Here is a 1,153,433-nt window from a genome sequence, read left to right on the forward strand (position 1 = left end):
ATAAAGGGGGGCCACTCATTGAGCACTGTCCATGAGGATGGGGTCACAACCAGGTCATTCCAGGATTGCGTCAAAGAGGGGCAGAGAAGTATTTGAAAAGTTCCATGTCTGGAACAGTAGTTGGTACTACCCTGATATGGATGTATGATGTTACAACGCGATCAAAATGATCGCGGTACATCACAACGCAAATTTTACAATGCAAGTCGTTACCACGACTTGCGCTGTAGGGTGCTGGACTTAGGAATAGTATGATTTACTATTCCAACTCCAGCCTATGTACAGTAGGGAAGGTGTTGGAATAGTAAATCACACTATTCCTTAGTCTAGAGCGCCCTCCAGTGCAAGTCGTGGTAACGACTTGCGTTGTAAAAGCTGCGTTGTGAATGTATTGCGGTGTTTTGACCGCATAATAAAGATTGTTTTCCCCCTGATATGAATGTTATTACCACGTAATCTGGTCTCTAAATCCTCGCATTTCTCCTGTAGGATGAAACCTTGATCCTCCAGCAGGAGAATCCGTTTTTGGATGGTCTCATCCTCTTCATTAAGTTTATCGATGGTGGTTTCGGTTTGGGACACCCTCTTTCCAATTTCGTCGATATTCCGTTGGAGGTCAGTTTTGACTCCCTTGAAGTCATCTCAGAGCTCCTGGAACAGCTGGAGGAGTAGATCTCTGGTAACCTGCTGCAGCCGGCTGGCTCGTGAGTTGTGAGGCCCGCCTGTGCTGGTTAGGGGCAGGGAGTGCTCTCCCAAGGGGTGCTGCGCTGGCTGTTGGATGAAAGCTTCAATAGTGGAATCTTTGGGGGGAGGAGCTGCGCGTGCATCCAAGATGGTCGCGTGAGCACAGAGCTCCCGAGACCCTTGCCGCCTCCCGCATATATTCTGCCTCTAATCCTGCCACAGATGACGGGTTATTGAAGATATGGCCCTGCTGACCTAAATGCTCTTTTCCGAATTTGATTTGGATGCCGGGAACCGGACTTACTCCGTTTGAAAGTTGACAGCCTACACCGTGGAGCAGCCTTGATCTCTGGTCTCTGAAGTACCCTGGTGGTAATTGAACAACAACGGCCAGTGGAGCTTGTCTTGTGCCCTCGAGGTACTTTCGGTTTCGTTTTTGGACTCTCTGGGCTGAACCCAGTCTCTATCTCGCTTCAGTCGCCCAAGGTCTGCGCTTGGCTGGTACGCCGGCCCGCCCTTCTTCGTGTTTCAGACTTTTTTGAGATTGACATGAAAAGACGCCATTCATACCAGGTCTCAAAGAGCCCTCAGGGGCGGGTTGCGTTCTATGGCGGGCAGGCCTGACGGCGATAAGCAGACGACCAAGGTCACACAGCGAGGGGGTGCCACTCAATCGAACAACATGGACCGCTACACCCGACCTAAAGGATCCCCCAGTGGTGCGGGCAAAATGCTGGACAAGACCGGAGATGGTTCTGCGTCGACGGAGGAGCTGACCTTGCGAGACATCATGGGTGCCATTGCAGGGATTAAGACTTCCATGGGCCAGCAGTATGAGACTCTAGCCTCGAAGTTAGACACGGTGGCGATCGACGTTAACTTGATCAGGACCGACCTGGAGAAGACCAATGAACGGGTCAAGTCTCTGGACATTAAGACCGCCAGTCTTACAACCGACGTGTCTGATCTTCAGGCCGAGGTCCGTCATCTACGCTCCGCCAACGACTTGTTCGCCTGCCGGCTGGAGGACTCCGAGAGTCGTTCACGGCGCAACAACGTCTGCATTATTGGGGTTCCGGAGACGTCCTCTGAGATTACCACAGACCTCCTCATGAAAGACTTGATACTGAACCATCTGACCCCCAAAGGCCTCAGTAACTTTTTTGCAGTTGAGCGCGCCCATCGTGTTCCGGGTGGTGCTCATAAGCCAGGCACTCCGCCGCGACCCATAATAGCCAGGATTTTCAACTTCAGGGACAGGGACGCCATTCTACAGGCATCAAGGACTGGAGGTCCCACGAAATTTGAAAATGTCACCATCAGCTTTTACCCAGACTTTACCCAAGCTGTTCAGAAGCAGAGAATGGGATTTATGGGAGTCAAGCGGAGGATGCGTGACATGGGAGTGAAGTATTCTATGCTCTTTCCTGCCCGACTTCGTGTCGAACACAATGAACGAACGTTTTTCTTTGATCGACCTGAGGTTGTCAGTGACTGGCTAGACGCTTTACCAACGCATCGGGACCATTCGGAGGGCGCAGAAAGTGGCCTGCAGGAACAGGAGTGAGAGGTGACGACCGGCGCACAACACGAATGGACTTCGCAGCAGTGGTTTGATGACTTTATCCGTTCATACATATGTATCTGAGCCCGGAGGCGGCGGGGGGTACGGAACTCTTCCTCCTTCTAGGGTTTTCTTCTTCTTGTAGACTAGTTTCTTGTAAGGGCGACAGGCACACTGCAAGTTAGGGGGTTCTTTGAACTAGCGCAGGGGTGCAGGGTGGGGGGATATGTTCTGGGGTTTTCTGGGGGGTGGGATGGGGAACTTTGTTTGGTTTTGTTGGGTTTAGAGGCAATGTTTTCCGATTTATTCTGATTCTGATGTCCGCTTCGATGGAGGGGGGAGTCGATCCTTACTGTTGGGATGGGGGGTAGGGGGCTGAGGGTTATCAGTTGGAATGTCAATGGCCTTGGGGATAGGATCAAGCGGGGTATAGTGTCGCAGTTCCTGAAACGTCTTTCCCCTGATGTAGTGTTGTTACAGGAAACGCATTTGATTGGGAATACATGTCACGCAATGAATCGCCGAGGGTATCGTCTGGTCGCCCACTCTGGATTCACCTCTGGGTCGAGAGGGGTGGGGATTCTAGTCAGAAACTCCCTCCCCCTGGCAATAGACGGGACCACTCTAGATGAGAGAGGTAGATATGCGGTAGTCACAGGCAGATGGGAGGGGAAGACGATCTCTATACTCTCTGTCTATGTCCCACCTGGCTTACAAACGACGACATTTGCGGACCTGGGGGAGATTGTACTGGGACTCCCGGAGGGTATTCTAATTGCGGGCGGGGACTTTAACTCGGTGGTTTGTGGTGAAGTGGATCGTAGCCCCCCTAGAGTCCTCGCGAGATCGCAGTCTTGGTTGTGTGACTTCCTGGAAACACTGGGTCTTGTGGATTGCTGGAGGTTGATGCACCCTGGACAGGCACAGTACACCTTTCATTCTGGAGCACACGGGAGTCTTGCCAGACTTGACTACATACTTGTGCCGGCGGCGCAGGCCGTCTTGGTGAGGGAGGTTAGACACTTGGCCAGGGGCATATCCGATCACTCTCCAGTATGGCTCTCCCTTGATGCTCAGTTTGGGGCGGAGGGTCGAGTGGCCCCGATTAATCCCTGGCACTTACGTAATCCTAAAACCAGGGCGGGTGTAGTCAAGTCCATTGATCAGTACTTCATTGAGAATGTGGGGTCAGTGTCCTCCTCCGTTTCATTGTGGGAGGCCTTCAAGACTGTGGTCCGTGGTAAAGCCCTCTCTCTGGTTGCTGATGCTAAGAAAAGAAAGAATGAGGAGGTGGAAAGACTGGAAGCTGAACTCAGTGACTTGGAGAGAGAGTTGGAGTCTGGCACCACACAAGGGAAACAGCATGCTCTGCACCTTAAACAATCGGATTACCACGCTCTGGTGACTACGTCCGGACAAAATGGCGCCTTATCTCCGCGAGATGTTCCTGGAGTCGCGTGATGTTGGATCACTCCCCCGAGATCAAAACTCGCGTCCATTGTTGTGATCCACAAAGAGGGTAAACCCCGAGATTCATGTGCCTCATACAGACCGATCTCCCTTTTAAATGCCGAACCCAAAATCTTGGCAAAACTACTGGCCAACCGACTGATAAAGGTGATCGGAGACCTGGTACACCAGGATCAGTCTGGATTCATTCCGCACCGCAACACCGCGCTCAACTTGCGTCGTCTCCATGGCGTCCTGGCGAGGGCAGGGTCCTTATGTGAACCAGCCGTCTTGGTGTCCATGAGTTGCCACGATGGCCTTTGACACCGTGGAGTGGCCGTATCTGTGGGCCGCCCTCGCGAAGTTTGGGTTCGGCCCCGGATTCATCGGTTGGGTTAGACTTCTGTATGAGGAGCCGCTTGCCCAGGTCGTGGTTAATGGTAGGGTCTCGAGGTCCTTTGTTCTTGGGAGGGGTACACGGCAGGGATGCCCACTATCTCCTTTGCTGTTCGCGCTTTCCCTGGAACCCCTGGCTGCTTGGCTACGGTGGGAACCGTCACTTAAGGGAATCAGGTGGTCCCCTGACTTTGAAGATCGCATATCGCTATATGCGGACGATATTTTGCTGTACCTCACTTCCCCACGGAAATCGCTGGGAGTGCTGTTTGATGTCCTCAGCTCGTTTGGCAAAAACTCCGGCCTGGTGATTAATTGGGCTAAATCTAGCGTCTATGCACTTACCGGTGATGTGCCCCTTCTACCGCGCACATGCCCGATACAGATAACGCAGATCGGATTTAGGTACTTAGGGATTTTTATATCATTGGACCCCGCAGTACGTTATGAACGCAACCTGCTTCCCCCGTTGCTCCGGCTTAAATCTGATGTGGCAGCCTGGAGGGGCCTGCCATTGTCCCCGCTCGGAAGGGCTGCTCTTTTTAAGATGATGTCCTTGCCCCGCTTCCTATACGCCCTTCAGAATACACTCGATCTCGTACCAGCCCGATACTTTCGCGAAATAGAGAGTCTGCAGAGGCAATAAGTTTGAGGCGGGCGTCCTCGTATCGCCTTAGCAAAATTGACTTTGCCTTGGTACGACGGGGGCATTGCATTGCCGGACGTCAGGCGCTACTACTGGGCGTCCCAATTGAGTGCCAGCAACCATGCCATGTATGGCCCTACGCCGAATCCAGCGTTTGACATGGATAAATGGCAGTTACCAGGAGGGAATTATAACAGGGCACTTTATTCTAAATCGGCTTGCAAGGTACTGTCAGGGCCCACCGGGGTGGCCGCGCGGGTGTGGAGAAGTGCAAACGCGGCCATGGGATGGTCAGACAGATTGACCAGGACGACCCCACTCTATGCGGCGGAAAGACTGGGTAGCCTGTGGACGACGAAGGGTTTCGAGAGGTGGGACCTTATCGGTATCAGTACGGTTGGAGATCTGTGGGTCAAAGATAGGGTCAAGACCTTCGAGGAGTTGCAGTCGGAATATGCGCTCAGTAATAGGGAGCATTTTCGCTATATACAGATCCGACACGCGCTCCACTCGGTCTTCCCGGCCGGAACTGTCATTCCGAAATTCTCCCCCCTCGAGGATAGGGTGCTTGATGGCCATGTTCCTGATAGCACCATATCTCTAATATACAAAAAGCTGATTAACTACCGCACGGATCTGCTCCTGCCGCTCCGTGAGGTGTGGACCGGCAATGGATTGGAATTGGACGATGAAGATTGGCAGGCGGCGGTATCCTCCCCGAAAGAGGTCGCGATCCCGGCTCGTCTCCGGCTGCTGCAACTTAAGATCCTTCACCGTATCTATGTAACTGGTCCCCGTTTGATTCGTATGGGTCTCTCGGTGGATGGAGTGTGTAGGCGTGGATGTGGTGCGCTGGGTACCTTCCTACATATCATATGGGAATGCCCGGCTGTGGCTAAGTTCTGGAACCGTGTGCATGTGATTATGGAAGAAGTCACGGGAGTTGCTTTACGGCCTGAGGCCCGCCGTTGTCTGTTGAATGTATGGGAGCCGAATGACTACACTGTGGCGCAGACACAATGGGCTACTCCTGGGAACATGGTGGCTAAGAGAGACATAGAACAGCTATGGGGGTCTCAGAGGGCACCTACGACTTCAGCATGGGAAGACAATATGGACTGGTGCATGTTCAGGGAAAAAACTGTATATGTTGCACGTGGCAAACCCAAGAAGTGGGGTAGGGTCTGGAACCAATGCAATTCGTATCGCGGGGAGATTTGTGCTCCCCCATTCGTGGGGGTCCCGGTGACACCACAATCCCCGTGACCTGACGTTCCTACATTATACAGCTTTTCGTGCTACATGCTTGATTGCCCTGGGCCCCCCCTTCCCACTTTTCGTTTCATCCTTATTACTATATATCTGTTTACTATGACTCCCCCCCATGAGACGGACGTATGCCGCATTGCCTCTTGTTTAGTTCGTTATTGTTGTTGTTTTTATGTTTATACACATAATTAAAATAGTAAAACCTTCATCTTCTCCTACACCACTATTCTGCTCTGTCGCTGCGATATGCTGAACCGCTGCTGGGCCCCTGGGCTGTCGGCTGAAAGCTGTGTAAATATGCATTGTCAACTGTATTTCTATTGTTTTAGCGATGGCGGGCCCCTGTGGTTGTAGGCCCGCAACTGTAACACTGCAATTGAAATAAAGGTTTTAAAAAAAAAAAATAGTGGAATCTTTCTTGCCCTTGCCTCAAGTAGTGACAAAGTGGTGGCGGTCAGGCCGTGGGGGCCCCCAAGAAGTCGCTGAGTGGTGTGTCGTCTAACGTGTTGTCTAACAGTCTGGGTGCATGGTGCTCACTGCAAGCAGGCCCCGAGGTCGCCCCAGGGGTGTGGGTCCACAAACCCCGAGGCCACCTGCTGAATTATTTTTAAGATGGTCTCGCTGCCCCGTATGCTATACCAACTACACAATTGCCCCTACACTATCCCCCCCCATATGGTTTCGACGGATAAATACAGTCCAGACTCAGTTACTTGACGGGGGTGCGGCGTGCATTGCCCTTCGGATGATGGGTGACACTTTCTTGCTTGGCTTCCTCTACAGTGGTGGAGGGTTCCCTTCCCCCGGCAACTAAAGTTGTTATACTTACATGGAGGCACTCCCCTGGGTGGATGAGGTGGTGGGGAAGATTGACTTAGAGTACATCTTTGTGGGAGGGTAGTGTTCTTCACTAGGTGGCCTCGCTGAGTGGGTTTCAAAAGTGGGATGACATAGGAATATCCACACTGGGAGACGTTATGCAACACACCGTACTGAAATTGCTTCAGGAACTGCAGAATGACTATTACTTATTCCGTAGCCAGTTTAAAAAAAATACCTACAGATTCACCATTCCATATTGTTCTGTCTGCGAGATCTTCAAGACCTGGCGGAGTTCAACCAGCTAGAGGGCAAACTCTTAATGGGTGATTTAGGCACTCACAAGATAAAGCAAATCTACCAATCCCTGATCACACATAGCACCACTGCCACGCCTGCTCTTCGGGAAGTGTGGCAAGGGGACATAGCTACTTTATGGATGACTTGATGGAGGCCTAAGAGGCCCCGCATGGAGCATTGATCTCATCACTTATTCGCCTGATTCAGTTAAAATATCTCCACAGAGCATATTATACAAAATCTCGACTATGGTGCATGGGTGTCCTGGGCTCCTCCCTGTGCCCTAGCTGTGGGTTTGAGGAGGGCACCTAACTCCATACTGTCTGGAGTTGTGTGGCTTTGAAGCACTTTTGGCAGAGAGGGACATTCTGCCTTGGGGAAGTGCTTTCCTGGGAAATCCAATTAGACCCCAAATTATTCTTGCATCATAGCACAGATGGAATTAGAGACAACAGATACAAAAGGCATTTATTATTTTTGGGTATCATCATCATTGTATCTTTATTTAGACAAGTTTTGTCATAAAGGAATTCACAAAAATTGAGCATTATACAAGAAATAAAACAGTTTACACAAATTATCCAAGTAGTAAAAGCGAGAGAAGTGCAACTAACCACAAGACCTGTTAATACTATGCAGACCACAGTTAATTGAAAGCGTCCATAAGTTCATCCATTGCGTACCTAAAATTTCAATACATTCATCTATACATCAATACATCTGTAGCAAGCGGATATAAAAACTTATAAAAAAATAGATCTACATTCAGTTAACAGCCTTCTCTTGTTCCACATAGCTGCCAGGAATTTTGCTACCACAAATACAGTCACAGTGGTGTGGTAAATAAAATATTACCCTGGCTGAATTTCTAGGCATTAACAATTAGCATGCATCAAGTGAGAAGCAGAGTCCGTGGTATCTGAGTTAAAATGGGCTTTATTCCAATAACTCGAGTCAAAGGGAGAATTAGTTCCATCACCACAGAGGTTCAGGAAGAGTCTTCTAACATTTAATAACAAAACATTATATTATATACTTTTTACTCCTTGTACATAGGAGCAGGCGCAAGACAGAAAATGAGATAAGAGCATGTGGGCGTGCATGAGGGTGTGTACTTTGATGAGTCATAGGTGTGTGATAGGTAGGTGTCATAGGTGGGTGGGTACTTAGAGGAGGAGTTGGCATGACCAGCTCGAACTGTGCCCTAATTGTGCAACTTTGAGCATGACGTGCAATTGACGTGTAACTGGGAGGAGGCTGACTTTCAACCTAGCAGAGAGATCTCTTATGTCAAGGCGACCAGCACATCTAGTACAACTGATATCTAGAGTCAGGGGATGTATTATCTGAAGAAAAGGTTGTTCGTCACTAAAAGACAGAGAGGGCATATTTATTCGTTTATTGCATGAGCTTTCTATGGGTGCAAGCACTGTAATTCACTTAAATGGAGACAGAATGGCTATCGGACGGGTCTGTTTACTTTTCCTCACCGGGCAGGGATGCCACTCTGTACAGCAGACGGATAACTGTTATTCATAATACTGTCTTGGCAGACTTCTTGCTGACGTGACTGCAGCTCAGTATGCCAAGAGTCATGTAAACATTAATTCAGAAAGTGGTTTCAGGCTCAACCAGTACGATATTTATTTAAAGGGGCACAATGCAAAATGCAAATACATGGGCCTTCATTTTAGCTTAACGTTTGGGAGACTTGATGACTTGACTTGCAGGACATGTTTGCAGAGGCCTAGTGATTAAGGCCACTACGGGAAATATGCATGGGTGACATGCACATGACATGTAACATAGGGTATATGTAGTGGACATATTTGGTCAGGCAAAATATCATTTTCCTCATTCCCTCCTTGTCACCTACATAACCCTTCAGGATACATCTATATTCATGAGACCGTATAGTTGATCATACAGCATCATTTGTTCATCTTTAACTCTTTGTTTACGTGGATGGGGAATACAGGCAGTGGCACACAGCCCGCAAATCGCCGGGCCACACTGTAAACAGAGACAGCAACCAAATACCATAAGTAGGGCCATTCCTAGGAAGGACATAACTTTCCATCCCCATGCAGATATTACACCCCAGAACCAACTGGACCAAGTCCATGTGCCTGGGTCTTGATGTATGGCATGAGCAATCTTGTGGAGCCTTGTTATTGCTTCGTACACAGATGGTGCATTATCTGGGATGAAAATGCAACAACTAGATCGGATCACTCTACAAGCTCCGCCCCTATCCGCCAAGATGACGTCTAGAACGAGGCGGTTTTGAAGAACGACAAGTCTAATAGCAGACTGTTCCTGGGTTAAGTTCGCCAGGGCAGATGCAGTTATATTTACAACTGTTTCAAGAGTCCTTGTTAACCTGCGTATCAGTTTACTGTTTTGGACGGGACCTATGAAGAAAAAGAATCCTCTGTTGAAATCTGTATATTGCTCCCAAGCTGTTTCAGTCTGATCGATCCCTGCAGAATCTGTCTCTCTCTTTTGTCTAACATGTTCTAGTCGTGAATCTCTGTGATAATTGGATGGGGCTAGAAAAACGGGTGGCAATAAGAATGCTATATAACAAGTCCCACCCCAGTCTAAGGGCAGATGTACGTAGGCTGTCTGACCGCAAATGAAATAGGTATGGCGTGATGTTTTGAAAGAAGATAGTCCGTTATCATCAAAACTCTACTACAGTGTTACACTTGCTGTGTCCCATATGTACTGAGCCTTTCTTACTAACACATAAATCACCTTTTGCTGGCAGGACTGAAATAAACGGTGGACCTGTGTTTTGCTTGGGCTGAACATTTAACATTACAAAATTAACAGATGCATTTCCCTGTTCGTACTCTTCATTCTCTAAATCGGATCCCTTTCTTTGGGGGAATCCGTCTTTGTCTGGAAAGCATGCTTCATTCATTACTTTATTCAGGTTTCCATATATCCAGCCACCTGGATAAGCTATGTACCTTCTATCTATTGATGTCATTAGAGCAAACCATGCTCCACACGAACCATTGTGTGAGAACGGTAAAGGGTAGAAGGGCAGAACTCCCTTCGTTTCTTGATAAGGAGGCAGTTGGCCACATACCCAGCAGTCAGTTGCACTGCTGGTCTGGTGAGAATGGTGTAACATACGAATAAATGTATTGTTACGCAGTGCAAGTCGATATGACAGTTCATGGGGAGGCAGTTCACTAAATGTATGCTCTATGGTACTGTTACTGGAAGAATGTATATGTGAGGAAATGGGAAAGAAAACATGTAGCAATAAACTGACACCAATTATAACAATGCACAGAATAAAAAGGATGATCAAAGTAACTATACATCTACTGCGTAATACCTTGCAGTACTTTTCCTTCTTATCTCTCTTCTTGCTATTCTCATATGTGATCTTATACATGTCAGAATCGAGTCTAACCGATTCACCACCGGGTGGGCTTAAACAATTAAACTACGTCTGACTTGCTAGTTCTTAATCTAGATTAAAAGTTCCAAAGTTCCAAAGTTCCAAAGTTCCAAATAGTGATGAAGGTGAGTTCGGCCTTTACGTCCTTCCACCAACTTCGGCGTCTTCCAACGTGGCTCAAGGGGACTTGAACGATCAAAAATCCGGACACAAGTATAGAATCCTCTGGTGCTATGGCATGTTCCTTGACCTGGGTGTTGTCAGGGAAGGCGGCAGCAACCTGTGAATGAAAAGAGAGTAGTGCAGAAATCAAGGAAGCCAGGTAATCTGTCAGCATGTTACTGTCAACATCAGTAATTTTCTTTGGCATAGGCGTACCTCACATATATCACCACATAAGGAGCTAGGCCTGTTCTGGAATGAGCTACCATACGCATGTAAAAGAGGGCAACCGGCAAGGCAACCATCCAATCCACGCCTATTTCTGTACAGATCTTAGCAATTTTTGTCTTGAGGGTCTGATTTTGTCTTTCTACAAGGCCTGCGGCTTCTGGGTGTCTGACACAATGGAATTTCCATGTATAACCTAACAGAAGGGACACTTGTTTCATTAATTCAGAGGAGAATGGCTGATCGTTATCTGAATAGATCACATGAGGTAGATCACATGAGGTGATTCATAGCTGGGGAAGTACTGCGCACTAATTGTCTGGCTGTTGTAACAGCAGTATAATCTGGAACTGGATATGCTTCTGTCCATCTAGACAGTGCACACACAACTACTAGGACATACGTGTAACCTCTACATCTGTCCATTTGGATACAATCCATCTGGAGAACTTCAAAAGGGTGGTCAGGAGGATGAAATCCACCTTGTTCCACCGGAATGCCTTTACCTGGATTGAACTGACAACAGATCATACATGTTCGCTGCTTGTTAAACCAAATGTTCTGTAAGCTGTCTAGCATTGCCTTCTCTCCCAAGTGTGTGGGACTATGTGTTGTGTTGATTATTTGTACCATAGAATCTGAAAGAAACCATGTGCTTTTTTCCTTAGTCATCCAACCTTGGTTAGTCTGGACCCCTCCTTGTTCAGTCCATTTCTTTATCTCATCTGTGGTGGCATGTGTCTGTATGTCGAGTACATCTTGAGTAGGGTCCCTGACTGTCATACATGTTGTCAGTAATGGTACCTCTGTCCTTGTCATGTCTGTTGGTGTCTGTAACTTTGGTATGAGCTTTGCATTTCAGGATAGAAATGGCTGTAGGTAAATGTATGGCCTCTAACAGGGCCTGAATAAGCTGGCTGTGCTGAATCTTGGTCCCATGGGAGGTCAAGACTACGCCAAAGGCATATTGTGAGTCTGTATAAATGTTTGCTTAGCTCTTATGCAGGCTTGTGTCAGAGCAATGAGCTCTGCTGCTTGAGCAGACAGTGTGTCTATTTTCTGTGTCTCTATGACTTCTGTGGTCACGGCATACGCTGCTACTAAGTCTCCTGTACTTGTTCTCATGCATGATCCATCTACATAGAGTGTCAGGTCAGGGTCTGGGAGTACAATATCTGTCAGGTCTTGTTTTGGTCACTATATTCATAACGTCCACACAGTCATGTGGTGATGCATTTACTGTACTTGTGGGCAAAAGCGTTGCAGGATTCAGAATATTACAACGTCTGATCTCTATGTGTGGTTCAAATAATGTCAGTCCATGTCCTGTCAGTCTTGCTACAGTCAAGTGTAAAAATAAATAAAAATAAAAAAGCATAAAATGTTTACTGTAACATGGAGTCGCTTAAAACTGGCGCTTGACATAATGCTCTTTTTAATTCCTCAAATGCCAAGGTGTGTTCTTTTGTCCTAGGGAGAACAGTCAAAATGGCTGCCTTCTGTGTAGTTAACTGTATGAGCGGTTTGCTAGATATGCATACTGGGGAATCCATTGCCTACAGTAAAAAGTGAGGCCAATAAAGGCACGTACTTCCTTTTGTGTCCTGGGCTGTGAAAGGTTAGTAATGAGCTGTATGATTCTTGTGTTAGCTGTCTACCGTGTTAGCTGTATACCTGGTGTACCCTCCTTGGAAAGCAAGTGTTGTACACCACTTGCTTTACACAGAAAGTGCAAGACTGTCAGAGATGCAATGTCACAGTCTGGTTCTGATCTTGCTGTAATTAGAATGTCTTAATGTACTGTATCAGTGCTGTGTTGGCAGGTATGTAAACACTGTCCAGCCGTTCCTTTAGTGTCTGACTGTAAATGCTAGGGCTCACTGTCATCAATCTAGCAAAAATAAATGACAGAAATAAATAAATAAAGAAAAATGAATTTTCAATTCAAAAGCTCTGCAGTTTACAAAAAAAAAAAAAATCCTACTCTAGATCTTGGGAACAGTATGACCATACTACCTACAATATGTTCTCTAAATGTATTTGAATAAAACCAAAGTATTCTTGTCATAGACAGAAGGCTGGAGCCTCTGTGAGAAACAGCCCCTCCCTCTAGAATTATGTTCGCGCTCGGAGTTTTGAATCAACTCCAAGCCGGGCTACACTGAGATCTACAATTGAATGACTGCCAGATGCTGAACTCATTGCAAGAGCAAGACTCCTGCCAATTATTCTGTTTACACTACTGGGGGAATAACTATCCATTTGCAAGCGTTACATTATCTGAAGTCAATGAAGCTGGCTGCAAGGAAGAGCCTGACTCAGCTGGAGGACAGCCAATAATTGTCCGCGGAAAAGAATTGGAGGATGGCCAACAAGACAGGCACTGCTCGCTCCAAGAGGGAGTAGCCCTCCCTTTACATAAACATTTACTGGGAGCCAGGCCATCTCAGTCTCGGACGGACTGTCTCAAGGTTAAAAACACATTCCTTGTACGTCATAACATATCTCTTCCCAGGCCAGAACCATTATTCTCTAACTAACTGAAGCGAACTTTAAAACGTGTTAAAAAGTAAATTAATAAAGACATGTATTTTTCTGTAACTGAGTGACATGCTAGCATTTTAAAATAATTCTGTACTGCTACTAGCTGCAAGGGAAAAAATAAACAGAACAAAACAATCATGGCATGGAAATACACCATATTTTACTTTTTTGAAAATAACATGTCGAACTCCTTAATTTCTGCATTGCATAACCAATATTTTCATAAGTAAGTGTGTAAGCTTTTCTATTCTACCTATTAAAAGGGCCAGACTCATACTTTTTCAAAAGGCCATGTTTTCTAATTTTAGTGGGGACTGTTCTCTGCACATGTTAATTGAAGCAGCCTGTCAAAGTACATAGGTGAGCCTTGAAACTAAATGAATGCAAATCAAACTAATGTAGGGGACTCTTAGCAATGCACTAAGATGGTAGTGTATTGTAGCTATCAAAAAGGGCCACGTTCATTAATTGCACAAATAGCCACTTTCCTAAATGAGTGGGATAACTGTCACACGCTAAAGGGCAGCTTGCATTGGGAAAAATAATAATTCATATTTTCTAGAAACATCCCTATTTAAACAAAAAACACTGTTGCATTACACTAATTTAAAGCACATTCTCTAAGATCGGTCTGTTCTATAATTTCTTCTCTACCGTGAAAACATTAAAGCACTCTTCGTGGTGCAAACCCTTATCTCACATTTCAGAAATACGCCCATTGGATAACATGGCAAATCGCACCTCCACACAAAACATGCTTTTTCCACCACTTCCACAGCTCAGATCCTTTTCAAATTTTGCATCACAGTAGTCCAAGCTATTCCCTAAATCCTCACCAAAAAGCAACCAAATCCCTCCACTGGAACGGGTACGAATTTCCGCTCAAAAACACACACCCCCGCAAACACCAAAAAAAAAACGCCAAAATTCCTCAACACCTTGTTGAAACAAATACTGCCTTCTCAATAAAAGATATTAACTCTTTGGCAGCTGAAGCACAAAAATTCCCCAATGACTGCAGTACATGGGAAAGTCATGAACTCATCTCTCCACGTTATCACATAACACATACGCATATCTTCAAAACATTTTCTCTAAGCACTTGAAAGAGATCCAGCTCTCTCCTGACTAACGTAATGGCTAGGGACCTGATGATAACATGCTCTGCACAAGCCATAACTACATGGCGCTATTCACAAGCCATATTTACAAGAAACTCAACAAGTCACAAAAATGACACGCTATTCACAAGGCATATTTACAAGAAACTCAACAAGTCACAAAAATGACACGCTATTCACAAGGCATATTTACAAGGAGCTATACTTAAGAAAATTCAACAAACTACTCACAAGTCTTAATCTCAAGTCGCTATGTACAAGGAACTACAAGCCACTCACAAAGCGTTACACACATGGATGTAACAAACTTATTCACAAGTCTTAAGCACAAAGCGCAATTCACAAATAAACCAACTAGTTACTCACAAGGCACTTGCGCAGTCCAGAAGGGACTTGTCTAGATACAAGGAAATGAACGCTTCAGATGCTGTCGGCTTTAATTCTACATACTCTAAAGGGTACAGGTGGTGGCGTTCTCTACCTACTGGGTCTTTCTGAGGTGGTCACTTTAGCTAGTATTTCTGACAGAACGGGATAAATACCAGTTAACAACGGCATTTCTTGGCTTGTTTAGCTCTCTCTGCTTTATTGAATTCTTTCTCTGTTCTCCTATGTCACTCTTTGCGCCATAACTCAATGGCATCTTTCTGAGAGGGTCTTGACTTCTTTCTCCAAATGGCGTTTAGCCCATGCTTATTATACATAAAATGACCAGGTGTGTCTCTAGGCCGGATATTAACTGTCTATTCTAGTAAACCTCTTCTGGTCCCTATCTGACGTAATTTTGAAAACAGAAACCAATACAATGGAAACACAATACACAAAAATAGACTGTAACAATCAACAATCATTCACACTAAAACAACATAACATTGAAACACTAAAACAGATACAATTACAGAGAGTTAAACATGTACTTGAAAAACAGTTTTGTGCACTGAAAATACAGTACAACCATACCGGTCCCAAAAATTGAGACACGTCTTTACCGGGCCCACGTATTACTGTGGACACGTCTTGACCGTTCTCATCTAAAATGAGCCCGTCTTGAAACTAGATACATTCCCCATAGTGGTACTCACCGGGAAAGCAGAACTTGAAACTTGAAGGCCTCGGAAACTTGACTTGACTACGCTTGCGCCTTGGAACAGGTGGACCTCTGGAGACCTCGGACCTTGCTCTCTCACGGGCTGGGCCTCTGGTTGAGATGATCCGCGATTCTCACCGCCTCACATGGATGCCTGGTCGCAGTCCGTCCTCCTCCGTGGGCCTGAGGGAGTGGCAGGAAGTCCTGCTGGTGCGCTTTGAAGTCCGTCACGGCTGTAGAAGGGGGCAAAGACTAGACCGACAACTCCGGCGAGTGGGGAAAGGGATATGTCCCTGTAAGGGCGCCAAATTATGTGGTAAATAAAATATTACCCTGGCTGAATTTCTAGGCATTAACAATTAGCATGCATCAAGTGAGAAGCAGAGTCCGTGGTATCTGAGTTAAAATGGGCTTTATTCCAATAACTCGAGTCAAAGGGAGAATTAGTTCCATCACCACAGAGGTTCAGGAAGAGTCTTCTAACATTTAATAACAAAACATTATATTATATACTTTTTACTCCTTGTACATAGGAGCAGGCGCAAGACAGAAAATGAGATAAGAGCATGTGGGCGTGCATGAGGGTGTGTACTTTGATGAGTCATAGGTGTGTGATAGGTAGGTGTCATAGGTGGGTGGGTACTTAGAGGAGGAGTTGGCATGACCAGCTCGAACTGTGCCCTAATTGTGCAACTTTGAGCATGACGTGCAATTGACGTGTAACTGGGAGGAGGCTGACTTTCAACCTAGCAGAGAGATCTCTTATGTCAAGGCGACCAGCACATCTAGTACAACTGATATCTAGAGTCAGGGGATGTATTATCTGAAGAAAAGGTTGTTCATCACTAAAAGACAGAGAGGGCATATTTATTCGTTCATTGCATGAGCTTTCTATGGGTGCAAGCACTGTAATTCACTTAAATGGAGACAGAATGGCTATCGGACGGGTCTGTTTACTTTTCCTCACCGGGCAGGGATGCCACTCTGTACAGCAGACGGATAACTGTTATTCATAATACTGTCTTGGCAGACTTCTTGCTGACGTGACTGCAGCTCAGTATGCCAAGAGTCATGTAAACATTAATTCAGAAAGTGGTTTCAGGCTCAACCAGTACGATATTTATTTAAAGGGGCACAATGCAAAATGCAAATACATGGGCCTTCATTTTAGCTTAACGTTTGGGAGACTTGATGACTTGACTTGCAGGACATGTTTGCAGAGGCCTAGTGATTCAGGCCACTACGGGAAATATGCATGGGTGACATGCACATGACATGTAACATAGGGTATATGTAGTGGACATATTTGGTCAGGCAAAATATCATTTTCCTCAGTGGAGAGATCTGTTTTAAAAATTCAGTGGGCTTGCATAAAATTTGTAAAACCCAAGTTTTTGCATTCTAGACTTTTGGTAGGCTAGTCAAAAAAACAATATATGCAAGTCGTTTTCCTGCTCGCAATTACAACCGGGACAATGTTTGGGAGAAGACGAACACCACTTACTCGTAAAAGCTCTGATTGGCAAGGTGCCGTATCTCCACTGTAAATACAATTTTCTGGTTAAGACAGGATAAATGTCATTCAAAACATGCTCAAAGTAATAGGAGCCTTTAATAAGTAAAAATGTTGCAGATAAGGTGCCAGTTCGTGCGTTCTGTGTCAAGGCGGATAGTTTGCTTTCATAATACAACTTTGCCAAATACTTGCGTGGGACCCCAATACAGGCTGTCTCTGGGTCAGACCACAGTAGAGGCAGTCCTAATCTCCCAAATTCCTCTCTCAAGTACTTGAACCATGGGAGTTTCCCCGCATTAGGGAGTCTTAAGATTTCCAGAAGCTCCAGCCTGTAATTCATGAGCTCTGGGGTGGTCCAGAGCCTCCGCCAAAATGTTAATGGTTTCAGACCCAGTTCCTCATCTATAGGTCTGAGGCCCAAATCGAGCCTCAGCGGTAAGAGAGGCGTGCTAGGGGGCGAAGCCAAAAGCTGCCTTAAGAATTTATTTTCAGTGGCAACAATCTCAGGTTACACTGGTAACCCCATAGTTCACCGCCATACTTTACTGCCCCCTTTGCCTATAATTTATATATTTCTAGGGGTGGGCCAATCGGTTTGACGGAAGATTTGTTTGATAACTTGAGGATGGCCCCCGCTCGTTGGGCCAATTTAAGTTGAGATTTAATTTGATAAGGGGCCCAAGTCATGGTTTCATTTAGGGTCACCCCCAAGTACTCAAAAGTCTGGACCCTTTCCAACCTAGCTGAGCCTATCCTCGGGGTTGGGGGTGTGGTTGCTGGAGGATTAAAAATCATAAATTTAGTTTTGAGGGCATTTATCTCTAGGCCCCGTTCGAGACAAAATGCCTCAAAACAATCCAGCACGCGTTGAATACCCATAGGGGATTTAGACAATAGCAAAGTATCGTCTGCGAACATAATCGCAGGCACCCGGCTACCAACGAGCTTAGGGGCATCGCTGTTTGGTACCGCATTCAGGTGAGCGATTACCCCGTTGACATAGAGGCAAAACAGGGTCGGTGCCAGCACACAGCCCTGTCTCACCCCCCTGTCAACGGGGAACCTGGGCGACAACGCACCGTTTTTTCCACACCTGACCTGTGCAAAATTCTCCTTATGGAGCCGCATTATTATGTTCAAGAGTTGGAGGGGGATGCCCAGCTCTAGTAGCACAGACCATAATTTCCCCCGTGGGACCAGATCGAAGGCCGCACGAAGGTCCATAAAGACAGTGTAAAGTGTACCACCCTCAATCCTGACAGTTTTCCAGAATAATAGGGTCAGACGAAAAACTTGGTCCGTAGTGGATGTATTCTTCCTGAACCCTGCCTGGTAGGGGCTCAAAATTGAACACTCCGCCATCCAGTCCAAGAGGCGGTCTAAAATCAGCCTTGCAGAGATCTTTTGCGGCACATCGATGAGGCTGATAGGCCTGTAGTTGGCTGGGAGAAGAGGGGAGCCCTTCTTGAAGATAGGTACAATCTCTGCTCCCAGCCAAGTACTGGGGACCGCCATTGCCCTCTGGACTGCGTTGAATATAGCCGTTAAGTAGGGGGCCCAGACCATGGGTTCATGCTTGAATAGGTCGCCTGGGAGTTTGTCCAACCCCGGTGCTTTGCCCGTTGCGAGCTTGGATATTGCTGCACAGACCTCGCCCTCAGTAAAAGCATCTCCATCAGTTTGGGCAATAAGATTAGACAGCAAGCCCCCTTGATCCCAATTACTTTCGGCATTGGCCCCTCCATACAGGGTACGGAAGTGATCCCCCCACACATCTGCGGCAATGTTTGGTTCAGCTGCCGGCAGTGGATCGCCCGACCCCGTATTCACAATTAACCAGAATTTCCGAGCGTCTCTTGTTTTAAGGGCAGACGTTAAGGTGGCCCAGTTGTCATTATCCCATTCGATCTTGGCATAGTGGATAAGCGGCTTATATTCCAATCTCTTAGTTTTTATTAATGCCTTGTTGTTATTTTGCTTCACGGCCCGTAGCAGATCTGCCTTCGCCTTTCTACAGGCGGAATTGTACTAAGTGGCTCTATTACCCCTGATTGTCCGTTTTGGCGCCAGGGGATTAAGAACCTCTGCTAAGGTGCTAGTTAACTCCTGGTGGAGGTCCCCTAGTTTTTGAAGTATATCAGGGGCACAATTCTGCTTTATTAAAGCACCAACAGCTTCCAATACAGGGACAATCCGAGCGTAAAGCTCAGCCACTTGCTCAGGATGTGTTGCCAATTTGTCCCATCTAACTCTACGCCTGTTGCTAGATAGAACTGCCCGTGAATCGAGAGCATCATTGGGCATGCAGTTATCTTTAGGAATGCCAGGAGAGGAAAACTCCAAGATCAGCGCATTATGATCGCTCTCATCTCTGGGAATGACCCTGAAATCGATGACCTTGGCCCAGGCACGACTTTCAACAAATATGTAGTCCAAGCGTGACGCTTGGCCAGGCTTGTTGAAAGTACATATTGGGGGGATATCAGATTTTGCACATCCATTACAGGCCCTGGGTATCACACTGGTGAAAAGGGATATCGCCATATTGTGTAAGGTCACTACAATGCCCTTGGTGGGAGCCTGGAGAAGGAGGGTGGATTACTGTATGTGGCTGGAAGTCACAGTGGTTCAGGCGCGAGGATGGCCACAAAAACATTCAAAGATTTGCCAACTGTGGGCCGATTACAGAGGCATATCCCTGGTCCCGGTTCCAACCCTAGAGTCCCAACTTGAGGCTGAAATAAAACATTTTAGTGCAAGGCCTTGAGAATTTGCAGAAGGGTCCTGTTCTGTATCTAAATTATGATTTTATTGCTGAATTGTGGGGTATGTGGGGGTGGATGTGGACCAACTGTGCGTGTTGTAGTGTTTTCATTGTTCCTGATAATTTGCTGTATGATTTCTTATTTCTTTTGAAGGTTATTCCGGCCTGGATATTCTGCTAAAATCCAATAAAATCTGTTATGAAGAAAAAATTACAATTTTGAAAAAGCCACTTTTAGAAAGTTCAAAACAACAGTTGATGGACAGAATGCAGAACAATGTCATACATTCACCCCAGTACTGAGATCTGGGCCTAAATCCATCGTTTTTTTTCACTCCACAGTTCAGACATGGCCATTTGCAAATCAGCCTTGACCCTGTGCCTCATGGGAATGATTGGTTCAGATGCTCCGTCCGTCCATCGCCACCCCCTTTTGTACCACTTTTAAAAAGTTGGCATTTTTCCGAGCTTTGCCATTTGGTGTCTGGAGCCTGTCCTTGGTCACATGACTGGGTATTGTTGGCAGTTAGACTTTGTGAATTACTCTCAGACAGTCATACAATAGAGTGATTCGGTGGGCCTGAATGAGCCATTTGCTGGCAGAATGAGGGGATGGAGCTGGGCACAGCCCCACTTGCAACTGAATAGGCTATGGGGGACGCTCACCTGTTTGTCACCCAGGCGGGGGCCCAGTCTGCTTCTCCCATACTTCCTTGCATCTGGGAGGCTGCATCATCCACCACACTGCGCCAGGTGGGCACCACCAAAAGACCTTGGAACCCCGGCGGCATGGGACGCTCATCTGTTTGTTGACCAAGGGCCTAAACTACTTCTCCAAACTTCCTGTGACTGGGAGGCTGTATCATGCACCTCACTGTGCCAGGAGGGCACCACAATAAGACCTTGTAAATCCTGTGACACTGGATGGGCCAAGAGCAAGTCTGTGTTTGCCCGTCATCACCCGGAGGAGGCTGGGCTGGGCCACCCCTCTTGGCTCGACCACAAGCGCCCGGCTTCCTATTGTGCAGCTACTTCAACCTTGACATGGACAGGGTAACTGTGGGCCTCATGTACTTGACCCCGCCCTGTATCTCCCTTGTCTTATTGCACGCCAATTTCAAATTGGCCGAAAGCGTGTTGTGAACTCTTTTTTTTTTTTTTTTTTTTTAAAACCTTTATTGAGAGACACGGATAAGTACAAGCGCAGGCCTACAACCACAGGGGCCGGCCGCAAAATCAGGAGATGCACAAAGGAGCAACATCAATGTGTACGATAGAATGAATACAGGATAGACGTGGAATAAAGTCGTTACACAGTGAGCGCCAGGAGAAGAAAGGTTTCATTTTATGTTATATAGAGGAGGCAGCAACCATATCTATCAGGGCGTCATGCAACATATACGGAAAAAGAAGGGGGGGCGGGAGGGATACAGCCCCCCACGCAATCAGATAACCACCGTAGGGCGAAGCCCAGAGACATCCCACGCCCCTCAAAGATGCAAAATTAAAGGACAAATCATAGCAAACAAATAAATCGGACGCCACATAGACAGCCCTCCCGCCCCGAAAAAGGAGAAAGTGCAGACACATACGAAACGAAGGAGCAATAACAAAGGGACACAGCCCACCCCCTAGAAAAAGGCAAAAAGGGACCATAGAACAAAACAAACTAAAATAACAAACACCCCCCCACCCTACATCACTGCAATGGCTATGGCCTACCCCACTAGACAGCGTGCCTGTCGCCCAGAGTCACCCGAAATATAGAAGAAAGCGAAAGGGAACAATAACAAAGAAAGAGAAAGGAGAAAAAGAAAGAAGGAGAGAAATATAAAAAGAAGAGAAGAAAAGGAGAGTGGAGGAGGAGAGAAACAACCCGTACCCGGGAAACAATACTCGGGCCGCCCATCCCTAGACCCCGCCATTGATACAAGATGAGCCAGAACACCCCCGGCTAAACATCAACATCCCAGCAGTTCGAGCAGCAACACTTTTAACCAGGAAGGAAACATCCTCTACCCCGCCCCCCGCCGCCCAGCGCCACAACAAAGTCCAGCCTCATAGTACCGTCCATCAACCCCAGTCCCGATAGTATACAGTACCACAGTAAGTAATAGGGAAAGTTCAACCCTGGCCCCTGCGATCGAGAGTCTCAACGTTGTCCAGTTGCTCCGCAGTCATCGGAAACGGGACAAACCACCCGTGGGGTCCCAGCCGATCAGAACGCCGTCCAACAAAGTCCGTCAAATCCCATGTCATATGGGCAACTGCGATAGAAGTGCAAGCCTCACACTGGAATAGCTCATCCGGCCCGGGCAGTAGAAGCAGCCGCAGGATGGCGCAGGTAGTGTCTCCAACAATCCACCACGGAGCGTCCGAACATGGCGTCCGAGAATGAGAGCCCCCACACTGAACCAGCACACAGAACTCAGACCGCTGCATCCCCGGCGCGGCCAGCAGCCGGGGAATCTCGGGAACAGACACCAACATCACCTCCGGGCATATCGGGTCAGACAGCCTACCAAAGTCGGGCGCAGGATGAGGGTCAGCGTCACTCGGGCGGAAATGTGCTTGGTCATGCAGGGGCACCACAGAAAGGACAGCATCCATATTGTGCCCCAGGTCACCGGCATAGGCACAAAACTCAGTACGAAGAGTATTCAGGGCTTTCAGAATGTCCGCAATCCGCACCGGTGCCGTAGGAGGGAGGGATGCATCAGGTCCATAGACACGGGGCTCAAAAAATCGGTGCAGCCCACAGGACTGCCCGTCAACGGCACCCTCACGAAGCCGAGCACCTCGCCGGCACACTGCAGAGCACCATCTGGCCGGGGGCACAAAGGGAACACAGACCATGTCACCCCAAGCGGGTGAGAGCGCCGCGACCGCAGCTGCCTCGGCACCAGATGCAGCCCGGGCGCATGAAAAACGAGCTCCGACTGCTCCGTTTCCAAAATGGCCCCCTCCTCACCATAAAGCGGGACAGGCAGCAAACATAGGCATCAGGGAGCCCGGGCGGTGATACAATGTTGCGATCGCAGGCAATATGCCCCTCTCGTTGATAGGCGTAGAACGGAGAAAGGTGAAACACTGAATACAGCCGCCGCTCTACGTCGGCCGGCCCGGAGCCGGCTGCAGTGGCCGCTGTTGTCGTGGGCGATGGCAGCCACTCCAGGAGAACAAAGACCCGTCAGCGCCAGGCAGCGTCCGGGAGAAGGCGAGGACGCTCCATCGTTTTCACTGCCGGGAGCGCTAAGTGAGACACACCAGCGGAGTCGGGGTCACCTCCCGAACCCGAATACAGCACTTAGGAACAGGATCATCACCAGGATAGGTCGCGGGACGGGAGGGAGACGAGCAGGTCGGCGGAGCCGAAGGATCAGGCGGCCATCATGGCTGCAGGCTAGGCTCCTCCCCCCGTGTTGTGAACTCTTGACCTTAATCTTGCCCTGACTGTCTGGGAGAGCTACCTCAAAGAAATATTATCAAGATCGGAAAGAGTAAAGCTGCTCTAAGCCCTCAGGGGGAGAAAAGGAATAAGAATCCAGTGACACATAGTGCAGAAAATTGTGTTGTCGCTGATATAAATAATCTGATTGACGAGGTGGAGACTATGCTGGGGATAAGACCTTGCTAACGACTGAGGGTAGCCATTGACCAGAGACAATGGCAAAACATTTTGAAAAAAAGAAGAGGGGCCCTCCAGCATAACAGTCTAATAAGCCCATCATTTCCAAGTGTAGCAAGCATGACTTAACCAGCCATACGCTGATGGCTAGCCCTCCTGCATTGGTGCCACAGGTTGTTTGTAGCAACAGATACATACCACTCAAACCTACAGAACACTTTGTTTGTTCTAACAGCACGTATTTTTCTCGAGGGACACAAACTGATTTGATGGTGCAATCATGCTCTGACCCTAATTTCGAGGTAACTGTCACTCAATTTTTGCAATTGCAGTCTGAAATTAAAAAACAAAAATGTATGGTTATCAAATTAATGCACATTGTGGGTAGCCTGAGCATTGGTAAACCTGTGCAACCAGTAGAGGGCCTGCAGGGTCGTAATAATTATTTCCCCACTCATATATTTAATCGCTTGGGGAGATTTAAGCCCTATCACGGCTTGCCACCCAAAGTCGGTGCACTTGTAGCTAGCCATCATGCCTCTTTTTTTTATTTTTATTTCAGGTATTTTTTTTTAATTATTTTCTACAAAACAGGTACATTCGTATTGCAATTTAGAGGTCCAGTTGGTCGTTACATATCATCACAAAAAGGAACAATAATTACATAAAAGCTTATTTGTTGTTACAAACAGTGCAAATTGCCCTTTTAAGCTTAGCCATCTGGAGCCCTCTGTGTTGACCGTCGAGGGTAGAATAAGGATAGAAAAGTGTAGAAAGAAAATAGACGAGAAGAGAGATAGCGTGCAAGAAGTGATGTTTGGCTCTAAGCCTAGTCTGGGTTGGGGACAGCGTTTGGATAATCTTCTCCATCGGAGGGAGCCCTGGTGGTTTCACGGTGGGTCGTATGATTCTGGAAAGGTGTCCAGTGATTTCCACATCCCCCTAGATGGTGGTTTCCAGGGAGAGTTTTGCAGGGCAGTGCTTTCTTCTCCTCTGAGGTATGTCACCCAGGTAAACCAGCACCTGTATGATGTTTTAGCGGTATCTTTCCAGTTGGTCAGGACAAGCTCGACTGCTGCGGTCAGAAGGAGGTCAAGGAGGTCTCTGTCGTGTTGTGTGGGGAGATGTGCGTTTATGAAAGCTGTGGTAAGGGAGGAGAAAGCCGGGGTTATTGTGCATCCCAATGCATTTTTATTGAAGTCAAAGATTTCTTCCCAGAACTTTTTGAGTTTGGGGCAGTAGTATATGAGATGCGCTAGATCCTCTTCTCCCTGGTACAGTTCCAGCTTAGGTTGTCATCTCTGAGACCTAATGTTGCCAGTCAGGCGGGTGTCCAGAAGGTTTTGTGGAGGATCCAGAATTTTGTTTGTGACAGTGCTGGTGTAAATTTGTTGCGTGATGGCGAAGACCAGAGGAGAGCTAGCTCCTGCTCAGTGAGTGGGGTCTCAGTCTGCTTTACCCAGTAGTTAGTGGTTTTGTCGTTGAGTTTGGTGGTCTTGTCCTCTACCAACCCTGCAAATCTGCATAAAGAACAGGTCAGTATAAAAGGTAAGAGATGTTTGTCGAATAACAGCCCAAATATGGATGACACATAGGGATGGTACTAGTAAGGAAGAAGATCTACCCCTCCCTGCTCACACAATTAAAACCATATGGGCCTCTAAGGCAATCTTTCCCGAGCCCAATATACCAACTACTATCCATGATTTGCATATATGCAAACCACTTCACTGTGTATGTGCCCCTGACGAGAGCAGGCATTTTTAAGACTAAAGTTCCCAAACTGGAATCGAATCGAACCATCCATGAGGATGCAGAATCTTTAACAAATAAAGTAGTACTTTGGATCAGAAGTGTGTGCGGCACTGCTACTCTGTTATTTACAACGACATAGTGAGTGTGAAGTTCCATCCCCATCCAAGAAGTATTTGGGACTATATTAAAATCACTTTAACTAGCGCCGCCTTAGCAAGGGGTCTCATCACTTAGCCTCAGATCTGATCCCAGGCTTGGAAACCCAATTTAAACCTTATACGCCTACAGATCTTTTTCGAGAAGGCCCTATGGAAAGAGCGAATCTTCAACCACTGAGGGCAGCTTCAATTATCAATCTGATTGACCCACCATCTATCTCCCAGTGACTCTTGCCAAAGGGAAAAATGTATTTATTTTCTTTATAAAGTTTTATTAACACGAACATGACCTGAGCGGGGTTCAGAGCGCTTTAGAGGTGATAAAAAGTAAGTAACGTGAGAAAAAGAGGTGCAATCTTAGAGAAACAGCCAAGTGTAGAAAGTAACCTCAATACGTAAAGTCAACAAGGCAAATAATATATATAAGGGAGGAACAGGAGTCCGGGAAAGTGGAATTAGGGTACCAATTTGTTCAAAAGAAATGATAGATCCCAAAAATTCTACTCGTCAGCAGCTAAGTCTTCCTATGAGATGGACCTCAATTTAGAATCAGTTCCACCTACAAATAAAAACTTAACAACCAGCCTCTAGCTTCAAACAAACATGGTGTTACAGGAGTTTCATCTAGCCATTCATTTTTGTTAGGCACGGGGAGATTAAGTGATTTGCCCAGAATCACAGGATGTTCAGCGTTATTGCAGAGACTTGAACACAGTACCCCAGATTCGAGGTCGACCACCCTAGCCGTTAGGCCAACTCCTCTCCCCATCTGTGTTTCGTCTCGTTTCATTATTTTGAAAGTACCCATTGACCTTGGATTCTGTACACATATCCATGTACTATGACCTAAAGTTAAAATAAGGTTTTCAAACAGTTAATGCTATTTTAATTTTAAAGGAACAGGAATCTGAGAGGCTCACTTGTTCATGAAAGCAGCATTAAGAGCATGGACAGACACTGAAACATTCTAGGTACCTGAACGATGGACAAGTATCCGAGTTTCAAATGTACACATGCAATTCTACAATAAAGGCATCCTTATCCCGAGGAGAAAATGTGATTATCGTTATAGTAGCATGAATGAATGAAGGTATATGATTTATAAAGCGCAACTAATGCCCATGGGCTTCTTGGAGCTATAGGAAAAGAGGAATAGCTAAAGCTGATGTCAGAAGCGAAACTAGCCAATGGCCAGGTGTCTTCTACTCCAAGTAGGAAGGGAGCAGCTTTCAGTGTCAGTGGGAGGCTATTCCAAAGCACTGCTGTGGCCCTAAAAAAGCTCTTCCCACCCCAGTTGGTTCTCCTAAATGGGCGGACAATCAGGTTCATGGCAGAGCCTGAGCGAAGCGTCCTTGCTGGGACATACCACTTGAGTTTCTCCCTGAAGTGGGCAGGCCCTAATCCATGCAATGATTTTTAGGCCAGACAGAGCACCTTAAATCTACATTGTTGTTTAACTGGCAGCCAGTGTAGTTTCCTAATTGCTCCTCTGGCTGATTCATGTTTAGGGACTTTAAAAAGGAAGCAGGCCGCAGTCTGGAGCCTTTTTTCGAGACCCACTGCGAGAGTAAGATAGAGGCTGTTGCAATAGTCAATCTTTGTGAGAACCAATGCACTGATAGCTGTTCTCAGAAGTTCAGGAGGCAGGAATTTTTCAATCTTTTTTATAAGCCTTAACGAGAAAAATGCGGTTGATGTAATTTTTTTTAGTTGGTCCTTGAACTTCAGTTCTTTATCTACCATGACGGCCAGATGTTTTTTTTGTTTGAGGGTTCAGGAAGTGAGTCAAGTTCGGTTGGCCACCAGTTCGGTGTCGAGAGTGAGGGTTTGTTACCATAGAGGATAAACTCAGTTTTAGTGGCATTTAATTTAAGGTAGTTCTGGTCCATCCATTTGCTCACATTCTGTCATGTCCCTTAGGTTAGTTCCATCATGTACATACCGATTACATACATTGCGTCCCATCCACACGACATAACGGTATCACATAGGTGACCTTTTACCCAGTAGCTTACTTCTGTCTCTCCGACATCAGGCTCTTGGTACCATATCTTAATCCCTGTACCTGACGTACACAAAACATGTCGCCAGCCACAGAAGATTTATTCTGTACAAGGGTCACCACTTTTTTCATTCGTGGCCAACAGCCAGCTGCATATGCTCATGTTTGTTTAGAAGAGGATTAGCAGGTGATGGCTGAATGTTTTCAAAACATATTGATTCTACAAAAACCCCAGAGTGACCACTTTAGTATAAAAGACTCTCACTCCCCCTTACCAAGGCAGAGGAGAAATTCCTTCCAAGCAGGACCAAGACTCTGCAGGCTGATCCTTCGACAGGCAGAGACCAGACATCCCTTGCGGGGTGCCATCCTTGACACAGAGACGGGGTCCTTCATTCAGAACCATCAGGTGAGGGGCTAGCACTTCCCTGGGGTATTCGTGGCTCTATTTGGACATATCCTAGCACTTACACAAACATGCTTCACCTACACCTCTAGGCTAGGCATGGTTAGGTAGGCTACGCATCGTAGGAGTACACCAATGCTATTGTTTTATGTAATATGATTTTATTAATCTTATTATCACTATGGTAGAAATGTATCTACTTTTCAGGATATTGTTACTAGCAATTACATTTGTCTGCTCCTGTCATTTGATTGTCGCAGCTAACATGCACGAGTGACTGAGCGACAGATACTGTATTGTTTCCAGGATACCTGAGGAATCAGTGTTGTCATGTTCAGTGGTTGCCAGAAACTACCTACCACACTGTATAGTACAGGGGATGGTAGTGGCACTGTAGAGGTAGCAGGTCTACCGGCTGACTCATCCTGTGGGGGTGTCCAGAGTCTGTCTTCACAACAAGCCCTCAGTTTAGGTCATCCAAAAAACGCATGTCCTGGGGGGCCCTAGGAACTACACAACAATTACTCATACATGTTCTGAGTGCCGTGCCAGAATTTTTTTCTGGCTTTGCCAGTGACACCACAATTTGGGTGTCATCGGCATAAGACACCAGAAGAAAACCCACATTTTTGATGATTGATGCGAGAGGCGTAACATTAAGATTGAATAGTGTTAGACCCAGTGCCGATACCTGGGTAACTCAGCAGGGCAGGGAGAAGGGCACATGATAGCATGTTTGTAGTTTAGAGTGTGAATTTTCCTATTGGGTTCCTCTATCTAATCTAAGTGATGCAACCAGTAAAGCTGAATCAGCACTTGGAGTGAATTAAGAACTATTAAAAAAATTCCAATAGCATGTCTCCTTTTTGATAAAGGGCATTGTGTCATAAATTACTTTAAACTAGTTTTGTAGGTCATGCAAAAAATCGTAGTAGTAAACACACATAGAAACAGAAACAGTGGAAGCGCTGGTTGGCTGATTCATTAACTTCACTCAGTGATGCCAGAAAGAATGAACAAGGAATTGGGCCTTGCCAGTTTCCCGCCGGGCTATAACAGACTGTTTGCAAATAGGTACTAATTGAGATGGGTTACGGGCTTTTTATCCACCAAATTCAATGGAATCCCCAACGGGCGATAGCTGCTTTGACGCTGCTACACAGCAATGTAATTCAGATGCATGAGCCTTAAAGAGAACTTTGAAAACAGTAGTTAGCTGCACAGTTCATGATATCTGCATAACATTGGTTTTGCCTGTAGATTTTGTTTGTTTTATATTGGTTTTATATCACATATTGTATATCATGGTATTATGTATAACCCTATAATTGTGTACCACGTTTTAGATTTCTATAATGTACACAATGAAGTAAAACAGTTTCCAAGTTTATTTCCTGTCAGATTTCTGTAGAAATAAGACACCGCTCACTCGCGGGGGCTCATCAGCTTTTGAACGTGCTTTTGTAGACCATCTGTAGGGCTGCCGACTAAAGCGAGTCTCATCTGTGTCAAGATGTGCCAAGCACTATCTTCACTCCGTAATCTTCCCCAACCTGTAGGAATACTACTGCTTGCAATGCTCCCCAGCCCTTCTAGGTTCTTCACCTGGCAGATGGTTAAGTAAAATGCTTTCCTTCCTATATCACATTGAGAGTAAAGATACCGGTTCTTGTTGAGGTAGTATGCACATGTTCTATTGTTCTCTCTTTGTTTAACCTCATGTAGGAAGGACACAGCTTCTAGTTTAGTAGTGCAGAGCACAGCTGATCCTGATTGCTAATACATATCTTATGTCTGTCGATTGGTGTCAGCCTGGAGTGAGTGCCACTGTCATAAGCAATGTTCCCTCTATTGTGTGTGCTTGTAGGTTTAGGTGTGTGTGTGTGGTTGTGGGTGTGGTTGTGTGTGTGGTTGCGTGTGTGGTTCTGTGGTTGTGGGTGTGGTTGTGGGTGTGGCTGTGTGTGTGGTTGTGTGTGTGTGTGGTTGTGTGTATGTGTGTGGTTGTGTGTGTGTGGTTGTGAGTGTGTGCGTGGTTGTATGTGTGTGGTTGTATGTGTGGTTGTGTGTGTGGTTGTGGTTGTGTGTGTGATTGTGGGTGTATGGTTGTGTGTGTGTGTGTGGTTGTGAGTGTGTGGTTGTGTGTGTGGTTGTGGTTGTGTGTGTGGTTGTGTGTGTGGTTGTGTGTGTGTGGTTGTGTGTGTGGTTGTGCATGTGGTTGTGGTTGTGTGTGTGGTCGTGTGTGTGGTTGTGGTTGTGTGTGTGACAGTAATACTAAAAGCATCTCAAAAGAAAGGAATGCAAACATCGAGTTTGGGTAAAGAGATAGCACGTTGTAAGTCAAACGGGCGCAGCAAAGCAATGACACAACAACAAAACAAGATCACTTAGCGAAGACTGAGGGCTGATAATGGATACACACAGCCCATCATCTTAAAAGTTCGATTGCAGCCAATGTGCACTCAAACCTGCCCCCTCCTTGTGAGTTGCACCCCATATTTCATGAGTTATAAATGCTGCACCACCATAGCGCTTTAAGATCTAAAGCACTACATAGGTGTAATCGACTAACCAGTTGCCAACATGCTGTGCTTTTAAAGAGAATGTGCCAAAAGTTTCCAGCTTCCTCATCATGTCCTCATGAAAGCGCCAACTAAAGGACTCCCTGAATGGGGCAACGGACATGAAGCAGCGGCTGCGATCAGAAATGAACACTGTGAACGTTGTCCAGTTTCACGGTAATATTTCCTTAATGTTCCTTAAGTCACTAATACTAAAAGCATCTCAAAATAAACTATGTCGAGATGTTTCATAAATCACAGCTTTAACGTTGCTGAAAACACTGCATTAACACATAAGGTTCCAAATGGAACTTCTGCCCTTAATTAAAAGTCAGCCTTGACTCAAGCTTTAACATAGTTTGCAAACAAATACAGGAAGCTGACAAAGACAAGGAGGGAGTGCAAATAATGAAAGTAAAACGGCTACAAGTTAGCGTGCGCCATAAAAAGGCAGGAAGCTGACACGGAGGGAGTGATAGAAGGGAGGGGGTAAGGGAGGTCCTTCAACATGCAATGAAAGAAGCCAAATGGCAGCTGTGCACGATGGCAGCTGTGCACAGCTTGTGCGCGTGATAGCAAGCTGGTGGTGGGCAAAGTAGCACTTTTCTAAGCAGCTACTAAATGTCTTGCCAGAGTAGTGAATGCGCTGGTTCAGGCGAGACCTAAAAATCACCATCATCCAACCTATTTTACAATCATTGTAGCACCTTCCTCGCATTCTTGTGCTCAGTTATAACCTCCAATGCAACAATTGCAGTCTACAATACACCAAATTTAAAGGACAAAGAATGAAGACTTTGATAAAGGAAGATAAGGCCTTGTCCCTATTGCACCTACTTGCGAAATAGGGCAGTTGGTGGAAGGTCATGAGGGAAAAGATTTGTAATTTTGGGACACACGTGCCAAAAAAAGTGGTCATTTTTCTCTTCTGTTACCAAGTAAAAATAAACGTAGCAAATGAAAATAAATTCACTGTTTGAAAATGTACCACCTGGTGATATTTTTACAGCACTTTCAGATTTCGAACCATGGCCTGTGAGGGCAGGGACCACCAAAGGTACAAGACTTTTTAAAATTTGGCTGAAGACCACATGATGGAGGCAGTATCACGGCACAAGCCGGCCACCGTCTCAGAAGAAAATTTGCATGGGAGGACTATATTTGCATCGGACAGCCCTCTTCTCAGTCCCATTCTTCTGCTGCAGTTGCCATGAAGTGTTACTAGAGGGCAGCAGTATGAACAAAAGAGCACACAGAGGCTTTTCTTCTGCTTGCTGACATGATTCTTGTTCATGGTGGTCTTGCAGGGCCTATGGAGTGAAGGACTGCAATGACTGAGGGGATGAGGAATGGCTGGCCTGTATTTGTGGTGAAGGGGAAATATTTGAAAGGTAAACAGCAAGATGAAAGCGTTAAAGCATATGTTTGCTGAGTGATTGAGTCTGTGTGCCACTTGTCTCTTTGAAGGGACATGTGAGAAAGGAACAGCAGCACATAGTCCTCAGTTGGGAGAGCAAGCAAGTATGAATATTTCCCTCAAATACAGATACTTACAGCACACTCCTTTGAGAGCTTTTTGTACTCCCCGTCACCCCCTATCCATTTGGGGTGCACCTCATAGGGTAGGGTCGGAGCAACAAAAACTATAGGTAGCCCCCAAAAAGTACCTGGAAGCCATGCCATTCTGTGCACGTCATCACCCTTCATGTTGCGCACAAGTACCGTTTAATACTGCTCCCCCAAATTCTGACTGCCCCTCCCCGCAAAAAAATCAGAGAGTGTAGGGGGATGCAGTAAAAAAGTATTTGCAGTTCCCCACCGTAAGTCTGAGCCAATGTTATCATCCCCTCTGAAGGCAAGGTAACTACTTCATGAGCACCCATATTTGGCCCCATACTGCTCTGACCCATCATCTGCCTTGCTGAGTGCCTCAGGATGCTTCTCCATCTATGACCCCTTCTGAATACCGCCCCAGCCTTTTTTTCACCTACACCCATTACTTGCTCTCTGACCCCACCCAATCTGCCTAGGTTCCTCCTAAACCCCTCATCCTCTTACACTCAACATCTGTTCCCTTTCTTTCACCTGTCTCTGTTCAGGCCACACCTATTTTACTATTTTAAATCCCTCATTCACTAGACATGATTCACTCTTACGCAACACAGAGACATATTATACTTGCCAATTGGCCAGTCAGGCCCCCTCCAACTTACCTCTGCTCTGCCACCAAGACACCTGGGAATTGGCCAGTCAGACCCCTCCAACTTACCTCTGCTCTGCCACCATCAGTAACCAGGGACTTGGCCAGTCAGGCCCCCTCTAACTTACCTCAGCTCTGCCTCCCTCAGTCACCTGGTGCCGAGCCCAGGATGTGAACCCTGGTTGCCTGATTGGAAGTCAGGAACTTACCCACTGGAACACACTGGTTTCCATGTAAGTAGCCTAATATATGGTCCTTATGTCATGGTCGTCCTTTTCATGTGCAATGGGAGCCGCAGGGAATGACACCAAGGCCTGTATGTTGCATATAGTTACTACTGCAATACAAAAGTCAACCAGGGAGCTATAGCTCAAAGGTAAGTATTGTACCTTTGGTGGTGCCCTCCTTCACAGGCCAGGGTTCAAATCCTGCCAATGCTATAAAAGTACCCCAAGTTGGTGCATTTTCAAACTGTGAATTTATTTTTATTAGTTAAGTTAATTTTTACTTGGTAACAGAGGAGAAAAGTGACCACTTTTTTGGCACATGTGTCCCAAAATGACAAATCTTTTCGCTCATTACCTTCCACCAGCCGCCCTATTTCTAGAATAGGTGCAATAGGGACAAGGCCATATCTTACTTTATCAATGTCTTCATTCTTTGTCCTTTAAATTTGGTGTATTGTAGAGTGTAATTGTTGTATTGGCGGTTATAACTGAGCACAAGAATGCGAGGACGGTGCTACACTTATTGTCAAATAGGTTGGATGATGGTGATTTTTCATTTTGATGTGAGCCACTCGCTCAAATCAGGGGTTTGGTGCCAGTGAGCTTGGATAGATATAAAGGTCAAGTACGAGCTCTGGCTAATGAAATGATGGGTCAAGTTTGAGGCAAGTTAGAGTCCATTTATTAGGTGCAATAAGAAGCTAGAACGATTGTTTTCTTTAGGAGACAGACAAGGGCAGAGTCAGCCTTGGCTCTAGTAGGTCTGCATCATGCCTGCTGCAGGATTTGAAGGAATGGACCTCCACAGCAGTGCGCTGTGCCGGGCTGGGCCTGCCCTGGCACTGTTAATTTACTCACCCGCCTTCTTCCTTCAATGAACGCCCACGAACGCCCTTGTTCTGCATACAGGATGACTGCAGGCAGTTTGGGACCCTGCTAAATGAGGGCGATGTCCCCATGTGCTTCCTTCGAGTCGCAAAATCTTTCGTCTAAGGCAGGTAGGCTTTTTAAACATTTGGCTGAAGACCATATGATGGAGGCAGTATCACGGCACAAGCCGGCGACCATCTAAGAAGATAGTAAGCATGGGAGGACTTTATTTGCATAGGACAGCCCTCTTCTCAGTCCCATTCTTATGCTGCAGTTGCAATGAAGTGTTACTAGAGGGCAGCAGTATGAACTAAAGAGCACACTGAGGCTTTTCTTCTGCTTGCTGACATGATTCTTGTTCATGGTGGTCTTGCAGGGCCTATGGAATGAAGGACTGCGATGACTGACGGAATGAGGAATGGCTGGACTATATTTGTGGTGAAGGGGTAATATTTGGAAGGTAAACAGCAAGATGAAAGCGTCAAAGGATATGTGTTTGCTGAGTGATTGAGTCTGTGTGTCACTTGTCTCTTTGAAGGGACACATGAGAAAGGAACAGCAGCACATAGTCCTCAGATGGGAGAACAAGCAAGGAGGAATATTTCCTTCAAATACAAATACTTACAGCACCTCAAAGATGACAAGTGCGATATGATGTTCTACAATTGTAAGGATTTGCCATGTGTGGTCAATAAATATGCATGGCTAGTGAAGTTTTTCCCAGAATGTCAGTAGTGCACCCTTTGTGAGTATCCTTAGGCTGGAAAATGCCAGGCACTCCTTTGAGAGCTTTTTACCCCCCCCCCCCCGGTTGCCCCTATCCATTTGGGGTGCACCCCATAAGGGAGGATCGGAGCAATAAAAACTATAGGTAGCTCCCCAAAAAGTACCTGGAAGCCATGCGAGTCTGTGCACCTCATCACCTTTCACATTGCACCCAAACACCTTTTAATGCTGCTCCCCCACATTTTGACTGCCCCCCCATAAAAATAAAAGAGTGTAGGGGGGTGCAGTAAAAAAGTATTTGCAGTTCTCCACCGTAAGTTTGAGCCAATGTTATCATCCCCTTTGAGGGCCAGGTAACCACTTCATAAGCACCCACATTTGGCCCCATACTGCTCTGACCCCTTCTCTGCCTTGCTGCGTGACTCAGGATCCTCCTCCTTCTATGACCCCTTCTTAGTCCCTCCCCAGCCCTTTTCTCCGCTACACCCATTCCTCTGCTCTCTCACCCCACCCAATGTGCCTAGGCTCCTCCTAAACCCTTCTTCTGCTCTCTGACCCCACCCAATCTGCCTAGGCTCCTCCCCCTACAGTAAACACCTGCTCCCTTTCTTTCATCTGTCTCTGTTTAGGCTACACCTATTTCATTTATCAACCAATCTGCAATCCCTCATTCACTAGGCATGATTCTACTCTTACAGACACATTTTACTTACCAATTGGCCAGTCAGGCCCCCTTTAACTTACCTCTGCTCTGCCACCATCTGTCACCTGGTGTCGAACCCGCAATTTGAACCCTGGGTGCCTGGTTGGAAGTCAGGAACTTACCCACTGGACCACACTGGTTTTCATGTAAGTAGCTTTTCAAATGGTCCTAATGTCATGGTCATCCTTTTCATGTAGAATGGAAGCAGCAGAGAATGACACCAAGGCATTTCTGTTGCTTATAGTTACTACTGCAATACTCAATACCAGCAAGGAGGTATAGCTCAAAGGTAAGTCTTGTACCTTTGGTGGGGCCTGCCCTCACAGGCCAGGGTTCGAGTCCTGCCAATGCCTTAAAAGTATCCCCGTGGTACATTTTCAAACAGTGAATTTATTTGTATTTGCTAAGTTTATTTTTACTTGATAACAGACGATAAAAGTGTAGGGAGGTGGATATCTGACTATATGGTTACCCCAACTTTTTGCCTAGTGTTTAGCTGGTTTTCGACTTAGTTGGCCTGGGATCCTGCTAATCAGGGCCCCAGGCTATCTGCTCTCTCTGTAAAATGGACTCCATGTACTTTAGGTACATCTACAATTGGAAATTGGGTCACCTTATTAGCCCCTGTATAGTGTACCATAGGTACCCAGGGCATAGGTGCATCCAAGGCCTACCAGGGGCTGCAGCATGTATTATGCCACCCCTGGCTGGCCATCCAAATTGACACAACTGGCTGATCACTCAGCTGGGGCAAGGTCGTGTAATCACCCCTTGCTTAGGTATAGTATCCTACCATTACATATAGACACATATATACCTATAAGTCACTCCTATGGCAGGCCTTGACAATCCTGAAGGCAGAGTGCTTGGTTTTATGTGAGATGGTGCTCTAGCATGAGCTGAGTCTGTCTGCAGCTTTCGGAACCATGTCCTTATGGCTGTTCTATGATATAGCCATACCATATACTCTTAAGTGCATTATAATCCTCACGGTTAATGCTAACTTTGGTTTGGCTTTATCAAAACATGTTGTGTAAGGTGTCATACGCTTTGGAATACTACCCCCCTCCCGCCAGTTCTGGCGGCGGGGGTAGCATTCCACCCTTCTAGAGGGAGAAGACATGTACTTTTAGCTTTGCCCAGTTAAAGTAAATCAGAGCCTCAGCATCACAAAATGGATGCTGCTGCCACAGACACGAGTCTGACCTCTTGCAGCTGGGAGCCCTTCCAGCGAGGGAGGCCTGGACAATAGGTTTCCTGCCTTGGGAGGTGCGAGCACCTCCCCAGACAGGCTTAGTGTATTGGGGCAGGGTGGGTTGAATGAAACTAGACACTGCCTGGGGCACACAAGGTGTCCCATGCATAGTCCGGTTCAAACCAGTTGCTGGGGCACTCCAGCCCCTGCTCTGGTGCGAAACTGGACAAAGGGAAAAGGGTGTAACCACCCCCTTCCCTGGTCCCACCCATAGGAGGGACCTAGCACGTAATCCAGCTCCTTTATAGGTAGGAGCTGAGTCTAGAGACTTTAGATTATCCTGAACTGCAACTTGAAATGGAACTCTGGACGTGCGACATCCTACTGCAACTAGCAGACTGAAGAATCTCCCTTATGGTCAAGGAGTGACTATCCTGTGCAAATAGGCACCACAATTGATTTGCCAGGTTGCTTTGTTGACACTCCCGCCGGAGCCTGGGAACAGAGCTAGACAGGAACTGGACTTCAAGACTGCTCTGACACAGAGCCACATCCACAGCAAAACTGAGACCCGTCTCCATGACGAGAGACGTGGGACTGGACACCCTGGAAAACCTGCTTATTGCTAATTGTGCAGCTTCTGAGGCACCCTTCGAAGTTGTGCATTGGGGATTGAGAAGCACCAGCCCTGAGCCCCATTTGCACCGAAGCACAGCCCTCCACACTCCACGAATGCCGCGTGGGGCCTGCTGTTGCTTTTGAGCTTGATGCGCCTTTCCGGTCACTTGTGCGTTGGCTAATGGCCCCTCTGAAGGCGATCCATCACATCTACACCTCTGGCCTGGTTGCTCCAGGCTTGCTACTGCGTCCCTGAAAAGGAGAAGCGCCCCAGACCTTGCTGGTCTGACTCGAGCCAATATTCGATTCCTGCGTGGGTTGTGTTTGCCAAAGCTTGTTGGGTCCAATCCGGGTTCCAACACTGCAGACATCTAGAGCCATTGTGGGACAGCTCGATTCCAGCGCCTGGTCATCGTCGATGCCTCCTGGACCTCGTGGCTGCAGAGACAGGCTTCACGACATCACCTGATTGCTTCACGACATTGCCTGGTTCCTTCCTGGTTCCTTCCTGGTCACTGGCTAGTGACCCAGACTCAGTCCCCTCTGCTTTCAGGTACTCTTCATCCTCGATCCACCCTTGGATCCAACCGGACACTTCTCTCCTGGTCGCCTGCAGCATCTTTTTACAGGTCTCCATAGGATTCAGCGACGAAACCAGACACGATTTAACACCTATGCACCTGGCTTCCCTGGGAGAGGTAACGCGAGTACTCCAGTGCTCCTGTGGGTATTAACTATCCAAGTGTCCTAGTTTTAAGTGGCTTTCTCCTAGTCCATCCGGAAGTGTCCTGAATCAGCTACTTTCTAACTTTTACGTTCCCATGCAAAGTCTATGAGAACTCGCGTGTGTGTTTAGACACTGCACACGCCTCCTATGGGCCACCTACTTTCTAACTACTGGTTGTTTAGTGTAGCCGCAGCGATTCTCTAGGCTCTAGGCCTTGTCTGTATTTCTGTCGCGGTACTTCTGCCACTTTCTTAGTATATGGTTTGCTTGGCCCCTAGGCCAAAACTGTATTTGTGCAACCAAACGTATGCTATTTAAGTAACTTGTATTGTGCTTAGACCTCTGACCTCATAAAGAGTTCAGAGGGTATGTGTTTAGAATAAATACATCTATATTTGATATATATCTTGTGTGGTGTCCTTTCATTTGGTATTCAATGGAATGTATTGGTAAAACAGCTGGCTTCACATGCCCTCTTGAGTTTAGCCTAAGACTGTTTTGTCCATGCTACTACTAGGATAGCTGGTCTATAAGGTTGACTTTACAACCATCACCATAAGGGTTGTTTGGACTGATACAGGGTGCCCACTAGAATAGTGGACATCACATATCAGGCCAACTTCTCACATTGGTGGCAGCGGTGGGATAAGAGCTTGCTGTTGGTTTACCATTAAAAATCTTAAGATATCATTTGAAAGATCACATTAAGGCACTTAAAGGTATATATAAAACAAGTCTTAAAAATACTTAAGTTCTACTGAACTTAGCTGTTGTAGATTAAAGGGCCTAGCACACCCTGATTACAACTCCTAGAGAGATTTAGTAGATACACTTAGTGTAGGTAGGTACACACACCACACATCACTAGATCATGTCTCTGAGAGCAGAACCAAGTGGTTCTCTCCCAGTGGAGGTAGATCCTGCAAGGATAGCTCCCAGATATGATACCCTAACTTTCCATGATTTAAGGCACTTGTACACATCTAGAAGGTTAAAACAGGGTTCAAACCCTACCCTCAAGCACCTGATAGAACTTATGGAGGAATATGATGCTAACAAAGCCTCTAACCCAGGTCCTACAGGCACTGCAAATGAGGGTCAGCCATCAGCAGATGCCCCTGATGACTATCAGGCGGTAGATCATGAGGATGATGATGATGACGATGATGATTATGCTGATGTTGATAGCAATCATGACCTGGTCCAAGTGGAAGTACTTAGCCAGGCCAACCTAAGCCTACATGTGGCTGGAGGGGGCATAGCCCCATACAGACCCCAAGCAGGCTTAATACTGAGAACAGGAGGAGGAGAGCCCTGTGCAGGGACTTTCAACACTCTAGAGTCTCAATAGGGTCAGATTTTGTTAGGAGAATGTCTTTCCCTGAGAAAAGGGAACATCAAGCCAGACTAAGAGAAGTCAATCTGAGGATTGAGAAGCAAGAACTTACCCTAGCCAAAGAGAGACTTGCTTTTGCTAGTGAGCAGAGGTTAAGTGGGTTAGAACCCACTGGTGGCAGCATTATCCCCAAGAAAAGAGATAGGTCCTATGATAATAGAAACCTAAGCAAGATTGTCCCACCCCACAAAGATGGGGATGACATCCACAAGTGGATAACTGCTTTGGAAAGGGCTTGCAAAGTACAGGAGGTACCCCAAAGTCAGTGGGCGGCAATCTTATGGCTCTCCTTTTCAGAAAAAGGTAGAGATAAGCTCCTCACAGTTAGTGATGAGGATACTATTAACTACAAAGTTCTGAAGAGTGCTCTGATTGATGGGTTTGGCTTAACCACTGAGCAATATAGGTTGTTGTTCAAGGATACCCAGAAGACACAGACTCAGGACTGGACTGATTTTGTAGATTGTGCTACTAAGGCTCTGGAAGGCTGGTTATTGGGCAGCAAAGTACATGACTAAACAGGATTGTATAATTTGATTATGAGGGAGCAGATCCTTAGTAATTGTCAAAACCAGCTTCTACACCAGCACCTGGTGGACTATGATCTGACCTCTCCACAAGAATTGGGTAAGAGGGCAGACAAATGGGTCAGAACCAGGATTAGGCCTAAAAATCAGGGTGGTGATCAGAAGAAAGATTCTACCAAGCCTCAAGAGAAAGGTGGGGATAAATCCAAGGACAAGTCCTCCACAGGGCCCCAAAACTCCAATGGTGGGGTGGGTCCCAAAACACTTCCTCTAACCCTAAGAAACCTTATTGCCATGTCTGTAGACAGCCTGGCCACTGGAAAACTGACAGCAGTTGCCCAAAAGACAACAATAAGGAAAATGTTCCTCCAAACAATACTCCCAGACCTCCTGTTACTATTAGTAGTAATCCCCCAGGTGGTAGGAGTGCCCCCAAGAATTTGGCTGGGTTTACTTTGGGAACTCACGTGGACTGTGGCCTAACCAGGTCCCCTACCATAGCTACTCTTGTCTGTGAAAATGGCATGGGGTTTGCCAACTTCACTGCTTGTCCCAACACTTTGGGCAAGTACAGGCAGGAGCCCCTCATCAGTGGGCAGAAAGTTGAAGCCTATAGAGACACAGGGGCTAGCATCACTATGGTGACTGAGAGCCTAGTCCCCTCAGGACAGCTTTTACCTGGGTTCACCTACCAGGTGATCAATATTGATGGAGTGCAGACAGATCATCCCATAGCAGTAGTAAATTTCAGCTGGGGAGGTGTCACTGGCCCCAAGAGAGTGGCAGTGTCTACAAACTTGCCTGTAGATTGTCTACTGGGAAATGATCTAGAGATCTCAGCCTGGGCTGAGGTAGAACAAGAAACCCATTCCAAAATGGTAGGCCTTCCAAAAAAGGTTAGTGCGGCTGTGATGGCCACAGCCCCAGCCCAAGCAGAATTTCTCCCTGAAAAGGTTGAAAGAGCTGTGATGGTCACAGCCCAAGCTCAAGCAGACTTTCCTGAACAGGTTGGCAGGGCTGTTATGATCACAGCCCACACGCAAACAGAGTTCCTTCCTGAAAAGGTTGGCAGGGCTATGATGGTCACAGCCCAAACTCAAACAGATTTTAGCGTTGTGAAGCCTGAAACTATGGATCACTCCACTCAGACAGAGAGCATTGGGAAGGAAGAAAAGTCTCCCTCCCACCAGACATTAGGTGAGAGTCAGCCTCCTCAGGGTACTGACCCTACCCCTTGTGAAGAAGCTGCCCCAGAGGTAGCCAGGCCTAGCCAAGCAGAGCCCCTGATGTCAGTGGATCCTTCCAAGGTGGGACCCAGTCTAGAGCAGGTAACCTGCCCCTCTCTACCCTACCTCAGTCAGCCCAGGGCTGCAGAGGTCAGGGCGGCCAGTGGACCCTAAAGGGCCCCCTGTCCACATGAACCCCCCCCATCAGCAGACATGGGGCACCAAAGCTAGCAGCCCTAGCAAGGTGAAAATTCCAAAAACTCCTGAGGGATCTCCCTTACTCTTAGTTAGGAACCTCCCCCAGATGGACACTGTTGGGCACAGCCAAACATGGGACCTGATGGCCCCAAACCTGACCTCTCCCTCCAGTAAGCCAAAAAAAGGGTGCCAGCCTCCAGCTGTAGGTAGCCAGAGGTTGACCCTGAGAGCACAGTGCAACTCAGTCAAGGAAAGAAAGGCCTACATGGTGGGAAATGATTGGAGGAAGCTGAGCCCTACATTAGAGGAGCCTCACTTAAGTACTCCATCTCAACACCAGCCTTCTACTTTGCCAAAACACACCACAGGTAGAGATTCCCTATGGTGGAGACCCTATGATACCCTTAGGGCAAGGGATTGCTTAGTGGACTATGAGACAGGGGGTAACCATGCTAGTGCAGGTACTTCCTTAAATGGCCACTTAGGCAAAATAGGCTTACCTGGTCAAGGATAGCCTTATCTCCTTTTGTTGGGGGGGGGGGTTGTGTAGGAAGGTGGATATCTGACTATATGGTTACCCCAACGTTTTGCCTAGTGTTTTGCAGGTTTTCAACTTAGTTGGCCTGGGATCCTGCTAATCAGGGCCCCAGGCTATCTGCTCTCTCTGTAAAACGGACTCCATGTACTTTAGGTACATCTCCAATTGGATATTGGGTCACCTTATGAGCCCCTGTATAGTGTACCATAGGCACCCACGGCATAGGTGCATCCAAGGCCTACCAGGGGCTGCAGCATGTATTATGCCACCCCTGGCTGGCCATCCAAATTGACACAACTGGCTGATCACTCAGCTGGGGCAAGGTCGTGTAATCACCCCTTGCTTAGGTATAGTATCCTACCATTACATATAGACACATATATACCTATAAGTCACTCCTATGGCAGGCCTTGACAATCCTGAAGGCAGAGTGCTTGGTTTTATGTGAGATTGTGCTCTAGCATGAGCTGAGCCTGTCTGCAGCTTTTGGAACCATGTCCATATAGCTGTTCTATGATATAGCCATACCATATACTCTTAAGTGCATTATAAACCTCACGGTTAATTCTAACTTTGGTTTGGCTTTATCAAATCATGTTGTATAAGGTGTCATACGCTTTGGAATACTACCCCCGCGCCAATTCTGGTGGCGGGGGTAGCATTCCACCCTTCTAGAGGGAGAAGACATGTACTTTTAGCTTTGCCCGTTTAAAGTAAATCAGAGCCTCAGCATCACAAAATGGATGCTGCTGCCACAGACACAAGTCTGACCTGCTGCAGCTGGGATCCCTTCCAGCGAGGGAGGCCTGGACAATAGGTTTCCTGCCTTGGGAGGTGTGAGCACCTCCCCAGACAGGCCTTAGTGTATTGGGGTAGGGTGGGTTGAATGAAATGAGACACTGCCGGGGGCACACAAGGTGTCCCATGCATAGTCCGGTTCAAACCAGTTGCTGGGGCACTCCAGCCCCTGCTCTGGAGTGAAACTGGACAAAGGGAAAGGGGTGTAACCACCCCCTTCCCTGGTCCCACCCATAGGAGGGACCTAGCAGGTAATCCAGCCCCTTTAATCAGTATATAGGAAGGAGCTGAGTCTAGAGACTTTAGATTACCCTGAACTGCAACTTGAAACAGAACTCTGGACCTGTGACATTCTACTGCAAATAGAAGACTGAAGAATCTCCCTTATGGTCAAGGAGTGACCATCCCGTGCAAACAGGCACCACCAGTGATTTGCTGGGTTGCTTTGTCGATGCTCCTGCCGGAGCCCAAGCACAGAGCTAGACAGGTACTGGACTTCCAGACTCCTCTGACCCCGAGCCGTATCCACAGCATAGCTGAGACCCGTGGCGGTGACGAGAGACGTGGGACTGGACACCCTGGAAAACCTGCTTATTGCTAATTGTGCAGCTTTTGAGGCACCCTCGAAGTTGTGCATTGGGGATTGAGAAGCACCAGCCCCGAGCCACATTTGCACCGAAGCACAGCCCTCCACACTCCACGAGTGCCGCGTGGGGCCTGCTGTTGCTTTTGAGGTTGATGCGCCTTTCCAGTCACTTGCCCGTTGGCTAGTGGCCCCTCTGAAGGTGATCCATCAAAACTATACCACTGGCCTGGTTGCGCCAGGCTTGCTCCTGCGTCCCTGAAAAGGAGAAGTGCCCCAGACCTTGCTGGTTTGACTCCAAGACAATATTCAATTCCTGCATGGGTTGTGTTTGCCAAGGCTTGTTGGGTCCAATCCGGGTCCTGACACCGCAGACATCTAGAGCCATTGTGAGACAGCTTGATTCCAGCGCCTGGACATCGTCGACTCCTCCTGGACCTCGTGGCTGCAGAGACAAGCTTCATGACATCACCTGATTGCTTAATGACATTGCCTGGTTCCTTCCTGGTCACTGGCTAGTGACCCAGACTCTGTCCCCTCTGCTTTCAGGTACTCTTCATCCTTGATCCACCCTTGGATCCAACCGGACACTTCTCTCTTGGTCGCCTGCAGCATCTTTTTACAGGTCTCCATAGGATTCAGCGACGAAATCCGACACGATTTGACACCTATGCACCCGGCTTCCCTGGGTGAGGTAACACGAGTACTCCGGTGCTCCTGTGGGTATTAACTATCCAAGTGTCCTAGTTTTAAGTGGCTTTCTCCTAGTCCATCCGGAAGTGTCCTGAATCAACTACTTTCTAACTTTTACGTTCCCATGCAAAGTCCACAAGAACCCATATGTGTGTTTAGACACTGCATACGCCTCCCGTGGGTCTCCTACTTCCTAACTACTGGTTGTTTAGTGTAGCCCCAGCGATTCCCTTGGCCTTACTCCTTGTCTGTATTTCTGTTGTGGTACTTATACCACTTTCTTAGTATATGGTTTGCCTGGCCCCTAGGCCAAAACTGTATTTGTGCAACTTAACGTATGCTATTTAAGTAACTTGTATTGTGCTTAGACCTCTGACCTCATAAAGAGTTCAGAGGGTATGTGTTTAGAATAAATACATCTATATTTTATATATATTTTGTGTGGTGTCCTTTCATTTGGTATTCAAGGGATTGTATTGGTAAAACAGCTGGCTTCACATGCCCTCTTGAGTTTAGCCTAAGACTGCTTTGTCCATGCTACCACTAGGATAGCTGGTCTATAAGGTTGACTTTACAACCATCACCATAAGGGTTGTTTGGACTGATACAGGGTGCCCACTAGAATAGTGGACATCACATATCAGGCCAACTTCTCACAAAAAGTGACCACTTTTTTTGGCACGTGTGTCCCAAAATTACAAATCTTTCCCCTCCTGACTTTCCACCAACTGCCCTATTTCTCAAGTAGGGTCAATAGGGACAAGGCCTTATCTTCCTTAATCAATGTCTTCATTCTTTGTCCTTTAAATTTGGTGTATTGTAGAGTGCAATTGTTGTATTGGGGTAAAAAGTGAGCACAAGAATGCGAGGAAGGTGCTACACTGATTGTAAAATAGGTTGGATGATGGTGATGTTTCATTTTGGTGTGCCCACTCGCTCAAATCAGGGGTTTGGTGCCAGTGAGCTTGGTTAGGAATAAAGGTCAAGTATACGCTCTGGCTAATGAAATGATGGGCCAAGTTTGAGGCAAGTTAGAGTCCATTTATTAGGTGCAATAAGAAGCAAGAAAGATTGTTTTCTTTAAGAGGCAGACAAAGGCAGAGTCAACCTTTGGTCTAGTAGGTCTACATCATGCCTGCTGCAGGATTTGAAGGACTGGACCTCCACAGCAGTGAGGTGTGCCGGGCTGGGCTGCGCTGGGCCTGCCCTGGCACTGGTGATTTAATCACCCGCCTCCTTTCTTTAAAGAACGCACATGAACACCCACGAACGCCCTTGTTCTGTACACAGGATGACTCCAGATAATTTGGGACCCTGCTAAATGAGGGTGATCTCCCCATGTGCTTCCTTCAAGTCGCAAATTCCTTCATTTAAGGCAGGTGGGCTTTTTTAAAAATTTGGCTAAAGACAATATGATGGGGGCGGTATCATGGCACAAGCTGGCGACCGTCTCAGAAGAAAGTAAGAATGGGAGGACTTTATTTGGACAGCCCTCTTCTCAGTCCCATTCTTTTTTTTTTTTTTTTTTTTTTTTAAACCTTTATTGGCATCAAAAGGATATACAAGTCTAGGCCTACAACCAAACCGGCCGGCCGCAATGTGTAAAGCAATCAGAGGTTCCAAGGCAAACATTGCAGAATCAATCAGCACGAAGCAGAGGCAGTACAGTCATTAAAAGGGGAGAAGAGACTTAGGAACCAGAGGGCCAAAACACAGGAGCAAAAAAAGGTTAATTTTATAATATGGGGATAAGGCGTATGACAGGCTCACTTTCAATATAGAGACGTCCCATGTCCCAGAACCAGCCTCAGCGTCAATAAGGGGGTAAGGGGCCGCAGTACAGGAGAGACAACACAATGCACACAAGAAGATCAGGATGATTGAGACATAATCGACACCTGAGCATTATCATCGTCACATGCCCACCACCCAAACCACAGCTAAGCCAGGACAGAGGGATCGGAGAAACAGCACATCAAAACCAGCCCGTCATAGTGACCTCTAGGAAAAAGGAGGGAGGGGGGCGGGGACGAGGAAAAGAGGGGGAAGAGGGGGGGAAGGAGGGGGAGGGGAGGAGGACAAGGTGGAACAATGAAAAAAGGAAAAAAGAAATGAAATATAAAAACGAAAGGAAGAAGACACGTCGACACAGGCGTCCCGTGGCGGGAATACAGGAGACAACAGGAGTATCAGCACCAGTGAGGGTACAGCGATCGAGAAGAAAAGCAACCGAATCATAAAAGGAGGGTTAACGACGCCACACACCCCACCCCGAACACACCACGGGAGGCCGGGACAGACGCGGCTTTACGAAAAAGAGATACAAAAGGGCCATAGAACCAGAAAACAAACAACAAATAGAACCCAACCCACCCATCCCACCCTGCACCCCTGTAGAAGGCTATGGCCTACCCTTCAAACAGCGTGCCTGTCGCCCTAAACCAGAACCCGAAATATAGCGAGAAGGAAAGAGAGAAGAACGAGACAAAAAGGAAACAGAAACGGAAAGAAGGAAACAGGAGGGAGGAGCATAAGAACAGCAATCAATATGGCCGGCCGCCGCCCTCCGCCCAACCAAACAATCACAGCAAAAACAGACCAGGACGACACCCCATCAAGCGCCATAAAACGTACAGAGAAGGGGACCTCCCACCTCTCCACGGGTAGAAACAATTTCGCCACTAAGTCGTATACCAAGAATCAACCAAGAGTCGTGCATATCACCCCCATCCCTTCCGAACCTCAAATCCCACCCACCACATGACAGTGTAAAATGAAATACTAAATACAAGACCAGCATACAATCGAGAAAAATGGCGACTACCATAACAACATGGGGGGTAAATCGGTCCGTAAGGGAGCAGAAGTCCAAACAGAGAGTTTAGATGTATCAGCAATCGCAGCACGGATGATGAAAAACAGGAGTTCAGTTTCGCCGCTGGGGAGGGCGAGGGGGTCTCTATGATAGACAAAGGTAAAGCCATCGCAGCAGGTGCAGGCGGCAGTCCACCAATAGTCCCAGGCATCCATGTCGGACAGGGCCGCGGCACAATGTCCAAGTCCCCGGGGTCAGAACCTCGAAAAACAGGGAGCTCCAAAGTCACCGGCACACAAAACGATCTTCGATCAGCGGCAGCAACACTTGCAGCAATCGAGGGGGGCGAGGCAATGGAGTCACTGAAACAAGAGGGCGGCAAGAAGAAACGGCTGCCCAAAATAGCGGCAGATCGTGGCGGACCCACAGGGACATCGGGGTCCAGGGATGCGCGCAGGGATCTCAGAGCTTCCAGGATATCTCTGACCGTAAGCTCACGCTCACCAGACCAGATCCCCGCGCAATTAGGCAACCCAAGCCCGCCGCCACAGGGTGATTCTTGTTCCAGAGGGTCGGCCGCCATTTCGTGAAGTCAGCCCAGTCGCCGCCCTCCACGACCCCCGGAAAAACAGTTCAAAAATGTAGGACTTTACAGAGCTCCGGGGGTCCCAGCAATGGCAGCCTTGGTGCCGAAAGGATGTCCGCCCAATACTGGTCCCCGCCTACACCAGCACCGGTGCCCCCAACAAGCAGAGTCCGGGCGCAGAGGACCAGGGCCGCCGGACAAAGCAGCGGCGGGGGGAGGACCCCTTCACAGAGTCAGTCCCCGGTGCATCTCACCCACATCAGCCGCGCGGTCACCAGGGCAGGCCCGGATCAGGATCGCCGGGATTTTCGCACAACGGCTCTCATCATTGGTTCACGCTCTCGGCCGGGGCCGAGAGCCGTCGGATCCCACAGGCTAGGTCCCGGTCTAGGTTCCACGGAGGCCCCGATCTTGCGGAGGGCACAACTTCGGAGCCGCTGCACATTGAGATCTCCGGGCCAAATGGTAAGTACAAACAAGGTGTCCTGTTTCCAATTCCCCGATAATGTGTCGTCTCCGGACAGGATAGAAGACAGGATAGGCAATCAGGCCGGAGGGCTGCGGGAGCCGAGCTAAAAGGCGACCATTACGCTCGCGAGCTTGGCTCCTCCCCCCTCAGTCCCATTCTTATGCTGCAGTTGCAATGAAGTGTTACTAGAGGGCAGCAGTATGAACAAAAGAGCACACTGAGGCTTTTCTTCTGCTTGCTAACATGATTCCTGTCCATGGTGGTCTTGCAGGGCCTATGGAGTGAAGGACTGCGATGACTGAGGGAATGAGGAATGGCTGGACTGTATTTGTGGTGTAGGGGGAATATTTGGAAGGTAAACAGCAAGATGAAAGCATCAAAGCATATATATATATTTTTTTGTTGTTTTTTTTGTTTGAAAACCTTTCTTTATATAGAAGTGTACACCGCTATTTAGCCGAACATCCCGGGGGCACGGCAGCATATCGAAAGGCATATTATCATGGCATACATCGTTCACAGTTCCGGATAAGTGAGGTTCAATTTTACCAGTAAATCAGGATGACACCAATAACGTAAAAGCTGCAATATAACGTAAAGAGACGTGGGTGTCGGGAGCCTAACCGTAAGATATAGTCATACATCGGACGAACCAAACCAAAAGTTCCGCATATTGAGACGACCACAAAGAAGGTATGGGTCACATAGCAGAGAATCAGGATATACGTGCATTCAAATATTACGAGCACCGAATAGACGCCCGCCCAAGTACATCAATAATGCAGCAACAGTTAAGACATGAATCACAACAAATCAATGAAAACTCAGGGAATTATCCAATAGACCGATCCCACATCCGAAGAAAGGAAGAAAGAAAAAGGAAAACCAAAAGAGCGAAGAAAAAAGGCCATAGAAATACAAAAAAGAAAAATAATAAACCCCAACCCCCAACCCCCCCACCCCGCACACCTGTAGATGGCTACGGCCTACCCCCCTAGCAGCGTGCCTGTCGCCCAGTAACTAAACCCGAAATATAGAAGAAAGAGGAGAAAGAATAGAGAGGAAAATAAGGATCCGAAATATAACTGCGAGGGAGGAGCCAGAGGATATGATCAAACACTTCGGCCACGACCCTCCCCGACCAACAAATGAATAAGTATCAAATCAGTACTACATCTTCACATACAGCAAGAACCACAGGGAGGGGGAGGAGGGAGAAATCGTAACGTTTCACCATGTCGAGAATACAAACATCAATGCAACGGGCAGGTAGACCAGCAAACTATCATGTCGTGTAACTCACCCCCAACCCTTCCTGATCACGAAACCAACCCAATAAAGGATAATGTGGAGCGGACCACCCAATAAAAAATAATCATAACGTAGGCCAGAGTCACGACAATGATATAAATCAGGTAGAGCTTTCGTACGGTGGGAATACAAAAAGTCAATTAAGCAAGTCAATTGTAGCAGTAACGACAAGGCAAGCAAAGGCAAGCCGGAGTCCAGGTGCGCAGTTCGACAGTACAAAGGTAACCCTCCAGAACAAAAGTTCGAATCCAACGAAGCGGGAGCAAACAGCGGCCCACCATGAGTCCCAGGTACCCGGGAAGGAGCAGATCTCCGCGGCGTGTGGAAGTCCTCGAAATCCAGGCGACGAGGAAGCAGAGGGTCAAAAGTCACCGGCCCATCAAGCGGCCGAAGAACAGCAACTGCAACTCCTGGCGCAGCCGAAGGGGGTGAAGCAATGGCGGCATCAGGACGACAGGGGTGCATAAAAGAGCGGCGGCCCAAAATGGCGGCGAGCCGCACGGGGTCAGCAGAGGCACCGGGGGCCAAGACAGCGTATAATGACAGCAAGGCGTCCAGGACATCTCCGGGCGTGGGCGCCCGAGTACACACCCAGGCCTCTGCACAATCCGGCCGGCAAGGAGCATCGGTGCAGAGCGGAGTACCCCCCACGTTGTCGGCAGCCATCTTGTGAGTTTCGCCGCCCCACACTTCACCGTGGGCCCCCAAACAGTTCCCAAATGTAGGACTTTACAGACCCCCGGAGGCTCCCAACAACGGCCTCACCGGCACAGGATGAGAGAGCGCCCGATGGGGGGGATCCTCTCCGAACAGCGGCAGGCCCCACAGGCAAGATCCAGGTGCGGGGTCCAGGACCGCCGGACAAGACAAAGGCGAAGGGACCCCTTCACACGGTCAGCCCCCAACACAGCTCGTCCCCCTCCAGCCGCACGGCCCAGTCATCGGGCCGGTTCAGGATCTCCGGGGCACACGCACAACGGTTCCCACCAGTGGCTCACTTTCGCGGCCGGGGCCGGCAATCTCTTCTCCGCCGGTCGGGTCCCACAGGAATCTCTACTCCGCCGGTCGGGTCCCGCAGGCGAGGTCCCGGTCTCGAGCGCCCGGAGGCCCCAATCTCACCGAGGGCACAGCTGCGGATCCACAGCACCCAGGGACCTCCGGATCAGACGGTGAGTAAGAGTGGGTGTTCAAAGGTCGAATTTTGTATGGAAATAGCGTCGCAGTGAAGGATATATGACAGGATAATCGGAGTTAGCCGGAGGGTCGACGGAGCCGAGCTAAAAGGCGGCCATTACGTCCGCGAGCTAGGCTCCTCATCAAAGCATATATGTTTGCTGAGTGATTGAGTCTGTGTGTCACTTGTCTCTTTGAAGGAACATGTGGGAAAGGAACAGCAGCACATAGTCCTCAGATGTTAGAGCAAACAAGGATGAATAGTTCCCTCAACTACAAATACTTACAGCACCTCAAAGCTGACAAGTGCGATATGATGTTCTACAATTGCAAGGATTTGCCATGTGTGGTGCATAAATATGCATGGTTAGTGAGGTTTTTCCCAGAATGTCAGTAGCGCACCCTTTGTGAGTATCGTTAGGCTGGAAAATGTCAGGCACTCCTTTGAGAGCTTTTTGCCCCCCCCCCCCCCCGTTGCCCCTATCCCTTTGGGATGCAGCCCATAAGGGAGGAGCGGAGAAATAAAAACTATAGGTAGCCCCCCAAAAACTACCAGGAAGCCATGCCATTCTGTGCACCTCATCACCCTTCACGTTGCGCCCAAGCACCTTCTAATACTGCTCCCCCAAATTTTGACTTCCCCCCATAACAATAAGAGAGTATAGAGGGGTGCAGTAAAAAAGTGTTTGCAATTCCCCATTGTAAGTCTGAGCCAATGTTATCATCCCCTCTGAGGGCTAGGTAACCACTTCATGAGCACCCACATTTGGCCCCATACTGCTCTGACCCCTCCTCTGCCGCGTGACTAAGGACCCTCCTCCATCACCCCTTCTTAGTCCCACCCCAGCCCTTTTCTCCCCTACACCCCTTCCTCTGCTCTCTGACCCCACCCAATCTGCCTAGGCTCCTCCTCCTCCTACAGTCAACACCTGTTCCCTTTTTTTAACCTGTCTCTGTTCAGGCCATACCTATTTCACTTATCAACCAATCTGCAAACCGTCATTCACTAGGCGTGATTCCACTCTTACACTACAAACAGACACATTTTACTTACCAATTGGCCAGTTAGGCCCCCTTCAACTTACCTCTGCTCTGCCACCATCAGTCACCTGGTGCTGAACCCGTGATTTGAACCCTGGTTGCCTGGCTGAGAGTCAGGAGCTTACCCACCGGACCACACTGGTTTCCATGTAACTAGCCTTTCAAATGAACCTAATGTCATGGTCCTCCTTTTCATGTGCAATGGGAGCCGCAGAGAATGACACCAAGGCATGTTTGTTGCTTATAATTACTACTGCAACACTCCACACCAGCAAGAAGCTATAGCGCAAAGGTAAGTCTTGTACCTTTGGTGGGGCCTGCCCTCAGAGGCCAGGGTTCGAATCCTACCAATGCCTGAAAAGTATCCCCCGTGGTACATTTTCAAACAGTGAATTTATTTTTATTTGCTAAGTTTATTTTTACTTGATAACAGAGGATCAAAGTGACCACTTTTTTTGGCACGTGTGTCCCAAAATTACAAATCGTTTCCCTCATGACCTTCCACCAACCGCCCTATTTCTCAAGTAGGTGCAATAGGGACAAGGCCTTATCTTCCTATATCAATGTCTTCATTCTTTGTCCTTTAAGTTTGGTGAATTGCAGAGTGCAATTGTGGTATTGGGGGTTATAACGGAGCACAAGAATGCGAGGACGGTGCTACACTTATTGTAAAATAGGTTGGATGATGGTGATTTTTCATTTTGATGTGAGCCACTCGCTCAAATCAGGGGTTTGGTGCCAGTGAGCTTGGATAGATATAAAGGTCAAGTACGAGCTCTGGCTAATGAAATGATGGGTCAAGTTTGAGGCAAGCTAGAGTCCATTTATTAGGTGCAATAAGAAGCTAGAACGATTGTTATCTTTAAGAGACAGACAAGGGCAGAGTCAGCCTTGGCTCTAGTAGGTCTGCATCATGCCTGCTGCAGGATTTGAAGGAATGGACCTCCACAGCAGTGCGCTGTGCCGGGCTGGGCTAGGCTGGGCTGGGCTGGGCTGGGCTGGGCTGGGCTGGGCTGGGCTGGGCTGGGCTGCGCTGCGCTGCGCTGGCACTGTGGATTTAATCACCCACCGCCTTCCTTTGAGGAACGCTCACGAACGCCCTTGTTTCGTATACAGGCTGACAGCAGGCAATTCGGGACCCTGCTAAATGAGGGTGATGTCCCCATGTGCTTCCTTCGAGTGGCAAAATCTTTCGTCTAAGGCAGGTGGGCTTTTTTAAAATGTGGTTGAAGACCATATGTTGGAGGCGGTATCACGGCACAAGCCGCCGACCGTCTCAGAAGAAAGTATGCATGGGAGGACATTATTTGCATAGGACAGCCCTCTTCTCAGTCCCATTCTTATGCTGCAGTTGCCATGAAGTGTTACTAGAGGGCAGCAGTATGAACAAAAGAGCACACTGAGGCTTTTCTTCTGCTTGCTGACATGATTCTTGTTCATGGTGGTCTTGCAGGGCCTAAGGAGTTAAGGACTGCGATGACTGAGGGGATGAGGAATGGCTGGCCTGTATTTGTGGTGAAGGGGAAATATTTGGAAGGTAAACAGCACGATGAAAGGGTCAAATCATATATGTTTGCTGAGTGATTGAGTCTGTGTGTCACTTGTCTCTTTGAAGGGACATGTGAGAAAGGAACAGCAGCACCATAGACTTCAGATGGGAGAGCAAGCAAGGATGAATATTTTCCTCAAATCCAAATACTTACAGCACCTCAAAGATGACAAGTGCGATATGATGTTCTGCAATTGCAAGGATTTGCCATGCGTGGTGCATAAATATGCATGGTTAGTGAGGTTTTTCCCAGAATGTCAGTAGCGCACCCTTTGTCAGTATCGTTAGGCTGGCAAATGTCAGGCCCTTCTTTGGGGGTATGAGGCCAAGAAAACAATTGGGAAGTTTGCTCCAGTCATCTGTAGGATCGAAAGACACTGGGGAATCGTTACAGAGGGAGCCAGGCTGCACAAAATGTGGTCACAGTTGGACAGAAATCTTTAGCAGGGACTTTTGACTACCCCCAATGTGGGACCAGGACCGCGATACCTCTGTGTCTCTGAAACTTATTTTGACCTCTGTACACCACCATCTCAATACCCCTCGAATGTTCCCTCCTGGCACCACAGCTTTGGTAGTGCATCAACCAGGTTTCCATCATTTGAGTGAAGACAAACACCCTTCCTATGTGCCTTCCATTTACATTCAGTCAGTAACCCAGCTGCTTCGTTCGCTGTTCAATCTCAAGTGACAGTTGGATGCACATTGCAGGGGTATACAGGCATTTACCGTACTGTACAGCCCCTCGCAGCACAGCCAGACTACACTTCTAAAAATCATAAATACATGTTTTGCCCAACAGTAAGGCCAGGCCTTTCCTCTGCAGTTCATAGCCAACGTAAGGAGGAAAAAATAAACCGAAGAGCATGCCAAAATCTTCTACAGACACTGCCGATCCTCACACATCTGCCTATTTGCATGCCGAGGTTATTCACTAAGACCCGCTAAAAGAATTGCCAACAGTAGCCTCTCCCTGCCTCATTCGTATGCTCCGACGCCACCTTTATTTAGCAAATGTTAGTGCTCTCAGATTTCGTAGCGCGATTCGCCATTGCCTCTGTTTTCAACAGAAATGTCCTAAAGGTACCTATACCAATCTGCAGGGTAGGGAGGAGGGGGGCTGCTGCTGCTGGCAGTAAAATTTTGGGGCACCCCACCTGCAAAAATACAGTCACATGCTCCTTGTTGTACCTTTCAATACCATAACTGCAGCAGAATTGTATGGTGACCCCTGTTGTAGTGTAGTTCCTATTATCCCAATAGGCTCTGCGCATTGGAATAATACCTTCAATAGTATAGGCCTAGAACAGACGTTAACTAGGTCTACTACTGTCGATATTAGACTTAAAGTTTTGGGTTTGCCAGCTAGCTCAGAGTTCACTAGAAACTTTCTCGAATAGGCAAGGAGGAGTTGAACCTCCCTGGATAGACAAGAAGGGATTTAGTTTCTGACAACCATAGAACATGACAACTTTGCTCTCCCCTAATCAAGAGTGTATCTCTAGAGTCGTGTGAAAACAAAAGACGACTTATTTTACTCAGTCAGTACGTGCATTCTTAGTCTCACCAGATTGTAGAGAAAAGGAAGAGACGGGCGTGTTCAATAAAAGATGTTATTTATTGATCAGTCTCTTTTCTCATACAAGAGAAATGGATCGATATTATTGCAATACTTATGGTTAAGTAAAGTGCATACAATAAAAGCAGAAGTATAAAATAATACTGTAAAAACATTGATATGGTTTCTAAGCCATATGAAGGTTTAAAATGAATAAAATGAATACATACACATTTACATTTGACTAATCGTACTCAACTGGTGTTTCTAACTACGCCTACCCCGGGTACCTGACCTAAGCCTAATACGTGGGCGGGAATAGAAAGTTACAGTTTAAGTTAAGTTTGTTTTGCCAAGTGACTGACTAAAGAATTCTCTGCAAGGGGTTATTCAGTTCTGTACCTGGAATCTAGGATGAATGAGGGATGGTATCTCTCGTCTCTGGTCTCGATATCCCAGGCTGCCTGCGAGGGCTACCCGGAAGCGCCGGAGCTGGATTTCTCGGCAGGAGAAAGGCAGCGTCTTGTTCTCAGCGCGTCAGGAAGGCGGGGCTGCGCCAGCGGGGTCTGCTCTGCTCTGGGCTTCGGCAAGTCTGGCTGCTCCGATCTCGTCACCACCGCGTGTGTTTGCATAGGGCAATATCGGTAATATTTATACCTTTAAGGTGCCGAGATTGACGTAAGGATGGACATAGATACGTCAATAAGGATGTCATACGACCTGGTCGTTAGCACATTCTTTTGCTGAAGTTCTCGGTGAAATCAAAACAATGGCCGCAGGGTTTTTCCCAGGTCTGTCATAGGTTTGATTTGTTTTGAGAACTCCGTATGCCTTATCAGGGGCTGGAGGAATATCGCTTGTCTAATTAGATGGCAAGCGTTATGACCTAATCAGATAACACATTCCTGTGCCGTAGTGTGGCTTCATCAGATAACGGTTCCTGCATCATGGGGGTTTTCTGCCTCATGGGATGGCTGCTAGTTAACTTGTTAACCAGAATAGGGTCAGGAATAGGGGGATCGATACAGAACCTATAGGAATACATCACACCCACTCCACGCTAACTATGGACATATTTACGAATCTATGCATAGTAAAACATACTGTAGAGTATTGTGTATACCTTACCACCCCAAAATACATAAATGCATTTTGAAATTATCAAATATACGGAAAAAACAGTCACATGTAATATATGCACTCAAGCTGTAGAATAATGCTAAAGTAATCACGCATATCTATACATTATCACTAATTTGTATATGAGAATTTACACATGAAATGGCTCTTAATACAGAAAAAAGTTTCGAGACCATTCCATCACAGAATAAAATAATTATGAACATACCAGCGGGCAGCTAATGTCTATAAAGTATCTAAAAATAGAAATGTTAGTTCTCTAAGAATAGTTCTTACTTTAAGCAGAAAATAAGTGTCCTGAAAATTTCGCAAAAATATTTTGGGGCTGCTGAAAAAAATTGCTGTCCGTGAACTGGAGGGAAAATTGTTCATGGTATTTTGCTATTCTAGTTGAAGGCCAAATTCAGGGAACGCCGTGTGCGAGCTTGCTCAAAAGTCTCTATTTCTACTCTGGTGAGAACATCATATCATTTAGACTGTCGAAAAAGCTGTCAACAGCTTCCTGGGAGAGTTCCACTAACTCGGAAAAAGATGTAACCATGCATTCGTGCGCATGATTGTCTCCATTGACGTTTTGATTAGTATTGCTGACAGAAGGTCGTACCTGATCAATGCTGCTTTCATCTTGAACTTCACTACCCCTTAATCGTAGTGGTGAAGCTTCCACGAATGCCGTCATCAGGATTGGTAGCCGTTGAGGGCAGCACAAAGTATGAGCCTTTATTGGACTCAACAATGTTTCTGCATCCATTGGCGCATCTGATTGTAGAGTCAGACAGGTGTCTAACACGCATTCTTCTCCGCATAGCAAGCACCCTAATACAGGTAAAACACATCGATGCCACATTGGTCGAAATGAAAGAAACCAAGTCATGTTCAGGTCTCTAAGCCGGGATAGTCCCAGGATTTTTGATATCCGGTCCCGGTATCCAATGGCTAGGATTGTTTCTTCCCTTGTCGCAGGTGTTTTGTCTGTGACATGGTTTGCCATAACGAAATATAAGGACCAGGAATAGGATTCCTGTAATTAGTCCCAAAATGAGGGGAAGTCCGCCAAAAATCGAATGGACGAAATCTGGAAAAATACCCAGTATGGCTTTGAATGGTGTTAATGCCATCGAAAATACTGTCTTAAATACTTTTGAGACTCCACTGGTATCAGAAATATTTAAGATTTCATTCAGGATTTCTGCGAAATGTATGGGGGAATTAGTTGATAATAAGGAGTGAATCTCTGCAGTCGTCCTTGCGACTAGGAGATCATACGTTTCTTTTGATGACGTGAGTCTGGTCGGCGTCTGAAGAAGCACTGTTTTCATTCTGCTTAAAGTATCTATTCGAATAGAAGTAATTTTCAAGTTGGGCCATGCCCTTGCCTCCCTGTCTGGAAGGGAGCTGGGGAACAATAAGCGTCCACAGCACTTGACCTTCGCAGTCGTAGTTACGAGATAAGGAGTCCCGGGCATAAGACTACAGCATCTGCGATCTACAATTAGAATGTAACTCCCATTATAGAGTCTCTGAAAGAATGGTTCTATCTCTGTTGCAGGTGCGCCTAGCCGGTGACATGAAAGGTTATTTGAGTTCCCTTCACAGGCTCCATGCAAACTAATTCCATTACACAGTAGTGTACCGCTCAGTGACATTGCACAATTATTGCCACTAAGAAACACTTTCTGTCCTTTATTACTGACACATGCATGTGAATAGGGCAGGTTCCATGTTGTTTTAATGTACCCCTTTCCCAATTTTTCGTACATGCCAGCCTGTATATATTTTTGGCAGTATTGAAACCTGAAGGTTGATATTGGAATATTAATTATCCCATGTATTATCCATTCACTGACAGGTCGTTCTGACATTGTCACTGGTAATCTCTCGAGTTTCTCAATGCTCAGGATTGTATAATCAGCACCCTTTTGTGCCATACTGATTTGTTTATCAGTAAGGTTAAAGATATTGAATAGTGACGTTGTGTTGATTAAACGCCAAGGCACATAGCCTGAACGCAGATTTTGTAACGTCCAGCCAAGCTGTACAATAGAACGCAATTGAGACTGACCGTGTTGTAACAACAGCAAGTCTTGCGATATTATGTCGATTGCTGAAGACACAATGCTGTCCAGAGAAAAAATTCTGGAGGACAGAGTCATTAACCCATTGTCCACTACAGAAAGTGATTTTTCCAAATTAATACGGTCAATTTCCCGTATTCTTTCTGCTGTCTCAATTTGAGTCACCTTCCAGGCCTCGTTGTATGCTGCATATACAGAGGCTGCTATGAAACGTTTCTGACGCTGTTTGCGCGGTCCCATAATGAAATCACGCAAGTCAGCACCATCAGTAAGTAAAGTTAGGTGTTGCTTAATTTCTGCCAGTGTGGAAGTCTGTAGCCACTGAAGGCATAATTTGCCCACACTGTAGGTGGTTATTATTCCTGGGTGTTGTCTTTGGGAATATCTAGGGTCTGGCCTGGTCATTTTGAACCCCTGTGTTTTGTTCAGGAATATGTTTTGACAGTTATTAGTATCTGTGGGCCAGATCAACCACTGTTTCCAATCAGGATGTGTTCTGTTTTGGTTTAATACATAATTTACGTCTATCTCTTCATCTGTAGAGCTATTGCTGTTCATTGTTGGTTTTGGAATAGACGGTTTATTTAAGTCTTTGATTTTGGCTAAGCCAAGACATGTAGTTTGTTGAACAGTGTCATTTAAAAATATAATTTGTTCTGGGATCATGCAGGCTCTAAACAAAGATTCTATACCCTGTACTTGCCATTCTTTTGTACCCCAAACACTTTTTACTTCAACATTTTTGTCCCAATAATCAAAACCAAAAGTATTCATTTGTTCAAAGAATGAGTCTGAATATATCAATTTCGTGTTTGTTATCATGGTCTTTGTCCCTGTCTTATTTGACAATTTGAAATAAAATGTTTCGGCATTACTTGTGTTAAAACATGAAAAGTATGAATATTTGTCATAAACGGTTCTTGAGCTTCCTATTGGAGGGGTTGCACAATGTTCCCATTGGTTATAATTTAAAACATTTCTAGGTTGTGCAGATCTATGTAGAAAATGGTTACCATAGTGGTTATAACAGTACATACTATCATAATTTGTCGAACCCTGCAAATTATCATGTTTGGTAAATTTAGCAGACATTACTAAGTCAGACATCATATTATTTATACTTTCAAAGTCCCAATCATCAGCAAATGAGCTTGGTTTTACAAAGTCACTCAACGAGATCTTAATTTGGTGTGGATATTTCAGGATTTCAACCGGACCATAAATTTCGTAGTCAGTTTTGTCCCATGCTACCCCACCCGGTATAGGATTGGCTGTGAAGTTGACTGAAGAAAGTTCTCTTTTCTCGACGTGTGAAGATGTGTGTGGTTTGAGGATCAAGTTGATTTTCTGACTTGCTGTGTCCATTTTAGCATATTTTCCCTCAATGAAGCGTCCCAAAGTTAGTACCATGATGAGCCAAAGTATGAGGATAAATGCACCAAAACCCACCCAAAATTCAATCCATTGAGAAATTAGATATGTTTCTTTCAGTTGTTTCAAAAGTACTTTAACTTTATCTTTAAAGGTTTTTGTTGATGGCTGTGTTTTTGATTCAGTGAAGCCTTCAGAGGAATCATCGAAGTTTATGAAGTACCGGATGCAGTTCTGTCAATAGTTCCAATTGCTTCAGGATTGCTGTTTCTTGCATAGTCGTTTGTTACTTCATTATAGATTGGTGTGTCTCTGCTAAATGTTTTTATTTGGGTTTTCAGAGGTCTAAGTTCCATTGCATTGTTGCATAGTCCTTGTTGTAGTTCTGTAGGCGTTTCGAATGTGATTAGCCTCTTAGATTGAACCTCTGTGTTTACAGCAAATCTTGGTGTTCTACTACTTTTCGGGAGTCCACTTGGCCTACTATTTGTTATCGGCCACATGTTGTGGTTTTACCAGGTCGATGGATACAACTCGGTTCTCCTTTTTACCAGCAAGCGGCGGTAGTACAACTGATCTTGTCCCGTTGACAGACAAGACAGGAACTGCTTTTCTGTAAGAAGGCCCAAATTCCTTCTTTACCGCGATCTTTTCTCTGACTAGATCCCCGACTTTTGGAATCCAGACAGGTCTTGCTGGGACAGGTGGTGGTTCTTCAGTGGTTGTTGGCTGCTGTTTCAACTTTATGTTGCTCAGGTCTTTTCTTGTTTCGTTTAAGTCCTGCAAAACAGCCAAACGATCTTTGATATCAAAGCTTTTTTCCTTCACCACTGAAGTCTGACTGTCGAGGTCTAAGACTAACATCCTAGTTCCAAACAATAATTCGTACGGACTGAATCCCTTCAGAGAATTTCTTGGCAAGTTATTTAGACTACGTTGGACACTTATTAGATGTTTGACCCATCCAGCTCCCGAACCTAATATCCTTTCTGTTATAGATAGCTTTATGCCTTGGTTTTTTCTTTACACCATCCCGTATCCCTCAGGAAGGAAGTGAGAAGAGTCCCGCTGTGCTATGCTCATTTGGCCATGTTTCCCCTCAGGCTGGAGGGCCAGATTGAAAACAATGATCACACGTAGCATGCTCTTAGCGTATATGCCATTTAGACTCGCAAATCTTTGTATAACAGTCCAGACGTCAGCCGAGTGCTGGTGATCTACATTATAAGTGGAAACTAGCCTGTATATGTTAATCGGACGCTTTGCTTTTTAGTGTTGATCTTTTCTGGAGTGAAACGACACGGTATTACACCGTTTCTCTCACCACTGCGATTTCTGTTACAGTTTGGGCAGTTCTTTACAAAAATGGTATGATGCAGGCTCATGCCTGGCCACCAGTACCTTGATTGTAATTCTTCCAGAGAATCTTTTAGTTTGAGGTGTCTGAGACCCTCGCCCATATGTGCGTCTGCTATTAACAAGTCTCTCCTGTCCATGTTTGGAATCACTCTATCCCCCACTCCAGGGATTCGAGCAAAAGGGACGGAGTTTGCATCGATTATGTATGTATAATTGAGTGGATAGTTGATCGGTAGCGCTGAGCAGTCGCCTTTTGATGACGTTTTCACCGCCAGCACTGTTTCACCGTCAATATACTTCACTGTACGCTTTTTTCGAGCTACGGAAGCCGATTTAGTTGCTACCGCTGTGGCTGTCTCAGCCAATGAATTCCCTGCAACGTGAACGCCATCACGCTGATGACTCAGTGAGTGTGTCACGTGAGTCTTTGGTAGTTCTTTTTGTAAAAGAGCTATTTGTTCCCAAAGCAGTTTTTGCTTTATTGTTGCACCTGTGTCATCTTTGTAACCGTTTTGAATCCATGTCTGCAAATCGTTGTTATATGATTTGACGCAGTAATATGAATCGGACACTATAAGTGTCGGGAATTCGCGATCCGCATTATCTAGCGCCATTTTCAATGCTATTATTTCAGTCTGTTGTTCTGAATTAGTTTCTACTGAGTGTGTTTTTGTTAATAGAGGTCTTAGTTTACCTCCGCGCCACACTTCTTTTGTAATCTCACATGTTGGGTTGTATGCTTGTTCTCCCCAAACGGAGGGTTGAGCATGTCCGTCTGTATAGATTACACAAGCGTATTGTCGTAAGGGCAGAATGTCGATAGGCAGAGGGAATGTTCTTTCATATTCTAAATTTTTCAATTCCTTTAGTTCTGGATCAAAGTAGTAGTATACTTTGTCCTTGAATTCACCCATTGTATCCATTCCGGATTCAATGTTGTTGTTGGTAAATTACAAGGTGTTGTTAATGCCTCAAAGGCTGATTCTGCTGTTCTGACTGTGATACGTCTACCGTCCGCTTGATCTTTTTCTCTAGCTATTGCGGTTTGAACTGCATGAACAATGTTTTCTTTAATGCTGAATTTCTTTTCAGCTTCTGTGTACAAGTGTGATTTGAATGCAATTGGTACCTTTTCTCCCTCATTAGAGGTCAGGTATGTGAATCCGCATCTTCCTGGGATGACTCGAATCACAAGATTGCGTGTGTTATCACGTGTTTCTAATTTTGTTTTAATTAACATGTCTGTTTGTAAGGATCTCAAAATTTCTGTGTGTATTTGAGTCCAATTGGTTCTTTTAAAATCTGGTTTTATTAGATCATAAAGGGGTTTGACCCTTTCTGCGTAATTTGCAATGTATGTTCTTCCGAAATTTAGGAAGCCTAGAATTGACTGTAGGTTTTTTAGTGTTCTAGGTGCTTGGAGTACGGCACATTTCTCTAGGAAATTGTCAGCCAGGCTTTTGCCTTCACTTGATAATTCGTATCCTAAGAACAGGACTGTTAGATGGGCAAATCTGGATTTTTTAAAGTTGAATTTGTAACCCTCTGCTGCGAACCCAAGTATTATGGTGTTCACTCTCTTCAAGTGAGTATCCAAGTCATCATCTGTTAAGTATATGTCGTCGACATAAGATAATGCTTCGTCATCATATGTTTGTAGTAATTCTGTTACTCTCGCTGAGAATACCCCTGGGCTATTCTTGTACCCCTGGGCTAACCGACAGAATTGTTTTTGAGTGCCATTTATTGAGAATGCAGACAAATATCTGCTCTCTGGTGCTATGTTTTGACAAAAGAATCCATTAGAGATGTCTAATGTTGTTTTGTATTTTTTTCGCACTATGTTATTCATTAGTGCAGCACTATGCGAGTTTTGCACTGCAAAAGTTTTGCAACATGAGTTAAGGTGTCGGTAATCCAAAACTAGACGATATGAATTGTCTGGTTTGGAGACCGGAAACAAAGGGTTGTTCATTTGTGAGGTGCAAGTTTCAATCACCCCCTGGTATTCTAGTTGATCTAGGATTTCTTTTACCTGTTTTTTAGCTTCTTGCTTAATTGGGTACTGTCTTTGTGCAGTAGGTTGTGATTTTAACTGGATTTTGTGAGGAGGAGAGTCCTCATCCCATCCTACATGATTTTTATATAAAGCAGGAGCTAGAGCTACTGCCCACTTTCTGGCAAGTGTATATTTTTTATGAATTGGGATATGATTTGAGAAGGCAGGCATAATTATTTTTTCGCCATGAGGGCACTCCCTGACAAACTCTGGTGGCCAGTCTTTTTCAGCTAGAAGGATGTCATAGCCCTTGGAGAGATTATCCCAAAATAGTCCCCTTATTTTTCTAGACTTATCCCCTTCTATACGTAAAGTTATTTCATATATTTTGTGAGGTTTGCTAACTCTGGTGTCTGCAGTTTCCACTTGAAGATATTCATTCGTGTCCACTGTCTCCAGAAGATTCATAAGGACTTTGCGAGCTATGCTCACTTCTGCTGCGCTGTCTAGCATTGTCTGAGCCCATTCTCCGTTTTTCAGTTGTGTCCTCAGTATTCTCGGCATTGTTAACTACCTTGATACTGGCTACCTTCTTTTTTGGAAATTGTAGTTTCTTTTTTAGATGAGCAGATTCCTTGTCTTTGGACTTGGCGTGCTCTTCTCTTTGTTCTGATCGTCCTCTTCTTTCCGATTTCTGCGAGGAAGTCTGAAAAGATTGAGAGGGACGTGTATCAATGTCTTGATATCTATCAGGCTTCTTTATATTATCCCTATTTCTAAGGTTATATCTTTTCCCAGAGGGGTCACTTTGGGGTGACCTGTGTCTCTGGTTCGGAGATTTTTCTCTCCGCCGAGGAGACCTTCCTCTGGACTGGAATTTCTTTTCTTTAGGATTGGATTGTTTGTTTCCATCCCAGCTCTTTTTTTGTGATGTTGAATTATTATTAAAAAATATTTTTTCGGGACTTTCAATCAGTTGTGGTTTTACTGGTATTCCACCTAAACTATCTCTACCTAGTTCCTCATAGGATTTTTCTATAATTCTGGCAATTTCAGCTGGTTGGTCTGCTATATCTGTCTCCTTTAACCTCTGGCGGATCGCCACGTTTGCTGCTTCTCCCTTTATGTTGGCTAATAATATAGCCGAGACCTGCTTGAAGTCTTTTAGTAATTTCATACCAAGAGTTAAAGCGGGTTCTGGACCGTATTCGTCTTGAATTTGTTTTAGCACATCTGGTATTACCGAAATGGATGGAACACCGTGCGTTTTTGTGTAGATGGAAGCAAAGACTGTACCCCAAGTGTCACAGTCCTCCACGTGTGGTGCGATTCCCATTGGAAGACAGATAGTCAGAATCCTGTGTTTTTCTAACGGGGTGGTGTCTGGAAACACCGCCTCTATTTGGGTGATTTTTTGTGCTAACCAGAATGGTATTTGTTCCCGTTTAGCTGGTACTTTACCTAGGCAGGATTGTATGTTCTGTGGTGTAATTTTATTTGTGTTCCCCTGATGAGGGGTCAGCTGTGGAATTTTAATTGCTGGTTGAATTGTTGAAGTCCGCATCACATATTGGACTAATTGTCTATGTACTTTTATTAATTGTTTTAGCTGTATTAAAAGCTCTGGTGCAGGCATTCTTTCGATGTCTGGATGTGGTGTGTATCCGGCTAGGACCGGCCACGTTGCTCCTGGTCTCCCTAAGGGACCGAGCCTGGTGATGTGATTATTATGTTTTAGGGCGCCATTAAATAAGAGCAGGTGCTCTTGAAATTTAAGTGGTACTTCCACCTCCTCGAAAGGAGTGTACTCATTAGGAGGTTCCTCTGTTTTGTAATAGTGGAAGTACTTTGTTACAGCATTTGCTGCTGGAAAATGTATCCATGAATAGTATACCTCTGTCTGCCGATATTCGTGTGCCTCAATTACGAATATGACTGTGCCACCTCTAGGTGTCAGTCCATTTTCTATAAGTTTTAAAGTTATAGATTTCCTCTTGATGACCGGGATGAGTATTATATCCGGGTCTGTGTCTTGCAGTGCATTATCAGCTGCTGCGAGTTCAGTTGCTATCCTAACTGTCTCTCTTTCTTCATCACTGTCTACCATTTTACCGACAGGAAGGTTATTTAGTTTGTTTGCAGATCAGGTTTCTTATGGAAACAAAGATTAGATGCACAATATTTTGGAACAGTGTATCCTTCAACGTTGACTAAACCAAGAACCATACATAGGAGTTTCCTCCTGCGAGGTCTGGCGGATATTACCTTTTACCCACTCCAGACGTCTTTGGAGTATTATGGGAAAAAAGGGGTCTGAGTGAAAAAGCACGACTGAGTTACTCTAAATGTCTTACGTTAGTTTTATCGCCCTTCCAAACGCGTTGGGCGCCATGTAGTGTAGTTCCTATTATCCCAATAGGCTCTGCGCATTGGAATAATACCTTCAATAGTATAGGCCTAGACCAGACGTTAACTAGGTCTACTACTGTCGATATTAGACTTAAAGTTTTGGGTTTGCCAGCTAGCTCAGAGTTCACTAGAAACATTCTCGAATAGGCAAGGAGGAGTTGAACCTCCCTGGATAGACAAGAAGGGATTTAGTTTCTGACAACCATAGAACATGACAACTTTGCTCTCCCCTAATCAAGAGTGTATCTCTAGAGTCGTGTGAAAACAAAAGACGACTTATTTTACTCTGTCAGTACGTGCATTCTTAGTCTCACCAGATTGTAGAGAAAAGGAAGAGACGGGCGTATTCAATAAAAGATGTTATTTATTGATCAGTCTCTTTTCTCATACAAGAGAAATGGATCGATATTATTGCAATACTTATGGTTAAGTAAAGTGCATACAATAAAAGCAGAAGTATAAAATAATACTGTAAAAACATTGATATGGTTTCTAAGCCATATGAAGGTTTAAAATGAATAAAATGAATACATACACATTTACATTTGACTAATCGTACTCAACTGGTGTTTCTAACTACGCCTACCCCGGGTACCTGACCTAAGCCTAATACGTGGGCGGGAATAGAAAGTTACAGTTTAAGTTAAGTTTGTTTTGCCAAGTGACTGACTAAAGAATTCTCTGCAAGGGGTTATTCAGTTCTGTACCTGGAATCTAGGATGAATGAGGGATGGTATCTCTCGTCTCTGGTCTCGATATCCCAGGCTGCCTGCGAGGGCTACCCGGAAGCGCCGGAGCTGGATTTCTCGGCAGGAGAAAGGCAGCGTCTCGTTCTCAGCGCGTCAGGAAGGCGGGGCTGCGCCAGCGGGGTCTGCTCTGCTCTGGGCTTCGGCAAGTCTGGCTGCTCCGATCTCGTCACCACCGCGTGTGTTTGCATAGGGCAATATCGGTAATATTTATACCTTTAAGGTGCCGAGATTGACGTAAGGATGGACATAGATACGTCAATAAGGATGTCATACGACCTGGTCGTTAGCACATTCTTTTGCTGAAGTTCTCGGTGAAATCAAAACAATGGCCGCAGGGTTTTTCCCAGGTCTGTCATAGGTTTGATTTGTTTTGAGAACTCCGTATGCCTTATCAGGGGCTGGAGGAATATCGCTTGTCTAATTAGATGGCAAGCGTTATGACCTAATCAGATAACACGTTCCTGTGCCGTAGTGTGGCTTTATCAGATAACGGTTCCTGCATCATGGGGGTTTTCTGCCTCATGGGATGGCTGCTAGTTAACTTGTTAACCAGAATAGGGTCAGGAATAGGGGGATCGATACAGAACCTATAGGAATACATCACACTGTTGGTAATAGAAACTGTCAAACGGCTTTTTACCCCCCCCCTGTTGCCCCTAACCATTTGGGGTGCACCCCATGAGGGAGGATCATAACAATAAAAACTAATGGTAGCCCCCCAAAAAGTACCTTGAAGCCATGCCAATCTGTGCACCTCATCGCCCTTCACGTTGCACCCAAGCACCGATTAATACTGCTCCCCCAAATTTGGCATGCCCCCTCCCAACAGAAATCAGAGAGTATAGGGGGGTGCAGTAAAAAAGTATTTGCAGTTCCCCACCATAAGTCTGAGCCAACTGAGGGCTAAGTAACCAATTCATGAGCACCCACATTTGGCCCCATATTGCACTGACCACTCCTCTGCCTCAGGATCCTCCTCCATCTACGATCCCTTCTTAGTCCCTCAGACCCTACATCTATTCCTCTGCTCTCTGACCCCACCCATTCTGCCCAGGGTCCTCCTCCTACACACAACACCTGTTCCCTTTCTTTCACCTGTCTCTGTTCAGGCCACATCTATTTTACTTACCAAACAATCTGCAATCCCTCATTGGCTAACCATGATTCCACTCTTACACAATACACAGACACATTTTACTTACCAATTGGCCATTTAGGCCCACCTCCAACTTACCTCTGCTCTGCCACCATCAGTCTCGTGGTGCCGAAACCGGGATTTGAACCCTGGTTGCCTGTATGGAAGGCAGGAACTTACCCACTGGACCACACTGGTTTCCATGTAAGTAGCCCTATCAAATTATCCTTATGTCATGGTCATCCTTTTCATGTGCAATGGAAGCCGCAGGGAAAGACACCAAGGGCTCTATTTTGCTTATAGTTACTAATGCAATTCTCTAGACCACCAATGAGCTATAGCTCAAAGGTAAGTCTTGTACCTTTGGTGGGGACAGCCCTCACAGGCCAGGGTTTGAATCCTGCCAATGCTGTAGGAGTAGCCCAAGATGGGAAATTTTCAAACAGTGAATTCTTTTTTTTGCTTAGTTTTTTTTACTTGGTAACAGAGGAGAAAAGTGGGCACTCTTTTTGGCACGTGTGTCCCAAAATTTCAAATGTTTTCCCTCATGACCTTCTACCAACCGCCCTATTTCTCAAGTAGGTGCAATAGGGAGAAGGCCTTATCTTCCTTTATCAATGTCTTCATTCTTTGTCCTTTAAGTTTGGTGAATTGCTGAGTGCAATTGTGGTATTGGGGGTTATAACTGAGCACAAGAATGCGAGGACGGTGCTACACTTATTGTAAAATAGGTTGGATGATGGTGATTTTTCATTTTGATGTGAGCCACTCGCTCAAATCAGGGGTTTGGTGCCAGTGAGCTTGGATAGATATAAAGGTCAAGTACGAGCTCTGGCTAATGAAATGATGGGTCAAGTTTGAGGCAAGCTAGAGTCCATTTATTAGGTGCAATAAGAAGCTAGAACGATTGTTTTCTTTAAGAGACAGACAAGGGCAGAGTCAGCCTTGGCTCTAGTAGGTCTGCATCATGCCTGCTGCAGGATTTGAAGGAATGGACCTCCACAGCAGTGCGCTGTGCCGGGCTGGGCCTGCCCTGGCACTGTGGATTTAATCACCCACCGCCTTCCTTTGAGGAACGCTCACGAGCGCCCTTGTTCTGTATACAGGCTGACAGCAGGCAATTTGGGACCCTGCTAAATTAGGGTGATGTCCCCATGTGCTTCCTTCGAGTGGCAAAATCTTTCGTCTAAGGCAGGTGGGCTTTTTTAAAATGTGGTTGAAGACCATATGTTGGAGGCGGTATCACGGCACAAGCCGCCGACCGTCTCAGAAGAAAGTATGCATGGGAGGACATTATTTGCATAGGACAGCCCTCTTCTCAGTCCCATTCTTATGCTGCAGTTGCCATGAAGTGTTACTAGAGGGCAGCAGTATGAACAAAAGAGCACACTGAGGCTTTTCTTCTGCTTGCTGACATGATTCTTGTTCATGGTGGTCTAAGGAGTGAAGGACTGCGATGACTGAGGGGATGAGGAATGGCTGGCCTGTATTTGTGGTGAAGGGGGAATATTTGGAAGGTAAACAGCACGATGAATGCGTCAAATCATATGTGTTTGCTGAGTGATTGAGTCTGTGTGTCACTTGTCTCTTTGAAGGGACATGTGAGAAAGGAACAGCAGCACCATAGACTTCAAGCTTCATGAAGAAGTTTTTCAGGCAAGTTACTACTTTCATTATTGCCTTGCCTGTCGGACTTTCACTAATTTAAATGTTGTATTGCGTGTTTTTCTTTCATTCTCCTGAGTTGATGGGAAAGTTCGTTGACAGTTGGTACTGTGTAACGGCAAAATCGCGGATCAGCTGAGACAGTTGAAGTTTTGAGCAACGTTTAGTCACGTAGGCATGTTCGACGCTAAGTGACCCATTTTGATTCTCAGATCGCCTAGAAGTGCCGGTAGCATTTCCTCAGTCAATTTCACATGACGTGACGGAAATTCTTTCGAATCTCTGAAAAAGAGGTAATATTGAATATTCTTTTTCTTCAACGATATAAAACATTCTGCTATATTACTTATAAATTAACTAGCCGGATTCTGCGTTTTTCATACATTTTAATAGACTTCACTATTCATTTATTGCATATATTTTACAGAAACTGTTTTATTCAAGTTTGCATTTTGAAGGAGGTGAAAAGGTAGAATATTTGCATTTTATATTATTATAATTTTATAATATTTCATTTTGTTTGTTTTAGATGTGGTTCAAAGAATCATAAAGCGGATTTTCCTGGTTGTCCAGCACAAGGGAGGAAATTCACTAAATGCTTTGCAGGTGTGTGCAATAACTTCAGACCGCAAAGATTCCAGAAGGTCAAGGTTAGTGCGGTAAATGATTTTGAGGAAGACATGTGTTCCAATATTGTTTTGACAGTAGATGACCCATTTGATTCCATAAAAGGTCCCCTTAGTGTTGCGCACATTGACGAAGTTGAAATTAATATTATGGCAGACTCAGGTTCGCCTATTACCATCATTTCTGATAAGAAATATGAGAAGCATTGGCCTAATAAAGATTTATTTGCTACTGATATCAACCCTAAAGCATTTGGTGAGTTTGATATCAATATGTTGGGTTATTTTCAGGATAATGTAGACATTAAAGGAAGGACAATCACTACAAAAATATACGTGGCAGAAAGGGGCAGGGATATTGTAGGATGGAAAGATTTAGCACGTCTAGGCATAATTCTTAAGCCAGGTGCAGATGATCCTATTGTTCTTGATGAACATTTTGTTCATGCAGTCACTACTTCTGAGTCATCATCATCTCTAGAAAAGATGGAATATATTCTAAACAAATATGAGTCTCTTTTTGAAGACAGAATTGGATGTGTCAAAGGGTTTGAACATGCTATTAAGTTGAAGAAACACGCAATACCAGTTAAGCACAAGGTAAGGTCTGTACCTTTATCGGTAAAAGATGATTTACAAAAACTTCTAAAAAATTGGTCGATGAAGGCGTAATTGAACAGACCAATTCTTCAGAATGGGTTTCTGCTATAGTTTTGATTAAAAAAAATAATGGTGAGGTACGCCTATGCGCAGATTTGAGGTCATTAAACAAAAATATCTTGGTTGACTGTTTTCCTTTGCCAAAAATTCAGGAAATTCTCGCTGCAACTAAAGGTTCAAGATATTTTTCTCTTATAGATCTCAAATCTGCGAATCACCAAGTCCAACTATCAGAGGAATCTAAAGACTTAACTACATTCATTACTCCTTTTGGTGCTTACAGATTTGTATGACTCCCTTTTGGTTTGGCTTCATCAGCCAGTGATTCTCAAAAATTGATGGAATGAATTTTTAGAGGTGTTATAAGAGTTCAGAAGTTTCAGGACTACATTCTTATTCATGCCAATTCTATTGAAGAACATAATGAGATTTTAGATACGGTTCTTGACAGGTTGAACAAAAGAGGTATGACAGTCGCCAAAGACAAATGTAAGTTTCTCCAAACTGAAGTAGAATATTTGGGCCATATTTTCAGTGGCAGCGGTATCAAACCTAAACTCAACTTAGTCAAATCCATAACTGATGCCCCTAAACCTACGGATAAGGATACCCTGAGATCTTTTTTGGGGCTCAGTGAGTACTACTCACGTTTTGTGGAAAACTACTCTGAAAAAGTTGAGCCATTTCGCGTTTTACTACGCAAAGGCGAGAAATATATATGGTCTGAAGATCAAGATGTTGCCTTTACAGAGATCAGGGATGCCATTTTGAAAGCGCCAACGTTGAAACTACATGACCCAGATGGTGCTAATGTCATCACTGTAGATGCTAGTTCAGTGGGCATAGGTGCTGTGTTCACTCAAAGAGTAGCTGGTAATGTACATACCATCGCTTTAATTTCTAGACGTTTACATGATGCAGAGATTAACTATAGCACCATAGAGAGGGAAGTGCTGGCCTGTGCATTGGCTGTTGAGAAGCTCAAGATGTACCTATGGGGTAAAAGTTTTGAGCTGATCACAGATGATAAACCTTTAACCTTTTTAATGGATGGATGTGGTAGGGGAAATGGCAAGGTATCTGCAAGGTTGGTCAGGTTGTTATCGAAACTGCAGGAGTATAATTTTTCAATAAAACACATTGCAGGCAAAAGTAATGTAAGAGCAGATTTTCTGTCACGTCTTCCGTTAAACAGTTGTGAATCCAAAATTGAAGATGACATTGAATGCGTAGTATCACATGTAAGTGGTTTTAACCTATCAGCACAAGTTTGTGAAGAATCAGAATGGTTGTCTCTCTTAGACAAAGACCCTGTTTTAAGCAAAGTAAAAACATACATTTTGAGTAAATGGCCACCAATCAGAAACTTGTATGCTGATTTAAAAACATATGCGCAGTTGGCAGATGAATTAAGCATTGAGAATGGTTTTGTAATAAGAGGTGATCTTTTGGTCCCACCTACCAAACTAAGGAAACTCCTAATTGAGTTGGCACACAATACCCATTTGGGGTCAACTACGACCAAGAAAGCTTTGAGACAGTATTATTGTTGGCCAGGTTTGGACTCAGATGCTAACTCCTTTGTGGACACTTGTTCGATATGTTTGAAGTCAGATAAACATTGGAAGCCTAGAGTGCAAGAAATGCAGTTAGTTGACATACCCAGTACATCTTGGAGTAAAATTGCAATAGATTTTGCTGGCCCATTCCATGCCTTAGAACATAATTCAATGTTTTTAATAGTATTGTGTGAATATTATAGCAAATGGATATTATTTCAAATTTGTATCAACCATAGACTCTAGAAATGTTATAGAATTTTTGGATTCTAGTTTTTCTTTAGAAGGTTTTCCTCTAGTTTTAGTTTCATACAATGGAAAACAACTTACCTCTGATATGATGGTCTCATTTTTGAAGAAGAATCGAATCCGCCAGGAGAAAACTCCTTGTTACTCGCCCAAATCCAACGGACAAGTGGAAAGAGTCAACCGATCCCTTAAAGACGGGATTCAGATGGCACTTTCAGCTAACTTTCCAGTAGTGGAGTTTACTCAAGAAAGAGTTGATATGTATAACAACACAGTCAACAGTGTAACAGGTTACTCACCATTTTTCCTTATGAGAGGCCAGCACGGTAACACAGCCATCACACCCAAGTTTTCCATTCATCAAGAACGTAATAAAGATGTAACAATTTTGGATGACTCTCAACTTAAAGTGAGAGATAGTATTCGGGAGCAACAACTAAAGTCAAACGTTTACCATGACAAGATCCACAAAGTTGTTGTCAAGGACATCTGCAAGGGTGATTGGGTCATTGTCAAAAAACCTTTTGTTAAGCAGAAAGGAGATTCCAAGTACTACGAACCTAGTGAAGTGATGGAAGTCTCTCGTGGTTCTGTATGTTTGCCTAAGTTGTGATGGAGAAACAAAAGCAATGTCATCAAACTCAAAAATGGTCAGAGAGAACTTATGACAAGTGCTCACGAGAACAATTCAGACTCTCAACAAAATAATATCTGGTTTGATGAGCAGATCTATGAAAATGAAAATGTTAATACATCAGGTCAATCAGCCACGATTGAACCAAACATTGATTGCACCATTACTAATGAAACAGCAGAATTTCCTGTGCATTTGGGTAATGAAAGGAAATGGCATTTAACAGTAAAAGTTTGTGTTCATCTAATGCTCAGGAGGTACTTGCACCTAGTGTGGATGTTTCAGATAGCACTCAAGTCAATAGTGAGGATGCATTTACGTCAGATGTTTTTGAAGGCTCTTGCACTAGTTCCGGAAGGTTATCGCATTTTCCTAACAAGTTCAGAGATTTTATTATGTATTGTTTTTTCTTTGTTGTTTAAAAAGGGAGATGTTGTATAACCCATCTAGGATATATGTGTAACATACTTTACATTTGTACTCTCTACGTAGCTTTATCCTGAAGGTTGTTCACCCGTGTTCTAATTGGTCAGGCACCTCCCACGTCATGTGATCCTTCCCCCCTATTTAGCTTGCGTCACGGTTCGGCTGTTATTCCAGCCCCAGCTGTTCCCTCGCAGTCATCACTGTCTCCAGCTGACTGTGGGCCTTTGTATTGGTAATAAATACTTACTTAAAACATATACATGTGAGGGTTCATTTAGATAACATTGTCACTTCATTCTCCTGCTACGTTGAGGATATAACGTCCCTGCTGTGGTTTTGTCTCTCCTGTGAGCAGCATCGAGAGGCTCCTTCCAGGGCAGCCGTGCACTTTAGAAATCGTTTTAACATACATAATATAATTCGGTTATATGTGTGGCTCCAACTACAGGTAGAGTGACCTACTGTTATTTGATCAATACAGTGTACACAGATTAACATTGTTATCATTTAAATGTAGGCATGCATGAAGCTCTAATTTGCGCAGCACCACTTGCGAGTAAATCAGAGCACAGCCCTGGCACATCACCATATGGTGAAAACAAAAGGAAGGTACCCCTATATGATATACAGGGAGGGGGTGTCAAACATGAAGAACTGAAAACCCTGTAGTTGGAAAAAGGGCCTATTTGGCACAAGGGAATATATTTCTTATTCCAAAGTCATAGAGATTTTTTAACTATTACATCATACATGCATTCATAACAATTTTTGCGGTATTGACAAGAGTCACAGTGTTATCAAAAATACGTACAAGTTTGTAGAATAGCGTGAGTTTTATTTAATTCTATGCCTCCCTACGGGTTACACTCTAAAAGGCTACGATTACACCTGTAATCAGTTAAAAAGATAAAAATGCATAAACAATGCATAAACAATATCAGATCATAAACAATCAATAGGTTAAAAAATGGTCGACGCGGCGTTTCGGTGTGCATTTATCTTTTCCACCTTCATCAGGATAAACAGTACAATGTTTTCTATAAAAGAAACAATAGTAATAATTAACAAACCTATTGTAATACTGTGACTCATTAGTTCAAATTTGGGAATCGTGAAATTGATGAATCACATTCCACAAAAGATTTTTTAAGGTACTGTGAAATTTTATAAATCGCAGATAAAATCTTCACATAGAGTCAGGGAGACAGATTTGTTTTAAACCAAGATGGAATCGGTTGAACCATCTTAACTGATGAAATGAGCATATTATTAAATCTTGCTGGTCATGAATTGAACAAAGGCCCAGAAAAGTAGATTATCTATCGATACACTAATAGCAAGAGGTCATCTCACTCACACGGAAGACAAATAGAGATGATTGTGAATTGAAGTGTGGAACTGTAGAAATAGTAAGGTATTAGACATTGTATGTAACTAATGAGTCACAGTATTATGATAGGTTTGTTAATTATTACTATTGTTTCTTGTATGATGTAATAGTTAAAAAATCTCTATGACTTTGGAATAAGAAATATATTCCCTTGTGCCAAATAGGCCCTTTTTCCAACTACAGGGTTTTCAGTTCTTCACATCACCATATGGTACACATTTCGACATGGACCTTAAGGTGCCCGTTGTATCTGCAGTGGATGCTGGCTGCACCAGTTCTTCACATGTAATGCACATGGTAAAACTCTTCTATTTTTTTTACCATGCCATGAGAATAAACCTTGCTCCAGGCTGCAGTGCTAGGTGCTTTCTGCAGGTAGTGTTTACAAGCAGGCAGGGGCTAAAACAGAGACTGTTTGTGAGTGGCCCGATTGCTTTCACGGCCTCGTTGACCAGAGCTCCCGTCCTGGGACAGGCCTTGTGTCACAGCATCTTATACCCCACTGACAACACAGGGACGGCATGGGATGCACCTGGGAAGGGGGAGGGGGGGATACACATGGACCTGAAGCTGCAGCACCATAGTTCTGAGCAGACATTATCAAGTACAGAGCAGCTGGTGGGGCCGTTCCTGAGCCTCATCGTTATTGCTGCGTCCCATGTTGCACAGGACTTTCTGCGCTAAAGGATAACACAGACACCTTAGTTGAGTTGGAATGTACAGCGAAGACGTGTACCTAACTCATTATACAAGCAGTATCACCTGACAAGTAATGTCTGTGAGGGATGGATGTAGGAAAAATGTGACTGACAACACTCCAGGGGATGTGCTGTGAAGTGAGGCGTTCTGCTGAATTATACAGTACAGACTGTTCAAACTGAAATTACATTTTATTATTCCCTCGTGTATAATTTATGCCTTTTTTTTTTTAGAATTTCACACTGCACTTTTTTTTTTTAACTGTTTTTTATTTTCATTTCAATGTCAGTATTTTATATACAGCAAATAAACTACAGTCGTCTCCATTCGTTATGATTCAATACAATATACGGTCACAATGCACATGACAAGGTTGCTTAATACATTCCAATCTCTAGTTACTTTGAGTAAAAAACATCCCTCCCTCCCATCACCTTTTTCCCACCCCCACATTAAATGGTTATACACTTAGCAGAGGGTCTTTCTTTAGGTCAAGAACTGCTTTCAGGGGTCGAGGATACACTTGGTGGTTCACAAATATTCCCCCAGGAATCATTCCATTTACCCCATATTCTCAACCATTTTTTGAGGCATCCCCGGTGGGTGTAAACTGCTTTTTCGGCTACCATAGCTGTATCCATATCATTCTCCCATTGCAACTGCGTGGGTACCACGCCCGATTCCCATTTCCTTGGTATTTTTCGCTTTGCCGTCGCCATCCCTAGCGTTAACATATGTATGGGACCCCCTCTATGTCTACTTTAAAGGTCAGGGAAAGAGAGGAACAGCAAAAGCAAAGAAATAACAATATTCCCTCACGACCTACACAATTATAGTAATAACAACTTCTAAACTTTGGCAATTATTATTTCACACAGTATGGCAACATCGACTTTTTTCCATTTGTATTTTTTATTTTTATTTTTTTATGTTATTGTAAGTACAAAATATCATTCGTCAATTTATCATTATAACATATACATTTTTCATGATTCATTTGATAGGACATATAGTGATTCATTTAGGACAATAAAAATACTTTATCATTCCATGCAGAAAAAACATATAAGATTAAACAATTCTATCAGTTTCACAACAAACAGACTCTCTCATTCATACTCCATTCACTCCTTATTCTGCGTCTGAGGGATCGCAGATAGAGGCGCGATATTATTACGCGAGGTCACGTAATAATAAAAATAATAAATACAAATGGAAAAAAGTCGATGTTGCCATACTGTGTGAAATAATAATTGCCAAAGTTTAGAAGTTGTTATTACTATAATTGTGTAGGTCGTGAGGGAATATTGTTATTTCTTTGCCATCCCTAGCGTTGCCCATGCCTGCAGACCCAGGTTCAGGTCCGTTGGTTGCCATATATTCAATAGGCAGCACTTAGGATCTCTCTGGATCTTTACCTCACTCACCTTCGAGATCTAATGTAAGACCTACTCCCAGTAAGTTTGTATCTTTGGACAGTCCCATAGGATATGGAAGTATGTTCCAATTTGTCCGCATCCCCTAAGGCAGAGTGGGTCGGGTGTGTGTCCAAGTTTGTGTATCGTGGTGCGATGGTAGTATATACGATGTAGTACTTTAAGTTGCACTAGTTTTAAGTGAGACGGGATCGCCGCCTCCCTTGCTAACGCCAGCGCGTCCATCCAGTCTGAGTCTCCTATGTCTCCCAGTTCCACCTCCAATTTGCTTCGCAAGACTACCATGGGGTCCGGGAGATTATTTACTAGTTTACGGTATGTCTGTGATATGGCTTTTTTATCCATGTGGTCTGTGAGGAGTCGATCTTCGAGGGGCGATGAGTCTGTTAATTTGGTGCCTAGGGGGATAGCACTTTGAAGTGCATGTCTGATTTGGATATAGCGATAGAGCTCAGTGTCTGCTAGGCCATACTTCTCTTGGAGAGCTGTGAACTGAAAGATTTCCCCTCTTACCCATAGATCACCAATTTTTGTGATATCTATAAGGTCCCATTGTCGGAATCCCTTGGTATTCGCCAGGCCAGAGTGGAGTGGCCAGTGTAAGTACTCCCTCCCATCCGAGAGCCCTCTGTGCAGTTTGCCAAATTTTGATCATGTGGGCCGTGGGGCCTGTCAGCATGTGCCGTCTTTTGTTTGTGTAAAGGGCCTTCATCAAACGATCCACCGGGAGCATGATCCTGTCTAATCAGTATGCTGGGTCGTCGCGCGGGGCGTGGAGCCATTGATTGATGATCGTTAGTTGTGCAGCCCAGTAATACAACTTCACGCTTGGCAAGGCTATTCCCCCGTCATACCAACTGGTATCAATTTAGATTGTGCTATGCGAGCAGGCTTCCCATCCCATAATAAGGAGGAAAGTTCTGCATCGATGGCCTTAAAATAGGAAGGAGGGACCGGGAAAGGGGTATTTTGCAGTGCATAGAGGAACCTAGGGAGTGCAAGCATTTTAAAAAGTGCTGCCCTACCCAGAAGCGTCAGTGGGAGAGATCTCTAGTGTGTAATGTCCGATTTCAGTCTCCGTAGGGGTTTCATCAGGTTTTCTTCTATAAAGACAGTATCCTGGGGGGGGGGTGACATAAATTCCTAAGTACTTGAAACCCCTGGTCACAATTTGCAAGGGACAATCTGGGGGAAGCGTTGGTACTGGGCCGTGCAGTAAATAGAACAATGATTTTGTCCAATTTATAGTATAGCCTGACCTCTCGCCATATGCCGTGAGGATGTCTAGTAGGACCACCAGGGAGTCCGTCGGGGACATTAGATATATTAGCACGTCATCCGCGTAAAGGGAGATTCGGTCTTCCCAATCTGCCTCCCACGTCATCCCACGGAGCAACGGTGCCGTGCGTATCCATGTCGCGAGGGGTTCCAGTATTAAAGCAAAGAGGAGCGGGGACAGTGGGCAACCCTGCCGTGTCCCTCGACCCAGTGCAATCTCCCTCGATATATGACCATTTGCTACCACATGTGCCAAGGGCGCTGTGTACAGTAGCTGAATCCACCCACAGAATTTGGGGCCAAACCCAGCTGTCGAAGCACTGCGAAAAGAAATGGCCATTCCACAAGGTCAAACGCCATCGTCGCGTCTAAAGAAAGGATGGCCGCATCTTCCTGGAGCAGGTGGGTACGGGCCAGCACACCATTGAGGCGTCGTAGATTAAGGGAAGTGTTACGTCCAGGCATGAAGCCTGACTGGTCAGGGTGGACCAGTGTCGTAAGATGGGGTTGTAGCCGGAGCGCCAGTGTTTTTGCCAATATCTTTTCTTCTGCATTTATTAGTGATATCGGTCGATATGAAGAGGGCTGCTCCGGAGGTTTACCAGGTTTGTGTATCGTCACAATAGTAGCCAATCTTTGGTCTCTGGGTAGTGTCCCTTGTGCTAAGCAGTCGGTATACATGTTAACCAGATGGGGGGTGATTTGACATGCTACCTTTTTATATAGCTCCACCGGCAGGCCATTCGGTCCCATTGCTTTGCCTGTGTGAAGCGCCGCCAGCGCTTTTCCCACCTCTTCCGCCATTAAGTCGGCTTCTAGTGTTTGCATGTCCTCTAACGATAGAGTGGTCATTGGTATATCTTGTAAAAACTGTATGCAATCCTCTACTGTCGCTGTAACTCGTGGTGTGTATACTTGTTCATAGTAGGTCGCCAACTCCTCCACTATCAGTTGGGGATCAGTTGTAAGAGTGCCGTCCCCCAGTGTCAATTGGGCGATCCATCTATCCACCCTTTCCTTCTTTTCTAGCCACGCAAGCATTTCCCCCGTTTTGTCTCCCAGTTCATATACCTTGTGCAGGGTGTCTGAGTGTCTAGCCTTAGCCATGTCTTCTGCATAGGCTCTAAATTCCTAAGCTGCACGTGTCAGAGTGTGTGCTGTGGCAGCGTTGGGAGTCAAGGCGTGTGCCCTTTCTGCCCGCTGCCCAGCAGCTTCTAGGGACTCAATGGTTCGTCTTTGTTCCCGTTTGTGCCGGGTAATAGTCGAGATGGCTTGACCCCTGATGACTGATTTATATGCCTCCCAGAGTATGCATGGTGAGTCTACTGTCAATGTATTTTCGGCAAAGTAGTGGTCAGTGGTCGCTATTAGTGCCTTGGTAATCTTTCGGTTCTGTAAGTAGCCTGGGTGTAGCAGGTAGATTCTCTGCCTTTTAGGGAGCTGTGTAGTGTGGGTAAGTTGAATCGGGCATGGTCAGAGATCCCTATCGGCAAGTGCTCAATCGGCGTGACTTTTTCCGGAGCTATCGCTAACGTCAGTATGTAATCTATACGGGAGAGACTGTTATGTGCTCCAGAGTAAAAGGTGTATTGGTGCTCGATAGGGTGCTTGAGTCTCCACATGTCAGTCAGTCCCATGGCATCTAGAAAGACCCTAAGGGCCTGAGTGGACCTACTTTCCTCTCTGGGCGGTTTACGGTCGATAGTCGCGTCAGTTACTGTATTTAGATCTCCCCTATGATCAGTTCTCCTTCAGGTAAGTCTAGTAAGAGTTTCCCAAGGTAGTGGAAGGCTGTCTGGTGAAGTGTCGGGGGGGTAAACAACCTTTACAATGCAACTTTTACCACGCAGTGCCTTTACAACGCAACTTTTACAACGCAAACTATTACAACGCATTGCACTGGGGGGCGCTCTAGGATAGGGAATAGGTTTAATGTACTATCCAACACCTTCCCTACTATCCACGGGGACTGGAGTTGGAATAGTAAATTAAACAATTCACTATCCAGCGCCTAAAAGCACTATGCGTTGTAATGGTATGCGTTGTAAAAACCGCGTTGTAAAAGCATGCGATGTAAAAGCATGCGTTGTAATGTCATACATCCGTCAGGGGGATATAGACGGAGATCATATTGTATATGCGCCCCTCCCATTGACAGGTGATTGCTGAGAACCGCCCCTGGTCATCCGTCCAAGTTTTCGTGATCACCAGTGGAGAGCTCTTATGCACCAGGATACCGACCGAACCGGAGGAGAACTCCGCATGTGCGGCCATTTTTAACCCCCAGCGGTTTAGTGCTTTACAGGCCATTCCCGTCAAATGCGTTTCTTGGAGCAGTACCACCGTGGGGGCCTTCCTCTTTAGGTATTGCAAGACCAGTCCCTTTTTAATTTTGTGGCCCAACCCGTTCACATTCCAGGAAAGGACAGTTAGGGAGGGGGTGATCATTCATGGTGTCGGAGAGCTATGATCGTGTACTTCGCTTCCTAGCATAGCGTGTAGGATTTAGTTGTAGCCTTGCGACAGCGCTGTTAAACATTCCCCTTGGTTGTGCATCTAGTGCCCGTGGCGATGTAAGTGATATTCTGAGGAGAGACTGTGTGAATTCAACCTTTAAACATAACCATGCAAACATTACATTGCATAAAACCCTTGCCCCCCCCACCCTGCCTACCTGCCCGGCGGATCCAAAACCGTCCACCACTCCAACTGAGCAGAGCGCTTACAATCCCCTTTAACTTGCATAACATGTGAGGGTGAGACCTCGGTGACCCTTGCGCTGCCACCCTCTAGGATATTGTCCCAATAGCGCTGCTTAGGTTCGATAGCTCCTACCTGCTGAAGTCCTCCTTATTCTTTCGGCAGTATCTGCCATATGCTGGGGTAGTCCCCATTTTCAGCGTTTCCCACCTCCACCTTCCGTTGCGCCTTAGTATGGGTCACGTCCACGTTGTAGGACAGTGTCTCCGGGATGTCGCTTGACACCCTTAATCTGTAGACTGTGATGGAATCACACTCGATGTACGTCCCTCAGAGTCATTCCTCCGTGTATTGCCTTTCACCATCCTGCTTCCCCTGGGGATTCAAAGAACCATGTCTTCCCTTCTGATTCCACGCGTAGCCTTGCTGGAAAGATCATAGAGTATTTGATTTCTCTGGTTCGGAACTCCTTCTTTACCTCCGTAAAGCTCCGTCGTTGTTGTGCTACTGCCGCTGTGTAGTCAGGGTAGAAGGTGACTTCCGAATTCTCGAATTTGATCGGCGGGGCAATCCGTGCGGCTTGCAAAATAGCGTCTCGGTCGCAAAAGTTGAAAATGCGCGCCAGGATCGGATGTGGCGGATTCCCTGGGCCCAGTTTGCCACCAGGCACGCGGTGTGCCCGTTCCACCAAGATGTAATTGGAAAGTCCTCGTGGTTGAAGCTGGTTTTGAATAAGATCTTCCACGACGAGGTCAAGGGCTAGACCTTCGGCCGTCTCCGGTACGCCAACTAGGCGCACATTATTGCATCGAGATTTACCTTCTTGCTCATCCAGCTTGGTCTTCAGTAGGATGTTATCCTGTCTAGTTTGCGCACTTTGGCCGTATTTCCGCCGTGACCGCGGAGAGTCCTGTTGTCGTTTTCTCCACGTCCCCCAATCGGTCCGACATTTTAGCGAGGTCTGCGCGCATGAGAGAAATGTCAGTGGAGATCGTACCCATGGAAGACTGCATCGTCTTCAAAGCAGCCATTACATCTTGGAGTGTAACCTCATCTGCGGCGCCAGGGTCTTGGGTCGGGCGGGTCGAAGAATGCAGTGTGTCGCCTTTCGCCGAGTCCGCGCCATCTTTATTATAAGCATATTTTTCTAGCCGGGCCACCTGCTTCGCCCTGGGCCCCCTGCCGCTCATTATTACTGCTTGTGGCATACTCTATGCTGATCCGTGTGAGGCAGGAGATTAAAAATAAGCAGGCGGGCTCCCGCGCCGTCTGCACTGCGTTAGCTCCATGCTGGGGCCAGGGACGGAGGATCTCACGTGGTGCTCCCTTATCCGGGCCTGCGTCGTATTCGTCCCCTCTCTGCTGGGGGCCCTTGGATATCCTTGGGTATCTCGAGCTGGGTGCCCCAAGCGCTATGTGCCTCACCTTTGCTGCGCTGCGGCGATTGTGATGGGGGGGCGCCTTAGCTCAACCCGGGCTTCTCGCTGGCGGTGGGCGCGGGTTCAGACTGCAAGGCGACCCCTACCGCTCCCTAGGCCAGTATCTCCTCAGTTCTCTGTGGGTGAGCAGCCTTGCGCAGCGGGGGAGTGAATGGGCCTCTGCTCTCCCCCACGTCAGATCCTCAGGTCCGAGGGTATCTCAGTCCCCAGGGACCTCCCAGGTTTCAATGTCGGGCCCGCTTTTGCCCTCCCCAGACACCGGAGAGGTCTCTCACCGCTGGTCTACTTGGACGCGGGGTCCGGGTTTGCGTTGCAGGCTCCTCCGGGCCGCCGCAGTCTTCAGGCGAGATCTTGGCCGCAGTAGCCTCCGGGCCCCGACACTACTATAGGCCCCGGCTCCGGCAGGCGCACTAGGCCGCGATTTGTACAGAGGCGGATCATCTCGGCAGCTGGGAGTTCCGCGATGCAGGCAGGCTCGTTGGGTAGCGGAGACGCTCCGGTTTCTGGATTGTGGCAGCAGCACCGTCTTTGGGCAGGAGAATTTGGCAGATATTGAGGGGAAAGCTCGTCAGGTCACGGAGCTCTCTTAAGCTGCGGCCATCTTGGCTGGTCGCTAGCCACGCCCCACACTGCACTTTTAATATGTTGTTTCGTTTATTTAGAGAATCAGTGTTTCTAGTTATTTATATGTCCTGCCTGCTAGTGTGCACAAGGATTCATTATCTTTTTCAAATACATTTTTTTGCACTATCCTGATTGATTTTTTTTTTCCATTTCTTGCAAAAGGAATCATGATTTGGGGGGCGCTAGAGGGCGCACTGCGGGATGGCTGCCTGAAGCGACAGCTCTGCCGGGCAGGCCACGGTCCAGCGAGTTTTTGCCTCTATAACAGACATCACACAGCGGTACACTGGCAACACTGAACATCGGAATGTATCTGGCAGAGGTGGGACACTTATGGTGAGCTACTGGAGAGCGGAATACGAAAATATTGGCTGATTTGGTGGGCGACGGCCGCAACGTAAAATGGCGGCTACGGGCAAGCTGGGAGCCTGAGAGATGGCTCGCCCGCGATAGAACATAGCCCTGGTATCGGCGAAGATCCGAAACAGCAGCGGACGTGACCCGCGATTAGGGAGGCATGGTGAGGCTCCTTGAACATTCGAGGACCCGATGCTAAATGGACTGCGTGGTTTGATAACTACCGTGACTGGGGACCTAAAATGGGGGCACCCGCTTCTTGGAACAGCTCGTAACTCTCGGTAAGGTGGGAGAAACTGTGCGCAACTACATGATCAATGACTTGCCCCTTGGTAAACAGACTGTACCCAGACTGCTAGGCAGATCCACTATAAACACCCATTGGCGCTGCATAGATTTTTATTAATGTGGATGTGGCAGCGTGAACACGTCGATAATTGGCGCAAAGGCGAGATGGTGATGTATGAGCGCATACAATTTGTTGCTGCGCTTGCCCGATATGCGAAGTGAGCGGTGAGGTGCCAAGAAGGGTTCCGAATGGTTGCGGACTCTCTAATCAGGCGCCCTGGATGGCAGTGCAATTTTGACCCCCTGGAATGCTGTGTGTTAAAATGAGGTCCTCGGTTTGATCAGTACGCTGCCCACTGCAAAATCTGCGTAGTATTGCATTCTGGCTGATTAAGGTGCTTTGGGAGCCCCTGGAAGTCAGCCATTTTGAGGATCCTGATGCTGAGTGTTGACGAGCTGAGAGACCCATGCATGCGAGCTTGCTTACGTGCAAAAGCCGAAGTGGAGTGCATACGCTGACATCTCCTGATGTGTTGCTGCAGATCTAATGTGCGGACAGTTTTGCGCTCCCGATCACCAAAGAATGCAGGCACCGCGCTAAGGAGTCCGCACTATTGATGTATAGCCCCAGGTGTTATCCACGACCTAGCGTCGCCATTTCCTGACCCCAATCTTCTAGGGTCTTGAGGTTATGTCTTCTCTTTCAACAATCCACTGTATGATACTGCTGATTGTCTGACGACACCTACCCGACCTCAGACAAGCTTTGGATGTCATGAGTGGCGGAGCAGAGAGTGGGGTTTCTCAGGAGAAGTTTTTGACCTGCATAGTGCTCTTTCAAAATCGACAGGGCTAACATATATTGGACTTGCAGTGCAGGAGGGCTGCACACTGGACAGCGACCTGAGGGAGTGACATACTGCACCATAATGGGAAAACCTGGCAAACAACAGCCAAAATTAAACTTTGAATCCCGAAGGACAGCGTGGGTGCCTGCGGCGCACTCTGATACGGAACCTGAAGTGGAAATGGCTGCGGAGAGCCGTATGGAAACTATCTTGAAAGCAATCCAAACCAATTTGCAAGACATTAATGGGAAGCTTGACCACCTCACATGTCGTGTGGACAATATGGCAGCAAAATTGGACAAACAAGGGGAATGTCTCGAAGCGGCTGAAAATCGCATCTCGGCGGTGGAGGGTGAGTCGCATGCAACCGGCGGTAAATGTGGGGGTATGGAAAAGGTGTTGGAGGTGATCAAAGCCAGGGCGGAGGATTTGGAGGCCAGGTCATGTCGAAATAACGTTAGGATCGCTGGGGTCCCGGAAACAACTAACACGGGCCGCATGGAGGCGTATGTCGAGGAACTTTGCCGAGAGGTGTTTGGAGTGGAACAGCTGTCACCGATATTCATAGTCGAAAGAGCACACAGGTCGCTAGCACCATGACCACCACCAGGTGCCCCACCTGGGCCCATCGTGGCCCGTATATTGAATTATCAGGACCGCGATGGGATACTGCGGATGGCACGGGAGAAAGGGCAAGTAAACTACCAAGGGAATCAGCTAGAATTCTACCCGGACTACACTATCGCGGTGCAACAGGCTCGAAAGGAGTTTGCTAATGTCAAGGCGAAGCTGCGAAACCTGCAGGTGGATTACGCCATGTTATACCCGGCGCGACTGAAGGTAACATGGGAGGGTAAGCCAACGATCCTCCCCACTCCTAAGGCGGCTCAGGATTTCATTAAAAGAATTACGAGTAAGCGCAAGGAACAGAAGCGTGCGGACCAACAACCAGATTCTGACTAAGCAGCTCAACGCCTAGAGACAATCGGCTAAAGCCGTTGTTGCTGTCTTGGGCGCTATGGCTTGTGTCCCTGCTGTAGTTGCTCCGGGTAAGACCGCGAGGATGAACGCTAACTAAGCCTTGGACGGTAAGTGAACGATTTCCGCACACTGTCTACCGACTGGATATCATAGAACTTTGCTCCTCAGTCATAGATAGCGACTTATGGAGGAGACACACAGAGGGCTGGAACTTTGGACATACAATTATAACACTACTGTGCAACTATGGGACTAAAATGCAACCCAAGCCTCTATTGGTGGCTAGTCAAATTTATTTGTTGAGGCATTACGGATGACACTGTGTCTGGCTCTCTCTAGTGAGGGGTCAGGTTCCACGAACTGAACCTAGCTACATGGGCTGATCTGATTTGTCCCTATAGGAAATGAACAGGGGTTAGCAGGGAGAGTACATGTTACAGAATGAAGTGGCCAAAATTGGGTTGTATGGTGGGAAAGAAACTGTTGTGAGACATTTTATTTTGCATAATAGTAGCCCATCCTCACCAACTTCTACTGCCCTGGGGACACTGATAGTGCTCTACTACTGTAATTATTAGCTGAGGTAAAACCACATTGCTTATTGATGAGTCTACTTGGCCACTGTCTACCACCTATATTGAAATCGGATAGTTCTTTTCTGTCAAGCAAGTGTTTTGGTGATTACGCATTTGCTAAAGCATTGAAAGTTGAATGATTGCTTCATAGGATGTTTGTACTGTTGCCGGTTCTAAGAACAGTATATTTGATGATTTAGTCTGTATCAAGCAATACGGTCTGTCCCCATCTGTTAACTTGGATGGTGTTGTGTACCCTAGGCGGACCTCCACATGGGTGTTCCCAATACAGTTCATGGGCGATATTTCATATTAACAGGGGTTCTACGAGGGCAGCGGGTAACGCTAGTCAACACCTATGGGCCAAACATTGATGCACCAGATTTCTATCATGAGGTTTGGCAGTATCTGCACGACGAGCAAGACAACACACAGATTTGGAGAAGTGACCTAAACCTTGCGCTGAATGACCATCTCGATCGCTCTGGAACCAACACTGAACCACACAGAAGGGCGTGAGCGAAAGTACTGGATTGCATGGCTACACTACATTTACACGATATCTGGAGGGTGCGACATCCAGGGACTAAAGCTGCAACACACACTAACGCGGCGCGTGGTAGCAGGTACCGCATTGACTATTGGCTGGGATCGGAAAAAGCTTTGCTTTGGACCACGGACATTACGCATATGCCTAAAACACTCTCTGATCATAACCCCGTCCTCCTGTCCCTTCAGATACCACATTATTCCCCGCCCCCGTATAGCTGGAGATTCAACGCTAAGGCTCTCACTGATTCAGTATATGCGGACACAATAGCCACAGCAATTAAAGATTATTTTCAATCAAATGAGCCCTCCACTGAAGACCCGTGCATTTTGTGGGAGGCTTTCAAAGCCACCTTGAGAGGGGTGTGCATCAGCACTACTGTTGGGATACTACACGACATTCGAAGGCAGCTGACACGATGCGAGGCTAGGCTGAAGTCGCTAGAGACTCAATACGAATGCACACAAAACCCGTCCCTATTGGGAGAACTGAGGCAGGCACTCACTGAACACCAGTCCTTTGCCGCGGATGAACTTAAATATATCCACAAATGTCCGGCTGCTAGGAGATGTGGAGAGGGAGGGAGACCAGGTAAGGTGTTAGCATCACAAATGTGCGAAGGGCGTGGGTCTCAGACGGTATTGCAGATACGCGGGCGGACGGATCCCTGTCCACAGATACCAAGGGAATTCTAAAAGGGCTTGTAAAAGCATACAGTGAGGTGTATACATCACAATCAACGGCATCACCAGCGGAAGTTCTAACTTATCTAGAAGATGTGGCCATTGCATGGCTTTCAGACACGCAAAGGACCTATTTATCGATGGAGGAAGTCACAGAGGTCATCAAATCATTACCAAATGGGAAACCCCCAGGCCCGGACGGGTTTACATGTGAATTTTACAAAACATACGCTGATCTGCTTGCCCCTCATTTAGTTGCAATGTATGGTGGTGATTTTGACCAGAATATACTCCCACCGACTTTGCGAGAAGCGGTGGTGATAGCACTTCTGAAACCTGCTAAGGACCCTGAGTTATGTGACTCTTACAGGCCTCTGTCGTTAATCAATGTTGACTCTAAGATTTTATCTAAGTTACTTGCCATAAGATTACAACCCCTTATGACTAACTTGATCCTCCCAGACCAATCTGGTTTTATAACGTCCAGAGCTACCACACACAACACCCGGACGTTGTTTGCCCTATCTCATTATTTGATACCTAGCACCAAAGCAATAGCGGTTATGTTAGATGCCGCTAAGGCATTCGATTCCATTGAATGGTCGTACCTACTAACGGTGTTAGGGAGGATGGGCTTTCCTCCGATATTTACGCAGTGGGTGAAACTATTGTACACGCAGCCTGTAGCTAGAGTGCGAGTGAATGAATATGTATCTGAGTTGATAAGTATAGCACGTGGGACGAGGCAGGGGTGCCCTTTGTCCCCTCTGTTATTTGCCCTAGCCCTTGAGCCCCTTGTGTGTAAAGTCAGGCAACAACACCATACATCTGCCTTGCAATTTCCGTCTCGGCCATTACACATTTCGCTTTACGCGGATGATATGTTACTTTATGTTCGCGACCCCGAGCAACACTTAGCACCACTGATAAGGGAATATATTAAGTTTGGGAGACACTCTGGGCTTCAAATTAATTGGACGAAATCTTCTATCATTCTCTGCCTCACACTACCGAATTTCCTTTAGAATGGCAGTATGACCCCATTAAATACCTGGGTGTCTGGTATCACAGAGATCCGGAGATTGTTATCCGTACCAATTATGGCAGAGTGATATCCTCACTAGATGATAAAATCAACCGTTGGATACAACTACCGCTATCACTAGCAGATCGTATAGCGATTGTCAAAATGGTTGTATTGCCCAAACTACTTTATTTGTTTAATAACATACCGATCCCCCCCTAGAGAAGTGTTCTAACGTATCACTTCACTAGTGCTCAAATTGATATGGGCGGGTAAACAGGCACGAGTTGAGCTTTGTACTTTAACGTTACCATACTCCAGAGGAGGTCTTTGCGTGCCTGATTTTCTTTTATACTACCTGTGTGCCCAGGCACAGTATGCCGCTTATTGGTATCATACGATTCCATACCTGACGCACACAGTGGTAGAAGAAGGAGATGCCCTGCCAATTCCCTTAACTGCTGTTATCACGCATCGGCGTCCACCATTACACGCTAAAGATATTAACACCATTGACACAACAAACGCAGCGTGGCGTCGATTAGGTCAGCTGGCTCATAAATTGCCCCTTTATGCCCCAGCGCTACCGCTACATAACCACCCTTAGATTTCTGTTACGGGGAAAAGGTTGGCATGGACCTGCTGCAACAGGTGGGAATAGACACTTTTGGGGACCTATATACTGAAGGGGTGTTCAAACCACTGCAGGATCTCTCATATATTAAAAAACAGACGTTGCTATTTCGCTTCACTTATCATAGACTCCAGGGGGCGATTAAGAAACTATACCCAAACTATCCCGCTGAACCTCCGCAATTGGATACCTTACAACTCATTTTGACATCATCAAACACCACGCATCTAGTTTCCCGTTTATACACTATGGCACAGAGCAAAATTTCTTATAACACTAACAAAGCCATGGAGAGATGGAATGAGGTATTGGATGTTGTACTTACTGAGGTGGAGTGGCAGACTACTTGTGCCTTAATTCAAATGCTAACGCCCAACGGTAACTTACGGATATTACATTTTAAATATTTGCATCAAACGTACTACACGCCTGCAAAACTCTTTAGGTACGGTCTCCGACCGGAGGCGAGCTGCAAGCGCTGCGGCTTCGATATGGCTGATTTTCTCCATCTTGCGTGGGAATGTCCGAAGGTGTGTGACTATTGGGAGAAGGTTACTTCATTGCTGACGACAATGGTGGAGACTGAGATTGTTTGCAATATTCGTACCTGTCTATTGGGGTTATTTGTCAATGTGCGTGCTGTGAAATGAAAATTTTGTATGGTGGCACTATTACTTGCTAAACGTTGGATCTCCTTGTATTGGGAGAGTAAAACTGCACCTAGCATTAAGCAATGGATCTGTGACATGACCTATTGTCGGGATACGTTACACACATATGAAGAAGAACTACCTGCCTGATCCCGGCCTAAAGACTATCGGAAGTATTTAACAGACTATTTAAGTGCCAATCCCACGCTTTAAATGTATTGCTGATATGTGTCTCTCTCCACCTTTAGATATGTAATGATGCAGAATCTCTTTTTATTGTACATTGGCCACACTTGGAGGATGAATGCAGTAGTGTAATGGTCCGTCATGTTACTTGTAATTGAACTGTAACTTTGATGAAAGTTTAATAAAAAGATTTTTTTTTAAAGTAATCATGAATTTAACATTACATCCACAGCAACGTTCGCCTACCCATCAATAGATTTCAAACCAGTGTTGCTGCAATGCTATACAAAGAAGCATTCGCAAAGCCAATAGTTCTAGCCTTGGTAAGCTGGTTAGTTTCTTTTTTTACTACAAGAATATGCCACAAAAAGAAATAAAACAAGTTGCCATAATATATTTGCCTTGAAAAAATTACAGTTTGAAGAAAGAAAATCAGTGTTGTGGCCATTTAAACAAGTTATCTTTTTTCATATAAAGCCGTTCAGTTTGCTTTTTATTTTTAGGTCTCGCCTGAGCCAATGGACTTGCGCATTGCTCCGGCGAGATTATAGTAAGCGGAAAAGAAAAGTCTACCAAAACGGCTGCGGATCGCATACAGTTCATGTGATCTATGCGCATGCACACCATCGGCCAGCCACATAACACACCACCATTTGTCTGTGCCTCAGGATCAGACTTCAAAGGCTGCCGCTCCCCACGTGCACATCGCGCACCACCATTTGTCTGTGCCTCGGCATCAGACTTCAAAGACTGCCGCTCCCCCCCCCCCCACAGCAATGGAGAGAGCTTGTTTCTGGACGAAAGTGAAAGACTACCGTGCTTGTTTACAGTAGGTTTACAGTAGCCTTTCTCCTCAAATGCTGTTGCTGTGTTGCCATCTCTCCCGGGACACTCAGCTTGAAAACACTCGACTTGCTAGCTGCAATGCTACATCCGCTATACTTTGCCTCTAGACACGTTGATCCCTCGCCGACTGTGCTGATTCTGCCCCTCCCGATTCTGAAACTGACCAACACAGTCTCTTCTCTCTGTCTTATGATGTCTGCCATGCCACCATTTACTTCGGACCCTCACCCCTCCTCACCCTCACACCCCCTTACCCTCACACACCCTCACCCCCATCACCTCACAACCTCACACCACTCACCCTCACAACCCTCTCACCCTCACACCCCCACTCTCTCACACCACATCACTCAGGACCACCACCACATCACTCAGGGACACCACCACATCACTCAGGGGCACCACCACATCACTCAGGGACACCACCACATCACTCAGGGACACCACCACATCACTCAGGGGCACCACCACATCACTCAGGGACACCACCACATCACTCAGGGGCACCACCACATCACTCTGGGACACCACCACATCACTCAGGGGCACAGTGGGAGAGGTGTGGCGCCGCGGCCAGGGCGACTGACGCTGGAATCTGGGGACCACTGTTCGATCCCCGGCGGCAGGTTAGCCCAGCACCATGTGACTCTGGGCAATAGCTCGCTTAATCTTCCCGACGGCCCCCAGCGCCTAGAGACCCTTACGGGTGATTGTGCGCTTTACAAATGTGGACTTTACTTTACTTTACTTCACCACCACATCACTCAGGGACACCACCACATCACTCGGGGACACCACCACTTCACTCGGGGACACCACCACATCACTCTTGGACACCACCAGATCACTCTTATACACCACCACATCACTCTTATACACCACCACATCACTCAGCCCAACCACATCATCACTCAGCACCACAACAGCACTGTCCTTGCTTGCTACCAACAAGCATTACCATAGCCAATAGGACTCGCATTAGGAAAGTGTAAGCTTTTGGCTTTGTGAATAACTATGCTATTAATTTAATTTAATATATTTTCAAAGCCAACACATATTAAAAAAAATTGTCATTTACAATACCAATAGCTCACACTTTCCTAATGTGAGACCTATTGCATTGCAAATGATTGTTGTTATTTGGGAAAGATACAAGGAGAAATAGACATTCATCCAATCACTCAAGCCCCAGGGTACTACAATGTCAATTAAACATTATAAAAAGGAGGAAGAAACTAAATCACCATTTAACCGGGTACACAACGTGCAGGCAAAATTAATACCCGTTATTTAAAGTTCATATAAAAATATATATTAAGAGGTCACCTGTGACCAAATTTTGGTGGATGTGAACAATGCGCACAGACGTCGTGTAGTTACTGTATGGAAATAAAGCCAATGGCTAAAGTGGAATGACCCACTGCCCCGTGCTCTAATTGGGGAAGCAAAATATAAACCACAATTTAACAGACCAACTGATGAAGCCAGCTGACCAAAAGTCCGTGTGTATACTACGTTTTTTTTTTTTTTAACGAAACAAAGCCAGACTTAAAAATAAGGCTTGACTTCTGTTAATGCAAAATGATCCTCAGCAGTTCAAGTAAGCGGAGTCTACGCACGTGGTATTTAATGTCATTTAGAGCACTCCACCAGAGAATGGGCAATTTGGTAGCCTTCCGTATTGCAAGCGTCCTCGTGAGCGCTTCTGCTGCCATCTGTCTGTCAGGCGCCGCCCTGCTGCTCTGACTTGCCCGCCCCTAGCAGGACTGGTGCGACGTGCGAGTGCCAGAGCACCTCTTCCATAGCCGGACGGGGGACCCCGAAAGATAGTTGCATTTGGGAAACCGTAGCAGGATGAACAGGCAGAGCACCCCGGTCTTCCATAGCCGCTGAAAGATGACTGAAGGGGAGACCACCGGCGCCGTGGTCTCCGGGTTCGTGTTTGGCGCCTTCGCGTTCCAGCATTTCAACTCCAGAAGCGACACAGTAAGTAACAAAGTGATGTTGTGTTGGGTTAGTGCATAAGATCCGTGAACACATTGTGGGTGGTGGGACCGCATGTTGCGTACCCTCACCCAGAGGAAACCCCTTTTCTTATTTACTATTCATAGACCGTGTACTGTCCTCGCTGTCTTCCGTGTTTTGAGTATGCAGAAATGTAGTAGCCTCTCGTTGAGAGACATAAAAAAGGGACTGGTACAATTTGCCAAGACGGCGACCATCTTGCAAGGTTAGGGCTTCGATCCCATAATAGACTGCGATTATTCCTGTCGTGAGACAAGGCTTAGACAATTGTATTATTGTCTCTCTTTTCATTTAGTTGCACAGTAGGTCCCACCGTTTTAATACGGTCAGGAGGCACGGCATCCCATTTTTTTCTTTAAATTGTTCGAAATACAGTTTTTTTAAAAATAGACGAAGGGTTGCTAGGTGGCTATTAACACTGTGATATAATTGCCGAAATTTTGTTACCAAGAACATGTAGGATATTTCAGGGTTTAAAACTACACTGCTGCGGTCACTACATCACACAATTGTAAGCATAGCTGCCAAAGTTTGATTGCTTATGTGTGACATTTTCATAATTTCAGTGTAATTACCAGTGACATTCAACGACTATGAGTGAAACTTTCTCGCGAGCAAAAATCAAGGAATGAAGACGAGGGAAACATATGAATATCAGAAATTATACCCATTTGAGCCAATAAAAACTCTTAAGAAGATATTAAAACTGCTGCAAAGCACCAGAAATGGAAGGGCACTAACTGACATGTCACAGACGCCAGACCCCTAAAATAGAAGCTCAACACTTGCCTAATAATAATGAACAATACATTTCTGCATGTTTTGTTCCAGCCTATCCTATACTGTGTGTAACATAATTAAACAATGCATATTCATAGTGCTTACGGTCGCAGGCTACACCTCCTGTAGCACTATAATCAGTGCTCTAAATGGACAGGTACTTCCGTTTTTTTTTGGGGAGAGGAATAGTACCTGAACTTCTCACTACTCCGACCATACATTTAATTGGAGAGCACTAGTGTTTTATTTAAATTTTTTTAACATTTTTATTTAATGCGATTTTATATAGCGCAAACTTTACCCAAAGGTGTCAAAGGTCTTTACATAAGAACCAGTTGCAAAACATAAGGACTAAGGATTACATGTGTTACATAAAAGATACAAATAGAAAAAAATGCAAATGTACAAGATGTAAAGTCACACAAGGAAGAGATACAAACAGAAAGAAAAATTGCAAATGTCCAAATAGTAAAGTCACTCAAGGAAGAGATACGAATGGATATACTCTAAGAGTCACATAGGAATGGTAGAGAGTACAAAGGACTACTGCATATACTAGTGATTAGAGTTATCTCTATATACATAGGGAAGAGACATGAATAGATATACTCTAAGAGTCACATAGGAATGGTAGAGAGTACAAAGGTCTACTGCATATACTAGTGATTAGAGTTATCTCTATAAACATAGGGAAGGGATACGAATGGATATACTCTAAGAGTCACATAGGAATGGTAGAGAGTACAAAGGTCTACTGTATATACTAGCAGGGGTGTGGAATTTAATAAAATATCTACTTGTCCATGGGGCAGGCCGTTTAATAAATCGAATTGTCCTGTAACAAAATCTACTTGTCCCCTTTGTGCCATGTAATGCTGCAACAAATTCCGCAGCAATCTCATTATATAAGAGTTCTGAAAAATCCTCTCTGATGATGCCAGGGTTCATACCATAATAGTGTTTGAATACTAGCAATTCCCTTATGCGGCTATGTTTCTGCAGGTCTACATACTGGGGCTGAAGGTAGTTGTAAGCAATAGTTCCAGGGTTGGAATGCCCTTTTTAGGTCTCGTCTGTCAATGCGCATGCGCATTGAGCTTGCAAGACTATAGGGGCTAAAACAGACTTTAACCAACTTGCGATTCCATGGCGATTCCTTGCAGTGCCCGTCAAATTTAAGCTCAATGCGCAAGCGCATTGACATTAAAAGGCGCGTGCACATTAAAGCGACAAGGCTCCCTCCCCCGGCTATCCCCATCCCCAGCCGCCAGCACCTCCCCTCGCTCTCCCCGCACACAGCCAGGCTCGCATTTCTCCTCCCCCTCCCCAGCCGCCAGCACCTCCCCTCTCTCTCCCTGCACACAGCCAGGCTCGCATTTCTCCTCCCCCTCCCCAGCCGCCAGCACCTCCCCTCTCTCTCCCTGCAGTTTCACTGCCGTGTCTCGTCTTAAACCCGCATTTGAGATCGTCGCATTGAATACTAAAACCACCGCCTCAGCCTGCACAACTCATTCAGCAGAAAGGAACGGGCTGCAACTTGCAAAACTCCACGACTCCAAGCGCCACCGCCTCAGCCTGCACAACTCTTTTTTCCCCCAGTGAAACACCCGCATTTGAGATCTTCGCGTTGAATACTAAAACCACCGCCTCAGCCTGCACAACTCATTTAGCAGAAAGGAACGGGCTGCAACTTGCAAAACTCCACGACTCCAAGCGCCACCGCCTCAGCCTGCACAACTCTTTTTTTTCCCAGTGAAACAGACTATTTAAAAAAAAAATACGCCAGCCTTCGCCATCTGTTCCCCAGCCCCCAGCCGCCAGCACCTCCCCTCTCTCTCTCCGCACACAGCCAGGCTTGCATTTCTCCTCCCCCTCCCCAGCCGCCAGCACCTCCCCTCTCTCTCCCTGCAGTTTCACGGCTGCGGTGAGCAGGTTGACACTACGAGAGCAAACCACTACCAACAGAGCAAAGCTTGTTTGTATATGTAAATAAAAAACGAAGTCGACGTTTGGGTGCAGGCATGCCGATAGCGCCACTTCCATGCTGTTCCCTTACAATGGGCCAATTAACAAGTGTCAGAAGTAAACAGAACAGTGGAGCCAGGAGAGTACAAACTAGACATTACTCCTCCTTTAATCCTGCATCCTTTCGGCGGGGCGCGCGCCACGCTCTCTCTCTGTTGCCACACGCATTAAACTGCCCAGACAGCCCACCCCCTCCCTCTCCAGCGCGCGCCACGCTCTCCCTCTGTTGCTAAACGCATTAAAGTGACCAGGCAGCCCACCCCCTCCCTCTCCAGCGCGCGCCGCGCTCTCCCTCTGTTGCCACACGCATTACACTTAGTAGGCAGACCACCCCCTCCTCCCTATGCTCCCTCGAGTTGCAGGCAGCCCACCTCCTCCCTCTCCATATGGTCGCTCGACTTTACTTTGAGCTTCGCCGCACGTTCTTCCTGGCTCCTTTCTGACCACGCATTGCGCCTTTTCCATGTACTTCCATGCCCCATAATTTACGGTCAAATACTCTTACTTTTGTTTTGATATGCAAGCATTTAGCATGTGCTTTACTTTTATTTACTTACATATTTTTTTTTAATTTTGAAATTTACGCGCCCAAACTCGTTTCTACTTTTTAATGTAAACATACTCATATTCTCACTCACATTTTAAAAATCACTTTCTCGACAAACAACACTCTGGGGCAACACTCATGGCCAACACCGCATTACTTAGGGACACCCTAACATCACTCATGGACACCGGCACACTACTTAGGGACACCCCTACGCATCACTCAGGGACACCACCGCATCACTCAGGGACACCACCGCATCACTCAGGGACACCACCGCACCACTCAGGGACACCACCACACCACTCAGGGACACCACCACATCACTCAGAGACACCACCACATCACTCAGGGACACCACAGCACCACTCAGGGACACCACCCGATCACTCAGGGACACCACCGCATCACTCAGGGACACCATCACATCACTCAGGGACACCACCGCATCACTCAGGGACACCACCGCATCACTCAGGGACACCACAGCACCACTCAGGGACACCACCCGATCACTCAGGGACACCACCGCATCACTCAGGGACACCACCGCATCACTCAGGGACACCATCACATCACTCAGGGACACCACTGCATCACTCAGGGACACCACCACATCACTCAGGGACACCACCACTCATCACTCAGGGACAGCACTGCATCACTCACGGACATCACCACACCACTCGGGGACGCCACCACATCACTCAGAGACACCACCACATCACTCAGGGACACCACCGCATTACTCAGGGACACCACTCATGGACACCACCACATCACTAAGGAACACCACCACATCACTCAGGGACACCACCACATCACTCGGGGATAACCACCACATCACTCAGGGACACCAACACCCTAGACGCCAACACCCTAGACGCCAACACCCTAGACGCCAACACCCTAGACGCCAACACCCTAGACGCCAACACCCTAGACGCCAACACCCTAGATGCCAACACCCTAGATGCCAACACCCTAGCCCACACAACCCTAGCCCACACCACCCTAACACCCACCAACCTAGCACCCAGCACCCATCACCCTAGCCGCCAACACCCTAGCCGCCAACAACCCTAGCCGCCAAAAACCCATCACCCTAGCACCCATCACCCATCACCCTAGCCGCCAACACCCTAGCCGCCAACACCCTAGCCGCCAACACCCTAGCCGCCAACACCCTAGCCGCCATCACCCTAGCAGTCAACAATGCTAACCGCCAACAACCCTAGCCGCCAACACCCCCACCATAGCCGCAACCACCAGCACCATAGCCACCAACACCCCAGCCGCCAACACCTCAGCCGCCAACACCCCAGCCGCCAACACCCTAGCCGCCAACACCCTAGCCGCCACGGGCCTAGCCGCCACCACCCTAACCGCCACCACCCTAACCGCCACCACCCTAACCGCCACCACCCTAACCGCCACCACCCTAACCGCCACCACCCTAACCACCACCACCCTACCGCCCACACTCTACCGCCCACACTCTACCTAACTGATCACCACTACATACAATAACAGTAGTCGCAGCCATGTGCTACATTCACTTGACTCCATGTCCAGGAATTTCTACATTCGAGTAAAAAATAACAAAATTGCTACAGGACCAACAAAAAATGCTGCCAGCTGGTGTAGGAAAGGGAATGCACAGCTCTAATGCAGAGAATGCAATATATATGTCTCTTCCTTTAGTTCACCTAATGCAACACATATCTTCTTTCTGATCAAAAAACAAATAAAGTACGAGGAAAAATAACAAACGTCGCTGAGCACAAATGCAAGAAAATTGAGGGAAACTCAAACGCATATATGTAACAATCATCTGATAGGGAAATTTACTGCAGCAGATCTAGTCGAGGGCACAAGATAAAAAATAACCGATTATAAACTTAAGGACAGGCAAACAATATAAAAGGTAAGTCACGCACTTGTGCAACAAGTTGCACTATTACGACAAAATAATAACCTTTGCCAATATATTCAATCGAATAGTTCACAATACAACAAAAATATTAATAGTATGAACAACCAAAAGCTTTACATTGTGTTCATACGCAGCAGAGACACCGTCAACTAATAAACAATTTACTTTAACGAAGACTTTTTTTTTACCGAAACAAACACTAAACTAGAAAAAAATATACAAGTCAACAAATACATACCAAAATACAAAACAATATTAAAAAAAAAATTACCTGTCAGGCGACGCAGCAGACAGCAAACCCGGCACGCCTTCCAAGAACGGCGCGGTCGACAATCAGGGGATTTCCAAAGTTACGCGCTCCAATTAGGACGCTACGTAACACAACGTACCAATCTCATTGGCTGTGAAACACGTCAATCAAAAAAAGAACATAAACACAAAAAAACACTAGACCGCTACACTAACAAACGTAAGTAACGTTAGGGAACATTAGCACATCTGCCATTTTCATTTAATACACACACACACACAACACACACACAAAATAAAAACAACACACATTTTTATAAAAACACACACACATACACAACACACACACCCCAAAAAATAGAACTAAAAATCCACAATAGCAAATATACACACACACACACACACACAACAGCCCCCTCACCCTCACAACCCTCTCACCCTCACCCCCTCACACCGCCACACCCTCACACACTCACACCCCCTCACCCTCACACCCCCTCACCCTCACACACCCTCGCTCCCCTCACACCCTCACCCCCCTCACAACCCTCTCACACTCACTCCGCCTCACACCCTCACCCTCACACACCCTCACCCCCCTCACCCTCGCACCCTCTCACCATCACCTCCCCTCACCCTCACACACCCTTACCCTCATCCCCTCACACACCCTCAGTCACCCTCACACCCTCACCCTCACACCCCCTCACACACCCTCACTCACCCTCACACACCGTCACACACCCTCAGCCTCACACCCCCTCACTCACCCTCACCCTCACACACCCTCACCCTCACACACCCTCACCCTCACACCCCCTCACTCACCCTCACCCTCACACCCCCTTTTACCCTCAACCTCACACACCCTCACACGACCTCACCCTCACACCCCTCACCCCCCTCACCCTCACACCCCTCACCCTCACACCACTCAGTGCTACAACACATATTGTGTTACAATAGGTGTCACATTTGCGAAAGATACAACTATTGGCATTGTAAATAACAAAGCTATTAATTTTGCTACTTTCAAAACAAGCACATTAATAAAAAATGTGTCCTTTACAATACCAATAGCTCAAAATTTCCTAATGCGAGACCTATTGCATTGCTGTGCTTCTCTCCCCTGCTGCACTCTCCTGCTCTCTAGAGATGTGGCCTAACGACCAAAGCTGCCATCTAAGTCACGTAAATACAAAACATGTTGCATTCCAAATGCTATAGGTGTCACAGTCGCGAAAGTTATAACTATTGGCGTTGTAAATGACAAAGCTATCAATTTAGCTATTTTAAAAACCAACAAATAAATAAAATATTTGTCATTTACAAGACCAATAGCTCCAACTTTTCAAATGCGAGACCTGTTGCATTTCCAATGCTTGTTAGTCTGTGCAAACCTACTAACGTGCATGTTTTAAGGGTTTTCAACAATTCTTCTCTGATCATTTCCCATACTGAGAACAGTTGGAAATTTACTACTGACAGTGGCCGACTTAAAACTTCTTCCAGGGTTGGGAAAAAAGTGGTTGGAGGAAAAGTGAACTTGAAAACATATTTTCTGGGAGTACTATTTCTTGGCCTGCTTCTGTAAATTCTTGTGAATTCATGCAAACTGTACATATGCACTTACTGCAAGGATATATACCACTTTTGAGACTTTCTTTAATAAATGGGCCTCTAATTAGGCCTGGCGTTAACTTTGACCTTTTTTTTTTTTTTTAAATCTTTATTAACATGAAGGCATAAGTTACATATACAATACTGTATTCAAAGTTCAATCTTGTTGTTCGCGTAGTTACGTTTCGGCAGAGCAGTATAAGTAACGTGCACATAGATATAATTTAATCACAGTCCCAAAATTGACATGGATGAATGCTATCAGGTGTCCTGAATACAAGTCTTTGAGGCATAATGTCGCTGTCTCACTTTGTATACGGTGCACCATTCTAACCTTCAAAACGTATATACTAATTTGCGGAGAAGGTATTGAAGAAAAAAGAAAAGAAAACCCAACTGTTGTCATCACTTTCCCATTATTCTTCACACGCCCATAGCCAACCATCAGTCACCCTGCTTGTTATCAATGTGGTTTATAATAGAGCTGCAGCAACGCAGCATTTTGTAGTACATATTAACCTAGCAACCAATCACCCATCCCCTTACTCCTCCTCCCCTTCAGAGTCCAGGGTCTCGTCTTCTGGCAAGGGTTCGCAAATTTCCCCTCTATAGATATTCCATGGCGCCCAGATCTTGTTCCACTTACGGGGGCAAGCCCTAAGCACATACACTGCCCTTTCCGTCACCATCAGCATGTCCATATTTTTAGTCCATCTAGTCGCTGTAGGCAGTTCCGGAGCACCCCACTTCTGCGCAATGTCTCGCTTAGCCACTGTCATGGCTAGTGTGGCCCATATCAGTCCATATCTGTCCAGATCATTGGGTTCCCAGATGTTCAACAGGCATTTGCGGGGTTCAGGCAAAATAGAGATCTTAAGGGCTTGGGAGACAGTGCGCATAATTTGCCTCCAGAATTCTTGTAGCTTTGGGCAGTCCCATAGTGTGTGAAATAGTGTCCCCTCCTCCCCGCATCCCCTAAGACAGAAGGGATGTGGTGCCCTGTGTATCTTGTGAAGGAGTGTCCTAGTGTAGTAGATGCGGTGCAGAATTTTGAGTTGCACTAATCTGAATTTTGCCGAAATGCCTACTTCTCTCGGGGAGGCAAGCGCTTCGTTCCATTCCGACTCATCTACCTGTCCTATCTCCCCCACCCATTTCTCTTTAAGTTTCAGTGTAGGGTCTTCCAGATTATTAACCAGCTTTTTATATGTGAGAGAAGTTGCACTTTGTGGCATAAAGTCCGTCAGCAGTCTATCCTCTAACGGTGAGGACTCTAGTACTTCAGTGTCAGCAGTGATTGCTCGGAGCAGTGCGTGACGTATCTGCACGTATCTGAACGTCTCAGTGGGGTTTAGGTTGTACTGTTGTTGGAGCTGTGAGAACGCAATCACTGTGCCCTTGTCCCACAAGTCCCCCACCGTGGAGATCCCTATGCGGTCCCACTGAGCAAAACCTTTGCATGCTCTGAGGTTTCCCAATGAATTCGTGTCCCACAGTGGCGTCATTTTGGTGATTCTCCCTTTCCAGCCCAGTCTTGTTTGTGCTACGTGCCACAGGGCCGCCGTGTGCTGTATCGGGCCTATCAGCTTTTTAACCTGTGATTTGTTGTATAGAACGGAGAGCATGCTGTCCGTCCCCAGTTGAGACCAGTCCGCCTTGTACGCTGGGTCCTCTCGCGGGGTGTGGACCCATTGATTAATAATTTTAAGTTGGGACGCCCAATAATAGAGTTGAACGTTGGGCAGGGCAATCCCACCCTCATACCAACTTTTTACCAATTTATCATGCGCTATTCGCGCCGGGCCGTTGTTCCAGAGTAGGCTGGTAACCAGTGCTGCAATTCGTTTGAAATAGTGTGGTGCTACCATATATGGGGTGTTTTCCAGCACATAAAGGAACCTGGGAAGGGCCATCATTTTATATAAAGCAGCCCGCCCAAGAAGGGTCAGGGGCAAGGTTGCCCAGTGTTTAGCGTCCGTACGCAGGCGATCCATAGGTGGCTGTAAATTATTTTCAAAGAAGTCAGCGGCATTGTTTGTGATGACAATACCCAAGTACTTAAAGGAGGTTGTTGTCAGTGTCAGGGGGCAATCCTCTTGTAACAATGGTTCCGGGCCCTTAAGCACGTACACCATCGACTTGGACCAGTTCAAGGTATAAATTGACGATTTCCCATGTGTGTTACAGAGATGTAATAGGGCAGGGATCCCGTTGTTAGGGTCAACCATGTAGATGAGCATATCGTCTGCATATAGGGAAATCTTATCCTCCCAGCCAGCCTCCCATGCGATACCACGAATCAGTGGCGTTGTTCTAATCCGGATCGCCAGCGGTTCCAGCACCAAGGCAAAGAGCAGAGGTGACAGCGGGCACCCCTGTCTAGTCCCCCGTCCCAATGGGAACGTCGGTGAAATGTGGCCATTTGCTACTACTTGTGCCACCGGTGACGTGTATAGTAGTCGCACCCATGCTATATATTTCGGTCCGAAGCCCATACGTGCAAGCACTGTAAATAGATATTCCCATTCTACTAGATCGAATGCCATTTTGGCATCAAGTGAGAGGATCACCGCCTGTTCGGAAAGGAGGTGTGCACGTGCCAGCACCCCATGAACCCTCCTGAGATTCAGTGCCGTACTCCTGTGGGGCATAAAGCCTGACTGATCAGGGTGTATCAGTGTGTGTAGGTGTTGTGTCAGACGGCTGGCCAGGAGCTTCGCCAGAATTTTGGCTTCTACGTTAAGTAAGGATATCGGGCGGTATGAGGTACATGCGGTCGGCGGCTTATTCGGTTTTGGTATGGCCACTATCGTGGCTGTACGCTGGTCGAGTGGTAGTTCCCCCCCCTTTGCAGGCTGTACGTGTACATGTCCAGCAGTGGCTTACTTAGTGTCGAAGCCATCGCTTTATACCATTCCACGGGTAGCCCGTTGGGACCCAGCGCCCTGCCGGACTGCAATGCCTGTATGGCCAATTGAATTTCATCTTCCGTCAGGTCAATCTCTAGCTCTAGCTGTGCCTCCTGTGTGAGTCTGGGAACGGCAATGTTTTCTAGTGAATTCGCTGCCGCCTGTGCAGTGACGACCTGCTCCGGGGTGTATATCTCTTGAAAGTGGCGGGCCAGGGTGCGCACTATGTGTACAGGGTGTGTCTGCAGCTGCCCGTCATGTGTGCAAAGTCTCTATATGCCTCTGGTACTGCCTCCTCTCCTATCCAACCATGCCAGCATTTTCCCAGCCTTGTCACCTACATCATATATTCTATGTGCTGTGCCTGCGATGTAGCCTTGAACTGTTGTTTTAAGGTGCGCCTGGTATTGTTGTTGACGGAGCTGTAGCAGGTGTGATGTTTCCGGGGTGGGATCGGACATGTGAGTAGTGTTTGCGCTATGGAGTGCTAGTTCCAATTCAGTGAGTTCACGCCGGGAGTCCCGTTTGTGCCCCGTTATTGCAGCACCTCGGAGGACCGCTTTGTAAGCTTCCCACAGGACCGAGGGTGAGGACACCGTCCCAACGTTTTCTTGAAAGTATTGTGTGATTACCAATTTAAGTTTCTTCCTGATCTTAGGGATTTTCAGATAGTTCGGATAAACAGGGTATACTCTAGCGCATTTCCTCTCTTTGGTAGTGAGCGACAGAGACACTGGTGAATGGTCAGATACGCCTCTAGGCAGGATATCTATCTTATCCACTGAACCCAGTCCCACCCCCAGAAACAAAAAATAGTCTATTCGGGAAAGGCTATTATGTGCAGCGGAGTAGTACGTGTACTGGGTCGCCTCTGGGTTTAGCTGTCGCCACACGTCCATAAGGCCCATTGCTTCCAGAAAACCAGGAAGCGTGGCATTCCCCCTGGGGCGGTCTCTCATGGGAAAGGTGTCTAGCGTGGGGTCCACTATTGCATTGAAATCCCCCCCAATGACCGTGTCACCCTCTGGGAGGTCTAGGAGGAATCTACCAAGCGCCGGCAATGCCGTAGAGTGGAGTGCCGGGGGAATGTACACGGAGACCACATTAAGAGGTCTCCCTTCCCATTGGCCATGTATTGCGGCGAAATGACCCTGATCATCCGCCCTGCCGCTTTCCACCAGAAAGGGTGATGTCTTTTTCACGAGTATCCCAGTCCCTCTGGAACCTGATGTGAATTCAGCATGCGTTGCCATCACATACCCTCGTCTATCAAGCGCCTTGCATGATGTCCCTGCGAGGTGCGTCTCTTGGAGCAGTACTAGATCAGGTCCCTGACGTTTAATGGCCTGCAAAACCAGACCCCGCTTAATTTTATCCCCCAAGCCTCTAACGTTCCAAGTAAGCATACGCAGGTGGGGTACTACAGTTGTGGTAGGGGTGCCCTCAACTGGTGCAGCGTTTAGTCCTTGTGCCATTGGTTCGCGTTAGCAGTGTTGCAGATGATCGGTCGCCGATCTCCGTGCAGATGCAGCGCCGTGTGTTGGTGTTTCTGAATAGGTCGGCATTTGGCGTGTTCGCGTATCACAGAACATGAGTGATGACTATTGTCAATAACATTAACATTATAACTCCCCCTCCCACCCCCCACCCTGCTTCCCTGCCCCACGGACCATCTCCCCGCCCGCTTCCCCAACTTGGCAGAGTGCTTTGTCCCACTCCCAACTATCTTACTTGCTCGTGGGGTTGGTGAGTCCCCTACAGGCACCGGCTGTTGCCCACCCTACTCAGCTTCACCAGCTCCAGGTTCCCTCATGCCGCACCCGCTCCGTCCCAGAGGCAGTCCACCTCTACGTCAGGGCCGGCCGCCCGAGGCAAGCGGGTCCTGTTCCAAATCAGACTCCATCCCCGCAGTGTCGTCCTGGTTTGCAGGAGGACTGGTCGGCACATCTGTGTGCACGTCGTTACGATGGTTCGTCCGGTCTCTGTGTGGATGCCGACGTTGTCCCACCTGTCTCCAGCCGTCAAGCCAGTCCTGTGCCACTTCTGGCTTGTCAAAAAACCATGCCTTCCCATCGGCCACAATCCTTAGTTTGGCAGGGAACAACATCGATTATGGCAGGCCTTTTTCTCGGAGCGCCTTCTTTACTTCAGTAAATGATTTCCGGCGTCTGGCCACTTCCGCCGTGTAATCCGGAAAGAAGGCCAAGGTTGAATTTTGAAGCTTGACAGGTGGTGAAACTCTCGCCGCTTGCAGGATTGCATCCCTGTCTCTAAAATTAAAAAGTCTGGCCAGCACAGGCCGCGGTGCTGCTCCTGGTTTGGGCGGTCCGCCAGGCACCCTGTGCGCCCTTTCGACTGAGAAGAAGTGAGATAGGCCTTTAGGTTGCAGTTTATTCTTTATGAGGTCCTCGACGTATAGGTCCATTGCTGTTTTTCCTTCTGTTTCTGGTAGGCCAAGGATGCGTATGTTGTTTCTTCGGGAACGTCCTTCTTGGTCATCCAGCTTGTCTTGCAGCATCCTGGTGACTTTCTCCATGCGTTCCATCGCTACTTGCAGTTCCGAGGTGTCCTCTACCAGTGACTGTGTAACCACTTCAACCTGAGACACCCTTTCGGTCATTTTCTGAAAGTCCGCTCGCAGCAGAGTAACCTCGGAGGAGATGGAACCTACTGTCGTCTTCACCTCTGAGAGGGTCTTCATAATGTCCTCCAAAGTCACCCTCTTGGTTCCTTCCGTATCTGGAGTAGCGCCCGCGGAATTTCTCCCATTGACTTGGGAGTGTCCGTGCTGGCTGTAGGCAAATTTATCTAGTTTGGCCTGCGTCGAAGCACTCCTGGTCCCTTTTCCTGCCATGATTGGAGGCGCGTCGATCTCGTACCCCACCCCGGGCAGCACCGCGGTTTCCGTGCGGCGATGGGCTGTGCACCTTATATGTGGGTCAGGGGGGATCGTGAATCGGCTTTCGTTCTGTCGTTCTTCAGACCCCGGGTGGACCCTGTACTGGTGAGTCTAATGATCGCTGGCAGCATGTCCGCACCGATTCCCAGTGCAAATAACCTTTGTGGTGCGGTCCAGATCAGCAGGCTGTTTGATTGTGTAGGGGAGATGCTGGCTTGTTGTGCAGTCCACCTGCGTCTGCCGCGCAGCGACGCGCCCCGCCGCCCGGTGACCTCAGCGGCAACGACCCCTTCGTTTTCCCCACTGCACCGATTGGAATAACCCAGTGCCGGTTCTGCGTCTCCGCCAGCTCAGCAGGTGGGCTTCTCACGGGTAAAATGGTGGGAGGCAGCCCGGGGCCCGACCAGAGCGTTGTTTATCGGGGTCCCCCCTGTTACTCTGTCCTCGGGTGTGGCCAGCGCCTTCAATGGCTCCCCATGTGTTTTCCCATACGTGTCAGGTCGGTGTGTAAGGGTCCAGAGCACTTACTGGTATCGTCGATAACCTCACGAGTGGTCCCGATTTCTGCTGCCGCAGTGAGGGGGGTATCTTTCACTCCTGGAGCGTCGGCTCCCTTCCCAAGTCACTCGCGCTGACCACGTCGCACCTCCAATATGGCGTCCAACGGTAACCCTTGGCGTTGCCTTTCGCCCGGAGACTCGCACTATATAGCCACCTCCGTGGGTCTTCTTCGATGTCTCGCAGCCTCCGGCGGTCGCTTCCGCCTACTCACGTCCCGCTGGGTCCTCCGGAGCTCCCACCTTCACCTTTCGTGGTGGATCGTCTTCCGTTTCGCTCCTGCCGGGGGAGCGGCAGTCGCCACCAAGGTCAGGCCGGCCAGGCCACACTTCCGCCGGGGCTCAGTAGGTACGCAAGGCCGATGCCGCTCCACAGCCGCAGGCCCAATGATTCCAGAGCGGGATGGTGCAGTGTCCGGCTCACGTTGCTCGCCGGAGTCGGATCGAGTGATGCCGCCTGGGTCCCCGAGCCGGTTCCGCTACTTCGGGCGGGCGGTGTGTCGGATTAATTCATCGGATTGTATCTAAGGCCGTTATGCCGTGGGGAGCTCCCTCTTCACGCTGCCGCCATGCTCGGCTGCTAGCCACGCCCCCCCTAACTTTGACCTTTTGTTTTGTTTTTTATTCTGTCCCTCTCCGTCTGTCTATCAGCTGGCGTCCCTGTAAGTACAGTATTTTGCTCTTTTAGAAGGAGCATATTGGCACACAAAGTAGTTTTGTTCAGTGCCCAGAACCGCTGTGGCAATGTATGCTGAGACCAACATTTTTCTGGTTTGCTTTTGCCAATGCTTATTAGAATGGTGAGGACCCAGCAGCTCCCACACTGTTAAGGTTTTATAAAAACCATGCCTAAACAAGTCACGCCTTGACAAAACCAAAAGGCTGACCACCAATTTCAGACTCACTAGCTTTGCCAATGCTTGTTTATTTTTGTTTTCCATATTCGTATTTAAACTGGTTACACTGATTTTCCATTCTGAATATTTTTGGGAAATACTAACATACATCAACATGTTACTAAATGATGCTGCAAAGATACGGTACCTAAAATCTTACAGTAGTTTAGCTAAATGTTTTCTTTTCTTACATGCATTTTTTTGTGAATGTTTTATTTTGAAAGCAAAGAATCATCACTCTTGCTTTGAAGCGTCTGCAAATATTTGCATATAATCAGAGAGCATTCTGGGTGCATTATACAGAGCCTCATATTACTAAACTTTGAACATGTGTGTACACTTTTATACTGGAACCACCGTCAGTAGTGAAGGCTGAGCTTAAAACATTTACTTTTAGTGCTCACCCTAATAATAAAGGCTTTGCATTAAGGAACCATATATACAAGTTTGAACAGCATTAACACACATATGACCTTAATTGTAGAGAATGCCCTTCCCTGATCCACAATGTGGTACTGTAAACTGGCAGCCAAAGGGTTTGTGCTGCAGGGGGTTGGGCCTACTTGTCACAAGGACAAAATGCCCATTAAAACTTGTTGCCCTTGACCCCAAACAATATGTCCCGGGCGTCGGGCTATAGGAATTCTACATCCCTGTACTAGTGATTAGAAAAGGGAATAAACATTTGAGGATCGTAAAGAGGGAAAAGAGTTAAAGGATGAGGGAATGGGCAAGATGGCGGGTCAAGGTCCAGAGAAAAGCGCCCGAGAGCAGCAGCAAAATGGCGGACAGGACAAAAGAAAAAGTAAAGAAGTCCAGGAGAGTCCGTGGCGTAGTTTCTTTCATTCGAATGTGGCTGCAGGACTGTTGCCTGCATCTGGTGTCTTCACAGCCCCGCTGCTTTGTTTTCCGTCGCCCCCGTCTGGACGCTGAGGGTGAAGTGCCCGTTGGGGCTCAGCCTGTAGGTCTGCACTGAGTTGAGCCCCACGTCGGGGTCCTGCGTGCTCTCGAGCGGGAAGCGAGCCCCGGGGGCCACAGACTCGCTGATGTCCAGCCGCAGGTCCCCGGCCAGGAAGGCGGGGTCGTTGTTGTTGATGTCCTGCAGCTCCACCATGGCGCTGTACAGCTCCAGGGGGTTCTTGGCCACTACCTCCAGGGGGAGCAGGCAGGGCGCGGCCGGGCCGCACAGCGCCTCACGGTCCATACTCTCGTTCACATACAGCGCCCGCTCTCCAGGTCCACCTCCAGATGAATCTGAATGACACTTTATCCCAGCTATGTGCATGTAATCCAGTAAATTTTGAAAATAAGGAGGAATTGTTGCCCTGCACTTTGTAGCTTGTACCCGACCCCTGCCATAAATAATGCCACAGACGGAGCGCTGCCACGTCTCCCACACAGTGTTCAAACCACACGCAACCTAGCACAACAATTACACACAACAAACATTCATGCTCAACACAAGCTTTTCAATAATTTATAGCCATTTTTTAGGTCTCGGCTAAGCGCGCGGAAGCGCGATCTCGCCGAGAACCTATTGTCGGCGTGTCTGCTTTCCAGGAGACAATCCTGGCTGCGCGCATCGCCTTGGAGGCGGTTTGAAACGCGCACGCGAACGCGCTCGCACTGGCCAGCTGCTGTCGCGCATTCACACAGACACACACACACACGAGCGCCCATGCACGCACACACATACAGACACCCCCCCCACACATACACACGTGCGCGCACACACACACACGAGTGCTCCCCCCTCCCTCCCCCCCCCCTCGTCGCACACAGACACACACACAAGTTCACCAAGACCCCCCAGCCCTTTTTAACTTACCGGGCCAATCTCGGGGGACTCCGCCGCTGCGGCTCTTGCCAGCTCCTTTCCCGGGGCTCCCTCTTGGTCAAGGGAGCCCCGCAACACTTGCGTAACCTCCTGCTGGCGGCCCCGGGGCTCTCCACTGCTCACAGGAGCCCCGGGCCGCGATAGCATTTACTGCACCTGCCTCCTCTTCCGGTCCGGACGCGGCCCCGCCCCCGTCACAGGCGACATTGCCTGACTTCCGGTGCGTACGCCAATGGAGACACAAGACTGCAGAAAGGTGTGTTTTGAAGGAAGTTCATGTTACCCTCATTTTCCAGTCTTTTTTGTATGGTTTGTTAAGTGCAGGTGCAGACTTTACCTTTCATTTATATTCTTTGTAAATTATTTGCACTCCCTTTTTAAGGATAACATTTATATTTCACTTTCCGTTCAATAAAAATAATGTAATTGTCTTCATCTGTTGCATCAAAATTGCCTCTGATGTTGAAACCCTGTTTCTTATCATAGGTGCTTCACAGTCGAATGCCTGTGCGGCGTGTTGCGTGGGTGTGACACAAGAGGTTCCACATTCAAAGTGCTGAGCTCCGGGTGGGGGCTGAGAAGGGGTTTGGCGACCTGCACAGCAGTGCCTTTAAGGACTAGGCGTGTAGTTTCCTCTTTTGACAGGTGGAAAGTAAGCTAGCTGTGGAACGGCATGCGAGTGCCCTGCACCCACATGCGTGCATATAGTGCCCGGGTCTTTTAAGCAGACTCCATGTGTGCTCGAGCCAGCCTCCCATCTCAGTAGAGAAAAAGTGTTGTAGCTTGTAGGTGCTATTGCAAAGTCTGTTGAATAGTTGTTAGCCCATTGCCCAAATGCCCTTCATATCTTTGGATGATTAAAGACCTTAAGTGTTTTGAAATTACTACCCCTTTTGACAAATCACTTAGTATTAGCTCTCAAGAAACTCCATTTTTTGTAAGGCGTTGTTTTATCAAAACAGATGTATTTCTCACTAGTTAAGCAGGATATCATAAATGATGACTCTGTTTTGTGACATTTTTGAAACATGAAACCTTTTGGTGAAAGGATAACATTTTGCAAAATTGCTAGTGTTGGCTGTTATGCGCGCAGGGTTCCCTTCCGAATAGTAGAGGCATGCATGGGAGTAGTAAGCATACTCCAACATTTATGTCCCATGGTGGATGAGACGTGGAAGTCAGTTGTGCTAACACACAAAATATAGTTCTTCTTTTGCTGTTCAGGAGCTCTTACATCCAGGGAACCCTATGCCGTGCTGCAGGTACCAGAATCCCCTAGTCTGCATGCTTCCCTTTGAAAGGATTCCATGTCCATGTCCATATTTGCAGCAGCACCTGTGCCAGACCTACCGATCAGCAGTGCTGGCGCAGCAGACCCTGTGCCGGTGAGGTAAAGGTACTCTTTTCCACAAGACAATTTTGCAAGTATTTTGAAGTTATATAATCATTATCCTGGCCTGGTTATGATCCTGGGCTGTCAGGTTGTAAAAATAAGAAGACGAAAATGATGCTGGGCAAAAGACTAGGTGTGGATGCATTAATGACCAGTAATGTCGCTAAGTATGGATTTGCGAAACAGTGGATTGAAACGTTTGAAAAATAGCTTGGCCTTGGGCATGTCATAGATGATGTTTGGTGCAAACGAAGCGTGAAGTTTACTTAAAGCTGTTTATTTGAAGGAAGTTTACACTTTAACCACAGTGCTACAATGGACCACACAACACACCAGCCTTACAGTATACAAGTAAAACTGAGAAGTAAAAAATGCAGAGATAAGTAGCACATAATCGCTAATGAATGTAAGCATATAATAGGTCCTGTTTCTTCCTCCCTCCCGTGCACCTGCTTCTTCTTCCCCTCCCTCCCGCCCCTGCTTCTTCCCCTCCCTCCCTCCCGCCCCTGCTTCTTCTTCCCTCCCTCCCACCGACCCTGCTTCTTCTTTCCTCCCTCCCACCCGCCACTGCTTCTTCTTTCGCTCCCACCCGCCCCTGCTTCTTCTTTCCCTCTCTCCCTCCCACCCACCCCTGCTTCCTCTCTCTCCCACCCGCCCCTGCTTCTTCTTTCCCTCCCTCCCACCCGCCCCTGCTTCTTTTTTCACTCCCTCCCACCCGCCCCTGCTTCTTTTTTCACTCCCTCCCTCCCACCCGCCCCTCTTCTTTTTTACCCTCCCTCCCACCCCTGTTTCTTCTTTCCCTCCCGCCCCTGCTGCTTCTTTCCCTAGCTGCTTCTTTCCCTCCCTCCCACCCGCCCCTGCTGCTTCTTTCCCAACCGCCCCTGCTTCATCTCCAAGAGATGCCTAAACAACCCAGTTTCTTTTTCAACTCTGTTTATTCTTTGCCCCTCTCAATGGACAGAAGAGAAAGAAAAGTGTTATGCCGCACTTTTTACTGACCCGTTACCCACCCTGACCTGCTCTCCGTTCCTTGTTGCTTACCCCGACCCCATTGGCATAGCCATTAGCTCGCCCATAGGCAAAACCTATTGGCTGTGCCAAAGCTTTTTTTTCTTGCCTCTGTGTGGCTCTGTGTGTGTGTGACTCTGTGTGAGGGTGGCTCTGTCTGTGTGAGGGTGGCTCTGTCTGTGTGAGGGTGGCTCTCTTTGTGTGAGGGTGGCTCTGTGTGTGTGTGTGGCTCTGTGTGTGGGTGGCTCTATGTGAATGACTGTGTGTGGCTCTGTGTGGGTGGCTCTGTATGTGTGTGTGGGTGGCTTTGTGTGTGGCTCTGTGTGTGGGTGCAAATGCAATAGGTCTCACATTTGCACGAGATTAAGCTATTGGCATTGTAAATGACAATGCCATTTATTTATATGTTTTAAAAACAAAAACATGAATAAAAAATGTCATGAGCAATGCCAATAGCTCTAACTTTAACAATGCCGAGACCATTGCATTGTAAATGCTTGTCTTGCTGTTATCAGCAGTTATCGTTATTCCTACCAGTACTGTCTGCCTTTTGTTAAAATTATAGAAGCCAAAATATAAATAAATAAATAAACTGGGTCTTGTATGTGACCCGTGGAAACTACGATTAAGGGGCTAGAGAATGAGGCCATGTGAATTCTATTCAGTTGCCAGCAATACAAAGCTATGCTTATTTCCATTTGTTCTCTCGTAGCAATTGTTGGAGGGAAAAATCTCTGTAAGAATAACAAAGGGGCAGGTTTACAATCCAATATGGTTTAATGCATTAATCAGCTGGGGAGATCAGCCAGGCTCAACCAAGACTGGAATCTGATGTCCAACGAACAGTTCAAAAGCAGTGGCTTATATACTCTAAAACCACAATAGAAAAAAAAATTACAAGCATAGGATTTACGTCACAAATGAGTAGATTGAAATCAGCAGATACAACAATTCCTTGGAAACAAAGCACACATAGATATGGGCCACATGACCCTCTCATCTCATATTGGCGGAAACCTCCTCGGTGTTTTTTCAATTCTCATACTTTAACCGTTATTAACAACATTTTACATACATCTGTTTCCCTGCGAAGCGAGTGATTATATTTTTTCTTAATGCTTATTGGCTACGCTTATCTGACCTCTGGCCTGTGGTTTCATCCATCATGCCTAGCATAGTGTAATTGTGACATGTGGTTTTCAACTGAAGTGACATCCATGTCATTATGAGAAGTGGCAAGGCTTCCACCTGGGCCAGTCCATCCTGTGTTCTTGCTTAATCTTTGTGTGCATGCATTAGTAACCGATGACAAAAGACATGATTGATACCTTTCAGATCGCCTCCCTAGAAGATGGGCTTGTGGTTTGTGGTTTTTAGGTCTCGCCTAAGCAATCCCGTTAGGGATGCTGGCGAGATTATAGTAATGCTTTCAAAAGTGTACCCAAACTGCGGATCGGGTACAGTGCATGTGAGCACAACCACGCTCATTGGGAACATCTGCCATTTGCTACCAGACACTTTGTGCGCGTGTCGCGCTCCACCTCTGCTGCCACTTCAGCTCACCAGGCTGCACACCCCCTCACCCCTTGCTCGCCAATGTCCCTCCCACCCTTCCTTTGATGCCCGCCGCGAGTTTTTACCGGCTAATGGCCCTCCCCCTCCCCCAGCACAGAGCACGCATCGCTTGTTCTCTTTTAATCTATTCTCGCACTTTACTTTCCAACCCCTTTCCCTCTCGCCCATACGTTTTCTTGCTCTCACACCTCCTCCTCATGTTTGTTGTCTCATAGATTCCCTTCCCTTTCTCATTGTTTGCTCTTTTTCCCTCCTCGCTTTAGTGATCTTTCACCTCATCATTCTGCATCTCCACGCCAACCCTTCTTTCACCCCTCTTCTCTATTTTCTCTTTCCTACCCTCTATCTATCCTCCTTATTAGCTCATCCGTCACGCCCCTTTCACTCATTTTCACTTCTCTCTCACATCTCTCTTTGAAGCACCTGTCTTAGACAAACTCTCTCACGGCTTTCATCTCATTATTTCAATTTTCCTTTTTTGTCTCTGCCGTTCCCATACTCTTCCTTTTTTCTTTCCTTCCCTCATTTCTCCTTTTCTCCATTTGATCCAGACTCTTCCCTTCCTTTCCCTCCCCTCACTAGTAATCTTTATTTCTCATCCCTATTTACGTTTCCTCTTCCTTTTGCTCCTCCTTATGTCACTCTTATTTCCCGCCTATCCCTCTTTGTTCCTCTGTTCCACCATCTTCTCTTTCGTTTCACTTTCTTCTTCTCTCTTTCCCATCTCTGTCAGAGTCCCTTTCCTCTGTGGCCACGCCTCTCTTCCTCCTATACTTTTCTTCCTCTGACCCCCATTCATTTAACTCCTCTTCTTGTTTACTATTGTTTCACCTTGTTGTTACAGTGCTGTATGTGCGTTTTGTGACATTGTTTGCCATATCAGTGTCTTTACCCTGATCTCTTATGCTGCTGGCTAGCCTCCTGTCTTTATACGCTGCAGAAGGTCTTACTCTGTTGGCTGGTGTGGTTGTTTTGATGTGAATGTTAAGAACATCCCTTTTCACGCAATTCCCTTAAAGAGTCTGCAGGCTCCTCTGCTGCTGGCATTTCCCCCTCCCTTCTCGCCCAGTCCTTCACCTTGGTGTGCACTCACCCCTCCTTTCTCCCCTTTCTCAGTTTTGGAACTTTCTGGCAGCCCCTACCGCTAATCCTTGGTTGTCTGCTACTTCATGTTAGATTTACTTGCTGCTCACATGTTTTTTTTAACGAATTGCTTACAATTTAAGTTTTGACATTGTAACCAAAAGATCATGTGTGTGCATTTGAAAACTTCCGGCTGGTGCTATCATGAGGATCTACATTTCCCATCAGCCGGTTCTCATGCGTCCGTCCCCATGCTAGTCATTCACAATCAATGTTTACAGGGACGGATCAAATCCCCACAGCCTCTGCTTTTGCTTTGATTTTGAGGTGAAGTCCATTGATATAGAGCTCCAGAGGGACTGCGTGGCATGTACATTACAACAGGGAGAAAACATTTCCAGAAAACTTCTAGAGTTTCAGAATTAAATAGTTTCAGGAAATATCACTAACCACAATTCTGGAGCTTTTCTGGAAAATGTTCGAACCATAACAGCTGAATAAAATGTAGGTTTATAGCCTCGCTAGTAGTAATCTTAATAGTGTTTTTTACTCTTGTTTCACCTTGTTGTTACAGTGCTGTATGTGCGTTTTGTGACATTGTTTGTCAGATCAGTGTCTTTACCCTGATCTCTGATGCTGCTGGCTAGCCTCCTGTCTTTAGATGCTGCAGAAGGTCTTACTCTGCTGGCTGGTGTGGTTCTTTTGATGTGAATGTTATGAGCATCCCTTTTCACGCAATTCCCTTAAACAGCCTGCAGGCTCCTCTGCTGCTGGCATTCCCCCTCCCTTCTCGCCCAGTCCTTCACCTCGGTGTGCACTCAACACCCCTCCTTTCGGCCGCTTTGATGTTCTCAGTTAGCCACGCGCTCTCAGCCTCCTCTCTGCCTTTTACCTCCATATTTCTTGCTCTAGGTCCATTCCTTTCGCCCCATCGTTTCCTTCCTCACTGACTTTATCTGCATCTTTCTCCCTCTCCTTCCATCCTTCATCTTTCTCCACCTTTCTTCCTCCGTCTTTCTCCTCCTCCCTCTCATGTGTGCTTTCTCCACGTGCTTCTGTCTCCTCCAGTGTTGATTTCCCACTCCCTGCCTCTGCCGCCTTCTGCTCGCAATGGCAGACTGTCTGTTTCCTCTCTGCCAGTGTCTGCTTGCTAAATATTGCATCTGCTGGTGTTATACCACCAGCCTGGGTGGGGCGGCTGCTGTGGGGTATGACCTAGCCAACATTCCTCTGCCAGGCTTGGACCTCGTCCATGGCTCTGTTTACACGAGCAGCCCTGCCTCTCCCGCCCCTTCCTGCAACGGGCACACTTGAAGAAGCAGGGTGCACTGAGTCCTTCTGCACTTGGCGCAGCCCCGGGCTGGTGACATTTCTTGCCTCTGACATCTGTGTGTTATTTTCTTGCTGTTGCCGTGCTCCCCCAGGTGTAATGAACTTTGTACTAACAGGCCTAGCACCTTACGATACCCACGCACAGCGAGGCTTTGCCCGAGCACTTCCGTGGACTGCACTAGTTTTTCGGCGCAAGCACATCCCAGCTTAGTTTCAGGTGCCCCCTGAGCCAGCTCACCAGGCTCTGCTCAAAGTGCCCACAGCCTCTCGGCTTATCTATGCTCCCTGACTCCGCCACCCCAGTTCAGACATGGCCATATGCAAATCAGTCTGACCCTGTGCCTCATGGGAACAGTCCAGCTCGAACAGCCAAGCCATGTCTTCCCAGGACCGGTTTCTGGCATTACAGCCGTCTTCAGCCGGGCTTGCTTGAATCCAGTGGCAAAGTGAGCAAGGGACTCGCGTCTGAGCATACCCTGACAACTTAAGGCGAACAAAGAAAAACCAAAGGGGATGATGGACGGAGCGTTGCCAATACAAACACTCACCCCCAGTCAACTGATCTGGGTTTAATCCATCACCGTTCTTTAGCTCACTCCGCCACCCCAGTTCAGACATGGCCATATGCAAATCAGTCTGACCCTGTGCCTTGTGGGAACAGTCCAGCCCGAACTGCCAAGCCATGTCTTCCCTGGACCGGAATCAAGCTTCCCTGGACCGGTTTCTGGCATTACAGCCGTCTTCAGCCGGGCTTGCTTGAATCCAGTGGCAAAGTGAGCAAGGGACTCACGTCTGAGCATATCCTGCCAATTTAGGACGAACAAAGAAAATCCAAAGGAGATGACGGACGGATTATTAGGGAGTATAGAGTGTTGGTCTTCTGCGATTTGAGCTTGAACTGTGGGTGGAAATTGAAACTTAAGGACACAGATGGTGATCACTTGACATGTAATTCTTTAATATTTTTTTATTACGTGTTTTGAAGTTCTCTTACCTTCTTTCCCTCCATCTGAAGGATGCACGTGAGCACAGATTGTGCGACCACCAGGAAAACCGAACAAGGCCCTTGCAGCCTCTCCAACCAACAGTGGAGTGGAGATACAGGATTATCCAATATATAGACTCTAACAGCAGTTAGCCCTTAAAGTGTGTGTAACACAGAATATTATAATATGTAGACTCTGTTTTGTCTGTGAAACATAGAATATAACAATAAATACACGGCAGGAGTAACTCAGCTTCCATCTGTCCAACCTCCAAGAGACGAAATGTCTTGAGATGCTTCGTTCTAGAATTCTGAACCCTGACATAATACCTGTATCCGAGATCTCGGATGATAACACAATAACCAGAGTGTTATATCCTGGCTTTGATATTATTCTTGCAATCTCTTGCTCTGCCAGTGGAATGTTCATCCAATGATGTGTCCAGAATGTTGGGAGCCAGAGATGTCAGTTAAGGGCTGAGCAGCATACTGGCTTCTTCTGGTGGGGTCTTAATCTGATCTACTTAATATCTCCCTGTGGTCTTGTATTGGATTGAACTGGATGACATGTAACCAACTACAAGGGGACGCCCTACCTGTAAGCTCCTTGCTGCTGGCTGCCCTGATTTTGTTGGTGGACCTGCCCATTGCTCGGCTGCGGGGACTGTTGCCTTTCTCCTGCGGGGCTTGCCGCTCTTTCCTGGCGGCTGAGGTCCTCTATTGCTATCGCCAGTGCCCATACTGCCGCGTCGTGGGAACTACGTTACACAGAATCCCCGGCGACGCAACGTGTCACGGACTTGCGCCAGAAGGCGCTTAAAACTCCACAAGGCCCCACGCAGCGCGGGACGCGCACGGGCATGCCCGGGCCAAGGGCGCTCGTCAGCGGCTGGTAGAGGCTGGGCTGGGCCAGTCCTCTAACTTTTTCCAACTTTGGAATGAGACTAAAGCTAATTTAAAGTAAGGTGGAGTTATTTTTTCATGTTTAGGAATACAAGGGGGGTTTTGCTGTATGTTTGAATTACTCCTGTTGAAAAAGTGCACTATAGTGTAAAGTTCAGTGGTTTTAGCTTGTGGGACCCCATTGCAGTATTGTAAATTTATCACATTTTCAAGCATATATGCTGCTATGAGTAAAAATACACGCAAAGGGGGAACCGGGGCAGGGGTAGTCGGGACTTTAGATGCCTTCCTCATTCGGGCTGAATCTGTGCTTATACACGAGATAGAGCTCACTGAGCGGAGGCTTTCACTAGACCCACTAAACCCGTTTGTAAATCCTGCATTTATGCCGGAGCCTACCACAATTGTGACAATAAGCCCCTTAAGCTCCCAAAGGACTTCATCTACATCTATACCACAGCAGAGTTCTTTACTATCTTCACAGATGGCTAATACACCCTGCCCAACTCCCCCTATTGTTCCACCAACTTCTCGCACCAGGCAGTTAAGGGGCCCCTAAGGGTAGAGATCAACCCACGAAAAGGAAAGCTCGTAGTGCACCCAAAACAAGTTATCAAATTTCTAAACAGGCTAAGAATAAGAATCCTGCACATGGGTCGGGGGTGACTGTGGACACCTCGATTACTCTAGAGAACAATAAGGGGGCAGATGGTAGTGATAACCACTCTGCAAATACGATTGGCCATAGTTTTCCCTGCGATAAATTTGACTTCATAAGACAGCTGGAGGAAAAGCTATTAGCTCTGATTAATCCGGTCCTGGCGAAACTTGAATCAATCGATCACAGATTAAGTAAATTAGAAAAGCACCTATGTAAAGAACGATCCACCCCTGTGGGGGATAGACCTGTAGTTGAGCAAGTCCCTAGGGAGCAGGATACTGAACCTAGAACATCCATTACAGACACAATGCCCCCTCCATTATCATCAACGGCATCATACCCGAACCCCCCTCTACATCCTGGCCATAGTGGAAGGATAGGGCCCCAGGGTTCAACAGGAAAAATCCGGGGATTGGGAAATCATATTTCAAAGGGAGTATTCCTTCATCTACCACCTGAGGCGAGCCCTTACACCATTATTTTAGCAAATGTACCGAAACTCCCAAGTCAAGAAGAGGAGCATTGGTCTTCACTTAAAAATAAGGCGCTGCACTTCCTGAATGGTAAAACAGGGCTTGGGGAATATCTATTCAGGGAATTGGTGAGAAGGGTTGCATGGGCTGGCCACTCTCGTAAAGGTTGGGATGGAGATTGTGTTGTGCTAAGCTTCAGGTCCCCGAACATGGTCGGTAGTATTTTGGTCCAGGTAGGTGCGCTCAGGACTAGTACTGAGGGCATCAATGTCTTACCGCTAGGATATTTTTATCGACCTTATATGTTCCAAAGGGGCAATGAAGGGTGGCAAAATTGGACCCGGCAAGGCTCCACTAATAGTCCAATCCCGCTGATCAATAGATTTGAGGCGCTGAGTGGGTTGGATGTCAATGATTGACTGCACTCAAGAATAGACTTGAAAAGTCCAGGGGTAAGCATACCCCAAAGCTGTCAGGAGAATATAGCCATAGGACCCATCATGAGTTATGGGATGACCCTGACTCAGATAAAGGATTACCCAAAAGGCAGTATTAATATTAATAAGACAATAGACAATCGGGCGGTAAATAGTTTAAATATAGTCTCAAGTCCTCCACTAGTACCCATTGAAATCGGGAAAACTGCTACAAATCCAATTCCAGGGCCTAGTGGGCATTTGGTATTCTCCACTTCCAGCCTTGGCTGTAGTGTTACATCCCTGATTTCATGGAACATTGCAGGGCTAAGAAACAAACTAATGTCTTGCGATTGGTTTACCTTTATAGACAGTAATAACTTCATATTGTTTCAGGAAACGTGGTCAATCGAACCGGAGTATAGACAAGGCTATTTAAACTTTTTTAGGCCAGCTACTCCAAGTTTGCGGGGCAGACCAAAGGGGGAGTCTTATAACCTTGATTAGACAGGATGATTGTTATAAGGTCAAACAGCTGGATTCTAAGAGCTGTGATATATTATTAATCCGAATCCAGAGCAAGTTTAAGGACCTTTTTTATTTTGAACATTTATGAACAGGGGGCTCCTACCTTTAATAATGGACTGCGAAGGAGCCGTATAGACTATATCCTTCTTAACAAAGATAACTGGTCTTCCATTAGGGACATGGCCATTGTAGAAAGAGTGGAAAGCGACCATGATCCGCTAGTACTATCCTTCCAGTTGACTGCATGTGATCCCCCTGAAGTTTGTTTAGAAGGGACAGAAACTCTTCACTCAAATGATACCAGAAGAGAAAAATGGGCAAGTTGTCTCTTGAAAGAGGACCACCTAGTAGCGATGAGGGAGCGGACAGTAGAGGCGACAATGGATCCCCAGAAATGTATCACACAGGATATGGTTGCTAAAGTTATTCCTATCTATACAAACCTTTTTAATCAACTTAGGACCTTTTTTATTACAAAAGTATCCAATCGGCAAAAGCGACCTATAACTAGGGTGGAAACATGGTATGGTAAATCGTGCAGGGATGCGTGTAAAGCTCTGGCAAAGGCCATAAGACCCAAAAATAGGGACAGTATTAAAAATGCACGGACGGTGTATAAGAAAGTGCAAGAGGATGCTAAACGGTCCGGGGATGAAGAGCACTGGAGAGAGTTGTACTATGCTAGTAGAGAAAGGAATATGAGTACATTCTGGGTCCTGGTCAAATGGGGTAAGGGGCTCCCTAAGGGACAACCCATCAATTATGTTCCCCCTGATCTCTGGGTGTCGCATTTTAAGACCCAGTTCGCTCTACCGGTTCCTGATATTGAGTCGGACCAAGACCCTCTGATCATCCCTAAAGATATTACACCGCTACACTTCAGTAAAGAAGAGGTTGAAAGAATACTGAACACCATCCCAAAGAGTAGTGCGCCTGGGTTGGACCAAGTACCAGCGATTTGTTTTTACATGAGAAGGGAGTGTGGGTGCCGTATATACAGTCCCTTGCCAATGCCATTGCTAATGGCTCACCAGTACCCGATACCTGGAAGGGCGCGGAAATAATTCCGATCTTTAAGAAGGGGGATCACTCTGATCCAGGAAAATTATAGGCCGATACGTTTAATAGATTGCATCCAGAAGGTAATAGCTAGACTCGTTTTGATTAGAATCCAAGCATGGATTGAGGAGAAAAGTAGGAGGAAAGTATTTTGTCACCTCTCCAGGCAGGGTTCCGTACTCATACGAGTACTATAGATCAAGTTTTTAGATTTGTTTTAATTTATTGGCAGGTGGTTATATTGAGTGGAGGCACGCTCTTTGCAGCATTTGTCGACCTTAAGTCTGCTTTCGATTTAGTGCCACGCGCTAAAATGTGGAGTGTGTTTGCAGGTCAGGGTATGCCGTTGGCTTCATGGAGTTTGATTAAAAAGGCCAGTGCAGGGGAAGTAACAGACAGGTTTCCCATCTCTAGGGGGGTACGCTAAGGATGCGTATTAGCACCAACACTCTTTTCGCTGTACATTAACAGGGTGATCCAGTACTTTCAGAACCATCCTACTGATGCCCCTAAGTTGGATGGTAAACTGATCCCTCTGCTAATGTTTGCAGAAGATACCTTCTTAATCTCTAAAACTCAGCAAGGCCTTCAAAAGGCCATATAGCGTTTTGAGGTATTCTGCAAGGATTATGGTCTTTCCATCAATGTGAGTAAGACTAAGTTTATGGTGCTTCATAAGGAGAAGCTAGTAAGAGGGAGGGTGGTCATGAATGGTGCTTTGCTAGAGCAGACCCAAGTCTTCGCATACCTTGGTATTACTTTGGGCTTAAAATTGGATTGGCAACCAGCTGGTTACCAAACATGCACAACTCGCAGGAGCCCTAATTAAGGAGCTCCACTCTTCATCATCTCAACCTATTGCCCCAGCGCTGAAAATCTATGGTACCAAGATCAGCGTGTCAGTACTTTATGGGGCAGAGTTGTGGGGGTTTAGTAATCTAGCATCACTAACGTCTGCCCAAAATAAGTTCTTGAGGGATACAACTGGTCTTCCATCCTCAACCCCATTATTGCCCCTCTTTTATGATTTGGGATGCCAACGCCTTGAGGATATAGCTCGCTACAGACCAGTTGCATACTGGAGGAGACTGTGGGTAACCCCAGAGCTCTCCCAGTATGCCCGGGCATTCCTCGAAGTTAGAGATGCTGAAAGTGCCTGCAAAATCCCCTGGATGAGTGAGGCTAGGGCAGTGTTTACTGCCATGGGCTTGAGCTTCCTGTGGGAGAACCCTATTGCTAATTTCTTCCCTCCTAGAAAGGTTTTTAGAGAGTTGATTTGGACAATGGTCTCTATACGAAGGTTTAGGAACTGTATAGGCCCTTCACTTTCAAGAGACTTCATGGAGCTTAAACATGAAGCTGCCTACGAAGGATACTGGGATTTTATTATGCTTCCGGGAGACAGGAAACGGTACCACCAATTTAGGGTGGGAACGCTTCCTGTAAATTCCTTTATCGCTAAATGGCATGCTAATAACGCAAGTTGTCCGTTCTGCCTAATACAGTGGGAAAGTATAGGACACATTTTGATTATTTGCCCAGAGTATAAGTTACCTAGGCACACGTGGTTGAAGCCTATTTGTCTGCAGATGGGCATCACCACTGGTTCCGAGGCCCTTAGGATACTAAAAACCGATTGTTCTGAACCTGTGGCTATTGCTGTCGCCAAATGTTTACATTGGATGTGGGTTATTCGTGCGCGCAAACTAAGCCTACATTAAGATCTGGAGTTTTTACAAAACATTAATATTTGTTGTAGTTATAATCAATTCTGTGATGCTAAATGTATTTTGATTCTGGATTCCTTTTTTACGCTTTTAATAGTAATGTTATTATGGATGTTTTTAAGCTAAATTATTTTGTAATGGATGGACTGACTTGGCAATCAAATCTCCTACTGTCTACATTATATTGATATAAAATTATGGAATGTTTACGCCTTTTTAATATGTTCGTCTTTTATGATATGTACGTCGAAATAAAGACTTTAAGATGTAAAAAAAAAATACAAATAAACATCTAAAGATCCTCTACACGTCTGGACTAAGTCACTACACAGAGCAAAACAGGTGTCTATGACAACAAGAAAGATGTATCATGACTGCAGGATTCAAACCTTTCATGGAACTCTGTTTACAAAAAAAACATTACTAGTTTGGTAAATTGAGCAATGGAGTCAATATCCTCAGATTAAAGCAACAGAGGTACCACCAAATTATTGAACAAAAGTCAAACATTTGCTATCCTTCATGTCATTCATTTGTTTCATGTGCAGCTGTTTCTATATGCCCTATTATGACTGCCCCTGCTGACCTTTATAAATAATGTGTTTTAAAATTCCTAGGTTTCTGGAAGACAGAATTGCAGATTATCTTCAGTTTAGGAAAATAGTCATTTTTACTGGTAAAACTTTCTGTGAAAGGGCTCAGTCTGTATCTGTTGGAAACGTTTGTGGCTGCTGCTAATGAGAGACCCAATATGGTAAGAGAATCTCTGTGAAGAAGCCCTTCAGAACAACATGAAGCTAGTATTCTTGGAGTGCTGTATCAGTATTGGACGGAAATCAAATTATAGATTCACAAAAAAAAAATCTGCCCCTTGGTTTCCATGCCTGGCCTGTCTACTGTTGTGTTGAATAACGAAGTCCAGGCGTGAAGTAGATAGAGACTTCTTTTTTCCAATCCTAAACCCCCAAGACAGCAGGGGACTGCGGACACAGCCGTTAGCAATAGCTTCTCTCTGCCTCTGCCCACCACTCTAGAATCTAGCATACGCTTGAGCCTTAACTAGATAACAATCTGAGGTGAGTCAAGCAGGGCTCGAGCACCAACACAACACATCCCCCTCCCTCCAAATGAAAAAAAAAAATAATAAAAAAAAATATGCAACAGTCAGTAAGATAGGTTACAAAACCCAGCTCATAGCGAAGAATAACATTTTCTAGTTAACAGTAAACATGCGTAACATAGTCATCAAATCTTAGGTTTTGAGCACAAACATTTTGTACGAGGAACTACTGCTACTTCATTTCTCGCAGCACCCTGTACACTGGGAGTGGTATAGCCAGAACATTGTTCACCTCCAGAATTTACCAAAGGTTCAATAGGAATGTTGATGGAATGGTTAGCAACATTACTGTTATCAACGTCATCAACCCAATCATACCTGCCCACCTGTGCCTGTTTATTTGAAATTTGTTCCACCTCGATACGTCGTTTGAATAAAGCTATCCTGTTGGCGTTCCACACTTACCCATCCCTCAAAAGTGCGGGATTACACAGAATTGTAATTACTTTGAGAGGAGCAGAATACATGCTCTCACCTTTGCATACAAGTCTACCCTTCTTGACCATGACAATGTCACCAACCTGTAAATTAACTCTCCCTCCTTTGCTAACACTAGTATCTTTCTCAACTAAACGACTCTGGTTGGCTTCCAAGGATTGCTTGACATTTTTAACAGACCAAGGGACAATCTTTGTGCAATCAAGCCATCCCATGTTATCTTTTGTGCGCCCTCTCATAAGTTTGAATGGAGATCGCCCAGTGGATGGACACTTAGTGATCCTGTAAGCACCAACCATTTTCCTCAATTCGTCCTCCCAATGTTTCTCATTACTGCATGAAAGCTCAACAATGCCTTTTTATTACTCTATTGAAGCGCTCAACGCTTCCATTTCCTTCTGGGTGATAATTGGACGTTGTCCTATGTACAATACCGGTGTCTTTTATGAATTTTTTGAAACTTTCCCCTACAAACTGTCCACCATTGTCAGATACTAAATATTTAGGGAGACCTTCCCTTGCAAAAACTTCTCCCAAGAAGTACAACAAATTTTCTGTGTCCGGTTTCTCTACAACTTTGTACTCTGGCCATTTGGAGAAATGGTCAACTACCACAAAAATGTATTTTTGTAAACTATCTACAGTTTTAACCGGACCAAATATGTCTACTCCAATCCTTTCCCAAGGCATTTCGGGGACCACAATGGGATGTAAGGTGGGTTTGAACGTGGTCAAACTCTTATCAGAGTTTACACATTCAAAACAGTTGCGGACAACCCTTTCAATGTCCTTGTCAACACCCGGCCACCAGTACGACTGCTCAATTCTACATTTGGTTTTGACAATCCCCAAATGACCTTCGTGACATATGTTAACAATTTTATCACACAAGGTTTTTGGTGGGACTAACTTGCCACCCCTGAGTAATAAATTCTTTTTTTGTAAAAAGTTTGTTACTCACCTCCCAAAATGGGATAAGAATTTTGCGTATGCTCGATTTCTCAGGCCAACCTTTGAGGACATATATGCACACCGCTCATAGTTCTTCATCAAGGGAAATACTACTAACCCAGTCATCATGAGGCATGATTGCTAGTTCACTACTAAAGACGCTAGCCAAGAACCATTGGTCCCAATCATCACTAGTATCTTCACAAACAGGCAGGGGACATCTACTCAAAAAGTCTGCAATTCTATTGCAAATGCCTGGGACATACACAATCGATAAAAAACAGGGGAATGCTTCTGTTCAGGAGTACAGAGGTAGGAATCCTAAACTGTATGCAAAACAAATTACCTCCGACACCATAGTTCTAAATATTCTTCTTCACCAGTTAGAATTTTTTTATTTATCCCTGGGTTGTAACTGAATATATAAAGCTTTTTTTTTTTTTTACACCAAGGCGTGTTAACCCTATACAGGACTTGCTAGACAATTAACTTATTGCCTTATTTTGTATATGAGATGTAAACAGGAAAACATACTCAAACATAGGAACCATGTTTACAATAGACAAACCTCTGTACAAATTACAAACATAAAGCACAATGCTGCTGCCAAGCAACAAGAACTGTACATTTCAACAGGCAAATGATAGTCCTACTCCTTTCTTAGATAACAGTACAGGGACTGCTCTCATTGATGTCTTCACAGTACGGTAGTGTTTTTCGCCAATGGGTGGTCGCATCAATGTCTAGAACCTAGTTTAGGGCCGTACGTCGTGGGCTCTATAGTGTAAGAATCCGGGACCAAAGTTTGTGCTAGGTTCTATTGGCGAGCCTCTCAAAAAAATTTGACTTAAGTTTGGGGTCAAAACCTTGGAGTGCTGGTGCAGAGCAGATATCTCTTTTTATGCTATCCATACATGACTGGCATTCCTTGGACCAACGAAAGGGACTTCCTTTTTTAAGCAATTGTCTGACACAATACATCTTATCAGCAAAGTTGCATACAAATTTAGAATTAAATTCAGCCAGGCCAAGGAAGGACCTGACTTCCTCTTTGTTTTGAGGAGTGGGTGCCTTTTTTATAGCACCAATGAGCACTGATTTAGGACGGATGCCATAAGCACTTATTTTGTGACCAAGGTAAGTCACACTCTTCGTGGCAATTTTACATTTTGACTTCTCTGCTGTTAATCCTTTCATCTCTAAAATGTTTAAAACTTGGGTTAAAACCGTATAATGTTCCTCTTTGTCTTTTCCCATGATGAGGATATCATCCTGGAAGAACAGTACGGTTCTCATGTCCTTGAACTTGAGATACCAAAAGCTGTGAGATGTCTACTGTCTTCATGGAGGGGAACCTGGTGATAAGCTGATGTCAAGTTTATAGTGGAAAACCACACCATATCTTTAGTAGCTGACAGTAATTCCGATATCTTAGGGAGGGGAAATGCATCAATGAAAATATTTTTATTGAGTTCCCTCAAATCTACACATAAACGGATCTTACCGTTGGCCTTGCGTGCGACGACAAGGTGGGCGACCCAATCAGAAGATTCTATGCTTTCAATTATACCCTTCTCCACAAGTTTTTTGAATTTCTCTCCTAACCTTATGGATGCAAGGTTTAGCATTGTCTTTAAGCATTAATTTGTGGGAGAATCCTTTGAGTTCACCAATGCCCCCAGAGAAAACTTTAGGAAACCTTGTAGCAAATTCTTCACATTGGTGTTCCTGTGCAGGATCAACGCTCAGAACGGGGTCCTGGCTATTGGGGTCAAGGCGTATTCCAAGTTCACCTTGATCCCACCAACCTAACACATAAGGCCCAGCCACGGATACATACAATCCGCAAACTGCTACTCTCCCTTCAAACTCAAAGGTAAGTTTGCGAAAACCCAGAGGTCGATAGGTTCCCCTGTGTAACTTACTGGGTGCACGTCAGGACTTTCAAGGTTGGGACCAATTTTAGTACTGAATAATTCTTCCCATTTCGTTCTTGTTTACTATAGTGTAAGGTCAAAGTTACTAGTACTCCCTCGACTTTTATCTCACAAACAGGTTTTTTCCTCTGTTTACCATGAATCATGCTTTCGTTCTCATTTATACAACACACTTTATTTACATCACCATCAGAGTCAACGCTCTCATGCTCATACTCATCCACTGTACATTTTACGGATTTAGATTTGCGGCAAGCTCGTGCAAAATGACCAGACATTTAACAGTATGCACACCGTTGGCCTAAAGCTGGGCATCTTCTATCATTAGCTAGATGAGAAGTGCTACCGCAGCCGTAACACTTTCCCTTGATGTCTGAAAATGTGTCTGTACGCTCTGTGTTTCTGAACTTTTCTGTAAACGGTTGTTTATCATTTTTCCTTTTTTAACTTTTCTGAACCGGTATGGTTAGTAACTCTTAACAATTTTAACAACCTCGTCATTACTATCTGTTTTAGCTTTGGCAACGATAGTTTTAGCACATCTAGAAGTCAGTTCAGCTTTACTGATGATGGCTAAAATTTCTTTCAAATTCGCGTTTTCATTAATCCATAGTTTATCTTGCAAATTTTGGTTGTTGCAATGCATGACTAATTGTCGCGAATCAATTCTTCCTCAATGACACCAAATTTGCAGGATAAGGCTAATCTTCTAAGAGAGGTAATGTAATCTTCCTCCTTCTCACCAGATTCTTGCTTCCGGTGGAAGAAATTAAACCTGTGCACAGCCTTACACACAGTGGGCGCAAAGTATGCATTAAAATCAGCAATAGCTTGAGGAAACACATTAACTTCACTTCCAGTTAAAGGTTTCTTTTCAATCCTGTTATAAACTCTTAACCCTCCTGGGCCTAGACAATGTAACCGGATTTTCTTTTTCCTTTCAGGTGGTAATTCTTTGCTCTCAAAAGTGTCAAGGTAATTTAATGAGGTAATCCCTCCAATCTTCCCATCTCTGGCTAGAAACCTCACAGTCTTTTACCGTGAATATTTGTGGGGCAGGTAAATTCATGGTTGCCATTGGCATGTTAACAAAAGCACAAAAATAAGGAAATTACCAATTAAACAAGATGTAAGGAAAACAATGAGTACCTCAGTTTACACACAGTGTGCGTATCACAGTAGTAGATGAAGATCCTTAAATCACTGAAGAAGGTTTGTCTTTTTGTGAATGACACACAGTGTGCGTATCACTGTAGTTGTAGAAAATCCTGAAACCGTTGAGAAAATAAATACGCGGTGTGCGTATCACTGTGGATGAGACAATTGTGAAAGCACTGAAGAATTAGCAGATGTTCCTTTGATGAAAGTACTTTTCAAATAACCAGGTCAGGGCGTTAACTTTAAAGATAATAAAAAATGGCCGCACGTAGCGTAGCCTTTGCGTGACCCGGCATACGTGATGACCTGAAGATGCCGGAAACGCGTCCAAAGTTGCGTTGCTTTCCGGACGTCATACAGGAAACGTCGTGCATAGAATGTAGTTGGCTGGAGAGTAGAACGCCGCCACCGCTCGAAAAAAATGCGGCCGAAGAGCGGTTTCTCCAACAGTCGTCAAAGAATGTCAAAAAGACGGAAAATGCTGCGACTCGACTTGCATACAATAGTACTTTCTCTATACTCATTCCTTAAAATCAAAGTGAAACACTATTAAAACTTCCACATGTAGAAAACGATACCTTGGAAGTGGAACGTGTTGTGGCTTGCGCATATGTAGAGAGCTTTCTTCCTTTCTCCCAACTGATGTCATGTAATGGCCTACAGTAGAAATTTCTTTTCTTGGAAATAGCGTGTGTAGGTTTAGGGCAGTGGTTCCCAAACTTTTTTGACCTGTGGCTCCCCTGACCTAATCTGCAGTTGGCTGTGGCTCCCCACCATTTTTTTACGGAGAAAATGGAACATTGAGTTTGGTCTGTCGTAATCAGTATCCCCAGCCTTATTTTTACACTAAAAAGGTCTGTCCTTCCATCTCTGTGCCCATCTATATCCAAACATATTCAACCATTTGCACACCTATCCACCATATATCCTTCCGTCCATCATTTCACTCATCCATCGCTCCATCCACCCTTTCACTCATCCATCAATTATTCATCTACCCACCCTTTCACCCCATCCATCTGTACAATCATCCATGCATCCACTCTTCCACCCAGCCATCCATTCACTTACTTATCCATCCACCCATTCACTTACTCATCCATTCACCCAGTCATTTATCCTTCCACCCATTCACCCTTTCAGTCATTCATCCTCCCTTTCTCTCCCCATCCCCCTTTCACTTATCCATCCATCTACCCACCCATGTACTCATCCATTCATGAATCCATCCATTGATCCTATTACTCATCCATTCTTTCACTCATCCAACCATCCGTTCACTCATCCAGCCATCCGTGCTCTCATCAATCCACCCTTTCACTTCACTCATCTATCCATCCTTTTGTCCATCTACCCCCTTTCACTAACTCATCAATCCTTACATCCACCCTTTCACTCATCCATCCATTCACCATTTCACTTATCAATTCATCCATCCACCCATTCACTTGCCCATCATCTACCCTTTCATTCACACACCCATCCACCAATTCACTCGCCCATCAGCTGCCCTTTCACTCATCCATCCATCCTTTCACACACCCATCTACACTTTTACCCATCCATCTACCCTTCCACCCATACATCTACCCTTCCACCCATCTATTTACCTTTTCTCTCATCCATACTTCCATTCATTCACTCATCCATCCATCCATCCTTTCTTTCATTATCTATCCATTCCCCCTTTCATTCATGCATTCATCCTTTCAGTAATCCATCCATCCAGCCATTCAGACATTCCTTGACTTATTTACTCACCCACATTTTCACATTATGAGCTGAGCCTTTGTTTGCAGAGTTGCAGGCAGAAGAGTCCCATCAAGAATGAACTACAGCAAGGGGTGGGCTGGTGGAGAGTTCACTATGCCCCTGCACATAGGCAGACTGAAAACGTAGAAGTCATGCATGATGCACAGTGCCAGGATGTGAGGTTACTGTAATGGTGTTGTTTCCAGGGCTTTAAGCGGTGTAAAAAAACTGGGGGGTTTCTTCAAAGGAGGTGTTTGACGTAATTAAGAGCGCAGCTTAAAACACCTAGGCTAAAAATCTGCGCTTAGCATAGTGTTCCGCCTCACTGGTATTATGTTGTCTCTGTCATTGCATCCAGATATATAATACAGCAAGTATCATTACACCAACAACAAGCCAGGACTATTGGCTTTGTCAATGGTTTCTAGTTCCTTAAAAAAACAAGCATTAGAAATGCAATCGGGCTTGGATTTATTTGAGTTTGAGCCAATGTATTGTTGCTATGTGTTATGGAGTGTGTTCATGTGGTGTGTACTGCCAGTGATCTCCTTGTGAGTGTGAGAATATTGCACCGTTACTGCCTGTGATGTCCTTCTTGTGAGTGGGAGAAGCTTGCACCTCAGCTGCCTGTGGTCTCCTTGTGAGTGTAAGAAGCTTGCACAGCTGCTGCCTGTGATGTCCTTAGTGTGAGAAGCTTGCACCGCTGCTGCCTGTGGTGTCCTTGTGAGTGTAAGAAGCTTGCACTGCTGCTGCCTGTGATGTCGTTCTTGTGAGTGTGAGAAGCTTGCACCGCTGCTGCTTGTGACATCCTTCTTGTGAGTGGGAGAAGCTTGCACCTCAGCTGCCTGTGGTCTCCTTGTGAGTGTAAGAAGCTTGCACAGCTGCTGCCTGTGATGTCCTTCTTGTGAGTGTGAGAAACTTGCACCGCTGCTGCCTGTGGTCTCCTTGTGAGTGTAAGAAGCTTGCACAGCTGCTGCCTGTGATGTCCTACTCACTACTCTACTCACTACTCACTACTCTGCACTCACTACTCTACTCACTATACTCACTACTCTGCACTCACTACTCTACTCACTACTCTACTCACTACTCTACTCACTACTCTACTCACTACTCTACTCACTACTCTACTCACTACTCTACTCACTACACTACTCACTACTCACTACTCTGCACTCACTACTCACTACTCACTAATCTACTCACTACTCTACTCACACTCACTACTCTACTCACTACTCGTAGCGAAAAATCCCAAATTGATACTCACTGCACTACGTTTACATGGATAGTTCAAGTTCAGTCGGCATCACTGTCATAGCACCCATTCATTAAAAATACAACAAGAGTGGTGTGCATTCAGTCGTCAGGGAAATAAAGTCTGGGTGGGATCTTAGAGATGAAAGTGACAAATACAAATTACACTGTTGCATAAATATCTGCACATATTGCGGCCAGTGGAAACCCGTCAGCACCTAGCCCTAACAGATGGGTGGTAATATGGCGCTTCATAACCCCCTAAACACATGCACCGATCCTTCTCACCAATATTGCCCTCCACGGAGATCTCTTGGGCTCCACGGTGTCCCTGCAGCTTCTTTGGGAGGAGTGGCCATAGCTCGGACTGCCGCTGTCACTATCAGCTTGCTGCTGGTTCCTCTGCGGACTGAAGCTCGGTTTGATTTAGGCGCGCAAAGCTCGCTCTTCCTGCCGCTGCGTGACGTCACGCAAAAGCCCCGCGCCCGCCACCGCTTCTTCCTGGATTTCGTTCTAATAATATATACAAGTGTCCCAGAGCGCCTCCCACAGAGGCTGTGAGGGCGCTTCTCCCCAGGGGTGTCAACAACGGAACACAGACCGGGGGGGGAGATTTTTCCGTTTCTCTTCCCTTCCACACCGGTGCGACTCTTACTGTCTGATCGCCTCCGAGCTTTGCTGCCAGTCAACGGGACTCCGGTCCGGTGATTGCTTAAATTATCACGTCTCCGTGACATCTGCTTAATTATTATTTTCGGTTTCTACCGACATCTTCCAATGTGTGTACTGTTCTAAATATATACGTGGCTTTGGTGAACGTGCCAATTTAAAAAAAAAATTTCCACGAGCGCCCGCCGTGCGTCCCGTTTAGGCAGGAGGTGCGTAATGTCACGGACCGATACGGCCGAGACTTGCATCTTGAAATAACGACAATCTTAAAATAGAACAAATGGAACACTTTTCAAAAGTGGGCCTGGACAGTGCTAATACCATTCTGAATGGTTTTCCTGCTTGCCTGCTCCATTTATGCGAGGTATCTTAAAAAGTACTGTGACTGCCCTTGAAGCTACAGGAAACTGCTTTCAATTATCTCCGCCGTGAACGCGGCACTCTGACAGCTCCTAATTAAAATGAATGGACTGCCGTGCGCGAAAGGTACATCTTACACGCGCGCATGATACATCCAATGCAATGGAGAACGCGCTCCCACCATCTGTATTGCATTACACGGGCACTCTGACAGCTCCTAATTAAGATTAATAAGTCTGCCGTGCGCGTAACCACAGCCAATATGCCATGCAACTGAAACAAAAGACGGACGAAAAGTAAATATAGCCTATCACGTCAAGGCTACTAAATAGACAGCACGGCGAAGACGAATCACTAGGCAGATGCCATAAAAAACGCGGCGCGCACTAAAGAATGTGCCAGCCAGGACCCCTTTCAGAATTCTTTTTTTTTCGAACACATAAGAGCTCGGAAGCTCCGCCCCCACTTCGTGGTGACGTCGGCCCGAGCCCTAAAAAGGAGCAACCATGGCTTTGTTGAATACAAAATTGAAAATACTTCAGTTCTAAAATGAGAGGACAGTGAGAGAACGATAACCTCTTCTTTTAAACTTGTTTTACAGGCTTTTTTGAATGAAGTGTTTTCTAACGTTGCAGCGTGGGCGTTTTACTTTTTATCGTACAGATTGCCCTTCTGTACACTGGGGCAGGAGGAGGCCGCCACATGGTGTCACACCCCCAGACTGGCCCATTGACATTCAGTAAGTGGCAATCAGCGGCATACTGAATGACAATGGGCGGGAGGGGCTGCTCTTGTGCTCCTGGAGGAGTGCGAGGCGGCTCCATCAGGGGGGTGAGGCCTCTCACAGGGTGCAGCGCTGCTCCCTGTGATGGCCAAAATTACAGATAAAAGGCCCGTGGAATTTACGGACGGTTGGTCACCCTAGTGTGCGCGGCGCCCCTGGCACCTCATTACGGCGCACCGGGGCGCCGCGGCGCACAGTTTGGGAACCACAGGTTTAGGGGATTTAAGCATCAATCGTCGCCAATCATTGTTGTGTTTAATAAAGGAGTCCAGGCGTGAAGTAGATGGAGACTTCTTTATTCCAATCTTAAACCCACAAGACAGCAGGGGAGTGCGGACACGGCCTCCAGCAACAGCTTCTCTCATCTTCTGCCCACCACTCTAGAATCCAGCATACGCTCGAGCCTTAACTAGATAACAATCTGAGGTGACTCGAGCAGGGCTCGAGCACCAACTCAACATCTAGCCCTAACCCTCGCACTCAAACATCTGCTGACAAATTGAAAAATAATCTTTGTGTCATTACTCCCTTCTTACTTCCCCTTCTTCTCTCTACCTAACCCCCCTCTCATAACTTTTCTGTCTGTACTTCTCTCATTTTTATATTTTTACTTCACCTCTCTCTCAATATACCCAAAATGAATCACTCAAAATTCATATTTTTCTATCCTGCTGTAGTGCTTGTAATTTGACACCATAGGACACACCTAAACCCTGCACTCCAGAGAGGATGCAAATGAATGGCTGCACATTTTAAATAACACACTAGGTGATAAAACAAGAACCAGCACTCTCGTAATGCGAGGCATGAAAACAAATTCAGGTGCGTATAAAGTGACACACACGGACATGTTTATTAATTCAATATTTTGGAAAGGAAAGCAAAATATATTGGTTAAGGCAGACTCCCAAATATCAAGTAATTTGTGCACAAAACCAGAATAACATGTAGCATGTATACATGTAGCAAAGAAACTTAGAAACGATTTACATAAAGTAAGTACAACTCACCGATCAATCATGCACCATCCTTGCCAACTCAAGCTGGAGGAGCCCTTCGACAGCCCAGGAAGGAGTTCGATCGGGACTCAAACCCAGATTCTTTTTTGAGGCAGTACGTCTACTCCACAAATGACCTACCAGCTGGCCGTGAAGACTCCCCGCCCTTCAATATCTTTTACTCAACGTGAGGTGAAGGTTCTAGAAACCTTGCCCCCTTTCTTGTGTTACGAAAAACCGAGTTGACGGTAAAGGTCTGTGTCAAGGTCAAGACAGAAGCTGGCCAGGCTCCTGTGTTTTGACTCCAAGACAGAGCTGTACATTCCACTCATTCCGCTGACCACAATCTCTGCCCTGAAAGGTACCAAGCACGCATCCCACACAACATGTTCCAGTTCACTCAGATCGTTGAGGAGCAAAAACAAGTGAAGAACGAAAACCTTCCCTCCCCACTTTGCAGCTACGTGCGAGCACAGAAAATGTAGTCTGTTGCACAGAAAAATGAGTCAATTATGCCAAATGGAGCCCATGGCCAATATATCTTTCTTAATATCACTACACCCGCTCTCATGACTTTGCCCTTTTCTCTATTACTTCTGGTGCCTACATCCATATCTACCAATCTCGATTTCCCTCTCTCTACCTAACTCGACTCTCTCTGCCTCATCCCTCTCTGCACCTTACTGCACTTTTTCCATCTTACCTCTCTATTACTCTTTCCACGTTTCCTCTATCTTACTTCTCTACCTCTCTTTTAGCCCTTTCTCTGCCTCACCACTCCCCTCACCGATCTATCTTATTTTACTCTCTAACTCATATTTACACTATCCAACCTCTCTGTTTACCTTATAATTTCTTCATCACCTCCCATCCCCACCACCTCTTTCTCTTGTACTACCTCTGTTCCCTTTTCTTCACCTCTCCAAATATATTTCTTCTTTCTGGCTATCTATTTCTCTACCTTTACCCCTTTTTTCTCTGACATCAACTCCTCTATCTCTCGCTCACTGTCTTTCTAGCTCAACAGACACACATTTCTCTGTGGACCTCCTTTTCCAATTCAGCTCACTCCCTTCCCCTCAACTAGCTATCTCAGCTTCTTTCTTTTTTAGATCTCTGTGCCTCATCATCTCTTCCTTTTTTCTCTCTCACAATTCACAACTTCTATGTAAACCTCACCTCGCTAACTCTATTTCACCTGTCCCTCAATGTCCTGATTTTGCTCTTCACATTCCTGTTTTGACCTTCTCCCCGCTATCTACCTTTCTCTCTTCCCCACAAGTCTCTTTAGGCAATCTCTTCTCGTTTTACTTTCTTTACTTTGCATTTTTTCTCAAGTTTTGCTCTCTTAAGTCTACCTTATGCTGTCTTTGCCTATCACATATTTTCTACATTATCTCTCTGTACCCCATCTATTGAAGTACAATCCTCCTCTACCTCTCTGTACATTTCCTTCCCTCTGTCTCTCTCTACGGAACTCTAAAGCCTTACCTATTTCCCTGACTCACTTTCTGTACCTACATCTTAATTTGTCTACCTCTCCTGATCTTTCCGCCTGGCTACTTCACCTTTCTCTGTTTACTTTATTTCTCTCCCTGTCTCGCCTATCTTTCTGCAAAATACCTTTCTCTGCCTCCCTCTACTTTACTTCACCTTGCTTTATATTCTCTGTCAATGTTTGGTATCCTGCCCTATCCCATTTTTCTTACTCATCAGGGTCACCGGTAACTGTCTAACCAGAGAAGGGCACACACATAAAGAGGAGAATATGGACAGGCAGGAGAAAATAAATTTGGAGAAAGCTATTAGAGTTTAAGAAATGTAATGGTAAAAATCCTCAGAGCAGCGCTTAGGTTTCCCTTGTAACAAGAATGCTGGTAGTGAATGGAGATATATATTATTACACGTGCACTACAAGTAAAGCTATATTTTCAAGCGTTATTTGTTTATTTCTTACTTTAATATTATGCACTACTCCACTAAACATCTAATAAGTCCTACTTACCATGTTTTTCTTTCAATGCTTTTAACAAGCTAGTTAAACATTGAACTAAACATGAAATATTGTTGTTTCAAGTAAATATTCTAGATCCTAACTCAAAAATATATGACTTTATCCTTGCCTGTTTAAGTTTTCTTTTGGTACTTTTTGTCTAGCAGACACAAGGCAGCATGAGCTCTTGACTGTTTTGGCATGCACCATGATATTGAAGGTTTAACATATGATTCATATTGTTTGGCAACATGAGGACTTGAATGAGGCGAAAAAGGATAATAAATTCAAAGTTGCTCCAAACAGAGGGTCCCAAAATATATTTTTCCCAGGGCCCCACTAATCCTTAAGTTATCTCTGGTTTTTACATGGTGCACATCGGGTAATTTACCGTGTTGGCAATCCTGGCATGGAATATTCTGTGTTTGAATGTGATGTGGGGATAAGTTCTGGTCCTGTGTCAGTTGAGCCTGAGACCTCATACCTTGTACAATATCTTATACTTCCTTCAGTAAACTTCACAGTGGTTTATCTGCTGCTATATCTTGACCGTGCTGAATGTGTACAGTTTCTTACATGTTGAGAGTTCATTATTTTCAAGATTGGTATTTGTTTCAAACTTAGGACTTATTAGATCTCCAAATGTGGAGTACAGTGAAGTGACAAAACAGTGACCTTTCGAGAACCACTAAAGACTGAGAATATAGATAGTTACACTTTTGACAGTTTACATATGAGGAATTGTTACATAGTGAGGTGCTATTAGGTGAGGTCTACTTCCAGAAATGCCTAAAAGTGGGAACTTTTATAGGCTAACTGAGTTGGTCAAGCTGTTTGATACAGGCAGAAGTTCTGTAATGAAAGGACTGAAGATAATTGAAGTGTGATTAAAAAATGTTGTCCATCAGAATTGGGATAGTAAATACCATACAGAAGTGTCAGTGACATCACTTATAGTTAGACCCATACGTCTTGAAGCATTTTTAATGATATATTAATTTTCTTTTGACAGGAAGGATTTCTCTTAGGAGATGTAAAAGGTGAAGCCAAAAACAGTATCACCGACTCTCAGATGGACGATGTTGAAGTTGTGTACACAATTGGTAAGTGTCCATTATTAGCAGTTCATATTTACTAATATCAAGTCATGTCTGAAATATGATTTATGCATGCTTTTATTTTACATGGATCTGAGCTTTTCATATGCAAAGTTTGTAAGCTTCTCATTTTGTATTAAAAATTGTATGTGATTTAGTACTCTAACTAACATTCAGCTTCCCAACATTTCTCCCTATCTTGAAACTGCAGTACCAGCTTAATTATCCCAGACCCTCTGTGTGTGCAGTATGCTACACAGTTCTGGGCTGTGCTTGTGTCGCACATTATGCATCAGTTAATTTTTATTTTCACATTGCGATCGTATGATGCCTTGATTTTCTTGCATTCTATATGTTTTTTGAGTTTTTCTTCTGTGCTTTTTCATTACTGGTTTTTCATAGACTACTTCTTGACTTCCAAGCTAAGTTCACAGATAGTGAGAATCTTGTGTTTGTGTCTCCTTTTTCGGACATGTAGGTTGCTTTATATATTGGGCAGTGGTTAGTTTCTGTTGTGTTTGTCATCAAAAAGAATCGCTCTAAATGAGGAGCTGCCCCTCTGGATTAGTCTGATGAACAAAGAGACTTAATTGTGCAAAAGACATGGGAACACTTATATAAAAGGCGAGATTGTGAAAGTTGCTTGGCATACCTGTTCTGTTTGTAGGCAGCAAAACTGTTGTCAATAGGCTTTGATGCTGGAAAAAACTGAGTGTGCGGGAAAAGTGAGCGACATGGGGATGGGCAGGAGGGAAAAATGGAACATAGAAACAGAAAATAAGTAGGTGAAGAAACATTTACTTAGTAGGAAAGGTTGTTGAAGGGACTTTGGAGATGGAAGCCAGATTGGGGCACAAAAAAGGGGATCGCAAGCATGGACGTAGGACAGAGAGGAGAAATGGGGACAAGGAATGGCATGGAGGAGATTGATGGGGGCATTTGGGAGGAAGTGGGTGAATGGAAGGATGATTAGGGCAAGAAAAGCAGAGGACTAGAGTGTACAGAGTACCTGCATAGATGCAGCCAGGAAAGAGAGCTGCAGAAGAAAGTGTTGGACAACCACCTGGGGATGGTAAATAACCAGTTTGGATGCTGAGAAGAGGAGCAGATAAGGTTGAGAATAGACGCAGAGCTTTTTCTGTGTAATTTGAGGGGGAGATGGAGATCTCCTTCCAGGAAAATGAGGAGACAAAAGGTAATTGAAATCTACTAGCTGTGAACATTGTTTTACCACTTTTCAGAAGATGAATGAACCCTCAAATCTATACTTGGTAAAAAATCAACACCAGCATCTGTCCTCTGCTAGGGAGAGAGAGAGAGAGATCAGTGATGTGGGGAAAAAAGGTGTTTAGTACCAGAAACCAGCCATGTTCCCTCACCCATAGAAGAGGATGTATTCTGGGTACCTTGCCAATAAATCCCTCAGCAAAAAAATTAAGTCCAGGACATGGCTATCATTAAGTGTGGCTTGAGACTTTTCAAGATTTAAAATCCTGGTTTAAAGTCCTGAGCATACGTTAGTTTGCAGCTTACTGTTGCCCTATACAGACTGTGGAATTCCTGTTGCCCTGCACCCCTGACGAAGTTTCTGGAGTAAAAAACAACAAGTTGCCATGTTTTTTTATCCACTGGATAAGTTGATCAAAAAGTCTGCACAAACCCTTCAGCACCCAATTGCAGTATGGTTGTAGGAAAGAAGATTGTCTGCTGAGAAGACACAGTATGGTTCCAAATGTATAAGATTTTCACAATTGTATATGTGGTTCATTATTGCAACGCCTTTACTATCATGATTGGGTGCTCTTAGGAAATACATTGAGCTGTGAATTAACATTGATTAATTGACAGTGATTTCAATACAAAACACTTACACATGTTTACAAAATGTAACAAGTTTTGGCTTTTTATAATGCTTCCAGAATGCTGCTTGATGATATGCAAATACATACAGGAGAATGAAAGCATGGTTGGTGATTGTTATCAAAATGAAATGTACCGTAATAATAATTTTTAAAAGGAACTAAAGTATCAAGCAGGTTTTCTAAACATCATACAAATTTAAAGCACATCATTAAATACCATTTCTCTCAAGCCTCAATTAATAAAATCTGTTTGATGCATGTTAGTAGTAACAAAATATAATAATAGGGAAAACCAGTGTGAAACCATTAAGGGAAACATTGTGGCAACTTGTAAAAACAATAAATTAGGACCCCGTTCTTAAAGAAAGCCACAAAGGTGCACCTTCACTTCTGGGACCTTGAACTGGGGCAGATTTATGACTTTCAGGAATTCGCAAGAGCTTACAGAATTAGGCCTGGAAACCATACTCCTAGATAATTGTTACGAATTCCATTTTCAGTGAGCAAATGCACACACATGAATACTTTTTTAGGTCTCGGCTAGCGTAGGCTGCGCACATGCGCAGACTCGCTGGCGAGATTTTATGTTTTTGAGTACGTTTCACTAGCAGGGTTTAAGCCCCGCCCCTCTTTTCCATTGGCTGACGTCACAGTTTATGCTAAATGGTGGCCAGCCATTGGAAAAAAGGTTACAGTGACGTACTGTTTTCTCTTTTAGAGCCGTCCACTTGGACGGGCTCAGCCGGACTTCCTGCTGGCGTAAAAGGTTTCTTATCTTCTTTTTGGGTCCAAACAGATGGCCCCATAAAGAAGATAATAAACCTTTTACGCCAGCAGGAAGTCTGGCTGAGCCTGTCCAAGTGGGACGGCTCTAAAACAGAAAACTCGGGGTCATGGCGGAGTGCTTGTTGATGAAGCTACATGAGCATGTTTCTTTGGGGCTTTCCCGCTTCTCGTCAAGGCGCCAAATGGCTTTCCAGTACTGGCCGGCGAAAGCAGGACCATAGAGGTGAGTTGGGGGGGGGGGGAAGGCAGCCTAGTCGTGCCCCCCCCTCCTGCATCTCTTTATGGGGGCAGGGTCTTGCCCGGATCCCTCCCTCCACTACCCACCATGCCGTCAGTGCAAGCTTATTAACGAATCAGAAGCCAGCATTTGGGAAGGACAATGACACATGCCAATGACAAATATGGCAGAGAGTGAGTGGGGCTTCTATTCCATACTTCAATACAGCATGCCGCTGCCCTGGCTCGACCTAACAAGCATTTGCAATGCAATAGGTCTCGCATTAGGAAAGTTTGAGCTATTGGTATTGTAAATGACACATTTTTAATTTATGTTTTGTTTTTGAAAATAGTGAAATTAATAGTATTGTCATTTACAATGCCAGTAGGTCTAACTTTCTCAAATGTGACACCTATAGCATTTGTAATGCAATATGTGTTGTATTTACGTGACTTACATGTATTGATATTACAAATAACAATGGTTTTTAATTTTTTTTCATAATTAATACTTTAAAAAAGTTATTGTAATTTATAATGGCAATAGCTTAAAGTTTTGTAAATAACTTTTGTGAAGATTATGTTCAGTGTATTTTATTGTGACGAAAATCCAAGAACAGAAGTGAAATATTAACATCTTTTTGTTACATTTGTAATAAAGCTCGAAACATTGAGAGAACATATTTGAACCAGGTGTTGTTGAATGGTCGCACAGATTGATGCTGTGGTAGCGCTGATTGATGTTGTGATGGCGAACAAGTGATGCTGTGGCGTTCAGCGATGCTGTGATAGCGCATAGTGATGTTGTGGTGCCCCTGAGTGATGCTGTGGTGGTGCGGAGTGATGCTGTATGCTATGCTATGTTTTGTTTGCTATCCTATGTTTTGTTTTGTTATGCTATGCTATGCTATGCTATCCTATTCTTTGATTTGTTATGCTATGCTGTGTTTTGTTATGCTACGGTATGTTTTGTTGTGCTATGCTATGTTTTGCTATGCTATGCTATGTTTTGTTATGCTATGCTATGTTTTGTTATGCTATGCTATGTTTTGTTGTGTTTGGTATGCTATGTTTTGCTATGCTATTATATGTTTTGTTTTGCTATGCTACGTTTTCTTGTGTTTTTTTAAGCTATGCTATGTTTTGTGTTTTGCTATTTTTTGTTATGCTATGTGTTGTTGTGTTTTGTTATGCTATGTTTTGTTATGCTATGCTATGTTTAGTTTTGCTATCCTATGCTTCGTTTTGTTATGCTATGCTATGTTTAGTTTTGCTATCCTATGCTTCGTTTTGTTATGCTATGCTATGTTTTTTTGTGTTTTGTTATGCTGTGCTATGTTTTGTTGTGTTTTGCTATGCTATGCTTTGTTATGCTATGCTATATTTTGTTATGCTATGTTTTGTTGTGTTTTATTATGCTATGCTTTGTTTATCTATTCTATGTTTTGTTATGCTGTTTTGTTATGCTATGTTTTGTTATGCTATGTTTTGTTATGCAATGCTAAGCTTAGTTTTGTTATGCTACGCTATGTTGTGTTTTGTTATGCTATGCTATGTTTTGTTGTGTTTTGTTATGCTATGCTATGTTTTGCTATGCTTTGCAATGCTGTTTTGTTATGTATGCTATGTTTTGTTGCGTTTTGCTTTGCTATGTTTTGTTGTGTTTTGCTTTGTTTTGTTATGCTGTTTTGTTATGCTATGCTGTGTTTTGTTATGCTATGCTGTGTTTTGTTATGCTATGCTATGTTTTGTTATGCTATGCTGTGTTTTGTTATGCTATGCTATGTTTTGTTATGCTATGCTGGTGAGGGTTTGTGAATGTGTGTGAGGGTGAGGGGGTGTGAGGGTGAGCGTTGTGTGAGGGTGAGGGGGTGTGAGGGTTAGGGTGTGAGAGGGTGTGAGGGTGAGGGGGTGAGGATGAGGGTGTGTGAGTGAGGGGGTGTGAGGGTGAGAGGGTGTGTGTGAGGGTGAGGGGGATGAGGGTGTGTGAGTGTGAGGGGGGGTGAGGGGGTGTGAGGGTGAGTGAGGGTGTGTGAGGGGGTGAGGGGGTGTGAGGGTAAGTGATGGTGTGTGAGGGTGAGTGAGGGTGTGTGAGGGTGTGTGAGGGTGTGTGAGGGTGGGTGAGGGTGTGTGAGGGTGGGTGAGGGTGAGTGATGGTGTGTGAAGGGTGTGAGGGTGACAGTGTGTGAGGGGGTGAGGGTGAGGAGGTTTGTGAGGGTGAGGGGGTGAGGATGGGGGTTTGTGAGGGTGAGGGGGTGAGGGCATGTGGGGGTGTAAGCGTGAGTGAGGGTGAGAGGGTTGTGAGGGTGAGTGAGGGAGGGTGAGGGTGGGTGAGTGAAGGTGAGTGAGGGTGTGTGAGGGTGTGAGGGGGTGAGGAGGTGTGTGAGGGGGTGTGAGGGTGTGAGGGTGAGGGGGTGAGGGTGAGGGGTTGTATGACACAACCGATACACATCACAGTATAAGGCACAACACAAGAACACTCCCTGAAACTCGACAGAGGACCCATCTAAAATTGAAGCACAGCATGGCTACGACAACAGAGGGAGGCGGACAAGGAGGTCACTTCTGAATTCCACTTTCCAATCCTGAAGCCCTGGTTTCTGCCCTCCCCTTGCCTCAAGGAACCACATCAAAAAGACTATCTCTGGCCAAGGAGCAGCCACACACATCTTTCAAGGGAAACGAAAATCCAGGCTTCAAAAACAAGTACCATCCAAGAACAGAAGTGAACTATTAACATCTTTTTGTGACATTTGTAATGAAGCTTGAAACATTGAGAGAACCTATTTGAACCAGTTGTTGTTGAATGGTTGCACAGATTGATGTTGTGGTGGCGACAAGTGATGTTGTGGTGGCGACGAGTGATGCTGTGGCGTTCAGTGATGCTGTGGTAGCGCATAGTGATGTTGTGGTGCCCCTGAGTGATGCTCTGGTGGTGCTGAGTGATGCTGTGGTGATGCGATAGATAGATAGAGTGAGTGCGATAGATAGATAGACAGAGTGAGTGCGATAGATAGATAGATAGAGTGAGGGTGATAGATAGAGTGAGGGCGATAGATAGATTGAGGGCGATAGATAGATAGAGTGAGGGTGATAGAGAGATAGACAGATAGAAGGGTGATAGATAGATAGACAGATGGATAAAGTGTATTTATATTGCATTGAGTAGAGTGTAAGTATGAGGTGTGCAATTTTTTGGGCACTGAGTGGTATTATGTGGAGTGTATTTACGTTGCATTGAGAAGAGTGTAATTATGTGGCATGTAATTATATGGCACTGAGTGGTAATATGGGGAGTGTATATTGTATTCAGTAGAGTGTAGTTTTGTGGCGTGTAAATATGTGGCACTGAGTGGTATTTGGAGTGTAAGTTGCATTGAGTGCAGTGTAATTATGTGGTGTGTAATTATGTGGCACTGAGTGGTATTTGGAGTGTCTGTTGCATTGAGTGCAGGGGAATTATGTTGCATATAATTCTGTGGCACTGAGTGGTATTATGGGGAGGTTATGTTGTATTCAGTAGAGTGTAATTGTGTGGCGTGTAATTATGTGGCACTGAGTGGTATTTGGAGTGTATGTTGCATTGATTGCAGTGTAATTATGTGGCACTGAGTGGTATTTGGAGTGTAAGTTGCATTGAGTGCAGTGTAATTATGTGGTGTGTAATTATGTGGCACTGAGTGGTATTTGGAGTGTCTGTTGCATTGAGTGCAGGGGAATTATGTAGCATATAATTATGTGGCACTGAGTGGTATTGTGTGGAGTATGTGTTGCATTCAGTAGAGTGTAATTATGTGGTGTGTAATTATGTGGCACTGAGTGGTATTTGGAGTGTATGTTGCATATAACTATGTGGCACTGAGTGGTATTTGGAGTGTATGTTGCATTGAGTGCATTGTAATTATGTGGCGTGCAATTATGTGGCACTGAGCGGTATGTGGAGTGTATGTTGCATTGATTGCAGTGTAATTATGTGGCACTGAGTGGTATTTGGAGTGTATGTTGCATTGAGTGCAGTGTAATTATGTGGCGTGTAATTATGTGGCACTGAGTGGTATTTGGAGTGTATGTTGCATTGAGTGCAGTGTAAATATGTGGCGTGTAATTATGTGGCACTGAGTGGTATTTGGAATGTATGTTGAATTGCGTGCAGAGTAATTATGTGGAGTGTAATTATGTGGCACTGAGTGGTATTTGGAGTGTATGTTGCATTGAGTGCTGTGTAATTATGTAGCATATAATTATGTGGCACTGAGTGGTATTGTGTGGAGTGTATGTTGTATTCAGTAGAGTGTAATTGTGTTGCGTGTAATTATGTGGCACTGAGTGGTATTGTTTGGAGTGCATGTTGCATTGAGTGCAGTGTAATTATGTAGCATATAATTATGTGGCACTGAGTGGTATTGTGTGGAGTGTGTGTTGCTTTCAGTAGAGTGCAATTATGTGGTGTTTAATTATGTGGCACTGAGTGGTATGTGGAGTGTATGTTGCATTGAGTGCAGTGTAATTATGTAGCATATAATTATGTGGCACTGAGTGGTATTTGGAGTGTATGTTGCATTGAGTACAGTGTAATTATGTGGCGTGTAACTATGTGGCACTGAGTGGTATTTGGAGTTTATGTTGCATTGAGTGCAGTGTAATTATGTGGCTTATAATTATGTGGCACTGAGTGGTATTTGGAGTGTATTTTGCACTGAGTGCAGTGTATTTATGTGGCGTGTAATTATGTGGCACTGAGTTGTATTTGGAGTGTATGTTGCGTTGAGCGCAGTGTAATTATGAAGCATATAATTATGTGGCACTGAGTGGTATTGTGTGGAGAGTGTATGTTGTATTCAGTAGAGTGTAATTGTGTGGTAATTATGTGGCACTGAGTGATATTGTTTAGAGTGTGATGTGGACTTGAGCGGTGGTGTGGAGTTGAGCGGTGGTGTGGAGTTGAGCGGTGGTGTGGAGTTGAGCGGTGGTGTGGAGTTGAGCGGTGGTGTGGAGTTGAGCGGTGGTGTGGAGAGGCAGCAAGCATACTTTGACTCCGCAGCCAACCTGCATACAGTCACAAGCCACATCTTTGGCAGAAGCGCTGGTGACAGGGGGCTGGGGGGGAATCCCTTTGAAGTCTGATGCCAAGGCTCGAGCATATGGGGTGTAAAATAAAAAAAAGTATTTGGAGTGGCATTGCGCAGAGGGGGGCGGGGGAGAGCATTCCTTTGAAGTGTGTAGTTCTCGGCAGATGAAGTGTCGCGCTTCAAGAGCCTGGTGGGGGGGGCCGGATGCGAGCGAGTGGGAGGGAACGGGGGGAGCAGGCATATGGGGTGGGAGGGAGGCTGATGGCTTTGATGTGGACGCGCGGAGATGGCTTTGATGTGGAGCGGTGAGGTGTAGTTGAGCGGTGGTGTGGAGTTGAGCGGTGGTGTGGAGTTGAGCGGTGGTGTGGAGTTGAGCGGTGGTGTGGAGTTGAGCGGTGGTGAGGAGTTGAGCGGTGGTGAGGAGTTGAGCGGTGGTGAGGAGTTGAGCGGTGGTGAGGAGTTGAGCGGTGGTGAGGAGTTGAGCGGTGGTGAGGAGTTGAGCGGTGGTGAGGAGTTGCGCGGTGGTGTGGAGTTGCGCGGTGGTGTGGAGTTGCGCGGTGATGTGGAGTTGCGCGGTGATGTGGAGTTGCGCGGTGGTGTGGAGTTGCGCGGTGGTGTGGAGTTGCGCGGTGATGTGGAGTTGCGCGGTGGTGTGGAGTTGCGCGGTGGTGTGGAGTTGCGCGGTGGTGTGGAGTTGCGCGGTGGTGTGGAGTTGCGCGGTGGTGTGGAGTTGCGCGGTGGTGTGGAGTTGCGCGGTGGTGTGGAGTTGCGCGGTGGTGTGGAGTTGCGCGGTGGTGTGGAGTTGCGCGGTGGTGTGGAGTTGCGCGGTGGTGTGGAGTTGCGCGGTGGTGTGGAGTTGCGCGGTGGTGTGGAGTTGCGCGGTGGTGTGGAGTTGCGCGGTGGTGTGGAGTTGCGCGGTGGTGTGGAGTTGCGCGGTGGTGTGGAGTTGCGCGGTGGTGTGGAGTTGCGCGGTGGTGTGGAGTTGCGCGGTGGTGTGGAGTTGGAGGGTGGTGTGGAGTTGGAGGGTGGTGTGGAGTTGGGCGGTGGTGTGGAGTTGGGCGGTGGTGTGGAGTTGGGCGGTGGTGTGGAGTTGGGCGGTGGTGTGGAGTTGGGCGGTGGTGTGGAGATGGGCGGTGGTGTGGAGATGGGCGGTGGTGTGGAGTTGGGCGGTGGTGTGGAGTTGGGCGGTGATGTGGAGTTGGGCGGTGATGTGGAGTTGGAGTTGGGCGGTGATGTGGAGTTGAGCGGTGGTGTGGAGTTGAGCGGTGGTGTTGAGTAACTCAGAAATAAACAAAAAACCTTTAATTTCAGGAAAACACATGGAAACGTCTTTTCAATAGGAGTGGTTTTGGAAAAATAAGCTTAAGAATTCTTACGGCCTGCCACAGACACTGGGCAGTAACTGTATGTGACAAAAAAGACGGAAGTGGGGTTATTTAAAGTGCAGACAGTGTCGATAATCCATTCTATGTGGGCATCAATTGTGTTACATTTGGTACACGCTGGAGAGTGGGGGAAGGGGGTGCAGCCAACTCACCTTCAGCTAATGCAGGCTTTTAGGCCAATAGTATGTGCATGAATGAAGGATGAATTCATGAAATCTTCTTATAGGGCAACGGAGACCTCAACAAAGTATATATTGCATTTAGAGATTTGTTTGTGATTCCCGCAAGTATGTACCTAGGCTACAAGGTCTAGCTAAACAAGAGGTGCTGCCACCATATTTAAAATTAAAGTTCGACCCTGCAGGAGTATTTTTTGTAAATATAAAGGGGACGCACAAGCAGCCACATAAGTGCCCCGTCTGTGGTAAAAAAAAAAGCACAAGCAATCACAGAAAAACATAGGAAAGGGACAGAAGGCATTAAAAACAATCCGTCGCCATTGCGTAAATGTAAAAAAGCCTTTGATGCAGCAGGGGGTGGAGCGGATCCCTTTCAAGTGAAGCTGCTGGCGGCACCACGCTGGGGAAGCAACAGATGCCTGGCTTTGATGTGGTGATGCGAGGCAGGCAGGCAGGCGGATAGAATCGCGTTCACGAGAAGACCACATGCACTTCTGGAAATCCGCTTTTTGAGAGCTTAGTTTAGCTCTTAGTTTAGCCCCTATAGTCTCGCCTATTAATCCCTGCGGGATATAATAGACGAGCCCTAAAAAGCATTGGCAAAGTCTGGTGTTGGCTGCCAGACTTCTGACTTTGTCAATGCTTGTTTGGTTCTGTTGGGAAAGCTACTGGGCCCTCGTGAATTTAAAAGAAATGTAAACAAGCATTTACAATGCAACGGTTTCGCCTTTGACAAAGTTAGAGCTATTGGCATTGCAAATGACAAATTGTTTATTTATGTGTTGGTTTTGAAAACAGATAAATAATGGCATTGTCATTTACAATGTCAATAGCTTAATCTTTCGCAAATGTGAGACCTAACAAAAAAAAAATTACATTTGGATTTGATGGCTCCGGGCTGAACCATCGGCGCTGCTGTAAAAAGAAATGGAAGGATGCACGTGCGGTATGCAGCAGAGAGAGGCCCGGGGAACCCCCCCGGATAGGGCTGGTTCGTGTATGGATGGAGACTTGTGTGCCAGAATGTTTACATTGACGAGGCCTTCTTTGCTATGTGTAGATTTTAGTGTTAGGTGATTATAATAGTGCAGGGATACAGTCGTGTGGCTTCTAATTGGCTGACAGTGCTCACAACATTAAGGACTGGTGTGCTGGCAGAAATGAAAGGGACCTATTTTGCACAGATGGACAAATACTCCGTGTGCCTGTTATTGTTGAGCTGCTTGGAGTAAATTTCACCCTATTGGGCAGTGACTGGATTAAAGTTAACACCAGCGCCTTGTCCTCCTCGCTAATTTATTTTCACACCTGTCCAGGCCTTCCCCGGGGCACTTTATGTAGATGTGTGCAGCCCCAGGCTATACATCACCCTGATTAAAAGATTACAAGATTATTCGGTCAATGAGGACACAGCGCTCCACTCCTGGGTTTTAGTTTAAGAACAGAGTGAATTCTGGGAGTTGTAGTCCTGGTGCACTTCAGTTGACCAAGTGAAACTAAAGCGCTCGAAAACATTGGTTATTAAAAGACCTCAGAGGACTGAAGCAACGTGGAAAAAGGGACAACTTTGCATGTAATTGAAGCTGGGAGCTTATCGGTGAACACTTCGCCAGCACCCCCTGAATAAAAACATGTGCAGGGGCGCATAATTATCACCGGTGAGTGACACACATACAACACTCACGCCGCCCCGCCCTCCCCCGGACATATATTCTGACCCTCTTGTTACAGGTAACGCACAGGACTTGATGGGGACACCATTGTTCGGCTCTTTCCTGTCATTTCTAGACTGGAAAACACATGTTGCATTGCTTTAGAGAACAGACGTCTTTGTTGTTGGACAAGTATTGTTTAGTGTATGATGTCCGAAGAGGATCCTTGTGGGGGTGGAGGTGTGTTTTAAGTTCTAGCCTTGATTTCTGTGCCACGCTTCCCATTGGCTGACAGAGATGTGCCTAGCAACAAATCAGCCTTTCATTCCGACATCTGACCAACTGGACAGCCCCTCCAACCCTAAAAAAAGAAATAGACAGAATTAACCTCGCCCGATGTCAAACTTGATGCCGGGAAGGAAATGCTGCAAAGCCCTCTGCCCTCGTGGAAGTATCGAAATTGATGAAAAAATATATATATTTCTCACGTGAGAGACCGCCAAGAGGAATTCTGTACATGCAAAACGATATATACTCTCCCTGTGACAGTGATCTCCTGGGCAAGTGCAAGAAAACTTCTTCAGTTACAGAAACCACATTTGGCGTAAGATCCAGGGAGCTATTTCTGGGTCCCCGGACGGCTTCACGGGCACACGGACAGCGGGAGGGGGGAGGGGGCGGGAACGTGCACACGGACAGCAGGAGGGGGGCAGGTTACCGGGCACATGGACAGCGGGAGGGGGCGGGAACGGGATAAGAAAAAAAAACCAAAAAAATGGCGATTACCTGCAAGAAAAGTGAAATGGCGCAGCCCACCCCTGCTCGGAGTAGGGAGCGGGTCGGGTCTGCGTCCTACCAGGGAAAGAGAGCAGGCTGGTGTGACGAAGGATGCCGGCCTGGAAAAAAAAAAATTACATCCGCCCACCGCCGCATGACATGGCGGAAAGCCTAAAAATCTCAGGAACGCCCACGAATCTGCTCCGGCATTGACGAGCAGATCTCTGTTCCAATGGCTAGCCTCCATTTATGGAGCTAGCCAATGGAACAGAGGGGCGGAACTACACACACACACTGTACACAAAAGTTTTCGCCTGCGCGAAACGCTGCTTGCGCAGCTTTCGACAGGCGAAACCTAAAAAGCACCTGATATAGTTGAAGAACTATCACCCTGGTTATTAACACTACATACATTTGCAATTCCTAGATGATGGTGAGATCTGAAAACACAACACCAACGTAATTACTGATTTAGCAATAAAACATGATGTACCATTTAGATCATGGCCGAGGCTAAAAGCTATAACGATCTAAAACGAATTAAGAAGCGGAGAAGTGAGATATCGCTCATTCTGGCATCTGTGTGGGCCAGTCCAGTCTGCTGCATTAGCTGTATCGAGAAGTCTTACAAAAAAAATTGGGACCAATGCACTAAAATAGAAAATAATTGACTTGTCTACTTACTAAATTCCCCTTTTAAACAGCTATACCTTTTAATTACCACAAGTAACAATAATAAATTACGGAATTACTAAGAAACAATTAAATCTGTTTCCTGGTCCTTAGTTTGCATATTTTACACACTGAATAAAACACCCGTTTAAGAAATTTTACACAGTCTTAATTTAACTTTAAAAAAAGAATTTCTCCTCTCCCTTGAAAGTGTATTTCGCTTTCATGCTCTTCCTCAGTCGCTCTTGTGAAAATTGTGAGGTTTGGTGCTCCTTCCCGACTGCTCAATCAATCAGGATTTATAAAGCGCGGCTAGTCATCAGACAGGGTTTCCAGGCGCTAATCACCCGCTAGGGCCTTCCTTTCACTCACATTTATGTCGGCGCCTTTCACTTGTAAGTTAATTGTGCAGATAAGTGCGAGAAATGTACTTAGAAAGCCTGATAAATACCCAGAAAGTCACACCTGAGAAACTATGAACTACATCTGAATGGAATTTTCCCAACCTCTTCTCTGACGCACCACCCTGAACACCCACCCTAAGGGACTAGTGAGAGAAAACTTGCGAGAACATTTCCTATCCATAACCTTTTGCAAATTCAATGCAATTTACAGAATAATAAATTAATCCTACATAAAAGAGTAAGTCACTCCTAAATTAACTTTGTACATTGGACTCTGTGGCTTTTATTGCAAAAACCACAGAACCTTGCAGCCGGACTGATAATGACAAATACCAATGAGTGAATAGTGCCTAGTGATGAAAGCGCCTCATTAGATACCAAGGCGCAAAGAAGGCCGCGTGCAGCCCTTTGCACTAGACACCAGCTTTACAAGGGAAGTCCTAGAATGCCCCTGTGTAAGGCCTTGAAGGATTGCACCAAGACCTCTCTGCTGCCGCACGGCCACTGAAAAGAGGCTCAACCCTAGGCCACGCGTGTCATTGAGGGGGCCTCTGACCCCCGAGATGCCCAGGCGCCATTAACGCATCCCAGACAGAACGGACGCAGGACATGGGTGTTATTTACAGCGCTAGAGACGGCCGAAGGGTACTGCGAAGCACTACATATGTATTATCATAGCATGGAGAAGCTTCATTGAATGCAGGGTAATACTGTGACGTAACACCAGGCTGCAGATATCTGCCTCCGGGTCTCGGCCCCTCCTAGACACTGTCACCGAGGTGCTCTGCAGATGCGCACGCGGAGTGCCCGGGAGGTGCCGGCATTGTGTACATTTGGGTGTGGAGAGCACGCATGTGAAAGCAAACATTGTGGCTGTCAGGCACGCAGGGGGAGGGCGTGCAAACACGGAAGACTGGGGGCGAGGGAGGAGACGGGGGCGCCGGAGGGGTCTGGGGGCGCCCGAGACCATGAATGAGTGAGTGGCCGCACAGAACCGCTGTCGACGGCAGCATAGGTCTTTCAGAGACTGTCAAAGCATAACACACGGCAGCATAGGCCCTTTTGAGACTGTCAAAGCATAACACACTACAGCATAGGCCCTTTAAGAGACGGTTAAAGCATAACACACTGCAGCACAGGCCCTTTAGGGTCTGTAAAAGCATAACACACTGCAGCATAGGCCCTTTAAGAGACGGTTAAAGCATAACACACTGCAGCACAGGCCCTTTAGGGTCTGTAAAAGCATAACACACTGCAGCATAGGGCCTTTAGAGACTGTCAAAGCATAACACACGGCAGCATGGGCCCTTCAGAGAATGTCAAAGCATAACACACTGCAGCGTAGGCCCTTTAGAGAATGTCAAAGCATAACACACTGCAGCATAGGCCCTTCAGAGACTGTCAAAGCATAACACACTGCAGCGTAGGTCCTTCAGAGACTGTCAAAGCATAACACACGGCAGCATGGGCCCTTCAGAGAATGTCAAATCATAACACACTGCAGCATAGGGCCTTTAGAGACTCTCAAAGCATAACACACGGCAGCATGGGCCCTTCAGAGAATGTCAAAGCATAACACACTGCAGCGTAGGCCCTTTAGAGAATGTCAAAGCATAACACACTGCAGCGTAGGTCCTTCAGAGACTGTCAAAGCATAACACACTGCAGCGTAGGTCCTTCAGAGACTGTCAAAGAAAAACACACGGCAGCATAGGGCCTTTAGAGACTGTCAAAGCATAACACACGGCAGCATAGGGCCTTTAGAGACTGTCAAAGCATAACACACGGCAGATAGGGCCTTTAGAGACTGTCAAAACATAACACACTGCAGCATAGGTCCTTCAGATACTGTCAAAGCATAACACACTGCAGCATAGGCCCTTTAGAGACTGTCAAAGCATAACACACTGCAGCACAGGCCCTTTAGAGACTGTCAAAGCATAACACACTGCAGCATAGGCCCTTCAGAGTCTGTCAAAGCATAACACACTGCAGCATATGCCCTTTAGAGACTGTCAAAGCATAACACACTGCAGCATAGGCCCTTTAGAGACTGTCAAAGCATAACACACTACAGCATAGGCCCTTTAGAGTCTGTCAAAGCATAACACACTGCAGCATATGCCCTTTGGTGACTGTCAAAGCATAACCCACTGCAGCATAGGCCCTTCAGAGACTGTCAAAGCATAACACACTGCAGCATAGGCCCTTTAGAGACTGTCAGAGCATAGCGCTTCATAGCGTACGGAGGCCACTGGAATGATTTCGCAAGCCACATTTGCCACATAATCTGTATTTCTTAACAAAAAAGATCGTTTCTAGCTCCAACGGTTCAAAAGTTACTAAATACACAGCAACGTGTTACTGCGCAGCGGAAGACCCTTTGCTAAGGCTGGCTGGTCCCAGTGCTGTTGCTATTGCTATATTTGAGTGTTAGACCAGTACTAATGAGGTGCAATAAAACAAGTGTAAAAATGTCAAAATAATTGAAAAATACTATTGCAAAATATACCGCATTTTTCGGCATAATTTGTCTTTCGGTCCTGCAAAATTTACTCAACCCTGCCGGATAATTTGTTCCCTCCTCTGCCGTTCAGCCCTTGGTAAACACAGGCCGCTGTGGTTGGAGAGGTCAGCGCCTCTCCAGACCGGGGGCAGCCGTTCATAAGAGTTGGTCATTCTTTGTACCCAGTGGAAGATGAACACAGCGTCCTCCGTTTTCCAAGAAATGCAACAACAGACAACGCGAGAGCTCAGCTAACATATCTGTGCCTCTTGTAGCTTTTCAGAACATTCTTTACCTAGGTTGTATTGAGCGGTGTTGAGAACTGGGTAAATACATGTTGGTGATGCGATGCTGTGTTGAACAGGAGGAATTAAACCCGGTAAACCAACTTGTACAGTTGCAATTTTTCTTTCTGTGTGTATCTCTTCCTTGTGTGACTTTACAACTTGTACAATTGCAATTTTACATTTTTTCTGTTTGTAACTCATGTAATCCTAAATCCTTATCTATAGCAACTGGTTCTTATGTAAAGCGCTCTGACACTTTCGGGTAATGTTCGCGCTTTATAAAATCGCATTAAATAAATAAATAATTAAAGAGACTGCGACCGGTCGTGTTTCCATTTAAGAAGCACGTCTAGTCGCCGCTGTAACTCACTCTTTTGGGACTACAGGGGTGCCCCTGGGAGTGGGACACAGGAGCAACCCCCCTCCCCCTCCTCCCCCCCTGCCTGCCCCTCTGCTTGTACCAGTGCCTACAAATACCAGAGCTGCGCATCTGGAAGGTGGCGCTGGCACCGAGCAGTGCTGCCCACTGACTGAGTATGGGACGGAGCCCCCGGCGGTGCCACTCTCGCATTGAGTGCTGAGGCACAGAGAGATCCCTCCCTGCAAGCACCTCCAAAGCGAGAAGAGAAGGGCAGCACCCCACTTACCCTGGCGGCGGAGGGGCGCTGGCGTTCCTGGACATGGTGCCCGCAGCAGTCCGCGCGTCCGTCCTCAGCCTGCAGGGGAGGGAGGCAGTACTGCGTCCCGGCTCCGAAGGACTGTCACACACACAGAGCCCGGGGCAGGGCACGCTCTGCACACTGATTGCATCAGGAAGGCTTACTCATTGTAGGCTTTAGCTTAATTTGAAGCCTCGCGTCCAGTGGTGATTCACTTCCTACACACGCCAAGTGCATGACGTCACACTGGGGACTGCACTGCTGCTTGTGACCAGTGACAGTGAGTCTGTCTATAGGAGGGATACAGACGTCCTTTAACTTTCAGTGGCTGCTCGTGACTGCTGGGAACCACCGCTAGGACTTCCCATTGGACTCAAGTAATCAACGAAAAGTCAATAATAAGGAATGCATACATCACATGCATGCATCAGCGTCCAAGTGCATTGACAAAATTATAAAAACTGTGATGCAGTACACAATGGGGGCGGGGCGAGTGAGCGTGGGTGGCAGCCAATCACAGCGCGGCCCAGGACAAAGGGGCGGGGCTTAAAAAAAGACCGAGAAACACCCCCGAATCGCGTTTTCACGAGAAAGCGTGATTGACAGCCTCTGTCTCCCAATGGCTAGCCTCCATTTATCGAGCTAGCCAATGGGAGACAGAGGCTGAACCAAAGCCCATATGTAGGATCATGAGATTTCGCCGTGGGCGGAGCAACTGCTTCACAGTTGCAACGCCCAGGGCGAAACCTAAAAAAAAAATAGGGAGAAGAGGATAAGCGGATAAGCACTAAAAGAAAAGGGTGAAAAGTAGCCGGCAAAGGAAAGGCAGCGCTGGGAGGGGGGCTGGGCAACCATGCCAGCATCCCGATTCACGAGCGATATCGAGGGTACGCGGAGGCAATATCCTTGTTTTTTTTTACTAGTTGGGAAACTGCATCCATACTCTTGGGTGCAAGTGTATTTAAAAATAAAATTGTGCGCCATCTATCCCGGTTGAAAGGCATATCGGCTCGCCCTGCCTTAAATAAAATATGAAAAAATAATTCTACCCTATGAAGACGAATGATGTAAAAATCAGCTGCTGGCTGAAACGCCACTGCACAACCCTCATGCAGAAGAGCAAAACGCAGCATTGTACATAATCTCTAGTAAAGACGTTTGCTACAAAGGACGGGACCAGATAGGTATACAGGTTGCCCCAGCGCGTAGAGAAATAAACTTGAAATGTGGATAATGAACGTTAATGATCAGCGCAGCGGCCGTGAGATGGGTGCAGCGATGAGCGAAATTAATGCCTGTAATGGGGGGGGGGGGGAGGGTGTTAATGACAGGCGCGGCGACTGTGAGATGGGAGTCGCGCTGAGAAAAATAGATGCTTGAAATGTGTGAAAATTAATGTTACTGACTGCGCGGCGGCCGTGCACTGAGCGAAATCAACGGCTGTAATGTGAAACGAGCATTGGCAAGGTCAGAAAGTTAAGCGGGCGCCTGCTGAAATATTAAGCATGTGGCCCGTGTTGTTGTTCATGTTGAAAGCATAGCGCGTGACGAGGGGCAGTACGGAAATGAGGAGCAAGCTGCAATGCTGGGTAACTTTTTTTAACAAGAAGCACGAAACTGGCATTGCACAGAGGGAGGCGGGGGAGAGCATTCCTTTGAAGTCTGAAGCTCTCGCTGTGGCGGGTCTGATGCGTGCGACAAATGGTGGTTTGTGAGGTGGGGGGACGGAACGGGTTCCTTGGGAGCAAATGCCACTGCACAACCCTCATGCAGAAGAGCAAACGCAGCATTGTACATAATCTCCAGTAAAGAAGTTTGCTACAAAGGACGGGGCCAGATAGGTGTTCAGGTTGCCCCCGTTCGTAGAGAAATAAACTTGAAATGTGGAAAATGAATGTTAATGATCAGCGCGGTGGCCGTGAGATGGGTGCAGCGATGAGCGAAATGAATGCCTGTAACGGGGGGGGTGTGGGAGGGAGTTACTGACCAGCGCGGTGACTGTGAGATGGGAGTCGCGCTGAGAAAAATAAATGCTTGAAATGTGGGAAAATTAATGTTACTCACTGCGCGGCGGCCGTGCACTGAGCGAAATAAACGCCTGTAATGTGAAACAAGCATTGCCAAGGTCAGAGAGTTAAGCGGGCGCCTGCTGAAATATTAAGCATGGGGCCCGTGTTGTTGTTCATGTTGAAAACATAGCGCGTGACGAGGAGCAGTACGGAAATGAGGAGCAAGCTGCAATGCTGGGTAACTTTTTTTAACAAGAAACACAAAATTGGCATTGCGCAGAGGGGGGCTGAAATATTAAGCATGGGGCCCGTGTTGTTCATGTTAAAAGCATAGCGCGTGACGAGGAGCAGTACAGAAATGAGGAGCAAGCTGCAATGCTGGGTAAAGAAACACGAAACTGGCATTGTGCAGAGGGGGGCGGGGGAGAACATTCCTTTGAAGTCTGAAGCTCTCGCTGTGGTTTGTGAGGTGGTGGGGGAGCGGAAGGGATTCCGTGGGAGCAATGAGTGCGAGGCTGCGTGAGTGAGGCCAAGCGCGCGCTGGCGAAGCATCACGCTTCAATAGATCACATGCATTGGGAGGAATCCGCTTGTTCAAGAGAGTTTGTTTCCCCTGCAATAGGTTTGAGCTATTAATCCCTGCGGGATATAATAGTCGAGACCTAAAAAGGCAGTAGTCTTGGGGAATACAAGATGAAGAACCATCTGTGAAATGTAAACAAGGATTTCATCGCCGACATGGCGTGCTTTAAGGATTCTTACGCAATTGCAAAAACAACAGTTGATGGACAGAATGCAGAACCATGTCATACATGGTTTTGCATTAAGGATTCTTACAGCAATTGTTGAGAAACTGATTAGTGTTTTTACCAGTAAAGTTAAGGAGATGATTATACAGCCTCTTAGAGACCCGTTACAAAGTCGGGTTTAATTTCTGCTGTATTCCTCCTACCCCGGCCACTCCCTCACTCAAAGTCCTGCGAACTGGGAGACTGCTGGTTACATTGTTGGCTCTGGAAGAGCAGAAGTGCCGAGCAAGAGTCAGTCTCCTCTCTAACTGAACCTGCATCTGTGATTGATGCTACACCTGCACTACTGTCTTTTCAGTTGGCAACAGTGAGCTGATGGTAAATATCTCAATTCCACTTTTATGTCACTTTGTTTGTGAGCACAGAAGCCGTGGTCTGTAGGCGCTGTGTTTTACGCAAGGCTGAGGATTCGGAACCACCACTGGAGATTTACTGGGAGAGATTCCACTTTTATCGCCTGGCTCGAGAAAACTGTTGTCTGTTAAGTTCTAAAGCAGATTTTTGGTGCCTCAACATTTTAAACACAGATTGTTAAAAGTTGAAAAACACCAGTTGAATTCAATAAAAATAAAGTAGGAAAACAGCAATGGATAAATATGCCCTTCAACAGCAACCCATAAATATGACCTTCTTTGGGAAACCATAAATATGACCTTTCATCTCCGATCCACTTACTTTGTCCGTTTCTGTGTTTTTTCTCCGACCCAGACTCTTATTTACTCTTACCAACAACCTGAGCTTGTCTTGCTCACTTAGGACCTAATCACGAAGAAAACAAAAGTCGGAAATGTGTTTTATAGACTGTATTCATATGTGTGGGCTAATAAAGTGATTCAGAAGAAATCAAAGAGAAGAACCAGAAGTCTGTGCCAGTAGTAGACTGTCGCACTCAGCTATGTAAATTTTGTACAAATGGAAATATGTGTTTTTGGATGTTGTTTTTGTCTGAAACATTTTGGCAACAAGAAAGAACATAGCAATGTTAGACATGTTAAACCATAGTAACATAGTGTATTTTCCTTTCAGATATACAGAAGCATCTCCCATGCCATCTGCTCTTAAGGTCAGTAAATCTATTTTAAAATACTGAAGCTAAAGAAAGATTTTTTGTTTGGAAAACAGTCACTTTCTAAGATCCTATTTTCAAATTTTAAATCGCACATGTCTTAATTTATTTTTACGTCTTCATTTGAAATTATTCAGTCTAACATGACAGTTCTGCAGAACATCAACAGAACTACTAGCCACCATACAGGAAAGAAGCATCATTCCTTAACATTACAGAATAATGTATACAGTTCAGCACGAGTCCATACAAACCTCCCAGCTCCACATGTTCTTTCCTGTAATTACACATCTATGCCTTAGAGGTTGAGTCCAATGTGTACGTCTTTATATCAAGCCTCTCTTGCTCCTTTCGTTCTAGATTGACTCATTCATCATCTAGTTGATCATATCTGCACATTTCCTTCGGTTCTCTTCCTCCCTTTCATCCGTCCTAATCCCTTTGAATCAAAGCTCTTCTCCCAGGGGCCACGTCATCATATCTTTAACCCATTTCGACACATTGGGTCCCCTATTTGATCCCCAGTGTATTTCTATAAGGCATTTCGCAAGGACTAGGCCTATTGTTTGAAATGTCGTGTTGTATTCTCTCCTGTTTGGGTACAGTGTTCAATATGCAGCAATGTATTGATGTTTGGAGGCACAGTTGTCACTTGTATGTCATGTCACCACCTCGTCCCAGTACCCCGATAGTGTTTGCCTGTGCAAGTCCTACGAAGGAATAAGGCCTCTTGTTCAGCACGTTTTGGACAGGCTGAGGGTCAATTAGAGTATATTCTACGTACGCAAGTGGGCGGCAGGTATGTACTATGAAGAAAGTAACGCATTTCTAAGCAGATGCTAGTTAAAAGAAGACTGATGGTTTTGTGAAGGTTTTTGGAGTTCAATTTTCTTGTAAGTGCCAGAATTTAGAAAATAGTAGAATTTAGAAAAAGGTATGCAGAATGGTGGCCATACGAATTCAACTAAGTAGAGGAAATGCACATTTTCAAACATAAACATGCCAGCTGGAACAATATCTGGGCCCGCTGTGCCTGATCTATGTAGGGGAATTCTATGCCATGATTTCGTTACAAATATAATCTGAATTAGTTTGAAAGAAACGCGGAATCTACAAAGACTGCTCAAGCAGGAAGGCTATTCTGTGGTGTGATGTTCCTCTCTGTATAAAATCATTTAATGTGGAAGTAACTGAGAGAGCTACCATTAGTAGGTAGTCATGCATGCCTTATTTTCTCCTGGTAAAATACAAGCCCGCTGCCAAATTGCAATACAACCCATTTATGTGTGCTAACAGAGGAATTACATCGGCTCTGTTCATTTTCTGTTATTGAAACAACTATGTGTTTCTTCTCATTATGCATCTTTCATCTCATGTGTTAGACCACATGTGCACGATTTCCAATTCTATTTTGTATTTTTGATGCATGCTGCCTGATATTGAACAGTCTTCGAAATGTGACATGGTGTAGTCTTGTACAGTATATACATTACTACTGTACACCTACATTGTATGCCATCTTTAATGCAAGATACTACACACCCTGTTTTACATGCAACAACCCGCAAGTCTACTCCTGTTTCATTGCATGGCTCCTACTGTTAAGTAGCAAAATATTCAGTTAATTGTTCACAAATAGCTGTTTCGTAGCTAAATGCCACTTTATACGATCCCTACATTAAACTGCATCTATCAATCGGCTCACCAGATCTTCCAAGGTTGTCCAGATCACTTTGTAAAGTGGATCTACCGAGTCTGGTCTGTACTAATCCATGAATTACTACTTGAGGAAGAGGTGTGGCGCCGCGGCCAGGGCGACTGACGCTGGAATCTGGGGACCACGGTTCGATCCCCGGCTCCGGCGGCAGGTTAGCCCAGCACCATGTGACTCTGGGCAATAGCTCGCTTAATCTTCCCGACGGCCCCCAGCGCCTAGAGACCCTTACGGGTGATTGTGCGCTTTACAAATGTGGACTTTACTGCCAACCAGTTAAATCCCTTTTGAATTCCAGAGACAGACACAGGCATGGTGCTTTAAGAGAACCCCCTCTATCTTTCTCTGTGTCCGCCTATTGTTATAACTTTGTACGAGGTCAATGTGGTTTTTTAGAGAGTTATTATGCTTACAAATATAAAATTGATAAGATCCCACAGGGTCATTTGTATTGTTAGTAGGTCCAAAGTATTTTAGTAGAGGCCACCAATGGGTCTAGGAAAGAAAAACTCAGTATACACCAGAGCAAATGGAATTTCCTGCAGGGCATTTTACACAATGTTGTGAGGGTGATTTTCTTCAATGCTAGTGTCAGGAACATTTTTAGTCGACATACACTCTAAATACGTATTTTCATCATGGGGGGGGTAAGGGACATAGAAGATAAAATAAATATTATAGGAGTTCTCGAGTAACAATATTTAAATATTATAGGAGTTCTCAAGTAACAAGTGGGTTGCTATATGAACCTTTGGAGGTCATATTGCATTTGAAGAGCTTGAAAAAGTAGCCATCTTTGTAGAAATGAAAGATGGGGTGAAAGCAAAAGACTATGCAAGGGTTAGTGCCGATCAACAAGACCAGCAGTCTGAAAATAGAAACATGGGCAACACTGGGAGGAGAGGTTAAGAAGAAACATAGGATAAATAATTACTGATGAGTTCAAGACCAATCAACAACAAACCCACAGATAACCTTATCCGAATATGAAAAAGAACAGTGTGATCTTTTCGGACAAAGGCTGATGAGAAGGTAGAGTTTGAAAAGGGTAGGTTACATAGGTGTTAGAAGTCATGAAGGAGAGCTATCACTATATGATTGCCATGAGTTGAAGACCTATTGGAACTGCAGCAGGAGAGTGTTAAGCTCCATGTGGAATCTAAGATGAAAAAGAAAGAAGCATTTAAGAAATTCATTTAGAATGGAAATTCAGGAGGAAGGAGAGGGCAAGATTTTTTTCTTTTAGGAGCAGAAACATAGAAGAGAACTTGAAGGAATTGAAAAAGAATAATCAGAAATTAGAGGATCTAACAGAAGGAAAGGACAGATGTATACTTCAGTTCCTACTTCCCTAAAGAAAGGGGTGGTCTGCCCAGACCTTTGAGGCACTTTGGTGTCTTGTTGCTCATATACTGTTGGGCTCACACCGAGATGATTCCCTAAGACCCAGAAGGAAACTGCAAGCTTTTTGGAGAAAAGCATAACTGCCAGGTATCTTTTACGCCTCCCTAGTGAATAATGCTCATGGGAATAGAGGTGTTAAGAGTCAGACAAAACCCGTCAGAGAATCTGTGTTCTGTCGATGAGTTAATCGAGCCCCTCCCTGATCCCCCAAATCAGTACTCACATTCACACATATTGCTATTTTATATTGTATATGTATATATGACTACATACATATATGCAATTTGTCTATTAAAAAATTAGAATAAGAATGATTGTACATATGATAAACATCTCCGTAAGTTATGTGCACATGAGGGCTAAAGTGGTTAGATGCAGCCTAATCGTACTTCTTCACATACTCCTAATCAGCTGCTTTAATTCACAAAGTTATATTGGTTTATTTAGTTTGACTCATGTATAGGACCCTCACATAATTTGTTAAGGTATCCGGTCTGAAGACCTTATTTCAGCATTCCCAAAGGAAGCAATCTTTTATCTCAGCTCACCCTAGCCACTGGTATCTTACAGACCTTTACATTTCTCCTATATGGTACTCTGTGGAACGAGGGTGTATCATCCTGCGCTAGGGTTCTGTTTTGTTACGCAAGACAGTAAGCAATAATTCTGTTCAGATTATAGGAGGTATGCCTACTGTGAGAAAGTGCCCTCTTTGTGCATGGTTGCCCCCCACTTTTTGCTGAACTGCTGATGTACTTTGACTGAGTATGCCCTGGGATCCTGCCAATCTTTCCCCTAAAACTGTATTAAAGACTGAACCAAATGGGCTCTCTCTGGCCACAGGTCAGTCGCTGGTAAATGGTACCACAGGAACCCAGGGTACTGTGACCAGGGAAGACCTCTAAGGACTGCAGCACTTATTGTGCCACCTTAGAGGCCCTGAACCTTTACACAAATACACTGCCTTTGCAGGCTGCTTATTTTGGTGCAGAACAAAGTGAAGAGTCGACATGGCACACATCCCTGTGTGCCATGCCTGCAGCCCACTGCCCTTGCATAGATCAGTCACCCCTCTAGCTGGGTGCACTATGCCAGTGGTGAGGGTACAGGTGCATGAGCCCTGTAATCCTACAGTGTCCATTCTTAGACATTGTAAGTGCAGTACTGCAATTAAAAGTTTATGGTGATGGGAGTTTGCCATTATGAACTCCACAGTACCATAATGGCTGCTCTGAAAACTGAGAAGTTGGGTATCAAACTTCTCAGCACATTAAACCCACAATGATGCCAGTGTGGGATTTATTGATAAACCCCCCCCCCCCCCCCCAGATGGTATCTTAGTGATGCCCGCTGAAAAACGACCTAACACTTGTGTCCAGGCTGGGTGGCTGCTTTCAGCTGCCACCACCAGACATGTTTCTGGACCCCTGGGTCGAGAACCTGTTGCTCTCGGGGGCCTGAAACAATGCACATCCTGGAACGAGGTGCTATGCCTCCTCCCCCTGGATGGGCAGGGTTCCACGCAGGGTAAGCTTCAAAGGCTGCTACCTTTGAGAGCTTCCCCAGGCCTGTTGCTGCTTTCAGGAACTGGCCCCCACCGGTTCTGACCCCCACTTTGGGCGGGAGAACCGGTGGGAAAACTAAGTGAGGAAGGGAGGTGTGCCCACCTTTGCCAACCCCACCCCTCAGGCGGGGGAGGCGAGGTGAAGCACAACTCTCAGTCCCCGCCATCTTGCAGATCTGGGGAGCCAGCCAACCAGAGTGAGACATATGCCCCCCTCCCACTGGAGGGTGGCATAATAGGGGGTGTACCCACCCCAAGGAAGGGACCCATTGGCCCCAAACTTTACTTACCTGAAACGCCTCTAAATCTAGTATTTAAGGGGCACCCGAACCTTGCCTCCCCTGCAAGAAACTACAAGAAGAAAAGAAGAACCGAACAGCCGTACCAAAGTTAAGAAGAGGAGGACCCCCACTGACTTGGCCCCAGCCCTACCGGCCTGTCCCCACCTCGAACCTGCAGAAGCGAAACTCCGGTGTGTCCTACAGCCAGCAACCTCAAGAACCCCGAGGACCTGCCCTGCCTTCACAGAAAATACTTTGTCTACCGTGAGCACCGGATTGTATCACCCACAGACTCTGGCTCCAGCCAAATCCATGAGTCTGCACCACTCTGCACTCGTTGCCCATGGCCCGACATCATGAGGAGGTCTTCCCGCAATCCTGGCCCGACTCCAGTGATCCCTGACCTGCCTCAAGCCTCCAGTCGACGCCTGCAGCCTAAATACGGAAGGTCCCCCAAACCGCGACCAGGTGCTGGTAAGAAGATCCGACCCTAAAAGACACCCCTGCACCTACGCCCCACGGCCTTGTGTGGCCCAACTGACGGGGTCTAGCTAACCCCCAGCATCCCAACTTACCTCTCCAAGTTGGTCGGACCCAGAAGACCTTCATCCCAGAGCCTGCGGTGTGCTTGCAAACCGGAGAAACCCCATTCAAAGTAAGAGGGCCCCAACGCCAAAACAGTACCTTTCACCCGGCCGCCCTAGTGCCGCTGAGGGTGCACCTTTGGTGCTGTCTTGAACCCCCATTTGCCCTGAGCTTAAGTCTATGAGCTTTGCTCCCACAACCTTGTGGCCTGCTCATAAGCAGCCACAAACCAGAGGCCCCTATCCCCCATTGGATAACATTGGGCCTCAGCACTCTGCACCAGGCCGCCCTAGTGCCGCTGAGGGTGTAACAAGAGTGTATCCTTGACCCAGGTGGACCCCTGTGTCTAACCGCAGAAACTCAACTCCCGCAACAAAGCACTTACCTCTGAACTGAAAATACTATTTTCTCTCACAGATTAACATTGACTGTTTTTCTATGAAACGTTTCTAAGTGTGGTGTTCGAAAATCTGTGAAAGTCTTTAAAACTGTAACCAAATAACAAAAACGCTTTTACTTACCTGTTTACAGGAAATGTCCCAGTGTAGTACCCATGTATACTACACTGTAAGAAAAGTAATCTTTAAAGTAATCCACTTGACATCCTGTTGAAAAACCAATACAGAGTATATTTATTTATTTATTTATTTATTTATTTATTTTATTTATTTAATGAGTTTTATATAGCGCTGGCTAGACCCGAAGGTATCAGAGTGCTTTACATGAGGTTCCACAAAGTAAAAAAATTACATCAGTTAACAGGTTACATCACTTACTAGTAAAACATTTAAAGAGCATAGAAGATTAAATAAATGGAGCGTAGAAGGGTAAGGGTAATAAACCAAAGTATATTTACAACTGCAATCCAAAGTGTATTGTTAGTGCAAAGTATAAATCACTTACCTGTGCCAGGCTTGCTGGTTCTAGGAAATAAAATAACTAAAAGAATATTTTAATACAAAACCAATTGGTCTGTAATTCATTCTTTGATAGTGTGTAATCATTTGCTTATTGAGTGTGTACAACAAATGCTTAACACCACCCTCTGATAAAGCCTTACTGCTTGTCCACAGTACCACAAATAAAGAGTAAGGTGCTACCTGCTTTTACCTCTGCATACCTTTGGGGTTCCACTGGACTCTGTGCACACTATACCTCACTTTGGTATAGTATATACAGAGCCAGCTTCCCACCTACTGCTACGATATATCCTCTACTACCATCCGCAGGAAACTTGTAAGGTAATTTCTCGTCTAACCCAAATTTCTGCTGCATTGTTGATAAAAGAACTTCAGAGAACAGAATTTTTTTTTTCTCCAACCAGTTAACATGAGCCAAAGAAAATGTTTCACTTGAGCACATATTTTATTAGTTTGCACAAATTAAACGGCCCTTGTTAGAAACAAGGAGGCCTGTTTTCTAGGCCTTATGCTTCCATCACGCACACCAGTTACATTAAATACACAAAGCATGATTCTGTTAACATATAGCTTATACCTTGGTCGTTTGCAACACTGTAAATGAGCATAAAGACCTTGAAATGGAAGTCATTGGTTTCCTAAAAATTATTGAGAGATACTGAACTGTACAGGAATGTGTTTTGAAGTGAGCAGAGTTATGAGTGGTGCTGGAGAGAGAAACAAGGTATAATAAAGGTCTGCCTCATTCATACAACTTTAACCACACCCCTCAGGGGCTTGGATGTTGGAGTAATATAGGGAGTTTGCACCTCCCAAGGTCAAGAGAAGCCCTTGCCTGCTTCTAAGTGAATCCCTGCTCCAGACTCTTGTGCAGAACATGTCACTACTGTATCTACAAACACACAAAAGGTGATGGGAGGATGCTTGCAATAGGTCTAACCGCTGGCCATCACTCTGGATAGCATTCCAATCCATCGTTCTTTTGCCCACCATGCCACCTCAGATTAGACTCCGCTATATTCAAATCAGTCTTGACACTGCTCCATTAGGAACAGTCCAGCCCAAATTGCCCAGTAAAGGCCTCTCTGAACCAGAACACAAGCAACCCAACACACTTCTGTTTCTAGACTGCCTCATTGGGAAATGTAGGGCCTAAATGCCTGAGGACAGCTGAATTCTGCTCAGATCAGAACATAAATATTGGAGACGTCAGAGAGGCTCAGGCCTGAAAAAGTATTGTATATGCAGAAGCCACTGGCTTGAGGATAGTTGACTAGAGGTGACAGGAAAACTGGCTACTCTAGTAAATGGTGTGTTGGGACATCTGGTGTGTTAAGGACTGCTCAACCATGGAGGTGAATTTACAAAGTGAAGCTGCCTGGCAAAGGGATACCAGTAGGCAGCTCCAGGTGTGGCAGCTAGTGTGCTGAATTCATCTTGTGTGTTAACTCTACAGAGAACACTGCTAAGTGAGCTTGTGATCTGGCTGCTTGTAATCTGAAAAAACATCATATGCACGTTTACACTTGTACCCAACTTGCAGCTCCCAGTTATTGTCTCTCTCTAGTCTATCCCTACCAGCCTTTGTGAGGGCTAGGGCTCTCTATCATGTTGCTTGGTACACTGCTGCTCCACAGATGCTGCGTTTTGATAACACACCTATTGGCTGTGTTGCTGGGAACAAAAGGAGAGTTTAACCTTCTGCTTTGGAATAAATGTTGTTCCACATATCTTATTAAATTCTTTATCCAGTTTCTAGGTCTGGCCTAGTGACCACTTTAGCTGATTACATCAATCATGGCATGTCCAACAGCGACTCTGGGCTACTTCCTTGTAATAAATCTCTTCTGCAGGACGGAAACCGGTGTCTATCTTGGAATGGTGATGAGTATGTTGTATTATTATTCCAAGATAGCTCCATGCTAGAAGTAATATGACAGCCATCTTGAATTGGTACAACAGTGATACAGTATACAAACTACTACTTCCAAGATACCCTCCCGGTGCATTGTTTACTGGATATGGTATTGTGTACCATTGTATTACCATGCCAAGATGGCGGACTCTTTCCTTTTAAATGTTCCAGCCATACTGGAAATTTAAAGCAATAACACACTGCGCACTATACCATTGCAAGGTGGCCCCACGCTGGTACGTTTTCTTTTGTACTTATTTTATTGCACCCCGTTTGCCCTGCAATGTTTTTTTGTTCTACCTTTGGTCTTTCAATGTATCTTAGATGTTTGTGTGTGTTTTATTGTGGCTTGGTAAATTGTCTAATGCACGAGTGAGTTAGTGGGTGAGTGCATGAATAATTAAGAGTTAATGTATAAGTTAGTTATTGAGGGTGCACCAGTGACTGAAGCGACACCTTCAGTTTTGTCATGACTATTGTCATTACAAGTGTTTTTTGTTTTAATGTTTGCACAGTACTATTACTTCACTGACCCTCACTTTTTGTACTTGTATTTCCTGTTGACTGTGGCAATATTCACTTTTGTTTGTGCTTCTCATCTAACAAGCCGGTATTCTTTTTGCAGTTTTTACAATTCGGCCGGAGACATTGATGCGAAGGCACTGAAGAAAATACTGTGTGGTCACAGAAAGGTCAGGATTGGGTGCCCCTTTACGTTACCAAGAGTAGCTCTGCTTGTCAGAGTACACTCCGTTTTCTTGAATATTTCTTTATACCTTTACTTTTAGTTCGTTGTTAATTTTTCTCCCAATTTCTTCTGCCAAATTCTCGCAATTGAGAGTTGCTTTTAGGGCTTCTCTCTTAGTCTGTTTTCATTGGTTTTTTTTTATACTTTGTTTTAGTTTTTCACACTTTAGCATGGAAACTTTTAGATATATATCCTCTGCAGTCTTATTTCAAGGCATGTAAAATTCCTTCATATAGTCGCAGCACATCTTTTATTTAAACTCCATTTAGGTACCGACATGTGATGGGCAGTATGCCTTGCATGGAACACAGTAGTAGCACCGCATGTATACAGCAAGTGTCCTCAATTTTCACTCCCTAAAAGTAACTCGAAAAGATTTCCAAATGGGCAGCAGGATATTTTTCCTACCTTGTGCTTAAAAAAAAAAGAAAATGTCAAGTATCATGGATATCAAAGTCAAATCTTTTTACAGCATTCACAATACAACCCATTTTTAGCGCTGTTTTGCAGGAAGATCCTGCCTTGCCATACTTTTTTTAAGCCAAGCTGTTTCCTGCTGAGTGATCATTGACTTAGTAACCTCTTACAAAGTCATCGTGCAAGAGGGATTCTGAATTCTTGATTGTAGAATGAAAGCTGGGCAACATTAGCGTATCGAATGTGACATTAAAGTACTGGTCTTCAAAACATTTGATTCCCTTATCAATGGTAACATTTTAATTTTCTTACATTTATGATGGAAAATGTTATATATTGTCAGCAACAAATACCCCTAAGAATATTGAAAGAAGAGTGAAAACAAAGGAAGTATCATTAAAGGAAAGTCCTTACATGATATTCTATTTTATCATATTATCCCCGACCCCATAAGCCAGTATATTGAATGGACAATTTATTGTAAGCAAGGAATGTTAAAGGTCTGAAGGGGTTTCTTGTAATAGTTTTTGGCCAAACAAGAAAGCATATGTGGCCACATATACGGTACAAGCAGTACAGGAATTCAGAGATGCTTTTGAAATGCTTAATGAAGCTTATGGTGTCCTCTTTGCCACAGCCACCGCTCCTTGGACATGCATTTGTAACGCTCACGTTGGCCTTGCTGCTCAGTTTGAAAACAAGTCTGTTAATGTATTAAAATTGACAACCGCACTACAATCGCTGCTCATAGACCCTTTCAAAACCGCCCCCCCCAGACACTCGCTCATGATGTCTTATGGATCACACTTGGCCTGCTGTAGATTCTTCTACATCCACAAAGTGCTATGGTTGTTTTATTCCTTCCATACTAAATGTTAACATTACATCTATGACCCTTTGTTGATGTATTTTGTTCGTATTTATTTGCATATTTGTTCGTAGGCTGTGATAGGTTGGTATAAATTCAGACGGAACTCGGATCAGACGATGACCTACAGGGAGAGGCTTCTTCACATGAACTTGGAAGAACACCTAGCAAACCAGGGGCTCGTCTTTCTGTTATTGACTTCCAGCAGAACCACAGAGAGCAGCTCCACACACAAGCTGGAATATGCCCTACACAAACCTCAGGGTGGGTGAGTACTGAACCTCCTGATCACAGATATTCAATGGGGCGAAATGTATACTCATTGGTGACAGTCTCACTGCCACATTCGTTTTTCTTTTGAGTGCTGGTGACCAAAACATATCTAAACAAATATACCAAAGGGAATCGAGGCAATGGAAAGTAAAGGTTGTTTTCCAGGGTAAATTACTTATATCTACGTAGGAAATCTTTTTAGGAAGCGGTGACACCGCATCCTCATTCAGTGAAACAAAATGCTCAGTAAAGTGACAGATGCATGGGAAGTGTATTCAGAACATTAACTTTATTTTATTGTTTTGTGGCATGCACAAAACTGACCTACGATACACAACGTATCTCGGTGTTCTAGTCAACGCAAAGAAACGGATCCATGCACATCCTGGAATACACAGTAGCAAATATAAAAATACCCTAGAACAGAACAATGTCCTCATCAGGACAGAGAACTCAATCAAGATCCGTAATTTTGATACAGTACTAACCCTGTACTAGTGATTTCTAATTGAACACTTGCAGGTTGAAACAACACAATATCACATGTCCATTTTTACCAAAGTGCAGAAAATACTCCATATCTACACAGTGTATAACATTCTGTTTCTAAGAGCAGGGCTGGCCTTTGCCCAGATAGCGCCCTGGGCAGAACCAAATGTGGCTCCCCTTAATCCGCCGTTTTTCATCCCAGTTGTAGCCTGTGACTTGAAATGCAAGCCATTATCTCCATTAATTTAGCAAATATGCGTTTTCTTTGCATCCTGGTGCTTGAAGTCCTGTATTTATAGTGAGGAGAAACAAAACTGCAATAGGATTCAAAGAGAAACATTAGAATTTAATTCCGCTAGTCGAGTAGCTAAGTAGTTTCGTATTTGTCAACATTATGTGACCAGTAAGATATTTCATGTTTAGAAAACAACAGTTAAAATTTAGTATTAATTGGCTGGCTGTCTCCTGTCCTGTCAGTCTATTTCTTGCTTGCTGCTGCTAAGAAAAATGTGCCAATGTAATTCGCTAATGTTTTCAAGGTCAGATCTCGGTTGATTACACAAACTCGCTCACTGCTCCCCCAGTGTCACTTTTTATTTTTTATTTTTTATTTTTTTAGAGTTTTATATAGCGCGAACTAGACCCGAACCGAATCAGGTATCAGAGCGCTTTACATAGCACAAGTTACGTTTTACATGAGGAAACACACTTCCTTTTTTTTTTTTTTTTTTAGGCACGGGGAGATTAAGTGATTTGCCCAGAATCACAGGAGGTTTTGGCGTCGTTACCGAGACTCGAACCCAGATCCGAGGTCGAGCACCTTAGCCTAACTCCTCTCCCCACTCCTCACTTGTGTCACCGTTTGCAGAAGATTTTAATGTAGCGCATGCAACCTCTAGAAGAAAACAAGCACTGGCGTTGCCAATAGGTCTCGCAGTAGGAAAGTTGGAGCTATTACAATTGCAAATAACAATGCCTTTTATTTTTGTTTTCATTTAAAAAACATAAAGGGCTTTGTCATTTACAAAACCAATAGCTCCAACTTTCCTACTGCGAGACCTATTGGCAACGCCCAGGCACTGAAGAGAACTAACTGTGCACAGATGTGTTTCTTCTGAAAGAGCATAATGTCTTCACTCACAGTTAAGTTTGCCACTGGCTGAAGTGAGCTCACCCTTTGCCCCTTGCTGTACACTGTGGTGGGCGGAAGAAAAAACGTGAATAGCACAACAAACCACTGAATGAAGAGTGTTGGCTAAGAGAGCCAAAATCGCAAATTTTAGTAAAATACTATTGTCATGGCTAAATTCAGATTTAAAAATAGAATCCCGACACAGGTAGGTAGGTCCCTGTACGCACACGATCGTCTAGAGTCGATAGTAGGTTACACGTAACTTCCTGGAGTTGTGTGTTCACTTAACATTGGTGGCTGCCGAATGCCTCACACGACGCCGATCCGCAGACGAGTGCTGCTCAGGCGGCTCGACACAGCAAATGGCCGCTGCTCTTTTAAAGCCATGTGCTGGGCATGAATGCAGCTGCTGCAACATAAAAGACCAAATGGCTGTTGACATTTGGTAAACCCTAAAAAGGTTTACTGGGCAAGGCCCTCTCCGAGAGTCCATGAATGCGAGAGAACAATCCGCATTCTTGGGGGCTAAGTGTGTGTTTGTTTAAGACCCACCCTCAATTCAGAAGCTAATTGTCTGAATGGAGATGAAGAGGTTGGTGTGCTCTTTTGGCCAGCGGGGGATTTAAGCTGTGTTTTTTTTTGTTTAGTTAAAGCCTCGACCTAGTGACGCAGCGGGGGTAGGTGAGGAGACGGGGCTGACTGTCCGCTCAATTACCAGCTCCCAGAAGGACAGGAAATAAAGCGCTGTAGTTACAACGGCAAGCTCTAAGGCATTTACAGTGTTACAAGTGTAAAATAATACACCATTAGCCTGAAAGGGAACTATAAAGTATAATCGCGAGTTAAAGTGAACTGGCGATGCGTCGAGGCAACAACTTTACATAAAATAATTGGCTGCGCACCGCGGGTTAACGGAGCCTCGGCTCGTATTATTATCACTAACGAAGCTGTCATTACGGACGCCGGGCATGAATATTTTACAAGGTTGGCGCCTGCCCGGTTCTCCAACGGGCTGGGCCCAATCTGCACTTTGAGGCTCTGCAGGGGCAAGCCTCTCCCTCCCAAACCACGGACTCCCAAGGCTGAATCATTTAACTGTCTCACAAGAGAAGGGCGAGGCTCTAGTGTAAAAAAAGGGGATTGTGGGTGGGCAGAGATCCACACGATGGTAGAGAAGCAATGGGAAACATCACAGTACAAGAAACTAAGTTCTGACGGCAAAGTTAGGAGAGGAGAAGTAAAGGCTGTGTTTGCGGGGAGAGAGGGGAGGTGCTGGTGTGGGAGGAGTGCTGCTACGGCCTGGGGGAAGCTGGCTGGGGAGGGGGAGGAGAAATGAAAGTAAAGGCTGTGTTTGCGGGGAGAGAGAGGGAAGGTGCTGGTGTGGGAGGAGTGCTGCTACGGCCTGGGGGAAGCTGGCTGGGGAGGGGGAGGAGAAATTAAAGTAAAGGCTGTGTTTGCGGGGAGAGAGAGGGGAGGTGCTGGTGTGGGAGGAGTGCTGCTACGGCCTGGGGGAAGCTGGCTGGGGAGGGGGAGGAGAAATGCAAGTTTATGGCCCAAAAGCGCGTGCATGTGGCCATGTGAACTTAATGAAAACCGAAGCAAAAAGCCCGTGGTTTCACGAGAATTTTGAGCACTTGAATTCTCGCTCCCTCAATGCGCTTGCGCGCATTGTAGGTCACGAGACCTAAAAAGAATGATTAAACATTGTATGGGCTAAATTGCTAGAGCATGCAGACAGCTCCTTGCGCCCCTATAGGTTTACTCCAGTGGTGGTCTTAATTCTATGGGTAGTGACACATTTATCGAATAGTGTTTCAAGCTCCTTCTTTATAAACTGGCTTAACGGAGTAAATATCAGTTGATTGATGTCCGAAGGGAATAAAAGGCCAGCTCATGAAAACATTTCTGTCAATGTTCTGAAACAAAATCTTCCTCTCTCCTAAAGCAACAGAATTGCTAAATAGATTTTTGAAACACTAGAACATTAAGAGGATTGGGTTAAAGTTTATCACAACTCAGAACGAAAGATGTCACAATCCAGTAACTTGCAAGGAAACTATTCTTTAAATAAAAAACACTTCTGAAAAAATCATGTTTGCTTGATTTGCCATTTCTTCTGTTAAAACAAACGCATTGTTACAATGCCTCTGATTTATCCTTATTATACATCTCAGTCGCTGTCAAAAGTATCTCCATTATTATTTGAGACAGAGGGCCTGAAATGTGATTTCTGCATTGAGTGGATAAAAAGATTTCACTAAGTTATTTCCAAATCTGCAGAATTTCCGACTGCATTTTCAGGGAAACAGCATTAAAGTATTTTGATCACAACTTCTAGCCAATTGATTACATAAAGCACTACATCCACTAATCCAAATTCTGTTTTAACAAATTAACATTTGACATGATGCATAATTGTTTCAGAAATACATGGCATATATGAGCAGCCCTGCTCGAGTGCAGGATAAACCAATTCTGCAGTAAGACCCCCTATCAAGTAGTGTAATACACACTGTTGCACTGGAAGGCTAGCAATAACAGTTTAACAATGACAATTATTGGGGGGGGCGGAGCATGGCCGGTTAGCTGCATCTGCCGGAGCTCCGGCAGCCCGTACATAATCCTGTCCAAATCCTGACCTTCAAAATGCCGAAAATGTTCCCGAGTGGGCGTGGATGACCCTATGCATGAGCCAGGCAACTTTTGAGCAGATTTGTGGTTGCCTGCGACATGTGGTGGTAAAGATACACGCAGGAACAGTTTTGAGCCGAGGCTCCACAAAATGGCCGATCGGGGAGACTGACCAGAGGTGGCTGCACGAGATAAGGGAAGGAGGTGGTGCCCGACTCCCTAAGCTATAAGTGGCGGCTCCCATCCGACGAGAAACCCGTCCAGTCCTGGAGCGGAGGCGGGGATAATCTTAAAACGGCAAACGTGCGAGAAGAAGCGCCCCGAAAACCTCGGCCCGCACGCATGTGACAGGATCATTGTGGGCCGGGCAATGTGTTTCCTAGAGCGAGGAGTCGGAGTCCCAGAAAGACGAGACGAGGGCCTAACAAGAGCTAACTGGTGGAGTGCGGGCATATCCACACAGCCACCCTGACTCCCCCGGAGCGAGAGTGATCTGTGCAGCGGCACCCTGAGGCGAGAGGGCTGACCTGGGATTCCTGCATGCAGGCCGTTGCCTCCCTCCAGTTACTCCCGATCGGCAACAAAGGTGACAGGCCTTGGGAATAAACTACAACACAGCCGGCTGGGGCAGTGTCTCACCCCCGGTTCCTTACTGCTGCGACTGGAGAGATAATAGAGGTGTCGGGCCTCCGGTCGTACGCAGGTTCAAAACAGAGAACAGATACTCAGACTCTTCCCCATTGCGGGCCACGCTGTGGTGGTCTGACACGGAGGCAGGAGGTCCCGAAGATACGAATTAGTGACCTGATCTCTGGAGCAGAGATACTGCGAAGCTACCATACGGGTGAGAGGGGTTGTGACCTGGGGGCTACGGGCGCTGCGAGAAGCTTGACCCGGCTCCCCGCTTGCGCCGAAGGGAGAGCCTGCCCGGAAGGTGCAAAGGTGGGGGGGGGGGCCCCCTTAGATAGCAGACTGGGTCCCTTGGGACGAGATAACCGCTCTGATGACCATGGGCCCCACCTGATCGAGCTGCGGGACAGACGCCCAACAACAAAAAGGGACACCCCGAGGCGGACAGACTTTCCCGCACCCTGAAAAACGACATACTCCCCACCCCCGTGAGAGAGATCAGAAGGGACTGCCATCCTCGAGATAGAGGGGGAGAAGCCCAGATCATCACCCAAAACTGAATTGCAAGGGGAACTAGCAATTGGAGAATACTGGGGACCCCTTTGGTGCTAACATCCTGGAGAAGAGTGATATCCCCTCACCGGTCAGATTGCACCATCAAAGCACAAGGGCTAAGTGTGGAACTTAGACTATAGACAATAAACTGGGGGTTAAAGAAGAGAGCGGTGAGTCAGAGACGCCACACAAGGCTATGCTTCTGACATATAGCCCGAACCACATAATCCCCAATTGAAGACAACAGTAAATTGAGAGGCATCACTGCACCTGAATGGAGGAATTGAAGTGGTGAGGTTCCCGGAAGTGATCGTTAAAACAGTACGAGAGATTCCACCCGAAGTGGGACTTACTTGTTGACTGGGTGGCTCTTGCCCATGACAGATGTAGGAAACCTAGCATTCGCAAAGCGTAGCAACTTAGTGACACAGGGAAACCGAAGACGAGAACTAGCTGCATAAAAGTACTTAAAAGCAATAGAATTCTCTCACCCAGGACCTCAATTACATACCGACTGCTGCTAGCGGTCAAGATCAGAAAAGGAAAAGGGGGAGAAGAAGTGTCAGAAATACAGGCGAATCGCACTATCCCCTACTAGTCTATGATGGCGAGAGAAAAAGAGCCAAAAATGCAAAAGCAAGGTAAAATGGACAAATATACCAAAACATTGCCCCCGCCTCCAGAGACAAAAGGAGAACCCGCGGACCGCCAGACAATGCAGCTCTTCTCCAGGCTATCAATGCCTCCAGGGAAGCCATTAAAAGGAAGATAGCTGAACTACAATTGGAAGTGACCCTATTGCGCCAAGACATGCGCAACGCCTCATACAGAGTAACAGAAGCAGAAACTCTGATTTCCGAATTGGAGGACACATCGCGCAGCTTTGAAACTGATGTCTCCAGCCTGCAGGCAGCCATGAGAGAGGTGACATGGAAAGTGGATGACGCCGAAAATAGGGCAAGGAGAAACAATATACGCTTCATAGGACTACCGGAGGGAACAGAGGGCTGGGACCCAACGGCCTTTCTTTGGGCATGGCTTAAGGACTCCTTCCCGACCGCTAACTTCTTTCCCTGTTTCATAATCAAACGAGCTCATGGAATGCTGGCTATGATACCGCCTCCAGGGGCCCCCGAGGCCGCTGATAGCTCGCCTTCTGAACTTTCAAGATTGGGACTTGATTCTCGGAGAGTCGCAGTGTACAGGTGAACTCAAACATGCAAATGCAAGAATCATGAGCTCCCCGACTACTCACAAAAGTTGAGAGGTAGTAATGCGCGTTCCATGCAGTCAAAGTAAAGCTCAGAGCCCTGCAACTTCAGTACATGTTGCTCTACCCAGCTAAACTAAAGGTCCTTTCCTAGAGCAAATCTTATTTTTTCCAAACCCAGAAGAGCGGAGCCTAACCATCAAAGGGAAAAAAAGGAGGCGCATTCCAGCAGGTCTCCGTAGCCAATTCTTGAGCAGTTTTCTGAATACAAGGGGGCTGTCCGTGGATCTTATGTTGTGGGGTAAAGAGTTCCATAGTTTGGCTGCTTGAACAGAGAAGTATGTGCCACCCATGGTTTTTAGGTCTCGCGCCTAGTGTTACACTGCGCAGCAGTGTTTGCGCAGCAAGAGTCCTTTTGCCCGGGTTTTCGAAATGGACCCAGAAAATGGACACGCTTGTGTGTGTGTTTTTTTACTTTTGCGGCCTGCTATTGGCCTTTCCCTGCGTGTTCCTTTTAAAGATAGCACACAATAGGCCAGAGGCGGGCGCATAGCTCCGCCCCTGGCCTATTGGTGTCTATTACGCGCATTTCCTGTCATATGGTTTTAATTATGGTGCCCAGACACGATTGCGATAATTGAAAGCATATGGGCGCGCGCACCACTCGCGACTTTGTTTTTTTTCTTTTGTGCTTGTTGAAGTTGCTTGTAAACAACTGCCGTACTCGGCGGCTCACCTTTCGGAGCAGACATTTCAAAACAGAGCAGATCTTTTCGACTTCTTTGTAGGATTTATATTATTGAACTCTGCAAGTTCGCAGGCACTCTGAGACTAAAGTCGCCTTAAGACACACAGAGCTGGACTGCTTCTGCGACATTGAAACAGAAGGTGTCGTTTGAAAGTGACCAGGAAGAGAAATGGAAGGGGCTGCACCTCGCCCACCCGGTGCCCGCTGAAGAGGCTTGCGCGTCACTCCTGCTTCCTGGGGAAGCTGGCCCGACTGCTCGCCCTCTTCTCCTGTGCCGAGGCTGCCGCCATGAGTGGGGCTCCACGCCGCCTCGCTTTCTTCTTCTCCCCGGGTAGCATGGCTGAGGGATCCCTCGCCTGCCTGCTGGTCTGCCTGCTATGCGCCGCCAGCTCCCCCACACCGGATCCCCAGGGCTTCCTCCCGCCCTCCCTGCAGCAGGACACCTGCTCGTCGTGCGGGTTCAGGCCCCCCGAGGAGGCGGGCCGGCTGGACCGGGACTTCCTGGAGGCGCTGAAGCGTCACAGCCTGAGCCGGCTGCAGATGCGCGAGCAGCCCAATATCACGCACGCCATGCCCAAGGCGGCCATGGTCACGGCTCTGCCCAAGCTGCACGCGGGCAAGGTGCGCGAGGACGGCCGGTTGGAGATCCCCAACCTGGACGGGCACGCCACTTCCATGCCGGACCAGCAACAGCAGACCTCCAAGATCATCAACTTCGCCAAAACAGGTAGGGGGCCTCAGGGCGCTGTGTTTAGCACGGTTTCTTGACCACTGCTCGCCGCCGGTTGCGCTGCTGTTCTGTATGATTCAGCACCCACCCTCTTAAGGTGTCCATCGCCACTGCCCTCCACCCCCCACTATCTCAAGGTATTCACTGTCCTCCATCACCCACCATCTCAGAGTATCCACCGCCAATGCTACCCATTATCCACTATTTCAATTATACTGTATTTCTCTTACTTCCACAATCTAAAGACTCCTACACACCTCCAAAACCATTATTTATAATCATCCTCTGCATAATATCTTTTGTCTATTGTTTAGTGATGACACCAAGTCTGTCATCATCCTGTGACCACCACCTTGTCAGACGATAGAACATCGCCCATCCAGTCGTGAGATACCACCTCAACTTTCCTTAAACTTCCATGTAAAGGATGGACCATTCAGTCCATCATATGAGGAGATGAACCTCCACCTTCCTTTGAGGGCACACTACTTCAGAAGGACAGTGCTAAAACTTATGAGCATGGCGTCAGTATACTGCCACTCTGTGGCCGGCAGTGGTCACCAGGACTGGAGCACATTAGTAGGTAGTCTGCTGATGAGTGGCATTAATTCACTGCCACTGTCCGGCACAGCTCCAGTAACTCACTAGGCCAACATTGGCTCTTCTCAGCAGGGTTCCAATAAGCTGCAGGCTAGAACTGTTACTTGTCAGCAAAGTTCTAACAATTCAAGAGCTGGTACTGGTACTTCCCAGCAGGACTCCAGATTCACTAACTCAGTAATGGTACTTTTCAGCAGGACTCCAATGGTTCATAAGGCAGTACTGTTACTTCCTAGCAGGACTCCAATAATTCACAAGATAAGTAGTGGCACTTCTCAGAAGGACTTCAATATTTCACAAGGCAAGTAGCGGCGCTTCTCAGCACGGCTTCAATAATTTATCAGGCTAGCTAGTATTGGCATTTCTTGTCATGGTACCATTAATTCACAAGGCAGTACTGGCACCTGTCCCAGCATGGCTCCAATAGATCACTAACTGTTAGCACGTCTTAGAAGAAAGCAGTCAAAGGGAGGCTGTCATTTCCTTCACATCTTTTTTTCGCCATTTCAAGCTCCACAAGTTCCAGAAAGTTTTTTTTTTTTTTAAAGTAATCATTGAAGAAGTGTGAAACCGTGCTGCTGGGTGCTGCAGGCTGTGGAATGTACCTGTTCTGAGCTGTGTTAAACTACAGTTTCACCTGAACTGTGTGTGTACCAGGCCTGTGTGCGTGTGCGCATGGTACAGAGTATATCGAACACAGGGTGAACAGCATACCTACCCCTCATGGCTCTCTCTCTACGAGTCCATGAGTAGGTTTGTAGGTTAGACATGACTTTGTCAGGATAATTGCCTTTTTCTGCAGACAAAGGCATGCAAATAGACCTTAAGAGCAGTACACGCCCCAAATTGTGCAAAGGTCACTAAAATAGCAACAGCAAAACCAGAAAGCTGAAATAAAATGAAAATCAAACTGAAGTTGCATCACAGTAGGTAAATAGCTGTGAACATACAAGAAACTCTTGACCAGAGGGCAATAGGACGCTTGTAGAGAACCATGTCTGGTCATAAAAGGAGTGCAAACCGTCCAAGCATCTACAATCCCACCTAGATGTCACACAGAGAGATAGCGGAGGAGGTGCCTCATGAATGGCATTAGACAGTATTTCACAGAAGGGTACAACTACCATTTTATTTTATATGAATGCTTTATTCAAATTGGCCTAAAAGATACATTGCACTACACACGATTTCAATGTATGTGATAAAACATAGGTTTCAAAGACAATTCCGAAAAGAAACTCATGAAATAAGAGACCACTTCCGAGTCTTAGTTGTTTCAACCCTCCTATAGTCTACACAGGTTTTTTCCAGTGTGTCGTATGGCCAATTCAGAGCTGGTATTAAAAATCTGGTGGACATGGTGTTGTCGACTGATGGATATGGCAGTCCTTCTACTGCACTTGGTGGTGTGTGTCTGAAGGGCCTGGGTACTGGATGCGTTGTCCGCTTTATCTGATGGGCCTTGTAGTCCATGCCTTATGCATCTGGTGGTGTTGGATATAATGATGATCTGAAGGTCTGATGAGTGTTATAGCTCTTATCTGATGCACCTTGAGGTCTGCATCTGATAGACCTGTTGTATGGAGTCCACATTTACCACACACAGCAGTGCACATCTCCGATGCCTGTCGGGCTGATCGGCCTGTCCTCCTCTTCTGATGAGTTTGGCTGACCCCACATCTGATGGGTCTGGCTGTCCCGGTTTCTAATGCATGTGGCGGCCTTCATATGATGGCCTTGGTATACTCTTACGGAGGTGGCAGTCAACATTTGCTGTACCTAGCTGTTGACATCTATTACAACATTTGGTCTGCATGTGATTGATCTGGTGGTCACATATACTGTACTTGGAGGCCTGACTCTGACAGGTCTTTTGGTCTTAAAGGCCTGGCATCGTCATCATGATTACTCCCCTGCCTCATCTGAAGCCCCCGACTTTCCATATAGGATGGGCCTGATGAGAATTGAAACCCTCACCTGACATCTGATTCTAAGTTCCGATGTTTCCTAACTAAGTGTTGGACAACCAGCCTAGTGCAAATGGAGTTCTCATAACAAATGTTAATAATTTATCCTAGAGTCTCATTGCGCTGTGCTCACAATGCTGATTTTGTAGCAATGTTTTGCCTTTTTAACCTGCAGTGGTGTGCCCTACCAGTGCCAACAGCAATTTGCAGATTGGCAAATCTCATCAAAGAGTAGCAGTGGAGTTGGTAACCGAGATCTCTGGAATTCCAACTGCGACCTCAAGAAGAACTTGGTTTGCTAGTAACAGTTCAGGATGCACAATTTCCCACAGGGGTTCGTTTAATGTGGAGAATATTATCCCTTTAGCAATTGTTAAAATACCTTTTAGTTTGGCTCTCACAGTTTCTTTTGAAATTACTCTGCATGGGCCTAGTGCTTTTTTTCCTAATCTGATTTTGCTTTGCAAATGCTTGCATTGTTTTTTAAAAGGCACGTGCCTTACCCCAAACCCCTTTCCCAGGAGTTTTACTTTGTTTTAGTTTGATTTTAGTTTTGTGTTTCTCTATAGTACCATACATGCTAGTGAGTGGAGCTTCTGAGTGCTTACGATAGACATGTATTTTGAATGTGTGTGGCTCGACCTCACCAACCCATGGTAGTTCTGGTGTCTAAATTCCGTAGAGTGCGAAGGCCAAAGAAGGAAGACTTTTTGAATATCCAATATCTCTTCTTCTTTTGGACGCAATGAGAAAATCGTGATTTTCATGGCTTCTCACCCTCTGCAACTCAACAATATATTTTTGCTGGTCTCCATCTTTAATCAGAAAGCTAGCATATACCTTGTTGCTATTGCCCAATTTAATACACAGATGAATACACTAAGGAGTCTGTTCAGATTGAATCTGTCATTTAAACAAAATGCTTATATATCGCATAAGATGGCTTGTACTTTTGGAGTTGTTCTTATACCATTGAACAGTTTAGAGCGGTTGTATGCTGATCTGGGAATGCTGCGTCCCTCTGGAGAAAGGTCATCACAGTGCTACGAGGAATGGGACCAAAGTTACCTCACTGAAAAGATCGTCAAATATTCCTGCTATTTTGAAAATCGGCCCTTGCCAATATTCAGTGTTTATTATTCTAGTCAAAACATGTTTGCCTTTTATTTAGCAAACTCACCAAACACTGGCCTAAAGTCCTTAACTAGCAGGCTAAAAAGTTTTTCCTTTGCTACTTTAAATTACGGTTTGTGGAACTGTTTTACTTCCTGAATATGGTCCATCTACTAACCTGCTTTTTTTTTTTTAGGGTGCAATCCAGCACCCACGTAAAACCCGCACCCACATAAGGGGCATGGTTCATCATGGTGTCTTTTCCTCACCTAGGCCAGTGGACAAAAGTATGGCTTATTCAGAGTCCTTGTCACAGAGATAGGTTTTATGGCTGCCGAGTGTGGCTATTCAGTTTACCTTGCAAGGCCTACACGTTTTTTTATTCACTGTCTTCCTAACACTAGGTTAACAAGCATTTATTTTTATTTTTGCAGTTTTACATAGTACGAACTCGGCTCAAGGGCACTGGAGCGCTTCACAGGAGCATGAGTTACATTACACAAGGCTAGATTCTTTTTTAGGCACAAGGGAGTAAGTGATTTGCCCAAAATCACAGGATGTGGAGGTGACTCGGACTCTAGTTCCAAAGTCGGCAGTTCTGGCCAAACAGCACACACTCTAAAGTAACAAGCATTTGCAATGCAATAGGTCTCACATTATTAAAGTTTGAGCTATTGGTGTTGCATTAATATGAGCAATGCCAATAGCTCAAACTTTAATAATGCAAGACCTATTGCATTGCAAATGCTTGTTTTCTTGTATCTTGGGATTTTGAGGCGAGGTGCCATTTTAGAGTGGAGGTTCCTTTGTTGAATGTGTTTGGTGATTTTATTTCTGATGAAGAGTGTAGGAAGGTGGATACCTGACTATGGTTACCCCAGATTTTGTTCCTTGTGTTTAGCTGGTTTTCGACTTAGTTGGCCTGGGATCCTGCTAATCAGCGCCCCAGGCTATCTGCTCTCTCTGTAAAATGGACACCATGTACCCTAGGTACATACTAATTGGGATTTGGGTCACTCTTATGAGTCCATGTACAGTGTACTATAGGTACCCAGGGCATAGGTGCATCCAAAGCCTACCAGGGGCTGCAGCATATCTTTTGCCACCCCTGGCTGGCCATCCAAACTGACACAACTGACTGATCACTCAGCTGGGGCAAGGTCGTGTAAGCACCCCTTGCTTAGATATAGTATACCTATGTCTAACCTTATATCTGGACACATATACACCTATAAGTCACTCCTATGGCAGGCCTTAACAATCCTGAAGGCAGAGTGCTTGGTTTTATGTGAGATGGTGCTCTAGCATGAGCTGAGCCTGTCTGCAGCTTTCAGAACCATGTCCTTATAGCTGTTCCAGGATATTGCCATACCATATACTCTTTTTATGTACCTCGCGGTCAGATGCTAACTTTAGTTTGGCTTTATCAAAACATATCGTGTAAGGTGTCATACGCTTTAGAATACTACCCCCTCGCCAATTCTGGTGACGGGGGTAGCATTCCACCCTTCTAGAGGGAGAAGACATGTTACTTCCATTAATCCCGGTTAAAGTTAACCGGAGCCTCAGCATCACAAAATGGATGCTGCTGCCACAGACACAAGTCTGACCTCCTGCTGCTGGGCGTCCTTCCAGTGAGGGAGGCTTGGACAATAGGTTTCCTGTCACAGGGAGGTGCTAGCACAACCCCAGACAGGTGATAGTTGATTGGGGCGGGGAGGGCTGAATGAATCGAGACACTGCCAGGGGCACACAAGGTGTCCCATGCATAGGCCAGTTCAAACCGGTGCTGGGGCACTCTAGCCCCAGCTGTGGCGCGAAACTGGACAAAGGGAAAGGGGTGTAACCACCCCCTTCCTGGGTCCCACCCATAGGAGGGACCTAGCAGGTAATCCACCCCTAGATTTGGTATATAGGTAGGAGCTGAGTCCCAAGACTTTAGATATTCCTGACTGAAACTCTGATACGAAACTCTGGACCCTTCGACATCCTACTCGACGTAGAAGACTGAAGAATCTCCCTTGTGGTCAAGGAGTGACCACCCTGTGCAAGCAGGCACCATCAAGCGCTCAACGGTTTGCTTTGTCGTTGCTCCCGCCGGAGCTTGAACACAGAGCCTGACAAGAACCGGACTTCCAGACATCCAACAGCCCGATCCACAGCCACAGCAAAGCTGAGACCCGTGGAGGCGACGAGAGACGTGGGACCGGCCATCTTGGAAAGCCAGCGAATCGCTTTCCGTGCAGCTTCCGAGGCACCCTCGAAGTTGTGCATTGGGGATTGAGAAGCCCCAGCCCCGAGCATCCATTGCACCGAAGATCACCTCTCCACACTCACCGAGTGCTGCGTGGGGCCCTATTGCATTTTCCTGCTCGACGCGTCTGTCCGGTCACTTGCCCGTTGGCTAGTGGCCTCTGCGACGACGAATCTTTGAATTTACAACGCTGGACTGGTTGCTCCAGACTGGCCCTTGCTCCCCTGAAAAGGAGCAGCCCATCAGACCTTGCTGGTCTGATCCAGAAGCCATCTTCGATTCCTGCGTGGATTGCATTTGCCAAGGCCTGTTGATTCCGAATCGAGAACCGGCACCGCCAACAGCGAGAGCCTTCGTGGGACAGTCCGTGCCCAGCTCCTGGTGGTCCACGTGGCAGCGGAGACAAACTTCACAACAGCACCTGATCGCGTCCCGACATCGCCTGGTTCCTTCCTGGTTCCATCCTGGTCACTGTCTAGTGACCCAGACTCTGTCCCCTCTGCTTTCAGGTACTTTTCATCCTCGATCCGCCCTTGGATCCAACCGGACTCTTCTCTCCTGGTCGCCTGCAGCATCTTTTCTCCAAGGCTCAATAGAACTCCACGACGAAACCCGAAACACTTTGACACCTATGCACCCGCTTCCTGTGGGTGAGGTAATGCGAGTACTACATTGCTCCTGTAAAGAGTAACTCTCTTAGTGTCCTAGTTTTAAGTGGTTAGCTTCTAGTCCAGTCGGAAGACTCCTAAAACTCTAACTTTCTAACTTTACGCACCCATTGACTTCTATGTGTGCACGCGTGTGCATTTAGACACTGCACCCGCATCCTGTGGGCCTCCTGCTCCCTAACTACTGTTAGTCCAGTGTAGCCCCAGCGATTCCCAAGGCCCTAGGCCTTACCATTGTTCGTGACGTGGTTCTTATACCACTATTTTAGTATATGGTTTTACAGGCCACCAGGGCCTATCCATATTTGTGCAACTTTTTATGTTATATTAAGTTACTTGTTATGCGCTTGTGCTCCTGTGCTCATAAAGAGTTCAGGGGGTTGTTTAGAAATAAATACATATATATTTTGAATATATAACCTGTGTGGTGTCCTTTCATTTGATATTAAAAGGTTTGCATATGGTAAAACAGCTGGCTTCACATGCTCTCTTGAGTTTAGCCTAAGACTGCTTTGTCCATGCTACCACTAGGATAGCTGGTCTATAAGGTTGACTTAACAACCATCACCATAAGGGTTGTTTGAACTGGTGCAAGGTGCTCACTAGAATAGTGAACATCATATACCAGGCCAACTTCTCACAAAGAGCGGTCTCATTCCATTTATTGCTTTGTGGGTGATACAAAGCAGCTTGCACGTGGATCTTCTGGCAACCGGTAACCAATGCAGGGCTTTCAAGGCAGTTGAGATGTGGTCTCGCAGTTTGATATGCAAGAGTAGTCTGGCAGCCGAGTTCTGAATCCATTGTTGTCTTTTCATGATCATTAAAGGCGATCAATGGTAGAGTCTATTGGCGTAATCGAGTTTGGACAGAACAAGGGAGATAGTAGCTTGGACCTTGTGTAGAAATCCCAAATGAAGGAACATTTGTTGCAGCGTTTTTATAGTGACAAAACTTGATCTTGCTAGTTTGTCCACTTGAACATTCATCACCAGCTTGGAGTCCATTGTCATTCTGAGGTTTCTTACTTCCTTCGATACTGTAGGTGGTGATCCCAGTTCATTAGGCCAGGCGGCAAGTGGGTCATAATGTTTCCAGTCCCCACAAGTGAGTATTTCCGTTTTGGAAGCATTCAATTTGAGGTGGCTCCAAGTCATCCACTGATCACGGCTCTGAGACAACTGAAAATTGGGGAGTTTCCAATATATTTGGGGCACCCCAGTTGAATGAATATTTGTGTGTCATCTGCATAGTTATAGCAAGTGAGGTGAAATTGATTGATCAGTACCGGTAATGACTTCATGTAGATATTGAAAAAAATGGGCGAGAAGATAGAGCCTGTAGGGACCCCTGCTTTTGTGAAGTATGGTTTGGATGAGAAAGGTGGGGTACGGATGACATTAGTTCTGTTTCGAAGGTAGGCTGCGATCCAGTCTAGAGCAGTCCCCTCTATGCCAGCTTCATAGAGTCTTTGTTTCAGAGTGTCCTGGTCACCGTGTCCATGGCAGCCGAAAGGTCCAAGAGGAGAAGCGCAGCATCCCCGTTGCGGTCTGTGTTCTTCAAGTCATCCCAGACGGCAAGGAGGGCAGATTCTATGAGTCTTCCCAGACAGAAACCTGTTCGGAAGTCTGAAAGTATGTCATTCTCTTCAATTAATTGTGACATCTCGGCGAACGCTGCTCTTTCTATCAGTTTTCCCAGGAAAGATCCATTTGTAATGGGTCTGTTGTTGTCGGGGTTCAGCAGGTCCAAGTTTGTTTTCTTCAGTAAAGGGCGTATGTATGACTTTTTGAGTTATTCTGGAAATATTCCGGTAGTTAAGGAATCGTTGATGATTCTTCTTACTGGAGTGGCAGCAGAGGTTGTTAAAAGAATTGTCTTGAAAGTTTGTGGTGAACACGGGTCAGAAGAGCTACCGGCAGACCTGCTTGCTTTGACCAGGGCCATAAATTCATCGTGTGAGATGTGTTGGAAGGAACGGAGAGGCTGGGTTAGAGTATTCTTGGATTGTTGTTTTGTCAAAGGGTTAGTTCTGATGATTTGTCTTAAGTACGAGTCCAACGTGTCTGCTTTGTTAGTGTAATGATTTACCAGTTTGTCTGTGAAATCTTGAGGAACAGGATGAGTTCCTTCTAGGCAATTTGGTTTGCAAAATTCATTGAGTATTTTATAGAATTCTTTATTTGCACATTTAGCTTTTTGAATTCTGTCTGAATAGTACCTTTTTGTTACCGTTTCTTTGATAGCCGACTTGTATGATCTGTTAATTTGCCGTAGGTGAAGTTTGTCTTTTTTGGCGTTTGTTTCAAGCCAGATACGTTACAGCTTTCTAATTTGATTTTTATGTCTTTTATCACCATGTTTCTCCAAAGTGCTTTTTTTTCTTTTGTTCTGTTGGGTGGTTTTGAGTGGTATCAGGATGTCAAAAGCTTCCTGTAACCACTCATATAGTTTTTTAACATAATTTATTGTTTCCAGATTTATACTGGATGTTGTGTTTCTAAGTGTTCCAATGGAGTTTGTTCTACGGTGGATAGGTGGATGGATGTAAGGTATTTTTAGGTGAGTCACTTAGTGTTGTGTTATGTTGGAAAGCAAGCAAGTGGTGGTCTGACCATGTGACTGGAGTTATAGTTTGAAAGGTAACTAGTTTGGTATTAGCAAAAATGAAATCTGGGATATGTCCAGGAATGTGTGTGGGTTTGTGGACATCTAGGCCAGTGAATATTGTTTTTGGATGGGTCATATTGAGTTTGTCAAACCAAATGTTGAGGTCACCTGAAACGCATAGGTTGGAGTGTATTGTAATCAGGTTTGAAACTGTGTCTAGAAGTGCACCTGGGAATGTCACTTTGCTAGGTGGAGGTCTGTAAAGGAGCAGGAAGTTTCAGGATAAAGACGGTGTAGGATTGCATCTGGTGAGAAGAGCCTCACAATTCTTTGTGGTGATGTCTTCAACTTTAGTAATATGTAATGTTTGCCTAAACACAACAGCTAGACCACCTCCTTTTTAGCCTATACGATTTTGGATGATCGTTTGATAGCCTAGAGGAACGGCTTCATGCAGGACTGGAGCCATATCATCTCCCAACCATGATTCAATTACAAATAGTATGTCTGGTTTTGTATCGGTGAGAAGGTTGTAGATGTGATATTTGTTTTTAGAGAGGGATCGTACATTCATTAGTAGACAGTTTAGAGAATGGGCTTTGGTGATAGTGAGACTTTTTTTTATAGAAGAGTGATTAGTATTGTGTTGGGATTTGTAGCAGGTGTGTTTTTAGTGCTGTATTATCTGTGTTAGGATAGCAATCGTGTAGCTGTTCTGTATCATGTTCCTCACCCAGCATGCTAAGAAGGCATTTTGATGGGTCTGCGTGTGTAGGTGGTGGAGACGGTGTTTGAGAGTGAGTTGGTGTGCTGTGTTGTTTTCGTGGTGTAACATTGTTGTGCAGTAGACATGGGGAAGCGAAGTTATGAGGCGTGGCACGTCGCTTATATTGTTTGCGTGTGTTTAGGGCGGATAGTGTATGGGTCAGGAGTGGGGGTGCAGCATGTGGGTCATGTAGTAAGGTTCTAAATGTCCAATGGATGAGAGGCGTTTGGAAGAGAGTTGCTGTGTTGCTGTATCTGTGTTAGGTGTAGTGGAAGAGAGAAAGCTTGGCATTCATGTTTGTTCCTTTGTGTGGTTTGAAAGGTGGGTGTATGTTTGTATTTTGTGATGGTAAGTATTATGAGGTGTTGTGCTTGGAAGATCTTGTTGTGTTGGTGTACATGATATGTTTTGTTTTTGAGGAGTTGTGAAAAGAGGTGCTGGTGTATTTGTTTAATGCAATTGATTTGTTTGTGTAGTATTGTTTGTGAGAGGAGGTTGTAAGGTAGAGGGGGTCGTGATGTGTTAATGAGTAGGGAGTATGTTTTGTGTAGAAGGGAATGAAGTAGAGGTAAGAGTGTTTGTCTTAGACTGGTTTGTTGCAAGAGTTAAAAAGTATGGTGTTGTGCGGTGTATGTGTTGCGCATTTGTGTTATTATGGTAGAAGGAAAAGGAGGGTGTTGGTTGGACAAATGATGGATGGCTGATTACATGTTTGTCAGTGATAAAAAAGTCGTCTGTTAGGAGTAATTAGAGCAGGGAGTGTGTATCTGTACGGGATGTATTTAACTATGGTGTGGAATGGGGTTGTGTTAGTGATGAGTGGATTGGTTTGTGGTACAGGATAGAGTTGTGTATTGTTTGTAGGTGATGGCGGAAATGTGTGGTAGCTGGGATAGAAGGGTGTATAGGTTGGTTTGTGTGCTTTTGTAGTGGGTCCCGAGACATGGATTTGCATTGACAGAAAGAGAGGTACAGACACAAATTCAGGCCTCGCATCATCGACTCTATGAATCGGGAGACAGGGCAGGGACACTGCTGACCTGTTTGGGCAGGAAGGAAAGAGAGGCAAGATGGGTGACTGTGATAAATCAAAATGGAGAGGTACATACCACGGCGAATACTATAGCAGGGGCATTTACCTGCTTCTATAAGGGACTTTATGATGCCAGGCATTTAGCAGAGGAGTTGCAGATAGCTGCCTACCTTGAGGAGTTAGAGACCCCCTCCTTCACCCGAGTCGATCGGGAAGGCCTAGACGAAGATATTACCCTGAAAGAACTATTAGATGCAATTAGCAGGCAAAAATCAGAGAAAACCCCAGGTCCAAATGGACTGCTGGCAGAATACTTCAAGCAAAATGTTTACTGCTAAGGTACTCATCTGCTGAGGATGTATAACGCAGCCTGGGAGGAGGGATTACTTCCTGTAGACCTCGGTAATGCTACGATAGTAGTAATTTCCAAGCCAGGGAAACCGCTTGAGTACTGTGGGTCATATCGCCCTATCTCGCTGCTCAACATTGAAACCAAGATTTTGGCCTCCATACTAGCACCTTGCTGTCAACAGTAGTCTCTGCCCTTGTCCACCAAGACCAATCAGGCTTTATGCCCCAGCGAGCTACGCACCTTAACCTCTGTGGCCTGGCCAAATGGCTAGACACAGTGAAGGATAGGTCCACCCCGCAACTATTCCTTTCCCTAAATGCGGAAAAAGCCTTTGACACAGTTCACTGGCCTTTTATACGTCAAGTCTTGGTAAAATTCGGATTTGGGCAAAGCTTTATAACATGGGTGGACCTGCTCTACACCAATCCAAGAGCCAAAGTGGGACGTTATCTGTAGACTTTCCAATTAAAAGAGAAACCAGACAGGGCTGCTCCTTGTCCCCCCTGCTGTTTGCCCTAGCACTGGAGCCACTGGCATGTCTAATCAGATCCCATCCTGTGATGAGTGGCTTCCAATACAATGAAAAATGTGGAAGAGATGAACGTATCCCGCTCTATGCGGATGACATCTTACTTTACATAACTAACCCTGATGATGCACTCCCATTAATATTACAGCTATTTAAGAAATTCAGAGACCATACGGCCCATACTATAAACTGGGACAAATCAAACCTATACCCAGCGGGAGGTATTATTGACACAGACACAATGCCGGGACACCTCCCAGTTGTAAAGATGAGTTGAAATACCTAGGACTGGAGGAGGAGCCTAGCCCGCGACCATGATGGCCGCCTGATCCCTCGGCTCCGCCGACCCTCTCGTTCTTCTCCCGCAACGCCACTGATCCTGCATGTTATCCTGCCCACTTGTCGGCGTCCTGGAACCGTGAGACGCTCCTGAGTCCAGCGGTGTGCTCCCCGGCGCGATCCTGGTGGCAGATGCGACGAGGTGTCCCGGTCTTTGTCTCAGTGCTGCATTGCCGAGGTCGGGTCTTTGTTCTCTGGAGGCTGCCGTCCCAGGTTGCAACAACGGCTGACATTGTAGCAGGACTGGGTTAGCTGACGGATAGCTACTGCTGCATTGTTTTCCCTGCTACAGCGAGCCGCCCTGTCCTGCACGCCTTCCTGCTCGACTTGTGTCACCGCCGTAGAAGATATATTCTACCCTCTTTTCGGCTTGTGGACGGCTCGGAGCGTCTTCTTGCTTTTCAGCGCTGAGACGGCTGCCATTTTGTGCTGGGCGCTCGGCATCTGGGACTCTCTCCTCCGGCGGCCATTTGGGGTATCCATAGCGGTTTGCGCTGCATTGTCGCCGGGTGTCAGGCGAAAGGGACCGTCCCGCTACTGTACCCCCTAGAGTGGCGGTGATTTGCGGACCGGCTGCTGGTGGGCTGCTGATACGATGGCCGACGGTGACCAATCTCGAGGGTTACGGTGTGGCCCCGTTCCCAGGGTGCGCGAGACGGCGGCGCCCTCTTATCCTGCGGCATCCCTCAGGATTGCTGATATTATGTATGCCCTGAGTGATCTCCATGTTGCTGTGCGTGACATGGCCCTGGACCTGGAATGCCGACTGGATATCTCTGTGCTTGCAGAGCCCTCGGACGGCCATGCTGAGCTTCATGTGCTGTGCACCTCGCCACACCCTGTGTTTGTCTGCGACTACCAGCCTGCTCAGACGTACTTGAAGGTGCTGGATGGGAGAGATGTGGTTGCTGCCGCGCTATCCAGTGTTGGTGCGGAGATGTGTGGAGATCTTGGTCCTCGGCAGAGGCGGGAGGTTTGTGTCCGAACGCCTCGCCACACAACTGTTTCGGGGCTTCATCGCGGGTCTCCATGCCCCATCCTGGAGTTGCAACTGTTGTTTTGGCCGGCTGCCCTTCAAGCATTGCGATTGTGCATTGCCCCTTCTTGGTTGGACGTTCACCGCTTGGCTCTGAGGTGGACGAACTTTGGTGGTTGGCATCGTGCTCTGCAGTGGACCTCACTTTTGCTTTCTCCGTCCAAGATGGCTGCTTTAGAACTGTACTCCGTCGGCATACTGGATCGAAAGGGACAAGGTTGAGGATGTTTATCCCTTTTTGCTGCATCCGGTTGTGTGCATTGCTGGGACTGTAATGGACAATAGTGGGGGATACATGTTGGTCTGGTGCTGGTTCGGGGTCCGGGGATGGATGGCCGAGGGTAAAATGCTGATTGTTTTGATTATTTTCCTGGCCCTCCTCCGGTCTTTTGTGATTTCTTTTCCTTCTTTCTCTTGCTCCTAAATTTCGGGTACTCTTGGGGCGACAGACACACTGCTAGGGGGGGGGTAGGCCGTAGCCTCTGCATGCGTGTAGGGTGGGGGGTGTTCTTTCTTTGTTCGTTTCAGTTACTATGGGCCTTATTTTTCTTCTTCTTCTTCTACTCTTTTCTTCTCCTATTTCTTTGGGTCAAGGGGTGGATTGGTGCGCGGTGGGTAGTGGCTGGGGTGTACCATAATGTTTGCGCGTCCTCTCTCCTGTGCTACTCGCCTCCAGCCTTTTGTTTAATAGATAATGTTCGTTAATTTTTCTGAATACTGTTGCCCATTTCGGTCCTGGTACGGATTGTTTGGAATTTGATCCTTCTTGGCTCCTACTACTTTGACTATACTTTTATAAAAAAAAAAAGAAAAACCTTTAAAACTACACTTTCACTTCTCCTACTTCTCGGCAGCGCAACAAATTACAGTGTAACTTGGATTAATCGTGTTTGCTTTGATATGCTGCTGAGTTGCCCAATTGCTCGCTACTGTGCTTTAATCGATTGCGAGGCCGGCCTGTGGGTTGTAGGCCCGTATTTGTTTGCCTATATTGTCCAATAAAGGTTTAAAAAAAAAAAAAAAATACCTAGGACTGTTCATTCCACGAACAAGATGGACTGCTTACACAAAAACATTAATTGGGTCATCACAGAATTTCAAGATGACGTTGCTAGATGGCGGCGACTCCCTCTGACGTTGCTAGGTAGAGCAACTATGAATAAAATGATTGCTCTTCCAAAACTGCTCTACATCTTACAGAACAGGTATCATGGAATTCCATGAGCAATCTTTACTACAATTAATGATGACCTCCGAACGTTGCTGTGGGATGGGGGCCCCCTGAGAGTGGCTCCACAGACATTACAAAACAACCAGTGCAATGGAGGGATTGCACTCCCAGATATACAGTCCTACTATAGGGCAGCACATCTCATTGTAATCAACAAATGGGTACATGCGGCGAGTGACCACCCAACGTATGCTCTAGAAAGGCTCCAGTTCCAGAATCATATCCACCTCCATTACATATATTGAGGCACAGTCACTAGAGGCCTGCTGCCTGCTACACAGAGATCAATTGATGTATGAAAGGGGGCAGGGAGGCAAATGAGATGGGACAGGAGACTTACAAGAGCGACATCACTAGGGGAAGGCAGGACGCTACCAGAAATAGCCCGGTTGAAGGGTTTCAGGAAGTGGGACATGGTTGGAATTTCCACGCTGGGTAATATCCTGCAAGGTGGTGATTTAATCCCCCTTTTGGCGCTACAAGCCGAATATCAACTTACGCACTCACAAGAATATAAATACCTCCAACTGCAACATGCCTGGAGGGCAAAGAAAGTAGACACAACTGAAATCCCTGAATGTGCACCATTGGAAGGCAGATTGATACAATAGGAAATACCCTCCAAGGCAATATCTTGGATGTATAAAACGCTATTTAATAACATGCCTGATAAGCTAAAGTCCATACGGTCCAAATGGGAAGACACCATTAGAAGACATTGACTGGGAGGGGGCCTTGATGCAACCAAGAGAGGTGGCAATAAGTATATTTCTTCATCCCTTTATTAAAAGTAGCTGCATACAGGGAACCGGCAGAAAACTGTCATTGCAAACATCTAAGCCAAACCGGTTTCGGGAATCCTTTCCCTTCATCAGGAAAAGACAGACTCACTTGAGAATAACGTCCGTGTATTACGAGAACCAGAAGGCGTGCTCTCTAAAAATAAAAGCGCATGACGAAAAACTGATCTTGGTCTACAGAACGCCATTGATGAAGGGAAAGGATTCCCGAAACCGGTTTGGCTGAGATATTTGCAATGACAGTTTTCTGCCGGTTCCCTGTATGCAGCTACTTTTAATAAATGGATGAAGAAATATACTTATATACTTACCTGGTGGCTTCTTCCTTTGGGGCTACCCTTTAAGTTGGATATATATATATATATATATATATATACATATACACACACACACACATACACATACTATGGGAATGCCAATATGTCCAGACGTATTGGGTCCAGATACTAAAAGAAATGAATGATATACTGGAAGCGCAGATCCCTCTAGAGCCTAAATATATACACCTGGGTATAACCACAGAGGTTGATCTTCCTAGACTGCTACTATGTAACTTAGGGCTCATAGTTGTCAAAAGGGACATTGCCAGAAAATGGAGCGCGGCATATGACTACTCTAAGAGTGGAGAGCTGATATGGACCTGTATATGGGGGCAGAGAAGACAACATATGCGACTAGAGGCTGCCTCAAAACGTTTAAGAGGATATGGCACCCATGGCTGAGCTTCTATGGTTTAGAAATAGAAGAGAGGGGAACAAATACCATGTGACTGCCCTGTAAGATTGGAATACAATCAGTGACTCCCACTGAGCCATACTCACAACTCAACAGGAAAGAATTACTGTTAAAGGCGATTTATGGAATGGATTCTTGTACCCTTGTCTCCTAGAGAACTCTACTGCAAATGTGAATGTACAATGGTCTATGTACAATGATTTTCCTACCAATGTTATGACTTAAAGTTTTATTTTGAATGAAAATAACACTAATAAAAACAATTTTAAAAAAAGACAACTATTGGGGGCGTGGGCAAGCAAGATGGCTGACAGGATGCGTTCCTGAGCTGCTCTGTGACTGCCCTGCTAAAATCCTGCTATATCCTCTGAGTGCAGTGGCCTCTCTACGCCACAGTTTACGGGATTGCCTCCCGCTTATGCCCCGCTACGATGGAGGTCGATTTCGGCATGCCGGAGCCTCGCTGGGGGTAGAACTTCACCGACCATGGTCTGGGATGCACGGAAGCCGGTGAAGGCCAGATCCGCAATACCCAGGAGGCCAGGAGCGGCCTGTGAGCTGAGCTCTGGGGTAGAGAACTTACCTGGGCCAGACTGGGGATGATGAGCCAGGTATTGTGGGAGCAATGCTGACTTCCCTTGAGACTTTTTAAGTAAACAAGGGAGCCCAATGGATACATTTGGACCATGGGTGATCAGTTATTATAATGAACAAGGGTCCTAAGGATAGATCAGCAAAATACACAATAAAATTATAGACCAGAATCAGTACTATAATCCATCTTCTACACCCAGCCGAGTGAGAAAGTTTTAATTTTTGATCAGCCAGATATCAATTAACCTCAGGGAGGTCACACATACAAATTAAGATAGGGTACAATCCTGTACCTAACCCAACATGACAAACAAACAATGAAAGAATTAGACAGATAAAGAGAGAGTTTTAAACAGGCAGAGAACATTGGAGCCAATTGTCGCTTGCAAACTATAACATATTCTCAGCAAGTTTCGACCTACAGTGCCTACAGAGCAATAAAACAATAAATTAGCTGTAGAACTGTTTAATCGTCGACGTTTCGATCCCCTGGCCCCTAATAAACCGGGATCATCATCAGGACTGTATTAATCATAGCCTGTTTGTATTGCAGACGCCTATCGGATCCTTTTGGACCTCGCTCAGGCGCTGTGGAGGGATGGGTTGAATTACCACGTTTTCCCAATTGCCTTAGTTATAAAGGCGTATCGTGAAAGATCATGGGCCCACAATAGAGTCCTCTTTACTGGACGAATCTCCGGGCGAGGTCAGGAGTACAATGCTCCTTAGTGACTCCAACCGCGTCGTTGCGGGAATATTGTTGCTTACGTAGAGATCTACGCAGCAAAAAACTCGGGGAAACTCGATGGCCTCTCTCCACCCGAGCATTGTACTCCTGACCTCGCCCGGAGATTCGTCCAGTAAAGAGGACTCTATTGTGGGCCCATGATCTTTCACGATACGCCTTTATAACTAAGGCAATTGGGAAAACGTGGTAATTCAACCCATCCCTCCACAGCGCCTGAGCGAGGTCCGGACTCGGATTGGGAAAACCAGACCTAAATTGGACATTGAACCTCACTATATATGCACGAATAGAAGCTGCTGTATACCTCGGTTTGTGTCCGTATTGGTAAAAAGTACATTATGTATTGACAGCCAGAGAGATTATTTCAATATACTAGAGGGATGATTGTGTACCTACATTCTTTGATTTTAACAATGCACTGGTTACCATGTACTTTATGTTGTATTGAAATATATAAAATGCCAAAATAAACGTTTAAAAAAAAATAGGACAAATATTTGTCCATAAATTTTACATGATTACAATTTTACTTTCAGAGTTTGTCAGAGAATTCCTTTGGTGGTTTCCAATTTGGGCATGTCGGAACAGCATGGCTACCGGACCGAATTGGGATCTTGCATCTCTGTTGGCTTTTGCAAAGCAATAAAAAAGCACAGGTAAGAAGTCTGATTCCCTTTGTGTTAATGTTAAACTGTAATTTCAAGCTAAGCAAAGTTTCATAATGACGTGTAATCATTGGATTCAGTGCGTTAAATGGGAGGATTTTATTTTTTACTTATCACCAAACTGAATGTGCTATGGATGCGGCTAAGGAAGACTAAAGGGTTTGCCAAAGAAAAAGGATATTTTAAAGGTATTTTCTGGTTTTGTTTCCCAATATGCATGCTCATACAATTCAGTTTGTCCTGTGTGTACATTGTATTATGCTTTTTTTTACTTGAGCAAAGGGAACAGTGTAATTTAGTCTTTAAATTTCCCTGCAACACAGAGGCTCCCATGTTTAGCATCCCTCATGCCTCTGTTTGATGTCTCTCCTCTCCTCAGCTTAAAGGCTCCACTGCTCGGCATATTTCATTCCTCTCTGCTTCCCCTTTTCACTTCAGCGATCGATTCTCTTGTTCAACATTTCCCATTTTTTCTGCTGTCACCCATTCTGGGTACAGAACATCCCCTACTTAGCTAGATTGTGCCATCCGAGGCATTAGTAACTTGTCAATATTATAGTTTCTACTTTCTGTTACTGGTAGACTGGCAAAAAACAAAACCTTAAGTCAACAGAATTTAAAGTTGTACCTAGAACACATATTATATCTGAGTTGACCATATATCCGAGACTTTCACCATCTTGAAATTCTACTAATACGCGGTTTAGGCCTACGAAAGTCAGTGGGCTGACCCAGCATACTTTCAGTTGTAGCTAATGGATAACGTAGCAGTATTTCAGTTGATCGGGGAGTCTCTCTTTATGACCAACTAGACAGGGAGGTTGAACTGAGAATTCACTTGTGAGAAAGAAGACTGTGTTCCATTTCAAGGCTCTTCTGCTTGCCCCGAATCTAGAGGACTAGCGGTGTACCTACTTTTGATTTGTATCGCTGGATTTCCACTGGACTCTTTCTATGGATAGTGGCATAGCATTGGGGAGTGGCCCTGTTGAACCCTGAGGTAGCTTTGCTGGACAGACCCCCTGAAGGAGAGGGCTTCATGGGCTCCTGCCACTGCACACACATACCTAAGAAGAGATTGCCGGCCTGGGAGGCTGGAAAGTGCTGAGGGCGCTGCTGTGGTGCTTTTGTAACCCTTGATCAGGACCAGGGCTAGACAGGAGTGCATGCCCAGAGCCCTAACGGTGTAGCTGCTATTTGCTAGCAGCTGAAAGAATTGGCCTAGAGGCTGTGCAAGGCTGGAGTCGTACTCCAAGTGTGTAGCACTGAAAGGAAAGATCAGCACTTGTCTTAGCTGTGGTGAGTCTGTTTTGTCCCTGGCCTAGTGGCCACATAGCTGTCTTTCCTGGGGGGCTTCCCTGAGGCAAGGATTTTTGATATTAGTTCAATCATCTGACAAATCAAAGAAGCAGAATATTTTGCACTGTATTCATCCTTTTTAGACCCCCGTAGGCAGGATTGTTTAACTATGTGCATATTTGTCATGTTCTGCTTAGGATTTATCTGAGAATGTATTAAAGTACTTTTTGTTGGTCTAACTCTCATACACGTGCTACCTAAGCTATATGGATGACCTACGCCACCCACCAAGCATAAGCCATGCCTGCTAGACTTTGCTAACCCCTGAAACTACTCATAAGGAGACGCTCGACATTTCAGTGAGCTTGCAGGAGTGTCAGATGTATGCATTTTCAGTGGCAGCAGGAATACTTGTTACAAGAATTATCTCTGTGTCCTTAGTTTGTGTCAGCACCAGGGAATGCGCTTTTATACTCTGCCTATAGTATCCACCAGAAAACATGTATGTAGATGCTTTTCCAAGCCCAGGCATGAAATAGCGAGAAAAAAAATGCGCTATTCCTGAATCTAGGATAGCATCAAGCTGCTATATTATTGTTGCAGGGATGTATGACGGAACCATGCATGCCATTACCACATGTATGCCTTTAACACACATCCATTAACACGCGTATCCCTTTACCACGCAAATGTTTCCCATGCATATGCCTTTACCACGCATGCCTTTACAACGAAAATGTAAGTATTTTGTAGGTAAGTAGAAAGCCACCACCTCCCCAAGGGGTATAAATAAATTGATTGGGGGGAGGGCTCACGGACCACTCCGTGCCCCGAAGCTCACTTTTTTTTTTTTTAATGAGGGGCAGTGCATTCTGGGTCAATCTCGGCCCTGGGGACCACCATTTCCCCGGGGTGGCCCCTGTAAACGGAAGGAGGGGGGCCGTGCAGCCTCCCTCCTGGAGCCATATGTGACCCTGGGGACCGCCACTCCCCATGGCCAGCTCCTGCTACGTCCCAGGGTGCCCAACCCTGGGACAAAGTGGTTGTTTTTGTTTGCCATGAGCTTCCACAGATTCCACCAAGCTAAAGCAAACATTCTGGTTGTAGTGGGCGGGAGCTGTCAAAGTGCTCCCACCCACTGGAAGCGGAAGTTTAATCTCTTTCCCTGCCTGCAGACATGAAACGATTGCTCCTGCACAGAGGGAGCTGCTTTTCCAGCAGCTCCTTCCAAGCCGCCTGGGACTGTGGGGGCCTTGAGTCTCCCCCCCCATAATCCCGGGGAAAAGAGATCAGTAAGAGACAGATTAAAGGTCAGAAACTAGCAGAAAGAGGCAGAATAAATTGCGAAATGAGCAGAAAGAGGCAAAATAATGATTGGATCGGCCACAAGCAGAAAGAGGCAAAATAAAGGTGAAAAACTAGCAGAAAGAGGCAGAATAAAGGTCAGAAACAAGCAGCAAAAAGCAAAATGAAGGTGAGAAACGAGCAGAAAGAGGCAAAATAAAGGTCAGCAATGAGCAGAAACATGCAAAAAAAGATGAGAAACTAGCAGAAAGAGGCAGAATAAAGGTCAGAAACGAGCGGTAAAGGCATAATAAAGGTGAGAAACTAGCAGAAAGAGGCAAAATAAAGGTCCGCAACGAGCAGAAAGAGGCAAAATAAAGGTGAGAAACTGGCAGAAAGAAGCAGATTGAAGGTGAGAAACGAGCAGAAAGAGGCAAAATAAAGGTGAGAAACGAGTAGAAAGAGGTCAAATAGAGGACAGAAAAGAGCAGCAAGAGGCAGAATAAAGGTCAAAAACAAGCAGAAAGATAAAATAAAGGTCAGAAACAAGCACAAAGAGGCAGATCAAAGGTCAGACGGGAGCAGAAAGTGGTGCCAAAAAGGACAGAAGGGTGCCAAAAGAGGCAGAATAGAGTTCAGAAACCAGTAGCAAGAGACAGAATAAAGGTCACAAAAGAGCAGAAAGTGGCAAAATAGAGGGCAAGTGCAAGGACAGAAAGGGCCGAAAAACTGAGCAGAAAATGAGCAGAGGAGGCACAAAACCAAAGGCTGCAGAGGGTAGCTGACTGCAGGTAAGCTGGGCAGGAAGACCGTTACAGGAGGAGCTTGCCCGAGGACCTACTCCCACTCATGCACCCACTCACACCCTCAAGCACCAACTCACAGATCCATTCAAGCACTCATTCACCTACTCACAGACCCACTGAGAGACTTGCTTACACACCCACTTATGCATCCACTCACAGACCCACTGAGACACACACTGATACCTTCAAGCACCAACTCACAGATCCATTAAAGCACTCATTCACTCACTCACAGACAGACCCACTGAGGCACTCACCCACCCACCCACTCACTGACTGACCCACTCAGAGACTCGCACAACCACTAAAGACCCACTCAGACACTTCTCCATCCATTTATAGACTTTCAGACATTCAAGCACCTACTCACAGACCCAGTCAGAGACACACACCCACTCACAGACCCACTCAGACACTCATGTACCCACTCAGACACTCATGCACCCACTCAGACACTCATGCACCCACTCAGACACTCGCGCATCCAGTCACAGACCCACCCAGAGACTCATGCACTCACTCACAGACTCAATCAGAGACTCATGTAGTCACTCACAGACCCACTCAGAGACTCCTGCACTCACTCAGACCAACCTCACACACCCACTGTCAAACTCACTCACACTGACACACCCACTCACATACCCACTCAAACACACACCGGCGCACTGAGACACTCATGCACTCACTCAAACACTCACTGTCAAAGGTTAGTAGTTCCATTTAGGAAATAAAATGTAAAAAACCTTAAATATTCACTTTAAGAAACCAAAGGTTACCAGGACAGTATAGTTAGGAAATAACATTAAAAAACCTTAGCAATTCACTGGAATAACCAATGGTTACAGGGATGTTATAATTAGGCTCAGATTTCACTCGTACAAAACTGGTGAATTTCAGCAGTTAAGCTAACTAGAACTTACTCCCTGCAATGCATGGCTTATGATATCACATATTACATCACTGATGACATCCTAAAGACATCACAGATGACATCATCCACAGAAGCCCTCACACACCCACTCTCACCCCTATACAACCTCTCATATACCCATTCACGTACCCACACAACCACTCACATACCTATTCATAGACTCATTAAAGTACTCGCACAACCACTCACTCATACAGGCACTCACACAACCACTCACTGACCCTTACAGCTACCCATACAACTATTCACTTACCCATACAACCACTCACCCATCCACACACTCACCCATATAGCTACTCACGTACCCACATATTCATCTATACAGCCACTCTCACACCTACCCACTCACCCATGCAGCCTCTCAAAGCAGCTAATCACTCATCCTTACTAGCACTCACACACTTACTCATACAACCACTAACATACCCATTCACACATCCATAAAAGCTCTCACAAATCTGCTCACCTATACATCCATTCACACACACTCTTACTCTACGATACAGCAACTCTCACACACCAATTCATTTAACCAAACACCACTCAAACAGACTCTGACTCACCCATACAGCCACTCACTCACTCACACACCTACTTATATACCCACTCACACATGGATACACACAGTCATACAGCCACTCACTATTCTGTATCACTCATTAGTAGTACACAAAGTATACTATTTTAACTTTTGTAGTGCCTTGGTATATATGTTTAACACTCATACACTTTTAGAAAACACTCACATTCACTGAATGATGTAATCAGTGATGTCATATGAGATGTCACTGACCATATCATGAGTGATGTAATATGTGAGGTCATAAGCAGTGTATTGCGGGGCAAAAGTTATAGTTAGCTCAGCTAAATATAACTACTGAATTTCTCTGGTTTTGTACGAGTAAAATGTGAGCTTAACTATAACTTCCCTGTAACATTTGTTTCTTTTCAGTGAAAATATATATGTGTGTGTGTGTGTATATATATATATATATATATATATATATATATCTATCCAAACAACGAGTTGCCTGCAGTATAGGGAGCCCACACGAGTACTTCAATTCCAGCGAAAATCTTTATTGGAAGGACAGCAGAGAAAACGTCATGGTGCCTCGCATCTGATAACCAAGTCCAGCCCGACGCGTTTCGTGACAGCAGCACTTCATCAAGGGCTTGTGGGCTTTCAGGTAAGAACTGCAACAGTTTCATCAACACTCTTTAAGTATCTTGACACCCCGCCCCACAGGGGCGTGGCCATCCGCATGGCCTCCTGGTAGTCGTAGTCGTAGTGTTGATTATCTTTACTACAGTGAGTTGTGTAGTCTTCCTGATAATTGAAAAATGAGCTCCCAGTGGAGTTGCAGAGAACACTTGTGTTGTTTCAAATGCCTTATTGCTCCTTCAAATAGCTGTATGCTCGTTCCTCTCGCTACAGCGTCGTGTGATATATATATAACCTTATCGATCCTAAACTCAACCACCCCAAACATTAAATATACCCTTGCCACCCAAATGCCCTTACTAAACCCTAAAAACACCCTTGCCACCTAAATGCCTTTACACACCATAAACCCTAAAACATAGTTAACCTCCCTACTCTAAAAAATACCCTTGCCACCCAAATACCCTTACCCACCCTACAAATACCCTTTTTTTTTATTTAAACAGATTTTTATTGATTTTCGTGCAAACATCTTACAACCATGCATCAGATACAGAACTCCAGCGCCATGGTTCTTACCAATCCAACCTCTATATTAGCCCACAATATCTATGCCCTAACGATCCAACCCCCCCTCCCCCTCTACCCTCAACCCACCCTTGTCAGTGTGCCCTCTACTGTCTCTCCTACAGTGCAGCATAAACCTTCGTGCAATTGCGCGCGACTCTTCCCTGAACCCTCCCATTCATGGCCCCCCAGCTGGTTGAGGACCCAGAAATTGCGCAGAACATTGCATGGTACCCTGGCCATCCTTCGTACCCTCTCAGCATAGGCATTCAAATCCTCGCATGCAGTAGGTTGCGCAGGCCTAGCAGGCCACACCCCCGGCCAATGCCCCCACAATCTCCGCCCTAGTCTCCCCTGCCTGGCTCACCGGCGCTTCCATCTCATCTCCCCCATTAGCTTCCGACATTGATTGAAGGTTCGCCACCAGCGCACCCCACGCCCTGGCCGCATCTAGCGCTTTATCATTAGCGGCGCGTCTAGCTAGTTGTAATCTAAGAGACCCTTCACTAGTCGCCCATTGCTGGAAACACCCCCGCCATCTCAGGAAGCTGGGGCCCCCCTTAGATTTCCAGTGCAGTGTGAGCTCTCTCTTGGCCAGGATTAACCCCAAGTCGAAGAATTTACTTGTAATTTTTGTGGCTGGAGTGTGTGGGAACCAGAGTAAGAGGCAAGCCCCCATGTTCGTATCAACTTGACGTCCTGTAACCTCGTTTAAGCAAGACATAACATCAGCCCAGTAAGTACCAAGCCCTGCGCATGACCAAAACATATGACCAAAGTCAGCACCCTCCGCGTTACATCGAGGACACACCAAATGTGCCCCTCCAAAGACCCGCTGGATTTTGACCGGCGTCCAATAAGCCCTGTGCAGGGTGAAGTATTGGACCAGCTGAAACCGAAAATTACGCGTGCCCTTCCAGGCCCTACGTACAAGCTGATGCCAGGTCATCTCCGGTATCTGCTAGTCGCGGTCTCCCTCCCAGCGCTCCCGCAACCTATCTAAAGGCGGCGGTCCATCCAATGCCAGTCTCCTGTACAGGCAGGTGATAGCCTTGAAGGTACCAGCGGCCATCGTGACGTATTGGCAGCCCAATGACGTGGGGGGTTCCGCCAGGCCCTACCTCCAGCGTTTCTGAATCCCGGACACCAGAGCCGCATGGAGCAAAAAGTCACCCCTCGGCAGATCGGAGGTGTCTTGTAGGTCGTGAAACGGCAGCAAAGTACCATCTCTATACAAGTCCCCTATCATGTGGACCCCGCGGTCCTCCCAAGTGGCCAGTGCTGACCAGTCCCCGCCATGTGGGAGGGCAGTACACATGCCCAAAGGGATCTCCGGGGCATATGGGGTAGGAAATCCCGCCAGTTTCTGGCTGCGTAGCCAGCATTGATGAAGGGTACGCTCCTCTAGAGTTAGCTGGTCCAACCGGAGCCCATGCTGGAGCACTATGAAGGACAGGACATGTCGCTGAATAACTCTGCCCTGCGGGCCGTCTGGGCCACTAAACTCCCGCGCCACCGCCTGCGTGAGCCATTGTAGCTGTGCCGCCAGATAGTACCATTCAAAATCCGGCACCGCCAGGCCTCCTTCCTCCCGCGATCTAAGCAGGGTGTTCAAAGCTACACGCTTCCTGCCAGAGCCCCAGATGAACCCTATCACCATCGACCGCAGCATCCGGAAGAAGGAAAGCGGAATCCACACCGGTAGCGTGCGAAAAAAATAAAGCAAGCGCGGGAGGACCACCATCTTCAATAGCGCTATTCGTCCGGCCACAGACAGAGGAAGGGTACGCCAAAACCCCATACTGCCTCTAATGCCTCTCAGCGCTCTGCCCACATTCCCCTCATACAGGAGCGAGTGGGTGTGGTAAATGTAGACCCCGAGGTACGGTAGACACTCCGATTGCCAACGCAGCCCCTCAAGCTCCGCAGGCTGGGCACAGCGAGGGGTCAAGGGGAATAAACAGGTCTTGGACCAGTTAACACGTAACCCTGACAATTCACCAAACTCTCGGAGGAGGGCCCGTGCACCTTGCACCGAAGTCTCCATGTCAGCCTAGTACAGCAAAAGGTCGTCGGCATACAGGGAAATATAGTGCGGAACGCCGCGCAGTAGCACCCCCTCATAATATCGTCCCTGCCGAGCTCATGCTGCCAGAGGCTCAATCGCCAAAGCAAAGAGGAGCGGGAACAAAGAGCAACCCTGTCGGGTGCCTCTTTCCACCGAGCATGCCGCAGATATTGAGCGGCCCGTGCGGACCCTGGCAGTAGCGGAGTTATACAGCAGCTGCGTCCAGCAGACAAAACCGTCCCCCAACCCGAACCGACGGAGCACGCAAAACAGATACAACCACTCCACGCTATCGAATGCCTTTTTGATATCCACCGATAACACGGCCGCGCCTGGGGGGCCTTCCCCCCTCAACTTCCATGACCCGCATCAGTCGCCGTATGCACGTCGAGGTGTTCCGCGTGGGGATGAAGCCCGACTGGTCTGGGTGCACCAGAGTGCACATATGCACAGACAGCCGCGTGGCCAAGATCCTGCTCGGCACCATGACCCGTATCAGTCGCCGTATGCACGTCGAGGTGTTCCGCGTGGGGATGAAGCCCGACTGGTCTGGGTGCACCAGAGTGCACATATGCACAGACAGCCGCGTGGCCAAGATCCTGCTCAGCACCTTATAGTCCACAGTGAGCATCGAGAGCGGGCGATAAGCCGCTCTTGCGGAAGGAAGTCCGCCCTTCTTCAGTAACGGCACTATGAGCGCCTCCCTGGCCGACGATGGCAACCTGCCCCGTTCCCACGCTGCTCCGTACACCTGATGTAACTGAGGCGCTAGGAGGTCAATGTATGAGGCGTAGAACTCCACCGGCAGTCCGTCACCCCCTGGTGTCTTCTTTCTGGCCATGTGCTTAACCGCTGCTCTAATCTCCCCCAAGGATATAGCAGCACCCAGCGCAGTCCCCTGTTCTGAGTCCAACTGCGGTAGCTGTGCCTCATCCAAGAAGGCATCCAACCCAGCCGGGAGTACCGACAGTCTGCTCCGGTAGAGCTCCGAGTAGTAAGCCAGAAACTGATCGTTAATCTCTTTTTGTGAATAAACCAAGTCCCCCGCAGGCGTGGCCAGCGACAGTATCGGTGTACCCCTAGTCTGGGGGTTGGCCAGCCATGCTTACAACGAGCCAACCCGGTCCCTCTCAGCGTGCGCCCGGACCATGTACTCCCTATAATCAAAACAGCGAAGCCTCGCAACTTGAGTGGCTACCCGCTCCTGAGCCGCTAGCACTTCCTCCCTACTGCCCCCATCCACATGACTAGCCTTCTCCGCCTGCCGCAGTGAGGCCTCCTCCCGCTCTATATCATCTAGCAATGCCCTACGTACCCCCGCTGAGGACGAGAGGCACGCACCTTGTACCACCACTTTAAAGGCGTCCCACTCGAGCGCCCTGGTGGTCGCGGACCCCGCGTTCTCCTGAAAGTAACGCTTAATGCACTCCTGCACCTCCGCGTTAAACACCGGGTCTTCCAGCGCCAACGGGTTCAGTCGCCACGTGGGAACCGGCTGCCGCTGTCTGGACCAAAGGACCGTGAGCAAGCAAGGGTTGTGATCCGAGATGGTCCTCGCTAGGTATTCGCTGCTGCGCGTGAGTTCCTGGGCCCCAGGTGTACAAAGAACAGTGTCAAGGCGCACGTGGAGGTCATGGGGCGCAGAGTAAAACGAATAGTCCCTGTCAGCGGGGTGATGTGTCCGCCAGGCGTCTAAGAGGCCCCACTGTTCTTGCCAATTCTTCCACGCCCCGGCCACCCTGCGCACCACTGGTTGCGCCAGCGGAGGATGAGAACGGTCCATCTCCACGTCTACCACCGAATTAAAGTTCCCCCCCATAAACACCGTGCCCACCAGCAGAGACGCCGGCCTCCTCGACAGCGCCGAGAAGAACGCGGCCTGATCAAAGTTTGGGACATAAACACTGCAAAGCGTAACGTCCCGGCCATCCAGACGCCCCAGCACAGCCACAAACCTCCCATCTGAATCCACCACCGTCGTCAAAGAGACACAGATGCGTTGTCCACCTTATATGGGCCAGCCGACCTAGCTTGCCGCAGGATGATGTCCCGGTCCCTGAAATGCAGCAGTCGAGCAACCACCGGCCGGGGAGGGCGGCCTGGGGCTGGAGGCCGGGCCGGCACCCTGTGAGCCCTCTCCAGTGTGTAGAAGTGCGTCAGGCCCTCAGGGACCACCACATCCCGCAACCAGTTTTCCAGATAGGAGACCATGTCGCTCCCTTCGACATTTTCGGGCAAACCCACCACTCGGATGTTATTGCGCCTATTGCGCCCTTCTGCATCAGCCGCTCTCCTTTCCAGGTGCTGCACTCTGCGCAGTAAGTCCTCCATTGTGGCGTCCGCCGCTTTCTGGGCCGGTTCTAATGTCTCCAGCGCCAGCTCCGCAGATTTGACTCGATCAGCGAGCTTGTCGTGGTCCGCCTTCAGGAGGCCTAGGCCTGTGGAAACCTGCGCAATGCCCTGGCGCAGCGCTTCTCTAGTGTCCCCTATGGCTTTAAGGATCTGATTCATCTGCTGCTGTTGTAGCCCCGCAGTCTGGCTGTCCGTCGGGTTCTGCACGTGAACCTCAGGGGAGTCCTCAGTCTGGTCGGCCGGCGCTGTGCCCGCTCCCTTCCATGGCTTCCCCATGGCGCAGCTCCGGGTCTCGGCAGTCGCGCCAAGCGCCAAGAGTCAGTCTCGCAGCGTGCCCCGGGCTGCAATGGGAACCGCGTCCCCGTAGGTCCGGCCAAGCAAGTAACCAGGACTGCGCGTACAAGGAAGTCTCTGGGTGGTGCTGCAGGTCCACAGGCACTCGTCGCTCCAAAGGGGGCACCACCCGCCAGGCCCAACGTCCTCCGTCGAGGTCCACCAGGGACGTGGAACCGTCACGGCTCCTCGACGAGTACAGGGAAATCCGGCCGGCTGATCCCACACCCGGGGGGGCCCAGTGCGACCCCAGGCCCCTCACCCGTGCACGCAGGCAGCCGTGGTGATAAGTTCGTGTCCGCGGGCCAGCCCCGCTACTATGGGACGCCCAGAGGCCCTCCTGAGTCCAGGGCCCTGTGGCGCAGGCACCAAGGCACCACTACCCGTGTCCGCACCGGGTCAGAAATGGGGCCCCATCGGCCCAGTCTCGCTCAGTCTGTGAGCCCGCCAGCCACCAGTCCCGCAGCTCGTCGGCGGTGACCCCAGCAGGCCGAGCGCCACTCATCGCTCCCAGCTCCTTAGCGGCTCTTCTCCCCGGCCGGGACCCGCGGCTCCGGTAGTCCAGCCAGCCGGCCGCAAGGTAGAGCCACTCCTCTCAGCGACAGCGCACGCTGGGTCCGCTCCAGTCGGCGTCCCCCTCCGGGATCATGCCGCGCCGCCGCCTGGGCACGATGACGCCACAACACCACTCACCGGGGTCCTTCGCTCCCGTTCATCGCCCAGTCGCCACGTTGATTACGCGGGCATTAGTGCAGAGCGCCCGCGTCTACCCCTGCCAGGGGGCCGTCTCCAGGCCGGCACCAGCTTCCGCTCGCCCGCGGGGGACCGGGTCTCCAGGCGGCACCTCATAAATTGAGGACGGGGATCCGAGGGTCACAGTAGGCCTCCGGAAAGATGGCCGACTGCCGTAGACGGGGCTTCTCTGTGGCCTCCGGATTCGAGGCAGCCGAGGGTCCCTCCTTGCACACAGCTGCTGCCGAGGTGCCCCGTGCCTCCCAGGTACCACGATGGGTCGGCGGCGGGGAAGGTCTCAGACAGGATAAGTTCCGAGATCGGCCCGGAGCTCGGGGCTCAGGCGACCATGCTCGGCGGAGTCCAAGCCACGCCCTCCACCCTACAAATACCCTTGTAGCCCAAATACCCCTACCCACCCTAAAACCTAAATATACCCTTGCCACCCAAATACCCCTACCCACCCTAAACCCTAAAAATACCCTTACCTCCAATACCTTTACCACCATAAACCCTAAAAACACCCTTGCTTCCCAAATACCATCACCACCCTAAAAATAGCCTTGCCACCCTAATACCTTTACCCACCCTAAACCCTAAAAATACCCTTACCCACACTAAATATACCCTTGCCACCCAAATACTTTTACCCATCCTAAAAATACCCTTAACACCCACCCTAAACCCTAATGAACATTTTTACCACCCAAACACCCTTACCTACCCTAAACCCTAAAACCCCCTTGCCACCCAAATACCCCTACCCACCCTAAACCCTAAAACCCCCTTGCCCCTCAAATTTCCATACCTATCCTAAACCCTAAAAATACCCTTGCCACCCAAATTCCCTCTTCCTCCCTAAAAAACGTCCTTACCCTAATATACAAACTTACCTATGATATACATTTTTGATGTAAAGGCATGCATAGCAAAGGGGTATGCGTGGTAAAAATTTGCATGGTAAAGACATGCTGAGGTAATGGATGCGTGGTAAAGGTATTTTTGGGGAAATGACCGCGTTGTAAATGCTGTTACCCACAGTGAGGAGCAAAGCTGCCTTTGTAATTGTCTTTTGACGTATCCATTGGATGCTATACTTATGTTTGGAAAAAATGGTGTTCAAATATGGATTTTGCCAGATTGCTACCGTTCTATAGCCCAGCTTGCTCTTCCAAAGGGAAGATTAGCCCCGGAATAAAAGACTGTTATAATGTGTGTTTTATATGAACATTTTATTACCTGTGAAAATGTTCACGGTGCTATGCTATCACCCCAGAACTATGTAATTGGATATGGTTTCCCCAACTGTGGTTCCTTATTAGTGGCCTTAAGTGATCACGGGCAACAGGATTAGGGCTATTCATTTTTGGTAGTATATCTGAGCAATTTTCCGCATCATATGAATTATTTAATTTTTTCATTAAGGATGTAGAAAATGTCAGCCGTTAATTTATTACTGCAAAAAATGAAGCATTGTATTGGATGGAGGCGGAAATTGTGCAGTTTCCGCCAGAGAAGTGTTCGCATCAGAGAGGATTCTGTGCAACGGGTGGAAGGGATATTAGACCTGAGAAAGCAGGACTCCACAACCGGTTCATTCTGGTGGTGGTCTGGTGTAATTGTGGTCTTTTATAGACCACACAGTGACCAGCTTTTCTTGGTGCAGCACTGCTACTTACTATTACTGCTTTAACAAAACACGTGATGCTGAGTTTGGTGCAAGCAGCAACCGTCTCTTCTGTGTTTTGTTTGTTTGTGGAACTGGCTGATTTTAATTCCAGTCTTAGTACCTTTCATGTACCCTTTCTTAATCATCATGTTCGAGGCATGTGGGCTGCTGAATTCATATCTATAGCATAGATCGCCGCCTAGTGTTGGGTCCGGATGATTGCACATTGTTGTCCTGGAAGAGTCTTCGAAGTATCACAAGATAGGTGGCTCCTCCCCTGGACTACAGTGCGCATGGGCATCGACTCCATCTTCAGATTGTTTTTTTTCGCCATTGGGTTCGGATGTAATTTCGTTATCTCCAGTTCGGAATCAACTTAAACTTTTCGAGGCCCTAAGGCCTTTTTCTATACGTCGGTATTGTTTGCGTTCGGTGCCCCGGTTCTGTTCCGACTCAGTTCCCGAGTTGGATTTCCAGGGAGTCGAGTGACTCTTAGGTGATCGAGGCCCAGTCGATGCAGCAAGACCCTCGACAACACGACATGGAACGGAGCCCGTTCAAGAAGTGTCCCGTGTGTGGATCGAAGTACCCACACATCGACGTCCACCCGGTGTGCAACAAGTGCCTGTCGCCGGACCACAATGAAGCCAGCTGTATGGCTTGTTCAAAGTTTCGTTCGACGAAGACTCTTCGGCTTCGGCGCGTGGCCCGCATGGCGGCCCGGCAGTCGGCCCCTGCACCGGTGGACATCTTCGACGACGCAGAAGCAGACGAACAAGAGGTTCGAATGCAGATTTCACCTCTAACGGTGGACATCGAATGCGAATACGACGCGGATGTCGAAGGCCTCGATGTAGAAGAAGTCATCGACGAGGTAGGAGACGACAATGAGGCCTATGGGGCCATGGAAGATAGCTCAGAGGAAGAGCTATGCCCCGTTCGAACATTTACAAAGGCTCAGGTCGAGGGATCGCCACTCGGCCTTACCCAAGACCTTATAACAGCATCCACGGCCCCGCCTTCTGGCCCGGCTACGGACACTTCGGCGGAGCCGCCATTGTCGAAAACGAAAACGAAACTGAAACCATCGGTGTCGACCAAAACAAAAATGGCCGAGGGGCCATCGAAACCGAAGACGTCTGCTCCCCCATCGACGCAGTCATCTTCCGAGGTGTCGAAGCGGTCGACGCCGAAGAAAGCTGTCGACCCGGTCAAGGTGCCGAAAGTGGTCAAGGTCGTCGAGTCGAAGCCAAAGAAGGCCGCCGAATCGGAGCCGAGAAAGACCGTCGAGCCGAAGTCCAAGAAGGCGGTCGAGCCGACATCAGGCAAGGGCGTCGAGCCGAAGACCGGAACCCCGACGCCAGTGGTCAAGGCTGCAGATCCGAAACCGTCGCCGTCCGCGTCTGCGGCCAAAGACAAGGATCGTGGCGCACCTAAGGAGGATGCTCCAACGCCTCGCTCAGAGAAGCCGAAGTCATCGACGCTCGGGTCTTCCCCTGGGGGTGGACAGAGGTCGACTGTCGGGTCGACGAAACCGTCCGCTTCCTTTACGAAGCAGGTCTCGGACTCCCTCAAGCGAATTAGGGACAAGGCTTCAACGTCGGATCGGAAGACACCTTCCGCCCCGAAGCCCGTTGTCTCGACGCCGAAGACTTCGACGCCGATCCTCTTCACGTTGCCGCCGAAGGTGGCGCCGAAGGCCTTCGCACCCCGATCGGTGCCCAAGGACTCTGTGGAATCGAAGCCGACTCATCCGGCTGGGAGTTTGCTGCCTCGACCACACTTGCTAGAGGAGCAGACAGAGCATTTCATCGATGCCGACACCGGGAAGCTTACGCTTTACAAAAGGAAAGTCACGGCATCGCAGCCTTTGGAGTCGTATACCATTCCTCTAAAGCGCAAAAGGCCTGCTCCAGATTCAATGGTCTTGGTCGAACCAATTGTTCCACAGTCTCCAAGAATTGCGACACCCTCACCCACTTACTCTGATGGAGAGGATGCAGGAGAGCAGGGCGAGGAATACAATTTCCAAGCCAACACAGAGCCTGATGAGCAACAGGACTCCTGGATAGGGGCAGGTGACCAAGGGGATCAGCACACCGTCCATGACCCTCAGGTGTACAATGTTAAGACCTCTCCCACCGAGGATTCTGCGGCATTTAATGCCTTAATTGAAAGGGCAGCCAAGAACCACGACGTGAAACTACATGCTGACCCTGTGGATGTGGACTTCCTCTTTGACACTTTCTCAACTGCTGAAAAGACTGTCAAGACTCTTCCTATGCTGAAGGGGGTCCTTAGCATGCTGCGGACATCTTTAAGGAACCCACACGGTCAAGGGTAGTCAACCCTAGAATCAAGAAGAAATACAGAGCGGCACCTGGCGATCCTACCTATATCAAGGGCCAGTTGCCATTGGACTCTTTGGTAGTTTCTAATGCCCGCAAAAGGGCGAATTCGCAGACCACCGGTGAAGCTCCTCCCCCAGACAAAGAATCTAAAGTGCTGGAGGCATCAGGAAAGAGAGTAGCAGCTCAAGCTGCCAATATCTGGCGTATATCTAACACGCAGGCGCTCTTGGCACGTTACGACAGGGCACACTACGACACACTAGAGACCCTATTGCAACATCTACTAGACCAATATAAAGAGGCAGGGGAGATGCTTATCCAGGAAGGGAAGCTCATCACTAACGCTTCCATTAAGTGCGCACTAGACGTTGCGGACACTGCGGCCAGAGCAATTAATACCAGTGTAATGCTCAGACGGCAAGCATGGCTCAGAATCTCAGGTTTTAAACCAGAAATCCAAACTACCATCCTTAACCAGCCAGTAAACCCTGACAGGTTATTTGGTCCAGAGGTGGATACCACCCTGGAAAAAATAAAGAAAGATACTGAGACTGCCAAGTCCATGGGAGCTCTCCAGTCCCAACAGTTTCGAGGGAACACTTTTCGTGGCTCAGGCAATTGAGGTGTTAACAGAGGCCAGATGTCACAGCAGACACAGTTCAATAAAGGTGGGGCGCAATCCTCGTACACCAAGCAGAGTAGAGGAGGATACCGGGGCAACAGCACCAAGGACAGAGGCAGAGGCAACAACAACTCCTGTTCCTCTGCCACCAACAAACAGTGACTCCCTGTCACTGCCCCCCGACCATCCAACACCTGTCGGGGGGAGACTCCAGCAGTTTCTGCCAGTCTGGAAATCCATCACCACAGACAGGTGGGTCAGGAAACTTATCCAGTTCGGCTATTGTTTGGAGCTAACATCCACTCCACCCAACATACCACCAAAGCACCGTCCTATGTCAGCAGAGCATTTGCACTTATTGCAGCAGGAGGTTCTTGTCATGCTGCAAAAAGGCGCAATAGAGCTCGTGCCTGTGGGGGAAGAAGGCACAGGGGTGTATTCCCTGTACTTCTTAATACCAAAAAAGGACGGGTCCCTCAGACCTATTCAGGACCTGAGGCCCCTAAACCAGTACATTCTCTCAGAACACTTCCACATGCTAACACTGCAGCAGGTTCTTCCATTACTCAATCAGGGAGACTTCCTCGCAACCTTGGATCTCAAGGATGCATACTTTCACATCCCACTCCATCCATCTCACAGGAAATACCTCAGGTTCACCATTCAGAATCGGCATTACCAATTCAAGGTCCTTCCTTTCGGGGTGACCACAGCCCCCAGAGTGTTCACGAAATGTCTGGCGACAGTGGCGGCGCACCTCAGGAGGCAAAACGTCCATGTCTATCCTTATCTGGACGACTGGCTGGTTCAGGCAAGGTCAGCCCAGCAGTGCGCCGCCGACATGTCCCACACCATTCATCTCCTTCACGGTCTGGGCTTCTCACTGAACTATCCGAAGTCGCACCTTCAGCCGGCACATGTGCGGCAGTATCTGGGCGCGACGATAGATACTCTGGCAGCCACGGCTCAGCCAAATTCAGTGCGGATCGACAACATCCAGTCGCTAATCCAAAAGTTCAGACCGCAACACTCACTTCCAGCGAGAGTGTTCATGCAGTTGATAGGCATGATGGCCTCCTGCATCTTCATAGTCCCGCATGCGAGGTTACATATGCGCCCGCTCCAAGAATGCTTGGCACATCAGTGGACTCAGGCTCAAGGACAGTTGAAAGACCTAGTGTTGGTGACCGGTCGGGCGTACAACTCTCTGCATTGGTGGAATCCACAAACCTTTGCAAGGGCCGACCTTTGCAAGAGCCTGTGCCACAGATTATCCTGACGACGGACGCATCTCTCCAGGGATGGGGAGCTCATGTACTCCACTACACGGTGCAGGGACTATGGTCGACGCAGCAAAGGAAGATGCACATCAACTACTTAGAACTGATGGCAATCTTCATGGCGCTGAAGTCCTTCAAAGTACATCTGTGCAACAAGGTCGTGTTGATCCGGACGGACAACATGACGGCAATGTACTATATCCAGAAGCAGGGAGGTACACACTCTCCACAGCTGTCTCACCTGGCTCAGAGCATGTGGAAGTGGGCAATTCAGAGGAACATCTTCCTCATGGCGGAACACCTCCCGGGCAAGGACAATCAGATGGCGGATCTGCTCAGCAGGTACAACCACCAGACGCACGAGTGGGAGTTACACCCATCAGTACTCCACCCGTACTTCCAGCAGTGGGGTCATCCAGAGATAGACCTGTTTGCCACAAGGGAAAACGCAAAATGCCAAAGCTTTGCCGCCAGGTTCCCTCACCCACAGTCGCAGGGCAATGCGATATGGATAAACTGGTCAGGCAGATTTGCGTACGCTTTTCCCCCAGCACCTCTCATACCGCTGTTGGCAAGAAAGCTAAAGCAACACTCGATGACACTCATCCTGGTTGCTCCAACGTGGGCACGCCAACCATGGTACACCACGTTTCTGGAACTCTCCGTGGTACTGCATCAAAGGCTGTGCCTCACACCCAGGCTCTTGACGCAGAACCATGGCGACATTCAGCACCCAGATCCGCAACAGCTCAACCTGGCGATCTGACTCCTGAGGTCTTAGAATTTGGCTACCTTGACTTGCCTCCTGAATGCATGGACATCATCCGGGAGGCGAGGAGGCCCACTACCAGAGCTTGCTATGCAGCGAAATGGAAGCGGTTTGTCATTTACTGTACAGAACACAACATCAACCCGCTAGATGCTTCCATTCCTAATATCATCTGCTATTTGTTACATCTTTACAAATGCAATCTAGCATATGCTTCCATTCGGATACACTTATCCGCCATAGCGGCTTATCTCCAAAACAGGCAGCACCTCTCTGTTTTCAGGGTGCCTGCCATTAAAGCCTTCCTAGAAGGGCTGAAGGGGGTCATCCCTCCCAGGACCCCGCCAGCTCCTGTGTGGAACCTCAACGTGGTCCTCACCAGGTTGATGGGCCCACCTTTTGAGCCTCTCCATTCCTGTGAGATTCAATTCTTAACATGGAAGGTGGCTTTTCTCATTGCCATTACCTCTCTACGGCGTGTTAGTGAGCTACAGGCGCTCACTGTACAAGAGCCATTTATTCAAATTCATTCCAACAGGGTAGTGCTGCGCACTAACCCTAAATTCCTTCCTAAGGTGGTTTCGCAGTTTCATGTTATTCAAACCATCGAACTGCCTGCATTCTTTCAGAACCCTGAAACAGTGGCAGAAAGGATGCTCCACACTCTTGATGTCAAAAGAGCGTTGATGTACTACATTGATAGGACAAAGGACTTTAGAAAAACACAACAGCTCTTCGTTGCCTTCTGAGCCCAGCACAAAGGCAACCCCATTTCCAAAGCAGGTATAGCCAGGTGGATCATTAAGTGTATTCAGATTTGCTATCACAAGGCTAAGCGCACTTTAACGGTCCCTCCCAGAGCCCACTCCACCCGCAAGTTGGGGGCCTCTATGGCTTTCCTTGGTAATATCCCTTTGGAAGATATTTGTAGAGCAGCCACATGGTCTACACCACATACCTTTACTAAACATTACTGTGTAGATGTGCACTCCAATGAGCAGGCAGCTGTAGGGCAGGCTGTTCTTCAGACACTATTTCAGACTTCTGTAGCTGGCACAGGCGGCCGCCGTTAAGGGAGGGACTGCTATATATTCTATGCTATAGATATGAATTCAGCAGCCCACATGCCTCGAACTGAATATGCTACTTACCAGTATGCATCTGTTCTTGGCATGTAGGGCTGCTGACATTCATATCGCCCGCCCTCCTCCCCGGCGCCTGTAGCGGCTGCAGACTTTTCTTGCATTTACTCTTAGGCATGGCCATCGCTTACACTATTACACTCCATCTTTGCCACAATGGCTAAAAACAATCTGAGGATGGAGTCGATGCCCATGCGCACTGTAGTCCAGGGGAGGAGCCACCTATCTCGTGATACTTCGAAGACTCTTCCAGGACAACAATGTGCAATCATCCGGACCCAACACTAGGCGGCGATCTATGCTATAGATATGAATGTCAGCAGCCCTACATGCCAAGAACAGATGCATACTGGTAAGTAGCATATTCATATCTTCATTTCAGGCTTAACTGTAATATTTGTACCTGCTTTCCTATTTTCCATTAACACCATAAGATTGTCCTTATTTTGTCATTTTACAACCTTGTCAACTGTTTTAAAATCCCAGAGTGTTTATTTTTTGTTCCAGTTCATCATGTATGTAAGCCCTATTGGAATAAAGTGAGGTGAAATTGTGTTAGTCAAAAAAAAAGTAAGCAAATATATGCATGGTAAAGATTTTGTTTGCTTTTTGTCCCAAGGTCAGATTTTTTTAATGAAGATGACACTTTGAAGGAAGTTCATAAGATCAATGATATGTATGGCACGCTGAATGAGGAGCTTAAGGTAAAGATGACAGCCTCCGAGTTCTTCCGAATGTTCAATGTGGGTTATGTCATTGTGTTGCTCATATGTGCTCTGTGTCATCCTGTTTCATCTCAAGGGTATGCTATTTCTCACTAAGTGCAATTTCTGGAATCTGTGGCTGCCAATGTAGGATCTTCTATTGAGGACAGTTCGGAATATTAAATAAAGCATCTTCTTTATGCGTAGCTAGTGGGGTTCCTTCCTGAATGGTATGTGGTGAGCTGGTCTTGATGCAGGGGCTGGCGTAAGATGACCAGAATTTACTAAACAAAAACTAGGATGCACCAGACTTAAAAGTAGAACTACAATGTTGTAACGCCCCTTCAAATTGACCTAGAAATGATAGTGACACATGCCACTAACGTAGTTGACAGTTGCCCTTTGTGAAATGTTCAGATAAGTAGACTAAAATAATGTTTATAAAAAAATGCAAATAATTCCTTTGCAGCACATCTCACAACTACAGGGGCAAAATTGTGTATATTAAAAAAAAACTCTATATTGTTGCAAAGACGCCAGTGGGCGAGACTACATGAACATTATTTAAAGAAACGCAACGCTGCTTCTCCCTACATGCCATTGCCCAAGATGAAGGGCGCGGTGATGCCCGAAACGCATTGGAACTTCTATGGCGATATCTGCTCGTGCTGATGAAGTGTGTGCTGTGCTGCCCAAAGAAAATAAATAATTTCATCACGGATGCGTGTGGGCCTCCAACTGTTGGTGTTCTCTCTCATTTGGATGTATTACGGCCTGCATCGGGTCGTGGAGCGCCCCCGCTGCCTAAAAGCAGGTCCTGTGTCATTACTCTGAATAACACGTATGGAGCAGCGCGATGTTTTCTTTTGGGATGAATCAGCGGAGCGGACACTTTTAAATGCTCGAGCAACCCACTGTGGTTTCTTTATTTTTCAGGAGACAACAGCAACGAGAACCTACTAAAGGATTATTGAAAACTGCAAATACCAGGATGCATAGCAAAGACGCCAGTGGGCGGGACTACATGAACATTATTTAAAGAAATGTAACGCTGCTTCTCCCTACATGCCATTTCCCAAGATGAAGGGCACGGTGACGCCCGAAACGCGTTGGAACTTCTATGGCGATATCTGCTCGTGCTGATGAAGTGTGTGCTGTGCTGCCAAAAGAAAATAAATAATTTCCTCAGGGTTGCGTGTGGGCCTCCAACTGTTGGTGTTCTCTCTCATTTGGATGTATTACGGCCTGCACCAGGTCGTGGAGAGCCCCCGCTGCCTAGTCCCGTGTCATTACTCTGAATAACACGTATGGAGCAGCATGATGTTTTCTTTTGGGATGAATCAGCGGAGCGGACACTTTTAAATGCTCGAGCAACCCACTGTGGTTTCTTTATTTTTGTCAGGAGACAACAGCAACGAGAACCTACTAAAGGATTATTTAAAGAAACGTAACGCTGCTTCTCCCTACATGCCATTTCCCAAGATGAAGGGCGCGGTGACGCCCGAAACGCGTTGGAACTTCTATGGCGATATCTGCTCGTGCTGATTAAGTGTGTGTGTGCTGTGCTGCCAAAAGAAAATAAATAATTACATCACGGTTGCGTGTGGGCCTCCAACTGTTGGTGTTCTCTCTCATGGATATATATATTTTTTTTTTATATACACAAACATAAATACATACACATAGATATAGAAACATATACATATAAAAAACACATATGTGTGTGTGTATGTATCTTAACTTAAAACAGTATATTGTCATTGGTTACAGTACATTGTCATTGGTTACCAGGTTTAATAGCCTATGGGGTGCTTCCCTGCTCCAGCAACAGGTGTGACTTCAGAAGATGTTTGACACAGTCTCCAATCTTTCGTAGGCTGATAAAATGAGTACCACAGAGCAGGGTAAATATATTTCTTTTACTTAAGCACCAAGCAACGTATTTGCTGTGTAATATGCATGTGCGATTAATATCACAATCTATGTCCCGTTGTGCTCTTTTAGTACCCCACCACAAGATATTGTGTTAACGCGACAATTCTTTACTAACTGAAGATGATTTCCCGATTATTTTGAGTGCACCTGCGGGGTGAGCAGAGATCAGCCATTGAAGCGAACATGCTGCCACTTGAGAGCCTCTGGACATTGCAAAGATCTTCTAGCAGTTTATTTATTTTATTTATTTATTTATTTATTTTTGACATTTCTAAAGCGCAACAAATACCCGTAGGCGTCTCTGCTCTAACAGCTGCCCCTACTGCAATTCATGCTACAAAGCAGATCTGGATAAGTCAGAGGAACCCACATGTGGCGATGGCGATCTAATACAGAAATCCGGGAGCTTTTTATAGGGAAGTCGGGCAGAACCACCCGGAGAAAACACTGAAAGAATGAGTGAAATTTTCCCTGTGATAAATAGCGCAGTTTTAGTAATTGGATGAAACGTTACAACATCCTTCACTGTCTTTTCATGGGTTAGGTTTAAAATGATACACCAAGGGCTCCTGAGTTTGTTTTAAAGACAAGCTAAATTTCCATATTGTGAAAGGCACTGTAATGACCAGGGCAGACCAGTGGCAGATCGCAAAATTATGCCTCCCTGCAGAAAGTGATGCGGTGGTCCTGCCTCTCCAATATCTCACATATATTCATTGAACTTGGGCTGAATGATGCCCCTTGAAGGGTTGGGGGATCCCCTTTGAAGGTTGGAGCCCCCTGCACCACAGGGGTTTGCGTTATAGCCCTGGAGTAGACCGCTCATTTCAGTACACTTAAGAGTAACTGCTTCTGAAGAAATTACCCCAAACCTCATCAGTGGCTTCGGTATTAGGCCACCCTTTTAAACATGAGGGCAATGTGTCTCAGTGGATAATGTGTTGTCTGTAGCAAACCTCATTTTGCACTTGAGCAAACTGTGAGATTCTTGTAAACCCCTGCAAAACCCTGCGCATTGATTTCTTGCCTGTCACCCTTATAAACCCTATTAATGAACCCAATGCCAGCTCTGTCTGCAGTGGGAGAACAATCATTTGCAATGCAATAGGTCTCGCGTTTGCGAGAGTTTAAGCTATTGCCATTATAAATAACAATGCCTTTTATTTATGTTTTAAAAACCAACACGTAAATAAAAGGCATTTACAATGCCAATAGCTCAAACTCTCACAACTGCGAGACCAATTGCATTGCAAATGCTTGGTGTGATTTGGTGTAAATCCGTTCAGTAGTTTTTGTGATAATAAAAGAAAAGCACATTTGTATCACGGGACACGCGGATCCTTGTGGCCGCTATTTTGATATCGAGGAATGGTCTCCGGTTTTGAAAACTCCGATCAAATGTAATAATAGAAGGGGTCAGGGTACAGGTACCCTGACCACATTGGTGCAATATCGGGGTCTGCGAGGGACCCTTGATAGGCAAGGAACTGCCCCAAAACTATTTTTTTTCCATGTGCGAGGATTTCGTAGTTCAGCCGCAACGCTCCGCGCAACCCCCCTTGTAACGCCACAGCGGATCCGCATATTCGGCCTTAAAATTAACAAAATGAATATCTGCAATCACAGATGTACTCGGGCACTCACTGGCGGATTTATTTATTTATTTAATTATTTGAGAGGTTTTATATAGCGCTGGCTGGACCCAGGGGTATCCGAGCGCTTTACATTTTTGAGACAAGAGGGTCAATAAGACATGCTTTGTATATTTCCTAACATATAAGTCTCAGCCTAACGGATTACAAAACGATAAATAAGGGAAGTAAGCATATCAGAATGTGGAAGAAGTGATAATCAAAAATATGATAAGGCACAAATTGAAAAGAAAAAAAAAAGAGCCTGAAATTGCAGAGTAAGGATAGGGAGGTTAGTGATCAGTTAGGTTGATAAGGGGGAGAAGTAGGGGGGGGGGTTTGAGGGGAAATGACGAGAAGCAAGGGCGAGTAAGGATGATAGAGAGAGGGTGGATGCAAATAGGGTAGGACAGGAATGACGAATGAGTAGGACGGATCCATTCACATATCCACTCGGACACTCTCACACCCACTCAGGCACACTCACACTCACTCACAGCCCACTCAGACCTATTCACACTCACAGACCCACTCACAGACTCTCACAGACCCCCTCAAACACTCACACACTCACTGATAAACCCACTCACAGACACACTCCTCTCACACCCATTCACATACCCAGTTACTCACACATCCACTTACAGACCCACTCAGTAGCTCTCAGACCCACTCACTCACACCCACTGACAAACCCATTCAGACACTGACACACCCAGTCCCAGTGCCACTCAGATACTCTCACATCCACTCATAGACCCACTCACACCCACTGACAGATCCACTCCTACACTCATGCACCCACTCACTGTCCCACTCAGATACTCATACCCACTCACAGACCCAGTCAGACACTCACACCCACTCACAGACCCAGTCAGAAACTCACACACCCACTCAGTCTCACACCAACTCAGAGGCCCACTCTTACACACCCACTAACATACCCAACACAGAGACACTCACACCTACTCACACTCCCTCAGAACTTCTCAGACACACCCACTCACAGCCCATTCAGATACTGACAGACCTCCTCAGACACTCGCAACCTTTGACAGACCCACTCAGACACAAACACGCCCACTCAGACCCACACACGCCCACTCACAAACCCACTCAGACACTCTCACAGACCCACTCAGACACTCTCACAGACCCCCTCAGACACTCTCACAGACCCCCTCAGACACTCACTGATAGACCCACTCACAGATCCACTCCTTCTCGCACTCATTCATATACCCACTCAAACATCCACTGACAGACCCACTCAAAGGTTTTCAAACCCACTCACAGACCCGCCCACTGACAAACCCAGACAAACTCATTCAGACAGACCATCCCACTCCCAGAGCCACTCAGATACTCACACCCACACACAGACCCACTCACTCACACCCACTGACAAATTCACTCCTGCACCCACTCACATACACTCACTCTCACACCCCCTGACAGATCCACTCATGCACCCACTCACAGACCCACTCACTCACACCCACCTACTCACCCACACCCACTCACAGACCCAGTTAGACACTCACACATCCCCTCAATCTCATACCAACTCACAAACCCACTCACACACCTACTAACAGACCCACCACTGAGACACTCTCACACCCACAGCCCTATTAAGACACTCTCACACCTACTTAAAGACCCACTCAGACACTCATGCACCCACTCAGACACACACACACATCCACTCATACACACACACACGCCCACTCATACACACACACACACGCCCACTCATACACACACGCCCACTCATACACACACGCCCACTCACACACACACGCCCACTCACACAATCTCACACACCCACTCACACAATCTCACAGACCCACTCACACACCCACTAACAGACCCACTGAAACACTCAAATACCCTCTCAAAGACCCACTCAGACACTGACATACCCACTCCCAGACCCACTCAGACACTGACACCCACTCACAGACCCACACAAACAACCACTGACAAACCCACTCACACAGCCACCCCCACTCACAAACCCACTCAGACACTGACACCCCCACTCACACACCTACTCACAGATCCAAACAGCTAGCCACACATGCACTGACACACAAATACACTATCACACCAAAACAACCACTCATACTCCCACTTGAAAAAAAACAAAGGTTATAGGGATTTTATAGTTAGGAAATAGATTTTTTTAAATGTAGAAATTCATTAAAAAACCAAAGGTTACAGGAACGATATAGTTAGCTTCAGATTTTACACATACAAAACCATAGAAATTCAACAGTTATAGTTATCTCAAGTAAATATAACTCGTGCCCTTGTCATGCACTGCTAATTACCCCACATATTACATCACTCATGACATTTGTGACATCATTGATAATATCACTGCGACATTTGCAGTGAAATTATTGATGAGAAAACAATACATGGTAAGGGCGCTAGTTATAGTTACCTTAGGGCACGAGTTATAGTTACCAGTAAATGTAGTATTTCTTAGTTCGGCTACCCGGCACTTTATTTGCCTTCAAATCCTGAAACAGTCAGTCCCACCAGAGAAGGAAAGTGTATTCTTCAGATTTAATACAGCAGCAGCACAAAGACAGAGTAAAACTCTGCATTTTATTTTACTTGTTTCTGGCAGGCTTTAATGCTTACATACGTATTATTCCAGCACATTCTACCCCAATTGTATATAGTCCCTTGTTACCAGAGTTTTTAGGAGGAGTTTTTGTGTCTTTGGAGAAAGGGATCCCAATGGCGAAGCACTTCAGTTTATTTTAGAAGAAGATAGGTACTCTAGCTGCTCACCTGATTCATTAAAGAAATTACTCTGCAGGCTTGTCTTTCCTAATTCTTAAAGAGAGTCATTGCAAATAATACGAAATTGGATTTCTAACCAAGATGGCCGCCTGGTAGGAGCTCTAGCTCTGGAGCACCTAGTGCTTGGGATCCCTCTCCTGGAATTATCCCTGATAGCACGCATCATCTTTGGAGCGTTTACAAGTAACTGGATTCTAAATGTAACAGGATTCTAAGATAACTGGATTGTCGATGTAACTGGACTGCTTGGACTACTAGGACCCCTGCAACCCGCAACGGAACATCGGCGGAGCACAGGTCGACAGGAGCTGACCACCGGAGTTACTCGCCCGAGGTGACCCGCCAGAATTTCGCCGTCACCTGTACCGGACTTCGCGGCGGGAATGCCTGGATCCCTGCTGCAGATGTCGGTGAGGCTCCGGACGGACGACTGACCCCTGCGACCCACAACGGAAGACTAGAGGAGCACAGGACGACTGGACCGGACCACCGGGGGTTCGCCAGAAGTGACCCGCCAGTGTCTCGCCGTCGCCTGCATCGGACTGACCCCTGCGACCCACAACAGAAGACTAGAGGAGCGCAGGACGACTGGACCGGACCACCAGGGGTGTTCGACAGAGGTGACCCGCCAGTGTCTCGCCGTCGCCTGCATCAGACTCCGTAGCGGTGAATGCCTGGATCCCTGCCGCAGATGCCGGTGAGACTCCTATCATCGGTTAACGGTCTGGGTGATTGTTAGCTTGCGGCTAGACCCGCGTGGCTAGATCTGGATGACTTCTACTCGCGCCGGGGGCTGGACTCATCGCAATCCCGGTGGCGCCCGGAGAGGGTAGCGACCTGCTGACATTGAGGGCTTGTCTCCCGTATGCCGGCTGTGCACTTGCCGCCCAGAGCTGCCGGAGTGGAACCCTGAGGCGGGCGGGACCCGGGGTGACAAAGGACGACTGGAGCTGGCCCCGCCTGAGCCTGGAGCAGGAGAATATTGAAAGTGCGGTGCCGTCGCCCAGGGAGAGGAAAGAGAGAGCCCTGAGGCGGACGGAAAAGCGCGGAAAAACACACGGCATCGCTGCCTAGGGATCTGCTGAATCAGGCAATAGGTAAATACACAACAACGTCAACGCCTATCGAGGCGGGAGGAGACACAGCTCAGCTGCTTTGATCGGACACAAACATTAACCAACAACGGGCCAGAAAGGGATACACTATGCAGCGGTGCACTTAGACCCTCGGTATATGCAGAACGCTGCTTGTAACCTCAACGTAATTGCTGAGCAAATCGCACAATAAGGTATTTATTCACTCCACTCGCTTTTACACACTTTCTAAAACTTCCTTTGTTCAAAATGGCTGGGGGTAATAAAACTGTAGCCATAAATCCCCTCCTGTACCTCCGATGCTCACGAGGCCCGGCATCTTAACTCCTCCACACAAGACCACCAAAATAGAGATAAGACTCTCTCCCATCAAGCTAGGAACTGGGCTTGCTCAAACGGAAACTGAAACTGCCCTTCCCTGTTCTTCAAGCAACAACAACTAAAAGAGGACTATCATCTCCATCACCCCTACTTGGCGGCCATTTTAGACAGGTCTCTCGCTCTCCTTAGTGGCCATCTTGGACTAGTCATATGCACGATCTGACCATACCCAAAGAAGTGGCCTATTAGAATAATCTCAACTACCACATACTTCTCATAGCGCTGTTTCTAAACCGTCGTATGATTGTTGTTTATCCTTTATTGCGGTATTATACTGCTACTATAATGCACCGATCGCTACCTCACATATTCCTGGCTGCTCACTAGTGTCACCTTGACTCAGGTAACTTGTTGTTTGCATCTGTATTTTTTACCAGTATACCACTAATATTCTACTTCCACTGGTTTACTGCACATTTTCTGTGGGTGGCACCCAGAGCGCTTTTAATTCCTGTACTGCGCTTTTAACTCCTGTACTGCACTGATTGCTACCTCTTATACTTGTACATCATTTGTGGAATATAATCTCTCCCCTCCCCTCCTAACAACACAGTGGATGGACTAACCCGACCCCCCCCCCCTGAAAGGGAAACTATCTCTCTAAGGCACATCAACAATAAAGAAAGGTCTACCTCTGGCACCCTATATACTACCCTGGTGGCCATCCTTAAATAGCTCACCACTGGGGGGGCCATTGTAGTCGAGTCACCCGCACCCACTGCCCATACTTTTTTCACTTAAGCTTATTGCCCCGCAACCCTCAAGGTCCCCACCCCTTCTACCCACGCCTCTTCACCATGGAACGCTTGGGCGAGCACACCTACAAAATCATCTACCCACCTGAGTTCACCAAAAAAAACGCCAAACGCTACAAACACAATTTCCTAAAGGCACACCCCGAATTACCGTGTGTGGACACCTACTATTCACTGATCAATGGAGCCACGAACAACGATATCATTTTCTACTCTCCACGTAGAGCACAATGGAGGAAAGCGTTCCTCTCCACTCTCTCTATTCACACCACCAATAAATCCGCACATGGCATAATTCTTTCTATCACACCATCCCTAGTTTTCCCAGGCAGAGCCACAATCACCATCTACAACAATGGGACCATTCTACTCCAAGGCAGTGATAGGAATCTTGACCGACTAGACAACCTATTCCCTACTTTCTTAGAACACATCACCAAACGGCGGACCTCCACTCCGCACACATCAAGCTGCACAACACCGCCCAACACCAATCTTCAATATACACCGCCTTGCCCATTACAACAGCGGAATGACATACACCTCTCCCATCCCCTCAGTGTTATAGTTACTCACACACCCGACGTTACCCCCCCACACCCCTCATCCACAGACGAAGATCATTCCCCCTCATACATCCAACATACCCCCCCCACCTCTCACCTCACACGAGTCTCGCTGAACGCACCAACGCCTGGAGTATAACCCCCCCACCCCGCAGCAGATCTTCCTCCCACTCTACCCCCCCACCCACTCTCACCCCCCACTCCCCCACACTCACAACTAGCACCCTAGAACTCGCCTCCTCCCATACAATAACATCTCCCCTCCTCTCCCCCCCATACTCAGCCCCCACTTCCTTCTTATCACCCCTATTGTCTGCGACCTTTACTCATCCCACAGCTCACCGGCGCCGCCTCCCACCGACGACCCCACCATTACACCCTACCCTCCCCCCTCAACACCCACACCCCTCGCACACAAAATTTCGCACCCACCGAATGCCACCCCACCCACTTTTACCGCAGAGCCCTCCACTAACGCTAGCATACCCCACCTCGCCGCCCCAAATACGCCCCCCAACTCCCCTCTCGACCTCTCGCCCATGGCACACATCACAAACACTATCCCCACTGGACCTGATTTTATCCACCCTCCTACAACTCAAAGACGAGCTCCGCACCATCAAAGAGCTCCTTTGCACACCCTCCAGACAACACCGACCCACAACGACCACCACCGTAGCCAACAAACGACACACTCTCCCCACAGACCATCGCACTCAACTCTCTCCGCACTGGCCCACTATCCCCGCCCGCAGCAACATCCACCGCCCCCGGCGTGCCCTTAACTCCCTGTCGGACCGCGACTTATGCACCCTCCTTCGCTCATTTGGCCCAGGTCCGGTAAAACACATAAAGCCCACACACCTCCCCATACCCACAATTCTCACAAATCCCCTTAGGCACCCAACTCTAAGCAACAGAGTTTCTGTCCCAAACAACCTCAGAAAAGTCCCCCTATCTCTAGAACACTCGACCTCCATTCTCACCCCCAGACTGTCGGGTGTCAGTAGCGCCAACAATACTAAGCCACTAACCTTCAGAACGGCCAGCAGGAACAACGCCGTGAAGAGTAGTTCCCAATGTCCCCTAAACACTACACCCACCACAATGTAGCTGAGCACTATGGGTAGTGAAGTATTCTAGGGAAAAGGGGAAGGGGACAAAATAATAAAAGAAGCCTGTTCCGTCACAGGAATAGGAGACCTTTTTCTATACTCCCTCTGGGACCCCTGCAGTAGGAAGAAAACAAGAACAGAAATGAGTAGTACCGCAATCACTCCTAATCCTGCTCAGACAAACACCATCCGTACGCACTTACATGAATGTGTCCTGGTTATAGTTCCAAAGGACTGTTCTTAGTGCAGAGGGGTGTCTTGTAAGGAGAGCACCTGTGAGAGCTGGTCTTGCGTGTGGTGAGAAAAGAATGCAGGCAGGCGCAGTCTCTGTCTCTCCTGTGGCTCCTATCTCCGGAGCAACTGAGGTACACGAAGGGTGGCTTGCCAGGTCCGTGGGGCACCGGTAAATCCAAATGAAAGAAATGCGTGCCAAAGAAAACAAATGTCAGCAGTTCAAATGTCTCTACGGTTCGGTTCCAGAACCGGGACTGCTAGTTAGAAAAACAATGTTCCGCTGTAGGGAGGTTAACAACCACGCTCCCACACAGCGCAAAGGGTCGGCGTCTCCTGTTCGGCTCCAGGGAACAGAGACGCTGCTCCTCCCTCGGTTCCGCGGAATTGGCCGCGAACAAAGGCAGGAGATTGGAAAGCGCGGTGGCGCTTTAAGGAACGCGTTTCAATCCAGGCAGAAAATGCAAGTCGGCAGGACTTCGGGAAACGTAGAAAGGCAACGGCAAGCAGGATCCAAGCTCCGTAGGCAGATTGTCAAGCCCCATTTCATTTAGAGGCGGGACTTAAATAGGAGTGTGCTCCTTCCTGTCAGTCTGCGATCTGCCTCTTGGCCTTATGGGAGATGTAGTCCCTGACACATTCATACGTGTCATGCGCAACCGGGAAAGGTGAGGGTTGGGGGCTGCATTCCGACTCGTGACCATGACAGAACCCCCTCTCAAGGACCGCGACTCGGTGGTCGACCAGGCTTTCCCGGATGGGCGGTATGGAACTCTTCTAGCAGGTCGGGACAATGGAGGTTTTCTGCAGGTTCCCAAGTTCTTTCCTCCACCCCGAACCCTTTCCATTCCACCAGATATTGAATCCTCCCACGCACTAATCTGGAGTCCAGAAGGGACTGAACCTCGTACTCGTCCCACCCCTCTACATCAATGGGTGTAGGACCAATTGGCAACCTAGTGCTGACAGGGCATGGGAGGAGAGAGACGTGAAAAACAGGATGGATGCGCCAGGAAACGGGCAAGGATAGTCGCATTGATACTGGGTTGATGACTTCCTCTATGCCATAGGGTCCCACATATCGGGGTTTCAGTTTGTTCACGCCTTTCAGAGGCAGATTTTTTGTGCTTAACCAGACTTTGTCCCCTACTTGGTAGGCGGGTTCAGGAGTCCTCTTCCTATCTGCTTGTTGCTTTTGAAATCGTTGGGCAGTAAGCAAATGCCGCCTTGCATCCGTCAACACCGCCTTTAGGTGAGCGTGGTGTTCACTAACGCTTGGCAGACGAGACTGGATAGGCCATTCAAAAGGGAGCATGTTAGGGTGGAATCCGTTGACACAAAAGAAAGGGGAGCACCCTAACGTAGTGTGGTCGGAGTTGTTGTATGTGAACTCTGCCGCCCATAATAATGGATACCAATCGGTGGCGTTCTGTAAGGTAAAGCAACGAAGATACTGCTCCAGGGTTTGGTTTAGGCGTTCCGTTTTTCCATCTGTTTGGGGGTGATAGCTGCTAGATAGTTTAGCTTCAATGGACATGGAGTTGCACACTGCCTTCCAGAAACGGGATATGAATTGTGACCCTCTGTCCGTGATGATAACGTTAGGTATCCCATGTAAACGTACAATGTTCTGTAGAAAGACAAAAGCTAGCTCCGCTGATGTGGGTAATCTTTTGAGTGGTATGAAATGGCCCATCTTTGATAAGTGATCCACCACGACTAAGATAGTGGTGAATCCTTCACATGGGGGCATCTCCACGATGAAGTCCATAGAGAAGGTGTGCCATGGCTTAGGAGGAACGGGGAGAGGGCTTAGAAGTCCTGTTGGTCTTGCATGGCTTGCCTTTCCTTGTGCACATACTGCACAGGTCTGTAGGTACTTCTCCACATCCCTTCGCAGCGATGGCCACCAGAATGAGCGTTCTATGGTGGCTATGGTTTTCAACCGTCCCAAGTGTCCTCCCAGGTTGGAGTCATGAGCCCATGCCAACACCTTTTTCTGGAGAGTGTAGTGTGGGACATATAGTGCATGCGACTGGTATAGCAAGTCTTCCTTTTTGGTACGGGATTCAGGATTCTCTTGAATCCAGGCATCGTTGTCTAGGTCTGAGATCGCCACCTTTAGGTCGTCCAAGAAGTCACGGGTCTCGATCAACGCTAGTTGTGATCCAGGAAAACATGATGCTGGCAATATAGGGGGTATGTCAGTGCATTCTCCCTGGCCCGCTTCGTGAATGTCTTCGTTACGCGACAAGGCATCCGCCTTCCCATTTTGGGGCCCCGGTTTGTACTTTATCACAAAGTCGTAGTCGGCAAAGAATAATGTCCATCTCAATTGCCGAGGTGTCAACGCCTTTGCTGTCCTTAGAAATAGCAAGTTTCTGTGGTCTGTGTAGATTTCAACCACGTGACGTGCCCCCAGAAGGTAGTGTCTCCATTCTTCGCATGCCCTCTTTATTGCGAGCAGTTCCTTGTCGGATATGGAATAATTTATCTCGCTGGGAGTCAGTTTCTTCGAAAAATAGGCAACTGGGTGAAGTTGCCCCGTGGACGGGTGTCTCTGGGAGAGCACTCCTCCGAGTGCGTACTGTGAAGCATCCGTCTCTAGGATGAAAGGCAATTGAGTGTCTGGATGTCGGAGGATAGGAGCTTGTGTGAATCGTTCTTTGAGTGTCTCGAAGGCCCTCGCGGCTTCTTTTCCCCATACAAAGGGGGCATTTTTTCTGAGAAGACTTGAGATGGGTTGGATGATTCTTGAAAAGTCTTTAATGAAGCGCCTGTAATAGTTCGCGAATCCCAAGAAACACTGGACAGCTTTCACGTTGGAAGGTGTTTTCCAGCAGGTTATCGCCTCCACCTTGCCTTTTTCCATTTGGAATCCGTCTTCGTTTATGATGTACCCCAGAAAGGCTATTTCTCGGATGTGGAACAAGCATTTTTCCAGTTTGGCGTACAGGGAATGGAGTCGGAGACGCTCTAGTACGGTCTTCACGTGCTGTACATGTTCTAGAAGAGTGGTGGAATAGATCAGAATATCGTCGATGTAGACGATGCAGATAGTGTCTAGCAATCCTCTCAGTACTTCATCCATGAAGTACTGAAACGCCGCGGGGCGTTACAGAGCCCGAAAGGCATCACTCTGTATTCATAGAGTCCGAATTTAGTTCTGAAGGCGGTCTTCCATTCGTCCCCTTGTTTCACTCTCACTAAATGGTAGGCTCCGCGTAAGGCCAGTTCGTGAAGTACTTGCTCCCTTTCAATTGATCTAGTAAAACCGGAATCAAGGGTAATGGATAACGGTTTTTTATCGTGATACGATTAATAGCCCGATAGTCGATACACGTGCGAAGTTCGTCACAATCCTTCTTAGAAATGAAAAAGAGGGGCGAAGAAGCTGGCGAGGAGGAATGTCTGATGAAACCGGAGGCAAGGTTTTCATCAATATAATTACGGAGGTATTGCGTTTCAGGTTCCGTTAAGGCATACACCCTGCTACATGGTATTTCTGCTCCAGGGGTCAGCTCTATTCGGCAATCATATGCTCGATGTGGGGGCAGTTGTGTGGCCAATTGTTTATCGAACACTGTTCGATATTATTCGTATTCCCAGGGCAAGATGGTCGTGCTGCAAGATTCCAATGGGAGGCAAGCAGTAGCTAAGAAGACGGCCGTGTTGCCTTTATGTTGCTTCTCCGTTAAAGTCCTCTTCTGTGTACATTGTTCTAGACAGTACAAGGAGTCCATCTGCACTGAGCGCTCGGCCCATTTGATAGTAGGATTATGTACCACGAGCCATGGCATGCCCAATATTAGACGGAATTGCGGGGCGTCTATGACATCGAATTGGATAGATTCATAATGCCTTTCTCCTAGCTTCATAAGGAGAGGAACCGTGTGATACCAGACAGGTCCCGATGTGAGGGTTTTTCCATCTACAGCATGGACTTGAGTGGGGCTTGTCTTCTTCTGCCATTCCACTCCTATCAATCGAGAGTATGTTTGGTCAATAAAATTGCCGGTTGCTCCGGAGTCTATCAAGGCAGCTACCAAGATGTGATGGGTCTCTTCTTGATACAACTGCACTTCCACAGTGATGTGGGCTGCTGTACTCTGGAGGGTGTTTGCCATCACTGAAGAGATCGTCGTCCAGGCGCCTGTTGAACCAGTGACCTCCCCCTGGTTCAAGCCTGCTCGTTTCCCGACCCCTCAGAACCTCTGATCACGGCCTGTCCTTTTTGCACCGATTTTTGGATAGGGACTTGGGCTCGAGCTCGACAGTCCTTGATAAAATGGCCTGCCTTTCCACAATACATACAGAGCATCATCCTTCTTTTGTCTCGCTCTTCCGCCGTCGGGGGGCCCCGGATTCCTCCAATCTGCATAGGTTCTGGTTTATCGCTCTGTTTTGTAGTTTCTTCTTGAAGTGTTCTAGGTCTAGAAGGCAAGAAACGAATGTCGGCTTTATTTCTGTCGCCCTTCCGTTCGAGTAAGCGGTGATCCAGTTGCACCGTGAGGTCTATCATTTCTTCACAAGTCTGCGGCAGTTGCACCACCTGTGCTAGCACATCCTTTAGTTCCCCCCGCAGTCCTTGATAGAAAAGGGAAGTCCTTTTTGCTGGAGGCCAATCAGATTCTACTACTAGACGATTGAAGGTGGTGATGTACGACAGGAGATCTTGAGAACCCTGACGAAGGGTTAATAACTCCCGATCTAAGGTTAGCATGTGTGACTTGCGATCAAACAGTTTTCTCATCTCAAGGCAGAATCCGGCAAAATTCTGTAATACAGGGTCATTGCGTTCCATTAGAGGAATGGACCAACTCGCTGCATTTCCGCCCAGATACGACATCATAAACGCAGTTTTGGTTGCTTCCTCTCGGAACACAGCAGGTTTGCACAAGAAATGAAGGCGGCACTGGTTCAGAAACGTTTCAAATTTCTTTGGATCCCCGTAAAACCTCTCAGGAGGGGCCAATGGTGGCTCCTATCTCCGGAGCAACTGAGGTACACGAAGGGTGGCTTGCCAGGTCCGTGGGGCACCGGTAAATCCAAATGAAAGAAATGCGTGCCAAAGAAAACAAATGTCAGCAGTTCAAATGTCTCTACGGTTCGGTTCCAGAACCGGGACTGCTAGTTAGAAAAACAATGTTCTGCTGTAGGGAGGTTAACAACCACGCTCCCACACAGCGCAAAGGGTCGGCGTCTCCTGTTCGGCTCCAGGGAACAGAGACGCGGCTCCTCCCTCGGTTCCGCGGAATTGGCCGCGAACAAAGGCAGGAGATTGGAAAGCGCGGTGGCGCTTCAAGGAATGCGTTTCAATCCAGGCAGAAAACGCAAGTCGGCAGGACTTCGGGAAACGTAGAAAGGCAACGGCAAGCAGGATCCAAGCTCCGTAGGCAGATTGTCAAGCCCCGTTTCATTTAGAGGCGGGACTTAAATAGGAGTGTGCTCCTTCCTGTCAGTCTGCGATCTGCCTCTTGGCCTTATGGGAGATGTAGGCCCTGACACATTCATACGTGTCATGCGCAACCGGGAAAGGTGAGGGTTGGGGGCTGCATTCCGACTCGTGACCATGACACAGACTCAAATGCATCCTTCTCAACTGCAGATCGGCCCAGAGACACTCCTCCGACATTGCAGATCTCGTCACATCAATGGATCTTGACCTAACCATTTTGACTGAAACGTGGCTAACAGAAGCTTCCACGCCTATTATGGACATACTAGTTCCCCCCAATTACACATCATCAGACTCGACAGGACCGGCAAGACGGGCGGGGGAATCGCATGCATTTTTAAGAGCAATCTCTCCGTTACCAAAGTCACCTCCCCCTCCCTCACTTCCTGTGAACTCTTCTGCCTCGATATCTCCAGCGAGGGCAAACCAGTATGTGCTCTACATCTCATCTATCACCCGCCTGGGGACAACCTCATCTTCACCCAACAACTCATGGACACTATCACTTCCAACGCTGGTCGGCAGATCACTCAAATCTACCTGGGTGACTTTAATCTCCACTGGAACGATCAGAAAGACGCAGTGGTGAATAGTCTCAAAACTTTCCTTAAAGCGCTTGACCTCATCCAAATATGCAACAGCCCAACACATGATAAAGGGTTGATACTCGATCTCATCATCGCCAAAGAGGACTCTACCCAACTGGGGGCAATCCAACCGTGTGACTGGTCAGATCACCACATCATCACCTTCTTTATCAATGAAAAAGTAAAACCTTCCCCGGCTCAACCCACCAAATCCAAGATCTGGAAAAGGGACATGAAGAATCTTAACCCCAACTCCCTACCTCCCCACACCTACAGGCTCCTCCTTCCCCCTGCCGACGTCTCTGATGTTCAATCACTGACCGACCTCTACCTCGACTCTATGAACTCAATAATCAATGAAACCGCCCCACTGCAACTAAAGAGAGTCTCCACCAAGAGCTCGAACCCTTGGTATGACGGCAGACTTAATGAAGACAGGCGTGCTATGCAATCGGCAGAGCGCACTTGGAGAGCTGACCCCTCATCACTACATCGCAAATTGCTCAAGAACAAGAGAAATGCCTACTTTAGGAAAATCAAGCGTGCGAAATCTGACTTCTTTAGCCTCCAGCTTGACCAAGCGAAAAACCGACCAAGAAAATAGTTCGAACTAGTCAAAAGTCAAACAAAGCCGCAACGCCTACAATCTAATAATACAACAAGCAATATCCCAAACAGCGAAGACTTTTCTGCTTTCTTCAAGCTAAAGACCGACAACATAAGAATTGATCTCCTCAATGATGTAAGCCAAAACCTTGGCCGCATCAGAATGTCTAACACTCAGCCTAAGAATAGCGCATCATGGACGTCCTTCGACGCCTACTCTGAAGAAGCAATACACAGACTGCTCGGCACCTTGAAGCCTTCCAATCACCTCTCAGACCCCCTACCTGCTAATGCTGTAAAAGACTTCACCCCCATGCTCCTTCCACTCTGGACCAAAATCATCAACAGTTCCCTTCAACAACGTCTCATCCCTGACTCTCTCAAGGTGGGGCAAGTCACGCCCATACTCAAGAAACCTACAGCTGACCCGTCTGACCTAAACAATTACCGTCCCATCACAAACATCCCCACCTTGGCCAAACTGCTGGAAAAATGTGTACAACTCCAACTAACAAAACACATTGATACGTTTGACCTCCTCAACCCTCATCAATCAGGCTTCCGAGCGAAACACAGCACGGAAACGGCCATGACTCACATAATTGATGACGCCCTCCAAATTCTTGATCGGAATGATTCATGCCTCCTCATGCTTCTCGACCTTTCATCAGCATTTGACACGGTCAAACTTGAGAACCTCCTGGAGCTACTAAACACTAGAATGGGCTTATCCGGGACTGTTCTCAAATGGTTCACTTCCTTCCTACATAATCGGTCTCAGAAGTTCAAGATCAATAATGAGCTGTCTTCGCCTGTGCCAGTCGACCTAGGAGTTCCACAAGGATCCTCACTTTCACCCACACTGTTCAACCTCATCATGGAGCCACTTGCCACCTTGCTCCAAGCATCCAATGTATACTTCCATATGTATGCTGATGACACTCAACTTTACCTAAAGGTACAATCCCCGGATGATATCAAACTCCTGAACTACACTCTTATAAAGACCCAATCGTGGTTGGCCGACAATCACCTCAAACTAAATGCTCTGAAAACTGAGTTCCTACTGATATCACCCCCTGCGAAAACTACCACTACCCAAATCTGGCTCAATCACCTAACAGCATTTAATGTCCGGCCCACCATCGTGGATTCTGCGAAATCCTTAGGGATCACACTTGACGCAAATCTCAACATGCAACAGCACATTAGCAAAGCAACGAAAGGAGCTAATTTCCAAATCAACACATTGAGGAAACTTAAACCCTTCCTCCCAGCCAAAGACTTCCAAAATGCTGTACAAGCCCTCGTCATCCCCCGCATAGACTATGGAATTGTGACACTCAGCGGTCTCCCTCTAGCAACAACTGCACCCCTAAGAGCCTCCTTGAACGCTGCCGCGAGACTCATTACTGGTTCAAGAAAACACTCTCATATATCCCCTGACCTGAAATCCCTGAAATGGCTGCCCTTTGAAGCCAGAATACAACTGAAAATTGCTGTTATGACTCACTCGGCCGTACACCACAAGGCACCCAACTACCTCACACAAAAGGTGATTATATCAGGAGGATCGAGATCCAATAGAAGTACAAAAAATCTACTCCTGAAACCCCGCAGATTCCGGAAGAAAAAAACGTACAAACGCTCCTTCTCAGGAATGGCACCGAGGATCTGGAACGCACTCACTCCTGAAACCAGGCTTATCTCCTCCACGGCCCTCTTCAAGAAAGAGGTGAAAGCCATCCTTATGGCTAAGTACACCTGAACTGTATTGTTTGTTGATCAGAGACTCTGCACCACAATGGTATCTTTGGCTACCTGATTGTCTAATGTCAAATAATATCATATTCTTCCTGATTGCGATCCTTTTTTTCTTCTTGTTTGTCATAACTCTGTTATGATCAGTAGACCCTCTTATGCTACTCACTAACCACCTATTATTAGACTATTCTCGTTAGTTTGCTGAAACTCGATGTCCCTACCCCTTATTCTTTGTAACTTTTAGATATTGTCATAAGCCAACCCTTTAGCCTAAGCTCTCCTGATTTCTATTGTAGTTGGATCAAAGACTAAGTATCGTCTTATATTATCGTTTACCTGATTGTTTATTGATATTTTATCAGCACATGACTGCTATCTGATCATGATATTGAACTTATACTGCACCCAATTTTATGTTGCGTCACCTTCCTGCTATCCTCACCCTTGTTTCTGTAAAGCGCTCTGATATCTGCAAAGATCTTGTGCGCGCTATATAAAACTCTGAATAAATAAATAAATAGATGGAAACAGTATTAGGTCCTTGCTACATATCGTTGAATGTTTGGTCAAATTTCTAGAATGCTCTGAATACTGTATGGTTATTTTCTGAACTTGTATAAAGCTGTCCTCCACAGTAGCAACCACAAGCTTTGGACAGGTCAAGATAGCCACCCATTTACAGTTATCTAACAAGCATTTACAATGCAATGGTCTCGGCAATATTATAGGTAGAGCTATTGGCATTGCTCATAATTTTTGTATTTTTTTTTTATCCCTAAATAAATGGCATTGTTTTTTCTATTGGCAATAGCTGAATTGTTTGCATATGTGAGACCTTTGAACTTTGGGCCCATGATGTGGTGTTTGGGAGGCCAGGCTGGAGTGCTTTACCCATGGCTAACGCACCTTCTCGGTCGGTTGTCTGCAGTCCACACTCGGCTACCTGTCCCCATATGAAGCTGATTTCAAGGAGGAGAAGCGCAGAGGTCACAACCTGAGGATATGGCTTAACTGCTAGACCTGTTGACTTGGACGCTGGGGAAGCGGTTCGAGTCTCGGCGGCGACGTTGATCATACTCTGATTCTGGGCAAATCGCTTAATCCTCCCCGTACTAAACTTCCAATTAATGAGTCCCTCGGTAATGCAACTGATGCTCGTGTAAAGCGCCCTGATGCCTTCGGACCAAGTTCGCGCTGTATAAAACGTCCCCAAAATAAAGAAGCTATTTTGTAGCAGTCCGATTCTAAGATGGAAATCTACGCACGCACCGGAAGTCAGGCAATGTCGCCTGTGACGGGGGCGGGGCCGCGTCCGGACCGGAAGAGGAGGCAGGCGAGTAAATGCGTATCGCGGCCCGGGGCTCCTGTGAGAGGTGGAGAGCCCCGGGGCCGCCAGCAGGAGGTTACGCAAGTGTTGCGGGGCTCCCTTGACCAAGAGGGAGCCCCGTGAAAGAAGCTGGCAAGAGCTGCAGCGGCGGAGTCCCCCGAAATTGGCCCGGAAAGTTAAAAAGGGCTGGGGGGTCTTGGTGACCTTGTATGTGTGTCTGTGTGCGACGGGGGGGAGGGGGGGAGCACTCGTGTGTGCGTGCGCGTGTGTATGTGTGGGGGGGGTCTGTATGTGTGTGCGTGCATGGGCGCTTGTGTGTGTCTGTGTGAATGCGCGACAGCAGCTGCCCACAGCGTGCGCGTGCGCGTGCGCGTTTCAAATCGCCTCCAAGGCGATGCGCGCGGCCAGGATTGTCTCCTGGAAAGCAGACACGGCAACAATAGGTTCTCGGCGAGAACACGCTTCCGCGCGCTTAGCCGAGACCTAAAAACAAAACCTGGATTTAATCAACAGAAGGAAATACATAAAGTTTAAAAAATTTCTTGAAAATAGTGTAGAGATGTTTTCATTTAGATTGAAATAGTTAACAATGACTATTACAAAAGCAATGTAAACTGACAACACTAAATGGACATTAAGTATATGTTCACACTAGCCAGCATACCAAATCAATACGGCGATTTTGAGGATTTCCAGCTTGACAATGGGGAGTACTCAAAAAAGCATATGCGTGTATGAAGTTCCAGTGCTGGAGAATCATCAAAGTATTGGGCTAATATAACTCCCCCCCCCCCCCCCCCCCCAAAGATTTCTAGCATTTACTAGACCCCTTGGGATTGCCTTTCATATTACTGTTCAAATCGGCAAAATATGTGAATATTTCTGTAACTTGGGGTAGAGAAATTGTCAATGCTTGATGTTGTACACCTAACCTCCCACAGGAACTGACTCCTTTTCCAATCGTAAGTAATCCAAAGCTTGTCTATGTACCCTCTGCGTTTTCCTTCTTGGTCTACACCATGCTTTAAAACGAAATAAACTACACACACTGTTCAAATGAGCTGAACATTTAAGGACTGTAATGTAGAGCCAAAGAAAAGTCATGAAATATTTTGTTTAGTTGTCAGTGAGCAAAAACACACCAATCAGAATATAATAGGGTTTACTATAGGCAGCTGTCAGTCAGAATACAGATCAATCAATCAATCATGACATTTGTATAGCGCGCTACTCACCCGGAAGGGTCTCAAGGCGCTGGGGGAGGGGATACGTTACTGCAGGAACAGACAGGTCTTGAGTTGCTTCCTGAAGGAGAGATGATCCTGGGTCAGCCGAAGGTGGATGGGGAGGGAGTTCCAAGTCTTTGCTGCCAGGTAGTAGAAGGATCTTCCTCCGGTGGTGGCTCTGCGGATGCGTGGTACAGCGGCGAGGGCGAGGCTGGTAGATCGTAGCTGGCGGGTGGGCGTGTAGAAGGTCAGACGGCCGTTGAGGTACTTGGGGCCCAGGTCGTGGAGAGCCTTGTGTGCGTGGGTGAGGAGCCTGAACGTAATCCTCTTGCTGACGGGGAGCCAGTGCAGGTCTCTCAGGTGGCCGGAGATGTGGCTGTGCCGGAGGATGTCCAGGATGAGTCGTGCGGAGGCGTTCTGGATGTGTTGGGAGTCTTTTCTGCAGTTTGGCTGTGGCTCCAGCGTAGAGGTTGTTCCCGTAGTCCAGTCGGCTGGTGACGAGTGCCTGGGTGACCGTCTTCCTGGTCTCGGTGGGGATCCAACGGAAGATCTTACGGAGCATACGCGGGATGTTGAAGCACCATGAGGAGACGGCGTTGACTTGTCTGGTCATCGAGAGGGAGGAGTCCAGGATGAAGCTCAGGTTGCGTGCGTGGTCCGTCTGCTTGGGAGTGGAGCCCAGGGCAGGGGGCCACCAGGAATCGTCCCAGGCGGAGGGCGATGATCCCAGGATGAGGACTTCCGTCTTGTCTGAGTTCAGTTTTAGGCGGCTGTTCTTCATCCACTGGGCGACGTCTTTCATTTCTTTGTGTAGGCTGTTTTTGGCGGTGGCGGGGTCGTTGGTGAGGGAGAGGATCAGCTGGGTGTCGTCGGCGTAGGAGATGATCTTGAGGTCGTGTTGTCGTGCGATGGCTGCGAGGGGGCTCATGTAGACGTTGAAGAGGGTTGGGCTGAGTAATGATCCTTGTGGTACGCCGCAGACGACTTCGGTGGCCTCGGATCTGAACAGGGGGAGGCGGACTCTCTGGGTTCTTCCGGCGAGGAACGAGATGATCCACTCCAGTGCCTCCTCTTGGATTCCGATGTTGCTGAGGCGCTGTACTAGGGTGCGGTGGCAGACAGTATTGAACGCTGCGGAGAGGTCCAGGAGGATGAGGGCTGCTGTTTCCCCGTTGTCGAGCAGGGATCTGATGTCATCGGTGGCTGCGATCAGGGCGGTCTCGGTGCTGTGGTTGGCTCGGAAACCGGACTGCGAGGGGTCGAGGGATCCATTCGTCTCGAGGAAGGCGGCGAGCTGTCTGTTAACGGTCTTCTCGATGACTTTGGCGGGAAAAGGGAGGAGCGAGATGGGGCGGAAGTTCTTGAGGTCGGTGGGATCCGTTGTAGGTTTCTTCAGGAGGGCGCTGAGTTCGGCGTTCTTCCAGCTCTCCAGGAAGGTGGCGGTGTGGAAGGAGGTGTTGATGATGTCCCGCAGCTGGGGCGCGATGATGGAGTCGGCCTTGTTGAAGACGTGGTGGGGGCAGGGGTCGGTAGGTGATCCGGAGTGGATGGTGTTCATCGTGCGGGTGGTGTCTTCGGTGCTGACCGGGGTCCAGTTGCAGAGGGTGGTGGTAGGGGGCGTTGGTTCGGCGGGTGGGTGCGTGGTTGATGCTCCGAAGCTGTTGTGTATATCGGTGATCTTGCGGTGGAAGAACGAGGCGAGTGAGTCGCAGAGGTCTTGCGAGGGGGTGATGTTGTTGTTTCCGGCGCTGGGGTTGGAGAGCTCTTTGACGATGCTGAAGAGTTCCTTGCTGTCATGGGCGTTGTTGTCCAGTCGTTCTTTGAATGCTGTCTTCTTGGTGGTGCGGATCAGCTGGTGGTGCTTGCGGGTGGCGTGCTTGAGGGCGGTCATGTTGTCAGTGGTCTGGTCGTGGCGCCAGGCTTTCTCGAGGGTGCGGCAGTTCTTCTTGGAGTCCTTGAGTTCGTCGGTGAACCAGGGGGTTTTCTTGCTGCCGGGCCTGTTGGGAGGGTTCTTTAGTGGTGCGAGGTCGTCGGCGCAGGCGGTCAGCCACTGAGTGAGGTTGCTGGCTGCTTCGTTGGGGTCCGTTGTGCTGGCGGGAGGGTTCTGGCTGAGGAAGGTGGTGAGCTGCTCGGCGGTGATCTTGCTCCAGCTTTTACGGGTAGCCTGTTGTGGGTGGTGGTGGGTGGTGTTTCTCCTGAAGCTGAAGTGGACGCAGCTGTGATCGGTCCAGTGAAGTCCGGTGGAGTGGCTGAAGGAGACGTGCTTGCTTGCGGAGAAGACGGGGTCTAGCGTGTGGCCGGCGAGGTGGGTGGGGGTGTTCACCAGTTGCTTGAGTCCGAGGTTGGCGAGGTTGTCCAGCAGGGTGGTGGTGTTGCTGTCGTTCTCCAGGTGGAAGTTGAGGTCCCCTAGGAGGATGTAGTCAGGGGAGGCGAGGGCGTGCGGGCTGATGAAGTCTGCGATGTCTTCGCTGAATTGTATGCGTGGTCCCGGGGGTCTGTAGGTAAGGGTGCCTCTGAGGGTCGTCTTGGGGTCGGAGTGAATCTGGAAGTAGAATTGTTTGCGGCGGTGAGGGTGTCGTTGGAGTTGGTCGAGATGCGGATGGTGTTCTTGTGTACGATGGCGATGCCTCCTTCAGTCTAGTTGACGCGGTTCCTCCGGGTGATCTTGTATCCGTCCGGGATGGCTATGGCGATGTCGGGGGCTGAGGAGGCGTTCATCCAGGTTTCCGTGAGGAAGGCGACGTCTGGTGATGTTGTGTCGAGCAGGTTCCAGAGTTCGACGGCGTGTCTGTGGACGGAGCGGGTGTTGAGCAGGATGCACTTGAGGTGGTTGCTGCTGGTGCTCGGCTTGTCGGGTGCGGTGCAGGTCCGGATGCAGGTGAACTTGCAGGCTTGGCAGGTGAAGGGTCCATGGGTGCGTTTCGGTGTGGCTCGGTAGCAGGCAGGGTTCCGGCCGGCGTTGAGTGCGTTGAGGGTGGCGGCGTCGTAGGTCCTTCGTGAGGTCTGGCGTCGTCGGGGGCCAGGGGTCCTGGCGCTGGGCGCGGACGGGCGTAGACGGGCTTGCCTTTGGCGCGCCTTCGGCGCACCCGCTGCGCGCGTACGCGTGGGCTTCATAAGTAAGGAGCCGGGAGGGTGGATCAGCTGGGTGGCGGGAGCGGGGCGGCGAATGGGCTGGCGGGGGGCGGGGCCGCAGGGAGGCAGCGGCGGGAAGAGTCTGGGGCGGGCGGGCAGCTCAGCGGCGGCTGGGTCGCCTGAAGCAGAAAAAAGAACGGCGGCAAAATCAGGAAGCGTGGAGGCTACCTAGAAGGTAGCAGGCAGCAGTGGAGCGTGGGGGCAACTTAGCCTGGTAACAGGCTCAGCGGTCGCTCCCTAGCAGGTGAGCGCGGTCCTCTTAAGTAAGGAGCCGGGAGGGAGGATCAGCTGGGTGGCGGGAGCGGGGCGGCGAATGGGCTGGCGGGGGCGGGGCCGCAGGGAGGCAGCGGCGGGAAGAGTCTGGGCGGGCGGGCGGCTCAGCGGCGGCTGGGTCGCCCCAAGCAGAAAAAAGAAAGGTGGCAAAATCAGGAAGCGTGGAGGCTACCTAGAAGGTAGCAGGCAGCAGTGGAGCGTGGGGGCGACCTAGCCTGGTAACAGGCTCAGCGCTCGCTCCCTAGCAGGTGAGCGCGGTCCCCTTAAGTAAGGAGCCAGGAGGGAGGATCAGCTGGGTGGCGGGATCGGGGCGGCGAATGGGCTGGCGGGGGGCGGGGCCGCAGGGAGGCAGCGGCGGGAAGAGTCTGGGGCGGGCGGGCGTCTCAGCGGCGGCTGGGTCGCCCGAAGCAGAAAAAAGAAAGTCTGCAAAATCAGGAAGCATGGAGGCTACCTAGAAGGTAGCAGGTAGCAGTGGAGCGTGGGGGCGACCTAGCCTGGTAACAGGCTCAGCGGTCAGATGTATGCTGTGTCCATCCCAGTATTCTTGCCTGCATATACCAATCATAAAACTAACAACATAATTATATGGTGTTGTTCATCAATAGGTTCAAACATTTAATCTAGGTTTGCTCTCTTGACATCTGTAATAAATAGAAAAATATTACTGGAATCCCCTTCAGCCCTTTCGCCTTTGAACTAACGCAGAACTTTTATTAAACAGCCACTTTCAGCTTAAATCAGCTGCAATTTGAACACAACCACTTCTATCTTAACTTTTTATATTCCTTATTCAAATGCATAAATATGCCTATTTTGATCTGACTATAAAGATACCTTTTAACATTAGGGTCACCCTTTGTTTCTTGCAGAAGACATGTATAAAGGTGGAAGCAAGTGAGAGATCGGTGGAACACCTGCTAATAGATATAAAGAAGCTAAAACAGGAAATAGCAGGAAAGAAAAAAGTGCATGCATCACAGACATCAGGTAATGGCAAACACACAAATACATCCTCTATTTGAAATAATCAATGTGCAATGGAATATCGAGCAAAGGACTATTGTATCTTACCATAATAGACAAAATATAGAAGGACTAAATATCAAACGGTAAGTGTATATGGAGGAAGTGTAGCTTTTCTGTTCTTAGTACGACAACTACGTACCTTGAAAATATAGATACTATCAAGATACATATAAGAGGAGTTGGGAATAGAAAACCTATTAATACTTATCTTTCAATATTTTGTCCATTGATATTCTGTATATGATATTAAGGTCCCACAATATTTCCTACTTGATATTTAGGAAGCACACCGTAAAAAAAATAAGTTGTAATCCAATCAGTCAGGGAAATGTTAATGCTTACTTGTGTTTAAAATGTCACCTCTGCTCGGATGACAGTGATACAGCAAGTACCATTTAACTGTCAAATAGACAAAATATATTTCTGTAGCATGAATCTGTAATGTGAACAACATTGAGTCTAATTCCACAATGGCCTGTGCTTTAACCCAGACTTGACATGGTTTCCTGTAGTCGCATGCAGTCAGAAGCAGCAGCAATGAAGAAAACAAAATTATGTTGGCACTGTGCTTTCTTAACTCAACCACTACATTCAGAAAAAAAATCATGTGACTTTTTTCGTTATTTATTTTCAAGCATGCAATGAAGAGTTTGTTACTAGAACATCATCTCTACATTCTTACATTCTGTAGTAAAACCTCATTTTGTAAGATCACCCCCACCTCCCCAAGTTTTGAACAGATTCTGCTAGTTTTTCGACTGTTATGCATTAGGCCCTGCTGTCCATGTCCTAATGCATGTGCCCTGACCCCTCAAAGTTGTGTACAGTTCACTAATACCCAATTGGCCTATTTAACTTACCTATACGTCTACAGTAGTGGTACCCAGGGCAAGCAAGATAAGTGTCAGTAGTGGACTGGAGCACTTAATTGTGCCCCACTACAATGACCAAGGTTAAAACATGACTCTAGGCCTGCCACAGCATGGCAAAATAAACCCTCTTGCGAAGTCAAAAGCTTGCTTCTTAATATTAATAAGTAACCCCATGGATAACCTTGGTAGCCCACAAGGCATGGTACTAAGTATTAAAAAGAAGGGCATGTTCCTCTCGTTTTCGACATGCCCTGACAGTGAAAGCTCAAAATTGCAGTTTTCTTATCATTACACATAGCGCGACGGACGACCAGGGGCGCTTCGCAGTGATACATGGCCAATGGGAAGGCAGGCCGCTTAATGTGGTTTCAGTCTACATCCCCCCGGCGCTACATTCCATAGCACTCCCGGCACTGGGTAAATTCCTTCTGGACCTCCCTGAAGGTGACACAATCATAGGGGGCGACCTCAATGCAATAGTGGACCCTGCACTAGACACCTTCCCCTTCAGAACCAGCTCGAGAAAAACAGCACCACTCCCTGACTTTTTGGAGGCATTGGGTATTGTAGATGTGCGGCGCCATCTACACCCGGCGGCGACCCAATACACTTTCCACTCCGCCGTGCATGACAGCCTATCTCGCATAGACTATTTCTTATTCCTGGGGGTGGTGTGGGATCTATAGACAGCATTGACATCCTACCCAGGGGTATATCTGACCACTCCCCGATGCTTCTCGCTCTCACCACTAGAGAAAGGAAATGCGCAAGGGTTTACCCAGTATACCCCAACTATTTAAAGATCCCTAAAATACGGAAGAAACTGAAACTGGCGACAACACAATATTTTGCTGAAAACACTGGGACGGTGGCCTCACCGTCGATCCTCTGGGAAGCTTATAAGACCGTCCTTAGGGGGAATGCGATAGCGGCCATTACGGGACACAAGCGGGACTCCCAGAAGGAACTTGCGGAAATTGAACTAGCACTCCACAACGCAAACAAGGCACATATGCTAGACCCCTCCCCGGACACGATACACACACTGCAGCTTCGACAACAACTGTACCAGGACCACCTCAAGACGACAGTGCAGGGCTACATCGCCAACACGACACATAGAATTTATGACGTGGGCGACAAAGCGGGGAGAATGCTGGCATGGCTAGATAAAAGAGGGGGAGGCACAAGAGGTATTCAGAGACTAACTACTGCGGACGGCCGGGAACTGACACACCCCGAAGCCATTGTACACGCCTTAGCAAACCATTTTCAGAACATATACACTCCGGAACACATCGTCACAGCTCACATGGCGGCACTCTCGCTAACAGATGTTGACATCCCCAGCATATCACCTGAGGCTGTACAAGACTTAGAAGCAGATCCGTCTGAAGATGAAATTCAATTAGCAATACAGTCGCTGCAATCGGGCAAAGCATTGGGTCCTAATGGACTGCCGGTGGAATGGTATAAATCAATGGCATCGGACCTCAGTAGACCCCTGCTGAACATGTATATAGAGAGTAGGGAGAGGGCAGAATTACCACTCGATCAGCGCATGGCCACTATCGTGGCTATACCGAAACCGGGTAAACCCCCAACTGACTGCACATCGTATCGCCCGATCTCACTACTAAATGTAGAGGCCAAGGTGCTTGCTAAACTTCTGGCCACCCGTCTAATGCCCCACCTGGACACCCTGATCCACCCCGACCAATCAGGCTTTCGGCCCCATCGAAGTACAGCGCTGAACCTCCGGAGGGTTCATGGGGTGTTGGCTCGTTCACACCTACTCCCAGAACAGGCTGTAATACTCTCCCTTGACGCAAAAATGGCTTTTGACCTGGTTGAATGGGAATACCTCTTTGAGGTGCTTACACGTATGGGCTTTGGACCGAAATATATAGCCTGGATACGACTACTCTACACCAAACCGATGGCACAGGTAGTGGCTAATGGCCACATCTCGCCAGTGTTCCCGTTGGGCAGAGGGACCAGACAGGGATGCCCATTGTCACCCTTACTCTTTGCGTTAGTAATTGAACCTTTAGCGATCTTGATCAGGACGACGCCCTTATTTAAAGGCATCCAATGGGAGGGAGGCTGGGAAGACAAAATTTCCTTATATGCCGATGACATGCTCATTTACATGGTAGATCCCGATGACGGCATCCCAGCTCTGTTGGAAATCTGTAACACACATGGACAATCATCGGGTTATACCCTGAATTGGTCCAAATCGGTCATATACACATTAAAAGGTCCGGCACCAAGGTTACGAGACGACTGCCTCCTGGCAGAGCCTGTGACCTCCTTCAAATACCTAGGCATTATCATCGCACATTCTGAAGCGGACTTCTTCGCTAACAACCTCCAACCACCGCTGGAGCGCTTGCGAGCAGACGTTAGGCACTGGGCGACCCTGCCCCTCACCCTCCTGGGACGGGCAGCCCTATATAAGATGATGGCGCTCCCCAGGTTTCTATACATATTAGAGAACACCCCATATCCTGTCCCACAGCAGTATTTCAAACAAATTGCTGCGTTAGTCTCCAATCTACTCTGGAACAATGGCCCAGCACGTATAGCGTATGACAAGTTAGTGAAGAGTTGGTACGAGGGTGGGATCGCGCTTCCCAATATTCAGCTTTATTACTGGGCAGCCCAACTCAAAATCATTAACCAATGGCTACACACCCCGAGGGACGACCCAGCCTACAGGGCAGACTGGTCGCAGCTGGGGACAAACTGCATGCTCGCGACACTATATAACAAAACACAACTCAAACATCTGCACGGCCCGACACGACATACGGTGACCCTCTGGCATGTGGCGCAGACGAAACTGGGCTGGAAAGGGAAAATCACCAAAATGACACCGTTGTGGGACACAAAATCACTGGGCGACCTTAGAAGGTATGCAGGATTTACTCAGTGGGACTCTATAGGTATTTCCACGGTGGGGGACCTTTGTGACCAAGACACGGTAATACCATTCCCACAACTCCAGCAGCAGTATGACCTCAGACCCACGGAAACGTTTAGGTACGTACAGATTAGGCACGCACTGCTCCAAGCTATCCCAGCGGGCACTGCTCTGCCGGAATCCTCCCCGCTTGAGGACAGGCTGTTGACGGATTTCATGCACCAGAGCGCGACTTCACTCACTTACAAAAAACTGATCAACAACTTGGAGGACCCCACGCTGAAACTCAAAGACAGGTGGGAGAAAGACATAGGGGTAATGGACGAATCGGAATGGAACGAAGCTTTGGCTTCCCCGAAAGAAATAGGCATTTCGGCAAAGTTCAGACTAGTGCAATTAAAAATTTTGCACCGCATCTATTACACCAGGACACTACTCCACAAGATCCATAGAGCACCCCATCCCTTCTGCTTGAGAGGCTGCGGGGAGGAGGGAACACTATTTCACACACTGTGGGACTGCACTCACATACAGGAATACTGGAAGCAAATCATGCCCACAATCTCCCAGGTGCTCAAAATTTCCATTTTACCTGAACCTCGCAAGTGCCTTTTAAATATATGGGACCCCAATGACCTAAATAGGTATGGACTAATCTGGGCTACGTTAGCCATAATGGTAGCTAAGCGCGATATCGCGCAGAAGTGGGGGGCTCCAGATTTGCCCACTGCGAGCAGATGGACTAGAAACATGGACGTCCTGATGGTCACGGAGAGAACTGTATATGTCCTTAGAGCGTCCCCCGCAAATGGAATAAGGTGTGGTCAGCATGGAATGTCTACAGGGGCGAAATATTCGACCCCCTACCAGAGGGAGATGATCTGGACTCGGAGGGAGAGGAAGAGTAACGAATAGAGTGGGGGATGTCCGATTACTCATGCTACACGCAGCAGCGTTTTGGAATAACTTACCTATGAAACGACAATGGGGTGGAGAGGCTTGATGTAGGGAGAAATAGTGAGAAACGTACTTAAATGTGATGACCTGAGTTTTGGGAGTTAAAGGGGGGGAGTTTATTGGAATTTACGAAGTGACGCCCACGTTGGGCATCATTTAACGGGGAAATGAGAGTATAGTTTGTTATCTTAAAGGAAACTGAGATGGACCATACATTGAATGAACCAGAGAAGGAAAGAGTCATATCTGCAGGTTTTGAAAATAACGTGTATATATCCTGCCTCATACCACACTTATATGAAACTACCAGCCTGAATGTATTGTACTAATTGTATAATATGCCTACATCACAATAAAGTTTATTTATAAAAAAAAATAAAAAATTGCAGTTTTCACTGAAGTAAGGGCAGTTTGCTAACTTGGAATTACATTAGCCACTGTGCTAAATGCTCACTTCTATTTTGGACCTTCAATGATATTACTTCAAGGTATCAAATTAATTGTTACATTAAAATGGACGCATTGTTGAGATCGGATTTAAGGTACCTTTAAACAGGAAGGTTATTACTTTGTTGCTTAAAACCTTTGGTAGCCCTTCTTGACTGTCCTCAGCTGTTGTCCCTAAAGACAACCAACTGCCCCCATGTGTGTGAAGCGCTCCCAGGAACAATGAACAAAGGAACGTATTGGTGGGAGGAAGTGAGACCTACTCCTGGAGGATGATTATTGGGTGGTGGCTACACATGGCCCAGTTTCAAAGAAGCTACTGCCTGAGTGAAGCAAATGCTGCTCACGCCTTAGACTGACCACTCCTTTGTGTAGGCAGACATGATAGCACCTCCTCCAAAGATGGAAAACACGCTGAATTACCTATTTTCCATGAGGAGTGGATCTTTTTTCCTAGGGTTTAGCACAGAGCATTGCACAGGGGACTTGAGCCATATTGAATTCAGGCAGAGATGGGTTCTCTGGGCATGTTTTTGGCCAAACCCAAAGAAAGTGTTGTAAAGTGGGAAGGATTACCCCCATTGGCTAGTTGGCTAGTGAGTCTTCCCTTCCCGCAAACAAAAATTTGTCATAAAAGTAGCACCCCTGGCATTCAGTCCTCAGATCGCAACCGGACTGAGAAGAAGACTGAGGAAGGACTGCCCTGCTGCTTCCTGGACCCAGCAAAGAGCTGCTGTACCAAAAATGTTAATGCACCTGGGAGACCCACAAAGAGGACTGTGCCCACTCATGAAAAAGAGATTTACTTGTGGAAGGACAGTGGCACCAAGGGCTAGGTGGATAGCTCCCTGTTAAGCATCAGAACTACGGTGATAGAGGAATATTTTGAAATCAATTGAGGCACAGTAAAGACCAAAGCCATGCTTTGGGAGGCATTCAAAGCATACATACGTCGAGTCTGCATCTCAAAAGGGGCAGGCATCCTCAGGGACTTACAGCGCACATTGTCCAAGCTTGAAGCACAGTTAGGAGCAGTTGATGCATATCAACTGACAGCACGGACCAATACGGGTCTAATACAGAGGGGAACATTATTGGCGGAATATCATGAGGCAGCGGACAGGGAAGCCCACTTCTTGGGGAAGTATGCGACAGCTAGGAGGTATGGGGAGGGTGAGCACCTCAGCTGTACACTGGCAAGGCTCGTACAACCCAATAGGGGACAGACGTACATCACAAGCTTCCTAGGAGACAACGGGGTACCTATTTCAGACTGTGAGGGTATTAAGGAGAAGGTATTGTCATTTGGCTCAAAGGCACCCAGCCTAGATGGGTTCTCGGGTTGTTTTTATAGGGCATTTAAGAACGAATTAGCCCCTCACCTCATTGATTTATACCAGGAGGCAATCGAGACGGGCATACTTCCGTTAACAATGTGGGAAGCAGTGATCACCATTCTCCCTAAGGCAGGGAAGGACCCACCACACTGTGGCTCATAGAGTCCCCTTTCCTTTTTGAATTTTGACTATAAAATCTTAGCCAAAATGATGGCCACTAGACTGTCCCTAATAGTAGACCAAATGGTATCTCCAGCCCAGGCAGGTTTCATCCCACGTAGATCCACTGCACTGGATCTACGGACCCTATTCGCAACATTACACAGGTTGAACCCCTCGCTCCCAGCCTTGGCAGTCCTATGGGACGCTTAAAAGGCCTTTGACTTGCAGAAGTGGTCCTTTCTGCGTGCAACATTGATGCGGTTGGGGATGCCCCCGCTTCATATCGGTGATTTCCCTGCTCTACACGCGCCCATCGGCGTGCATGAGAGTGTATGGATCGCTAACAGAATCCTTCACACCATCTAGAGGGACCCGTCAGGGGTGCCCTGTGTCCCTGCTTCTATCCATAATAGCAATGGACCCGCTAGTGCGCCACTTACAATATCATCATTCTCATAGGAGGCTTCAATTTAAAACTGGGCTGATCTTGATTACGTTGTACACTGACGACGACATATTATACTTGAGGCACCCAGATGACAATTTAGGCCCGATTCTTAGAGAAATTACTCGCTATGGCGCCCTGTCTGGCCTGCACATTAATTGGAACAAGTCAGAGGTTTTTCCGCTGACAGACGCCCACAATGACTGACTCACGGAAATTCCCTTAAAGTGGTGTGATAATTCGGTCAAATATTTAGGTATGCATATCCACAGAGAATAGGGGCAAATACTTCAGTTCCATTACCGGTCCGCAAGGGAGAAACTGAGAGATAAAGTAGAGCGGTGGCTGAAACTACCTCTGGCCGGGAGAATCACCCTCATTAAAATGGTTGTTCTCCCGCAGTTAGTATAACTTTTTCATAATATACCGATACCTTTGAATAAGAGTCTTTTTTACTACTTTGCACTCACAACTAAAACGATTGGTGTGGGGGGGGGGGGGGGGGGGGACACAGACAGCCCAGGATCAGTTGGGATGTCCTGACAAAACCTTAAGAGAGAGGGCGGTTCAGGATCCCTAACTTTAGGGTCTACTACCTGGACGCCCAATGCAGCTTCTCCAAACATTGGTTCCATACGGATGCTCATCCTACTCCCTTATCTGCCCTGTTACCGTCAGGCTTAGACAGAGACCCGCAAGATCTCCAGACATTATCCATGACTAGTTGGGCCGGGAAACAGCTGACTCGGATAACCAGGGTGCAGCTTCTTTATTCCCCATCACTCCCACTACCTGGAAACCTCTGGGTGCCTATAACTCAGGAAAAGGTGGTACAGCACACCTTATCTAAATAGAACTTGACTACATTTGGTGATGTGTTTCCAGATGGACACATTTTTTCTAGGACTGAAGATACCCGCTTTAGGGAAGCCACTTTCATGGACCAGGTCACGCTTTGTAGGCTACAGAATGCCCTTAGATCACAAATTCCTAGTTATCCTATAGAACCTCCGGCGTAACTCCCGTCCAGGGATGACAAGACACGTCAGGCATGGGAGCAAGATGGGAGAAAAACTTAGGACAACCCATAACAGGTGAACTTTGACATTACTGTTGCGAACAAACATGCAAGGTCTCCTTCAATCATAAACACAAAATATTACATTTTAAATACCTAAGGCGGGCATATATCACGCCAGCAAGAGTGCATCGAATAGACCCTGCACGCCCTCATAGCTGCCCTCGTTGCAACACCCCGATGGCAGATTTTGCACATATGACGTGGATATGCGGAGGAATAGCCCGGTTTTGGACTAGAGTGTTTGAGGAATTATCGCGGATGGTAGAAACACCCATCCCACCTACTCCCTTAATGGCATTACTGGGATATGTTAAGACTCTCCCCAAATCATCCTGACGCTACTGCGTGTTGACATTGCTGTTAGCAAAGAGAGAAGTAGCGCTAAAATGTGGGAGCATGTACTCGCCAATGCTGAAGGATTGGCTATTTAGCATGTCCTACTGTAATACAAATACTGATTTGTATGCCCAGTTGCAATCCCCGAGGTCAAGACCACTAGACACCTGGCAACCATATAAATCCTACTTATTAGCACAAATGTCTCTAGGCTCACAAACCGTTCAAGAAACAGTAGTGGGGAATCCCACTGCAGGAGGGGAAGTGACTGGCCAATGAGAAGGGTTATGGGGTCTGACGCCTAATGAGCTCTCAATCCAGGATGGTATAAAACGCATAACTGTAACAATCGCAATGTATGTAAATGAACCGACTAAATGCTGCTCGTCTTCGGGGGAAAATTATAAATAAAGCTTTAAAAAAAAAAAGCATCAGGACTACAAAAGGTAAAGACACCTGCACCGAAGTAAACCCCAGCTGCCCAGGAATGACTGCCTGCTGCAGGATGTCAAAGTATAGCCTGAGGTACCGAATCCTGGCCATCACAAGATGCTTCCAAGGTAGTTTTACCCATGACCAAAGTGGATTGAGGCTGATTTACATATGGCTGGGTCCAAACTGAGGTGGCATGGTGGGCAAAAAAACAATGGGTTGGAATGCTACCTCGAGCAATTGCAGTGGTTACACTTATTGCAAGCATTCCTCCCATCACCTTTAGTGTATTTGGTGTTGTTAGAACTGGGGTTTCTGGTTGGCTCAGGTATGCACAATGTCCAAGCAGGAACCACCACTCTAGTCAGGGTAAGCTAGATACAAACTAAAGGATAACATGTGCTCACCCTCTGGTAGCTTGTAACAGAGCAGTCAGGCTTATCTAAAGAGGCAATTTGTAAAGTATTTGTGCAACACACACACACACACACACACAAACAGAATAACACAATTAAAATACCACAAAAATACTCCACACAGGGTTAGATAGACAATATTTTTTTTTAAGTTCAAGAAGTTTATATTGATTTTACTGCAAAGGATAACAAACTTAAAGACCGTGACAGAATAAATAAATCAAGAGTGTAGTTCTACATTAGGAAGCGTGTTGTATAGATAGCGTGCACCATTAAGTCCATTAAGTGTGTATATATATATATATATATATATGTATGTATATATGTGCGCAAGCTCCTGTCAATGCCACTGCAGCTCAAGAACCGGAACAGCGAGGCAAGCAGGAGACGGACCACAAATGAAGATTCACAGGTCTTTTATTGCAGGAAGGTATGGGGCAAGAGGGCAAGACGCGTTTCGGGCTTACAAAGCCCTTGTTCACATGCAGTGACCCAATGCTTTCTTTTTGTTTTTATAATGCAGTGAAAACCGCCTCCCCGCCAGTTTGCTAATCAGGTCACATGATCATAAGGATAGAGGAAAGACTATCATCTCAGGACACAACGAGAGAGCATATAATAAACTTCTTACAAAAAGTCATATTCACAATGCAATAATAACTTAACATGAGAAGCTGATATTTATAATACAATATCGTCTCTTTTTATATAATTTGTAAATAGTTGCTGGATAAATCCATGTGCAAGAATTATGCTTTGTGCAAATATAGCGACCTGTAAACAGCGAGGGAGCGGGAAAAAATAGGAAGTGCAAATAACAAAGTTTCATTGAATCACTTTCTGCAATTCATGGAGTAGTTAATTTTGTGCATAAATGCAGTTAGAGGGAAGGAAAGAAGGAAAAAAGTGCTAATAGTGCATGATGACATTGACCTGTGTATATAATGCATAAATGCTGATCATGAGATTGAAGGTAAATATTGACCTTTCAAAACATCATATTAAAAGCATATACAAAAACATTTAATACTGGTATAAAAACATCATCATATCAAAAGGCTGAATAAAAACACCCTATGTGAAATAAGTGTTAAAAAAGATCTCACATCTAAAAATATTAAATATGTAGGTACAAAAAGTGCACTATATACAAAAGAAAGCAGAATTTGATCATATTTACATATAATGACTGACAAGGAACTTGACCAGCCATCGCAGTTTTCATATAGAAACATAAACCACTGAAGGTGAAACAACATTGTCTAACGTCTCTTCCCAGATCACAGGGAACCTGACCTATCTGGGAAGTAAATGGGATACTGTACCAACAAAGGAGATATAGATGTATATATGGGCATTATGTGCTGAATCAAGTCTTTAAAGAAAGTGGCGTAGATCCTCAGTATTATTAAGCCCATTGGGCCATTTACTGTCGTATTCGAGGATCAGACTTGATTCCAGTCGCCTTAATGTGAGCTCACGATTGCCTCCTCTTCTGAGTTTGGGGACGGATGCCACCACATAATACGAGAGACAATTGATGTCTTTGTTATGTGTGCTCTCAAAGTGGCGAGCCACTGGATATGCCTGATAACAACGTAAGATGTATGTATATATATATATATTCACTGAAAAAACCATAGGTTTCAAGCCTTATAGTTAGGAATTAGCATTTAAAAAACCTTTGAAATTTTCTGAAAAAACCATAGGTTTCAGGAGTTATATAGTTAGGAATTCGCTTTTAAAAAACCTTTGAAATTCACTCAAAAAACTATAAGTTTTAGTGGTGTTAAAGTTAGCTGGACATTTTACTCATACAAAACCATTGAAATTGCTCCTATATAGTTAGTTGTACCAACTATATTTCGCGCACCCGCAATCCACTGCTGATGATGTCACATATTAGATCATGTCATGAATGATCTAATATGTGACATCATCAGCAGTGGATTGCGAGTGCGCGAAATATAGTTAGTACAACTAACTATATAGGAGCAATTTCAATGGTTTTGTATGAGTAAAATGTCCAGCTAACTATAACACCACTAAAACTTATAGTTTTTTGAGTGAATTTCAAAGGTTTTTTAAAAGCTAATTCCTAACTATATAACTCCTGAAACCTATGGTTTTTTCAGTGAATTTCAAAGGTTTTTTAAATGCTAATTCCTAACTATATAAGGCCTGAAACCTATGGTTTTTTCAGTGAATTTCAAAGGTTTTTTTAAACGCTAATTACTAACTATATAAGGCCTGAAACCTATGGTTTTTTCAGTGAATTTCAAAGGTTTTTTAAATGCGAATTCCTAACTATATAAGGCCTGAAACCTATGGTTTTTTCAGTGAATTCGCAAGGTTTTTTTAAATGCTAATTCCTAACTATATAAGGCCTGAAACCTATGGTTTGTTCAGTGAATTTCAAAGGTTTTTTAAATGCTAATTCCTAACTATATAAGGCCTGAAACCTATGGTTTTTCAGTGAATTCGCAAGGTTTTTTAAATGCTAATTCCTAACTATATAAGGCCTGAAACCTATGGTTTTTTCATTGAATTCGCAAGGTTTTTTAAATGCTAATTCTATTAGCGGATAACGTTTTTATATATTAAAACGTTTTTTAAATCTCAAATGCCTGCTTTGCTAACAGAGTTTTTAAGCACAGGCTCTTTTGTCTCTGGTGGCCATCTTGGGAGACTGCATATCAGAATTTTTTTAACGAAATATAAGAGGATTTGAGAAGTCACTCAAAATGTGCCCTAATTTTTCTTTCTTCAGCACTAATCATAATTTCTGTGGCAAAATGAACCCCCTCATTTTGTTCCTTTGCAAATTAAATGTTTTAAGTGTTAACACTTTATTTCAATCAAGATGACTTCAGGTGTGCCATACTTTTGTCATAAGTAAGACTGTTAGCGCTCTAGTTGTTCTTTAGAACACTCTGGGACATTCTGTCATTGGGCTATAGTTGGGCTACAACGGGCTGATATTTGGGCTACATTTGTTTTTTTTTTGTCTCTGGTGGCCATCTTTGGGCTACATTGGGCTACGTTGGGCTACATTTGGGCTCTAACATATATGTAGCCCAATATATATTTTTTAAAAGTTCATTTTCGTAAAAACCACTGGAGCACATATCTTGAGAAATAGCAAAGGCACATCGGGCTACCAGTCCCTACAATTTTACCAAGTTTGGTGGAAAACCATTCAGCCGTTCGGGCTAAAAGTGAGTCCAACCGCCCTATGGAAATTAACATGGGGAAAACACGTTTTGGGACCCCCCTTTTATCTCGGCCCCCGCTTGACGAATCCCCCCCAAACTTTCAGGGAAGGACCGGAGTGCCGCGAGGCAAAGTTAAGGAAAATTTCAGGAAGATTCCTCAACCGGCGCCAAAGTTATTCCCAATAGAATGTTGCGATTTCCCTATGGAAAACAATCCTTACTATATATACCTATCGCCAGTAGGAGAGAGAGATATATATATATATATATATATATATATATATATATATATATATATATATATATATATATATATATATATATATATATATATATATATATATATATATATATATATATATATATATATATATATATATATATATATATATATATATATATATATATATATATATATATATATATATATATATATATATATATATATATATATATATATATATATATATATATATATATATATATATATATATATATATATATATATATATATATATATATATATATATATATATATATATATATATATATATATATATATATATATATATATATATATATATATATATATATATATATATATATATATATATATATATATATATATATATATATATATATATATATATATATATATATATATATATATATATATATATATATATATATATATATATATATATATATATATATATATACATACACTCTGTTCCAAGAAGGAATTGAAGCACTCTCGGGGTAAAAGCAATTTATTCAAAGCAGTCCTCCAGATGCATTTCGGCAAGGTGCCTTCGTCGGTGTATGAACTGCTAGTCATTGGTACCTGGTGTCCCATTGGCTTATATTTCAAAACCCCAGTTCTCATTGGTTAGTTCGAAGCCAATGGAAGGACTGCAAACCTTCCTGGATGTACCCGGCTGTGGCGTGTTACCGTATATACATTGGCACTGTGGTCTAGGAGATCTAGTATTTGACCTGTATGGCAACTATTAATCAAGGCCGATAAAATGCGCAAGTATAACGTAACACGCTCGAAATGCCGTTTTACGATGCAGTCCCTGTTGGCCCCACATCAGGGGCGGCGGTGTTCTTCTTGCACCAATTATATACAGTACAAAAAGAAAGGGGGTTAAGATTGTGCATATTTCTACACCAAGATTCAATTCTGTCATCTATTGGTTTGGTTACGTTTCGTGTTCATATTTAACACATTGTATGTATTTCCATTTTAATAACATAATTTATAGATGGAGTACTATATTACAAAGATGTAACAGATTACATATCACAGTTATGACTGCACAACAAAAACAATTGTCAGCCCATAGTTATGATGGTTAGTGAGGTGAGGGTCAGGGTTGTGCTTGAATCTTTGGAGGGGCCCATACAGAGAAGTGTAGCCATTTAGTGATTCAGGATCGTGTGGATGTGGACTAAAATACTTTCACTGTAGTAAATGTCTCTGGGCTCAAAGGGGATCGAAGTGGCGTCATGCAAGTCCCACATAGGCCGGTGTGGAGGGTGCCATGGTGAGAGCCGTAGGGAGGAGTTGTCTGCTCCTCTAAGAAAGGTGAGCTAACCTTGTCACATCCTGAAAGAAATTACGTTGAAGTTTTTCCAGTTGTTACAAATCCATTTGCAGGCAAGAGTAAGCATTAAGTCTAGTAAACATTGGTCATTTTCAGTTGAGTGTCCAGGTAACCCAGGATTCCGTTTGATAATTCCTTGGTGGTTTTAATGTTGAAAGTGTGTTTTATGCGATCAAAGATTTTATCCCAGTAACCTTGTAGGCTAGGGCAGTAAAAGAGCATGTGGGCCAAATCATTGTAAGCCGCAGTGTCCACATTTAGGATCTTGACTAAGGTTACGTTTGTGGAGTTAAGATGGGGTCCAGTATGCTCTATTAGTAATCCTATATTTGGTTTGGTATAGTGATGGTGAAATCTTGTAATAAATGGAGTCCTGTGTCTGTATTTACAGTCAGATTTAATGTTGTTGCTATGCTGTTCTTCTTCCCTCTTTTTTGTTTGTTTAGAGTGTGAGCCTTATGGGTGTTTTGTAGGAGGAGTTTATTTAGTTCGGACACAGTGTCCCAGATTTAAGTAGTTGTCTGATCAGTGTGGGAAGTGAGGGGCTAACATTGTATTGGATGCTTTGTGATGTGTATTATGAGTTTCAAGAATTTCTAGAAGTCCATGTTATCTAGACCGAATCATCCTTGTAGAGTGGACAAGGGCTGCAGTAGCTTACCCTCAGAAATGTCCTTGGTTAGATTGATACCTTTGTTTGACCAGTCTGGTCAAAATATTAGCTGAACACCCTATATCAAGTCTTAGTGACTTGACCACTGTGTACTTTAACTCAATGCAACTGCACTGCACATATTACCTGGCCATCGATTGTGAGTGTGGGGTTATGTAATATGGATGCCATGTTGGAGTTAAACATTTTGATCTGTGAAAAGTAGTCTATTCTCAAAAGAGCTTTTTTAGTACTCTGTATGATGTACTTAGAGAGTGAAGGAGTTGGGTGGTGTGCATTGTCAGGATTGCAGTAAGGAGCATATCTTTTATGAATAATTTTTCCACCACTCCCCAACCTGGTTGATATCCTGTATCAATATCAAACCTGTTGTTGCCCTGTTTAAAGAGATAGGTTATTTGCTAGTATCGGACGTAGACCTATGTCTTTGGAGAGTCTACGTTTTTCAAGCAAGATTCTAGGCTTCTTCCTTTGCAAGAGAAAATTGTTAAAAGTATTGTCTATCTTTTTTAAGAAGTCATAAGATAGGATCATAGGTAGCATACCGATGAGGAAGTTAACCAGGGGTGTAATCATAATTTTTAATGTTTTGGCTCTTCCCCACCATGAAAGAAATTAGGTGACCATCCCTCCAGAAGTGTATTAACTTTTTTTTTTTTTTTAAATAAAGAGGTTTAGTTGGATCTGCAGGGTGGTTAGAAGATCATAGGTGAATTCTATTCCTAGATATTTAATATAACCTGGTTGCCATGCCAACCCACAGTTCGTATGTCTTTGTTACCGTGGTTATTAGGAAGTTTAACTTTGGATTCCTGTATCAATGACATTAAGGCAGTTGTGGAGGAGGGGACCTTTTCGGAGACAACAAAGATGTCGTTCACATAGGCAGTATTTTTGAATTACCGAATGTGATGCCGGGTATTGTCTTGTTCCTCTCTCAGATGGTTCTATTGCTAATAGAAATAGAGGTGGCGAAACTAGAGGGAAGAGGAGATAGTGGCACCCGCTCTGACCTTATCGACTGGTTTATGGTAGAGGGCCATAATCATGCAAATGAGGGGTTTGCCTAGGTTGAATTTCTCCAGGGCAAGGTTTAAGTATGTCCAGTATACCTTTTTTTCTGTGTCCAATGTAATCGCTACTGTGGGAGATTTGACTATTTTTTCTTTCCCTAGGACATGGCATACAATTCAAGTATAATCACTGGATAGTTTTATCAATAATCCCACTTCGGAGGGGTGTATACGTTTGGATATATATTTTTGTAGTTGACTATATGATAAAATGGCATATATTTTACAGTCCATTTTGATTCAGGAGATTGACCTATATTTTTTTAGGACCAGGGGATCTTTACCTTTCTTTTGGTATTACTATTATAATAGCCTCAGCTGGGGTATCCATGACATGGCCAGATGTCGCGAAATTAGTGTAGAGTCTTAAGAGGGCTGGGGTTAAAGATGTGGAAAAGGTCTTGAAGAATTTTGTGTTATAGCTATCAGGGACTGGTGCTTTGCTGATTTTGAGCTTTTTAATAGCTTCTTCTATTTCCCCTGGAGTCATCAGACCATTAACCAAGTCTTTTTCCTCGTATGTTAGCATAGGCAGCCTAGCTTCTTTTAAGTTTTGTTTGCATTTTGTATAATCTAATGTGGTTTTGTTAGCATATAGTTTTTGGTAGAAGTCTTTGAATATAACTCTGCAGCTCTACATGCCAAGAACAGATGCATACTTGTAAGTAGCATTTTCTGTTCGAGGCATATGAGCTGCAGATTACACACTGTGCATAGATTATATAGCAGTACCCACACTTAGTGGCGACTACCCGTATCTGTTGCAGTAGTTTAAAACAGTGTTTTGAGTACAGCCTGGCCCACAGTAGCTTGTTGTTTAGTTTGCACTTCTACACAATAGTGTTTTGTGAAATTGTGCGTTGTGGACCATTTAGCTGCTTTGCATATGTCATCTAAGGGAATGTTCCCTAAAAATGCCATTGAAGCCCCTATCTTTCTTGTAGAATGGGCTTTAGGAGGAACAGATAGTGTACGTTTAGCTTTGTGGTAACAAATCTGAATGCATTTGACAATCCACCTAGCTATCCCTGATTTTGAGATAGGGTTGCCTTTGTGTGGTGATGAAAAGGACACAAAAAGTTGTTTTGTTTTCCGAAAAGGTTGTGTTCTTTCAATATAGTAAAGTAATGCTCTTTTGACATCTAAGGTATGAAGAGCTCTTTCTGCGACTGTTTGTGGCTGCGAGAAGAATACAGGCAGCTCTACAGATTGATTGAGGTGAAAGGGTGAAATGACTTTTGGAAGGAATTTAGGATTAGTTTGTTAGAACAACTTTATTGTGGTGCATTTGCAGAAAGGGTTCTTGAATGGTGAATGCTTGTATCTCACTAACTCTTCTGAGAGAAGTAATAGCTACTAGGAAAGCAACTTTCCAAGTTAAGAATTGCAGTTCACATTTATGTAAAGGTTCAAACGGAGGTCCCATTAACCTGGTGAGAACAATGTTCAAATTCCACACTGGTGAAGGTGGTGTTCTGGGTGTAATTATTCTTTTGAGGCCCTCCATAAAAGCCTTTATGGCAGGTACTCTAAAAAGTGATAGATGTTGTCTTTTTTGTAGGTATGCTGCAATGGCAGCAAGGTGTAGCCTAATAGACGTGTATGCTAAGTTACATTTTTGGAGGTGTAGTAAGTATCCTATGACGTGTTGAATAGACACATCTAAAGGATTGGTGTGGTTGTTTTGGCAGTATATTACAAAACGTTTCCACTTGGCTGCATAACATGCCCTAGTGGTGGGACGTCTAGCTTCTTTAATAACATTCATACATTCAGGGAGAAGGTTAAGGTAACCAAACTCTATGACCTCAGGAGCCAGGTTGAGCTGAGCTGGGTCTGGGTGTCTGATCTCTCCATGGTTCTGGGTTATTAAGCGTGGAGACGGGTATGGCTTTTGGTGCGGTACCACAGAAAGTTGCAGCAGTGTGGTGTACCACGGATGTCTGTCCCAAGTTGGAGCTACCAGAATGAGTGTCATGGAATGCTGTTGTAGTTTGCATACCACTAATGGAAGTAGTGGGAAAGGTGGAAAAGCGTACGCAAATTTGCTGGACCAGTTCATCCATATCGCATTGCCTTTGGACAGCAGGTGTGGATATCTGATGGCGAAGCTTGAGCATTTTACGTTTTCGTGGGTAGCGAAGCGGTCTATCCGAGTTGTCCCCACATCTGAAAGAATGGTTGAAGAACTTGTGGATGAAGTTCCCACGGTATGTAACGTTTACAACGCAACTTTTACAACGCACTACCATTACAACAAAACTTTTACAACGCAACATCATTTACAACGCAGTCATTACAACGCATGACACTACAACGCATACCACTACAACGCATACCATTACAACGCAGTCATTACAACGTATACCATTACAACGCAAAACTTACCATCCAATACTTACCCTACTGTTGCACCCCCTGGAGTTAGAATAGTAATTTTAACCCCTACACTATCCAATATTTTCCCTACTGTTGCACCCCCTGGAGTTAGAATAGTAATTTTAACCCATACACTCTCCAACACTTACCTATTTTGTAATGTAATGCGTTGTAATGGTATGCGTTGTAAATGTAGTAAGCATTGTAGTGGAATGCGTTGTAAAGGTATTTTTTAAGAATTCGTTGTAATGGTATGCGTTGTAAAAGTGTGCGTTGTAATGGATGTTGCGGTGTAAAAAATGCGCTGTAAAGGTATGCGTTGTAAAAGTGTGCGTTGTACCGTCATACATCCAGTTCCCACTCGTGAATCTGTTGCGTTTGACAGCTTAACAGATCCGCTATGGAGTTTTGTACTCCTGGAACATGTTGGGCTAAGAGAAGAATCTTTAGTGGTATAGCCCATCTTCATATCTGCTGCACTAACTGAGAGAGTTGCAGAGAGAGTGTCCCCCCCGTTTGTTTATGTAATACATAGCTGTCATGTTGTTTGTGCAGACTAAGACAGCTCTACCTGAAATGTGCTTTTGAAATGCTTTTTGGGCTAGAAATATGGCTAGTAACTCCAGGTGATTGATGTGGAGTAACTTTCGTTGCGGTGTCCACCTGCCCTGCATGGTGTGCTGCAGTAGGTGAGCTCCCCAGCCGGAGAGCGATGTGCCGTTGTTATGACTATTTGATGGACTGGCTCTAGGAACGGTCAGCCCTTGGAAAGGTTTTTGGTGTTGCACCATTGCAGAGAGCGGTGAGTTCGACCGTCTACCAACACTAGGTCTGTTAATTGACCTTGAGCCTGGTTCTATTGTCGTGCTAAGCACTCTTGAATAGGACGCATTTGTAGCCTTGCATGAGGTACTATGAATATGCAAGAGGCCATCATCCCTATGAGTTGCATGAACACTCGAGCTGGAAGAGAGTGTTGCGGTTAGAATTTTGTTAGTAGGGGTTGCATATTTGTTATCCTGGCAGGACACGGATAAGCGAGCGCTGTTGAGGTGTTTATTGTGGCACCGAGATATTGTTGTACGTGGGAAGGTTGTAGGTGAGACTTGGTGTGGCTTATTGTGAACCCCAAGTCGTGGAGTAATTGATGGTGGTTTGATTGTGTTGAACACACTGACTGTGTGAGCTGACTTTTATGAGCCAGTCGTCTAGATATGGGAAGACATGAATGTGCTGTCTTTGTAAGTGTGCTGCTACTACTGCTAGGCACTTGGTAAACACTCTTGGTGCTGTTGTGACTCCGAATTGGAGTACTTTGAATTGATAGTGCTGACCGTCTAGTACAGATCTGAGATACTTTCTGTGAGCTGTGTGAATAGGAATGTGGAAATAGGCGTCCTTTAGATCTAGGGTAGCAAGGAAGTCGTTTTGTAACAGAAAAGGAAGGACCTGCTGAAGTGTGACCATGTGGAAGTGGTCTGATAGTATGTACAGGTTTAGTGGCCTGAGGTCTAGAATAGGCCTGAGAGACATCCTTTTTTGGGATAGGAAAGTACAGGGAGTAAACTCACTTGTTTTGTTGATGCAATGGAACTAATTTTATTGCGCTTTTTTGTAGGAGAGATGTTACCTCTTGTCTTAGTAGAACTAGATGTTCTTGTGACATTGGTCGCTGTTTGGGTGGTATGTTTGGGGGGCTAGATGTTAGTTCTAGACAGTAACCTGACTGAATTATTTGTCACACCCACCTGTCTGATGTGATGTTGATCCAGGCAGGAAGGAATTGTTGTAGTTTTCCCCCAACTGGAGTGGAATCTGGTGGGGGAAGTGGGGGAAAGTCATTGGGCGGGGGTGGAGGCAGAGCGGGAGTTATTAGTTTTGCCTCTGCCCTTGTTGTTGTTACCCCTGTAACCTCCTCTTTGGTAGCCTCTGCCATAGGTGGATTGGGTAGGGGCTTTGTAAGAGGTAGAGGGAGTATCTGAGGAGTATCCCCTGTTGGTGCTTCTGTAAGATGAGCGACGAAATGAACATCTGGGAGCTTGCGACTGCAAGGCTCCCATAGATTTAGCTGTGTCCGTATCCTTTTTCATTTTTTTCAAGGGATATGTCCACATTAGGCCCAAATAAGTGTTGCTCATCAAAGTGTTGGTTGAGGATGGCACTTTGTACTTCAGGTTTAAACCCTGAAATGCGTAGCCAAGCATGTCTACGAAAGAGGACACTGGTATTAATTGCCCTTGAAGCAGTATCTGCTGCATCTAGGGCACAACGAATAGAGAAATTTGTGATGTTTTTACCCTCTTGTATAAGCTCATTTGCCTTATTTTTGTATTTATCTGGAAGGTGCTGCATTATGGATTCTAATTCATCATAATGTGCCCTATTGTATCTTGCAAGTAATGCCTGAGTATTAGCAATACGTCAAATGTTTGCAGCCTGTTACGCTGTTCTTTCACCTGATGCGTCAAGGAGCTTAGACTCTTTATCTGGTGGGGGAGCCTCGCCTGATGTTTGTGAATTTGCTCTCTTGCATGCGTTGGAGACTACAAGGGAGTCTAGTGGTGCAGGCCCTTTAATATATGCTGGATCAGAAGGGGCAGCTTTATATTTCTTTTTGATTCGGGGGTTGATGATTCAAGCCCTAACCGGATCTTTGAAGACTTCTGAGCGTGCTTCCCCTTTCAGCATAGGTAAAGTTGAGGTGGACCTTTGTGCACTGTCAAAGGTATCCATAAGGAAGTCTTCCTCCACTGGGTCAGAATGTAGGTCAACCCCATGATATTGGGCAGCCCTATGTACAAGTAGGTTAAATCCCATAGTGTCTTCTGGTGGGGAAGGCCTGGAGGGATATACGTCTTCTTGTGGGATGTTAGGGACATCTGGGGTGCTATAGTCATTCCAAGGGTCAGGTGAGCCAGAAGGACTAAAGTTATCTGGTGGCTCACTGTCTGCGCCATCCCCTGTGTCATTAGAAGTGTCCCCATCATCTGGTAACGGAATAGGAGATGGTGTAGGGGAGTGATGTGGTAGGGGAGGAGGTGGTGAAGGAATGTTAGAAGAAGGAATCCTTAGAGGAGATGTTGCAATGTCCTTCTTCTTAAGATGAAGAGCCGGTGCAGGTGCGTCTAGTGGTCTTTTTTTAGACGTAAGAGTCAGTAGACCAGTCTTGGGATCTTTAATTAGAGTCTTTTGCGTTGGGTCTGGACGGAATAAGTCCTTTGTAGAAGGTAGATCCTTCGGTGCCGAAGGTTTTTTGGGCACCGAGCTTTGAGCATCTCTTGGCTTTGAAACATGTTCCTTGGCAGTGTGTTTTGTTGATGGAACATTTGTCTTTTTTGGCTCCGAAGGTTTTTTCTGTTCCGAGGACTTTTCCAGCTCCGAAGATGTTTTGGTTCCGAGGGCTTTTTTGGTTCTTAGGGTTTTTTCGGCTCCGAAGTGTGAGAGTCGGGTGCTTTGACGGCTCTGAGTGTGGTTTAGGTGCTGAGTAGCCGGTGCCAGTCTTCGGCGCCGAGTGCTTAGATGTGGAAGCAGCTGGCGTGGAGGAAGAAGATGCATTCTTTTTCGGTGCCGGTAGGTGTGCTCCGGCACCAGGGGTAAGCTGACTCGAGCCCGAGTCGCCTAAATGCTTATTAGGCTTCTTTGCCGAGCTCGAAGGCGGGGCATGGGAAGCAGTCTCTGGGTGTGCACCTGGGCCCAAAGGCGAGGGTGTGACCGAAGCCTTTTTGGAAGGTGTCAATGAAAGGTCGGGGTCGACGTTCTTACTTACGACCGTCTGGGCCGAAATGATGTCCTTGACTTCTGAATCTTCGGCCTCGGAGTGGCTGTCAACGCCACGTTCTTGCAGTTGCTCTGGGACGTCGACGAGCCATGGTTCTTCGAGCTCGTCGGTCCCAAATCGTCTTCTTGGAGCGGAAGGAGGCACAAGCGGAACAGTCTCTGGCCTCGTGCTCCGGTGAGAGGCAAAGGTTGCACACCTCATGGAGATTGGTGTGGGGAAACTTCGACCCACATTGAGGAAATTTTTTAAATGGCGTCCTTTCCATGAGTTGGAAGATGAGGCCTGGGTAGGCCCGAAGGCCTTCGTCGACGACCGGAATCGAAGACTTCAGAGTTGAAGAGTAGCGTCGATTGGAAACGCGTTCGAAACAATACCGTCGGAGTAGGTGAGGATTGCGCGCCGAAGGAAAATCGGTTCCAACACGGAGCGCAGGAAACACATCCGAGCCCGGTGGCGGACAAAAACTATCTGAGGATGGAGCCGATGCCTATGCGCAATATGATCCAGAGGAGTCACCTATCCCGTGACTTCCAAAGACTTTTCAGAACAAAAACAAACTGCAAACATCCGGGCCCAACACTAGGTGGTGATCTATGCACAGTGTTTAATCTGCAGCTCATATGCCTCGAACATAGCGTTATCGGTTAACAGGTAAGTACTTTGTTGTGGGAGTTGGTTTTCTGGGCTTAGACTCAGGGGTCTACCAGGGCCAAGGATGCACTCACAAAGCACCCTCAGCTGCACTAGGGCGGCCGGGTGCAGCGTGCTGAGGCCCAATATTATCCAATGAGGGAAAGGGGGCCTCCGGTTGGTGGCTACTCAAGAGCAGGCCACAAGGTTATGGGAGCGAAGCTCCTGGACTTTAGCTCAGGGCAAATGGAGGTTCAAGTTAGCACCAAAGGTACATCCACAGCGGCACAAGGGCAGTGGGTGCAAGGTGCTGTTTTGGCGTTGTGTGTACTGTTACTTTCAATAGGGGTTCTCCGGTTTGCAAACATACTGCAGGCTCGGGGACGAAGGTCTTCTTGGAGCGACCCACACTTGTAGAGGTAAGTTGGGATGCTGGGGGTAGACAAGACACCGTCAGGTGCAGGGATGTCTTTTAGGGTCAGATCTTCTTACCAGCTCCTGATTGTGGTTGGGGGGCCCTCGGGATTTAGGCTGCAGGCGTTGGCTGGAGGCTTGAGACAGGTCAGGGATCATTGGATCGCAGGTTAGGATCGTTGGGGAGACCTCCGCGTGATGTTGGGCCACTCTAACTCTGGCCGTGGGTGCAGAGTGGTGCAGACTCGTGGATTTGGCCAGAACCAGAGTCTGTGGGTGAACAAATCCGGTGTTCACGGGAGACAACGTTTTTTTTGTGGAAGGCAGGGCAGGTCCTTGGGTTCTTGAGGTTGCTGGCTGCAGGACACACTGGAGTTTCGATTCTGCAGGTTCGAGGTGGGGACATGCTGGTAGGGCTGGGGCCAATTCAGTGGGTGTCCTCCTCTTCTTAGCTTTGGGCCATCTTCTTCTAGTCGTTTCTTTTCTCAGGAAGCAAGGTTCGGGGTTGCTCCTAAATACTAGATTTAGGGTTGTTACGGTTAGATAACGGTTGGTACCAATGGGTCCCTTCCTAGGGGTGGGTACATCCCCTATTATGCCACCCTCCGGTAGGAGGAGGCATACGCCTCACTCTGGTTGGCTAGGGCCCCCCATCTGCAAGATGGCGGGGACTGAGAGTTGTGCTTCACTTCGCCTCCAATACCTGAGGTGTGGGGTTGGCAAAGGTGGGCACAACGCTCTCCCTCACTTGATTTTCCCGCCAATTCTCCTGCCCAAAGTGGGTGTCAGAACCGGTGGGGGCCAGTTCCTGAAAGCAGCAACAGGCCTGGGGAAGCTCACAAAGGTGGCAAGCCTTTGAAGTTTCCCCTTAGTGGATCATGCCCATCCTGGGGGGAGGGGGCTTGGCCCCTCGTCCCAGGATGTGCATTGTTTCAGACCCCCCAAGAGCAGCAGGCTCTCGACCCAGGGGTCCAGAAACATGTCTGGTGGTGGCAGCTGGCGAGCAGCCACTCAGCCTGGCCACTAGTGGGAGGCCGTTTTTCAGGCGGCATGTTCAAGATGCCCTCTGAGTGGTTTTTTTATTCAATCCCACACTGGCATCAGGGTGGGTTTAATGTGCTGAGAAGTTTGATACCAAACTTCTCAGTTTTCTGTAAAGCCATCATGGTGCTGTGGAGTTCGTAGTGACAAACTCCCAGCACTGTATACTCTTATTGGCAGTACTGCACTTACAATGTCTAAGAATTGGCTTAGACACTGTAGGGGTACAGGGCTCATGCACCTATACCCTCACCACTGGTATAGTGCACCCAGCTAGAGGGGTGGCTTAACTATGCCTAGCGCTGCGAGGCCTCCGGGTAGCTACGCGCTATACAAGTGCAATTTTTCATTTAATTTCATTTCATGCCAGGGCAGTGGGTTGTAGGCATGGTACACAGGGATGTGTGCCATGCCGATTCTTCACTTTGTTCTGCAACTAAACACGCAGCCTGCAAAAGGCAGTGTGTGAGTGTAAAGGTACAGGGCCTCTAAGGGTGGCACAGTAAGTGCTACAGCCCTTAGTGACCTTCCCTGGTCACAGTGCCCTGGGTCCCTGTGGTGCCATTTACCAGGGACTGACCTGTGGCCAGAGAGTGCCAATTGGGTTTTGTCGTCAATGCAGTTTTAGAGAAGGAACATAGGCCCAGGGCACACTCAGTCAAAGTACATCAGCAGTTCAACAAAAAGTTGGACAACCATGCCAAAAATGGGCACTTTCTTACATGGTGCCTTTTTCGTTTTTGAGAAACTTATAGATTTGACTATAAGGATTTTCCAGCTCTGTTGGATTCGCATTACCCGATACTTTTTTGTTTATTAACCCATATGCCTGCTCTAGTGCTTACGATTTTATTATACTCGTATTTTCTGTTCGCAATCTTATTTAGGATAAGGTTGTCTCTGCTAGTGAAATGTTGTCTTTCTAGCTTTATGATTTCCTTTTACAAATCCAGAAGTTTGCTAGTACCTTCTTTATTCATATGTGATCTTATTTTGAAAATCACTTCTCTTACTGTTGCCTTTAATGCTTCCCATCTCACGAGGTCTGATGAGTAATTTTCTTCGTCTATAAAAAAAATTCTAGATTAAATCCTCAATAAGGTGTTTGTTTTTACATGATAAGATTTCAACATTAAATCTCCAGTGGGGTTGTTTCAGACTTGATGCAGGGACTGTAATAGACAAAGTAATACAGGAGTGGTCTGAAATCACTCTTGGTTCGATTGTAGTCTGATCTACCTAATTTAGAGAATGTCCAGATATTAGTTTGTAATCAATGCGTGAGTAAGAATTATGGGGAAATGAGCAGAACTTACAGTACCTTTCCGTATGATTCTGTGTTCTCAATGCATCAATCAGGTTAAACTTAGTGCTGAAGATTTTGAGTGCCTTATGTGATTTATTTGTGTAGAATGTACTATGAATTCTTATCAAGGGAAGGATCATGGGGTAAGTTGAAATCCCCTGTCAGTATGAGTGAAGGTGAGTCTAGTTTCATCTAGATTTGTATGGAACGCTCACCCGAAAGGAGGGATCATCTTTTTTGGAAGCATATATGTTGATAAAAAAAACTGTTATTTTTAGCTAGTTTGGAAATAATCCATCTCCCCTCTGTTTCTGAGAGACTTAATACCAACTCCATTTTGAATTTCTTGGTGACCAGTGTTAAAATCCCATTTTTCTTACCAATTGCGGCAGAGCATGCTACATCTAAGAATTGGTCATTTCTGAGTTAATTGATCTGTGTGGAATCAACCTTAGTTTCTTGAAGAAGGATGATATCTCATTTCTGTTTGTATAAATAGTAAACGATTTTCCTTATTTTTCAATGGGTGGTTGATTCCTTTTACCATCAGGAAGATTTTAATGTTTTGTAGAGGGTATGTCAGAATAATTTTGTACATAGACCCACGTCTGAGTTACCCTCACTGGCTATGTATTAAGGGTTCTATGATTCAATCTTCCTTGTGGTGCCTGGGCCGAGAGTGAGTTATAATATAGATACCATCTTCCATAACCGAATGAGCATGAAGTCTGCAAATGAACCACCTTTGATTCTGGTGCGTTGCAGAACATTTTCTGTGTCCTGTACCTATATTTGTATGGGAATACCATCTCACAGCTGAAAATGAAGATAATGAAATCAAATATTGAAAGTCCCTCTCCCTATTGACCCCCCCCCCCCCGCTATCGTTAAGGGTTTTAAAACATCTCGTTATAATTGTCACTCACTGAACCGAGGTGTAGCCATAAGTCAACACACAGAACAATATTAATCCCCTGCTGTACGTTCTGAACTAGAAACCCTACTAACTAGTGAGATTGCCAACTCAATGTGAGCAGTTTAAGCTACATTATACTAATGTATTTCAAACTTAATGTCCTAAGAGCATCGTAACATTAATAGAACAAACTGTATTTCAGACTTAACACAAAATCTGTCACCAAGCAGCTTGTAGGTCATTAGATATTAGGGAAGGTTAGCTACTATGTCTCTAGTCTCATGCATTGGAAACATCTCAACATTTTGTGTAGTGCACTTTAGTTTTACAGACGTAACTAGAAATTTAAACATTGTAGTGTCATACCTTAATCGTATCCGTCGGATACTCAATCAAAGTCTATGACCAGCGGTTAACACCAGTACTCCAAGTAAACCACTTGGAAGTGTACTGGTTGGACAAAGGTCTTATGACTCTGTTGTAAGCTAAGGTTGCTGGAATGCAACTCACCAATTTGGAGCGTCCCTTTGTAGCACCTCAGGTAGAGAGTTGATGTTTCGGAGTCGTGCCACGATCTTTAACCCCATGGCTGCTCAGCATATTCCCCTGCTGTGCTGAGAAATCTGAAATCCCACACAAGATGACGAGCTGGGCTCGTCATGAGCGTGTGAGGAGGCTACTTCATGACGAGCCCAGCTCGTCATGAGTGTGGAAGGGGTTAATAGATGAAGTGTCAATGTTTGTTTCTTCTTTGTCGTCAAGAAACTTCTTAAGATCTCTGTGGTTAATGAAGATGTTTTGAGTACCCTGTATTATAACAGTACTTTTCAGGCCCTCAAAGGAAAATGTATAGTTCATCGCTTTCAGTCTAGATCGAAGAGCCAGGAAGCCTATTCTTGAATCAACCATCTCTTTAGAATGGTCTTGTGAAATAAAGATCTTTTTATCTTTTCATAGTATATGATTGTGCTTCCTCATAAAGGTGAGAATAAGCTCAACATGCTGATAGTGCTGGGGCTTATAAACAATTGGACGTGGGTATCTTTGATTCGGAATCCAACTTGATGGAACTCTGTGAGCCCAGTCAAACTCTTAAGCTTTATCGAATGTTAAGACTATGGCTTGTGTGAACCATTTCTCTAAGAAGAGAATACAGGAACCCTCAGAATCCTCTTCTTCCGGAATTCCACGTCTATTTCTGTCTTCCAGTTCTGCGAGGTCTTTAGAAAGTGAACAGGTGGTGGTGTTGAGCTTTGAGATGGTTTTCTTCGATTTGGTCTGTGAGTCCTCTAGGTTGCTAATTCTACATTCAGCCTCTGCGATTCTGGTGTTTGTTTCTCTGATATCCTGACGGATGGCGCAGATCTCAATTTGCACAATATCAGTGTTATCTTTAGTGGATTTAGCTAGGTCCTGAACTTCTGCAAGTTTTTTAGGATCATCTCCATCGTGGCATTAATGTCATGATTGTTTTTGCCTGGTGAGTCTGGGACTGCGGGTATGCTTTGACTCATTTCAGGCTCCTTTTATTCTCCTTTTCTGCCATCGTTGTGTGGTTTGTGTGTACCTGATGAGCAGGTTTGAGTTCACCCCACAGTTGTTGTTGGTTGATTGGTACAGTATCATTGATGAGTAGGTTGAGTACGTCCCACTGCTGCTGTTGTTTGCTTCATGAACTACAGATGTTTTATTTATTTTTCTGTATTCATTGTATAAGGAGGCTTCAGAAGTAAATCAGAATACTCATTCTGAAGAACATCGCAACATTGGGTACCCTCCATTTTGTGATTAGCAGCTTTTCATCAAGGGTCAGGCTATTTATGCAGCTTTTTGGTGTTTGCAATATTACATCTGGTTAGTTTTCTATCAAGCGCCTGGTCACCCTATTGTGTAGCGTATCACGTTTCCTCTATATTGAGTACTCTTATAGTAGGTCGTTCGGTGTATCGTGTAGCCTCAAATGGCCCCACCTGCGATCTGATCGCTTGCACTCAATGTGATCTCAGGCTGCCGTTTTTGTATTGGATGCCATTACTCATGAGTTAATGTTTGCTCTCTGGGTTGTTGATACGGTTTGCATTTCCTTCTTCCGTTACATTGACTGCATCTTTATTAGTACGCTTAGTGTGCAGTTTAGCCTCCGATGGGGCTATCTGCCGCATGAGCATTCACGTTTATACTTCCTGATTTACCGATATGCTCTCAGGTTGCCTTTTGAGTGGCGACCAGGGTGCCATCATTTTGTAGATTGAGGCTTTGGGGTCTGCATGGCAAATGTATGTCGAATGTGTGGTATTAGGAGTGTGTCAGCGCACTGGTGTGTCAGCCTGGATACTGATTGGAGAGACCATATCAGTGACCGTTTTTAGAGGTGCCATTGCATTGACAGTTATTGACAGGCCTAACTGCAGAGAGGTTTGAGGCTGAACCAGAGTTGAGTATTTCAGCTGTGTTATGGTACTGGCATGGTCCTCTCATATCAAGAATAACGCTTGCAGTACGATGTTGATCCAGTAGTTATGGCAGTACAGCGCTACTGTGGAGACGTCTGAGCTTGAACCTGAATTGGGTGCTAAACTATATTAGGAAATGGGCACCGCTTACATGAGAGTTAGCCACACACAGTTCATCGGCTGCCATTTTGGGTTCAAGCGATACTGAGGCGTATTATGTTCTGGTTAGGTGACTTGCAGATCATTTCACCCAGTACCAACAGGTAGCATTGCTGCCTTTTCTTGTTGATTTATGGTGTGTGCCAAGTACATTCTGTGCCTTGGTGCCCGTAGCCGAAGGTCTATGCTCTTTCGACCACGTGGGGAGTAGCTCACATCAAGGGTAACGCTTGGAGAAGGACACTAGCGTAATAGCTGTAGTTATAAAGCGTTCATAACATATAAGATCACTGTTGCAGGGGTTGTGATCACTGATAGACGGAAGGTTGGATTGCATTATATGGAGAATTAGCCACATGTTGTTAATTAATCTGCTGCAATTTTGGGGTCAGGCAAGTAATGTGGCATTGCTGAAATCATGTTCTGGTTAGATCGCAGGGGAGATCGCTACATCTGATGCCAACAGGTACCATCACTGACCTTACTTCTTGTTTTATGCTGTGCGCCGAATAGTTTCTGTGTCTAGGAGTCCGTAGGGCTTACCGAAGTTCTCCGCTCTCCCATCCATGTGGGGAGTAGTGTTGTGATGAGCGGCCTGCACGGGTTGCGAGTGCTATCTCCAGTGTTAGAATATGTGACCTTAATGATACTGCTTTAATCCCGGTGATGTTCTGAGTTTATTTTTGTCGCCCTTGTTCACAGGATTAGTGAGACTGGAGTTTTTTTTACTTTATTTGCCTCCTTGGATCGGACATGCAGGCTCACACCGCCATCTTCCTCGCGCTCCAAGCCATGCCCCCCAACAGACAATTTTATGAGCAAAACAACAAAAATCAAATAAGTAGAACATGAGTTAGTTATGAATTTTTAAACAAAATCTAATGTTTAGAGTCAGATAGTGCTTACGGGTTACTTGAGGTCGGGCTGGATCGGGATAAATCTAAAGTTCTGGCCGACTACGAAGAAGGGCAGGCTGGCTTCAGGACTCACGCAGGTCCCGCTGAGAAAGTACCTTGACTGGAGCATGCGTCGATATCTCGCTACATCGGGTCCATGCAGGCGATAAAGGCTTTGCCGGAGAACGCCTTTATGGTACAAGCACTGTGCCGTCGTCGAGCCGCGCTTTCTATCATTGAGCCACACAGTCCGTTGACTCGATGTTGGTCGGCTCCTGTGTCGAAGGGTAATGCGTCCGTTCCAATCAGTGCAAACTGCATCGATTTTGATGTTTCTAGATAGCAGAAATCACCTTTCAAGGGCCCAGGACTGGATTGTCACCAATTGGCAGGGCAGAACTCACAGATGGCAGTGTCCAGTTGCTGTTGCAGAGTTGAAGGAAGTCTTTGATGGCCCTGAAACTTCAGAACAGGGGACAAGCCAGCCAGCCCTTGGAGTCACTCGGGGTTCTAGTGAGATGGGTTCAGTCCTTGTCCTCAGCAGGCTAGAGATCAGCAGGCAGCAGGACAGCACAGCCAAGCAGAAAAACTGTTCTTCCAGAGCAGCAGTTGAGCAGATTGCCAATCCTTGTTGCACAGCAGTCTTTACTTCCCAGAGTTTGTCACATGTCCAGCAGTGTACAGAGCCCCAGTACTTTTACCCAGTTGTGCCTTTGAAGTGGGGTTGACTTTAAAGCAGACCCTTTAAGTGAGTAGGTCACCCTTTCTACCCAGCCCTGGCTCCAGACTATCAGTAGGGGACAATCAGCCCTTTGAGTGGGAAACATGACAGCGTATTGAGGTGTAAGGGTCAGCCCCACTCTCTCTTCCGGTCCAGGAAGAGCTATCAGAATGCAGATGAATGCACACAAGTTATCTGTCACACCCTACATTCCTGCATGTGTGGCTGTATAGAAGGAATGCTTAAAGTGTGGTTGTCCCCTACCCCGATGTGTATTGAAGACAGGCTGCCGGCACACAGAGCACTAACTTTACCTTTAAAAAGGATTTATCATTACCATCCCAAATATATAAAACTTGATGCAGCTACTCTTTTCTGATCAGGAATTACAGCTTAAAAGTGTTTTTAGAAATTCCTAATGCTAACCTATGAGAGGAGTATGCCTCACAGTAGCGAAAAACAAATTTCGGTGCTTGTCACTGCAAGGACATACAAAACAGTCCATGGCCTACCTTTTACTTACCATGCACTCTGCCCTACGGGCTACCTAGGGCTTACCCTACAAGTGACTTATGTGTAATAAAAGGAAAGTTTGATGCTTGGCAAGTAGTTTTAAATGCCAAGTCGAAGTGGCAATAAGCTGCAAACACAGGCACTAAAAAGGCATTTCTGAGACAGGTTTGAAAGGCTACTGGTGGGAGGCACAATCTGTGCTGCAGGCCCACTAGTAGCATTGATTTACAGGCACTGGCTGTGTGGTATATCACTGTGCAAGGGACTTACAAGTAAACTAAATATGCCAATATGTATATATCAATGTATATATCAATGTTTTCAGGTTTAGGGGAGAGGCACATGCACTTCAGCACTGGTCAGCATTGGTAAAGTGCTCAGAGTCTTAAAGCCAACAAAAAGGTCAGAGCAACGCTGGATTTATCGCCTTTCTACCCATATAGAGGGGCTCAATGATTCTATCCCGTGGAATGCTCTAGCGAGATAAAACGCTTCTATGTAAGTGGTCTGTATCCCTGTCTGCGCTCAGACTCGTGGTCTGTCCCTACTCTGTAGTTGCCCTGTTTGCCCAGACGCCTCCATTCGCTATTGTTGCTTTTTTTACTTCACTGGTCCCTCACGGGCCTTTTTAACTCCCCCCCACGGCGCACGCACTAGAGTGCACATGTTAATATCAATGCTGTACCACTCCGGGTACCGAGGCGCATGCGCGAATGAATAGTGCCAACGCCTCCCATCGCGCATGCGCTACAACCGCCCATCGCGCATGCGCAGCGCTAGCTACCAGCACATGCGCACTACTAGCCAGCGCGACCGCACCCTCTCCCCTCTCCAGGTGATACCTATTGAACCGGCTACTTAAGCCCTTACCTGATCCATGCACAGTTCACTCGGGACACTGGAGCAGGACGATAGGTCGCAGGAGCACGCTGATCGGAAATACCGTGAGTAAACGAGTGATCTCTACACGACGCTCTGGGTAAGCAGCATTTTCTCCCCACAGGTACCATCCTAACTATGACCTTTTACAACGTTTAGGGTCTCCTCTCCCTCCCTGCCAAGTGACCCATGAGGCTTTAACAGCAAGTAGCAAGTGTGAGGAATTATGTACCATACTTACCTGTACCTCACGCTATGCTTGTTTCGCTGTGTAGCCCACCACTGCCACCGCGTTTAATATTTTACCGCCATAGTTCACCTTAGCCATGGCAACCACTCATGGCCAAGTTCTTTGCCGCTCTAGGTCGCTCACGCACACTAGAAGTCGGCCATATGTTGTGTTTTGGTATATACCATTCTCATTGGTTCTCCTTGTATGTCTGTATTGTCTTTGTGTTTTATGTACAGTAAAGTAGAGGGAATCCCCCTCTTACACGTACGGCACCTTAGCGAGTGCAACACTTTTTTACCACACACTGTCACTTAATATAGTTTACCATCACTCACACATACTCATTGGTCCTGAGGAAAGCCAGTTTTAATCAAAAGGCCTGGCTGAAACATGTAGACCACAAGGACGTAGGAGCTCTTAATACACTCCACATCGTCCACAGCCTTTTTATCTTGCTAACAGGGGCCCAGGTATTAAATTTACCTCTTACCCTCGGGAACTGGGACCACCTGTATAGCTTTTAACCTTTCACTCTCATTCTCACTAGCACTGCACACTCAGCAAGAATACCAGCTCCTCAGTAATCTGGAGTCGCAGCACACCCGGGACACATTCGGTGTCACTGTGGTGGGCCCGATGATGAAGCATGACACCAACTAGGTTGGTGTGTGAGGGCTTCATGTCCAAACCTAAGGGTTTGCCCGCAGATATACCTTCTGAGTTCCACTAAATACAACGTAGCTAGTCCTATATTGATATTTCTACATATAACCAGGGGACCCGGACTGGCTTACCTAGTCCTCTCTCTCCCTTTTGATTTGCTGATATTTGGCAGCGCGCAGCTGCGAGAGACACCTGATACAAGATGGCACAAAACACAGGCCTAACCTTCACCGAGGATGACGTCACTGAAATCCTCGATGACCCCTCACTCTTGGCAGATTTCAACACAACAACAACGATAGCGCAAACTACAGACTGGGACACTCTTACTGAGAAAAAGCGTAACAGGATACGCACCATTTTGCATGGCGTTATCCTCGCACAATATCTAAGGACCAATACAGCGCCTAAAGGCTTACTTGTCACCAACGCCCCAAGAATATTCCTTGACGATGTCACCTTCAGGAAAGACTGGGCCCAGATAGCCTGGCACTGCACCAGGGACTGGCTTATCCTGATAATAAAAACTGCCAAACGTCTTTCAGACGCAGTTATAATAGAGATCCAAGCTACTGAGACTCATTTCAAAACTACTCTGACAGGATACAAAAAGAAATTGGAAGATCAGAATCGAGAGATGAACGATTACAAAGAATACCTAACCCAAACCAAGATAAAGAAATTTGAAAAGGACCTCAAAAATTTCAGCTACCTAAAAACTTATCCTTATGCTGATGATGCGTACACTGCACCCACAAGAGGCCAGAACACTGATAGCTCGGGCGACAACAGTTCCGTCTCTAGCGGCTCCAGCAATGGATCCTACAAAACTAGAGGGAGAGGCCGTGGAGGGAAACAACAAACACAACCATGGCAAGGCCCCCCACAATTCCAGAATTTCGGACCTCCTCCGTTTGGACCAATGCCTCCATACTATGGATATCCACCATTATACCCGCCTGGCCAGATGCCATACTACCAGAACAACCCAAACCAACGGTATCCTTTTTTAGGCCAAGGCCGCAGACCTCGTGGCAAGAGAAGGAATCCGCCACAGCAGGTACAGTGGGCGCCCCAACCAGCACAGTGGTCAACAGAAGAAGACCCGGTCAGTGCCAACACAAGGAACAAAGCCAAAGAACAAGCGGGCCCGAGCAAATGACTGAACCAACTAATACTGGCACCCTAGTATTCAATCTTTCTGATATACCCCTCACCAATGAGGAAACCAATGTCCTGAACAAAGGGCTGTCTTTTGTTCCAACCACCCGACTAGATACTTTCAAACTCCACGTCGAACTGACCGAGTTTTTCAGAAAACTGAGGTTAAAAGCGTTTTTTGAGAACAAAGAGAAACCAATTGACCCAGAAATCACTAACGAAACAGGGCTGAAACTCAAATCCAACTTCACCCCGCCACCTGCCACCGTGCCAGTAGAGATCAGCACCTTCGAGTTGGCAGTATACTCAGAAGTCGAGAAATTACAACCCCAAAACCATTTCAATAATCTTTCGTTCCGAGACAGGGAAATCGTCAAGAAACTCCAAAATGACCCTACTCGCATCATAAAACCAGCGGACAAAGGTGGCGGGATAGTCATCATGAACAAAAGCGACTACGACACAGAATGCCGCAGACTTTTAAGCGACACTCGTAACTACAAGAAATTACAGAGAGATCCATCTAAAGATCTACAAAAAAAGATCATAGAACTAGTGCAAGAGGCTTCTGACGCAGAATACATCTCTAAGCAAGAGGCTGAATATCTCAACACACGTGATGCGAAGGTACCCTACTTCTACATCATGCCCAAGGTGCACAAAGGGGTCACCCCACCACCGGGCAGACCTATAGTGTCAGGGATAAAATCCCTCCTAGAACCGCTGTCACGGTTCTGTGATCACTACCTGAACCCGTTAGTCCAGAAAACTCGATCCTACATCCAAGACACGAAGCATCTCCTTAACATCATCAAAGATGTTAGTTTCGACAGCGAAAAACATCTTTTGGTTGGATTGGACGTGGAGAGTCTTTATACGAGCCTCCCCCAGGATGCCACACTGAAGGTACTCCACGATGTCCTGATGGAGATTGACTGGCAACATCACACACCTCGTCACTTCATTCTGGACTGCGCCACTTTGGCATTAAAAGAGAACTATTTCAAATATGAGGACACATTCTTCCTACAAACTAATGGGACCTCGATGGGCAGTGTCTTTGCGCCGAGCGTGGCGGGGCTATATGTCCACCATTTTGAACAGACCAACATCGAAGCCCCCACGAACCCCTACTCAGCAAATATAACAATTTGGCGTCGATATATTGACGATATTCTCATTGTCTGGGAGGGCAATGAGGAGACACTGAAAGATTTCCTCACGTGGATCAATAACCTTGATCCATTCCTCAAGTTCACCTGCACTAGCAGCCCTACGGAACTAGCGTTCCTAGACCTCAACATAAGAGCTGATCAAGGGGGTTTGACAACGACCACTCATTACAAACCTACATCAAGGAACTCCTTGTTACGCTTTGACAGTTTCCACCCCAGACCCTTGAGGGAGAATCTGCCATTTGGGCAGTTCCTGCGCATACGCCGGAACTGCAGCAACCTCCATGACTTCAAACACCAGTCCAAAGCCTTGGTCCACAAGTTGGAAGACCGTGGTTACCCAACTAGAATCATTTCAAAATCCTGCAAACGAGCACGCAACCAGAACAGGGAGGCCCTCCTTGAAACTGTTGTCAAACCACCAGAAACTCCCTTGATGACATGCGTCACCACCTACAATACCGCCTCAAACCAGGTCTCCAGCATAATTCGCAAAAATTGGAAGATCATCAATTCGGGCACAAGGAACTGGGATCCCCCCCGGTTCGCATACAAGAGAGCACAAAATCTGAGGGACCAGCTGGTTTCCACGAGACCCAGAAAGACACAACTAACAGGCCAGACAATTTTGAATACATGGGGTCTACCAGAACTAACAGGCCACCAACCGTGTTACAATTGCAGCGTCTGCCACCTAACTACCCCTTCCAAAACATTGACACTTGAAATTGGTAAAACCTGGACACAAAGGCAATTTACTAATTGTAACTCGTCTAACCTAATATACCTAATCACCTGTCGCTGCGGTCTGAGATACATCGGTATGACTACCAGAAAAGTCAGAACCAGGATGACCGAGCACAGGAGCACAATGCGCTGTGGCAAAAATATCAGCAAGCTAACCCAACACTTCATCGTGCAAAATCACACCCCTAACGACTTCACCTGGACAGTCATCGAACAATTCGCACCTTCGTGTTGCGATGAGAAAACTCTGCTCTCTAAAGAGCAACGCTGGATTTATCGCCTTTCTACCCATATAGAGGGGCTCAATGATTCTATCCCGTGGAATGCTCTAGCGAGATAAAACGCTTCTATGTAAGTGGTCTGTATCCCTGTCTGCGCTCAGACTCGTGGTCTGTCCCTACTCTGTAGTTGCCCTGTTTGCCCAGACGCCTCCATTCGCTATTGTTGCTTTTTTAACTTCACTGGTCCCTCACGGGCCTTTTTAACTCCCCCCCACGGCGCACGCACTAGAGTGCACATGTTAATATCAATGCTGTACCACTCCGGGTACCGAGGCGCATGCGCGAATGAATAGTGCCAACGCCTCCCATCGCGCATGCGCTACAACCGCCCATCGCGCATGCGCAGCGCTAGCTACCAGCACATGCGCACTACTAGCCAGCGCGACCGCACCCTCTCCCCTCTCCAGGTGATACCTATTGAACCGGCTACTTAAGCCCTTACCTGATCCATGCACAGTTCACTCGGGACACTGGAGCAGGACGATAGGTCGCAGGAGCACGCTGATCGGAAATACCGTGAGTAAACGAGTGATCTCTACACGACGCTCTGGGTAAGCAGCATTTTCTCCCCACAGGTACCATCCTAACTATGACCTTTTACAACGTTTAGGGTCTCCTCTCCCTCCCTGCCAAGTGACCCATGAGGCTTTAACAGCAAGTAGCAAGTGTGAGGAATTATGTACCATACTTACCTGTACCTCACGCTATGCTTGTTTCGCTGTGTAGCCCACCACTGCCACCGCGTTTAATATTTTACCGCCATAGTTCACCTTAGCCATGGCAACCACTCATGGCCAAGTTCTTTGCCGCTCTAGGTCGCTCACGCACACTAGAAGTCGGCCATATGTTGTGTTTTGGTATATACCATTCTCATTGGTTCTCCTTGTATGTCTGTATTGTCTTTGTGTTTTATGTACAGTAAAGTAGAGGGAATCCCCCTCTTACACGTACGGCACCTTAGCGAGTGCAACACTTTTTTACCACACACTGTCACTTAATATAGTTTACCATCACTCACACATACTCATTGGTCCTGAGGAAAGCCAGTTTTAATCAAAAGGCCTGGCTGAAACATGTAGACCACAAGGACGTAGGAGCTCTTAATACACTCCACATCGTCCACAGCCTTTTTATCTTGCTAACAGGGGCCCAGGTATTAAATTTACCTCTTACCCTCGGGAACTGGGACCACCTGTATAGCTTTTAACCTTTCACTCTCATTCTCACTAGCACTGCACACTCAGCAAGAATACCAGCTCCTCAGTAATCTGGAGTCGCAGCACACCCGGGACACATTCGGTGTCACTGTGGTGGGCCCGATGATGAAGCATGACACCAACTAGGTTGGTGTGTGAGGGCTTCATGTCCAAACCTAAGGGTTTGCCCGCAGATATACCTTCTGAGTTCCACTAAATACAACGTAGCTAGTCCTATATTGATATTTCTAAGTAGTTTTAAATGCCAAGTCGAAGTGGCAATAAGCTGCAAACACAGGCACTAAAAAGGCATTTCTGAGACAGGTTTGAAAGGCTACTGGTGGGAGGCACAATCTGTGCTGCAGGCCCACTAGTAGCATTGATTTACAGGCACTGGCTGTGTGGTATATCACTGTGCAAGGGACTTACAAGTAAACTAAATATGCCAATATGTATATATCAATGTTTTCAGGTTTAGGGGAGAAGCACATGCACTTCAGCACTGGTCAGCATTGGTAAAGTGCTTAGAGTCTTAAAGCCAACAAAAAGGTCAGAGAAAGAGGAGAATGAAGGCAAAAGGTTTGGGGTGACCTTCAGAGAGGGCCATATTCCAACAGGTGTAGAGAGGTATCTGCTAGACCTGCCTTCTGACGATGTAAAATGTAGGAAATTATATCCCTCACCTTAACTTAGAAGGGATCTAATTGCTTGGAGATACCCTTTTCCAATGGAGTGCATAGCATGCACGAGTATTAGGTCTGTGAGCCTCTCACAAGATCGGCATACACTCTTTTGGGAGGTGTAGGTATTATTATTATTATTATTATTATTATGCGTTCTTATATAGCGCTCGATTACCCGTAAGCATTTCGGCGCTTGCCTTGGGAACCCGTCCTGGCTTTTTCCCTGTGAAATACCCGTACTGGGTGTCCCCAAGGTGAAAGCCAGGCATCCCGCCGCAGGGGGGCCGTAGTGGAGATTAAGCAGGCTAATGCCCAGAGCTGCAGAGTGTGAACCCGTGATTCGAGTAGGCACCGAAACGAGAATTATCGAGTCCGTGGATATTTGGGCTCAAGACCCTGCCGCGTCGGGAATTGAACCCTGGTCCCGGGTCTGACCTCTGCTTCAGTGTCTACCTCCTCTAACCAGTGAGCCACACTTATCCAGACTGTACAACCTCAGGTTCCAGATTGCTTGGGGTCTGGGTACCAGATTATGCATTTTTGCTGTGTAGAAAGGTCTGGTCTGATTGAAAGCTTCTGTGGGCTTATGGACATTTCAAATAACATGGAGTACCAGGGCTGTCTGGCCCCATTTGAAGCCACTAGGATGAAGGCCATGGAGACTTGCCACATTAATCTTCAGGGCTCGAAAAATCCACTCACTATTACGAGCCAGATTTAATCAGGACAAGGTATTTGTAGGGCCTACTCGCATTTCTGGCAAGCTGAAAATCCTCTAACTTCAGTCAGAAAGAAGAGTAAATGTAGTAAGACAAACTGACTTTTGACCTCTGTCTCTGAAAGCAACACAAATGTGACAAGATAACATTTAAAGGCATCTTTATTGATCACATAGTGAATGAGCATTCGGGGATGAAAAATAAAATGGTAAGGAATTACCATTTTAATTTTCCTCTCTGGGGCTTTGGGAGTAATTTAAGTGGGGCGACGCTCCTCCACTCCAACGGAGGCGCTGCCCCTTGAGAGGTACTGGTGATTAACGGGGTGGATAGGGATAAGGAAGTAGGTATTCTTAACATCTGCTGTTGTCTTTTGGGAGAAGGAAGTACTTTGAGTAAACACCCTTTCCCCATTGGTGTGGGAGCAATGACTGGATGGTGGCCTTTTGAAGGAGCATTTGAGCTTCCTCCTGTAAGAGAGTAAGGTAATGATGATTGCCTTGGCGGTATGTTGGGTGGATGTTATGCAATTGTAAGCCATTGCCCTGTCGGACTACCGCTAGGACCCATTGATAAAAGGAGATTTCCATGACATGAGTGGTAAAATCCCTTGGTCTTACCCCAATAGGAGCTGTGCAGTTGCAGAGGAGTGTGTGGGAGACTCCGTTTTTGGAAGCAGAGGCTGCGTTACCAGGACCACTTATACCCATGCCCTTGTTGCCCTGCAGCCTCCTCTTGAGTACCCCTACCTGGACCAGGAGTCATAAAACGCCTGCTGCTGTTACGTTTGGAGCTGACCAGCTGGTGTGGTCTTGCCTCACCCCTTGGATTGTTACCTGAGAAAATTGGCCTTTGAGGTGTTAAGACAGGAGGGCAACTGTAAACTTCGCAGTTGTGGTGTCTTTTTTTCATGTTCTCCAACATCTCATCCACTTGGGTCCCAAAAATATATTCTTCATCAAATGAGATGTTGAAGAGGTGTTGCTGGTCCTCCGGATTAAAGCTCAAGAAATTAAACCATGTATGCCTGCGAAGCAAAACACTAGTATTTGGTGTCCGCGGCGTCCAGGGCACAATGGTCTGTTGCATTGGGGTTTGTTTTCCCCTCTGAAACCAGTTCTACACCCCTTTTCACATGGCCAACAGGGAGGTGTTATATGAGTGCCTCCATTTTGTCCCAGTGAAACCTACTATACCCTCAATAGTAACCCCACCAAATTAACAATGCACCATTGGAAGGTTGCGCTAACCATTACCTGCTTACTGATGGCGTTAACTTTCTTTATCGAAGGGTGGGGCGCCTAATGTTGCCTGTTTGTCTTTCTGGCAGTATGTGCCACCAGTGAATTTAGGAGGGGCCTCAACTCTGATGTAAAAATGGTAATTGGAGAAGCCTTGTACTTTTCCACACGTGATGTGACAACTCTTGCCCTGACTCAATATTTAAAATTGTCAGGGTTGGACTTGAGCACTGACAAAATTTGCACCCTGCATTATGTTTTAAAGAGGGTCTGTTCCAGAAAGTAGTCTTCCTTCTCAATATTATGCATGGCGACTTTATGGTGGTGAGCCGCTCTTTGCAGGATAGCATTGTACAACATAGTATCATCTGGCAGTAATGGTTTGGCCGGATAGGGCTCTCGATCTTGGTCATCAGGGCAGGCTGCCAGAGTCTGAAAAAGAATGTACTGACCCTTCTGGATGGTTAGGTGGAGGAGATTGTGAGACTGACTGGTGGTGGTGTGAGCGCCGGAGTATAGGAGGTTGAGAAGGAGGACTTGCTGTCTGGTACCTGTGCTGTTTGAGCACAGGGTGTCGAGGTCCCTCATAGACCATCTTCTCCTCAAAAGTTAACCTCAGTTTTTTCGAAAGCCATGTGCTGGGTGGCTTTAGCTGAAGTGGTCTGGCTGAAATCATGCATGTTTCAGGGCGAATGAAGAGTTTTCACTGCCATCTTGTTATTTGGGTAGTCTCTCCAGGATGGGAGCCTCGGAGGTAGAGTCAAAGGGGTCCTGGGCTTCGAATTGGGGTTGTGTTTCGAATGCACTCCTGCTGCTCAATTCAAGTCCGTAGATGGAGGCTCGGTTCCATGCCGGCGAGAGGGCATGAAGGCAAGGAGGGGCATGGCTTAATGCACTTGAGCGGATGGTGGCCTGGCTCTAAATTTTTGTAAAAAATGCTGACTGGAGTCCAAGGGCAAAAGCAGACAGGAGGCGGAGGCTTTTTAATTGGCTGGCTGTGGGCTTGATGCCAGACTCCTGCAGGAGAGGTGCTCTGCCACGGTGTAGGGCTGTTTGACTAGGTGGGATTTTGGTCCTGCTCAGGCCCTTGGGGGTCTTCTTCTTGCATGGTCTCATCAGCGCTAACAATGAAGGGTTTACCTCTTCTCCTTCAGAGGATTTCAAAGTCAGCATTTTGGGGCTGGGTGTGGGTTGAGCAGCCGGGCTTTCGGAGGGGACCACTTCTTCCTCTTTGACGTCAAGTGGGTCTTGCTCGCCAAAGATGTCTGTGTGTCAAATAACAGTCTGTGCTGCATTATCAGGTGCGCCCAGTGCCTTTCCCCCTCGTATCTCAACATCTTCACAGGAATACTTGGCATTATACTGTGTGCTGAATTGGAAAGGTGTGTGCTCCATCTTAAAGCAGACTCAGTAGTTGAAGAGGGCTGGGGCCACCAAAGACTGAGCGATGTCCAACCGGCGTTAAATCGCCTGGTTGCGGTCAAGGGTAGAAATAATGTTGTACTGTTATGAGGAATGGGTGATGTGACTGTTGCCAGTTGCCATAGTAAAATAGTTGTAGCCGGGCCCCAAATCGGTGTGACAAATGCATTGGTCTCAGAATGTGTTTTCGAATGTATTTAGTTACAGCCTAAGGTGAAATCAGTGCCCATGAACATTGTGGACTAAATCAGGAGTCATACAACATCCTGTTACTCAAAGCTTCTTTAAAGAAAAACAACGTGTAATACCCGAGCCCAATACTAGACGCCAGGAATATTCAAAGCATGTGTATCTAGAGCTGCACATGCTATGATCACTCAATAACTGTTTCAGAATAACAAAGACAATTGTGTTCCACTCTTGGGGCTAACGTAGGCTGGCGACTCAGTTCACCCTATTTGAAATTAGATTCAGTTTATTTTGCAGAGTTACATATAAAAAATATTAATGTGTGTGTAAAATAGAACCATGTATAAAATATGAATTCACATTTGATGTTAGGATAATTAACCCTTTGTTCCAGCATGCCAGGCTTGTTGAACTACTGCTAAGGTATACATACAGCTGCTCTCACAACGGACAACAAATTGGCAGCTATCAAACCTGTAGCCACTGTTACAGCCACCATGTGCATATTATCCTAATTAATAACTCTGATCCCAATATCGCCAATCAGTAAAAAAAAAAAAAAGTAGAAGTACACCTCCCTAGTGTGGCAGAAAGCCCCACCGAGCCATATTAGTCACTCCGTAGTTGGCAAGAAGGATAAAACCAGGATGGGCAGAAAGCCCCACCGAGCCATATTAGTCACTCCGTAGTTGACAAGAAGGATAAAACCAGTATGGCCACGCATTCACTAACAAAATCATTGTTTACTGAAGAGGTGTGGCAGCTCCTACCACACAAGTCACAATATTAACCTTTAGAAACCCCGAAAGTACTGTGCCACTCATACAACCGTATCAGAACAGATACATAACATTACTATGGAGACTTCAGGTTGTCCGTTAATGCATCATTATTTAATGTCACTAATTGATGAAGATTACTCGACTCGCCAACTGGAAGCGCTTTTCTTTGCCACCAAGCAGCTTGAAATGACAACGTAGATAACTTTCTTTGCATAAAAGAAGTTGTTTTTCAGATTTAAAAAAAATCAGATATAGGGTAGAGATTCTCAAGCAGGTCAATTCTATTAGGTTTCTTGTCTCCTGAACCAATGCTGTGAACTTAGTGTAGAGTGAAATAGTCACACCGGTGTACACAGCTCCCTCTTCTCTCTGGATGACCTTACTGACGAGTCCGCGTCTTGATAATTGTGTATTTTAGTATATTGGGCTTTAGTGGGATCCCATGGGCAGGCATCTATGCCAACTTTGCACAATAAACATCTCAGAAAGCATCTGCCAAAAAGTTCCATAAGCATGTTTCTCACATGAACCTCCATTCCAACCCTACTCGTAGATTACAGTATTCAGAGTATGTAAAAGGTATTCTGTTGCAATTGTGCCTCAGCTTTATTTTTTGCCTTCGCATCTGGGACCTTTATCATATGCATTAGCTTCTCATTGATGGCATCATGATCTTCAGTATCTGAAATATGTCAGTTAGCCTCCTGTTTCCTGACTGTTCATCCCTTTTTTATTTTTCTTGCACCAGTGTGTGAGATTTGACATCAGCGGTTCTCTTGTTGTCTGCTGTGTTCACCTCTGCTTCTTCATTGGCCACAGTTGATGTGTCAGATGAGTTGGTGAATGTCTTCTAGTCTTACAGAAACTTCGATAACCTTTGCTCTGCTTTGTGGTAGGTGAGTGCAGCACCGCCCAGACGAAGCAGAAACGAGGAATAAAAATAGATGTTGTTGAAGGAAGTCCTCCATTGTGCTACACACTTTTCGAAGCAACAAGAGATATTCTTGGTTCTTTGCAGAGTTAAGAAGACAAATAGCCTTCCTTCACTCTTCAGACGTTGCTGCAGTTCACCTCAGTGCAACAGTACCTCAACTGAAGATGACAGCATTTAGATTTAGGAAATATAGTCCGCATTTCGACAATTCCACAGCTACAGAACACAGGTGATGCAGGGTAACTGGACCAGTATAATAGCAGACCCTCTGAACTGCCTCCATACAGCACCTCTGAAGTGATTTTCGGGGAGAATTCTGTGCTCCCCGAAAATTCGGGGAACATTTTCGGGGAGAATTCTGTGCTTTGATGAGATGGCAGTCTGCACTCATCCGCTCTACTCTGGATCAGCGCATTTTGAATTTTAGGATGAATTTATACTCGTGGGGGTAAAACGCAATTATTTATGTATCTTCTAGTGTATTTTTCAGCCTAGCTTAGAATATTTACATATCCATGTTTATCATTATTGTATGCTGTAATTGGTGATTATCTTGGACTGAAGAGAGAGAGAAAGAAAGAAACAGTTACCAGCTCTCCGGCTAAAACAGGTCTGCTATTTTTACCAACTTTGCAATATAATTGAAGTGAATTTACATCAGCATTATGGTAAAGGTGATGAACGGAGAAGATGGTATAGGGTTGTGCTGTGGTTAGTTCCTAATTTTTCCTCTCTTAAATTAACCTTTATTTCATACCAGATTGTCTCTTGCCATTGGTTGTAAGCAAAACCAAGATAAGCCATTTAACATTAAGTAGGAGCCAATGTACTTAGTGAGTAGTAAGAAGAGAAATTACATGTAACATTGAGCCTTACCTTAGGAGGTGGGATTAAACCGTGACCTGGTATCCCACGAATCTAAGACTCTCAGTTACAGTTAAGTAAACTATTCATATCATGAGCTGCTACTGAAACAGACTGATGCAAGGCCCTGTCTGTGTCCTCCCTCACACCCCATTTCTCGTCTATTTTTTCACTGTGTTAATTGTGCAGGGCTATGTACGAGAAACTCTCTTGGATGAAACAGTAAATTAACCCTTTGTATGATTTACTTATGGCAAACGTTGTGCTGAAAGTTTGCGTGGGATTGGCATGTGCCAGCAAATGACCACAGAAGGTTTGGGCGATACCACCTGAGAAAGGTAGTCCAAAACAGTATACAGGTTTTGTTTTTAAACACGCATTTAGTCTTCTTTAGATATGCCTCCTGTAAACCAGATTGTAAGGAAACAAAGGAAGAGAGCGTATCAATGTTGTCACAACCATCATGCCTGGAGAGATGTTTGTGAAACTTGCTCAACCCCTTCGATGCTTGTGACGGAACCATTCCGTCATCAGTCACGGTTGAGCTGTGCTGATGACGGAATGGTTCCGTCACGACCGCACCCTGTTCTGGAATGTCCAGCACAGGGGCGGAATCGGCGCCGCACGGAAGCGGTTAATGTTTTACCATGTGAATATCATAGACAAAAACACAACTGTGACTTTGTATAAATAAAAACTGTTGTACCCTGTGGATTACTAATATCAATGTACTTGTCTAACAGGGGACCAGCCAACTCCCGGAGATGAGGAAAAGGAGAATGTATTCCTGTGTCAAGCATTGCGGGCATTTTTCCCAAGCTCCAAACTTCTTCAGACATGTACTGTCTCACTACTTGGAAGGCAGATTCCGCACCACTGCCACAGCTCAGACCAAAACCTAAATATAGCGGACAAACTCACATTGATGTTGGAAGACAGCGACTATCCAGATATTGATGTAAGGCAGGGCAGCAAACGCAAGGTCAGTACAATCCAGGAAGAGCGAAAAGCATTGAAGAAGTCAAGGCTTTGGCAACTTCAGAGAAAGTCCAAGAGAAAAACTGACAAAGAACAAATACTGACATTAAGTGGAACAGAGACGGAAGAAGACCTTTCAGAACCACTTGCAGACGGTCAAGCATTTCCACAATCACCTACTTTCTAATGTAGTCTGTCTCCCAAATTCTTGTTTGTTTCTATTTAAAGGCTAATTCATGAACTGGAATAAAAAAACATTGTAAAACATGCAATTTGGACTTCATCCATTATCATTGTATTCTTGCAAAGGAATTGAGTGCTTGACATGCTTTGCAAGACACAAACCTCAGGTTCCAACTTCTTATTGATTCTGTAGCAAAAGTGTTTGGTTAATTCGTATTGTGTAAGATACATGCAAAACAGAATGCATGTGGGATATACTGGGTCACCTGCTCCCAAGAAGCCATTAATAGGTGTGTTTCTCGACCAGGATTCTCAAAGAACCATCAGGATGGGAACGCTTCTTAATTATGGCCCACTGTGTCTTATTTAAAGGTAGGGTCATTAACATAAACCTAGGAAAACTACAATGGCAGGTCCTAACTGTTCTCCAGTTAGGCCAAGGATTACAAGGTGGTAGTAAAATGTTTGGTTCTTACTACCCCCAGTAAATACTAATAGCCAGGCTGATGCTTAATGTCTCATATTGCAAAAATTCCCTCAAAACATGGGGAATTACAGGTAAAATTGGTAAGTGATGTACCGAATTATGCATGTATCAGAATTTAACACGCTTTTGCCCTAGGTAAATTTGTCACACGCTTGACCTTTCACAGTTTGCTAGGGTAAAATTGCAGGATGTGTAGTAGTTATTGGATCACTCAGAATTACAGTTTCTGTGCAAACCCTGTTTTTGCACAGTTGGGAACTTACTCATCAAGAGGGCCTTAACATATTTAAATGAGGATGCAAGAACATCCCATCAAGATCTGCAAACCTTTTGGTGCAGAGCTCTCAGAAGGCTGTGTTAAACTTTCTCTTGCACATGACTACCCTTTTTCTCTACTTGAGCAAGCAGGTAGCAGGAATGTAAAATGGAGAAAAGCGAGAATTATGGACAATGTATATCCTTCTGTCTGCCTTCCGAAAGTTGAAACATAATAACCTTCCTTACCCCTGTATAAGTTCAACCTGCCCGCTTGTTGCTTTTGGTACAGTAGCTACAATGTTTTTAAAAAGGAGAGTGCTCAACTCAAGAAAAGCATTATACAGCAGCAGCTTTGCGAAACAAAACACTAGCCCTTAGCGTTGTGCACATTTAAAGCTTATCAATGGCATTTTGCCATTCTTTTGTGTATCCGTCCCACAGGAGTTTAGGAAGTGCATTTGACTAAACAACGAGATGTGTTTGCACAAAATGTATTTAGAAATGTTGCAGTACACAGTGAGGCATTATCTTAACAGCATACTTTATTCAGGATGTCGGATGTCACATATTTTTGGGTCATTGAGGAACGCTGGATCTTTGTAGGTAACCGGCATAAATCCTGCAAGAAGAAGAGGACTTGTGTTAGTCAAATGGACTACTTGATAATGACGGCCCTGTTGCTTGAACATTCTTCATGGTGTTGCTTACCCATTATGTGAGCCCTTTTAATGGCTTTGGAAATCTCTTTCTGTTTCTTTGCACATAAGCCTATGAAAGTCAAAATAAGTATACATTAGACACACAATAAAAGCTAACTGAACAAGAAATATTTTTGTTGTAGTTGCATTACCCTCTGTATTTTGGATTATGGCTAACGTGTTTGCTGACTGTCTGATGTAAATCCAGGTGCAGGGCACACTCCAGTCATCTACTGTTGGATTTGGAATATCACAGCTTTTTTTTCTTTAAGCAGTTATTCGCTTCAATTTTAAGCAAACATCGAATGATTGGTGAACACTTTCCCTGAAACTCATGATGCACAGCATGTGGATCTACCACACACGCAGCAAGATTGTTACAGCAAAGTAAAGGGAGAGGAGTTGGCCTAACGGCTAGGGCGGTCGACCTCTAATCTGGGGAACTGGGTTCAAGTCTCGGCAATGATGCTGAACATCCTGTGATTCTGGGCAAATCCCTTAATCTCCCGTGCCTAACAAAAATGAATGTGTGTCCTCATGTAACGTAACTGGTGCTATGTAAAGCGCTCTGATACCCGAGTCGGGTCAAGTTCGCGCTATATAAAATTCTGCAACAAAAAAAAGTGGCCTTTATCCTATTGACTATATCAGATAATCCACAGCTGCAAGTACTTACACATTACGTCATTATTAGGGAATGCTATAGTTCTCATTTGAGATGATAATATTACACGGGCCTGTAGCTTTACTAGTATATATTTATATGTGTGCTTGTGAGAGGCTCAGCGCAGGAAGCCGTTTACAGGATGGCTGATTGGTGAGCTTAGAGATTCATTTAGTTGCAAGTTCTACAAATAAAAATAAAAACTTGATGGAATCAAGTAATCAAAACTACTACTGGATAGAATACCTAACAGGGGGGCGTATATGTGCCTTACCAACAGTGACCCAAGAACAAGACATAACTTAATGTTAAGTATACTACTGTAGGTAATGAGGCGAAATTATGAAGCAACACATGAGCAATGATGTAACTATAAAGAACAGCAATGTTTACTGTATAAGAATACATGTACAAAAATTCTGGTGTAAACAAATATGATTGTGCCTTTTATGATGCAATATAATAATTTAAAAAATGTTTTAAAAAATACTGCTGGATTTTGAAGTGTTTGGAGTGAAGCAGGTGGGGTTATCCCAGTGGTGCTGCCTTCCCAGTTTCTCTCATACATTCTCCTTGTCCCAGTGGCACGATTGGGAACGGAAAGGAGGTGACCAGAAATCTAATCTATCTCTTTGTCCAGAAGGGGATGGGTTCCTGATAAGGTCAAATAATATTGAGCTGAAATATCAACTGGCATTTTTGGTTAGTGATTTCCCTCACGTTTGACCTTCATTATCTGACAGGAAGAGGGTAGCAATTATGGAAAGGTTTGAATGGTCAGAATATGCCACTGATCTCCTGCTTAGACTACTTATTAGGTTTTTATATTTTAAAGTGTGTCACCAAGAGACCTCTATCTTAATCCAGAAGTGCACCACTTTACATGTGGAAAGTAGAGGTACTTCTTGTGGACTCCCCCGGGAGGTCATGCTTATATGTTGATTATTGGGCAGGCCTCTTGCTAGACCATGTCCTTCGAGGCGAGGTAGAGTTACAGCTGCCAGAGTGCTGGTCGTAGACTGGGAAAAAGACCTCATTACAGCTCTGTGATGGGACACAGAAATGTACTCACTTTCAAGTAGTTTACAAACACAGGGAATCTTCTTGTTAAGCCAACTGCTGTCTCAAACCATGCTGGTACGGCGCAGCCAAGTTCACTGGAGTAGCATGTCAGAAGACCAACTGAGATAGTACAAAATGTTTACCATTGAAACATTTTATTGCTAAAACGTGTTTTTATGAAAAAAAAATTGCAAAAGGCTGCAGTTCTCTATTGGGGTGGGGGGGGTGATTGTTAAAAAATGACTTTTGCGAGAGAACTTTCCTCTGTGAGTAATCTGCAAACTAAGTTGGCCATGGCCCATGAATAGACAGATGTAAAGGTCCTCTTGCCATAGAGATCTTCAGCAGTTGCTACCACTATGTCAATTTGCCTAAGAGTCCTCCTGCACCAACCAGAACCTCATGGTTTTGTCTGTGCCCATCCAGGAGCTGCGTGTATTTTTTTTAACCCACAAACATGTTGTATGTCAGAAATTACTTAAGCTCACAATGTGGAAGTTTCTTCAAAGTCATTTTAGGATACCTTTACAACCGCCCTTTTATTTTTTTTTGCAGCGTTTTATATAGCGCAAACTTGACCCGAATCGGGTAACAGAGAGCTTTACATAGCACCAGTTACGTTACAAGAGGACACACATTCATTTTTGTTAGGCACAGGGAGATTAAGGGATTTGCCCAGAATCACAGGATGTTCAGTGTCATTGCCGAGACTTGAACCTAGTTCCCTAGATTCGAGGTCGACTGCCCTAACCGTTAGGCCAACTCCTCTCCCTTTACTTTGCTGTAACGCTCTTGCAGCTTGTGTGGTAGATCTACGTCCTTACTCTTCTCAGTCACTGTTCATACTGTCAGTAACAAACTAGTTTGTTGCAGGCTAATTGTGTTGTGCCTTGTTCTACCGGTTTTATTTAGCGATACACCTGTGTGGGAGTCAATGTGATTTACAATACACAACTATATTCCGAGTACACATTGCATTTCAAAGACTCCACATTGGTTATAGGTTACCTAGAGTGGAATTGGCTCCAACTGAACTGTAAATTCTGCGTACAAAAGATATGTTCTATTGTGCAATGTATGCAACCGTTGGGCTGGTGAGTAAGTTACAAAGGACGTAAATCTGTGCACACAATAGTGTGACTGAGTTTCAAACTATGCATTATAAATAACTGGAAATATCCCCAAAAGGACTTTACAAGCATGCCACTTAGTGACATGGTTTGGAAATGAAGAATATTAAGGCTGACAGTTCGGTCAGCTTACAAGAATTGCTAAGAGCAAAGGTCATTAATGTTACGGAGTTTAACGTGTTTTGCTTGGTTTTAGTTAGAATTGTTATTTCCTTTGTAACATAAATCAGGGTTACAAATGACTCTTATAATACAGTACGAAAGCCATGAAACTGGTAGAATACGTTTATTACATAACTAGTAGCTAGTATCAGGCCCATACTAGATAACACACCCTCGAACAAGAGCCGGAGGCCGCCAAGCACATCCTTTCCAGAACGCACATACGAAGAACTGAACAAATCCCTGCTCAATGTAAATTTTTCCATATTACGACCATCAGCATCTGTTCTAATGATGGTCCTAATGTGAAAGTTTATGAAGTGCTAATTTAACATAGCTAAAGTTTAGAAGATTAGCGTATTGTGTAGATTTGCTCCCTCATTCCTTTAGGAGAGAAAAGCCTCAGCAATGTTATTGTTAGATTGGCAGTATTTGTTCATAAACGTACAGTGTGCCTGGTCCTTCATCCCACTAAGTTTAGATACACAGATTAACACTTTTAGTATTGCGGAGCATTTCTGGGCTGGTGCCCCTAAAAGTATAAGATTTATTCTCACTCTCTTCACATGTTTCTTGCAACCACATACTATGTAGAAAGCTGGCTGGCCCTTTACTTCTTCATATATTGGGACAAGGATACTTCAGTTCAGACCTCCTCCCAATCACTTCACTTACCATGCTTTTTTGTTGGGCTCTGTGGGACCTTCTTCGTAACCCATTGTCTAGAATGACTCCATGGGTCATAACCAAACTCAATTTCAGCATAATCTCGAGCTCATTTTTGAAGTTGTACGCTGCTGGGTAGCTTGTTCTTAATATATCACTTCAGTCTAAGTTCCAACTAACTGCCTGAAGTTGGGACCCTATTAAGCAACAAAAACCGTATTCCCATGCAGAGCTTAAATTCAATCGTGCTTCCCACAATGCCAACTGACCCACCTCATATCACTTCTACACATAATCGGAAAGCTACCTTTGACAGGCATCGCCAGAATCTCAGTCCCAAATGTTTAACAAAATGTTGTAGTATTGCTGGCTGCGACTTAAAATATTTAATGTGGGCAGATACCTTCCAAAAAGCAACAGGGGCAATTTCTATATATATTTTCGAGCCAAATTCTTTTGATCTTAGCCACATTTAATTTCAAACCACGGAAACCAAAATATTCCTCTGCCCTTTCTGTTTTTAAGACAGTTTTCATGTTGCTAGCAGTATCATCGGAGTACAGTTGAAACAAGGAGCTGCCAGTTTATCCAGTTTAGATCTGCTCTAGCGGGCTTGTTTTCTTTTTGGGGCATTTCAATTAAGGGGGGTGGTGGAAGGCAAAGCTGTTGTGGGGGATTGTGAACTGAAAGCCTCCTCTGAGAACAAATTCCTCATCTGTTGCCTTCTATTGCTTTATATTTTTTTTTATTTGGGCCAAGATACTTTTTTAACAAAACAAAAAGGTGAAATGTACATTCATGGGAAAAACTTGCTGTTTGCAGCTGCCACTCACAGACCTCAAACAATACTTTTAATATCCTCATTTCTTGCAATCATTTTACTCTATAAAAACTTCCCTTTCATACAATGATCACTGTACTGCCTCCTTAAGTTTTCCCTGGTAATTCTTTATCTTCTACTATGGTCACATTCTCAAGTGGCCTCAACTGTTGCCCACCTGAAAAAAGCAGTCCTTTTCTGTGTGCTTGCGTCTCTCTGCCAGAGAATGTGGATTCCCCTCAAGAACGCAAAGCCCTCAGAGCACCATGATTGCTCACTTCCAGCACAAGGAGATCAAATGCCAACTGTCTTTCATGCTTCTGTCTCGAGCTGCACCATAAACAGAACACAGCCCTACTGGGGCTCCCTAAAATGATGGGATGAATAGGATTGTGCTTTATTGGTACTACTAGCACACCCACTGTAAGCAAACAACCTGGACAAAATCTTGTGGAAGGAGGAGATCTTGCTGTCGAAAGGAATGCAGCGTTGATGGCACTGACCATGAGGTTATGGTCATTTGCAGACTCTGCCCATGGCAACAAATGGCTGTGGGCAGGTACCCTTAAAATCTACCAGGAAAAAATCGAACCCTACTACATAAAGAAAGATACATGCAGTGACCTAGAGTGTTAATGAGTGGCATATATGTCCAGAAAATTATGCAGTCAACAAGCAATAAAGAGGGCCCACTCCACATCACTGAGGCCAGCAAGAGTATAGGGTCGAAAAAACGTATTTTAGTGGGCAAATACACCCGACTACTAAAACCAGTGGCTTTTAAGGGATGGTAAGGTATATGATCCCTATGGAAACCAGGCATATCTATAAATTCTATTACTGAAATTGTTTCAGTATTTTATGTGAACCCTTTATAAGAAGATAGCATTTTGGACGTATGGTGGGCCCAACGAGCACACAGGAGCTGAAGTTTATTTTGCTTATATGGTGCACACAGTATCATATAATTGTTTCTGGGCAAAGAAGCATTAAGGTGGGATGCATGGTGACTTTTACAATGGATGAGATAAGTGTTTACACGATCAGTGGTAGGAAAGGAAGGGGTAAAAGAGTACAGGACTAAATAGTTAACAAGGATGACACTGTCCAGGTAAACATTAACAAAGGATGCATACTGACAACATAGAAAAGAGCAGTTGGTGCCATGTCTGGTATAAATCTGGGTCTCGTACAAAATAGCTAGGCCTTATATACCGAAAACAGAAGAAGCACGGTTACACCTAAATATTATACAATTTCAGCCAACATGAGTAAGAGACATAAGGGGAGATCAAATATTTGGATTAAAATGTATAGAACAAGTGGATCTCGAGCCTCGATCTGAACTGCATCATTAAATCTGAGTGGCAGACTTTCTGGGCAGGTTATTTCAGATTTGATGGAGAGCCAATGAGAATCAATGTTCAGCTCTCTATTTACACCTGGGTGTGGAGGTTGATCATGAGCTGGCCAACCAGTGATCCTAGAAAGCATCAGGGGGTGTATGTTATGATGTGTGCTGTGCCGTCTACAGATGTGGATAAAAATAGACTTTGAATGTTTCGGGCACCCAGTACAGAAAATAAAAAATGAATGGTTATAGAGAATGCAGCTACATTAGCAGGAGAGCTATATTCACATGAAGTGTGTTTATGAGAGGTGCTATTACAGTGGATAACGTCACCGCATTGCAACAAAAGTTGTTTTCCACTGCTGTGACATCACCAATGGAACCAGTGATTCCCCCTTGACCTTGAAATGAATCCATACATAACACAAAGTTGTAAATGGAAAGCTGTCAGTGACCAGGAAGTTTCCACCTTGGGGCTCCAAGTGGCATCATAGACAACTCGAGCGTTGCTTTTTTTCTACTTAATGTCTCTCAGAACCCCTGGGTAGAAAACCACCCCATTGTTGATAGCCGGCCATCAACAATGTTATGTTATGTACAGCTCCCTCCAACATTCCCACAAGTCTAGGGGAAGTTATGCAGAACGCGAAAACGACCAATCCACAATTCTAGATATTGTACATTTGTGGAATAAATGTAGGTTGGATCAACATGGAAGGAGATTTTCTTGTTTGCAGAAAAATCTGTGAAACAATGTGGGTTCACAGTATTTGTGGAATGTGGATTTACAGAATTTGCCTATTTATGATTAAGTTATGTATATTTTCTGGTAGCAAATGCAGATCTATTTAAATGAATGCTAGCATCTATGGGAAAAAGGCAAAACATTATCAGAATGAGGCTCAAATGATCACAATGTATTATTCCAGTGTGAGAACCTCAGCCCCGGCATGAAGTGTGGCTTTGGGGTCGGGATGGAAGAATTTGGGAAGGTGGCAAAACTGGCACTTCCATCTTTCAGTCTGGTGAGGATTATAATTTGTCATGCATTTCTGAAATCTGTTAGGGGCGAGATGCCTTGTGTTCTGCAGTACTAAGCTTTGTTGCTTAACCCCTTCGCCGCTCGCGGTATTTCCCCGCTGTGCTGGGGGGCGGGGGGGCGCGTACAGCGCCCCCATGCTCATGACGAGCTAAGCTCGTCATGAGCGACGGCGCTCCGGTGCTCATGACGAGCTGAGCTCGTCATGACCGTGCCCGTTCCAATGGAACGTTCAGCACAGCGGGGGAATCAGCCCAGCGTGCGAGCGTTCCACGGAACGGGCGCGGTCATGACGAGCTCAGCTCGTCATGAGCACCGGAGCACCGTCGCTCATGACGAGCTGAGCTCGTCATGAGCATCCAAGGAGTTAAATACTGATGTTGAAGGTTACGGACTGTCTGCCCACTCTTGCTCAGCATTTGCTCTATTAATATTGCGGATGGCCCACCACATAATACTGCTTTCCAGCATTATGTTGAAATCCCTAGTAAGGATGACTGTTGTCCATGTATTTTGAAAAACTACTTGCAACAAAGAAAATAAACAGTTTGGAGTAAATTATGTTCTATACATACCTGTTATATGCCTGCCATAAATGCGACCCGTGTATGGAGAAACAAACTGGGACAGCAGCTGTTGAAGATAAACAGGTGCAACATGTATTAGTTGTGAATGACATCCAGGTTACCATTCTATTCTTTTGTTTACTGCTGCTAGCAGGATGTCTTTTCTTAAGTGAAGTGCTGCAAACAATGTGGGAACATTTTGGAGGGTTCCAAGCCAGAGAGACGGTTACTGGGATCAAATTGTGACAATCTGAGCTTTTTACCACGGGTATCCTCGTGCTGAACCTTACAACTGAGCCCAAATCCAAGCACCAAGTGCCCTCCTTAGGCTGTTGACCCTCAGGGAAGCAAAGTCAAGCAATCCAAGGCCTATTTATGGAGCTGGTGTGAGGATGGAGTTTCAGAACACAAAAAGACATCAGATATGTCAATAATCCAGTCTAAAGTCAATATGTAGTGTTTTCAAAGAGAAAATGCTTTACTCATTCACACACAGCACAATACTCTATATCAGTGGTTCTCAAGCTTTTTAGAACCCCACCTCACCACCCCCCCAGCGCTTGAGACCCTCGCGGGTATGTAGTGCGCTTAACAAATGATTGATTGAGAACCACGACCCACTTTTTAGAACAACAAACTTTCGCAACCCACCTACATTTAATGACCATGAGGTGCAGCATTTTGTTTTAATGTAACTGACGCATCATGTGGTGGTGCACAGTCATTCACAGACAGCACCCTTTTCATCAAATTGGCCACTAAACGTGCACAGACATACAGTTTTACTGATAAAACTATTTAGAACACAAAAATAAGTATACATTAGACGCACAATATTAAGGCTTTTTTTTCTTTAAGAAGCTATTTGCTTCAGTTTTAAGCGAACATCGAATGATTGATGAACACTTTCCCTGAAACCCATGATGCACAGCATGTAGATCTATCACACAAGCTGCAAGATTGTTACAGCAAAGTAAGGGTAGAGGAGTTGGCCTAACGGCTAGGGCGGTCAACTTCGAATGGGGAACTGGGTTCAAGTCTCGGGTATGACGCTGAGCATCCTGTGATTCTGGGCAAATCCCTTAATCTCCCCGTGTCTAACAAAAATGAATGTGTGTCCTCATTTAACGTAACTGATGCTATGTAAAGCGCTCTGATACCCGATTTGGGTCAAGTTTGCGCTATATAAAAAACTGCAAAGAAAAATGCTAATTGTGGAAATCTGGTTTCTGTGAATATTTATAAAGTGTGCAACACCAAGTAAGTGTTTTGATTTGACCCTATTAAAATCTCTCTTTCAAGCACACTTCAGAATTACAAAATAAAGTGCTTCCTTTTGCCTTCCTAACTGCTGGATGCATAGGGTTCATTTACAGGTATTTACATTTTGTTGTTTGTTGCCAAAAACAACATCCTACATTGTCACATAAATCACTTTAAAAACGACTCTCACTTTGTAGTCGGAGAAAGAAAAGTAAACACCAATACCCATGTTAAAAGAATAAAGTAGCCAGGCATTTGACCTCTGGCTTTGAATCACCGGCAAATGTGACAAGTTAGAAACAGAATTTAAAGGCATCTTCATTTATTGCTCCTACGTTCGAGACCCACCAAAAATGAGCTTGCGATCCTCCAGTGGGTCCTGACCCATAGTATGAGACACTGCTCTATATAGCTTATCAGAAGGCAACAATCGATATTCTTGTATACTCACTATTTAACCCGTTGCGTGCTCGTGACGGAACCGTTCCGTCATAAGCCTCGGGTGGGCTGTGCTGGTGACGGAACCGTTCCGTCACGGCCCGCTCGCCGCACCTGCGCGGGGCGAATTCCGCGCCTGCGCTGAGCGTTCTGATGAGCGGGCGGGGCCGTGACGGAACCGTTCCGTCACAAGCACAGCTCACCCGAGGGCAGTGACGGAGCGGTTCCGTCATGAGTACGGGAGAGCCGCGCGGCCCCGCCTCCCCCTAAGCGCTGCGGCGGAATAGCCGCCGCAGCTAAGGGGTTAAATGGAATGCACCCATAGGCTGATCCAGTGTGACAACCTTCAGTGATACCCATACTGAGAAAACTATCGAGCAGTCTACACTGTCCTTCCTGGGGTATCCAGCTCATTGTGTGTCCATGGAAAGGCAGACGTGATCAGAACTAGCACTAGTGAACACTACCTCTCCTTTTGTATAGGCTTCTCCCCATCGTCATTCAGTACCATCCCTGGTTATATACTACCTTATTATTCATTTCAATTTTTCAGCATTTATATCACACATTAAAGGTTGGCTGAAAAATTTGATTGCGAGTAAAAAAATGGTTACGGATCTGTAGTTCTCCATTATTTGAATCTTTCATATATTCACATGCTTGAATCCTTCCCCAAGATGTGAGTCCCCGTGGTATACTTACAGAGCAATGTAGTGTAGTGATAGCTATGGACTAGAAAAGGCCTACGCCTCTTTAGTTTATTAACCTATTTAAGTAATTTTAAAGAAGAGAACAAACTTTAAGCTTTGGCCAATTGGAATGGACCACCCTCTAAAAACACTCCTGTGAGAAGCTCCAGTCCCTCAGTTTTTTTAGCATGAGTGCCATATTTGATCACTGAAGAGAGACAGGTGAGCTTCCCAGGGGAGGCGGGTGGGTCGCATGTGAATCTATAAAAGATTCCAATACTGGAGAACTACAGTTACAGGAAAGTAACTAATTTCTAACTCCGCGTTTGATCGCGTGAATAAAACCAAGTTGTGGCAGACTAGGTTGTCCATGGGGGTGGACGGTGATATCGTCTATTTTTTGGAGAACCTACATAGGGACACTAAGACTGAGATACGTTACTCGCAGGACCTTAAGGTCTCCTGTCAGTTCCCTATAAAAAGAGGAGTATGTTAAGGATGTATCCTGGCCCCTTTTCGGTTTAATTTGTACTTTAACAATCTGGAGAAGGTTTTACTGGAGACCAAGGTAGATTACCCTCAGGTTGGGGGGGGTTTGCTAGTTTTTTTATAAGCGGTTCATATGGCCTGGACCGCTAGAGGGTTGCAATCTTTACTTAACTCCTTTTCATCATTCATGGAATAAGTGGATTTGACAATAAAGAATTCTAAATCCTATGTGATGCAGGTGGGACCACGCATAAAAAAGCGATACGAGTTCAGGGTTGGTTCTGCCTTGGTTCCTCGCACAGATGTTTTTTCTTACCTTGGAGTCATGATAGACGACAAGATGAAATGGGGCCCTTTTAAAAAGGAGTAAGAAGGACGACTTAGTGTGCGCCAATACGTCTATCTTTAACTTTGCCTCAAGATTAGGCAGGAGACTGATCGCAGCAATCGGGGCGAGGGGTGGCCATCCTGATCAAGAAGAGCATTCCCTTCCAAACCTCACGCCTCTGCAGGATCCCCTAGCTAGATACGTGGGAGTCACTGGGCTATGGGGTAGGACTGAGGTCACGTTGATTTGAGTTTATGCACCACCTAGACAACAAGTACCCACCATGACTAAGATAATTGACATTTTGATAGAGACACCCTCTGCCTTATACATAGTGGGTGGCGACTTTAACAATGTTATGGACCCACCAATAGACCGTAAACGGGCGGGAGATAGATCCACACCTCTGAAACGATTCTCCACAACGATGGGCCTGACTGATGCATTGAGATATATATACTCCACCAGACCAGGCAGTTTTCGTTTCATTCTGGGGCCCACGACTCTCACTCCAAACTGGATTATATATTTATCCCTAAGGGGGAACTACAGGACGAGCAGAATACATAGCTAGAGGCCTTTCTGACCACTCCCCACTCTTGGTAGAGATGGGTCTGAGGGACCGGGACAGGGTCCATACCTGGAGGCTGAAACCATGGGACCTGCACAACACCAAAATAGCAAAGGGGATTCAAGCCGATTCTGAGTTTTTTTGCCTGGAAAACATGGACTCGGTCCCTTCTGGGGTGACAATTTGGGAAGCATAAGATAGAGCCCAAAACCGTATAGCCTGGGAGAAAAAAGAGAAAGACAAACATTTGGTCAAGCTGGAACAGAAAATAAGCAAGCTTGATGCACAGGTCGCCCAGAAAAGGGACCCTGATGTGGCTCGCAGGTTGACCTCTTTCTCCCCGCAGCAATCTACTCACCGACTCCCTCTTTGTGCTGTCATGCTAGGTAATGTTTATAATCCAGGTTGCCCAACCATGTCTCCAGCTCTGCATGATTTTTCCTGAGAGTGAGCAGTTCTTCGAATCTATCCTCGTGGAGGGGCAGCTCAGTCTGGAGTTGGTTCATGTCCCTTTCCGTGCATAGTATTTCCCTGTGTAGGGTTTGTTTGATCGCCCCCGCTATGGAGGTACAATGCCTGCGTATGACCACCTTAAGTGCTTCCCACTATGCTGCCCTAGATTGGGTCTAGCCCTCATTAGATTCAAAGTATTGTGTGATGTGTCATTATGGTGTCTAGGAATGATGCGGCATGTAGCGATGCAAGCGAATGTCGTCAAACAAACTAGGAGTGTCATGACTGGCCCTCTGACAACTCATCCCCTGAGGAATCAGTTTCCTTTTAGTACCAGAGTCAGTGTCCGGTTCATGATATGTCCTCAGGGTAGCGAATGGGCTGTGGCTGGGCTGTAATACCTTGGTTACCACTTGCGCCCTCTCTTCAGCTGCTTGTTCGGATAGGGTGCGTGGCCTCCTGTGTTGTGTGCGTTTAGGTTTTGGTGTCAGCCATTCTCCACTTTGTTGATCGTTAGGAGTTGGCATTTATATTCCTTTGGTACGCAGCCATGCTCATGCTTCCTTTAGGGTCTGAAAGAAGTGTGGTGTCACCCTCTACCACCCGTAGTCTGTCGGGGAACAGGGGAGGATATTTCAGGCCAAGGGGATGCAGCGGCTGTTTACCTACTGTGTAGGAGTTACAGCGATGTTACACTTCTGCCATATAATCAAAGTATGTAGTGATTACGGTGCCCTCGAACTGCCACAGGCCCAAAATAGTTGTAGTAGGAGGTCACTGTTACTGTAATTGACAGCCATGCAATCACTAGTCTAGGCTGTGCCCCGGGTGGGCGCCCTGGTGTCCGAAAATAATTTTGGCACTTTCCCCACCAACACCATCATGTCAGCCATTGCCCAAGCAAGAGCTCCATGTTGGGGCCCTCAGAGCACTTGGGAAATCTCAGAAATCTAATGTTGTTGCGCCTGACATGCCCCTCCGCATAAAACTCCGGGCACTGATGGCCTCCCCATAGAGTAATACGCATGTTATAACATGCGGCTGGTGGGTTTTTAGAGGCTGTGGTCTGTGCCACCTTGGCAGGCAAGTAGACCATCTGCCCAAACTTAAATGACCCTCATGGTCCCTTAATCCGGGCAAGGGAGGATATAACAAAATAATGAGAATACTTTGGGACAATTCTTACATAGCAATAAATTATCCAAGTGTTGTTGAAGAAAACTTGCCGTTCATTTAACTGTTGAAGGACTGTTGTGATGGGCTTTCTTATCGCTTTGTTGGCCATGCCGAGATAGCTATTTGAAATAGTGGCTTTAAACATCTCTTCCAATTAGGAAGCAGTGTAAACAAGTCAGTTATAAGTGGTTCGATAAGCTGTTTAAAGCCATATCATTTTACAGGCTACAGAGGTATTCTTACAGTCTTTAAGGAAAAAGCTTTGAGGCACATCTAGAAGATACTTGGAACACACTCTATCAAGCTCTGTGAGGGACTAAGCCATTTGAGTTGCATACTTAATTTCTACTTTCTCTCTTAAAAGGAAGTGTCTTTGGCTTCTCAGATAAAGGATAAGCCTATACCTTTCATTTTCTAATCTGGTCTTAATGAAATTTTACCAGTTTCAACCAGATCTCTTGGTAGACCCAATAACTACTTTATTTAAACAAATACCAAAGTCAGGCCAAGTTAAAGAATCATTGTAGAAGGCAGTAATCACTGCTGTAAAAGAAGGGTGGAAAAATGACCCCCATTATCGACAGCTCATATCATTTTTGAATAAACTAAATTATTTGAAAAAAGGTCTTATGGCACGTTTATCAAGCTTTCTATATGAGCTCAGTACAATTGAGAAAAGTCTTCTACTGCATAAGTTGATTATGAAATATGTTTTTGTTTACGTAGAGACAGGTTGTTTCTTGACCTCTAAAACCTGGACACTTCTAGAGATACTGTAAGAGGACGTTACTGAAGGAGGAGACATCTTATCTGGCCATAATTGATCTCCTTTTAGACTCAGCATTTTTGTTATACAAGTGCAATAGTGCCAGAGTTAGGGTTGTAAACGTGGAAGAGTGTACTTCTTGTTTAGCCATAAAGTTGTGAGAAGAGGAATCAATTCCCTATACGTTTAGCCTTACACTTCTAGGAGGTGCTTTAAAAGGAACAATATTCTATTGGATTCTATCTTCATTTCAAATTTAACAATTGTGGTAACTGGTCTTTACTAATCGAAGAAGTTCAACTGTGCGTAAATAATACTGTGCATATATTTTACACTTACAATATTAATGTGGGGAAAATAGGGTTTCACTGCGGTCTGCTCTCAGGACCTTTCTTAGGCTTAGCTAAGGCACAATGTAGTACCTTTTATGGGGCTGAGCTAAGTGGTGTGGATAAAATAAATGTACTTCAAATCTCACAGAACAAATGTATCATGAAAAAAGACACAAAAATATGTATCTCTAGTCACTGTTAGGCAGAAATTGGGTGTGACCAGTAATAAAAGAAGTGTCACCATCAAACCTGTTGTATTCTGGACTGAACTCTGGGCTACCTTCAATGCAACCATTTAAAAGACAGACGGGAGGATGTGAAGATATGTCAAAAATAGATTATGTTTTACCTATGGATTTTCCCACTCAGTAACTTTACATTTAATTGGAACATAGCCAGTTGTGCCACAACTTTGAAGATCAAAGCAAAGAAGACAAAAGATGTTATCTATTTATGTGTCCACTTTGAACACATACATATATTGAAACCAACATTGTGGAATCATGGAGCATTAAAACACCCTCAGGGTCTATCCATCTGTAAAGAAGAGAGGTGTATGTGTAATATTGCACAGCAGCTCATTTATGTAAAGACTGGTGCCGTAGAAAGATTGCTGTAGAAAAATTGCGTATATTGTATATGAAGATTTGGTGGTACAACGTTTTTTTTAATTGTCATTTGTACCTTATTTGTAGATTTATTTGAATCATTTCTGAAATACATTTTACAAACTGAATCTAATTCTCTTCTGATACAAAGGATAGCCAGGCTGCTTATATTTGATTTAACACAGCCAAATGACATGGGATCCTTTATGCCTATCATCTTTCCTGTGTAAGTGAATAGGTAGGGCATACACAATGTTATGTTGTGATGTTATGGGTGTCTTATATAGCGCTCGTCTACTCCGAAGAGTGTCCCGGCGCTTTCTAACCCACAACAAACTGCAGAGGGCAAGCACGAAGGAGAAAGAGAGCGAACAAATTGCAGACCATAGAGCCACATCTTCACACCCTTTCTGAAGGCCAGCAGATTAGATGTACTGCGAAGCGGCAAAGGCAGGGCATTCCAAAGCTGGGGCGCCAAACGTTTAAAGGAGCGTCCCCCCACCCTTGCTTTTCTGACAGCAGGGACAACGGCAAGGCAGCGAGATTCCGATCTTACGGCTCTAACCGGTTTGTAGAAGGCAAGCCGTTTCTGAATATATTCAGCTCCCACAGCATGAAATGCCTTATGCGCCAGCGTAAGTGCTTTAAAAACAATCCGCTTCCGAATAGGCAGCCAATGTAAAGAATGTAAAAGGTCCGAAGCTCTCGCTCGGCGATGCAGGCAAAAAATGACCTGAGCTGCCGAGTTCTGGACCACCTGTAGTCTTTGGACAAGGTATTCGGGCAAACCCAAATATAAGACGTTTGAATAGTCCAGCCTCGAACCAATGAGGGCCTGGACCGTAATCTTCCTATGCGCCATCGGGAGCAGGGGAAGGAACTTACGTAACATTTTAAGGAGGCCATAACAGGTGCCGGCCAATCCAAGGAACTTAAGCGTCAAGCCGTTGTCAATCTTGATCCCCAAGTTCTTGGCAATCAGAGAAGATGACATGGGAGGGAACATATTCACCGGCCACCAATCCTGCCAGCTCGGGTCAGACTGACACCCGAAGAAGAGCACCTCCGATTTATCTGGGTTGCACTTGAGGCTGTTTCGCTGAAACCATTCGAAAACAGCCCCAAGACACCCACGGATGCTCTCTTCATCAAACTCAGCCCCCTTCCCACAAGTGAAAAGGAGCTGGGTGTCATCGGCGTATGACACGATCTGAGCCCCAAAAGACTCCGCCAGCACCGCCAAAGGGGTCATAAAGATATTAAAAAGCACCGAGCCCTGCGGGACTCCGACCTCCAGAGGCGGTACTTCGGCCGAGTACGGAGGGGCCCACACCACCTGTCGGCGACCAGCCAAATAAGATCGAAACCAGCTCAACACCGTCCCTCTCAGACCGATCTCATGGAGCCTGCTGAGGAGACCCTCATGAGGGACGGTGTCGAAGGCCGCCGACAGGTCTAACATTACCGACATGGCTCTTCCTCCTGCATCCAGCACTTCCTTGATGGCCTCATTGACTTCCAATAGTGCCGTCTCGGTGCTTAGGTTGGTCCGGAAGCCAGACTGGGTGGAGTGCAGCAAACTGTGGGTTTCAAGGAAAGTAGAGAGCACAGTGTGCACATGCTTCTCTACTATCTTTGCGAGAGCAGGCAGGAGGGAAATCGGCCTATAATTGGCATGTAGCTCAGGGTCCAGACCCGGCTTTTTAAGTAATGGGACAACCATCGCCTGCTTCCAAACCACAGGCACCACACCCCTAGTCAAAGACAAATTGAGGATGGGATTAATCAGAGGATTCATAACCTCCGCCACCCTAGCCAAAAATTTAGCCGGGCAAGGGTCTAAAGGTGAGCCTGATTTAAGCTTGATCAGGAAGTCCTGAGATGCGGAGTCAGAGAGAGATGGAAACTCCGAGAGAGTGGGTCCAGAACCAGCTGTCAAATTCAACTGGTCTCCCGGGCTAATGACATCACTCGGGCCCAAAGAAGAAAAAGAGTCCTGAATCCGCTTGATCTTAGTGGTGAAAAAGCTAGCTAGCGAGATCACCCACGTCTCAGAGAACTCATGATGCGACGCATTTGCATTAGGGGTCACAAACTCCTTCACAATAGTGAAAATTTCCCTACAAGAGCTCGAAGCAGTCTCAATTCTCATAGAGAAATAATTCTTCTTTTCAGACAGAATGTCCACATGATAGGCTTTAATGGCTGCCCTATAGACTGCCTTGCCCCCAGAATCATACTGCTGGCGCCAGAGCCTCTCTGCTACCTTACAATTGCGCCGTGACAAAGCCAGAGCCTCCGTATACGAAGGAGCAGAGGTCCGTCTAGATGTTTTCCGGGGAACAGTCTCAGGTGCTAATTCGTCTAATCGCTCCACTAACCACCGCTGCAGCAGATCGAGATCCCTCTCTAGGTCTCCTGACAGCGGACAGGGATGATCCAAACAAGCCTGGGCCAAACTTTCTGGGGTCACCCGATGATATGCCCGACAAATCTGCCTAGGATGACTCGACGTTACACAAGATGATTTGCTCATACCCAAAATCTGAAACCTAATCAGAAAATGGTCCGACCAGAGGACAGGGCTGGCCATATCGAGTGTAATGGTGGAAAACACCTCATCAAGGATGTGACCCTTGTTATGAGTCGGCACTGCCAGGTAGGGAGTAAGGCCCAGGGGGGAGGTGACATCATTGATTTTAATCGTGTCACCATCCGCCCCGACGTCCATATGAATATTAAAATCCCCAAGCACAATACAGTGTTCTGCCTTCAAGCAGAGCGCCGATGCCAGCACCTGCAACTCCTCGTGAAAGGACCCCAGTTGTCCAGGTGGTCTGTACACAAATATAAGGGATTAAGATTTGTGATGATTCGTGTCTCCTTGCCACTTACGCCTCCAGTTTGTTAAGTCTCTTGTCTGTCCTCATTTTCCTGGAGGAGTCGCCCCTTCGTCTTGGCACACTGTACCCAGTGTAGGTGTTTTTTTATGATGTGTTCTTTGCCAAGGGGCAAGGCAGTGTTCCGTCACCTGTAATAGCATATTTACACTACCCGTAAGAGCGTCTACCAGGATTTGCATACCTGACAGAAGTAAGTAGATGTAGGTTTCTAGATATTACAATGGCTTTCAATGAAGAACATCTGAGGCTTATTGTCAGCCTTCATTGTATGCAAGTATCCCAGTTCAAATTTAAGAATCCAAACTTTTTGTTTTAAGGTACATTTTAAAATCATAAAAGCTAATCGTAGAGATATTTCATATTTCCAATGAATTACCACTCTTTGGAAAATCCAGAGATGGCAGAAACAATTTAGTTGTTTAACAAAGGAGAGGACTATGGGGCGTTTTACAGAGGTCCAGCATAAATGCCCTGTATTATTGTTTAGAAACCATTTTATGACACATCACTGTGGAAAATAAATGGTGTCAAATTATTAGAAGACATTTTGGCCTTCTGGCTGCTAAAGCGGTTTACGGATCTTCAAGTGAGTTTTGGAATCCCTATGCCCCAGGGTGGTTTTAAATACTTGCAGATGAGGAGGGGGAGCGTACTGGTGTCCAAACATTAAAGAGGGAATTAAAATAATAATGCTGAGCCTCAAGTTGGAAAAGGCTTTATTAGTACTGAACATTCGGTTTCAAGGTTTTAAATGGGAAAGCCAGTTTTGCAATCATTGCAAATGAGCGAGCGAATGAAGACTACCCTCCACGTTCATTCATTGTGAATCCATGGACAGGCACAGAATAGCAACACTGCCTCAACCATGGCCCCCAACTAGTACGTAACAAAGTTACAACACATAGATGTGAAACATTCACTACAACCCAATGGTTATTTACAACAGTTAATGGGGGCTTTTCTAGACCAGGTCTGAAGAGAGAAATTATATTAAAAGTGAAGTAGGTTTTAGTTAAAATAAGTCGGTGTGCCTAGATTTCTTTTCGATACCAGATCTCACCATTTATCTCCAAGTAAGGCCTTCCCCAAAATGCCCTTGAGGTATTCTTTCAAAATTCACATGTGGGGAACGAAGCATGAAAACGTCTTATTCCAGGTCTCATTTACCGCACAGTAGGGTTGTGCTGAACGCATCTTGTCCTCATGCTTCATTAACTGCTCATTCTGAAATCGTCAGACAAAGTAGCATACGTTGGTAACAGAAGATCTTAGAGTACTATAGTTCTAAGATTTAAATAACATCCCAATACTAGGGAAATGTGCTGAATAAGCGACCCCTATAGCAGGTAAAATATTTTACATATCTTGGGGTCATTATGCAGGGTGACATGAGGTGGGGCAAGCAATTGGATATGGCCACACTGAAACATGGTCAGTTGGTAGGAACCTTACTGGCTGAGTTTAATGCATCATATACAAAACCAGTTATTCCAGTCTTGAACATTTATAATATGCAAGTTGTTAGTGCAGTATTACATGGGGCAGAGCTCTGGGGATTTAAAATTCTTTCTAAACTAACCATAGCTGAAAATAGTTTTTTACATAAAATCACTATCCTTCCACGAAACACACCAGTACGGCCATTACTTTATGATCTAGGCAGGAAGGCTTTGGTTGATAGCGCCAGACTACGCCCTTTGTTGTATTGGCGGAGAATCTGGTCAACACCCGAATTGACACCTTATGTCGAGGGCCTAAAAGATCTAATAAGAGCACATCGTTATAAGAAAATTAAATGGCTACAGGAAGATAGATCGATCCTAGTAAGTATCGGCATGGCTGCCCTATGGCAGAATCCTGAAAACACTCAGTTTCCCTCCAAAGCACAGCTGAAGGAAAGATACTGGGGATGGGTGACTGGTAACACCTTTAGGAATAGTGATGCTTCGACGGGCCAATTCCTAGATGTAAAACCAGTACAAACGCTGGAACCATACTGGGACACCATAACGAAGCCTCACGATAGAAAGCTCTATTTCCAACTTAGAGTGGGCACATTACCCGCAAAGTCATTTACTGCAAGATGGGATACAATATATGACACCTCTTGCCCTATTAGTCATGTAAACTTGGAGTCTTTGGCCCACTTGTTATTTGAGTGTCCCGTGGCGTGTATGGTTGGCCACAATTTGTAGAGCTCTGGGTACCCAAAAACATGAGGTAGTGCTTAGATTAATTCACACTGAAACATGGTTACCCATTACCATATCTTTAGCTACATTTTTAGGATGGGCATGGGTCATTAGCTCAAAAGCGATTACTGCATTGTAATAAATGTGTACTACATGCCTAATTTCTTATCTTTTGGTTGCTTAAATGATGTGGGGTTTGTTTTTTCTTTTATTCTTTTTAATACTAAAGGTAGTAAGCGTAAGGCAAGAGTTATGTGTCTTAATGTAAAAAGACTCCTTTGTATATATGTATATAACACCGAGAGGAGTTTAAAAATGTCCATTGCTGTTTTTATAATAATTTATGGACGTTTATCTTCATGGGAAGTTTTTTAACAAGTTTTTAATATCTTAGTCATACATTTTGTATTGTATTCCAGCTTTTATGACTATTTGTCGAATAAAGCTATTATGACTGACGGAAAACCCTTACATTCACCCTTGACAGGTTTAAATTTCTCCAATTTTAAAGACAAGAGTAGGAAGAGCGCCTACCCAAAGGAACTAATAATTGAATTCAATTTCAATATTCCTCATCATCTTCTTCCTTGCTCTGCCGATTTCTAAGTTTAATAACTCTCATGGTCCTACCTGAAAGACTAAAAGCTTTGTGGACATTTCTACATTATTTCTGAAAGCTCCTCTCAGCTCCCGAAGCTGGAAAGTAAACATCTCAAAACAAAGGTAGCTCTCCTTCAGTCATACAATAGTCATGTAGGGAGTGGGCTGGAAAAAAAGGTTACTTGTGTTCACAAGGTCTAGTATTTATCAAAATAATTGAGCACACGCTGATATTTAGAAATATAATAATTTGTTATATCCAGCAAAGGCAAACACATGTGGATCAGACATCATAGTCATACTTACCTGTGTATTTTTGTAGTCGACAGAGATCTGACATAGGGTACATCTCTTAGGGGGTTCTTTATACGGATTTTCCAGATTTATAGGCTGAAAGTATGAGCAGGATACCAATTAGTATTCACCATCCGCTGGCAAGTATATTAGAACACATACATTTCTAGCAAATTGTTAGTTTTACAAAGTTATAAAATACTTGAATCGTCTGTGGAGCATCATATCTTCAAGGGTTCACTGTGCATGTGCGTAGGAAATTCCTCAAACAAATAAACACTACATAATCATCAGTGGGAGGTAGAATCCACTGGTAGGATCATCATGACGCAGTAACACTACCCATGAGAAAGATGACAATTCTCCTACGACTTCCCTTACCATATCCTGATTGGAAACGTTCTCCTGGTGTACGCTGTAATCTTTTTTCCAGATCACTACAAAAAAGAAGTATCAATTAAATTCTCATTAAACAGGATTTTCAAGGGGGCTTTACAGTAAGAACACTACATCAACATGTCAAAAAGATCCCAAGTGGCAAGAAAAGATTTAAAATACATAACACAGAATTTAAGTTGGTTGATCCTGCCTTTGCCAAATTAGATCTGCTGCATATATTGGAGATTTGAATGCGTACTGTTACATGAAATCAATTCTGCATTTAGTCCTAGTGCTAGCTCAACATTACATTGCCACATGGTGGAGGGCTTCCAGTCTCCAGAGCTCCATGAGGCTAGGTGTGTGGTTATTAAGAATGAATAGATGCATGATCCTTGTAAAAACGATCTACGAAGCATAGGGTTGTCTTTAGAAACAAAGAAGGAGCTGGGACAGGATAACTTTCACTTAGAAAGACATACTTGTGATAGGAGTACTATTGAGTGGTGTAATGGGCTTAATGGAAAAGTCTTGCACCCTGGTTACCAGCCATGCCAAGTACCACGTATCCGGCGTTAGACTAACACATTTCAGTGTGGTCGTCCGCATTACTGCACTGAAATACGAAGGCACCCATATTGGCGCCTGTGCCTGACTGTCAAGTGCTGAGGCCAGATCACTGGCTGTTATTGTAACACGGGGCAAGAAAGCAAGAGACACACAATTGATGGACAGAATGCAGAACAAATCAAAACATTCACCCCCAGTCAAGAGATCTGGGTTAAATCCATCATTCTTTTGCTCACCATGCCACCCCAGTTTAGACCTGGCCATATGCAAATCAGTCTTGACCACGTGCCTCATGGGAACAGTCCAGTCCGAACTGCCAAGCCATGTCCTCCCTGGACCAGAAACAAGCATCATAGGAACGGTTTTGGGGTTTCACCCCTCTTCAGCCCGGATAGCTTGATTCCAGTGGCACAGTAAGCCCAGAACCCACGTCTGGGCATACCTGGCGCACTTAGGGCGAGAAAGCAACAGACACACAATTGATGGACGGAATGCAGAACAAATCAAAACATTCACCCCCAGTCAAGAGATCTAGGTTAAATCCATCATTCTTTTGCTCACCATGCAACCCCAGTTTAGACCTGGCCATATGCAAATCAGTCTTGACCACGTGCTCTCCATGCTACTGGAATCAAGCTATCCTGGCTGATGAGGGCTGAAAGCCCGTAACCGGTCCTAGGATGCTTGTTTCCAGTCCAGGGAGGACCTGGCTTGGCAGTTCGGACTGGACTGTTCCCATGGGGCACAGGGTCAAGACTGATTTGCATATGAATGAAAAGAGATTTGATTGAGCGCGAACTAAGCCCAAGGGCATCAAGGCGCTATGTACAGACACACCTACAGGCAGACCAGTAAAGGAGCTCAAGCCAATCTCACAGGATACAGCCAGGTCTTAAGGGTCTTGCGAAAGATTAAATGATCTTGCTGGCCCGAGAGGGAGGCGGGTAGGGAATTTCATGCCTTGGCTGCGGCTAGCGAAAAGGCTCTCCCACCCCATCTCATATTTTTAAATCTGGGAATCGACAGCAAGTTTTTATTAATTGACCTAAGGTTTCTGGCAGGTGCATACCTATGGAAGATGTTTTTTATGCCCACCGGGCCATGTTCATAGTATGCATTGTGAGCAAGACATAAGGTTTTAAACGGAACTCTGCGCTCCACTGGGAGCCAGTGCAGTGAACAGAGAGAGGATGAAGCCGAGGAATACTTAGGGAGATTTAGCACCAGCCTGGCGGCGGCATTTTGCACCAGCTGAAGGCGGCGTAACTGACCCTTGTTAATTCCCAAATAAAGGGCGTTACAGTAGTCCAACCTGGCCAATATTAAGGCCAAGACCACCCTTTTCCGCGCTTCCGATGACAAAAACTGCTAAATTTTTCGTATGACTCTGATTAGTCCAAGGCACGTAGCCACTGTTTTGGAGACCTGACGAGTCATGGAAAGGCAGTCATCGACCACCACTCCAAGATTCTTTCCATAGGATACCGGCGTAGGAAAGGTGCCCAGAGAATCGGGCCACCACTCACTTGACCAGATGCCACAGTTGTTCCCGAAAATCAGGACTTTCGTCTTTTCACCATTTAATTTGAGGTAATTTTGGACCATCCATGAAGAGACGGCTATAATACAGTCTTTGAAATTTTTCGCAGAGTCCTTGGCCTTATGAGTAATAGAGACCATGATTTGAGTATCATCGGCATAAGACAGGACCTCCAGGCCAAAAGATTTTACCACCCTTGCCATTGGGGCCACGTAGATATTAAAAAGGGTGGGGCTCAAGGAGGAGCCCTGAGGTATCCCACAGACCAGGGGGGACGATTTCGAGTAGAGATTGCCCATTCTAACAGTTTGAGACCGCTGGCTGAGGAATGAGGCAAGCAGGTCCAAGGCAGGGCCCCCAACCCCATGCTCCATAAGGCGCGCCACCAGTCTCAAGGGAGACAGGGTATCAAATGCGGCGGTAAGATCGAGTAAGATAAAGAGAGTGGTGTGCCCAGCGTCATATGGCTGGGTCCAAACTGGAATGGCATGGTGAGAAAACAAACGATAAATTTAGGCCCAGATCACTGTACTGGGGTGAATGTATGACATTGGTTTGCATTCCGTCCATCAACTGTTGTTTTTGATATTTTAACACTAGTCGAGTCAGTGGCCCAGGCAGGCAGCACATAGTGCACCATGCTGCTCAGCAGACTTCTTGGGGGCTGGACTGGGCTCACGACAATGTAACTGGATTGAATCAATCACCGTGCGGCATAAGATGCATTTCACTGAAGTCAAGTCAGTGCCTGCTAATGGGTAGTCCCGAGACATGAGTGAGGTCAGGAGTCAGTGTGAGTTCTGTCAGACTTATAGTTATAGGGTGAGTGGGTCGGCTGCCGTTCTCCCATGGAATGAGCAGGCGGCAGAATTCCGAATAGTCAAGTGTGGTCAGGTTGCTTTTGAGGAGCTTGCTGTGCCGCAGTAATCACGAATCCCTGGTGGTTCGTTCATGGCCGCAGAGGGAGCACCAGGACCTCCGACTGTGTTTGAGCCAGCCCGCGCGAGCATGATGGGGGCGGCCGGCAAAGAGAGAGGCAAGGCAGGCGGCAGAAATGCAGGTCTCGCTCGCTGCCGCTGGCAGTCGCTACAAATTCAAGCATGTGTGTGCCCAGCCCTGGAGTCGGGGTCCTAAATTAAAATGATTCACTTCAAGTTGCAGGTAATAAAGTTCCAAATGTGCTTCAGCTTGCCTTCCTCCAAGTTCCACCCACAACACACCCACACCCACAGACCTCCTCACTTCAGACACGTGATACGCACAGACAACACACACAGCATGACACCTGTCTTGGCCGAGAAGTGGTGTAACATTTTTGTGCTCACTGCTGACCTAAACGCACTGACATTTCAAATGCCACTATGATTTTCCACATATTTGCATGCATCAGGCACATTTACAAAACGTGCATTTTATTCACGGTACCAGCTTAAAGGTAAAGAATATGATATATACAAGTAGATGTGTGCCGCTGTATCAGTTCTAACACTCTCCACAACACTCATGCATAAGTGCATGATACACACCACACCATGTTTGGAGCATGTCTCTGAACCTTACCCAGCACAACCAACATCTCCCACGTAGGCCTTACTACATCCATCACCCTCCCAAGCACACACTCCAACGCCCATTGGAATCAAAGGGCTTCAGCCATTGCCCCCGCCCCCTTGTGTGAGTCAGCCCGGGATGAGACAGCTTCCCGGGCACACACACAGCTGCACCCGAGCACTTCCCAGGTCTTTAAAAGACCTTTTGTTTGTTAATGAGGCTTTGATGTCCCCCCCTGCTTAGAGCCCTTGCACCTCCACGCTGCCTTTTGCTTGAATAATCCGTTCTCTGCCACCAATCCTAAATCCTGCAAAGATAAGGTTGATGAACCTCTGTCAATCAGCGCTGGGACAGTTTTGAAGTCCCAGTCCGAGCACGTTCTTGCCGCAGCGCCTAAAGAAATCTGTGGTCCCGCACTGGTTCTCGGGGCTGCAGAGGGTCAATGTACACACTTCAAACATTAAATCTCCTTCAGAGCATACTTTCTTTTCCACGTTCCCAAGATGTGCGCGGCGCCCCTGGCAAGTTCTAACGGCGCACCGGGGCGCCGTGGCGCACAGTTTGGGAACCAGTGCCTTTAATTGTATTGATGGGAAGAGCCATGCTAAATTCTGCCTCTGCATAAAGAACTTTACTTACAGCTCCTCACATGATATGTTATGTAATGTAATGATAAAATGTACCCCTAAATAGCAATTTATACATCATACAAATATCCAAATCCTTAGTAGGTTGGCTCTATAATTTCAATCCACCCTTGGATGACTTCTGATATTGTGACACTGGGAATTTATTGCCACTGGGAACTTTAACAAATTGTAAGGAACGTCCTTGAGCACCCAAATAGAAGTACACCGAAATTATAGTATCGGTCCATCCTCTAATTCAAAGTCCACATTGTCCAATTTTCAGTTGACACACGGTAAGCCTGTTTCTCTGCAAACATTTGTTTCGTCCAAAGGCGTAATGCCCATAACTTCATCAGGGCTAGGAACAAAACAGAATCAGTAGCCACAAATTGGGGTCCAGGTTGGGCATTACTATACACGAGAAACTACTTTCAGGAGTATTCTCCAAGAGACGGTTACGCTGTCATCTTTATTTAGCATCAATACAGGTGGGACATTATGGTCCTTTGTGGATATATTTTGTAAAAACAGACAAAGAGTGCCGAATTCTTATTTCATAAATGTCTTTGTTGATCTGTCAAGAGTAGTTATGCATCTTATATGGTTACCTTCAGATTTTGAGCCTTTTGGGACACTACGTAAATAAGAAGGAATTGTGCTTATAATAGCTGAGTGGATACATGGCACTTAATATATGGTGCATTATGGTATATCTGTAGAGGATGAGGAATTTGATGAAAACTTCTCTTTTATATATTTTCTGTTTAGATTCTTATCAAGCTTTTTATGATATTAGGTAGGGTTTGTGAACAGTTGAATCTTTCGGGAATATTGGGCTTACTTTGATTATAATTTTAAGCACAGTGATGGAAAGGCAATCTACATGTGCCACAATAGGGTGGCTGTGTACATTTCTGTTACTCTAGATGTAATTTTTACATGTTGTCAAGTTTTCAGTTGACACACTTTCAGCTTGCTTCTCTGCCAACACGTGTTTTGTCACAAAGGTGTATTGCCTAAAGAGTTCTTTAGAGCTAGAAACAAAACAAAATCACTATTTACACATAACCATCTATCAATATTAAATTACCACTAATATCCCTCCCTGTCATGACAAGAATAGTATTGATAGGGAAGTACAATGAAACAAAAGGTTGAGATATTCTTTCAATTAAAGTGCCTAATATGAAATCCTCTCAATAACGCACAGAATGAGTAATTCAATCACAGCTCACTAAAGCCAATACAGAGGAAGGTCCACCACTAAACTAACCCTGGTGATGGGATTGGGGGCAGACTCGTCAATTGATGCCCAGACAAGACCCTGAATCAAGTGCTGAGTGTCTCCAAACAGTAAACACAAACTCAACCAGGGCCACATACAGACTAGCCCTACACCTGTGAGAGGGCCTGGGAACATAGTCATCTGCGCTGGACTCGTTCGCCCCTCCCCCGAGTCCTGACCCTATTTGAGTGTGCTGGCCCCACAGCGACCTTTAGATGCAGAAGGATCAGTGACTGTGCTGCCAGAGCGTGGGATGGGCCATTGCACCCATGTCGAGAGTTTCTCCCTTATGCCGAGACCCCAGGCTTGGGATAGACCATGCAGAACAGTTGTGCCAGGGCGTTAATCCTCTTGGCAGGGTGGAACCAAGACCCTGCAGGTGGCTATGGACCTGATACTTGCCTTCGACTCAGCAGGTATGGAAAGAGCCATTTGCTTTTCCTACTTTCTCTTCCACCGTTCCTCTGAGCGGGAGTCCCAGAGGACCTGGCGGAGGCCTACTCACACCACAGAATCACACAGTGTCAGGGGCATAGACCGAGCCCAGGGACGAGTGCGAGACGCCGCGCTTGGCAATAGGAAGTGGTTGCGTCCCTCACCCGCTCTGAAGTATAGAGTCTTTGCTTCACCTGGGCCACATCATGGCAAGAGACAAACAGGAGCCCACAAAAACTCCCAACAGACAATTGACAAATACACTAAACATAGTGCCCCGGGAGAGGCTGGCGCTTTGGGAGGTGGCCCCCCACCGAATGACAATGCACAGGTATCGCCTATACTGCACACAATCCAGGACTTTAAGGTCACCTTAGAAAGCAATATAGGGAAATTTAAGGTTAAAATGGCGTTAATCAGATCAAACCTCCGGAATACTACTCAGAGTCACAAAAGTGGAGGGCAGGTTGTCTGAGACCGAAGACAGTCAAACGGTATGAGGAACGCTTAGTGACTGCAACGTATGGTGGGACAGCTGGAGCCTGCACTGAGGAGGCAGTGGGGAGATCCAAACAGAAACATGTACACGTCGTGGGCATCCCTGAAAGGGGAGAGGGATCCAGTCCCACTAAATTCATGTGGGACTGGCTGTCGATTTGGGTCTCCAAAGAGGAAGTATCTGTTTTATCAGTGAACAGGCATACAGAGCTTTGACCACTAAGCCTCCAGTTGGTGCCCCTCCTCGCCCATTCGTCGTGCGAGTGATAAACTATGCTGATCGGGACTCTGTTTTCAGGGTGGCACGCAAGGCCGGTTAGCTGAACTATCATTCCTCTTCGTGATGATCTTCCCAGACCACACCCTGAAGGTGCAGCCGCAATGACGCTCCTTTCAAGAGACAAAACAAAAACTGAGAGCTATGGAGATCATTTAATGTTCCTGTTCCCAGCCCGCCTAAAGGTTATTTTCCCAGGGCAAATCCTTCTTCTTTGACTCTCCTGTGGTGGTCTGGGACTGGATTGAGAAGCGCCCCGCATGACATACCACGGATCCTTCACTTTGCAGGGGAGGTAGTGGAGGGCCTCCAAAAGAATGGCGCACAGCCTTTGATGCAGAGAGTAGAGGTCCTGAACATTCCAGAACAAGGGAGGCCCCAGCTGCAATGATAGCCAACCCTGCCATACGCACAAATGTTAATATTCCATTGCAGGAACTGCTGGTTACTCTGTGAAGTGAAGTATGGGACACAAGCAGTGTCACATAACTCATATCTGCATAGATGTTTCGCTAAACTGCTAGTCAGGTGTTTCACACCCTCTATTTTAGTAGGGTATGGCTTTAGTTGGGGAGGGGGATTTGGACGGTAGGGGTGATACACTTCACTAGCAACTGTTCCTCGGCCACTGTTGAGGCTGGTCGCGGACTGACACTCATTGCAGCCTTTGCACACAACTTAAACCTGACTGATGTAAGGAGAGCGCACTACCCGGAGGAGAGGGGGTACACTTTTTTTCGGGGACACACCGCTCTTTCTCCCAGTTGGACTATTTATTCATGCATATGTGTGAGAGCCATCGAGTCCTATATGTCAGAATATTGGCCCGGGACCCTCTGTTCAGTCACAGGTGGCTTTAGACCTGGTTTGGTGCCCCAGGAGAACGGCGGCTGGCATCTGGATTGTTGGAACCGCCAAAAAGATGAATTTAGAGAAATGTGCCAACATGCGTGCCAAAGATTCCTTGCTGAGAACAAGCAACCTGTGACTTCCCAAGGTACACTTTGGGAGGTCCAGAAGGCCACATTCAGGGGACACATTAATAGTTACTCCAAATATCTAAGGGAAAGGACCAATGGAAAACCAAAGACCGTACTTTACATAGAGAGCTGCTATGAGACGTCAATGCAAGATTTCCTTCTGTGGGACTTGTTGCAAATGCAGACTCTGCTCCGGCAAGGGCTCACACAAGAGGCGAGGGAGGCATGGATGGCCAGCACAGTAGAATTTACCAATGGAGCAATAGTGCCAGTAAGACTCTACACTGGCTGTGTACTCCTAGGGAGACGGGCTCTGGTGGCTTACTTGAGAATAGGGGACGGATCTCGGGTGACTGGGAGTGAGTCCATTGCATGCTCATTCACAGCCTATCAAGAGCTGTATAGTGCTGGCCCCTTGAGCCCCGTGCAGACCAGCATCAATTTGTATTGATGCACCCTGTCTCGCGACAGACAGGAATCTCCAGGGACAGACGTCACCTGCGACCAGATGCACGCAGCTTTAACTCAGCTGCAAGCTAGCAAGGCACCGGGTGCTAATGGCTTCCTGATGGAGTTTTGGCGTCTGGTGTTAGCTCAGGCCAGCCCAATGTTACTGGAGACCATTTAGGAGGCTCTAGAGAGAGGCAAACTACCCCCAGACCATAGAACTGCAGAAAGTGTGGTGATACCGAAACGGAGTACGGGTCACGTACTGTCATGATTTCAGGCCAATCTCAATCCTGAACTCAGAGGGGAAAATCTGGGCTAGAATGTTTGTTACTCAACTAGCAGGAGTTATTACTTACCTGGTTAACCAGGACCAGTCAGGTTTTATGCCTCGCTGGGCCACTCCGCATAATCTACGATGAGTACACAATGCAATTGCACTAAGCAAGACCTTCTGAGGCCACATGGCCCTCCTTTCCATCAATTTTTGGAAAGCCTTCAACTCAGTGGACTGGGCATACTTACTTGCCCTGCTGCCTCGAGTAGGGTTGGTCCAAAGTTTCTAGGGTATATGCGCCAATCTTAAGGCCAAGGTGTGGGTGACATCGGAGTGGTTCCTTGTGGCACAAGGCACCCGTCAGGGCTATCCTTTCGCCCTTGCTGCTTGCACTGGTAATCAAGCCCCTGGCGGCCTGGGTCAAAGTTGACATGCTGATTAAGGGCTTTCAGTGTTCCATCAAGGTGTACAAAAGAATTTCTCTATGCTGACGACGCCCTACTGTTTCTGGACAACCCAGACTCATCAGGACCAAGGGCACTCCAAATTGTACATATATTTGGATCCTACTCTGGCCTTCTTGTGAACGCTCAAAGATCTGCGATCTACCCCATTGCTACTGGTCCAATAGATATGACGTGGGCATCAGGGATACCAATGCTTTCCTCCGGGTTCAAGTATTTAGGAGTCTATGTCACGAACTACGCATCGTGATCCTCTGAACGTTCTCTTGCCTCAAGTGGACGGCCTTGTGCGCGACATAACATTTTGGTCCAATCTCCCTCTTGAGACGCTCCGTCATTTTCAAAATGGTCTTTCCGATAGATATGTCCTTCTTCCCCAAGGTGAACACGCAAATCAGACTGTTGCTATTGGGTGGGGAGGAGGCCAGCCCAGCATTGCTAAGTTGAAAGGCTGCCACCAGGCATATGAGAGAGGGATAGCCACCACAGACTTGCTTTTATATCGCTGGGCGGCACATTTACTCATTGTAAACAAATGGTGGTTTGGGAGATCTGATGATCTGGCGTATGCAGAAGGGATGGGTGATGGGTCATCAAACCCTTCCACACCTGCTTTACGGCACGTTTCCCAAACAACTCTCCCGCCTGCCACACAAGTTGTGCATGTGGCTTGGACTGTAGCCTTGAAAGCCACTGGGTGGGTTGACAATGTGACACAGAGACCCCACTGTGGCGGGGGCACTAAAAGTCCGCAAGTTGTGGATTTACCCGGCTACTCTGCCTGGGACACCATAGGTATTTCAAAAATAGGGGATGTGATCCATAATGGGATGTTCTCAAGTCCTTTCAAAACCTGCAGGTAGAATAGGACATGTGCCGAACAAAGTAATTTTTCTACTTCGCCATCCAATTCTACCTGTTCTTCAACCAGAAGAGGACATTCCCGAATTCTCCTCCCTAGACGCCAAAATTCTTCATACGAACCATCTGTCGAATAAACTATCCGAGACCTATAAAAAGCTCTTGCATAACTTACTGGATCCAATGATGGCAGTGAGAAGGGAATGGGAGGGAGAGCTGGGTCAGAAGGATGATGATGATGATGATTGTTGGACCCGGCCTCATGGCGTGGTCCTACCCCTCCCGCATGGCGGGCCCAGGACGATGTCCGCCCTCCACCGGACCTCGGGCGGCCCCTTCGGCCCGATCCTGCACGCCCCAACACCACAGGGCCGGCTACCACCCCGGTCCTCCACCGCAGGCCTGCCCCCGCATAGGCCCATCACGACCTAAGCACGAGGCCGTGCCCGACTCCATCTTGGGCCGCCACGTCACAACCACGTGGCCTCGGCCCCGGCCCAGGCCCCAGCGAAGTCCCGACATCGAGGCACCAAGATCCACCCAGGTGGTCGAGTGGCCACTCGACAGATCCCGGAGGAAGAGGAGTTTTGATGGCCCTCCAGCCGTCCCCGGACGCCTGGTATCGATCGCCCTCCGGCCTCCCTGGGCGCTGGCTCCACCCCCCTGCTGGGTGTCTGGACACCTTCATCCCGGCCCCTCTGACCCCCAGGCGCGAGGGTCCGGACTTCAAAGACCTCCAGACCTATATCTGGGCCAGCCCTGGATTAGGTCTTCAGTTGTATCCTGGACTGGAAGCCCTGCTGACGCCGTCACGGCCGACACCAGACGAACTCATCCGTAACCCGACGACCTTCTGAGAGCCTGCTGGCGCTGCCGCGGCCTGCCTTGCTGAACCTTCCGAGAGCCTGCTGCCGCTGCCGCGGCCTATCCTGTCGAACCATCTGAGAGCCTGCTGGCGCTGCCGCGGCCTACCTTGCTGAACCTTCCGAGAGCCTGCTGGCGCTGCCGCGGCCTATCCTGTCGAACCATCCGAGAGCCTGCTGGCGCTGCCGCGGCCTACCTTGCTGATCCTTCCGAGAGCCTGCTGGCGCTGCCGCGGCCTACCTTGCTAAACCTTCCGAGAGCCTGCTGGCGCTGCCGCGGCCTACCTTGCTGAAACATCTGAGAGCCTGCTGGCCCTGCCGCGGCCTACTTCGCTGAACCACCTTGCAAGCCTGCTGGCGCTGCCGCGGCTCGAACCTCTCGGAACCCCCCAGCTCGAGGATTGAGAGCTGTGCGTAGGGTATCCCTTCCTCCGCCCAGAGTAAAACTGTCCCGCTACCTTACCCCCCTTTACGAGACTTTCCAGATCCCTCGATCTGCTTGTACATACTGCCAAGAACCAGTAAACGTTTATTACCTATAAAAGCTTGAGAACTGAACTTCTTGTGTCGTGTCCGTCTGTAGTGTTGTGATTACTCTGCTGTACGATCCTAGGAGAGGACCCTCATTCAGGAGGCCTCTCGGTAAACGCTCGGCTACTTCTCGACGGAGAGGTGGACCTAGGGGTGGTCAGTCAGACATCTTCTGCCTCCCCCGGGGTCGCCTTTCTAACATTGGTGGCAAGCGCTGGGATCCGAGCCCACGCAGATCGTACAGAGAGTAATTCGCTCACTACCAAGAAAAAAACCACTGCAACCATGAGCACAGAATTCCAGAAAGAGAAAATGGAAGACTACAGTCACAAGGAGCTAAAGCAATTCTGCAAGGACTTAGGCATCGCTACCACTGGCTTAAGTACTAAAGAAGACTTTAAATCGGCCCTGCAGGCCTGGGTGGACGCCGGCGAGGCGCCACCCCCGAGGGAAGATAACCCGGGCCCGAACGGAGGCCCGGAGGCTGCGACGAACCCAGCGGGAGGGAGACCCGCGAACCCAGAAATGGGCCTCTCCCACGAAGATGCCAGAGAAGAACCGGCTCCACGAATTGGAGCTCGTTCGACTCAGACAAGAAGGAGAGATCCAACTGGCAGAAAGGAAGTTAGCCCTCGAGCAGCTACGGCTAGAAGGAGACCTAGAAGAAAGGCGAAGACAAAGAGACCTCGAGGAGAAGAAACTCCTGCTCGAGCACGAGCGCGTCCTCAAAGAAATGGAATTTAAAGCCAAGGCAAACGAGACTGACCGCTCCGGGGGGAAGACCTCAACCCCCCCGGGGGACACCAAGGTGCACATACCCAAGGATGTCGTCAAAGAGTACTATAAGAACGACGACATCCAATAGTGGTTCAAAGCCTACGAGGTCGCCATGACCGCCCATCGAGTACCCCTCAAGGACTGGGGCGCCGGCCTGTGGGGGAAGTTTATCAACGAAGGGAGAGACGCCCTGCTAGAGCTCCCCGACGCCGAAATGACCTCGTACGAGCACATGAAGACCGCCCTCCTCACTCGCTACGGACTCACCCCCGAGATGTACCGGCAGCGATTACGAGACTGCAAAAAAATCCCCGGTACCACGTGGGTGGAGTACGTGAACTATTACAGCAGAGCCTTCGAGGGGTGGACTCGGGGCTGTCAGGTCGCCACCTACCAGCAGTTGGTCGACCTCATTTTGTGGGAACATCTATCCAATAACTGCTTCATCGAACTCCGGCAACACCTCCTCGACAGCAAACTGACTGAGCCACGAAAACTCGCTGTCGAGGCGGATAGATGGGCGAGCACCCGAGTCGCCCGGGGTCCGACGGAAGACTCCGGCCGGGGATCTCCGGGAAACCACCGACCCCGAGGCGGCAGAGTAGGCCAGAGCCGGGGACGAGACGCCCCCCAGGGGTCATCCCCTGCCTCCACGTCGCCACCCTTGGGCCAGAGAGGGGGCCCCCCAGCCAGACCAGGGCCCCGCCCGAATGTTACGTGCCACAGATGCCAGCGACAGGGTCATTACGCAAATGACCCCCTCTGTCCGATGAATCAGCGACCCGGCACCACCGGGCCCCCAGCCCGCCAGATAATGGCTGCGGCCCTGGGTGAAGAAGGTAGTGAGGAAGAGGACAACGGCCCCGAGCAGGCCGAGTGGGAGCCCGCCGCCATGACCTTAGCCTGCCTGGGGACTCACGACCTGATCCCCCGAGGCCCGATCCCCGGCAACACCCAGAAGTACCGCCAGTGGGTCACCATCAATGGTCGCCGAACCGAAGCCCTCCGTGACACTGCAGCCAGCGTAACAGCAGTCCACTGCCATTTGGTGACCCCCGAACAGATCCTTCCTAACGTCCTGTGCCCAGTCCGGTCCGCAGATAACTCAGAGACTTTGTGCCAGATGGCCCGCATCCCCTTCGAGTGGGGGGGGAGTGTCGGGCATGCTAAAAGTGACTGTCCGCGACGATGCCCCCGTGGACTGCCTCCTTGGGAACGACCTGGAAAGTTCCCCCTGGGCAGGGGTCGAAAGAAGAGAGCACCTAGGGATGCTAGGCCTTCCCGAGTGGGTCTGCGCGACCACCCGTTCCATGTCCGCCCGAGCCTCCACCCCAGCGGGGGAAGCTTCGACTGAAGAGCCGGAGTGGCCCGCACCGCCGCCACCCGTCATCCCCGAGGACCCTGGCCTGGAGCACGGCTCCCAAGAGCCTAACCAAGAAAATCTCCCCGAACTCCAACACCTCCCCGAACTCGCTCAATGGCGCCAAGAAGGGGGTCCCACTCGCGAACAGTTCCGGCAGGAGCAGAAAACCTGCCCCTCCCTTGAGGGGGTCCGACAGCAAGCCGCTACTCAAGCCGCGGGAGACCCCGCGGGGTCCCACTGGGTCTATTGGGACAACGACCTTCTCTACAGTGAGCAGAAGATTGCCGAACTAGGGGCCAGCCGGGTGCTGGTCGTGCCCCTCCGATTCAGAGACTTCCTCCTAAACTTAGCACATGATGTGCCCCTCGCCGGGCACCTGGGGCAGGACAAAACTTACAGCCGCCTGGTGACCCATTTCTACTGGCCGAAAATGCGGAACGATGTGCATAACCACTGCAGGACCTGCCCGACCTGTCAAGCCAGCGGGAAGAGCGGGGGGAAAGTCAAAGCCCCGCTCCAGCCTTTTCCCGTGGTCACCACCCCCTTCGAGCGAGTGGGGATCGACATCGTAGGGCCCCTGGACCCTCGCACCTCGCAGGGGCACCGCTTCATCCTCGTCCTGGTGGACCATGCGACCCGCTATCCCGAAGCCATCCCCCTCCGAACCATCACAGCCCCCGTGGTGGGCCGAGCCCTCATGAGCATCTTCTCCCGAGTCGGCTTCCCCCGAGAGGTCGTGAGTGATCGGGGCTCCAACTTTATCTCGAAGCATATGAAGTCCCTATGGCAACAGTGTGGGGTCGCCTATAAGTTCACCACCCCGTATCACCCCCAAGGCAATGGACTAGTAGAACGATTTAATAGAACACTGAAGGGAATGATCAAGGGCCTAGAAGAGCCACTCCGGCGCAAGTGGGATGTCCTGCTGCCCTGCCTCCTGTTCGCCTACCGAGAGGTACCCCAGAAGTCCTTGGGGTTCAGTCCTTTTCAACTCTTGTACGGACACCCGGTCCGAGGCCCCCTCAGCCTGGTCAAGGAAGGCTGGGAGACGGCAGTCCGAGACGCCCCGCCTGATGTCTACCGGTACCTCCTGACACTCCGCAACCAGACTCGGAAGTTCCGGGAACTTGCCGAGGCCAACCTAGAAGCTAGTCAGGAGGAGATGAAACGCTGGTATGACCAGAACGCCTCGTCCATCGAATTCGAGCCGAGCCAGCAGGTCTGGGTCATGTCCCCAGTCGAACCCTGCGCCCTCCAGGACAAGTGGACGGGGCCCTTCAAGGTGGTGGAGCGCAAGAGCCCCGTCACCTACCTAGTGGACATGGAGTCCCCCCGGAACCCTCTCCGGGTTCTACACGCTAACCGACTTAAACCGCACTTTGCCCGCACTGAACTAAGTCTGTTGCTAGCGACCGATGACAGAGCGGAAGACGACTCCGACCCACTGCCAGATCTCCTCAGCACCTCCGAGAAAGACGGCTCCTTCGAAGGGGTCCGGCTCTCCTCTACCCTGACCCCAGAGCAACAACAAGACTGCCGGAAGCTGCTGGAACAGTTTGCGGATCTGTTTTCCCTCACTCCGGGGGTCACCGGGTGGTGTGTCCACGATGTGGATACCGGAGACAGCCCGCCGGTGAAACACCGAGCTTTTCGAGTACCCGACCGGGTTCGGGCCTGCATCCAATCAGAAGTGGCCAAGATGTTGGCTCTGGGGGTGGTCGAACCCTCCAACAGCCCCTGGGCCAGTCCCGTTGTCCTGGTCCCTAAAGCCGCCGCCCCCGGAGAGGCTCCGGAGCTCCGGTTTTGTGTTGACTACAGGGGATTAAATGCAGTCACCAGGACCGACGCCCATCCTATCCCCAGGGCAGATGAACTAATCGATCGCTTAGGAGCTGCCAAATTCCTCAGCACCTTCGATCTCACGGCGGGGTATTGGCAGATCGGCCTTACCCCTGGTGCACAGGAGCGATCAGCCTTCTCGACCCCAGACGGCCACTATCACTTCAAAGTGATGCCCTTCGGCATGAAGAACGCCCCCGCAACCTTCCAGAGACTCGTGAACCAGGTGCTGGCCGGACTAGAGGAGTACAGCGCCGCCTACCTCGATGACATTGCTGTGTACAGCCGTCACTGGGGTGAGCACCTGACCCACCTCTGGACGGTCCTGGCGGGCCAGACTCACCATCAAAGCCAGTAAGTGCCAGATAGGCCAAGGGTCCGTGACCTATCTGGGACACCAAGTGGGGAGCGGCCACGTGGCTCCCCTCCAACCAAAGATAGACGCCATCCGGGACTGGGAGCCCCCGGTCACCCAGACCGCCGTCCGAGCCTTCCTGGGGCTCACCGGATATTATCGGCGTTTTATAAAAGACTACGGGAGCATTGCGGGGCCCCTTACAGAACTAACCTCCAAGAAACTACCCAAGATGGTGCACGGGACCCCTGCGTGCAAAACGGCCTTTGAAACTCTAAAGACTGCCATGTGCACCGCCCCTGTGCTCCAGGCCCCAGACTACAGCAGAGAGTTTGTAGTCCAAACCGACGCCTCGGAGCATGGCATTGGGGCGGTCCTGTCCCAAGTCAACCCCGAAGGAATCGACCAGCCTGTGGCCTTCATCAGCCGACGCCTGCTGGCGAGAGAGCAACGCTGGAGCACCATCGAGAGGGAAGCCTTCGCCGTGGTGTGGGCCCTCAAGAAGCTCCGGCCCTACCTCTTCGGCACCCACTTCCGGGTCCAGACCGACCACCAGCCCCTGCGTTGGTTGATGCAGATGCGGGGAGAAAACCCGAAGCTGCTACGCTGGTCCATCTCGCTGCAGGGAATGGATTTCACCGTGGAACATCGCCCCGGCAATGACCACGCCAATGCCGACGGCCTGTCCAGATTCTTCCGCCTTGGCGAGGAGACTCCCCAAGAGGATGGGTGACTCTCCCCTGCCTTCAGCTGGGGGGGACGCGTGTTGGACCCGGCCTCAAGGCGTGGTCCTACCCCTCCCGCATGGCGGGCCCAGGACGATGTCCGCCCTCCACCGGACCTCGGGCGGCCCCTTCGGCCCGATCCTGCACGCCCCAACACCACAGGGCCGGCTACCACCCCGGTCCTCCACCGCAGGCCTGCCCCCGCATAGGCCCATCACGACCTAAGCACGAGGCCGTGCCCGACTCCATCTTGGGCCGCCACGTCACAACCACGTGGCCTCGGCCCCGGCCCAGGCCCCAGCGAAGTCCCGACATCGAGGCACCAAGATCCACCCAGGTGGTCGAGTGGCCACTCGACAGATCCCGGAGGAAGAGGAGTTTCGATGGCCCTCCAGCCGTCCCCGGACGCCTGGTATCGATCGCCCTCCGGCCTCCCTGGGCGCTGGCTCCACCCCCCTGCTGGGTGTCTGGACACCTTCATCCCGGCCCCTCTGACCCCCAGGCGCGAGGGTCCGGACTTCAAAGACCTCCAGACCTATATCTGGGCCAGCCCTGGATTAGGTCTTCAGTTGTATCCTGGACTGGAAGCCCTGCTGACGCTGTCACGGCCGACACCAGACGAACTCATCCGTAACCCGACGACCTTCTGAGAGCCTGCTGGCGCTGCCGCGGCCTGCCTTGCTGAACCTTCCGAGAGCCTGCTGGCGCTGCCGCGGCCTATCCTGTCGAACCATCTGAGAGCCTGCTGGCGCTGCCGCGGCCTACCTTGCTGAACCTTCCGAGAGCCTGCTGGCGCTGCCGCGGCCTATCCTGTCGAACCATCCGAGAGCCTGCTGGCGCTGCCGCGGCCTACCTTGCTGATCCTTCCGAGAGCCTGCTGGCGCTGCCGCGGCCTACCTTGCTAAACCTTCCGAGAGCCTGCTGGCGCTGCCGCGGCCTACCTTGCTGAAACATCTGAGAGCCTGCTGGCCCTGCCGCGGCCTACTTCGCTGAACCACCTTGCACGCCTGCTGGCGCTGCCGCGGCTCGAACCTCTCGGAACCCCCCAGCTCGAGGATTGAGAGCTGTGCGTAGGGTATCCCTTCCTCCGCCCAGAGTAAGACTGTCCCGCTACCTTACCCCCCTTTACGAGACTTTCCAGATCCCTCGATCTGCTTGTACATACTGCCAAGAACCAGTAACCGTTTATTACCTATAAAAGCTTGAGAACTGAACTTCTTGTGTGGTGTCCGTCTGTAGTGTTGTGATTACTCTGCTGTACGATCCTAGGAGAGGACCCTCATTCAGGAGGCCTCTCAGTAAACGCTCGGCTACTTCTCGACGGAGAGGTGGACCTAGGGGTGGTCAGTCAGACATCTTCTGCCTCCCCCGGGGTTACCTGGTTAACCAGGACCAGTCAGGTTTTATGCCTCGCTGGGCCACTCCGCATAATCTACGATGAGTACACAATGCAATTGCACTAAGCAAGACCTTCTGAGGCCACATGGCCCTCCTTTCCATCAATTTTTGGAAAGCCTTCAACTCAGTGGACTGGGCATACTTACTTGCCCTGCTGCCTCGAGTAGGGTTGGTCCAAAGTTTATAGGGTATATGCGCCAATCTTAAGGCCAAGGTGTGGGTGACATTGGAGTGGTTCCTTGTGGCACAAGGCACCCGTCAGGGCTATCCTTTCGCCCTTGCTGCTTGCACTGGTAATCAAGCCCCTGGCGGCCTGGGTCAAAGTTGACATGCTGATTAAGGGCTTTCAGTGGTCCATCAAGGTGTACAAAAGAATTTCTCTATGCTGACGACGCCCTACTGTTTCTGGACAACCCAGACTCATCAGGACCAAGGGCACTCCAAATTGTACATATATTTGGATCCTACTCTGGCCTTCTTGTGAACGCTCAAAGATCTGCGATCTACCCCATTGCTACTGGTCCAATAGATATGACGTGGGCATCAGGGATACCAATGCTTTCCTCCGGGTTCAAGTACTTAGGAGTCTATGTCACGAACTACGCATCGTGATCCTCTGAACGTTCTCTTGCCTCAAGTGGACGGCCTTGTGCGCGACATAACGTTTTGGTCCAATCTCCCTCTTGAGACGCTCCGTCATTTTCAAAATGGTCTTCCCGATAGATATGTCCTTCTTCCCCAAGGTGAACACGCAAATCAGACTGTTGCTATTGGGTGGGGAGGAGGCCAGCCCAGCATTGCTAAGTTGAAAGGCTGCCACCAGGCATATGAGAGAGGGATAGCCACCACAGACTTGCTTTTATATCGCTGGGCGGCACATTTACTCATTGTAAACAAATGGTGGTTTGGGAGATCTGATGATCTGGCGTATGCAGAAGGGATGGGTGATGGGTCATCAAACCCTTCCACACCTGCTTTACGGCACGTTTCCCAAACAACTCTCCCGCCTGCCACACAAGTTGTGCATGTGGCTTGGACTGTAGCCTTGAAAGCCACTGGGTGGGTTGACAATGTGACACAGAGACCCCACTGTGGCGGGGGCACTAAAAGTCCGCAAGTTGTGGATTTACCCGGCTACTCTGCCTGGGACACCATAGGTATTTCAAAAATAGGGGATGTGATCCATAATGGGATGTTCTCAAGTCCTTTCAAAACCTGCAGGTAGAATAGGACATGTGCCGAACAAAGTAATTTTTCTACTTCGCCATCCAATTCTACCTGTTCTTCAACCAGAAGAGGACATTCCCGAATTCTCCTCCCTAGACGCCAAAATTCTTCATACGAACCATCTGTAGAATAAACTATCCGAGACCTATAAAAAGCTCTTGCATAACTTACTGGATCCAATGATGGCAGTGAGAAGGGAATGGGAGGGAGAGCTGGGTCAGAAGGATGATGATGATGACGATGATGATTGGAGGGATGTGATAGAGGCCCTTAGTTAGGTGGTAATAGCCTCCCAATGTAGACGTATACAACTGAAGGTGCTACACCATGTCTACTTCACTAGAACCCAGCTACATCGCATGGACCTGACTCCCACGGGGAACTGCCTGAGGTGGGATGACTCAAAGGGAGACACACATTCTGGCATTGTCCTGCACTATCCCACTTCTAGAGCAGTGTTCTGGGGCTGTTGGAGTGGGTGGAATATTCATTGTGACCCCAAACTCATCGTTATTCATATCACAGATCTAGGGGGAATGCGATACCGAAGGGCACTACTTTGGCTACGCTTGATGCGGGACATTGCTAGGGCATGGAAAGCTGCAACATGCCCTGCTGTGAAACACGGGCTAAGGGCATGGATTACTGTATGGAATTGAAACGACTGATATATATGGTAAGGGGATGCCCCCAGAAACACTATAAATTTTGGAAGGATTGGACAGGCTCAATGGGCATACAGCTGGAACCCTGCACAGACAGACCAGGGTCCTATGTGGGAGACATACGCCAAGGCAGCATTGAGGTACCCAATACACAAGTGGGAGGAGTGACTCAGGCCCTGGTACAATACTAAATGTTTTTCAGTAATTTTGCCTTAATGATCTTCTGTAGTGCTACTCATGGTGCTGTATTTTATGACTATGTCACGTGTCACGCCAATTCTCACCCCGGTTGTAAAATCAGTCGAATGTTTTTTTATTATACTTTTGCTCACACCATTACGAACTTACTAGTAATGCTCATATTCTATGCAAGAATAGAGAATTAAATCCCCCTTGATTTGGGGGTGAGCTAGAAGACTTTCCTATTCTAATGGAGATGCTGCCAGACTACTGATTTTGCTGCCCATTTGGGACTGATTTTACATACTCTGTATAACTTTGCTTCTTAGAGCCTTCATTGCATTTACTCTGTATCACCTTTTTCGAAACCCCTTAACTTTTCATTGATCTAGAACTGAATTATTGAGTGGTTCCCATTATTTTTATTTTAAATGCCTTCACTCTGCTAAAGTGATGCTTGGGGGGGTGCCTTAAGGCGGGGCAACATTGCCTCATTCAATTGAGGTTAACCCATTGCTGATCCAGTATTCTGAGGGAGAACCAAAATGAGGTAAGTTTTTGGGGTGTCAAAATTTGGGATCCGGTTTTGCTACCACAACCTCAAACCCTTTCAAAGTGCATCTGCTGCCTTTTCTAGCCAAACTGGTACTCCTATAAGAAAATCCCAAAATACAGGCTAATTTACGTTCTGTGTTACAAAAATAGCTAGGCTCACATTGCCAACCTGCTGCTATCACGTGAGAGAGCTATATAGAGCCTCTGCGTGCCCCAAACAGAATCCTAGTTCCATGAAAGGGTATGGAATTAGATTTAATGAGGGCTAGTACCCATGCAAAAGAAACAATTTAGGATAACGCATGGGTACTCGCATTGGTCCTATATCTACCACACATATGTGTAGGCTTGGGTCTTACCAAATGTTGGAGACCACACAGACATCACTCGAGACTGGAATGCACTGATACAACATAATTCTTTCATCTTAGTCTGTGTGCATTATACATCTGGGGTTGATCCTCCCTTCTAAGGCTATAAAAGGTTGCTCAAAGAGACAATACATGGTTTGTATTCTGTCTGAAACCCCTACATTTACTGACATATGCTAGAGAGTCTTAAAGCCTACTCTGCCTCTAACTGAATCATTTGGACACTGGCACGAGACCTATCCCTCATGTAAACCTCTCAGGAATCAAACCTTTCACATACCTTTTGGGAAAATATTCTGGATATGTAAGTCATATCCAATTCCCTCTGACAGACATTGCGGGATAACGAAGGTAAGGTACACCACTCAGCATCACAGATGTGTGAGCTGCAGAAATGATGTTTACGAGTAAACTAAATGACAAGATCCCTACACCTTCTCACCAGGCCTGTTCCATACCTACACCGTAAAGTGAGGGCTTGGGATATTGTGCATGAAGAGAAGATTAAGGTGTACACCAACAAAAAAAACGTGCTTTAACTTCCGATGTGTGCCAGGGAGAGCCTGGATTAGTAAAATCACAGAGAATGCTCAAAGCTTACCCCAACTATGGTCCTCAAACATACGTCATCACAGATATCTAGGACTCAATGTTACCACTGCATTGTAGGATGAACATGGTATCAGCCAAAACTCTTCACATTTTTGGATGATTTCTGTGAGACACGGTCTACTGATAAGCATTCTTAGAGGACTGATAACACTGACACTCTGACCATCCCCGCGGTGAAGGCCTCTACCAAGTCAGGCAATATCAAGGTCAGAACTACAACTCCCATGATGCACTCAAACGATTACTAAACATTACTCAATACAGTACAGGTATTAAGAGTCCTTAGTGAAGGCTTCATTAGATTCACTTTCTTCTAGGTTGGCGAGTGTGGAGAGCCTTACTTCCGCCTGCCTTGAACCGTTAAGGGCGAAAACATCTCTCCCCTTTACTTCCTATCAACCCACTAACAATAAGGTCCTTCCTTCATCTTCTTCCATGGTCCATTGCTGCCCCTTCCAGTTCCCACTCCCTCTACCCCTCCACATGCTATGGGCTATCACGATATGGGTAATCAGCCTCCTCCAAACCTACCTTAGGCTTCTATCTCTGAGGCTTACGTTACACGTATGCATGGTAATTTGGGTGTACAACCTTCGATGCAGCCTTCTGCCTGCAGCGGGAGCATTATACCGATAAACCCCCATAAGACTCTACCATCAGTTTCTAACACACAACTACGTAGGGAGTTTGCCATAGACACAATGGACAGGAGGTCTGATTTTTTTAGACCTGCTTCCCAAAGCGACTTCCTACATCATAATTCTGGCAAATGTACCTGCCCTTTCAGGAGCAGTACCAGAAACTTGGGATTATTTCAGAAATAAGTCCCTAAACTGGTTCAAAAACAAAACAGCTTATCAGGGGCCCTATTTGATCATTTTAAAATGTCTGTAAGGATAAAATGAATTGTTAGGGGGTATTAAAATACTGTCTGGTGATCGTGTTGTTCTTTTCTTTAAATCACTTGCTCTAGTGGTTATAATTCTGCTTAGAACTGGCCCATTATCCGTGTTCCCCACCAAATATCTGTTCTTCCACTAGGCTATTTCTACCAAACTTTGCCCATTGTTAGAGACTCTAGGTCACCCGCAAGCCCACTACCCGTTTCTGCCCCAGACTTCTATCCGTTTATTCCAACTCACAATCACTTTTCTAGTTTAGCTACACTGAACGGGATAGATTGACTTGATCTAGAATCAACACTGCCTTCCTCGCCCAGCTACGACCAATCCATTGTAGCCAAGGGGGCAGGTCAGTTCTTCATTAGAAGCAGATGTTGACATACAAAGCAAGTCCTACAGAATTATTTTCTGGAATGTAGCAGGGTTACGCGCAAAGCTAACTCACCAGAATGGCTGGCATTTCTAACTAACTTCCAGATTTGATATCTCCAGGAGACCTGGACTGTGGAGCTTGTTCATATCAACGGTTACAGTACTTTCCCCGTTCCAGCGGCACCTTCTCCAAGCAAAGCACAGGGTGCTCTGTGTGTTTATATCTCCAATTATTTGCTGTTACCCAACATTACAACTTTTCGGGCTCTGAGGGTGGCGAAGAGACCAGACTGCACCGGTGACCTTGGATGACAGCGCAAACACTGTATCTTCTGAGCCCCAGGGTGAATCCTCTTTCAATTTGACCAGCAGAAAGCAGACGCTGCTCTACGTCCAGACCCACAGCACTACCACACCACCTCCAAACCGACCAGCTGCATGACACATAGAGCCTGCCAACATATAACGGAGCTCTCATTAGCGCTGCCTTCAAGACCAGCTTCGGTGGGGAAGGTGCGTCCTCATAAGTAAACAGCTCTCCACAGGGTGACTCAGCAGCATACATCTGGCTTGAAGATAGTGCACACTTGCTTCCTTCCAGAGCTTCCAAAACAACAGCTTGCACACCACGACACACAATACAGAACTCTCAGCATTTGTTTTTTTCAAAACCGCACTGCACACCCTTCTATAAGGATGGAACAAACGGACAGGTCCTGGACACTACTGCTAGACGAATCATGGGCAAAACTGACAGAAATCAGCCCAAGCTCACCTTCGACCAGTCTAAAAAAACGGCGGAGCAATGCCCGGACAATCAGCCGCATACTTAACAGGCGGGGACGGCTGCAAACGGAATCACAAAAGGAGATGTGCAAGCCATGTTTTCAACGATCCAGGCTGCTCTTTCCAACATCAACGGTAAGATTGATTCATTAACCAACAGAGTGGACCGCATAGCAGAGCCTCTAGACAGGCATACAGAGTGGATCGACATGGCAGAACGCCGCATATCCGAAGTTGAAGACTCCCATACTCAAATGGAGACTAGACAGGGGAAAATGGACAAGCAACTGGCAGTGTTAGTGGCAAAGGCTGAAGATACTGAGGCGCAATCCAGCCAAAATAACATACGCCCAGGAGCTGGGCAGCCTGAGGCATGAGGGCATGAAACTTTTCGCTCTACCTCGATTTTACGCCTCTTGTCTAAGAGGCAAGGAAGAAGTTTGTGCCTGTAAAGCAGAAATTCTGTGGCATGAATATAGCCTATGCGATGCTATAACCTGCCAGGTTACGTGTGACGGATGATGGAAAATCGAAAATCTACAGTGATCCTAAAGAGGAGCTAAAATATCTGCAACAGAAAGGATTCCAAGGCACACACAGAAGATGGCCAAGAGGGGGCCCGGATGAGCAGGTGACTACCTCAGATGTGGAATGGCGGATGACTATTCAGAAGACAGGTATATGGTCTGTCCTGTTGTAAGACGTGTCAACATGGAAGCATTGCATAGAATGAACGTTGATAATATGCACTGAGACACTATGTGCAAGTGGGGACTGTGAGGCACAGGGGGAGAGTCTCCTGGTGCTGGTCACAATGCTGTACGTGCCTGCTTATCGCTATGATCCCCAGATGAGAGTTGCCTGGTCACGCGCTCGATGGACGCAGATAAGTGGAAACCACGGGCTGGGGAGTTAGAGTTGGTAGTAAAATATGTTTGTGTTTAATAGGGGCTCGAATTACAGGTTTAAATGGCAATATGTTCACAGAAGTAGAGAATCATCCTGTAGTAAGGAGGCTGACTTACAGGCTCGGATGTGTCTTAAGCTTTATCACAACGGCAGCCACCCATGTGAATTTATTCACAGGGCACCCATGGCAGCGGCTCCCGCCCACTTGTGTACGCCACAAATAATTAACTGTTTATTTTTGCGCTGGGGGTAGGTTGTTGAGAATGTTTAATGTTTTTGTGAATGTCTCCGCTGCAAGGTGGAAAGTGGAGTGGGGGGGTAATATTCTAGAAAAACTGGTCAGAGATCAAACAGCAGCTTACAGATTGCACAACGCACCATAAGATACTGGCAAGACCATGCAATGAGACCTGATACATATGGCTAGCAATCCGAGACATACCAGACCCCTGACATTCCTGACCTGGAATGTGAGAGGCCTCCAAAACCCACAGAAAATCAGAAAGTCCTAGCCTACCTTGATCGCCACAAGATAGATGTGGCCTGTCTACAAGAAACACATCTCACAAATCTCGCAGAGGGGAGGATAGGCGCTAGATGGGAAATTTATCGCAAGGCGTCCTTCTACTCAACCTATGCAAGAGGGGTCATGCTCCTAGTTAAACGCGGCACCCCCTTTACACTCATTAATGCTATCAAACATGGTCAGGGGCGATATGTCATAGTACAAGGTAACTTTGGAGGCACGGCACTAATAGTCACTACATACGGCCTGAACACTGACGATACGCTCTTCTACGCACATATCTGGGCTAAACTGCGCGACTTACCACCTACTGCCATTATATGGGGGGGGCGACTTTAACATCTGTCTCGACCCGGCGATAGATAGATCCACGGGCAATGACCGTTATGGCAAGGAATCGGCTAAAGCGCTTAGACACGGTATAGCAGAATAAGCAATGATTGATCTATGGCGTTTGAGATACCCCGGCCGTAGAGAAGGCACTTGTACGTCTTTGGCACACAATACGTGCTGGCTGGCCACACAAGATATGAGCACATGGACAACACGGGTGGAGCACATGCGCAGGAGATTGTCGGACCATTAACCAGTCCACCTCGCGCTTGACATCCCTGCACACACTCCGCGTCAGTTTGCTTGGCGCTTGCGGCAGAACACCTTTCTAAATCAGGTATTTCAGGTTCAGCAGAGTCGGGCAATTGAGGAGTTCTTTGACCTAAACGCTGGATCTGTGAGTAGGGCAAAAACATTATGGGAGGCATTTAACCCCTTGGCTGCTGTGGTAATTTTCCTGCTGTGCTGGGGGCGGGGGGGCGCGCACAGCGCCCCGGTGCTCATGACGGGCTCAGCTCGTCATGAGCTACAGTGCTCCTGTGCTCATGACGAGCTGAGCTCGTCATGGCCACACCCGTTTCCTCAGAACACTCAGCACAGCAGGGGAATTATCCCAGCGTGCGAGCGTTCTAATGGCCATGACGAGCTGAGCTCGTCATCAGCATGGGAGGGGTTAAGGTTACAATTAGAGGCCATTGTAAAGGTAAACACGCAGGCATTTTGAAAGACATCCAACAGCAGCTATCAATGACAGAAAGGGACATTCAACAACTGGAAGCTGCACATGCAGCTACGCAAAACCCACATTGTTAGAGGACATCAGGCAAAAGATTGACACTTATAATGAACACGCCACCGATGAGATCAAATATATTTTGCGCAGATATACCGCACATAATTATGGGGAGGGGGGACGACCAGGACGGACACTATCACACAGACTCTGTTCCACACATAAGGCAACCTATATCACACAGATTACAAATACACATGGCCAACCTACTGTAACGATTGAAAGCAGCGCAATAATACGCATGCGCCACTAACCTGACTCCAGCGCCCAGCAGAGACGACGGGATGACAGTCCTCACAACCTCCCTCTGCACAGCACCCAATAATGGGAAGATCCCCGCTATTGGAGTGAGCACAGCCGGAGGCCGCAAGGTGAAATGGCGGCAGAAGATGGGTGTTATGTTATCTTCAGCTCGAGATCTGGGCTCGGCGGATCGTCGATAAGACCTCCCTGGAGGCGGGTGAGAAGACAGAGGGAATAATGCAGATCCGTAATGCCGGGAACAGTCCCCCTTCCCCTGTGTTCCGAGACTTACCACATTCGCATAGATAGACTTCGTGAAGGTAAAGTCTGCCCAAGGTGTCGAAAAGTCGACTCACTTCTCGAACCTGATCCGGCAAGGAAAAACAGGTAAGTGGTACACTCCACAGTAAGTTTTCCAAACAAGGTAAAGTTTCTAGATAGATCCAAAATACTCCTTCTGGATATAAATAGCCGTAGTCCCTCTGTAGGCTACAACAGGAATGTTGTAAGAGACTTCCAGTAGAAAAACAAATAAGGGAAGGTGCGACCTGCACAATGTATTGAACGTTGTTCCAAACAAACAAAAAAGTAAAATGCAACAGAAGAGAGCGAGCCCGCTCTCCTCGAGGATTTCGATCCAACGCGGTTCTGTATCACTCACAGGACCTCTGACCACGCAGGCACTTCGTCGTCGCGGCGATTCTGTAACGCTGATAAAGCAGGCTAGTCACGGATTCTCCAAGGCAGGACTCCAAACGAACAAACATACGGAGGACGAACCAGGAACAGGATTGACAAGCCCCGTTTTGTTCCAGGGGTGGAGCTTAAGTAAGATCCTCCCATTGTGCCAGATCCAAGCGCCGCTTGGCCTTCTGGGACTGGTCGTTTTTCCTTATGTGACAGGAAACCTGATATCTACTGCGACCGGCTGCCCTGCCAAGGGTGATCGCTACAGAACCCCCTCTCGAGGACCGCCGTCCCGGCGGTCGTCCGGGCTTACCAGGATTGCGTTCATGGAAAAGGTCAATCAAATCAGGACAATGTAAATGATCAACAGGTTCCCATGTGCGGTCTTCGGGGCCGTAGCCCTTCCATTCGATCAAATACTGGACCCTGCCCCGCACTATACGGGAATCCAAGACGGATCCTACTTCATACTCTTCCTGCCCTTCCACTTCCACAGGGCCAGGGCGCACTGGCAACCGAACACCAGGTAGGCATGGACGCAGAAGCGACACATGAAAAACCGGATGTATAGACCATGATACGGGCAAGGAGAGTTTCATGGCCACAGTGTTTATCACTTCACAGATACCATAAGGACCTATATATTTAGGTTTCAATCTGTTCATTCCTTTCAGGTGTAAGTTGCGTGTGGAAAGCCAGACTTTATCTCCTACCTTATATTCGGGTTCCTGGGACCTTCTTTTGTCAGCGAATGTTTTCTGGGCGTCTTGAGCCTTTTTCAAATTGTTCCGAGCCTCAATCAGGATTGCCCGGAGATGAGCGTGGTGTTCATGGATGGCGGGAACTAGGGAGTCAGCAGGCCATTCAAAGGGAAGCATGTTTGGGTGGAATCCGTACAGACAGAAGAAAGGAGAACATCCCAGAGTGGTGTGTACCGCGTTATTGTACGCAAATTCTGCCAACCACAAAAGGGTGGTCCAGTCAGTGGCATTTTGTAAGGTGAAACAGCGAAGGTATTGTTCTAGGGTTTGGTTCAACCGTTCTGTCTTACCATCCGTCTGCGGATGGTAACTGGACGATAGGCGAGCGTCGATCTGTAAGATGGTACATAGAGCCTTCCAGAACCGTGAAGTAAATTGCGTACCCCGATCTGTTATCACCACACTTGGTAGCCCATGCAGACGCACAATATTTTGTACGAATACTTTCGCTAATTCTCCAGAGGTAGGCAAACCCGGTAGATATATAAAGTGTCCCATCTTGGTGAGATGATCTACCACCACCAAGATGACTATTTGTTTCTCGCAGGGAGGCATTTCCACGATAAAATCCATGGACAAAGTATGCCAGGGTTTAGACGGAATCGGTAAAGGGCGTAACAATCCCGCTGGTTTGGCATGAACAGATTTCCCTTGCGCACAAATCGCACAGTTCTTGATGTACTCTTTCACATCAGTCCGGACACTGGGCCACCAAAAGGACCGTTCCACAGTAGCGATGGTTTTGTGAATACCCATGTGTCCTCCCAGTACAGAGTCATGGGCCCATTCCAACACCTTGTTTTGCAACTCGACTCGGGGGATGTATAGAGCCTGGTAATGATACGCTAATTGATCTTTTTCACAGCGATGATCGGGCTCTTCCAGAACCCATGCGGGTATATCTAAGTCAGAGAGGGCAATTTTGACGTCCTCAAGAAAATCGTCCGAGGTGATCAAAGCGATATAGGTCTCGGAGTTCTCGATGCCCTGAAGAATAGAAGGGGGTTCAACAGGCTCCAATGTGTCATCCTCCCCCAACCGAGAGAGAGCATCTGCCTTCCCATTCCGAGTTCCAGGCCTATATTTGATAACAAAGTCAAAGTCGGAGAAGAAAAGGGTCCACCTCAACTGACGAGGCGTCAAGGCCTTCGCTGTTTTCAGAAACAATAGATTGCGATGATCCGTAATGATCTCCACAGTATGCACGGCCCCGAGGAGGTAATGTCTCCACTCTTCACATGCTCTTTTTATTGCCAGGAGTTCCTTGTCCGTAATGGTGTAATTGATTTCACAAGGAGTGAGCTTTTTTGAGTAAAATGCCACTGGATGGAGTTGCCCAGTAGAAGGGTGACGCTGTGACAGAATCCCCCCAAGAGCATATTGGGAGGCATCCGTTTCAAGAACGAAAGGCAACTGTGGGTCTGGATGCCGAAGAATAGGGGCTTGAGTGAACCTCTCCTTGAGGGCTTGAAATGCCTTTTCTGCTTCTGCCCCCCATTTGAACAAAACGTTTTTTCTCAAGAGTGACGTGATGGGATGTATTATCTTGGAGAAATCCCGAATAAAGCGCCGATAGTAATTGGCAAAGCCAAGAAAGCTCTGAACGGATCTGACTGTCTGCGGTGTTTTCCAAGTAAGAATGGCCTCGACCTTTCTCATGTCCATCCTGAATCCTTGGGCATCGATCACATAGCCCAGAAAAGCCACCTGTTGGACGTGAAAAAGGCATTTCTCGAGTTTGGCATACAAAGAGTTTTGTTGAAGCCTCTCCAATACTTTCTTCACATGTATGATGTGTTCTGGGAGAGTCGCTGAATAAATCAGAATGTCGTCAATGTAGACGATGCAAAAGGACTCCAAACACCCCCGCAACACCTCATCCATGAAATACTGAAAGGCGTCAGGGGCGTTACACAGGCCAAACGGCATCACTCGATATTCATAGAGGCCGAATTTTGTTCTAAAAGCTGTTTTCCACTCATCCCCGGTCTTTACTCTCACAAGATGGTATGCCCCTCGAAGGTCGAGTTTGGTGAAGTAATGTGCCCCCTTGAGCTGGTCCATTAAAACGGGAATCAATGGCAGGGGATAACGATTTTTAATAGTTACTCTGTTGATGGCTCTGTAGTCTATGCATGGTCGCAACTCCTCGCAATCCTTCTTGGGAATGAAAAACATAGGTGAGGACACAGGGGATGTGGAATGTCTTATAAATCCGGTGGCCAAATTGTCGTCGATATAGGTTTTTAGATACTCTGTCTCCTTCTCAGTCAAGGCGTACACTCTGCTGCAGGGAAGATCTGCACCCGGAACAAGGTCCACACGGCAATCATATGCCCTATGTGGAGGCAGATGAGTAGCTTTTCTCTTATCAAACAAGGAAGCGTATTTGTGATACTCAGCCGGTAAGACCGTGGCACAGCAGAACCTGTCGACGTCGCAGGACCCTGCCAAGTAAGAGGCGGGTGAAGGTTCAGGAGGACTGTGGAGAACAACCTCGTTCTGACAGTGTTCTTGGCAATATTTGGAAGTCATCCTTACCGTGCGTGTTGACCAGCATACTGAGGGGTCATGCAAGGTAAGCCAAGGCATACCTAGAATTAGACGGAATTGAGGGGCGTCTATGAGATCAAACTGGATGTATTCAGAATGATTTGCTCCATATTCCATTAACAACGCAAGGGTATGCTGTACCACAGGCCCTGACGACAGGACTGTGCCATCCACTGCCTTGACTGTTTCGGGCGTCTTTTTCTTATCGCAGGGGATACCCATTTTGAACGCAAAAGCCTGATCGATATAGTTCCCTGTAGCCCCCGAATCCAATAGGGCGTCGACTTGAAAGGGTTTCTGATTCTTCACTTGTAGAGACACGTTAATGTTCATGTGCGCAACTGCAGGGTGCAGGGTGTTAGCTACAGAAGGGGAGACCGGAGTGAACGGGAGTCTTGAATCAGAGGTCTCTTGCTGATCCAAGACCTTCAGTTTTCCGACGGCTCCTCCATTCTCACGATGGCCTGCACTCTGGGAAAGGTGCTTTTTCCGGAAGTAGAAGCCCGAGCTCTACATTCATTAATAAAATGTCCGTTTTTTCCACAATACATGCATAATTTGAGTCTTCGTCTCCGGTCCCTTTCTTCCTTGGTAAGGGGGCCCCGAATACCTCCAATCTGCATGGGTTCTGGCCCTTCCTGGGCCTTGGTTTTCTCTTCACCCCTTTGCCGGGGTCTGACCAGGGGATAGGAGTACCTAGCGTCCCCTCTGCTTCTATCCCCTCTCCGTTCCAACAACCTGTGGTCCAACTGTACAGTTAAGTCGATAAGTTCTTCACAGGTAGAAGGCAGTTGCACCACCTGTGCTAACACGTCCTTCAGTTCTCCCCGAAGGCCCTGATAGAACAGAGAGATCCGTTTCTGAGCCGGCCAGTCCGTTTCTACTATGAGTCGATTGAAGGTTGTTATATATGATAACAGATCCTGTGATCCTTGGCGTAAAGTCATCAACTCCCGGTCTAAGGATAACATGTGGGTCTTTCTGTCGAATAGTTTTCGTAATTCAAGACAAAAGTCGGAAAAATTGTGTAGCACGGGATCGTTCCGTTCCAACAAGGGAATGGTCCAACTGGATGCGTTTCTTCCCATATAGGACATGACGAAGGCTGTCTTGGATGATTCATCCTGAAAGGTTTGAGGCTTACATAGGAAGTGAAGGCGACATTGATTAAGGAATGTCTCAAACTTTCTGGGGTCTCCGAAAAACCTTTCGGGAGGGGCTAGTGGTATGCCATGGGTTTGCAGTATGTGTACCGTGGGAGCGGCGTCCGTTGACGTGGAAGGGGCTGCAAACGCACCACCAAGCTGAAACGAAGGAGGCGGGGGCAAGGTAGCAGGCCTAATCAATGGTTTGACGCTCGGTTCCTTCTGGGCTAGATCGGATATCTCTCTACGCAAATCCGACACCTCCTTGTACAAGGCTTGATTCTCGGCACGAGATGTCTGGACCTCGTTTTGCAATTCCGTGAAACTGTCCAACAAGGAGGTGAGTATGGTATTGGTATCCATCGTCCGGGCTGGGTAATTTTCTTGGGCTTGTCAATCTGTAACAATTGAAAGCAGCGCAATATTACGCATGCGCCACAAACCTGACTCCAGCGCCCAGCAGAGACGACGGGATGACAGTCCTCACAACCTCCCTCTGCACAGCACCCAATAATGGGGAGATCACCGCTATTGGAGTGAGCACAGCCGGAGGCCGCAAGGTGAAATGGCGGCAGAAGATGGGTGTTATGTTATCTTCAGCTCGAGATCTGGGCTCGGCGGATCGTCGATAAGACCTCCCTGGAGGCGGGTGAGAAGACAGGGGGAATAATGCAGATCCGTAATGCCGGGAACAGTCCCCCTTCCCCTGTGTTCCGAGACTTACCACATTCGCATAGATAGACTTCGTGAAGGTAAAGTCTGCCCAAGGTGTCGAAAAGTCGACTCACTTCTCGAACCTGATCCGGCAAGGAAAAACAGGTAAGTGGTACACTCCACAGTAAGTTTTCCAAACAAGGTAAAGTTTCTAGATAGATCCAAAATACTCCTTCTGGATATAAATAGCCGTAGTCCCTCTGTAGGCTACAACAGGAATGTTGTAAGAGACTTCCAGTAGAAAAACAAATAAGGGAAGGTGCGACCTGCACAATGTATTGAACGTTGTTCCAAACAAACAAAAAAGTAAAATGCAACAGAAGAGAGCGAGCCCGCTCTCCTCGAGGATTTCGATCCAACGCGGTTCTGTATCACTCACAGGACCTCTGACCACGCAGGCACTTCGTCGTCGCGGCGGTTCTGTTTGAATCACAGGAACTCTGACCACGCAGGCACTTCGTCGTCGCGGCGGTTCTGTTTCACTCACAGGAACTCTGACCACGCAGGCACTTCGTCGTCGCGGCGGTTCTGTTTCACTCACAGGAACTCTGACCACGCAGGCACTTCGTCGTCGCGGCGGTTCTGTTTCACTCACAGGAACTCTGACCACGCAGGCACTTCGTCGTCGCGGCGATTCTGTAACGCTGATAAAGCAGGCTAGTCACGGATTCTCCAAGGCAGGACTCCAAACGAACAAACATACGGAGGACGAACCAGGAACAGGATTGACAAGCCCCGTTTTGTTCCAGGGGTGGAGCTTAAGTAAGATCCTCCCATTGTGCCAGATCCAAGCGCCGCTTGGCCTTCTGGGACTGGTAGTTTTTCCTTATGTGACAGGAAACCTGATATCTACTGCGACCGGCTGCCCTGCCAAGGGTGATCGCTACACCTACATACGACACACCGTCGATTTTAGACAGCTTCACTGAACACTACACCGCCTTTACTCCACGCAATCGACCAAGTCACCACCTGAAATTTGCCAATACTTAGATGACATTGCATTAGCGTGGCTGTCTGACGATCACCGCAAATACTTCTGTCACCTCATTACAAAAGACGAGATTATAGAGACAAGTAATTCCCTCCCAAATAACAAAGCCCCTAGTACGGACGGACTCCACGGGGAATTCTACTAGGAATTTAGAGACATATTAATCCCACACCTGGCCGCGATGTATGAAGAATCATATGAGGATGGTGAACTCCCGGCCTCACTGAGAGAGCCGTTACTGATAGCCCTCCCTAAACAGGATAAAGACCTGGCCTTCTGTGAGTCCTATCACCCACTGTCCTTAATAAACAAACGTCAAAATCTTGGCTAGAATTATCGAGATGCGCATAAAGCCACTGATACGCAACCTGGTACTGCCAGATCAGGTGGGTTTTATCCCTACCAGATCCACAACGCAAAACCGACGCACCATTTTTACAATGTTTCACCACTTAAACCCCGATCTGCCGGCTGTTGCGGCCTTACTGGACACGGCAAAGGCTTTCGATTCCGTGGAATAGGTATTCATGTTCACGGTACTTTGCTGGATGGGATTCCTGGAACCTTTCCTGCATTGGATTGCGCTTCTCTATACTGAGCCTAGCGCGCGTATTAGAATCAATGGGAACACATGCACCCCGATCAGCATAAGTCGCGGAACAAGACAGAGATGCCCACTTTCGCCACTTCTTTTGAACCACTAGCCTGCAAGATTCGCCCAAAACACCCAGAATCTGCCTTGCAATTCCATTTCCGTCCCATCGGCATATCCCTTTATGCCGATGAGATGGTTCTCTATACACGCCACCCAGACACTGATTTAAACTCGCTCATTAGGGAATATATTCGGTTTGAACACTATTTTGGACTCGGTATTAACTGGGACAAATCAGTGGTCATACCACTCACACCAGATACAACCCAACCTGATTTACACTTTCCGCTACAATGGCACACTGACCCTGTAAAATGTTTTGGCATATGGGTACATCGTAACCCAGAAACTGCGATTAGGGATAATTATGGTATACTCAAAACAAATAAGTGGGGGAGGGTCAAAGGGGAATATTTTTAACGACCTGCCTGCTCAAACCCCTACTCTCATATATACCACAAAAGAGAGCAGAACAGGTCATGATAGTGGTGTGTGGCCATACCGGAGACCGCAAAACAATTAGGTATGCGTGTGAACAAATGTTGTTGTATGTCAAAAACTAGACCAATGGCTAGAAAAAAGTCCCATCAGACCACCCTCGTGGCGGCATATCATCATATGGGGAGTGATGGTCACTCTTACCACGACCATGTTGTGTCGGGAATCAAAGCCAAAACTTTAGCCAGTGAAGAATGAAAATAATAATAATAATCATTAACATAGAGTGCAGTGCTTAAGTGATTGTGCTGGTTAAAATTGGCTACCAAGACTCAGGGGACTTTGTAACTGAAGTCTGGGTGTCAAGATTAAAAAAGAATACACTGAGTAGTTTAAACTAGAACTACTCAAAAATACTGTGTAGTGTGGTCGACATGTTTCAGCCTTTGGGGGAGGATTACCCTGGCTTTCTTCAGGACCTATAATATGTAACGCTACTGCAATCAACAAAAATTAATAAACACACAAATGACATAAAGTGTACATATCTACCAGGAACCTGACATTCCAATGTTCACTGGAGAAAAAGGGGAAGGGTTTCTTCCCAGCTCTGTGTGGGTGAAGACCTCACCTCACCCGGCAACGGCTCGGGAGAAAAAAGAGGCCCCGCTCTGTCCGTCGGTGCCCCTCATTGTGTCCCAGCGGAAGGGGAGGTCCAATAGACCTGATTCCGGTGGGAGACTACAGATTTATGAAGCCAAAAATATTTTTACTTTAGCTGTCTCCCATCTAAAATTGCCTCTGCTTCAATAAAAGTCAATAGGGGAAATCCATTCTATGTCAGGACCGGAGGCTCCGATTATGCTTCTCATTTCTTTACTGATAAATTTCTCAGCAGCCAATAAAAATACAGAAACTAAAAATACTTCAATACCCATGAACACACTTTGTGTCACATAACTAACCATAGAGAGTAACCTCTATATAAACTCCAGTCCAGATTACAACTTTCTCTTTCTTTGCTGCTCCCCTGCCAGTTAAGTGCATTTCTTTCCTTCTGCCTCTTGTAAATTGCCACTTATGTTTATGGGTTGTTATTTGCTCGATTTTGAATTCCATTGGGATATTGTTTCATGTTTTTCCCTAGCGTATATATTTCCTGTATCTATTTACTGCATTTAGCCTTGTATGCATGATTGTAGTATCCCCACGCCTTGCTGTTGTTTTGTCATTGTCGGCAGTCTTCTGACTTGATTTTCCGGCAGCGCGTACCTTTCTGCACACGTGTTGGGAGTACTCTGCCTCCCCGGCCAGGCGTCCCTACCGCGTTCATTTTCCAGTGGAATGGCAGGTAAAGGGAGATAGGACACGTGTCGGACTTGCGCGTAGTCCTCTTTCTCTGTGCACGATTGGCCGGTACCGCGCATGCGCAGGGGCCATTTTGCCCACATTTCAATGCTATTTTGGGCTTAAGTGAGCACGGGAGCAGCGCGTCTCTGCTCTCTTCCCACTGTGACTCGTACCAGGCTCCCGGTGACGCACCCTCTTGTTTCTGAGTGGGGCTGTATAATTTAAGCATAGGCTTTGCCTACAGTGGTTCTGGCAAGATCTCATCCACGTTATAAAACAGTTTTCAGTAGTTTTATAACTGTTTCTCTTCATATTTTGGTTTGCCTGGGGTTTCTCCACTCCCCCTTGATTTCAGTTGCAGCTGTTATTGATTATTTACATTACCCCTTCGAGTGAGGGGCAGGCAATTCCTCCTGTGGGAAGGTGTATCTATTTAGTGGGACATAATGTCGGAATATTATTATGAGGATTATTATGATGAGGAGCCTTCTGGGTCCATGGAGCAGGACCTTGTGGATGCGCTCGACGCAGGGATGCAGCAATTGGTTTATAAGGCCCTGGTGAGGGCCATAGAGCTTCTAAAGCGCCATTTATCCACATATGCCCAATAACAGGGTTGGCTCCCCAGCTCAGGCAGTCGCCCTACTGCCAGTGGGAAAGGATCCAAGAAACCCCATGCAGCAGATTTTGCGAAGCTGGCCAAAGCAATGGCTTCTGACCATGACTATGGCACTTCCTCTAAGGAAGCCTCCATCACTGAGTTACCTCTGGATGATGCTGATGATACATCCTCTGAGCTAGCGTCAGACCAGGAGGAGACTCCTAGACCCTCCATGAAATTAAGAAAGGAGCGTTATGTTTATGCACTTTCACAGCCTAAGCTACTGACCCTTGAACCAGTGAGATAGTGCATCCTAATTCCACCGCCTGGCTTCCTCCTCCAGAAGTGGCTGAGTATGTCCAATCTCACATTCAACAGGCTTTCGATAAAGATGTGAGGGCGCGTCTCAGATCAGAGTGTCCGCAGCCTGACTTAGCAGATACGGTAGTGGAGACGCCGGAGGTGGAGCCTTCTATTCTCACCGATCTTAAAAAGTATTCCAATGACCCTAATAAGTATATAAGGTATTGACCGGGCATGGAGATCATGCCAAGACAAACGTTTAGATTTGACAGGTCCCCTCACTAAGATTTTAGATTTGGGCTTTCGAGCCAAGGAATCCTCAATGGCTATTTATCCCAATGAATTATTTGGATGGGAGCAAAGAGCGGTCTGTCAGCTGGATAATGCAAATTGCGCTATATCCAGTGAAAGACGTTCAATCCTTCTGAAACTTAATCCAAAACTAGCAGCACTCTCTTCTTCCGAATCGGGTCCTCTAGCTCAAGGCCTTCTCTTCAGTCAACCCTTCTTTAAGGAGCTGACAAACTTTGTAGCTACTTTTAGTGGTTTGGATAAGGCTCAGGGATCTCTTAAACGTGCTTTCCGCCTAGTTTTTGGCAGGGCCGGACGATACAGAGGGCGGTCATTCGGATGTGGTTACAGTCAAGGCGCCCAGCATGGTCAATACCAGCAACACAGAGGAGGTTTCCAAGACTCCAATTACAATGGTACCTCCCCTTCTATTCAACCCGTCGAGCCAAGAACAGATCCGGAAAGGCTGATATGGTTGACATCAGGGCGGTCAGCCAATACCAGTACTCCAGGTGAGACTGATTCCACCTACAGAAGTAATGTTGGGGGGCAGGATACAGTTTTTTCTGCTCAATTGGCACAAGATCTTGCAGGATGCATTGATTTTTGAGACAGTACAGGTGTACAAGATAGAGTTTTACAATTCCCCCAAGCAGGTTGTTCCTCCACATCAGATGTATTTTTCCTAACAAGAACCGGTCTTCATCTCCGAAGAGATAGCTTCTCTACTAAAGAAAGAGGCCATAGTGGCCGCGGATCGTCATCCCTGAGGCTACATCAGCAGCATCTTCCTAGTGGAGAAGAAGGGGGGGTGGATCCAGGCTAGTTTTAAATCTAAAGGATTTCAATGGAGGGGTAGTATATCGGCATTTAAAGATGGAGGGTATCCATCTTCTACGCGATCTTCTTCAGGAAGGGGACTGGATGGTCCGTCTGGACCAGAAGGATGCTTATCTGTCTGTTCCCATTTATGAACCTCATCGTCGTTTTCTCTAGTTCCACTGGCAAGGAGTGTGGTATGAATACAGAGTCCTTCCCTTCGGCCTCTCGTCAGCACCTTGCCTCTTCACGAAACTTCAGCGGCCAGTGGTAAAATCATTAAGAGCATGGGGAGTTCGTCTGATGGACAACATCCTCATTATGGCTTATTGTCTTCAACTGGTGGAGACCACCCATCTAGAATGAACGATCATTCTGTTGCAGTGTCTCGGTTTTCTTGTAAATCCACAGAAATCGGCCTTCGTTTCCAACTCAATCAATTGAATTTCTGGGTTTTCTGATCGACTCACAGAATTGTCAACTCCTCTTGCCAGCCCAGAAAATCAGGTCAATCAAGAGAGAGTGGAGGTTGATTTTACGCAAGCAGAGTGTGTCATTGAGATCTGTAGCCCGGATCGTAGGGCTGTTAGCTTCCTCAAATCAAGCGATCTTCCCGGGTCCCCTTCACTACCGGGCACTTCAAAGACTAAAGATTCGACATCTCCAGAAAGGCTGGTCACTCAGATCAGATTCCTCTATCCGGGGAGGCGAGGTTGGAGATATTGTGGTGGTTGGACCACATGGAGGCCTGGAACGGTCGAGCCCTCTTCGGGTGTCCACTGGCGGCCGCTGGTCACAAGAGGAACTTGCGTTGCATATCAATTGCCTAGAACTTCTGGCGGGATCCTTTGCGATCCGCTGTCTTTCCACCCGAAAGACGAATTGTTGCATACTGCTTCACATGGACAATGTTTCAGCAGTTTGCTGTGTGAACAAGTTAGGGGGGACAAAATCCAGGATTCTAGCAGAGATTTATGTGGACTTTTGGCACTTTTGTTTTCAGAACAAAATCTCTGTGATTGCGGAGTACTTCCGGGCTGCAACAACGAGATTACCGATTGGTACTTCCGACACCTATGGGATTTCAGCGACTGGAGACTCCATCCACGGATTTTCCAGTTGCTGAACCGGCTTTGGGTACCCTGCCAGATAGACCTATTCGCTTCACGTCTCAACAGGCAACTCCCAGCATTTTACAGCTGGCGTCCGGATCCAGATGCTCTGGCCACGGACGCGTTTCTACAGGACTGGCTGACGTCTCTATGTTATGCCTTCCCGCGGTTTGTGATGATTCCCAGGGTTCTGGCACAAACCAAACGTTATCACTCAGAGTTGATTCTGATCACTCCACTATGGAGAGCGCAAGCATGGTTCCCAGTACTTCTGGAGACGCTTTGTGCAGTGCGGATCCTCCTTCCACAGAGGTGGAACCTGTTGCTGGATCCTCTGAAGGCTCTGCATCCTTTGATAGAATCAGGGCAACTCCTTCTGGTAGCATGGCAGGTTTCAGGGACAGATGGCAGATCCTGGCCTTGCACGAGATGCTGACAGATTTATCAGCGAAGTTTGGCCATCCAACACACACAAGCGATATTCCTCGGTTCGGAAACGATGGTGTAGTTGGTGCTCTCAACGGGAGGTGGATCCTGCAACAGTACATGTCTCCTTCATTGTACATTTTCTAGCTTCCATTGCAGCTTTAGGCCTAGCCTATAATAATTTCCGGTCTGCCATCTCAGCAGGTCACGTGTCAGTGGATGGCAAACTGGCAGGAGAGCATCCTTTGATTTGTAAACTACTCAAGGGTATCCGGATGGTCAAACCCCCTTGTCCCAAATATTCAGGGTTGTGGGATGTGTCCTCCGTTTTGAGATTCTTAGAGACTTGGACTTCCAATAAGTATTTGTCAAGAAAACAGCTTTCTGCTAAATTGACTATGTTACTCTGCCTAGTGTCATTCAAAAGGGTCTCAGATGTCCGTGCTTTAGTTCTCTCAGGACGGAGGTTTTCCCCAGAGGGTGTAAATTTTATAATTACAAAACGTACCAAGTGTAATACCTCTTCAATAGCTTACCCAGCATTTCCTAATAATCCTAAACTGTGTGTAGTACAGTGTGTAAAAGATTATGAGGCGAGTACCGCTGAATTTCGGCCGGACATGAGGAGCCAATTGTTAATTGCTCTACAAAAACCCTTTTGCCCAGTGACTCCAGCTACCTTGTCTAGATGGGTGCGTTGGCTCATGGGCGAAGCGGGTATCGATGTTTCAAAATTTGGAGCACATTCAGCTCATGGAGCTATGGCATCTAAGGCTTTCTCTGTGGGGGTCAGCTTAGCAGATATTATGAACGCAGCTGATTGGTCATCTGACACAATGTTTAAATCTTTTTACTATAAGCCTATTGTGGATGTGGCATCAGTAGTGGTGGCTAAGCTTTAAACAAGCATAATCAGAGCCTCCGGTCTGGACATAGAATTCAAAATTTGTATTGCATATTGTAAATTGCATTGTATGGTTTTGAGAATCTTCAAACATATGTTCCTATGTTTTTCCCCTTCCCTTTCTGATGTATTGCTGAGATATTGGTAGACTAATGATGTTACGGCCCTATACCTTTTCATTTCAGGTGCTGATCTCAAGTAGAGCACGATGATCCACGTTCTTGGAAGGTCTTTGCCTTTTTCTCGGAAATAAGGCGACATGTTGGTTCAGGATCCAATACTGAAATAAGGAGTCACGGTGGGCTGCACGTCTGCCAGAAGAGGTTCTTCTACGTTCAAGATGGTTCTTCAAGATCAAGTTGTTATTCATAGACTTAATGGTTTGATGGTTTGTCAAAGAAGAGGAAGTTGTAATCTGGTCTGGAGTTTATATAGAGGTTATTCTCTATGGTTGGTTATGTGACATAAAGTGTGTTCATGGGTATTGAAGAATTTTTAGTTTATGTATTTTTATTGGCTGCTGAGAAATGTATCAGTACAGAAATGAGAAGCATAATATTCGCCTCCGTGTCCTTAATAGAATTGAAAATTCTTGTCACATATGGGCGCAAATTTTGAATTCCCCTGAATTGTTTTTCAAAATCTCCCACTTTCCTGGTCTGAAATGTTGGCATGTATGACAACTGAGATTGCCTGAACCCAAGTTATTAAAGTCAGACCTTACAAGGAATGACAAACCATGAAAACTAATACCAGAAGTGGACTGATTAAAATCCCCCGCTTTATCTCTACTACTTATTGCACTTCCCACTTTCTTTTTACTACTATTACACTTTTGAATAATTCAGAACAAGAGGAGAACAAAATCAAATAAATTCTATAACCAGACCTAAAAAAAGAAATAAATACATTGCACGGACTCCGCACTCACCGTTGATCTGCATACCTTTACATCAACAAAGCCCTAGACCTCTCTAACACATGCCATACCTGCGTTGATAGAGGAAGCTGCTGTCCTGCTCAGACAGAAACCAACCCCGCTTCTCAGTCCGGTCACCAAAGCCATCATCAGCATCCTAGTGTGCCCTCCGCAGCACAGGAAACAGACAGAACAGATGTCCTTCCCAATTAATCGAAGACACACGGACGTCCTCCAAAGAGGAAGGCAGAACAGAATAACGAAACCAGCCCACGGTTCCTTTAGGACGCCTCACAGTCTAGGAGGAGCCGTGTCCTCTGCAGCGGCCATATTAAGGACGGTCAAAAATCGGCATTCTGTAGTCCGTGGTTGTGCATTAATAAAACTGTAAATGCTTTGTTCTAAAGTTACATCCTAACATGGCGCCACCATGGGTTCTCTCTGTGCTCTCCCTGTGCTTGCTGGTTTTACCAGCTGGTACAGGCTGTCAATTGCAAAGTATATGTACATAGGATAGCAGAACAACGGCAGACATGTTAGAGTCAGGCAATCCTTTGCATTAATTTCTTCTTGAAGCTCATAGTCAGCACCTATTGTAGCTTCCGTTCGCGACTTCTGGGCTTCACTTTTAGGCATGCAATCGATATGTTTTGTTGCATACTCCTATGAACTGCAACCATTAGATACGAATTATTCTCGTGCTGACTGCCTCATACAAAGCATTTCAAGTAGAGTATTTCAGTGAAGTCTAAATCTGCTCTAAATTTGCCCACGAAATTTGATTTGTATTACTGAATTGCCTGTATGGAAAAAAAATCCACATAATCCATAAAGGGCGCCATTATTCCACTCAGTTTACTAAGAGCCTCCCATGAAGTCCGTCTTTTGTTTCCTCACTCTTGTCTGCGCTGGTTAATATCTTATTTGAATGTGCAGCTGTGTGTTTGTTCTGGAGTTTCGCTTCGCCGGATGCAGACTTTGGTAGTGGATGTCCCTTAGTAGCCCCCGTCAGAACATGCTTTTCTTTTCTTTGAAAACTGACCCTAAGGCGTAGATGGTTCTTTGGGAGTGTGTGGTTTATAGGGAGTGGTGGAAGTTGGCAAAGTGTGCCAAACACCGACATTAATGCTCGTTTTGTCCAACTGCCAGATTGGGATAACTAGATAGTAGACGCCTCACTCAAAGAACTATTTTAACACTGATACCTGCTTTCGCCACCAGGTAATCAACTCAGAAGAATAACTGCTTTAGAAAAATGTAAAGCAAATTTAAAGTAGTTAAACCTTCTTAAAAGCGCCCTAAAACACGCATTCACATTGGAGGAAGCAGTTCAAAACCTTTTAAAGAGGAACATATCTCTTCAGAGGTGTTACTTCAAATTTTGAAGCATTTCTAACTTTCCAGCAAATAAAGAGCAGCCATCTCGCTTAAGAAACAGACCCAGCCGAATGAGAAGAATCCTACTAATCCACCAGCAGCTTCAAACTTTTTTGCAAAAATCACCTTGAAAGAGCATCACCACTCTCCAAAGAAGAACCTCGGGGCTTGGGTAATGTGCTGTGGACTCTAGTGCTGACCCATGTCGCTTGAGCATTTGGTAGGACTGCAGTTGGTGCTGGTCATGCTCCTCTGTTGTAGGTACCCTATTCAGCGATCCTGGTGTCCTAGGGCTTATGGAATGGAGCTTACCTTTCCCAAGCACCTGCGCGTGGAAATTATTCACTGACATGTCCCAGATTGTAGTTTCAGAGGGGCAGATCACCTTTACCTTGCACCCTGCTATCACAAATTGCCCAGAAGACAAACAGCTTTGTCCTAGAAGCTAACGCTGCTAATTAGAAAGAACAGTGCTCACCTCTGCTGGGACAGCCCGTACCCCCCCCCCCCCCCCCTTCTATCTGTACCCGTGTTTAGTCCATGGATGTCGGTGGTCTCCCAAGAGTGCAGCGTCGGGTGACTTCAGTGCGCAAAAGGAGTCTCCCACCGGGACATAGTTACCTTACTCCTGACAGCAAGAAGAGAAGTCCGCGTGCAGAAGATGATGAATCCCCGGGACAGGTAAACGGGAAAGGGGATAGTGTATAAAGGATGGCAAGAGCAGCAGAAATGGCTACATGTGCACTGCGAGATTAATTTTAGTGCTCTCATCGTATTCTGTCATTTCCTGTTCATTACGCCATCCGACTTTGTTGCTTCGTTTGTTCCATTTTTGACAAACTTAATTCATATTTATTTTAGCTCTTCCTGATTTCGTCATCCTTACCTTCTTCGCCATCCTTACGTTCTTCGCCTCCAACTGTATTCTAATGTGTTTCGTATATCTCCAAATCACAGTTTCTATTCTACCTTTCTAGTGCTAATTATATTGTCTCTCGCTTCTCCTTCTTTATTCACTGGTCCTTATAATTCCGCATTGTACCTTCATTTAATATTTCCCTTTTGTCTGGCATCCCCCAACTTTTTTTTTGCATTATGTTTTCAAGAAATAATCCCTTTTCACATCTTCCTCTTTATACTATCTCCATTCTTGCCGAAAGCTACTAGAAATCTCTGTATATAATGAACATTGGTCTTCCCTAGAATTTAATGCAGCCCTCAACATAGACCACGATAGAAACTTTTTTGACACTTGAAAACAGCTTTATACTATTCATTGGTATTCATGTTATCACTGCCCTAACAGTGAAAGCCTGTAGCTCCTCAGCAGGCCATGTGGTCTTGTTTGTACAAGGCACATAAGCCACTGAACTGTTTCCACGATCCAAATTGTAATGTGCAAGACACATAAGGATCTCTGCAACAGCCGTGGAAACCTCCTGAGCTGTCTAATTAGAACTTACCTGCAGGTTGCATGTAATAGTGTCCAGAAAGCACATTATCATTGCCACACAACTGCTATATATTAAGTTTCATGTAACAGAAAACAAGTATGTCTGTGTGTACATGTGTACTACATACTGTGTGCGCTAAGGGGTCCTGTAAAGGGGCATGTTACTTGAGTGTGGGTAGGATTTGAAGTCAAGAATTTGCCTGCAGGAGAGATGGTATGGTATGAATGCTGGCTGCCCAGTGAATTAAGGTGCCATGAAAACCAAGGGGCAATGGAGCCAAAGGCAGGCTGATAGGGAGTCTCGTGGATTGGAACGGTAAGGAGGGTGGAATGTGACGTTGTTAGTGGAGGGTGTCTGAAGAAAGCTGACTACCACAGAAGAAGGATCATCAGTGACCTTCGGCTCAAAGCAAAGAAGTGTGGCCTAGCCAGTTGCCTTGATGAAATCAGAGGGTTCACTGAGCGAGCCTGTGTGCTGGTTTATTTATTTACAGGCATCTGTAATTGTCTGTAACAGCTGGAAGGAGAGGCCTGAAGCCCTCTACATCGTATTTTTATATATATATATATATATATATATATATATATATATATATATATATATCCCACTTAGGGCTACATTGAATGCTGCGGCCATAATGACCACGTGCACAAAAAGAAATGCGCACATTTCCCCAGTCTTAAAATCTCTAAATTGGCTGCCTTTTGAAACAAGAATACAGCTAAAGATCGCCTGCCTGTCCCACAAAGCTCTACATTTTCAAACCCCCAAGTATCTTGTCCAAAAGCTAGAATTATGTGGAGGTGGAAGACCCTCAAGAAGCGCTAAAGTCTTCCTCCTGAAACCACAGATATTTTGCAAAAAGAGAACTTGTCAAAGAGCTTTCTCTGGCTCTGCCCTGAGGATCTGGAACTCTCTCCCTCCTGAAGTTCGCAGACTCGCCTCCACGGCTGCTTTATAACTGGAAGTAAAAAGATTCCTTATGAGCAAGTTCTTACTTTAACTGGTTTGGATATTCTGCTATACGATACTGAACATGTCTTGTACTGATTTATTATATATTTTTTCTTTTATTTAATCTTTTCTTCCCCTCCCAGATTTTTAGCAGCTGTGTTGCTTTTATGCACCCCTGTAACTGTCTTGTGTTGCTTTTATGCACCCCTGTAACTGTCTTGTTGATTTGTATTTGCCGCCTTTACATCCCTGATCAGCTATAACTTGGCACCCTTTGTAACTGTCTCGTTGATTTGTATTTGACGCCTGTAAATCCCTGATCATCTTTATTATGAAGCGCTCTGATATCCCTTGGGATCTTGTTCGCGCTATATAATTAAAAAAATAAACAGTAGATCTTTACTCTGTTTAGGGTAAACACACTGTAAAGGACAGAATGGCGCTGAAGCAGTCCCTGCCTTCCACACAAGCTTGCTAATACTTTTGAGGTCAAGAGCCCCTGTCTTCCTCCCCCAAGGCAGGCTACGACCTTCATGGTTTGGATTCCGATGCTTCTGCTGTACTTGTTTTCTCCATTAGGTGACCTTGTACAGATCCTGTATGTTATACTTGTACTTTGTGTGTTAGAAAAGCTGTACCCTTCTGCCTATGCTGTATGTGTACATTGTTAAATGCACTTTACATTTAGTGTTTGGACTCTGGGTTGAGGAAAATGTTGTGCCATCTTTTAATTTACTTTTTTAATTTTCTTTGCTTGCTCTCAAACCCTTGAATTTACCTCTACCTCCCTACCAGTCGCCTGTGCCCCTTTACTAGTTTGATATGTGTTCTCCCTAAATACGCTTTTTTATCTTACAGTTCTCGTTCAAGAGTTTACGTTGCTTTGTTGCATTTTATAATTATTATATTTTGGTGCCCTTTTCGTTAATCCTGCTCATCCCTTTGGCGGATGTGTAGTATATCTAACAAACTTTGGTCACTAGGTGTTGATGTATTAGAAATTACTTTAAAGCAAGCTATTTAGAATACAACGAAAGTGGCATATTAAAAGGGGTTCTATTAACTTTTTAAATAAATACAATTAACTTCCGATTTACATACGCTGACAGCAAGCTCTACTGCGTAGGGTGTGTGGTTGGAAGGGTAGTGTTTTAGTAATGAGCCTGTGTAGGACGTGTTTTCATGTTGTGCAGATGAGCACTGGGGTGTGGTTATCATATTATGGAACACAGCTCATGGCAGTGAGTTGCGCGTAGGTATGTGAAAGATACACACTCATTATAGTTGTAGTGAGGACTAAAACATAGAGACAACTGCATAGCACCAGCATAGCTCAGGAGCCCAGTGATTGTATTGTACTTGCATTCATATAGTGCTTGCTACCCGAGGCGTCAACACGCTTTTTCAGCAAGTAGCACGCTACTCCGGAAGCTATAAAGGATTAGTGGTGAATATGTATAGTGAAATATGGAAGTTATTTGAGAGCTGGATATGTTAGTCAGTTTTTTGGAGTGAGAAGGATAGTGGTGAAATCCCAGAGGGAAAAGGTTTGAATTTATATAGCGCTTGCTATCCCTGATGAGGCGCTGAAGCGCTTTACGGCGAGTAGCACGTTACTCCAGAACCAGAAAAGGATTAGTGATGAATTAGTCTAGGGAAATATGCCATTTGCCCACTCAAAATTATCAGTGCTGTCCACGTTGCTATTCTTCTATCCACCCTTTTGTATTGCTTCCCCTCCCCATCCTAATCAATTTCTATCTTAAAAAATATATATTTCCCCTCCTCCTCAAACTCCCCCCGCACTCCCCTGCTCCTACTGCTCACTGGGGCCTATCATCCCCTACCCCACTGCCTGATCCACAGTTGCACCCTCTCCCCGTCGTAACTATTTTTTTACATTTTTTATTCTTTTTTTTTGGGTGATTCCAGAAGCTGCAATTTGCTGCTGTACTGCTTCTTTCCCCCCAAAAAGTCCTATGGCATCTGAGGCGCAACTAGAGCCACATTTCGGGGGGGGGGGCTAAGAAACATTTTCGGGGGGGCTGAAACTTTAAGCAGTAGGTAGAGTGGCGCTGCAGGGGTTCTTAGAAGGGGTGAAAAATCAACAAAGCCTCTTTAACATGCACATGGTCTTTTAAAGACCTGTGAAGTGCTCGGGTGCAGCTATGTATGTGCTCGGGAGCTGTCTGAGCCCGGGCTGCCACACACGACGGGGGGGGGTGGGGGGGGGGGGGGGTGAAGCCCTTTGATTCCAATGGGTGTTGCGCGCCTTTATTGCATACTATGCAAACTTTGTTTCGTTCTCTGCTACAAGCATCCCTGATCTTGACTGGTAAATAAAAACAAAATGCAAAATGTCTGTCACATCATGATGCATGCATGCATATGCATGGTTATTCGTGTGTGCGTATGTGTTATGTAGTGTTGCCATCTCACTGGAGTGAAGACAAATGCACGTGTATGCATACTCACATTTATTTGCCAGCTCTGCACATCGGCAAAAAGCATGTTTTTTTCTTTTTTGCTAATGCTCCACGGTAATGATGCTGTATGCGTGTACACCATAAAAAGGGGATAATTTCAGGAGACCCAGTAATCCATATGGCAGCATGGCCAGGCAGAGATGATGTTGAATGAGTAAGATTTTAGTAAGATTTAGCTTTATTTGCACAATTAATAACAAGCATTGGCAAAGCCAATAGGTCTCAACTGTGCAAGAGCTATTGTTTATTTGTTTATTTATTTGCAGGGTTTTATATAGTGCTGGCTATGCCAATATGTTTTAGCCATGTAGTTCACCAGCTTGGATGTTGTTCAGCATGGCTAAAAGTTAGTGTCCGAGAGCAGGGTGTCCGAGAGCAGGGTGTCCGAGAGCAGGGTGTCCGAGAGCAGAGTGTCCGAGAGCAGAGTGTCCTGTTATGGAGTGGCATAGAGAGTGGTTGAGTGGCGTAGAGTTGAGTAGCATGGAGTGGAGTAGAGTGGATTGGCATAAAGTGTTGTGGAGGATCATGGAAGGAGTAGAGATGGAGAGTGGAGTGGTATAGAATGCATGGGGTGGTGTAGAGCAGAGTGAAGTACAGTAGAGTGTTGAGTGGAGTATGTTTTTGTAGAGTGGTATAGATTGTCATATAGTTGAGTGGTATAGATTGTCATATAGTTGAGTGGCATAGAGTGACGTAGTGTAATAGAGTGGAGTGGCGTAGAGTTAAGTAACGTAGAGTTAAGTATTGTCGTAGAATATGGTGGAGTAAAGTGGCATAAAGGGAGTTGCGTAGAACATTGTGGAGTGTCATGGAGTAGTGTAGAGTGGAGTGTTGTAGAATGGGCTTAAGTGAAGTGGCGTAAAGTACAGTGATGCAGAGTAGATTGGGATAGAGTGCTGTGATGTAGAGTGCATTGTTTGTTTAGTAAAGTGGTGTAGAGGTGTTTGGCATAGAGTAGATTGTTTCAGAGTAGAGTGAAGTGGTATAGGTTAAGTTAAGTAGTGTAGGATAGAGTGCAGACATGTAGAGTGGCTTAGAGTGCAGTGGCAAGGAGAACAGTGGTGCATAGTAGGTTGAAACAAGGAGAAGGAGGAACGGACTGTTTTTTATCCAGGTCCAGCATACACGTCCGTGACTAAAGCTACACAATATTGGTATGCAGTTCCTAACATAAAATGCAGGGTTTTCTGTGTTTTTATGCAGGGGGTCCATAACTGGATGGAGTCAAAGAAGTGGGGAGAAGAGACTTCTCCTTTCGGAAAAAGACCGTCACACACCCACCCAGCTGGGTGTCTTGCTTCATCATCGTGTCTGCTCCTTATCGGGTCTGCGGTGCAATACCCGATAGGCACCCGTCATGGGGCCTTCTTGGTGGAGATCTTTTTTTCCTTTTTGCCGGTGGGTGAGGTGCGTGTCAGGGCCCGAAATCAGTGTAGGTGAAAGAGGAGTGTAAGGGAGTGGGTTAAAATAGGGGAGGTGATCCACTCAAAACAATTTTTGATGAACGTGGCCCCTACACTAATTAAAAGTAGAGCAAGATGCGTAGCTACACTCTAGGATTTGGAGTCTATGCGCTTGTGGAAAAAAGGGGGGGTCAACATGTTTCTTACCCATTAACTTATTAGTTGGCAATTTACCAGGACCAATAATAGATCTACCTACGCTTTTTGATAGTTGTCAATGTGGAGATGAAGTGTGTGAGTGACCACCATTACAGCACCCTAAAAAGTGGTACCTTGTAGATCATAAAAACACAACCCCATTAGGGTCACAATAGTTCGGCATCAGTACCGGCTCATGTAGACACTCATATGTAGTGTCGGTTCTGCTCAGGTCGGGACGCATTGATCCTACAGAGTAGTGCAGAGTAGGTTACTGTGGATTGATGCAGAATGTAGTGGCGTATATTGTTGAGTAGAGTGCAGTGGCGTAGAGTTGTGTGATGCAGTGACAGTGCAGTGGCATAGTGAGGTAGTGCAGAGTAGCATAGAGGTCAATGTCAAAGAGTGCAGTCTTGCAGAGGAGAGTGTCTAGAGTGACGTAACGTGCAGTGGTATAGAGTGCTGTAGAGAGCAGTGGCAAAAAGTGCAGTTGTGCAGAGTAGAATAGAGTGGTGCAAATGGGGACTTCAACTTAGTACTCCACATGCAGTTAGAGGAAGGAGAACCAACTGCAGGAAAACTAGAAGATTTTTTTAGATCACCCTGGGCCGGTGGATGTCTGAAGAACCCTACACAGGCAAGAGAGATGTTATTCATTGTATTAAAACAAGCACATCATGTAGTTTAGACTTGACTAGGTGAGACCTGTTGGACCTGGGGTTACCAGTCCACATAGGGTAGCATAGCACAGAGTGACAAGACTTATCCCCACAGCAATTGTGTTGTACCTGCGTCACACTCTCACAGTAAGCCAGCGCCCATCCACTAAAAATGACACTACACCAAATTAGGAAATACGGTTCGCTTTATAAAAGACTCTAGATAGACTTTCACTGACAGACAGGGGGTGTTCAAATATAACAAGCACTTTCACCTTGGATTCTTAGTTTCAATATGACTTCATCATGACATTTGATTTCAGCACCTTAGTATCTTTTGGCAAGAATTCAATACTCCTTTCAATTGCTCTAATATTAGATCAGGGCTTTGATAATTCGAATTTACAAGTTAGCAAGAATAAACAACCACCTCAATTCACAAAAGCTAGGGGGCACAATCATAACACTGGGGTACATTTGTTACCTGCCTTTTAGTAAAATCAGAGATTACACTAACAGTTATTGGATCGGTCCCCCCCCCCCCCCAGCAGATAAGAATAAGCAATAAATTCCAGCAAGATCCAATATTGGAATAGTTCACCTGCAAAGTTCTGGTAACAGATTTACTCTAGTAAGGTTCCAGTCATGGTACTACAAGTAGCGGCTTATTTAGTTCAGGGAATCCGTCCTTCCAATTTAGGCTCCCCTGGTCTATCGATTAGTTTCCTTCAGGCATCCAGAGAGTATTTCCCTCGCTAATCTCGATGACGTTGCCTCTGTTTTAGTTTCCTTTCCCCAGCTCCCGGATCCCGGCTTACTTGTTATTTTTCAATGGAATTTCAGTCATTCTGGGCAGCCGGCAGGCTACGTGTGAAGCGCACTCTTCCCCCTTCCCAGCAGAGGCCAAACACCTACTGGGCCTGCGCTGGGAGGAAGACGCTTCTGATGTCAGTGGAGGCAAGACTCAGATGAGGCCTACTGCGAGTCAATGAGCCTGCGCAAGGGAAGTGCATCTGGGACTCGGCGCCACCTCTTTCAGAGAAGCTGACTGGAACTCCTCCGGGCCTGCGCAAAGGGGGAAACACGATCTGTCAGCGCCGCCCCCTCAGCGGCACCTCCACAGGCGCGGCAGCTGAACCGCTCTCAACTTCCCCTTCGGCTCCCCACCTCCGGACGGAGACTCCTCGCTCTCTGCAAACTGACTCTTCTTGCGGGGCCCAGGTCCGATGCTGCCGGACACGCTACCCCCTCCCCACGCTATCGCAGAACCTTTACAATTCTGTCGGAAAGGAGGAACTCCACAGCTCGTCTCCCTACACCACCGGTAAGTTGGACAGGGTTTCCGGCTATCACCCCTCCAGGGATACTACCGCTGGGGCGGACACTGGGAGAAAGGGGGGGGGTTCGTTTCCTAACTGGCCCTCAGGACAGTAAGCACTCCTGCAGAGCGGCAGTGCAGCTCAGGTCAAGTAATTTGGGCCTCACAGTTACTCTGGCGGAGATTGAGGAGGTTAATATCTCCCTCCTAGATATCGTTGATCATCAGGACAAAATTCCTCAAGTTGGTAGCTTGGCAGGGTTAGGTCTTGAGGAAAGGGGCAAGGATAGCCACAGGGAAGCAACCCCAAAGAGAAGTCAATCCCACTAGCGCTCTAACCCCCTGAGCCAGAGCCTATACTCCAGTCAGCTCTCAGGTCACACAAAATGGCCGTCCAGGTACGGCCTTATATACCCCTGGACCCCAGTCACTAGAAGTGGCTAGAAGGTTCTGGATTCCTCACATTAGTCTATAGGCCAGTCCCTGAGGTAAAATTTTCTGACAGTTGGCAGCCACCATTTTGTAAGGTTTCATCTCCCTTCCACCTCCATGTTAAGAGAACACCTGTGCCCCTTTCTGGTGTTAAAGAAAAATTAGGCACCCAGAGGTCTAGGGACATCACCAGAAAAATAAAATGTATGGTGGACAAAAAGGGAAATTAGAATGTAGGAGGCAGGAAGGGGACCAAAAAAAAAAAAAAAGATAGGAGAGACCACCCAAATGCTGACAGGTCTAACAAGACCTAAAAACAGACCTAAAAACATTATAATGATACCAACAACAAGCTGCCACCTGTGACCTTCGTAATTAATCAACCAGACCAAAGGGTCAAAATAAATTAATAAAAGTAATCCGATTCACTGACAACATTCCAAGCGACCACACAATTAAAACAATATTACAACACAAGGCAGTAAATAGATCTATAAACAGGAATGTATTAAAGCAAAACCATGAACAATGATAATCTGGCCACTGAGCAGCAAAGAGGGAGATTTATATTGGCAATTATGCTTTAAATGATCATCTAAATGCTGATTGGCCATTATGCTTTGGATTTTTGGGATTTGTAGTTTTGTTGTATTCCAGTTATTGTATTTTTTTACATGAATACATACTGATATGGTTTTGTGTAGTATGGCTGCTGACAATACAGAGTTAAGAGGAGATGCATAATCTAAAGCCTCCAGTCCTGACATGCCTTATGCTAAGTGCAAAGAGTCGAATTTTAAAAAGTATTTGCAATGTGGCTCTTAAAAATATATCTGCCTACTATTTAACCCCTGGTTAGAACTGTAGAATCCCAAACAATACCTCACAAATATCAAGGAATGGCTCAAATATTGAATTTCCCTCCACTGCATTAACCTATTGTGCATTGGAAATTGTTGCTTCCACATCTGTAGTTGTGTGAGCAACTGAGTAGCAGGTATTTATCAACATCGGAAGGCCGTGAGTTTTTTGCTCACCAGGATTGAAACTCCTGTCATGAAGGTCACGGTGGCAAGTTCTCAATGATGATCCTCGAATACGTTTTCTCCAAGAAATTAGTTTTTCTAATGTTTATTTCAAGATAAAACGGTAGAGCTGTTCATGCCAAACAAAAGGGTCCATGCACTGTACATACTGCTGGTTCACATCTACAAATAATACTTCAGACTGGGATGTTGAAATAGTGGTTTAGCTGCGGCCGTTGTAGGCTAGGGAGGGCATCAATCTTGCATATCAATTTCTGGACAGCAGGAGGAAGTCAGCACAAAATACAATTTAATTAAAATACAATTGTGTGCTGCAAACATTTTCATTTATTGTGCTGCAAAATGTATTAATTCATGCTGCAACACCATTGGGAAGGTCTACACAGTGGTTGGCTGTATGCTGGACAGCTTGTGAATTTCACAAGTTTTGAATGTTTTGTGCAGTGAATATAAATATAGGTCTGGAAGGATATTTGATGATTCTATCTATACAGTACTCATTACGTATCTTGTTACTCAAGCGTGAGAAACCTTTTAATAATACAAACAGCAAATGTATCAGCCTCCTCTGAGCTTATTTTTAATCCTGTAGGTATTGTAAACATCAAAGCTATTTCAACGTGGAGTAGGGAATGGGAGCCAGGAGTAGTAGTCGCCACCAAGCTCATTGAAAGGTAACATTCCCTCTCTTTACTGGTGCACAGTACTTCTAGTTCTTAGGTTCCTAATTTTAAACTCGCCTTCAGTTAAAAGGCACCGTACAGCTAATTATCATGGTTAATTAACAGCCCTTGAAATATATTTATACCTAGTGCACCCTTGGTCAGTGAATGACTTTTTATGCAGGCTGCCTTAGGCTATATAAAGGCAGTGTGCTTATGTCACCTTATTTAGAGTCCTCCTCGGAAATGTGTCGGTGCCCAGTGAAGGGCGGGCAACACGTTGAAACAACATGTTCACTTTTGTGTAGGCCTTACCTGGGATTCTGTATGTGGTAGTGATGAAACACCCTCGAGTTCATATCAAAATCTCTTGCCTTCGGTTTTCAACTGAGACTGAAATACTTATGTTAATTTTAGGTTACACATTCCTATTGTACAAATGTGACCCTTTTGCGTGATAAAGCCACAAAATATTTGTTTGTGTTTTAGCGATAATATTCAAAGTTTGCATTATTGATGAATGTTGTCGAGTATAAATGCTAGTTATATTTAGCGTTATATTAACTATACAGTAAAAAATTAAATGGTTAAGTCAAAGTAATCCATTTTTCCTGTGATTTCTTTTCTTGTGTAGAACGAAGACACTGGCAGTGACGAGGACCTTTTTGGTGATTATGACAGCTTTGCCAATGATTCTCTGTTGGCCCAGGTGGACGACCTGGAAGACAGATGGATCAAGTCCTCCACTGATCACACTTGCACCCTGGAGTCGAAACTCAATACAAAGCTAGTGTTTGGGGACCCTCCGCAGAGAGCTGGCTGCAGAGACAGCCTTAGTGTGGAAGGACACCAATGTACTTTGAAAAGTGCAAGCAGTGACGTCCAGAAGTGTACCGATGGCTTGGGGGACGACCTCAGAGGAATTGGGGGTGAATTTATAGACGAATTGGAGGGTTCACAGGTTTTTTATTGTGAAGACACCAGTCGTGCTTTTGTTGGAGGTTGTAAAGAAGCGGTGGGTGTTACAGAGGCACATTTGCAGAAGCTGGTAAGTGACGAAAAAGTTGATTTGGAGCCCTGCCTTCCAGGTGTGACATCTGCCACCAGGCCTTGCGATCTTTTAGCAACAAATACAGACGATGACTGCAACAGAAGGAGGAGTTTAAAAGACCACCTGAAAAACACTCTTGCAGGAAATGCTAAAGTGCAAACGCCCAAGGTTTCCAGAGCTAGGCTGCTCAAGGATGCTATATTGTCAGAGGAAATTGACGTTGCAAAGAAGACAATTGAGCATCCGTCCGATGTCGACCTTGGACCCTTTTACGGGTTGCCTCGCAAAGTGCGAGATCTCATTGCCCAGCAGCGAGGAATAGCGAAACTCTATGGTAATTCGAAACTGCATGAGGATTGCTTTTTTGATGATTGATCTATTCCCTATGTTCTAGGTGTTTCTGCGCAGTACAGTTTAATGATAACTTTCATTAATTGCCAGATGTGCCTTGCCTCAAAAGCAGATCCATGCCAATAAAAGAAACTCAAATGTGCTTGCCTCAAATGGAATACATTTGCGATTTTTTTTGTTTCGTTTTGCAATCTCTAAACATTGATCTTCCCATGTTTCATGAGGCAGAATCTTTTCATGTTTCTTAGTGCAAACACCATCCTTTTTTGGGCAAGCAAATCAGATTGGTAATAATGGGTTAATAAAAAGTCGCGACTCTGAACCGTTTCATTTGTAAGAGTTAAATCAGTTCAATACTTAGGTGATGCATTGTGTATAGAGAAACACACAGTAGCTTTGCATTGCAGCTTTTTGTTCTTAACTAGATTTTCTTTTAAAGTCTACACATGGGGTATACATTTGATTTAAGTTTGGTTAGACATTTATACTTCGCTATATCGTAAATGAATGCAATATTGGGCTGTTGATGAACTGTTGTTTTGAATAGTTAATCCAGGAATATACTTTTAATCTAGTGGTTCACACTCAGACCCTTCTTGTTTGAAAGGGAATTAAGGCAGTGCACTTCTAAGAGTTAATGGGTAATAGTGAGAAGGAGATGGGTGGTAGCCTGCCCCTTGCATCCCCGTTGGGGGTGGGGGCAACATGTTCATTGGTAGTTGGACGACTTGGGGAATTGGCTGCTGTTCCTCAAGTCTTGCTTGAATTACTGGTGAGCAGTTTGAATTCAAAATACTTTGTTGTGTGATTAAACAAAGAGATATTGGTTTTTCAATGATGGTCTTTGTATTCTTATTTTCAGATTGGCAGCATAGTTGTTTAACATTAGAATCCCTGCAGCAACGAAAAAACTTGATCTATTCTCTGCCCACCAGTGGTGGGAAAACACTTGTTGCTGAAATTGTAATACTCCAAGAATTACTCTGCAGGCAGAGAAATGTTTTGATGATACTTCCATATGTTGCCATTGTCCAGGAAAAGGTAAGCAGCATGGTTTTTATTTGTTTTCACAAAAGTGAGTGGGGGCACGAGGGCTGTGATTTCTGTATAAACCCCATTGATTTCAATTATGAAACAATGGCCACATTGAGCACTTAACGTGGTTTCTGGAAGGTTTCACATTTCTGCTTGTGTAATGAATTCCGCTTGGCCATTTTGGTGACTGTCCTTTTGTTCTGTGACCAGCCCATAGGGGTTGTTTTTACCTAGACGCTTACTTGTCCTCCACCTGTATCATACCAAGGATACTTAACTACAGAAAACATTATACAACTTTGCCATTTATTGGCTCCCTGGTTGTTTCTGCTGCTGTCTAATCTGTCTTTTGAGCCTTGTGCTCTAGTGTAGAGGGTATCATTTAGGAATATTTGTAGATGGAGCTTAGTGCTTGAAGGCACCACTTTCAACATAATGGATAGTGTTTTTCATGGTTTGACTTCTGAAAGTATTCAAATCAAATTTCTTACTTCTGGTATGGAGAAGCACCCCTTGGACAAGACGTTACTGTCTTCCTCACTATATCTCACTTTGCTTTCAGGGGTCTGCCAAACTTGCAGCGTATTTATTAAAAAAAAAAAATGTGTGTGCCTAAAACAAAGAAGGGAATTCAGTCATGCACAACGTGTGCCATTTCCCACGGATATATATTGAAAGTACACAGTAACACATTAGTTAGTACAGTGCAAGTCTTAAGACACCCAGACAGGTAGTAGGTATAGAATAGTACATATAAGGCATGTCAATACACCCCTTATACTAGTCTCGGCGCATTACTTGACAGCGCTGTACCTGTTGCGCAGCTCTGCTGAATTTTAAACTTTCCCGTTTTTGTCTTTTTTAGTTATCCTTATTTTATCACTTATTCCTCGTTTTTAACTGTTGGTAACTGCCGGCCACGCTTTACTTGCACCTCTGACACCCTTACCCGCATTATAATTGGTTGTACACCGCACTTTGCGGGACCCTCGCCCCGTCTCGTTGGCGGCCATCTTCAGTGAGGGGTGAGGACTACAACGGTCTAGTTCTCACTAGGAGGCTGGACCAGTACAAATACAAGCCATGCCGACGCGCAGCGTCATCGCGCAGCGGGATCGCCGGATATCCGCCGGAGTTACGCCTGAGTTCAGCCCGTCTGCGCCCGTCCGCGCAGAGGACGGGCTGCAGGACGGGCTGGACCCGGCTTTTTCTCCTCTTCCATCTTCTGAGGTAATCAGGCAATATTCTATATCCGATCTGCTGGCGCTCAAACTGTCTGCGCATTCTTGTCACAATTGTTTTTCTCCTGCGGGGATCTTACATTCCCCTCATTGTCCTACATGCAGAGCTCCTCTCCGCTTCCTTGCCCCCGCTATAATAAGACCCCATTCTTGCCTTGGAAAAAGATCTACTATCCCCTCCAGAAAGGGTTTCTTGGTAAACGCGCGCTCGCTTATTACAATTAATGTTGCTTTCCACGAGTTTGTAGAAGAGAGACAGCCAGACTGGGTCTTTGTGACCGAGACATGGGCCTCGCACTCCTCCGGTCATGATCTACTCCTAGCCATTCCTAATGGCTATTCTCTCCATAGACATGACAGACCGCTTCGTAGAGGTGGAGGACTTGCCATCCTCTATAAATCCTCTCTTTCCTGCACTATCAAATCCTTATCGATGCCTCAAGATTCTTTTGAAGCACTATACTTCTGCATTTTGTGTGCCCCATCTGTCTCATTTACCGGGATACTTATATACAGACCACCTGGTTCTAGAGCTAGTTTCTGTGAAGATCTTCTTAGAATCCTTGAACCCTATTTGGGAAAACCTCGTCTCTCTATTCTTGGCGATTTTAACTTCCATCTTGAGGATGTTGGTTCAAAGGATACCTCTACACTAATTGAGTCGCTTGAAGCTGGTGATCTCGTTCAGCTGGTTAACAGCCCTACACATAAGGCTGGCCATATTCTGGACGGGGTTTTTTCCAGTGACTCAAGACTATCTACTGGTCCCCCTTTGCCGTTGGTCTGGTCAGACCATTTTCCAGTGCCGTTAGAACTTGTTCTCCCTGCCTCGGCTGTGGCTAATCAGGCCGCCACCGCATTTGTTATTAGGAGAAACTATAAAAATATTACTGATGAAGCTCTTGCCCCTTATGTTCGGGCCACAGAGCCTCTCTCCTTAAAGAAGGCGAGTGAGGCAGCTCAAGTACTCTCTGATTCCATCTCTATTGCAGTTGAGAAGCTTGCTCCTACCTCTCTTCGCTATGTGGCGAGGCAGAAACCCACTGCTCCCTGGTTCTCTGAACATCTGAGACTTTTGAGGCGGAGCTGTAGGAGTAAGGAGAGAATTTGGAGGAAATCTTGGGACATGAGGGACCGGGAGGAACACAAGTCCGCTTTGCGGGAATACAAACAGAGAGTGATCACGGAAAAGCAGGAGTATTTTTCCAATCTCACAAGTTCTCTAACTTCATCTAGAGAACTTTTCAAAATTGCTGACTCGCTATGCTCTCTCCAACTTCCAGATCCAGTGGTGAGTTCACAAGATCTGTGTAATAACATCTCGGATTTCTTTTATAGTAAAATCACGGATATCCACGCTTCTTTGGAAGCTCAACGACATTCCCTGGATGATGGCGTTCCTCTCAATATAGTCAACCTTGATACTCTGGTTGAAGGTTCCTCTGCATCCCTCACCCAATTTCCAACTCTTTCACTGGAAGGACTTAACCTCCTCTTAGACAGGACTAAATCCTCCTCCCCAATGGATCCTGTATCTCTAAAAAAGTTAAAGGAATGTAGAAATAGTATCCTTCCGCCCCTGCTTGAAATTATGAACGGGGCTATTGTCCAGGGTTCCTTTCCGCCGGTGTGGAAGAAGGCCATAGTGAAGCCTCTTCTTAAAAAACCATCTCTGGACCCGGGCAACCTTAAGAACTTTAGACCTATTTCTTTATTGCCAGCTCCGGCAAAGATGCTAGAATCGCATCTTAATACACATCATTCCATTTTTCTTGAGACTAGTGAATATCTTGATAGCTCGCAGCACGGATTCAGAAAACATCATAGCACTGAATCCGCTCTCACTGTTGTGGTGGATAATATTCGCCGCAAAGTTGACCTTGGCCAAACTACAGTACTGGTTCTATTAGACCTCACGGCTGCATTCGATACTCTGTCTCCCGCCATTTTAACATCTCGGCTTAGGGAGGCAGGGGTTACGGGACCAGCCCTGAGTCTTCTCAACTCCTTTCTCCATGATAGAGAACAGAGAGTTATGCTTGGAGATTTCCTCTCCCCTGCCAAGTCATTGCAATGTGGGGTGCCACAGGGGTCGGCTCTTAGTCCGACCCTATTTAACATTTATGTGGCCCCCCTTGCCAGACTGGTAAGATCGCAGGGGATGGAGGTGGTGTCTTACGCCGACGACACCCAGATCATGGTGTCACTGGCCCACTCTGTCAGTACATCCGCATTCAGCTTTAGGTCATGCATGCAGCGTGTGGCGGAGTGGATGATCCTCAACTCCCTAAAGCTGAATGGCGACAAGACAGAGGTCTTGGTCTTTGGTAAAGACCAACACATGTGGTCGAGCGAGTGGTGGCCTTCATCTCTTGGCATCTGCCCCACTCCCTCCCAATCGGCCAGAAATCTCGGCGTCATTTTTGACACCTCACTTTCCATGACGCTCCAAGTGAATAGGACCGTGGCCACCTGCTGGGGTGTTATCAAGATCTTAAAGAGAATCCTCCATTATCTCTCCTTCCAGGCGCGCAAACAGATTGCAATTGCTCTCGTTGGCTCCAGGCTCAATTACTGTAATTCTCTTTATGTGGAGTCCAACAAGAGCTTTATCCATCGATTGCAAACTGTACAGAACGCCGCAGCGCGGTTCGTTCTGGCCCTTCCCAAAGCATCATCTGTCACCACTGCTAGGAGAGATCTCCACTGGCTCCCTGTCCAGTTTAGAATTTCCTTTAAGCTCTTATGTCTCACATATAAAGCACTCGCGGCTGGCTCTGTAGACGCACTTGGTACACTGCTCACCCGTTATGTACCCACGAGATGCCTACGATCTGCCGGGTTACATCATTTGGTAGTGTCTCGTGTTAGATTGACCAGATGGGGAGCAAGAGCTTTCTCTGTCGTCGCTCCTCAGCTCTGGAATTCTCTTCCGATGGAAATAAAAATCTTACCCTCTATCGATTTGTTTAAAAAAGCCTTGAAAACCTGGTATTTCACCAGAGCTTACCAATGAGATACTGCTGTCTGACCTGGTTTGTTTCTTTATTTGATTTAGGCGCCTTGACGCCCATTGGGCTAAGTTAGCGCGATATAAGATACAATAATAATAATAATAATTAAACAGTTTGTGTCTAGCTGGCAGTAAGGCCAGGGGTTGTACCAGGACTACCTTCTGCAGAACCCAGGCCCTAGTAAGTTATCCACCACCCTAGTTCTGGTAAAGATTACGTGACCGCTTCTACTGCGGTAGGTCACCTTCTCTGCTGCCTTATAGAGGTCTGTCCTTCATCTCCATTTGTGTACGGAAGGTACCTCTGGTGCTCCCCAACACTTAGCCACATCTCTTTTGGCCACCAGTAGACCAAAAGTGCTACAGAGGAGCTTGAAGTGCGGGACATCAACATCATTCAGGATCCCCAACAAAACGTACCTTGGGTCAAGCTGGAATGAAACCGCCAGTATATCTGAGTGTTTGTGGACTGTCCCTCTCCAGTGAGCCTGTATATAGGGGCCCTACGTCCTCAACACATCACAAACAGTTTGGTGTGGATGCCAGCTCAATGTTGTGCATCCTGTGGTGGTCAAAGTAGACCCAAAGGAGTAATTTGATTTGTATCAAGTGTAAGCGTGATTTAATGGCAACCTCTCATGGGTGCATCAATGCTGCCTCGCATTCTGTCTTCAAAACCGCCCACATCCCACTTCATCTCTCTGAGCTGGCATAGGGTATCTGGCATATTTTTATTGATGGTTCTGTATGTAGGGAAATTTCACCCCTTACCAACTCTTCAAGTAGTATCCGCTCTTCGAGAGGGGTGCCTTCCAGAATCTCCATCCCCTCCAGCCCCTCAGCCCACAAGTATGGCGCAGTTGCACATACTTTAGGAATTGTGTCGGGTGTAAGTAGTATTCCCGTTGAACCAAGGAGAAGAGCATTATATCTCCATTCTTGAGGATATCTCCTACAGTAGAGATGCCTATAGTATCCCACGTTCCAAATCGCTGTAGCTTTGCCACCTCTTTCAGCCATTTCTCCTTCCAAAGGGGTGATTTCCTGGAGATCTTGTGTGCCCATCCGAGTGTCTTTATGACCTTGCCCCAAGCCACCAAGGCAACCTCTGTTGCCGGTGGCAGTCTTTGTGATCCCTTTCCTCCGTAGAAGTAGTGTAGATGTGACCTCTTCTCCAACAAAACTTGCTGAAGCCCAAATGTCGGGTGATCCTGGGGAGCAATGATCCAGTTAGTATTGTTTATCATGTGGGCTGCCTAATAGTACCCCTCAATATCCGGGAGTGCAAGCCCATCATTATTGGGTATGCTGTAGTGTTCTGAGAGATACTCTAGGGCAGGATTCTCCAATATCTGTCCTGGAGGGATGGATACATGCCAGAGTTTTAGCATATCCACATTTAGATTAATGTAGTTATCTTAGAAATCTGGCATGGATCCGGCCCCACCAGGATCGACATTGGAGAACACTGCTCTAAGGGTGTCCCCATCTCGTAGTAGAGTCCTCAGGTCCCCCTTAATATTCATGAACACTGTCTGGGAAAATGGATAATATGTGTTTTGGAGCACATATAGTTAGGGGAGGGTGATCATTTTGAAGAGGGCTGACCGCCTCATCAAGAAAAGAGGAAGTCTCCATCTTCCATCATCGGCCAGAAAGTTTGACCACACCCTTCCAAAGTCATTGCTGGAGCAGAGCTCCTTTTGCAATGTTACAAAAATCCCCAGGTATTTAAAGCCATCCTTAGCTACACACAGCCCTCATGGTAGTGGCAATGGTTGTCACAAACCTGGAGAGTTTAGAGCACTGATTTGTCCCAATTAATCCTATATCCAGAGTGGGTCTCATATTCCCCTAGTATCTGAAAGAGCACCGGAATAGTAGTCAACAAGTCTGTTATATATAGGAGTATTTTGTCGCCGTATAACAATATTTCTTTCCTCTGTCTCGTCTGCTGCCGAGATTTGGACCCCTCCTCCCACTTGAGTTGTAACCTCACCACGCATGAGTGAAATTCTACAGTGAGGGTAAACAAAAGCAATAACAGGGGGCCTCCCTGCCGGGTTCCTCTTCTATCGGGAATTCAGCGGATATCTTACCATTCACTCTGACCGCCTCAACAGGATTCTGGTACAGCACCACCACCCACTTTCTAAATTGAGGACCAAAGCCGGCCAGTGGACAGCGCCAAACCCTCTTTCAATGTCCAGGGAGAAGAAACATACAGTGCCCAACAGGTCTGTACTGTAGTCGGACAGTTAGGTGTGCGTCTCGGGTTGAGGTGTGTTGATCTGCTGTACATAAATCCTGACTGGCCTCAATGTATTAGGGGTGTAATGACCTTCAAGATTCGTGTGGCTCAAATAGTGCCCGGTATTTTTGTCTCGACATTAAGCAGTGATATCTGGTGATAAGATTTGCACCGGTCCCTGGGTTTCCCTTCTTTGGGGAGTAGTATGATGGATTTCGGAAGTTCCCCCACCCTCCCTGAACAGTATCAGCAGATCTAGTCCTAGTAGGCCAGCATAGTACTTCTAGAATTCGCCTGGAATGCTGGTGTGCCCCAGTGTTTTTGTTCAGTCTCCGTTTGGCTTTGATGGCCTGTCCTGCGTTCAGTGTTAGATCTTCTTCCAGAGACTCAATCGCATCTGCGTCCAGCACCGTAGTGGGAACCGTCGCCAAGTATTTCGCAATGGTATCCGAGTCTTGGAGCAGTCAGGCCCTGTAGAACTGCTCATAATAACTGGCATACTCTTCGACAATTAGAGCATCCGTGTTGCAGCTACTTCCTGCTTGGTTGAGAAGATTGTACACCCAATGAGCTTCCTGTCCCCATTTGCTTAGCCATGCCAGAAGTCTACCTTTCGTATTCCCAGTCTAAATGATTCAATTTATTTATTTATTTATTTATAAAGTTTTATATAACGAGAACCTGATCCCGAAGGATATCAGAGCGCTTTACAATTTGAGGCAAAGGTAACAAATCAGAACATTAGTCTAACATGGGGAATTTAATGGGCATTGAATCAACTAGTACAAACATAACAGCTCAATATAACCTGAGTGCACGAGTAGGAATGGGCTATGCGGTGGCCGTCATCTGTTTTGTGGCCCTCTCATGTGCCAAATCTCTGTATTCCATTTACCAAGTTGCGACCTGCCCAAGAACAAGGGTATCAGTCGCCGACCCTGGTGATCCTTCGAGCTGAAGGATCTGTCAGAGCTTGTGCTTTTTAGGTCTCGCGCCTAGCAGTGCACTGCACAGCAGTGCTCGCGTAGCGCGAGACCTTTTGTAAGGGAAAAACGGGGAATCTGAGCTGACCTAAGAATCGCACACGCTTGTGCGTGTGCGTTTCCTTCTCAGCTACCCAATTGGCCCTAGCGTGCGTCTTTTAATGAAAGACTGCACGCCATTGGCCAAAGCTGGGCGCATTGCTCCACCCACGGCCTATTGGTGTCTATTATGCGCTTGGTGCGAGTAATAGACACCAATAGGCCATGGCTCGCGGTGGCGCGCGCATCACTCACAGGTTTCTTTTTTTTTTCCAAATGGAAGTGAAAGTGAACGCTTTCACTGCCGCTGTTTTTTTTGCTTCTGACGCCTGTTCCAATCCTAACGTTACTAGCCTCTCCGGCATTGCACTGCAGCATCAGTGAGCGGCCGGACTACTGTAATTAAAGGTGGACTCTTTTTTTTTTTTTTTTTTTTTTTTAATCATCTTGCAGGTTACCCATTTTAATGTTTAATGTGCCGTATTAAAATGTTTTTACTTATGTAGCATGTCGAAACGTGCGTCACTCAAATGTACTGACATTACTCTACCTTTAGTAGGCATTCTCTTTTATTCAGGAGCCGAGGTTGGAAAAAGTATATGCTTTCCCTTGGGCTCTTTTTAAGTTTGTAAATGTTTCTAGTTTTTTTTGTTGCTCCTAATGAATGTTGTCTTTTATTTTTCACATACTGGAGCTGAAAGAGGGGGGGGGGGGTGGGGGGTTGGAAGCCTTTTGAAACCAATGGGCTTTGCGCGCCTGGTGTTCTCAAATGCATTATTTCCTCTGCTGCGGTACTTACAGACGTGTTTGCTTATCTGGCATTGCAACACTGTTTTCCTTATAAACAGTTTTTAAAACCCCATGGTGAAAAATCCCGGTGTGAACACCATGAACCCATCCATTTGCTCCCTCTGCGCTTTTCTCAAACTTGTTTTTAATTGAAACCTAGAAAAGCTAACAAGTGAGCTGCACGTACACCCCGAGGAGCCGCCCCTTTTGCATGATGGGGGTCTGCATTTAGCCCACCCAAAGCATGGACTCAGCACTGACATTGATGAGGCGAGTCTAAGCGCCCTTTACTGCAGCCAATCAGCAGCGTTAGACCTAGCGCTGTGTAGGACACGGCTGATTGGATCGCATCATCTCCATGTGACGTCACTCTCTCCAGGAGTAGTTATACTTTATGACCTGTCTCATCTTCAGCGATTGCACTGGTTTTACTTTAGTCAGGAGCCAGCTATACCATAGATTTGCATTTGATGATGCCCCCCACCTCTCCCAGATGAACACCACTTTATATCTCTAGCGGCGGGCTATAGCGGCGGGCTATAGCATCGTGCTACGAAGTGGGCCTTCTTCCAGCATTCCGCAATGTACGTGTATGAAATACAGAGCTCAGCGCCTCATTAGCATGGGCCTGGTGGGAAGAGCTCAATGGAACAGTGTTTCGCTCGCGTGAGGATTATCTATAGGTCCAGGATGAAACCTGGTTGCCAGGGTGTGTTTGTGTATGCCCATGCCGGGGTAGAGTTGGCGCTAAGCACAGGCGGGGCCGGAGCCTCTGTCTGGAGATGACTATTAAAAATAAATTGTGCCATTTACAAAGCACTTTTTACAAACTGTTAGATTCTTTGCACTACAAGGTTACGTGCTGTCATTACCTAACGTAATGGTAATGCTTTTTCAAGCGTGGAAAGGATGAAAGTCGGAGTCAGCCCTGCTTTGATGTGAACCTGTGACTGCTGGGTGCTCACAGATTTCTTCAGTACATCTGGTGACAGTCGCATCTGTAATCTGGGGTTTCACACCTGCCCTTCAGGGAGCGTGCAAAGTTCTGCAGCAGAGGCTCAACTCCCGGAGCCGTTTTGTGTGAGTGGGTGATAACATTTATGAAGCACCTGGTCCGCTAGGCGCTTGCCAAGGAATAAAAGGGCTGCTCGCAACTATTTCAGTATGGTGGCTGAGGGACTCTGTCTAAAGGTCAGCATGGAGGTTTCAAGGGTTGGTCTGAAAAGAAAGCAGGGTTGGGTAGAGTCAGTCAATCGTTTCCAGGGCTGATGGAGCAGAGCAGTATCTAAGCTGTGTCCATTGGTGGCTTAATATGAAGATGTCTTCCTGTGAAATGTGACGGTCAAGACACAGAGAGCAGGATGGAAGGTTTGTAGACGAGTGAGTGGCTTGCTTCACTGATGGAATAAACGCAAAAGTGCTGTAATGAAGTAAACACCTCGGGCGCTGCCACCTGTGCTGTGCCTGCTCTTGAGAGGAGGAACCCTGCCATATTGCTCTGCACACTCCCTGTTCTGTGTGTGATGAACGCAGGTGCTGCCCTGTCTCCTTAGGACCTGGTCGGTACGTGCGAGGAGCGTTCGCACTGTCCCTGCTCTTCTACCTTTTCTGTGCAGATGTGAGTTTATCTTGCACTGCTGACGCTTGTGCAGCTCTTGCTCAACATCGGAACCACTGGAATTATGCGATTCCGTGGCCTTTGTGTTATCCACATAATTATGGATTTGGCATATAATCCATCTGCTGCATAATTTACAGATTTTTAACAAAAAAAGTTTCTAGTTCAAACGGATCACAAGTTACTATAAATGCAGCAACACATGTTGCTGTGCAGGGAAGGCCCTTCATAAAGGTTGGCTGGCCTTCTTCCAGTTGCCCATTGCTGGACTGTGCTGCTAAACTGGTACAAATGAGGTGAAACTTTGCCAAGAGTGTTCACTAGTTAAAATGACAAAGTAATGAAATAATACTACCACAAAATCTGCTGCATTACGCTGCATAATTTTGCTTTTCTTGCTGCGTTAAGTCAACCCAGCCGCATAATTGGACCCATGTAAACAACAGGTGATGGACAGAATGCAGAGCAATGTCATACATTCACCCCAGTACAGAGATCTGGGCCTAAATCCATCGTTTTTTTGCTCACCATGCCATTCCAGTTTGAACCCAGTCATATGCAAATCAGTCTTGACCCTGTTCCCCATGGGAACAGTCCAGCCCGAACTACCAAGCCAGGTCCTCCCTGTACTGGAAACAAGCATCCAAGGACCGGTTTCGGGCTTTCAGCCCTCATCAGCCTGGATAGCTTGATTGCAGTGGCATGGAGAGCACGGGACTCACGTCTGAGCATACCCATCCCACTCGGGGTGACAAATGTAAAAACAACTAGTGATGGACAGAATGCTGAGCAATGTCATACATTCACCCCAGTACAGAGATCTGGGCCTAAATCCATCGTTTTTTGCTCACCATGCCATTCCAGTTTGAACCCAGCCATGCAAATCAGTCTTGACCCTGTGCCCCTTGGGAACAGTCCAGCCCGAACTGCCAAGCCAGGTCCTCCCTGGACTGGAAACAAGCATCCAAGGACCGGTTTCGGGCTTTCAGCCCTCATCAGCCTGGATAGCTTGATTCCAGTGGCATGGAGAGAAGGGGACTCACGTCTGACTGATTTGCATATAGCCATGTCTGAACTGGGGTGGCAGAGTGGGCTAAAGAACGGTGATGGATCAAACCCAGATCTTTTGACTGGGTGTGAGTGTTTGATTGGTTCAGATGCTCCGTCCATCACCACCCCCTTTTGTACCGCATAATTGGACCCTTCACGACTGCACAGTTCCAGTGCCCTGCTCATGCTGTAGAACTGTGCGAGTTAATCTTGTGCTGCTGCCGCTTGTGCAGCTCCTCCTATTTCGAGTGTGGAGAAAGCTTGCACCAATTCTTTGCATGTTGTGTGGTACTCTTGCACTGCTGTACTCGTGCTCAAGGAATGATTGCATTACTTCTGCCTGTGGCGTACATTCTGTGTGTTATTTCTGCCTGCCCTGTACATTCTGTGTATATCTCTTACATCTCTTCTGCCTGTGCTGTACATTCTGCTGTACATTCTAACGTGGCGTAACTGTTTAGTCATTAATTCACCTCCGTCCTGTAAATGGCGTACCTGTGCCTCGCCTGCCCTTTCCCTCCACACTTGATATTTTTGTATTCCTCCATGCTTGATTCCTGAGGCTCACCCACTTCCATCTGCTGACGATGTGGTTGCCAAATTACCTGGGACAGTCTCCAAATTGTCGGGGTTGTCCCGGGAAAAACGGGACAGTTACCACGTATGATAAAAACATTTAAAAAGCTGGAGCAGATGTTGCGCTACGTCCATGACAGTTTTGAGGAACATGTCACGATGCAGCTTCTGCGAAAGCCCGTGACATATTACATTCTTGTTTAACTCTGAGGGGGAGGCGCTTAAACTAGAAGGGCGTGGTGCGCGCTTAAACATTGGAAGCACTGGCGGACCCCCCACGTGCACCTGAGCTCAGCTGAGGGCCCAACACTACACCAATAGGGAGTGCGCGAGAGCCCGGGTCGCTGTAGTTGCGTCACTGTGGTTTGAAATGGGAGCCCTGCGCGCACGGCGTAGCATCGGCTTCTCTGCACTCTTGATCCACCTTCCTTCGTTCACCTTTGCTGCTGCACAGGGTGCAGGATCCCCGCGTCCACGCGCTGTCTCGGGCACCTGTTTGGAGATGGTTAGTAACGGAGGACCCGACTCTAGCCCCGTTTGAACTGCGTGCCTTCTTTTCCTGTTCGAAGAGAGTTGGGGCAGCTTCCACCACTAGGTGCACATGATTATGTTTTCTATTATTTGTAGTAATATCGATATTTCGATGTTGGAGAATGGCTAGTGCACGGTTAGTGCACCTGCTACAAACCTCTCTTTAAAGCAACCTCTCTTGCTGGGGTTACAGGTGCTCTGGTGGGGGGGGGGGGGGGGGGGATGAACTGCTTGTGGTATGTGTCCTTCCCCCTACTCACCAGGTGGGCGATGGTGGTGGTTGTGTAACCTCGCCAGCCACCTAAAGCACAGACCAAGTCGCCGACGAACTCAAGAGCTCCAAGAAGAACTGCCGAGCCCTCGAGAGAACCTGGCGAAGAGACCCAACACCGGACAACATGACTGCCCTCAAGCTCGCCACCCGAAAACACCACCAACTCATCCACGCCACCAAGAAAACTGCATTCAAGGAACGACTGGACAACAACGCACACAACAGCAAGGAACTCTTCAACATCGTCAAAGAGCTCTCCAACCCCAACGCCGGAAACAACAACATCACCCCTTCGCAAGACCTCTGCAACTCCCTCGCCTCCTACTTCCACAACAAGATCGCGGACATACACAACAGCTTCAGCTCTCTACCGACGAACGCCACGACCGAACCACCGCCCCCCACCTCCACCCTCCGCGCCTGGAGTCCGATCAGCACCGAAGACACCGTCCGCACGATGAACTCCATCCACTCCGGATCTCCGACCGACCCCTGCCCTCGCCACGTCTTCAACAAGGGCGACGCTGTCATCGCACCCCACCTGCGGGACATCATCAACACCTCCTTCGACACCGCCACCTTCCCGGAGAGCTGGAAGCACGCCGAACTCAGCGCCCTACTCAAGAAGCCATCGGCTGACCCGACCGACCTCAAGAACAACCGCCCCATCTCGCTGCTCCCGTTTCCAGCAAAAGTCATCGAGAAGACCGTCAACAAGCAACTGGCCGCCTTCCTCGAAACGAACGGATCCCTCGACCCCTCGCAGTCTGGCTTCCGAGCCAACCACAGCACCGAGACCGCCCTGATCGCAGCCACGAATGACATCCGAGCGCTACTCGACAACGGAGAAACAGCGGCCCTCATCCTCCTCGACCTCTCCGCGGCCTTCGACACTGTCTGCCACCGCACCCTAGTGCAGCGCCTCAGCAACGCCGGAGTCCAGGAGAAGGCACTGGAGTGGATCATCTCCTTCCTCGCCGAAGGACACAGAGAATCCGTCTCCCTCCGTTCAGATCTGAAGCCACCGAAGTAATCTGCGGCGTCCCTCAAGGCTCCTCGCTCAGTCCAACCCTCTTCAATGTCTACATGAGCCCCCTCGCAGACATTGCACGCCAGCACAACCTCAACATCATCTCCTACGCCGACGACACCCAGCTGATCCTCTCCCTCACCAACGACCCCGCCACCGCCAGAGCCAACCTTCACGAAGGGATGAAAGAGGTAGCCGAATGGATGACGAACAGCCGCCTGAAACTGAACTCAGACAAGACGGAAGTCCTCATCCTGGGATCCTCACCCGCCGCGTGGGACGACTCCTGGTGGTCCCCCGCTCTAGGCAGCGCACCCAAACCAACAGACCACGCACGCAACCTGGGCTTCATCCTGGACTCCTCCCTCTCCATGACCAGACAAGTCAACGCCGTCTCCTCGTCATGCTTCAACATACTGCGCATGCTACGTAAGATCTTCCGGTGGATCCCCACCAAGACCAGGAAGACGGTCACCCAGGCCCTCGTCACCAGCCGTCTGGACTTCGGCAACTCCCTCTACGCCGGAACCACCGCCAAACTCCAAAAGAGACTCCAGCGGATCCAGAACGCCTCAGCGCGACTCATCCTGGACATCCCCCGTCGCAGCCACATCTCCGGACACCTGAGAGACCTGCACTGGCTCCCGGTCAGCAAGAGAATCACCTTCCGTCTCCTCACCCACGCACACAAAGCCCTACACAACCAAGGCCCAGGATACCTCAACAGCCGCCTCAACTTCTACGCTCCCAAACGCCAGCTTCGATCGACCAGCCACGCCCTCGCCGCCGTCCCCCGCATCCGAAGAGCCACCACAGGGGGACGGTCCTTCTCCTACCTCGCTGCCAAGACATGGAACTCCCTCCCCACCCACCTCCGCCTGACCCAGGACCACCTCACCTTCAGGAAGCTACTCAAGACCTGGCTGTTCGAGCAGTAGCGGACCCCCCCAGCGCCTTGAGACCCTCTGGGTGAGTAGCGCGCTATATAAATGCGATGATTGATTGATTGAAGTTGGTCTTTGTCACCTCTCCTCCCTGTCGGGTCGGGCCGATTAATTAATGGCGAAACCAGGGGTGTGTACAGACTTTGTCCGTCCTTCTTTTTCTGGGGCGGCCCACAGGAGCAGGTCATCCCTAAGCCCTCATGGAAGAGAGATCGGATGTTATTTTATCTATTTTTTTTATTTTTTATCCCCACTATGTTTAAAGGCACGAACGCCGATTCAATATTTAAGGTTTTCTTTGAATGGGAGGCAGGCAGTGGCAGGGCTAATCAGTAGCAATAAAAACACAGTGAATCGGTTCTCCTCTACAAGGCCTTATTTTATTTATAAGATCTTTACTTTACATTGCAAAATACTGATCTCTTTGCTCGACACCTGAGAGCCCCGAGTAGTCGGTCACTGATGCAGACCCTATCACACTAAACAAGTTTTACTTGTACGATAACCTGTTTCCCTTTTTCAGGTGCAATTCTGTAATTTAGTTTTTCAAGTAACCAGGGCCACTGGTTGTATATGTATCGAACTCCCCTTCTCTATATCAAAGATAGGACTAACTCTAGTGTTAATCCAGAAACACATCCCTGTGTTTGTGTCATGTTTAATAAAGAAGAAACAGATCCACTACCACTACAGAGGGCTAGACAAAGTGCAAATATAAAACACCCAAAAATCTCATTTGTTCACGCTGACTGAGGAAACCCCATTGTGGAATAACGGACGCCTTCCTCCCCTGGAGTCACTCCGGGGTTTCAGGGGCTGGGATAATATAGGGATTTCAACGCTAGGGGATGTGATGTTGGGAACAACACTTAAATCCTTTCAGGATTTACGAGCAGAATATGACATGCCTCGGTCCCAGTTCTTCCAATATCTGCAATTTCGCCATGCTATTACACCAAGCTTAGAAGGTCTGGATTCCCTCCCAGAATTTAGTCCGTTGGAGGCCAAGGTATTCATGGGGGACTTAGGAGATAAAAAGATATCTCGCATCTATCAGACACTAGTCACACATTGCTCCACAACACTACAGAAGCTCAGAGAGCCATGGGAGAGGGATGTGGGGGAACTGGAGGAGGAGGACTGGCGGGAGGCATTAGGGGCCCCTAGAAGCGCAGCCATAGCAATGCGTCTGCGGCTTATCCAATTCAAATACTTGCACAGGGTCTACTATACTAGGGAGAGATTGTGGCGGGCAGGCCTCATTGCATCCCCAAATTGTCTTAGGTGTGAGAGGGAGGTGGGGACGTTAATCCACACAGTGTGGAGTTGTAGCTCACTGGCTAGATTCTGGAAAGGGGTGTGGGATTGTTTGACCAAGGTCTTGGGGTGGGAACTCCCACGCACATCGCGCTTAGGTCTGCTGCACGTGATGGACGGGGTGGGGGGGAACAGATATAAGAGGCATTTATTGTTATTGGGCCTGACCATCGCCAAAAGAGATGTAGCTAAAGCATGGAAAGACCCCCGAGCTCCTTCAGTTCCGGTGTGGAAGAAGGGGTTAGATTTTGTATGGGGCTGGAGCAGCCAATCTTTGTGGCCCGTGGCTGCCCGCGTAAGCATTACGGATATGGAAGAGATGGGCTGATTATCGGGGCCTGTGGCTGGAGCCTCTGGTGGAACGAGAGGATACTCTGGAGATTGTATAAAGAGCCACAATGGAAGGTGTAGGTTTATTCTAGATCAAGAACTGATTTGCACGATAGGGGAGACTGTGTCATGTGACCGGGTGGGGCGGAATCCGGTGGGGGGGGGGGTTGGGGAGTTGGGGGGTGGGCTAGCATTGTTCAGTTTGATACTATTGCCGGACACAAAATGATGTAATGATTGCTAATTCATTGATGATATGTATATGATTGGCAGTTAACTCCGGAGTGCGGGTGCTGCGCTATGTGTGCAATCTATCAAATAAAATCTGTTTAAGAAAAAAAAAATCTAATTTGTTACATATTGTAATGCGCTCCAATGTACTCATGATAGACTTGCTAACATATGTGTAAGGCCTTCAGATATGATGTCATATCTGATAATGTCTCCTCTGTCATTAACTGTGATGCCTCGTGTGATGTCACGCATCATTATGTCCTGTCACAGCTGTGATGTCACATGCCAGGATGTCACTTGCATACTGCCTCACTTGGTTAGTTTGTGCCGTGACCCCGGAATCTTGCCCAGAGGACCGTTGGCCAAATCAAGAAATCTTTTAGAGGGAGATATGGTTCAAGAACTCTTTTCTTTATTCAAAAAACAAACGAGGAACAAAAAAATAAAGTCAAAGTCCGTTGTACTTCCAAGGGTCCGGACTCCTGGTTGAAAATAAAGTTCTGTCTTCACCAGGCCGCCCCCTGGACTTTGGATGGTTACTTCCCCAGCGTTGATTGGTTGCCGTGGGTAGATGGGGAGGGAATAATAAAAGAAATAGACTGGGGTGAGTTACGGAGGAAAACCGGCGGTCCTCTGTCAGGGAAAGGAGTCCTCACTCCTTTCCCTGAATGTCACCCGTAACCAACACCAAGTGAGCCCTGACGTGACCTCCCTCCTCCCTCTATACAATGTCCTTCCCCCTCCCGTGACCCGCAAGCCCCTGAAATGCTGTCCGTTCCTTGGTAAGCAACCCTTCTCCAGGGGGGTGGCTGGGCGAAGCGTGGTACTGTTGGCCTCAAGGCTTGTCATCGTTGCACTCCTCCGCAGTACTGTTTTCGGTGTCTTGTCCGGTTCCGCTTCTTCCCGCTCCTATTCTGCCTCCGCTGCTCCATGCCACAACCTCTCTTGCCTCGGGGGAACCTGCTTCCGCAAGCTAATGGAAGGACGGCCCTCTTGTTTGCGCCTGCTGCTCCTCCGATAGGACGCTAGGGCGTGACGCCATAGGGCACGCCCCCGGGGATCTCATCTGAGGGATTCCTTTAAAGGGGTCGTGTCCTTCCTGAGGGTGAAAGGACGGTATCAGACCCCAAGGGTAATAGAGTTCGTATTTCGTTATCGTTCTCGTGACAGTTTGCCACTTTTTTATTTTAGGACTTGTGCTCTGCTGAGAACCAAGAGCACAGGCATGTCTGATGGGAGCAGGCTGCCGGGACAGAGCGGACATGCAGGGAACACACTGCAAATGTAGCAGCACAGCACACAGCACCCTCTCAGCACACACACTCCAGTCCCTTTTGCAGATTGTCTGCAGGAAATATATCCTGGTTGTATTTTGTGAAACACAATGCCAGTCAGTCAGTCAATGCTCTTTATTTCTGCCAATTGCCATAAAAGAGACATCCCATTATTAAAGTTTGAGCTAGTGGTGTTGCATTATTTAAAAATGCCAATAGCTTAAACGTTAATAATGCGGGACCTATTGCATTGCAAATGCTTGTTATCCTATGTGAAGAAGTTTATACTGCATGTTGCTTTAATGTACTTTTTCTCCCAGTCTTTTGAGTGCCACTCATGCTCCCTCATGTTGGAATAACAGGAGGTCTCGATGATTAGTTGTGGTAATTGCGGTGTCCCAAATTGTGATCCTGTGTTTGTTGTAGTACAGGAATACTGCCCTTTTTTGGAGGCTTTCTCTATGTAATGTTTCATCAAAGGTTTTAAACTATGTGTGTTTCTAATGAGCCATTAGTAACATCCCCCTAGGCACACCTTGATCCCCTCAGTGTGAAATGAGGGTTCTGAATGACTTTCGTTTGATATTTTATCCTTGTTTAATTAACATAATTACATTTTAAGTTCATTATTGTTCATTCTTTTTTGAATCAACTTTGTTATTCATTTAATCAATTTTCCATGAATTTCAAATACACGGCATTATTCTCTCATTTGATTCAGTGCATTTCGGGCATTTACATATTGCCCTTCATCAAGGAAAAACACTGTAACGAAAATGAATCATGATTGTATCACCAAACAAAAAATCGTCTTTGCATTATAAGTTGTCATTCTGTGTTAATTTAATGTATTTGAATCATGCATTTCGACTGTGAATGTTGTAACATGCTTTATGTTGTGTTTCTAGTGTGCTCGCTTATGCTAGAGCGCTTTGCTCAACCTTATAGCCCATACGTTAATCATAATGTAGCCTGATGGCCGACTCACATGCCGGTTCTGTCCGAAGAAAAACTTATCTCCAAGTATTCGGGAAGCTAACCAAGGGTAAAAGTTAAAAATCAAAATTAAAACCGTTCTACCAAAACAAATCTTATCGTCGCATGATTCTTATCGTCCTTCTAGCCAAGTTCAAACATCTATTTCTAATCTTCACTGACCTGATATGACCTTGCGTATAAACTTGCATGCCGATTTCCTCCTTACACGCCAAAAGTTCCAGCTTTCAGTTTGTTTCCGCCTTTACACTATTCCATTTGTAACCCTTGTCATTGGTCCTAGTTCCGATCACGTGTTCATGAAAATAGACAACAGACTCTACTTCTATGCGATCTAGCTCCCGATTGCCATTCTTAACCTTATGGAGTTCAAAATTACGAAAAGTAATATTCAAATGACTAAATAAATTATACAATCCAACTCGTGTGGGAATTTAAAAAATAGTAATAAGAAATAAGAATATTTACACGCAATACTCGAACAGCAGATGCGAACCCTGCATGGTGTGGAGTGTAGTAGCTAAAAGGGTGAGCTATGCTGACTACGTGGTTTTGTGAGAAAAATGCAATAGCTGATGATATGAAAATAAATGGTATGTACATAAAGTAATTCAAACACATTGCAGGAATCCATTTGTTTACACCAAGGTTACTTCATTAGTTCATAAATAACAGGATAATTCCATCCGGTCATTGAGCCCATGGGGCTTGAAGGTACATAATTTATTAATCCAAAAGTTCTCTCTTTGTAAGAGATGTTTCGTATTGTCTCTTCCTTCCTCCTTGCTGACTGTCTCCAATACAATAAATTTCAATTGGGATATGTTATGGTGTGCCTCAATGAAATGCACAGCTATGGATGATTTCATCAAAGGTTTTAATCATGTGAGACTAACTGCTCTGTGCACTCAGCTTTCTAGCTACTCTCCTGAAAAGTGTACTGTCACCACCTTAGGGGCAAGATTGAGGCATTCAGAACACTTTTTAGTATGATTTCACTCAGATTCTTAATTTCATCGCCTTCTTGATTTCTTAATTTCATCGCCTTCTTGATTTCAGTTTTTCTTTTACGAATGGAGCACATTCTGTTAGTCAGTGGATGCTTCAAGCTCAGTAATAATTTTTATTAATGTCTTATTACTCTTTGAACAGCATTATCCTGCAATCCTCGACTTCTGGCAGGTGATTGCATTTGGTACATATACACTTCTGAGGAGTGACGGTAGTCATTTTTTTAAGATACATGTCAAAAGTAATCAACTCCTATGCCCAAACACCTGTGGTAGGACAGAAACAAGAGCGAGTGCTGTGTTGAGACTCTGACAGGGTTTCCCATAATATGCTGAAAATAAGCAGAGCAGGCGCTGCAAAAGAGGCAGTAGACTTCCAAATTAAAGAGGATGCACTATATCTACCTCTGCAAGCGAGGAGGACTGGGCCTGGCTGCTCCCACTAAGGAAATGTTTAAGATGGTGTCCACTGCTCATGTTGCCACTGCATGCTAGCCCTAGGGGGGGAGGGGGACGACGAGGTGCTTTTACCCACTGGGGCAGGCTTTGTACCGTCCTCTTGGGGTGAGAGTTGGCATCAGACCTGTGGGCAGAGGTGCGATGGAGGAAAGAACACAAGAATGCGGTGGCAAGGATGCAGGCCAAACTAATAAATAATAAATACATATTTTTATAAATACTTTGTGTGCTTCTATTTAATTTAATTCATACTATAAGATTGCATTCTGGTAAAACAAGCAACTTTACACTCCTTCAAGACTAAGCCTGAAGGCTGCTCTCCACAGCTACCACTTGGATAACTTTCTAAGATTGTCTGAGACCTCTTGAATCACCATAAGGGTTGTCTGGACTGGTACAAGGTGCCCACTTACATAGTGGACATCGTATACCAGGCCAGCTTCTCACAGTTATGTGTGCCTTTGTGTTTGAAATTCTCTCCTAATTCAATGTCTCTTGGTTTGCAGGTTCGGGGTCTGTCAAGTTTTGGAGTGGAACTTGATTTCTTTGTTGAAGAATATGCAGGAAGTAAAGGAAGATTCCCTCCCACCAAACGAAGATCGAAAAATTCTCTGTATATTGCTACAATAGAAAAGGGACACAGTTTGACAAACTCATTGATTGAAGCAGGGCGAATCAGTGATTTGGGTCTTGTTGTTATTGATGAGGTATGTACGCTGTTTTATAACCTGTGTTCGTTTAAAAACGATGAGATGTACCCACTGCTTTAAATGGAAAAAAATAAGTGCAGGTACTCACCTGAGATGTGGACTTGGATGTGGGGTTAGGGTGGGATGGGCTTTGGGGGCAGGGCTACGGGCAGTGCTAAGGGACGGGGCCAGAGGCACACATTTAATTTGATTTAAATGTAATTGATGTGCAGATATGCACACTGCAGACACCACTCACTCATACAGGAACATGCACAGGGATATAGAAGCACTCGTGCACGCTGACAGGGTATTTAGTTCATGGGTTTTAGAAACGCATATTCGCTAATATTCCACATTAATAAACCTTGATTCCCCTAAGCCCCTGCTGTGATACTTCACTATCACCACCTTCCTCTTCAATCTAGCTCAATCAAGGGCTGCCCTACTCTGCTAATTCAACAGGAAGCCTACTCTCAGGTTTCTCCGAGTCACGAGATGTGCCTGTTAGCAGGCCCTTTTTGCACACCTACAGAGCTATTGTCTCCACAGAGCCTGAGTGGACACTGTGTCAATAATCAGTGTGACTCTAGCCCCTCCCATACTCCCTTCCAGCTATGAATGAATGCATGTGGGCGTTGCTCTATTAGCACATTGTAAGGGGATATTAGCACACGAGTGCTTCACCAAAACAGATGGACTTGTCAGCTGTGTCACGCTTCTATTTTTACATGCCAAATTGCAATGATTTGGCTTGCTGACCCATGAGTACCGGTACTCTCTTTGGGACAAGACGAAGTTCCGGTACTCAAGCTCAGAAAATTTAAAAGTGCTGATACTTTAGTACCGGTGAGTACTGGCCCATTTAAAGCATTGGATGTACCTCATTACGTGGTGCATGTTAAATTAATTGATAAGCAGCAGGACTGTAATAGTCGTTAGACCTGAAGGAGAAGCTTAACTTACTTGGACAGAGTGGAGAAGCGAACGGCTTTAAGTTCACTGACTGGGCCATGTAGCAAAAGTACTCTGACGAGACTTGTGGGGTGGGGGGTAGTGTGGGGGGAGTTATTGAGGATGAATGGTGACAAGGGCTGGGCATTGGATGATAATAAAGTGCCTGTGGGACATCAGTGCCATTCTGCATTCCAGAACTTTCACCATCTGACATCCTGCAATCTTTGATAATGGGAATGTGTCCTCCAGGCTCTCTGAATGATGTACCCTGTGTCCCCCTGTTCAGCATCACTTTTATATTGACCTCTCAGCTAGTGCTTTGCTTTTTCAAGTATCCAATGGCCTGTTAACTTCCAGAGTAGGTAAAAGACCTTTTTACCTCTGACTAGTCACTCTGAACCATCGCCAAATTTAGCAACACTTTTGTTAGACCTGCTGATGTCCGTTTGAGACCAACTCAAAGGTGTCCTAAGCATTTTTCATTAACAATTTTTTTGCACTTGTTTTAGAAGTAGTATACCATCACAGGAGTTATGTACCCACAGACTTTCCAGTAGCATATAAAGACTCTTCTTGTCTGTTGAGGTTTGCGCATTAGTCGTGTCTTGTGGAGTAAATTTAGACGAGACTGCTGCTATCATTTGGTACTGTAGTTTTCAGATAAATCCCTGTGGTTTTAAATGTGGCTCTTTGTGGCAAGCTCATTGCAGATGATACAGACCTGATTTCCCAATATGACAATGTCCTTAATTTTGTTACATTTATATTGCCGCTCCCTTGAATAGAAAAGTTTTTGTTTTTTTAAACTTGATACTTTCAATATGGTTTGTAGGTTTGTGACCTGACATTTTAAACCTAGAATTTTGTTTTTATAAAACTTTTTATTGAATTTTCAACATGTGCCAGACTATACATTATTTACAATTGTTACCATAAAGTGAATGGAGCATAGATTTCTTCCCAGCATATTAACTGCTAGATCCCTTTGGGGTCTTTGATATGTATATAAAGAGGTTTGTCAGTAAATAAGACGGTAGTCCCTCCATGGCCTGCAAAGTTTCCTTTGCTTATGTGGACATCCTTGGGGGTTACATATTAACTCCTCTGTTTGTGAATATGTATTCATGTCTCTCAAATATTCTTCTATCCTGGGAGCTGCTTCTGTTCTCCATTAGTTAGGAATGTCTTATTTGGCTAGAAGAGTGCCCATTGTACCAACGCTTTTATACCCAGGCACCTCCTAAGTCATCCATTAAACTTAATAGAGTCCATTTAGATTATGGACCAGTGGTGAAGCCCAACACATTGGAAAGTGTTTGTATTATAGTACAGTAGTACTACTGAATTATATGACCGCCCCACAGCATGTGGAAAGTCTCTGTCCTCCGAATGTCACCTACTGACGTCAAGAGATTGAATCTTACTCATCTTCCAAAGTTGGATCAGCATTATTTATGCGAGATGACCAATTCTCAAGGGGCTATTCAGGCATCTCTCCAGTCCTCTTCTCTATTGAACCCAGGTTCTCCTCTCAGCATGTCCTCAACCTAGTGAACAGGTCGAGAGCATTGGGTCACTAGGGAGTAGTTTATCCCCTGCAACAGGTAACTGATAAACTGTGCCTGTATGAAGTCAATGTACAGTCATTGTGGTCCATGGGTTATTTCTGTCTATGGTAATGGGCGCAGCCATAAAACCAGGTTACCATTTTCATTGGGAGAAGTTAGGGAACGCTGGTTACAATATTGGCAATAAACCCCTCAGTCTGCCCCGTGGTGGGGCAGAAAAATATGAGTCTTGTTTTGGGGTGGGTACATGGCCCGATTTGTATCTGGGCTTTCTGCCCCCTGGAATGGGGGAATGATAGGTGGTTATGCCCCCAAATACCTCTACCCAAATGAGCAGAAAGATTGTGGGGAGCACACTCTCGGCCAGCAAGGCACCACCCAAACCAATCCTGCATGTCTAGTGGGTGGATACTTCCTGCAGCGATACCCAAGTAGGGATTCACTTGGGTGAGGTACCAGAGGGAATTTCTGCCCCTAGAAGGAGGACAAGTTGTTAATTTCCTGCACACTAAGAAGATACAGCAGAGAATGAGAACGCCTTGTCCTTCTCAGTAAATGAGTTAGAGTTACCCCAAATCACGGTTACCCATCGGAGTAACAGCCTCCAGTGCACTAAGGTCATGCAGGACTTAACACATCGAGGGTGTAGGGGCATTCACACTAATGAATATCCAGGGGTGGCCGTCCAGACTACCAGTCGGTGAGACAGAGCACCTACATTGGTCTTTGTTTGTCTGGGTGACTACTGTTGGGAAGGTGTTACTTAGCAAGATTGCAACCCCCAGACTCCCTAGAGAGCCACAAATGATTAACCCTATTGTATCAGTACCATCTCAATAAGCTGAAGTTATGTTCCACAAAGTGACTTTCTTGCAGCAGAAGGACATAGGGAGTTTGGCTTAGCAAACTGAAGCATAGCTGCACATTTGATCCTGCCATTGAGCTAATTTACATTTCAGGGCATACGGCCACATGCATCATTGTAGGATTTTGCAATTCCTAAATTGCGAAAATTAAGGAATCGCAATTTAGGAATTGCAAAATCCTATGCATCAAGAAATCTTAAAAGTTTTTAGGATTTCTTAATTTTCGGAATTTGCGATTCCTTAATTGCGAATCGCAATTAAGGAATGGCATTACATTGATTCCTATGGGCCTAGTGGCCCATAGGAATCAATGCCGTTTTGCATTTTTTTTTGTTTTTGCAATTCTCAATTTTGTTGATGCATTGCAAGGGTGCTGAGGGGGGTCCAAAGGACCCCCCCTGCACCCTTGAAATGTTTTTTAAGTGCAAGTTTCACACACACATGTCCAAAGGACATGTGTGTGTGTAACATGACACTTTCAAAAATGCATTTTTGAAAGATTTCGCAAATTAACACGAGGGTCAACCTCGTGTTAATTTGCACCTCCTATTTCCAAATTCGCAATAAAAAAAAAAAAACATGCATTGCATTTAAGGAATCGCACAAATGCGATTCCTTAAATGCAATCGCATTTTTAGGAATGGCAAAAAATTGCGAATTTTGTGAAAATGTTTAATGCATCCCAAACTGTGATTTTTGAATCGCAAACGGACGATTTTTCCGAATCGCACCGTTTGCGACTCCAAAATCACTTGATGCATGTGGGGGATAGTTCGATACCCAAGCATGTCAACCTGGGTGCATTAAGAATGCCATGGATTGATTTAAGAAGTGTAATATTCTTACTTTCTGCTGTAATCTTTAAACCAATAAATCTGTAAAGTAAAAAGAAAAAAGCCTTTAAACCAATAAATGTAAGCGAAGATAAGCATTGCATTGTAACATCCGAAGCCTACCTCCGAACCCTGCACTTTCACCTAACAATCATTGGCTGTCCTATTATTGTAATCGAACATGGGATCCTTTAACAGCGTCCAATAAACACAGTTAAGGTAGCCAAATCTGTAGAATGTCAGGAAATTTCAGGATGTGAATAGAGTTTCAAAGCAACTTATCTGAAGTGCAGGCGGTCATGAGAATTTGGTCTCGGCTCTTTTAGTTAAGGAGGACATAGAGGCTTCTGTCCAGGGCAGAATGAGCCTGTTTTATGGTGACTCAAGGGAAGACCGTTTTCATCTGCACCAACTGTCGTTTGTCCAGTCTATCCAACAAAGCAAAAATTGTTCCTCTTGGCTCGTTCCTCTAAATCTTCTGCCTACCCCTGCAGTACCGTCCACTCCCAGGCGCTGGTGCAAGGCTGACAATTTCAGTTCTTCTACTGAGACATCTATTTCAAAGTTCTGTCCCTCTGCTTCCGTCACTGCCACAGCATTGTGAAGGCAACATCTGCCTAACAAGTGCAACATCTATGCCCACCTCTCCAATCTTCATTTCAGAGGGTGCCTGAGATGTTCAAATGGCTTGTAGGCTAATTGCATTTTAAGACTCTTTTACTAATCTCTTCTTGCCTAGATTGTAAGTCTCAGGTGGGTAGTGAGACAGCAGACATTGCCTGTGTAAATTTGTCCACCTGTGCCTAGTTGTGAATGAGAGAAGCCTTGTCTTTCACTGTCCTTGGATTTGAATCTCTGCATCCAATATAGAGTTCACTAGGCAGGTCTCACATACAAGAGACAGGGGCAAGTAAAGGAAAGGCCCCCACATGGAATAAGCTAGTGTGAACCAGGAAGTATAGTCCGAACTATCTGTGTTTATCAAGGCTTCCCTTCAACGCAAGTGCTTTATCTGAGTGGCCATATGCTCAGCCTCTTTCCGGGCCCTCCAACACCCTGCCTACTTTGACTAACAATAGGTGGTGTTACTCTCATCTTTGCAATTCCCTTTTTTAGGTGTTTCCAGGGGCTACTCCTTTGAGGATCTAGTATAAAGGAGAAGAAACTCATGTTGAAGGGGGCTGTACTGCCAGGTGCCTCCTCAGATTCCATCCAAACATACCACAGACCCCCGGGCCTGGGAGTGGGATCCAGAGTCCATTTGCTTCTTGAGGATGAGGGGCAATCCCACCACCATCAATCGACCCAGCCTCAAAAGTCACAGCAGGCAGGCTTTTAGGTCTGAGACAGGAATCTGTTAAAAGTGTCCCAACCCGAGGGCAAGTGTCCCAACCCTAGGGGAAGGGTGTATCAGCTGCCCACGTGTTCACCCTTTACATTACCAAGCATTTCCAAGGATACGTTGAATGAAGGGCAGACCCCAGTATCCAGGCCCCCTTGACTCCCAGAAAAGCACAAATATAGACATAATGGTTTTAGTGGCTGTCTTTCAGTCACCCACCCCCTTGAGCTTGCCCCCACCCACAACAGTAGACCGTTTCAGGCCATGTTCGATTGAGGGTGGGGTCTAGTCTCCGGAGGGGGTTTAATCTGCGACAATACATCAGGCATGGAGCCTCCAGCACTATCCTAAGCCTGTGTGTGGACGGGCCCTAATGACCGGGTAGTGAGGTACTTTCCCCTGCAACCCCAAGCATAGTCCATGACCCACAGCAAAAGTAACTGTTTTCTGTAGGACTTCGGTGTACGCCGGCTGGTCAGGGAAGCTGCATCACCTAGAACCAGGTTTGAAGCTTAGCAGACTGCAATATGTCCCATGAGTGCTGCTAACTTGCTGGGTTTAGCTCCTCACTCTACCATGGAGTCCAGCCCATCAGGTAATCTGACTCCTGGATGCATCCAAGCCCTGGTGAGGGCATTGCCTTTCAGAGCAGACCCAGGTGCCTCCCCCAAAATCCACCACCGGACTCACAAACTCACTACCCACACTCTGCTCCTCTGCAACCATGTTACTCCAACAGTGAGCATGAGTAGCCAAGAGCCTGGTGATGGGGCAAGCAGGATCACTGAGCCTTGTGTTTGGCAGGGAAGACTTCTGTCACCTGATGAGCAGGTTACATTTAGAATTTCAATGGATCTTTGGGATCAGGACCAGGGGTTCAAAGAGGCACATCTGCCATTTTGGCCTCACTACGGCCCCTTTGATTCATTAAAAAAAAAAATGCTAAGACTATTCTGTACATTTTCCCCAGGTGCATCTGATTCTATTTATGAGGGCTCAAAGATTCTTTACCTTGCCTGAAAATAGAAAAAAATATATATTGCCTGGGTTGATAGCCTGCAGAGTTTTACCAAGAGTTTACTGATATCTTGATTTTTCCATTATATCCACTATGTAATGACCTTCTGTTGCAAACTATATTACTTGAAAGTATTCAAGAGATTTTTGGGATGTTCATTTGAAAAACCAGTATAGGAGTGTAATCAAAGGTGTTATTGGCTCATCTTGCTTCTAAATGGTCCTAGTACATGCAGGATGTTGAGAATTGGTCCCTTTTTTTGCCTAAATGTTGATAATAGATTTCTTTGTATGGTATTTTTATCAGGTTGAACGGCAAAATCTGAAACATGGATCTCAGTCGCCGACAATATTAGGGGCTATTGCCATGCTGATCATGTTAGAGTGGTGTGATATGTATAATACACACGAATAGAGTAGAGAGATACCATTTTCTACTTGTATGAATAGAGGCAGGGAAAGCATTTGATCTAGTCAAGTTGTCGTATTTAAACAATGTTCTCAATGAATGGTAACGAAGCTGGAAAATTATGGCATTGGGATAAACTAAGTAGATCCGTCTTGTTTCACCATTTTATTTATTATTGTAATAGAACCTTTGGCTATGACCAGTTGACCAGATCCAGTTCTCAAAAGGACCTCTTGTTGAGTCTCACAAAAACATTATTTTGGTCATCAGACCATAAAAGTGCAAGTGCGATACAGTTCATACAAATGATCAAAAAGCAAACAAAGTGAATTATTAATCTAGTATAAGGAATAACTGTGCAACCGTGATCCAAAAAGAATTTAGGGGATAAAACATTAAAATCTTTAGTGTAAACTCCTGGCCGTTTAAATATAACTTTAAAATATGGACTGAGTGGTTGATTAAAACAGTTCTAAACACTACAAAATAAAATGTACCACTATCTCAATCTTTCAACAAATTCCTTCTAGTTGCCCACATACGACCCAAGATCTCTGCAACTGAACAAGCAGTCGCCGGACTAGAGTCCGATTTAAGTATATAGAGAGAGCTTCAACATAAACACGTGGACCCAACTGCTTGCAAATTGGTTTAAGCCATTTTACTCTGGGACGGAAGTACATTGGACAAGCAAAGAAAACATAGGCAGTAGATTAAATTACAAAAGCGCAATTAGGGCAAAACTGGGAAGTTGTGCGCAGCTGTTGCCAGGAGCATGTAAAAGAGTTCAAGGGCAAAGAGCCAAACCTGAACTGCATATTAAGTTTTCTATCATGAGGTACTGTAATAATGTCTATCTAAATAATGCTCGTATGAGCCAATCAGTTTAGAATCCATGAACTCTGTGGTTAACCCTCCCCACAATGGATTGTTAAGAGAGGCCTCAGTGACCCAGTCCCAATACTGTTTCTTAACTACTTCTTTACTGGGAAGTAATGCTGGGTCTTTAACATCCCATTAGCCTTCTAGCCCTATTGTGGTTAACCGAGATTTCACATTACGGATCCAACCAATCTTCTTAAAGGCGTCAAGTGCACTAACTTCCATGAGAGCGGTGGCATATGGAAGCAACCCGGTGGATCATATGCGCTGCCAAAACAACAGTTGACGTAGTTTAGCCTTCTCTACAATGGAGGCTCTGCCCAAGTTCAACTTTGGCGGATAGAGTGGCGTACTCTGGGGTAACGAGGTCAGAGACCTCAGAAATTTATTCTTGGAGTTCGAGAGGGCATCCATCCTTTCAAATCCCTAGAGTTCGGCGCCATAGAGAGATGAGCCTGTTGCTTTGGAATCGTAAATCTGGAGTGGAGCTGCCACTGGTGTGCTAAAGGAAGTGCCATGTTATTTTATCAAGGCCCCTGTTATTTGCCTGTGCTTCAAGGTCAGTTTAGCCATATGTTGCTTCCATGACATGTCTTAAGAAAGATTGATTCCCTAGTATTCAAAGGTACTCCCTCTTCCCAAAGGAACCCCACCTACGGTTAATTTACCTCTAAAGGATTTATGATGGTTAAGCATAAAAGCTTAGTCTTTGCAATATTAACCTCTAATCCGTGGGATTCACAAAAAGCTTTGAAGCAGTTTAGAAGCAGCTGTAACCCTCCTGGTGTTTTGGATACGACTAACGTGTTATCTGCAAACAGTAAGGTTACCACCCCCCCCCCCCCGAGTATCTATAGTGTGCATATCTATTATTTATTTCAAGACCGGATGTATATTGTTTGCTCTCCTGAAACTTTGGTACTTTGGGTGGAAAATCAACTAGAAGAAGGCGGATTTAATACCCATCACATCATGTTGTACTAAAGTTCTGTTCGCAAAATGGAAATTGCGATGGGCAAAAGACGGGATTTAATTATCAGGGGCTTTAGAATACAAATAGATATTCCATGTGTAATGTATTTTTTAACACTTTCCTTGAATTAACACCGGTTCAATTAAATTGTAAGAGATGGGAATTACTAAATTTGACTTTATGCACTACTGAAAAAAACATGAAAACAAAAAATGTTTTTGTTGAATGCCTCACAACTCTCTTTTGGGGAAATTTGCAAAGTATTTAGGAACTGTTTTATGGAAAGAGGGACTAAGAGTAAGGTACCAATAAAAACATACTTTACATGAAAACCCCGGTTAAAAGGTTTTGACTCTTGAAAGCATTAGAAATGTGATCTAGCTATATTGTGCATTAATAGCAGATTTTTTTATTTTTTTTTATTTTGTTATTTTGAATTTAATATGTTAGCACAACATCATTACATGATTACAAAAGGGTACCAACTAAACAGAGAATGAGAGAACACAAGACAAAAAAACACTGCATGTCCCAGCAATCAAAAATATTAGCACAAATGCGTTTGAGGTGTACAGTACCTTTAGTACCCATGGCTCTAAAAATAGCTAATTTGAGTTTGAAAATCTGGCAGAGAAATGTCCATCACTCCATTACCTTTGGGAGGATGGACTGATCCAAGATCTAGTGATACATACTTGGGCAGTAATTAATATAATAGACCTCACCGCAGCTGATCTAAAGCAGCAGTCGTATTTGTAAACCAGAAAAATCTCTTTAACAGATAACTGAAAATCGTTCCTTAGATGAAGAGTGAAGCTGGATTATACCAGACCCGGAGTTCTACAGCAAAGAGCAGCCGGCAACATGTGGACAATATCTGCCGGATGTAGACCTCAATTTGGGCAGCGAGTCTTCTTGTTAGCACAATTAGTAGCCCATTTACAGATTCTTTCAGGAGTGTAATATAGCATGCAGACCATTTTAAATTGTTGCAGTTTGAGACTAAGAGAACAGAGTGGTTGATAAGATCAAGCACACTGTTGATCTCTTCTGGAAGAATATCTGACTTGAGCCTAGCATTTCATTTAGCAGCCAGCATAGACCGGTCACCAGCTCTATGAGCACATAAGATCCTATATAGTGCCCCAATCGATAGCTTGCCTGTTGTAGTGTGTAGCTAGGGCAATATTTCGGTGTCCTTCCAGGCTACAGTCTACCTCATTATGCAAAGAGAAATCGCAAATCTGTAAGTACTTGAAGAAAGACTTCTGTGGAAGATCACACAGTATTTGTAACGTGGAAAATAAACAAAACCCAGTAAAATTAAAAATCTGCCCGACTGTTTTTAGCGCTTGATTATACTACACCTTAGCCACAGGAGCATGGAAAAGTAGAATTCCCCCATAGTGGTGTATAGAGATGTAGGGAAGATAGAAAATATTTGCCACCACTTTACCCCCAAATTTGAGTAATGTCTTTAATAATCTTGAACCGGACCCACTTGAAGTAATTAGGATCGGACTGCCTACAGAAAAAAAAACTAAAGTCAGGACACAATGCTATTAGATATCATAATACGGACAGATCCGGATCCTGATCGATCAGCAAGTTCCTAATACGAACTCCGAAAGCATCCCAAAAGTAAAGCTTAAAATCAGGTAGTTGGAAACCCTCTCTGTTATAAGGAAGTTTAAAAAAGGCACAGCCAGCCTAGGTCTTTTATAGGCCCAGATGAAGCTACCAATAGCACCCTCATGGCATTTAAAGATAGAGTCCTGAACCTGAAGCGGTATTGCACGAAAAAGATGGGGGAACTTTAGAAGGATATTCATCTTGACGATGTTGCAACTCCCTAGTATGCTAATCGGAAGATTGTTCCATGACCGGATCTTAGCTATAACGGACTGTAATAAGGGCTCGTAGTTCAATTGGCAAATGTGATCAACCCTGGTGCACAACCTAATTCCTAAATAAGTAACAGCTGAAACAGTCCCAGGAGTTGGGCTCTCCACTTGAAAGTGTAGCAAACATGTTTTTTGTAAGGTTGAGTTTATACCCGTAGACAGCCCAAAACCTCTCCGCCTCATTTGACACTTGGCTGACAGCTAGCATAGAGTCACAGGTATGAATTGCAACGTCATCAGAACTTATTTTCATCTCGGCTCCATTAAATGACTGGCCGAATTAATTGATTAATGATAAGGAGCCTTAGGTGGGGCTCAATATAAAGGGCAAATGATAGGGAGACGGTAGACGACCCTGGCGGGTCCCCATAAAGATACCAAATAGAGCACTGTGCTTATCTAGGACCGGCCTGGCCAAAAGGTTTATATAAAGGCACTGAAGCAGAGGTGTGAATCTGCCAACTACGTTGAAGGCGCCCATTGTTGCCCATGGAGAATCACATGAGACCCATTTGAAGGCATTCTCAGCATCTAATAGTGTCAATCCGACCCTGTTACCCATTAGCTCTGCAACATCAAAAACTACTACTGCTGAATTGGTGTGGTTACTAGTGTCTCTGCCTGGTACGAAACAATGTTGTTGAGGTGAAACCAGATACTGGACCAGGGGGCCAGCCGTGAGGCTAACACTTTGGCAAAAATGTTTGCATCGGAGTTAATCAGAGATAGGGCGATATGACCCTCTCTCATCCAGAGGGCATCCTTCTTTGATAGGACCACTATATTAGTAGGACTCCAGGAAGCGGGGATCTATCCACCATCATCAGAATGCATTATCAACTTCATAAATTCCGGGAGAAGTATCTCACTGCATGCCTTATAAAGTTCCAAAGGGATAGTGCCTTCTCCTGCTGCTTTCTCCATTGGAAATGATCTAATTGCTGCCTCGACTATCAGGAATTTGATAGCTCCCTCCAATACTAAACCTGATGAGGATTGAGGCAAGGTAGACTTGCCCCATGTAAGCATTCATCGTTCCCAGACTGTCTGGTTGGCCGTAAATGTCTTTATAGAAATCACTAAACTTCTTTGCTAGAGCTTGAGTGCCATAGTGAGGAGTGCCGTCTTTATCCTTAACTAGCAGCCTGTTCCGACGTTGTACGGGGATGAATGCGTGTGTGATTCACGCTGGTAGTTTGAGTGCTTTGAGGCCCCGCCTGAGCCCCGGACTAAATTCTGAATCGTGAAGTGGCTTTTATTGTCTGCCTACCTTGAGTCTCCGCCGGAGCCGTTGTAGCGTGAATGGTGCGCTGAGTGAATGGCGCACTTGTGCGCCCCTTTATTTTATTTTTTTGTGCAGCCCCCTCTGACAAAGCTGACGGCCAGAAAGGAGTAAAGGTTTGTATTAGTTTCCAATTTGCGACGCAGTATGGCAAGGTCCATGAATGCGGCGCACGTTGGAGTTTGGAGACGGCCGTGTCAGAAGTCAGCAGAACGCAAAGGTGGAGCGTGAATGTACACGCACATTGCTTGTGAAAGCCACGCCCTTTTAAAAAAAAAATTTGTCCAGCCCCCTCTAAAAACGCTGACGCCCACAAAGATTGCGCCGCACTATATATGAGTAATGCCGCCTGAATGTCAATGGGCGTGAATGCGGCGCATCTTGGTGTTTGGAGAAGGTCGTATGATAACTAAGCACAACGCCAAGGTGGAGCGTGAATGGTCGCGCACATTGCTTGTGAAAGCTGCGCTACTGAACTCCACGGCCATTTAAAAAAAAATTGGTTCACACCTCTCTGACAACGCTGCACGCCCACAAAGGACTAATGTGAAGTGTACTTTGACACGCCCACGCCAACTTTTTATTTGTGTCACGCCCCTCTGTCAACGCTGCACGCCCACAAAGGAATAATGTGAAGTGTACTTTGACACGCCCACGCCAACACCCACAGGGACTACTTTACCCCTAAGGTTCTTTGACCTTTGTAATGTATATGGTGGGCAGCTGTATAGCCTATGTCCATCTGCTGCAACTCCCCTTTACAATGCTGTATTGGTGTTGTGATTGGTGCTGTACTTCTTGAGCTTACCCGCCTCAAAGGTTTCAGCTCTCTCTTTATAATAGTAGTATAGATATATTGTATTAAATGTCTGTGTTTTTCTTCCATAATTTGATGAGCTAACACCCTACTGATGTTCTCCCCGTATTCGTATTGGAGCACTTTATTCATATAATAGTTAACCGCTGCCTTATCTCTGAACCTCCGATGCAATAAACGGGTATATTTAACTAACTCTAGATAGATGGATACATTGCAGGGCTTTTATCCGAGACTGCTTGGGCGTGCTTATACTCTAGCTCCTGTATTGGTAGGCACAGCTTAGATGCCTCATTTTTCTCTGACTTATTTGAATCAAGAATAAAATACAGTGTAGGTCCCCATATGTATGACTTGACTGCATCCCAGATAATATGAGGCAAAGCTCAGCCAGAATTCAATGTTATAAACTTCTGAGAAGACTAAACAAGCGAGCTCTATAAACAGAATTTGAGAGACTGGATGGGATAACTTAAAACTATGCCTCTCCTTGCCAGTGTTAGGTTTCATCAATGTCAACAGGCCCAGGTTATGATCTAAAGTTCTCTTGGTGCAGACCATTATTTTTTTGCTAGTTGAATTCATCTGTGCCCAATGAAAGCCTCATCAATTCTAGATACTGCTTGTATGGAGAACAGTAAACGGTATAACCAGGTTAAACGGGTTTCCAAGTCCTCCATTAATCAACCAAACCATGCATCTGTGCTATCTCAAGAATAGAAGCCCAAGTTTTGACCATGCAAGGATGGGCATTTCAATTAGTAGTATCAGCCGCATAGTTCAATATACAGTTAAAAACATCAACAAGTAATTGATCACACGACCACTCTAATAGTCTAGATTAAGCCAGCCGAATAGCTCTGGTTCATCACTATGAGGGCTCTTTACAGTGCAAACAGTAAACTTCTTATGTGTAATCATTAACTGAGCAATCGGCTACCTACCCTTCAAATCAGAAGTTATTTTAAAAACTTTATAAGGAAGGTGTCTAGAGCAGAGTATGGCAACATTTCGTATAGAGATTCATTGGCTGGTGCAGATGATATTGTAACCGAGCTGCCTCAAGAGAGACCGGTCTTTATGCGCAAGGTGAGTCTCTAATAAATATAACACCTGAGGCCTATAGATAACTATTTCTTCCTTAACCAGCTGACATTTAAGAGGGCAGTTAAGACCGGACACATCTCAGCACATTAGGTTAAGCTGAGACATAGTAAATATTTCTTAACACAAAGAATGCATGGGGACAATCTAGGATGTTGTTTTCAGCAATACACAACACAATCTAAATAGCTGCAAATTAACTGTATGCATCCAGCAGGAAAGCAAAAATAAATCACTTTTCTATAATTCTGAAGTATGCTGAAAATAGTGATTCTATTAGGATTGAAACAAATCAAGACACTTACTTGCTAATGCACAAATTATAAATATTCACAGAAACCCAATTTCCATGGACTATCATTTGTGTGTTGTATAGATTTATCAGCAAAACGATGTCTGTGCAGATGTAGTGCCCATTTCAATGGAAAATGTGCTGTCTGTAAATGATAATGTGCTACCGCATGATGTTTAGTTACATTGAAAATTCACCCTGAATTAAAGGTAGATGGGTTGCAAACGTTTGTTATTCCAAAAAGTGGGCTGTGGTTCTACAAGTTTGGTAACCACTGGTGTATAGCATGAAGGCTTCTCTCTTCTTTATGCCAGTGTTTTGAGTTTTTGTGATGTTAAGACTCCCAGCTGCACCTCTTTTTCTGATTACAACCAAAGACTGTGGTTGGTCTATTGGAAGGGGAAGTTTGAAAATCTACAGAACCTCCTAGAATGAGGCAGAGTTGTGCCTGGAGAAGTCACAAACTGTGTGCAGGCGCGGTGCGTCCATTAGGGCGTGGGGGCGTAGCCACCCCGCCCGCAGCCGCCCGCCGCTCCGACGTTTCTGAACTTAAGTAAACTGAAAAGTTTACTGAAGTTCAAAGACCGACGCCGACCATGCATGCCAGCCAGCATGACGTCAGACCGCGCGTCATGTTGACTGACATGTATTGTCAGACATGGGGGCAGCAGCACAACACAAGTGCGCATGAGTGGGGACGGAGGGCGAATTTTCGCACCGTGCCATGCATGCGCACTTGTGTTTTAACTTGTTAGCGCATGCCCATTAGGAGCCCCTCGGTCTCCTAATGGGCATGCTGCGGGCGAGGATTAACTGTGCCCTGGCGCTGCAGATTGGCTTAGGGGTTGCCACTCGGTGCTGCTGTTCCTGTTCCGGTTCCTGTTTGGAAATGAGGCGCCAACGCGGACCAGGAGCAGAGGCGGTCAGGTACGTTTTCTTAATGTTATCTCCCTTGGCGCACCCCCCACCGCGACCCCCTCCCCCCGCAACCCTCCCGCCATCCCCCCTCGCGAGTACTGCATTGATTTGTCAGTTTGTTAAAGAAGATGAAGATAAGGTGTGTAACCACTGTTCAGGAGACCGCTTCCAGGCACCGAGGGAAGATCAGTGCTTAGTTGAGTCTGTGTGTGAGAGACTACAGGCCTCAACACTCACTGTCACTCCCACATGTTATTGAGGCTTTTGGATACAACGCAAGGGTGGGCAAAGGGACTAAAGTGATGAGCTCAAGAAAAAGGCCAGATACCAAGGAACAGGAAAAAGTGGCTGAATGCCAGCACGGTCCCACTTTCCTTTACAGTGTAGGCTGTTGCAGTGACGAACAGCCTACAATAACACCAGTGTCTGTTGGGGGGCTGCTTGCATTCTTGGGTCTGTGCTGAGCACCCCCAGCTGCTCAGAGGGCCCAGCTGACGTGGTGTTATGTACTGGAGTCTGTCACCAGGCAATGTCGGGCCTAGACAGGCTGAAAGACATGAAACCTATTGAGTGCAGTGCATCGAAGGGTGAGTGATGTCTGTGTGAGTGCAGGGTGAGCAGTGTGCCTGTGTGAGTCCTGGGTGAGTGATGTCTGTGTGAGTGCAGGGTCAGCAGTGTGCCTGTGTGAGTCCAGGGTGCTTAATAATGCACCATTTGCCCACTCTTTTTTCAAGATGTTCTCGTGGGAGAACCCCCGAATGCCCCATAGGTGGTTGGGCCTCGCTCGCTGCGCGCGCTCGCCACAGTGCAGTATTTACGCCCTCACCACTTTCAAATTTCACCAGCCGCCCCTGACTGTGTGTTGACTAGCGGTTCCTGGGACTAGATCATGTTGAAAAAAGAATTGTGCCACTGAAGGCTGTTCCCAAGTGATTATCAATAGGCTTAAAACCAATTAAAGGAGGTTCTTACCCTTCAGCAGAATCTATGTTGTGCGACTCCGAATTATAACTCCGCTCATAACTCAACTTCTCACCCAGTGTGTTATCTGGGTAATTCGGAAGGAAGATCTGTGTTTTCAAGAAAGACAACTTTTCTTTGTAAGTTACCACGAACCATCATTAACACTAACCTTCTTGCTACTGTTTACATACAGTGTGCTCACTTTGTACTCCGTTGCTGCCTAGACTCTATTTAGACTCTGGCTTTCAAAAACGGATACTACCTCAAGTCTTCTGTCACTTGGTGTTCAAGAAAACACTCTCAAGATGTCCTGAGAGGACTGTCCAACTTGAATCATACTTCTTTTCGTTGAATTCACTAAAAATACATCTGGTCATTACCTTTGCCAAACTCTTTCTGATCTACATAGGCAGGAGCTCACATATTGACAACCAAGTGTGACACAGTCTTAAAGTGTAGTGATCAAAAGTCTTAAAAAAATCCAGACACACTTCTGTTATCGAAGAGCATGCATACTGTAATCAGAGTGTAAGTTTGCAGAGTATTGTCACTGTCACCATAGCGCTAGTTCTCTCTCCTTCCCGAAACAGTTAGCCACTCTCTGTTCCCTAAGAATTGCATTCAGACATTACCAGTGCTTATACACTCTCAATCATCGGTGCTCACACACTTCTCAATCCAAGGGTTCCCCCCCCAAAAAAAAATCTATCTCCAATTTCAAGGCCCGTACGTATTTTAAAAGCGTTTTGCAGCTTCCAGGAGAGTCTGGACGTTAGGATCCAGGATGGTTCTCTTTTAGCCACACCCCAACTATGACGAGATGTTGTCGGATTTCCTCTGTCCTGAGAGATATAAGATGGGCAATAGGAGGCATAAGCTTCATGTCCTGGTGCATTTGTGGCTCTTGAACCTAAATGTTTAGAGTAGCAAAGTCTGGGTGAGCCAGCCGGTTTTGAGCAAGGACTCACATCCTGCTGGCCCTAACACTATCACCAGAATGATGAAGGCAAGCGTAAGTAGTCATTACAGTCTGCATCTATGGGATAAGGAGAGGACTAAAATCCCAAGTGAGCGTTTCAGAACTTCAGGGACTGTGGTCCAGACAGCACCCGATGCTGTGACAGAGAAACATCTGTGGTCCAGAGCTGATGTCTTTGATGGGCCAGCTTCCCAGCTGGGTGACGAGACACCATGTGAGAGTTTAAAGATTTTTGCGGGAGCGCTGATGACCACTCTTGGATGAGGAGCCTATTTTTCTGTTAAGAAAGAAGCACTGGAAGTGTGCTGGAGAAGACTGCCCATAGGAGAACCCAGTGCTAGCTGCCTTGTGGAGGCCCTGCCCAGAGATAGAACTGACCAAGAAGTACGGTCCTGTACTAGAGGGCCATCCCTCCTGCTCTTGATAACTTTTTTTACTCCCTGACAATCCAAATAACTTCTGAAGATTCTTCACGCTGAATTGACTAACCTGTGATTAGCAGTTCCTGCTCTTTGAAGATTGTGCCTTTCACTTGCAACTGCTCCCTTGTGACCTTTGTTGTCTTGACATTGCCCCAACTGGGTGCTCCTGGTCCATGGGCTCCAGTAGCATCTCTAGTCCCCTAACAGATTCCCACCATACCTGCGTATGACTCCATGTGCGGGCAGCTCTCATCCTGTTTTAGGCTATGGGTTTTGTTTGGTCTGTAACCACTTATAGATGGCCCCCAATTGCGCCATAGCGGCTGCTCTGCCGCCAGCAGTAAAGCCTGGGAGAAGGTGTTGTGGTGTGACAAAGAAACTGCGATCGGGTGGCCGTAATCAGCTTTTTAGGTGTGTATTCTTTTGCCTATAGTGTGGACTTTTACCGTAATATTTTTTAATGAATTCTTTAAAAGTTCAAAATTGAATATTTTTAGAAATGTAGGCGCTGAATGTAAAACTGATTTGTACATGACTGTGGAATGGATATTTGTCTGAACATAGTTTTTATAGTGTCACCTGAGTACTGTGTGGAGCAGATCTTAATGAGTTCCTGACCTAGCTAAGAGTAATGCTGTGTATCCATTCAGAATGTTAAGTGAAAGTGCTTCAAAGAATGCAAGTTAATGCTGGAAGGAGGGTATCCAAAATCCTCATAATACCCTAGGCCTTCTGCTGAGCAAAGCAGTTTCCTTTTGTCTGATTAGTTTTACGGTGTTGAACATTGCACCAGTGCTCCGGCTGATTACACAGGTAAGGGTAGGTTTCATGAACCTAACATTTAATTTTACTGTAATCCGTTTGTTATTCATTTATCACTTCTTTCTGTAATTTGTTTTCTGCCAGAGAATCTTAACTAGAATGTATGTTTTCTGTTTTTCTTATATTTTTTCAGCTCCACATGCTTGGTGAAGGTAGTCGTGGGGCGATTTTGGAAATGACACTAGCTAAAATTCTCTACATGAGTAGTAAGCAATTATTAACTTTATTTTAAAACTAAAATGCATTTAATTTGATTGTTCTATTATTCCGCTTTCTCTCCATGCGATGTGGGAAAAGAAAGTACACCCTCTTAACATCCTAGTGGTTGGCATTTTAAGACATCTAAACCTCACCTAGTCCTAACAACAAATAAATTAACCTCTTGTGACAAATACTACACACAAATGTCACTTTGTCATGATCACAAAAAGGAATCCGATAACAGAATAGAACATCATTAACAGCTTGTGAGGAGGCTGAAGAGTAGTAGGAGGAATAGGAAGGCCACTAGACACAATGAGTTGGAGAATTCTGGGACAGCAGGAAGCAACTAAAACAGCAAAGTTTGAAACCTAGTACAGTTGTAAAGTGGTAATTTGAGGCAGTGTTTCTAAGCTGGGAATATGTGCAGTAGCTGCTGCAACCTCTGCATTCGTGGAAAAACTGATCCTCCTTCACAGATGCAGTACTTGATACGACCACATCCTGTGTTGTTGCTGATGCCATAATCCTTCTGGGAGTTGGCCCTGGAATGATTGTTGGCACCCTTTGTAACTGTCTTGTTGATTTGTATTTGATGCCTGTAAATCCCTGGTCATCTTTATTGTGAAGCGCTCTGATATCCCATGGGATCTTGTACGTGCTATATAAAACCTTATAAATAAATTGTTGCAGAGCACAGTTTGTCGGGCTGAGACCCTCAGTAGCTCCTGTGGGGCCAAAGCCCCTGCTGTCAGCCGCCAATTAGGACAAGTAGACTCCTTGGGTGCTGCAAAGGCTTGATTCGTCCGGTGGTACATGGCAAGTAAAGCTTTGACTATTCTTTGTAGCTGCAGGACCTGGACAACTCATAATCTTTCAAATCAACATGCATACCTTTCTATATCAGAGCATTCTAATGAATCTTACGAGACCCGCGGTCCAACAATTAAAGCTAAGCCAAAAATGGATCTTGAAAAACACAATGATCTCAAATACACCTGTCCATCTAAGAAAGAAAAGGCAAAGAATCCGGAAAAAGTCCAGACCTGAACTTTTCTGAGATGCTGTGGTGGGAACTAAAGAGAGGTGTGCATAAATGATTGTCCTCAAACATCATCACGTTTGGGAAGTTTTGTAAGTAGTAGTAGTAGGCTAGAATGCCTCCTAGGTGATGTGATTGACTGAAATGCTTTCACATGAAATGTTGACTGACTAACTGGTAACTGAATCACAGGGTGCACTTTCTTTGCCACACAAGTCTGTTGAATATTGGAGCTCATGGTTAGATTTATCTGTTAGGAGCTGGTGAAGACAAAATAAAGGTCCGATATATCTTAATGTCTCATTTTCAAGTTAATGCTGATAATGCTTGACTTTCTTTGTGAAGTGAAAATTGTTTTAATCTTTTATAATAATTTGTTTACATTGTGTATTTAAATACATCTTTCCACACTGTTGTATACTTTTTTGCAGAAACAACACAAATAATTGGAATGAGTGCAACGTTGAACAATGTTGGGGATCTGCAAAAGTTTATGCAAGCCGAGTATTACACAAATAACTTTCGACCTGTAAGTCTGTGTCCTCTTGAACTATATTTAGATGAGGTATTATACATATATTCTACAATAATTCAATGTAAAATGTATATTAATACTGCCGCTGGCCAAAATTGTGAAGAATTGCTGTGGATGTATGTGAAACCCCTCAATTTGTCAGCAAGGTACCACTTTGTTAGGGGTTTTGTTTTTTTGTAAAACATTCGATTGATTTTTTTTGGGAAGCGTAGCACATACAGAAATCACAACACCCCCCTCCGCCCCCTCCAGTTGCTGAAGTCTCCAATTGTTCATAAATCACAAGTGTAGCCTTTCCATACTTTGTCAAACTTCTTGGGTTCTCCTCTACCTTGATTTATTCCTTTCTAGGTCGAGCCTAGAGTGAGCACTTGTGCTGCTCTGCAAGACTTGCTGTAATCCTCCTTTAGGTGTTGGAACACATCCAGCACTTGTTTTATTGGTTGGTTGGTCTTCCTTCACACATTCCATTGATTTCTTTGCTTAATAGTGTACATTTGTCTCGCCTCCTGGCTGTTTTGTTCCCTATTTCTTCCATCTCCTTGCAGCTCGCTGGTTTTAAATTTTTTATTTAAGGCACAGAGTGAGCCTACGCGGAGGCTCTAACCCGGATTCCCTGTACCAAAATATGGATCTGCATTTTTTTGGCCTTCATCTATATTTTGCGAGGCACCCTCCCATTACACCCACCCTTAACCCTTTCCTTCTGTTTGTTCCTTATTGACACAATGCAGACTGCCACGATTCTGCGCTATTTTCATTGCATCCGTGCAGTGTTTTGAAACGCGAGCTTTTCGATTAAAAATGTAACTAACAGCTTTCATCTTCTTGGGGCAAAAGCATTTTTGTGTTTTATTCATTAAAGCTTGCATGCGATTACTGAAAGATTAAAACACGCACCAGAAAAAAGAGATGGGAAACAGCAGGCGTGATTGAGAGATGGGCTTTATGATAAAAAAGGGTGCCAGCACCACCTAGAATCAGATACAGCACAAGGCACAGCGGCACATTTAGAAAGCTAAGCTCTCCTCGTTGGTAAACCTGGACAACTTGAACTTTGATGTAGCCAGCTTCTGACTGGCCTGTGAAAAGGCTGCGGCTGCTGTTGAATTTATTTCTCCATCAGTAGTGAGGGTGGGAAATTTCTATCCGCCCGGGGCCCTATTGGAGCAAGGTGATGTACCAGTAACCATGGCTCTCTGGCCATGGCACATTATTAGATAGAGACAGGCACTCAAAAATCAACATTTACCAAGCTTGGATGACTGCACCATCCATATTTTTAAAGCGCACATAAACAAGCATGATGGCACTTCAAAAAACTTCTCAATAGTTTACAAGATATATCAACCAGAGTTATTATTTAAATTAGTTAGTTGTTCAGTTTGTGGTGTTAGGCAAGCAAAAGGCTCTTTTAGGTCGAGCCTAGCGTAGCGCGCATGCGCTGCTCTATGGGAGGCTGCTTGTGAGCACTCCAACCTTCCCCGAAACTTCTCTGTGTGGGTGTGACTCCACCCACACATTTGATTGGCCTTTGCGTGTGGCTTTCAATAATGAAAGCACGCAAATGGTCAAAGGCGAGTGCATGTCCCACCTCTTCTTCAAATGTTCACTCCCACGGCGTTTTGTTCTCAGGAGCGATCAGCGGCTCGCAGCGTGCAGCTGCATTCCTAGTCGCGTCCTGGATCAGGTTACTAATTAAAGACAGCGCGGTCGCTTTCACTTTTCGGCCGCGCTTGTTTAATTTTCTGTTGCTTTGCTTCTGCCCCTACCCGTTGTCCGTGTTCACAATGCTCCCACCCCCTCCTGTTGTCGAAGCCCTGCTTCCTGCTCTATGAATACGTTCATTGCGGGCCGCGGTGATCAGTGTGTGGCTGACAGCCCACTGGCCTTGCGGTGTGTGACGGCTCATGGAGGCCTCATGGAGCCTCGCTCCATCTTCGCTGCAGCCCCTTCCCTTACTGCGGCACTGACGGCATCTCAGGCCTGTCATGGAAGGCTAGATAACGAGACATGCCTCTCTGCCACCTGAAGAGGCTGCCGATGTGCGCTGCAGGGTGAATTGAATTAGCTCCTGGGTTGCATGTAGTCTGCGATGGAGGAGGCAGGGTCTGCAGAAACCGGTGTACAGCGTGCCGCGTGTGAATGTGGAGTGTGTGTTAATCTTGACAGTGCAGAGAAGGCTTCCTGTTTGACAGGGTTACTGTACGGCTTCCCGCACGAAGAAGCTGCTAGAAGAGTTCCCGCTGTCCATCCTTTAGATTGTTTGTTGCTCAGTTATCACACTCGCTCCCCCCTTCCATGCCGGCCACCTCTCCACAGATAAGCGCATCTCATCGCCTCATTATCATGCATAAGACAAAGGGCGGCAGAATCGGCTCCTCTGAAGAGAGTCTGCAGCTGCAGTGGATGGAGTTGGGGAAGCCTAAGGAGAAACCCCATTGATGAATGTATGGCTGCTGTAAAGCCCATCTTAGTTAACGAGATGCATGGGCGTCGGAGGAGCTGCATAGCGTGGACCAGTGTGAGATGCGGGCCCGGATTGTGCATCACTTTGCCTGCCTGCCTCCAAAATGGGTCCGGCGGAGGAAGCCTTGTCCCGCAGAGGCCACTTCCCTTCACAAATATTTATTGTGGCAATTTCCCACATGCGTATCTTTTGAATATTTGATACAATTCTTAATGGTAACAATAGTGAGCCTTCAGCCATGATATTAAAATAATACACAACCTTCAGCTGTTGCTCTCCTCCTGCTCAAGAATTCCAGCTACAGTACCAAAGTATTCGCTTTTTTCATAATGAGTGCGGCGATAACTGTAATACATTGCTACACTGGACGTTAAAATGCTGTTAAGTTGAAGCAAACTAAGTTTGATGTATATTATCCGTGCCGCTGACACTCAAAAACATTCGTGCTCTAGAGGGATTGCCAGTGTTAATGGAGCAGTACCCTTGCCCTGTCCCAGAGCTCACCCACAGGACACAGTTGATGCTAAAATGCAGGAACTAAACTCAAAAGCCACAGTTGTTATCCAGATGCAGACCTGCCTTCTATTGTGGCGTGTTGAAACCAGTGACACTTGAAGACACCTGAGAAATGCAAAGAGATGATCTAATGCTTATTGGAAGCCAGGTCCAAGTAGAGCATAAGTGAAGGATTTTAGTATTACTTAACTCTAGTTTTAAAATCCTAGAAAAGGGTGCTGGACTGAGTATACTACGGTGTAAAACATGTTTCGGGCAGCATGGTGATGCACCATTCTCCAGTGAGTGTGAAGCCTTGTAAGGCGTAGCAGTCATTCTGAATGGTGGAAGCACACCCCAGATATCACGAGCCATCTCTAGTTTGTACTGGTGCACTCTGTCTGATGTGTTTAATGTGGTTTGTGGACGTTGAATGATTACAGGAAGAGTACAGGCTAGTTTGACAAGCTGATCTGAACGCTGGTTGTGGAGGGACTGATAGCCATAATCTGATTTGTTAGGACGCCTGGTTGGATAGTCACACCTATCAAGTTCTCAGGCTGCCTGCTTTCATATTTTAGGGAGGGGCCGAGCCTGGTCTCAAAAATAAGTCAGTCATTCCTGTGATGACGTGTCAGTGGGTGAGTAAAGAGTAGGTTTCACCTGTAAGAGCAGTATGGTGTGTGCGCCAGATGCAAAAGTGGTGCAGATCAGCCTGACCATGCTTTAATACATGGCGACACAGCACCCATGATAATGTGCTGCATGACTAACCACTTATAAGGTCCCAAAGGCGAGAACTATTGGCTATGCCAATGCTTTTTTTAGAAGGGTGTGGGATCACTATCTTTTATTAAAAGGTTTGTATTGTGCTGCACATCAGCTAAGTCTCTTCAAAGTACAGGAACAGAAAGAAAATAAGCATTTGCATTGCAAATGGTCTCGCATTTGCGAGAGTTTGAGCTATTGGCATTGAAAATGACAATGCCTTTTAATTATGTGTTGGTTATTAAAACTGATAAAAGGCACTGTCATTTACAATGCCAGTAGCTTAAACTCTCGTAAATGCGAGACCAATTGCATTGCAAATGCTTGTTGCCGTATGTAACTCTGATCTATTTCCCAATCTTCTACCTTTGGAATCCTAGCTGCTCCCCATCTGCGTGCTATCACCCTTTTGGCCACAAGTAACCCCAGATTAATGAGTATTCATTGGTACGAAGTGGCATCGGAATCCGTCTATATTCCCAATAAAGCCCATGGCGCGTTGTCCTCTCAATCCCAACTTCAGTGGCTACCATAAGTCTATGGTATACCTTCTCCCAAAAAACTTTCAGTAGCGGGCAGTCCCAAAGAGTGTAGAGAAGGTCCCCCATTGCCCACATTGATGTAAACTGGAAGGATCAGAAATGTTCCTGAATGTGTGTAAGTGTGCTCTAGTAGACTCTATATAGGATATTTGTATTAATTTATATTGGGCTTTGATCGCTGCATTCTTGGGGGAACTGTAATGCCCCTATCCAATCTACCTCTTCCATCTCTCCAAATATCAATCTGCCATTTATTTCTTAGTGTAACTAAGTCTTTCTCATGAGAGTCTGGTATGCTAGCGATATAATTTTATTTTCTAGGAGGTCATCTAATAACCTATATTCTAATGAAGAGGACTCCTTTCGATCCTTGACGGCAAGGGGAGCGGTTCTTTCGCTTCCCCGGTGCCCATTGCAAAAATCAAGGATATATCCCAGTTAATATTAAGTCCGGTGTATTTTCAGACGAGCTCAAACATTTCTCTAATTGTGTCTAAATGTTTATCTGAATCTGCCAAATAAAGCAGTACATCATCCTCATACAATGATATACATTCTTCCCATGATCAATCCCACCTTCAATTTATGCATTACGTCTTCCCCATTCTGCCAGTGGTTCTATAGTTAATGCAAATAGTAATGTTGATGGGGGACATCCCTGTTGTGTTCCCCTCTCTATTTGGAATGTATTGGAATAGAATGCCATTCACCTTCACTCTCGCTCGAAGTGCTGTGTATAGTAAAGGAATTCATTTTGGAAATGTTGCGCCAAATAATTTTTGTTAGGATTGCAAATGCTTTATGAGCTTCCAGGGTGGTCACAGCCAATGGTACCTGCAGGCCTGCCGCCACTGCCATCTTATTGGGCAATCTTCTGAGATTAAGGTGGGTAGAACACTGGGGCCTAAAGCCATTCAATATTCCACTATGTATGAAGGTCTGGGCTCTAGGTCATCATTCAGCCCCATATGCAGGTCCACCCTCCATGTCTAACTACCCCTATCCCCCCACCCCTGCTGCCGACGCTGCTACCAACAGGGTAAATGCTAGGAAAATACTACCCTAGTGTGCAGGTTGTGTTCAGGCTATCATATCAGCAATGCCATTAAATATCGTGACTGCCATGAAAGTCGGGAATCGTCTCACATGCCATACCCCCCCATGTCTAGAGGAGACCGTCTATTGGTGTTCGTCCTCCGTCAGCGCGCCGGAGTCCGAGTCAGTGTCTAAATCTGATGTCCGGAGCTCTATCACCAAAGCCTCCCAGGCCCGCGCCGCCTCTAGCGCCCTATCGTTATGGGACCTATGAGCCTGCTGCAAACAAACCAAACTCTCGCTGCCCGCCCACACAAGTAATGCCGCCTTCCATCTAGCGTAGCTAGGGCCTACCGCCGCCTTCCAATGAGATGTAATTTCCCTCTTGGCCAGTATGAATCCTAGGTCTATAAATTTACTAGATATCTTAGTTTCACTAGTGTGTGGAAACCAGTGTAACAGGCAAGTCCCCTTATCCAGAGTAATCTGTCGCCCGGTTACTCTACAAAGCAAATCGATTATCTCCTCCCAGTATGTGCCCAACTGCGGACAGTCCCACCGCATATGGCTCAAGTCCGTGCCCTGCAGTCTGCACCGGGGGCATTGCGAGGTGTCTACGCGGAAATACTGGTTAATTTTAGCCGGTGTAAGGTATGCCCTGTGAAGTATAAAAAATGTAATCAACTGGAACCTAGCATTCCTGGTACTCTTCCATGCTCTTTTAATTATTTGCAACCAGGCCGTGTCGGGTATTTCTTTATCTAAGCCCGTCGCCCACTGCTCCCGTACCTTCTGCAACGGGTTGAGCCCCTCTCCCAGCATACGTTTATATAAGCATGTAACCGCTTTATACGTGCCCGCTGCCATCACCACATATTGGCACGCTCCGCTTGTTGGCGGCTCTGAGAGGCCAGTGCCCCAATGCCTCTGTATAGCGGTGACTAGTGCCGCGTGCATCAGGAAATTGCCGCGCAGGAGACCGAAGGTCTCCTGCAATGTGCCTTAGGGTAACGGCTCGCCATCTGCATACAGATCACCTACCATCTGTAGGCCCAGCTCCTCCCATTCCGCAAGGACGGACCAGTTCCCACCATGCGGCAATGCGGTGCACATGCCCAGTGGTATTTCGGTAGCGTATGGGCGCTGCACCCCAATTCTATTGTGGAACCGTTTCTAGCAATGCCTCAGGGTACCCTCCACCATCGACAAATCAGTAGTCCGCAGTCGTTGTTGTAGGACCACGAAGGACAAGACGTGCCGCGACACCTCTGGCGCAGATTCCATTTCCGGCCCTCGAAACGCCAATGCCACTGCCTGAGTAAGGTGTTGGAATTGCGCGGCTAGGTAGTACAATTCAAAATCTGGGACTGCAAGGCCCCCCTCAGCTCTCGGCCGCATCAGAGTATCCAGTGCCACTCTGCGCCTCCCTGCACCCTAGATAAAGCTCCCCACCGCAGAATGGAGTTGTCGAAAAAGAGTAACTGGTATCCGTATCGGTAGGGTTCGGAAGAAATATAAGAGTCGAGGAAGCGCCACCATCTTCAGCAGCGCCACGCGACCTCCACCGACAGTGGCAGGGTCCCCCAGAACCGCATGCTACCCCTCAGCGCTCAACCGATATTGCCTTCAAGGAGATCTTTCTGAGCATGATATACATGCGTCCCCAAATAGGGGAGACGCCTAGGTTCCCATGCCAGATCAGGCGGCAGTGTGGGCGGGTCGCATGCTCTGGTCACTGGGAATACGCAAGTCTTCGCCCAGTTAACCCGCAGTCCCGAGATGTCCCTGAAACAGCCGAGGAGGGAGCGGGCCCCCTCCAGGGCCTCCCCCGCGTCCCCCAGAAACAATAGGAGGTCGTCCGCATACAGCGAGATATAATGCGCCTGGTTGTTAAGTCGCAAGCCACGGAACGCCCCCCGCCTCATCCGAGCGCGCGCTGCCAATAGCTCAACCGCAAGGGCAAACAGCAGCGGGGAAAGCGGGCAGCCCTGTCTAGTGCCCCGCCCCACAGGATAAGAGGAGGAAACAACTCTACCAACTCGAACCCTAGCGGTTGCCGACGAGTACAATATTTCTCTCCAACTGACATATCCGGCTCCGAGTCCGAATGCTTTCATGACTGAGAACAGATAGGGCCATTCCAGGCTGTCGAACACCTTAGCAATATCAACCGAAAGGACCATCGCCTGCCCTTCCACTCCATAGTCTCCATCCAATATTCCTATCAACCGACGTATACTGCTGGCGGTATTGCGAGTCGGAATAAAGCCGGCCTGATCAGAATGAACCAACCTCATCATAAAGGGGAGGAGTCTAGTGGCCAACACTCGGCTCAGTATCTTATAATCAGTGGTGAGCATAGACAGAGGCCTGTACGCGGTTGGATCAGTCGGAGGTTTCCCTCGCGTGAGGAGAGGAACAATAATAGCTTCCCTAGTAGAGGTCGGCAGTACCCCCCGTTGTCTAGCCTCCTTGTACATCGCCAGTAGCCTGGGAGCCAGGAGGTCAATATACGTTAAATAGAATTCGATAGGTAAGCCATCGCTTCCCGGTGTTTTGTTGCGCGCCAACTGCTTAATGGCGCAGCGAATTTCAGCTAACGTAACATCCTGACCAAGGGCCTCCGCCTCTTCCTCCTCAATAGTAGGCAGTTTCAGTTCCTCCAAAAACGCTTGAACCTCTACCTCACCAGTCTGCAATTGGCTGGTGTAAAGACTCGCATAAAAGGACCGGAATCGGTCATTTATTTGATGTTGTGTATATTCTAAATGTCCCGAGGGCGAGGTTAATGCCAATACAGGTACGCATCTAGGAGCGGGGTCAGCCAGCCAAGCCAGTAATGTGCCCTCCTTATCTCTTTCCGCATATGCACGGGCCATGTAAGCTCTATGATCGAAGCACCGTAAGCGTTCTACCACAACCACTACCGCATCCTTTCGAGCCTGAACCGTGTCGCGCGTCCCAGAGCCAGCGAATTGAGCTCTCTCAGCCTCCCGTAGGGCCAGTTCGCCCACCTCAACTTCCTGCAACAGCAGCTTCCTCACCCCCACCCACTTGGCAATACAGATCCCGCGGACCACCACTTTAAAAGCATCCCATTCCAGGGCCGTCGTCGAGGCGGTGCCCGCATTTTTGGCAAAGTAGTGCTACACCCCATCCCCGCGCGAAAGGCCTGATCCTCCAGCATCTCCGGACGCAATTTCCAGGTCGATACCATAGGACGCTCCACAACCCAACAGAAAATCACCAACAACGGATTATGATCCGATATAGTACGCAATAAGTACTCGCTGCCGACCGCCAATGATACCAGGCCAGGACTACACAAAATTGCGTCCAACCGCACATGCAAGTCATGCAAAGCCGAGAAATACAAATAATCTCTATCGTCTGGGTGCTGCGCTCGCCAAACATCAATGAATCCCCAGTTATCTTGCCATTGGGCCCTAACCTTGGCTAGTTTATGAGTCGGGGCTGTGGGCAATGGAGGATTGGACCGGTCCATGGTCACATCGACAACTGAGTTAAAGTCTCCCCCCATCAATACTGGAGTCGGAAAGTAATCCGCGAGGGCGGTAGATAAAGCCTCCAGGAAGGGCGCCTGTTCCACATTAGGGGCATAGATACTGCAGAGGGTCACCTCCCGCCCATAAAGGCGTCCTTGAACCGCAACGTAGAGGCCTTCGGAGTCTACCAATTGATCAGTCATCTGAAAGGGGACCCCCGCCCGAATCCCCCCGTGCAAAGGCTGAGTAAGTGGTGTCATAAAGCTGACCTCGCCATCTGCGCTGCAGCGCTAGCCCCTCTGCCCTGGTCAAATGAGTCTCCTGTAGGAAGGCTATCTAAGCGCCCCTACGTGCCAAGTAGGAGTAAACTTTGTATCTGCGCTGCATAGAGTGCAATCCCCGAACATTCCAGGTCACACATTTCACATCAGGTAATGGACCCATAACAGGGATGCAAAAAATACACAAAACGTTCCTCCCTCCCTGGTTGCCAGGTAGCGGGCCCACAATACAAATGCACAGTACTCCAAAGCTCGACATTCTCAGTTAGCCGCGCCGGCGGACAATGTCCCCAAAACAAAACAATCCCGTCCCCCAACAAACCCACCCCGCCCACTACATCACCCTCCCCTCCCAAGAACAGGCACCAACATAGTGAATCCCATCCAAACTGTCCCAACTACGCTCCTCAAACAAAGCTGAGGCAAGCTAACTGGTACCATCCGGAGGGGGTTGGATAGAGCCTAGCAAACAACCTACGATAAACCAGAATCGCATCCGTTGTCCGCCTCAGGTCCCCCCAGAAAATGTAATCCCCCTCCAGGACCCCCCGGAGCCCCCCGCCGTTACTGTTGCCTTCCTCACTTTAATCAAAACCAGTCCAAAATCCCAGTCTTCCTCTCCTCCAGTACACCACAGGATCCCCCCCAATGGAGACAACCATCGCAGTACATCTAGTTACATCAGAACTCCCAATCCCAAGAATAGTACAAAGTCTCCTCATCCAGCAGTCCGCCCTTCCAGGTGTAACCAGCGGCAAACGTGCACCATCCGATGCAGAGGCCTCTGCCTCCGATTGGCCCTTGTCGCTTCCCAGGTCCGAGGCCGTTGTCGATGTCCTCAGCAATTCTCCAGAGATCGCCGTCACTGCGTTTAATACTCCCCTGCGCTCCATTGCCGTCTGCGAGATCGATGGCTTCCGTAGCCCCCGCCGTCGGTGCCGTAGTTGTTGCGATCGGCGAGGTTGGGAGTCACTAGCTAGCTCCTGCGCTTCCACTTCCTGACCATCTTTGCCAGCCCTGTAGGACTCCAGCCAGGCCCATGCCTCCTCCGGTGTGTCATGAAAACATGTCTTTCCATCCAGCGCGATGCGCAACTTGGCCGGGAAGAACAAAGAATACTGGATCCCCTTTGCACGCAATTCTTTCTTAACAGCCTGGAAAGACATGCGGCGCCGCTGAGTGTCAAGTGAATAATCCGGAAATAGAGTAACACTGCTGTTGTCAACCTGGAAAGGACCATCAATACGAGCCCTCCGAAGGAGCAAGTCCCGGTCCCTAAAATGTAATAGCCGCGCCACCACCGGCCGCGGGGGGCATCCCTGCAGTGGAGGTCTAGCAGGGACGCGATGCGCACGTTCCAGGGTGTAGAAGACCGACAACCCCTCAGGGGCCACCACCGTCTTAAGCCAAGTTTCAAGGTAGCTCACCATGTCCGATCCCTCTATCTTTTCTGGCAGCCCCACCACTCGGATGTAGTTCCGCCTATTTCTGCCTTCCGCATCTTCCGCCTGCCGTTCCAGCACCGTTAGTCGATCCAGGGCACTCGCCATCGTCGCGGTCAGCGCGGCCTGCGCAGGATCAATCTCCTGAATCTTAGTTTCCACTTGTTTCACCCGATCAGACAGTTTCGAGTGATCCACTCGCAGCAGGCCCAGTCCCGTCGCCACCTGCGCAGTGTCCTGCTGGAGGGCGGTTCGAGAGTCCGCAATGGCAGCCAGAATTTTATCTAGTTGGAGCCCCGGATCTTGCAGCAAACCCTGCGTATCCCTATTCTCTTGAGGCGGGGATTCGGTGTCAGAAGGCGGCGGATCATCCTCCTTTCTCCCCTGGGGCTTGCCCATGGTTGCGATCGTCAGAGCAGTCCAATGCCTCATAGCAGAGTCCCACAACGCTCTCCGGGCTATCTCAAGGGTCAGCACCCGGGTCCGGGCAGTCAGAGAGATGTCCCCCTGCACTCCGCCCGGGTCCTCAAGGCTCACCCCTCGCCATATGGCCAACAGGCCCGTCCGCTTCGCCGCTGTTGGACTTGGCCCTTCTGGCAGGTTCACCCCTAGACTTTTTGCTTTTAATGGTGACCTGGTGATGGTGATTTTTGGGTCCTGCGCACTTTCACTGTGTCCCAGTGGAAAGTGCGTGTGCACTTTGAGTGCATGTGGTGAGATAGGCCTGCCCTCCCATAGGAATGCATGGGGAATGTATGTGTCCCTGGTAGTTCCTGATGCGTGGGGTGTACAGGCTCGAGTCTGGTATGTATGGACTTGTGTGATCGAATGCTGCAAAATGATGTATGCAGCATGTATGTGTCTAGTGTGGAAGTGCCACTTCTAGACATTGATGTACGTGTGCTATGAGGGTGTTGGAGTGTGATTGGCTGGAGCTGGCTGGGATGCCAGGCTTCATGAGTCATGATGGGTCTGCCCGGTGGTGAGAGTGGAGATTAACATGCTGATGGCTGGGGAGGAGTGCACCTGTGGCCTGAATGAGGCTGGGTTTTCCCCCACACAATGCTGGCTCCGCCCCCTGTGGTGCGTCTAACGACCCTAGCCTCCCCAGTGAATGAAAGGGGTGGTTGGGCCATCAAGGGTGCTCCAAAACCAGCTGCGACTGGTTTCTCCCCCACCCTGCACCTACAGACAAAGGAATGTGGTGTATAAAAATGGGGCTGTGTCCCCACAGAAGTTGTTCTCTTCCAGGATCCTGCCTGAGGGGGCTGCTGCTGTTGCTGGGCCAGAGGACCGCCACTTGGACTCTCTCCCTGCCTGGAGACCCAGTGAGCTGGCTCTGGGCCCAGCCTTGCCCCCTGCCTGCTGCATTTCTTTTTTTTTTTTTTTTTCTTTTTTTTTATTATTATAACACAAGAGAAGAAATATACATAGACATACCAGGTGGCAATAGACTAACTGAAATAGATCCGTGGACGGGCAAATAAGTGACGAAACAATACACAGCATAAGCCACAGTGGTTCAAATGAAGCGTGAACCAAAAGTAAGTAAGTAGAGAGGAATGACAGCAATCACCTCCCACCTACACCCGCCCACCAGAAGTACAGGATACACGGAGCAAACATGGACACCCGAATATGCTATAAATAAGAATCAGGAGAGTACGCCACAGCTCTTGTGAAGAGAGGAAAGGGGAATAGAAGGTCATAGAAAATAACAAAGGAAAAAAAAAAAAAAACCCACCCTACATCCCTGCCGATGGCTACGACCCAACCCCACTAGCAGCGTGTCTGTCGCCCCCTAAACTACACCCCAAGGAAGGGAAAAAGATGGAGGAGAATGCAACTTCCCCTGCCCCGCTCGCACTAAGCACCACAAAATCGAATACAAACAGGTCCACGTACTGACAAACGAATGTGGCATTAGAAAGACAGAGCATTAAAGCAACTCCCTATCAGTAGCTGGCCGGGGAATCCGTCCCACATCATACGGAAAAATTCAACCCTGCCCCGCTTTAACACGCCCGTTTGTGCGTGACGACCGAACATTCGCCCCACAGTACCATGTCCAATGATCAGAGTTAACAGGAAAGCAAGGCAAAGCCAACACCATGCGAGATTCCTGCAACAGGGAACCATCAAGACACAACCAACGATCGTCTGAGTTCAGCAACCAAGTACCAAGCCAGCCTTCCAGATCACGACGCCGCCAGGGCAATAAAGAAGAGAAGGCCATGTCAGCCGGGCGCAAAGGCGGTGCAACTCGAATGGGCAAAGGCGCTGTTCTGTGGAAGTGTTCCGCCCGCAGTGGAGTTCCAGGCCCCCCTGCGCTACTCATGTGATCGGCCGTGCGGGACTTATACTCCACACCTGACGGAGCCCCACAATTGACCATCTCTAGGCGTGCAACAGTAAACACTGGCGTTGGCGCAGAGCCGTGAGCGGCGCTAATAATCACAGGATCAACGTGACTCCCACCCGTCGGAGGGGCAACAATGGCGTCCAGCTTCAGTCCAAGCCCTCTGACTCCTCCCACCCAGGCAGCATGGAGGGAGCCAAGAGCAACAAAGAGGTCCCGAACCGTGGGCTCCATCATGTGTTTCTGGGCCAATCTCTGTCTCTCGGGATGCAGCTCCTCACTCAGAACGGCATCAGAAGCCCGGTCAATTGTAGCTGGTAGAAGAGCCGTGGTAGATCCACTAGGCAGGGGCCATCATTATCCTCAATAAATAAGGGCAAGCCGCCATAGCCACCATGAACGTGCACAGACCACGCAGTCTCTGATGCCTTGTGCGAGGCGCTGGCAAAAGTGGCGCTGTGTGACACAAGAGACTGCTTCAGTTGTGAACCCTCCAAGCGCGTGTAAATCAGCAACCTCCGCTGCACTGACAACTGGAGAAGCCGGGTTCACAGGTCTGTTCCAATTCCGACATGAACGGTGGTGCCGTGCCCAGCCCAATATGGCGGCCCCTTTCTCCACCGATCCACACCAGCAGGATCAAAAACAGGATAAAATCGTGCGGGCTCGCAACGAGGGATTCCTGAATTATGTCAGCCGTGGCCGGGACAGCGCTCTCACCCCACCTACACCAGCGCGGGTACTGTGTCGTCCCCCGCAGGTCCGTCCGGCAATCGACCCGGCCCACACAGCCACGTCCTCAATTAGCAGCGGTAGCCGGCGCCGACCTCCAGCGTCTCCGCACGCAGCCCGACTCCGTCACGGCCGGGCAGTGAGGAGTCCAAGACGGGTTCCCGATTATGCCAGGACACCGGAGTTGCCGTCAATCATGCCCCAGATCATCCGGTGTCAGATCGTGTCGTCCACAAGCCTGTGCGAGCGGGAGCAGGTAGGATTTAGACAGGATTAACGGTGCGGGCAGCAGAGCTCGCTGTCTAAGCGGCCATCTCGCTGCCCGGCCAGCCACGCCCCCCCCTGCTGCATTTCTTGAAGGGCTCTTGCTGTACTTTTGGAGCCTCCAGCGCCTGGAAGCGCTTTATTGATTTTCTGCCAACGCTTGGGAGCGCTGTATTCATCTGCCTAGCGACTGGGAGCGCTTTATTTTACTGCCAGCGCTTAAGTGCGCTTTGTGTGCCCAGCCGGTGCCCACCCGGCATCTGCCCGAAATTACGGCGCATAGCGAGTGCCTACCTCGCTTCATATTTGAATTTACGAGGGAGCCTACCCCTCGGATATTGACCCCCCGCCTGCCTGCCTAACACGGGCCGCCCGCTGCCCGCGACGACCCGGAAGTGTTGGGGCTGGCCGGCCAATCGCAGCGCGGCCCCGAGACCCACAAACCGGAAGTCCCGCCCTGCAGCCGCAGAGCGAGAGAGCCGGCGCCTGGTCGTTTCCCCCCGGGGCTCCCAAGAGGGAGGGAGAGCCCCGGAGAGAGAGGGAGAAGTGCGGAAAGGGAGCCCCCGAGGAGCGGGAGCTCCCGTGGAGAGCCCCGGTCTGCCTTTGAGCCCCGCGTTGACTGAGGGAAGATCCGGAACCCCGCAGCCGGGAGAGGAGACGCCGCCACACAGCTGGTGAGTGCGGGTTCCTCGAAGGGCAAGGGTTGGTCCCCGAGTCCCCCGAGCGGGACCCCGACCAGTGGGGCATTTCTGAAGTGCCCACGAGGCTCGTGGGCATTGCGAGATACCGAGTCCCCCGAGGAAGGACTCCGACCTTCAGTGCCACATTTGTGTAGAGCCCCGAGAGGCTCTGAGGCCATTCCTTGTTTCTAGAGCCCAGATAGGCTCACCGGCCCTTTGTATTTACGAGCTTGCGAGGCTCAGACTCGGCCTCATTGTTCCTTGAGCCCCGAGAGGCTCCACCGCCCAGTGAGGCTGCCTCCCTTTGTTTTATGAGCCCAGCGAGGCTCGAGTGCCAGTCGTTCTTCGAGCCCTGAGAGGGGCTTACGGCGCCCTAAGTGTTCCTGGGTCCCCCGTGAGGGACCCCACTGCCCAGTAAGGCGGCATTCTTGTTTGAGAGCCTGAGAGAGGCTCAGGAGGGCCAGTTCGTGTTCTAGAGCCCAGAGAGGTTCTTGAGGGCCACATTAATTTCTTAGAATCCCACGAGGGGCTCAGGCGCATTCTTGTTGGTTGAGCCAGAGAGGCTCAGGAGACAGTCAGTTGGGCAGAGCCTGTGAGGCTACAGTGTTGGCCCAAGCCTTATCTCACACAGCTGCCCAGCACTTCGTGGGCAGCTGCCACGTTTAGGCCCCCTGACTTTGGGACACAGGGCGTCCTAGCCCTAGAGAGGCCACTTGGCCTAGGGACTGCCACAGGTTGTGGCTAATGTGAGTTCTGGCGCATTTATGATTTATGTGCCAATGTGATTACTGCGCCATTGTTATTGCTACACCTCTGAATGTTTTTAGGCATCATGTGTTTTTCTTCCCTGCACCTCTGAATGTGTTTTTATGCGTCATGTGCCTTGTTCCTTACACCTCTGAATGTATGTTATGCATCAGGTGTTATGTGCTTACACCCCTACAGGTATTGTGATACTTAGGTGGTTGTTTTTCTCCTAGTGCAGGTGGTGCTAGGGAGGTTCTGGTTACCAGTGATTACTGGTTGTGTACTTTATGTCTAATTTATGCTACAGTGATTTACATCCTATGTTCTAAGTTCTAAGTGCTATTTCTAAAAGTGTTACTTCTAAAAGTGCTGATTCCTGACAGTGGTCCAGGTGGCCCTGTCTTGTACATATCCCCTGTAAATTCTGCCCGTGCCTGTTGGCACATTGTAAAGTGTGTGTTTTTATCTAATGTATTTTGGTGTAATACAAAGGCTATTTTTATATAACCTTGTGTGGAGTTTCCTTTGTGGTGGGCCTTGGGGGTTGTTGCTGGGGTGCGTGCGCAAATACACTCACATCGCCTCCAAGTTTAGCCTTGCTGATCGCGCCACGTTACCTAGAGGGTGAGCAGGGGTTATTTTGGCGTGTAACTCCCTTGCCCTGACTTAGGAGTGGTGGTCTCCGACTGACTTTGGCGCAAGCCCTGGCCAGCCAGGGATCCCATTTCTAACAGCCGCAGTATCCACACAAGCCCCGAGTGGGCTACAGCAGTCCGGGCCCACAGCCCACGCCCTCTCAGCTCAAAGCGGCGCACAGCGTCGATCAGGGGGGCCACTAAGGAGAATGCCCTGTCTCCGGCATGAGGTCCAGGCGGGCGTAAGGTCAACCCTGCGGGCTCCCCCCCAATCAGGGCCTCAGTCCTCCTAAGCCACCGCCACCCTAACGAAGCTACTCCAACGCGACTCCGGGCAAGGGCGCCCCGACTCACCGCAGCTCCGCACAGTAGATCAATCAGAGGCCCGCCGCCCGTGACTGTCAGGCGGCACTGTCTGCGGCCCTCAAGACCATCTGGCGTCCCCCGCACACCCAGTCGCAGCAGCTGCGCCTACATGGCCTTGCTCCAGGGTTCAAGGCGCTCGGCAATGCGCCACCAGTCTGTCGTTCGCGCCCCCGTCCAGAGGCCCTTTAATGGGACGGTGCCGCCATCCTGACGTCTGCCACGCAGTCGGCGCAGCCCCGGGGCCCACACTGCAATCTCCACGGGCACCGCCGCAGCCCACCGGGGCCCTCCAGGCCAGCTATGCTGCCGTTCCCTGACCCTCACGGTTGCGCGGAGTCAAGGGGACCGATCCCTCACATCTGCCGAGCGTCTGCCCCCAGTAAGCTCCGCGGCCACCGCTCTGCCTGCAAGCCCCAGTGCCCGTGTCCCTGGCCTCGCTCCAGCCGGGCAGGCAATGCCGTTCGCTCCTCAAGCAGGCAGCTCCTCCCGCACTGCTGCAGGGCAACTCGGCGCCCTCCGAGACCTCGGCAGATCGATCCTCCGGTCCCGGTCCTCCAGCTCCCACGGCGCCCCCGCTGCCGGCTCACCTCAGCCCATGTCATCCCTCCTCAGAGCGGCACAGATCGCGGTCTCCGCCCCCGCCGTCTGAGCACAAGCCGCTTTCGGAGCTTCGTCGCTCCGATCTCCAGCGCCCACTCGCAACGGTGCCCCGTCTTCAATCTTGCCAGCCACCACCGGTTCCAGCGCCCAGAGTTAGGTTATCGGGCTCGGCGCCATCTTGTGTCGTCCATCGACCAGCCTCCCTGCTCCATCGGACGGTCACAGCACCCGTTCAGTGCTCGGTCACAGGCAATGTATGCCGCCGTTCAGCTCCAGGTCGTCCCCAGCACACTTTGCGATGCCAGGGGGGTCCGAGAAACTCCTTATTCAGGATTAATGCGGGGATCTGGCGCGGAGCTCAGTGCTCACGCAGCCTGTCCCATCGACTCCCAAGCCACGCCCCCATAAAGCCATTTTGATCTGGGTGTATCAGGTCTTATTTCATTCCCCTTAATCTATTCGTGAGTGCCCTTGCCAGTATCTTAGCATCCACATTCAGCAAAGAAATCGGCCTATATGAATCCCACCTATCTGCCGGTTTCCCTGGCTTCAAAATAGGAATTACCGTCGCCATCCTTAGATCTTCAGGCAATTCTCCTCTTTCATAATTCATAATGTACATCCTGTGTAGGGGAGGTACCACCTGCACAACCATATGAAGAAAGACTTCCACTGGTAATCCATTCGGACCTGTGGGTTTCTCAGATTGCATTTGTGTTAGCGCTATCCCTACGTCCTCTGCCTCTAATCCTAGAGCTGTCGTTCTTTCAATATTTTTCATGGGCAATCGTTCACAAAGGCCTTTAACTTTGCTTCAGTATTCTCTTTGAGCCCCCCCTAGAGAACTCCTGCAAATAACCTGTCACAGTCTCCGCTATAAGCACACTTGTGTGTACCTTGTGCCCTCTGTAGTTTGTCACCTCCGTTATGTGTGATTTAATTGTTTCCCTAGTCGCCAACCACGCAAGGAGCTTCCCTGTCCTTTCTCCCCTTTCGTATATTCTCCGTTGTTATGCTGGATATACTAATTCAACCTCATTTCTGACTACCGCCTTATATTCTGCTCTTCTGTGTTCTAGTTGTTGAGTTATGTTATCTGTTTGTGATTGGGCCAGTCTAACCTCTAGGTGCCTTATCTCCTTCTTAACTCTTCGTATTTTTTTACTTTATTTTACCTGCCACCTCACCAGCTATTTTCTCTCCTCTTAATGTCACTTTATATGCCTCCCATAGGACAGTTTCATCCATGTCCATCTTTCCATTTTCGTTAAAATAATTATCTGTGACTTGGGTCAATCTCTCAACTTCTCTGGGGAAGTCAGGCACCAAATCGCCACCTTTCAGGTGTCTATCTGTCTTGTATCCTGACCTCAAGGGGAGAATGATCCAAGATACCTAGAGCCTTAAATTGCGCGTCTGTACATCTGTGACGCTATAAGAGTAAAAATATAGTGTATGCAAGAGTGTGTGTTGTGAGTCCTAGAGTAATAAAATTATGCCTTATCCTGAGGATGTAGGGATCACCACACATCCACTATTCCCAGTGCCTGAGTAAATCCACTAAGTCTCCCCTCATGAGATATTCATGCTTGTTTCTTATGTCCTGTTCATTAGCATATTAAAATCTCCTCATTATCGACTGTGGGATTGTCACTACTCTGCTTAATATCTGTAGCGTATCAAATTGGAGACCTGGAGGAACATACATATATTAATAAGCACCATCACCTCCCCCTCCCAGCTGCCCACTGTTCATATATACCGGCCTAAGGCACCTCTCCATATTTTAGTTGTTTTAAAGGGGAGAGATTTCCGATCCAAAGCGGCCTCTCCACTAGAGCTCCTAGTGTAACCAGCATGTCTCTATACTTTATATTTCCCTCTATTTAATACAGGTGCATTCATACCACATATGTTTCTCTTGCAGAAATACCAGGTCTGCCGCATATCATGATAGGTCTTTATGTACAAGACCCCATTTGATTTTATGACCCCAGCCTATTAACGTTCCATGACAACACTGTTCTACTAATATAATTCATGTAAAGTTGGTTTTCTGGTATTGTTCTGGCTGGGCAGTGTCAAAAGAAAAGAAAAACAATTAAGCGGGGGTGGGGGGGTCGGGGGATCCTGGCGTCTTAGGCAGCATGGCCAAGGCTGTGAGGGATTTATGTCTATCCCTGAACTAAAGGGTGCATTTGCTGCTCAACCAGTGTCTAGAATATTTTACCTGAGGTCCTAGGCATCACCACCAGTGGCGGCGGGTCCATCTCAGAGGAAATCAACCTCGAGCCATCTGCTTCCGAATTCTCTAAATCTACCTGGAGCACGTCCCTTCTCGTACCACCCAATACCTCTTGTTGCCAATTCAAATCTTCCACAACTTTTGCCTGTTCATTTTCCGCTTGCTCATGGGTGGGTTTGTGCATTGAGTGCTTGCTTGGCTTGTGTCTCCTTTTTGCTTCGATCCAGTTCTTCTCTGCACTCCCCTCTTGTCCAGTCTGTGGGGGCGGATATCACTTCTGTTCCAGCCACTCCAAGACCTCTACCTGGGTCAAAAAGAACATAGTCTGGCTGGGAAGAATAGTGCATATTGGATATTCAGCAACCAGAGAGGACGCCTGACCTATAAGTAGCTCTCTGGTTTTGCACCGCTAGTGTAAAATCTGGATATAGCATCACATTGGCTCCCTCCAGATGCCAGAGTCCATGCGGTTTGGCTTTCTTTAATTGTGCATTTCTGTCCCAGTTGTTAAGGAGGCAGACCAGTATCACTCTGGGGGGTGTGCCCGTATTTGGTGCTTTGGGGTCAATCTGAGCACCCTTTCCACCATAAACCATTTAGAAGTATTCCCTTCCAGCACTGAATCTGCCAACCAGTTCTCCATATATAACTATAGATGGGCCTTCAATCTTTTCAGAAGGCCTACCACTCTAATATTATTTCTTGGTGATCGTCCTTCTGTGTCTTCAATCCTCTCCTGAGGTACTTTGACCTCCTTTTCCAAGTGGGTGAGGCATTCGCTGTGGCATAAGATTGTGGGCTTTGTATGTGCTAGAGTTGATTCGGTGTCAGTCATTCTCTTCGCTAACTTCTTGTGATCTTCTCGTAGGAGATTAATATCTATGGCCACAGTTTTAAACTTCCATTCTAGAGTCTATTTAGTTTCTTTGATGGCCTCCAGGGTTATTGCTGAATACAATTCTAACCCTTTATCAGCTGTGCTTTGTGGTGGTGTGGGTGAATCCCTGTCCCCCCTTACCAGCTTCCCCACAGGCTTGTTGTGAAGTCTGTGTGCACACAATCTCAAGGACTGTCCCCTCCTGGCTGTGGGTAGTGTGACAGGTGTTGCACCTATATTCTGGTAGGGTAGTTCTCTTCTCTCTAGTGGGCTAAGAAATGTGGGTCTAGGGCCATCACCGTCATGGCTGTGGTGAATCGATAGGCTATACCTGCCTACACAAGCCACCGTTCCCCAGGCACAAGCAACCTACCAATTAACCCCAGGCTTTATCAGGCCAGCTCCACTTCTGTGAGGTTCTTGAGTCTCTGTCCAAGACTTATGATATCGTTGGCAAACTTTTTGCTCCTTCCACTGTTTAATATCCGTCTTTAAAGGCCCATTTTGTGGTCTAGGTGTGTTTCCCCTACTAAAGAACCATGGAGTTATTTCTTGCGCCACCCAAAGTAAATCAGTACTTCAGTCCAGTTGAGCTAAGGGGGGTCGACAACCCTGGCAAGTACTGCAGTTCAAGACAGAACCATCCAGTCCCTAGAGCTTGAGTCACTGATTTTCGCTAGTTGATATGAGACTGTGGCGTAGCACCTTAACAGTATGTATATGACCTCCGGGGTCCCACCAGATCAACAAGTTCTAGAGAGTAATTCTGGTTCTATCAAGTCCCTTCCAGGGCTCCCCGCCCAAGTGCAGCGATTACTGCTCTCACCCCCTGTAGGAAGCTGGGTTTCTATTGCAGTAGCCCCCTCACTTTTTGCCAGACTACGGATACACTTTGACTTGATGTGCCCTGGGTCCCTGCCAATCAGGCTCCCAGGGCCTGTGTTCTTTCCCAAAGAACTGTACCTTGTACCCCCAAATGGCCCCTTTCTGGTCACATGTCAGTCCCTTGTAAAAGGTACCAGGGGCACTGTGGCCAGGGAAGACCTCTAAGGGCTGCAGCACGTATTGTGCCATCCTTAGAGGCCCTGAACCTTTACACACACACACTGCCATTGCAGGCTGCGTTTGCTTGGTGCAGAATAAATTAAAGAGTCAACATGGCACACGTTCCTGTATGCCAAGCCTTCAACCCACTGCCCTGGCATAGATCAGCCACCCCTCTAGTTGGGTGAACTATACCAGTGGTAAGTGTACAGGCGCATGAGCCCTGTACCCCTACAGTGTTTAAGCCAATTCTTAGACATTGTAAGTGCAGTAATGACATTAAGAGTATATGGTGCTGGGAGCTTATCATTACGAACTCCACAGCACCATAATGGCTTTACTGAAAATTGGGAAGTTTGGTATCAAACTTCTCAGCACATTAAACTCACACTGATGCCAGTGTGGGTTTTAATGAAAAATTCACTCGGAGGGCATCTTAGAGATGCCCCCTGAAAAACGACCAGCCTCTGGTGGGTTCCCTGACTGGTAGACACCGGCCTGCCACGACCAGACATGTTTCTGGACCCCTGCGGCGGGAGCCTTCGCTCTCTAAGCCCAGAAACAAATCCTTTCTTGGGCTGAGGTGTTCACACCTTCCCAGGCCAGGAAGAGCCATCTGTGGCAGGGGAGCTTTGAAGGCCTTGCAGCCTTTGTAATGTGGCCGCCAGCCTCTCATGCTATTAGGAGTAGGCACCCCTTTCTATTTCCCCTCCTTTTCTGCTGGAAGACAGGTGGGGAAGAATTAGCCAGCCCTGAAGGTTTGCCCACCTCTGCCAACCCCACCCCTCAGGTGGGGTAGACGATATGAAGCCCACTCTTCAGTGTCCTTACTATATCATTTTGGTGCATTTATGACTAGTGGTTGGTGCTGGATGGAGTGCACTGGTTCCAGACTTCCTGAGCATTGCAAGGCTCTAACAGCACTTGGGAAATAAGAGGGACGAAAATCATCAACTTGTTTGGAAATGTATCCTGTCTCATCCATAATCAGTGAGAGAAAATCCCTATTGGTTTGGCAGTTATTTTTCTCCTTTGATCCATTGCCCCAAATTGTAAATTGATGGAAATCTGTATTAATTCTACAATTCCACTTCTTGCAGCGCAGCTTCACAGATGAGCCTCAAAATACAGTATGCACAGACTGATGGTCATTGGAAAAAGGAAATGTTAATTTCGATTCTATTGTTTCCATTTCAGATTTTGTCTAGCCAGTTGTTTGAAATTGTTGTAGAATGACAGATCTAGCAATTTCTGTTAAATTCTATTCCACATCAAATGTCTTCTAAATCCCACAATACAATTGTGGTTTGGTCAGTCTTTCAGTATTTGGTACATGATGAATGTCTCTCTTTTAGGTTGAGCTAAAGGAATTTGTGAAAGTGCGAGATAGCATCTATGAAGTGGACAAAAAAGCAGAGGATGGCTTGACATTTTCTCGACTTCTTGATTACAAGGTAACATTTAAGAGTAATATGCAATTTCATGGCAGAAGTAGAATCTTCACTTTTTCTACTCTGTCAACGTCTGTATCTAACTAGATCATGAGGGGTAATTTGGAGTTCTACATGGTATGTGTCCTCAAAATGTTTGTCACAGTTTTAATTTGAGACTATGATAATCAAGATCTCAATAGAACAAGCAATGACAAAGCAAATTGTTGAGGCTTTTGTACAATTGGTTTTCTAACTACATTTCACTTCTATACATCACAGGTGCAGCAAAAGTGCAAGCTCGTCTCGCATACACAGAAGGGGCTTAATCATGTTCCCAGGCCAGTGGGCAAGGACTTACTTAAGCACACCTACACCCTCACAAACACCCCTAAACCTCCACCTATATTTGTTTTGGGAGAAGGTTTTTATGAGACACTTCTACACTGGGGGACAATCCACCATGACTCGTAATCACCATGTGCATTTAAACCTTGTGTGATTTAGTACCCTAAATCATTTCACCAGGCAGCAACAGTGCACAATTGCTTTTAGCCACTGATTAGTTACAACAGATGAAGCTTCTTTCACTAAGGCAGAAAAAACAACATTGCAAACAACTCTTACAGTGTGGTTGATGGTGTGTAGGTGAATGTGTGCACAACTGTGCGTGTTGTGGGATTTTGTGTGTGAAGATGTGTTGGTGGCATTTACGTTGTTTGCAGTTTCTAAGGACAACGTCTCTGACCACCTTGACTTTTTGTAGCACAGTGTCTTTGTTCTCTTGCCAGTTCCCTTGTGTTTTTGCATTTTGGTAACACTTAATGGGACTTCTCAAACTGTAGATCTGGTGCTCTTTTTTGACAACCATTTGTGTGCCCTAAGACTTGGAGATACATTGATGTTCTCATTATATAACCTCATAGTCATAATCTCCACTCAACCACAGTGCACAACATTTATAGGTTTATACAGTTTTGGGTGCAACAGATGGGCCCAGGAGAAATACCTTCTCATCTTTCCTTCTACATCAAGTGCAGTGGCTTAGGGTAGGTTAGGGAGGGTTTGTGGTTGAATAATCATTGTTTATGCTTTGTGTTTGGGGAATTGCTAAATGATGTATATAGGTTTTACAAAAATAATTTATATCTGAAAGTGTGCTCAGGAGCGATGGTTCGCAATCAATATCTGTCCTTAAGGTTACCATAAGCAGATTGCGGACATTTTATAGTTTTTACAGCACTGCACATCGACACTGCAACCCCTTTTTGATACAAAATCCTGCACCAATAACCAGAAGGAGGACTCTCCATCATCCACAGAGACGCCATCAAGTGTACCTCTTACACTGACCCAGAAGCCACTTTAACAGAACACATGCCCTTTAAGCTTCAGACAAACATTAAAACCATTAACAAAGGCACCCTTGCCTACCGGCCCCCAGGACCTCACACCAACTTCAGCAACCACCACTGTTACCTCACCAAACCCCTTGCCATGGGAACCAAAGAGTTCATACTCCTAGGCGATATCTCAACAACCCCATGGATTCCAATTCCACAGACTTGCTTGAAAGTCTATAGACCCTCAGCCTCACCAAGCTCATACAAAGTCTTACCCACATCGCTGAACACACCCTGGACGCCATCTTCTCTTCCAGCAACAAGGTTAAAGTCAGCCACATCACTCCACTCAGATAAAAAGAACATTCCACATAACGTAACCACCAACCACCCCAAGCCGCTGCTGGAAGAAAGTTACAGAAACAGAATGGCTCAATGCCCTCTAAATAAACTACCCATACCCTACCAATGACCGAAGCAATGACCGAAGCAACGACGACAGGCAGCGGTCAATTGCCACACGTGACACCTGGGATGGCGCACGAGCTAGTGGATGCCTAAAGTAGCAGTTTAAACGGGTGGCAAGAAGCTGGAGGCGGGCTTTATCATGTCCCTAACGGTTTCTCATTACTCCTGAGGGTGGCTGGTGAACGAGGGTAATAGGGGTCGGTGGGAGTGGAAGAGTGTGAGGACAATGGGGTTCCTTTATTTTAATTTGTCTCAGGAAAGGTTGTCTGACTATCTTTGGGGGTAAGGTGTGGAGTGATGGAGGAATAGAAGGTCGATCCTCTACGGCTCTTGGCCGCCTCCCACTATTTTAGTGTGGGTGTGATCCCTCAGTAGTTCCTGGGGGAATATTTAGGGTATTAGTGATGGGTACTAGATCTGTAGTGCCTGTTCTCGGGTGGGGTGGTTGGGGTTGTTTTGGAGTTATTTTTGGGATTGTTAGAGCCACTGGTGTGTTCAATAGCTGTGAGCGACCGTTATTGTGTTACTGATATCAACATGGGGTCGATACTTGACTTAAAATGCATTACTTGGAATGTTCGGGGCTCCACACAATGACATGGCGTCATAGGGTACATGCTTACTTAGTGCGCAGGGGGGTTCACATAACCTTTCTCCAGGAAACTCACGTTAATCAGACTGAGGGACTGGTGTTGAAGCGCAGATGGAGGGGACAATTATTTTATATGACCACCTCGGCATCTGCTGACACAACATTTAGTGGATCCGGAAGGGAGATTTGTGGTGGTGGCAGGTTGCCATAATGGCATAGATGTGACGCTCTGTAGTATATACGCCCCTAATGTGGATCAGGTTTCCTTTTTTAATCACTTATCAGGGAGGTTGGCGCCGCACCTTACTGGTTCCATATTGATGGGAGGGGACTTCAACTCCATTGTAGATATTGAGATGGATAGGTTCCACCCCCGCTGCCTGATGCCCCTATACACAGAGTCTCTAAGGCTAGGCGTGCATGGCAAGACGGCTAGGGGTTGGTGGATACAAGGCGCGCACACCACTTAGAGGAGCAGGACTATTCTTATTTCTCCGGCTTACACAAACTGCATGTAAGGCTGGATGCGGTATTATGTACCCCTGACTGTCATGCTAAGGTAGAACATAGTGAGTACCTCGCCAGAAAGTTATCAGATCATAATTCTTTATTGGTAAAGATACGATGGGACCGGGAGAGAGCTGTCCTACCGACCTGACGGCTTCGGCAGGAGATGCTGGAGGACCCTGTCTTTCGCGAGCCTATTGGAACAGGTATAACACAATATTTTAATGAGAACAAGGGGACAGCTTCAACGGTGGCGTTAGAGTAGGATGCTTTTAAGGTGGTAGTGCGTGGCTTACCTATCACCAAAATGGTGGGGGTGAGGAAGACGCTATTGAATGATGTGGAATCAGCAGAGCAGCGGTTGCGAATGGCTGAGAGGGCTTGCCCAGAAACCCTGGGGGCGCAAGGGGAGGTCTAGGATGCTAGAGAGGCAGTAGCAAAGCAAGTGGAGAGATTGTGCTGTTTTGATCACCGATCATACCTAGCGAGGGTGCATGCAGAGGGGGATAAAACGAGCACGTTGTTGGCGTGGCTGGCTAACCCAAACCCCGTGGATCCCCTATCCTAGGTCTGACAGCTCCAACGGGTGAGGTGGTATATACGCAGCAGGGGGGTTAATGGGTTATTTCGGGATTATTATACTGACCTACACCGCAGCAAATTACAACAGGCTGGGATGGCCATAGGGGAGTTCTTGTTGGAAGTGACCTTAGCCCAGGTAGAGAAAGAACAAGCAGAACAGCTGGGGAAGGAGATCTTGTTGGGTGAAATTAGGGGGGCAACTAAGCATATTGCGCGGAACAAAACACTGGGGGTCGATGGGCTACCAATCAAATTTTATTCAGTGTACATTGATTGCTTGGCCCCACGTTTACTGGCCATGTTTCAGGAGGCGTGGTAGGCGGGGACGTTACCGGCAACCACCCGGGAGGCAATTATTATCCCACTGCTGAAACCTGGGAGGGACCCAACTGATAAGACGGCGTACCGCCCACTTTCAATGTTGACAATTGATTATAAAATCCTGAGTAGGATCCTCGTGTACCGACTTCTCCCGCACATGACGCAGTTGATCCACCAGGATCAAGCAGGGTTTATCCCAAACCAAAATATGTCCCTCAACGTGCGGCGATTGCTTTGCATTTTGGGAGAGGACAACAGTTCGGTACCATTTGCAACAATCCTTTCGGTTGATATTGAGAAGGCCTTCGATAGTTTGAAATGGCAGTACTTATTTCAGTTTATGCGAGTGATGGGGTTGGGGGAGACGTTCGTGAGATGGACTGAGATCCTTTATAGATCTGCGACAGCCTGGGTTCGAACGGGGGTGACGGTCTCCTCTTCCTATTCGGTTGGGCGGGGTATGCGACAGGGTTGTCCGCTATCTCCCCTGTTGTTTGCATTAGCGATCGAGCCACTGGCAGCGAAAGCCAGGTCGGGGAAATACTACACTGGACTAGAACTACGCAGGAACGTGGAGTATATATCACATTATGCAGATGATTTACTCATGTTCCTGGCCAATACGGGGGAGGCTCTGAGAGGGGCGACATCTTTACTGCATACATTCGGTGAGGTTTCAGGGCTGCGGGTGAACTGGGCGAAGACTTGTCTATTTCCTGTGGATGTATCCATGCTGAGCCCCATCCAGGCAGAAGGTATACGATGGGAGCCACGCTGCTTACCCTACCTTGGCACTAACGTCTATCATACACAGGAGTACCTGCTGGGGGGTAACATAGGTAGAGCTATGAGAGGGATTAAGGGTAGCTTAACGTTCTGGAGTATGCTGCCGTTATCAGTGGCGGGTAGGGTCGCACTCCTGAAGATAGTGGCTTCGCCACGGTTGTTATGCTACTTTAGGACACTGCCGATCTGGATACAGTGTTCTTCTTCAAAACGCTCCACGGTCTGGTATGTGGATTCTTGTTGGGGAGTGGCAGACGGCGGGTGGCTCTGACCACACTGATGCGACCCCGAGCTAAGGGTGGTTGGGCGGTTCCAGACTTTGAATTATATTATTTGGCGGCTCAGCTGCAATGGTTTACCCAGGCAGTGTTGCGGGAATTTAGAGGACCGCATGGGTCGGTGGATTCCGCGTCCTGTACTGTCCGTTATTGGGCGACCTGTACGGGGATGGAGTGCCACTGTCCTACCAGGAGTTGCAGGATAGGTACGGCCTTCCCAGGGGTGATTTTCTATTGCATTCAGCCCTCGTGTCCGCAGTCCAATGTCACTGGGGAGGGGGGTCTAGCGGAACCACAGATGTCTCTGGCGTACCAATATATGGTGATGGCAGCGGGGACCTTTAAAGCTTTGATTAGCAATTACAGGTGGCCCTTTTCTTGGCGATCTGGTCTGTTGTTCATAACTGTTAGCCACTTCTTTATCTTGATGTACTTTTTAGACATGAAGCTATTTTGAAAGATATTCAGATCAGGTTTCTGATTTAGACCTCTAAGTTTGTTTGTTGTTCATGTTGTTCCTTCAAGGGGATAGAACTTAGACGGGTCTTTAAATGTCCCTTTAGCCCTCCGATACCGTTTTGTTAGTTATACCTTTAAAGCTATAACATGTCTATACAGACGGATGGTCGAAGAGGGGATGCAACCCCTTAGACCAGAGGTCTTCAAACTTTTGGATGCCGAGACCCCCCTGTCAACATTTTGAGGCGTAAGGACCCCCTCCTGACAAAAATTTCTAAACCTGTAGGCAGGGCTACTAGAATTATGAGGCAGGGGAGGACCAAATTATGTGACAGGCTTGACTAAATTGTGTGGGAAGAAAATGTAAGTGATGGTATGTGATGCTGTGTATTTTGAGATAGCATTACATCATTATTTTGACATTTTTTATACACAGTAACACTGAGGAAAGATTTCACCCACCAGTACCCGTTTATAACCAAAATACAGCAATTAACATCAGAAAGATTTCTAGTCAACCTTTGAGAAGGGCCTTCCACTCTGCAGGAATAGGTGCTGCCACATTAGAAGCTCACCTGACCCTGCCCAGGAGAAGCAGGGGTCCCTAAAAAAACAGGCGGTTTTGTGCAGCGTTAAGCAGTTTACCCGTGCAGCTTTCCTCTCACCCCCTCCCTTCCATCCCTCTCTCCTCTCCTAACCCTAGATCCCTCTCTCACTTTGCAGGCCATTTTCTTTCACCCCTTTTTACAACTTCTGAACTCTCCCCATTCAACCTCTCACTTCACCTTTAATCACCTCTTGCCATTCTGTCTATTTACTGCCCTCATCTCTAACAGTCTCTCGCATTTATCTCATGGCCTCTCTGGTCCCATCACCTCCCAAGCCCCTCAGCACTTCTCATTCACCTCGTCTCTCCATTCAAATTTTTGTCTATTTGTATCTTACACCTCTCCAGTCCCCCCATTCAACTTTCACATCTCCCCTTTTTTCTAACAGAAGCCCTCACCTTTGGCTCACACTCACTTCTTGCGTGTCCACACTTCTCTTCGGCAATTCGCATTTCTCCTCATCCCTGACCTCTTCAATCGAATTCTCTCACTCCCTTGCTGTCCTCTCTCATCATCTCATCTCTCCTCACTAAGCATACGGGTCGGACTCGTATGCTCCTTTCGGCCTCTGCCACTCTGCTTATTGTTCCCTAATTCAAGAAGGCATGAGTTGTCTGTCTCACTGTTTTGATGCAGGCCGCGCAGTTATGGAACTTGCACCCTCATTTGCTTCGCTCTACCAAGAATCTATTATCCTTTAGGAAGATATAAAAACCTTTCTCTATGCTCTGTAGGTTACCCCATTTGGCTGGTTCTCCTTCTTCTGTGTGTTTCTCATTTGCCTACAGACAGCAGATGGTTATTAGCCCCAGGAAATCTTTTGGTAACAGTAGCGCACTACAAATGTAAATAATAATAGCCAGAAGCAGGGGAGTCACTAGACAAGAAATTCGGAGGGGACTAACACTCACACCCAGGGCTGGTCCTAACACTGGTCGCACACGGTGCAAGTCTTTTTTGGTGCCTCACCCCGGTTTCCTCCTTCTCCATGAATTCCTTCAATGCCACTCACCAACAATGCACCTCCTCTTTCTATAACACCTTTCTGACAAACATTTAATTTTTTTATAGCGCTACTCATAGTTTACTCACACTCAGTTCTGTGATCTGCATGGTACACGTTCTTTGTGGCAGGCACATTAACCCTCTGCACACTGTGTGGGTGACAAGAGTGCCCATGTGAGTGCACGGTGAGCGATGCGAGAGTAGGGTAAGAGGAGTGACTGCAGGGTGAGTGAGGTGGCGTATGGATTTGGGTGCGGATGCAAGTTCAGAATGGGACGAATGAATGTATGATTACTGATGGGCGTGTTTGAGTGAGTTGCATATTGAGCAGTGAGGGGGACAGGTGAGTGAAGTGTCACATGAGTGCAGGATGCGTAGTTTACTCGTGTGGCTGCAGGGTGAGGTATAGGGTGAACAGTGCAAGTGAATTGTGAGTGCAGAGTGATCACTGTGAGTGCAGGGTGAGCGGGTGAATGGTGTGAGTGCATGGTGATCAGTGTGAGTGCATTGTGATCACTGTGAGTGCAGGGTGAGCGTGAAAGTGAAGGGCAAGAATGAGGAGCGAGTTGTCTGAATGCAGGGTGCATTCCCAGACACTTGAAGTAACTCAGCATGTTATTGACGGCAGCATAGGGTTTAAGATCTAAGTTAAACTATTGCGGCATTAATCAGGTATCGAGGGTGGAGGAAATAAATAATGTGCTGATCCTGCAACAAACTTACAGTCCTATGGTTAGGGTTGCCAGCAGATTATTTTGATGGCCCAGTCGGTACAAAATTAAGCAGTCACCTAAAGCTGTATTTTCAGCACTTATCTGTGCATACTTCCAACAGCAAATATAAATAAAAAACACTTTTAATTGTGTTCTAGGGCTGCCTCAATGATCCATGACTGACAAAGAGTAAAAATACAGAAAAGTCACATAACAAATGCATACATACTTTTGTATTTAAACGTCTATTTAGTGTCAAAAGGAGGTCTTTGTAGACTCTTTAAACAAAACAGGCAGGCATTTTTCTTTTGGCAACCATACTTTATATTCCTTCTCATTAAATTCATTATCACTCTACAGCAGTAATTGTAAAATACAAATGTAAGGAACAAGCAGAGTGGGGGCCCAGGGGGTACTTGACCCAGGAAAAAACAAATCCTCTGTAACCAGTTTACAAAGGTATGTAAATATGCAAATGGTCTTTAAAGACCTGTGAAAAACTCGGGCGTCTGGAGATGACTCTAGACACTGCACAGTCGAGCCCACAGCTCGAGTTACACTGCAGCATCAGCCAGGCTGAGAGACACACGAGGGAGGAGGGGGGCTGAAGCCCATGGGCCTGGGCAAAAGTATGACTGTGAAGGCGCGACCCCCTTTGCATCGCTCCACGGCCCCCCTGGGGGTCGCGCCCCACAGTTTGAAGACCCCTGCCTTAGACAATTGCAACGGAAACAGGAGGCAGATCTCTGTAAAGAGATCCCTGAGACAACATTAGCTAAGGTAATTGAGAGAGCATGGAAGAGTACGCCCAATGCTAGGTTTCAGCTGATTCACTTCTATGTATTGCATAGAGCGTACCTAACACCGGCCAAGATAAACGGGTATTTTGGATTGAATACAGCCCAATGCTCACGTTGCAATTTGGTGGGGGCGGAGTTTCCTCACATGATGTGGAGCTGCCCGCAACTGGGAACGTATTGGGAGGAAGTGGTAAATAGGCTCTGCGAGGTTACAGACAGGCAGATAGAACCAGACATGGGTACGTGTATACTGCATTGGTTTCCCCATATGTCTAGGACACAAGTTATGAGTATATTCTTGTATGTAGGGTTGTTGCTCGCTAAAAGAGAACTAACGATGTGTTGGAAATCCAGACGAGGGCCCAGTGTCGCGCGCTGGAAAGCAGAATTACTTAAATGGGCAACTAGCGAGAGTACGGTCCGATTCCAGCATGCTAAGAGGTCCACCAACGACAGGGCACTAGAAACAGCAAAGGCGTGGGAGGCATTGGTAGTGGCAATGCAGATGCCGGATACAGAGTCTGATGGAGGATCAGGGTTGGAGGTGCCGATAGCTACACCCTGAGTAAGTGGGTCACGGTGGGCCCCTAACAGTCCCAGGTGATGTTGGTGTAGCACTGGGGCCTGTTGGATCGGACTGATTAGTCAGGAGGCAGAAGAGTTGCATTACTAGTAATTACTATACAATGTGGATTGCTATATTAGTGTGTTATATGAGGACACACCGGTGGCAAGGGTTAGGAAGGGGAACGGGGAAGAGCTGGCTTATACTTATGTTATTGCATTAATCAGTTAAACTATTGCACTATGTGTCAAGGGTGTGCGGGAAGTAAATCCTGAAAGGTTTATTGGAGGCCCCATGGAGCGCAGAAAGAGGAGATGGGTATGAAGAGGCTACTTGGAGGGATTAATGCATTGTGTACGAAATGGTTTGCTAACACACCAAGCGATCATGTAATATTTGCACTGACCCATAATATTGTAAAGTACAGCGCCAGATGTTTAAGGTTGGGAGAAAACTCAATAAAAACATGTTACAAAAAAATCAATGACAGAAGCAACTTCAACAACTTGATCACCACCTGCGATAATACCCCAGTGCCCCTGAAAAAAACACCAAACCAAAAGTATCCAAAAAACAAGCTAACTGGTACAATGCTGGCCTCAGTGGATCCAAGATAGCCTGCAAATAACTCAAAAGGAAATGGAGATCCTCCCAAGGAACCACTGCAAGAAACACCTACATGGAAGCACTTGGACACTAGCACAACAGAGTAAAAGAGTCCAAGAAAAAGACCCTGACCATGCAAATCGAAACCCGCTCCTACTGCAGTGAACTTTTAGCCATCATCAAGGAATTCACCAACCCAACAGCCACAAAACAAACCATAAGCCCTACCCAAGAACTCTGTAATGACGTCTGTTTATTCCACACAAAAATTCAAGATCTACAGTATCTTCGAACCCCAGCCACCCCCATCGACCTTTCATCGACCTTCCCAGCCTGCTAACCTAATAAGCCAAAGAATATCAACTGACAGCCTGGAAACCCTTTAACAAGGACGCTGCAGCAATTATGAAGACAGTTCACTCAGGGGCTTCCACATATCAGCGCTGCACTCACTTCAATCATTAACACCACCCTCTAAACAGCCACCTTCCCAGATAGCTGAAAAACGTGCCAAATAAACGTCTTCCTAAAAAAAAATCCTCCGCTCACTCCGAAGCCCTCAGCAACCACTAACCCATATCGCTGTTCCCTTCCCAGTCAGTCATCGAGAAAACCATCAACAGGCCACTCTTGTACCACCTGGAATGCCATAAACTCCTGGACGATTCATAATCAGGATTCCGAAAAAACCACAGCACCGAAACAGCTCTCATAGCAGCCACACATGGCATATGCACCATCCTCAAATGTGGACAGACGGCCACCGTCGTCCTCATCGACCTTCCTACCGATTTAAACACGGTCTCCCACCACACACTCATCACCAGACTACACACTACAGGAATACAAGGATCAGCAATCAAGTGGATAACTTCCTTCCTGTCTGGAGGAACAAACGAGTCAAGCTCTCACAGTTTACATCAGAACACAAGGAACTCCTCTGCAGAGTCCCACAGGGAACGCACTCAGCTCCACACTTTTCAACATATACATGACTTTTCTGGCAAGCATTCTCAGATCTCACGGAATCAACATCATCTACTCTGGTGACACCCAGCTAATTTTTCCCTCTCAGACAACACCGGCAAGACAAACTTCAAACAGTGTATGAGCAACGTGGACCATTGAATGAAAGAAATCTGCCTCAAGTTTAACACCAACTATACCAAAGTGCTGATCTTCGGGAATAAGAGCTCACCTTGGGACTCTTCCTGGTGGCCCGCTGATCTTGAACCAATACATTCCGTAACTGACCGTGCTAGGAACCTAGGCCTCATCTTGGACACCAACCTAACCATGAAGTCCTAGATCAACACCACCTACTCATGCTTTCACATCCTTTGCATGTTTGTGAAATCTTCAAGTGGCTCCCACTGGACACCAGACATACCATCATGGAGGCCCTAATCATGAGCAGATTGGACTATGGCAACCCACTTTATGCCGGCATCCCAATCCATCCCCTTCACAGATTTCAAACTATCCAAAATGCTGCTGCCAGAATCATCCTCAGCTTTCTACACCAAACCCACCCCATTCCACACCTGTCCTCTGAGAGCTCCACTGGCTCCCCATCCAAAAAGCGCTTCCAGGTCAGTCTCCTCACACACTCACACACTCATTCAAGTCACAACACAACACAGGACCCACATACCTCAAATCACAGACTTCACTTCCACCAACCCACCAGACAACTTTGCTCGGCATCACGCTCACTCACACAGAAGCCGAGGAAGGTTGATTATCCTCCTACCAGCCGCTACATCTTGTAACGATCACCCCCGACACATCCGGGCCTTCCTCCTCACTTCTTGAATTCTGCAAAAAGCTGAAGAACTTGCTATTCATTCAGTCTTCTTGATGGACCATCAAGACTGCCTCTATTCAGGAGCCCAGCTTCACCACCTGCCTACACTCCTCTACTCAGCACCTGTATACCCTCATGGGTGACAAGCAGAATTCTACAAATCCACCTTACATTACGTTACTTCTTCTTCCACTCTGTTTCTTTGTCAGCAGAACCTGCCCAAAGAGAAATACACAAGGTTTCTTGCCACAGCAGGCCCCTAGAGGTTGTACATATCCTGCTACATGTTGGCAGTGGCTACCACATAGCATTCTGGAAGTAGGACCACTGGAGCCCTTCCCAAAAAAGACTTTGAGAAGGAAATGTCTGACAATGCCTGGTTGCCTTGAATCCATAAAAGATGCCCTTACTAGGCAGTCGGTCAGACCAAAACTGGTAGGATTTAGAAATGTAAGCCGGAGCTTCCATTAAGTTTACTGAATACGTTTTGGACACAGACTTGCATGACCTTCCTACTCTTGGTGCTTTCATATGGCGGAGCTCCATGATGCCCACTTTCTAAAGACCCAGCTGAAGCTTTTCTGGTTATCTGTTCTGTTGACTTGCCCTTGTGGATGCGTCTTGTCGCTCCTTTAAGTCCCAAAATGGCAGAACATAACTTAGCTCCCCATACCGCTCATCTGAGTGTGAAGAAGGCTAACTCAAGAACCAATGCTACAAATGAAGGGAAGCTGATGTAATTTTGTGTGGTGAAAACCCGTCACAAATCTGTGGCTTCTCTGAGTGAGGGGAGCCTGACTGAGCCTCCGAGTTTCCAACTATGAGACTCTTTCCTTTTCATTTGCAGGTAAACTCTTTCTCTGTATTATGATTGCCACTGTTTTTCTTTGAGTCAGTAAGACTATGAATAGTAAAAGTTTGTAAACTATGGCCAAGTATCTTCGTGTTGGCACAACAATTGCTCTGAGTTTGTAAAATGGATATCTGTGAACATTGAAGTGAACATCCCATTAAGCCAGTGACCACATTATGACTGTGTTCTTGTTGGAAGGAAAGTTCCAATGTACGTAATCATTTTGCAAAGGGTATACATTGCTTATTGGTGTGGCGCCGCGGCCAGGGCGACTGACGCTGGAATCTGGGGATCAGGGTTCGATCCCCAGCTCCGACGGCAGGATAGCCCAGCACCATGCAACTCTGGGCAATAGCTTGCTTAATCTTCCCGACGGCCCCCAGCGCCTAGAGACCCTAACGGGTGATTGTGCGCTATACAAATGTGGATTATTATTATTACCCTGGTACATGTTGCCTTTGAATGTGTGAATTTCTTTTTTGTTTCTTACAGATAGAACTCCATTAGTAGTATGTATGTGTATACTTCAATTTATTATTAAGCACTTGACTGATAGAGCTTTCCCCCTTTGTGCCACACTTTTTTTTTTTTTTTTTACAGTTGAGGGAGTTTGTGCTTAACCCTTCATAACTTTTCTCCAAAAGAAAAATTCTGTTAAAATGTGCGTTCTTTTCGGTCTGGCTTGACAGCAATGCTGTATCCAAGATAGATTGTTACTAGTTCTTGAAAACATACACATAGTGGACTTTGGCTCCGCCCAGAGTAGTACTGTTCTTTTAGCTCATGCTCTGTCTTATATCATTCCACTTCCCAGGAAGTGCTTCCATCGGAACGCTTGAGGAACTATGTTGCTTCTGAAAAATACACTTATTCATAACCCTTTATGTTACGCTTAATTACTTCAGTTCAGTTTATTCATCATACTTCGGGGTACCGGCCCCATCAAATTTTTGATAATACAAATATGTATTTTAAACAACATTGTTAGAATTAATTGATTTCGTAATAACATAAATATAGACAGAGTAAAAAAGTTAAAAAACACAAAATCCCACACTATGTAAGTTATTTACAGTCCTTTTGAACTCTTAGAAAGCTATCTCCAAACGTTTCCTACAGAGCCAAACTTTATATAAGCATTTTCTAAGGCAGAAAACTATTAGGGATCAAGTGTTGGTTTGTACAACTCGTAGATTAGGCAAATAATTTCAAAACCCCAATGTTTGGTATAAAGGGCTGATCCATCTGCTCCTTACTTTCACATATGCTTTGCAAAAAACAGAACATGCTCTGTTTTCAATAGTCCCAGAATGGTATAATTTGCAAGTAAGCTTCTAGGTGACACATACTTTCGATTTGGAGGTATAGGCATGTTGTGCCGATCGTGCCAATTTTGAATTTCATAAATACATTTTTGCAGCATGAATCCTTTTCTGCATTCACATGCTGTGCATTATTCTGCCATCTGGTGGTTGGGTCTGACATTTTCCGCCTTTGGGTATGAAAGCGAAGGAAGACACTCCGAAGTTTCGGACGAAATCCCTGAAAAATTAAGGAATTTGAGAGAGAAAAAACATAGCTCATTGATCGAGAAGACACAGGAGAGGTAGAAAAGATCTCCAGACACCCTTCCACATCGGGGGATCACGACGGAGCAATGATGAAATAAGGCAAGGTAGGAGCCATGGAAAATACCCCTTTCAAATATGGCACTAATTGCGTCCACCAGTTTGCACAACGCAATCCACACGACATGTGTAACCTCTGCCTGCTGAGGGATCACAAAGATAAGGACTGCGAGACCTGTACGGTTTTTCTGTCAAAGGCAGAGGGAGTACCATTACGCAGCCATGCTCCAAAGTCAGAAACAACAGACATGACTGAGGGATTTAAGCCTTTCAAGCAATGAGGACGATTCCGGGATGGCCGCAGAATCAACACCCAGGGGGCGGACGTCGAGATCCTCGAAGGGGAGGCAGATAGGAGGCGTACCGCAAAAAAGATGACGAAGGACATAGAGAACTAAACAGAGAAGGTAAAAAAAAAACCCTCACCTGTGGAATACCAAGGGCCATGAAAGGTAGGCGCAAAAGGCAGTCCAAGCGTTGAAGTAAATAATGACTCGAGGGTCAGCTACGATCGAAAGAAACCCATGTGTCCCACCCCAGGGATACAGACGATGGAAGATTGGCGTAGACAGCGGCAGAACGAGAGGCCGCGAAGGGAAAAACCACACTTCGGAGGCAGAATCCACCACACCCAAGAAGAGGATCTCCCTGACTTCAGATGCCGAACGGTGAGGTAATGGGTTTTTAGGAACCCGTTTGGTGCCAGGGGATAACACCCGAAGACCTCTGAGTTCTCCCTGTTCCGGACCACAGAAACACGGAGTCTTCTAGTCGAGTCAGAGATCGAGTTTTATTGATAGCTACCAAGTAACAGGTGTCCTAGAAGCACAACAAACACGGGTCATGTGTTCTCAGGAGACTGTTCGTTTTTACAGAACCAGCCTTCTCCTTATATACAGAAATAATAGCTGCAAGCAAGAATTCTTGAGTTTATGATATGGCTATACACATATTTCTATAATAATACGAAAGAGCGAAGTCATGTAGGCAAGCCCGTATTTTAGATGTCCAATGCGTGATAGATTACTCAGCCAAGCCCGGAACTCCCATCAGATATCGGTGAAACCCCAATAAAGGAAGGCACCTCCTAGTCATAAAACTGGCCATAAACGGGGAACAGGACAGGTGTGTGTTTGTAGAAGGCATGATTTGTATGTAGTGAATGGTTTGAGGAATGTTATGTATCGATGCTATCGCATTTGGCCACTGGGCGAGGGGCTGCCCAAACAGGTTTGGCTAAAGGCAATGGAGTCAGTTGGGACAGGTCAGGGGGAAGTCAGGGAAGGAGGACGTGTCCTTTTAGATCAAGCTCGACCTTTAATTGACTTATCATGAGGGCAAGACGTAAGATGGATGCCGTTCACAAAATGGAGTCTAAGGGGTAGGGACGGAAACTACGATTTGGGGGTATTGGGGACCCTCGATTATGACGCAAATGCATGGGAATGATGCCCTAATCATTATCGGTTCGCTGACACCAAATTCGTCATGGTACGTCGATATTTTGTGACACGGGTATTGGACCTCGATATCGGGATAATAACAGGGTCCAGATTTTCAGGACCACAGACCCTCCTTTTGCCCTTATGTAAGGCAATAATTCATATTAATCGGAGTCCAAATCTGTATGAAGGAATTCGTGGAGATGCTGCTGTAACATCATTCTGTTGCACAGTTCGTCTCCTGACACAGGCTTCCGTACACATGACGTAGCACAGAGGCCACATAGTGCAGGAGCGCACTGTATACACAGGCAGAACATAAACAGAAGTGCTAAGATCATCCCAATGAAGATCAGGGTTTTCCATCCCCATGTAACGATCAGTTCCCAGAACCACCCTAGTAAGGACCAATCTCCTTTTTCCACGTGGAGGGAATCAGATATTTCGTGTAGTTTAGAGATGGCTTGGTATACTGTCGGTGCGTTATCAGGGATGAAAATGCAACAACTGGATTGGATCACTCTACACACACCACCACGATCGGCGAGTATGATATCTAGTGCAACTCGGTTCTGAAGGGTCATAAGTCGATCCGACTGAAGTTCGGTCGTCAAATTTCCAAGGGCTCTGGCCGTTGTAGTCACGGCGGATTCAACTATCCTCGATAACTGGCAAATATTCCTGCTGTTTACCATAGGCCCCCAAAATGGCAGAAAACCCTTTGCGAAGTCAGCGAATTCCTGACCCGCGGTGTCGTCTTTACTCACGACACCTCTAGCTGTCCTTGTCCGATGGTAATCTGCTCTGGCCGTGTAAGTGGGAGGCAGCAGAAATGCGATAAAGCATGTACCTGAGAAGTCAGGGGGCAACCACGTGTAAGCTTGGTCATGGCAGACGAAGTACGTGCCTTTGGCTGCTAATAATATAGGGGAAGTTCGGGAAGCAAACACATATGTTTCCGCGCATATACTCTTCCCTAATTGAGCTTTGGGATCCCTGCCGATACCCTGTAAACATAAGTGACCTCGGTTGGGTACTATCCAAACTGGGCGGGATTTCTTTGCTGTCTGGCTCTTACTCAGGTAGACCCCATATTTGGTTACGTTCCAACGAGTGTACGGAGTGAATTCATCTTTGGGAATCGTAAGATAGGTGTCGAACTCTCTACTCATATTTCTTATCCCTGCTATTAGTGCCTTGTTACTGGAATCACTTTCAGTAGAACGTGTCGGGTATGGTTCTAGGGCGAATAGGAACATGGTCTGGAAAGCCCACAGAGAACCATAATAACTGAAAGGCAGGATGAAATATGGGATACCCTTATCCGTCGTGTGTGGCATGAGTCCACATATCCAACAGTTCGATGTGTTCATGATGGACTGGTGTTGGTGTAGGAGTTGAATAAATGAGTTATTTACAAATTCGAGTCTTCTGGCAGATTCGTGTTCAGGTAGAGGGTGAAAGTAGTGTGGAGAGATAGTAGGAGGAGGCTGTGGCTGGGTGACATTCGAAAACGTAACTTTAAACACGAATAGAGTATAACCAGTCAAAAACATCGTTATGCTACACAACATTAAAATACATGTTATCAGAAACTTTCTTTTGGCCAGTACAGTGCATAATTGTCTTTCAAAGTTTGGGAGTCTGGTAGGTCTCTTTACCCTAGGAAACTCCATCCTCTAGTTGCTGCCCGCGGCGGTAGATTGATTCTGCCAGGGAGCGCGCTCTGCTCAGTCCGGGGTAACTCCCGTGGACCAACCAGAACCGTGGACCTAAAACTTCCCAGTTGCACTCCCCAGACTTCAACCGCGACCCTAGCAGCAGAACCGGATGGCGGTTCGAAAATCAAAAATGAGCAAGTTTCCTGAGAGCGAGAGAGCTGAAAAATCAAAAATAGTTCTTGGGGGAAGGGAAAATCACATTCGTTTGTGTGTCTTTTTATTAGTCTCTTTGTCTTGACCTTAGATTATACTGTTCTTTCCCAGGTACGGTGTGGTCTTCAAACAATGTCTCAGGTTCGGTAGTGTCCAACTGCATAGACTGTGGCACAAATCCTTGTAAAATATGATCACTCTCCTTTTCGGTACCAGTTTCTTTTAAACGTGCATCGCTGAAAGGGATAAAGCGAGGTATGGATTCTGTCTCGGAGTCGGCAATTCCTTCGTTGACCCACCGGTGGTATGGAAGGGGCAGAGGGACCCGTTTACAATGGGTCCCGTGCACCCAGTTCTTTTTGCCGTCCACCCGAACCGCTGACCTCGTGGAAAGAAGTACCAGGTAAGGTCCGGTCCACCTCGGCTGTCCGTTGTTGGTGCGCTGGAAGTTCCGCACCAAAACCCACGTGCCGGGTGTGATGGAGTGACCTGGATCGTCAGAGGCTGGTGGAGAGGAACTGTGAACCTGTTGGTGTAAAACACGCAATTTAGTTGTCAATTCGCACAAATAGTCAAGCAGTACGGGGTGCTCTATTTCGCTAAGTTTCTTTGGTCTTGGCACGCCCCAGACGTTGGCTGGGCGGCCAAACACTATTTCATGGGGGCTAAGTCCTAATCTGGAATGGACTGTCATTCTCGTTGACAAGAGTGCTAGGGGCAAGGCGTCAGGCCATTTAAGACCTGTACTGGCTTGGATTTTGGCTAATTTGAGCTTTATAGTGCCGTTGTAGCACTCTACCAATCCAGCTGATTGGGGGTGATTCGCAGAGTGGAATTTTTGCTGTATGCCTAAACATTCACACACTCTCTTCATCACGCGTCCTACGAATTCACTTCTATTATCACTCCAGACAATTCTAGGCATGCCAAACCTCGGGAAGAACTCTTTGACAAGGGCTTTGGCGGTTGACAAGGCAGTGTTGTCTTTAAGGGGGTACGCTTCCACCCACCTGGAGAAAGCGCAAACAACAACGAGCACATACTTCAGATTGTTGCATCTCTCCATGTGATTGAAATCGAGCTGCAAAACCTCGAACGGATACGTTGGAGGCGCAAAATGACCAGCTGGAGTTGGGGTTCCCCTACCGGGATTGTACTTCAAACACACCATACAGTTTCTGACCACATTCTCTGCATATTTCGGGATATTGCTATTTTGCCATACTGGGGCCAATATTTTACAGATTCCTCTCGAACTGATGTGTGCAAATCCGTGAGCCATTGTTACTACTGCAAGTACATAGGCGTTGGGCAATAACCATCGCTGGTGTTCTGACAATTCGACCCAACAACCATTCGTGTCTAATCTACCCTTACTTTCTCTCCATTCATTCACCTCTCTCAGTTGCCTCGGCTTGTATAGATTTCACGCTTTCAATGGTGTCCTCACACATTCCTACATCAGTAATCCATCTAGCGGGACCTACAACATACATCCGACTCATTGTGTTCCTTGCAGTCTCTTTCGCAACCTCGTCTGCAAATGCATTCCCGCGGCCAACATCATCCTGAATCTTTTTGTGTGCACTACATTTTATAATGGCAACTTGTAGTGGCAAGGTCAGTGACTGGAGGAGCTCATTAACTAGCTGACCATGTTGTATCTTTGCACCATGTGACATAAGAAACCCACGTTCACGCCACAATCTCCCAAAACTGTGAGCCACACCAAAGGCGTATTGGCTGTCAGTGTACACATTCACTCGTTTTCCTTTCGCTAACACACATGCTCTGGTAAGCGCAATTAGCTCTGCAGCTTGTGCAGAATTATGGGAAATGCGCGCAGTCTCTATAATGGTGTGTAATGTCGTTACGGCATATGCTGCAGTCGTATCACCATTCGGCAGCTTGAAACATGAACCATCAACCCATAAAGTATCATTGCATTCAGGAAGGGGAGTGTCCTGTAAGTCTACTCTCCCTTTTGTCTCTTCTTCTGTCCTAAAGCAGCAGTCATGTTTATCAATCTCGTCTGTTCCTGTCGGAATGGGTAATAACGTTGCGGGATTCAGTGTATCGCACCTCTTTATGTGGATGTGACTTGCTAGCAACGTAAGTTCGTAACTGGATAGTCGAGCGCTAGTAAGGTGTTGTGTCTTCGTCCTGTTTAGTAAAATGTCTACTGCATGCGGGACCATAACGATCAGAGTATTATTCATGACTAATCCAGCGGACTGTCGAATGCAGACAGCTGCTGCGGCGGTAGCCCTCAGACAACTTGGTAGGGCTTTAGCCACAGGGTCTAGAGTTGCCGAAAAATACGCGCATGGGCGCTGTCTGTCCCCAAAATGTTGTGTTAAAACTGATAATGCACAACCTTCCTTCTCGTGGACATATAATGTAAAAGGCTTACTGTAGTTGGGGTTTCCCAACACAGGAGCCGAACATAATGCATCACGCAACTTGTGAAAACTCGTCTGGCAATCTTCAGACCAAGGCATAGGATTTGGCGTGTCTTTACAGAGTAGTGCCAGCAAGGGTTTAGCTAGTAGTGAGAAATTCGGTATCCATTGTCTACAGTACGATGTAATGCCCAAGAAGGCTCGAACCTCTCTCTGTGTCCTTGGGGCACTTAGTTCTGCGATTGCCTGTATTCTTTCTGGTGTCAGTCTCCTTCCCTCCTTCGACAAGATGTGACCTAAGTAGGTTACTTCTTGTCGGCAAAATTGTAGTTTGGAAAGAGAGACTTTGTGCTTCATGTCACATAAGTGATGCAATAATGATAACGTAGCTTTCTTGCAAATCTCTTCAGTGTCTGCAGCGATCAGTAGATCGTCTACATACTGAATCAGAGTTGAACCATTTGTTAGGACAATCGTGTCTAGTTGTGTTTTCAGGGCCTGACTGAATATTGATGGGCTTTCGCAGTAGCCTTGAGGAGCGCACTTGAAGCGGAAACTTCGTCCTCCTAAATTAAATCCGAAAATATCTCTACTCTCCTCAGCAATCGGGATACTGAAGAAAGCGTTCTTCAGGTCAATCACCGAAAACCAATTTGCTGAAGCTGGAACCATCGTCAATAAAGCAGTAATGTCGGGGACAACTGGAAACTGTGGGATAACTATCTTGTTTACTTCTCTGAGGTCGATCACGAACCTATACACAGGGGGTTGTGAAGGATCAGTACGTTTTAAGACGGGCAAAACTGGACTGTTACAAACATTTCCTGTTGTTTCTTCGATGACGTCTTTATCAATCAGGTCATAAACAATCGTCAATAACGCCTTTTCACATTCGCTAGATATTTTGTATTGGGGAATACGTGGCAACCTAACGTTGGCTTTCAACGTTATGACATATGGTGCTATCTCCAAACGACCTACATCATTAGAACCATTTGCCCAGAGTGCATCAGGAAGACACGACAATTCAGTTGCAATATTTTCTTTCGACACATAAATTGGAGAAATGACTTTCTTACCGAAAGTAAGTTGTACTCCTAATGGTGAACAGTACAAAGTCGCATATAACCTTTTTAGCAAATCCAATCCTAACAAATTTTCACCACAACCTGTTGTAAGAATGAGGGGTGCCTCTAATTCGCATGGGCCAATAGAAAGAGATACAGGACTGGAGATCGGGTTTCTAACAGGGGCGCCAGAGAAACCTACTGAGACATTCATTTCGCCAGACAAAGGTGCGCCAGGAAGTTTCGAGTGCATGATAGAACTTTTCGTAGCACCAGTATCCAGCAGAAATGGCTCTGACACTCCTGAGGCTATTACCTCGACATAAGGTCCATTCTGATCTACTGGAACTGAAACAACTCCCTCTCTTTGTCCATGGCTGTCCTAGCAATCGTTACCCTCGTATTCATGTTCGTTGTAATAGTCGTCAGCATACTACTGAGCTGACCTGGTCGACGCATTATTCTGTTGGTCGAAGCTGTTCATCGAATTCTGAGGCGTAAAAGAAGTTGTATTCTGCGTGGAATTTCCACGGCCCCTACCTCTAGGGGCATGTTGAACACCTCTTCCCCTTACACCCGAAGCACCGCTCAAACGTCGCGCAAGAGCCGGACAATTACTTTTAAAGTGACCCTCTTCCTTGCAATATGCACATTGATTCGGGCCATAAGCAATACGCTGGTGGGAAAACTCGTTTCCTTGCGCGTTTCTCGAATACTGATGTTGCGGTTGATAACTGGGCTGACTAGCCGTACGAGGCGGATAAGCTTGCTGGAGAAGAACTTTAGTTTTTAAATCTTTTGTCTTTCTGTCTACTTTATCTAGCTCGTCTTTGCGCCTATTTTCATAGTACTGGGCTGTAGCTAAAATTTGAGCTGACGTAGAGACAGCCCAAGCACTCTCTGAATCTTTCAATTTATTACATAGTTCAGGGATTAAATTATGTACGAACTTGTCTACAAACAATCTTTGCAACGTATATTTAACGAGGACCCCCTGAAGACATAGATAATGTAGTTCCTAGGTCAGGGTAAAAATCTCATATGACAAAAAACAACCTAGGCAACTAAAGATATGAAGGACAATGATTGATGTGAAGGGACACAGGCTGACAATTATTCTGAAAGCACAATTTTATTCTCAAATTTAAAAACACAATAAACAGTGACAAGGAACAAATTTAAAAATATGTTGATCAAAAATTATTACACAGTAAAAATTCATAAATATGACATAGTGCATGAAATAATTTATACAATAACTAATACATAATATGAAACAAAAAGAAACAAAGTGTAATCCAATATTAAGAAATGAGTGGCCTAATGGTTCTCTACGCGCGTTTCGGCGACCAGCGCCTTCTTCTGGAGTTGCCACGTGATTTTACGTAGTAGTGCAATGCGATTAATACGGTGCAGCTGATATGACGTATCGTATTGTTGTCTTTATAAAACCTCGAGGCAGTCTTTGATAAAGCCTCAATTTATGCGCCAGAGTTCATTTATTCTTTCAAAAGGATGTAGTTGTTGGCGTTTTAATGGCGGTGAATGATGGATCCCAAATATAGTTTTAATCAAATGTAGTATATTGAAAGATCTCCCTACTCGACAGTCGACGACAGGGCTCCTTCACTCACTTGAAGGGATGTGCAGACTGGCGTCTTGGTTTATATCAATTAATATATTTTAAAAGATCTCCCTGCCCGGCAATAGCCAGCAGGGCTCCTTAATTCCCTTGAAAAGATGCGAAAAATCGCGTTTTGTTCAGGGAGATGGGCGGCTCTTGACAAGTGTTTACATCGGTGGCTGATTTTATATATATAAGAGAAATTCCTGCCCGGTAATAGAAAGCAGGCTCCTTAGTTCACTCGAAGCACTGCAAGGACTCGCGTTTTGATAGGGGGACGTATCTTGGATCAGCTTTACGTCAATAATAAATGTTTTAAAAGATCTCCCTGCCCGAGGATAGACGGCAGGGCTCCTTGATTCCCTCGAGATACCGCGCAGGTATCTCTGAACAAAACGCGATTTTTCGCATCTTTTCAAGGGAATTAAGGAGCCCTGCTGGCTATTGCCGGGCAGGGAGATCTTTTAAAATATATTAATTGATATAAACCAAGACGCCAGTCTGCACATCCCTTCAAGTGAGTGAAGGAGCCCTGTCGTCGACTGTCGAGTAGGGAGATCTTTCAATATACTACATTTGATTAAAACTATATTTGGGATCCATCATTCACCGCCATTAAAACGCCAACAACTACATCCTTTTGAAAGAATAAATGAACTCTGGCGCATAAATTGAGGCTTTATCAAAGACTGCCTCGAGGTTTTATAAAGACAACAATACGATACGTCATATCAGCTGCACCGTATTAATCGCATTGCACTACTACGTAAAATCACGTGGCAACTCCAGAAGAAGGCGCTGGTCGCCGAAACGCGCGTAGAGAACCATTAGGCCACTCATTTCTTAATATTGGATTACACTTTGTTTCTTTTTGTTTCATATTATGTATTAGTTATTGTATAAATTATTTCATGCACTATGTCATATTTATGAATTTTTACTGTGTAATAATTTTTGATCAACATATTTTTAAATTTGTTCCTTGTCACTGTTTATTGTGTTTTTAAATTTGAGAATAAAATTGTGCTTTCAGAATAATTGTCAGCCTGTGTCCCTTCACATCAATCATTGTCCTTCATATCTTTAGTTGCCTAGGTTGTTTTTTGTCATACAAACAATCTTTGGCCACCCTCGGTAGCCATGTCCTGACCACTATGATCGGTGAAAGTCTCCTCGAATCTTGTGAAAAAGTCAGACACATTCTCATCTTTCTTCTGCTTGCATGCAGATAGCTTGTCCCAGTTTACGCGTACTTCAGGCATTATTGTTTTCATGTATGCAATAATTCTACCGGGAAGTTCAGCTATTAACGGCTCAGGTTTAGAACCACCAATTTGTCTAGCATCTATAGCGGCAATGTTCGCCCATGAGTCACCTAGTTCTTGGGCATGGTTCGTATGGCGTATTTTGCTCCATAGAGGATGTGGAACAACGTTCCCGAACAACATGTCTATGTCCGCTAAATTCATTATACATGAGCTTGCAATTTGCGATAACTCCTTATAATACCCAGTCAGGTTTTTACGAGGATCAGGCAATGTCTACTTGAGCGCCAAGACTTCGGATCGTTTCCAGGGGACATGTACCCATACACGCTGGAAATGAGGCAGAATTGGCGGTACTACATTTGCATCGCCTTCCCTCCAAACCGGAGGAACCTCTCTCATGGGGTACTGTCTCGCTCTTTTCCTATCTGATACGTCGTCTTCGTACAATGATCTAGAGACGTTTCCTTTACTCCTATAAGAGAGTAATAACTCTATCGCTTTCTCAACATCTCTGCCTGTAATCATACCTTCGTGGAACTTAAAGCGTGTACGCCATAGTTCGTTCATTGTGTATGTGGGATCATTTGTCTCCAAATCTTCGCCCAGATATACACACATTTCTTCGAATACATATCTCTGAGTGGGTGCATTCCATTGACGGAAAACTTCCATAACAGACTGAACATCATATCTAACAGTATCCGTAATCCATTTACGGGCTAGTTCATTTAGCACTTTTCTTTCCTACGTAACTGTCTATTTTCTGTTTTAGGGGTCGTCTTAGGCGACCCGGAGAAAGGTGAAAGCAGACCAGTGACGGTACCTGTCACTCTTTGTCTAATAGAAGGAGAAGCTTGCGGAGGAGCAAGTGCATCGGAAAAAACAGGCTGAGGCAAAGAAGAAGTAGAGGAAGTTGAAGTAGTAGCAGACGTGGTATCATAGACAATAGCTGGAGCTGTAGGCAAAGTCGTAGAAGTAGATGGGGTAGGTAGTAAAGATGGCGGCCCTTGAGAAGGCTGCGCCGGAGAAGTAGGAACCAGCTGAACAGTAGCTGGCGTGTGTGCAAAAGCTGTGTTTTGTGCGCCGGGGCGTGGTATAGAAAAACGCTTTGGGGTTGTAGTAGCGTCTAACGCATACGGTGGAGGTGAGCTTAAGTGGGACATTAATGGATCTTTCTCGGATCTTTCCTCTTGACCTTGTCCTTTATTTGGTAACATCGGGTAGCATTTATCTACTGCTAGTTTCTTGCTCCTAAGCATTTGTTCGCTTTCTTGCTCTTCCTCGTTATCCCTGTATGCAACGGCAGCTTGCACCATCGACATACCTCTTTTATTCTTTTTCGCTAACTTTATTTCTTTGTTTGGCTTCTTTGCGCCATAAGCGAAAAGAGTCAAACATCGCCGGCCGGGCTTTTCTCTTAAATAATTTGACCTCTAGGTTATCTAATATTTCTGAGTCGAAACTACCATATTGGGGCCATTTTAAAACACCATCCTTGCGGGTGTATTTTATCCACACTTCATTATACGTGATAGGGCCTACGCCGTGCTTTACGTAGAGCTCATATGTTGGAGTTCCAATCGGAGGAACCGGACAGGAATCCTCTAATCGGGAGTCCTTACTATAACCAAGACAAAACAAGTTTCCAAGTCTGCTAAAACCAGGCATCTTTGCACACTAGTCTAGCTTCAAACTTCAAAGGATTATCTGTAACAATATTTCTCGTGAATACACAAGTCCTTCGGCTTTGGGGCTTGCAAGTACCAAATCAAGGCGTATCTCAAGGATACCAAAAACTAAGGACAAACTAAGGACTGGGAGACGCTCCACTTATACTTAACTGAAGTATTTGAAGATCGGTGACGTCGCTAGAAGACTCGTCTATCGTTTCGCTCTACCAAGGATCACTGGGTCCAAAACAAGGCGATAGTCAGGGCAGCAGTCCTTCGTAGCCGTCGGGACGCGGGGAACCTCGCAGCAAAGACCTTCGGAACCACGTCGACATACAGGGGTCGCTGAAGTGGCTGGCCGTCCTCCGGAATTTTCACACGAAGCTCCTCACGAACATCTGGCTTGGACCGTCGCCGCTTGATACCGCCCCGAGTTGGGCGCCAACTGAGGTAACAGGTTTTTAGGAACCCGCTTGGTGCCAGGGGATAACACCCGAAGACCTCTGAGTTCTCCCTGTTCCGGACCACAGAAACACGGAGTCTTCTAGTCGAGTCAGAGATCGAGTTTTATTGATAGCTACCAAGTAACAGGTGTCCTAGAAGCACGACAAACACGGGTCATGTGTTCTCAGGAGACTGTTCGTTTTTACAGAACCAGCCTTCTCCTTATATACAGAAATAATAGCTGCAAGCAAGAATTCTTGAGTTTATGATATGGCTATACACCTATTTCTACAATAATACGAAAGAGCGAAGTCATGTAGGCAAGCCTGTATTTTAGATGTCCAATGCGTGATAGATTACTCAGCCAAGCCCGGAACTCCCATCAGATATCGGTGAAACCCCAATAAAGGAAGGCACCTCCTAGTCATAAAACTGGCCATAAACGGGGAACAGGACAGGTGTGTGTTTGTAGAAGGCATGATTTGTATGTAGTGAATGGTTTGAGGAATGTTATGTATCGATGCTATCGCATTTGGCCACTGAGCGAGGGGCTGCCCAAACAGGTTTGGCTAAAGGCAATGGAGTCAGTTGGGACAGGTCAGGGGGAAGTCAGGGAAGGAGGACGTGTCCTTTTAGATCAAGCTCGACCTTTAATTGACTTATCATGAGGGCAAGACGTAAGATGGATGCCGTTCACAAAATGGAGTCTAAGGGGTAGGGACGGAAACTACGATTTGGGGGTATTGGGGACCCTCGATTATGACGCAAATGCATGGGAATGATGCCCTAATCATTATCGGTTCGCTGACACCAAATTCGTCATGGTACGTCGATATTTTGTGACACGGGTATTGGACCTCGATATCGGGATAATAACAGGGTCCAGATTTTCAGAACCACAACGGGCGCGGTGGATTAAAATAAGACGCCTGGAGGCAGAAATGGCTGCACTCCTTCAAAGCAAGTAGGAGTTTGACAAGACGCTGAAGGAATTCAGAATCGCGGCAAAACCCTCTACTACTGCAGACGCCCAGGAAGAGGAGGATACCCTAGAAGTTCCGGCAACCCTCAAACCTCACAAAAAGGAGGTCGAAAAAAAAATCGACCCTTCAGAAGAGGAGGAAGCCTCTGGAACGTTTGAGGAAGAGTGAACGACCTCGACACACAAAGCCCAGAAGAAGAGGTCTGTAGCTATCCCTCGAAGGCTTCACTACCAGACGACATAACCTTCTACAACAGCCTCATCAAGAGAGCAGCTGATACCTTTGGGGTCCCCTTAGAGGAAGAGAAAGGAGACTCTTGTTATATCCTAGAAACATTAGCATCATCCACCAAGGGGACACAGTACCTTCCAATGCTGCCAAGCATTCTGGCCCAAGGTATGGCGGCTTTCAAGAAGCCTGCCTCAGCAAAGGGGATAACCCCAAGTGATGCGAAAAAATGCAAACCCTCTACAAAATACATCCAGAGGAATACAGTGGCAGACTCCATCATTGTCACCACAGCCAGAAAGAGAAGCAATGCTCAGTCCTCCACTGGGTCCCTCCAGAAAGAGAAAGTAAAAGAACGGACATGGTGGGGAGAAAAATGGAGAAAGAGGCAGCAACGCAATAGTGCATTGCAAATACCTGCCTGAAATCGGCTCTAGACGCAGCCGATACAGCCAGCAGACAAATGTGCACAGGTACAACGTTGAGAAGGCCCGCTTGTCTCAGAATTTCAGGCTTCAAGTAAGAAGTCCAAACCTCCATAATGAACAAACCATTCACAGGAGGCAGCCTCTTCAGAAGTGAGGTAGATGAATTCCTACAACAAATAAAGAATGACAATGAGACGGCCAGGTCCATGGGAGCCCTGCAACAGAGGCGCACCTCCAAAAGAGGAGGTTTAAACCTCAGAAGACCCAAGGGAAGGGTGGGGGGGTTCTCAACAGGTCAACACCAAACAACAACATCAACACAGGGCAGCAGACATCAATCAAACCAGCAATCTGGATACCGAGCCTGACCGCAGCAACCAGGACAGTCCTTTCGTGACAGAGGAAAAGCCAGGGAACAACCCTTGAGTGGGAGGAGCAAACTTAAAAGTGACTTGCCCTTAAGGGAAGACCCCCACACAACACTGAGAGGCAGAATAGCGCACCACTTACTTCAATGGGAAAGCATCACCACAGACAGTTGAATTTTCCACTTTGCTGTTGTATAGAACTAACAAACAAATCCCAACAAAATCTATCAAGGAAGAAGAGGTTCCAAAGAACAGAACTCTTACAATTAAGAAAGAAATAAAGAAACTCCTACAAAGACAAGAAATAGAGAGGGTATCAAAGAAGGAACACAATAAAGGAAACTATTCACCATACTTCATGGTGCCAAAACAAGTTCTCACGCTAAGACCTATCTTAGATCTCAGATTCATGAACAAATTCATTCACACCCAGCATTTCTAGATGTCAATACTACAGGAAGTAATCCCACAGCTACAAAACAGGCATTTCATGGCAACAATATTTATTTATTTATAAAGTTTTATATAGCGCGAACAAGAACCCGAAGGTTATCACAGCGCTTTACAAAAGGGTGGAAAGAATGTCAAAAACCCAATATCTAGATCAAGTAAGAATACACAACAAGAATAATCGCATGATTCACAGACAAATGACATAAAGGAGAGTAACAGATCTAATGGATGCCTATCTGCCCATTCCCGTGAACCAAGAACACAAAAGATACCTCAGGTTCACCCATAAGGACACTCATTACCAATGCAAGGTCTTGTGCTTTGTAATAAAATCAGCAACTAGAGTCTTCACAAATTGCCTAGCAGTGGTAGCAGCATCCTTAAGAAGGAGAGGAATCCAAGTCCATCCCTACCTTGATGACTGCCTGGTGAAGGCAAATTCAAAGAAAAGATGTTACACACACATTCATCAGGTGATCACAACGCTACAAGAACTGGGGGTTTCAAAAACCTCAAAGTCATAGAAAAAGACAGTGCAAGAAAAAACCTTCCTAGGAGAGAGATTAAACTCCAACTTTGCAGGGGCATACCCGACCCAAAGGAGATTACAAGCTACCAAACAGCAAACTCAACTCTACCAGAAGGGTCTTTCTGACAGTGAGGACAGTCCACCGGCGTAGCTAGGGGTGGGCGGGGGGGAGCGGTCCGCCCCAGGCGGCACAATTTTGGGGGCGGCTGCGCAGCACTGGTGGCTCGTTGCGGCCGCGGCGGCCTTAATAATTTATTTGAGGAAACAGTCTGTCCCCAAATAAATTAAAAAGGCCGCTGCGGCCGCAACGGGCCGCCAATGCCGTGCACGCGGCCCAGTTTGAAAGTGCGTGCTGCTGTTTATTAAAACTGCAGCAATGACGACCCGCGCATGTGTCCATCCCAGCCTCCAAGGCCGTCAATCAACGCGCGCTACCAATGACGGCCCTGGGATGGGTGACATTAAAAAAACAAGCATTTACAATGCAATAGGTCTCGTAGCATTAAAGTTTGAGTTACTGGCATTGTAAATGACAATGCTTTGCATGATTTTTTTTTTTTTATTTGCAATTGGTATATAAACATTGTTTGTGAATGGTTAGCTGTTGCTTATACTAAGCAAAGGTGGCAGTAATATAGAGTGCTAGTCTTGCTTGTTATAAGCATGCTGATTTAAAGCACTCTGATACCTGCGGGTAAAGTTTGTGCTATATAAAAGTGAAAACTAATAATACATTTTAAAAAGCCTACCTGTATCACTTCCGTTCTTATTCTGCGATGCCACATATCTTTGGGTCCCTGTACTTATTAACTGCACCCGGCTGTGGGAAACCTCCATGGCAGGAACAACGTGTTGCGGGGCAGACACGGGCAATGTAGCCACTGTCCTGTGGCTGCACTGCGGGGTAAAAGTGTAGGGGCAGGAAGGCAGGCAGTTGGTAGTGCTGTGCCATAGCAATGTAGTTCTCTGTGTATGCTGGGCATGGGGGTTGCTATTGGCTGACAAGAAGTGGTGAGGAGGTGCCGGTTTGGTGTGCCTGCTTCCTGATCTTGGGCAGGCGACAGGTAAAAAAAAAATGTATAACTGACTTGAAACGGTCAATAGACAACGAGCCACACGAATTAAGGGAGAAGACATCACTAATGATTACAAGCACTGACTGCTTGGGACGCAGAATGTTATGGCGTGAGTAACATCCATGCATGCGCACTGGCCTTGTCTGCTTAAAAACTGCCACTGAAGGAAGTCCGAGGCAGCAACTGTACTGCGTAGGCGCTATTTACCCATAGTTCTTATTTGCAGAGGAGCACCATGAAATAAAAAAAAGCCAATGACTGGATCCATTTTCGGTTGGAGTTGGATAGTTGCTGGGGCTCTATTTTACTGTTCCTATATTATACACCAAACACACGGACTATCGCGTAGGACAGGACGCATTTCCCATTGCTGCTAGATGCAGACCTGAGGCAGGTCCGGCATGTACAAGAAAAGCAGGATATTCTGGGTTGAAAGGAACTCATGAAATAGCTTTTGCAACAAATGTTTACCTCTTTTGAAAGATGACGAAGCCGGGGGTTGTAATTAGCGTTTCTGTTTTTAAGGTCTTAATTACTCATCTTCTTTTAGAGTCAGGACGACGTGCGCAGCTGGGACAGGGGCTTTGGGAATGGTGGGGCGTGTGTAAATGTTACGCCAGGCGAGACCTAAAAACAATAACAAATTGCACATGTTTACAAACGCTGACTGGAGACCTAAAAACGGGTTTGTGAAATGTTCAAAGTTACCCTTATTCAATGTGGGTCTGCGTACTACATTGCAAGGAGATGCTGATACCCGACAGGCTAAGCTAAGGTGTACAGCTTCCACAACTGGACGCAGTCAGTCACCAAAAAGGGTCAATACAGTGCTTTTGATGTGTCCATCCCTCATTTCTTTGTTTCCAAAGAGTCGCAACAATTTACAAGAAGCTTGCAAAACAAAGATACAGATGCAGAAAAACGTGACGTCATCTGTAGACTTGTGTGGTGATACCAAGAATGCTTCCAGCTGACAGCCTGATTACTTGACATTGTCGTTCAAAACCGTTAACCTTTGAAAAACGGAGCTTTAAATTACACCACCATACAAATGTACTGGATACAGAATAACGCAGCGCCCAAAAGATATCTTGTACTCAACATTACCCTCCACTTCTTTCGAATGCTGTATCAAATATGGTCTGTTTCTCCTGAAGCTACCTGCATGTTCCTCATCCCACATAGGAAATGAAGAGTGTTCCGTGTCAGGATTTGTTTGTAACCAGGTAATCATCTCTCTGTTTGCTTTATTCATTCTAAAACAATGTAGGCAGCACTTAAATACTTCTTAACTCATTTATCACTATGTTTGCAGGTTTATGCTTCTGAAGGGAACAAAATGGATTTCACTGCATTTCCCAATATTTTTACTCGTCTGCACTTAGAAAATACAGGCCATGCACTTAGAAAATACAGGCCAGGCTGCTTAAAACAGCCATGTGGCAATCTTTTCCTCTTCCATCACATTGATAGTCACTGCGCCCAAGCCAAGAAAAGATTAGAGCACTTCCCTCTGGTCACACATGAATGACAGGAAAACGCCTCCTTCCCACATAGGTTCACAACAAATACAGCACCTTGCCAATCATGCACTTCCCCATGGTGTAGTGTTCTACCTGCTGCTGCAGGCCATATGGCAGCGATCGCCCCCTCATTCCGGCCCCGGGGACCTCGTGCCTGAATGTTAGCACCGGGGCCATGTGTCCGGCTGAAAGAGCCTCTGTGCGTAACATGGACAGCGATCGCCCCCTCATTCCGGCCCCGGGGACCTCGTGCCTGAATGTTCGCGCCGGGGCCATGTGTCCGGCTGAAAGAGCCTCTGTGCGTAACATGGACGCCCCGTCCCCTGGGGGCGCCTCTCTTCCTCTCCCTTCTCTCGGCTTCTTCCCGGAGTAACTCAATAGCATAATCAGCCTCCCCGCTCCCACAGGGCTGATTGCGGGCTTGTCGCGGTGTTTTTCTCTCACACCTGTTACATGAACCCTCTGGGCCGGGTTTTATTCTCTGGAGGAGTCGGTGCGGGGACCGGAGCATGCACCTGAGACCAGGGGACGGGAGGGGGGGTGGCAGATGGGGATCCTTCCCTGCCCCCTCCTTGCGCTGCCCTTCGGAGCTGTCAGCCCCGGCTAGGCCCTCTTACCCTCGTGAGGCTACAAAAAGTTGTAAACATGTCCAGGGCGCGCGCCGGGGAAATAGCTCAGAAGATCCGTGCACCTGCTGCAGGGGGCTGACACCAGCAGGTTACAGGTGGGATTTATTAAACGTGCACCACACATTTGAACTTTTTATTGTAGATTTAAAACCTCTAGAGTTGATCCAGAGGCTCACGGACGTGGGTCTAATCTCGGGGTCCCCCATAAACTTGACACAAGTCATTTGGCAACATCGCATTGCTTGGCTACCTCTTGGTATATTAAAGCGCGAAACAGCTGATTCTGCACGCAGGTATCGTTGACTAGAACATTTCATATTTCGATGCAGATTAACAGTTTTGGGTCGCTGAAATACCTGCTCCTACCAGTTAACTCATGCGATTCCCCTCGTGTGTGGTTCCCCTCTGTAAGAGCGTGTGCCGCGGTGCCTCTAAATAACAAGAATTAGTGAGAATTTTAAAAGAGGAAAGAAGGTAACGAAAATAAAATTTACATTACAAACTACTTGTATGAGCCATCCACTGAAGATTAACAAGACGTGCGCGCCCACTCATAAAAACGAAACCTATCGGGGGGGGGGCGGGATTTCCGTCTTGTGCGCGAAGCCTGCGCCCACGGAGTGCCTGGCCCGAGGAGCAGTGGTGACGCGGGGCTCCCATGCCCGAGGGAGAGCCCCGCGGAGGCTGCAGAAGTCCGGAGTGGCGGTAAGTGGGCCTTAGTTGTAGGGGGGGGCGGCAGGGGGGTGTCGGTGCGCTCGTGTGTGTATGTGTGTATGTATGTGTGTGTGTGTGCGCGCGCGAGTGAGTGAGTGTGTGTGTGTGTGTGTGTGTGTGTGTATGTGTGTATGTGTGTGTGTGTATGTGTGCGACGGCGGGGGGGAGTCTCTGTATGTGTGCCTGCGTGCGCTTGTGTGTGTTGGTCTCTGTGTGTGCGCATACGTAAGCAGGGGGAGGTGTGCCTGTGTATGTTTGCGCTTCCCAGGAGACAGGAGATGGCCGAAGCGAGCGCGTTCGCGCGCTCCGATCCCATGCGCGTGGCCAGCTCTTGTCTCCTGGGAAGCTGAGCCGCTGACAATATGTCTCTGGCTAGACCGCGCTTTCGCGCGGTAAACGCCACAAGACCTAATGATTTATTTGGCCAGCCCTGCCCTCGCGATGAGAACGACGTAGAAGTGATATGTCACGCGCGTCACCGCTACGCGCTCTCGCGCTCATTCTGGCCTGGGGCAGTCATGCTTCGGAACAAGAGGAAAGCAAATGGAAGGATGAAGAAAACGATACAAAAGTAGAAGGATGAAGTAAAGGATGGAGGAAACTAGAGACAAAAGTAGAAGGTGGGATCAAAAAAGTAGCCTTCAAGAGGAGATAACGGTAGAGGAACTGTAGGGCAGTGGAAGAAACTAAGACACATGAAGTAACATGTAGACTTGAAAGTCTTTGAATTCGGCACCTCTGGCATTCAGCAGAGCTGGTGGGAGAATCATATGAAAAACCATGTGATTACAAAAACCATGTGATTACAAATTAAGCACTGAGTCAGTGGCAGTGCTGATCTCTGGGCGATTTGCTGGCTCTGGAGACTGGTCTGGCTGCTGAAACAACCAGCCCTACCTGCCATAGAGAACCTGGAGCAAGTCACGACGAGTGAGGTAAGACTGGAGTGTTTTCAGAGACGATATTTATTGAGTGGCAGAGTGGCAGCATAGCTGCCAACAGGGCTTTAAGTGGGATGAAAAAACTGGGGGGTCCCTCAGAGGGGTGTGACCAGTGTAATTAAGAGCCTCCAGGGGTGTGGAATTTATTAAAATATCTACTAGTCCATGGGACAGGTTGCACATAAATGTACTTGTCCTGTAACAAAATCCACTTGTCCCCTTGGTGCCATGTAGTGCGGCGACAAATTATGGCAGCAATCTCATTCTATAGGAACTCTTATATAGTATCTCTGATTATGCCAGGGCTCATACTTTCAATTAATTAATTAATATTTATTATGATTTAGAATTCCGAAGAATTCCACATAAAGTACATGACTAAAATATCATTCATACATACAGGAATGCAAAATAAAATTACAAGTACAATTTTATGCTAAGATACAAACGATTAAAAAAAGAACACTTTTTTCCTTCAGTAAGATCTACACTGGACAACGTCATTTCAATGCAGAAAAGCTTACAACTCAAACAAACTTCTTTCAGTTAAAACACACTATGGGCTGTCGGGAAAACCAGATTAAAAGCCAGGGCTCATACCATAATAGTGTTTTAATACTAGCAACCCCTTTATGTTGCCACGTTTCGGCAGATCTACATACTGGGACTGAAGGTAGTGGTAAGCAATAGTTCCAGGGTTGAAATGCCCTTTTGAGTCTGTGAAAATCTACTAACTTGCATGTTTTAAGGGTTTTCAGCAACTCTTCTGTAATCTTTTCCCATTCTGAGAAATGTTGGAAATGTACTCCTGATAATAGCAGACTTAAACCTTCTTCCAGAGTTGGAAAAAAAGTGGTTAGAGGGAAAATTAACTTGCAAATACTCAGGTTTCCGCATGAGCAAATCTACACATGCATATTTGCTCATGCTAAAATGCAGTTCACAAATATTTTCTAGGAGTACAATTTCTTACCCTACTTCTGTAAATTCTTTTGAGTTCACAAAAGCCCTATAGCTGCACTTAACGCAAGGAAATATACCAAGGGTGCACTTTTAATTGGGACCCTAATTTGGTCTGGCGTTAACCATGACCTTTTGTGTTTATTAAAATTCTCTCTCTCTCTCTCTCTCTCTCTCTCTCTCTCTCTCTCTCTCTCTCTCTCTCTCTCTCTCTCTCTCTCTCTCTCTCTCTCTCTCTCTCTCTCTCTCTCTCTCTCTCTCTCTCTCTCTCTCTCTCTCTCTCTCTCTCTCTCTCTCTCTCTCTCTCTCTCTCTCTCTCTCTCTCTCTCTCTCTCTCTCTCTCTCTCTCTCTCTCTCTCTCTATCTGCTAGCTTCACTGTGAGTGACAGCAATCTGCTCTTTCACAAGGAGCATATTGGCACACAAAGTAGTTTTGTTCAGTGCCAATACCTAATGTGGCAGTGTGTGCTTTTTGAGACAAAAAACTATTTTTGCTTTTGCCAATGTTTGTTATAATGGTGAGGGCCAGGCTGCGTTCGCATCAATAAGGTTTTACAAAAACCATGGCAAAACAAGTCATGCATTGCCAAAACTAAAAAGCTGACCACCAATTTCAGACCTACTGGCTTTACCAATGCTTGCTTATTTTTATATTTCCCATAATCCTATGGAAACTGGTTACACTGATTTTCCAATATGAATATTTTTGGGAAATACTAGCATGTATAAACACATTTTACTAAATGATGCTACAAAGAAATGGTACCTGAAATTTTACAATAGTTTAGCAATATGTGTTTTCCCTTCTTTCATTTTCTGAGGAACATTTTATATTGAAATCTAAGAATCATTAATCTTGCTTTCAAGCTTCTCCAAATATTTGCATCTAATCAGAGAGCATTCTGGGAGCATTATGCATATCCTCATATTGCCAAACTTTGAAACCGTGTGTACACATTTTTATACTGGAACCACTGTCAGTAGTGCAGTCAGAATTTACATTTACTTAGAGCGGTCACCCTAATAATAAAGGCTTTACATTAATGAACCATTAATGAAAATTTGAACAGCATTTAAATATGCACACAAATATTAACTCAACTGCAGGCAGTGGCCTTCCCTGACCCCTAATGTGGTACTGCAAACTGGCAGTCAAAGGGTTTGTGCTGCAGGGAGTTAGGCCTCCTTGTCCCAAGGACAAAATACACATTAAAACGTGTTGCCCTTGACCCCAAACAATATGTCCTGGGCGTCGGGCTATAGGAATTCCACATCCCTGAGCCTCGCTTTAAAACACTTACGCTAAAAATCTGTATTTAGCATAGTGTGCCGCCTGACGTGTATTTTGCTGTTTCTGTCATTGCACCCAGATAAGTGATACAACAAGTAACATCATACCTACAACCAGGCCTGGTTCTAGAGGGTGGGCCAGGCCTACCTAAGGATTGCCCTGGCCCACCCTAGGCCAGTGTGAACTGGAAAATGAGCGTTTTCCATTCTAATGTCTCACAGTGGCTTGAAGCCCCATTGTGCCCTGCCGCGTTGTTTTTTTAAATCATTAACCATTGACATGCTCTAGTTTCAGACCTGGGGGCCGGTGTGAGATCAGCAGGGATAGTAGCTGCTATGATGTGCTAATAAACTGCACAGACATCTTGAACACTTTCACTCACTCACACTAAAGAGGCTGTAGGCTTCCATCACAAGGTACCTAGGAGTTGCAAAAAGTGATCTTTTTTGTACTGCCAGTCACCGGTGTATTCAACTGTGTAGCCTTGGACCGTGTCATGTATGAGCAGGTAACTATTAGCGGCGATACTACGTGTCTCTCGGACCTCTTTCAAGTGCTCGCCGTCCTTTTTCCCCAGCAGCCCCTGCCCTCCCAAAGGGCGGCAATCTGAGTGATATCCCCGGGCGCCACAAGCTCTAGCTACGCCTCTGGAACAGTCATGAAACTTATGGGCATGATGGCATAATGCATTCCCCTAATCGCCCATGCACATCTCCATGTGCACTCTCTACAGGAGTGGTTATGCAACAGTTGGTCAGTCACAGACCACAGGGATTTGGGAGGATCTAGTGGTTGTAACAGAAAAGGTTCAGACGGAGGTACAAGGGTGGGCATCCAAGAACATAACACAAGCAACAAATCACCAACTCCCTCAGTGACCATAACAACAGATGTGTCCCACAAGGGTTGGAGAACACCTTCAGGAAACCTGAGGGTAAGTGGTCAATGGAACAATGCAGACTCCATAAAGCACATCCACTTCCTAGAGATGAAGACGGTGTTCCTGGCACTAAAGGCATTCCAAGCCCACATAGAAGGGAAGACATTATTGATCCAGACAGACCATACCACAACAATGTTTTACCTCTACAAATGTGGAGGAACAAAATCATTTACCATAAGCAAACTAGCTCAGGAAATATGGAAATGGGCCTATTCAAGGAGAATCAGACTACAAATATTCACCTACCAGGAAATGGCCACACTGAAGTGGATCAATTCGCAGACAGAACAGCAGCTAAAAGTAAAAGTTATGTACAGCACCAGTCATTAAAAAGATTCCTTGTAGGATCAAAAAGGATTGCACCCCCAAGTAAGGCTCCAGCCCCAGTGTGGAGCTTGAACACAGTTTTAACCCAGCTAATGACGGAACCATTCAAGCCCATGCACACAGCAGAACTCTGATACATCACTATAAAGACTGCCTTCTTAATAGCTATTACATCTCTATGGAGAGTAACTGAACTACAGGCATCAACTATTGAGGAACCCTACATGTAAATCCCCAAGGAAAAGGTTATCCTAAGGACAAACCCTCAATTCCTACCTAAGGAAGTAAGCAAATTCCACATGAACCACAGTATACAGCCAGCAGTCTTCTTCAAAAACCCCACAAACACTACTAGAAAGAAGCCTTCATACCCTGGATGTGAGAAGGGCTTTACTAGACTATCTACAGGAGACAAGACAATTACTTAAAGGGAATCAATTGTTCGTCACTCACTCCAAGTCCAACAAAGGAGCCCCCGTAACAAAGGGGACAATTGCACGTTTGATTATGGAGGTAATTAGAAAATTGGAATATAGGGCACTCCATTGAAGACAATGGAGTGCTCCGTTCTTCTACGGGCCGGCAAAAGGCAACATTCCAATGTTTTCAAAAAGGCCTCTCGGAGCCCGAAGGGATTTAAACCCCCAAGGGCTCAGAGAGGCCTTTGTTTAATTTGTTAGAACATTCTGCCACTAGAGGGCAGAATGTTCTATAGCCTTTTATCCCTTCGTAGCTGGGTTATACCGGCTGTTAAAGTCCAGCTCACTTGTTAACGCTGAAGCGGGCCTTTAATAGCCGGTATAGCCCGCTACGGCAGGCTAGAAGTCTATATTCAAGTATTCTATGTCTCAGGAAAAACTCTAACCTCTCCGCCCAAAGTCCACTCGACAAGGAAAAAAGGGGCAACCCTGGCCTTCATGGCCAATGTGCCAATCAACACTATGTGCAGCAGGAACATGGGCATCCCCGCACACCTTTAAATTAAATTCTAAGACTGGCCCATTAACCTGCGTCCTCATCTATAGACCCCCTCACTACATGGCTTCTTTCCCTCTCTCCCTGTGCGAACAGTTAGCTACTGTGGTTACAGACAATACTAAAATCCTTCTGCTCGGCGATTTTAATTATTGGTGTAACGATGACGCAGGCCGTCGAACTAATGGAACTTCTATTGAGTCTCAATTTCTGCCATCACATCAATTCCGCCACACATGTGAAAGGTCATATTCTTGATCAGGTGTGGAGCAGCAACCTCCTCTCCCATCATATGCCCCTGCATTTGGTCGGATCATTCTTTGATAAAATTCACTATTTCTATGGCAAGTAATAGTAAATCTCCAACGATGGCCGGAGGTCTTATCAGGAAATGAAGCACCATTAACAAACAAGCTTTTCTAGACAATTTAGCTAGCACCATCCCTACTGATAATATAGATCTCGAGCAGGCTGAAATGAACATCTCCCGCTGGCTGCTGGGTGCAAGCAATATATATGCTCCCCTGAAGAAATTCAGAATAGGCCGTTGCCCGGGCTCTCAGAAGTGGTTTTCCGAGGACTTGAAGGCAAAAGAATAGATATTCGCCATAAGGAACGCAAGTGGAGGAGAAACTACGACCCTCAGGCCAAATCCACTTACACAGTTGCTCGCTCAGCTTATAAACAAGCTATTGTCCAGACCAAGGCACTTTACTTCTCAAATTTAATCACCCACTCTCAAAATAAGTCTAAGGACATTTTCGCCATAGTCAATTAGCTTTCAAACATGGAGAGAGTCAACCCCAATACAACGGTGACTCAGGATCTGTATAACTCCCTCAACCTATACTTCCGGGATAAAATTTCCACAATTAAAGCCAGTATTCCAATTACTGCCACCATATTGAACACCACCCCCCTGATCTCTAGTGATCACGTCTTCGATCACTTTCCACCTATCAATGCAGACTCCTTACAAACCCTCATCACTAGAGTGAAATCTGGCTCTCCTAGGGACTGTTGTCCCCCATATATCTTAAAGGAAATTTTCTCGGCTCATCCTGTCCCTATTTTGACCTTTCTCAACGCCTCCCTCTCACAAGGGGTGGTCCCTAAAGCCTTCAAAGAGGCAGTAATTATTCCCTTGTTAAAAAAAACAGGGGCGGACTCCTCAGCCCTGTCTAATTACAGGCCAATCTCTCTCCTTCCCTCCTTGGCTAAACTCCTTGAAGCCTATGTCACCACTCATCTCGCCAATTTCATTGAGGACTCCAATTACCTGGACCCCCACCAGGCCGGGTTTCGGCCAGTCCACTCCACCGAGACTGTCATCACCGCTGTCATGGATTCTATCCGTGTCAATGCGGACAAGGGAATACCCCAAGCGCTGGTCCTTTTAGATCTGTCTGCCGCGTTCGACAAGGTCGACCATGCCATCTTATTGGACCGTGTCGAACAGGCAGGCATCCGGGGCTCCGCCTATAATTGGATTAGGTCTTTCCTTAGCGACCGCACTCAGGCGGTCCGGCTGGCCCCCTTTACTGCTCCTAAAATGCAGACGACCTGTGGGGTTCCTCAGGGTTCTTCTTTGTCCCCTCTTTTGTTTAACTTGTACCTTGTCCCTTTGATTCAATCCCTGGGAAAGTTTAAAGTCTGCACTTTTAACTATGCCGACGACTTACAGCTCATCTTTACCATTGACAGCTCTCCCGACTCAATCAGGGAATTCCAGGATACCATGCTACACATCTGTTGCTGGATGGATGCCAATCATTTAAAATTGAATCCTGGGAAGACGGAAATAATCCTCAATGGCAAAAGCCAAATATGTTGGGGTCCCCAATACTGGCCGCCGGAATTAGGTCTTGTGCCCACACCCTCTACATTAGTTAAAAGCCTGGGAGTGATTATTGATAGAGACCTTACACTGAAAACTCAGGTGAGCTCGCTGGTATCCTCCTGCTTCTACCAGCTTCGCAGGATAAAGAAAATCAGTCGGATGTTGACCCAGTAGGCCTTGATCCAGGTGGTGATAGCGCTAGTTCTATCCCGCCTGGATTATGCCAATTCCATCTATCTGGGCCTTCCACTGCACCTTGGCAAACGTCTCCAACTGGTTCAGAACCAAGCTGCCAGACTGATCCACCAACGTCCCCGTTGGCAATCAGCTAGGCCCTTGCTCAAACAACTCCACTGGCTTCCTTTCACCCAACGAGTGCAATTCAAAACTGCCTGTATTGTTTATAAGTCCCTCCATACCCGCAGCCCCCAATTCATTAACACCCTTCTGTCTAGCTATGTCCCCTCCCGCAATCTCCGGTCTGCTAACCTTCACCTTCTGTCCACACCTATCTTCAAGCTGAAACACCAGGGTGGACGCAGGTTCGCTGTTCTTGCATCTAAACTCTGGAATTCCCTCCCTCTGGAGATTTGTTCCTGTTCTGACCTCTTAGTGTTTAGGAAACAGCTTAAGACCTGGCTTTTTCCGTCGGCCTAGGCTGATTCTTTTCCATCTGGGTCATGCTCTTAGTCAGCGCTATGAAGCCCTCGGGTGTACGTGTGCTTTAAAAATGGCTGTTAACATACAGATGACTAAGGAAGCTCAAGTAGGGCAAAAAGTACTTCAATACCTGTGTTCGGAATCTTCCTTATCTTACCACAACAACTCCATGGAAGGGTAAGTCCCTACATAATGTAATACACAGCATGTAAATCCAGAAAAGGAGTCATGCTGCAAAACCAAATGGTTACTTACCAGTAGAAGTAATTTTGCAGCTTGAAGAGTCACATGCGACTCACCCACTTCCCCTCTGAGGAGGAATGCAAACAGGTGGGTAAAGAAACTCACCAAAATAAAGAACTAACAACTAAATACACCAATATTTAAGACATAACCTATTTTACCAAGTAAGAAAAGGGGGAAAAAGAATCTGAAGATGGCTACCAGGCACAGGAACTTCTGGGACACCGTCTGACGTCACAAAAGGAATGGACCTAGCACCAAATAATGGTGGTTGACGATGCCCAAAAGATTATTTAAAGAAGACCATTCCTGTCTCAACCACTAGATGGCAGAATAATGCAAAGCATGTAAATCCAGAAAACATCAACCTGCAACACTACTCCTACTGGTAAGCAACCATTTCATTTTTGCCTTGCTTGGGGCAGATGATGTCCAAGTATGGATGCAATGCGAGACGTAGTTTCATCCCTTAAAAATGTAACTTCCATTTTGGTTTTTCCAATGACATTGTGAAACAAAGTAATTCCAATAAGCAGATAATAGTTTACTCTTTGAATATTCAGGGAACCGGGATTAAACCACATACTTTCTAGGCCTATAGCACCAAACCAGTTCTTTACATGTCAAGCTATGGCAAAGAAGAGCTTTATCAATGTCCAACATTTCTCATAAACCTGCCCGGCGGGAGTCAAGCTATGCAGTTGTCCACACTCGTACCGAGTAGCAGTGGATGTAATGCTGCTAAAAATTTGAAGGCAACATTGGGGTACTTTGGGGGAAATTAAAGAGACCTCACGTAAGTGCCCTTTCCCTTAGAGTCACTGCTTTAGCATTCACTATACTCCAGAAAACCCCTTATAGGGAGTTGGATTGCACCATGGCTCTATACACTTCGAAAGCTGGGGACACTGATTTAGATATAGTGCCCGTATGCAGTTTGAGTATTGCTGCAGAACAATGAAGCACAATAGCTCTGCTCTTTTCAATTTACAGTTGTCAAAATTACCGATTTATCAATTTTTATACCCAAATAGTCGTATTGAGCAACCCGTTCAAGTGACATATCACCCAACCTCAGTCTCCCCTTGAATGATTGTTATGAAGTACAAACACTACATTCAAGTTGAAGGAGTTTTTATTCTGAATACTGAGACAGTCTCTAAGCCACTTCAGCTGTTTAGTAAGCATCTCCACACCAAGCACCAACTGACATTCCAACTGACAATAGAATATTGGAACGCATGGGAAGAGCAGGGGAACAAAAGGGCAAGGGAGAGGTAATACCAAGAATAGGCAGAACTTTTATTATTACCAATGATGCTAAATGTGAAATACAACACATCTTACTCCTATAATAAGGAAGACCAAAACATATGTCCATAAGGGACCGATTATTATGTTAATGTACGTATAAAACTGACTGCATTGGAAATTTCCCAGAAGAATTATCCAACACTGGACTTGTGATAACATGACATCATTACAGTTTCCTTTAGTATTAGTGACAATCGGGGAAAACAAATTTGCGAGGAGACTATTTGGATTACCCAAATCCGCACCACTCATCCCAATGTTTCATGACCTAAATCTGAAGCGCATAGGACACCAAGCAACCCTACACCCACTGCTCTACTGGATACAGCTGTGGACAACGCCGGGATTACTAGTATATAGAGAAGGTGCCCGCAAACTTTTGGATATTGATACATGTGTTACATTCCCACGGTTAAGATTTGTCCAGAAATGGCTGATAGTTAGGCCTTGAATCGTATTGGACTAACCCGCACAGTTTAACGTCAAGTTGTAAAGGCAACCTGAAGGGTATTTACTGGTAATACACATTGAATGCACTTCATTGCCATCCAAGATTAGGAAAGTTAAAAACTGAATTCCTTTCTATTAAGCCAAACCCGAATCGCAAGGATTTCCTTGTTCAGGTACAAACTTTGTCCAAGTTGGGTGCCAAGCTGCAAGTGCACTGTCTCAGGCAGAGTTCTGTAAAGTGCTGGAGGAGTGTCCCACTCTTGAGGGCTTACAGCTTCAGGCCAAGGCCCAGGCCAATGGTGACACCTCTGGTGATCACCTCATGTATTTAGAGAACTGTCTCCTGTATATTGGGCCTGAGGTCCCTGAGCCAAAGTCAGCTAGCATGTTGGTAGTCCCCCCGTGCTATAGGACCTTCCTACTGGAGCATGCTCATGAGAACACCCCTTCCCCCCCCCCCCTTTCTAACCCCCCTTCTAACCCCCAAACCCCCTCCCCCCCCCCACCCGGCAGGACATCTGGGGCAGGCCAAAACCTTTCACCACCTGGTCACCCACTTTCATTGACCCCCAGATAAGGACTAGATTAGCTGTGTTCTTATTTAGCCCTCAAGGCCAGTGGTAAGTAGGAGTACCCATCCCTCTCAACTAATACCCTCATTTCCTAAACACATTTTAAATATTTAGTTTTGACATTCATTTGGCAAAGAGGGTTAGATTTTTGTTTTAACTATGTAGCGACACCAACCTAAATTTCTCTTTGTCACCAGTTTTCAGGAACACCTAAGGTTTGTAGGGTTCCTTGGTGAGAGTAAATTAAGTTATTGTTAGACATAATCCTGATGTTCACAAGGCAGAGAAAACATTCAGGGATCCACGCAAGCAACACCACACTGGATTATCCTGGGCCTCAAGTTGTCAGAATTGGTCAGCATTGGTAGGGCTTCCTGGGTGCCGACTAAACCAAGCCCAATAGCTTTATTCATCCCCCAATGAAAATGAGAAGAAATTGGGATTTGTATCATATTTTTGACATATGGGCCAGCATAGAGGGGGTAAACCTCCATTCTACCTTGCAGGGTGACAGAAAGATTGTCTTCGGCCTGGTGGTGCATCATCATCATCATCCTCCTCCTCCTGCCAGGAGGAGATGCCCCTCCCAAAATCCCCTGATACATTATTTAAAAAAATATTTGGTGTGTTTAGTGGTGCTTTCTGCCCTTTTGGCAGGGCAGAATGTGGGTGCACTCCACAATCTAAAGAACATTATGTCTAGGGGTTGAGGGCAGCCCATGCCAGCTGGGTCTCCCTGTTGGCCCTCCCATCCCCATTTGTTTTATTGTTTCTTGGCTGTTTAATTAGTTTTCTGCACTCCTGGAGCAGACAGAATATTGGCAAATCCTCCAATACGACACTCCTAGTGTGTGAGGGACAGCTTGATAGCAGACAGGCCGCCTCCCACTCTTCTCCGTGGATAAGATAATCCACAATGTAGAGAGAGTTGACGACCACACCATGGATGTCATTCTTCATACCATCGATGATGATTATATTTATGGAAATCTTCCTTCACCATCAACCGGGAGTCCAGAGTTGATCCTCATTAGCCCGCAGACTATAGCCTTGTTTACGACATCATTTTAGTCTCCAGTCTTCTTTTCACCAATAAAGATGACCGTACATTTGCTCACCAGATTCTGGAATATGAGCTGGAAGCTGATGTCCGTAACCAGGATGGCACCTCTGAGACTGCACACATCCCTGCACAGCTAGAGGTTTATTACATACCTGAATATGAGGCAAAAGCATTTGAAGAAGTAGACTACAAAGAATTTGATTATCTGTTGCGGACCTTTATAACTGACAATCGCCCTCCTTCATATGGACTGCATCGGTACTACAGAGAACATGAGGCCATACAACTGACTGTTGGGTTCATGCATCATTGCAGCATATGGTGGAGTCTTTTCAAAGGTTACTTAATCAACAGCCATTTGGGCAACCAGCCACTACCCCACGGTCTACTCCATCCACGCTTCCGCCACCTCAAGCACCATCCAACCTCCACTGCCTTTGACTCCAGTGCTGCTAGAAACACCTCCCAGAAATATTTTCTTACCCTCAATTCCAGCAACACCTGAGAGAAAGTGTTGTCAGATTTTGACCAGTACTCCGATTTGGAGGAAGGTGAGGTCTCTCCTACACAATGACAAATGGGATAATCTCATATTAGCCAATGAAGGAGACACATCTTCTGTTCAATCAGATTCTCCTTCAGACTGCATAGCCCACTTGTAATGCTTTGATGAAAAGAGCAGCTAAGAAACACTCTCCTGATTGCTGTGATCTCAATGAGTAGTCACGCAAGGCAATTGGGTCGCTTCCCCTACTGGACTTTGTATGGTTAAGGGGGCTAAAACTGATGAAAACACGGGCTTTCAAACCGGCGTTTGAAGAAGTTGTACAGGGCCCAACAGGCTGCTAGTGTATCTGCCAGGTTAGCTAGATGGAAAGCCTATAGCATTTTGCCTATAAGTACAAGCCAAGATCATCGTTTTTGACCGGGGCACTTTATGTGGGTGCACAAAGATGCCCTACAAAACATTAAAACTGATACAAGCACCTATATTCCTTCTCAGGTGATTAGTGCGCTATATAAATCAACATAACATAGCACATACAGATGACTCTTCGCAGATCACGAACACCACATCAGGTCAGGGGGTGATTTCCCATTTTTACTCCAGCAAGGGAATCTATTAAATTGGAATGGTGGGTACAGCAGGTTATACACACTGGACACACCCTAGACTTTTAATAGAACCACGTATGCCCAGCTAGTAAGGAATGTCATCTTCACTTGAGGGAGCTACAACAGGAAATTCTTGTCCTCCTCTGAAAGGGAGCCATAGAGACATTCCCAAGATTCCAGAGAAAACGGGGATAAAATGTTCTTGATAAGAAATAAAATGGGACATTAGAGGCCTATTCCAGATGTCTGGGACCGTAACAAGTTCATGAAGAAATAGTTGTTTGGCATGCTAACGCTCCAAGAAGACCTCATGATGCTTCAGGAATGCAGCTCCCAGAGCTTGAGGATGCATATTTCCAAATCCCCATTGAACAAAACTCCAGAAACTACCTGCACTTTTCAGTGCTGGGGCAGCGTAACCAATTTAAGGTGCTCACCTTCGGTCTTATGTTTGCAACCCATATTTTCACGAAATTCCTGGTGCTGGTTACAGCTTTCCAGAGATGACATGATCACCAAGTACACCTCTCACTGTACACTTGGCCCGTCAAGGCTCCATCAAGGGAAGAGGCAAAGACTTGTGTGACATATCTGTTTTACAGATGAAGCTTGAAATCGAACAAGAAAACTTCTCATTGGAATCAACCACAAACTTCAGTACTAGGGGACATTCCTGAATACACAGCTTGGAAAGGACTTTCTTTCTCCGAGCCATGTAAAAGAAATGTTTCTGCCAACAGTCATGTTGTACCCATTTTGTCTGTGTCTCATGGTATCCTGCATTAAGCTGATGCCCTTTTTGCAGGGTCATTTCTCATGAAATGCTACAGTGCAAGTCAGAAGAAGGATAAGGTGGAAGTTTCCCTCAAACCTCAATATGGGCTTCTCATTCCAGCCTTCGTCAAATAGAACAGGACTGACTGCAGATGGTTCCTTGGAGATCTTGGGAGCACATATGCAGGAGCTGACGAGGCGAGGCCTCTGGACAGACACAGTGAAGACACTCCACAGTGAAATCCTGGATCTAGGAGCTATAAGACTGGGATTACAATTGTTTATCCTCAGATTAGTTGGTCAAGCAGTCATCATCAACAGTGACCACATATCTTTGATGTTTTACATCGACAAACAAGGAGGAACAAGATCTTGGCTTCTGTTGGAACAGGCTCAGTTGATCTCCAGTAATGGATCTTTAATAGATTCACATACTTGAATCATCCCCGTCGTCATAGTGGGAGTCCCACTCTATACTTACAAAAGCAGTAGTTAATATTGCCATAGGCTACAATGCAATGAAAAGTCACTGCAATAGCCGGTCTACTCTTGTTTGTAAAAAGAAAAAAAGTTAAGTAGCAGCCAATCAGACAACAGCACCCTGTAGAACACGCCCAAGAGAAGCTAGGTTTCACAGATTTTCTACCACATGTTGTGTGACAGGTAGTCTTCTTAAAAATGTTGGATTCTTCAAAGAAAGGTATTTTCAGGCCATGTGGATCATTCTGTAAGAAGAGACTGCATGCTGAAGATATCCATAAGGACTGTATCTACTGTTTCTACCCCCAGCATAAAGTAAAGGACTGCAAAATGTGTAGAACCTTCTCAACCAAAACCCTTAAAGACAGAGGGTAAGTTGTTGATTTGGCTGCAGAGGATAAAAAATAAGTCTGATGTCTCTGAGCATGAAGAGAGCTCTGCCTTACAGACCTCCCAGGAAACATCTAAAAAGAGAGAGAGCTTCAGTGAATCTCCTGAGATTTCTAGAAAAAAGGCTTCCAAAAAGTCTCATCCTGAAGCTGCAGGTCCCTCACAAAAAGAAAAGCATTCATCTGCTAGTGAGGAGAAAAACCATCTGACCTGTAAACATGAAAAAAAACCTCTTCAGAGCCATTTATAAAGATTACTGTCTCTAAAAAACCTGTATCGTTGACGGCACCATCCTCTGGGCCCCCGTTGATGCAGAAATCACCATCGTAACATGTTTCACCTGCATCGTCGTCAAATTCCATAGTGTGCGACGGATACTGCTACGCTGTCAATGGCAGCTCCACCGGCGACATTTTCAGCGACAGCTAAGGTATCATCTCTGCTGACGACTAACTCGCGAACGATGTCTTCACAGACGATGACAACTTCCTCGTCGACGACAACCAGCTCGTCAGCTGCGAAGACTGTTCCAGCATCGTCGGTGATAATGACCATTTCATCTTCTGCTCCTATTATGTCCTAGTCAATGACACAGACACTGCTTCCGTTGACAAAGCTGATGATGCTGTATACTATGCCAGGCCATAAGTGACCATCGACCTTGCAACTAAAGCCTTTATACCCATCGATGACATTCTAGGTGTTTTTTCAAAAATCCTCCAGTGGTTTCACCTTTGCCACCTTCAACATTTTTGAAGGAATCTGATAATGATGGAATGTTTGGTCCTGCTCACAGTCCCTCTCAGCTTCATGTCAAATATCAGGATGATGATGACGACTATGAGGGTTACTATCAACAGGATTTTCACACTCGACATGCAAAAATGCAATACATGGAACCTCTTGGTGAGCCCATGGTCCACCATCCTGTGGCATTAGTACAAGAATCACGTGCTGCATGACTATCGTACTTGTTTTCCTTCATTGAGTACCTCCTCCAGCGCCGCCTCCACCTCAACCACTGACATCTCCTCCTAGTAGGTCTGAGCCTTCTCCTACAGTGTTACCTGTGACGACTAGTGTTTTACCTTCACAGCAGCATGATACATCTGATGATGGGGAGATTGAGGAGGGTAAACCTCTAGGTGAAAGACCAGCATGTAATGAGTAGGAAGACTACGTTATTTCAACATCCGCTTCTCCATTTCCTCAAACAGCTGATTCTTGGCCGTAGGACATTGGCAGCTTCCACGCACTGATGGTAAGAGCAGCTTCTCGCTTTCAATTGTCTGACTGTCGAGCAGTCTTACTGCTTTCTTTATGATTTTAAAGATTTATCTAGAAAGACTGTGAGAGCAATACCCATTATAGATCATATTTGGGAGGGAGGTGAAAAGGTTATGAAAACACCAGCTACGGTTATTCCAGTCTTGCCTATAATAGATAAAAAATAAAAGGCTCCTGATGATGCGCCAGCTTGTCTGATGGGGCATCCAAAATCAGATTCTATTATTTCACAAGCTGCACAACTGAGGTCAACAAATCCTTCAGAGCCTATCACTGCACCACCTGACAAGGAAAGAAGGCGCTTTGATAATATTGGCAAGAGGTTTACCACCACCTCAATCTCCGTACGTGGACCTCCTTCCTGAGGACAAAAAACTAGTGGCAAGGAAAATTCTTCTTGAAGGTGTGGGATCTGCATCAGAGATAATCGATGCTTCAATGGATGTGGCTTCTCTAGCCTTTCGTCTACTCGCTGGAGCGGCTGTCCTTAGGCAACAAGGGTGGTTGAGGGCACAAAAATTTCGCCCTAGGTGAATATGCCTTTTGATGGTGATGCTCTTTTTGGCAAACATGTTGATGATGCCTTGCAGACCATTAAGGCGGACACCGAGACAGCTAAGGCTTTGGGTTCACTTCAATACAGGAAGACCCCCTTTCGTGTAGCACGTGATAGAGGAACTTCTTCATTTCGCGGAAATTTCCAAAAATACCAACCTCAGACTTGCACCTTATTTCTCCCTTCCTACCAGCATCAACAAACATATCGCGCTTCACCACAAGCTGCTTACTCTAGACAACCCAGACAGAAACAACCAGCTCAGTCCAGGAATAATGTTAGAAAACTGTGACGAGGTCTCGCCACCTGCTGCTCTCCCCACTATCACCTCAACCAGAGAATGTCAGTCCATGGCAGAAGATTACCACAGACCGATGGGTCCTGCATATAATAAAATATGGCCGTACCCTGGTGTTTGTCACAACACCACCCCCTCATCCACCTCAAAAATCTCTGCCATCCAATTACTAAAGAAATAAGCATTAGTCATGCTGCAAATAAGAGCAATATAATCTGTACCACGCTCTCAATGGGTAAATGGTTTCTATTCCCGCTTTTTCCTTGTGAAGAAGAAATTGGGAGACTGGCGTCCCATTCTGGACCCCAGAAAGTTCAACAGATACCTGTAGAAAAAATCCTTTTATGTGGTAGCTCTCCAGGAGATATTACAGCTTCTGAACCATTAGAATATTTGGGCCAGCCTCGATTTACAGGACGCATATTTCCATATCCCTATCCATCCCCAGCATCGAGGATTCCTCAATTTCACTGTGGCCGGCACTCACTATCAGTTCAAAGTGCTTCCCTTCGGCCTCCGCTCAGCTCCTCTGTTTTTTACCAAGTGTATCGCTCCCGTAGCAGTATACCTATGATTAAGAGGCCTGCAGATCTTCATATCTCGACGATTGGCTAGTGAAGGCTCCTTCTCTTGAGCAAGTCTTGGCGCCTATTCACTTCTGCCTACAGCTCTTCCGTTCTCTAGGGCTTGCAGTCAATTACCAAAACCCGTTCTCACACCTTCCCAACAGTTAACGTTTCTCGGAGCAACATTGGATACCTTCCAAAACAAGGCATTCTTATACACAGAAAGACAGAACACTATACTATCTCTGGCTCACAGTCTATCCAAAAGAGAGTTAGCTTCTGTCCATCTTCTCAAATCCTTTCTCAGCATGATGTCCTCTGCCATCCTCATTGTGCTTCACACGCGTCTAAGGATGAGACCTTTTTAAGAGCCGTTGGACAGACAATGGCTTCAGATACCCGGATCATTCTATGATCTCATTCAGATCACCCAGGTCATGAAGAAAGCACTTCCTTGGTGGCAGTCTGCCAACAATATATCTGTGGGATTGACATTCCTCTCTCCTTCCGGAGTTCATTCTGACCACGGATGCATCATTGGAAGCAGGGAGGGGGGGGACGCACGGGGGGGGGACGCACGCACCTTCGGGACCTTTAAGTAAGTGGCAAATGGAGTCTATCTATCTCCAAGATGCACACAATTTCCTAGAACTTAGGGCAATCTTCCTCACCCTCCAGTTGTTTCCCCCAAGAATACGAGCATCCTCAGTCCTTATTCGTACAGACAATACCACCTGCATGCACTATTTCAACAAGCAGGGAGGAACGAGGTCTCTAATTCTATCTTTGGAAGCTCAAAGGATCTGGGAATGGGTATTATGGCATCACATAACTATCAAAGCAGAACTTCTCCCAGGCAGAAGTAAAAACCTGGCAGACACCTTGAGCAGAATAGGTCATGCATGTCACAAGTGGGAACTCAATCAGTTATTTCTTGACTCCATTTCCCAGGAATGGGGAACACCCAACTTGGACCTATTTGCATCTCAAGAGAACCATAAATGGCAGTTCTTCGCCAGCAGGATACCTCAGAGGGGGTCATGAGGGAAAGCGTTTTCGATAATATGATCAGGAATGTTTGTGTACGCTTTTCCCCACATGCCCCCTAATATCCAGAGTTCTAATGAGAATGAAAAGGGAACCATGCCGGCTAATCCTCATTGCTCCACTTTGGCCCTGCCAGCATTGGTTTACGAAAGCTACTACTGCTATCGGACTCCAAACCATATCACCTGCCAGTAATACTGACTTTTACTAACCATTAGCAAAGGACAAATCCTGCATTCGCACCCAGCTTCTTTTCAGTTGCATGCTTGGCACCTGAATTCAATGAGTTAAAAGACTTAGTCCTTCCACAGGACTGTAGGGATATATTGTCCAAGGCTAGAGCAGAGTCAACCACTAAAACGTACAGACTAAAATGGAAGTATCTTTGCTCTTGGTGCCTTTGGAAAGTCATTCACCCTCTTCTCCAGAACAACTCTCGCCTTATCTACTCTCTCTGGCAAAGTCAGGACTGGGGTATGCATCAATGAGGGTCCACCTTGCAGTAATCTCCCGATACAAACTTCCGATCCTTCTTCCCTTTGTTCCTCTCGCATCATCAAACAGTTAATGAAAGGATTTTTCAGAACTTTACCTCCAAATCGGCCTCCTCCACCAGAATGGCACCTCAATGTGGTCCTATCTCAACTAATGAAACCACTGTTTGAACCAATTCAAAAAAAGTAGTGGCATTGCTTCTTGTGCTTACTTTTGCAAAGGAGGGTAAGTGAAATTCAAGCTTTCACCAGAAAAGAACCCTGTTTACAATTTACAGAGGACTACATTTTACTAAGAACAAATCCTAAATTCATTCCGAAAATTCCATCAGTTTCACATAATGAACCTGTTGTCCTTCGCACGTTTTCTCAAAATCCTTCTTTTCCAGCAGAGAAATCTCTTCACTCCTTGGATGTTAAACATTGCCTTAAGTTATATTCGCAAAAGACTAAGCAGCTCCGCAAAACAGATCACCTACTGGGCCTCAAAGACTGGTTCTGCTGTCACACAGAAGACTATTGCACAATGGATCGCTGCTACTATTCAGCTCTGTTGTACTAAGATGGGTAAACCGCTTAAGTGCAAGGCCAAGGCACATTCTACAAGAGCAGGTTCCTCTTCTGCTGGCATCCTGTTGGACAAGATTTGTCGGGCTGCTACATGGAGGAGTGCACATACTTTCATGCAGCATTATTTTCTGGATATGGCAACTTACAGCGAAACAGCTGTAGGACAGGCAGTCTTATGTCATCTATGTCAATAAGGTAAGCCTCTACTCTTAGAGGTGTTTTTTCTCCTTCTGCATGATGTGTCCTTACCAGTTTAAAGTGATAGTATGCCATTTTGTTTTTGCATGATTACTTTGTTTATATGCTGGTGAAAAAGTGCTACATTATTTTTTATATGTTAGAGTATATGCATGTAGATTGTTACCCACCATCCTCTTAGGGTATATACATGTATACTGATTGTTTTTATGCACATTTGTCTATGCAACTGCTAGCTACCCTGATTCAAGCATGTGGATCTATGACAGATCCAATACTGCAGAAGAAAATTAGTTACTTACCTGTAATTGTGGTTCTCCAGTATTGGTATCTTTCATAGATTCACATGCGACCCACCCTCCTCCCCTGAGAGGCTTCCCTTATTTCCTCAAGGTATATATTTCACACTTGTGCTTGGGAGAGTTTTACAGAGGAGTGTTTTACAGGGAGCTGTCGCCTGATTGGCTGCTACTTAAGTTTGTCTATTGCAGTGACTGTTCATTGCATTGTAGCCTATGGCAATATTAACTACTGCTTTCATAAGTATACCTTGGGGCTCCCACTACCCCGATAGGGATGCCTCAAGAATCTGAATCTATGAAAGATACCAGTACTGGAGAACTGCAGTTATATGTAAGTAACTAATTTTCTTATGGGACTAGGCCAACTAGAGTCAGGTAGACATCGCAGTGTAACACCTACTGGGGCGCCAAAACTATCAGTCTGGTGCCCTCAGTCAAGCCTATCAGATTGCTTTGAGTGGGAGCTCCACCAAAAGCAAGTGGACTAGATCTTCCACATAATGGGGAAGGGCAATGGCTAAATCTGTTCACCACATTGGGTAACAAAAATGTAGATACAACTCCAGCAGGATTCGGCAATCAGTAACCCAGGACAGATCTTTTTTGATCAAGTCTTTCCATGTGCTATTCCTTTGTTAACCCTTATCCCCAGGGTACTGCTGAAGGTGAATAACTGTACCTTGATCCTCATTTCCCTGGCGTAGCCATGCCAGTACTGGTACAGTGAACTCCTAAGACACTCCGAAGTTCCAACAGTGCCACCAATGATGAACTCCAGGCCCCTCTCGTGATTAAATGGAAACATAGTCCATCACTAATTCAAGTCACAGAAATTGACAGCCTGGTATCTGACCGCCCAGAGTTCGGTCATGTAGATCTGTCGGTAGAATGCAGGAACATCCTTCAAATGGCAATCACCAACACATATAAGCATTTCTGTGTATGGTGTAAAGACCAAGTATTCCATCCATTGTACGCACAGCGTCATCAAATACTTCCATACGTGCTCTAGCAGGACAAGAGTGATCTTAAGTATTCGGAGAGCCCACCTGATTGCAATCTCGAAATTTAGAAGAACGAGAGACACCTCAATTTTATTTTTGCACAGGGTCATAACAGTTCATCAAGGTTTTTTTAGGGAGTTTACTCTAATATGGCACTCTACAGTTCCTTGGAAGCTGAATTCTGTTTTAAGACAACTCATGGTGCCACCCTTCTTCAAATCAATCCACACAGCACATCAAAAGTTCATCTCTTGGTAGACAGTATTTCTGCTGCCACTTACATTGGCTAGGAGAGTTCCAAGCAGTTACTATAAAGGAACATTTTCTCCGCTTTCATAGGAACAAAGCTATTTTGGGACCAATTCTAAACTCATGCCTAAGGTCCCCTATGTCTTTAATCTAAATTAATCTGTCACTATATTTAATTTTCCCAAATCCTGTAACTTAGGCAGAAAAATCTTTACACTCATTATATGTGTGCAGATGCACTAGAGTTTATTTACATTGACAATATGAAAGACAGCTGCTGTGTTCTTTGCCCATCTAGAAGAGGCCGCCGGCACTGGGGATCGAACCGTGAGACCCCGTGTACCGGAGTCGGCCGCCCTGGCCGCTGCATCACACCTCCTCCCAATAGGAGAGCTTAGCACTTCTAGCTCATTCGCTGAAGTGTGGATTGTTTAAAATGAGGTGCATGTGCTTCTAAAATGTTGTTGAGACCTATAGCCATTTTAAGACTGATTAATGACATTTACAGACAGTGAACTGTCAGCCTGACGTGCAGAATGCTTCAAACATGTGATTATATTAAAGATGCCAATACTACAGAACTGAAGTTAAAGATAAATAATGTCATTCACAACATTCGCAAGGGTATTGTGTTAGTAGTTTTCAGCAAATTTTGTGTATGCGTCCTGCAGTCTGATAGATCCTCGTCTATAATATGATCTGTGCTGGACATTTTTATTTAAACCTGTTCTGGTCCTGCCCATTCTTTAAAATCTTTAATGTAATTGTCCGCCAGAGAGGCATCTACTGTCATCCAATGTGCAGCAATACTTGGCTAATATAATTCCAACTTGTGCTGCACTTTAACACATTTCAACCTTAGTTTAGAAGTAGGATCTGCCAAATGTATGCCTCAGGAGCCAATGTTATTGTTGACTCTACTCTGCCATTAATTCTGATTGCCACCACTACCAACTATAGCGGCAGCTTATGACATGACTAGGTCATGTCTAAGAATTTCGTACCTCATATAAATTTACGATATACACATCCTTTCCATTTAATGATCTCCTCAGATATTGTATCTACCGTGGTCCTCCTTTGCCTATTTATGTGCAAATGGTTTACCACAGGCAATCCATTCCCGCAACCCTGAGGTACCACCTGTTATTTGTATGGTAAAAACACCCTATTCACTTTTTAGGTATGTTTTCAATGTCTTACTTTGTAAGGTGCTTTTCTTGTAGACATGCTTACCTGTATGTTGCGTTTCCTAAGATATAAGAAGACTGTTCTTTGTATGACATTGAAACTATGCTCCCCAGCTACACATTGTCTTCTGCAGCTTCCACCTTGCTTTGGCTAAAATAAAATTAGCACCTTTTGCATTACAATTATAAATCTGTATGGTACATTCATACATTGCAATTGTTACATTTTGTTGTGTTTCATCGGCAGGCAGATTAGGAAGCCGAAGCCGTTATTGGGCTTTGCACTAATTAGTCCCAAATTTGCATGGCCGGTTATGGGCAAGAGCAAAGTCCACTATTCTTGTTTGCATCTGCACATGTTGTTTTTCACTTATTTAGCGCTATTCACTTTTAACACGGTGTACTTAAAGTTCCAAAATTCCCCATCTTTTGAGAGCGCTCCAGTACTGAAGATAAAACATTTTATTTTTCCTACTGCAGTTTTGTTGGCTTGTAACAGAGGTCCTACACAGAATGTTTTGCATGAAAGGAGACCCACCCGCTCATTTGATAAATGAAATGCGCATTGATCATCCAAATATTAGCTTAAAACAAATTATCTCATTTTTTGCATTATTTCATTTATATTGGAAGCTAAGGGATTACTTGGAGAATTGTTCTGTAGACTGTAAACAAACCAGCATGACCAAAGAGATGGTACTACCAACTTGTTGGAACCTACGGCTATATATTAAAATGTAAACAATGTTTGCTTCCTTAGTATTCCAGTACTATGCAAAAGACGGATCCTGACCATCTCATAGCATTGGTGACCGAGGTAATTCCAAATAATTCCTGCCTGGTCTTCTGCCCAACTAAAAAGAACTGTGAGAATGTTGCCGAGATGGTTTGCAAGTACCTAAGCAAGTAAGTTAGGTTGATATTATTGTTTTTTAGGCTGTCTGTGCTGTATCGTTAAAATCGCTGTTGTAGTAATGCAAGATTTGTTTTTTACTCGCATGAGGCAACATTTTCACACACCCTCCTCCAGGGCATGGCAAATACTAGCCATTACTAGTTGTAGTGTGGTAAGAACCATATTATTGTTTTTAATTGTACAGCCGCCAGGGAATTATGTTTATTTTTTAGAGACCTGAGATCCTGTTAGTAATTTTAACTAAATATAGTTTAAGGTGAATGTTTTAAAAAAAGCCCCTGTTAAATACAAAGGTGGTGAAGAGCTCTTGACAAAACTAAAAAGTAAAGTACAGTGTCCTCTCAGGCGGTGGATGGGGCTGTGAAGGGTTGGGAGGGTTACAGAGGGATGTAATAAACTTATTTTTCTCACTCATACTCCTGGATCGTTTTCATTTACATATTTTTTGCTTGCCACTATTGTTTTCCAGAGTATTAAATGTTTTGTTTTCAATTTTGTAATTCCAAACTATGCATATATATGCTTATGTTCTCATCATATGTACGTAAATGTGCATGAGTGTTTATTCCATTTTACATTGAAGTATATTTGCTAAATTAGTACATCAACCTTTTTCAGTGCATCTTTACACTAGAATTTCTAACTTGGCTTCAGTTGGTCATTTGGTACGATATTGGAGCATAAGGGTATCCAGGATATGGACAAACATTGTGCTTCCAGGGATGCATTCACCCCTAGACATTAACTTGTGCTGCAACTGTTACCTGAATCATGACTGCGTGGATTCTGAAGCTGGATCTATTGCTGAAAGAATTGTGTGTTCCAGTGTCCATAAGATAAGTCAAGAGGGTACCTATGGCAGCATTAGGTTATATGGATTCTTCAGGCAGGTGTCTAGTTGAGGAACCACTATTTCTGATTGATAGGCCAATCTCAATTCCAAATAATGGGAAGATAACCAGTAAGGATTATGAAATGTGTTAAGGTCTGACTGCACTACTTCTTAAACCGGACACTGTCAGTAGACCAAGTGGGAAATTCGGAAATATAAAGCAAACACAAGGAGGTGATGGACAGAGCACTGAAACGTTTCAGACACTCACCCCCAGCAACAGATCTGGGTTGAATCCATCATAATTCTTTAGCTCACTTCGCCACCTCCGTTCAGATCCAGCTTTATGCAAATCAGTCTTGGCCCTGTGCCTCATGGGAACAGTCCAGCCCGAACTGCCAAGCCAGGTCTTCCCTGAATCGGAAACAAATATCCTGGGACCGGTTTCCGGGTAACACCCTTCATCAGCCAGGCTAGCTTGAATCCAGTGGCAAAGTGAACAAGGGACCGACATCTGTGCATACTCTGTCAACTTACATCGAACAAAGTTGGAAATATAACCAGGATAATCAGATGATATCCTTGCACAGGCTTAAGTGGTCAATAATATTTGAAAGAGTGCTTAAACTGTGTGGCTAAAATGTTAATTAGTATAGAATATGATGAAACCTAAACTGTGACAATGATTCTTGTCTTTCTCTTTATTAATCTAAACATTGAATTAAAAAAGGATTAAAATCAAAAACCGGTTTGTGTATCAAAAAATTAAATGTTTATTAAGTCAAAATGTTCTTGTACTTTGTAAGAAAGACTGGTATTTAGCTGGGCTAGGATAAAAGAACATTGGTATCTAAAAACACATTCTGCCCGCAGGAAAATGCCTCTCACTTGTTCCTTACTGTCCCACTCTGAAAGTAAAGGGATCCCCAATCATTTTTTCCTACTGGAGAAATAATGCTTACTGTGGTGATAATTGATGCCACAACATTAACCAATGCAAGTTAGGGGGTGTAAGGCCAGGGACCACAGCATGCCAGTTTGCTGGATTCCTATTGTCTCTTTACAACATTGTTCAGACTGTGCTTTCCTCGGAGCAGTTGCATTCTGGGTGTCGGGGGTGGGCGACTCAACTCTTGTAACCGAAGAGATGCACAGTTCAGAGCAGATATCAGTAAGGAAATTGACAAAAAAGAAAATGAAAGGGCTGTTTCATTCTGATAAGAACATATGATACTGCGGCTAACAAAAAGGGGATTTATCTACTAATACACATTTTTACAGATGGACAACATTTCACTCTGCTCCAGCCTGTTGAATTGTGTGATGTGCCTTTGCTGACTACCCTTGAGTTTTTAATAGTTTCAAATAATGCTAGTGTTTTTAGGTCTCGTCCTTTACCATTCCGAAGGAATGGGAAATGGCGAGAATTCAAGTGCTCGAACTGATTGTCAAACCACCGCATTTTTTCGTGGCGTTTTCTTCGAGTGCACGTGGCCACAGGCACGCGCTTTTGGCCCATACACTTTCATGGCCATCTGTTCCTCAATGTCCCTCCCACCCTTCGTTTGATCTTGCCGCGAGTTCAGGCTAATGGCCCTCCCCCAGCACAGAGCGCGCATCGCGGCTGCACAGCACATCAAAGGGCTTCTCCCAGCGTGTGCTGTGCGGCTTCTCTTCCCCTAATTATGTGGCCGGCCGTACTTGTGTTTCCCGGCCGCTTCCCGGCCGCTCTTGTATTTAATTAGCAGCAGCAGCATTTCTCCTGCGCCAGGCCACATCAAAGGCTCTGTGCCACTTTCACCCACACAGCAACACTTAGACACGCAACGCCACTCATACCCACGCAAGCCCACTATCATCCACGCAACACCACACTCACCCACGCAATGCCACTCACCCACGCAATGCCACTCACCCACGCAACGCCACTCACCCACGCAACACCACTCACCCACGCAACCCCACTCATCCACGCAACCCCACTCATCCACGCAACCCCACTCATCCACGCAACCCCACTCATCCACGCAACCCCACTCATCCACGCAACCCCACTCATCCACGCAACCCCACTCATCCACGCAACCCCACTCATCCACGCAACCCCACTCATCCACGCAACGCCACTCACACACGCAACGCCACTCACCCACGCAACGCCACTCACCCACGCAACGCCACTCACCCACGCAACGCCACTCACCCACGCAACGCCACTCACCCACGCAACGCCACTCACCCACGCAACGCCACTCACCCACGCAACGCCACTCACCCACGCAACGCCACTCACCCACGCAACGCCACTCACCCACGCAACGCCACTCACCCACGCAACGCCACTCACCCACGCAACGCCACTCACCCACGCAACGCCACTCACCCACGCAACGCCACTCACCCACGCAACGCCACTCACCCACGCAACGCCACTCACCCACGCAACGCCACTCACCCACGCAACGCCACTCACCCACGCAACGCCACTCACCCACGCAACGCCACTCACCCACGCAACGCCACTCACCCACGCAACGCCACTCACCCACGCAACGCCACTCACCCACGCAACGCCACTCACCCACGCAACGCCACTCACCCACGCAACGCCACTCACCCACGCAACGCCACTCACCCACGCAACGCCACTCACCCACGCAACGCCACTCACCCACGCAACGCCACTCACTCACGCAACGCCACTCACTCACGCAACGCCACTCACGCAACGCCACTCACTCACTCACGCAACGCCACTCACTCACTCACTCACGCAACGCCACTCACTCACTCACGCAACGCCACTCACTCACTCACTCACTCACGCAACGCCACTCACTCACTCACTCACGCAACGCCACTCACTCACTCACTCACGCAACGCCACTCACTCACTCACTCACGCAACGCCACTCACTCACTCACGCAACGCCACTCACTCACTCACGCAACGCCACTCACTCACTCACGCAACGCCACTCACTCACTCACGCAACGCCACTCACTCACTCACGCAACGCCACTCACACACGCAACGCCAGGCTACACATCATAAATAACAATCATTTGCAATGCTATAGGTCTCCCATTTACTTAAATTGAACATAATGGCATTGTAAATGACAATAACTTTCAAAAAATTTTACTTTTACAATAAATTGAAAAGGCATTGTCATTTACTATGCCAACAGCTTAAAGTTGCCTAAATGCAAGACTTATTGCATTGCAAATAGCCAATAGGGCTCGCTTTTGGGACCATCTAAGTGTTTATGCATGCGACATTTTATGTTGTTGCAACAAGGAAATTATGCTGCATAACTACTTATAAGGGCCCAAAAGCGAGACCTATTGGCAATGCCAATGCTTGTTTTCAAGAGTCGCACAATCCTCGTTCAGCACCTAGTCTCTTGTTAACAATTCTCCTAACACTAGATTCTTATTTGGATAGGTCTTATGACCTTGCAAAAGTTCGGAACTTTAACTTCTAGTACAAACTTTATGAATCAGGTGTTGTTATGGGATATATATTGGTTTTAAGGCAGTAATGTGAGCCAAAAATCCATAGACAGACAGTTCATTACAAATACTTCCCACAATGTGGCAGAGCTACGGCAGCTGGTATTACCATGGTATACCATGGCAGAACAGAAAGACAAATAGTAGAAGCCTGGCCTTAAGCAAACAAAACCAGTAAAAGTTGGCAATGGTACATGGCTTAACCCAGAGCAAGAAGTTGAATAGAATACAGATTTAAAGCAATTTGAAATAATTGGAATGTGTCTAAGACTGTCAGCAAGCAGCATGATTGAAGCAGAGGCAAGAATTAGCAGACTTGAAGATTCTGATGTGGAAGGAAACCGATGCTTTTGAAATCAGTATGGCAGAAGAAGTGGAATTAGAAAAACCTGATTGCAGATGGAACCTTGGCTTCTTTGGTCTGATAGAGTATACTAGACAGTGCAAATATCTCCAGAATTTCTAGAGGCCTGGATACTGCACACTCCGGATTGAGCCTTTTCTAGAAACTCTGAGATAGAATGTGCTTACAGGACTTCTTCCCATAAATTAAAAGATGCTAAATCAAATAGGAAGCTGCCAAGATCAGCATCTCACAAGGCTTACCTTAAGGAGAAAATACAGATCCATGATGGTGTCTTGAGCTTGAGACAATGCATCAAAGATAAGAATCTTTCTTTCACTTTTGCAGGCCCTGCTAGATTAAAAATGCTGCACAAGGGAAAGACCCACATTTTCCAGCATCTAGGATACCAGTCACTCAGTCAATTAACCCCTTCGGCGCTGCGCACATTATCGCCCTTTGCGGGCGATTTAAATAGTGGGCGGGATTCAGACGTCCCCCGGCCGTCCTCCGCACACGCCCCCTGTGACGCATGACGGCCGGGGGCCGTTATGCGCACCAAAGGGGTTAAAGAATTTTATTTCGATCGCTTAGGATCATAAAACTACAACAGAAAACACATCACATAAACAAAAAGAAATAACCAGAAATAAAATAGATAATGTGTGGGTTTGAGGATTCTTCTGTGGGTTCAAAGCTACGATGTAACAGGTGGTATATCTGAAAGATGAGATTCTACAATCTGCAAATTGTTTTGCAGCAGTCAAAATAAGAGATACTATACATCCAAGCCAAATATAGTGCAGAAATTATTAACGATTGTTCCTCAACCATATATGCTTTCAAGATGTCAATCATCATCATAAAACTTTATTTGATCATAAAAGATCATAAATGTAGAGATACAAAATAATAATAAAACAAACCAATTAGATTCTGTGAATGTCATGTAAACCCAGAAGTTCCAAAAGTGGAGGACATTTTACACTTGGGTCTCACTTTTACATGCTAGGCATAAAACACTCTACTGATCCCTAGATCCATTAAACACAAATCAGCGCAGTGAAAATATTAAAATAAAGTGCGAGTTCCTCTAGCAGCCACAAATAAGTCCGAAACATTAGCTTTTTTATACACAAGTGGGATGTGCAAAATAGCAATAGACCATGGAGATTTCAGGTGCAATTTGTCTTTTGGACAGTGCAAATGTTGGAATAAAGTGCACAATCTTCTAGTACTCTGCAAACAAGCCACCGAAATCTGGGACGCCATCTCCACCATCATCCTCAACGTCACTTTTATCACAGATACCTTGCTCACCCCCACATCAGCTTTTGACATTGCCACAGCAACCCCCAGCAGTTACAAGATGAAATACCGAGACCAAAAAGACACGCCGGATGCATCGCCATCGTTCACATAGTATAGATCATCTGCATCGATGATGACACCACGCCAATTATGGAACACATGAATTTCCGTCTCCACGCCGATGCTAAAACTACCGTCAAAGGAACCCTCATATACAGACTGCCAGGACCACGCCTCAGCGACACAATCGCCAAATTTGTCACTCCTCTTACCGTCTAATCCAATCACTACATCTTCCTAGGAGATGTCAACTTCCCCCTCGATGATGTCACCGATACCAACACTACCGACCTTCTAAAAAGACTAGATAACATCAGCCTCGGGCAGATTGTCACTGACCCCATGCACAAAGCAGGACAACCTCTGGACCCCATCTTCACATCCAGCAACAGAATCCGATACAGCCACACATCGGAGCTCACCTGTACCGACCCCTCCATCGTACACTTCACCCTCACCGGTCAGCCATACACCACCCCCAATCGACACAGCACTCCCTACCGCAGCTGGACTAAGGTAACTCATCAGCTCTCAAAACAGCACAGCCTGGCATCCCCACCAACCTGAACCAGACAGAGAATTTCAATGCCTGGATCACCAGCGCGGCCAACCAAGTCGCCCCCACCAAGCTAGCAAAAATGCACGAACCAACCAAACAAACCAGCTGGCAAAAGCCCAACTCAGCGCATCAAAACATGGGTACGAAAAACTGTAAAAAATATGGCAAACCAGCCAGAAATACCCTGACCGAGCCGCCTACAGCATCAACCAATCAAAGGAACTCTTCACCAGCCTATCAGCCACAGAAAATGCAACCCCCCCCTTCACAAAAAACTTTGCGACACCCTCGCCGACCACTTCCACAACAATATAGCAACCTTCTACAGAAGCTTTGGTCCTCAACCCTCCGACCTCCTCTGTTACACACCAACCACAGCCACCAACCACCTGATCCCCGCATGGAATCAACTTAACACACCAACTATGACCACCTTGATGAACTCCATACACTCAGGAGCGTCCACTGACCCGTGCCCCCATTAACTTTTCAACCTCTGAAGCTGTGAGATCAGCCACCATCTCACCACCATCCTCAACGCCTCCATGTCGGCAGCCACCTTCCTCGACGCATGGAAACACGCAGAGGTCAGACCACTCCTCAAAAAACCTTTGGCAGATCATAACAATTCCTATTCACTTGCTCAGATACACTTTGAAACACAAATCCAGGCAGCCATGAGGTATCTTCCCACCAGCGAATACCACTAACCTGGAGCAATCTGTCCTTAACATCCTAAATGCCTCCAGGTTGCTCCTAGTGCCCAGACTGTCACACAGGGGCAATAGCCATTTTTTCCTCTGGAGACTATAGACAGAGCAAAAGAACAGTTATCCTCAAGCCATTAGCAATCCAGCCTGTCACGACTAGCGACAAGAGCCACCGGACCTTGTTTTGTTGATTTTCCATCCTTGAACGCAAGGTTTTTGAGTTGCTACTTGGGTAGTCCTAAATCGCCTTAACATCACCTAGAGCCGCCAGGACTTGTCACCGAAGGTCGCTGAGGGGGCCTGTGGTATGTGTGCCTGAGGTCTCTAACCATCATGATGTCACCAGCCTCCCTAATCCCTTAAATTACCCAAAAAGGTCTCTGGCAGCCCAACCCCCATCGCTACAGCCAGCCCTCTGCCTGCCTTGCTATACTTGGTACTGGACTTGGTGCTCCCAAGCCTTTTTGGAAGCCCTGCTACGACCTGCTGCATCCTTCCAGCATCTCCTTGCCGCAGGAGGGTGCCTGGTCTAACTTAACAGAGTTGGCGTTTCCCTTCCATACGTGTCCGCATGGGGACGCGGAGAGCTCCAGGCAGTGGAGGTAGCAGGCCACAGAGTTCTACCCTGGACAGGTTCTTACAGAGAGCAGTGGGCCTAATGAGCAAGAAAATGGACCTGGTGGAGCATTAGTTATCCTTCTCTGACCCATTATTCCCCCCTTGCGATCCTAGGCCTCTGCCAGCAATAGCACCTGGGTTCCTGGTGGCTTCTTCAACATCAAGCTCACACCCAAGCACCAGGGCGTGCCCAAATACTTGGGAGACAACCAAGCCACCAGAGGAGCAAGATGGTTCCCCACTGCAACCTGGTCAATCCCCAACACCCCACATGAGCCCTGTGCTAGTTAATAGAGCTGTAGGCAAAAGGAAGAGGGTAGCCAATCACACCAAGACAAAGAGGCAGTGTACTCTGGCCCACGTAGCGGAGAGTGTAGCTGAAAATAAGGCACCTGCCAAGACATCTGAAGGGCTCAAGGACTTGTTTGATAGATTCGCAGCACTAGTGTCGTAAAAGCTAGAGTCCATCTGCAAGCGGCTGGTGGCAATTTAGTCTGAAATCAGGAACTTGAAGGACGTAGTAGCTCGGAAACCTGCAATGCCTGAACCCCTTCTATTGTCACCCCCGATACTATTGTTGATTACTCCCTTTTGTCCCCCAAGGTTCACCATCAAGGGTAGATCTGGGTTTGCCATGCAGCGTGCATTATCCCATCAAAGTTACCCACAGGGGTTGAAGGATGGGGCCAGAGACGAAATCATCCTGCCACAATCGAATTTCCATCCTGTCTAACTGATTGATTAACACCATATCAATCAGACAGGTCACAACAGTGCTAGGTTGACAGGCCTTGAATGTTCAAGCAATAGCCCTAACGCAGAGGGAAACGTCCTTGTGCTCCTTGAACCGGAGCATGATTCTTTGAATGGCGGCCATAACCCAGGTACAGGTAACATGCCATCACTTGCTACCACAGAAGAACGGCCCCCCATTAGGCCCTATCAACACCACCTTTTGACACTCTCCTCCCTCCACCTCCGCAGACTCTACTATAAGCTGTAACATTGCAGGGATTAAGGACAAACTAGGCAACCCTGCTGGGGCACTTTTGTTGATGGCCCTGACATATGTTTATTTCAAGAGACTTGGGCATTACACCAACTGAACTGGTGTAGCTTCAAAAGTTATAGTGTTCCAGCTATTAAATCTAGTGTTGGGCGCCCTTCTGGTGGATTACCAGTATTGTTCCAGTCCACCATAGCCTGTGCTGTCATACCCTTTTGTGGCATTTATTGACCTCTGTGCTGCGTTTAACCTTTATGACTAGAGGGAGATTAAGGAAGGTGCTTCGGAGGATGGGACCCCCCACCCCCCTTATCTATTACGTCCCTTCCCCATAAAATATTTAGTGCATCACAAAAAGGTACAGGGGCTCACCATATGCAAGAGAAGACAGGGACACAAGGGAAACAGTCTCCTACATTTTGGGAAAGTGTTATGCACTTGCACATAATTTTACAAAGCAGGAAGTTTGTTAAACTGAGTGTGAAAGCCATCCTTTTTGGAAGAGGATACCTCCCACACATAATAGTGTCATGCTTCATCATCCTCATCCTCTCACCACCCTGGTAAGATAGTACCACTGGGGAAACTCTAACTCCTCGAAAACATGGCGGTAGGAGGGAGTTCTTGAATAATGCCATTGGACAAGCAGGATCCACAAAATCTAGTAATAAGTTTGAGTTCCTCGGTTATCACCTTTATTAGGGAGGACTCTAGGTATGTCTAAATACACTATATCAGGTGGGTGAACTGAGAACAATGGCTCAAACCCTTTATACTAGCCAACATTTTTCTGCCCTCAGAAACTATCTGGCCTGGGGCATTCATCAGGGCTCTGGGATGCCTAAATCTAAAAAATAGGCTCTTATCGGCACCAACATTACCAAAAAAAAACAAAAAACATCCAGTTGAATCCTAGCTGAGTTTTGAATAAACTTCACAGGTCAACCCGTTAGAGAGCGATTACAAAAAATAACATCGTTGGACACATTTTAAAGTGAAAATATAATTTATTCTTCTTTTTACTAATTAAATAAAAAAGAGAGGGATTTATTATCTTTAAATGCAAGATTGCTCTCCAACACTGGCCGAAGGTGAGTAATAAAAACCAAATTCATGAGCAAGCAAGTGAATGTCACTGCACAGCATTGCAAAATATGAAGAGTGAAAGACGGTAATGCCTCCATATGCAACAAATATTTCCACAGTATTATGTCATGTCCTCTTTTATACCAACTCATTGAGTAAACTGAAAGTCGGTGTTAAACTACTACTCCTTACCCTACGTTTTAGGGGATACCGGTGATTTGGTCAGGAAGGGGTTGGTGTCCTGTGTAGTCACTCACTAATTCCGGAGAATGGATGCGTTAAAGATACAAAATGTGTTTTTGACACAAGTGTCTTTTGTTCCCATACGCTCAAAGTGGCAGATCTTCTCATTAGCGCAGTGCTATGACAATATGCACATGACATAGTTGCATCATGCTATACAACAGCGTTGTATTTGCCTAAGTCACAGAGTCATATGTCAGTCTCAGGCACCCGCATCTCAGTTCAATTTTACTCTCTGTGCATTCAAATAGAAAGCTCTGTGCATGCAACCATAAGGCTCATTTTTAAAACTAGTTTGTGTAAGCAAACGTCCAGCATTCAGGGTTAAGGAGAGCGGTTTAAGTATCACAGGAAATCATAGAACGAGCTCTCTCTCTCACACACACCTCTTCTTACACCAGTGTTGGTATAATCACCAGTTTTTGCCTGTCTCATAGTAAACAAGACTAATTTTTGTTGTTGTTTTTTTTGTTTTTAAAAGACCTTTATTGTCCAACACATAGTGTACACAGCATCATAGCTTACAACCCAGCCGGGCCAGCAGCAGATATAGGACCTTGTAAAACATAAGGTAAGTGAACACAGCTTTGAATCTGGCAACCCTGGGGTCCGGCAGCGTATGTCAGTATTCCACATTGCATCATATCATGCATACATTCAGCGTCTAGTAAGTGTGTGGCCTGTAGGTTTTTCTTGTAGAAAGTCAGTGGATCAAATTGGATGTGCCGAATCTACCCTCATCAGTGGCGTCGGTGGCAACCGTGCCTGTCGTGTCTAATGTGTGTCATCAGTGAGTGCCTTTGTGCTGTTGAAATTAGCAATGTATGTGTACATAAGCGGCGTTCATTTGTGTTCGCTGTACCTCTTGTCGTAAGCAGAATGGATATTGCAAAACACTGACTGTGTTATCCCGCTAGCATAGACCCATGCACACACATATACAACAGCCATTTTAGGTACCATGGTCTCTCTGTTTGCGATCGACCATCAGCCCCTTCCCTGACCCTGCAAGCATCCCCCATGCACCCTGACCGCCCCCGCTCTCACATGAACAAGTCGTGAACCCTCCCCTCCCGCATGACTCTGTCTCTGGGAATCACACCCCGCGCCTGACCAACACCTCCTTTTCTTCCATGAATACCCCTCCTTTTATGACCCCTTCCTCTGAGCCTTATTGTCTGCACGGACCGCTGGTCATCCCTCAGCCTGAGGATACAGTTCATTGCCCACTACTGTATGCACTCGCCCCTCTTCAAAGGGGGCTACTATTGATCATGACCGCCCCACCCCCTGAGATTCGATCAGGCGCACACATTCCAAAGGAATCAGCAGAACACTCAGCTGCGTGACAGCCCCCTCCTATTGTATGGAGGATCAGGGCCCCTACTGTAGCCACGTGTTGGAATATCTTCATACTTCACAATGTCTTGATTGTAATGAAGAATGTCTGTGTGCCATAAACCTGTGTATAAAAGACGAAGCCTCAGAGAAACTTGTTAGAGCACCTCCTGAAGACACTATGAGAGTGTCCGAAATGACAGGCTCTCCTCATGAGAAATAAAACTCTGTTCTTGTTTTCCTGCTTCCAGTGCCTGTCTCTTTATTTGGTAATTATTTACGATGGGAACTAAGAGGCGCCTTGCGCCAGCAGCCTGGGCATCCGGTGCGTTATGGGGTGACTTTTCCTCAATTGGCGTCCCAACGCGGGGTCCATCAGCGACATAAGGTCCGGTGAGAGAGGTCCAGACGATGGGGTGAACATCTAAACGATTGGAGTATACCTGCCTTGAGAGGGCCCTCGTCCGGCTGCCGATTGAATGAACTTCACCGATTCCGAACGGATCTCTCTCAAGTGACCTATTGTCCTGACTGGAATCCCACAGGAATGCTGCGGTAAAAACATGGAGAAAGAGAACGATCGGGCGCTGGAAAAAGGAAGGCGAAGAACTGTCTACACGGTCCGGTCCGGGTAAGGTTAAGTAGGACGTCTTTACGTCTGATTGGTAGGATGGCTTTATCCATCTGATTGATTGATTGATTGTTGATATTGGAAACGGTATTTAGATACTGGTATTGTTCATTGATTGGTTCATTTAGCCTTGGGTGCTACTTGAAGTATTGGTTCTCTTGGAGACATTCTCTGTTTGCAAACAGCGACAGATAGGAACGTCTCTCTCTCTTTGCAAATAGTGAAGGATAGGTAATGCGGACTTTTGTCCCCCATTGTAATCCGTCATACCTATTTTTCTCCCCACTGATTGATTGTTTGATCAAGCATTAATTGTTCGAAGTTGGCTCTCTTAAGGATCTTCTCTGCCTACAAACGGGGAAGAATAGGAATATTCTTTCTCCCTTTGCAGATAGTGAAGGGTAGGTAATGCAGGCTTTTGCCCCCATTGTAACCCGTCGTGCCTATTTCGTTCCTCATTGATTTGATTGGTTGTCCGAACATTGACTGTTTGGAATTTGTTCTTTTTGGAGGTATTCTCTGTTTGCAAATAACATAGAAAAGAAATACTCTGTCTAGTCTTTGCAAGTAGCGAAGGGTAGGTAATGCGGACCTTTGTCCCCCGTTGTAATCTGTCATGCCTATCTACTCCCCACTGATTGATAAACCAGTTCCACCCGGACCATTTACTAGAGGTAGGTCATCTGGCCCGACCAGAGAGCACCCCTAGTGAAAAGGACATATGCAATAATAACGAAGTGATCACTGTATCCTGTTAACAGAAACTTTAGCACGAAACAAACTAGAAAGAAAGGAATAGGAAAACGAAATCAGTAGGCCACTGATGAAATTTTTATTAAATAACGAATAAGGAAACGATAACAATACTTAATGATAAAACATATGATTGTCCTAGAAACAAGAAACGTTAGAAATAAGCCCGTAATAAGAAACATGAAAATGATAAGAGAAGCCAGGCTTGACATTGCGACGGCCACGAGGCAACGAGGCTTCATCGCCCCTCACTGCTCCAAACATGTCTGTCCCACCGCCTGCCACGCCCCAATAACGGCAACCTGGGAAAGATACAAGTCAGCAGACATCCGCCCCCATTCTGGAAACTCCCAAAGTGCAACAGGTTTGCGGCTACGCCCAGCCAGAAGACGAGATCTTCAACACATGTAGGGCGGGTCCTACTGCCAGCCGTCGGCCGGAGGTCATCGCATGAGGTGGGCCTGAGGAGAGGCCGGGGCCAACGGGATCCGGCCGCGGTGGCGGCTGCGACAACACTGGAGAGTTGTAGGGGGGAATGCCCATGCCCCCGACCCCCCCCCTCTCTCAGACAGTCTGGACCGGCTTCCATAAGAGGCCTGGGGGTGGAGAGGCCACTACGCGAATAGCCTGAAGACGGCACCACGTGCCAAGGTCTGTCCCCAGGATTAACCAAGAGACCCGTTCCTGGGGCCAGGGCGAAGAAGCGTCCGGCCGCCATCGGCTGTGGGCCCGGCCCGAAACGTGCCAGGCGTCCCCACTTCTTCAATAATGGCCGCGACAACACTGGGGGGGGATGTCTTGCACATGCCTCCGACCCCCCCCTCGTCCTCATCGCCTGGTCCGGCCATAACAAATGTCAAGCAAGACGCCGTGGGGTGCACCTGGAGGGAGAGGCGGCGCGAACAAGCCTCTCCCACCTCCCCAGGTGAAGGCTCCCCAGCTGCACCCCCAACGCTCCTCGCACCCGGCAAAGGGTTCGTCCACTGTGGCGATGCTGCGACGCCGCGCCCGACAGGTTGGAGCCCGTCTGCTCATTTGACCCCGCGATTGCCGGTAGCTGCCGAACTCTCAAAATGGCGGTCGACCTTTCAAGAGCGGGCCCAGCATGAAGGAATGGCCCGGTTGCTTGTTGACTCCACCATCATGAAAGTTCTCCTCGACCTTGAAGATTCTATAGGAGCCGCGGGAGTCCCCGACCCCCGCAGATACCCCCGATGGGGAATGACTGCCATGATTGCCCGCGGAATGATGAAAATGTAGCCGCGGGACGTCGGCGCTCCCATGCTGACGCCAGCCTCAACTTGAATGACTAGAATCCTGCAGACTACAGTTCGGATCAGTTCCGGTGAAAACCCAGTATGACCGTGTAGGAAAATTGTTGCCTCCCTCCCCCTTTGACTGATGGTTCAGACCACCGATCCTTTCTTTTGCCCTTTAATGGAACCTTTGGACTGCCGAAAGAGGCTCTGGGCCAACCACGAGTTAGTGGAGATTTAGACTATGCCTGGATCTGCCTGGATGCACCCAAAATGGCGCCGGTACAAATGAAACTTTCAACTCCTTGTTGTACCCCGATTGCTCAGCCTTGGTGTCATGGGATATGTATGTAGTTTTTAAACATATGGATTGATATAGGATGGGTACTGATTATATGTTCGGACAATGGATTGTTATAGGATGTATACTGTCAGTTCGGACGATGAATTGATATGGGATGGGTACTGATTATGTGTTCGGACAATGAAGGACAATGAATTGACATGAGATGGGTACCGATTGAACAGTCGGACAATGAATTGTTGTTAAGTTTGGCGCATCATGATTATTGAAGGTTTCAAATTTCAACACTTATGATACTCGCCCACACTGAAGTTTCGATATGATTCTATTGCACTTATCGCACTCCAATGACCACCGACTCCATTAGGTTCTGCACTGATAAATACCCCCACATGTACAGTTTTGGCCGGCCCACAGGGTTGTAGGCCCGTATTTATGCACCAACATTTTTTATTAAAGATTTTTGGAGAAAAACGTACGTAGTTGTCACGTGTGAATTGGTAAGTCTCGAATAACTGACCACTGTTTCCGATATAACTGAATTACAGGTGAAATGGCTCAGCTCGATTAGTTAAGGGTTAAAAAAAGTATAGTACGCAGAAATATTGCAAATATGAATGGTCCAGGTTTTTGTTGTATGTACTTTGCACATTTTTGTACAGCCTAAAGCAACCGCTAAAAGACCCTGGAATTCAGTCTATACTTTATATGCTACCTGTATCAGGAAAATTGTGCTAAAATGCCCCTAAGTCGCCCCGAAAGAGTGCCACCTGGCCTCCCTACATACGGTCTGTAATACCACACTTGGGTGGCCTATGCTATCCACCGGCTTCCGATAATCATCTCTCCCACACTAAAAGGTCCATCTGGGCTCAAATGCCGAGTTGGCAAGAACTGCGTTCCGTGGAGATAGACCGAGTATGTAGTAAGTAAAAGCCTTTTCGGGTTTATACGCGCTAATATGTTTTTAAATGCTGCCCCCGCCCCCCTTCTTTTTCCCTCTTTCTGCAGGTCACTTTGGAACATCGATTAAAAATACGAAAAGGAAAATGGTGATCTAACGGACGAAGAGACGGGAAAAAGGCGTCCGATTGTGGTGCCTACGCACCCCGAATAATACAACCAAAAAAAATGTGCACTCATGATTAAGCACTCTACACTTAACTAAATAGGGAAAGGTTTAAAGAATATTCTGAGGTGAGGTTTACTCTAGTACCCTCCGCTTGGAGGACTAGGAATGTTGTCAGTGTTTGGAAATTACTACGTCCTTTCCGCACCCTCATGGACCGGAAACTCAAAGCTGCCCTATTGTTCCCCCAACTGACACCCACTGTTGCCTCAGCCTGGAAACACATTAGCCCGACCAGGTTAGTTCTTGACTGGTTGCCAAAGGCGTAAGTGTGTACAACCACAAAGACCAGTAAAGGCAGCCGACAATAAAAGGAAAGAAAAGGGTAAAAAGAGCGTAGGATGCTAAGGATGCGCAGCATACAGGAAGAGATCATTATGGCCAATAACGGTTATATGTCTTGTCTTGGATTTTTGTATATAATACATGTACTGTCTCCCTCACCTGAGTATGTGTGTACGTAATGTATGGAGCTACGTCATCCCTCTGCCTGTGTTTCCGTATTACCTGTTGTTCTGTGTTGTGCGCGCACTGAATGACCCATTATTGTACACGTCTCTCTCTCTCTCCCTCTCTCCATGTCATACGTGTACCGAGTGGACCATTTAGAGTGCGGTCTCTCTCTCTCTCTCACTCTCTCACTCTCTCACTCTCTCACTCTCTCACTCTCTCACTCTCTCACTCTCTCACTCTCTCACTCTCTCACTCTCTCACTCCTCTCTCTTTCTCTCACTCTCTCACTCTCTCTTCCTCTCTCTTTCTCTCTCTCTCTCTCTCCAAAAGCCCCTGTTCCCTCTTTCTTTGTATGGTGACGTTGTGCCCCCCGGCACAAAACTTAATTGGGTCTCCTCGAATACAAAGGTGTTCTGCAAAATTGACAGGAACTAAAACGATTGTGACTTGCCATATTACTACCTCTCCTTTCTGCAAAAACGATAGAACCCGAGTTGGTAATGAAGGAAAGGACAGGTAAGACGACGGATGTCCCCTAATCTGGCCTTTTATAGGGGGACTATAACGTCAATGGCCTTCTGTTTTCCAGTTCGCTAGAAATGCAATTCCCAATGCACCGATCACTTCACCCCTCTGCACTTAAGTGCGGATGTCCAAAGCGCCCCCGCTTCTCCCGATTGACCCCAGCTCCCGGTCCAAAGCGCCCCCGTTTCCCCCGATTAACCCCAGCTTCATGTCAGCTACCCTCGAAGCGTAATTGTTGACCTTGATTAACGGTCGCTCCCCAAAGAAAAGCATGTTTAACATCTGCCCCCTCCCCCTTCTTCATGACGATAACGCCCCTGCTTGCAAGAGTTAGCCGACCCCAAAGGGAAATGTAAGATTGTCGGTACTTGGGTTAAAAAAGAAAAAGGGCGAGTCTCTACATAAGGACTCGATTTTGAGTTTGATATAATACACTGTGTATAAAAGTCCAATTTCTCTCCACATACGTCACGAGTGAACGCCATGACTTCTGACTGTGACCAATGAACTTATCCCCCACCTACTTAGGATTGGGGGCGGAATTGAGATGTATAAATGTCTTCTCCTGCCAGTTTTTCTAAAAACTTGTTTTGTACCCATTCAAAGATACAATCACCGGAGGAGAGGAGCTGGACGTGACGCACAGCCTGGCCACAGATCATGAAGCACGTGTGACCGCGACCAAAGGTGGAGCCACCGAGCAACGAGACGCGGGACGAGGCACCACTCTCAAACTCGGCAGATGAAGGAATAAAGGGCCGCCTTGAAGCCCTCGATTTGCTGACCCACTCGTGCCTGAAGTCCCCGTCCCTTTTTGAGCCCGACTGATGGGCCTGCCTGCTCGTCATCTTTTGCTCCTTTTGGTCCCTCGATGTGCTCAAAGATCTGATCCCACTCCGCCCTCTCTTCCCTTGATTATTCAACAACATCACACTTTTCGCATAACTTTTGACTATAGAATGAGGTTTTGCCACGGAAAAAGAAAGACACGTAGGTGCCCAGCATGAGGCACCCCTAAGAAAATCAGTTAAGAAACAGGACTGTGATCTAACAGCAGAGGACTGATCGTACCCTGCAACGTGTAAGGATGAATCCGAGCTGGACCTATAGCTCCACCGCCGGTGCTCAACAGCGCCAACAAAAGAAGACGGACTCTGTTAAAAAAAAAAAAAAAAAAAAAAAAAGACATTGTGACGAAAACCCCCCTTCCTGAACTTTCTACTCACCCCCTTGACCAAATTGCTTGTATCAACTTGAACTCCTCCCTCAGCCATTTTGTATTGCTTTCTAAAATGTTTCATCGATCACTCATGCATTTAGTTTTCCAAAGGTCTCTTATAGCACTGACAAGACCCGAAGGTATCAGAGCTCTTTCTACTGTATTTTGATGTTAGCGGAGAGAAAGTCAGAACATGATTCTATAATTTGTCTGAACGTTTTTCTTGATTAACCCCGACTAAAGTATAATATCGATCTCTAGACTTGTATGAAGAACCCAACAAATGTAAATTAACATGTATTGCATTCTGCCTATCGTATTGACTATATAGAATTGAACTTGCTTATGTAAAAAAGCGGCGACTGTTGAAATTAGCAATGTATGTGTACATAAGCGGCGTTCATTTGTGTTCGCTGTACCTCTTGTCGTAAGCAGAATGGATATTGCAAAGCACTGACTGTGTTATCCCGCCAGCATAGACCCATGCACACATATATACAACAGCCATTTTAGGTACCATGGTCTCTCTGTTTGCAATCGATCATCAGCCCCTTCCCTGACCCTGCAAGCATCCCCCATGCACCCTGACCGCCCCCGCTCTCACATGAACAAGTCGTGAACCCTCCCCTCCCGCATGACTCTCTCTGGGAATCACACCCCGCGCCTGACCAACACCTCCTTTTCTTCCATGAATACCCCTCCTTTTATGACCCCTTCCTCTGAGCCTTATTGTCTGCACGGACCGCTGGTCATCCCTCAGCCTGAGGATACAGTTCATTGCCCACTACTGTATGCACTCGCCCCTCTTCAAAGGGGGCTACTATTGATCATGACCGCCCCACCCCCTGAGATTCGATCAGGCGCACACATTCCAAAGGAATCAGCAGAACACTCAGCTGCGTGACAGCCCCCTCCTATTGTATGGAGGATCAGGGAACCTACTGTAGCCACGTGTTGGAATATCTTCATACTTCACAATGTCTTGATTGTAATGAAGAATGTCTGTGTGCCATAAACCTGTGTATAAAAGACGAAGCCTCAGAGAAACTTGTTAGAGCACCTCCTGAAGACACTATGAGAGTGTCCGAAATGACAGGCTCTCCTCATGAGAAATAAAACTCTGTTCTTGTTTTCCTGCTTCCAGTGCCCGTCTCTTTATTTGGTAATTATTTACGATGGGAACTAAGAGGCGCCTTGCGCCAGCAGCCTGGGCATCCGGTGCGTTATGGGCTGACTTTTCCTCAGTGCAGGCTGACATTCGGACAGGCTTGGCGCCATATGAAGGAGTGTTGAGAGCGTTCGGCGACTGCGCGCGTTTGGGGCGTGTAACTTCCTTATGTATCCATTCTGATGGAAAGATTTGTTCCGCACCACAGTGTCCAGGCGAGGTGCCCAAGCGTCAGTCGTCACACCCGAGGGTGTCTCATGTTGTAAAATGATGTAGAGCATGTAGTTGTATGTGGACGGACATGGTCTAAGGGGAGATGAAATCAAATCAACAACTAACTACAAAATAGGGACATGAGTTATACAGTAGTCAGGTAGGGGCAGAGATGTGTAGAGTTTGCCATAGCGTCGAGGAAGTGGAAGTCTGAATCAATGCGTCAGTTGTGTCTTGCGGGGAAGGCAGGCGGGGGGGGGGTCGGAACCCAGGAAATTGCACGTCGCCCGTGTAGCGGAGCTATTAGGGGGGGGTGGGCCTATGAGCGACCGGTGGGTGTGGCATTCCGGTGCGGGGCTCGGGCCCTCGTCGCAGCATTACAGATGACGGCGTAACTCCGGGAGCGGGGCAGGTAATCGTTAGTGTGTGACAGGAGAGTACAAGTCAGACAGTGCGTTGAGCCTGACGGCGACAGGAAGGTGCATGATGCATCATGTGTGTTCATTAAGGCGTCGTATCGGGGAGTAGGGGTGGCAGTGCATGCTCTTTCACGTAATTCCCTGGTCTGTACATTTCTGCAGGAAGGAGTGTAGTATGTCCTCCCATTGTTGTGCTATGGGGAATTTCCTGAGTCCTGCTGTCTCCTCCCGTTGCAGGACAGAGCACTCAGCCCGCGCCCAGTTTGTCAGTGACGGACACCAGTGTCGGAGGTGTGGGGGTGTGGCTGCTTTCCATCTCTTGGTGAGTAGTCGTTTGGCTGTGATGAGTCCAAGATCCCAGTATCTAGTCTGGACCTTATTGAGGTGCGTGCGCTTAAACAAACCCAATATACATGCTTCCCACGTGTTGGGTATGTGTTCCCTAGTGCAATGTCGGAGTATCCTGGTTACTCCGTCCCAGTATTGTTGGAGGGCAGGACAGTGCCAGAGCATGTGGAGGAGATCTGCGCCTATGAGAGAGCAGCGGCCGCAGGCCGTGTCTGTTACTGAAAAGTATTTATTTATTTTGTCTGGGGTAAGATATGCGCGGTGCAGTATATAAAATTGTATGATTTTAAAGCGAGGGTTGCGGGGGATGTTCACTGGACCAGCCAGGATCATGGCCCACTCTTTGTCCGTCCAGTCCCGCCCTCTGTCTGTCGCCCATTTTTCCCTTAGATATCCAGTCGCCTGGTGTGTATGTAGGAGAAGTGCTTGTGTTAGCCAATGAATAATATGGGTGCCGTTGCTCATGACATGCAAGTACTGTATGAAATGGTGCGTTGGTGGCTCACTAGACATGTCCCCCCAAGCGGTGGTCAACGCATGAACGAGGGATGCGTGTGTCAGGAACTGTCCAGCCGGGAGGGATGCATCCTCCACGAGGGCTGCAAAGGGTAGTAGGGCGCCGTCAGAGTAAAGGTCGCCCATCGTTTCCACTTCTGCGGTGATCCAGCTATCCAACCGTGCAGTGGATAGGGTCCCTGCCGTCGTCGGGGTGCCCAACAGTGGCAATATCGGCGCATATGGCGTCGTAGCCCGTGTTATTCGTAAGCAGCGGAGGAAGCATCTGCGTGCCACTGCAAGTAGTAGTTGTGGTGGTCTTGGAGTCCGAGTCAGCGGATGGAATAGCATTTGAATCTGGAACAGGGATCAAACGGTGGTATCTGTAGCTGTGTCGCTCAGATTCTTACCACCTAAGCAGCCCGACACCCACTGCATTTGTGCAGCCAGATAATATAATTCCATGTTTGGAACTGCTAGTCCGCCCTCTGCAGTGGGCATGTAGAGTTTCGTCAATGCGACTCGAGGCCGACCTTTGTTCCAAATCAGGTTCCGTAGCAGGACTTCAAGGTCTCGGAATACCCGGGTAGGTACATATGTTGGTATGTTCGCAAAATAGTATAACAGTCGCGGCAGCACTATCATTTTAGCTAAGGCTATGCGACTAGGGACATTGAGCGGTAGTGTGTTCCAGAACCCCACTTGTGCTCTGGTAGAGGCGATTGCCCTCATCAGGTTGCCCTCCAAGATGTCCATCGGGTCTCGGTAGATGTGTATCCCAAGATATCTGAACACACTGGGGTACCACTGCAACCTTCCACCCCCGATGCATATATCGCATTCGGGAACGTCCGGGCTGAAGGAGTAGGCCCCGGATTTGGCCCAGTTTACTCGTAATCCCGACATTTCCTCAAAGGTACCGAAGATTGTAGTAAGGGATTCTGGGACATTGTTGAGGTCCTTAACGTATAAGAGTAGGTCGTCGGCATATAAGGACACTACATGTAGTCCGTCCGCCAATGGTATTCCCCAGTCAGCTCCCTGCGACCGGAGCATCGCGGCTAGGGGCTCCACTGCTAGGGAGAAAAGCAGGGGTGACAGTGGGCAACCCTGTCTAGTGCCCCTCCGCACTTGAATAGGGTCAGAGAGTAATGCCCCAGTGCGGATTCGGACCATGGGCTTACTGTATAAGAGGCCGACCATCATCAGATAGTGATCCCCTAACTCAAATTTCTCCAGCACTGCTCGCAGGTAGGGCCACTCCACCGAGTCAAAAGCCTTCTCCAGGTCTAGCACAAGGCATCCTGCTCGCGGCCATTGTATCGTGGCGTATTCCTGCAAGCGAAATAGTCGTCGGATATTGTGGGATGTGTGCCTCGTCGGTACAAACCCGTTTTGGTCGTGATGCACCAACGCAGGAACCATAGGGGCCAGCCTACGGGCTAGAGCGGAGGCAAGAATCTTGTAGTCTGTGTTCAAAAGGGCGAGAGTGCGGTAAGAGCCCATCTGCGCGCCATCTCTGCCAGGTTTTAGTAAGGAGACAAGCGTCGCCTCATTAAGGGTCGGGGCAGGGCGAAGTCATCGGCAGTCGCGGAGTACATCTTCACCAGGTGGGGGATCAGGATGTCTGAGGCGGCCTTGTAGAACTCGGCCGGTAAGCCGTCTGGCCCCGGGGTCTTACCATTCGAGAGGTTAAAGATAGTGTCGCGGAGTTCCTCGGGGTCCAGTGGTGTTCCTCGGTCATCCCGTTGTGTCGCCGTCAGGGCAGGCAACCGTATGTCAGAGAGATAGTCCAGAATGGCAGGTAGCGGGACATGGAGTCGGGAGAGGTATAGGCCAGTGTAATGTTCCGTGAATGCCTCATGTATTTGGCGCTGAGAGTATAGCGACCTGCCATCTCCGGCTTGTATGGTCGATATTGGAGCCGATCGGTCTTCCCGTGCGATCAGCCAGGTCAGCAATCTGCCCGGTCTGTCACCTTGTCTGTGGGTCCGAGCAGAGTGTGCCGCAAAGTTAACATTTTTCAGACGGTCTAGTAGGCGGTCATGTTCCGTCCTAGCAGCAGTCAGTCGGGCGTCCGCACCCCCCCCCCCCCCCGCAAGGCATTCGAGGTCTAGTAGGTCCGATTCCAGTCTCGTCAGGTCCTGTTCAATTTGGCGTCTCATGTGTCCCTGTGTTCCTAGGCAGTGTCCCCGTGTCACCACTTTGAAAGCATCCCACTCGGTTTGGGGAGAGGACGCCGTACCAGCATTTAGCTCAAAGTATTGGGCCGATTGCGTGAGCAAGGATTCTCGGAATGTCACGTCGAGTAAGAGGTCAGGTTGGAGGCGCCAGGTGGGAATGGGAGGATGCGGGGCGTCCCATGCAATGGTCAGCGTGTGAGGGTTGTGATCCGAGTGGGTGCGGCCCATGTATTGAGAGTCTAGGACTAGCGGAAGGAGGTCGGGGGAAACCATGTATTTGTCCAAGCGGACATGTAATGCATGCGCGCCTGACCAATAGGAGTATGTGCGTGTCGTGGGGTTGCGGGTCCTCCATGCCTCTTGTAGGCGCCATTGTTGGGCCCAGTTGAGGAGAGCCTTCGTCGTGACGTGTGCCTGAGCGTTAGGTGGGGGAGCAGTCGACCTGTCTAAGTGTATGTCCAGGACACAATTATAGTCTCCTCCAAGGATCCACGGAAGCCCATGCCAGGGCGCCAGCGCCGTGGAGAGGCAGTCGAGGAAGCCCCCCTGTTCGGTGTTAGGGGAGCATATGGAGGCAAGCACCACCGGGTGCCCATCAAGTCTGCCCCTCACTATAACGTACCGGCCTCCCGCGTCTATCTGTGTATCCAGGTCTGCCCAAGGTGTCCCCGGCTTTATCCATATGAGTGCCCCACGGGCATAAGAGGAGTATTCAGTGGCATAAATTTGACCGCGCCATCTCCTACGCAGCGCGTGGACCTCAGCCTTGTTGAGATGTTTCCTGCAATAAAACTACATGGAATTTATGACGACGTAAATATGAGTATATTTGGTAACGTCTCGATGGTGTGTGCATTCCTCTCACATTCCATGTGCAGATCTTAATCTCAACCATAGTCACTATCTTGGTATGAGGCATCCGCCTCTCCTGTCACCCCCCCTTCAGGCAACCGCCTCCACAAGGCACCTCGCCCCCCCCCTCACCCCCCGCAGACACAAACTCCAACATTTCTATCAAAGGCATAGGCAGTGCTCTGACGTGGGGAAGGAGGAATGTAACTGGGTTTACAAACAGTGCTAAACGGCAGTAAATACCAAAAGGTCGGCAACGGAACATGTTGCCGTCCAAACACGCCAATAGGGCGAAATATTAACGTTCAAGTCTAGGGGGCAGCTTGAGCTAGGTATCAATAAGGCAGTTCTCCAATGTCTAATCAAGTGAGATAGATTTGTCTGTTGCCCCTCCCCGGACCACAAATGATTCCCACTATATAGTCAAATGCGGCATCCAAATGGGCCATGCCTTCACTGATGGTTCAGACCCCGGGTGACCATGCATACATCAGTGAGAGAGACAAACAGTATCCCCCGATTGTGCGGGGTAGAAGCTCGTCCACGTGTTAGTGGCGGGCGAGACAACAAACCCACCCCCTCGGTGCCCCCCCAGCGTCCATACCTCAGGGTGGATGTTTACTGCGCTAGGGCTTTTCTGTCTGTTCCCAGGGCGGCGAGGGGCCTCCCCAGTTGCAGCCGCGTCCGCTACATCTCAGTGACCGGTTGTCAATGAGACTCACCTCCGCCGCCCCGGTGCCAGTCGTCGGTTGCATGTGTCACGCTTCAATGGGGCATATCAGCCGTTTGTGGCGTGACTTCCGGAAGCTCCACCGATAGTTGAGAGTCTGGAATCCCGTAGATAGCTTCATCGTCGCTTTGAGCCATCTGCGGGCTTGTTGCTTGAGCATTGTCTGAGGTTGGTGAGGCACTTAGTTGGGATACTCTACGGAGAGCGTCCCGTTGTTCCTGGAGCATTAGGTCCAGTGGCGGGGAGTGGTGAGTCGCATCGTCCGGGCGGTTGTTCGCGTGGCCCCTGTTCCTGCGTCTGCGTCGCGGTCCTCGTCCTCGGGGTCGCGTCTCAGGATGTTGTGCATTTCTCGGCGCCGTGTCCGTTCCGCTATCGAGCCAGTCGCTCACCTCCACAGGGTTGTTAAAGAAGTAGGTTTTGTCTCGCGCCACTACCCTCAGCTTCGCAGGGAAGAGTAGGGATTACTTGAGGCCTGCTTCACGTAGTCGACGCTTTACGTCCAGGAAATCATGGCGTTGGCGCTGTACTTGTATGGTGTAGTCAGGGAAGAACATCACCGTGGTGTTATCAATCCGGACCTCCCCGAGCCGCCTGGTTTCCCTTAAGATAGTGTCTCTGTCTCGGTAGTTCAGGACCTTGAAGAGTAGCGGTCTCGGGTTGGAGCCGGTAGTGTGAGGCCTCGTGGGTACTCGATGCGCTCGTTCCACCACAAACTGCGGCGAGAGTGTGTCTTCAGGTAATAGCTCACGTATCCAGTCTTCCACTCGTTGAGCCGGTCTGGCACCCTCCCATTTTCCGGGACTCTGACGAGCCTGATGTTGTTGCGTCTCGCCCTCCCTTCCGCGTCCTCGGCTCTGTCCTCTAGGAATTCTACCCTTTTCAGGAGATCTTGTACTTGCTTGTCAGTGTGTGAGACCTTGGGGCCAAGGTCAGTCACCGTTCCCTCCAGCATCTTAGTGCGATCGGCCAATTTCTTGTGGTCTTCTCGCAGGTGGGTAAGGTCTATGGCGACACTGTCTATCTTAGATTCCAGGGACGTCCTGGTCTGGTGGAGGGATTGTTCCAAGCGTTCCATGGCAGCGAGCATGGTATCCAACCGTGATGTAACTTGGTCAGCCGCCATCTTGCGTAATGTCTTGTCTGATTTTCCCTTCGGCGGGGCTCCTCCGGTGCCAGTGCGGGTTCTCACTCCTCCGGACATATGCGAGATGGCTCCACCGGTAGTAAAGCCAGGGGGCGGGGTAACCGTCGTCCCCAGGTCCAGCCGCGTCGCCAGAGCACAGGGGGGGTGCTCCCGGCACTTGTGTCCGCAGGGTAGCGCAGCTTTTCTTCTATGCGTTTCCCACGGGATAGGTGGGCCTGTGTAGCGGTGTGTTGTGGCAGGCTGCCAAACCTAGTCCCAGGTACCGTGTGCCTCCCGCTGGTAGTCGGGCCCCCAGGTGATTCCGATCCCACAGTTGCAGGGGCTTCAGGTCCTTTTCCAGGCCAGTGGGAGGGGTCTGCCTGCGATTTGTGGTTGCTGGGGAGTCCGGGTACACCAAGCGCAGCTAATGTTCACCGGCAACTGATCGCCAGGAGCAGTGGTGTTGCGTCCCAGTGGCCCCCCAAGGAACGATCAACGCAGCATTCGATCAGGGCCCACAGTGTCCGCCTCATGCAGTCTTCCGCTTCCTGAAAGGCGGGACCGCGCCTCGAAGTGTCGCAGCCAACTGGCACTGTGCCTCCCAGGTCTGCTCGCTGCACTAGGATATAGGGGGGGGTGGGGAGTCCCAATCCAGTAGTGTCCCCGTCCCCCCCCCCCCCCCCGGCCTCGCGAGGAGGCGCCGGGCGCAGTGGGGTATGGGCACCGTCTATGCGTGTGTGCAGCTGGTGGGGGCCAGTCGTCGTGGATATCAGCACCTCTGCGTGGCTCCGGGCTTGTCCATGGAGGGAGCGTCAGCGGTTGGGGGGGCCGCCAGTGCAGGGCCTCCGGCTCTCCTGCAATGTCGCCAGGCAACTGCGTCCGACACCACCCCGGAAGGGGGGGAGGGGGGCATAGGGGGCAATCCGCCTGGGGGTCCCCGGGGGCCCGTGTCCAGCTAGGGTCGGATGTTGGCGAGTTCCGTCGCGCTGAGCATGCCAGTAGTGTGGGTCCCAGTGGAGGGAAGGTCGGTGTCGTCCCTCCGTATCCGGCAGTTGGGGCCCTCTCACCTTCGCCTCCGGGCCACTTTATGGGCGGCAGCCGCGCTGCCACCAGCGCATGGGTAGTCAGCCTGGTGTCTGCACTCCAAGCTCGGGCGCCGGCCGTCTTCCTCTAGCGCCCCGCCAGGTGTTGTTGGGCCAGATCCCCCTCAAGGCGGCAGGCAGCAAGTCCCATCGGCCTCCGGGCCCAGGGCCTGGTGTGCGGTCTTCGCCTCGCAGTCGTTTCCGCCGACCGGGTGGTCACAGGCTCCCCCCGGCCGAATCGCCGTGTGGTGCATGCGTAGGCATCTCGGTGCTTACTTCCCTGGCCTGGGTTACCGTCGGCTCCGGGCTCCCAGCTCTCACGCTGCTTCCCCGTGTCCCACCCGGTAGCTGCGATCGTCTCCACCACAGCGGGGGGGGGGGTGCAGGGTACAGATTGTCCGGGGGGGGGGGGGTCCCAAGACCCGCGCCTCAATGTAAGTAGATGTGGGCGAGTTAGGATAGTAGGCCGCGTGGTGAGGCCCAGTTGCACGGCCCAAGCCACGGCCTCTCGTAGGCCACCTCGCCGGCCGTGAGACAGCAAGTCCCACCAGGGAGCTCTGGGAAAGTCCGGTGCTTTTGCGGCTGTCCCCAGAAGCAAAAGTCGGCTAGGATGTCGAGGAAGGTTGGTAGATGGCCCGCCTGCAGTTTCAGGCTTTTTCGGTGTAAAATGCCGGATAAGTGGTCCGGGGAAGGGGAAGCTCAGCTCGGAGCTCTACCCGGGTGCTGCTGCTCTCATTGCGTGCCTAGCCACGCCCCGTAAACAAGACTATTTAATGGTGCGGTTTACCTGTCAGGCAGTTGACCAGTATTTTAGCATGACTCCAATAAAGCGTTTTGATGCCCAATTCTCTATCACTTAGATCACATACACAGAAGAGATGGCAAGGTAGAATAAAAACACACATTGTATGCCCCTTTTTTATATTTTACATTTAGGGTTTTTGTTTTGCCTGATGTCCTTGTTTGAGGTATATCAAGCAATGTGCCTGTTCTCTATCGCTCAGACCATACCCATAGAAGAGAGGGCAGGGTAGAGTAGAAAAACACTGTATTTCCCCTTTCATATTGTAATTCTAGCTTTATGTCGCCCGATGTTGACGTTCGAGGTATATTGAGCCATATGCGTGTTTTTTGGAATGAGCCCACCACCCACATGGTGACCAATCCTTATTCAAATCGCACTCCCTTTGTAGTAGAGACTAGTGCATGAGTGCTACCAACGAAGCTTCCCACCATGCCTCCTTTATCAAAAGTTTCACCATGCCCGAGGATCTTGTTGTTCCCGCTACTTGCCGCTGGTACAATGATCGGGGTGCGGAAGGTCTCCTTAGTACCTCATTGGTGGAATGGCTCTGCATGGTGACAGAACATCGAGGCGTAGCAGGATGTTGATTGTCCTGACTCTCGAGCGGTGCTGGGAAACGTAGTTCCGTCACCAAGAGGTGGAAACTCTAATCAGCCAGTGGGTCTTTTGATTTTTATTAATCTTGTACGTACCTTGGAGTGGTTATAAAAAAGTTAAAATCTTTGATTTTCTGATTCTTTGAGTGTTCCAGAGATAAACTGACTCACTACTACTAGTTCCACCCAAAAGTCAAGAGAGAATCGCCCCTACAAGTTATTAGAGGAAGGTAGGTCTCGGGCTAATATACTGTGAAGATCACATTTCTTTGTTCGCAGCTAGTCGCGGTTCTCTGCCTCACCTAAAGGGCGATTCTCCCTTGACTTCTGGGTGGAATGAACCTTTTTGCATTGCAGCAGGTGCCGTGTACATTGTTGATGTGGGGATCCGATATTCACGTACGGACCCCACCATCACACTATATAGGGTAGGCATCACTTCGGTCCTGATAAAATGCCAGTTGACCCTCCTGGCAGTCGCGGCATGAAACATGTTGACCCTACTTCACCTGTACTATAGCTATTAGGGTACATTATCGCCTCCAATAACTCCTTTGTTTTTATTGTGTCAAGGGACCACCACTCCATTAAAGTTCACTTGGCTCCCTTAGACTGGTTTTAAATTACCTCAATACCACCCTATTTTACCCCCTCACCTGCACTCCTCATGCGGCCATTTGGTCAAAGGATCTCGGCCAAAGAGCCCCAAGGCCCGTCATGCATTGCAGCGCCGGCTTGACGAGGAGCACCAGATGATGAACATGATACCCTACTAGGGGTGTGAGGGCACCTTGATCTGAGCACTCCGATCCCCCCTGTGATCCGTCTGGTCGGACCTTTGATTCCACCTATCTAGGGTCTATGCAGCCAATTACATGAGGAACTGCTCCCTCTATATTTATTGTATATTGACTCTGGAGGAGTAGGGGTACAGGCCCTCGTTAAATATTACACCTCGTCCCTCTCTTGAAAAAATGTACTCTTTCTAAGACATACCATTCCATTTCGTCCGCTCCATGTCCTTTCTCAATGTAATGTGCCGTAAGTTTTGTGGCATCTCTTTTACATCTAATGGTGCTCTGGGTGTCATACCGATGTACATGGGCATTTTATTAAATATACAGCATTTGTGGTTTTACAGTTGGTCAGATTTGCTAGTTTCCAGGGTGTTTCTAACCCACTCTCCTGGTTAAGGGGCATACGCAACAGCTGGCGCAAGGCGAGTGTCCCACGGACAGTTGCAAATTTCACAGAGTGGTTTTATTACTTTGAGACTCCAGTCCTCTTGGCCTGGTGTGTACAACTAGGTCTTTGATGTTTGTCGCTCTCTTAAATGAGTACATGGGCTTGGCAAGATCGAGTCCCCCCAGATTTGAGGATCACCAGTTTTGATTATTCATATTCTGGAAAGTGCTAGACATAGTGCTATAAGTCGAAACACATATCAATTTGTCACAGGTCGGTTTTTCATGGGTCATTAGTAGTTGATCTTTGTTGTTGTTTAGGGCTTGCTTTTTTGATCATCTTTGATGGATACTTTTTCGTAGTTATTTTTTCTGTCAGTTTTTTGGCATGTACCATGTAATCTCTCACCTCCGAGCAGTTGCGTCTAAGTTATAGAAACTGCCCTGCTGGCAAATGTTTTTGCAGGCCAAATGGGTGATAACTCTCAAACAGCAGTGTTGTGATTAGGTGGTTTAAAGAACACTTCGCTTTTCAGCATCCCATAATTTTCTTTAATCATTTGGTTCAAGAATGATAATTCACTTATCTGATGGAGATGGTAAACCACAGGAAAGGGTTTAGTGCATTGAGCTATTCCCTGAACTCTCAGGCCTCATCTTTGGTCCCTCTCCAAATCAGGAGCACATCATCAATGTAGTGTTTCCATAATTTTATCTTATCCTGAAAGGGATTCAGGTCATCTAAGATTAATTCAGATTCAAATGAGCGAACATACATACAGACAGGCCAGGCTGGGAGTAAAAGTCCTCACCGTAGAAGTGTTGTGCACCTGAAGAAGTTCTTCGAACTGGAAAAAGTTTTGAGTGATTGCCAGGTGGGCCAAGTCCAGTACAAACTTATATGGTGTGATGGATTCCCATTCAATCTCCTTCAAGATCTTACTCACTAACTCTAGTGTAGCTTCCTTTGGGATGTTTGTGTAAAGGGATTCAACATCCAATGAGATAAGTAATTTGTTGGTTTGTTAAAGGGCAGATTCCCTGATCATCTGCACTTGATTCAGCTGCTCCACGAAGGGAATAATGCAAAAGTAAGATGCGGTGTGAAGGGAGAATTAAATTAGGCTTTCCCTGTGAACTAGGGCGTGTGCCAGAGGTGTGTACTTGCCCCAACACTTTTCCTCCTGTACATTAACAACTGTATTGCCTACCTTTTGAGTTGCGTAAATGACTCCCCAACCCTGGTGGGAGAAAAAATACCAGCGCTTTTCGCTGACGATATGTTGTTGCTGACTAAACTAGGAGGGGGCTTCAAAACTTGATTGACAGTTTCAGCCAATTCTGTGAAGACTTTGGCATTGAAATTAATATGTCTAAGACCATATGATTAACACTAGGACAGGCAAGGCGAGGGAGGGCCATCCTGGCGGGCTCTGAAATACTGGAGAGCCCAGCAGTTCGCTAATCCAGATATCAGGCTGGATGATTACGGGTCCTGGGACCCACAGGCCACCAAGAGCACTTCAATAGTGAAACATCGAGCTGCAGCCATACACAACTTTGCCAGAAAGAAGCCTTCTCCCCTGCTAGTCCAGCAAATGAAATTTTCAAAGCACAAGCAAGGGAGGGGGCTGCACTATATGGGACAGATTTATGGGGCCATTACAACACAAATGCCGCAAGCACAGCAGAAAATATTTTCCTTGGGGGTCTTTTAAACTTAGGGTAAGGCACACCGTTGGTCCCCCTTTGTTTTGACTCGGATCAACGAGAGATCGTTACAAATAGCATTGAGAGCTTTATTGTTCTGGGTTCGTATTTGCAGTACCCATTAAATTGTGCCACCTTAGAGAGAGGGCCTTTAAGAGGTTATTAGGTCCAATGGGGTGGGAAAGGTCAGATGGCTGGGGTTGATAAAAAATGCCTGGATCCAGCTAGGGTAACAGAAATTGTGACTGAGCCGCACAGTCTATTTCTCATGGGGACGCTCTTAAAGTAAAACAACTGGCCCAGGAGTAAGTTATTAACGGCAGGGATCGTTTATTCATGGTAGATCCCCTAACAAATGCTTTCCTTCTCCACAAATCCGTAACCAAGAACTGTCCAAGAAACTGAGGAGTACTTGTTTTGCCCACTCTATGCCAGCCCCAGAAACAAATGGATCATCTTACTGCTTACAACTTCGATTGGAAGCTTTTAGAAAATACAAAAGTGACACCGCCTCGGTTGTGGCTGTCTCTAAATTTTTGCTGGGGCAAATAGAACTCTAAAGCACTAGGCCCAGCACAAGCAGTCACACCCTAAATGTTCTATGTGCAATTTTGATTATAGGATGATTGTAATTGTCTGATTATGTACTGTATGTGATTTTGCAAGTTTTTATTGGTGTTTAAATGTATTTTTTCATAGTGTTTTAACATATTGCTTATGTATTTTTGATGATTAAACTGATGTCTCGAACTATCAAATAAATGAATGAATGATATTAGAAACAGTTTTTTTTATAATGTATTTGGATCTTGTCTCCATTGGTGATGTGGGGAACCACTGTGTCAGTATTTTATCGGACTCACAGACTACTAATAGTTATGATAAAGACTCTTCAACTTATCTTAGCATGAGACCTTTTTTTTATACAATGATATTGATTAATTCTGAGGTATCACATTTTCATAAAATAAAGGAGAAGAACTTTTGATTGCAGCACGTTTTGTGATAGAGAATTTGTGCAGTTCATGTATTACTTGATTTTGGATTTATTTTTAATATGCACTGCGATGCAGTACTGAACAACATACACTTGGACTCCTTGGCATGTTTGAAGTGCTATGGTGTTTTGCTGACCCAAATTAAATCGAGCACAAGGATGTTGAAAACTGCACATTCTACAACTGAAAAATAAGTGTATTATACTGCTGCTTTCACAAGAGGTAGGTAACTTTTTGTAAGATATTAGGACCAGCTAGAAAAAGCTGTGTGACTTTTATGTCGTTAAAAATATTACATTTTGCTTAATAATGTAGACAATGGTTCAAGGGTAGCGATAATATAACTAGTACTTTAGAAGAGCAGAACACTAGCACAGCACAGAAAGACAACATATATTTGAGGGCTCTAAAACAGATCTGAAAATAAAGGACACATGCTATGGAAGATGTCAAAGAAACATGTGGGAACACCATATGTACACAGTCTGTGAGACTATATCAAATATACCTTTCATAGAATGTTAAGGCAAGCTCTCTGAAAACTTTTATACCACGTCTTTCAATTATTTTAAGACTTTGGAAAAACCCAAACATGACATTTGGTGTTCATTGAAGAAGCTATACTATAATTTGAAAGGATGGCCTCATCTTTTCCTGTTTTATTTGACTATATTTGACAAAGAGATGGTTTATTAAAATGGGCATATTTTTCCTCTACAGAGCCTATTTAAGTCGCAAGCAAAATGAAAAAGAAACTCTTCTTAAAGACCTGAGGAGTACTGGCGACGGGATCCTTTGCCCTGTATTGAAACGCACCATACCCTTTGGGCTTGCCTACCATCACAGTGGTCTTACCAGCGATGAAAGGAAGCTTGTTGAAGAAGCCTATTCGGCAGGTGTTCTCTGCTTGCTTACTTGCACATCCACTCTAGCTGCTGGAGTCAATCTTCCTGCTCGAAGGTGTGTCTGTTATGAATAATCTGTGAATTAAAATATTCTGTAATATTCTACTTCGTGTAAAGTGGAAGCTACTTCAGGCTTGAAGGAAGTTGGCACACTCTTGGTCGCTCTTCCCTGAAGGTTGATGCAGCGTCAGTAATTCCTGCATTATAGTGTGGCAAAGTGCTAAGCGAAGGTATTAGTTTTTATAGTGTATGACACTTATTCAGAGGACTTCGTTCAGAGAAACATGTTACCCTTATCCAACTAAGTGCTAATAATTTGTCATACAGTAAAATCAAAAGATATATTGATCTATGTTCGAAATGGGGGTCTCTAGTTGCCAGGTTGATATCCTGTCCCAGTAGGGACCCTTCTTCCTAGTCAGAATAAGGGGGATACACTACTGAAATAACGTCAAGGCAGGAGGTGGAGACAACATTGTTTAAGGTAGACCAGGCCTATTCAGGTGCAATCGAATCTCCTCCCACTACTCTAATTGCAGCCCAGGTATACTCAGCCCAGCCCTGACTCATCCAGGAATTCAGTGAATACACATCCCCAGCTCCTGTCACTCCAAAGCCAGACAGTCAATCCCCAACTTAGCAGAGGCACACAGGATGATTAAGCAAAAAAATGCCTACTTTCTAAAAGTAAAACTCCGTCCATCATCCCCTTTGGTTTTGCTTTGTTCGCCCTAAGTTGGCAGGGTATGCCCAGACGTGGGTCCCTTGCTCAGTTTGCCACTGGATTCAAGCTAGCCTGGCGGATGACTGCTGATTATCCAGAAACCGGTCCCAGCATGCATGTTTCCGGTCCAGGGAAAACATGGCTTGGCAGTTCGGGCTGGACTGTTCCCATGAGGCACAGGGTCAGACTGATTTGCATATGGCCATGTCTGAACTGGGGTGGCGGTGTGAGCTAAAGAATGATGATAGATTAAACCCAGATCAGTTGACTGGGGGTGAGTGCCCGCATTGTTCAACACTCCATCCATCAACCTCTTTGGTTTTACTTTCTAAAAGTGGCATTTTCAACCACACAATATAAAAATCATCTTTACTAAAAGATGCATTTTTACATTCTGAGTTCAGGCATACTAAACTCCATTTCTCTATGTTGTCCTAATGGGAAGTTATACTTGTAAGATGTTACAACGTATCTCCGCATTTGATTTACAGGGCCTGGCATCCTCAGGGCACTTCTCTAGGGTCTGACCAGTAAATCAAATATGCCTATCATGGAAACACCGATCCATAGCACAATTTACAACGGGACACTTTCACTTTAACACTGAACAGCAGTGAGAAAGAGCGCAGAGCCCCTAGCCAGAAAAAACAGAGTAAAAACCGGGAGGTCAGAAAGCAAAAACTCAGGGGAAACACACCAAAAGATGCCAAGTCTAACACAGCAAGAATGCTTTCCCTCCAGTTAGGTCTCCTCCTCCGTGGTATCTTAACATTGTGTTATTTAAATTAATGGGACCTCCATTTTATCCCATTCATACAGCCTCTTTACAACACCTTACATGGAAAGCAGCTTCCATGGTTTCACATAAATCAACCTATTTCCTTGCCTACTCTTCTTTCCTAATACAGCAACTCCAGCCTAGAGATATTTGCATTCTTCTGATGCATCCAGAGTTCTGACATTCTATTTAAGTATTACTAGAGATATAACGCAATCTGATAGGCTCTTCATAAATTATGGGCCAACAAAAGCAGATTTCCCTTTTACAAAAAGTTTAGTCTTTTTTTTTAGAGCCAGATTTTATTGGGTTTTCAAACAGTCTCATCTTAGATGAATCACATTCATATTATAAATGCATTTGTATATGCTTACTCTCTGGTGCGTGTAATCAAACTGCCCTAGAACTAAACTCCGCCAAGTCATATTCCGCTCGTAGCTCTTCAAAAGGGAGCGTTACTGATTCTCAGTATAGGTCACCCATCTCTTCAGACCTGCCTCTTCCCAGACCTCTAACCCCGTCCAGTGCTCTCCCTGTGGGAGGCAGCATTGCATTGTTATGGGTGGTGGGTCCTGGCACCCATTCTCCTCAAATATGTGGCCCAACAATGCGTCACCACCCTGGTTTCTGCTGTGTCTCCCGACGGGTTCCTCTGCACCCGCAGTAGTATCTTCGCAAGGGTTGGGGCATTCGGTGCAGATGGGCCCTCTTCCCTGTCTGGGTTCCTTCTAGCTGCCAACCTTTGAATCAGCCAGTACAGCTGGGCTGCTACGTAATATCCTTCAAAAGTCTGGGACAGCTAGGCCCCCCTAAGCTGAGGGGCGCTGCAACATGGCCAGCGCTACCCTCCTGCATCCTGTCCCTCAAAGAAAAGACATTATTATTGATTCAAGGTCCCTGAATGTCGCTTGCGGTATCCACACCGTGAGGATGCTGTAAAAATACAGGAGCCGCGGTACTACCACCATCCTCAGGAGTGCCACTCTTCCAGGCGTGAAAAGCTGACTCCTAGAACTCCATAAAGGACTATATCGAGCGTATTGCTCTGTCTACATTGCCCTGTAACCATTTGGCTGAGCCATGGTATATTTTGACTCCAAGGTACGGCAGTGTAGGATCCCCTGGTCCGGCGGCGGGATCTGTTAGTGCGCTATAGGGTAAAGTTTTGATTTCTGCCAGTTGACCTTAAGGCCGGATAGCCAGCCAAACTGGACCAGCATGTCTCACACCCCCATCAGCTCTGTGGCTGTATTGCGGAGAAACAGCAGGAAGTCGTCGGCGTACAGAGCTATGTAGTGCCTCACGTCTCCTGTCCACAAGCCACTGTAGTCCTACCCGCTCCTTTCCCTGCAAGCCAGGGGCTCCATGGTGAGGGCAAACTCTGTCTCTACTGGGTCTAGCCTTCTCATCTGCAATTCCACTAGATATTCTAGTACCTCTTCACTATCATAATGCGTTGATCTCTTGTACAATCTGGCTTAATAGCGGGCAAAGACCTCTTGATCTTTGCCTGCATATAGTGCCTGATACCTTCTTAGTCTTCAATTTCCACCAGTGGGGAGCCCCTATCCACTGTGTTCGCCAGCCACGCTAGGAAGGACCCTGACTCTTTCTGCGTGGGTGCGCTCTAAATACTTCTTGTGGTCAAAACACCTGAGCCGGTCTGTCTGCTTCGCCTCCTCCTCTTTGGCTTTGAGCACTGCCTGGTGGAGGTCTGGGTGTTCTGGTTGTCTGCGCTCTAGTACCCTGAGGGTCGCTTCTGCCCCCTCAACCTCTCTCAGGAGGGTGCGCCTGACCCCAGAGGTGCATGCTAAGCATTGGCCCCTTAATACCACCTTGAAGGGGTCCCATTCCGTGTTCGGTGAGAAGACGTCCTTACATCATCTGTGAAAAATTGTGTTTTTTCCTCCTTGATCTCCTCCTGGAAGACCTGGTCCTCCAGGGTGTCCGGGCTTAGCCTCCAGGTGGGAATCGTTGGCATGGGGTGTGCCCACACCAGTGACAAGACCACTGGGTTATTATCCGCTTATTGTGCGCGTGAGGTATTCTGCAGAAAAGACTTGGCTCTGTATATTTACCGTGCATAAGAAGCCATCTTATTGCGCCTTGTCGCCACATGTTGAATGCTTGTGAGGCACGCACTGCCTGGGAGCCTCGCAGTGGTGGGTGAGATCTGTCCATGTGTATATCGTCTACACTGTTGAAGTCTCCTCCCATTAAGTTAGCATCAGTCAAGTGTTGTGTTAGGCAGTGGTTCAGTTGGGCGAAGATGGCTGGCTGTTCCGCATTGGAGGCGTAAACATTCACTATATTTAGTTCACAACCCTCTAATCGTCCCTGTATTGCAACATATCGGCCCTCCGGGTCTACTAATGAGTCCACCAGTTGGAATGGAATCCCTGCCTGTATCCATTTTAACACTCCCCTCACGTATGCCGAATACGTGGTTAATGGATTTGGCCCCTCCAGCGCCTCTGTAATGCGGGTCCCCTCTTTTTGTGTGAGGTGCGTCTCCTGCAATAAGGTTATATGGACAACCCCTCGCCTAATGTAGGATAGCACTTCATATCTTTTCGTCATTGTGTGCATACCTCTGATATTCCACGAGTGACTGCTTGCAGTTTGATCAGTCAAATGAGAAAGGGAAGAAGGCCAATTCGCCGTTCCCCTTTGCTGCCATTCAGTTCCGGTATCTCAGGAGACCCCCGCAGCAGCGTCCCTATGAGAACCCTAGTACCTTATTGTTGGGTCAGGTGCTTTGTATGTCCCCCTGGCCCTTTTTGAGGCTAGTGCTGCCCTTCGTGGTCTAGGCGATATCATCCGCCGTTTGCGGTGTCACATCCGGGAGCACCACACTCTGCGCCTCTAATTCACAAGACCCCTATTCGGAGCCAGAGTCTGCCGTTGCATCACTGCTCTCAGGAGGCGTGGGGTCTTTCCCTTTCCACTCATCAGTGCCACCACCTGCATCCTATTTTCTCGCTCCAGTTGTGTTTCCTCTTGCGTGGGAGTCATGGTCTCTCTCACGGCCCGTTGGCGGCAAAAACCTCTCTACCTTCATCTTCGCTGTCCAGGCTCTTGCAGCAGTTCAACTCCTTCATGTCTCTTCAGCTACTCCCAAGCCTCTTGCGAGGTTCTGAAGAATTCTGTTCCGCCCGCTGTAGTCACCCGCAGCCGGGCTGGGTATTACATTATGTATTTGTAGTTCAGCTGGTGTAGCCTTTGTTTCACTTCCCGGAAGGAGCTTCTTTGCTTCTGCACTTCCCTGGAAAAATCTGGGAAAATTTGCACTGCGGAGTTGCTCACGGTTATGTCTCCCTTGTGGCGTGCTTGTTCAAGGATGTGAACCCTTTCCCTGTAATGCAGTAGTTTCGCCATGACCTCTCGGGCGAAGCTCCCGGTATAGGTGGTCTCGACGGTACTCAATGCGCTCTTTCCAGGGCGGTAAAGCCTGACAAGCCTTCTGAGGCTACTTCATCTCCGCCTGTGTGTATCGCTCAATTAGTTATGCCAGTGTCTGCTTCCCTCAGGCTGTGTAGGCCCAGGTAGACCCGCACCTGCGCTGGCCTCACGCTCCTCGTGCAAGGTCTCCGCACCGGAACCCCACAATTGTAGTCTAGGCCCTGAGTCCAGACCCCCAGCCCCCCGTATTTCAGAGGTATACCTCGCTCTGTCAGACGCTCCTCTCACAGTTCTCTTCTTTCCCCTCTGGTGAATGCTTGCCAGGTAGGGGCTTCTGGTCCGGGGCAGCTTAATGTTGCAGCTCTTCGTGCCCTGTTTCTGTATGCTGCCTGATTGTCTGGCTACGAGAGTTCCTGCAGTAGCTGGGTTCAGCTTCCCGGATGGGACCTGTTGCGTGGTCTCTCCTTCCCTGGCTTTTGTTAGTGCACTCTCTTCGCAGGGCCCAGCCACAGCGCTTCTCACCTCTGTGACAGTCTCATAGCTCCTGATGGCAGGTGCCTCTTCTCACTATTCTAGGCCCCTGTCTCGCTCTTCTACGTGTGGCCCTGAAATCAGTAGTGCGGGTCCTCCGGCGGGTCCGCACACCCTGTTTCCCCGCCTCTCCGCACTCTGCTGCAAAGCTGTGGGTGGGGCTCGGTGCGCGGCACACAGCAGCAGGGGGTGCTTCTGCTCCGAGCATCCAGCCGCTGTCCCCTCCACCATCGGCTGGGTCGGGATGTTGTATTCACTGCCTCGCAGTGGGCGCCGCCATCTTGGGGAGCCTTACAGTTGCGGCCCCAGTCCTTCTCATGACTGCTGATTCTTGCTAAAGAGGCCGCTTTCACCTCCGTTAGTCTGTGCCTTCCACTCTGTGTGCTTACGGGATTTCGCTGCAGTGGTTTATTCCCTTTCTGTCATTCAGGATGGCACTTGATGGCAGCCGTCCCACCGGAGCACGCGAGCTGTGCTGCTCACTACAAAACAGTTTAGTCTTTGCATACCAGTAGGCAAATAGGTACTTACCTAGTAGGCCTAAAGCTCACTCTAGTCGAGGTAAAGCGGCTACAGTAGCCCTTCTTAGGAATGTCCCCATTTCAGAGCTTTGTAAGGCTACGAACTGGAGTTCTATCCACACTTTTTCTAGGTATTATTGTCTAGATTCGGACTCCAGGGAAGGCACTCAAGTAGGGCAGGTATCTTTGAAGAATCTTTTTGGGTAATTGGTGAGGCTGGCCCTATTTCTTTTTCTCTGTGTTATGGGATGGGCTTGCTATTCTGTTCACTCTTACGACTACTGATGAGGATCTCCTGGAAGAGAAGGCAAAGTTGCTTACCTGTTTACCTGTTGCTTAAAATCGCTGGTGCCCCTCAAAGCAGCCGCACCTGATGGGATACCGGGTGACTTATTACGCGCCAACAAACAGGAATGGGGAAGCTGATCTCATCTTTGTTAAACGCTATTAATAACGGTGCACCTGTCCCAGAATCCTGGAAAGGGCGGAAGTCGTCCCGATATTTAAGAGGGGGTGCCGGGACGACCCAGCCAACTACAGGCCCATAAGTTTAATTGACACAACCCAAAAGGTAGCTGGTAAAGTAATTCTGGGAAGGGTCCTCCAGTGGCCGGATATCGCGCGGGTACAGGGACCATAGAACAGGACTTCAGACTGGTTCTTCTCTACTGGAAGGTGGTGGTGCTGGGCAAGGGCACCCTTTACCTGGCCTTTAAAGATCTGAAGACTGCCTTTGACCTAGTACCACGGGAGGGGTTGTGGAGAGTTCTGTCTGAGATGGGGCTGCCCCCGTATATCCTGTCCCTCTTAGTCAGGCTTCACGCTGATAATTTCGCACAGGTGCGGTGGGGTAAGCGTGGCGAAAAAACTGATAGGATTCCGGTTGAAAGGGGTGTCCGTCAGGGTTGTGTGCTTGCCCCCACTCTTTTTTCACTCTATGTGAATGGAGTGGTGGAGCTTCTGCTCAAACACCCTGCAGATGCACCCTCCCTGGCGGGTAAGCGCATCCCCCCTCTGCTCTTCGCGGATGATACCCTGCTCATTTCCAAGACTCCTGTGGGCTTGCAGAGTCTCCTAAACAGCTACCAGGAGTTCTGCTCACAACGGGGCTTGATAATCAACTCCAATAAAACAAAGTTCCTGGTTATGAACCCGCCCAAAAAAATGGGCCGCCCCCCCGGTGCTGAATTACGTGCCCCTGGAGAGGGTGTCTGAATTTGACTATTTAGGCATCCGTCTCTCGGGCTCAATGCACTGGAATTCGCACATCCAAAAGATGCTATTAAGCCACAAAAGGGTGGGCGGTGCACTTCTTAAGGAGCAACGTCTTTCTACATTCAAGCCTATTGCCCCAGTTTTGGACATCTATAAAGCTAGAGGGGTTAGCGCCGCCTTGTACGGGGCGGAATTGTGGGGTATGTGTAATCTTGATGTGCTAGCCAGATCAGAGAGAACATTTTTGAAAGATCTGGTGGCTCTCCCGCAGAGCACTCCATCAGTACCTGTGTTAATGGATTTGGGATGCAGGTCGATAGGGGACCAAGCCCGAATTCGCCCTTTATTGCTTTGGGCGCGTCTGCGGCGTGTGCCCGAATTGATCTCATATGCAGAGGCCTTGGATGAGGTCATGTCTTTGGATGGCTGGTCAAAGATAAAGTGGCTGAGGGATGTTAAATGGCTGCTGGGAGCCTTGGGTCTTGGGGACACGTGGGAAGCCAGGACCGCCCCCTCCAAGGCTGCTCTAAAGAAACTTTACTGGAGTTGGGTCCATTGTAAAAACTCCACTGATGTGAACCATTGTAAATCTACTGATGAATTCTTGAAAATGAAGGATGTGGTGGCATACGAACCCTATCTTGATATTATTTCTAATTCAACAGATAGAGCCCTGTATTTTAAATTCAGAGTGGGGACACTACCCATAGGCGAATTCACTGCCCATTGGCAATCCCACCTGTCCTCCCCCTTTTGTGTGACCTGCCCAACCCGCATAGAATCGGTCGCCCACATCTTCTTTGAGTGCCCAGCATATGCATTGCCGAGGAGGAGATGGCTTAAACCCCTATGTGGACTATTAGGTACCCGGCAGCATAGAGAGGCGCTCCGCATTTTAAAATCCGACACACGCACTTTAGTTGTTTGCGGGGTGTCCAAATTTTTTAAATGGTTATGGTTAATTCGTTTGAATAGGCTTTCTCTGGCTATTTAATGCTTGTATTATCTGTTCTTATGTCTTTTTATTGTATAAACAGGATGTGATTGTTTTTATTATTCTTAACACGCTGTATTTCTGCTTTTATGATATTTCATTTATCGAAATAAAGCCATTCATTCATTCATTCACCTGTAATCCTAGACCTTTTCGAGGAGAATCCTCATCATACGTAACCCTTCCTCCTCCCCGGACAAGTAATACTACAGTTTATATCAATTTTTGACCCAGTATTCTTCATTATTCCGCACTAATGACCTGACGTAACTGTCACGGGTGGGGGACAATGGGATGCTGGGTGTGGTGTGAGGTTCTTAAATACACAGTGCCAGCTATGTTAGCTAAGCTTTTCCTTGCAGCCTATTGGCTAATTCTGTCCTACAATCCCTTTTCATTTTCTTTTTTAAAAAGGTTTGTGAAGGATTTCCTATGGTCACTTATTTTAAAGTGACATATAAAAAACAATTTGGCCTATTCAGTGCTGATGACTATGAAGAGGATTCCATTGTAAGAGAACTAGGATTAAAGCTAAGCAACCTTTCCTTCTGCAACCTCGCTAACTCTTGGTGTGTCAGCAAGTCTAACAAACAATGTTCAGTCAAAATTACGGGAGCTCTAACCTATTGAGGTACTGCTGCACTTATTAATATGTAGAAAGGGTACCTACCACCTTTGTTAAGTAAAGTCTTTGTTATTGACCAAATGAAAAATATCTTTAGTACTTGCATTGACAGGGGCACTCAAAATGGTAATGGTATGCCATCCATCTCTCTCTTCATGCCTCCTTTTTTGATCCCTCTTCTTTTCCAATTTTGAAATATCTTCAATATCTATTTTTGGCAATCAATTCCAGACATGTTATAAAAGTTGTTCAGCACATCTTGTTGTATAGTTAAATAAAAAAATGTATTAACGAATAAAGTCTGTATGAAGCTACTGACAAGTGGAATAAGGAGAGAAATTTGGATTCTTAAGGGCTGAATGCACAATTGTGGTCACGAAAAGTGGTTGCAGTTTGCAGCCAGAAACTTCTTTTGCAAACCGACCTACGTCCTAATACGGCGCTTCACAAAATATGGAATCCGAGTGGGTCTCAATCCCACCTACCCAATTAATATTTATTAGTCGGGCTCACAATCTCAAGTTGTAATTGCTTTTAAATAAATCTTTTTTTTTAAAAAATTTAAGTAGCCAAAGTTCCTTAAAGAACAAGCATTGGAATAGCCAATAGGTCTTGCATTTGGGACCTTATAAGTGCTTAGCCAGAGGTTTAGGCTTGGCCTTTATTTTTAAGCTATGTAGTAGAGCAACGTGGCTGCTGTGCAGCATGTTGAAAAGTTATAATAAACAAGAAAGGCCACATTCTTTTGTAGGCACATGCAGGTATAACCACATGAAATGACGCAGGAGTCTTTTTTTTACTTATGTGATCTAAAAGGGAATGCAATAGCTCTCGCATTTGCTTAGAGCTATTGGCATTGTAAATGATAATGACTTTTACCTACAGGTTGTTGTGTGTATATATGTGGTGTGTGGTAGAATTATGTGAGTTGGATTGGAATTGTTAGTTGTTAGATTGTGTGGTGTGGATTTGTGTAGTAGAATTATGTGGCATGGTGTACAGATGAAATATGTGGATAGTAATTATGTGGTATGGAGCATATTGGAATTATGTGGAGTGGGTGTGATGTGTAATTATGTAGAATGGTATTTTGGGGTGTGAAATGGTCTGTAGTGGAGTTCAATTATGTGGTGTGCTGTTGAATTTTGAAGCATGACGTATAATTATGTGGTTTGGATTGGATGTCTGTGGTGTTATGTTATTGTGTTTTTGAGTTGAATTATGCTGTTGGGGAATTATGTAGTGAGGAATGGAAATGCGTGGAGTTGAATTATGTGGCATGGAACTGTGTGATGAGTGAAAGAGCAATGTGATAGAGAAGTTCAGGAAGGAAGGGAAGAAAGGAGGAAGGAATTAAGAGAAGCAAGGGAGGAAAGATGAGAGGATGTGAGAGGTAGGGAAAGATGGAGTGAGGGGGAGGAAGAGAAAAGAAAGGATAGGAGAGAAAGCAAGAAGAAAAAAGAAAGGACTTAGTGAAAGGTTGAAGGGCAAGATGTGAGTGACTGGAATAAGTGAAGTTGAAATAAGTTTTGAGGAAATAAGGCGGGTATACGTTTAAGGTGTGAAGAGAGGGATTAAGATGGGCAAGAAGGAGGAAAGAGGTACTGAAGAAAGATAGGGAGGCAGAGAGGGTGATAGGCAGAAGGGGCACTGGAAGTAAATAGGAAGTAAGAGTTTGTGGGCGGAAGAATCGAGGAAGGGGGAAGAAATGGTTGAAGTAATGAAGAATGGGAAAAGGAGGGAGGGTTAGGAACGAAGGACGGAAAGTAGTAAGGGGGATTTCGGAGGCCAATAAGGAAGGGAGGAATAAGGAGGAGAGAGAAATTGTGAAATTAGGTCTGGGATAGACAGTCAATCAGTCAGTGCTGGAGTGCAGTAGTTGGAAATGCAGCCTTGTATTATTGATAAAAAAAATGGAAAATATCAGTTGATGTGTTGCTCAGCCTGTTACTGCTCTTATACGCCTTTTGTTGCTCTGTATTATTATTCTGTTAGAAATGTTAGCATGACCAAAACACATGAACATTGATACCGAAAAATAACCTCCACAATATATAATGAAGAGTTTATATGTTTCACTGATGGAGGAACTACATTGAGGTATTTGTGAACAAACTGCATACTCTTTTCTATTTATTGGCGACTTAACTGCATAGCTGCTAGGTGGTTCTCTCCATAGAGACTATGTTAAGTACTTGTTGTGCCATGGCAACAATTCAGGTTTGTCACCAAATGCCACAAAAAGCTTGAAAGATTACTCGTTTCTGTTTTCATTTCCACGTCACTACTTTTTAAAGTACCAAAGGCCACCAGTCATTTCATTATAAACCAGCACTGGCAGAGCCAACAGGTCTGCTCCAGGCCAGTGCTGACATATTGACTTTGCCAATGCTTTTATTTTAACGTTCTTAAATGGCCATGTTGCAACAGTAAAAGCCACATTAGCGACCGGAGCCATAATGGAGACATTGCACATGCATTGGAAGCGTTTGCACGCACGTGAGCACAATGTGGCCATTTAAGAATAGTTTAATTCCAAGGGGGCCGTTGTGTGCTTGCATGCGCTGTCACACATGCGCACAGTATATGCATTAATCAGAAGCAGCAAATTCGGCTTATTTAAACCTCCCATCAAAGCTGAGGGCTTGTTAAAACAGTGGAATTAAAAACAAACACTGGCAAAGCGAGTTTGTCATGCTTTTCGGACCTAGTGGCTTTGCCCATGTATTTTTGCACTCCTGTATAGCATCCCTGATGGTGAGCAGCATTATCGAACAATTAAAAAAACAAAAACGTGTTGTTTTCTATATTTAGTTACTGACCAGAGTTTAAGAAACACAGAAGGAACATGGCGGCCGCAGGTGGATGGGTATTCAAATTGGGTAACAGAGGCGCTGAGAAGCAACACAAAAGACAAAAGGAACACAGGGGTGGCAGAGAAACACATAATGAGACAATGCAACACGGGATGCACAAAAGGAAACAGCGAACCAAAGCAAGATGGAGGCGGTGGTGGAAGCACGGAAGATAGAAACATGAGGGGTGCAGAGAAGCAGAGGGTGAGACAGCAACACTGAGATCTGGGCGGGAAAGGGAGCACAGAAGCACACAGCGTGACAAGCAATATGAAATCTGGGGACTGGAACAGAGAAACCCAGGGCGAAACAGAGAAACACAGAGATTGTGTTAAAAGTCCCAGAAGAATATGTAGAGACTGAGCAAGATGGAGGCGAGTTCGGCCTGGGGCGGGGGGGGTGTAAGGTAAGCACACGGTGAGACACAGCAACACAAAGACTGGGTTGGCAGAGAAGCACACAAGGAAGACAGCTAAAAAACAAACACACTCCCATAGAGTACTTAACTAAAAAGAAAACAAGCTAGCGTCAACAGTTTGGCGTTGTGAAATAATGCCAGGACTGTGCATGCGCACACGACTGCAGCCTGACATGCTGAAGTGTCTGGAGTGGAGAAGCAGGTGGGGGTCGGGGACGAGGAGCAGTGTTTAAAGGATGAAACCTGACCCAAAATAGATGGCAGCCTGCGCGCCGCTGCTGGCTCCGAAGAGCAAAAGGCTGTGGGAGTAAACATTTCCCAAAAAGCTGGGACATCCACACGCCTTTGGCCACTTGCATGCTTTCAATTTTGAAAGCCAGCTGCAAAGGCCAATAGTGTGTGAGCACCACACGCACAAGCTTGAAGAAAAGCGGAAGTGTTTCCAAAAGGCCTTTTCCTAGAGCAGCGCAAAAGGAGCCGCTTGTTAAAACGCTTGTTAAAAAGTGAGCATTGCCAGTGGTACCTGGATCACTGGTTACTCCCCCAGAAACTTGCAATCCCAATTCACAAACGGGAAAGCGTCCAAAGGTAACCTTTTTTCGTTTGAGAATAGGTACAACGTGGACATTGGTAACTTTTCAGTGGATTAGTGGATTAGTACCGGAATTCTAATTGCAAACCGTTAACGTGCGTTATAAAATCTCAGTTGGAGGGGAAGCCCACAACCTGCTTATTACAAATGCAAATCGGTAAACATTCGGAGTACCTGTTTAGGAATTGGTAGAAGTCTGCCATCAGATAAAATGGGATTTGCACACGAGAAAGACATATTTTCACAAACATTATGATTTTTCTGAAACTGGCTGTTTGCAATTGAAAAGTTTATACGTACATCTGGCCCTAGCTTTCCTAGTTGCAAATTCCTGTGCGAAGAGTACTCTCATGCAGGAAAAGGCTGCATGATGCGGATTAAACTGATTTAGCACAACTTATGCAGTTGAGTCTGTCTTACCACTGATGAGGACATATTGTGCGGTTCCATTAATTTTATGATGTTTGTTGCATGGTACCAATCGGGTTAAAAATGTGAGTGGAGAGGTTTATGTACAAGTTTTGTGCTTCCTACTAAGCTCAATCTTCCATTGTTATTTAAAACATAAGCACAGGTGCACCACACATAAATCACCAAAATTGAGAGAACAAATGTATAATCTGTATACAAAGTAGATATTATTCAAAATGTTCCTTTTATTCCAGTTTTCTATTGCTTTAAAAACGTGGTCATATACATCAGTTTTCACAGTGATACAGCCGACGAGTTTCGTCCTACTAGAGTACTTCTTCAGGGCAAAGATAACATTAATTGGTCAATCACGGCAAAACAGAAGAGTCAAACGAGAAATCAGAACAACTGCCTATTTGTTGTTCTCCATCTAAGTCAAGTGTATCCAACTCAACATCAAATGTCTAGGCAGCGTTCTTCACAGTCATGGATATTAATAAAATGCAAAAAGCAAAAGATGTCAATTGGGTCCAATGAAGGGGCACAGTCGGTTACGCAAAATAATACGGCAACGAGAGGGGATTGCAACTGGATCGGTTGAAACTGGATTTCAGTATGTGTCAATTTGCAGAATCCTTGTGAAAGAGGGGAAAGATGTCAATAATACAGGTAGCACCCCAAGAAAGCAAAAGCGCGTATGAACTTGAATCTTGCAAGCCTGCTTATAGACGCCTGTTGAATCACATCAGCACCATCTAATTTGCCCCAGAATCGTGTGCAGCAGACCCAAACTTTGTTAGTTCTTATACAAGCTGTATGTGCCAAATCAAATGTTGACAGACGATATTAGACTGTCAACAGGGAGTACCTGGCCTGGCAGTTTGGGCTGGCCTGTTCCCATTGGGCGCAGGGTCAAGATTGATTTGCACATGGCTGGGACCAAGCTGGAATGGCATGGTGAGCAAAAAAAACGATGGATTTAGGCCCAGATCTCTGTACTGGGGTGAATGTATGAAATTGTTCTGCATTTTGTCCATCAATTGTTCTTTTTGCCTTCAGGAGAAGATAGCAATGTCCAGCTAATGATTCTGGCAGGACTCATCCAACCTCAACTACAAGGGCAAGTGACCTTGTCTTTCATTGGTCCTGAGGAGGACTAACTTATTTATGGTCGAAACGTGCATATCTCCTGTTCCCTTTATTGTATTTGTCATTTTTGTGTCCTTTTCTCTATTCGATTTTACTTTTTGTTTTAAATTAGATTTAGGATTTTAATTTCTTTGCATTTGGCTTTATTAATGTTTTGGTACTGCATAAGTATTTTTACACATTGTCCTAAGCTATGCCCGTTTGCTCTGTGTCATAGCTACCAGGAAGTTGAGGTAGGTCGCGTTAAGTTAGTGACTTTAAAGTTTCACCCTGACAAGGGTTATGATTATTGCTTGAGTCACCAACCCCAATTAAAAATACAGTTTCTTACACACTCCCGCTTCAGCAACCGTTCTATATGTTTAATCCTGCTTGAGTCTTCATTTTCTTTCATTTCATAGCACTTGCCAAAGGATTTAGATATCAGGACCTGTACATTTATATAATGTGTGTTATCGATTTTCATCTTTCTCGGTACTCTGACCTTTTACTTCACTGAACAATTGAAAATTAGCTTCTCTTGTCTTACATTGGAGTATCTTAGTGGAACCTGTCTTTCTAATAGGAAAAGGTTATTCCTGTAGAAAATTGTACAACATTGAACACACCACTAAGGTGGTTTCATCAGTCACATTGAAAATGTTTCTGTTTACTCCTTGCTGATTGGAAATTAAAGATTTATTCCAACCAAGACAAGTTGCTTTCTAACCACTCTGGTTAAATTGCTGTAAGTTGATCCAACAGTTGTCATGCATGCAATTTATAAAGCATTAATATGCATTTAGGCTACCGGTCGTGCTTGATTTGATCAACTAAGAAGTGAGCCATCATCCCAAAATAGTTCCTCTTACTAAAATTATACTCTGTGGAAGTTGAAAGAATAGCAGCAATTAATGATACCAGGAAAATCACCTGCTATTCTGCTACTTGTCATTTTGAGTGACTTGGGAGTTGGAGCAACATTCGTCTGGAGGGTCAAAAAGTTTGGCTCCTAAGCATTAGGTCACTAAAAACTGAACTCAACGCTTTGGTGTAAAAAATCGTCACTTGCTATGACTTTGCCTTCTTGCGTCTCCATTATCAATCTATGAGGGCCTCTGTTTGGTAATAGTACCCTTGCTTTGTACTGGAAAAAATATACTGAAACTACTACTAAATAGATTTTGGTTTTCGCCTTTATAGTTAGACAATGAAAATTGTGATCGCCACGTGGGGAGTACTCTGAAAGACTACCCATAACCTTCCCAGCTACCTAAGACCTTCAGTTCTCCTTACATGGAAATAAAAAAAATCAAGCTACAGAGAAACCGGGATAGGAAAGGCAAACACAAGTTTTCACTGCTGGAGAGAACTGATCAATACTTTAACAGCAAAATTGAATTATTAATGGGTACAATATGTAAATATTGAGCTGTCTGCAGTCAACCACGGTACCTCAAGAGCAGCCACTTACATTTGTGTAATCGTGTCTAATGGCATAGGTGTCTAAGCATCTATTTAGGCTGCTGTCGTTCAGAGTAGACGTGATAAATGCTCATGGCTGCCGCTGATATACTTGATGTCCTTGTTTAGACTTGCTTCAGGAAGCAAGTATCATTCGATTGCTGATAATAGACTAATTTGTTCCCATATGTAGTCCGTAGGTATGTCTTCTAGGTGGTCATCTAATAGTCTAGCTGGCAACCTCTACCAAGTATCCTCTTGCACTAGAACAATATTATATAATGAATTTAGCATTCTAAGCCTCGTTGCAGGGGCAGTTTCTGCTGAAGCGGAAACCATAGCAATTATTTTCTTGTTTGCTGATCAGCGACTCCAGTTTCAGTTGCCTTGTCAGAATGACATTTTGGAAATTTTGTAAGTTCTCCTTGAGCTTTGTTGAAAGAAATTGACTGATCAGTAGCACGAGTGGCGTTACATGTAGCCCAGGAACTACAGATGACAGTTGGAAAATGCTGCCAGTTCGACCAGCGTTAATCAGGAGAAAGAAAGGAATCATTACAAAATCAGTAAGGCTTACCTAACAATTCAATTTCTTTATGGAGTCAGGTGGCTAGCTTAGACTCTTTCCTTTACCTTCTTCTGAGCTAACTTTATGAAAAGGTGATGGAGCCTGTTTGTCATGTTGCTTGTCATAGTTGTAGGAAGTGGAAACCTTTTGCAGCTGTACACCTTCCCTTCGAGAGAGCTCCTAGTCCGGTAATTCTGTTAAATAGTCATTTGCTGGGTCAGTATTTTTTTTATTTTGTTTTCATTTTTCCCCACTGTCCAGTACCTCTCGGGAGTTAAATTTATTCTTTGCTGTATTACTTTTCCTTCACTTCTTTGGGATAGTTTTATAGCTTGAAGTCAATGGCAATAATGAATTAAACTCAATAAGAACACGTTCAGGGGGAGGCTAGGGCAGTTTGACTGATCTTCAGCATGCATTGGAAGTGCTTTTCCTAAGGTGCAATGCCAGCTAGTTGAGAGAATGCTACTATTAGACCTGGATTTTTAAAGCTTCTAAAACAGCTGATGATGCGTAACCTATTTGCCTTAGTTTCTCTGAAAGAGTGCCTGAATAATAATTTAAATCTACTACACCTCATACAATCTGTTTCTTTAAATGAGTCCATGTGTAGTAATGTGACCCTACTGCTTCTCATACAATCTGATAAGAAATGCCAAAACCAGATGCATTGCTTTGAATGTCACTGCATTCCTGCATTTCCAGTGCCACATTTTGTATCTAGGGCTTTCTTGGGCGATTTAATTTGTTCCCTAGAGAGCACATTGAGCCAAACAGGCTCTCCAGCTCCTTCGCTCACTGAGGCTTAGTGGTTTATTAGATGTTTAGTACCACCCAAGTAGAAGTTATTTGAGGCATTGAATTCAGGATCACTGTTTCTGTTGTGGCTGGGAAATCTATTAGATCCATATTTAAGTTGGCCCAAAATGTAAGAGTATGAGCTGCATTTGAAGACACACAACCTGATTTCAGCTGCCCAAGTGCGTCAAGTGATTCACAAATGTGGAATGAGTCAAAATGATTCAATGAGAGTGCCGTCGATTAACCCCCTCACTTAAGCACATTAACAGTTTCTCGTATGGGACGAGAACACATACATTTCTCATTTTACATAACTATTGATAACCTTTTGAGTTTTCGGGATGGTGGGGGTTAGAAATATGTGTAGGATCATGACCATTCGGCTCCGTGGCTATATGAAAAGGTAGGTGGAAGATTTTAGTGTGATTAAAGTGGAAATTTCCACATGAGGTTTTAGAAAGCTTTGGAATTGATGAACTTGCAGTTAAAGTCTCCACTCTAGGTTACCACAGCAGTTGGCACATGGCTTACAAGTATAGGTCTGCCATTGATGTCATGATAAGATTCTCATGATGTGTTTAGACGGATCTCTTAAAGTTACAAATTCTGCTACTCTTTCCAATAAAGTAGCTAAAATGTTGAGTTTGTCCAAGTCAGAAATTGAATATACAAGGACTCTGTGCTTTTTGAAGAATGGCAGCCTTTGTTCACAATCTATTTGAGGGCAATGTTAATTGCATCCAATTTTGGCAACACACCATGTTGCTGGCCAAATATGACAACCGCAGTGCATTTGCAATTTTCACCCAAGCATTCGCTGTGCTTCTGAATTGCCATGTAATACCCACATTGCATATAGTAGGTGGACCTCTTTGGTAGTAGGCTACAACAATTACACCATAGAGAACGGCAAGTCTGTGGGTGTCCTAGCTTTAACCAGAAAGCACTCGCAATTGAGCCAGCTCAGCTTTCCATCCTTCAGAGGTAAGCAAATTGAGTACCATTTATGTTGGATATTAGTAATACGTGTTATTTAACACCCTTTGAATGGTACAGTGTGGTATATGTAACATGAAATCTCAGAACCCAAAGCATGGTGCCCTGCTGACATATAGCAATATTGCAAACCTACCTGCTCTGCATTCTGCAGATGTTTTCCAGGTTTCGTTTTCTGCACAAAACCTTCATGTAATATTTTATCTTTGACCATAATGGATGAAAACGTAACTGTTAAACTTTCTTTTGAAATATCTTACCCTAGTGTGCTATAAAACATTTTCTTTAGCTTGTGTTTACATTTCATGTTTACCATAAGCCAGAGGCAATAAATCTTGGTAATGTGAATGATGCAGAGTCACTTTAGCATTCATGACTTGTTACCACACGTCAGCGCAGTCATATGTATTCACACAGTCTATTGGACACTCCCTGTGCTTCAAGATGTTGTCTGTAATGACAGGACTTCTTTTTGATGCACACATAATTACATTGCTTCATATGAACTCAATTTTCAAAGCATAACACTTGCATACTTTTCTCACTCAGTCAATGGCAATGTTTATAATAACACTCTTATCCCTTATTCCTTGTTTTGTAAAAGAATTGGCTTGAATGAATGCCGCATCCATAGGTTATCAAATCCTATCCTGAAATGGACCAGACGTTTGAAGACTGTCTAAAAATTCTACAAGTTTAGTCAATTTTTAAGTTTTAAAAATTCAAAATTGTAATGTTGACTCGAATTCAGCAGTTTTGACACCATATGCACTGTTTTGTATTCCTTATACTGATTATGATACACAGAAATGAAGAACCATGTGAGGCAAAATCCATTAATTTCTTAATTTCAAAAGGCAAACCACATCACTTGACAAGGTATTCTTTTCTATGCCTTCAACTAGAAGGCTCAATTTCCTAGACATGCCCAGTAGTGGAGTCATGATCATAAAGAGGCCTGTGAACATGATAGAATTAGCATGCCTTCTACTGGTTTCTAACTGGGGAAATAAAGAAGAAAATATAATCAGTAGCTCGTTCACATGATTTGTTGACTCGGTCTTACCATTATCCTCCAACTCCACTCTTTATCGAATTATTTCTTTTACGTTAACGTGCTCCATATATTTAAAGGTAATTTATCCGGTCACGGCTGAGGTTTATGTAAAACACCATAGGAGGATGCAAAAGCACCATAGGTTCATATACGTCAGAGTTTGAGTGTCTTAACTAACATTACAATTTAATGTAAGAAAACCAGTTCAAATGTTAACATTTATTGTAAATAATACCGCATGTTTCTTTTTTTTAATTGTATGTTCTGTTCAGTTTTCTCTGTTATTCTGTGATTAATAAAGATAATTCATTTCTGTTGTTATTAGAGTTATCTTGCGAGCACCTTATGTGGCTCGTGATTTCTTGAAGCGAGCCCAGTATAAGCAGATGATTGGCAGAGCTGGTAGAGCTGGAATTGACACGTCTGGTGAGAGTATCCTAATTATACAAGAAAAAGACAAGAAACTGGTAATTAACAGTAAATTACTTGTATGTTAATATCATGTTCTGTCCATATTTTTATGTCTAGTCTGGGTATATCAGACCTAGTGTATGTATGTTGGAAGGCTTACTACTAGTAATTATATTTGATTCCAGTTGAAATGCATACTTTGAAGCTACTACACCATAATGGTTAAATAGGTCCCTCATCATAAAAGTTACCTCACCTTCAATGGCATGTAAAGGCTCATCTTGTTTTTGAGTGATGGCCAAACCATGGTCTTATTTTCCACTGATCCATACCCAATGGGCTTTTCAGAAGTTGGTTACTTTAACAGGATACAGCCAAACTCAACTCACACAGGTCACATTTTTAATGTTCGTATTCTTTTACTGTGCCTGTGACAATTGTATTTAATGCTTTACCTTTAAACCCAAAAAGTATTTTTGATATGCAAGTATTTTGTATGCAACTATAAATTCTAGTTAATTTTAATTGAGAACAAGTGGGAAAAACTATTAAGAATGCAATCCTAATCCTTCCTTTTTTGAAAAGTGACATGAATTTTTGTCCAATGTTTTAATCATTTTTGCTCTGACTTAAACATGGAACATTTGTTCCACTTTTCAGACCACGACCATACTCGTCAACTCAAGATATGAATAATCTCTCAGTTAAGCCTCTCATTCTATTGATAGCTATCCATAAATACATAATTGCAGGTTTTCCTCTTTAGGCAGAAGGGCTCTCTAGATTACCTAATTTATTGTTACTTAATACCTGATCAATCCCAAGCCAATGTAGATATATTTTTTTTCTTTGGTCTGATTCTTTCAAGTGGGCAGCCCAGCACTCCCTGTATGCGACTAACACTGTTCGCACACTCTGCATTCCCCTCATGTGGTTGAAAACCAAGGAGCCAACTTCACTGGAAGGCGTGGTGCAACACACTACTTTCAGTAATTTATTATTAGTGTGGTACTAGAGTGCCTGGGTAATTAAACAGTATTTTAACACTTTGGTAGCTTTTGTACACCAGAAGATACCGAACCACTGCATCTGTGATGTTTGTAACTTTCTGAAATGTGATTTCTGTAATCACTGACTTTAACAGAATTCTCTAGTAAAACATATTACAAAGATTATCAATTGCAAAATATTTATTATCATAGTACGGTAAAATTCTAGTTTGCAGTGGCTACAATTCAAGTAGACAATATGTACAATCTACGTGAGCTGAATGAGACGAAAAAGCAGTCAATCTCTAAATTGAGCCACTACCGTCCAAGAGTAGCTGAAAATCTTCCTTTTGTTTGAATTTGTTTCTCACTTCCTAGCCACACTTGTTAGCTTGAAACAAGTATTCCATTGCCACAATATCATATTAACTCACTCTGTTAATAAGCATGTCCTTCAGTATTTCTATATGGTTTTCTTGGTTGTGGAGGGGATTGCACGCTATTGTCTTCTATGCTACTGTCAAAAAAATATTGAGTTATGTCATTGACTTGATCAGTTTATTTAACCACATGTTCTGGTCCTTATTATGAATTTTCTGTTAACATGTTTATCAACTTAAAGTTAACCTCTGTGGTGGTTCATTGTTACTTGACCTGTTTCTGGAGCCAACATATATGTTCACCTTGTAGGCATCATTTTCTTAAGTAACATAAATAAGTAGCTCTGTCCTGGTTGTGCTATAAGCTTATATACATGTTTCCTTTTGAAACGGAGCATACTTAAATTGATGATGTTTAAACTTAATTGTTTTTCCTAACCGTATAAAGCAGGTAATGAATTATCTTTAAATCATGTGAAATATAAATAGTTAAATTGAACGTGTGAATACAAATGCTACATTTCCAGCATTTGAACTTGGATTAATTGATGTACTTGCTTAATTCTGTCTCTCATTGTGGGTTTTATCTAAAAGTGTTAATACCATAGGTCCAGGTCCATCTTATTTGGTCTGTCCAGCAGCTGCTGATGAGCAGATGGACCTTAAGCTCTGCCCTCAAAGGCAATTTAAATTATGTTTCAGATGCAGAGTCAGGGAGTCCTTTTACTGAACGAGGAATAATTTTTTAATTTTTTTGTTTCTTGACTTTTTGATCAAAAATCTTCAATCTGTAGCATCCATTAGCTGTATTGATTTTTCTATTCCCGCTCTCGCACAGAATACTGGCTTTTTTTCGATTGAGTCTTGCACACCCTTTATATAGCAACCAGTGAACAAGGACCAAAACGGAGATTGAAAAGCCTCCTGGGGGAGTTGGAAGAGGATACACAGAGTTGCGGAAGGAGGGGGTCGAAATGGGAAAACGAGGAACAACTGCATTACAGTCAAGGACTTGTCCATAATAGAGGTAGGCACATCGCCCAACTCCATCAACGAAGCAACGAAGTAAAGCCCTAACCGACCTCAACACCAGAAGGAACCTATGCTGATCTTCACTTACCGCTAACCTCAATGCCACTTAGGATAGAATCAGTATTAGGACCAGAGAACATAGACTTGGAGCAGTACTCCAATATTGATGTGAGGGAATGAGAAGAACTGCTGTTAACCTACACACCAGCGGAGCTCAACATGGATACTCAAAATCTCTCTGCTTTGAAGCACCTGGAGGCCAATGGGAACCAGGGGACGGAGGATCCGCCACTAGGGACTGATCTGGAAAGCCCAACCAAGTATCAGCAAAAAGTGGACTCCGAAAGTGCATAGGCGAGTTGACTCAAAACAGTGCAACTCCTGGTGGAAGCCCTTCAGTATCAATCAGGCAAAATGGTCACTCTGCTGACCCTACTAAACACGATGGCCGTTATTCTAGTAGCAATTAATGGGAAACTAGGAGCTCTAAACACACTCTTCCAGAACACACAGGGCAATTCTCAAGACAGGTAGTCAAGCTGTGGGTGCGGCCCAGTAGTCGACAAACTAGCCTCCCTCTCCTCAATGCTGAGCAACTTGTGTGCACAAATAAAAGGCTCAGCTCGGAGCTCTATCGACCTCAACTCAAAGGGGTCTCCCTCTATTGAGGATCAAATCAGAATAAGGGCATACGGCACGGAGAGATCGGTTCAAAAGCCCCTCCCTCTCAAATCATCAACAAGAGGCAAAGCGCAATAAGGCACAGGCACCTGCAACCGAACCCGCTCGGGGGCCCGAGTCCAAGTCGGTTGACCAAGGAATAAAATTAAATGACAACTTGAATGCAAAACATTGACGTGCCCGAAGGAGGAGGATCGGAACCAAAACCCCATTTCTAATCTGGAAGACTTTGCCTTCCTTTTTAGACTGACACTGCCAGAGACGTCTGAACTCTCAAATCCACTAACTCCACTGCGAGATGTGCACCCGGCAGAGATGCCACGCGGGTCCACGCCTGACCTTAAGATGGCGGCGCCCTAATGACATAGGCGCCGCTGACCACCCTGCGATCTCCTGGGACCAGGTGGCATCTGGAAGGACCCGGGAGCAACAGCGCGACCATCAGTGTGCACCCATTGCTCTCTTATGAGGAACACACCCGACAGCGCTAAAGCGTGGGCCGACTGCTTGGTCCTAAGATGGGGGCGCCCTCAGGACATTGGTACCGCTGACTCTGCCTTTGTGTGCCCTAAATGCTGCGGCAGTCCTGGAGAAATGTGTCATGGGAGTGCTTTTGTGTGTGCGTCTGTGCATGTATGAAAGATTAAGTTCACATTTGTGTGTGCTTGTGCATGTCTGTGCGTGTGATGGTGTGGACATGTATTTGGGTGTTTTTGTATTAGAGCATATGATTCTATGTGTGCTTGTTTTTGTGCGTGCAGATGTTTCTGTATGTGTGCTTATGTGTATGCGTGTGATGGTGTATGCATGTATTTGAGTGTTTTTGTATTAGAGCATGGGATTGTATGGGTGCGTGCAGATATTTCTGTATGTGCGACCTCTGTTTGCGTATGTGAGTGTGTGCGCACATTTGTTGTGTGCTTGTGCATGTCTGTGCATGTGTTGGTGTGTGTGTGCGTATTTGTGTGTACGTCCTTGGGTATTTTTGTTCTGGAGCATGTGAATGTGTGTGTGCTTGTGTTTTTGATAGTTTCTGTATGTGTGCCTGTGTGTTTGTGCATGTCTGCGTGTATGAGAGTGAGCGCATTTGTGTGTGCTTGTGCATGTGATGGTGTTTGCGTGTGCATGTATTTGGGTGTTTTTGTATTAGAGCATGGGATTTTATGTGTGCTCGTGTTCTTGGATGTTTCTGTCTGTGTGTGTCTGTGTGCATCAGTGTGCATATGAGAGTGTGTGCTCACATTGGTGTTTGTTTGTGCATGTCGGTGTGTGTGTGATGGTGTGTGCACGGTGGATTTGTTGTTTTCTGGCGGCCACTGTCCTGGATATTGACTTTAACTGCCTGATGCCTGACCTTAGTATGACCACCAGTGTACAGTACTGTCCCCTGCCTGACCCCAAGATGGCTTCGATAGTGGTCCCCTATATGTTGTTTTACTTCCCTGGGACAACAATTGGACATTGACCAGACCTTGAACCTATCCCCTAACCTGCCTACACATCAGGACTTGGATCCTGCGGAACTTACCCCAGACTATGGAGACCTAACAATTTGGCTGATGCCCGGTGGAGCTACCATATAGCTAAAGAGTGTGGTTCTGAAAATCTGGATTCATATAATAGTTCTGGACTCGAGAATTAAAACTTCGTCGAAACATGACGAATTTGGTATCAAAAGACCGAGAATGACGAGTACATCATGTACATGTATTTTCAGCATATTCGAGTGACGATTTCACGTCGAAATCGTCATTTACATTCTGAACCCTTGGCTCCCATTTATATGTTGCCCTTTACATAGGCCTTAATCCAGCTGAATTCGATTCCACAAGGACACATACTCCTTAATCGACTTTTCCATGACCTGTACAAGTTGGAACCGTTGCCCCAGGCCGAACTCGTTAGGTCAGTTCCCCTCCCAGTGGCCGAGCAAGATAGCATCTAGGCTCAACAAACCATAAAACCATTTCAGCGTGCACACCTGCCATATCTCGCTCACATCTATTTCCACTCCTTTGCTTCACTTAATTTATGGTGGGGAGGTGCCCGTTTTTATTCGGGGTCCAGTGATATCTGATGAAATGTTGGGCCTTGCCAAATGATTTGTTGTAGGCAGCACGAAGTGAAATATGGACATGTCATCATGACTCTGCTTTTTCTTTGTACTGAAAGTATGTTAACGATTTACTTTACAACCAAGAATGTTTTGCCTGGAGCCCAAAATTGTGTATAAGAAGAGAAGCCTGACTTTGTAAAAGTGTGCAGTCTCCTGAGAATATACCCGTATTGTACTTCTAGGACACCTGTTACCTTGGTTGCAGCCAATAAACTAATCTTTGACTTCACCTAGAAGACTCTGAGTTTCTGTGGTCTGGATCAGGAAGAACCCGAGGTCTCTGGGTGTTGATTCCCTGGCACCGCTGGGTTACCGGTTCTGTACCGGTTCTTAAAAACCCAGTACCTCAAGAGGAGATGGGTTGTGGACTCCCCCTCCCTGCCATCACCTACCCAGCCGGACCTTGGGCAGATTTTCCCCTCGTCTCGACCTCCTATCTTCCTCCTACCCCTTTACCCTATCCCCTTACCCTTCCTTGCTCCATTCACCTTGTCACCTATGTTCTTTAAATGCTTTTCTTGATACTTATGTAACTTTTAACTGATGTAAATTGCAACATTATTGTCCCTCATGTAAAGTGCTCTGTTTCCATCGGGTCTAGCCAGCGCTATATAATAACTCATTAATTAAATGTGTTCCCCTTTAGTACTCTTTCTATCTTTGTCTACCTCCCTAGCTCCTATCCACTCTCCCCTGAATCTCTCACCTTGCCTGCTAGCCTGCCTAGACCCCTGTCCTTTGTGCCCTTTGACTAAGCACTCCTTTTCCCCTTGTTGGGGAAAGATCCAATATTTATACTCTGGAGTCTCAGCGTACCCGCTGAGAGAGTCCACTGCGCCAAGGGAACCACTCATAGCTGAGGTATGGTATGGCACCCCTTGCCAAAGCACTCCCTCTCCCCTTTTTGGGGAAGGATCCAGTATGTAGGCCTTGGAGTCTCAGAGACCCCTCTGAGAGAGTCCACTGCGTAAAGGGAGCCTCCCACAACAGAGATTGGGAAGTGATTCCACTTCTCCTGGGATCACAGATTTCTGGACTTTGGGCGTTGCTTTGAGTCGTCTACCGGTTTGTGTCCCCGTCGCCCTTCCCCTCCCCTTTCCATGTGGTGTCCTTCATCCTCCTCTGCCCCGCCTTCATTACCTGTCTACTGCCCCAGCTCCTTTCCCCTCCCCCGAATCTTTCCCCTTGCCTGCTTTTCCCCTTACGTATTTGTGCTTATTGTTTATCTTGACCTTACAAGTAACTATGTTGACATGCTCTAATAACTGTGTAACCTTTGTAATGATATAACCTGTAACTATGATCTGATGCTCATGTAAAGCGCTCTGATACCTCCGGGTCTAGCCAGCGCTATATAAAACCTTTAAAATATAAAAAAATATAAATAAATAAAATAAATTCCCATGTATGCTTTAAAGGAGGCACTAACCAGCCAGCCCAAATTCCAACCGGAAATGAAACTTCAATGCCCATCAAATTCCGCCTTATCTCCTACAGAGGATGAGCGTCCAGTAAACTTCATCGCATCAAAGCAAGGCTGTTCAATCATTAAGGCCATCTCTGTGGAAAAAAGGGAGCACCTGCACTGTACTGGATCAGCCGCAAATAAAACTTATAGTGACCTGTGTGGGGCTGAAGGACCACTAATATCAGTTAAACCATGAATCAACAACTATCGGCCTACTATCAGCCAGCAATCAGCCAACCAAGTGGATAACCCCAGTGAGGTCGGGAGCACCCTGAAGTTCACACCAGAATATAGATCAAGAGGGCCACACAACATATTAAATCGAGGGAACATTCCCTGCCTATTGTCGCACATACCATCACTGACAGACGTACCCACCACAGACTTGGACTCAGCAGAGTTTGTTAACCATAATGATTCCCAGGGGGTGAGGATACCATGACCACCTGGTGACCGTCAACTATTGCACAAAAAATACTGCTGGAAAGCTTGATCTTCAAAAGCTGGGGGATAAAGAACAACCCTATTAGCTTACCTGGCTATCCTGCTTCGCTGGTCAGGTGCAAGCAGATAAAACATCGACAGCCCGGAAAAACACCCCAAGGTCTGTATTGAAAGGGGCAAGAGGGTGTTCTCCGTTCACAAAGAGGCAGCCACAGGAAACATGGACAAATTTCCCAAAACCTGCACAGCAAAAAAAAAATGTACAGAAGATCCAAGATGTCCCACGAGGACCATCATCAACCAAGCAAGAAATTAATGACAAAACAGTAGACTACAATCGCTAGCAGGTGAAAACAACCAGCTGCATATATGCTCATGGAATATGATGGGGCTGTCCAGCAAGATGACACATTTGGATTTTATTAAATATCAAAGGACATTCCACATCCTCGCTCTGCAGGTGACTTGGCTGATTGATCAATCACACTTTCAAGGATATTTACGTTTCTTTGCGCCAGCGGTCAAAGGGGAAAGATATGGGCACCTCCAATGAGGACGCACTATTATGTGAACAACACGAGTGCATCTTCAGCTCACCCAGTCGGTTCGATAACATCAGAATCCATTGCAATAAAAATATCCACTACGATGGGGCTACCAGGGAACGGATGTAAAGACATTGTTATAATAAACACTTATATACATCAGAACAGGAAAATCAAGGCTGTGAAACAACTGACTAATTTTGTAGCGCTATTTATAAGTGAGGTCAACACATCAGACATGATACTCACAGGGGACTTTAATTTACATCTAATTAGCTCATCGACTGCGGAGCAAGTGTCTATACAAAACCGGTTATGGAACATCCCACCACAGGGAAAGAGGTTACCAGAACTGCCTACAAAACCAGCCAGCGTCTCATAGAGGACCTCAAACATCTTAATTTTAGAGCAGTGAACGGCAGAAGTACAGGTGACAACGCCCATGCGATTACTCACTACTCATCAACCAAAAACACTAGACTGCACCTTTGTGTCCCTAACCCTGTTCAATGAAATTATTACATTCAGCATGGGCGACAAAGCTGACCGTGATCATCGGCCCCATGTACTCACACTTCGCAAAAACATGCCTAAGCTCTCGAAATGGAAATGCCCACGAGGAACAAATGTTACAATCCATTACAAGAAAATAAAATTTGTGCATCTCAAGGGGACTAACTGCAACACTCTTATTTGAAACACAGTAAGGGGGTAACGAAAAAGAGAAATGGGTGAACGTCACAACCACAATTGCAAAGTCTTTCGCCACCCCAATTAAATCAAGAGCACAGCAGAGCTACAGCGGCACAACCAACTTTACAAAATTGCAAAAAAACAAGATCTATAAAAAATGCAATTAATCACACACTGCGGCACTTGCGGCGTAAACAAACATATATTCTCCCTACACACAAGGGATTATCATCCTACCTATCTGAGGAGGACTGGGCAACCTACCTTAGAAATCACTTCCATCATGATGTTATCTCATTGCCTACAGCAACTAGGTTAGACACAACTCAGAGAATTACTACACTAGTGTACCAGCTCAGCGAGGAAAGTGCAACAGCACCAGAAGGGGGCGAAGGCACAATGCCGTGAGTTATACTCCCAATCAACCATCTTAAAGCGATCAAACGTCAAATAGGGAAGGGAAGAAGAGAAGTGGCACCGGGCCCTAATGGAATCCCACCTGTGCGCTACAAACAAGACGCAGATTACTGGGCAAAAGCACTCGGCCAGCTCTTCACCGGAATAAGGCAGACAGGCCTACTACCTTCTTCCTGGATGGCTTTGATAATCGCGCCAATCTTTAAGTCAGGAGACAAAACACTGCCAAAGAATTACTGCTTAGTTGCTCTTCTGGACAATGACAAAAAGAACAGTTGATGGAAGGAATGCAGAACAATGTCATACATTCACCCCAGTACAAAGATCTGGGCCTAAATCCATCGTTTTTTTGCTCACTATGCCATTCCAGTTGGGATCCAGCCATATGCAAATCAGTCTTGACCCTGCGCCCAATGCGAACAGTCCAGCCCGAACTGCCAGGCCAGGTCCTCTCTGGACTGGAAACAAGCATCCTAGGACCGGTTTCAGGTTTTCAGACCCTCATCAGCAAGGATAGCTTGACTTCCAGTGGCATGGAGAGCACGGGACCCACGTCTAGGCATACCCGTCCCACTCAGGGTGAGAAATGCAAAAAGAACAGTTGATGGAAGGAATACAGAACAATGTCATACATTTACCCCAGTACAGAGATCTGGGCCTAAATCCATAGTTTTTTTGCTCGCCATTGCAGTTTGGACCCAGCCATATGCAAATCAGTCTTGGCCCTGTGCCCAATGGGAACAGTCCAGCCCGAACTGCCAGGCCAGCTCCTCCCTGGACTGGAAACAAGCATCCTAGGACCGGTTTTGGGTTTTCAACCCTCATCAGTCAGGATAGCTTGACTTCCAATGGCATGGTGAGCACAGGACCCACGTCTGGGCATACTCGTCTCACTCGGGGTGACAAATGCAAAAAGAACAGCTGATGGACGGAATGCAGAACAATGTCATACATTCACCCCTGTACAGATCCTGGGCCTAAATGAAGCAAAATAATGAGAAAAAGAATGATGGATTTAATCCAGATCGCTTAACTGGGGGTGAATGTTTTGATTTGTTCTGCATTCCATCCATGAATTGTGTGTCTTTTGCTTCTGGACAATGAGGCAAAAAAAATTGCAGGAACTCTTTTGGACGAATTACAACAATGGGCCGAAGACAACTCGATTATTCCTCTGAATCAGACTGGCTTCTCCAAATCTGTCTGAACGGTAACAAATATTACGACCATGGCTTTGCTCAAGGCTAAGATTACAAAAATGCCATTACTTTTATTCTTCATCGATTACAGGGCTGCTTTTGACTACGTAAACCGCTACAGATTATAGACAAAATTGGCCAGCAGGGCATACCTCAGGCACTGCTTAATTTGCTAATCAATTTGCACACTGAAACCTGGATCCAAGTAAAACTGGGTGATTGGTCAACCCTTTTGAGACGGATACCAACAACGAAAGAACTTAAGCCAGGCTGCGTGTTGGCCCCGACCCTATTCAATCTGTCCCTTGCAGACCTTGTCCCACTATTAACCGCTAGTAACTCACATTCCCAAAGGTTAGGGAACCTAATGTTACCATGTCTACTCTGTGCAGATGACTTAGTTTTAAGCAATCAGACGTAGGTCTACAGCATCTCCTCAGCACCACATTCGAATACTCTGAAACATCGGCCTGGTACTGAGGGCACACCCGCATAGACTCTGTATCAGAATATAAATATTTAGGAGTGATCATGGACAAAGGCGGGCACTTTACAGCTCAAAGGTACTCCATTAGGAGGAACGGAATAGCCCTGGCAGTCTCAATAATTCTCCAGTATTGTGGTGTCTTTCATAGATTCACATGCCTGAATCATTCCCCGTCGTCGGAGTGGGAGTTTCACGGTATATAAAAAGCAATAATATGCAATAATATCCTAAGAAAAAACTTGGTAATAACCAACCAGGAAGTAAAGTAGCCCAAGCTACAAGAGTAAAAACATCCACACTCCTGACTATCCTAGTCATTTTGTATAGTCCAAACTGCAGCCAATCAGGTGACAGCACCCACCAGAATGTTCTCTCCAGAGGCTCAGGCTTTCAGATTTTTTACTGCACGTCGTGTGAAGGGCGTCTCCCTGAGCTCTGCTCAGTTCTTCTCAGTTTTCTTCAGGATTTCTTGAATTTAGGATGTCTTCCTCAAAGAAATCTTTATTCAGGCCTTGTGAATCTTGTGGTAAGCTCCGGCTTTTCTCAGAAGATCCCCACAAGAAATGCATCTACTGCCTGTATCCGGATCATCAAGTGAAGGACTGCAATATATGCAGGACCTTCCCTCAAAAGACCCTCCGAGACAGAGAGGGCCGCTTACTTCTGTGGCTATAGAAGCTATAGAAGCTCAAGGACCAGGATAATCCAGTGTCTGAGGTAGGCAGTATTTCCTCTGGATCTTCTATGGCCTCTAGGAAGAGAGCTGCTGAGGAGGTGTTATCTTCTCCTGGGGCCAAGGTTGTGAAAAGACAGCAACCTTCTAAGAGGCCTTCCACTTCTAAGGCTACTCCTCCTGTCAAGAGCAAACCTTTGCCTTCCAAGCCCCCGAGAAGTTCGGTCAAGATGTTGCCTCCTAAACCAACTTCTGAGAAGATTCTTCCTCAAAAGAAGACCCCGTCGTCGTCGATGAGGCCGTCGACGACCCCTCCGTAACTTTTTCACCACCTAAACCTGAGATGATCATGTCGTCGGCGACATTACCATCGACGCTGGTCTATGTCTCAGTGAAACCTATTTAGTCGACAAGAAAAACTCCATCTGCTCCTATCATCGGCGCACCATCGACTACCAAGACCAAGAAAATGTAGTCAACAACCTCATCGACGGCCACTCCATCGTCGTTGACGACCTCCTCATCGTCGACGAGAACTACATCGTCGACAGCCAAATCTCGACGAAGACTTCATAGTCGACGAAGACTTCATCGTCGATGAAGACTTTATCGTCGACGAAACCCTCCTCGTTGTCGAAGGCAACTTTATCGACGACTACGCCCTCGTCGGCGTTATCATCTTCAGGACATATTCCTTTGTCGACTGCTCTTCCGTCTATGCCAAAATTGTCAACATGTACAGAAATTCAGGTTTGGTCAACATCTACGGCTTTAACTTCTACGCAGTCTACGGCGAAGCCTTCTTTGCTACAAAGGCGTGGTTCTGGACTTGAAACTTTATTTCCGTTGCGCCTGTCGCCTCATAAGGTACCTCTACAGGTTCCTGACAAATTGTTGGACTCAGAAGACAGTGAGGAAGATTCTGATATGGATGGTAGGTTTGGAGCAGCTACAAGTCCTTCAGAACTGCTCATTAAATACCAAGAGGAAGATCAGCAGGATCAACCTTCGCCTGAACATTTGGCGTCACCTACTACTAGTGTTCCGACAGCTCAAATGCCTGTAGCTTTGTTAACCAATCTTCAACATATGCTGAACGATTAGTACCGTCGTTTCCCGCCATCTGAATCAGCGGATTCCGTGCCTCCTACACCTGTAGCGCAGGCTTCCACATCAGAATTCAGGTCTCCAAGACCTCTTTCACCAGTGATTTTCCATCATCCTGCGGAAGCACAATCATCAGAGGATGAAGAGAGGGAGGAAAGTGAAGTTGATGACAGGTCCTTGTTGTCGGAGTGGGATGAATATCAAATCCAGACACCTTTTCCTTCACCTCCGATTCCTGCAGATTCACCTCCAGTGGACATTGGAGGTTTTCACCTTCTTATGGAAAGAGCAACCCAACGTTTCCTTATTCCTATGGAAACTAAGAAAGCGGAATGTTTCCTCTATGACTTTAAAGGCCAGCCAAGGAAACCAGTCCGGGCGAGTCCAATTATAGAATTCATATGGAAAGAGGGACTCAAGGTGATGTCAAATCCTGCATCTATCCCTCCAGTCTTGCCACGTCTAGACAAGAAATATAAGGCACCTGACAAATCTCCGCTTGCCCAAAAACTGGCTAGAAATCCTTCATCCCCGATCACAGCCCCACCGGATAGAGACGGCAGGCGTCTAGACTCGATTGGGAAATGAGTCTCTACAATGGCAGCGACAACGGTCCGTGCGGCCAATTCTTTAGCCATTCTGGGTCGGTACGACCGACAGATGTGGTCGGATGTCTCAATGTACATCGACATGCTACTGGAGCCTTCAAAATCTGAAGCTCTGAAGATACTGCAAGAGGGAGACTGGATCTCAGCAGAGATTATAGACTCTGCGGTGGATGTGGCTTCTACTGGGTTCAGACAGCTGGCGGGGGCTCCTGTCCTATGCCGACAAGGCTGGTTAAAGGCGACTTCGTTTCGTCAAGAGGCGCAAGCGAAGATCCTAGACATGCCCTTCGATGGAGAGTTTTTGTTTGGCCCGCAAGTAGAAGAAGCCTTGCAAACCATTAAAAAGGACACTGAAACAGCCAGATCTCTTGGCACCTTGCATTTTCGGAAGCCGCCCTTTCGGGGTGTGAGAGGACGTGGATCGTCCTCTAATAGAGGATGCTAAAGCCAACAATCTTACTACAGATCTTATCAGGGGAATCAGCGCTACCAGTCCCAACGTTACCAATCTTATGGCCAGCGCAACACATCCTATTCCCAGAACAAGAAAAAGCCTGCCTACTGCGGAAAGGATTCCAATAAAAGGCAATGAGTGTCATTACCTGTCACCGCTACTGCCGCAGTCCCATGTAAAGATTGGAGGAAGAATCTCAAAATGTTATTCAAACTGGTCCTCAATAACATCGGACAGGTGGGTCCTAGACATCGTGGCCAGGGGCCATGCTCTCAAATTCGAAAAGTTTCCCCCAAAAGGCCCTCCTCCAGCTCCTCTCAAGGAGTTGTTTTCCCAGATAAATTTGATGTTGAAAAAAGGAGCGATCGAAAAAGTCCCTCAAGGGCAGCGAGGAACAGGATTCTATTTGCGGTTCTTTCTAATAAGGAAGAAATCTGGAGAATGGCGACCAAATCTAGACCTTCGTTCCCTCAACAAGTATTTGAAGAAACTATCGTTTCGGATGTTATTGCTTCAAGAGATACTTCTGTCGGCAGGGGATCACATGGCCACCCTGGACCTTCAAGATGCATACTTCCATGTTCCCATTTTACCACGTCACAGCAAGTTCCTGCGTTTCAGAGTGGCTGGCAGGGATTTTCAGTTCAAAGTCCTTCCCTTTGGGCTACGATCGGCACCCAGGGTGTTTACGAAGGTCCTAGCTCCAGTAGCAGCGCACCTCTGGCTGGAGGGGATTCAAATATTTCCCTACCTGGACGATTGCCTTATCAAGGCGAATTCTTTCTCAGACACAAACATCCATGTCCAACGGTGTCTGTCTCTCTTCCAATCGCTGGGTCTTTCTGTCTATCTCAGCAAGTCACACTTTGTTCCTTCCCAGAGGCAAACGGAGCAACCTTGGACACACAACTGGTTTAAGCTGTCAAATCGGACGAAAGGCAATAGAGGATCCAAAACATGGCTCAGATGTTACTATCAAGAAAGTCAAGTTCAGTCCGACGAATTCAAGTCCTTTCTGGGAATGGTTTCTTCTTGCATCCCGTTGATACCAAATTGTCGCCTCAGAATGAGGCCCCTTCAGGAGGAACTCCACCTGCAATGGCTGCAAGTCTCCGGTTCATTCGAAGATCTCATTCAAATCACTCCTCGGATGCGAGAAGCTTTTCTTTAGTGGGTCCAAGAAAGAAATTTGAAGAAGGGGTGTGCGTTGCTTCAAGAGGCGCCAAATTACACAATCACCACAGACGCATCCCTCGAGGGTTGGGGAGCACATCTTCAAGGGCTGAAGGTCAGCGGGAAATGGAGCCCTCAACAAAAGGCTTTGATACATCAATCTGCTAGAGCTAAGAGCTATCTTCTTAGCCCTCAAGTCCTTTCGGACAGTCATTCAAGGGGCCACAGTATTGTTTCGCACAGACAATACTACAAGTATGCATTACTTAAACAAACAGGGAGTAACAAGGTTGGTTCTTCTATCTTAGGAAGCCCAAGAGTTCTGGGCTTGGGCGATTAAACACAGGATCAATCTCTTGGCTGTTCATGTGCCGGGAGTTGCAAATGTTCTGGCGGATACCCTCAGCAGGCCAACGGTGTCCACCCACGAATGGGAGCGGCATCAGCAAACGGTGGATCGAATCTTCCAGCAGTGGGGTCATCCCGATATGGACATTTTGCGACCCAGAAGAACAGCAAATGCCGGTTCTTTGCAAGCTGGCTTACCCACGGGGACTCTCAGGGGAATGCGTTTTCGATCAACTGGTCTCAAATATATGCCTACGCCTTTCCTCCGATACCGTTGGTTCCCAGAGTTCTCCAGAAGTCGCTTATCTAAACATCTCTGCGGATTGTAAGGAGGTACTGGCTAACGCGTGAGCACCTGCTACAATAAAGACATACAGACTTAAATGGAAAAGATTCTGCATTTGGTGTCAATCTGCGGGGGTGCACCGGTTTCATGCAACGCCGGAGCAGATATTACCTTTTTCTTGCACTTAGCGAGATCAGGCTTATATCATGCAACGTTGAAGGTCTTTTTGGAAGCCATTTCAAGGTACCGCTAGGATGGATCCACCTCTCTTTATTCTTCAAGAATAATACAGCAGTTTTTTAAGGGACTATTCAGAATGTTTCCTCCTGTATGTCGTCCGCCTCCATCATGGAATCTTAATGTAGTATTAGTGCAGCTCATGCGCCACCCATTTGAGCCAATTCACAAGGTGGATTTCAAATTTCTAACCTGGGAGGTTTCTCTTTTGCTAGCATTGACTTCATCAAGAAGAGTCAGTGATGTTCAAGCTTTCACCGTCAATTCGCCTTTCTTACAATTCACGTCCACTTCTGTGGTGCTACGGACAAACCCAAAGTTTATGCCTAAGATGCCTTCGGATTTTCACCTGAACAAACCTGTCATCTTAAAGACGTTTTTTCCTAATCCGCAATCCCCTGCGGAGAGGGCCTTACATACCCTTGACATCAGAAGATGTTTAAAATTCTAATTGCAAAGGACCTCTACCATTCGCAAATCCGATCAACTGTTTGTCGCCTATGGGAAAATACGGCAAGGACAAGCAGTGTCTAAACAGACCATAGCTAGATGGATTTCTGCAGCTATTAACTTTTGCCATCTACAAGCTGGAAGACCTTTACAGACAACTCCAAGAGCTCACTCTACAAGAGCTGTTTCTTTCTCAACTGCTCTTTTCGCTGGAGTTCCTCTTCAGAAAATCTGCAGAGCAGCGACTTGGTCCAGCAGAGATACTTTCACCAAGCATTATTATTTGGATTCTGCCAGCGAGACTGATACATCAGTGGGTCAAGCGGTTCTACGCAATCTTTTCAGATAAGGTGAGCCTCTGTTTCCCTCCTCCTCTGTACTGCTTTCCAGACACTTATTCTATGCCTAATATTGAGTACATTCTCATGTGATTGCAAGTTTTTTTCATGCATATATGAATGTTGGCATTTTTAATATGTGAATGTATATACTTGCTATGTACAGATTTATGTTACAAATAGCGTCTTCCAAGCATTATTTGGGTACTGCTATCTACTCTGATTTAGGTATGTGAATCTATGAAAGACACCCCATTCCTGGAGAAGAACAATAGTTACTTACCTGTAATCTGTGGTTCTCCAGTATTGGTGTATTTCATAGATTCACATGCAACCCGCCCACCTCCCCTCAGAGGCTTTTTAGGCTAAGTGTTTTAGCTTCACTCTTGTGCGAGAAAATCTGAGAGCCTGAGCCTCTGGGGAGAACATTCTGGTGGGTGCTGTCACCTGATTGGCTGCAGTTTGGACTATACAAAATGACTAGGATAGTCATGGGTGCTGTCGCCTGATTGGCTGCAGTATGGACTATACAAAATGACTAGGATAGTCATGAGTGTGGAAGTTTTTACTCTTGTAGCTTTGGTTATTACCAAGTTTATTCTTAGGATATTATTGCATATTATTGCTTTTTATATACCATGAGACTCCCACTCCGACGACGGGGAATGATTCAGGCATGTGAATCTATGAAAGACACCAATACTGGAGAACCACAGGTTACAGGTAAGTGACTATTGTTCATCTCAATTCTAAATTGAACGTCCCTTCACTCGCCCCACTAGTCGAAGTGATATGGGCAAAACTCCTACCCACAATAGCTTATGGAAGAGAGGCACAGATGGGCAGAGACTCCAAGCTCCTAGACTGCACAGTTGCAATAGCGTATAGAATAATCTTTGGCTTGCCAAAATAGGTCTCTCCTGTGGTTTGAGTTTGGTATCCAAAAACAGACCCTTGCAAGACAAGGAGCAATTGCTATCTTCTGGGACAAAGTACGGAAATCAAAACCAGTAACTCTTAATTGGTGCGTGTGGTTAGAGTTACAATACAAAATGTCATCATCTGCTGCAAAATACATACAAGCAAGTCTGACCACCCTTGGGCTAACCGAGCTCTGGAGAACACCCACCAACCACTGTCTTTCCAAAGAAATAGTATGGAAAACGGCAAAGCACCTATCCTGGATTGAGGACGAAGCCGCATTATCTAAAAGGACACATGACTGGATGACTCTGGGCACCTATTCCACCCCCACTGCTCAAAAATATCTAGCCTTGGGGTCTGCTAGAGCTACCAAAATACAATTTCTAAAGTACCGATTTGACTTGCTACCATGCACAGAGCACTTTCCGCACTGGCTGAAAACCCAATTCGATTCCACCGGCTGTTTGTGTGGCACAGCACAGGAAGACATGCTGCACCTACTCCGTATTTGTAAAGAACTGACACAAGAACGAAAACAACTTTTAAAACTACTTTTTAATCCTAGAGGCATTTGCACACGAAGACAAGCTGTGCTGGCTTGTTTTGCTCCAGAGGATCCGCAGCTGAACTGTTGCCTGGTGAGGTTCTTGAGGCAGGTGGCGAAGAAAATACCACAATTGCGACACGAACAGCCCAGCACTAAAATTGATCAGAGCGATACCACTGCCTAAACGCAAGGCAACAATCGGTCACTAAGCTAACTAATCGTTTACTATAAATCGCATTTGAAACGACAGATTAACTGTTTTTTACCAAATTCCTTTTTTACTCTTCTCTTAAAGCCGTAATTCATAATGAAAGTTTTTATCGATGCATTTTGCAGCAATGGTTTTAAGTAACTACGCTAATAAAATATAAACTTGAAACCCTTGATAAAACTGTTTGCGCAAGTAAAAAATAAATGCAGTTAATGCAAGAACTGCTGATTCTATTTATGTTTGGGGAGTCCTGCAAACGTAGTTTATTAACACAATTGCAATGAGAACTGCATTTATTGTCTCTTTTCCAACTGTGATGAAGAAAGCTCTGCAGTTGTCCATAGTTCTTCCACTAGAACCCTCAAAGGCTGAGGTTGAAGACATTTTGTCTTCTTGAAGATAGGCGGCTTAAAGTATGATATCAAGTGGCACATTGGAAAAGAAAATGCGACTTGAGAGCTTTCACATAATTTAAAGATGAGGACCAGAAATGTGAATGACAGTGTTATTAAGTAATGGGAACTGCTTCATACGTCCCTTCCCTTAGACAGTCATTGTGAGCTTTGTGTTTGTTTACTTATTATCAGTGCTCTACAAACTGTTCATGGCAAAAACTCATACTGTTACAGCGTTTGTCATCAACCACAGAGATTAAATTGAATACTACAATACACCCATTAAATACCATAAAACCTTCCTCGGTATAGTTCACCTCTCCATTTTCCAAGATGGTGTCCTCAAAACCCTTGTTATTGCTGACACTATTAAAGTTAATGTGGATAAAGCAAACAAGAATTGGCCTTGGCAGGGTGTTATCTTTTAAATTATATTGAATTCTTTGGTTAAAGTAGTTTAGTAATTGAATAAAAAAATATTTTCTATACTTTCTATAGTGCAAACACTTTATTTGTAATTGCACATAGTACATACATGTAGAAGGTGTTGCTTTTTTAAATTGCAATTTTGTGTGCTATTAGATTAGTAAGATTATAGAGTTTACAAAGGAGTGAGAGGGAAGAATAAAGAAGATAAGTAGAGCAACGGAAAGAAGGAACAGAAGGAAAAAGGGTAAATGCTAGGAAGGAACAAATTAAGGTAAAATTGGACAGAAGACTCCGATATAGAGAACAAGCTCTGGAGTTGAGGCGGAAAGTTTGAAGAAGAAAACGAGAGATAAAGTTTGACCCCTTGGCCGAACCGCTAATTCCGCCGCGGCACTGGGGGGTGAGCGCGGCGTCGCTATGCTCGTGACGGAACCACGCCGTCATGAGTCACGGGCAAGCTGTGCTCATGACAGCGTGGTTCTGTCACGACCCTGCCCACTCACTAATTCGCCCACACAGGCGGCGAATCAGTGCCGCATGGGCGGAGCAGACGCAGCATGACGAAACCAGGCCGTCATGAGCACACGCCGCCCGTGGCTCATGACGGCGTGGTTCCGTCATGCTCAGGGAAGGGGTTAAGTGACAGATGAAGTAAAGTTAATGGAAAAAGAAGAGTGTTAAAGGTTGCAAGTAGGCAAAAACATGATTGATGTTGAGAACGGAGATAAGAGCACGCAATCTGAAATAGGGAAGAAAAGGAGCAGAAACAAGGAGAAGTTGAGGAAGGATATGAAAGATGAGCAAAAACAAACATGGAAGTGAAAGAGAAGAGGTTGAAGGGGATACAAAGTATATGGAGATTACGTTGAGATGGGAGAGTAAGAAGAGTAGGACATAGAATAGAGGAGAGCACGGATGATAAAGAAGCGGGGAAAGAGGGGAAAAGATGAAAGAAAAGAGGATGGTAGGAAGAAATGAAGGATGAGTGGGAGGGGGAGAGAGTAGAAAGGAGTAGGGAGATGCGAGAGGGAGAGACCAAAGCTTGAGAAAGAAAATCATGTAGAATGAGGACTCGTAAGTAAACATGTAGCTATTATTAGTGTAGCAGTGTCTCAGGTAGGAAGTTGTTTGGGGAGCTCTGTATACTAAAGTTATGGCTAGCTTTTAATGCAGACATGGGGTAACAATTGTTCTTGCTTGCTTTTGTCCCTAGGACACCCTTTCAATGCTACTGTGCACAATTTCAGTAACAAACCTTATGACGCAGGGATACAAACCACATATCAAGTGAGCACGGAAAACAGAATGTTACTTTATTAGTAGAAAACTTTGTAAGTGCAGGCAAACATTAAAGCCAACAAAAAGTCCAATAGGTTTAAAACCTAAAACACACAGAGGTTCAAAAGCACCTCAACAAAAATATGTAAATATTAGGCACAGACTTGAAGGTGCACTTTAAAATGTGTCCAGCATCCAGGTACAGAAAAGGGTAACACCAGAAAATGGTTTGCGTTATGCTATATAGGCAAACAGGAACATGAGAGGGCACTGGGCCGTTCTTACCATCACTCTCCGGTCAATAGACCTGTCTGGATGCTGGACAGGTAAAAGGGAGTTTACATCAAATCAAATATCGAGTTTATAGTGTAATCTTTCGACCACACAATGCGAGTCCAAACTTATAATTAGGATTAAAAGGACTTATTATAAACTCAGTCAGACTGATATAAATGAGTCTCAGGAACATATTGTAGAAATACAGAATTGCCAATACAAATACAAATCATCGGATTAAATTAAAGACTAAATAAGAAGAAGCATACAAGGAAGCACGGTCAGAAGACAGCGCTAAAAATACACTTATTTCACTGAGCCCGCTTCATGTAGTGCAGGCACCCACCATGAAGGCTGTCTTTGCCACGCACAATGTAGCAGAAACAAGGGCAACAGGCATTTGCAATGCAATAGGTCTTGCATTTACGCAAGTTTAAGCTATTGGCATTGTAAGTGACAATGCTTACTATTTTTGCTTAGTTTTTTAAAACATAAATAAAAGGCACGGTCATTTACAGTGCCAATAGCTTAAACCTGTGTAAATGCCAAACCTAATGCATTGCAAATGGTTTAAGTTTAAAACTGAGTGCGGCCCGCTTCAAGGACCCCGCACTGTTTTTTTAAAAAACTTTAATATGAGCGCGGTGTCCCTGAGCAGGCACCGCGCTCACTATGAAAGTGAAAAAAAATGCGCTTCAAGCCTGGTCAGTATTAAGCGCTATATAAATACAATTACTAGTGACTAGAGTTGTCACAAGTTGCCAGTAGTAAGGCAATTAGAGATGGGCTCTTATGTGGGATTGGAGGGACCCATGTGCTTATAAATCAGTAGCTGTGAATAGCTGGATGGACTTTATCCAGGGTTTCTGAGTGACATCAACTAGTTGAGAGAGATGCTTGATTTGTTTGTCACTCACAACCCTGAGGTGACGAGCATTCCCGCTCTTCACTTTTTACTTATCTATAATGTCTATGCTTAATTTGTAAAAAAAAAAAAGAAAAAAAGTGCCAGGGCTCTCATCAGGAGGTTTACTACAACTTGCGCCACACATGGCCCCTGCCACAGCTGCCAGTGATAGTAGTAACACAATTACTAACCTTCGCACTCCTACGAGTGTAACAATTCCAACTATTGCAGGCCTCAAAGCTATAAGAATGGCTTGCAGGGCAGGTAATAGTCAATTATAATGTGTATTGAATTAATAATTTTGTGCCATTGTGGTCATTTCTAAATTTGCCAGACAGTGCCACCTTGTGGCAGACTGTCTCAAACACGGTGCTGACAAATAAGTAGGGTGCCGAGCACCGGAAACCACTGGCTCAAATTAAGCACTGGCTTCTATATGACCCTCAATCATTTGCCCTGCTTTGAACTGCGTCAGTCAGTGGGTAACCCATACTTAACTGTGGGGTTAGGTCGCCAGTAGTGCATGTCAGCACCCACAGTATACTACCCAGTCACCCCGCCTGCCCCAGGACTCCAAGGAACACCTCAGAGCGCCTAGTGGCAAAGGTGAGAACTGGATCTTGACTCCTAAACATTTGGGTTTTAATCTCTGCATGGGCACTTGACCAAATAAATGTGCGATTGTGGCCAAAATAACTTGCTGCCCATTGCCTCAAATTATAAACATGGAGATTTCTGTAAGAATTAATTTCATGGTGGTGGGGGGCATCAGGTCACTCGTAAGAGGGGCTAATTTGTGTAAAGAGCAGGAGCTCGGGGACTGTGTCAGAAAGCTACAAAAAGTTGTGGTTACGACTCTTACCTGTACGTGGACTGGACTGTCTACAAGGGATGCACAGTAGAGAGAGGTGCAGACGCAGTGTGTGATCGTGCGCCCTTTCCAGCAGCGGTAAAGCCGCAGATGCATAATCTGTCCATTCACACTGTGCAACAGACAAGTATGTGTATCTGCAGTCAGACCTAGCATTTGCACAGAAAGCGCCGTGGGCCAAAGCAAGGTTGGCGCTTCCTCCCAGCTGCCGTTTTGAATTGTTTGAGTGTTGGAAAAATGGAAGGGACGGGGGGGAAGGTGAGGGGGCAGGAGTTAGGAGAGCCGGCAGAGAAAAACTATGAAGGACGGACAAGAGATTTTCAAAGGCAGCCGTGCTCAAAGCTGTGCTCTTAAAGTGATGTCACGTATTAACCATAGCAAAGGAGAAGGTGTGCTGAAATGAACAAGGTATAATCAAAAGCTTACCTTTGAAGCCGTCCGCCGTCGGGAACCGCGCAGCCGTGCCAAAAAAAAAGTCAGCAGAGTATCACGCCGCCGGGTAAAGCATCCAGTCCCTGTGTGCACATCTTCTGCCCCACCACGTGCATGCTTGGAATCCGTATTGATTCCAAAAGTCCCTTGCCATGGCGTTACCAGCGCATGCGCGCTGCTAACGCCAGGCGAGACCTAATAAAAACAGGTATTAAATGATCCTGTTTCCAGCACTGTATCGGTGCAGAAAGAAGGGCTCTGTGCGCTTCTTTTTCCCATGCATGAACTCAAACAATCTGAGTGTGTGGACTATAGACAGAAGATCTCAGATTCATGGAGAATCAATTACTGCGGTTTGTTTCTGAGCTATGCTGTCTGCATTCTCTGCAGTAATTTGGTTATTTTTCATGTTAATGGATTTTCCGAAGAAAGAAAGCGCAGACACTTGTTCATCGGAGCAGCGCAAGATCAGGCTCGCGAACGGCCCCTGATGTGTAACAAGATACCTTAAAACACAGGTAATTCCTAAAAGTATGTGCAAAGCAGAGACCCAAAAGAATGAAAGTTTCAGAGTATTTTACTTTAAAAAAACGATGAGAATAGTATGTAAAAAATAAAGCGCAAGACAACAGCCCAAAAACCTAATAGCACTCTTTATGTAGAAATCATGGGAAAAAAACATGAATACAAAAATGCATGTATTTTAATGTCTCTTTTGAACTGGAGGGAAACGTTATAAAGGATGTGGACGGCACCCACATTTTACAATTAAACCAAAGTATATGCAACATTCATGTAAAATAGCACCCTAAGAAAATGCTGTGAAAAGGAGAATTGTGCACAGAATGTCAGGGAAAGAAACAAAATTGCGGTTGCATTGACAAATACAACAAAGGCTGTTTTAAGAAGCCAACTGCTAATAGTGACTGACGGTTTCCCTACAGATTACTTACTGGTTTAGCCACCAGCCTTCCCCCAGAACACAAAACAAATGGGTATTTTTAGACAAATGACAAAAATTTAAAGAGGGAAAGCACTCAAATTAAAGGGAGCCAATTGTTAAGATAGGCAGACACAATGCCCCCTACTGTTTGCTGCATTGGGCGGAAGAAAAACATGAATGTTAAATTAAATTGGCAGGCCAATGGCTGAAGACTGATAATCTGAAGTCCCTCTGTCTGTATCTCATTTATGAATTTTTGCAAAAACAATAGCCTGGTGAGACTGGTAAAGTTTCCTCAAAAGCCAAACCTCAAATTACTCTTTTTCCCTCCAATTTCTTTGTCTGAAACCTCTTAGGACATTGTTCAAGAGGTGGAAATAGATTTTCCTATACAATAGAATCAGTAATATTGTAGTGACACCCTTGCTCAAGAGGACTCGTTTACTGAGAAGAAACAAATGGTCATTTACTGAGTCGAGCAGGTAGACTCTTTATGATTATTGACAAGATATCATTTTTTTCATTAAACTTTGCTATTATGCGAAAATTTTAGGGTTGGCAGTTCAAGGCCCTTTTTTCAAACAATGTAATTTATCATAATTCTAATCGAAAATACAAGTAACACATAGAGGCAATACACGAGATCCTCTGCACAAATAGAAATGAGTGTCAGGGGGTTGGTAAGATATATTGTTCTGATGGATACTTTTAGCTGCAAATTCCTCACCTTTAGAATATTCTCCAGACGCTAGCATTAGTCTGTAGGGTTTGACAGTAGTGCACCCACATACAGAGACGTTGGCCTCATTTCACCCAAGAAGTGCAGCCACATACACCCAACCCACGCATCAACAGTTAATTTCTTTCAGTGCCTTTGAATGCATTTCCGGAGTTCTGCTCCCTTTTAGTCAGATGACAAATTCTTTTTCAGTGTAAAAGGGAACAATGTCCCACTGCAAACTTCAGGGTTCAAATTGTGCCTTGACTGTCAGATACAAATGATGGACCTACACGAGTTGTGCTTATGGTGTTTGCTCTCAAGGGGTGACTTGAAGCCATGTGAACAATGTGTGCTGATGCACCCAAAGGCGATCCAGGAAAGTGAAGCGAAGCTGTGTGTCTCAGAACGCAGAAAGAGTCCTGCTCCAAGTCAAGGATATGGACAGATTTGTCCTGTGCGCTGTCTGAGCCCCTGGACCATACTTGGGGTTTTGCACAAACTTTGTTACCATCTTCTATTCTAGCTCCAAGACATGCACTGGTCCCTTTTTCATCAGTGCCAGCCCTGCTGGAGGCCAAGCCCCTGCTGACTATGGTGTCTGACTCTCAAACTCAATCTGTCTTGAGCCCGAACAAGGGCATGCTTTGACTCCACGGCAGCATACTCCATTCTTGGGTAATCTGACAAAAACAAAACACTCTCTCTACCACGGAGCCTCCCTCAAATGCTCCACCATCTTTTTGTCTCATACTCTGACCAAAGTTTGCCACTACCTAATAATGATGATGGTGTATAGCACATACATGGACTTGCATGAGTCCATTAAGCATGATACTTTCCCTGATACATGACTGATTTTATCCCTTGGGTCTCCCAACAGAGGAGAGTGCTTCATTTGCTGTATTAATTAAAAGTGCACCTGCGGACCTGGACCTACCGTTGCTTTCTGTTGAAGTCGCGACAAATGTCCATACGGAGGTTTTGCACCCTGGCCCAGCCTCATCTGAGACCTTACTTCAATATAATGATGCTCTGACTGGCACTCTTAGGGACACTTGGGACAAGCATAGCTCTTTCCCACTGGTGAACAGACTGGTGGCCAGACAAGCGCCTAGCGACCCTAATTTTCTTAGGCAGCATCCTCATCCTAAGAATTTGGTGGTCCAGGATTCCACAAACAATGTGATAACGAATTAATTTTGCATGACTCCTCCAGACAAGCAGTCAAAAGGATTTTAGGCATTCGGGAGCCAAATGTTCTCTCTGTGAGCTTGGCAATGAGGTCAATCAATTAATGTCTCTTTATTAAGCTGCTATATGCACGCCTTCTGGGACATGGCCAGTAAGATCTTCCTGCCATTCACGGAGCAATTCTAGCCTCTTTGGTTCAAATCATTGAGGTTTTTGAAACTACCAGGAGCTTAGAGGGTAAAACTAGTCATAGGTCGCCCTCCACTCAAAAAGCAAAACCAACATCAATGACCTAGACTTTGTAGGCACTTATCGACTCTTGTAATTCTTTTTAGGTATACTGTATATTGCATCACCTACTACCCCAATAATTAATGAAAAGGGAAGAGATGTGTAATATTGATGCAATATACAGTATACCTAAAAAGAATTACAAGAGTCGATAAGTGCCTACAAAGTCTAGGTCAAATCATTGAGGGCCAGCAGGATGAAGCCAAATGCGTAATTAGGGCTGGCCTGGATACTACTCATTGCTAGGGGCAAGCTATGAGCAGTACTGTGGTGTTCCATTTACGAGAACTCAACCCCTAGCAACTTGTCCAGTTTTTCAACACTGACAGTAGGGAAAGTCAATAACCTGCTACTACTGACTAAGTCAGGCTCTCCCACTGACATGTGTTTCCCTGCCCTATTACATCTGGTCTCAGAAAAGATCAGCGCCCATCTAACCCCTCTCTTAAATGAGGTGATTAATTCTGGGATTTTCCCTTGTCATAGAAAAAAAGTGTATTAGGTCCTTTTTGAAGAAACTCTCCTTGGACCCCACTGAGGTGAAAAACTACAGTCAAATATCAGGTCTACCGATAGCGGCTAAAATGTTGGAAAAATCAGTCAATACTGAATTAACTCACTATCTAGATTCTAATGGCCTCCTAGACTCCACCCAACATGCCTTTAGACCAAGCCACTCTACAGAATCTGCCCTGATTATGGCTACAGAGGAGATTCGTAAACGGCTGGATTGGGGGAGGGGGCCGTCCTTATCCTACTTGACCTATCAACAGTGTTTTACACTGTTAATCACTGGTGCCTACGCGTCGGCTGAAGGCAATTGGCATTAGCGAGACGGCTCTAACCCTACTCTCCTCCTTTCTGACATCTAGGGAGCAGAGGTTGTTATGGGACAACTTGAAATCAGGAACATTTTGCTTCCCATGTGGGGTACCACAAGGCTCAACACTATCGCCAACCTTATTTAACATCTATATCTGAAAGAAACACGTTCGTGTTAGATTTCTCACCTTTCAGTATCCCCAGGCGTCAGACTGGATCCGTCAGCAGTACCCCTGCGCGTCAGTAGGCGTCGTCTTGTGGCTCCGCGTCCGTCGTCGGCATTGTGCTAGCCTGAATGACGTCGCTGGAGTACTTAGACGCTGCTCTCGCGCGCTGACGTCAGTTCTTCTTTTATGCGCGCCATCAACCGCAGATCCGAGAAGAGCGTACCCTAAAACATTTTTTTACTAACTTTTTGGACATTTTTTGTCTATCTTTTTCTAGTTGACTCGACTCCAGGTGCCAGTAGAGATGCCCGGTTTCAAGCCGCGTGACACCTGTCACCGACTGATGTCGGTTACTGACCCCCACTGCTGGTGTCTCTACTGTTTGAGGGCCCACCACGATGACAAGTCGTGCCCCGACTCCCGGGCCTTGACGTCGAAGGCTAGGCGGGAGCGTTCCCGTAAGCTCCTTGAGCTCCGGCAGTCGGCTCCACGCCACTCGAGGAGGAAGTTGAGGGACCGGTCGCAGTCATCATCGATCGTCTGGATCCAAGTCCGCGCATTCGGGTAAGTCGAGGCATGGCAAAAAGAAGTTAAAGAAGCATAGTCGCCCTTCGACTTCCCCTCGCCGGTCACGCGACTCGGCCGAGGGTTCAGGTTTTGCCACCCAAGATGCTCCTGCGGTGCCCGCGCAGTCGCATCCAGCCCCACACCCTTCGGTCCCTGGGCTCGATGCGACTTCGGAGCAGATCAGAGACTTCCTCGTGGCCATGAGGACTCTCTTTCCGCCGTCGAGACCCTTCGGCGCTCCTTCGGGCCCCGCGGGTCCGACTGGGGCTCGTAGCCCTGTGTTGCCGGCGGATTTTGCCTCGGCGCTGCTGGCGACTTTGGTCCCGGTGCCACAGGACCTCGTGGCATCCAGGTCGATGCCAGTTGACCTTACGACTACCCGGCTGGCACCGACCTCCTTGGTGCCACCTCTGGTGCTCTTCCCGGTTTCAGCCTGGGCTCGGCGACGCCGACTGGTGAGCTTTTCACCTATGCCCCGGCTCCGTCATTTTTGCCTGTTTATCAGGACACGGATGAAGGGGAGGACTGGGTGGGGTCGGATGACCCTCTGGCACTGCAGTGCCAGTTAAGTCAAGACTGGGCAGATGAGCTAGGGGAAGCCAGTGGTCTATACACTTCACCTGACACTGGTTTTCTCTCTCCTCCTTCCGTGGCTACGGAGGAGGTAGCAACTTATGCTGTGGAGCCGCGTAGGGCGGCCACAGCCCTGGGCCTTGAGCTCCCTGCAGCGGCTGTGAGGACTAACCTCCTCCCTGAGGTGCTTCAACCGCCAGTAAGCTCTTCGGAGCCTCTGCTGCAGTTTAATGAGGCCCTCACTGACGTTCTGATGGGCACCTTGTCCAAGCCCACCACAGTTCCTCTTGTGGATCGGAACATGGCCCGACGCCACCGCCCAGCTCTGGGCGACCCCTGCTTTCTGTCCACCTACCCCACCCCTGAGAGCCTGGTTATCCAGGCCTCCACGTCCCAAACAGCATTCCCTACTGCACCCCCGGACCGGGAATCCAAAAGGCTGGAACAGTTTGGCAAGAAACTGTTTTCCTCTGTCAGTCTAGGGTTGCGGTCCATTAATACCGCATGCCTTTTGGGCCGTTACACCCACTCTCTGTGGGATACGGTGGTGGACATGCTGTCCCAGTGTCCGGAGGAGGCCAAGACATGGCTCACCCAAGCTCTTGCTGAGGGGTGGGATGCAGCACGGTACTCCATTCGATGTGGACTTGACACCACGGACTCACTGGGCAGAGCGATTGCAACGACGGTTGCGATTCGTCATCACGCCTGGCCGAGGTCCACCAACTTTTCAGGGGATGTCCAGAGCACTCTCATGGACATACCTTTTGATGGCTGTCGCCTCTTTGGCAACAAGGCAGATAGCACGCTGGAGCGCTTTAAGGACTCCAGGGCTACGGCCAAGTCCTTGGGCCTGTCGGCCCAGCACCAGCAAACTTCTGCTTTTAGCTCCTTTCGTGGCCACGGAAGGGGCGCCCCCGCACGTTCGTCCAGCCACAGGCCGCAGAACCAACCTCAACACGGTCGCGGACGTGCATTCCGCCGTGGCGGAGCAGGGGGCCAGAGAGCCGGTCAGTCCACATCCGCTCCCGCAGCACCTGCCTCAAAGCCTTCCTAGTCCCAGCTTTCAGGTCCATTCCACGCCAGTGGGAGTCAGAGTTCGCCATCACCTGCTCCACTGGCGTACCATCACTTCGGACAGGTGGGTGCTGCAAATCGTCCGAAGGGGCTACTCCCTCCCCTTCGAGACAACCCCTCCAGCCATACCACCGCATGTCGGGGGATCACTTGCAACTTCTGCAGGAGGAAGTTACGGCACCCTTGGACAAGGGGTCGTCCATCGAGCGTGTTCCTGGGCCAGAAGTAGGGCGTGGTTGTTACTTCCACTACTTTCTGGTTCCCAAGAAGGGCAAAGGGTGCCTGCGCCCTATCTTGGGCCTCAGGAGCGTCAACATCTTCCTCTGGAAGGAGAAGTCCAAGATGCTGACTTTAGCTCAGGTCCTGGCTGCCCTAGTCCCTGGAAACTGGATGGTAGTGTTGGACTTGCAGGACGCTTATTTCCATATTACCTGCGGTTCACAGTAGGCCATGAGCACTTTCAATTTTCGGCCTCACCAGTGCCCCTCAGGTGTTCACGAAAGTGATGGCGGTGGTCGCAGCTCTTCTGAGCAGATCAGGGGTTCCAGTCTTCCCCTATCTCGACGACTGGTTGTTGAAGGCGGGCTCGCCCCAGACAGTCGTCTCCCACCTCCAGACTACGGCCGACCGCCTGCATTCGCTGAGGTTCTCCATCAACGTGCCGAAGTCACATCTGAGTCCCTCTCAGAAGCTCCTCTTCATCAGAGCGGTCCTGGACTCGGCGCAGTTTCGAGTTTATCCTCCCGAGCAGCGGGTTCGGGATATTCCAGCTCTGATTTCGATCTTTCAGCCTTTATCCCGGGTTTCGGTCAGGTTGACCCTAAGGCTTCTGGGACTGATGGCCTCCTGCATCCTGCTGGTACATCACCCCAGGTGGCGGATGCGGGCTCTGCTGTGGAACCTGAAGTTCCAGTGGGCACAGCATCACGGCAATCTATCCGACCACGTCCTGATCTCGGAGGGCATTACGAGACACTTGCAGTGGTGGCTCATTGACCGCAATTGGGTTAGTGGCAGATCCCTCTCCCTTCCCCAACCGGAGAACACAGTGGTGACGGATGCGTCCCTCCTGGGATGGGGAGGCCACATGGGAGAGGCGGAGATCAGACGCCTCTGGTCTCCGGCGGAGTCCCGGCTCCATATCAACCTTCTGAAGCTGCGGGCGATCCGGCTTGGTCTGAAAGCATTTCTTCCCTCTGTTCGGGGAAGTGTAGTGCAGGTGTTGACGGACAACACCACAGCCATGTGGTGTTGCAACAAAGAGGGCGGGGTGGGGTCGTGGACCCTATGTCAGGAGGCTCTGCACCTCTGAACATGGCTGGAACATCAGGCATTCGCCTAGTGGTTCAACACCTGGCAGGTTCCCTGAACGCCAGGGCGGACGAACTCAGCCACCGGTGCATGATGGATCACGAGTGGCGTCTGAACTTGGACTTGGCGCAAGGTCTCTTTCAGCTGTGGGGAGAGCCTTGGTTAGATCTATTAGCCACTGAAGAGAACGCTCAATGTCATCAGTTTTGCGCGTTGGAATTTCCAAGGTGGCACTCGCTCGGAGACTCTTTTAGTCGCGAGTGAAGTTGCAGTCTGTTGTACACCTTTCCGCCTATACCACTTCTGCCCAGAGTGCTGAAGAAGATCAGGCACGATCGGGCCCAAGTCATCCTTGTGGCTCCGGATTGGGCACGAAGATACTGGTATCCCGAGCTACTCAGTATTTCAATGATCCCCTGATTCGACTGCCTCTTCAGGAGGACCTTCTGTCGCAGCAACAGTGGACGGTCCTCCACCCGAACCTGTCCAGCCTCCACATCCATGCGTGGAGATTGAGCGGCGACAGTTGATGCCATTTGACTTGCCTACTGAAGTCTGTGATGCCATTCTGGCAACCAGGCGTCCCTCCACGAAAACTGTATACGCCTGCAGGTGGAACAAATTTGTGGCATGGTGCACAGCAAAGGCTGTGAATCCCCTCTCTGACCCTCTTTCAGATGTTCTCCTCTTTCTTCTTTCCCTGGCCCAGCAGGGCTCTCGGCACTATCAAGGGATATCTTTCGGCCATTTCAGCCTTCCTGATCAGCCCTCTCTTTTCAAGTCCCCTGTGGTTAATAGATTCTTGAAAGGCATTTCTCACGTTTCCTCCTGTTCCCTTTGTAATGCCTCAGTAGGACTTGAATCTGGTGTTAACCTATCTGATGTGTGCTCCCTTTGAGCCACTCCATAGCTGTACTTTACGTCTTCTGACTCTCAAGAGTGCTTTCCTGGTTGCCATCACATCTGCCAGGAGAGTGAGTGAGCTCCAAGCTCTTTCTTATAAGCCTCCTTTCCTCTCTGTCCATCTGGATAAAGTTGTTCTGAGGACCCGTCCTTCTTTTCTATCCAAGGTGGTTACTGCCTTTCACATTGGCCAGACCATTACCTTGCCCACCTTCTTTCCGCCTCCGCATCCCTCGAAAGAGGAAGAGAAGCCCCAACGTCTGGACCCAAAACGTGCGCTCTCTTTTTACCTGAACCGCACACAACAGTTCCGGGTGGACGACCAACTCTGTCGGCTACGTGGGCTTTAAGAAGGGACGGGCAGTGCACAAGCGGACCATCTCTCGGTGGGTCGTTTTGTGCATCAAGATCTGTTATTTCTTGGCTAAAAAGGAGCCTCTTGTGGGGCTGCGCGCCCATTCCACTCTGGCCACAGCAGTTACTACTGCCTTAGGACGGGGAGTCCCTTTGCAGGACATTTGTCAGGCAGCTATGTGGGCCTCGCTGCACACGTTTTCCAAGCATTACTGCCTGGACAGCCAAGCCCAGAGAGACTGCTTCTTTAGCCGTGCAGTTCTCCAGGACTTTCTGGTGTGATTTTGGTTAGCGGACCCACCACGGGGTTGGTATTGCTGGGGTATCTATTCTAAGGTGAGGAAGCTAACACTAACGTGTTTTTTTCAGATGCACAAGTTACTTACCTTCGGTAACAATATATCTGTAAGAAACATTAGTTAGTGTTAGATTCCTCACTGCCCCACACATCCTCCCCGTTCTGCGAACCGATATCTAGGGTTAAGGACTTTCCCTGTCAGGGCCCTAGTTTCATGGCACCAGTGGCGGTTTCTTGCATGACTCTGCATTCCTGGCGCGGAAAGCTATGTACAGAACTGACGTCAGCGCGCAAGGGTGGCGTCTAAGTACTCCAGCGACATCATTCCGGCAATCACGATGCCGACGACGGACGCGGAGCCACAGGACGACACCTACCGACGCGCAGGGGTACTGCTGACGAAAACTTTCCGGATCCAGTCTGACGCCTGGGGATATTCTAAGGTGAGGAATCTAACACTACCTAATGTTTCTTACAGATATATTGTTACCGAAGGTAAGTAACTTGTGCGTTACCCCTCTAGCCAAGTTAATCAGAGTGCATGGTTTCACGTTGATCTCATGCGCTGATGACACTCAGATAGTCATATCTATCTCGTCGAGTGTTGAAACCACTGCCGGCAGTTTCTACAATTTTCTGAAGTGCATATGGGTTGGATGAATCTGAATTTCCTCAAACCTAATATGGACAACACAGAGGTCATGGAGTTTGGGAAGAGCCCACTTATATGGACTCAAGTATTATGGGCAACGGAGGCTGACAACTGTCCCCTCCCATCTGCTAAGGCAAGAAACCTGGAAGTGATGTCGACAACCAGTTAAACTTTACAGGACAGGTCAATCTCCTGACCTGTTTATGCAGGTTTAGTAATAGGTGCACTAATTCTTTCAAAAATAGACTACGGTTATTGGATCAGCTAGAATTGTCATCGTACATTCTCTGTGTCTAGATTAAGATTAATTATTAAGGATTGTAGTCTTTTTATCCTATTCTTATGTCCCTATTAATGATTGAACTGTATCATTTGCCTTCCACCTTGTTCTGTAAATAGGCCATTGAAATTTTAAACTGTACTGCTGAATTTATGCACTTTTATGGTTCTCTTTTGAAACTGAATAAAGTTACTTGACTGACTGACTACGGTCACTCAATGTTTTTGGGTATTGACAAGTACCAGGTGGCGAAACTTAAGTCTTTGCAGAATGGTGCAGCACGAGTGCTACTTAACATCCCCAAATTCCACTCCATCTCTGGTAGCATTAAACAGCTCCATTGGCTTCTGATTCAACAACGTGTCGAATTTAAAGCCCTCTGCCTGGTACATAAAGCACTGTACTGTGCGGGAGCTTTGAACATGCAGAAACTGTTTCTCGGGTACTCCCCGCAACAGGATCTTAGATCAGCCAACACAGGGCTGGTTCAGGTCCCTAAAATTCAAAAAGACAGATGGGGAGGGAAAAGCCTTTCCTATCGGCCAGCCAAACTCTGGAACAGGCTTCTGATCTCTATTCGGCTACAGCCTAATAGTCTTCAGTTTAGGAAAATGGTTAAGACAGGGCTCTCCTCCCCCCCCCCCCTTAAATAATTCTGCAACTGTGCCTGGATAACACATGACACGGCACTCCTAGCGTCAAGATGCCTCAGCGTTTGTGCGCTCTACAAATACGTTACTTACTTCCATTATCATGCAAGGATGCGATCCACTGGCTTTTCTCGAGATGTGCAGGCATCCCATGTGCATGTGCCTTTAGATGGGTCTCGCCTATTTGGGGAAAAGGCTGATTCTGCGCCCTAAAATCTTTAAGAAAAGCACAGCCAAGTCGTGTTCCCTGGGAATTTCCAACTCTGCTTAACAGTTTCCTCATCGGATTCCGCCTTTCTGAGCCTACTGCAGTGGGTCGGCATATAGAGAACGTCAAGCCTGCCACAGCACAACAATCATCCCAGGGATTAAGAAGACATCAAACACATCACTATTCTGCTCAATGCCCGTCCCCGCAGCATTAGCCCCATGCTGTTGTAGTTTGCCCTAAGTGGCGCACAACCATACTGAGGGTGGCAGAATCAGAATTATTTCCTAGGAAGGCAGTCGATCACATTCTCCAAATAATTAATCACGGTTATGCCCATCCATTTCTTTTTGACCCACCACCGCTACCTCCCATATCGTAGCAGCTTTCAGAGGACCACCTATCAATCTTGCTGCAAGAGGTGCAGGCTTTACAGGCCCAAGGGGTCATCAAGGATGTGCGTACCTTGGATGTCAGGACGTGTTTATTCCTATTTTAAATCTTTGCACTCTGAATGCCTTCTTATAGAAGGACAAATCCAGAATGCTCACACTGGCCCATGTTGCATCTGTCATACTCCCCTTCAGCCTCCTCAGTGCCCCTCAGGTGTTCAGAGGTTGGCATAACAGTTTTCATCTACTTTCGAGAACTGGCTGTTGAAGGCAGGCTCCCCACAATCAGTCATAGACCACCTCCAGACAATGGTGAACCTTATTGTTACTGTTCTCAATCAATGAGCCAAGTCACACCTCAATCCTTTGCAGAGGCTTCCTTTTATTGAAGCTGTTCTGGGCGCAATGCGGTTCAGGGCCTTTCTTCTTTTGCAGCGAGCCCAGGACATTTAGGCAATGATCCAGATGTTTCAGCCATAGTCCTGGATCTTGGTGAGAGCAGCTCTGAGCCTCTTGATCTCATGCATCCTGCTTGTCTTCTTCATCGGATGGCATATACAGGCTCTGAAGTGGAATATGAAGTCTCAGTGGGCTCCACAATGTCAGATGTCATCCAGGGTTCTGACAAGACTGCACAAGATCTGCAGTGGTGGGCGATCGACTACAATCTGACCAGCAGCAGTACCCTCTCTCTTCCTGAACCAGAACTGACAGTCGTGACCTGCTAGGGTGGGTAGGTAGTACATCTAGGGGAGGTGGATATCAGAGGACTCTAGTCTCTGGCAAAAACTTTGCTTCACATAAATCATGTAGAGCTGTGGGCCATCCACCTACCATTGAAGGCTTTTCTTCTCCCCACCAAAGGAAGGCTAGTGCAGTTTCACACTGGCAACACCACTGCCATTTGGTACTTCAAAAAGCAGAGCAAACTTGGGTCTTTGGTCCTGTGCAAAAAGGCGTTCTGCTTCTGGAGTTAGCCAGAGTATCAGGGCATCTCTCTGATCATGAGCCACCTGCTGGGTTTATTAAACACCCAAGGTAGAAAAGCTCATCCGGCGATGCCTTGTATATCATGAATGGTGGTTGCATACGGTATCTTCTGACAATGGGGAGTTACTAGGATGGATCTTTTCGCCACAGTCATGAATGCTCAATGTCCAAACTTCTGCTCTGTGGAGTTCCCAAGAACGCTGTAGTTGGGAGATGCATTCCGGCAAGACTGGAGCATAGGATTCCTGTACACCTTTCTGCTCATGCCTCGGGTTATGAAGATGATCGGGAACAGCCAGGCACAGGTCTCTCTATTGGCTTTGGAGTGGGCCAGGATATGGGTCTAGTCCCCTTTCAGTGACCATGGACTGACATCACATGATCTACCAGGAAAGGGATATAGGTTTGTCCTACCTTTACTTCTCTGCTTGTTATTGCTATTGTGTGGGTTCCCGGTTCCTGGTTGCTGGTTGCTGTTTCCTAGGTGTCCCAGAATCGTTCCTGTATTCCTCACGGGCTCGTGAGGATTATTTTGCTCCCCTTCGGAGTCTTTGCTTTTTGTCCTTGTATTCCATCCCCTTTTTCCTTCCCTGGCGTAGTTAGTGAGGATTCCTTTGTCCATTCCCCTTTCCTGGTGTTTTTTCTAGTACCCGTTTTTGGAGGCTAGGGGGTTAATAGGGGCTCCTGTTCACCTCCTATTGCTGAGCCTTCTTCCAGTCCTAGTAAGGGGTGAAGTGTGGAGGAGACGCGGTACATATCGGGGCATTTGCTTAGTTTCTTGCGTTCCTCTTTCTCACCGCTCCACATCGTTATACGCGGAAATGACGTTTTAGGTCATTCCGCGATTAGGTTTTGTTCCAGAGTGCTGGTTTAGCCGGTCTTTCCACCGTAACTTTTCCTGTCCCCTTCCCAGTGCCGTTTTCACTATTGAACGAAAACGGATAGTTTTTTTTTTGGCTCATGTCGATATAGAGGCATGTTCTTTTTCCCCTAACTCTCCAAACTAAATGAGGGACACCATACAACGTATGAGTAATTTTCCTGAGTCCAAGAGAGTTTATCTTGGATTGGTTTCTATCTGCTGCCCGATGTCTTCACGAAGCTAAGCCTGCATCCTCCACTGGTAAGCGAGTTGAGATTGCCTTGGCAGGACACGGTCACTGGTTTTGGGGTATTTGGGACTGGTACATATATTGTGAAGTGTGTTCCTTTTGTTTACATAGGTGCAGAAGCGTGGAGGAGGGAGCAGGGGAGCAGTGCCCTTTCGTTCCAACAGGGGTGGAAGACTTGGTGTCTCCTCATATTCCACCCTCTTTCCAGGTCCATCGGCACACTCATAGTTACTATCTTGTGAGTGGCATATGGGCAGGGGAAGTGGATTGGTGCATACTTCGTTCCTGCAGTGTGTGTGCTGAGCGGGCGGAACCCAACAGAATAACAAGCCCACGAAATATCGCACTGCCCGGACGAGTATGGATGAGGATTCAGGGAATCCCTCGGGTGGGGGTACTGGTGTTCCCACCTTGCAAGACGTAATGGGGGCTTTGGCGGCTCTGCAGGCTCAGGTGCAGGACTTGCGGCAGGAGAATGTGGGCTTGAAGCAAGAATTAGTGGCTGTGAGGGCCAGGGAGCAGTTGCTACATAGGGGGCAGGGACTGGTTATACAGCCTGCAACATTCCAGGGTCGGGACAGAGTACCGCTGGAGGCGGGGTTCCTATAGCAGTTACAGTTACATCCCCTGTTGCTGTACCTTTGGCTCCTCCTGAGAGGTTTACTGGGGATAGCGACAAGTTTGGTACGTTCATGAACCAGTGCCAATTACACTTTATGTGCAAGCCAGGTGCCTTTCCAGATGACTCGGCCAAGGACGCTTTCACTATATCATATTTGGCTGGCACTGCTGCTCTGTGGTCTATTCCCTTAGTAGACAGCGATGATCGCGTATTGTACGACTATTCGGCGTTTAAGGAGTTGATGCGGGGCTTGTTCGCCAAGCATGCTTTTATGCAAGCGAGTGATGCAGAGCTCTTGAAGCTACGGCAGGGCAGGCAGGATCTATTAACATATATAGCCACATTCAACCGGTTGGTGTCCGAGACTCATTGGCCAACGGAGAAGAGGACTTCCTTGTTTTACCAGGGTCTTTGTGAGGAACTCAAGGACGTGGTGTCACAGGTGGTGGATCCACCTGATGACTGTGCGGCGTTCATTGACCTCGTAGTCAAATTAAACCATCGATTGTCAGAGAGGCGTGGGGAACGTAATCGTTTCCAGGTATCTCGGGGAAGTTATGTGAAAACTGAGGCAAAGCCCGTGGGGGAGAGCAAGACAGCGCCTGAACCTATGGAAATAGGAGGGAGGAGAGGGCCCTTGACTCCGGAGGAGAAGAAAAGGAGGAGAGAGTCGAACTTATGTTTGTATTGTGGACAGGGAGGCCATTTTGCCAGGGAATGCCCTGTGAAGCCGTCAGGTGTGGGGCATGGAAAGAAAGTAGCGTTTATCCAGGTGGATGGACGCACTGACAAACAGGAGGAACGGAGGAGACAGTATGATGTACTGGGAGCAATAGATCAGGCACCGAGGCATTTCATTATTAATGCCCCTCTTTTGCTTTCTGTGCATAGCCGAGTCCCTGTGTCAGTATTGCTGGATTCCGGTGCTACTGGAAATTTTATTGATATATCTTTGGCAGAGAAACTACTGATTCCTTGTCACTATAAGGAACAGCTGGAACCGGTGAGAGCCATAGATGGGACTGAATTGACATCTGGTTGTATTACCCGTCAAACTGTTCCCTTACGGTTACTGTGCGAAAATGGGCATTCTGAAACAGTGGTCTTCGATTTGATTGATTGCTCCTTCCTTTGGTTTGGTGTTGGGGGTTCCCTGGCTACAGGAACACAATCCAAAGATTGATTGGGTGCAGCGTTTGGTGATGTTGGATTCCGTTTATTGTTTGAAACATTGTTATGTTGAGGCCAGTGAACGGATCCACCCTTTGTCCTGTGCGGTGGCTGAGGTGGGCTCTGTCCCACTGCAGTATTCAGCTTTCAAGGATGTTTTTGATAAAGGACATGCTCAGGGTCTTCCTCCGCACCGGTCTTTCGAGTGTAAGATTGATTTGGTGCCGGGTATTCCGTTACCATGTAGCTGCATATATGCTTTATCAGAACCTGAGGAGCTGCATCTCAAGGAATACATAGATGAGATGTTAAAGTTGGGTTTCTTCCATCCCTCCTGTTCGCCTGTGTCATCGGCGGTCTTCTTCATACCGAAGAAGGAGGGGTCGTTGAGGGCCTGTGTGGACTATAGGGCCTTGAATAAGGCTACGGTGAAGAACAAGTACCCTCTTCCACTCATCCCCGTGTTATTGGACCAGCTCCGCAAAGCCACGGTGTTTACCAAATTGGATTTGCGGGGCGCCTACCATCTTATTCGGGTTCGACCCGGGGATGAGTGGAAGACGGCTTTTAAGACCAAACATGGACTGTTTGAATACTGTGTAATGCCGTTTGGCTTATGTAACGCACCAGCGGCGTTGCAGTTCTTCATCAATGAGGTCCTTAGCGAATATCTGGATAGAACTGTCATCGTCTATCTGGATGACATCCTCATATATTCGGAGATTGGTGCTGAACATCAAGAACATGTGACACAAGTGCTACAGAAATTGCAGGAACATCATCTGTATGCGAAACTGGAAAAGTGTCAGTTCAGCACCCCCGAGGTGGAGTTTTTGGGATTTATTATCTCGGCGGAAGGTGTCCGGATGGACCCAAAAAAGATACAGGCCATTGTGTCCTGGCCCATACCATCTACTGTGAAGCATATCCAGTTGCTCTTGGGTTTCGCCAATTTTTATCGGCGTTTTATATCACATTTTTCCGATATAGTGGCACCCATGACTCGCCTGTTGAGGAAGGGGGTTCCCTTCGTTTGGTCTGTAGAGGCTCAGGATGCTTTCCAACTGTTGCTTAAGCAATTCACGTCGACACCCGTGTTGGTGCATCCTGATCCTGCCCTGCCGTTCTTTGTTGAAACAGACGCTTCCATGTGTGCGGTGGGTGGGGTGTTATCCCAACGGGAGGAAGACACTGGCCATATGCACCCCATCGCCTTTTTCTCTAAAACCTTGTTGCCGGCGGAACGTAACTACACGGTGGCGGAGAGAGAATTGTTGGCTGTGAAGTTGGCTTTTGAGGAATGGCGTCACTATTTATGGGGCGCCCGGCACATCATTACCATCTATACTGACCATAAAAATCAGGAGTTTTTTCGATCTGCTAGGGCTTTAACACCTCGGCAGATGCGGTGGGTCCTATTCTTTAATGAATATGACTTTGTTATTACTTATAGACCTGCAGCCCAGCAGATCAAATCCGACGCTCTTTCTCGGATTCATGTCGATCTTGGGGAAGTAAGTCCCTTGGGTGAAGTCAGGCCCATGATTGATGGTGAAAGGATCATTGGGGCCGTAACAGCTGACGAATTCCCTATTCTGGTGAAGGAGCGGTTGTGTCAGATGGATTTGGCTCCTTGGTTATCACTGCCCCAGGTTGTCACACAGGACGGGTTGTTGTACCATGGGAGTAGGTTGTTTATTCCCCCCGTCTTGAGGGAAATGGTTTTGGATTGGTGTCATTCCTCTGCATTGGTGGCGCATCCCGGGATAGGGAAAACAAAGGAGTTGTGCATGAGATGGTTTTGGTGGGAGTCAGTGGCGAGGGACATTCAGAGCTATGTGACCGCTTGCCCTATATGTGCCATTAATAGGCCTTAGCACTGCAAGCCCTCTGGTCTTTTGCAGCCCTTGGAGGTCCCTCCTACTCCTTGGCATACCATCAGTATGGATTTTGTGACTGATTTACCATCTGTGTCTGGATTTACTGCCATTTTGGTGGTGGTGGATTTATTCACAAAAATGGCGCATTTCGTTCCGCTATCCAAGATCCCTATGGCTAAGGAGATGGCTTTGGTGTTTATGTCCTCGGTTGTGAGGATACATGGCTTACCGTCTGTGATTATATCTGACAGGGGGGCTCAGTTCGTGTCCCATTTTTGAACTGAGCTTTGCTTGGTGCTCAAGACCGAAATACGATTGTCCTCAGCATATCATCCGCAGTCTGATGGTCAGACCGAGCGTACCAATCAGACCATGGAGCAATATTTGAGGTGTCTTGTTTCATCCTTGTCATGTGATTGGGTGACTGCTCTTCCCATAGCGGAGTTTGCTTATAATAACAGTCTGCATACCGCATTGAGTATGACACCTTTTTACTGCTCACTGGGGTACCATCCTAGAGCTGTAGCTATCCAACCCACTGGGCATGTGCCAGCCATAGATGATGTGTGTAAGAGGTTGAGTGACATCTGGGGTTCGGTCAGGGAGGGTTGCTGGAAGCCAAGGTTGAGATGAAATTGCAGGCGGATAGACATCGAGCCCCGGCCCCTTCTTATAAGGTGGGAGATCAGGTTTGGTTAGCTTCCCGTAATTTGAGGATGCAGGGTTCCCGTAAATTGCAACCTCGTTTTGCGGGCCCTTTTCCAGTGATACAGGTGATTAACCCGGTGGCTATGAAGCTCCGGTTGCCGCAGGAATACAAGGTTCATCCTGTGTTTCACACGTCCTTGTTGAAGCCCTACATACCCTCGGCTTGGGTGCTGCTCCCTCCCCCACCTTTGGTTGTTGATGGACAGGTAGAGTTTGAGGTCCATGCTATCCTCGATTCCAGGCGCAGGAGGGGTCACCTTTATTATCTGGTTGATTGGAAGGGATACGCCCCGGAGGATAGGACCTGGGAGCCAGCTGGGGGGGGCACGCACCACGTTTGGTCAGGTTGTTCCATAGACGTCTCAAAAAGGGGGGTGGTGATGGACAGAGTATCTGAATTAAGCAGAACACTCCTACCCAGTCAAAAAATCAGGGCTTGATCCATCACCGTTTTTTTGCTCACTGCACCATCCCAGTTCAGAACCTGGCTACATGCAAATTAGTCTGTCCCTGGCCCAGTGCATCATGGGAACAGGGCAGACCAAACTACCAAGCCAATTCTTTACTGGAAAGGAAACAAGCTTCCGGGGACCGGTTTCTGGCATTACAGCCGTCTTCGGCCCGGCTTGCTTGAATCCTGATGGTGTAGTGAGCAAGGGACTCACATCTGAGCATACCCTTCCACACTTGTGGTGGCCAAAACGATTCAAAAAGGGGGGTGGTGATGGACAGAGTATCTGAATTAAGCAGAACACTCCTACCCAGTCAAAAGATCAGGGCTTGATCCATCACGGTTTTTTAGCTCACTGCACCATCCCAGTTCAGAACCTGGCTACATGCAAATTAGTCTGTCCCTGGCCCAGTGCATCATGGGAACAGGGCAGACCAAACTACCAAGCCAATTCTTTACTGGAAAGGAAACAAGCTTCCGGGGACCGGTTTCTGGCATTACAGCCGTCTTCGGCCCGGCTTGCTTGAATCCTGATGGTGCAGTGAGCTAAAAAACGGTGATGGATCAAGCCCTGATCTTTTGACTGGGTAGGAGTGTTCTGCTTAATTCAGATGCTCTGTCCCTCACCACCCCCTTTTCTGAATCGTTTTGGCCACTATAGGAGTGAAAGGGTATGCTCAGACATGAGTCCCTTGCTCACTGCACCATCAGGATTCAAGCAAGCCGGGCCGAAGACGGCTGTAATGCCAGAAACCGGTCCCCGGAAGCTTGTTTCCTTTCCAGTAAAGAATTGGCTTGGTAGTTTGGTCTGCCCTGTTCCCATGATGCACTGGGCCAGGGTCAGACTAATTTGCATATAGCCAGGTTCTGGGCTGGGATGGTGCAGTGAGCTAAAAAACGGTGATGGATCAAGCCCTGATCTTTTGACTGGGTAGGTGTGTTCTGCTTAATTCAGATGCTCTGTCCATCACCACCCCCTTTTCTGAATCGTTCCATAGACGGCATCCCTTGAAACCCCGCCCGGTGGGGAGAATCATTGGGGGGGGTACTGTTAGGATATGGGTCTAGTCCCCTTTCAGTGACCATGGACTGACATCACATGATCTACCAGGAAAGGGATATAGGTTTGTCCTACCTTTACTTCTCTGCTTGTTATTGCTATTGTGTGGGTTCCCGGTTCCGGTTGCTGTTTCCTAGGTGTCCCAGAATCGTTCCTGTATTCCTCACGGGCTCGTGAGGATTATTTTGCTCACCTTCGGAGTCTTTGCTTTTTGTCCTTGTATTCCATCCCCTTTTTCCTTCCCTGGCGTAGTTAGTGAGGATTCCTTTGTCCATTCCCCTTTCCTGGTGTTTTTTCTAGTACCCGTTTTTGGAGGCTAGGGGGTTAATAGGGGCTCCTGTTCACCTCCTATTGCTGAGCCTTCTTCCAGTCCTAGTAAGTGGTGAAGTGTGGAGGAGACGTGGTACATATCGGGGCATTTGCTTCGTTTCTTGCGTTCCTCTTTCTCACCGCTCCACATCGTTATACGCGGAAATGACGTTTTAGGTCATTCCGCGATTAGGTTTTGTTCCAGAGTGCTGGTTTAGCCGGTCTTTCCACCGTAACTTTTCCTGTCCCCTTCCCAGTGCCGTTTTCACTATTGAACGAAAACGGATAGTTTTTTTTTGGCTCATGTCGATATAGAGGCATGTTCTTTTTCCCCTAACGCTCCAAACTAAATGAGGGACACCATACAACGTATGAGTCATTTTCCTGAGTCCAAGAGAGTTTATCTTGGATTGGTTTCTATCTGCTGCCCGATGTCTTCACGAAGCTAAGCCTGCATCCTCCACTGGTAAGCGAGTTGAGATTGCCTTGGCAGGACATGGTCACTGGTTTTGGGGTATTTGGGACTGGTACATATATTGTGAAGTGTGTTCCTTTTGTTTACATAGGTGCAGAAGCGTGGAGGAGGGAGCAGGGGAGCAGTGCCCTTTCGTTCCAACAGGGGTGGAAGACTTGGTGTCTCCTCATATTCCACCCTCTTTCCAGGTCCATCGGCACACTCATAGTTACTATCTTGTGAGTGGCATATGGGCAGGGGAAGTGGATTGGTGCATACTTCGTTCCTGCAGTGTGTGGGCTGAGCAGGCGGAACCCAACAGCCAGAAGCTGTGGTATCTGGAATTTCTGGCCTTGAGCATCTGTCCTCCAATCAGGCTCCTGCTTGGGGAGGATTTTCTTTTGCAGTAGGACAGCGTCCTGCTCCTAAACATGTGCAACTACAATTGCATGCATGGCGATTCGGTGGAGACTGTTGACTGTGTTCGATTTACCACCTAATTTTATGGTTGTCATCCTCACAGCTTTCTTCTGCTAAGTCTACTTATGTTGAACACTGGGACACATTTGTGGTAACAACCCAGTTCCTTATGAGCCAAATCTTCAGATGCCTTACTGTGTATTTTGTCTTTTACCCAGCAAGGTCTTGTAGTGGGTACGGTTAAAGGTGTTTTGGCAGCACTGTCAGCCTTTTGTACATTTGCCGGATCAGCTGTCCTTGTTTAAATCACCTTTTGTGATGCATTTTTTAAAGGTTTGACACGTATGTTCTCTCCCAAACCGTTTATGATGCCACAGTGGGTTCTTAGTTTGGTCCTGTAGATTTCCATCTGCACTTGCCTTTGAGCTCAAGCACAGAGGCTTGTTGCTCCTTCTTACTCTCAAAACTGTCTTCCTCATTACAATCACTTCAGTTCATCGCATAAGTGAGCTCCAGGCTCTCTTGGCGCAGTTGCCCTGTACCACTTTTTTTCTGAGATAAACTGGTGTTGAGAACCAGGTTGGCCTTTTTGTCAAAAGTCATATCTCTTTTTCACATTGTGCAATCCCTCATCCTCTCAAAGGCCTTTCCCCATCCCTCGAAAGAGAAGGAGGCGCCATTGATTGGGCCCAGAAAAACCCTAAGCATTTAGATAAAGAACACTAAAGACCATATGGTGGACAATCAACTATTTGGGGGGTACTCTGGGACAAATAAAAGTAAGGTGGTGCAGAAAACGATGTTGGCGAGATGGATAGTCCCCTGCATTAAGACTTGCTACGCTATAGCCAAAAAGCAGCCATCAGAAGACCTTAAGGTCCACCAGAGCCAGGGCTGCTACCATTTCACTGGCAATGCAGAGTGCCTGTTGTTGATATTCAGTGCACACATTCGCTAAACACTATTGCCATGACAGGTTGTACAGGAAGGGAAATTTGCCTATTTCGCCCTGCAGTACTTTGGTTTGAGCCCCCTCCACAGACCCTCTACTCTGGGAGGTAGTGCTTTGGTATCCATTCTTAAAATCTGCTGTTAGAAGTATCCATTAGAAGGTCAGGTTACTTACCTTCGCTAACGCTCTTTCTGGTGGATACTCTACCTAACCGCAGATTCCTCACTGCACTCCCATCTCCCTGTTCTGTGAAGTGGCCTCTTTTTAACATCTTAAAAGACCCAATAAGTGATCTGCACACTGGTGCCTTCAATTGTGTTTTGCTCTGTATCCAAGGGCACTGAAGGAGTCGAGCAAGAAACTTAAGCTGATGTACATGGTTGGAACTTATATGCGGCTCTGCGCTGTCACTTCCAGGGCAGAATGAGGTCCGTCTTGAGAGCCATACAGCACCCGTTAGCGGCACAAAGGAGCACTTCTGATAAAATTCCCAGATCCAGTCTGGCTCCTGGGGAATATTTTAAAGGTGAGGAATCTGTGGCTCGATATAGTGTCCACCAATGCTGTTCTAATAGGAGCACTTCAATTAAATCAATAGAAAGACCCAAAACTGACACCATACTAAGAGTATAGAGGATCAATGACAGTTGAACAGTTGTCCCCGCCTTTGATAATGGAAAGTGCAGTGCACATTCATGTCCACCATGCTGTATATAAAGAAACATGGCAGCACAATGTCTGAATAATTCTTAAGAGGTTCTGATGGATACTTTTAACTGCAAATATCTCATCTTCAGAATATCCCCAGGTATCAAGCTGAATACAAATTCATCTTGGCCCGAACCAAGGTTGTTTCCCATAGCCATACTGATGCACCCGGTCCCAGTTCAGTCCAACACAAACAGAACCATGCTGTTACCTCAGAGCAGCATTCCAGTGCTCCAACAACTTTTCGTATCCAACTCTGATCCGATTCAGAGAACTGTTCGATGACAATGGAGATGAAGGGGATTATTTCCCCAGCCACTATAATGATGCCTATCTGTGCATGAATTTACAGGAGGCCCCAGTGGCTTGGACACTTCCCAAGACACTGAGTTGTGTTCTCCTTCTGGACCATCAGCAGAAGAGTGCTTTTAGAACATCTAGATATGCAGGTTCCTCAGATTCCACAAGTATTCACAAACCCATGGTGACGTCACCAACCTCTGCAGGGGGTATGGATACTCAAACGTTCAGTCTACCTTTTCAGACTTCCAAACCCTGCAAACATGAATAATTACCCAATTTGTGGATTCATGCAAATCTTACAGGCACTTAGATTTCTTGGTTTCACAAATAACTCTGATTGTGTTCGGCATCTTTGTGAAGAGTACATTCACAAGTGTGTTCTAAAGGTACCTCTCACTCTGATGCAGTACAATCCAAAGCTGATATATTCCTTGCAATAAAACTCAATTTAACTCCAATTTGCCCCAGAACAGGATGAGAAACATTCAGGTGCTAACTAAGTTGCACTTTATTTGGTAGGGAGCAAGCTGTCATGAGATTTCCACTAAAACATCCTGGTCGAGATCTTTCAGATCTTGTTTCTCAATATCTCTGTGGGACTCTGAGGCAAAGTACTATATAAACCACACCCAAGCAGTAGGAGGTTGCTTGGCTTCAGACATGGAAGAGAGAGCAGTGACTGGAGGCATCCACTGACCTGATTCCATATCTAAGAATCCTTCACTTCAATATCTGCGGGTCCTCTTTGGCTGCTGTAAAGGCAACCCTTCCCACACAAACTTTGATTCCTAGAAAACGCAAAAAAAAATACAAGCATGGGTAAAGTACAGACATCTCTATTCTGAATACCACCAACAGGTTGGTGCATTTTATGATCATCTTATTAAGGAAAGTTAATGGGACAGGTTTCATGCAGTCAAATAAACCTTTTTTGGTGATAAAGACTAATTGGTTGAATGAGCTAGTCTTAGTGCTGTTTACACAAGAAAACTTTGAAAACACTAATCTTAAGGTGCCGCTCGCAGGAGGGACTTCGGCTGTTTGCTCGCTCACTGTTTGCCGCAGGGACTCCCAAGGACCAGGAGCCCCGTAATCAAGCGCACCTATGCCTCCATGCCCATGCGCACAGCGCTACATAACTCCTCGCAGCCCCGCTTCGCGGGAGCCGCTCGCAGGAGGGACTTTGGCTGTTTGCTCGCTCACTGTTTGCCGTAGGGACTCCAAGGACCAGGAGCCCCGGAATCAAGCACACCTGTGCCTCCACGCCCACGCTCACAGTGCTACATAACTCCTCGCGGCCCCCGCTTCGCAGGAGCTGCTCGCAGGAGAGCCCCGGAATCAAGCGCTCCTGTGCCTCCACACGCTACATAACTCCGCGCGGCCCCTGCTTCGCGGGACGCGCGTGGGCGTGCGCTGGGCAAAGCCCGGGCCAAGGGCGGGCCCGTTCGAGATAGGGAGAGTCTGGGCTGCGCCCCCCCCTCTGAGGTCTTTAATACCAACGGTTGGCTTGCCTTTCCAGTAAGTGGATATAAGATTGATATCTGATCTTATTTTTTAACTGATCTGAAAATGGCAGCACGCGAGGGAAGAGGGAGGAAAGCAACAGGAGTCGGTTATGTGGCTGGAACTCTCGACCAATTTATAACGAGGGCTACACCTGTGCTTGCCCATGAGATAGCTATTACTGAGCGACGTCTCTCTATGGACCCCGTGTTTGCCAAAGGATCATCTCTGGGGGGGTATAATGAATGTGTGTTCGCCAGAAAGACATTCCCAGTCTTCCCCCTCCTCTGGCTCTCAGACTCAGAGTGCAAGTCTGCAGCAAGTCCTAGTGTCCCCAAACATCGATTGAGATTCCTTGCATTCCACGTCATTGCCTCGTAGCGCACTGCCAAATCTATCTAAGAGCACAGTTATGTGTGTGGCAGAAGTCTATAAAGAGCCCTCACAACCTATGGAACATACACAGGGGGTTGCTTTAAAGAGGAAACGAGGAGGTACACAGCAGAAGGGAAAGAAGCCTAAGATCTCTAAACCAAGTAAACTGAGAGAGACGCCAAATGCAGACCCTCCAATTATTGAAGTCCCTTAGGAAATACTGTCTGCAGTGAATGGTGCGGATATGGCTGAAACTGCAACTGGACTACCGCTGACTGAGGATGCCTATTGGTTAAAAATAGGTGCTCTTATAACATCATCTTTGGAGCCCTTAATAAAAAGACTTTTATTAATTGAGAATAGGCTGGAGAAATCAGAAGAACTGATAATGTCTACTCTGGGAGGTATTGAGAACAAAATAGTGAGTTGCGGTCAAGGCAATGAGCTGGTGAGGGAGGCAGGAAAGGACCATGTGGCCTGCCCTAGCACCAATGTACCACCAATTGTGGATTTGGCCGTGCAATCAACGGTCCTTAACAAGCTAAGGGGCGAAATAGCGAGTGGGGGGAACACAGTGGCCTTAGAGACACAGGGGGCAAGCCGTAGTAATCACGGGGAATTAGAGGGCCGGTCCCAGATAGTTGGTCTAGTTTCCAGGGGGAACCCTATTGGGAACGAGTCAAAGAACTTACATCACCATCTAAACCTACCCCCGAGTGCTCACCTTATGTTGTTGTTCCTACTGGTGTTCCAGAATTGGAACATGGTAAAGTTGAATCTTATGGCCAATTAAAACACAAGACAACTCGTTGGTCAAACAACAACAGACCACTTCCATGAGATGTACAGTGCAAGATTCTATTTGTGAGAAGAGTAAGCTGGGTAGGATGTAGACCAAAAAACATAGTAGGAGATTGTATCGTTATTCATTTTAAAGATCCCAAGGTGGTGGAACTATGTTTGTTGGGGTTCTCAGATACATCCACGATCTTCCATCCAGGCTTGGCATTTAAGCTATTTCTATATTCTGCCAGACTACAAGCCCAACTTTGGCCATCATGAGTGCGCAAGGGTAGGACTGGCCGGCCAGCCATGATGACCGGTAGGGTAGATGGGGTGAGTAGTGAGTTTCTGTCAGCAGTACCCCTTAGCAATAGATTCAGTGTATTAGATCTGGTGGACTGACTCACACCAGTTGATACTCAGCAGGATATAACCCCTGAAGAATATGCTAAATTAGAGGAAAAAGGGAGTGGGGATTTAATTCAATAATTACCGCCAAATAATGAAGTGGGTGATAATAATGATTCAACATCTAGCTTAGTTAAAAAAGTGGGTGTTGTTGGAGAATACTACTATCTCAAATATAATGAATCATGGTAGCGGTAATGTTGACTGCCGTTCATTGGAATTAGTGCCAACCTCCAGTGGAATTTGTAGTCCTGGAGTGGCTGATAGATCTCAATTGGAGGGAAACGGTAGGCCGAGTAAACACTTGACCCCCGTAGGCCCTAGAATTCTATCTTGGAATATTGCAGGCCTCGTGTCTAAATTAGATCAAGTGGACTGAGGGTACTATATTGACTCCCACAAGATCTGCTTACTTCAGGAAACCTGGGCGGTAGACCCTCAATATAGGGTAGGGTTTGTGGCATACTGTGAGTGGGCAGTAAAAGGACCAAAGGGTTGAACATCGGGGGAGCTATGCATATGGGTAGCCTCCCACTTAGGATGTAAGATCAAATGAGTAGAAACACATTCCCCGGATATAATATGCGTTCTTCTGTCACATAATAAACAAAATAAATTGGCCATTATTAATATTTATTCTCGGCCAGTCCAGTATGATGGGACATCCCCGACGTTAGATTGCTTGCTAAACCTTCTTAATTTATTAGCAGGGAATATGTATTTTTTTAATCTGCTGGGATTTTAACTGCCATTTTGAACCCCTCAATGTTGTTATGCAACCCATTACTAGTGAGGAGGATGCCATTTGGTCAATTCCGGCACCTAATATGTATTCAATTAGACACTGGACTCCATTAGTTCTTCAGCTAACCTCGCTAACTTTGACTTTTTCTTTAAGGGCTTGCAACAGACGGTTCCCTGGCGATAACTCTGGGAGCCCCACTTTCAAGAGGTTTGGGCAGGCTACGGTAATTGATTATATTTTGACTAGTGTAGAGATCTGGCATAATGTGGCCGATTTTTGCGTTGAACGCAGTGAAAGTGACCACAACCCCTTTAGATATGGTATTAGATTTTAGATGGGGGATTTAGATAGAGTCCCTGAAGAGTAGCACCAAAATAGTTTGGTCGTGACTAATGGAGGGAGACTAATTCGATGGTCTAAAATAAACCAATCAATGAAAACAATGTCAAAATTGTTTATTAGTATTATACCCCTGTTAGAGAGAGCAACCCTTGTGGCTGAAAATTTAATTAAGCCAGGTTCCGATAATGACCTAGGAAAAATCCACCAAGAAATGGTTCTGGTACTGGCAGATTTCTTTTTTAATAGTGGTCCCATTAAACCTAAATCTGGTAGCGATAAAAAATATTGGTATTCAAAGAACTGTAGGGAAGCGAAACAACTTTTGTTGACCTCATTAAAAGGGGTAGACAGTGTCTGTATTCAGGAATCCGTGGCAGCCTTTAAGAAAACAATTGCAAGGGCCAAATCTGAGTGGGAAACAGATAGATGGCAGGCGATCAAGAAGGCTTTAGATTTAAAAGATAGTAGAAGCTTTTGGAATTTGGTCCACTCCGGGAAAGCGGAGGGTAGAACCACCCTTGATCCGAATATTGATGAGGTCGCCTGGCATTCATATTTTAAGGAACTATATTCAACCTCTTCTATTGATCCAAGTGTTAGCAAGATTCCAGAGGGAATTTTTAATTTTGAACTTTCATGGGGTACCTCCCCATGTACCATGGGTGAGGTTGTTTCTGCTTTAGCCAAGTTACAATCCAATAAGGCCCCAGGATTGGATAGAATCCCTGGGGATCTGTTTAAAAATGAGCAGACAGTCTGGGCTCCATATTTATAAGTATTATTTAATGCAATCTTACATGGCCTTCCAGCACCGCCCAAGTGGGCTGGTGCTGAGATCGTCCCGATTTATAAAAAAGGGTCCCTGATCGAACCATCGAATTATAGGCCAATTACCCTTATTGATGTTTCTCAAAAAATGTTTGGGAGAGTGTTATTAGGAAGATTGCAGGAGTGGATGGAAGACCGTGATGTATTAACTCCATTGCAAGCTGGCTTTAGAGCCAAGATTTCAACTGTAGATCTGCTGTTGATGCTGCAGTTAATATACTGGAAGCATGTGGTATTGGAAGGTGGGAGTCTGTATCTTACCTTCGTGGATTTGAAATCTGCGTTTGATATGCTTGACCGTGACCAGTTATGGAGTATCCTTCTGGCCATGGGAGTTCCACCTTCCCTCTGTTTCCAACTCAAACGCATCCACGAGGGTACATACGCTAGAGTAAGATAAGGCAAGAATGGCCAATTGACAGCCCCCTTTCCTGTTGACAAGGGGGTGAGGCAGGGCTGTATGCTCTTTTCACTTTTTCTAAATGGTCTAATTGAAGATTTACTTGCGGTGAAGGATTTGGATTCCCCTAAGATATCATCTCGCAAATTTCCTGCATTAATGTTTGCGGATAATACCCTGCTCCTTTCGAAGTCACCAATGGGGATGCAGCGAGTTTTAAAGGAATTCAGGCAGTTTTGCAAAAGGAGGAATCTTTTAGTTAATATAAACAAAACAAAATACATGGTCTTTAATGCCAATTCTACTAACTGCCCACACCCAATGATAGACGGTATGCAGCTTGAGCAGGTTCATATTTTTTACTTTTTGGCCCTATCCCTAAATGACAAGATGGGATGGGGCCCCCAAATTAATAAAGCTAATTTGAAGCTAACCCAGGCAATAGGGGGATTATTGAAAGTCCAGAAGAGCTGTGTTTCTAAGGTTATAAGTCCACCGCTAGAAATATACCGAGTGCAAGCGCGGTCGGCCTCCTTATATGGAGCTGAACTTTGGGGGCACAGCTCAACAAATGTATTGACCCTCACCGAAAATAAATTTATTAGACACATTTTGGCTTTGCCAATAAATACACCCTTGGTCCCTCACAGGATGGATTTGGGTATCCTCCCAGTAGTGGACTTAATCTCAAGCCGACCATTGCTTTACGGGCGACGGTTATGGAGTACACCTGAGTTGAGACACTATAGGGAGGAACTAAAAGTAGTAATATCACTGGGGGCCATGGGTAGTATACCTTGGTTGTCTTTTGTGAGGGATTCTTTTCGTGCTATGGGCAGGGAGGACTTATGGGTTACCCCAGAAGAGTCCTGTCTAGCTATCCCCCAAAAAACTTTAGCTAAGGCACTGAAAGATTTCAAATTGACTAGCTTAATTCAGGCAACCAGAGCAACGAGTTTAACACATGGGTTTTTGGATTTTAAGTCGCATTACCAATTTGAGCAGGTGCTAGATTCAATACAGCCTGTATTAGCAAGGAAGTTGTTTCTCCAATTTAGATATGGGGCCGTTTCACTCTTTGTAACAACTAATAAGTGGTCGGGTGAAACCCATTACCTTTGTCCTGGATGCTTAGTGGAGGACAAATCAGAAATTCATGTACTGTTCTTCTGCCCGGCATATAAACAGGCTAGGTCCAAATGGGTTATACAATTTTGCAGAAATTTGGGTATTCGGGATTACTGTGTACTTTATAGGATCCTAAAATCAGATACTGATCCAGTTTATGTAGTTGTAATCTCTAAATTTCTCCTAGCTATGTGGCTTCAATGAAGGCATTGGCTTACTGACAATGGATCTTTTTAAGAATTTCAGGATGTTTAATAATGTTTGTAAAGTTTTTTGCTTGAATTATATTTTTTAAATTAATTTTTATCTTACAATTTTATCATCAATGAAGAAGTTCCCACTTGTTAAAATTAACGAATTCTTGCACTCCCCACACATGTAGATACCAATGCTCCTACGAGATTTTATTGTATGTTGTCTTGGGATATGTATTATTGTTGTTGTAAATGCAAATGTGCTTTTATGGCTGTAAGAGCCGCAATAAAGATATTAATGAATGAATGAATCATTAATACTTAAGTGACAAATATATTTGTGTTAAAGTAGGCCAAAGACATTTTGATATGAGCTATTACCCAGAAGTGAGATGACATTGGTGTACCTTGTCTAAGAACTTTGTTAAGGACAATGCTGAAATTAACCATCAATAGGAAAAGTTAAATTTGTGATTAAGATGACAAAAGTGAAGTGGGCCACAGTACTTGAGCACATAGAGAGCCACATTTAATTGTATGTTTTTTTTCTGAAGGTGAATCAATTTCATAGATTTGATCATGGAACAGGCCAGAGAGAAACCCAAATGCAAGGTAGTTGCCTAGAAGCAGAAAAATCACTAGTATTTATTCTTTCTTCCTATCTTCAACCTCCCTTCCAACTTTACGATTGTCCTTGGCATGCAGTGACTTCCGACATGGAGTGCAATCCTCTTGGGAGTGGGAGTATTGTACTAGCTCCTGCAGAAAGCCTGTTTGTCAGTACAGTGATGCCCTTACAAGTTCTTTTTTTGCCTTGGTGATAAGACGTGCATCAGAAGTATTCGATTTGTAGCTGCCATCTATGGAAGTTGAGACAAATTTGTTAACTGAAGTTTTGCAGCCTGGGCAGGCTTCCTCTGAGCCTTTACTGCCATTCAGTGTAGCCCTAACTGACACTTTAACTCTTACCTGGTCCAAGCCTTGTTCAAGGGCACCAGTGAACAGACAGGTAGCCAGGTGCTACAGGCTGATGCCAGGTGACCCTACATTCTTGACAGCATCTTATACCAGAAAGTCTGGTGGTTCAACCTTCCTCCAGGAGAGTGAACCCTATTCCATCCCCCCCCCCCCCTTTCTCCCTCTGCACACAGAGGAACCAAGTCAAACCACATCAGTCTTTATTTAGATAAAATATCCATAAAAGAATCACACAAATAAAATACAAAAAATCTTAGCAATCCATATAAAATCTATAAAAGTGATCATGTTGTAACGTTGACAGTTAGTTATACTCAAGCAGGCCACCAGATACCAACCTGGCATTAACTCAATGGAAAACAGGTTATAAGGCATTATAACACATCAGGTGAGGGATAATTAAAAGGGCTGTTCATTTTCATATCTTTAAATTTCCAGATACAACATCTGTTTCCTTCTTTGAATGTCATATGAGAAATAGATAGAAACTTGATGGCATAAATTCACGTTATTCAGTTATGAATAAAGTTAAAAGCATCTTTATAATAAATAATTTTCTCTTTTCGAAACAATGGCAGTAAAATGTGTTTCCTCAAATCTCTGTAGAAGTTACAAAATGTAAAATATGCAGTGTAGTCTGATTGGACTTTCCATCACATGGACATTCGGCTAGCCTTCGGGAGTAAAATCCCATCTCCGGAAAGACTACCAAAAAGTGCAATGTGCCCATTCGCAATCTTGTTAAATAAATCTATGTTGAATATTTGTTACTAAAATGAGATCGCTCTGAGCGTTTGATTGTATGGGGCCTGAGAGGTACAATAAAACACAGCCCACTCTATCGTTTCTCTATCAATCATCCTTTTCTCCCTTAAAACTGACTTTAAATCTTTCTTACTGAATTGTAACACTCCCCCTGCTTCTCAATGTTCAATTTCCCATCCACTTCCTTTAGCAGGCTATTTATATAAGCCAACCAATGTTTTCTAGCTACATGTTCCAAGGGGAGACAGTCTGTTATTCCTTTAGTGAGTTTAGTACCGTCCTTCCTCCATATGTTATACCAGAGCATGATGGGACTTGTCTTCAGGCCATCCTCTAGAATAGGGACTGCTAATGCTCTGTGAACGATATAGGAAGGGGTAGAACGGGGCACAACTAATAATCTGCATAAAAAAGGTTTTCCTGTGCCTCCAGCAATTAACAATTTGTCAGCCCTCCCAATGGGGCTCCATAATTGAAACTAGGAATACTTTAACTTCTATATATGGTCAGCAATTCTCTAATGGGCTTATTGACAATTTTTGATGCAAACCTAAAAGGGTCTTCTGAGGTTCTAATAAACTTCAATTTTGCTGCTTCTACATGAATCCCCAATTGGCCATTACTAGCAAACTTTACGCCTTGATATGAGAAACTTTCAGTTGTGGCAAGTGCCTCTCCCTTATTATAGTAGATTTTAATATTTGGTTTCCCTTTCCCACATGTCATGGTAAATGGGGTTTTTTAAAGTTAATTTTCATGTCCTTGACCTACATGTATGTGGGGAATCCCTCTATTAGATGCTGTAGACCATTACCAGTTCTAGATACCAAGATGGCATCATCAGCGTGCAGGAGTACCGTTGTTAAGAGGTGGCCAACATTTGGAGCATCTGAGTTTATTTTTTTTTAAAACTCATCTACCCCGTTAATCTAAAATGAGAATAATGGGGGTGCAAGGACACATCCTTGCTGAACTCCTCTGGTTATTTCTCCCCTAGACCCTCAGAGTACTTTTAATGTTAGCTGTGCATGTAACTGTGACAAAAAGTTCACAATTTCAATGCAGGCTTCCCTTCTTAACCAGTGTCTGCCACAGCTTGGCGTGATTTACCAAGTGGAATGCGCTGCTCAAATCAGAAAAGCATAAATAGATGTGGCCCTCTTTCACCAAGGTGTATTTGTGGATTTCTTCAGATTGTACAATTGGGCTATGCCCCGCTATTCCTGTTCAACCCTCTGCATCTTGTGCCACGTTAGAGCGGCTTTCAGGGGAGCACCTCTCCATCTTGCTTCAAGAGGCGCAGGCCTTTTGGCCAAAGGAGCCATAGAGAGAGTTCTTGCCCTGGAAATAGGGACTGGCTGTTACTCCCACTATTTCTGTGTGACGAAGGAGGACAGAGGTCGCCTTCTTACTTTAGACCTTTGTCCTCTGAATTCCAAATTGAGAATGGACAGATTCAAGCTGCTCAGGTTGGCCCAGGTTCAAGTTTGCCCTGGATCCAGGTGACTGAATGGTGTCTTTGGACCTGCAGGACTCCTACTTTTATGTACCATTCCTGCAGTCCCACAGATGCTCCTTGCAGTTCACGGGGTAGGCCAGGTGCAGTTTCAGTTTGCTGTGCTCCCATTTGGCCTCACCAGCGGCCATCAGGTGATCATGAAATTGATGGCTATTGTCTCAGAACACCTTTGGAGGTTGGGGATTCCAGTTTATCCCTACCTCAACAACTGGCTGTTGAAGGTAGGCTTGCCACAGTCACTCGTAGCAACCTTTGTACAACGCTGAACCTCCTTACTTCATTGGGGTTTACCATCTACGTGCTGAAGTCAAACCTGACTCCTTTTGGAAAACCTCATTTTCCTTGTGGCCATTCTGTACATGGTGCTTGTTCAGGCCTTCTTTCCACCACATCAAATCCAGGACTTTTGGGCTATGATCCTGATATTTCAGCCTATGCCTGAGAATGGATCTGAGACTTCTTGTTCTCCTGCATTTAGCTCATCAAATATGCCAGGTGGTACAGGCTAGCTCTGCAGTGGAACCCCCAGTCTCATTTGGTCCAGCACACGGGGAACCTGTTTGATTTCATCTGGATATCGGGTGAGACTTCAAAAGACAGCTGCTGAGCTGCAGTTTGACATGGGGCATACACCTCTTCCTGCCCCCACCCACAGCTGACTATGGTGTTGGTTGACTCATCGTTGGGATAGGGAGGTCATGTGGGTGTGCTAGAAATCAGAGCACGCTGGTCACCTGCGGAGACCTGTCTCCCCTTCAACCTGTTAGTTTTGCAGGCTGTTTGCCTGGTTCTGAAAGCATTCCTGCTGTCTTTCGAAGATGGACTGGTTCAAGTTCTCATGGACAACACCACCACCACCAACATGTATATTGCCCTATTGAGGTTACCCTCCAGCATGTCTGTGTGTGATCGGTATATATGGAAGCATAGATATTTAAAAGTGTTCTGCGCTACTGGTAATAGATGCAGGCCAAAGCCGATCACTTCGGGGCGTGCGTGGTCTCGGAAAAAGAAGATGTTTGATTTTGAGTCATTGATGGTGAGTCCTGATATGCATTCGAATGATGGAAAAATTCTAGGTAAGGGGTCTAGCTCGCCCAGGAGATCTTGCACGTAAATAATATCATCCGCATATGCAGATATCAGATATGTGGCAGTTGCCTGATTGTATCTCAAGGTGATTAGCCTCTTGGTGCAGCCGTAGCGCCAATGGCTCCAGCGCCAGCACGAACAGCAATGGGGACAGAGGACATCCTTGCATACCGGGTAATCTCTTGATATGTGCCTGCCTGTCCGAACTCTGGCTGTGGGGGCTTCGTATAACCGATGCAGCCAGCGAAGATACCCCGGGGGTAACCCGAAATTTGCGACAGTCTGGAACATATATTCCCATGAGTGTGTCAAGCGCCTATCGAAGATCAAGCGCAATGCAGCCAGCATTTGCAAAATGATCTAGATTGGTTGCCATTATATGGTGCAGCCTCCTAATATTTAGGGACGTGCTGCGCGTAGGTATGAATCCTCATTGAGCTATGTGTATTAGTTTATTTAGATAGGAGAGTAGCCTATTAGACAATATTTTGCTTAATATTTTATATTCGGTCGCCAGAAGTGATAGCAGGCGATACCCTGTCATATCTGTTGCGTCTCTCCCTGGTTTGGGAAGTGAGACCACTACTGAAGCCTTCTTAGTAGTGTAAGGGAGGTGACATATTTCCAGCGATCTGCTGTATAGAGCCTCTAATTGTGGAATTAAAACTTCACCGTAAGTATCAAAGAACTCTGCCGGTAGGCCGTCCAGTCCCGATGTTTTATTAAGAGGGAGCCCATTGATAGCGGCTTTTATTTCGGCTCTCGTGATAGAGCCTGCTAGATTGTCCCGTGCTTTTGCAGGGATCTGGGGATAGGGTAGATGCAACAAAAAGTATTGTACAGAGTTCCCCAATGGGAGCTAAAAAATTAGCTCAGCCTATTTTCTCTCTCACTCATTAAAAGGTGGGGGTTAAGTGCATAGTGTAGACCCTTTTCAGAATGTAAGGATACCTCACACAGGCTAACGGCAGGACAACTACTGTTATCCCAGCCGATGGCCGTCCAGCGTCATCATCGGTATCCTGCTCCTACGACAGGCTGGCGGTGCAATGCCCGTCGGGCAGCAAGGGAAGCTGCACTTTGGCGGAGATCTTCTATTCCGAGCCAACGGGTGTGTGGGTGTGAGGGGCCTATAAAAGGTGCAATAGTGAGCGTGGTGGTGTGTCTTAAAAAAAGTTAGTAGAGTCCTAATAGAGATTTTATTGGTCAGGCTCACTACTTTATTAAAAAAGATGAAGGGGTATTAAGGAGTGGTGAACAATGAGACCAAACCTTTATTCAACCCTTGTTGTGAGAACGGTCAACATGTTTCTCGCCCTAAGGGCGATTCATCAGGACCTTTGTGCTCATATAATTGCTAGTATCCTCCGGATTAAGAGGACACTGGTATACGACCTGTGTAGTGTCGTTCGGAAATGGTTCCTTGCGAGGGACCTCCTGGAAAAATGAAGAGAAGAAAGCAAACAACAATGATGTCACAAGTAAGTATGGACCAGAGTACATCATATTTGTGCCTATATCCGGGGTGTCAGAGAATACGTGCCCCGTGGGTAGTGTTCTGTCTAGGTAGTGACAGGGTCGGGTAGTGCTGTGAGTGAGAGTGGTATAAAAATTGCAATGCGCGTGAGTGGAGCGCACTGCATAGTGCTGCCATGCTGGATCGCTATAGCATGCATCTAAGTGGAGGCGCCATTTTCCCGCCTGTGCATTGTACAGGATGGTGGTGGCACATCCTTGTTTTGTCGAGCGGGGGGTGGCACCAATATTAAAATATTATTCATACACTTATAGGCTAAGATTTGAGCCATAAATGGTGAAAAGCCGCACAGTAAAAACCATTAAAGGTGATTTGACACTCTGTTACAAGGTTAGTTCAACGCTAGCGGGAAGGTCGTGTATCCCGGCGAGGAAATATGTAAATAAATAAGTCGACACGCCATGCTCGACGAGTGCGCATAAGGCAGCGCCAGTCTGCGAGTCCCTGTTCCACTTACCCGTTGGGATTCCTCTTTAAAGCCTCACGGGCTGTCCAGGTGGGGCCAGCAGCGAGTGAGGAATTCCTACGGGGAAAGTAGCGCATTTAGCGGGAACGTAAGGGAGAACTTACCAGCCGATAACCCAATTGCGAGAGTGGGCTTGCTGTGTGTGTAAACAAGTAACAAGCTGTATATCAGGGCTCAGATCCACACCTTACCTCAGAGGTCGCTGGTGGCGGACATCTCTGCACCTACCCCTCCCACTGGAACTCAGATAACTGGACAGCCGGCACGGTAGTGAGGCAAAGTCCGGTCTAGATAAGGGAGAATGGAGCGCGCGCAGAGGGGTGTGTCCCTCTAGTTGCTGGGTTGCGGCACGCTGGAAAGGAAAGCAAGGAGGGGTTAGCTGACGATAGCGCGGCCCGAGCCATACTAAACTGGGGCCATCTTGGAATGGGTTTAGGAGTCTAGCAGGGCATGTTTAAGGCACCTGGAAGAGGGCAACTAGCCCAGATTGTTAATAGCTGTCAGGCCAGTATCGCCCTGGAATGCGGGAGTAAAAGGCAAGGAGGGATTAGCTTGAGGATAGCGTGGCCCGAGCCATACTAAGCTGTGGCCATCTTGGAATGGGTTTGGAAGTCTAGTAGGGCCTCTTTAAAGGGAATTAGAAGTGGACAACTGGTCCAGCTAAATAATAGCTATCTGGCGGGTATCGCCCAGGTGTGCAGGAGTAAGAAACCCAACACGCGGATGGCTGGAGATGATGCTGCCCGGGACAATCAAAGCGGGGGCCATCTTGGAATGGGTTTGGAAGTGTGGCAAAACATGTAAAGACACTTAGAGTTTGGATAACTGATCCAGATTAATAACTATCTGGCGAGTGTCGTCCAGGGCACCCCATCATTCAATCCCAATTCATCGCTCTGAAGCCGATGTATCCATCTCTGTCAATATCTGAACAGGGCTTGTTGGTTCAGGTTCGGTAAAGACTCAATGACAGTCCATCGGATGTTCTCTGGAGAATGATTGTAGTCCTTGCAATGTTCGTAGAGCTTTGTGTGTGTCTTATGACATCGGATGTTACTATTGTGCTCCATTATTCGTTGCTTAACAGGACGCATTGTCATCCCGATATACAGCGATTCGCAAGGACAAATCAAAACATAAATGCATCTAGAGCTATTGCAGTTAGTATGCTTGTTCAGTGTCCACGTGAAGTTCTTGTTAAGTACAACGGTCTTGCCCTGGATGGTCTGGGGGCAGACAACACATGAGCCACAGCGATAGTGTCCAGTAACTGGGGGGAGGTCCCAAAGCGTATTAACAGATTGGGTGCTGGTTTTCTTGGGCCGGGTATGGATAAGGGTGTCCTTGAGGTTAGCCGTCCTTTTGAAGGCAAACCGTGGGCGCGGTAACTCCATTCCTGCCGAGTTGAGAATGCCCCAGTGGGTACTGACAGTTTTTTTGATGAATGAGGAGTTTCTTGTAAATGAGGTAACGCAGGTAATCTTGTCATCTGGCTCCTGGGGGTGTGTCTCAAGTAGGGCCTCTCTGTTGTTGTTGAGGGCTCGTTTGGTAGAGTTTTTTAGAAGACGTGTAGGGTACCCCCGGTCCAGGAGTTTGGTTTGCAGGGCTTGCGCTTGTCGTTTGTAGTCAGTGGTAGAACTACAATTTCTCCGAAGGCGGAGAAATTGTCCAAAGGGGAGATTGTCCCTAAGGGATCTCGTATGGTGACTGGAGTAAGGCAACAGACTGTTCCTGTCAGTCTCCTTAGTATAGAGACTGGTGCTGATTATAGTTGGCTCCAGGGTTATGCTGAGGTCCAAATAGGGTATGGATTTGTCGGAGATGGTGCCCGTGAATTTAAGAAAAGGGTCTTGTTGGTTTATCCATGTACAGAAGGCCTCACAAGTCGTCCGATCTCCCTTCCAGAAAACCAAAATGTCGTCGATGTACCGACGCCAACACGTGAGATTTTCACGGAATGGGTTGTGTTCCGGGGGGTAGATGCATTGTTGCTCAAATGATGCCATGTAGAGGCATGCCAAGCTCGGCGCAAAGGTCGAGCCCATCGATGTCCCGCGGGTCTGGAGGTACAAATTGGACTCATATTTGAAAAAAATTTCAGTTAATGCAATATGTGCCAACTCCATTATGAATGAAACCGGGGTAGGGGACAACCACTCCTCTTGTCGTAGGAGGGAGTCCACTACTTGCAGCGTTGCCTGTTGGGGTATGTTGGTGTACAACGCTTCCACGTCGAGTGTCAAGAGAAGATCAATATCCTCCCTGCCGTCCATATCATCGATCAGACGAAGCACATCTCTCGTGTCCTGTAAGTAAGAAGGGATGGATTTAACCAGAGGTTGCAGGAAGGCATCACAGAATTGAGAAAGGGGTTCTAGAATTGAACCGATGCCAGACACGATTGGTCTTCCTGGGACTGGGGTGGTGCCCTTATGTATTTTAGGCAGGGTGTAGAAGTATGGTATGACCGGGTCGGTGGTTACAAGAAATTCTGCCTCTTTTTTACTTAACCATTCGTTGGTCTCTGCTTCGATGACCAGAGACATCACGGTGGTGGTCAGTCGGTTGGTTGGATCCTCTGTCAATAATCTGTAATGGGTCGTATTTGCTAGTTGGCGTCTACACTCCTGATCGTAGTCGTCATAATTTTGTATGACAGTAGCTCCCCCCTTGTCTGCCTGTTTGATGACAATTGAAGTGTCCTTACCAAGGGAGGAAGCTGCCTGTCTCAACGTTGGAAAGATTGTTAAACGGTTTGATTGGGGGTTTGTTCTTCATAGTTCGTAGAACAGCTCTTTCAAACGTCAAGACCTCTGGTGGAACCATCCCATCAGTGGGGGTGAATGTGGAAGGCTTCCTGAGACCAGTGTCCTCACAGGGTAAGTCTGGCCGATTGTGGAAAAAGGCCCGGAGACGTATCTTCCTAAAGAACTGCTTCAACTCGATCATCTCCTGAAATGAGTCGGGGATTGGTGTAGGGACAAATCCCAGTCCTTTTTCCAGAACGGTCTCCTCTGTAGTAGTAAGGTTTCTATTGGAAAGGTTCACGATCAAACTCTTCTCCCTCTGGTTGTCGCGCTCCTGGTTTCCACTCCCGATGGCTCTGGCATCTGATCTTGCCACTGTACACCCTTGTTCCCGCCTCGCTTTCGCCCTCTTCCTCTGCCCCAACCTCTGCCTTGAAAAGGAGGCGGATTAAGGGGGTAGAATTGCGGGGGGCCCGGAGGGTAGAAGGGATATTGCCACGGCGGTGGTACATGGGGTGGGCCATGGAACACTGGTCCCTGGTGATATCCTTGTTGCCAGGGACGTGTGGGTCGTGCATTTCTCGCCGGGTAACCTCCACTGGAGTCACTGCTCGTAGAGCCCCGCCTATTGTCTGAGCTCGCATTATCGTCTGAAGAGTAGGTGTTCTTCTTTCCTTTGTAGTCATCCTTGAGGTAAGGATAGACCTTCTCCTCCAGGAATGCATCTATTAGTGTGGTGTCTAATGAGACCGGCTTGTCATAGAGTGCGGTATAATATGTACAGAAGGAATCATTGATGCTCTGCTGTGTATACACCGTATCTCCCCCTGGCACGGTGATTTGACCTATTACAGTGAGCGGGGGTTCCACCCTCAAAATCTTTGCTAGGAGCGTCCCAGATTTACAGCATCTGTATGCTTTAACTGGGTGTAGACCGTATAGTCAATAACCCTGAGAGTCTCCAGTAGTTCAGCATGCTGAATTTGCGCCTCTTGTAGAGGGGCTTGTTTCGCTGGATCGCTCGCTGCTTTCTGTTCCAACCCACCCATGACATCCACTAATGATTTCAGGTTTTTATGTACTTCTTGTCTCGCACCCACTGTGGCACTGATCGCTGTTCCTCGTATTACTGCTTTCAGCACATCCCATTCGACTAAGAGCGAGGACGCAGTGTTGCCGTTCTCTGCAAAATAGTTTGTGAGTGCAGTGGATAGGGTGGAGTGGAACACAGCATCTTCTAATAGTTGGGGCCATTGTCTCCACATGGGAACTGGGGTGGGGACTCTTCCCCAGGTAATAGAAATCTCTAACAGATTTTGGTCGGAGAATGTTTTTGCTAAGTATGTGGCATGTGACACTTACATGGATATGGGAAGGGAGCAGAGAATTCTATTTATTCCAGTATGTAATTGGTGGACTGGAAGTAGGAGTATTCCTTGTGCGTTAAATTTCTCAGTCGCCATACATCACACAGCGCCCATCCATCCACCCAGCTGCGGAGAGCCTCTGCCTGCTTAATGGTTCCCACGCCATGGAGGGGAGGGTGTGAGCGGTCCAGCTCGGTGTCCAATACTTCACTACAGTCGCCCCCTATGATCCATGGGAATGCCTCTCAGCCCGCTAGTATCGTATTTCAACCCATGAAGTACTTATTCTGGTCAAAGTTTTGGTCATACAAATTTCCCAATACAACATGTTTGCCATCTAGTGTCCCATGAAGAAAGATATATCTGCCCTGTAAGTCTATACGCTGCTCTAATTCCACAAACAGACCCCCATATCTGATCCAAATGTTTGCACCCCTGGCAAAAGGAGAGTAGTTTGTAAAGAATATCTACCCCTTCCATTTCTTTCGCATTTTCGCCACCTCTGGTTCAGTTAGGTGGGATTCCTGCAAGAACACTATCTGCGCCTTGTGCCTGAGTAATTGCGTATGCACCCGATGTCGCTTCTGTACTGAACCTAGACTCCGAACATTCCATGTGATTAGCGTATATGTGTCAAGCTTATGCATTGGGTAATGTTGGCACATAGATGCCCAAGGCAGGGTTTGGGGACCGCGATGTAGGACGTGACATCAGTTGTCAGTTAGAAATCTAAAACAGCCATTGTCTAATACAGGGCCCAACCAGTGACTATGCTGGGCCAAACCTTGAATACAGCGTGAAAAACGTTGCTACATTAGCCACTTGGGCACGCAGGGCTGCAGCTTCAATATTCAACAGCCCAGTAGACCATCTGCAGTCTGAGGCGTAACGGTAGGGAACGATGTGAGGCTGCTTTCAGAGTCAGTGATACCAAACAGGATGATGGACGGAGTGCTTGAGCAAATCAAACACTCACCCCCAGTCAACTGATCTGGGTTTAATCCATCATCATTCTTTAGTTCACTCCACCACCCCAGTTCAGACCTGGCCATATGCAAATCAGTCTGACCCTGTGCCTCATGGGAACAGTCCAGCCCGAACAGCCAAGCCATGTCTTCACTGGACCGGAAACAAGCATCCTGGAACCTGTTTCATATTCATAATCCTCATCAGCCAGGCTATCTTGAATCCAGTGGTAGAGTGAGCAAGGGACCCACGTCTGGGCATACCCTGCCAACTCAGGGCGAACAAGCGATACCAAAGGGGATCGCTTTCAGAGTCAGAGCGCACAGATGCTTCCCTCCGAGGATTCTGAGTCCATGCGCCGGGCAGTTTCCCTGAACGTGGTTGCCGTCGCCAGGGCTTCGTCTTTGCTTCTCTGCACCTGTTCATGGGTGGGGCTGTGGGCCAATGCTGTGTTGGAGGACTTCACGTTGCGACGCGATCGTCGCCCTGGTGTTCGGATAGGGCTGTTTGTTAGGTCTCGAGGGGTAGCGCTGGATAATAAGGCTGGGTACATGAACTCTATCCACTCCTCTACATCGTCCGGCTTTCAAAAAAGTAAGTTTTTTGACCGTGAATAGTTTTGAAAAGGGCAGGAAATAGCAGCGCATACTTGAGGTTCATATCCAGTAATTTCTTTGTGATAGACTTAAAGGATGATGTTCGGAGTTAGATCATAAGGGTATAATATGGGTATAACAATATTTGACAATTTCTGTAACTAATTTGGAGCCGCACCCGTGCCTTTTGAAGCAATACATCTTGGTCCCTATTGTTCAGGATTCTGACTATCAGCTGCCTTGGTGGGGCACCCACTTTGGGTGTCCCAGTAGTTATTCTGTGGGCTCCTTCTACACAAAAGAAATCCGATAGTCCATGAGGTGCTACATGTCCTCGGAACCACTGTTCCATAAAGGTGGAGGCATTAGGGCCCTCGCTGTGCTCCGGAAGTCCAATGACGTGTACATTGTTCCGTCTGGCTCTGCCTTCCACATCTTCAATTCTATCTAGGAGACCTGTTACCTGTCGCTGAAGTGTCTGCATTTGTGACGTGTGTTCTTTGTGCTGGGGTATGATTTCCTCCAGTGTTTCGCTATTAGCCTTCACCTTTGTCGCTAGCTTGGTGTGGTCGGCCTTGAGCAACGTGAAGCTGATCTTCTGCTCTATTGCCTTGCGGGACTCCCTGACCTCCTGTAGTATTATATCTACTTTGGGGGTGCCATTTCGTTTGTGTGCGGTACACAGTTGAATGAGGGAGGGAGCATAGAGTGTTCCTGCTCGTCTGTGGACTGAGAGCTAGGGGCAGCCGCCTCCTGCAGCTTCCCCTTGGGCCGCCCCATATTTTTCGGTGTAATACCCACCAGGCTTGTTGTCGGCGAATGATGCCTCTGTTTGATAACATTAGGTTTGTGCTAGGTGTATCGGGATCGGTTACAAAAGAAGGGAGTATGCGGTGCACACCTAATTTATGAAGTTAAACCAGTGTTTAAAGAATACTTGAACAAATGTTTGTAATGCTTAAAGTGTTCTTGGTGTGCTACAGTGATTGTGGGCTGCCAATCCCACGTGTGCATGAATCAATAAAGTGTCAAGCGAACTCTGACTTGAATAACTGTGTGCACAACTGTATAACAAATTTCAAAAATTGTAAACAATTTGTATATATTCAAATGTAGAAATAATACATCCTTGATATGCGTAATACATTAATGTGATAAACATATATTTTTCAATCAGCTGACTTTTTTGACTGAGAAATTCAATTTTAAACAAAACGCAGAGCAATGCATTCCAGGGTGGCCCGATGCATTTCGGGACACCACGTCCCTTCTTCGGGGCCCACTGAATTGAATCGAGGGTTTTGTTGAAATGCTTAAGTCAACGAGTGTCTATTCGGGATTTCAGCTACAGCGTTGAACGTGTCTCGACTTTCTATCCTACTTTGGTGACTCGTTGGCCTAAGCATTTCAACAAAACCCTCGCTTCAATTCAGTGGCCCCTGAAGAAGGGACGTGGTGTCCTGAAATGCATCTGAATAGCTCCATAGAAATGTATCGGGATCGGTGCCTGCAGCACAGTCGCCCGGGCTATCTCAGTTTATGGGGTTTGGAGTTCCTCAATGCAGACCTGCTCTCAGTGCGAGTTTAGTGTCTTTTAGTGGAGGTAGTTGGGGCCCAACCCCCACACCATGTCCCTGTATGTTCGTGCTTGTTACTGCTCAATTTCGTGCTCCAGTCGCTTGGTGATCAAGCCACAAATCAGGCGATATTTGCAGGGTGCCCGCCGCAGGGTCTCAGTGTCCATACTTATTCCCTCCCATGTCCTCCAATTCGTGCCATCCCACCTGCCCGAGCGTTGAGGCTGTCCCCGCAGACCTTCATTATTTATTTATTTGATTTTTATTTTACAGAGTTTTAAATAGCGCACACTTGACCCTAAGGTATCAGAGCGCTTCACATAATACCAGTTGCGTTACACCAGGACATTCATTTTTGTTAGGCACGGGGAGATTAAGAGATTTGCCCAGAATCACAAGATGTTCAGCGTCATTGCCGAGACTCGAACACGGTTCCCAGATTTGACGTCGACTGCACTAGTCGTTAGGCCAACTGCGTGCTATATCTTGCAGGCCTCCGGCGTTGATAGGGTGCAGTTTAGGAGCAGTCAGTAATGGTTCCTAGAAACTTAACTCTGTGATGCCTCAGTCCACCTACCGTAAGGCCGCTCACAGCACTCCTTCGTTCAGGCTCCAGACTAACGAGATCATGGGCCGGTGGGGCCAGGGGCAAAGAGAGTAGCAATGGTCCGGTTGTATTACAATTGTAGGCAGCTCCTCCCCCAGTCGTGCAGCCCGACACCCTCGTTGTATACCTCCAGGCTCTGGCCACATCTACCCGGATCAGTGGTCAAAGTGGGGCAAAAAAAGTAGGGGAACTGTGGGCGGAGAATCAGAGGGCGGGAATAACCCAAGGATTGGATCAGTGGGCGGAGCCAGCGGTGTGGCCAGAATGCGCAAACATCCCAATTTTTAGTATTTGTTTGACATTTCACTACCCAGTTTAATCAACCAATCGATACACATGATTATTTAAGGTTATAATGAGTTATTGACATTAAAACACATTCACAAAGTGGGATATGCTTCTAATCACAATATGTCCCAAATACGATAAAATGTGTACAAGCCATTTGTCGCCGAGCCTTGGAGTTTGTCATCGGCACTTCTCCCTTTTTCCACAACAGCAGTTAATACATGAATGGCAAAATATCCTAGTTTGAAAAAAAATTCTATAGAATTATGGCTCTGCCATATTTGCCTCATAACGCAAGATCTGCTGCATGATCTGACCATTTAAACTAATAAATTGTTTATAGCTCAAACGTATCAAAAGTTAATAAAAAATGTGACTTGTTTTGCAGCGGAGTGGATGGCTTATTGCAAAGGTTGACTGATCACCTTTCTCACTGTTGCATTTGTATGTTACACTGGTACTAATAAGGCAAAATCTTTCCAGAGACTGTTATCATGTGTACACATGTCAAAATAATAAATATCAGAAAATATACTGCATTACTCTGCCGCCTTTTTTTTAATGCATAATGTAGTGTAGTTCCGATATTCCCAATAGGCTCTGCGCATTGGAATAATATATCCTATAGATTAGACGTAGGACTGAGGTCTACTAGGTCTCTATCGAATATACTGGACTTAATTGTGAGTGCCAGCTAGCTCAGAGGTCACTAGAAATTTTCTCGAATTCACAAGAAGGGATTAGTTTCTGACAACCGCATAAACATGATAACTTTGTTTCCCCAAGATAAAACTGATCATCAGAGTCGTTCAAACAATAGATATGTATTTCACTCAGTCAATCGTGCATGCTTCGTTTCACCAGTTGCAGAGAAATAGATAGGCAGGCGTTTTCAATAAAAGGATTTATTGAACAGTCTTCTTTCTCAAGCATAAGAAATGAACTGCTACAATCGTAAAACTGGTTGTAAAATATAACGCATACAGTATAGAAAGTAGAACAAAATAATACTGTAAGAGCATTGTATGGTTCCTAAACCATAGAAAAATACATACATAAATAACAGAGGCTAAAAGTACTCAACTGGTGCTTCTAAAATACACCTACCCCGGTGTACCTAACCTAAGCTTAGTACGAGGGAAGAAGTGAGGTGTAGCATAAATGTAATATTTTTTTGCCAAGAATCTGTCCAAGATTTCTCTTCGGGTCTAATCAGCTCCGTCCCTTAGTTTAGAATGGAGAAGGTCTGTCTCGGGACTCGATTTCCCAACAACCCGCAAGGCTAGCTGGAAACACTGGAGCTGGATTTCTCGGCAGGAGAAAAGACAGCGTCTCTCTCAATGCGTCTGCTGGAGGGTCGGCTTCCTTCGGCACTTGCTGTAGCAGGATGCGTCGGGCAAGTAAATAGTCGAACTGCTCCAAACCACTGTGTGTTTGCTAAGGCAAGTGTGGGCATATTTATACCTTGTAGTTGCCGAGTTTGACGTAAAGGTGGACATAATAACGTCATCAAAGAGTCTCAGGGCCAGATGTAGGTATCCAAATACCAGTCGGTAACGGCCGAAAATACCGATTTTCGGCCGTTACCGACCTGTATTTGGATACTGAGATGTAGGGCATCTCAAAATACAGATTCGGTAATTTTACCGAATCGGTAAATATACCGAATCGGTAAATTTACCGATTCGGTAAAATTACTGAATCTGTATTTTGAGATGTAGGTGGCACTGTCAACAGTGCCACAGGGCTTTAAGGATTCGTTATTTACCACTAACGAATACCTGTGTATATTCAAATCTGTGCATGTACACCTGTGCCATGTGACAGACATACATGCCCTTAGGGCATGTATGTGTGCCACATGGCACACAAGCACTAATCAGGGGTGCAACAGAGTGTCAAAGTGACACCCTGCCACCCTTGACCATTTTACAATTTTACCGAATCGGTATTTACCGATTCGGTAATTGACATTCATTCCTATGGGCCTGGAGGCCCATAGGAATGAATGGCAATTACCGAATCGGTAAATACCGATTCGGTAATTACCGAATCTTACCGATTCGGTAAAAAATACCGAATTATTACCTACATCTGATTTACCGATTCTAAAATACCGAATCAGTAAAATTCTGTATTTTAGAACTGTAAAAAAGATTTACCTACATCTAGCCCTCAGTTCTTTGAAAACTCCATGAGTTCTTGGACAAGTCAGTTCTCGAGAAAGGGAAAGTCCCTAGCTGCTGAAGCCGAGTTTCCCAAGAAATCGTTGTAGATTTTCGGAACTAGTGGAAGCGGCCCTGCCGTATTTGGACTGTATGAGCTGTGCCTAAACATGGTTATGATTTTTATGCCTATATAAGGATATCGTGATTTATACCTATATAGGGGCTTGAATCGGGAAAACTACAATAGGGTCCTAAAATGATAAATAACACCCACTCCACGTTATCATGTTCATCTAAGTTCCAGCACTAACATTAATAATGTAGAGCATTTGTTTACAACCCCCAAAAAACCATATAAAATGCATTTGAAATGGTTGCACACATAAAAAATGAGCATTTTGTACAGTACACATTTAAAGGCAATGATTTCATTGTAAGCATATGATAGGATATGATACTAACCAAATAAATCACAAAATTTAAATTTATGAAATGGCTCTAGATACAGAAAAAAGTCGAGACCATCCCATAACAGAATATATAAGCTAGTCTGATTTGTGTATTGGGTCAATATTATTTCTAGGAAGTGGTTAAAGAATTCTTGTTCTCTAAGAATAGTTCTACTTTAAGCAGATTACTTTGTGCCAAAGTTCAGTCTGTTTTGGAAAAAAGTCAAATAAATCGGTAGTGGAAGTAGATTTTCAAACTTTGGAAGCTTTTGTTTTGAAAAAGTGAAGGTCTAATTTCAGAGTTCAAAAAGAACGCTGTGTGATAATTTCAAAAGTTATTCTCGGTGTCAGGGGAAAACATTAAGTCAACAAGGCTGGCAAAGAAATCGTCTACCACAGTAGGTGAAAGTTCGACCACTTCATTAAGAAGGTCAATTGTGCCCAGAAGCATCGCCATCAGCGTCAGCCGCTTTAGCAATGTTCATAGCAGATGGTACCTGTGTGCCTGTTGGTCCGCGTATCTCACCTCCAGTCGGATTTGCCGGTGAGATCTCAATGAATGCCAGCATCAGGATTGGTAGCCGTTGGGGGCAACACAACACATGAGCCGTTACCGGACCCAGTAATGCGTCAGCATCCATTGGTATAACCGATGGTAGTGTTAGACAGATATCCAACAAGCATTTCTCTCCACAAAGCAGGCATCGTAGAACAGTTAAGATGCAATCTTGCCAGATTGGTCTGAATGACAGGAACCATGTGGTATTCGGATCTCTCAAACGAGCCAAGCCAAGGATCTGTGTTATGCGAGTCCTCATCCCATCCCACATGATTTTTATATAATGCTGGAGCCTGGGCCACAGCCCATTTCCTGGCATAGGTATATTTTTTTATGAATAGGAATATGATTAGAGAAGGCTGGCAAAATTATTTTTTTCCTATAAGGGCAACCTCTACCTACAAACCACTGGGACGTCAATGGGCAGCACATTTGCCCCAAGTGTGGCGGGCCTGTACGTCGCGGATTTCGAGGCGAAATATATTTTACAACCTAACGGCCCCCACACAACATCCATTAAAATCTGGAGACGCTACATTGACTACGTCCTGGTAGTATGGACAGGCAATGACGAACAGTTACAAGCCTTCCTCAGCTGGATCAACACACTTGACCCTAATTTGAACTTTTGAAACAAGTCAATCTGAGGCGACGTTTCTGGACGTGTCGATCAACGTCACCGGCACAAGACTCACTACAAAAACATACCACAAACCTACTGCTCGGAATAATCTCCTTGAATTTACGAGTTTTCACCTCCGCCCATTGAAAGAAAATCTGCCATACTGCCAGTATTCACGGATAAGACGCAACTGTTCGGATCTCCAAGACTTTAAGACCCAATCTGCAGACCTTACCGAAAAATTAAAATCACGAGGCTACCCAGTGAGCACACTGAATAAAGGTTACAAAAGAGCTCGTAACCAGCCACGGGAAGCACTCCTAGAAGATAAGGTCGTTAACACTGAAATCATACCGCTAACGTGTGTAACCACATATAGCACCCTGTCAAATTACATGAAGAAATCAATTAATAAGAACTGGAGAATCCTGTCCAGCACTAAAAAAGACTGGGACAAGCCACTATTTTCATTCAAAAAAGGACGTAGCCTAAGAGATGCTCTGGTACACACACGACCAAAAACTGGAGCCCCTGTCACACAGATCTATCACTGACACTTGTGGTTTACCAAGGGTTACTGGACACTTCCCCTGCGCAAATTGCAGTGTTTGCCACCTCACTGTACATTCAAAAACATTGGAGCTTGCAAGAGGAGGAGCCTAGCTCGCGGCCGTGATGGTCGCCTTTTAGCTCGGCTCCCGCAGCCCTCCATCCTGACTGCCTATCCTGTCTTTTATCCTGTCCCGGGACGGCACACTTTTGGGGAATTGGAAACATTACGGCTTGTTTGTACTTACCATCTGACCCCGGAGTCTTGACGTGCAGTGGCTCCGGAGTTCCGGCCTCCGAGAGATCGGGGCCTCTGCGAGACTTGGACCGGGACCTGGCCGGTGGGATCCGACGGCTCTCGGCCCCGGCCGAGAGCGAGAACCTGTGTTGGGAGCCGATGTGCGAAGATCCCGGCGATCCTGACCCGGACCTGTCCTGCTGGTCGCGTGGCAGACGTGGGTGAGAAGCCCCGGGACCTGATTCTGAGAGGGGGTGTCCCCCCGCCGCTGCTTTGTCCGGCGGCCCTGGTACTCGAGGCCCGGACTCCGCTTGTTTGGGGCACCGCTGCTGGTGCGGGCGGAGACCCGTTTTGGGCGGACATCCTTTTGGCATCGAGGCCGCCCTTGCTGGGACCCCCGGCGCTTGTAAAGTCCTACATTTGAGAACTGTTATTTCCGGGGGTCCTCGTGGGCGGCGATTGGGCTGATTCACGAAATGGCGGCCGGCCCTCTGGATCGAGAGTCACCTTGTGGCGGCGGGCCCGAGTTGCCTGATTGTGTGGGGATCGGATCTGGTGGGCGTGAGCCGACAGTCGGAGATATCCTGGAAGCCCTCAGATCCCTGTACGCTTCCCTGGCCCTGGGCGTCTCGGTGGGTCCGCCACGATCCGCCGCCATTTTGGGCGGCCGTTTCTTCTTGTCGCCCTCTTGTTTCGATGCCTCCATTGCCTCACCCCCCTCGATTGACCTGAGTGTCTCCACCGCTGATCGAAATCGTGTAATGTGCTGGTGACTTTGGGGCGCCCTGCTTTTCAAGGTTCGGACCCCGGGGACTCGGATGCTGTACTGCGACCCTGTTCGACATTGTTGCCTGGAATTATGGGTGGACTTCCTCCTGTGCCTACTTCGATGACTTTGCCTGTGTTGAAAAATGGGACCACCTCGCCCGCTCCAGTGGCGCAACTGAACTCCTGTTTCTCATGGCTCGTGCTTCGATTGTTGATGCATCGATACTTTCAGTTTGAACTATTGCTCACTTGTCGATCTATCTACTCCCCACGTAGCTATGCTAGTCTCCATTCCACTCGATTATCTGCTGATTTCGTATTTAGTATGTGGTTGTACATTGCCATGTGGTGGGTGGGGTTTGTCGCTCGGAAGGGTTGGGGGTGAAATGTACGACTTCTGCTTGATTCCCGGTATGCGATTTCGTTGCACACTTGTCTCTGATTGTAGAGGGGTGGGAGGTCCCCTTCTCCTAATATTTGGTGGCGCGTGATGGGGTGACATCCTGGTCTGTTTTTTGATTGTACTTGTCCGGTTGGGCGGAGGGCTGTGGCCCATCGTTTGTATTATAGCTCTTCTGCTCCTCCCTCCTGTTTTCTTTCTCCGCTTTTGTGGTCTTTTTGTCTCGTTTTTCATTCTTTCTTCTTGCTATATTTCGGGTTCTGGTTTAGGGCGACAGGCACGCTGTTTGAAGGGTAGGCCGTAGCCTTCTACAGGGGTGCAGGGTGGGACGGGTGGGTTGGGTTCTATTTTTTGTTTGTCTTCTGGTTCTATGGCCCTTTTGTATATCTTTTTCGTGAGGCCGCGTCTGTCCCGACCTCCTATGGTGTGTTTCGGGTGGGGGTATGGCGTCGTTACTCCTCCTGCTACATTTTGGCTGTCTTTCATCCGAATGCCATGCCCCACTTGGACCGTTAATCCTTTTGTCTCCTGTCCTCTCACCATGGGGTGCCGTGTCGGCGTGTCTTTTACCTTTCTTTTTTCATATTTCCTTATTCCCTTTTATTGTTTGGTTTTTCTTCCCTCCATTTTCCTTTCCCTTCCTCTTCCCCCCCCCTACCTAGTCCCCTTCACCTTTTTCCCTTCCTGCGTCCCAGAGGGTACTGTGACGGGCGGGTTTTCATGCATTGTCTTCCGATCCCACTGTTCTGGCTTGGTAGTGTCCCGGGTGGCGGGCGTGTTACGAGGATAACGCTCAGGGGTTGACTGTATCTCGCATATCCTGATTTCTTGAATGCATTGTGTTGTCCCCCTGATATTTTGCCCCACGCCCCCTTCTTAATGTTGAGGTTGATTACGGGATATCGGATGCCTCCGTATTGCAATTGTGCCTGTCATATGTCCTCTCCCCTTATTGTAAAATTAAGCCTTCTTTACTCCTGTGTTTTAGCCCTTTAGTTTCTGTATTTTTTTTCCCTTTTGCGATTATACGGCCTCTGCTTTGTGTTGATTGATTATGTACTATTTGCCTGATGACTCCTGATTGTTTTGTACACTGCGGCCGGCCGGCTTGGTTGTGGGCCTCTATTTGTCTTCTTTTGATATCAATAAAGGTTTTCAAAAAAAACAAAAAAACAAAAAAAAACATTGGAGCTTGAGCCAGGAAAAATCTGGACACAAAAAGACCACACGAACTGCAATACACAGAACGTGATATATCTTATCACGTGTCCTTCTGACCTACGAAATGTAGGAATGACGAGCAGTAAGGTGAAGCAAAGAATTTGCGAGCACCGCTCCAATATTAGATGTAAAAAGCTAACTACCAAAATGAGCAGGCATTTTTTGGAACTGAACCATACTACCAACGACATGCAATGGACTGTCATTGAACATCTGAATAGTGGCAACAACTTGAATAGCCGCCTTTTTGAGAAAGAACAGAGGTGGATCTACAGACTTGGCACCCACCTCATTGGTTTGAACGATGATATCCCCTGGAATACTGTGATTAAGTAAAACAATGAGTGAGTCTAGCATTGGTCACATGGAGTCGGATTAATCACCCCTCACTTTTTTATTATCTGATATTTATCATCATGCAACCTCCATCTCACCCATAGCCTAAGATAAAAACCAGTACTCTATATTACACAAGCGGCAGACTATACAGAGTAATAATATGGGCAGACATCTCATGAATCACTTATTGTCTCCATGTCCATATAACTTTATTTATCAGCCGTCCTGTAATAGTTCCAGGCATGTAAACTGTCACCCAGCATCAGCTACGAGCTCTTTTGGAGTACTGACAAAGTCAGACTCTTCTGAGCCATTAATATAACCGCGCTGTATCAATATACCACCCGAATCCATCTCCTGAGGTTCTATGCGAGTAATTTCTGTCTGCGTTATGAAGCACGATCATCTCGTTTACCTCTTGTCACCTAGCAACCAACTTCCATAGAGTCCCGCTCATGTGACCATAACGTCACTAACCTCCGGGCATTCCGAATGGCTGCGACAGTCCGATGACGAGGCACTGTTCCAGGCCACGCCCACCCGGAAGCAATTGCCGCCTCGCCGCTTTACTTACATAAACGGCTACCGGACCCCGCGCCAACATCTTCAGGGTCCAGTCCGAGGGCGATGCAGGTAGACTGAGGGTGCCGAGCAGCAAGGGCGTGAGTAAATCCTTCCAATCCATGTGAACAAGACCGCTAAGCTAAGTACCGATCCGGCTACTAATGACTGCTTGTATTTACAGTTATGTCATGTTTTCTCTATCCCTTGGTTCCGACACTGAGCAGGGTGTGCCGAATACGCTCCCACCCCCCTCCTGAGACCCATGGTGATTTATTTAAATGCCAAAAAAGTGAGACATTTTAATTTACTTTTTGCGATAGAACTCTGACCGTTAACTTGATCGCTAATCTGAAGATTTACTTCTTGCTTTTAAAATCCACAGTCACACTTAGCTCATATCACATATAGTGCACAGCGCTTCCCACGTATTAGCAGCTATGAACCCAGGGACAAAAGGTGGTGATAACAATAGCGCTATTCAACCACATTCGTCTCTATGCCACTAAATGGAGCACCATAGACCTACAGTAGCAATCAGTACCAGTACTAAATGTCTGTTCTGTCCTGTATGTATGTCTGTGTCCCCCTTTTCCATTCCAGGTGCAGAAACCGCAAAGTTAAAGCCTCCTAAACCAGGAGTTATTAGGAACACATTTATTCTTCCTAATTTTTTGCACTTTTTCACTTTTTTGTTCATTTTCACTTTCACGCCCCTAGGTAAGGGTGGACCTTAGCGCGTCCATACCGCCAGGGTATAGAACACTTATAGTCCTGAAGAATTGCCGGGTAAAATTACACCGTTTCTATGGCAAGAAACATGTCGACTGATACATAGGAATCTACCACTCAACTTAAAGTGGACTGCTTCCATACACATAAAATTTTAAATACTGTCTTTAGTGATCATAGAATAAAAATTACTTTTTGATACACTACTGACTATTTTAAATACGCTCACCACTCATTAGTTTCTTTGCACAACACGTCCTGAACTCATTATCCCGCTCCGCAGTAGATCTGGCGTTGTAGCACACCAAAGAGACACTCTGTCTCTTTGGTGGAGCCTGATGATGAAGCATGTCATCACTAGGTGGTGAGTGAGGGCTTTCTTTAACGTCCCAGTGAGGTTGTTCCTGTACTTTAAGTTTGTTGCTCCCTACTGTGGTCAAGCCTACTCCTTAAGACACTCTTGTTTTGTTTATTGATGAATAACCGGGGAATAAGAGTGTCGTACTACTCTCCCTACCTCTCTTCTTGTTGAAGTATAATTATTTATTCGCCATGTGGGCACTCCCTGACAAATTCAGGTGGCCATTCTTTTTCAGCCATAAGGATGTCATAACCCTGGTATGGTAGTTCTTCCCAAAAGAGTGCTTTTATTTTTCTAGTTATGTCCTCTTCTATCCGGAGTGTTACTTCATATATCTTATGGGGTACACTAACCCTGGTGTCAGCAGTTTCAACCTGAATGTATTCATTCAGATCCACTGTCTCCACTTGATCTTTCAGGATCCTGCTGTCTATGGTGACCTCTGCTGCGCTGTCCAGCATTGTCTGGGCCCACTCCCCGTTCTTGAGTTGTGTTCTCAAGATCCTCGGCATGTCTGATTTTAATACTTGCTACCTTCGTTTTGGAGAATTGAGTTTTCTTCTTTTTTGGAACGTGTTGATCGTCTTTGGACGTCACACGTTCTTCTTTGTGTTCTGATCGACCTCTTCTTTCGGATTTCTGCAAGGAAGTCTGAAAGGTACGAGAGGATCATGTATCAGTATCTTGATATCTATCAGGTTTTCTTAAATTATCCCTATTTCTAAGCATATACCTCTTTTCAGAGTGCTCCTTTTGAGGAGATCTACCTCTGGACTGAGAGCGCTTCTCTTTAGGAAGTGGCTGTCTACTATTTTCCCATTTCTTTTTAGGAGTAGTTAGATTAATTTTGATTAAAACTTTTTCAGGATTTTCTGTTAGTTCAGGCTTTAAAGGTTTCCTTCCCAAACTATCTCTTCCTAGTTCTTCATAGGATTTTTCAATAATTCTGGCAGGTTCATACGGTTGCTCAGTAATATCAAGTTCTTTTAATTTTTGGCGGATTGCCACCGATGCTGCTTCACCTTTAATGTTAGCTAATAAGATAGCTGAGACCTGTTTGAAATCTTTCAGTAATTTCATACCAAGATTCAAGGCTGGTTCTGGACCATATTATTTTTGAATCTGTCTCAGAACGTCTGGTATTACCGCCATAGACGGGACAGCATGTGTTTTTGTGTAGATTGAAGCAAAGACTGTACCCCAAGTGTCACAGTCCTCCACGTGTGGCGCAATCCCCATTGGCAAACAGATTGTTAGAATCCTGTGTTTTTCATGAGGTGTACTATCGGGAAATACTGCCTCTATTTGAGTAATTTACTGGGCTAACCAGAATGGAATTTGTTCCCCTTTTGAGGGCAATTTACCAAAGACTGATTGTATAGTCTGTGGTGTGATTTTGTTTGTGTTTCCCTAATGAGGGGTGTGTTGTGGAATTCTAATAGCAGGTTGGACTGTTAAGGTCCGCATGACATATTGTACCAATTGTCTATGTATTTTAATTAATTGTTTTAGCTGAACTAACAGTTCTACATCTGACATTCTTTCAATGTTAGGATGTGGTGTATAGCTGGCTAGTACCGGCCATGTTGCTCCTGGTACCACCTAGTGGACCGAGCCTGGTAATGTGATTTTGATGTTGTAGGGTGCCTTTAAACCAGAGCTGATGCTCTTGGTAAGTTAGTGGAATTTCAACGTCCTCGAAAGGAACGTATTCCGCTGGATGTTCCTCCATCTTGTAGAAGTGGAACACATGTGTTGTTGGATTTGCTTGTGGAAAGACAATCCATGAATAGAATACCTCTGTCTGCCGATATTCATGAGCCTCTATGACGAATATAACCGTACCACCTCTCGGTGATAGGCCATTTTCTATAATCTTTATAACTATGGCTTTTTCTTATGTTTTCCGGGATGACTAGAGCATCCGGGTCATTTTCATTAAACCCTGTGGTGTCTAAATCTGGTTGAGTTCCAGATCCACTGGCTTCGGTGTTGTCGTTATTCGACATTGTTTAATGAAAGTTTGCAGAGCAAGTTTCAAAGACACAAAGATAAGGTGCACAATATTTTGGAACACTGTATCCTTCAACGTTGAACAAACCAAAAACTAATACATAGGATTGTCGTCCTACTGAGTTATGGCGGATATTTTATCCTTTGACCCACTCCAGACGTCTATTGGAGTATTTACGGGAAAAAGGAGTCTCTGTGAAAAGCACGACTGAGTTACTCTAGTATCTAGTGTTAAATTAGTGCCTTACCAAACGTTGGGCGCCATGTAGTGTAGTTCTATATTCCCAATACGCTCTGCCATTGGAATAATTTATCCTATAGATTAGACGTAGGACTGAGGTCTACTAGGTCTCTATTGAATATACTAGACTTAATTGTGTGCGCCAGCTAGCTGAGAGGTCACTAGAAACTTTCTCGAATTCACAAGAAGGGATTAGTTTCTGACAACCGCATAAACATGACAACTTTGTTTCCCCAAAATAAAACTGATCATCAGAGTCGTGGAAACAACAGATATATATTTCACTCAGTCAATCGTGCATGCTTTGTTTCACCAGAGTTGCAGAGAAATAGATAGACGGGCGTTTTCAATAAAAGGATTTATTGAACAGTCTTCTTTCTCAAGCATAAGAAATGAACTGCTACGATCATAAAACTGGTTGTAAAATATAACGCATACAGTATAAAAAGTAGAACAAAATAATACTGTAAGAGCATTGTATGGTTCCTAAACCATAGAAAAATACATACATAAATAACAGAGGCTAAAAGTACTCAACTGGTGCTTCTAAAATACGCCTTACCCGGTTTCCTAAGCTTAGTACGAGGGAAGAAGTAAGTGAGGTGTAGCATAAATGTAGTATTCTTTTGCCAAGAATCTGTCCAAATTTCTCTTAGGGTCTAACCAGCTCCGTACCTTAGTTTAGAATGGAGAAGGTCAGTCTCGGGACTCGATTTCCCAACAACCGGCAAGGGTAGCTTGGAAACACTGAAACTGGATTTCTCGGCAGGAGAAAAGACAGCGTCTCTCTCAGTGCGTCTGCTGGAGGGTCGGCTTCCTTCGGCACTTGCTGTAGCAGGATGCGTCGGGCAAGTAGATAATCGAACTGCTCCAAACCACCGTGTGATGGCTAAGGCAAGTGAGGGCATATTTATACCTTGAAGTTGCCGAGTTTGACGTAAAGGTGGACATAATAACATCATCAAAGAGTCTGTCTCAGTTCTTTGAAAACTCCATGAGTTCTTGGACAAGTCAGTTCTCAAGCAAGGGAAAGTCCCTAGCTGCTGAAGCAGAGTTTTCTAAGAAATCGTTGTAGATTTTCGGAACTAGTGGAAGTAGCCCTACCGTATTTGGACTGCATGAGCTATGCCTAAATAGGGTTATGATTTCTATGCCTATATAAGGATATGGTGATTTATACCTATATAGGGGAAATTACAATAGAGTCCTAAAATGATACATAACAATAATTTAGTCGAAACTGCGGCAAAATGTTGTCCTCCTTTGCTGCATAATTAGTTCCAGTGGCCCTACAGCAAGCAGCACATGTTAAATGTGTTTTTGAATGAAGCAGAGAGACTGTGAAGTTTGTGAAATTAGTTTGGGGTGCGTGCAAATTCTGCATTGCCAATCCCTGATGAGCTGCAGCTACTACTTCTGAAACAAGGACAATGGAGGTACCTATGGGTGAGGCAGACTGGCCTCAAGAGCAGGGCCAGCCTTAGCACTGGTTGTGCCCTGTGCATTAATGTTTATTGACCCCCAATGACCACCTCTACCATGGATTCCCTCACTACCACCTTTTAACAGTGCCCCTCAAGTCTCCATAACCACACTCTCTCTCAGATGCACTTAATTTGATTTACAGCACCACTCATACCAGTGTAGGGTGTCTGAGCACTTTATATCCCACACATTACTCGGAGACAATTAATATGTGTGTAAATCACTGTATAGAAAATGTTACATAAGACTAAGGACTACAAGTTGTAAGAGTCACATGAAAATCATACTAGTAGGCCATAAAGTTTAATAGTGATTGGTCCGGAGAAACACAAACTCAGAATTTAAAACTTAATACCACGATTGGGGGTTCTCTTTAATAATCAGAATAGATTTTTGTCCAAAAGAACACTTTTGCAACATTAGGATAATCAGACTGGGGAAAAACATAATGCTCTAATTTATACCTTGCAGTTTGTATGCAACTCTTAGATGAAAGTTAATAGCTCACTGTTCTATTTTAGGATTTTAACTTATAAACTGCACATAACAAAAGGATCTCTCTGACAAAAGCAGTATCCCACTGACCTATTTACATTATGTGCACTTTGTGATCTGCATTGGACATGTTCTTTGCAGCCGGCACATTAACGCTCTGAGCTACCTTTCCATGAATCAAAACTTCCACTAGACAAAATGATCTCTCTCTAGGAAGAACATTAAACACCAGAGTCATCATGACATTTTTATTTTTGCCGAAAATTGCTGGAGGCCAGGAAGAAGGCAGCATGTGCTTTTCAACCCTTAATATACTTGCAAACATAATGCCTCCACCCAAAGTCAGCACCCGGTGCGGTCACACCGGTTGCACTGCCCTAGAGCTGGCCCTTCTCAAGGGTCCTGTAACCACAGTGACAGAGTCACTGTTGTTCTGGCTGTGCTGCTTCATAGGCCTGCCCGCAAGACTGGAGGTGAACTTCAATATGGATTGTGGTGGGCAAACCTTGAAAGTTAACCCACACTTGCCACTGCTAGGGTCCACCTGCTGGTGCTAAGACACCAGGGCTTCTAAGGACTTGCAAAGCCTTCTAAGGTCCAGCATGGAACTGTGCTCTCTCAGGAGAATGGTCTGGTGGACTGGTTATTAAGGCTGAACCTGGTTCCCCAGTTCTAAATTCAGCATAGTGTCACATCCTCTTCCCCACTGAGCACCATACTGCCCCACTGAGAAAAACTCACACTGCCTTCAACTACAACCCAATTGCTGCAAGCTATAAACACCTAGATGTGGCTCAATTTAAATGACGCACGAGACAAAAGCAATATGCAGCCTACAAAAAAAGAGTAACAACATCCTGTAAAAAGCAAACACTCATAGGGAATGCAAAATTTAACAAACCATGTGAAATGCAAGCAGGAACAACATGGTTACCTTAACGCTTTTACACTCACTATTCAGAAATCAGTGAGTGGTTTTGCCTAAAAAGTTAAGAACTTGACTACAGGGCCCTGAATGGACCCATTTCAATGTCCATTTCTTTTATTCTTACAAAACGTAAGCAGTATGGTAAAAAGACCACATCCCTGGACACAGAGCCGCAGTACACATTTTGTTTTCTTCCAATCCACACTTTGCAGTACCTCCAGGATTGGTGCACGAGCTGCAAGCCCAGGGAAAACAAAGACAAGAAAACAAAAATAGTGCTTCACTGGAAAACTTTGTAATAGTGGAGGTAATGTGTTTGGGTGTGAATAAAATCAATCTGGCCAGTTTGCTACCGCTCTCTTACTTTATTTAGTTATTTTTCATATTTTTATTCCAGGTGTTGAACTTTGGATTTAAAATACGACATTTCCAGCAAAAATGCCTTTCTTTTTTGGATCCATTTCACAGGGGAGCAAATAAAAGAAAGGAGAGGAAAGAGAGTGAGAACCCCGTCTTGAAGTCAGGGTTTTGAGTGAGGGAAGAACTGTGTAGACAGAAAGAGAGGAAAGAAGGAAAGAGTGTGGGGGGGGGGGGGCAGCTGAAGCGACAGAGCAGTAGTGGACACTGTTTTTTTTCTTCTCTGGGCAAGACAGAGTCCTGTTACCCGTCCTCGAACGAATGCCAGGAACGCCGAGCTTTATTTATAGGCGATAGTGATTTCCTGCGTCCTGGTACGCATTTTCAAAATAAAAACGTTGGGGAACGGAATCCTTGGAATTGAAGAAGTAGGGGCACGCGGTGCCCTGCCGATCCCGCCCACTTCGACCACTGACCCGGATCGTCTCAGCTATGCCTGATGTGGGAGGGGGAAGAGAGGGGAGGGAAAAGTGTCCTTCAGCATGGGCCGCCAAGAGAAGGCAGGTAGTGTCACTCCAGTTCGCACTCACCGAGCCACCCCACTTGGTCCTCCGCTGCTATCACACTCCGTGATCCCGCTCGGCACCCAGGGCAGTTTTCGATGAGCCCCCACACAACAGGACGAGGGGTGGAGCAGGGTGAAAGGACTGTACCTCTGCACAGGCGTCTGGCAGCAGAGTTCTTCCTCACGGGCACCTCCGGGACCCGCAGCGAGTGGGCACCAACACAGAGGGGCCAGGGTCCACAATACGCTCTGCAGACCGCACTCTCCGATGTCCAGAGAGAAGTGGGGGCGCACTGGAGGCGCCCACCTCAGTTGCTCTTTGTTACGGGGCCACAGCGGTATCGTCGTACCCCACGTCCTATGCGTCGTCTCTGTCCCCGCCTCACTGGGAAATGGCATCTAACTCAAGGCCCCATTTAGGTTCCTCTGGCTACAGTGGCGTCGTTAAGCTTCCAATTTGCCGGGAAGCCCTGAGCGCTCCGCTGTACAGTCCTGCCCAGCCAGGCTCAATGTGGCACAGCACAAAACAATGGCACAGGATTAGGGTGCCCGGGCTCAAGAGCTTTCTCAATCAGTGTCCGCCATGTTCGGCAGTCACCATTCACCCCCCTCCCCCACCACCTAGAGCTGATGGTGGACACAGATTCATCAGTACAAATGACAGACAACACCACAGCCACGTGTTACTACAAAAAGCCAGATGATGGGGGGATCCTGTTCCAGAAGACTCTGTGCCTTTGGAGGTGACGACTCACCAGGGCTTTTCTCTGGCCGTAAACCACCTAGCGGGATTTCTAAACACCAGGACGGACAATTTCAGCAGCCGATGCCTAGCAGATCATGAATGGATACCTGATATTGCTGCAGAGAGTCTTTGAACAACAAGAAGAACCCTACCTTGATATTTTTGCCACGCCAAAGTTACCAAGGACTCTGTTTGTCGGTGACACATTCTTGCTTATGATTCCTGTATGCCTTTTTGCCTCTACCACTCTTGGGTCAAGTTCTGAAGATCAAGACCGACCAGGCCCAAGTCATCCTATTGGATCCAGATTGGGCTCAGAGGGTGTATTATCTGGAACTTTTGGACATAAACATCTATCCTCTGATCATGCCGATGCTTCATGTTACTGTTGCATTCACAGGGCAGTATCCTGAACTCAGTCCTTCACAATCTGCACCTCTGTTCATGGATATTGGGTGGCAGCAGATAGTTTCCTAGCATATGGTATCAAGTTTCGCCAGCGCCTTTAAGTTAAATATCACTAGTAGACTGAAGCACATATTGTGCCAACACTAAAGTGACAATGCAAAGCATGTCTCCGGGCTTGCCTGGCAGGCTGGGTGTGCAGTTTTAGAACTGCCTGTTTGAACTGGCAAAATAAACCTTTTGTCAGGCCAAAATCTTTCTTTTCACTACTTACAAATCACCCCCAAGGTAGGTCTTAAATACCAATTGGGCAGTGTGCATGGAGTTTAAAAAGTAGGACAATTATATTTTATGTTTCACATGTTCTGGCAGTGAAAATCCTCCAAAGTCCTTTTTTTCCCACTGTGGCAATGCTGACTGTCCCATAGGGAAGCAGTGTGTTACATTAGAACACCGTATAATACTTAACCTCAGTCTGGGAGTAGCTATAAAAGTGATTCAAAGACTCATCTGACTAGTAATTTAAAATCCTACCTAATGGTCAAGTCGAATTTTATATTATTATTTTGAAAATAGCACTTACAGAAAGTTAAGTTTCCTGCCTGAGCCAAATGTGCCTTTCATCCAGTGCTCAGTGTCATCTTACTGTTTATGGCTCCCTCTGGTGAGAGGTGGATTAATCTCAGATAGTGGACACAAGCTTGGGTGCAGAGAGATTTTTTCCTCTCCAAGGGGGAAGCCTTCCCAACCCTTTCCTGCGCTTCAAAGGATGTCTACCCTGTCACTGGTAGATGTAGCTCACACTTTTGTGTCTTCATAATCAACTTGTCTAAAAACCCAGTGGTAGGGTAAGCTACCCCAGAACAGGATTGCAGTGACCAGAAGAGGTGGTTTGCCCATTATAGCCACACTTCTGCGTGGGCACAGGGAGCTCTGCACAGGAGACGAAAGGTTCTACCATGTTGGTTTTAGGTAGAGAGAGGCATAATGGGATAGTTTGCAGTAAAACACAGGACATGCTGCAAAAATGGATGGAGGAAATTCAGGGTTCTAATTTATTTTATTTTTTCTTTTATTATTTTGTTTTGTTTCTTTACCCCATTGGTAAGGGAGGGGGTAGTAGTTTTGCTCACCCACAGGCTGGTACTGGACATACATGTGGCTAAGCCTGTCCCTCCTCGTAACACAACTAGACCTGTGGAAAACAAGAGGAGTACTGCACCTTCCGATATGACCTGAGAGGAGAACCCTAACGGCTGGGCCTGCTCCCACTTATACACAGAAACAAGACGTGAACTCCAAGGGTCAGTAGGCTGACCTCCTGTTAAGCTACAGGGACACAGAAGCTGCACAAAGCCCACTTTCCTTAAAAAGCCCAGCTGACCAATTTCAACTGGACCTTCCCTTGACCCTGCTGGAGGCTTCTGTTGGAGTAAGTGCTGCTCTGGATGCCCTGGAACCATTGACTGGGATTTGAGTGTGCTCCTCCAACCTAAACTGCAAAATCTGGGAAGTAGAAATGTTTTGCTAACGTTTCTTCTGAAGAACCTGAGAGAGACTGGGACTGCAGTCAAGCCGAAACTGTTGAATCGCCAGTCCCATCCATAATCATGGTCGGCCCCACGAAAGTAGATCTGACTGAAAGAAAGTTTCTAAGTCTGAAAGTAGAGGGCTTCACAGACAGCGACATTGAGACCTTCTTGTGCACAGACACTGGACTTCTCCTGCTCTGACCTTTCCTTCTTTTGTGAACGACCGCACTAGAACCCCACTCTTCAGCAACCCTCCATCATGGAACCCCGGCTAAGATCCAGTTTGTTGCGCTGATGACTCGTCGTTGTCCACCTTTTCTCCCAAAAAATGTTTAATTCCAAAGGTAACTCTTTGACTGGGACCAACTGGGTCCTCGTCTCCAACCTGTGCTCCATCGCAGTCGGCCTCAAGCCTTACGTTTGTCTCTGTCTAGCGCAATCATTTTCCCTCAGTTGCTGCTTTGCGCTTTTTGCCTCTATTTCCCCTTATTTGATTTTTTTTTAGGGCTCGCGCCCTGCGTTGCACGGCGCAGCAGGGTGAGAGTCCTTTTGTCTGGGGTTTGAAAATGGACCCTGGATTCGCACAGGCTCGTGCGTGGGCTTTTCCTTTAGGGTTCCACTACTGGGCTTTGTGTGCGTGTTTTTTTAAACCGAGCACGCAATAGGCCAAAGGCGTGTGCATTGCTCTGCCCATGGCCTATTGGTGTCTGTTACGCGCACCAAAGCCCATATGTTTTCAATTATTGTGCCCAGACACGGGCGCGATAATTGAAAACATATGTCTAGCAGTGGCGCGTGCGCACCACTTGCGGGCGTGTTTTTTAATTTTTTTTTTTTTACAATAATGATCACTTTCGCGATCACTTTCAGTGCTGCTTTTTTCCACTGTAATGGTTTGTGTGTGCAAGACTGGTGGGTACGCCAGCGGGGATCTTTTTCTTCAAAGAATGGCACCCAACGAATGCCTTTTTTAGAGGCTTTTTGATCTGGGACTTGACGTTTCTCATCAAATACGTGTTTGGAAAGGTGCAGGCAGACTTGGAAAATAGAGGCAATCATTAATAACACTTCTTGCCATCGGTAAATATCAAATTGTGTTTTTGCGGGATTTTTCCAGAAAGAAAAGTAATTAATTTCTTACGTCACCAGACCAAGGAGGCGAAAAAAAATAAACCGACTATGGAAAGGCCGTTTTGTAATCTGTAGGCCTGTGTTGAACCACACAAGCTTGGCGAAGGTGTCTGATCCTCTGCAATTGAGTTTCGGAGGTACTTCCACCCACAAGAACTTTCTGGAAAAGAATGGAGCAATCGCGGTCTTGTCATGTCGTACTCTGCAAAGCTACCAATGAACAAATGTCCTGTGTTCATAATGCGGCACCCCATCTCCAGAGCAATCGCCACCTTCCCGGTACCCCATTGAAGTCTGTACACCACAGGTCTGGGTCTGAGCGCAGCTGTCGTAAACTTCAGTGTCATCCAAGAGGCCTAGAGCGACCATGGCGCTCTAATGGTGCAGCTGACCTCACTAGTTGGAATCCGCAAACCATTACCAGCACTCAGAAAAACAGACGGCGAAGAGCATTTCAAACTCCTGCGCAGGATTAAATAGTCCCTCGAATCAGTAGTAATGATAAGGGGATAGAAGACCAAAAGGGAAGGCTGGGCAAACATGCAACAAAAGTCGAACATCATCAAGGGTTGGACCCCTCTGGTCATTGAACTTTGCTTGCTCCTGCCAGGGAACAGCCCAAGTAAAAGCAAAAAGGCAATGACCTATAGCCTGGGATATGGGCAAGAGATTAAAAAAAAGTACTCGGAAATTAAGGACTGGAACAGGACATGGTCATTTGAAATAAAATGATTGCGCTCATTGCTTTCATTATGAAAACATTATATGCACTCTTCAAAAAATACATTTTTACAATAAAAGCAGCTGATGTTCCCTGCACTACAGCCCCTTCTGTTCGGCTCTAGGCACAGGCGCTTTCTATTTATAAAGAGTGTGATATAGGGCATGTCGCTCAAAGGGAATGGGTGGTGCGTACGCATCTGACAAGAGGTTACACAACTTGGAAAATACCCAGTTAGGAGGTGCCATTAAAAAACACGCCTCTTATTCAGTCATGGCCAGACAACTCGTTGGTATGTTGTTTAAACGACAGATGACAATCCCACCAGCTTAACTAAAGTTACAATTAACCAGGGAATAAAACACTGACCCGGCTCAGTGACATTAACTAGCAGAACAGCGCAGTTACCAAGCGTCCGTTCCACATCAGGTATTGGTGAAAAGAAGAGATTTTAAATTAGGGTCAACTGAACAATTTGGCCCGTCCCTTAAAAAATATAAATGTACGAACCCGCTGGAATTAATAGAAATGTCCACAGTGCCGTGTTGATGCGGGTTCAGAAAACAATCAGCGGAGAAGTCCTGCTGTCAGGACTGAGTGCCAGGCTGAGTGCCCAGTCATGGACTGGGACGCATTTGCTTCTTAGCTTGGCACACCCCCTGCCAGTTTGGGCTTTATTCAATTGGGTGATATGCTGCTCTGGGCTTCACGCAAGGATTCACCTTCCAGCATAGTTCCCGGATGTAATAATGTATCTTCTACCTAAACACACGCGGGGACGTAGATTCAGCACGGCCGCCTGTCTCGCGCCTTATCTCACTGCCTTCATATTCGATATTACTTCCTTGAGGTGGTTTACATCCTGCCACTCAATATTTAAGACAACTGGTATTTATATTTCTTATGTAATGTTCTATTTCTTATGTAAAGCGCTGGGACACATCCTCTTATGTCTCCGCCATATAAAACTGCCTAATGAAACAGGTCTGAGGAAAGCGTGAAAAGGTGCTTGCATGCCGGAGTGAATTAGAACATTGGGAAGAGCGCTGCATGTGCTACATTTTTAAATCTGAAATTTAGCCTGGACGTCCTATGGCTTGTTGATGAAATGTGGGAGGAATTCGGGGAAGTTGAGTAGTGGAAGGGTAAAATGGAGGGGTCACAGAAAAGCACTGAGGGGAAAGAAGAACAGAGCAAAAGCAACAAGCATTTACAATGCAATACGTCTCGCATTATTAATGTTTGAGCTATTGGTGTTGCATTATTTAGCAATGCCAATAGCTCAAACTTAAATAATACGAGACCTATTGCATTGTAAATGCTTGTTTAATTTGCTCTCTTTGTTCATTAAAATATCCTCTATTATTGGAGTGGGATTGTTATTGTGTTGTGTTTTTTACTTTTTAACTGTTTTCGTACTTCTAAATGCTTTACACATTTTCTTAAGTTAAGCCCATCTGCTCCATGCCATAGTGCATTCCACTTTAGCCAAGGCTGATACTATTGCGATGGTATGTGGAGTGCCTGTGCTGGATATCTGTCAGGCTGCTAAGTGGGCATCAGTGCACACATTCACAAAGCACTGTTGCCTAGACAGTCAGGTCCATCTGGATTGGCATTTTGCTCGTTTGGTCCTGCAGGACATTTTGGTCTGAGCCATTCCACAGATCCACCACCTGTGGAGGTACTTCTTTGGAATCTATTCACAAGGTGAAAAATCTACGGTTAGAAAGATCCATTAGTAGATCAAGTTACTTACCTCCAGTTATGCTCTTTCTAGTGATGCTCTATCTAACCTATGATTGCTCACCCCTTGTCTCTTCCCCATTCTGTGGAACGTAGTTTTTCCCCCATCTAAAAAGGTCCCAATCTAGTGATCTGAACACTAGTCATACCAATTAGCTAATGTGATCTGCGGGCAAGCCTTTGAGAACAACTGATGTCTGCATGGACTTTTTGCGTATACAGATGCCCACTGATCACTTCCAGGGCATTGCATTGGAGGTAATTTTAATTCATCCAGTAGCAGACATGTCTTAAGCATTTTGTACATTGTTTATTTTGATTTCTTGTAAGTTTTTATGTGAAGTTGAATGTCCTAGTGATAAGATTAGATCTTAGCCTGTGGTCCTGGGACTCCTGGGGATCAGCAAAGCCTACTTGGTGTAACATTTTAAAATGTTCTGTCAATGTAAAGTAATTTGAATTTGGAGGCTGCAAATTACAATGGTATCCTCAAATTGATTTGTGGGGCATTGCAAGTTTATCAAACAGAATACAGTATGGGCACTGGGATGCCTTCATTGAATTTAGATAAGCTCCAACCTTCCAGTTAAAACTAATATTGTTATTTGTATGGATTTTTGTGAATTACATAAAACATTTCAGCATTTGTGTATTGTTTAATTCATCAACATTGCTTGGCCTGGGTCCCTGGCTTCCAGTAATGACCCAGTGGGGTTCCCAGATCCTAATAATTATTCAGCTTGGGTCTCCAGATTCCAGAAACGATTAAGTTGGGGTCCACAGAAGTCAAAAGGTTAAGAATCCTTTTGTAGATATAGCTTGACTCGACCGGACGTCTTGTGCTTGTTAGACTAGAGGGGAGTGATGAGCCCGCATAAAATGGTTTTTGTTGATGAAGTGCACAGATTCAAAATGATATGTTGCAACTGTTGTACTGAATTATTCAGTTCCTTTGCAGGGCTTCTGCTGTGATGCAGTCCCATTTTTCCAGGTGCTCCAGTATGTGGTATATTTAAGCAACACTTTTCTTAAATGTTTCCTTTTATTATTGTTGATCAATCTCTGTGGAAAAAAAGGTTCTGAAAATATGTGCTTGCTACTTGAATTTTCAGAAAAAAGCAACTCAAACGTAGTGTAAAATTGTATTTGAAATTCCTGCCCAGTAGTCCAGAAAATGGCTTTTTGGGTGATTAATAATTATATATTCATAAAGAAACCTATCCATGTTGACCCAAAAACCTTGGGTAGTGGCCGTCCATACACTGAGACTTACAAGGCATGTATTATATACTTTTCTTTTGTTACCCTATTTTCTAACACTGTGTAATGTTTTATTGTGCAGGTTCAAGAACTAGTAAGCAGTCCTTTGGAGAATTGCTACAGCAACCTCTTGAATGATTCTTCCAAGGGAGTTCAGAGTCTATGTCTATCTCTGATTGGCTTGAAGGTAAAAATAACCAAAACTGTTATTTATATTATGGGAATTTTAGCATGTTTGTTTTTTGTGGTTCGTATTTTTATGAGCATCCTAATTTTTGTTAGAAGCTGCTATTTATGTTTATCATAGGGTAAGTTAGTTACTTGTTGCGCCACTATATTTTGAGGTTCAGAGATCGAGGGATATCTGGTAAAATTACCTCAAGATATGCAAATAAAGAAATATTAAAGCACCCTTGTGGTAAAAAAAGGTGCAAGGCAATAGACATACCAGGTTCTCAAGAGGGGAATTCGAATTTTGAAGACCAAATAAGGTTTCAGGGTCTTCAGCTCCTTCCACCTGTGAGAAAACACATCTCTCAGCATATGGGGTTAATTCAAGAGCGGAAAACACCTAACTAAATACAAGTGACCTTTTGGCTTTGTATATCTATTTTTTCATATTACCAGCAGGTTTTCGTTAGTTACATAGAGGGACGATATCCATTGTCCCTCAGGCAGATAAAAGAGAGATTGGTTTTGAGCCTGTTGAAAGTGCAAGAACTGTATTGGGCCCATCCATAAGGGATGAAACATGCAGGCTAGTCTTACCACAAGGATTCTCTAATAAAGGTATTAGAATACCTTGAGATGCTTTTAACCCATATTCCTCTAGCTCCTTACAGGAATGGGTTAGCAATAGTCATTTCATGAACCACAACTCTGTAAGTACTCCTTCAATAGTGAAATTGAGACTGCATGTGCCCGAGATCACAGACGTGTGAAGAACAGGCCTTAAAATGAAGCATTTTTTAAAATACTTTGTAAGCACTCCCGTGGGGTGGTGTGTGTTCTCTGTATGATTTCCTCCTATTTTATTTTAATTACAGAAATAAATTGGTCACATCACGATCTTATAGAACCTTTTGGGAAATTCACACAGAAGTCTTAGACAGCAGGCACAAATCTCAGAAAAAGTTTGTTTTTGGTAGGCAATGAAAATGGTATCAGAATTAGTGATTACACAACTCAGTAATGGAAATGTCAGCCTCCTGTAGTGATATTTCGATATTCACAGACCTGAGATGTCCATGGCCTGTTTGTTCAGTGGACTAGTGCATCAATTGTTTGAACCTTTGTTTGACTTCATGGTCACAAGTTTGAATCCTGGTGAGTCCGCTGCACGTTTCATCACCCTGAGGTCCAAAAATGAATACCTTTACGTTGTAATACATTAACATCTGTTATTCAAGGCAAGAAAACCAACAAGTTAATGTGTTCTTTGCAAATACATGTTGAGGTGCGATGGGATATTGGTTTGGGAACCTTGTCCTATTTGAAACTAAACTTTTGTGTTTGACTGTATTAGTCATTTATGGGAATAGATTAAAAGATGTGTAGATCAGGTCGGGCTTGGTCATGCATTTCAAACCCTATCCATCTATTCGTGATCTATGAATAAGGTCAGCCAGTTTTTATCATGTTTTTCCTCCAGAAGAATGGTTTAAAAAATAATTTCCACCGCAGAAGAGCCAGCCTGACACTCGGTCTCATCCACAGTTCTCTTAGGTCAAGGCAATATAGCCATCCACACCAGTCTGCCAGTTGGAGTGTTCGCCTCCATAATGCCAGTTACTCACACACACGTTTACTTGCCAATCAGTTTACCAAGATGCCCCTCTCATGGATGTCCTTGAAAGATAGGCGAAGACATGGGTATCTCCTGTTTGGACTAGCAAAGACCATGATCTCTGTATTCTACTGCAAACCATGCAGTAACATAACCATTTCTCTTCTTGTCAACAACACCATGTGCATTCTCTCTATGATTGCAACTCAAGAAACACAATCTTGCTCAATTCCCATGCACATCCATTAATTTCATCCTTATCAGCATCCCACTCACATTCTCGCATGAATACTCATTTAACATACATTGTGGTTCATAGGGAGCAAATTCGACCTCTGCAAACAAAGTTGTGTGGTGTAGTTCCTATATTCCCAATAGGCTCTGCGCATTGGAATATTATATCCTATAGAATTGACGTAGGACTGAGGTCGACTAGGTCTCTATCGAATATATTAAACTTAATTGTGAGTGCCAGCTAGCTCAGAGGTCACTAGAAACTTTCTCGAATAAACAATCAAGGGATTAGTTTCGGACAACCGCATAAACATGACAACTTTGTTTCCCCAAGATAAAACGTATCTTCAGAGTCGTGGAAACAATAGATAGATATTTTACTCAGTTGCTTCTTTTCATCAGAGGTGCAGAAAAATAGAGAGACTGGCATTTTCAATAAAAATTATTTATTGAACAGGCTTCTTTCTCATGCAGAAGAAATGAACTGCAACAATGGTAATACTGTCTGCAAAGTATAATACGTAGAGCGAGAAGAGTATTGTAAAATAATACTGTAAAAGCATGGTATAGTTTCTAAGCCATAAAATACATACATAAATAACAAAGACTAAAAGTACTCAACTGGTGCTTCTAAAATACACCTACCCCAATGTACCTAACCTAGGTCTAGTACGAGGGAAGAAGTAAGTATGGTGTAGCATAGGTTTAGTATTCTTTGCCAAGAATCTATCCAAGATTTCTCTTAGGGTCTAATCAGCTCTGTACCTTGGTTTAGAATGAAGGAGGTCTGGTATCTCTCTCTCGGGACTCGATTTCCCAACACCCTGCAAGGGGAGCTTGAAAACACTGGAGCTGGATTTCTCGGCAAGAGAAAAGACAGCGTCTCTCTCTGTGCATCAGCTGGAGGGTCGGCTTCCTTCGGCACTTGCTGTAGCGAGCTGCGTCGGGCAAGTAGATAGTCGAACTGCTCCAAACCACTGTGTGTTTGCTAGGGCAAGTGTGGGCATATTTATACCTTGAAGGTGCAGAGTTTGACGTAAAGTTGGACATAACAACGTCACCAAAGAACCCCAAGGGAACGCCATTATTTCTAGGACAAATCAATATTCAAGAAAGGGGATATCCCTGACTGCTGAATTCGAGTTTTCCAAGACATCGTTGTAGCTTTTTGGAACTAGTGGAAGTAGCCATGCCTGTATTAGGACTGCATGGGCTATGTCCAAATATTGGTATGATTTCTATGCCTATATAAGGGCAAGGTGATTTGTACATATATAAGGGCATGAATCGGGAAAATTACACTTGACAGATGCCTTTCTGGATACATGACCTACGAATCTCGTAACCGATGTAATTACTCCCTGTCCCAAGCCCATTTCGCACATGCAAAATCAGAGCATTATTTTTTATCAATGAGACCACAAATTGTGGCTGGGTTGTTGAAGGCATTCTTTCAGCGTAAATCCTTAAGAGTATATTTGACTCCCTTTAACACTACTGTATATTATCAACCTGGTATGTTTGTCATGTATCACCCTACTAGTGTTTACCTGTCACTTCGTGCATATTTGATAAATAGCTTGTAAAGACTTGGCGTCAAGTCAGCTCCTCATTTTCAGATGCTCTGGCCACTTCACTCAGAAGCCTACACTGGCTTCCAGTTGCTAAACAAATCAAATTAAATTCAATTTACTGTGTATTATACTGTATTGACCTGCTTTTCTGTATATTTTGGTGATTCTGTCAGTCACCAGGCCATTACTTACCACATCCTTTCTCAGGATCCAGAAAGACACCACATTTCACAATACTTACCCAAGAAAGGAATAAACACTAACAACATATAAGACCATTGCCGAGGAGCTCGCAAATAACAAGTCACAACACCCCCCCCCCATCTGAAAGGGTATGCAGCAAATAACAACACCTCCCCATCTGAGAGGGTACACAGCGCATGCTCCTCCTAGCAATGTATTGGATAGAATAATTAGAATTTAGACATCCCTGCTGGGAGCCGATTTCCCTCCCGTATCAACAACTACCCGTTGGAAGGGAACTTACCCATCCCTCCCTGAGCACTTGGTAAAAAAGGGGCCCGACCTTCCCTCACAAGGAATACAAACAAATTATATGCTCTGGGGTTTCTTTATTACACAATGATAGAATGACAAAAGAAAGAAATAACTAAACATCACAGTAGATATTCTTCACAATAGCAATAGTTAGATACAATAGGAATACATGGAACACCTCACCATAATCTTAGGCATCTTTCATCTGAAGAAGGGCACGTCGGCACCATGCTGTATCACCAAACCGCCAAAATCACCAGACCAGCATCTCTCATCTCACTGACTCTCTGCCTCTCTCTCCCTCTCGGGTCTCTTTCTATAATAATAGAATGCAACCCTCCATCAAAGCTTCTAGAAAACTCCACCTACCTTTCCCATCAGATTCCTGTACCACCTCGTACCAAGAGAGCACAACAAGCAGCTGGCCAGGCGTTTTTGCTATGACTACAGCATCGAGTGAGCACATTCATCTGATTCCTTCCTTAGTTTAGGAAAAGCGAATAACAGCTAGGAATTAAAACATAACCTCTCACCTAAAGAGGCTCAGAAGATGGCTGCAGTTTAGAATATGGAGTTGCTCAAGCATAGGCCTCTACTCCTGCAAAGAGCCAAAATTAGTATGCAAGAAGGCATAAGATCATGCTAAAGACAATAGGCTAAAGTCATAATTCACCTAGCTCCAATAACACTATGCACTTAATCCCTCAGTATCCACTATGGAGCACATGTGTGCACCATCACCAACAACACTGCACCTCAACCTCCCATACCTTCTATTCTTTGGCAAGATTATTCTGCTGAAAAACAGCAAGAGTATAGAACAGAAGAGAAATAGGCATGTGCAAGACTATCCTACATTAAGGCTAAGGTAACATAGCGCACTAAAGTCAGTACACAATGGTGGTGATTGAGGGTCATCACAGGGCATCAGACCACTAAAGTGGCTCATTCACTAAATATACATCTGGCCAGCTGTGGCACTGCTCCAGAGTTTCTCTGTGAGAAATACTAAAATTGTTCTGCAGCTAGATCATTAAGATAACTGTGATTTTACTCTTTTCATCACAAAAACTGTAAGGAAGTGGTCAGAATATTGTTTGTTCTCAGTCATGCTATCGACAGTGCAGAACAAACTTCACTATACAGAAAACGAACCTCAGACTACTTTCATTATCAAACAACTAAAAATCCAACTGTTTTCTTTATTGTCTTGGTACTCTTTTAGTGGCACCTCTGAAACAATAGCAAGAAGTAACTTTTGGTGATAGATGGCTGAACAAATAATACATTACCTAACATGATTATATTATGACTGCAGGTAGTGAACATAGACAACACCTTCACTGAAACAACCTTGATTACATTTTTCATAGGGCCCGGTTCATGCTAGGAAAAGCTCATCTTCTTGATAGTCTGCTCAACAAGACTACATTACCGAGCACAAACAAAATTTCGGAAATGTATGAATGAATATATATTTCTATACATAGATATATATATATATATAAAGGTTAACAAAATAAGAAAAACATAACCTCCAATGAGAATAGCCAAGGTTTAGACTGGATTTCAATAATAGATGGGCATGACAGTTCCACCATTTAGAAGCTAAATATGAAAAATAGAAAGCACCAGTTCTCAATTTAAAGATGTGTGATTACTGGGAGAATTGGGTTACCGGAATGGAGAGCCAACACTGGAGAATAAGAAATCAGACAAGACTGTAGGGAAGCTGGACCAGAGCCCAGTTTTACTCTGTTGCTCAAACAACCTTGAAGATTAACCATTTTTGAATGGACAGCCAGTGGAGAGCAGCAAGATGAAGTGAAATCTCTGTAAAGGGCAGTCCTAAACCAGTAAAGCAGCCAGATTTTGTTTTACATAAAAAGGTGTTGGATTACTATGTTGTGAAGACATAAGTGTACTGCATTGGCAAAGACCTTGCAAGAGGTGATAACTGCTTACACAGTTGTATTCGTGCAGAAAGAATGAAAGGAAGGAAGTACTTGCCTTAAAACATACAATGCAAGGAAGCAAGTGTAGGCTACTTTGGAGATCTGAGGATGAGATCAGTATCTTGCTGTCCAACCTGCAATCTCCCTTTGACAAAGGCAATAGCATTTGGCCCACAGAGAGGCTGAATCCTCTAAAACAGACACCTCTATTTTATCGATATTGAGGTTTACATGAATAATGGTCATCCACGATGCAGGGACCTTTATGCATATGGCAAAAGAATGAACCTGATAACACTCAGCATCCACTTGAGAAAGTTGTAAAACTAATTGAGTGGTGTCTGTATTACAGTGGAATAAGAAGTCATCATAGTTGTCCCTTGATCATTGTGGTCATACAAGCTTACACTGTAATAAACCTAAAACCCCTTCTAGGTTAATTCCTGCTACTTTTCACTATTTGCCATCTACGCCATCACACTCCGCACCCTCTGGGCCGGTCACCCCACACACCGCGCACACTCTCTGCGAGTGAGCCCAGGTTCCAATCCTACCGAGTGCCGCCGCTGCCCACAGCTGTGCTCCTGGTCTGCTGGAGCGGTAGTTCCTCTGCTGCACGGCTGTATTCTACGTCGCTTGTGTCAGCGTTGCTCCCCGTTGTATTGTATTGTTTTTTCCATCGTTTTCTCCCTGCGTTGCCCCCTGCTCTAAGTAACTTTGTTTTGTACCTTTTTGTACCTTTTCTGCTGTCCGCTTGTTGTGCCCTCTGATTTTCGTTGTTCCCCCTCGTTTGTTCCCCCTCCAGCCCCGGTCGCGTTTCCCGCCCGCTCCCCGCCGCTGCCCCCCTGCAGCCCCGCCCCCTTCCCTCTCTCTCCCTTCCCATTCGCTGCCCCGCTCCTGCCTCCCAGCTGCTCCTCCCTCGCTCCACCCCCCCACGCTCCTCATATGGCAGAGTGGCAAACGCGCAGCGTTGACGCGCAGCGGGCGCGCCAAAGGTAAGCCAGTCTGCGCCTGTCCACGCCTTGCCCGCGCCCAGCGCCAGGACCCCTGGCCTCCGCAGACACCAGCCCACCCGCCGGACCTACGACGCCACCGAACTCAGCGCACTCAACACCAGCCAGATCCCGGGATGCTACCGTGCCACCCCGAGACGCACCCACGGACCCTTCAGCTGCCACTCCTGCAAGTACACCTGCATCCGGACCTGCACTACACCAGCACCCACCAAGCAGACCACCAGCAACAACCACCTGAAGTGCATCCTGATCAACACCCGCTCCGTCCACAAACACGCCGTCCAACTCTGGAACCTGCTCGACACAACATCACCAGACGTCGCCTTCCTCACGGAGACCTGGATGAACGCCTCCTCGGCGCCCGACATCGCCATCGCCATTCCGGACGGTTACAAGATCACCCGGAGGGACCGCGTCAACCAGACTGGAGGAGGCATCGCCATCGTCCACAAGAACACCATCCGCATCACGACCAACTCCGACGACACCCTCAGAGCCGCCGAACACCTGCACTTCCAGATCCACACCGATCCCAAGACCACCCTCAGAGGCACCCTCATCTACAGACCCCCGGGATCACGCACACAATTCAGCGAAGACATCGCAGACTTCATCAGCCCGCACGCCCTCCCCTCCACCGACTACATCCTCCTCGGGGACCTCAACTTCCACCTGGAGAACAACAACGACCGCAACACCACCACCCTGCTGGACAACCTCGCCAACCTCGGTCTCAAGCAGCTGGTGACCACCCCCACCCACTACGCCGGACACACGCTCGACCCAGTCTTCTCATCCAGCAAGAACATCGCCTTCAGCCACGCCACCGGACTCCACTGGACGGACCACAGCTGCATCCACTTCAGCTTCAGAAAGAACACGATCCACCACCACCAACAACAGGTTGCACGCAGAAACTGGAACAAAATCACGCCCGACCAGCTCGCCGCATCCCTGAGCCAGGACCCCCCCCGCCAGCTCAGCGAACGCCAGCCAGGCCGCCAACAACCTCACGAAGTGGATCAGCAACTGCGCAGACGACCTCGCCCCGCTGAGGACCCCGCCTAGCAGACCCGGCAGCAAGAAAGCCCCATGGTTCACCGACGAACTCAAGATCTCCAAGAAGAACTGCCGAGCCCTCGAGAAAGCCTGGCGCAGAGACCCAACACCAGACAACATGACCACCCTGAAGCTCGCCACCCGAAAACACCACCAACTGATCCACACCACCAAGAAAACTGCATTTAAGGAACGACTGGACAACAACGCACACAACAGCAAGGAACTCTTCAACATCGTCAAAGGGCTCTCCAACCCCAACACCGGAACCAACGACATCACCCCTTCACAAGACCTCTGCAACTCCCTCGCCTCCTACTTCCACAACAAGATTGCGGGCATTCACAACAGCTTCAGCACACAACCGACGCACCCCACGAACGCACCAACGCCCCCCACCACCGCCCTCCGGGCCTGGACCCCGATCTGCACCGAAGACACCATCCGCACGATGAACTCCATCCACTCCGAATCCCCTACCGACCCCTGCCCCCACCACGTCTTCAACAAGGCCGACGTCATCATCGCACCCCACCTGCGGGACATCATCAACACCTCCTTCGACACCGCTACCTCCCCGGAGAGCTGGAAGCATGCCGAACTCAGCGCCCTACTGAAGAAACCTTCAGCGGACCCCACCGAACTAAAAAAATACTGCCCCATCTCGCTCCTCCCGTTTCCGGCCAAAGTCATCGAGAAGACCGTCAACAAGCAGCTGGCAGCCTTCCTCGAGACGAACGGATCCCTCGACCTCTCGCAGTCTGGCTTCCGGGCCAACCACAGCACCGAGACCGCCCTCATCGCAGCCACCGATGACATCCGAGCCCTGCTCGACAACGGAGAAACAGCAGCCCTCATCCTCCTGGACCTCTCCGTGGCATTCGACACTGTCTGCCACCGCACCCTAGTGCAGCGCCTCAGCAACATCGGAATCCAGTAGAAGGCACTAGAATGGATCATCTCCTTCCTCGCCGGAAGGACACAGAGAGTCAGCCTCCCCCCGTTCAGATCAGAAGCCACCGAAGTCATCTGCGGCGTCCCTCAAAGCTCCTCGCTCAGCCCCATCCTCTTCAATGTCTACATGAGCCCCCTTGCGGCCATCGCACGCCAACACAACCTCAACATCATCTCCTATGCTGACGACACCCAGCTGATCCTCTCCCTCACCAACGACCCCGCCACCGCCAGAGCCAACCTACACGAAGGGATGAAAGACGTAGCTGAGTGGATGATGAACAGCCGCCTGAAACTGAACTCAGACAAGACAGAAGTCCTCATCCTGGGATCATCACCCTCCGCCTGGGACGACTCCTGGTGGCCCCCCGCCCTGGGCAGCGCACCCAAACCAACAGACCACGCACGCAACCTGGGCTTCGTCCTGGACTCCTCCCTCTCCATGACCAGACAAGTCAACGCCGTCTCCTCGTCGTGCTTCAACATCCTGCGCATGCTACGTAAGATCTTCCGGTGGATCCCCACCGAGACCAGGAAGACGGTCACCCAGGCCCTCGTCACCAGCCGACTAGACTACGGCAACACCCTCTACGCCGGAACCGCCGCCAAGCTCCAGAAAAGACTCCAACGGATCCAGAATGCCTCAGCAAGACTCATCCTCGACATCCCCCGACACAGCCACATCTCCGGACACCTGAGAGACCTGCACTGGCTCCCGGTCAACAAGAGAATCACCTTCCGTCTCCTCACCCACGCACACAAAGCCCTACACAACCAAGGCCCAAGATACCTCAACAGCCGCCTCAACTTCTACACCCCCACACGCCAGCTCCGATCGACCAGCCACGCCCTCGCCGCCGTCCCCCGCATCCGAAGAGCCACCGCAGGAGGAAGGTCCTTCTCCTACCTGGCCGCCAAGACTTGGAACTCCCTCCCGACCCACCTCCGCCTGACCCAGGACCACCTCGCCTTCAGGAAGCAGCTCCAGACCTGGCTGTTCGAGCAGTAGCGGACCCCCCTCCCCAAGCGCCTTGAGACCCCCCGGGTGAGTAGCGCGCTATATAAATGCACTGATTGATTGATTGATTGATAATCATCCTGGCACTCTTCCAGCCTTCACTTGTTACTGTAGCTTCAACCTGCTATGCAAACAACACTTTCTTTGGCTTCAGTATGATTGGTGATGCTTTAACCAGGATCATTAAGAATGGTCTAATGTATTTGCTGGCCAACACCTACTTCATGTAGCTCATCATGCCGTAGACCCTCATGAATGACAACCTCGTTCATCAGGTATGCTCCTCCCTGACCAACCTCACCTTACACATACTGCAGCATGTTTAAAGAACAAAGTGTACTGCCATTGCCTTTGACCCACTACACACATCTCTGTACCCAGCTTGGCAAGCAAAAACCATCAATGACTCGCTGCATAATATCTTGACTTCTTTGGCAGGCATTTCAGTCTCCAACATCAAAATCGAGACTACCACATGATTTTAGCCATGCCCTCCAGTTAACAGCCGACACTCAAATCCTACTTTGTCAAGACTAAGCCATTTGCACCTCGGACAGCAAATAAAAAGTTGATAGCAACCAAACCATAAGACAACAGTAGGACAGTGAACTCAGATGCTAGATAATCTGTTGATCTCTTCACACTGGCCGAGGTTGCCTGCCAAGACCACAAAAGCAAAGTTTCCAGCAGAAGCGTGACAATAAAGCACTGTTTAAATCTCAAGTTGGATTTTCCAGTTCAGTCCTGTTAGGAGAAATGCACACCAATCAGTAACTTCTTCAAAGTTGAGCTTGGCCAAATGAGACGCTATATTGACAATGTATCCACACTCAAACATTGCCACAATAATCTTAGACCAAAGCACACCCAAGTTGATCTACGTTAAGCTCTCTCTCCACTGAGGATCTAGCAAGACTCCTCCAATCCCCAGAGACACCTCCCACAACGGTGATGTCATCACCTCATCTCTACAGGCAAAAACGTCAGCGAAGCCCTGATGCATCTTGTTAAGATTTTTTTTTGCACAACTATTTCTGGGGAGGATAAGTGAGAAAGGTAGAGGCAACCATCTCCATAGTACAATAGGAAGGAGGCCAGCAACGGTATTCATGTGCTGGAATAATCAATAGATGTATCTATACCTCCAGGATACTGGAATACTGGCCCATAATGGGTTGACCCATGTGAAACAGGGACAACCGGAATCTGTGTTTCTGCACTCTTTCAGCACACTATTTTCCTTTACGGAACCTGCTTTTAGAAAAATAAATGGGAATATTGGTATTCCTGCATTCCTTGTTATTCACAATTTAGCAGAAACTCTTTAACGGACTAAATTGGGGATTGCATGTCCCTCAGAATGAGAACCTAGTAAACTTGCTTTCAGACCTTATTGCAGTACAGAGTGTGCAGATATCCACGTAGTTGATGAAGCCATTCTAAGTTCCCCAACTTCTGCTGGTTTGTCTGAGATTCCGAGTCCATTCTTGAAGTAGCACAGACAGGCTCAACCTGTTTAAGCAATAAATATGGTAAGCTGTGGGCCTCCTCATGGGTTCCACGAAAAGGGCTTACGTTTTTCACCAAAACTAAGCTGGATTCTTCTTCTGTTTGGCATCTTTTCTGAAAATCTGATGGGGGTACAGAATCCTGCACTTGCTGCTAGATTCCCAGCCGCGTTCCAACTGGTAAACATTTACATTGCACAGGCGCTGGTTCTGTTGTGATATCATAGGCATCTGGCTACCAGCTGTCATCAATGCAGTGCATCTTCATAATTACATATTCACATAGATCCAAAAACTGAGATAAAATGTTTACCTATGGATAAAAAGGTACAATTTCTAGAAAATGCAAATTGTAATGGTGTACGCTGTGAATTTTACACCCTCATCTGTGGAAATATTATGTGTATAGACTGTACATGAATATATTCACAAGGTTACATTTACCCACCTAACCATTTGTACAAGCTAAGACTCGTGTGTTTTTGATCATTGCCCTCTCTTGTCTTGGCGTGGGATACTTTCAGTCCCCAAGATGACTCTGGTATAGTATAGAACAGGGATTCTTATCCTTTTGACTTCTGTCCCTACTTTTTTTTATTGTTGAAAAAGCTTTATTCGACTTTAAAATACATAAAATCATAAAAGCGACAAATTCATTACAATAACAGTATAATTTAAAATACATACATTTTAGCACAGAGTTAAGCTTTTCCTTTTCTTCAAAATGCTTTTTAAAAAACCTACCATAACTGCTACACATGTCACATCATTTAAGGATAGCAAGAATAGTAAAGCTGGGCGGCATTGCCTCCAAGTACCATGTTTTGTTAAAAATGGTTTGATCCATCTAGACCTTTCCAATGTGTAAAATTTACAGAAACATATTGCATGCAACGTAGATTGGGTAGACAGATTGTCGCATGGACAATTACACAGGTTTCTTCCCCAATCGTTTACTTTAGGGAATGAAATTAGACGGAAGAAAATATCGAACCTGAATCTTGTCAACAAATAGCGGTCAAAAGCCTTCAAGCACCATATTAAGTAAGGCTGTATGCTATATGTGACTAGGGTGAATTGGTGCTGTATTACAAGTTTTTTATTAATTTCCACACCTAGTCTCAGGCAATCAACATGATACCAGCACAACTGCTTCAAGTCCTTTCTTGAAATCTTAAGCAACGAGTCTGGTTGATGGTAGAACTCTGGTCTTCCTAGATCCCTGGTAAATTTAAGAATATAAATCAGCCAAGGTATCTTGCTGGCCTTGTTCAAGCTCATGCAATCCTTAATAATATCTCTATTTAGCAAAAGGTCAGGGGTAGTCCAAATACGGTGCCAAAGCAAAACAGGTTGCATACTAATCAGGTCAATAATGTATCGAATCCCCAACTCGGCATGACAATTAAACACAGGGGAACTTGCAGGGATGGCCAGGATAAATCTTAAAAACACATTCTCTACCTTTTGTATTTCATTACACTTTTCGATGCCCCAAATACCTGCTCCATATATTGCTGTACTGGTGCACTTGGCCTGATAAATTTTAAGCAAAATTTCTGGGGGTCTCTTTCCCATCTTTTTCGAAAACGACATAAGTGCCGCAGTAGCTCTCTTAAACATCAAGGTCCTGTTTCTGATGGCAGACCGCCTTGACCCAGTTTCTTCGAGTATGATGCCCAAGTAAGAAAAAGATTTGGTGGTTGCAATTTTTTCTTTCCCGGCAAACAAACGACAATCTTTATTCCCAGATCTACCACACGTCATTACAAATGTTTTGGATACGTTAAGCCTTAGGCCCCTACTATTCATAAATTTTAAGTAAGTGTCCAGGGCCACTTGTAATCCTATTTGGGTCCGTGACACTATCACGGCATCGTCCGCATATAGGAGGGACGCAATTTGTTGATGGTTCACCTGGGGGGAGTCGCGCACTTTAGCCACTAATTCTTTTTCTAAGTCATTGGTGTACAGATTAAAAAGAAATGGGGCGAGTACGCACCCTTGCCTCACTCCCCTCTTTACAAGGAAGGACTTGGTACATTCTCCTTTAGTGCCGAACCTCACTTTAGCCCTGGCACCCTCGTAGAGTTGTCTTAAAAAGGAAATTATCACTTCTTCCACCTTCAATTCCCTCAGGATCTCCCATAAGCGGTCATGTATGACACCGTCAAACGCCGCACTTAAGTCGACGAACACTGCGTAAAGCTTGCCCTCCTTGGCTTGGGTGTATTTTCCTAGGAGCATAAAAAAATGTAATACCTGTTCAACAGTACCACGGGCCTCCCTGAACCCATATTGGACAGGGGATAGGAGTTTTGCGTCATCCGCCCAATGTTGTAAACGATTTAAAACTACCCTCCCGGTAACTTTCATGAAGGAGTCCAGGAGGGATATTGGGCGATAGCAAGCAGGATTATCCCGGTCACCTTTTTTAGGGCTCGCACTGCGACGCAATCGCGAAAGCGATTGTCGCAGTGGAGTCCTATTGTAATCATTCTGGCTTTCAAGGACTAACGAGGTTTGGGACAACAGACTGGCACGCGCACGCATGCAGCCTGCCAGAATCGGATCAGGTCGCGCGCTCCGATTCCGGCAGGCTCTTCAGTCACCATGAATCACGCACGCACACAGAGACACACACACGAGCGCACACATACAGACACACACCACACGTCCCCAGACCCCCCCCCGCCGCCGCCCCCGCCCACACACACATGAGCGCACACATACAGACACACACCACACGTCCCCAGCCCCCCCGCCGCCGCCGCTCCCGCCCACGCACACAGAGAGACCCCCCAACTAACCTCACTCACCGCATCGCCGGACTGCAGCCTCCGTGGGGCTCTCCCTCGGACATGAGAGCCCCGCGTCACCACTCCTCTGGCCAGGCACTCCGTGTGCGCGTGCGCGGGCTTCTGAAGACGGAAGTCCCGCCCCGCACCAGATTTCAGTTTCGCTCTTCTCTGTAGTTCAAAACTGGCCCCGTCCAACAGCCGCCTCTACAATCACAAGCCGCCCTAGGGTAACGAGGATCACAACCCCTACCCCTCCAGACGAAAATGAGGAGGAAGAAGAGGACGAGAACGACGAAGACGAGGAAGATGTGGGTGTAGAGGAAGTGTCAAACTGGAGCCAGCCGCCCTCAGGCGTAAGATTTAAACTATTGAGCGCGGGCGAAGCCAGTTGTGGAGCACAATTGTGCAGCTCCGCAATTACCCGACAGCGTCTCAATCCTGGCATGCATCTCCGGTCTACCGAGGTAATAGTACAGTCTCCTTGCTATGCCTGCCATCCCGAGCAAGGCTGCGTCCCTGTCCACCTCTAAGCTCGCAGGTGTCTCTGCCACCCCCAGGTGCTCAGTTGCCCCCAATGCCCACGCCCCGAGGGCCCTCCGCATATCATTCCGAAGCGGCGGGGCACTCTGGGGCCCGGGCACTCACTGTCCTCACCGAGCCTGAGTCCAGCCTTCCCTACAGCTGAAAGCCCCCAGAGCTGGCAGCGGGTCGTGCAGGCCGCGCCATGAAAGTCTGGCTGAGAAACACCCCCCCCCCCACCCCCTTCCTTTGTAATTAGACTCCTTGCGGCCTTTTCTTCGGCTGCCAAACGGATGGCCCTTTGACATCGTACCCATAATGCGACTCCAGCATTGATGCTCTTTACCGGAGCACCCATAGCGCACGCCAGGACCATATCCATTTTCTGGTACTTCGATGACATTTATAAATCTGCCCAGGATCACAAGATGCTGTTCAGGCTAACAACACCCCCCCTCCTTCCCCCAACTTTGTAATTAGACCCCTTCCTTCTTACCCTTGGGCACCCGACTCAGCTATTGCTGCACTTTTCTTTAACACGTGCCTGCCCCTCCGCCCCCCCCCCCCCCTCTGTGCCTCCACCTCCCCCCACTGTCGGCCAACCAAGCCCCATGCTTGTGCAAGCACTGCGCTGCTGCCTGGCCCCGCTCCCTTTCCTCGGGCAGAACTGCGCTGTGCTACCAAGAGATTCTCGCAGACGGGCTCCTGCCCCTGTGGGATGCCCGCCCTGTGCGACCCCCGCATCAGGCCCGGCCCCCCAGCGCCATCCTCTCCCACAAAGCACTACCTTGCTCCCTAACATACTATCCATCCTAAGGGCCGAGGACATGAAGACTGGGCATCTAACGGTGCACAAGGGACACCAGCTGCTCGCTTCATCCTCTCCTTATGTGCGGGTTCGAGCCACTAACTCGCTCTGTGAGGGAATTTAGACTGGGCCTCGCACCGCTTTCCAGGGACACCAGTGTCTCCTTCCTCTCGTGCGAGTTACTACCCGACCACCAGTCACTTCAAGAGCGGAGGACTGACTACCTTCCCACTCGTCCCACCGGCCTATCCCATCTTGTGCCTGCGCGCTGCCCACCTCCCTGCATGCCCTCAATACCCCCGGTCCATCAGCCTACTCTGTCGGTTGCCCAAGCATCTTTTCTATTCTCGCTCCCTTGTTAACAGCGCCTCCCAACAGGCTAAATTATGCTGTTAGAAAAGGCAGATTATGCGTCACATTTGGTGACAGTATTGGGACTGAGGGACCGCTTTTGGCGCGTTGCGTTTGCGGAAAAGGCTGCTGTATTGAAAGAAAGCAAAGGCCAGATACACTGCAACCCAGCTTTAAGAGTCGCCGGCTCCGCATGCGGTAAATAACAATACGCGTCTTACACGTCCGTGCATTAATAGGCTTAGAGACAATAATGTGAGCAGCGGCCGGGGTGCTGTGCCTGCGCTAATCTAAAGCCGGGGTGTGAGGGCAGCCCCAGTGCGTGTGGCCACCTAGAAATGCCCGATGCATGAGGGCACTGAGGAGATGCTGGTGCGCGTGGGCACCGAGGCTTCAGAAGTACTTGGGGGCACCAAGGCAACATAGTATATGTTTTGAGGCAACGCTAGGGCACATGGGCAAGTCCACGGGGGCACCGGGGCAGACTCAGTGTATGAGGGCTCCGAGGCAACGCAGGCACACGGTCACCGAGGATGCATCGGAGTATGTGGCCAGAGCTAGTTAGTGCTGGAGGGCACCGAGGCCAGTCTCAGTACATAAGGCACAGAGCATAATGGTGCCGAGATAACCCCACTGCATGAGGGCACAGGGGCAGCGCCAGTGTGCGAAGTCTCAGAGACAGCGCAGTGCCAGGGCCGTAGCGCATTGTATTCGTGTTTCATCCACCTCTTTCTTTTTTCTGGCAAACACAGTGCGTACAGTGCGGACTGCTCTGTCCTCCTGCTGCATCCAGGTCCTATCTCGTACAGCCCTAGTGAGTGCACTTCCGTTTCTGCTCACAGGGAGGCACATTGACTGCAGTCCTGCCCTGACAACCAACGTGTCTCTGTGCAAACCGTGCTGCACGAGGCAATGCTTCCGACACTGGCCCCCTGTGCCCAGGCAAGGACCAGCTCTGGTGCTGTGGCGCCTCCGAGAGGTGGTAATACACATCAGTGGTAGTGCACTGGGACACTCGGCTTCCTCGAGCAGCCAGCGCCTCCCACTCCACAACGTGCTGCCTGGCGCAGTCCTGCTCACACGAGCCCATCCAGCTGTTGTGCTGTGGTACCTCCAGGATGTGGGCATGAACACCAGGGGCAGTGCACTAGTCCAACCAAGGGGTAGCTGCACACTTGCCCGTACAGCACTGGTGCCAGGAGGGGTCCTCCTCTCCAGAGGGGGCAGCGGGTTCCGTTTGAGGCATGTGTTCCGAGAGGTCATTTAATGATTTCCCATTACAGCTGCAGAAACAACTCTCGCAGCGTGAGTGGCACACATTCAGCGCAGCCCAAGTTTAGACCAGGCAGGCAGGGGTTTCCCTTTATAACCGGCCCCTTCACGCAGGCGATGACACTGTTCGCCCACAATTTTCTGTCACGTCCAGGACTAAGGTTCCAAGGCCTCCAGTCTGTCCTGCAACACTTACTTGTTTTTTTAGAGGAAACACTGAAGGATTAAAGCAAGAGTAATTACTGGGCTTTCAGCTATGAAGGTGCATCATAACTGAAAGAATTGGCTCAGCAACCACGCTGAGGAAGGAGCGACCTTAGTAGCAAAGAGCTCTCCAACACCCCTGGCAGCACACTGCAGCTATTGCAACAGAGCAGGGCTGTCCCAGACAGGGCCCGCTGTACGAAAGCATCGATAGTTCGAATTTCGCATACAAATGGACTACTTTATGTACTGCAAAATTGCGGAGGGTGGGAATCAAAGTTCCTGAGATGTGTGTGCAATTAATCAGCTCCTGTGTATTACTCTTTACCTTCTGTCTTTGTACACCTCACAAGAGAGCTGCCAGTAAGTCACATGCAATCCCTGCTACACCCTCACACACCCTCACGCTCACATACCCCCAACACTCACACACCCTCACCCTCCCTCACCCCCCTCACACCCCCTTTCCCTCACACCCCCTTTCCCTCACACCCCGTCACCCTCACACCCCGTCACCCTCACACCCCGTCACCCTCACACCCCGTCACCTGCACACCCCGTCACCCTCACACCCCCTCACCCTCAAACACCCTCACCCTCAAACACCCTCACCTTCACACACCCTCACCTTCACACACCCTCACTCCCTCTCGAACTCACACACCCTTACTCACCCTTACACCCTCGCCCTTACACCCTCACACGCCCACCCCCTCCCTCACACACCCCCTCACCCTCACACACCCCCGCACCCTCTCGCCCCCACATCCTCACACCGCCTCACCCTCCCTTACACCCCCTCTCACCTTCACACACCATCTCTCACCCTCACACACCCTCTCTCACCCTCACTCACTCACCCTCACTCACTCACTCACACTCACCCTCACCAGCATAGCATCACAAAACATAGCATAGCATAACAAAACACAGCATAGCATAACAAAACACAACATAGCATAACAAAAAAAACACAGGATAGCAAAAGATAGCATATCCTAATTATTCCCAACTCTCCTTATTATTAAGCAACATCTGAGAGTTTGCAAATCATCTTTATACACTAATTCAGAGTTTTCGAAAAAATGTATGCAATGCATTGTCATTCACAATGCCAATAACTCAAACTTTAATGCTGCGAGACCTATTGCATTGTAAATGCTTGTTAAATATAGGAATTATTATAGATTCCGCCCAGGTGTCAATAAATCCCAATTCACAGCTAGCATCAAGGACTCGCTTAAGTAACGGGGACCCTGCTTAATCATTCCTGGAAGCGGAGGACCCCCAATAAATCATTATTGGAATCCAGGCTCCACCCCACCTGAGTCATTACAGGAAGCCAGGGACCACCCCCCCCGGAGCACTTTTGATGATCTGAACTGAAAACAATACACAAAAAATTCAGAAACAAAATTATAAATTATGAAGTATTTTGTTTAATTCACAAAGAAATATTAAAAAATCAAAATGTTAATTGGAAGGTTGAAGCTTTTCTAAACTCCAATTGAGGCCACTCATCGTTGCTATATTCTGGTTGATGCACTTGCACTGCTTCGACAAATAAATCTGAGGATATTAACTTATGTTTTAGTCTCTTATATTTTGCTTCTTTATTTATGACCACTTTATTAATCTGTTAATAATAAATACTTTTCTAAGCAGTTGCGACCCCTTGAGTAGGCTTTGAATTTCTTCAGTGGTTTCTGCACCACAGTTAAGAACCACTGGTGTAGAATACTGGTACTACAGTTCACCATAAGAGTGGTCTGTCAACTCTACCAGTATTTTTCCTTGCTTATTTGTCGGTCAGCTTAATTTTATTGAGGGTAGGTCTGCACCCTTTCGGACGTCATCCCATTTTCGTGCTTCATAGAAATCTCTTGAAAGGCTGCTTCTAGTTAACTAGCTCATGGTCTTTCCCAAGACCCATGAAACTGGCTAGCAATGTATTTCAGTGTTTACTGTGCATGTTCCACAGGGCATGGAAAACATCAGCAGGCTCACCTGCCCTTTACTTGGTGTGGCTCGAAGAACTGATGACTGCAACTATTTCAGCAGAGAAATGGGGTATGCGCAACTACTGTTGCCCCTGAACAGTTGACTTTTGCTGTGCGGCACTAGTTCATATGTTTTAGCCCTCCGCTAGAAAGCCCTGCGTAGCAAGCCGTACATGGGAGCATGTACAGTTGTGTGGACTTTGCTTTCAGGTCTCCTGTGGGCTGGACTGTGCTCCTTTTAATTACATAGGAACAGTGGCCACATTCCTTGTATGCCCATATTAAAATATAAGTAGATGATCTACTCTGAGACTTCACAGTTTATAGCCAAACATCCCCTAAACGAACCTCCGCCACATGGTTATTCACTGTCTTGAGAAGTAATGAGGAGAAAAGATGGGCTGATCATCATAAGCGCTCTGACCTGGTGCAATTTTAAAATACTTGAACCTTGTTTTATGTGAAGGGGACATTTTAACCAGCTGTGCACTACGGTGATTGCTACGTTATCTGCGCTTCTTAGCGCTTGCCTTACCTGGAAGGGTTTTGCCTGAACTCAGTGACCTGTCCCACCCACCCTGGTCCGACGCGGTAACTAGTACCGTTGCGCGGAGGGCGTGGTGGGTAGAGTCAGGCACTTCCGGTTTGGTGGGTCAGCGTTCTAGCTGCAGGGGGAGAACCGGCCATAAATTTCACATGCCCCAGCGACCGCGCGCAGCGGGCGCACCAAAGGCAAGCCCGTCTGCGCCCGTCCACGGCCAGATGGGGCCTGGGGCCAGGACCCCTGGAGGAATTCAGGTAGGCTTATCCTACTCTCGTCAGGAGTTGCTCGATTTCTGCACAAGCACTGAGTATAAATGTAGGCATGGTGTGGATCTCTATGCGGGAGGCCTTATGAATAAGTGCAGAGATTGCGGATACTCATTTAGCCACTGGATACGCCCTGGAGGGTTCAATAGGGAGTTGAGATGCGCATTAATTAATTGCAGATCTCTTAAAAAACATAGTATGGAAGTACGCGATTTACTTGAGGATAGCAAGTTGGATATCCTTTTTATTACAGAAACTTGGCTAGATGAAGACTCAGCCCCTGAAGTGCTGCAAGCTCTCCCTCCGGACTATGGGATATGTAGGTTAGATAGACCATGCGGGAGGGGGGGAGGGATCGTGATTATCTATAATAGCGATATTAAGTGTACTATGGAGTTTGCCTCTGTATCCGATAGTGAAGCGGGTACCTTCTCCATTACTGTTTCTGACAATTTTATAATTAAAGGTCTTTTGGTGTATAGACCCCCTGGCGGAAGTAGTCGACATTTTGCGGCTAGTCTCACACAAAATATATTGCCCTCTGCTATGCGGTATGAGAAACTCCTACTGTTAGGAGATTTTAATTTGCACTTCGACGATGCCTCGAATACCTATGCCCAAGAGGTTCGTCATGATTTGCTAACCCTGCAATTAGCATTAAAATCTGAGTTACCCATACATCAGCTCGGACATATACTAGACCCCATTTTTTGTAATTGGGACACCCTTAAAATTGATCCTCCTGAACCTATGGTTTGGACAGCTCATTTTTTAGTGCCATTCCAAATTAGGTGCCCCAAGAGAAATAACCCAGGGAATGGGGGAGGCACTGTTAAAAAGCAGAGGAAATGGGCCAGGTTTTCCCCAGAAGATTTCAGGGCCAGTTTGACGCGGGGGGGCACCAGAAGGACTTGGCTTAGCCGCTGATGGGGCCTGTGAAGCATTGGACCTCCGCATTCAGCTTGCCCGTGATAAAACGGCCCCTTGGTCCAACAGGGGACCCACGCGGCGAACTAAATCCACAGCGTGGTTCAACGACGATTTAAAAATGGCTAAGGCAGCTTGCAAGCATCGTGAAAGAACATGGAGAAAGGGGTACTTGCTGGACCACGAGAGGGCGTATAAACTGAGTCTCAGAGGGTATCATGCCTTGAAAAACTCGCTCAGCGTATTATACTGAGCTGATTGACAAGGCAGACTGCTCTGCTAAGGAACTCTACGTGGTCTACAAAGAGATATCCTCACTGGCATCAATTGGAGAACAAGTGGTGACCTCTGAGCAATCCTGTAATCAGATTGCTGATTTTTTTCTACAACAAGGTGCAGGATATTTACTCTACCTTTCCTACTGAGGCTAGGGCCTGTTCCGGTGTTTGAGAGCAGCTGGGGGAGGGACCTCTGGAAACGGACAGCTTCTGTGTATGTACGGTCCCGGATGAGGATCTACTGATCAAAGTAGCTGGAGGTGTAAAATCTGGCTCTCCTAGAGATCCATCTCCAGCTAAAATCTTAAGAGGCAACATCGAGACGCTAGCGCCGTATATCAGGCATCTTTTAACATTGTCCTTTGAATCTGGCAGGGTGCCGACAGTTTGGAAACAGGCTGTGGTGCTTCCACTGAAGAAGAAACCCCAGATTAGCATAACTCAATTGCTTAATCTACGACCTATTTCACTCCTTCGCTATTTTGCTAAAATAGCGGAAAAATTGGTCAATCAACAACTCTCGGCACATATTGAAACTCACCGACTTCTTCATTCCACTCAGGCAGGTTTCCGTGCCCTCCATTCCACGGAATCGGCGTTACTCTTCTCCACGGAGATGCTGCGGAAACATGCAGATGAGGGTCAGACGGCGGCACTGATTCTTGAATGAATGAATGAATGAAAAAAGACATTTGTACAGGGCACGTACACCAACGGCTTCATGGCGCTTTGAGACTTAACTGACACTAACAACAGAGCAAGAGGAATTTAATCAAATGCCTGTGCAAACAGCCACGTCTTCAGGGCTCTCCTGAACACCTGGTAGGAGGGAATGTGGCGTAGGTCGGGCGGAAAAGAGTTCCACTGGCAGGGGGCTTGTGAGGCAAATGTTAGGCCCCAAGCCTTTTACGCTTGAACGTGCAGGTGGAGAGGAGATTGAGTCCAGCCGACCGAAGTGTTCGGGAGGGAGTATATCGATCGAGCAAATGAAGGAGGGGCCTTGATTGGTGAGGGCTAAGTACGTGGTGCAGCCAACTTTGAAGAGACTGCGCTGGACTACTGGGAGCCAATATAGGCTTTTCAGGCGCGGTTTCACAGAACAAGACTTAGGCTGCCGAAAGATCAATCTGGCAGCCTGGTTTTGGACAAATTGGAGTTGGTGGGACTGGTAGAGGGGGATCCCAATGTAGAGGGAATTCGCATAATCAATGCGGGACACTACTAAGCCCAGTACGATGTGAACCAGGGCATCATGGGTAAGAAATCTGCTAATCTTCCTGATGCGGCGCAGATGGAAAAAGCAAGCTGACATCACAGATTTGATTTGATGTTTCATAGACAGATCATTACTGATGGTAACTCCAAGACTCTTAACCGAGTTCGTTGGACGGGGGGCTCCGCCCAGCGTGAGTGGCCAGAAGCTGGGATTCCATGGATTGTTAGGGGGGCCAGTGAGCACCAACTCAGTCTTGTCTGGATTGAGTTTAAGCTGGTTAGCATTCATCCAGCTACTGATGAATACCATTGTGCTCTGAAAGTTCTCTAATGAGGAAGGGGAGGAGTCAATATTGAAGATGAGCTGCATGTCCTCTGCATAATTGAAAATAACCACTGGTTTTTCCCTAAGTTTAGCAATCAGTGGGAGGATATAAAGGTTAAATAATAAGGGGGAAAGGGAGGAGCCCTGGGGGACCCCACAAGTCAGGTCCTTCGCCTCGGACATAAAAGAACGAGACAAACTGCTTGCTTGCGGTCATGTAAAAATGAGGTAAGCCACCTGAGCAGGGTGCCCCTGATGCCGGCGTTCTCGATCCGCTGAATAAGAATGGAATGATTAACGGTATCGAATGCCGAAATCAAGGAGCACCAAGGCCTGGGAGATGTTCCGGTCCGCTCCCTTCCTGAGTTCATCATGGACTGCTACCATGACTGACTCAGTAGAGTGCTGAGGTCTGAATCCTGTCTGGTGCTGGTCCAGACACCCGGAATTTTCGATGAATGAGCCAAGGCAGCTGGAGACATGGGCCTCCAGCAGTTTGCCCAGAAATGGAAGCAGGGATACCGGCCGAAAGTTACTGAGGGTGGCCGGGTCGGCCCCTGGTTTTTTTAGAATAGGTGTGACAATGGCCGATTTGAAGGGGCTGGGAACCATACCCTGGCTGAGGGAATTATTAAGCAAGGCAAGGGGGCCCTCAGGCAGGTCAAGAAAGATCTTCCGAGCAACATGAGCTGGGCAACTGTCGGAGGGAGAGCCAGAACGAACTCTACAAAGGAACATATCAGTGGTAACATGGGGAAAATTCAACAGTGAAAGAGGGTTAATTGGGGTGCTGCCTATGTCGAGTCCGGGGTCAGGGCTAGGGATGCTCGCTTTGATAAGATCTATCTTCTCAACAAAATAATTGTTGAGAGAGTCTGGGAGAGCAGAGGGGGCATCGTGACCCGGTCAGGTTTTGCAAGCTCGTTGACTATCGTGAAAATCTCCCTCGATTTATTTGAGGAGTTAAGAATTTTCTGCGAGAAATATTCTGTTTTTGCAACGAGCATGGCGGCTTTGTATTCCTTCAGTGCCGTCAAGAAGATCAGCTTCTTGTCAGGACAGTAGTGAGCCCTCCACTTGCGCTCAGCTTGGCGTAGTGCAAGTTTCATGTTGGAGAGGTCAGTAGTGAACCAACGTTGAGCGTCATGGGGGCGTTTAGTCCTAATAGCTTGCTTAATCTCCACAACGGCCCCTCGTGGCGGGATGCCTGGCTTTCACCTTGCGGATACCCTGCCGGGGTTATCTCACAGGGGAATACCAGGACGGGTTCCCTAAGCAAGCGCTTAGAAACCGCTCGGTGATTTGCGCTATATAAATTCCTGTACATTTACATTTACATTTACATTTACATTTAAGTTTCCTTAATGGGCAAAAGTGTCTCAAACATCTGCCAGCCAGTTATGAATGTTCTCTGCCTGAGCACTGACGGGCAGGGGAAGACCAGCCTCCCCAGTCAAGGGAGGAGTCGTAGTGGCAAGCGAGAGACAGAGCAAAGGAAGGTCGACTCGGCCCCAACTACGAATTAGTGGAGGGTTACAGGGGCGAGTTGTCGTAATAGAGCATTTGGGTACCGTGAAGGAGATGGAAAAATGGTCCGACCATGCACATGGGGAAATCTGCACATCAAAGATGTCCTGATTCAGTGACCAGACTTGGTCAAGGATATGTCCCTTAACATGGGTAGGTGCATGAATGAACTGAGAAAAAGTAAGACCAACTAACAGGTCAGTGAACTCCCTGGAGTGGGCACTTTCGTGCAGGGCATTGGGCCAGAAATTAAAGTCCCCAATTATGAGGATGCTGGCGTAATTTATTGCTAGCTCAGCTATCATGCTGCCAAAGTGGTGCAGGAAGTTGGGCGACTGACCAGGGGGATGGTAAAATAGGGCAAAAGTAAGGGGGAGGGTTTCCAACTCTAATTTGAAGAGAACATAGTCAACTGAGGGTATAGGGAGCATAGCGAACGACTTGGATTTAAAGGAGTGAGAAATTATGGCAGCCACCCCCCCTCCAATTTTACCTTGGGGGCGGTTTGCCAAAAGGACATAGTAGCCATCGGGGACAGCTGCCAAAATATCCGGGGAGGACTCTGCCGTGAGCCAAGTCTTAGACAATAAAAGTATGTCAGGCCTGACTGTGTCGAGTAGATAAAATATCTCGACCTGGTGTTTGACCAGCTATCTGGTATTGAGGTACCAGATAGACAAACAGTCACGTCTGGCACCCGACCTGTCTGAGGGCAGAGTGATTGCTGAAGGGTCCGTGTCGGAGCCCCCGGGAGGCGGCGTGGCAGTGACTGGGGTGTAAATAGGGGGTAGCGCTAGGCTGAGGCATGCAAGATTGTCTGAACCCAGCGTAGGCGTGAGGAGAGGTACTTTGCCACGTAACGCAAGCAGTTCCTCCGCCGAGTACACCCAGGTGGAGGGCCGACGAGCAGGGGGACTGGCCCCTGGTCCCGGCCGTGCGCGGACAGGCGCAGACGGGCTTGCCTTCGGCACGCCCGCTGCGCGCGTCCGCTGCGTGTCGTGGGCAGCATCGGGCTATAGGGAGAAGGAGGAGGTCGGAGCGCTAGACCGCTCACCTCCTTGAACCGGAAGTGAGTAACCCCTAGCAAGTGTCGCGGCCAATGGGCTCCCTCCACATCAATCGAGCTAGTAGTCAGCTCGCGGTGGAACGGGGAGTCCAGAGGCACAGCCACACTCAGGGGAGGTAAGGGAGAAAATGCGTGCAAAGTATAAAATAGAAAACAGCTATCGATCAGCTGTGAGCAAGGCGAAGTAGAAATACAGAGAGCAGTTTCTTTTTTAAAAGCAGTTTTAAAAATTCCCGTCACCACACAGCCGCAGCAGCAGCACGTCCATTCTTCTTGACCTCAGTGCCGCATTCGACACTGTGGCACATCACACTCTGCTACAGTGTCTGAGGAAGGGCGGAGTGGTTGGGAAGGCTTGGCTATGGCTGGAATCCTTTGTCCACGAACGTAGTTTTTGTGTCGAGCAGGGGCCTTATAGGTCAAAGGCTATTGCCCTGAATCAGGGAGTCCCGCAAGGCTCTAGTTTGAGCCCCACCCTATTCAACCTTTATGTTGCTCCGGTGGCATTGATCCCGGAGAATCATGTGGTGACTTATGTTGATGACACACAGCTGGTTGTGGCTTTGTCACAGCCAGCTGAGCATGCAGCCAGCAGGTTTGCGTCTTGTCTTCAGGATCTGGCCAGCTGGATGTCAAACAACTGTCTAAGATTTAATGGGGACAAGACGGAGTTGCTAATTGTTGGCAAGTCTCCTTCTGTTTGGACATCTGCATGGTGGCCTCAGACCCTGGGCCCCCTACCTGTACCGAAGGATCAGGTTAAGAACCTCGGTATTTGGATTGACTCGGAGATCTCTTTTGAGTATCATACCAGACGTGTGGCCGGAACTTGCTTTGGCATTCTACGCAGTCTGAGGAAGACACTCGACCTGCTCCCGTTGTCAGCTAGAAGGGCCCTGGTCCATGCCCTGGTTACTTCCAGGCTGGACTATGGGAATGCCCTATACTTGGGCGCGAAGGCGAGCTGTCTCCAGCGACTGTGGTATATCCAGAATACTGCCGCACGCCTGGTATTGATGCTGCCTAGAAGATCTTCCTCCACAAAAAGGAATTGGAGACGTTGCATTGGTTGCCAATCAGGGAGCATATCCAGTTTAAAGCTCTCTGTATTAGTCATCGGATTGCTCAAGGGAATGGTCCGAGCTTCTTGCGGAACTTGCTTACCCCGTACAAGCCCATGCGACTTCTGCGGTCTCAGGGTGCTGGCTTAATGGGCATCCCAAAAACCAGTAGGGCCAGAATGGGTGGTAGATCTTTCCGCCTTCTGGCTGCTCGCAGATGGAATACTCTTCCCCTCAGACTCCGTATGGAGCCCAAGGAGGCTGTCTTTCGGAGGGAACTTAAAACATATCTGTTCCCAAGGTGTTACATGGCGGTAGGTTTGGGAGCTGTATGTGGGGATTGCTGAGGCCACTGAATAGCGTGGGGACACACTGGTTAGTGTAACCAGGCGCTGTATAAATTCAGAATTATTAAATACAACGCAGATGTTAAGGACACTTGCTCCATTAAACAAAATGTAAAGGAAAATTAGTTTGTGTTCCATTATTCAAAGATAAGCATTTTTACTCGCATGTTGTTGTGCGTTACACGCCTTAGATTGAGCTTGGAGATGAGAGAGGAGACAGCCTACACAATTTGATCTTTGAGTATAAGTGGAACTTTTTAATCACACTTAACTATATTGTTGCACTTAACTACTAGACAGGCCAATATCCTTTACCTTGTTGTGTGCCCTCCCTCCTAGTCCGCTATATTCCTTTTTATTGTATTACTCTCCTTGATTTGATTGTCTGGGTATTATGTGATTATTCCTTTTGTGTATTCTTACTTGATGTCGATATTGGATTTATGTCCTTCCTTCCATTCTTTTGTAAAGCGCTCTGATATCCTTCGGGATCATGTTCGCGATATAGAAAACTTTAGAAATAAATAAATATATTTGGTCAGTGCATGTCGCTAGCACATAATACTTGAAAAACAATCATGTTGGGTTGTGTACTGAAATCCACCTATAATTATACATAACTAAAATATATTTGTGTTCAAAATCAGATTGCAAAGACTCCGGAGGAAATATATAATTTCATGTGCAGCACATTGTTTAATGTACAGCAAGAGCTCCTGTCTCCTGAAAAGAGCCTTTGGGACATTACTCGTGAATCACTGAATTGTTTGACGATAAAAGGATTGATAACGAACAAGCCGGATGATGATACTGACGGACCCCACCAACTTCTGGAGGTCTCCAAGTTAGGGCAGGCTACTTACAAAGGTAAATATTGTTGTTCTACTAAAAAATGGCTCTGATTGTTCTATAGCTTGCGAATATTAATTCTTGATTTTGTCACATTATACTCTAAATGTATTGATCCTAAATTCACAAACCTATAATCTCCTCATTCAAGTCAAGAGACTTCAGAACGTTTTGACAAATTATTGTCATTGTTATAATGTACACCTTGCTGTTATAATAATTTGGAATTTAAAATTGGTTGTTTATTATTTAGGTTCAGCTATGTTTTTCTTTAACTGTCATTCTCAACTGCCACTCCAATTAATCTTCAACACTCCTCACCACCACCAACGACATCCGCTCCCTCCTCGACCATGGCGAAACCTCAACCCTCATCCTACTGGACCTCTGGCCCACTTTTGATCTCATCTCTCACCGCACCCTAATCACAAGACTCCACGACGCCAGCATCCACGACAAGGCTCTGGACTGGAACCACTCCTTCCTTACCGGCCGAACACAGCGAGTCAGACTACCTCCATTCTTCTCAGAACCTACAAAGATCAGCTGCGGAGTGCCCCAGGGTTCCTCCCTGAGCCTCACCCTCTTGAATGTCTACATAGCCCCCTCATGGCCATGGTCAGAAACCACAGGCTCAATATTGTCTCCTATGCTGATGACCCCCAACTGATCCTCTCCCTCACCAACGAACCCAGAATCAACTTTCACAGCAGGTTGAAGGCCTTTGCCACCTGCATGAAAGACCGCTGCCTCAAGCTCAACTCAGACATGACTGAAGTACTCATCCTGGTGCCCGCCTCCTCAGCCTGAGATGACTCCAAGTGGCCTGCCACTCTGAGAACCCCTCCCAGCCCCACGGACCATGCACGTAACCTCAGCATCATACTGGACTCCTCGCTCCCAATGAACCACCAGATTAACGCCGTATCCTCATCCTGCTTCCACAATCTCTGCCTGCTTCGAAAGACATTCAGATGGATCCCCACAGAATCCAGAAATATGGTCACCCAGGTATTCATCACAAGCAGACTCGACTACAGCAATACACTCTACACTAGCATCACCCAGAAACAGCTCAATAAACTACAGAACATTCAAATGCCACAGCCAGACTGTTCCTTGACATCCCCCGCCGCAGCCACATCACAGAACACCTTTGACAACTCCACTGGCTCCCAGTCAACAAGAGAATCACTTTCAAGCGCCTCACAAATGCCTACAAAGCTCTCCACGATGTAGGACCAGCATACCTTGACCACTGCCTCTCATTCCACGTACCCAATAGACAACTTTTCACCGCTCAACTTGCCTCATCCACCATGCCATGGATTCACAAGACCAGTACCTTGCCGCCAAGACCTGGAACACTCCGCCCCTCCACCTCAGGCAATCCCTGTCCCTGACACAATTCAGGTAGGATCTCAAGACCTGGCTCTTCGACTGAACCCCCACTCCAAGGCAGATCAGCAGCATCCCCCCCCCCCCCCCCCCCCCAGCATCTTGAAACTCTCACTGGTGAGTAGCTGCGCTATGCAAACTCTTGAATGAATGTTTGATTGAACCAATCAATAGCTTTATTCAATCAAATAATAATTGGAAAAGCAAATACAATCCATCTAAACTTAAAACAAAAAAATTACAGTCTTCTCCATCATATAACAGTAAATTAAACAAGGATAAAAATATTAGAATTACTAAAATAAGATTAAAATTCAGCCTCTCATTCCGTGGTCAATAAAGCAGAGATTTCTTGTTGCTCGGGGCAAGTTTAACGAAAGTTCAGAAAGAACAGACCACAGGAAAGTTAGGCAGTTGAAGATATAACAAAGTGGGTCTATACCTTGACACCTTGATAGCCCACGCCCTTTCAGAACAGGAAATGTAAATGACCTCATAAGTGGGTAATAATATTTGCAGAAAAATATCAAATGGAGCAAGCCCTGTGGGGATCTCATCAAATTGACAAATGAGGGTAGTAAAACAGTCGCACTGTCCCAGAGGGAAAGAAATGCAAGATCTAATAGTCCCCACTCTAAATCTAGTCGGAAGCATCCTATCCCATGAATTGTCTCCAGGGCAAGATATGGCTCCAGAGCTGTTGAAGTTTGGCTCAAGATGAATTCACGAATTTGGCATTTACTTCCACAGCCTCCCTTTCTCTCTGCTAAAATCCATAAAAGACTTTCTAATTCAAGATCTGTCCATATTAGCTTTTTTTCCTTAGAAAAAATGTCTGGTCTGCCCAATATCTTACAAACCTGCTTAATATGTCCAAAGCACGGAATCAGATTGCCCAGAAAACAGGACAAACATTAATCAATGATATCTCTGTTGAGCATGGTATTAGAATTACACCAGACTGAACACCATAATAACCAGAAAGCCAGGTTAATCTCTTCTTTTGCCGCATAATCAAGCGCAAGCTCCTGATGGATGGCATAAGTAGGACACCTAGGTGGAAGACCTAAAAGATGCCTGCAAGCTCTTCTTTTCCTCAGACTGTAAATCATTGACCTTTTAATAGCCCCACAATCCTGAGCCATATGTTAAAACTGGTATACAGTTTCTTCTGTAAACTTCCAAAAGGTGAGCAATAAGCTTTGTACCAATTGTTGAAGCCAAGTTAAAAATGAATCAACTGAGCTCATAAAGCGATATCTTTTTCATGCAAATCACGGATCCCAGTTGTCCCGCAAATATTGGGTAACTCCAAGATATGAGAATGCATGGGCTCTCGCAATCGGTTTGCCCTTTGAGTCAAACATGATTTTAAATTTCTGGGACCACAAGCCATGAAGGTTTTTATCTAGGTTTGTTTCCAAGTTTAATGTATCCATATTTCCACACATTCTTCCATCGGGGTTTTAAGCCTGTTGGACGTTCCGTAGAATAAAACTGCACTGTCCGTATACATGAGAGAGAGAAAGAAACTGTATTTGTTTTTTGTAAGGAAAACCCTTAAAAGTCAAAAGTACATCACAATACACATAAAAACTACAATAAAATAAGTTTAACAAAGGTACAAATCGCTCCATATCCCATTTTTCGCCCACACCTCTGGGAATTAATCACAGGTTGCTCTGAGCCTTACTCCAGCCTTACTGCAGCCTTACTGCAGCCTTTAAAAAGCTAAGAACATGCCATACAGTGCTCCCTGAAAGCATTATTAGAAAGGTAAAAGCAGGTCGCACTTGATTAAAATTAGCTTGTTTTCAGATGGAGATTAAAAAGGTCTTCCTAGGCACCTCATAATTGCTACAGAACTTTAAAAAATGGAGCATGTCCTGTGAGATGTGCCTTCGCAGCCACAGGGCAGCAAGTTCTCGCTTTCTTGCTCTCTCAAGGATGAGCAAGAAGAAGATGGAATAGATCCAGGCAAAATCTAGTCAATAAACAAATGGTCATGTGAACTGGGAAGCCCTAAAAGATAACGTTCTATAGAGGGGACCGTTTTCAGAAGGCTGTATCTACGTACGCTGGGCTTACTTAGCTCAAAATCTTCCCTATCCGCCGTGCACAGTCCGAAAAAGGACTCTTTTACCCAAGGCAAGTCTTTCCTGCAAAAAAAGGTCTGGATGTCTAGCGTGCAAAAAAGGTCTGATCTACCTAGTTTCCTTAGTCCTTCCTGTATACAATAACCAAGGGAGGGTCCTATTCTTAATAACTGGCATATTCCAGCCCTCTGTGGCCAGGACTGCGTCAGACCCATTAATATAGAATAAGAAAAAAAATTGGGGCAAGAACACAGCTCTCCAGAACCCCCCGGCCTAAGCCTAAATATTCTGTGCATTTTCCACTCAGACCAAACCTAACTCAAACTGTAAGAACATAGTGCTGCGCTGCGAGGCCTCCGGGTAGTTATGCGCTATAGAAGTGTAATTTTTCATTTCATTTCATTTCATAGTGTAAGGCATGCAGAAAGCTCACCTAACCCTTCTGAACACCCATAGACTCCAATTTAGGCCAGAGCTTTGACCTAACCACGCTGTTGGAAGTGCAAGAGAGGTCCACAAAGGTTAGGTAGACTTTGTTTAGCAACTGTGTATTTGTCTGTCAAAAGATGCAAGTTGAGGCACTGCTCCATTATCCCAGCCCTAAATCCATTTTGGGCCTTGAAGAGAATGCCAGTATCAGGAGCTCATTACCGGGGAGACTAGAAGAGAGATAGGGTGATAGCAACTAGGATTATTACACTTCCGTTTTGAAAATACCCACACAATGATGTCTATCTCCAGGTCTTGGGAAAACCAGGTCTAGAGGCAGGGTTAATACAATTAGTAAGAAGAGGTGCCCACAGATCAGGATTGAGTTTGTCAAGATCCATTGGGACCCCATCTGGCCCAGGAGGTTTTTTTGAGTAGCTGAGATTAGTGGCTTTTGTCACCTTATCCAGTGAAAAGGCAATGTCGATATGAAAACTAGGCAAAATGTAATCTATTGATCTGACGAAAGTGAGCCACCCACTGTGTAAAGCCAATATTGATGGTTAGACTTTTGTTATAACAATTAGAGAACTTATTGCTATTGGCGGTGGGCCAAAACAGCCAGACATCCTTAACCTGACGAGAAGAAACTAACTTGTCCCAAATAACGTACTGAAGATCCGTTTTCCTTTTGCACAAAGCTTGCTTGTACTCTCTCCTTCAACTAAGAATTAAAGATTTACTCCTCAGATTTGCATGGAGGGCATTACGTAACTGGGTATTTGCTTGTTCGAGGCATGTGGGCTGCTGAATTCATATCTGTGCATAGATCGCTGCCTAGTGTTGGGTCCGGATGATTGCACCTTGTTGTCCTGGAAGAGTCTTCGAAGTATCACGAGATAGGTGACTCCTCCCCTGGACTACAGCGGACTACAGTGCACATGGGCATCTTCTCCATCCTCAGATTGTTTTTCCGCCATTGGGTTTGGATGTTATTCCTACACTCCAACTTCGGAATCGAAACTAAACTTTTCTAAAGGCCTTCGACTTCGATGGTATTGTTCTCGCTCGGTACTTCTTGACTCGATCAAGCCTTCCATCTTGACTCTGTCGTTGACCCGGGCCGCTGGCCCTTTTCGACGCCACGTGGGCCTGCTGTCGATGGAAAGGAGCCCGTTCAAAAGGTGCCCACAATGCCACTCCAAGTTCCCGCATACTGACAAACATACAGTATGCAACAAGTGCCTATCACCAGACCACAAAGAAGAAACCTGCCCAGCATGCGCCCAATTCCGTTCGAAGAAAACGATCCGGATTCGACGGGCCGCTAGGCAAGAGATGCAGCGACAGGCACCAGAACCAGACAACATCTTTGAGGATGAACAGGAACTTCCAGAAGGAGAAGATTCGGATCTAGAGATCGTCACCGTCGAGGACCACTCGGACTCCGATGACGAAATCCCACCGGGGCAAACCGTGAGTACATTGCCCCCGACACCAATTAGCCCGTTACCGAAGGCTCCGATCGAGGCATCGCCTAAAGGCCTTAGCCAAGATCCGAAACATCATTCGACAGCCCCGCCGTCCGGCTCGGCTTCGAAAACAAAGACCAAGCCTTCAGACACCCCAGGTCCAAGTAACGTTACCCCAAAAAAGGTTCTACAACCCAAAAAGGTCATCGACCCGAAGGGCGTAGAACCGAAGAAGGCCGTACAGCCTAAGGGCGTCGACCCGAAGAAGGCCGTCGAGCCAAAAATCGCAGAACCTAAGAAGGCCGTCGAGCCAAAGAAGGCCGCCGAACCGAAGGGCGCCGACCCGAAGCAGGCCGTCGACTCGAAGAAGGCCTCTGCGCCGAAAGTCGTCGAACCGAAGAAGATCGCCGACACAGAGGGCGTCGTATCGAAGCCTGTGGCCTAGCCAAAAACAGTTATTGAGCCAAACAAAGGCACCGACCCGAAAACAAGTGCTCCTAAAAAACCAGTCGATCCGAGAAACATAGTCGACTCGACAAAAGACAGTCAACCTAAAAAACCTGTCGAGCACAGAAAGCGCATCGAACCTAAAGATCCGGTCGATCCGCAATCAATCGTCGAGCCGAACAAACAGCCTGAGCCGAAGAAGAGCAATAAGGCACTGAAAGTCATCGAACCAAAAAAGGTTGTCGACCCGAAGGCAACGGTAGATCCAAAAAAGACTGAGCCAAAAAAAGTCAAAGACACAGCCACGGACAGTGGAAGAAGAACTCTTCCACCCAGAGCCATCAGAGGATCAGGCAAAAATATACATCAACCCTGACACTGGTAAAGTCACTATTTTACACAGGAAAAAGAGGCAATTGGACACTGAGCCTCATTCCCCCATTCCTCTGAAGAAAAAGGTCTTTGGGACTTCTCCCTCTAGACCCTTCATTCCTTTCTATCCCACTATGCCTACTACGCCTTTTGCTCCTTACTCTCCTACTCACTCTGGGGACAATAAGGGCGACACGGGGGAAGATCCCCAATATTAACTATCCTGAGGATCCTAACCCTCAAACTGAACCATGGGTAGAGCCCACTGATCCATATGACACGCATCCCATCCCTGACACCTCCTCATACCCAACAAGGCCGTCACCTACTGACGACACCATTGTCTTCAACCAGCTAATTAGATAGGGCAGCGCAGTACCACAATGTAGACATGCACAATGAACCTATAGAAGAGGACTTTTTATTTGACACATTCCCTACTACTGAGAAAAATGTCAGAACACTCCCTATGTTGAAAGGGGTCCTAAAACATGCGCCAGACATATTTAAAGATACAGCCAGAGCACGTGTAATCAATCCCAGGATTGAAAAGAAATATAGAGCGGCCCCTACAGACCCTACTTGTATCAGAGGTCAGTTGCCATTAGATTCACTGGTGGTGGCCAACGCACGCAAACAGTCCAACTCACAGAAAACAGGAGGAGCTCCACCTCCTGATAAAGAGTCCAAAATACTAGAGGCCTCGGGTAAAAGAGTAGCAACCCAGGCCTCCAATTCATGGAGAATTGCAAATGCACACAAGCTCTACTAGCTCGTTACGACAGGGCACACTACAACCAGCTTGAAAGTTTGATGCAACACCTGCCTGAGCCTTTCAAGACACAAGCTACTAACCTCATACAGGAGGGGACATTTATTACAAACGTCTCCATTAAATGCGCGCTTGATGCAGCAGACACTGCAGCCAGGTCCATTAACACGAGCGTCTTATTACGAACACCTGCATGGCTATGTATTTCTGGCTTTAAGAAAGAGGTGCAATCTACCATTCTTAACCAACCAGTCAATCAAGACTTCCTTTTCGGGCCTGCTGTCGACACCATTTTAGACAAAATGAAGAAGGATACGGAAACCGCAAAATCAATGGGTGCATTGCAGTTTCAACAACACAGAGGTTCCTTTCGACGCTCCTCATACAGAGCAGCTACACGAGGCAATACTTCACAAACCTCATCTACATACAAAAGCAACACACAAGGTTCCTTTAACAAGAACTCCAACAGAGGAGGTTATAGGGGCAACAATAATGAGGGACGAGGACGTGGAGGCAATAACACCAGAGCCTCCACTGCCACAAAACAATGACTTCATCCCACTACCGCCAGACCATCTAACACCAGTCGGAGGCAGAATCCAACAGTTCCTACCTGTCTGGAACTCAATTACCACAGACAGGTGGGTGAGACAAATTATACAGTATGGCTATTGCCTTGAACTCACCTCTACCCCACCAAACATACCACCCAGGCACCGTCCTATGTCCAAGGAACACATCACCCTGCTACAACAAGAGGTGAGATGCATGCTGGAAAAGGGCCATAAAGCCAGTCCCTTTCCAACACCAAGGGACAGGAGTATACTCTCTATACTTCCTTATTCCCAAGAAGGACGGTTCACTCAGACCAATATTGGACCTCAGACCCCTAAATCAATACATACTGTCGGAGGACTTCCATATGATCACACTACAGCAAGTGCTCCCGCTGCTCCAGCAAGGAGACTTCCTAGCAACATTGGACCTCAAGGATGCATATTTTCACATACCCATCCATCCAGCTCACAGGAAATACCGCAGGTTCACAATAGAAGGTCAACACTACCAATTCAAGGTTCTCCCCTTTGGGGTAACCACAGCTCCAAGAGTGTTTACAAAATGCTTAGCGACAGTAGCTGCACATCTCAGGAGGCAACACATCCATGTGTTCACATACCTAGACGATTGGCTAATACAAGCAAAATCGTACGAACAGTGTGCAAAAGACACATCTCAAACACTTCAGCTGCTACACAGCCTAGACTTTTCGATAAACTACCCAAAATCGCATCTACAACCATCCCACACACAACAATATCTGGGAGCTACTACAGAAAAGTGGTCAAAGGGAGCACATTCCTAAAGCACAGATGTACAGAAGAAGACTAATAGGTCTCTTTGTAATTCAGCAACACTTGAACTGTAATAGAACTATAGTTTCAGCATTTGGACAGGACAAATAAGCGGGAAAGTTCAATTTGTTCCTTTTTTCTTTACTAGAAGATCCAAAAAAGTAGAGTTGAAAAGAGACAGCCGACACGTGTTTTGTCAGTACTATATATCAGTACTATGACTTTTTCAAGGCTATATGAGCGAGGCTAGCACGTCGCATCCGAGGTTATAACATGAAAAAATTGAACTTTCCCACTTATTTGTCCTGTCCAAATGCTGAAACTATAGTTCTATTACAGTTCAAGTGTTGCTGAATTACAAAGAGACCTATTAGTCTTCTTCTGTACATCTGTGCTTTAGGAATGTGCTCCCTTTGACCACTTTTCTGTAGTTTTATGAATGCCAATCTTTGATTGTCATTAGTCTCTCCTGGTAGTGGGGGACTGTGGTCTATGTAGCACTCCGTCTTTCAAACACTAATCAATCAATCAATCAATCAATCATGCCATTTGTATAGCGCACTACTCACCCGGGAGGGTTTCAAGGCGCTTGGGGGGAGGGGTATGCTACTGCTCGAACAGCCAGGTCTTGAGTTGTTTCCTGAAGGCGAGATGGTCCTGGGTCAGCCGAAGGTGGATGGGGAGGGAGTTCCAAGTCTTGGCAGCCAGGTAAGAGAAGGATCTTCCTCCGGCGGTGGCTCTTCGGATGCGTGGTACGGCTGCGAGGGCGAGGCTGGTGGACCGTAGCTGGCGGGTGGGCGTGTAGAAGGTCAGGCGGTCGTTGAGGTACTTGGGGCCCAGGTCGTGGAGAGACTTGTGTGCGTGGGTGAGGAACCGGAACGTGATCCTCTTGTCGATGGGGAGCCAGTGCAGGTTCCTCAGGTGGCTGGAGATGTGGCTGCGTCGGGGGACATCCAGGATGAGTCGGGCGGAGGCGTTCTCGATGCGCTGGAGTCTTTTCTGTAGCTTGGCTGTGGTTCTGGCGTAGAGGGCGTTTCCGTAGTCCAGTCGGCTGGTGACGAGTGCCTGGGTGACAGTCTTCCTGGTCTCGGTCGGGATCCAGCGGAAGATCTTGCGAAGCATATGCAGGGTGTTTAAGCACGATGAGGAGACGGCGTTGACTTGTCTGGTCATCGAGAGGGAGGGGTCCAGGATGAAGCCCAGGTTGCGTGCGTGGTCGGTTGGCTTGGGTGCGGTGCCCAGGGCTGGGGGCCACCAGGAGTCGTCCCAGGCGGAGGGCGAAGATCCCAGGATGAGGACTTCCGTCTTGTCCGAGTTCAGTTTCAGGCGGCTGTCCTTCATCCACTCGGCGACGTCTTTCATCCCTTCGTGTAGGCAGGTTCTGGCGGTGTCGGGGTCTCTGGTGAGGGAGAGGATCAGCTGGGTGTCGTCGGCGTAAGAGATGATGTTGAGGTTGTGCTGGCGTGCGATGGCTGCGAGAGGTTTCATGTAGATGTTGAAGAGGGTGGGGCTGAGTGAAGATCCTTGCGGGACGCCGCAGATGACTTCGGTGGCCTCGGAGCGAAACGGGGGGAGGCGGACTCTTTGTGTTCTTCCGGCGAGGAACGAGATGATCCACTCCAGTGCCTTCTCTTGGATACCGATGTTGCTGAGGTGCTGGACTAGGGTGCGGTGGCAGACCGTGTTGAACGCAGCGGAGAGGTCGAGGAGGATGAGGGCCACTGTTTCCCCCTGGTCGAGCAGGGTCCGGATGTCGTCGGTGGCTGCGATGAGGGCGGTCTCGGTGCTGTGGTTGGCTCTGAAGCCGGACTGCGAGGGGTCGAGGGATCCGTTCGTCTCGAGGAAGGCGGTCAGCTGTCTGTTGACTATCTTCTCGATGACTTTAGCAGGAAAAGGGAGGAGCGAGATGGGGCGGAAGTTTTTGAGATCGGTGGGGTCCGCTGTAGGTTTCTTCAGGAAGGCGCTGATCTCGGCGTGCTTCCAGCTCTCCGGGAAGGTGGCGGTGTTGGAGGCGTTGATGATGTTCCGGAGTTGGGGTGCGATGGTGGAGTCGGCCTTGTTGAAGACGTGGTGTGGGCAGGGGTCGGTCGGTGATCCGGAGTGGATGCTGTTCATCGTGCGGGCTGTGTCTTCGGTGGTCACCGTGGTCCAGGTGCGAAGGGTGGCGGTGGGGGGCATTGGTTCGACGGTTGGGTGCGTGGGTGGGGCGCCGAAGCTGTTGTGGATGTCGGCGATCTTGCGGTGGAAGAACGAGGCGAGGGAGTCGCAGAGGTCTTGTGACGGAGTGATGTCGTTGGTGCCGGTGCTGGGGTTGGAGAACTCCTTGACGATAGTGAAGAGCTCTTTGCTGTCGTGGGCGTTGTTGTCCAGTCGTGGTGGTGCGGATGAGCTGGTGGTGCTTGCGGGTAGCGTGTTTGAGGGCGGTCATGTTGTCGGTGGTCCGGTCGAGGAGCCAGGCTTTCTCGAGGGTGCGGCAGGTCTTCTTGGAGTCCTTGAGGTCGTCGGTGAACCAGGATGCCTTCTTGCTTCTGGGTCTGCTGGGAGGGTTCTTTAGTGGTGCGAGGTCGTCGGCGCAGGCGGTCAGCCACTGTGTGAAGTTGCGGGCTGCTTCGTTGGGGTCCGTTGTGTTGGCAGGTGGGCTCTGGCTGAGGGAGGTGGTGAGCTGGTCTGCGGTGATCTTGCTCCAATTCCTGTGAAGTACCTGTTGCGGGTGGTGATGGGTCTTGGATCTTTTGAAGCTGAAGTGGACGCAGCTGTGGTCGGTCCAGTGGAGTCCGGTGGCGTGGCTGAAGGTGATGTACTTGCTGGAAGAGAAGACGGGATCAAGCGTGTGGCCGGCGTAGTGGGTGGGGGTGTTGACCAGTTGCTTGAGTCCGAGGTTGGCGAGGTTTTCCAGCAGGGCGGTGGTGTTGCGGTCCTTGTTGTTCTCCAGGTGGAAGTTGAGGTCCCCGAGGAGGATGTAGTCGGTGGAGGGGAGGGCGTGCGGGCTGATGAAGATTCATCACTAATCCAGTACTGTTATCTATTCCACTACAAAGTGTGTATTTGCATTTTTTTTTCCAATTTGGATACACCGCTACCGTCCCTTCTTTTCATCTGGGAGCTACTATAGACACCTCAGTAGCAAAGGCATATCCAAACTCAGCAAGGATAACCAGCATGCAGATGCTCATTCGCAAATTCTTGCCACAACACTCTTTGCCAGCTCGAGTCTTCATGCAGCTCATAGGCATGATGGCGTCCTGCATATTCATTGTCCCCCATGCCTGACTACAACTGCGTCCATTGCAAGAATGCCTAGCACGGCAATGGAACCAAGCTCAAGGACAACTAAAAGACCTAGTGTTGGTAGTTGCACTTACAACTCTCTGCAGTGGTGGAACCCACAAAACCTTTCCAAGGGGCAACTGTTCCAAGAGCAGGTTCCACAACTAGTACTAACAACGGACGCATCACTGACAGGTTGGGGAGCCCATCTACTTCAATACACAGTTCAAGGGCTCTGGACAATCAAATAAAAGAAACTGCATATCAACCAACTAAAGTTGCTGGCAATATTCCTAGCTCTAAAAGCGTTGCAAAAATACCTGTACAGCAAGACTGTGTTGATCCGGACGGATAACATGACAGCCATGTACTATATCCAGAAGCAGGGAGGGACACACTCCCCACAGCTATCCCACTTAGCACAGAGCATATGGAAGTGGGCAATTCCAAAAGACATCTTTCTGCTGTCCGAACACCTCCCAGGGAAAGACAATCAAATAGCGGATCTGCTCAGCAGACACAGCCAACAACTTCAAGAATGGAAGATTCACCCCCAAGTTCTCCAGCCATTCTTCGAAGAGGGGGGGCACCCAGAAATAGACCTGTTTGCCACAAACCAAAACTCAAAATGCTGGTACTTTGTCGCCAGATTCCCACATCCGCTGTCACAGGGCAATGCGATATGGATGATCTGGTCAGGCAGATTTGCGTACGCTTTTCCCCCAGCACCACTGATCCCGCTGGTGGCACGCAAACTGCGGCAACAGTCACTCACACTAATCCTAGTTGCTCCCACATGGGCGAGACAGCCGTGGTACACGACGTTCCTGGAACTTTCAGTAGTTCCTCATCAAAGGCTGCGCCTCGCACCCCATCTTCTAACTCAGAACCATGGAGAAATAAGACACCCAGATCCCAATCAAATGAACCTAGCGATCTGGCTCCTGAAGTCTTAGAATTTGGATACCTTAACTTGCCTCCAGACTGTATGAACATCATTAAGGAGGCAAGACGACCAACCACTAGAGTATGCTATGCAGCTAAATGGAAAAGATTTGTTATTTACTGCAACAATAACCAAATCAACCCATTAGACGCTTCCATTCAGAACATTATATGTTACCTACTGCATCTTCAAAGATGCAACCTAGCCTACTCTTCAATAAGACTACACCTTGCTGCTATAGCAGCATACCTTCAAAACAGACAACACCTTTCACTGTTTAGAGTACCAGCAATCAAGGCTTTTATGGAGAGTCTTAAAAGGGTGATTCCTCCAAGGCACCCACCTTCCCCAGTCTGGAATCTAAATATAGTACTTACCAGACTCATGGGCCCTCCTTTCGAACCTTTACACTCATGCGAATTGCAATTTCTAACATGGAAGGTGGCATTTTTGATTGCCATTACCTCTCAGGCGAGTTAGTGAGCTACACGCATTAACAATTAAAGAACCATTCATGCAAATGCATGCTAACAAGGTAGTTCTTAGAACAAACCCTAAATTTATGCCAAAAGTCGTTTCAACTTTCCATATCAATCAGTCAATAGAACTGCCAGTGTTCTTCCAAAATCCACAGTCAGTATCGGAAAGAGCCCTACACACACTGGACGTAAAGAGAGCTCTGCTTTATTATGTGGACAGAACGAAATCATTTAGAAAAACAAAGCAATTATTTGTTGCTTTTTCACCACAACATAAGGGGAATCCCATATCAAAGTCAGGAATAGCCACATGGATAGTTAAATGCATTCAAATTTGTTATCAAAAGGCAAAACGCACTTTAACCGTAACCCCAAGAGCACACTCTACAAGGAAAATGGGGGCATCCATGGCTTTCCTAGGAAATATCCCTCTTGAGGACATATGTAGAGCAGCCACATGGACTACCATACACACTTTCACAAAACACTACTGTGTAGACGTGCAAGCAAAGCAGCAAGCTGCTGTAGGTCAGGCTGTCCTCCAAACTCTCTTTCAAACTGCTGCAGCTGGCACAGGTAACCACCGCTAGAGGAGATACTGCTATACAGTCTATGCACAGATATGAATTCAGCAGCCCACATGCCTCGAACAGAATATGCTACTTACCAGTATGCATCTGTTCTTGACATGTAGGGCTGCTGACAATCATATCGCCCGCCCTCCTCCCCGGTGCCTGTCGCAGCTGCAGCATTATCTTTTGCACGGACATCTCTTACTTTACTATCTCCATCTCTGCCACAATGGCGAAAAACAATCTGAGGATGGAGAAGATGCCCATGCGCACTGTAGTCCAGGGGAGGAGTCACCTATCTCGTGATACTTCGAAGACTCTTCCAGGACAACAAGGTGCAATCATCCGGACCCAACACTAGGCGGCGATCTATGCACAGATATGAATTTCAGCAGCCCTACATGCCAAGAACAGATGCATACTGGTAAGTAGCATATTCCTTCTACAGACACTATCAAACCAAGATAATTGGCTTTCTATCAGAGGCTTCTCTTTGATCCTTTCTTCTTAAGTCAAGGGGATATTACAAGGAGCTAGGTCCCATTTATCCCTAGGCCCCTTCTCTGAGCAAGAATGGTTGCTTCAGCACTTTCTCTCATACAACCTAGGCCAAGTATTGTAATGGAAAGTGTAAAATGAAGGTGTAGAATGATTGTTATACATTGTTTTGCTTCATTCACCCTTGTCAAGAGATTTTGACAGAAGTTCAGTATATGGCTGACAGGTGGCTATGGAAATCTATAGCTTGGTCTGTAACTAGAGAGGGAACCATGATAACCCTTAATCTAAACCAAACCTTAAAGATAATTGGAAGCACAATCTTAACTCTAACCATAACCCTGACGTTAAACTTAATCGCAAGCCTTGCTCGAACCTTTACCCAGCCACCAATCCAAGTGTCATCCCTACCTTTATATTTTTACATGACTCTAAATCAGATATATACTTTTGCTTCAACAAGGGCGAACTAACCAATGACCTCATCTTCTACTCCATAATACATGCTCGATGGAGGAACGTCTTTCATTTCACGCTTTGTATCACTGGCACCAAGAAAATTCCATATGGTCTCAAACTTTCTGCTTCACCTTCGCCCTTCTACAAGGCGACCACCACCATATCCCTTTTCACAACAATGGTATCATCTTAATCCAAGCCTTGAATGACAATTTAACTATAATGGTTAAGATCTTCCCTATCCTCAAGAAAGCAGTGAATAATAAGAACTGTCCTCCCCCCTCATTTCACCCCAATCGCCATGATTCCACTCCCACACTGAAAGTTACGTCCTGGGGGACTCTATCACCACCTAGCCCTTCCCAGACCTTATACGATCTCTACCCCAACCAGTCCCCGGTCCTAGCATCACCAGGGCCTTCAACCACCTCCCCCGCTCTATCTCCCTCCCATGCTTCTACTCTGCAAGTATCATCCCAGCCTTCCTTCAGCCCATACCGAGCCCAAGAATCCACCACCCATGGAACCTATACCTCACAACACATGCATCCTCTCATCTCCCTCATCCTAGCCACTGCCCTCATGCCCCTTACCCTCCTCCAACCCTGATTCCCTTCTCCACTCAGATTGGCCTCCCTCAAGACCTCCATGTCTCACTTACTCCTCCTGACCATTATAACACAGTATCAGATCAACCGGTTCTCCCACGAGAACTCTACCCCTTACCTGAACTCTCACCGCAAACCTTAACCAACTGTCAACCCACTGATCTGGACACTTGCCTTGATGAGATCTCGACCTATCTGCGCCACCTTACGTTTAACCACCAAAAACTGACAACCATTACTATTGAGCATCTATCCATGCTCAGACACTCTAATACCTTAGGGACCTTGACCAATTCCCAAATAGGCTCTTCTCCTGCCCCATGCCCCCTCACTCCGCATCATAACTCAAAAACTTTACTTGTCCCTAATGCCCCTTCGTGTCCCAGAAGACTGAAGGCGGACCTACTCCTCTCATATACCTGCCCAATAGCCTATAACAAGTCCTTCCTAGGTCAAATCCAAGCCCATTCAGAGAATCCATATACAATCACAGCGGTATAAATAATGACAACCTCAAGCGTATTGACATCTCTCGGATTCCTTCAGCCAATCTACCAGCCAACTGTAATGCATACCTAACTGTAGATCAGCTAGTAATCATCATTCTCAACGAAACCTGGCTAAGCCGCTCCTCTACTCCTATTCTTAGCCTACTAGTCTTCAAACACTCCCCCACACATAATTAGAATGGACAGGACTTTGAAGCAGGGTGGGGGGAATAGCCTGCATTCACAGAAATACACTATCAATCAGGACCCATCACCCTGCCTACCAGTGAACATTTCTGCATCAACATTTCAAGCAATAACAGCCCTATCTGCAAACTACACACATTCTACCATCCCCCTGGAGACAATCTGGCCTTCATTGAACAATTCATGGAAATCATCACATCCAACGACGATCCTCTAATGATACAAATCTACCTGGGAGACTTTAACCTCCACTGGATTAACCCAAACGGTCAAGCAGTGAAATGTCTAAAAACCTCCCTATCTGACCATGACCTAACACAATTCTGCCTCAGCCCAACCCATAACCAGGGTGAAACACTAGACCTCATCATATCTAAAAGGAACAATATCACAATGGATTCCATAAATCCCTGTGACTGGTCCGATCACTACAGCATCATCTTCTTTATCAACCTAGAGGTGTCTCCGAAGAGGATCCAACCCAAGAAAACAAAACAATGGAAAAGGAACCTCCAAAACATTAATCCCAAAGTACTAGCAACTTAACACTGCCATGAAGCCCTCCCCCCCCCCCCTCCACAAGCAGACATGGTAGATGTACATGACCTCACAGACTTCTATAACTCCTTGATCACATGAATCCTTGATTCTATCGTCCACTACAAAAAAAAGCTTCCTCCAAAATATCAAAACCCTGGTTCAATGATAACCTTAACTCTGAACACCGCTGTCTAAGGTCAGCCGAAAGGACTTAGAGATCCATACCTCCACTGAACACCTAAAACATCTTAGATCAGGTAGGAACTCATATAGCAGAAAAATTAGAGTTGCAAAAGCTGACTTCTTTAGAACCCAACTTAACCAAGCCACAAACCGTCCCCAAAAATTGATTGAAATTGTTAAGCAACAATTGCTCCACGCACCTAACCGGCATAACCATGGTAACATCCTTCCCCCAACTAGCGAGGGATTGGCTACTTTCTTCTTGGAGAAACAAAAATCATTGAAATCGATCTAGAATCAAAGAGGGTTCTTCTAACCACAGGGATAGCTTTTCCACTCTTCTCCAGGGGCCTTGACTGGTTCGGTCCCCCAGAATATGTGCCTAAAAACAATGTCTCCTGGCATTCCTTCACTCCCCTCAGTGAAAGTGACATTTATAACATTCTTCTAACGATCAACCCTTCTAACCACTTCAGCGACCCATTACCACCCCCAATCTTCAGAGAAATAAAAGTTACCATTCTCCCACTATGGTCTAAGATTGTTAATGCCTCTCTATTGCAAGACACCATAAAAGAAGGGCAGGTTACTCCCATTCTAAAAAAAAACCTAGTGCAGATAGTTCAGACCTTACCAGCTTCTACCCTATTTCCAACATCCCCACTTTGGCGAAACTTCTAGGAAAATGTGTGCAAATTCAACTCTGCGCACACATGGAAACCTTCCAACTCTTGGACCAACATCAGTCTGGTTTTCATCAAGGTCATAGCACCGAATCCGCACTCACCCACATCATGAATGACATACTAAAAATGCTAGACCATAATGAATCATGTCTTCTGTTTCTCCTTGACCTATCCTCAGCCTTTGATACTGTTAAACATGATAGCCCCATTCTTCGTTCAAGAGTGGATAGTAAACTATCAGAGCCTGTACTCCAATGGTTTACTTCATTCCTACACAATAGAACCCTAAGAGTCTAGGTAAATCAATCACTCTCTCAGGCCTCCGCTGTCAATATGGGGGTACCTCAGGGGTCCGCTCTTTCACCCATTCTCTTCAATTTATTCTTGGAACCAATTGCAAATGCCCTGAACACTGCGAACATTCTTTATCACATCTATGCAGACGACACTCAACTGTATCTGAACATTTCTTCCCCAGAAGACTTCATTTCACTCAACTCTACCTTGTTGAACACACAAAACTCGCTCACTGATAACCATCTTAAGCTTAACACCGCCAAAACGAAATTCCTCCTCATCGCGGCCCCTAAACACACTCCCAAGATCGACCTCTGGATGAAGCATCTAACAGCCTTCAACTGTTCACCTCACATTATCGAGTCCGCTAAATCCCTTGGAGTCACTCTAGACAAACACCTGATTAAGCAGAATCATATCAGCAATGCAACCAAGGGAGCTAATCACCAAATGAGTATTCTAAGGAAATTCACACCTTTCCTACCACATGATGACTTTAAACTGGCAGTGCAAGCTCTTGTATTGCCTAGACTAGACAACGGAAGCTCCACCCTTTGTGGTCTTCCTAAATACAATACTGCCCCCTAAGGGCCTGCATAAATGTTGCTGCCAGACTGATAACCGGTACTAAACGAAAGGATCACATATCTCCAGCCCTAAAATTTCTAAAATGGCTTCCGTATGAAGCAGGAATTCTGCTAAAGATTGTGTATAAAGCCCTACATCTCAAAAGCTTAAGTTATCAGGGGATTCAGACCTTCATGAAGTGCAAAACTCATTATTACTGAAACCTCAAATTTTCCAAAAAGAGATTGAGCTACAGAGCCTTCTCTGGCATCACCCTGAAGATATGGAACTCTCTGCCACCGGAAGTCCGTTGAATCTCATCTACCGCTTCATTAAAAAATTAATTGAAAACTATACTAATTAATATGTTTTGCCCTAAGACACTGTATGTTTTTATTGTTTATCTATCTGCCTATTGCTCCGATGCTCTGAGTGTCCATTACTCTGATGTGCAACTATTATCTTCAGCTTTAGCATGTTACTTCCATATATTGAATGATTGTTTGTTCCTACTGCTGTATCCCACATATCCTATAATGTGAAGTGCTCCAATACCCTCTTGAGTCTTGTTCGTGCTATACAAAACTTAAAATAAAAGTGTAAAACTTTCAATGCCCCAATTAGCACTGACTACCTTTCTGACTATTTTCCCTATGCCCTCCTTTAATGGTACTACGTACTTAAATCCAGTTTGCTAATGGAAGTTTAGGGGGACCTGAAGATTGGTGCCATAGAACTTACACATTTATTTAGAGTTTGACTGCTGCCTGCCATCTGCAAGGGAGCAATGGTAATAACCAATGACGCCAAGCTGGACTAACAGCCGTATTTGAAGATCTCTGCATTTAAACATTCAAATAGTAAACTTTTTACAACACTTAATTATTATCAACTGAATCACATATCTAGCAGTATTAGTCAAAGAACCCTTGGCATTTAAGCATATTCTCACCCAAACGGATAAGTCCCCCCCACCTCCCCTTAGCTCTCCCCAAGATGGACACCTGAGCTGCATTAGAATAGCAACAACAATCGTTATGCAAGATATCAAACACCTCCCAGGTCTCCTGCAAGTCAAAGGCTTCCATAAGAGAGCGAAACACTAACCTGTACCCCTAGAGGCATAGCTTGCCGTATTCCAGATTACACCAGTGTAAAAACACCTGGGCTGTGGGTGATAATCTGTGTGGAACTAGCTTTAAGGCCATAGTTTGCAGCAGCACCACTGCAAGGTCACATTAGGGTTTGTCAGTCTATACCCTCAAGGCCTTGTAACAGCAAAAAGCAATTAAAAAGAGGGACACAACTTTCCGATGCAGGGGCTACTTGGTCATTTTAATTCGTAGGAGACCAGGCAATCTCGGTTTGAAGAAGTAACCAAGGGAACGTTCACGAATACGGCTTGACCCACCAAATAAATTGCAAACTTGTGAAGACAAGAAGCTGACTAGTTAAGGATTTTTTTAAATTAATCTCTATGGTATTGCCATCGAATGGTTTCGGAGCCGTCCCAATCCACGCAATCTGTCTTGCATGCAAAATCTGATCAAAATTTGCTGGATTGAGGTCCAGGTATCTATAAAGCCAGTGGGGTGCCTTATTTCTTAGTTGCATATGATTTTCCAATGCCCCTCCACACAGAGAGGGAAGAGTTGCTATGATTAGCGTGCAGGGACAAGCCTCAGGTTGGACATTTATTGGAGGCACCCTCTGTGGCACAAGACCATGCATTTGCGAGACTAAAAGGACATGGCTGACAACTGTTGCAATAATGGCATGAGTGAAGTGATAATCGGCTTTTGTTTTGGACGAGCGGCCAGTAAGAAGAGTATTAGGTGGCCTGCATCCTTGCTAAGCAGCTCCTGGTTGGCCAAAGGTTCTTGGTTGGATCTGAGCAACCGTGGGGAAAACTGGATGGAATCGGGCGCATCGGTCTAGAAAGTGTGGGGGAGGCAGGAGATATATCCCCCACTAGATTTTGTAGTAGGGGGACACGGGGGACAACATTATTTCTTCTCTCTCTTCTGTCAGTGGCAGGGTCGTTGGCACATCAAAGCACTACCTACAATGGCACTGCACTTGACCTGTGACCTTCCCTTTTGTTGTGCTGCAAACCGTGAGGAATTCTTTCTCACCTTGCCCTCGCTGCACTTTCAGAACAAAGGAGAGGTAATTTGCTGATTGCGGCCTCGACTCTACCTTATTTGACTGCTTCACACTGCGCAGTTCAGCCACTCAAATGCTAATGCTTTATGGAAATGTTTATTTTGAGCAGTTGAGCGTCACCCTGGAACATAAGAACAATTAGTATCAGACATAGTCTAAGCACACATTTTACGTTGTGTCTCAGATGTGTTGGTCTGTCCTAGTATTTACACAAATAACAATTTAAATACCACTATTTTCTCTTATTTCTTTTATAGCGCTACTCAACCCAATCCAGGATGTCGGAGCGCCTTACATCACACATACACATTATACATGGACAATAAATAATGTGTGTATAAATCAATTTACAGGATATGTTACATAGGATAATGAGGGTTACAAGGTGTAAGAGTCACTTGTCCTTTCCTTCATAGTTCACTGCTATATTGGAAGCATTACAATTTATGAACTGCAAGTAACTAAAGGATCTCCGTGTCAAAAGCAATAACCCACTTGCCCATTTACATAAAATACAAATCTGTCATCGGTGTCACATGATTTGCTTTGTAGGAGACATACTCACCCTCAATGCTATTTTGATTCAGAACTGTGACTAGACAAAACACCTGTCTCTCCAGCAAGTGCATTAACCTCCAGAGTTATCTTACCATTATTATTATTTCCTGAGATTTACTGCGTACATAAAGACCTATGCAGCAGGTGCCTTAACCCCATAAGATATTTTAAAACACAGACTTTGCAACCAATTAATCAGAACAGGTTTACTGCCATGTTTCTCCTTGTTGCCACTTTCTTTCTGGCAGAATTTAAATAAATAAATGTATAAGTAGAGGCCTAGACGCCAATGGTTGCATCACTTTTGTGGCACAACTCCAACACAAAATCTAATTTGTTAAATATTGTAATGTGCTCAAATGGCTATGAGGCAGACAGTGCACTGGAGCGTTTCAAGGACTCAGTTTTCCGTGCTCCCCTTCGGCCTTACCAGCGCCCCTCGGGTGTTTACGAAGGTGAAGGCGGTGGTCGCAGCCCATCTGCGCAGGTCAGGGGTGTCGGTCTTCCCCTACCTCGACGACTGGTTGTTGAAGGCGGGCTCGCCCCAAACAGTCGTCAGCCACATTCAGACTATGGCCGACCTCCTGCATCTGCTGGGGTACTCTATCAACGTGCCGAAGTCACACCGAGTCCCTCTCAGAAGCTCCCCTTCATTGGAGCGGTTCTGGATTCGATGCACTTCCGGGTTTATCCCCCCCGAGCAGCGAGTCCGGGATATTGAGGCTATGATTCCGATGTTTCAGCCTCTATCCCGGATTTCAGTCAGGATGACCCTCCGGCTCCTGGGCCTGCAGGCCTCCTGCATCCTGCTAGTGCAACATGCCAGATGGCATATGCGGACTCTGCAGTGGGACCTGAAGTTCCAGTGGGCGCAGCATCAGGGCAACCTGTCCGATCACATCCAGATCTCGGAGGGCACTGCATGACATTTGCAGTGGTGGCTCACGAATTGCGACTGGGTCAATGGCAGATCCCTTCTCCAACTGGAGCACACAGTGGTGACTGATGTGTCTCTCCTGGGATGGGGAGACCACTTGGGAGAGGCGGAGATCAGAAGCCTCTGGTCTCCGGCGGAGTCTCGGTTCCATATCAACCTTTTGGAGCTTCGGGCGATCCGGCTTGCACTGAAAGCATTCCTTCCATCTGTCCGGGGAAGTGTAATGCAGGTGTTCACGGACAAAACCACCGCCATGTGGTATTGCAACAAACAGGGCGGGGTGGGGTCGTGGACTCTGTCAGGAGGCTCTGCTCCTCTGGACATGGCTGGAACATCAGGACAATACCTTGGTGGTTCAACACCTGGCAGGTTCTCTGAACCCCAGGGCGGACAAACTCAGCCGCCGGTGCTTGATGGATCACGAATGGGGTCTGAACTCGGATGTGGCGCAAGGTCTCTTTCAGCAGTGGGGAGAGCCTTGGTTAGATCTATTCGCCACCGAAGAGACCGCGCAATGACATCAGTTCTGCGCATTGGAATTTCCAAGGTGGCACTTGCTCGGCGACGCTTTTTGTTGCGAGTGGAGTTGCGGTCTATTGTATGCCTTTCTGCCTATACCACTTCTGCCCAGTGTTCTGAAGAAGATTCGGTGTGACCGGGCCCAAGTCATTCTTTTGGCTCCGGATTGGGCATGAAGATACTGGTATCCTGAGCTACTCAGCATGTTGCTTGATCCCCCGATCGACTGTCTCTTCGGGAGGATCTTCTGTCGCATCAGCAGGGGACGGTCCTCCTCCCGAACCTGTCCAGCCTCCACCTCCATGCATGGAGATTGAGCGGCGACAGTTGACAGCTTTCAATCTTCCTCCTGAAGTCTGTGATGTCATTCTGGCAGCCAGGCGTCCCTCCACTAAAACGGTGTATGCCTGCAGGTGGAACAAGTTTGTGGCATGGTGCACAGCTAAAGCTGTGGATCCCCTTTCGGCCCCTTTTTCTGAGGTCCTTCTGTTTCTTCTTTCCTTGACCCAGCATAGCTCTGCTCTGGGCACTATCAAAGGTTATCTTTCGGCCATCTCTGCCTTTCTCCTGCGTCCAGATCAGCCTTCCCTTTTTAAGTCCCCAGTTGTTAACGGTTTTCTGAAAGGCATTACGCACACTTTTCCTCCCGTGCCGTTCATCATGCCTCAATGGGACTTGAACCTTGTCTTGACATATCTGATGTGCGCTCCCTTCGAGCCCCTTCATAACTGTCATTTGCGTCGTCTTTCTCTCAAGACGGCTTTCCTGGTAGCTATCACCTCTGCCAGAAGAGTAAGTGAGCTCCAGGCTCTTTCTTCCAAATCTCCTTTCTTTTCTTTTCATCCGGACAAGGTGGATTTACGGACCCGTCCTTCTTTCTTGCCAAAGGTTGTCACGCCCTTCCACATCAGGCAGACCATCACTTTGCCCACCTTCTTTCCTCCTTCGCATCCTTCAAAAGAGAAAGAGAGGCTCCACCGTCTGGACACAAAACGTGCGCTCTTGTTCTATCTGAGCGATACCAAAGGGGATAATGGACTGAGTGCTTGAGCAAATCAAACACTCACCCCCAGTCAACTGATCTGGGTTTAATCCATCATCATTCTTTACTTCACTCCACCACTCCAGTTCAGACATGGCCATATGCAAATCAGTCTGACTCTGTGCCTCATGGGAACAGTCCAGCCCGAACTCACAAGCCATGTCTTCCCTGGACCGGAAACAAGCATCCTGGGACGGGTTTCTGGCTAATCAGCCGTCATCAGCCAGGCTAGCTTGAATCCAGTGGTAAAGTGAGCATGGGACCCACATCTGGGCACACCCTACCAACTTAGTGCGAACAAAGCGATACCAAAGGGGATGATGGACGGAGTGCTTGAGCAAATCAAACACTCACCTCCAGTCCACTGATCTGGGTTTAATCCATCATCATTCTTTAGATCACCCCACTACCCCAGTTCAGACATGGCCATATGCAAATCAGTCTGACTCTGTGCCTCATGGGAAAAGTCCAGCCCGAACTCTCACCCCCAGTCAACTGATCTGGGTTTAATCCATCATCATTCTTTAGCTCACTCCGAGGTTCAAACTGGAATGGCATGGTGAGCAAAAAAACGATGGATTTAGGCCCAGATCTCTGTACTGGGGTGAATGTATGACATTGTTCGGCATTCTGTCCATCAACTGTTGTTTTTGCATTTGTCACCTCGAGTGGGATTGGTATGCTCAGACGTGAGTCCCGTGCTCTCTATGCCACTGGAATCAAGCTATCCTGGCTGATGAGGGCTGAAAGCCCGAAACCGGTTCTAGTATGCTTGTTTGGCAGTTTGGCTGGACTGTTCCCATGGGGCACAGGGTCAAGACTGATTTGCGTATGGCTGGGTTCAAACTGGAATGGCATGGTGAGCAAAAAAACGATGGATTTAGGCCCAGATCTCTGTCTGGGGTGAATGTATCCTTAAAGGTATAGGAGGTTCCCCTGTTGTGTATAGCAGGGAGGGGGATCTTGAATCAGAGAAAGATTTTAGAACTGTCTTTTTACTATGTTTTAGATTGTAACCCATTTGGGAGGAAGATAATAAATTTCACTATTTGAATTTTTCTTTGGTGTATCTACTAGTCGTTTTACTTTAGCTGCCTGCTCTTTCTTGGTTATTAAATTCATTAGGGGTATGTGGAATAATTCCACTACCCAATAAAGACCCCCCCAAAGTTTAGTTCAGCGATCCTAGCCTGCTACGTTTATGACTGGGGTGAATGTATGACATTGTTGTGCATTCTGTCCATCAACTGTTGTTTTTGCACTTGTTCTATCTGAAGCTCACACAACAGTTCCGGGAGGATGACCAGCTCTTTGTTGGCTACGTGGGCGCCAAAAAAGGTTGGGCCGTGCACAAACGGACCATCTATCGGTGGGTCGTTCTCTGCATCAAGGCCTGTTACTCGTTGGCTAAGAATGAGCCTCCTGTGGGGCTGTGTGCCCATTCCACCAGGGCAACGGCAGCCACTACTGCCTTAGGACGCGGCGTACCCTTGCAGAACATTTGTCAGGCAGCTACGTGGGCCTCGCTGCACACGTTTACCAAGCATTACTGCTTTGACAGTCCAGTCCGGAGAGATGGCTTCTTTGGCCGTTCTGTTCTCTGTGACTTTCTGTTGTAATCTTGTTCGCAGACCCACCACCAGGGTTGGTATTGCTGGGGTATCTATTCTAAGGTAAGGAATCTATCACTAACATGTCTTTCAGATGCACAAGTTACTACTTGTGTAACGATATATCTGTTAGAGACATTAGTTAGTGATAGGTTCCTTACCGCCCCACCCATCCTCCCCGTTCTGCGAACTGATTTCTAGGGTTAAGGTCATCCCTTTCAGGGCCCTAGTTTCATGGCACAAGTGGTCAGTTTCTTGCATGGCTCTGCGTTCCTGGCGCGGAAAGTAGTGTACAGAACTGACGTCAGCGCGCATGGGTGGCGCCTAAGTAGTCTCCGTGATGTCATCTCGGCGCATACAATGCCAGCGACGGACACCGAGCCACACGACGCCACCTACTGATGCGCAGAGGTACTGCTAACAAAAAACGTTCCCGATCCAGTCTGACTTCTGGGGATATTCTAAGGTAAGGAATCTATCACTAACTAATGTCTCTTCCAGATATATTGTTGCACAAGTAGTAACTTGTGCTGCTCACTTCTAAGACAATGGAAGTAGTTTCCCTTACTCAATGCCGTGTGTGTCTGAATAATGCTATGTTTAATGAGAGGAAAGGACAAGGTCTTGACTACAGCCAGTGTGAGGGCGTAACTTTTTATTCTAATTCTATATATATATTCTTTTCAAAGATACCCCAGATCTTAGAAATGCTACTCCACCTGGGATGATTTTCACACATCTTTATTCACAGAGCCACAAACACAGCCCCAACTGGTGTCTGTCCCTATGCGTTTTGGTGCACCTGCACCTTAATCATGGGAGAGGGAGACAAGTAAAATCTGGATTGGACTATCCCGCTATTGTCCCAAGTGGCATTTACTCTCCAGTGAGTGGTATGCTGGGAAATTAAGTCCATTATTCATCCTTCCGGTAGGTTCCGTGATTTTTACCCCATTGTTTTAACTCTCGATTTATTTAGTGTTCCAAGCCCTCCAGTGGCCTTCAGGGCTGTTTTTGTGGCTCAAATTGCAACCCCCCGTGCTGGCAGGCTGTGAGGATTCACAGCCTCGCAGGTCTGTTCCCATCTTACAGCAGTGCGATTCCTGCGGCTTGGAGCTTGCAGCGTGTATTCATCCTTTCAAAGATGCCCCAGATCTTAGAAACGCGACTCCACCAGGGATGATTTTCACTAATCTTTATTCGCAGAGCCACGAACACAGCCCCAACTGGTGTCTGTCCCTACACGTTTCGGTGCACCTGCACCTTAATCATGGGAGAGGGAGACAGGTAAAATCCGGATTGGAACATCATGCCATTGTCCCAATTGGCATTCACTCTCAAGTGAGTGGTATGCCGGGAAATGAAGTCCATAATTTATATATATATATATATATATATATATATATATATATATATATATATATATATATATTTCTATCTCAGGAGGACATCAAGAACTGCAGCCACACATTATTTGATTGTATCTATAATGCACTATTCCATAAAATATGGGAAATAGTGTTTTATAATGGCACAGTAAATCAGTAATCCCTCCATGGCTGAATGTTTTCCATTCTACCAGATCAAGGGCATCTTCACTCAAGCTTCTCCAAGCAATCAAAACAAATATCTCTATAATTCTGTAACCTTTGGGCAAATATTGTCTTCAAAGAGGCCAGACACCAATTATCCTCCTCCTCACGTCCCAATATGGTCAATGTTATCACACAAAGGGTGTGTTTTTCCTCTGAGCTTCTTAATATGAAAGCAAATACACCTACCATACATAGGCTTCGAGAAAATAGTGTCCACATCAGAGCTACCAAACCAGGTCACTCCTTTTCTTGGTAGCAATAACTGTTCCCCAAAGATTACTTCACTGTTTATTCGCAACTCTCCAAATGTCAGTTGTCAATAAATCATCATAGTCTTAAGCAAGGCCTCCACGCCTTCAATCAGTGTTTAAATAAAATGCTCAATATTTTTGCTCGAATAATCCAAGCACAAAGCATATCTGCTAGTTTTTGTATGCTCTTTTTATTACGAAGAACATGCTATATCATACATTACACATGAATTGATTTTTCACCATTCTGTATCAATGTTGTCTTGCAACAAGGCCTAATCCTAATTAGTTTTCCCATTTGTACTTTGTCAGATTCAACACCCTACCTCAAGTACCAGCCTCTAATTATCCTGACCATCAAATATAGAATGTCTCATCTGGGCTATTGGAGCAGTGCATGGCAATCCCCTGTATTTGTTCTATTTGTTACATACCCTTCCTCCACTTCTTGGGACAGCCTCTGTTTATGTAGATAGTCTTTTTGGCCACCGTACACCAGTCCATATCCCTTTCCCAGTCCTTTAGGGATGGTGTTGCTTCAGCTCCCCAATTTCGTGCTATATTTCTTTTTGTGTTCTCCCCTTCCCAAATCCGTCACATCCCATACATTAAGCAAACACCACTTGGCCGATAATTGCATTGTAGTCATATGTACCTCTTTCAGATTTTGTATTATTCCCTCTCAATAGAATTGGATTTTCAGACAGATCCTTTATTGTGTGAAAAATGCTCCCTCTTGTCTACACCCTTTACGACAGAGTGGGTCTGGTCTCCTCCCCATCTTTACCATGGTGATGCAGGAGACATATGCCCTATGTAGTATTTTAAGTTGTATTTGGTGGAAGCAGGACCTGATAGCTAATTCTCTAGGGGAAGCCAGGGCCTCGGGCCACTCATCCTCCTGTTTATCTGATATATCCCAGTTTTCTCACAGCCATATTAACGTATTTGGGCGTTGTTAACAAGTTTCTTGAATGTTAGTGAGATCACCCTTTTAGCCATATGTTCCTCAAGTAGTCTATTTGATTCGGGCAGAGTTTCCTCTTTGGGTATTTTCGCTCGTAGGGTGTGTCGGAGTTGTAAATATCGGAATGCCTCGGTGGATGCTAAATTGTATGTCTTTTGGTGTTTTGCAAATGGTCGTATTCCTGTTCCAGAATATATATCTCCCACCTTGGAAATGCCCAGCAGGTCTCTTTTATCGAACCCTTGTCACTTGCCCATGTCCCCAAGCAGCTCGGACTGCCAGAAGCGTGTCACATGGGTAATCTTGTTTTTCCATCCCAGCTTACTGAGTGTAGAGTGCTGTGGTTGGATCGTTAGGGCTGTGGCCCCTCCCCGGGCAATTTTTCGGTTTGGTGTATAGTGTTCAGAAATGCCCCCCCCTAGCTGTAAGACCAAGCGATCCATTCAGAAGTCTGGTTCTGTCATAAGGTTTATGTCCCCATTGATTGATCACTGTCGATTGAGCCGCCCGGTAGTATTTTTTGATATCTGGCAATGCAATCCCTCCATCGTTCCATCCCAGGGTTAATGAATTGAGGACGATTCTAGGGGTCCCCCATCCCATAATAGGGTTCTGACCTCACCTTGTATGGCTCTAAAATAGTTATCAGATACTGTAAAGGGTATGTTCTGTAAAATGTATTAAAAAAAAGTGGCAAAGCCATCATTTTAAAGAGAGCTGCCCTGCCCAGTAAGGGGGAGATGTGCACCAATGCTGTATATCCTCCTTCAATCGGTTTAGTGGGGGGGTGTAGATTTATGACAGTGAATACGTCTTGGTGTGGTGTGACAAATATTCCTTGGTATTGGAATCCTTCCGTCACCTCTTGTGTCTCGCAATCCTGGGGCAATCGTGGTGTCGGTACATACAGTACAAAGATCACTGATTTAGACCAATTGATTGTGAATCCAGAGTACCTCCTGAATGTGGCAAAATATTTAAGATTCTGGAAATAGAGGACTGAGGCGACGCCACGCAGAGAAGAATATAATCGGCATATAGTGATATTTTATCCTCCCAATCTGCCGTCCATCGGAGGCCACGGATCAGTGGGTCACCTCGGATCCAGGCCGCTAATGGTTCCAGCACCAGTGCAAATAAGAGGGGTGAGAGGGGCAATCCTGTCTGGTTCCTCGATGGAGCAGAAATATCTGCAACACTCTCCCATTCACTACCACCGGAGCTGTGTATAGGAGTTGGATCCAAGCCAGGAATCGGGGTCCCAGCCCCCAGTGTTCCAAAAGGGATCCGACTGACTTCAATACTCAAACAGACACACAGAATCCTATACCATACTGTTAGACCTGCCAACCTTAGGATGGTCATCACCAAACGGTATGCCTGCTTACCTCATCTTTTTGCTGATTCTTTTTGTTGGCCTTTGGGCTCTGAGCACTTTACCACTGTTGACCAGTGCGGAAATGCACGTGCTTCTCTCCTAAACATGGTAACATTGATGTATACACAATTGGCATATTTAATTTACTTGGAAGTACCTTGTACAGTGCTATACCATATACCAAGAGCCTGTAAAGTAAATTCTACTAGTGGACCTGCAGCTCTGATTGTGCCACCCACACAAGTAGCCCTTTAAACAGGTCTAAGGCCTGCTACTGAAGATCCTGTGTGTGCAGTTTTACTGTCATTTTGGCTTGGTGTTAAAAATCCTGGGCCAAGCCTTAAACTTTCCTTTTATTACATAGGTCACCCCTAGGGTAGGCCAGGTAGTCCAAAGGGCAAGATGCTATATTACTAAAACATAGGACATAGGGTACTTTTAAGTGTTGCCTGTCTGTGTAGTGAAAAACACCTACATTCGTTTTCCACTACTGTGAGGCCTATTTCTCTCCTACATTAACATTGGGAATTCTTTAATACACTCTTTTGAGCTGTAATTCCTGGTTATAAAGGAGTAGCTCTGTCATGTTTTATATCTTTGGAATGGCAATAATAAATCCTCTTTACTGGTAGGGTTGGAGTTCACATTACTAATTTAGATATGCCACTTTTAGAAAGTGCCTGTTTCTTTGCTCTTACAGCTGTGTGTGCCTGCAGCCTGTCTCCAATATTAATCCAATTGCATTTTAAGGTTTATGAATGTCACGAAGAACATTCAGTTTCTTCTTCTTTTTTTCATCCCACCTATGTTTGTTTGGTGCATGAAGATGTAAGATCCCAAAACATGTTTTTTCACATTTGGTCTAAATACTTTTTGAATGTAAATAACAATTAAAGCATACTTGCACAACTGTAAATACATGCTGTCCCTTTATCAATGTTTCACTACAAAACTATGCAATTGTATTAGTTTAATGGAGCTTGCGGCTCTGACAATGGCCAATTTCTATAGGGTCACTAGAAAGTCCAAAAGGTTGTCCTTGTCCCCTCCAGAAATGTATTGTCTCTTAAGCCCCTGATCAGGAGTTAGTTCACCTCCTGTCTTCCAGCCCATTAAGATTATTTCACTGTGCACCAATTTGTGAGCCAATATTTTAACTAAGTCCCTGAATGTTGCCCTAAGTCTATTGTGCAGTTTGTCACACAAACTGTCCACAAGCACTTGATCAATAATCCAAACAGGGTGCTCTTTCTTCCAGGTTTACTCCTACTTCCCCGGCAGTGGGTGTCTTTTGTGTCTTCTTTTTGCGCTTAACAATCTGCTCAGCAGCAGGATAGCTATTCTTCATAACAACCACCTGAGCACCAGATGGATTCCCAGCATTATCGTCAAGGGAGGGAACCAGGCCCAAAGAACTAGCATTAAGGGGCAATCCACTTTGTGCAAAGCCGTCAATGGAAAGATGTCTTTCTGCAAGCGCAGTTTCTTTTCTCCAAGACATCTGCAGCTCTCACAATAAATTTGTCAATAGTACTATTGCCATAAGAGGGGCTTGATGTACCCAAGACTTTACTCTTACCAATTTAAAAGTCCTCGCCCTCCTCTTAAAGTACTAACAGAAACAGAACTGAAGAGGGTGGCACAGCCCAGCCACGTTCAGGTGTGGATGGGCCTGTTCTTGACCCGATCTTTGCCCAGGCACATCCCGCAGGTGTCTAGTGCCATGGGAATAGGTGGCTCTCCTGCACTTCCAAGGCTACTCTGCACTATGGTTGATGTGGTCCCAGCACCCGGGCCGGTGCAAGGCAGTCCTCCAGTGGTGTGTGTGTGGTATTTATCCAAATTACTGGTCATTTGAGAAAAAATGTCTATACAACTGAGTTGCCACTCTGGGTAAAATGAAGATACATGTTTTAAAAAAAAGAGGCCCACCTCTGAGAATTATCCCAAGGCTAGGGGCATTTTTCTCTTGTCCGGAATACTTTTTGGTCTCTACTTTCTGAGACTAGGTATTTTATTTTAATAAAACAGCACATCTGTTATACATGAGCAAACAAACAATGGTGAAAGCTTTCACCTCTACTTATTCATGGGGAAGTGCTAAGGTTTTCCTTTGCTGTAAAGGCCCTTTAGGGAGACACCTGTGCTGCCCCTTCAGTGCCTCTCCTTCTGCTTGTCCACAAGTGAGACAAACTGTGGAGCAAATGCACAGAAAAATCTGCATCTGATAGATACCATAAGTTGCCATCCATCCTAACACTGCAGGCACCCTAGTTGAGCTGTAAATCTGCTGGGCCAGTCCAGTAGAACCAATCTAAGTAATGAGATTGGAGGAGTGCGTTGACTACTCACAGCTGACAAATGCGGTGGTCTGTGGTTTGAATATGGGCAAGAAAGACATAGCCTTCCATTCTTCTGCATTGGGTAAATTGAGTAACATGAATTGGGTATCAGTAACATCTGTTTTTTGCAGTTCTTAGGTAGGCATGCATAGTTTGCTTGCTATAAAAAGCAATTTTTATTATTGGCATTATTACCCAAATTGGTTGATACGTTTACGAAAGGTTTTTTTTTTTACGGAGTTTTTATATAGCGCGATCTTGACCCGCTATCTGGTATCAGAGCGCTTTACATAGCACCAGTTGCGTTATATGAGGACACATTCATTTGGCACGAGGAGATTAAGTGATTTGCCCAGAATCACAGGATGTTCAGCGTCATTGCCGAGACTCAAACCCGGTTTCCCAGATTCGAGGTCGACCGCCCTAGCAGTTAGGCCGACTCCTCTCAGTGGGTGAAATGTTCCTGGTCACTCCAGCTGGCCCAGCACGTTTTGGATTTAGGCCCTTCGACTGACACTGAGATTTTCCAGCCTTCTCTTTACGGTATTGAACCTTGCTCCAACAAACATACCCACCTAATTCCTGAGTTAATGCCCTTTAATCATCTTGGTCTATCATCTTTTCCAGTAATCGTAAAGTATTTAAACGATTTTGAACATACTGCCCATTTTTTCTTGGAGTCCCTGCTGAAGCCATGAATAGTCTATGTATCCATAAGAGCATATAATCATGCCTCACTCTAAATGCATACTTTGAGTCCATGTACACAGTCTTTTTGATAGCTATAACGCAAGCGCAGGTGAGTACGAGGAGTTGAGCTCTGGAACCTGGGTCGATTTCACTGTGAGCCTGTTACAACTTTCCATCTCATGACATAAACTGCAAACAGCATAACCAGCAGCTAGAGTACCTTCTTAATTTCCGAGACTGAAACCATCCACAAAATGTTAGTTCAGGGGCCATCAGTTAGTGCATTATGTGGTTTGATAACCTGCATGGTAGAGGAAAAACATTCTGTTGGGTCTGCCATTTTCAGTAGTAGGGATCAACGATAAGATTTCATACTTAGACAACCGTTCCATGGACAGATGCTGGTTTGATAAAAACATTTATAGTAAGTAGAAGTGTAACCACAGTGTAAGGATTGGCAACAGTTAGAGGAGAGCTTACCACAATATTTTGAGAGGCTTCAACAAGAGTAGTAGTAGCCACCACAGACTGTAAACATAGTGGGAGCCCACATACACTGTCTTTTCTGATCCCTGTGGTTTTGTACCAAAACCCCAAGTGCAAAACTATTTAGTTCATGACAATAAAAAGTAAAAGACATCTCATAATCATAGAGCCCTAAGGCAGGTGCGGAGGCCAACATCTGATTTATCTTTACAAAAGTATATTTGGCTTTACTAGACCACTGAAAGGGTCCAGGGGTGTCTTTTATAAAAACATTCTTGTAAAGGCTTGGCCATTTCAGCATAATGCAAAATCTATTGCCTACAGTATCTCGCCAATCTCAAAAAGGTTTATACATGGGAAATGATTGCAAGGTGTGGCAACTTACAAATGGCTTCAACTCTTTCAGAGGACACATGGCTCTTGTCAGCAGAAATCTCATGGTCAAGCTATCTCACTCTGGGAAAGCAAAACTGCCATTTTTACTTTGAAGCCTTATGCCCTTTCGTAGCCCATTCTGTGATGAGATAAACTGAGTTTTCCTTGCACTGAACTAGAATAACTGATTAAAAAAGTTGACAATTTACAGTTAGCATCTGAGTTGAACCCTGGGGTAAGATCAACTTGTCTAAATCGTTTTTAGGGATTGGGAAAAGATTGAGGGAGACTAAGTAAATCCTTGTGGGAGTCAGGTCATTCGAAAAGGGAGGTCCCAGGAATGTGAGCAAGTAGAGATACTGACTCTCCTTATGTACGGGAATGAAAAAGAAGGCAGAACAAAGATCAATCACAGTGATCTGTTGGGCTCTTGCATGGATACAGGAAAGGATGGTTACTGGTTTAGGGACGCAGGGATGCTCCAGATCACCACATTAATAGCCCTAAGGTCCTGTACAAACCTATTCATGTTAATTGTTGCTAGGACCACTTGCTTCATCAAAAATGCTATTGCAGGGCTAACGCCTTCCTCTGCCATAAGTTTTAGCGGGTACTAAAGTATTCTGGGTAACTTCTTCTGTTTGTAAACTTTCACCATTACGTGCTCCATGGAGGAGATTAACCCCACACTGTAGCCACTATGAACCACAATGTGGCAGTACCTTTTTGGTTAACTCAGGAGACATGACACAATGGCCCTCTTCCTCTGAACAACTTAAACTTTCATATATTAGGGAAAGTCACTTACTCTCTTGCCTTTGAAGTATATTCTGAAACACCTTATCTGAGGTTCAGAAAACAATACAATTAAGTTTGCAGAGAATATTTCTGCTGAGTAGGTTAGTCTGAGCAGTAGAACTAAGTAAGTAAAAATGCTTATCCCTAATAGTTACTACAAAAATGGATACAGGATCTGTATTGTGGTGGGAAACTTGTTGATTGGAGATACCAACTGTGTCTGTGGACAAGCTTGAGAGAGGTAAAGAAGTTAAATCAGGAGTTTTAAGGGCTAAGCGACTTTCGCCAGTGTCAATAAGGCAAATGGTGCGTTTACTATTGATGACCCAATCTGTATAACAGCCCTTTTGATCTCCAGGTTTTGAGGTATTCATTTCACAGTTGGGGTTCCGAACAGTTTGGTGGTAGCCAGGTTGATCCAGAAGTCCTGGCGCACTGGAAGTGGTGTTAGGGTAATCTTGCTTCCAGTGTCCGGGCTGAACACATGCAAAACCAAGAACCTCCTGGCTCCGGAGCCTCTCCTTGACCCTTTCCATTTCCTCTTTAATTCTCCCACCTCACAGACCCCACCTCCCCTTTGTGGTGCTGTAATCACCTGCTTTATGGTCTTGTCATTTTAATTGCATCAATTATTCTTAGTCTGTCATTTAATACATATAGTAGTCCATTTTAGTCCAAATTCTTTTTACTGGACATATCTCCGGATTACATTGAAAAACTCATCCTTTGCTCCATTCAGTTCTCCATCATTCTCATGATCCTCTCTTGGCCCTAGTGCTTTCCCCTCCAATCTCTTTTTCACCTTACTTGGCACTATCAATCACAACAATTGATTCACATCTGGCAAACTGAGTATGTACATTTCATACACACACTTTAATTCTTGTCAGACAGTGAACAAGATTTTGTCGAAGGTTGGGCAGTTGTTTCCTTATGCTCATTAAGTCCGAAGGAGCTTAGGGTACGTGGACCACAACTCAACCCCATATATTGGAAAGCTCCTCAAAGGGAGACTCCTGGAGGAGGACGACTGTCATCATTAGTGTCACTTGGATTGGGATAGAGGGGAGGTCATCTAGACAACCATCCAGCAATCTGTCTCAAACTTTCATCAATGATTGCAAGACTTCGCTCTTGTTTGTTCCTATGTTCCTAGGGCAGAACTCACATGTGTTCTAGATCAATCAACAGCAGTAGAATCCGCTTCTGACCTGGTCATATTACTGTAAGCCAATTGCATTGCCCGCTTGTGTGTTAACTCCTTGTGCTCGAGCGGCTGGCAGTTCCTTATGCACTGCTCCATTTCTAGGTGTAACTGCATCTGTGTCCACGCTGAGGTAGTCTTGTGCAGTCTGGTCCAGTGCTCATTTATTTTTGTCGGAGAGGCAGTTTCTACCACCACGGTGCACTATCTGTTAAAAAATAAATTATAGCACGTCTGGAAGCCTAAAGTTCAACTAGTGTATAATACAAAATAGCAACCAGCAAAGCGAAGATCTTAAGACAATTGTTATTTCAACTGACCTGGTGTGGGAGTGCGGGCCGGATAAACAGACGCAGAGGCTGTATATAGTGAGATAGTCGATGGGTTTTATTCAAGGTTTCAGTACTTTGAATGGATAGAATTCTTGAAGGGATTTTCAATCTTACGGACACCGCGTGCAAAGCCTTGGTATAAGTATGCAGGGCCCGATGCTTGAGTAGTTTTCCGGCCTGTTTCTATCTGGCTACGGCCTACAGCGCCAAGATGCTCCCTGGAGTGATAGCTGCGCTATAGAAAAGCACAATTACATTACATTACATTACATCCGGTTTTCTTTTCCTCGTGAAGCTCTTCTTCTTCCGTTGAGCTATCCTCCGACTGTTCCTTCTCTGGGCTGATGGATCTCCCACAGAGGCTCATAAGAGAAGGAAATAAGGAGCCGGCCGTCACCTCTAAAAAAAAATAGCCCTTAGGCAAATTAAACCGTCACCACACCCGTGGGATGTCGCGGGAACGTCTTGCTTCTAGGTAGGTGCGGCTAGTGGGGTACAGGGCAATTGTGAAGGGGTCAGGACAGCCTACTATTGTGCTCCAGAACTGAAGAAGGGTTCCAGGGAGTCCTGGAAAAAAAGGTTCTCCCCCTCCTCAAAAACTAATAAACAAAATACGTGTGGGAATGGGAGCATGCAAAAAGGAAACCCGTTTTATATTCTTGCGCCCCTCCCTTCACTTTCAATCGTTCACCTCCCGCCTCCGTGTTCCCTCTTTCTCCCGCTCGTGGTTACTTACCGGCTCCGCCGCAACTCTCCTGAGTTGCGGCCGCTCTCCAGCCTCCTCTGGTTGGGACCACCACTCCTTGTCCTACCATCTCTATTCTTCTTCTCCGGTTTCTCCGTCTTCTTTCTTCCTCCCGTCCTCCTCCTTCATTCCGACGTCCTTTTCTGCTGCTTCTCTTCCGCTTCCTGAATCCTTCCTCGATCCGGCCAATTTGCGCCCCGCACCAGGTTCTCCGACCCTTTTCACTTCCGGTGGTGTAGCACTTCCGGGGTTAATCCATCCACCTTCCGCGATCAAGGCGCATGCGTCACTGTCCTGTATGGGTAGAGGACGGGGGGGGGTTACCCTTTCGGAGGATATTGTGATGGGAATCTGAGTTTGTGAGGATGTCCCCACAGGTACTTCAATCATGCGACTATGACGGGTCATTCCGGGCAAACGGTGAGTCCTGCTTGGCACCCTCTCACACCTGGGTTCTCGCTAGAAAACTGTTATTTGTTGCTAAGTGTGAGAATGTGGCGTGGTATATGCTGTCCACTAATTAAAGTGGGCACCCAGCACCAGTCCACACAAGCCTTATGATGTATGAGGTCAAAGATAATCTTTAGAAAGCTATCCAAGTGGTAGCTGTGGAAAGCAGTCTTCAGGCTTAATCTTGAAGGAATGTAAAGCAGCTTGTTTTATCAGAATATCACCTCTTGCATGATTAAATGATAGGTGAACCACACAGTAGTTATATAAAAATATGTATTTATTAATATAACACTCTCTACTAATCTCTACACAAGATTAGAACATAAAGCACACAATACTGAATCAATAGAACATTCTTAAGTAGCACAATACACAGCGGGCTCCAGGGGGAGAGCGAACAATATACTAGAAAAATGGTGTAACAATCATGACTTGACTAGACACAGTGCCTAGAATGTAGAATCACTGCGTACCAGAGGAACCACCCAAGGCAGTGACACAGGGAGCCCACGGAGGACAGGTGCAGTGAGGAAACACAACAGGGTGCCCCATACAACTCTATGAGAAAGTCACGGTTGCAAAGTTACAGTTTAAGGACACTTCTACAAGGACTTAAAGCAAACCCTTTGGAACATAGGAGGTTCTAGAGCCAACCCACCAGTGAGTATCGCAGTACCCCTGTCACCTATCCCGGAGGAGCCGGGTGCATAGGGGTCAAGTGGTGTTGGAAACCTTTGTCATTTTCAATGGAGAGCTGCAAAGAAGTACTGCTGCCAGGAAGGCGAAGAGTGTCCGGTGGAATCCAAGCCTGGATTCTTTGTGAGAGGAACCTGAAAGCAAAGGGGACAGAGTCTGGGTCATGGCAGATCACCAAGGGCTCGGTAGCCAAATGCCCACCGATGTCGGGTGCTTCAGGTGCAAAGAAAGGATGCTTGACTCTGCAGCCACGGGGATCAGGAGCCGTTGAGGACAACCGGGATCTGGAGGTGAGCTGTCCCACGAAGGATGTTGAGTGCTGAGGGGGTCGATGTCTCGCTGGAGCGCCAACAAGCCTTGGCAAATGCAACCCACGCATGAAGGACAAACAGGTTACGGTGTGGACCTGCAAGGTCCAGGAGACTATCCAAGCAATGGCGAGTCAGGGCAAGTCTGGAGCAACCAGGGAAGCACAAGAACAAACAAGGTGACCCTCGCCAGAACCCACAGGCCAACGGACCAGGAGTCGCGAGGATACCTCGAGCAAATTTACAAAGCACCAGCCCACGGAGCGACTAGGCCGGATGATGGGGTGCAAATACTGCTCGGGGTCAGGACTACACGGAGTCCAATGCACAAGCTCGGGAATCGCCAACAAGCATTTGCACTTTTTTTTGGGATCAAATTTATTTTTATTTTCATAAATGTACCCACGAGGGATGCTGGTCTCAGAATTGCTAAGAGGTCAGATCCACCTCAGGGGCCTTCAGAAACCCACCTCCTTTGTTCCTGAAATCTTTGGAGTCCTCAGGAGCTCTGGAGAAGCAAGCTGGTCAGATACGATTAGGTGCCTGCTACCTCAGGGGAGTAACTCCTTTACTCCAAGGGAGATTCTTCAGTCGTGCAACGTCGTGCAGGCAGTCAAAGTACTTAGTTTCTTCTTAGTAGAATCTAGTCCAGGTAAAATCTAAAGTCCTGTAGTCCGGTAACCCACTTTATATCCATGGGAAGGGGTTGAAATATTCTAGGGACCCTCCTAGGGCAGGGGCAGGAAAGAGGGGTGGCTACACCCATGTCCTTTGTCCAGTTGCGTGCCAGAGCAGGAGCCATTGGCTCCCAGAACTGGTTTGAGCTGGACTATGCACAGGGACACCAAATGTGCCCCCGGTGCTGACTTTCTGGAACTCTGAGTGCACCCACCCAGCCCCAATACACTAAACGCTGTCTGGGAGGTAGTTGCACCTACCTGTGACAGGATGCCTATTGTCATGCCTTCCTCTGCGCGAGCTTGGCTCTGCAGCAGGAGAGCAGAATCGTGTCTGTGACTGGCAGCGTCCATTTTGTGCTGCCCGAGTCGAGAAAGCTGATACCAGGTAGACAGGTGATCCACATTAGTGAATTCAGAAAGGTGGAAACATACCTTCCACACCAGTTACTGGTGTGGAGGTATGATTCCAAGGTGTTTGACACCAAACACGACATGTTTCTAAGCAGCCGTTTTAAAGTTAGCATTCACCGCGAGGTTATAATGCACTCGGACCTATTTGTCTGGCTATATTTCTGGCTGCATCACAGACAACCCCGGTGAATGGTTCCCGAAGGCTGCACAGGGACCCTACTCATGCAGGGGCATCCTTTCATGTAAAACCCAGCACCCTGCCTTCAGGATTGATAAGGCCTGCCATAGGGGTGACTGATAGGTTTTTAAGTGTAGTGATTTTGATAAATCCAGTGAACCTACATCTAAGTAAGTGGTACAAGCACCAGCTTACACAGGTTGCTGTAGCAGACCTGTTGTGTCATTTTGAATGGCCTCTCGTGTTGCATAATACATGCTTCAGTCCATGGGAGGCCTATGCCTATGATTGATTGATTGATTATGCCCTGGGTACATGGTGTACCATATAATAGGGACTGATAAGGGTACCCCAGTATCTAACTTGGAAAGCAGATAAACTGGTATCCTGGACAGCAGGATCCCAGTCAGACTAGTCCAAAAACAGTGAGACATCGGCAAGAAGTGGGGGTAACCATAATGAGCAGATCCTGCTTTCCTACACTAAAAGCTTGTAATATCGGCCTAGTATATATGTACAGTTTCTCCCAGTACAATTCAGTACAATTCAGTGTTCTATGATCACGTTATAGAAAACTATTAATTTATTGGAATACTTATGTAATGTGCAGGTTTTCGGATCTTCCCCATCAAATCAAGGAAGTGCTGGACGACCCTAAAGGGGAGATATCATTCATATACACAAATATGACTATTATTGTCACAAAAATGGGAGAAAATGTGCAACTTACAACATTGAGCATTAAGGCCATGAACGGTTTGCAATTAATATAATGCCATGGAAAACTTCACACACAAATGGAAAACAATAGTCCTATTTGATTAATAGTGGAAATATTTGTGATTATGTATAGGATTGTCAGCATTTCTCTTCATATATGTAAATGAACATCATAAAACAGGTTTTAAGTATGTTTTCACACAGTGCCCCAAGCCTGATTTCAGAATTGTACACCTAATGTGTGGTCATTTGAAACTACCTTGATATTTACACCACTGCCATCCTTTTATAGAACAAATGTTTCTGTGTCTTTCACCCGCCCGTATCGTAATGTGCAATTAAACATATGATTACTTATTTTCCTCATTTGTGAGATGTGCAGTCATACCTCACTCCCCCTCACCATCCCTTCTTTAGCTTGTATTCTAGTTTTTTTTTAACCCAGATCTCCACAAACTGTAAAGTGAACAGAAAGCCTTGTTTATTGCTTACGAGTGTCAGGGGAAATTATTTAAGTCACGCAGGTAGACTGCAATTCCTCAGGTTCCCACGCTTCAACTATCCAGTGATTTGCCAGGATTTCTGCCAAATCATCATGATTGTCCTCATCAAAGTTGATAATGTGGAAAAGTCTATATATAGAGTTACTCGCCGATAGTTTTGGAGAGTATTATCAGTCCCTTTACACAGCGCTGGAGGCCCTATATGCCTCTTTCATTGACCAGTTCTTCATAGATCTTCCCCCGCAAGCTCTCTTCGATGAAGCTTGTGACTCATTCGATGCACTACTAACATTAGAAAAACTCACCAAGGCTATAGTAGACTTACATCCGGGGAAGGCACCGGGCCCGGACGACTTCCTGTGTGATTTTTACATGGCATATACAACTTTACTAGGCCCACACTGCCTCACAGCCATATTAGAGGCAGCAGAGACGACACTTATGCCCCCAGATTGGCGACATGTGGAAATAGTTGTCTTTGCGCCCACCGTAATTGCATGCCTCTTACAGGCCAATATCTTAATTGAATATGTAAGCAAAACTCCTAGTCAAGATGTCTGCCACTAGATTGTTGACGCATCTACCTGACCTTATTCACCCGGACCAAGCCGGGTTCATGCTTCAATGTGCCACAAGGCAAAATATTCGACGAGTCCATAATGCGATAGCTGCAGTGTACCGTCTTGGTCGCCCAGCGACTCTTTTATTGGCCGATATTGACCACGCGTTCGATTCTGTCAGCTGGACATATCTGTTTATTCTATTGCAACATCTTAATTTCTGCCCCAAATTTTATCCTATATTCGAATGCTATGTAATGGATTGACTGCCTCTGTGCGTGTATCCGGCAGAGTATCTGCCCCATTTCCTATCACTCAGGGAACGCGCCAAGGCTGTCCCTTATCTAAACTCCTATTTGCCCTGGCCATCGAGCCGTTGGCGGCCTGGGTTCGCATGGATGCCCTAATCAGTGGTCGGCAGAGGTCTCTGATAGAGTTGCTCTCTATGTGGATGACGTCCTTTTTTCCCCTTTCCGACCCCCGCAGAGCAGGTCCCCGTCTTTTACAGATTATGCAGATATATGGTGAAACTTCCGGATTATATATGAAGATCAATAAATCGACTTTGTGGCCCCTGCGCTGCCTCGAGTCAGATTATAGCTGGGCTTCGGATATTTCCCAAACCTATGAAGGTTTGAAATACTTGGGGGGGTTTTTGTTACGGATCGACAAGAAGTATCCAGATCCAGAAATAATGATAAGTCTTTGCCAGGGTTAAAAAGGAACTCAGGTCGTGGGTGGGTTTACCCCTATCACTTTACGGCTGGCTTGGCTATCTTTAAGATGATTTCTCTCCCCCCGGCTCCTCTTTCAACTACATAATCACCCCTGTCTTATGCCACAGCTCTGGTTTAGGCAGCTGAATGCTATGCTTAATGAGTTCCTTTGGGGCGGCGGCTCGATTAGAATAGCACTTCGGACTTGTTTTCTCTCTACCTATTGTGCGGGCATTGTTACGGCCGATATTCAGTCATACTATGCCGCTTCCCATTTCCGGGTGGTCAACGACTGGTGGTCTTCTCCCCAATGTGAGCCGGTGAAATGCTAGAGGGAAGGCTCCTGGGTGACACATCACTTTCTAAATATTTATATAGTCGAGGTAGAATTCAGGACCTTCCTCTGGCCACCAAGGCGGTCATAGTACTATGGCGCCAGTCGCTCCGTCACATTGGCTGGCAGAATCGTCTAACTGGTGCGGCTCAGCTCTGGTGTAATCATCCTCTTCCCCAGGTGTAGCGACTACAGGGGTTCCGGGATGGGACCGAATTGGCATCTCCACCTTGGCTGATGTTCTGCTGGGCATTACCCTCAAATCCTTTTCTGATCTTCAAAATTCATATTCCATCCCATGCTCCCAGTTTTACAGGTGTCTCCAGTTTCACCATGCCATCGCTCCCCATCTTAAGGAGATTTATGCCCTTCCTGAATTCAACCCATTAGAGGGAAGGCTCCTCATGGTTGAACTGATGGACCACAAAATCTTTCAAATATACCAAACCTTGGTCACTCACAGCGCGTCCACATTTGGAGTTCCTTAGGGAAGCCTGGCAGACAGATCTTAGTCCTCTAAACAATGATAATTGGAGGGAGGCACTGGAGTCCCCCCGAGGGGCTGCCGTTTCTTCGAGGTTGTGATTTATACAGTTGAACTATCTACACAGAATATATTTCACCAGATTACGACTTTATAGAGCGGGCCTTATTGCCTCTCCACAGTGCCTTCGTTGCGGAATGGAGGAAGCTACGTGTATTCATACAGTATGGTCCTGCCTGGCTCTAGATACATTTGGAAGGGTATGCCTAGCTGTTTGGCTGAGGTGCTCGGATGGTCTATACCAAATACATCACGACTAGCGCTCCTGCACATAGCAGAAGACATTTGGGGCAACAGTTATAAACGACACCTGTTGTTTCTTGGCCTCACTATCGCCAAACGGGACATAGCCGATCTTGGAAAGCACCCACCCCACCTTCACGGAGTGCATGGAAACGAGGAATAGATTTCTGTATGGGATTGGAAGAGCCGGTCTTTAAAGCCCGGGTGTGCCCACAGAAGCATATACGGCAACGCTGGGCAGATTACAGAGGAATCATTTTAGCACCGCCATCTTCACCCTCATCCCCTACATAAAAGGTCTTGCCCCACAATCTAAACATATGTTAACATATTGCTAATGTGTGTCAGTCGAATGTAGACCAGATACTTAGGTTATTTTGGTTTTATGTTGGTATCCTGGACATGTAACTGAGACAGTTTCTTAAGATTTTGTAACGCAGCAGTTAATGTATTCTGTATAATTTTGTTCTATTTTTTGTATTATAATTTTATTTTTATTTTATATACCATACATATTGTAGCTCGTGATGGTCAATATAATTTTGTATATTGTATAATTACATCATTGTCGGTGTTTATCATGTGGGTAAAGAAAATACCAATAAAGTTTGTTCTTAAAAAACAAAGTTCTACAGAGTAATAGTTTCAAGTTACTATGTTAGTAATTCTTATGTTGTGATGCGTTTGGAAAGGATTGTTTAAGTTACGGGTGGTTTATCCTTTGATAAACATAAACAAGTCAAGCTATGTTTTAATGTTTTGGTATATAGACCATGGCGTGTACAGCATTTCGTTTCAGCTTTAACTGAAAATTTACTTGGATTATATTAAAACGTCTAAAATCTAAGTATCATTTTTTTGTTTGTTGAAAGTGTATTTACTATTTTCATACGAACTTACATTAATAGGTACCTGTTCATCGCACTAATAACTTTTCTTAATGCATTAGGTCCTTTGTCTCCTGAAAGCTTCAAAATAAATTTTGATTTTGATTCTAGGGGGTGTAGATTTGTCATGTTGTGACATTTTATACAGAGATTTGAAGCAAGGGTTGGAAGGACTGGTGCTGGAGAGCTTCCTTCATCTGATCTATCTAGTGACTCCGTACGACATGATCTCTCAATGTACTCCCAACTGGATGATCTATTTTGGGCAGGTATGGCAAGACTTGTAGTCACAGCGGCATTTCTTATCTAATGTATTGATCAAATGACACAAGTGATTGTTTTTTTGTTGATTACCTTAATGTGGAAAACACATTCTGCCTGTATTACAATTTGCATTCAGTTCTGCACAATACTGTAACGCATGGTCTTACCATGTGTGCAGTGTACCATATTGGTGAACACTGCACAGCACTTATAGCAAACACAAAGTAGCTGTGGGTCAAACAAACACACTCTATTGACTAGAAATGTACCTGACTTAGGAGAATGTGACACTAGATCAGCTGGATACTTTCCGTTTGTGAAAAATACCCATCAGTTTACGACCGATACCGCCCTTATCATCATCTGGGATCCTTCTCACCAGGAAGGGTAATAGCTCGTGCCCATTCAAACATTGATTTTGGTTGTAGAAATGGGTATCCCAGTGAGCTGAAAGTATATGGGCAAGTGGAAGTAACTATACAGCAGTGCGTGAAAAATGTGAAAATGTGGAAAATAGTGAGTAAAGCTAAAATTGGAGAGAAAAGAGGAAAATATGTTTAATTAGTACCTCTCTGCTTCCAAGATAATAAAACCAGTGCGATAGTCTTAGTAGTTTAAGCAAATATTTTTCACAAACGGAAAGTATCCAGCTGATCTAGTGTCACATTCTCCTAAGTCAGGTACATTTCTAGTCAATAGAGTGTGTTTGTTTGACCCACAGCTACTTTGTGTTTGCTATAAGTATTGTACTTGGGAGTTATAGCTGTGCTAGGTCAGTAAACATCCCCTTGGACCCTCCTCTTCACTGTTTTGTTTATGAACACTGCACAGCAGCATTTTTATAGTTCTCTCTATAATGGGTCTTAAACTATAGTTGTATGAAAAAACAGCCAAGTTCTGCTATTTGTTTTAAAATGCAGTTGTATAAAGGTATCTAAAACTGAATAAACTATGAAATAATCACAGATTTAAACAATGTCAACAATTGAATTGACTATCCCTCTGATCCTTGCATTGGCCTCTAAGCCTTTGAACTGTGACTTTCATTGAGTTTGCCCTTAAGCTTTGACTCAAGGGGCATCACGTAAAAGCTTGAGTGCTGCAGCTGTAACAAGTCTTTTTAAAGCACTTGTTTTTGACTCAAGGAACATTAAGTAGTGCCTTGTGGTACTGCAGCTTTGTGATAGACCTTTCAAGCAGTTGTGTCTAACTTGAGAGGAACATTCAGTAATGCCCTGTGGCACTGCAGTTTTGTTGAAGTCTTTTCTAGCAATTGGGCCTCTAGTAAGGCTTTGCGGTATTGCAACTTTGAACAATTAATCTGAGCCCCAAACTTACCTCTTTGCATTTAAATTTTTTCTGTCACTTATATAATCACCCATATATGATTCATCAAACTGTCCGATTTAAACATAAAATTGGCCTGTGATTCTTGAAATATTTAATTGAACCTCTAAACGTATTTTTCCACATCACCAGCTTTTAAACTACTCTAAACACTAGTAATGTGAGGCAGTTACCAAACTATAGAATATTGCCTTTAAATGCAGTGTTTTATTCACCGTTTCCCATTGGGTCTTATGGATATTGTCATATGAGTAGGAGTTGGCCTCATAGCAGTAGAGGATTACTTTGTTGTCAAATAGTACATTGCTGTCAATATTTCTTTTTGGCTTTGGACATGTACTCCCACTAATAGTGTTGCTTTAGCAGAGATACTGTATTATGTTTATCTTCACAAGAAGATGCTATGTCCTTGTGTGCTGCTTTTATGAGGTCCAGCCTAACTGCTTCTTTGGAGAGGTCTCTATCTCCTATGCCTAGTAGAAATACCATAAAACCATCATCGAGTCAAACTGCAGGAATGTTTAACAGGGATTCATGCAGGGGATTTGGCACCATTTAATGTTGCCTGTATCACTACCATGATTTCTGCTTTGAATTTAGTTGGCGGTCGTGGTACATCAGCCTACCGGATTGCACAGCTGTCTTTGGAACTGGATCAGCTGCTAGGTTATTTTTACTGTGAATCCCTTCACTTTTATGCCACAATGTCCATGGACCAAAGGAAGCCTATTCTGCAGGACAGCCTCATTTCACCTAAGCCTCCCCTAGCCTTTATCAGTTTAGTTTACATTTTGAAACTCTGATTCTGTTTAGGCACCCTTGAGTGAGGTCAACATTACAAAACTATAAACAGAAAAAACAGTCCAATACAGTAATTTTTAGAGCTAATAGATCTTTCTGGAAGGGAGGGTAGGGATCTCACCTATATGCACAATACAGTCACTTGCTGTTTTAGTATGAGTTCATAATGGTTTGAGGTCGCCGTCTTAGAAAATTCCCTGCACTTAGGCAGAAGCTACAGAGCAGTTTTGTTTAGCGCCTATCTCGTCTGCGCAAGTCACATGAAAGTAAATATGATTTGTAGGCTATGCATGCCATTTGTCCCTCACTAAATAAAACCTATGTGTAGCCTCATGTGCTTGGAATTACCCAGAAAACTGCGTCTTTCTTATTGTCACAAGTTAGTAAATATTGTTTCCAGCATATCTGTCTGAAAACCATATAAGAGTGTATAAAGGTTTTACCTATTCGTGCAGTATGGCATATAAGACTTGCCAACATTTAAGAACCCCATTGGGGCTTGTAATTTTCTCTTTTTAAAAAAAAAAAATATATTTTTATTAACCAGGAGAAAGTATCAAATGCGAACCAATAAGTTACATATTATATAAACAAACAGCCATCTGATATAATCGCTAAAATAGAAAACAAAAATAGTGGAGGGAAAGCTTTGACAATTTACAATTTCATTCAAAAAATACTTCCCCATATTGCAGTGCATTTAATCATAGAACGAGCCCCTCTCAACCCAGCCAATGAAAATTCCATATCATAAATCTGTCTTACTAACAGCCACCAATCCATCACAGGTGGAGGTTTCGGTGATGTCCACACCCTGGCTATATTTAATCTTGCTGCAACTAATAAGATAGAAAACAAGCTATTACAGTTTAAATTTCCAGAACTATATCCCATCATAACGTCAGATATCAACAAGGGTAATTCTATCCCTAGTTTTTGATGTAGAACATCCCCAACTTTCTGCCAACATGTTGTTAGTTTTGGGCATGTTAAAACATATGCTTAATATCTGCTGCATATAGATCACATTTTGGACATTTGTCCGTTCGCTATTAGCATTATTACCCGATGACCATTTTACAATTCCATCCGGGGTATAATATAAAAGACAAATCATACGGTGTTGTTGCAGACTTAAATTAGTCGAATGTATGGCCTTGTCTATAATATTAAGAGCCTTTGAAATGAAACCAGCCGCTACCGGGATCCCCAATACTCCACTCCACCGTTCCGCCAATCTACCACAATCGTCGGGTCTCCCAATTCTGTGCCATTTATATGCTCTACTTATCTGAGATTTTGATTCAGCTGCATTGAGAAAACCCCATATCTCCGAATCATTTGTAGTTTCCAGTTTTAAATTTTTCAAAAAAGTCTCGAATCTTGTAATACTTAAGGAGCATAGACCCTGGTAACTTATGTTTTTTCTGTAAGCTCTCGAAGGAGACAAAGCCATTGTAATCATATATATCTCCCATACATTTAACTCTGCATCTAGCCCATTTCCTGCCTACCGAGTCGTGGAATATCTCCGGCAATCCTGGATTCTGCCAGAGGTAGCTTCCTGTGATAGTAGGAGATATTCTTACTTAGCAGAATTGAGTGCCAAATATATACATCATTTTGTATGGTCTTAAATTTTACCCTTTTAAAATAGTTGGGGTCATTAAGTCTATATAAAAACATATGACTCTCAGCCCCCAAAATAAGCTTATGGCTAAAAATAATGTTGGCTGAATGAATAAGACTACATAAGCAAACAAAGCAGGCTGACCATAAATATGTTTTACAGTCTGGTAACTCTAGACCGCCTTGACTAACAGGAAGTTTTAACCGATCGATTGCTCGCCTTGCCTTCCTATATCGCCATATAAAACTACCTAATATTCCTTACAATTTTTTGAAGAATGTGTTTGAAACGCGTTATGGAACGGAAAATATAAAGAAATTTAGGCAGAATTTTCATTTTAATAATAATAACTCTACCAATAATCCCAATCTGTAACTTGTGCCATTTTTTTAAAGACCTGTTTGTCTCTTTTAATAGTGCATCATAATTTAATGACAGTATATAATCCATCCGCGTTGTTATCTTAACCCCTAAGTAAGTAACAACTGGGCAAGTTCCAGGTACTGGCATCTCAGGTTTATGGTTGAGAAGAACTTGCGTCTTATTAACATTTAATTTATAGCCCGAAATTAAACCAAACTGTCCCGCTACTTCGGTTATTGTTTTCAGCGCTTCTCCTGGTTCTGTTGAAAAAAACGCTTTATCGTCTGCATAAACAACAACCTTCAGGGAGTTCGCCCCTGATTTAAAATCCCTTATTCGCACATCATTTTGCAATACAGAAATAAATGGCTCTATATACAGATATACAGAGCAAATAATACGCGTGAAAGAGGTCATCCCTGGCGTGTACCACACAATACCGGAAATGTAGATGACTTCTAACCCAAGTAAGCCAATTTAGCACATGGTTTGTCGTATAGTGCTTGTATCTGCTTCAGAAATTAATCCTTTATCCTGAAGGCTGCTATCGTAGGCCACAAGAATTCCCACCCCACTCGATCAAACGCCTTTTCTGTGTCTAATAAAATCACACCAAGTGGGGTGGGTCTGATGTTTGCAAGGTCAAATGCACTTACTGCCGTGTTTACATGAGAGGTAGTTTCCCTCTCTTGAATAAACCCGTGTTGATGGGGGGGAAACCAGATTGGGCATTATTGGGGCCAAACGGTTAGCTAAAATGTTTGCCTATATTTTTGTGTCTGCGTTTATCAATTAAATTGGTCTATATGACCCACGTTCCTCCGCTGGTTTATTTTTCTTCAGAACAAAAAAATATCTTTGTCATAGGCCATGAGTCGTGAGTTAACCCCTTAATTCCAATTTCCTCTATTACCTGACTAAATGGTTCCAGCATAACACCCTTGAATATTTTATAACATTCTAGAGGGATATCTTCCCCCGCAGCCTTCCCTGATGGTAATGCACCCATTGCTAATTCTATCTCATTTTTTGAGATGCTTTCCTCAAGAAAATCTGATTCCTCACTCCCCATCTTTCTTACAGAACTATTTTGAATTTACCTATAGATATCCTCTAGTGTGGGCTGTATCGTTGGGGTATACAATGTTTTATAATAAAGAGCTAACTGTTCTAATATCTGCTGTGGTTGCTCATATATTTTATCATCTAGCCCCTTTACTGTTTTTATATGAGCCTTAGCCCGATCGTCTGTCACCTTAAAAGCAAGTACTTTACCTATACTTTCACCAAATTCATACTGTGATAAGCGATATTTATTATATCTTGCCACACTTTTCTCTCTCCAAATTTTCTTCAGGGCCGAGCGTAATTTAATTAGCATAAAATCCAGTCGCTCAATATCCTCCAAACCTTTTATAATAGCCTCTGCATGTTGATCCTCCGCCTTCTGGATCTCTAGTATAGTTGTGTTAGTTATGTTTGTTTGTTCCTTGTTTTGTCACCAGATATATTGCTGGGTATAGCCTCTAACAACTGCTTTACATGTGTCCCACACAACTATAGGAGAAGCAGTTCCTACATTTTCTTTGAAGAAGGTCTCTAATTGACCCCTGATCTTAGCCACATACTCCTGATCGGTCAACCGATATCTAGGAAATGAAAAAGGTCTGACCACCTTGTTCTCCTCTGAAATTTTAAATGTAAGGAGTATGGGGTTATGGTCAGAAGTCACCTTTGGGCAGATTTCCATGTCAGTGGACCATACAATGGAGTCAGAGGCCCAAGCCACATCTATCTGAGAATATAACTTATGTGGGGCTGAGAAATAAGTATACCCTGGTGTTTTAGGGTATAGAGTTCTCCAAACATCCCTGACACCCTGTAGCCGCCCTAGTTCCCTTATTGCAGCTCTTGTCCTTCTCATTCTTTGAAATGCCCCCGTCGTGTTGTATAGATGTTCTAATCCATGATGCAATTAAAGTCACCCATCACAACCCTCTCCCCCTCCCAATTTAACATTTCTGCATTTATTGGATCAAAAATAGTAGGGTCATCCATATTCGGGCCATACACTACACAGAATATATAATTACTTCCTTTTATCTTTATCTGTGCCATTGCCCACCTACCACCTGTATCTGCCATTGTGTTACAGATTACCCCCTCCGCCCTTTTATGTCTCAATATAGCGACCCCCCGTAGAGAGGCACTTTGCATGGTACACACTATCACTTCGTACCCTAACTGCTTTAGTAGTCCGCGATCTTTATACGAAAGATGTGTTTCCGTCTCAACATAACAACATGGGGATTATACATTTTTAGTTCCTCTGTTACCAATTGCCTCTTAGTCCTACTGTTCAATCCGGCCACATTCCATGCTAAATACTTAAACTTAAATTGATCCATAAAGAAAAGCAATGCTATCAAAGGTACCACTCATGCCCTCCATTTTTACTGTTTCATTATTGTTTTCCACCACTTTACTAAACTGTTGGTTCCTTATTACCCTGCCTTTGTTTTCCCAATTTGTGCCCTCTCCCTCCCCCCCCCCACCCCTGCCCCCAATGAAGCGAGCCCCACCCCCTACTCCTAGAAGGAGGAATCTTCCTCTTTCTTAGGCTGCCACTGGTTTTAGCAGCAAAATGAGACTCCGTTCTCCACAGTGGTGCCGAGACCTATTTCCCGATAATCTGTCCATCATTTTTATCTGATGCCAAGGATAAAACCCAGGTTATATTTACCGCTATTAAGGAGAAAAGAAAACATTCCAAAACACTACATAAATCGATATCCCCAAAAGCTACCCCCTAATACCCAATCCCAGATATTAATCTGGTCCTAGACCCTTTTCCTTATCCTGTCCCCCCTTTCTGCCATCTACACAGTGCTTCCTTTGCCTCAAGCTCGGTCATAAAAACATATGACTGTCCTTCCCGTATTACTTTCAGACGCGCCGGTTCTTGTAGGTACGCCTGTACTCCAGTTGCTTTTAATGGGTCAAGCAATAACCTTAATTGCCAGCGCCTTTCCATTCTCTTTGCAAAAATCCAACCTAAAAAAAATAGAATACAACTCTACTGAGATAGGTGTTTTAGGTTTAGCTTTCAATGACACTGCTTTCCTAAGCAAAAAAATGCCAACATTAATAAGGAAGGGACGAGGATATCTAGCATCCTGCCTTCGCTGTACTAATGGTGGTTTATGTGCCCTCTGTATCTGGTAGTCCCAGTCCCAGTCCCCCAAGTCGGGAAACGCCTTCTGCATTAAATGTACAACGAAACCCCTCAAGTCAGTCTCTTCTTGCCCCTCCTGAATTCCAGATAATTTCAGGTTATTCATTCGCTGGCGATTTTCCATGACTTCGATTTTCAGCTGCATTGAAGTTAGCAAATCATGATGTTGTTTGACAGAAATAGTCATCTGCGAGGTTGCCTCCTCCGTACCAGCAACCCTTGATTGAAGTTCCACTATGTCATTAGTAATAGACCCGACATTCGAGTTGATTTCTTTTAATGACTGCTGAGTGTTGTGATTATCAGCTCTGACTTGAGAGAATAGTTCCCTTGTTTCCTCTCTTTGATCTTTAAGGGACTGCAGTATAAGTGAAAGCAATGACGATTCCCCCATTGGAGCGTCTCTATCCGGAAGGCTCTTTTGGGAGTCCTCCTCTTCTTCTACTTCTTCAACGAATATAGCACAGGCATCTTGTTGACAACAAACTGCCCCAGATGACCCCTCAGGGGTTTCTCCTGATGACAGCCTTAATGCCCCACAAATATCATCTGTTAATCCCATGTCCGAAAGTCTGGATATCAGGGTTTTGACTCCTCCTTTTGACTGAACTCACCTCCGTATGGGGCTTACAGCTTCTGTATTTTTCCCCTGCTTCGATCTCGGTTTTCCAGTCGTATGGCTCATTGTAAGTTTTCTTCTACTTTCTTGTATTTCCTTTGGTGTTATAGATCTAGGATTTTTCCTTTTATCTACTGATCTTGGGGTTTGCTTCTGCTTTTGCTTTTGTTTTGGGCCCGTTGGATTTTGTGCTGGAGTATCAGTCGCGCCATTATTCCTTTGAATCTCAATCCGACCCCCTGATTCGAAATGTGTGCTTTGACTAGCCAAAGCTGAGACAGGGCTAACATGAGCATTTCTAGAAGCCATAGCAACCCCTCTAAGGCGCTCTGCCTTGGAATGTCCTCTGCCACATTACCTTTCACTGCTGCATCTGAGGAGCTCTGCCTTGAAACATCTTCTGCCACATTGCCTTTTATTGCTGCATCATTTATTAGTTTTTCACCATCCCCCAGCAATGGTGCAGTTGCTCCCAATCCAGAAACAGCCAAAAGTCCTTCCTGCTGGTTTTCTTTAAACCCAGACAGTGTCTCACTCGATCTCTGAATACTGGCATCGAGAAGTATCTCCTGTTGTTTTTCTTTGGGGCCAGTCTCAGGATCAAGATTCAATTCATGCTCTATTTCCGTATTTTCAGCCAGTTGGTCCCCTACCTTAAACAGAACATTCACTTCGGAATTGCCGCACTGCTTAGAGCTGCCCGCGTCTGTAGCTATGTTACAATGTTGCACGTCTATTGCGTGCGTAACAATTTCGGCAAGTTTGTTTCCGTCGGTTATCTCCAAACCAGCCTCTGAAGTAAAGAGCTCTACTGAACGCTCCGACTGCAACAGGCGCAGCACCGGCCTCCCAAGCTTCCCACCAGTATGGCCAGTTAGTTCACCTTTCTGTGCTTCCAAGCCTTGCACCCCCTCCATACAACCCGCGGCGCTTACCGGTATTCGGCTCGTCGCTCGGGTGCTTCTCGCTGTGCACTACGGCAGAGCCATGACCTGAGAAACGCTACGTGCTACGGGAGTGTGCCAGCACAATATGACCTGAAGGTGCAGTCCCAACCTTAACGGTAGACACCGAGCCGTCAAACAAATGGCAACCCTTGTGGACGGCAAGTGCTTAGGGCCAATCGCCTGCATTCAGCACGAGTTCGTCGGAACCCGCTGCAGAAGGTGAATCCAGGTAAGAGTCTTGATCAGTCCCGGTCCATGATAGCAATCCAGTGCTAGTATCCGAGATAAATGTTTGTATGTACTTTTCTTTTCCCACTGATTCTTCCTCTATTTCTTCGCGTTTCTTAATATTTCAATTTATCATTCTGACTCCACAGCCTCGGGTGCTCCGCTGTGTACCGCAGCTCAGAGACGGCGTCAATCCGCCATCTTGTCTCCTCCACGGGATAATTGGGGCTTGTCATTTTCTCAATGGGTTCGGAGGTTGCAAAGTAGCATATTTCTCAGAGAAACCTGGTCCCAATTCTTTGCCTTCAACTGTATAATTTATATCTGACGAAGACTGCACTGAGAAATAAAATCTCTGATTTATAGAATTTTATTGTATATCCATGGTGGGCTAAATTAGTCCATTTTCTGTCCAACCTTTCTAAATTTTCACCTAATTCATTGTCTGTAAAATATGTTATCAACATGTGATAATCGGTAGGAATGTTCTGTAGAAGTTCCACCTTTGTCACTGCCAGTAAACCTGGACTGTCTTTTATCACCTGTGGTAATCTAGTATGCATTCTGGGTACCTCCAAATGTGAACACTGTCAAGTACTGTGATACAGCCGTTCTGTTCAGACACAGTTGGCAATGTGAAGAGTCGTCGTACAGTTTTTCGTACTAGATTTCTCATCAGTGCACTACTGTGCATGTTTTGCACTGCGTATGGACCGGTCTGTGAATTCACATTTCTATAACCCACTTTCATACAATTGGTATAATCGGGGTTATCCTCCAGAAAGAGAGGAGTTATAGCACACAATCACTCCCTGATACTGCGGTTGTGTCTGAATAATATTTTATTCCGCGCTTCTCTTCTGGCTTTATTGGGTATTTAACATGCATTGTGGCTCTCTCTGAAGAGGAACATCATGTGGTACAATATCTTTATACCACCTCATTTGATTTTTATACAATGCTGCAGCTTGTTCCAAAGCTCACTCATATTTGTCCCTGAGAACCTCACACTGTAGAGGAACATGCTCACAGTATTACATCTGCAATACCTATACTACATAAACTCTTTCAGGAGAATTTTCATGACCATCAGTGTTTCTATCTGTATATTCATTAGAAGTTGTGACGTGATGCATCTTCAGAGTCTAATGAACTATTGTAGTGTAAGCTGTGTTATATAGAAACACTGCTGCCCAAGTTCTATTCCCTAGGAAGAGTCTCGCCCTCTGAGAAATGTTTTCTGTGAATGTTTGATTCCAAATTTTTCTACTCCTTCTTGAGGTTTCAGACTTTAATATTCATCTACTTCGTTTGGCTGCTCCGGTCACCTGCAGGATATTTTTCTGCGTGCTATCACCAGAGTCCTGTGTAGAAAAGTATATTGATACCGATCAAGGATTTTTATTTGATCACAGTCCTTCAAATTATATCCACCCACACTGGACATCTGGTTTATTAGAGATCCAGTCCATGTTTCCTGGTTGATTTTCTTTATGATTTTCTTTATTTTTTTTCGATAAGAAAGTGCTTTTTCTCTCTGTCCACCCTCTACCTCAGCTTAGTTTGAGTTTGTTTCGAAGGATGAGTAACTGTAGTGGCTCGCCCTATTGAGGTATAGAACATCAGAGACTACTGGCAGTGCATTAGCGCTACTCGCAGTTCAAAGGACAGCATATGCCAGCTAAGCGCTTGTTTTTTCTTTAAGATACATACAAAAGGACCTGGATTCCGACTTTTCAATTTAACGAAAACCACACTATATTCTTTTGATGGTTAGGCTATTTTAATCAGCCATTCTGGTTTTATTTTTAGATAGTTTCTCGGAATAGGAAAAAACTCCTTGATGCTCAGAACCACATACAATTAATACAAACAACGCATTAAATCAAAATATATACATACATTTCAACCAACATTAATTAGACATCAAAAACACAAAATGTACATCAATTGCTTCAATATTTGATTTAAGAGAAATACGCTACTCGACATATTTCATCCCCATGAGTAGCATGACTTAATTTCGCCTATTTGTAAAGGACCACAACAACCCAATTTGTTATAAATACAATTTTTTTAGAATCAATATATATAATTTAATTGATTCCTGCATTACAACATGTCAAAACATGCCGACGCGTTTCCAGCACCGTATATGTTCTTCACGGGCTTTCCTCAGGGCTTCTTACTACTGGCAAGATGGGTAATTTATGAAGCAAGTAAAATTCAAAATGACTAGTCAGCAAAAAACCTTCTACCCTTCCTAGCCACCAATGTCTATGTTAAAACTCATACCTTCTCGAAGCTTCTTAATCTATGGAGCTTTTCGGACAATAGACAGTGTCGGCGACAACCTGTAAAAAACCAAATCCTAAAATGACTTCTCATGTCTGCTGTAATAAAATTACCACTCCTATCAGCGAGCCAGGTGGTGGAGCCTACCTCAACAGACAGCTTTTTTGGACAGCGGTGGAATTCCAAATAAATTGTGTAGTTAGGGACCAATTGTGGAGGGCAACTCTGTGAAAACACAAGCCAAAACAGATGGGTGTAACAACTCCCCCAGTAAACTTCGTTTCTATTTAAACAGGAAATGGTAGCATTATCCTACCTTCACTCGCTTAGTCTAGCATCGCGGACCCGACTGTCGACTTCATGCGTTCGATCCTGTTACCAAAGGAAGTGTCAAAGACCCACATTAGTGTTTGCTCATCCCCCAGTTGAAAAAGTCTGACACTCGCTTAACTGACGACCCCTCACCTTGGATTTAGTCAAGACGCTCCACGCGCCCATCCCCGCACTCTCACTCCGCCGTATCAGATTTAATTTCAATCTTCTTCAAGACTGTTTTTCTGCCGTTCTGCACAAAAACGGAGCCACAATTAATGAGCGGCTCGCGTACACTGGCTGTTTTCTATACTCCCGCTTGTATTCAGTTCTCACCTGATCTATTCCAGCCTTCTTTGCCGCACTCCTCCACTAGTTTGTTAGTCAATAACCCGGAAGTGGTCTCTTTCTAAACAGGGTGCTTAGCCGCTAGGAATGCTGGGACATGTAGTCCTTGTCTAATTCTTCTGTGCCGAAACTCCCGCTATTATCTATCTCCACGTTAATGAATTCTACACTATATGTAATTGCAATGTGAGGCTTTCTGACAGTACAAAAGCCCGAAAATGCCTAAGCATTCATGGAATGATGTATTCTGAGTCACACACTTGCCGCCGGATTATGCAAACACAAATTGCGTCAAACCGCTCTGGATAACTCAGACATTTCATTAAGGCCCGTTAGAGTGCTGTCAAATTTCATGATAAGGTACGCTTCTTTCATCAATAGTACCGAGTCGATGTCTGCGGTGAGTCTGGATGTATTAACCACCATTAGGACCGTCCATTTAAAATCATGCTCTGAATGATTTTCTGCCATGAAATGCTCCACCATAGGGGTTGTGTGCACTTTCTTTTTAATTCTAGAGCGATGTTGCGTGATCCTGTGGTTGATTTGTTGATTGGTTTTGCCAATATATATTTTTTGGCAAGGGCAGACAACCGCGTATATGACATTTTTTGTCTTACAGTTAGAAAATGCCACGTGCTTCCACTTTTTGTTCCCATGGATGAATTCAGTTCCCTCTATTGTACTCGCGCAAGAGACACATGTGCCACATTTATGGTGCCCCTTTGCTGGTTTCATTCCCCATTGGGCAAGTAGATCTTTTTTCGCCTCTCTTGGACTGATATCAGCTCTGACTAATTCCTGTCCAATGCTTTTATTTTTATGCATGGCAAACAATGGGTGCGGTAATTCGAACCCCAGATTCTTCAAAAGGTGCCAATTCCGAGTGATAATTTGTTTACATTTATTGGTCTGTGGGCCGAATGTGGTCACACACACCAATTTATCCACTGGTGACTTCTCCTTTTTAGGTCTCGCCTGTCGATGCGCATGCGCATCGAGCTTGCGAGACTATTGCGGCTTAACCACTCTTTAACTAACTTGCAAGGAATCGTGGCGATTCCTTGCAGTGCCCGTGACTTTTAAGCTCAATGCGCATGTGCATTGAGCTTAAAAGCGCGTGCACATCAGTTCCCTCAGCCGCACTCCAGGCCCCTGCTGTTTTCACACCCTCTCCCCGCTCCGCCCCCTCCCCTGCCCGCCGTGTCGCAGATCACAGAATCTTGTTTATCTACTTTGAAGCGCACGGCCGCTAGGCCGTGCCTCCCCTACTCTCCTCCCCCCTCCTCCTCCTACTCTCCTCCCCTGCCTGCCGTGTCGCACCTCTCCCCGCTCCGCCCCTCCCCTGCCCGCCGTGTCGCAGATCACAGAAGCTTGTCCTGTCATGTTTTTCGAGTCGGAAGTGAAACAGAGGCAATAGGATTTATAGATTTCCACAAGAAGACGGGAAGTAAGTCCTGCGCCTGGGAAGCTTGCAATGTATTTTTCAAGTGCTCGCTTGCATAGCAAATGTCTTCTTTACTCGAACGTTTTTTAGCCATTGTCTAACATTAAATCACCTATTTATTCTGTAATGGTTTGTGAATACGCGTGTAAGTGAATAACAGATGGCTTGTTTCCTTTTGTAACGTATCGTTTGTTACCTCTGTTTTTTTTCCCGTGGCCGCCTCAGTTTCATTTTTTCCGTGCTATCTCACAAGCGCGGCCGCTCACTTTTATTTTCTTCCCGCAGGATTGGTCTGTGCATATAAAAGTAGGGCTGGTGCTGCTTTGAGCCAAGTGGCACAGGAGGTGGGGTGGGCAATCCCAGTTAAAGTCAGCATGCCAACCTAGTACCAGCACAGCTAATGTCAAGGCACTCAAGAAGATAAGGGCCCGCTTCCCAGCGTCATGCAGTGTCCATGGGTACAGCAGCACAAGCAGCCCCAACACCACCTACGTCAGGCCCCTCGGGCAGTTTGTACTAGAGGGTAGAAGCACAGCGCGTCCGAATGCTCCACACTTGGCTCCCACCACCCTTATCGCACCACCCCGCAGCTTCATGGGGGCTGGCAGGGGTGTCACGGCACCACAGGGCATCACAGTCCATGGCCCACTAGATCACCACTCTGCAGTTTGCAGCCGGGAATCGGCTCCACCTCCTCACCCCCCAGCACCGGATGTCAGCAGCTTAGCGCCAGCAGCCTTGCCTCTCGGGCCGTAGCCTAACTCCCAGCCATTGTAGATGGGGCCCCCAGACCTGCCACAATGCTGTTCGCAGTGGTGCCTTCTCCTTCAGGCACAGCAGGGCAGTCAGGAAGCACGGGAAGGGACTCTGCGGGCACACAGCAGGGCTCATCATAGAATAATCACCGGATAAACGGGGCAAATAGCTCACTTAGAGCACTCCCGCCATGATGGCTGCTCAAGCTACGACCCCCAACCTCCCTCATATTAAATTGTATTCATGTGTAGTGTTATTTAACCTACAGGATTTGGGGATTATGCACTATGGTTTTCCTTACATGAGGTTATTGTATTCATGTGTACTGTTCTTTGATACACAGGATTGTGTTATTATGTGCTACTGTTTTCCTATGTGGTGTTTTTCCTTGCAAGGTTTTTCCCCAAAATCTGATTTAACGCCTCAGAGGCCGGATGAGCTGAGGGCTCAGACAGTTTTCAGGACTCTGTTGGTTTCGTGGATGTTGTTAATCTCCTGAGTTTTATTTTTGACATTTTGCTACGATGGAGGTGCTCCAATTCACAATTTCTTTCCATGAATTCATCCTGTACCACAAGAGAGAACAAGCACTGGCGTTGCCAATAGGTCTCGCAGTAGGAAAGTTGGAGCTATTGCAAATAACAATGCCTTTTATTTTTGTTTTCTTTTTAAAAAATTAAAGGGCTTTGTCATTTACAAAACCAATAGCTCCAACTTTCCTACTGCGAGACCTATTGGCAACGCCAGTGCTTGTTCTCTAGTAGTGTCTCTCGATGAGTATTCCATGCACGTTTTTTTGCGTGCTTAAGCATTTTTTTGGGGTAACCCCTCGTTCGCATCTGCTCACAAAATATCTCAGCGTGATAGTCAAAATCATCTCTAGAGGAGCAATTCCTACGAATCCGCAGCAGCTGACCGTAGGGAAGGTTTTCTTTTAGACTTTTGGGGTGTGAACTCCCATAATGAAGGATAGTATTCTTGTCTGTGGGCTTGCGGTGTAAAGTAACTGTTAGGTGCCCTTCCTTGGGGGCCACATCTACATCCAAAAAAGTTAATATCTTTTGGCTTTTGGCGCAGCAGAATTTAATGTCTCTATGTCTGTCATTCAGCCATACAAAAAATTGGTCCAGTTCACCACTTGTTCCCCTCCACAGGCACCAGACGTCGTCAATATAACGGAGCCAAATGTGTGATGTTTTGTGAGAAAGGATTATTAGAAAAAATAATTCTCTCTTCAAATTCCGCCATGTAAAGGACAGCCATCTCGGGGGCAAAAGGACAACCCATGGCGGTCCCCTTGACTTGTACATAAAATGAATTGTTGAATTTGAAATAATTCTTTTTGAGGGCGAAGGTGGCCAAACTGAGGATAAACTCAGTTGGAACCCGGTGAGGTCTTTCTCTCCGTTCAAGGTACAATTCTATTACCTCAAGCGCCTCTTCCTGAGGTATTTGGGTATACAGTGAGGTGACGTCAAAGGACACCATCCACTGTTCCTGATCATTGAACTCCATAGATTCCACTTTCTGTATAAAATCAATTGTGTCCCTTAGATAGGAGCGGACACCTGTGAGAAAGGGTTTCAAGAATACGTCCACATACTTGGAGAACGGTTCTAGTACTGATTCCACCCCCGAGACGATCGGACGTCCCGGAGGGTCCTCTAGTCTCTTATGTATCTTCGGGAGGAAGTACATAATTGGCACCCTGGGAAACTTTTTCTACAAGAAGTCGGCTTATTTAGGCATAATCTTTTAAAGTTTTAAGAATTTTAAAATAATTGCTGCTAATTTGGGGATCAAGGAAGGAAAATACCTACCTCGCACTCGTACTTTCTGTTGGCCAAGGTGTGCTGGTGTACTTCCGCCTGTTAGAGCGGGTCACCGTGATTTTTTTTGTAAACGTAATTTTTATTGGCAGTCTTATCTAGATGGATCAACTCGTCTCACATTACAGTAACACTTTGCAATTCCAAAGTACATCGCAATCAGTAATATTCATGCCTTTTATGAACTGACCCCCGTCTACCCTCCCCCAACAGCCCTCCCACCCCTGTCAGTGCGCCTCGTTCAACCTATACTAATGCAATGATCTGGAATACCCTCCTTCTAGTCGCGTGTTTCATCATATCAAGTGGTACAAGGGGAACCCCCCCTACTAGCACTCTCCAATCATACCCCAGGACCCGTCCGCCACAAGAGCAAGCCATCCTCCCAGCTGCCAGCCCTACAGCACACCCTCCTCTTCGTCACTCGAGCCATCCACCGGGCGCTGCAGATCCGTCACCAGCGCCTCCCATGCCCTGGCCACTTCCAATGCCCTGTCATTGTCCTGTCGTCTGGCCTGTTGCAGCCGGAGAGAACTCTCAGCCCGCGCCCAGCGCAGGAGGCTCGCCTTCCACCGCACATAACTAGGGCCGGTACGCGACTTCCAATGCATGGTAAGTTCCCGCTTGGCTAGAATTAAGCCCAAGTCATAGAACTTACTAGTGACTTTCGTCCGGGGGGGTGTGGAAACCAGAGCAGCAAGCAAACGCCCATGTCCACTTCTATCTGCCGGTCCGTGACAGCGTTCAGACAGTCTACCACTGCAGTCCAGTAAGCCGCCAGTGTTGCGCAAGACCAACACATGTGGGCAAAGTCGGCCCCCTCCACGCCGCAGCGCGGGCAGGGGGACGCGGTGCCCCCAAAATAACGCGAAATCTTGACAGGCGTCAAGTACGCTCTATGGAGTGTGAAAAACTGGACTAATTGGAACCTGGCGTTCCGCGTGCCCTTCCATGCGCGCCGCACTAGCTGAGGCCACGTCGTCTCGGGGCTGGGTCTCCCAAGATCGAGTTCCCATTTGGTACGCAACCCATCCAGGGGCAGCATGGCCTCTGTCGAGAGTCTCCGGTAGAGACAGGTAACGGCCTTAAAAGTGCCAGCCGCCATGACCACATATTGGCATCCCAAGGAAATCGCTGGTTCGGCACTTCTGGATACTGGCCACCAGGGCGGCATGTAATAGGTAATCCCCACGCTGGAGACCGTAAGCGTTGTGCAGCTCTTCAAAGGTCAGCAGCGCCCCATCGCGATAAGAGGTCACCAAGCATGTGCAGCCCGAGCTCCTCCCAAGCTGCCAGCGCCGACCATTCCCCACTATGTGGGAGGGCAGCGGGTCACCGTGATGACGCCATCTTGGTCACCGCACTAGTCTTTCTCTAATCAGCCCACACCTCCCTATTTAGGAAGGGTGATGCAAGCGCTCAGATTCTAGACCATCTGACACTATCGGCAGTGCATTAGCACTACTCGCAGTTAAAAGGACAGTGTGTGCCAGCTAAGCGCTTGTTTTTTCTTTAAGGCATAATATTTTAAAGTTGTAAGAATTTTAAAATAATTGCTGCTAATTTGGGGATCAAGGAAGGAAAATACCTACCTCGCACTCGCACTTTCCGATGGCCAAGGTGTGCTGGTGTACTTCCGCCTGTCAGAGCGGGTCACCGTGACAACGCCATCTTGGTCAGCGTGCTAGTCTTTCTCTGTTCAGCACACACCTCCCTATTTAGAAAGGGTGATGCAAGTGAGCCGAAGGTGCGCCGGAGGTGCGCTAGAGGCAAGCCCATCTGTGCCTGGCTGCGCACAGCGCCAGCCATGCTGCCAGTTTTACTCCAGAAATAAACAACACGAATGCAAGTTCAAGTTCAAGCATTTGTATAGCGCACTACTCACCCAGAGGGTCTCAAGGCGCTTGGGGAGGGGATCGTTATTTGTCGAATAGCCATGTTTTAAGTTCTTTTCTGAAGGCGATGTGGTTTTGAGTAAGGCGGAGGTGAGTGGGGAGTGAGTTCCAGGTCTTGGCAGCAAGGAATGAGAATGATCTGCCACCCATGGTGGATCTTCGGATGCGCGGGACTGCGGCGAGGGCTTGATTGGACGATCTTAGTTGGCGGGTGGGTTTGTAGAATGACAGTCGAGTGTTGAGGCATTCGGGTCCTAGATTGTAGAGGGCTTTGTGTGCGTGGGTGAGAAGGCGGAAAGTAATTCTTTTGTTGACGGGAAGCCAGTGGAGGTCTTTTAAGTGTCCGGAGATGTGATCTTGGCGAGGGACGTCTAATATGAGTCTCGCTGATGCGTTTTGGATGCGTTGGAGTTTTTTCTGTAATTTTGCTGTGATTCCGGCGTAGAGGGTGTTTCCATAATCCAGTCGACTCGTGACCAGTGCGTGGGTGACAGTCTTTCTTGTCTCGAGGGGGTTCCAGCGGAAGATCTTTTTGAGAATGCGAAGTCCGTTGAAGCAGGAGGATGAGACTGCGTTGACTTGTCTGGACATCGAGAGAGAGGATTCTAGGATGAAGCCAAGGTTACGTGCATGGTCTGTGGGAGTGGGTGCTGTGCCCAGAGTGGAGGGCCACCAAGAGTCGTCCCAGGCAGAGGGGGAAGATCCTAGGATGAGCACCTCGGTTTTGTCTGAGTTGAGTTTTAGGCGGCTATGTTTCATCCATTCGGCTACTTCTTTCATGCCTTCGTGAAGATTGGTTTTGGCTGTTTTGGGGTCTTTGGTGAGGGACAGGATTAACTGGGTGTCGTCGGCGTAAGAGATGATGTTGAGGTTGTGTTGGCGCGCGATGGAGGCGAGAGGACTCATGTAAACGTTGAAGAGGGTGGGACTGAGTGAAGATCCTTGTGGTACGCCACAGATGACTTCAGTGGCCTCTGAGATGAATGGGGGAAGTCGAACTCTTTGAGTTCTCCCAGCGAGGAATGAGATGATCCAGTCCAGGGCTTTTCCTTGTATGCCGATGTTGCTGAGGCGTTGTATAAGGGTGCTGTGGCAGACTGTGTCGAAAGCGGCGGAGAGGTCGAGTAGAATGAGGGCCACGCTTTCTCCGTTGTCAAGTAGTGTTCGGATGTCGTCACTCGCTGCGATGAGGGCGGTTTTGGTGCTGTGTTTGGCTCGAAACCCAGATTGAGATGGGTCGAAGGGAGTTGTTGGATTCGAGGAATGCGGCGAGTTGGCTATTGACGGCTTTCTCAATGACTTTGGCCGGGAATGGGAGGAGGGATATGGGTCGGTAGTTTTTGAGTTCCGAGGGGTCAGCTGTGGGCTTCTTCAGAAGGGCGCTGAGTTCGGCGTGTTTCCAGCTATCTGGAAAGGTGGCAGAGTTGAACGAGCAGTTGATGACATCACGGAGATGGGGTGCGATGATGGAGTCAGCTTTGTTGAAGATGTAGTGTGGGCAGGGGTCGGTTGGCGAGCCAGAATGGATTGAGTTCATTAGGCGAGTGGTATCTTCAGTGGTGATTGGGTTCCAATTGCTAAGGATGTTAGTTGGCCGAGTAGGAACTGAGGGGAGTGGGGAGGGCTGATCGCTGGGGGTATTCTTGAAGCTGTTGTGGATGTCGGCTATTTTGTTATGGAAGAAGGAGGATAGCGCATCGCAAAGGTCTTGGGAGGGAGTGATGTCGTTAGATGCTGCGGTGGGGTTGGTGAATTCTTTGACGATGTTGAAGAGTTCCTTGCTGTTGTGAGAGTTGTTGTCGAGACGATCCTTGAATGCTGATTTTTTGGCGGATCGAATCAGTTGGTGGTGTTTGCAGGTGGCTGCCTTGAGGGTGGCCATGTTGCCGGTGGTTGGGTTTTTTCTCCATGTTTTCTCCAGGGTGCGGCATAACTTTTTGGATTTTTTAAGGTCATCGTTGAACCAGGGAGCCTTTTTGCTGGCTGATTTGATCTGGTGCCAATACTGTATTTTACTCTCTATAGTCTGTTAGAGCTCATATGAACAAAACATACCGGTCTGTTTAGTATAACGTCACTAGTTTATTGGTTTATTTGTTCCACTAGTCCGTAATTATTTTTTAACTTTTTTTCAAGAAAAACTTTTTGTGCATATACAAAAATGTACAATTAAATACAATCTATAATAATGACAAACAATCACTGTGCATATTTACAACTCATCCACTCCAGACTTTCAGTCCAATGCATTCATTCTGCAATCATACCAACCCTTACAAACAAAATGGATCAATAAAGTGTGGCCCTGTGTCAAAACAAACGATTTGCTAATACACTTAATGTACCCTAAAGGCCTGTTCAATGCAACAGTGTTATATACAAATGTTCAATTGGAACCATATCCTATATTTTTTCTAACATCGTCCTTCTAATCCTTAATATTGACACTAGGCCAACCACAGTCGACGCGTTTCGAACTCCCTGATTGCGGGGTTCTCCTCAGACCCATACAGTTCTTAATCCTAGCGGGATGCAAATCCCAATGGGGGGGGTCCCCTGGATGTGTTATTCATGATGAAACCTGGACATGAGTCGACTCTTTAGTTGAATTAGGGTTAGCCTGTCCAGCAAGGTATAGAATCTTTCACAAACCTAGGCCAGCAGGGTGAGGAGTTGGAGTGATATTTAAAGATAAGTGGGACTTTCTGCCCCTACACATCGACGATGTCGAGGGCACAGAATTATTAAGCTTCACACTGAATGAGGCAAGGGGACAAATGCTGTCCAGAATACTGCGCTATAGGCCTCCCGGAGGTCAAAACCTCCATATTCAGTCTTTGATTGCTACGTTTTTTAACATGTCACTGACCCACTCAAGGCTGATTATAGTAGGCGACTTTAATCTCTGGGACAATGGGAGCTCTAGCCCAGCTTACAAAGATCTAACACAAGCGTGTGAGAGCATCATTCTGAAGCAATTGGTACTCCAATCGACTCACCAAGGAGGCCATACCTTAGACTTAATTTTTGCCAACCATGAGGAGGCAAAGTTGGTCAAAGTATTGCCCCATTGCTGGACCGACCACTCTCAAATTCATTTTTGGATAGCTTTGCCCAGCACAAACAACAAGCTGATTCAGCCTGCAATCTTCCGTCAAGGAAGGGAATGGGCCAAAATACTGAAAAAAAACAGATGCTGCTCCCATACAGAATATGTTTGTACCCAGTAAGTCAGTGGAAGAAAACTATCAGACTCTCTGTGATCAAATAAATCATACTCTGGATCAGATCATTCCGGTCAAGAGGCTAAAGAATAGGAAGAAACCGTCTGCCCCTTGGTACAGTGAAGAATTGAAACGGATGCGGAAAAAATGTAAACAGGCAGAAAGAAAATGGAGAATACTCTATGATAATTCAGATAGAAAAACCTTAACCTCATGCGTGCGGGCGGAATTCCGCTCGTACGCTGAGATTTTTCAAAGCGCACTTTACGTGACGAGCTGGGCTCGTCATCAGTGTAGCAGGAGGCTACCTCATGATGAGCCCAGCTCGTCATCAGCGTCGAAGGGGTTAAAACAATTATAGACTCTATATATGGAAATGATCGCTAGAACCAAAGCTGAATATTTTGCTAAAACCATCCTTCTGGCACCTAACAGCATGACAACTATTTTCACCATAATGAAGGACCTGTCCAACCCGTCCTGTGTGAGTAACAAAATCAAAGCGTCACAAAAGCTTTGTGATGACATTGCCATCCACTTTGATGAGAAGATCAATAAGATTATTGATGGTCTCAATTTAAATGATAATAACAATCTGGATGTTGAAAAAGATCTATCTACAACAGTGGTGATGAAACAACAGGAAGAGGTAACTGACAGTTATCAACAGGCAGTGCTAGAGTCTTTTAAAATTCCCACTGAGGAAATATTTAACAAACTAGCTCCGAGTGTGTCCTCTGGCTTGCCTCTGGAACCTCTCCCACAGAAAATATGGAAAGAATTTAACTCCGAATTATTTTCCCGAATATGGCAGATTTGTTGCCAATCATTGGGTACAGGAATCGTTCCAGAGGGTTGAAAGCAGGTGATGGTGACCCCGCTACTTAAGAAACCCACTCTTGATCCTCTTTGTCCATCAAGCTTTAGACCTATCTCCCTGCTGCCCTATCCAGTAAAGATCTTGGAGCGAGCAGTAAGTGAATCGCTTTCCCACTTCTTGGAAGAAAATTAACTGCTAGACGAGGCACAATTTGGATTTCGTCCAGGGCACGGAACTGAAACTGCCCTAGTGATAGTACTCGACAACCTAAGAATGAGGGCAGACAATGGCATTGCGACCGTACTGGTATTATTGGACATGTCTTCCGCGTTCGACATGGTGAATCATAGTATTTTGTTGAAGAGACTAGAGAGTATTGGAGTGAAAGGACTGACACTGAAATGGCTGCGGTCATATTTGACGGGCAGGCAACAGGCAGTGATAATTCCACCTTTTACATCCCCAAAGACTCCTGTGCACCATGGGGTACCACAGGGATCAGCAATCAGCCCAGTTTTATTCAACATTTGTTTGCGCCCACTCATCCCGATTATCAAGTCCTTTGGCTTTGACGTAGTCAACTATGCAGATGACACACAACTGGTGTTCTCTCTAGAAGGAGATCAGGCAGTCTCTCTGGATAAATTCCAGGAGTGTATGCAAAGTACCACAAAATGGCTCAGAAATAACTCCCTACAATTCAAAGGTAAAAAAACAGAGCTCATATACTGCTCCACGACTAAAATTGATCGCCCCTTTCCCTCAGAATATAGACTCACCCCCACAGACAAACCCTTGACTCCAGCTAGAACAGTACGGAAGCTGAGGGTTATGTTGGATGATAACCTCCAGTTGGAGTCACAAGTTAATAAGACAGTGGGCACCTGTTTCTCCCTGATTAGAGCCTTATGAACGATCCTCCCTCTGCTGCCCACTACTACCAGGTCACAGGTAGTGAGGAGTGTAAAAATGAGCAGGTTGGACTATTGCAATTCACTGTACTTGGGTGCACCAAACTCAGTAATACTGAAGTTGCAAAGGATTCATACTGTAGCAGCCAAATTGGCTTTAAACTGGCAGCGCAGATCTTCAACATCGCTGCCTTTGAAGAACCTTCATTGGTTGCCAATCTGCCAAAGAATACAATTTAAATCCCTCTGTACTATGTTTAGAGCAGTACATGGGTTGGGCCCGTAATCCTTGCAGAAAAAATGTAAGTGTTATGCTCCCAGGAGAAATCTCCATTCATCAAGCACAAATCGAGTGGCTACTACGAGATTTAAGAAGATTAGGACTGGTGGGAGAGCTTTTGGTGTCGCAGCCACACAGCTTTGGAATGAGCTCCACATAGACATTAGAAAAATTCAAACCCTGCTTCCATTTAGAAAGCGGTTGAAGACCTGGCTCTTCCCGAGGGAGGAGTAACTGGAGTCCTTCTCTATCCTTGGATAGGTCATCTATGTGCACACTGACAACAGGATAAGTCTCAGCGCCAGGATACCTGTGGAGTGACAGCTGCGCTATATAAGATTAAATAACATTACATTACATTTTCTTACAATAATTTTAGGTAATTCTAGCTTTGGTTCCATCACGGTTCAAGACACTGGCATATGACCAAAGTTGCCTTGCGGCTAGACCGGTCGACCTTGACACTGGGGAACCGGGTTCGAGTCTCAGCAGGGACGCTCAAAATCTGTGATTCTGGGCAAATTACTTAATCTCCCCGTGTCTGACAAAAAATATTAAAATGAATGTGTTCGTCTGTAACGAAACTGGTGCTCATGTAAAGCGCTCTGATACAGTCGGGTCAAGTTCACGCTATATAAAACTCTGGAGGGGGGGGGGGAATTCTGCTGCTCCGATTGTTATTGAAAACTGTTGAATAGGCAACATAAACATTGCCAACAAATTCATACCCAGGTACACCATCGGAGCAGCCTCTTTTTCTCTTTGTAATAGCTTTAGAACATCTAGTAATATAGCAATAGAGGGAGTACCACACATAACATTACATATGCTAGTAAATATGCTTCCAAAGTACTACATTCTCCAATTTGTGGTACCACTTCTTAGTGTCTTAGGGAAGGCACATAATTCATATTCTGCATTTGTCTTGGGTTGCTGTAGCGGGACTGAATGCATATAATTGCTTAGTTTGTACAACAGCAACAAGTTGATTTAATTAAACGCAGCAGCTGGGAGTATATCGACAGTGGCACGTCTGACGACTGTCTCGGAGTGCAGAAGTCATGGCCCCACATATATACATATTTTGTGGGTACAATAAAACACTAGACATTCTTTGTAAAGTATCATAGTCCTAAATGACAAGTACAACCATCTGATAAGGGGACACAGATGGCTCTCGACTTCGAGGAGAGCTAATGTGAGCAGTGTGTGCATGTCCAAATGTCCGGTGAGCGTTCTCACCCTGTGCGGTGTACATGTCCTGTCCTGATTGGCTGAGTGTTCCTAAATACATGTGGCATCCAACTTTGATGCATTTTGGGTTAGCGCGCCTTTGGCCAAACGTGTTTTATTGGGGCCAATCTCCTTGGTCCCGTTTGTGGTGTTACTTCCTATCTGTGGCATTCATCAGGGGTTTCCTTGGGTGTGTGTTTGTCTTTGTGCTATGTGTAGCCCCACCTGTCAATTGGTAGACTTGGGTTTGGGTCCCAGGGCCTGTCTGACCACTTATCTCTGACTTGGAGTTGATAGGGAGTTCATCTCAGATGAATCCGACAACAGTGATACGATTTCATGAGTGCGTGCATGAGTAACTTGGTGGTTATTGATATCATATTTACTGATATTCTCATTATTATACATGCAATTATTTAATCGTACATCAACATTGCATTCACTGAGATTAACGTCATTATGCGTGCATAAGTTACGTTGTACATCGACTTTGGATTTACTAGTTTTGACATCACTGTGCGTGCATAGGTTACAGTATACATCGACATTGCGTTTATTGGTATTGACATCATTGTGCGTGCATTGATTACAGCATACGTCTATTTAATTTATTGCTACTCCTGCTGCTATGCATGCATACATCAGGGTGTACGTTGCTATCATATTTATCGATCTCAACAGTTGTTTTAATAGGGAACATACAAAAAGGAAATGGGAGAGATCGTTTAAGAAAAACTATGACCTGGTACTAGGTGGTAAGCGCAGATTCACAAAAATGTAACAGAAGTATCTAATGAGAAAGAGGAAAAATTGGCAAACCATGTTTGAGATATTGAAGCAAATAACATCAGGAAGTTCTGGCAATTGGTATGCGAAGGAAGAGAGCCATGTAAAAGGAGATGCTTGGTAGGCGAAGATGACTGGGTTAATTACCTGAGTAAATTATATGGAAGTGATGATGACGAGGTGGGTCCAAAGACAAAGTTTGAAGTGGGTGATGAGATTGGGTTATACTTCTCACTTAAGAGAATACATTTAAGTATTCTGTCCCTTAAGTTAACTAAGGTGGCAGGACCGGACAACCTCACCACAGGAATGATAAAAGATAATATGGATTTCTGGGCAAGATTCTATCATGTAATCGTCCAAAAGGCCTATGCCTCAGGGTGTTTCCTTCATAGTTGTAAGGTGCAATTATTGGGCCGATCTGTAAGTAGGACGAGGCTATGGCACATAAGAATTATCAGTTAATCGGCCTACTGGTTGTGGGGGAGAAAGTATTTTCCAAAGAATTGTTATGCTTGATGAAAACATGGGTTGAAGAACACAACATTATTGCAATTGAAAAAGGAGGGTTCAAAGAAGGCCACTGCACTCTTTATCATAGTTTTAGTCTATGGGCAATGGCAAGGAAATCAATAGATTTGAAGGGGAACCAATTTGTTGTTTTATTGATTTCCAAACCGCCTTTTGACCTAGTGGACTGAAATTTATTGTGGTAAATGTAGAGGGTGCTTGAAATCCACGAGGATCTTCTCTTACTTCTCCAAGAGCTACATAGCCAGAATTGGGCCCGGGTAATATTAGATAAAGAATGTAACTTATTGAAGAAAATACAGATTCAGAATGGTCTGCGACAGGGTTGTGGTTTGGCTCCCCTATTATTATCCTTGTTTTTGACCGATTTACCAAATATGTTAAAGGAAACAAAAGACCTATGCTCCAAGATAAATGGCACGCATGTTTTGGGTCTATTACGTTCTGATGATTTGGTGATAATTGACATGACAGAAGTAGGGTAACAAAAGAAGATGAATAGGTCTTTCATCATTATTGCATAAACAACTCACTGTTAACCTAGACAAGATAATGATGTTGGGTAAAAGAAAGGGAGGATTTAACTGGTTCCTGGGTAAGAATAAAGTGGTTGTGGTTGGAAAATATAAATACTTGGGCAAGTGGTTTGATGCAAAGCTAAATCGGAGAGATCACTTAGAATCGCTAAAAGCTACAGCATTGACATTGCTATGGGGCTTAAAGCAATTCAACTGGAAATATGGTGGCCCCTTCCTATGGCCCATATTGTCAGCCTACAATGCAATGGTCCATCCCTAATTTCAGTATGGTGTGGAAGTTCTAACTTTAGGTGGCAAAGTGGCCTGGAATTATGAAGAGGGCAAATGTGTGAAAAGACTCCTCGCATTGCCACCTTCAGTTTTGATCCTTGCTATAAGGGTTGAGAGCCATCTTACAGCTTGGAGTAATTTAGGGTGCACAGCTGTGCTGAGGTTTTGGCTGAGATTAGCAAGAGAAGTAACCCCTAAGATATCACACCTCTGTAAAGAAGAGGTTGAACAGAGCGAGTTGAAATGGGCAATCCAAGCAAGACAGGCGCTGAATGAAATTTGTAATAGGCAGACAATATATGTTATGTTTAGATCTCTTCTATAGCGCACAGCTGCCCCAAGGGGCGTCCCGGCGCTTTGGCAAAGAGAAATGCAGCAAAGAGACACAACACAGCAGCTCACGGAGGTCCCACCAGGAAATCTTACCGAGAAGAGCCAGGTTTTAAGCTCCTTTCTAAAAGCAAGGAGACTGTTTGACTTTATCAAAGAGACAGGTAGCTCATTCCAGCAGCGCGGAACCAGGTATCGGAAGGCACGCCCTCCGATCCGGGCACATTTAATCCGGGGAACGACAGCTTTGGCCAGCAAGGCCGACCGGAGTGACCTCCTGGGGACATAAAAAGCCAGGCGCTTCTCCATATACTTTGGACCAATTGAATGGAGGGCCTTAAATGCCAGGGTCAACACCTTAAAGGTGATTCTTTTGGCAATGGGCAGCCAATGCAATCTCCTTAGAAGTTCAGAGGCTTTTGCCTCCAATAAAGCTAGGTGAATGGAAGTAGGGGCCGAAGATCTCCAAACCAGAGCTTTCAAGCACTTGCATATAACTGTGCTAGAGAGGGAAGACCTGTGGTATTTGAGGGGGAAATCATCTGCACAGGTTCTGCTAAAAGGTTGGATTGATGACTGCTTTCCATGTATTGAGGCCTTACCTAACCCCAAGCTCTGCGATGTGGTATTGGGATAAATCCCTGCTATGCAGACAGGCGGACAAAATCCGGAATGATAGATGAGCAGGGTATGTGCACTTGCGGATTGAAGTCAAAATGTAATGCAGCACATATCTTAAAAGATTGTTTATAGTTTTTAAATGTTCGGAAAGTGTTTTTAAAACCATTTTTAAGTATGGAATTGTGAATCGCGATCAATTATTCAGTTTAAAGGTGAACATGAAATTTTTGGATATTACATGTGCAATTGGGAGATTTTTAACTGCGATTAGGGTTTTAAAATATTTGGTTGTTAACATGTAAGGACTTGGTGTGTATTTATGGTTTTTTTCCAACTCTTCCTTTTCTCCATTGTATGTATTACTTATTGTATGTATTTTTAGTTGTTTTTTTTATCACATGTATTATTTATTGTATGTATTTATGGTGGTTTTAATAGGCTACATTTTAATTCTATAAAGGTTTTTCACTGAGTGACCATCTCAGAAACAGTAAATCATATTTTGCTAACCACTATTTTCAACACTGGATATATTTGTCTTGTCATGCATAGATCTGTGTGAAATTGCTTAAGTTTTGGAGGTTTGGTATGGTTCCTATCATGACCAGATATATCGATCAAATGAGTTTCCTCTGGAGAGTCTCCATTCATTGTTTTTATACGAAAGGTACTGCTGTCTTTGATAAAGGAAGGCTTATAATTTATGTGAGGATTACTGCTTAGCGTGGGATGGATGCCATTTATTTAACCTGTCTGGAATTGCTAACACCATGGATTCAGTAATTTTATTAGTAATAGTTGATCATATTTTATATCCTGTTGTGTTATGGATTAGCCAATTTACTGGTACCGACAGCCGTCATGTCTGAGTCTGTTAGATGCTATGTTGGCCTTAGCACTTTGCTTTAAAAAGAGCCAATCCAGGAGATATGTACAAAAGCTACTTGGGTTTCCATGCACATCTAGACCAAGCACTAAAGTAAAGGCTTAATCTGTGGGTAGTTTAACAAAGCTAGTATTTGATAATTTAGTCTTGCGTATTCCTTCCAGCTGACATTTTATTCTTGATTCCTTGAGCCACAACAGTATATATTTATAGCGCACTACTATGAAAATGTTACATGAACATCTGTAGTTAGTATTTGCAAACATAGAAAGGAGGAGCACAAAACAGATTAACTTATTGCTATATATACACTATGTAATTTATTTACAAAAAAGGGCATGAAGAGGAGGCTACAACAACACAATAGCAAACATAGACATCACAAAATCTGTATTGTTTTATAGGAAATTCATAATTTATTCCTTTCTTTCTTGTACATAAAGATAGGAATACGAACACATCCAACGCGTTTCGTCCTTCTACATAAGGACTTCCTCAGGGCAGGGTTTCTTGTTATCTGTAACCCATCATTACGAAGCTTCCATTGTTCTTCCCATAATGTTCCCCAAAATCGAAGGGAGGCAGTCCCTGCAACAGGCACTCCAAGAGTTGCCTTTGAGTACCGCTCCCCAAGTCCTTCTTGTTTCAACCAAAATACTCCATTACTTCTTGCAATTTTTTTATAGTTGGACAGACTAGTCATACATCCTGACCTGGTTTAAGTGGCAAGACTCCTTCTCCTCGCGGCTCGTCGCCAACTCCACAGTATCAGAAGGATGAGTTGATCTTTTTTGTGCTCCGCCTTTCTTTGTTTGCAAGTGGTGTCAATGGGGCTTTTTGAACAATTGGCCCTAGGAGTGAGCTGTTTGTCTATTTTATGGTAACAGCATTGAGTGTGGTGAAACCTTTTCAGTCGTTCAAATATATTTTTGTGTAACTCTGTAGTTATCCGCCATCAATTGGGTAATGTTATTAGGCAGCTGGGAGTGGGAAAGAATTGCTGTATCTGCTACCTTGCTAATGAAACATTTACAGGACTAATTTTCCTGGTGCCGCTGAGTAGATCAACCATTTCAAAATTAAGGTGCTGTAATTTCACGAGAATCTCGCTGCTTCGAGGTAAAGGAGGTTTTGTTGCTCTTGAGCCCTTGTTGGTCATATGGTATGGGGAGTAAATTGACCAGATAGGGTGGTTTATTTTAATGAAGGGCTATATATTACGCAAGACAGCTGAATTAGAATTGGATTCTGGCTTTGAGTTGGTAATGGCAGCCAGTGCAGGTCACTTAAAACTAATGGGAGTTTGTTCCAATTTCTTTTGGAAGGTAAGAGTCTGACTGTGGAATGAAGTATATCTTTATGTGGAGAACATTCATTGTCGAATTCTATGCTGTATCCAGATGGGCAGGTGACAATAGGTGTTCTCCAGTATTACATCTTTCATAGATTCACATGCTTGTATCTTCCCCATCGTCATGGTGGGAGTCTCACGGTAACAGAATGACCAAAGCAGTATCATAGAGAAGAAAACTGCATAGAACAGCCCATAGGGACTGTATTATTTGGTAACCAGGCCTCCTCATTGTTTGGTCCAAAAGTCCGCCAATCAGCATTGCTGCCCCGCCCTCACACTCCCCAGCAGAACCTTCATGCCTCAGATTTCAGATTGACCTTTGTTTTTCAACTGTCTTATCTTCTGGATTAAGGTATTGTGAGTACCTATTTCTTTTATGATGGCTGAAAGCTCTTAAAAGAGGCTTTTCAGGCCTTGCAGATCCTGTGGAAAGGCTAGGCTTTTCTCTGAAGACCCTCACAAGGACTGCTTATATTGTCTTCATCCAAAACATGTGGCCAAGGATAGTAAATATTGTAGAACCTTCTCTGCTAAAACTCTGAGGGACAGAGAGGCTAGGCTGCTGTTGTGGCTTCAAAAGAAAAAGGCCACATCTGACTCAGATTCTGGTGAGGAGTCTACTAGCTTAACACCTAAAAAGAGAAAGGCCTCACATTCTGAGGCAATGGTGGAGCCTAAGAAGTTTAAATCTAAGGGGAAGGAGGCCTCATCTCTCCCTCCTACTCCCATCAAGAAGCCGTCAGGTCAGAAGGGGGCAGGATCTGCTCCGTCGACCAGCTCCCTGGTTTCTACTGTAAAATCTGTGGCAAAGACTTCAGCTCCGTCGACGACTTCACCACCGCCGACGACTGTTTCGACGACGGCAGCTGCGTCGACGACGGGAACTAAGACAGTGTCGACGACGACTACGTCGACGAGCTTGATCATACCGTCGACGAGGAAACCGTCGACGACGACATCGTCGACGATGAGATCAGTGACGAAGTCGTCGACGGAGACTCCGTCGACGACGGTTCCGTCGACGATGACTTTAGTGACTACGGCTCCGTCAACGACGACTCTGTTGACGAAGAGTGTAATTTCAACGGCAAAGGCATTTAAATCACCAAAGTCGAAGACTTTGATCTCCATTCGCTCATTTCAGTCGTCGAGGGGTTCGGCGACTGTTAGAACTGGCTATTTCTGGTAGGCTAATGCTGACGCCAAAGCCAGGCAGAAACCAAAATTCTAGTCAGGGCAAGGGAGTCACACGCCAAGATAACCCCTGCTCACCCCCTTGGTAGCTTGGCACAAGCAGTAAGGCTAAACTCGGAGGCAATGTGTAAAGCATTTGCGCCAGCACACAACAGCAACAACATCCTAGGCACACCACAAAAGGAACTCCACACAAGGTTATATTAAAATAACTTCTGTATTGTCAAAACACATCAGATAAAAATCACACATGTACATTGTGCCAACTGGCACGGGCAATATTCACAAGGGATTATTTACAAGACAGGGCCACATGGGCCACTGTCAGAATCAACACTTTTAGAAATAGAAATACTGTCCGAAATTAGAATAAAAGGATAAAAAATCACTGTTATAAATCACAACCAGTAACTACTGGTAACAGGTAAGTACCACCTACGCAACCCTAAACACCTTAGGAGAATGTCACGCAGGGGACCAGGACCTCACTAGGACCACCTGTACAGGAAAGAACAACCACCTAAGAATAAAATACATTTAGGGGTATCAGCAAGAACACATTACACATGATGCATCACAACATTCGGAGGTGTAGGGAAAAAGGTAAACACATGATGTATAAAAACACATTCAGCGGTGTAATAGTAAGGCACATGATGCATCAAAAACGCATTCAGAGGTGCAGGGAAGGAAAAACACATGATGCATAAACCAACACATTCAGAGGTGTAAAATCAAGGAAGACACATGATGCATAAAAACATTCAGAGGTGCCAGAACATAACTCAATAGCGCAAAAACACATGATGCCCAAAAACATTCAGAGGTGTAAGAACAAGGTGCGTAATCATATTAAATGCATTACATTTCCTAGCACCACATCCCATTGCACAAAACTCACATTAGGCAGATACCATCACATAGATAATCACATTGCGCCTAAATAAAATCACATACCAGCCCCCATCTAAAAAAGGGACTAAGGAGCCCTGTGTCCAGAATGTCAGGGCGCGCTGCCAATGCAGCGCCAGTCAGGGGTGCGCCACCGGCGCAAAACCTAAACGTTGCAGGTGCCCACTACTTGCTGGGCACCTGGGAACATCACAAGGGCCTAAACGTTGCAGCTGCCCACTAATTGCTGGGCAGCGGTGAATCAAAACTGCGACAGGGTCCTCACTGACCCTTAGGCGCAAACTGCGCCCACTGCTGGAGCCACACAGGCTCTGGGCATATCACATGCCCCAAACGTTGGAGCCACACAGGCTCTGAAACTATATATCCCCAGGGCCCTCTAGAAGAGGACAATGGCCCCCTTAATCACATTGGAGCCTCAGGGGCTCGGAAAAAAAATATGTCCTCAGGGAGCCTCTCGGGGCTCTAAACAATGTTGGAGCGACCCGCTGCCAACCGGGGCCGCCCTAATTGCACCGCCATCACTGTGCCACCGTGGGGCTCTCTATACGAACATGCCCCCAGACGCTGTGCCTACACAGGCACCGACCTCCGCCCCTATGGAGCTTCTCAGGGCTCTATAACCAATCTTGCCCTGTCGTTGGAGTCATCTGGGCTCGGGAAACCATGGCGCTCTGAACTGGAGCCCTGTAGGCTCCAAACCGAATGTACAATTCCTGTTGGAGCGGCCCGCTGCCAAGTGGGGCCGCTCGAGAATCCACAACCCCGAGCCCTCTCTTACTGTCTCTCTCTCGGTGGGATCTCTCCTCCGCTCTCCAGCGTGGGAGCAGGCTTCTACCTCCGGGGCTCCCTCCAGCTCATGGGAGCCCCGCAACACTCCGGCTGCTTCACTCTGGTAGGCGGGCGGGCACGCCGACATCTTCGGTCTCCTTCTCTCGGCGGAGGGCATCTCCGGTCTCCCTCTCCTCACGGGAGACCGGAAGGACACATCATGGCTTCCCTGGGCTCGAGGAGGCGGGGTGGGCTCCCGACCTCCTGTCTCTCTCTCTCGAGGCACCACCTTTTCCCGGGGCTCCCTCAGCACACGGGAGCCCCGCCACAGACCATCACTCCTCTTCTCTTCCCGGGGCTCCCTCCATATCACGGGAGCCCCGGGCGGCCATCACTCCTCTCCGCCTCTTCTCCCGGCTGCACTTCCCCCTGATGGCAGGCCCCGCCTTCGTCACGGCCGGGCCTGCCTGACTTCCGGTTTCGAGGGCCGCCAATGGCAGCGCGGCCCTCGGGGGGAGGCGGGCGCAGCGCCTCCTTCATGATCTCCGGCCCGGCGGCGGTGATTCCACGAGGCACAACATGACGGGTGGGCACCCTGGATAATAACAATGAAAGCGCTACTAAGCGCTTGGGGGAAAAATAAAAGCGCTCTCAGCGCTATAAATGAAATACAGCGCTCTCAAGCGCTATAGGGACCCAGGCAGCACATGAAGCGCTTCCAAGTGCTAGAAGCCTCAGGCAGACCCCCAAGAAGCGCTCCCAGCGCTAGGGCAACCAAAGTCCAGCAAAAGGTCCTTCAGGGGTCCAGGACAAGTCCATCAGATATCCAGGGGCTGGGCAGGGCCCAGGGATTCACCTGGGCCCAAGCAGCAGCACGCCCCTGGCAGGATTCAAGTTGGCAAAACAAGAACAAATTGTAAAGGGACACAGCCCCTTTTTATACTGTAAATTCTTTTGTCTAGCAGGGTGCAGGCAGTGTGAGAACCAGCTAGAACTGGTTATAGGGAATTCTTTTCACTGACCAGGCTAGGGACATCAGACGCACCCCAGGGGGTGGAGCCAGCACTGTGTGGGGAAAACCCAGCCTCATTCAGGACCCTCAAACCAGACGGTCAATCCACAAGCAGGCCCAGGCTCACTCCTCCCCTCACATCAGCATGCTAAACACTCCATTCACCACCGGGGCAGACCCTCCCAGACTCTTGGAGCCAGGCTCACCAGCCAGCCTCAGCCAATCACACGCCAGACACAAATGACACAAATATGCCAACTTCTAAAAGTGGCACTTCTACACTAGACACAATCATGCCGCATATACCATTGCGCAGCATTCAATCTCACGAGTTCGCACATACCAAACTGGACTCTGCACTCCCCACACATCAGGAACTACCATGGGCATACATATTCCCCATTCATTCCTATGGGAGGGCAGGTCACTCACCACACATACACAGAGAGCTCACGCACTTTACACTGTACCACAGTGAAAAAGTGCGCAGAGGCCTAAAACCACCACCACCAGGTTCCATAAACAGGCTAGGAAAAAGCAAAAAGTCTCGGGTGGACCTGCCAAAAGGGCCGGGTCCAACAGCGACCATAAGCAAATCTGCAGAATTCACGTCGTGGACGCAGATTTCGCCTCCACCCCCATCTTCTTTGCTGGAGCAGGATTCAGAAGGGGAGGAGTCGTCTGGAGTGGCCTACAGTCCTTCACAACTTAGGATAAAGAGCCAGGACACAGATGATGAGGAGGTGTTTTCCTTTAAGGAGAGAGCTCAGTCTCAGTCTGCAAGATACGAATCTTTCCAGGAGACTTGCGACTATGGTGAGGAAGATAAGCATCAAGAAGAGTCGCGAGAGGAGTCTCGAGAAGAGTCAGTCTCCATACCTGTAGATCTGGTTTCTGACCTGAGGTTCATGATTAACGACTATTATCGTCCTTTTCCAGAGGCGAGTAAGCCTCCGCCATCTACGCCAGCACCTGCAACACAGCCTCCGAGAATCCATTCTACTCCTCACACGCAGTCTGTGGTATCTCCTCCAGTAATCACAATCAAGTATGATCTAACGGACACTGATGAAGATGAGTAACCTGAGGAAGGTGAAATTATACAAGATTCTATGGGAGGTCAGGAATGGAATGAGTACATTTTGCCGTCGGCCCCTTCACCTACTCCGCCGCCAACCACTTCTCCTCCTCAGGATATTGGAGGTTTACATGACATTATGGAAAAAGCAGTCAAGAGATTTGATCTGGAAATGGAGGTTAAAGAAACTGAATGTTTCTTATATGATTTCAAGGATGACGCCAGAAAGTGTGCTCGCTCAATCCCGATTATTCGTCACCTTTGGGAGGAGGGACTAAAAATTTTGAAGACACCGGCCTCCATCGCGTTTTCGGTTCCTAGATTCGAAAAGAAATATAGAGCACCAGCGTCCTCTCCGGCCTGTCTGATAGGACACCCGAGACCGGAGTCGGTGGTATCGCAAGCAGCTCGGAGGAATTCCAAGAATCGGGTTTCTACTTCGATGGTGCCGCCAGACAAAGAGGGACGGAGGATGGATGGTGCCGGGAAGAGGTTTGCGGTCATGGCAGCCTCTACTATTAAAGCAGCCAATGCGATGGCCCTAATTAGCCGTTTTAACAGGAAAATGTGGTCGGATTTGGCACCCCTTATGGCTGCACTCCTGGAGGATAAGAAAGAGGAGGCAGCTGCTATCATCCGTGATGGGGCAAAGTCGGCCTCGGAATCCATTGACGTTGCCATGGATGTCTCCTCTATGGCCTTCAGGCAGATGGCAGGAGCTGTTTCACTTTGGAGACAGGGTTGGCTGAAGGCTACATCCTTTCGTCAGGAGGTGCAGGCGAAGATTGTCGACATGGCATTCGATGGCGAAAATCTTTTTGGCAAACATATAGACGAGGCGCTGCAAGGCATTAAGTCAGATACAGACACGGCTAGGGCGCTAGGATCCCTTCAGCAAGGAAGGTTCCAGTCCTTTCGTAAAAGAGATGCAAGGGGTCAATTTAATCAGAGATCTTCATATCCATTCAACAGATATCAGCCTTATAACCAGCAGGGATATAGGCAATACAATACAGGCAATCAATATAGGTCTTCCAATTCCTCTTTCCAGCAGCAATCCAGGGGCAAGTCCTCCAATAGAGGAAAGAATCAACAATCTAACAGACGACAATGATTTCATGCCAGCGCTCCCCACACAGCAGATCCCGGAAAACGACCACTATCTGTCTCTTCTTCGACAATTGGATGTCCATAACATCGGACAAATGGATTTTGGACGTAATAAGCAGAGGCCATACCCTAGAGTTTGTACAAATGCCACCAGATCATCCCCCGGTGCTCAGACATCATCAACATTGTCAGGAGCTGCAAAAGGAAGTCCATTCACTCTTGCAGAAGGGGGCTATAGAGGAAGTACCTCGACAACAGTGAGGGAAAGGCTTCTATTCGCATTTCTTCCTCATCAAGAAGAAGCAAACTACGAAGTGGAGACAGGTATTGGATTTGAGGGATCTAAATCAATACATAAAGAAAATTCCCTTCCGAATGCTCTCGTTACAAGAGATCCTCCTAATGCTGAAAAGGAAAGACTTCATGGCTTCGTTGGATCTCATGGATGCATACTTCCATATTCCAATCCATCAGAAGCACAGGAAATATTTGAGATGTGCCGTGGAGAGTCGCCATTTCCAATTCAAAGTGTTGCCATTTGGCCTCAAATCGGCCCGAGGGTGTTTACCAAATGCATGGCCCCGGTGGCGGCCCACTTAAGGTTAAAGGGGCATTGCATTTACCCATATCTCGACGATTGGCTGGTGACAGGACCATCGTTCACAAGAGCCAGGAAGTCCCTTCAGTGCTGCATCCGCCTTTTTCATCGGTTAGCACTAAGAACCAACTTGGAAAAATCTTCACTGATTCCAGCTCAGGGCATTCAATTCCTAGGGGCATGGATATGCACCAAGGAAACGAAAGCATACCCGTCCGAGGAAAGGATGAGGACAATAATGGGCCTCGCAACATCCCTTCAGGCAAAAAGGTTCACTTCTGTGCGGATGTACAAATCCTTGTTGGGGATGATGTCCTCTTGCATCCCACTGGTTCCAAACTGCCGTCTTCGAATGAGACCCTTGCAGGAACATCTAGACAAGCAGTGGGTTCAGTCCAAAGGAACCTTCGAAGATCGGATTACCATCACTCACCGTATGAAAGTGGCCATGTCATGGTGGAAGGTTCAGAAGAACTTGAATCAGGGTCTTAATTTTGTACCTCAGAATCACAAATATGTGATGACGACGGACGCCTCTTTGCAAGGATGGGGCGCGCACCTCAGGAGCTGGAGATCCAGGGCCACTGGTCAGAGTGGGAAGCACAGCTTCACATAAATATGTTGGAGCTCAAAGCGCTGTTTCTGGGACTTTCCTGCCCAGAATCCAGAACTCGTCGGTGCTCATTCAGACAGACAGCACCACGACTATGTTTTATCTTCTGAAGCAAGGGGGAACAAGATCCAAAAAACTTTCTGCGCTGGCGCAAAGGATTTGGAAATGGCTGATAAGCCACGACATTTCTATTCAGGTGCAGCATATAAGGGGCATACTCAACACAAGGGCAGACGTCCTAAGTCGCACGACGAGTGTGTTGCACGAGTGGGAACTGAACGACACTCAGCTTCGCAGAGTGTTTCAAAGATGGGGCACACCAACGTTCGACTTGTTCGCAACCCGGGACAATTCGAAATGCGATCAGTTTGCGTCCAGGTACCCTCAGCGGGATTCCAAAGGAAATGCGTTTCACATGGACTGGACGGGAATGTTCGCTTACGCGTTCCCACCAATTCCTTTAATACCGCGATTCGCAAGATGAGATCAGAACCATGTCATGTCATTCTGATAGCACCAGCTTGGCCGAGACAAGCATGGTTTTCAGATCTGCTACAGATGTCAAAAGGCAACAAGATACAATTCCCGACATTCCAGAGCCTCATATCGATGAGCAACGGCCAAATTCTGCATCCGGACTTAGCATCGCTAAAATTATCCGCATGGAACCTCATGAGCGAGAATTCCAAGCCATGAGCATTCCGCAGGACTGCAGACAAATACTAACGCAATCTAGGGCTATGTCAACCAACAAGGCATACAAAGCAAAATGGACAAGCTTCTGTCACTGGTGTGCCAGTCAAAGTCTACATCCGTTGACGGTACCCCCAGAAAGTTTTCTGCCTTACCTGTTGTCGTTATCAAAAGCAGGTCTGTCACATGCCTCGTTGAAAGTGCATTTGGCGGCAATATCAAGATTCAGGAGAATGCCGGATGAGCCGTCTCTCTGGTCTCACAGACTGATAAAGGAGTTTGTCAGATGGCTCTTTAGAGCTTTTCCACCCGTCCAACGGCCGTCAATACGCTGGCATCTCAATACAGTTTGGGCGCAAATTATGAGGCCACCATTCGAGCCTATACACAAGACAGACTTACAATTCCTTTCATGGAAGACAGCCCTGCTGTTAGCTCTTACCTCAGCAAGGAGAGTTAGCGAAATTCAAGCTTTTTCAGTGGAAGAGCCTTTTCTTCAATTTCGGAAAGACAGAGTTATACTACGGACAAATCCTACTTTTATACCCAAAGTTCCTACTTCGTTTCACCTTAACGAACCAATTATTTTACCTACTTTCTTCAGCAATCCCTCATCTGAAGCAGAAAGGGCTTTACATTCTTTGGACATCGCTAGATGTTTGAAATTCTACATTGAGCGAACAAGAGCATTCCGCAAATCTAAACAGTTATTTATTGCATTTGAAGGACAGAGGAAAGGCCTCCCTCTGTCAAGACTGAGTATCGCCAGATGGATATCATCAGCTATCATTAAATGTCATGAAAAAGCTGGAAAGCTGCTTCATTCCAGAGTGAATGCTCATTCCACAAGAAAGATGGCGACATCGATGGCCTTGTTTGCAGGAGTGTCGCTACCTGACATCTGCAGAGCGGCGACGTGGAAGAATGTGCATTCTTTTACCAAGCACTACTGTCTAAACACTGCGTGGAAGGAGGACACGGCAGTGGGACAAGCTGTTCTGAGGCGTCTTTTTCAATAAGGTATTCTTTTGTTCTCTGTTTTTATACAGTATTTATATATATATATATATACACAGTCTGTTGTTGTTATAGATGGTTTAATGCGTTTCTTTCAAGAGTTGCACTGTATGCTATAAGGGGTATTTGGTTTCTTTTTACTATCTGCCCTGTGTATTTTCAGATCATGTACTAACGATATTTCAGCTGCAGAACTTCCTTCTGGGTTCTATCCTGGAAACGCTGCAGGCTTTGTGGGTACTACTTACTACTCTGATACAAGCATGTGAATCTATGAAAGATGTAATACTGGAGAAAGAATTAGTTACTTACCTGTACACTATAGTTCTCCAGTATTATCTTTCATAGATTCACATGCGCCCGCCCACCTCCCCGTTTCTCAGGCAGAACCTGTTTTCTCGGTATTTATCCATGTCTCCCACTTGGGGCCGGAAATCTGAGGCAGGAAGGTTCTGCTAGGCAGTGTGAGGGCAGTGCAGCAATGCTGATTGGCTGACTTTTGGACCAAACAATGAGGAGGTCTGGTTACCAAATAATACAGTCCCTATGGGCTTTTCTATGCAGTTTTCTTCTCTATGATACTGCTTTGGTCATTCTGTTACCGTGAGACTCCCACCATGACGACGGGGAAGATACAAGCATGTGAATCTATGAAAGATAATACTGGAGAACTATAGTGTACAGGTAATTAACTAATTCCTTATCTTTTTGAAAGAGTGAAGCAGCTAAGGGTCCAACTTGTTTTTTTGCTGTGGGTTGGGGGGTGGCTGTTTCCCCTGGGTTCTATTGGTTTTTTGTGAGTAATTTAGTTTATTTTTCTGTTTCAGTTTAACCAACTTACTGCAACGGAGCAGAAAATGGCAGCATCTGTGGGCGTTCCCGAAAGCTTTCTTGCAAGAAAGATTGCAGGTCAGCCTGTTAAAAAGGTAAGCATGGGTCATGACTTTGATATGTTTGACTAAACCTTTTTCCCTTAATATTTGAAAGTGTTCATTACCTTTAACGTTCTTTAGCATGTGGTGAAAACTATGAGTTATGACTTATGTGCCAGTATGAACTTTTAAAATATGTATTTTGTAGCTATACCTTTAAAAAAATGTTTTTTAACCATGGTGGTCTAGTGGGATATACTTATCCCCATTTTGTTCTGCGGGCAGACCATCTTTGGCCCACGGGTGTGGCCTAATGAAAGGAACAGCTGCCCACCTACTACATTTGTATTAAAAACAATTAATTTTGTAATATTCTATCTTGTAGTACTTTCTGCCCCTCTCATACCATCGGGTTGGCAGATTGGGGATAAACTCCTCAGTCTGCTTCCCAGGAGTGGCAGAAACACTGTGTGGGCCCATGAGGTGAAAGAGTGCAGCTGATGCCGATATCTGCCAGACTTTTACCCCATATATAATAAAAGAAAAAAGTAATCCCGGGTGTCTAGTGTTGCCTTTTGTCGCACTGTGTGGACACATGGGGGATTCACTCCAGAGTACACTTCCCGTTCAAAGATGGTCTGGGCCCCTGTGGGCAGCCTGGCAACACAGTTTGTTGTCCCACTCCATTCTTTATTTGTTCTTATATTATTTTTTTGGGTCTAGTGAGCTTTGTATCTGCTAGGGTGGGCAGATTGGGGGCAGATTCCACAGTCTGGAGGGGAGGGCAGGGCATAAAGACTGCCCAGCCTCTGGTGGTACTGGGGACACCCAAATGCCAGATAGGTTCCCCCCCCTTTTTTTTTGTTAAATTCCCTGGTTCTTGTGTGCCTCCCTGGGTCTGGCAGATTGGGATTATGCACCCTAATCCGCCATCTAAGGGATTTAAAGACAGTACATGACTTGAGTGGAGAGGGAAGCCTAAGCCATACCTGGGGAGTTTGGGTGGGGGCGCTGCTGTTTTGAAAACAATTCAGGTGATTTAGTGAGGTTGAATCTGACTCAGGGATTGCCCTCCTGCATCAGTCCTGCACCAATACCTGCGCAGGAATTCACTGTGGAGAGGTAATGTTAAAAAGGGAAGAATAGCCTCTTTCCAACAATATCTCTCCAGCTCAAGACAGTGCTTGGGAGGCAAAGTTGGGCTGCCAGAGCACCAGTCAAATTGAAATCAGCCTGACCTGAAGGTTCCATATGCTTTCAATTTAATAATTTACATCCGTCTGAAAGCATGGTGGACTGGCCTATATAAAAAATGTTCAGGCTGCTAGGAAAGCTTTTACTTTTACTGCCAGAGATGAGATCCTCAGAAGGAAAACATCTGGTGCTATCGCCTAAGGCATTGCCAATGTTGGGTGATGTGACGTGACTTGGGAGTTCATGTTAATAGCACCCACTGGGTTAAATGCAGTCACATATACATACAAAAAAAACAATTGATGGACAGAATTCAAAACAATGTCATACATTCACCCCAGTACAGAAATAAATCTGGGCCTAAATCCATCGTTTTTCTGCTCACCACGCCATTCCAGTTTGGACCTAGCCATATGCAAATCAGTCTTGACCCTGCGCCAATGGGAACAGTCCAGCCCGATCTGCCAGGCCAGGTCCTCCCTGGACTGGAAACAAGCATCCTAGGACCGGTTTTGGGCTTTCAGCACTCATCAGCCAGGAGACCTTGACTCCAGTGGCATGGAGAGCACGGTACCCATGTCTGAGCATACCCGTTCCACTCGGGGTGACAAATGCAAAAAGAACAATTGATGGACAGAATGCAGAACAATGTCATGCATTCACCCTAGTACAGAGACCTGGGCCCAAATCCATCGTTTTTTGGCTCACCATGCCATTCTAGTTGGGACCTAGCCATATCAGTCTTGACCCTGCACCCAGTGGTAACAGTCCAGCCCGAACTGCCAGGTGCTCCCTGGACTGGAAACAAGCATTCTAGGACCGGTTTTGGGCTTTCAGCCCTCATCAGCCAGGATAGCTTGACTCCAGTGCTGACAGAAGAACGATTGATTTAACCCAGATCTCTCGATTGGGGGTGAATGTATGATTTATTCGGCATTCCGTCCATCATTTGTTTGCATAGCACTTTTCTCCCTAAGTGGGATGGGTATGCCAAGACGTGGGTCCCATGTTCACTGTTCCACTGGATTCAAGCTAGCCTGGCTGATGAAGGTTAATACCCAGAAACCGGTCCCAGCATGCTTGTTTCCGGTCCAGGGAGAACCTGGCTTGGCAGTTCGGTCTGGACTGTTCCTATGAGGCACAAGTTCAAGACTGAATGCATATGGCTTGGTCTAAACTGGGGTGGCATGGTGAGCAGAAGAACGATGGATGTAACTCAGATCCCTTGACTGGGGGTGAATGTGTGATTTATTCTGCATTCTGTCGATCATTTGTTGGCGTAGCACATATTCATGCAGTCAGTCCTTTCTTATCTGTAACATGCATTATCATTCAGAGACCCCACCACATGGCCGCCCTTCTTTGCTTTCCATTCTATGGTTATGTTCATAGGTCCCCTTCTACTGCTCCAACAGAGCTATTCTCCAGGGACATGCTCATCTACTGTGACTAAAATCTTTTTGCTGTCGCCCCAGACTCTGGAGGGTGCATTCTCTATGCACTTGCTTGAAGAATCTCCTTGTAGTGTGGGTCTTCTCCATTTACTCCTCATCCTTGGCAGCATTGGGTTCCTGAGAGCTAGGATCATAGCACCAGGTTTTAATGTGTATATGCAATTGCATGAGGATGTCTGCTCTAAGAGATGTGAACTTCTGTCTGTGATAGACCCACTGCTTCTCAGGGACCTTGTGGCTTGCTCTCCTGAGTGACTCTGGGGCGCCTACTGTTTCATCACTAGAAGATTTCTTGGTCGGTCTAAATGCAGTCTGTAGCATGTGTTGGCTATAACTGTTAGTCTTAAGAATTATAACTAAGAGAATTAATGAACACTTATTCAGGAATTTTTCAGACCATCTCTTGCTGGTACTCTTGGTCTGTCGTCCACTGGCTGTTTCTCCCCCCCCCTTGCTTGTTTCTATGCTTTCTTCAAGCAGTGGCAGCTGGTGTAGAGGAGAGTTCTTCTCTCCTCTAGGTGCGTGCCTGCTGTAGGCTGGAAGTCTAGAGCCTGTCCTAAAACGTTTTTATAAGTGGCCTGGGACTTGGCTTTTTCTGTTTTTCCCAACAAAGGGCAAGTGGGTAAAAGAGGAAAGGGTTTCCCCATATCAGTCAACCTACCCTTTAGATTGTCCTTTTTAGGTCTCGGCTCTAGATGGCACGCATACACTGTCTCGAAAATAGACCTGTTGTATTTACTTTGTTGACTTCAGTCTGCCCATAGGCTTCCGATTTTCTGGCTCCATCGTTGCTCTATTATTTTTTCTCCCCATTTACGTCATGGCTCTTCCAGGGTTTATCCCTCCCTGAGAGCAGCAACCATCTAATCCTAAATACATGTAGTTTCCATTTTTGGGTATTGTTTTGGGACTTCCTTTTTATGTCTTTAAGAGCGCTTTTCACAAGAGTTCCTTTTTTTTTCTTTTTCTCACGCCACACATACTTCATACAACAAAGTGAGCTCATTCCCAGACTCCCACATCAGCAAAGTTTTTCCCTAGGGAAGCCCAACATCCTTCCACTGTACCCCTGACCCTACCCATGCTTGGCATACTAGTCTTCTCTCCAAGCGATGGTTGCTAACCACGGACGTCACTTCCACAGCCATTGGTTCTAAGACATCTGGACTCTCAGGACAAGCTTTCCTACAGCACTTCCTTTGTAAAGTACAGACACAGAGCTAAAACAAGAATAGCAACTAAAAGGACATACCTTGCAACTATTGGGTAAATAATCTGAGACATTTATAGAGGTTTTATACAAGAGAACAGGGTTTTCGTACACAGAAAGTGATGGCGCTCGGCTGATTAACGTTAGTGTGTTGGACTTGAAACCATTTGGTATGGTGCTGACAGGTGAAGCGGAGACCCTAATAACCTCTTAGTCTGTGAAGGAAAATCCGACCACATATACATATAGCAACAATCCTGTGCACACATACAGTATTAAAGTAAACAATTTAGATGTAATTCGAAAGCAAATGGCACAGTATTCAACGTTGATGTCTTGATTTCTATAATTGGTCAAAACACAAAGCAGCCAGCCGACACGTGTTTCGTCAGAGAAGCAGTGGTCTCCGACTCTTCTGGGCTTAATAGTTGATTCCAAGGTCAGTGACGTCCCTGGACCGGTGCTAATTCCAACACGGTAGGGCGCAAGTCAAGATCCGAATAGTGAATACTGTCGAGAGTGAATACAAGTAGCTGCGAATGAGGTGTAGGGATACCACTGTGGTTGTTGGTATTTGTGGCTGGGTAGAATATGTGAAAATATGGCCATGACATAAAAAATGTGGGTACCGATCATATGGTGTAGTAGTGTGTACTCTGTAACCTTTCTGTTTATGATGTTTGTTTTCTGTGCGTTTGTCTCCAGTAGTGCTCCCTCGTTTTTTTTTTATTTACTATAATTTTACTTTACTACCAATTCTTATTTTGTGCCTTTTTTCATCTTCTCTTCCATCGTGCCTTTTTTTTCAATATGTTGCTTTCTTTTTCTCCAGGTCCTGTGTTTGCTTCAGTGCACTCCCCCATACCAATGTCAAATCACTCCCCCATGCCAATGTCAAATCACTCCCCCATGCCAATATCACTGCACTGCCCCTTGCCAATGCACTAGGCACTGGCCAATAAACATTGACAAAGCCAATAGCCCTTGCATTTTCGAGACCTATCAGCTTTGCCAATGCTTGTCTGTATTCCAGGGATTATGGTAACTGACAAACCACGAGATGTCAATATAGTACCATATCACACGTTACCAGTTATACAATTATTTTTTATATTACATTTTTTGTTTTTTATCAACATTTTTGTGTCAGATTGAAAAAAGTTTTTTTTCTTTCAAATGGGGGAATATTTCTTTAAAACAGTAAGTGAAATAAAGTTATATAGAGTTCTGTAATTATTGTCATGAATGTTACTGTTAATATTCGGATGGAGAGCTGCTGTTAAAGATAAGGAACTTTTCTTGCAAATACCATCTAAGTTGCATCATTATTGTTTAAGTTGGATTAATTGCTTCAGAACCCTGAATATCAATGCACTGCTTCTAATTATGTATGGAAAAAAGCAACATTTTTGTAATCTAATGTCCTTTGATGTATTTCTAGGCTGTGGAAATTGGAATCGTAAACCGACTATATCTGTCGTTTGTTCTATATTGTCTCCTGAAAGAGACAAACATATGGCACGTGTCACAGAAGTTTAATATGCCTCGAGGATTTGTACAAAACCTGCTTGCATCGGCTTCTTCTTTCTCCTCTTCGGTTTTTCATTTCTGCGAGGTAATTGAGATTTGCTTCCATAAATGTATTTTGAAAGTGAAACACAAACTAAAATGTGCTAAGTTATTTTGATAGAACATCCTTAAAGTGTTTTTCGGACAGCTTGGTTAAGAAATGTGAGCATATACTTCTAGTACCACAATAAGGGCCAGATGTAGGTAAATTTTATTTTCCGACCTTAAATACCGAGTCATACCGACTCGGTATTTCAGAATCGGAAAATGAGAGGTAGATAAAAAATCGGTAACAATTACCGACTCGGAATCAGTCGGTAATCGTAATCGGTATTTACCGAGTCGGAATATACCTACACGGTAACATCCGATACGGAAAAACCCAAACTTATCCACCGGTTCCATGGCCCATAGGAATGAATGGCAAGTCCCGACTCGGAAAATACCGAGTCGGAAAAAACCGACCCGGTATTTACCGTGTCGGTAATATCCGTCTCAGAATTTGAAACTGACAAACATGTGAGCCTGTGAACCAATCAGGTACTCCAACCACACCCAAATCCAAAGCCACAGGGGAACTAACCAATCAGATCCAAGCACCACACCCCAGTACCTGGGACAGGCCACGCCCATGCAGGTGCAGAAACCAACAGTCAGGAGAGCAGGAGGACAGAGTGTGGAGCAGCCTTTCCTGAGTCAAACAACACTGCAAGATGGAGAGTCAGGAGGCACAGAGAGAAGCTGCAGAGCGCAAAAGGAAGCAGAAGTTCAGCCAGGAAGAACTGCAGGTGCTAATTTCCGAGATTGTAAGACATTACGGCAAAATTTTCGGGAAGCAAACTCTGCATGTTGCAGAATCTATCAAACGCAGCACCTGGTTGGAAATACAAGGCAAGGTAAATGCCATTGGTGTCACCCACCGTGACCTTGAAGACCTGAAAAAACGGTGGTATGACATCCGCATCATCACAAAGAAAAAACTTGCTGCCCACCGCAAGGAAAGTGCTGCAACAGGGGGAGGAAGAAACAGAGCCCCTAGACTCAGCGACATCGAGGAGATGGTGGCATCCACCCTTGAGAAGGAATGCATTCACGGCATCGGAGACGCAGACAGCTCAGCAAGAGGAGCAAAGAAACCAGGTAAGATGCAAGTACATTATCATTTACCCATTTACCTATTCCCCTCACAGGACAAATCAGACTCCACAACAGGTTTAACTAATGTCCTGCAATGCATCCTGGGAAATGTAGTCATGTGTAGATACCTCAGAGCAGTCAGCGTGCATTGCAGCAAGGGGAGCAACAGACAACTAGCATAGGCAAATGAGAGACAGGCAAAAGTGCAATAGAAGTGTGTTTTATCATGAGACACAGGTGAACAACTCCACTGACACAATGTCCATGTCTGTCCACAGGAGAGTCAATGCGCAGCACAGCAGAGGTTAGAGAGAAGAGGAGGGAAGGAGCCGGACCAAGCACATCACACGGAGGGAAGGACCAAGAGCAGGCAGCCCCGAGACCTGAGGAGGCAACAGCACAAAATCCACAATCCCCTCGCCTATTCGGTAGTCAGGACATAGGAGCGGCTGAACAATCACCCACCCCCACAACACCATCCCCAGTGCTGGGAAGGGTAAGGTGCCATGATGTGCCCCCTCGCAGAATACTGGTAACATCATCGGAGGAGGAGGTGGAGGGTGACACACAGGACAGAGGCAACACCGAGCAGCAGCCCACTCCCAGAGTCACGCGGGCCAGTGTCCGAGGGCAACGGCCACGGGAGGTAGAGGATGTGCATCAAGTTCAGGGTGTCTTCTGCGGACTGGAGGCCACCATGGTGAAAGTGCAGCGCCTGCAGGCAAAAGCGATGATGGGGGTTCAGAGGCAAACACGCACTACAAATAACAAACTGGAAGCAGTAGGCAAGGGCATAGGGGAAATGGCAGAAAGCATGCAATCTATGGCGTCAGGAATATCTGATATTACACAGTGCATGACTGTCCTGTGTGACAAATTGGACAGGGACCATTTAGAGAGACGCAAGGCCCGTGTGGATGTGCGTCAGCAAACAAAGGCCCTGAACAGGTTTGCCACTGCTACCACTGTGCTGTGCAGACGGTCAGTGACGATGCAGGATGCCATAGTGCAGTGCTGCAACAATTTAACTGAAGGTATGGCCAGGATGACCTCTGCTATGGAGCTCGTGCTCGCGCATCAGACTGGCACTGGAGGCGACACTTGTGCTGCGGAAAGCGAGGGGTCCACCAGCAGGAGTGGTGCAAGCACTCCTGTGCAAGACTTACGGAGGAGTGGCAGGCGTCGGGGAAGTGTGACAGGCCACAGTGAGATCATTGATTCACAGCCACAGCAGCCCCGCCCTGTGGCCCGTGCCCACAAACAATGACTTTGCCCTCCACCCGAGGCTGTAGTCACGGTGGTGTTAACCGTGACAACACACTCATGGAGTGTTTGATATTGTGAGCCCAATGTGAGCTATCAATGGTGTGGCGTAGTGAAAATTAAACTACTTACACAAAGTTACATTCATGCCTGTGTCTCTTTACTCACTCAGAAATATTGTTGTGTAACCTCTTCCCGTCTCAGTCTCCCATCTGTAGCTGCTGCTGCCACCGTAGCATGGGGCTCTGCCTCCTCTGGGTTGTCATCGATGTCCTCATGATATGTGATCTCCACCTCTGTGCCTTCCTTGGTGGCGAGATTATGTAACATTGCACAGGTCGCTATTATTTTGCAGCAGATGATTGGGGTGTACTGCCGTGCACCTCCACTCTTGTGGAGGCAGCGAAACCTGCTCTTAAGGAGTCCAAATGTGCGCTCAACAACGTTTCGTGTAGATCTGTGAGCCACATTGTATCGCCTTTCACTCCTGGTGGGTGGGTTGAGGTAGGGAGTGAGCACAAAGGACCGCAGGGCATATGCACTGTCGCCTAGGGGGGAGAAAGATAGACATTAATTGCAAGTACATGAGACGTAGATCTGATGTGAGTGTCATGGTGTGTCATTGTGATTTACCTAGCAGGTATCCATTTCCAAATTCTCCCGCAAGTAGGCGTGTGTATATTCCACTATTCTGGAATATATAAGAATCATGGGTACTTCCGGGGAACTTGGCTACGATGTCAGTGATGAGGTTCCCTGCATTACATATGACCTGGACGTTGATGGAGTGCGTCGATTTGCGATTGCTGTAAATGTGCTCTGTGGCTGCAGGTGGACAGAGTGGGACGTGGGTGCCATCGATGCAGCCTATCACGTGAGGGAAGTGTGCCAGTTGATAGAAGTCTGTCTTGGTTTTTGCTAATTCTGCTGGTGTTACAGGGAAAGAAATATAATGCCCCATCCTCTGCATCATGGCGTCAAGAAACCTCCTGAAGAAGCGGGACAGGCAGCCCTGGGACACGCCACCCACTGCAGCTATCACACTCTGGTAGCTCCCTGAGGCCAGCAGGTGTAAGCTACATAGCACCTGGACATGGGGTGGGATGGCATGGGCCCTGGGTGTTGGGTGGTCCAGGAGTGGGTGTAGGTCCCTGATCAATTTCTTGATGGTGTCTGGGTGTAGCCTGTACCTCTGCAGTATTTCAGGCTCTGTCAGTTGGAACAGTGTTATCCTCTGCCTGTACACTTGTTCATCCCTTTGCCATTCTCTCTCTCCTGCTGCCTGTAGTCTCTGCCGTCTTGCTATGATGTAAAAAGCCGCCATCATGGGTCCTGAGGTGCATTTTGGGACTTTTTTTATAGCCCTCCCTTGGTTACCACCTGCTTTCAATCCATGGTAAATACCGACTCAAAAATACCGTTTTTCTGCAGAATCGGTATTTTTGGGCTTACCTACATCTCCAAGGCCATTTTTTACCGTTTCTTATTTTCCGAGTCGGAAAATACGAACTCGGTATTTATGAATACGGTAGATTCCGCCACGGTAATTTTACCGTTTCATTATTACCGAGTCGGTATGTTTCCGATCTCGTGTTTTCCGATTCGGATATTTATGTTCTCCTACATCTCATTTCCTGGATTCCGGTCGGTAACGGCCGATTTTACCGTTTTTCGGCCGTTACCGACCGGTAAACGCCTACCTACATCTGGCCCTAAGTGTCTTGTTGGGAAACAACCATTACAACGCAACTTTTACAACGCACTACCATTACAACGAAACTTTTACAACGCAAAAACCATTACAACGCATGTATTTACGACGCATGTTTTTACAACGCAGGTACCTTTACAACGCATACCATTACAACGTAAGTATTGGTAAGTATATAATTATATTTTAAATTTTATATGTTTGGGTTTTTTAAGGGGTATTTTTAGGGTTCAGGGTCAGTTTTCAGTTTTTGGGTAAAGGGGCATTTTTAGGGTTCAGGGTCAGTTTTCAGTTTTTGGGTAAAGGGGTATTTTTAGGGTTCATGGTCAGTTTTCAGTTTTTGGGTAAAGGGGTATTTTTAGGGTTCAGGGTCAGTTTTCAGTTTTTGGGTAAAGGGGCATTTTTAGGGTTCAGGGTCAGTTTTCAGTTTTTGGGTAAAGGGGTATTTTTAGGGTTCAGGGTCAGTTTTCAGTTTTTGGGTAAAGGGGTATTTTTAGGGTTCAGGGTCAGTTTTCAGTTTTTGGGTAAAGGGGTATTTTTAGGGTTCAGGGTCAGTTTTCAGTTTTTGGGTAAAGGGGTATTTTTAGGGTTCAGGGTCAGTTTTCAGTTTTTTGGTAAAGGGGTATTTTTAGGGTTCAGGGTCAGTTTTCAGTTTTTGGGTAAAGGGGTATTTTTAGGGTTTATGGTCAGTTTTGGGTTTTTGGGTAAAGGGGTATTTTTAGGGTTCAGGGTCAGTATGGGGTTTTTGGGTAAAGGGGTATTTTTAGGGTTCAGGGTCAGTTTTGGGTTTTTGGGGTACAGGGGTATTTTTAGGGTTCAGGGTCAGTTTGGGGTTTTTGGGGTACAGGGGTATTTTTAGGGTTCAGGGTCAGTTTTGGGTTTTTGGGGTACAGGGGTATAAGGTAAAAATAAAATTAAATTAAATTTAAATTAAATCAATTAAATTAAATTATATTATTTTCAATTATTTTAAATTAAAAAAAAATAATATATACTTACCAATACTTACGTTGTAATGGTATGCGTTGTAAAGGTACCTGCGTTGTAAAAACATGCGTTGTAAATACATGCGTTGTAAAAGTTTTTGCGTTGTAAAAAATTCGTTGTAATGGCATGCGTTGTAAAAGTATGAGTTGTAACGTCATACATCCGTCTTGTTGTACAGCAAATTGACTAATCTCTCCCCTGCTGTACATTACTAGTATTTTGGTAGTCACAGAAGAGTAGGTGAGTTCCGTGACCATATACGGGTGCAAGGCTTAAGGCCAAGTGTATTTTAAGGGCATGGAAGTCAGAGTTCACTTGAAATATATTTATAATGTAGTCAGTTTTGGATACCTTTTGTTTAACATACACTGTTTGGCTTCACTCTTATGACTGTTCAGGAAAGTTTTTAAAGCAGTAAAGGCTTTATTGCAACTGAATGAACTGAACATTTTTTAAAAACGAATTTATTCCTGATTAATTCCGCTAATTGTGTTATTCACTGGGGCACTTACTGTTTATTTGCACAGGGAGCTGTGTTATAGCTCCAGGGGAGACTGTTCCGATTTCTTCCGACTTCAGGAAGTGAGGCTCTTAATTTTTAACTCTAGTTGGCGCTCTAGTCTCCCTGGACTTTGTGCACGCCCTGCCTTCTAAGGAGCTGATGACGCTACCGCCCTGCGGACACGTGCCAAAGGCGCGCCTAAGGCAAGCCCGTCTGCGCCCGTCAAGGGCCAGAACCCGTGCCAAAACTTATACAGATAAATGTGTCTATAGCGCCAAGATGCTGAAACACTATAGAACGTTGATCAGAGGCAAGTGCTCCCACTCTATGCTTCCGGATGGCCCCCACGATCCACTGCTCCGGTTATTCCTACAAGTTCCTCCCTGACCTTGAATGTTCTACAACTCCTGTTAGCAGTAAGGCCATTAATATGTTTCTGCTTAATTGTTGCTCGCTCCCTAAGCACGCTTTAGAAATCCGCCTTCTTTTAGAAACTGAAAAACCAGATGTGTTATTTTTAACTGAGACTTAGTTAAATAAGGATGCTGACCCCTACATTGTTCAGGCTCTCCCACCTGGTTATGTTATACAGAGGCTGGACCGGAGGTCCGAACATGGAGGGGGGATTGCTATTGTTTATAAAGCTGATCTTAAATGTCACGTTACTTATGATCCTTTACCCGACTGTGAAAGCATGTTTTTTACAATCAATGTTTCCCCTAAATACCTTTTCAGGGTTTTAAATCTTTTGCCCACCTGGCCGGTCAGGACCTTCCGGACATAGCTGCTAATTGGGCCGGCCCTCTTTCCAATTTTACATTACTGGGAGACTTCAATATTCATTTTGATATTACACCCCCCTCATCCACCTTAGACTTGACGGATGGACTGGGGACGTTCCAGTCGAACCAAAAAGTGAGTGGCGCCACCCACTCCAAAGGCCATTTATTGGACCCTATATTTTCAAACATTTATAATCTTCAGGTTGGTGACCCCGTCCCTATACTTTGGACAGACCATTTGCTTATCCCTTTCTCATGGTCCTTACAAGATATCACTATTCCAGCTATAAAGACAAAAAAACTTACCCGGGCCTGGTCCAAACTTCCTCTGAAGTCTCGGGTGGCTAACCTTGAAGATAGTGTGCCCATGTTGGACTCGGACCCTGTTATAGCCAATGATAATTTCAACAATTGGCTTGAGTCATCTCTTACCTCTGTCCTCCCAAAAACACTTATTCATAAAAAAAAGTTGGCACTAATAAAAATGCCTGGTACTCCCCGAAACTACGGGAGATCAAACAAGCTTGTCAGAGATTATAAAGGTGCTGGAGAAAGGACTATTCGGTCTCCCAAAAAACTGAATACAGAGCTGCAATTAAACTTTATAAAGCTGAAATAAAGAGCGCCCAAACTCTATATTTCCAAGATAGAATTACATCTGCAGCAAATTCCCCCCAGTGAAATATTTTGGATCGCAAAAGCTCTTGTTACACCTTACACACACCCTAATACTTCAGAGGACACTCAACTTCGATGTAACCAGTTAGCAGGCTTCTTTTTAAATAAAATACAATTGCTTTACAGGTCTTTTTCTCAGAACATAGTTCCTCAAATGGATTCTATGTTGGACACCACTACTTCAATTCAACTATGTTCACTGGAAGAATTCCCCCCTTTGAATATGACATATTTTCAGGGGATCATGGATCGTTTGCTCCCCTCTAGACCCTGTCCCCCCGTTAATTTAAAAAAAGTTAATATCTTGGTATCCCCAGTGAAACTGTATTTAATTAATGCTTCATTGCGGACAGGAATTATCCCCCCTGCTTGGAAGCAAGCGCTGGTTAAAGCCCTCCTAAAGAAATCCAATTTGGATCCTGAGGAGTTGGCAAACCATCGCCCTATATCCTTGTTACCTGGAGTAAGTAAAATAGCAGAGAGGTATGTAAACTCCATTCTCTCCTCTTTTTTGGAAAATAATAGCTGTTTCCACCCTACCCAGACAGGATTTAGAGCGCAGCAGGGTACGGAAACTGCTCTCATCAGTGTTATGGAGGAAGCCAAACTAATTCTTGATGGTGGAGGCTGCGCTGCCCTCATTCTATTGGATCTCAGCGCAGCCTTTGACACTGTAAACCATCAACTATTGATTCAACGACTTAGAAATATGGTACTGACAGGAATTGTGTTAAAATGGCAGCAGTCTTTTCTTGAAGACAGATCTTGGAAGATGACATAATGTCAAATTTGATGCCATTAAATTGTGGGGTTGCTCAGGGGTCCTCCTTAATCCCCACTTTATTTAATATCTATATGGGCCCTTTGGCTCAAATAGTATTGCCATTTGGGGTACAAATAATCACTTATGCTGACAACACCCAGCTGGTGGTTTCCATCAACCAGCAAGATAGTTCTTCACTAGGCTTAGCCTAATGTCTTGTAGCCGTCTCTAAGTGGATGGATGAATCATATCTAAAGCTTAATGGGGCTAAGACAGAGCTTTTACTACTGGGCAACCCAGCCCCCCTGAACATAGATCATCTCTGGCCCAGTTGTCTGGGTCCTGCCCCTAACCCAAAGGACCACATTAGGAGCCTTGGTGTGTGGCTGGACCGTAACCTAGACCTTAAAGAACAAGCTCGAAAGGTTGTGGCTAGCTGCTATGGAATGCTGAGGCTATCAGAAAGATCTTCCCTTTACTGCCTTTTGGTGCTAATAGGCTGCTGGTCCAGGCATTAATTCTTTCGCAGTTGGATTACTCCAACGCCTTATATCTTGGAGCACCGCTCTCCACGATTTGACGATTTGCCTCCCTCCATTGGCTCCCCATCAAAGAACGAGTTCAGTTTAAGGCTTTATGCATTGCGCATAAAGCACTCACTGGTAAAGGTTCTTCTTTGATGCGTTCTCTTATCCAGCCCTACCTTCCAAATAGAGCGCTGAGATCTGTACATAAGCGATTGGTCACAGTTCCAAAAATTAGAAGAGTGGGAAGTGAGGGCAGACTCTTCTCGTATAATGTGGCAAACCTTTGGAACCTTTTGCCTCTTCATATATGCCTAGAGGTTGATCATCTGTCCTTTCGAAAGAAAGTAAAAACTTATCTTTTCCCTTGATGACTGCCTAAATGATAAATCGCTGCCGCTAGCACTGGGATGCCTTCGGGTGAGCACGCGCTTCATAAATGCTACTTTAATTTCATTTCATGATGATTGAACACTTTCCATTTTTAATGTGTGTGTAGTTTTATCTGTATTATAGCAGTGGAGTCATGATATTGTAATGATTGTTATTAGTAGTGCAATAAACCTTACCCCTGGATGCCCCCTCTGGTGCAGGAATCTATAGTGAGGGGAGGGAGTGGAAGAGAGGAAGGTGTCTATCTCAATCAATCAATCAATCAATCAGTCAAGGCATTTGTAGAGCGCACTACTCACCCTTGAGGATCTCAAGGCGCTAAAGGGCAGGGGCAGCTATTGGTCAAACAGCCAGGTCTTGAGACCTCTCCTGAAGGTCAGCAGGTCCTGGGTCTGCCGCAGATGGGCGGGGAGCGTGTTCCATGTCTTTGCAGCTAGGTGGGAGAAGGATCTGCCGCCGGTGGTTGTTCGGCGAATGTGTGGGACAGTGGCGAGGACGAGGTCGGCGAAGCGGAGCTGGTGGTTTGGGGTACAGAAGGACAGTAGTCCGAGGAGGTATGAAGGTCCGGCGTTGTGGAGTGCTTTGTGAGCGTGGGTGAGGAGTTTGAAGGTGATCCTCTTGTCGATCGGGAGCCAATGCAGATCTCTTAGGTGGGTGGTGATGTGGCTGTGGGAGTCAAAGGATGAGGCGTGCGGAGGCGTTCTCTATGCATTGGGAGTCTTTTCTAGAGTGTGGTTGTTCCTGCGTAGAGGGCGTTGCCGTAGTCCAGCCTGCTGCTGACGAGTGCTTGGGTGACTGTTATCCTGGTTTCGGTGGGGATCCATCTGTAGACTTTGCGGAGCATTCGGAGGGTGTTGAAGCAGGAGGAGGAGACGGCGTTGACTTGCTGGGTCATAGAGAGCATTGAGTCCAGAATGAACCCCAGATTGAGTGCTTGGTTAGTGGGTGTCGGGGCAGCTCCCAGCCAGGTAGACCACCAGGAGTCGTCCCATGCGGAGGGTTTGGAGCCGAGGATGAGGACCTCCCTCTTGTCTGAGTTCAGTATTAGTCGACTGGTCTTCATCCAGTCTGTGACTGCCTTCATTCCCTCGTGGAGGTTGGATTTGGCGACGGCTGGGTCTTTGGTGAGGGAGAGGATCAGCTGTGTGTCGTCTGCGTATGAGACGATGTTGAGGTGGTGCTCTCTGACGATGTTGGCGAGCGGTGCCATATAGATGTTGAAAAGGGTCGGCCTGAGGGATGAACCTTGGGGTACGCCGCAGGTGATCGTGGTGGCTTTGGATCGGAACGGGGAGGCAGACTCTGGGTTCTGCCGGTGAGAAAGGAGGTGATCCAGTCCAGGGTTTTTCCACGGATCCCTGCATCGTGTGCACATGGTGTGGTGTCAGACGGTATCGTAGCCGGCCGAGAGGTCCAGGAGGAGGAGTGCCGCGGTTTCGCCCTTGTCCAGTATGGTCCTGATGTCAGTGCCTGCTATGAGGGCAGTCTCAGTGCTGTGTTTGCTGCGGAGCCAGATTGGGAGGAGTTCAGGACGTTGTTCTCCTCCAGGAAGAGGGTCAGTTTTCTGTTGGCTGTCTTCTCGATGACTTTGGCTGGGAACATCAGCAGGGAGATGGGTCGGAAGTTCTTGAGGTCCTTTGGGTCCGCCTTGGTTTTCTTGAGGAGGGCGTTGATCTCTGCGTGTTTCCAGCTCTCTGGGAAGGTGGTGGTCTCGAAGGAGCTGTTCATGATCTTTTGGAGTTGGAGTGCGATGATGGAGCTTGCCTAGTTGAAGATGTGGTGGGGGCAGGGGTCGGAAGGTGAGCCGGAGTGGGTGGTGTTCATGATTTTGATGGTGTCTTCGTCGTTGACGTTGTTCCAGGAAAGCAGAAGGTTGGGGAGTAGAGTCTGAGAAGAGTCATCATTGTCTGTAGTCGGCTCCTGAGTGTCTAAGCTGTTGTGGATGTCTGTGACCTTGCGGTGGAAGAAGGTAGCCAGAGAGTCGCAGAGTTCTTGTGACGATGGGACGTCATTGGAGCTGGAGCTTGGGGTGACAAGTTCTTTCACAATTTCGAAGAGCTCTTTGCTGTTGTGTGCGTTGTTGTCGATGCGTTCCTTGAAGGAGTTTCTTTTGGCGGATCGGATCAGTTGGTGGTGTTTGTGTCTGGCGTTTGTGAGGGCTGCGTGGTTGTCCGGTGTCTGGTCCTTGCGCCATTGCTTCTTGAGTGTTCTGCAGGTGTGCTTGGCGTTCTGGTAGTCAGCGTTGAACCAGGTGGCTCTCGAGTTGGTGCGCCTGTTGGAGGGTTTCTTGATCGGGGCGAGGGTGTTGGCGCAGTCGTTGATCCATTGTCTGAAGTTGTGGGCTGCTGCGTTGGTCTCGGAGGTTTCGGAAGGAGGGGCTCGGGCGAGAGTGGCGATGAGCTGATCTTCGATGACTTTCTTTCATTTGCGGTGTGGGATGCTTTGCGGTTGGTTGTGTGCGGTGGGTTTCGCGAAGGTGAAGTGGATGCAGTGGTGTTCGGTCCAGTGGAGTTCGGAGGTGTGGCTAAAGGTGACGTGGTCGCTGGCGGAGAAGATTGGGTCGAGCGTGTGTCCAGCGGAGTGGGTGGGAGTCGTGACAAGTTGTTTGAGTCTGAGGTTGGCGAGGTTGTCAATCAGTGTTGTGGAGTTGTTGTCGTTCTCGAGGTGGAAATTCAGGTCTCTGAGGAGGATGTAGTCTGTGGAGGCGATGGTGTGTGTGCTGATGAGGTTGCAATGGATTTGCTGAACTGTGGTCGGGGTCTCGGGGGTCTGTAGACGAGGATTCCTCTGAGGGTGGTGGTGTTATTGACGTGGATCTGGAAGTGTAGGTGTTCGACCATGCTGAGGATGTCTTCAGTGCTTGTTGAGATTCTGATGGTGTTCCTGTGGATGATGGCGATTCCTCTTCCTGGTTTGTTGTTGATCCGGTCCCTGCGTGTGATCTTGTAGCCTTCAGGGATGGCTATGACTATGTCCGGTGCCGAGGAGGTGTTCATCCAGGTGTCCGTCATGAATGCGACATCTGGGGTGTAGGAGTCTAGCAGGTCCCAGAGTTCGAGGGCGTGCTTGTGGACTGAGCGGGTGTTGAGCAGTATGCAGCTGAGATGGGTGTGACCTGCAGTGTTGGGGTGGGCAGGACCAGCTGGTGTGCGCTGGCTGGTGTAGCTGCAGTTTCGGCAATTGAAGGGTCCGTGGGTGAGCTTCGGGGTGACCTGGAAGCAGGTGGAGTGTCGGCCGGCGTTGAGTGCGTGGAGGGTATTGGCGTAAGGTCCTGTGGAGGTCGTGGGGGCCAGGGGGTCTGGCGCTGGGCGCATATGGGCTTGCCTTAGGCACTGAAAACTTATAATAGAGAAGTGTTAGAAGCATTTTTGTTACCTTATATAGGACCAAGAAAGCATTATGTACAACTGAACGACCATGTTAAAAAAGTATTAACAATAAATAATGTCTTGAGTTTTTTTTGTCCTTTTAATGCTGGTAACTTCTATCTGCCTGTCCCAATGGTTGCTTGTTATGTTTTATTTGTTATGGGGGAATAAACAGGAGGGTGAAGGTTGGGAAATAGTGCCTGTATAACAGTCATAAAAAAAGAGAGCATGCTAGAATGATCTGTTCAGTCACCCTCCCTTGCCTTACTTGCCCCCAAGTGACTGCCCGGTGGGATATATGCAACCCCTAGGAGTTTGTACTGAGAGACTAAAAAGTCAGGGCAGTCAGTCTGTGTTGCTGTTGTCGTTATCCGGTTAGATGTCTGCCATAAAATCTATCCTCGATAAAGAAAAGGACTGCAGGTACAGTTTTGGACTCGTCCTCATTGGATTAATCTGTTTATTGTCCCTCTGAACAATAAATGAAATAAATAAACGGGTATGTGCTCAGTTTTGCAAAGTCATCAAAACTACATAGCTTTCTGGTCCACAGTGCCCATGCTGTTCCTTGGGTAGCACATGTCTGCTGGTGAATGCCACAGGTCAGTATAGCTAATCTTCATTTAGTTGTGACAGAACCACCTCTGTGCCACGTTCTGGAGTGCCCATCCATACTTTGAGTTCCATTCTATTGTCTTGTTCTCTCGGCATTGGGACAGAACACTGTACTTCAGTAATTCAAATGTCTTCTAACATTTCACAGGAAGTTTACAAGCTTGCTTTGTTTCTGGGATTACAATTCAGTCAAGGATGCTACAGTTCTTGATTGAAGAAAAATTACTTTAATCCAGGCAGTAGCTGATTTTAATTCATAATCCTCCCACTCTGGTAGGTCTGACTTAGTTCTTGAATTTCCAAGGTACATTTAAGGGGTCCACCCAAATCTTTTGATCAGAGCTTCCTGGGTATGATGTTGAGATTCTAAGGAGACTTTGACACTTTGCGTCACAGAAGGTCATAGCTTTAAAGCCACTTCCACCCAATGATCATCTTTTATTAGGTGAATTTAAAAACTCAGTGTGAAGTCCTGTCCGATTATCTACATCATTGCCAATAGCATAGCTAGTTAAGGCTTCTTATGGAATGTGGGGTTTGAGTTTTCCCAGTTTTGCTGATGCTTACCGAACTGGGGACTGGGGCCTTTTGGGCTACAATCTCCACGTGGTTCACACTCTTCATGACTGTAAGTTACTTTCCTTTTTTCCTGGTGCCAAAACTGCCTTGCTTTTCTTCATGGGCAAAGCTGTTTTACTTTTCCCCAATATCCAAATCTTTTTGTTTTTTGTATAAATCATTTTTATTTGCTTTTAACATTTTTAACATTCCAATCACATCAGACAGTACAGGGTCAAACATGATAATGAACACAGACACATTTGACAATGGTAATACAAGTGCACTGTCCGTGCGCCATTGTGTCTTGGGGCGACATGTGAGTGAGTGAGCAGAGATAGATTACGTGGACCTTGCCTTAGACTAGATCAGAGGAACACAGGGGTTATAAACAGCAATATAGGATGGAGGTGCTGGGGGAGGGTTGGGGGCGGGGGGGGCAAGGCTATTGGCTGATGTGTTGATGGCATGTATTGGACCGAGAGATGACGTGCCAGGACTGAGTAGCGCAGATTTGAGAGGTGTGTCGGGGGGGGGGGGCCTCGGGGTGCATTGTGTAGCTGTCAACTCAGCTGGCAGGGGTCGGCACTGGGGACGGGAGGGATACCAACTGAGCTCTTCGTGAGGGGCCAGGGGTCACAGGGGCTGCGTATGCCTAAGTTACTTTACTTTTCTCTCGGCTCTCCTGTCCATCTCTATTCTCTTTGTTTCCAGGTCTATGAGAATATAGCCCGTCATATCCTGCTCATATAAAATTTTAGCGGACACAATATCAAACTTATAACATCTCAACGTAGCAACATGGAAGAGGCAATTACATGCCAATAGGACAACCAAGTCATAGAAACCAACTTGGCCCAGCTGCCTTCCTCAATAATGTAATGTTTTTAAGCTCATTTGAGGGCTCTCTCTCCTACTCTCACCCCTTTAGTTAGACATTGACAAATTAGAAATGCATCATCGCTGTACAACAACATTCCAGCTGCTCTTAATTCATTGCGCCCCTTTGGAATTAGCAACCTCAGCCTCTGGACTAGAACATGGCCTATCCTGGCATTAGTAAAAAAAAAAAAAATACTGCTGTGTCAAAGGGCGAATAACACAGAGAATGTATTTTATGGTCTCCACTATTTGCTTACCTTAGTGCCAGCTATTCTATGATTGGCCATCCATCTTTCCTATTTAACTTTATCATTTATTAACCGCTTCTGCAACAATGACTACTAATCTTCTATCTTTTTACCGTTTACCTCATACTAGACTGTCTCTCCATATGCAAAAAGCAGTATCACTTTCTGCTACTGTGCCTAATAGAAATTTTGTATATAGACAAAGTCTCACTGTTTCTGATGGATACTTCTAGCTGCAGATTCCTCTCCTTAAGAATACCCCAGGTGCCAACCTGCATTTGAAAAATTCTCCAAGCAGTGACTACTACATGCTGAAAGGTCACGCTCTATGCCTTTGTGGTGATTTCATACCACCCCGGAAATAAGTGTGGGCCACATATAGGAGCCACCCCTCTCGCTGATGTTAGTTCCTTTGTTTCAGCACTGTTTGACATAAATAAAGAGCAGCGCTCATCTTTGTCTGCTTTCCACCAGCTCCAAAAAAGTTGAGCATTTTCAGACACTCTGCTGTGGAAGCCGTCTCCCCCTGAAGATGACCGAATTTAAACCGGGACTTGACTGCAGTAAGCAGATGTCTGCTATGGACCATCATGGTGTGTGCCATTTGTGCCTGGGCTCTGGTAACGCTTCAGTCATGTGAGAAATATGCCCTCATGCACTTAAGACAAATAGAGAGCAGGAGGTGAACTCCATCACAGATCTTAAGAAGAGGCTTTGTTTGAAACAGCTGTCTCGATCCCACTCTTAGTTGCTGCACTCACATGCAAAGTCTAGTTCTCACACAAAATCTTCAGAAAAATGCCATTTGAAATCAGATGAGCAGTTAGGAGAGCAACACTTAAACGGCTCCTCACCTCCAGTATCTTCCAGTTTTGTGCCACAGTTGGTCCTGGTGTATCCCAAATTCCTCACGCCATTGACGACCCAGTAGCAAATTGCAGCCTTCAAAGAAGCCATGCTACAGAGCTTTCGTATGCTGCTGGCTCCCTCTTGTGTGCCTTTGGGTCCTACAGAGCTGCAGGGGCCTCCAGTTGTACCAATCAGCTCAAAGTTTATCACCAGTCCTTTCCTGGCTGTTAGCGGATCCGATCCCGTGACCAACCCAATGTCTGCCTGCATCAGGCCTATCCTCTTCTTAGAGATTACCAAGGGATAGTCGGTGATCAACCAGAGCCTCAGTTTCCTTCACAATGTCAGTATTACTGGAGGCCTTATTTGGCTCTGAGATAATCCAGCGCCTACAAAATGTTCCCCACAACACTAATGATAAAGAGGTGGACAGTCTGTTTCTTCCTTATTCCCACTCATTAAACTGTTGGACTTCACCTAGAGCTATAGAATGCCAGTATGCTAGATACCTCCCTTGAAACTGAGTAGTCCATGAAAATAAGAAAACTCCTCCTCTGAAGTAGTGGTGCACAGAGTGGCAGATTCATTAGTTTTACAACTGCCTATGGTTGAAACCAAAGTCAATGTGCTAATTGAAATACTCCAACCAGGGCCATCATACTCAGAATGCCTGTTGCCATTTGAGGCACTCGCAGACACATTCATTGTTGCTTTGTCAAAGCCATGCTCCGCTCCTTTTGTTAGTTGACCTTTGGACACCTGTCGTAGACTGGCTCTGGGTGACTGATTCTCTGACAAAACACCCTAAGCCTGAAAGCCTTGTGGTGCAGGTATTGTCTAATAATGTGAATCCAGATGCTTTCCCCTGACACCCGCCAGATAGCAAATCAGTGTATTCACACATATGAGGAAATGTGTTTTTAGGAGACAACCTGACCTCACTTTCCTTGAATCGGTGTGCCTTCTGGATAGGTACACCCACACTCCATAAGACATGGCCAGCTCTATCTCTTTGATGCCCAGCGTAAGTGCTCTGACCCTAAAACATTTTGAAATTGACTAATCCCTGATTGGTATACTTAATAGAATGGAAAGTTAAATGTCACCTGTGGACTAAAGCATTACTGTGCCATTTATTAGTTTGATAAGGGAAACATGAATCTAGGCCAATCACTGTAGCCTGGCTGCTGCATTTTTAAAACTCTAAACTGGTCTTTTGCCCAAACAACTGAGGATGGAGAGGATGCAGCAAAATGTCATTCATGCTGACCTGAACACCACTGATTGCATAGGCCATGCTGTTGGCACCATCATAGTGGAATTTTCTGGGAAAATTCCGAAGTCCCTTGTGGACATGCGCTTTGAAGGGTCTAGACGTTTGGAAGAAAGGGTGATGCAGCATTTGAGCGTCCGACGCACGCAAGGGGTTAAATAGTAATAGTTCCCAAAGGGACAGCCAAACAGCTAGAGTCAGGCTCCCCCCATTGTCTAGCAGTAGAACTATTAGTGGCTAATTCACCCACTATTTTATTTATTAATTTTTACAATTCCCCGAAATTGTCAGTACAAATCAACATTTAGAATCCCTTGAGGAACTCTTGGATAAGTATAGAACCATAAACAATAGCTTTGAGGTTATTCTTATGGGCGATTTCAATATACACCCCTGTCGCTCGGATTGCATCTTGGAAGACAAAGGAGGGCCACCTTTTTCGCTCCCCACACATCTTGAACACACTAAATGTGGGGAAGCTTTGGAGAACCTTTTGGCCTCCTTTAATCTCTACGAATCAAGTTACTGTCCCGTAGGTCCTAGATCCTCAACATACAAAGGGAAAGGCACAGGTTCAGTCATAGATTATATTTTTTTATCGTCTTTTATTTTGTCCTTTATTTTAAGCTATAGGGTAGAAAACTCTCCTTTCAGCGACCATAACCCCTTGATACTAGAGGTTGCTCAGGGGGGGTCACTAGATTTTAAAGATTCTGAGACGCAATGCACTATTGACCTGATAACTAAAGATCAGGGCAGAAGGTTGAAATGGTCTAATGTGACTCCGGTCACTTTCTTAAAAGATGTTTTAGCAAAGGTTGAAGAGGAGGTCGGTATTTGCTTAGACCCTGCTGCGCCCAACACTAGAATAGTTGAGGCTTTTAATTCAATATGCAAACAAGTAAACACTGACCTAAAGCTCAAACCAAAAACAGGGGGGCAGAGAGGAAAACGGTGGTTTGACACAAACTGCACCAAGGCACACTCGGCCCTCTTAAAAGGTCTGAAGGAGAAACCAAGAAACAGAACACATATAGCTCTTCTCAGGAAGAAATATAAACACGCTATTCATGTCCGGAAAAATCAGATTAAAGAACAAGCTTGGAATGACCTGCAATCAGACGAAGTTTTGCGGAATAGCTCTAAATTCTGGGAGGCGATTAATCACCCTTATTTTTCGGGGGTGGAGAATCACGGTGTAGAATGTATCATCCCGGATGAGCAGTGGCTTGCCCATTTTGGTAACATCTACAGCCAGCCTATCTCTGGCCACACACAGGAGCTCTTTCCCCACCCCCGCCTAGAGCCTATTCAAGCTTTTAATGAGGAAGATGTAGAAAAAGCTATAAACGAAACACTTAAGAATAAGGCGCCGGGCCCTGATGGGGTCCCTGCGGACTTATATAAGTCCGCCCCCAAATTTTGGGCCAAGATTCTGACAAATGTTTTCAACTCTGCAAGAGAAAATATCTTCCCTCAGTCTTGGGCTAGATCCATAATCATTCCAATTTTCAAAAAGGGTCAAAGGGGAGATCCCACCTGCTATAGGCCTATCTCCCTAATAGACTCTGCTGTTAAAATCTTGGGCAGAGTCATTTTAGGCAGAATAACAACATGGCTAGAAGGAAGAGGAACTATGACCAATGCCCAGTATGGTTTCAGGCCCAAAAGGAGTACATTGGATCAATGTTTAAATCTGCATTTGATCATCAGTAAATATACTATAGTGAAAAAGGGGGCTTTGTACATGGCCTTTATGGACTTCTCTTCAGCCTTTGACCTGGTCAACAGGTCAAGGCTGTGGGAGGTCCTTTTGGACATGGGTATTGAGCCAGCATTGGTGGGCCTTTTGGCTGATCTCTACCGAGGACTTCAGGCCTCTGTCAGAGTCACCCGGGAGGGAAGATGTACTAGCTTTTTTAAATCTGAGAGGGGGTGCGGCAAGGGTGCATCCTTGCCCCCCTCCTCTTCACCCTATATATAAACTCACTTGAGTCAGTGCTTATCACCTTGGCAGTTGACGTCCTGCGTGCAGGGGAGACCAACATCCCGGTCCTCCTGTACGCGGATGACGCGGTCCTTTTGGCCCGAACAGGTGTGGCACTCAACAAATTACTGGCCTCTTTTGGTGATTTCATGACCTCCTTAGATTTGAAAATAAACACCCAAAAATCCCAGGTCATGATTGTGGGACTAAATGGCAGGAATAAGAAACCTATAACCTTCTCTTATACAATGAAAGAATCTGGGGATATACAAAACCTGATACCATCCAGAGGGCAGAAAACAAATTTCTTAGAACGTTGCTTTCCGTTCCCCAGTCTACTCCTACTTTCACCACACACTCGGAGTTAGGCATCGGGTTTGTCACAGACCAAATAAAATCTGCCCCTGTTATCTGTTGGCTAAAAACCTGGCTTAACGAGGAAGTCTCTTTAAACCATCTGATCCTCAAAGACTGTCTAGCCCTGGAGGGAGCCCAAAAAATCCCATGGTTGGCCTATGTAAAATCTTTGTTATCATATGTGGGGCGCACAGAGCTCTTTCACTCTCCAGATCGCATCAAAAAAGAGGATGTTACGGTGATAAAACTCACATTGATGAATTTACTTATGGCAGAGCGGGAGGAGATAGAGATGAAAAAACCGCTAGTCAGAAGAAACTATGCCCTCATCACCGCTCCAGGACCTGAACCCTACCTAGTTTTTGTAAATAAACCATTTCACCGTTTTCTTTTAACCAGATTCCGTCTAAACTTGATACACTTTATGCTGGGCTCCTATGCTACGTGGGACACTCCTGTTAACGCAAGTCCTTGTGACTGCGACCACTTCTCATTACAGGACACATTACATTTTACTATGTTTTGCAATCACTATGCACCAATTAGAAAAAAATATCTTTTACCAATTCTTCGAGAGGCTGGCTTTTACAGGTCAGGCCAGCGCTCTTGTTCTTACAACTTTTGGCTAGTGTACGCATTACTTTTCACGTAGCAAGTTTTTTAGTGGCAGGAGTTCGCTTGAACAAGAAGCGTAACAATGCACGGCACGGACACAGTATAACTGAATTATCTCACTAATGTGCTGGTGCATCATTCTCAAGTTTGTGTAATACTTTTTTACCATGAAACTCTTTTGATGATGAAAGAAATAATTATAAATATTGTTTTAATTGATCTAATGAAATATGCTTACCTCAAATATGAAACTTTTATCCGTATTCCTTGTTGTATTTTAATAGTATGTATTTTAACATTGCATTCTATTGTCCTTTTGATGATCTGTATTCTGTGTCTTTTTGTGATTTTTTATAAATAGAATAAAAGTGATTGACTGACTGACTAGTAATAGTTCCGTCCTATGTAGGCTTTGTAACCCACAAGGCAGGTGCATGGTAGTGCATGTCCTTAGAGTGACTAACACCCAAAAGCTGTTTGCACTGTAGGAAGGCTGGCCGGCCCATAGACAAACACTGGCAAGCAACATTAATTCTGCTATTACTAAACAGAGGCCAGTTAGAAAAATTAGTTAATGACTATTTGTAATATTTATAAAAGACCAAAGTTAAGGTGAAGTCAGATTTTTGTTATAATTATTAAGAAAAAGGCACTTTTAGAAAATTACCATTTCCCTGCCTGAAGCTCCTGGAGGCATGAATGAAGTGAGATGAACATACTGACATTGCTGCACAGGGGTGGTGGCTATACGCGTTCCTGTTTCGTGACTTTGGGTGCTGTACGGCAACACTGCAGAGCCACACGGCGGCACCTGTCAGTGCACAGGAGCCGTTGCTGCGAGATTTACCAAAGGAAAGTAACTTGTTTGATTGTATTGTTTACTGTATTCAGAATGTGTTTACTTGTTGTTCCTGCCTCCATTCTTAGCTTGCTCAGTCTGCCATAATTAGTCCATATCTTGATGTTCTGCCTTGCTAATGCATACTTTATCTTAACTGGATTTGTGTGCACAGTAAAATAAAAAGAAAATCTATCAAATTCATTTCAAAAGGCATTTACTAATCATTCAGGCCTACAGTCTCGCCCAGTCTGCTGAATTGTATGAGATCATGTTGACTCTAGTTCCTTATTTTGTTTAATGCTGCTATTGATTTGGTTACTAAGCACATGGAGAGATGGCATTTACAACGCAGGCATTACCATGCAATGGTTTTACCCTGGAAAACCCCAAAGGTTACAGGGACGTTATAGTCTGGTTCAGATTTTACACACACATAACCATAGAAATTCAGCAGTTATATTTTTTTTGTGTTTCAATGTTTTGATTGAGATTTTGTATTCGGCAGTTATAGTTATCTCAAGTTACTATATCTTGTGCCCTAAGGTAACCATAAGTCGCGCCACCGCTATGCACAGTTTTCTCATCAATAATTTCACTGCAAATGTTGCAGTGATATTATTAAGGATGTCATAGAAGATATCATGAATGATGTAATATGTGGTGTAATTAGCAGTACATGGCAAGATCACAAATCATAGGGCACTATAACTGCTGAATGTCTGGTTTTGTGTGTAAAATCTAACTATAATGTCCCTGTAACCTTTTCTTTTTTTCTCTGAATTTGTACGATTGTATACTGCTATTTCCTTACTATAATGTCCCTGTAGCCGTAGGGTTTTAGTGAATTTCACAGTTTTTTAATATAAATTGTGCTACGATTTGACTCATACGTTCAATTTACTATTATACATTTTCACAGTTTATAATTCAATTTATTCACACATTCATTCTTATTATATATTTTAAAACAAAAAATGTAAAAATTAAGGTATGGTAACTTATGTAGTCTTTCTATAAATGCAGTGCACCAAGTCTTTCCATTTTAAAAATGTATTTTATGCATTCGCAGATGTGTCGTAAATCCTTGAACAAATAAGGGGTCTACCAGTTAGATTGCATACATTGAAAACTAAAACAACAACACATTTAATGCAGACATAGGTAATTGCAATATCTATGAGTGTATCATTGCCTGTATGTGGGTGCGTGAGTGCCTGGGGGTGTGGGTGGCTGAGTGGGTGTGGAAGTGGGTGTGGAAGTGGCTGTTTCGGTGTGTGTGTAGGGGTGTGTGTGGTTTGTAGGTCTGTGAGTGGGTGTAGAGTGGCTGTGTATGGGTGTGTGAGTGGAGGGTATAGGGGTGGGTAATTGTATAGGGTGGTAAGGTTACAAAATGGGGGTACAAATAATTATAAAAAAGGGGAGGTTTAGGAGGTAAAGAAAAAAATGTATAATAGTGTAAAAAGATGAATATACATATATATATATATATACATACAACCAGCATATGTGCTCTGCACAAAATTTGTTATTTTTCAAGAATTTTTAAGTTAGTCATGTTTACAATATGAGCACTGCCTGCCTAAATGCTTTCCTTACTCAGTAATGCACATATGTAAAAGGAATGTGTCTAATGTGTTAACATGCACATTTTTTTATTTGTAGGAATTGGAAGAATTTTGGTGCTATAAAGCACTATTATTGGAAGTTACTAAAAAACTGACTTACTGTGTAAAGGCTGAACTCATCCCTCTTATGGAGGTGGCAGGTGTTTTGGAGGTTAGTACCAATGAGATACTGGCTGTATTTTAATGCAACTCTGCAGATTTAAAATTATGGAGTTACGTGGCTCATGTTTTGTACGGTTCTTTTGTTTAATACAACAACCAAATCAGAGTTACAGCTTAGCTCACCTTACGTTCGCAATTGCCACTTGTGTTGAATGTACAATCTGAAAGAAACAGTTAGTTATAGATTCCTTACCTTAGAATATCCTCCAGGCGTCAGACTGGATCCGGAAAGTTTTTTGTCAGCGGTATCCCTGCGTATCGGTAGGTGGTGTCGGTCAACTCGGCATCGGCGTTGTGGTCGCTGGGATGATGTCATGGAAGTTACTTAGATGCGGCCTTGGCGCGCTGACGTCAGTTCTTTCTGTTTCCGTGCCAGCAAGCACAGATCCGGAGACAGCGATACCCCCAGTCACTTTTTGACTGAGTTTTTGCGACTTTGGTCGACTTCTTTTTTGAGTCTTCATCGACTCCTGCTGCACGAGGGATGCCCGGTTTCAAGGCCTGCAGTTCCTGTACCTGACTGTTGTCGGTAACGGATCCGCACCGCGTGTGCCTCTTCTGCCTGGAGCGTGACTACGGGCCCAAGTCGTGCTCCGACTGCCGAACCATGGCCCGAAGTCTTTGCCAGAGTGGTCCCGGAAGCTCCTTGAGGCCCGGCAGTCTGCTACGTGTCGCTCAAGGTCCTGGTCGCAAAGGAAGGTCGCTGGACAGATCGCGGAGCCATCACTACCACTCGTTGTCCAAGTCTTCGCACCTGGGGTCAGGTAAGTTGAAACACCAAAAGAAGTCGAAGAAGCATCATCGCTCTGCAACTTCCCCTCGTCCATCGGCCAATGCGATGCAGGGTGCGGGTGGTGCCCCTCCCTCAGCTACACGTGCAGAGCCTTCAGGGTCGACTCTGGCCTTCCCTCCCTTCCCAGGACCAGGAGCGACCCCTGCCCAGCTTCGTCAATTTTACGAAGCGATGCATGCCATCTTTGGGCAGCCCGACTCTGTTGGTGCTCCTTCGGGCCCCGCAGACTCGGCTGGGGGCTCTAAGCCTTCAATGCCAGCGGCTCTGGCCTCGGCTCAGCAGGGCCCCCTTGGATCCAGGCCTGGTTCCGGATTGGCGCCGGTCGACCTTGTGACACCTCCACCGACGCCACTTCCACCGGCACCACGTCCACAGCTGACGGCCGTCGACCCCGGCTTCCACCTCGACGTGGACACGGAGCTGGACCGGCGTCAACCGATGCCTTATCCGGTGCTGATGGGTACTTTTGTCGCTGTGTTCCACCCTGGCCATTTTCAGCCAGATTGGCAGCCAGAGGAGGGTGAGGAAGACTGGGAGGCGTCTGATGACCCTTTAACTGCCCAGCTAGATTATGAGCCGGACTGAAGAGGGGAACTGGGGGATGCCAGTGGTCTGGATACCTCCCCAGACCTAAGTATGTTGCCTCCTCCTACCGTGGCTACGGAGGAGGGAGCGTCATACGCAGTGGTGTTGCGTAGGGCCGGCGAGGCTCTCCGCCTCTAGCTTCCTACGGTGGCAGTCAGGAGTAACCACATGACAGAGGTGCTTCAGCCGGCAGCGAGCTCTTCGGAGCCCCTGCTGCCGTTCAATGAAGCCCTTACGGACATCCTTTTGGGCACTTGGTCCAGGTCCAACACAGGGGCTCCTGTAGATAAGATGGTCGCCCGACGCCACTGCCCGCCTCGGCGACCCCACTTTCCTCTCCCAACACCCTACCCTTGAGAGCTTGCTGGCCCAAGCCTCTACGTCCAAGGGTGCCTTCCCTACAGCTCCACCTGATAGGGAATCTAAGAAGCTGGATCAACTTGGGAAGAAGATGTTTTCTTCCTCCAGCTTGGGACTGCGGTCGGTAAATACAGCATGTCTGTTGGGCCGTTATTCCCACTCTGTGTGGGATATGGTGGCGCAATTGTTGCCTCAGTGCCTGGAGGAGGCCCGGGGCGTGCTCTCCCGTTCTGTCTCCGTGGGGAGAGATGCAGCGAAGTTTACCATCTGCTGTGGACTGGATACCGCCGACGTACTGGGCAGACGATCGCCACGTCAGTAGCCCTTCGGCGCTACACCTGGTTGCGTTCGACTTAGTTTTCCGGGGATGTCCAATCCATACTTATGGACATGCCCTTTGATGTCCGTCGCCTTTTCGGCGACAAGGCAGACAACGTGCTTGAGCGCTTTAAGGACTTTCGAGCTACGGCCAGGTCCTTAGGCCTCTCCACCACCTGCCCTGCGCAGTCTACCTTTCGCAGCTACAGAAGGGGTGCCCCTCTACGTCCTTCCAAGAGCCACAGGCTGGCGCAGGCTGTCCAGCCCCAGTGTGGCCGGGGACTTGGGAACAACCGGCGTGGTTCTGGGGGCCAGCGAGTGGGCCAGTCCACCACAGCCCCCTCTGCATCAGCCTCCAAACCCTCCTAGTCCAATCTTCCAGGGCCACCAAACGCCAGTGGGTGGCAGGATCCGCCATCACCTCCCCCACTTGTATAAATATAATGGGGGAACCCTGTGCCCCTCAGAACCTTGGTAAGTATAAGTAGAGCTACAATGGTTCTGTCGGGGAGGCGACAATTACATTGCTAATAAAGACGAGTCTTATTACGACTACTTTATAAACTACTCTGCATAACCAATATGCCAGAGAGTACAAGTGGGCTAAATCTCAGCGCGCAAAAACATTATTGGAACACAACAGTACAACAAAAAACTCCAAATTGCATGCAAAAAATATTATTATCTGTTATTTTCTAGTTTTAGCAGAACATTTCTAAAGACATATTTTTCAATGGCTGTTAAGGTGAGGCACAATTGTGAAGTGACCAGTGTTTTAAAGTGACAGTGGTTGCTCAGTGCTGGTAGTGCAGTGCCTCTATACAAGAGTGAAGCTATATACAAGTTTGTACAAGATGATGAATGGTCAGAACAGCAACGCAGACAATATCTCTGGTTGTGGCAGGACCTCTCAATAGTATACACCAAGAGATTTGTTAAGACTGAATCATGTGTTTTCGTTGACGTTTCGACCTTAATGATGCGTTAGTATGGTGTCATAGCGGGTCTTCTTCAGAGCAAAAAAGGCAGCCCAGCAAGTGGGAGGTATCCGTGGGCGTCCCTCATTTATTGAAGCCTGCCAGAAATCTCTCTTGAGATGAGGTTAAATGATTAAATCGTCTTGAGGTAACACAGCAATGTTGTGCCCTATGTCGAGTATTGGAATCAATGAAATTGGAGATAATTCAAGGAAAATCCGGGCAAAACGTCCGTGGATGTCTGCGCTTCTCAGTAAGCAGTCCTGTGCACCATCTCGTCGGACAGGTGGGTTCTGCAGATAGTCCGAAGAGGCTACTTCTTCCCCTTCAAGAGCACCCCTCCCTCCATGCCACCTCAGTACCATTGCATGTCGGAGGATCACCTGGCTCTTCTCCAACAGGATGTTTCGGTCCTCTTGGCCAAGGGGGCCATCAAGGGCATTCCTGTCCCAGAAGTAGGTCTTGGTTGCAATTCCCACTACTTTCTAGTGCCCAAGAAGGACAAAGGCCTGCGTCCTATTCAGATCTCAGGAACGTCAACCGCTTCCTCAGGAAGGAGAAGTTTAAAATGTTGATGCTCGCTTAGGTCTGGTCTGCCCTGGAGACTGGTTGGTAGCGTTGGACTTGCATGACGCTTATTTTCACATCCCCGGCCTGCCGGCCCTCTGGTGTTAACTGTGGTTCATGGTAGGCCACGAGCACTTTCAGTTTACCGTGCTCCCCTTTGGACTTACCAGCACCCCTCTGGTGTTTATGAAATTGATGGCGGTGGACGCAGCTTATCTGCGCAGATCAGGGGTTCCAGTCTTCCCCTATCTCGACGACTGGTTGATTAAGGCTGGTTCGCCCCAGGCAGTTGTCTCCCACCTCCAAACTACGGCCGACCTACTGCATTTGCTGGGGTTCTCCTTCAACATGCCGAAGTCGCACCTGATTCCCTCTCAGAAGCTCCTTTCATCAGAGCGGTTCTGGACACGACACAGTTTCGGGTTTATCCTCCCGAACAGTGAGTCCAGGATATTCGGGCTATGATTCCGATCTTTCAACCTCTATCCCGTGTTTCGATCAGGATGACACTGCAGCTGCTTGGCCTCATCAACTCCTGCATCCTGCTGGTCGATCATGCCATATGGCATATGCAGGCTATGCAGTGGGACCTGAAGTTCCAGTGGACGCAGCATATGGGGAATCTGTCCGATTACATCCAGATCTCGGAGGGCACTGCACGGCAATTGCAGTGGTGGCTCACAAACCAGGATAGGGTCAACGGCAGATCCCTGTCCCTTCCCCAACCAGAACACACACTGGTGACAGACGCATCCCTTCTGGGATGGGGCAGCCACATGGAAGAGGTGGAGATCAAAGGCCTCTGGTCTCCGGCGGATTCCGGGCTCCACATCAACCTTCTGGAGCTCCGGGTGAATTGTCTTGCACTGAAACCATTCCTTCCCTCTGTCCGTGGAAGATTAGTGCAGGTGTTCACGGACAACACCACCGCCATGTGGTACTGCAACAAACAGCGTGGGGTGGGGTTGAGGACCCTATGTCAGGACGCCCTGCGCCTCTGGACATAGCTGGAACGTAGGGCATATCCCTGTTGCTTCAACACCTGGCGGGTTCTCTGAACGCCAGGGCAGACGAGCTCAGCCACAGGTGTATGATGGATCACGAATGGCGTCTTCACTTGGAGGTGGTGCAAGGTCTCTTTCTGCAGTGGGGAGAGCCTTGGTTCGATCTATTCGCCACCGAAGAGAACGCGCAATGTCAGCAGTTCTGCACGTTGGAATTTCCAATGCGGCACTTGCTAGGCGACGCTTTTCTTCACAAGTGGAGTTGCCGTCTAATATATGCCTTTCCGCTTATATCACTTCTGCCCAGAGTGCTGAAAAAGATCAAGCATGACCGGGCCCAAGTCATGCTTGCCTTCTTGTCTAGCCCAAGCTGTCTCCTGACTTGCAGTGTTTCTCATTGCCCCCTCCCCCCCCCCTCTTCCCCACTGCCACCCACACAGACCAGTCATCCATGCCCTGCACTACTTGTAGAGTCCGTGTGCAACAAGAATAGTCTGCAGTTCTCTCTTATTTGGCACCACAGTAGAACCGGTCCAACTAGTAATCCTGCAGACCCCTTCTGTTAGTGTCCTCAACAAGTCCTAACCTCACTTGGCGTGGGAGGGTGTCAGAGTGAAGTTATGACTAGTCCTTTAGAGAGACCTCAAAAGTCTATACAAGAGGTATGTAGCAGATTGAAAGTTAATTAAATATTTGTAATTTTATAACTGTAAGCTTGATTGTTGCCAGTTTATACACACTTCAGTAGGCCTGTGTTGGTTGTGTTGTCAAGCCAATGGTACATTTTGTAGGCTTTATTGCTTCAATGGGAACAGTTAGGCCAGAATCAGTTTGTCTTGATAGGTTTATTATTTGAAGTTATGTACAAGTCGGTTGGCCTGACTTGCATATTGTGAAAAATGTGTGCTAAAGGTAAACAATTTTTAAGGGTGGATTGATATTACATTCTGCTAAAGCCTGTGCGCAGATATTGTGTTATATTGAATCTCACAGATAACCATAGAAAGCGAGGGTTTTGGTGTTTATGACCCACTCAAATGGTGAGGATAGAGGATTTGTAATATGATATTCCTTATTGGGTCCTCTTAGGAGGGATTTGGTTGTTTTATGACAACTGTAATATTGGTACATATATGTCAATCAACTTAATTTCAGAAACCCAAGGTTCTATGAGAGCACACAAAGAGAAATTTCACATTTCCAATATTCATCATAATGCAGTTAAAATAACCATATAAAACCCCATCATAAAAATGTAAAAGTAGCAGCATCACAAAGTTGAATATTAAAAACATTCCATAAGATCCATAGAGATAAATTAAACTCTGACTTAATTCACAGTAAAACATGAATCAAGAGAAACAGAGGAACTATCAATAAATACAATGTGGAAATCGTTGAGGAGACAGTAGTCGCAGCCACATGGAAACTGTCTAGTAAACCACCTATGTACAAAACTAAAATGCATATTACGGGTGCTCCATCCTTTGTCTAATTTAAATGGCCTCCCTCAAAAAACAAGCAATGGAATAACAAATTCATCTTTTAGGAGATGAAAGCACACAGGGATGGTCGATCTTGTGAAAAACCCAACGCTTTCAACAGGGGTTTGATGTAAAGTTTCTAGGATACCTATAAAACCCACAAAACATGGCGAAATGAAGCGTATCTTGTGACGATAGTCACAACCACAAGATCCAAAGATTGTTAATACGAGACCACCCTTTAAGCACGGCCACCAGACAGTGAAGCAAATTTAGCCGGAACCTGATTAACAGGTACTGGTGTTCACTTTTAGTAACAAAAGATAAGTACGGTTCAGTAAATGGGACCGTCTTGAGCAGGACAAACCTATGAATGCTCTGGTAAGAAATCTCAAGACCTCTGCTTCTTGAGATTTAACCAGAACAAAAGTTATTTTTGGTCAATTTCTTTCTTCAATAAAGAAGCAGGGGAATCAAACATATTAGGACAACCCAACGCTGTGAAAACAAGCTTTAGATATATAAACCGTGGGATCTGTGTGTCCCGATCTAGGCCTAAGCAGTCCTTTAACACATTTTTGTTTAAACATATATGTCAATGTATTACGGTATACCTAATCGTTGCCATCAGAGAAAGCTTATTTTCAATGCAGTAGGTCTGAGGTGGTTATGGTGATAAGCCAATGGTAAAAGGCCAGTCATGAACGGCTCATTGGCAAAAGGTATTTCAGATGCCATATGTCTGATCTGTGGGTTATAAAACATTACAACAAAGGATTTAGAGCTGATTTTATTTGTTATGAATTCTTGTGAATTTAAAAGCATATGTTCAAACCAATACGACTGTAAAGGTAAATTGTTTTTACACCGTGTTAAAGCCTGAAGTAAACTTTATTAGGCAAGGATTTTTGGTAAAGATTACCCCCTGTGACAAACTCTAGGGGTAGAAGATTTGTAAAGTAATAATTTCTGTTAGGAAATCTTCAGGAGACATGGGCAAAAAACTCAAATCACAATCAAACAAATTTGATAGAAAATACATATATTAATGTATATAAATAAATATACATTGATACTTGGAGTTGTTTTGTATCATGCTTTTTCTGCTAATGGTATGTATGAGTGTTTACTTCTATCGATTAGAGCATGGGGAAACTGGTCAGCTCACTTCAGCCATTGGCTCCTTTGCCCTGTTCATGACAGCATTTGTCTAATAACATGCCACAACTGCCTGATAGTGTGTGTGCTTCAGTGCCTGGGCTAGTGGGCCAGTACGTTCGTTTTCCATTTTCACCTTTCGTAGGCCCACTGTCATTTATTTTCTTCTACCCTAAGTTTTTCATTTTGTAAAGCATACTACCGGTCCCTCAGAAATTGCTAACTGGCCCCTTGTTGCTCATTTTATCTGCGGTGCGCTGCAGCCCATGCAGTCACTGCCTGTAAACCAGACCCCATCATCAGATGGTATTGCCCAAAGTGCATCACCGGTTTACCATTCCAATGTATTGGTTCTAAATGTGGTGTCTATGCTGCAAATTTAAAACTATGATACACTATGTACAGTACCATTGCAAGACAGCCACCCAATTTTTTTTTTTTTTTATTTGTTATTACTACCTTGTGCCTGCCATTTTTAGGCGGAGAATGTTTATATTTTTCTATTTTTAGTGTCTTGTGTACAATTATTCCCTTTGCAAAAAGTGGTCACAAATTGCACACCAACGTTTTGGAATGGAATTGGGACTCGTTAAAGGGATTTGATCATAACAAAAGCCCTTTGTGGTTTCAAACCTTATGATTTTGCAAATTGCAGGGTGTTCGATTGCAAATTGGCTTGTACATGATGCTCCTATTCTTTTAAACCCTTTGCCGTGGGGCAAATTCCGCCACGGTGGAGGGGGTGTGGGGTTGGGCTTGCGCTCCCATACTCCGGACGGCTCCCGGCCATCATAAATCACGGTGGTCGTGTGCTCATGACGGCACACGCCGAACTCCACCCACTGATTAATTCTCTTGCACATGTGGGGAATTAATACCGCGTGGGCGAAGCAGCAACGTTCGGATGGCTCCCGGCCGTCATGAGCACATGTCTACTGTGACTCATGAAGGCCGGGAGCCGTCATGAGCGCTCAAGGTTAATTCATCTTGCACATGTTGTTGATTTTGTTTGTGAGTTTATTATGGTTGTGTAAGTGGGTGAATGTAAGTATGAGTCAGTGGTTGGATGAATGGATGCATGAATGCAAGCATCAGTGTGCTTGCATTCATGCATGCTCACGTTTGAGTGCTTAAACCGATCAGTGACTGATGAGGCACTTTCATTTACAAGCCAGACCTATATCCATTGTGTTAGAAATTGGGTTTCTAGTTGGCAGAGGTATGCACTCAGTCCATGCAAGAACCACAGTCCTAATCAGGGTAAGTCAGATACACACTGTAAATTGACCTGTGTTCACCCTCTGGCAGCTTAGCACAGAGCAGGTTGGCTTAACTTAAGAGGCAATGTGTAAAGTATCTATGCAACACTTCAAACAGTAACAAAGTGAAAACACTGGAAAAAGATGCAATGCCAGTTTAGAAAATTAGAGAACAATTTTACTGAAAAAACAAGACCAAAAGACATGACTTTTTAAAGATGAAATGTTAAAATATTGCTTAGTAGCAGTAAGCACTTCAAGAGTTAATTGGTCACGTTGGGCCGGGACAAAGTCAAGAGTGGACGCGGACTGCAATGCCAGATACAGGACCCATGCAGGGCCTGCTGAGCAAAAAAACCTTGATCCTGGTTGCAACCAACAAAATGTGAGGTGCAGCAGAGTGGTGCGTTGGCAGTCCCCACGCAGTTGGGGTAATGCTCCAGATTTCTTCACGCAACGACGGTGATGCATTGGAGGTGGTAGACCCTCAAGAAGCTCTAGCTCCTTACTCCTGAAACCACAGATATTTCGCAAAAAGAGAACTTGTCAAAGAGCTTTCTCCGGCTCTGCCCCGAAGATCTGGAACTCTCTCCCTCCTGAAGTTCGCAGACTCACCCGCATGGCTGCTTTATAACTGGAAGTAAAAGGATTCCTTATGAGCAAGTTCTTACCGTAATTGGTTTGGATCTTCTACTATACGATACTGGACGTATACCTTCATGTCATGTACTGATTTATTATATATTTTTTCTTTTATTTCATTTTTTCTTCTCCTCCCAGATCCGCTATTTTTATCCACTGTGTAGCTTTTATGCACCCTTGTAACTGTCTTGTTGATTTGGTATTTGACGCCTGTAAACCCCTGATCATCTTCATTGTGAAGCGCTCTGATATCCCTTGTGATTTTTTTCCCGCTATATAAAACTTTATAAATAAATAAGCGATGCGTCGGTTCAGAGGTGTGGCAGTTCTGAATGCGATGCATATGGTTTCTCCACTCTGTAGAGGCGATGTGCCATTCTTCTCCACACAGTGGGGATGATGCGTCCGTTAAGAAGCGGCAGTTCCGGAGGCATTTCAGCCATTCCAAGTGCCATGCCTTGATCTTGTTCTGGCAACGGCGGCAATTTGTTGGTTCCAATCGATGCAAAGGTGTTGATGCATGGGTTCTGGCAGATTAAGCACTTTATGCTCACTTGCTAGGGCCCTGGACTTCGTTAACAGAGCAAGACTTGCAGCAAGAAAAGTCAAGGTGCTGTATGTATAGAATTGTTTCCTGACTTCCGCAAACAGCCTGCAGAGCGTTGACGACATAAACCCAAAGGCATCTCAGACCACTCGCCAATCCTATTGACATTCTCGCACCATCATGAGTCCCGTAGACGACTCTACCCTATACGCCCGGGCTACCTCCAGGTGCCGAAAATTAGAAAAGAGATCCGCAAAACCACGAAGTACTTTTTTCGAGGAAAACACTACATCTATTAGTTCCCCCACTAATCTATGGGAGGCTTATAAGACTGCGCTAAGGGGACAGGCAATAGTCCCGATTGTGGGGCATAAACAAGAGAAGCAGCAGAATTGTTAGAACTGGAATTAGAACTGCAGGAAGCCGAGACACGCCACGCGGCAGACCCCACGCCAACATCTTCACATACGCTATGCTTTAAGCAACAACAATATAGGGACCATTACAAAAAAGTGGTCTCTGCGCAGCTCATGTCCACCAGACACAGGGTATACGAAGTTGGAGATAAAGCTGGAAAACTGCTCGCCTGGCTACACAGACGGGAGCAGGGAGCTAAGGGAATAGCACAAATACGGACGGTGGAAGGGCAACTAACCACAGACCCACGAGACATAATACATACACTGGCAGGGCATTTCCAGGCAATTTATAAATCCACATCTAACATTACAGAGGAGGAAGCCGCAACCACCATTAAAGATATAGTTATGCCCAAGCTCACCCCAGAGGCTGCCCTAGAACTAGAGGCCGACCTCACAGAGGAGGAACTGCAAACCGCGATCCGATCACTGCAATCGGGCAAAGCAATGGGACCCAATGGGGTCCCGATCGAGTTGTATAAACATATGGCAGGCATTATTACTCCGCACCTTTTGCGAATGTACATGGACAGCCTAGATAGGGGAGAATTGCCACTTGACCAGCGATTGGCCACGATAGTGGCGATCCCAAAACCTGGGAAACCTCCGACTGATTGCACCTCCTACCGCCCAATTTCACTACTCAATGCAGAGGTTAAGATATTCGCTAAGGTACTGGCCAACAGGCTAACACCTCACCCCCGCATCTAATTCACTCGGACCAATCCGGCTTTATGCCAGACAGAAACACCGCCCTAACCCTTAGACACCTGCATGGGGTACTGGCTAGGATCCCAGCCCTACAAGAACCGGCGGTGGTGATCTCCCTAGACGCGAAGATGGCCTTCGATATGGTTGAATGGAATTTCCTCTTCGCGGTCCTTCACCATCTGGGTGTTGGTCCCAAGTTCTGTGTATGGATCCGCCTCTTATATACCAGACCCCTGGCATGCGTGACGACCAACGGTCATCTCTCTGATAACATACTACTAGCTAGAGGGACGCGCCAGGGGTGCCCACTCTCTCCAATACTTTTCGCATTAGCACTAGAGCCCCTGGCGGCATAGATTAGGGGAGAACCGCAATTGAGAGGCGTTCAATGGGCGGATGGGTGGGAAGACCGTACCTCACTCTACGCAGAAGACATTTTGGTGTATTTGACCAACCCTGAACATTCCTTGCAGGTCCTCCTTAAGATATGCGATAGTTTCGGAAAAGTATCAGGATACACCATTAACTGGGCCAAATCCATTATGTATGTATTGCATGGCCCCGTACCACATCTTCCAGTTGATTGCCCACTTCTTGTAGCGCAGGACTCGTTTAAATATCTCGGCATTCATGTCACGCCTAATCCTGCCGACTTTGTTTCCAAAAATCTGGCGCCCCCACTGGAGCGTTTGAGGAGAGACGTGAGTCATTGGGAATCGCTCCCCTTAACATTGCTAGGGAAAGCGGCATTGTTTAAAATGATGGCCTTGCCTCGATTTTTGTACGTCCTTGAGAACACACCGCTTCTAGTGCCCCTGAAATACTTCAAATAAATAGCGGCTCAGGTGTCCACGCTGCTATGGGGCAATAAGCCAGCACAAATTGCACAGGCGAAGCTGCACAGTGGGTGGTATGATGGAGGAGTGGCGCTCCCTAATATCCAATGGTATTACCGGGCGGCGCATCTTAAAGTTATTAATCAATGGATACACGCCTCACAGGGCGATCCAGCGTATCAGGCAGATATGTTCCAGCTGGGCACGGGGAATGTACTGGCGGCTCTCTACAATAAAGGCCAGCTTACGAAACTAATTGGTCCCACAAAACACACGGTCATGATATGACACACCGCGCAGACTCGGCTGGGATGGAAGGGAGTCATTACATGGCTCACCCCGCTTTGGGATACCAAACGACTAGGGCACCCGAGCAATAGCAAGGGCTTTGACCAATGGGACAACATAGGCATAACTACGGTGGGCGACTTATGGGACAAAGGGACGGTAATCCCATTTGCGCAACTCAGACAGCAATATGACCTTGCACCTTCTGAGGCTTTTCGCTACGCACAGATCAAACACGCCCTATTGGCGGTGCTGCCCCCGGACGCTGATGTCCCTGAGGCCTCACCGTTAGAGGACAGGCTTCTCACGGAGTACATGCAAAAGCGGGCCACATCCTTCACATACCGTAAACTGATTAATAACTTACCGGACCCGACAGTCGCCCTCCGAGAGAGGTGGGTGACGGACGTGGGGGAGTTGGACGATACAGAGTGGCAGGAGGCATTGTCCTCCCCCAAAGAGGTGGGCATACCCTTGCGCCTTCGACTGGTGCAGCCTAAAATACTACACCGCACATACCATACCAGGAACAATTTATACAAAATGGACAGAGCGCAGGATCCATATTGTCTGAGAGGGTGTGGGGAGGAGGGTACCTTCTTTCATACATTGTGGGATTGCCCCAAGATAGCCGACTAGTGGAAAATGATCTTAAGAACAGTGTCGCAAACGGTGGGGATATCACTGGTCCCTGACCCACGCAGATGTCTACTGAATTTGTGGGAGCCCAACGATCTAACGCGCCCTGCGCAAACGTGGGCAACTATGTGCTTAATGTTGGCTAAACGTAACATAGACCATCCAACAAAAGACCCTGTCCAACGGACGACAAAACGTGTCAGTTACTACAAAAATAGCACAGTCTATGTGTACTGATATCTATTATGGTACCCTACAGCTTCTGAGGGGACACTTCACTGCACTGCGCCCAAGTTCACGTAAAAAAAGCCCATCCTGCTTGACAGATACACAGAACAATGGGTACACGACGTCTGACCAATCTAGGTCAATAACCGGGATCCACACCAACAGTGTTGGACCAACTTCTACCTAGACAAAATGTGCGAAAAACAAGTGAAACCTCACGGAAACACCACCAACGAGGTAACTGGTATGTAATTTCCTGACAAGCCCCTGTCTCATCATCGTTAGTCACTTGCTTCTCAAAGAAAGAAGCAAAAGAGTGTCCAAAACAAACAACAAAAATTGTGTGACAAACAGTGGGAAGCAGAAAACGTCCGCTAGTGACAAACGCACAACATAAAAAGTGCATAAAACACAGCATCCAGTTCCCTTAAACAACTTTATTCATAGGGAAGTGAGTCTATGCTGTACATATAAAAAGGCTGGTAGCTAATCGTGCATACCATTACCTATCGCCAATGCCGACATGTTTCACTGCCACATCAATTTAGGCAGTTTCATCAGGGCTGCACTATGGGCTGCCACTCCACTCTTGGACACTTGATCTGTATTAACCAGAGCTGGCCTGATTTATCATACCGGCCGCCCAGGGGTTGAAAGGGATGCTGGAGTCCTCCAAACGTAAGTTCTCACTTTCACGTAGCCTTTAGCATTCGTGAGATCGCCATATGCGCGCTGCGTCTCCGTAACATAGCGCAGAATGGGGTGCGGTGGAGGGACCGTCACTGGCAAATTGGTGTAAGGACATGGACATGGCTATGCTGGCCGAAAAAACAGTGTTCTTCAATCGGAAATGCCCCCGGAAATGGAACAAAATGTGGGGACCATGGAACAAATATAGGGGGGGATATATGTGCGCCGCCGCCAGAGTGGGAAGACGAAAGTTCTGACGATGAGGAATAATGTAAATAATGTAAATATGGGGTGTGGTGTTACAGAATGGTCTGATGTGGTGACTGCAATTGACAGACTTTGTACAGGCGTTGAAAATGTATGGAGAGGGTGAATATATATGACTAATGTAACATATGATGCTGTTCAACCTGACTTTGTGTATGAAAACAAACAGATTTTCAACAAAAAAAAGTACATAAAAACAAACAGTTAAAACTGAAAGAAAAACAATAAAAATAATTCATCATGATTAAAACATCGCAGATATTTAAATGTAATTCACCAGCTAAGAACCATGATGAATTATAACAGACATTAGGAGTAGATAAAAGTTGCAGATACAATAAAGCTGGCCCTGCTTGAATAAAATTAATTTTCAATAAAAGAGAACAAATTAAATTATAACGTAACCTAGAAAATTCAGGGCAGATAAGAACAATGTGCAAAGTGTCCAAAGTAGTAGTTATATCACATGGACAAATTGGAGGCTTAGAGGGCTTATGCCATTCAAACATAAGCTGGGGGAATAAAATTCAGTTGAAAATAAGTCAGGAGTCATCTGAGGTCATGGGGCATGTCAATCGTCAAGTACAATTCAATATTACACAATGATTTGACCATGAAATAATGAGCGCCTGAACATTTGGTTAATGCTTCCATAGCTCTATCTGAAAGAGACACGTTAGTGATAGATTCCTTACCTTAGAATATCCCCAGGCGTCAGGCTGGATGTGGAAAGATTTTCATCAGCAGTACCCCTGCGTGTCGGAAGGTGGTGTTGTGCAGCTCCCCGTCCGTCGCTGGCGTCGTATGCGCCAAGATGACGTCACAGAGACTACTTAGGCGCCACTCATGCGCGCTGACGTCAGTTCTTTCTTTTTCCTTACTCTGCCTACTATCACTCTCAAGACCAACCTCCTCACTGAAGTTCTTCAGCTGCCGGCAAGTTCTATGGTGCCTCTGCTTCCGTTCAATGAGGCGTTAACAGATGTTTTGATGGGCACCTGGTCTAGACCAGCCACAGGGGTGCCTGTGGATAAGAACGTGGCCACGCTTCATCGCCCGGCACCAGGTGACCCTGCCTTTTTAACGAACCATCCAGGCCTCCACTTCCCAAAGCGCATTCCCTACCGCCCCGCCGGATAAGGAATCAAAGAAGCTGGAGCAGTTGGCAAGAAATTATTTTCCTCTTCCAGCTTGGGCCTGCGGTTGGTGAACACTGCATGCCTCTTGAGCCACTACTCTCACGCTGTGTGGAACACAGTTGCGCAGATGCTGCCCCAGTGTCCGTAGGAGGTTCCGGCAGTACTTTCCCAAGCTGTTGCTGAGGGGAAAGACGCTGCAAAGTTTTCCATCCGGTGTGGGCTGGACACCGTGGACTCTCTGGGCAGGGCGATCTCCACAACAATGGACCTCCGTCGCCACGCCTAGCTGCGGTTCACGGGGTTTTCAGTGGATGTTCAGAGTTACCTCATGGACATGCCCTTTGATGGTACTCGCCTGTTTGGCGATAAGGCAGACAGTGCGCTGGAGCGTTCCTTTCGTGGCCATGGAAGGGGTGCCACAACACCTTCGTTCAGCCAGAAGCTTGCGCAGAACCAACCTCAGCGCGGCTGCGGATGTGGTGGCTGCTGTGGCGGCACAGGGGGCCAGCGTGCGTGTCAGTCCACCTCCGCTCCTGCAGCATCCTGTAATGACGTGTTTCTCTATATGTTTTGGTGCTTCTGTCAGTCACCAGGTCATTACTTACCACACCCTTTCTCAGGTTACATAAAGACACCACATTTCACCATACTTACCCAAGAAAGGAATAAACACTGACAACATGTAAGACCATTGCTGAGGAGCTCGCAAATAACAAGTCACAACACCTCCCAATCTAAGAGGGTAAACAACGCATGCTCCTCCTGGCAATGTAATTTAGACATCCCTGATGGGAGGCATTTCCCTTCCGTATCAACAATTACCCATTAGAGGGGAATCGCCCATCCCTCTGTAAGTACTTGGTAAAAAAGGGGTCTCAACCATCCCTCACAAGGAATACCAACAAATGATATGCTCTAGGGTTTCTTTATTACATTATAATAGGATGACAAAAGAAAGAAATAACTAAACATCAGCAATCATCAGCACATAGATATACATAGAGCCTGAAAATAAAAGCATAGTTAGATAAAGTTAGATATACATCGAACACCTCACCATAATCTTAGGCGTCTTGTCATCTGAAGAAGGGTCCGTCTCTCTTTGCCTCACTGATTGGTTCCGGACTCTCTGTTGCACACACTCACGACTGCACGTCTGCAATGTGATGTATCATCAGACCGCCAAAACACCAGACCAGCATCTCAGCTCAGCATATCAGCATCTCTGAGCATCTCAGAAGCTCTCTGCCTCTCAGAAACTCTCTCTGCCTGCATCTCTGAATCTCTGAATCTCTCTCGGACCCCCTTTCACTAATATAGAACTCTATCCTCTATCGAAGCTTTTGGAAGAACCCGCCTACCTTTCTCACAAGATTCCTGTACCCTTCCACACCAGGCACCCAACAGCAGCTGGCCAAGCCGTTTGTTATGGCGCCAATGCAAAGAAGGCACATTCCTCCTGATAAGAACTGGTCTGCTCTGGTTCACTGCCGGTGAATAACACATGTAATCTCAAATATCACCTCTCACCTACAGAGGCTCAGAAGATGGCTGCAGTTTAGAAAATGGAGTTGCTCAAGCATAGGCCTCTACTACTTGGAAAGCAGAATGATATTATACCCTGTCAAAGCCAATAGGCTAAAGTCATAATTCACCTAACTCAAATAACACTATGCACTTAATCCCTCAGTATCCCCTATGGAGCACATGTGTGCACCATCACCAACAACACTGCACCTTGACCTCCCATACCTTCTATTCTTTGGCAAGATTATTCTATTGCAAGACCACCCTACCTTAAGGCTAAAGGAGCATAGCACACTAAAGTCAGTACACAATGGTGGTGATCATCAGACCACTAAAGTGGCTCATTCACTACATTACACCCCTTGACCCTTGAACAACACCATCCACATATATCAAAATTAAAATCACCGAACTAAAGGCACAGCTATGACTGCATCATTTAACTGCAAAATTGGCATCATTGCAAAGTAACAAGTAACTGAAGATCATGACTGAAAAACAAAACTATCATTGGGGCACTATATCTGGTAACTGAGTCAAAAACACTTTATTCGATTAAATTAAAATCATAAAAGTATGCTATACATTCATAGTTGATCATTGGAGTATTTAAAAAACAAGACTCATTATGTACAAATTCAGATTCCATATTTACAAATTTCATATTTACAAAAGTTTTTAAAAAAAATTTAAAATACTTTGTCATACTTGCACTGTCTATATTTTCCTACAAACTTTCATTTCATTTTTACTGTTAGTGGTATGGGTTTGTTCAATGGTCTATTTACAGTAATATTTACAAATCTATAATACAATCATTTAACAGTGATACCCCGGCTGGGTGTACAATTCTTAACAAAGGCTAGGTCAATTAATCAGTGTCTGAGGTATATTTCGACGAGACCTAATGGACATTGTGAGGAAATTTGCTACCCCATACATAATTAGAGGTGTTTCCATTAACTGTAAAAACAGAAAGGCCGGTTTGACTTGGATAAACTTTAGTTCTTTTAATATTGGCTTAATATATTTCTCTCTTGCAATTCTAAAAAAAGGACAAAAAAAGAAAAAGTGGATAGAATCCTGGTCCGAGAAATCGTCACACTTACAGGGGGCGTTCTCATGGGGTTTACACCATTTATTATATTCACCCAACAAGAGGTGAGACTGATTGAAGCGAAATTTAGTGAGAAGCCACCGATGGAAAGGTTTGTTTACTACCGCCAAGTACGGTTCAATGGCTACGGTTGTTATTGTCAAAAAATGTGACCTCACGGTTGGCTTCATGATTTCGCATGTTTCTCTTTCGGCTTCTCTTTTCTTTATATATTCCAGTTTCGCCCAATTAATGTCATCTTTTTGTAGGCCTTCAGGGTTAGTATATAAATTAGGGCGGCCCAGGTATTGTGCGATTTTCTTGATATATGAAAGCCACTCAATCTCTGCCACACGATCCCGCCCCATACAGTCTTTAATAATCGTGTGATTTAATGTTAAGTTGAGATTAAGCCAAATTGTAATCCAAGCCCTTAGTGGTGCAAAAGACAACATATCTTCAATATAACCTACCCCTAGTTCCATATGTACTGAGTGAGCAGGTGTGGATTTTGGTAAGCCCAGAACAGATCGCAAAAAAATATTCTCTGCCCTTTGGATATGGGTTGTGTTCTTATATCCCCAAATAGAGGCTCCATATCTGGCTATTGCCATGGTTTTGGCTTTGTATATGGATAATATAGCCTCTGGTGGTTTGCCGCCAAGACGTTTGGCGAACCCCAGTATAGCAGCAGATGATCGTTTTACCGCTGCGGTCTTATTCTGGATTTGTGGTGCCCATGTCCCTTTCTCGTCGAACACCACTCCTAAGTATGTAAAGGTTTTAACCTTAGTAAGTACAGCATCGTTGCAGGTCAGGGTTCTAATATTGCTTTTAGAATTACCCACAGCCATGACATGCGACTTTCCTACATTAATCACCAAATCCAAGTCTTGCATAAAAGTCCCAAAAGTATTAAGTAAATGTTGAAGGCCCTTCGGGGTCCTTGACATCAATACCGTGTCGTCGGCATATAAAAGTACCGGCGTCACGGAACCACCCATGCAGGGCACATCTGCAGAGGCAGTTTTTAGGGACTCTCCAAGGGAGTTAATATAAAGGGAGAAGAGCATAGGTGCCAAAATGCACCCTTGGCGCACTCCCCTTCCCGATTTAAAAAAAGAGGTACAGTTCCCCTCTTGGGTCATACGGATAGTTGCCCTTAAATCACTGTGGAGTCGTGCCAAAAAATCCACAAGAGCACGATCCAGTCCCTTTTCAAGGAGTATTGTCCACAGCTTTGACCTATTGACTAGGTCAAAAGCTGTGGACAAGTCCATGAAGGCCAAATACATCTTCCCCCCTGAAGCTACAGTGTATTTGCTCAGTATAAGGTGCAAATTAAGGCATTGGTCTTCTGTACCTCTAGCAGATCTAAACCCATACTGGGCCTCACACAGGATGTTTTTATCGGTGGTCCAGGCTGAGATTCTCTCTAGTATTATTTTGCCCAAGATTTTAAATGAGGAATCTAGCAGAGATATTGGCCTGTAGCATCTAGGGTCCCCCCTTTGACCCTTCTTAAAAATGGGGATAACAGCCTGTGACCAGGTAGTTGGAGGTCTTATCTTATCTATACCAACTACATTAAAAACATTAGTAAGTACAACTGACCACATTGCTGAGTTTGTTTTGTACATATCTGCGGGTACGCCATCTGGCCCAGGGGCCTTCTGTGATGACATGCCCTCGATAGCACTCTGTACCTCTTTAATAGTGAAACTTAAAAGGGGGACTTGAATGTCGATCGGGGTTAAATTAGGAGGTCCTAGATCAATGTTGCTGCCATAAATTTTCTGGAAATGGTCCAACCATTCCTTCTCAGGGATATTTAACTCCGATGGCGCATTTTCTTTACCATTGAACAGCGGTGTATTGACAATGGCCCAGAACGTTGCGCTATCCCTTAGGGTAGCTTTTTCATACAAATTGTCCCACGCCTGTTTCTTAATTTCCTTTTTCCTTATTTGGATATCCTGACTGTACTGCTTCCTAAGCCTTGCCACCTCCTCTCTATCACGGGGTACCCTTTTCAGTGCTTTATGGAGTAATCGGTGTGATTTGGAGCATGCATTATTGAACCACCCCTCAACCTTTCTCTCTCGGTTTGTGGATATACATTTTAGGTCGTCTGCCACCTGGCGACAGATGGCTTCAAAGGACCCAATTATATTCCCTTTGAATCTCAATGGCTCCCTACAAACATTAATGTCACTGCCCACTTTCTCATTTAGGGAGAAAAGGAATTCCTCCGGTATAACTTTACTCCATTTCACCCGTCTCCCTTGATCCTTTACAGTGATATCAACAACGATATCTAATTCAGAATTTTTATTGAACAAAAATAAAACATTATCCTCCATGTTCAACACAACCGGGTTGTGGTCACTATATGTGGAATGTATAGCATTATAAAAGATAACATTCTGCAACATAACTGGTGAAATAAATATATAATCAATGATAGTGTTGCAATCCCTAGCACTATAGGTAGAGACCCTTTCATTACTATCAAAGAACTCTGGTTCATAAAGTTCATTTTCAAGGAGCAGATTTTCTAGGGTCGACCCTTTAACAGAATGTTCAAAGTGTCGGGATTGGAACATGTCTACATTCAGACTATCAATTAAATGGCAGCTATGTTGACATAAATGTACGTTAAAATCTCCCAACAATATAAAATATGTTTGGGTGGTTTGACTCTCTTTAAAATTACACAAAAACATATTCAAAGAAATGAGATTTTCGATGTCGCCAGAGCCTTGGGTAGCGTTATAAAAGTTAATGTAAACGCATTTAGAATTATTAGTCAATGTGACTTCCAAAGCTAGAAAATTGTGGGATAACGTGTTTATTGCTTTCGCAGTTCCATTCATTTTAGCTGACAATAGAAATTGTAAGCCTCCTTTATTGCGACCAGAATTTGAGGGTTGTGCAGCAAGGAAGTAAGATGTGTACCCATCTATCCAAAAATCACAGTCCATATCCCATGTCTCCTGCAGCGCTATCACATCATACTTTTTCAATATATTCAACCAATTTATATCTTCCCTTTTAGAGCGGAGTCCTGCAATGTTCCAGCTCATTAGGTTAACAGTAGGACCCCTCGCGTTGCTATTGGTTATAGGCAATGGTTCAGTAGTACTATCGTAAGAATCTAGTCAGTCAATTTCCTCTAGATTAGAAAGTGCTGAGAACATATTTGATAACTAACTCCAGACCATTACTTGATTCACACCCCTGGTTTCCATGGATTTTAGGTAACAAACCAGTTGTTTGTGTTGCCCAAGGGCTAATACGGTAAGTTATAGTTGGGAGAACATTACAACTTGCCCTTTCAGGGGGATTTTTAGGTGATGCTGGTGGTGGGTAGAAGAATCCTAGAGGGACTGCTCTTATTCTATCCTCTCTAATCTCAGTTGCATCCCAAAATAAGCGGGATGCCTCATGGGGTCTATTAAAGTTAACAATTAGACAATCCCCAGAGAATTTCTTCTTTGTATATCCCACCCAATCCACACGTCTACCTGTCTGGATGTATTCAGAGATGTTATTAGGGCCAGTACAATTAGCATTGCACCATGTTTTTATATTGTCCAGCACTGAGGCATTTGACTCAAATTCCCCTGTTTTTAATACTGGGATATTCACCAAAATTGCAACAAACGGTGTTGCTTCCGGTGGGAGGTGAACTGGTGGTCTGAGGCGAGATCTTCTTGGCCGTGCTGGGTTAAAACCATCTTGGGTAGATGCCAGAGGCATTGACTGTGGTGGGCAGGGTTTGGGTGCAGAGGGCTGTTTAGGAATAATTGTGCTAACCCCTTCCCCCGTTCCGTAGCCAATTAACCCTAGTGGTGATGCAGGTAAAAGCTGGGGAATGGCTAGTATGGTACTTCCCTGCTCCATAGGAGATTGGGATTGCCTCTGAGGTTTAGAAGGGGATTTTAAAGTGGTTTTGGGTGGTGGACACCGAGGATCTTCCTCGAGAGAAGTTACAAATTTATTTATCCTGTCACATTTCTTTAGAATATCGGAAACACAATCCCTTAAAGTATCAATAATATCTGTGGAGATTTGTATGAGTACCCCTTCAAGTTTGTCAACCAGGACCTTCTCCACCATGTCCTTGATAGAGGATTCTAGGGCACTCAATGGGGAATTTTGTAGCTTACAACGCTGTGCACCATGTGTCCTTTGTGTATAAGTGCGCTTGCTAGCCTGGGGCTCAGGCTCAGATTCCTGGGAACAGTCATGAGAAGAGTGTTTATCTTGGCAATCGGTCACTCTTCCATCCGTACCCTCTTGTACCAATATATTGTCTATATCTGTATCTGGTAACCTAATAATAGGTCCCTTTTCAACCAAAATTACCGGGTCCAAAGGGATTGGTTGTCTAGACAATGTAAGCAAGGTTTGACTATCTGATGATGTAGGGTCCAAGCCTAGTTCGCGTTCTTTAACGGCAATTTCATGGTTTAGTTTACCAACAGCTGTGGTCAGGAACGACATAATGTTCGAAGAAGCAGGGGTTTTTCGCGCAATTTTAGCCTTAGTTATTCCCCCATTAACAGAAGTTTGTAGTTTGCGCTTACCCATTGTCCGGTGTGCAAAATCAAGGGGGGATGCCCGTCCCGTCCCCTGTCGTCCCCGGACGGCCACAGACGGCCCGCCCTCTGCCCGGGCTCCGCCCGGCGCCGCCCACGCGCGTCCGCGAGGCGGAGGGGGCTGTTGCCTTTTGTTGCGCCTCCTGGCGCTTGAGCAGGAAGTGGGCGGTGGAAAACTGCTAGGCACGCTGGGAGTTGTGGTCCGCTCCGCTCCGCGGCCGTGCGATGGCGCTGCACAGCGGCGGGGGCGGCCACAACGTCAGGAACCCAGTGGCGCTGTGCTGGTGCAGAGTGACGGCCCTTCCTGGAACCGGTATGCCTTGAAATGACCCCCGCACCTCACCGGGTGCTGCTGCCTTTTGTTGCGCCTCCTGGCGCTTGAGCAGGAAGTGGGCGGTGGAAAACTGCTAGGCACGCTGGGAGTTGTGGTCCGCTCCGCGGCCGTGCGATGGCGCTGCACAGCGGCGGGGGCGGCCACAACGTCAGGAACCCAGTGGCGCTGTGCTGGTGCAGAGTGACGGCCCCTCCTGGAACCGGTATGCCTTGAAATGACCCCCGCACCTCACCGGGTGCTGCTGCCTTTTGTTGCGCCTCCTGGCGCTTGAGCAGGAAGTGGGCGGTGGAAAACTGCTAGGCACGCTGGGAGTTGTGGTCCGCTCCGCTCCGCGGCCGTGCGATGGCGCTGCACAGCGGCGGGGGCGGCCACAACGTCAGGAACCCAGTGGCGCTGTGCTGGTGCAGAGTGACGGCCCCTCCTGGAACCGGTATGCCTTGAAATGACCCCCGCACCTCACCGGGTGCTGCTGCCTTTTGTTGCGCCTCCTGGCGCTTGAGCAGGAAGTGGGCGGTGGAAAACTGCTAGGCACGCTGGGAGTTGTGGTCCGCTCCGCGGCCGTGCGATGGCGCTGCACAGCGGCGGGGGCGGCCACAACGTCAGGAACCCAGTGGCGCTGTGCTGGTGCAGAGTGACGGCCCCTCCTGGAACCGGTATGCCTTGAAATGACCCCCCTGGTAACTGTAAAAGCAGTATCAATGCATAAACACCAGCAACATAAAAAAATCTGACTGAAGATCTGATTGACATTGAAACATTACATATCTCATGAAAGGCAAAACCTTAAGAAAAACTAAATATTCAGAGCGAAACATTCAAGACTGTAGGCCATATTTGAAAGAGGAAAAACTGCACCACAGAATCAAAAACATAAGCAATAACTCTTGTGTTAAAGTGACTACTCAAAAACATTGAATTCAAAGCAGATCATAATTAACTGGTTTTCTCTTTTTGTTCTTTTGAAACTTCATAACTCAGGTAAAATATCTCAAAATAATTCAGCTTGTGTTATTTGAACCACAATAATGAAACTGCAAATTCTACTGCCAAGGCAGCCAACTGTAGCTCAGAAAATATTTACTCCAAGTACAGAACAGTGTCTCTATGGGAAAAAAGTGTTCTTTACTGTGAAAAAAGCAAAACAAAAAACACCACTGTCTCTTGTCAGGGTGCACCAGCAGTTCTCCTGTGCAAAAGACACACAGCTCTCAACCTTTCAAAGTCAGTCTCACTCGAAGGGGACAGTTCCAATTGCAGAACACTCTGCTGATCCCTTCTTCGCTTAGAAAGAAGCAGGCCATCCATGTAGATTACAGCTCTCTGGCATCCAACTTCATCAGTATCCCCTCGGCAAAGAAGAACCCCATCAGATTTGGTCCTCCATAGATCATCAGCTCCCCTCTGCCATCAGCCACAGGACATCACCGTCCGCTCCGGACTGGCTCCAGGCTTGGGAGACTTCCAATTTAAAAAAAAATAAACTAACATAACAACATAAAAATAAAAAAGACAAAAAAACAAACAGGGCGGGGCGGGGCAAGGTCACTCGCAGCCCATCCCAGCAGCACATCCCAGCAACCTGAAACGATAAACAAGTATCACATGTCTTGCAAAAAACTTCAATTCAAAAGCACATAATTTCCTTTTTACATCTCTCAAAGTTCAATATTTCAATTTCTGTCTGCATAACTCTCCTCTAGATCTGGGGAATAGCTTAAGAATGCCACCTGCATTATATTCTCTGTTTATTTGGGCAAAATCGAATTTTTTCTTACAGTCAGAAGGGCTGGGGCAGTCAACTGTACTCTCTTCTCACTCCTTGCTAACATACCCCCTCCCTTCCAGAGATGTCCACGTCTCAGAGCTGGCTCAGTGTCAACCATAGCAAGCAGGAGACGGGCTGCTCTCAGCTTAGCAACCCCTCCTTTCCCTGCAGCTCTCCGCGATCTAAAATTGAGTCGCTGCCAATTTCTGTCTGTTCTGCCTATCTCCTCATAGGGATGGGGCATGATGGTGATGAAGCCTGCACCTTTGTGCAAGCCTCCCTATCATCCCAATTAAAGGAAGCTTTAAAGTCTTGACACAGAGCTCTTCCATGGACACAATTTGGGTGCTCGCCAAACATAATTATTATTATTATTGGGACATTTGTAAAGCGCTGCGTTACGCACACCGGCGTGTCCACGCGCTGAAAGTGAGAGAGGCAGCAACAGGGAGCACAGTAGCTTAATAGTCAATTACTTCGCATAGAGGTGGGTTTTCAATTTCGCTCGAAACCTCGCTTCTTCAGGTTCCAGACGCAGATCCACTGGAAGTTTATTCCAGTAGTTTGCCGCTAGACACCTGAAAGATCTGCCTCCCATGCGCGCTTTCTTCACCCTGGGGACCCTAAGCAGACCCACATCGGCGGATCTGAGCGCTCGAGCGGGTATATAAGCTTCAACCAGTTTCCTCAGTGGTCGAGGAGCCCTATCATGCAAGATACGGTGACACGTGCAGAGGGCTTTATATTCTACTCTGTGCCTCACTGGAAGCCAATGTAGCTTCTGCAGTGCCGCCTTCGAAGGCGCCCTTTTGGGCAGCCTGAGGATCAGACGAGCTGCCGCATTTTGCAGCACTTGGAGGCGAGCCATGCTCTTCTCTGGCACCCCCAGGTAGAGCAAATTCCCATAATCCATCCTGGCGGTTACCAAAGCATGTACCAGGGTTTGGCGAGCTTCCATCGGCAGTAGGTCCAGGACTTTCCTCAATCTTTTCAGTACCCCAAAACATACGCCAACCACACGGTTGATCTGGGGCCCGAAAGTGAGACCTGCATCAAACCATACCCCTAGATTTTTTGCCTCCTGGCAAGGGGGGGGGGGGTTGGTCCTAAACAGGGTGGCCACCATGCCGATGACCATGCAGACTGGGCTCTCCCTACTACCAACACCTCTGTCTTGTTGCCGTTGAGTTTCAAACAATTGATGGCCATCCAGTCGGCAAGTTCTTTCATGCACGACCGGAAGCCATCTGCAGCAAGACAGGGTGCGTGCGACAGGGAGATGACCAGTTGCGTATGATCGGCATATGATACCAATTGGAGACCATAGATCTCCACAATGGAGGCTACCGGCGCTACATATAAATTAAAAAGGGTTGGACTCAGGGACGAGCCCTGAGGCACGCCCTGGCCCAAAGGTACCCCTTTTGAATAGCAGTCGCCTTGCCTCACTTAAAAGCTTCTTCCCGTGAGGAAGGCCTGGATCCACCTCAGCGCGGTATTGGTGATACCACCTCTGTTCAGACACTGTAGCAAGGTGGTATGTGCTACAGTGTCGAACGCCGCGCTGAGGTCTAACAGGATCAAGGCCATCGTTTGCCCCTTATCTACGCCCTGTCTCAGATGTTCCGTTGCCATGAGAAGGGCGGACTCGGTAGAATGGCGCGGTCTAAAGCCAAACTGAGTGGCATGGAGCAATCCCACCTCATCCACATGTTTCATGATTTGAGTGTTAACCACCTTTTCCGCCACTTTGGACAGAAAAGGCAGGAGAGAAATGGGCATCAGATTTTCCAACACCTCAAAACCAATGTGGGATTTCTTCCGGAGAGGGAGTACCACAGCCTGTTTCCACCCTTCAGGTAACATACCCGATTTGAAGGAGGTATCCAGGACATGCCTTATGTAAGGCTCCAACACTTCCAGGCTGTCCCCCAAACATTTAGGCGACACCGGGTCCAAGGGGGAGCCCGATTTGACAGAGAGGCATACCCTGACTAGCTCTTCAGGAGGGGGGGTACTAAAGAACAGAGAAGAGACTGCCCCTGCGATCGCCCCCCCCCCCCCTTACAAAGAGCCCGGGGAATAGGAGGCTCCGTGGAATGCACGTTATCTCCCAAGGTCAAGGCATGTTAGTTTCCAGCCGTTACCAACCCAAAAGCTGTGGAATCTTCCATTCGTAAATGGAACAGCATGATGTCAAAAAACCCTTACTTTCGTCTAATACACAAAAACAGGCTCAACTTCTGTTGACTCCCATTAAAATCCTGGGTTCTATTTCTAAATGCTCTGCTCTTCTGTGCAGCTAATTCAGGCAAATTTAAACTATCATGTATAAAACAGTGACAACCTTAAAAAGTTGCATAACAATTTTACACAAAAATAAAAGTTGCATAACAACATCACATCACATTTCTGTACTATCTGGGGTAGCATCAGTCAAAGAAGGTCTATGTTTGTTCAATTTATAACCGTCAACCGTCATGGGCAAAGAATTATCACATTTGCGCACCAGCTACATAAAATCATTTTAAACATTAGTTGTTGGGGTCACCAACCCTGCTTCTGTGAAATCCTACCCAACTGCTATTCTGTCTATATGGGCCTCTTTACTACTAGTGCGACTTCCCATAAGCAACTCACATTTCTTCTCACGCTGTTTTGTCCAGTATCTTTTAGTGTGCCAAAGCACATAGTCATGGGCCTTTGTGCAGCATCTGAATGTCTAAAATGGGCACTTTGCTTTTGGGTAAAATTACAAAAAACATTTTTAAAACCTGGAAGCAACCAGTCATACACAATTCGCTGTTGTACACTTTCAAAATCATATGCTTGCATTGTTCTTTTAAAGCAAAATGTATCGTGCCCTGTTAGGTCTGATTTATTTCCACCACTGGTGATTAATTCTAAAAAACGGGTCTTATCTGACTGAAAACTCTCTTCGGAAGAATTAATTAAAACAACCTGTGCAATTAGCAACCTGACTAGATTTTCTGTAACATTTTTCACATGTAAATCATGCACGTTTAAGTCTGTTGTCAAAGGAATATTTTCACACTGGGCATCAATTAAAATTTCCTTCAGCTCTTTAGGCAAATGCTCAAATTGTGGCTGCACGTTAAACAACACATTAAAAATAATCCCACTATCTCTGTCTGAAACATCATCCCACCTTTCAGGGTTATATTCTGAGATGTTACATTCACGTTGCAGCTGCGCACATTTTAAATGCATTTCTTTTTACTGAACACTGTAAAGGGATCCCGCCCTTTCTGCCTAACGTAAAAAAAGCTATTCACAAGCCCTTTATAGAAAATACATTTAAACACCCAGCAATTCTCGTTCAACCCAACACAATTAGCTCACTCCTGAGCTAGAAAACCATATGGGCTATCCCCATGCAAATAAATCAACTGATATCTGAGAGTCTGCTTTCAATTGCAAAAAAAACAACAATATTTTCCCCTTTTAAAATCAACGTTCATATCCTGCAACCGACTACGCCAATTGTAATGACGTGTTTCTCTATATGTTTTGGTGCTTCTGTCAGTCACCAGGTCATTACTTACCACACCCTTTCTCAGGTTACATAAAGACACCACATTTCACCATACTTACCCAAGAAAGGAATAAACACTGACAACATGTAAGACCATTGCTGAGGAGCTCGCAAATAACAACAAGTCACAACACCTCCCAATCTAAGAGGGTAAACAACGCATGCTCCTCCTGGCAATGTAATTTAGACATCCCTGATGGGAGGCATTTCCCTTCCGTATCAACAATTACCCATTAGAGGGGAATCGCCCATCCCTCTGTAAGTACTTGGTAAAAAAGGGGTCTCAACCTTCCCTCACAAGGAATACCAACAAATGATATGCTCTAGGGTTTCTTTATTACATGATAATAGGATGACAAAAGAAAGAAATAACTAAACATCAGCAATCATCAGCACATAGATATACATAGAGCCTGAAAATAAAAGCATAGTTAGATAAAGTTAGATATACATCGAACACCTCACCATAATCTTAGGCGTCTTGTCATCTGAAGAAGGGTCCGTCTCTCTTTGCCTCACTGGTTGGTTCCGGACTCTCTGTTGCACACACTCACGACTGCACGTCTGCAATGTGATGTATCATCAGACCGCCAAAACACCAGACCAGCATCTCAGCTCAGCATATCAGCATCTCTCAGCATCTCAGAAGCTCTCTGCCTCTCAGAAACTCTCTCTGCCTGCATCTCTGAATCTCTGAATCTCTCTCGGACCCCCTTTCACTAATATAGAACTCTATCCTCTATCGAAGCTTCTGGAAGAACCCGCCTACCTTTCTCACAAGATTCCTGTACCCTTCCACACCAGGCACCCAACAGCAGCTGGCAAAGCCGTTTGTTATGGCGCCAATGCGAAGAAGGCATATTCCTCCTGATAAGAACTGGTCTGCTCTGGTTCACTGCCGGTGAATAACACATGTAATCTCAAATATCACCTCTCACCTACAGAGGCTCAGAAGATGGCTGCAGTTTAGAAAATGGAGTTGCTCAAGCATAGGCCTCTACTACTTGGAAAGCAGAATGATATTATACCCTGTCAAAGCCAATAGGCTAAAGTCATAATTCACCTAACTCAAATAACACTATGCACTTAATCCCTCAGTATCCCCTATGGAGCACATGTGTGCACCATCACCAACAACACTGCACCTTGACCTCCCATACCTTCTATTCTTTGGCAAGATTATTCTATTGCAAGACCACCCTACATTAAGGCTAAAGGAGCATAGCACACTAAAGTCAGTACACAATGGTGGTGATCGAGGGTTATCACAGATCATCAGACCACTAAAGTGGCTCATTCACTACACATCCGCCTCAAAGCCTTCCTAGTCCGAGCTTTGGGGTGCACCCCACGCCGGTGGGCGGCAGGATTCAACATCACCTCCCCAACTGGCGTTCTTTCTATCACCTCGGACAGGTGGGTGCTGCAAATTGTCCGAAGGGGTTACTCCCTCCGCTTCGAGTCTGCCCCCCCCCAGCCATGCCACCTCAGTTCCACCGCATGTCGGGGATCACTTTGCGCTTCTCCAATAGGAAGTCACAGCCCTCTTGCCCAAGGGGGTCATGGAGCGCGTTCCTGGGCCAGAAGTAGGACGTGGTTGTTATTCCCACTACTTTCTGGTGCCCAAAAAGGAGAAAGGGGGCTTGCGCCCCATCTTGGACCTCAGGAACGTCAATCGCTTCCTCCAGAAGGAGAAGTTCAAGATGTTGGCTCAGGTCTTGGCTGCCCTCGACCCTGGAGACTGGATGGTAGCGTTGGACTTGCAGGACGCATATATTCATATCCCCGTCCTGACGGCCCACCGGCGTTACCTGCGGTTCACGGTAGGCCAAGAGCATTTTCAGTTTGTCGGGCTTACCAGTGCCCCTCGGGTGTTCACGAAAGTGATGGCGGTGGCCCAGCTCATCTGCACAGATCAGGGGATTCAGTCATGCCCCTATCTCGACGACTGGCTGTTGAAGGCGGGCTCACCCCAGTCAATTGTTACCCACTTCCAGGCTATGGCCGCCGTCCTGCATTTTCTGGAGTTCTCCAACATGCCAAAGTCGCACCTGAGTCCCTCTCAGAAGCTCCCCTTCATCGGAGCGGTTCTGGATTCGACAGTTCCGGGTTTATCCTCCTGAGCAGCGAGCCCGGGATATTCAGGCTATGATTCCGATCTTTCAGCCTCTATCCCGGGTTTTAGTCAGGATGACCTCCGGCTCCTGGGCCTGATGGCCTCCTGCATCCTGCTAGTGCAACATGCCAGATGGCATATGCTGGCTCTGCAGTGGAACCTGAAGTTCCAGTGGCCACAGCATCAGGGCAACCTGTCCATCATGTCCAGATCTCGGAGGGCACTGCACGACAATTGCAGTGGTCGCTCACGAATCTCGATTGGGTCAATGACATATCCCTCTCTCTTCCCCAACCGGAGCACACAGTGGTGACGGATGCGTCCCTCCTGTAATGGGGCGGCCGCTTGGGTGAGGCGGAGATCAGAGGCCTCTGGTCTCCGGCGGAGTCCCGGCTGCATATCAAACTTTTGAAGCTTCGGGCGTTCCGACTTGAACTGAAAGCATTCCTTCCCTCTGTCCAGGGAAGTGTAGTGCAGGTGTTCACGGACAGCACCACCGCCATGTGGTATTGCAACAAACAGGGCGGCGTGGGGTCGTGGACCCTATGTCAGGAGGCTCTGTGCCTCTGGACATGGCTGGAACATCAAGGCATTACCTTGGTGGTTCAACACCTGGCAGGTTCTCTGAACAGCACGGCGGACGAACTCGGCCGCTGGTGCATGATGGATCACAAATTGCGTCTGAATTCGGACGTGCGCAAGGTCTCTTTCTGCAGTGGGGAGAACCTTGGTTAGATCTATTCACCACGGAAGAGAACGTGCAATGTCATCAGTTCTGCGCATTGGAATTTCCAAGGTGGCACTCGCTCGGCGACGCTTTTCATCGCGAGTGGAGCTGCGGTCTGTTGTACGCCTTTCCGCCTATACCACTTCTGCCCAAACCAATTTTCAGTTCCTCTTAACAGATCCACCAGGTCAGCTTGACAAAATGATTGTCTGGTTTCTTGCTTGGAAAGTTTTGAGTCTTAATAGTCTATCCCAGGAATTTTGTCAGCCACTATTTCCTTTATCCGTAAGGCTTGGGCGCCAAGTCCTAAATTAACGTATAAATTGGCTAGATGGTGTTTGGATCAGCGCCAAATTCCTTTTTGGTAAATATCTCACAAGTTGTCAGTTATTAATAGTGACAAATATTACAAAACAGTTAATGAGCCTAAGGAAGATGGCCACCTAAAACAGACACTTGGCTACAGTTGAAAGCGATCCGGATGTCAGCTATAGCATCTGCTACCAGGATCACCAGAAAGTGCCCTGAATTTGTTGCTGATCTCGTGGACATATTATGGGTACCTTTAACGCTATGAGTTACGGAATAAAAGAATGGCTACAACTGACTCTCAGCTCTGTACAGGCTTCACAGAAAATGGCAGCCGCCTACTAACCAATTCATAAATAAACCTGATGGAGGGATGTAACACGCCCCCAACCGAATCCCAAGAAATACATATCTTCAATCTGTACTGGTCTAATCAGCCGATTTGCAATTTAAATGAAAATGTTGAAAAGATTCCAGGTACAATCAAGGAGTTAACAAGGCAGTAGGCCAAGTTGTCAGCACCCATCCACACCGCATACCTTTCTATAGTACAGCTTTCACTCTAACCCCATATATATCTCTCCGCAACCTGTCCGAGAGGTCCATATGCGATGCTCATAGATTAGTGTGTTTCCCTCTGTGTCTGGTCGTTTAGCTTATGATTCTTACCTGACCACGCTGACTAATGCCGCCAGCACAATATAACGCTCATGCTGAGGAAAAATAGCAAGTAATAGTATTCCTCCCACCTGCTCACGGAAAACGTGCCAGCTGAACATCTGCACGCTTTCAGCCGGTGACTGGCTCCATTGTGTTTATCGTAGAGTGCATGATTTCAATTAGTGCTACATCGAACAAAAGCAACATTGGGAACACACACTGACTATAATCTGCACAGTATCTCAGCACAGTAAGTCCCAAACAGAATGGATAGCCAGAAGTGAGAGTCTTTAAGTAATTCCTCAAAATGATATGATAAGAGCTACTATCTGATCTGGTTGTATAAGCTTCTTGTAGCACAAGTAGTTGCATAAGCAGCTCAAACAGCAACTGTGTCTGCACTATCTCTGGACTGTTAAATAAGTGTCCTGAGCTATGTGTACATATTGAAGACAATGGAGTGCTCCGTGCTTCTACGAGCCGGTAAAGGCCTGCAAAGCAATATTCCAATGTTGTTTTCAAAGACCTCTTGGAGCCCGAAGGAATTTAAACCCCTCGAACTCCGAAAGACCTTCCTTTGTTTTATTTGTTGGAACATTCTGCCCTCTAGTGGCAGAATGTTCTAATAATCTGATAGCCCTTCGTAGATGGGCTATACCGGCTTTGGGGGCTAAAAGGCTATAGTAATAATCAGTACTTTATCTTCACACTGCCACGCAACCAATTACGTGTGCAAACACTGAAATCCTTTAAAATGGCCAACATGAAAAAGAAAGACATGAAAGCTAATAAAAAGCCAAAATCGGAACAGAAAATAGCTAAGCAAGAAGCACCTATTCCAAACTTTTCAGTGAAGACAAAATTTGAGTCTAACATGAACATCGACTTGACACTGTAGAAGTCGAACGTTCTTCATGAGCTAACCCAAAGCGCAAAAAATAACTAATCTGCCTTAAAATAAATAAATTGACATAAGAAAGGATTTAAAATACCTACCCTCATGGAGTGAATCATGTAATTTGTGTTTTAGAAGACAACCACAATTCACAACAAAAGAAAGCTGACACAACAGCAGAACAAAATATAGTAAGGCTTGAAAAATAAATTGTGGAATTCGTAGACAGAAACAGGAGAGGAATTCTCTAATCGTCAGTCTGCCAGTAAATGTTGAAAACAAATGGTAAATCCTGTGTTGCTTTTCTGGAATTATGTATTCCCCATACTCTTGGAATATCTTTCAATAAAGACTTTGAGATTGAAAAAGCACATAGACTTTCAACAAGATTGTTGTCTAACTCCAAAACACTAAGCCCAATAATCTTTAAGTCTTTAAGACACCAGTAATCCAAGATGATGTTAAAACAATTATCTGGAAAGTCCATAGAATCGAAATTTCACTGGACTATTCCAAGGAAGCTGTTTACCGCAGGAAAAGCTTTCTTGCTGTGAGGAGTATACTAAAGTTAATACTTGTCGTCATCTCCTTTGCTGGTCCCTCCAGAATGAAGAGCACCTATGAGGGAAGAACTTTCTACTTTAACAAGCCTGCTGATTTGGAGTCTTACGTCAATAACTTGTCACACTCTGAAAAGGACCACCAATTGATAGCCTGTTCATACTTATATACAAACTGTTCACAATGAAATGCTTGTTGATATGTTTTCTACTACTTATTACCATCTGCGAGATCCTTGTCTTCTTGTCTGCTCAAGTATAAGCCCTCACTAATGATCTTCTAAGCATATATTCGTGAAACACTAATCTTTCTAATCTTTGTACACTATACCTAAATTCTTCCGTTCTGTCTTGACCATCCTCAAAGTAGGTTACTTATTAAACTGATTATCCTGGTAGTGTTTCCACTCGCTTGACTAAATTATCCTAATAACCTGCAGGATTTTAAATATTTAGCTTTATGCCCCGTTACTCTTGGAACCACTAAGAACATGCAACTCTCATTCGAACGTGACACTGACATGGTGATTGATTATAAACTACATTTGCAGGGAATACGATGTGGAATCATCTAGTCTGTTGGACACCATCGCAAATCAAATCTACTACTACACAGAAGGGCAAGTAACATCTGTTATATCGAGTTAAAAGATAAGATGCCTTTTCATACGACTAACTCACTTAAACAACATGACACTCACATAGTTAATGTATTATTAATCATAAATTAATTTAAGTACCTTTCGAAACTGCTGTGTATTTAAAGGCTCAAATATACTGTTACACAGAAAATTATCTTGATTATATTTTAAATCGAAACTGTACAGCCAAAGACTAAAGTAATCTTATTGTTTTCTATGGCCAGGATATTTTATGCTTGTCATATAACAAAATATGAATCATCCATTATTTGTTGCTGCCATAGACTGGTACACAATATTAAGTGTTGCTGCATGACTCCCTTATATCACTGACTGCGGCTTAGCCTTATTTTCACCCAATTATTATTACTTTTTAATCCTTTATTTTTCTGTTTGTTTTTTTTTAAACAATACAGCAGTTATTTGAGTATGAGGTACATAGCACGGTGGGTTTAACACGAGAAAGCGCTTCTCCAACCATCCATCACTCACTTGTCTGATGAATCCCTCCAAGCTACAACACCATTCCATGCTTGTAAGCCACGCTTTTTGCTGGTTTTCTGTACGGTCCTCCCCCTGCTGAGTCAGTATTATCTCCCATATGATCATCAGTAATATTGCTGTCTGTTGACTCGGTATCGGTATCTGGGTCTAGGTCTCGCCAGACTACGAAGTCCTCATGTAATTTTTTGTCCTGTCAGCTGACCTTCATATGAGTCTCCTCTGCTAGTGGCCACTCCTGTATGTCCCTGTACTCTATTTCGAGTGCCCTCTTGCCCATCCAAGTGATAGCAACTCTATGTTTAGACATCCGTGCCAATTGTAAAAATGTATATATAAATCTATATCACAACAAAAAGAGAGGCAGGGAGAGTATTGGGACACTCTTATACCCCGGTATAAATCAAATCAACAAAGAAAGAGTGTACCCAGGTAGTAACAGACCACCGGATTGGAGCGAATAAACGTCTTCACTTAAGGCGTTAAAGAAAGCCCTCACTCACCACCTAGTGATGACATGCTTCATCATTGGGCCCCACAAAAGAGACCTAGCGTCTCTTTCGTGTGCTTCGACGCCAGATCTACTGCAGAGCGGGTTAGTGGGTAAAGGCAATGTTGTGCGAAGGAAATTAATTTTAAGTGAGTGATGAGGGGTTTAAAAAGAAGTCAGTAGTGTCTCAAAATAACTTTATTAACATGATCACTATGGACTTAGAAGTAAAAAATTTTTGTGTAGGAATTACGTCCACATTTAATTAAGTGGTAGTTTCCTAGGTCAGTCGACATGTTTCAGCCAAGAAACGGTGTAAATTTACCTGGCATTCATCAGGACTTAGTGTGTGATAAACCCTGGCGGTATGGGCTCGCTAAGGCCCACCCTACCTAGGGACGTGAAAGTGAAAAAATTATTGTGAAAAAAGTGCAAAAAATTAGGAACAAGAGAATATCGTCCTAATTACTCCTGGTTCAGGAGGCTTCCGACTTTTGCGGTTTCTGCACCTGTGGGAAAAGAATTAAACGGACAAACATATAGGACAAAACAAACAATGAGTTGTGGTGTTGGTCACTTAATGTAGATCCGTTGTGCTCCTATAGGTGGTTTAAAAAGCATCGTGTGGCAGAGTAGCAGTATAGTTAACCCCACCTCGGTCCCCATATTTATAGAACGCTATTGGTTGGTAGTGATGTGTACTATACGTGCTATATAGAGGCAGTTCTATGTACAATGGTTTTGTGCTGTAAGAGATGCTATCAATCTAAAAAGTCGGCGCGATCACGATCGTGCTAACAAATTAAAAGATTTCTCACTTTTAGGGTGTAAAATGTTCACACCATGGGTCACAGGGGGGGGGGGTGGACGCGTAATTGGCACACCCTGCAATAGTAAAACAAAACAACCGGGTATTGACAAACAGTCGATCCCTCGGCATAGAATGGTACTTCGCTTCATGAGGCAAAACGCAGAGAGATTACTCCGTTGTACTCACGCCCTCGACGCTCGGCACCCGTAGTGAACCTGTAGCGGCCCTCCGCTGGACCCCGAAGATGTGGGCGCGGGGCAGCGGGAGCGTTAAGTAATCGCTACGAGGAACTGAGCTTCCGGGTTGGGCGTGGTCGCACCAGGTAGAGGCTTGGGCGTGAGCCAATCGGTAATAGCTGATGAGAATGACGCGCCGGTCACAAGGAAAGAGCCCGGTATTCCTGGCGTTGCTAGGAGCAACCGACGACACAAGCATGGCGAGTCTGTTCTCACCTCGTCGAGTCATATAAAAATTCAGCAATTCTGGTTCAAACTCCTGAGAAGTTATAAAGTTTGTGAGTGCAGCCAGAAAGGAATGTATGGCTGTAATTGGGGTCCGACGGGAGCAGAGACTCCATTAAACTCGGCACTGGATACCAGGGGCACCTCGATCTGGTGCTAGTCAATTGGTGAAGTAAACTAATATTCATTGGTAATTACGAGTAAACACTGGTTGGAATATGCGAGTACCAGGTCACAGTGCATCAACAGACTAGTCAGAAAAGGCTCACGAATGATAGTTAGTGACAACAAGTCTGGTTCAACAGAAACATAGATGGAAGACTATAGTTAGACTTTATTTTAATACAGAGTTCCATGGGATATCATCGTTCAGCCCGAGAGTGTGGGTCCCAAGTCTGTAGACCCACCTTTGTTCCTTCTCAAAAAGGCGGTTGGTGATATTACTGCCATTTCCAATGTGTTCTATGACTGTCCAGTGCATATCATTCGTGGTGTGATTAAATTCAAGGAAGTGTTTACTCATTTTAGTAGTTGCTTTTTTACATCTCACATTAGACCGGTGTTCACAAATTCTTTGCTTAACCTTCCTACTGGTCATCCCTACATAACGTAGATTACAAGGACACGTGATGAGATAGACCACATTTTGTGTGTTGCAGTTTGTGTGATCTCGTTGAGTCCAAGTCTTGCCTGGTTCTAGAGTCAGCGTTTTTGAGTGTGTTGTTAGGTGGCAGACACTACAATTGGAACAAGGGTAATGGCCCACCACCCTCGGAAGGTTCCAGGTATCGGTTACTGATCTCAGTGCTTCTAGGGTTTTCGGTCTTGGTCGTGTGTGGACTAATGCATCTTTGATGCTTCTACCTTTCTTAAAGGAGAAGAGAGGTTTTTCCCAAGTCTGGTTGGTGCTGGTCAAAATACGCCAATTCTTATTTATTGATTTTTTCATAAAGTTCGACAGAGTACTATATGTTGTGACACAAGTTAAAGGGATATCCTGTTCAGTGTGCTCCCTTTCTTCAAGAAGAGCTTCCCTTGGCTGATTGCGAGCTCTTTTGTAGCCTTTGGTCAGAATAGGGGTGGGGTATCCTCTGACTTTAAGTTTAGTTGTTAGTTCAGCAGATTGCGCCTTAAAGTCCTGTAATTCAGAACAATTTCGTCTCAACCGGAGATACTGGCCATAGGGGAGATTCTCTCTCAAGGGACGAGGGTGGAAGCTGGTGAATTCCAAAAGATTGTTTTTAGCAGTTGGTTTATGAAAAGTCTTAGTGATAAGTTTGGTTCCAGAGACTTTGATGGTGACGTCCAGGAATGTCGCCTCAGTTTTGCTCGTGGCGTACGTGAATTTTAGATTGGGGTCTAGAGTATTGACCCACGTCAAGAAGGTCTGAAGTTCCTCATCATTACCATTCCATAGGACCAACACGTCGTCGATATAACGGCGCCAGACTTGTATTGATTGAGAGAATGGACTACTAGTAGGCAGGATGTATTTGGCCTCAAAATCTGCTACGTAAAGGCCTGCCACGCTCGGGGCAAAAGTACTACCCATAGAGGTCCCGGTACACTGAAGGTAAAGGTCACCCTCATAGGAGAAGAAATTTTCTTTAAGTGCCAGCGTCGCACATTCCAAAATGAAACCCTTAGAGGTTTGGTAGTTCCAGGTAACAGAGTCTAGGGCTGCCTCAAGGACCTTGATGGTATCGTCCTGGGGGATGCTGGTATATAAGCTCTCAATGTCAAGAGTAACTAGAGTGACAGTATTGTCAGCGAAACTCAGGTTCTCAAGTAGTTGTAAGAGGCTCTTCGTGTCCTTGAGGTAAGTTGGAGTGCTCTGTACTATAGGTTTCAAGTAATGGTCACAGAAACGGGAAAGAGGTTCCAGTAAGGAACCAATCCCAGAGACAATCGGACGTCCAGGTGGGGGCATCCGATTTTTATGGGTCTTCGGGAGGGTGTAGAAGTAGGGGGTAATACTCTCATTAACGCTGAGGTAATTAGCCTCATTCTTTGAGATGAGTCCGTCTTCTTCCGCTCTCCTTACTAGTATCGTGATCCGTGATCTGAGATCTTCCGTGGGGTCAGCTGTCAAAGGTTTGTAATTCTTTCTATCGTTGAGAAGTAGCCGACATGCCTTGTCGTAATCAGTGGTATTTTGAATAACGAGGCCACCACCCTTATCCGCCGGTTTTATCGTGATGTTTTGGTCATTCTGTAGATCTTGCAAAGCATGGTATTCAGCAGCGGTGAAATTGTTGAAGGATTTTGGATCTTGGCAGTTCTCGAGGTCTCGAGAAATTGCCTGCTCAAAAGCTGTGATGGCTGCCGGCACAGTATGTGGTGGCGGCGTAAAAGTGGAGCTTAATCTGAGGCTAGTGTCACCGTTTCGCAGAGCCTCATTGGGGTCTTCCTTTCCCTCAAAGAAGGCTTTAAGTTTCAATTTTCTGAAAAAAGCTCCGAGCTCACAATGAAGCCGGAACTTGTCAGGTCTTGAAGTGGGGATGAAGCCTAATCCTCTCTCCAGAACCTTTGTTTCAACCGATGACAAAACTTTGTCGGAGAGGTTTGTTATTAAACTTAGGTTCCGCTCGTTCCCGGTTGTTGTTCCTTGTTGCGGGTGTGGTTGCTCACCATGTCCGTATTCTCCCATGATAGTTGGTTGGACCCTCTTCTCTTCCCTCTGCCTCTCCGGCCAGCACCTAAAAAAGGCTGGCGAAATTGGGGATGAGATCACACAAACTGCAACACACAAAATGTGGTCTATCTCATCACGTGTCCTTGTAATCTACGTTATGTAGGGATGACCAGTAGGAAGGTTAAGCAAAGAATTTGTGAACACCGGTCTAATGTGAGATGTAAAAAAGCAACTACTAAAATGAGTAAACACTTCCTTGAATTTAATCACACCACGAATGATATGCACTGGACAGTCATAGAACACATTGGAAATGGCAGTAATATCACCAACCGCCTTTTTGAGAAGGAACAAAGGTGGGTCTACAGACTTGGGACCCACACTCTCGGGCTGAACGATGGTATCCCATGGAACTCTGTATTAAAATAAAGTCTAACTATAGTCTTCCATCTATGTTTCTGTTGAACCAGACTTGTTGTCACTAACTATCATTCGTGAGCCTTTTCTGACTAGTCTGTTGATGCACTGTGACCTGGTACTCGCATATTCCAACCAGTGTTTACTCGTAATTACCAATGAATATTAGTTTACTTCACCAATTGACTAGCACCAGATCGAGGTGCCCCTGGTATCCAGTGCCGAGTTTAATGGAGTCTCTGCTCCCGTCGGACCCCAATTACAGCCATACATTCCTTTCTGGCTGCACTCACAAACTTTATAACTTCTCAGGAGTTTGAACCAGAATTGCTGAATTTTTATATGACTCGACGAGGTGAGAACAGACTCGCCATGCTTGTGTCGTCGGTTGCTCCTAGCAACGCCAGGAATACCGGGCTCTTTCCTTGTGACCGGCGCGTCATTCTCATCAGCTATTACCGATTGGCTCACGCCCAAGCCTCTACCTGGTGCGACCACGCCCAACCCGGAAGCTCAGTTCCTCGTAGCGATTACTTAACGCTCCCGCTGCCCCGCGCCCACATCTTCGGGGTCCAGCGGAGGGCCGCTACAGGTTCACTACGGGTGCCGAGCGTCGAGGGCGTGAGTACAACGGAGTAATCTCTCTGCGTTTTGCCTCATGAAGCTAAGTACCATTCTATGCCGAGGGATCGACTGTTTGTCAATACCCGGTTGTTTTGTTTTACTATTGCAGGGTGTGCCAATTACGCGTCCACCCCCCCCCCTGTGACCCATGGTGTGAACATTTTACACCCTAAAATGAGAAATCTTTTAATTTGTTAGCACGATCGTGATCGCGCCGACTTTTTAGATTGATAGCATCTCTTACAGCACAAAACCATTGTACATAGAACTGCCTCTATATAGCACGTATAGTACACATCACTACCAACCAATAGCGTTCTATAAATATGGGGACCAAGGTGGTGTTAACTATACTGCTACTCTGCCACACAATGCTTTTTAAACCACCTATAGGAGCACAACGGATCTACATTAAGTGACCAACACCACAACTCATTGTTTATTTTGTCCTATATGTTTGTCCGTTTAATTCTTTTCCCACAGGTGCAGAAACCGCAAAAGTCGGAAGCCTCCTAAACCAGGAGTAATTAGGATGATATTCTCTTATTCCTAATTTTTTGCACTTTTTTCACAAGAATTTTTTCACTTTCACGTCCCTAGGTAGGGTGGGCCTTAGCGAGCCCATACCGCCAGGGTTTATCACACACTAAGTCCTGATCAATGCCAGGTAAATTTACACCGTTTCTTGGCTGAAACATGTCGACTGACCTAGGAAACTACCACTTAATTAAATGTGGACGTATTTCCTACACAAACTTTTTTTACTTCTAAGTCCATAGTGATCATGTTAATAAAGTTCTTTTGAGACACTACTGACTTCTTTTTAAACCCCTCATCACTCACTTAAAATTAATTTCCTTCGCACAACATTGCCTTTACCCACTAACCCGCTCTGCAGTAGATCTGGCGTCGAAGCACACGAAAGAGACGCTAGGTCTCTTTTGTGGGGCCCAATGATGAAGCATGTCATCACTAGGTGGTGAGTGAGGGCTTTCTTTAACGCCTTAAGTGAAGACGTTTATTCGCTCCAATCCGGTGGTCTGTTACTACCTGGGTACACTATATAAATCTATAATCTGTAAATATAAATTGTGCATTTCTTCTGCCTTTTAATATTGCCAAATAGGCAGCTCTGAGGTCTGTGTTCTATTCTGAGGTGCGTGGTCTGCTTTAAGTCCTCTACTGCCTGGCATTGCCAGGCCAAATACAGAAAGTTTGCCCTGCTAATACCACAACATGGGCAGCTGTCCGGTCTAGTCGGGGACATGCGGTGAAGGTCTTTAAGAGTCAGATAGGTCCTATGCAGGAAATTGTGGTGTAGCAGCTTAAAGCAGCCATTTTAAGAGACTGTACGAGTAAGGTCACAGACATGCACCCAGTCCCCATCGTCCAACGGAGTTTCTAGATCACCATACAAGGCCGTAGGTGACCAGGGCCAGCATAATTTTCTTTAACAGTGAAATCAAATGTCTGCCTGTCCTGCAGGACAGTAGGATCCCCAGGGTGTGGGTAGGTTTGGGCGTGGCAGGGTAAGAGAATCAGGTCAATTTGGCTATCTAGGCTAGTTTGGCATGATGTAAGAAGTGCCCAGGTCCAAGCGTAAATTCTTTGCAAGCCTCTTCAAAGGTTATGAAAGCCTCTCTGGGGTATACCCACCTTCTCTCCATGCTTGGGAGGACAAATTGGGAGTTCTTGTGGAATGGGGCCCGTTTCAGTATTGGTTCGTTGAAACGTTGCCATATTTTCACTGTCAGACTATGTATGGGATTTCTGTCGAGATCCCCACACCCACCATTAATACTACCAGCAGTCAACCTGATTCCACCATCCCTGTTAGCAAACACTTTTCCCAGTAGTCTCCTAGGTCCAGCCATTGGGCTGTGTACTGTAGGTGTGCGACATAGTGATACAGGTCCAGTTGTGGCACCTCTATTCCCCCCTCTTTGTCCTCCCCCAAATCCAGAAATCATTACGAGTTCCTTGCTGTATGTTTCAGAGTTAACCAGGTTCCGGCTCCTTGAGGCTCCCACTGCTCCTTGACTCTTCGATGGGTTTAGAGATGGGTAGGTTATGGTTTAGACATTCTGCCGTCACTGATATTGCCCCGTTTTGTTTTCCTGCTCACCATGTTTTCCTTGATATGCCCTTTGAATACCACTCACACTGCCCTGTCCGCTATATACTACTTCCAGTAGTTCATAATATCGACATAAGGCTTCAGACTTCAGACCTACATTAAAATACGAACTATTATTTGCAGTAGATACAGGATCCATGAAAATAACATGAAGAAGTATTGCTTATTAATGATATAGGATATATATGATATTTGTGATCAAAGTTGTATCATATTGTTGAAATCCTAAATATTAACCAGTTACATGCTACCAACGACTAAGAGGAATTAAAAATTGTATTTCTAAATGTGAAAGGCCTTAATTGTCCGGTAAAAAGGAAAACAAATAGATTACTACCAAATACTTAAAGGAGACATAGTTTACCTACATGAAACCACAATTGGAACTAACAAAGCCCAATCCTTACAAAGGTTTTGGGTCCAGCATATTGTCTGCTCACTAGCAAAAAAAGAATGGGGTTTTAATGGTTATATCAAAACAGGCTGAAAGAATAATTTTGGAGTCCATGTACAATGAGGAAGGAAAAGGGCTAATTCTAAAAGGTAACAGAGAGACCTACTGTGAGAAGTTAGCCTGGCATATGATCTCGACTAGTTCTAGTGGGCACCTTGTACCAGTCTAATCGACCCTTATTGATGGTGGTTGTAAAGTCAACCTTATAGAAAGCCATCCTAGTGGTAGCATGAACCAGCAGTCTTCAGGCTAAGACTTCAGTAGGCGAGTTAAGCAAGTTGTTTTACCATATATAATCCCTTGAATACCAAATGAAAGGACACCACACAAGGTATATATCAAATATATATGTATTTAATCTAAACACAACCCCTCTGCACTCTTTATGAGGTCAGAGGTAAAAATACAATACAAGTCACACAATTAATATACGATAAGTTGCACAGTATACCTTATGCCACATACTAAGAAAGTGGTATAAGTACCACGTGAGAGTTAGAAAGCAGGCCTAGGGCCTGTAGAATCGCTGGGGTTACACTAAACAACCAAAGGTTAGGAAGTAGGAGACCCACGGGAGCCGCGTGCAGTGTCTAAACAAAGGCACGGGTTCCCATTGACTTTCTATGGAGTTCGTAAAAGTTACAGTTTAAGGACACTTCTGGATGGACTAGGACGGAACCCTTTTAGACTTAGACACTAGGAGGGCCAATACCCTCGAGACTACCAGAGTACTTGTGTTACCTCACCCACGGAAGCCGAGTGCATAGGTGTCTTTTGATGTCAGGATTCGTCGTCGTTTTCTATGGAGAGCAGCAAAGAAGTGCTGCAGGCGACCAGAGGAAAAGTGTCCTGGTGGATCCAAGGGTGGATCGGAGATGTGAAGAACCTGAAAGCAGAGGGGACAGAGTCTGTGACCAGGAAGTTACCAGGAAGGAACCAGGCGATGTTGGGTGCTTGAAGGTGAAGGTGAGTTTGCCTCTTCAGCCACGAGGTCCAGGAGGCATCGACTATGACCAGGAGCTGGATTCGATGACTGCATTGTCGGTATCTGGATTAGACCCAACAAGCCTTGGCAACCACAACCCACGCAGGATGTCGAGATTGGTTCTATTACAGGCCAGCAAGGTCTGTGGCGCTTCTGCTTTTCAGGGAAGCTGGAGCAACCAGGATCGCAAATTAGATTCAAGATGACGTCTTCAGGGGGCTCACTAGCCAACGGGCAAGGAGCCGGGAAGACACGTCGAGCACAAATGTAAAGGCGGGGCCCACCTTGCTTCGGTTGTGGGCCCTGCCTTGTTCTTCGGTTCAAATGATGCTCGGGGCTGGGACTTCTCGTACCCCAATGCACAACTTACTGAGGCTTCAGGAAAGGTGTGCAGGTAGCAAAAGGCAGGATGTCCAAGATGTCCGGTCCCACGTCTCTTGTGTCCGCCACGGGTCTCAGCTTTGATGTGGGTCGGGGTCAGAGAAGTCTGGAAGTCAAGTTCTTGAGTCGCAGAGTCTTCGGGTTCCGGCGGGAGCCTTGAAACTGCAGACCGGCAAAGTTGCTGTTGGTGCCTGTTTGAACAAGGTGGTCACTCCTTGACCACAAGGGAGATGTCTTCCGTCTTCCAGTCAGAATGGAATGTCGAAGGTCCAAGATAGGTCTTATAAAAAGATTTGTCCAGGATAATCTAAAGTCCTGGGGACACAGTTCCTATACTTATACTAATAATGGGGGCTGGATTACCTGACTAGGTCCCTCCTATGGGTGGATCAGAGAACGGGGTGGTTACACCCCTTTCCCTTTGTCCAGTTTTGCGCTGGGGCTGGAGTGACCCAGCATCTGGTTTGAACCGGGCTATGCATGGAGCACCTTGTGTGCCCCAGGCAGTGTCTAGGTGTATTCACCCAATGCAGCCCTCCCTGCCCCAGTACACAAAACCCCTGTCTGGGGAGGTGCTGGCACCTCCCTGGACAGTAAACCTATTTTCCAGGCCGCCCTTGCTGGAGTTTCCCCCAGCAACAGGAGGTCAGACTCGTGTCTGTGGCAGCAGCATCCATTTTGTGATGCTGAGGCTCTGTTTAACTTTAACCGGGTAAAGCAGTAACTTGCATGTCTTTTCCCTCTAGAAGGGTGGAATGCTACCCCTGCTGCCAGAATTGGCGGGGGTGTAGTATTCCAAAGTGTTTGACACCTTACACGACATGTTTTGATAAAGCCAAACCAAAGTTAGCATTAACCGCGAGGATTATAATGCACTTAAGAGTATATGGTATGGCTATATCATAGAGCAGCTATAAGGAGATGGTTCCGAAAGCTGCAGAGGATCTCAGCTCATGCTAGCACTCTGCCTCCAGGATTGTCGAGGCCTACCATAGGAGTGGCTTATAGGTGTATATGTGTCTATATGTAAAGGTAGATATAGGTATACTCTAAGTAAGGGGTGATTACACCACCTTACCCAGGCTGTGTGAACAGACCTGGGGCGTCAGTTTGGAAGGCAAACCAGGGGTGGCACACTACATGCTGCTGCCCCTGGTAGGCCTAGGGTGCACCTATGCCCTGTGTACCTATGTTACACTATACAGGGGCTCACAAGAGTGACCCATTAACCAATCTGGTATGCACCTAAAGTGCATGGTATCAATTTAGAGAGAGAACAGATGGGCTGTGGGTCAGATTAGCAGGCCCACAGCCACACTAAAGTCGAAAAAACAGAGAATCACAGCAAAAAGTGGGGGTGACCATAGGAAGCAGACCCTACTCTCCTACACAACCCCCCCCCCCCCCCAAAAAAGCAGGGACATTAAACTAACCTTGACCAGTTGAGTCTTCATGTTCTAAGTGGAAATATCTGGAGAGTCAATCTGCATTGGCATGGTCAGTCCCGGATTGGTGTCACTACAACGCGGTTTTTTACAACGCATACCGTTACATCGGAATTTTTACAACGCAGGATCCATTACATCGGATGCCATTACAACGCATGGCATTACATAGCAGATGCTATTACAACGCATGGCATTACATCGTAAGTATAGGTAAGTATACCTTTTTAAAAAAAAATGTAATTAAGTTAATATAATTAAATTTAATTAATTTAATTAAAATACATTTTAAAATAGTAATTAATTTAATAGATTTAAATCTATTTATTTAATTTAATTTTAATAAAAATTGTAATTAATTTTAATTAATTAATATAATGAAATTAATTTAATTTAAATATTTTTAAAATTGTAATTAAATTAAATTAATTAAAATAATTTATTTAATTTAATTAAAAAATGTAATTAATCTAATATACTTAATTTAATTTAATAAATATATTTTAATTAATTTATAAATGGTAAATATAATTTAATTAGCCCTAAGCACAAACCCAACCCTGAACCCTAAAACACCCCTGTACCCCAAAACCCAAACCCAACCCTAAAACCTAAAAATACCCCTGTACCCCAAAACCCAAACCCTACCCTGAAACCTAAAAACACCCCTGTACCCCAAAACCCAAACCCTACCCTGAAACCTAAAAACACCCCTGTACCCCAAAACCCAAACCCTACCCTGAAACCTAAAAACACCCCTGTACCCCAAAACCCAAACCCTACCCTGAAACCTAAAAACACCCCTGTACACCTGTACTTATTTTAAAAATTACTTTAATATAATAAATAAATTAATAATATTAAAAAACATAAATAAATATATTTAATTATAATTAATATTAATAAAATAAAAAATTTTTAATTACTTACCTATACGTACGATGTAATGTCATGCGTTGTAATAGCATCTGCTATGTAATGCCATGCGTTGTAATGGCATCCGATGTAATGGATCCTGCGTTGTAAAAGTTCCGTTGTAAAAGACTCCCGTTGTAAAAGTTGCGATGTAACGGTGCATCACCTCAGTCCCAGGTCTATGTTCCACTGTAAAGTCCATCCCCTGTAGGGAAATGGACCACCTGAGCAGTTTGCGATTTTCACCCTTCATCTGGTTTAGCCACAAGAGGGGCTTATGGTCTGTCTGAATCTTGAAGTGAGTACCAAACAAGTATGGCCTCAGCTTCTTCAGGGCCCAAACCACAGCAAAGGCCTCCCTCTCAATAGCTGACCAACGTTTCTCTCTAGGGGTCAGCCTTCTGCTAATAAAAGCTACTGGCTGGTCTTGACCACCTTTATTCAATTGTAAAAGCACAGCACCTACCCCCAACTCAGAAGCATCTGTTTGGACAATGAATTCTTTGGAGTAGTCTGGACTTTGCAGAATAGGAGCAGTGCACATGGCCTGCTTCAGGTCATCAAATGCCTTTTGACAGCTTACTGTCCACTGAATTTTCTTTGGCATTTTCTTAGAAGTTAAGTCATTCAGTGGTGTCACTATAGAACATACCCCTTAACAAATTTCCTGTAATACCCAGTCAGGCCCAAGAAAGCTCTGACCTGAGACTGGGTGGTTGGAGCAGTCCAGTCCATTATGGTCTGGATTTTGCTCTGCAATGGGTGAACCTGGCCTCCACCTACAAGGTGGCCCAGGTATACAACCTGACTCTGCCCTATCTGGCACTTGGTAGCCTTGATAGTTAGGCCTGCCTTTTGCAGGGCCTCCAAAACATTCTTTAGGTGGATCAGGTGATCTTCCCAAGTGGAGCTAAAGACAGCAATATCATCAAGATAAGCTGCACAGTAGTCATCCAGACCTGAAAGGACTTGGTTCACCAACCTTTGGAATGTGGCAGGTGTATTCTTCAAACCAAAGGGCATCACCACAAATTGATAATGCCCACCAGGGTTTGAAAATGCTGTCTTTGGCTTTGCATCATCAGCTAGTCTGATCTGCCAGTAGCCAGTTGTCAAGTCAAATGTACTCAAAAACTTGGCAGATGCCAATCTGTCAATGAGTTCATCTGCCCTTGGCATTGGATGGGCATCTGTCCTAGTGACAGCATTGAGGCCTCTGTAATCCACGCAAAACCTCATCTCTCTCTTACCATCTTGGGTGTGAGGTTTAGGCACTAGGACTACTGGACTGGCCCAAGGGCTCTCTGAGGGCTCAATGACTCCCAAATCCAACATCTTTTGGACCTCTGTCCTGATGCAGTCCCTAACATGATCAGGTTGCCTGTAAATCTTACTTTTAACAGGCGGACTGACCCCAGTGTCCACTTCATGAGTGCACCAGGTAGTCTGACTTGGAGTCAGAAAAAACATATGTCTGTAGGACTGTAGAACTTGTCTGCAGTCCTGCTGCTGTTGGTCAGTGAGGCTGCCTGCCAAGGCTACACCATCCACTGAACCATCATCAGGGATCTGAGAAAGCAGGTCTGGGAGAGGGTCACTCTCTTCCTCATGTCCCTCATCTGTAGCCATGAGCAAGCCCATGTCTGCCCTGTCAATATATGGTTTCAATCTGTTGACATGAAGCACCCTGTGGGGGCTCCTGGGAGTTCCAAGGTCAACCAAATAGGTGACTTCTCACTTCTGCTTAACAATAGTGTGGGGTACACTCCACTTGTCTTGGAGAGCTGCTGGGGCCACAGGCTCCAACACCTACACTTTCTATCGTGGCTGGTAAACAGTCAGCACAGCCTTTTGGTCATGACAGGCCTTTTGCAATTCCTGACTAGCCTCAAGATTTTTAGATGCCTTTTTCATGTACTCTGCCATCCTAGAGCGTAGACCAAGTACATAATCCACAATGTCCTGTTTGGGAGGTTTGAGAGGTAACTCCCATCCCTCTTTCACCAGACACAGGGGTCCTCTTACAGAGTGCCCAAACAGAAGCTCAAAAGGGCTGTAGCCAACCCCCTTCTGTGGGACCTCTCTGTAAGCAAACAAAAGGCAGGGCAGCAGGATGTCCCATCCCCGCCTGAGCTTTTCAGGGAGACCCTTAATCATGCCCTTTAAGGTCTTGTTAAATCTTTCAACTAGACCATTGCACTGTGGATGATAGGGTGTGGTGAACTTGTAGTTCACTCCACACTCCTTCCACATAGCAGTCAGATATCCAGACTTTAAGTTTGCACCTCTGTCTGAGACAACTTCCTTTGGAAAACCCACTCTTGAGAAAACTCCCAGGAGGGCTCTTGCCACAACAGGTGCTGTTGTGGTCCTTAGGGGAATAGCTTCTGGGTATCTGGTGGCATGATCCACTACCACCAGAATAAACCTGTGCCCAGAGGCTGTTTTGGGATCCATTGGTCCAACAATGTCAATCCCTACACGTTCAAAGGGAACCCCCACCACAGGTAGTGGTATTAGGGGGACCTTTGTGGTGCCACCTGATTTGCCACTGGCTTGGCAGGTGACACAGGAGCGACAAACTCCTTGGTATCTTCTGACATGTGAGGCCAGTGAAATTGAGGAACAAGCCTGTCCCAAGTCTTGTTCTGGCCAAGATGTCCTGCTAGGGGAATATCATGGGCTAGTGTGAGAAGGAAGCCCCTGAAAGCCAAACGTATGACCAACCTCCTGGAATCTCCAGGCTTAGGGTCTATAGCCTCTGAATACAGGAGCCCATCATCCCAATAGACTTTGTCGGTCCCACTAGCATTCCCTGCAGCCTCAGCAGCAACTTGCTGTCTGAGGGGTTCAAGAGAAGGGCAGTCTAACTGCTACTGCCTCAGATCTGCCCTGGAGCGTCTCCCTGTCCCAAGAAACTCAACCTGATCAGGCTCAAGCTTTTCTAGGACAGTTTCCTCCTGGGTCTCACAATCAGCTTCCTGTGAAGTCTGACTCTCTTCCTGAGGCAAGGGGGAAGGCACTGCCTTAACCCTACTGCTTCTCCACCTGGTAGGCAACTGGTCCATTGTTCCAGAATCCACTGTCAGTTCAGTGTTGCTATTTCTGACCTGTGACCTAGTCACAGCAAGGACATGTGCTGATATCCCTAACATGTCTGCATGGGTCCTATACTCCACTTCAGCCCAAGCTAAAGTCTCCAGGTCATTTCCAAGCAAGCATTCTACAGGGAGGTCTGAGCTAACCACAACCTTTTTGAGGCCAGTTACCCCTCCCCAGGAGAAATTAACAATTGCCATACTGTGAGTGGTAGTGACATTGCTAGCATTGGCCACTAGGTAATTTTCACCTAGTATGATCTGTCCAGGGTCCACAAAGCCAGGCGTCACCATTGTGACACTAGCACGTTTCCCTGTAGGCCTGAGCCACTTTGCCATTAATTAAAGGAGTTTGCCTGTACTTGCCCAAGTTATTGGGACTCCCAGTAGAGGACATAATTATGTCCCCATCACAGATCAAAACAGCTTGAGTTGGTATTCTGACTAGGCCAGAATTCATCTCAGTTCCCAGGGTTAACCCTACTACACCCTTCTGTTGAGAACCACCTCTTGGAGCTGGACTAGGGGGAACAGTTGCCTTAGGGGCAATGGTGGCTGGTCCAGTGAGTATTTACTCTACAAATCTTGCACCAAGGTTTCTTGGGCCTTCTTTCTTCTTAGATTGTTGGGAACCCCCACCATTAGAAGCTTTTTGGGGACCTTGAGAAGACTTCTGGTCTTTTGCTTTCTCCCCACCCTTTTGGTCTTGCTTCTTCTGATCACCACCTTGGTTCTGTACCTTCTGCCTCACCCTGGTTCTGACCCATTTGTCTGCCTTCTTTCCCAATTCTTGGGGAGAGATCAGATCAGAGTCAACCAGGTGCTGATGCAATAACTGGTTCCTCTGTTAAGAATTTGTTCTCTCATAATCAAATTATACAATCCTGTATAGTCATTGACCGTACTGCCCAGTAACCAGCCCTCCAGAGCCTTAGTTGCACAATCTACAAAATCAGTCCAGTCCTAAGCCCTCTCCAAAGCAGTTATCCATTTGTGGATGTCATCCCCAATCTGATAGGGAGGGACAATCTTGTCCAGGTTTCTATGGCCATGAGACCTTTCCCTATCTCTAGGAATTTTGCTGCCACCAGTGGGCTCTAGCCCACTTAACTTTTTCGCTCTTTCAAGAGCCAGGGTCTCTTGTGCTAGGGCAACATCTTGCCTCTTGAGCGTAAGCTTGACTTCCTTCATCCTAGCGTTGTGCTCTCTCCTCTGAGGGGAAGTCATCCTTCTCACAGCAGAGGCACTGGACCCTACTGAGGAATCAGAATGATCAGAACCACTGGACAGTGATATGGGCCTTCTGGTTCCACTGTTAGGCCTATCTGGAAGGTTAGAGGGGGGCCTACCATGGCCCTCTCCACCTCCAGACAGTCCTGTGTTGCTCAGGGGAGCTTCATCAGCTTCATCCTGGTCATCATCCTCATCAGAGACCAATGGATCATCTCCAATGGTATTTTCCTCTGTTGAGAGATGCCCCCCTGTCTACCCCCTTGGTTACCCTGGTCTGATGCATTCTCTACATAATGAGCCACTAATATATTTTATTAACTGTACAATTAATTAAAATCTTTACAGTAAAAATAAAAAGTACAGAGAGCAGTAATTCTAAAACTTCTTTGCTTGTTTAAAAGATGGTGTAGGCCCGTTCTAGTTTAAAAAAAAAAAGATAAAAGTGAAAAACAAAATAAGGAGGAGGGGTACAGCTCCCCCAAACTTAGTCCCATTTAATTGGCCTTTCCCAGCCTTGTATGCGTGGGAATGAGTCTTTGCTTTCTTTCATGGGGGGGGGGGGGGTAAAAGTGGCACTGTCAGTGATGATACGTCACAAGTTCACATCAACTCTAATCCGTTGCATGTGGAGTGAACTTCCTGAATGATGGAAGGCTCTTGCTATAGGTTTTGAGTGCCAGTCTTATTTGGTGCACTAGTTTCGCCAATCTAGCTAATGTCATTGTGGTGGTGGTTGACAAACACAGGGCTGATGCTTCCGAGCATGTTGTTATGCTTGGATTGAGGCAGATCGGGCGCAGCAGTCGCCGGCGTTCATTCTTAAAACGAGGGCAGCAGCAGAGAAGATGCAGCCAGGATTCCCTTTTGTACGTGCATAGCCTGCAGGATATGGAGTCCCCTCTTTGCTTCTGGCCTGTGTTGTGATAGCCTCGCTTGGGTATGGTTGGGCTTTGCCCGCAGTGTATGATTTATTTAGGGGTTCCAAAATGGAACTTCGGCGGAGGGATTTATAATCAAGTTCAAATGAGATTTCATGCACTTGTTTGTTAATGGCTCTCTTCCAAACATTCAGCTGGATGTTCTGCCGCACGAGATTTTCTTCCACTAATTTGAGAGCTTTAGTTGCATTTCCCAGCCTGGAGTGCCATGTCGATGCCGGATCTTCAAAGATGGATCTCAAGTGCTGTTTTAAGGAATTATACGGGGCTTGTAATACCCTCACGTACAGCTTGATAAGCTCCCCCTGGCCGATCACATCTGGCCTTGCTAGGCCAAGCTCCGGTCTCAGCCTGGTTCTTCTTGCGGACCTTGATATATGCAGCACAGACTTGTAAGCCTTAGCTTGGGCAGAGTTGAGGAGGGCAACCAGCTTCCCGGGGAAAGCCAGATTTCCGTAGGAGATTGCAGGAAGCAGCTTTGCTCTTAAAGCTATCAGTATTGGACTTGCGGAGGGGCTAATAAGATTCTGGCTTAGTTGTCTTAGCAAATGTGTTACTGTGTTGGCTTTTGAAGCCAGCTGATTGAGGTGAACATTTGCTTTGGCCCGTTCCGAGAACCAGACCCCTAGGTAGTTGTAGGAGGCCACTGAGTGTATTTGAGCATTTCCCACTAATATATCTACCAGGTGGTTGAAGGTTGGACTCTGTCCTTGTCTCAACTTTCTGACTGCACACAGGCTTCTCAGTTCATGAAAAGTGAATGAGTCATACTTAGAAGGCACCCTCTGGGTTTCTTCTGGAAGAGGTCCACTAGGGCCTGCTTCCAAGGACATTTTCTAGTGAGGTGTGGTGTGTGCACCTACCTACACTAAATGGTTTCCTACTAGAACCTCTCTAGGAGTTTGTCAGGGTGTGCTAAGCTCTTACCACCTACAACTACTAAGTTCAGTAGAACCTATGTATATAAGACTTGATTTATATGTACCTACAGGTACCTTGATATGATCTTTAAGATGATATTACAAGATTCTTTGGTAAAACAAATTGCATGCTCTTATCCCAACCGCTGCACACCAATGTGAGAAGTTAGCCTGGCATATGATGTCCACTAGTTCTAGTGAGCACCTTGTACCAGTCCAATCGACCCTTATTGATGGTGGTTGTAAAGTCAACCTTATAGAAAGCTATCCTAGTGGTAGCATGAACCAACAGTCTTCAGGCTAAGACTTCAGTAGGCGAATTAAGCAAGTTGTTTTACCTTATATAATCCCTTGATTACCAAATGAAAGGACACCACACAAGGTATATATCAAATATATATGTATTTAATCTAAACACAACCCCTCTGCACTCTTTGAGGTCAGAGGTAAAAATACAATACAAGTCACACAGTTAATATACGATAAGTTGCACAGTATATGTTATCCCTACAAACCATATACTAAGAAAGTGGTATAAGTACCACGTGAGAGTTAGAAAGCAGGCCTAGGGCCTGTAGAATCGCTGGGGCTACACTAAACAACCAAAGGTTAGGAAGTAGGAGACCCACGGGAGCCGCGTGCAGTGTCTAAACACAGGCGCGGGTTCCCATTGACTTTCTATGGAGTTCGTAAAAGTTACAAAGTTACAGTTTAAGGACTCTTCCGGATGGACTAGGATGGAACCTTTTAGACTTAGACATTAGGAGGGCCAATACCCTCGAGACTACCAGAGTACTCGTGTTACCTCACCCACGGAAGCCGGGTGTATAGGTGTCTTTAGATGTCGGGTTTCGTCTTCGTTTTCTATGGAGAGCTGCAAAGAAGTGCTGCAGGCGACCAGAGGAGAAGTGTCCGGGTTGATCCAAGGGTGGATCGGAGGTGTGAAGAACCTGAAAGCAGAGGGGACAGAGTCTGGGTCACTAGCCAGTGACCAGGAAGGTACCAGGAAGGTACCAGGCGATGTCGGGTGCTTGAAGGTGAAGAAGGTGAGTTTGTCTCTTCAGCCACGAGGTCCAGGAGGCATCGACGATGACCAGGAGCTGGATTCAAGCTGTCCCACGATGCATCTAGATGACTGCAGCGTCGGTATCCGGATAGGACCCAACAAGCCTTGGCAACCGCAACCCACGCAGGATGTCGAGATTGGCTCTGTTGCAGGCCAGCAAGGTCTGTGGCGCTTCTCCTTTTCAGGGAAGCTGGAGCAAGCCTGGAGCAACCAGGATCGCAAGTTAAATTCAAGATGGTGTCTTCAGGGGGCTCACTAGCCAACGGGCAAGGAGCCGGGAAGACACGTTGAGCACAAATGTAAAGGCGGGGCCCACGGGACACTCGCGGAGTGTGGGGGCCTGAGCTTCGGTTCAAATGATGCTCGGGGCTGGGGCTTCTCGTACCGCAATGCACAACTTACTGAGGCTTCAGGAAAGGAGTGCAGGTAGCCAAATGCAGGATGTCCAAGATGTCCGGTCCCACGTCTCCCGTGTCCGCCACGGGTCTCCGCTTTGATGTGGGTCGGGGTCAGAGAAGTCTGGAAGTCCAGTTCTTGAGTCGCAGAGTCTTCGGGTTCCGGCGGTAGCCTTGAAACTGCAGACCGGCAAAGTTGCTGCTGGTGCCTGTTTGAACAGGGTGGTCACTCCTTGACCACAAAGGAGATGTCTTCCGTCTTCCAGTCAGAATGGAATGTCGAAGGTCCAAGATATGTCTTATAAAAAGATTCATCCAGGATAATCGAAAGTCCTGGTGACACAGCTCCTATACTTATACTAAGGATGGGGGCTGGATTACCTGACTAGGTCCCTCCTATGGGTGGACCTGAGAAGGGGGTCATTACACCCCTTTCCCTTTGTCCAGAGTCGCGCTGGGGCTGGAGTTCCACAGCAACTGGTTTGAACCGGGCTATGCATGGAGCACCTTGTGTGCCCCAGGCAGTGTCTAGATGCATTCACTGAATGCAGCCCTCCCTGCCCTAATACACAAAACCCCTGTCTGGGGAGGTGCTGGCACCTCCCTGGACAGGAAACCTATTGTCCAGGCCGCCCTTGCTGGAGTTTCCCCCAGCAACAGGCGGTCAGACTCATGTCTGTGGCAAAATCATCCATTTTGTGATGCTGAGGATCTGTTTAACTTTAACCGGGTAAAGCAGTAACTTGCATGTCTTTTCCCTCTAGAAGGGTGGAATGCTACCCCTGCCGCCAGAATTGGGGGGGGGTAGTATTCCAAAGTGTTTGACACCTTACACAACATGTTTTGATAATGCCAAACCAAAGTTAGCATTAACCGCGAGGATTATAATGCACTTAAGAGTATATGGTATGGCTATATCATAGAGCAGCTATAAGGAGATGGTTCCAAAAGCTGCAGAGGGGCTCAGCTCATGCTAGCACTCTGCCTCCAGGATTGTCGAGGCCTACCATAGGAGTGGCTTATAGGTGTATATGTGTCTATATGTAAAGGTAGATATAGGTATACTCTAAGTAAAGGGTGATTACACCACCTTATCCAGGCTGTGTGAACAGACCTGTGGTGTCAGTTTGGAAGGCAAACCAAGGGTGGCACAATACATGCTGCAGCCCCTGGTTGGCCTAGGGTGCACCTATGCCCTGGGTACCTATGGTACACTAAACAGGGGCTCACAAGAGTGACCCAGTAACCAGTCTGGTATGCACCTAAAGTGCATGGTATCAATTTAGAGAGAGAACAGCTGGACTGTGGGTCTGATTAGCAGGCCCACAGCCACACTAAAGTCAAAAAACCAGAGAATCACAGCTAAAAGTGGGGGTGACTATCGGAAGCAGACCCTACTCTCCTACACCTACCACATAACAAACATTTGCCCCGACCAACGTTGATACTCCATCTGGATCACCATGAATAAAAAAATATGAAATCCCACAAGATACCAATATTGTGGTCAGGTGGGCTTCAGTTTACTTTGGGACATTGCCTTGCATAGGATCAACCCGAATAAAACCCTCTCACAAATGAGGGGATCTGCAATGAACCCACCCAGTTGGCCTGGGGCCAGGTTCAGTGCGTTGTGCCCCCAATTTGGGCACACTGTTTTTATGCCAATTTATTTTCTAAGGTTTACGCTGGGTATTGCATAACCTATTTATACTATGATGTCTACTGCGCAATGCTTATGTGCCCTGATGTATGCCTCTAATGATGCTCATGAGGTTAGTGAGTAATATGGTATGCTAATGGTTTTTAGACCTCATGTGTTTATGCCTACAGTGATTGCATACTGTGTTTTATGCCTAATGTGATGATTATTGCATAGTGTGATTTACGTTGCACGATCTAGGCCTCAGTTCAGTATTTCACCAGTAGTTACTGGTTGTGCTCTACATTTATTATTTGTGCTACATTTACCATTGGTGATTTGTGATGGTTATGAGAGTGGCCCATTGGCCCTGTTGTTTGTAAATAGTCCCCCGTGAATATTGCCCAGTGCCAGTTGGCACTGTGTATATTGTCTGGTTACCATCTAATGTGTTTTATGATAATACAAAGGCTATTTTTGATATAACCTTGTGTGGAGTTCCTTTTGTGGTGTGCCTAGTGTGTTGCTGCTGTGTGGGTGTTGCGCAAACGCTTTACACATTGCCTCTGGGATAAGCCTGACTGCTCGTGCCAAGCTACCAAGGGGGTGAGAAGGGGTTATCTTTGGCGTGTAACTCCCTTGCCCTGACTAGAGTGGTGGTCTCTGCCTGGCTTTGGCGCAAGCCTTAGCCAACCAGAGATCCCATTTCTAACACTGACCGGAAACACTGTGGGATGACATGAAAGCCACAGTAAAACGTGAAATGATAAAAGTAATGGCCATGAAAATAAAAATGCCAACCAGACAGTAGTAGAATAGAATTAAAAGCACATATCAAACAATCAGAACATAAACTCATCTAATACAGAAATGTAGCATGGCTACATGAGCCACAAAGCAACAAATATGAATACAAGAAAATACTAAGTAGCTGCGCTTATACTTAGAAAACTAACTTTAAAGAAAGAAGATTCATTGAACAAAACAGCGCTGGTAGAATGCTAGCGAACCATCTTAAACACAATTGAACTTCTGAATCCACAGCTGTTTAAAGACTTCTCTGGCAAAAGACACACAGACCCGCAGGCAATAGTGAAGTGATTTAAGACTTTACTCCAAACTATACAACCCTGAATCCACTACCTATAAGCAAGTATTTAGAAAATACCTAGAAGGAATACAATTACTCATAATGGCCAATACAACAAATCAAGAACTTTATAAACCCATAGACCAAGCGGAAATAAGCTTAACCATCAACACTTTGAAAGCAGGTAAAGCACCAGGCCCTGATGGCCTTACAGCCAGATTCTATAAGGCTTTATTATCAACATACTTGGAAAGCTTTACAGAGACTATTAAGGAAATTGATAAAATTACAGGTACAGCGTATGAGGCGACCATAGTAGTCTACCATAAAGATGGGAGAGAACCCCTTGAAATAAAGAATTACAGACCCATGTCACTGCTAAATGTGAACTGCAAGATCTATGCTAAAATTCTATCAACAAGGTTAGAAAAGGTGCTACCAAAGTTGATCCACCAGTCCCAGACTGCTTTGTCAAAAGCTGTCTCACATCGGACAACATTAGTCTTTTCTGCCATGTGATTGAAAGAGCTAAGACCCTATCATTCCCTGCGATAGCCATGGCTTTACGCAGAGAAAGCCTTTGACAATGTCTCATGGGCCTTCCTTTGATTAGCCTTAAGTAAATTAAACCTAGGATAGAAATTTGATTGCATAAAGTTTTGCCATATACACCCATCCCCCAGCCCGAATAAGAGTAAATGGTCACTTATCAAACAAAATTGCTCATTCTCAAGGCACCAGACAGGATGGCCATGATCGCCCCTCCTCTTCATATTTGTGATAGAGCTGCTATTAGCCTCCCTAAGACCTAATGAGGATATAGAAGTTATCCCATTCTAATCTAACATACAAAAATATAAAATTTATGCAGATGATGTCCTGATCTTCACAGAAAAGCAGACCTGGCAATCTCAGCAATAGTAAATGCAGTTAACCAAAGTGCAGAAATATCAGGAAACTCTTTAAACCTGGATAAAACCAAATTGTATCTCTTGATAACCTCCGTTCTCACAGAAACAACACCAAACTTACATGGCAACCCAAGCGCATTAAGTATTTAAGTCTACAATTAAAAAGAAAATACAAGGCGATGACGGACGGAGTCCTGAAACTTTTCAGACACTCACCCCTAGCCCCCCAACACAAATCTGGGTTGAATCCATCATCGTTCTTTAGTTTACTTCTCCACCCCAGTTTGGACCCAGCCATATGCAAATCAGTTTGGCCCTGTGCCTCATGTGAACAGTCCAGCCCGAACTGCCAGTCCAGGTCCTCCCTGGACTGGAAACAAGCATCCTGGTACCGGTTTCAGGGTAACACCCCTCATCAGCCAGGCTAGCTTGAATCGAGTGGCAAAGTGAGCAAGGGACCCACGTCTGGGCATACCCTGCCAACTTAGGGCGAACAAAGCAAACACAAGGAGAGATCAGCCCAGTTTTAAAAATAAACATAACATACACCAAACACCATCTTGAACAAACACAGCTCCTGAAAATTAAAAATGCTATTAATGCATGATCCCCCAAGTTCATGGCATGGTGAGGTAGAGTTGAAACCACCACAATGATGATAGACCATTAAGAAAATGTAATCACTTTCATGTTCTCACTACAACTCACTATTAACTTCTGTAAGACTTGAGACAAATTAATATCTGACTTTGTATGGAAAAATGAAGCAATACCAGCCCTCCTAAAATTCAGAATAACCAAAACTCAAGGCGGTATCAGTCTCCAGGATTTTTACAGTGATCAAAAAGCGTTCCTATGCAGACAAGCTCTGTGGTGGATGCAAACATTGAGACAGGACAAACCACTGAAGGTGTTTTGATCGAGAAAATCTTGTCAAGCCGCATTCATTGCAACCACTAAAAACAATGAAAAACTAAACGTTCAACTCTCCCCTACTATTATGGGCCCATACTAGCCTTGAAATGTCTTGACAAAAACATAATAACAAAATTCTCAGCTCGGACCATGTCTCTCTCTAGAGTAACATTAAAATCAGAATTGAGGGAAGACCCCCACTATGGCTTAACTGTGCAGGCAAAGGCATGTAATATGCTAAAGACCTAGGAACTCCACCATCCCCAAAATAATTTGCAAAACTACAGAATGTACATAGCTTTGAAATCGTAGTCTGCTATAGCTTTCAAAAAATTAAAGCAAAATTGGCCAAACTTGTATAAAAAAACTTTTTATTTAGATTTAGCATCACTACTAATAAAACTTTCATCCCAACCACATGCTGCTTCAAAAATATGCAAAAAATTATATAACCATAATGACAATAAAAAAGTATTGTTTTAACAGTAAAGTAAATGGAGTGAATCTTGCTCTACACTCAATATTCAACCACCTATGGCAAAAGTGTGGCCTGAAATATGGAGTTGTTTTACTAAAGATAAGATATCTCCCAATATAGCTCAATGCAAAATTTGGACAGTCTAAAGATCTTTTCGTACACCAGAAAAATTTGCAAAATTTGCTCCATCAAGCTCGAATAAATACTGGAACTGCAATACTGCAACTGGAATTATTCACCAAATATTGTTAAAACCTTTCTGGAAGGAAATTGAGAAAAACATTAATAGGATCTTTCACACAAACCTTTGCCTAAATTATATCAATGTATTCCTGGGCCTGTGGTCTGCTACACCCTCTGCTAATATAAACAACCGCTACCTTCATCTGATGTACCTTCTTCTGAAAATAGGAAAAATAAATAGACTTTGCCAATGGAAATCCTACAAAAAAAACATATCCTACATGGTGGGCATGGGTCTGTCAATACTGTATTTAACAAAAACATTAATTCACATGACTCGCACAAACTGTGGGGACAACTACAATGAACATGCAAAAATCAAATCCCCCTCCCCCATTGATCTTGGAAATATAACATGACGTAGACTGGAACTTTGCTCATGATTTTCAACATTACCTCAACAGCCTCAACTCACAAATATACCCACATAAAATTTGTCAACAAAATCAAACATGGATCTGGACTCCTTGATCTCAGTCACATTCATCCGCACAAATAAGAAGGCTATTAATACTCCTCGCATCACTAGGCCTTATCAACCCCTTCCCTTTCCTTCCTATCACTCTCCCTCCTCTTCTGCCCCATGATGCATTTTTTAATATAAGCAATGCTAGAATCTCTTTCTATTTAAACATATTGATATTTCACAGATGTCTTTAAACTTATGAATACTATATACTTGTTAGAATTGCTTTACTGTGGTTGATGTAGTGTATCCTCTTTCTGAAAATCTTCATAATAAAAATTTCTGAAAACAAAATGTTCACAGATCAGTGAATACTCTCAACCATAGCCTAGTCAAAGGCAAAGTTATAGGAAAACTTGGTTGATTTCTTACATCTTAAATTCATTAGATCCACCAGACCGGCATATTCTTCTTTATGGTATTATCTAAATGTAGTCTTTCATTTATTTCTTACTGAGGGGTGACGGTGATGCACCTTTTCTAGAGCTTTTCTATGCTAAAATAACTATTTTGCATAATATCTTTCAGAGGAGATTCTGATGTCAGGCAAGTACTCTACAGCATGCTTCCAGAATTCTAAAAGAACTAAAACATTTATAAGTCAGTAGAAAATCCCTGTTTTCATTCTCAACTGTATGCAATGCATTTTTTAAAACAATACAAAAATGGATTGCATGCTTAAAGAACAGCTCTACAAATACTCATTTCTTATGTAAAACCTCTTGTTTCAGTTTATTCTCCTACTTTGACTGGATATGTTACATTTGTCATGTATTAGGCCGGCATAGACATTTCTCCTTTGAAGTACATTTGGCTGTGGCATTTAAAGTCTATTGGTCTGGTTCCAGATTTGACAAACTTCTTAAAACTGCAAAATTGTTTACTGCATCTACTATTAAAACGTTTTATTACAAAACCTGTAACTCTTATCTCTGCAGACATTGTGAATATGCCTTAAACCAGCATAATAGGAGCTTCTGGTCTTTCAATAGACAATGTAAAGATCTAATTTTATTAAAGAGACAGAAGGTGGATGCCGTGGCTGGCTGCAGTGTGTAGTTTGTTCTCTCAGGCAGGCTGGTACCTATGAATTTATTTAATTTTCTCTAGCTGCTGGCAAAATCAATAGCAGAAAGGAAGTCCAAAACTCACCTCCATGAATATAATAGAACTAGAACTTTGTCATTGAGCTAGGAAAATCAGCACTGTATCTGCTCTACTGTCAACACTTAAGGCAGCTGGTGGGTGATGGTGCAAATGGCACAAACACTTACTGCCAAATGTATTTTGATTTATTAGGATCAGGATTTGCTTCAATGAATGAGACTTCTGAATATGCAGTGTTTTCTAACAAACATGTAAATATATACATAAAGAAAATATTAGAGAAACATACTTTTCTTTTGTAGCACATTCAAGGTAATGTTTTCTTACATTATGGATTTGTTTTTAAAGGCTCGTGCAAAACAGCTATTCAATTCTGGATATACAACTCTGGCACATTTAGCTAATGCAGATCCTGAAACAATGGTGAAGATGATAGAACATATGTCTCGGCGTCAGGCCAAACAAATTGTATCCTCAGCTAAGGTGAGCATATTGTATATTCAATGTTTAATGGCAGTAAACACATTCTCAGTCCAAAGTTCATTGAAAATAGTCAAACTCTTCTTTTGAGTTATAAGAAATCTAGACTAGCTTAGGATGGCACCTTATTGGGGATGGGTGCTATTCAGAAAGTGCCTCGCTCAGAAGACAGGACCAAGGTTGTTTGAAGAAAAAAAGAGGTGGTTTGAGGAGGGTTCTGGATTTAGAATTTATGAGCAAGTGCCTCTGGAAAACTATTAAACATGATTTCTTTTAAGCCCTGGAACATTTATCATCTTTTTCTTAATGCAGAGGAGGACAGGCAGTAGCTAATGTTTGTGGTGGAGTAAGCATATTTGGCCTGGTGGCTGCACCCATTGTATTCACAAAAATTGTACTGTATTTTCCTGCCAATGCATTAATCTGTACCGATATGTGGGTGATTGTTGAATAAAACTTCTTCATTGGAACTGGTGCTGAACTTCGTGGAGTTTGTAAATACCCTTTTGCAGCAGTAGGACTACTATATCAATCGAGAGATGGCCTCACTAACGCCGACCCAAGGACTCCTATTTAACTCAGAACTTAAAAGCTTTCCTTCTTCAAGACAGATTCCAGAGCATTTGCAAGATGGTGGCAAATTTGACCATGGTCCCAAATGGAAGCAGCCAGATCGGGTCTGTGTTTGCTGAGCCTTGTAGCCTCTTGCATCTTTCTTTATGAATAAAACTTGCCTCTGGTAGCAGCTTCTTCATTGAGTTTTAGGACAAAGGTAGAACACATTCTCAGGAAGCCTGAAAGATACTCCCCACCTTCCTCACCTCACTCCAGCTATGATTCAGATGACTCAGTGGGTGGAGAGCCTTTCTTGACACCATAGAACTAAGTGACTGGGACAGTGGATGCCTTTCTGTGGTGGATTGCTCAGTTGAGAAATGAGGATTCATTCATGTGGTCCTCAGAGCAACAACGGCTGCATATAAACATAATTGAGCTGAGAGCCATACATCTGGACAGGAAAGTCTTAGACCGAAGACTCTATGGTTAACAAATGTAGGTGTTGAAAGACAGCAGTGCTGTGAAATGTAAACAAGCAAGGGCCCTGAGCCAAAAAGCAGTGCATCTCTGGTTTTAGTGCATCAAGTTGGGAATTGGGATCTCAACTCCTTATATGGTGGGGAGATATAACATGGGAGCCGACCAATTTTGCAAGCTGTCCACCATTAAGCACAAAATTGGAGCTGCAGTAATGTGTAGTGGAGGTGGTCTTTTATAGGGCAGCTGTGCCACCCATAGACCATTTTGCGACAGCTGAAATTTCAACTGTATTGCTCCCTGAAGGGAGGCTCCATGGGAAACTAGTTCAGTCTGGGCCGGGCACTTAATCTTCACTTTGTGTTCCCACTTATCCACTTCACTCAGAGGGCTGTTCCAGAGACAGAACAGCTCAAGGCACATTGCATTCTAATCACACGAGACCTGGCAAGTTGTCCTTGATATTCAGTTCTCCTACAGCTGAGCAGAGAAAAATTGTGACACTTTTTCTTTTGTTTGTTCTCCTATGATTGTGGAAAATATTGCACTAGAATGGGACGTCATTACACCTTCTTGCTTAGAAGATCCTTCTCGATTATTTGCCATGTTGGTGGTGTAACTCATTGGGCCCAGTTAAGATTTGAACTTTAGACATCCTGAAATTTGTGGTGTCCTTGGCAGAGAAAGGGTTGAATGTAGGTACCTACAAGGGATACCTTGCAGCCATATCACGTTGTATTTTCTTCCTCTGATGTGAAGTATTTTTTAAACTTCCTTTGGCTGAAAATGGGTTGCAGGATAAGCATTTGTGGATTTCCTTCCGAATATGCATGGTGGACCGGAATTGGGTTCTAAGTTTCTTAAGAAAGTCTTAGTCAGAATTTTTGTATATTTGTTCTCTTAAGTTTCTGAAGTGGAAAACTGTGATTCTGGTGGACATCACTTGGGCTTTTCCTCCTTTCACAGCTTTGCTAACGGATAACATGACTGCAAGTTTAAGCAATATTTCTTGCCTACATTGGTTTTAGAATTTTACTTCTTGGACGTTATTTCTGCACCAACGTTTCCTCATCCCTCTAAAGAAGAGAAGCTTTATAGGCTTGACAAGAAAATTACTCCTCGCCTTTAAATACATAGCAGACACAGTTTTACATCACTAACAATCTTTTTTATTGATTTCGATTGTTTCTCTGTTGGGAAAACTGTAAGGAAACAAACCATCTGTGAAGGGATTTCTGATGTATGCTTCTACCTGCAGATTACTAACATTTCTATTTTTTCCTATGCATCAGATTGGATCTTGAAAACATTATGCTGTAGCTCCCATGTACAGATAGGTGATGCCATCGGACCTCATACCAACTCCGTCCTTCCTCCGAATATGATAACATAGAGCCACATATGCTTGCCACGCTTGCAGATTAATTTTGGGTCCTCTTTTTTTTTTCTTTCATAAAATTTGGAGCTCTGATCTCGTACTTTTTAATTAAGTATACAAAAAGCCATGGATGGAATGCCTGATTTTAGTTAGGACCCGTACATATGCAAATCAGTCTTGACCCTGCTTCAGTGAGAACAGTCGAGCCTGAACTGGCAGGCCAGGTCCTCCCTGAACAAGAACACAAGGAACCAAGTACTGGTTTGGCCCTGTTAGGGCTCATCTTGCAGGTATCGCTTGGTTCCAGTACCAGTGTGCACGGGCCCCACGTCTGGGCATACCTGTCCTACTTAGGGTGACATATAAAAAAAAGTGATGGATGGGATTCTTGAATTAATGTCAGCCACTAGTAATCTCTCAGGCTGCATTCCAATAAATCATTATTTTGTACACCATGCCACCGTTTTTTAGGACTGTGCAAGGATGTCTCCCACTAAGGCCACAGGTTTAAGCTGTGCTGCACTTGTAGGTAGTAAATATCAATCACGGAAACGTACAATGTCTATTTCTGATGCCTGGTCTCCAAACACAACTTCGAGTCGTGCAACAAATGTTCCCTGATGCATCAGAATGCAATCAGGGAGCATTATTCGAAGTTTTACATGGCCAAGCACAAGAACCAAGGCTGGTACCCTTCAGTCTTGAGGCTATTCCCAGTCCCTTTTTTTTTTGCAGGTTTGTCTGGGCAAGATTTGTTAATTCTCAGGTATTCTGGAAAAAATTCCAATTCCGCAGTGGTATTTTATTTGTTTATAGTAGATTTATTCGTACTCTATTCATAAGAGTGGGTGAAAGAAAAAACAGCCAACACGTGTTTCACCCCCTTACATGGCCATCCGGCCTGGGGCTTCCTCAGAGCGGGTGTTAGTTAAATAAAGTCTATCAGCGTCGTCGGTCAAAATAAATATTCTCGGAAATTCTCAAGTTACAGGCAAAATGCCAGGGCGGGATGCTGTGGTCTGGTCACGTTGGTGTAATCCATTTACACCGACGTGACCAGACCACAGACAAACCTGCAAAAATCCTGCTTACCCTAGGGGGCTAGGGGTCACTCCCCCTGTCAAGGGCAAGAATCAAGAAGAGAAGGAATTCACGCTCCTGTCTGGCGAGTAAGGGATTGGGACCTCTTTCCCCTCACTTTCAAAAACTATTCCCAGTCCTTGTTGCCATCCTCCCATAAGTCCAAGATAAAGTCAAAAGACAAGTCTTGAAACAAGAAAAACAAGTAGGGCTGAGCTCTGTCCCACCTCTCCCAGTCCACGGAGCAGTTGAGGAGTCTGCACTTTAAGATCTAAATCTGGCGTCATCGGCTGATTCATACCCAATTTTGAGATTGAAGCTGGTATGGCTGATATGTTTTGGGGCCATCATCGACTCCACAAATGGCTGAGACATTAAGGAGGCAATGCTGCAGTTATTGTAGATGATTCCAGGTGCCTCTGGCAACATCTTGGGGTTTTCTGAATCTATTGAGTGTGCCAGTAGGACTTCTGCTGGTGGGACTTTAACTGGCACCAGCTGACCCCGTACAGCCTCAGCCTGGCCCTCTACCAGCACCAGAATGTGCCTCAACATCTTTGCTGCAGGCACCACTTTTTATGCTTAGCTCTGCTCCAGCTCAGCGGTGCAGGATCTAGACTCCGTCCTGATTACAGATCTTGGCCCAATGCTCACTACAAAATAACTAAAGCATAGACTGTGGCTTGCGAGGATTCTCCTTCAGTTCTTTTCCTTTGACACCAGTACTATCCGAGGTTGGAAGTAATTTTTGATTCTAACTCCAATATGGCCCAGAAGGTCAAATGGGTTCCAACAACAAAGACTGTGATGATGAAGGAGGCAATTTACTCCTTCATTATGCTGATACTCGTCACCTCCTCAACCTTCATAGTGTGAGTGATTTGGACCCTTCACCTGAAACGGAACTGGATTTTCCTTTAATCCACCCCTATTAAAAAGAGTGCATATTTTGCAGTGGTTTTACACAGGGCCATGAATGTATTTGAGTTACAATTGCCCAGAGTGCAGTCTACAGCAAACTTGCTGACTGAAATTTTGCAACCTTGGCCATCGATGGCTGAGCCCTACTGCCATTTAACAAAGCACTGACTGAGTCTTTTGTGGCAGCCTGGTCTAAACCTTTTCCTGCAACAACCACGATTCACCCGATTGCTGATCACCACAGGCATGCTTGTGGGGACCCTATTCCCTGACTCTGAAGAGTCTTGTCATAAAAGCGTAGATGAGCAAGGACAATTCTAATGCGTTCTTTCCTTCTCCTCCAGATAGGGAGTCCAAAAGGATTGCTGCCCTAGAAAACAGAGTTTTCTCTTCTGCAAAGTTTGGCCCTCTGATGAATTAATGTTGTATAAGCTATTGGAATGCTACACACGTGCTCTTGGATATGGTGAGCAAGATCCTGCCCACTCTAGCGGAGGATTTTAGGTAGCCCTTTGTCCCCAACCGTACATGACAGACTAGATGCATCAAGTACATTCTGAGACCTGGTGTATAGGCACCAGCTGCGTTATCAAACAACATGCTTGGATGTGTGCTACTGGGTTCTCTGAAGATGTCCAAGCCTAATTGATTGCCACATCTGATGAAGCCATGCTTTTTAGTATGAAGGTGGATTCCTGTCTGGAGCAGTTTAAGGATAGGTGGACTACTACTAGCTCCCTGACGTTACTGTCCCTGCCTTCTAGTTACATTAGTAGTACAAGAAATTCCGTAAATACCGTAGGGCCATGCCTACTGATTGAATAAGCCCTCACAGTATGTCTAGCCCTTTCATGGCTCTAACAGGGGTGGTGATGGCTGTAGCCATGACCACCAGCAGATGCAGTAGTTATTTTCCTCTTCACCAGTCTCAGTCGCCATCAAAGCGCTTTAGTTTCTCCTCACATTGTCTTACTGCACTAATAATCACCAGATTTTCATTTTTTCTACTCAGCTGGCATGCAGTTACTGTTGACCAATGGGTCCTCAGGGCTGTTCAGTTTGGTCATTCTAGTCCCGGCTTGTCCATCTCTTCCCATGTTCCTCCAGTATGTGGCCAGACACCAGCAGTTCATGCCACCATCCTAGGCGGAGAAGTTCAGACACTGCTTGCCAAGGGTGTGTAAAGTGGTTACAGGAAGCAAAGAGGGGTACAGGGTGTTACCCTTTATTCTTCTTGGGGTTCATGAAGGACTGGGGTGCTGAAGCCAATCTTGTATTTCAGACCTCTGAACACTATGCTCAGGTAGAACAGATTCAAAACACTGACATTGGCAGTGGTCTTGGAAATCTTAGATCCCAGAAAGTGGATTGCAGGATATATACTTTAGTTTGCCGATCCTACGGGTGTTTTCTCTGGTTTGCCGTGGGGTCAGAGCCCATCCAGTTAACCTTCCTACCCTTTGGTAGTACTTCTGAACCTTGGGTGTTCACAAAAGTGATGTCTGTGTTCACAGACATCTTGATGACTGAAGGCAAAAGCTGGGATTGCCTCATTTGGTCTCAGAATATTCGAAACTACAATTATGTTGCTGTCCACCCTCGATTACCTACATCCACAGGCCATAAAATCCCGTCTTCAGCCTGTGGAGAGAATTCCCTTTGTTGGCCATCTGGGACACTATAGCTTTGAGAGCCTTTACTTTTGTGCTACAAGTCTGGGACATTCAGGCTGTGACCTCTGTTTCTGATGGATGCATCTGCCTGTGGATTCCTCACCTTTTGAATTACCCCATGCTCAGCCCTCCATGTAAACTTTTTTCCATAACTCTCCCACGTCGACGAGGACGTCACAATGGAAAGGCTCTGCATGCGACTCCGCGTGAAGTCATCTGAGCCATAAGAAGACCTCGTTGGCGTGCTGACGTCCGTTCCCTTTTTTCTGCGCCGTTGATGCGTAATGTTTTTTTTTCCAGGCCTCTCCATTTCTGGAGTTTCGTTGTTGCAGATTCTTCATAAAATTGTAGCAGTGTCATGGCTACCCAGAAGGAGTCTGGTTTTAAGCCTTGCAGGGAATGTGGTGGTCATATGTCTTATCACTGACCCCAATAAGGATTGCTGTGGTGCCTCTCATCGGACTACGACGTCGAGGGGTGTTCATCATGCATGCGCATGAATTCGAAGGCATTGAAAGAGAAGGAGGCCAAGCTGTGTATGGCCAAGGCGAAGAAACAGTATAGGGACCGGAAGAGGACGAGTCTGCATACCTCGAAGTCGTTGAAGAAACACAAAAAGAAGCGGCGTCATGGATCCAGACGTCGGTCATCGAGGGATAAATCACAGAAGCCGGGGTCCCCGGTACTCCTACATCAATCAATCAGTCATTTGTTAAGCGCACTACATACCCGCGAGGGTCTCAAGGCGCTGGGGATGGAGGTGGGGGCCGCTACTGATCGAACAGCCATGTCTTTAGTATCCTCCTTAAGGTCAGCAGGTCTTAGGTCTGTCGTAGGCTCATTGGGAGGGTGTTCCATGTCTTGGCGGCGAGTTGGGAGAAGGATCTCCCGCCGGTGGTTGTTCTTCGGATGTTGGGGACGGTGGCGAGTGCGAGGTCGGCGGAGCGTAGCTGGCGGTTGGGGGTGTAGAAGGAGAGCCGTCTGTTGAGGTAGGCTGGGCCGGTCTTGTGGAGTGCCTTGTGTGTGTGGATGAGGAGCTTGAAGGATATCCTCTTGTTGACGGGGAGCCAGTGCAGGTTTCTCAGGTGGGGGGTGATGTGGCCGTGTCGTGGTACATCGAGGATCAGTCGTGCCGAGGCGTTTTGGATGCGTTGTAGTCGCTTGATGAGCTTGGTCGCGGCTCCCGCGTAGAGGGCGTTTCCGTAGTCGAGTCTGATGCTGACGAGTGCCTGGGTGACTGTCTTTCTTGTATCTGTCGGGATCCATCTGTAGATCTTGCGGAGCATGCAGAGGGTGTTAAAGCAGGAGGAGGAGACGGCGTTGGCTTGCTTGGTCATTGAGAGCGTTGAGTCGAGGATGATTCCCAAGTTGCGTGCATGGTCGGTGGGGCTCGGGGCTGCCCCCAGTGCCGTTGGCCACCAGGAGTCGTCCCAGGCTGACGGGTTGGAGCCGAGGATGAGGACCTCCATCTTGTCCGAGTTCAGCTTTAGACGGCTGCTCTTCATCCAGTTGGCGAAGGCCTTCATTCCTTCAATGAAGTTGGCTTTGGGGGTGATGGGGTCCTTGGTGAGGGAGAAGATCAGTTGAGTGTCGTCAGTGTAGGAGATTATGTCGAGGTCGAGCTGTCGGGCGACGTGTGCGAGCGGGGCCATGTACATTTTGAACATTGTCGGGCTGAGGGAGGATCCTTGGGGTACGCCGCAGATGATCTCGGAGGCTTCGGAACGGGGGGAGGCGGACACTCTGGGTTCTGCCGGAGAGGAAGGAGGTGGTCCATTCCAGATCCTTGTCTCGGATCCCTGCGGCGTGGAGGCCTGCGCGTAGTGTGCGGTGGCAGACGGTGTTGAAGGCGGCGGAGAGGTCTAGGAGGATGAGTGCTGCAGTCTGCCCGTTGTCTAGCAGGTTCCTGATGTCGGTGGCGGCGATGAGGGCGGTCTCAGTGCTGTGGTTGCTGCGGAACCCTGACTGGAAAGGGTCCAGGATTCTGTTCTCTTCAAGGTATCTGGTTAGCTGTCTGGTAACGATTTTCTCGATGACCTTGGCCGGGAAGGGGAGCAGAGAGATGGGTCGGAAGTTCTTAAGGTCTCTTGGGTTTGCCTTGGGTTTTTTGAGTAGGGTGTTGATCTCTGCATGTTTCCAGCTCTCTGGGAATGTCGCGGTCTCAATGGAGAGATTGATGACGTTGCGTAGGTGGGGTGCGATGGAGCTGCTTGCTTTGTTGAAGACGTGGTGCGGGAATGGGTCTGACGGAGAGCCGGAGTGGATTGTACTCATGGTCTTGATGGTGTCATAGACGCTCACGCTGGTCCAGGCTAGCAAGGGGACGTGGTCGATAGTGTGCGGAGGGTCTGTTGTGTTGCTGTCTGTTGGGGCTGTCTGGGTGTTGAAGCTGTTGTGGATGGGTGTTATCTTGGGTTGGAAGAAGGTGGCGAGGGAGTTGAAGAGCTCCTTGCTGTCCTGTGCGTTGTTGTCGAGGCGGTCTTTGAAGGAGGTCTTCTTGGCAGCCCTAATGAGATGGTGGTGGTTGCGGACGGCGTCCTTGTGTGCTGCATGGCTGTCCGGAGTTTGTTCACTATGCCATTTCTTCTCTAGTTTCCTGCAAGCTTGCTTGGAATCTAGGAGTTGTCGGGCAAAGCAGCTGGCCCTCTTGCTGGTGTCTCTGTGGGGGGGGGTTTCTTCAGCGGGGCGAGAGTGTTGGCGCAGTCCTCGATCCAGCGTCTGAGGTTGTGGGCAGCGACGTCTGTGTTGGATGGTTCGGTGGGTGGGCTGAGAGTGAGGTTTGCATGTTGTTGTCTTCGGTGATTTTGCTCCCGTGGCGGAGGGGGATCTGTTGGGTGGTCGTTCCAGAAGAGTTTGGTGGAGTGGCTGACTGAGACGTGCAGGCTTGAGGAGAAGACGGGATCGAGCGTGTGGCCGGCGGAGTGGGTGGGCGTTGTGACGAGTTGTCTCAGTCCGAGGTTGGCGAGGTTATCAATCAGGGTTGTGGAGTTGTTGTTGTTCTCAAGGTGAAAGTTCAGTTATCCGAGGAGGATGTAGTCGGTGGAGGTCAGGGTGTGCGTGCTGATGAAGTCTGCGATGGAGTCGCTGAACTGGGGGCAGGGTCCGGGGGGTTGGTAGACGAGGGTGCCTCTGAGGGTGGAGTTGGGGTCTGTGTGGATCTGGAAATGCAAGTGTTCGGCAGTGCGGAGCGCGTCGTCGGTGCTAGTCGAAACCCTGATGCTGTTCGTGTGGACGATGGCGATTCCTCCTCCGACTCCGTTGGTGCGGTCTCTGCGGGTGATCTTGTAGCCGTCTGGGATGGCTATGTCTGTTGGGTGCGAAGGAGTTGTTCAACCAGGTCTCTGTCAGGAAGACGACGTCCAGGGAGATTGTGTTGAGCAGGTCCTAGAGCTTGGCGTGTTTGCGTGCGGAGCAGGTGTTGAGTAGTATGCATCGGAGGTGGTTGAGGTCTTTCTTGGCGGGTGGTTCGTCGGCTCTGTGGCTGGTATAACTGCAGTTCCGGCAGGTGAAGGGACCGTGTGTGCATTTCGGGGCGGCCTTGAAGCAGGTGTGGGTCCATCTGGGGTTGAGAGCGTGCAGAGAGCTGGTGTCGTCGTAGTGGCGGCGGTCGTCATGGCGGGTGTGGGGGCCAGGGGTTCCGGCGCTGGGTGCGGTCCAGGCGCAGACGGGCTTGCCGCGCGCCAGCGGCCGGCATGTATGGGGAGGTGGGAGTGAGGAGCAGCTGGGAGGCGGGAGGCGGGAGGCAGGGGCAGCGAATAGGCAGTCAGAGGGGCGGAGCCGCAGGGGACGCAGCGCGGGGCGGTGAGGAGCGACGAAGGAAACAGAAGGCAAAAGGGCACAACAATTGAGGGGGTAATGAGTGGCACAGAGGGCAGAAAGGTCACAAAAGGGCAAAAGGTCACAGAAAAACGGGGTGAATTGAGTGGTACAGATGGCAAAAGGTCACAAGAAAAGGGCAGAAAGGTCACAAAAAACGGGGGGAAACGAGTGGCACAGAAGGCAGAAAGGTCACAGAAATGCAGGCGCAGCTAAGCAACAGAAGGCAACAACCGGCAGAGAGACACGGGGCAGCGAGGGGAACAGAGGGAGATAACGGGCACAGGCAGCGGGGGAGACAGACCACAGCAGTCACAGACACAACAATGAAAATGCAGTCACTACATCGGGAGCAATGTAAGAAAATACAGGCAATACAATGGAGGATGAGCAAACCTACGGCCTACCACTGGCCACCAAGGATGAGGTGCAGGTGGTAGCCTGCGGGTGGTGGAGGGCCTCGAACTTCCTTAGCAGAGGCAGCTGGGGCAGGGAGGCACAGGTGGTGCTGTGCGGAGTGGGAGAGACCTACCTGGTGGGGTCAAGGGTTATTCGGGAAGGTAGTAAGTAACTTGTTCTTCAGGCTTGTTTTTAGTTCTGACACAGATGATTCTGAGGGTTCTCATTGTCTTGTGCGTGCTGCTGGTGCCTCATGCTGATTGGCACATGTTGGCTCAGCAGTGGAGACTTAGTTTCAGTAGGTCCAGCACTGGGGGACTGCCTCATCTAGCAATTTAGGTACTAGGTACACTCCAGATTGGATTCGGGGGTACCCTTGTCAGTCCCTAGTATATGGTACCCATGTACCCAGGGTATAGGTACCCCATAGGCCTCCCATGGGCTGAAGCATATATTATGCCACCCATGAGAGGTCATTCAAAATGGAACTATAGGCCTGCCATTGCAGCCTGTGTAAGATGGTACATGCCCCTCTTACTTTAGATATAGGTTTACTATATCTAATGGGTCACTGTACTTAAAACCTAGTCATCCCTTTAGCAGGCCTTAACCATCCTGAAGGCAAGATGCTTGGCTCTAAGTGAGAGGGTGCCACTGCATGAGCAGGACACCCATGCAGCCTACGGAGTCCATTCTCCCAGGTTGTCAGTGCATCAGCCATTTACGACATAGAGTGGTATTATGCGACCATGTGATGACCAACTCTAAAATGGCTGAAAGTAAGCCTATCGTGTTTGGTGTCAAACATTGTGGAATCATAAACCCCCACACAAGGTTTGATTCCAGCCCTCAGAAGCGAGCGTTGTTGGGTCCCTGGTGTTTCCGGTACCAGCCTTCTAGTCCCGGGCAGTACAAAATGGTTGCTGCCGACCAAAGAGACATTTCTGCCCTCCTGTTGCTAAGCTAAGCTCAAGCAGAGGAAGGTGGAACATTAAGCATCCTGTCACAGGGAGGTGCGACCACCTCCCAGACAGGACTTAGTGTATTAGGGCTGGGTGGGTGCTCCTGCCAGTGACAGAAAGTCTACATGAGGGGCACATTTGGTGTCCCTGTACATAGTCCAGTTCAAACCAGTCCTGGGAACCATTGGCTCCCGCTCTGGCGCGAAACTGGACAAAGGACATGGGAGTAACCTCCCACTGTCCTGACCCTTCCCTGGGAGGGTTCCCTGAATCTGTCCAACCCTCTCCCTTGGGTACAAAAGCGCTTACCTGTCTGTAGGACCCTAAATTTGACGTGGACAAGATTTTGAACCAGAAACCACTGAACTTCAACCATCTGGACTCTCTGGACTTCGTTTGGGCCCGACTTTGTCTCCCTCTCAGTCTGAAGCATTGTCTGTGCCTGTGCACCATACATTCTCTGTGCAGGACCTGTGGAGCATGAAGGGCAATTGACTATATCTCCCTTGGAGTGAAGGAGTCACTCCCCTGCAACCGCAGGCACCATATCTCAACTGACTGGTCTGCTGCTCCTGAGCTCATACGGCCTCCAAAGGCCACAGGAGGTGGGTTTCAAAGTCCTTCGAAGTCTGAGCTGCCCTCTTACCAAGTTTGAGGGCAGAATCCCTCGTGGGTGATGTGCACCGCATACTTTTGCAAGTGCCTATGCTTGTTGGCATTTCCAAAACAAGTGCACTGGGCTCCGAGTAGCCCCAACCACTGGCACCATTTCCTACAAAGAACTCCGGCCTCCTTGCACAGAGTGCTCCGTGGGCTGCTGCTTTGTGAAACTGCTCGTGGTCCCCACGTGACTCCAGTGCCTATGGCCTGTGGATCCTCTTGAGAGTCAACACTGCTTTTCTTGGGCTCCCCTGCTTGCTCCAGGCTAGCCCTGACTCCCCTGTGTTTGGTGAGTCTACCCGACCTTGCTGATCCGAACCGTAACCTTTCTTGACCTTCTTCATGGGTTGCCGCTGCCAAAGCTTGTTGGTTCCCCAGTGGACACTGACCCCTCAGCACTCGACATCCTTCGTGGGGCAGCTCGTATCCAGCTCCTGGTCATCCTCAACGTCTCCTGGTCCCCTTGGCTGCCGAGTCAAGAAATCCTCAACGCACCTGAAGCACCCGACGTTGGTGGGCATTTGTCTACCGAGCCCCTGTTCATTCCTGAGTGACCCAGACTCTGTCCCCTCTGCCTTCGAGTACTCTTCATCACGAATCCACCTTTGGATTCCATCGGACATGTTTCTTCTTCTCCACAGTGGCTCTTCTTCGAAGTCCTCCATAGAGATCGATTGCGGTTTCTGACACCACTTCAGACCTATGCACCCGGCTTCCCTGGTACTACTGTATCTACGGGTGGGGTGGCTCTCCAACCTACTAACTTCCACAGGTTTTCTTCGAAGTCTATTGGGAAGGGTCCTTAAACTTTAAAACTGCAACCACGACTCTCCCATAGAATTGTACAGCGCACACGGTCGTGTTCCCACACTGCACCCGTCCTCCATGGGGTCCCTACTTACTCACCTTGGGTGGTTACTTGGGGTCCCAGTGATTCTACATACTCTAGACACTGTCTTGACTCTAGTCGTGGTTCTTATACCACTATTTTAGTATATGGTTTGGTCTCACCCCGGAGACCACTGTGTATTAGTGCTGCTTACAATTGTTTCTGTGCTACAGCATTGTATGCTTTGTGAGTATCTTTGTGTAGAAGATACTGTGTCGTACTTAGTGTGTTATATTAATAAATACATATATTTATAACTACTGTGTGGTTCTCCTTTCATTTAACCAATACTATAAGGTTGCATTCTGGTAAAACAAGCTGCTTAACATTCCTTCAAGACTAAGCCTGAAGGCTGCTTTCCACAACTACCACTTAGATAACTTTCTACGGTTATCTTTGACCTCTTAAATCACTATAAGGGTTGTTTGGACTGGTGCAAGGTGCTCACTTTAATTAGTGGACAGCATATACCAGGCCAACTTCTCACAATCCACCTCTGAGCCAATGGAGATCACCTGCAGTGTCCCCCGAGCTCATCCCTCAGCCCCACACTCTTCAACGCATATATGACCCTGCTGGCAAACATCGTCCGATCCAATGGTCTCAATATCATTTCCTATGCAGATGACACCCAACTCATTCTCTCACTCATCGACGACCCCATCACCACCAGAATCAACTTCTACAGATGCATGACAAATGTCGCTGACTGACTGAAGAACAACTGCCTGCAGCTGAACACAGACAAGACGGAAGGACTGATCTCTGGTAACAGCAGCAACACATGGAACAACTCCTGGTGGCCATCAGACCTAGGACCCACTCCCACTCTCTCCAACCATGCCCTAAACCTCAGAATCATCATTGACAACAAAGTCGACCTGAAGTCACATATCTGCGCCGTCTCCTCTGCCTGCTTCCTCACTCTGTGCATGCTACGTAAGATCTTCACGTGGCTACCCCTACACACGAGATACACCGTGACACAAGCCCTCATCACCAGCTGACTGGAGTATGGCAATCCCCTCTACGTAGAAATCTCTGCAAACCTTCTACAGAGACTTCAGACCATACAGAAAGCTGCAGCCTGACTCATCCTCTGCCTTCCCCGATGAAACCACATCACACCCCCACCTCCGGAAACTCCACTGGCTCCCCATACAAAATAGATGCCAATTCAAGCTGCTGACCGATGCACACAAGGCTCTACACAACCAAGGGCCGACCAACATTAACCTCCACCTGAACGTCCACCAAACATCGAGAAGACTATGTTCCACCTTTCTTTCACTTGCCCATACTCCCCTCATCTACCCTAGCCGAAGTGGAGGACGCTCCTTCTCCCATATCGCAACAAGGACCTGGAACAGCCTCTCCATGCACCTCCGGGCCATCACTTCACTTCCGAATGGCCCTCACGACCTGGCTTTTCAAATAAGCTTGCAAGCTCCTGGATACCCTATCGGGTGATTAGCTGGGCTTTATAAATACTGATTGATTGATTGATTGATCGATCCAAAGGTGTTACTCCCTCCCGTTTTTGAGACCCCCTCCGCCCATCCCACCCACTCACAACCCACTCATTCTTCTACAGAAGAGGAGAGACTCCATCGCCTGGATCCAAAAAGAGCATTCTCCTACATTGATCGTGCCAAAGATTTCCAGGTGGACGATCACATTTTTGTTGGATTTGCAGGGGAAAAGAAAGGTGAGGCAATTCAAAAGAGAATCTTCTTCTGTATTAAGATGTGCTATACAGTGGCCAAGAAACAGCCCCCTTAGGGTTTAAAAGCTCACTCTACCGGAGCTAATGCTGCAACCAATGCATTAGCTAGAGGAGTCCCAGTCTTGGACATCTGTCAGGCAGCTACATGGGTATTGCTGCACACGTGTGCCAAATGCTACCTCCTCAACAGTTAGGTCAGGTAGTTTGGCACATTGCCCACTTGGTCCTTCAGGACTTCTTTGTGAGAAACAATCCGCAGACCCACCTCCAGGGATAGATTTGCTTTGCCATCTATTCTAAAGTAAGGATTCTGCGGCTGAAAGTCTCTATCAGATGAAAAATGTACTTACCTTCGGTAACGCTCTATCTGGAAGAGACTCTATCTATCCCCAGATTCCTTACCGACTCCCTCCATCCTCCCTGTTCTGCGGACTGTCTTCTCTAATTTAAGAGATCCTTTTGAACCTCACGTTTGGCACACTGGTTGCTTTTCCTCAGCTTTTCTCTGCTTCTGGTGCAGAAAAAAACCCAAGAAATTAGGCCAGCGCACTGGGGTTGTGCCTATATAGGCACAGCAGATGTCACTTCCGGCATGGACAATGTCACCGACACTATGCGGAGCCAAACTTCGCCACCTACCGGCATGCAAGGGTATTGCTAAAAAAAATGTCCAGATCCACTCTGACACCTGGGAATATTCTAAGGTAAGGGACCTGCGGCTAGATAGTCCCTACCAGATAAAGTGTTACTGAAGGTAACTTGTTTTTTTTCACCTTGAAAAAGTGATCAACCTGGGAAGCTGAGAAGACGTAGACTGGTCAAAGACCCCAGATCACTGCCCCATAGAAAGCAAACATTTAGATGTGCTGCAAACTAAAGTGATCTCACTAATATACTGCATTATCATAAATAGTACACCAGACACACTCCAGAAACTCCAGGCAACGTGGTAAAAGGGTATAGGCTCAGTGAAATATATTGTTTGGGAAGCTGCGCAAATGCACCCCAGAGAGGGGGGCACTAAGTCCAGACTGAGGCTTGTGCAACTTAAGATCCTTCACAGATTATACTATAATAGAAGTAGCTATTTAACCGCATGCGCGCTGCGGCGATTTTCGCGCTACGCGGCTTTTTTTCAAAAGCCGCGTTACATGACGAGCTCAGCTCGTCATCAGCGTGCGAGCGGCGCAACTGATGACGAGCTGAGCTCGTCATCAGCGCCGAAGGGGTTAAGACAGGCCAGGCCCAAAGCCCCATAAGTCTTGGATGCAAGGTAGCTGAAGACACTTTTCTACACACACTCAGGGAGTGTCCTCCAATAGAGGCTTATAGGGCCACAATTGTGAAAGAATTGGAAAATGCTTGATGCTACTATCCCAGTGATACCACAGTACATCCTACTAGGCATCCTCTGCGAGGTGGACCTCACCAGGGACGGCCTACTGTTCTGCAGCCTTGGTTTCATAGTGGCAAAAAGGACATAGCCAGATGGTGGGGTTCACCACAGTGCCTGACCAAAAGGCAGAGGACCTCGGCTATGGACATGTGCATGGCAGCAGATAGAGTGGTTTACACCAGCACGGGTTGCCCAAGGAAATTTGAGACGGTCTGGGGGGATTGGAGGCAGCAATATGACTTGAATTGTGAAGGGCAAGAGACACAGGATCCCTAACTGGAGACACTGCATGTTATGAGGGTAGGAGGAGCTGGGCGAGAGTAGTGCTGTTGAGGTGGGAGTCTTCCCGCGGAATGAGGGGAGGCGAGGGAGCAAAACGATGGGACTGGGTAGGTTACAGCAGATGTGGGACAATTTGATCTTTGATGTAAGATGTAACTGCTACAGACTGGCACGAGCATGTCAGAAATCACTTGTTTTATGTTTAAAAAAGGAAATAAAAACAGTTGTTTTTTTTATCCTTGGAAGGTAAATGTAGAGCCTACGAAATCTTCGGAGCTGAATGTAGATCCTAAGAAATCTTAAATCAATAGACTGAAAAGGGACACTCGAGTCAATATGAAATCAGTCACGTTGGTTCCCCAGTATCAAACACGAAATCCTGCTTTGGTTTGTTGGTGGAGGACAGATGTTTAGTGGAGCACCACACTGGTCATTATTTGCATTGCAGGTCGTAAGCAGGAAAAACGATCTGTGGGGGCTCCTTCATTCAAGGTGCTACTTTTATAGCAGAATTAATTTTTATCAGGTGTGCACTTTTCTGCGTTTAAACAGATGCATCTGTTTTCCATCAATGAGGACGTTAATAAAAGCGTGAACACTTATTGAAATCAGTAGAGGTGCCTGGATCATAATTGTAAATTGGAATTAATATTACCAAGTCTACCTTTATCATCCATTTGCATTTCTACACCATGAACAAAAGAGCCTGAAGAAGGTTATCATATGACCCTTCTTTGGAAAGTGAAGAGAGACTTTGTGTGCAGAGGAAAAGCGATAGACTCTATCTAAGTGAAGTGACACATTACAAAAAGTATAGCATACCTGGCTGTGTTTTGTGAGGAAATTAGTATGTCCGCTGGTTATCGCCCTGCTGTAAAAAAAAAACGAATAGTTTTCCTGGTTAGACCATCTCCCACTCTAATAGTGGCATGCTTCATCATCTGGTCTCATCGGGTTCCCTAAATACCAGGATGGGCTCAACCGTGTTTCAGGGAGCTCTTTGGATATTACTTGAGCCTACTTGAGCCTGGGTTTTCAGGGAATAATAAAAATACCTTAAACAACTGAGGTATTCCTTAAATTACGGTTGGTTAAGTATGATTAAAAGATTCTTTGGGGGGGTATGACGATCTAATGGCCTTGCACCCTAATAACTGGTCGACATGTTTCAGCACCAAGGTCAAAGCCCTCTTGGATCCAAGGCTTTCATCAGGACTTAAACACTGCCCTGGAGTTGTTCTCTAAAACAAAAAAAAATTAGGTAAGACATGCACATATGTATCACTCATGCATGCATCAATAAGAATTTTACTCTCCTAAATTGCTGTCTTTCAATCTTGATTCCTACATCGAAAGTATTAGTCATAGTATTGGTTGCCAGAGTGATGTTACAAACATATAGTCCATCAATAAGTAGTACTCATTTGTGGCCCTCTGGTTGCATCACACTCTGTGCTGAAACCACACAAGTCGGTTCAAGGCAATGCATGCATTCATGCAGTGGAATTTCAATATAGATAAAATGGTGAAAAGATCAAGTGCCCGTGAGCAAATGTGGTAGATGAATACACAGCCAACATGGGTAGTGAAAATCATGTCCCATCGAGCTGTGGTGCATATTTACCCACAATACGGACTTACCCAACTACGGAATCCTATATTACCAACCCCATGAGAGAAGGGGTGGGCAGGCCTATGTAGTCATACACTGGGGTAATCAAGACATCAAGCGAGAGATACGCCTACTTCCCCATTTATTTTTAGAAAAACACAGACATCAAGTGAAACTACTCAGAGCAGTGCAAGCTATGTTAGGTTTCAATATAATGAAAGGTTAAAGCTTTAAAGCGTCGCTTAGTTTATCTAGGGTAGCATTCCACAGCAGACCTACTGTGAGTCCCGCTCTCCTTCCGGTTCATCACCAAACTGGTGGTGAGATCCCCAGTTTATGTAGTCCTTGCGGTCAGGTGGTTGAGCTACGTGTACATTTGCGGCAACATGGTGACAACATAGCCATGTGCGCTGCTAAGGTCTCATGGGTAATAGAGTTCCCGGCTCTTGCATCTCCAAACACGGACGAAGTGGAAGCTCCCTGTCACCACCCCCTCTATGTATGATGGAAGAACCACAAGTCATGTCTGACAGCTTGTTTACTCGTTAATATTTCTTCTGTTACTTACGGCCAGATACTGCATAATATTATGGAACAGGGAAATGCTTTTTGTCCCTCCCCACCCACACTCCATAACAGCAATCTCATAGGCCTTGACATTAACTTAACCCTGCAACAATGGTCATAAACACACTTGTCATTTGTTTCTAGAAAGGAAGGGGGGTCCAAAAGAGACTCCAAGGCTATATCAGTTTTCACTTAGTTTATATAGTTTATATACTTGTCATTTGTCACATCAACTGATATTATTAGGTGCACTAGGTTCATTTATACAACAATCCATAAATGTGATGACTACTTTATCCATAAGCATGACCTATGAGTACAAATCACATAATGCCAAATTGTCTACAGTATGCTTTATTCACCCCAAAAACTATTCCTGGCTGTGACAAGGAGCTCCCACTTTGTATGCGCTCGGAGATGCAAGGGACGGGAACTACATTACCCATGATCCCTTACCAGCGCACACAGCTATAATGTCGCCAAGCATGAGCATAGGCCTTGAACACCCAACTGCTGAGGAATACATAAACCAGAACCTCCCCACCAGTTGGGTGAGGAGCCGGAAGGAGAGCGAGACTTATAGTATGTCTGCTGTTGGGATGCTACTCTTGACAAACTAAGCGGCTGACTCGGGCTATGTGGTTCTGTTATACTGAAACCTAACATAGCCTGCACTGCTCTAAGTACTTTCACTTTGTCTATGTATTTCCCCAAAAACAAATGAGGAACTCTGCGTTTCTCCCACATGATATCTTGATTACTGATTACCTCAGTGTGTGACTACAGGGGCATGCCCCCCACCCCTCCATCCCTTATGGGAATATATGAATCCCTAGTTGGATAAGTCCTTATTATGGGTAAATATGCACAACAGCTTGATGGGACACAGGTTTCACTACCCATGTTGGCTGTGTATTGATTTACCACAATATTTACTCATGGCGCACTTGGTCTTTTGACCATGTTATCCATAATGAAATTCCACTGTATAAATGCATGCAATGCCTTGACCCTTGTTGTGTGGCTTTAGCACTGAGTGTGAGGCAACCAGAGGGCCACAAATGAGTGTTACTTGTGGATGGACTGTGTATAACATCACTCGTGCTACCATTATTATGATGGATACTTTCTCTCGATGTACAGCAACTTAGGCGGCTATAACCTCATGATGCATGCATGAGTGTGGTGTATGTGTATATGTATTGTCTAAATAAAAGCTTTGTTTTAGAGAACAATTACAGGGCAGAGTTTACGTCCCGTGAAAGCCTGAACCCAGTTATTAGGGTAAAAGGACCATTATTTCCTTATCCACAAACAACCGTGAGTAAAGGGATACTTTGGTTGTTTAAGGTATTTTTATTATTCTCCAAATACCCCGGCTTAAGTAAGATCCAAAGTGTTCTCTCTAATATGCTTGTGCCTATCCTGGTGTTTAGGGCCATTTTGGGAACAGAAGATGAAACATGCCACTAATAGAGTGGGCGACGTGTAACAAAGAAAACTATTTGTTTTCTTTAGCAGCAGGTTGATAACCTGAGGACATACTAATTTCCTAACAAAAAACTGTCAGATATGGGTAATTTTTGTAAAATGGTATTTCTGCATCACCTAAAATTGGGGGATTTTGACATTAGCTGCCAGTTTTCCATTGAAAATCTAAGTAAATTACCTTTTTCCATCACACGTTTCTTCGTTATCTGATTAATAAAATTATTATCTCTAAAAACAGCTGCATTAAGTATTGACATTGTTTGTCCATACTAAGTGTTAGAACTTTGGAAACTAAGAATATATTGAACCTCATTCAACTCGGGCTTTTGAACCGGCCACTTGCTTTTCTTGTGTTTTTTGGGTTCCAGTTCCTTTTAGGGGCTTTTCTTGCCTTATCTTCTATATTGGTTGCCTGTGATTATATGTGCAGGAAAGCCTCACCACAATGGTCGCACACACAAACACACACACTTTCCAACTCCTACCTTCACCAAACCCCCCTTCGGGCAGCTTTTTAGCAGGTGAACCCATGATGTTAACCTGAATCACTTGGGCCTTGGTTACCAGGACATTATCAAGTGATGCTGTCACTTGGAGCCTAGAAAGCTAAACGTAAAAGGTTTTTGGCTTCAAATGATCATATAGCCATCCATCCAACATTCAGGTGAGACCGCTGGTGTCAGAGGCCCAGAGTTGAGAGCACTACGGGCTTCTTGTTCTCAAATCAAAATGAGTGTGAAACTGGCGGACAGTAGCCTGAAATATATATTTATTAACCATAGTTAAGAGACCAGAGCTGGTGGACATTCAAAACACTCAAGCTGGTGCCTAAAGGAATATTACAAAAGGCAGTTTTGCTCAACTACAGACAATAATGTTAGTTATTATGTAAAACATTTGATGTTTGAATTCCAATCTTTTTCTTCTTTTTTCCATTAGATGTTGCTCAGTGAAAAAGCAGAAGCACTTCAAGAAGAAGTTGAAGAACTACTAAAACTGCCTACTGATCTCCCTGGTCTTAATATTCCGTCTGAGGATAATAAAGTTGCTAAATAAAGTCCTTGCCTCTGAAGCAGACCTGATTTTCTTTTTTAGCTACTGAAGTAATTTATGAGCATAATAAATCATGGAAACAACTTGTAACATGCTTCTTGTGTTTTGTCTATGTATTTGACATATAATAATGTAACACGGACTTCCAACTATGGGGCCACAGAATCTCAAGGGAAATTTCATCAGGGCAGGCTAATAGAATGCATAAAAACTGATGTCAACATTTCTAGAACAGAATAATTACTGCCAAACAAAGACTTTAATCATTTAAAAAGATCTACTGAAGGAATTATATATTTGTACTTCAAGTTAATATTTATTTAGATTTTTTTATTTCTCATGTTAAGATGTTAGCCGAATGTGTTGCCCTAACATTCACTGGTAACTGCCCATGTTAAAAGTTCTGTACTGCCATTGGCTGCTTCTTAGCATGTAATCATTTACATGTGAATGAATGTAGAACCTAATCTCTAAATGATCATAATTAAACATAGCTATACATAACATAGTGCAGCAAAGGGAGGTGCAGAAGCTGACTGGGATGAAACTCTGGGACCTTATTGGGTTATCGGCCCTTGGGCAACTGGAAAGGTGTGAAGTAATTCCAGGACCTACAAAAAATACAAGTTGCATGACTCGCAGATTTTTAAGTATTTACAAGTGCAACATGGCCTACAGGCAGAAGGAATAGGATGGGCGGAGCTAGATGAAAGCTGCCCCATTGAATGTAGGATACTTGCATACAAGATGACCTGCAAGGCCGTATCACAAACATACCATCAACAACAGACCAGACAATCTCTGCCCCCGATCCGATGGAAGATATAGACTGGGATACAGCACTGATGCACCCCTAGGAAGTGGCGATTAAGTCTAGCCCGAGGCTCATAAAACTCAAAATCTTCCATAGGAAGGGCAGGAGCAAGAGAGGGTGAAACAAGATAAAAGGGGAGGATACAGAGACAAAAGGGATCCAGAGACAAAAGTGGTGTTTCCTGAGGCTCAGTAGGTGGGGTGAGGCGTTAGGGCATTTGTATTGTTGGAGTGAACACCCTTGTAATTGTTGGGAATGGAAATTAATGTACTTCAAGAGGGAGATCATGCACATGTGATACAGTTATTCAATGAAAGATGGTATGTTCAGATTTAATGGATCAGTTAAAATTGCCCCTTGGTTTTTCCTTTTATTGCAAATCTAACTGAGAAAAAAAGTAGAAAGAAGAGGTTTTAGAATGGAACTTTTGGATCAAACAGAAGACCGAAAGAATCCAAGTGTGATCTCCCCGACAACACAGAGTAGGAGAGTAGAGCAGGAAACAATGATTTTGATGTAAATTAATGCCCTTCGTGGAGTAGGTGGCATTCCGACTAGCATTGAAGTGGCAGTGAAAGTGATGACACAAAGTTGAGAACATGTCGAGCAAACTGGTCAAGTTGAGCATGAGGTAACAGCTAAGGTCACCAGGATTCTGTCAGGACCGGAGGCTCCGATTACGCTTCTCTGTCTAAGCTTCTTCAAAACAGCAGCCAATTAAATTAAAAAGTTTCAAAACACACTACATTTCCCATGATTCCATGACAGTCACCTGATCAACCATAGAGATTCAGCCCTATATAACACTCTTTCATCATCTTCAGCTTCCTCTTTTTTTGCTGCTTTGCAGCCAGTTAAGTACATTCCTTGTGTTTGCTATGGTTGTTTATTGCCTAATGTACTTTCATTACATGCTTTGCATATAGCATGTTGTTGCGCTGTTATTACACCTTATTGCAGGCTTTTCGTTCTTGCTTTGTGCTGCCATGTGCTGTTTGTGTCTGTACGTGTGTTACTTTGCTCATGGTGCAAGGGATAATTTTTCCTTCCAAAGAGATGTCTTTCCACCCTTGTCTTTATTGTGGAGCGGTAGACGGGGAGTGAGGCTGCGCAGGTGACAATCTCATGGTCCTCTTTCTAGAAAGATGTTTGGGTGGCCAACGCACATGCGAGACAGCCAAAACTTAGCCTTCCGTGATCTGAGGGCTTAGATTGAACACAGGGAGACTCGTCCAAGTCTCTTGTATCTGCCCTACGTAGTATGACTCCCCATTTACGCCCTTTGTCTTCAAATTCACCACAGGTTTGGAAAATATTCATAGACTCTGCCTAGATTTTCTTTTCCAGGTCCTCCCTCCACATTCTAATTTATGCAGTATCCCTCATGACTTGCTTGGCCTGCTATTGTGGCTTGATTCAGGGCTCCCCGTTTGCTCCTTATTGGAGGTTTGTTTTTCCCCCTCCTCTGACCTTTTGTCTTTTTCCCCCTGAGACATCTATTGCTCTGCGCTGCAGACATTTTGAACATGGGTGAGTATTGAAAAGGAGTATTATTATGATGACCTGGCTGGGTCTTTGGAGCAAGACCTTGTGGACTCGCTCGACGCTGGGGTGCAGCATTCAGTGAATAAGGCCCTAGTGAGAGCTATTGAATTCCTAAAGCAACGTGTGTGGACACACTGAGCAGCAGGGTTGGCTGTCTACCCCCCTCCACTTACGTGCACAGTGTGTCTGTCATTCTCCACGCTAAGGCCAGTGTGAAAACCCCTAGGGGTCCCCGCACCGCAAGAAGGATCATGATTATAGCGCTTACACCACACTCTCATCCTCTGATCCAAAGCAATATGAGGATTTTGGTTCTTACTCCCGGTGTTCTGACAATGAGGACAAACCTGGTCCTAGCAAACATAAACGCAAGTCGAATCACGGTCACCCCTCTCCGCAACCTAAGGCCCTTACCTTTGAGCCGGCTGAAATTGTCCACTCGAAGTCCACTATATGGAGGCCCCCACAGGAGGTAGCGGATTATGTCCAGTCGCATATCCTTCATGCCTTTGACAAGGATGTGAGGGCTCGGTTACGCTCAGAATCTCCCAAACCTGATATTCCGGGCGAGGTCACTGACACTCTTGAGGTAGATCCAACCCTTGTTACTCACTACAAGAAGTACTCTAAAGACCCAAAGAAGGGTATCAATAGGGCTTGGTGCTCTTACCAGGACAAGCTTCTAGACATGTCCAGGCCCCTAACCAAGATTCCGGAGCTAGGTTACCAGGCTAAGGAGTCTGTGATGTTCATTGATCATGAGGAACTGGTTAGCTGGGTGCAAAGGGCAATATGCCAATTAGGTAAAGTAAACTGCACCATTTCCAGTGAACGATATTGATCTATCCTCCTTAAGCTCTATCTGAAGCTCACGAACTTGCATCTTCCAAATCTGGTCCAGTAGCGCAGAGTCTGCTGTTTGGTCAACCTTTTCTCAAGGAACTGTCTAAGTTTGTGGCGATCTTCAGTAACCTGCATAAAGCACATGGGTCTCTTCGCTAAGTCTTTCATCCACTTTTTGGCAGCGCCCTGTTCAGAGGGTGAGCGTTCAGCCGTGGCTACCATTAAGGCCAGCAGAGGTTTCTACCTGTAAACCAGTGGGGGCTACCTAGATTCCTCCACTATTTCCACCTTCTACCCCTCTCTCCCCCCCCCCCAAGCTAACAAGAATCATTTCTGGAGAGGAGGCTGTAAAGTATCTCGGGGATCTTCCCAAGAGTCTGGGGCCACAGGTGAGGCTAATTCAGTTTTCCCGATGTGGTACTGGGGGGCAGGATCCAGTAATTTCTAGACAATTGGCAGCCTCTTATGGAAAATGCATGGGTTCCTGAGATGGTTTAGGGCTACAGGGGGGAGTTCTACAGCTCCCCGAGAAAGGTTCTGTTCCCTCATGATGTCTTTTCCCAAACAGAGTAAGATTTTATCAGCTCAGATGTTCAAATCTCCTACAAAAGGGTGTGATTTAAGTGTTGGCCCCTCATCCCAACTAGTTTCTCGGCTGCATCTTCTTGGTGGGGAAAAAGGGGGGGAAGGGGGAAAAAGGAGGGTGGTTCTTGTCTAATCTTAAAACTAAAAAATATTAAAATGGTTGGATTGTCTACCACCATTTCAAGATGGAGGGAATCCATCTCCTAGGGATATTTTTGAAGAAGGGGATTCATTCGAGGAGGAGCTACGCGCGCATCCAAGATGGCCGCGTGAGCCCAGGGCACCCGAGACCCTCGCCACCTCCCGCAATTATCCTGAATATTATCCTGCCAACATCGACGGGCTACTGAATACGCAACCCAGCTGACATACGAGCTGTTTTCAGAAATTGATTTGGACTCTGGGAACCGAACTTATGACACTCTGAACCTTTGAGGCCTGCCCCATGGACACCTCCGGGCCTCGGGTGGTCTGAGTGCCCTGGCTACAATTCAACAACAACGGCAGCAGAGTCTTGGTTGCTGCCCTGAGTTCACTTTCGGTTTCGTTTTTGGATCTTCACCCTCACGCATCTCTATCCTGCCGCAATAGCCTGTATTGCGCCCGGACCCTGTGTGCCCCAGGCGGCGTGTCTGTGGTCTACGCCGTGTGCCCGCTGGCTTGCTATCAGTAATTTTGGTGGAAAACGCACGAATCATTTTCTCCAGGGCGCTTCCTGGGGGCTTGCCGCCCGCAATTTCTGGCAAACCCGACAGCGATAAACGCAAAACCAAGACCCCTCTCAGAGGTGGTCCCATTCAAACGAACGTCATGGACCGCTACACCCAGCCTAAGGTGTCACCCGGAGTGGCGAATAGGAATCTGGGTGAAGTGACCGAAGACCCCGCCATGTTGGCTGACCTTACATTGCAGGACGTCACTGGTATGAAGACTTCTATGGACCAACAATATGAGGCCATCGCCCTCAAGCTAGACACAGTGGCCATCGACGTCAATATTATCAGAATGGACTTATCGAAGACCAATGAAAAGGTAAAATCTTTGGACTTAAAGACTTCCAGCCTCACTACGGATGTCGCTGACCTCCAAAGGGAGGTGCGTACTCTCCGGACCTCTAATGACCTCTTTAATCGTCGACTGGAGGATTTTGAAAGCCGTGCGCGGCGCAATAACGTGCGCATCATTGGTGTTCCAGAAAATTCCACGGGCACTTCTACAGATCTCCTTGTTGAAGAACTCATCCTCACGCATCTCGCTCCTAAAGGCCTCAGCAAATTCTTTGCCGTTGAACGTGCGCATAGGGTACCGGGTGGTCAACCTAAAACCGGTGCTCCCCGCGCCCAATTATTGCTAGAATCTTCTATATCTGAAAGAGACACGTTAGTATTAGATTCCTTACCTTAGAATATCCCCAGGCGTCAGACTGGATCCGGAAACTTTTGCGTAGCAGTACCCTTGCGCGTCGGTAGGCGTCGTCTGCAGCTCCGCGTCCGTCGTCGGCGTCGTGGGCGCCGTGATGATGTCGTCGGAGTACTTAGACGCCGCCTCCGCGTGCTGACGTCAGTTCTTCTTTTTTCCGCGCCAGCAAGCGCAGATCTGGAAAAAGCAGTAACCCTAGTCATTTTTTGACAAACTTTTTTGATCGCTTTTGATAATTTTTCGAAGTCTTTCGACTCCGACGGTGCCGTAGGGATGCCCGGATTTAAGCACTGCGAGGATTGCGACCGCCTGATGTCGGTCATGGATCCTCACCGCCGGTGTTTAACTTGTCTCGGCGTCGATCACGACGACAAGGCCTGCTCCGACTGCCGGGCCCTCTCTTCGAAAGCCAGGCGGGAGCGGTCCCGCAGGCGACTCGAACTCCGGCAGTCGGTCCCGCGCCGCGAGAGGTCTCGGTCCCATGGGAGGTCGAGGGACAGGTCGCGGGCTCGGAGCCACCACAGCTCCGAGAGTAGGCCGCAGTCCTCTGGGTCGAAGTCGTCATCAGGTAAGAGGCACAAGAAGTCCAAGCGGCGTCATCGCTCTTCGGACTCCCCCCCGACGCTCGTGCGATGCGGCCGGGGGTTCGGGTGACACCACCCACGCGGCTCCGACGGAGTCGCAGGCGCCGCATCCAGCCCCATACCCTACGGTCCCTGGGCTTAACGCGACGCCGGAGGAGATTGAGCGCTTCCTTATGGCCATGAGGAAACTCTCTCCTCCGACGGGCTCCGCGGCGCCTTCGGGCCCAGCGGACCCGTCTGGGACCCCTAGCGGGTCGGGGGGATCGGCCCCGACGCCATCGGGTGCTACGGCCTCGACGCCGCCGACGCCGCAGGTTCCCGTTATCCCGACGCCGCCGGCGCCTTCGGGCCCAGCGCCGAGGGGTTCAGTTGTTCCGGCGCCACCGGCGCCTTCGGGCCCGACGCCGCTGGACCTCCTTCGGGATCTGGTTCGTCGCCGGTGGACCTTACGACCTCCCCGGCGTCGGACCCTCAGGTGTCGCCTCCGGCGCCGTCCTCGGGCGGCACCGTCCCCGGTCCCACCCTCGTTCCAGTTCCAGTTCCGGCGCCGGGACGGCCCCGATGGGCGCCGCTCCAGACGTCGTTTGGGGAGTTTCACTTCTATGAACAGACCCCATTGGTTGAGGACCCTGAGTTTCAGGAGATGGGTGCTGACCAGAGAGTGTCAGTCTCATGAGGACTGGACAGGAGACCTTGGGGAGGCCAGTGGCCTGGACACCTCTCCAGACACTGGTTTTGTCTCCCCTCCTACCGTGGCTTCGGAGGAGGGGGCAACCTACAGTGTGGTGCTGATGAGGGCTGCCAAGGCCTTGGGCCTTGAGCTCCCCGTCGCGGCCGTGAGGACTAATCTCCTCACTGAGGTCATTAAACCGCAGTCAAGCTCGGCCGAGCCTCTGCTGCCCTTTAATGAGGCCTTGACCAACGTTCTTCTGGGCACTTGGTCCAAGCCCGCTACGGGTTCGCCCGTAGATAGGAACGTGGCCAGACGCCACCGCCCAGCCCCGGGCGACCCATGTTTCCTGTCCACCCACCCCACCGCCGAGAGCCTGGTCATCCAGGCCTCCAATTCCCAGACCGCGTTCCCGTCGGCCCCGCCGGACAGGGAATCCAAGAGGTATGAACAGTATGGGAAAAAGATCTTCTCATCCCTTAGTCTGGGTCTGCGGTCTTCCAACACCGCCTGCCTCTTGGGCCGTTACACCCACTCTGTGTGGGATAAGGTCGCGGAAGTGCTGCCAGAGTGTCCGTTGGAGGTACGGGCCAAACTCGGCCAAGCCCTTGTGGAGGGCCGGGATGCAGCCAAATATTCCATCAGGTGTGGGCTGGATACCACCGACTCGCTAGGTAGAGCGATGGCAACGACGGTGGCGGTCAGACGCCACGCCTGGCTGAGGTCCGCCAACTTTTCGGCAGATGTCCAGAACACACTCATGGACATGCCGTTCGATGGCCGTCGCCTCTTTGGCGACAAAGCAGACCATGCGCTTAAGCGCTTTAAGGACTCCAGGGCTACGGCCAAGTCCTTGGGCCTCTCGGCCCCGTGCCAGTAATCGGCTGCTTTTCACTCCTTTCGTGGCCACGGAAGGGGTGCGCCCACACGTGCCGCCAGCCACGCTCCGCAGGGCAATACCCAACGCGGTAGCGGCTGTGGGAACCGCCGTCCGGGCGGTCGTGGGCAACGGCGAGGTCAGTCCACACCTTCCCCCGCAGCATCCGCCTCAAAACCCTCCTAGTCAGTGCTTTCAGGCCCATGTGACGCCAGTGGGGGGCAGGGTTCGCCATCACCACCTCCACTGGCGCACCGTCACTTCGGACAGGTGGGTGCTGCAGATCGTCCGAAGGGGCTACTCCCTCCCCTTCGAGGCGACTCCTCCAGCCATGCCACCGCAGAGCCACCGTGTATCGGGGGATCATTTGCGACTTCTGCAGGAGGAAGTTAAGGCCCTCTTGGCCAAAGAGGCCATCGAGCGCGTTCCTGGGCCAGAAGTAGGGTGTGGTTGCTACTCCCACTACTTTCTGGTGCCCAAGAAGGGCAAAGGGGGCCTACGCCCTATCTTGGACCTACGGAACGTCAACGGCTTCCTCCGGAAGGAGAAGTTCAAGATGCTGACACTGGCTCAGGTCCTAGCTGCCCTGGACCCAGGAGACTGGATGGTAGCGTTGGACTTGCAGGACGCTTATTTCCACATCCCCGTCCTGCCGGCCCACCGGCGCTACCTGCGGTTCATGGTTGGCCACGAGCACTTTCAGTTTACCGTGCTCCCCTTCGGCCTTACCAGCGCCCCACGGGTGTTCACAAAGGTGATGGCGGTGGTCGCAGCTCATCTGCGCAGGTTAGTGGTTTCAGTCTTCCCCTACCTCGACGACTGGTTGTTGAAGGCGGGTTCGCCCCAGACAGTCGCCAGCCACCTCCAGACTACGGCAGATCTCCTGCATCGGCTGGGGTTCTCAATCAATGTGCCGAAGTCACACCTGTGCCCCTCTCAGAAGCTCCTTTTCATCGGAGCGGTTCTCGACTCGGCGCAGTTTCGGGTTTATCCACCCGAGCAGCGGGTCCGGGATATTCAGGCTCTGATTCCCATCTTTCAGCCGTTATCCCGGGTCTCGGTCAGGTTGACGCTGCGGCTTCTGGGGCTGATGGCCTCCTGCATCCTGCTGGTGCATCACGCCAGGTGGCGGATGCGGGCTCTGCACTGGGACCTGAAGTTTCAGTGGGCCCAGCATCAGGGCAACCTATCCGACCACGTCCTGATCTCGGAGGGCACTGCGAGACAGCTGCAGTGGTGGCTCACAGACCGCGATTGGGTCAGCGGCAGATCCCTCTCCCTTCCCCAACCGGAGCACGTAGTTGTGACGGATGCGTCCCTCCAGGGCTGGGGAGGCCACATGGGAGAGGCGGAGATCAGAGGCCTCTGGTCTCCGGCGGAGGCCCGCCTCCACATCAACCTGTTGGAGTTACGGGCGATTCGTCTAGCACTGAAAGCATTCCTCCCCTCTGTCCGGGGGAGTGTAGTGCAGGTGTTCACGGACAACACCACCGCCATGTGGTACTGCAACAAACAGGGCGGGGTGGGGTCGTGGACCCTTTGCCAGGAGGCTCTGCGCCTCTGGCAATGGCTGGAACGCCAGGGCGTGACCCTGGTGGCTCAACACCTGGCAGGTTCTCTGAACGCCAGGGCAGACGAGCTCAGCCGTCAGTGCAAGATGGATCACGAATGGCGTCTGAACTCGGACGTGGCGCAAGGCCTCTTTCAGCAATGGGGAGAGCCTTGGTTAGATCTATTCGCCACCGAAGAGAACGCGCAATGTCATCAGTTCTGCGCGTTGGAATTTCCAAGGCAGCACTCGCTCGGAGATGCTTTTCGTCGCGAGTGGAGCTGCGGTCTACTGTACGCCTTCCCGCCTATACCACTTCTGCCCAGAGTGCTGAAGAAGATCAAGCGCGACTGGGCCCAAGTCATCCTTGTGGCTCCGGACTGGGCACGAAGGTACTGGTATCCAGAGCTACTCAGTATGTCAGTCGATCCCCCGGTTCGTCTGCCTCTTCAGGAGGACCTTCGGTCGCAGCAGCAGGGGACGGTGCTCTACCCGAACCTGTCCAGTCTCCACCTCCATGCTTGGAGATTGAGCGGCGACAGTTGAGGCCATTTGACTTGCCTCCTGAAGTCTGTAACCTCATTCTGGCAGCCAGGCGTCCCTCCACAAAGTCGGGATACGCCTGCAGGTGGAACAGATTTGTGGCATGGTGCACAGCAAAGGCTGTGGATCCTCTTGCTGCCCCTCTTTCTGCGGTTCTTCTCTTCCTTCTTTCTGTTGCCCAGCAGGGCTCTGCTCTGGGCACTATCAAGGGCTACCTTTCTGCCCTTTCAGCCTTTCTGAGGCTGCCTGATCAACCTTCTTTGTTCAAGTCCCCTATTGTAAATACTAGTGGCGCATTTTCTTTCCCATTGAATAAGGGGGTGTTAACAATTTTCCAGAATTTAGCGCTATCCCTCAGAGTAGCCTTCTCATGTAGGTCATCCCATGCCTGTCTTTTTATTTCGTTTTTTCGTCTTAGGATATTTAGATTATACTTTTTCCTACGCCTGGCCACCTCCTGTTTATCTCGGGGTGTCTTTTTTAGTGCTTTATATAGTTCTCTATGGGATTTGGAGCATTCATTATCAAACCACCCCTTTGCCTTTTTCTCCTTGTTTTTCAATTTGCATTTTAAATCATCCGCTACTTGATGGCAAATTGTTTCGAATGACAGAATTATATTCCCCTCAAACTTAAGTGGGTCCCTACAGATGTTAATTTCTTTACCCACCTTTAACCTGTCCAGTCTCCACTTACATGCGTGGAGATTGAGCGGCGGCAGTTGAGGCCATTTGACTTGCCACCTGAAGTCTGTAATGTGATTCTGGCAGCCAGGCGTCCCTCCACAAAATCGGTATACGCCTGCAGGTGGAACAAATTTGTGGCATGGTGCACAGCAAAGGCTGTGGATCCCCTTTCTGCTCCTCTTTCAGGGGTTCTCCTCTTTCTTCTTTCACTTGCCCAGCAGGGCTCTGCTCTGGGCACTATCAAGGGCTACCTCTCTGCTATTTCCGCCTTCTTAAGGCTCCCTGATCAGCCCTCTTTGTTCAAGTCCCCAGTTGTAAATAGGTTTTTAAAGGGCATCCCTCATATGTTTCCTCCTGTTCCTTTCGTGATGCCTCAGTGGGACTTGAACCTTGTTCTGACTTATCTGATGTGCGCTCCTTTCGAGCCACTTCATAACTGTCCTCTTCGTCTCCTTACTCTCAAGACTGCATTCCTGGTTGCCATCACCTCTGCCAGAGGGTGAGTGAGCTCCAGGCTCTTTCCTCTAAACCTCCTTTCCTTTCTGTCCATCCGGACAAAGTTGTGTTGCGGACGCGACCCTCTTTCCTGCCCAAGGTAGTCACAGCCTTCAACATCGGGCAGTCCATCACCTTGCCCACATTCTTTCCGCCTCCGCATCCCTCGAAAGAGGAAGAGAGGCTCCACCGTCTGGACCCAAAACGTGCGCTCTCATTCTATTTGGATCGCACACGCCAGTTCCGGGTGGATGACCAACTCTTTGTTGGTTACGTGGGCGCTAAGAAAGGTCGGGTGGTGCACAAGCAGATCATCTCTCGGTGGGTCGTGTTGTGCATCAAGGTATGCTACTCTTTGGCTAAAAAGGAGCCTCCTGTTGGGCTGAGGGCCCATTCCACTCGGGCCACGGCGGCTACTACTGCCCTGGGTCGGGGAGTCCCCTTGTAGGACATCTGTCAGGCAGCTACGTGGGCCTCGCTGCACACGTTTGCAAGACACTACTGCTTGGACAGCCAAGTCCGGAGAGATGGCTTTTTCGGCCGTTCTGTTCTCCAGGACTTTCTGGTGTGATCATTGGTTTGCAGACCCACCACCGGGGTTGGTATTGCTGGGGTATCTATTCTAAGGTAAGGAATCTAATACTAACCTGTTTCTTCCAGATGCACAAGTTACTTACCTTCGGTAACAATATATCTGTAAGATAGAACGGGGAGGATGGGTGGGGCGGTAAGGAATCTAATACTAACTACTGTTTCTTACAGATATTTTTTGGGGAAAAGCGAACTACTGTTTCTTACAGATATATCGTTACCGAAGGTAAGTAACTTGTGCATTAGTGATAGATTCCTTACCTACCCACCCATCCTCCCCGTTCTGCGAACTGATTTCTAGGGTTAAGGTCATCCCTTTCAGGGCGCTAGTTTCATGGCACCACTGGTTAGTTTCTTGCATGGCTCTGCATTCCTGGTGCGGAATGTCGTGTACAGAACTGACGTCAGTGCACGTGGGCGCGTCTAAGTAGCTCCGGCGACGACGCCTACCGATGCGCAGGGGTACTGCTGACGAAAACTTTCCAGATCCAGTCTGACGCCTGGGTATAATTTTAAGGTAAGGAATCAATCACTACTAATGTTTCTTACAGATATATCGTTATCGAAGGCAAGTAACTTGGGCAACTGGTCCTTTTGTAAAGCGCTATGACACCTTTGGGTAAAGTTTGTGCTATATAAAATCGCATTAAATAAATAAAAAAAATTAAACGTGCCACATGTGTCGGGCTGTGGAAGGTCTCCAATGACCTATTGAAGAAGTAAACCTAGTCGCTGGGCTATGCATCTAGTGCGATGTATTTCTCTAGCATTCCAAAATGACCACCATCTTTAAAGTGCCACTATCATTCGTACTGCGATCGGATTGTTCATAATGATATACTGTGTCTCAATATTCATGTCATCAGAATTATGTTGTACAGATAAATCTCATTATTCTATTAGTACTTATTGACTCGTATGAAGGCGCTATACACTATATCCGTATCTAAATATGTTTAAGGTGGAAAGTTATGACCAATTGAAGAAGTAAACATGGTCGCCGGACTATGCGCCTAGTGCAATATATTTTTCTATCATTCCAGATCAGCCGCCATCTTTAAAAGTGTCGCTATATCGCTCCTACCACGATGACATTTTCCATAATTATACACTTTATCTTTCAATATTCATGTCACAAAATGTATGTTGTACAGTATGTCTCATAATTCTATTAAGTATTTATTGGCTCATGTAAAGGTGCTATAAACTATATACATATGTAATTGTAGTTTGTATCATAATGATATATTTTTATATCTCAATATTAACGTCACCAAAATTATGTTGTACCGATCGGTCTCATAATTCTATTTCGTATTTATTGGCTTATGTAAAGGTGTTATAAACTATATCGGTATCTGATTGTATTTAAAGGCAACATGTATGATCCCTAGTGTTTACGTGATGGTTGAAGTCTCAATCCTGTCCCTTAAAGTAGTAGCACGCCTTGCAAATTGACACCTTTTTCAATCCCTACTTCAAGTCTATCATTTGAAACACAAATGTATACGTTCTTGAGATACAATATAGCTTTTTGTTATCTGAATCACAGTGCAATTATGTATCTATATAATATATACACATGAAACATTTCATTGGAATACTTCCATTCCTTTGAGCTTGTCACATTTTTTTATCTCCAGTGCAGGGATGTTACATCACATTCAAAGAAATTCATACAACCCAATGAAAACGTGCAGACCCTCCATTATTGTTGCAGAAGCTTTTGTGTTGCCTGTGTGCCTTACATTCTGTAGCATGTACTGCCATGGGATATCTGTGAACCGCTTGTTTGAGGGCTCTTAGGTGCTCACTAATTCTCTCCTTCAGTGCCCTGGTTGTACTTCCCACATATATGCATTTACAATTGATATTTAAGTGTATGTCAAACATCCTACCATCCACTCAATTGAAGCTATTTTTCTTATCTTGTGCCCATCTACACATGCCACAGTGTCCACATTTATGGAATCCTATGGAATCCTAATGTGTATTGACTCATCAAGTGTTCTTGTGTCCTATGGATTGTATAATTGGGACTTAATTGTGTCCGCAGTGTTCTACCCTGGCGGAATGTGATCTCTGGTCTCCGTGATGTAAACTCTTCCAGGGTTTTATCAGCATGTAGTATGTGCCAATGTTTGTGCAGACTTCCCATTTGAACCTTGGATAACCCATTGTAGTCTGTTACCAAGCGTACTTTGCTTGATGTGTCCTTTTTCTGTGTTTTCACCCTCAAGGTGTCTTGTCTATTTATTTTAGAGACCTTATTTTCTGCTGACTCTATAGTCTGTCATACCATCTTGCAGCAAAAGGGCATTCATGTTCTTAATGCATGTGTTTAAGTCAGAATCTCATCTAGTTATGTCTTGCACCTGTCATTTCCTGGTATGCTATAGTACTGATTTGAAGTTTGAGGTGTGCACTAGAGGCATGTAAGATAGAGTTGTAGGATGATGGTTTGCGAAATAACCAATTGTGTACTTGATTGTCCTGTATAAATAATTTCACATCTAAAAACCTAATACTCTTGCTGCTGTATTGATGTGTGAATCTTATGTCTAGATCATTTGTGTTCAGGTAGTCACAGAATTGTTGGAGTTTGTCTGTTGTAACAGTCCAAATCATAATGCAGTCATCTATATAGCGAGCCCAGTACATTATGGAGTTGCACCATTCTGTTCCACTAGGGCCCCAGATCCACTCCTCCTCCAGCCACCCCATGAAGAGGTTAGCGTAGGAAGGAGAATATCTGGAACCCATGGCTATACCTTATATTTGTCTGTACCAGTCTTTATTAAAGAGCAGCACATTGTTATTGAAAATCAATTCGGTCATTGCTAATAGTATGTCGGTATGTTCCCATTGGGTAGCTGGTTTAGTGCTCCAAAGCCCGTTTTAGCGCTCTTATCCCTAAATCCGATAAAATACTTGTATGGAAGGCTATGACATACAGTGTCACCAGTATCATGCCTTGTTACCACGTCACATCTGTGAGAAGACTAAGAACATGTTTGGGGTGTCTAATAAATGATAGAAGTTTGCATACCAAGGGTTGTAGAAAAATGTCCACATATTGTGATAATCTCTCAGTGGGACCCCCAATACTGGAAACTATAAGTCTGCCTGGTGGACAGGGTAATTCCTTATGTTATGTACTTTGGGGAGTGTGTATAGACATGGGTAGCTGGGGTGATCCACCTTAAGGTATATATATATATTCAAGAAGGGAGATCGTAACAGCACTACCTGTTACAGAACGATCTCCCTGATTGAATCGGTAGTTAAGGTCGTGGGAGGTGTGGTCCTGAATAGATTGTCATCATGGGCTGAGGAAAACAGGATCACATCAGTCATTCAATATGGGTTTCGTCCCGGCCATTCTACATTAGCACAATGTTCAAACCTATATATGGTACTGGGGAAGTACACCATAGCGCGACGGGGGACCATCTACATAGCGTTCATGGATCTCTCATCTGCGTTTGATTGCGTAAACCGGGGGAAATTATGGGATCTCATGGGCGCCATGGGGGTGGAGCCTGCTCTGGTTACGTTCTTAAGGGACCGTCATAGGAACACTAGGGCAATTGTCAGATTCTCGCAAGACCTCAGGGTTTCGAGTGACTTCCCTGTCGAGAGAGGCGTGAGGCAGGGCTGTATCCCGGCCCCTTTTCTTTTTAATTTATATACTAACGAGCTGGATACGTTTTTACTAAAAACTGGTGCTGACTTTCCTTTTGTCGGGCGCAGGGGCCTGCCCGTCTTGCTATATGCAGACAACGCCATTCTCTTGGCAAGAACCGCCAAGTGCCGGCAGCTCCTATTGAATGCTTTTCATGGTTTTATGGCTGACCGAGACCTTGCCATAAATAACACTAAATCATACATCATGCAGATAGGAGTACGCCCAAAGAAACAGTACCCTTTTGAGGTAAATGCCGAGAAGGTACACCTGACCACGTCTTTTTCTTACCTGGGAGTCCTGTTCGATGACCAGCTAAATTGGGGCCCACTGGTACAGAGGAAAAGAGGTGCGATAATACGGGCAAATTCAACCATATTTAATTTTGCGTCCAAATTTTGCAAACGCCCTGTAGCCGCACTACTGAAGATGTACCAGGCAAAGTGTGGCACTGGGCAGTTATGGGAGCGAACTATGGGGCTATGTACAGGCCAAAAGTATTGAGGTGGCTGAGAACACCTTCCTGAAACAACTACTGGGAGTACCAAAAGGAACAGCTAACCTCATAGTTCAAGAGGAAACCGGAATACCCTTTATTGGGGACCCTATAGCACTACGGTCTCTACTGTTTTGGCTTAAGTGCTGGCTGAATAAAGACCTGGTCCTCAACCATTTGCTGCTAAGGGAAGTGCTTTCTCAAGATCATGCGCTTAATGTACCATGGTTTAAGTACTTAAAAAATTGTTTTATTGAGCTGGGGCGCCCGGACCTTTTTTTAATCCAAGCACCATTGTTAAGGCTGATGTAGAGCTTGTTAAAAAATCTTTCATTTTAAGGAAAAAACTTGAGAGAAGAGGCAGACTTGGTAAAACCCAGTATACGCAAATTTGTCATGCTCAAAACCACGTTCTTAATCGAACCATACTTATCCTGGCCTATAACAAGTCATGAGCGGTTTCTATTAACAAGGTTCCGGCTGGACTATTATGACCTATTGCTAGCCGTACCTAGGGGGTCACATATAATTCGAGTGCTACCCTCCTGCGGCTGCGACAACCTGTCTCCGCAGGATCTGGTGCACTTTTTATTCATTTGTCCTTTCTATGAAATTCCCCGTAAGTTTTTTCTGAAGCCCATACTAAAAAAACTCAATTTTAAACAGGTCCGCCCGGCTTTGTGCTATTTACAAATGGTAAAGCCTGAAAGCACTTTATATGTGGTTGGATTCCTCCAATCTGCACTAAAATCTAGAAATAGAAGAGAGGATTAATAGTCTCTTTTAGATGTATTTTACTGTCCACTTTTATCCTTTGAAAATAAAATGAATTGTATATATATATTTTCTGGGGTTAAGTTCAAGATATTTAGTTTGTATAAAAATGTTTTATGCTGTAACCTTGCTTTTATGGTTTTTAAATATGAAAAACCGAAAAAAGTATTTTGAAGACAGTATATATATATTCCTCATCGTCTGTCAGACATTTGTCATGCAATTGTTTAAGGGCCCTGTTGATCTTACCAATAGGATCCCACATTGGGTTCCCAATTAGTTTTTTGTAACAGGTGGGGTTGTTCAGCTGTGACAAAATCTCCTGTTCATAATCATTACGATTCATTACAACAATGTTGACCCCCTTGTTCGCTTCCCTAATCATGACATCTGTGTCTTCTTTGAGCTGTCTCAGTGCCAGTAGCACCCCTTTTTTAGGTTACCTCTGTTTCGAGATTTGTGTGTGATATGTTTGACTAAAATTGTCCAAGTCCCCATACAGTTGCACTTCATGCTACACAATTCCACTCCACGCAATTGCACGTCTGATAATTCCACTCCACACAAATCCATGCCACACAATTCTACACCAAATATTTCCACGCTACATAATTCCATGGCACTTGATTCCACACCACATAATTCCACTCCACATAATTCTACTCTACGCCACATCATTTTAATCTACTCAACACAATAGAATTCCACACCTCACAATGCCATGCCACACCACACAGTTCCACAACACACCATATAATCCCACTCCATGCTCATAATCCCTCTCCTCACCATGTGTCTAGAGATACCATCACACATTTTAGGGAGACTCAGGTCATTATTTACCTTTGGTTTATGTAGCCTTGCGCCCCTCAACTGAGCACATGGGAGACACAAAACCTAGAATAACATTTACCAAGGCCTTGTGTGGCCCTGCGTGGCTTGGCAAATGTGGAGTAATGCGTGGCAGCGCAAGTCATTGCCTTGCATCTTTGTCCCATGCAGGTGTTACATGGGTGGAGTATGGGTGTTCCCATGCATCTCCCCATGTATGTTGGCGCATTTCCAGATTTACCATTAGAAGTAGATCAAAATGCTATGCCTCCCCCGGGGAAGCGTACAAAGGAAAACTGTTTATTTCTCCTTGTTTTTATCTCTTTATACGTCTGCTGCATTCTACAGCACACCTAGAAAGAGGGCTTTGCCTTTGAGAATTGTTTTTGTGCAGGAAGGTTTCCATTCCTGCACACTAACCATCCTGCCTACAGCGCAGGCACCCTTACACCATGGTATAATGGTGCCTGTGTTGGTGCTAGGCGGCACATTGTGCGCCACTGCGGAGAGAGAGCAGGTATGCGCAGTATAATGTTAAGTAAAGAGTATTCCCGCCTTCTTCCTTTCACGCACCCCAGCAAGGTTTCCAGTGGTGTAACAAAAGTTGAGGGGGCCCTCCTGCACAGTACATGGATAGCCCCCCTCCAGTCTAAATCAGAAGAACTCAGATGTAAATGTGTGGGACTTGTAAAGCGCACTGCTGCCCGTAAGCGTCCTGGCGCTGAAGACCGCTGGGGAACCCGTCCTGGCTTTCCCTGTGAGATGGTCCCTTCTGGGTATCTCCAAGGTGAAATCAGGCATCCCCGGCGTCTGTGGGGGGCCGTTGTAGAGATGAGGCAAGCTTAATGCCCAGAGTTGCCAAGTGTGATCCCTGGTTAGAGTAGGCACCGAGGTGAGAATTATCGAGTCCGCTGACCCTGGTCCACGACCCTGCCGCATCGGGAATTGAACCCTGGTCCCAGGCCGTTCTCTGCTTCCGGGTCTGCTGCCTCTAACCAGTGAGCCACACCACTCCACTGTACTCCACTGATCAGGGTACTATGCTCAGGGGGCCCCTGGAGCATTGCCACCCCCCCTCCCACTCACACTGCGGGGCTGGCAGGGCATATCCTAAGCCACTGAAGGTGGCTTGCTGCGTTGCATGAACATTTGATAAATATGTCTTTCAATTACATGAAACCTAAACCACCTTCTGGAAATATCAAGCAGTTTCCAGTTCTAGACCGAGAAAATTGACAAACGGGTTACACCTCCGTCCATTGCAATTGTCAGAGGATTCACAATACAAGTACCCTTCCTAGTGTAGATGCCAGCTAGTTAAAAATGTAAAGCCCATTTCTATAATTGTCACAAAGTTCACCATGTAAAATCCTTTCCTAGTGAGTTTGAGAGCTCGCCATGTAAAACGTTCTGTTGCATTTGTTAGAGTTCCCAATATAATACTAGTTCCTATTGTACTGGTCAGAGTTCACCTAAAACCATTTTCTGTGGTGTTTGCCATAAAGTGAACAATGTAAAAACATTTCCTGATGTATTTGTCCGAATTCACAATGTAAAACCCCCTTCTTGTAAAGGGGTCAGGGAGTTCACATTGTAAAATCTCTTCCTATTGTAGTTGTAGAGTTGACAACCCCCTTCTTATTGCAGTTATCAGTGTTTACAGTGCAAACCCATTCTATTGTATTAGTCAAAGTGTTCACAATAAAACCTGGTATATTTAACCTACACCCCTTTATATCTGTGGTACTAGATGGCAATTTGCGCACCAACAGGCTTTAACCATAAATGCCAATATGTAGGCCTATTGCAACAGATGAAGCTGTTATTGATTTGTATTGCACTCTAATCGCCCGCGAAGGTATCCAAGCGCTTGAGTAGGGGTGTAGGCGTGTGGACCCACTGCATTATTCAGAAATCCAGGTCTTCAGCTTCTTGCAAAACTCAAGTAGTGAGGAGGCACCTCTGATGTGTTGTGGGAGGTTGTTCCATATATTGGTTCCTAAGTAAGAGAATAAGTGACCCCCTGTTCTGCATTTGTGAAAGCAGGGGGTATGTGCGAGTGAGTGTGAGGCTGAGCATAAATGTCTCAATGGGTTGTGAAAGTGTATGTAGCAGTTGAGGTAAGCGGGCCAGTGTTGTGTAGGGATTTGTAAGTATGCATGAGGAGTTTAAATTGGCTGTATTTGCAGATGGTGAGCCTGTGGAGCTCCAAGAGGTGAGATATGGGTGCTGTGAGGGAGGTTGAGTAGGAGTCTTATGGCGGCATTCTGAATGGTCTGAAATCTGTTCTGGGGTTGTTTGTAGATTACAGTGTGTTCCTGTAGTCGAGTGGGCCTGTGATGAGTGCTTACATGATGGTTCACATGGAATCTGAAGAAGCAACTTGAAGAATTTTCATTGCACTTGTAGAATGTGGAAGCAAGCGGAGCTTACTGTGTTGACCTGTGCCATGTTAAGCTTGTCGTCCAGGATGATCCAAGATTTACGGCATGGGTGTTGGAGTGGGCTTGAGTTATGCCAACAACCAGGTGGTATCCTACTGGAAGTTCTTGTTTCGAAAGTTCAGTACTTCCGTCTTGTCGCTGTTCAGTTTCCAGCAGTTTGTTCTCCTCCATTCAGCCACAAGGATCATGCAGTTGGTGACGTTGGTTCTGGTGGTGGGCTTCTTGTCCATAAGGATGGGTTGGGTGTCATCTGCGGTGGAGATGATGGTGGTGCCTTGGGATCTGATGATGTAGGCAAGTGAAGCCATGTAGACGTTGAACAGGGTAAGGCTGAGGGATTAATCCTGGGGGATGACGCTTAACAGCTTCTAGGCTTCAGATGTGAAAGGTGGAAGTCTGACTCTTTGGGTTCTTCTTGCGAGGAATGAACAGATCCAGCTGAGTCCTGGTCCTTGGCTACCATACATGTGGAGTCTTATGATGAATGTGTTGTGGGAGACTGTGTCAGACTCTGCGGAGAGGTTGAGTACCATGAGGGTGGCTGTTTCTCCTATGTCAAGGATGCTCCTGATATCGTTGGTGTCTGTGAGGAGTGTGGTTTCTGTGCTGCTGTTCTTTCTGAATCCTGATTGGGTGTTGTCCAGTACGTGGCAGAAGTGGTGGAGCTCGATGTCGCTAGTCAGCTGATTGTTAATATCCTTTTCAATAACTTTTGCTGAGTAGGGAAGCAGGGAGATAAGTAGGCCAGTTGGCTTGGGTCGGCAGAGGTTTCTTGTGGAGAGCGTTGACTGCTATGTGCTTCTAGGCTTCTGAGAAGATGGCACTGATGGTGGAGTTCAGGATGTGGGTGAGTGCTGTGGTGATTGGGGATGCTCAGAGGTTGACGATGTTGTGAGGGCAAGGGTCCAATGGGGCTCCGGAGTGGATGGTCCGCATGATTGAGGTTGTTTCTTCACTGCTGAGGGTTTGACAACTGGATGGTCAGTGTGATTGAGGTTATTTCTTGGCTGTTGAGGGTCTTCCATTTGGTCCGGGGGGTTTCTTGATTGCCGATGGGCAGGTTGATGATGAGTTCTGTGGATCTGGTTGGTGCGCAAAATTGCAGTAGATGTTTTTTGTTTTTAAATCTTTTTATTAACATAGCTCATAGTACCATAACACAATAGACAATGTCCAAAAAGCGGATTAGGAAATTGCGTTGTGATGAATAAAGACAAGCACATTAGTACACAAGTGCGATATCCAATTACATAATTGAAATTGCTGTAGATATTTGTGATTTTGCTGTGAAAGAAGTTGGATAGGTCATCGCAGAGTTCTTTGAAGGGGGTGATGTTGATGGCAGCGAACCTGGGAGTGGTGAATTCTTTGATGATCAAGAAGATTTATTTGCCGATGTTGGAGCATGGATGAGTTCCACTAGTGCTTTTCTCTTGGTTTCTCTTAGCTGCTGGTGATATTGTCTGAGTCCAGTTTTGAAGATGATTCTTTCGGTGTCTTTGCAGCTGGTCGTCCATTTTCTTTCTAGCTGTTTGCAGTGTCTTTTGGTATCGTGGAAGTCTTTAGTGTACCTTCTGGCTTGTTTGTTGGCTCTTCTGTTTTTTTAGATTGATTGGTGTGAGGGAGACTATGCACTTCTTGATCCAGCTGGTAAAGTTGTCGACACCAGCGTTGACATTGACCACAGGGCTGGGTGGGTCCCCGTGGAGGGCTGTTTCTGGAATTTTGCTCCAGCTGCTGCTGGGTAGACTGATGTTGGTGGGTGAGTAGGTCTGTGGTGCTTTAATCTGGAAGCGTATTAGGAAGTGGTTGGTCATGTGAGGAGTGGGGTTGACTTTGAGTTGAACTTGGCATTGTTGATGGTGGTTAAGATGATATCCAGTGTGTGTCTGGTGTGGTGCGTGGGTTCTGTGATCCAGATTAGCCCAATGTTGCTTAGACTTTCTAGGAGTGCTGCGGAGCAAGGGCAGGTTGAATCCTCCAGGTGGAAGTTGAGTTCTCCGAGGAATACGAAAGCTTTGAAGTTGATGATGAGGGGAACCATGAATTCTGTTATGAGGTTGGTGAAGGTAGCTTGTTGTCCCAGCGGTCTGTAAGCGAGGGTTCAGTGGTGAGAAAAAGGCACAGGAGGGCATGAGGAGTCGAGATCGCACCGAGGAGGATAACTAATGAGCAATAGGGGTGAGAGCAGAAAAGCGCCAAATGTAAAATGGACAGAAAACCATGGGAATGACCAAAAGAGCAAAACTGGTGAAAACAGCAAAGAGCAGAAAATGGGGTAAAAGCGGTGTGATGAAAAGCAGCTGAAAGAAGCTAGAGAACAAGTGGAAAAAGAGATGAGATGAAAATGGCTGAAAAGAACTTGAGCTGAAAGCGGGATGAAAGGTGCAAAAGGCTGAAAATGAAGTGAAAGAGATGAGAAACCGCTGAAAAAAGCTAAGGCAAAGAGGAAAACAGGGTGAAAGATGAGAAAGTGAGAAAAGAAGCGAGAGCTGAAAGAGAAGAGGCGGGAGTGTTGAAGCAGCGAACCTGGGTCCAGAAGGGCCTTAGATTAGTCTGAGGACCTGTCAACAGGTAAGTAGGGGCTGGGACCTAGGCACCTGCAGGATCATTAACTGTAGGCCTACAGCTTTGCTTGCTGTCACTGTTACCAACTTAAAAAACAACAAGGAAAGCCTTTTTGCAGGAACATGAACATAAACATGATCAAGTGGTCTGTGCCAAGAGACTCATCTAAGCCCTGGTATATTTCCCTATTAACAGGTCTAAATTGACGCATTGTTCCCAGGCCCCTCCTGAACCCATATTGGGTGGGGAAAGAATAGAATTTTCCCAGGCCCATTCCTCAAGCCTCAGTAAGAAAACCCTGCTCATCAATTATACAGAGGGGCCCAGGAGGAAAATGGGACGGTAGCATTTAGGATCCGATTTATCACCTTTTTTTAAATTGGGGATGATTGCTGACACAGACCAGGACTGGGGAATTGTACTTTCGGCAGCTGGGTTGAAGACTCTAGTGAAAATAGGTCCCCACAGTTCTTTGGATACCTTAAAGACCTCTACCGGCACCCCATCTGGTCCTGAGGCCCTTCCACTGGCACTAGAATTTATAGTGCAAATAACTTCGTCAATAGAGATGTTAATTTGGATTGAATGTCAACTGCAGGTTCTATCAGCCCCCATTTCTTTGCCCACGTTTATAGTATCATTCAAAAATATTGGAAAATGTTCCACCATTGCATCGCAGGCTACAAGGGAGGGGTATTAATCGTATCCCAAAACAGCTTTCGATCCCTTGTCTCAATAACGCATCTCAAATTGGACCATGCCTCATCTTGTAAAAACCTTTTCCTCTCTGCAATTGCCTACTTATAATTATTGCGGAGAGTCTTGATTAACCCGTGATCTCTAAGCAAGCGATGTTAGGCCTCTCTCAATTGTTGAGTGGTCCGAGTACATAGTGGATTGAACCATCTCCCACGTTTAGCTGGTGCATGTCTGGAGCTTCTTGTCAGGAGAATATTGACACAACTGAGGATGCTTTTAAAAATACTTAGCATATGTTCCTAGGTTAACACCTCCCACAGGCGGTGGCTAATCTCAGTTAAATTCCTCTTAATAATTTTCTCTAAAAAGCTGTTCAGTTCCACTCCTGCCAAATTAATACGGACCCCATTTGGCCTAACTGGAATGATGTGGGTAGCTGTTATTGAATCCACTCCTTTATGGCCCCAAAACGAAAAAGGTATTACAATCGGGTTATGGTAGCTAAGTATAGATGGAATAATACAAAGGGTACCAAAATTGTTACTAGGGGTCATAGACACCAGCACATGATCAATTACAGTGCAAGCAGCTCTACCAGTAAAAGAGGGGCTCCCTCCCTTTCCAACCACGTCTGCTCTCAAACACAAGGAGATCAGAATTAAAAAGAAGTGAATTTAATGTATCGCCATATTCATAATGACAGAAATGCAACAAATCTCCATCCCAGTTTGAATATCCACAAACCTATGATGTAGGTAAAAGGCAACGCTGAATGTTAAAATCCCCTGCCCAGAACAAAATAAAATCGAAATGAATTGGACATAAAAAAGCTTCCAAAACAGCATCTAAAGTACAAACCATGGCGCTATGGGTAGAATTAAAAACATTGTTACAAAAATTGACCAATTTCACATCAGGTCCTCTATTATTTATTGGTTACCCATAGCATCCGAGTATGTGGTCTGGCTAATGAGAATCGTTTAACCATGACTAGGAGGTTATTAGAAATTTGGACTTGTGAACCTCCTTTTGCCCTTCCCATAGAGGAAGGAATAGCACCCAAAAAATGGGAAGAATAACTCTCGACATAAAATGGAATCACACACCAAGTTTCTTGGAAGCATATAATATTCGGCCTAGTAGACCATTCTGACTCGCTCACCTTGTTCTGCATCCCACATATGTTCCATGTAGCAAATAAATAACAAGCCTCAGATCTATTATTAGAGCTAACCGTTGGACATTCGACACAGAATAGAGCACTGGAGCTCGACATCTATTACTGGACTAGGCCATAAGTTATTTACCCCAGTAATATCCTCCAAGTCATATAAAAAGAATGTATTATGTTCTAGCAGCCCAGCCACCGTCTTGATTTTGTTAGATTTGTTAAATTTCAGCCCACTCATGTCCTACTTCTCCCCCACCATACCTTGTTTGAGTCAGTTATTATCATATAGTGAGGCCAATGCTTGGAACCTGTTAGATGTGGCTAGTGGGGGAAGAATCTGGTAAACCCCTCTATCCACCTGGTGGTTATTCTTTTTATCATCGGATCCTATTGCTAGATGACATAAATGGCGATAGAAAACCCAGTGGGAGTAATCCAATATTACATGAGAAGGGGGAGATAGGCGTGGACCTTGCAAGGATTTCTCCTGTGAGGTCTGGATGTTGTAGACTAATAAGAATACAATCACCTTTAAAGGTCTTCCTTAAGGGCCCTACCCACACTACGCTGCAGGTCACCAATATTTGGTGTGATCTGTTAGATGGAAGAACATGATTCTTATCAAGCCAATGCACGACTGTATTCTTTTAGGATTCATTCTGCCCTGCATTCAGCAATGGTACGTTAACCCTTACTGCTACGTAAGGGCAGCAGGCTGGGTGTGGACTGATTGTTACAGAGTCACGAGTCGATTTCACCATAGTTACTGGAGGTAATATCTGGGTTGATTCAGTTTTGACTAGTATGGTTTCCTCTTCGTCTTTGGCATCTGAAGAGGTGTCTTTGACAGATGCTGTTGATAAGAAAGTGAAATCCTCATTAATGAGGTTGTATGCTGCCTCTAATTTTTCGATTAGGGCTGCTACTTATGCGGCATATTGTTCTCAAACATTGCTGAAGGATTTGCAGGTTTTGTTTGATGCCCCAGAGGAGCCGATGGACACTACTGACATTCTAACTAATATGGACATTTTGGCTCAGTTTTTCTCAGATGGCTCATGTGATTTTCTATGTCCTGCTACTGGGATGGAAACTCTATTGCTACTTGTGGCCATCTGTAACTGAAATTATGGAAACTGGACCAACCCCAAAAAGCTCTTATCCTGTGCTTTCCCTTTACAGGAGGTATATTGTTTTCCATTCAAATGGAGGATTTGGTAAAACAGGCTGCTGAGGAGATAAATGTTCTTCAGCCTTTTCGTCCTTACTAAGGGAAGAAATGTTTTATCCATAAGAAATACAATCAGACTATTCAAAGTAAATAGCCCTTTCATGGCCGTGCTTGTGGAGCCGTGGTGGGTGGCAAATCCCGACTCCCACTGCAGTGTCAACAGCAGCTTCAAACAAACAAATGACAAAATCCGATATGGTGGGAAGAAGAATAGCCCACTTTTCTCAAAGCTTTTGTACAGTAACTTCCATTCAAAATGGTGACACTGCAGCAGATCATCTCGGCTATCTTGCAAGGGGATTGAATGGCCACCATAGATTACAGAATGCTTATTTTCACATCCCTGTTCATCCAAGCGCTCTGGTGGCCGAAGATCATTTTCAGTTCAGATTGCTTACTTTCTGTCTGTCCTCCTCACCGATAATCTTCACTAAGGTACTTGCTTCAGTGGTCACTCACTTGCACATGCTGGAGGTTAATTTTTTTCTCCATATTTAGATGATTGGTTAATTGTTGCATCTTGATTTCCAACGCAAAGGAAGATATTCAACAGACCATTCAATTGCGGTAATTTCTGGGGCTGCTTCTGAACCAGAATAAGTCTAATCTACTACCTGTACGTCAGAGACAGTTCATCTGGCATTTTTCGATTCGGAGAAGTCAATACTTTTCCTTCTGAAAGACAGTATGGAGACTCTCCAGTCCAAACTCCTTCACTTGTTGCAGCAGACAACAGCTACTGCCAGGCAATGGTTACAACTTCAGGGTCTCATGTCCGCTTGTAGGGCAGTTGTTCCTTGGTCACGTCTTTACTTCAAACCATTGATCCAGCATGTTCTAGCTCACTGGTCTCCGGCTTCCCTAGAACACAATGCGCATATCCCAGTTACACCAATCATTCTAGATCTCCAGTAGAGGCTGTTACCCCAGAACCTTTTGCACGAGACTCACATGTCAGATTCCCTTCCCCTTATCCTTACAACAGATGCCAGTCAATGGGGCTGGGGCGCGACTGAGTTCTCAGGAGGTAGAGGGGAAAAATTGGAGTCAGAGAGCCTAGATTCCTCGAATTGTATGGAGTTACTGGCCTTTGCGAGTGTCCTGATGAGACAACCTGTCCTAGTCAGGACAGACAAACCCGGTGGCAAAGGCATAAACAGACAGGGTGACAAGATGTCCAGTTCCTGCTTCTCTTGCCCACGAAATCCTGACCTGGGCAGAGAAGAATCTGTACTCTATTAAAGCAGTGTACATTCTGAGGTCGTCCAATGCCCAGACAGACAGTCTCAGATGGAAAATTCCATCTTCCATAGAAGCGATTCTCTCTCCTCAGTATTTCGAGCTGGTGACAGAGCAGTTTGGTCCTCCTGTTCTGGACCTCTTTGCATCCCCAGTGAATGCTCTCCTCAATCTTTTCTGCACAGAGACTCTGTGTCATCCAGCTCGGGGGACAGATGCTCTGACTCTCCTGTGGCCAGACAAACTGCTGTACACATTTCCCCCTCCTCCAGAGGCTACTTCAGAAGATTTTAAGGGAGGCAGTCATGGTTATTCTTGTGATCCCGCTCTGGCCACGACACCCAAAGCTTCCAAGTCTGACAGCTGGCTCTAACACCCTGTATTCACCTTCCTTTCAATCAGAGCCCTCTTCGATTCCCGAATCTTACATTAACTTAAATCTGGCTGATTCATTTGACTGCATGGAAGTTGAGAGGTCTGGGCTGGAAGACCTAGTTTGCTCTAGATAAGTTGCTGGTGATATCCAGCCAGCTAAGAGAGAATCCACGATAAGATCACAAGCGAAGCACTGGAAAACAAATTCTTGGTACTCCGTTGTGGATCCATATTCATAGTCCAGGGATCCTTTTAGGATCTTGGACTTTTTGAGGGATGGGTTTGCTAAAGACCGGTCTCCTTCCAACGTAGCCTCCCAGTGGGCAGCCATTAAATCTTGTAACGGTTCAGGGGGAAATCTCGTAGATATTCTCCCTCTAGTTCAGAAACTTCTTTAAAGTTTCAGAGTAAAAACACCTGCCCTATCCCCTCCACTACCTTCCTGGGATCTTACAGTGGTTTTCAGCGGTTACAGAGGGAAGCCTGTGAAATTTTCACACAGATCAGGAGATATTCTTCCGGTCCTCACATCTGATCAGGATGTTCCATCTTCTCTGGATGTGAAGAGGGCCTTGCTTGTTTATCTGAGTAAGACTCCGCCTTTCAGGTCCTCTCGGTCCCTTTTTGTCTCTTATGGGTTGGCTCCATAGAAAACCTATTGACTTTAATATATGCTTCTCACAATAAAAAGTTCAGGCCTTTTACCTTTGTTATTACTTTTCAAAACAAACGGCTCAAACGTGGCATTTGTTATAACTTTTCTGTTGTAAATAAAGGTGACATAGTCCTTGTTGTTCCTTTAAAGTAGTTTATTCAGGTAAGATGGTAAGTTAAGAAGAAGAGGATAAAGCCCCACCAGGAGCAGCCTCCTGCCGCTCAGCCCTCCATCCAACTGACAGTCTTACACACTCAACATTCTAACAAGCTCACACACCAAACATTCTAGGCTGAGCAGCGGGAATAAGTACAACACATCTCCCTTCTTTAATAGAAAACAATAAATAGAAATAAAATTGTGGAGAACAAGTCAAATCACGCAACTTCAGTAATTAACATGAAATCAGGTGACATCATCAATTTAACATTCTCTCACGCAAATCAGCAAATTAATTCACCACCACCTTCTCCCTTTCTCAATCAAAAAGACAACCCTTCCACACACATTACTCCCAAATCGAAATAACCAACACACCGCCACGCCAACACACAGTATACAAAACCTAAAAACCAAACAAACCGACTGGCCAGGTCAGCAAGAGGCAAAAAAGGTCCAGACTCACGGTGTGACAGGGAAACATCCACCAATTATAGACACATTAAATAAAACGTACAAATGTGACAATAGTCACTTCACTTAGGTGAGGCTGGCATATCGCTCAAAATTAGAAGTGCACAGCTCCCGCAAACTCCATGTAATAGGATACATCTGTACCTATGATCAAGCACTGGGACACTAAGGTCCCAAAACCACTTAACGGTGTAATTGGGGCACTTAGTTTCCTAAATAACCACGTAATGGGGAACACACTCCCCATGTTTCATAACTGGGGCACTAAACTCCCATAAGTTAATGTTCACTTAATAGGGAAACACAAATCCCTATGATCCATGACTGGGGCACCTAGCTCCCAAATCCCCTCAAAATGAACTGGGGCACTCTTGAAATAAAACAGGAGCTTTCAACTACACCACCCCACAAGCTAGCGCAACAGGGAACACACCACCCTGTGAAATAAAAATTAGGTTACTGATTGCTACACAACCTAAACATAGTAGTACCACAATTCAACACACCACAACCACCCCACAAACATAGTACTACAGCAATAGGCTAATCAAACATAAAGTCACTTGTTCCGGTGAGCAATCTCTCACCCGGGGTCTTTGAAGCACTGAAAGTATTGTAATGCCACAAGTGAGCGAAATCTCACTCGAGTTGGCTAATGAAGCCAGAATATGAAGCACCTCGGGGGCTGTACCAAGGACAAGATAATATAAAGTACATCACAGTACCTCTAAAATCCAGAAGAAATTGAAGACTCCAATTCGATGTCATAAATCATCACTTGTTTTTTTAATTATTTTTTTTATTGGTATTTACAGATTACATATTACAAAAAGGCACAATGACAGATGACATATAGCAGGTTTCGCAGTCTGTCGTACAGGGCGGGCCAGAATGTTTTATCAGTCTTTTGCTTGTCCGCCCCTCATGATCAAGTTCACATTTAACGGGGGGAGGAGCTTCGCGCGCATCCGTGATGGCCGCGTGAGCACAGGGCTCCCGAGACCCTCGCCGCCTCCCGCATATATCCTGGATATTATCCTGATTTGAAGGAAGATCATTGAGGACACAGCCCGGCTGATGTACTAGCTGCTTTCAGAGACGAAATCGGACTTCGGGTTCCCGAGTTACGCCATCCTGTATTTTGTGGCCTTCTCCGTAGAGCCGTCTGGGCCTTGAGTTGTGGCTACACCCGGACAGTAATTCAACAACAACGGCTAATGGGGTTCAGCCCGCAGCCCCACTCCACTTTCGGTTTCGTTTCTCCTGCCTCGCGTATCCCCTAATCGGGGTGAGTGCTGATCGCGACTGGCTCCCATGCCAGTTCATTGTGCTTGGGGCTAGCGAAAGCGCGACTGTGGACTCATATTGACTCGTCTCTGCATTTGGTGTTCTTGTGGGTGAACTCTAAGGAGCCATTTGGACCAGGTCTCAAGCTTCCCTTCGGGGCACTCGGCTCGCCATGACGGGCAAGCCAGAGGGTGACAAACGGAAAGTCAAGACCACCTTCCGAGGAGGCTCAGCCCAGACGAATGTCATGGACCGCTACACACTTCCTAAAGGATCCCCCGGTGGCGCACCTAAGATCCGTGATGAGACGATCGACGACCCTGCTATGTCGGCGGACTTAACGCTACAGGACGTAATGGGCGCCATTGCTGGCATCAAGACTTCGATCTGCCAACAGTATGAAGCCCTGGCCCTGAAACTGGATACGGTGGCTATTGATGTCAATCTAATTAGAACAGATCTGGCTAAGACAAACGAGAAGTTTAAGTCTCTCGATCTAAAGACATCCAGCCTCACGACGGATATGTCCGACTTGCCAACAGAAGTACGCAACCTGAGAACTGCCAATGACTTCTTTGCTCGTCGCTTGGAGGATTTTAAGGGCCGTGCATGACGCAACAACGTGCGTATTATTGGGGTCCCGGAGAACTCTAGTTCACTCTCCACTGATCTTCGTATCGAGGACCTTATCCTCAATCATCTCGCACCCAAGGGCCTGAGCAAATTCTTCGCGGTTGAACGCGCACACAGGGTGCCGGGGGGACAGGCAAAGCCGGGTTTCCCCCCCCGTCCGATCATCGCAAGAATCTTTAACTTCAGGGACCGAGACGCCATCTTGCAGGCTGCACGGACAAGTGGTCCTACGCAGTTCGAGAATACCGCGGTGAACTTTTATCCGGACTTTTCTCAGTCTGTTCAGAAGCAACGAATGGGATTTCAAGGGGTGAAACGGCGACTCAGAGACATGGAGTTGAAATATGCGATGTTGTTCCCGGCCCAGCTGCGTGTGGAATATGACGATCGGACATTCTTTTTTGTCCGGCCTGAAGAAGCGAGTGATTGGTTGGACACGCTGCCTGCTCGTCGTGCTGGCCGAGACCAAACTGGTGGCGCTGAGGGGGGCCTAATGGACCAAGAATGACAATGGTGCCTGAGTCCTGAACACAATCCACCATGGACAGCTGCGGCTCACTGACTTCTTTTGATCGTTCTATGTGTATCCTTGGGGGCGGCGGGGACAGAGGGACCCTTTCCTCCTCTGGGGTTTCTTTGTGTAGATTAGTTGTTTTTTGCTAGGGCGACAGGCACACTGCAAATTGGGGTGGCTTCCGAGTCTGTGCAGGGGTGCAGGGTGGGGGGGAGTTGTGTTGGGTATCACTGGGGGGAGGGGGGGGAAGTGTGTGGGGGTTGTTTCCCTTTTCTTTTTCTTCAAGGCAACGAACTGTTACGACTTCGGACATTGGTGTGGTGCTCGTTCTGAGATGGGAGTTCATCATGGGCTTGGATGGGGGTAGGGGGTTGAAGCTACTGTGCTGGAATGTGAATGGTTTGGGAGATCGGATAAAGAGGGGGTGGTTATGCAGCTCTTGCGACGCCTCTCGCCCGATGTTGTACTGTTACAGGAGACACATTTGATTGGGAATACTTGCCACGCTCTTAACAGGCGGGGTTTTCGTCTTGTTGCTCATTCTGGATTTACTTCTAGTTCTAGAGGGGTGGGTATATTGCTTAAGACCTCACTCCCCCTCGAGGTCGATGACGTGGTCCTTGACACTAGGGGTAGATATGTTGCACTTGTAGGTAGGTGGGAGGGGAGAACAGTTTCATTAGTATCGGTGTACGTTCCTCCTGGCTTACAATCCACAACATTTGCAGACTTGGGGCGGGTGGTTTTGGGTCTCCCGGAGGGTGTTCTGATACTAGGTGGTGATTTTAACTCAGTCGTCTCTGGCAGAGCGGATCGCCATCCACCCAGAGACCTTACAGCTGCGCAATCCTGGTTGGGTGAATTTTTGGAGACATTGGGGCTTGTGGATTGGTTTTTTTTTTATATATATTTTTATTGATTATAACACAAGAGTAGAAATGTACATATCGGGTATCATTTGGTGGAACATATTGTAGTGGTGAACGGGCAAATGAATTGAGAAAATACATAACAATTATAGGCATCTGAGAGTCATCAATACCAGCTTAGAGCTGGGGCAAAACAATACGGTACAGAAAACCTTAAGCAAACATCATCGGAACCCGTCCACCCAGAATACAGGATACGAAGATTGGACACTCGACACCCGAATATGAGGAACAAAAGGCTCAGGAGAATATGCCACATCTCTTGTGAAGAAGGGAAAAGGGAAAAAGAAAGGCCATAGAACAAAATAAAGGAAAAATAACCCCCCTCCTCAACCCCCCACCCTGCACCCCTGCAGATGGCTACGACCTAACCCCACTAGCAGCGTGCCTGTCGCCCACTAAACTAAACCCCAAGGAAAGGAAAAGATGGAGGAGGAAATGTCATACAATACAATACGGGCTCCCGGGCTCCCGGACTCCCCTCCCCCCTGCCAAAAGCAGACATCCCCTACCGTCGTACTAAGCGAATTAAAGCAGGCTAATAAGCAAACAGGCAGGGGAGTCACAGAAAGAGAAAAGACCTTCCCGCCCAACCCCCGGCACCACAGAGGCAGCAAATCCCTTTTCGAACATAGCCATTGTACCAAACCCAGACAATCGGGCTTCCATCTGGCCCCTACGCTCACAGATACAACCCAGCAGAGCCAAAAGAAAGACACTGTACCGAACTTAGACAGTCAAATTCAGCCCTGGCCCTTACGATCCATCGCGCAAACCCCATCCAGTAGGACCGACATAGTAGCAAAAGAGTCAAAACGTTGTAGAAAAAGGAGATCAATATATTCTGAAAGGGTCAAAAAGGTTAAGTCTCGAAGTCTACCAGATACACGGAAGTCAGTCCAAAAAGTAGTAATGGAAGTCTCCAGAAGCAAAGGAAGAAATGAGTCCGGCACGGGCGATGACTCTGCCGATCTTGCTAGCTGTTCAGGGGCTCCAGTAACGTACCGCTGTAGTCGTGCATAGACAAAGGGCACCAGGTTTTGATTATGTTCGGGGTTCTCCTCTCGAGGTAGATCAAGCTTCGCGGGGGTCACCGTATGTTGCAGGTCTGACACAGGGCTGGAGTCCGGTCTCAAACACACAGTCCCGATGCTTACAGTTAATTTGTGGAGAGCAGTCTCCATTTGCAGGTAAAGAGCCCCGATGGCGGCCATTACGGTACCCAGTGTTGGTCCACACATCGTCCGATCCATCTCCGCTTGCACGATAACAAAGCAGATCCTTAACCCCGGAGGCCGGCTACTCCGGGGAGACAGACAGTAGCGGGATGGATGGTGGCAACGGGCGACTTGCAGGCTTGGCGCTCTTCACACCGCTGCCGTGAGCGGGGGCCCCACCCGCGGACCCCGAGAGACTCAACAGGGTCCCGGGACCTGGCCCCCCACCCACCGCAGCAATCAGGTCTCGTCGCCGTCTGTCTAGTATTCGCCGGGACCAAAGACCACCATCAGGATCGAGAATAAGTTTCACTCCGATGAGACCGGACTCGGCCAGGAACCCGCGGCCGATGTTGTTAAACTGAAACCCGGCTGGGTCAGTACTCGAGGCCCCGGCTCACACACTGGAGTAGGCCCGAAAATGAAAGACGGTGTAACTTCGTCAATAAGAGCAATAAAAACTCCGAGATTGCCCCCCTGGGCTCAGCAACGATTCAGACACACGGGAGTCGGGCGGGAGGTCAGGATGAATTTCAGGATAGGTCCGCCAGCGACGGAGGTCGACGGAGCCGGGAGCTTATGCGGCCATCTTGGTTGCTAGCGTAGCTCCTCCCCCGGCTTGTGGATTGTTGGTGGCTTATGCATCCAGAGCAGACGCAGTTCACTTTCCACTCGGGCGCACATGGTAGTCTTTCTAGATTAGATTATATCCTGGTGCCGGCGGCCCAGTCCTCTTCGATTGGGGAGATTAGGCACCTAGCTCTGGGTGTATCGGACCACTCCCCTCTCTGGTTTCATTTTAACCTGAACACAGGCGCTGAAGGGAGGGTGGCCCCGATTAACCCCTGGTATCTTCTTAACCCCAAAACCCATACTGAATTGATTAAATCATTAGATTTGTATTTTGCTGAAAACATGGGATCTGTGTCCTCGCCTGTTTCATTGTGGGAAGCCTTCAAGACTGTTATCAGGGGACAGGCATTGTCTTTGATTGGGTGTGCTAAGAAACGTAGGAACGAGACAGTTGTACGTCTCGAGACAGAAATTACTGAGTTAGAGAGTGCATTGGAGGGAAATGTTACTCGAGACGCATTGCATATCCTCAGTCTTAAGCAATTAGAATATAAAAATGTAGTTACTGATGCGGCCAAGATGATGAGTAGGGAACAGCAGGGATGACTGTATGATGTGGGCGACAAGGCAGGAAAATTGATTGCCTGGTTAGACAGAAAGGAGAGAGTGAGCCGTGTGATTCCTGTGATTGAGAAATCGGATGGTGTGCGTGTGACAGACCCTGTTGACATTGTTGAATGTTTTGCTGATTATTTCTGAGAGGTTTATACCTCGGTATCAGACAGGCCCGAAGAGGATTCTCAGTTGTTATCGCATTGCCTTGTTTGTCGCACCCTCGGTATATGAGGTAGCTCTTGCGGTGCGCTCCATTCGCTCCGGAAAGGCTTTGGGTCCCAATGGCCTTCCCATCGAACTGTATAAACTACGTCCTGACACGCTAGCGCCATATCTCCGTGATATGTTTTTGGCTGTGCGAGAAACTGGCTCCCTCCCTCGGGATCAGCGTCTTGCGACCATAGTGGTGATCCACAAGGAAGGCAAGGCACGTGATCGTTGCGCATCTTATAGACCTATCTCGCTCCTGAATGCTGAGCCTAAGATTCTTGCCAAGTTACTCGCAAACCGCCTGATTACGGTGATCAGTGATCTGATTCATCCGGACCAGTCGGGCTTTATCCCACATCGTAACACAGCATTGAATTTGCGGCGTTTGCATGGTGTTCTCGCGAGGGCAGCGTCATTGAGTGAACCGGCCATCTTGGCGTCCCTGGATGCCACGATGGCCTTCGACACAATCGAATGGCCGTATCTTTGGGTCACACTTGCCAAGTTCGGTTTTGGCGCTGGCTTTATTAGCTGGGTGAAACTCCTGTACGAGACGCCACTGGCGCAGGTAGTGGTGAATGGTCGGGTCTCCGTGCCCTTTGCTCTTGGGAGGGGTACGCGGCAGGGTTGTCCTTTATCCCCGCTTCTCTTTGCTCTTGCGTTGGAGCCACTTGCTGCTTGGCTGCGGTGGGAACCCTCGATGAGGGGTATATATTGGACTCCGGACTTTGAAGATCGTGTTTCATTGTACGCAGATGATATTTTATTGTACCTCACGTCTCCCCAAAAATCGCTTCATGTGTTGTTCGACGTGCTTAACTCCTTCCGGAAGAACTCCGGCCTCAACTGGTCAAAATCCCATATTTATGTGCTCGCAGGTGGTGTCCCCCTTCTGCCGCGGTGTTGTCCCATCCAGGTGTCGCAGTCTGGTTTTAAATACTTGGGTGTGTTTATCTCATTGGACCCTGCGGTCCGCTATGAACGTAATCTGCTCCCTCCACTCCAACGTTTGCGTTCGGATGTAGTGAGCTGGCGCAAATTACCATTGTCTCCGCTGGGGCGTGCGGCCCTTTTTAAAATGATGTCCTTACCGCGGTTTCTATATGCACTCCAGAATAGTTTTGATGTGATTCCGTCGAAGTACTTCCGAGAGGTAGAATCCTTGCAGAGGCACTTGATATGGGGCGGACATTCGCGCATCGCTCTTCCAAAGTTAACGCTTCCCTGGTATGATGGCGGCATAGCACTTCCGGATATTAGACGGTATTATTGGGCTTCCCAACTTGCTGCCATCAACCATGGGATATATGGTCCGGCATTGAATCCAGCGTTTGAAATGGATAGGTGGCTGCTACCGAGTGGTGACTATAACAGGGCGCTTTATTCGGGATCCTCCCGTCTGCAACTCTCAGGTTCTACCGCTATAGCCGTGCGAGTGTGGCATAGCGCGACTGCGGCTATGGGCTGGAGAAATAGATTAACCCGTGCAACTCCGCTTTATGCCTCCGCAAAATTGGGGTGTCTATGGAAGACGAAGGGGTTTGACAAATGGGATACGATCGGTATTAGTAAAGTGCGTGATCTATGGGTTAAGGGCAGGGTGAAGACCTTTTCGGACTTACAAGTGGAATATCAGCTGAGTGATAGGGAAATCTTTTGTTATGTTCAAGTATGTCATGCCTTGAATTCAGTTTTTCCTGTGTGTAGTGACGTTCCGGAATCCTCCCCCCTCGAAGATCGTATATTGGGTGGTCATGTGCCGGATAGCACCATTTCTTTGTTTTACAAAAAGATGATCAATGACTGGTCGAGCCTGCTTGACTGCCTTAGGGACACCTGGATTGCTGATGGTATTGAATTAGACGACGAGGACTGGCAATCTGCGATCTCCTCTCCCAGGGAGGTTGCGATTCCGGCCCGCCTCCGCCTGGTCCAACTCAAGATCCTCCATCGAATCTATGTCACCGGCCCCCGCCTGATCCATATGGGCTATTCTGCGGATGGTTTATGTAGGCGTGGTTGCGGTCTCCTTGGCACCTTTCTTCATATAATTTGGAAATGCCCTGAGGTGGTGCGTTTTTGGACCCGTATACATGAAGTGATGAATGATGTAACTGGTATTGTGATGATGCCAGAAGCCCGACAATGTCTATTGAATGTATGGGGACCGAATGATTACGATGTGTCACAGCTTCGATGGGCGACTCTTGCCAATATGACAGCCAAACGAGATATTGCACAATTATGGGGGTCCCAGAGGCCCCCCACAGTGACTGCCTGGAAAGAGAATATGGACTGGTGCATGTTTAGAGAGAAAACGGTGTATGTGGCGAGAGGTAGACCCAGAAAATGGGGGAAAATTTGGAACCAATGGAACTCGTACCGGGGAGATATATGTACGCCCCCACTCACTGAGATCTCTAGTCGTCCCCAATCGCCCTGACCCTGCATTCCTGCTATGATGTGGTGTACCTTATTGTTGATATGCAATTCTCACCTCCGACCCCCTTACCTGAAATCGATATATTTTGTCTTATGCTATCGTGTATCTCCCGTCCTCCTTGAGCACACGCCTAATGGTTGCACTATTTGTTATATTGCCTTGTTTGTTTTTTGATGTTTTATTATAATAAAAAAGTTACAACAAAAAAAAAAAGTTCACATTTAACATTAAAAACATAGGTTGTTGTGCGTTTCCAGTTGTAACATAGAACATTTACGTGACTGATGGTTATTAGGTTATAGAGCTCCAGGCCATTGAAGCTGCGTGGGCTGTTATGGTTTGTAAGACCTGTCTTCGTTATCTATGGGGGATTGTAGGTGTCTAGGAATTTCTCCAGTTTCGACCATATTCCTCTGTTTGGGTACATCCACAGCGTGTGTCTAAGTGCAGTGCTGTCTGCACCCCTGAGAAAGGTCACCCAGTTTAGCCATTCCTTGAAAGTGGCTTTGGAGGTGTCCTTCCATTTAGTTAACAGTATTTTGACTGCTGTAGTGAGAAGAAAGTCTAGCAGGTATCTGTCTTCGTTTGTGTCTAGTTCCTGTGTGATGTGTGCTGCGACGGTAGTGGCGAATGTTTGCTTTAGGCTGCATTCATACATTAGCGACTGATTTCTTCACATGCCAAATAAACGTTGCTCACCGCAAGGTGTCACGATACACCGCACAGTAATTTAATCACAGCAGATCGCTGGCACTCAAATCGACAGTTCTCTGTAGTAGCAGGTGGGTTTTCAGTATAAGAGTGCAAGACTTTTCTTCACCAAACATACCACGAAAGTGCAGTATGCAGCGGGCATCCTCCAAATAACTTTGTTCCGTTTCAAACAAGTCGCTAAATTGCCCAGCAACCTTTGCCCATTTTGAAATGTAAAGCTTCACATAAGTGCCGGCTTTCTCAACACCCGGGACCGTTGCTAACTCCAAAGCATTAGCTGCTGAAGGAAACAAGGCAGGAGCAACACCTTGCATACGTGTGAATCCTGATCTTGGTCCACAGATGGCGAGGCTCGAGATGTGCCCCCGAACGTGCCATTCAAACTGCCCACAAAGGATTGAGGCCACCAAAGTGTGTTTATGGCCCTGGGTTTACCGTAGGTTGGAGAAGTGGAGAAGTGTGGCTCAATGGTTAGAGCGGCAGACCCTGATGCAGAGGTCTAGCCCGGGACCAGGGTTCAATTCCCCGCCTCGGCAGGTCTTGGGCTCAAAATTCCACGGACCTGATAATTCTCGCCTCGGTGCCTATTCCAATCATGGAGTCCCACTCTGCAACTCTGGGCAATAGCTTGCTTAATCTCCACAACAGCGCCCACAACGCCAAGGATGCCTGGCCTCCCCCTTGGGGGTGCCCAGGAGTGGACACCTCACTGGGAAAGCCAGAATGGGTTCCACAGCGGTATTCGTACAAGCGCCTTGAGACCCTTGCGGGTGAGTAGTGCGCTATACAAGTATCAATTTACATTTACATGTTAAGCAAAGAATGACAGTGGGAAATGTAACTCCAGACAGCGGGGCCACTCTTCACAGCGATACATAGAGGCGATAACTTCCCCAAATTACGGACGACTAGCAGCTTCACGCAATTGCTGTCCAACAGTACTTTAAAGGTCAACATTCACTCATCACATAGCGCTAGTACTCTTGTTTGACCTTGAGCTTGATCTGGCACTCTTAGTTCTTAGGGTGACCGATTACTGGGTCACTGGTGGGGTCTAGTGGTGCCAAATAGAGTAAATAAAAACTTTAAACTGTAGCGTGTTTTACCTTGTCTTATAAGTCCTCTGTTTCTGTTCTGTTTCTTTGAATTTTCTTTTCATCAGGTCGAAATTCTTTTCTCTTTGTAGGTTCCTTAGTTCACATATATATATATATATATATATATATATATATATATATATATATATATATATATATATATATATATATATATATATATATATATATATATATTACCTACTGGCGGTCGCCAGTAGGTATATATAGTTAGGATTTTTTCTCTATGGGATTTTTGAAAATTCTATGTCTAATAACTTTGGCGTTTGTGGACGGAATTGGCTGAAATTTTCAGGAAAATGGCACATTTTGTTTCTGAGCAGCCCTTGAAAATTTGGGGGGGGTTCGTCCAGTGGGGGCCGAGAAAAAAGGGGGGTCCCAAAACGTGTTTTTAACATTGAGTTTTCCATAGGGCGGTTAGCCTCACTTTTAGCCCGAACGGCTGAATGGATTTGCACGAAACTTGGCAAAATTGTAGGGACTGGTAGCCCGATGTGCCTTTTGTAGGTCTCAATATATGTGCTGCAGTGGATTTTGAGAAATTAACGTTCAAAAAAAGATATATATCTGTAAGCGCGGACCAGGCAGCGCCCCGGTTCGCGTACTTGACGCGTAACGGAACTTCGCGTAGCGAAGCTGATTGGCTCTCCGGTGTCTGTCAACATTCTAAACAGTCCGGAGCGGCCGCCATCTTGTCTCTCGGTAGGATCGAGAGACAAGAGGAGGCCAAAACAAAGGGGGAAATAACTATAAGGGGGCATAGTAGATCCTCGCTGACCCCCTAGGTTTAATGTGGAGGTTTTAAAGGGGCCCCGCGAAGCAAAAAAAAATAAATATTTTTTTTGTTTTTTTTCGTGGTTAGCGCCCGGTACGCGAACCGGGAAGCGTTCTGGGGAGCGTACCACAATGAAAAATGAATGATAGACTTTTCAAATGCTGTATGTTAATTGATTGTTGGTTTTGTTGATTATTTTTTATTTATTTTTTATTTTTTAAGCTTTTTTTATTGTGTTTCATAATTTATTAAACTTTCTAACATTTCATTGTCAGAAATTTCATAAATATCATGGAATATGTAGTCTCTGAGGTTGTAAAATGTCCTCATTTGCAAGGAGGTTATCTACTGCTTGTACACATTGCAGTAGTTCTTGGTCCCAAGTTTCATCCATAAATTCAATCTCATTTGGATCAATGATTTCTGTGTTGGACTCTGGAAGGACAATTTCAAATGAAATGTTTTGTTCACTTTCCATTTTCCCTGAAATTTGCATAAAAAAAATATATATTAGTAGAGGTAGGGCACTGTTGGGATTAATTTTAGATAGGCAGTTTTTAACAGAGAATTTATCTTTGGGCAGTGTATAGTATCAGAGTGGAAGTAGGAATATAAAAAAGTGTATCTAAATTTATAAGTACTACAGAGGGATAGTATATAACTAACAGAAAAAGTTTGCCATATTAACTTAAAGTGCACAATATACTTCAGTTTTAAAAATAACAACTTACCTTTAAAAAGAAGTTGAAGTTATTAATGAAAATCCTATTGAAATGTACACCAGGAAGTAGTAGTCAAAATGGCTGTGTTTCCTTCTCTTCCTTTATATATATTCGGGTACACAACCAATCAAATGTCAGGTAAAAAAAGTAGAAAATGAAAGTAACATTTTAATTGGTTGTCAATTCCAACATTTCAGATGTGTTTTGTGAAGTAATTTACCTCACGGTATTTAGAGAGGTCTACAGGCTAAATGGCTAAATGGAATTCCAATCAAATTTGTGAAAATGGTAGGGATTGGTATGTAGTATGAGCTAATCTATATTTGGTGAAATTGTCTCAAGTGGCTTTTCTGTGAACTACTTTCCCACCTTTTTTGATGGTGCGCTTCCCAGGGAGCGACCCGGTACGCGAACCGTTGAGCGCCCCGGTTCGCGTACCTTAAGCGTTCCGGGAGTCCACCATTTTGTGTTTCGGTCGAATTAAGATACAAGATGGATGGCAAATAATGTTCAGAATGGGTAGAAGGGGGCACGGTAGAGTTATCTTGACCCCCTAGGTTTTCTGAGGGTGGCTGAGGAGGTTTATATGTGCGAAAAAAAAACATTTTTTTTAAAAATTTCGCGAGGTTAGCTCCCGGTACGCGTACCGGGTAGCGCCCCAGGGAGTGTACTTTGTTGAAAATTAGTCAAAAAAGTTAGAGTAAAATAATAATTGTGAGTGATTAGATGTAGGGTAGCTCTGAGAAGAGCTTTTGGGTTTATGGTACATTTAGGTACTTATAAGTAGGTACCAATGCACATTCTTAAATTCAGAGTGAAAACTCTGTTGCCCTCATCTGAGAAGTGAACTCCATCTCCTCTGTAGATATCTTGCATGTAGTAACGCAAGTTATTGTTGTACAGGGAGCCCATTCCATGGTCTCTCATGTAAGCTGAAACAGATTTGTTTACATGCTTCCTCGACTTCTCAATTTGTGGACAAAATTGGTTTGACCACCTCCATTTCTGTCTTTGGCATATATTTGAATATACCAAGGCAGTCTGAGGAAAAAGTGCCATTAATTGCTCAAAGGTGTCCTTTAAAAGCATTTCCAGACCTACACCAGTCAAAGTGCCCAAGTCATTACCTCCACAGTGCACAATTAACAGGTCAGGTTTTGGCAAATGCATAAAGGTTTTCACCAATGGTATCAATTGGTGACATTTTAATCCTCTGTGGCCAAACCACTTAATTTCCACATCTTGTAAATTGAGGTTAGGTAAATTCCTGCTTTCAACGTACCTTTGAGCCCAGTGAATATAACTATGACCAACAATCCAGACAGAAAACATGGTGAGAGAAGGTTCTCCTGCAGTCAGATGAAGTGTGGCAATGAAATGGCAGTTGAAAAAATGAGAGTTTGAAATGAAAAAAACTGTGGAGTTTCTGTGTTCATGAAGCAGTAACAGTGATTGGTGGATTTTGATTGATGAAAACAGAAAGTTAGGGTGTACAGATGTGTTGTTTGAAAGATGTATTTTGAGTGGTCAATAAAAAATCATTAAATGAAAGAAAGCACTGGATATGCAGGTGCACTGAGAGTTCAGAGTTCAATTGCAACATTGTTGTGTGAACTTGCAAACACCAGAGTTTCTCCAAGAGGTGGTTGCTATGGAAAATAGGCAGAAAGGGCAGAGGGGGAAGGGTTTTCATTTGAAAAAAAGTGAGGGAAGAGTTTTGATTGGGTGACATGAGAAATATGTGTGAAGAATTACAGCATTTCTGTGCTTTTGATAGCTGCAGACTCTGGAGTGCATACCTTTTGCTCTGCTGAAGACAAATTGGTGTGTTTCTTAGACTGTTTTCAAACTGAAAGTATTTGCTAAGGTGAGAAAATATTTCTTTACTTTAGATAGAGAATAGTGTGCTTTAAGGAGAAAATTATGATTTATGTGGCGCAAATTGCTTGTAAATATGCTCTCACATGTGCATGGAAAATTTTGATTTTGAATGTTTGTGTTACATAGCCATGTTAAAAGTGACCCAACCATGCTGGAAAGCCAATCAAAAAATGATTTCATGTGTTTTAATGACATTTTAAGTCATTTTCTGATGTGCAGTGTTTAGAAATTATGATTTGAAAATCGTTTTTGTGGAAAAGGAATTGTTTTTAAATTCATGACAAGGATATAATGGTGTATGGTTCTTTATAAGGCAATTGACTGTCCCTGATGTTATTTTTCTCATTTTAGTGTAAGACCTTTCTCTGTGGCGCAAATTGCTTGTAAATATGCTCTCACATGTGCATGGAAAATTTTGATTTTGAATGTTTGTGTTAAATAGCCATGTTAAAAGTGACCAAACCATGCTGGGAAGGCAATCAAAAAACGCTTTCATGTGTTTTAATGACATTTTAAGTCATTTTCCCATGTGCAGTGTTTTGAAATTATGATTTGAAAATCGTTTTTGGGAAAAAGGAATTGTTTTTAAATTCATGAGAAGGACATAATGGTGTATGGTTCTTTATAAGGCAATTGACTGTCCCTGATGTTATTTTTCCCATTTTAATGTAAGACCTTTCTTTGTGGCGCAAATTGCTTGTAAATATGCTCCCACCTGTGCATGGAAAATTTTGATTTTGAATGTTTGTGTTACATAGCCATGTTAAAAGTGACCCTACCATGCAGGAAAGCCAATCAAAAAACGCTTTTATGTGTCTTAAGGACAATTTAAGTAATTTTCCCATGTGTAGTGTTTTGAAGTTATGATTTGAAAATCGTTGTTGAGGTAAAGGAATGTTGTTAAAATTTATGTGCGCCATATGCCCCCAAATTTCTTTTTTAGGGTTGCAGCAGGGTGTTCTTGAGACACCCCTGCACCTCTGGAATAAATTCCTAATTTGTGATGAGCAAATTGTTAATCGCAAATTGCACCTTCTTTTATATGAGCCTCCTAGCCCATGGAAATGAATGGGTAATTTGCAATTAGCAATTTTCTCAAAGCAAATTTGGAATGGTAAAGAATCGCTATTTATTCCTTAAAATTCGCTTTTTTGGAAATGCAAAATAGTTATATGATACATATGGCGGTTGATGTCTAACAAGATAAGAAGCTTACGGATACATTTATGATGACTGGCGCAATGAAGTAGAAATCACTTACTTCATTGGTAGGCCTTTACAATAAATTATCTCCTCTGTATTCTTCATCAAGCGTAACTTTAATCTGCAATCCTGAGTAGGCCTCACCTTAAACAAACCTCTGGATAGGCCACATTTTATTGTCATCCTGAATTAATCATTTAAAATGCTAGGGACAGATTTATGATAGGTGTATACCTCTTTTGTGCCACTTAGAAAACATTGTCCATGGGGAAATGACTTAAAATGTCCTTAAGACACATGAATGTGTTATTTTAAAACGTTTGCAATTTTTTTGGGTCACTTTCAACATGGCTATGTGTCTGAAACAGTCAAAATCTAAATTTGCAATGCACAGGTGGGAGCATATTTACAAGGAATGTGCTTCATGGGGAAAGGTCTTATAATGTAATATGGGAAAAATGACATTAGAGATACTGAAATGCCTTATAGAGAAGCATACACCATTATGTCCTTGTCATAAATTTGCAAACCATTACTTTTCCCCAAAAACGATTTTCAAATTATATTTTGAAAACACTGCACATGTGGAAATTACTTAAAATGTCAATAATTCAAAATTTGTGATTCCTTAAATGCAATGTATCAAAAAAAAAATATGTAAAAAATGATATTAAGGATTTGGAAACTACCACCAACTTCTAGTTTGTGGTAATTTGCGAATTCTTTTCAAAAAGCATTTTTTTCAACAACAAAAAAAAGGTCCCATATGACGCCCATACATGCCATTAGGGCATGTAGGTGTGCCATGTGCTCCCAAATTTCTTTTTCAGGGGTGCAGCAGGGTGTTCTTGAGATACCCCTGCACGCTTGAAAAAAATCCTATTTTGTGATGAGCTAATTGCTAATCACAAATTGCAACATTAATTCCTATGAGCCTCCTAGCCCATGGAAATGAATGGGTAATTTGCAATTAGCAATTTTTGGGGGGGGTTCGTCCAGTGGGGGCCGAGAAAAAAGGGGGGTCCCAAAACGTGTTTTTAACATTGAGTTTTCCATAGGGCGGTTAGCCTCACTTTTAGCCCGAACGGCTGAATGGATTTGCACGAAACTTGGCAAAATTGTAGGGACTGGTAGCCCGATGTGCCTTTTGTAGGTCTCAATATATGTGCTGCAGTGGATTTTGAGAAATTAACGTTCAAAAAAAGATATATATCTGTAAGCGCGGACCAGGCAGCGCCCCGGTTCGCGTACTTGACGCGTAACGGAACTTCGCGTAGCGAAGCTGATTGGCTCTCCGGTGTCTGTCAACATTCTAAACAGTCCGGAGCGGCCGCCATCTTGTCTCTCGGTAGGATCGAGAGACAAGAGGAGGCCAAAACAAAGGGAGAAATAACTATAAGGGGGCATAGTAGATCCTCGCTGACCCCCTAGGTTTAATGTGGAGGTTTTAAAGGGGCCCCGCGAAGCAAAAAAAAATAAATTTTTTTTTTGTTTTTTTTCGTGGTTAGCGCCCGGTACGCGAACCGGGAAGCGTTCTGGGGAGCGTACCACAATGAAAAATGAATGATAGACTTTTCAAATGCTGTATGTTAATTGATTGTTGGTTTTGTTGATTATTTTTTTTTTTTTTTTTTTTTTAAGCTTTTTTTATTGTGTTTCATAATTTATTAAACTTTCTAACATTTCATTGTCAGAAATTTCATAAATATCATGGAATATAGATTGTAGTCTCTGAGGTTGTAAAATGTCCTCATTTGCAAGGAGGTTATCTACTGCTTGTACACATTGCAGTAGTTCTTGGTCCCAAGTTTCATCCATAAATTCAATCTCATTTGGATCAATGATTTCTGTGTTGGACTCTGGAAGGACAATTTCAAATGAAATGTTTTGTTCACTTTCCATTTTCCCTGAAATTTGCATAAAAAAAATATATATATTAGTAGAGGTAGGGCACTGTTGGGATTAATTTTAGATAGGCAGTTTTTAACAGAGAATTTATCTTTGGGCAGTGTATAGTATCAGAGTGGAAGTAGGAATATAAAAAAGTGTATCTAAATTTATAAGTACTACAGAGGGATAGTATATAACTAACAGAAAAAGTTTGCCATATTAACTTAAAGTGCACAATATACTTCAGTTTTAAAAATAACAACTTACCTTTAAAAAGAAGTTGAAGTTATTAATGAAAATCCTATTGAAATGTACACCAGGAAGTAGTAGTCAAAATGGCTGTGTTTCCTTCTCTTCCTTTATATATATTCGGGTACACAACCAATCAAATGTCAGGTAAAAAAAGTAGAAAATGAAAGTAACATTTTAATTGGTTGTCAATTCCAACATTTCAGATGTGTTTTGTGAAGTAATTTACCTCACGGTATTTAGAGAGGTCTACAGGCTAAATGGCTAAATGGAATTCCAATCAAATTTGTGAAAATGGTAGGGATTGGTATGTAGTATGAGCTAATCTATATTTGGTGAAATTGTCTCAAGTGGCTTTTCTGTGAACTACTTTCCCACCTTTTTTGATGGTGCGCTTCCCAGGGAGCGACCCGGTACGCGAACCGTTGCGCGCCCCGGTTCGCGTACCTTAAGCGTTCCGGGAGTCCACCATTTTGTGTTTCGGTCGAATTAAGATACAAGATGGATGGCAAATAATGTTCAGAATGGGTAGAAGGGGGCACGGTAGAGTTATCTTGACCCCCTAGGTTTTCTGAGGGTGGCTGAGGAGGTTTATATGTGCGAAAAAAAAACATTTTTTTTAAAAATTTCGCGAGGTTAGCTCCCGGTACGCCTCCCGGGTAGCGCCCCAGGGAGTGTACTTTGTTGAAAATTAGTGAAAAAAGTTAGAGTAAAATAATAATTGTGAGTGATTAGATGTAGGGTAGCTCTGAGAAGAGCTTTTGGGTTTATGGTACATTTAGGTACTTATAAGTAGGTACCAATGCACATTCTTAAATTCAGAGTGAAAACTCTGTTGCCCTCATCTGAGAAGTGAACTCCATCTCCTCTGTAGATATCTTGCATGTAGTAACGCAAGTTATTGTTGTACAGGGAGCCCATTCCATGGTCTCTCATGTAAGCTGAAACAGATTTGTTTACATGCTTCCTCGACTTCTCAATTTGTGGACAAAATTGGTTTGACCACCTCCATTTCTGTCTTTGGCATATATTTGAATATACCAAGGCAGTCTGAGGAAAAAGTGCCATTAATTGCTCAAAGGTGTCCTTTAAAAGCATTTCCAGACCTACACCAGTCAAAGTGCCCAAGTCATTACCTCCACAGTGCACAATTAACAGGTCAGGTTTTGGCAAATGCATAAAGGTTTTCACCAATGGTATCAATTGGTGACATTTTAATCCTCTGTGGCCAAACCACTTAATTTCCACATCTTGTAAATTGAGGTTAGGTAAATTCCTGCTTTCAACGTACCTTTGAGCCCAGTGAATATAACTATGACCAACAATCCAGACAGAAAACATGGTGAGAGAAGGTTCTCCTGCAGTCAGATGAAGTGTGGCAATGAAATGGCAGTTGAAAAAATGAGAGTTTGAAATGAAAAAAACTGTGGAGTTTCTGTGTTCATGAAGCAGTAACAGTGATTGGTGGATTTTGATTGATGAAAACAGAAAGTTAGGGTGTACAGATGTGTTGTTTGAAAGATGTATTTTGAGTGGTCAATAAAAAATCATTAAATGAAAGAAAGCACTGGATATGCAGGTGCACTGAGAGTTCAGAGTTCAATTGCAACATTGTTGTGTGAACTTGCAAACACCAGAGTTTCTCCAAGAGGTGGTTGCTATGGAAAATAGGCAGAAAGGGCAGAGGGGGAAGGGTTTTCATTTGAAAAAAAGTGAGGGAAGAGTTTTGATTGGGTGACATGAGAAATATGTGTGAAAAATTACAGCATTTCTGTGCTTTTGATAGCTGCAGACTCTGGAGTGCATACCTTTTGCTCTGCTGAAGACAAATTGGTGTGTTTCTTAGACTGTTTTCAAACTGAAAGTATTTGCTAAGGTGAGAAAATATTTCTTTACTTTAGATAGAGAATAGTGTGCTTTAAGGAGAAAATTATGATTTATGTGGCGCAAATTGCTTGTAAATATGCTCTCACATGTGCATGGAAAATTTTGATTTTGAATGTTTGTGTTACATAGCCATGTTAAAAGTGACCCAACCATGCTGGAAAGCCAATCAAAAAATGATTTCATGTGTTTTAATGACATTTTAAGTCATTTTCTGATGTGCAGTGTTTAGAAATTATGATTTGAAAATCGTTTTTGTGGAAAAGGAATTGTTTTTAAATTCATGACAAGGATATAATGGTGTATGGTTCTTTATAAGGCAATTGACTGTCCCTGATGTTATTTTTCTCATTTTAGTGTAAGACCTTTCTCTGTGGCGCAAATTGCTTGTAAATATGCTCTCACATGTGCATGGAAAATTTAGATTTTGAATGTTTGTGTTAAATAGCCATGTTAAAAGTGACCAAACCATGCTGGGAAGGCAATCAAAAAACGCTTTCATGTGTTTTAATGACATTTTAAGTCATTTTCCCATGTGCAGTGTTTTGAAATTATGATTTGAAAATCGTTTTTGGGAAAAAGGAATTGTTTTTAAATTCATGAGAAGGACATAATGGTGTATGGTTCTTTATAAGGCAATTGACTGTCCCTGATGTTATTTTTCCCATTTTAATGTAAGACCTTTCTTTGTGGCGCAAATTGCTTGTAAATATGCTCCCACCTGTGCATGGAAAATTTTGATTTTGAATGTTTGTGTTACATAGCCATGTTAAAAGTGACCCTACCATGCAGGAAAGCCAATCAAAAAACGCTTTTATGTGCCTTAAGGACAATTTAAGTAATTTTCCCATGTGTAGTGTTTTGAAGTTATGATTTGAAAATCGTTGTTGAGGTAAAGGAATGTTGTTAAAATTTATGTGCGCCATATGCCCCCAAATTTCTTTTTTAGGGTTGCAGCAGGGTGTTCTTGAGACACCCCTGCACCTTTGGAATAAATTCCTAATTTGTGATGAGCAAATTGTTAATCGCAAATTGCACCTTCTTTTATATGAGCCTCCTAGCCCATGGAAATGAATGGGTAATTTGCAATTAGCAATTTTCTCAAAGCAAATTTGGAATGGTAAAGAATCGCTATTTATTCCTTAAAATTCGCTTTTTTGGAAATGCAAAATAGTTATATGATACATATGGCGGTTGATGTCTAACAAGATAAGAAGCTTACGGATACATTTATGATGACTGGCGCAATGAAGTAGAAATCACTTACTTCATTGGTAGGCCTTTACAATAAATTATCTCCTCTGTATTCTTCATCAAGCGTAACTTTAATCTGCAATCCTGAGTAGGCCTCACCTTAAACAAACCTCTGGATAGGCCACATTTTATTGTCATCCTGAATTAATCATTTAAAATGCTAGGGACAGATTTATGATAGGTGTATACCTCTTTTGTGCCACTTAGAAAACATTGTCCATGGGGAAATGACTTAAAATGTCCTTAAGACACATGAATGTGTTATTTTAAAACGTTTGCAATTTTTTTGGGTCACTTTCAACATGGCTATGTGTCTGAAACAGTCAAAATCTAAATTTGCAATGCACAGGTGGGAGCATATTTACAAGGAATGTGCTTCATGGGGAAAGGTCTTATAATGTAATATGGGAAAAATGACATTAGAGATACTGAAATGCCTTATAGAGAAGCATACACCATTATGTCCTTGTCATAAATTTGCAAACCATTACTTTTCCCCAAAACCGATTTTCAAATTATATTTTGAAAACACTGCACATGTGGAAATTACTTAAAATGTCAATAATTCAAAATTTGTGATTCCTTAAATGCAATGTATCAAAAAAAAAATATGTAAAAAATGATATTAAGGATTTGGAAACTACCACCAACTTCTAGTTTGTGGTAATTTGCGAATTCTTTTCAAAAAGCATTTTTTTCAACAAAAAAAAAAGGTCCCATATGACGCCCATACATGCCATTAGGGCATGTAGGTGTGCCATGTGCTCCCAAATTTCTTTTTCAGGGGTGCAGCAGGGTGTTCTTGAGATACCCCTGCACGCTTGAAAAAAATCCTATTTTGTGATGAGCTAATTGCTAATCACAAATTGCAACATTAATTCCTATGAGCCTCCTAGCCCATGGAAATGAATGGGTAATTTGCAATTAGCAATTTGCTCATTGCAAATTAGGAATAGTAAAGAATTGCTATTTATTCCTTAAAATTTGCTATTTAGGAAATGCAAAATAGTTTGATGGTACATATGGTGGTTCATCTGTAACAAGATAAGAAGCTTAGGGATAGATTTATGATGAGTGGCGCATCACCAGGGATGTGACAGTCATCCTGCGCCACTGTTCCGCCACCCATGTTGTGCTGCATTTACAATGCGGCGCAGCATGGGGCAAAAACGGCACAGATGCGTGACGCATCTGTGCCGTAAAGGTGGCGCATTGCTGGAGTTGTATCGCAAGTGCGATGCAGCTCCAGCAAGGCTCAGGGGTGCCCCATCTCTACAATGCTGCGTCAAGACCTATGCCAGCTTCAAGCAGGCGCAGGGTTTTGACGCAGCTTTCTCCTATCTGATTGTAAGTAGTGTGTTATGTTTTTGATCACTATTACTGATTTACTGTTTGATAATAATGTTTATTAACATTTTTTATTATATTTTTCCTCAGATTCAACTGCAGATCATTTCAAGATTTCAATATGCCTACAATACTAAGACAGATAAAGGCTGCAAAACGTCAAAGACAGCAGGAGAAAAAAAAAACGCAGCAGTCCTCTAACAAAAAGATTTCTCAAGCCACGAAGAAAGCACCGGGTAAGAGCTCTAAATATTTCATAAGAAATATTTGTAATAAAAAAAATATTACCACAGAAAATGTTTCAATCCATAACACGAGAAGTAAATCAAATGGAAAGAAAAGGACAAATGAAAATGTTACTGCTAGAGCAAGAGATAAATCTGTGCATGATAGTAGAAGGAAACAACAGTTTAGGGAGATTCGTAAACGAATGTTCCCTAACAGGATAATTGGCAATTTGTTAAAAAATATTAAGAAAGGTCAACAGAAACTAGTTTTTTATAAGAGAAAAAAAAAAGTTGAGAAAGTTATTGATCAGGCATTTGAAATTAAACGTGTTATTTATTTTGATAATCAATAGAATTAGGAAGCTAAACAAGGCAATTTTTGATTTCAAAAGAAATAGTAGATGGAAGAGAATAGTTAATCGTAGTAATTTTTGTGAAGTTTTTTCTGGAGAATGGATACATAGTTCAAGCTGTGAGGCATTTTTTAATGAAGAGAGTTATTTCCAGGATAATGATTTGGTGCATGCAGTTGACATCAGTGGTCGTGCTTATGAAGTGAAAGATGGTTGTCCAGTTGAAAAAGAAAAACTTGTGACAACAGAGGCAGAAGAGTTGTTAGGTAATGAGGTTTTAGGAAGACGTGCTAAGGGTCCTGTGTACACCTGGAAGTGTAGTAGTATTTGCAGTGTGCGACAGGATTCCATCAATTTGCTTTGTGATTTTGTACGGTCATTTAACAAAAAAAGTTTGAAGCAGAAAATGAGGTTGTTGCAAGAATTAGATCCTTGCAGAGTAAGAGAAGTGACAGGTTTGCATGGTCATTCACTGGCTTGTCTTTCCAGGAGAGTATGCCAGAGTGTTTTTCATCATTTCAGGATGCTAGCAGTGCATCATAACAAAGTGAGGAAGTTAGTTAGACTGTTGTATTATGCTAAGAGTCCAGCAATTATGCTGAAACAATTATGCGCTGCTCTTTTGCATGGTTCTGAAATAGATGTGAAGAATATATGTGAAGAAATTGAGTTTTGTTACTTTGGAAGTAAAGAGGACAATGTTGAAATTGAGCAAGAAGTAGAGGGTCATTTGGAAGATAGTGTACATGTTTCCAGTACAGATAATTTCCAGAGGGAAATTGCGACGTTTGACATGAAATCAAGTGAGAGGCCTAATTTCACTTGTGTGTGTTGTAGACACACTTATTATAAGAATCAGACTAAGTTAGTGGATTTATATGCAAAAAGTGAAAGGGAAAATAATAGTGAATGGAAGGATTTTGCAACATACTTGATGGTAGAAAATTGTTTTGATTTGGGATTGGATCAACGTGTGTGTACTTATTGTTGTAACAAATTAAAACAAAACCAGATGCCTGCTAGAGCAGTTCATAATAATCTGGAATTGGTTGAGATTCCTTCTGAATTGAAGGACTTAAATACTTATGAATCTATTTTGATTCAAAGTATCCATCCCTTTCAGGCTATTGTAAGAATGGAGCCAAAGACAGGGAAATTGCCTCCATCAGATTTACAGAGAGGATTAAAGGGAAGAGTTGTTTATTTGCCTCTAGATTTCAAGAAAAACATTAACACAATTGGAGTAGAAAAAGTGGAAGAGGAACCTCTGGTTATCTTAGTTAATGGGGTTCCGACAAAGAATAAGAAAATATGGCAAGATTTAGTAGATGTTAGGAAAGTTAAAAAGGCAACATTGTATTTGAAAAAAAATAATAAATACTATAAGAATGTATATGTTGCAGAAGAGGAAGTAAGTGAGGAAGAGGATAGCGATTTGTGTGCTGGTCAAATTGAGAAAGTAGAACCCTCTACTAGCGAGGAAATATATGAACATTATAGTGTTCATATTCAATACACGGAAGGTGCTATAGGTCTTTAGTGCAGTCCAGACACACTAGGGGAATCTCAAAGGTATTCCACAACCAAGGCTGGAGTAACAGGATAAATAGAGGGATACAAAAGATGTGAAAAGTACCCATCAGCCCACTCAATAGTGGAGGCTCGTCATTTGGGATTTTCAAATGTAGAGAGTTGGTGTCCAACCAGCACTGCCTTCAGTAAATACTGAGGCTAGCATAGGACCCAAAAGGTTGAACCTTCAACCTAAACAAATGACAGCACAGGTGGCTGAGAAGGGCTTCGTTGCAGTGCTCAAAGATGTGAAAAAAGGAAGATAATCCAAGTACTTTATAACTGAGCCTCGGCTCAGTTCAAGCCAGAGGCAACGACGGAGAGTGCGTGGCCTCCTTTAGCCTGAGCTGTCGCCAGGTGAGGTGAGGCTCCTGATCCCACAAAGTTGGGAGGGGATACACCACCCATGAAAAGATTATTCTTTCTTTTTCACACGTTATAAAGTAAGTGTTGCAGTAGTGATACGTAGGTCCTGACGAAAGCCTTGACAGGCTGAAACATGTTGACCAGATAACACCACGGGTAAATAGCGAATCATCTTTCTTGCTATTGTCACTCTGTTTTTAACCATACCATCTTGACGGGCACACCCAATAAAGTTTTCTTGTTGACGTCAAGTTAGGTATTTTTACAATCACTTGGATTATCTTCCTTTTTTCACATCTTTGAGCACTGCAACGAAGCCCTTCTCAGCCACCTGTGCTGTCATTTGTTTAGGTTGAAGGTTCAACCTTTTGGGTCCTATGCTAGCCTCAGTATTTACTGAAGGCAGTGCTGGTTGGACACCAACTCTCTACATTTGAAAATCCCAAATGACGAGCCTCCACTATTGAGTGGGCTGATGGGTACTTTTCACATCTTTTGTATCCCTCTATTTATCCTGTTACTCCAGCCTTGGTTGTGGAATACCTTTGAGATTCCCCTAGTGTGTCTGGACTGCACTAAAGACCTATAGCACCTTCCGTGTATTGAATATGTATAGTTGGGGGACAAGGTGCGGGTAGGTCTATAATAATAATTCCCCTTGGGCCCTACTCTACTCTGTAGTTTTGTGCATTATAGTGTTCATCCTTTGCATTCGAAGGAAGTCATGGGGAATGCTATTGAGTTGTTTCAAATGAAACAAGCCAAAGGGAGTCCCATTAGTGTTTGGGAGGAAAGTTTGGAAGCTCGGTGTTTCCCACAGCTTTTTCCAACAGGTCAGGGAGGAAGATATGATGAGCGACCTCATCAAATTCCTGCTTCTGAATACCGGACTTTGCGATTGTATGCAGGAGATGCTAGGTTTCGACAATGCATTCCTTATTTGTTTCATCTCCTGTTTGAAAGCGATCTGTCTGGACTGTCATATGCAGTGAACCACATCTTGAAAAGTGGTATACACATGCAAAACATCTCGGCAAGTGATTTTATGGATAAAGTGAATGTCCAAGATAGTATTTTGGATTCTCACCTGATTAATCTCATGGCGTGTCAGCGTGGTACTAATGAGTACTGGTACCGTCGTCATGGTGATTTAAAATGTATGCTGAGGAACTTAGGTACTCCCACATGGTTCCTCACTCTGAGTTGTGCCGAGTATGGCTGGGAAGACTTACTTCAATTTCTACGAGAGGCAAATGCTAACGTAGAAAACATCGAATTCAAGACACCCGGAGAACTGTGCTCTTTGGATCCAGTCAATGTATGTAGGTACTTCAATCATAGATTTGAAGCTATGATGTCTTTCATCATGAATAAGAAGAATCCACCTCTTGGAGAGGTGTTGGATTTCTTCTGGAGAAAGGAGTACCAAGCAAGAGGTGCTCCTCATATACATATGTTGCTGTGGATCAAGGATGCACCTAAATTTGGAACGGATCCAGAAGACTCAGTGATGAGTTTCATCCAACAGTATTCTACGTGTGCTGTTCCAAACGCAAAGGAGAAGAAAAGCCTAAGAGAAAAAGTTCTGCGTTTCCAAAGCCATCGATGTGGAAAGTACTGCCGTCGTAAATTCCGAAACAAAGACAAGTTCTACACCAAATGTCGTTTCGGCTTTCCACGACCGGTGATTTCTAAAGGAAGAGTAAACAGTTTGATGTCTTCGCTGCGACATAATGTGATGAAGAAATCACCTAAAAACACTTACAATTTGAAGAGGAACGAAGAGTCCAAGTACATCAACGACTACAACCCGGTGATTTTGTCCATGTGGAATGCTAACATGGATATACAGTTTGTGGCTGATAACTGTATGGCTGTGGCTCGGTATGTGACGTCTTACATCACCAAAAAAGAGAAGACAGAATTGAAGGATATGTGGGAGGACATTTCCCATGAAAAGAGCCTCAGCAAGAAGTTGTACAGTTTCAGTCTGAAGATGTTGTCGCATCGAGAAATCGGAGCGTACGAATGTTCTGACCGGTTGTCTTCAGCAAGTCTCTATGCCAAGTCCAGGAGTATCGTTTGGGCGAGTCTTGGTCTTGCTGCAACGCGTAATCGAGTTCTCAAACCTGTGCGGGAAATTGAGTATTTGGCGGAAAAGGAGCCAAACAGTACCGACATTTTGAAGACAAACATGTTGGATACATATTATCCAAATCGAAGCAATCACCTAGAGAATGTTTGTCTGTATGAGGTTCTGCAAAATTACATGTTCAAGAGGAACATCAAAGAAGATACTGAGAAAGGAGTGTATGCTGTAATAGGAAGTGAGGGATGTCTGGTCAAGCAAAGAAAATGCCACTTGATAAACCATCGAAAATTGAGTGGCGAATCTCCTGAAAAAAAGGAGTTTTTCTATTTAGCACTTTTGCAACTTTTCAAGCCTTGGCGTGCAGAAGAGGAACTGCTTGGAGATTTCCTCTGTTACGAAGACTCTTTCAATGCCGCCAAGGAGACCATAGAATGTCCTGCTTTTCCCAAATATGTAGAAATGTTGAATGCGGAAATTGAGCAGGAAGCAACGATTGCAGCCGAGATTGCCAGAGACAGTTCTCAGGACAGTCAGAGTTCTGCTTCATTGAGTCAGGATCCACTAGGAGGACCTGTTATTGAAAATGAAGCTGCCACTGCTATGAATGAAGTGGAAAGAGCCATGGCACATGCTCAAGAGGATGCGGTTAACTTAGAAGAGTTGGAAAGGCAACTCAACGTTGAGCAGAGGAAAATATATGACGAAGTTACCATGCAAATTGATCATGGATTAAGTCATGATAAGAAAGAGTGCTCATGTACGTCGTTGAAGCCTGTCCGACTGTACGTGAGTGGAGAAGCGGGAACTGGAAAAAGTTTCCTCATTAAAGCAATTTCATGCTATTTGCAGGAAAGGACAGAGTCATCGCTGTCTTGTGTTGTCACTGCTCCAACTGGACTGGCAGCACATAATATTAAAGGGATTACTTTACATCGTTTACTGATGCTGCCAGTGGAGCATGACAACAAATTAGAATATCACAAGCTATCTGGAGATGCTTGTTTTGAAGTTTCAAGAATCTTGAGGAAAATGAAACTTCTTATCATTGACGAAGTAAGCATGGTTTCCAATGTCATGCTTGCCTTTGTGCATTTGAGGATGCAAGAAGTTCTCAAAACAGAGTATGATGTGTTATTTGGTGGCAAACACATCATTGTTTTCGGAGATCTTCTGCAGCTGACACCAGTGAAAGGGCAACCTGTGTTCAAAATGCTCACGCATGAAGATACCAGGAAGTGCCTAGGCAGCATTGGCAACGTCAATATATGGTTAAACTTCAATTATGCTGAACTGCATGAAAATATGCGTCAGGCGAAGGATGAAGTTTACAAGACTATTCTACAAGATGTTAGAATTGGAAAAGTGACCGAGCATGGGAAAGAAGCTTTACATGCACGATTACTGTCAAATTTGTATCCAGAACAAGATGTTGTGCCTGAGAATATTTTTCAGAAAATTACTGATAAGAAATCTGGAATATGTTTGATGCCAACTCTTGCAGAATGTGCCAAATTCAACAACAAAATGTTGAATTTAGAAAAGCAAGAGATTGTGAAACTGGAAGCTATTGACAGAGTAGAGCATATGGGATCAACAATTATTTTGTCTGAGAATCTGAAAACAAAATTGGATTCATTAGAGAAGACTATATCTAAAACTGCAGGTTTTGAAAAGACTCTGAATGTGTGCTTGAACTGCCGTATAATTTTAAGAAGGAATTTACATGTTGAAAGAGGTCTGGTAAATGGGTCAATGGGTAATGTTGTTGATTTTGTGAAATACAGAAATAGAGATGGAATTGAATTTTTAAAACTAAATTTGATGGCATTGAGGAAGTACAGCTAATTGGTCGTTGCTCTGCTAGATTTTTGCTTGTAAAAGACTTATATGTTCGCCGTAAGCAGTTTCCTGTTTGCTTGGCATATGCGGTGACAATCCATAAATCACAAGGTTTAAGTGTAGACTGTGCATTGGTGAATATTGGCAGTTCTGTGTTCAAGGAGGGTATGGCATACGTGGCATTGTCACGAGTTAGAACTTTATCGGGATTGTACTTCATTGAGTGTGATGTCACAAACATTTGTGCGGATCTAGATTGTGTTAAGGAATACAATAGGTTAAGAAGAGAGTATGCGCCACATTTGCCTCAGTATCCTTTGTTTGAGAAACGTGTGGTAGGCCGGAAACGAAGAAATGTGACCAATACTGGGGAGGTTGTAGCAAAAAGACGAAAAGTCGATGAACCTAAAATTACAAGCAGAAACAAAGAGGATTCTGTTGAAGATGTTGTTGGTTTTCAGTTTGAAAACAGTTCTGGTGTCAACTGCTATGCTAATGTAGTAATTAATGTTTTGTTTTCTCTAAAAAATGTAAAAGAAGAGATTGTGGTCAATTCTGATCAAAGATTTTGCAGTTTGTTAAATTCTGTGTTAGAGAAATGTACCACTGATAGAAGAAACATAGAAAGTGTGTCTGAAATTAGAAATCTGTTAGATAGATGTTCAGGCCAAACACAATTCTCTCAAAATATTCAGCAAGATTGTCAGGAGTTTTTAATGTATATGCTTGATGTATTACATGCTGAAGGTGTAGATGTAGATCAGCTGTTTGGGCTTTCTTATCAATGGCAGCATGACTGCGAGAACTGTATGGTATCAAGTACTACTAGTGTAGACTCAGAAAGATTTATATATTTAACTTTGCCAGACAGTAAATCAGTCTCCTTTAATAAGCTAGTAAAAGCTGCTAATCACAACATGGAGTGTAGCCAATGTAAATCTGAAATGATGTCCACATTATTTATACGAACATATGGCCAGTACGTCATTTTAATGTTCCAACGATGTAGGCCTGATGGAACAAAATTGACAACTTTAATAAAAAATTTTGTAGCTTCGCAGTTGTCAATATCAGGAAGGACTTTTGTAACTACAGCAATTATATATCATGACGGCCCTTCAATATCATCAGGACATTACACAGCTTATTTAAAGTCTAGAAATGGCTGGTCATTCTGCAATGATTCTGTTTTAATTTTCAAAAAAAAATTGCCGTATGACCTTAAAAACTCTTACCTGGTGTTTTTAAAACCAAAATTTTAGGGAAATAATCTCGGGATGTGCTCTGTGGAATTTGAAGAAGTTCTAATGGCTCCTACACAATTTGGCCTTGAGGATAAGTGTAGTTCAGAGACATAACTTCTAATCATAGGATTGGACATCATGGAGATATATGTGCACTTTGAATGAGTTCAGAAAAACTGTTTATTTTCATAAGCTAATTGAAGCAGCCAATCAAAACATGGAGTAGAGGGAATGTAAGTCTGCAATGCTGTCTACTGTTTTACATTGCTTTGTGATTAAAAGTGATTTAGAGAATTAAATAATTGTAGTACTCATAGAGGTAGTGTAAGTCTGCTTCATATTAAGCAGTATCAGTGTCATAGGAAATGTAGAACATGACTGAGCAAGAAGGGGAAGATATTACTATTCCAGGATTGTGAAAATGATCTTCAACATTTTAATTGTGAAAGTTGCGGAAATGCCAAATGATGGGATTGGCTTACAAGAAATCCAAGAGTTATAAATATCTCTGACTAGATTTGGCCTTGTGGAAAATAGTGGTACAGAGCAATAAGTCATTTATTGCATGTAACGTGTTTTTAAAAACGATGGAGGTTTTCTTTCAGAAAGTGGCGGGCTGAAAGTAATAACAGCACAAAAGAGTGTAAGCTGTTCATAGGACATCCTTGGACGTCATGGAAAGTAAGTTAACTTTAAGGAGTTCTGAATTTTAATTTCTGATGTTGTATGGGTTTTTTAAACACAATCATTTTGATTGTGGTTTTTTTTCCCCGCTGTTACATGATGAATACCTTCAAGTCACTGTTTTTAGTGAATTTTGATACATTCTGAGAACAGCAAAAATAAACCATTTAACATGTATTATTAATTCTGTACTGTTTGCATTTATGATGTATATGTAGAACTGTGTAGGAGGCATGGAGAAGGTGAGTTTTCTGTAAGTGTTAAATTTATTGCATGCAGTGCTGCACTTCTACGTATTCTTTCATATGCTGGACTACATCTGCACAATGAGATACCTAAGCAAAGGAAACACAAGTGATGTGATTGTGAAATGAGCAAAATAAATTGCACATATTTCAATTACATCACCTGTGTTTCCTATCATTACGAATCACATTGTGCAGATCAAGTTTAGGTCTGTCCAGGGAAACATAGGAGGTTTCTACTTTGTTGAAGAGTGCAGTGGACATGACTCACTTCATTGGTAGACTTTCACAGATATTATCTCCTCTGTACACTTCAACAAGTGTAAATCTCATCTTGAACTCTGAGTAGGCCTCACCTCAAACAAATCTCTGGATAGGAGACATGTTATTGGCATCCTGAAGCAACACTTTTCTGAAACAAGAGCAATGCAAAAGATGCACTATGTTTTAAGATAGGCCTCACTTCATCTGCATCAAGATACTGTTAGTTTAAAATGTATATCTTTAGGATTGTGTAGAGGACCTGGAGAAGCAGAAGCTTCTGTCAGTGTCAAAGTTGTTGAAAAACTATTTGTCCTTCAATATTTTCCCTTGTCTTTTGTAATTTTTAAATACATGTTTTAATATTTTTCAAATGTTGGTTCTCTCTTTCACAGATTGAAAGTATAAAAATAAAATGTGATTAATTTAACGGCAATTACAAGGTAAATAGTTGTACTCTTTTCGTTACATTTCTATCACATTCACCTACTATTAGATCCACTGCTTCACTTCTTTAATCCTCAGTTTCCTGCCTTTGCTACTTTCCTCATTCCTTTCTCTATTACCTACTTACTCAACTCCTTCCACTCTTTTTCTCAGTCCCTCTGTTCTCATAGTTCCTCAGTCTTGTTCACTCACTCCATCTCTATTACTCTTAGTGTCTGTGAATTACTTTCCCAACTTTTTTTTTTGGACCGCTTCCCGGGAAGTTGCCCGGTTCGCAAACCAGCAGCGTTATGGGAGTCCACCATTTTGTGTTTCGGTCGAATCAAGATACAAGATGGAGGGCAAATAATGTTCAGAATGGGTAGAAGGGGGCACGGTAGATGTATCTTGACCCCCTTGGTTTTCTGAGGGTGGCTGAGGAGGACCATAGTTCTTCACTCTTGTTCACTCTCTCTGTTTCTATCAATGTCACTGTTTATGACTGATCAAAAAAATTTTTTTTTAAAAAGAACAGTAACTATAAGGGAAGGAAACAGACAGTTATGTTAAAAGAAAGACAGCTATAGGGAGTAAACTAAGGATACTGTTACCTACAATCCACTGCTGTTGATGTTACTGACCATGTCATGAATGATGTAATATGTGACATCATAAGCAGTGGATTGTAGGTAACAGTATCTCTTGTTTACTCCCTAACGCTGTCTTTCTTTTCACATAACTGTCTGTTTGCTTACCTTATACTTACTGTTCTTTTTTTTAAAAAATATTTTTTTTGGTTAGCTGCCGGTACGCGTACCGGGTAGCGCCCCGGGGAGCGAACTAAGAGAAATAGAGGTTGGCAGAGTTCCAAATATTCTACCAATTTTTTTATAATGGGGAGTTAGTTCTGAAAAGAACTTTTTTTTTATGTTTTTGTTGTTTTATATTTTTTTTTGTATTTTTTGAACATTTTTTTACTTTTTTTGTATTTTCTGAACGTTTTTAAAAAATTTTTGGTTTTTTTTGGGGGGGGGAAACAAAAACGATCCATTATAAAGGGCTCAACAGGAGCAAAAAAAAAAAAAAGAATTTATTTTTTGGGGCGTTTCGTACAAACATTAACATGATTTTGAATTGCTCGCAAAATCAAAGTAATGCTACTTTCTCTGTAGCAGATGAAATCGCCACATTCCACGCACACTTGCTTTACGTGCCCAAACAACATTTGGATGTTTGCAATCATCTCCCTCGCCTCTGGTCCCGACACCTCTGGAACCACCGATCTTCTTGCCATTGGGAGGGGATTTTGTTGTTCGTCACGTAGCTGGGAAGCACTATAATTATTTGGGTGCCACGTACTCATATGCCGATGCATAGTATGATTGCCATAACTGTATTTTTTATCAGTGCCCCTTGACAATCTATCACCGCATATACGGCAAAACACGTAGCGTGCATTCACTTTTTTTTGCCCCTCAGGAATTCTGTAGAATTGCCAGATGTAATTCTCCTTTCGATTGTACCTCCTGGGCTCCTCTGGCAAAAACCTTGGCTCTTCCTCCTCTTCCTCCTCTTCCTGTTCTTCCTCTTCTTGCAAAATTACTTCTGCAGGTGGTCCTCTTTTTCTTGGATTTGGTGGAGGTGGTGGGTTAGCACCAGCTGAAGCTACTAATGAAGCCATCTCAAAGTCTCAATAAAGGGTCTTTCTCTCACCAAGATGAAAGTCAGAGTGAGGAAAGAAGGAGGGGTTTTCATCATTTGGGAAAAACAAAAGTTCTAAACCAATGAAAAGTGTTCATTTTAGATCACATGACCTAGTATTACATCATTAGGAAACCAAAAGTGAAATGAACCAATGAAAAGTGTTATTACCGAGTCACATGACCTGCTGTGTTTACGTTACGCGGTCGGCGCCGCGCCGCGGTTCGCTTCCGGTTCGCGTACCGCTGCGCTTCCGGGTACGCGAACGTAGCACGTCATATGACGTATTACGCGAGAACGCGAAACGTCATGCTGACGCGACGCGTCACGATGTTGTTTTGTAACGCGAGAGGTGCGCAAAAGGAACGTTTACCGGTTCGCGTACCGGGTCGCGCCTCCGGATTGAGCTAACGGGAAGCTAACCGGTACGCGTACTGGGAGCGAAACAAAAAAAAAATAAAAAAAAAATTGTATTAAAAACATGTAAAAAATATTTTTCTTTTTAAAGAATAATACATTGTAAAGGTTTTGATATTAGCTATTAAAAAACCAATGAAATTCACTGAAAAAACCATAGGTTATAGACCATATATAGTTAGGAATTAGCATTTACAAAACCTTAAAAATTCACTGAAAAAACCATAGGTTATAGACCATATATAGTTAGGGAATAGCATTTAAAAAACCTTATTTTACTCACACAAAACCATTGAAATTCCATATATAGTTAGTTGTACTAACTATATATCACGCACCCGCAATCCACTGCTGATGATGTCACATATTACATCATTCATGACATGGTCAGTGACATCACTGATGACATCACTGATGACATCTCAAATGACATCACTGATGACATCACTGATGACATCTCAAATGACATCACTGATGACATCACTGATGACATCTCAAATGACATCACTGATGACATCACTGATGACATCATCCAGTGACTGTGTGTTTCTATAAAGTTTAAATATGTTTGACATATTGAAGAATGAGTGGATGTATAAGTGTCTGGATGAAGGATTTAGTAGGTGCGTGACTGACTGTATGAGTGAGTGAATAAATGTGTCATACTAAATGCATGGGTTAGTGTCTAAACTGTCTGAATGTGTGCATCAGTATGTCTGTTGTGATGTAAACTGCTGCATGTGTTGATCATTAGCTATACGAGAGGCTATATGTGTTATTGATTGGTTGCCCAAGTATTTGTATGGGAGATTGAGTTTGTGTGGGGGTGGCTGGGAGGTGTGTGACTCTGTGCATAGATGTGTGAGCAGTTGATTCACTAGGTGTATGAGTTCAAGAGTGCATGTGGAAACAGCTACATGGGCGGTTGACTGTGTGCATGAGTGTATTGATGAGTGAATGGATATCTCAATGCTACATGTCATAGTAAGTACATATGTAAAACACAGTACATGTGAGAGTTGGCATATATAAATAACTGTGCATGAGAGCCAGTGAATGTGTGAGTGGCTGTATGGATCATTGTGAACTTGTATCAGGGATTGTATAAGAGAGTAAATATGTGTTAGTATATGTTTGAATAAGTAAGGTGTGTATAACTGTATAGTTGAGGAAATGGAGGTGAGATTGATTCTTTGCATGACTGACTAGGTGTGTGAGTAACTCCATTGATGAGTGACAGTGTGTGAGTGTCTGTATACACTGAGTGTATCTAAGGTTATATTAGAGTCTGAAGAGGTTCATCGTATTAGCACATGAATGATGTCATCAGTGATGTGATCAATGATGTCAAATGAGATGTGATCAGTGATGTCATCAGTGATGTCATTTGAGATGTCATCAGTGATGTCATCAGTGATGTCATCAGTGATGTCATCAGTGATGTCATCAGTGATGTCATCAGTGATGTCATTTGAGATGTCATCAGTGATGTCATTTGAGATGTCATCAGTGATGTCATCAGTGATGTCATCAGTGATGTCATCAGTGATGTCATTTGAGATGTCATCAGTGATGTCATCAGTGATGTCACTGACCATGTCATGAATGATGTAATATGTGACATCATCAGCAGTGGATTGCGGGTGCGTGATATATAGTTAGTACAACTAACTATATATGGAATTTCAATGGTTTTGTGTGAGTAAAATAAGGTTTTTTAAATGCTATTCCCTAACTATATATGGTCTATAACCTATGGTTTTTTCAGTGAATATATATATATATAGACTTTTCCTGCATGCTGTAGGTTCTTTAAATTGTCGCCAAAAATGTTGTAAATATCGGTGACGTAGTCCTTGTAGTTCCTTGTAAGTAGTTTATTCAGGTAAGATGGTAAGTTAAAAAGAAGAGGATAAAGCCCCACCAGGAGCAGCCTCCTGCTGCTCAGCCCTCCATCCAACTGACAGTCTTTCACACTCAACATTCTAACAAGCTCACACACCAAACATTCTAGGCTGAGCAGCAGGAATACGTACAACATGTTCCCAACAAACTGATCAGGCCTACAGCCTTGCTCATTGGCTTGTCACCATAACCTAATCTATCCTACTCCCTAAAGCATCATCTGTGTAATCCAAGCACTATTTTTCGGGGAAAGTATAAAAAGTTTGCTAAATTACATCCCGTAGAGACGATCAACAAGTGGGTGGGGCCAATTCCACTTTCAGTAGTGCTTCATAAAACTCCTTGAGTTGATCACAGAAGTTAAAACAGCTGTGCATTCAAGTCAGACCTTCGAAAAGCATGATATGGAACTTAAGAGAGATTGGAGGCTAGGGGTCTTCAAGATTCAGCCATAATTTCCTGTATGTTTAGAAGTGAGTTGTCTTAGAACATAGGTTTTCAGTCCAGCAGATGCTACAAAATCATTTTTAAGAGGTTATAGGAGTAGGAGGGAGAGTTTCAGGTCAACTGCACTGCCCCGGAGATTCTGAAATGTTAGGGCTCGTATGTTTTTTACGTCTGTGGCATGTGCTGTCTGGGTGTCTGATATGAGTGGCTATTAAACATTTCCAGGGCGGAGACTGCCCATTGTTTGCTACTTTTTAGGTCTCGCCTGTCGATGCGCATGCGCATCGAGCAAGGCGAGAGTATTGGCACTTATCCGCTCTTTATCCACACTGCAAGGAATCGTGGCGATTCCTTGCAGTGCACGAGAAATTTAAGCTCAATGCGCATGCGCATTGAGCTTAAATGCGCGTGCACATGCCCCCAGCCGCCTGCCTTGCCTACTCTCTCTCACAGCCTCCCCCAGCTCCGCCCCCTCACTACTTGATTGCACGGCCGCTAGGCCGTGCCTCCCCTACTCTCCTCCCCCCTCCTCCTCTCCTCCCCTGCCTGCCTGCCGCTAGCCTTGCCTACTCTCTCTCACAGCCTCCCCCAGCTCCGCCCCCTCACTACTTGATTGCACGGCCGCTAGGCCGTGCCTCCCCTACTCTCCTCCCCCCTCCTCCTCCTACTCTCCTCCCCTGCCTGCCTGCCGTGTCGCACCTCTCCCCTCTCCGCCCCCTCCCCTGCCCGCCGTGTTACGGTGAAAGGCTTGTTGTTTAACCCAAGTGTGCATATAATCCAGATATCTTCCAATAGAAATCGGTGCTCCTTTTATGGGAAGGATGTTTTTGCGTCTTGTTTTTGGAAAAGCATGTTATTTAAAAAAGGTAAAAGAACATTGGTGGTAGTTAGATACATCTGAGCCAGCGGGGTCTCTTTTCTTTCTGATTTGAATGGTCGTTTCTCTCATTATCTGCGAACCTAAGACGAGCCGAACATGTATAAATAAACCGGTTCCACAATGGATGTTTTTTTAAAGCAAAGATTGCAACACAGCGCAAGAACCGTTGAGAAAGAAAAGCGCGAGGCAAATTCCCAGCAGGCTGCTCCTGTTCTCTCTCTCCGCCCTCCCCTTTCTGAGAAGCCGTGGAGTTTTTTTAATGCAGCTTGCTCGCTCGCTCGCTCCCTTCCCTCCGCTCCCCTCCCCCGCACGTAGGCTCTTGGAGAAAGGAGGGGAAAAAAAGCTCCCAGCCTGACTCGAAAATCAGCCTCGTTTCCTCAGAAACCGCAGCTGCTGCTAGAGCAGAAAACACGTCAGGCTGGCCCTCCAACGTACACAGATGTGCCTTTGTAACTCCACATAAATGCTGGGAAAGGATTGCGCGTTGGAGCAAAAAAAAAAAAAAACTCCCATGCAGGAAGAGGCGAATGTTTCGTGCAGGCTATGTTTTTACCCTCGATGGCGCCTTCCTTCGCCCCTCCCCTGACCTTGTGTAACAGTTACTTTTGAGCTTTAAAGTTGTATTTATTGTTGGTGACTGAAAGGATTTAGACTTGAGGAAGAAAAGGCATTCCGATTTGCAGTGAATAACAGTCCGCTTTTAAGTTTTTTACTTTCGTTTTTTTAGGTTTTCAAAGACCGAGGTAAAATGTCAAGCTGTGTTTACATGGGAAGCTTTTTATTTTGCTCTAGGCTAACTTCAAAGTGTCAGCGTTTATAGGAAAGAGGAATGCAGTATACTTGCTCCAAAGAGCCTGCTTGTGCCTTTTAAAAAAAAAAAAAAAACCTCACTCACCCTCAACCCCTCACCCTCACTCACCCTCACTCACCCTCACTCACCCTCACCCACCCTCAACCCCTCACCCTCAACCCCTCACCCTCACTCTCACTCACCCTCACTCACTCACCCTCACTCACCCTCACTCACTCACCCTCACTCACCCTCACTCACCCTCACTCACCCTCACTCACCCTCACTCACCCTCAACCCCTCACCCTCACACAGTGCAATAGGTCTCGGAGCATTTGAGTTAGAGCTTTTAGAAATGTTTATGGCTTTTTTTCTTTTTATTCTTTAGCATTGGCTACAGGAAACAAAAATGCTTAAGATTTACAAAAAAACCCATAAACAATTCTAAAAGCACTAACTCTAATGCTGCGAGACCTATTGCATTTCCAATGCTTGTTTGTATGCTGTGTTCTTCACTGACCTTGTATTCCTCACCTTCCAGCTCTGAGGACTGTATGTGATAGATGCAATTTTGCTGGCTGGATGTACAAACACCCATTTACAAACCAACATGTGCAAGTTGAACAAAGAGTAGTTTGCAAAAGGGTGTGCAATTTGCGATGTGACCTATGTACTAATAGGTGGCATTGAAAATTATACATTTCCAGGAAGATCGCAAAACAACCCGTCTTATGAATATTAGTTAGGCAAGTCAGAATTGTTGCCCACTTTGATTTGGTTCAAAGGGTGGAATGGAAGCCTGCAAGGGACAGCAGGACCCCATCACTTTGTTTACAACCTCAAACTTTTTTTTTAATAGCTTGTGTCTATTAAAGGGACAGGAGTTGCTTTAAAAAAAAAAAGTTGCACATTTGGGCGGGGGACAATGGAGCTGAGGACCACTCTGCTCCCCACAATAACCTAACACAATTCCCAAAGGGGAAAGTTGGCCCACTGGGACAGCTTCCCCATTGCATATCAGTAACCACCCCAACTCTGGGTTCTGTAACTGATCAATGGTTTGAAATTGCTACTTTGCAACTCGAAAATAGGAGGCGGTACCCCTTTACACACCCGTAATTTGCAATTTGAAATCGGTTCAAAAAATTCCTTTTATGTGTCAGGAAGACTTTTCTAAACCATAAAAGGGATTTTGCTGTTACAAATCCCACGATTTTGTAAATTGCAAAGTTTGCAACCATAAAATGGCTTTTAACATCAGGCCCAGTGTTCCTACTCCTGTTGTTTTATGGTGAATCGACCTACATATTGTCACTGACGGGATACGTTTGCTGTTTCTGAAAACTCAAATACATCTGGTATAAAAAGAAAATGGCATAGAGAAGCACAATGCTAATGTGAATTGTACAATGAAATATGGACTGTTTCAGGAGTTTACTTCATGATGAAAATAGTGGAGGGTTCAAACTCTGAACTCTTGGTCGCAAATTGGTGTATCGGCTACTGGAAAGAAAGCTTTATAAAAAGGGTAATAATTCAAGCGAAATACTGGGCTAAAAAAATATATATTTTCATAAAGTGAGCCTCACAACGTGTGTGCACTATAACTTGAGGTTAGATATCAAACAGGAGAAATATTAGGCCTATGTTAAGTGGGATGATCAACTGGCATGGGTGCAAATTCAGGACAGCGAGTGTAAACATTCAGGACAAATGGACAAAATTCAGGACAAATATTCAGGACAGAAGGTCAAAATTCAGGAAAAAAATGCAGGACAAAAGGTACGTTTCTGATGGATACATCTGCCAGTGGATTCCTCACCTTGTGAATATCCCCTGCGCCAGCAGCCATTCGGAATTTTTTTTAGCTCTCCACGCCGGCGAGGTCATGGACAACGTCACAGAGGGTAGAACTTCGCTCGCGACCCCACTGACGTCACTGGATCCATAACAGGGCCTCGTCGGCGTGATGACGTCAGTTCCTTTTTTTCTGCGCCGTCGACGGCAACGGTTTTTTGGGACTCTCTGTAATTACTTTGTATTTCTAGCTGTTTTGCTGTGTTTCTCTTGTTTCCTTCGAAGATGTCCGCGAGGAAATCTGGTTTCAAGCCCTGCAGGGAGTGCGGTAAACAGATGTCCATCACTGATCCGCACGAAGATTGTGTTTGGTGCTTGTCTTCCGACCATGACATCGATGGATGTCCATGCTGCAGGAAGATGAATCCTAAGGCGTTAACGGAGAGAGAAGCGAAGCTTTTTATGGCCAAAATGAGGAAAGAAAAGAAGAGAGGTAGGAGGAGGACGAGGTCTTGTTCCGAGTCGAGGTCAGGCTCGAAGTCCACGTCGGGACACTCGAAGCCGAAGAAACATAAGAAGAAGAAGCACTCTTCAAAACATCGATCGGATAAAGAAGCGGTGCCGAGATTGACCTCGCCTCATTGAAAAGATTATGTGTCTCCTTCGTTATCGATTCCGGCTTCACCAGAGAAGTCTGTTTCACCTGAAGCCTCTCCACGTCGATCGCGGACACCGGCTCCGTCACCGGATTCGGTTAATTCTCCGGCTCAAGATCAAGAACACCCTGTGCCGGAAGAGCAGGTAACTCCTGAAGAAGTTCCGACATCGGCGCCGGCTGGCCCGAATACAGGAACACGTGCTTCGGAGTCAGTCCCGGGAGCTTACCCTCCATTTCCAGCTCCAGGACAAGACCCAACGCATTATCTTAATGCTATGTATGGTGTCTTTCACAGGGCTCTGGTGCACCTGGGGGTCCCATGGGACCATTAGGTTTCAATTTGGGGGTCCCTCAAGCCTATGCCCAGGCCCCTTTCATGCCGTTCCTTCCGACGGCGCCGTCTTGGAGTTTCCCAGCGCCGAGGGCACCGACGCTGTTTCCATCTTCACCTGCACCTTCTGGTCGGCCTCGTTCGGCGCAAGCGGCGCCGTCGGATCCGTGCACAACGCCGGCTCCGAATCAGATTATGGATTCAGACAGTTGCACAATAGTAAATAAGTATGTAAATAGACAACCAACAGAAGTTTTTTTATGTCCCAGAGGAACAGAGAACAAGAATAACTTCCTATTTACAGGGTTTCTTTTTTGCAGAACTGAGTTGTAAACAGTTTATCAGATTTGGAAGGATGAATAGCTGAGCGAGCCCTGACAGGATTCAGACCTGTGTGCTGTAGGATACACATAAGTCAGCAACGGGAATTTAACTCACTGAGTCATCTTACAGTTTAAAGTGCTATTGCACACTATTTCATAAAGTAGAAAATGTATACTTAGAGGACCATATTCTCTTCTTTTTTATTTTTTTATTTAGTCCTCATTTGCCTTAGAAAGAGAAGACAGAGATATCCAAAGTTGCTCTGGTCCCCATTAATCGGCCCCATCCAGAGATCTCTGTTTCAAGCCAAGGGTGATACTTTACACAAAACCACTCTTTTTGTGTTTTTTCTGACCCAAACTAAGTCATTTCAAGAGCCACCGGAGTGGTGAAGTAACACTGTGTAAAGGCTTAATCATGGGACTAGGTTCACATCAGATTCAAGCTATTTCACACATGGTAACCAGAAGTCTTTCTTCTTATTTGATGATGCTCTAACTTAACCTTATATTTCACAGAATTAATCCATTCTATCATAGTCGGACGAACATTTTTTATCCAATCTTTACAAATTTCCCTACGTGCAAGCAAGATCAGATAAAAACCTAGCTTTCTTTCATTAGCAGATATAGACTCCTAAAACACCGGAACCCCAAAGAAAACTAAGATTGTGCTTACCTGGAGTTCTGTTCCAAGTATTATAGAGATCAGTTACTCACAACTGCCCAAAAGGATTGTATCAGTGGGCATTCCAGGAACATATGTATATCATCTACCTTCTCATGAGCGTATTTTGGGGTAACGCCCTTCCCAGTTTAGAGAGCCTCAGGGGGGTCCAATAGACTCTGTGGAGATAGAAAACTAGATTTTTCCTTATGTTTTCAGCCTGCACAGTGGAGTACAAGATGGCACAAGATACTTGCCATAAGTCTGCTAACTGGATCCCCAGCAAGCTCTTTTTCCACAATTCCGTCGATAGTTTGAAATCACCCTCTGAGAGATCCATCAGAAGCCAATAAAGATTTGCCATGTCTTTCTTTCTTGCGACTTTCTGAACCAATGCAGACTCCAGCTCATTTGGGAAACCAATATCCATTCCAACTGCTTGATGCCAACTTTTCATTTGAAGATATTTGAACCTGGATGATTTATTTATCTGTGATCTCTGACCACTTGTCCCAAGAAAGTAGAATTCCATCCTCACCTAACTGTTTCCAACACATCACCCTGGCCTCCTTCATGGGTGCCACTAGGGTGTTCTTTGTCCATTCTGGGGAACCAAGCACATCCCATATTGGCGCTAGTGCACTGTAATAGTTGATTTTTAACTCTTTTCTAATTTTATACCATGTAACTGCCAAACCATACAGCATCTTGAGAAGCACCTTTTTGAAATATCTGGGGTCCCGGAATTTATAGATAAAACCTTGCTGCTCTCCCTTCACATCTAACAGCGTCACTTTTAGCATTTTTCCAATGTCTTACCCATCTGGCTCCTTTAATACCCATTTCCCATTTCTAAGGAGAAAAGCCCATGCATAAAAGGATAAGTCTGGTAAACCTTGACTCCCCTTGGCCTTCTTTCTTTGCAACTTTTTCCAAGAAATCCATGTACGTTTTGAGGCCCAGATAAAACAACCTATCTTGGATTGTGTTTTCTTGAGCCATTTCTCTCTAAAAACCAAGGGACGTTCTGGAATAAAAAGATGAGTTTCGGGAGAATCATCATTTTCATTAAGTTCACTCTTCTAATGATTGTTAGTGGTAAATGTAACCAATATGTTAAGGACTTACAGATCTCTTTACTAACTTTTCTAAAATGTATTTCCAGAATTTTCTCGATGTTGTGTGTGACCTTAATGCCCAGATATCTCATCTCAGTTTTTATATTCCCTTGTTGTGGATTCATATTCCAGGTCATTATCTCTGTTTTTGTTCCATTCACTTATTAGCCTGAAATATGCCCAAATTGAGAAAAACACAGGGAGCAAGGTGGACAGGTCTGAAGTATACACCATTAAATCATCAGCATACAAAGCCACCCTTTTCTCCTAGCCATTGTGTTTAAAGGGGGATATTTTGTCTTTGTTTCTAATTTTCACAGCTAAAGGCTCAATACATAAAATTGAAAAGAAGAGGGGATAGAGGGCACCCTTGTCCAGTTCCCCTTGAGATCTTAAAAGGGGCTGATAGGTTCCCATTCACCAAAACCTTAGCAGTTGGGGTGTGATATATCACAGACCTGCAGAAGTCAGGGAGGGCCAATTTACCCTATCAAAGGCTTTTGTGGCGTCTAAGGTAATGATGGCCAAGGGTGTTTTATAAAGCAAGGCTACGTCTATAGCCCCAATTAGATGATAGGTTAGCTCTTGAATCCCCCTTCCCCAAACAAAATCATTTTGACCCTCGTGTAGAAGACCCCCCCCACCACTCTATTTAACCTTTCTGCTAAAAGTTTGGCGAAGATTTTATAATCGCAATTTTGCAGCCTAATTGGCCTTTAAAGGTCACAAACATTTGGTGGTTTTGCTGGTTTGAGAATCAGCGTAACTGTGGCTTCATTCCAGGATACTGACATATCTCTTCCTTCCTCAAAGATGTGTGAGAACAATTTCTCCATTACTGTGATGAGAACCTCGCTCAAACATTTATAGAGCTTGGCCGGTATCCCATCTGGGCCCTGTGCTTTACTTGACTTCCCAGTCATAATGGCCTTCCTGATCTCACTCCCTATAATGGGGCTAGTGATGTCTTCAGAGTCCTCTTTACTGATTTTACACGGAACATCCTGACCCAACTAGTCCTGCACGTCTTCGTCCATGACTTCCAAACCTTCCTGATATACCTTTTCAAAATGGTTATGGAAGGCTTCTTCCATTTCTTCACTAGTCGTAAGGGAGTTTCTGATACCTTGCACCCAAGTTCTTTTATAAACCCTCTTGCCTGCTCGTTATTACTTTTCCAGGCTAAGAGTTTCCCACAACCTTCCCCATATTCGAAATGTGCAAGTTTACTCACTTGCCACATTTTTCTAAGTCTCTCTTTAATCACTCCAGCTAGTACCATTTTGAGAGTCTGAAGCGATGATTGTATGGACCCTGATTCCTGCTCGACCCCAGAGACTGATAGAATGGAACATTCAGAGGCTGGAGCAACAGCTATGTTATATATCCCCTTAGCAAAGCTTTATACCGATCCCAAATGACCCCCAATGGGGCGGTCTCAAGATTGCTCTAAAAAAACTCCTTAGTCTTAGTATTCAGCTTCTCCATCACTGACTTATTTAGTAATAAGACACAGTCCATTGTCCTACTCCTCTGTGTTAGCTTAGTTGGCAAACCCAAGAGTAGGGTTGCTGCAGAGTCGTCTGATAAATGTATACCTAAATGTTTGGCATCTTTCACCCATCTTTTCAAACAATGATCTATAAAGAAGAAATTAATCTTGATTGGCGCCAATATTTCTTATTATTAAAATTAATTCCCCTTTTAATACCCATTCTACCACTCCATATATCCAACCAACTACCTGTTTCATAGAAGACTTTAATAAGGACTGCATTTTGCTATTCAGAACCGCTCTACTCTTCGATGAGCGATCTATATTACAACACCACATTTAAATCCCCTGCTAAAATAATGGAATCAGAAAAGCTTAATAATGTGGAGAGTATTCCTCTCAAAGAACTAGGGTCGACTTTATTCGGTCCGTAATACTCAAACAGTGTAAATCTTTGATGGTAGAACCTAATATTGGCTATAGCCCATCTACCCGCTCTGTCTACTCTGCTATCTTCTATTGTAATATGTGGGTTTCTCTTAACCAGAAATGCCACTCCTTTCATGGTTATCTGTTGGCTTGTACAGTTAGGCTCTCGGCCCCATCCTCTAGATTTAAAAAGGCTTCTAATTTCTTTATCTGTCAGATGCTTTTCCTGCAATATTAAAATCTGTGCCGGGGTATCTTTTAGGTATTGTAGAATCGTTTCCCTTCTATATTTGACTCTTAGCCCATTCACGTTCCAAGAAAGAATCTCTAACTGGGCATTCTGATCACTCATCGACTTTGCCATGTTCTTACTACATACATGGTGCCAGAAACTATACTAAGACAAACAGGAATTTATTTATTTCTTTTCTCCCACTGCTCCCCACCCAGTGACCCCTACCCCCCCCCAAACCCGCTGAGTCACCCTCCCCGGAGAACCCCTCTTTTCCCGTATCTATGACCCAAACCTAGGCCTATGGGGCCCCCCTGGAGTAAGAAACTATACTAAGGCGAACAGGACATTTTTTTTTGTTTTCTCCCACTGCTCCCCATCCCGTGACCCCTACCACTGTCCCCAAACCCGTTGAGTCACCCTCCCCGGAGAACCCCTCTTTTCCCTTGTCTATGACCTAAACCTAGGCCTATTGGAGCCCCCCTGGAGTCGGAATAATAGCTGGTACCTTACAACTTTACACTGCAAGCATTTTACTTTACTTAGTATAAAAATATCTGGGGTAGGCACAACTTTAGAAAGGAAAAAGAAGGGAAAAAAAGGAAAATAGTTTCCAACCCAGACACTTTTAGCTTGTCCCTATATCTTATATGAATTGTAGGAATTTCTCTGCTTCATCCACCTGCCGAAAAGTCTGTATTTTATTATTGGGCATCACCCACAGTGTCACGTGAAATTTTAACTGCGCAGTGGCACCTAGGTTCTTGAATGGATCAAGCAATTTCTCTGATTCCCATTGTTTGTTTGCAGTGATTGATGATACATCTGATCTTATTTCAAAGCTAGTTCAATCCACCACTAGCAACTCATTTTTAAAGCTTTGATGAGGATTTCTACTTTTGTCTTAAACTTATGAAAATGAATTAGAATTTTCCTGGGCTTTGTCTTATTTGGTGTTAACCTATACGGGTCTCTATGGACTCTCTGACTGTCTGCCATAAGATCTTGCTCCGTACAGTCCACTTGAGTTCCTGCTTTAATCAGTCTGACCACAAATTATTTTAGATTATCCCCCTCTGCCCCCTCAGGAACTGTTAACAAATGGAGATTAGTTCTTCTTTGGTTATTTTCGAGGGCTTCCATCTTTTCTTGAGTAGCCACACAATTTTCATTTAACCAAGATCTCCTTCTTATTTTCCTCAGTTTGGGAAGTTAGTTCCATTACAGTTATTTCAAGTACTGATGTTCTAGTTGCAAGGTCATCTAATTTCTTATCCAATTTTTCACACGCTGACCTGATCTCTGCCTGATTTATTTCTGAAACCTCAAATCTGCTCCTGACTTCTGTTGTCAGCAGCTGAATCAAGCCAGAGATTGACTGAGGTGCTGTCTGATTTGAAAGTCCAGTACTCAAAACATCAGCTGGGGTTGGTATCGGACTCTGGCCACTACCCCCTTGGTGCAGATCCCTCTGCGCCTCGAACTGGGTTGGTGCAAAACTCATACTTGTATCCTGACTCACACTATCCCCCATCTGCACATCTAGAGTAACCCATTCCAAGGTTTGAGGGTTGACTGCCAATATTTGGGCTACAGATGGTCTCCACCTCGTCCTTTGACAAGCATGAGGTATTTTCTGGGGTAGAAATATCTGGGTGTTTTAATGTTAAAGTTTTTGACATTACTTTAAAGAAGGTTCTCAGTGAGGGGGTCATTTAAGTGGTTGGGACGGCACCCTTACCTTCCTCGATTTCTCCCTCATGGGGGCTATCCACCCCTCAACCTCGGCGTCTACCTGATCTATCTGATTATTTATAACTTTTTTTTGCTCTTAAAAAATATCCTGAGCTGGGTTGCCTTGCGTGTTTTTACAATCAATTAATGAACCTCCTATGACTGTGCTTCTTGAGAGTATCCGCCTTCCTGCAGAATACTGTCTATCGTCTCCCCTTTTGTATTTGCGTTTAAACTTAGTCCCAGACTATTGCCTTGTTCTGAACTGAGAATTTTATCCTTCCCCTATATATTTGTCCTCAGATGTTTTACTAGGGTTTTTGGGGGTAACACTACCCCCCATTTTCCTTTCCACTCTCCCCCTTCTACCTCCTACCTGTGTCTTTAGCGGCAGTTTCAGGCTCCTTCTGCTCCCCTCCTGCGTCCCTTGACGAGCCTACTGGGGTCCCAGGGGGATCACGGCACGAGCCGGTGTCCCCCTGGGAAATTTCGCACTGTGGAACAGTCCACACAGCGCGTGAGGGCTCTAGGCAGGCGAGGGGCGGGGCTTATCAGCGCAAGCAGAGCGGGCAGCGGTTAGAGAAAACTGTGTTTTTTTCTGTGAGTAAATTGAGAGGCTGTCGTTTTGTGGCAGGCCTTTCCATTTCTCCCTCATTTTCTTCAAGTTTTGGCAGGTTTTTCTTCAGGCTTTTCTTCAGGATGTCAGAGGCTGTGAAGGAGGCGCTTAACATTATTTATAATGCAGGTCGTGAGGACTTATTGCAGCCTAGTGTTTCAACAGTTTTAGCAGCGGTGGGGTGACGCCCAAAGTGGATGGCAGCCCAAGGAGTTTCAGAGGCAGTGGCAGCTTGTTTACCTGCAAAGAGCCGGCCGCAAGTGACTGTCGGTCATGCTGAGGTGGAGCCATTGAGGCTGCAACATAGAGGTCATATGGCGTGTCGCAGTGGAGTCAGCAGGTCACAGGCTACCAGATGTCACTCGCTTCCTGACAAGTCTTTAGGTTAGTTGGGGGCGGTAACTGCTCTCTCCATGGGTCGTGCCAGGGGTGGTACTGCTTCCAGAAGCCTTACTACAACAAGTTCCCTACCCAGCAGGGGGAGGGGGGGTTGTTATGACAATGGGGTGAAGGAAAATTTGGTTTTGTCGGCATCTCCGTCAGCGGTTAAGAGAGCACACACCAGTGTTAAGGTGCTTAAAAACGTTTCTAATTTTGAAGGAATGTCTTCTATTAATATTGCACCTCCTGTGTATTTTGACGGATGCTCGGCTGTTTTGGTGGATTATTCCAGTGACAGTGGTGATGACAGTGATGGGGTGCAAATTTTGTCAGCTGGAAAGCACAATAGCCCGAACGTTAATGTTGCTCAGGTGCAGGGTACTTCAGGGGAGGGAGCTGTTACTGAGGTGTTGTTGGCTCCGGTGCCTAGAGGCCTGCCTGGGGAGTATGTCACCTCATACTTACAAGACAATATTAACACCTTAGCTTTTGATTTAACAGAATCAGCGTTTGAGGAGGTTCAGGATTTGGATGCCGTTGACTCACTGCCTCACAATCTATACCCTGCGTCACGTTCTGAACCTCCTGGTTATTCTTCAGGATTTAAAGCTATTTTTCCGAAATCCTGTTCTCCTCCTTGTTTCTCAGAGATTTCTTTTGACTCTGCATTAGGGCCACGTCCTGTGCAATGGGTTTGGGTGGATCATGCCACTCCTTCATCTTCTGCAACAGGCAGTGCCACGCAGGTTCGGGATGGTGGTAAGTCGGTAGCGGCTACTGGCACGAGCGGCTGGAAGTCTTCATCTTACAAGGTCCCTACAGATGGCGGCGGTTGTTTCCAAGTACAAGAAGGCGAAGCAGGGTGCGGCTTTGGGTAAGAGTGTTGATTCACAGAGCGGATTAAAGGTGGATTTTGCTCTGACCAATTAGGATTATGATGGTGGGGTGGGAGATGGGGAAATGCCGAGTGGGAGTAATACTGATTTGGTCATACCTGATGAATATGCTGGTCAAGGTTTGGTGGATGAAAATATACATTAAGGTTTTCTATTTGATGATGTGATCTTTGATTCAAGAGCTATGGGTGAAGTACAAGTGGCGTCAAAAAAGGGGTCGGGTCAACTGTTGTTGCTAGTATTTTTTAGAGGTCATGAGCGGACAAGACAGTTGAACAGGAATGGCTTCGGGGGCAACATCGGCGAGGGGATCCAAAGGAGTTCGAGAAGCGGGCTACTCAATTGACATCAGGTAGGCCTCACCGGTGGTCTTCGTGGCCTTTGACAGACAAACCCAGTGTACGGTCAGTGGGGGTGGGTGACGACTCAGTGAAGGAAGGTTCGTGTTTCGGGGCAGGGGAGACGGTTGTTAAATCTGCAGAACAGGTGAGAGTGGGTTCAGGTGCTGTGGAATCAATTAAGGCGACAATCACTGATAAACCAGGTTTTGGATGGGTCTGAATCCTCATCTGGGCAAGTTTCAGGTGCTGTTCACCCCATACATAAAAAATTACCTTACACGGGTTTGTCCATGTCCATGGGAACGCATTTGGCTGATAAAACTAAGAAGAGAATCTGGGACCACAAATTTGCTGACGTCTTCAAGCTCCTTCATAGGGATATTCAAGCGAAGGAGGGGTCCAAGGAAGAAGAGTGGGAGCTTTCGAGGCGTCCCAGGGTTAAAAAAAATATAAAAAATTGGACGGCAGCATTTTTAATCTATGCAAGCGTCTATTGTGAAAAAAATCAGGACATGGCTGTGGCAATGTTTAAGTATATTGATATCATACGCCAAGCACACTTATAGTCCGGGGGGTTCGCATGGCTCAACTATGATGAGGAGTTTAGGGCTAGAGTAAGTCTTTTTCATGATAAGCCTTGGGGGGATGTTGATCAGGAACAGTGGCTTCAGTGAATGTCCTTGACTCAAACGCCCGCGACAACCATACTGCAAGTGGGCTCCCAATTACTTATCGCCCTTTCTGCCTCGCCCCCACCCAATTTGGGGCGGGTGTTTTGGGTAGAGGACAAATACCAGTTACAGGATCCTGTTGGAACTTTAATCGAGGTTCCTGCATCAGGCAATTTTGCAGGTTTAAGAACGAATGTTATCAGTGCGGTGGGAAACATGCCATCGTACAGTGTTTTGCCAACCAAAGGTTTGGGGATCAAGGAAAATCACCAAGAGGTAAGGGAGCTTTTCCGCAGTTTATTCCAAAGGGCTCATACGCCAATTAAGCTATCCGTCATGACACAGTGGTTGGAAGGGTATCCTGATGCGGAATCCGCTTCAAAACTCTATTGGGGTTTTAAGGAGGGTTTTAAGATAGGTTACCAGGGTCCCCGTTATAATAGATCAGGGGTCTCCAACCTTTTCTGTAGTGAGAGCTAATTCTACTCAAGGAAAGTCCTGCCGAGCTACTAGCATATTTTATCACTGTAAAATGCTGATGATATGTATTAACATTACACTATGACCACCCTAAGAAAGATTTATCAGGAGTCACTACCCAAACATTCCAGAGGAAGTTATAAGCGGAATGCTAGGAAAACGTTTAACAGTATTGAATGCTTATAATCAAGTAAGATTCAAATCATCACATTCTGTGTGCCACAATGGGTACTACCACAGCAGTAAGTCTCCCCAACTCAAATTAAATTATCATTCAGCTAACAACTTTAAATGTGTTTTAGAATTGTAATATTTTGTCTTCATTAGCATATTAGTTTTTAAAAATACACATATTTTTCTATCAAAACCACTTTCCACTTTCCAGCAATCAAAACTCAATTTTCCAAAAGAAAAACCTTTTCAGAAAAAGCATAATTTTTTCCTTTAAAAATCAAATCAGTTTTCATTGTTAGAAAATACACAGTCCCGTAACATCAGCTTTTCGTTTTCATTGAGTACCGCCACGTACAAAATGCCAGGGATGGACAAATTCTGCTTCAAATACCCAGGAATTGGAATCCTGGGCCATGCTTGCTCACCATAACACTATTAATGCATCTGGTATGCTAGTAATGCCCACCATTAAACCGGAGCTACCACTGTGCCACAGCTGGATGCCCAACATATATCAGTTATGGACATTATTATGGAAGAAGCGGTTGCCACTCTGTCAAGAATGGCTAAAAGCAAGCCAGTCATGCTCTTAATATGTCAGTGATGGCAGCAAGTATGTTATTACTAGGCTTGTAAGCCCAAAATAGTCATGGATGTTATATTTTGGCAATGGCACAATTATTCCATGAGCGAACACAATTGCGTCAGAGATAATACTCTTATGATGGGGACCAGCATACATATTTGGCAGGCCTTGACACTAGGAGTAGCTTTAAGGAACCAACACTGTTTATTAGAGAAGGACAGAATGTCACACACCCACACAAAAATGATGATGCTTCTAATTTTCTCTGCCTTGGATGCATTCTCTCTTCCCTCAGCTCTTTGGTTGATCATGCTCCCAACTAACACATTTTCACTCTAGTTCTTGCAGTCACACACTTTGGTGCGTCAGCCCTGGTTACTACTCCAACTATTCTTTGATGTCACACACTGTGTGACTGATAGAGCAGGGCATATAACATGGCCAATCTCCTTTTTATGTAGATTTAAAGTGGATAAAGTTGGTTCATGTGACAGACCCATAGGCCAACACCGTAGCCTACACATGCTTCAACACCCTCCGCAGACTTCGCAAGACCTTTAAATGGATCCCTCCCGAATCCAGGAAGACCATCACACATGCACTCATCACCAGCAGGCTGGACTACCGGATTGCCCTCTATGCCGGAATCAACAAATCTCTGCTCCACAAACTCCAGACCGTCCAGAACACCGCAGCCAGACTCGTCCTCAGCATCCCATTACAAGACCATATCACCCAGCACCTAAGGGACATCCACTGGCTCCCCTTAAAAAAAAGTGACCTTCAAGCTGCTCACACACACACCTACAAAGCCCTCCCCAAAACCGGACCCCAATACCTCAACGAAAGAATCTTCTTCTACGCCTCCAAGAGAAACCTCAGCTCTGCAGACCAGGCCTTGGCCGAAATAACCCGCATCCACAGAGCCAGAACAGGAGGCAGATCCTTCTCCTACATCGCGGCCAAGACCTGGAACAAACTGCCCCTCAGCATCAGACAAAGCCCCACGCTGAAAGCATTCAGGAAGAGCCTCAAGACCAGGCTTTTCGAATGACCGGAGCCGCCCAAATGTCCCACCCCCAGTGCTTTGAGACCCTCACGGGTGAGTAGTGCACTCTATAAATCCCTGATTGATTGATTGATAGGCCAGCAGAGTGCGTGTTTGAGTGTTATCAAGAGGTCCTGCCATTGGTTTGGCTGTCTGTAACTCTTACGGGTAATGGAAAGTGCAGTGCTGCCTTCTTTATTATACACAGAATCTCTGAGATCAGATTGGTTTGGCTTCACCTCTGAGAACTACTTTGAGGGTGCTGGAGAGCTACCAGTAGCTCCCGAGCTACTGGGTGGGGACGCCTGTAATAGATGGTCTGACAATTGAAAATCGACTAAGGGGTTGCCTCAAGTGGTTCAGAAGAAATTGCATTTGGAGATACAGGAGGGGAGGATAGCAGGCCCATTTAAGCACTGTCCTTTGAAGAATTTGATGATATCTCTGTTGGGTTTGGTTCCCAAAAACTTGGCAGGTGAATTTAGACAAAACCATCATTTATCGTGGCCGGAGGGCCAGTCTATTAATGACTTCATTTCCCCGACAGACTCCAATGTGTCATATACATCTGTTGATGATGCACTGAGCATGGTACGCATGCTGGGAGTGGTGCGGAACTTGCTAAATGTAATATCTAGTCAGCGTTTTGTTTACTGCCCATTCACCCATCGGATTTTGAGCTGTTGGGCAAGTTTTTCAATGATTCTTTTTACATAGACAAAGTCCTCCCAATGGGTTGTTCAGTGTCATATGCACTTTTTGAAATGTTCAGTACTTTTCTTCAAAGGTGGTTTTCAGAAAAAAGTGGTCACAAACAGGTATGTCACTATTTAGATGATTTCTTGTTTATTGGCGAAGCCCAGTCAGATCAGTGCCACAGATGCCTAAACATTTTTCAGGATTTGGCTGAGGAGTTCGGCGTTCCGTTGGCTCCGGGGAAAACTGAGGGTCCAGGTACCAAACTTACAATCTTAGGTATTGAAATTGACACAGAATTTATGATGGCTAGGTTGCCAGCGTCTAAGGTGAGTGAGATTAGGTCCTCTTTATTGGAGATCATTGGCAAGGAAATAAATTCAGCTCAGGCAGGTTCAGGGTATCTTGGGCTACTTGAATTCCCTTGCCGTGTGGTGTGTGCTGGCAGGACCTTTTGTAGACGTTTGGGGATGGCGATGTCTGGGGCATTTCTACCTCATTACCGGATTAGGCTCACCAAGCAGATTAAGGAGGATTTACTAATTTGGCTGCAATTTTTGAGGGATGTTAATGGAGTCTCTCTATATTTTGTGGAGGATGATACCATCTGGCATTTTCACATTTTTTCAGATGCTTCTGGAGCACATGGCTTTGGCATTTTTTGGGAGGGTCGTTGGTGTGCGGAAAAATGGCCTCCACATTGGGTACAACAGGGCCGAAGCATAGCCTTTCTTGAATTGTTTCCGCTCATGTTGGCTGTTTTAGTTTGAGGGAGGAGTTTAAGGACAGGAGTGTTCTTTTTCATACTGACAATATGGCCGTTGTGGAGCTAATTAACAAGCAAAAGGCAAAAGATGTGCACGTATTACACCTGTTGCGTGTTTTCATGCTACAGTGTCTCAGATTAAACATTGTGTTTCGAGCGAGACACATTCCAGGTGTTAATAACTCAATTGCGGATGCTCTGTCTCGATTCATTTGGCAGAAATTTCGCAGTTTGGCACCGGTGGCGGATGGCTGCAAAACTTTGATCCCGAAAGACATCTGGGCGCTGGGGGAATGAGAATCGTTTATCTCGTGGAAAAATCTATAGCCCCTTCGACTAGATGCAGTTATCGTCAGGCCTGGATGGAGTTTTTAAGTTATGTTAAGTTACACAAAATGGGTATCAGAATGGTTATGTTACGGTTTGTTTTGAATTTGGAGTTATCTCATACAACAATCTCAGGAAAATTGGCTGGCATTTTTTTTTATCCTCAGTGTGGTGGGGACAGGAGTTTACGGGGGATGTTTTATTAAGGCGTATGTTGAAGGGTCTGGGGAGGGAACGTTCCTTTTTCTTCTGAGTTACGCGAGCCAATCACTTACCACATTCTACAATACATTTTAAAGCAATTAACAGTGTGCTGTTATGATTTGTGGGAGGTTTCACGTTTTAGACTTTGTATGTTTTGGTTGTTTTTTGGCGCTTTTAGAGTTTCCGAGTTGTTAGGTTTGCGGGATCAGAAGGGTATGCAGGTAGAGGATAGTCAAGTGCAAGGTGAGAAGGTTAGGATTCTTTTGAGGAAGCCAAAAACTGATCAGCTGGGTAAAGGCACTTGTATCTTCTTAAAGGGTAGCTGAGTTCAAGATTGTTGTCCAGTAAAGGAATGGGAGTCATTTTTTGTTTCCTTAGGCCTGCAACGTGGGGACATATTCATTCACAAGAAAGGGAGCAAAATTACTAGTGGACAACTATTGGCAGTTTTACGTAAAACTTTGTCATTGATGGGGAAAAAAAACACACTTTTAGGGACCCACTCTTTTCGGATGGGGCCACGACTGAAGCGTACAAATTGGGTTGGGGTTTGGATGACATTAAAAATATTGGGAGATGGAAATCTGATTACTGCACACGTTATGTAAGGAAATGAGATGTTATTTACTATGTGGACTAATTTTGTTTTTTTCCCCGCCTAGGTCGTGTTAAAAGTTCAGTATCATCAAAGAGACGGACATGGATAGTGGGCCATTCGTTTGTAAAATGGGCAGCCAGCTTCACCCAACAGCAGATTTATGGCTGAGCTCTTGGTTTGCCTAGCAAGGGACATGAAGTTTTATGGCAGGGGAAAGGGGGATGAAGTGGGATGATTTATTTCCTATGCTCTCTGAGCTGTCTTCTGCTAGAGGTTTCCCTGATTTATTAATAATTCATTTGGGGGGAAATGATCTTGTGGCATTGTCTGGTTATCCCTTTTGAAGAAAATGAAATTGGACTTGGTGGTGCTCAAGAATAACTGGGTAGGTACAACTCTAGTTTGGACTGAATTTATTTACAGGCACCATTGGAGGGGAGCTCGCAACCACACGGCGATGGAAGGAGCTCGCAGGAAATTCAGTCGGGAAATGAAAATCTTTTGTTCTGCAATGGGTATAAAGTTTTTAGCTCATGATAATATCACAGGTGCAGAATATCATCTTTTCAAGGAAGACGGGTGCACTTGTCGCAAATGGGCCAGGCATACTATTTAATGGAGTTGAGGGATCTATTGGTGGATTTTTGGTGTGAGAATCTTTGGTGTTCATTTAATATCCACTAAGGTTTGTGTCAGCACAATTTCTTTTTAAGGGGGGAGGGGGGGCGCCAGGAAAACTCTCTGGTTTTCCTGGATGGTGTTTTTTCTTGGGGGTTGGATGGTCTGGAGCGGGCTTATCCTTCCCTCTGGGGTGGGGGAGGGGGGTTGGAAAGGTTGATTGGGATTGTGCATTTCATGGGGTATTTTTGATGAGAAGTCTTGTGGGGAACATTTGGTTGGATAGCAAAAAGTTTCAAAGAGTAATGACAATGGGGTATTTTTTCCAATAATGGTTATTGTAGCAAGATGCTAATTTATATTGCCTGGCCTAATAAAGTGACCTTTTATGCTAAGTGCAAATATTTAGTGTGGTTGTTCTCATTGCGCGATGGGGTCCCAGGGGGATCGCGGCACGAGCTGGTGTCCCCCTGGGGAATTGCGTGCGGTGGAACAGTCCACACAGCGCGTGAGGGCTCTAGGTAGGCAAGGAGCGGGGCTTATCGGCGTGAGCAGAGCGGGCGGCGGTTGGAGAAAACTGTGTTTTTTCTGTGAGGATATTGGGAGACTGTCGTTTTTGTGACCCACCCACACTCCCTATAAAAAATAACATATAAAAAAAACAACAACAACGTCATGTTAGGTCAGTTAGCGTTTTCCCTGGTTCGCTGAATTTCCTTTGGGGGCGTTTTTTCTTGGGGGTTGGATGGTCTGGAGCGGGCTTATCCTTCCCTCTGGGGTGGGGGAGGGAGGTTGGAAAAGTTGATTAGGATTGTGTATTTCATGGGGTATTTCTGATGAAAAGTCTTGTGGGGAACATTTGGTTGGATAGCAAAAAGTTTCAAAGAGTAATGATAATGGGGTATTTGTTCCAATAATGGTTATTGTAGTAAGATGCTAATTTATGTTGCCTGGCCTAATAAAGTGACTGTTTATGCTAAGTGCAAATATTTGGTGTATTGCGCGATACACTTGTGCTGCCTCTGCCCCAGCTCCCCCAGACAGGAATTTGCATGACTGCTTTCTGCCCCCCCCCTAGCTAGAGTGCAGCACGGGACCACAGCAGATCCCGGCCGTCCTGGCCAGTTGACTACGCGCCCGTCACCTCCAAATCCGTTGCTGCCGTAGCCGAGGTCACAAGCGGCGAATAAAGCAGAGCTTTCTCCCCACAATTTGTTCCCGGTGAGTGGGTGCATTAATTCTTGTACATGTATTCCTTGTGTGCCATCTAAAAGCAGTGGGAAAGGCTTCAGACTCCTGGAGTCTCTGCGACCTGCCGCTAGCGGGCTGCCATGTTCCCCCAGGTACATATTATCTTTGCCAAACTCCTAGGTGGCCATCCCATGGCGTGTAATACCGCATTTGAAAATAAATCGCATATCAGCTGGTATTTAGCAGTTCGATCGCTGTACCTTTTTATTTCTCAAGTTTGCTTTCTGCTTCTCTCTGTCGCTTGAACTCCTCTTTCACAGCTTGCTCAGTCCTAGTCTCTTGGTCTTTCAATAGATTATCGAGTTCATGAACTCTGCCTACTAACTGTACCTCGCAAAAACAAAATATCATGTCATCAGGAGGCCCCGAGGATTGCAGCAATTAACGCCTCCCAAGCAGCCTTTCACACATTTGTGTAATGTGCGCTCTAGTCTACTAGCGTAAACGCGGTGACGCGTTACGCTGTAGACAGGAGCGCGGGGACTCGCGCATGCGCAGGAGAGCGTGAGGAGAAGGCGCGAAAGGGAAGAAACGGCAGTTGGCGACCGGAGCGAATCCTGTGTAGACGCTCGGCGCCCTTATGCTCTGATCACTTGTATTGGATAGAAATAAATGATTTACATACACTCCTGAGTCTCAGTGTTCAGTGTGGGAGCTAGAACATTACATTGGCGACGAGGCTGGGACCACGAACTCCAGGAAGACAGTGGTCAGGAGTAGGGACTCCACAACAGCCCCACACCAACCAGCAGAAGGAGAAATACAGCAACAAGGACGAGCAAAGGGCGTGGCAGTAGTGGAACAGTACGAAAATAACTACTACACAGCTCCAGTATCCAGGTCAGTGCCGGGCTAGGGAAAGAGAGCACAGCCAGCACCCTGGCAACCAAAGGCAGCACCCCCGAGACAGAGGAAGGGGCACAGACCGATAACCCCACGCAGTCTATAAGGGACAGCACCCCAGGTAGTCCCAGAAGGCAAGGTAACACGGCAGGGAGTGCAGGAGCATCCGGTGTACCCATTCTACACGGTGCCCAGGTGGTAGACCCCAGAGGTGAAGGCAGGATGGCGAATCAAGCGTCGGCTCTGATGGCCCCCGTCCCATTCTTGCCTAGACCGGGAGAACCACAGCTAAAGTGGGAGGATTGGAAGGAATACTTTCAAAACTATATCGAGGCACTTGAAGACGAAAACGAAGGGGCATTCACCCCAGAAAGGAAGAAGAGACTGTTGCTCCACAATCTGGGCCCGGAGGGAGTGAGAGTGTTCAAGAACCTGGTGCCCAAGGAGAGGGGAGCGACTGAAACAGATGTCTTTAAGAATGCACTGGATGATTTGGACAGCCATTACCGCCCAGCAGTTTGTGTCTCCATAGACAGGTACAATTTCCAACAGAGGAAGCAGGAGGTTGGTGAATCGATTGATGATTATGTGGCGGCGCTCCGACGCCTGGCCATCACGTGCCAGTACGGGGGTCTTCAGGAGGAGTATATCAAAGACCAGATTGTCATGCACACCACATGCAGGTCTGTCCAGGACAAACTGTGGGCACAGAGTGAGACGTCGCTTAAAGAAGTTGTCGCTATGGTCAAAAAGGCTGAGATGTCAAAGCGCGGTGCAGAAGCAGCCAAACGTGAGAGTGCACCGAGACAGTTAGTCAACAAGATAGACGAGGCACCCCAGCCCAGCAAAACCAGAGGGGTGTTTGGAGATCAGAGGAAGGATTCGAGATGGACAGGGAAGCAGACAGCCCGCCCTAGTCCAGACAGCAAGTTTGCGTGTTATAGATGTGGCAGCACGGCACATTCGGCGCAGGATAAACGCTGTCCCGCGTTCCGCGCCAGATGCTCGTTTTGTGGCCTGGTCGGCCATTTTGAAAAAGTATGCCGCAAGAAGGGGAAGAAATCCACGGTCAAGTGCGTCGATGCGGCCATAGCGGACGTCAGCGGGGAGGACGACCTGGAAGACGACGATTTGGTGTTATGCATCGAGGACCAAGTGTTAGAGGTGACGGGAAAGCGAAGAGATAAGCCTCGCACGGACATGCTGATAGGGGGAGTGAAGGTACATGTAGCCGTCGATTCAGGATCTCCTTGGACCATCGTGCAAAGATCCATATGGGAAGAAGACTTTGTGCCTGTGGTGGGGCCAGAACTATGGCCGCCGGACATCAGACCCATCTTGTACACTGAGAACGCCATTCCTCTAGTGGGGTGTCGAGACTTCATATTCGAATTCAGAGGGAGGTCGGCCACGTGCACCCTGTATATAGCAGAGAGAGGTCCTTCGGTGCTGGGGTGGAGAGACGCAGGAGATCTGGGAATCATACTCAACCCGGGAGGCAAAGAGCAGATTTTTTTGACGGACGAGTGGCCCCTCACGAGAGATGAAGATTGGAAGTCAGCATACCCCAAGGTCTTTGATGGATCGGTTGGGAAACTGGACAAGTTCGTCCACAGAATAGTCCTCAAGGAGGGAGCGGTACCAGTGGTGCATAAAGTCAGGAACATACCCATGTCTACCAGTGGTGCGGTACAACAGGAACTCCTGAGGCTGGAGGAGCAAGGCGTCATAGAGCCGGTGGACAGTGCGGAGTGGCTCTCCCCCTTGGTAGTGGTCAAGAAGCCAAATGGACAGGTTCGTCTCTGCGTTGACCTTCGTGAGCTCAACAAAAATCTCATCGTGGAGAAGTTTCCCCTGCCTAGAATCGAGGAGATGCTTGCCAAGACAAAAGGTGTGACTCACTTCTCCACCATAGATCTCACGTCTGCATACTATCAGATCGAGCTGCATCCATCGAGCAGGAAGTACACCGCCTTCATTACACCTTTTGGGTGCTACCAGTTCCGGAGGATGCCCTTCGGCCTGGCATCCGCAGCGGCTGTCTTTCAGAAGCTGATGCATCGACTGTTCAAGGACATTCCGGGGGTACAGTACTTTCAGGATGACATCCTGGTGATGGGCTCTTCCAAAGGTGATCACGACAGGAAACTGCAAAGAGTTCTGGAAGTGCTGCAAACCAAGGGGCTAACGGCGGAATGGAGCAAATGCAAGATAGGAACTCACTCGGTGACATACTTGGGTCATGAAATCAGCACGAAGGGAATTTCTCCCAAGGAACGTAACGTGAAAGCCATAAAGGATGCAAAGGCCCCCGGCTCCAAGGAGGAAGTGCGGTCGTTCCTTGGAATGGCCGAGTATTATAGTAAGTTTGTAAGACACTTTGCCACCAGGACATACAGAATGAGGCAACTCATCAGAGACAAGACCAAGTTTGAGTGGGATTCAGAAGCGCAATTGGAATTTGACACGATCAAAGACTGCATCAGCCAAGCTGTTCCATTGCAAGGGTTTGTACCTTCGGGCAAGACCGTGGTGACAACAGATGCCAGTGATAAGGACTTAGGGGCTGTTCTGGCACAAGTGAGGGATGATGGAGCTACTGAAACGATCAGCTTCGCTTCACGGGCGTTGTCTCCGACGGAGCAAAGGTACAGCGTCATTGAGAAAGAGATGCTGGCAGTCACCTGGGCTTTGGGCAGGTTCCGGCAGTTCGTATGGGGCACAAGATTCAAGCTTCAGACGGATCATAAACCTTTGATCAAGGTCCTGACTTCCTCGGGTCATGAAACGGCGACCCCGAGAATAGCTAAAATGACTTTGAAGCTGCTCGATTACACCTATGATGTCGAATACCTGCCAGGAACACAGAACAGGGTCGCGGACTATCTCAGTAGGGCTGCGGCGATGGAAGTGGCGCCGGAGGATGCCCTGGATCAGGAGGAGATGGTGGCAAACATGGAGGACTATGAGAAGTCAATAAGTATCCAGGAATGGGCGGCTGCCTATGATCTGGATGTGGAAAAGGTTGAGATAAGGAGTTATTTGACGTCGGGCTGGCCTGACATAAGGAGGCTCACCGAGGGAGTACGGAGGTTCTATGAAATAAGAGAAGAACTGTCCCTGAGTGACTCGGGAGTGTTCATCTACAGAGGTGAGAAGGTCGTGCCTCCAGTCTCACTAATTCCAAGATTACTGACTCTACTTCACGAGGGACACCTCGGTATTGTGAAGACCAAAGCACGTGTCAAGCAAATGTATTGGTGGCCAGGTATGGATGGACACATTGAAAGGCAAGTAAGGGAGTGCGACCAATGCCAAGGCGCTGACAAAGTGCTGAGACCACTCCGACCAGCCTTGGGGAAGTTCGACACGCCAAAGGGCCCCTGGGAGAACGTGGCCATCGACATACTAGGGCCAGTCCTGGACAGACAAGGAATGAACAAGTAATTGTGTGTGGTCATAGACAAATATTCCAAATGGCCTGAGGTGGACATTCAAGAATCCTGGATACAGACACAATTCTGAAATTCCTGACGACGTTGTTCTTAAGAGAAGGCATTCCCAAAACTATCCTCAGTGACAATGGCCCGCAGTTTGTATCGGACAAATGGATTAAGTTTATGAGGAGGAATGGGATTGAGTCTAAACACACGGCAGTGTATCATCCTGCATGCAATGGCCAAGTGGAGCGGTTCAACCGCGTGCTAATGGGCTCCATACAGGCGGCCATCACGCAGGGTAAAGACTGGGAGATTGAAGTGATGAGTATGCTATGGGCCTACAGGATCACCCCCACGGCTGTGGGGTACAGTCCATTCCAAGTGCTGAGAGGTCGGCATCCGTTCACCCGGGACAATGTAGTATGGAGGGAGAAGACCATCACTAGCAAATGGTCCCCGGCGGTGGTTCAGCACAACTTAGAAAAGGCCCAGAAGATCTATTCCGCATACTACGACAAACGTCGAAATGCAAAAGGGACAATGCTGGAGGAAGGAGAGTGGGTCAGGGTTAAACTCCCTACCCTACAAAAGAAAGGTGACAGCAAATATAGCCAGCCGTTACAGGTCAAGGAGGTGCGAGGCAGAGCAGCCCTCCTCAGTGACGGCAGAGTGTGGTCCCAAGACCGCATGGCCAGAGTAAACAAGATAGTTGTATGGCCCAAGCTGGAGGTGATAGAGACACAAGTAGACTCCCATGAAAACAGGCCTCAACCTGAGCAAGGTGATGCAATTCTTCCCAACGGAATAGGAGAGGACTGTGAGGTGGGAAATCCCCACTCTGGGTCCGCAGCCGGAGATGATACACCGACCGGCGTAACACAGAGTGGAAATCAGAGAGATGGAGCGAGATCAGGCGGAGAAAGAGAGGTGGAAGAGAACATGCCGGTAAGACACACCCGTAGTGGCAGGGCAGTCACGATGCCCTCTCGATATAGAGACTTTGAAATGAGTGGACATTGACCATAGCTTTGTTAGTCATGGGCGCCAGCCAGTGAACATTGGGAACCTTGGACACACTGTACAGTTGGAACAAAGTTAAATTGTTAATTGTTAAAAAGGGGAGATATGTAGTGTGCGCTCTAGTCTACTAGCGTAAACGCGGTGACGCGTTACGCTGTAGACAGGAGCGCGGGGACTCGCGCATGCGCAGGAGAGCGTGAGGAGAAGGCGCGAAAGGGAAGAAACGGCAGTTGGCGACCGGAGCGATTCCTGTGTAGACGCTCGGCGCCCTTATGCTCTGATCACTTGTATTGGATAGAAATAAATGATTTACATACACTCCTGAGTCTCAGTGTTCAGTGTGGGAGCTAGAACATTACAATTTGCGTTTCTCTGGAGATGCAGACACCCTGGACTTATTTCTCTTCAGCCGTCCCTCCCTTTCTGGAATGAGCACAGGAGACTCCCTGGCACTGTAGCATCTAAATTGTGTAAATAAACTTTGTATTTTATCTGAGAGGCTGAAAGTACAGACAAATGCTGTCCGTGAAGACATTCATCTCGAACAACGGACTTTCAGGGCTAATTTACGGACTGTCTGTGAAAATTACGGACTGTTGGTCACCCTAATGCTAAGAGGTCAAGATGCCTCCCTGCTTTATTTACCCAGAAAAGCGTGCATTTTTGGATATTTGGTTACTGCTCTATTGGTCATTCATTTCAAAACGCACTGAACTACTGATGGGAAATGGTAACTCTACAACTTTCATGATCTGCAGTGGTCATGCGTTCTCAGTCTTATACCACATAATGCTGATGACACAACATGACGTCTGAAATCCCGAATTACACCACCATAACAATCAACGTTAAATGGACATCCCACAGATCAAACTTGAATATTTGTAAGGGAAATGCCTCTCTGCATGTCACAGAATATCCACATTAGACAATACAGAAGGAAAAATTGCAGCACAAATGTGCAATGGCAATGTCCCTTGGCATTTGTTTACTGAATAGTCATTGAGCACCTACAGATGTTTTATTAGAGTTAGTTCTTAGTAGGCCCACCCAACATGTTGTTAACCAATGATATATGGCCCTTAGTCTTGCTTCAGGGTAGTAGGAACATGACCAGTTTAATGTACGGTATGTACTTATGTAAACAACCATGTCATTTTAGACAGATTTAGAGCATTCTCATCGGTTACTTATTGGCTCTTTGCTGTTCACTTGCCTGATCAGCCCTTGTTATCAAACTCAAATGCTTCCTAAAAAGGTTTTCACATATATTTTCTCCTATTCCATGTCTCATGCTGCAGTGGGACCTAAATCAGCTTTACAATTCCTGATGTGTGTGCCTTCTAACCTGCTTTATAGCTGCACTGGGTAAATGTCCCCAACAAAGTTTCAGGTAGATTAGGCAAAACAGTTGTTAGCAAAGAGTTGAAGAGCTGGTGTTCACACAGACAGACCCATTCACACCCAACCATGACCTGTATCTTGTGGCTTCTTACATTGACAACTGTTCCTCACTGGAATCCCTTCTGCACATTTCACGGATGAGTGTCAGTCTTTGTCAGTTCCACCTCATTATATTACTTTCTTTCCTGTCAACTGGTACTTTGGACACATGCACTGTTTCTTCCAAAGGTGTTGTCACCTTTTCATGTGTGACAATCATTTAAATTTCCAACATTCTCATCTCCACCACACCTATCCATAGAGAAAAACAGGCTACACCAGTTCGATCCACGGTATGCTCTATATTGATAGGTTCAAGAAGTACTGAGCTGATGATAATCTGGTTGTTGGTTTTGCTGGTACTAAAAAATTAGCAGTTGTCAAGGAGCGAACTGTATACCAATGGATTGTCCTGTGCATTAAAGTATATTTTATTTTGTCCAAAAAGTATCTTCCTGAGGGCCTTGGGACCCATTTCACTAGAGCGAAGGCTACAACTAAGGCCCTAGCTTGGGGTGTTCCTATCTTGGACATCTGCAGTCTCTTCATAGGCTTCTGTCTGCCCATAATTTCACCAGGCACTACTACCTTGTGTCTCAGCAGGGAAAGCTATTTTGCCTGTCCAGTCCTGCTGAACTTCCTGGTGAAAGTCCACTCATTAGACCTCCCACTTTAAGTAGACATTGGTTTGGTACCAATTCCACAAGTGAGGATTCTGCTGGTGGAAGCATACTTTAAAGCAGTAAGTTACTCACTTTGGTGATGGTCTTTAGTTGATACTCTGTCTGCTGATTCCTCACAGCACACCTGTCTCCCCATTCTGTAAAATGGGCGTTTGAGTGTTACTAAGGATCCAAATTAGATCTACTCTTCCAGTTCTGATTCCAATTTTGTCAGCCACACTCCACATGTGAGGGTGTAAAAACAAAAAAAGAGGAAAACTGACATCACTGCACAGATTTGGCGCATATTTATAGCTCCTTGTCATGACCGAGGCCAAAGGCATCACCTATTGGCACACAGGATCTGTTGCAAGAGTTTTATGTATCCTGTGTGATGCTTAGGAGAATCCACAGGTGCGGAATCGGCATGTAGAAAGAGACCTTATAATGGCCGCCACACGTGATCAACTTACCAAGGATTAAGGCCGCTGAGCCCCAAGGCCCCCAACCTCACACCCAGAGCCCACACATCTGCAATAATCCCTAAGGAGCTACAATCAAGCCGAGTGCACCAAAAAACCTCACATCCAGCAACAAGAAAGATCCCAGCCTGAGACGCCTGGCCTCAAAATGGTCACCACACGCGACCATTCTAACAAAGAATAGGGCTCGCCGGGCAGCAAAGCCTTCCACCAGTTATTCAGAGGCCACGACCCCTTATCAGTCCCAAAGGAAACAGATAGCCGACGTTCGCCCTCGCTTGAACAGAGGGCTCATATCCCAACTTAGTTAAATACCACAATTACAGAATGACTGGCCTCAAAATGGCCACCGCACTTGACTATGCCACCAAAGACTATAGAGCGTGCTAAGCTCCAAGGGATCCCTACCACAAAATAAGAGACCAGTCATCCTATCTATATTTAAGGGCTTCCCAGACCAAACAAGGGTTCCCTCCAAAACAAGAGCACAGACCCTAGACGTGGAAAGACTCCTTCACAGACCGGCTGACCCCAAAATGGCCACCATTCACGACTGCAACACCAAGAAATAGGGCCTGTTGAGCCCCAAGGCCCCCAGTCTTAAATTCAGAGGCCTCTCACCCCCTGAGCTCTGCCCAGAAGTGTACCAGACTAGCACTACAGCGAGACCAAACCCTGAAAATAGCGCATTCTCTCCCTCGATTCCGCCTGACCCTAAGATGGCGTTCCCCCATCCCTTACTTTTCTGCGTCAGCCCCTAGGCTCTTGACACTTCTAAGGCACATAACTCCATGGGTCAGGATCCCTTTTGCCCCTAGTGAAATGAGAACCTTCTCAAGAGCTCGAAGCCCCTCAGGAAGCCCCACGCCCACTGCAGAGGCAGCCCGGTCACTTGACGGCTGCCCCGAGAACACCAAGAACCACCGAATGCCTTCAATCACGGTCCACTAACTTAGCGTCAGAGACAAGGACTCTACTTAAGGGGATCCCAGCAACAACCTACATGATCAAAAGTAGTTTTCGTAACTAGAGCTCAAGCCCTACACTGAGCTACCAACCCGCTCAGAATCCTGCCTAGCCCTATGATGGCCACCACACGACCATTGTTGCCCCGAGTCTAACTCTTAACTGGCCCAAGACCGACACGGACGACAACCTTTATCGCAACAACTAATGCACTCTCTGCGGATCTGCCTTCCCCCCCCCCCCCCCCTCTCACTCTCCTTCAGAGGCTTGATCCCTCTGCACACAGAGCTCACACTATGGCTCTTGACTCGCCATCTCACCCCTCCCAATCCCTAACCACCCATTGGAAACCTCACAGCCTAAACTCATCCACTATGAACATCCCCCCCACCTGTCTGCCAAAACGAAACGAAGCCTCAAACAGAAACTAATCCGACAACACAGAGAAACCCTATTTACAGACATCTACCACTCCCCCTCCAAAGGTCAGATTAAAATGGACCTACTTTGTCACACTGAGAGACCAGAAGTCTGGATCTCCTCCCTTAGAGCACAACTTTACATTGCCAAAACCACATCCACACCACACAGCTGCAAACTAACAGCCTTACTCCTTAATCGCTCGACAAGAAGAGGGAGCACTTCCGTGACCATCTTCACTAACGGCACTGTCCTCATTCAGGCAAACAACGAGAACCTTGAAGCCTTCAACGCCCTCTTCCCCACACTACGTTTCGCTCTCCCACATCTACCCGACCTGTCGCAATCCAATTCCCAGCTACAGTGATTAGGCCCCAACAGGAAACACAATCCACTCCACCCTCACTGTCCACCCCCCCCCCGAATCACCTCACACTTCAGTACCCCTGCTATCAATACTCCACAACTCCCTATGGAAAACACAATCCCACTCCCCACTAGGACCCTCCCACCGCAACATCAGGAACGAGCTCCGCCAACAGTGGTCCCTAGCCTCACTAGTTTGCGCACTGATCTCAGAAACTATAATTCTTTTCATGACCCAATTCACCCCCCTCCCGGGTTTACAAAAGGGGACAACCTGCTCTACACATTGAGCAAGATACAGCACTCCACAAACTTACCTACACCACTCAAAGCGAATCCCCGCAGTCTGCCCCCACCCCCTCACATGACTCCGTGCCGACACGACTCGCGATACTAGAAAATCAGATAGACGTGATCACCCGGGGCCTGGCCGAAATCCTCTCCAACCTTGATAAGGCACGCAGACCACACCATACTCCCCCCTGGGCTCCCCCCACTTCCAAATCCAATAGCCACAAGAGTTCCTCCCGGCTCTCAGAAACCCTCAAAACTCTGCCTCAGAGGCCCCCAAGACTGGACATGGAATCCTGGCCACAAACTACCTCAAAAATCGCAAACCTTCCAACTAGGGCCCAGAGACACTCATATACTGGTGACAAACCCCCGACCTCAAGACCCACTAGAACAGAAGCAGCCATGTCGGACACTGAAGCAGCCGACTTAGCCTCCTCTTATGACTCACCCCCCTTTGACTCCCCCCAAATCCAAAATCCAAGTGATCACGGGTCCCCGAAGAGACATTCCTGGCACAAAACCCCCAAGACCACCCGTCCTCACCACCCTACCTAGGGCGCCCATAGAAAAGACTCCCACAACAAAGAGCTTTTCACCAATTGCCTGCTCATCAACTGCAGGTCGGCTTCGCTGCATGCAACTGAACTAGCAGAGGCCATTCTCTTCCACAACAGTGACATTGTGTTCATCACGGAGACCTGGCTCAATGAACTAGCCTCACCATGCTTAGACATGCTTGTTCCCCCTGGTTTTTCCATCATCAACAAAGACAGAAAAGACCAAAGAGGGGGAGGGGTAGCTATCATCCATAAAAAATAACATGGCCATCTCGGAAATAGACTCATACAAATACAACTCTTTTGAATGCCTCTCAACCAACATCAAGACCAAAGACAATGGAACTTTACGCTGCCATCTTCTCTATCATCCTCCAGGCAACACCTCCGCTTTCTGGGAACACCTATCTAACCTGATAGCTCATGGTGCGCTCAGAGATGCCAATAATCTAATTCTTGGCGACCTTAACCTGCGATGAAATGAGACTAACAATACGTTAATCCAATCACTATCCAGTTTCCTAAGTGACAATATCCAGCACTGCACTGAGGAGACTCACTACAAAGGAGTCACCTTGGATGCCATCATCGCTCAAAGAAACACAATCACAATCAACCACATACTCCCAGTAGACTGGTCAGATCACCACATGATCTTATTTCATATCAATCAACTAACGCTCTTTCAAACACCTATGCAAGACCCTCCCAAACGGTTGAGAAACTTCTCCCAGATCCCCGTGGGAATCCTTAAAGAGCGGATAGGGTCTCTTCTTCCTGACACCAATGACCACCTCTCCACAAACAAACTCACTGAGTGCTACAACGTAAATCTACTGTCCATGCTCGATCAACTAGCTCCCCTAAAGCTAAAAAAGAGCCGAGCCACTCCATCAAGATCCTGGTTCAACTCCAACCTCAACTCTGAAAGGAGAGAACTAAGAGCCAAAGAAAGAAAATGGAGAAATAACCCTACCTCCATCCTCCGTGATCAACTCAAATCACCCTGTAGGAAGTACAACAATCACATTAAAAACAAGAAATCCAGCTTCTTCCACTCGGCGCTGGACAGTGCCAAAAACAGACCCAAGGAGCTGTATAGTATCATTAGACAACAAACCTCCAAGCCTGTGTCCTCCTCCATACAGGCTTCCAAAGAACTATGTGATAACTTCGCCACCTTCTTCAATGATAAGATCACGAAAATAGAACTTTCCTTGGACATCAACAACACGCACCCCACGAAGAGCATCTTGGCTGGATCGAATGATCTTTCTCCTGGTTCCTCCGTCAATTCCTGGCTAAGCTTTCATCCCATTCAGGAAACTGAGATAGTCAGGCTGATCTCCTCCTCCAAACCCTCAGCGTATGTCCTAGACCCCATTCCTCCCCTACTGACCAAAAAACTGAAACACACCCTAGCGCCTCTCTGGAGCACAATCATAAACAGCTACCTGGAAAACGGAATTGTTCCAGACTGCCTTAAAATGGGTCAAGTCACACCCCTGTTGAAAAAACCCGGCCTAGATATTACGGACCTGAACATCTTCAGACCTGTGTCGAACCTCCCCTTTCTTTCAAAAACCCTAGAAAGATGCGTATTACATCAACTAACCCAACATCTGGACAACATCAACCGCCTGGATCCCCACCAGTCCGGCTTCAGAAAAGGCTGTAGCACAGAAACCGCGATCCTCAACATCATCGACGATATCCACGGTTCACTAGACTCTGACCAATGCTGCCTCCTCATTCTCCTTGATCTCTTGGCAGCTTTTGACACTGTAGACCACAAACTCCTCATAAGGGCCCTCAAAGAAAGAGCTGGTCTTGGTGAGGTAGTCCTCAAATGGTTTGCCTCCTTTCTGCACAATCGCACTCAAAAAATAAAAATAAAAAACTTCACCTCTGACCTCCAACAAGTCAATAAAGGCGTCCCTCAAGGCTCGGTACTATCACCGCAACTCTTTAACATTTACACGGAACCGCTCTCCAAACTACTTAGGAAAGCCAACATACGCTTCCATCTCTATGCTGATGACACCCAGATCTATCTGGAAACTACTTCTCTCAAAGACATTCAAAGACTCAGATGTATGAGAGACATCCAGGACTGGCTGACATGTAACCACCTTAAACTAAATCCCGACAAGACAGAGATACTCCTCATCTCGAACAAGGAAGAGAACCCCCAAATTGCGGAATGGTTAAAAGCCATTGATACGCTCAACGGGAATCTCACTCTAGCAGACTCTGTCAAATCTCTAGGCATCACCCTAGACCCAAAACTGAACATGACGAGACATATCAAGAATTCGGCCAAAAGTGCCTTCCTTAACCTCAGACTACTGAACAAAATAAAAACCTTCATTCCGCCCAGTGATCTCAACCAGGCCACACAAGCACTAGTACTGTCACGACTGGACTACGGGAACGCAGTCCTCTCTGGAGTCCCTAAAGTGCTTTTGGCTCCCATCAAGACAACGCTGCATGCGGCTGCCAGAATGATCACCGGTATCAAGAAATTCGAACATATCTCACCCGCACTCAGAGAACTTCAGTGGCTTCCAGTCGAAATGCGGATCAGCTTCAGAACAGCCTGCCTCACCTATAAAGCCCTTCACACCGGCAAACCTGAATACTTGGCGAAAAAACTCAACAAAAGCCGGCCAGACCAGGAACCTGAGAAGTTCAAACTCCCTCCTACTCATCCCTCCAAAAACTAGAAGAAAAAAGACTGCGGATCGATCCTTCACCGGAAGCGCTACAAAAATCTGGAACTCCATTCCCCCCTCACATCAGAACCATTTCCTCCTTTGTTGAATTCAAAGGACAACTTAAAACCCTATTCCTCAACCGCTCCCTAGGGAAGGGATAACTTGAGACCGCTAGCAGAAATTTAGCTCCGTCCAAGCTCCATTAACCCCGAATAACCTTGAAGTCAAATATGTCCTGCACTACAATCTGTTCCTCTTCTATTGTGCGCTCTTCTTAACATGTTTTCCCTTTTTTTGTGTATATGGTGACTACCTACTATGTATATGGTGATTATCTGTTAGTATCTGCTGTAAAGCTCTCCGATACCCTAGGGTCAGGCCAGCGCTATAGAAAACTCCTTAAATAAATGAATAAATAAATAAAGAATCCACCAAAACGACCTTGTAAAGAGGTAAGTAACTTATTAATTAGATCTTATTTCTCATAGAAACACTGGTGGAAGACGAAGCTTTAATAAAAATGTGTAAATACATTATTTGTAAAAGTCATGGATTAAGAGTAAATGTTATTGGTTATGGATTTCATGTTATACCTGTTGCTGCTAGCTCACAAGGTTATACATGGTTTCATCTGAAATGTGAGCCTTTAAGGTAGTCCCGTGAAAAAACACAGAAGCAGTCAGTTGGGTAAAAAAAGTTCTGTAAACACTCTCACATCGCTGGAGGTGGCTCATTTAGTGGTTCTGCACTAGAAGGACCACATATACTTCCTTACAGGTAAAAGAATAGGTGGGGTTTTGGATTAAATATGGAGGATTAGACTAAACATCAATCACAAAGACACAACAGTATTATAGTCTGGTAAAGTGATGACGTTGCAATAAGGGATATTGCGAAAACTACATGTAATTCAATCCTGGACATTTACCGGTACATAAAACAAATCTCTCTATAGCACATTAATGCATCCTACATATTTGAAAGTGAAACCATTAGCAGGAGGAATATATGTTGTTGTCTTTGTTGCAAAATAGCTTGGCCTTTTCTGGGACAAAATTGGCAGGTTACTGAGATGGCTAGAAACTGCATCAATCTTACCGTATTGGTTAGGAGTAAATGTGGCTAGCATCCTCTTCAAGTCTTCAACTCTTTGCCAACAAATGCTTTGCCTAATCTACCTGCAACAATTTTGGAGACCTTTACCCAGTTTGCCGTCTTAATGGTTAAGGCCTGCACTTTTGAAGTATTGTGCGTAAAAAAGTGTCAACACATTATAAACACATTAGTGCAAATTTTTTGCAATTCTAAGACCAGCAGTAATGAGAAGGAAATTGGCTCAATGGCAAAGAAAATCATTCACTTTGCTATAGTTTTTTATTAAGATAAAATGCCTGACCCTGGTACCTGAGAAACATCCAAGCTCAACAAGGAGAAATATCTTTATTTCTCTTATTTGTTTCCTCTTTCTAAGTGTGCTACATTCTGCAGCAAATCCTCAAATGTCTCTGAGGATTGTTTTTGTGGAGGAAGATGCTCCTTCCTGCAAAAAACAATCCTGCCTGTATTGGTGCAAGAATTTGCCAAATTCAAGGCACACACTCATACAATCAAGACTATAATTTGTAGGTATTTGTTTAGAAAAGAAAGATGCTGAAATTCTAGTTCCTCTTTGTGTTCTTTTATTCCTTTTTTAGCCATACACCAATGTGTTTTGTCGCAGCTGAGCTGTTCCCCTTACGACTTCCTCAGGGCTGCTAAACTTTCGGGTACGATTTTGGAGCCTCAATCCAATCCGCTGATTCGCGTATTCAATCATTAAAAGTGTACGGTCAGGACTTCAACATGAATTACCCAGTGGTAAAATCCACCACATAAGGTACTCCAGCACGTTTTTAATTTCTAAAGTAGTATCTTTCCAAAACAAACAGTCATCCATTGTGAGGGTATAAATGTTAGCTAAATTGAGAATAGGCTTATCTATTTTGATTTGACCATATATAAATATTTGAATCCTGATGGTGGATCAACCATTATATTTGAGAATCCCTTTTGGGATAAAAAGGATGGCAACACCATTTTTGCAACCTGAGGGAATATCACCCACCGATCCTTTTGACATGGAATTTAGAATATGATCATTAATATGGGTTTCATGAAGAAAAATGATATTAGCTTTGAATGTTTTAAATACACTACTTGTTTAACAGGATGTCATAAATCTTTGATTTTTCAAGAGACAATATTTAGTTTGTTGAGTAGCCATAGTAGTATAAGGAAGAGTATTAGAAGAATATGGAATAAACCGTAAAAGATAGCCCATAAAAAATAGAGAAACATAAAATGGTACTACTTCAAGACCACATACTGATTAGGAAAATAGACAGCTGTACAAAGACAAGACACACTCCATGGACCTGCTATTATAACTAGAGAGAAAAAAAATAAGTAGAGATTTCAAATGTTTAGGTGAACCAAATCAGTCAGCAGTACTGGAAGCTTGCGAGTATAGTGTAATAGTTCATGTTAATCTAGATGCACTATCAAGTCTGAACGAGAGGAAAAAGTTTTAAATATATAATTTCTCCAATTTTGCATTGCAGATTAATCAAACAGACCATATTTATATCCCGCATCTTTCAGTCTTGGTCTCAAACCTGAAGAGTCAACGCATCTTCAGTTTCTTTTGCAAAGTCTTGGTGGATGAATACTTTGCTACCATCTATCAAAATGGATGGAATTTCATGAGCAGCTTTTTCAATCAGGAAGAGATAATGGTGCTGTAAGACTTTGAAAATGCACTGTCTGGGCTTTGACTGATGAGATTATCGTTGAGAAGGAACCCGTAGAGCCTGATCAATTTTACATTTTTCCAGAAATGTTATATTGATAAGTTTAGGCAGCATAGACTCCAAGTAAAGTGGAAAATGTCCTTCAACAATTTTCCTAACTCTAAATATACCAAGGCATGTAGTCTGGGTGTAATTTGATGGACTAGAGTAGTAGTTGCAATACCTTTTTTTATTATCATTTATCTTTATATAATTATCCAAGACTTTCATTGCAGGGCTCGAAAAATCTAAAAATGGTACTAGTCCTTCAGGTCTAGTACCTTGAAAAATCTCCTCGACCTAACAGTAACCTACTTGACCTCCGTCTCTGAAAGCGGAGCAAATGTGACAAGATAACAAGATTTAAAGGCATCTTTATTGCTCATTTGCTTTGTGAGCCATAAAAAGGCCTTTAAATCTTGTTATCTTGTCACACTTGCTCCGTTTTCAAAGACTGAGGACAAAAGTTAGTATGGTTTCCTACTCGCCAGAAAGGGCGAGTAGGACCTAAAAATAGCTCGACCTCATAAAATGTACCTCGCAAACGCGAGCGGTCGAGTGGATTTGTCGAGCCCTGCATTGACAGAGAGACAATGTCTCTTTGTATGCGTTTTATATCTGGGCAGATGGAATCAGTTTTTATGTGTATAGCCTGTTTTTCTTTCAGGATTTTATTTAATGATGATTCTATAGCAGGACCGGAGGATTCTGATTATGGCTTCTCAGTTTCTTTACTGAACTCACAGCAGCCAATAAAAGTAAAACTACACAATGAAAAAACATCATATCCCATGAGGCTTTGAACCACGCCTCCTCATTACAGCCAATAGCAACATCTCAAAGTATACAAAATAGAGAGGCACCATTCTGACTTCCTCTTTCTTTGCGTCTCCGCAGCCCAGATAAGTGCCTCTCCATTTTGCTTACTTTGCACTACTGGTGTGATATTGTCTTCTGATTAGCGCTTATTGCCTTTATAAATGTGTTGTGGAGATTGTTTGCTTTGTATCTGATTACGCGCGCTATAGCTTGTGCAGCGCGACTGCTTTATCTCCCCCTACTGAAGCGCTTCTCTGTTCAGATTAGGACGCGCCCTCTTAGCCTCTTACTTGCCCCGAGTGACAAACGCGTGTTGCGCTTTAGGTTCTGATACCCTTCTGTCCGCTATACTGCTGCCGCCAGCTTGCTGGCTTCTCTCGATCGCGGCTCGCGATCGGAGGGGTTTGCCCCCCCACTGGGAGGAGACGCACGCCGGAGCCCGGCCAGGCCTCCCGCGTGCGCCTCGGGAGCTCGCACACGCCCCTGTGCGCGCGCAGCTCCTGTTCTCTGCCGGTTCAACGCCCTGCCCCAGGCTGAACTGGGGAGCCTTATGCAGCAAGCTCAGGAGCCAGTGCGGGCCGTTTTTAGACACAGATAAGGCAGCGTTTCACTTGAGCAGACTCCTGGAAATTAATTTTTGGCGCCTTTATTCTGCTTGCAGCTAAGGGTTATTCCCACCATTAATTCTAGATTGGACTTTGTATTGGTGACTTGTGACTTTGGTAGTGTTTGTCTGGCTCCTGGGCCCCGGCATTGCTTCCAACTAACGCCCTCCTTTGATTGTGGGCTGATAATTGTGCTTTCCTCTGGGGATTTCTTCTGATTGAATATTTATATTCACCTGGATCATGGCAGAATTCGAATTCTGAAAAAGTGTGGGGCGAAGTGACGCCCCACTCCAGGCGCACAGCTTTCCATTGTGCACACCCAATATGCCACGTTTATTCCAGTTAAACCAAAGTTTTTATTACAATTTCATCAAAGCTTTGTTCAATGTTTTCCATGATCGTCCGGTCACATGAAAGACACTATGCTTCTTTTAATTCCTTAAAGCTGTAGATATGCCAATCTGGCCTTGTTCTAGAGCACGGTGTGATACATAGGTATTCCTCAAATTGCACTTTTCATCACCCAATGCATTTCGGGCCCATTTGGCCCTTCTTCAGGGGTACCCTGCAATTTTAAAACATTGCTGTTAGGCTACATCATGATAAATTACATTAAGTACATATAATAAATGTTAATAGCTGAAGTTAAACCCGTTGGTAACCTTATGCCCGCTGAATTGAAAAATACCCAGTGCTTAATTATCCAATCTTTTCTCCCTCCACCCCTTAAGTTCTCATCTCTCAGTTCCCTCACAACTGTGTCAACAACCGCTTTTGACGAAAGTATCCCTGTAAATATGCTTTCTCAAGAAAGCACATACCTTAATCATACTGTTGGCGGTTTAATCTTGTGTTCAAACACCAAATCATCTCATGTTCAAAACCCTTCTGATCGCTTATCTCTCTCACTCGATTTTAATCACCTGCAACGTGTCCTCATTATTCCCCGCACATTAGTATTCATCCAATGAAAACCAACTGTTCTATCAAACTACACAACCCACAGTACACTGCAACTGAAAGTTAGAAATGCCTTAATGGGCATTTGCACACATCATTACTTATGTCATCTCTTGGAGAATTCTATGTTCACCTGTGTTCGCCTGCGCCTACTTATTCTCTAGAATGACTGTCAACCTATTTTACTCATTGAGTAATAATCACCCACTGTGCATTTACACATTGAAACTTTAAATTCACTGCCCACCCACAGATATCATTTTTCAACGTTACTAGAAACGCGTCTCTGTTTATATAGCATTCTCTTAATGTGCTGTGCACTAATCACTCATGTTGACTGAAAATAGTTTTAACTCCGGTAAATGCTAGTCCATTGTTATGCCCCAAAATAGCAGTTCATGATTTTTGATTTCAAGATAAGCTGTTCCAAAATCGTAGTTCATGATTTTTATTTTTTGGAATAAGCTGTTATTTAGTCCATCATGTGACGGTGTCCTTCTTATCCATTTGTTAATCTGTGATCCAAGGGTGCAACTCGTCGAGTAGGCAGTACTATATAAAGTTACTAAAGGGGAATGACAGAGTGCACACCACGCTTTCCACATTTTGTCAAAAGTTCTTTTGTAGGGGCGTGGCTAGCAGCCGATCATGGCGGCAGCATAAGGGACTAGCTCCGCGGCTGACGCAGTCTCTTCGTCGATCCGACATACCATCCGTCACTTTTACAAGCCCTTCAGGCGGGTGCCGGAACCCAGGACCGGGTGGAGTGAGCAGCGACAAGATCCGACGTCCGCTGCCCGCGATACACCGAAGCCTCGGATCGGCCTCCCACAATCTCCTGAGCCGGGACCTCCTCTGGTTGTGGACCCAGCAGGAAGTGTATGCTGACCGGGGGACCGAGACCGGAAGTGCCCGCGAGGTGACGGAGCCGGCGGACTGGAAGCGAGCTGGAAGGTCGGAGGTGGGGATCCGTGCGGACCAGGGGAGCGGTGACTGGGGAAGCGCTCTCTGGCGCTCCGACCATCTCTGCGGTTGCTACTAGCGGCACCGGGAGCCAGGGAGACGGGGACGGAGAGGACATCCGCCATCTTCTTGCTTGAGGTAGTGACTAAGCGCCCGGCGCTAAATAAACGCTTCTCGCCATCCGGACTGCACCGTTAAGGCCTGATCTTTGAAGAGTTGGACTAGACAGGGTGTCCACACCGCTCCACGCATCCTGGAGCGTAGGGACACGAGGAGCGCGACACTTCACGGTATGGCGGGGAGAGGCCCCAAGGGCGGCGTCACACAGACCCGCATTGAACGCTATACCTCCGACAAGCACACCGTCTCCCCAATGGGGAAAGAGCAAGGTGGAAAGACGGCCGACACCCCGGGAGGAAAGAAAGCGACTTTGGACGATGTCATGCTCGCCCTGGCCCAACTACAAACGACCGTCGGCGCCATATCCACGGATGTCACCCTACTCAGAGCAGACCTCCACAAAATGTCGGAGAAAGTTAAGGACATGGAGGTGGTCACAAAATCTCTTGTGGAGGACGTTTCGGAGCTTCAGCGGGAAATGGGGAGGATGGCGCAGGACAATAGAATGCTCCGGGAGAAGCTGGATGAGCAGGAGGGGCGCTCGAGGCGCAACAACATCCGCCTTATAGGAGTGCCGGAGTCGGAAGGCGTACAGGCCATGGATCTTTTTGTAGAGAACCTGATAACGGAGGAACTGAAGCCGAAGGGACTGTCAATTTTTTTTTCAGTGGAACGGGCACATCGGGGGCTGCCCCACGACCCATAGTGGCACGTTTGTTCAATTACCGGGACCGGGACGCGGTCTTACAGGCGGCCAGAACCTCCCCTCCTCTCAAGATCCAAAACGCTACCGTCGCCATCTTCCCCGATTACACTGCGGAGGTCGCCCGTCGGCGACGAATGTTCTTTGAAGTGAAGAAAGAACTGAGGTCCAGAGAGCTGCCATATTCAATGCTCTTTCCTGCGAGACTACGGGTGGTGGCGGAGAGCAAAACGTGGTTCTTCGACAACCCTGAAAACGTACTGGAGTGGCTGGAGGGCTGGAGACCGGGACAGAACCAAAGACGGACGAATCGTCCCAAAAAAGATCGAGCTGGAGAACACCGCCAGGATTCCCGGGCCTCGGGAGGGGGACCGGACACCGGTGACTCTTTGGGTGCAGAAGGTGGCAGGGAGGAAATCGAGGAACAATGACCATCTGACAATCGTTTTGCCAAGGTGACTTTAATGCTGCGTAAGCGCTTCCCGCCACTGGACACTGGGTGAATGGCCTCCGAGGGTGTGAATGGGAGACTGCAGGCGGCGGAGAGTCCCTCACCCCAACGCGCAAGTACACTGTTTTGGGAATGGGGTATGCACTCTGCTCAGTTGGGGGGGCGGGCAGTTTTGAGTCCGTGCAGCAGGGGGGCAGGGTGGGGGGTGGAACGGGAGTTGGGTAAGTTTGCACCATGGGTCTTTTTGGTCCTGCAGGTTCTTGTTTTAAGCACACATAGGTCTCTAGGCATGTTTCACGTCACTGAGGCAGTCTGGTCTATTCGGGACACTGAGAGTATGGTATATTGGCTACGGTCACGCCTGCCTTGCACGTGCCTCAGCAGGCCGCCTCGCCGGCGGCGGAGGGGCCCTGTGGCTGATCACTGTTTTTCTTATGGCTGGAACAGATAGTCGCACCATACCGAACCCGTTGCTTGTCATGTCATGGAACGTCAGAGGTCTAGGGGATAAGATTAAGAGGGGATTGGTGCTGCAGGGGATTAGACGACAGGGACCTGCTCTCATTCTCCTACAAGAGACACACTTGACTGGGGCGGCCACGAAGGCCCTGGATAGGAGAGGATATCACATGATTGTGCACGCTGAGTTTACTTCGGGGTCCCGCGGCACGGGTATCCTGCAGAAAAAATCGTCCCAGTTTATTGTAAAGTCTACAGCAACCGATGCTCATGGCCGCTTTGCTGCAGTTCATGGTCAGTGGGAGGGGAAACTGTTAAACGTAGTTTCTGTGTACATACCACCAGCGTTACACTCTGAGGCATTGCCGGATCTAGGTACATTTTTGCTGACTCTCCCTGATGGGGACCTACTCATAGGCGGGGATTTTAACATGGCACTCACGGACACCTTGGACCGGTTCCCCGCGCGCACACACACAGAAGGGCCCAGCAGGCTCCAGACCTTTTTAGAAGCACAGGGGTTGGTGGACTTATGGCGCACGCTACACCCTAACCAGCGACAGTACTCGTACTATTCGGCCACACACAACAGCCTCTCTAGGATAGATTATTTCTTCGCATTGAACAACGGGCATCTTACTGTGGGCGAGACGACTATTCAGCCACGGGGCGTATCGGATCACTCACCACTCACCTTGACGATCACCACCACGGACACGAAACAACGAAGGGTATTTCCGATCTTCCCTGGTTATCTTAAGGTTCCCCAGATCACTAAAGACCTGAAGAAGGTTACGCGGCTATACTTCGAGGAAAACCGATCCTCGGTAGACTCTCCCTCTACGTTATGGGAAGCGTACAAGACCGTATTTAGGGGTCAGGCCATTGCCGTGATTGCGAATCATAAAAAGGCACATAGACGCGAGGCCCTGGACTTGGAGTTGGGCCTTGAGAGGGCCAATACCGCCCATATGGCGAGCCCCTCGGAGGACACACTCCATGATCTCCAGGTCCATCAGCGCCGCCTCACTGACCACATGAGGAGGATTACGGTGTCGGACATTGCGGCAACGCAACACAGGGTCTACGACATCGGGGACAAAGCCAGCAAACTTCTGGCGTGGTTAGACAAGAGGCATGGGGGGGGGGAGGAACATTCTACAACTTACTGACCCGAGTGGCAACGTCCACACCCGCCCCGACGAGATAGTGGAAGTCCTCGCGGATTATTTTGCTGGGGTGTACACCCCTGAGACTGTGGTGGGGGAGGGCGAGGTTCGGGTTGCCCTCGAGCACGTCCCCCTGCCAGAATTGACGGCAGAGACGTCAAATGGCATAGACGCGCCACTAACGGTGGAAGAGATTCAACTGGCTATCGGAGCCCTTCATCCGGGTAAGGCTATGGGCCCCAACGGGATTCCCATTGAATGGTTTAAAATTGAGTCTGAGTCCCTGAGCACGCCCCTACTTCATATGTACGAAGAATCTAGGGTGGAGGGTAGGCTGCCACCGGATCAACGGATGGCGTCCATCGTTGCAATACCGAAACCAGGTAAACCCCCCCAGCGAATGGTCGTCGTATAGACCTATTTCCTTGCTGAACCCAGAGGCCAAAGTTATTGCTAAGGTGTTGGCGAGCAGGCTCCTGCCGTGCTTACCTCAACTGATCCACCCAGACCAATCCGGCTTCATGCCACATCGCAGCACTGCTCTGAATCTCCGCAGGGTACATGGGGTAGTGGCACGAATCCCTCTACTACAGGGTCCGGCCGCGATCCTTTCGTTGGACGCCAAAATGGCGTTCGATATGGTGGAGTGGAACTATCTTTTTGCAGTGCTCGCGCGCATGGGTTTTGGCCCGGTGTTTATCTCCTGGATACGCATGTTATACAGAGACCCCATAGCCAAAGTGGTGGCAAACGGCCACACTTCCAGGACTATATCTCTAGGCCGTGGCATGAGGCAGGGGTGCCCGCTTTCACCCCTCCTTTTCGCTTTGGTTTTGGAACCTTTGGCAGTTACGATTCGCACCACGCAACTCCTGAAAGGTATTCAATGGACTCCGCACTGGGAGGATAGAGTGTCCCTCTATGCGGACGATATGCTAATTTACCTCACAGACCTGGGAGAAAGCCTCCCTAACCTCCTGGCCCTCTGTACTGCACATGGGCGGATCTCGGGTTACACCATCAACTGGGCGAAGTCTATAATTTTCGAGCTACGGGGACCACTCCCGCCACTCCCGGACTCCTGTCCGCTAGAACTAGCGCGCACGTCCTTCAAATATCTGGGGATTCATATCACCCGGGACGAGGCAGAGTTCGCACGACTGAACTTGCAGCCCCCCTTAATCCGCCTCCGTAGTGATGTGCAACATTGGAAAGAACTCCCCTTAACGTTACTAGGAAGGGCAGCGCTCTTTAAAATGATGGCTCTGCCACGCTTCCTATATGTCCTTGAAAATGCTCCGTATTTGGTGCCAGATAGCTTCCTCCAGAAAATAACGGCGCAGATCTCAGGCCTGCTCTGGGGCAGCCAGCCAGCCCGAATCGCACACACAAAATTAAACAGGGGATGGTACGACGTTGGCATCGCGCTACCCAATGTACAGCTGTACTACTGAGCGGCCCAGCTGAAAATCCTTAACCAGTGGATACACGCCCCGCAAGAGGACCCGGCGTTTAAGGCAGACAGGGAGCAACTGGGCACGAACAGTTTGTTGACCCCACTGTACCACCGTGGTGTAGCGGCGAAGCTGACGGGGCCTACGAAACACACAGTGCGTCTCTGGTATAAGGCACAGGCAAAGTTGAAATGGGATGGAATCATCACTAAACTTACACCTCTATGGGACGCGAAGGCGTTGGGCCACTTGCGGCGCTCCAAGGGCTTCACGCAGTGGGATAATATCGGCATCTCAACAGTGGGGGACATGTGGACGGGGGATGGAATAATCTCCTTTGCAACCCTACAGGAGCAATATGATTTGAGGGAAACAGAACTCTACAGATACACTCAGATCAGACATGCACTGCGAGCGGCGATCCTGCCTAACACATCCCCACCCGAATCCTCCCCTCTGGAAGACCGTCTGCTCACGGACTACTTGCAGGAGGGGGCGACTTCGATGACGTACCGTAAATTAGTCAACAACATGCCTGATCCACTAGGGAAACTGAAAGACAAATGGGTGTTGGAGGTGGGCGATCTGGATGAAACTGAGTGGAACGCAGCCATGGCGTCCCCGCGCGAAGCAGGCATTTCCTCCAAATTCCGCCTTGTACAGTTAAAAATCCTACACCGGGTTTACTACACTCGCACGACACTACACAAGTTGCACAGGGCTGAGCATCCTTATTGTCTTAGAGGTTGCGGGGCAGAAGGCTCGTTCATACACACGATCTGGGACTGTCCGCTGATGGTTAGTTACTGGCAAAGAGTATTACGCACCATGGCCCAAGCACTACACACCACCCTTGCTCTGGACCCGCGAATGTGCCTGCTGAATGTCTGGGGGCCGAATGACCTCACCTTTTATGCAAGAACTTGGGTAACGGTGGGGTTGGTGACGGCGAAACGAGATATAGCACAGAAATGGGGGTCGGCTGACCTACCCACACTGGCCCAGTGGATCCGTAACATGGATATGCTCATGCTGACTGAGAGGGCGGTATATAAATTGAGGGGTAACCCGCGCAAGTGGAATGGGGTGTGGCAGACCTGGAACTCCTACAGGGGGGACATATGTGAACCATTGGAAGAGGATGATCTCGAAGGATCTGAGAGCGAGGAGGACCTCTGATTGCATGTGAGGGTGACTGTTAGGTGCTTTACACGGGTGCGGGTTGGACTTGCCTAAGGGAGGGTAGTGTGGAGGGATGTAATAAGGCAGGGGACACAGGAACACTTGATAGGTCCCTCTATAGGTAGACTGGGAGGCAGGATACTGATGATACTGCCCCACCTACATGCCGAACTATGTGTGCAGTTTTTCTTGTTTAAGTTGTTTATAAGCAAACCACGTCAAAAAACTGAAAAAGCAAACTGTATTTTTCGTGATACGTGTATATTCCATTTCATCATGTCACTCGACTTGCCGGATTTCCACTTGGAACTCGAGGGGCCGTTACACCTTTAGTCATTCTCCGTTTCTTGAGTTCTCCATAGGTACCCTGCGAATGTATATGACCATGTGACTGATGGAGATAACTGTATTATTTGTGTTTTGCTACAAAAATAAAAATTAAAAAAAAAAAAAAAGTTCTTTTGTATTTGTTTGTAAGCGTGCTGGCCTGGTCTTGTGGACTGCCCTTACCACGTGTTTAGAATAAATCCCTGAAAAAGTGTGGGGCGAAGTGACGCCCCACTCCAGACGCACACCTTTCCATTGTGCACAACCAATATGCCACGTTTATTCCAGTTAAACCAAAGTTTTTATTACAATTTCATCAATGCTTTGTTCAATGTTTTCTATGATCGTCCTGTCACATGAAAGACACTCTATGCTTCTTTTAATTCATTAATGCTGTAGATATGCCAATCTGGCCTTGTTCTAGAGCACGGTGTGATACATAGGTATTCCTCAAATTATACTTTTCATCACCCAATGCATTTCAGGCCCATTTGGCCCTTCGTCAGGGGTACTCTGCAATTTTAAAACATTGCTGTTAGGCTACATCATGATAAATTACATTAAGTACATATAATAAATGTTAATAGCTGAAATTAAACCCGTTGGTAACGTTATGCCCGCTGAATTGAAAAATGAATAAACGCTAGTGCTTAATTGTCCGATCTTTTCTCCCTCACCCCTTAAGTTCTCATCACTCAGTTCCCTCACAACTGTGTCAACAACCACTTTTGACAAAAGAATCCCTCTAAATATGCTTTCTCAAGCGAGCAAATACCTTAATCATACTGATTGCGAATTCTACCAGGAAGAGGTTGCTGCGTGTGAGGAACAGGGTGATGATAAATACTACTACGAGTCCATGGAGGACATCATTGATAAGACGTTGGATGCCAAACTAGATAAAGCCCTCTCCTACGCCCTGTTGCCGATCGCACAGAAGTTAGAACTTCTAGTTCCCCCTGCCAAAACCCAGCGTCCCACGGGGTCGTCCTCGGCTCCAGGCCCCCTACCACCTTCAGAACCCTGGGTCTCCCCTGGCCTCATGTACATACATATTCGAAGCTCTGCAAGTCCAAGGAGCAGGCCCAAGATGGTGCCCCAGCCTATCCCCCCCACGCTCTTCCCCTAGTCCGATTCATGATGTCACTACAGATACGGACTCATCCCAGGAGTCTAGACCTCGCAAGTGCGCTTAGAAGCGTAAACACTCTTCCTCTCCCTTCATGTTTGACCCCTCGGACATTGTCCACCCTCGGTCGGCTGACTGGACCCTTCCCCCTGCAGTGGCAGAATACATGCAAACCCACTTACGTAAGGGTTTTGATAAGGACGTTAGGGATCATCTGAAATCGGAATGTCCCCGTCCAGACTTGGCTCACAAGGTGGCGCTCACTCCAGACATAGACTCTTCTATGACCACCTTCTTAAAAAAGTACATAAAAGACCCTAAGAAGGTGATCGACTGCACCCTCCGGGCGTGTCAAGATAAGGTTCTTGACATTTCAGGCCCTCTAGCCAAAATTCTTGAGTTAGCCCTCCAGGCACAGGAGACAGGGGCCGCTATTCACCTCAAAGTCCTGGCTGGTTGGGCAATTTGTATGTAGGGAAACACTAATTGCGCTTTGGCCTCTGAATGGCGCAAGTCTGTATTGCTAAGAATTGATCCTCAATTGGTGGAGTTGGCCTCATCAGAACTGGGCCCTTTGGCGGAAGGACAATTTTTTGGTGAAAAGTTTGTAAAGGACATTGCCAAATTTGTGAGCACCTTCGCCTCTCTCCATAAATCATAATCCTCTCTTAAGAGAGTGTTCCATCAGGTCTCTGATAGGGTCGGCCGTGGCAAAGGACGCTCGACCGGCCGCTACACCAACCCAAGTCCTCAGAGAGGCTTCACCCCCAGACGCAGAGGTTACACCCAGGAGCCCAAGCAGGCCGGCTTCTACCCCTCCAGGTCTCGTGGCTACAGGGGTCGCTTCAACAGAGGTGTTAACCGTGGATACAAAAACTTTGACTCCCAGTCTTCTGGTAAGTCTTGTGTGCCCGTCGATTCTCCTAGTGGGCAGGTTGTTGCATTTTGTTGTCAATTGGGCAAGTCTCACCACAGATGTGTGGATCCTTCAGACTGTTCAGCGTTATCAGATAGAACTTCTGGATTCCCCCTGTCAGGTGACTCCCCCTCGTCCTCTCCTTTTTTCCCCTTCAAGAACAGATTTTTATACACTACGAATTGCAAGAGATTGTGGCCAAACGGGCTATTGCCGTAGGACCCTTCATCCCCGGAGGATTTTGCAACGTCTTATTGGTTCAAAAGAAGGGAGGAGGTCAGCGATTAGTCTTGAATCTAAGAGATTTCAATCCTTATGTAGTCTACAGGCATTTTAAGATGGAGGGTATCCATCTTCTGAGAGATCTCCTGCTGGAGAGGGACTGGATGGTCCGGCTGGACCTGAAGGATGCATATCTCACTGTACCAGTTTGCCCCTCACACTAAAAATTCTTGCAGTTTCATTGGAAAGGGCAGTGGTACCGCTATCGCACTCTCCCCTTTGGCCTGTCATCAGCCCCTTGGGTTTTCACTAAACTCTTGAGACCAGTAGTTTGCCCCTTTGGGAAATGGGAGTGCGCCTTATTGTTTACCTGGACGATGTTAATCCTGGTGCATGATCAGACTTTTCTCCTCACTCACTTAGAGTGGATGATGTCCCTATTACAGGATCTGGGCTTCGTCATCAACATCAAGAAGTCAATGATAATCCCAAGTCAACAGATAGAATTCCTGGGCTTTATAATAAATTCAGTTTCTGCCCAACTTCTCCTACCTTTAAGCAAGATCAGGTCTATCAGGAGGGAAATCAAGTCGACTCTGTCCAAACAGATGATTTCTTTGAGAGTTCTGGCAAAAATTGTGGGCCTGTTAGCATCCTCGATCCAAACCATTTTTCAAGGCTCCCTGCATTACCGGGCCCTTCAGCGACTCAAGAATTATTACATTCAGAAGAAATTCCATTACGACCTTTTCATTCCCTTGTCCCCAGATGCTCGAGAAGAGCTATGTTGGTGGCTGGAACACGTCAGCCTGGAACGGCCGAGCGATATTTGGCGCAGCCCTAGACGTGATTGTCGAGTCCAACGCCAGCCGATGGGGCTGGGGCGCTCGATGTGGACACTTTGTCACAGTTGCACATCAACTGCCTCGAACTTTTAGCAGGCTCATTTGCGATCAGGTCAATATCTCCTCTGAAGAGCAATTGTTGCATCCTCCTCCAGATGGACAATGTGTCAGCAGTGAGATATATCAATCGCCTAGAAGGAACAAAGTCCCATATGTTGATCAACATAGTGAAGGAGTTTGGGCACTTCTGCCTGGATCACAAAATCACCGTCTTAGCAGAATACCTTCCGGGGAAGCTCAATCATGTAGCGGACTGGAACTCCAGGTTCCTCAGGGATTTCAGCGATTGGAAGCTTCACCCCACTGTTTGCGCAGATCATGAGTATGCAAGGCACCTGCAAGATAGATCTATTTGCCTCTCGCCTCAATGCTCAGCTCCCTTTGTTCTTCAGTTGGAGACCGGACCCGATGGCAATGGGAACGGATGAGTTTATTCCCCATTGGGGGCAGCAGAGGAACTATGCGTTTCCTCCGTTTGCCTTGATCCCGAGAGTGGCGGCCTTTGTCCGTCGACAGACGGCCTCAATACTGTTGGTGACACCTTTGTGGAAGACTCAGTCGTGGTTTCCCACACTATTGTTGTTGTCTTTGGATCTTCCGTTTCAACTTCCGATATTCCCGATGCTTCTCCAGGACCCAGTGGGGGCTTGTCACCCACTGGTTCTGCAGAACCAACTAACTCTGATGGTGTGGATGCTCTCAGGAGACATGAGAGCATTACAGGCCTTTCGCAGGTAGCTGCCGGCTTCATACAACAGGCTTGGGCTCCATCCATCCACTTCCTGGAAGAGATGGGTGGGTTAGTGCCTTCAACGGCAGGTGGAGCCCATGGGATCAGATGTGACTGAGATTTTAAACTTCCTTTCTGAGTGTGCAGAATCAGGCCTTGCCTACAGATCAGTTAACAACTCAGGTCTGCAATCTCAGCAGGCCACGATCATATTGATGGCAAACCGGTAGGGATACTCCCCCTGGTATGTAAATTGCTTAAAGGTGTCAGGGTGGCTAATCCCACTGGTCCCAGGTACTCAACCCTATGGGATGTTTCTAAAGTCCTCTCCCTACTTGAATCTTGGCCGAATAATACAGACCTTTCCTTGAAACAATTATCTGCCAAGCTCACCATGTTGCTATGTCTAATCTCCTGTCGCAGAGTGTCTGATGTACGAGCTTTGGATCTAGCAGGCAGAATGTTTTCTCCACAGGGTGTTTCTTTTGTAATCATGAGACAGACAAAAACAATGTCACGTTCAGTGGAGTATCCTTCTTTCCCTCATAATAATAAATTATGTGTTTTTGCAATGTTTGAAATGTTATGAGAAACGCACTCTTGCACATAGATCTGATCCGTTGGGTCAGTTGTTAATATCAATTCAAAAGCCTTTCAAACCGGTCTCTGCTGCCACCATAGCTAGGTGGGTCAGATGGGGGATGTCAGAGCAGGTATTGATATCTCAGCATATGGTGCCCATTCTGCAAGAGGAGTTATGGCCTCCAAGGCTTACATGTTGGGATCTCGGTTAGAGGATATCCTGAAGGCAGCTGACTGGTCTACAGATTCTATGTTTAAAGTTTTTTATTACAAGCCTATATCTCCTTTTCTTCTGTTATTGAGGAGCTTTGAACCAGCATAATCAGAAGCCTCCGATCCTGCTATAGAATACAACATTTTCCAGCTATCGCAACAAGAATTTTAGATTCTATTAAGGACACGGAGGGGAGGATTATCCCACCCGTTGGGACAGTTTATTTCAACTGTTAAAGTTGTTTGATGGTTATGTTCATAACAGTATGCAATGCCCACCCTATGAGAATTAGATTTGTGGGTTCCCCTTTCTCAACCTTGTTTCTATTTTTAGGAAATGATTCTAACAAGAACTGAATGGCTACTCCAGATGGAGATGGATCACCCTCGTGTGAGAAGCTGGTGACCTCAAGACGGGTGGATTATATTCTCCGTTGAGAATGGAAAAGAACTGTTTGCCTCTCCGTTGAGACATTGTTTTTTGGTTTGCACTTATGGACTGGTTTTTCACAAAGAAAGAGGAAGCCAGAATGGTGCCTCTCTATTTTGTATACTTTGAGATGTTGCTATTGGCCGTAATGAGGAGGCGTGGTTCAAAGCCTCATGGGATATGATATTTTTTCATTGTGTAGTTTCACTTTTATTGGCTGCTGTGAGTTCAGTAAAGAAATTGAGACAGCATAATCCTCGCCTCCGTGTCCTTAATAGAATCTAAAATTCTTGTTGCGATAGCTGGAAAATGTTGTATTCTACCACTTTCGACTTTGAGAGGGGGGGAGAGGCAGTTTGTTTCCTTTTACTGGATGTGCCAACAATGGTTTCAATTCCAAATTGTCACTTAGCAGTCTAGTTTCATTATGATATACCAGGTATTAGTAACAGATGTTCGACAAAAACAGAGGGAAAATTATTACTTGTTTCGACATAATTTAACTAATAGTATCTCAGGTATAAAGTACAAGAAGAAAGAATATCCAAAGTTGAAATATTATAGGATAAATTTGTATTAAATGTTAATGAGAGCACTATTCTGTAACTAATGGAGTTTGCATCCAAACGTGGTAAGAAAGATGCGGTAAAAGGAAAGAATCCAGTTTATTTTTGAACACCATAACATTTGGTAAGTGCCAAGTATACTCCAAGTAACAACATCCAATATAGTGACAGGCACAATCCCTTCAATAGGGAAGTAAATAGCTTGTTAATTCAGAAAGAGTGAAGTACCTTTACAATTCTGCAAACAAGGCAGCTTCTCAAAAGGAACAAGGAGAGTGTCAAGCAGAGCCTCTACACACGCCTCTTGGACTCAGAAAAGCAAAAACCCCTTCAAGAAGGAAGGAAACAGTCAGCTGAGACAAATAGGGCGGTTTCAATATGCTACCTCCTTCCTGACGAGAGACGACGCTCCATGAAAAAGCAAGGAGTGTCTCCAGCAGAGCCTCCACATGCACTTTCCCAAGCCTCAAGGGGGCCCCAAAAGTCGGCAAAATGATCCATGCGATACAGGAAAGAAGTTGCCACCAGGAAAGTCGAGGGTTCATCTCACATTGTTCTAGGAATCGTTTGAGAAGAGAGCAAGTGATGGGATTTACAGTGCAGAGACTATCTTGGATCTAGTGCTTCACTGTCTCCCAAGAACTTTTTTTTTTCCTGCTTTACTTTGCTCCTACCACAGCAGCGTGTCCAGATCAGGAATTTGCTTTGCTGGGTGCGCATGATTAGAACACTCACTCCATTATGCAGCCCTCTATTCCCGTTAATGTTCTAAACCTTTGAATGTAGCATTTATATGTCCGTTCATTAACAAACACACGGATAAAATTGCTTAGATCACTGAAAATTTCAAATTAGATATGTTTTTATGACTGCCCGATAGTTACCTCATATAACCTTCTTGGTACAGAATTATAAAATATTGACCATATAGGTATGAATCTGAGTGGGCTCTTTATCATTTACTCCGATGACCATAATGTTTAGGTTATTTCATTGTGGTATTTTTTGCTTGCAAAAACAGTGTTTTCCTTATTTCCTATTGCTTGTACTCTATCGTAGCGCCTGACTCTCGCCTGAGTCAAGCCAGAGTCTGCCCGTCTGCGCCCGTCAGCGCTACGGAGGCGGGAGTCTCTGAGCAATTATTCATTGCTGTTATTTCGGTTTACATGGTTCTAGGTATGTCACGTGATTTCCTGTTATCTTTTCAAGAGCCTCAAGCTTCTTGTAACTGCGCTATATCTCCTCATAGTTGGTATGGCCCTGTTTGCTGTTCCCAGTGCCACATGATACTATCCCCTGAACCTTCGGTTGAAACCTCTACACAAACTATACTAGCACGGGGCGGCCTAATCAATGCTCGTTCTTTAGTGAAAAATGCCCAGAACATTCGTGACCTTATCATTGAATCACACTTAGATTGGCTTTTGGTCACAGAAACATGGCTTAAGCCGTGGTGTAACCCGGCCTTAGCTATAGCGCTCCCTCCCAATTTTCTTATCCAACGGCTGGATAGACATGAACAACGGGGAGGAGGTCTTGCTATTATCTATCGGAACACCTTTAACTGTTCTATTCAGGAACTAAAGGAAATAAAAGAGGCTGAAGCATTAGTCTTCTCTCTGAAAATCCATGATACCTTTGTCTTCTCGGGAGCCTTGATTTATCGCCCTCCAGGCCCCCCCGCTAAGTTCTTGGACACAATAGGTGAGGCGTTGAGTGACCTGACACTTAGGTTTTCTAATTTCTCTGTGTTGGGTGACCTAAACATGCATCTTGAGTCCCCTAGTGCTCCTGGGGTGAGTTGTTTTATGGACACAATTGAAGTGTTGGGTCTTACTCTTGTGAATTATGAACCCACCCACCAGGCGGGACATCTTTTAGACTGTGTCTGTTCCAACTATCAAAACTTGACAGTTAAATCCCCCTGTCCTCAAGTATGGACAGATCACTTTTTTATTCCCTTCAACATACTTGGAGTTCTGAAACCCAGTACATATTCTGTAAAGGGTAAGAATTGTATTAATATTAACACTGCCCAGACTGGAAGGTACTAGCCAGTAGACCTGATGTTATTGAGAAACTTAAGGACAGTGTGCCAGTTATGGTTGGTCATACTTTAACAGACAATCAAAACTTTTGTAACTGGATTGTGGGAGCAGGCACTCTGCTTAAACCATCCAAAAATCAGAATTTGAAATCTAGAAACATTAAAAGGAATGCTCCATGGTTCACAATAACCTTAAAACTTGAATTATGCGAAGTCAAAACCCTGGAACGTAGGTGGCGTCGAAACTATGACATCGACGCACGAAATATCTACATAGCAGCAAGAGGAAAGTACCATGGTGGAATAAAGCTCGCGAAAAAAACTTACTATCTACAGGCCATATCCTCAGCAGGACATGAACAAAAAGCAATCTTTAAGATTGTTAAGGATTTCATGAACCCGTCAGCTCTATCGCAAGAGATTCCCCCCTCACAAGATCTATGTAATGCGATATCTGACTACTTTGTGAACAAAATCTCGGATATTACTAATACCTTCCCACCAGTAGATATCACAATGACCGCAGTTGAAGCGACGGTGGAGATGATGTCTCTCCCTCGCTTTGATGATTTCGCCCCAGTATCCCTGGAGGAATCTGCTAAAGCAATTTTAGCCAGCAAATCGGGATCCCCTTTTGATCCCTGCCCCCCTCCGGTGTTGCATCTTCTAATAGAGTTGGTTAACCCAATGATCAACGGGATTATTAACTCCTCTCTAAAGACGGCAACCATCCCTAACGATTGGAAACTTGCCGCTGTTAAGCCACTCCAAAAAAAGGCCCTTGTCGATCCTACTACCCTGGCCAACCTGCACCCTATCTCCCTGCTACCCATTTTATTTAAACTGACTGAAAAGTTTGTTAACAGCCAACTAACCAACTTTTTGGAGAAGAATAACGTTCTCCATCCTAATCAGTCAGGATTTCGGTCAGAACACTCCACCGAATCAGCCCTACTCTTCACCGCAGAAACGTTAAGGGCAGCAATGGATCAGGGAAATAAGGCTGTCCTCATCCTATTGGACCTGTCGGCAGCCTTTGATACGGTCTCAAATAACATCTTAGTGGACCATCTGGCTGCCGCAGGGATAGGACAGGTTTTGGCATGGTGTAGAAACTTCCTTGCCAACAGACGCCAAATAACTGTGCTAGGCCCGTATCAATCTGAGGTTAATGTAGTCAGCTCAGGGGTCCCTCAGGGCTCTAGCCTGAGCCCGGCTCTTTTTAATCTTTATATGGTACCCCTGATGAAGCTGATCACGTCATTCAAGATCAGCTCTATCTCATACGCTGACGACACCCAATTGATATTGGTGTTGGATAGGGAGCGTCCAGAGGCCGAGGAAGATCTTAAGGACTGTCTTGCAGCAATCTTTAAATGGATGACAAACAACCATTTAAAGTGCAACGCCGGAAAAACTGAAATCTTACCTATAGGGAACAACAACCTCTTTTCCCCAACAGTATGCTGGCCAGCAGAGGCTGAAGTCCCACCAAATACAATCACATCTTCCCGTAATTTGTGCATTAAATTTGACCATCAGCTGTCTTTTAAACCTCAGGCCGTGGCAGTGGCAGGTATGTGCTTTCAGATCATCAAAGCACTAAGGAAGTTTTTTGACCTTCTTCCGTTATCTGCGAGGAAAACTGTCGCAGTGGCCTTAATCAGTTCAAGGCTAGATTACTGCAATGGACTATATGCTGGAACAAATAAACTGGTGCTCCATAAACTACAAATGGTCCAAAATGCGGCAGCCCGCCTTGTACTGCGTCTGCCCCGTAAGTCATCAGCCTCGGCAGCATTGAATACTCTTCATTGGTTGCCAATAGGCAAAAGAATTTTGTTCAAAATTCTTTTAATTACCTTTAGGGCTTTTCACCAACGCGGTCCAACCTATTTATATAATGGGTTTAAAAGATATTATCCAAATCGTTGTCTAAGATCTGCTCATCAGAACTTACTCACTCCCCCCCATTTTAAGTTAGCTACAAAAGGTGGCAAATCTCTTTTTGTATTGGGAACTAAAGCCTGGAATAAACTTCCATTACATCTGAGATCAATCCCCCAGGAAGCCCATTTCAGGAAGGCATTGAAAACTTGGATTTTTTCTTTGTCGGACGCCATCTGTAGGACTCTAGTGTAATGTGTTATGTAAAAGTTAGTGACACCCTCCTTTTTTTCCCCACAACTCCTCCATCTGAGTTGTCTATGCGCCAAGATACTCCTTGGAGTGAAAGTTGCGCGGTAGAAATGTCCTTTACATTACATATCGGACATTTTGGTTTATTGACCACTGAGAAATGCCATTGATTTTGGGTTCTCCATTCCCAATTATACCTTCCCCATGGTTCTAGGTTTCTTACTTTGGGAGATTTGAATATTCTGGCTGATATGTTCTCCTCTTAGGCCTCCATAATTCTGCTGTTGTCATCTTCTTAACTTGGGCTGATGCAATTAATCAGAGTAAACACATTCTGAAGTTCTTCTCTTTAACTTGTGAGCACATTGGTTGTAAGTTAGCTATTCCTTACTACACTCCTTTAATTCAACACAAGCTAGCATTGATCAATGCCTAGAATATTGGCACGTCTCTGGCGAGTGTGGCTTACGGTCTTCAGGAAAATGCTTGAGAAAACAAAGACAAGTTTACTGCTTGAGCTACGTCAACACTTGATGCTACTGCTCCCACACAAACACCGGTCATACATTGGAGCAGGATCGGAACCTACCCTCCACTCCTTGGTACACCTCTGCTTAGGCGATGCGAAGTGCACATGCCAATCCTTTGAAAGAAACTGAAAAAATAAATATCTTGCAGAGGAAAGCAGCGAGTACAAGACTGCTCTAAAGAATCATAGACACCAATTTAGACAAGCCTGATTTCTATTCTATTTATCTGTGCTAACTCTATTGTTAATGCTTCTAGGAAGATATAGAAAAACCTGAAAGACTTTACTACCCCTCATTCGGCTCAGAATAGTTTCTCAATCTCGAGCTTTGTGAATCACTCTCCGATGCCTTTAGTGAGAAGTTTGTCAATTTATTATTCTTTCCCTGCATTCTACCACAAATCTCAGGAAGGGGACTTAAAAATCTTAACTGGTGTCAGAATAGTCTCTGCTGGTGAAACAAGGCCCAGCACGCATATTTAATTCTATTTCCACCAGTGTTAGTCTGCTGAACTATCAGCTAGTTAACTCACCTTCGAAAACTGGCATTATGCAGTCAGTTTGGCTAAAGGCATGTGTTTCCATGTTTTTAAAAATACGCCATCTTGACCCACTGGTTTGACTTACCATCCCATTTCTCTGCTTCCATACTACTACGCGAAGGTAACTGAAAAGAAGGTGTGTGTATACCCAGCTTTTAGAGTTAATTACAATCAACACTTTTCAGTAAAATTGAGGCTAGATTTTTGCATTTTCAAGGTACATAGGGTGATCTAGTAGTCGTTCAGAATGAACTGCACATGATTCTGGATCAACGGGGGTGGGGGGAGTTGCAACTCTCAACCTCCTCTTTCTGCAGCCTTTGACACCATGTCATTCTACTTTGGTGCTCGACTGAATGACTATAAAATGGCACAAAAAAGCTTCAGACAGGCACACCAAAAGGACAAACGATCGTACCGTGACCAATTTTGGTGTAAACTTCTCTGGGAAAGTAAAAATCGCAACTCAAGAAAATTTTGGGCGCTAATAATTAGACAAATCAATGGAACAGCTAGTCAGGGGAGTGCAAACATCGCTGATGCACACTGGTTCATTTTCCTGACTGACCATTTTAGGGACAATGGTTGATCAGATCCTACAGCAATGAATAACCCCACACTGATCAAATATGGACCTACGGAGTGCCAGGACTGTTCTTATGAGTGGACGCAACCTCAATGCGAGAAAATCTCCATTACTCAAGCAAGGCTGGCTAAAATATTATCAAAAGCAAGACCAGATGGAGCGCCAGGTCCAAACGGCCTGCCACAGGTCCTGTTTACATCAAATATCCCTCTCTAGTCACAACAACTAGCATCTCTCTTCAATTTAACAATGAGTAGTTCAATTATACCAGACTCTTGGCGAGGTGCAATAATCCACCAGATTTAAGTCTGGGCTCCACTCGTCCCCAAATACCTACAGGCTGATAGCCTTACTGGACTATGAGGCAAAGTACTTTGCGAGTATTCTACTCGAAGAACTGAACATCTGGGGGGACCAGTAAGGCTTGATTAAAAAAAAATCAAACTGGCTTTACCGCAAACTCGGGCACTATGTCTAACTTAATGGCATCAGCAATACTTATCGATAAAGCCTTTATTTCATCTACGGTGTTTTTTTTTTTTGTTGCTTTGTTGATTTTAAAGCTGCTTTTTACCTGGTCCCTAGGACAGCACTCTGGGCGAAGATGATGAAATGGGGAATCCAGGTCAAACTTTTGGAGGCCATTGTCCAATAACATACTAGCACCTGGATACAAGTTAAGCTTGGCACTGGCTCACATTGGTCTAAAAAAATCACGACAAGAGGAGTCAAACAGGGATGTGTACTAGCTCCATTGCTCTTCAACGTGTTCATCGCCGACCTTTCAGCTGAACTAGACGAGATAAACAGACATTCCCTAAGATTGGTGGTGTCCAGATAAGCAACCTTCTGTACACTGATGACCTTGTCCTTTTCAGTCTCACTCGAGTAGGGCTGCAACGACTGTTGAATAAACTACATAGTTATGAACAATCTAGAGGTTAACTTGAATAAACTACATAGTTATACAGTTATGAACAATCTAGAAGTTAACTTAAAGAAAACTCAAGTAGTCCTATTCGGCAGAAAACACTACAGAGGTGGTGGCTGGACATATAATAACTCTGGACTTGTAGTAGGAAAATCCTGCAAATATCTGGGGGTTAATTTTGACTCCAGGGGCACCCTCGCCAGACATCTCAATGAAAGCCATGGCTCTCCAAGAGAATCTTTCAAAACTTCGAAAAAGTTGACGGGCCCGAGCCGAACCCCAATGTTGGAAGTCATAAAAGCCAAAATTGGCCCCACGTTGTCATATGGCATTGACATTTCTCAGGGAAAACTGAGTGCAACATTAAATCAACAAGTGACTAGGATCTATAAAAGAGTTTTTCATATGCCAAAATCAGCTTCTGCAGCACAGATATGATTAGAATTGGTCCTTTTAAATTTTGAAATTTTAAGCGCAGGTGCTGATTTAAATCTGTGCCATTAGTTAAGGCAGACCGAAGCTGGGTCCCCTGAGTCACTGTTTTGGTCAGACATTAGCCTTAATAACCCAGGTGGGTCTTATAGTCCGTTCTTCCATGAGTGCGTACAGCAACCGATCTCTGGAATCTTAACCCTAGTAACACTGTTTTTAAAATAAGTATCAAGAAGCGCATCTGTATGTGGTCGCATTGTACCGCCAAAGCTCTCTTCACCAAACGCAAGCACGCATGGGCAGTAATCAACTCTTACCCGCTGGCTTCTCTACTATTATATCTATCCTGCACATATTACCTGTACTTAAAATTGCGAGTTATGGCACTTAGATTGGGGGAATGGCATTTTTTGAAACATTTACCTCTATGGCATCGTACATCAGATAAGCTACAGTGTAGGGGCGGTGGGGACCTGGTGGAGTCCCTGGAGCATGTTGTATGCCTCTGCCCTGCATTGTTGGCCCGGCGCAGATTAAAACTGAGGCCAGAGTGGAAAAGATTGGTAGTCCGGTCCTGTAGGCAGGCAATTATCGCAGCATTGAACCCAGTGAACACAGCTTTAAACATAAGCCTCACAATCTTCATTCACAGTGCATACCACACATTCAACCAGCAGATCCTGTAACAATGTTGAGGAACTGCATAGGTGACTGAAACCCATGAATCTCTATCTTAGTAGAACCTGTGTTTACTGCCCCTGCAACACTTTGGAACGCGATCCCGATGACTTGATGCTGATTATCGACAGCTGTCAGCTGCTTTATTGAACCGTTCTTATCTTTTGGGTCTCTCTGCAACTCAGTGTCTTACTTGCAGTTTTTAGCAGCAACATTAATTCTCTTATTTACATTATTAATTATTTTTAAAGATATTCTGCTGCTATTTGATTTTAAATTACGTAGCCTTATTACATTTTGGTCATTTTAATGTTTTAGTTTTGTATATGTATGGTATGCATGTCTTGCTTTTATGATTATATTTTTAATCAAATAAAGGATTAAAACGTACTTTGGTGCCAAGGCTTGGGGAATGAGTGAGACAGCAAGCACTGAATTGGATTCAATCTTTTCAACTGGCCACAGTCAGGCAGTTTTCAGGCCTCCTTCTGAATTGATAGCGAAGTTGCTGAAGTGTGGCGTTCCTCAGGGGCCTTCCCTTCCACCCACTTTAATATTGCAAATTATTTTAGGATTAGTTGGCAAAGACGATGCAGGTTTTTAAAAGAAAAAACTGCTTTGCGGCTTTTGACAGCAGCAGACTGTGTTTCAGTGGTCTAGAACTAAATTGAGAAAGAAAACTGAGGTGGTTTGGTGGTTCTTTCTTGACCAGGCTCCAGATTAGTGGCCTGATGCCCCTGGCAATCTGATTCCAATTCGGTCTGTGAGAAATGTTGGAGTTGTGTTTGATGAGGCTCTTTCATATTCAGACTGACAAAGTAACATCGTCTAGCATTTTATATCTGAAGATCCTAAGAAAAATTCTTCCCTTCTACCCCCAAATCATATCCCTATCCAAAGAAACAAGGGTGTTTGGCATGACTATTCAATGCCCTCTCGCTTGGTCTTCCTCCTTATTCAATTAAACAACTTCAGTTGGTTCAAAAGAGAGGTGCCAGTTTGCTTCTGCATTTGCCATGCATGGTTTTGATTTCGCATCACTTGTGAGCCTTGCACAGGCTTCAGATACAAAAGCAAATCTTGTTCAAAAGCCTTTGTATGTTTCAAGTAACCGCATATCTCTGGACCACTATTTATTTCGCAGCTTTTCTCGTAGTACTGTCAACATAGAACACTTCCCTTTGTGCCTTTCTCTTCTAAATTCAAATGATAAATAGAACTCGCCAAAGCAGAAGATATTTTGCTTACCAGATATCCACAACTTTGAACTCTCTCCCTCTCGAACATAGAAATCAAAGACTATTAAGTGCTTGAAGCAGCTAAAAACCTGATTATACACAACTTAGGGTATGTTGGTGAAGCTTTCCTAGTTGTTTCGCCCTGTTGGCAATCACTGCTGTATTACCAATTTAAATAAATAAGACGCTAACAGATTTGGGTGGCACTATGATAATATATACATTCCTGTATTTCAGGTGAAAAGCTACTTAAATAAATTTTTCCGTCCTTCCCCGCTGAGCCAGAACTCAATTTATTAATAAGGCTAACTTGTCACTAAGTACTCGACTGTACTTTGGAAATAGGTAGGGTTGTGAATTTGTTGGGAACAGACCAAGCCGTTGTAGCTTGATTTTCTTTTAGTGCATCATTTCTTTAAAGCGGAATGTTTTTTTAGATTGTGAAACAGTACTGATCTACTGTGTTTGGCACAAAAACGTTCAGGGGGCTACATACCCTTGACTGCAGGTCTTGGATTGTTCTACTATTCAGAGTAAACTCAGGTGAGATGCATTTACAATCTGCCTTACCATATGTCAGTCTAGCTCATTATGTTATCAGTGTACCCAGGAAATGCCTGTTGTAATTTAAAATAATTAGAACGAAAACAGTTATAAGTTTTTTTTTAATGTCCATAATTACATCACCAATTACTGACAAGTAGCGTCTTCATGTAATGAAAAAAACAGTTAATCGTCATCTGCCTTCCATCAAACATTCTTGAAAATGCATGTAATAAAACAATTATTGGTCGAGACCACCACGTTTACGTTAGCATGGCTTAACAAATACCCAAGATGTAACATGTTATGGAAAGCTCACAGCAAAATAACGTAGTTTCTAGTTGTATAATGAAAGGATGTGGCAAAACCATGCTCCAAGGCACAAGAACACCTCGACAGAAGCCATTTGTTTAGTCCTTGGGAATCATTTGTCTTTGAAAAGATGCAAGAGTCTGTTGAACATGAAAGACCTCGTGGCCTGTTTTGTTGAGACGTTTTCGTTCAATTTCTCTGCAACTGTCCCCTCTTTCATATGCTATCCAACTTCTTTAAAATGAAGGGAGCTATTTAAAAATTGAAAAAAAGCCACAAGTTAGATTTGGACACTATACATTGTATGGTTACTATTTTAACTTGAAGGCGACAGTTGTCCTTGAATACCATACATTATATTGTATAGACAGTTCAACTCGCACTCAATAACGGCCAATGAATTCACCATGAAATCACTCTGCAAACTGGTTAAGCAAGACATATTTCCTTCCTAGGAATTACACGGTAGCATAGATCAAATTATTTAGCAGGGCTGACTAAATTAATTGGCAACATCGGGTACATTTTGAGCCGTAATGTAGCAGTATTTTTTTTTAAACAACATTAATTGGATTTTGGTATCAACTTCGCTTATTGCCACATATCTGCGACAGAGCCTAATCGCAGTAGGCTCCATCATTATTCATGTGACACATATATTGTAAAAAACCTGAGTAAGGAGTTTCTTTGTACCACTAATTCAATTTGCCCAACTCTCTCAACTCACCCAATTCATTCAACACTCTCCCTGCCTCACCCCGCCCATCTCCCACCAAACTCCCCTCAGAGTAGCCCTCTCGCACAGAATCGGGAAAGGTTCTAGGATATGGTCGGTGAGCCCCTGCAGTACACACAGTCATTCTCTGCCGATCCCCCCCCCCCCCCCCACCCCCCGCTTCAGACTTGGGGGCAAATCACAATTCAGAAACATTGTGAAATGTAACTGGTGTTCATGTAAAGCGCTCCAATACTGGTGTGTCGAGTTTGTGCAATATAAAACTGCGATGCATGGAGAAGAAAATCCTCAGGGTACATCCTCATCCACGCACTCAGGCGACTGAGGAGGGGGGACACTCCCTGTGTGGGATCATTCAATTGTGGGTCAGGGATTTTCAAGCTAACTACCAGGGCCTCCCATGCCTGGGCTGTATCTAATAGTCCAATGCCTTCCACAACCTTCGCTCATCAGTACTTCACTCTCATAGCCTGCCTGTTTTTCAAGTTCCTTCTTCCATAGGAGGATGCCGGTTCTCCCTGGGGATTTCCAATGTCTAGTAATTTCCCTTTTTGCTAAAATATATGCCAAGTCCTGGAATTTACTGAACACTCTGGTTTGGGAAGTGTGGGGTAACCAGCTGAATAAGTAATGTCCCAGGTGCAGGGGAGTTCCTTTTCTATGAGCCCCGCTATTGTTGCCATCACCTCCTCCCAATAGGAACTCAGCTGGGGGCAATGCCAATACATAGGAATTAGACCTACATTAATAGTCCCACATCTGGGGCAAGCAGCATCTGTAGAATTTAAATATTTATTAATGCAGTTAGGTGGGAGGTATGCCCTGTGCAACAAAACTTGTTAGTTTGAATCTGTCATTCCCGGAGACCTTCGGTATTCTGTACAGAATATGTGTCCAGGCGTCTTCTGGGATTTGCAGCCCCAGTTCCCCCTCCGATTTAACTAAGGGTAGTAAGTGGTAATAGGGCATCGCCTCTGAGAACGCTGTCACTGCTCTGAAAGTCCCAGATGCCATCACCACATATTGATATGCCTTGTGTGGTAGCTGCTCTATCGGGCCCATTCTCCAGTGTCCACGGAAGGCTGCTGTCACAGCTCCATGCAACAACAAGTGGCCCTGTTGAATATCAAATTCTGTTCTGAATTTTTCGATTGAGAGTAATTCCTCATCTTGGAATAGGTCACCCACTGTTCCTGCCCAGGCCGTCACCCAGTTCATAAGTCCTCCCCAATCTCCCCCGTGAGGTCGTGTTGCTAGCATGGCGATAGTAAGCGTTGGCGAATAGGGAATTTTTCACCTCATCTTCTGCAAGCATCCAACCCAGCATTTACGCACCACTTTATGTTCTTGTGTCCCCTTCTACACTAAGACCAGTCTGCAGGAGGGAGTAGTCTGATTAGGCGGTCCAATGAGGGATCAAAATATCCCATCTCCCTTTCTGGGCGCTGCCTAGCAGCAACACATTGTAATTATGCAGCCAAATAATACGTTTTGAATTCTGGAACCGCCAAACCTCCCTTTGTGACTGGTCGTTGTAACATGGCAAGGACGATCCTTCGACCTCCCGTCCCCCAAATAAACCAAGTGCTCAAGGTGTCTACTTCTTGAAATCATGTTCTGGGTATCCACATTGATAGGACTGTGAAAAAGTACAGCAGGCCACCGTCTTAAGTAATGTCACTCTCCTGGCCACTGAAAGGGGAAGTGATTTCCAAAACTCCATACTTTTCCGTTATTCCCTAAGAGCTTTGCCCAAATTTCACTCACAAAGATTGGTTGGGTCATTGAAGATCCAGACGCCAAGATACTGCAGGCAATGCGGTTGACATCGCAATCTACTGAGACTTAGCGGAGGATCGCGGCCAGCTTCCGACGGGACCAGGCTAGATTTCAGCCAATTAATTTCGAGCCCAGAAATATCTCTGAATTCGCTCAGCGTAATCTTGGCTCCAATTTGGTCATCACAAGTGTTCCCTAATAAAAAAGCAAAAGATCATAGGCATGAGGGGTTATTCTGCGATGACAATTACCGATATGGACACCCTGATACCAACGTCCACTCCTGGCTGCTACCACCAGTAGCTCTATGGCCAACGTAAATAGCAATGGGGACAAGGGACGTCCCTGTCTTGTACTCCGTCCAATCTCATAGCTGTCAGGAATGGTGTGCCCCGTGTGAACCCTCGCCGTCGGGCTGGTCTTCAATAGTTTAGTCCAAGCTATAAAGCCTTGCCCCAATTGCATTTGTTCCAGCACCGCATATAAGTACAGCCACTCTAGGTGGCAGTCATATGAGTCATCTTATAATATAGTCTGGAGTCTCTGCACATTCATTGCTGTATTTCGGCCAGGAATTAAGCCGGCCTGGTCACAGTGCACCAGTCTCTGCATATATGGAAGAAGTCGGCATGCAGGATCTTACTGAGTAATTTTTAATCTAAATTATGCATTGACAGGGGGAGATATGCCTTATAGTCATTACCCGGCTTTCCCGGCTTCAACAAAAGGGATCATAATTGCTTCTCTTGTGGATGTGGGGAGGGTTCCAGTCTCTCTAGCCATTTTATATAAATCTGCTAATTTAGGGGAGAGTTCTGTTTGATATGGGGCATAGGTTTCCACCGGGAATCGGTCAGATACCGGCATCTTACCTCTCATGAAGCCCTTTATTGCTGATGTTATTTCCTGGGTCATCTTTTTACTGCTTTGATCACACAACTGCACTTAATTTTTTCATAACCATTTTGTTATACTTTTGACACTGACATGGTAGATGACATCTGCGGGTGGGCGGGGTAATTATGTGAGTTGCTCAGGGTAGTTTTCTTCTCTGAAGTAGTGGATTATGGTTAAAAATGATGATTGGGGAATTTGTGCGAGTCTGAAGTTTGCCGCAGTGGATTATGGATGAAGTAGGTATTATCAAGGTGGAGGCTGTTATTGGTTGTTTTGAAGAGAAGGGCTAATGTGAAGATTTAAAACGAGTTGGTGAAACTTGCGTATGAAGGAAGGACTATAGAAAATAGGATCACGAAGGTTTGAGGAGTCAGGTATGGACGTTTATTTATACTGCTTGCATCACGGGGAGATGCCTATTCCAATAATACCATCGTTAAAGGAAGGGGGAATAGTTTCGCATTTCGGGACCTGAAATCAAATAATTTTGGGAGAAATCTTTGCTGGCTGTGTGTAATGGGGGCAAAGGTTAGTGAGTTCTCACTAAAATAACGAGGCGTTAAAATGCAGCTAACGGAGCATAAAATACAATGGATTTTGGGAGTTGTAGTAAGGGGGATGGAGTAGGTTCATGTAATTGGTTGGTTTGAAGGGGTGGGGCGATGACTTATAAAAAGAATGCTGACTTGTTTGCGTGAAGACAGAGAACAAGGAATTCAGGCCGTTAAAATGACCAAAGGTGAAAGAATGCTGTTTTTCACAGGGAGTATAAAACTAAAATGTGGTGTACTTTCGACTGGTGGAGTTTAATGATTGGAAGGTCAGGGAGAGGTTGGGCTGAGTACTTTATATTTAGCGTGTAGACAAGCGATTAGAGGGAAAACGTAAATGTAGGGGGCTATTTTAAAATGAAGTATGTATTGTCAGATGCACTGTTAAGTTTTTATCAACATCATTGTTCCGTACAAATTGTCTTATGTCGATGTTTTTACTTTGTAGTGTACCCCTGAGGAAGGGCGATAATGAGCCCGAAATGCATTGGGAATTAAGTTTACTACCAAGGATTATTTGGGTATATTCTTACTGTAGAAAAAGGCCAGGATTGGCATATCTGCAGTATTAGATATAAAACACGCAGCATCTCTTGTGTGACATGATAAAAATTGAGGAACCAGTGTGAAAATTGTGGAATACAAGGAATAAAATTAATGGAAAATGGATAAACGTGTGGAAAATCTGTTATGATTCAGATATTAAGCTGTGCGCCCGATCAGGAGTGTTACTTCGCTCCAGCTTTGGATGAAGTTTCTAAAACGTGGCTGTTGGGCAGACCACGGTTCCGGGCTGCACGCACACAGACTATATTGATTAACTGGAATTGAAAATATTGAACAGGTGTGCACTTGGTCACCCCCCTTTTTCGGATATGTACCACCCAAAAAAAATACCCTGGCCCACCCCAGGCCATGAAGAACAGAAAAATATGTTTTTCACTCTAATGTTTCACCGGGATATGAAGTCTCGTGGGTTGTACCTCATTGTTTATTTAAATATTAATACCATTGACATACGTTAGTTTCAGGCTTGAGAAGTGGTAAGAAATTCTGCAGGGATAGTAGCTGCTTAGATAAACAAAAGAACATCACAGACATCGTGTACACTTTCACTCACGCTAAAGTGGCTGCAGGCTCCAATCACAAGGTTCCTAGGAGCTGAAAACAGTGATGTAACAGAAAAGTATTGCAAAGGATTTTCCTTTTCCCAGAAAAGTGAGTACAAATGTGTACATAATTAGAATACAGATTCACTCGGGATATGCTTTATTTTCTTCCCGCTTTGAGGCTATTAAAAAAACATGCAGCATTACATGAAAAATAAATTAATGGAAAAAGTTAACAAAAGAAGAGTTTTATCTTGTCATTGGCTAAATGAAAGAACATTCTATGCATCGTTACATTAATTCATAAAACATTCAGATGTATGTTGATGGTTTCAAATGATAGAATAATTCCTTCTGCAGGGACCTATGGGTCGGGCTACTGGAATTATGCGATTGTGCCGATGCTCTGTTTTTCTCAGATTTGCCAAATAATCCATTATCTGCTAGTCTGCAGATAAAAAAAATGTAGCTCAAAACCTACTAAAAAAGCAGCAACATGTGCTGGTGCACAGTGGAACATCCTTTCCAAAGGTTGATTGGTTACCTTTCTGTTGCTTATTGCTATAGTTTGGTGTTAAACTGGTATCAATAAGGTGCATTCTATGCCCAGACAGTGTTAACAAGTGTAAAGAAGTCAAAATAATTAAATAATACTCACAAAATGTGCATGCCACATAGTTTACTTTTTCTTGCTGCATTCTTTAGTCAACCCTAACCCATAATTAAGCCTTCCCCTGCCGCATAATTCCAGTGGCCCTGCCTACGTGTAACAGGTAAGACATTTTAATTATTCTCAGCATGGTAACCTCAGGATTTCATTCTTAAGAAGCAGATAAAACGGGTGTCTCATGGTCGCATAATAGGAACTCTTGTGGCTCCCACAGAATGGAATGGCCAAAAGAAGAAATCTCTCAGACAAAAAGACCTGGACTGATTCAAAGCCAGATGGGAGAACGAGAGGCTCAATGCAAATGGATTAAAGGAGGGGTTCCAGGGGGATACTTTTAGGGTTCAGAGTGGGTAGGGGTTTTGGGGTACCAGGGGGGTAATTTTAGAGTTAAGGGTAGGTATGAGTTTTGGGGGGGGGGGGGGGAGGGGTAATTTTAGGGTTCCGGGTGGATATGGGTTTTGGGGTGCAAGGGGGGACATTTTAGGGTTCAGGGCAGGTATGGATTTTGGGGTAATTAACAAACAGAGGGGGGACAGAGAGAAAAGAAAATTAGAATGGATTCATTCTCCCTGGGCATAGATAATTAAACAAATAGAATCCACTTCTTGAACATTTTGGTGTACCCTCCACAGTGGGGGGGAACACCGTTCTTGTTTTTAGGTCCCCTCACACACCAACAGGCCCCTTGGTGTCATGCTTCATCATCAGGGTCATCGTACCCCTCTCCGGGGTACGGCGTGCTGCGACCTCCGAATACGTGGGAGCACTTGGTGGACTATGTGTGATGTGGGTGAGGGGGGGTTTTCATGTGAGTGTTTTGTGGGGTTTAAGAAAGTAGTGAAAGTTTTAAAAGAACCTGGCTCGTGGGGTGACTAAAAAATATTTAATAAGCCCCCGGGCTGGTGCTAATAAAATAAAGGTGGGAGGTTGCTACGCTGACAATGTGCGTTACCTCCTCTCTGTGTGCGTCTACATGTTTCGGTGCAAAAGCACCTTCTTCAGGACGGGGTGCACAAATCCCCACCTTACTCACGTTTCTCTAACTAGAACTAGAATTTTCTAATAAAAGTGAGTTATAGTGCAGGTAAAACCAATGTACCTAGCAAAAAACGTTGTCTGTTGATCAACCTGTAAAGGAAAAAGAAGACAACATTTTTTTTCTGGTAGTCTACCTCTCCATATCCGTAGGTAAAATGTCCAGTGGTTACAGGTGAAATACTATAGCTGCATTCCAGTGCTTATAGTGGGGTAAAAAGTTTTACAAAACAACACACTAGACTCACTGACACACAACATAGAACACACACTTAATAAAGAAAAAATCTTTTAGTTCAGGTGTTTTGAAATTATTTTCTGGCCGTAACACAATTGTTGGTGAACAGGAAAGGTCAAAAGGTTGTATTATGTCCCTGTAAAGTGAAGAGGAAAAACTTTTCATGCCATTACATATTCACAACATACTGTTTAGGGGTAGAGGAGAATGCCTCATGAGCCAAACGTCAGGATCTGGTGTGCTGACTAGCACCTGTTTGGGAAAGAAAGGCATATTCAGGTCCTAGTTCTAATTACACTAAAGTAATGGTGACGCTGCTCGCGGTCATCAGACCTCTTTACTCACGATTTCTGCAAGGAAATACCTCCCGATCGATCCCTTCGTGGCTCCGATGGTAATGCCAGAAGGTGTCTCAAAATCGGGGTTTTATACCTTTTCCCGGGTAGAATTAATTGAAAAACAATGGTGAAGAAAAACGGCCCTGACGCTGCTAGTTTCCCGAAGGAACCGAAGGAGTCGGGGAAGCCGAGTATGAGTAAAACCAAGACAAAGGAAAATGCCCTGCGCCAACCCACGGTTTCAGAGAGGTTTGCAAACGTACCTGCGGGCGGCGGGGTGCATGGCAGTATTGCCGGAGCTTTGGTTGTGCGAGGTGCTCGCGCTGCCGCCATGAACGCCACAAACGCCTTGGATCCTGGAGCTGGAGCCAGAGCTGCGGTTGCTAGGCAACCTGAGAAACAATCGGATTCTGAGATGGCGGATTCAATGCCTGCTGTACAACTTTTTGACCTTTCCTGTTCACCAACAATTGTGTTATGGCCAGAAAATAATTTCAAAACACCTGAACTAAAAGATTTTTTCTTTATTAAGTGTGTGTTCTATGTTGTGTGTCGGGGAGTCTAGTGTGTTGTTTTGTAAAACTTTTTACCCCACTATAAGCACTGGAATGCAGCTATAGTATATCACCTGTAACCACTGGACATTTTACCTACGGATATGGAGAGGTAGACTACCAGAAAAAAAATGTTGTCTTCTTTTTCCTTTACAGGTTGATCAACAGACAACGTTTTTTGCTAGGTACATTGGTTTTACCTGCACTATAACACACTTTTATTAGAAAATTCTAGTTCTAGTTAGAGAAACGCGAGTAAGGTGGGGATTTGTGCACCCCGTCCTGAAGAAGGTGCTTTTGCACCGAAACATGTCGACGCACACAGAGAGGAGGTAACGCACATTGTCAGCGTAGCAACCTCCCACCTTTATTTTATTAGCACCAGCCCGGGGGCTTATTAAATATTTTTTAGTCACCCCACGAGCCAGGTTCTTTTTAAACTTTCACTACTTTCTTAAACCCCACAAAACACTCACATAAAAAAAAAACCTCACCCACACCACACATAGTCCACCAAGTGCTCCCACGTATTCGGAGGTCGCAGCACGCCGTACCCCGGAGAGGGGTACGATGACCCCGATGATGAAGCATGACACCAAGGGGCCTGTTGGTGTGTGAGGGGACCTAAAAACAAGAAAGGTGTTCCCCCACTGTGGAGGGTACACCAAAATTTTCAAGAAGTGGGTTCTATTTGTTTAATTATGGATTTTGGGGTGCCAGAGGGACAATTTATGGGGTCAGGGCGGTTATGGGGTGCCAGGGGGCTAATTTTAGGGATCAGGGAATGTATGAGTTTTAAGGGGGGGGGGGGGCATTTTAGAGTTCATGTGTCCTCTAATTGTTGTCCAGTTTCAAATGCAGGGTTCACCACTTTTTTTTTTTTTCTTAGCTTGGCCTGAGCATTACCCGACCCTGATAGTCTGCCATTTTAGCCCTGCCCCTATTGATTAACATTAGCCACGCCCCTTTATTTGCCAGGTTAGCCCCCCCCTGGAAAAATTTCTACGGACGCCCATGGGAGTAATTATAAGTTTAAGTGAGCAATATCAGGGTGTGCCACAATTTGTTTTCTTTATCATCAGTGGAGTGACAGTTTGGAGCAAGTAATGCATAGGCTGTCCCTGTGCATTAATCAGACAACTTCTGGTTGCTTATATGATTTCTTCATAGGATGTAATGGATTCCTACAAAAACACAGACGAGGTGTGTTTTTCATTACTATCACTAGAATTATGGTATTTAGTTTACCATTCGACATAGGCAGAATCTCACGGTCCTAGAAAACAAGCCCTTGTATGATTCTTTTTTCATTAGATCATGGCTAATACACGTTGACCAGGACAATAAAGCGAGGGAGGTGTCATAATTATTAACTCCTCCCACTTAGTTTTGTTTTAACCTTGTACAGGGTGGTATCGCCATACTATGAATACCAGAGTAGTACTTCAACTATCCTAATACAAATTTTAACAGTTGTTACTGAGACCCTCAATTGTCATCACTTTACTTTCATACATAAAAAAACTCCAAGAACTCTGCATAAGTGCGCCTAGCATCCAATAAGTGCTGGCAAAGGGGCGACCCCGATGAAGCATGCCACCTAGAGTGGGTGATGGGTCTCATTCTCTTTTAAAACAAATCAGATAACTGAATAGGACCTCAATGATGTAGCAGACATAAAATTTGTTTTTCCTTGCTAAGTAGCAATTTTGCGTAAACAGTTAGGCCCTTTGAACAGAGTTTTTTCTAAAGAGCCAGATCCTACAAGTACTTTTTGTTTTTATTTATGGTTTGATAGAGATGCAGTATACTCTGTTAAACTCTTAGAAATTCCTATATTCACACCCCTTTGGTGTCTGTAGCAGAATTTATTTGCCATTCGAGATCTAACTGCTTATGGTGGAAACAAATTGGGAATTGATAAAGACAGGCAACCCGTCAAGAAGGCAATGTTATCCTAGTGAGCACTGTGTTCCCTCTCTTTCATTCGAGTTTATATGTCTTTATTTCGAATAAAAGCAATTCATAAAAGACAACATACAAACCATACACAATAAAAAGGTTCCACTAGCGGATCCCCAATACAAATAAGATGATTACGACATACACAAGTTAATACCGTTGGAATCCACAAAATACACAACAAACAGGATACAAAAAAATGCATATGGTTAAAATAATCAATTTAAAAGCATATTCAATCTCTTAGCTCGAATCAACCAGGACCAGCCCAAAAATTTGGCAACACAAACCACAACCGTTTCTGATCTAATTTCTTGTAATTTGGTCAGTGCATCTCGATGGCTGCTACAGTTCAGGGTTACACATATGGGTTTTAGCCACTTGTTACGAGGGGATCGATAGACAGGACAACCAAAGAATAGATGACCAACACTTTCTTCCTGGTCGGGACACCAGAAACACTTGCTTCCTGCTTTTGTTACCCACTTCGCTGTAAAGGAATTAACAGGCAAAGTACCTGTACGGAACTGGTGGTACAGCTTACGGTCTAATACTTTGGAGATCAGATCCCAATACTGCTCTAGAAAGGGAATGGCTTTATGCATCAAGAATAAACCTGTTAAATTTGCATCCGAAGATTGGGCAACTAAAATAGATCTTTTCCAGGCCCAGAAAAGGGCCTTAAACTCAGGTTTAGATGGAAAGATGCACACCCCTGGGTTAGACCATAGCTCTGGTAGGCCCATCATATGCAGAATGATTTTAACTTCCCTGAGCCATGGTATCTTTAGCGCGCCCCACAATGATTTTACCTCATCAAGCTCACGGCAGAAAAAGGCTAAGCTCTGGGGTTGTCCAGAGGCGGCGCCATAGTGCCACTAGGCGATACTGTGCCAGCTCAGTGATGGGTCTGCAACCAAGATCTAGTTACAGGGGTTTTATGGGTGCAGACTGCGGGAGACCTACCAGGTTCCGCAGGAATCTATTCTGAGCAATGGCCAAACATGATAAGTCCTTGTAACCCCAAACATCGGCTCCATATAGTGTTGCAGCGATGATCTTGGCATCATAGATTTTTAGGGCGGGGGTGATTCGTTTTGTGAAAGATTTCTTTTGTTCTTGGACCAGACAACCGGCCAAGCGATTAAATTTAAGTTTGGTTGTCTCCAGTTGGGGATTCCAGTTGAGTTGATGGTCAAGTGTCACACCTAGACAAGTCATGACCTTGACCTGCTCAATTGATGCGCCGTTTAGTGTAACAGAACAATTGGGGGGGGGTTTCTTGCAGAAGACCATAAATTTGGTTTTCTCAACGTTAACCTGCAAGTCGTTTTTTTTACAGAACTCTGAAAATCTGTTCAGGGCTACCTGTAACCCACCCCTAGTTTTCGAGAGGAGAAGGGTATCGTCCGCGAAAATTAACATGGGATATTTAAATCCGCCCAGAGTAGGTGCATCCGACTGTGTGTTGTTAAAGTATTGGACCACCTGGTTTATAAACAGAAGGAACAAGGTGGTGGCCAGGACACAGCCTTGGCGCACCCCTCGTTGAACAGGAAAGCTTTTGGTCACCTGCCCCTGACTCCCCCATCTTACCTGAGCGAAATTATCCTCATGTAAGCGCTGGACAAGACTCAACAACTCTGGAGGAAGGCCCATTTGTCTAAGAGCCTCCCATAATTTCTTCCTTGGGACTAAGTCAAAAGCAGACTTAAGGTCGACAAATGCGGCGTATAAAACCCCACCACCCAAAAGAACCACCTTCCAAAAAAGCAAAGAGAAACGGAACACCTGATCTATGGTACTGGTACCAAATCTAAACCCTGCCTGCATAGGGGAAAGTATGTTGTTCGAATCGATCCAGCCCTGGATTCTTAATAAAACCATCCTTGATACTATTTTCTGGATCGAGTCGATCAGGCTAATAGGCCGATAATTATTTGGGATAGAGCGGTCTCCTTTTTTGTAAACTGGCAGAATTTCCGCCCCTTTCCAGGATTTAGGAATCTCAGCCCCAGCGGCGATGGTATTAGCCAGTTGCGTGATATAGGGGACCCATAGGTCAAGGTTTAGTTTAAAAAGGTCAGCTGGTATGGCATCTAAACCTGGGGCTTTGCCAGACTTGACAGACTCGAGAGCGTGAACGGTATCGGATTCTAAGAACACAAGTTCGGCCCCCAATTGTAGTTGGGAGGACTGTGGTGCCATTACAGTGGGTGGGTCCAGTGCTACACTTGAGTCTTTGAATTGGGCCGAGAAAAATTCCACCCATGACTGTGCTGAGACATGGTTCTCCGGAGCTTGGGGGGCTGAGTCCCTGCCCCGCCTAACAATCAACCAAAATTCAGTTTGGTTGGAGGATTCACATGCTCTGAGGAGGTCAAGCCAGTAAGAATCATCCCAGTCCCGCTTGGCGGCCCAGAGAGTATGCTTTTAGCGCTGCCTGGCTATCCTAATATCATCTGTATTCTGGCCTTTTACAGCGACTATTAAGTTGCTGTGGGCATCTCTACAACTTTTGTTATACAATTTTTTGTGCGCCTTTACAATACCAGACTTTAAGGGTTTGGTAAGAAGGTTTTTAAGGCCCAAAAAGCACTCCTCATGAAGAGTGGTAATTGTAGAATCAATGTTACCACAGGGGGGTATTGATGACATCCTACTCCATACATTGAGAACCAACTCCTCAATCTTAGGAATAAGCACTGGATCATCTAGAACTTTGGACCATTTAACTCGCCGCCTATTGTCACACAGAACTACATCAGACGTTAGGTAGTTGGTTCCCATAAGGGGGGCACCCATACCGGAGACCAACATCTCCAGAGAAAGAGGATTATGGTCACTCTCTGGTCTGGGCTCCACCACCATATCTTTCACACATGACCATGATTCAATATATAATCGATACGGCTAGAGCTCAGACCGTTATCAAAGGTTGCTGCCCCTGATTTATCAGAACGTGTACGCCCGTTTACTGCCCGAAGACCCCACTCCAGACAGAAACCCAACCAGTGTAAGGCTGCCTCGGTGCCCCTGACTCCCTTGATAATAGATAGCGGGGGGGATGTTCCAGGCAGTATCCTCTTCAGATCCCACATCCTCTGCCAATGTAAGGATGGGCTCGAAAGATGTATTCAAGTCACCCGCTATTATAACTATCTGATCAGTTTTAGATTTCTTAAGAAATTGATCAAGGTCATTCAGGACAGTTTGTTTCCTCCCACCCGCACAGCCACGGGCATAAACATCAATTAGGAGAAAACCCTTTGTGTTGGCTTTACTAATGGTAATACCTAAGAGGTCGGCATTCTCATCCAAAATTTCCTTTGCGTGAAAACCCAAGTTGTTTTTGATCCAAATGGTTAGGCCACCAGAGGCCCTACCCTTGGGACCCTGAATAGCAGGTTTAGAAAAATTTAGAAAACCCAGCCTAAAAAGGGGGACAGTTGACCATGTTTCCTGAAAGACAACGATATCATAGGAGTCAATAAAATTGACCCAATCGTCGTTGTCCAAGCGTCCCCGTAACCCTGCAATATTCCAGGAGGCCACTCTTAAAGGGTTATCCGTGCCATTGGCAAAAGCAGAAGGTAACGGTTCCAAACCCATTTCCCCTTTCCTGAACTTAACTGGGATATTATCTGAAACAGAAACTGTGCCTACGCTTTTAAGAGAGGTGAAACCATTTGTGGATGTTGTCAATGAGGTAGATCGAGCAATCCCCCGTGGGTGAGGGGATTCCACAGTAGACATTGCATCAACAGACCCCCCAAGTCAATCAACCTCCTCCAAGCACCCATACATATTGGAGGTCGGTGCCCCTTGCCACCAATTGTGCTGGCTGTAACCATCAGCCCTACGGGTAGTCCATCTAGTATTCTGGACGGTTGACCATAAACCCTCCTGCACTCGAGGCTGCCTTGGGGGATAAAAGAAAGTGAGGGGTCTCACTACTATTGTTCCATTAGCTTCGTGAGAGGGCCGTGTACAAAGGTGCTGAGCTGTGTGGGGATCTGCAAAGGATACCACTATGCAGTCACCAGTTATGGACTTTTGTGTTGGGCCTATCCAAGGCACTCTACGTACCATTAATACACTGCTTCTCTGATGGTCAGGGAGCTGTTTATTTGAGTTAAGCCAATGGATGACTTTATTTTTCAGGGAGTGATGGTTCTCCTGGGAATGTAGACCTAGTTCAGGAACACCAGCTAATATGATAACATACGAGCCAGCTTCCGGTGGAAGGTCAATAAACCCACCACGAAAGTTGGAACGATTAGCTGGCCGATGAAGATTGTTTACAGAGTCTGGTTTTTTTGCATAGTGTGATAAGGTTCGTGAATTAGGTTTCTGTTTGGGGTTGGCTGAACTTTGCAAAGGAAAAAGGCTTTGTACAGCGGGACTAGGAGTAGATACAACATGATTTACAACAGTTGTTCGGGGCTTTGGTACGGGTTTAGTTATTGACGGTACTGCTGGGATATTTTGGGGTATTTGTGGGGATGGGCGCATAGGTTCTAATACCTGGGTCTGTGGGATTGGAACGGTTTCACGTGGGAGTTTTGCCTCCATTTCCTTTAGGCTGAGACTAGCCAGAGTGACTATGGTTCTATCCATTTCTAGCAAGTTGTTCTCTATACGAGACAGCCTAAGTTCCAAGGGGGTAAGTAATTGTTTTAATGTGCCCCAGACTATTTTAAGGAATTCTTCGTCCTCCCCCCTGTCTTTCTCGGATCCACTCAACCGACCCTCAAATTTGTTCACACTGTTCGGGGCGGAAAAGCCATCCAAAGAGTGGTTTTCCACTGAACTAGGTGAGCCAAGGACATCTTCCCCACCTAGGGGACAAGAATTAATTTTAGGACTTTCGTCCTTCGTCCCATTGGAAGACAATGCCCTTCGGCTGTTAAAAAACTTTGCTCTAGCCATTTTTGCTTTTTTCCGTGCATAAATGGACCTAGCAAGGCATTTCTTTTTATAGATGGCAGCTTTCTTAACCCTGCTAGGTGTCGGGGTAGATTACTTTTAGAAGGGAAACAAGTGCCCGTCACACAGATAGGTGGGGCAAGAATCTGATTAGGTTTCGCAGGAGTAAGTGAAGAATTGGGGGGAGACTTTGGAGACATTAGGGAGGCAGTGGTAGGGGCAGGATGGATAGCTGCCGTTATTAACATAGGACGGGGACCTGATGTTTGCTCAGGGGTACGGGCAGAAGCAATTTTCCCCAGGGATGATTTTTTGGTGCTGGCTAGGTGGGCAGATAGCCTTCGTGCCGCATCAAGATCCAGAGAAACCCTGTGCTGCATTTGACTAATTTCCTCATCAATAGCCAAATTAGTTTTGATGAGAAAATCATCCAAAGTTCTGTTCGAATTGTTCGCAGCCATAAGGGTTTTGCTGCGGCTACCCCGTGAGCACATTATACAGGATATATAAATAACAATAAATAAATACAAAGACAATAAAACTGTATAATGTACCGGCCAGAGGGGGTGGCCCAGCCCAGCCCTCTTAGTCCTCAAACGGCCTCAAACGGCCCAGTCTTCGCCCAGTCTTCGCCCAGTCTTCGTCCCGCGCTGCGGGAGAACAATTACTGTATATAGTGGTGGGAAAGGGCGGGGGGGTGGAGCTGCAGGGAGAGCGGACCGGAAGCTGGACGCGGTCTCGCAGGGACACCTGGGTCAGGTAGTCCCTGCACGCTCGCAGCCCTGCAGCAATCCCGACCCTGAAGTCCGCTCAGGGGTTGCCCCACAACAGGCAGGCAAAGATGCAGATGGTCCCACGTCGAAGCGGCACCCGCGGAGCGGGTGCGGCGATATTCCAAAGTGCTGTCTCTCGAGCCAAGCGCAAAACCAGCGAAGCGCTTTTCAATAATGAAAGTGTCCCCTCTCTTTCATTCACTCTCTGCCACTCCCCCAGTTAAATACATCCCTTTCCATCACCTTTAATATCCCTTGCCGATGCCATTCCTGCCCACCCCGCTTCATTTTGCTGGGATCTGCCTGCACCCTCTCCCGTCTGGTCAATATCTTCCTTTATTCGGTGCACTCCCTTGCTCCTCCTCCTTCTAAAAGTTTGAAGTGGTCAAATGTAAATCATGCATTGTGATTTCCAACTTCTAATAGAATAACAGACGCCATATTGCAAGGAATGCAGCTGTACTACCTAAGCTCCTTATCAGAGATGGGACTACTTCAGTTCCTTGCCATTCCCTCCCTAGTCTATGACATTCCGTACTTGTCCTCTGCACCCGTTTTGTTCCGTCTTCTACCCCACCCCTTTTGCTTTCATTTCTCTTTTTCATCTTTGCATCTATTTCTTTGTTTTCCACCTCACTGCATTATTCACATATCCAATGCTTTCCGCTTTATCTACACCCCTCCCCGACTCAGTTTCACTCTTCCCCTTTTTTGCTACCTCACTTCTTACCTCTGGGTCTCCTCCTTCAAATATTTCAAATGGGTCTTAGTCAAGCCTAAGTAGTTCATCTATTCCTTTCTTTTTTGGCTTAGCATGTACTTTGCTACTTAGAACTGAAAATGCAAAGGAGTGCTGCGTGAATTAAATAATTATTCACACCTATGGCATGGGACAGTGTCACCAAGTGATAAGCCAAAATCACATTGTGGATCAAAAGGAGAGCTGAAAACCACCGCAGAGAGTGGGCTTCCAGCTCGTTTTTGGAGCCTCTGCACAGCCGCTGTTCACTAGGAAGGAGGGGAGGGCAGACACCAGAGGACATGAGCGGCAGACTCAAAATATTTGAGGGGGCGAGGGGGAGAAATACACAGTGTTTGGCACAAAGTACCCTAAGACTACCCCTTCCCTCACATGGCGAAAAACGATTCAAGGTTGGCAAATCTACAAAATAAAAGTGGCAGATAGGCAGGGGCACTGAACGACACTGCAGAGTGTAGGCACTTAATGCGTTATAATGCTCGACACGGGTAGTCGTATTCTGCCATTTGGCTCGTTTGTAAATGCAAGACTGCCAACCGTGCGCTCATTACATTAGGACATTTCTCAAGAGGTCATACAAAAAAAAAATCATACAAAAAAAAAAAAAAATCAGCAGGAACTGAGCTAAGTTACATGTCAAGTGAAGACATTTTCTTTTCACTGAAGAAAAACAGTTAATACATTGGATTACACCGCTAGTGAAGTAATTTTCTGATTTGACGTGACATCACGATAAATAAAAGGTCGTGTGTTACCAGTTTCCAATTGTCATAATTAAGCTATTTGTCGTTTCTGAAATTCTCAGAATAATCCCCTTTTCCGACACAGTATTACATCACTTGCAAAATAGTTATACAAAAATAACATGCAGGTCTTTTTCACATCGGAAACAGCGGTCTCCAACAGAAGAGTCACTGTACAGGGTCTGCTGCCTGCCTATAATTCCCAAGGTTTCCCTTTATACTCACTGATCCGCAGTACCACCACGTAGAGCAGGAAATTCCGGACAGATGAAAGGACGTCTTCGCGCATCTTTCTCTTCAATTCCTCAGGGTCAATCTTTGGGCCACCCATACCTTCCAGGCGCATCATCCTGACGGTCTGTGTGATCTCTGTGTAGTGGCACTAGCAAGCTGCTCAAGGTGGCCAGCTCACCAACTAATTTGACCTGGACTCCACGCTGGATATCGCGCATGCGCGATTTCCCCAAAGGCCTGCCTTTTCCGGTGAAAGAGCGCACGCTCTGTTCAGCTGTCTTGACTTACTATTGGTTCATTTTGGTACAAAGGGGCTGGACCGGCCAATGACAGCAAAAACAATAGAGTGGAGAAATAAAGACCAGAGCGACGCATGTCTGCAGCTTCCGCTTGTGACGACGGAAGTCCGGGTCCAGCTAGCGCATGCGCTATTTATTTAGTTAGTATTTAGCACCGAATAAGATGGGACGAAGGTTAGGAGAATGGGGATGGACCCTAATTCTTTATTTAGATACTAAATCCTCCTGATACGTCTGTTCGTATGTACAGTCTAAGGAAATCATTCTTCAGGCGCAAAACTTACTACGGGCTTGACTACAAGTAAAGGTGGTATCAGACCAGGGCTTTAAGTGGGAAAAAATAACCGGGGGAGCTCTAAAAGGGGCGTGGCAAATTTCTTAAAGGGGTGTGGCCTATCCGAGTAGGGGCATGGTCTAAATCAAGATAACTAGCATTGTGTGCTTAAGAAAATCATGAAGTCGCATCCAGCAAAGGATAATAAAATAGGCAAAAAAGTATATTTATTAAGTATAAACCATAAAATACCAAACACTTTAAAAAAACATTTGCTATTTCCAAACTTAGATTTTAAAAACCATCTTCACTAAAGGATGTGTTATTAAATTTTGAGTTCAGGCAGAGGCGCAACTAGAGCCAAATTTCGGTGGGGGGGGCAAAATAACATTTCAGGGGGGGCTGAATCTTTAAGCAATAGTCAGAGTGGAGCTGCAGGGGCTCTTAGAAGGGGTGAGGCAACAACAATTCTTCATTAATATGCAAATGGTCTTTTAAAGACCTGTGACCTACCTTTGACTGAGGCCCGAAAATAGAGCCCCCTTTCGAGGCCCTCCCAAAAAAACTGGGGGGGGCTCAGCCCCCCACAGACCCCCCACTTAAAGCCCTGGGTGGTATATATCGCACGAGGTAAATAATGATACCCACGGGTTCGTTATTTATCGGGTGCGATAAATAGCACCTATTACGATTTATTTGACCATAACACACCAAAAGCTGCATTGTAAGGTAAATACCGTACACATTTTGTTTGTTGAATTTCATGAAGTTTGACCTGAAATGTAACGAAGCTCGAGGTATTTAACCCATCCTGTAATTACCAGGTGCTTAAAAATACCTTTTTTTATTTAGTGTATTTTTTTACAGCGCGGATATTACCCGAAAGTGTCAGGGCACTGTACAATAGGACAAGTTACGTTACACGGGAGAAGTGTTACACAATAGAACTTTATAAAAATAAATAAACAGGAGACAAAAAAAGGTAAGGTACACAAACACAATATCAACACAGCAAGCAAGGGTGAGGAATGTACAGGAAAAAATTACAAACTTACAATGAAGAGCGAACTTCTAGAGGGGCCTGAGAACGAAAGTATTAGTTCTGAAAGTGTCTTTGGAAGAGAAGGGAGTTGAGGTCAGCTTTGAAGATTCGGGTAGAGGATGTGGGACGGAGCAATGGAGGAAACCTTTTAACTCGTAATTCCGACTTGTGTAAACGGGTTTAGGCAGTGGGTGGAATATAACGAGCAACGCATAATAAGGCCATAAGAGTCTTGTTTAACATGGTTTAGATGCCTGTCAAAGAAACAGAGAAGCACAGTTGAAGCATGTTTGGAAACAGAATCCTTCAAACAAGCATGGGTAAACCCAAGGTCTGACTTTGGCTGCCAATCTTGGTTTTGTCAAAGCTTTTTTTTGTCTTGTCATGGTTTTAGCACTACATCATTGTTAGTGAAGCTGCTTGGCCATTGTCAAGCTTAAACTAGCATTTACAATGCAATAGGTCTCGCATTTGTGAGAGTTTAAGCTATTGGCATTGTAAATTACACCTTTTATTTAATGACGCCTTTTATTTACCTGTTTTGATAATTAATATATAAATATAAGGCATTGTCTTTTACAATAGCACAAACTCTTGTAAATGTGAGACCTGTTCATTTAAAAGAAGTGGCTGCCATTGTCCTGGGCTTCTTGGAAAGTAAAAGTGCGCATAGCGCGCTGAATGTTGCAAGAAAGATGTTGTGCCTACAGTAGGAGAAACTCATTAAAGAAAATAGTTCCTACAGACCAAATAAGAAATACTGTGTAACAACAGAAGTAAAAGTGCCAGTCCGCATGGGAGGTTACAAATGAAGACAAGGCGATACTAAGGAGGGACTAACAAGCCTTTTAACGAATCAGAAGCCACCATTTACAAAGTTCAGAGACAAGTGAGCACACACACACACAGATACTGGTGTGAGGGAGTATGCATAGAAAGATTTTTTTCCAGAAGTTTGGGAATGGAGTAATTCCCGAGAGGTGTGAATGAAATAAAAAAAAGATATATATGATTTAGATGAATGGTTTCTAATCAAGATGATTAAACAAGGTAATTATTGTATTTCAGGAATTCCCTGCAGTATTTCTATGAGGGGCAAGTTAAGTAACCAAAAAACCTCGACATAGAGACTATTTTGGGAGGTGAGATAAAGGGATCTATATCCTGAGGACTGCCAATGACCCCTAGGGGGGCAGACAGAATTGGCTGAAACATGTCGATCAAACCAGAGAGGGGGACAGGGACGTTACTTCCCTAAGTACATCCAAAGATAGAATTTTTTAACCCTGTCAGGAAAGGCCCAGGAATAAAGAGTAGAGAGGGTACTCTCCTAGATAGTTTTATTTCATTACTTTCTCTGCAAAGTGGATCCCTTGTCCATTTCCCCCCCCACATTTTTTTCGCTCCTCCCTGTATGTTGGCCTGCAGCAGGGTGAAGTAGTGGCCCTATGATGAATCATGCCACTAACTCGTGGGTGAGGGCAGTATTAACAAATCCCTAGGGTTTCCCATCCCCATTCTCCAAGAAATATAATAGGTATCGCATGGATGTTTTCCCTTCTTTTTGTGAGTATATGTATGGAATAGGTAGGACTAGGGAAAGCTAAAAACTATTGTCCCTTTGTTCTAAGTGTGAAGGAAGTACAGCACGGCCTCTGAGCCGTAGGGACAGATTAGGAACTACCTTTAAGGGTGATAAGAAAATTCCCAGATCAGGGAAAAGAAAGAAAAATAAAAAAAGTAGAGAAGAAGATAAAACCCCTGATATATATAAATATAAAGTATGATGGACGAACAAAGTCTTTCATATAGCTACGATGCAGCCACACCCATTGTATCAGCCCCCCCCCCCCACTCCTGGGAGAGCCAACACTCACCCATGCTCGAACCCACGTAGAAAGATGGGACACCCTCACTGAGCTAAAGAGAACCCAGATCAAAACAATTTTACATGGGGCAATCCTAACGGAATACCTCAAAGCTAATGCAGAACCAAGAGGACTATTGGTGATAAATGAACTTCCAGGAAAGATTGGCCACTAATAGCCTGGAAGTGCACCAGGGATTGGCTTATTGTAATTATAAATACGGCCAAGAGGATCTCAGATGCACTCCTAATCCAGATACAAACAAATAAGAATAATCTCAAGACACAAGTACAACTTGTACATTTGTTGTATGGTTCAGTGAGTGGAGGTCGACCTGGTTATTTTCCCTATATTGCTCCCCCTTTGTTTGATGATGTGTGAACGGCGGATCAGCCATGAGAGCAGTTTTTAAAGTTAAGATAGATCGTGCCAACTAATATAGACATTTTTACGAGAAAGTTGTCACTTCCCAGCAGCTGAGAGAAGAGCCTCTTCTCTCTGTAACAGCCTGTGAATAGATGCGTGTTAGTACACGCCGTCCCCGACAGTGACATGGATAGGAACTGTCTGGCATTTTCAGACGAGCAGCTAGCACTTATTCTTTTCTCCCTCTCACTACTACCTGATGCACCATTAACCAGCACTACCACAGTCAGAGAGGGATGGGAGAAATTGACTAACATCAAAAAGTGTCAGATTCGGATTGCCCTCCATAGGGCGCTTAGGACCGAGTATCTACGTGCTGGTGCTGCTCCAGCAAGGTTAATGGTGAAGATTGAACAGAAAATATTCTTAGAGGACAAGCAGTTTAGGTTGGATTGGAGTTTTATAGCTAATAAATGCACCAGGAACTGGTTAATCCTGATTATTAATACGGCCAAGAGACTCTGAGGAGTTACTGAAGGAGATCTAAGAATTAGAACGATTAATAAAGAGGGACACCACAATTAATGACACCAAGGAACAGCTGGCTTGCATCCAGAGCGGCCTTTCTTATTAGAAGAACTATATGGTGAACCAAAAGATCAAGGGCGTAAAACGTAATCTTGAGCGGTTCTCGCATGATTGGGCTTTCCCTTATGTGGAGGACAAACACTATCAACCGAGAACAGAACAGTTGCATCAGCAATCTTATCAGCGGGAGGGTCGCCGGCAAGGGAGAAGGACCCCGTACAATTGGACCTTCAACAACATAAGCAGTGAGAAGGAGGAAGTGAGTGAACAACCATCCACGTCCAATCAGACTAGGGTAAGATTTACCCCCAGAACAGAGCCAAGGAGGATCTAGGTGCATTATTGAGGTCGTTTTTAGGCCGAAACCAAGAGGCAACAGAGGGGGAGAGGCAGGGGCCGTCAAAACCAGGAACAAACATGGCAGGTGTTGGAAATGACCATTTTTGCAGGGTTATCCCCAAACTTTTTGCTTCTTCCTCCCTTGTTTTTCCTGACCTGTGGTTAATGACAATATGACTCTGGGCACTTTACCACTGCTGATCAGTGCTAACGTGCATATGCTCTCCCTGTAAATTGTTATTGTGATTGGTTATCCAAGATAGGCCCAAGGTACCCCCCTGGGCAGGGTGCAGTGTATGTGAAAGGTAGGACATGTACTAGTGTGGGTGACATGTCCTCTAGTGAAATACTGGCAATTTCGTTTTTTCACTATTGAATGGCCATCTTGCCCATAGGATAGAATAGGGAGTGCTGTGTCCCATGTGTACCTGCTTATCTCCCCATAGGAGCAAGATGGTAAGCTGAAGTCTGGTATCCCTGAACTCAGAATTTGATAACGCATCTTTTAGAAAAGATGGTTTTTAAACTCAGTGTTTGAAAATAGCACTTTTAGAAAGTGGCTATGTTCCTGTTCAACCTTTCTGTGTGCCTCTGCCTGTTTGTATATTGACTGTCTGGTTTGTGAGTGGCTGGGGTGGCTGCAGGAGGCTGGGTGAGTCAGCACTAGGCTGAATAGACCTTTTTGCATGTAGAGTGGTGGGGAGGAGTAGCACCTGGGTCTGAATAGGGCTGTGCCTGCCTCCCACAATGCTGGCTCCACCTACTGCGGTGCGTCTGATGGCCCTGGCCCACACTCACAAAGGAAGAAGACATACCCTGGCAGAGGGTATAAAAGTAAGAGCTGAAACCCCAGTAAAGTTAGACTACTTCTGCAATCAAGAAGAATCTCTGCCCAAGAAGATCAACTGAAGAGCCTGAGGAAAACTGCCCTTGTTGTGTGTTCTGGGACTGACCTGCAGTTTGCTGTTTCCACTGAAGGAGAGAAAAGGGGACTTTGCTGTGCTTCCCCCAACCTGCTTGAAGAAAAGACTTTGCTGTGTGCTGTGTCTTAAAGAGTCTCCAAGGGCCTGAGAAGAGCTGGCCTCCTGGTGGGAACGCAGGGATACCAAGGTTCCCAAAGAAGCATCTGCAAGTAGCTGTTTGCGTGTCTCTGCGCGCACAGCCTGGGCTCTCGGTGAAGACTGCCAGCCCATGTGATCTTGGGGCTCGGTGTGCTATCAGCACACAGCGGGGCTGGTTGAGGTCTGCCGTGCCCTTATCTGACTAATCCGGCGGTCGAGAGTGCATGCCTGTGCACTACCCGAGGCCATCAGCAAAGAGGCCGAAATCACCGCCGCTGGCCTGGTACAACTAACAGGAAAAGTGCTGTGCCCAGAGAAATCACCGCCGCACCTCGAGCTGAGCGCCCGAGGCCAGGTTCGTCAAGGAATGCCCCCCCCCCGGAAACGATGTGCATGTGTGCTGGGCTCGGCGCGTGCCCGTCGTAGAACCGGCCTCTGCCCAGATCGTCCCTGGCACTGAGGGGTGTGTCTGCGCTCAACCGGGGGCCGCCGAGAAGTAAGCAGCCGCCCCCCGTCTTGCCTGCGTTGTCTGGAGCCAAAGTCCAAACACCGTCGCTGACCCGGGGCCTGAGATCACTGCTTCAAAGCTCACCACCGCAGGTCCGAATCCCCGTAACGTCGTCTCTCTGCCGTGCTGGGATTGACCCAGCGGAAGAGAGTGTTTCCCAGGGACTGGGGGCTCGTCCAACGGAGCCGCTCTGGGATTGGCCCAGCAAAAGGAAGAGGTGCCTCGTGACTGGAGGCTCAGCCGGCAGATTGGCCCAGCGCACCACACTGAAATCCCAGCCGGAGGCGCTAGAGGAACTGAACCGCCCGGAACAACAACAGAGTGACGGTCTCCTTTACCCACGCGTCCAAGGTAACGGACTTCGGTATGGGAATCAAAGCCAACGTGGGGAGAGGGAGCCACGGGAGGAGCAAGGGGCGCAGCGGAGGCATTCTTGCAATACCAGTGCTGGGAGTCCCTGATTTAGCGCATTGGCGAGGCAAGCTCCCTGCCCATTGAGCCTCCAAGTCCCCGCGTCTCACACACAAGGAGGTGAGCAGTGCTGCAAGAGACTGTGGTATTGAGATCACAGTTTTTACTGACGTACTCCGTTATAATCAACAGAAGTGAACTGTGTGAGCCCAAGGAACATTACTAAAGTGGGCTTTTGGCTAGAAACATAACAAGGAACCATTTTTAAAGACAGAGAAACTTTTATTTATATGTATGTGCATTTTTATAATGTTTATGATCTGATGTAAACTATATATAAAGAGATTGATATTTTTTATAACTACTGGTGTGGTGTCCATTTGTGGTGTTTTACAGTGTCATTGTGGGTGTTGGTGCAAATACTTTACACATTGCCTTTGGGGATAAACCTGTCTGCTCGTGCCAAGCTACCAAGGGTGTGAGCAAGGGTTACCAACCGTGTGTACCCCCTTACCCTGATTAGAAGTAAGGGTCCCTACTTGGACAACGGTGCTTACCTCTGCCAACTAGAGACCCCTAGATCTAGCAGCAGGCATACTCTCACCGGATAACCCGGAGCAGGGGCAGGACACCCCTGTAAACAATATAGTGGTGAACCTCTCTGACCACCAACTATCTCCAGCAGAGTTGCAAGTCCTAAATAAGGGGCTGGGATATGTACCAACTCCCAAACATGACACCTTTAATTTCAGGGGCGAGTTTTTTGAACTGATGAGATAAATAAAACTCCACTTGGTTTTTTCAGAAGGCACCAGAACCACCATCAGTGTTTTCGACTAATTTACATCGCCCCTCTGTGTTTTGTCCTCCAGCTTTCTCTGTGGGTCCCGAGGTAGCAGTTTTTGAAGAACATCTACTTAAAGACATTTGCCTTGTTGGAACAGTTGTGCAGTCAACATACATTTCAAAACATGAGTAAAACGGATTGATTAGCGATTAAATCACTACATGAGCACGAGATGGTAACAATAAAACCGGCTGACAAGGACGGCGTGGTCGTTTTTATAAACACTGTTAGAACTGGGGGTCTCTAGTTGGCTCAGGTAGGTACCTTAGTCCAAATATGGATCCTTGCTTCTTGTCAGGGAAAGGAGGGACACCCTCTTAGATAACTTCTGCTCACCATCCGGTAGGTTGGCACAAGCAGCCAGGCTTATCTCCAAGGCAAGGTGTAAAGTATTTGCAACCACACTCCCAGTAACACAGTGATAACACCACACAGTTTTTTTAAAATAAAAATAGCGGTATCTTTATCAAAAGGAATATGATGAGACCAAACGATAGAAATCCAACAAATGCGTATTCTTAATATTTCACATTGCCGGTTATTAGGCCAGTAATCACTTAAAATGTCTTGCGGTATTAATGAGCAGTTCACAATGATCTCCTGCAGTCCTAATGCAATGCTATGCAGTTCGTAGTGTAGTAATAACACAGTCCTTAATGCATGTACTAATGCAGTTCGTAATGCTGGAATAAAGCAGGTCGTAATGCAGGAATAATGGGATTCGTAATGCAAGAATAATGCAGTTCATTATGCAAGAATAAGGCAGTTCGCAATTGCAAGAATCAGGCAGTTCGTAATGCAAGAATCAGGCAGTTCATAATGCAAGATGTGATTCGTAATGCAAGAATCAGGCAGTTCGTAATGCAAGAATCAGGCAGTTCCTAATGCAAGGAATAATGTGATTCGTAATGCAAGAATCAGGAAGTTTGTAATGCAAGGAATAATGCTGTACGCCAATATGCACGATCAACTGGACCCCCACTATGCAGCAACAACAGAGACAACGGCGGCCCCAGTACTGCTGGGCAGGTACGGGCCACTCAGGGACGTCTACGCGGTGCAGCGGGAGAGAGCTCGCAGCACTCCTGCACGCCTCCCCAGGTCACACATGCTTGCAGCTCCCGAATGGAGTCCAAGCCTTACATGGGGGGTGTGCTACATCACTCTCTCTCTCCCCGTTCGTCAGATGTCCTGCTGGGCGGCCCGAGGACGTTGCAGCTCCGGTGTTAGGCGACGCTGTAGCCGGACTGGTTACGGCGCTGCCTTCTTAGTTGACGATCTTGGGCAAATTCCTCTCGGTGAACAACGATCACGACCCTTTCACCTTGCAGGTTTCTTAGCTGCAAGAAATCCTTTAGCACATTGTGGCTCTGGCCAGCGGCGGTGATTCTTACTCACAGCGTCAGTTACGATGACTGCTTGGGCCAGAAACAGCAATACAGCAGCATGGACAATGTTTCTTGCTGCGGGGGCAATGCAATAAAGGGCACCTCGTAAACAGTACCACGGACCACACAGCAGTCTTCCAGAAATCCTGTGGCACGTTGCGGTTCGGGCAGGTGATGATCCTCACTCACAGCCTCAGTTACGATGACGGCTCGGGCCACAAACAGCAATTCAGCAGCGTGGACGATGTGTTTAACGCTGCTGGGGCAATGCGATCATGGGGCACCTCGTAAACAGTACCACAGACCACACAGCAGTCTTCCAGAAATCCCTTAGCACATTGTGGCTCGGGCCAGTGGCGGTGATCCTAACTCACAGCCTCAGTTACAATACGGCTCGGGCCACAAACAGCAATACAGCAGAGTGGACGATGTATCACACTGCGGGGGCAATGCAATCATGGGGCACCTTGTAAACAGTACCATGGACCACATAGTCTCAGGCGTGTAAAAGCCCCAGCACCAAGCGTCGCTAAGACGCGGTTGGAAACTTTTATGTTCCTGAGTTTCCACAACAGGGGGACCAGCTCTCTTCGGGCCCTTGGAGACACGCCACTTCATGACACAGCACAAACGGGAGACACAGCACACAGAAAAGTCCCTTGTCCTCTCCTTAGTAAAATCAGCAAACTGCAGGCCAGCCCCAGAACACACAGCAAGGGCAGTCCTTCTCTTCACTCTCTTCAGCTGTTGTTCTTTGGCAGAGGTTCTTCTTGATCACGAAGTAGGTTCAATCCTTTTTCAATCTGGATTTCAGTCTTGAGTTCAGGGGTTTCAGCTCTCACACTTATACCCTAAAAGCCCCTTGAAGTCTTAGTGTTCAGGGGGCTCTGACCCCAGTCCAAACCAGACCTGGGTATCTTCCTGCCCATGCAGATCCTCTTTCTTTGATAGTGCAGGTCTGGGCGCCAGATGCTCAGCAGAAGGTGGAGCCATCCTTTTGTGGCAGCAACACAGCCCTCTTCCCATCCAGGGGGCTACTTCTCCCCCCACATCAAATGCAGGCCAGCCTGTTGCTGTCTCACCTACCCTTCTCTGGTGGCAGGATACTCGCAAGACCCTGTCACATCCAAACCCAGATGGTCAATACACAAACAGGCAGAGGCACACAGGATGCTTTAAGACAAGAAACCAGCTACTTCTATAAACGTGGTTTTTAAGCACACAATTTAAAAGCCATCTTAACAAAAAGATGTGTTATTACATTCTGGGTTCAGGCAAACTAAACTCCATCTCTCCATCTTATGCCTATGGGAAGATATGCTGGAAACATGGGACACAGCATTCCCCATTCAGTCCTATGGGCAAGATGGCCTTGCAACAGTGAAAAACAAATTTGGCACTATTTCACCGTCAGGACGTGGTACACACCTCAGTACATGTCCTACCTTTCACATGCGCTGCAACCTGCCCAGGGGGCTACCTTTGGGCCTACTATACGGGTGTCTGATGTGCATAAAAAGGGAAGGTAAGGCCTGGCAGGTGGACGTACTGGTCAGGACAACATGGCAGTTAAACTGCGCACAGTCATTGCAGTGGCAGGCCTGAGATCTCTTTTTAGGGCTACTTGTGTGGGTGGCACAATTAGTGCTGCATGCCCACTAGTAGCATTTGTATTACCAGCCCTGGCACACATAGTGCACTTTACTAGGGACTTTACTAGTAAGACAAACATACCAATTATAGACAACCAATTACCATAACACTTTATACAGGGAACACTTGCACTTTGACACAGATCAGCAGTGGCAAAGTGCCCAAAGCATCTAAGTCGACAACATTATGTCAGAAAAAGGTCTAGGAGGAAGGTAAAAAGTTTAAGGAGCTTTAGCCAAAAAGGGTCAAGTCCAACACAACCCCCTCCCAGCCTAAATCCGGGGTAGGCCAATCAACTACTTTGATGGACTCCCCTGCTTGGGGCGATAGAACCCGGACGCGGGCCCGCAACTGCAGGGACACCCTCCTGTTCTATGCCTTCATGATCCCAGGGGTTCCCTTTGTTACAATTCCCTGGGCCAACTGAGCTACTCCACTGATACTTTCTGGCAGTCTGGTGCCCTCTAGGGGTGATTGTTCCTTGCAAACTCCCACCTGGAGCGGTACCCCTGGGGGACCCAGCGGCCAGGGCACTGTTTACAGTCAGGTTAGAGGCGGGGTTACCCTGGTGACTTCTAAAGGACCCAGCCCTTCTGTCTGGGCCCTGACCCACGGATTCTCCTACTGGGGAACCCCTCCCCCTCTCAACCTTCCATCTAGACTTCTTGGCCTGCCACTTAGAATTTGCACCAGCAAACTTCACGACCGTGGGAGCCCTGGTTACAGATGCCCCATTTTTAAAAAAAATCTGTTTATTGATTTTCAACCACAAACAACATCCCCAGTAGGTAATTACAGTCGGGCAGGCACTACTGTCTCATTTGAAAGAATGACAAAATCACTTGGTATGCAGAAGTACAGTCGAGGTTAGAGGCCAGGATAAATAAGAAACAGTCATCTGGTAACATTTAAATAGCCCAAACATCCTCATAGTACTAATAATGTATCCAACTGCAGCATAATTATACATGTGCTGTAAAGCTATATAATATTAATTCCACTACTCATCCCCCCGTAACCCTCCCTCCCCCACCCACACTCACCGGCGTGCACCTACTGCAGCGTAACTTATCTCAATAACCACTTGGAGCAATATAACTGTACAGGCTACTATACATACAACTGTTATAGAAGGTCATGACTCTAATACAGTGGCGTCACTAGGGTTGGTGTCACCCGGTGCGGGTAACTCATGGTGTCACCCCCTCACTCTTGTATCCTGGGAGCCTGCGAGCTCAGAATAACTGATTCATTTCCCCTCCACCGTCTTTGCAAAACCAACTTGAAAGTGCCCTCTTATCTATCTTATTTTTTGCACTGCGTGGTTTGAGTAAAGAAAAAAAAAGAAAGTTATATTTACTAAAAAGCAGTGCCACAATTATGCTGTCTGGTGGAATACATGTATTTGCTCCAGAAAATACATGTCTGCGTGGAAAGAGTAAATGCACAGATATGGTCTTTCAGTTTACCATAGATGTTTTTTCAAAAAGACCCACATAAAACTGACGCCTAGTGACAAGAAGCTTCACCCCAGATGCAATACGTTCTTGCTTCTTCACCTACCTGAAACAGGATAGAGTATGTCAGTCTCTCTGAAAGTCCTTAACACAGACCAAGGCCGTTTCCTCACCTTAAGTTGTGGCTGCTTTGTTACCACTCTTGAGAAGATTTTGCTTTGATTGGGGTGGAGTGGTTGACGTGTGTCAGTAGTTCAAGTAATGGTTTTTCTCAGCAATGTGTTGTACAGCAATGGGGTAAAAATGGCATATGCCTACTGGAAAATCTAAGGCTGAAAGGCAAGGTAAGGCTAATTTAAGGGCCTGCTAATATTGAGAGCAAGATTAAAGGAAAGAGTTAAGGTTAACAGAGAGGTGTTAGGATAAATGGATGAGTTATGGTTAAAGGGATAGATAAATCTAAGGCTGAGAGTTAAAACTAACAGCAAGAGTTAAAGATGGCAATGGATAGAGTTAAGTCTAATATGAAGAGTTAAAACAAATTAGGCAAGTTTAAGCCAACACTGGTATGAAATTACTAAGATTTACCTAAGAATGAAGATAAGGTCGGTGAACAGGGAGAGAGAAAGCTAATCACACAAGGGTGAGGAGGACGTCAAGAGTTGAGTTTAATGGTAGAGTTAATTTAACTGGAATGTTCAAGTTACCTTGCAGAGATGGAGCAAACTAGGAGAGTTAAGGCTACAATGGAGAGTTAAAATTATCAGTTTGAATTAAGGCTAGTTCTGAGAGTTATATTTATCAGTGATAATTAATACCAGGATGATGGAGCAATAAGGTTTAATGAACATTCAGACTAATGAAAGGAGATACAAATTATGACTAATAAAAAGAAAGCTAATGTGGCAAGTTAATGATAATGGGGGGGCCAGGCTAATGCTCAGAATTATGGCTGATGGGGGAGATGCTGAGAGGGGAATGTCCGCTGCATCACTTTGTAGTATGTGCACACCTGCTCCGATTTACTCATGACATGTACCAAGTCTGCGGATGCTTTTTAGTTGCATCTCAGCACCTATGGCCATCAAGCATGAGCACTAACGGTCTCAGTGTAATGAAATAAGGGAGAAAGAAAGGTCCTGGGGTCTGGAGGAGTTATTTACAGCCAACGTCTCAGATCCAGAATTGGTGCTCATGACAGCAAGTTTCACTGCCAGTTTAGGGAACATAACCTGAAGAGTGAGGAATCCTCCTGGAAGCATCGAAGATCTCCCACAGGAAAGGAATGTGCCCTTGCTTCTGGGAAGAGAAGCACTCGATATGCCTCTGCAGAAGGAAAACTGGCTGAAGGGGATCCCAACCCAGCTGCCTGGAAGAGATGAAGCTTCCATATTCCCCATGGCATTCTCTACCTCTGTGCACTGCTGGGAGTGGCGCCTGACTGCTCTACGTCTGTGAACGCAAAATCTGACTCCTCCCCCCCTCCCCCCCACTGCCCCAGCGCCCCGAAATTGCTGACCAGTCAGGTCAAGTCAGTGTAGAAAGCAGAGGCACCACCTCTGAGGGGGCCACCGCCATGCACCGCCTCTCTGGGGGCTAGTCTGTTGCCCTGCCACGCGCTATGCAAACTTCCGATAGGCCCCTGGGTCATCATGGCGACTCATCCTGGTCTTAACACCTAGGGGTCTGCCGCCCACCGCGAGAATGCAGAGGCGCACCGGTCCTGCCCAGAAACTTGGCAAACTATGCTGCTCCACCCCAGGGCCAAATGTGCGGGTTGATTTTCGTTCTCACGCGTTTAGTATTTTTAGGGTAACCTTCTTTAATTTTGGTTTTCTGTTTAATTGCCGTAACTAGTTAAGTTTCAGGTTTGATTTTCCTTTTCAGAAATTATGTTAGCATTTTTATGGTGATTTTCTTTTTTAATTTAATTATTTTGAATGATGGTTTTATTCTTAACTGTCGTGGTTAGTTCAGTTTTAGTTTTCCGATTATCAGTGCAAGTACAGAATTAAAAGATCCAACCAGGACAATATACATGCACATATAGGTGTATACATTACATATTTTTGTACATGATGCATTTTACCCCAGTCTTGCTGTTAAGCTCGAACACTGTATTGGCTGTAAAAGTTAAAAAATACATTCACATTTCCACAGTAGGAGGTTCAATAGACTGAGCTATGTGGTTATCTGGTGGCTAAGTATGTCAGCTAGTATGTTAGCACAGTGGTGAGGGGGTCAGCTGCAGAAGTCTGTTTTGCAGTAGCACACAGTTTCCAGTACTAATAAAATAGCTCAGGTGCTCAATGTGCCTGCTGCAGTGCAGTACAAAAGGGGGTGGTGATGGACTGAGCATCTGAACCAATCAAACACTCACACCCAGTCAAAAGATCTGGGATTGATCCATCACCGTTCTTTAGCCCACTCTGCCAGCCCAGTTCAGACATGGCTATATGCAAATCAGTCTGACCCTGTGCCTCATGGGAACAGTCCAGCCCGAACTGCCAAGCCATGCCTTCCCTGGACCGGAAACAAGCTTCTGAGGACCGGTTTCTGGCATTCCAGCCGTCTTCAGCCCGGCTTGCTTGAATCCAGTGGCAAAGTGAGCAAGGGACTCACGTCTAAGCATACCCTGCCACACTTATGGCGGCCAAAGCGGTACAAAAGGGGGTGGTGATGGACGGAGCATCTGAACCAATCAAACACTCACACCCAGTCAAAAGATCTGGGTTTGATCCATCACCGTTCTTTAGCCCACTCTGCCACCCCAGTTCAGACATGGCTATATGCAAATCAGTCTGACCCTGTGCCTCATGGGAACAGTGCAGCCCGAACTGCCAAGCCATGCCTTCCCTGGACCGGATTGGTTCAGATGCTCCGTCCATCACCACCCCCTTTTGTACTGCTGCAGTGCAGAGCACCACGTATCATCTCCAGGTCATAGATCCAAACCATAGAACTTTGGTCTGTAGGTTAATTACTTTAATATTGTGCTCCAGATGGAACATGCAGGTAATGTTTCCAGTCCTCATCAGAGGGTTATGCAGCCTCTACAAAGACCTGGGACTATTGTGCATGGAAACATTTACGTGCATACAGCGCTAACCAAAGCTTTCATTCTTTTGAGGGTAAGAAGCTGAGTACTATTGAATTAGGTAGTAAACAATACTACAGTAATTAATGCTTACTATTAAACACAAAAAAAGCAGTTGTATCCTCTGTGTATGGGCAATATTAGTATAATTAATAACCTAGCACTACAGTGTAGTGATTATGTTAGGGTGTTACCTGACTGTCTTCAGGTCAGCACTTGCACAGAGGACTCAAGGGCATTGGTTTATGACCGATTTATATACCTACCGCCAAGTGCAAGCGAGTGCTTTACCCACCACTAATCACAAGCATTCAAAATGCAATAGGTCTCGCCTTTTAATAAGTTAAATCCATTTGCTTTGCTATACAATACCATTAGCAAAGCAGATGGCTTTAACTTAGTCAAAGGTGCGACCTATTGCATTTTCAATGCTTGTTTATTTTTTGACAGGACCCGTAGTTTAAGTTTCCATGAAAAATGACATTATGTTTCTTGATGAAAATCACAGATATGCATCAGTGTTTCACCGTTCAAGTCTCAAGATCACAGCTAGACCAAAAATTTAACCTTAGAATATATAAATGTGTACTCTGATTTTATGTACTTTTAGTTGTGGCTGAATCCAATTCATTGGCTTTTATTTCACACCGAGGGAGTAACCAGAAAGTGAAAACAATTCCCACTTTGAACCAAAGCATTGATGGCACCACGCAAGCGAAGTACGTGAGCTTAACCCTCCCTAGAAGAGTTTGCTGTGTCCCTTTCATTCAAGCAACTATCCATTCATGTTTTCACCCTTCAGTCTACCTGCTGATACCCACTGGTTCGCCTTTACTTCTGTCATTCATTCATTCATTCATTCATTCATGCATCCATCATTCAATCCTTCTCCGCCCATAAGTAGGCAACCATCATCTATGCATGCATCCATCCATACTTCTGTCCACCTGTACATCCACCCTTTGACTTACTTATCTTCCAATAAAGTCTTTCATCCATCCATACATTGAACCATTTGTCCATTCATCCATCCACTCAGATTTCCATTTACTCTGCCATCCTTTCATCCATCCATCCATCGTCCTATTCATTCACTATCCATTTCCTTAACCATCCCCCTAGTCATCCATCCACCCACCCTACCTTTCTTTCACTGACTGTTCCTTACCTTCCCCTTTCTTTCACTTTAACCTTCATCATCCTTCGCTTTTCCATCTCCTTATCTTTCATTCTTCCTTATAGTTTTTAAATATGAGCTTTTGTCTGTTGCAGAGAGAAAAGGCCCATAACCCCATTGGCGAAGCAAGGGGGGGGGAGAGGGGCAGTTTTGGGGCGTTGGCCTCCCCCGCTGGCGCCCTTACCCTCATCCGTAGCAAGGTGGCAAGCGCCAATCTCCAGCATCCCCCCTTACATGCGGCCACCACGGGCGGCAATCACAGAGCCCGCCATGGGCGGCACAAGGTCTAACTACGCCACTGCGTACACCCCCCCCGCACCCCTATCCCCAGAGATGCCTCTGTTTCACATCCTTATTATTAGCGTGAGTGCCTTCAGAGCTACACACATTGCGAATGCAGTTATATCTTATAGTACAAACGTTCCAGACTGCATTAGCACGAGATACAGATTAATGTATGCATTAATCACAAATAGCGCTTGAAATGGAAATATAAAAGTATCGATACTCACTTTCCTACCTCTTTTCTACTTAGTGCTGATACTCTCTGTTAATACTGACTATTGCACCTGTGCTGAGAAGTGCTGGTACTCGCAAATTAAGATTGAAGGAGTGCTGCCTGGTACTCGGTCCTTGACAGCACCTGACCGCTTCAATCCCTGCCTTCAAAATCCATCCCTGGCGCGCGACCAGAGAGAAGAGGTGAGGTTGCACAGTGCACTGCAGTGCAGAGCTGTGTTTATGTTACACAGCGAGCCAGCCAGCATAACGAGATTGGTGTCACCCCATGATGGGGTGACACCCGGTGCGGTCCGAACCCCCGCATCCCCCTAGTGACGCCACTGCTATAATAGGAGTGGGAGCATATTCATACATTTCGTCTCTTGTATTGTTGCAGTCATCCACTAAGTTCCACCCCCGAAGACTCGCTCAGCTCTGACCCAGAGTCCCCATCTGTAGCCTTCAATTCTGTAACTAGGGTTTCCCACGCCCGGGCTGCATCCAGCGCTTTCTCATTGTGGGACCTCTGGGCCTGTTGCAGGCGAATCACACTCTCCCTCCCTGCCCATGTAAGCAGTGCGGCCGTCCATCTAGAAAAACTAGGCCCCCCGCAGCGTTCCAATGGATTGTGATTTCCCTTTTGGCCAACACCAACCCCAGGTCTAGGAATTTACTCGTTATTTCGGTCTTACTGGTGTGGGGGAACCAATGTAATAGGCAGGTACCCTTATCCAGAGTAATCTGCCATTCTGTGATATTGCATAGCAACTCCACTACATCCTCCCAGTATGTACCCAATTGAGGACAATCCCATAGCATGTGCAATAGGCCCGCATCCACAAACCTGCAGCGGGGGCACTGCGCTGTGTCTACATGAAAATATAAGTTGATCCTTGCCGGGGTGAGGTAGGCCCTATGCAGTATGAAGAAATGAACCAATTGAAATCTGGCATTTCTGGTACTCTTCCATGCCCTCTTAATGATCTTTGACCAACCTGGGTCCGGTATGTCTCTACCAACATCTGCCGTCCATTGTTCGCGCAACTTCTGCAGAGGCTGCAATCCCTCACCGAGCATACGCCTATATAAACAGGTGACAGCCTTGTAGGTGCCTGCTGCCATCACCACATACTGACACACCAAGCTCACCGGGGGTTCCGAAAGGCCCTCTCCCCAGTACCTTTGTATTGTAGCCGTGAGGGCCGAATGGAGTAAGTAGTGTCCGCGCGGGACCCCGAATCTCTCCTGCAGCGCGCCATAGGGTAATAGCGTGCCATCATCAAACAGGTCGCCCACCACCTGTAGTCCGAGCGACTCCCACTCCGCAAGGGCCAGCCAATCCCCGCCGTGTGGAAGGGCGGTGCACATACCCACGGGTATCTCCGGGGCATAGGGGTTCAGCACCTTGACTCTGCCATAATAGCGTTTCCAGCAAAGCTGCAGAGTGCGCTCCTCAATGGACAGCGAATTCACGCGCAATTTCTGCTGGAATATAATAAACGAAAGCACATGCCGAGGCACCTCCGGTTCATAGTCCCTTTCAGGGCCCCTAAGTTCCAGCGCCACCGCTTGAGTAACCCCTTGAAACTGTGCGGCTAGATAATATAATTCGAAGACAGGGACCGCAAGACCCCCCTCTTCTCTCGGGGGCATTAATGTATCAAGTGCTACTCTCCGCCTTCCGCTCCCCCAAATGAAACCACCTACCATAGACCTGAGCTGTCGGAATAAGGAGGCGGGTATCCACACCCGTAACGTTCGGAAATAATAAAGTAGCTGGGGAAGCGCTACCATCTTTAATAGGGCCACACGACCTGCTACTGATAAAGGCAATGTTCCCCAGAACTGCATGCTATTCTTGAGGCTTCGCATTGCCCGGCCAATATTACCATCCAGTAGGTGTTCGTGGGTGTGATAAATATGTGTTCCTAGATAGGGAAGGCAGTGGGGTTCCCACGAGATGTCTTGCGCAGCTGCAGGCGGGCTGCATGCCGGGTCAACCGGGAAGACGCAAGTCTTCGCCCAGTTGACTCTGAGTCCAGAAATGTCCCCGAACTCTTGGAGCAGTGCTCAAGCCCCCTTCAAACCATCTCCCGCGTCTTTTAGACACAACGGGAGATCATCCGCATATAGCGAGATAAAATGTGTTTGACCTCGGAGTCGTAAGCCCTGGAATGCCCTCCCCATCCTGGCTCTGACAGCCAATGGCTCAAATGCCAGGGCAAACAATAATGGAGATAGCGGACACCCCTGTCGCGTGCCTCGCTCCACTGGCTAGGGGGAAGAGACGACCGTCCCCACTTTCACTCTAGCGCACGCCGAGGAGTATAATATTTCGGTCCAGCGAACGTATCCTTCCCAAAGCCTGAAGGCTCTCATAACAGAAAATAAATAGGGCCATTCTAAGCTATCGAACGCTTTCGCGATACCCACAGACAGGATCGCTGCCATTGGGTTTCCCTCGTGGTCTCCTCCCAGAACGCGTATCAGTCGGCGCACACTGCCTGCGGTATTACAAGTAGGGATGAAGCCAGCCTGATCAGGATGGACCAAATGCACCATGTGCGGGAGGAGTCGGAAAGCCAGCACGCGGCTCAAAATCTTGTAATCAGAGGTGAGCATAGACAGGGGCCGATATGCGGCGGGGTCAGTAGAGGCTTTCCCTGGTTTCAATAGGGGAATGATGATAGCTTCCTTAGTCGAGGCGGGTAATGTCCCTAGTTCACTCGCCTCCTTAAAGACCAAAAACAATCTAGGGGCAAGAAGCTCCACGTATGTCGCATAAAACTCTACGGGCAAGCCATCAATTCCCGGAGTTTTATTTCGCGCCATGTGCTTGATAGCACACCTAATTTCAGACAGTGCGATGTCTCGGCCAAGGGAGACAGCCTGTTCTGCATCCAGTGCGGGAAGTTCCAATTCATCCAAAAAAGCTTGGATGTCTACCTCACCGGTCCTCAGGTTGCTATCATATAGATCTGCATAATATTTGCGAAAATGGGTATTAATCTAACATTGAGTATATTCCATTTTCCCCGCCGGGGAGTACAACGCTAAAATAGGAGCGCCCCGGGGGAGGGGGTCAGCCAACCACGCCAATAAGGTACCCACCTTATCTCTCTCGGCATGCGCCCTAGCCAAATATGCCCTATGGTCTAAAACACCTCAGGCATTCCACGACTACTGCTTCTGCCTCTTCTGATCTCAACACTAGGTCCCGCGCCTCATGGTATGGTTACAGATGCCCCATGACCTCCTGACGCCAGGTGTTCTTCCTCGCACAGCTGGCAAGTAGGTTCTAGACCTCCAATCGGATGCTCTCCTAAGGAACCCTCCAGTCTCTGGGGTGGGGCTGCGGACCCCCGGTGCCGCCGCCTACACTCCCTCCCTTTCCTTTGAGACAGGGTGCTAACTTGCACGCCACCCCTTCTCTGAGACCTGACTGCGCCACTCTGTCCTTCTTCCCTCCCACAGGACCGGAAGATCTCTGAGTCGCTGCTGGAACTCCCCCTTAGTGCCTCTTCAGACCCACCGTCCCTTAACCAGGGGTCTATCTCTGGTGCAAGCTCCTGGGAATCAAAGAGCTTGCACTCTAACAGGTGTTGGTGCAACTCTGAAAAATGATTACTAAGCTGGGGCTCCTTGGGGCCCAAATTGAGCAATCCCTGGAAATCATTCGCCCTGCTAACCATCACCCAATCATCCAGTGCACACGTGTACTCATCCACACATTCCACCCAAGTACTGGATTTCAGTTCCTTGAAGTTTCTGAATTTCTCCCTGTACTGTTCAGGAGTGAGCCCATACCTGAGGCATAAAGCCTCCTTCATGTTGGCGTAGGTCAGGGTTCCTGCCCTCTCTAAAGGTGGTAAAACATCCCTCCCCGAAAACTCAAAGTGTTTCCATAGGCCTGCCCCCCAATGCTTCTCAGACACCTCATTCATCCTCAGTGCAATCTCATATGCCGTGAACCACGCCTAAATATCATCACCCCTTTGGTAATCTCGCATTAAGTCTTTGGGAATGTACACCTTACCCGCTGGCACTGGCTGTACACTGCCACCATTCAAACTGGACTCCACCTGTTAAGCCTTAATGTCCAGCTCCCTCATGCTTCCCTCATGAGCTAAGAGAAGCGTATTCTCTTCCAAGGAAAGAGTGTTCTTGCTCTCCTCTGCTGGCTTTTCACTTTCAATGAACAGCTTTTTCTCCTCTGCTTGAGCCTTAAGTTTTAAAACCTCCCAACTCATGCTCTCTGACCCTTTGGTTTTCCTCCAGCTCCTCTGGGGAAAAAACCCTCCCTGAATGGTTACTACCAGCCTCTGAGGCTGGTCCTCCCACCAGCAAATCCTGTGGACCAAATCCATTCCCTGGGTCATCCACATCCACCTCAGGCATCACCTGTCTCCTGAGCCTCTTTTGCTTCCCACCTGGCCCTCAAGGCCGTTCGCAGCTCCTCCTTCTTGGCGATACTTTTCATGGGACATCCCAAAGCTCTGCAGAATTGCCTCAATTGATCAACTTTGTTGGTAAGCAATGCCTCAATGTTTAATTCCAATTCTGCAGCCTCACTGGCTACTTGACTCCTTTGAGACATGATGTGTGGCTTAAAGGTCCCTCAAAAATAGAACCAAAAATCAAAAACACAATATGTTGTTGTGTTGTGTCTGCGCTAAAACTAGTAATGTACACCAATCACTGTGAGTCAGTTGCAAATACAAGTTCAAATCTCACCGCTGCCACCAGTGTTAGAACTGGGGGTCTCTAGCTGGTTGAGGTAGATACCTTAGTCCAAATAGGGACCCTTGCTTCTAGTCATGGAAAGGAGGGACACCCTCTTAGATAACCCCTGCTCACCCTCCGGTAGCTTGGCATGAGCAGCCAGGCTTATCTCCAAGGTAATGTGTAAAATATTTGCAACCACACTCCCAGTAACACAGTGATAACACCACAAATGGTGTAATCTCCCTATTTCTCGGGATCGAGAATACAGTAAGAAAACCAACAAGATACAGGTGTACTGCTATGTTCTTGTTTAATGAACACAAGTACACACAGGTATTTGAAAACAATAGAAAAAGCGATGTTTAGTCTCGCAGAGTAAGTTCAAATCATACGATACCCATCAGTCGTCTGCCCTGTTCTCAGGAGGGCCGAAATCCAACCGTCCTCTGCATGAACACCGGTCCCGGTATTCTTCCAACAGAGGACACTGTGCAAAGTAACGTCCGACAATGCCGTTCGTGGACAACTGATGGGGGGGGGTAAGGACTAGCCACGGCATCCTAGCGCTGTTTCCGACACTCTACTCGGGAACACCCGGCCGGGCGCTCTACCGAGGGGTCTGGGTTTGCAAACAAGCCCCAAAACAGAGACGCGGCAAACACCTCCCTTGGTGTGCGTCTCTGTTCCACTCCGTCCTGGGAGCGTAGAAACAAACGCTCTACCCGGACTCCAATGCGTGTTGTTGATACGAGCAGCCGCTCGCTTCCTGCGATGCGTTCTCGATTGCAGCAATGCGGGGCCGTTTCTTTGGCCGAACACGGCTCTGTGTCCCCTGAATCCAGGGTATAGCGGGACACAAACAAACGGCCGGCTAGTAACCGAAATATCCAACAGTGATCCTTGCGTCTAATGCGACTTAAGTACGCATTTCCGTGTGCGCGACGATCGCGCTCGGCATGCTGGACCTTGTGGTTCCTGATCCGCTAGTGACGCGGTGATCGGCGTCTGATTCGATGGTTGCAGCCAGCAGTGTCCCACCGCGTCCCGGGGATTCTGACAGTACATCCACCCTCAATAGCCCCTCTGAACAGGGTTTGCGCTGGCAGGGTGTTTTAGTGGAACGCCGCAACCAACCGCGGGGCATGGACGCCTGACGCGGGCTCCCACGACTGTTCCTCCGGGCCGTACCCCTTCCATGCCACCAGATACCAGAGCTTGTCGCCCCGCCTCTTGGAGTCCAGGATTCCGGCCACCTCATACTCCGCATCGGCGTCCACTGACACAGGCACCGACGGCACCCGTCTGCCCAGAGCGGAAGGTTTCAGGAGGGACACGTGGAACACCGGGTGGACCCTCCGGTGGCTAGGCAAACACAGGCACACGTTCACAGGGCTGATGCACTTAGAGATGCGATACGGACCAATGAACCTAGGCTGAAATACACTGTGCTTCCGGAACCGCAGATTTTTGGTGGACACCCAAACTTAATCCCCCACCTCATATAGAGGTCCAGGCCGTCGCTTCTTGTCGGCCGTGGCTTTGTACGCTGTCTTGGCCGACTCCAGGCAGGCACGAGATCGAACCAGAGACTCCTTGATGTACGCCACTCTCCTAGCGGCTTCCGGCACCCGAAGGACCTTAACAGGGTGAACGAAAGGCAGAAACCTGGGGTGATGACCATAGTTGGTGTAAAACGGAGATGACTTGGTGGAGCTGTGAGTGGCGTTGTTGTAAGCGACCTCCGCTAGCCATAGGTGATCCACCCACTCCTCCGTCCCTCGGTCCACAAAATAACGCAGATACTGCTTTAGCGACTGGTTAAGGCGTTCCGTCTGCCCATCCGTCTGTGGGTGATAGCTAGTCGATAAAGCCGACGTGACGTGTAACGCCGAACACCACTTCCTCCAGAACTGGGCCGTGAACTGCGAGCCCCTGTCCGACACGATTGTGGTGGGCAGCCCATGCAACCGTACCACGTTCATCAGTAGGAGCACGGCTAGCTGGCCCGCCGAGGGTACCTGCTTGCAGGCCACGAAGTGCCCCATCTTCGTGAGATAGTCCACGACCACCATGATCGCCGTACAGCCCTGATCCTTAGGCAATCCCACGATGAAGTCCACGGAAATGCTCTCCCAAGGCCTGCTGGGCGTCGGAAGAGGTTGCAGCAGGCCCTGTGGCCTTCAATGGTCCGATTTCACTGCTGCACAGACGGAACATTCATCCCCCCATCTGCGGACATCCGAACGCAACGACGGCCACCAGAAGTGCCGTCCCAGACTGGACACGTTTTTTTCCAACCCCAGATGTCCCGCGCAGGGCGACGTGTGGCACCAAGCAAAGGCCTGTTTCCGTAATCGGGGAGTGGGCACCAGCAAGCGGCTACCGTGCACAGGCATACCGTCTATCACCCGCCATTCCTTGTGGCACGATAACCATCGTTTCCATGCAAATGACTGAATCCCCTTCTGGATTCCCCTAAGGAATTTGTCTGGTTGTATCGCCCCAATCACCGCGCCCGGTGGGATGATGGAGTGCACCGGAGCAGGCGGTGGAGTCAGAGCAGATGATTGACGGGAAAGCGCGTCTGCCTTCCTGTTTTCCGAGCCAGGTCTATAGGTGATGTGGAAGCGAAATCCGGAAAAGAACAGCATCCACCGCATCTGCCGCGGGGACAGGTGTTTTGCCGCCGTCATGAACTACAGGTTGCGGTGGTCTGTGTATACCGTCACGTCATGTCTGGCCCCCATCAGCCAGTGCCTCCACTCCGTAAAAGCGTCCTTTATGGCCAGAAGCTCCTTCTCCGCTATGTGGTAGTTCCGTTCCGCGGTGTTCAGTTTCCTGGACATGAATGCCACGGGGTGTAGCACTCCGGAGTGTTGGGCCATTGCGACAAGATGGCCCCTACCGCGACCTCGGAGGCATCCGCCTCCACCACGTATGGCAAGTCAGGGTTCGGATGTGCCAGGATAGGGGCGGAACCGAAGGCCTTTTTCAGCGCCACAAAGGCGTTTTGAGCATCCTCGTTCCACACGAAAGGCTGCGACTTTCGCAGCAGCTGTGTTATCGGGGCCACCAACCCTGAAAATCCGTCGATGAAGCGACGATAAAAATTGGCGAACCCGATGAAGCACTGCACGTCCTTCCCCCCCTGTGGCGTTGGCCAGTCTTCCACAGCCTTGACCTTGCGTTCTGCCATTTCCTGTCCCTCAGGGCTCAGCATCACTCCCAGGAACTCCACAGATGTGACGTGGAAGTCGCATTTGGTGAGTTTGCAGAACAGCAGGTGGTCTCTGAGTCTCTGGAGTACCGTGGCCACGTGGTGTACATGTTCCTCCTCAGTGTTGGAATATATGAGTATATCGTCAATGTACACCACTACATACTTATCCATGATGTCCCGGAATACCTCATTCAAGAAGTATTGAAAGGCCGCAGGGGCGTTGCAGAGCCCGAACGGCATGACGAGGTATTCGAAGAGGCCAAATCTGGTCTTGAACGCCGTCTTCCACTCGTCGCCGTCAGGCATACGTACCAGATGGTATGACCCTTTGAGGTCCAGTTTCGTGTACACCCGGGCCTTTTTCACCTGTTCCAATAGGACATTTATGAGTGGCAGTGGATACCGATTTTTTACGGTAATTGCATTCAACGCCCTGAAGTCCACACAGTCCCTCAACTTACCATTGGCCTTCGGGATAAAAAAAAGGGGTGAAGCAGCTGGTGACTTAGAGGGTCTGATGAACCCCAACCCCAGGAGTTTATCGAGATAGGAGCGCAGATGGAGGTTTTCTGGTTCTGTTAACGCGTACAGCCTGCCACTGGGGACACTGGCACCCGGAACCAAATCAATCTGACAATCGTAGATCCGATGTGGGGGAAGGACCTCAGCCCGAGCCTCATCGAAGACGTCCTGGAAGGCAAGGTAAGCTCCGGGCAACGTGACTGCCTTCACGGCTGCAGTGGCTACCGTGTGATCTGTTCCAGAACCGGGTGCGAGTCCCTTTTGTAACCAACAGTGTTGGCGGCAGTACGATGATGTCATCCTGATCTGGTGGGTTACCCAATCAACGGTCGGGTTGTGCTTCTCGAGCCACGGCAGACCCAGGATGATCCTGTACCTAGGCGCTCGGATGATGCTGAAGTCGATGCCCTCTTCGTCATCTTCCCCGTATCTTACTGGCAGTTCACCCATGTGATGCCCTATGGGACCAGGGACTAGTCGTCTTCCATCCACGGCAAACACGTCCTCAGGGAGATCCTTGGGTACCAGGACGATCCCCAACCTACGAGCCTCGCCTTCGTCCATGAACAGGCCCGTGGCCCCTGAGTCAACCATGGCCTCTACGGACATCCACCTGGCTTCTCTGGATACTTGAACAGTGACGTAGAGGTGCTGCGGTTGCGACTGAGTAGGACTCGATAAAGAAGGGATGTTAGAACGACTCCGAGAGGCCCCTTCGCTAATCAGGGAGTCTGTTAGTTTTCCGACTGGATATCAACAGCAGGGGTTACCGGTTTAGTGGTTGTATAGCGGCTGTTTTTTGGTTTGGCAGGGCACTCACGGACTTAGTGTCCCTTCTTGCCGCAGTAGAGGCAGAGGCCTTGCTTACGGCGTGTCTCCTTTTCCGTAGAATTAAGACTGGCCCGAACAGCTCCGATATCCATGGGTTCAGTCTTGGTAGAGACACTGCCTTCTAGGGCTCCGGGCGTCCCTGGTACTGGCATGGATTTCCCTTTCTTTTTGTGGTCTCCTCTGCGCTCGTCCAAACGATGATCCAAGTGTAGGACCAGGGCGATAAGACCTTCGCATGTCTTGGGCTGTGGATCGATCTGTGCCACTACATCCTTGAGCTCTTCGCTCAGTCCCTGATGGAACACGGCTATCTGTTTCGCAACCGGCCATTTGGTTTCCGCAACCAAACGACGAAAGGAGTTCAGGTATTGTACTACGTCGTGGTTGCCCTGACGTAGCTCCAGTAGTTCACGGTCTGCGGTGTACGTATCCGCCCGTCTGTCGAATACCTTCAGGAATTCCTCGCGAAACGCCCCCCAATCGCATAGAATGGGGTCATCCCTGCTCACCAGGGGTACTGCCCATTGCGCAGCGTTTCCAGCGAGGTACAAAATGAGAAAGGCCACTCTAGCCTGGCTCGTGGGAAATGCCTTGGGTTTGCAGGACAGATGCAAAGCCACCTGAGTCATGAACACCTGCACTGACTCCTGGTCTCCGCTGTAGCGTTCCGGTGTAGCCAGGGGAACGGACACGGGCATCTCTACCACCACCGCCGGGGACGGGGGCGTTACTTGACTACCTGCGTCAAAGGGATTCCGCTGAGTTGCTTCAAACCTAGCCTTTAGGTCTGCTGTCTCTTGCCTGGATGCCGTCAACTTGACTTGGACGGCGGCCAGAGCCGCCACCACGTCATCCAGTGTGGCCATGGTCTTCTTTCCTCGATCGGGAGAGGATTGGTATAATTAGGTCGGATATTATGTAATCTCCCTATTTCTCGGGATCGAGAATACAGTAAGAAAACCAACAAGATACAGGTGTACTGCTATGTTCTTGTTTAATGAACACAAGTACACACAGGTATGTGAAAACAATAGAAAAAGCGATGTTTAGTCTCGCAGAGTAAGTTCAAATCATACGATACCCATCAGTCATCTGCCCTGTTCTCAGGAGGGCCGAGATCCAACCATCCTCTGCATGAACACCGGTCCCGGTATTCTTCCAACAGAGAACACTGTGCAAAGTAACGGCCGACAATGCCGTTCGTGGACAACTGATGGGGGGGTACGGACTAGCCACGGCATCCTATCGCTGTTTCCGACACTCTACTCGGGAACACCCGGCCGGGCGCTCTACCGAGGGGTCTGGGTTTGCAAACAAGCCCCAAAACAGAGACGCGGCAAACACCTCCCTTGGTGTGCGTCTCTGTTCCACTCCGTCCAGGGAGCGTTGAAACAAACGCTCTACCCGGACTCCAATGCGTGTTGTTGATACGAGCAGCCGCTCGCTTCCTGCGATGCGTTCTCGATTGCAGCAATGCGGGGCCGTTTCTTTGGCCGAAACTGAACACGGCTCTGTGTCCCCTGAATCCAGGGTATAGCGGGACACAAACAAACGGCCGGCTAGTAACCGAAATATGCGACAGTGATCCTTGCGTCTAATGCGACTTAAGTACGCATTTCCGTGTGCGCGACGATCGCGCTCGGCATGCTGGACCTTGTGGTTCCTGATCCGTTAGTGACGCGGTGATCGGCGTCTGATTCGATGGTTGCAGCCAGCGGTGTCCCACCGCGTCCCGGGGATTCTGACAAATGGGCACCACACTAGTTTTTATAAAAATAGCGGTAAATTTATCAAAAGGAACACTATAAGACAAAACCATAGAAATCCAAAATATGCATATTCGTAATATTTCACTCTGCCGGTTATTAGGCCAGCAATCACTCATAGGTTCTTGCTGTATTAATGAGCAGTTCAATATGATCTCCTACAGTCCTAATGCAATGCTATGCAGTTTGTAATGCAGTTCGTAATGTAGTAATAACAGTCCTTAATGCACGTACTAATGCAGTTCGTAACGCAGGAATAATGCAGGTCGTTATGCAAGAATAATGCGATTCTTAATGCAAGGATAATGCAGTTCGTTATGCAAGAAGCAGGCAGTTCGTAATGCAAGAATCAGGCAGTTCATAATGCAAGAATATTGCGATTAGTAATGCAAGAATCAGGCAGTTTGTAATCCAAAGAATAATGAGATTCATAATGCAAGAATCAGGCAGTTCGTAATGCAAGGAATAATGCTGTATGCTAATCTGCGCGGTCAACTCAGGCCCCCACTAGGCCCCAACAACAGAGTCAACAGTCATACACTTAAAAGGGCGGCCCCAGTACTGCTGCGCAGGAACAGGCCGCTCGGGCACTCAGCGCATCTAACGCGGTGCAGAAGAGAGAGCTCCGAGCACTCCTGTACTATGTTAGTTTCTACTTTGGAATCAGGCCCGGACTGGCCGTTGCGGGCACCGAGCCCCGGTCGGCCGCATGGGTGGGGGCCGGTTTGGGGCTCCTGGGGGCCGTTTTTGTTACAGGGCCGTTTTTGCAGCATAGCTGCAAAAACGGCCCTGTAACGAAATCGCCGAAAACCGGCCCTGGCAAAGAGCGCAGCCGGCCCCCTCCCCCGGGGGGAGGTGAGGGGGGCCGACCGAGCACTTTGCCAGGGCCGGTTTTAGTTCCCAGTCCGGCCCTGTTTGGAATGCCCACCACACTGCGGGAACGACGTATGGCCCAATCCGCTTCCCCTGCCCATAAGCCACTCACTGGCTAAAACACAATGAGTAAGCAGATGAACACCGTGAGAGGGTGGGAAAGGGGAACAAACGAAAAACAAGGAAGAGAAACAAGAGAACCACTCCTACGTCTGCTAGACTCTCCACGTGCCTGCACCTATAAAACAAGGCACAACATGAATAATCCATACCCAAAGACATCAGACCCCTCCCGCTCTATACCATGACCATGCCATACCCATCAACACTTAAACTGTCTTCCAGAATGTCGAACGCAGGAAATCCAGTGGGGGTAGTGGTCCTATGTAGATTGCTCTCTGTAGTATAATGGGGGGGTGGGGGGGGGGCAATCCAGGACGGTGATTCCAAAAACAATATTCCCAACCCTACTCCTTCTTTACTTATAGGGGGAAAAAGTCTGATTTGACATTAAAAACAAAACGTTTTAGGAAATCAAGGAATGAAAGCTTCCAAATCTGCGAGAGCTTCGAGCAAACACCACAAACGGAGTACACTCTCCTTCTGACTCCTTCCGGAATCCTTGGACGCCGAAAGCGCCCGAACTCTGCACAACGACGTCGAGTGGAGGGAAAAGATGCGGAAGCCGGAGCTGGTTAGACTACACACAGCCGTGCGTAGCCGAGGACGTTCACAAGTCGGCTCCGGTGAACCAGCCGGACTCAGTCTCCATAAGCGCTAATAAAGTCCAAGGGTACTGGAGACCCAGAAACCCCACGCTCTGGATTGAGTTTTCAAATAGAGTTTATCAAAACGGGACCTTCGGGGAAAACGATACAGCACCCAGAAAAGGTCACGGGGAAAAAAGGGATGGAGAAGGGAAGGAAACCCACACGAACAAAGTCAGAAATCAAGGAACTGAGGGGAGGGAAAGGAATCGGAAAGGTGCTTAAGAGCCTCCAGGCACCAATGTTTTGCAAGGCAGGACAAAAAAACACACCCAGGACCTGGAACCTAACCTGGAAAAAGATACCAAGCACCAGAAAAGGAGCGTGCACGGCTTAAATCTTCACTCAGGTAAGACATGTGATGGGTAACACATGGCTCAGAAAGGGGACTGGACATGAAACCTAACATAGTACTCCTGCACACCTTCCCAGGCCACACACGCTTGCGGCTCCCAACCGGAGTCCCAGCCTTACCTGGGGGGGGGGGGTGCGCTGCCTTGCTCTCTCTCTCTCTCCGCTTGTCGGACATCGTGCTGGGTGGCCCCGATGACGTTGCAGCTCTGGTGTTAGGCAACGCTGTAGCCGGACGGGTTACAGCGCTGCCTTCTCCTTCGTTGATGATCTTGGGCAGATTCCTCTCGGTGAACAACGATCACGATCCCTTTCACATTGCAGCTGTCTTAGCTTCAAGAAATCCTTTAGCACGATGGGGCTCGGGCCGGCGGCAGTGATTCTTACTCACAGCCTCAGTTACGGTGACGGCTCGGGCCACAAACAGCAATACAGCAGCATTGGATGATGTTTCACGCTGCGGGGGCAATGCGATCACGGGGCACCTCTTAAACAGTACCACGGACCACACGGCAGTCTCAGGCGTGCAAACGCACCACGCACCAAGTGTCGCTGAGACACGGTTGAAAACATTTATGTTCCTGATTTTCCACAACAGGGGACCAGCTCTCCTCGGGACCTTGGAGACACACTACTTCAGGACACACCACACAGCAAAGTCCTCACAAGCAGGGGGACACCGCACACAGCAAATTCCCTTGTCCTCTCCTTAGTCAAATCAGCAAATTGCAGGCCAGCCCAAGAATACACAGCAAGGGCAGTCCTTCACTCCAGTCTCTTCAGCTGTTCTTCTTTGACAGAGGTTTCTCTTGATCACGATGTAGGTTCAATCCTTTTTCAATCTGGATTTCAGTCCTGAGTTCAGGGGTTTCAGCTCTCACACTTATACCCCTAAATGCATTTGAAGTCTTTGTGTTCAGGGGGCTCTGACCTCAGTCCAAACAAGACCTGGGTGTCTTCCTGCCAGTGCACACCCTCTTCCATTGATAGTGCAGGTCTGGGCCCCAGACGCTCAGCAGGAGATGGAGCCATCCTTTTGTGGCAGCAACACAGCCCTGTTCACAGCCTAGGGGGGCTACTCCTCCCCCCCACATCAAATGCAGGCCAGCGTGTTGCTATCTCACCTACCCTTCTCTGGTGTCAGGACACTTCTCTGACCCTGACACATCCAAACCCAGATGGTCAATACACAAACAGGCAGAGGCACACAGGATGGTTTAAGACGAGAAACCAGCCACTTTTAAAAACATGGTTTCTAAGCACACAATTTAAAAACCATCTTCACAAAAAGATGTGTTATTACATTTTGAGTCCAAGCACACTAAACTCCATCGCTCAAGATTATGCCTATGGGAAGATATTCTGGAAACATGGGACACAGCATTCCCCATTCTGTCCTATGGGCAAGATGGACTTGCAACAATGACAAGCACTGGCGTTGCCAATAGGTCTCGCAGTAGTAAAGTTGGAGCTATTACAATTGCAAATAACAATGCCTTTTATTTTTGTTTTCATTTTAAAAACATAAAGGGCTTTGTCATTTACAAAACCAATAGCTCCAACTTTCCTACTGCGAGGCCTATTGTGCACTGCACAGTGTGGGTGAAAGTGGCACTGCGTGGGTGTGAGTGGCTTTGAGTGAGTGGCGTTGCGTGTGTGAGTGGCGTTGTGTGTGTGAGTGGCGTTGCGTGTGTGAGTGGCGTTGCGTGTGTGAGTGGCGTTGCGTGTGTGAGTGGCGTTGCGTGTGTGAGTGGCGTTGCGTGTGTGAGTGGCGTTGCGTGTGTGAGTGGCGTTGCGTGTGTCTGATTTGTTCGCTCGGAATGAGAGCAGTTGAATATTGGTAGGGTCGGCATCTTGTTGTTTTTCTAATAATTGAAACATCCGGCATAATGAAGACGCAGCATATCTGCAGAGACAGTATCTGCCAAGTCGACTGTACAATCATAATTGTTAAGGATATTAATTGTGTTTGTTTGTTATAATTTGATGTTTTTAATTTTAGATTGGGTGAGTAATGTGCAAGGCCGCCTTGCATGGTGGTATTGTAGAGTATATTTCCTCTTTTGAAACGCAATAATAAAAAAAGAAATTAGTATTCAGGGAAGAATGGGAATTGAACTGCGGCCACAGGAAGCTTCAAAATACATCTACGATAACAAATTGTAACCTACTTATACGCACTAAAACGGCAGAACACCGGGGAGCTTAGAAATATCTGTTCTGAGACAAATTACATAGTACGCATGCCTATTATAAAACGCGTGCGCACACGCGAGGATGGGCACACACAGACGGGAAGTAGAAGTCTTGTCTGTTTTCTATGTCGATCGGTTGGGCTTTTGTAGTGACGAAAACGTTGGTTGCGCTGGCAATAATACCGTTTGAAGATGGACGCCATGAAAAAAAGCATTCATTGCCTTCGATGCGCATGCGTGTTTCACTCGGGCGGATTTGCTTCCCATGGCAAGGCCTGGCACTATTAGCTGCGGATCCGCTTGACCTGGGGTAGCTGCAACATGAGGGACCGTACTAGCGAGCTGAGGAAGGTGAGTTTGCGGGAGAGTTGTTCGGTGTTAAAAGCATGGTCGGTTGCGAAAGGGATGCACTTGCAGAACAAAGGCAGACCTTCTGCAAATTGACTGAAAAATTAGCCCGGCCCCCTGTGGGAAGCACGCAGGCCGGAGAAAAGAAATGCACACGGCGGGCAGGGGAGGGGGCGGAGCGGGGGAGAGCGGCATGTGGGTGTGAAGAATTGACTGAAAAATTAGCCCGTCCCCCTGTGGGAAGCACGCAGGCCGGAGAAAAGAAATGCACACGGCGGGCAGGGGAGGGGGCGGAGCGGGGGAGAGCGGCATGTGGGTGTGAAGAAGCCGGGCCTTTGAAGTGAAGCTAAGCTTCACTTCAAAAGGTGTCGGAGGAATGCGGCGGCTGAGGGAACTGATGTGCACGCGCTTTTAAGCTCAATGCACATGCGCATTGAGCTTAAAAGTCACGGGCACTGCAAGGAATCGCCACGATTCCTTGCTTCGTAGTTAAAGGTTGTTTAAGCCGCAATAGGCTCGCAAGCTCGATGCGCATGCGCATCGACAGGCGAGACCTAAAAAACGAATTTGGCATTATTTCACAGTCAGGGCATGGTACACACCTCAGTACATATCCTACCTTTCACATACACTGCACCCTGCCCAGGAGGGTACCTTGGGCCTACTATATGGGTGTCTGATGTGCATAAAAAGGGGAAGGTAAGGCCTGGCAAGTGGGTGTACTTGTCAGAACAACAAGGCAGGTAAACTGCACGCAGGCACTGCAGTGGCAGGCCTGAGATCTCTTTTTAGGGCTACTTGTATGGGTTGCTAAATTAGTGCTGCACACCCACTAGTAGCATTTGCATTAGCAGCCCTGGCACATATAGTGCACTTTACTAGGGACTTTACTAGTAAGACAAACATACCAATTATGGACAACCAATTACCATAACACTTTATACAGGGAACAATTGCATTTTGACACAGATCAGCAGTGGCAAAGTGCCCAAAGGATCTAAGTCAGCAACATTATGTCAGAAAAAGATCCAGGCGGAAGGCAAAAAGTTTAAGGAACTGTAGCCAAAAAGGGCCAAGCCCAACACACACCAAAGACTACGAAGCTGAGGTTGTTAAATTGGTTGGGGTCAGTGCTTTAAATAGAAAAAAATAAGTGCAGGTACTCCCCAATTTGAGATGTGGACTAGAGGGTGGGGCTTGGGGTTGGGCTAGGGGACACAGGTATGGCAGCACAAACGGTTCCGGCCAAGGCAGTGGCGGCTTGTAGTGGGAGTGTTGCGGGGCGGGGTGGGGGAGGGGCAGGGTGGGGGGTAGTAAACTCCGGCATATGGCCGACTGGAGGTAAGCACATAAATAAATAAAACAAATTACATTGCGCACGCTGCAATGCCATTTGCGTTGCAGCGCGCATAATGTAATTCATTTTATTTATTTATGTACTTACCTCCGGTCGGCCGTATGCCAGAATTTACTACCCCTCTACCCTGCCCCTCCTGGCCCTGCCCCACCGCACGCAACACTCTCACTGCGAGCCGCTACTGGTCTGGTTGCAAACAAGTGCTGCTGTACTCTGCTATGCCATCAGGAAGCCTTTACTTCGATTTCTGAGAGAGTCACGAGATATGCCTGTTAGCAGGCCCTGCTCTCACACCTACAGTGCTATGGACTACACAGAGCCTGAGGGGACACTGCATCAGACATCACAGTGTGAGTCAGGCCCCTCGCACACTTCCTGCCAACTCTGAATGAATGCCTACGGGCCGCGGCTCAAAAATGTCCAGTTGACGGATGGTAGAACTTGGTGTCAAAATGAATTCAGCAACTGTAACACCACAAATGTCATTTACAGACTTGCTTGTGGATTGCTTTATATTGGCCTCACGTCCCGCAAAGTGAAGGTGAGGATATGAGAACATATCAGCACCCTTAAGGCAGGGAAATTGACTACACGAATGCTCCGGCACTACCGGGAACTGAAACATAATTTAAGGGACCTGAAATTGGCAGTGTTGGAGAGAGTAGCGGGAGATGCACATAGCACTGAAGACACACTGATCAGGAAGGAGGTGCGCTGGATTTTCAAGGAAAAGGCGGACCAAATAGGCTTGAACAATTGCATTGAGTGGAATAAGGTGGGCAGATAGGAACCCATCCCGCCTGGGACATCTCCAAGACACGGGTATGTGATAGGCTGTGGTGAGATGTGTACCAGTATATATCCGTACCACTTAGAGCGAGACTGAGATGGATAGGAAGATGTCCCCTTCTATACTAAATAGAGGTATGAATATGTGGTGGGCAGGGTGTAGGCATATACTTATACACATCAGTTTGTGTCTGTGTTAGTCTACTTTTAGAGCCCAGTATTAAAACTGTGACCACTGTGGCACCGGCATAGAGATCTGAGTCATGAGATACATCACAGTCATGCACTCATGTTATCGCCTGGACTGTATTATAGGGAGGAGCACTAATCAATCAGGAAAGGCAATGTGTGGTATGCTATATCATACCTCACCTTCTCTCCCTTAATTACTCTCTTGTGGTTCACCACACAATACACTCAGGGACTTGTATGGGGATTGGCTAGTCCAAACCACTTTAGCGGCCCCAATATACACCACTTGCCAGAGACGTGTTTAGAAAAAGTGCGGGTGTCCTGATGCCTGTGATTCACACCGGGCACTTATACAAACATTTATGCAATGCGCCTCTTTGCTTGGCTGTTTTTCTCAAGTAAAAAGTTACAACACATGATCTGTACTGTACCTTTTTTTAAATGAATCTTCCTTGAAAAAGTTATAAAAATGGTGTAGGGCTGACTTGTCAGTATTTAGGTACCTCTGACTTTTGAAAGCTACCCTTCTAAGATGGCGCCCGACAAAATCGGCGTGAGAGCAGGAACTGTACAATCGCCTGACCTCACGCGATTGGATGGTTGTGGCAGCTGACCGAGGTCAGGAGGCGGGCCTCCTGCTGTCCTTCCGGGACGTGGGACTCGGGACTCGTTCTTTAAGGAGCGCACTAGTCCTCTCGGCGTACTGGACGAGTCTACAGCAGAGACGACCACTTGGGCATAGGGGTTGCCCGATAACGGTCACCTAATAGTTCGGAGGTTTCGGTAAATTACCATGGAGTGCTTTGGCAATATAATTGGTAGCTCCCAGTAGGCTGTAGTGGCACACAGTAAAGCTAATAATGATTTTATTGCTTAACGATTTTATTACTTGGAAGTAAGGTTTGGAACATTCCTTACCCGGACATACTTATGAATGTTAGATGGGCACTTATTGAGTATCGGGTGATCATGGGTGAACCTTTGAGATATTGACAGTGTACATTAATCAAAATGAATATTGATGTGTATGTCTTCACAGGCTGACAATCAGCGGCTGCTTTTTTCTGGAGGGGATGCGTGGCTAAAATTTGTGTGTGCTTCCCTAAGAGTGTGTTGCTGGTACGAGTTCTGTTGGCAACCACTAGGTAATTATGGCATAACCATGTACATTTACATGCATTATGGTCTTGGCAAAATTGACAGTAAAATCACAATTCCAATATGTGTTGATATGTTTGGCACCATCTTTCTGTTATCGTTTTTCAATCACCATAGATTGTGCTTGCAGTAACGATGAGGTGGAGACCGGTCCCCAAGCCCTGATGAAATTGCCGAAAGCGAGTGGCAATGAAACATGTCGGCCTTTCTAACTGAAATGGTCTAAAACATGCCGTTCTTTTAACCTGAGTGAGATCACTGCAATCAATAAAGTATGTATAACTGCAAGTGAGTCACAACTCATTTGAGCTTGGAGAAGTGGTTTTCTTCTTTCACACCACATGGTCCGATTGGTTGAAGAATGACACAAGCATCAACACTGCATTCTTTTTTTCTTTCTAGTTCTCTTCTCACCGGATAGAAAACCTGGGCACAATATTTTTCTTTCTTTATGGTCATGAAAGTTACTAATGAGGATATCTTGAGCAAACTGGTGAGTACCATCCAGCAGATCCTTTAGTGATACTTATGTACTTTCACACCTTTTTTCTGACTTTGTTCATAAGATGAGACGATATCTGGTGAATTGACAAACTTTTTAGAATCTGAACACTTGGAACTGGGCATGACTGGCATTCTGGCGAAGCCAGCTTTTTGGCAGAGATAGATTCAGACTGACCCCGGTATTCTGAAAATGTATAGTGTTCCTCATAATCAGGTAATTTGTTGTATGGACAAGTACAACTAACCAGATTTAAACAGAAATTGGAAGAAACAAGCAGGGAAGTGAATGACTACAAGGAATACTTGAAACGATGTAAAGTTAATAAATTACAAAAGGACTTGAAAAAGTTATCACGGGAAAAGATCTACCCGTACACCAGCGATGTACATGCCAAACAGAATGAAGCACAGATTATGGGCAGACTCACTCCAGATAGAACAGACATGGGCAGTTCAGGTAGCGAGAACAGTGATTATGAGTTCAGACCAAAATGGAAAGGAAGAGAAAGGGGTGCCTTAGGGGACATGTACAGCTGTTCCAGCTTCCTTCCCATCTACCCCGCCCCAGGCCTTGAGTTTGGATTGTCACCCGGATGCCCACAAATGCACTCCTCTCCCTACTACCATAAGCCTCCCTCTTTTTTAGGAAGAGTCTGAGGGAGGACAAAAGAAAACGGTCTGAGCGTACAGTGGGAAGATCTATATCAAAGGGTTACACGGGGCATGAAGTGGGATGCACCACCAAGTACCAGCAGGGACATGGTCTAGTTATAAATCTGACAGACACAATTCTAACAAAAGAGAACAAGAACAAGTTCTGACCAAAGGATTAGGGTTTGTCCCCACAAATAAAGTGGACCAATTCAAATTGATATGTGAACTCAGCGAGTTCTTTAGAAAGATAAGATTGAGAGTTTTCTTTGAGAATAATCCATATGAACCTGGACAACAATTTGGATATGGGCTTATGCCCGAAATCCATATTTACAACTGAACTAACACAATTACCACCGGAAATAGGTACATTTGAACAAGCAGTGATACTCGAAATTGAGTTCATGAATACAACACCTACTTTTTTATTCTTCAACTTAACAAATCAAGAAAACAAAGCGATCCAAGAGTTGGTGGATGACTCTAGAATAATCATCAAACCAGTAGAAAAAGGGGTAGCAACAGTGATTCACACAGTAGAGGCCTATGAGTTTGAGTGTCTCCGTCTACTCTCAGATACACAAAATTACAGGAGTCTGGGAAGTGCTCCCACCATAGAACTTCAGAGAATGATAAGAGGGGTGATAGAAGAAGGCCTAGCAAATGGATGGATAGGTGAGAAAGAGGCAGAGTTTCTGTGTAAAGAAAAACAGTGACTCCCTATTTCTATACATTATCTAAAGTCCAAAAACAAACAAGACCTCCCCCTGGAAGATCTATAGTTTGCTGAATCAACTCTGCGTTGGAACCCCGGTCACAAATTTGTGATTTCTTCCTTAGACCACTAGTAGTGAAGAAGCCATCTTACCTAAAAGATACGAGGGACATTTTGAACTTAATAAAATACCTTTAACTCCAATAGTGAACTTCTGGTTGGTTTAGATATTGAATCATTGTATACCAATATCCCCCAGGAAGAAACATGGAAGGTAATAGAGAAAATCACATAATTCAGGTTAAGAGCTTTTGTCTTGAGTTTAACAGAGATTGCCCTAACAAATAACTTTTTTTCAGTTTAAGGATACACTGTATCTACAGGCACATGGAACTTCCACGGGCAGTTCATACGCCCCTAGTTTGACTTGTCTTTATGTCACGGAAAATGATGATGAATACATTTATGCTTCCAACCCCTACTCTGAATCAATAAGAATCTGGCACAGTTACATAGACGACGTCTTCTTAATTTGGAAAGGGGACAGAGACTTATTGGAAGAATTCTTGAGGTGGTTGAACAGTAGGAATCCCTTTTTGTTCTTTACATCCACAATTACGACCATCTCCATATCATTCCTGGATCTAGAGATCAAACCAGAGGATGGCAAACTGTTGGGTGAGTTGCATCATAAACCCACAGACAAGAACAACTTGTTGCTATTTGAGAGCTTCCACCCAAAAGCTCTTAAAGAGAATTTTTCATATGGACAATTTCTTCGTATCCCGAGAAATTGTTCTGAAACCAACAACTATGAGGTGGAAGCAGAAGTGCTGAGGAACAAACTCCAGGAATGGAATTAACCAAGACAAGTTATCAAGAAAGCATGGAAACGAGCATGAATTAATAACAGGGAATCCTTTTTGGAGACCCATGAGATACCAAAGGAGGATAACAATATCTGTGTAACAACATTCAGCACAGCTTCTAATTGTGTCGAGAAAAGTGTGGAGAAGAACTCTTGCATCTTAAATTCAGGGGATCTGGAGCTACAAACACCACTGTTCGCATTTAAGAAGAGTGCAAGTCATAGGGACTCATTGGTAAACACAAGACCAACATTAGGATGACCAAGAATTGAACCTAGCCTGTGGGGCTTACCACCAGTAGTGGGGCATTATGCATGTGGGTCATGCAAAGCTTGCCCCCCATTGACTAACAATGTGAAAACGGTTGATCTAGGACTAAGGTCTCCATGGAATCTAAATACACATACTAACTGTGATTCAGAAAATATGATATATCTGATCAAATGCCCCTGTAACTACTTTTATGTAGGCATGACTACAAGACAGGTAAAGATTAGGATTCTTGACACACGAGTAACATAAGATGTAAAAAGACCATAACTGGGTTAACAACACATTTTTTGAGAAAAAGCACACAGAAAGGGATATAAATTGACTGGTAATTGACAAACCTTTCATCCCAACAAGTGTAATAGATATAAAATCATTCTTGTTTAAACATGTACAAAGATGGGTATTTAGGCTAAAGAGTGATAAACAGGGACTGAACTATGCGATTTCCTGACACCACCTGAATAGTTTAGAGTAGTCTGCCCATACAGAGAAGGAGCGTAAGCACCAAGATATCCCATACTAATATCATGAGGAATATAGACAAAGTGAGCTGAGCAGGAAACTGTGCATGAACTCTGTTCCTACACCTGGACAGTCAATCATGATCTAGACACTGAGTCACGTTACGTACTCCACTAGAAATCTGTAGGGAAACGACATCACCAAAGTGAATGATGAATGTGGGTGTTCAACATGACTGACAATATGAATTAAGTGCGAACATCTCACCCCCTAAAAAAGTATGAGGAAGATAACCAGATTAGTAGCTCTATGGTAAAGAATGTAAATGTGGATGATCTATAAAGCATTGATATAAAGGGAGGAAAGACACATAAAAAGCTGTTTAAATACCTCCCAATATGGTGAGATAGACGACAGCTGAAGAGTACCCCCTTTCTAATGACCACGGGACAATAATTTAATTTGTGGTCCCTTCTGATTTCCTTTTCTATGTAAAAGAATATTAAAATATTTGATTTGGATAAAGGAATATGGATGAGGCACATAGCATCAATATATGCTGAAGGGTTACATACAACACCTTCCAATATGGCGTGACAGATTTCCATGAAAAGCATCGCTTTCGATAAGATCACGTGACCTGAATTATGCTAGGGTTCTTGCCATAATGACATGTATATCATATGACGGGGAACAAGATGGGCTCTGGCTCCCTTGAAAATGGATGGCCTGAACCCAGAGATCCACCGCCGGAAGGTGTAGAGTGGACCGAATGGGCGACGATCGGACATTAAAGTACTGAGTACTGGATGATGGGTACATTATTTTAAGGGAGATGTACACCGGTAACCTAGATAATGAACAAAGTATAACTGATAGGTGGGATACAGGTACAAGGCTTTAAAAGTGGTTGGGTATTGGAAAAGAGCACTGGATAGGAGTGTTAAGAACAATCAACAGAGAAAGATACATTATGTTTTATCCCTGAAACTATATATATAATGGAAATATGAATAGTCAATGGAGGAAACACACTGCAAAATATGTTCCTTCTTATGCAGAGTGTGGCTATAAGACGGAATACTCTCACCCCGAGTTTATAGCGGGACATATGAAACTCGGGCTAAGAATTCTTATTTATGGTTTTGGCTATGCACACAAAAGAAATACTTAATTTCTTTTTAAACTATAAAGTGTGAGGTATATCACAGTTCCTGCTCTGGGCTGGTGGCATGCTAGTGATGAGTGATGAGCACACACACACATGGATACTGATGTGAGGCAAGGTGCATTGTTTTCAGAAGTTTGGGAATGGAGTACTTCTATAGGGGTGTGAATGAAATAAAAAAAAAGATATAAATGACTTAGATGAATGGTTCCTAATCAAGTTGATTAAACAAGGTAATTATTGTATTTCAGGAATACCCTGCAGTGTTGCTACGACGGGCAAGTTAAGTAACCAAAAAACCTCCCTAACAAGACTATTTTGGGAAGTGAGATAAAGGGACCTATATCCTGAGGAATGCTAATGACCCCTAGGGGGCAGACAGAATAGGCTGAAGTATGTCGATCAAAGCAGAGAGGGTGACAGGGACGTTACTTCCCTAACTACACCAAAAGATAGAATTGTGTACCCCTGTCAGGAAGGGCCAGGATTAAAAAGTAGAGAGGGTACCCTCCTAGATCAAATCAAATCAAAATCTGACTTAATTCGATTGCTTTATAATACAATCACAAAAGTACATGTTCACAATAAAAACATTTTCAATGTTATAAAAATGTAAGCAATATATACACAATTAAAAATCATAATTTAAAAGAATATATTATAGTCCGTGACTACAATACAATTGTTTTCCTGTGGCTAAGTACTTTCTTTAAAAACATACATATCCTCCAGGTACTGTGAATATCATCCAAGACCTGCAATGCGAGAAAAGCAGGACGACATTGTCTCAGGCCCAACTCCCTCATTATCGGGCCAAGCCAAACTTTCCTCAAATTACTATAAAATCTGCAGAATAAGAAAACATGCATAGTCGATTGCTCTGAACAATTATCGCATGGACATGGGCCTAGAGTTCGTGCCTAATCGTTCATACATGGAAAACTCACAAGCCTGTGATAAATGTTACATCTAAAACGAGTTAGTACTAATCTGTCACAGCCACCAGGTATAAACAATAAATACGGCTGAATATTAAAAGAGGACAAAATCAATTGATTGTGCTGAACTGAAGATTTTGTGCTCTCAATAACCAGTCTTACACTGTCCAAAAGAATCAGACCCTGTTTTTTAAATCCTTTCTTGAAATCGACTGCATTGTACACGGAGACTTGTAGTACTCTGGATGACCGAGGTCAGACATAAAGTTTTTGATATACCTCAGCCACGGGATCAACTGTGCACCCTCAAGTTTCATGCTGTCAGTCGAAATATCCTGATTAAGCTTAGTCTCTGGTTTTGACCAGATTCTGTGCCATAAGAGGATTGGCTCAATTTTGATCAGATCTGAAATAAATGGGAGGCCCAACTCTGCATGGCAAACATATGCTGATGTGCTTTTAGGGACAGCTAAAACGTATCTCAGAAAAATATTTTCCACTATCTGGAGTGACTGCGTGTCCACAAAGCCCCAAACCGCCGCACCGTACATGGCAGCAGAAACACACTTCGCCTTGTAAATCTGCAACAACTCCCGTGGTGGTCTCCTCCCCAATTTCTTCGCGTAGTTTGCAAGTGCCATTGTTGATCTTGCCAATATGAGTTTTTTGCCATGATTGTACCAGACCAACAATCATAGTGATTGAACAATATGCCCAGATAAGCAAACCTGGAGATATGCTCTATTTTCTGACCCTCCAGGAACATATCCCTGCATTTTTGGCTCCCGGGCCCACATCTCATAATATAAGTCTTAGCAGTATTAACCTTGAGATTCAATTGCCCCATAAAATTGGTAAAACTATTTAGAACCCGTTGTAGGCCTATCGGAGTACGTGACATTAAAACTGAATCATCTGCATAGAGAAGTGCAGGTAGGGGACGTTCTGCTATTTGTGGAAAGTCACGGTGGTTCTCAATTAGGGCTTCACATGGGCCATTTGTATAGAGATGAAAAAGAAAAGGGTCCAGGACACACCCTTGCCTGACCCCCTTTCTAATGGGAAATGAATCTGTTTGTTCCCCTCCTATCCCAAAACGTACTCTCGCCTTAGCAACGCTATATAGGCGCCTGAGGAAGAGAACAATTTGTACGTCGACCCCCAGATGCTCAAGTATCGCCCACAGATCCTCATGTCTAACAGAATCAAAAGCAGCGGTTAGGTCAACAAAGGCGAGAAAAAGTCTTCCTTTTTTGACTCGCGTATATTTCCCAAGCAGGATAGATAGGTTTAAACTCTGTTCCACAATACCTAGTCCAGCCCGGAAACCATATTGTATGTCTGAAAGAATATTATTTTCCTCAGCCCAATCTTTTATGCGTTCTAACAATATGCGCCCGGCCACTTTTGTCAAGACATCTAATAAAGAGATGAGCCTATAACACTTTGGGTCCTGGCGATTCCCCTTTTTAAAAATTGGGATAATGGTTGATTCCACCCAGGTTTCCGGGAAGGGGGCACAGCAACTACCTGTTAACACCTGAGTAATAATTGGACCCCCATAGATCAACATTAAATTTAAAAAGATCTATGGGGACACCATCCGGGCCCGGCGCCTTCCCCCCAGTGCTTGTGCAAAGTGCTCTGTTCACCTCCTCCAGTGTAAACCCAAGGTCAGAATACATGGATTCAGGATTACCAGTAGTTTCCCCATTGGCACCCTCTGGATTACTGGCAGAGATTTCATCTCAACTGCACACCGTCGAAAGGTAGTCAATCCATTTGTTTTCAGCAATGGCAATCTCTACTGAGGGGCCCCTCTACTGCATTCAGAAAGGGTACTTTTACCGCCATCCAGAATGCCGCACTATCCTGCCTCAGAGACGCTTCATGAAGTAATTCCCAAGTCTCATTTCTAACTATAGCTTTACGTTCACTCAGGGCGGATCTATATTCCCTTCTTGCCATCCTAATGTTATCTATGTTTTTAGAGGACTTAAGTAGTTCCCTTTTTAATGTAGAGTGGGCCTGGGAGCACTTTTTATCAAACCAACCCAACGGTTTTTAGTCTTCTTCTGCGAGACAGATAGTGGGTCTCTAACTGCCTCAGAAATTAATTTAAAGGAGGAAAGAATACCCGCTGGGGAAACAGTCTCATTCAGGCAGGTATTGATGGTTGGTCTTCACTTGGCTATAATATTACTAGTCATGGCCACAGGGTCCACTTTTGACCATCGCAAACTATAACCATTTGTCTTATTAAGCGAGATTTCTGAGAGGACCTGGTCTGTTTGGTCGTGCCTACTAGGCTTATTACTTGATGATAGAACTGAGAGGCACAACGGAAAATGATCGCTCACAGAGATGTCATCCACGTAGAACCGATTCAGTCTATGTGCATGGCTGCTATGATATTAGGATATAATCTATCGTCGAGTCAGACCCCCTCCCATTAAAAGTAGTAGGCATAGGTATGGGTTTGTGAATCAGATCATTTGCAAAACCCAAATTCATACTAAAGATCAAGTTTTTATACAGATCACCCAAAGGGGAATGACAAAAATGCGTATTGCACATACCATCCTCTTGCACGTCACCGCAAGTTTTGCCTCCTTCACTTACACACAATACACAGTTAAAATCCCCTACCAGAATCATCATCATGTCTCTATAATTTTTTTCCATGTAGGGACTGTAAATTGTTATGTAGTTGTGTCAAAATGTCTTTCACCAAGGGGAGCGGAATATTATTATACAGGTTAACAAGCAGTATACAGTAAGAACTGTCAATGTGGAATAAAATTACTTAGTAATAGGGTTCCTCGGCATAAAGTACTATCTTTTTTGTTTCCAGCCTATTTGAGATATAAGTTACCAAACGCCCTTTCGCTCTGCCCATAAGCCCTGCGACAGCTGGGGTATGAAGTGTCTTAAAGCCGGTAGTATGGATAGGCTCCTTTGCCCAGGTTTCTTGTAGGCATATAATGGTGTAAGTACTTAGAAATTCCCCAAACAACGGGTTTGTTTGTTTGGATAACAAGCCAGCGATGTTCCATGACACTAGTTTCCAACATGCTTTATCTACTGCGATCAGATCGACTGGGATGTTTAATTGGCTTGCTACATCACTATCTCTGCTTATTAGAGGCGAATCTGGTTTCTTAATGGTTCTAAGTTCACAAATGGTCTTATTAAATGAGTTCTTAAGGGCCATGTCCTGTGCCTCAGTAGTAGCAAGCGAGTGATCTACCTCAGATACGGGATTATTGTCGCAATACTTATTAACACAACAGCAATTATTTCCCCAAGTGAGACCTAATGGGTGCGCAAGTCAATCTTGTTCATCCAACGTACCCAGAACCCCTTTCTAGATAGTTTTATCCAATTCCTGCCTCTTGCAAAGTGGATTCCTAGTGTATTTTTAAAAAATATTTTTGACCTCCACCCTGTTTGTTGGACTGCAGCAGGGTGTAGTAGCGGCTCTATGATGGAGCATGCCTCTAATTACTGGGTGAGGGCAGTATTAACAAATCCCTAGGGTTTCCCATCCCCAGACTCCGAGAAATATAATATAGTAGGCATTGCATAGATGCTTTCCCTTCTTTTTGTGAGTATAGGTTACAAATGAAGACAAGGCGGTACGAAGGAGGGACTAACAAGCCTATTAACAAATCAGGACCCAGCATTTACAAAGGACAATGACACACGTCAATGAAAAATATGGGCGGAACTTCAAGTCCATACTCGAATACAGCATGCCTCGCAGAGCAGCGCATGCGCTGCACACGCTCAACCTAAAAAACATGGTGCTAAAGGCAGACATTTCCAAAGTAGTCCTGCACTGAAGGTAACTATTTTGTGGGTAGATGTGCTACTTGTGAAAGAGCAAAATGCTAGCACTCACTCAGAAGGTAGCCAATGGTTGAAATGGGCTGACCCATTGCTTCATGCTTTATGGTGTAATGGGCTGAAGAAAAATGTGAATGACACCATAACTGACCAATGGATGGAGGAGGCTGGCTGAAAGCCCATACAAATATATTTTACATTTATTTGAATAAAATCAAAAGGTTTTGGCTAACACCAGACCTAAAATGCCTTATTGTAGCACATCCCACAACATCCTGCTGTAGTCAAGTTGCTGGACAAATTGTATCCTCCAAGGCACAAATCCTAAAAAATAGAAGCAGACTTATTAGCATAGGGAGTGATGTCATAGAAAAGAATGCCACAATCCTATTATTAGGGAGGCATTCAAAATGTGAATTTTGTTTTACAGGTTCATGATTGTGTTATGTTTTACCAGCGGTCTGAAGTGGCTTCCTGACTGATTAAGCACTTTATAATTACAACAAAGATAATTATACGTAGAAAAGTGAAAATACTATAGTTTTTATTTCAGGTTTACTTCTTGTAAAGTAATTGTAAGATTTCTAAACATAAAGGGGCACTTGGCTTTAGAATTGCTTCAAAGTGACACCATTTTTAAAGACACCAGAGATAGTTAGTAGTTACATTTAAAAACAACCGTTTTATTTGGGTAAATAAAAGGTGTTTGGCACATGTTTTTGTAAGGAGTTATAGGAAATGGGTTCTGCCCATAACTTAACCCTAGTTCCAGTCGGATTAACTGGTGCATTTTGCTCACCCAATGGTTTGCAAAAGGGAATCCAAGTACAATGAACTTTGTTTTCCGTTCACAGGAGTGAATCTAGTAACTTCCTGCTTTCAAGTGATGAAAACAATTGTAACCCAAAGTAACCGCCACACAATCATTTAATTGGCATCACATGCGCCTGACTCGCGTTCCTGCTGTGTGAACCGAATAGGTTAATTCATCAATTGGAAATGTTTCCAGACGTGCGAGAAGAATTGCAAAAATGTACAATCCACTTCTCTTCTACGTAGGGTTTCAGGCACATTGCATCACCGGAATGCAACAGGTAGGGAGTAAGATTGACTGTACCCACGCAGTGCATAGTCACAGTCTGTAACTAGGAATAAAGACACTGATGCACAAGAGGAAGGGCTGCACAATCCCAGTACCAAATGGTGTGGCCTTCCATAGCTGGGTGTGTTGTGCAGGATTGTAGCATTCATCACACAGAAGCATAAGCCTAAAAAACACATACAATAGCAAAAAATAGCTCCTGAGATCGTGTTCAGAGCCTTGATTCAATATTTTGCTAAGGAGCTATTGTGAAATTTGTATGATTCTAAGTATATTGACTTAGGCATGAGTCTGATAAATGGTCGTCTTTTAACAATTATTTCTTAAACTTTGCAGCAGTTAACTTAGGGTTTCTCGTTGCTCAAATCGGTGTAATTTATGTTATTTATATTTTTCCCTCGTCTTCATAGCTTGATTTTGCTTGCGAGAAAGTGTCACTCATAGTTGTTAAAATGTCACTCACAATTACTCTGAAATTATGAAAATGTCACAATTGCAATCTGAAACCTTGGCAGCTATGAACTTCTGGTTCTTCAAATTAGATAGACCCTTACTGTAGCTGTGAGTTGAATATTATTTGCAGTGTTGATCTCTTCAATTAGTGCTTTTAAAGCCTCGACCCCCCCCCCCCCCACTGTTATACTCTCTGAGAACGTGTAATGACTGTCATTGGCTTCTTTAGCCCCCGTCTTTGGTCACTTTGGATCATATATTCCTGATATTGGCCCACGCTGCAAAACTAAATTTATGTTTCAGCAATTATACATTCGGTAGTGTCTTTTAGAGGTGAGATATGAACAAATCTCCTAGCGTTTCTGGGGTGATCATTTCCCTGAACCCCAGTAGGGTGCAGAGGAGGGCTGCTCGAGTGGTTGTGTAGCTGAATCTTGTTTGTGTAAGGGTGGCAGGTGACATTCGCTGACCTCCCTTTCTCTCTATTAGAGTCACCTTCTCGGCAAATACCACACGAAAGTTAGTTGGCTCATCAGCCGGAGGTATAGGTAATCTTTCTTAGTTGGCTGGTTTTGAGCAGTTTGAAGGGGGGTTGTGTTTTGTCCCCATCCTGCAATGATTTTGTATCAAGGGATTTTGGAATTACAATTAGCAAAAGCATCGAACTGTTCTAATAAGTAATTTTAGATTTCTAACTGAACATTTAGATGAAGAATCCCACATACTTCGCATCTGACCATTAGTTATTCTATATGTAGAACTAGCTGCCCGCCCCGAAGTTGTCCGGGGATGAAATAGAACCTCTGCAATGGTTATAATAGGCAATTCAATTTGAATTAAAAAAAAAACATTTATATAGCGCGCTTATACCGTGCGGTTTCATGGCGCTGCCAGATAGCGAGAGAGCAGTAGGAGCGGGGAGAATTGATTAAGATGCGAAAGCTCGAGAGAAGAGTAGGGTTTTCAGGCTCTTTCGAAACACAGTGTATGAGGGTGTCAAGCGGAGTTCTGTAGGGAGGGAGTTCCAAAACATAGGAGCAAGGATCGAGAACTTCGCTCCGCCCGCCCTTTTCTTTTTAAATCTGGGAATGGTCAAGAGGGCTGTGTGGGCGGAGCGGAGTTCTCTGGCCGGGGTGTAGGGCTTAATGGCAGAGCAAATGAACTCTGGGGCGGTGCCCATTTTGGCCTGGAAAGTGAGGCATCCAAGCTTGAACAAGGCTCGCTCCTTCACCGGCAGCCAGTGCAGTGCCTGCAGTAAGGGAGATGCGCGATGGAATTTAGGCAAGCCATAGATCAGGCGAGCAGCCTGATTCTGCACCAGCTGCAGACGGTGAAGGGCGTAGGCCGGTGCGCCATTGTAAATGATGTTGCCATAGTCGAGTCGCGATAGCACCATTGCCATCACTATGATCTTTAGGGCAGGGAGGGAAAAGAAACGAGAGACCTTCCTAATCGTTCGAAGGGAAAAAAAGCAAGAGGAGATGACCGAGCTAACCTGTGAATGGACCGAGAGTGAAGGATTGAGGAAGATACCCAGAGTTTTGACTTTAGGAACAGGGAGTGGAGGAACACCAAGTGAGGGGGGCCAGTGAGACGGGGACCAGGGACTGCAACCACCTCCGGTCAAGACGAGTTCCGTCTTGTCCGGGTTGAGTTTGAGGTGGTTGCAGTTCATCCAATCCTGGATGAACAGCATAACGGATTGGACCTTCTGAGAGGATGTGGCGGAGTGGGAAAGATTAAAGATTAGCTGGAGGTCATCGGCGTAGTTGAACACCGTGACCTCGAGCTGCTGTAACATAAAAATGAGAGGGTAGATGTATAAATTAACCAAAAGGGGGGAAAGTGAGGAACCTTGGGGGACCCCGCACATCACCTTACGAGAGACAGCTGTGAACCCCGCTAGATGGACAGCTTGGGCCCGGTCCCTCAAGAAGGACTCAAGCCATGCGAAGGCTAGGCCCTCTATGCCCGCCGCCCTGACACGGGAAAGGAGGATGGAATGATCCACCGTGTCAAAAGCGGCGGACAGATCTAAAAGTATGAGGGCCTGCGGAAGATTGGTATCAATGCCCTCGCGTAGGCTGTCCATCACTGAAACCACCACCCTCTCCGTAGAATGGCGGGGGCGAAAGCCCGCCTGCCGGGGGGAGAGGCAGAGGTTGGCTTCCACATGGGAGCTCAGAATGCTGGTTACGTGGGTTTCCAGTACTTTGCCCAGGTAAGGTAGGAGGGAGATGGGACGGTAATTGGAAGGAGATGAAGGGTCGGCACCGGCCTTTTTTAAAATAGGAATAACAGCTGCAGATTTGTGAGGGATGGGGACCATTCCTTTGCCAAGTGAGTCATTCAGGAGTGTGAGAGGGGGAGTCGGACATATTAAGAAGATTTCTCTCAGGATGTGAGCAGGGGCGAAGTCTAGGGGAGAACCGGACTTCACTTTTTGAAGCAGAGGGAAAAATGTGGCAGTAGTCAAAGGGGGAATAGAAGTAAGTTTGGAAATAGTGACAGGAGGGGAGGGATTGATGAATGTGGAAGAAGGAAGGGAAATATTGGCCTTGATCTTTGCGACCTTTTCAACGAAAAAATCGTTGAGCGAGTCGCAAAGAGATTGGGAAGGAGGAATCGGAGCCGTGGCTCTGTTAGACGAGGCAAGCTCGTGCACCGTAGCGAAAATTTCTTTGGATTGTGACTCCGCTGCCAGTATCTGGTTGGAATAGAATAAGGTCTTGGCAGCGAGGATGCTTTGCTTGTATTCCTTGAGCACAGCAAGGTAAGTTATTTTTAGGGCAGGGCAATATGCTCTTCTCCATGCTCGCTCTGCTCTGCGCGCGGCCAGCTTCTTCTCCTTGAGGTCAGAGGTGAACCAACGGTTAGCAGCATGAACGCGTTTAACCGTGATCCGCCTCAAGGGGGCAAATTCGTCACCTGCTTGGGTGAGCCAGTTATTAATAGCGGCCAGTTGTGAAGGGGCGGCAAGGCCAGAGAGATCAGGGCTGGAATTGATCAAGGACGAGCAAAGGGATGGCATATCAGCTTTGCCCCATTTCCTAACCCAAGTGTTCTTGGGGAGAGGAGGCTTAATAGCTGGAGCTAAGGCAAGAGAAAAAACAATTAAAAAGTGATCAGACCAGGAGCAGGGTGAAATGTTGGGGGGTGAAACGGGGATGTTCAGGGACCAGACCTGATCAAGGGAGTGACCATGCACGTGGGTGGGACTATGAACGTGGGGAGTGAAGTTAAGACTGAGCATAAGATCAGTAAACTCTTTGGAGAGGGGGCTTTCGGCGGGGTCATGGGGCCAGAAGTTTAAGTCGCCTAAGACTAGCACTGCCGAGTTGTTTACAACCAGTGTTGCAAGAATGTCTTGGAGGCTGGAAACAAAAGCAGGAGTGGGATGGGGAGGACGATAGATAATAACAGAGGTTAAAGGAGTCGAGTGAGAACAAGAGCGGATTATTAAGCAATCAACTTCTGGAATAGGAGTAAAAGGGAGGATCTGGAAATGAAAGTCTGTGCGGGCTATCAGAGCCACTCCACCGCCTCTTCTGTCCTCCGCACGGTCCGCGCGGATAATAGAATATGAGGGAGGCAGCGCAGCTAGGACATTAGGCAGAGAGTCGGCCTTGAGCCAGGTCTCCGTTAAAAACAGGAGATCTGGTTCGTGAGTATCGATATAATCGAATAACTCGTTCTGGTGGCTGACAGCCGATCTAGTGTTTAAGAGCACGGCCTTAGTTTTAAAAACTGGGGTAGAAGAGGAAAGAGACAAAGAGGGGATAGAGGGGACAACATGGGGCACAGGGACAGCTCCTAGTGTGAGTACGGGGGGGGGTAGAAGGTGGGCGAGAGTAAAGACCTAGGTGAGTGAGTAGTTTGGTAACAGGCGGGCAGATGGAACCAGGGGTCCAATATGAAAGGAGCAAGGAGGGGGGTATGTCAGTGACGGAACATGGGGGAGTGCCCCTTGCCCCGGCCGGCCGCGGACGGCCGCAGATGGGCTGGACTCTGGCGTGACTCCGGCGCGCCTACGGCGCGCCCGCTGCGCTCGTCCGCTGCGCTGACACATAGGGGACGTTTAAATGGAGGAGCAGCGTGGGGGGAGTGGCGTGGGTGGGGTTGGGCAAACCAACCCAAACCAAGATGGCGACCACTAATGCTGGGAGCCTACGATGAAATCAGCTGCCAGCCAGCCCCGCAGAGCCCCTAGGAACGCAAGGTAAGAAGTTAGGGTACCTGTTAATTTTCAGTGCAGGTTAGACACAATAAAAATCACAGTCACAATATCTAAAAATAGCGTGTCTCCGCTCGTAATCAGCGTGACAGCGCGCTCAAGTTGAAAGTAAAATAACGCAGCCCTCAGCTCCTGCTAGCAAGCCCACTGCCACCGGGCTGCTCGCTATCGCTGAGAGAGCGTCAGAGAGGCTCCTAAATGGAGGAGCAGCGTGGGGGGAGTGGCGTGGGTGGGGTTGGGCAAACCAACCCAAACCAAGATGGCGACCACTAATGCTGGGAGCCTACGATGAAATCAGCTGCCAGCCAGCCCCACAGAGCCCCTAGGAACGCAAGGTAAGAAGTTAGGGTACCTGTTAATTTTCAGTGCAGGTTAGACACAATAAAAATCACAGTCACAATATCTAAAAATAGCGTGTCTCCGCTCGTAATCAGCGTGACAGCGCGCTCAAGTTGAAAGTAAAATAACGCAGCCCTCAGCTCCTGCTAGCAAGCCCACGGCCACCGGGCTGCTCGCTATCGCTGAGAGAGCGTCAGAGAGGCTCCTAAATGGAGGAGCAGCGTGGGGGGAGTGGCGTGGGTGGGGTTGGGCAAACCAACCCAAACCAAGATGGCGACCACTAATGCTGGGAGCCTACGATGAAATCAGCTGCCAGCCAGCCCCGCAGAGCCCCTAGGAACGCAAGGTAAGAAGTTAGGGTACCTGTTAATTTTCAGTGCAGGTTAGACACAATAAAAATCACAGTCACAATATCTAAAAATAGCGTGTCTCCGCTCGTAATCAGCGTGACAGCGCGCTCAAGTTGAAAGTAAAATAACGCAGCCCTCAGCTCCTGCTAGCAAGCCCACTGCCACCGGGCTGCTCGCTATCGCTGAGAGAGCGTCAGAGAGGCTCCTAAATGGAGGAGCAGCGTGGGGGGAGTGGCGTGGGTGGGGTTGGGCAAACCAACCCAAACCAAGATGGCGACCACTAATGCTGGGAGCCTACGATGAAATCAGCTGCCAGCCAGCCCCACAGAGCCCCTAGGAACGCAAGGTAAGAAGTTAGGGTACCTGTTAATTTTCAGTGCAGGTTAGACACAATAAAAATCACAGTCACAATATCTAAAAATAGCGTGCCTCCGCTCGTAATCAGCGTGACAGCGCGCTCAAGTTGAAAGTAAAATAACGCAGCCCTCAGCTCCTGCTAGCAAGCCCACTGCCACCGGGCTGCTCGCTCGGCAAGGCAAATGTATTTCAAAACTTGCCTGTGCGTCCGCTCAGAAGCCCACGTTCGGTACCGCTAAAGGTGAGCGTGTGCTCTTCTGTTGGTTGTCCTTGCCGCAATATGCGAACGCGTGTGTCCGCTCCAGGCGACGCGGCAGCCGCGAACGAGTTGGTCCACTGTAGCGCCACTTAGACGCACCACATGACGTCAACGGCCAACAATGCCAAAATGCAACTCTCGCGTCTAATGGCAAGTGCAACTTCCGCTTCTCGCAAGCGGTGGAATCCATGTTTGTGCAACTCTCGCGTCTAATGGCAAATGCAACTTCCGCTTCTCGCAAGCGGTGGAATCCATGTTTGTTTTGAGGAATGCCGCGCCCATCGCTGTATGCACACGCCCCCCATCGCTCTATGCACACGCCCCCAGCACACCGCTTCTCGCAAGCGGTATAATTCAGCAGGGTTGGGTTTTGACGAATGCCGCGCCCATCACAAGCGGTATAATTCAGCAGGGTTGGCTTTTGGCAGGGTTGGGTTTTGACGAATGGCACGCCCAGCGCTCTATGTACACGCCCCCAGCACAACGCACACGCCCACAACGGACTACTTTTTCCCAAACGTTCTTTTTCCCTTCTAATGTATATGTTGGGCTGGTGTATAGCCTATGTCCATCTGCTGATACTCTTCTTTCCAAAGCTGTATTAGGTGTTCCGGTTGGTGCTGTGGTTCCGGAGCTTACCCGCCTCAAAGGTTTGGGCTCTCTCTTTATAATATTAGTATGGATATGGATAAACACCAAAAATAATTTTGACCTAAAGTAACTGTACTGGCGGCAGTTGGGACTCAGTTGCGAAGTATCGTTTTACTCGAGGTATTTTCCAGGAGAAATGGGGAAGCGTAAAGCTGTTGAAGCAGTCATGGGTTCATTCAAGGCAAAGTAATCACTTATTTCTTCAGTGTCTAACAACCACATGTTTAATCAAATATATAACTTAAATGATGAAGTAGAAACAATTCTACATACATCTTCAGTATCAAATGGCAAACCTGAAGGAATTCATGTTGCATTCTACAGATCTTTGATAAAATAAAGACACCTTGCACCGCAGCATATTCCCCTGTTGCAGTCAAAGCTAGTGATACCATAACTATCCCTGACATGCAGCCTCCACCAGCACCCCACCTTGAGCCAACAATTATTTACCATAATAGATTTGCCCCACTGGCAAATGATAATCCTCCCCAAAAATCCAAAAGTAAAGGGGATTTGGAGAATATCAATAAGGGGCTTGATGGCGACTCTCTGTTAAAAGACCTGCTGGAGATAATCATTGAATTAAAAGTGAGGTACGAGAGTTGAAGGAGGTGGTTTACAATTTGGCAAGCAAGGTAAGCAATACTCGTTTTGAAGCCTCGAGAACCCCCCTAGTAGAGATAGAACGAGTAAGCCTATGTGGCCACACAAAGAAGGGATAACCCTAATCCCTAATACAAGTTACAAAGAGAGAGAAAGTTCCCTATTCCATCTGTCCCCAATTATTCACAAAAAGAACTGTGTCCACTTTGAAATACATACATCGATGGCCATGCATAGGAGACATGCGTTAGGCAATGTCTAAAGGTAGGGCCCATCATTTCACCCCAGCGAGGATATTGCCCACCAGAGTAGAGGTTGAAAGAATATTAGAGATGTCCGTAAGGACTCATTTATTCCATACCCATAAGCACCTATGCTGTGCAATCCTTGTGGCCTAACTACCAATGGCAGTCCATCTAACATAGGCGCAAACATGGGCAGAGAGAGAGTATACCTGGACAGTGTAGTCTGCAAGGGCAGCTGTGTGAGGAAACAGCCGCAAAGAGAGGAATGAAAGATCTTTTTGATTTCAGTACCCAAGTTAAGACCATCTACTAGAGAAAGTAAAGAATCCCTCAAGAATAAAGAAATCTATTGATTGAGGAACACAAGGAGTTGTACCTCAATAATTAGAGACGATATATCTAGTGTTGAAAGGCTCTCAAATCCACTAGAGTATCAGGATTGTTGGAAATGGCCCTTTTTGCAGGGTTATCCCCAAACTGTTTGCTTCTTCCCCCTTTATTTTTCCTGACCTGTGGTTGTTGGCAATAGGACTCTGGGCACTTTACCACTGCTGTTCAGTGCTAAAGTGCATATGCTCTCTGTATACATTGTTATTGTAATTGGTTATCCATGATTGGCATATTTGTTTTACCAGTAGGTCCCTGGTAAAGTGCACTGTGTGTGCCAGGGCTGGTGATTCAAATGCTACTAGCGGGCCTGCAGCACGGATTGTGCCACCCACATGTGTAGCCCTAGAATGGTGTCTCAGGCCTGTCACCACAGTGCCTGCATGCAGTTGCTAACTGCCATGCTGACCTGACCAGTTTCCACATTGACCAGGCCTAACCCTTCCCTTTCTGTACACATTGGACACCCCTATGGAAGGCCCAAGGTACCGCCCTGGGTAGGGTGCAGTGTATGTGAAAGGTAGAGCATGTACTAGTGTGGGTGACATGCTCTGGTAGTGAATTACAGCCATTTTCGTTTTTCACTATTGAAAGGCTATCTTGCCCATAGGCTAGAATGGGGAATGCTGTGTATAATGTTTACCTGCATATCTTCCCATACGAGCAAGATTAAAAATTGAAGTCTGGTATCCCTGAACTCAGAATTTAATAACACATCTTTTAGGAAGGATGTTTTTTAAATCCTGTGTATGAAAGCAGCACTTTTAGAAAGTGGCTGTTTTCTTGTCTGACCTTTCTGTGTGCCTTTGGCTGTTTGTGAATTGACTGTCTGGTTTGTGAGTGACATGGCTGGGGAATTCCAGGAGACAGAATGAGTCCGCCCAGTGGTGAATAGAGAGATCTGCATCTAGATGGGAGGGAGGAGTTGCACCTGGGACCTTAATAGGACTGTGCCTGCCCCCCACAGTGCTGGCTCCACCCCCTGTGGTGCGTCCGATGTCTCTGCCCTGCACTGTGAAAGGAGAGAAGGAATCATGTCAACAAAGTTCTCCAGGGCTGTGCTTTCCCTCCACAATGCTGGCTCCACCTCCTGTGGGGCGTCTAATGTTTCTGCTCTGCACTGTGAAAGGAAAGTAGGAGTCAGGTAAACAGAGTGATTCAGAACTGGTTTGGACCAGGCTCAGAGCCCTCCTGCACAAAGGGAACACAGACTTTTTTGGGTATAAGTACAGGACCCAGACCACTGAACTTTAGATCATCCTGGAATCAAGAAGGAACCTCTGCCAAGGAGAAATCTGGAAGACTGAAGAGGAAGGACTGTCCTGCTGTGTGCTTGTGGACTGACCTGCAGTTGCTTTGCTGCCAAGGAGAGGGGAAGGACTTTGCTTTGTGCGGTGTCCCCTTGCTTGAAGAGATCTCCAAGGGCCTGAGGAGAGCTGGCCTCCTGTTAAGAAGTCCCAGGAACAAAAGAACTTCACCTCCAGCTTCCCCCTGAACTCTGCTGTGAGTTCTGTCCTTTCTAGAGTGCTTGATCCAATTGTGGGGCCTCTGGAAGTTGTTGCCTGCTGTTTGGGAAGCTGGACAAGGAGAAAAGAAATACATCTGCAATTTTCACACATCGTTCGCATGCGGAGAGCATCGTCGACATTGCAAAAGAATTCCCGTCGCTGCGAAGTTCGGCGCAGCACCTGTTGCCGCTGCTAGAACCGATGCATCGTTTGCTTACGGAGCGCTTGCCCCGGTGCGGAAAAACTCGTGTCGCTGCGAGTATCGTCGCAGAGCCTCTCGTCACTGGGTGAGATCGCCGCACCGCTTGCTTGAAGACCTCATCACGTTGCTGCGAACATCGTCCCAGAGCCATTGCATCGAGGGGCCGTGAGTGTAGAAGATCAACGCTGCGCCGCACATCGTCGCCGCCCCAGAGATCGTCGGCGTCCCGAAGATCGCCGCATCATGCCTGTGCAAGACGCTTCCTACCGAACCTGCGCACCGGAATCCATACAAGGTATCGCATCCCTCCCCATACAGACCGGATTCGTCGCAACATGCCCGCTGCGTCCAGCCTCCCCAGGGTCTCAGGAGTGAAGCATGGCTTGTTTTTCAACACTGCAGCTTCCTTTTGGAACTTTTGTCGCATCTACAGGTACTTTGGGCTAAACGTGATGCAACTGTGGATTATTTTGACGCAAACCCTAGAACTCTTTTAAAATCATACTCTTGAACTGTGTATGTTGGATTTTTGTCGTTTTGGTCTTGTGTAGTTTAGATAAAGATACTTTATTTTTCTAAACTGGTGTGGAGTCCATTTGTGGTGTTTTCACTGTGTTACTGTGAGTGTTGGTGCAAATACTTTACACATTGCCTTTGATAAGCCTTTTCAGCTCGTGCCAAGCTACCAAGGTGGTGAGCAGGAGTTATCTAAAGAGTGTATCCCCCTTACCCTGACTAGAAGCAAGGGTCCCGATTTGGACATTGGTACCTACCTCTGCCAACTAGAGACCCCAGATCTAACAAGGATATCTTAAGGTTTGCTTTCCATTGTGATGATATGGTGTTAGGACTAAGGTCAGTAGATGCAAGGACAATAAGCTCTGCTACGTCATCAAATCAAAATAAAATATAGATTATCAGCAATTTGGATGCGGGTGGATAGCCATGGGCGCCTTACTGAATACTCTGTGTGGGATGGCCAATTGCCCTTTCTGGACAGGTTGGACTGATTAACCCAAGATCAGGAAATAAAGGGTAATCCTGTGCAAACAGTTGACATGACAGGAACAGTAAAGTCGCTGATCTCCACTGAGGAGGTAATGCTTAATTGCGATACAGGGCACGTGTAAACAGGTGACCTAGAACCAGACCAGAATAACCTTGGGTGGGGGTCTTTGGATCCCCTGAACTGCAGAGATCTTGTGTGGGATCATGTAGTTAGGAATCTGACAACCTCCCAAGATAGCTAATCTGCTTTGGTACATTTGTTATCTTGGAATGTAGCTGTCATAGGTTCTAAGCTAGGAGACCCCCCTATTGGGGATGCTTATTGAAAATTATGACATTTTCCTGTTACAAGAGACTTGATGCCTCTCATCTGTCTTTTGTTCAGGCTACTCCTCCTATCATAAGCCAGCAGTTCACTCTGGGAAAGGAAGGCCCTTTAGAGGACTAGTAATTTTGGGTAACGACAGCCCTGCGTTGTAGGATTACTGAAGTTCTAAATAATTCTAGAGATATAATGGCCATCAACTTGACTTGACTAACAGGTATAAAATGAAGCATCTTCAATGTCAATAATCGGGTAACAGATCGAAATAGAGAGACCACCATCCTTCAACAGCTCAAAAGTGTATTAACCCACAGTGTTTCCAAAGGATATGTAGTGATTGGGGCGATTTTAACATCACATTTGAGCCACTGGCTCCAACTGATAACCTCAACAGAAGAGGGGCAATACCCACTCTAGATTCCTCTAGGGGAATGGAGCTCAATTGTGCAAAAACAAAATATATGATTTTTTTTTATGCTGCCAGACTCAAAAATAATGTTGAATGCAGAGATCGAGCAAGTCCCAATTTCGATAATCTGGGAATAACTTTATCCCAGAATTTGTCTTGGTTTCCCCAAAGCCAGAAAAGTCAAATTAATCTTATACATGACTCTGCCAGTATAGTGAAAAATTATAAAAGTGTGGCCTCTGAGTACTAGCCCCCCTCCAGCCCCCCCCCCATGAGATATATAACACCAAGGCCCTGGGGACAGCACTTTATGGAGTAGAAATTTGGGGGCTTGCTAAATGCAATCTGCCATCAGTGACTGAGAATAGATTTTCTAGATCACTTTAAGCTTTGCAGCAGAACACCCCTATGATTCCCTTATGTCTGGACCTGGCACACAGACACATCAAAATGAAGATTTGTAGTCAACCTTTGTTATACTGGCATAATTTATCGTCTTCAAATGAGCTGTCTGCTTATAGAGAGGGAATTAAGGACCGCCTAAAGTTACCATGTAGTTACAAGGTACCCTGGCTATGATTTATAGTCAACATTGTCTAACTGGGTCTCCAAAGATTTTGGTTCGACCCAGAGGAAATGATGTCAACTTTGAGGGCAGAATATAAGGAGACTGATTGGAAATTTGCCCTGGAGGAAAGTATACGAAACTGCAAGAGAGGGAGCTTGTTTGATCATTTTTTTTTAATTTAAATCGGCCCCCAGATATGAGGACTTTATGGACTTTGTTTCCCAATAGTGTCTATATGTGTAATGTTATGCTTTTAAATAACTAGCAGACCGATCGTTGGGTACTAATAAGTATTATTTATTTATATAACAAGCTCAATGTGAGGAGCGCCGGCCGGCGCTGCCGTTAATCTCAGTCTCTCGGCGCGCAATGGGGAATGCGCGCGCAGCGCGCCAACATGGCCGCCATACGTCACGTCTACGTGACGTGCATCAACTAGACTGCGCACTCTACATATCTCCCCTTTTTACCAAACTTTACTGAGTCACTTACAGTCCAGTGTCCAATTCGAAATCTCGAAATCTGGAGGGCCTTACCACCTGCCTTCCACTTCTTGTAACCTTGACCGGGTTCTCTATAGTCTCTTGGCTCCGCGCCTCTTGGCCTTCTGCTCCTTCACTCACAGCTCCATCTTCAATCATGCTTCTCTCAATCCTGTCCCTTTCCGTACCTCGACTTCCGTTCTCTTCTTCCTCTTCACTCTCCATTCCGGTTCTTCCTCCGCCTTGCTGCTCGCAGACTTCTTGTCTCCTCTCCACGTTCGAACCTTCCGTGTCTTCCCATTCAGTTCCATGTTGCTCCCAGCCCAAAACCTTATTGCACCTAGCCATCCGGTCCTGGGACCACACGTTCCCATCACTCAGCAAGGCAGCTCGATCATACACCTCCACGACTTGCATCGGCTTGCTGTACTTGCTGTCTCCTTTCTTCTGTAGAGTGGCCAACTTTACTCTCACCCACTCTCCTTTCTCCAATCCTGTACTTTTAACATTCCTACGTTTGTTGTAGTGATTACTGTAAATTGTCTGTGCTCTTTCCAGGTTGGCCCGCACCACTGCAGGGGACCATTCGCTGGTGACGACCTTTTCCTTCCAAATCCTGTTGTCATGGGTGAATGGTTCACGGCCCCTCAATATTTGGAATGGGCTGTACCCCGTGCCAGTGGGGGTTATTCTGTAGGCCCACACCATGTTCTCTAACGCCTTTCCCCAACTCTGTCCACTGGATATGGCGGCTTGTATGGCTCCCATCACTACTCTGTTAAATCTCTCCACTAAGCCGTTACCGGCCGGATGGTAGATCGCCGTGTGCTTGACGGTGATGCCATTTCTTTGCATGAACTTGTTCCACCTTTCCGACGTGAACTGGGGCCCATTGTCACTCAAGATCGATTTGGGTATTCCTTCCCTGGTGAAGGTCTCTGACAGAAACTTTATGATGTTTTCTGTGTCCATGGACTCATCTATTCTCACCTCCGGCCACTTTGAATATCGATCCATGAGTACGCACACGTATTTCTGTGTGCCATGGTCATCTAGGACAGGTCCCAAAATGTCTATCGATAGTTCTTCCCATGGATTTGAAGGAGGATCAAACTTCCCTATTGCTGGTCTCAAGGGTTTTAAGGTCTTATCTGCCCGTTGACATTGTGGACATTCCCTGACATGCCTTTCAGCCCTTATGTCCATGCCTGGCCACCAGTAGTTTTGTTTTGCTCTTGCCTTTAGTTTCCCTATGCCTAGGTGTCCCTCGTGTAGCAAGTCCAAAAGTTTCGAGGTGAGGTTCCTGGGGGGGATCACCTTATCTCCTCTGTAGATGAATACCCCCTTATCCCCTACTGACAGTTCTTCTCGCACTTCGAAGTACGGCTTGAGGCTTGCCCTCAGGTTCCTTTTCTCAGGCCATCCTTGAACAATGTTCTCCTTTACTTCCTTCATGTCCGTATCTTCCTCATAGGACTCTGTCCATTCTTGTAAACTTATCAACTTTTCTTGGTCTTCTATAAGAGCTACCAACTCCCCCTTGCTTGCAGGGTCTTCCTCTCCAGGTTCCATGGCGGCAGCCCTACTCAGGTAATCCGCTACTCGGTTCCGGTTCCCGGGAATGTACTCCACGTCATACCTAAACTCGAGTAACTTTAGTGACATCTTGGATATTCTGGGAGTGGCACTGGCGTGTCCACTCGATGTCAGCACCTTCACCAATGGCTTGTGATCTGTTTTGAGTAGAAAACGTGTTCCCCACAGAAATTGCCGGAATCTCGCCATGGCCCACACGACCGCCAGCATCTCTTTCTCAATCACGCTGTATTTGCTCTCTGTGTCCGTCAGTGCCCTGGATGCAAAACTGATTGTCTCCATTTCTCCTCTTCCTCTGTCTTGCATGAGCACAGCGCCCAGGCCCTTGTCGCTGGCATCTGTTGTCAGTACGGTGGTGCCTTGTGGGTCGTAGCCCTTGAGAGGAACAGCTCCTATGACATCCTTTTTGATTGTTTCAAACTCTGCTTGTGCTTCCGGTGTCCACTGGAACACAGTGCTTTCCCTGGTCAGCAGCCTCATGTTGTGGGTCTTTGAGGCGAAGTGGACCACAAACTTGCTGTAGTACTCCGCCATCCCCAAGAACGACCTGACTTCTTCCTTGCTTCTGGGTGGCGGAGCTTCAGCGATGGCTTTTACATTTTCCGACTTGGGTGTAACGCCCTGTTGTCCAATCTCGTGTCCTAGGTACGTTACCGACTGTAGGCCTAACCGACACTTCGTCCACTCCGCTGTAAGACCTTTGGTTTCTAGCGTCTGTAACACGTGTCCCAGCTTCTGATCATGATCATGCCTGTCTCGCCCCATCACCAGAATGTCGTCCTGGAAATACTGGACGTCCTTGCAGTCTCTGAATAGTTGGTGCATCATCTTCTGGAAAACTGCAGCCGCCGAGGCCAGCCCGAACGGCATGCGACAAAACTGGTAACAACCAAACGGGGTGATGAAGGATGTGAGACTTTTGCTGTCCGGGTGAAGTGCTATTTGGTGATAGGCCGATGTCAAGTCGATAGTGGAGTACCACCTCACTCCTCTGGTCTTGGCCAACATTTCTTCAATTCTGGGGAGAGGGAACTTTTCCACCACGATATTTTTATTCAGTTCTCTCAGGTCCACGCAGAGCCGGACCTTCCCATTGGGCTTCATCACGACCACTAGGGGCGCCAACCATTCTGCACAGGTTATCGGTTCTATTATTCCCTTCTTTTCCAACTCCTGAAGTTCTTTCTGGACCGCCTCTCTTACCGCAATCGGCACGTTTCTCACTTTGTGAGCCACCGGGATGGCCCCTTCCTTGAGCACGATCTTGTGTTGGAATTTTTCCATCCGTCCCACCGTGCCTCCAAACACCTTTGGATAGTTCTCCTTCCACTTATTCAAGTCCGGCCATTCCTCTTGTTCTGCGAGTAGTATTTGCTCCTTTCCTCCTGGATCCAGCTTTATCCCTAGGTCGCCCTGGTCTAGCCATCCTAGGACGGAGGGTCCTTTCTCCGCAATGTACAGTTTGCACCATGCTGATCGGCCCCTAAATTCGAATAACAGGCGTCGGAACCCCACCATTGGAATGCGGTCACCATTGTAGGTGACCGGCCGAATGTCTAGTTTCTCCAGCTCTGGGCCCAACTTGGGTCTGAACGTTTCTTCCCACACTGCCCGCTGGATGATGGTGAAAGGGGATCCAGTGTCTGCCACTACAGTGATGGTGATTCCTCCCATAGACATGTCCAGGATTGGTTTCGTGGATTTCTTCCCTTCTACACTTAGTACCTGGTCGTATATGCATAAAACGGTGACCACCTCTTCCTCTGCGATCTCCTCTAGATCTTCTTCGCCTTGGTCTATGCTTTTCACCATTTCCTTGGGATTTTTCTTCCTACACACCTTTTCATAGTGGCCCAAGATGCCGCAGTGTAGGCACTTGGCTCGGAACGCAGGACATCTTCGATCGCGCGCGTCGTGGGACCAACTGCCGCACCTGTAGCACGATTTCTTGCCATCATTGCCTGCTTGCTTTCCTTGCCATCTGTTAGTTCCTTTGGCCGCTGGGTCTTTGCCTCTCTGGTCTTTTCGGTGGTCTCCCTCTTGTATCCTGTTCACCATCATTGGGGGCGCTACGTCTTTCTTGGTCGCATCAGCACATCTCCTTGCGAGTTCCGCCCTTTTTACGATGACCATTACATCTTTGAGTGTGGTGTCGCCGCTTGCCCATAACTTGTCCTGGACGTTTGTGCTTGTGGTATGCATCACAATCTGATCCTTTATGAATTCGTCTTCCCACAGTGCGTATTTACACGGGGCAGCTAGCTTCCTCAAGGCCGCCACATATTCCTCAATATTTTCTCCAGCCCGTTGTCTTCTCTGCTGGAAGTTAAACCTGTCCACTGATACACAGATAGTGGGGCGATAACGTTCGTCCAGATCTTCCAATGCATGTGCATATACATCCTTGTCGGCGTCGTCTCTCTTTTTGGGCACCAGGCTCTTGTAAATCCTGAGACCCTCCGGTCCCAGGTTCAGTAATAGGATCCGTTTCTTTCTTTGGGGGGTGAAAGCCTCTTCATTTTCATCCTCCAGGACCCCTATGAAATTGTCGATATATTCTTTCCAGTCCTCCCACTTCATCAGGGGGTCCCCTGGTTTCGGTAGGAATTGCACCGGCGCAATCGCATAGCCTGCTGGCGTGCTCATTCTCACCTCCCTGATCGCTGTCGCTTTGACGTCCTTGCTGGTGGGACTCCCTGGGGTGCTGTCCTTTACCTCTGTGTTGGTATCTTCCTGGGGACTCTCAGTGCTAGTCCCCGCTTCCTCCTCTTTGGTAGCCAGCGCTATTTGTCCACGGCACGGCGTGGTGGGAAGGGTTGCACCGTGGGTTGTCTCCTGTGGGGCGTGCTGCTGCCTCTCCGGCCCCTTCGCCGCCTCTCAGTTTTCTGTGGCTCTGCCACGCTCCTCAGCTTGTCTTAGTGGCTCAGCTGTGCCCCCCTTATGCCATCTGCTGTGTGGGCTGTGTGGGGCAGCTCTGCATCATGCTGTCGTTGTTTGTGGGGTCGCCTACCCTGCTGCTGTCCACGTGGGGGGGGTCCGTTTTTTTCCTCTTGGGATAGGTCAGCTGGAGCCTCCCGTCCTCGTCGCCACTGTAATGTTATGCTTTTAAATAACTAGCAGACCGATTGTTGGGTACTAATAAGTATTATTTATTTATATAACAAGCTCAATGTGAGGAGCGCCGGCCGGCGCTGCCGTTAATCTCAGTCTCTCGGCGCGCAATGGGGAATGCGCGCGCAGCGCGCCAACATGGCCGCCACACGTCACGTCTACGTGACGTGCATCAACTAGACTGCGCACTCTACATAATGTAATTCAGATATGGCACCCTGAACACTAGATCATTTTGCAAAAAGTGTTCTTGTGTGGCTGTGGCAGCTGTCTCGGAAATTTACCTTGCCTACAAGCAAGGGGCTGAAACAGTGAAGCGTCTACTGTACTTCTGCAGGCTATACTCTGCGCAGAGGATGAAATGGATAGAGCCCCTATGCAGGCGTATTGGTATTTGCCTATAAATCTAGATTTTTCGGATCTTAAGCAGTGGCACAGGCAGTTTTATAGTGTATTGGATATCAAGGTACCTACTGTCTGTTAGGCTTATGAGGAGACATTTTGAAGTGGAACTGTAGTGCCGCCGAATCTTCAGTTTTAATGCAATTTACGAAACTATTTTAATAATTATATTTGCCTGTCCAAAATCTGTTTTGGGGGAAAATAAGTTTTAAATGCATTGTAAATACTGACTTGTATTTTTAAAGATGTACGTTTTTAAGGAAATGTTTTTTTTTCTCCGAAATAAACTATATTTTGTCGTTTTTAAGAGGAGCCACATGAAGCAGATGTCTTGTATATCACACTTTATTGGTTTAGTACAGCATCACCAACAGGCCGTCCCAGTTCAGCCTCCAGTCAGCAACTCAAGTCTTCAGAACCTGTCACACACCAACCTGTCAACATTCTCTCATATAAGTGCTATAATAACACAGATGAATGACTAACAGACCCATGGCTAAAATGATAACTCCAGGTCTTCAGCTTCTTGGGGAAATTCAAAAAGTGAGGAGAAGGCTCCTGTATGTAGTGGCAGTTCGTTCCATGTTTTAGGAGTGATGTAGGAGAAGGCTTGGCTACTGGATCTGGTTTTCCTTGGATGAGATGTGTGCAAGTAGGAGTCGGGAGAAGCCGAGGTGCCTGGAAGGTTTGTGAATGCAGATGTGATTGTTGATGCATGCTGGGACAGTGTTATGTTCTTCCTTAAAAGTGTTGGTGAGGAGTTAGAATTGTGCACATTTGTGTATAAGAAGTCAATAGAGCTCCTTCGGGTATAGTGTGATGTTAGTGCGGCATGGGAGGTTGTGAGTAATTCTGGCCACAAAGTTCTGAATGATCTGAAGCCTTCTGGAGAGCTTTTTGTAGATCTTGACACAGAGGGTGTTTCCGTAGTCCATCATGCTTGTGATGAGGGCGTGTGCGAATGTTTTCCGGGTGCTGGTTGGGAGCCATTTAAAAATCTTCCTCTGCATCTTCAGGGTATGGAAGCATGAGGCAAAGACGGCGTTGACTTGGATGGTCCTGTTGAGCTTGCTGTCAGTGATGATCCTGAGGTTCTTGGCATGTGTGGTGGGGGTAGGTGTCAGTCCTAGTTCTGTTGGCTCCCATGTGGGGTTTAACAGTGCAGTGCTGTTCCTGAAGGTCATGATTTCGAACATGTTAGTGTTCAGCTTCAAGTGAGCGATTTCAGTCATGCAGGCATTTAACTTCATCCGGGTGCTGGGTGTCTTGTTCTTGAGGGAGAGAAGGATTTGTGTGTTGTCAGTGAAGGAGAGGACGTTGATGTGGTGAAAGTGGATGATGCTGATGAGAGATCACGTATGCATTGAAGAGGGTCGGGCTCAGAGAGGATCCTTGCGGAACTCCGCAGATGAGATCGCAGGCATCCACGGTGTATGGTGCCAGGTTACTGACTGGATACTTCCAGTCAGGAAGGAGCATATCCAATGGAGTGCGTGTCCTTGGATTCCGATATCGTGTAGGTGTTGGATGAGGATGGGGTGGGAGACCATGTCAAATGCTGCAGAGAGGTCTAAGAGGATGAGGGCTGCCGTGACTCTAAACCAACCCTCTTATCTTAACTCCCCATGGACTCTGTGTACACTTCTGGAGAGCTCCTGAGATGAGGTTGAAGTCATATCCTGCTGGTAATTCATGAAGGGTCTTGTAAAGTATGTTACTTTGCGGCTGAGTTCAGGTTATTTATGCTATTCCCATATACAGTTTGACCGTTCAGGGGTTCCTCATTATGGACTTTCTCTATGAAAATGTAAAGTTTGGAAAATAATCTCTGTCCTCACGACAGCCTACGCTAGTGAGCTTGGGAACAAGCACCATTGCCATGTGAAATGTCATACACTTACTATAACATTCCCCACTATACCTCAGTAAGTCATGCTGATCTCTTAGTCGGGGACACTAGGAGTCTTCACGTTCAAATAATTTGTCTGCTTTGCTAGGGGCCACGTGAAGCTCATTTGTTCTAGCTCCCTGCCCTCATGAAGCAACCGTTCTCCGTACAATGGGAAACCCAATACTAACTCAGCACGTCTTTCAAGATTAAATGCAACTCACCAACACCGAGAAACCATCTCAAGGGCCTACCAGACCTACATTTGACCTTTCTTGGTACTCTGGCACCCTCTATTCTTATGGGTGGACACACACTATTCATCCATCTTTCATGCCCCTAGTTACCAGTCAACAAGGAGCCACTTAAGGTGAACTTATCAGGACTCTTTGCAGCCCATGTAAAGGCCTATGCTTCGGGAGTCCATCTCTCACAACAATTATTCACCACTCTATGAGGATTTTAATCTGGGTCAAACATGACTCCAGGAGCCTGGGTCCCCTCCCATGAATATCTTGGGAGGGTTCCTGGCTAGAGCTGTAAGCCAAGCGCTACCATTGGCTTTATTTCTGAAATGAAGGCCTTCAAAGTAAACTGGCAGAGCAGGCCATCCCTACATCTTCTTTCCTCCACCTCTACCCTTGAACTCCCTTAACTTAATTGTTAAGAACAAGTTCTAGCCAGTCTAAATACTCCTCTGTGCAATCACAGGCATGCTGTCCTGTGTGGCAGGCCGACTCATTTCATGGAACTCTGAGCAACCAGTGCATCTATTCCAAACACACGTTCATCATATTTATTAAAGTAAATTAAAAGAGAATGGTAATCGGTTATCACAATCTTGAAGTTGCCTACACTAATTTTTTTTTGTTTGAATATGTTTATTGCATTTTGTCATTGTACAACATTACACATATGCATACAAAAATAATAAATGATGCTGTAGTGGAAAGTATTTTCCACAAGCCGTTGCGGTCAATTACACTCATGTGAAGGCATGGTAGCAAGTAGCAAAAGGAAAAATAACACAATTAAGCAGCATGACAGATTCGTGTAATACCGGCATATGTGTAAAAGAATAATGTTCAATAGTGGCAGTGCTCCGCAACGGAGAAAGCAAGATCTGTTTTATGATTGCACGTCCTAGACTTGTTCAAATCAGAGCATAGGCCATGCCATGGCAGTAGAACCAAAGGAGTGTATCACATTGACAGTATATCACATATCCAAAGCATAATTTTAAAACAATCAAATATCAAGAACAGTCCAAAATATACAGAAAACAAAAGACTAGGTGGTGATTAACAACAATCGTGTGTGTATGTGTGGAGTCATCGAGGTAGGCGGGGAGCAGGTCCATAGTGCCACGTGGCAGTAGTAAAGAGTAATTCGCAGGCTTCATCTTATGTGTGGAAAAGTGAGGGGGGGGGTCCGCAAGGGGGAGCAGGGAGGGTTGAAGTGGCCTACACTAATAGAATCGAATCCATGTACAACTCAAGTGGTGTGGATTGTTCTGTGGGTGAATCCAAAAAATTAGTCAAATCAGAAGTAAAAGTATGGATGAGTGAGTTCATGGATGAAAGATTGGGTGTGGGAGTGGATGCATGGATGGGTGGGTGCAGAGATGGTTAAATGCACAGAATGGTGAATGGGTGAGTAAATACATGGAGAAATAGCTGAATTAATTTATGAAAATATGATTGGAGGGCTGGGTATAAAAATAAGCAAGTGCATGGATGGCTAATGTGCTGGTGTCAGCAGACTACTTCCAACTCCAGCCACCACCCAACCACTTGCTCATTCATCCATCCACAAGATTAGTCACTCATCCATTTGCAATCAACTACATTCATCTATGCACATATCCCCCACATTCTATGTGCCGCCTATCCATATAAGCACATATATAAAGTAACCCATACATTTCAAAGGACTTTCACTAATAAAAAGCTTGATCCATTGGCTTTGCAACTGCTTGTTCATTTGATGTTTCTAGATCTTGAGAGTTCATGAGCACAATTGATTATTCAAGAGCCAGTATGTGTGCCTTACACCAACCTAGCAAATAGGATTTCAATCAGTAGTCTAGGTTCTACCATCAGCAGTTTAAACTTTAGGTAACTCCCTACTATCCTTCCTGCTACCTAGAGTTAATGTCCAGGAGTAAGGTATTGGGTTACTAGTTGTGAAGGAGGTGAGTCCTTCACAAGCAATAGATCAACAATTCTCTCCTTAATGGGAACCAAGTACCCCATTGCAGCATTTGACTCTCTCAGCATTGCGGAGCAGAGCAGTCCAAGGCCTACTCAGGGAGGGTAATGTGAGCTAGCAATCCCAATTCGCCGGCACACAACAGCACTCAATACATGATTGTCCAGTTAATGCTTTTTCTTTTTAACATGAAACGTACTTTTATTACACACACTCAATGGAAGCAGTACCAATAATCCTAGACATTCATTATTACAGAAATATCACTACTCAATCTCCATATTGTTAATAAAACATTTTATCTCAAAACACTATTCAGGTCAGAGTCTTTCTTAGCAAGTAATAGACTACAAAATGTATCCATAGGATCACCCACTAGGGATTCCAGATTTATGATTAGTTCTTCTTAAAACATTTCTGGGAGCTGATGCTGCCCCTCGTGTAGCTCCACGCACACATCCAACATCAGTGGTGGTACCCTTGCCATCCTGAAGCCACCTCAAGCAGAAGACTATATGCAAATACAACCGTCGCAGGGCATTAAGGGGTGCTCCTTGTTGGAGCAGTCAATATTTCATTAGCAGGTTTGCCCGTTGTATTCACTTGACTGCAGCAAGGTCTTCCTTTGTTTTACCCTTTCGTTGGTGGGCGCCACGGTCCCACCCAGCACTAAGCATTTCCCATGTGCTTAGAAATTTATTGAGGGCTGTGAGGGGGGAGCCCCATGGCCCAGTGACTGCACTAACTAGCTGCACTTTGCAGAAGCCGGCATCCACTGTGTTCTGCTCCTTCCCAATGTGAGCAGTTTCTTTTCTCCTCCCACCTGTGGATGAGACCAGTGCAGGCCCCTGCTTGCTAGGAGAATGGGCAGGAAGGATATCAGCTTGTGTGACCTGCCCCCTCCCCAAGACACGGGCACAGGCAGCAGGCAATGCACCAGGCCACAGCTTCTGTAGCCCCATGACAGGGTACCCCAAAAATCCTTAATTGCCTCTGACCCCGGGGAGAGAGTCTGGGGAGATTTCATCACTCATGCCCCACCCCTATTTGAAAGGAATAAATGGATTTGCATTGCCCCTGGAGCCCTGGACTACTCTGGAGGGATTTCCTGCAAATGCAGTGGAACGTCACACACTTGTTTTTCTGGTTTCCCTTTTCACAAATGATCAAATCTTCAAAGTAACATAACTCTTGCCCTGTTGGGTCAATTTCCTTCATATTTGGCTTGTTGTGTTCCTTGTGGCCAGGCCTAGCTACTAGGTGTATTTTCAAAAGGCATTCTGCCCTCTAAAGTAGCACATTCTGCAGGGAGCTGGATTTACTGACTCTCTGCAAAAGCCTTCTCATCTGCCCAGCTCCCGGAACTCCTCTCATGCTGGTTGGGGGCATCTTGCGCAGACTCTCCAGTGCTAGTCTGCCGAGCACCCTCCTGCCAACACTCCTGCGGCTCAGTAGCCTCTTGGCTGTCTTCCAGAGCACCAGTAGGGGTGCAGTGGAGTCTAGGTCTTTCTCCCAACTGGTCCTCAGGGGGCTTAAGAGGGCCAACGCCACTGACCATGGAGAGACCCATTCTAGTCCTGAGTGTCAGCTGGAGCCAAAGTCCTTAATCCATACTGGCATGGCATCAGATGGTGTCAGAAGTACGTTCCTCAGGAGCAGGACGTTCCAATGCCCACCTTCTTGCAGCACTGACTCTGTGATTATATCAACCAGAGGTTCGATGTGGCCGGATGAGGGGATGGGTTTTGGGGAGGGTACTGCGGGGAGGGAGACCTGGAACAGTGATGATCAGAGGTTAATACAGTATTTGGAATCTCCGAGTTATAATACACTTGACATAGTTAGCTTAACAGACACTCTTAACCTTCTTACCTGTAGAGGATAAAAGGTGTTACTTCACACCTGGACACAGATTGCTGGCATCGGTGTTGTAAACACTTTAGAGTACTGAGTCTTTTTTATAGTCCTTGTGAGAGTAGAGCTCTGATATCAGAATTGTTCCATAAGGTTTAGATTCTGTCCTCTGATTTATTGCATTTCTTTGCACACACTTTTCATGCTAGTTTCGTGTTGTTTACGACAAAACTATAATAGCTCAGTTAGGTACTGCGGCTGATCAACAGCTGCAGTTCAGAGCATTAGATACTTCTCTAGTCTTAGACGGACTTAACAATCACTTAATCTGAAAGTCTTCTATGTGAATATCACCAACTCTTAAATACACTTTCTGCATAAGTGCTTAATGCATTCATGCTTTGTACTGAATAAGCACTTCACAATATGCTCTTTCAGATACTAATGTCTCAAGTCTTATAAGCGATTTACATATAGACTTTTGTATTTACCAATATCACCAAGTGTCTTAAAGCACATGCATTCAATATGCCCAGCAAGAATGCCTAGAACCGTAATTGTCATTGTTAGTTGTACATTGAGATTTAAAAAGTTTTATGAGTGCAGTACGCTCTAACCTTACTGTGATTCAGTCAGACGTTTGGCAACTGCTGCCAGATACAGGGTTTCAGTGCTAATCAGATCGGATGGAAGCAGGATTGGTTTATATAGTCTGCCACACCCAAGATGGCGGCTGCTGCAGTTCCATGGACGCTGCCACGGAAGCATTGCAACATACAACGCAAACCATAAAGTTAACTGAGGCATACAATAGGCTCCATGTGCATCGCGTATAGATATGTGGTGTGCTGCTGTTTAATAGGGAGACACAATCTGCATGACCCCCCCAGGCTGCATAATGTTACTGTGTGTATGCAGGTGGTGTAAAGGCTACATAACGTTACTGTGATTGATGCAGGATAAATACCGGCACAACATACTGTAAATCGACGAGCCAGTTCACAAGGAGTCAGTTCACTAAGCAATGAGCCAGTTCACAAGGAGTCAGTTTAATCAGCAGGGCAGCATGCACTGGTATTGTGGTTGCCATGAATGATTACCTGAGGGTTGGGCTAACTTCAGAGGGCAATCATAACAAATGACTTCTCATTCCGCTGTTGTCGCCACCCAAGTCTAAGGTCTTCTCAACTGTCTCGCTTGTGCAGAGGTTGTTAATTGGGGGTCTAAAGCTCTAGATTCCGGCACCCTTAGCCAATCCTAGGATGTCACATCACCTTACCACCCTGTCCCAACCCTCCTGCATAGCATTCTGGGACAGTCCATCAAGACAACTTCAAGTTTTCTCTGGGAAGAGCTCCTCTAAGGGCCTCAGCTCCGCCCTAACTGACATCACTGCCTCAAAACTTCAAAGTTGAGCCCCTATTGTTCCAGTGGGCCTGGGCTGTCCCAGTCTAGGTGCTTTGTGACAAGCTAACTGTCAGATGCCGGTTTCCCCCCCCACACCTTGCTTTCCCAGGAACTAAGTGAATCACTGTTAAGTGCTCCTTTTGTGTGGGGAGGCCTTTGTTCCCTATGCTGGGGAGTGGAGTCATTGACTTGGCCGAGTAGGGGAGACAAAGGCCTGGAATTTGATTATGAGCTGAGCCAGAGAAATGACTGTGAGAAAGCGGCTCTGTATATACTGCACCAAAGTAAGGTACAGTGTGTACAGAGTCCAACGGTCCCCAGAGGTTTGGCAGAGGTTAAAGTTAGATATAACCTTACTCTAAAGTGGTAGCTTGGTCGAGCAGTAAGGCAGTATCAGAAGACAGTATAAAGCATTTGATGTACAAATGATCTCACACACTCCAGAACTGAACTCTAGGCCAATTGTTTTGTATATAAAAAATATATTGTTGTTTTATTTGAGAACCACGAGTAGGTATAAAATACTTTCTCAGAATGGGATGCTACAGTTGAATACTTTCAATGAGCAATAGACCTTTGAATGCAATAGATACAGTTGTTGCAATATGCAACAAAACACTTAACACAATAATAACATTGAGCTCAATGGGAATTTTAAGATTATGCAATATCAGATACTTTGCGTATGTTTTTCTTACTCAGTGCTGGATCCTGGATTCAGCCCTGGTGCAACTCCTGTAAACAGTTGAAAGAGATAGTTTTTGTTAAACAGGCGATTTTTAAGGAATATTTCAAAGTTGGGTGCAGCGAGTAGTGTTGAGGGTTCAGGTGTTGTCAGGAGCGTCAAGGAGGGTCCTTGGGTGCTGCTCGTGGGACTCCCAGTCTTTTGATGAGCAAAGCAGTCAGGTCCTCCGGGGTTTTCGAGGTTGCTGACCACTGGAGACGCCGGGGTTTAGCAGGAGCAGGTTCGAGGGTCGACAGGCCGGTAGGGCTGGGGCCAAGTCAGTTGGTGTCGTCCTCTTGTTTGCAGCTGCACGGCAGGTCTTCTTTCTTCTTGTTCTTCTTTGTAGTTTCGGAATCGGGATCTGAGGAAGAAAGGTTGAGGGTGCCCCTAAATACTAAATTTAGGGGCGTTACAGGTAGGGAAAGGTCAGGGACCAATGGGTCCCTTTCCTGGGGTGAGTACACCCCCTATTCTGCCACTCTCCAGTGGGAGAGGGGCAGGAGCCTAGTCCTGATTGGGTAGGGCCTCCCATCCTTAAGATGACGAGAGCCCGGAGTTGTGCTTCACTTCGCCTCCCCCACCTAAGGGCTGGGGTTGGCAGAGGCTGGCACACCCCCTTTCCTCACTTGGGTTTTCCGTCCGGTCTTCCCACCAGAGTGGGGGCCAGAACCGGTGGGGACCAGTTGCTGAGTACAGCAAGTGGTCTGGAGAGGCTCACAAAGGCGGCATGCCTTTGAAGCTTCCCCTGCCCATCCTGGGGGAGGAGGCCTAGCACCTCACCCCAAGATGTGCATTGTTGCAGGCCCACGAGAGTGGATGGTTCCCTACCTAGGGGTCCAGCAACATGTATGCTGGGTGGCAGCCTGAGCAGCGGGTTGTGGGTTAGTTTCAGGGGGCAACTCTAAGTTGCCCTCTGTTGTGCATGTGACATTAAATCCCACACCAGCATCATTGTGGGTTTAATTTGCTGAGAAGTTTGATACCAAACTTCTCAGTCTTCAGTGTAGCCATCATGATGCTGTGGAGTTCGTAATGACAATCTCCGAGCACCATAAACTCTTGATGGCAGCACTGCACTTACAGTGCCCATGAATAGGTCTGGGTACTGTAGGGGTACAGGGCTCATGCACCTGTACCCACACCACTGGCATATGGTACCCAGCTAGAGGTGTGACTAAGGGATGCCAGAGCAGTGTGTTTGTGGGCATGGCACACAGGGATGTGTGCCATGTCGACTCTTTGTATTGTTCTGCACCAAGACACTCAGCCTGCAAAGGCAGTGTGTGTGTGTCAGGGTACAGGGCCTCTAAGGGTGGCACAATAAGTGCTGCAGCCATTAGGGGCCTTCTCTGGTCACAGTGCCCTGGGTACCCAGGGTACCATCTACCAGGGTCTGACATGTGGCTAGAGTTGCCATCTAGTTTAGGCTTCAATGCAGCTTTAGGGAAGGAACACAGGCCCTGGGTCCCTGATTGGCAGGAGCCCAGGGCACACTCAGTCAAAGCAAATCAGCAATTCAGCAAAAAGTGGGGGCATACCATGCAAGAGAGATGGCACTTTCTCATAATGACAATTCCCAACGTCCCAGAAGATGTATAGTGTGTTGTGAACTGGAAATTTGAACTTGGTGTTCATGTTGTACCCCAGTCTGACACCTTGCTGAACTGTGCAGGTCTAAGTAGAGTGAAACTGCACTTTAGGGCAGATTTCACCTATATATATATAACACAGAGAAAAGACAGGAGATTTCCCAGTAAGCACTACTGACCTATCTATCAGTCAGGAACATTTGTATCGCGCACATATCACTTCCGAAGAGTCTCATGGCGCTTGCAGACGGCTCTGACAAGTGAACAGATGATGGTTTTGTTTCCAAAAAGCCATGTCTTCAGCTTCTTACGAAAGCAACTATGTTTGGGGATGGTACGCAGATGTGTGCCCACTAATATTACAAAGGCCTACCCAAGGTCAGCAGTAATCCCTACAGCATCCCTTCTGCGACAGGTTACCTGTGCTCAGATACTGGGCATGACAGTAGTCTCACACGCACATGTGCACACACGTGTGTACACACATGTTCACATGTAACCAGCCAGTGCCCCTTAACCTAGCTGCACAGCAATAGGCGTGTCTTAAAAGGTGGACACTGAAGGTTAAAATGCTCAGTACATCTACCTTGAATTTACCGTGAGTGAAACTCAGGTAGTGAGACTCACCCAATGTAAAAAAAAAAGGTTGTTATAAGCGAAAAATCCTGGTGGTCTAAATAGATGAAACCCATTTGCTACACCAGGTATCACAGTACCTTAGAAATCATAAAAATTAAGTACTAGCTGAAATGGTGCTTTTAATTCCCCTTTCAGACTGACAAGACTGTGTACCATGTGGACACCTTACCATTTTTCTGTTTTAACAGACTATTGTACTTGGCCATCTCTTCAGGGTCATCCCCAATAATTTGCCTTCACCTCTCCTGTTGCCTGGACCAGTTTTGTTGGCTTTTAGGACTCTGTACACTTTTCCACTGCTAACCAGTGCTGACGTGCTTGTGCCCTCTCCCTAAAACATGGTACGATCTGCATAAACCTGATTGGTACATTTAATTTACAAGTATGTCCCTCATAAATGGTACCACCAGTACCCAGGACCTGTAAATTAAATGCTACCAGTGGGCCTGCAGCACTTATTGTGCCACCCCCTTAAGAAGCTCTTTGAAACATATCTTAGGCCTGCTATTGCCGCCTGTGTGCAGTTTTAAAATGCCAATTCAACCTAGCAATATAAACCATTTGCTAGGCCTAAACCTTTTTTTTAATAATTCTTTTATTAATAGATTAAAGTAAACCTTTTTTAATACGTATACGCCACCCCTAAAGAGCCAATAGGGCACGGTTCACTGTATTTAAAAAATAGGTCATGTGTTTTAAGTTTTACGTGTCCTAAATTTGTTTTTCACTACTATAAGGCCTACCCCTTCCATAGGAAACCATTAATTTACCTTATTATATTGAATAAGTGCTAACCTTTGATTGGGAGCAGGTAGAAATGTTATGTTTAGACTCAAATTAGAAATCCTCTTTAATGGAAAAATCAGATTTTAGATTACAATTTTGAAAATGCTGTTAAATTATATTTGTAGGTGCTCTTTTTTATGCCATGTATAGGTTTGCATTCACTACGCCATTTTCTCTTTTAAACGCCATTTTGCATACTGTTCAAAACTAATCCCGTCTGTTTCTGAGAAATGCCATTTCCTAAATGTTGTTTCTGTTATGAATAACTGTTTGTGCTAGTGCATCGCTTTCTCCTCGTTAGAGAGTCTCTCCCACCTGTCTGGTAATGTGATTGCAGCCCAGGGTAGAACGGCCTTGAAAATTTTCTTAGCTGTGCAAGATACAAGAGTGGGAGCCTTTTTCTGTCTCTATGTTGTTCACCCACATCTGTTGGGAAAATTCCACTGTGGGCGTGTACTAGTTTTTAAAAGCAAACAGAAGGAGAGGAAGGACGGAACGCGGAAACTTTTCAGACACTCGCCCACAGTCACAGATCTGGGTTGAATCCACCATCAGTCTTCAGCTCACTTCGCCACCCCAGTTCAGACACAGCTATATGCAAATAAGTTATGACCCTGTGCCTCATGGGAACAATCCAGCCCGAACTGCTAAGCCATGTCTTCCCTGGACCAGAAACAAGCATCCTGGGACCAGTGTCGGGCTAACAGCCCTCATCAGCCACGCTAGCTTGAATCCAGTGGCAAAGTGAGCAAGGGACCCACGTCTGGGCATACCCTGCCAACTTAGGGTGAACAAATCAAACACAAGGCGATGAAGGACAGAATGCTGAAACTTTTCGGACACTCACCCATGGTCACAGATCTGGGTTGAATCCATTATCGTTCCCATGAGGCACAGGTGCAAAACTGATTTGCATATAGCTGTGTCTGAACTGGTGTGGCGAAGTAAGCTAAAGAACGATGATGGATTCAACCGTGTCTGTGTGCTGTGTACATTTTTCTAATCTGTGCCATGATTCTTATAATTCTTCTAGAACTTTGTTCTATTTAGTCCTGTGTTCTGTCAGTGTGTATAGTGTCTTCTAGCTTCCTCAACTGCCTTCCTTGTGTTTTTATGTCCTTTCTAGTTGTTGCCTCATCCAATATGTAGTCCTCATGCAACCCCCTTATAACCACATTCATAACCTCCCATTCCATTGATCTGTTTGCCGTTGACCCCCAATTTTCTTCAAAGTAAAGGTTTATAGCCTCTGATACTAGCGCCGCATATGGTGGATCAGTAAGTGTTTCAGCCCGAAGTTGCCATACTGGCATCGCTGGATGGCCCTCCCCATTTTTCAGCATCAGTAACAGTGAAGAATGAGTGGAAAGGTATCGGAGCAGATAAGACACTCCCTCTGTCGCAACTGACAGTTCGGGTGTAAAGCAGCAGTGGTGTATGTGACTAAATGTATCAGATGCCGGTGGTAGCATGAGAATATTTTCTTTTGTGTGTTCCTAGCTCTCCATTCATCTCATAGCTGCATGCCCTGCATTATTGTTATCAGTGATGCGGTCATTCAGAGTTTTGTGTTACTTCTAAGGGGCTCTCTATCTTCTGTGCCATCAAAGACACAATTAAAATCTCCTGTGAGGTTAATCTCTGCACCCATATATGGTGTCGCCGCTTTCATGATTGATGGGAAGAAATCAGGACAATCTGTATTAGGGGCATAATTATTTATAATGAATAATTCCATTCCCTCCCATTTTCTGTGTAATATAACAAATTTTACCTCTGGGTCTTGTACATGATGGAGGTGTTGAAAGGGGATCCCTGGTGCCACCCATATGAGTGCTTCCCATGCATAACCTGAGTATGAGGTAACATAGAGCTGTCCCCTCCATCTCCTTCTCACACTAGTGATCGTACCTGCACATATATGTGTCTCTTGTAGCCTGGCTATTGCCACTTTATATAATTTCAGGAGGCATGTATTTAGTGTTGTGTATCTAAGCCCGCTATACCCTGGACATTCCAGTTAATTATCTTCAATACTTTTGCAGCCATTTTCAACTTTCTTTGCCCTTACTCCACCCCCTCCTTTGTAGGAATGCTTATTTTCCCTTTCCATATTCTCTGGGATTGAATTAGAAACCATTTTTTTGAGACACGACAATGTGAACTTCCCCCAACCTGGTAAAACATGCTCAACTGAATTTTCCTTTTCCTCTTTCTCCTCCTGGGCATTTGTGTGATCCTCACCTCCGCTATTATAACTGATGCAAAATTCAGCACATAACGCCCCACTGCCCCGATAATTATTTACTTTTAGATTCCATAACATCAGTTTCTGAGTTCTGATTCTTTCAGTTATTTAACCTTAGTTTCTTTACCAGAGTTCCTGAAGATAGTTGCTGTGCCAGTGGACTGGTTTCCGCCGGTGGTTCGAGGAGACTCCTCAAGCTCCCCAGGTGAAGTCCAGCCTCTGTTGGGGGAGATGCTGCCGCTCGGCTGCCCAGCTCCATCCTAGGTTGTTTCTCATATAAGTGTTTGCCCTTATCTCTTTGTCCTTACATTTATAACCATCACCCCAATGTAAACATGATCATTAATCACGCATCTGTGTTTGTCTCATTTGCCCTCTTGGTTCTGCTCCTTCCTGTTCACTCCCGGAGCCTCCAGGGTCTTTTGTTAGTTCCTGGGATGCCATTTCTGACTTAGGCACGGTCTCTGTATCGGAGACCTGAAATGTCCCGTCTAGGAGAACTGGGATCCGTCCAGTGCTGCAGTGTTCCTAGTTGTAGCTGTTGTTTCGTTTTCCGGTGTTCCTGTGTCCGATCTCCGGTCGCTGGAATTCTGGTAGACCCGGGGAATGGGACCAGACAGTTCCCTCTGCCTTCCCTGGTATCTAACCAGTCGATCGAGTCGGTGGCCGAGAAAAAGAACAAACCTCGACCCTCATTCTCCACATGTAGTTTTTCGGGGAACATGAGGCTATATTTTAGGTTTAGGTCTCGAAGTCTTCTTTTGACCATTATGATGGTTTTTCTCTGTTCCTGAACTCTATGTATGTAGTCTGGATATATAGAGATGGGATGTCCTTCGTAGTGTATTTGGCCGCTAGTGCGGGTATCTTGCAAAATGACATCAAGGTCCCTGTAATTAAAGAATCTGGCACTGATGGCACATGGAGGTGCACCCAGCTTGGGTGGAGGAACTAGCGCCCTATGTGCTCTTTCTACATTAAAAAATGGTGAGAGCCTCTTGGGGGCCAGTTCTTTTATGATCCAGTCTTACAAAAATAATTCTGTTGAGGGGCCCTCTGCCTTTTCTGGAAAACCAATATATTGTAGGTTATTCCGTCTCGATCGTCCTTCAGAGTCCTCTACCCTCTCATCCAGCTGTATTACTCTCTTTTTGAGGTTGACCACCGTGGTGCTAAGATTGCGCATTTCCTTTTGAAGTGTATCCACGTTGTTTTCGGTGGTGGTCACTCTGTCCGACACTTTTCGTAGGTCACAGTGCAGAAGATGAACGTCTATGACAACTGCGTTGATTCTGTTAACCATGTTATCTCTTATCGACTGGGATCGTTTGGATTACATCTGCCAGCGTGGAGGGAGCTGCGTTGCTCTGTTCTTGTGAGCCCTGCCCTCCGATAGCATCCTCTTCCCTGGTTTCTGGGACTTGTATTATTGGTTGTACATAGTTCGATATTTTATTCAGTTGTGCCTTTGATGCCTTCTCTTTCACCATTATTGCAGTAGGTGTCTCTTCCTGTGCCAGAATATTTGAGAAGGCCTTTCTCTCCAGCCCCTTTAATGTGGTATTTTACAGTAGGAGCACTGGTCAACAAACCCGGTTCTCCCTTGTTTCTTTGGTTTCCTTATTGAACCTCCTGGTCGCAGCCTATGCACTGCCACTTGCATTTATAACTAGTAGGGTTTTTACATGTCTGTCCAGCACAGTTGCTTTTCCAGTGTTGCACAATTCCTACACCCGGTATCCATATAATACTCTCTTAAGTGAGCCTCCTTTCCGGCCCTTTGTAGTTGTATGTTCCCTCCGGTCTGTATGTGTCTAGCGTGGACAACTGTTCTAATCATCTCGCTCCCCAGGCATCTCTTCCTCTTTTTTGCATGTCTGGGCCTTCCTCCCAGTGCCTGGCTTTCTTTGACCCTCAGCTCGATCTATTGGATCTCATGAGGTCACGTGGTCAGTCAGCACTGGAGCAGACCCAGAGGGCCGGCAACTCTTTGTTATCATGGACGGGCCGGGTCCCACTCTCTCCTACCTTCTAGGTTCCGCTTGTGTCTCTCTGTGGCCTCTCAACATCGGACCTCCCGTTTCAGTCTTATGTCCCTGATTGCTCACCAGAGTCTCAGAGGGCTGCTGTCTATTGCGGTGATTGCACACCGCCGCCCTCTCTCTCTTTACACAAGATGGCCCCTCCCGGCTAGCCGGAGCTTGTCTTCCATCTTGCCGATTTCGGTGCGATCGGCTGTTCTCCGCCTTAGTTGAACACCTAGGGGGGTAGCCACTATTTTCTGATGTAGTCTGGGCACTTTCCCAGAGCCGGATATTTCTGGATAACGACAATTAGATGGGCTGCCGAAGGGAGCTCAGACAAAAGCATACGCAGCCAACTTGCTTGGCCACGTCCCCGGCTTAATACTTATAAGGCCCCAAAGGCTAGAACAATTTCATTGTAAATGCTTGTTCTAAAGTACTGTGGGATATCTCTTGTGTTATGTTTTGACTTTATTGCTGTTTGTGTCATTGGTCTGTGGGCGTGCCGTGGAGTGTCGCAGACCAAGTCCTTGTCTGATTTTTAGGTCTATGGCCCGTGGCGTGTGGTGCCGTGATCCATGTGTGAGTGCCGTAGCGACAGTAGCAGTTGCCCCCAACAACAACATGACCAACATCGCAGGCCTATCATGTCACAGCCAGGCAGTCGGGCCCACCAGCAGTGTTGCCAGATTGGGCTATTTCCTGCACAATTGGGTGACATTTTTTCCAACTGTGCGGGCAAGACCCATGCCTGGCGGGGGGCTAATTTTTGGATTGGGATTAAGCGTGTGCGCTTTTTTCTGGCTTGGTTGGGCGCCGACCACGATGAGCCCGTGGCGTGCGCCTATCACAGTGGCGCAGAAGGTCCGGTGACAAATGAGCACGCAGTGCGCACTGACATCAGAGCAGCACAATGCTAATCATTGGCGGAGGACCCAAGACCACACCCGCACTCGCGTGAATTGTGAAGTGCAGCCAAGACACATCTTGCTTGGTAGTATCAATGTGAGTCCCCAGGGCTGTCAATCTTCTTTCGCGCGAAAGCTCTACCAATGATTGACAGCCCAGCGCGCGGCGCTGCCTGTTCCTGAAAATGCTGGCTGGGGGTGACACACGCGCTCTCTCTTTCGGCGGATGTTCAGGTGGAGCGTGTACCAGAGGAGGGAGGCTTCAGTCTGGAAGAGCGCAGGTAAGAGCTCACCATCACAACGCCGGGCGGTGCTCTGCACGTTACGTCCTTGCTGCACATCTAGTTGTCACAGGACGACTTCCCAAATGGTTCTCAGGCTCCAACACAGACTTCTCGGGTGCGGCCTCACTGTTTTGAAACTCGCTAACAGCAGACCTGAGAGCAAAACCCACTCCAGCATCCTTCCAAAAACACAAAAAATCCCATCTATTCGAACTGTGTTTGTCTAAGGATATCAGCCGTTCACTGCCAAATTCTAATACTTGGGGCTCTACTCTTCTCCTCCAATGAATACCTGCCTGTTGATTATTACTTTCAGATTCAGAAGTTGTCCTTTTCATTGTGCTTAATGATAAAAACTGGTCACCATGTTAATCTATCCTAGGATGATGATATTGTTCACTGTATTCTTAATTGTTCCATATATAACTTTTGGTGCTTTGCTATATAAAAATTGACAAATACATTACTAATTCTTTTAAGCATTAGAGTATCTATGCACGATGACTGAAAAACACATAGTTAAAAGTTCAGTTATGGTTATGGCTCCATCAGGGGTAACAAGTGCCATATGAATGCAAACCTTTCTTACCCTTTTTCCCTCCGCTATCCTTCTCACTCCAAATAATTGACTAATATCCACCACTGAAATTAGTTTCACATTTCACCATATTAATTCACCACTAATCCTTTATGGGCTTCCGGAGTAGCGTGCTTCAACACCCCATCAGGGGTAACAAGCGCTATATAAATACAAGCCTTTTTTCCTCCTCTATCCTTCTGCTATCCTTCCGAATCCAAATAACTGACTAACCTATCCACCACTTAAAATGTACTTGCAAGTTTAACTATACTAATTCAACACTAATCCTCTATGGGTCCCGGAGTAGCGTGCTACTTGCCGAAAAAGCGCTTCAACGCCTCGTATGGGGTAGTATGCGCTACATAAATGCAATTACAATCCCTTACCATAGATGCCCTGTCGGATCCCTCTCATATCCCTGCCAAAGAGACCTTTACTTAAGTGTCTCTCTTCCTCGCACTCTGTCATTGCTAGATTCCCTTCTCCAAGAGTCATCCTCCTCTTCCAACGTCCCCTACTGTTTGTTAGTTCTAGTGTTGATCCATGCTTGAAATGGTCCACAAAGTGATGAATGAAATGCTTGAATAAATCCAGTCACTCGTTTTTTGCTCACTGTGCCACCTCAGTTTTGACCCGGCCATATGCAAATCCATGTTTCACACTGATCCTCATGGGAACAGTCCAGCCCAAACTGTCTGGCCAGTTCCTCTCCGAACCAGAACCCAAGTAACCTAGGAGGAGTTTCGGCCTAGTTATGGCTCTTTAGCCTGGTATTGCATGGTTCAAGTGAGCCTGGGATGAGCATCACACCTTTAGTTAGCAAATATTGGAAGTCTTGTGATGTACTGTTGATTTATTGTTCCATACATATACTTGGCAGGTTTATGTATGCCTATGTCTGGCACTGCTGTGCTAACAATATGCCAAGTTGTGGTATTTTCATTTTTTTTGTTTTTACAGTTTCTGACCACTTGCAAGGGGCAATATGATGGTGGACAATCTATTTGTTGTTTGATCTTAGGCATACAGTTTTTGTAATGTAATATACACACAGAAATTGATCTCCCCAAAACAAAGTTAATGCTACTCAACTTAGGGCTAGTGGTGGCAAATGGGATTTGGCACGCAAATGGGGAACAGCACAAAGCCCCTCAATGGATGAGTGGAGGAAGGGAATGGACATGTTAGGGGAGAAAACAACATATATAGCCTGTAGCTGTCCAAAAAAGTTCCCGAAAATATGGAAACCATAGATACAACATTATGGTCTTCTGATGTCGGACTCGCAGTGAACCCCCGGGGCTGGGGGGTAGCCGGGAAGGGGGGTGTTGGGAAGGAGGGCTCTGAGAAACAAGGGAATTGAGTTATCATCCTTGAGAACTTGTTTACTACTGTCATATATATCACTGCTATTGAACAACACCGTCAATGTAACATTGTAGATCTTGTTTTTTAAAATCTCCACTGTATTTGTATTACGATCAAGAAAAAGGCCAATAAAAATAATAAAAATTAAAAAAAACATCATCCCAGCCGCCTAGAAGCAACCCCTACCCGCTTGATTCAAAAGACTAACACCATGGAATCCTCTAAAGAGCTCATCCCACCACACGTTGTGGACCTAGCTACGATAGCAATTCGGGATTTCCTGCAACTCATGGGACAATAGTTAAGCAAGGCTGGGTTAACCCAGTCCAGAGCACGTCGGCGGAGGGCCCTCTCATCTGGTTGAATAACCCACTAATCAACTGGAACGGGACAGTCAAGCATCAAAAGACCCATACTGCGATATTCAACTAAGCAAGTGTCCTACACGACGACAATGGGCGAGTCACAATGAGTCAAAAGGAGTCCCACACACTCCCTCAGTAGACTCCTAGAATTGCCACCTCGATTATGGACTCCAACCTTCATGAAGCGGTCCTAGTTTCACCTCTTAATAACCAGCCTAATAACAGAAGGGGCATGACAGTTACTTTTCACTGTTTTGAGGGAGTAGCCCCCGACTGGTTCACTCCACCTGTCCCTACTGAGCCAAATCCATCACCCTTCCCCCTTTCGACCAGGGCCATTAAAAAACCTGCTGGAGCCCAAGAAGGCTATACGTTCTTTTTTCTGGAATAGAAGTCTAAAGGTCTAGTTGATACCTTAAATTGTGGTAACATTCTAAAACTAATCTAAGCCATGGGCACGTTCGGAGGAGTCACATCGCAAGAGATCAGATCCATAGAGTTCATCGCTCCTCGGTATGGCCAGAACAATGAAACAACCAAGGTAAGATGGCGATCGGAACAGTCGCATAAACGCCTCGCTCCGCGATCCCTTCCTCCCCGCCACCTATCCTGTCTTTAATCCTGTTCGGGGTGTTCCGAATTCGGTTACCAAGGAAGAGCCTTCACTTACCGTCTTTTTCCGGGGCTCTGGCGTGCAGTGGTTTCTGCGTTCTGCCCTTGTCGCCTTGCTGGCCTTCCCGGCCCTGACGCCGGGGCCCCGAGTGCTGTGTCTGCCCGGAGGTGTTCGGAGTGCCGGCGGTCCGGAACCGGTGGAGAGACCCGATGGTGGGAGCCTGAGAGCCGCGAGCCGGAAGCGCCGGAGCGGACCCACCCCCGATGGTGGGCCACCCCGCATGCCTGATTGCCTGCCGGCCCGAAGAAGAGAAGCCGCGCTGTCCGGCACCCCTCGGGTGAGAAGCCCACTCCTGTTGATTGTCCCGCCTGGGATCCGGTGCAGGGCTCCCCCGAGAGTTGTGGGGAGCACGCCCGTTCTTCTGGTGACTCTCCTTTCTCCGCCGAGCGCCATCCGCCGCGGATCGGCTGTGTGTCCTGGGGCCTCCGGCACTCCTGGTGGACTTGGAGGCGGATGCGACAATGGCGGCGGGCGATGTGCTCAAGATGGCGGATGGCCCCTCGGAGTGTCTTCCTCCTGGAGACAGGGACGTTGCTGCATTCGCTCTCCCCAGACCTCGTTTGATTCGGGCGGCCCCTACACGGAGTGCTGTCTTGTTTGCCCTGGCTGCTCTGCGGATCGACCTGTCCTTGCAATGTCGGGACTTGGAGTTGCGGATCGCCGCCATGGTTGCTCCGCCATTTTGTGACACGGTGTCGTCTCCCCGAGTTGGTATGGTTGAGACTTCTCCAGCTGCTGTGATGGGATCTCCGGCTGGGTGTTCGATTCTATGGGATCAAGTGGACCCGGTGCCGATGCAGCAGTGTTTCCTACATCCTGATTTCTTTGCTTCGTGCTGGACAGCCCAGATTTTGTGCTTGGCCACGTGGATCTTTGGGGTAATTTTGCATTCTGACTGCTGCCGAGTTTTCCTGGTTGCTTCTTGTTCGTCGGGACGGTGTTCCGCGAAGATCCCACTTGCTTTCCCTGACTGGTATGGACCCACTGTATCATGCTGTTTCTTGGCCGTGGCAGCTCTGCTTTTCATAGAAGTGGACAGGGGTGATCGTTCCTGGGTGCCTGCGGGACTTTTGTTTTGTTAAATGGCATCTCCGTGCCTCATTGTTTGGACAGTTCCTGTCTCCATCCTCTGTGTAGGCTTTTTTCTGTATCCTCTTTGACCTCGATTAGTGATCCGTTATTGCGGGTGGGGTGGTGTTCTGTATTTCGATCGCCGGCTCCCCTCCTCTCTTCTCTCCTCTCCTCTCTCCTCCCTCTTTTTCCTCTCCTTTTCTCTCTTTCTCTTTTCTCATTATTCGTTATTATTCCCTTTCTCTTTCTTCTATATTTCGGGTGACTCTGGGCGACAGGCACGCTGTTTAGTGGGGTAGGCCATAGCCATTACAGTGATGTAGGGTGGGGGGGGTGTTTGTTATTTTAGATTGTTTTATTCTATGGTCCCTTTTTGCTTTCTTTCTAGGGAGTGGGCTATGTCCCTTTGTTTTTTCTCCTTCGTTTCGTAAGTGTCTGCACTTTCTCCTTTTTCGGGGCGGGAGGGCTGTCTATATGGTGTCCCATTTACTTGTTTGCTATGATTTGTCCTTTATTTTTTAACCTTTGATGGGCATAGGATGTCTCTGGGCCTTGCCCTACTGTGGTTATTTGATTGCGTGGGGGGCTGTATCCCTCCCGTCCCCCCCCTCTTTTTCCGTATATGTTGCATGACACCCTGGTAGATATGGCTGCTGCCTCCTCTATAAATTATAAAATGAAACCTTTCTTATCCTGGCGCCTACTGTGTAACGATTTGATTCCACGTCCATCCTGTATTCATTCTACCGTACACATTGATGTTGCTCCTTTTTGAATCTCCTGATTTAGCGGCCGGCCCCTGTGGTTGTAGGCCTGTGCTTGTACTGATATGTGTTTCTCAATAAAGGTTTTTAAAAAAAAAAAAAAAAAAAAAAAAAAAGAAACAACCAAGGTAACCTGGAGAACTACAGAGCTAGCTATGAGAGTCCTGGGTTACACTGATACCTTCAAACAGTGGGGGATCATCATCACCTCCCCAAAGGAATCTGGATACCCATACATTTTCGGAAGTCTAACGAATGAGGTCACAACAGCTCAGCCCAGACTGGTCTACTCGGTCCTTCAGAGGCACAGTAGGCAAACCTCTGACACCTCCAACAGAGCAAACGAAGGGTGGCCACGAAAAACAAACTGCCTGCCCTGAAGGTTCAGAAAATTGGGCATGTCTGGAACTCTTAACTCAACCCAACTGCTAGATTGACATAGCAGCCATTTAACTGGTCCCTCTGAATGGCTGCTCAAGACATGCTCTTGGAAAATCAATGGATTGGCTAATAAACTGTGTGACCGGGACATTCTTTCATAGCTATGCTCCTTTGAAATTGTCTCATTACAAAAGACTTTGACACAGAAGGCTCACCATCTTGAGGGCTATGCAAATCACACCATTTCTGCTACTAAACAACTGAAGTATGGCCGCTGCAGTGTTGGGCTTGCAATATATGTATCTACCACTAGTGCAATTCACTACTGGGAACAAGCCAATGACACTACAGGGCTTCAAGTAGTGGGCCTATCTCTCAAAACAACTAAAGGCCAGCTAAAGAGAATAACCTTGATAAAAGTTTACAACAGCCCTAATCCAAGTTCAAGGGCAGCTCTCTTTAAGAAGCTGTTCAACATAATCTTACACCTCAGATCAGAGAATGTCAGTATGGACATCATGATGTCAGGCGATTGTAGGAGAGTAGGGTCTGCTTCCTATGGTCACCCCCACTTTTTGCTGTGATTTACAGGTTTTTCGACTTTAGTGTTGCTGTGGGCCTGCTAATCAGACCCACAGCCCAGCTGTTCTCTCTCTAAATTGATACCATGTACTTTAGGTACATACCTGATTGGGTATTGGGTCACCTTTGTGAGCCCTTGTATAGTGTACCATAGGTACCCAGGGCATAGGTGCATCCGAGGCCTGCCAGGGGCTGCAGCATGTATTATGCCACCCCTGGCTGGCCATACAAAGTGACACCACAGGCTGATCACTCAGCCTGGGTAAGGTGGTGTAATCACCACTTACTTAGATATAGTATATCTATATCTACCTTATATACAGACACATAGTAACCTATAAGTCACTCCTATGGCAGGCCTTAACAATCCTGGAGGCAGAGTGCTTGGTTTTATGTGAGAGGGTGCTCTAGCATGAGCTGAGCCCCTCTGCAGCTTTCGGAACCATGTCCTTATAGCTGTTCTATGATATAGCCATACCATATACTCTTAAGTGCATTATAATCCTCGAGGTTAATGCTAACTTTGGTTTGGCTTTATCAAAACATGTCGTGTACGGTGTCAAACACTTTGGAATACTACCTCCTCGCCAGTTCTGGCGGCGGGGGTAGCATTCCACCCTTCTAGAGGGAGGAGACATGTAGTTACTGCTTTACCCGGTTAAAGTTTAACAGAGCCTCAGCATCACAAAATGGATGCTGCTGCCACAGACACGAGTCTGACCTCCAGCAGCTGGACGAAACTCCAGCAAGGGAGGCTTGGGCAATAGGTTTCCTGTCCCCAGACAGCCTAAAGTATATTGGGGCAGGGTGGGTTGAATGGAAAGATGCTTTTCCAGGCACTGCCTGGGGCACACAAGGTGCTCCATGCATAGCCCGGTTCAAACCAGTTGCTGGGGCACTCCAGCCCCGCTCTGGCATGAAACTGGACAAAGCGAAAGGGGTGTAACCACCCCCTTCTCAGGGCCCACCCATTGGAGGGACCTAGCAGGTAATCCAGCCCCTAGAATCAGTATAAAGATAGGAGCTGTGTCTAGAGACATTAGATTATCTTGGACTGAAACTCTGAAACAGAACTCTTGGACCTTCGACGTTCTATACCGACTAGAAGACTTAAGACATCTTTCTTGTGGTCAAGGAGTGACCACCCTGTGCAAACAGGCCCCACCAGTAACTTGCCGGTTTGCTTTGTCAATGCTCCTGCCGGAACCCGAAGACTCAGTGACTCAGAAACTGGACTTCCAGACTTCTAAGACTCCGATCCAGATCCACAGCAAAGCTGAGACCCGTGGCGGACACGAGAGACGTGGGACCAGACATCCTGGACTACCTGCACTTTGCTAACAGTGCAACTACCGAGGAACCCTCGCAGTTGTGCATTGGGGTTTGAGAAGCCCCAGACCCAAGCACTATTTGCACCGAAGCTCAGCCCTCCATACTCCACGAGTGCCGCGTGAGGAATGCCTTTGCATTTCAGCTCGACGCGTCTTACCGGTTGCTAGCCCATTGGCTAGTTAGCCCTCCGAAGACTTTCTTTTGAAACTACACTGCTTTCCTGGTTGCTCAAAGCTTGCTCCAGCTTCCCTGCAGAGAAGAAGCTCCCCAGACCTTGCTGGTCTGAACTGAAGCCCATCTTCCCTTCCTGCGTGGATTGTGTTTGCCAAGGCTTGTTGGGTCCAATCCGGATACCAATGCTGCAGTCAGCTAGATCCTTTGTTGGACAGCTCGTAACCAGCTCCTGGTTGTCATCAACGCCTCCTGGTCCTCGTGGCTGCAGAGACAAGCTTCACCTCTTCACCTGATTGCATCTCGACATCGCCTGGTTCCTTCCTGGTCACTGGCTAGTGACCCAAACTCTGTCCCCTCTGCTTTCAGGTTCTTCACATCTTCGATCCACCCTTGGATCCACCCGGACACTTATCTCCTGGTCGCCTGCAGCACTTCTTTGCAGCTCTCCATAGGAAACAGCGATGAAACCCGACACGAAAAGACACCTATGCACCCGGCTTCCCTGGGTGAGGTAACTCGAGTTCTCCGGTGCTCCCGTGGGTGTTGACTCTCGAAGTGTCCTAGTTTAAAAGGGTTTTGCGGTAGTCCATCCGGAAGTGTCCTTAATCAACTACTTTTGTAACTTTTACGTTCCCATTATAACTCTATGGTGACTCGCGACTGTGTTCCCACACTGCACGCGTCTCCCGTGGGTCTTCTTCTTCCTAACCTTTGGTTCTGTAGTGTAGCCCCAGTGATTCCCTAGCTCCTAGGCCTATTCACTATTCCTGAAGTGGTCCTATACCACTTACTTAGTATATGGTTTGTGAGGCCCCTAGGGCAGAATTGTATTTGTGCAACTTAAAGTATGCTTAATGAGTAACTTGTGATGTATTTTGATCTCTGACCTCATAAAGAGTGCAGAGGGGTTGTGTTAGTAATAAATACATATATATTTGATATATACCTTGTGTGGTGTCCTTTCATTTGGTATTCAAGGGATTATATATGGTAAAACAGCTGGCTTCACATGCTCTCTGAAGTTTTAGCCTAAGACTGCTGGTCCATGCTACCACTAGGATAGCTTGTCTATAAGGTTGACTTTACAACCACCATCAATAAGGGTAGTTTAGACTGGTGCAAGGTGCCCACTAGAATAGTGGACATCATATGTCAGGCTAACTTCTCACATTGGTGTGCAGCGGGTGGGATAAGAGCTTGCTGTTATTTTACCATATAATCTTAAGATATCATTTGAAAGATCACATTAAGGTACCTGAAGGTACATATAAATCAAATTCTTATAATACTTAAGTTCTACTGAACTTAGTTGTTGTAGGGGAAAGGGCCTAGCAGACCCTGACTACAACTCCTAGAGACGTTCTAGTAGATAACACTTAGTGTAGGTAGGTGCACAAACCACACCTCACTAGAAAATGTCCTTAAGAGGAGAGCCTAGTGTGTCTCTCCCCACAGAAGTTGACCCTCCCAGGGCACCTTCTAACTATGACACATTTACTTTTAATGAACTTAAAAGCTTGTGTTCACTCAGGAGACTGAGACAAGGACAGAGTCCAACCTTGAGACACCTAATAGATCTGTTAGTGGAGTATGATGCAGAAAAGGCAGCAACACCAGATTAGACAGGTGGGGGGGGAGGCATCCCTCTACAGAAGATTCCCATGATGACAATCTAGGAGGTGCTGATGATGAAGAGGATGACTATCAGGTCCAAGTTGGAGAACTGAACCAGGTCAACCTTGTAGGAGAGTAGGGTCTGCTATCCTACGGTCACCCCACATTTTTGCTTTTTGCTTCACTGGTTTATGACTTAATGTGGCTGTGGGCCTGCTAATCAGACCCACAGCCTGCTGTTCTCTCTCTAAATTAATGCCAATGCACATTAGGTGCATTACGAAATTGGAACTGGTTCACCTTATTGGCCCCTGTAACAGTGTACCCAGGTACCCAGGGCATAGGTGCTTCCAAGGCCTACCAGGGGCTGCAGCACGTATTGTGCCACCCCTGGCCTGGCCTCCATATTTGACACAACTGGCTGATCACTCAGCTGGGGTAAGTCGGTGTAATCAACCCTTACTTAGGTGTAGTATGCCTATGCCTAACCTAAAATGGACACATATGTTCCTATCAGCCACTCCTATGGAAGGCCTCATCAATCCTGGAGGCAGAGTGCTTGGAAATATGTGAGATGGTGCTCTGGCATGAGCTGAGCCTGTCTGCAGCTTTCGGAACCATGTCCTTTAGGTGCTTCATGAAACTGCCATACCATATACTCTTAAGTGCATTATGAACCTCGCTGTTAAATGCTATCTTTGGTTTGGCTTTATCAAAACATGTCGAGTAAAGTGTCATACGAATTGGAATACTACCCCCTCGCCAGTTCTGGTGACGGGGTAGCATTCCACCCTTCTAGAGGGATACGACATGTACCTAACCTGAACCCCGGTTAAAGTTAAACAGAGCCTCAGCATCACAAAATGGATGCTGCCACCACAGACACAAGTCTGACCTCCAGCTGCTGGGAGTCCTTCCAGCGAGGGCAGCTTGGACAAAGGGTTTCCTGCCTTGGGAGGTGCTAGCACCACCCCAGACAGGATTTTGTGTATTGGGTAGGACAGGGCTGAATAGAATCAGACATGCCTGGGGCACACAAGGTGTCCCTGTGCATATGCCAGTTCAAACCGGTGCTGGGCCTCTCCAGCCCCAGTCTTGGCGCAAAGCTGGACAAAGGAAAGGGGGTGTAACCACCCCCCTTCCTGGTCCCACCCAGGGGAGGGACCTAGTAGGTGATCCGGCCCCTAGATTTGGAATAAGAGTAGGAGCTGTGTCCCAAGACTTTAGATCATGCTGAACTCGACTTGAAACTAAGAAGAATACTGGACTTCGACATTCTGCTGCACAGAAGACTGAAGAGAATCTCCCTTGTGGCCAAGGAGTGACCACCCTGCAACTCGACGTCTGCTTTGCCGCCGCCTCCCGCCGGAGCCCGAGCCGAGAGCCTGACAAGACCCAGACTCCCAGACATCTCAGAGCCCGATCCACAGTCCCTGAAAAGAAGAGACCCGTGGAGGCACTGAGAGACGTGGGACCGGACATCTTGGAAGACCCCCGAAGAGCTGACTGCGCAGCACCCAAGGCACCCTCGATGCTGTGCTTTGGGGTTTGAGAAGCTCCAACACCGAGCAGCATTTGCACCGAAGATCAGCCCCCCAGCATCTCCACGATCTGCGTGGGGCCCTTTTGCACTTTGCCACTCGACGCGCCATACCGGTCACTTGCCACGCGGCTAGTGGCTATCTTGGCGACAAAAACTACAATTTGCAACGCTGGTCTGGTTGCTCCAGACTGGCCCTTGCTCCCCTGAAAAGGAGCACCCGCTCTGACCTTGCTGGTCCGAGTGTTAAGCTTTTTCCACTTCCTGCGTGGCTTGCATTAGCCATGGCCTGTTTGCTCCAATCAAGTTGCCGACACCGCCATCAGCTAGAGCCTTCGTGGGACAGTTCGTGATCGACTCCTGGACGTCCTTGACCTCTTCGTGTCCACGTGGCTGCGGAGACAAGCTGCACCTCTTCACCTGTTTGCACCCGACATTGCCTGGTTCCATCCTGGTTCCACGGTAGTCACCGGCTAGTGACTTTGAACATTGTCCCCTCTGCTTTCAGGTCTTCACCTCTTCAGATCCACCCTTGGATCCACCGGAACTCTCCTCGACGACCCGCCTGCAGCATCTTCAGCTCCAAGCACCATCGACCTGCGTGACGAAACCCGACACAACTTCGCACCTGTGCACCCGCTTCCTGTGGGTGAGGTAACTCAGCAACGCCGGTGTTCCCACACTGGTATACACCTCTAGTGCCTGTGTCTAAAGTTTTATCCTTGTAGGTCCATCGGAAGGTTCCTAAAACACTAACTTTGTAACTTTTACGCACCATTGACTTAACATTGGTGCATGCGTGCACTTTGAGCACTGCACCCGAGTCCCGCGGGCCTTTCCCGACTTCATCACTGCTAGTCTCGAACAGCTCCAGCACTTCCCCAGGCCCTAGGCCTCTTTCCTTTCCCCATAGTGGTTCTTATACCACTATTTTAGTATATGTTTTAGGTGGCCCCTAGGGCTCATCCATATTGTGCAACTTTTGTATATTTAAACTGTGTTTTGTTTTAATGCATTTGCTTCTGTGCTCATAAAGAGTATAGGGGATATTTGTAGAAATAAATCTATATATATTTTCAATATATATCTGTGTGGTGTCCTTTCATTTGGTATTCAAGGGGATTGTGTATGGTAAAACAGCTTGCTTCGGTGCACAGACATAATATCGACTCCAAAATATCGTTTGGACAGAATATCGAGTTTTAAATATCGTTTGGACAAAATATCGACAGGACAGAATATCGACAGCCAAAATATCGTTTTTAAGGTAAGTGAAGTAATATCGACTGTAAATAATATAGAAAGTGAAAATATCCAAGTATATAATCTAGATAGTAAAAAATATCGTTTTTTAAATAATATTTAATTATTTATAGTGTTTTTATGTTATAATATGTGTGAAAAGTGTCATTTTATGTTATAATTATTTTTAATTAATGATGTTTTAAAAATTATTGTGTAATTTTATTCTGTAGCGGGTTGTGGGTTTATAGGGGAATAGGGTGGGAAGTAATTTAATTATAATTAATTAAATATGTAAATTTAATAATTGGTAGTAATATTTAATTAATTGTTAATTAAAAAATATTTGTTAATTAATTAAAATGTAATTGGTAATTAATTTTATTTAATTAATTAATTGCTAATTATGTAAATTAAAATAATTTATTTCCTGTAGCGGGTTGTGGGTTTATAGGGGAATAGGGTGGGAAGTAATTTAATTATAAATAATTAAATATGTAAATGTATTAATTGGTAGTAATATTTAATTAATTGTTAATTAAAAAATATTTGTTAATTAATTAAAATGTAATTGGTAATTAATTTAATTTAATTGATTAATTACTAATTATGTTAAATTAAAGGGGTATTTTTAGGGTTCAGGGTCAGTTTTTAGTTTTTGGGTAAAGGGGTATTTTTAGGGTTCAGGGTCAGTTTTTAATTTTTGGGTAAAGGGGTATTTTTAGGGTTCAGGGTCAGTTTTTAGTTTTTGGGTAAAGGGGTATTTTTAGGGTTCAGGGTCAGTTTTTAGTTTTTGGGTAAAGGGGTATTTTTAAGGTTCAGGGTCAGTTTTGGGTTTTTGGGTAAAGGGGTATTTTTAGGGTTCAGGGTCAGTGTTTAGTTTTTGGGTAAAGGGGTATTTTTAGGGTTCAGGGTCAGTTTTTAGTTTTTGGGTAAAGGGGTATTTTTAGGGTTCAGGGTCAGTTTTTAGTTTTTGGGTAAAGGGGTATTTTTAGGGTTCAGGGTCAGTTTTTAGTTTTTGGGTAAAGGGGTATTTTTAGGGTTCAGGGTCAGTTTTTAGTTTTTGGGTAAAGGGGTATTTTTAGGGTTCAAGGTCAGTTTTGGGTTTTTGGGTAAAGGTTTTTTTTAGGGTTCAGGGTCAGTTTTGGGTTTTTGGGGTACAGGGGTACAGTGTAAAAATAAAGTAAAATTAAATTTACATTAATTTAATTTAATGAAATGAAATTAAATTAAATTATATTAAAATATTTTTAAATAATTTAAATTAAAAAAATTATTATATACTTACCAATACTTACGTTGTAATGGTAGTGCGTTGTAAAAGTTGCGTTGTAACGTCATATATCCACTGTTGCACTCTTTGCAGTGGGAATAGTAATTTTAACCCCTACGCTATCCAACACTTTCCCTACTGTTGCACCCACTGGAGTGGGAATAGTAATTTTTACTCTTTTGTATTTGTACGTTAATAATATTGGCTATTATTTAATTACATTTTGTTACTATATATATATATGTTTTAAGAAATGTGATTAAAAAATATTATTTTTTTACTTTCATTAATTATTTAATTATTAAAAGTTATTTTAAGTATTGTTAATCATATTTTAGTAATTAATTTTTTATATTAATGTAATTAAACATTGTTTTTATTAAAGTCGATATTTTTTACAACTATATTTTTGTAAACGATATTTTGTACTCGATATTTTTGTACTTACCTGTTTGTACATACAAACTCGATATTTTGGCTGTAGATATTTTTTCCTCGATATTTTGGGTAGTCGATATTTTGGTAGTCGATATTATTTCAGTGATCCCTTGCTTCACATGCCTTTAAAGAGTTTAGCCTAAGACTGCTTTGTCCACGCTACTAGGATAGCTGGTCTATTAAGGTTGACTTACAACCAATCATCATAAGGGTTGCTTGGCATGGTACAAGGTGATCACTAGAACTAGTGAGCATCATATACCAGGCCAACTTCTCACAAACCTAAGGCTACATGGGGCTGGAGGGGAGAGAATCCAAACCAGACCCCCAAGTAGGCTTAACACTGAGCACAGAAGGAGGAGATCACTTTCCAGTGAATCCAACCACTCTAGTGACTCAATAGGGTCAGATGCCGCAGCTCTCAGGAGAATGACTTCCCCTGAGAGTAGAGAACATAAAGCTAGGATGAGGAAAACCAAGCTTAGAATCAAGAGGCTAGAAATTGCCCTTGAGAAAGAGACCCTGGCTCTTGAGAGAGAGAGAAAATTGAGTGGGTTAGCACCCGCTGGTGGCAGAAACATCCATAGAAATAGGGAAAGGTCATATGACCATAGAAACCTAAGTAAGATTGTCCCTCCCTACCAGAATGGGGATGACATCCACAAGTGGATAACTGCTTTGGAGAGGGCCTGCAAAGTACAGCAGGTACCCCAAAGTCAGTGGGCAGCAATCTTATGGCTCTCCTTTTCAGAAAAAGGTAGAGACAAGCTCCTCACAGTTAGTGATGAGGATGCTAACAACTACACTGTCCTGAAGAGTGCTCTGATAGATGGGTTTGGCTTAACCACTGAGCAGTATAGGTTGCTGTTCAGAGACACCCAGAAGACGCAGACTTAGGACTGGACTGCCTTTGTAGATTGTGCCACTAAGGCTCTGGAAGGCTGGTTACTGGGCAGTAAGGTCAACGACTATACAGGATTGTATAATTAGATTATGAGAGAACAAATTCTTAATAATTGTCAGAACCAGTTGTTGCTTCAACACCTGATTGACTCTGATCTGACCTTTCCTCAAGAATTGGGAAAGAAGGCAGACAAATGGGTCAGAACAAGGGTGAAGCAGAAGGTACAGAACCAAGGTGGTGATCAGAAGAAGCAAGACCAAAAGGGTGTGGAGAAAACAAAAGACCAGAAGTCTTCGCCAGGTCCCCAAAAAGCTTCTACTGAGGGGGGTTCCAAGAAATCCAAAAAGAAAGAAGGTCCAAAGAAACCATGGTGTAATTTTGGGAAAAGTAATACTCACTGGACCAGTGATTGCACAAAGAAGGAGGCAGCTCCAGCCACCATTGCCCCTAAGAAAACTCTTCCCCATAGTTCAGCTAATAGTGTTGGTTCTCAACAGAAGGATGTAGTAGGGTTAACCCTGGGAACTGAGATGGATTCTGGCCTAGTCAGAATACCAACTCAAGCGGTTCTTGTCTGTGATGTGGACATGACTATGTGAGCCCCAGTAACTTGGGCAAGTACAGACAGACTCCTTTAATTAACAATAAAGTGTCTCAGGCCTACAGGGACACAAGTGCCAGTGTCACCATGGTGACACCTAACTTCGTGGACCCTGGACAGTTCATACTAGGTGAAAATTACCTAGTGACCAATGCAAGCAATGTCACCACCACCCATAGTTTGGCAATTGTTAATTTCTCCTGGGTAGAGGTAACTGGCCTCAAAAGAGTTGTTGTTAGTTCGTTGTTAGTTCAGACATCCCTGTAGAATGTCTGCTTGGCAATGATCTGGAATTTTCTGTCTGGTCTGAAGTGGAGTATAGGACCCATGCAGAGATGTTGGGTATATCCGCACATGTCCTTGCTGTGACCAGGTCACAGGCCAAAAAGTGCAAAACTGAACAGGCCCTGGATACTGAAACTATGGACCAGTTGCCTACCAAGAGAAAGAGCAGTAGGGTTAAGGCAGTGCCTTCCCTCTTGCCTCAGGATGAGGATCAGTCTTCCAAGGAAGATGACTGTGAGACCCAAGAAGGAACTGTCCTAGAAGAGCTTGAGCCTGATCAGGTTGAGTTTCCTGGGACAGGGGGACCTTCAAGGGCAGATCTGAGGCAGGCGCAGTTGGACTGCCCCTCCCTTGAACCCCTCAGACAGCAAGCTGCTGCTGAGGCTGCTGGGAATGCTACAGGTACCCATAGAGTGTATTGGGATGAAGGGCTCCTTTATTCAGAGGCTAAAGACCCCAAGCCTGGTGCTTCCAGGATGTTGGTCATACCTTTGGCATTCAGGGGTTTCCTTCTTACCGTAGCCCATGATATTCCCTTAGCAGGACATCTTGGCCAGAACAAGACTTGGGACAGGCTTGTCCCTCACTTTCACTGGCCCCACTTGTCAGAAGATACCAAGGAGTTTTGTCGCTCCTGTGTCACCTGCCAAGCCAGTGGCAAATCAGGTGGCACCACAAAGGCCCCCCTAATACCACTACCTGTGGTGGGGGTTCCCTTTGAAAGAGTTGGGATCGACATTGTTGGACCAATTGATCCCCAAACAGCATCTGGGCACAGGTTTATTCTGGTGGTAGTGGATCATGCCACCAGATACCCAGAAGCTATTCCCCTAAGGACCACAACAGCACCTGTTGTGGCAAGAGCCCTCCTGGGAGTTTTCTCAAGAGTGGGTTTTCCGAAGGAGGTTGTCTCAGACAGAGGTGCAAACATTATGTCTGGATATTTGACTGCTATGTGGAAAGAGTGTAGTGTTAACTACAAGTTCACCACACCCTACCATCCACAGTGCAATGGTCTAGTTGAAGATTTAACAAGACCTTAAAGGGCATGATCAAGGGTTTACCTGAAAAGCTTAGGCGAAGATGGGACATCCTTCTGCCCTGCCTTTTGTTTACTTACAGAGAGGTCCCACAGAAGGGGGTTGGCTACAGCCCTTTTGAACTTCTGTTTGGGTATCCTGTAAGAGGACCCCTTTGTCTGGTGAAGGAAGGATGGGAGTTACCTCTCAAAAAGCCTAAGCAAGACATTGTGGACTATGACCTTGGTCTCCGCTCCAGGATGGCTGAGTACATGAAAAATGCATCCAAAAACCTCGAGGCTAGCCAGGAACTTCAAAAAGCCTGGAATGACCAAAAGGCTGTGCTGACTGTTTACCAGCCAGGGCAGAAAGTGTGGATGTTGGAGCCAGTGGCCCCAGCAGCACTCCAAGACAAATGGTCTGGACCCCACACTGTTGTTGAACAGAAGGGAGAGGTAACCTATTTGGTTGATCTTGGAACTCCCAGGAGCCCCCACAGCGTGCTTCATGTCAGCAGATTGAAACCATATGTTGACAGGGCAGACATGGGCTTGCTCATGGCTACAGATGAGGGACAGGAGGAGGAGAGTGACCCTCTCCCATACCTGCTTTCTCAGAACCCTGATGATGGGTCAGTTGATGGTGTAGCCTAGGCAGGCAGCCTCACTGATCAGCAACAGAGGGACTGCAGACACGTTCTCCAGTCCTACAGACATATGTTTTCACTGACTCCAAGTCAGACAAGCTGGTGCACCCATGAGGTGGACACTGGTGACAGTCTGCCTGTGAAGAGTAAAATCTACAGGCAACCTGATCATGTCAGGGACTGTATCAGGACAGAGGTCCAAAAGATGTTGGAGTTGGGAGTTATTGAGCCCTTGGGCCAGTCCCGTAGTCCTTGTGCCTAAACCTCACACCCAAGATGGTAAGAGAGAGATGAGGTTTTGTGTGGATTATAGAGGTCTCAATGCTGTCACTAGGACAGATGCCCACCCAATACCAAGGGCAGATGACCTCATTGACAGATTGGCTTCTGCCAAGTTTTTTAGCACATTTGACTTGACAGCTGGCTACTGGCAGATCAGACTAGCTGATGATGCAAAAGCCAAAACAGCATTCTCAACCCCAGGAGGTCATTATCAATTTGTGGTAATGCCCTTTTTTTTTTTTTTAAATCTCTTTATTCGCATTAGGTTGGTACATAGGAGCAAACAGTCACGAAGCGTGTAGAGAAAATCAGCGACAATATGAACAGGAATACAAAATGAAAACATAGGTAGATGTGACCAACAATATGATGAGCAGAGCAACACATTCTAGAAACTTCATTTTTCCGTTTTCCAGTTTGCCAAAAATACGTACATGTACACATGCGATGCAAAGAGATAGATAAATGCAAGAAAAAAAGAGAGACGCCTACAAGGGAGAGGGAGCGGACAACGACACATCGAACATGACAAGATGGTAACATCGGTTGCATGGGTGGTCATAAGATGTCTGGGTGACCAAGAGTTGAGTGTGAGTAGAGCAGGCACGGCAAACAGTAGCCAACGTGAGCACAGCTGACAATGAAGATCAGCCAGGGGAAGAGCAGCTAACCCACCCCCTCCGGAACCAGAGAGCTCGCCGCCTGGGACTGTGCCGCCTGTGTTAGCTTGCAAATGTATTGTCTGTAGGGGCCCCATATGTCGATTGGGCGCGAAGCGGTTGGGAGCTGTGCGGAGTATTCCGCATTATTCATGTTACACTGGGCCAGACTGCGGAGCCATGCCTTCGAGGTGGGAATGCGCTTAGAACCCCAGAGCATAGCAATTTCCCTTTTCGCGAGCAGAAAACCAATGGCAGCCAGTTTCCTCGTGGAGCGGGGAAACTCAACAACATACCCCATCAACGCAATCTCGGGCAGGGGACTCAGGACACAATCTAAAATGTTACCCAGTATATGGTGTACCTGCAACCAGTAGTCCTGCAGTTTGGGACACGTCCAGGCGAGGTGGGCAAAGTCAGCGTGTGGGGCATTGCATTTGGGACAGTGATGCGGCCTCGATGGGTCGAGTCTGTGAGCCAAGGCAGGTGTGAAGTACAACCGCCGTAAAAACTTGAAGTGAATCAGTTTGTGTCTAGTGTTGATGGAGACGTCTTTGGTGGCCCGGCAGCAAGCGGACCATTGGTCGTCAGTAATGGGTCCGCCCAGATCCGTCTCCCACGCTGCACGCACCCGCATGTCTGGGGCAGGAAGAGCAGCCACACATATTTTGTACAGTTTCGACACAGCATGCGCACCGCTGGGGGACTGTATCAAGAAGGTCAGGGCCTCCAAGTCATCGGGAGGGAGTGGGAAAGTAGGAAACTGAGTTCTGAGCATGGACCTCAACCGGGTAAGAACGAATGAGTCCATGAACGTTCGATCGGTAAAACGGTGGTCCTCTGAGACCGAAAAGACGTGTCCCTCCGGGAACAAATCTCCCACAGTGTTAAGCTGGTATTTGGAAAGAGTACGACAGACCACTGCTTCAGAAGTGATGGGGAGCCAGTGGGGGTTCGGGAGTGGGAGGGCCGGCGAGTATAACACCTCCTTCCGGAGCAGTCGACGCAGCTGCATCCAAGCCCAGGAAGTAGGTGGTAATGCCCTTTGGTCTGAAAAATGCACCTGCCGCATTCCAAAGGTTGGTGAACCAAGTCTTCTCAGGTCTGGATGACTACTGTGCAGCTTATCTTGATGATATTGCTGTCTTTAGCTCCACTTGGGAAGATCACCTGATCCACCTGAAGAATGTTTTGGAGGCCCTGCAGAAGGATGGCCTAACTATCAAGGCTACAAAGTGCCAGATAGGGCAGAGTAAGGTTGTGTACTTGGGCCACCTTGTAGGTGGGGGTCAGGTTCAACCACTGGAGAGCAAGGTCCAGACCAGAAAGGACTGGACTCCTCCAACCACCCAGACACAGGCCAGAGCGTTCTTGGGCCTGTCTGGTTACTACAGGAAGTAAAACGAGAACTATGGGTCCATTGTGAATCCTCTTAATGACCTCACCTCAAAGAAAATGCCAAAGAAAGTTCAGTGGACAGTAAGCTGTCAAAAGGCATTTGATGACCTGAAGCAGGCCATGTGCACTGCACCTATTCTGCAAAGTCCAGATTACTCCAAAGAATTCATTGTCCAAACAGATGCTTCTGAGTTGGGTGTGGGAGCTGTTCTTTCACAATTGAATAAAGATGGGCAAGACCAGCCAGTAGTTTTTATTAGCAGAAGGCTGACCCCTAGAGAGAAACGTTGGTCAGCTATTGAGAGGGAGGACTTTGCTGTGTTTTGGGCCCTGAAGAAGCTGAGGCCATACTTGTTTGGTACTCACTTCAAGATTCAGACAGACCATAAGCCCCTCTTGTGTCTAAATCAGATGAAGGGTGAAAATCCCAAACTGCTTAGGTGGTTCATTTCCCTACAGGGGATCGACTTTACAGTGGAACATAGACCTGGGACTGACCACGCCAATGCAGATGGACTCTCCAGATATTTCCACTTAGAACATGAAGACTCAACTTGTCAAGGTTAGTTTAATGTCCCTACGTTTGGAGAGGGGGTGTTGTGTAGGAGAGTAGGCCCTGCTTCCTATGGTCACCCCCACTTTATGCTGTGATTTACTGTTTTTTCGACTTTAGTGTGGCTGTGGGCCTGCTAATCAGACCCACAGCCCAGCTGTTCTCTCTCTGAATTGATACCATGTACGTTAGGTACATACCTGATTGGGTATTGTGTCACCTTTGTGAGCCCCTGTATAGTGTACCATAGGTACCCAGGGCATAGGTGCATCCAAGGCCAACCAGGGGCTGCAGCATGTATTATGCCACCCCTGGCTGGCCATCCAAACTGACATCACAGGCTGATCCCTCAGCCTGGGTAAGGTGGTGTAATCACGCCTTACTTAGATATAGTATATCTATATCTACCTTATATATAGACACATAGTAACCTATAAGTCACTCATATGGCTGGCCTTAACAATCCTGGAGGCAGAATGCTTGGTTTTATGTGACAGGGTGCTCTAGCATGAGCTGAGCCCCTCTGCAGCTTTCGGAACCATGTCCTTATAGCTGTTCTATGATATAGCCATACCATATACTCTTAAGTGCATTATAATCCTCGCAGTTTATGCTAACTTTGGTTTGGCTTTATCAAAACATGTTGTGTAAGGTGTTAAACACTTTGTAATACTACCCCCCGCCAGTTCTGGTGGCGGGGGTAGCATTCCACCCTTCTAGAGGGAGAAGACATGTAGTTACTGCTTTACCCGGTTAAAGTTAAACAGAGCCTCAGCATCACAAAATGGATGCTGCTGCCACAGAAATGAGTCTGACCTCCTGCAGCTGGACGAAACTCCAGCAAGGGAGGCTTGGACAATAGGTTTCCTGTCGATGGAGGTGCTAGCACCTCCCCAGACAGCCTGTAGTGTATTGGGGCAGGGTGGGTTGAATGGAAAGATGCTTTTCCAGACACTGCCTGGGGCACACAAGGTGCTCCATGCATAGCCCGGTTCAAACCAGTTACTGGGGCACTCCAGCCCCGCTCTGGCGCAAAACTGGACAAAGAGAAAAGGGTGTAACCACCCAGTCTCAGGGTCCACCCATAGGAGGGACCTAGCAGGCAATCCAGCCCCTAGAATCAGTATAAAGATAGGAGCTGTGTCTAGAGACATTAGATTATCCTGGACTGAAACACTGAAACGGAACTCTTGGACCTTCAACGTTCTATACCGACTAGAAGACTGAAGACATCTCCCTTGTGCTCAAGGAGTGACCACCCTGTGCAAACAGGCACCACCAGTAACGTGCCAGTTTTCTTTGTTGACGCTCCTGCCGGAACCCGAAGACTCAGCGACTCAGGAACTGGACTTCCTGACTTCTCTGACTCCGTACCACATCCATAGCAAAGCTGAGACCTGTGGTGGACACGAAAGACGTGGGACCGGACATCCTGGACTACCTGCACTTTGCTAACAGTGCAACTACCGAGGCACCCTCGCAGTTGTGCATTGGGGTTTGAGAAGCCCCAGATCCGAGCACCATTTGCACCGAAGCTCAGCCCTCCACACTCCACGACTGCCACGTTTGGCCTGCCTTTGCATTTCAGCTCGACGCGTCTTACCGGTTGCTAGCCCATTGGCTAGTTAGCCCTCCGAAGACTTTCTTTTGAAACTACACTGCTTTCCTGGTTGCTCCAGGCTTGTTCCAGCTTCCCTGCAGAGGAGAAGCTCCCCAGACCTTGCTGGTCTGAACTGAAGCCCATCTTCCCTTCCTGCGTGGATTGCGTTTGCCAAGGCGTGTTGGGTCCAAATTGGATACCGAAACTGCAGTCAGCTAGATCCTTCGTGGGACAGCTCGTAACCAGCTCCTGGTTGTCTTCGACGCCTCCCGGTCCTCGTGGCTGCAGAGACAAGCTTCACCTCTTCACCTGATTGCATCTCGACATCGCCTGGTTCCTTCCTGGTCACTTGCTAGTGACCCAAACTCTGTCCCCTCTTCTTTCAGGTTCTTCACATCTTCGATCCACCCTTTGATCCACCCGGACACTTTTCTCCTGGTCGCCTGCAGCACTTCTTTGCAACTCTCATAGGAAACGGCGACGAAACCCGACACGAAAATACACCTTTGCACCCGGCTTCCCTGGGTGAGGTAACCCGAGTACGCCGGTGCTTCCGTGGGTGTTGACTCTCGAAGTGTCCTAGTTTAAAAGGGTTTTACTGTAGTCAATCCGGAAGTGTCCTTAATCAACTACTTTATAAATTTTACGTTCCCATTATAACTCTATGGTAACTCGTGACTGTGTTCCCACACTGCACGCGTCTCCCGTGGGTCTCCTACTTCCTAACCTTTGGTTCTGTAGTGTAGCCCCAGCGATTCCCTAGGCCCTAAGCCTATTCACTATTCCTGAAGTGGTCCTTATACCACTTACTAAGTGTATGGTTCGGGAGGCCCATAGGGCAGAATTGTATTTGTGCAACTTAAAGTATGCTTAAGGACTAACTTGTGATGTATTTCGATCTCTGACCTCATAAAGAGTGCAGAGGGGTTGTGTTAGTAATAAATACATATATATTTGATATATACCTTGTGTGGTGTCCTTTCATTTGGTATTCAAGGGATTATATATGGTAAAACACTAGCTTCACATGCTCTCTGAAGTTTTAGCCTAAGACTGCTGGTCCATGCTACCACTAGGATAGCTTGTCTATAAGGTTGACTTTACAACCACCATCAATAAGGGTCGTTTAGACTGGTGCAAGGTGCCCACTAGAATAGTGGACATCATATGCCAGGCTAACTTCTCACAGCGATTTCAAAATGCGGCTAATAAGCGACCTACCCTCAAATGAGATAAACGGAGGCGCAAGATGGTGATTGGGCAGTTCCTTCTCAGGATCCCCCAGGATGGCACAAAGAGGACAAGAGAGGACGGGCACTTCAAGGAAACCTGGAACATGTTGGCCTAAGAGCACGAAACGCCCAAATACTCCCCAACAAACCACCTGGCCTCTCATACTTAACAAACACTGGGGTCTCCTTACTTGACAATACTTTTGTCAGCCTTCCACTAATTAATAACATCACTTCATTTGGATTTGGCAAAAAATGAGCAGTGATCACCACCCTCAAGAGCTTACCCTGAACATCGAGTTAGACACGTATGATGTTGCAGCTGATCAAGGATTTGAAGGTTACACAATCAACCTAAAACGCATCAAGTGTATCACAAACTCCCTCTCAAACCTGCGGTCATATTATCAAGAATGGGCGATAAAATTATCGACGCTATAATGGCAGGAAACTGCTGCTAAGGTGGCGATAATGGGATTGATAATATGCCCTTGTGAATTCCCATAACCTGGGCTTCTATGGGAATTCGCTAGGGCATATTATCAAGCCCATTATCGCCACTTTAGCTGCAGTTTCCTGCCGATAGAGCGCCAATAATTTTATAGCAAATAAATGTACCAGAAACTGGTTAATCTTGATTATTAATACTGGTGCTTTATCGGCGCCGGAGGGACGCGGCTACAGTAAGATTGCCTGCTCGGCCGGGCGGCATGTTTTGAATGATTGGGGATGGGGCCGCACTATGATAGTACATTGACTGAATGTGGCAATATGAGGAGTGTACTAGCAACTATTTTGTGGCCACGCTGAACTTTGCATGAATATAAATCTGATTTTGGCCAGTGATATAGACGTGGCGACATTAAGATTGTTCGCCCGTTCGGGAGGCTCACTATTAATGGTTGGAGACGGGTCCGCACCATTGTAATACATTTATTTGAATGTGGCAATTTAAGGAGATTGTTATCGGCCATTTATGGCCACGCAGAACTTTGCATGAGTATAGTTCTGCTTTTGGCCAGCGACATAGATGAGCCGGAGTGGGCGGTTGACCATTTCACAAGCAGGCTGTTGAGTGCGGTCATGTTAATGTACCATCCACCTCATACATGGCTTTGTGTTTTACATTTTGTCTTGGCATATAGGGGGATTGAGATACACCGAGCCACTGGGTGACACGTGATCTTTAGACACGGGGTCCGTTTTCTCTTTTGGTTGCAGGTCTGTACTGACCGGGCAGTCATCAGGTAAACAATTTTGGTGATATGAGTCGCTGTGTTGTTTTAATGTGCTCTTAATGTAAAACCTTCGGACGAAGGGGTGATGCCAATTTACTGCTGTGTTTTTAATGTCATCACAGGTCCTTTGATCAATTAAGTGTGAAGACTGATTATAGAAAACGCCACACTGCCCTGAAGAAGTTGCTGGAATATGGAGCAACGAAACATGTTGGCACTAAGCAAATGAATATGGTATGCAAGTTGACCATTTTTAATCGGAAGGGTTTGCAGCATTGCAATAAAGTTGGATAGCCAGCAAACCTTACCTGACTTTTATATATTTTTGTGAACGGAGTGCCCTGGTTCATTTTGGGGTTCTCGGTGCATATATATTTTTTGTGCACATATTGGTTGCTGTTCACTATTATTGCACCTCACTAATTCTTTATTTTTTACGGACACAGTATAGTGTTGGGTCTTCTTTCTTCACACACTACACTGAGAGAGAGTGACCGATGATGAGAAGTACGTAAACTGGTAATTGCTAGCCAGGAACCCCCTCGGGTGTTGCTACCGTGAGACACTCTCTCTCTATTCACAAATTTTTTCTTAGTTGGAAATGGCCTGTTGAGACAAGCGCTTTATTTAGAAATATACACCTTGACCTAAGGGATTAGTGTTAAGTTACGCACCCGTGGGATTTGAAATATTATGACATATTGAATCTCTCCAGGAGGTCTTATATATAGGTGTTGTAAATGGGTAAGGCCCCATATTGTTGTTATTGAGTTGAGTGGGGGGCGGCCTTACCTTTTATCCCCCTAACACTCCTATTGATTGACTAGGGAGTTTAGACGTCTAGACATAGCACAAACACTTGTTGCAGTGGCAAAGGATACACTTTTAAATTGTCTTAGACATAGCACTTTACTTATACCTGCCTTTTAAGTTTATAGTGCAAGGCTATTTTAACCATTTTTAGCCAAATTTACTGCACCTTATCATCCACTTCCTCACTAAGGTGCCAATTGTCCAGTTTTTATGCATGTATTTTGCAAAGCAGTACCCTTTTTCGAAATATGTAATTTTGGATATAATATAATTTCACTTATGTGTCACATATTGCATGGGTTTTTATTTATCAAGCAATGAAGTCTTTCTTCTTCTTTCAGTACTCTTTGTGTTCTGCTAAAATATTTAACATAGTGCCTCTAAGCTAAGTCCGAAACCTTTTGTGCCAAGCGACCAGAGGGTTAAGCACAGGTTAATTTAGTGACTTTTTGGGTTCACCCTGACAAGGATTATGATTGTTGCTTGAGAAGGGTTTTCACCTCCTACATCAAAAACTACATTTATTACACGGACGATTCTTTTCTTTGCCACGTGACCCAGTGTAAGATGTTGTCGAATGGGTTCACTTAAAACATTATTGTTGAACCGTGTAGTGTCGCGCGCCCTTCCTTTTCTAATACGTCCTCTGAATTCTCTCGAGTCTTTACAAGAGAAGAAATTGTACGTTCCGATTCCATAGCTGATGTGTACAGACAGTAAATTACCTCATACTAATGGCAAAGAAGAACTGTCCTTAAGTGTTTGTAAATAAATGTGTTTGTTGTTTGTGCTGATCACGCCCAGCCTTACATTAATCTTCTCTTGCATGTGCTGTTCTCAAACTGAGTCCCCAGGGATCAATGCCATCCGCAGGAAAAGTGCTTTCTGATTCCAAAACAAAAAGCGAGGAAGCAGCAGCAGGGCTGGCTGCAGTTTCAACAGAAATACTAATTGTGCAGGGGAGTGCAGTGTCCGTGGACATAAAGGACAGACAAGCTAGAGAAAGCACCGAGAACTTTAGTTTATTTGAGAGCATCCGGTTGGAACCAGGGGGTTATGTTGTGAAAACCGAGCTTAATATTTTCCATTTACTGCTACCTGTTTATTCATGCGTGTCTATGAGTAGCTATGTACATGACACAACTGGCATTGATAAGGGACGTGAGCAATGTTGTGACTGCCTATGAGCCTCTCTCGGGGACCCTGTTTGCATTGCAGAAACAGCATAGACAAAGTAAAGGCACATCAGACCACATAAACTCGTTGTTTCTCATATTAACTGCAAATCGAAATTTCATTGAACGTGTTGTCGGGCACGAAATAAGTATAAACAATTGTGATCACAAATTACTAACTCTTAGCACAAGAAAAATGTTCTATTTCAATTTCACCTTTTAAAAGTGGTAAACCTTTCGCCCTTCCTTTGTTACCGTGGTGCAAGTGCATATAGTGAAGTAAAACTGGAACTTATAAATGAAGTGCACGTACAGCTTCTACCGAGTGGATAAGCTAATGGTATCTCCCAGCACATGAAGTTGGAGAGCATAAATTGATCGTGACACAGTATATGCTCATTACTGCTGTCTAAAGCGATGATAACTGTATGTATAAAAATGTAATAAAATACTTTGAAATCAGAAAATAAGGAGCCCTACCCCGCCGCCTCCCCCTCTCTCATCACCCTCCCCATACTGTTTGATATAGTATTCCAAATAAAGTAAGTACTTTCCGGAACCAGTCTTTATGTATTCTGATTTCCCTCTTCGGGATTCTGCCCTCGGCTGAGGAAGTTCAGAGGTGTTCACCCCCGAGCCCTTCCTGGATAGAAGGGAGCTCAGAGGCGCTTTCATGTCCAGTCTGTATCTGTATTCGTGCCCGGGGCCATAAGACTATCAACAGGTGTTCGATGATCTTGCTCTATCCTTTGTTTCCCTTCCTCCTTTCAATTCAGAGTAGTAGAGCAGGACTCTCTAGGCCAGCCCGTTTATTCAGTCTAGGTCCGCTTCATGGTTAGTTCCCATTTGGCTAAAATTAATGCCAGGTCGGCAAATCTGGTAGTGGTTTTGCGTTTAGCAGGACATGGAAATCAAGCTAGTGGTGTGCAAGGGATCACCAGTGAGTAATTTCATTGACACAGTCCATTACTGCTTTGCAGAACCCTGTCAAAGATAGGCAGGCCCATACCATATGGAACATTTCCGCCCCATGGTCCCCACATCTAGGACAGGCAGCCATTGCTGTTGTGTTAAGTCTATTGATCATACTGGGTGTGAGGGAAGCCCTGTGTAGGAAATATAAATTAATCAATTTAAATCTGGCATTACGAGATAGCCGGTGGGTACATTTGCCAGTATCTTATCCCAATCTGCTTTGTTAATCTGTGGTGCTAGGTCTGTTTCCCATTTGTCCGTCAGTTCTGTTAAGGCAGTAAGAACATTGGTGCGTATGGCTCGATATAAGCATGTAAGTACTTTAAACCGACCCTTTGCAGTACAGAGCTGCTGACAGCATTGGGGAACAGCGGGTTCCAATTCCCCGTTTCCCCAGTGGTTTTCTACCATAGCCCAAATCGCACGGTGTAGTAGGATTTACCCATCAGGAATGTCAAATACCACTGATAAATCCTCACAGGAGAGTAACATTCCATCCCTGTCAAGGTCTCCTATGCGGGCTATCCCGTAGGTGGTCCACCCCGCTATTCCTCTCAGTGCTCCCTCACAGGCTTTCAGTCTCAGTCATCATAGCAGCAGGTCTGGCGAGTAAGGAGTATGGCTGCGGGGTTGCATGTAAGCAGAGTCACCAGCATTGCTGTGCTACAAAGAGTTCATGGGAGGCAGTGGGCAGGCGTCGCTGGGGAACCAAAAGGACTGAGGAGACGTTCTGCAGATCAGGAAGCGAGGCGATGGTTCCCTCCTCTGGGTGCATCGTATAGTATATCCATTGATTAAACCATTGCTGTTACGAAGTAATATGTCTCTAGGTCTGGCGCATTTGCAGTTTCTAGTTGAAATGCTTTTAGTTGCTCTCAAAGATGTCAAGCAAAGGTCTGAAAACAGCTCCCATGGATGGATGACCTAACTGAATGATGGTAGTAGAAGAAGTGTAGTAGTCCACAAATAGCATGGTGCTATTTGCTGTGAGGGTATTCACTGATGTGCATGGGAGCTTACGTGATGTAAATCAATTCTTCCTTATCATCCAGTGCAAGTTTTCATTCCACCACACAGAAGATGGCCGCTACCTAATGCTTCTTCTGGGGAGAGAAGGCTCTGGGAGAGGCCACGGAGGTAGTTGTGGGTGAGGCAGTTAAAGAATGCTCTGGCTTCTTTCAAACCAATGTAGAGATGCCATTCATATATATGTTGGCTACATGGCCCTGGGATTGATCTCACCTTTAGTGGCGGTATATACTCCACAGGCCTTTCAAGGGATGCAAATGAGTAATTCCAGCCATTTTGCAAGAGACATGACACCCACCGAGGAATTTGGGGCAGCAGGAATGGTACGAACTCACATTTTGCACTCTTTTGCTGGTATTTTTATTTATTTTATTTATTTGAAGAGTTTTATATACCGCTGGCTAGACCCGGAGGTATCAGAGCGCTTTACATGAATGTGGCACACAAAAAACAGTTTTACACAATTACATCAGGTTACCAGACCATAGAATAACACAGAAACAAGTCCCATGAAGCATAGAAGGTAGTGGGGGAGGGAGGTTGAGTCAAGAGGCTGGAAAACAGATCAGGTCAGGCAAGCCAGCAATGGAAGAAAGTACCTCAGGGGACCCACAAAAGTCAAAGTCAACCAGCCCACAATGTTTGTGATTTTGTGGGGTCATGGAATCACAAACATTTGGTGCCGGACTCACTCACTGCGTCGGAGCACCATGGTTATGGAGCGGGCCTAAAGGAGGGGGCACAAAGGGTGCCTCGCAGTGACCATGTCGAGAGGGGTGTAGGAGTCCCAAGGGGTGGAAGGGGGGTCAACTTGAAGAAATGAGAAATGGACAAGCTGGCGACACCAAGATATAGACTGGTGGCATGCCACGAACAAAGAACCAGTCGAAGCTGTCAGTATGGAGGACCCAGGTCACGGAACCATATAACTTCAGCATCAATTGGCAGGATTGCAGATCCACCAAAACCCAAATCAAAAACTGTGAGGAAACCAACCTCATGAAGCAGGACTGGATGGGGGAGGCAGTCACAGGATGGGGAGGGCGGAAGACTGGAAATCGACAATCTGACTCGGGTCGACACGAAAAACACTCGAGCCATAGGGGCAGCAGCATCTTGATTTAATGTGCTGCATTGTCATTTGGAAATCGACTCGGGTGTCCAGGCAGCAGCCCCGGAAGTGGGAGGGAGCTATGGGGTCAGGAGAGGGTATTCACTCGGGATTCGTAAAGGGTGCAAGCTCAGGGACACAGGGCAGCGGCTTCGCTGCTTTCATGTTGCTGCTTTGTCAGGGGAACACGACTTATGCGTCCCAGCAGCAGTCCCGGAAAGGCATAGCAGGATGCTGATCAACCGTGGTCCTGTCCGGAAGGTAGGTGACGGCTGGAGGGGTAATCCCCAGCCCATCTCCTCTCAGCTACGTAGGCAGCTCAACCAAAGCATCACCCATGTTGATAGGGATCCACTAGAGTCTATCTGGATACACAGTGGGTGTTGTAGCCGGACATGTACCACTTTTGCGGCTTCCACTGTCAAGCTTCTCTGGGCACTCTAATTGGCTGCCACAAGTTGCCTTTGCCTAGACACGGTGTTACAGCTTGGATTACACCAGGCCGCCAAGACAAAGTGGTGGGATAGACTGCTGCTTTCTATGGCTGCTGCAAATGTGGCTTTGCTGCAGACTGAAGCTTATTTTTTCCTAATACCATGCAATGCACTTTCGATTGCCACAAAGTATTCAGAATATGGTCAGCTGTTTTTTGATCTATTGGTATTTTAGATAGTGGAAGGACAATGTGATTCTTCTACCTTGGATGATGCAAAGTCCTTCCTGTTTCTGACTTTGGAGCTCTGATATTGGCTGATTCGTTGACTGACAGAAGGACTGTCCGCTGTGGAATTTTGGCAGTGCAAATTGCCTTACTGCGAGGCTCCACACCTGAAAACCCCAGACTTTGATTGCAAGACCATCACCCTACCAGTAAGAATTTTGAACACTATCTTCTGTCCCTGCCTCCTAGTCTGGGGTCAAAGTGGATCAGGGTGAATCAGACAGGGATCCCAGATTATTTCAAGCAGAAAAGCTATGATGTCTACTTTGCTAAAGGAATGGCCTGCCTATACCCATTGTCAGGCTCCGCCTTATGTCTCTTCAGAGCTGTGCTGAAAATACCTGTACCTTCCCCCGAAGAACGACCCCAATGTCTGAATGAGAACACAGACCACTAAGGCAGTTTCACTTGGGAAGGAAAGGAAGGGCACAGCAGGGAGGGAGATCTGCAACGACAAAGAACAAGCTATTAGAACGAATCCCCTCCGTACCCTCCTGAGGCTAGCACACCTACTAGCTACACACAAGGCACTTAATATGCACACATCCTCATACCTGTAAAGGAAAATAATGGAGACTAGTGCGAGGAGAAGAGATACGAGGTGGTACCAGGGATTCTGCTCAACTGTATAAGAAAACAGAAAGACATGCATGAAACCCTATTCCAAGAACAACTATGCTATATGCACAAAACTCTCCACACATACCATATCATGTGTGTACACACATCAGTAACAAAATCCCTCGGACTTGATACCCCTCACTCTTGTCTCCTGCTTGGATGAGAGATAAACAGGGTTGTGGAGAAAAACATATAAAGCAGACAGGGTTAATTCCTCCTTAACGTAGTCTGCGGACTAGAAGCCTGGACGCCTCTATGCCAGTGTCACAAGTCAAAACACCCTTAATCCAGGCTATCGATAAAGCCTCAGGGCGACGCTGCATGACAACGCCAAGAAATGTAACTGAAGAAATCCCTGGTCAGAAATTACCAAAGTTCGTCTGAAGCACTCAGACGGTAACAGCTCTCTCAGCCGAGAGAGACCCGGGGAGTTCGTGACACACGCGATGTGCGTGTACGAGAGTCTGGAGCTCAAACGGATCGGTCCAAGGAACCCAGGATACAAGGGAGTAAGAAGTCAAGTGCTTACCGCATCCACAGCTTACCGCCCAAAACGGAGGAATATCCTGAATTATCGGCGCTGCCGATGTCTCTGGCGCGGTCTTTATTTCCGGGAACGGCGTGCTCTGCGTCACTTACGTGACGCGCTTCTCTGCATGCCGGGAAATGTAGTCCTGTGTTCCCGACCCTCGGAGGCTTGCTGATGTTATGCGGTGCTCTGCTGATAGAGAAGGTGTCGCGGCGCCCTGCCTCCTTGGGGCGAATTCTGACACCCATAAAGCGCTTTCTAAATGTAGCCACTCCTAAACCTCTTCTCCACAAATGCCCCTTTATGTCATTCTGCAATTCTGATTCGAGAGGCAGTCATTTGAGGGCACAATTATTTACTGCGGACACCATTTTGACTTGACAGATTTTTTGATAACTTAATGTAGCGAAATGGGTTATGCCCAATTAATCTGTCCAGATTTTTCACTTTTGGGTCACCTGGTTTTGGACTTTTTACTCTGGGTGATATTCACAACTGGTGTCTCACCCACTGTCATCACATGGTAAATTGACTGTGCATGTTTACCACCAGTGTCTGCCTTTGAAGATAAGGCAGCTGTCATGCAGCAGGTTTAAGGGGCACTTGAGTTGATTCAAGTGAAAATGTGTGCACACGCATGTGCACCCTTGTGAGGTCTGCACGTGTGAGACTACCATTGTGGACAGCTGGTAACTGCACACAGGTAACCTTTCGCAGAATGGACTTTGCAGGGTTAGATATGGACGTAGGTAGGCCTCATATTATTAGTGGGCACTCATAGGTAAAGTAAGTATGGGTTTCTGTTTTGTCTGCAGTGACACTTAACTATACACATAGTGGGAAACTTGCCTTAGAGTGCAGTTTTACTTCGCTTTGGCCTACAAAGATCAACAAGATATAAAACTGGGGAGAAGCATGTGTGCCAAGATTGATTATGCAGGTCCCAAGCAGATATGCACACCTTATGGGTCATCCAGCATTTTCAAATTTCCTTGGTTCAGCTTGGGATCAGAGCCCAGGCCTTTTGTCACCCTGCTGGGCCAAATTAGTTACACTGCTCCCCAGCAGAGGGAACAAAGGCGTCCCCCCACAAATGGAGCAATTAACCAGAGGCAACTCCTCCATTAAGGCAGAGGAGCATTGCCCCACTAATTGTAATGAGGGGGTAAGGGCTGGTTTAACCATGCCTGAACACACTCACTAACCTTGTTAAAAAAGGCCCTGGCAAATTCACCCAGGGACCCGGTGATGGTAAAGAGACTTAGGATCGAATATAAAGAAGTTCTTAAATCTAGGAAAAGGGAACTGCAACAGGACACCTGGGATAAGCTCAACCATGCTATAGACACTTCAGATTCTCACTTGTTCTGGGCTACTGTTAACTCCCCTTTCCTAAAGAATGAATCCCAGCCTGAATTATCATCCAATGTAAAGTGTGAGGCATGGGTAACTCACTTCTCGAGTATTTTTAAAAGCAAGACTGCCGATGATCTAACTGACCTAGCTAATTGGTCAATCCTACCTCTTGACATTACCCTAGACGAAGTAGCACAAGGTATTAAGAACAGCAAGGGGGGAAAGGCCGCAGCCCCAGATGGAGTGCCTGTAGATGTCTATAAGTCATTGCCAGCCCTGTGGGTACCGCTTTTAAATATAGTATTTAACATAGCAGTAATGGAAGGCCCTCCTGATTCCTGGGGAGAATCAACTATAATACCGATGTATAAGAAGGGGGTGAAATCGGATCCTAAAAATTATAGACCGATTTCACTGTTAGATTCCTCAATAAAAATAATAAGCAGGATCCTACTAGTGAGATTGGAGGAATGGACTGAGGATAATAGGATTTTAGCAGATTCACAATATGGTTTTAGAAAAGGCAGAGACCCCCTAGAACAATGTATCAACTTAGATTTGATCATTGGGAAATATACTTATGCTAAGCAAGGGTCTCTTTATTTATGTTTTGCTGATCTTAGCAGCGCTTTTGATTTAGTAGACCACTCCATTCTTTGGACAACTCTATTGGACCTTGGTGCCCCGGAACCTATAATCTTCTTCCTGGCAAGGCTTTATCAAAGGCTTTTTACATCTGTCCGGTATGGCCAGGGAGGTGAATGTACTCCTAAGTTCAGGGTAAGATGCGGGATCCACCAGGGTTGTGTTCTGGCCCCATTATTATTTACACTCTTTATCAATGGGGTAGACGCAACCCTTAAACGTGTTTTGTCGGATGCGCCCAAGGCAAATGGAATAGATGTCCCTGTGCTGCTATACGCGGATGATGCGGTATTATTATCTAGAACCCCATTAGGGCTTCAGCATCTCCTTAATTCATTTACTGATTTTATGTCTAGGAGGAAAATGGTGATCAATAAAAGTAAAACATATGCTATGGTTTGTGGCCAAAAAAGGAACTTATGTAAACCTTTTTACATAGAAGGACAGAAAATTGAAACAGTCGATAAGTTCTGTTACCTAGGGATAACTTTTACCGGGAATGGCACTTGGTCAAATGAAAAACTAAATGTACAAGCAAAAATGGCTAAAAGTTGCCATGGTATTTTTAAATTTGCAGCAAATCTGGGGGACCGCCGAATCAAGGACATGCTACATATATATCTTGCTAGAAGCGCCTCCATTGCACTATATGGTGCGGGGGTGTGGGGTCACGGCTGTAACATGCAATTACAGATAACTGAAAATTAGTTTAAAAAAAATTTGCTTAGCCTTCCTAGTTCGGCATCAACAGAGCTTATTCATAGGGAACTAGGTATCAGTTATTTGTTGGATAAACTAGCACTTAGACCCCTATTGTCCTGGAGACTAATCTGGAGTAAAGAAAAAACAGCTTTTAATAGAGTAATTATCCAAGATTGCCTCCGGCTGGACAACTGGTATAAGATCCCCTGGCTCAAATATGTTGCACAATGTTTTAATGACCTCCTTAAAGTAAATATTAAAGATGACCCTGAGGCAACAACAGAACTGACAAAATTAGAAATTAAGAACTTGTTTTTATCTAACAGAACTATGGTGAATAGTAGTGATAATGAACAGCTCAAAACCTGTCAATACTATTCTAGCTACTCGGTTGCTGTTGGGTTCCAACCATACTTGAGTTTTGTCACCAGAGCATCCCATAGATATGTCCTAACCAGGGTGAGATTTGGGCTTGCGCACCATTTGGTCGCATTCCCTAAGATGAAAGAATATCCAAATTTTCGTATATCCTTTTTAAAACCGTTATTTTTAAAATACTGCACTGTTACCACTGATGCTGCTATGAGGTTGATTGTCTCAATGAATGAATTAGATGTTTGCTTCTTTACTGCAACGTTTCTGCTCAAATCTATTGAAGCTAGGAAAAGTATGATGTTTTAAATTCACCCCTTATTAAATATGTTTTTTTAATTACTTTTTATGACCATTTTAAAAAATGAATACGATGAGAACTGTTATTGATGATGTATGTATATGCTTTTATGGTTATTTTTAATGACCCAAATAAAGCTTTCTGAATTGAATTGAATTGAAATGCCCCCTCATGCCCCAGAGAGGAAAAATAAAATGGTAATACAGTTCATGTATTACCATTTTAATTTTCAGTAACCCCATACCAAGCCAAGTGTCAGGATGGGAGCAGGACAGCTGCTCGCTGGCAGCAACAGAAAGAAGTCATGGGCAGGGCACTTATGTTTAAAGCGTGCATGTCTCTTTGGTCGGCAGCCTTGCGACGACCAGCCAGAGATGCACACTTGGGCAGCTGGGTTGAGACCAAGCAAAGGCCTCCAGTGCTCTTTGGAGCACTGAGAGAGCCTGTTCATTCCAATCCTGGCGCTGTTCTCATGCTGCATGAGAGTAGCGCAAATATTGGTTAGGGGAAGTTGCCTGAGGCGTGCACTGGAAGAGTGAAAAACATCTGACGGCAAGGTACTTTTTCTGTTCTTTTTTAATGTTTTCCTGTATTTAATTGATGACATGCATGTCACAGCCATTTTAAAGTTACGATAATGTAATGCATGTTGGCAATTTTGTTGATGTTATGTGCCCACATGCACCAGCACCCACCTCCCATTTGCTTGCCCTACCACTCCCCGTAGGTGGCAGCGGCCATTGCAATTAACGCTGCTTCACTCAGCTCCTGCAGTGGAAAGGGTGTGGAAGAAAATCTGAATACGTTAATTAGCTGTCACATTGTACCAGGGTTGGGACAGCCCAGACCCACTGAATAAAGGAGGATGCCCAGACCTCTGGACCCGACAAAGGAAGGGGCTTCTCTTAGAAGTTCTGGGGGGAAAGGCCTAGGCAATGGCGTCAGCTAGGGGCGGAGCTAAGACTCCCAGAGGAGATGTGAACAGTAACAACTTGACAGCGCAATCTTGAATTGTCCCAGCATGCTGTGCAGGAGGGTTGGGTCGGGTGGAGGGGTGTTTTGGCATCCTAGGATTGGCCAAGGGTGCCAGACTTTTAGAACATTCCACCCCCATTTAACAGCTCTTGCATAAAAGAGAAAAGTTGTTTGGGAATTGGACACTGGAACATGGACGGTGGCAACATCATGGACAACTGGAAGGGCAAATCCCTTGATGTCCTAATGGACCAATGACCCTGACTACACCTGACCCCCCGACTAGTGGCTCTCTCCAGGAGCAAGGAAGCTGGTCCTCTTACAACCCCTAAGGACCATCTGAGGCAAGAACTGGACTTCTCCACCCAAACAAGAAGAGAGGAGCACTGAAGGACAACAAAAAAGAAGAAAGGCTGGCGCTGGGAGCCTGTGGAACCAGCTACCTGCAAAGCTCGCTTAGATACTAAGAGGTCTGTGGGGAAGGCTCCTAGTGGCTAGTGCTCGCCACCAGGAGTACAATTTGCCCAGGATTGCTCAAATCTGTTCAACAAGGCCCGATATATGAACAGAAAAGGGATTAGACTTTTGACTCCCAGCCAAGAAAACAGAGCAGGTGGAGGAGCACTGTCTCATCCCTACCCAAACAGAGCAGAGGAGCTGGGACCCCACCTCAGGGCTCCCAATGAAAGAAGAGGAAGGGGAGAGCTATAGTGCTCCCCCAAAGAAGAGAACAAGGTCCCGGGAGCCCATATTCATACCCCCAGCGAACCAAGAAACCGGGGGAGAGCTGTTGCACCACCCCCAGTGGTTTTGGACTAACCCCCTCTTCCTGTTCCTGTGTCGGGGGGAGCAAGGCGGCCACCACACAGGAAAGAGCATGCCCACATGGAGCAGAAAGAAGATGCTGACTCCCGCCTCAGCAGTGATGGACGCATGCTTGGCAGGGAGCCAGCAGGGGCAGCCGTGATGGGCCCCCGAGCTTCCCCCAACCGAAAAGCAAGTCAGGGTGCCCAAGTAGGACAGAGCACCCCCAACCAAAAGTTAAAAAGGAAAAAAACAATAGAAGACCTGGGGCTGGAGACCCGAGCATCAAAGCAAAGCCTTGGCCAGAGCATCTCATTATTTATGCACTCTCCAGCGGAAGCACCCCTTAATGCCCTTCAGAGTTAAAGAAACCCAAAAGCTTTACTGCACGTGGTGGCACCAGTACGGTAGGGGCAGCACCAGCATTCTAAAAGAGTCGTGGATGGGCTGTGGTAGTGCAGTAGCTACACCACTCTCGCTGATGGCTTCTATGAGAAGGCTGTCCTTGCTAGCCGAGTAGAAAGCTCAGAACTGAGCTGCAGCGACCTAATCTCACAGGTGAAGGCACATAAAAGACTCTCTTGCAACCAGGGGATCCGGAGTTGGACCAGCCCCAAGCTGGGAGGTCAACGACGTTGGCGGCTGCTGAAGCGCTTCGTACAGAATAACCACAGCAGATCAATGCAGAAGGCCCAGGTTGGTTGGTTAAACAGAGGTTGGCAATTCTCTTTCTCTTTGTTAGGTGATGACTGCTATTTTGACACTTGGGAATAGGTTTTTGGATCTCCACAAGAGTGGCTGGCAGATACCTGTTCTTGGTCTGCTGAATAGTTCAGGATGAATGAAGCATTCACGGGATCTCTCTGAAATTGGGAACACCGTTGCTGTCGCTCGAGTACAATACTCCTCACCAACCAGAGGCCACCATTTTTATCTCTGTCTTGGCCTCTCTTCCTCGGTGCGCCATTTTAATGTCGACCTTCACCTACTCCTTGCATCCAAAACTGACAAAGGACTAAGCAAGCCCTGATATCTCCTCTATCTCTCCTTCCTCTCCTAACAACTGTTATGAAGAAATGACCTCTTAACTACCAGTACTCCTCTAATACGGCGGCCATCTTTGAATGGCACAACCCTCATACTTACAATGGGCCAAATAGCCACTGGTGCTCATGTACTTTACACCAATTTACTTAAAAACTATCACTTAACTTCCAAATTATTTTCCCCTTCCATCCCCCTTAGTGCCATACTAACAATAGACCAAAGAAACCCTAATCCATTGTATTTACCCCCTACCACACTTCAGCAGTTACCTAACTTCTAAGTAACCTAAACCCCCACTGGGCATACTTTTTTTGCGACAATCCTGGATTAGCTGGTCCCCCAAACACTCATAAGAAGATTGCTACCCCCTGTCAAGGATTCAGAAAACCAAAGTATGTGGTAAACCGCACATCCCCCTTGGGAACCTTACAGTTATAATTTAACCTCTCATCCAATCACCAACTATGTTCCATGCATAAAATAGCGTGGCTACATTATGTGGAAAAGACCCTTACTGACATCAGGCACAAGACACTGTTTGAGGACTCTAGGGCTTGCCAAAAAATTTACAAACGTGATCTTAAGACATCTTATTAGAAAAAGGCCGCATTTGATCGTTATGAATCGAATTGTTTAAAAAAACTGGTAATTTCATACCAACAAACTCCCCCATCTGTTGAGGGAGGTTATTCTTATTTAGGAATTACCAATAAATGCCAGCACAGATTAATTCTAATTAGATTCCGAATGAACTTAATTCCGCTGATGCTGGGCTTTCCTGCCAACAAGTATACCTACTCTGATTTATCACCCTGCCCCTGTGATATGATATCGAAGCAGTCTGATCTCCACATTGTTTTATTTTGCACTTTTTATAAATTGGCTCGAGCAAAGTATATTATTCCAATTTTAAAAAGTCATAATTTTAGACAATCTTGAGTAGCATTATATTTCCTGAAATCTCTCCCAGATCCTTTTATTTGCTGCTCAGTTGCTGCATTTATATGGGCCTGCATGAGTATTAGGAAGACCTTGCATTTTAGATAGTGGCATGGCCTCAGTCTTAAGAGTATTTATCTGGCCTTGCATCTCCACATTTCAAGGCTTTGACAAAATGCTGAGGTCTCATTATTTCCTATTCTTGGCCTATTCATTTGAATGAATTTCTGCCCGATTTTGCATATTTGTTTTTGCAAAATAAACTTGAGTTTTTCATGTGTTTTTCTACCCGGAACTGTTAATTTTTAATCCCTTGTATTATTAATGGTGTTAGGTAATTGAATGTTGCAGGCTGTAAAGCAAGCGGTCCTATTTTTTTGGGGGGCTTTTATGGATTTATGTTTAAATCCAAATAAAGTTTATGACTGACTGATGTTCCCACGCAATCCCTCCATCAATGTGGCGCTCGTGCGCTATGGACCCAACTCGTGGACCATAACTTACCCTGAAAATATGTCCAATAATGCAAAAAAAAAAACCTTTAAGCAAAGAACTTTGAAGCAGCACCCGGAAACACTTATAGCGGACAACTACCACAGCGCAACAAACGGCAAAGGGAAAACCGACTTTGTCTTCTACCCTAAATGCCCCACAAAATGGAAAAATATTTTCCTTCTCCACCTCCAAGTCACTAAGCCAACCAAATTCCCTTATAGTTAAAAAAATATCCACATCTGCCTCCACCACCTTTAGAGGGAAACTCACCATCTCCACCTTCAGAACTGGAATAATTCTCACACAGGCCACTGACCCTCACCGCACTTCTTTTGACCGTCACTTCCCTACACTACTATCTGCATTAGCTCAACAGAAACACCTAATCCACTCTCTTATACCTGCATCCCTTCGGACTTCAAACCCAGAACCGACCCTTCCCCCTCAGCCGACTCACTCACCAACACAAAATTATCCATCTTCACCCATGACAATCACAATTCCCCCATCACTTCATTCACCCGAGAAACTCCCACCATACGGACTGTAATAAACCCCACCTCAACCAACAAATGCTCTTCCAGCGATAGGCAGATCTGACATCTACCAAAGTCGGCCCATTGGTGAACCCGCCTTAGGCACTCCCCTCCAGACCACATCAGACCCGACTGTGTGCTCAAATTATCTCTAGCCTCAAGACCCCCTTTACACACACCCTAACCTTCCCCACTACCAAAGCCACTGCTAACTCAAAGGGCACAGACCTCCCTCTGAGCAGCATACACGCACATGACTCTGAACCAAGATCCCCATCGCCCCCTCTTAATCCTAAACCTGGAAGCACCAATGACTTGACCTCACCAGTGCACCCAATCCCCATTCTTAGTCCCAGTAACACCATCCTTCCACATAACCTAATACCCAAAGTACTCTCTCCTGCCACTGATCCTAGACATACAATACCCCCACCTAAGGCTAGTAGCTCAATTGAATCACTTATACAAGGACTGATTTGAATGGAGGACAAAATTCAACTCTCTGGCTCCCGACATCCTCCTTCTTAGACAAGACCTTCCTTGCCTGATTAAACCACCCAGGTCACACACTCAAGGTAGATACACACCGCCCCCCTACACTGACTCCCCGTGGCACCACAATACACCACATATCTCCCTACATCCGTGGAGGAGCAAGGCCGATGTCTCCCCTGCGCGCTCCTTCCCTTCTCTATGCCGATGATAGCAACACTTTGTAGCTTCCAATGAGCCAGATCACAGCTCCCTCCTCAATCCCGGTAATACTCAGCACAAACAGAACCACCAGAACTGTCGATTCTTCCAGACCACCGGCTCAATACACTACTATACTTACTGTAAATTCCAGCAAGGAGTCTCCCTATACTATATCATGAATGCTTCTCAACTGCAGATCAGCAGTACTACATGCCACAGATATTGCCGAAGTTATACTCAGTGAAAAATTGATATAGCTTTTCTCACTGAATCCTGGCTCGTTGACCACTCTTCCCCCATACTAGATATGCTCACCCCGCCAGACTATAATTTCATCAGACAGGACAGACCGATTAGAACAGGTGGCGGACTAGCTATCATTCACAAAGAAGCTGTACAACTTGCTACATTAAAAAAATACAGATTACCTGATGCTTGAATATCTTGGTGTTGAACTTACAACCAAAGGCTCCGCGCTCATCATATTCCACACCATCTACCACCCTCCAGGTGAGTGCGCCCACTTCGCTGAAGAACTAACTGACCGTATAACACGTTTCCCACTAACTGATACAAAAGATGTATTCTTGGGGGACCTCAATATTCACTGGAATAACCCAGAAGACAAACAACAGCCCAGAACCTCTCCAACTTACTGGAAATCAATGACCTTAAACAACTTTGCAATGAACCAACCCACATCAAAGGAGCCACTCTAGATGCAATCATCACCAAAAATAAGCTGGTATCTGTAAGATCGATTTCTACCATTGACTGGTCTGATCACCACCTCATATTATTGAATATCGATTTACACACTAGAATCAAAACAACACGGTCTGCCAAACCTAAACACTGGACCAGGAACACCAAAAAGTCCCCATCATGGAACTAGAATCTAAGATTCATGGCCAACGACAACTCCACACCCCTACCCACACAGCCGTGGACCTTACTGCGCATTTTAACACAACAATGGCTAAAGTGTTAGATCAAGTTGCTTCACTCAAACGCAAACAACCGAGATCCATCAAATCTAACTCTTGGTTCAACAAGGATCTCAATAATGAAAAACAACAACTCAGGCAGGCAGAAAGGTTTCAGAGACAAAAGCCCTTGACTATACACCTTGATTTACTTAGAGCCGCTCGGGTGTCATATAAAAAACACATTTTCAGAGAAAAGGCATCCTTTTTTCGCAGCCAGCTTGAGCAGGCTAGGAATAAACCCAGGGAACTCTTCAACATTGTTAAAAGACAAACTAACAGCACAGCTTTGCAGGACATGATAGCCACCAATGAACACAGGACATGATAGCCACCAATGAACGCTGTGAAGAAATCGCCAGATTCTTCTTAGAGAAGGCCACAAAAAGTGATCAATCCTTCCTCCAAAGCCCGGACCTACCTCCCCCCAATCCTGCCCTTCCATGCTCGACTCTGACCAAACTGAACCAATTCATGCCAAATATAACCTGACACCCACCCATACGAAAAATGATGCCAACTGGTCGGAATGCAAAACCATGTCTGAAATAGAAGTCTTCAACATAATTGCGAGCCTGAAGCCCACTTTCCACACCACTGACCCCATCCCTTCCACAATAGTACAAAATCTCAACCACATCATCGTCCCCTTCCGGACAAAAATCATTAACTCCTCTCTCACCTCAAGCTGTGTACCTGACTCTCTCCAACTTGGACAAGTAACACCTATTCTAAAAAAAACCCAGGGGCTGACCCTAAAGATCTAAACAACGTCAGACCTACCCATAATCTCCCGTTCCTAGCTAAAACCCTAGAGAAATGCGTCCTCCAACAAATCAACAAACATATTGATGATTTCAGCCTCCTTGATTGTTTTCAATTGGGTTTCAGAAAGGGTTGTAGCACTGAAACAACCATGCTCAACATCTCCGATGATATCCACAGAGCCTTAGATGACCTATCTGCGGCATTCAACACAATAAATCTCACAGTGTTACTTGGGACTCTAAAAAGACACTCTGACTTTAACGGTACAGTATTAAAATGGTTCACTTCCTACTTTCAACACAGATCACAGCAAATGAAAATTAACTCATGCCTCTCTAAGCCTACACGAGTCACTCTTGGTGTCCCCCAAGGCTCAATCATCTCCACGACCCTCTTCAGTCTCTTCATGGAACCAATCACAAGCATATTAAAGCAAACTGGAGTTAAATATTACCTATGTGCAGATGACACACATCTCTACTACAAAATCAAATCTCCCAGTGACATACGACACCTCAAAGACACTCTAACCAAGATACAATCATGGTTTTGCTCAAACCACCTAAAACTGAACCTGGACAAAACTGAATTAACATTTCTCTCACCGCGCTGGGCTCCGCACCAAAACCCACGGACCACACACGCTACCTGGGATTCATCCTGGACTGCTCCCTCACTATGGCCAAGCAAGTCAACGCCATCTCGTCATCTTGCTTCAACACCCTGCACATGCTCCGTAAAATCTTTCATTGGATCCCCACCGAAACCAGAAAAACCGTCACCCAGGCCCTCGTCACCAGCCGACTGGACTACGGAAACGCCCTATACGCAGGAACCACAGCCAAACTTCAGAAACAACTCGAGCACATACAGAACGCCTCAGCCCGACTCATTCTCGACATCCCTCGCCACAGCCACAGCCACATATCTGCCCACCTGAGAAGCCTGCACTTCTCAGGTGCCTCAGCAAGAGGATCACATTCAGGCTCCTCACCCACGCACACAAAGCACTCCACGACAATGGCCCAGAATACCTCAACAACCGCCTCTCGTTCTACACCCCCACTCGCCAGCTACGCTCTGCCAGCCTCGCCCTCGCCACCGTCCCACGGATCCACAGAACCACCACCGGAGGAGGATCGTTCTCCTACGTGGCAGCCAAAACATGGAACTCCCCTCCTCACACACCTACGACTGACCGAGGACCACCTCACCTTCAGGAAACACCTCAAGACCTGGCTTTTCAAGCAGTAGCGACACCCCCCCCACCCCCCTCCAGCTCCTTGAGACCCTCACGGGTGAGTAGCGCGCTCTATAAATGTTCTGATTGATTGATTGATTGAAAAATAACCACCCCCAATACAAGATTGGCTCAAGAACCTGGATGCTCTAAATTGCTCCCTCATCCTCTCCGATTCGGTAAAAATCACTAGGCATTACCCTGGACCAGAACTTGTTAATGAAAGATCACGTCAAACAATCTGCTAAAGGTGCACTGTACTCCCTAAAACACCTCAAGAAAATTAAACATTTCATCCCCCAAGATGATTTCAAGACAATAGTCAATCCCTAGTCCTCACTAGACTCTATGGGAACACCACCCTAATAGGTATACCGAAATCCCACCTAGCCCCACTAAGGTCAGTCCTCAATATGGCAGCCCGACTCGTCACAGGCATGAAACGGTTTGAACACATCACAACAACTCTTAAATCACTCAGCTGGCTTCCTATTGAAAGTAGATGTATCTACAAGTCGGCATGTATCACACACAAAACCCTTCACACTCATCCCCACAACTACCTAAACAGCATACTCGTGAAAGCAGGACAAGCCAGAACTCTGAGAAGCTCTAACTCACTTCTTCTCATCCCTCCGAAATTGAAAAAGAAATCCACCCAGTCCCGATCCTTTTCGGGTAATGTACCCAGGCTGTGGAACGCTCTCCCTATTGAACTCCGATGCAACCCCTCCTTCTCCTGCTCCAAAAGGGACCTGAAACTCCATCTCCTCGACAATTACTTTACAGACAAAGCCACCTGAACCAGACTGACACCCCAGTTTACTATCCTAACTACCTTGACGGTCAAGGATTGGTGGTTTGTCCGACAGCTTCACCTACCTAAGCCACCTCTCAAATCACCTCTCTAATGTATTGTCTCAAAATGTTTATTTTGTTGTGCATCTCATCTTGTATCCTTATACCATGTTTTTCAGTACTCTATTCATTCATGTTGTAACGTGCTCTGATACCCACAAGCCTAGCCAGCGCTATATAAAACTTCTAAATAATAATAATAATAAATAATATCCCAAGAAAATATAATAACTGACCCTAAGTTTACAGGGTCAAAGAAATTATGACCCCTCTGGCTTTCTGTTTAAAATTTGAGCACTCTCATGGCTGGAAAGTTTTGTTCTACAAGCTAGGAGTACAGCGCCCTCTTTTGGTGGGATCTGTGGCTGCAGGTTGCGGGACCTAAATTGCTTATAGAAAGACACAGACACGTAATATGGTTTTTATAATGTTTTATTTAAATGTCCTGTTATTGCTGACAGTAATGATTTTACATGAAAGGTTGCAATGCTTTATTAATTATAATTAAGGCTCCCTGTTTTCCGTTTTTTCAGATTATTACAGATAAGTACAGACAGAAAACCATTTATTTTCTTGTCTGTATTTATTTTTAAATGTGGATAAAATGGAAATTGGGTGCATTTTGAGTTATTCAAAATACATTTTGCCATGACTGCCAGGCCAGACAAGAAATACACAACATAGATTTTATCTAACAAGATTGCGTATGGGTACCCTCCATCACTTGTTTGCATTTCCAAGAAGGGCAAGTGGCATCGCTCTCTTCCACATTGCCCTTGTGATGGAAAATCGCCACAGTCTACATTACATTTGATGCTTTTTTGTTCTTTTTACAGAGGTATTAGGAAACACGGCTTTTGTTTGTTGATAACAAACAGTTTTTTAAAACAGGCCTTTAACTATATTTGCAGCCTAGAAAATTAAACGATCTGTAATCCTCTAATTGTTTTTATACAAATAGCAATTAAACGAAGAATAGATATTTCCTATTTGGAGGCCCTAACATATGAGGAAACTGGATCATGAGAAACTAAATAATTAAAGTTTTCATTGTGCCGCTATTGCCCCTTCTAGATCCTGTGTAAATACTTAACCTACTTAGCTGAATATGTATTAAATCTTTGCTCGCTCTTAATTATCTACTGATTAACCACTTTATGCCATAGAATACACTGGATTGACTGAGCACATGGTATCCCTGGCGGCACAATGCAAACAGTCTTTCTTTAAATCTTGTTCTAGCTTATATCTATTTTATACAATGGAATGAACATTTTTAACTGACCTGGTTTTTTTGCTTTTTTTTTATTTTTCTGTTATATTGCAATGTATTGTATGTACTAGAATTCACTAGATTCCTTGTGTACATTGTATTTCTATTGGATTAATGTATATATCTTTTTTGGATGTATGACGTTACAACGCAGGCTTTTACCACGCATGCTTTTACCACGCATGCTGTTACAACGCAGTTTTTACAACGCATACCATTACAACACATAGCGCTTTGGGGTGCTGGATAGTGAATAGTTTAATTTACTATTCCAACTCCAGTCCCCGTGGACACTAGGGAAGGTGTTGGATAGTAAATTAAATCTATTCCCTATCCTAGAGCGCCCCCCCAGCGCAATGCGTTGTAATGGTTTTCGTTGTAAAACCTGCGTTGTAATAGCACTGCGTGGTAAAAGTTGCGTTGTAAAGGATGTTTCCCATCTTTTTTGAATGCTTTTATGGTTGTATCTTACAAGCCGAATAAAGCTTGTTTGACTTTGACTGCCAGGCCAATAACTGTGTGGATTGAGAGGTAAGGGAGTTAAAAGGAAAGGAATTTTAGTAAAGAGGCTTAAACAGCAGTAGATATGCACAATGCTGACTCTGAAATGTGCATATTTTCATAGTGCATTAATTTATCTTCTGCGGGTGTTCATATCACTGAAACCTGGCAGGCAGTGAAGCATGACTGCATATTTATTGGTTTAATAAATGTGGAAATATATCCATTTCAGCTTTCTTTTTTTCACAAAACCCATAATAAATACGGATAAATACAGATAAAGTTGACAAAAAATAAATATGGTGATTGCTAGGCCCAAACCACCTTCCCTGAGTAGACCATGGACTGCTCTGCTTTGCTAGCTTGAAAAAGTCAAGAGCCACAGTGGGTTACTTTGTTCCCAGTGAGGTGGTAATTCTGGACCTATAACTTGTGCAGGCCTCACATCCAGCACAACTAATAGCACAGTTTCCTTACACTGAAGTGTCATTCTTTCTTTACCACACAATAAACATCAAGGGCCCGCAAAGCTCTTCATAGCACAACTGGATTCTGGTCACATAGACGTTGCCAAGAGTATTCTTATGTAGTGTCCCCCCCATTGAAGTGAATTAAAGCCTCCTGTCTTATGCACAGGAATTATTAAATAAGCGGACAATCCTGTCTGAAAGAAAGCTAAGGCTGATACAAGACTTCTTGTCCCCAAAGCTCAACCTTTCAACTGCTAAAGTAAGTACCAAGGATCACACTGGTCTGAACTGGAAGCCGCTCACTGCGATATTTGAGCTCTATGCTGCGATAATCATCTCCCCTAACTATCCACTGCATGAAGAAAGATACTTAGGAGCAGGGCCACCGGAATTATGCAATTGTACAACCCCAGCGATTTTTGGGTTATTACGGATTTACCGTGTTTGCCACATAATCCATCACCTGACGCATAATCTACAGATTTTAACCAAAAAATGTTTTGATTCTAGCTCATACGGTTAAAAAATTACCAAAAGTGCAGCAACACGTGTTGCTGCGCACCAGAAGGCCCTTTGCAAAAGTTAACTGGTCACCGTTCTGTTGCTTATTGCTGTCTTTGAATATTAAATTGGTACCAATAATATGCAACCGATACCCAGACAGTGATTAACAAGTGTAAAAATGTCAAAATACTGTTACAAAATGTTCTGCATTATGCTGCATAATTTGCTTTTTCTTTCTTAATTTGGCCCTCCCCTCTGCATAATTTCAGTGGCCCTGCTTAGGAGTGAACGAATATTTTATAAAAAAATAACTAGTAAATAAATAAATAACTAAATGTAATAATTGATTACAAATTCTCATAATAACACACTATATATAAATACAGTATTTTTTTGTTTGAAAACGGACCTTCGGAGGCTGCGAGTGATGCAAACACGATTTTTTGGCTAATAGAAATTACTTAGACTTTGCTAAATTAATAATTATTATAAATACTTTGATCATCTTTATTCATTGAAAGTACTATCAAGTGCCTCTGCATCTTAATGATCACACTGCAAATGCTGCACCCTTTAGACGAGTTACCCTCCTATTTAGCTGTTTAGCATTGGGCACAGTTCACCTGAAATCCATTAACTTTGATTTAGGTTTGAAGACCTTCACATTTCCATATGCTTGCCTAAATCCATTTAATTCCAGTCTGTCACTACTCACCTTCTGTATTACGTGCGAGTCCCCAAAATGTCACAATTGGCTTTTTTATTCTATTCAAGCAACAATCAACAACAGTGGTCCAGCTGAAATAGCGCAACTAAAAGAAAATTGGTTTTCAATTTTTTTATTTGGGTTTGATCATTTTGATAATTGGATACTGAGATATGCAACAAAATCTGAATTCTTTTTTTAATAGCAAATGGTTTGAAGTCCAATTTAAAAGACTAACAAAAGAGAAGGAAATGACAATAAGGGTAAAAAAGACAAAAGTTAGAAAATGAACAAAAGAAGAAAGAAATGTAGGAAAACAACAGAAAAAGTCTGAATGAAAAGTTAGTCTACCTAAAAGTAAAGTGGAGTAAAATAATAATTGGGAGCATGGGATGTAGGATAAAGAGAAGAAAGTCCAATCTTCAACTTATGGATTGCGAAGTTCTGCATTAAGATTTGCGAGACTGGCAGAGTCCTTTCAATCAATCAATCAATCATGCCATTTGTATAGCGCACTACTCACCCGGGAGGGTCTTAAGGCGCTTGGGGGGAGGGGTATGCTACTGCTCAAAGAGCCAGGTCTTGAGTTGTTTCCTGAAGGCGAGATGGTCCTGGGTCAGCCGAAGGTGGATGGGCAGGGAGTTCCAAGTCTTGGCAGCCAGGTAAGAGAAGGATCTTCCTCCGGCAGTGGCTCTTCGGATGCGTGGTACGGCTGCGAGGGCGAGGCTGGTGGACCGTAGCTGGCGGGTGGGCGTGTAGAAGGTCAGGCGGTCGTTGAGGTACTTGGGGCCCAGGTCGTGGAGAGACTTGTGTGCGTGGGTGAGGAGCCGGAACGTGATCCTCTTGTCGACGGGGAGCCAGTGCAGGTTCCTCAGGTGGCTGGAGATGTGGCTGCGTCGGGGGACATCCAGGATGAGTCGGGCGGAGGCGTTCTGGATGCGCTGGAGTCTTTTCTGTAGCTTGGCTGTGGTTCCGGCGTAGAGGGCGTTTCCGTAGTCCAGTCAGCTGGTGACGAGTGCCTGGGTGACAGTCTTCCTGGTCTCGGTCGGGATCCAGTGGAAGATCTTGCGAAGCATACGCTGGGTGTTGAAGCACGATGAGGAGACAGCGTTGACTTGTCTGGTCATCGAGAGGGAGGGGTCCAGGATGAAGCCCAGGTTGCGTGCGTGGTCGGTTGGCTTGGGTGCGGTGCCCAGGGCTGGGGGCCACCAGGAGTCGTCCCAGGCGGAGGGCGAAGATCCCAGGATGAGGACTTCCGTCTTGTCCGAGTTCAGTTTCAGGCGGCTGTCCTTCATCCACTCGGCGACGTCTTTCATCCCTTCGTGTAGGCAGGTTCTGGCGGTGTCGGGGTCTCTGGTGAGGGAGAGGATCAGCTGGGTGTCGTTGGCGTAAGAGATGATGTTGAGGTTGCGCTGGCGTGCGATGGCTGCGAGAGGTTTCATGTAGATGTTGAAGAGGGTGGGGCTGAGTGAAGATCCTTGCGGGACGCCGCAGATGACTTCGGTGGCCTCGGAGCGAAACGGGGGGAGGCGGACTCTTTGTGTTCTTCCGGCGAGGAACGAGATGATCCACTCCAGTGCCTTCTCTTGGATACCGATGTTGCTGAGGCGCTGGACTAGGGTGCGGTGGCAGACCGCGTTGAACGCAGCGGAGAGGTCCAGGAGGATGAGGGCCACTGTTTCCCCCTTGTCGAGCAGGGTCCAGATGTCGTCGGTGGCTGCGATGAGGGCGGTCTCGGTGCTGTGGTTGGCTCTGAAGCCGGACTGCGAGGGGTCGAGGGATCCGTTCGTCTCGAGGAAGGCGGTCAGCTGTCTGTTGATGATCTTCTCGATGAATTTAGCAGGAAAAGGGAGGAGCGAGATGGGGCGGAAGTTTTTGAGATCGGTGGGGTCCGCTGTAGGTTTCTTCAGGAGGGCGCTGATCTCGGCGTGCTTTCAGCTCTCCGAGAAGGTGGCGGTGTTGAAGGAGGCGTTGATGATGTTCCGGAGTTGGGGTGCGATGGTGGAGTCGGCCTTGTTGAAGACGTGGTGTGGGCAGGGGTCGGTCGGTGATCCGGAGTGGATGGTGTTCATCGTGCGGGCTGTGTCTTCGGTGGTCACCGTGGTCCAGGCGCGAAGGGTGGCGGTGGGGGGCGTTGGTTTGACGGTTGGGTGCGTGGGTGGGGCGCCGAAGCTGTTGTGGATGTCGGCGATCTTGCGGTGGAAGAACGAGGCGAGGGAGTCGCAGAGGTCTTGTGACGGAGTGATGTCGTTGGTGCCGGTGCTGGGGTTGGAGAACTCCTTGACGATAGTGAAGAGCTCTTTGCTGTCGTGGGCGTTGTTGTCCAGTCGTTCCTTCAGGGATTTCTTCTTGGTGGTGCGGATGAGCTGGTGGTGCTTGCGGGTAGCGTTTTTGAGGGCGGTCATGTTGTCGGTGGTCCGGTAGAGGAGCCAAGCTTTCTCGAGGGTGCGGCAGGTCTTCTTGGAGTCCTTGAGGTCGTCGGTGAACCAGGATGCCTTCTTGCTTCTGGGTCTGCTGGGAGGGTTCTTTAGTGGCGCAAGGTCGTCGGCGCAGGCGGTCAGCCACTGTGTGAAGTTGCGGGCTGCTTCGTTGGGGTCCGTTGTGTTGGCGGGTGGGCTCTAGCTGAGGGAGGTGGTGAGCTGGTCTGCGGTGATCTTGCTCCAATTTCTGTGAGGTACCTGTTGCGGGTGGTGGTGGGTCGTGGATCTTTTGAAGCTGAAGTGGACGCAGCTGTGGTCGGTCCAGTGGAGTCCGGTGGCGTGGCTGAAGGTGATGTACTTGCTGGAAGAGAAGACGGGATCAAGCGTATGGCCGGCGTAGTGGGTGGGGGTGTTGACCTGTTGCTTGAGTTCGAGGTTGGCGAGGTTTTCCAGCAGGGCGGTGGTGTTGCGGTCCTTGTTGTTCTCCAGGTGGAAGTTGAGGTCCCCGAGGAGGATGTAGTCAGTGGAGGGGAGGGCGTGCGGGCTGATGAAGTCTGTGAAGTCTTCGCTGAATTGTGTGCGTGGTCCCAGGGGTCTGTAGACGAGGGTGCCTCTGAGGGTCGTCTTAGGGTCGGTGTGAATCTGGAAGTGGAGATATTCGGCTGCGGCGAAGGAGTCGTTGGCGTCGGTCGTGATGCGGATGGTGTTCCTGTGGACAATGGCGATGCCACCTCCGGTCTGGTTGATGCGGTCCCTCCTGATGATCTTGTGCACCTGACTGCCACTCATTGTGTTGGCGACATCCTAATGTAACTCACCATTGTACTGCTTGTAGACTTCCTGCTGGATCATGTTGTCCTTTGTTGTCCATGTCAGTTTTCTCTTCCATGCAGGTGCAACAAGGGACTCTTTCTGAATGTTAAGCAGTCCCCCTGGCGAGTTTATGAACCTTAGCATCGGATTTCTTAATTTCTGAATTCCTCACAAGAACAGAGCTATACTTCTGATCACTTTACTCAGCTGGTCTCTGAGAAGCAGGCCTTGAAAAAGACGTGTGTGATATTTCATATGTATTCTTCTGATGTCGTCATACAAAAGGGCAGTGACAAATGATGAGAGTACTGTTTTCTATTGCACATCGAATATTTCCAGATCCATGACCATTTCCTCCAAGATTTCGCTCAAGTGAATCTTTCTAGCAAATTCGATGTTGTGGGACCTAAACCTCCAAGCACATTTTGATGTTCTATTTTAATTTTGCATGGCGGATCAAAGCCCAGATAAGGTAGGACAAGATTCCATGGGGTGCTTCTGGACTTCTAAGATATCTGCATCCAATAGTTGGAATCATATTAAAAATCATCTCTATTTCAATTCTTGTTTTTTGCTGGCAATAGAAATTGCTATTTTTGGGATAGGTCCCCCATGTTTTCTAAAAGGTGGTCGCAAAAACATTGGTGAGCTTCAGGTTTATATTTTTTGTTTCTTTTGCCATAAACTATTTAAAGCTAGAGGGCATGATGTTCAATTTGGATTTAACTATCATCTAACAAGTGCTCATTTTCTAAATCATATCATTGAAGTGTGTATTTTATCAAAAATGTATTGATTTCTCTTGCAATGCTAGTATATTCACGTTATACTTAGTAGATGTAATAACTTATTTCAGAGAGGTTTCTTCCTTTTTTTTGAAGTGCAATCAACCTCGGTTGCACAGTCCATACCTTTGTGTCGTAGAGGACTATAGCATTTACTTTTCTATTTTTAGGTCTCACATAAGACAGCTCATGTGATGTCTCTTATGAGACATACCAATTTGAACAAGAGGAGGGAGAGAGAGAATTTTACCTCAAAATGGATTCGTTCTCCCTGGGTTACATTTACAAACAAGAGGAATCCATTAGGAAATGGGTCAACAATGTCCCTACGGTGGTTGGGAACACATTAGATGTTTTTGGGTACCCCTCACACACCAACAGGCTTCTTGGTGTCATGCTTCATCATCGGGGTCATCGCATCCCTCTACGGGATGTGGCTTGCTGCGACCAACGATTGCGTGGCCGGGCTGAGGAGAGGTGTTACCTCGAAACCGGGCCGGTCCTCGGATGCTTGTTTCCGTTCTGGGAAGGACATGGCTTTTGTAGTTCGGACTGGACTGTTCCCATGGGGCACAGGGTCAGCGCTGATTTGCATATCGCCATTGTCTAACCCAGGGTGGTGTGGAGTGGAAAAACGATGGATTTGGGCCCAGATCTTTTGACTGGGGTGAATGTGTGACATTGATCCACATTCTGTCCATCACTGTTGTGTTTGCAATTACCGCTCTAAGTGTACTGGGGATGCTCAGACGTGAGTCCCAGGCACTCCACACCACTGGAGTCAAGCTAGCCGGGCTGATGAGAGGTGTTACCTCGAAACCGGGCCGGTCCTCGGATGCTTGTTTCCATTCTGGGAAGGACATGGCTTTTGTAGTTCGGACTGGACTGTTCCCATGGGGCACAGGGTCAGCGCTGATTTGCATATCGCCATTGTCTAACCCAGGGTGGTGTGGAATGGAAAAACGATGGATTTGGGCCCAGATCTTTTGACTGGGGTGAATGTGTGACATTAATCCACATTCTGTCCATCACTGTTGTGTTTGCAATTACCGCTCTAAGTGTACTGGGGATGCTCAGACGTGAGTCCCAGGCACTCCACACCACTGGAGTCAAGCTAGCCGGGCTGATGAGAGGTGTTACCTCGAAACCGGGCCGGTCCTCGGATGCTTGTTTCCGTTCTGGGAAGGACATGGCTTTTGTAGTTCGGACTGGACTGTTCCCATGGGGCACAGGGTCAGCGCTGATTTGCATATCGCCATTGTCTAACCCAGGGTGGTGTGGAGTGGAAAAACGATGGATTTGGGCCCAGATCTTTTGACTGGGGTGAATGTGTGACATTGATCCACATTCTGTCCATCACTGTTGTGTTTGCAATTACCGCTCTAAGTGTACTGGGGATGCTCAGACGTGAGTCCCAGGCACTCCACACCACTGGAGTCAAGCTAGCCGGGCTGATGAGAGGTGTTACCTCGAAACCGGGCCGGTCCTCGGATGCTTGTTTCCGTTCTGGGAAGGACATGGCTTTTGTAGTTCGGACTGGACTGTTCCCATGGGGCACAGGGTCAGCGCTGATTTGCATATCGCCATTGTCTAACCCAGGGTGGTGTGGAGTGGAAAAACTATGGATTTGGGCCCAGATCTTTTGAAAGGGGTGAATGTGTGACATTGATCCACATTCTGTCCATCACTGTTGTGTTTGCAATCAACGATTGCGTGGGAGCACTTTTTTTGACTATGTGTGGTGTATGTGAGGGTTTTTTTATGTGAGTGCTGTGGTGGGGTTTTTTTAGGTAGTGGGTAGAGTTTAAAAAGTGCCTGGCTCGTAGGGTAGCAAAAAAACTTTAATTGGCCCCCGGGCTGGTACTAGTAAAAAGGTATAGGAGGAGGTATTGGCGTAGCTTATGTGCGCCACCTCCTATGTGTGTGTCAACATGTTTCGATGTAAAAACATCTTCTTCAGGACTGAGGTACACAAATCCCCACCTTACTCACGTTTTTCTAATCTCGTTTTTTAGATGATTATTTCTAAAAAAGTGATATTTACAAGTGAAGGTATATCAATGTACCTACTAAGCAACCGCTATTTAGCTGACTGTTTTGTCAGGAGTTTGTTACTCCATGTTCACAATCATCGGACCTGGCGTAAGGGGCAGCGAAGAGGGATTCTCCTCATAGACCCGCAGCAAGGAAGCTCGGGTAACCCCTACGTTAAAACGGTCTCATGGAGTAACAAACTCCTGACAAAACAGTCAGCTAAAAATTCGGTGGCCAGAATCACTTCAACCTCCCATGCAGTACTCACATCACACCACACCTGAAGGACCTCCCCTTGCTCTCCATATACAAACTAGCACAATTCAAACTCCTCACCATCACTTTCAAGGCACTAGATAACACTGGCCCAGCATACTGCTTTGCTTTCACAAACCTAACAGACACCTCCTCTCATCTGTACTCCTTCTTACAAACATCCCATGCATACGTAAACCAAATCCAGCGGTTGAGCCTTCTCCTACATCGCTCCTAAAGTGTAGACCAGCCTGCCGCTACACACAAAGACCACCTCCTGAAGACCTGGCTTTTAGAGTAGTCCCTCTAAGTCCAGGATTTGGCTAACTTACACTGTCTTAGCACCAGAATACCCTCCCAGGTAATAGTGCACTCTACAAAAATGCATGAGATATCATAGTACATTTTATACAAAGGCTTATGTACACCATTCCAGAAAAAGGTAATACTTCGTTTTGGCAGTATTGGATTCCTGCTTATGATCCAATAAAGCACTACCGTGTACAAAGCGGAACCATTTCTGTTAAGTTGGATGTGAGGATTCTTTACTATATTTGCATATCCTAAATTTAGGCAATAAAATGTAACCAAAAAACAAGGAATCCTGAAACGTGTTTACTTAAACATCCGGATCTAGCGGCCCGAAATATTAGAAGATACATCTACCTTAATTGTTCCAGGAACCCTTGCGCTGCGACATACACATGCAGCCCTGGATGTCTGATGAGCACATGAAGGTCATCTGTCGCTAGCTCTTCTCATTTGATTAACTTGACTGGCGCTTTGAATGAATCTCCATAGTTTTTTTAATGTCATGAAAAAATGGTTTATTTTATGTGGAGCTGGCGTTATCACCTTGTGCAGAAGTTCCATTGATACTTGTCATTTATTTTCTCTATCCATTGTTGGCAGTTCATAAATCCATACATTATGAGGTGATACCTCACTTAAGGCCTTATTTATGAGAAGTGCTGCACCGCTGCGACAAAGCAGCGATGCAACACTTCTCAGTGCGCCCTCCTTGCGACACTATCGATATATGATATTTACTGTATGACACTTCATGTTGCAAGAAATGACAGATACGTCAGTATTACAGACGTACCTGTCGGCACAAAACTGATGCATTGCTGGAGTTGTGTTGGAAGGGTGACGCAACTCCAGCAATGCATGGGGAGGGCTATGATTATAGCAATGCCTCACTCTTACGCCTGCTATGAGGCACGCATAAGGATTTGATGCTGGGGCATCCTAGAAGTGGCACACTGAAATCTTATAGATTTCAATGCTCCACTTCTATGAGACTTTGATGCGGGAGAACGCCCACCCTGCATACATTATACTTGACGCAGGTATAATGTAGCGCAGGGCTTTACGAAGTGACGTATCTGCCTAGATGCGTTACTTTGTAAATATGGAGCAACGTAGCGCATTATTTACGCTGCCACAGTGTCACAAAAAGTGATGCAACAGCGGCGTAAATGTGAAGCAAGGCTCATAAATAACCCCCTTAGATTATCCACTCTCCTAAAGCAAATTGTACCATTTTGCTATTTCTTTCTTGCAAACCCCATGTTATGCAAGTCTGCCTCTATACTGTTTACTTGGAAGTGCACTTAGTATTTATTCCTTGTAGTTAAGCCACTACCACACCGTATTTAAACCTTGTAGGTTTACCACCTTTTGCAGCAACCAAGTCCTCCCAGGACCTAATTTCCGCTTCAACCAGGAAGTCCGCATCTATCTTGAACCCCACTTCCTTTAGTAGGGAGCTCCATGCACCATCTAGAGCATGGGTACTCACAAACATTTGCCCAGGGGCCACAAAGTACGGTCTGTGTTGTGACTATGGGCCGCAATGATGCCATCAGAGTTTCGGTAGGGGATCTGGATGGGTCATGGATTGTGTAAGGATGTCTAAAAAAATATTAAATAAAAGGGCAAGCGTTCATTTGTAGGTTAATAAATGCTTGACCATTTATGCAACATTTGTTTTTGAATATTAGTGCTCAGCAACTAAACAGCAGCTTGTGCTGCTGTTCCCCAGGGGGGCTGCATGTAAAGGACAAGAGGGCCGTACTTTGAGTATCACTGATCTAGAGGGATATCCAGAGCATCAAATATAGGGCGAAACAAATCAGAATCAGGGGCCCTTAAATGCCTAGCAATTTTGAGACAATGTTTAGGTGTGCCCTGTAATGGGTTAAATTTTATGAAATACCTTTAGAGCTGCATGTATAGTAAGAAGCTTCTCCAGAGCTAGGGCTGCATCCTAGCCATAAGCAAGTTCTCTGGATCAGATTCACTTAAATGCCAATAGTGACATGAACTTCTTTAATTTTGCTGTCCACAAATAAGACGGATCATTTGGCAACAGCGTTCCTCCCGTCTAAAGTCCTTTAGCGAGTTTTTCCAGGCTAACGTAGGCCCTGCTCTACCCAATACAAAGTCGATAGTAATAGGCTGTACTCTATCAAGTTCCCTCTTGATAACCGGAAGCCATATTTGCGTAAAATTGTCATTTCTACTAGATTCATACCACCAGTCAATGTGAGGGGATCCCTTTCTTTTTCTTCAGAACAACATTTACGCCCTTTTTCGCCCTACTATTAGATTCATGAGCTATATTCTCTATTTTAGCTAACCTTGTTGCACCAAAATATCCTTTGTTAGTTGACCCTATATACTGAGACGATAGTCTCCTTTTAGATGATCCAGCTGTTGCAAACTGTTCTCCTTGCTTGAGGTCAATATCGCCAAGTTATTGGCATAGAGGGCTATTTTTTCTTTACCCCCATCTAAGAAAAGTTTTTTTTCCAAAGGGCCTTAAATTTGCATCTCGTACTCGATCCTAGCGGACTACTAAAAGAGATTGTAACTGGAATTCCAGAAGTTGTATCAGTGCCCCATGAACTAGACACTGCTATGTGATGTCACTTATGCCTATTGCCACGAATAAGATCTATTGTAGGTACAATTTACTGATGTGTTCAAGATACGATGTTACAATCACTGATGTGGGTCTTCCATGTTTTCCTTTTGCTTTTTGATTTGATTTCTTTCAGTCGATCAAGCGTAGTGGTTATATCTTCTATGATACAGTATCGATATCGCTTGATATGTTTGTATATGAGATAATGGGCAACCCTGCTTTGTGCTTTAAAGGTCAAAAAAGGTCTTAGGGGCATATTACCAAGCAATAGCGATAATTATCGCTATTGCTTGGTTAGAGACAAAATTTTACCGCTAAGCTGCGGCGATTTTTACCGCAGATAAACCTTGGTATTACCAAGGTTTATCGCAAATGCGATAAAAAACGGCCGCAATGCATGAATATCGCTGAAAAGTCAGCGATATTCATGCATTACCGAGCTAATGCTCTTAGCCATGTTATCCACCTCCCATTGGATAACATGGCTAAGAACTGCTCAGGGCAGGTGTTAGCTTTTGGAGATATTCGCGCTTAGCGCAAATATCTCTAAATGTTGGTAATAGGAGATATCGACGTTAGCGACTGTTTCCAGTCGCTAACATCTTGGCACGCCCACTTTGCATGTCATTAGTGATAAATATCACTGACATGCAAAGTGGGGCCCAAGATGGTCGCTATCTCCTACTAGCTGTCGCTAACTGGTGTTAGCGACAGCTAGGTAATAGGGAGATAATTGTATCTCCGCTTTCTTGGCTTTTAAAGCCAAAAAAGCGGAGATAAACCCCCTTGATAATATGCCCCTTAGTTTACTAGTATTCTTGCTGTCGTGTTTGCATAACATGTTTTGATGGCCTTTATAAGCTTTTTTTGGCTAAGGCCAACGTTTTCCAACACCTGCTGTAAGAAGTTTGAAGTAACTTGGTCACAGGTCTTGGCTGCATTAATCAGGTACAATGCTTAATGGAGATTGTTCGTGCTAGCGATGTCAAATGGGGCCACCAATAATGGCGTTAGAGCACTCAAACATCTCTGTGGGATAAATCCTTTTGGTCCTGATGCATCACGGAGCTTTGCCTTAGCCAGAGGTAGACGAGCCGCTGAAAGCTCAAGCAACGCTCAAGCCTGAAACCGGACTCTGTTCCAGCTTAACCTCGAGCCCATGATGAGCATAGTGTTCATGTGGCTTCTGCCTGCCACCCTCCCTCATGCACAAAGAGGTAAAAACAAAGCATTAACATTTTAGGTAAAAAGGAGAGACAAATAGATACCCATTTAGTGGCTGATTTGCACAAACTAAAACCAGAAATCCTGCAAAAATCGCGGCTTACATTATTAACCCAATTGTGTGATCTTGAGCAAATATTTTATTTTACCCAGCCTCTTTATTCTTTACTATCGCAAATGAAAGCATCTTCAAATACTTGAGTTTGAATACCAGCTGTATAAAAACAAACTGTGTTTGCTTTAATCGAATACTGCTCTGTCTACAAGTATCTGGGCCACATACAGGGTTCACGTGACAACGATCTTGCTTCTTGTTCACTAATGACACTGTTGCCAGAGTGGGGGCAGGGGCAAAATGGTTCTGAGTTCGTGTTTAAGAACTATCATTTTTAATAAGTACTTCTCACTGCAGTGCTATAATGGCCGTATTAATGTCAAAAGTTCCACTTGTGACAGAAATACACTTTTTTGAATTATGATTTGACTTCATCATATTTAATGTGATATTTGTTGTATGATTTACATGGCAAAGATGTTCAGGGCTCGGCTCGTGCTCTGGCTCTAAGAGCCAAGCCAGACGTTAACCCGACCTGTTATTTTGTTGGCTCGCTCACTGCTAGCCTTTGCGCTGAGATTCTCATCAAAAACATTTGATCTGGTTCCATAGATGGCAATTTTGCACATAATGTAGGCTCAGTTACATCTCCCCTTTTTGGAAGGCCCTGAAGCCCACACTTGAGGAGCAGACATGAGCTACTGTGCGGGTAAATAACGGCACAAATTGCAGCACATAATGGACCTGCTGGCCGAAGTTTTAGATCTGGACTTACAGGCTGCCCAACTGACGGCCAACGTTCATGTAGGCTGCTTGCCCTGGTAGAACAGTAATACCACCAAACCCTGATGGAAGAGACCCAGCAAGCATGACAGGCATCTCAGAGGCGTATTTACCAGTGGGGGGTCAAGTCAAGTCAGATGCTCCATAGATAATGCGGGGTATTCCCAGGACACCTCCCCTTCCTTTAATTAAGGATGAATTTGGCGTCCTAATTACAGACCCGGAAGAGATAGTGCGTAGTGTTCCTTCTAATTTCAAGGAGGTCAATGTCAGGCAAGAGGTGGGGTCCAGCGTACAAATTGAGGAGTTTGTGAGGACTCTCCCATTCCAGACTCTCTACCATGGCCCGGGAGTTGCATCATGCGAAGCTCACAAATGAGGAATATGCCTTGGACAGAACCGTCATGAATATGGGCAAAGCTCCTGGACCAAACAGGTTCCTCAGAGAATTTTTAAAAGCCTACATGCTCAAGCTCAGATTCCATCTTTTACAAGCGGTTTTGTTTGCCTCGGATGTGGCAGTCATGCCGCTGGATTGATGTCATGCAAAGATTGTTGCCTTTCCCAAACCGGGTCGCGCCGAATTTGATCTCACTTCATACCGCCCAATTTCCCTATTGAACATGGGGGTTAAGATATTGGCTTAGGCTCTAGCAAATAGATTTATTACACACATACCGGATCTGGTTTACCCAGACCAGTTCAGTTTTATGCTCCACCGGTTGACGCGCCACAATATCCATTACGTGTATAATGTGATTGCAGTAGCCGACACACTGGAGGAGCCAGTGATGCTCTTCGTAGCTGACCGACAAAGCTTTGGACTCCGTGAGCTGGGAGTACCTATTTACCCTACTCTGGCACCTCAATTTTGGCCCACAGTTTACTCCGTATCTTCAATCGTTGTATACAGACTTGACCACATCAGTGAGGATGGCTGGGGCCCGGTCAGACTCCTTCCCTTTACAGCAGAGGAAATGGAAGGGTTGCCCTCGCCCCCCCCCTTGCTGTTTGCTCTTGTCATGGAGCCGATGGCAGTGTGGGTGACGATGGGATGTCAGAAAAGTATTATTTGCTGAGGGTGTTCTCTTCTTTCTTACGTCCACCGGACACGAAAGGTGCAGCAGTTGGGAGCTAATTTGGAGAAATCCAGGCCTATATATTAACACATCAAAATCTACAGTTTATGTGTTAGGCCATGAGCCAGACAACCTAGGATGGGTATCAGGACTTCAACATGCCACCACAGGGTTCAAATATTTGGGGGGGTTTCTGTCCCCCAATGCGTCAGTAGCATGGAGTGCCAATGTCAAGCCAGTACTTGCTTGCCTTAAAGATAATATAAAGGTCTAGTCGGTGCTCCCACTGTCCCTGTTAGGATGGTTGGCGATCTTCAAAATGGGCTCCGTTCCCAGATTCTTATATGAACCACAGAATATCCCGTTATCAATTCCACAACAATAGTTTCGTAACTTGAACTCCATCCTTAATGCATTCTTCTGAAATGGGGTAACACCTCATGTAGCTCTCAACAAATGTTTCCAATCCACCTATTTTGAGGGCACTGCAGCAGCTGACATTGAATACTATTATTTAGCGGCTCCTCTCTTGGTATGACGCACAGGGGCACCCAGCAAATGCACTGGTCAAATGGGAAATGGGTACTACCCTACTGATGACATACCTGTACAGTGTAGGATGAAACATGAACTTGCCCCTGGCGAAGAAAACAGTCCTGGAATCACGGGGGTCATAGTTTTCAATGGATGAAGTGGTGGGGCAGACTTACGGAGCAGATGCCACTATGATTTGGGAACCTGCTTCCTCAGATGACCAAGTTGTCAGGATTCCAGAAATGAGAGCTCATTGGGATCTCCACCTTATGGACGTCATGAAGAGCACAGTTCTTAAATCTTCTCAGGATCTCCAGACAGAATTCCAATGACATCGTAGCCAGTTTTACAGGTATCTCCAGCTCCGCCATGCATTTGCCCCCTACATAAATACATTATCAGATCTTCCTGAATGTAATCCCTTAGTGGGTAAGCTCATCATGGGGGACCTGGAGGTCCATAAAATCAAAAGAATCTACCAGACGCTCATCTCTAATCAATCAGATCAGTTTAGACCAGTGTAGAGCCTTCTGTGCTCGGCCTGGGAGGCCGATGTGGGAGAACTGGAAAACGAGGACTAGACAGAGACCCTGGGTTCTCCATGAGAAGCGGGCATTGCAGCCAGGCTTTGCTTTATCCAGTTCAAATACATACATAGGGTTTACCTTATGTGCCATCGTCTGTGAGGTATGAGAGTGATTACATCCCCAGCCTGTCTCCGCTGTGATGCGGAAGAGGGCACTTTCAGCCCTACGGTATGAAATTGTCCAGCACTAGATAAACGTTGGTGGTGGGGGGAATAATGTGTTTAGGTGAGGTCCTGTCCTGGCAGATCCCACGAAATCCAAGATTGTTGGTGGGCATATATTTAAAGTGTCCCTCCTCCACTTGGGACTGACACTTGCCAAATTAGATATTGCCAGAAAATGGAAGGCAGTAGATTGGGGCTGGAAATAGCGGTATATAAGGCAAGGGGCTGCACCCCAAAATATGGCAGAGATGGGCGGATTACATGAGAATAGAACTGACACTAGTTTAGCAGATACACCAATTCATGGATGAAGAAATTAGGACATTCCAGGGAAAAGGGGGGGGGGGACACATAAGGGCGAGCGTGCTAACCCCTTTTTATGCTGCAGCCAAACTAGTTTTGTTTTTCTATGTGTCACTTGTGTGGAGTGGGGAGGGTGAGCGGATGAAGTGGAACAGTCTTTCCTTTGACTTTTTTGTGTGTTTTCCCTGCTTTTCTTTTATTTGTCTACTGTATTTTTCTTTGTACAATTCTTTGGCTATATGGGCTTTGTTGGTTGTGTTGGAACTCTCAAATTCAAACTAATAAAATATGTTAAAAAAAGTTTGATCTACATTTGAGATTGAGATAGGTCTGTAACTCTTGCATTCATTTGCATCTTTACTTGGCTTTAAAGCTAAATAAGTAACTGCTTCTGATCACAGCCTAGGACATATTTGAATTATCCATTTACCGGTAAATAAAGAGCAACATGTGGTGCTTTCTGGTTTGTTATCAGTTTATTTCTAACAGCCCGGCTCTTCCTTCTGCTTTGCCCGACCTCACGTCTTTTATTGACTCTCTTACTTATGATCTGTAATAAGCAACATGAGTAGGATAGGAATCACGTGAGCCTTATAGCTGTGCAGTTGAAGGCACATATCTGTGGAATTGATCAGGAGTTTACTGCCCGTGTGTTTGACTGCCAGCTATGCACCCTCCACCTGTGACCAAACAACTAGAAATCCCAGGCCTAGGTCGCAGAGCCTGCCTGACTACATACTTGTGTGTGGAGGTAGATGTGGAGTTCAGAATGGGTGATTCTATTAATAAGGAAGATTGTTCATTTTTGTAAAATAATGCATGGTAATCCATATTAACATGGTACAACCATTCTGTCTCAGAAAGACTTGTATATGGCAATATGCTGCATCATCTGGGAGGATCAACAGCTGATGCCATCATGTGCCAGGAACAGACATCATATACCCATGTTCAGTGTCATATATTCAGATACATGGACACAAGCCCAGAAAAATACTGCCATGAGTTTTTAGTTTTTTTGAAAACATTTTTATTATTTTCAGCACCTGGAAACAAGTACAGAACAAGTATGTCACTGTCAAGCAAAAGCCCCCACCAACCCCCCCACATAGTCCAGCAAAAGTTAGGTTCTCCCCACCAATCATCAAATACATATGCAGTAATTGTCGATCAACACTTTCGTAATGCATAGTCTCTCGAGCTCGGACGGCTCTCTCTTGTGTACGCATCCCAGTTACACAGAAACGGCAAGTCTCATAGTCCCCCATCCAAACCGTGGTAGCGCCTCCACTTGCCCCATACTCTGCAAAATTTCTTCGGGCACCCTCTCGCCCTGTACGTGACCCTTTCGGCCGCCATGTACAAGTCCATTCCCCTCCTCCATTGTCCTAATTGGGGTGTATCTGGCGCCCCCCATTTCCTGGCTATGTCCCTCTTGGCTACTACCAGTGCTAAGGCTAAGAAGATCAGCAGTGGGCGGGCCAGGTCCACATCATTCGTCATCCCCAGGAGAATGAGCTTCGGGTCCAATGGGATATCCATCTCTAATACCTCAGCCAGCTCAGCGGTGACCTCCCCCCAGTAGGTTTGTATATGTGAGCACGACCACACTATATGTAAGAAATCTCCATTCGCCACTCCACATCGCAAACAGCTAGGGTCAGACTCTCTCCCCATCCTAAAGAGCCGCTGCCTGTTGAAGTATACCCTGTGTAGGATCTTAAATTGTATTAAGCGGAGTCGCGATTTAATCGCTACCTCCCTAGGGTGCATCAATACTACCCCCCAGTCTACATCATCCATCTCTCCCACTTCTCTCTCCCAAGCGGCTCGAAGTCCAGTCAGCCTATCTGGTTTATTATTCATGATTGACTTATATATCAGGGATACAGCCTTTTCCGGGATCTTTTCCTGTAGCAGGCGGCCTTCCAGAGGGGCATATTCAGGGAGTGCCTCCTGCAATGTCCCCTCCGCCTGCCAAGCATGCCTGAATTGTATATATTTGAAAAACTGGGAGCGGTGCAACCCAAATTCCGCCTGAAGGAACTGAAATGACTTCAGAGTCCCGCTCTTTACCACGTCCCTCAAGGAGGAAGGAGTAGTTTCTGTCCTGTAACTCCAGTTCTGTAGTAGGGGTATCTCTGTTATAGTCATAATCTAGTGAATAGTCCCGCCCATGTGCGTGGACCCCGGAGCAATCAAAAATAATCTCTTACAGTGTCGAAAAATGCAGAACTGCACAGACACTTAAGAGAGAATTTAAAGACAGATAATGCAGCCTAAAAAGGCTACACTGTCCAGTACTTCAACTAGAAATTCCACCACAAAATCCACAAAAACAGCAAAGCCTGTACAGATTTCCCTTGCTTTACAGCAAAATCCCTCAGGAATGATAGAGAGAAGAACCTGGACAGACAAGCCCCATAGGCTGCCATTATGTGGCTCAGAACAGGATACTGTGCCTTTAAGAGAACTTTCCAGAACTTCACAGTATCCCAGAATGCCCTGCAGGTCCCAGTTACTTTCAGTTCTTTTTGAGGGCGTAACACGCCAGACCTGTAGCATTTCGTACATGAATATCTCTCTCCACCGGGGAGGAGGGCGGGCGCTTATGACTATAACAGAGATACCCCTACTACAGAACTGGAGTTACAGGACAGAAACTACTCCTTCTGTAGTAGGGGATCTCTGTGTATAGTCATAATCTAGTGAATAGAATGGCAAGCCCATCCCCACACCAAGCGGCGGTGGAGAAAAAAGAAATTACGCCACTATTGTGCGAACAGATTCCGCAGCGAAGCCTGCCCAACCTGAGCGTCTGCCCTGGCATCAGCGTCCAGGCAGTAATGCTTAGCAAAGGTATGGACCGACTTCCAAGTGGCCGCCTTGCAGGTCTCTGCAATGGGAACATTACGAAGCAACGCTGTCGTGGCAGCTTTGCCCCTGGTGGAATGAGCCTTAGGTTTGCCCCCTAAGGTCTTATTAGCTTTCTGGTAACACAATTGTATGCAGGACACAATCCACCTCGAGATGGACTGTTTAGAGGTAGCAAGACCCGTCCTGACTGATCCATAATTGATAAACAATTGGTCTGACCTACAAATATCCTTGGTTTTATCCAGATAAAATTTCAGCACCCTCCTAACATCCAGGGAATGTAAAGACCTTTCCGCTGGAGATGAAGGATTCTGAAAAAACGTAGGCAAAGTTATAGTCTGGTTGACATGAAAATCAGAAATAACCTTGGGAAGAAATTTAGGGTGAGTACGCATAACAACCTTAGCAGCATGAAATACAGTGTAAGGTTCTTGGCAACACAACGCCTGAATTTCACTCACCCTGCGGGCCGACGTAATGGCCACGAGGAACGCCGCCTTCCATGACAGGTGCTGCAACGAAGCCTTATAAATAGGTTCAAAAGGCTCCTTCATCAATCTCGACAGCACCACGTTCAATTCCCAGGAAGGCGAAGGAAGCCTGACAGGAGGGAAAACTTTCTTCAAGCCTTCCAAAAAATCTTTGATCACAGGAATCTGGAAGAAGGAAGTCTGTGAAGGGCATTTCCTGTAGGCAGTCAAAGCAGCCAGATGAACCTTAATGGAATGGACATTAAGGCCAGACTGCGCCAGATGAAGTAGATATGGAAGGATGACATCCTCCTTGCATGTCGTCGGGTCATAGTTCTTGGACTTGCACCAGATGCAAAATATCTTCCACTTGTAAGCATAGGAAGTCCTAGTGGAAGGTCCCTTAGCCTCCTTCAGTATGTCCATGCAATCTTCCGGGAGATTCAGATGGCCATATTGCACTATTTCAGGAGCCATGCCACCAAACTCAAAGACGAGAGGTTGGGGTGCAACATCCGCCCCCGAACTTCGTGAGAAGGTCCGGCCTGCACGGCAGCTTCATGTGAGGAAGGAGAGACCGGTGAAGCAGGTCCGTGAACCACCACTGTCTGGGCCATTCCGGGGCAATCAGTATCATCCGCGCCCTGGACTGGGACAGCTTGAAGAGAACCGTCGGAATCAGGGGAATGGGCGGAAAAGTGTACAGAAAGCTCTCCGACCAGTCGATCCACAACGCATTCCCCAGCGTCCCCGGCTGGTAGTACCTGGAGGTGAAGTCTCGGCATTTGCTGCTTTCTGCGGTGGCGAACAGATCTACGTCTGGAGTTCCCCACCTTGTGAAGACTTCTCCTAGTACTTCGTCGTTTATGACCCATTCGTGGTTTTCCTGAATCAGTCTGCTCAGTGCGTCTGCCTGAACATTCTGCACACCTGGCAGATGGGTGGCCGTTATCGTCAGTCCTCGAGCCAGAAGCCAGCGCCAGATCGCCTGCGCCTCCTGTGACAAGGTGCGTGATCTCGAGCCCCCCTGCTTGTTGAGGTAATACATCGTGGTCGTATTGTCCGTCTGTACAAGCAGAGAGTTGGTCTGAAAGGACGGATGAAAGGCCTTTAGTGCCAAGTGAACAGCTCTGAGTTCCAGGAAATTGATGTGGTACGTGGACTCCGTCGGGGACCACGTCCCTTGAATCTGTAGGTCTCCGGAGTGCGCTCCCCATCCCTGGAGAGAAGCATCCATCACGATAGTCTGAGTGGGAATGTCCTTGTGGAAGGGAACCCCTCGTAGGAGATTCTCCGCTGAACACCACCACTTCAGAGACTGAAGAGCATGCAGAGACAGTCTCATCTTGTCGTCCCAGGATCCTCTCCTCTGGTCCCACTGATCCTCCAAGCACTCCTGCAGCGGTCTCATGTGTACCCGCGCATGTGGCGTCAGGAAGATGCAAGATGCCATCGAACCCAGTAGAGAAGACACCTTCCGCACTGTCGTAGATGGAGTGGACATGAGAGCCTGAGCCTTCCGAAGGAGTGATAATCGTCGCTCTTCCGAAGGAGACACGCTTGCTGACAGCGTATCGATGGAGGCTCCCAAGTACTGAATGCACTGGACCGGAGTCGGGACAGACTTGGACATGTTGATGTGCAACCCCAGCTTGTTCAAGAGAACGCACGTCTTCTGGAAGTGCGCTTGAGCTTCCGAGAAGGAGGAGGCCTTGATCAACCAATCGTCCAGGTACGGGTAGACAAACACCTTGTTCTTCCGCAGGTGTGCCGCCACCACCGCCATGCACTTCGAGAAAGTCCTGGGCGCAGACTTCAGCCCGAACGGAAGTACCGTGTACTGATAGTGATTGGTGCCGACTTGAAATCGCAGGAACTTCCTGTGTTTGTGTGCAATGGGCACATGGAAGTACGCATCCTGTAGGTCTATGGCGCAAAGCCAGTCCCCCTGTTGCAGCCGAGGATAAATCTGATGCAACGACAGCATGCAAAACTTTTCTCTGCGGATCCACTTGTTTGCCTGTCGCAAGTCTAGAATGGGCCTGAACTCGTTCTTGTCCTTCTTGCGGACCAGAAAGAACCGGGAGTACAGACCTCTTCCTCTTTGAGACAGAGGTACGTCTTCTATCGCCCTTTTCCTTAACAGAATATCGGCCTCCGCCTGGAGCTCGCGCAGCTGATACTGCGAGCTGACCGGAGGAATCGATGGAGGCGGGCTGGTGAACCGAAGAGTGTATCCATTGCAAACAATATTCAGCACCCACTTGTCCTGAGTAATTTTTCTCCACTCTGCTAGAAAAAATTGAACGCTTCCCCCCACCGGAGCGGGTAACGGATGAAGGGGAAGTAACCGCTCAGGGTCGAGACCCGGCCGGGCCCTTGTTCGCGGTAGAGGACTGCTGTCCACCTCTACCCCTCTGACGTTTTTGGAAGGGTCTTCGGAACTGCTGCTGTTGTTGCTGCTGCTGTTGCCCAGAAGACTGTCCTCTTCCTTTCCCCTGCGAGCCAAACCGCCGTTGGAACTGGCGGTAGGGCTTTTTGTCCTTGGGTTTCTCCAGACCCACGGCGTCAGGGTTTCTGCCTCGGCCTTCATCCCGGCCATTTCGTCGTCTGCATGTTTCCCGAATAGAGTCTCACCGGAAAACGGCAGATTGGCCACTCGCTGTAGCGCCTCAGGCTTGAGCGACGTAAGCCTGAGCCAAGCATGGCGGCGCTGATTGATCCCGTGGCAGTATCCATGTGCGGCCAACAGGGAGATATCCGCCGCGGCGCTAATGGACTGGTTCAAGACCAGCATTCCTTCCTGGACGATTTCCATGAAATCCTCCTTCCTGTCACGCGGGACAAGGTCCGCGAACTGTACCATGGAATCCCACAGCGCATGGTCGTACCGCCCCAGTAACGCCGAGTCGCTGGAAGCCTTCATAGTAGTGGAAGAAGACCCACATGCCTTCCTTCCAGCCGAAACAATCCAGTGGCTCTCCTCATCCGGAGGCACGGTGGAGGACGGGGAGGTAGAATGCAGCTTCCTGGCCGCCGTCACTGTCACTGAATCGGGCACTGGATCCATCCATAAGAAGGCCGGGTCCGAGTCAGGCGCCCTGTACTTCTTCAGAAGCCTGGAGGGAGCAGCTTTCACCACCGCTGGCGTAAGAAAAAGCTCTTCCGCAGGCTCAACCAGCCCTGGCACCAACGGCAGTAGAGGGCGAGACAGGTGTTTCTTCTGCAAAGTCTCAAATATCACGGACGTCGTAGGTGTAGGAGCCGTCCCCACGATACCCAGCTTCGCAGCCCCCCTCAGGAGAACCTCCTGGAACGTACCAATGTCATCGATCGGAGACACCCTAGTCTCCGGGGAGTCCGACAAAGTCGGTGAATAGGAACGGTACCCAGAGGTTGAACGGGACCTGGACCTATGCCTCCTATGGCGGTGTCTGGATCTAGTGGAGGACCTGTGCCTGCTCCTCGATCTATCTCTCCTCCTGGAGCGAGACCTCGATCTTCTGGGCCTGGGACGTTCTGCCGGTTTCCCCGGGGCGGACGTCTTGGGCTTAGGCGGTTCCTTAGACTTAGGAGTCTTCTTGGGAGGGGTCGGAAGCCTGGGCAATGAGACCGACCTCGGCGGAACCGGTGGAGGTTTGACCGGCACAGGGGTCTGCGGTCCTGTTGGAAGCGGAGGCAGAGGAGGCAACGGAGGAGGGGTGGGAGCCCTCGGAGGTTGACCTCTTGGCAACGGAGGAGGAGGTGTAATCGACTTCTTCGGGGTATACACCTTCGAGTACACCGATCCTAGGCCTGTCAGCACGACCCCTCGACGTCGAAGAATGGTGTTCAGACGTCGACCCCGACCATCTCGACGACGATCCTTTATGTCTCGACGGCGATCTCTTGTGCCTCGACCTCGACCGCCTCGACGGCGACCTCTTCGACCGCCTCGACGGCGACCTCGACCGCCTCGACGGCGACTTCTTACGCCTGGCCGGAGATCTCTTGTGCCTCGACGGCGACCTCTTCCGCTTCGACGGCAGTCCCGACGACGAGGATCCCCTCGTCGGTGCTCGCCGTTGAGGCGACACCGCCGATCGTCGTCGACGAACAGGTCATCGTCGTCATCGAGGGGATCCTCGTCGTCGAGACGACGACGATGAAATCGTCACAGGGTTCGACGGCGGCCGGAGTAAGTCCCTCGACGTCGACGGGCGACGTTTTCTCGACCCAGAGCCCTGGGGAGACCGGGAACTGGCCGTGGACCTTCCTCTCGACGTCGTGGTCAGAGCTACCGAACCAGACGGAGACTGTGGGCGTTTGCTGGACTTCCTGCCCCCGGGGAGCCCCCCAGAGGCCTCAGCACGGGCAGATGAAGCCCCACCAGACCCACCTTGAGCCTTCAGCCTCCTTCCCTCGAGGCCCTGAAGTCTGATCTTCATTCTGTCCTTCAGGGTCCTTCCAGAGAAGCCTTTACAGATCTCACACTCCTCTTGAACATGGGAAGAGGGCAGGCAGAGGATACACACCTCATGAGGGTCTGACTTAGCCATCTTCCTGGAGCACTCCGGGCATTTGTCAAATAATGAGGGCATATTTGACAGAAAAAAGAGTGCAAAAACCAAGAAGAAAAGGCCAAAAGTACTTAGAAAGTACCCAAATCGATTTTTCAGTGAAAAAATACCAACAAACCCTTGAAAAGGGAGAGCTCAATGCTCCAGGGTCCTGCTTGCAGGAGCCGGACAAAAGAACTGAAAGTAACTGGGACCTGCAGGGCATTCTGGGATACTGTGAAGTTCTGGAAAGTTCTCTTAAAGGCACAGTATCCTGTTCTGAGCCACATAATGGCAGCCTATGGGGCTTGTCTGTCCAGGTTCTTCTCTCTATCATTCCTGAGGGATTTTGCTGTAAAGCAAGGGAAATCTGTACAGGCTTTGCTGTTTTTGTGGATTTTGTGGTGGAATTTCTAGTTGAAGTACTGGACAGTGTAGCCTTTTTAGGCTGCATTATCTGTCTTTAAATTCTCTCTTAAGTGTCTGTGCAGTTCTGCATTTTTCGACACTGTAAGAGATTATTTTTGATTGCTCCGGGGTCCACGCACATGGGCGGGACTATTCACTAGATTATGACTATAACAGAGATACCCCTACTACAGAAATGCCTATATCATCCCATCCTCGGAAGCCTTTTAACTTACTGAGTTCTTTCAGCCTTGAGCAGTCCCAAATCGGGGTTTGCCTCGAGGGCCTATGTGTCCATCCCGTAGCTTTCGTCGCCTTCTGCCACGCTCCTAATGTGAGTCTAGTGTGATGTGATGTGATGGGGTTTTTATAAAGCGCAGGTTGCACTTCAAGGAGCATCTTTGCGCTATAGAAGAGATTTAGTGACCCTGGTAGTTGAGGAGATAAGGGGTATCTAGACTAGGCTTTTACATTGCTGTTCAGAGAGAATAAAAATCCAGGTTTTGAGAGCCTTTCTGAAAGTTGTTTCTGTGGGGATTTGACGGAGATGAGAGGGAAGAAGGTTCCAGGCCTTGGAGCCTAGTACCGCCAGGGATTTTCCTCCTTTCGTTTTAAGTCTAAATTTGGGGATAGTGAGAAAATTAGCCCCTTTGGACCTGAGGCATTGTGTGGGGCTGTAGTGTTTGAACATTTTCATTATGTAGATGGGTCCATTTCCATTGAAAGCCCTGAAAGTGATGTATAATATTTTGAAGAGCACCCTTTTGTGGATGGGCAGCCAGTGTAGGATGTTCATTGCTGCTGTGGCCGAGGTTCTCTTTTTCCATCCTAGCACTAGTCTGGCTGCAGCATGTTGTACAATTTGTAATTTTTGACAGACTTCTTTGTGTGTCCCTGCATAAAGACTATTACAGTAGTCGATGCGGGAGGTAATGAGGGCTACAGCGACTGTTTTACTTGCGGAAATGGGAATGAGGTCGAAACATTTCCTGAGCCCTTTAATAATTCCGAAGCAGGTCCCTGCTACGGCTGTGGCTTGTTGTTTGAAGCTCAGGGAGGGGTCAAATCTGATCCCTAGATTACGGACTGAGGAGGCAGTACTGGGGGGGGCAATGGCATCCTCAGGCCACCAGGATGTAGGGTTAAAGGTGTTTCCTTTGCCGAAGGATAGGATTTCGGTTTTCCCAGTATTGCATTTAAGATGATTTAGATGCATCCATTTAAAGGTGGCAGTAAGGCAGTTTTGGGGCTCAGGCAGGAGCCTTGTGGGACTCCAGAGCCTACTAACTTTTCTTCTGACCTGTACTGTCCTAGGACCACCACTTGTCTTCTATTTGCAAGGAAACTTTTTATCCAGCACAGTGCAGTTCCGGTAATTCCTGCCGCGGCTAGACGGTCCAAAAGAATGGTATGGGACACCGTATCAAAAGCCGCGGACAGGTCTAGCAGGACCAGGACTGCTTTCTTTCCCTGATCTAGTGCTGCACGGAGGGTTTCAGAAGAGAAGATTAGGGCTGATTCTGTAGAATGCTGAGCTCTGAAGCCAGCTTGGTTGGGGTGCCAGATGTTATTGGCTTCCAAGAATGCAGTAAGTTGTTTATTGACAGCTTTCTCAGTAAGTTTGCAAAAAGCTGGGAGTAAGGAAATGGGGCGAAGATTTGTGAGGGTAGAAGGGTCCAGTAGTGTTTTTTTTTGCAAGGGTTTGACCGCTGCGAGTTTCCATTCATCGGGGACCAGACCGTGATTGAGTGAGGAGTTTATGATGCTGTTGATGAATGGGTTGGCAATCTCTATTAGTGAATGGAGCACCAGCGGGGCACAGGGGTCGAAGGGGGAACCCGATTTGGTTTTGAGGATTTCTATTTGAGATTCTTCTTGGCTTATAGGTTGAAAGGAGGTCAGGGTATGGGTTATTAAGCTGGAATTGATTGTCTCCTCATGGTTATGCGGTTGCGAGAAATCTTTGATCAGCGTTAAGATTTTACCCTCAAAGAAGCCTGCAATGGTGTTGCAGAGGGTCTGTGAGGGGGGGATGTCTTTCTGCATGGTTTTAGGGTTGGTGAATGTATTTACAATGTCAAAGATTTCCTTTTGCTTGTTGCCGGGAGCAGCCTGGCTCGTCCTTTCCCCTCATATATGTAGTGTAAGCAATTGTGCGTGCCCATAGTGTGTCTTTCTAGTGCGTAAGTGGGATGTGTGGCCGGTGCATGGATCCATTCATTGATGGGCGCCAGGTGTTCTGCCCAGTAGTGAGCCTCCAGGTCGGGAAGTGAAATTCCCGCATCATACTGGTGTCTCTGTAGGGTCGCCGACGCAACCCTGGGGTGCCTTCCTAACCACAAGTAGGACCTCAGTTCCGCATGGACTTCTGAAAAAATCTTGGGCTGTAATAGAGAATACTCATTTTGAAATGCATAAAGAAATCTCGGTAATGAGACCATTTTGAACATGGCTGCCCGCCCAAGAAGTGTCAGGGGGAGCAATTGCCACCTACTCGCATCTAGTTTAAAATTACTAACCACACGGTTAATATTGCGGTCATAGGAGATGTTCCTATCCTTTGTTATAAATATCCCGAGGTATAGGAAACCCACATTAGTCGTCTGCAGTCTTTCTGGTAGGTCAGGCCACTCTGTCCGTCCCCGGGGGTCGTAAAGTGTTGACTTATGCCAATTGATTTGCTATCCAGATCTGGCCCCATACTGGTCTAGTTCATAGAAAAGCGCAGGTATGGTAGTCTCCGGCTTTGTCACATACAGCAGCACATCATCAGCATAAAGGGACAGTTTCTCCTCCTGCAGTCCTGCCTGCCCCACTCGGAAGCCCGTCACCCTAGGGTTTTGCCTAATCGCGCATGCCGCGACCTCGATAGATAAGGCAAACAGAAGGGGCGACAGGGGGCACCCCTGCCGGGTTCCCCTCTGTTTGGGAAAGGCCTTAGACATCGCCCCATTGACCCTAACTCTGGCACTAGGGCCTGAGTAGAGGAGGCGAACCCTACATCTAAACTTGGGCCCAAAGCCCAGATGCTCCAGGACTCCCACTGCATCAAACGCCTTCTCAGCGTCTAGAGACAGTAACCAGTGAGGCTCCGTTCTGCCCTCCACCTCACAAAGCCAGCTATGTGTCCTACGGAGATTGTATCTAGTCGCCCTTTCCGGAATGAACCCTGTCTGGTCCATATGTACCAGGCGCGGTATTACTTGTCTTAATCAAAGAGCCAGGACCGTGGCATAAAGCTTTGCCTAGACATTCAGTAAGGAGATGGGGCGGTAAGACGCGCAGTCATCTGGAGGCTTTCCCGCCTTATGAATTGGGACAATCGTGGCCTGTCTGAGATCTAGGGGGAAGTGGCCCTCCTTTTCAGCATCCCGGAACAGGCCCAAAAGATGTTTAGTTAAAAGGTCTGCAGTCTTCTTGAAGAACTCCGCGGGGAATCCATTGGTGCCTGGGGCTTTACCCGCTCGAAGTTTCGTGAGTGCTATTCTATCCTCTTCTACCGTAATATCGGCCTCTAAGTCCTCGCAGTCTGTCTCGTCAAGCTTCGGGATATCAATAGTTGCTATATAGGTCAGTGCGTCTTCCTTGGTCCCCAGATCACGGGCCTCATAGAAAGCCCCATAGTAGTCAGCGAAAGCATCTGCTATCTCATCATCAGTGCATGCCCATGCATTCGAACCCATCCTGACTCTATCCACCCATCTCTCATCCTTCTCTTTTCTACTTAACCACGCCAAAAGCTTCCCGGACTTATCACCCACATCATAAACATGGTGTAGGGTAGCCAGTGCCTGTGTCTTGGCCTCCCCGGTCACTACTTGTCGGTATTGGGCTTGAACATCTACCAGTTGTCGCAAGGTCCCTGGGTCTTTAGACCGGTAATGTTCCGTCTCCAATTGCACTATCTGCGTTTCCAGCGCTAAGATCTCTGTGCCTGTTCCTTCTTCCTGGCGTCCGCCAGCCAACAATGCGCCCTATTTCTAAGCACCACTTTAAGCGCTTCCCATAAGACCACCTTGGAGTCCACGGTCCCCATGTTTTCAGCCAAATATACCTTAACATCGGCTCGCAGTCCCTTCAGAAGCTCTGGGCTCTGCAGGTCCCAGGCCGAGAGCCCGAAGAATGTTAGGTCCGACTCGTCTCCTCCTGCCTACAGCTAATATCAGTGGCGAGTGATCAGACACCCCTCGAGCACAGTACTCCGCCGAATCTGACATCTGTCTCGGCATGAAAATATAGTCAAGGCGGGAGTAGACCTTGTGGGCTCCAGAAAAGTAGGAAAACGTCTGCGCCGTTGGGTGTAACCACCTCCACACGTCTAGGAGGCCAAGGGTATTCATGGTTTTGGCCAGCGGAGTCAGGGTCGCGGGCGATCACGATCCCCTGTCCTATCTACCAGTGGACTCATTACATCATTGAAGTCCCCTCCAAGGATCTGCACCGTGTCTGATGTGTTAAGTATAATGTCTGATATACCCCGGAGCGTATCTGTCTGTAATTTAGGTGGGGCGTAGGCAGAAATAAATGTGTATTCCCTCCTTCCCCACATCCCTCTCACTCCTACATACGTCCCCTGTGGGTCGGTCCAGACTTGCGCTACTTTCATTGGTGGTCATTTCTTTATCAGTATCGCAACCCCCCTTGATCCAGAGGTAAACCCAGCGTGGGCCAGGACTGTATATTGCCCTCTCGCTAGGAAGGCACATTTCGTACCCTTCAGATGTGTGTCCTGTAGGAGTACCACGTCTGCTCCAGAGCGCTTTATATAGTTGTTAACCAGACCTCTCTTAATCCTACAGCCAAGACCATTCACATTTCAGGTCATCACCTTGAAACCTTCCCCATGCGACGTGGGTCTATCCGGAGTCCCCATATCCATCGTGATATAATCTCATCAAAAGGCCTCTGACGCCTCGCGCCGGCAGAGGCCATGGAGTGTACAAGTGCTGCCAACCCTGTGTGTCAAAGAACTTCTGGTGGCAATGCAAAAATCGTGGTGGTGCATGGTGGATAGCGTGTGTGCCCATCTGACAGGTGAATACATTACTCATGTCGTCCATCCCCCTTCCCAACAAATCCCCCCCCGCCCCTGCCCCAACCAGCCCATCCAATCAAATTCAACGAAACTGAACTCCCCCCCACTCCCCCCACCCCACCCCTTTCAGTCCCATCCCTCTGCAAGGCGCAACTGTCAGTAGGAGAGGGTCTGTCGCCCTCCCAGAGGTCTCCCTCCCTTTCAACCTACTCTGCCCAGCCCAATGTAGAACAGGTAATACATTTCCAAATAAATAGCCTCGAGAGTCAGAGCTAAGGAATGTGTACAGAAAAAGTCAGCAACCAATGAAAACAATAGGTATAAGGAGGATGTATCAACTTGCGTGTCTCCTTAACGACGAGCTGCAATCTCAACTGCCCGGACTGCCCCTGTTCAGGAACGTGAGTCCTGCGTGTCCTGTCGGAGATCAGTCGTATGCCCCGTAGCGTCCTGCTCCAGATCCCGGATCGCCTTTTCCAGTGGATGGACGGAGCGCGCTCCTCCCTCCTCTCCTCCCGATGAGTGGGCCTCTGAGTCTTCTCTCTCGTCTCCTTCCGAGCGGGCGGTTCTGTCCAGGCAAATGAATCTAGATCCTGTCGCGCCTCTCCTTCCGGGTGAAGCCGATCGTCCTTGTCGTCTGCTCATCGGGGCGCGTCCCGGGTAGGTAGTAGGCGGCGTCTGTCTCCTATTTCTTTGTGCCCTTTGTCGCTGGGCCTTTGGCCGCTCCCATTGTGCACTGTGAGGAGTCGGCCTGTCCGGCCCGCCTCTTCTGTTGTTCTCCTGTCTGTGGAATATGGGTCGTTCCTCCAGCCATTGCCAGGCATCTTCCGGATGGTTAAAGAAATGTGCTTTGTCCTTATAGAGCAGCATATAGGTAATGTTCATGTCTCTCATCTTTGCTTTGATCGCGTCAAAGGAGCGACGTTGTTTTTGCACTTCCTGGCTGTAGTCTGGGAAGATCATATTATTTGTGTTTTCCATGCAGATCTCCCCCAGCTTTCTGGACTCTCGCAATATCAGGTCCCGATCCGCAAAGTTAAGGAAGCGTGCAATGACAGGCCGGGGTCTCGCTCCCTCTGGCGGCCTTGCCAATAGGGCCCTATGTGCCCTTTCGATGATGAAGCAAGTCGAGAACTGCGCCGCCGGGAAGGTTGTCGTCAGCCAGGAGTGGAGAAAGGCCGCCATGTCCGTCCCTTCAATTCCCTCTCTAAAGCCGACAAAGCGCAGGTTGTTGCGTCGCGCCCTGTTTTCTGCATCGTCCACCTTCCACAGCAGTTGGCGATGAGAGGCCTGGAGCTCTGCCATATCTTTCCTCAGGGTGGAGATCGAGTCTTCCGCTTCGCCTATTCGCGTCCCTGCCGTAGTCACCCTGTCAGTCAACTTCCGGAAATCTTGCCTCAAAAGCGTCACCTCCGACCCAACTTCGCCAATTTTGACCTCCAGAGCTGCCTGGGATTCCTGAATGTCGGTCCTGGACGCCTATATGGCAGCCATCAACAAGTCAGTGTCTGAGCGCAAGCCTGGCATCGTAGGCACGGCCTCAGTGGACGGCCGTGGTGCAGCAAAGTTATCCATGGGGCCCTGCTTGGTAGTTTTGGGGATCGTATCTTTCTTCCCCATGGCTGTCGATGCTAAGTAGTGACTTCCGTGTGGAACTTACACCTCCCGCCACCTGTGCTGTAAGTCCGTGGCTTCGGGTCTTATATCTCGTGCCCGTAGTCTCGCTCTGCGCCTCGACCTACAGCCCAGTCCCAGTTTGTATTCCAAGGCCCATGCCGGCCCGGTATCCTAGATGGCGTGGGATGTCTCGCAGCCCGTCCGGGCCCCACCGTCCTCCACAGAGTCCGATTACCACGGCGTATATCCCCACCTCGGATCGCTAAGATGGAGCGCCGTGTAGACCGGCAAATGTCAACTAGAGCGTGCCTCCTTTCCTCCCTGTTCAGCCTCTTTTTACCGGACCTGCGATATGAAACGGTGGATGTGACCCATGTAGCAGCGTGGGCCGCGAGTGCGCTTCTCAGGTGCCACTGCCTCCGAGCTCTCGCAGCCTAGGCCTCCACCTCCGCCTCTCAGAGGGCGACACACAGTCAGGCTCGAGTCCAAGGCCACAAGCTATAGCGAGGTCCTTCACCCCCAGGCTCCAGCTCCGACTCTCAGGGGGGGGGGCACCACCGCAGCGCACAGGCCGGTGAACAGGTCGGCACAGGCCGCCCAAGCACTGAGTGAGCGTTTGCGGTTCAGGCGCCCGTAGCATGAAGGATCGCTCACCCCTCTTATCTCACAGCCGCCGGTGGGACATCGGTGCCTGGGGAGTGCAGCGCCGAGCGCCACGGGTAAGGCCATCCTGTCCCAGCGGGTGCCTCCACCTCTCGTCCCGCTCCCTCGGCTCAGCCCACTCCACTCCGGTATCTGCGCCGCTCACCAGGGGGGGTCCAGGGGCCGCGGCCGGAGTCCGCCGCGGAACATCTCAGGTCCCAGTAGTGTCTCGCTCAGAGGTACGGGCCACCCCCACACTGCCGCGGAGGACTCGGCGACAACTGCAGGCACTCGGCAGCTGTCCCTTTACCCGTTAGGAGGCCCCAGCAGCTCTCTCTTCTCCGGGCAAGCCTCGTCTGATCAGCGCGCCGCCGCCATCTTTGTTTTCGCGGTCAGGCTCGTTGCAATCTCCGCTCCGCTGTTTCCCGCCGATTTCTGCCGCTGAGAAGGATGCTTGCAGTCCATAATGAAGCACAGTGCCCTTATTTTACTTTTTATGTCGAAACGGGGTTTCAGGGCATCAGTTTAAAGCCGGATTCAGTGCAGCTCGTCCGGAGCTACGGAGGAGCACGTCTTAGCCGACCATGCTGTAGGCTACGCCCCGTACTGCCATGAGTTTTAACAGGTACCTTCACATGTGCTGGTGTACCCAACTTATGTTTGGTTCATTCTTTCATGTTCAGTATCTTTTTTTTTTAGTTGTATTACATTTTATATTAGCTTATTACTGGGCCAGACAAGTACACAACATCTCTGCGCAACACATCAAGGCCCATATGTACGAAGCTATTTAGCATTTCTTAATGGACCAAATCACTATTTCGGGCCATTAACAAATGCTAAATAGCCTTATCATATCTACCAAAGAAGAAATGCACGTGCAAAATGCGATTTCTACCAAGTAGAAATCACATTTTGCGATTGCCAAAATAGGGAATCGCAAATCGGAATTTCCTATTTGCGATTTCCTAACACCAGGTAGATAGCATTTCCTAAATGCGAATTGGGCATTTAGGGAATTCTATTGCCATTGAATCCAATCCGATGGCAACTAGGTGCAATTTGTCAAAATGCACTTAAAATGCATTTTTTCCAGTGCCACAGAGCGCCCACTTGTTCCGAGGGCATTTGAGCGCCCTACATGAGCACCATTTCCCCCCCTTGATTTAAAGGGGGGCTTTAGGCCAGCCGCAGCCGCTGCAGGTAAGAGCGGTAGGTGGTGGGGCTGGCTGGGGGGGGATTTCGAGAGACGACCACAAGGGAAAATAATTATTTAATTATCCCTTGTGGTTGTCTCTCGAAATCTCTCCCCACAGACGGCCCCAGTGCTCTTACCAGCAGTGGCCGCAGCTGCTTTTCGCCCATAGTTAAGAATCCTTTTCTAGTTCCAAATTTGCGATTTCTTATTAGGAAGACCCATAGGTACGAATGGTTTGACATTTCCTAATTTGCAATTCCCTAATGGCGAATGCGATTCCATAAGAATCGCTATTAGGAAATTGCAAATTTTGTACATTCCAATTTGCGCTTAATAAATAGCAATTTCCTAGGGTTCGGTATTTAGGAAATGCATAGAGGGAATTATGTACACATGTCCCCAAGTTCTTCCTCACCAGCCCTCCTCATTCCTCTCGTAGCATCCTAATTAGACCAATGCTCAATGCTGTATCCCTTGCACGTCGGCCGCCCCTTCTCGGCCTTCCTCTGTTTACTGACACTTGTCACTTGCATACCCTATGCCTGAGTGGTTTTAGCTTTCTTGTGGTCTCCCTTCACTGGCTGGTAAACCTAGGTGCCCCATATTTTCTCAAACGTTTGTTGATACCCTCTTCCTTTGTAGATCTCTCAAACAACTTGCACATTTCCATGACTGTCTCCCAGTCCTGATATTTCTTGTGGGGGACCCATCTACCCACTTTTAGGCAATATATTGCTTGGCCACCATGCGTCCCATGTTAACCAGGATCTTCTGATACCGTGTCAGATCCGAAGGGCCCCATATTTCCAGTAGTGTGAGCTTGTGCTGTAAGTCCAGGGGTGTCCCTGTGGCCTCCTCTAGTGACTCGGGTATGCTCAGACGTGAGTCCCGTGCTTTCCACGTCACTGGAGTCAAGCTATCCTGGCTGAAGACGGCTGATAGCCAGAAACCGGTCCTAGGATGCTTGATTCCGGTCCAGGGAAGACATGGCTTGGCAGTTCGGGCTGGACTTTTCCCATGAGGCACAGGGTCAAGGCTGATTTGCATATGGCCATGTCTGAACTGGGGTGGTGTGGTGAGCTAAAAAACGATGGATTTAGACCCAGATCTCTGTACTGGGCTGAATGTATGACATTGTTCTGCATTCTGTCTATCAACTTTTGTTTTTAAATTTACCCAGGAGTGGGTATATTAGTGAATTCACCCCAAGATCAGATGGTGTCATACTCTCAGAGATCATGAAGCACCCCAAACCTACATTAAAATGTCTACTGGCTCATGTCAGTAAGATAAAACATTAGAATGTATGATTCCACCATTAGGAAACAATTGAACAAAAAAGGAATGTGTGGACAGGCAAATAGGAGACATTCCATTCTCTCCAAGAAAAACATTGTGGTATGATGTAGGTTTGCAAACAATGCCTGAATGGACCACAAGAGTGCTGAAGCAACATCATGTGGACAGATGAGACCAAAATCAAGCTGTTTACCTGTAAAGCACAACAACATGTTTCGTGAAAATCTATCACCACAAGAACCTCAACCCAACCTCAAGCAATGTTTTGAGTCAGATTTATAAGACCAGAATGCCTCACAATAATTTTCACAATGAATTCCTCTCTACCAAAGCATTCTAAAGGAAAATATGAGATCTTCCTTTGAAAAGCGAAAGTAAAGCCAAAAATTGATTATGCAACAGTAGCCCTCCAATGACGGTCTGCATTTTCAAAGTATAGGCCGGATCAATGTGCACAATTAAATTGCTCTATTTACCACTGTCAACATCAGCTGTAAAAGAGCCTTGTCCTTGCTAAGCCCATCATTATAGAGTGATGAGGTCTGGACTGTGTCTTCTGAGTTGGGGCTAGTACTGATTTGCATATGGTTGGTCCCTGTCATGAGTGGCAAACAAGCTAAGAGGGGGCGTGGCTAAGCACGCAATGGCGGAGGTCGCCCTTGGGTAGAGCTACGCGCAGAGTTCCCCTTCCCTGAGCCGATTCTCCGCCGCATTTACCCGCAGCCGCCCGAAACTGCTGGCGGACACCCCCGGGACACTTCTCGGTGCCCTAGCCGACTTTCGTCCTGAGGCTCTATCGAGGCTGACCCCGGCCTATCCTGGGTCCTTCCTGCGGGACGAGCTGCCTCCCGGCCGGCGTGCCGATCACGAGAGGCCGCGGCTCGGGCCCGGTGTATAGGCCCCGGCCGGCGGACCCGCCACGCTGCCTGCGGCCCCCTGGTTGACTGCTGCCGGGCTGGTGGCGGCCCCGGTGGTCCCGAAAGCAGCACACCTCATTGCCGGACACCTACGAGAGGCCAGGCGGGGAGAAGAGAGGAAGTCTGGTCCTCCCCTGGCGGCCGCCACGCGCCAAATGGCCCGCGAGTGGCGCGAACTCGCTTGCTCATCTGGAGGAACGCCCGGGACGGGCTAGACAAGAAGGACACCACCGAGGCGCTAACGAGGCGGCGGACCCAGCTGCAGGGGGCTCCCTGCCGGGATGCTGAGCTGAGACTGGTGCCGCCTGGTGGGTCTGTCTCGCGCATACAGCTATAGCGGAGCCCACGCGGGGTGGCCGCCTGGGACCTGTGTTGTGGGCCGGTTGCTCGCAGAGGGGCTGCCCGCCCCCCCACACGGTAGCCTCATCAGACTTGGCACCGGACTGGCCGACCACTCGTGACGGCGGCCCGCCACAACGCGCTCCACCACGGCCCCGCCTGAAGAACCCACACGGGGATAGCGGCTGCTGGGGAGGCGGGGAGACACGCGGGGGACCGCGGCCTGGGCCTGGCCCTGACGGACCCCGCTACATTTGAGGCGGCGCGGTGAAACCGCGTCGGGTGGGGGGGAGGGCCCCCCCTCCCTGAGGGGCCCCCCCTGAACATAACGACGACGGACCCGGCCAGCGAGGCGGCTGCTGACCGACGGGCCCCCCACCTGGCATTGGCGTGATCCTGGGGGTGCCGCTGGAGCGGCCCAGGCGGAGGAGCTGCGATCCTGCCCATGTCCGGAGGGTTGCGGACCCGCACCGGGACTGGAGGCGCCCAGCAGAAGGGAAAAACAGACAAGCTGCTCAACAAAATGGCCACCGATCAACTGACTGCGAGGCTGGACAGCGTGCTGGCGGCCATGGAGCGCATGGAACAGTCGCTCCACCAGACCAGGACCTCCTTAGAGTCCAAAATAGACGGCGTCGCCGTGGATCTGACCCTCCTAAGAGACGATCACAGGAAATTGTCCGATCGGACCAAGACCCTGAAGGGCGCGGTGCAGGAGATTGAACCCAAGGTCGCCCAGACGGACAGGCAAGTGCAAGACCTCCTGAACAGAGTGGAGTTTCTGGAAGATAGGGCCGAGGATGCGGAAGGGAGGGCGAGACGCAACAACATCAGGCTCGTGGGGGTCCCGGAAAAATGGGAAGGGAACCACCCTGCCCAACACGTTGAAGACTGGCTTAGGACCCTGCTACCCGAAGGCACGCTATCACCCTACTTTGTTGTGGAGCGAGCGCACAGAGTGCCGACGAGACCCCACACCACAGGCGCTAACCCGAGGCCGCTGCTCTTCAGAATACTGAACTATAGAGACCGGGACACGGTGCTGCGGGAAACCAGACGCCTCGGTGAAATCCGAATTGACAATGCCGTGATAATGTTCTTTCCCGACTACACTGTCCAAGTGCAGCGCCAACGACACAACTTCATGGAAGTGAAACGAAAACTCCGCACCGCAGGACTTAAATATTCCCTGCTCTTCCCAGCAAAACTGAGAGTGGTGGCGGGGGACAAGACTCACTTCTTCAACACCCCTGAGGAGGTCAATGCATGGCTGGAGGAGGGCACAGACACGGCACCCAGGCAGGCGCGGGGCGGTGAGATGAGGCCTAGAATACGCGGGCCGCGGCGCCGCCGCAGACACAGAACGCAGCAGTCACAACGCCCGGATGAGGGGCCGCGACACTCGCCCCCGATGGACCAAATGCTCCAGGAACAGCAAGATGCGCTCCGGAGAGTCTCTCAGCTGAGCGCCCCACCATCCCAGGAGGCGGCCCCGGACGACGGCCATCGGACAGTCCTCAGCGATGACGATGAAGATGTGTATGGGATTCCGAACTCACAGATTTCAGTGGACTTGCCGGACGTCACACCGCAAACTGCTGACCTATTTCATTGACTTCGCAAATGGCATCTGAGAGGTAGCTGCCATAGCGGGGGGGCAGGCGGCATGACCTGACTGGATGCTGGGGCGCAGCTGGTGCACGACGTTGCCGGAGGTGCCTTCCCCCCCCCCTGCCTGCCGACTGGACAAGTGATCAGCTGGAACAGTGAGTACGGCCCGAGTGGCACTGATGGACAAGGGGTGTGGTGGTGGTGGGGTTGCCTTTTTGACCCGTACTCATTCTAAACCAACTCTGACTGCGGGCTGCGGTCAATGGGGAGCCACCCCCTGCCGGGGGCCCTGAAGGCTCACCACATCTCTTTCTACTCCGCCTCTGCCGGGGCCGGCTTGGGCGGGATCTCCCCTGTGGGCCGACCGGCGGAACGTTCCGGAATGCTGTTGGTGGCTGCCAGTTGCCTATCTCATATGGCTCGGGGAAGGACATTGATCCCCTTCCTCACCTGAACACTTGAACTGCCGAGACTGTGCTAAGCACACGTTCCCCCTAGACTTGAAAGGTTGTCCCTCTCGATCGAGAGTATGGACGGTGGCCCGTTTCGCCACTGCCCTTTTGGTATTTTCGTGGGGTTTGCCCACAGCTGGTTTTTGTTGTTCTTTGTTTTTCCCTTCCCTAATTTCTTCCTGAACATTGCTGAGTGTACTGAGGGGGGTGGATGCGGGAGAGTTGAACAATGGAGTGAGGTGGACCCTGGTGGGGCTGCTACTTGTGGATATGGTGGGGGGGAGTTCGAACTGCTAGAATGTCTGAGATAAAGATTTGCACCTGGAACATCAGAGGCATGCACACACCAGCGCGCCGCTATCAAATATATTCCTACCTGAAAAGACAGCAGGTGCATATTGCACTCCTGCAGGAAACGCACTTGTGCGGGGCGGAGGTGGCTGCGCTGCGCCGTAGATGGAGGGGACAACTATATGCCACAGAGTACTCCTCCTTTGCCCGTGGGGCGCTACTGTGGGTAAGACCGGGCACTCCCTTCACATTGTCAGATGTACTCACAGATCCGGAGGGGAGATATGTGTTGCTGAGGGGACGCATGCATGGGCAGCCGGTTGTTCTGGCGTCCATTTACTCTCCGAACACGGATCAGGGGGGGTTTCTGGCGCGCTTATCGGAGAAACTGGCGCCCTGGCACGGTGTCCCCTGGATACTGGGAGGGGATTACAATACAGTACTAGATCCCATATTGGACCGCTCGGCCCCACCCAGGCCGGACGCAACATCTCTGGGAGCCACGAGAGCACTCACACAGTGGGCGGCACAGTGGGATTTGAAAGATGCATGGCGCACTCACAACCCCAACACCAGGATATACTCTTATTACTCAGGGGCGCACGAGCTACACGTCCGCCTCGACAGATACATGGTGTCACCGGAACTATTACCACACGTCACTGATTCTCAATACCTCGGCCGGACGCACTCGGATCATAATCCGCACAAATTGCACATGGCCTGGGAACGCCCACATCCGCCCATTCCCACATGGCGATTACAACCTGCCCTACTGCTAGATGCCCCCTTCCGAGACTCCCTACAGGCCTGCGTAGCACAATACTTCACGGACAATTCGGGCACAGCATCCTCCGCGCAGGTGGAATGGGACGCCTTCAAGGTGGTGATACGGGGACACTGTCTGAGCACACAGGGGAGCATGCAGAAAACACTAGACGCAGATCTACACAGGGTGGAGGCAGACCTGTTGCGCTGGGAGCAGGAGGCGGTGGCTGGGAGGGGTGACCGCTTGAACGAGGCTCGAGCGGAACATGCGGCATTACTGGAAAGACTGAGACACATCAATTATGCGGCTCACTCGGCGCGCGTACACCAACACAGCGACAAACCCGGGAGGTTGCTGGCCTGGCTAGTTAGACAAAAGAACCGCACGAGCCGGTGTCCGCCATCCGCACGGCTGAGGGAGAGATAGTGTACACGCAGAATAAGATACACCAAGCCTTTGTAGGACACTACCAGACACTGTATAGATCCCAGCTGAGGGTCTCCCCGACGTCTATTTCTGATTACCTCACAGAAGTGCAGCTGCCCTCCCTTACAAATGCGCAACAGGAGGACCTGGGAACACCATTCACCCAAGAGGAAATGCGCGAGGCCATTTTCGCCTTATCCAACGGCAAATCCCCTGGCCCAGATGGCTTGCCTGCCGAATTTTTTAAAGCATGTTCGGACACGCTGATCCCGGAGTTGCTCAAGATGTATAACGCTGCGATCGAGGACTCGGCACTCCCGGACACGCTCAATGAAGCCAGTCTGGTCTCACTCTTGAAGCCGGGCAGGGATGCGACATGCATGGGGTCATACAGGCCACTGGCCATGTTGAACACTGACTATAAAATCTTCACCTCCTTGCTGGCCCGACGCCCAGCCCTGGAGATCTCAAACCTAGTGCATGATGACTAGAATGGTTTCATGCCTGCGAGGAGCATTTCCCGTAATATACGCCGCCTCTTCAGAGTTCAGGAAGCCGCCACGTTGCACTGGCCGAGATCGGGGTGCCTAGTCCTAGACCTTGAGAAGGCTTTCGACTCCGTGGAGTGGCCCTATCTGGGGGCAGTACTGGACAGGTTTGGCGTGGGCGATGCCTTCGCAGACATGGTGGGGCTCCTCTATCAGCGGGCCAGTGTCCGCGTGAGGACGGGTGGGTTGCTCTCGGAGGCGGTGCGGGTGCGCAGGGGCACCCGACAGGGTTGTCCCCTGTCGCCCCTTCTCTTCTCGCTAGCCATTGAGCCCCTGGCGGCACTATTGCGGGAAAGGGGAGCAGAATGGGGGATCCCGCTGGCTGACGGGGTACACACAGTATCGCTTTACGCGGACGATCTACTGCTATATGTGCGGGATCTAACTGCGGTTCCGGGCGTGCTGTCAGACGTTTTCCGGACCTTTGAAGAAGCATCGGGTCTCAGGGTCAACTGGACCAAGTCCGGAGTATACTCGTTTAGTCCGGACCTGCGGGAGTGTGAGGTGCGCCTTGGTGGCACTAGACTCCCATGGTACCCCACCACGTTTAAGTACCTCGGAATGTATATTTACAGGGACACACGCAGCATACTGGAGGGCAACCTGGTACGCGCGGTCTCGTCGCTGCGGGCTCAGATGGCCTTCTGGAAGACCCTGCCACTGAATGTGCCCAGTAGAGTAGCGCTATCTAAAATGATAGCCCTGCCCAGGCTACTATACCACTTTGCAAACATCCCACTGTATGTCCCCACTAAGATATTTCGTGACCTGGAATCAATGCTCCGCAGCCTGATCTGGAACACCGGACGCCCTCGCGTGGCACTGGCGAAGCTGTACTCCCCGACTGCTGAGGGAGGGCTGGCAGTCCCTAACATGGAGCTGTATTACCTGGCCGCACAGTTACAGTGGGTGACACACTGGCTCAGCGGCTCGCATCTTGACGACACGGCCACGGCTGACTACCAATGGACCCACTCACAGGTTTGCGCTTTGTTTCACCCCCTGACCAAGGGGCCCCGCCCCCTTCCACTGCATGTGGCCGTGGCCTGGAAATGCTTCATCCGTAGCCTAAAGTTGACTCGGGACGTTAGGCCGTATGCCCCCGCACTCCCCCTGCTAGGCACCCCCCCGAGGGGTGGAGCAGTGACAACACGTATCCTAGAGAGCTGGACCGCGGCTGGGGTGGAGACCATGGGCGACCTCTATGCAGACGGGGCTATGCTCGCATTTGCGGAACTGTCGGAGGGCACGGGCCTGCCGGCGGGGCAATTCCTGCTCCACGCGTCCATACTGCGAGCATACACGGAGTCCTGGGGGGATGTCCAGGATGAGCCACCGACTCACCACCTAATTCAGTACTTACATGTTATGGGCAATGGTTCACACGTCACCCACTGGTTGGCGCAGGCACTCCTACTACACACACAAAGATCCACACAACCGATTAGGGACAAATGGGCAGCCCAACGCGGGAGGGATTGGACGGACAAGGAATGGAACCTGGTTCTGGCCAGCCCTGTGGGTATCCCGCGCAGCCCCCGCTTCCGGATCATTCAGCTGTACATATTGCACCAGGCATATTTGTCCCCGGATAGGATCAACAGATATTTCATGATCACCACTGCCGCCTGTCCTAGGTGTGACCTGCTGGGCGCAGATATCTTACACATGATCTCGCATTGTCCCACTCTAGATACATACTGGGGAGAGGTGACATCTCTCCTGACGCATAGCACGGGCCCGGGGCTGCCACACACGTGGGAGGCTTGTATTCTTGGGCTATACAAAAGAACTAAACTCAATAAGACACAGGCTCGGTTCTGGGATCTGGGCCTCATTACAGCAAAAAGACTACTCACTAAGCACTGGAAAAGAAGGGAACCGCCATTCCCCAAACACTGGTATGCATCCTTCACCAACTGGGCTAGAGCGGAAAGCACGGCACTACATCGGGAGGAGATAGCGGGCTTAAGGCAGTTCCCGATAGCCCAACTCTGGGACGAAATACTGAGGTCACTCCTAGAGGAGGGTGCGGCCAGGGGACACACTTAGAGACCACTGTGAGTGAGATAGCACTGATGGGGTAGCACTGACGTCGACAGGGCCACAGGCTGTTTCCACGCTAACACGACACCCACCAGCCGGGAGTGCTGGAGATGAGACGCCGGCGGCACGCGGGCGGCCTGCCCCCCCCCCCCCCACCGGACAGGCTAGGCGGCGGCTGCGCAATACGTCTGGCATGATGGCTCCAGACACGGGCGACCGCCCACTCGATATCACACTAACCCACAATGGATTGAAGCACACACACGGTTCCTCTCTGTGGCACCGCTCCCGCAGGTACACTCTCCCTCCCCACTCCCCATCCTACATGTATCCCCATGTTCATTGTATCGGACTCTGGTTCCCCAAACGTAGCCATAACCTCCTTACACGCCACACCAAGCAGATACACCTGGACTCCTGTCCGACCGTGAGTCCGGACGCGAGCGACGTCCCCAGAGAGCACAGCGTGGCTATGTTGTTTAACTGTTAGGCGCTACACATGCTCTGTTACCAGCCCGAGGGGCCCCACTGTTATCAAAGGCTGTCGCACGTTTTGACGGAGGCAGACTGAGCGCATGCACTGCTGACCCCTACTTCACTGCCGCCCTAATAGGGACCGACGCTCAGTTTTAGTGGGTTTTAGTGTCATGGATGCTGGCAAACCACGCGCTGGAGCAGCTACAAATTGGGACATACCAATGAGAACTGATCTGTTTTGTTTGCGGAGTTAAGCAGTTTACTTATAAGAAAATATTAAAAAATGAGACGTCATCTGCATACATAATTACAAGGTGAACGCATGTGATATGTAAACTGTAATTACAGCCCCCTTCACTGTGGGTACAACGGACGACACGATGCATCTTTAACTGTACCCCCTTGTTCCCTAGACATATTGCAATGGTGCAGCCGGCCCGTAGGGTTGTAGGCTAAGCTATATGTACTGCCATCTTGAATAATAAATAAACGTCTTTATAAAAAAAAAAAAAAAAAAATGAGTGGCAAACAAGCTAAAATGATGGTTTGTAATGCTTCCTAAGCAGTGCCTCTCAAGGCAGAGAGCTGCTTAGGATCGAGGAAGATGGACCACTGTTTGCAGTAAGAATAGCCCTCGGATTGTTGAAGGAATTGTGGTCTAATTGAATCCATCTTTGACCTGTAACTATGGACCTGAAAGACTTATCCGAGGGCCAGGATAGATGGTATCTTGCAAACCTCAATGATAAATGATAAAGACTGTGCTAGGAGAATCCTGCTTGCTATAGAACTTCTCTTCTGAGGCGGGAGTGTGAAAGATATGGGGAAAAAACATAGCACCACACATCTGCCTGAAAGGGAAAACGGCAAGACCTTTTCCCTTTCGGACCCCAGGTGTTGTGCTCAAAATGTTTGAGAATGCTGAATGTTTGAGAATTGCTCGACATTTCTTTTATAGTTACGTTTAAAACTAGAACATTTGCTTCAAGTAAGCAAAGACAGGATTTTCTCAAAAACAGCTCTTTTGAAAAACCATTTCTGCTTTGTTTCAGTGCCAAACACTAATGCACTGCTGCCCCACGGGGCTCTTTCTTATAATCACAGCCAGCTCATTTGGTGTGTTTACATTATTACTTCCAAAGACTACTTCTGATGTGGAAGTATCTATATTCCTACTTTTAGCACTCCTGATCACTAAGACAGCTTTATTATGCTTTGATCCATTTTTTATTCACTTTAAATACATTGGTTCAGGAATCTCATCCAAATATTTTTTTTTTATATATATATATATTTGTATTGCATTTTGAATTAGCAATTACAAGTTAACCACTCAACTGGATACCCCCCCCCCCCCGCCGATGTTTCTTTCGGTAGGAGCAGTACATATAATCGAGTGATTAGCTTACCTTCCCTTCTCATGTCTGGTATTACTTGATTAAGGATGTGTGTGTCTGGTTCCTGTGGAAAGCCAACCTAGACCTTGAAGATGGCCGCAGTCAACCCTGCATAAATTAGAAAACACCCCTTTGTCATTTCCCATTTGTCACAGAAAGTAGCGTAGCTCCTCAACTGGCCATCCTCGTAAAGATTCCCCAATGCATGTGGAGAATCGCCCCGCTCTCTTTACCTCAGAAACATTGGTAGCATAGGACTAATTCCTGTGAACCATGGTATAAGGTGTTGTGAATAGATGTATTCATAATTGTTATCTTTTGAGACATGCTCCTATATATCTAGTAATGTCCGCACCTGCAGCAGGAGTAACTCTCTCTTCTTCCTATGACCCAAAGGTAGGGCCAATAGCTCAGACGTTTTAACCAGTCTAGCTAGCATGTCCGTCACCAGGTCAGGATACTGTTCCATGAACCAGGCAACCACATCTGCAAGTGGGAAACTCAATAATAGCTATGAAAACGTGGGGTCTGTAACCCTCAACGTTCCCAGGGCAACTGCAGCACTTTCAAACTAATATGAGCTCTCCAAGCGTCCTAGTATAACAACCAGAGCATTTCGTCAAGATGTCTGAAACTAGCATCTGGTTTCCACATCAGCATATGCTGTAACACATACATGATT

General features: G+C 46.3%; 4 protein-coding genes across 5 annotated transcripts; 2 read left to right on the top strand and 2 right to left on the bottom strand.

The window, feature by feature from the left end:
• The first annotated feature begins 91,179 nt into the window (after nt 1-91,179).
• ABRAXAS1 (abraxas 1, BRCA1 A complex subunit) lies at nt 91,180-284,193 on the top strand. Its single transcript, XM_078676299.1, has 9 exons — nt 91,180-91,434; nt 135,301-135,391; nt 155,684-155,720; nt 164,732-164,798; nt 166,214-166,407; nt 192,449-192,568; nt 212,570-212,654; nt 238,428-238,545; nt 283,687-284,193. Exons 1-9 carry the CDS (start codon nt 91,345-91,347, stop codon nt 284,106-284,108), a joined length of 1,224 nt encoding a protein of 407 aa, XP_078532425.1. The 5' UTR covers nt 91,180-91,344; the 3' UTR covers nt 284,109-284,193.
• Nucleotides 284,194-285,371: 1,178 nt separating this feature from the next.
• Nucleotides 285,372-347,589, bottom strand: MRPS18C (mitochondrial ribosomal protein S18C). Its single transcript, XM_078676300.1, has 6 exons — nt 347,370-347,589; nt 306,491-306,546; nt 306,122-306,205; nt 293,017-293,074; nt 285,558-285,617; nt 285,372-285,468 (listed from the first exon to the last, which is right to left on the bottom strand). The coding sequence occupies exons 1-6, from the start codon at nt 347,452-347,454 to the stop codon at nt 285,392-285,394; spliced, it is 420 nt and encodes a 139-aa protein (XP_078532426.1). The 5' UTR covers nt 347,455-347,589; the 3' UTR covers nt 285,372-285,391.
• A 604-nt stretch (nt 347,590-348,193) lies between these two features.
• HELQ (helicase, POLQ like) lies at nt 348,194-842,419 on the top strand. Of its 2 annotated transcripts, XM_078676302.1 has the most exons (19): nt 348,213-349,356; nt 359,218-359,299; nt 359,922-360,672; nt 361,552-361,730; nt 382,190-382,390; nt 400,856-400,928; nt 402,397-402,494; nt 424,944-425,042; nt 480,522-480,667; nt 513,196-513,435; nt 532,786-532,927; nt 621,690-621,794; nt 649,368-649,587; nt 693,047-693,204; nt 732,862-732,960; nt 738,206-738,379; nt 760,329-760,442; nt 821,261-821,395; nt 842,219-842,419. In XM_078676302.1, the coding sequence occupies exons 4-19, from the start codon at nt 361,695-361,697 to the stop codon at nt 842,333-842,335; spliced, it is 2,157 nt and encodes a 718-aa protein (XP_078532428.1). In that variant the 5' UTR covers nt 348,213-349,356; nt 359,218-359,299; nt 359,922-360,672; nt 361,552-361,694; the 3' UTR covers nt 842,336-842,419. The 2 variants fall into 2 exon arrangements, with proteins under 2 accessions (XP_078532427.1, XP_078532428.1); XM_078676301.1 differs by lacking the exon at nt 359,218-359,299 and having other exon boundaries at nt 348,194-349,356.
• Nucleotides 842,420-966,679: 124,260 nt separating this feature from the next.
• On the bottom strand, nt 966,680-984,112 carry TOMM5 (translocase of outer mitochondrial membrane 5). The gene is made up of 2 exons (XM_078677516.1): nt 983,898-984,112; nt 966,680-966,849 (listed from the first exon to the last, which is right to left on the bottom strand). Exons 1-2 carry the CDS (start codon nt 984,019-984,021, stop codon nt 966,815-966,817), a joined length of 159 nt encoding a protein of 52 aa, XP_078533642.1. The 5' UTR covers nt 984,022-984,112; the 3' UTR covers nt 966,680-966,814.
• Between the last annotated feature and the right edge of the window lie 169,321 nt (nt 984,113-1,153,433).

The sequence above is a fragment of the Lissotriton helveticus genome, chromosome 2_1 (genome assembly GCF_964261635.1).
Source record: "Lissotriton helveticus chromosome 2_1, aLisHel1.1, whole genome shotgun sequence".
NCBI lineage: Eukaryota > Metazoa > Chordata > Amphibia > Caudata > Salamandridae > Lissotriton > Lissotriton helveticus.

What these genes read in the sequence shown, in the direction of transcription:
- ABRAXAS1 (XM_078676299.1), top strand. Translation starts at nt 91,345, where the DNA reads ATGACTGAAGGGGAGACCACCGGCGCCGTGGTCTCCGGGTTCGTGTTT. An exon ending in TCAACTCCAGAAGCGACACA is followed by an intron (nt 91,435 to 135,300) that starts GTAAGTAACAAA and finishes TTCTTTTGACAG; the next exon opens with GAAGGATTTCTCTTAGGAGA. An exon ending in CTACACAAACCTCAGGGTGG is followed by an intron (nt 166,408 to 192,448) that starts GTGAGTACTGAA and finishes TTTTACTTTCAG; the next exon opens with AGTTTGTCAGAGAATTCCTT.
- MRPS18C (XM_078676300.1), bottom strand. Translation starts at nt 347,454, where the DNA reads ATGCTGATGATGGCTTTGGTGACCGGACTGAGAAGCGGGGTTGGTTTC. An exon ending in ACGTTTCCAATCAGGATATG is followed by an intron (nt 306,206 to 306,490) that starts GTAAGGGAAGTC and finishes TCATACTTTCAG; the next exon opens with CCTATAAATCTGGAAAATCC. An exon ending in TAAAAGGGCTCACATAATGG is followed by an intron (nt 285,469 to 285,557) that starts GTAAGCAACACC and finishes TTCTTCTTGCAG; the next exon opens with GATTTATGCCGGTTACCTAC.
- HELQ (XM_078676301.1), top strand. Translation starts at nt 349,216, where the DNA reads ATGGATGTCGGTGGTCTCCCAAGAGTGCAGCGTCGGGTGACTTCAGTG. An exon ending in GTTTGCAAGTACCTAAGCAA is followed by an intron (nt 480,668 to 513,195) that starts GTAAGTTAGGTT and finishes TTTCCTCTACAG; the next exon opens with AGCCTATTTAAGTCGCAAGC. An exon ending in GTCAATCTTCCTGCTCGAAG is followed by an intron (nt 513,436 to 532,785) that starts GTGTGTCTGTTA and finishes TGTTGTTATTAG; the next exon opens with AGTTATCTTGCGAGCACCTT.
- TOMM5 (XM_078677516.1), bottom strand. Translation starts at nt 984,021, where the DNA reads ATGATGCGCCTGGAAGGTATGGGTGGCCCAAAGATTGACCCTGAGGAA. An exon ending in CGTGGTGGTACTGCGGATCA is followed by an intron (nt 966,850 to 983,897) that starts GTGAGTATAAAG and finishes ATTTTTAAATAG; the next exon opens with CTCCCTTCATTTTAAAGAAG.